Here is a 932,787-nt window from a genome sequence, read left to right on the forward strand (position 1 = left end):
AGTACTTGAAAAAGTATTTTGAGTAATGTTTTACAAGTTGTGATAAGTTTCATTTGAACTATTTATGTCTGGGTACTCTATTTAGATTCACCATTGAGAAGGGATTTGTGTTTGAATGAAATATTTACTATGTTATGATAGAATTATCAACATGCAAAAAATACACTTGTATGTACTACAAACGTTTAATAATTACGATGTGCTTTCTAGAGATTCTACAGAACCACTTATTTTGAAATTATACTGCTTGACTAACAAATAAATTACACCTGTTCTAATGAAAACTCTGGCTCCAAACAAAAATATGTGTCCAGCTGTGGTAATTTTTTCGTGTTATTGAATGCAATGATGCAACACTCTCGAAATTTTTGGCAAAAGTTTTATTCTGTAAAGCTATTTATTATTTTATTTTTAAAAAGAATATTGAGTCAAATAAAAAAAAATAAATTATGGCAATAACACCTAATTGACAACATAAAGGGAACTTCGATTAATTAGAGTAAAAATATAAAGACCCTTTAAAAATAGATTAAGAGTATGCGCATTTTAGTTCATGATTACAGTAGAATTGTGTCAGTGTATGTGTGTGTGCGCTCATTTTTTGATTTTCTTGACTTGAGCTTATCAAAATACAAAAAAAAACTATAAAATAACCAATAAGGTATCTAAAGCTATATTACAAATCTTCTTTTTGCTTTGTTATGTTTTTTTGTCGTTGTCGGGCTCAATATGACAACAATCATCTCAAGGAAAATTTATCATTACTTTAAAATTCTTTGTGCCTTCAAAACAGTTCAAAAGAAAATATGTACAAAAAAAATCTGCATGTGCCGGTTACACCCTTCTCGACCTTCTGAAGAAACGTTTAATCTTAAACTATTTTTTGAAATGGATATTGTCCAAATCTGTGTTATTTATTTTTTTATTCTTTTTATATTGGAAATTTTCACACTTATTAACCTTGAAATAAGACCGATAGCTAACGACAGCGGAAAAATTAAGTCTAGTAGAAAAATACTTAGAAATATTAAGTTTTCTCAATGTCAATGGTTTTCGCAATGGGTTTTCAACACATCTATCTGAAGATTTAGAATTCTATAAATGAAAATAATATTTAAAAAAAAACTTTTTCATATGTTAACGAAGAACACTAAAACCGCTTTAACTTGAAATCAATACATTTTATAGAATTAATGCTTTTGCCTTTAAGAGCGAGTTTTTCACCAATGTGTAACAGGTCGTATCAAGGTTCTCCGATTTGGAAGAAACTTTCAGCGTTTGTTTGTCTATACATGAGATGAACTCATGCCAAATATGGGCCTTCTACGACAAAGGGAAGTGGGGTAAAACGGGCATTGAAGTTTGAGGTTCAAAAACCATAAAAAAAATCTTTAAATTGCTCGCTTTACAATGTTAGTTTTTGCCCTGTAGGCCGTCATAGTGGCACTTTTTGGTCTCAATTTTGTCATTTTCGGAATCCTCAGACAATTTCACGGAAGTTAGAAGTATTGGAGTTGTAAATTTGATATAAAAAATAATTAAATAAAACATTTTTGAAAAAAGAATTAGATCTTATTTACACTGTGATCAAAACGTCAAATGCTGTATCAAGTAGGCGAACACCTGTTTTACCCCCAATCCAACAAATTGTTAAAAAATATTTTAATTCATTCTAAATGGCATTTTTTCAGTCAAATTTACAACTGCAATGCTTCTAACAAACGTGAAATTTTTTTTGAGACCAAAAAGTGCCGCTATGGAAGTCTACAGGGCAAAAACTAACGTTGTAAAATGTTTGTTATAGAACAATCGAAAAGCTATGAGAAAAACTGCGATTGGCCAAAAAGGTAATACTGTAGGCTTATAGTCCATGACATTCCCTAACTTTTGACCTAGAAGAGAATGGGTGATGGAGGCTGTTGCAAAAAGATATTAAAATTTTAAAAAAATCCATTTTTCACAGTAATTTGCAAAAGCTATGAGAAGAAGTTAAACCAATCGCGGATGTCTATGGCTCGTTTTGAAGTGCTTCAAAAGACCTTTCAAATGCATCTAAGAGAGTTGGAATTGATGAAGTTTTACAGAAATGCGAGCAATGTTATGATTTTTTATGGTTTTTGGACCTCAAACTTCAATGCCCGCTTTACCCCACTTCCCTTTGTCGTAGAGGGCCCATATTTGACATGAGTTCATCTCATGTATAGACAAACAAACGCTGATAGTTTCATCCAAATTGGAGCACCTCGATACGACCGCTAGAACAAACCGAGCAATATTTAAACATTATCTTTGAAAAAATATTTAGGTAAATTTTTATATATTATTTTAATTAATTTTTAAATTCAGAAAAATACCTTTGTTAAAAATTTGTTTGTTCATACTTATCTGTGGCTGAAAAACTGTGGTTTTTGGTTTCCTAAAATACATACAAAATAAATTAAAAATATGTTTTCAGAATTTAAATTTTGAAAAAGTTTTTTTTGCGTCACCCTGGTTGAGGGGGGCCTAAATTGAAAAATTTAACATAAGTTATGAGCAACTCGAAAATAGAGTGTGTTGCTGTTCAAAAAACAAACTGATCTAAACAATTGTTATTTAGCATGAATTAAACTTGAGGCATTCACTTATTTTCTTTACAAAACCTGAAAAAAAACTACGTTTCAAGGCCTACTGTGCTCTAACTCAATATATTGTAGAAAATTGATGGATATAAGTAAAACATTTGCTAAGCAATACAGGACTTTTCCACTTAAAAACAAGATATCTCAAGAAATATTTAATTTACCCTGAGATTTTGATCGAATTTAATGTAAAAAAAAACTTTTAGCAATCAAATGCAACTGTCCGTTTTTTTCCGTAAGTGCTCGTCCAAAATGTTAAAAATGGATTTTAAAACTTAAAGCGCAAAATTTTCATAGCTGGCAACACTGTACGTACATTTTGAGTACGCATTTGGGTTCTATGTCAAAAAAATCTTCAGATTTGCTTACCCAAAAGTTTACTTTTTGTTAAGTTTTCTCTTAGAAAAGTGCACTTTAATAATAAGGTTTTTCAAAAAGAACAGGGAGATGCAACGGGCGCGGGGGTTACCTCATTCCAAATATGAGCAGATTTGGTGCAGGTCGATGTCGGACGCGTGGTCACTTAGGACGAGATGACCCATGTACAGCATGTTTGGGTTTATTTAAAAATATTATCAAATTTGGTGAAATTTCGTAACAGTAACAAAGCAATTTTTTCTCGCAAAAAAATTCTAATTTTGTTAAAGCTAAGACAATTTGAGCATTAATGATTGCAAAATAACTAGACTGGGGCATTTTAAAACATTTTTTTCCATTTAAGTGTTGAAACCATTCATTATAATTTCGTGATTTTTCCCCTCTTTTGACTTTGGTCAGTTGGGGGTTAAAGGACATAAACTTCAAAAAAATAGCATTTTTTTCTTCACTCTTGTTAGTGCCTTAGTTGAAGAAATAATTGTTTCATAGTGGATAATGATGGAACACACAGCTAAAAGGAACTACAAAACTCTGATATATAATGCAAAAGAACTTATTGTATCTTGAATATTTACCAATAAAACCGGATTGAATTAATTGAAAACTTCAACAAATTATTGCAACGGTCTTACTTGAGGTTTAAGAACAAAAATAAATAAACTTATCGATTCGAAATAATCTAATATTTTAACGCTTGAAATTTCTAAAAGAATCATTGTGTCGAAATGAGCAACTTTGTTCAATTAAATTTTTTTCATAATTTTAATTATCATTACATCACACTAATGGCCTATCTACAATCACTTAACTTAGAAAATTTCACTTAGCTTAGGAGTTTGAATCAATGGAAATGAATCTGATCTTCTACAATGAAAAGGAATAAAATTAGAAACTTGACGTATGGTTTGGAAAATTTCGAAATCTACGGTAAGTTGACGTTTCCATATCAAAGGTAAACAAACAACTGCATAGCAACGTATATCAGCCCAGCAAATTTTCTAAGTTGATTGTGGATGACGGCCGTAAGTTGTGTACATTTTCTAAGTTTTACTTTACTTAACTATTCTAAGCTAAGTGATTGTAGATAGGCCATAACGGTTGGACCAACAGTTGCTTGGAAAGAAACTTTTTTTTAAACCGATATTTTTGTTGGCATTAGCCCAAACTTCACTGTCAAAATTTGATCCTTGGATGAGATTTGCTATTTCCCATTAAGCAATAGTTTCAGAAATTTTCAAAAATGTGACCAAAATCCACTTTTACGAAGTACTTAGCCCAACTAGGCATGTTGTCTAGGAATTATTGAAAAAAAATCATTAATCAAGTTTCAAGTTTTTTTCAAATTGGTATCAAAATTTTCAATTCTCAATAAATTTTCACAGTCTATAAAAAATGGTAAAATTAACAATGGAAAAATGTTTTCATTGATTGATAAAATAGTGTAGACGACAGCTCTTAATTTCAACACAAAAAATGCTTTTGTAGTCGTTTGAAAGTAAAACAACCATTACATTGGTCTTTTTCTCTCCGTGTTAACAATTCGACACCGTTCCAGAAGAACTTCTATCATGCCGTCAGTTTCACCATTTGTACGCAAAAAAAAATATTCCGGAACCCATAAACTGTTTGCTAAGCAAATCTCGCCGATCACACAACGCTCGGTCATACTCTCTCGAAGGATCCAATTCCGGATCATGCACAACGGCCAGCAATCAACAACAAAAAAAAAGCTTCATTCGTCATTACGCAAGCGCTTAACGGCCAAATTTAAAATTAAGAACAGAAAAAAAAGCTTGGCGGCTAGTGCTAACCAATCTAATGAATTGAAGTGACTCGACAGCATTAACATTGCCCGCCCTCCCCCAAAAATAAAGACATGAAACAGTCAAGGTCTTCATTTCTTGTACTTAGCTCAATGCACAGTGAAAAATAAATCGGACTTTTTGTTAGTTATAATTATAAATGTTTCAACAAACTTTTTCACCAAAATGTGTGCCAAATTTTTCAGTTGAAATTTTTACCGCAAATTTTTCACTGTTCAAAAACACTGCAAAAGCAGGTGAGGTGTGGTTACCCATAATTGCTACCGCGTATTACGCTCAACGCCACACGTGCGACCGTTAAGGTGATGTGAGTGAATTAACCCGCGCCGGCTTCGCCTAACAAGAGACAAGTGGAGAGGAGCTGCTTTTTTTTTCCTTCTGTTATTCGTTATAATTCGTTTGCATATCACGGTGGTGGCAGCATTTTCATCTCCAGAGACGACACGCTGGACTTCATTCTTTGGCGAGTGCTTCGACAGGCAAGATCGGCTTCTTCTGCACGCGAAAAGTCAGTATTGAGTTAAATTGAGCTTAGATTTTGTTTTGTGTTTGTGTTTTTGTGATATTTTGTCGATGGTGTTGGACGATACTAATGAAAAATCAACTCTAAATTGCAGATTCTGATCGCTGAGGAAAAAATAATTGAATAATTGGAGTCTTTGAAGTTATTGCTGCGAGTGAGTTGCTGCAAAATCAGTTAAAGTACAAAGTTGTTGAGGATGGCGATTGCTAGGTAAGTTCAACACTCAACAACAAAATGTGATACAATGATGACCTTAGTAAAGGTGTAAAACGGCGTTCAATGCTATTCGTAGATTTATTTTGGCGAAATATGTCTAGTTGCTTGCAGATTCTATACTTGAATAGTTTGCAAATATAGTTACTCTTTTTTTCACCTTTACTGCGAAAACTGTGAAAAACCTCCAAACTATCTAGTAAAAATTTTATTAAAATCCAGTGAAAGTTCTAAAGTGACAAACACAGGCAAAAATGGGACTCTTAGGATTGGCCAAAAAATTATGGTAATAATAAAAGTGATCAACTCAAAAAACCTCAAAATCAATTTAAAAATATTTATACCTAAACGTTATTGAAAATTGGCAAAAAATAGCATTCTGACGCTTAAGTACATCAGTTTTCTCTTAATTACTCTCAAGATAATTAAATGAGTTGACCTAACTCTTCTTTAATGGATTTACTTGAAATATTTTCCGAGAGCCATTAAATGTTCAATTCAGTCTTATTATATATCTTACCCTGAGAAAAAATGTTTTAAAATATTATGATTTTTCTTTTTATGTTTTTTTTAATATTTGTTGTTTTATAATCTTCTGATTTGCCTTTAACTTTGTAGGGGCTTTGTGGAAAATGAAATCATTTTGCGTCATAGCTTCACGTGAATAAGTTTTCATATATTAAATGAATTAAATTATAAAAGATTTTCTAATTTTTCTGCAAAAATCATTATGAGGATTTTCAATCAACGACTAACATTCTAATGAGCTGTATAAATTATCAACAAGCCTAGTAAAATTATCCTTTGAAGTAAATTAATTTGAATAGATATGTAATTGTTTTGACATTTTCTAAATCAGGGGTGCTCAAAGTTTTTTGAATCCGGGCCAAATTTGAAGCTCAAATGAGGTTGCGGGGCAAATTTTCAAAATAGGTTATTTAAAAAAAATTGGAATTGCTAAAAATAATGCATTGAACTCTGTGATTTTTTCATCACTCGTCGTTGAGATCGTTGAGAGCTAGAATTTCAACTTTTCAATGAAAAAAAAAAAAATAGAAAATTAGATGTTTTAGAATTTTTTTTTCAAAAAATTTAAGATTCGACGAAAATAACATTTTAGTGAAAAAAAACAATTACAGATCATCGAAAATTCACCAAAATTCCTAAAATGCTGAAAATGATTAAAAACGCAGATGAATGCATTTTTAATTAATATCAGCTGATTGTACTTTAAATTTCATCGATATTTTGAAGTTTTCTGAAAAAAATATATTTTTTGGTCAGTTCATAAAAAGGGTCATTATGACTTTCAAAATGGAATTTGAAGTTTGAACGTTTTATAATTTTTTGCGAAAAATGTTTGATGAAATTTTTACAAAATTTTCTGGTTTCACTAACATAGAAACGGTTTAAATTGTTTCAATTATTTTTTTATCAAATTATTTGTGCAGTAAAATGGGGATCAAAGTATCAATAAATCAAAAGTTTTTTAATAACAAAAATAAAAAAAAAAGATGACCACGTTCCATGCATACCAAAATACGAGGGGGGGGGGGGTTGAGAATTCCAAAAGTGTCCACGTGGTTTTTGGATGGTCTCTTAGTTTCAAAGCATAAATACTTTTTTAAAATCAGAAAATACCGTTTTTTAAATACCCATATTTTCATAATTTCATAATGAGCATCAAACGAGAGTTGATAATTCACTCTCTAAATATTCCGCTAAATATTTGAAACATAGACAGAAATCGTTAGAAAAAAAAAAAATTATTGAAATATAGTCAGACAAGTGATTTTAAACTATGTAATCTTTCCTCTTTCACTATCCACCTTGAAGAGATGAATGCACAATGGTGTAAAGTCTCTATAATAAAACAAAAAAAAAACGATTATGAAATTTTGCATGCATTTTCACTGTTTTCGAGTTTTTTTTAATGAAAAACTGAAATTTTTACAAAATTTCATTTTTTTATTATACTTAAATTTTCATAATTTGCTGTATGGGTATCAAACCATTTGAAATTTTCATGCATTTTCACATCTTTTGAGTTTTTTTAATAAAATACTATTTTTTCTAAATACCGTATTTTTAAATAACTCAAATTTTCATAAAATGCTGCATGGGTTTCAAATAAAGCGACATCTCGCTCCCTTTTCACTTTTATTAGAATTTTTGTTCGTATATACTCAAATTTTCACAAAACACCGTATTTTTTCCGAAAATTCTCATTTTCTATACATGGGTATCAAACGATTTTAAATGTTGCATGTATTTTCAATGTTTTAGAGTTTTTTGAATAAATTACTAAAATTTTCATGAAATACCGTATTTTTTTAAAAGTACTCAAATTTACTAAATTCTGAAATTTTCACAAAACACTGTATTTTTTCGAAAATAGCGAAGCGAAATTTGGCTCCATTTTCACTTTTATTAGAATTTGTTTTCGGTAAATACTAAAATTTTCACAAAATACCGTATTTTTTTAAATACCCATATTTTTATAATTTCATAATGAGCATCAAACGATTATGAATTTTTGCATGCAGTTTCACTGTTTTAGAGTTTTTTGAATGAAAACCTGATTTTTTTTTACAAAATATCGTTTTATTATAACACTTAAAAATTCATAATTTGCAATATGGGTATAAAACGATTTGAAATTTTTATGCCTTTTTACATTTTTTTATTATTTTTATTTATAAAATACTATATTTTTTTTCAAAATACCGTATTTTTAAATAACTAAAATTTTCATAAATAGCATATTTTTTGGTTAATACTCAAATTTTCACAAAATACCGTATTTTTCGAAAATACTAATTTTTTTTACATGGGTATCAAACGATTTAAAATTTTGCTTGCATTTTCAATGTTTTAGAGTTTTTTTGAATAAAATACTTAAATTTTCATGAAATTCCGTATTTTTTTAAAAGTACTAAAATTTACTCTATACTACAATTTTCACAAAATACTGTATTTTTTTTCGAAAAAACTCAAATTTAAATAATTTGCAACAAGATTTGGCCCCTTTTCACTTTTATTAGAATTTGTTTTTGGTAAATGCTAGAATTTTCACAAAATATTTTTTTTATATAAAATACTAAAATTTTCATGAAATACCGTATCTAATCTAATCTAATCTAATTGAACACAAGCGCAGCCAGTCCGAAGAAAGCATCCGGGAAGAACTTATGGTTAGATTACGCCTCAAGTTCTTTCTTGTCATTATTAATGATTGCAGTACTTTCGAGAACCCCCGAAATGTATTACACTCACTAAAGCGGCCCGGCCTACTGCGTTGCATTAACCGCAAGAGACAGATTCTATGAACGGAACCCACATTTCATGGAATCATCAGGGGAAGAAGAAGAAATGAGGACATACCGTACCAACCACTTCGAGTTATTTATAGAATATGGTGTGTAGTATGTGTAGGGGAATCATTGGGGAAGAGATTGTTGTATTATATAGTAAATGACCTTGTGACATTATTTCACCACTACGGATCAATTCACTCAAGGGGTGTCAACCCCTCGGTAGCCGAGTGGCTAGATCATCTGACTACCAATCCAAAGGTGTGAGTTCGAATCCCACCTGATTCCATGCGTTTATTGTTCATATTCAACAAAGTTTAATTATAGTCGAATAATTTCAAGGAGACCGGTCGGGAATCAAACCCGGAACCTTCCGCTTATGAGGCGGGAGCCGTAGCCATTAAGCCAAGGGCCGGTCTAAATTTTCATGAAATACCGTATTTTTAAAAAGTACTCAAATTTACTAAATACTAACATTTTTACAAAATACTGTATTATTTTCGAAAATACTCAAATTTTAATAACTTGCAACATGGGTTTCAAACGAAGCGAAATTTGGCCCCTTTTTCACTTTTACTAGAATTTGTTTTTGGTAAATACTAAAATTTCCACTAAATACCAAAAATACTCAATATTTTTCATGGTTATCAAGAGATTTTAAATGTTGCATGTATTTTCAATGTTTTAGTGTGTTTTGAATAAAATACTACAATTTTAATGAAATTCCGTATTTTTATAAAAGTATACTCAAATTTACTAAATTCTGAAATTTTCACAAAATACTGTATTTTTCTAAAATACTGATATTTTAATAATTTGCAACACGAAGCGAGTATTTTTGGTAAATACTCAAATTTTCCCAAAATACCGTATTTTTGCGAAAATACTCAAATTATTATTATTTGCAACATTGGTTTGATACGAAGCGAATTTTGGTATGAATTTTCAATGTATTAGAGTTTTTTGGATGAAATATTAAAAATTTCATAATATGCCGTATTTTAAAACCTAAATCGAAATCCTGAATTGAGATATAAAAAAGTGTATAAATAACACTTAAGTGCTTGTAACTTTTGATAGGATTGTCAGATCTTCAATGTTTTGGACTCATTAGACAGTTCTTATAAAAACCACACTTTTTGCAAACTTCCGGACTTTAGTCTAAATCGTTATTTTGGCATAACTTTTGAATTACTTTACTAAACTTCATAATTATCAATAGGGACTTATGGGACCCCAAGACAAATCGAATGAGACCGAAACGGTCAATACGTGAAGGTGGGTCTAGGAGGTCAAATATGAATGTTCATTTTTCGAGTGATTTTATAGCATTTCCTCAGTAATGTGAGGAAGGCAAAAATACAGATGGAATCCATTTCCAGTTATTCGCGGAGAATAACTCATTAAAAAAGGTAGTTGTAGTCATGCAAAAAGGCAAAATACTAGCTCAAAATTAGCTTATTACGAAGAACTGACACTAATAAAACATTATATTTAGCAAAACAAGTGCTTTATCACCTGGTTCAATTTTCACTTGATGCGAACTCCGCGATATCGCGATTTCTTTTCACCTCTCAATCACACCGGTTGCACAATAATAAATCAATCCACCGCGTGATCGCTCATATGTTGTTGATAACCGGGCCGTCCATTCGGTTCATCAAATGTATGTTATTGCGCAACAAATAACATATGCCCAATCGCTCAATGCACTCTCGTGTGCCGAAGACACACTTTTTTTTTTGGGTACATCAACAAAGACAAGTAAAACTCACACGCGCAGATTTTGTCGTTTTGGCAAATCTATAACAATTTTATTAACACAATTGGATTGTGAATCTCGCTCAGTTCAATTCAGTTCCTTCATTGGAATTGAGGTACGAAAAAAATAATAAAAAATAAAAATTGCACTCTTCTCTCACTGCGGCTGGTGCAGTAACGGTTGATGATGGGACTGCTGGTGCTGCTGCGGATGGGGCGGATGAAGCTGCAGCAACTGAATATGAGGATGGTGGTGGTGCGGCTGTTGGTGAAGATGACTGGTGTGATGAAGATGCTGCTGGTGCTGCTGCATTTGGTGATGATAGTCGGCAAACGGTGGCAACGGAGTGGGTGCGGCCGGTTCCACCGTAAGCGTCGTCGTCGTCACTTCCGGTCGTTGTCCTGCCCCCTCTCGGTCACCTTCTCTGGGACCGTTTGCGTTCGATTCCGCGGGGTTGAAGCTTTCCGATGGCACCATTTCGCCCCGCTGGAAGTGTTTCTTCTCGTGGGTCAGCATGTTGTACTTGTTGTTGAACTTTCGATGGCACACGCCGCACTCGAACGGCATCAGGTCGGTGTGGATGATGGAGTGCTGCCGGAGGTAGCCCTGGGTGGTGAAGCCTTTTCCTGATTTGATAAAAAGTAATTAAACTTCTCAAAAACTCAACCCTAAACACCTCAAACTCACCACATACAGCGCAGATAAAGTTCTTCTCCTCGGTGTGGGTTTTCTGGTGCTTTTTGAGGGCCGCCTTCGGGCCCTTTATCCGGTGGCCGCACACGTCACAGTCGTGGTACTCGGGTCCGGCGGCTCCGTGCTGGCGCTTGATGTGCTTCACCAGCAGGTTGCGGCACGAGAAGGCCAGCTTGCAGCCCTCGGTTTGGCAGATGTACGGTTTGATGCCTGGAAGTTGAGAGTGTCAAGATTATTGAAGACTTTCCATTAAAGAAAATTGTTTTGCAAACAAAGCTAAGTTCCTAGACAAACCCAAGACACATTTATGATTCGAAGGCCCCAATTTGTTTGTCATAGCATGTTCAGAAATAATCAACTTTCTTTTTGATTTTCGGGATATAACAAACCATTCTGGGGGGGCTTCAGTGTACATAGTTTTTGTAGTATGGAAGAAGATTTACGAGCAGATATTTTTCGATAATTCTTCGTTCGTGTTTTAAGAGTGTCGTACGAACTCCTTGCAGCTACGCATAAAATCGTTGATGTGCTTGACGTCTTTTGCTTCCTCTGGAAGCTGGTTGTAAAGTTTAAATCCTTTGTAAAACAGCGAGTTCTGCGTGCATGCTTTTTTCCAGTTTTGCCTTCTGAGATCGTCAGCTCATTTAGTATCATATTCATGAATATCCCTTACGCATACTATGGCTTCCGTCACGTATTATGGCGCCATCCATTCTTTCATACGAAAAACGAACACGAGGGTGTTGTACTCGATTCGTTGCTTCACCGACATACACTGCAAACATTTGAGCATGCTCTGCCGTGGCGTCAGTCGATCACACTTATAAGCCGTATTATTTTACTTTTTAGCACCTGCATCCTTCTTAGTTTGTCGTTGTGTTCCCAAAAACAATTTCGATGAACAATCGTCGAAGTGAGGAGCGATGAGCGAATTTTACAGTTAAACTTTCGTTTCTGCCAAACTCCAAACATTCTTGCTGCCTTCCGAATGTTGTTATCAATGTGTACGTTGAAGTTCAATTTTTCATCCAGCATGATTCCGAGGTATTGTATCGTCGCTACCCGCTCCTTAACTCCTCTATCCATCTGTACACGTCGTCTGCAGTCGTTGGTCCTACTTTGTCGACACCACCTTGTGTCACAGTGTTCAACTGCAGCTTCTTACATTTCAACCAGTCCGTGCTCCCGACTAGCTCTTCGTTCATGGAGTCAAAGCACTCATCGAAGTTGTCAGTAATCACAAACAAAACTGTATCATCGGCGAACAGGTTTACTTGTACTCTTCTCAGGTCCTGTTATATGTCTTATAAGTACAGTATGAACAATAGTGTGCCTAACACGCTTCCTTGCGGTACTCCGAGCGTGAAGTTTTTCTTGAAAACGACTATTAGTTTCGTCTGGTCATTTTTTTTTTCGGAGGCCCGCTTCAGATCCACGAAGACTGAGAGCACGATTCTTCTTTCTTCAATACACTGCTTACACTTCAACGGCAATAGATTCAACTGGAACCATCAGTTATTAGGCCTAGTCTGAAACCCCAAAATATCCCATTTAGTCACATAACAAATTACAACTACTCACCTAAATGCTGATTCTTGTGACTCTCCACCGTGTGATACTCTACCCAATCGCCACAAAAATCACACAACGCGCCTCGCTTCCTGTTCGGGTCGGCCGCATTTTTCCGTCGCTTCCTCTCCTTCCCACCTTCATCCCTGGACTGATCCTCATCCTCCGATTCCTCCTTCAGCTTTTTCTTCTGCCTCTTTTTGTACGGTTTCGTCACGATTCGTATCCGCTTCTTTTTCGGCGGCGGTGAGCTCGGAGGTGGACTTGGATTGTCCCCTTCCACCGGAGAGTCACTTTCGGAGCCGGAATCGGAGTGACCTCCACCGTTATCAATTTTTAAGGAATGATTGCTGGAATCGTCGTCTTCATCGGAGGAGGACGATTCGATAGGCGTTGGTTCCACCATCACCAGTTCGATCGCCTCGGGTTTTATTTTAACGTCCTCCTCTTCCTCCTGCCCACAAGAAGTGCCCTTGCTAAGCGAGGACAGCTCATAGGCGGCGTCCACCTCTCTTCGGTGCGATTCGACCAGCGATTTCACCCGCAGAATCGTCCCCAAGTTCTCGTCACAATCCCATCCGTCACCCGCGAGCGACTTCCGCTCATGAACCAGCATGTTTCGTGCCTTAACGCACGCGCTCCGGAAGTCGTACATCAAGTCCACCAGTGCGGCACAGTTCCGGCAGATGAACGGATAGGCGTCCCCCAGATAGACCTTCACGCCCAGCGTGGTCAAAATGCGCGTCTTTTGCGGGAACAAAATGTACGCCAGACTGGCCTCCGGAAGTCGTCGCAGGCAGATGCGGCACTGCTTCTCGATCGCTCCTTTGGTCAAATCCGGCCCCAGAGGTTCGTCCACCGTCGTGCCCGAAACAATGGAATCCTTCACCACCGGGAGCAAATCCGCCTGAACGGCACGGTTCGCGGTGTGGCGTTTCGAAGTTTGAGTGGCCACACTGCTGGTCCTATGCGAGGACCAAGCGACGAAGATTTCCGGTTGAGCATCGCCGGAGTGGTCTTCCGGTTCGGATTTTACCTCGGCGCACTCGAAAGGGATCACGTTGAATGGGCGTTTCTCGGGAGGTTCTGATGGAAGGGCATTTTTAACAACACAAAAATCGGAAAAGAAATCGAGAATACTCACTCGAAACGATATTATCGTGAAAATCCTTTTTTCTGGGCATTTTCCATGGAAATTCTTTTGGGAAAATAGTGGCACAACTATCAGCAGCTTATCTACGCAATGTTTATTTACAAAATGCAGTCGACTGTCAAAAAACGCAAATAAAAACAAACTGAAAGCCCGGCGACTGAGCTCATTTAACGCGGCTTGAGAAATTTACAGCGCGGCTTGAAATAAATGGACAGCAGTGTGAATTCGAGCAGTTGGCGAAAAAATGAATTTGTCGGTTTTCTATGGATTTTGCAAACTCTTTTGAATAGAACACATTCATTCAAGCAGTTTTTTTTTTTGCTTTTTCAACAAATCTTGTTAATGTAACACTTCCAGCAGAGAGAATACTCTTTGCTTCCAGTCAAGCAGTTTCAGTTTTTATCGAAATGATATTACTTTTGGGAGAACTTTAATTTCTGCATCAAGATAAAATAACAAAAAAAAACTAATTTACATATCCTTTGAATTTTTACAGACACCTCACCCTCGTGCCACTGTTACTGGCGGCCTTTACTCAAATAGCAAATGCCCAAATCGTAGCGCTAGGAGCATGCCCCAAAGTTCCACAAGTCGCCGACTTTAATCCCCAACGGTACGGGGGCCTTTGGTACGAGCAGGAAAAATATCCGTTCATCTTTGAGCTGGGCGGCAAATGCGTAACGGCCGAATATTCCCTGAGTGCGGACAATACCATAACGGTTGTGAATCGCCAGATTAGCACGATGTGAGTTGTTGGCGAGGAAATTGGTAATAATGATTTAATTTTAACTTTGGTTAAATTTGCAGCACTGGCAATGAACAAAAGATCTTTGGTTCAGCACGAAGGGTCGGTCCGTCAAAACTGCTTGTGAAGTTTCCAATGACATGTGAGTAAAGCTGATGATAATTTATAATTTCGCATTTTTACAAGCATTTTTTTTAGTTAATATCGAAGCACCTTATGAAGTGTTGGACACTGATTACAGTAACTACGCTGTCGTTTATTCTTGCAATAATTTGGGATTGGTTCACACAAGTAAGAGTAAATTTAATTGCTGAATGAAAAATATTTCAAATAATCTATATTTTACAGAGGTAGTATGGATCTTAACGAGAGATCGATTCCCCAGTCTGGACATCATGCTGAAGGGGTATTACGCAATGGACCGAGCTAAGCTTAATCGCGCTCTTTTGACGCGGACCGATCAGAGCAATTGTGACGATGGCAAAGTTATTCACGTTTCAGTGCCAGTTAAAGTTATGCGACATTAGATATTTGTTAATAGATAGACAAAGATTAATATATTTGAAGTGTGATAACAATACAACATCGTTGTTTCATTTGGCTCAGATGAAATAAAAATTTTAGCTAATCGAACTCTCCACTGCTTTCTTTCAGTCAACTCGCCGTTCCCATCATACTGTTGGCGAGCAGTTTGCTATCTATTGAGGCACAAATCGCCTCGCTGGGAATATGTCCAGATGTGCCCAAGCAGCACGATTTTCATCCCGAACGATTTGTTGGTCTTTGGTACGAGCAGGAGCGATATCCAAATGTGTTTGAGCTGGCGGCAAAATGTGTCACCTCGGAGTACTCGATGAACGCGGATACCACGTTTACGATCACGAATAAGCAGATTAATTCACTGTAAGTTGTGAGTTTACCCAAGTTTGATAAAGTTTTACAAAATGTTATCTTTTTTTCAGGACTGGCAATGAAAGCAAGTACTTCGGTTCAGCAAGACGGACAAAGATTTCAAAGTATCAGGTCAAATTTCCATTTGCATGTGAGTAAATTTAATTTAATCATTTAAACATTGATTTTAATTTAGAACTATAATGCAGTTAATCATGAGAAACCATACTGGATCCTTGGAACCGATTACCACACATATGCTGTAATCTACACGTGCTCTGAGTTGGGTCTATTAAACATGAGTAAGTAATGCAAATCATATATTTTTTAATCTTCTTACAAATATCCAAATTTCAGAAAACATATGGATCCTAACGAGAGAACGGTTTCCGATAAAGTCTATTTTGCACAAGGCGTACACAATTATGGAACTCGCCCAGCTGAATCGTTCGCTACTCCAGAAGACCGATCAAAAGCACTGTGAACCCGTGAGGAAGCAAGTTAGTAAATATCCCATGGTGCTGATTGGGTGAACAATCTTTTGGTTGTTTGTATCTGTCGAATACTGTTACGTTATCAAGAGTTGAAGTTACCAAAAATTTGTTTAACATAGTAAAATAAATTATTTATTGACTTACTGCATATATTACTTTTTGTTCACAATGGAGCACTTGCATTCGAGCAGTTTTTGCTTTTTTCTACAATGTATTTCTTATGGAGCGAACTGTCAAAAACTGCTCGAATGCGGGTACTCCATCCCCTGTAAAAAAATAAACCTGAACCTTGACCTGAACTGCATTTCTAAGTGCTATCAGACCTACTGATATCTGTGCTTAAAAAAACTTTTTTTCAAAGAAAAAAAAACAAAAATAGCCCAAAAACCTCTGCCATTTTTTATTTTTGACTTTCATTTTATGAGTAATACTTTTCGAATCATATTTTTTTATTGCTGAGTTATTTTGTAGAGCGTAACATTTTTCTACAAAGTTATATTGCAGAAAATTACAAACAATGATGTTACAAACATAAAGGGTTTGCTTGTAACAATTATCGCGATTTCACGAAAACAAGTTTTGAAAAAGTTTTTCGTTTTCGATCATGGCTGATTATCAAAATTATTTTTAATATCTGCTCTCTAGTCTGCTCTACATTTTTTAGATCATTTTTACACTCTAAAAATAATCCTGCAAAGTTACAAAAACAAAATTTAAAATGAAAAATATTATTCTAAATGAAAAAAAACTCTCCAAGTTATTGCATATTTGACCTCGGATTTGACATAAAAATTCAATTTTCCATAAAATGCCAAGTTCCATTTCTTTTTATTTCAACAACTTATTTTGTAAAACTGATGATTGAAATTTGCTTGCACAAAAAAATACTGTTATGACACAAGTAACTTACTTTTGAATTAAAAAGTTGTTAAATTCGCAACACTAAATATTTTTTTTGTTTTAAAAATGAAATCTTTTACTGCTGCTACCGGGGCTCCTATTCACGTCCTAGTGGGGCACCCGCCGTCTAGCAGTTTTTGACAGTTCGCTCCATATGAAATACATTGTAGAAAAAAGCAAAAACTGCTCGAATGGAAGTGCTCCGTTGCTATTTATCACACGACTTCAGATGACAACGCTTTTTACGGAGTGTAGTGTAATTGAACATCAAAGTGCTGATATGCTAACGTTAGAGGCACGATGGAGTTAAATGCTGTATAAAATTAAAATAAATGGAGGACCGGACTCGAGTGGTAGAAATGACAGTTCTCCCATAAGGAATACATTGTAGAAAAAAGCAAAAACTGCTCGAATGGAAGTGCTCCATTTTTAAAATTTATTTTCAACTGCTCGAATCATAAGAAAAGCTGGACAGCTGCACGAAAACTCCCTTTTCGTGTGTGGCATCTTCAGTGACAGGGCAGGCAACCTGTTTGACGTTTCGCCGGTTGTAAATAAACAAAATCGCGAACAACACGCGCCGATCCGAAGGTAAATAAACCGCCAGCAGCTTCTCCCTTGTGAGAGGTGGAGTTAAAGTGCCAAGATAATCAGTGATAATTGCAAATTAAAATTTAATTATTCATCGTTTGCCGACCCCTCACTAGAAGGATGAGCTCATAACTAATTCGGTCGTTTGGGGTTGCAGTATAGTTGCGGTCGTGGCAGTAACTCAGTTGAACGGTTTAGCGTGGGATTTCGTTGTGCAATCGAACCAAGTTCTGACTCCAAATTTGGATGGCGTAGGTGCCCTCAAGCTTAGGAGTTCTAAAATGGTTATGCCCAGGGTGTTTCTAGTTGCTCTGGCCACATTCGGCACCATTCTCTGTGATAATCCGCGTGCCTTCGAAAGTGCCTATCACTTTATCGATCTGCCCAAATCACATCTTCCGCTGTACTTCCGGCGGTTCCCGAAGCTGGAGGCCAAATGCCAGGCAGACCCAAGCTGCGAGTACCGAGATGCCATCTCAACGGAAACCTTTCGCTCTCGGAAGGAGCTCTGCTGGGGTTATGAGGATAATTGCGTGGAATCTAGTCGGTTCTCGCGGCCACGATGTCCCGGAAGCCACAAGGGCTACGTAAAGAGCAAGGAGACCCAGCTGGAAACGTTCTACGCGCAAGGTGATTTCGGGTTCGTCCGGGATCAGGTCCGCGAAATGCGCATCATGTGCGAGCCGACCTTTCCGCACGATTCGGCGCTGGAATGTTCCAAGTATTTGCGATTCTGCCGGGGACGGAACATTATGATGAACTTTACGGATTTGGCCACGAGGAAGTGAGATGAATTTAAGAATTGAAAAAAATAAATATAACATTAAACTTCTTTCCAGCGAACCTCTCCGCTACAAAATGGACGTCCTGTCCCAGGGCCAAATCGGCGGCCACTGCAAGCTACACCGCGAACGCCTCGAAAACGAACTCGAACACATCAGCCCGCTCCAATCGTGGGGTCCGGAACTGCGCTTCTTTGAAACCCTCCCGCAACCTTTAACCGAGGGTGGCCATTGCGACGTGACGATCGAGCGGCCCGCCTTTATCATGAAGATCGACGCCACCATCAACATGTACCACCACTTCTGTGACTTTATCAACCTGTACATGTCGCAGCACGCGAATCTGTCCGATCCGGACGGGTTCTCGACGGACGTGGAGATGTTGGTGTGGGAATCGTACACTTACAGTTCGCCATTTGCCGAGGCGTTCAAGGTATTCACCCGGCATCCGATTGCGGACTTGAAGACCTACGCGGGCCAGGTGGTTTGCTTCAAGAATCTGGTGCTGCCGCTGCTGCCACGGATGATCTTCGGGCTGTACTACAACACGCCGATCGTAAGTATTGCTGGAAAGCCTCGAATATTGTCTGAAAATCGGTAGATCGTCAATGCAAGTGATTGATTGCTTCATCCCAACTTCTCCCGCAAGATCTCCGGCTGCGAAAACAGCGGACTCTTCCAGGCCTTCTCCGAACACGTCCTGCACCGCCTCCGAATCCCGCTGAAAAGCCACACCGACCGCAAGTTGCGCATCACGTTCCTCTCGCGGGACACCAAGTTCCGGCGCGTTCTCAACGAGCACGACCTGCTCGAGGAAATCTCCGAAGACGAACGGTACCTGGTGAATCGCGTTAGCTACAGCTACAAGATGGACTTCCGGGAGCAACTCCGCATCACCCGGAACACGGACATTTTCATCGGGATGCACGGTGCCGGCCTAACGCATCTGCTCTTCCTGCCCAAGTGGGCGGCCCTGTTTGAGCTGTACCACTGTGAAGACACAAACTGCTACAAGGATCTGGCCCGGTTGAAGGGCGTCCGGTATCTGACGTGGGAGAATGACACGCTGCTGTATCCGGAGGATGAAGGGCATCATCCGGACGGTGGGGGAAGACATGCCAAGTTTACCAATTACGCCTTTGATAAGAAGGAGTTTGCGCGGTTGGTGGCCGTGGCGGCGGAACACGTGTGGAACCATGCCGAGTACGAGCAGTTTGTGGAACGGTCACGCCGGAAGAAGGAGAAGCAGCAGCAGAAGGAGGTGAAGGAGGAGCTGTGAGGTTGGGAGGGTAAGTTTGTACTTAATGTTTATTTTGCTTAAAGTGAAACGAAACCAGATAGTGATTCCTATACATGTAGTAATGAAAGTTTACCAATGCTGCCTTATTGCAACGAAAACGCAAATATCATTCCTCTATTAATTTTGTTAAACGAAACATATCGCTGCGATACCTAACGTATAGAAAGAAAAAAAGTATTAATTTGCAACGCAAGAATCTAATCTACAAGATAAAATATTAAATAATAAATACTCATTTGTACCTAAATAGCTGATAAAATTTTGCAGAGCTGAAAAGAAATCCTTCAAAATTTAAATCGTGACGGGACAACGTTTGTACGCATATGTTTTAGTTGTTTGCTGATAACTTTAAAATTTGTGGAAAAAGGTACCAATATTTATACAAATTCGGAAAGTACATTAAATTTCCAATAACATTCACTCCAGCAAACATTTAAAAACACAAAGTTTGAGTCAAGTGAGATCAAAATAAAGCGTGACGGGACAACATCGTACAATTGGATTATTTTGATTTTTAGACAGTACTTGTTCGATAACTGGGAAAACGTAGCCCAGTTACCGAATGCTGCTCGTTAACTGGGCTGAACGGAAAATGCCGAGGGGACCATCAATGCATTATATGTTTTTCGTAAAATATAAAAATAAAAATTACCTGAATTTGTGAGCAGAGCCAATTTTTCAAGTTTCCTTAAATTATGACTTGAAAATTAACAAAAAAAAAACAACAGTTTTATTTATTACACTTGATTGTTGCATCCACTGACCCCTCGGTTATATTGGTTTGTTTTTGTTTTTTTTACGTTTGTCTGCTTTTCAATTGGGCTACAGCCCAGTTTTCGAGCGGGGAGTTTTTGAAAAAAAAAAAACAATTTTCTACAGTTGTTTCGAAAATGAAAAACGAAAATTCTCAGATGACCAGTGAACATAACTTTGACAAAAGCTTGGAAAAAGTATTTTTGCCTGTCCATTTTTTTCTACATTTTACGGCAAAAATCTAGCAGTCTTACATAAAAACGACAGGCAAAAATAGTTTTCCAAACTTTTGTCAAACTTATGTTCACTAGTCATCTGAGAACCGATTCCATCGATTAAGTAATAAAAAAATGAGCAAATGTTATTTTGACGTCCAAAAATGTGAAAATTGCACCGTTCTTACGTCCAAAGTGTCGATTTTTTGCAGTGTACACTTGATAGTAGAATAACATTTGGTATTGGATTATGGATTAAATAATATTTAAAATATTTTCTCTATATTGAAGCGCCCTTAACTGCGTGAACTGGTGCAGGACACTATTTTCATTTTATATATTTGTATTTTTAAGTATTTAAACCACAACCATTCATTATTCTGCATTCTCAAACTACTCAACCTCTTGCGAGTCAACAACGAGTCAGTCGACTATTTCGCGACACTCAGTGCAACAAATGGATTTGCAAACGTGCCCGGTGGAAATTTTAGAGCAAATTTTCAACAACTTGTTCAAGTTGGACGACCTGCTCAACGCCGCACTCGTGTGCCGCCGCTGGAATCTCGCTGCGGAGCGGCTGATCTTGCAGCGATCGCAAGTTCCGATCTTCGCAGGGCAAAGCCCGTGTGCGCTAGCTGACGTCACTCGGAATTACCGTGTCGTACGGATTTACTACAGGGATGATCGCTGGGACGAGTTGTGTTCGCTGTTGGATGTCTGCCGGGAAAAGTTTCATCCTCGTGCGGTTGTGATCTACGGAATTCTGGCAGATCACTTGAACCGGCTTTACGTAGCTTACCGTGAGTGGTTGGAGACTGTTGAGGAAATGGTAATTTTTATGGACGATCGCATCTGTCAGAACTTGATCAGCGGACCTGAGAGATTCACCTTCCAATTGCCCAATTTGAAGCGATTGCGATGGTCTGAGTATTTGTACCAAACTGGTGAAAAAACAGTGATTATCGATGCACCAAACTTGAGGAAGCTCACATTGAAAAATAGTTTGGACTCAACCACCGGTCTGGTATTCCTAGACTGCTCGAGCTTGCAAGAGTTGAAATGCACATTTTATACCAGACAGCTATCGGATGTATTTGACGGTGCCTTTCCTGAGTTGAAAACGCTTTATCTGGACTCGTCACTGATCGCAGAAGATGTAGAGCTGCTCCAACGAATGCCCCAACTCGCGAAACTCGTTTTACACATCAATTTTCCAGAAGACTCGGCCGATCGTTTATCGTCAAAACTGTGCTCCGTCATAGCTGATTGTCGAATGCTAGAGCATCTACAGCTGACTTCCACAACATCCATGCCTTGTAAGATAAATTTGACCAATCTGATCAAACCACTCGTCAACCTGCAACATTTGAACCTCGAGAAAGTCACTGTCGCAGATGAAAGTACCACGTGGGTATGTCCTGCGCTGAAATCCATGACATTGGAAAACTTCGCCTTTATAGACAACACAGCAAAAATCCAATTAGAAGCCCCAATGCTGGACTCCCTCTCAATATCTGCAGCAAACTTGAGCCAGCTATTCACCTCCAACGAGAGCCATCTACGCGAATTAAACGTAGATCAGGATACGCTCAGCTTGCGCGAAGCATTCGAAACGCACCTGGTTCCCTTTCTGGATCGTTCCGGTCATAATGTCAAGAAACTGGTGCTGGCCAAGCTGACCTACTTTGAGACGGACCCTTATGACTGCTGTACATCGTGCAAGCCGCTTCACATTGAGACGTTGTGCTTTCACAGCATCGGGTGCAGTTTGGATTGTCTTGAGCAACTTGCCGGGTGGAGCAACCTCAAGGTAAAATTGATATTTAATGAAATTTGGTGAAATAACAATCAAATTTAATTTATCCACAGGAGCTTTCAATAATCAACTGTTGTATTGGGACTGGAGGTGTGCACAAAACGGTTACACTGGCAAATCTTAAGCGGTTACATATTGTCAACGTACAGTTGAGTGATGAAAGTTGCACAGAATTTCCAATCATTGGTCCCAATAGTGAGACGATACGAGCGCAAGAGGAAGAGGACGGTGCACTTCATTTTAGAAATTGTTGGAACCATTGAATGTAATACATTTCTGCTTAATTTTCATCTTCTTTAGAGATATTCATGTTTTGTATTTTTTATTAAAAACAATTATTTTTTCTACTTTTAAATTTGGCTCAATCTTTTTGGGGGCCTTTCTTATGACCAAAGAAGCCATTTTGTGGCATTGGTTCCCCCATACAAGGCTTCATTCAATTTTGGAAGATGTCCATACAAAAATGGTACGTATAAACTCGGAAATCTGTATTTTTTAATAGAATATTCTGATCGGTTTGGTGACTTCGATCTAGTTGTAGGCATTCAGAAAAAGTGGTGCACGAATGAAAAAAAATGCTGATCAAATAATTTTGATCTGGATGCTGAATAGTGGTTCGCAAAACGGCCTCAATTTTGAACTGTCAAAGTGGAACCAATTTACTGTTCGCCAAAAGTAGAAAGTATTGTTATCGATCATTAAAAAATGTTTTTTTTGCCAGTATGAAAAATTTGTGGCTTTTGAGGTTTTTATCTGTTTATATTACATTTTTTTTTATTTATGATTTTTTTTAAAATAAATAATATTGCTTTCTCGAAACACTGTTCAAACAAAAAAAACCATAACTGTCAAAGTTGTATGAGTTAAAACCAGGGGGGCGACATCTATATCTCACAACAGGCAGCTCGCCCGCAGCCAACACAAGCTGTCAATTTCGGCACCAGAACAAAACGAAGCTGTCAATTTCGGCGCCAGCACAAAAGAACAACTGTTCGTTACGGAACCAAAACAAAGCAACTGCGCACTGTAAAAAAAGTACAAAAACTGCTGGCATAAAATGGAAATAAAGTAATTCTGTACTTATGTAAAATTTTACCGCAATGTTAGTTTAAAAGTTAGTCTATGTTTTTGAGGTGATTTTTAACAATTATTTGCAAAATAAACTACTTAAGTTGGGATTATTAAGCACACATCGGGCCGAAATATTTAACTTAACTACTGCGTAATTTGACTTTTACTACAATAGTTCTTATAATAAAATTTGAATTATTAATAAACAAAAATAGTTTTGTTTTCACTGTGCGCAGTTTGCCTAGGTTCGGTGGTGGGCTGGAGGGCTGCGCTTGTCCGAGAGAATAATGTCCTCGAGCCGAGATAATAGTATTACCATTTATGGACACAGAGAAAACAGCTCGAGATGGGCGAGTCAAAAAAAAAAAACAAAAATTAAAAGTGTCGACTACGGGAATCGAACCTGTGACCTTTGACAAACTAACTCAATGACTTAACTGCCTCGGCTATCATGACATTTGTTTTAGATTTATTGTATGAATTAAAGAATGGACATATTTGTTTTGATGGTGTGCGTTTTTAGCATTATTCTTGAGCAATTCTCCACGAAATCGGTCTTTTTTCTTTAATTTAAATTTTTGTGTTTTTTTTTTTTAATCCGGCTGAAACTTTTTTGTTGCCTACGGAATGTCCAAAGAAGCTTTTTGGATCATTAGTTTGTCCATATAATTTTCCAAACAAATTTGGCAGTGTCCATACCAAAATGATTTATGAAAATTTGAAAATCTTTGGAAGAAATTTTTCGATCGATTTGGTGTCTTCGGCAAAGTTGTAGGTATGGATAAGGACTACACTTAAAATATATGATACACGGTTAAAATTTTTTTGGTGATTTTTAATTTCACTTTTTGTCACTTAAACTTGATTTGCAAAAACACAATTTTTATTTTTTTTCTGATATGTTTTAGGGGACATCAAATGCCAACTTTTCAGAAATTTCCAGAATGGGCAAAAATTCTTTGACCAAGTCATGAATTTTGGAATCAAGACTTTTTTTTCCAAAAAATCTAAATACTGTTCGCAAAAATTTTTCAACCCTCATTTTTCGATGTAAAATCAAATTTGCAATCAAAAAGTACTTAAGTGAAATTTTGATAAAGTGCACCGTTTTCAAGTTAAAGCCATTTTAAGTAACTTTTTTTGAAAATAGTTGCAGTTATTCACTTTTAAAATTAGTGCCCATGTTTGCCCAATCTTTAAAAAAAAATGTTTGAAAAGCTTAGAACATTTTCTATATTTTGCTTTTTTAAACTTTGTTGATAGACCCTTTTTAATGTTTAAATATAAAACATTCGTGAAATTTTCTGATCTTTTCGAAAAAATAAATCAATTTTTTAATAAAGACTATCATTTCAAAAGGTCGAAATTTCAACATTATGCCCTTTTAAAATGTTAGTCTTGATTAAAAAAAATTGGCTATAACATGAAAATTTCGCTAAAGTATTTTTTGATTGCAAATTTGATTTTACATCAAAATATGAAGTTGATAAATGTTTGCGACCAATATTTCGTTTTTTTGAAAATTAGTATTGAGTATTGTATATAGTATTGATTCAAAAATTCATAACTCAAAGGTTTTTTGCCCATTCTGGAAATTTCTGATAAGTTGGCATTTTATTTCCCCTAAAACTTATCAGAAAATGACTTTTTTTTACAGTATAGTCCTTATCCATACCTTCAACTTTGCCGAAGACACCAAATCGATCAAAAAATTCCTTCAAAAGATACAGATTTTCGAATTTTCATAAATCATTTTTGTATGGAAAATTATTTGGACTAACTAATGATGAAAAAAGGCTTTTTTGGGCGTACCGATGCCATCACAAAAGTTTCAGCTGGATAAAAAAATACAAAAAAAAAAAAACGAATGACTTAAATATTTAAAAAATTGCTCGCTTTCGATTTTGGCTCTGAGCCCTCGATAAATTTTGAGGGAACTATTCTCTCGACTCTGAATTATGGGTGTTGCCCGTAAGAGGAGTATTAAAACCAAATAATTATTTCCGATTATTTTTTATTGCAATATTTTACTTAAAATTAAAAAGCCTTACATTTATTGCGATTATAGTGAGTTAAACAAAAAAACTAAGACTAAGGTACACAAAAATACCCTTTACACAAAAAACAATACTTTCGACAGTCTCACAATGTGTTAATCGAATCTCCCTTCCTTCTAAATCGGATAGTAATGACTCGACGCACCCTGCTCGCACCCACTCGTGTCCGGTTCCTCCTTGATAATCTGCTCCATTAGGTGTCCATCGGAAAGGTACTCCGCCGGCCCAGCTCCGTACTCTTCCGACTTGCGTTTCACCCCGTGACTCAGCGGTCCAATGCCGTGATATTTGCGCACGTGCAGCGTGTAGTTCGACACGATGATGTTCCCCGTTCGGTCTTTCGAAAGCTTTGATTTTGCCCCGCACAGAGGGCAGAACACGTACGCGTCCGGGATGCCCTGCTCGGTCACGATCTGGATCTCCATGTTGTCCTGGATGATTTTCAGCACGTCCTGGGAGATTTCCGCCTGGTTGTTGCTGAAAGAGTGAGAATTTTCTGAGTAGAATCAAGCCTGAACTTTCTCGAACCCTCACCCAATCGCGTTCAGCAGCTTATCGCGCAGGATCTGCCGCAAGCTCTGCGGGTCACAGTTCTGCAGCTGCACACTGACGGCCGGCCGCGGCTCCGTGTGATGCTGGATGGTCCGCAGCGATTGGATGAAGCTGTCCAGGCCCTTCCGCCGCACCGCCAGCGCAATGTTCTTCATCATGCGACGCTCGCCCGAACGGAACCGGAACTCGTTCGGCATCAGAAAGTACACCCCGAAGAACCGCTTCATGAGCCGCTCGTTGGCCGTGATTCGCAGCACGGTCGGAATGGTGCGCGCTTCCTGTTCGATCTGGTCAATCAGCTCGTCGTCCAAGTCGGCGATCGAAGAGTTGCAGAAGCACGAGAACTGCAGCAGCAGCTTGATGTTCTCCGGGACGGGACCGACCAGCTTCTCGATTTGCAGCCAAAAGTGGTACTGATCGAAGGAAACGGGCTTTGAGTTATCGGAAGACATTTTTCAGGCGTGTCTCCGCCAGTGAGCTCAACCAATTTGAACCAATTTAGCCAATTACGTTTGAAGAAAAGAAAATGGCCAGCTACAGTTTGTGATTGAGACTCACCTCGATTGCTTCCATGGTTCCACTAGATTCCAGCTTGTTCAATGAGATTTTGGAGTTGTTCTCGGATATCCGGAAAGGTTTACGCGTTAAGCCCGGTCTGAAGCGTAAACCCTTCAGTCGGTATCAAGAGTATACATACGTATGAAGCAAATTTTATTATTGTTTACAACGAGACGCTGACAGAGAAAGTCAGGGTTAAATCTAATAGGAATCAAGCTTGCTGCATGACTGCTCGACTCGACGGGTTTCAAAAATGAGCGATTCTGTCGTTCCAATTGGAATCGAGAATGCGAAAGTCGAGTCTCTCCAAAAATACTGACCTTTCGGCTAAAACGGCATTCGAAGCTGAACTTAAAGAACAAGTCGCTGGCGGTCAAGTTTATCAACTCAAGACGGTCTCCACAGGCAAACCAGCGTAGACACCATCGTCACGACGCATGTCTGTGGTCCAGTCCAATATCCGCTGGCCGGCAGCAAAATTATGGAAAAGTATATTTTGTAACAGACTATACTGATACAGCTTACATCAGTCCCTGGTTATTTATTTTGCTATACTTGATTCCTGAATACATAAATTATAAATTATCAAAAATCTTCCTTAAAATGACGTAGATACATTGCCTCAACGAGCAACAAAATGCAAACTTTTTAATGGCCGTAGTTATTTCCGGTGTGTAGCGTAAATATATGACACATCAGAAAAATGATAATTTTGCATGTAAAAAACAACAAACTCACGGTTCTTCTTCTTTTTGCCAGGGCTTTTTTGTTCTAGCACTTTTGGCTGATAACCGAACATGATGGCCCACATTCCGTTCAACTTATTAGTCTCGTTACAGTGAGTAAAATGAAACGAACGAAAATTAAGGGATTTGATTGTGGTTTTGAAGGTCTTCTTGAGCATTTATATGCTTCTGTTTGATGTTTTAGTTTCGTTGATTTATTAAAAAAATTTCACTTGAGAATGGTAGTATAAAAAAAAAAATTGATAAATTTGTGAAGATTTTATACTAAAACTGAAAAAAACTAAAAACTAAAAACTAAAAACTAAAAACTAAAAACTAAAAACTAAAAACTAAAAACTAAAAACTAAAAACTAAAAACTAAAAACTAAAAACTAAAAACTAAAAACTAAAAACTAAAAACTAAAAACTAAAAACTAAAAACTAAAAACTAAAAACTAAAAACTAAAAACTAAAAACTAAAAACTAAAAACTAAAAACTAAAAACTAAAAACTAAAAACTAAAAACTAAAAACTAAAAACTAAAAACTAAAAACTAAAAACTAAAAACTAAAAACTAAAAACTAAAAACTAAAAACTAAAAACTAAAAACTAAAAACTAAAAACTAAAAACTAAAAACTAAAAACTAAAAACTAAAAACTAAAAGCCCGGGCAGAAAGTCGCATCATGGGACGAACAAAAAAATAACTTGAGTTGTTTTTGATACCATGGCATGTTTGATATTTGTTCCAAAAACTCTTAAAATGCGCGCCGAAATCTATGTTCCTTTCTATGTTTGTAGACCTTTTATCATCAGTTGATAAATTTTCATTTTCTCATGATATTACCGGACTTAGAAAAAAATCGAAAGCCGAATTATTTTGGGACTTAGAAAAAAATTGACCTCTATATCATGAGATGATATTATTTTGTTTTATCATGTTTTCACTGGACTTAGCAAAATTTCGAAAGCCATATTATTTTGGGACTTAGAAAAAAATTCGAAATCTTTATCATGAGATGATATTATTTTGTTTTATCTTGTTTTTGCTGGACTTAGCAGAATTTCGAAAGCCAAATTATTTTGGGACTTAGAAAAAAATTCGACCTCTTTATCATGAGATGATATTTTCTAGTTTTATCTTGTTTTTGTTGGACTTAGCAAAATTTTCACTCCTCGACAAAATTTCACTTTTCCTACACTTAGAATATTTTTGAAAACCCGGGATTATGAGATGATTTACAAGGTTAAATTTTTTTCAAGCCGGACTTAGCTAAAATAGCAGTTTTGTTATTGGACATTTTTATTGACTTTTTCCACTTTAATTTACTTTAAATACACTAGTTAAACTAATCACATTAAAAAGTATTTTACTGCATATAAAATTTCATCGCAAAGCGCAAAAATGAGCCCACGCGCTCGCTCACTCTCTCTTTTCTCTCTTCTTTCGTTCATGCTCGCACGCAACGCGCGCGGCATGTCGTGACAGGAATCGGCAATCGGCAGACAGACAGCTTTTGCGTTCGTGGCGGGCTGGTTTGTTTACGTTTTCGCGCAGTAGTTTTCCACGGATAAATTGTAGTCCGCGAATCGCCGCGGGTTATGAGTACGTTCTGTGGCCGAGGGAGTGTGTGTTCGTCCGTTCCGTGGCGTTCGGGAGCCGTGATATGTTGTGTTTAAGTGATTGTTTGTGTTTTTGTGGCTGGGGGGCAAAGAAAAAGTTTCACTCCGTGTTGACGGGTGCAAGGAAAGTTTCGGCCAAGCTGCTGCACCTGACAAGTAATTCTCTTGCCCAAGATGCTGCTGTGGATTAACGAGGAAAGGATTTTGGCGGATTCGCCAGGACAAGGGACAAGGGTTTGTTTACGTTTTTGGTGCAGTAGTTTTCCACTGATTAACAACAGCCCGCGAATCGCCGCGGGTTGTAAGTGCGTATTTTGGCCGTGGGAATGTGCGTTCGTTGGTGTCATTTTATGTGAGATTTGCGAAATGTTGTTATTTATGTGAAAGTTGATATTTTGGTGGCTCGTTGGAGAAGAAAAAGTTACGTTAGCGCGTGCATGACAAAGCCGCAGTTCGCAAAATCGAAATCCTCCTGCCTGCATGTCGCTGGTCATCCTCCTCCTCCTCCAGCAGATGCTATCAAGACGCGGATCAACGTCGGAATGATTTTGGCGAATTTGACAGTTCTCGGTGGAGGAAAACAGCAGTTTCGATTTGTTTTGGTTTTTGTCGTCGTGTCATCAGAATCGCGATTTGTGGAGGAACCGTATTTGGTCCGTGTGTTTTCGCGAGTGTGCGTGTGATTGTTTACGTTTCTGAACCTTCCTCTTGTGATTCCGGAGGAGATGATTAAATTGTGTGGCTCGCAAGCAGTTTCACGGAGGAAGATGAGTCCACCTGAATTGGCTACATATGTTGGTACTACTAGTCAACCGACAAATATTTTTCGACGATTTTTAAAACTCAGATAAGTATTGCTTGTTTTCTTTTTCTTTGTTTACTATTGAATTTTTAATTATTCCATAAATTTTGTTTGAGAATTGATGCTTTGTGTTTTATTTTCTCTTACAGATCTACTAACGGGCATTTTCTGGACATTCGGCTTCTAGAATTTTGTTTACTTTGACCAATCAGCTGCAAAAATGGATTGTGCTGCAATCATATGCTCTCTGGATGGATTGGATGAGGATTAACAAGGTATGTACGAGAATTATTATTTCAAAGTGAACCTATCACTTCAGTTTAGAAATTCTTTCAAACATTTCAATGTTTGTTTAGCAAAGTTCAGTTTTTCATTTTGTTATTTATGCTGATTTTGAATACACATTATTGACTTTTGACAGATTGATATAAAATTCTGAAAATAAATTATTTATTGATAAGGATTGCATATATTTTTTGATTCTTTCCTTTAAAGACCATATTTTTGTTTATTTTTTTGTTTGGGAATTTTATAAATTTAAATGTTTGTATAAGACCGAGCCACGTTGCCCAGTTGTAACGCTTCCGCCTTGACAATATTTACAAATTTCTACACTTTCAAATAGGTTTGCTAGAATTTCAGGAAAATTTTCAGCGGCCAATGCAAATAAATTAGTGCATTATTGATTTGTTTAGTTCAATTGTACAGATTTTCGAAGCTTTTTCTTTGACTTGGCTTTACAAAAGTTTGATTTGTTTTAATATTGTTAGTAGTATGCAATTTTGGATGTAATTTTTTGTTGCCCCCTGATTTTTCGGGCAAACTTCGAAGGGAGGAGTGACAAAAACTTTAAATAAAATTTGTACCAGCCTTACTTATTCACACTAAACTTTGAATTAATTCGAATTATACGGCAAATGATACAGTCATTCCACATATTCGGAACACTTTTGTGATAATTTGTCAAAAGCATGCCAAATGCATCTTTTCTGTGTACCCTACTATTTTTAGGACCTTTATTTGGACATTCTTTTGCTATTTCATTAATATAAGCAGTACTTTTAAAACAAAAAAACTGCATTTCGAGACTATTTTATTCAGAGCAGCAAAACGCTGCTTCCAAATTGCCTGTTCCATAATTGTGGGATGTTATTGTGCCTCCCACAATTGTGGAACACCTGAATTTAACTGATATTTTCACAAAAAAAGTTAGCAGACCATTCATAAAACATTACTAAGCATGAGTTTTTATTGGTTTCAGAATGTGAAGTCATTATTTTTATAAAAATATGTACCCCTGGAGCGATAAAAAAGATTGTTTACATCGTTAGAAAAAAGTGTTCCGAATTTGTAGATTTCAAGGGTCGAAGTTTTTCTTCAAAAACTTGATATAAAACGATAAAATTTGCAGTTGTTCGATACAGCATTCGAAAGATCGCAAAAACAGCTTTCAAATGAAGGTTCAGTTATCGATTTTCTATGATTTTTTGAATATTGGCCGATCTGTGAACTGTTCCTAATATGAGGGATGACTGTATACAAATATTTTTAAAAATTTAGATTGTCATTATTTTATGTCTTCCAGCAGATTGTTTGCTATAGTTTTTAATTTTAGGCTTATTCAATAAAAATAAATTTTACTAGAAAATCACATTATATCATTAAATTTATTTGTTTTATTAAAATACAATTGAAAAACAGTCTATATGAAACTTATATCTTCTTACTGTGTATTACGCTTTCTAAAGCAACCAAATTATTACAGAAAAAATATCTGGAAACATCACAACTTGTTATGATACGTTTATGTTTTTGTATGATATTTTTCGCCCCATATCTTTCAGGAAAAAATGAACTGGTCGGGATAATTTTATGTTTATGGATGATATTTTTCCGCACCATAGCATGATAATTTGAAGTTTCCAACACGAACTTAAGTTGATAATTTTTTGATATGCGTAGAGTAAATTATGTTCGCGTTTATGTTTGATTAACTCTTAACTGGAAGTTAACAGGTACTTGACATGTTTGTGTTTTTGCGAACATGACAAGTTTCCAGGAAGATGTAACTTTCTGCCCGGGAACTAAAAACTAAAAACTAAAAACTAAAAACTAAAAACTAAAAACTAAAAACTAAAAACTAAAAACTAAAAACTAAAAACTAAAAACTAAAAACTAAAAACTAAAAACTAAAAACTAAAAACTAAAAACTAAAAACTAAAAACTAAAAACTAAAAACTAAAACTAAAAACTAAAAACTAAAAACTAAAAACTAAAAACTAAAAACTAAAAACTAAAACTAAAAACTAAAAACTAAAAACTAAAAACTAAAAACTAAAAACTAAAAACTAAAAACTAAAAACTAAAAACTAAAAACTAAAAACTAAAAACTAAAAACTAAAAACTAAAAACTAAAAACTAAAAACTAAAAACTAAAAACTAAAAACTAAAACTAAAAACTAAAAACTAAAAACTAAAAACTAAAAACTAAAAACTAAAAACTAAAAACTAAAAACTAAAAACTAAAAACTAAAAACTAAAACTAAAAACTAAAAACTAAAAACTAAAAACTAAAAACTAAAAACTAAAAACTAAAAACTAAAAACTAAAAACTAAAAACTAAAAACTAAAAACTAAAAACTAAAAACTAAAAACTAAAAACTAAAAACTAAAAACTAAAAACTAAAAACTAAAAACTAAAAACTAAAAACTAAAAACTAAAAACTAAAAACTAAAAACTAAAAACTAAAAACTAAAAACTAAAAACTAAAAACTAAAAACTAAAAACTAAAAACTAAAAACTAAAAACTAAAAACTAAAAACTAAAAACTAAAAACTAAAAACTAAAAACTAAAAACTAAAAACTAAAAACTAAAAACTAAAAACTAAAAACTAAAAACTAAAAACTAAAAACTAAAAACTAAAAACTAAAAACTAAAAACTAAAAACTAAAAACTAAAAACTAAAACTAAAAACTAAAAACTAAAAACTAAAAACTAAAAACTAAAAACTAAAAACTAAAAACTAAAAACTAAAAACTAAAAACTAAAAACTAAAAACTAAAAACTAAAAACTAAAAACTAAAAACTAAAAACTGAAAACTGAAAACTAAAAACTAAAAACTAAAAACTAAAAACTAAAAACTAAAAACTAAAAACTAAAAACTAAAAACTAAAAACTAAAAACTAAAAACTAAAAATTTAAAAAGCAAAAAGCAAAAACATAAAACATTGAACATAAAACATAAAACATAAAACATAAAACATAAAACATAAAACATAAAACATAAAACATAAAACATAAAACATAAAACATAAAACATAAAACATAAAACATAAAACATAAAACATAAAACATAAAACATAAAACATAAAACATAAAACATAAAACATAAAACATAAAACATAAAACATAAAACATAAAACATAAAACATAAAACATAAAACATAAAACATAAAACATAAAACATAAAACATAAAACATAAAACATAAAACATAAAACATAAAACATAAAACATAAAACATAAAACATAAAACATAAAACATAAAACATAAAACATAAAACATAAAACATAAAACATAAAACATAAAACATAAAACATAAAACATAAAACATAAAACATAAAACATAAAACATAAAACATAAAACATAAAACATAAAACATAAAACATAAAACATAAAACATAAAACATAAAACATAAAACATAAAACATAAAACATAAAACATAAAACATAAAACATAAAACATAAAACATAAAACATAAAACATAAAACATAAAACATAAAACATAAAACATAAAACATAAAACATAAAACATAAAACATAAAACATAAAACATAAAACATAAAACATAAAACATAAAACATAAAACATAAAACATAAAACATAAAACATAAAACATAAAACATAAAACATAAAACATAAAACATAAAACATAAAACATAAAACATAAAACATAAAACATAAAACATAAAACATAAAACATAAAACATAAAACATAAAACATAAAACATAAAACATAAAACATAAAACATAAAACATAAAACATAAGTCTCTTTCTATAAGTTGTTTGTAGGAACTGTGTTATTTCTATTTCGCTTTTTTGATAATTCTATCAGTGATTATCTTATCGATAGCTCATTCATAAAATCTTTCTTACATCTAACAATTTTCATTTTTCACTTATGTATTTTTTAAATATGTAGTGAGTTTCAAAGTATAAATACTCAAAATTGTTCACAAAATACCGTATTTTTTTAAAAGTTCTCAAATATCTATAAATTGGCAATATGGGTATGAAACGAAGCAAAATTTTGTATGCTTTTTCACTTTTTGTAGTTTTTTTTTGAAGAGCACTAATATGTTCACAAAACACCGTATTTTTTTCGAAAAAAAATAAATTTGCAGAATTTTCAACATGAGTATCAAACACTAGTCAAACCAGCTTCGTTTGATAACTTTATTGCAAATTATAAAAACTTAAGTACATTCGTAAAATAGAGAGACTGACTCTAGTATAATATACTTCGAAAATTACTGTATTTAAAAAAATATATATTCTTATTGAAAGCATTAAACATTCAACATGGTATGGTTTATTTAGGTTGAATTATGAAAGATTTAAAAAAAATATCGTCCATTATTGGCTATAAGAATATTGCCGATAGAATTGTCGAAATAACGATAATGATAACTATTATCGTTATCTTGAGACGATAATATTTTCGACGATAATTTTATCGATTAACAACCTTGGATGTATTTTTGTGAAAAAAAAAATGCTGCAACATTTTGAGTTTCGTGATTATATTTGATGATTATATTTTTTTTTTATTTTTAGCTTGTTTATTTCTTTTGAATTGAATTTTCAATTTATAATGGCAAACAAAAATCAAAAATTTCCCGACAACTTTTAAAAATATTTTTTGTTTAATTTCGTCAAATTGTGAAACAAGTACAGCTAAACGGTCTTCTCAGTGACTTCCTTTCGCTCAAACCTCCAAACTCCGTTGCAAACGGCATCTTTCGTCCCGCAGCTAATCACCAAGGATCACCGCATTTGTCGATTTTTTCCTTCATTTCACGTGACCCCTGGCAATCGCCTGTTTACAATTTGTCAGAGCCGCATTATTTTTTCGGGAACACCAAAACCGCGTTACGCGCTTTGTGCTTAACTAAATGAGTTTTTTTGCCCACGCCGGACTTATCGCTGCCTCAGAACCCCGGCCAAGTCTAAAGTCTCAATCGGAAAAAAGGCAATAAAAGTGATTAACTAAAATGTGGTTCTCGCGGGTTGATTTGCGCGCGCGCTCGTCCAAAGAAGAGTTCGATTCATTTTTTTTTGGGAGCATTATTTCATAACTCTCAATGGTGTTTGGTGATAAGCGTGCTGTGTTCTGTTTGTCCAGACGCGGTGGCCTCCGGATCTGTGCCAGTGGGGATCGAAATCCGGGGATCGTCAGTCAGTTCCCGAGCGGCGCTCGAGCTGGATTAACGCGATTCTTAGGAGGTGGTTTCAAGTGGATTTTCGGTTGAGTTTGGAGTTATGTAAGATTCTAGTGATGAAGAATGTTCAACGGTTTGCGGTGGCTTTGGTGCTGACCTTAAGCGGGTTGAGTTCGGTGGTTCTGGGAAAGTTCTGCTACGACAGTGAAAAGTTGGTGAAGTTCTGGAAGATGCTTGAAGATTTGCTGATTTATCCCTTTACTATTCTAGAGTGCCAAAGTTAGTTCAGAATAAAACCAAAGGAGTGGAATATACCACGTGTAGTTACTACTGTATGTTCGGAGAGCACAGTATCCCCTTGGCGGTGACCGTTGATAAGCTAACATGTGCTGTGAGTTCAAAATCATGTGAAAATTTCGTGAAATCGTGATAGAGTAATTTCGAGAATCTCCTTGCAGTTGGAGTACGAAACCCGTCAGAAGCAGGTCTGCTGCGAGGGTTATCACCGGTCTGGAAGTGACTGCTTGCCAACCTGCACCCGGAAGTGCGTTTTTGGAGAGTGCACAGCGCCGGAAGTTTGCACCTGCTACGAGGGATACAGCAAAGTGAACGAATATCTGTGAATATCAAAAACCTAACCTCAAAAATCGAAGTATGATACTAACCCGTAACCCTCTTCCAGTTGTGAGCCGGTTTGTGAGTCCGGGTGTGAAAATGGCCGCTGTGTGGCACCGAACACGTGCGTCTGCGAGGAGGGATTTGAGCGCAACGCGAACGGGAAGTGTGCCGAGGTGTGCGATCGAGAGTGTCAGCTGGGATGGTGCGAGGAGAACGAGTGCCGGTGTCACGAGGGTTATGCGCCGGAAGAGGTCGCGGGAGGTGGTGATATGAGATGTGTGGCGCAGTGTGATGAGCCGTGCCAGAATGGGCAGTGTGTGCAGCCGAATGTGTGCCGGTGTGAGGCAGGTGAGTTCAGTGGGGTTGTTAATATGCAAAATCTAATTTCTGGGGTTATCCTATGAAAACTTAGAATTTTCATCAAGGTTTAATAATATGTATAAACAATGAAAATTACAAAAAATCGGTATTTCTAGAAAGGTTTTTATGATAGAAGAATTAATGATTAGTTAGATCCATTTTTAAAACCCAATTTTTTACCTTTTTGACACAATATATGATATAGATCATGATGAAAAATATGAGCTATTACCCGAATATGAGCAGCAAATGGCAAACATGCTAGCTGTGAATCCCAGTTTTCATACAAATCGGACCATCTCCTTCTATTTGGCACCGTCGAGAGCGGGAGGTAGCAAATTATAGAACGAAAAATCAAAGTAATGTATTTGGAGGGACTGAAAAACATATTGACAGCTAGAGCAATATTGATATCGAGAAGATCGACAGCCAGAGAGTCCACTGTATTTTTATCTACTCCTAGAAAATTCTATGTAATCATTCTCCAGCTTTAATTTTGGTTTGCGTACAAAATTTCTCTTTAAATATTTTTTACTCAAGTTATTTGAAGTGTTTAATTATTTGGTATTTGAATTTTTCATTACTCTTTTTGTCACTGATTTCGAAAAATTTAGCTCCATTTTAGGGTGTATTTTTATTTACGTTTATTTTTTACTGGAAATTTTGTTGTTGTCTAAAAAAATTCGTTTTCCATTAAAAAAAATATCAGCAGCTTGTTTAAGTTTTCATTTTTCTCATAAGGCTGGTACAAATATTTTTAAGTTTTTGTCACCCCCTAAAAATTGGCCCGAAAAATCAGGGGGCAAAAAAAATATTTTTACAATAAACTTCACAATTTCAATGAAAATTCAAGTGCAACCAGCTGAAATCAAATTAAAATACATTTTCCTGCGTTTAAAATCATTTTTAGCATATTTGGGTTTATTAAAAAATCTTAAGGTTTTTTGAAAATTTTCGATGCAAAATCTTTTTTTTCGATACAATTTTTGTTTTTCTCAGATCTTAGATTTTTTGAAAACTAATGATTGCAATACAACTGAACTAGTGTAAAATGCATTTTAAAACACTTTTTTTCATTTAAATGTGAAGACTATGGCTTGTTATTTAATTTTTTTTTTTTTTTTGCCCCCCCCCCTTGACCTCGGCCAGGGCCGAGGAACAAAAACTTTTTTAAATATTTGCATCGGCCTAAGTGGTGGCCAGAACAAGGATTAAACCTGTTTCAGATTTTGACAAAATCTTCACTTACTATTTTGATAACTTTGATATTTTTTTTGTTTAAAGTGATGGAGCTAAACACCCAATACAAGATTTATTGCACGTTTGGTTTTACAACATTAATGTCAAGCACATGAATTTTGATACTTTTTATAAGAACTTGACCAGATTTTTACAATTGTGACCTGGTAAACTGGGAAATTTTTGGGATTTTTTCATTAATTTCTCAGGAAATCCCTTAAAAATTTGTTTTATTTTCTGATACTGTTTCTAAATATTATTTGTAATAAAATTCACAGCCTGTTAAAAAAATCAAACAGCTTGATTTTTTTATATGTTTTGCATTTTCTGTTGAAAAAAAATTGTATCAATGGGTAAAGTTAAATGAATTTATGCTCCACAATCATAAACATGCCTCAGTAATCACTCAAAGTTTTGCAATATTTGGAACGCTTGTGCTTGTGTTCTTTGAGCAGTTAATTACTTTTCAAGAACACTTTTAATTTTGTGATATTTATAAAAAAAAAAAACCTTTCCTAATCCACAATAAGGTGGTTGATGCCTTTCTCACATTCATATAGTACATATTTAAGGTTGTATTTACAAAATTATTTTTTCCAGAACAGCAATTTTTAATTTCTTTACTTAGGTGCTCATAATTACTGATAGGGTTATCAGATCTGCAATGTTTCAGGGTCATTTTAATGATCTTTCAACTATCTACCTAACGACAGGTCACATAATAGACCCGGCCATCATTTTAATCAAACTATCTGAGATCCGGCGTCCAAAAAGTGTACAAAAGGCACTTAAGTGCTCATAACTTTTGATAGAGTTATCAGATCTTCGATGTTTTTGGCTCATTTAAAAGGTCTTTCAACTATCCAACTAATGACGGGTTGCATGATCGATCTCCGGATCATGCTTTTCGAAATATCTGATATCCAGCCTCCAAAAAGAACTAAATCAACACTTAAGTACTCATAACTTTTGAAATAGTTGTCAGATTTTCAATAATTTGTGCTCATTGGGTAGGTCTTTCAAAAACCTTTCAAAAAATCTACAAAAACTACTCTCTTAGGCCAAAATTGATCGTTTAACTTAAATTTTAAAGTAGGTACTTTTCGGTGCACAGACTTACAGACATACACATGCACAGACATTTGTTCAGAATTTGATACTGAGTGGTTAGGTATAGGTGAAGGTGGGTCTACGAGATCTAAGTCTAAGAAGTTCATTTTTCGAGTGATTTTGAAGCCCTTCCTCAGTATGGTGAAGGCAAAAACAGAGTTTTGAAAAATTCAAAGCATTTTTTTAAATCTACTTATTGGAAAATCTGGAAAATCTCACCAAAGATAAAGGTTTATTTTAATTGATTTATGTTGCCCAAAAAATAAGCTAGAGATAGCGGAAATATGCCCATTTTAAGCCTAATAAGCGGTCGTGTTTGAATGGTGCTGGATAATCTAGATTGTTCCTTGAAATTCACTAAAATCAAGTACACCAACGAGTAGAGCAACTTTTTGTGAACATTTCTTTTTACTTTCACTTTTATTAAAAGTTACGTTATTTCTTTTACAAGCATTTAAAAAATATATTTCAAAAATGCATTCTAATCAGGCGAGTACATTGGGCCACGCCCATTTTTCTATTTTCAGCTTAGTTCTTTTTCTCTTCCAGCGCTCTTTTGGGTCTTCTTAGTGCTGCCAAAATTGATGAAATTTTAAGTGAACACTCACGAAAAGTAGCATTTATAGCGAAAGTTTCCTGGCAGCACTTGCTCACTCTAACAGGCGCTGCATCAGCATGTTGGTGGTGTTGGTGGCCACCCTTTGTTCTTTATTTGCCTTCGCTCCTCACTCGGTTTTCTTCAGCCTTCGATTGGAATGGATATTCAAAATTGAAACGTCAAACGACTTGGCGCGTTTGTTTTTTTTATGGTGCTTGCTAATTATTTACATTTTTCGGGATTATTTTTCAAGTGAGTGACTAAGTAATAGTCAAAAGAACATGTTGCCGGTAGAAGCAATTTTATATCTTAAGCGGTTTGAAATCGTTAGCGTAAGAGAACAGTTATTGATGGCTACTTTCGTTAACCCTCTAACGCCCAGAGCTGTTTGCTTATCGTAAAAATAGTAAATAGCTAAATTTTGGTACAATATTGCAGGAAATACTTTACTTTAACCCATAAACATCGAATTGGTGCAAAAAAGTTGAATTTGAAGTGGTGCACCAGAGCACCATCAGGAAGATGAGCAACTTTTTTTTAAAATCACAAAATCTCGTTTTCTTGAAAACTATTGATTCAGTTGTTTGAAAATGCTTCGAATTGTGTTAAAAACTACTTATTCTTGTTTGTAAGACCATATTTCTGAAGTATGAATTACAAATTCTAAAATCTCTGCATTTTCAGATTTCTTTGATTGGCTCATTCAAAACTCACAAACAACCATTTTCATGAAAAATAAGGAAAATAATAAAACCATCGGTCTAATAACAATGTTTTGTCTTGTTTATGCATAGTCAAAACGTTTATAAACTTTTGTTTTGGTAAAAATAAGCTTTTTCTGTAATTTAGAAAAAAGTGCTCCTAATTATTTAGTTGCTCATATGCCTAGGTGGTGCTCTGGTGCACCACATGAAAAAGGTTGAAAAACACTCAAAATTGGTCCAAACTCACAATGTTATTCACAGGGGTTCTTGTCCAAGGTTCAAATGATAGCAAAACATTTTTTGTTTCATAAAATTTTGTGTTTAATAATTTTTACGGGCTTTTGAAAACAGGTCTTATTTATTTCCCTAAAATTTGCCCATTTTTGTTTACATTTCGTACCGTAACCTTGCTTTTGCTTGACCAAATTTGATAAAATTTGGGGAGATGTTAGTATACATTCTACATGAACACCTGCAACTTAAAGCATAATGAAAAGTTTTGTCAGTTCCGAGATATTTGAGTTCAAAGTTTTGGTGCTCTGGAGTAACCATGGGCGGGAGAGGGTTAAGCAGTTAACCTCTCATCTTGCGTGTGGATGTGTGTGCCACCAAAATGATGAGAAATGGTCTCGCAAAATAGAAATTATGATCAAAAGTGCATTAAATTTGATCTTTTTGGCCAGTAAGTGGCATAAATTTGCGTGCTTACTTGAGGCGGTGCTGTTGATGGTAAGGTTATAGCCTAAATAGTATTTTTGGAGCTTTAATCCACCATCTAACTCTCCATATGACGAAGATAGTTGTTTGATTAGAAAGGGTATATTGCCCCTAAAACAAGTTTTGAATTCTTCAGAAATTAGTTTTTTCATATCATAATTTTCTACAAAATTTTCAAAACATTGGTTTCAAAAAAATAAGAAAATGTACGTTTCGCATGAATTTGGGAATTCTCTGAAAATTTACAAATTTCACAAGAAACGAGAAATATGTTTTTTTTCCTGAAATTGTTAGCTATCTTATCTTATCTGGCAACACTGTCAGGACATGTTGAGACTTTATGAATCTTTTGAAAGCTGGATGTTGTAAGTTTGCAAATGACTTTCGGATTCCGATCAATGGAAAAGTATATCACATACCTTTTTGATGATTGGTAAAATTCATAGATCTGGCAACTCTGATACGAATTATTTTAGAATAAATATCATAATAATGTAAAGAACTTTAACCAGCAAGGGTTGAATCAATCATGTTAATTTTATTTTTTTTAAATGAGATTCTCACCAACTTTTTATAATTTGCTTCCCCCCAGGCTACACCCTCTCCCCATCATCCCCCTTCGTCTGCGAACCCGTCTGCGCCGGATCCTGCCACAGTTGCATCGCCCCAAACACGTGCACCTGCGACGACGGCTTCCGGCTGACCGCCCAAAACGAGTGCCTTCCCGTCTGCAGCGCCAACTGCACCAACGGCCGCTGCATCGCTCCAGAGGTGTGCGAGTGCAACGCCGGGTTCACCTGGGTCGATGATGAGTGCGTTCCGGTTTGTGACGATTGCGTCAACGGGGAGTGCGTTGCACCGGGGGTTTGCGTCTGCGACGAGTTGTACCGATTGGTTGAGGGGCGCTGCGAGCCGTACTGTCCCGAGGGTTGCGTGAATGGGGTTTGTGAGGGTCCGGGGATTTGTCGGTGTAACGAGGGGTACAGGAGAGATGAGGTTAGCGGAGTTTGCGAGGTGTTTTGTAGGAAACCCTGCGAGAATGGGGTTTGCAGTGGGGCGGATCGGTGCCGCTGTAACGAGGGGTACCAGCTGGACGGAAAGGATGGGTTCAAGTGTGTTCCCAAGTGCGGGAAGCCGTGCATCCATGCGAAGTGTGTTGCGCCCGATGTTTGCGAGTGTAATAAAGGTATGGAGTTGGGAGAATGTGTTGGAGATTTAGAGATAACTTGATGGCCTTTGTTACAGGATACGTCAAAATGGACAACAGTCGCAACATCTGCGAGGCAAAGTGTACCAACGGCTGCTCGAACGGAGTTTGCGTTGGTCCGGAACGCTGCGAGTGCTTGCCAGGGTATTTCGCGACATCTAGTGGTAAGTTTGATAAGCTCAACTTGAAGTTTTTAGTAACACAGAGATTCCTTCCAGCGATCAACTCAAAGAAGTCGATCTGTACGCCGTACTGCAAGAGCAAGTGCGTTAACGCGTATTGCATTAAGCCGAACGTCTGTCAGTGCATTACGGGATACCGATTTGCGGAGAATAGCACAAGCGTTTGCGAGCCGATCTGCGATGACAGTTTGGTAGACTGTACTAACGGACGGTGTACCCAGCCGAACGTTTGCGAGTGTGACGAGGGATTCGTGCTGGCGATTCGCGAAGGGAAGATGGTGTGTGATCCGAAGCCTTGCGATAGGCTTTGCGTGAACGGACTCTGCGTTGGGGAGGGAGTTTGTGAGTGTTTGGAAGGGTATCGATCTTCGGCGAAGTATGACTACATCTGTGAGCCGGTTTGCGAGCCGGGATGTAACAACGGAGTGTGCATTGCACCGAACATGTGCGTCTGTAAGGAGGGATTCGTAGCGAAGGAGGATGGATCCTGCGAAGCTGTGTGCAATCCAGCGGTGGTGAACTGTACGAACGGGGTTTGTGTGGGTAGCGATCAGTGTCAGTGCAATAGCGGATATTACCCTCAGATCGGAGTCGAAGGAGTTACGGAATGTGTCCCATTGTGTACGAGTAGTTGCTCCAACGGACACTGTGTCGCTCCAGGCGTTTGCGAGTGCAACGACGGCTACCGTTTCAACGATCTGGACATCTGCGAAGCTATCTGTGATCCTCCTTGTGAGTTTGGTACTTGCGTTGAACCCGATTACTGCGTGTGTAACGAGGGATTCGTTCCGGAGAACGAGGACTTCTTCGAGCAGAATCCCGTTTGCATTCCTCTCTGTGATCCACTGGTTGTAAACTGTAGCAACGGAGTCTGTGCTGGTAACAACTTCTGCCGCTGTCACGTAGGCTTCTACACAAGCTGTTCCAGCGAGGGCATCATGACCTGTCTGCCAGTTCCAGAACCAGTAACAGTGGAGTGCACAACCCCTTACGTAGAACTAGCCCCCTCTTGCGAGTGTGATACCTCCTGTCCGGAAGTAGAATGTCCAACGTTCGAACCTCCAACCTGTAACTATACCTGTCCACCACCACCACCATGTCCAACCCTAACCTGCCCAACAACTCCAACCCCTCCAACGACCACGAAAACCCCTCCCTGCGAATGCCCCACCCAACCACCCTGTCCACAACAAACCTGCCCTCCACCAATCGTTCCCGAGTGCAACCCAGCGTCATCAGAGGAGCTTCCACTCCAAATCGAATGCGACCGCGACTACGTCAACTGCGCCCACGGAACCTGCCTCGGCAACAACGTCTGCGAGTGTGACGACGGCTACCAAAGGGCGATCGGAGATCGGGGCGTGATCGTGTGCGAACCCGTCTGCGATGTCCCGTGCACCGACGGAACCTGCGTAGCCCCAAACATTTGCGAGTGCTTCGACGGGTACGCCGACGATGGGTACGGGCGTTGTGAGCCCGTTTGTGACGAGCCCTGCGTGAACGCGGTTTGTGTCGCCCCGCACGTTTGTCGCTGCCTGGAGGGTTATGAAGAAGAGTGGGATGGAATGTGCAGGAAGATGTGCGTGCCGGACTGTAAGAACGGCGTTTGTCAGGACGGGGAGTGCGTTTGCGAGGAGGGTCAAGTGCTAACGGTGGATAACGCTTGCGAAGATCCCGTGGAATCGGAGGAGATCCAGACGGTCGTGGAAAGCAAGCCGCTGGAGAAGATCCAAAGCCGATTCTCCTTCGAGTGTGAGGACGGGTATGAGTTCTCCGAAGAAGACGGTGACTGCATCCCCATCTGCGAAAACTGTGAGAATGGAACGTGTGCCGGTCCCGGTCATTGCGTTTGTCACGAAGGATTCGTCCGGACGTACATCGACGGAGCAGGTTCCTGCACCGCAACTGAACCAACGACGGAAGAGTCGACGCTAGCCGAGCTGCAAGCACCGCAAGCGGTGCTGGTGGAGCGAGATGAATCTCGACAGTCCGGCTTTTGGTCGATGTTCAACGGTACGCACCTGTTGATAGCGATCGTGGCGGCTTCGACAGCGTTAGTCATCATGTTTGCATCCTACTGGGTGTGTACGTACCTGAAAAGGGAGAGTCCGGTTCCCACCGAAACGGTCATCGATTAGGAGGAAGGAGTTTTGTTCACCCGAGTCATTCCACCGAAGGTGAGTTAAGATTTATTGGGTACTAACGCTTCAATGTAACTCTAACGCTTACGCCGTTTTGATAATTCTGTCAGAATTTTTTACCAACATGGCAACGAAGCAAACATTACAAAAATTACAAAAATTACAAAAATTACAAAAATTACAAAAATTACAAAAATTACAAAAATTACAAAAATCACAAAAATTACAAAAATTACAAAAATTACAAAAATTACAAAAATTACAAAATTACAAAAATTACAAAAATTACAAAAATTACAAAAATTACAAAAATTACAAAAATTACAAAAATTACAAAAATTACAAAAATTACAAAAATTACAAAAATTACAAAAATTACAAAAATTACAAAAATTACAAAAATTACAAAAATTACAAAAATTACAAAAATTACAAAAATTACAGAAATTACAAAAATTACAAAAATTACAAAAATAATTATAACAAAAACCAAAAGAAAAAAATATTCGAATAGACGTATTTCCCAATCTTCATAATTCAATCTAAAAAAAAAATGAAATAGAAAAAATATACATATATTTTAAAAAGTATTTTAAAACAATAAAAATAAAATTTATTTGATAAATAAAAATGATCATCGGAATGTTTATTCTCAGTTTTTAAATGTTTCATTTCTTGAATTTTCAGTTAAAAATATAAATTTTGTTTGTGTATAAATTGTTATTGAGCTCAGAAAAGTAAGCCTCATCGTATTGTGTGGTAAAATATGCAATCTTAACTCAATGTTAATCTTAACCTATTATGTAATTTTTTGTACAACTTCTAATTAAATATTGGTATGCTTTCTTTCAGTATTCATCCACGCCATAATTCGTTAAAATCTTCTTAGTATTTATTTGATGGTTTCGTCGAAGCTTATAAAAAATAAATAAAAAAATAAAACAGTACGTCTTCGTTACAAATTTGATGTGCGCTCATATGGTTACGGTTCGTTCCTTAGCCTACTATTTACAACTTGATAGATGACTTCCCTTCTTCCTCTCTCTTTTTCTCATCCTCCAAACCAAAAAAAAAAGAAAGGTCACACCTGAAACTTTTCCTCTTCCTCTTTGGCCAAACTAGTCACCCCCGCGGCTGCCGCCGGTGGTTGCGGCATAAAGTAGACACAGTTATCTTTGCTCTCTGTGGGGAAAAGAACGACCAGGTTATAATCATTGTAATCGGTGGTGCGGGTCGACCGCCGATCGGCGATGTCCGCCGCCGAGCGGCGCACTTTACCCAGCTTGCCCACGTGGTAGTCCTTGCGCTTGTTCCGGAGGACGATCATGACGACGATGGCGGAGGTGATGAGGACCGCTATCACGACCAGCGGCACCAGGTAGGTGATGTAGGCGCGGTTGTAGGCGAGGGGGTTTCTGGAAGTGGGAAGGATTAGGTTAAAGTGTTTTGGGATTTTGTAGAATCGTCATACCTATCGACCTTGTAGATGATCTCCGGGATCAGCTGACAGCTGGAAGCGTCCTCGGACTGCTTGTATCCGGTGAAGCATTCGCAGGTGTCCGGTGCGACGCAGATTCCGTTGGCGCAGCCGTCTTCTCCACAGTTGGGGACGCATCGGCTGTCTTCACGTTTGTAACCATGTGAGCATTCACACTTGTCCGGTGCTCCGCAGAACCCGTTTTCACAGTCTTGCTCGCAGATCGGCTTGCAGCCGTAACCCTCAAAGTGCTCGTAACCGGCGTTGCATCGACACTCGCCTGGCGCTGAACAGAACCCGTTCTTGCAAACATGCTCACAAATCGGTTCACAGGCGAGCTTCGTTGGATCGATCTGGAATCCTTCGGAACACTTGCAGACACCATCCACGCAGAGCCCGTTCGAGCACTTGGCTTTGCACAGCTTCTGCTTCTGGTCCGCAACGCTCTTCTCGACGGACTCACAAGCGCTGGCGCTTCCTTCCACGAACACAAACCCAGCGTTGCACTTGCACTTGTTCGGCTCGACGCACCGTCCGTTGACGCAATCGTGTTCACAGCTTGGCTTGCATGCACTGCCGTTGTCGTAGTTCTCGTACCCTTCGAAGCATCTGCACTGGTTGTTGCCAGCGCAGATTCCGTTCAGGCAGGGCTTTTCGCAGAACGGATCGCAGTTGTACTCGTCATCCGCTCGCGGACGGAAGCCGACGTTGCACAGGCAGTCTCCTTCTTCACAGTATCCGTTGTTGCACTTTTCTTCGCAGAGATCTTGCTTTAGCTGTGTGTTGAATCGCTTGATTTCCTTTCGATGGAAGCATTCGTATGTACTTCCGTTGTAGAACTCGTAGCCTTGGTCGCACTCGCATCGATTCGGTAGGATACAGGTTCCATGGATACATTGAGGTTCGCACAGCGGTTCACATCGATGATCTTGGTCCTTCGGATTGACGTACCCTACCGGACACTGACAGTAACCCTGCTGACACTCTCCGTTGCACTCCTTCGCGCATTGCTTTACTTTTTGCTGGAGTTCTCGTTCCTGTCGAATCTCTTCCAGGCTTTGACATCGAATTCGGCTTCCGTCAGCAAAGTCGAACCCTTCATCGCACTGGCACACGTTCGGCTCGACACACCGTCCATTTTGGCATCCACCGTCGTAGTCGTAGTCATCGCCGCCGCCGCAGATCGGCTCGCACACCGAGCTGTTCGCCAGCGACAGCCGGTAATTCTCGTTGCACAGGCAGCTCCCCCCTATGCACTCTCCGTTGACGCACCCGTCCGGACAGGTCTTCTCGCAGAGCCCGATCATGTTCATGATGTAGCCGTGGTTGCAGTTGCACTTGGCACTCCCGTCGCAGAACCCGTTCAGACACTTGGCCCGGCACAGATCAATCGGATCCACGCAGACGTCCTCGTCTTTGACGAATCCCGGATTGCACTCGCAAGTGTTCGGCGCCACACACTCTCCATTGTCGCAGTCATCTTCGCAAACCGGCAAGCACTCAAACAACGAGTTGATATCGGTGTAGTTGTACCCGGGCAGGCACGTGCACGAGTTCGGTCCCGTACACTTGGCGTTCTTGCACTCCTCCTCACAAATCGGCACACAATCCCCGTCGATCAGCTCGTAACCACGATCGCACTGGCACACTTCCGGCTTGACGCAATGCCCCAGCGAACACTTCTCGCACAGCGGAATACACTCGTCGGCGATCTTCCCGTAACCCTTGTGGCAGACGCAGTTTCCCGGTGCAATACAGTCCCCATTACCACATCCGTTCGCGCATACCGGCTTGCACAGGTGGTACGAGGTCGAGTTCTCGTTTGAAAACCCTGCGTAGCACTCGCACTGATCCGGTCCCGAACACTCCCCGTTCTCACAAACCTCCCCACAAACCGGTACACAACCCCCGTCACCCCTCTCGTAACCGTCCGCACATGGCTCCGGAATCGTCGTCGGTGGAGCTTCCGGCTCACAACCCCCAACATCGTTCACCACAAAGCCCTCGTCACAAGTACAGACGTTCGGCGCCGTGCACCGCCCCGTGCCGCAAGTCTGCTCACAGATCGGCTCACAAACTTTCTCATCCTCCGTCCCTCCCAGCCGGTACCCCTCCCGGCACTGGCAGACGTTCGGCTCGACGCAGTACCCATCCCGGCAGTTGCCACACTCCGCCAGACAGCTTCCGTTGTCGGCGTGGTAGTAACCGGTCGAACACTGGCAGTACCCCGGCCGGATGCAGAACCCGTTGTCGCAGCCTTCGCAGTGGGGAATGCACCTGTTTTTTAGACGTAGACCTTGATTAACACCAGAAAAACAAACTCTTTAAAAAAGATTTGAAAACTTACCGAAAGTCGGACAGCCGCTCGTAGCCCTCGTTACAGGTGCAAAAGTTGGGACCGGTGCACTTGGAGTTTTCGCACGGGGTGGTGCACACCGGGACGCAGCGGTTCTTGTGGCGGACGTAGCCCTGGCAGCATTTGCCCTTGGCCACCGCGATGTTTTTGCCGTTCTTCTTCACGTAGACGAGTTTGCTGGAAGAGAGAGGACACATTTTCGTTTTGAAATATTTCTGTAGAATTCAATACCTATTTGATTTTATTTTACAATTTTGAATTTTAATTCCAAAAAAATAAAAAATTTCCAGAAATTAAAAAAGTTATTCAATTGATTGATTCAAAGTATTTATTTTTTAGAATTTAAAAATAAATTGGAAATAAACCTTTTTCGAAGGCTTATGATACAGGTTTGTTTTGAATGAACTTTTTTTTTCGGTTAAGGAACGACTCTTTTGAAAGTCTTTCAGATTGTAATTTCTCGAAAACTATAAAATAAATTGAACTAATTCTTATGTATTGTATTTCCCAAAAAATGTTCGAATCCAAAATTTGATCCAATTTATTCAAGTCAGTGATAAATGTTAAGAGAAATCATAAAAAAATCATAAAATTAAAATGAATGTTTTATTTTTGATTTTTTTGATGTTGCAATAAAATTTTCACTGTATTTTAAAAAATCAGTTCTAGGCAACAAATTTAATAGTAAAACCAAAAAAATATTATTATTGAAATTTTAATTAAAAAAACATGCACACTTGATTAGTAACAATTTTAAATACATTGTACAACGTTTATTTTAGTATTCTAATCAAACAGGGGACTTATAAACTATTGCAAAATTTCTACAGATTGGAAAAGACAGAAAACTTAAGAAAACTTTTTCACAAATTCATTGATATTCATAACTGTAATAGTGAATAATGCATGAGCCCGCTCAAACTTGAGCCGAGGGGCAAAAATATAAAAAAAATGTTCAAGCCTTATTGCAACAAAAAATTAGCTGAGTCGAGGTACAAAAAAACTGCTGACGTAAGTATTAAATTTTCATATCTTTTTTTTTTTCTTTTAAAAATAATTTTCTTTCTTAAAAAGCATATATTTCAAAACTGATTTTTTTTATTTTATGGCGTTTTATGCTTATGCTTTGAAGTTTGACCGTAGCAAATATTTTATCAAGTTTAGGTCGCTTACCTTTGACCACGGTCAATGGCAATAAAATTTCCAACTTTAACTCTTTACAAACCAACCCCGCCTTTAGACGGGCTTCGATTGAAAAAATCGCCAAAAATCACTTTTTCAACCAATTTTTGTCCTTTTAAAAAGCATTGGGAAGAAGACTCTTAAAATTTTAGAAACTTTTAGGGTTTAACTTATTTTATGTGACTTTGCCTATGTTTTTAAAAATGTCATGCAATTTTTATAGGTCAACTTTGGCTGTGTTTTTCAAAAACATTTCCTATATTTTAAGTAAAAAGAAGTATGCAGTATTTTTTGTAGTGTCCCAGTCTATGCCTCTACGAATTTCTAAACAATTTAAATGATAATGGTGCCATTTTATAGCAAAAAATGTGAAAAACTAGCCAAAAATTAAAAAAGTGACTGTAACAACATGGAAAAATAGATCGGCAAAATGTAATTATAGGAGGTGGTAGAATAAGCCAAATACTACCAAAAACAAACATAAACTAAACAAGATAAATGCAAATTAAAATACTAAAAATGAAACAAGAAAAACCTAAAACAAGAGATGTAAAGTTTTTCGTAGAACAAAAGTTGCTCAAAATGACCTCCTGAATACGGGAAAAATAAAAATTTTGGAAAAAAATTGGGCAGTAGAGGGTTTGTAGTTGCTGATGAATTGTAGTAACTTATTTTCAAAAGACAAAATGCTGAGAATAAGACTCCTGCGCAATTTCCATGAACTCGGCGGATTTTAAGACATTTTAATTTTTATATTTTTATTTGAACATTCAATATTACTTTCTTTTTCAATATTACTCTCTTTTTAAAATTCACGAATGATTAATTTTTTAACATTTAAAATCTAACCTTTAATTTCTGAGATGTCGGCAATTGAAAATTGAGTGCTATTTGGGATCTCTTCTTCTCTTCTCTTTTTTTTCTCTTTTTTTTTAAATGGACACTTAGCACACAACATATCAAAAATCTGTTTTTTTAAATAAAACATTATGTTACGGTATTTCAAAAACGAACCACTTTATTAAAATTTCTGCAAAAAACTTTTCAATTGCAAAATCAATATTTCTTTAAATACCGTCAGTGGGGGTAACTATGGGTCAAAAAACGAAACACCTCTCGAAATTTCTTAATAACAAAAACAATTTAAATAACATCGAAAATCTTTTAACGTAGATTTGTTCTTAGATAGTTTACTAACATTTTCCCAAAATATGGTCGATTTTGATGAACACTACCTTAAATGCCAATTGTTTGAAAATTGACCCAATCTCACCCCTTAGAGGGGGGTGACATTGGGTCAAATGAAACTAAAATGATGCTGAAATACAAAGATATGGTAAAAACAAGTCATCCAACAGCGTTTCTTGTTCGAGGGAATCGTATTGACACGCTACAATGTTTGAAGTGGAGATTTTCAAATATTTGGGTAGTTTTCGAGCAATTCTAACAATAATATTAGAAAAATGATTTTTCGAGAGGTCATTTTTGGCCAAAAACGTACCCCAACTTTAGACATCTGCCAAAATAACAGGATATGTTCTAGGAACGAATTTTTTTCAGCGAAGTCATCTTAAGATGTCCTCTACACAACCCTTTTAACAGAATTCAGTTTCATTGAAAAGAATCTGAGAAATGGTAAAATCCGTAAAAAATCACTTTGACCCAATCTCACCCCCCAGACCCAATGTCACCCCCACTGACGGTAATCATAATTCGGCGGAATAATTGTTGTCCATACTTTTCATTCGCTTAATAGATGCCTTTTTTGGTACCAAAAAAAATCGAAAATCTTAAATTTACGGATTTAGTAACTTCTACTCTTAGCGATTAAAAATAAAAAAAAAATATTTTTCAACAATGCAACCATTATGCCTTCCTCACCTGATATATGGCTATAATTCTGTTCGGAAAATCAACATCTTTCAGAAATATCGTAGACCTACTTCATGTATACCTATCGACTAAGAATCGAAAAATGAACAAATGTCTGTGTGTATGTGTGTGACCAAAATTCCTACTCAGTTTTCTCAGCACTGGCTGAACCAATTCAGGTCAAACCGGTCGCATCAGACTCGGTTTAGGGTCAAATACGTCGCTATTGAAGTGTTTGAAGTCTCGATAAGTAGTTCAAATGTTATGTATAAAAATGTGTTTTTACATATATCCGGATCTCACTTAAATGTATGTAAAAGGATGTAATAAAAATGACTTTTTGGCGGGCATTCAGGGGCTGGTTCTCCCCTTTTTGGTCATTGAGAAGCCTCCTGGAAAGTCTAATAATAAAAATTCATGACACTATTTTTTTCTATTGATAATATTTAATCTGCAATAAATTGCTTTGAAACATCACAAACGTTAAAGCGTAAAGTTTACCGCAAAGATGATTCGTTGAACTGGATTGAATTTGAGCACGAATGTTCAAACAACAATACAGTTCTAAATCTACAGGGGAGGAAGAAACGTGGGGATCCCCCGCTCACGTTCCTGTTTGTTTAGGCAATAAATCGTTGGAAGCCACCATGCTAAGAAGTTTTGGTGCTCCGGGACCTTCGAGGATGGGACATTGTATTTCCACAAATGCCCTGGACACTATTTGCCGTGGTTAAAGCGCCACAACTCGCTCCTATTTTTTTCTATTGATAATATATCAGATAGATATTTTGTGATTTTGTGATATCTATTGATAATATATCACAAAATTTCTCTTAAGTTGTTAAGCATTGGAATTCTGTTGAATAGTTTTAAAGATACCATCCATAAACCACGTGGACACTTTTTTGGGAATTTTTAACCCCCCTTTCCCCCCTCGGGGACAATTTTCCATACAAAAAAAAACTTTTTTGTATGGATCGTGGACAATCGCCTTAACCAAATTGATCGGGGTATCACTTTTAAAGATGCAGATTTTTTTGTACTTTTTTACTTTTTTATTTTTACAGTTTGTACAGGGAACCCAAGGTTGTACATTTACTTATTCGGACATAATTAATAATTGCATAATGTTTCATGAAACCAATTATGCATAAAAAAGCTATTTATAAAAATCTAGAACAAAAATATTTACATAGTCGTCGTGGAGCACACTGTTTCCGCTGCTTCCACCGCATCCCAGACGAGCACTGAGCACAGTCCCACGGCGATGATCTTCAAGTAGAGCATAGTTGCTTCGATCTTTCACAGGACAACACTTTTGCTCACTTCACACTTTCTTTGCAGTAAAACTAACTCTTCAAGAACACTTAGTTATACGCGTCCGCCACGGTCGTCACTTGAGTTCTTACTGATCGAAGACTTCGATTCCCGTGTCAGGTTACGCGAGCCCGGTCTTGGATCCGGCAATCAAGCGTTACCAAGCCTCTTCCGTTCCTGGCGGTGGTGGTTGATTGATATTCTGGATGCGATCAAGCACTCTGCTGAGGAGCTTCGTCCGTCCGTTAGCGGCCACCCATACGAAGTGTGACTCCTTCACCGCGGGTGTGTTGATTATGTTGTATGTACAGAACTTTTTCCCTCGACTTTCAGAGGCCAAGTTATCAATATGCACAACTCATGCGTTACACGTCACTCTCTCTCTCTGGACTCTGGTGTGGGGTCGCCGTAATCTGAAAATAACAATACAAAAAATTGAAGTCATAACCATTATTAAAAATAGTGTACGGAGTATATATGGGAAACGGGTTGACCGTGTGCGTGTTAACCCGTCGGAATCGAACGGAACGGAACCGGCGTATATTTAATCGGAGTCGAAACAATGGGTTTTAGGATAGGGATGCTTAAGCTTTGTTTGGCTTAATTCAAAGTTCTTTGTCGTATTGGTCATGTTCAACATAATCACCTGCAATTTTTTTGTGAAAGAAACTTAAATTTTTATGCTGAGTGTAATTTTTTTTTAGTTGTGTCGTTATCGTCATCCTGTAAACTGACCACCCCTACCAATCATTGCTATGCATCGTCGGAAGGAAATCGCATTCTAATTTCTTCATACAATAATTCGTTTTCGGCTGGTGAAGTAGATGACGCCAGCCCGAAAAAGGCGCGAAAGACGGCGAGGCGGCGAGTCTTCTTCGTTCGCTGCGCTTCACCTTAACTCATTCCAGTCACGTGGCCGTGGTTTGACTACAGTCGATTCTAGGGTACGCATAGCACGACTGTTTATTTGTCTGAAAAGTGCGGCAGAAGAAATCACCGTGATGGAGTTGCTTCAACTGGCAGGATGTGTGATAAGGGGCGAAGATCTGCGCAGAGAACCTCATGCGCGCTTCCGACGGCGGGAAAAAAGTCAGTCAGTTGGAATTTTGTGATCGTGGGTCGATTCCGTTCGGTAAACGTCACCGTCATCCTCGCGTTTGTTGCAGTGTTAAATTACGTTTCTCGCGGATTTTTTTCTTAACTTATCACATCAGCTGTGTGATATTGAGTTGTGGTTTGCGCGTTAACCAGACTGTGAGTGCAAGTTGATTACAAATAGGCAGAAATGTTTTTTTTTATCAAAGGCCCTTTTTGCAAGCCGTGCTACCGTGCTTCTGCAGGGGCAGTTGAGTCACGAGTCCTTGGTCACGGAAGTTAAAAATAAATATGATTTGAATATATATGAAATGTTTGAATTATTTTTTTATAAGTCATGAAAAATAACAAATTGATTAATTACCCATCCATTTTCAACAGTGACTCGATTATCAACAGTCCAGACTCGATTATCCGAAGCCTTGATTATTCTAAGGTTTGTAAGAGAGTTCGAATAATCGAATCACGAACAAAAAAAAATATTTCAGCTTTTTTTCATTTTCTTATTTTTAACATCAAAACCGAGTTCTGCGACCCAATTTTAGTCAAATTTGAATAGATAACTATTCTATTAAATTAAAACAATGATTTTTTTTTCAATACTTCATTCCCGCCATTTTGGCCACCATCATGCATTTCAAATTCTAAATCACTTTAGAATAGTTTAGGAAATCATACTTAAGCACAACATCAAAAAACAGGACAGTGAAAAACATTTTTTTTCGTTATTAGAGTTTTCAGAAGAAATATTCCTGTTTTTTGTAATTTGACTTTTTATCACAAACCGTTAAATTCCCAAAATATGTATAAATACATTTATTAATTTTTCAAATCTTTTGACATATTTAAAAAAAAACTAAAAAAGGCAAAGTTTAGGACGGTGAAAAATCTGGTACCGAAGTTACGTTTTTTTTTTGAAAAAATGTGATTATTGGTAAAGCCGAATATATTGTCAAACAGATTTTCTAAAAGGGTAATTCTCTACCAACTCACACGAAATCGGGAAAAGTTGCCCCGACCCCTCTTCAATTTGCGTGAAACTTTGTCCTATGGGGTAACTTTTGTCCCTGATATCTCGTGACGGAGGAACGTTACGACCCCTTCCATTTATGAACATGCGAAAAAAGAGGTGTTTTTCAATAATTTGCAGCCTGAAACGGTTATGAGATAGAAAATTGGTGTCAAAGGTACTTTTATGTAAAATTAGACGCCCGATATGATGGCGTACTCAGAATTCAGAAAAAACGTATTTTTCATCAAAAAAGCACAAAAAAAGTTTTAAAAGTTCTCCCATTTTCCGTTACTTGACTGTAAAAATTTTTGGAACATGTCATTTTATGGTAAATTTAATGTACTTTTCGAATCTACATTGACCCAGAAGGGTCATTTTTCATTTAGAACAAAATTTTTGATTTTAAAATTTCGTGTTTTTTCTAACTTTGCAGGGTTATTTTTTAGAGTGTAACAATGTTCTACAAAGTTGTAGAGCAGACAATGACAAAAATTTTAATATATAGACATAAAGAGGTTTGCTTATAAACATCACCAGTTATCGCGATTTTACGAAAAAAAGTTTTAATAAGTTGGTCATCGTTGATCATGGCCGTTCATGGTCACCCGCGACAGACACGGACGACGAAACGAAGAAAAACGCAAAAAGTAACTTTTTCAAAACTTTTTTTCGTAAAATCGCGATAACTCGTGATGTTTATAAGCAAACCCCTTATGTTTATATATCAAAATTTTTGTAATTGTCTGCTCTACAACTTTGTAAAACATTGTTACACTCTAAAAAATAACCCTGCAAAGTTAGAAAAAACACGAAATTTTAAAATGAAAAATTTTGTTCTAAATGAAAAAATGACCCTTCTGGGTCAATGTAGATTCGAAAAGTACATTAAATTTCCCATAAAATAACATGTTCCAAAATTTTACAGTCGAGTAACGGAAAATGGGAGAATTTTAAAACTTTTTAGTGTTTTTCGATGAAAATACGTTTTTTCTGAGTACGCCATCAAATCGGGCGTCTAATTTTACACAAAAGTTCCTTTGACACCAAATTTCTATCTCATCACCGTTTCAGGCTGCAAATTATTGAAAAACACCTCTTTTTCGCATGTTCAAAAAAGGTCGTACCGCCCCTCCGTCACGTGATATCAAAAAACGGACCTCGGATTCGTGATCAGGGACAAAAGTTACCCCTTAGGACAAAGTTTCACGCAAATCAAAGAGGGGTCGGGGCAACTGCTGTGTGAGTTGGCGGAGAATTACCCAAAATCATAATTAGATGCATAATCTCAACGCGTTTTTTGATAAAGCCGGTGCGGTTTAAAGTTATAATTATGTTAAAAAATCATAAACCCTGGGCTTTGTCATAATGAGTGTCATAGGTTTGATGCTTGTTTGGCAAAGAGTATGATTTGATTCGATGTGGAATTAAAATCGAAGTATTTAGTATATTGCTGAAGCTTCAATTTTTACACATGGACACCACTTCATGCTGCGAGAACCCACTTTGGCGTAGTCTCAGGGCTTAATCGATGGCCGGTAAGCTGTCATCGAGACAAGGAGGTTCTCTGATAGTGGAAATATCACATTTGTACAATGAACCGCTACATATGTGATTTTTCCCTATCTTAATGTGGGTGTCAGGTTAGGATGCGGGTTTAAAAAATAGTGTTTGTAGAATTTAGGATTTTAACTATAAATATCAACTTTTTATACTTTGCCTTTAGTTATTTAGGGACAAAATTAGTAACAGTGAATTTAGTAATTCTATCAGAATCGGTGATTTTCATTCAAGTAGCATAGAAACCATTCTGATTTGTCAAAATTTCCATAGAGTCTCGATCAATCAATAGTGAAATGATATCGGACTAAATTCGTTGATCTGTTGAACTAACGGTTGTCGGATTATGATTGTATCGACCATTGTTGCGAATCGAGGATCTGCTAGAATTCTGACGAACAAATGGTCGTCTCTTTTTCAATTCACGACTTGTAAAATATCAACTGTTATTTTTTTTAGTTTTTTTTTTTTTTAAAAGAGCCAGACAGGTTTTAAAAGAAACGTTTTTTTTGGTTAATAATTAAAATGTCGGGGATTTGAGATAAGAGTAGCTTTCGGATAGGTTGCTTTAAATCTTGTATTCAATTCAAGTTAGGTAGTTATCCGCAAATGAATATTTGGACTTATATGAATAATTGAACGTTTTGGACTTATGAATAACACACAACTGTGCATTTATTCTAGAGTCAGATCCATACAGCGTCAGTGTTTATTTGGTCGAAGTGTACTAATTCATTGGCAGATCTGATTCTAGTTGTAATGTACGACAAGACTACTGACGGACGTGACAGGACGAGGGCCCAGTTTAGAGGTTTCGACATCAACGATGTGCGGCTGGATCACCCTCCCAAAAAAAAAAAAAAAAAAAAAAAAAAAAATTATGTTAAAAAATCATAAAGTTCAGTAATTCGCAATTTTAACAACTCGCTATATCTCAGAAACAATTCGATCGATTTTCAATGTGTAAAATGGAATCTTTGTAATTGTCACAGTTTCCAAAAAAAAATTACTATAATTTGAAAACGGTGAACCTTAAACCTTTTTGGAAAAAAATCAAAATTAACTCATGTTTAATTTTTTATTCAATTCAATTTTTATTTTTGGAACTAGCATGTAACAATTTTGTTTCTTTTGTGCTTGTGCTTTGAGATTTGGATTTTCCTTACAACTGAACGTTTCGGATACTGATTTGGTAGCATAGAAATTGTTTGTTTCAAATCTACGAAAAGGGTTGTAAAAAACCTAGCGAAATCCATATTTTTTTGACCTCATTTTTTATTAGAAAGTGAATCACAATTTTTTTCCATGTCCCTATTTTTTAATAGTCCTTATCAATTCCAACCTTGCCGAAGACACCATGTTGATAATAAAATTCATTGAAAAGTTACAGATTTTCGAATATTCATGTGCTGTTTTCGTAAGAACAGCTGCCAAAATTGTAAGGAGACTTGTATGGGTGAACTAATGACACAAAATGGCTTTTTTGGTGATAGGGAAGGCCCTCACAAAGTTTGAGCCAAATAAAAAAATACTAATAAAATTCAATTACGGTTTGGTATCTAAAAAAGTTGGGAACAAAGTTTCATTCAAATAAACAAAAATAAAAAAAAGATTTGTGAAAACGTACAGAATTACAGTACTGTTGAATGTTGAAGATTGCATTTAATTGAGCAAATAAGGAAGAATACTCGTATTTACTACTTGATATTCTCACTGCAAATTATTGAAAATATGTCTGTTTGTATAGATTAAGAAATACATATATGCAAAAGTTTCTGATACCAAAAGTTTAAAATATTTGGAGCATTTCCTGTTGGAACTGTTATCACTGAGCAGTTCTCTCAAATTTCGGTCATTCGATTTTTTTTTGTATTTTTTAATCCGGCTGAAACTTTTTTGGTGCCTTTGGTATGCCCAAAGAAGCCATTTTGCATCATTAGTTTGTCCATATAATTTTCCATACAAATTTGGCAGCAAAATAATGTATAAAAAATCAAAAATCTGTATCTTTTGAAGGAATTTTTTGATCGATTTGGTGTCTTCGGGAAAGTTGTAGGTACGGATTCGGACTACACTGGAAAAAATGATACACGGAAAAAATTGGTGATTTTTTATTTAACTTTTTGTCACTAAAACTTGATTTGCAAAAAAAAAAACGCTTTTTTTTATTTTTTTTTATTTTTTGATATGTTTTAGAGGACTTCAAATGCCAACATTTCAGAAATTTCCAGGTTGTGCAAAAAATCTTTGACCGAGTTATGAATTTTAGAATCAATACTGATTTTTTCAAAAAATCGAAAAATTGATCGCAAAAAAATTTTAACTTCATTTTTTGATGTAAAATCAAATTTGCAACCAAAAAGTACTCTAGTAAAATTTTGATAAACTGCACCGTTTTTAAGTTAAATCCATTTTTAGGTGACTTTTTTGAAATCTTTCGCAGTTTTTCATTTTTTTAAATTAGTGCACATGTTTGCCCACTTTTGAAGAAAAATATTTTTGAGTAGCTGAGAAAATTCTCCATATTTTGCTTTTTGAATTTTGTTGATACGACCCTTAGTTGCTGAGATATTGCCATGCAAAGGTTTAAAAACAGGAAAATTGTTGTTTTCTAAGTCTCACCCAAACAACACACCATTTTCTAATGTCGATATCTCAAAAACTAATGGTCCGGTTTTCAATGATAAAATTTGAAACATTCGTGAAATTTTCCGATCTTTTCGAAAAAAATATTTTCAAAATTTTTAAACCAAGACAAACATTTTAAAAGGGCGTAATATTGAATGTTTGACCCTTTTGAAATGTTAGTCTTGGGTTAAAAATCTTGAAGTTATTGTTTTCGAAAAGATCGGCACTTAAAATTTAAGAAAAAAAAATCGATTTTGTAGAGAATTGCTCACTACAATTTATTAAAAAACAACAACATGCTGTACTTCTAATTCCGGGTTGATGAAGCCATTATTTTATTTTTATTATGTTATTAAAAATCACTGATTTTTTTCTGTTACATTCCATAAAATATATGCAAACAAAAGATTGTTCTTATTTTTGAAAATATCATTTCGAACATAATCATATTGAAACATTGTTTTTGATTTTCTTTAATCTTAATTTCTAGATGTACCAAACTAGCTGGGGTCAAACTAAGAACCGTCAACAACTGGCACCCTTATCACCAAACAAATACATAAATCTTCACAGCACGATTCGTTTTACTGCTCAACACTTTAGAACAAAATGTCCTAAATTTTTTCACCCATGTCGACCGCATTGAACTTACCGTTTCAAGCCCGGTACACTATTTTCACCAGATTAAACTCCAGCGTACTATAATCACATCAAATCCGCCGCAACTACTTCCAGCTCTAGAACGGTACTGAGCTAATACAGTGCACCCCAGAACCGCATAACCACACAAAATTATCACACGCTTTAAAAAAACAACCGAATTAACCTTATTTCGAAACCGCAAGCCGCACTTGTACTAAGGGCCAAAAATAAACAATTTACACAAACTTCTCCAAAAAGTAATAAAGAAAAAACGCAATCCAGACGCACATGCTGTGAAACAAGAGAAATAAAAGAACACTTTTCCCCGGGTTTTCTTTCCGTTCGGAAAGTGCAACACACCACAGAGAGATGCACTCCAGAAATGTAGAGCGAAAGAGTACTTGTGTGGTGTAATCTATGGCAGCCCCTCGTTCGTACTAACTAATTATGTGCTGAAAGAGTGACTGCTCTGTCTGGGGATTGATGGTTTTGTTTTTTGTTCTTGCTTTTCATCCAGACTTGATGCTGCCACTAATGTGTTGATGTGAATTTGAATGTGCTCGTCCAGATACTCGCACATTACTACCATTGAAGTGTCGAGCGGGGAAGACTTTGATAATGAATTATCACATTTTTGTTTGGTATCGTCAATGAGTTGAGAGCAGCAAGTTCTGGAATTTAACGATTGAGTTTTTTTTTATGGTGGAGGAGATAAGTGTTAGAGAGTACAATGATTTGAATAAAGGCAATAAGAAATGTTATGTTATAGCTGTTTTGCAATTACGCTTTTGAACAAATCCATTTTTTCTGATTCTGATCGATGTGGTTTCTTCAACAAAGTTGCACTGCCCATGATCCCATAAATGTCCCATATGCATTTTCATCGATTTCGAGTTTTTGATGCAGTTTGGTTCAAAATCGTGTGCTCTTTCAAAAGAGCCTATAATATCCAGTACTTTGTTCTAGAAATCAGGAGGAAATCCAATTTTTTCGTGAAAACTTAACACGTAATCTTATGTGTGGGACAAACTTGTTTAGCGTTTTTCTCAGCTTGCTGTTTTTGCTTATGGGACATTTATGCGAACATGTGCAGTGCAGGTCATGCAGGTACGGTTTTGAACTTCTTAAAAAAATTGAATCACAATCCTAATGAATAGTTTTTTTTTTAATTTCACCTTTCAATACTAACAAATTAATTGCACAAAATAACCAAAGAATAATGTCAAGCTCATTAGGCAGCGAAGTTTTGAAAAATAAAACTTATAATTTCGAAATCATAAAAAAAAATTTTTTTATTAATTTATATGAGATGTAAAATAATTTTTTTTTCTCTCTTTTATCAACAAGTGTTTTTTTAATTTCCATAAATGAGGCTTCCTTGGAATTTTCTAAACCTTCCCATTAAATTAAAAAAAAAATCGAAAAATCATCACAAAAAAAAATTGAAAAACAAAATCTGATTCTTGCAAATCACGAGTCACAACAATCGTCCAAGGGGTCATTCTTATCCAAAATTAGCTGAACTTTCCGAAAAAAATACTTCCAGAAGCACACAATTGAGTTTTAGGGGTTAAATATTCGAAACACTGGCCAAAAATGGTCGAAATCATTACTTTTTCAAAAAACTTTTTTGTAAAATTCTGATAACTCGTAAAGAATTTATGCAAACCCCTTATGTTTATATATCAAAATTTTTGTTTTTGTCTGCTCTACAACCAAGGGTCCTGATTTTCGGTTCAATGAACAGAAACCACTCACTCATCGCCTATCCATTCGCGTATTCTAACCCGCTAGCATTCATGAGCGAATGATACTCGCAAGCAGTCAGTGAGTGGCCCGAACTGTTCACTCAGCGAACAAATACATCGTGAAAATATTTGCCTACTGCCAGCGCGGCAGTCTTTTTGTCTTCACGCCCTCAGTTTGCCATCAATTTGATTTTTTCTTGGTGGAAGTTTCTTTGAATGGTGTATATAATGTTATGAAATCAAAATAAATGCAAAATTTAATTGATAACATTGATTTTTGGCAACCCAAATCAATGAGTATAACGCAGCGCATCAGAGAAAAATTGTTTTCAGTTCAGAGTGATCGGAAACGATCGGCCTGCATGAGCCGTTCGGAGACTGAGCCGATCAGAGAGAGAAGGAGAGTACAAGAGAGAGTGTTCGGGAGCGAATGGTGTGAAAGTGACAAACGGTAGGAATTCATCAGGGCAGTATCGCGTCGCCTGCTATTTGTGCTCGCGAATGGAGTGGTTGATTTTGATCAATCAGGACCCTTGTCTACAACTTTGTAGAACATTGTTACACTCTAAAATTTAACCCTGCAAAGTTAGAAAAAACACGTAATTTTAAAATGAAAAGTTTTGTTCTAAATGAAAAAATGACCCTTCTGGATTGTTACGGTGAATTGCGCCGGCCCATTGTAGCGACGCCGCTGAAGCAGCGCGTCATAAACAAAGCGTTGCGTAGACCGGTGACAAATGTCACGAGTGACATTCGCGACGTGTGTCTGGGGATGGTTCAGCGAAGATGGATGTAAACAAAAGAAAAAGAATTTTGTTCCCGCACGAAACCGCGATGTGTGCGACATTGCGGTGCAGTTTGCTTTAATGTATTTATAATTTTGTGTTGTTAAAAATGTAAATTGAAAAGCAGATCCCAAACTATCGCTATCGTGGAGGTTTGGAACCAGCTGCTAAAGGTTAGTGTTAGTACATGCACTTGAAATTCATTTAGTTAAAACTTAAAACTAGTGTTAGTACTTAAAACTAAAGCTTAATCTACTATCACAGGGCAGTGACTAGTAAGAGAGCAGAGCGGGCAAGTGTGACCTGGGCCTGGCGGAAGAAGACCAATGTAAGCTTAATTATACTGACTTGTAAACATTTTTTAACCAAATAAATATAGCTTTTAGCTCGACATGCACCCACAGAGAGAAAGGGTGTCAGCTCAAAAGACTTCTTTTACTCGTCGCAACATGGATTATTTCAGGTTCGAAAAGAACATTAAATTTGCCATAAAATGACATGTCTCACGATTTTTGACAGTTGAGTAACGGGAAATGGCAGCGATTTTAAAACTATTTTTTAAAACTTTTTTTGATGAGAAATACGTATTTTTCGGAATTTTGAGTACGCCATCAAATCAGGCGTCTAATTTTACACAAAAGTCCCTTTGACACCAAATTTCTATCTCTTCACGGTTGCGAGCTACAAATCACTAAAAAAAGTGTCTAAGTAAAAAACCAGAAAAATGAAAGGGGTCGTACCGCCCCACCGTCACGAGATATCGAAAAATGAACCTCGAATTCGTGATCAGGGACCAAAATTACCCCTTAGAGCAAAGTTTCATGAAAATCGAAGAGGGGTCGGGGCAACTGCTGTGTGAGTTGGCGGAGAATTACCCATTTTAAAACACTCTTTTCATGCAAATGTTGAAACTATGGCTTGTTGTTTGAATATTGATATTTTTTTATTTTTTAACGTCATGTTTTTACGTTTTCGCGGAAGCCGCGTAATTTGCGAAGATACCTCGAAATGCAGTGAAATTTGAAATATTCTTTTGTCAAATTGCCCCTTTCTGTATTTCAATTTTGTTTCTTTTTTCAGGGGTTTTTACCAGCATTTTGGAAGCACTTGTATTAAAAATGCATGACAAATTTAGAAACCACTTTGAAGAATTTTTTTATTGTGATATTTTACGAAATGTAGATAGCTGAGTTTAAATTTCCAATGAAAGAGCCTGGAAATTGCCATGTATAATACAATGTGAAGCTTAAAGCATTTCATGAACCTTTTTTCAATAAACAAAATTCTTAAGGGACTGTAAAAAAAAATAAAAATCTCTTCAATTAAAGGAAGCACCTAGTAGTTTTATCTATTTTATTTTAAAATTTCTGTAAAATTTATCAAAATAAAAATTAGCAAATTGAACGTAACGTGAGGAAAAATAAAACAAATTCAATATTTTGGTTTTAAAAACAAAACATACTGAAAAAAAATTGGTTAAGCATTTTGTAATGTTTTTAATACATCTTTTGGAATGATCAATAACAAATTTAAATATTTTTTTTTCGTGAAAAATCACTAGCTCTAGCTTCCACCTGAAAATTTTTAAAATCAGGCTTGAACTTATTTTTTTTTCTACTTGTACTTGTCCCACAAAAACAAAAAAAATGTTCTGGCGAAATGATGTTAAAAAATAACGTTACGTATAACAATAATGGTAGCAAAGAACATGAAACAGTAAAAAAAAAACTTCAATTCTGGCTTCAACATACTTCTTGTTTTCAACGATTTTTCATATAATTTTCCGAATTTTCTAGAAATCCTGACCTCCAATACGAAACATGCCTACAACTTTTGATGAATGTTAATTACAGAATAACTGTAATCATGTGAATGCGTTATACAATATTCTTGTTTCAATGTTTGTAAAATCTGGCTTGTTTGTAGCTTAGAAAAAAAAATTAAAAAAAAAACAATTGTAGTATTTGTTGTTTCAAAAAGTAATAATATAAACATTTGGTTTAAGTTATACTTTAACAGTCCCTTTTTATTAATTTTTTTTTATGTCAAACTGAATTTATTGAAAGCAGAGAAGAGTTCAAATCATGTGTCCAATGTTACATAAAAGTCCCTTTGACAACAAACTTCCAAATCATAACCATGATGAATTGCAATTTGTTGAAAAAATCGTCTTTTTAGAATGTTAAAAATGAAAATGGTCTTTGGACAAAGTTTCACGGAAATCGTAGAGGGTCAGTGCAACTGCTTAATATATGAATAATACAGTTAAACCTCGCATAGTGCGCAGGCGGTACGCTTTGTATTTCGTCGATTTCTCAAACACGGCGTAATATTTTTGCAATCTTTTTTAAGCATTTTGTTGGTTTTCTTCCAACCTACAATTTGCATCAAAAAGATGGCAAATAGGTAATGTCGTTTTAGAGTAATCGAAGAAATACAAAGCGTAATGCCTGCGCACTATGTGAGGTTTAACTGTATTCTAAGTACCGTAAACTGGGGTGACTTTGATAGCCCAGGGTGACTTTGATAGGTTTTTCAAATGCCCGTCAAATTAATATCTTAACATTTTTGAGAATTTTGAGTATGCAAGTATTAAGGATAGCTTTATTATAAAAAATATATGCAAAAATGTGACTGTTACATTGGATGTATCAAAATAAGTGGACAAATCAAATTTCTATCAATGTCACCCCAGGCTATCAAAGTCACCCCAGTTTACGGTACCTTCGTTTGATTGAAAATGCAAGGAACTTATACCTACAGCTTGTTTATTTTTTAAAATAAAAATGCCACTTTATTTGCGATATTATTTGATCATGAAGCAATGCAGAATTCTACAACCACGTTGTTCTACACGCGCTTCACACACGCTTGACTTCCCTTCAAGCTGCGGTCCTTGATGAATCCAGCATTGCACAGGCACATGTTTGGCCCCGAGCAGACTCCGTTGGGACAACCGTTGGGACAGTGAGCGAGGCACCTAAAAGAAAACGGAGAAGTTTTATCGTGTTATCAGCAATTTCAACTTTAGCAAAACAACATCTCACTTGAACTGGTTGGTCTCGTCCAGAACGTATCCGCGGTGGCAAGTGCACGTGTTGGGCCCGGTGCAGTCCCCGTTCAGGCAGGGTCGCTCGCACGTGGCCTCGCACTTGTTGTTGCCCGAGGGTCCCATCGCGTAGCCCGGCTTGCAGGAACACACTTCCGGAGCGGTGCAGAGCCCGTTGAAGCAGCCACTGGAAGAAGAATTTTTGTTGTTAGAAGGCATATTTTCATACTTAAACTCTTAAATATTAATATATTTTTTGAATTCTTATGTTTTTTTTCCGAAAAAGGTGTAAGTGGTTATGTTACACATGACCAACATGACTAAGAACATTGCACATAGCTGTTAACATTTATTCTATTCTATTGAATCAATCAATTTAACCATTGCTGATCTTTTTTTATTTTATTGCAAAAAATAAGAAAATCACAAAACTACATTTTCTCGATGGATCAACTATGGCCGCCTTGGAACAAACTGTCTGTCAAGATGGGTTGCAAAGTTATTTTTTTTAAAATTGATTTAGAAATCCATTTAAAATCCTTTGCGGTCATACAAAGGATCATTGCACAGTGGTCCGAAACCGAAATCTAGCGTGACAAAATTGATAGCGGCCACACGTTAAGATTTAGAGCTTTGGTGTCTTCGGGACAAATGATCAGAGTCAATAGGGGCATCTTTTGGTATGGTGGACATTAGGGTGGTCCAAATTTTAGGGTGGTTCAGAATTTGTATTTTGACGGGATGACGAGATAGCGCTTTGGTGTCTTCAGAAAAGTTGTAGAGAACACCATTTTGAGCAACTTTGCTGAAGAGCACAAAGCTCTATCTTCAAACAGGAAGTTTCTAGAGTCATTTTTGTAATTTAGGCTTGTGTCGTAGCGAGTTGGTGTCTTCTAGACATTTGTAGAACTTATCAAAACACACATTTATCTTCCAAGAAAGCAAAAATCGGACCTTTAAAACGAAAGTTATAGCCAAAATACGACGAAAAAGACGCCATTTTGTGAACAAAATAATTAAATTTATTCCTGAAATATTTCAGCCAAAACTTGTTTCTTCTTTTACAACCACTAGATCATTTTGTACATTTTTGAGCCCTTCTAGACAATTGTAGAGCTTGTCAAAATGAACATTTTTATTTTTGAAAAATGAATTTTGGTCAATTCTATCAAAAGTTATGGGCAAAAAACGATTGTAAAATGCTCATTTTCAAATTGAGATTAAATAAGTTAAACAAAAAAGACCCCCGAGATATTTTCAGCAAATGTACTTTAAAATGTGTAATATTTTATGCTTCTAAGAGCGAGGTCAAGCTCCACCACCTTATCGAGTTATTCACATTTCAAAATGGTGTCTTTTTCGTCGTATTTTGGCTATAAATTTCGTTTTAAAGGTCCGATTTTGTCTCTCTTGAAAGATAAATGTGTGTTTTGATAAGTTCTACAAATGTCTAGAAGACACCAACTCGCTACGACACAAGCCTGAGTTGATAAATTCAAAAAACTCATTTTTTCATAAACACTTAAATTACAAAAATGGCTCTAGAAACTTCCCGTTTGAAGATAGAGCTTTGTGCTCTTCAGCAAAGTTGCTCAGAATGGTGTTCTCTACAACTTTTCTGAAGACACCAAAGCGCTATCTCGTCATCCCGTCAAAATACAAATTCTGAACCACCCTAAAATTTGGACCACCCTAATGTCCACCATACCAAAAGATGCCCCTATTGACCCTGATCATTTGTCTCGAAGACACCAAAGCTCTAAATCTTAACGTGTGGCCGGTATCAATTTTGTCACGCTAGATTTTGGTTTCGGACCACTGTGCATTGCACCAAAAAAAAAAGCTTTATCATTGTGAACAATAATATTGCAAATTTAGGCTTAAGGGTTTACATACATGTAAATCGACAAAAAAGTAAGAGATTGGTGTGAGCACACACTTAATTTTATTCAAAATCTGTTTTCGGGGCATTAAAATATACATTTTCATCTATTAACAAAACAAATTTGAAGACATTTGGTTGAATCATTGCTGAGATATAGCTATTTGAAGTTAGCAGTTTCAAAAAACGAGTGCCACGATATCTTAACACTGTCTTGACCAAATCGGCTCAACATTTTGGTGAAGACTCGTTAAACCGGTCCTGTGTGCATGACAAAGGCCTATTTTCAAAAAAAAATATTTAAAAAAAGATAAAAAAAATTGTTTTGTTTTTCATATAAAAAATCAGTCCGTCAGTTTTTGATTTTTGTATTCTTTTTAAAAGCAAAATAAGGCTTCGTCATGCACACGGGATATGTCTTGAGAGTCTTCACCCCAAATTTTAGCCAATTTGGTCCATCCCATCTCGTGATATCGTGGCACCCGTAAATCAACTCGGTGTTTCGAGAAAAAACACTCAGATAGTTTGACAGTCCGCTTAGGCACGGCAAAATGTTGAGCTTAAGATCGTCTCTAACTCAGTTCAATCATGTGATATCTTGATGAAACTTTCAGAAGTGATTGAAAATCATATTTTTAGCGGATTTAATAAATTTTATGTAATATGAAATTTTGTGATTTTTGACATGTATGTAGCCCCTTAAGGCTGGTACAAATATTTTTAAAAGTTTTTGTCACCCCCCCCCCCCCCCCCACCCCTTCAAAACTGGTCCGAAAAATCAGGGGGCAAAAAAAATATTTTTACAATAAACTTCAAAATTTCAATGAAAATTCAAGTGCAACCAACTGAAATCAAATTAAAATACATTCTCCTGCGTTTAAAGTCATTTTTAGCATGTTTGGGTTTATTAAATATCTTAAGATTTTTTGAAAATTTTCGATGCAAAATTTTTTTTTCGATACAATTTTTGTTTTTGTCAGATCTTAGATTTTTTGAAAACTAATGATTGCAAAACAACTGAACTAGTGTAAAATGCATTTTAAAACACTTTTTTCATTTAAATGTGAAGACTATGGCTTGTTATTTAAATTTTTATATTTTTTTATTTTTGACCTCGGCCAGGGTCGAGGGGCAAAAACATTTTTAAATATTTGCATCGGCCTAATAAATCGAAAACAATGAGTTTTGATACCCATATTGCCTCAACTCGAATGGATAGCTAAACAACTGTGGAAATGTCCATTTTTATGTCCAGTATCAAAAAAAAAAAAAAAAGTTTGACTAGTATTAGATCACAAATCCCAAATTTTATGTTAAAGAAAGAAAGATAAAAATAGATAATTCAATATTCTTGGTTCCTAAGAAACCTTCGAATAATCGAACTTTGGATAATAGAAGCTTCTGATGATCGAGTCTGGACTGTCTAAATTTCAGACTGTAGTCAATATTCGTCCTAGTTTACTGTTTTAAATGAGTTACGTCAAGTTTCCCGCATCATTTTCAGGTTTTAAAACTTATTCATTTCTAAAATCAACTCACTTAGAACATATCGGCTCGCATCCCTCGTCACCCTTCTCGTAACCCGTCCGGCACTGACAAACCCCTGGTGCAATGCAATCTCCAGCTCCGCAACCTCCTTCGCACTTGGGCACACACAGTCCATCCTCGTCCGGCGTGTAACCCTCGTCACAAACGCAAGTGTTCACAGCCACGCAACGCCCCACTCCGCAACCACCCTTACATCCGGGCACGCAAAACTGACCGCTCTTGTCCAGCTCGAATCCCTCCTTGCAGATGCACCGTCTCAGGTCCAGATCACACACGCCGTTGTCACATCCGATCGGGCAGGTTGGCACGCACTTGCCCTCGCGGTTCTGCACAAAGTCCGGATAGCAGCTGCAGGTGTTCGGACCAACGCACAGCCCGTTGAAGCAGGGCTGCTCGCAGATCGGATCACACTTGCGGAAGTTGTGCACGTTCCGTTCGAAGCCCTTGCAGCAAACCTGGACGCGACTCAGCGACGGATCGGATCCGTTGCCGGCCGGGATGAGTCCGTTGTTCGGCTTGACCAGGCTGATCGTGGGGATCTCCTCGAAGCAGACCCCGGTTGGGATGGCGGTTTTGGTTTTGTTCATGAACCGGTCCAGCGCACTTTGGGAATCGTTGCCGCGGTGAAGATCTACCATGGTGGAACCCGGTTGATCCTCGACCACGGTCTGGTTCATGACCATGTGGCCGTGGGACGCGGAACCACCCTTGCGCCAAGATTTGACGCCTCCATCCTGTGCTAAAACAGCTACTCCACAGATTGCAAGAATCAACGCCGAGTACTTTCCGGACATTTTGAACGATCCTCTTCGGTCGACTGCACAGTACGGATTAAGTGGAACGTTTATCGCGAGAGTAAACTTGAAACTGACGACGAGTTGAAGAAGTATTCTTCCTCGGGGCACAATTATACTATTATCGCACTTTACAGAAGTGTTCTGGGCCGCTGGAGGCGGTTCAAACGCTCTTTTTTTAGCTATTCAGACGTTGATATATTCATCTAATCATTACACCCAAATGAAAGTGTTCTGACAAGTGATGCGATCATCGCTTGTTGAGTATACCCGCTTGAAGAAAAATCTGACTTCTCCTGTTTGGGTGTACATGAAGACGGATGCAAGTGCTCCCGTCGAGAGAGCTAAGAGGCGTTTATTCTTGGAATTCTACTTGGAGCATTAATCTCTCATGTTAATAGACTGACAGTTGACGTTCTATTGAATTTAAATCAATTCATCAGTCATACCTAAACGATTGAACTCAGGAGAGGTGATCATTACATGAGTAATACAATTTTCTACAAATTACATTCATTTATTACATTTACGTATAAATAACCTTCAACTTTCACTTCCCCTTAATCTCGTCGATCACCTTGACCGGTGTCATTTTGTCGTCCGCCGCCAGAATGGACCGCGAGAAGTGATCCGACGACGCGTTGGGACCTCCACCGATTCCGTCCAGATCGGAGTACGGCGGGTATTGGATCTCGTCGTAGATGTGCTCCAGACTGTACTTTCGAGCCTGCGCGGGGGGTTTGCTGAGCGTGAAGTTGTAGTTGTACGGCGAGCTCTTGTGCACCGAGGAGTTGTTTACCGGGACGTCGTAGTGTTCTGGGAACGAGTAGGAATTAATTTATTCTATTTTCTAAGCATCATTCTGAACCCTTACCCAGCTGAGTACTGCCACTCCGTTGATTCTTCGCCTTCACCTTCGTGTAGGTCACCTTGGGCAAATCCGGCAGCGGTTCCAGAATCCTCGGACTGTCCGGACCTCTGCTGATGCTACCGCGGCCACTGTCTACACTTTGTTCCTGATGCTGTGGCTGCTTCTGCTTCCGGTTGAGATTCTTCATGTAGGCCACCACCGACAGAAGCAGGGCCAATGTTAGGATGAGACAGGAGATTGTCGCCACAGCTTGTCGGTTGTCCACTTGTGATTCTTCCGCGGGAGATTCCTTGGCGTCGATTAGTTCTACCAGGTCCGATTGACCCTGCGTTGCCAGGTAGATCACCTCCGGTCGTTTGGCGGTTGTTGATTCTGGGTTTTGAGACTCAACCTTGCCAACGGAAGTATCGATGAAGGTTATTTCGAGCTTGGTTGTGGACGCAATGATTTCGTACACCGTTTCATTGCTGGGTTCTTCCGTGGTCGAGGTGAGGTTCTCCAGTGGGACCATGCTGACGATTGCGTTTGAGGGGAGATATTCCTGGTAGGATTCGGCGTACGTGGAGTTGATCGGTGTTGAACTAGTCTCCAGGGTGGTTGTTGATGCGGTTGAAGTTGTTGTGGTGGTTGAACTAGATTCAACCTTAATCCACTGCTCCGCAGATATCCGCTCTGTACTCTCTCCGGAGTAATTGTTCTCCAATATCCGAGTAATGTTGTCAAACATGACCAACCCTTCATCGGCTAAACACTTCCCAGTTACGTGGTGACACCGGGTAGTGTTACAGTTACAGCTGGACTTGCACATAGTTCCGTAGTAGCCCGCTGGGCAGGGTGATTCACAGCTGAAAAAAACATATTTTTTGTATCATAATGTTCTAGAAGTTACGAACACCTCCAAAAACTCACTGCGTCCCAATCCAGCCATCGGAGCACCGACAATGGCCAGTTTTGCCCTCACACAGCGAGTAGTTCTGGCAGTGGCAGCGCTGTTTGCAGTTCTCACCCCAGGTTCCGTTCCGACATCCTGTTGTAACAAAGAACAAAACTCCAGTTTATTACCTCCAGCAAAGATTAAAATTTTACGATCTTTCAATAAAACGCGTTAGAAAAGCGGAAACTTCTAATGGCCTTAACCAACCAAACACACAATTATGGTACTCACGTTGGTTGCAGTGTTTGCCCGTGATGCCGGCCTCGCAGCTGCACACGTTGGGAGCGGTGCATTGGCCGCGGCCGCAGCCACCCCGGCAGATTGGGCGACAGGCGAGGCCGTTGGGGCTTGCTTCCTCGGATGACGAATTTCGGGGCTGTTCCTCGTAGCCCTCACAGCAGTACTCGATTTTACGGGTTTTTGTGACGTTCTGGGAAAATAATGCATAAAAATGAAATAATTTTTTTTGTGTTATTTTTCTAAAAACTAAATATATATTTATGCCAATATTTTAAAAATCAAAGTTAAAAAAAATTTAGAGTGGCAATCATTCGGATCATAATCTGCTACATCCCATTCTCTAGATTTTTGAATACCTTCCAATACCAAAAAAACTTTTTCAGTTTTAGAGATCACTGAACCTTAATCGAATTCCCAACATATCTTCAGCCATAATCACCGAATTAGGGAACAATTATATCTATTTTATTCAAATAACCCCAGTTCAACTCGGCGCTCAGCGCCCTCTGGTAAAACACATCCCAACCTCAAATTACTTCCCAAAGGATTATCTAGTTCCAAACACACCTCACGTTCCACCAACCCAGTGATCATTAAAACACCTAACGAAAAAGGCAACCAAATAAAACGAATAGTTCAATAACGATTATCGAATCGCATGTTTAACGAGTGTCTTTCACTCGTGCTACTCCTAAACAAAACAAAACAATGTTCTAACCAATTAGAATGCTTTTGCCTTCGAGTCAGCGAGCTCTCTTCATTTAAATTCGATTTTACGACTCGCAGCTCGTTTGGCCACTTGGAATTCAACTCCCAGCAGGATAAAGATCCATGTCCGTCCTTTGTTCTGGACTCGCGCAATCCGGTCGTTAAGTTATTCATAACTGAGAGTTTCTCATGATCTTCTTAGCCAGTCTCTTCAACTCTTCAACCCTCTTTATGGTTTGACTTGATTGAAATCATCCGTTCCTAACTGCTGCGTCAATTCATATTCTGCGAGGGAGTCCCCGAATGTCATATTTGAGATGTTATGTGAAATCAAAACGAGCTCATTTGGCGAGAAAACGAAAATGATGATAATGGACAGTTGTTTTGCTGGTTCTGGCCGGAAGTAGTCCGCCTTCGACTTGTTGCGAAAAAAAACTTCAACCCGTCTCAGTTATCAATGGTTGCATTTTTCTGGGTAGAACAATTTTGGTGACTTTTTATCAGATTGAGTGGTGACAAATGTGCATGTAGCTGTCGCTTGCTTCCACGAATTTGACTTGCGAAAGAAATGGCAAACCATTCACAATCGCAAGAAAGGAAGGACCGAAATGGCCGCGGTCAACAACTGTGATTTATTGTGTGCGCGATAAAGCAGTCGTAAAAGCTGTTAATGTAGCGATTTACGATTATGTGCACATTACTTGAATTGAAAATTGCATGTTGCTTAAAGATCGACAGTTGAACGAATCGGATTTTTCAAAAATGAAATGGTTTTCGATGAGCAATCCCAATCCCAATCCCAATCCCAATCCCAATCCCAATCCCAATCCCAATCCCAATCCCAATCCCAATCCCAATCCCAATCCCAATCCCAATCCCAATCCCAATCCCAATCCCAATCCCAATCCCAATCCCAATCCCAATCCCAATCCCAATCCCAATCCCAATCCCAATCCCAATCCCAATCCCAATCCCAATCCCAATCCCAATCCCAATCCCAATCCCAATCCCAATCCCAATCCCAATCCCAATCCCAATCCCAATCCCAATCCCAATCCCAATCCCAATCCCAATCCCAATCCCAATCCCAATCCCAATCCCAATCCCAATCCCAATCCCAATCCCAATCCCAATCCCAATCCCAATCCCAATCCCAATCCCAATCCCAATCCCAATCCCAATCCCAATCCCAATCCCAATCCCAATCCCAATCCCAATCCCAATCCCAATCCCAATCCCAATCCCAATCCCAATCCCAATCCCAATCCCAATCCCAATCCCAATCCCAATCCCAATCCCAATCCCAATCCCAATCCCAATCCCAAATCCAATCCCAATCCCAATCCCAATCCCAATCCCAATCCCAATCTATGACATGGCAAATGTTTCACGATCATTATACTATTCATTTTATTCCAAACAGTAATTTTTTTATAAATTGTTTTCCATTACCAATCCTGAACAAATCATTTAATTAGCATAATCAATTGGGTTTTGAATGAAATAAGACAGCTGAGAGATTCTCTACGAAATCGGTCTTTTTTTTTAAATTTCAACTTTTGTTTTGTTTAATCCGGTTGAAACTTTTATGGTTTTATGGTATTTCGGTATGCCCAAAGAAGCCATTTTGCATCAAAAGTTTGTCCATATAATTTTCCATACAAATTTGGCAGCTGTCGATACAAAAATGATATGTGAAAATTCAAAAATCTGTATCTGTTGAAGGAATTTCTTGATCGATTTGGTGTCTTTGGCAAAGTTGTAGGTATGGATAGTAGTCCATATCCATGAAAAACAAATGAAACACAGTTTAATTTTTTTTGGTGATTTTCATTTTAACTTTTTGTCACTAAAACTTGATTTGCAAAAAAACACTATTTTTATTTTTTTTATTTTTTTATATGTTAAGAGGACATAAAAATGCCAACTTTTCAGAAATTTCCAGACCGAGTTATGATTTTTTGTATCAATACAGATTTTTTCAAAAAATCGAATATCGGTCGCAAAAATTTTTCAACTTCATTTTTCGATGTAAAATCGAATTTGCAATCAAAAAGTACTTAAGTGAATTTTTGATAAAGTGCACTGTTTTCAAGTTATAACCCTTTTTAGGTAACTTTTTTGAAAATAGTCGCAGTTTTTCATTTTTTTAAATTAGTGCCCATGTGTGCCCACCCTTGAAAAAAATATTTTTGAAAAGCTGAAAAAGTTTTCTATATTTTGCTGAGATATTGCCATGCAAAGGTTAAAAAACAGGAAAATTGATGTTTTCTAAGTCTTACCCAAACAACCCACCATTTTCTGATGTCGATATCTCAGCAACTATAAATCCGATTTACAATATCAAAACATAAAACATTCGCAAAATTTTCCGATCTTTTCGAATACAATATTTTCAAAAAAATTAAATCAAGACTAACATATAAAATGGGCGTAATATTGAATGTTTGGCCCGTTTGAAATGTTAGTCTTGATTTTAAATTTTTGAAAAATATTTTTTTCGAAAATATCAGAAAATTTCACGAATGTTTTATGTTTTAACATTGTAAATCGGACCTATAGTTGCTGAGATATCGACATTTGCGACTATTTTCAAAAAGTTACCTAAAAATTGATATTAGTTTGAAACGGTGCACAAATTCGATTTTATAGTTTTGCGACCAATATTTTGATTATTAGAAAAAAATCAGTATTGATTCAAAAATTCTTTACTCGGTCAAAAAATTTTACCGTGTAACAATTTTTTTCAGTGTAGGCCTAATCCATACCTACAACTTTGCCCAAGAAGACGAGACGAAGATCGATCAAAAAATTCCTTCAAAAGATATAGATTTTTAAATTTTCATAAATCATTTTTGTATGGATAGCTGCCAAATTTGTAAGGAAAATTTTATGGACAAACTAATAATGTAAAATGGCTCCTTTGAGCATACCAAAGGCACCAAAAAAGTTCCAGCCGGAATTTTTAATTAAAAAAAAATGAAAGACCGAAATCTCGAAGAATTGCTTAGCTGGTCTCATTTTGCCACCGTAATCTCCCTCCGCTGAAAACATCATGTCCAACATGGGTTTCAATCAATTTCAATTAATTTGTCAAAAATCCGTAGCCACAGAGTGACAGGCTACGCAACGCCCGGTTCGCTCAAAATGTCAGTCAAGGGGAGGCGGTCCAAGCGCGAAAATATATTTCGCTACTGGAATTATTGCCTGCAGCGCCACAGTTGTCTCGTGATAGATGCCAGCAGCGCTAATCCTTTAATTACTGAGGTCCACCCGAACGTTCTTCAAGCGGGGCTGTTGAGAGGTGGCGTGGCATGATTACGTGATCAGTGAATGACCAAGATTTATTTTTTGAGCAGTAATTTTTAAAAAGGGTTAAAAAAATACACATTTTTTAAAAAGAAATTTGAATGTTTTAAGTTTTCTACTTTTTTAAATAAATCAGTCAAAAGCTTAATAAGTCATTTTGAAAATCTTTTCCTGGATTTGATGTGTGACCAACTTAACAACTAGCAACCCGATAGGATCAACGGGTTGTCAGTATTTCGTTTACCAACTGTCTGAAGGAGTCTACAAAGTTAGGGGGTAACAATATAACAAAAAATGAAAATATACTAGTTTTGTCCCTTGAAATTTTTTGAGTTATGTCAATTTCATTTGTTTTGTTGTTCAATATTTCCCATTGTTCAGCAGAGGGTTAAACGGGATCAGCCCAGAGAACTTTGTTGCAGAAAGGCCCAGTTTTAATCACATGGTGGCACAGCTGATCTCTGCGCTGTAAAACATACAAAAAAAAAAACCAACAGACCTGTTTCACGTAGACTTCCTTGATCTCGGGCCGGTAGGACGTGCAGCGAGGCGGGATCTCCAGGCACCACTCCCTGGTCAGCACTTGGACGGTCTGGTTGCGCGGGACCGTTTCGAGCGTGGTGTAGCTGTTGGGTAACGTAGTGCGACGCCGTTAAATCAGGCAATAATAACAGTAATAATAAGATCAAGTTAGTACAAGTACCCGGTACAAAACGGTCGATGCCGTAATGGATATGTCGGTTAGTAGGTGTCGGGGGCTGGATGAGCGGTAGGTTCATCAAATTTCCCAGGCACGAAATGCATTTAATTGTACGGAACCCCCGCCTAAAATTGAGAGATGACGGAGGCCAGATTGTGGGGGCACAGATGGGTGTGTCAACAGCTCTGTGAAGATGGCATCGCGGTAGTAAGTCAAAAAGGGTCTGCTCGGTGGCAGCGTTTTTAATGACGGTTATTAATAATAAACGATTGCAGTGCAATGGTTCCAACACGGTTAAGTTGTGGAATATTTGTCAGAAGAGATGGATTGACAACGCCGAATAAATGAATCATAAATTTGGCACTTTATAAATCAGGATGGTGCAAGGTGCAGTTGGATGATTTCAATAACAGTTTGCGATGACAAAATCAAAACATATATGTTGATAAAAAATTTGAATTGAAACAATTTATCTACACCCCTTACCTGGCCTTGACCAGGATTAAACGACAAAGAATTCAATTAATATATAAAAATCTTATGTAATATAAATCAAGTGCAACAAAAGAAGGTATTTTAAAAACAAAGTTTTCATAGCAAATCCTACCCTTGACAAATCATTCAGTCTGGTAAGGCATGTTCAATATAAAAAAGCTAACACTAATTATAATGATTGAAAACCACTCGCCTATACCAGTCAAAAGTTGGTCACTGCAAACAACACAAAAACAAAAGCCGTCCAAAATAAGGCCAAGGTTTCGATGTCACTGGAACGACCAACCAAAACCAGGAGGCAACAACTTGCCAGCCAGTCGGCCAACCAAACCAAATCAACAACAAAAAAAAGTGAACAAAAGCGCAGATTGGTTACCATAACAGTTTAATTATTCCACCCAACATATGTTATATCATACATAATCACAATCACTTGGACAAGCAAAAAAAAAATGAAAAGCGACTGCGAAGAAAGAAAAAATAAAATAAACCAAGTCACAGTGACGAACCTGTCACAGCAGCTCCCCTTTAGGGTGGCGATTGCAGCACGGTCTCACCATCACTCGGCTCAACCAAAATTTCAATGCTCCAGTCCCTGGGGCGACATCAACCACATTGTCCTCAGGGGGAGGCAAGATAGAGGAGGTGGTGGTGTTGCACCCTCCAAATATGCATTCAACCCCAATCAGTCAAAAAAATCGTCAGCAAAAAAAGCGAATCAATTTCAGTTTCACTGTCAAGTGTGAGCAATCGCTCAAGTGTCAATATCAAGTTTATTAATACGATATTAGAGTAATCACACATAATGGCTATGTGAACAATTTGACCCCCTCACTTGCAGCCCCTCCCCGCTCCACTTTTAGTAGGTGAATACAAAAAAAAAATCACTCAAAACCATCGACTGTGACCGTTAACGAGGGGGACATGGCGCGGGGTGAGCAAACTCGAGCAGTCGCATTTGTTTTGCACGGTGTTTATTTGCACCTTGATTTTCGCTACTTCTGTTCCGATTCGTTGATTTGTTGAGCTTGAGTATCGCGAATTACCCGGGATCGTTTTTCCGCGCAATTTACGGCTTGTCTATCATGCTCGCTCAATTATTATGGGATGTACATAATTATTTATGTACCTAATTTGTTTTTTTTATATTCATATTTTTTTTAACACTCATGATCAAAATGTATGAGCAATTCTCTATCAAAACTAGAGCGTCCAATTTCCCGTCCCGGGAATTCCCGGGATTTCCCGGAAAAAAATATTTCCCGTTTCCCGGGAAATTTGTAAATTTCCCGGGAATTCCAGAAATACAAGCAGAAGAATACATTTTCCTACCTTTTTGGCATCAATGTTTTGAAATTATACAAAAAATAATAATTAGAGAACCTGATTCGATTTTATTTATTTCCATCTACTGTTAATATTTAACTAATCAGCTTGTCTGTAAATTTCATGTCAAGTTTTGACAACCTTTTAATGCTTTTTTAAAAAATCATTTAAAAATAAGATATTTACATCTTCCGGCCAAGATCAACATTGAGATTCGCTTGACTTTTATTTACCTTGAACATGTTGGATGGAAATTGAACTGATATAATCAAATTTTTAAAAAAGGTTTGTGTGAAAAAAATTTGTTACTAAGTATTCGAGAAATTACAGATTGAAGTTATAAATTTATGAAGCACGTGATCTACCAAGGGCGTAAGAGGGTTATACATGAAAAATATCGTTGAATTTCAACCACTTTTGAATACTCAACTTTTTTTTAATCTAATTGATTTATTAGGCTGAAAACCATATAACTAAAATCATATCATAAAACCATGAAAAACTATAAAAAACAACTTCGTATCAAATTTTCAAGTTAAAAAATAGTGTTTCAAGTTAAAAAGCGCTAGAAATTAGATTTTTAAGGTAAATTTAATGATTATTTATTTATTCACAAGTTAAATTTTTTGTTTTTTTTTTTTTTATTTGTATGGTCACTGAGACAAATTTAAAAGCAATTTTATGGTTGTGGAGCATAGATTTTCACAGTCCAAACACTTTGATTGAAAAAAATCCTTCTCAACAAAAATACTAATACTATTTTTTTCATCTGGGACGATTTGAAAGATTTAAAAATTAGAAAGTTTATATATTTTCTCAAAGTTGCATGAGTTTTTACAAGCAGTCAAGCCATTAATTGATCCTCACACTCATTTTGACCATTAAAGCTGCTGTTCTATACAATTTTGTTGCAAAAGATCAATCAGAAACAGGATTAGAATAATTTTTGATAAATTTCAAATTTCTCGGGAATTCCCGGGAAATTTGTTGAAAATTTCTCGTTTCCCGGGAATTTTGTAACCCCGGGAAATTGGACGCTCTAATCAAAACCGAAAATGGATTTTATGTGTATTTTTGCTTAAAATATTTTGAAAAAATAAATCAAGACTAGCATTTGAAATGGGTGAAATATTCAATGTTTGGCCGTTTTAAAATGTTAGTCTTGATTTAATTTTTTTCAAAATATTTTTTTCGAATAGATTGGATTTAACGAATTGTTTCATGTTTTAACATTGAAAATCAGACCATTAGTTGCGGAGATATCGACATTAGAAAATGGTGGGTTGTTTGGGTGAGACTAACCAGCAACCAGAGGTCCAATCTTCAATGTCTCTTATACAATTTCATAGAAATTTTTTTGAACTTTTCAAACAAAATATTTTTAGAAATGACCATTCATGGTCACTATTTTAAAAAAATCAAAAATCTGCAAATATTTCGCTAAAATCGAACTTTCGATGGCTATATCTTGAAAACAGACCCCTTTATCAAAGATCTGTAAAGTACTTTTCGATTGGGAGTTCAATTTTACATTAAAAATTTACGTTTAATTTGTTTTTGCATGAAATTTAATTTTTTTCCAAAAATCACTTTTTTTTCAAAAAATTAAATCTCGGCGGCAGGTTTCTCTATGGCTCAAAAGTTGCGGGTTTTTGTCCCCTAAAACATATCAAAAAATTTCGAAAATAACCGATTTTGTAGAGAGTTGCTCATACGTCATCTCTGAGTTTCAACAAACCAAGAAAATGATAGTCATTGACTGATATTACTGGAGTTCTTTTGTGAAGACAAAACCTGAAAATAATAAAGTAAGTTTTTCAAAACTTTTTTTTCGTAAAAAAAAGTAGCCCCTTATGTTTATATATGCCAAAAAAATGTTTTTGTATGCTCAAAAATACCTCTGCAATGTTTGAAAATAAAAAATAAAAATAAATAAAATTATTTTTTCTAAATGAAAAAATGAACCTTTGGGTTATTACAGATTTGAAAGTACATTAAACTTCCATGCCCCAATTTTTGTACAGTCGAGAAAAAACTGTTTGACACCAAATTTCAATCTCATCACCTTATCAGGCTGCAAATGATTGGAAAACACGTCTTTTTCGCATGTTCAAAAATAGAAGGGGTCGTACCGCCCTTCCGTCACGAGATATGATACGAGATACGAGATACGAAGCTCGGATTCGTGATCAGGGACACAGTTTCACGCAAATCGAAGAGGGATCGGGGCAAATGCTGTGTGAGTTGGCGGAGAATGGCCCAATATCAAATTAATGTTAGAAAAAATCTTTATCAGTAAATTTAAAAAAAAAATAACAAAAATAACATAAATTATTAGGTTGTTCTTTTCAGGAGTTTTTTTTGAAAAAGTCCAATAAACCAAATTTCCAGTTTTTGCTTTTTGGGTGTGTTTGAAACCGCCTTGAGTCAGGGGTATTAAAAAACACCCAAAAAGCAAAAACTGAAAACTTGGTTTATTGAACCATTTAAAAAAAAAATCCCGATTTTATCATTTGATTTTTTTTGGTTTAATCATTTATCAGAATTATTCTCATCTTTCTGAAAAAATCTAATAGAAATTTCAGTGTTGAGGTCATTCTCCGCCAACTTACACAGCAATTGCCAAGACCTCTCTTGGTTTGCGTGAAACTTTGTCCTTATCAGTAATTTTGGTCCTTGATCACAAATCCGAGGTTCATTTTTCGATAACTCGTGAATTTAGGGCTGTACAACCCCTTCCGTTTTTCAAACGAAAGAAAAGAATCAGAATATTGCAGTTAAAAATTCTGATGACGCCCAATTGTACTCAAAATTCCGAAAAAACGCATTTAAAAAAAATGCTCAAAAAAATAAACCTCAGCATTTTCTCGTAACGTAACTTCCTTTTATTTAGGACACATATCATTAAAAGGGAAATTTCCTCGTTTCGAACAAAACATTCCACATTATTTGATCAAACCTAAATGATAAAATATATCATTTTATATCATTTTCAGTATTTGTAATACTAACAACCTATTCAGGTTAAACCTAATTTATCAAGCTCCTAAATGTTCTAAAAAACATAAAGACTTCAAAAAAAATAACTGCATTTAAATAAAAAATGCGGATACACTTCAAGTAAATAAATGAAAAATTAAAAAAAAAAACTTAAGGTAAACTGGTCAGAGTATTTGTCGCCTTCAAATCAAAAAAAGATGTGTACTTTGAGATCATTTTTTTACTGCTATTCTATATGAAAGTTAAAACACAACATTAAAAATGACTCAAAATTGGTTTCTCGCTTCAAAAATTGGCTTCTCGCTTCAAATGGTTAGACACCTATTTTCGAACTCGAAATTCTAAAAAAACGGCCAAACATTACCAGAATGGTTATGTCGAACAAAGACCAAATTCTTGACATCTTGAAATGTATATGTACTTGAATTTTTAATTTACTGCCTCTGTTAAAACAAATCATTTAGATGTTTTGTTTGCTTGGGCGTCATTGTTTGGTTTTTTTCTCCCATTTTTAGAATGTTCTCCCATTTTTAGAATGTTGGGTAAAATCTAAGTTTAATTTTTCTATTAAGGGGTTACATACATGTAGAAAATCACAACATTTTATATTACAGATTATTTGATAAATCCACTCAAAACATGATTTTGAATCACTCCTGAAAGTTTCATGAAGATATTTAATGATTAAACTGAGCTAGAGACGATTTAAGTTCAAAATTTTGCCATGCGCAAAGCGGGCTGTCATACTTTGTTGGCGTTTTTCTCTAAACCCCGAGTTGATTTACGGGTGCCACGATATCTCGAGATGAGATGGACCAAATTGGCTGAAATTTTAGGTGAAGACTCTCAAGATGTATCCCGTGTGCATGACGAAGCCAAATTTTTAAAATTAGCTTTTTTAAAAAATACAAAAATAAAAAACAAACGGGTTTTTAATATGAAAAACACAAAAATATTTTTATCTTTTTTTTATAATAAACTTTTTGAAAATCGGGCTTCGTCATGCACACGGAATCGGTTTAACGAGTATTCACCAAAATTTTGAGCTGATTTGGTCAAGACTGTGTTGAGATATCATGGCACCCGTTGTTTGAAACCGCTAACTTAAAATTGCTTTATCTCGGCAACGATGCAACCAAATATCTTCAAATTTGTTTTGAAAGTAGGTGAAAATGTATATTTTAATGACATGAAAAAAGAATTTAAAAAAAGTTGAGGTGTGTGCTCATACTAACCTCTGACTTTTTTGCCAATATACATGTATGTAACCCCTTAACAAACAATTTTTTTTAAAGCCGTCAAAACGGTCCAAATGACATTTTAATGTTTATAGTTAATTCATTTTATAAATCTAACCTGGGACGGGACGGCTGGATAGAGTCTTCTTTTTGAGTGTTTACGTTTGTATTCTTCTTCTGTTTTTTGCAAGAAAATTTGTGTTCGAAAACAAATATCAAGCAATCTGTGATTCAGATAGCTTGACAATTAAAATTTTCTTGATGATGTTTTTCAACTCAGTGCTCCAGCATGCGGATGACTTTTTCTTTGGTTGAAATGTTGTTTAGTTTTCCCTCGCAGATTTTTTTTGAATTTGGCTGTTAAAATTTGCGGTTGGACGTGGGTGGAGAATCCTGAGTTTATGTTCCATCGTTTTACGGTGGATCCGTTCATAAGGAGCTGCCGGATACAAATCACTTGAAATGGTTGGCAAATCAAAGATGAGTCAAAAAGTGTTCACTTCTTCATTTTTATGTGTTTTTATAAGTAAGTTTTTAATTTTCATTTGGATGTGAAAAATGCAATACGATTTAAATGCGTTTTCTTACTTCAATCTAAAAATCCTAAAAGCCTACAAGCGAGCCTGCAAGTCATTAAATGGGAGGAGATTTTTTCCTAGATCTGCTCCTGTCGTTGTCCCGTTACGCAAAGAAAGTAAATAAATCTTTCCCAGTTCCTCAAAGAGGAGCACGTCGAATTCAACGGCAATTTTTACTCAACTTTGAAGAAAATTAACATTCCATAGGTCGCACGCCCTAAGGTGTCAGAATCGAAAGAAATGGCTGGCAAGAATTCAAATTTGTACCAATTCATTCACTTCAAAGAGCAAAAAAGTTTGTTTTTCTATTTGTGGTAATGAGTTGAAATAAAAAAGTGCGAAAAAAAAATCAAATAGGCTAAACTGTGGCCATTATTTTTGTTTGCTTTTTAAATCCAGTACGATGTTGTTTCTTCACGCCACATTTAAATTTCATGGGAATCACAGGTTTAATATTGTTCAATCTAGATGACATTTCTATGTAACGCGAAAAAAATAACAATAGTTTTAAATGGGCAAAAGAATAGTCAGTTCATGAAATGTATTGTTTTTTTAAATGAAAATGCTGATAAGTCAACATTTGGTGTATGATAGAAATAAATGCCTTTCAATTGAAAATATTTTAAACAATCTTTTAATGCAATTTACAATTATTTGTGAAATTGATTTAATTTTTTTTTAATTTTTCTCAACTCAAATTACAATACTTCTCATTTTCTCCTAATAAGAAAGGACTGGTTTAGGTTGACAGAAGCGGCCACGTTGAAAGTGGTTTAGTTTGACAATAGGTTTTTTTCTCCCTGTTTATCCCATCCCAGAATCTAACTATTATTTTATTACAATTTAGATTTGCTGTTAGTGAATTTTACAATTTCACTTTCAACATAATTTTATTTCTTGGTGTTTCTGATGCTATTTTGTGTTTTTCTTTATATTATTTGACATCTGCTTATTGTTTGGTTATAAAATTAAACCAGTTCTTTCATTTGACTGTCTGACTGATAATAGTTTACATAAAAGTTATTACAACTGTTGTCCAAGAAGTTTTCTACCGTCATATGGGTAGAATTGGAACACAGGGAGTGAATTGTGACAGCTGTTTAGCCTTGACTGCACAGTATTTTTTATTTGGTTTCGAATAGAACAGACACAAAACAACAACAATAGTGCATCGTTTTTTCATATTTCAAGCATTTAACTGCTGTCTCTATTCAGAGTTTAGTCCTGATTCGCCCTTTTTGAAGGTAGTAGAATTTTAATGCTTTTTAAAGATTATAAATTGTGTTTTTAAAGGATTTTTGGAAAGTTTCCAAGCCACACGAGGTTTGTTTTGAAGGTTAACTCAATTCGTTGCAATTTTGCCATTCATGATAGATCCGTTCCATATCCGCAACGAATCTTCCATCACGTTGTGCAAATTTCCGTTCGCAAAAATAATCAAACTCACCTCTCGTATCGAATGCAAACCGAGTGATCATCACCCGAGCTGGCACTGAAGCCCTGGCTTGCATAAGATCGGTCCAGCAGAACAACAACAATTATGAGGCCCACGACGGAGATTGCCAACTTTTGCCGCCGTCGCCGCTGGTGGACCACGGAAAAACTGGTCCCACGGATCGCTCGAATCATAACGATGCCGTTTCTGCTGCTAAACGATTATCGCCTCGAAACTCGATGATGAGGATAGTTGTCGCATGGCTTACGTCTTTATTGATCCACTATCGACATGTTCTCGCCGGTGGGATTCTTCTGAGGTTATGTTTAATACGCGAAACTATTCGCGATGTTGCAACTCACTTCGATCACGATTAATTCGTCGTTTTTTTTCCTCTCCCCACCAGCTATCTTAATAGAGCTATTATCTTGTCAGCCAACGTAATACACAGATTAAAATTAATTCAAAATCACCGTTGAAATTCACGACCGAGTTGCACAATTTTTAATTGGACCTCGAGAAACCTCAACTCACTGAACTCTTTACTTAGTCGAGACCACCGTCTTATCTTTCCAAATTTCACTTTCATCCGATTTGCGTCGTTGCGCGCAAAGTAACGCGAACTTTTGAACTAAACTGAAGCTCGCTCCCTGATCAGCTTGGTCGGTCGGATTTGTCGTGACGAGCTGATCTTCAATTACATTAGTTGCTACACTTGATCTTGTGTGTGCTGTGCATTCTTCGTTTTAGCTGCGCGATTTTGCTGTTGTTGTTGGAGGTCATTATCGTCACTATGTGTCACACAGTTGAGATGCTGCACAAAGTGTCGCACATCATACGTACGTGTCTGGGACGCTGGGAATTGCATCTCGGGGAGATCATCGCCATATCAGTCATGTGCCGAGTCGAGCATCGAGCAATTTTCGCCTCGATAAAATCAGTGGGGTAAATGGGGAGTTTATTTTGTTTGGTTTATGTTGGTCCAGGTTGTTGCCTACGATTAAAGTTGGATATCTCGTATGTTTTTTTTTATATTTAAAATATTTCAAAATCGATGATAATTTAATGTGAGCAACTTAATTACTTTTTGCAACTTTTTCGATTTTTTTCTATCTGATTTGATCATAATTTTGTCCATTAATTTCTTATGTCCAAATGACTCATTATGCATCACAAGTTTCTCCATACAAGTTGTTAGCCATGGAACAGACAATTATGAAAAAGTTTTGGGTGAGACTTAGAAAACATGAATTTTCCTGTTTTTAAACCTATGCATGGCAATGTCTCAGCAACTATAGGTCGTATCAACAAAGTTTAAAAAACCAAAACAAATAGGATTTTCTCAGCTTTTCAGAAACATTTGTTTTTCAAAAGTTGGCAAACATGGGCACTTATTTAAAAAAAATGATAACTGCTACAATTTAAAAAAAAGTTATTTTAAAATGACTATAACTTAAAAACGGTGCATTTTATCAAAATTCTACAAAAGTACTTTTTGAATGCAAATTCCATTTTACATAAAAAATAAATTGAAAAAAATGTGTGAACAAATTTTCATTTTTTTTAAAATAAGTATTGATTCAATAATTCATAACTTGGTCAAAGATTTTTAGCCTATTCTGAAGATTTCTGTTAAGTTGACATTTGATGTCCCCTAAAACATATCAGAACACAAAAAAAAATAAAAAAAGTGTTTTTTTGCCAATCAAGTTTAATTGACAAAAAAAAAACTAAAAATTGAAACAAACTTTTTTTTACCGTGTATCAATTTTTTTCAGTAGAGTCCTTAGCCACACCGAAGACATCAAATCGATTTAAAGATTCCTTCAAAAGATACAGTTTTTTAAATTTTCATAAATCATTTTTGTATGGACAGCTGCCAAATTTGTATGGAAAATTATATTGACAAACTAATGATGCAAAATGGCTTTTTTGGGCATACCAAAGGCACTTAAAAAGTTTCAGCCGGATTAAAAAATACAAAAATAAAATAAAAAACGGACCGATTTCGTAAAGAATTGATCAAGTGAAATAGCATACAACATTTAAAATCGTTTGATATCTTCATTAAAATTAAAAAAAAAAAACTAACTTAATCCACCTATGTGGTTGGAGCCTTCCTCACAACAATGGCTGTACACAAGTTTCGTCTATTTTTTAGATCCGGCTTCCAAAAAGTACATCGATATCACTTAACTGCCCACCATTGAAAAAACGGCTAATATCCACTTTTGGCAAAAATGAGATATTAGCACCAGGTGGTAGATGATGTTCCAACGCCTCTTCTGAAACTTGAATTTCACTAAAATAGTGTTTAGATTTGGCTGCCGATGCGAAAAACCAAACGGCTAATATGCCATTCTTATGGGAAATTGCCTTGACGGAGATTTGGTGACTAACACTAAAACGCGTTTTTCTCGGAAACTTGATTTGGCATAATAGCCGAATTTTCAAATATGGGAAGTTAAGTGGCCATATCTCGAGACCGGGTTGCCAGATCTTCAATGTTTTGGGCTCGTTGGAAAGGTTTTTTGATAACCTAACCAACGTTGGGTCGGATGATGGACCCGGACATAGTTTACATACATTTAAGTGAGATCCGGCTTCAAAAAAGTACATCAATATCACTTAAGTGGCCATATCTCGAGACAGGGTTGCCAGATCTTCAATGTTTTGGACTCGTTGGAAAGGTCTTTTGATAACCTAACCAACAATAGGTCGGATAGTGGATCCGGACATAGTTTACATACATTTAAGTGAGATCCGGCTTCAAAAAAGTACATCAATATCACTTAAGTGGCCATATCTCGAGACAGGGTTGCCAGATCTTCAATGTTTTGGACTCGTTGGAAAGGTCTTTTGATAACCTAACCAACAATAGGTCGGATAGTGGATCCGGACATAGTTTACATACATTTAAGTGAGATCCGGCTTCAAAAAAGTACATCAATATCACTTAAGAGGCCATATCTCGAGACAGGGTTGCCAGATCTTCAATGTTTTGCACTCGTTGGAAAGGTCTTTTGACAACCTAACCAACGTTGGGTCGGATAGTGGACTCGAACATAGTTTACATACATTTAAGTGAGATCCTGCTTCAAAAAAGTATATCAATATCACTTAAGTGGCCATATCTCGAGACAGCGTTGCCAGATCTTCAATGTTTTGGGCTCGTTGGAAAGGTCTTTTGATAACCTAACCAACAATAGGTCGGATAGTGGATCCGGACATAGTTTACATACATTTAAGTGAGATCCGGCTTCAAAAAAGTACATCAATATCACTTAAGAGGCCATATCTCGAGACAGGGTTGCCAGATCTTCAATGTTTTGCACTCGTTGGAAAGGTCTTTTGATAACCTAACCAACGTTGGGTCGGATAGTGGATCCGGACATAGTTTACATACATTTAAGTGAGATCCGGCTTCAAAAAAATACATCAATATCACTTAAGTGGCCATATCTCGAGACAGGGTTGCCAGATCTTCAATGTTTTGGGCTCGTTAGAAAGGTCTTTTGATAATCTAACCAACAATGGGTCGGATGGTGGACCCGAACATAGTTTACATACATTTAAGTGAGATCCTGCTTCAAAAAAGTATATCAATATCACTTAAGTGGCCATATCTCGAGACAGCGTTGCCAGATCTTCAATGTTTTGGGCTCGTTGGAAAGGTCTTTTGATAACCTAACCAACGATGGGTCGGATGATGGACCCGGACATAGTTTACATACAGTTAAGTGAGATCCAAATATATGTGAAAACACATTTTTATACATAACTTTTGAACTACTTATCGAAACTTCAATCTGTATAAAACTCGATCTATGGGACCCTAAACCAAGTCGAATGCAACAAGTTCGGGTCAAATCGGTTCAGCCAGTGCCGAGAAACATGAGCTAGTTTGTTGGTCACATACATACATACACACACACATACACACACACATACACACACACATACACACAGACATTTGTACAGTTTTCTATTCTGAGTCGATATGTATACATGAAGGTGGGTCTACGACGTTTTTATACGAAGTTCATTTTTAGAGCAGGATTATAGCCTTACCTCAGTGAGGAAGGCAAAAAGTATTTAAGAAAATCAGAATGTTCTAAAAACATGGTATTTTGTATTTTTTTTTAATTTTTCAAAGGAAGGAAAAGAATGTGAAAATGCATGCAAAATTTGATTCGTTTCATACCTTTATTGCAAGTTATTTAAAAAATATGTAAACAAAAGTATAACGTATACCTTTCTTTAGTAAGAAAGGCAAAACGCGGAATTTAGTGTATATTTGAGATCTTTTACAAAAGAAAAACATCTAATAAAGTGAAATATATTATTTTATTTATTTCTTAGTATTTTTGAAAAAAAAATGGAGTATTTATAATTTGATCCTTACTATATTATCCAAAAAGATTTTCTTACTGGAAATTTAACATGGTATGGTTTGAGAAGAATTTGAATTTATCGTCCGTCCTCTTCGCTTATATAATCGAAAAAATTTTTATCGTTTAACAATCTTGAATTAGCCTTAAGTGCTTGATCAACTAATATAAAATAGTTTTTTTTTAAGTTAGATAAAAACACTTGAAAAAATCAAAAAATCACGTTTTAATTTTTTTTTTTGAAATTTGATGAAGAGGTTCGTTGTAGAGTTATGACATTTTTTTTTGTAAACTTAAAAATAATATATGTTTTAAACACTCACAGAAAAAAATCATGGTAATATTACATCTGGGAAGGGGTACATCTTTTATGTCAGAAAAAATGTGTAATTTTACCTCTGAAAATGTGTAAATTTACCACTTTTCTGTTGTAATGTCGCTTTTTCAGTCTTAATTGAGGTAAAATTACATCATAAAAGAGGTAATATTCAACCTTCCAAAATTACACCTTCCAAATTTACACAATTTTTTACTGTGCTTAAAAATGTCAATCAATGTGATATTTTTTGCAATCCTGTTGTAGACTACATAACTTTCCTGTCATTATGATCATCAAACCATGAAAGGACCTGTTTTCCATCGCCAAAAATAACAGTACTGAAAAATACTTTTCAGCATCCTTCTTTATTGCTTGATTGTTAAACCTTACAGTACTTGTTTCGAAAAAAAGAATGCCTTTGAAGTTGTTAGAAACTTATTTTGCCTTGAAGGCATTCAAACAGGGAAAAATGATTTGAAAGATTGTTCTGGTAAATTTCGTATAATAAATGTCCGACTCGTTTTGAAAAAATCATCTCAAATCAAAACAGTTAAAATTATATTTCGTCGCTTGTTTGCTATCTTGTGACATGTCTGCTGTCAAAAAGAAAGGACTTGCCACAAGATAGCACAAAAGCGACGATTTATTTATTATATTGAATTTGGTGTTTCAAACATGCAGTACACGTTCAAACAAAAATTTTACATGTAAATGGTTATTGTTTTCTGCCTCCAAAGTGGTTGATTCTAAAAATTGTAAAATAATGTTGTAACTTTTTTCATGGTTTACCGATAGTTTTCATAGTTTTGAAGATACAAAATAATTAATTTCGCAACTCGTTGCATAAATTTATTTTTTGGTTCGTTAACCTGAAATTCACCCTATTTTCAAATCCTTCGGTCATCTTAGCTGTGACTTGCTTTCGACTTCTCAACATTACGCACAACGCAAAATCTTCCTTCTAACTCCAATACCCTGAGGGCACGAGAGAAGTGTCACACGCAAAGGGGCATCACACATAACGCTCACGCTTGAACTCGCTCGTTAGCTTCAAACTTAAAACAACAACTGCACATCAGGAAGTTGACGAAACTCGGGTGCTTGAGACACGGCGAGACTGTATTCGGTGTTCTTACACACTATCAGTCAGAGATCGTCGTTTTTGTAGCGATGTTGGGATTCATAGTAAATTGAACCAGATTGGCGCGGCGAGACTCAGATGCTTGTGATGGGATTTTATTAGATTTAACTTTCCGAGGGTAGTTCATGAGTGATTGACTGTGCGAGAGTTGCTTCCTGGCGAACGACAATGAACTTTCGAGAGGAGGAGGAGGAGGAGCGTTTGTTGTTTTAAAAAGTTCCAAATTGGGGGGAAGTCATCCATAAGAGACAATAATAATATTGTTTTAGATTAAATTTATTGAGAAATTATTACTTAAGCTGACCAATGCTAAAAACTAATGACTAATTCTACTTATATATATTTTTAAATGAAATGAAAAAGCAAACCCTAAATCAACCGCAGCTGATTAACATACACCTGGACAAACAGGTAAAGCCCAACAACGAAGCCACCAGCGAGTTGCACCTGAACGGCACCATTGTAGAACCCTCCAAAGACCTGCAGGTTGGCGGTTTCGATGCTGTGCTTGCAGTAATCCCCGTCGTAGATCCAACCGACGTACTCGTTGGTGCGCAGATTCTCGTTACGAAGCCACTCCTCCAGGGGTCTAAAGTACTCCCGAAGAGCGGTGCCATCGAGTCGACCCTCTCCAATTACCTCCTGAAGAACCTGCTGCCACGGTTCGGAGGCTCCACGTTCCATCAGTTGTCTGCAAGGAGATTGGGGAAAACAAAATTATCATGAAAATTAACTGTTAAATAATTTTTATTGATAGAATTTATTAATATTTTAACATAAATTATAGCCACACAAGAAAAGAAATAATAATAACAAAAACGCTTTTTGGGCTTATGTTATATGTTTGAAAAAATCCTGAACATCAGAAGGGATCTTAACTTTTATTGATCATGTCGTAATTGGATTAAAAAATAAATAAAATAAACTTTTACAATACAGTTGATCTTCTCCTGACTAATCTGTATCTTTTATGTGAATTATTTAGTTTGTTATTAAGACTTAATGCTTTCAAAAATCTTAAATTATGAAATGTTTGGATATTTCATATATTTATAATTTCAACTGTTTCATGAAAGATCAAGGAATGCCAAAAATATTTAAAATTTTAAACTTTTTTTAAACATATTATTCAGGTAAGGCAGTTGCAAACATGTTTTTGAAGAAGTTGCAGTGCAATCCTGCTTTAATTAATCATCAATAAATGTTTTTATAAAATTTTGATAAAAGTTAAGCATAAAGTTTGAAACGTATTTGCAACTGCCTTGTGATTTTTTCGAGAAATATTGATTTATTAAAAAAATATGCTAATTATACCCATTTTAAGTAACTTTTTCGGATAAAGCCGCAGTATTTATTTTTAATGTGCTAATGGGATCTAATTTTTTACTAGAAATCGGAGATAATTTCCTACATTTTGCTTTTTTGAACATTGTTGATACGGCTTTTGGTTGCTCAGATATTTTATGACCATGAAAAGATAAAAAAAAACAGGAAAAAAAATAGATTTTCTCAGTTTTATACAATCAATAAACTTTTTTCGAAATTTAAAAATCTGGCGTAACAATTGAAAATAACGAAATAAGCTGTCAATTTAAAAAGGGTATTCTTGATTATAAAATATTGAATCATTTGTTATTGAAAAGAAAATTCAAAATTGGACCATTATTTCCATTATTTTTTTTTAAAAACGACAGCAAATTACAGTCATGCCTCGGTTTTGCACTGCCCTGGTTTTATTCGTTCAGTTGCCTCGGTTAAGCATGGCCCAGTGCTTAACTGAAGAACAGAGCTTAGGCTGGTACAAATATTTTTAATAGTTTTTGTCACCCCCCCCCCTTCAAAATTGGCCCCAAAAATCAGGGGGCAAAAAAAAAAAAATTTTACAACAAACTTCAAAATTTCAATGAAAATTCAAGTGCAACCAGCTGAAATCAAATTAAATTACATTCTTCTGCGTTTAAAATCATTTTTAGCATGTTTGGGTTTATTAAAAAATCTTAAGATTATTGGAAAATTTTCGATGCAAATTTTTTTTTCGATACATTTTTTGTTTTTGTCAGATCTTAGATTTTTTGAAAACTAATGATTGCAAAACAACTGAACTAGTGTAAAATGCATTTTAAAACACTTTTTTCATTTAAATGTGAAGACTATGGCTTGTTATTTAAATTTTTATATTTTTTTATTTTTTTGCCCCCCCCCCCCTTGACCTCGGCCAGGGCCGAGGGACAAAAACTTTTTTAAATATTTGCATCGGCCTTATGGGATTTTGGCTAAATGGGAGATATTGGCTATAAACGTAGGAAAAATCATGCAAACATCAAACAATGATAGTGTTTTGGAATCGGGATTATGTCAGCTGCTAATGACATGAAAGTTTTTGTTTTACAAAAATACGCATTTTTCCTGTATTTTGAAAATGCAGTGTATCTCGGGATTTTTTCATACAATTCGAATGTAACATTTTTTTGGAAATACTCCAAATTTTTAAAATGTGGGTATCAAACGACTGGATTTTTTTTATACATTTCGAATGTTAATTTTTTTTTTCAAATTCTCAATTTTTTTACAAAACTACTTATTTTTGAAAAGAAATACCCAAAATTTCAGTTTTTCGCAATATGGTTATCAAACGATCATTTACATTTCGGATGCCTTGCAATGTCTTAAAAATACTAAAAAATCACAATACTACTTTTTTTCTAAAAAATACTCAACATTTATTACACTGAAAATGTTTGAAAAAAATCCGATCATTTGATGCCTATATTGTGGAAAACTGAAATTTTGAGTATTTTTTTTTTGAAAATACGTAGTTTTATGTAATTTTTGAGTATTTTCAAAAAAAGTTGTTTGAAATTTCGAAATGCATGGAAATATCCCGATCATTCGATAACCTTATTGTGAAAAATTTAAATTTTGAGTATTTTGATTTTTTTGTAATTTCAAAACTTTGTGTTATACCCAAGTAACCACAAACACTAAATCAAAACTCTGGTGGTCCAAATCCGGACTTTTTTGGGGCTACCCCCTAAAATCAAAGATTGACCCATCACTATGCTAAATTCCAAATTTGAGCTCATTCTGACCACGGGAACCCCTCCCTCCAATCGCTTAAAGTTTGTATGGGAAAAATCGTCAAAATGTATGGAGAAAAGCAACTGTTTTACTTTTTTACCTGTGGAAGGCGCCATAGTTATCCGATTCTTACCATTTCTCAAATGTAGAACCTTCATTACATTTAGAACAACTTTCCCAAAGACACCATATTTTTAGGATTTTTTCCCGCGAAGTTATTAGCGCCCAAAACTGACCATTTTTGCGCGGCCAGCTGTAAGGGGCTACCTAACAACGATGTTTAATTCCAATTCGTACACGCACGTGCTCTCTCTCAGGTTCAAACTCTCTTACGAGCTTGCTCGGCTGCCTGTCTGCCTGCCTGTTTGCCTACAAGCGCGTGCTGTTTCTCTGCTTGGACTTTTGTCGTCGTCGTCGTTTTCGTTTGCTATTCGCTGCGCTGCGTTGCTGGCGTAAATTGAGTAAATTTTTAAATAGGGATATTTTAATTGAAATTTATTTCTAGTTTGTTCTAAATGATATCATACCAAACTCAAGACTGGGATTTTAACTTTTCTAGAAAAAATATAACACTTTTGGCCTTTCTTACTAAAAAAAGTATAGGGTTTGCTTTTGGCTCCGACTCCAAATCAAGCTTAGTTCTCAAATCGTTTTTTTTATTTAGTCAAGTAGATTTCAGGAAGAACAATACACTTAGACAATTCATCGATTATGGAAACTGCTTTTTACACTTTTGTATACTATCAAACAAGCTTAAAAAGAAAACATTTGAAGTTTTTTCGTAGTCCTATGATCACGATTATTTTTCATTCCATACAACATATTTTAATCTGCCGAAAATATAACAAACTTCCTTACAACAAATTGCGGTATGTTTTGCCTTTGACGATTATTAGAAGTTTCTGTCAGATTCCGAAACATCCAAAAAGTGCAACGATGTCTAAAAGAAAAGCCTCAAAAATAGAGATTGTTGAGCTAGCTAGTTTTATATCTGGAATCAAAATGCCTTCGAATCGACAAGCAGTTGGTCGGATTTTATGTATTACCTGAATAAAATGAATCATTCTCTCTAATGAGCATATACGAACAACTGCGTGTAATGCTTGGAAAAACGAACAAACCCTGTTCATTTGCTTCAATTTTATTAAATGAGCCTAAGCCAAGGCCTAAGCTGTCTTTTATTCAAATTCTTTTTTTTTCAATGCACTTTTTTAAAATTTTGACCTAATCTTAGACTTTATATGCTAAATATATCTCAAAACAAACCAGCCATTTTAGTTGAAAATTATAATAAACATGCCAGGAACGCAGCGCAGCGGATAGCAAACAAAAACGACGACGACGACAAAAGTCCAAGCAGAGAAACAGCGCGCGCGCTTGTAGGTAAATAGGCAGGCAGGCAGGCGAGCAAGCTCGTGAGAGAGTTTGAACCTGAGAGAGAGCACGTGCGTGTACGAATTGGAAATAAACATCGTTGTTAGGTAGCCCCTTACAGCTGGCCGCGCAAAAATGGTCAGTTTTGGGCGCTAATAACTTCGCGGGAAAAAATCCTAAAAATATGGTGTCTTTGGGAAAGTTGTTCTAAATGTAATGAAGGTTCTACATTTGAGAAATGGTAAGAATCGGATAACTATGGTGCCTTCCACAGGTAAAAAAGTAAAACAGTTGCTTTTCTCCATACATTTTGACGATTTTTCCCATACAAACTTTAAGCGATTGGAGGGAGGGGTTCCCGTGGTCAGAATGAGCTCAAATTTGGAATTTAGCATAGTGATGGGTCAATCTTTGATTTCAGAGGGTAGCCCCAAAAAAGTCCGGATTTGGACCACCCTAATATTCACCCTTACTTAGCATTTCCAATGCTGTGTCACTTAATATAATCTTTGTAAATGTTTCGAAACATTATTGTGATGAAACATCCCGATTTCAAAACACTATAATTTTTTGATGTTTGCATGATTTTTAATACGATTATAGCCAATGACTCCCATATAGCCAAAACCCATAAGCTCTGTGCTTCAGTTATGCACGCCTCGGTTTTGCATCCCCCATATGCGGTGCTAAACCGAGGCATGACTGTAGGCAATATTGAGAAAATGTTAATTTTCCTGTTTTTTGTTTATAATTTGTTTTTTGCTTATATTTTTATGGCCATGCTGAATTAGCATGTAAAGAATATTTTTAAGCTTGCATATGGCAATTTCTTAAAAATGTTCCTCTTTCAAAATTTTACTAGAATGTTATTGATTGCATTGAAATGAAATAAAAAAGTTGACCTTTTCAGATTTTTTTTGAAAGATATCAATAAATTTCAAAATATCATAGCTTGGTTATTATTTATATATTGGATTGTATTTATATATTGGATTGCCGAAATTTCTGAGAATTGCTATATATATCTTCTAGTTCATTTTAGAAACAGTTTATATTATATTCTGAAAGCATTTACTTCAATTTGTTTAATAGATTGTATTTATGGTATTTAAGATTAAGTCACAGCAATCTTCACTTGGACATATTAAATAAATTTAAATTGAAGTTTAAATGCTTCAAATATTGAATTAAACGGATTTCACACAATCATTGCTTCATCACTAGATAACATTTTGTTCAGACGTGCGTCAAGATAGTATGACGGTAACGATTTGGTGATTAGGCAATGCATTGTTATCAACAGGTTTAGATATTTGAGATAAGGTTTGGCACCAAACAGTGCAAACTTTGCAAAAATATCATTTTTCAAACTGCTCATTTTGCTAGCTGGACTTCATACCTGTTTTTTTTTTCTTTTTTCAAAAAAAAAATAAAAGGTTTGTTAAACTCTTGCTTTATCTAATTAAAACTCCATTGAAAATATAGTCAGACAGCTCCAGATTTTCTAGACTTTTCCAAACTCTCTTTCAATTCCACCCTTGAGTCACAGCCCATCAATCATGCCAGTCAACCACGCGAAATGCAGCAGTCAAATTATGAAATGACCGTTTGTCAAGCCAAGAGTGGACATTAGCGTGCAAGTGCAATCCCAGCGATCACCAGTCCCAGTCCGGAGAGTCAATTGAAGAGTTTGCGTGGACATCATTTTTGTGGGGGCAACTGGCTCGGTACAGTCCAGTGCAGTTCAGGTTGCGTAATTTTGGTGCAACAGCTCCTCCACATGAGTTGCATCGAGTACACAGCTGAACCGCACAGGGGGGAGTTGGGGCAGTGTTCCCTCGCGTTAAAGTCAAGTTACCGGGGACGATGTCACATCGCGATGAACTGGTAAAGAAATGCACCTTAGTGCATGGGAGCTAGGGATGATCAAGACTTGGCAAAATTGATCCAATCAGGTTTTTTTATGGAATAACTCAAGCGATTTTTGAAACTCCATCTTTAGCTTTTTGAAGATTTCGATCATCTCAAGTGTCCCAACCATACCGATTGCCAATACAAAACGTGTATTCCCGGTGAGAACCACTTGGTGGGCACATTTTTAAAGTACAATCTTTGGCGTTCAAGCCACTTTGCACGATCAATAGCGGCCAGTCAGTCATATTTTGTTCCCGCTGCTACTATTGCTGCAGCAAATATTCTGTTGCAATCCCCTCAACGCGTCATATTTTCCCCTCTGATGCATTTCGGCGACGTCGTCACACGATTTGTATGCAGTGTGAATTGCACCACATCGGTACTGGCAATTTTCTCGTTTGGTTTGATTTGAATATGATGCATTCATGTCACTTCTTTCTCAGATGTTTTGTTTAGACTTTGTACTTCTTTGTTATAGTTATAGTTCTTCATTAAATTATCTCTTTGACTTTTTTAAAATCTGAAATGAACAAATTCCTATCATCTCATACATTTTTGTGAAATTCATAAGAAGTTATGTCTCTTCACGAACAACATATATTTAATAAATCAATTGGATTTTTTTCATGAGTGTTCAAAAAACCTTATTTGTGACAATTGAGTATCGTCCCTCATACTCACTTGAGAATGTTGCCGGCGGCCGGTTGCCGAAAGATGTCGCACTTGTGCAGCGGTTTGCTGGGGTCTTGAGGGTCGTACTGGCGCGAGGCCGTACACATGGCTCGGTGAATCTGGAACTGGAGGACGTTTGAGAAGAAGTATCTGAAAAGATGAAAACAATACAATACAAGTGGTTAGTAGGTAGTTTGGAAATGGTCTCAGATGTAAATGTTTGATCTTGATGGAGAGGTCTTGGAAATTAAAATTTCAAGCCACTTTGCCAGTTGATTGCCAACTTCGAACTCAACAAATTGTTTAAGGTGGTTTAATCGTCCACAAGTACGCAGAAGTGCTTCTTATGCTTGAATCTTTTGGCTTAGACGTGTGCCAAGGTGCTCAGTGGGAACAAAACCTGAAAACAAATAAATCAGACACCTGCTGCTGCGAGTTTCGCATAGCTTGTGCTGACGGGTGTCTCACTTCGATACCACACTAATTAAATAGTGTTTTCGCCATCTACAGTTTTGGTGATGTTGTGTGTCAAGCACATTTTGAACGCTGGAGATGCCCATGCATAGTGAAGCTTTTAACAAACATTTATTCTGAGATCAAACCCAATTTTTTGTGTAATTTATTCATAAACAATATTTTTTTCCTTATCGGAGTATTTTGGTACATTATTTGGCACATTAGTGATATGAATCAATTTGCATTTTTTGAAAAATAAAAAAAACGGTTTTTTTAAATAATCTAACTTTTTCATCTTATTCAAAATAACAGTAATTTATGCAACAATTTGCAAAAAGAAATATTTTTTCAGGAATAGTCGTACAATTGCACAAAGAGATTTACCAAGAGAGTTTGAGGGGACTTAAAAGGACATATTTTGCGCTAGGGTTTAGGATGGTGCAATATCTGGGTAATGGAGTTATACATTTTTGAAAACAATATTATTTTTGGAATATTGAAATTTCTGCCAAACTTTCTTCCAAGTAATGTTTTTTTTTTTGATAAATTGCGTTGTTTTCAAAATGTATTCATTTTTAGATGTTTTTTTAAATTTTAAACTATGTTAAAAAAAAACTTCATGAAGGAAAGGCAACCTTTGCAAAAAATATATTGAAAACGGAGATAATTTGCAACAATTGTTTTTTTTTTACTTTGTCGCACGGCTTTTTGATAGAAGATACAACCTCTTGAATTATAATTTTTGTGGAACATATTTTTTTCTTATGTGTCATATAAGTCTTCATTTCGCAATGCTTCGGAAACTATTGGTTCGATATTCAATATATAAAAATGAAACTTATTTGATTATTTCAATATAGTATTCTAGTAATTTAAAAATCTAGCCCAACATGTTTAAAATAAGTTTTTTTAGTCCATTCAATGGTTGTTCTTGAAAATATTTTTTAGACATTCAAAATTGAAGCTTAGCTTTCAAGATATCGTGAGATTAAAAATGAGGGCTTATTAGATGAGATTAGAAAAATTATTTATCAAAAAACTTTTAACTAAAGAGATATCAGCAAACAGCAGAGCTAACCAAAACTAAAAAGAAAAAAAAACTCACCCATTATAATTTTTTTTTGCCGGGATTCGTCATGAAAAAATAACATATCTCGAATAACTTTCACTAAAAATGTCTAAAACTTGAAAACATTGCACTTTATCAAAAAATGTGTCGAGTGATTTCCGATTGCAAATTTTATTTTGCTTCTGAAATTGAATTTGTTTTACAACATTCTTTATTTTAATCTTTTTTCATCATTTTTAACTTAATAATTTAACAAATAATTCGAAAGTTGACAAATTCATTTTTGAGAAATTAATTTTAATAAAAAAAAAAACAAATAAAAAATTGTGGATTTTTTCAAAAGATCCGAAAATTCCACTTAAGTTTTATTTATTTTAACCTTAAAATTGAATGAATATTTGCTGAGTAACAGCGAATTGTAAAGATGAAATCATACCTCTTATTCCTAATCTTGACGGGGACAAGCCTGTATCCGTATAAATTAATTTCCAATATTCAAAGTTCAAATTTTAATTTGGTGGGAAAATTTACTTGCAAACATGTATTTTGCAAGCTTTATTAGTTTTTTTATCTATCAAAAATAGCTGGCTGGATAGATGGATTCAAGGATTCAATGATCCTTTTTTTTCTTTTTGTGCTTTTTTTATTTTGTAAAATTACTTTTAATTTTTTTAAGTGACAGGCTTTTGGCATAAATAAAAAAAACAAATAATAAGTTACATTTCAGTTAAAAAAAAAACATTTTTCTTCAATAACAATCTTAACGTAATAATTACGTAGACGTGGTGCTGAAAAATCAAGTCTTGCAGCGAGTTGTATGCAACATTTTTTTGCATTTAATTTTTTTTTTTTTGCAATTCCGTCGTGAAATTCCTTACTTTTTCTGTCATTTTTGAACGACGAAAACGCTTACTTTTCTGTACCAAAAATATCAGATTCGAATAGTTTCACTTTTCAAAATATATGCTGGAAAGTTCTAAAGTTCTAAAAGTTGAACTTATCAGCACTTGTTTCGAAAAGCAATACTTATTAACATTTTTTGATTCAACAGTTCATTGACAAAATACATGAGCATTTTACTTATAATTTCACTCAAAGGGTGTTTTTCGAGTGATTTTTTAGCACTCGTCGTATTTATCGATAAATGTATGACTCGTGCTGAAAAAATCTTCTTTTTCAACTTGTGGCATAAATTACTATTCAATAAGATTTTTCAGTGAACAAAAGTTTTCGTTTGGCGTCCATGAGTTTGGCCAACACAAAAATCAAAACAATGACAAAAAGAATAAATCAATGAAAGTGCTAAAAAGTTTAACTTTTCAGCACTTTTACGAAGATGATGGTTTTCAACACTGTTTTTTGGTTATATAATAATGTGATTCATCACTATAGAATGGTAGAAAAGGCAAGTATTTTTTTAGTTTGTCAATAATAATACAATTTTTGGGTATTATTAATGACAAACTAAAAAATACTTAGAAACATAGAAAATATTCAAAATTTAATCTAATTATATTATGTAATAAAAAATCAGGCAAAAAAGTTATCAATAGAGTTGACTTCACTTGTATTTTCATTGATATATTTAAGGTTCTAGTATGTAAATCAATTATCTTCACATTACTACTTGTCTTTGTAAAAAATCAATAAAATGCGAAAAAAGTTTTCTGTTATGAAATCAAAAACAACACTTGTATTGATTTAATTTTTTACACGAATTTGGTAAACAAATTTTGAATTTCAGCTGCTTCAATTGCTTCAACTCGGTTAAATGAAAATTACAGAATTCGGTTGAAACTTTCAGGAATTTCCTTATCAAATGCATTTTTTTTTCATCGTGCTACCGAATGTCGGTGAAATTTTGTTCAACTTGACAAAATGATCTATATTTTACCAAATCCGAAAAAAATAAAAATGTTAATGTGTATAAGGTTGAAAAACTTTTAGTCTATAAAGTGAATAAGAAAATATTTCATAATAAATAATTTAATATTTGATATACTCAATCAAACAATTCTTAAACTGCCAATATGGTTTGTTTATTTTCAATCAAAGAGATATTTTATCAAATTTAAATCAAAATCTCCCATGCAAATTAATGTGATTGGCAAAGCCTCCCACCTGCCACTGCAAACAAGGTTGATCGAGATGAAGTGATCTTTGAGTGGTGCTGCTCGAATGCAAGCGTAAATCATTTTGGCAACCGCGAACCACGGTTCACACACACGTGGCGCACCGCAACCAACAACAATCTAAGCACCAAGTTAAGTATATCGCTCGCTGCTTAAAACAACTAAACTTTGCAATGAATGGCAGCTAATGATAGGCTTTTTTCGCTTACTCTCAGTTCATACGCTAATGTGCAACCTGACGCGGGGCTGATTGATGGCTGATCGGCGAAAACTTTCCTGATTTGAGCCAGCGAGAGTAGTGATTTGGAGCAGATTTGGAATGCTTCCTGAATTTTCCGCGAGGTTTTCGAGTCCAGAATCGGGGACCGCTCATTAGGTAACGATTTATGGGGGCAGCTTGTAAATTGATGCTATCAACAACCTGTAGTTTGCCGGCGTGAAGCGTGTTGGCTGCCAATAATGCTCTCGATAATGGCTTTCAGGGGTGATTTTTCCTCCTTTCCTTTTTTGGAAACTGGGTGCAACTTGGGTGCATGTCGAGTCGACACATGCGGGTCGAGCGAACTCCCGCTGGCGATAGTAACAATTTTGTTAGTGTGCTGTTACAATGTAGAAGCACCGTTGGCAAGTCTGATTTTTTAAAGATTGTATTGAAACCACTCTGAGTATTATTGGTTTAATATTTCGAGAAATAAAAATTATTGTAAATTAAACAAAATTCCGATGAACACACTTCAATTCATGCAACTAGAAAAGTTTGTAGTTCCGTAATCTTGGAGCTCCCAGCTAATGCTAGCAATCAGAGATCATTCAATCAAAATTACTTCACCAGGTTCAAGGCACTCACCTTAAAAATTGATCACGTTTCTGACCCTGGACGACCGAGTGCACCAAGCCATTTTCATACTTCTTAAATCGCTGTACCTTCAAAAGCGTCCAACAGGCTGAACATTTGAAGAAGATCACCCGAGATCAACGAACGATCCAAAATCCATCGCGATCATCACAATTTTCCAAACCTCTGATCGCTTTCAGCAACAATTTAGAAGGCCCGACCTGTTAAAGGTCAGTTCTGCAGCCGAGAGACCTCCGATCCAATTTCCGTCCACCGAATCTTGGTGGTTCTTCTCAGCCAACAGGGGGTCTCTCGGTGGCACAAGATGGCGCCAATCCAATTTGTTGTTTACGCTTTTATTTACGCACTAATTATGCTAATTGAAACTGAGCTCGTTTACTGTAACGATGATGCTTTTGTTGCGCTTTAAAGATTAATTTAAGACGCGTTACGGCGCAGTTTGGTGCCACCTTCAATTAGGGGGGAAGGTAGCTTCAGTGACCTTAAGTCGCGCTGAATCTTCTTGTCTATTGTTTTAATAATTTTGTCAAGGGGTCTCAAGTGACCAAGGATGAGAACACAGCTTAATTATGAGTCGGACGTTCTAATATTTGAACGATCTTGGTGAAACAGATATTTCACACGGCTTAAAATCTTCAAGAATCTGCTAGAATTGAAATTAAACTTTCTTTCAACCCCTTAAACGAACCACTCTTACGCAATCGTTCCACCTATGCCAACCCTTCTCAAACTGCCTCTCGATTTAACCAAATGTGCAAGTTTATTTCTACCACTGCTGCACTGGTGGAATCAGCAAAACGTACCGCCACACATAACGCATGTTTGTGCATTATTGGCAGTTGTGGGTGGGCGCGTGAGATGCATTAATCATGCCGCCCCAGCGTGAAAACTCCACCCTTACCAGCCAGGTGTTTTCAGGTAATTGTGCGACTTTTGCAGATCTGCTGCAGAAAATTGTTGGGTTTCGAGTTAAGCCGCTGGGGTGGCATTTAAGCGCACTAATGTTACGTGCCACAGATCACGCAAAACGGTCCTCAGCGTTTGCTGGCCGCGTTGTTATGATTTCAAAGGTACACATTTGTGTGAAAATTGTAGCATAGAACCGCGCGACTAATTAGTTTTTTCATCTGTTGATGTTGGTTTTTCTTGTTGGACAAAAAATACTCACAACTTGGTAGTCTGGTGGTTTTGACTTGCAGTAAGGTTTGTTCTAGTGGTCTAGAACAATGATTTCTTTTTGACCTTGCGATTGTTTGGTTTTCCCTGTTATGTTTAGTATGTATGCAGGACAAGGTAAGAACCAACTTTAGTATTATGCACGCAAACAATTTGTTGGCTATTTTGGTAAGAGCATGTTTGGGTTTGTATTGATAATTATGTTTGTGTTGTTTGTTTATCAGAATAAACAAAATCAAGTAATTTAAAAAAAAAATAATTTAAAAAATCTTGACGTAGACAAATTCAATCATCTATCAGTATTGCTTAAAAATTTACATGTTCTGATGTTTCCCATAACATACCAGATTTGTAGAACTTTTAGAAGGTTTAAAGATTAATAAAATGTTTTTTTTTTTAAATTGAATTGTTTGTCAATTATGATTGACATTTAAAGAGTGCATTTTACAAAAGTTACATTTATTTTTAATTTTTTTTATTTTCATTTTACACATTTCTGTAATTATCGGTCCAATCGGCAATGTTGAAAATGAAAAAAATAAGGTCTATACTTCATTTTCAATCACAGGGCTCAATCACAAAAAAAAACAATTTTGCATTTTTTCGAAATTTATGATTTTCTATTTTTGAAATAAGGTCAGCCATTTTGCAACATTAGATTATTCATAAAATTCATACAAAATGGGCATGTGTGTATTAAAAACTTTAGAACTTTTTTTTTTTTATCGATTTAGGGTCTTCGGCAAAGTGATTAGGAATTTTCAGGAAAAAATACTTTTCGAAAATCTCAAAATATTTTTTATGTGTGAATTTCAATATGTTAAGGCTGCTGCAATTTTTTTTAAAGTTTAAGTCGCCCCCTTGCAAAACTGGTCCGAAAAATCAGGAGGCGAATTTGCTTTAAACTTTTTTTTTATATCTATTGAAAACAATGTAAAACGCATTTTTCAGCAATGGTAATCATTTTTAGCATGTTTAAAACTATAAAGTTTTTTTTTATTGAGCAGTTCTCTAGGATTTCGGTCATTCGATTTTTTTTGTATTTTTTAATCCGACTGAAACTTTTTTGGTGCCTTCGGTATGCCCAAAGAAGCCATTTTGCATCATTAGTTTGTCCATATAATTTTCCATACAAATTTGGCAGCTGTCCATACAAAAATGATGTATGAAAATTCAAAAATCTGTATCTTTTGAAGGAATTTTTGATCGATTTGGTGTCTTCGGCAAAGTTGTAGGTATGGATACGGACTACACTGGAAAAATAATACACGGTAAAAAAATTTGGTGATTTTTTATTTAACTTTTATCACTAAAACTTGATTTACAAAAACACTATTTTTAATTTTTTTATTTTTGATATGTTTTAGAAGGCATAAAATGCCAACTTTTCAGAAATTTCCAGGTTGTGCAAAAATCACTGACCGAGTTATGAATTTTTAATCAATACTGATTTTTCAAAAATCGAAATTTTGGTCGTAAAATTTTCAACTTCATTTTCGATGTAAAATCAAATTTGCAATCAAAAAGTACTTTACTGAAATTTTGATAAAGTGCACCGTTTTCAAGTTATAGCCATATTTAAGTGACTTTTTGAAAATAGTCGCAGTTTTCATTTTTAAATTAGTGCACATGTTTGCCCAGTTTTGAAAAAATATTTTTGAAAAGCTGAGAAAATTCTCTATATTTTGCTTATTTGGACTTTGTTGATACGACCTTTAGTTGCTGAGATATTGCAATGCAAAGGTTTAAAAACAGGAAAATTGATGTTTTCTAAGTTTCACCCAAACAACCCACCATTTTCTATCGTCAATATCTCAGCAACTAATGGTCCGATTTTCAATGTTAATATGAAACATTTGTGAAATTTTCCGATCTCTTCGAAAAAAATATTTTTGGAATTTTCAAATCACAATTTCACAATTGTTTCATATATTAACATTGAAAATCGGACCATTAGTTGCTGAGATATTGACGATAGAAAATGGTGGGTTGTTTGGGTGAAACTTAGAAAACATCAATTTTCCTGTTTTTAAACCTTTGCATTGCAATATCTCAGCAACTAAAGGTCGTATCAACATAGTCCGAATAAGCAAAATATAGAGAATTTTCTCAGCTTTTCAAAAATATTTTTTTCAAAACTGGGCAAACATGTGCACTAATTTAAAAATGAAAAACTGCGACTATTTTCAAAAAGTCACTTAAATATGGCTATAACTTGAAAACGGTGCACTTTATCAAAATTTTAGTAAAGTACTTTTGATTGCAAATTTGATTTTACATCGAAAAATGAAGTTGAAAAATTTTTACGACCAAAATTTCGATTTTTGAAAAATCAGTATTGATTAAAAATTCATAACTCGGTCAGTGATTTTTGCACAACCTGAAATTTCTGAAAAGTTGGCATTTTATGCCTTCTAAAACATATCAAAAATAAAAAAATTAAAAATAGTGTTTTTTTAAATCAAGTTTTAGTGATAAAAGTTAAATAAAAAATCACCAAATTTTTTTACCGTGTATTATTTTTTCAGTGTAGTCCGTATCCATACCTACAACTTTGCCGAAGACACCAAATCGATCAAAAAATTCCTTCAAAAGATACAGATTTTTGAATTTTCATACATCAATTTTGTATGGACAGCTGCCGAATTTGTATGGAAAATTATATGGACAAACTAATGATGCAAAATGGCTTCTTTGGGCATACCGAAGGCACCAAAAAAGTTTCAGCCGGATTAAAAAATACAAAAATTAAAATTGAAGAAAAAAGACCGATTTCGTAGAGAATTGCTCTATTGCAATCTACAAACAGCAAAAACATTTTTTATTGCAAAAAAATAAAAAAAATCGTCAATACTTAGAAACTATGGAAATTTTGGATTGCAAAACAACTGGACAGGTGTATAATGCATTTCAAAACATTTCGTTCAGTGAAATGTTAAAACCATGGCTCATAATTTCTATTTTCCAACTCTTCTATATACCCCCCCCTCGACTTTGGTCAGAGTCGAGGTACATAAACATAAAAAAGATTTGCAACGGTCTTAATAGACTAAAAAAACAAATAGGGGAACTATGCCCTTTCTCAGCCTATTTCTATTATCGGCCTATCAGCACTTTGATCATGAATTGAAGCTTTCATAAAGTGTTTTTGACTGTTCCAAAGTAATAAATAGCTCAAATAAAAGTGAGCAAGCAGCTCTCCATTGTTGTTGCATTTGAAAATGTTGATTTTATAGCGGAAAATGGCATAAGTGATGAGAATTGGTCGAACAGCTTAGAGTGATTAAAATGGGTATATTTCCCCTAAGTGCTAGAGATCAGGATGGTTCAATATCTTGTAGGGGTCATCCATAAACCACGTGTTCACGGGACACACTCACAAACATTAGCTTATTAGACGTAATAAAAAATCCAGGAAATGTTTTCTTAATACATAAGATCGTTGCGCCATCTTTACATTTTTATTTAGGAGCAATTCCAGCTCAAATTGAGATTTTTTTCAGGTACTTTTGTACCCGACCCTCTCCGATTTCAATGAAACTTTTTAGACATGTTATCCTAGACTTATATAAGACATTTTTGTCTATATGGAGCCTATTGTACTCAAAAATGACATGTGAGAAGGGCGTAAGTTATTTGAATATTTTTGCATTTTATAATTTAAAAATTACTGTATCTCGAAGCCGTTGCATCGTATCAAAAATGGTGCTGAAAAATACACTGAAAGAAAAATACAAGCTAATTTTATGAGAATGTTCAATTTTAAAGTTTAAAAGTTAAATTTTAAGGTGATGTCACGATTTTTCAGCGTTCAAAATTTTTGTGAAAATAGCCTAAAATGTGACAAAAAGACTCACGAAAAATGCAGGGTGGTATGTCTCTCCTAAAAAAAAACAAAAATCATTGACTAAAACTGTTTTTTTGAAAAGTGGTCTAAACGTCAAAATTAAAAAAAAACTAACTTAATCCACCTATGTGGTTGAGGCCTTCCTCACTCATTAGCAGCAATGGCTGTACACAAATTTCATCTATTTTTTAGATCCAGAATAAAAAAGTATATGAATATTCCTTAAATGACCATATCTCGAGGCAGGGTTGCCAGATCGTCAATGTTTTGGACTCGTTGGAAAGGTCTTTTGATAACCTAACCAACGATGGGTCGGATGGTGGATCCGGACATAGTTTACATACATTTAAGTGAGTTCCGGAAATAAGTGAAAACACATTTTTATGCATAACTTTTGAACTACTTATCGAAACTTCAATCTGTATAAAACTCGATCTATGGGACCCTAAACCAAGTCGAATGCAACAGGTTTGGGTCAAATCGGTTAAGCCAGTGCCGAGAAATATGAGCTATTTTGTTGGTCACATACATACATACACACACACACACACATACACATACATACACACACACACATACACACAGACATTTATTCAGTTTTCGATTCTGAGTCGATATGTATACATGAAGGTGGGTCTACGACGTTTTTATACAAAGTTCATTTTTAGAGCAGGATTATAGCCTTACCTCAGTGAGGAAGGCAAAATGATAGTGAGAATCAATTCCCCAGACAATTTAACATGAAAGTCTTCATATTGACCATTGTCCTATGTCCAATCCTTGTAAAGATACAGATGTTTTAAAAATAAAAATGTTGAAAAATATGTTTTTTGGTGTTTTTTGGCGATTTCTATGTGACTCTTAGATAACCTTTACACCAGAACACCCAAGCTCGAGAAAAAGGGGGAATTTGTATGTAAATGCCCCCTTTTTCTCGAGCTTGGGAGTTTAGGTGTTAATAAAGCTTAAATTGTTCTCTACATTGAAATAAAAATCAAGTACCATATTCCTAAATTCTAGGAATTTTGCCTCTTTTTCTTACTCGGGTTTTTTTTATTAATCAATAAGGAAAGCAGGCAAAATTCCTAGAATTTAAGACTTTGGTACTTTTTTTTATTTCAGTGTAATGACGTACTTGTCAATTACACATCGATCAACATAAAATGAAACGCCGCCACACAAACTGTTTTTTTGTTTAATACAACCAAATTTTTCCTCTTCAAATCTTGATCCGCGAACCCATTAAGGTTCAATGTGATGACTTTTCGCACATTTCAGTGAAGGTTGATGCCTTATCGATTCCAAGACCCCAAGATTTTTATTGCATCTTTCAGCTATGAGAGCAAACGTTAAATAACACCCAACAAACTGGTCCGCAAGATTGTGACTTACAACCGATTATGTCAGGGAATTGAATGAAGTTAAAAAAATGGATCAATGGACTCGAGCGATCCCAAGCGAGATTGCATTTCATCGGTTGGTTTTATCGGTCACTTGTTCACTTTTCGTTGGACGGTGGCCGGTTTTATGTTGACCACCGGTTGGTATTATTTTCAAGGTCAGTTACCTTTCTTTCACTTTCAGGCGAATGTCGATCGATCGGCTATGCTTGCTTGGCTGCCTCTATGCTCCCGTCTGACCTATTGTGGTTATGTTGCACATAGTTGAGGTGAGTTAGTCTCTGTGAAATTTTTAACTTTTTTCGTTTTCATGTTTACTTAAAACTTTACTTTTGTTCCAAAAATAAACATTACTCGAAAATTTTAACTTCATAGTGTTCACAAAATACAGCTTCCAAGAGAATATCTTAGGTGTAAGCCGTTGAAGATCTTGGCCAATCGTGATGGATCGCTCGCTGCCGACGAGGGTCAACTTCACCGAGCGTACCAGAAGAGCAAAGCAAACAAACAAGTATTGTGATTAAGTTTGCAAAATATTGACAACACGGATCCGTTCCGCGAGCACCATCGATCAACAAGCTTAAGGATTCCGATTTGGCGGCAAGATGTCGAAAGTGTTGATTCGTGCTTCACGGCGAAGATCTAGAATACATCGACTCGATTGGGGTTCTAGCGCGATCGGGAGAAGAGATTTACGACCTATGTTGGGTGTTCATAATTGAGGGTTCGTGATCTGCCGGGGCATGTTTGTGCGATTGGCTGATTTATGGATTATTTGTCCGCCCGTGATGGGGCGATATTTCCTGCTGTAGGCTGGCGAAATTTACATCGCTTGATTTAAGGCGGATTGCTCAAATGACACACATTACAATTTTATGACGAGCCCTTGAAAAGCAACAGGTTTTCAGAGCGAGATCACATCGAAACTAGGCTATTTTTATGCTACCTTACAAGGTTCAAATCTCACGTGTTTGGTGTTTGTTAGTGATATTTGATAACACCAAAATGTGATCCGGTTTTAGGAGACATCTCGGAAACAGGTAGCATTTAAATTTCTTTGACGCATTAAGGGACCTGATTTAAAGATATGCATCATTAGGGCTAGGAAATAAATCCGGATCAACTGGTATCAATGTCAAGGATGAATGAACCTACTTTGCTTCCGTGTGCCTGATAAGGTTCTTTCAAAGAAAAGTTAATCTTTCCCAGCTCCCCTAAAGGAACAACGCTTGATGATTTTCGAGGACCGCATTTACAAAGCGGATTCAATTTGCTGATACACTACCTTCCCCTTCCTTAGCAATTGAATCCATGAGGGAAATAATTACCAGTTCATCAGTTATGTGATATCTTGTGACAACGACCATTTAGTACTTTTCGAGAAAATCGTTTTTTAATGTTTGTTGGTAAATAATTTCAAAACTATGAATGATAGAGCCAAACTTTTTGAAGCAATCGGTTCGTATACTATCCCTTAACAAACGCTCCAAGTTTCAACTAATTTGGTTACACCAGTTAAAAGATGTAGTAAATAATGTAAACAAAAATCTGAAAAGCACGTGTCACCTGTGTGTTTCGAAAGTAAAATTGTACTACCGTTCACAATTGTGCACAGAATTCCCATACAAACTAAAATAAGTTCAAATCAATGGTTTAATAGACCTAATCAGTATATTTTTATAAACAAAAGGTTGTATTGCCTTTAGAAAGTATGTGTGTACATAAATTTGTGATAAACAAGAAACATTTTCCAACAACATGTATGACGTGTCACAAGTGTGCACAATCATTTTGATGATAAATTGGTCTATGTCACAAGTGTGGTGGAGCCTCTACTGTTAACGTGGTAGGTTGGCCTAAAATGTTCGCGAATTCAAAATGCGTTTTTTATTGTGAAATGTAAATGTTAATATGGCAAAAAGTGTTTAAATCGTCACGTGTGTACATTTTCCTTGTGATAAAGTTGGAGTTTAATGGATTTTCCAAGAATACTGGGAGAAATTCGTGAAATAAATTTGTTTTCCAAGCGTCTCCAAGATGACAGCTTGATTTTGAAGTGGCAGCAGAAACAGAAGACGTGTGCCAGTATTGGTGATGGTTCATCATGCGGGAAGCACACGATAGTATTAGTGCGACCGCTTGGTTGTGGAAGAGGGAGGGGAATTCGAGAGAATATTTATGCTGTTCTCTTTTGGTGTGTGTTGCAAGCAGGGTTACCAGGTCTGAAGAGTAAAAAATCTGGCAAAAAATCTGGCAAAAAGTCTGGGAAAAATCTGGCAAGCCACTTTTCTCAAAGTAATAAGTAATTTTTTGTTCAAAAACTGTGTATTTTAACTTTTTATACATTATAGCTTCACAAAATAAAAAAAAATACGTCAATAAAACAATGTGAGGAAGAAATAGAAAAATATTTTTTTCTAATTGGCGCTCAAAAAATCTGGCAATGCCAGATTTATCTGGCAACCTGGCTCCCCTGGTTGCAAGCTTGCCGGTGACGCTATGTTTATGGGTTGCTGCGATGAGAACAGCCTGGCAGAGATATTCGTCCAGTCTGATCAGTCTGATGAGCATCGATGTGTTGGCAAGAAAGAGAAAGCAGTTTTAGCGTTTGCTTTGATGCGAAGATGACTGAAGTGAGGAAGAAAATTTTGTTTTATTTGTTTTGATCGGTTTAAAAAAAATGTGAAGGCAAACAGCAAAATCTGAAAAATGGCTGCTGTTTTTGTAGCTTGGCTGTTGTGTGTATTCTTTATTTTGAGTTTTTGTACCTCAATGAAAAGAAAGTTGTGCTAAGCCATTTTAGTTCGAAATAGTGAAATTATGGTGAAACTCAACTCGTTCCTGGAAATGAAGAATTCGAGGAAAAGTTAGAAAAATTGTGTTGTGTAAAAGTTACATGAAGTAAACTTTTTATAATAGAGTGTGCGACATGCTCCACTCACTGCACAGCTTTGTTTTTGCTAATAATCGTAGTGATTTTTGTATTACTGAAATTTGGTTGTTGAAGATGACACACCGCAAGATCGTGTCCGCAGCTGCCAAGGCAAACTTTCCAGAATACACTCGCCAGGATATGTGTCGGATCGGCAAGAGGAAGATCAAGCTGTCCGTGATTTGCGACACGCAGCTGGCCGTCCGGATCCGTACGACTAAAAGTAGCTGGCAACGTCCGGATGTTTAGAAGTAGCCGATAAAGAAGGCTACCGGGATTCCAGAACACCCAAAGGAAAAATATATCTCAAAATCTGCAACATTGGATTTGCTGCAGAAAATGTCACATTTTATAACATTTTTTGCAGCAAGCCCGTAGATCAATTTTGGCCGCTTGTAAAAATTTCAGCGATCTGCAGTTCTCACCAACACATATAATGCTGGCCCGTCGTTGCCCTGGGACTCCAAAGAGAAGCATATGTTGGTGCTCTTTCACTCTCATTTCATCAAGCGTCCATGGCGCGGTGGTAGCGTGTCGGATCAATAAGCAAGAAGTTGGTGGTTCAATCCTCGTTCTGCTAATTGTTTTTTTTTTGTGAAATACAACCAAAAAGCCGTCGGTAATGTCGATAATTGTCAGTAAAGGGCAAAGTGTCACTCTCCTATATCGCAAAAAATGCATGAGGACAGATTTCATGCAGATTCTGATATACTTTCATGCCGCCATGTATCACAATCATGCGACTGCCAGTTGGGTGAAACTTGGTGAGATCTATCCAAACTGAAACTGTAAATTTCTGCCTGCTTATCAACAACCACTAAATACGCGCTGATCTCATTTTTGATTTTAGTAAGTTTTTTTTTTATTTTTTTCTTGCTCTTGGTGACACCTTTATTTACAAGCAATAACTGTTCCAAAATGGATTATAATGTAACACACAGCTGTAAGGAACTCCAAAACTCTGTTATGTACCTCAAAAGAACTTATTGTATCTTGATTATTCACCAATAAAACCGAATTGAAATTGAAAATCTCATTTTTGCCTTATGGGATTGGAAGTCTAAAGATAGGTCGAGGACTCTTCTGGTTCTTGGTCTATGTTTGGGCGGGGCCAGACAATGCCCAATGACCTCGGAATTGGACCGCAAGGAGCTCTGTCATTCTGAAACGGGTCATTGGAAGCAGCGCGAGGGCTGTCACCACCTAATACCCGGGACTGAGATAACATGTATCAGCATAACCCAAGACTGATACAAATTATACTTTCGCATAGCATCTTGTAGTGTTTGTTAAGTATAGCAAAACGTCATCATTAACTCATTTTCGACCAAAATGGTCTATGTCACAAGATAACACACAGCTGACGAGTTATGTTGGTCCAAGCCAGTGTTTGAACCCCGATCTACCGCTTACAAAGCAGAAGCGTCGCCACTCCATTTCATTTTGCAAAATTCTTGGCACAATCTCAACTGTCAAGTCCATAATTTTCCAGCAGAAGCCTCATTAGAACCTTTTCGCAAAAAAAAAACCTTTGATCATATCATTTTTCATAGTGGGCTTACAAAATCTCGTCTAATTACTGTCCGTTTAATGATGCTCAACCCAAAGAGCCGACAATTTGTATCGCTTGATGGAACCTCGCTTGCCGGCCGTTGCTGTCACCGATCATTGCTCGGACACGCACGTTCGTCTCTTGTGTGTTCCTTATAAAGGAATGCAAGTGCATCCGCATAACTGCTCGAACAGCTGCTGCTGCTGCTGCTGCGTAGAACTTTGTCGTCTACACCATAATGGAACCTGAGGCTGATGGCCGCGCGGCCTGTTGACTTTCAGTTTCAATGTTGAAATGTCCCCCTTTGGGGACTTGGCCACGGCACTCTGCTCAGAACATAATTAACGAACGCGTTCGCGTCCAAGGGCTGCGCAGTTTGTACTGTGTACGAACGCATAAATCAACACTTATTTTGGCAAAAGTAAAACCCCCCACTGTGTTGGCCGGACACTAAAAGCATTTTTGCCGAACACCTTAATTAACCATTTCGCAAACGAAAAACGAGGGGAGATACTCATCACCTCGCGCACGCCAAACAGGTGCGCGTTTTATGTGCATCACGTCGCATTATAAAAGCACAGCAGAGAACCATGTTTTGCTCCAAATTGCCCAATGAGGCATCGGCAGCAGCACTTCAGCACTTGAACTTCACCGAACAAGCAGCATCCGTTGTTGGCGCTGATCCGCTTGTATTATTTGGAAGTTCAGCAAGACCGAGCACATCGAGATACAAATCACGCTCGAGCTGCGAGACATTGAAACGTTTGCGACAGTTCTATGCTCGGATCATGTTGAACAAATTCAATGAAGTTGTTAGGGTTTTTTGTTGATTTTTTTTTGTGCAAATCATGAGGGTGTTATTTCCGTTCAGACTCCGACGGAGATCTACAACCGGCAGCCGGCACAAAATGAGACCACTAAAGTTCAAGAGAATGGTTTGGCGATTTGAGGGAAAATCGTGTGGTCATGGACGTTGGTGGTGGCGGTAGCATGGTGGGAACATTGTGTGGTGTGGTGAACATTTTGTGTTTGCTTTTTCGATACAAAAAACTCGCAACTGGATTGGATTAGTTTGGCTTGGACTGGACTAGCTTCTGTGGGGTCCAGTTCAGGAAAATCTAACATTGAGACTGGAGAAGGGGATTATATCACACTGGCAAATTGTGTAATCTGGGGAAAAATAAAACTAAACGGCGTTTTTGTTTAGTACCTGAAAATATACAGATGCAACTACGTGAAATCTGTGACTTTGGTTTATAGGTTATTTTTGGTGCCTTCCTTACTCATCGGAATGTTCTCTTAAATTAACACAATAAACTAAACCAAAATTTTCGCTCTTCTCTATTGTAAAAAAATGATTTAGTGAATAATTTTTTACGCACTTTATCAAACTTAATATTTTTTTATAGGACCCCAAACCGAACCGATTGGAACAAATCTGTTCTGCTAGTTTCGAGATGGATACCCAGATCATGGAACTTTCTTTCAAAACTTGGTTGTACAAGCTGAAATTTTTTCTTTGATCTTTTTTAGGACTCTGGGCCAGATATGAGCAAAATCAGTCAACATTTACCCATTTATTTCCGATTTTGAACAACAATGTGTTGTTGATTTAGGAAACATTTACATCAAAATCGTAAAAATATGTTGACGATTTTGGAATCATTTCAATGTTTACAAATTCGACAATATATAGTTAGCAGAGTTGCTTAAAGGATTTCTATCCGTGATGTGATCTTCATGTCAAGTTTTTTTTTAAATGTAAAATTTCTTGTAGTTCACAGAATGAAAAACATTCTAATCTAATCTAATCTAATCTAATCGAACACGAGCGCAGCCAGTCCGAAGAAAGCATCCTGGAAGAGCTTGGGGTTAGATTACGCCCCAAGTACTTTCTTGTCAATATTAATTATTGCTGTACACTTGAGTAACCCCGAAGATGTATTGCATAAATTAAAGCGGCCAGGCCTACTGCGTTGCATTAACCGCAGAGACAGATTCTGTGAACGGAGCACATTTCACAGAATCTACAGGGGAGGAAGGATGGGTGGACATACCGTACCATATGCTCCTGTTTACAGTTTCATATGTGTTTTGTATAATGTGTTAAGTGTAAAATATAGTGTGGTTATATAATCAATTAAATATAATAATGCAATATAATGATCATTTAATAAAATCCCTTCACCTATATATAATAACCACGCACCCAAGCACACAAACAGCGACACAAAAGAAATGAAAATGAGCATGCAAAAACAAGACAGCGCGTCCCCGTGGTCAGCGCACTAATCGTAGTTCACAGAATGAAAAATATTGAAAACTTTAATTTTTCATGAATAGATTCAGAATCTATTATGGTATGGTTGGTTTTCAAACAAGTTTGTTTAATTTATTAAGAAACCACTGATTCAAAAATTTCGTGAATATTTAAAAGAGTCTTACATTTTCAAGCATCAGATTGGGCTCTGTGGATAAGCTCCGATCTTTCTGCAAAATTTTGAAATTAAAATCAAATCAATGCATCAAATCTTTGCTAAATTTGAGCTCCATTGATTGAAAAAGTGGCAAAACTAAACGCAAAGTAAAAAGTTATTGATACATAATTTATGTTTAAGTTTTTTTAGATAAAAAATATAAAACTAAATATTGATACAACAGAGAAGTGGTTTGAGATTCACAAAATTAATAATAAATCAGACAAATAAAATATGTTTATTCTTCTTTTGAGAAAAAGAACACCAATCAATATTTTCTAAATTGAATCATGAAAAAGTGTCAAAACTACTTATCAGGCATGAGATTAACATTGTGTTCGTGTTTGGGAAAATTGTAGGAACATAAAAAAATGTTTCAGAAACGGACGGAATTTGTGGGCTTAAATATTTTATTCGGCCCTGAAAATATGTTTTTCAAAAAGTTGAGCAAATTTTACAAAAGTTTTACTTACTAGTATTGAAAATCTGATAATTGGTTTACAATATATTGTCGAGTTAATTGGGTTGAAAAACTGATTATTGCTCATTTTCGTTCTTTGCAACAGCTTTTCGATTTTTTTTCGAAGATAGACACTATTTTTGGATATAAAAAAGACAGTTTTGTTGAATACTTCAACCTCAGCATACATATAACTCAGAAAAGTACTTTTTGATTAAGAATTCAATAAAAAACACTATCATTTCAAAACTCATGAGGCCCTTGCACATAATTTTTGAAGTTTATAGCAAATTTTCTGAACATTTCAAAATAAGTACTTTTAGGAATGGTCACAAATTTTTGAAATCGAAAAACTGCAAATATTTCACTGAAATCAAACTTTATGTGGTTATTTCTTGAAAACAAGGCACTTTATCAAAATATCTGTAGAGTACTTTTTGATTGTGAATTCAAATTTAAAATTCAAATTTAGGGGAAATATATGTATTCTAATCAAACACCTATCTTCGCCATATGGAGAGTTTGTTGCTCGATTAAAGCTTCAAAAATTGTGTTTTCACTGTAATATACCAACCAAACGATCAAAGACGAGTAAGCACGCAGTCTGGTAAATGTTTCAGAGCCAAAAGTAAGCTATTTTAACTAAAATTAGCGAAAAACATGATTGTGATCGATTTTTCCTTTGTCTGGAAAGCATCGATTAGGCAGGTTTGAAAATAACTTTTGATCGCTTAAGCACAGTCTTTTGGAACACATCATTTTGTTTTCATTATTTCTCACTTATTTTAACACACTTCACAACTTTTTTCGACGCTAACGTCTAAAGAATCATTTCCACATTTACACTGAAATATCTTTTTTCATGAAAATGTTAGTTTTTAGTAAGAAAATTCACTTTAAAAAATATTCAAAAACACCAGCTGCAATTGTATTTTCATCAAACTTCGGCATTCTTTCAAGCTGGCACAAACACTTACATATTTGCAGTGTTGCCAAACGAGAACACATTATTTTTCTTGTTTTTTCTATGACTCCTAAATCTTTTCCTCCCATGCAACCCAAGTTTGCCACGAATCTGGCAACTCACGCGTCATTTTCAACTTGAAAACTGATTAGACCCTTTGTAAAATTGGTTGACAGTTCAGCAGTGTCAACATTGTGAAAATTGTCGTGGCGTGTTGTTTTTTTTTTTTATTTCTGGTGAGTTAAAAAAAGGTAATTTTGCAGCAAATAATAAAATAAATCTTTTGTTTCAGAACCCGAAGAAATCCCTCCGGATTTGTCCATTCCGGGCTGTGAAAGCAACCAGGACAACAATCCTCGTCGGCGTTGTTTATTCCAAGCAACTCTACCACTTGACCTCCGGAATAACAAAAAACAACCAGTGACTGCCGGCCGGTCTAGTCAGTTTTGTCCCTATTTACCCCAGATTGCAGTTCTATTAAAATTACGCTGCTTGATTTTGAAAAAAATATATCGTTTATTATTTCCAAAATAACGGTCATTTTGAAAACAAATTTTAAAACTGTCTCAGTTTTCACAGGCCCTTTGCAATTCGAGATTATGGCTTTCATGCAGATTTTCTTTGTAGTGGTGCTTAAAAGGCGTTGATTAGAATAGGTATCTGGGAGTGATTATAATAGGTTGATTAGGCTGAATATACAAATTTGATGAAGTGAATTAAAAATGATTTTAAAAATAGATTAAATAACTGAAGTTCATATTATTTTATATTAAAATGTTCAGGAAGAGTTGCTCTTTTCAATAAACATAAAAACTTGATGATTTAATTGAGAATAGCTGAGAAATTCTTAAAGAAATCAAGAGTCGCCGCTAAATAGGCTGAAAATAGGCATAATTCCCCTACATGAAAAAATGAAGTCAAAAATTGTCGATTTTTTCCTAAAATCACCAGTTTTTCAAAAAATCGTGGCAAAATTGTTCACCATACTTCTCTATGGCTAAAAAGCTGCGGGATTCGATCCCCTAAACATATCCAAAAAATCCAAAAACAAAAAAATACCAATTTTGGGAAATTGAGTTTCTGCGAAAAAAAGTTAAATAAAAAATCGGCAGTTTTTTTTCGTGTACTTTTTTCTGAACAGTCTTCATCGATACCTACAACTTTGCCAAAGACTAGACCATATTGAGCAAAAAATTCTTAAAAAAGTTACAGATTTTCGAATATTTACGTATTTTTTTTGTTTGGACAGCAAAATGGCTTCTTTGGTCATATGGAGAGTCTCACAAAGTTTGAGCCAAATAAAAAAAATACAGAAAATAAAAGTGGTCAAAATCCGATCGATTTTGGCCGAGATGCTTTCTGCTAAAACTTTTCAAAAAATAAGATAAATCAAATGGGGTAAAAATTCTACACATCTAGTCTTTTGCTCGGGTTTACCCAAAAATCATTTGAATTCTAGTGATTTTTCGATATACAATACCGCAAATAGAAGTTTATGCAACAAGTTGCAAAAAGATGATTTTTTCAGCACGAGTCGTACATTTATCCAACGAGGTTCACCGAGTTGGATAAATCCGAAGAATGCTGAAAAAAATCAAGTTTTGCAACGAGTTCCATACAACATTTTTTGCAATTCCAAAAAAACACACACTGAGTGAAATTTTATGTCAAATTTTCATGTATTTTGTCAATAAATCGTTTGAAGCAAAAAAAATTGAAAAGTGTTACTTTTCGAAACAAGTGCTGCAAAGTAGAACTTTTCAGCATTTATTTTAAAAAGTGTTGCTATTTGATTCTGTTATTTTTGGTACAGAAAAGTAGGCTATTTCGTCGTTCAAGAATGACAGGAAAAGTGAGTAGTTTCACGACGGAATTGCAAAAAAGTTATTTTCGTCATTTTTCTACAATTTTTTTTTTGCATTTAAGTATTGAAATTTTGTCTTGTTATTTCAATTTCTTAATATTTTTTGACTAGCAATAAAAAATGACTGTGCTTATTTTATCAAATTCATACGGGTAATTCTCTACCAACTCACACGAAATCGGGAAAAGTTGACCCGACCCCTCTTCGATTTGCGTGAAACTTTGTCCTAAGAAGTAACTTTTGTCCCTGAACACGAATCCGAGGTCCGTTTTTTGATATCTCGTGACGGAGGGGCGGTACGACCCCTTCCATTTTTGAACATGCGAAAAAAGAGGTGTTTTTCAATAATTTGCAGCCTGAAACGGTGATGAGATAGAAATTTGGTGTCAAAGGGACTTTTATGTAAAATTAGACGCCCGATTTGATGGCGTACTCAGAATTCAGAAAAACGTATTTTCATCGAAAAAACACTAAAAAGTTTTAAAATTCTCCCATTTTCCGTTACTCGACTGTAAAAATTTTGGAACATGTCATTTTATGGGAAATTTAATGTACTTTTCGAATCTACATTGTCCCAGAAGGGTCATTTTTCATTTAGAACAAAATTTTCATTTTAAAATTTCGTGTTTGTTCTAACTTTGCAGGGTTATTTTTTAGAGTGTAACAATGTTCTACAAAGTTGTAGAGCAGACAATTTCAAAAATTTTGATATATAGACATAAGGGGTTTGCTTATAAACATCACAAGTTATCGCGATTTTACGAAAAAAAGTTTTGAAAAAGTTACTTTTGCGTTTCTCTTTGTTTCGTCGTCCGTGTCTGTCGCGGGTGACCATGAACGGCCATGATCGATGACGACCAACTTTTTCAAAACTTTTTTTCGTAAAATTGCGATAACTCGTGATGTTTATAAGCAAACCCCTTATGTCTATACATTAAAATTTTTGTAATTGTTTGCTCTACAACTTTGTTGAACATTGTTACACTCTAAAAAATAACCCTGCAAAGTTAGAACAAACACGAAATTTTAAAATGAAAAATTTTGTTCTAAATGAAAAAATGACCCTTCTGGGACAATGTAGATTCGAAAATTACATTAAATTTCCCATAAAATGACATGTTCCAAATTTTTTTACAGTCAAGTAACGGAAAATGGGAGAATTTTTAAAACTTTTTTAGTGTTTTTCGATGAAAATACATTTTTCGGAATTCTGAGTACGCCATCAAATCGGGCGTCTAATTTTACATAAAAGTCCCTTTGACACCAAATTTCTATCTCATCACCGTTTCAGGCTGCAAATTATTGAAAAACACCTCTTTTTTCGCATGTTCAAAAATGGAAGGGGTCGTACCGCCCCTCCGTCACGAGATATCAAAAAACGGACCTCGGATTCGTGATCAGGGACAAAAGTTACCCCTTAGGACAAAGTTTCACGCAAATCGAAGAGGGGTCGGGGCAACTGCTGTGTGAGTTGGCGGAGAATTACCCATACATTTTATACATAAATATCAAAGTTGGAAAACGTTAGTTTCAAAATTCATTTGAAGAACTTCGACATTTTTCCAAATGCGGTGTCAATTTGAATAGAAATATCTGCAATTTTGCATTATCATAAATTATTTATCTTAAAAAGTGCAATCATTTTTATTTGAAAAAATGTTGATGTGTAAGATTTGAAACAGACAAACATTTTTAAAACTATTGTATTTCGTTGTTATTGAATGTACCCTTCAAAGTGGTATACCTTTTTGCCGCATCAATGTCGCAATTCTCCACTATTTTCTTGCCACCGTCAACAACCCATATAGAACACACAATGGTGGTCCCATCACGCCATACCGCGCGTAGCGCACATGTTGGCGTGTTGCACATCCAAACCGTACGTACATTCCACCTGGCGTTTGCCGAGAGAAACAGTTCACCCACCTCCGGCGGGGGTAATCCACCGATCAACCGATGCTGCTGCCACCGCTTCACGTGACTCTCCTTGGGAAATCTCCGACATCTTCAAGAAGCCCGCGACCGGATTCTAGGTGCAATTTAATATGAGCGCGGTTACGGTTCTGTGTGCCAACATGCGAGAACTAGATGAAGAATGACGGTGGCCTTGATCGGTTACGAAACTAATGCAGAGTAAGTAGGGGTACAACGTCAACGGAATCGATTCGATGTGAATTCCGCTCGATGTGCGGTCGCCGAGCGATCATCCTCCAGTTGTGATTGCCGGCAAATGTTAATAGATATTTAATTCCACATGTCGTGAGCGGGGTTGATCACCTACCGTGATGATCTTTTCCGAGGAGCTGTCGTCGTCGATGATCTGTAAAAACTGCTACCTTCTAAGCGCACTCGGTGGTGGAGGAGTGTTCATCAACCTTGGTAGTCTAATGGTAGAACCCATTTGTCACGTGAATTGAGGAGAATTCGGGTGTAGACCTCTTGAAATGAGCAATTTGGCTTGAAAGGCCGCAACTCTTGAAAAGGTCTTCTGAAGTAGTTGAACATGGAGCCGCGCAATAACTGCGATGGCTTGCGCAATTGCATCGAGTGCCTTGCTTTTATTAACATATTACAATAATTACGCGGTTGCTGGTGGCTGCTGCAAATCCTACGTCCGAATGATTGATACCAGTCCAACGTGAGTGGTTCAGAGAGGCAAAACATAAAAATTCATTTAACGACGACGCGACGGCCACTTGCGCGCGGGTCACATTCCTCAAAGTCTGCAGAAGCCGCGCAAAGTTGGTCAGACATTCGTTGACTTGAAATTAACCAGTTAGTTGGCACCCTGCTTCAACACGGATACCCATTCAACTCGAATGATTCGAGTGATCGCAACAAAAAGTACTGTCACTTTATGTCAAACGTACTTGAGCCGCACAAAACTCGCAAGGTAAAGAAATTTAACGACATTGTCACCTGGATTTGAACAATTACCGGACTCGAATCAAGGTGACAGCTGCTGCGGCTGCGACTGCCTCAACTCGATCTAATTACCTATCATAAGAATCCGCGAATCAGAGGTCTTGAACCAGAAGTCCACGAACCGGGGTCTCATTAAAATTCCTCTTCTGAACTGGTTACGGACGTAGAGTTGGCGGTTCTGCTGGGGGTGCGCAAATTGGTACCCCCCCACCATCCGATGAAGGAAGGTAATCAACGCCATTTAGACCACCAACGAGCGGTGATTAGGGTAGGTTTAGAATTGTTGTGTACACCTTTGGCGAGACGTGGTGCCCACCAGGTTTGGTAGTCGACGAAGTCAGTGATCAAACGATCGTCTAACCCTCCTCCACCACTCTAATGAGGGTGCTAATAGGAAGCATAGCGTGCTGCTGCATCGAGTTGATCGATTGTTGGCGCGAGTATCAATTTTGTGGCGCGGATAATGAATTGTCGTGAGGTGGCGATGAAATGGTAAGATATGCGGAGTTGAAGAAAAGTGGTTCTACTTATTTATTTACACTAATGAAAATTACAAACAAATTCAGACTCAACTCCAAACGACCTTCTCGATCCAGTCCACATAGCTGGAAACGCGCGTGTAGACCGCGGCCGAGTTCTCCACTCCACAGGCACCCCCGGTGGACGTGATCGCGACCACGTGGTAGGTGCACCCCGCGTTATCGGTCACGACTTGAACCGGTCCACCGGAGTCACCCTGGCAGGTATCCTTCCGCTCACCACGTGGCGCCGCCATACAGAGTTGGGCGTCGTTCAACCCGGTGGCCAACTTCCTCGTTCCGGCGAAGATCCGATCGCACACCCGGTTGTTCACAAAGTTGAGCGTTACCTTCTGCAGTGTTGACGACGAGTCACCAGCATCTCCAGTCAGTCCAAATCCGGTTGCAACGCCCGAGGTGAAGTTCATGACTCTTCCAGTCCACAAACATGCTGGACGGATTTGCTTGGAGAACAGAACCGTATCGACGAGCCTCACCAGCGCGATATCGTAATAGCCGAACTTGTACCTGTAGTTTGGATGCTTGATGAACTTGGCGATGTCAAAGTCCGCGTGATCTTCGCCCCCGTCGTCCAGGTCGTTCTCTCCGAGTCGAACCACCGACGGTTTACCAACGCCCATCAAGAACCCGCAGTGACCCGCGGTAAGCACGAACCGTTCACTGATCAGCGATCCTCCGCAGAAAAAGTTGTACTTTCGGCCACGTTCCGTTGAGGGCCATCCCAGCAGCGCCTGGTGGGGGAACTCATCCTTGCGAGCCGCCTCACCACCGACGATCAGATCCACCGACTTGCTGCAGTTGTAGATGTTGTAGTAGATCGGTTTGGAGGTCAGCGTGAGCGCGACGAGGCCCTTGCGGGCCACCACTTCTTCGCGGTACTCGTTGCACTCTAGAAATTATGATCTGTTGAGATTAGGACTTCACTTTAAAGAGTTGCTAGGTACTCACTTCGTTCCGCGATGCGTTGTCCTTCGACGATCGCGATCAGCAACACCAGCAACCACCTTGAAGAACTTGGTATTACACGACGTGTGGCCATCCCTGTTTAGACTGCTTTGGACACTAGCTCAGGCCCTATGCCGTCCACTCTTCACTACGGATGCGACACTACTCAGCGCACGCTCAATAATAACCGGTTTGATGAGCTCACTGCTTTTTAGCAGGTTCGCGAGCATATTTGAGATTCACAACAGACCTGGTAGTAGATCGACGGTATTTCGGATTTTCTGACGGGCGTGGAATTCCCAAATGGTGAGACACATCTTGATCAAGCTAGTTTATGTATTTTTAAGCTGGTCAGTCCAATTCCCACACCACTTTCTCGATCCAGTCGACGTAGCTGGACACTCGCGTGTAGATCGCCGGTGATTTCCCGTAACCGCAGGCAGAACCAACCGATGTGATGCCTACGATGTGGAACATGCAGCCCTTCTCTTCGGTCACCGTTTCCAGTGGTCCTCCGGAGTCACCTTGGCAGGTGTCCTTCCCACCGGCGTGACTCCCAACGCACAGCTGTCCCTCGATCAGTCCCATCTTGAACTTTCGATTGGTGGTGAACCCGTTGCACTCTGATTTGTCGAGAACGTCCAGCTGGACCTTCATCAACACGTCCGACGTTGAGCCGTCTGTGAAGAATGAAACCCATTAGTGGCTCGTTTTACGATCGCGTTCATAAACCTTACCAAATTCAGTCCTTCCGAAGCCGGTAGCGATCGCCGACGAGATATTCAAGTTGTGACCTGTCCACAGGCAAGCCGGCCTAATCTGGCGCGTAAAAATCACATTTTGGGCCAGTTTGACCAGCGCTACGTCATGGTAAGCCCTTCGGATGGTGTACTCCGGATGTCGAACGATAGCTTCAATGTCAAAGTCAACCTGATCGTCATCTTCATCGCGCAGATCATTCTCACCGAGCCGTACGACAACCGGTTTCGCCCCAGACAAACAATGCGCTGCCGTCAACACGAAGCGCTCACTTATCAGCGATCCACCGCACTTGAACTCGGTCTTCCTCGGATCGGACTCCGCCTGGTAACCGATCAGCGCCTGATGGGGGAACTCCCCCCGCCGGGCAGCCTCACCTCCCACGATCAAATCAACCACGTTCGGACACTTGTAGTCCTCGAAAGAGATCGCCGTAGGACGCAGCGATAGCGTTATCAACGTTGAAGTCTTCACCGTCAGCTTCCGGTATTCGGCACATTCTACAAACAACTCACATCAGTACTTGATCACCCAACCTCAAGCCCCCTTTTATCAGGTACTCACTCTTCACAGCAATCCGTTCCTGGCCGGCCACACCTACGAAAAAAACCCCAAAATCAACCGTTATCACAAGCCAATCCTTCCCCACACCAAAAAAATCTCACCCGCAATCCATCCCTGACCAGCAGCAGCTCCGAGAGCCAACGCCAACAGCAGCCCGTTCAGTGACATCATCTTGAGAACACTACGCGGTGCGATCCTCCGCGCGTCGTGGCTAAGCACGCCGACTGTCACGCGAGCTTCCAGAGCCAAACTCCTGGCCGGGTCGAGACCTCGGGTGCGAATTGAGCAGCCGCGAAGCAGCCGTCCAGCTGACTGACTCTGGCAACGCAAACAAAGGGAGAGCGGTGGAATTCCGGGAGCGAGTTCCGTACATCTTTCGAGGAAGGCTGCTTGCCAAAATTAGGACCTCCTACCCTATTCTACGAGATTTACGTCGGGAATTTACCGGAAAGAACCGGTTCACGATTATGATCTTGCGCCGGGTTGGGTTTCTGTTGTTGTTTTGCTTTCCGGTGTCCAACGCACGGCAGGGTCCGCGTCCGCGTACAGCAGAGTTCAAAACTTGACACTGTTCAACAATCCTGTGAATTTTTTTTTTATTTTCCGATCTTATTTTCCCAATCAACTTAATTTTTTTGAAGATGAAAAAAATTTACGAAAAAAAAACATTTCGTTATCCAGTGTAATTGTTGAGTTGGTTTGGTGCCATTTTTTCGACGTTGTTTACGCGCAGAGAAACTTGTTTTTAGTGAGTGCATTTTTGTACTATGAGTCCGCGCCCGCTGGGATTGAGACACTCTTGAGATGTTGATGTGATTCGACAAGGTAAGGGCCAAAGTACACACGCACGCAGGAAACAGGTTGGGGTTTGCTGTGTGCTAAAGATAGAGTCGTTACTTAGTGTTCTGTTTATTGTTTACTCTCCTGATTGTAGTGATACGATTAAACTTGTTTCAGACAAACATTTAAATTTTTCTATGTTATTTATTAAATTTAGGGAAATTCAAATAATAATATATAGGGGAGAGTGGGGAGACTTGAACCCCGGGGACACTTGATCCCAAGCCTGTATCTCGTCAGCATATGGGTAAAACAATTAGCTTTGTTCTAGAAAGTTGTGCGAAATTGACTAAAACTCATGGTAGAAAACAAAGAAAAAAATTAAAAAATGTTTAGATTGAGTAACACACATTTTTCTAAGAAGTGCTGCAAAAAACTTCCAAGAGATCTTTTTTCTTTGTTTTGATAAGTATAGAAAACACTTAAAAATTATTCAAAAAAATATTTTTTATACATGAATTGTTTGATAAACATATCAACTCCAAAACCCTTACGCATTTGACTTTAAATTTATCGTCATACTATTTTTACAATCAATTGTTTAAAAAAGCGTTTTGAGACTTGATCCCTGAATTTTTACAGTCACTGGAATCAGCCTCAAGATTAAATAATTGGGCTGGGTTTTCGTACATAGTTTTCTTTAGTATAGTTTTATATAACTTACTGCAAATTGAACCATTTTTCAAAAGATTTGTAAACAAAAATTACCAGCTTTTGTAAACATGCTCAATTTTGGTCTAAAAAAGAAAATTTGATGTTTTTAAATATTTTGCATGCTAAACTTGTTATATTTTGAACACAAACGTACAGGTTTAATGTGAAATTGCTGTAACTTATAGAAAATTAAAAGTTTGGATGAATAAGAAACATTTTGCTTAAGATTTCTTCAAAATGTTGAAAGGGGGATCAAGTTACCCCCAACATTTTGAAAATGCCGGTTTAAAATATTTTTTTTAAACGCTTGGCATGATTCGAAGAGTTTATCTGATGAAATACCCTTATCAGCCAAACATAGTTGAATGTTTAAGCTTTCAATTCATGCAAAAAGATCATAGTTTTGTGAGAAATTGACAGAGTTATGTGCGACACAAAAAAAGGGGATCAAGTCTCCCCACTCTCCCCTACCAATATGAAAAAATTTTTTTGTATGTTAAGCTCAACTGTTCAAATATAACTCCAAAAATGCTGTAAAGTGATCTAGGAATGTGTAAACCAAGATGGCGGCCAATATGGCGATGATAAAATGAGCATGAGCATGAGCATGAGCATGAGCATGAGCATGAGCATGGTTGACTGCCAATGAGCTGCTACTCCGTTATTGACGGATCAGCTGAAGTTACACAATGAACCAACAGATGAATAGTGGGAGCTAATCATCCTCACTGTATAACCCCTGAAGATCTCTGCTTTAAGTCAATACCGGCGCCCCCCCAAGGAGATGCAGTTCAACAAAGGTAGGAATGTTAGTCCGATAGTTGAAGTTGCAGACTCATCAGACACAGAGTTTGTCGCTCTATACCTGCTGACACCGCATGAGACCGTTGAATCCACAGCATCTCCTTCAAGCATCACGGGAAGTGGGGGAATTGTGTTAGTAGGGGAAGGAAAGGGAAGGTCAGGATTCATCTTGGTAGATGATATGACCAGAAAGTGAAACAATCGTTGCCTTCCGAGCTACGACGCTATGAGAAGGACTTATCAATCGCGTATTGTTTTACTTCTTACCGCCGGCGTGCCATCCGAGCAACGATGCTTTGGGAAGGACTTTCAAAACGAAGTGAATTTTGAATTAACGTATTATTCGGTGATGTACAATTTAGGATAGATCAGGATTCATTTTTGTAAGATGATATGACCAAAAAGTGAAACATTATCGCTGCCTACCGAGTTGCGACGCTTTGAGAAGGACTTATCAATTCCTCAATCGCGTATTATGTTTAACTTCTTACCGCCGGCGTGCCATCCGAGCAACGATGCTATGGGATGGGCTTTCAAAACGAAATGAAAATATAACATATAATTCAACGACGCGAATCTCTATTTCAATGCTTTCCCGATCTATTTCTCGCGGGTTCGCGCGCGCCTATTCACACTTCGATCGATCCAACGAACACCACACGACTGATGGCCCAACTTCTCTAGGCACACTGCGACCCCTTTTCAATGATTTCGAGAACTTTCTACCACTTTCCCGCAAGCTCGCGCGCGTCGATTCACTCTCCGATCGATCCAACGAACACCACACGACTGATGGCCCAACTTCTCTAGGCACACTGCGACCCCCTTTTCAATGATTTCGAGAATTTTCTACCACTTTCCCGCGGGCTCGCGCGCGTCGATTCACTCTCCGATCGATCCAACGAACACCACACGACTGATGGCCCAACTTCTCTAGGCACACTGCGACCCCTTTTCAATGATTTCGAGAGCTTTCTACCACTTTCCCGCGGGCTCGCGCGCGTCGATTCACTCTCCGATCGATCCAACGAACACCACACGACTGATGGCCCAACTTCTCTAGGCACACTGCGACCCCCTTTTCAATGATTTCGAGAATTTTCTACCACTTTCCCGCGGGCTCGCGCGCGTCGATTCACTCTCCGATCGATCCAACGAACACCACACGACTCCGGCCAATATGGCGATGATAAAATTCTGAGAAAATGCATTTGATAATGTTACTGAACAATTCTCTCCAAAATGAGATTTTGTGGAAATTTTTTATGTTTTGATCATATTAAGTGTTAAAATCAATTTGAAAATTTGAATAATATTTTTAAATTGAAAAAAAATTGTGACATTAAAAATCGAACGTATTTTTGCTAAGCTACTTAAAATTTATCGACATTTTTGTAAAATTATCTGGGGAATCGATTCCCACTACCGGTTTTTTAAAGTTTTGACGTTTAGACCACTTTTCAAAAAACAGTTTTAGTAAATGATTTTTTGTATTTTTTTAAGAGAGACATACCATCCTGCATTTTTCGTCAGTCTTTTGGTAACATCTTAGGGTATTTTCTCAAAAATTTTGAGCGAAAAAAAATCGTGACATCACCTTCAAATTTAACTTTAAAACTTAAAAATTGAAAAATGACATAAAAGTGGCGTGTATTTTTGTTTCAGTGTATTTTTTTCAGAAAGCCCGTCCAATTTGCTACAAGTTTGTCTTTGACCACTTTTTGATACGACGCAACGGCTTCGAGATACAGTAATTTTTAAATTACAGAATACAAAAATATTTAAATACCTTACGCCCTTCTCAAATGTTATTCTCGAGTACTATTTGCTCCATATGCACAAAAATGTCTTATATAGGCCTAGGATAACATGTCTACAAAGTTTCATTGAAATCGGAGAGGGTCGGGTACAAAAGTATCAGAAAAATTCCTGATTTGAGCTGGAATTGCTCATATTCGAAACATTTATATGTATTAGGAGCAGGGCTTGCGAAATTTCGACTTTGTTTGTGATAGCTGACAGAACACTCCAATCGTCTTCACCACGACAACCTGATTTTTACATTCTACTTTCGTTCGTTTCACATACAAAGGAATGAGTGCTACGCAAAGTCACTCACACTATCGTTGACTTCCTCCAGGAGAAAAATCGCTAAGAGAGCGGTCGTTTGACATTCTACTGAGATTCCGATCATCTCTCCAATGATAGCGATCATATGATTTCTGTCACCACGCAGCATACACTAGGAAGAGAGAGACAAAAACGGGAGAAAGAGAAAGAGCACGTTGTCTCGTTCGGGCGGCTGCTTGAGTGGTGCTCATTTTTCGTTCGTTTCGTCTTCGTGTTAACGCTCATCGACCGTCGCCAAGCAAAGACGGTCTTGATAGGCGTTGTGTGTCAGCGATCAAATATCGTTTTGAGAAATGATCGCTGACAGAAAGTTCTATCGAATATCGAGCAGTCCCGTTCAGTGATAGATCCCTTTTCAAGCATTGATTAGGAGACAAAATAAAAAAATTGAATGAATCAGAAAATTTTACAAAATTTTCATTTTAATTCATTCATATTAAAAAAAAACATATTTTGAGATTTTAATCTTTAGTCATCAAAAGTTAAACAAAAATATTGGATTTTTTCCGTGTACCTATTTTTCCAAAAAATTCTAATCAAGCTACAATTTTGCCGAAGACACCAAATCGATCAAAAAATCATGTCTCAAAATTTTATGAAGATTTGTATGAAAAAACTCATTATGCAAAATGGCCTCTTGTGTCATGGGGAATGGATGGACAAAATTTCATCCAAATCAAAAAAAGAAAATTAAAAGTTCGCAAAAAAGGCGCGAAAGGCGAAATCGTAGAGAACTCATATGTAATTTACAATGTGAATGACGTTTCAAAAATTTATAACGTATTAGTCGATAAAAAATAACCAGATATGATAAATGCATATAAAAACAAAAAAAAATATTAAAAATTCAATAAAACAATACAAATAAACAATACAACATTGCAGGGCCCCGTGGGGTAGGGGTAAGCGTGGTTGTCTCTCACCCAGTCGGCCTGGGTTCGATCCCAGGAGGTCTCGGTGGCATTTTTCGAGAAAAGATTTGTCTGATCACGCCTTCCGTCGCACGGGGAAGTAAATGTTGGCCCCGGTCTGACCTAGAGGTTAGGTCGTTAGCTCAATCCAGGTGTAGGAGTCGTCGTCTCGGTGGATTCGCTGGTAGTCAGTTAGACTCACAATCCAAAGGTCGTCATTTTAAATCCCGGGGTGGATGTAAGCTTAGGTGTAAAAAGAGGTTTGCAATTGCCTCAACAATCATACCTTCGTACACGGACAGGTAATTTTGGTCACAAAACATTAATTTAAAATAATCTGAATTTTTCCATAACTTTTAAGCTTACCGCAATTTAAATGATCTTCCCTAATAATGGAATCAAAGAATGACTCACCGTCATGTAAATAAACAAACCAAATTTTATCACCCGGTTTGATTAGCACCTACCTCATCCAAACGAACTCTGCTCTGTTGTGGTTCTAGAATCATCGTTCCAGCCTCCAGCTGAAACGACTGTTTGATCAAGCAGGGGAGATGGGGGTAAGACGGCCAAGGATCACACCAACATTGACAAAATGTACGTCACACTAGAGGTTCTGAGATCAATTGTTCATTGATCATGATTGTAAATACAACTCAACTGTTGGATTATTATAAAGTGGTCCAACATAGAAAAACAAAAGAATACCCGTCACCCCTCACCTCCCTATTGCAAAATCCCACAATCCAGAAGCTACAGAACCCAATCAATCAAGGAAACCGAACCCCTTTGACCACACCACACATGCATCGCTCGGTATTTCCCAACTCGGAGTTAACCGCACGAGTTCAACGTTTCCCACCTATAAGATAATTCATCTGCGAAATTGAAATTGACACTAATGGAGCCACCTGATCCAGTTGATAGCAGAACGGCGGTGCTTCATGCTGTCAAAGTTGTGCTCTCCTGACGTAATTTGATTTTGACTGGGGGTTTTTATAGAAAAATAACGCGGTCACACTTTGATAAAGTTGCGAAGTTTGTGTCAAAGCATGGGTCGATTCATTTTAAAAGGCCAAAGTTGAAATAAGCTGAATTGTTGAAAAAATTAAGAAAAGTTGCACTGTTGGAGTTAGTGACAAGAGAGCATAACATCCAAGAGGTGCAGTGTAAATACCAGCTTCTGCAGTAGTGACTTCAGGAGTGACTCGGAGCTTTTCCCTCCTCCCGTGTACATTTCGGTCGTGTATCTACGGGTTGTCATACACCACGTGCAGGTCGGAGGTCTGAAATATGTATACCCTTTTTTCCACGCCAGCCGTCCGTCCTGAAGCCACCAAAGCAAACAAAAGGCAATTATCTCACCCGTGTGTTTTAATTTATTGCAGTTGCATATCCGTGCATAATAGCAACCAGAGTCAGAGAACCTTAAAGTGTCGGAATGGTCCGATTCTCGACCGGAGATAATGGGCTAAATGTATGCCACGTCGTCGACATTCATCGCCAAGCCGGTGGTAGCGCCACAATTTGACCTCTTGGCAGGCTCAGTCGGAATGCTCGGGAATGCTCACATGTGGATCGCGCGCGGGTGTTTTATTTGACTTAAATTGTGCACATTAGTAGCAACGGTGAGATTTACGAGGTAGATTAAAAGGAGTGAGCGGCCACGGTATAAGGATCAATCTGGAGAATGGGCCCTTGAGTTTGATTCCGTATTGAAAGGTTTATCATAAATTTAAGTAAGTCTAAAATATTTTTTCAACATCTTTGCTAAATGCTTAAGTTATGGTTTTGTTGGCAAAGTGCTGTTTTCATAACACCTTCTTTTGTATCCAGGTCAGCTGTTGTCATTCACCCTTTACTCGTAATACCTTTATCACTTCTGCCTTCATTTCAATTTGCATTCATATTTCCACCCACCGCAAATCTTTCCGCGGCCATAAATTTGCGATTAAATTTTATTGAATGTAACTCCAATCCTTCCGATGCATCATATTTGCTATGCACCGGACGTCCCAGCGGATCAATAATTTATGCGCAATATTCTGTCCATCCCCAGTCCCAGTTGACCAAACTGACCCCAAAGTGGCCACACCGATGATCGCGCGGTTGCATACCAATACGAAAGAAGGGTCCAAAGTAGGTCGTCGTGCATGGATGCACTTTGCGAAAAAAGGGGCGCCGCCGCCACGGTGGTCATTTCCAACAGTCACTTTTGGAAGATTTATTGAAATGATCAATTTCTCCAGCGCACAAGGATTATGTAAGGGACCGGTGTGGTCGCTCCAGTGACTTCTTTGCCGACAATGCCTTCATTAGTCAAATCAATCGATATGGACATTATTGCCATACCGCCACGATCGATTGGGGGGTGATTCATTAAAGTTATAGGTCTCTGCAAAAACTGATCATTTCGATATTTTAACTATCGATTATATTTCAGGAATTAATTCCTTGAGCCTTTGAAAAAAAAAAATCGCGGCCTTTTAAAAATTGTGATGAAAAATCAAAAGATATTTTTTTTAGTTTAACATACCGTAAACAGGGGTGACTTTGATAGGATTTGTTTTTGTAAGATTTTCCAACAGGTAAGGTTTTTCTTAAGATTATTATTTTTAAAACATGTACTGGCCACACAAAGTCCATGCACTATTTTGGAAAAAAAGTTTTTGCAATAGTGTTTAGAAAAATAGTTACGTTAAAACTTCTTAGTTTAAATTCCGGGGTGACTTTGATAGTCATAGTTTTTCTTGTCAAAATCATATTTAAGATGTTCAAATTTTATTTGTACGCTAAATGTACCATCACTAAAGTAGCTGAATTAGTTTTAAGCAAAAAAATCAATGATTATATTTAGTTAACTAAGTGTTTAAGCTGTTTAGCAAACTACATATAAATTTTAAGTAAAATTGTCGGAATTTTACTTGAAATTTATTAAAACTAGTTTTGTTTGTACAATTATCGAATAATATTGCATTGTATACTGAATTCGAAGCACAAATCACAAGTTTTCACATTTTACATAAAATTTGTTCAACTGAGATTGCCTATAAATGTGGAGATTTTTTTAATTGTGTTTCCAAGTTGTGCAAAAAATCTTTCGATCAACACAGATTTCTAATCTAATCTAATCTAATCTAACCCTAGCGCAGCCAGTCTTTCGAGGGCATCCTGGAAAATGCCTTAGGTTGATTAACGCCTAGCATCCTCTTGTCATTATTAACAATTGCAGTGCCCCAATGCAATAAATTGCTTTGAAACATCACAAACGTTAAAGCGGCCAGGCCAACTGCGTAAAGTTTACCGCAAAGATGATTCGTTGAATTGGATTGAGTTTGAGCACGAATGTTCAAACAACAACACATTTCTGAATCTACAGGGGAGGAAGAAACGTGGGGATCCCCCGCTCACGTTCCTGTTTGTTTAGGCAATTCGTTGGGAGCCACCATGCTAAGAAGTTTTGGTGCTCCGGGACCCTCTAGGGATGGGACACTGTATTTCCACAAATGCCCTGGACACTACTTGCCGTGGTTATAGCGCCACAACTCGCTTCCTGTGAATAGAAAAATATATGGGTAATTTATAACAAATAAAAACATGAGTAATATTGGCAACCCCTTTAACCCCACTCTGAATTTTTATGTTCTCTGTTTTTTTTAATGAATGAAGTATATCTTAGCTTACCTTTTGATGTAGTCGAACACCTGCAAAAGCAGGAACGGACTTACCTAGCACCACAAACCTTGTTTCACCAACACCGACTCACCAAAGTCGATTGACACTAGAGTACCGTTGAGACGTTGAGAGAGAAGCAAATACATGTAGATCTCGATGTAGATCCTCGTGAATGACTAAACGACCATCTTCCTGTCGTTGTATGCGTATGCGTGTGCTGCTATCAGTAGTGGCAACCAGCTATCGTTGAAGCACGCGTTAGCAGGATTACAGATGGAGTGATCTTCGCGATGATGGCAGCCGATTTTCCCAAAATTTTAACTCCGGAAATCATGCGCACGAAACCCGTTTATTTTCACCATTACTGATTTTTCCTTTTTACAAGCCAGAAAGATGGCTCAAACTGCACAAATACTGGCACAAATCTCATGCAACGCAGCCGCCACAAATCACAATCTCGTTTTTTCCTGGATTAATTTGCCTATCACGAAACCAGTTCCACTGGCAAACCTTGAGCAGAGCAAGTCGTGCACTCAATCTTTTTTTCTTCAAAACTATGCCCTCATATAACTCATAACTATTTAAATTTTGAACTGGTATGATCTTCTTGTTTCACTATTTCCAATAACATCAACACAGTCAAATGATTTTAATCTTCATAGAAAATCCAATTAAACTGGTCACACTGCCAATCTGAGCGAGATGCTCGCGATTACTATCTCTCGCACAAAAGCTGACAAACACACCGCGCCTTCACCAGTCCGTCACGCTGCCGACCACTCAAAACTGACAGCATATATTCCTTCCCTTTCTGTCCGCATTTTGGAGCGTAAGCTCACGCTCGCTCAAGTCACTCACACAAACACCCACGCACACGAGAAAAAGAGACATAAAGAGTACTCGCTCCCACCAACACCATGGAAAATTATGATGCTGTTTCTGTCATTGCTGTCTATTTCTCTTCCTTTCCGAAAAGAAACCATCTTTCAGCCTCAAAATCCAAACTTTTTTTGCGAGAAAAAGCCACTAATTTAACTCGGAAAGTCGAAAACTTCATCGTTTCAGCAATGAAGGCGATCTAAGCCGTCAAAAAACACATTTTCCGCGTCGATACGATCAATATTCACTCAAATATTTCTATTTTAAATCACGAGCTATAAAACCGAACTGAACCGGGCAAGCAGTGCTACCAATCCCTTTCGATCAACACAGATTTTTTCAAAAAATCGAAATATTGTTGCAAAAAATTTTCAACTTCATTTTTCGATGTTAAATCAAATTTGCAATCAAAAAGTACTTTAGTGAAATTTTTATAAAGTGCGCCGTTTTCAAGTCTTTTTAGCTATTTTTAGGTAACTTTTTTGAAAATAGTCGCAGTTTACCATTTTTTTTAAATTAGTGAACATTTTTTGCTCACTTTTGAAAACAATATTTTTGAAAAGCTGAGAAAATTTTCTATATTAAGCTTTTTGGAATTTTGTTGATATTACCTTTAGTTGCTGAGATATTGCCATGCAAAGGATTCAAAAGCAAAAAATGATGTTTTTTAAGTCTCACCCAAACAACCCACCATTTTCTAACGTCGATATCTCAGCAACTAATGGTCCAACTTTCAATGTTAAAATAAGGAACATTCGTAAAATTTTCCGATCTGGGAAAAAATAACGAATGATGCAAAATAGCTTCTTTGGACATACCGAAGGCACCAAAAAAGTTTTAGCTGGATTAAAAAATACATAAATTAAAATTTAAAAAAAAGATCGAATACGTAGAGAACTGCTCAAAAAATAAATTAACTATTCTTTAAATTTATTATATTTCCCGCCGAAAATGCATGCTTTTTCTCTATGTTTTTATTTAAGTTGGGAAAATCTGTTTGAAAATTGATAGTTTGGAATTAGAGCGTCCAATTTTAATTTTCCGGAAAATTTTTTAAATCATCATTGTTTTTATATGTACACAAATTTATTTCTTAAATTATTAAAAAAAACATAAATATATTGACATATGTGTTCAATTTTAAAACATAAAATAATGACAAACATCAAAAATTTATTTCCCTGGAATTCCCGGGAAATTGGACACTTTATTTGGAATGCATTTTTAAGAATCTTTTAATGTATTGATACAGTTTGAAAAAAATATCGTCAGAAGCGGAGTGAATTTATAATGTTTTTTTTTTTTACTTCGGGGAAGTTTTTTAGAGCTATGATGTTAACTTTTGTTCAGTATAACATAATAACATTCTAGATCCTTTGGCCATGTCGAGAAGGGTGATAAGATAGGGACCTACTTTATACAGCAGTATTATAGAGCAGTTCTTGACCGAGCCACGTAGCCCAGTGGTAACGCTTCCGCCTCGTAAGCGGTAGATCGGGGTTCAAATCCCGGCTCGGACCAACACAACTGGTGATCTTTTCCCTTCTGGATTCGAGTTGAGAATGAAACTGACACTGAATCCGCTTTGTAAATGCCAGCCCCGATACTCTTCAAGGGTGTTCCCCTCAGGAACTGGGAAAGATTTTCTTTACTTTATTATAGAGCAAACCATTTTGATTTATTTTTCCCAACAAACCAAATCATTATTTCTTGATATCATTCGACAGCTTTTGATATGAAAAGATCAAGTTGTAATACACTTAAAAAAATCTTTCTATGACTTTCCTGTATTATTTTTGGCATTAACTGAAGAAACAACAAAGTCCGTTGCTCTTTTTGCTCAAAAGTCAGATCGATTTAAAAGGTTTAAAAAAAGTTCCTGTTCAAAATCATAGAGTTTGTTGAACGGTATTATGTATTAATCTCAAGGCAAGCAATCGGATGCTGCGGATGAGACATTTCCCGTTTATCGGTTGTTAAATTTTAAATGAAATGGTTTAATCTTAGACAGCTGACTGTGGAAAGATAGAACCAAAATCATTTGTAGTTAAATGATGAAGGATTAAACAGTGTAACTTTTAAATTGAGATTTTTTTTCGAGTTTCACATGATTGATGTTTAGTGGGGTATTGATTAACGAAGCGAACGACGAGTTAAGACAGGCCTGCCCAACGTCCGGCCCGCGGACCGGATCCGGCCCTTGAAACCATTTCATCCGGCCCGCGACGGTTTTTCAAAATAATTCTTAAGGGCCTTAAGGCTGTTCATTAAATATTAAATAAATAAATTGAATGTCTGAATTAAAAAAATAATCTTAAGATCAAATTTTAAAATATTTTAACAACATTCTTCATGTTTGAATTGAATTCTTATAATTATGACTGAAAAATTTAGCAAGAAAACAAAATGATCCATTTCGTAAAATTGTGAAATTTATTAAAAATCTTGAATTCTTGTCCAAAAATGTGCAAAAAACAATACATTTAAATTTCTTTCGGTTTTTACTGTGTTTACTTCCAATCGATTTTTTTTTCTATTTTCTATATTTTTAAATAAATAAGTAAGCAAAAGCTAATGAATTTTTCCAGAACAACTTTTCAGTGATAAAGTTTGTTTAGTGAAGCTTAAAAAGGCAAATTATTCATACTGAGAATAGATCGCTGCCAATATTTTAAAAATATAAAAATAATTTCTCAATGCGGCATGAAATAAGAGAGCAAAAATATATTTTTTCATAAACCTTGTATTTGGAAAATAATGAATTGAAAATGATTTAATACATATTTTTTACAATTTTTAAATTAGGCTTGTGTTTAAAATCATTTTAAAATATTTTTTAAAATATTTGAATAAAGGTGCACAATATTGCAAAAAAGTTTGTTACCGGCTCCATGGCTTAATGGTTACGGCTTCTGCCTCACAAGCAGAAGGTTCAGGGATCAAATCCCGGTCGGTACCTTTGAAATTTGGAATCAGGAATTTGAACTTTGAATATGAACAAAAACGAAAATGAATCAGGTGGGATTCGAACTCACACCTTTGGATTGGTGGTCTGGGACGCTAAGCAGTCAGCCATCAGCAGGTTTACACTCAAGCAGTGAATTGATCCGTAGTGTTGTTGATACATGTTATCTTCTCATATTAAATACGCGCTGATCCCTGATTTGCCTGAGGGGATTGGAAGTCTAAATATAGATCGAGTTTCCTTCAGATGCTTGCTTCTATGTTTAGGCGGGGCCGAACAATGCCCAGCGACCTCGGAATTGGACCGCAAGGAGCTCTGTCATTCTGAAACGGGTCGTTGGAAGCAGCGCGAGGGCTATCACCACCTAATACCCGGGACTGAGATAAGCTGTATCAGCATTCGGCATATACAAAGTCTGATACAAACTATACTTTCCTATAATTTCGCTACCGGTTAGCGGGTATTGGATTGGACCACACACACACACACAATATCGCAAAAAAGTTTGTTATTTAAAAGGGATGTTCGAATCCAAATTTCGTTTGAATAAATTTTATCATGTCTCATTCAAATTAAACTTAAAAAGTTGCAACGGCTATTGAAATTTGAAAGTTTTTTTAAATATTTTTTTTTCATTCTTAAAATCAAGACTTAGGAATCTTATTTGAAACACTAGTTCTTTTATTTATTTTCTTTAAAAGAACCCAATAATAAAAATTGAACAAAAATGTGTTAACTTCTTCAACTTTTATCAAATATTAGTTCCGGCCCGCCACTGCTTCAGAAACATCAGATCTGGCCCGCAGGGCCAAAAGGTTGGGCACCCCTGAGTTAAGATGTTCATCAAGCTGAAATGGTATGATAAGGTTTTGTTGTTGTTGCACACCGACGACGAACGCGAAAAACCCTGCGACCCGACAGAAAGGGAAAAAATAAAAAAATATAAAAATTTAAATAACAAGCCACAGTCTCAACATTTGAATAGAAAAAGTGTTTTAAAATGTTAACACTAGTTAACTTGTTTTGCAATCATTAGTTTGCAACAAAAGTATGAGTTTACGAAAACAAAAAAAAATAAGCGAAAAAATCTTTTTGCGAGACTAAACATCACTTTTTTTCAAAAATTCAAAGCTGGAGTTTTTTTTGAAAAGGTCCAATAAACCAAATTTCCAGTTTTTGCTTTTTGGCTGTTTTTGGAACCGCCTTGAGTCAGGGGTATCAAAAAACACCCAAAAAGCAAAAACTGAAAATTTGGTTTATTGGACCTTTTCAAAAAAAACTCCAGAAGGGATGTTTAAATCAACCCAAACATGCCAAAAATGATTTTAAACGCAGGGGAATGCATTTTGAATCAATTTCAGCTGATTGCACTTTAATTAGCATTGTAATTTTGAAGTTTTTTGAAAAAGTATTTTTTGCCTCCTGATTGAGTAGTGCGGTGCTTGTGGTAACGCGCAGTCCTGTTTTTTCGTGTTATTTTCCGTCTCTTTTGTGTCGCTGTTCGAGTGCATGAAGTGATTGGATTTCTTCTTCTTCTTTTTTCTTTTTTTTAGTTCGCGCGTTCGTCGGCCGTTGAATTCTATTTTTGCTCTCTTTATATAATTTCGATAGAAACGATCCGATTTTTGTTTTTTGAGACAAGCAAGTCGTATTGCTGGATTAAGTCCTTTCCATATCATCGAGGATCGGAAGGCACGTCGACGAATATGTTTTAAGGCTTATGATATAAAATAATTTTAATGAATGAAGCCCTTCCTACACCACCGTTGATCGGAAGGCACGCCGAAGGAGAATTTCTGAAGAATCGCGGTCGAATTAATACTATATTAAAATCCCTAGATAGGTATCTTTCCGCAGCCGGCTGCCTAAGATTTTTAAAATTTCAACCCATAAACAAATTGCTCATGGTCGCATCACCTACCACAGTGAATCCTGACCTCATACCCATCTTACTAACCCCTCAAAACTCATGTGATACTTTGTCGGAGACGCAGTCGATTTGGCGGTCCCATCACTCAAGTATCGGCTAACATTCCCATCCACTTCCCCGAGTCTTACCACTGGTCGTGGCCGGCGTCGGTATTGATCAGCACGATAGGGACCTTTGAAAATTGCGAAGGGGTGATGATTGGTTCCTACTTTTCATCTGTGGTCCACGGAGCAATGTTTGGGGGTCCTGGTCAATAACGAAGTAGTAGTTACGGGTAGACACCAATGCTATGCTATGCTATAAAGTATTTTTTGCCTCCTGATTTTTCGAACCAATTTTAAAGGGGTGGGGGTTGGTGGGTGGTCGGTTACAAAAACTTTAAATCACATTTGTACCGACCTTATTTAATAAAAAAAAACATTTACAGAAGTGTCGCAAATAGCTTGTACATTTTTTTTGTAGATTTTTGTTTATTTGGGACCTTTTGAATATATTTTTACAGATACATTGCAAAGAAAAAGAAAATTTAGTTTTTTTTTTTCATTATTTTGGCTGTAACGCGAGTTGTTATCTAATCGATAGTACGGTATCAGTTTCAAAATCAACATGAACCTGTTTAAAAAATGCATGATTGATGAGCAGTAATTTCAATGAATAATATGATTAAATTTAAATTAAATTTTCATAGTTGCCGGAGAAATTCTCAATAGAGTCATCGCTTTTGCATTGCCACAAAAGGATTGCAAAACACACTGTTTCGAGGGGATATTTGCCACAGCTGCTGCTATCAACAGTGCAACAGTGCAGCGTCATTGTGCCCTGCAACCTTCCCTGCACAATATGACATTATTGATCAAATGGCCCAACTAGCGGGGGTTCAAACAGCAGCCTGCGGCGTGGGGCGACCATTTGCATTTAATGCAACCGCGAAATGTTTCTCTTAAAAAATTGTGTGCTGCCTCAATTAAAGATAGCTCATATCGCTGGAACACTGAAACCGCAACTCTTGGCACCCTTTTGGAGGGCTGGACAATGAATAATGACTGCAGGGGGAATACCTGCTCTTACGTAACGCCAAACTCCAAGAAGTGCTTAAACCAGAACCAGCTGTTGGAGGCCCCCTGCAAGCATATGGGTTAGCAGAGAACTGGGTAACGAGCGCAAAATCATGATCGCGCTCAAGTCACTTGCAGCCCAGGTCGATGTCGTCGGGTCGGTGGTGGTGCAATTTATGCAAGCATTCTCGATGCTACGGCAGTTCTGGCTGGGTTCCTTGTTCGGAGGCCTCCAAACTCCTCTCTTTGAAAATGGCAGGTCACGACGGAATTGAATGTTCTTTCTAGTGGGTTAGCTACTTGATGATATTTGGAGTTTTTTACATTATTTTTAAATTATAAAAGTTATCTTAGTTTTCAAAAAACTTAAATTGTCAACTAAAATGTTCGAAAAACAAATGACGAGTAGATTATGGTTTTGATCGATTAGAACACGACTTCTTACGAAACATTTGCTCGTCTTTAAACGATAAATAATCTTATTACCTTTCGGCACGACCCATTTGATATGCAAATAATCACTTTAGCTAACCGCCCTTCGTTATCTTCTTCGATCTTCGAACAAAACACACCCTCATCTTTTTGCTGTACGCGACACAACCTATCCAAAAAAAAAAACCCGGGCTGGTGAGAACATGAAACATAAATAATTTAGCATCTTATTAACTGCTCTCCCTCACCTTCACTAGGGTGGAGTGCTGCTGCATGTACCATAATCGTTATGCTTCATCATTTCATAAATTTATTCAGATTAGCGATCTAGAGACAGTTGCGATGAGGGTGGTTGAGAGGGTTGAGGTTTGCACCTACTTCGTTACATTTTCAGATTTTTGCACAGTTATAAAAATTTAGAAAATTTTTCAGAATTTTTTCGTAATTTTTTTTTAAACATTTGCTACTGTGCTCAAACGTCCACAGATTCACGATTCTGTTGCAGTTTTTTCGACTACCTCCAACCCTGCTCCCCCCTTTCAACCGTATTTATGTTCGTTCCCAACCGATAGACAACCAGCACCCGCAGCTCTTTGCTACCTTATGATTACCACAGCAGCGCCGCTTGCCCTGCCAAGTTTGGCGTGATCTTCTCGACCTCCTCCTCCTCCTCCGCTGCAGCTCTAATTTACGAGCTGATCTTCTTCAGCTGATATCTCGCCGGGCCGCTGATGACGAGCAGTAGCAGTAGATCACCTCACCAGTGAGTAATATCTTCATCGCACTGATAGACATCTTTTTGTGTTGGCAACTTGTCAGCGATAATGATTCCTCCCCCCCTTGGATTGAACTATCGAGAGGGGGAAAATTCTCAACATTGGTCACCTACACGGAGAAAAAAGAGTTCCCAAAATCGTGAACAAGCGTTCATGAAAATGAGAACCTCGAACAAAGTGTTCAAATTCCATGGTACGATTTTGAAAAACGTACCATGAAATTTGAACACTTTGTTCGTGGTTCCAATTTTCATGAACGCTTGTTCACGATTTTAGGAACTCTTTTTTCTCCGTGTAATGCCCGAAATTAGCACATTAAGTCTTCTTTTGAGCACCGAAAGTGCAAGCGAAACCGTAAACCAGCGATTTTTACTGCGGGAGACTTGGCCAATCCACAAGCGACGAACCGCCAAATTTCGCTGGACCTGATGCAACGCGGCTTTGTCACCCGCTCTAAACCAAACCCGCAAAGCTTAGAAGTGCAATTTCCACGGTGCATCCACGATGTACGGCTGTGAAGAGAGCTAATTTAACGCGTTCGGTTTGTTCAGCGTGCGAACCGGTGACGTCACGCAAAACGTGCCCATTGAGAGTGAATGTGACTGGAATAACGAGACTGGCTCGACGACGCGGACATGGATTGATAGCCGGTCAGTAGTGCCAAGTCTGATCATAACGGTGTCGGTTGTACGACGCGAATCGTTGAAATCAGGCAATGAAGGTTGGGCATTTCTGTCACGGAGACCGTTTCGGCTGGCATAATAAGGGGGAGAGATAAGGAAGTGGTGAAGAAGAAATATTGCAAGTGACCCTTAAGGGGCCTTGACGGGGTTTTTAACTGAATTTTGTGTTGAGCTGTATAAAGCAGTTTTGCAACAACAAAAATCCTTCTCATTGAACTAAATATTCCGATTTCTAGCAGTTGATATTAAAAAAACAAAATTGATCGAATTCCAATTTCCGGAACAAAAAATGATAACACCCAAAGAAACGCTTCCAAACACAATTTGTTCAACCAGGAAGTCTATTCAAGGAAGCTAATTCCTCATCAATTTCAAGGTTGATCAGAAAAACAACACAACCTGGAATAGCGATGCACGCCAGAAGCCCCAGGTGATGATAACAGACCGGTTTGGGACTATCTTAACGCGAACCGAAACGTTCGAGATAGCCTTGATGGCGAGACATCGGAGAGGTGATTCAAATAATTCGATTTTCTAATGAGGCGCTGTTAAGCTTCGATCTAGTTTTTAGTATCTTGATGAGTGGGTTCGTTTACCTTAAAAGCGTTCGAGAACGTTAATTTAAATTTTAGTGTTTTGAGCCCAGCTGGGTATTTTTCCGTTTGATAACACTTGGCTGAAATAAAGGGTTTATGAAGGACGATTAGTTTCGCTTCCGGTTATCTTAATTAGTTAGTAGGAAATTTGTTCCATAGTTCAATTTTTATTGAATGATTTTGGTTTTGATTTTTGTATTTTAATATTTTTTTTAATTTTTTAGATTTTTTATTTGTGTGAACAGTAGGGTGCTCAGAAAAATAACCCCCAGCATCACAAACGGAAAACGTTTTTTGGGTTATTTTAAGCATCTGTGTAAATTTTGAGCGAAATTGGTTAAGATTAACCCTACTCGTGCCTAAAGTTGGTGAAAAAAATGTTTTTCATACAAAATTTACATTTTTAAATCGCTAACAACTTTTCAGGTGAGTCTTTTACAGCTCTGTACAATTGTACAAAGTTGTAGAACATTAAATTTCCAATAAGGATCTCACTTTTGAGAATATTTGGATAAAAGTAGCGTGCCCTGCAGATCAAACCATAAGAAGATTTGGTTTTTCATAGATTTTTCCGATTTTTCCCATACAAACTACTCCCTCGAGTATCAATGGGTAAATTTTGACCGATTTTACTCATATTTGACCCAGAATTCTAAAACAGGACAAGGAACAATAATCAGCTTCTGGGCACCCTAGTGAACAGCTATTTAAAATAATATATAGATTTCATGAACCAACTTGTGCATCAACATGAAAGTAATCAAATCGTGCCAGAAAATAAAAGAAGAAATGCACCAAAAGAAAAAAAATCCAGTTTTGAGGAGCAAGAGATTCCCCAAAAACGTGTTTTTTAATATCCAGTTGATCTTGAAATAAAATTTGCATGTTATGCCCATTTTTCGATGCATTTTTCGTCCGTTGAATTGCTAATGCATTTTGCCTGAAGGTGTTTTGTTAATCATTCGATCTTTGGAAGGAACATTGAACTTCTTTCCAGTATACTTTTTCCATGATCATTTTTTGAGATACAGTCGGAGTATTTTAAGCCATCGAAAAAAAAAAAACAATTCGGATAATTAAATGACGAAATGACGATGAATTCAAATATGCTATAAGGTAATTTGGAAATATTAAATCCTAGGTGGCTACCAAAATGGCGGTAATGTAATATTGAGAAAATGGATTCGGTGCAAATGAAAAGGGACAAATTTTGACTTTAAAAATAAAAGTGGTTCAGGATACAGGGGGTGTTTCTGTAAATCTGATCAGGCATTTATCTTTTTTCTAGATAATATGTATTTTGCTAATTCAAACAATTTTGTCAGTTTTTTTAACGAATTGATGAACAATAATTGAACAAAATTTACAAAATATTTTCAAATTACATTAAGGTGGAATCATAACCTATTCTTCTTTTGGAATACAAAATGGAGCATACAAATTTGCTTAGGCTTTTTCGAGACATGTGAGCTTAGAATTGGATCCTTTTAGTTTAGAATAGTTGTAACTTTTGATCAATAATTTCCAAATATTTTTCTCAAAAACGAAAATGTTTGTTTTTCAGAGATCTCAATGTGCTCTGAACATTACTTATCTCTAAGAGTCGGCTTAGGGTTTGTAAAAAGATACGTCCATGAATAGGGGGTGGGAGGGAGCTTTGTGACAGCCCATGTTAAAGGTATAGGAAAAGTGCGTGACAGGGGGGAGGAGGGTCTGAAATCCTGAAAATCTCTGAACGTAATATTTGAACAAACCCTTATCAAAACTTTGATCATGAATAGGGCTAGTGATTTTCCACGACGGAAAAAAATGAATTCTCGTCGAATCCCAATTACAAAAGATTGGATTTTTACAAAACCCAATAATCTGCTTAAAAGATAAACACAACAAATTTGTTATTTTAGGGTAATTGTGTACAGGAAAGTTATTGAAAAGTTAACAGTACAATATATTCTTTAAAAAAACTAACTCAATGTTGTGAAATATTGCAGATTTATGTATAATTTTAATAATCTTTTCGTGCTATGAGAAGTAATTTATTAGGCTAAAAACCACGTGACAAAATATTACCAATTAAATATAAACTACTAGGAGAACAGCATCTAATTCCAGCGTGCCTCTAATATTAACGGTGTACATTAAACTGAACTTTTGCACCCAGATTTTTGTTACAGCCATCTTAGTATCTTCAAAACTACGGAAACTATCGATATTATTTTTTATTCATCCCTTAAGCTACTATTTTCATAAAGATTTACAACCAAATTTGTCAATTTTTATAATCAAATTATTTCAGGATTCGGTCCGTGAGTTTAAATTTTTTTTTGTTTAAAAAGACAACAACTTTCTTGGTTGCTGTGTACCCTGAAAAGCTTTTTCAACTGAAATCGAGTGATAAATAGCTCAATAAGAAGTGAGCAAGCAAGTTTCTATCAAAAGTTTGGCAAATTCAGTTGTTTAAATAGTGAAAAAATAGTGAAAATTAGATGGAGTTAGGAGCAAGTTAACCTGCCAAACATACGAGAATTTCCCCTACTACTACACTGCCCATGTTCGCATAAAAGTCCATATGCATATTGATCAATTTAGAGTTAAATATTGACACAACTTCGTCTTTTGAAGTACTTTATGCTGAGCTGATAACATTAACCATTTTTTCCATAGATTTGAAAATTAACGGCATTAATAAATTAATGAAGACATTCAAAAGAGGAGACCAGAATCAAAACAATAACCAAAACTAACCTAAATAGAAGCATCTGTGAGATCCCCCTGTTGAATTTTTAGTGGAATGATCAAATATTTGGAATTTGCAAGAAATACTTCTTCAAACTTCAAAGCTCGTTTTCTTAACTTGCTGAAATTGCATATGGGACATTTATGTGATCATGGGCAGTACAATTGCTAGATGCTGTCCTATCCTGTTGCACAACATCAATAAGAACCAATATCAGAACAATGTTCAATAAATTTAAAATTTCCCGGAAAATCTGACAAAAATTTAAGGGTTCCCGGAATTTTTGTTATCCCGGAAAATTGGCTCTACATTTGACTAAAGATTATTGAAAAAATGGTGGCATTTCACGGTATTTACCAAACATCACGGTCAAGAGCAAATGTAACTATCATAAAGTGTTTTTAACTGATGAAAAGTATTTAATAATTATCTAAAGTATTTAATAAATCTGAAAATGTTGATTGAATAGCGACAAACTGCAAAAGTGACGAGAATAGGTCGAAAAGCTTGGTGTGACGATAAACGGTTATATTTCTTCTAATGGCTTAAATTGCTACTTTTAAAAATCAGATTTTTGAGAGCTTGCTCTGATGCTTATAACAAAACTTGCGTTAAGGCGTATCTTCAGCAAGGTTGCTTGGATTTGCATGTGTAGCAGTTAGTATTTTCTAAAAAAAATGGAACGGAAAACAATTTCATAAATATTCCTGAATCAGGAATCAGGAATCCTGATGTGTATTTATTATATAAGGGAAACAAGCAAGCATAGTACAAGAGACCTCAGAGGCATCGATATATTGACGATTAAATGTTGTTGTTGTTTATTTATCTCTCGCTCTTTTATTACGTAAGGAGTGAAGAATGCGGACGAATTTGTTAAACTTTCCAGAAGATTCGTTTGAAGAAGGGTCCACAATATTTATCGTTCATCAAGTAAAAACGTTACTTTACCACCTTCAGGTGGTTGGTGCCTTCCTCGCAATCATAAAGTGAATACACTACATAGCCTCAAAAAAGTGTATAAATAACACTTATTTTTATAAAAATATCTGAGATCCAGCCTAAAAAAAATGTATTCAAACACTAAAGTTCTTAACTTTTGATAGGGTTGTCAGATCTTCAATCTTTTGAACGCGTTGGAAAGGTCTTTCAAATACCTTTCCAACAATATATAGCATGACGGGTTTTCTTACAAAAACCACCTTTTTTTACAATCTTCCAAAGTTTAGATGAGTTTTTCGGCATAACTTTTAAAGTACTTTTCTAAACTTCATAATATTAACTAGGGTCTTGTGGGACCCCGAGACGGATCAAATGAGACCAGAACGGTCCAAATCGGTTTAGCCAGTCCGGAGATAATCGAGTGCATATTTTTCGATGCACGGACTCACATCCAGACACACGCACAGACATTTGTTCAGTATTTGATTCTGAGTCGATAGGTATACGTGAAGGTGGGCCATTTTTCGAGTGATTTTATAGCCATTGAGGTGAGGAAGGCAAAAATCAAACCTCTTATTTTTATAGGAAGTGTTTTTTTTGCATTAAACTATGAATTTTTATGATTTATTATCAAGTTTAGTTTTTTAAAAATAGTCTAATTATCTAATTTTTCAGGAAAATAAAAAAAATCTGTAGATTTTACAGACTAATACATCTTGAAGAAACCCATAACTTTCTTAATCCGACTGAAAAGTGTAATGGAGCAATTCTCTACGAAATCGGTCTTTTTTCTTCAATTTTAATTTTTGTATTTTTTAATCCGACTGAAACTATTTTGGTGCCTTCGGTATGCCCAAAGAAGCCATTTTGCATCATTAGTTTGTCCATATAATTTTCCATACAAATTTGGCAGCTGTCCATACAAAAATGATGTATGAAAATTCAAAAATCTGTATCTTTTGAAGGAATTTTTGATCGATTTGGTGTCTTCGGCAAAGTTGTAGGTATGGATACGGACTACACTGGAAAAATAATACACGGTAAAAAAATTTGGTGATTTTTTATTTAACTTTATCACTAAAACTTGATTTACAAAAAAACACTATTTTTATTTTTTTTTTTTGATATGTTTTAGAGGACATAAAATGCCAATTTTCAGAAATTTCCAGGTTGTGCAAAAAATCATTGACCGAGTTATGAATTTTTTAATCAATACTGATTTTTTCAAAAAATCGAAATTTTGGTCGTAAAATTTTTCAACTTCATTTTTCGATGTAAAATCAAATTTGCAATCAAAAAGTACTTTAGTGAAATTTTGATAAAGTGCACCGTTTTCAAGTTATAGCCATATTTAAGTGACTTTTTTGAAAATAGTCGCAGTTTTTATTTTAAAATTAGTGCACATGTTTGCCCAGTTTTGAAAAAATATTTTTGAAAAGCTGAGAAAATTCTCTATATTTTGCTTATTCGGACTTTGTTGATACGACCTTTAGTTGCTGAGATATTGCAATGCAAAGGTTTAAAAACAGGAAAATTGATGTTTTCTAAGTTTCACCCAAACAACCCACCATTTTCTATCGTCAATATCTCAGCAACTAATGGTCCGATTTTCAATAATAATATATGAAACAATTGTGAAATTTTCCGATCTTTCCGAAAAAAATATTTTCAAAATTTTCAAATCAAGACTAACATTTTAAAAGGGCGTAATATTGAATGTTTGGCCTTTTTGAAATGTTAGTCTTGATTTGAAAATTTTGAAAATATTTTTTTCGAAAAGATCGGAAAATTTCACAAATGTTTCATATATTAACATTGAAAATCGGACCATTAGTTGCTAAGATATTGACGATAGAAAATGGTGGGTTGTTTGGGTGAGACTTAGAAATCATCAATTTTCCTGTTTTTAAACCTTTGCATTGCAATATCTCAGCAACTAAAGGTCGTATCAACAAAGTCCGAATAAGCAAAATATAGAGAATTTTCTCAGCTTTTCAAAAATATTTTTTCAAAACTGGGCAAACATGTGCACTAATTTTAAAATGAAAACTGCGACTATTTTCAAAAAAGTCACATAAATATGGCTATAACTTGAAAACGGTGCACTTTATCAAAATTTCACTAAAGTACTTTTTGCAAATTTAATTTTACATCGAAAATGAAGTTGAAAAATTTTACGACCAAAATTTCGATTTTTGAAAAATCAGTATTGATTAAAAATTCATAACTCGGTCAATGATTTTTGCACAACCTGGAAATTTCTGAAAAGTTGGCATTTTATGTCCTCTAAAACATATCAAAAAATAAAAAAAATTAAAAATAGTGTTTTTTTGTAAATCAAGTTTTAGTGACAAAAAGTTAAATAAAAAAATCACCAAATTTTTTTTACCGTGTATTATTTTTTCTAGTGTAGTCCGTATCCATACCTACAACTTTGCCGAAGACACCAAATCGATCAAAAATTACTTCAAAAGATACAGATTTTGAATTTTCATACATCATTTTTGTATGGACAGCTGCCAAATTTGTATGGAAAATTATATGGACAAACTAATGATGCAAAATGGCTTCTTTGGGCATACCGAAGGCACCAAAAAAGTTTCAGTCGGATTAAAAAATACAAAAAAAATCGAATGACCGAAATCCTAGAGAACTGCTCAATGTGGTTGTCACATATCAATAATCTTTTTTTTAAATTTCAATTTATTTTAACTAAACGCACACATCCAAAATAACTGGCAATATTGTTTCATACTGAACTTTCCTTGCCACTGTTTACTGTTCCACATCAAAACCTCTTAAAATCTCATCTCTTTAACAGATCTTCACATTCCAAGCAATGTTTTGCAAACTTTCGGCTCACGCTCAAAAAGCTCAAACAATGCCACCTTGGCTCACAGCTTCGTTGCGGAAATTCCGCAAAACCTTGCCCCATTCTGCGACCCCAGAGTTCACCGACACCACCAACAGCGCGTTCTCACCAACCGTCCTGGGCGAGTTGGCACCAAACCAGATCAAGGTTCCGAAAGGGTTTGGTCCCACGCAAAATCAACCGACCGACCGGCAAAACCGTTTCTTGCGATGTTGCAAAACTGCGCACTGAACAAACAAACAAAGTCGCGGACTTGACGATGCATAACAAGTAGTTTGGCTTGCTGACAACATACTCCATTGACTTACTAACTGGTTTGAAGGAGGTCTCACGGGAGGCCGTCGTTTTCTTAGGGGGTAGGAGGTCACATCCTTCTGACTTCCTCAAGGTCCTTGCAGAACTTACAATCTTCGAAATTATCAGCAAACCGACCCCCATCAACGCGTCGCTGGACATTAACTCTGGTTGATGGTTCATACGACCGCGACACTGTCCACCGAAGAAGTTCGATCTCGTTCGTCGATCACCGACGCAACTGACCAGCAGCGGAGAGATCGGAAAATCTCCGACTTCGGCTCGCGAGCCAATTTTCCTCTCCTTGATGGAGCAGCGTGGTCGTTGGCAACTCTCACTCTCAAGGGTTGCGCTCTCTCGCGCGAAGCTTTGCTCACTTCTTGGGGTGCAGAGTTGCCGGTTTGTCGAGGACGCCGACCACTTCTTCAAACGGGGTTGGTTTCCGATTGGTCACCAAGAGAGCCAAACAGAGAGTGGAGAGTGAGCTTTTTTTTCCCGCAAGAGTCGGAGAGCGCGCAACCCCTCGGCACTGTGCGTGTGCTGCTCTGCAGATCGGCGGCCACCCCAGAATGGAACGAAAGTGAATTCGGTAGATTTAAGTAGTATAAAAGCGGCAAGTTAGTACAAATCAGCATCCAGTTCATTGTCTGGGATCGATGCGAAACAATTATAAGTGGGATCGCAATGAAGTTATTTGTGAGTAGAGTTTGGGTTGAAATTTTGCGAAGATTTGTGTGACGAAGGACTTGTGCGACGATTTTTGTGGAGTGTTTTCTGTGCAAAGTGTTTGAGCGAAAATGTGGAAAACGTTCCAACAGAAATGGACAAGACCTCGAAAAAGGACTTTGTGTTTGCAAGTGATAATTTTGTGTTTTTTTCTCTGGTTCTTCTGCAGATCTGTCTGTCAGCACTTTTGCTGGTTTCAGCCAATGCTGAATCAGAGCAAAAGAAGCAAAAGAAATCTGATGCCGTGCCGCTGGAGAAGAAGCTGGACAAACGTGGCCTGCTGAACCTGGGCTACGGGTACGGAATCAACGGGCTCGACGTCGGTTACATCGGCGGACATGGCCACGTGGGAGGTGCCTACAGCTCGGCTCCGTCCTACCAGGCGGCTCCGGCCTACGGTGGTCACTACAGTGGCCATTACGGCGGCCAATACGGCCAGCCCTTCCTGATTGGAACGCACGCCGATGTCACCAAAACCATTACCGTCACCAAGGGTGTCCCAGTGCCATACACCGTCGAGAAGCACGTTCCCTACCCCGTTGAAAAGCACGTGCCATACCCGGTTAAGGTTCCCGTCCCGCAGCCCTACGAAGTGATAAAGCATGTACCGGTCCATGTCAAGGAATACGTCAAAGTCCCAGTCCACGTGCCAGCTCCATATCCAGTGGAGAAGAAAATCCCCTACCCAGTCCATGTCCCCGTAGATCGCCCTTACCCCGTCAAAGTGTTGGTACCTCAGCCCTATGAAGTGACCAAGCACGTCCCTTACCCAGTGAAGGTCCCCGTTCCGCAACCCTACGAAGTCGTGAAGCACGTCGCCGTCCCGTACAAGGTGGAAGTCGAGAAGCCCGTGCCGTACATCGTTGAGAAGAAGGTCCCCGTTGAGGTGAAGGTGCCCGTTGACCGTCCCTACCCAGTCCCAGTGCCCAAGCCTTACCCAGTCCCGGTTGAGAAGCCCGTCCCGTACACCGTCGAAAAGCCCGTCCCATACCCGGTCAAGGTTCCGGTTGACCGTCCGGTGCCGGTGCCCGTTGAGCGACCGGTCCCGTACCCAGTGAAGGTGGCCGTTCCGCAGCCCTACTACGTCGAGAAGCATGTAAGTTGTCCCTGCTAAAATAGTTTTGTGGAATTCTGCTGAAATGAGAACCACTGAGGCTCTTTGAAGACAAAATTGACAAGTGTCGGTGAGATAACTGTCATTATACCGAAATTTACAAAAGAACTTTAATTTTGTTGACATATTTTTTACTACCAACACGGAGGAAAAAGTGTTCCCAAAACCGTGAACATGCGTTCATGAAAATTGAAACCACGAACAAAGTGTTCAAATCACATGGTACGTTTTTAAAAAACGATTATTGTTGTTTTTTTATACGGATTTCACGGACCAAAAAACATCTAAAATTGTAAATATTCATACATTTTCACAATTGGCATAAATGAAGATAGATCGATCGCAAAAAAATAGTTAATGTTTACTGTCTTGATTAGTTTTCACCAATGACGCATTTAAGCTAAAGTTTAAAAGTTTTAAAATATTGCCCAACAATTAATTCAAGATAATAAGTAATTAGTACCAAGCTAGTAAAAAATATTGCAGAAACTGGTTATTTAAATTCTTAAAGCCAGTTTGTCTAAAACAACTATGGTTGGAAATGTTGCTTTAATTGCTTTGATTTTTTTATTTATCAATATCTCATCAATTTCAACGATTGATCTTGATTATCTCAAATAATTTAGGAAGCTGTATATTCATATAAAATGGTGGTAATGTTACATTTGGGTATGGTGAAAAATTTGGAGTAAATAATGTAAGTTATTAGTTCCTGAAGAGTTTCACTTTTTCAAACGTTGTTTAGATAAAATTATAATATTTAATAACATAAATTTTCCACATTTCAAAATACAGCCTTATTTTAATGTGTATTTTTATTTTAAAACAATCACAAACATAGAATCATCAATGCAAAAAAAAGAATTGAGAAAATAAATCATTTAAAAAAATAAGAACCGATAAGGGGCCAGAAGGGAATCAGGGCTGAATTCTCTGAACTGAGATCAAATCCGAAATATAAGCTAGGTTGGACGAAAACTCGAGCAGCACAAGCAATATGATTTTTCATACTTTTTTTTGAAAAAGTACTTATTTTCGTTAGGGCCATTTTTGAGAATGTTGGCCACCCAAATCGCAAAAATCAAAAATGGCCTCAACTGAAATAGTGACTTTTCTCAAACAAAATCGTAAGGAAAATTGATTTAGCTAGGGCAGCTCGATTTTTCGTGCAATTAAACCTATATTTTGGATATAAGTTTCATCTGTAGCATTTTCAAATTATTTATTGAATGTAATGTGAAAATTGATAATTAAATCAAAATATATAGACAATGAAACACTTTTAAAAAGCATATTAGAAATTTGAAATGAATTAAAGTAAATCTTTTCATATATTATTGCAATTTGATTTAAACGACATTATCGAATCTATCAGCAAGTGCCAAGTTTTCGACCATTTTTATTTAAATAAAAAAAATTAGTGCACAGTCATTAACATAAGGCTATGAATTCTTTTTTGAAGTGTATTCAGTTTTAAGTGATTTATGTTATCTTAAATAAAGGGAATAATGTTTAGTTTGTTTCTTGTTTCGCCACTCTTTAATCTCAATCACAGAAATTAATGTTTGTCAATTGAGAATTAAGGGGTTACATACATGTAAAAAATCACAAAATTTCTTATAGCTGCAAACTTAATAAATCCACTAAAAAGATGGGACTCTCGAAAGTTTCATGAAGATATTTCATGATTAAACTGAGTAAGAGATGATTTAAGTTTGAAATTTTGCCATGCGCGAAGCGACCTGTCAAACTTTGTGAGCGTTTTTCTCCAAACACACACACAAAAAAATATATTCAAATGTTACATCATTTATGATGTAAATTTAAATGCAATTTGATGTAAATTTGCGACAAATTATACGTAAAAACATGATTTTACGTACGATTCAATCGTTTACGTCAAGTTTACATCAACTGAGTTTACATGTGATTCATTTTTTCCGTATCGAGTAAATTCACATATTTTTTTCTGTGCAGAGTTGCTTTATGGGTCCCACGATATCTCGAGATGGAATGGACCAAATTGGCTGAAATTTGAGATGAAGACTCTCAAGCCATATCCCGTGTGCATGACGAAGCCCAATTTTGAAATATTGCTTTAAAAAAAATTACAAAAATGAAAACCTAAAAAATTTTAATATGAAAAACCATTTTTTTTTTTTCAAATAAAGTTTTTGAAAAACGTCATGCACGCGGAACTGGTTTAACGAGTCTCCACTAAAATTTTGAGCTGATTTGGACGAAGCAGTGTTGAGATATCGTGGCACCTGTTTTTTGAAACGCCCTGAAAACAGATTGAAAAAACGTTTAATTGTGTGCTCAAACCAACCTCTGACATTTTTGCCTATTAACATGTATGTTACCCCTTAAATATACTAAAAATCATTTTGATTATGATCCAACGTTGGAAAAAACTGAGGTTCAATGGCAGCTTTAGATAGTTCCATAGCATTTATATCCAAAATTAACAATCTTATTTATCGGAAAGATATTCAATACAATTCAACTCTGTCGATTGGAGAATGTTCAGGGAGCTCAAATCTATTACACCTTGAGAAAACTGAAGCTTTTACTGACATCGATTTCAAAAATGTCGATTATTGTAAGAGAGTTTAAGTTTATTTTTATCCTGAGATTCATGATAGGAGACAAATATTCAACAACTGAAAATTTATACTCAAATAAAATTTCCATCAAACCGAAAACTTCCCTCTCCAAAGGTCCCCTACACCGTCGAGAAGCCCGTCCCCTACCCCGTAAAGGTCCCCGTTGACCGCCCCTACCCGGTGACCGTCGAGAAGCACATCCCGGTGGAGAAGCACGTCCCGGTCCCAGTTCCGGTTAAGGTTGCCGTCCCGGTTCACTACCACCACCACCACGTCCAGCCCCAGCCAGCGGCGCACATCCACGTTCAGGCGCAGCCAGCTCAAATCCACTACGAGCAGCCGGCCTACAAGCACCAGTACGACACCAGCTACACCAGCTTCAGCGGATACGGCCAAGATTACAGCTATCAGCATTAAGTATGTGTAAAGTTTTCGTGTAATGTTACGAGAGTATATTTATAATGCGCGGCCACGACTTCCCCGGAAGTGTTGCCAGTAGTGGACATGTGCCACACACACACACAAACACAACCCACCCTCCTCACAAGCTGTGCACCTCCCCACACACGTGCAAGAAGATATTAGAGCGGAGCCGAAATTTGCACCAATTTGCCAACACACACACACACAACCACACGCAACTACGAAAGCACCTTGCCCAATTTGTAACCAATTTTGAAATTTGTCTCCTTTGTTCTGTATCTTCACTGTGTTTTATACTGTTTTTTATTGTGTACTATTTTGAATAGCTACCTGTTATCGATTCCGTCTTTGTCCAACCGTGGACAGACCCCGTCCTGATTACAAAAAATAATCGAAAGTTACCACTTTGGAGCGCGGTTCCAAAAGTTACCAACCAAACCTCCCTTCCGACAGCAAAAAAAAAATATAACTCAAAATCCAAACAAAACGGCTCTACCGTGTACTCCCGCGCAACTTGTAAGTTATTTTTAGTGTGTACAATCGATATGTGATTTTTATTAAAAAGTGGTATTTGTATGAATTGTAAAAAAACGAAACAAATACGCACCAAACGCAACGGAAAGAAAGTAACAAAAAGAAGAAAAAAGTAAACCGAAAGTACTACTACTACGTAAAGAAACCTGAAGCGCTGCAACCATTTATTATTGTGTATTATTAAACCGTGTAAATAAGTGAACAAAAATAAACGAAAAACGAAATGTTTTATAATGAAAACAAACTGCTTTAACTTTGTTGCAATTGAAAGTGAAAACCATACACAAGTCCTTGGGATGCTGCTGTTTGGCGCGCGCGTCACATAAAGCTGTCTAATTTGACAGTTCTCATGGTTAGTAGCTGCGCGTGGGGCAGCTGTCACGTGGCCTTCAGTGATGTGAATGTCAGTTACTGGGAGCGTGCTAGATGCACCTTAACCGTTGATAGTCGGTGTAATTTTTTTTCGTGGTATTTGAAGACATTTGAAAGAAAAGTTTATTGAAATTTTAATGTTGTTGTCTTTTGAGAACAAATTGATTGCACCTTCCAAAATGGATGAAGTCTCATAGTACAGTCCAGATGCGATTTTCTGAAGCCTCGATTTTCCGAAGTTTCGATAATCCGAAAAAAACGGAATAAAAATATTTCTTTTTTAATTTTCTTGCTTTTAAAGTAAAATTTGAGTTTAGCGACCCCATTTTAGTTAAAGTTGAATGGATGATTTCCAATTAAATTATCAAATGCATTTTTTTTTGCCACCATCTTGGATTTAATAATTCTAAATCATTTTAAAGGTTTTTTGGGGTCATACTTTAACTCGGTAATAAAAAATAAGACAGCGGTATTTTTTATTTCGTTATTTGATTATCAGAAAATTCGATTCTCCAATGCGAATTTGTTATGATTTTCTCAAATATAGCATAATTCCATCAAAATAATGACTGACGTCCGATTTCCAATAGAATTGGATTTTACTTTGTGAATGAAAAAATGTGTTAAATGCCAATAAAATTATTTTTTTCTACATTAATCCCATCAAATGAGTTGAAGTTTTTTTTAATTATGTTATATTCAAAAATAAATAATTGAAAAAGTGTTTGACCGTACCAGCTTCTAAACATGAAGTATTGTGCAAAAAAATCTTGATTTGCTTTTAAGACCAATTTTTTTTTGGGTTTGAATGTTTTTGATTCCTTCTTTTATAAAAAAAAGTGAAATAAAATCAAAATTTAAAAAAAAATCATTGATCTTTTAAACAAAAATATAAGTAATATACCCTTAGTCAAAATTATACATTTAAAAAGACTTATGATGAAAAAAAATCATTGATGTGTTGTAAACAAAATTATTATTATTTAAAATGCATAGCATTAAAATTTAATGAATCGAAAAATTCTAAAGGATTCTAGAACTAAAAATTAAATAGGTATTTCCAATGTTCTACAGAAACTTTTTTTATTTTTCAAATTATTTGTTAGAATATGGGAAAAATGTTCGAGAATTTGTTACAACCCATTTTCAAAGATTTTTCTCATTTTTTTTTTTAGAAAAAAAATGTTTAATTGAAAAGTATCCTCGTTTTATTTCGAACAATGCTAAGAGTTCCAAAAACATGTATAACAAAGATACTTAACATTTATCAGTAACAATTTGTAAAACCAAACACGGTGAAAAAGGTTGGTATTGTTCCAAGTCAGGCAATATAATTTAAAATCTTTTTGATTGTCTAGTTTTGTTTCTTATTTGTTATTGATTTCAAAACATCCAAAAGACAAATGTCTAAATATTATTAAATAAAATAATGTTTTCATAAATTTTTTCACACCATCAATTTGATTTCCATATTTATTTTGATAATAATTGTGGATTTTGCAGATTTGTTGTTCTTAAAATTAAGGGCAAAAACATAATATTAAAAACTTTGGCCTAATGCTTTTATGTTTTAACAAAATTAATTAATTATTTTTTTTATTTAAAAAATAAGAATTTTTATCAACAAAAGATTTGATATTTTTTAATCTTTTTGGGAAAAAAATCTTAACTGAACACTCGAGGGTTCTCAAACCCTGGTCACGGGTGACATCACGCGCCGTCGAGGTTCTATACTCGGTAGATCACGAGGAATGTGTTGTTCCAACATAACAAGAGAAGAAGCCAAGACCCAGAGGTCCATAAATCTTGCATAACAATTGAGGTAACGACTCCGCCACCAAGCCGGGAGTTCTGCTTTTGTTCTTGTCTGCGAACCTAGACAAGAAAATTGCTACCTTTTTCTTCTTCGTCTTCTATTTCGCGTTGTTACTTTTTCGTCGTGGTGTTCAACATCTGTAAATCTCTGAGTGTGTGTATAATCATAATCGTAAGACCCAATTGTAATCAGTTGCTAGTAGCAGCTACTAGTTAGCCGGTGCGGCTTTGTTTATTCTTCATCGCCTAGCGCCAAACAATTATCCAACAGAAGCAGAGCGGAGGAAACAGCTTAAAGGTCACAACGGGCACGGCCGATGAGAACCAGAGGCCAGAATCGGCGAACGGAGCGGAGTTCCACACCCACTTCAGAGTGGCAACACAACACATAGGCAGACGAAGAGAACTCGCCAACACTTTTTTCGCGGTGGGAAGGTCGGGGCTTTGTGCAATAGAAGAAGAAGATGCTGGTGATGCTGCTGTGCGGTATGATCAGCAGCGCCGCGGTATGTTCTCATGGGCTTTGAAGTGGGATTGCACACTGAGTACTGAAGTGTGTACAGACTGTTGTGATCACTTGTAAATGAAGTGGAGCTTGGAAGATTTTTGTGAAATTATGTTATTGGTGATGTGCTTGACTTAATGGTTTGATTGGATGATATTTGCTTGCTTTGAATTATGATTTTGGATGCAAATAAATATACATGATACAGCTTCTATTTTCTAGAATACTCAGAGTTATTGAAATATGCACTTCTGCATTTTCTGATTTTTTCACTTTTATAAAATTGAAAATGTAATTGAAAAATGTAAAACGTGATTTTTTATTACTAACGTTGATCTTTTTTGGAAAAAATGTAGAGAAAGGCAAACTTTTCGATGTTTTCCCCGGAAAGTGGTGTTAATTATATAGAAATTTCGACAAGAAATAATATGTGAATAATGCTGTACAATGTTTGATCCGAGTTAATTCTAAAAAGGAATTAGCAATTAGTAAAAAAAAATACATTCGTTAGAACTAATTTTTATCTCCAATTTTAACTTTTTTCAGTGACCACTAAACCTTAGCCAAATTGGCATCCTATAGGAGCTTGATTTTGTTTAAGGAATCACGTTCTAAAATCTTTTATGATCGTTATCACCCTTCTGCACTTGTATTTCCATTGAAATTTTGAAATTTTTTTGACATAAACTTTGGGCTTAGGCCATTCAAATTTTAGTTCAAGTCTAAAAATAACAAAACACTCATAACATTTTGCAAACGAGCAATTCTCTGAGATTTCGGTCATTCGATTTTTTTTGTAAACTTTTTTGGTGCCTTCGGTATATCCAAAGAAGCCATTTTGCATCATTAGTTCGTTCATATAATTTTCCATACAAATTTGGGAGCTGTCCATACAAAAATGATATGCGAAAATTAAAAAAATCTGTATCTTTTGAAGGAATTTTTTGATCGATTAGGTTTCTTGGGAAAAGTTGTAGGTATGGATACGGACTACACTGGAAAAAAATGACACACAGATTTTTTTTTGATTTTTTATTTAACTTTTTGTCACTATAACTCGATTTAAAAACATTATTTTAATTATTTATTTTTTTATATGTTTTAGAGGACATTAAATGCCAACTTTTCATAAATTTCCAGAATGGCCAAAAATTCTTTGCCCGAGTTATGGTTTTCAATTCAGATTTTTTTCAAAAAATCGAAAAATTGGTCTCAAAAATTTTTCACCTTTATTTTTCGATGTAAAATCGAATTTGCAATCAAGAAATACTGTAGTAAATTTTTGATAAAGTGCACCGTTTTCAAATAATAGCCATTTTCAGGTAACTTTTTTGAAAATAGTCGCAGTTTTTCATATTAGTGCCATATATATATGCCATATATATTAGTGCCAAGTACTTTTTGATTGCAAATTCGATTTTCAGCGAAGCGAAGCCAATCGAAGCAAATTCGATTTAACATCGAAAAATGAAGTTGAAAAATTTTTGCGACCCAAATTTCGATTTTTTGAAAAAATCGGGTTTGATTCAAAAAATCATAACTCGGTCAAAGATTTTTGGCCCATTCTGGAAATTTTTGAAAAGTTGGCATTGAAGTTCTCTAAAAATTTTAGTAAGTTTTTTTTCTTAATTTGTCTTACTCTTGGTGACACATTTATTTACAAGCAATAATTGTTCCAAAATGGATTATGATGTAACACACAGCTGAAAGGAACTTCAAAACTATGTAATGTACCTCAAAAAAACCTATTGTATCTTGATTATTCATCAATAAAACCGAATCGAATTGAAAAAAGTTCTCTTAAACACATAAAAAAAAATGAAAATAGTTTTTTTTTGCAAATCAAGTTTTAATGACAAAAAGTGAAATAAAAAATCACCAAATTTTTTTTACCGTGTATCATTTTTTTCAGTGTAGTCCAAATCCATACCTACAACTTTGCCGAAGACACCAAATCGATCAAAAAATTCTTTTAAAAGATACAGATTAATTTTATTTTCGCTTATCATTTTTGTATGGACAGCTGCCAAATTTGTATGGAAAATTATATGAACGAACTAATGATGCAAAATGGCTTCTTTGGGCATACCGAAGGCAACAAAAAAGTTTCAGCCGGATTAAAAAAATACAAAATGCAAAATTAAAGCAAAGAGACCGACCGATAATATTTTTAATGAATTCTCGTATTAATTTGTGCAGTGGAATAGTTATCTGTGAATCTGCATTATAGTACATTTAACATACTAATATTGAAAACTAGGCTAAAAATTGGTAGTTTTGCCTTTTCCAGCGCTGACTATACACAGATAAAAAAGATGATAATATTCAACAGGAAATGTTGACGGGTTTTGTATCAAACAAAATGTGTAATATTTCATCAGGAGCTGGTGAATTTTCATAAATATGGGCGTGTTTTTGTCATACATATTAAATGTCAGAATTTTTTTTTAATTACAAAATTTTTTCACAAAACTATGTACTTTCAAAAAAAAAATACTTAAAAATTTCAGTTTTTTGCTATATTGGTGTCAAATAATTGGGATTTTTTCATACATTTCGAATGTAAGAACAACATTTATTTTGAAAATAGTCAACATTTTCACAAATCTACGTATTTTCGAAAAAATACTAAAAATTTCAGTTTTTTTGCAATATGGGTATCAAATGACCGGCACTTTTTCATACATTTGGAATTTAATTACAACATATCATACATTTAATAACAACATTTCAAAATTTCCTGAAAACTACGTATTTTCTAAAAAAATACTAAAAATGTTTGTTTTTCACAATATGGGTATCAAATGATCGATTTTTTTCATTTTATCGAATATAATATCAACCTTTTATGAAAATATTCAACAATTTCACAAAACTATGTATTTCGGAAAAAAAGTTTAAATTTCAGTTCGGTAACAAATGATCGAAATTTTTTCGAACATTTCGAATATAATAAATATTGAAACTTTGAAATTTTGAGTATGTTTTAGAAAAAAATGTAGTTTTGTGAAAATGTTGAGCATTTTCAAAAAAAAATATAGCTATCGAAATTTATTCAAATATTATCATTTGTAAAAACTGAAGTCTTGAGTTATTTTTCGAAATTTGTTGTAAAAATTTTAGTATTTTAATATACTGTGCTACAAATTTCGCAATGTATGAAAAAATCTCTATCGTTTGTTATCCATACTGTAAAAAACTGAAATTTTGAGTGTCTTTTTTTCAGAAAATATGTAGTTTTGTGAAAAATTATCGTATTTAAAAAATGATACTATTTTCGAAATGTATGAAAACAATCCAATCATTTGAAACCCATGTTGTAAAAACTGAAACTTTGAGTATTTATTGAAAATACGTGGTTTTGTGAATGTTTTTAGTATTTTCAAAAAATGATGTTATTACATTCAAAATGTATAAAAATTCAGATCAATTGATACACTTATTGTGAAAAAAATACAAAATACGTATTTTTCAAGAAACATTGCATGTTCAAAATACATTGAAAAACGTATTTTTGTTAAAATTTTCATGTGATTATAAGCGCAATCGATAGCTGACATCATCCCGATTCCAAAACACTATAATTTTTTGATTTTAGTATGATTTTGCATACGATTATAGTTATTGTTTCCCAATGTTCTCCATTTTCAATTAAAAGGCATTTTTCGATTTTCTAAATACATTTTTTTGCAATTTGAACAAATAATATAAAGGAGACGCACCACTGTAAGTATAACTTTAGCAACGATTTTGAATTGAGCCTGGACTGTATATTTATTGCAGATTTTTCTAGATTCATCCCGATTTTTCAGGTGTAATAAAAAGTCATTTAACATAATTCCTCCCTCTTTTTTAAATTTTTAATATATGTTTGATCCTGATAAACTCGTTTCAGGATCTCCTCTTTTAAATAGGTTTGTTTTGATTGGCGCCTTGCTGCCGAAGAATTTGTTTTTCGCATCAGAACCTTTTGGTGATCTTATCTGAAAACAAAGTTTAATCAACTTTGATATTTAGTCCCATCTTCGGAGAAATACTATAAAATTTTCTGGTTCCAGACACACAATCCGGCACCATGTTTTCTTCTTCACGCGTAACCTTCAAATGCCAAGATGATCCTCATCATGTCTAAATTGTTTATTCCAGTTTTTTTATCTACCCGATTTTTTGGCAATGAGAAAACTGGTATCGATCCTTCTTTTTCGCTTGGAGCTCATTAATATTATTCAAGTTTTGCGCGCGCGTTCAATCCTTTTGCTGCTGCGTTGGAAGATCACACTGTTGATCAGCAGATGAGCTGAAATGCTAATTAAATATTTCTTCTGAATTCTTTGGGAAAGAATATAAATTAGTTTTGCTAGAATTTTTGTAGGCTGCTGGGATATTTAGGCTTTTTTGATTGAAAAGCCTTCAATTTTTTTTTACGATCTGGCATAAAACTTAAAAAAAATAGATAATTTATGTTCCAGGATATTGCCAGGATGAAGCTGAGAAAATTGTTTTCGCAGTGCCACCGCACGTGTTTGCAAAAATTTGGTCAGCAATTAAAACAACTTTGAGTGTCCTTGATGCTCGCGGAAAGGCAGTGTCAACGTCCAAGAAATGGTTGATCTGGTCTTTTCTTTGCAAATTCATATGGCAGTGGGATAACTTTTATCACGTCTTGATGACTCCTTTTCTCCGAAGCAGTGTGGTTTGGCTCAAAAGATGATAATTTTATTCAAATGACTTTCAGCGTGGAATTTAAATTGGATGCAGTCAATTTTTGCTGGAGCCAAAGTGCAATCCAGAAATAGATTTTTGGCAAAATGCATTTTTTTCAAATAAAACTGCAACCTTTAGATATTTCAGCATTTTTATTGTGAGCTCATTTTATCAATTTGTTGCAACCGATTGTTCGTCCTTGATGGACGGAAATCGATACTCAACAACATATTGAGCGCTGAAACAACCGAGCATTCAGAGATTACATCGCGCGGCGATCAACGGTCAAGTCGTGACAGGTCCCTGCCCCGTATCAACCTCAATTTATCGGGAAGCTTATCGCAACAATTACCTTTCTATGTTGCGACTAACGCTAAGCAAAACAAACAAGCTCTGCAACACACTCACACGCTCGATTTAAGACAGATTAGTGTGCCCCGGGCTACGAGATAGAGTTGTCGGCCACACGAAAACCGCCCGAGATTATCTAACTTTGCTAAGCTCGAAGGCTCGAACCAGGAATTGAAGAAAAAACGAAACCCGCAAGTGACCTGAACCGTGTCTACTTAAGATCTGCCGCAGTGGCGGCAGTCCCTTAAGCCACCCCGGTGCGGCGCCTGTCAATCTTTTTTGTACGACAATTAGTTATCTCACCTTCTTTCTGTTTGCCGCCGGGGAGGTCCTCCTCCTCCTTCTAAATCGACCCCAAGTTCAAACGGCTACCGGTGTTTGCGTGCGAGGGGTTCGTCACTTGCAAAAAACGGCAGACTTGCATCTCTCTCTCAGGGAAATGACTTGCCGTTCCGCGACCTCGCGCCACTTTCGGCGCGGTCAGTGTCAGGTCGACCTCGCACAGGGTCTTTGGACATCTACAGAGGGTAAGTACGACGTGCAGGGTGCAAATCGCGGTGTGTTGTGGGCCACGTAACGTGGCCCATTGCGTGCCGTTGACGACTTCACTAAGTAGAAGTACAAGGCCGCAAAAGTACGAGCTTCGGGGTTAAGGTACCATATCTGAGTCATGAGATTGCCGGCCGGAGGGGTTTGTGTGGACTACGTGGATTGTCGCAGGTTTATGAGTTATGTCGTATTGGGTTGTGTTTTTGTCTCGATGACAAATTGGAACTGCACGGTCAGTGGGGAATGTTCCGAGAGTTGATTGATACAAACATGGTGAAATAGTTTTGACTTGTTTTTGAGGGATTTATTGGTTCGATGTAAAATTAAATGGACATGGGTTGTGTAACAGTTATATTCGACAAATCATGTGTTGACATGATCTCAAAGGTGGTCTAAGAATGATTTTATTTCTTTGCCTTTCCTAATTTTGTTTTTAAAATAAAATTTATTGTTGCAAATATTTGTGTTTTCCCAAAAAAATTATTGAACCTCAAAGTTCTATTTTCTTTATTGTTAAAATTACACTGAGAAACTATTGTTAAGTTAAAAACTTAACTAAATAAGCGTAAATTAAAACATTTTCTATCCAGCCAGATTTGCTCATTTAAACCAAGGTTGTCAATTGATAAAATTATCGTCGATTATATTATCGTCTAACGATAACGTGTTGTTTGTAAAATACTAAAATTTTCGCAAAATACAGCATACCAAAATTGTGTGTTGTTTATCGAAAAAATAACTCAAATTTTCAAAATTTGCAATATGAGTTTATGAAGCGAAATTTTGTTTCGTTTTTCACTTAATTCGAGTTTTTTTTGGCAAAACTATTTTTTTTTGAAAATGCTCAATTTTTAAATTATGCAATATAAAAGAAAAACGAAGCGAAATTTTGCATGCTTCAAATATACATTCAAATTTAAATTCAGTATTTTCAAAATAATTACGATATTTTGTTAAAAAATTAAGGGATTAACAAAAAAAAATAAAGGCTGTTAAAATTTAGCTTTATTTGCAAACCTGAGTTTTTTCGACAAATTTCAGTATTTTTAAAAAATTCGAATATATCAACAAAAAACTCTAATATACTGAAAATGCATTCCAAATTTCGCTACATATGATACCCATTTACAAATTATGAATATTTGAGTATCCTAAAAAAAAATACGGTGTTTTGTGAAAATTTCAGCATTTCCAAAAAAAAAACTCAAATAATGTGAGAGCGTATACAAAATTTCGCTTCGTTTCAACCAAGGTAGTTAATTGATAAAATTATCGTCGATTATATTATCGTCTAACGGTAACGTGTTGTTTGTAAAATACTAAAATTTTCGCAAAATACAGCATACCAAAATACCGTGTTGTTTATCGAAAAAATAACTCAAATTTTCAAAATTTGCAATATGGGTTTACGAAGAGAAATTTTGTTTCCTTTTTCACTTAATCCGAGTTTTTTTAGCAAAACTATTTTTTTCGAAAATACTCAATTTTCAAAATATGCAATTAAATATAAAAGAAAACGAAGCAAAATTTTGCATGCTTCAAATATACATTCAAATTTAAATTATAAAAAATTTATTATTTTCAAAAAATAACGATATTTTGTAAATATGTTAGAGATCTTCAAAAAAAAATTAAACGCATTCAAAATTTAGCTTTATTTGCAAATCTGAGTTTTTTAGACAAATTTCAGTATTTTTTGAAAAAATTGAAGATATCAACAAAAAAACTCTAATAAAGTGAAAATGCATTCCAAATTTCACGACATTTGATACCCATTTCCAAATTATGAAAATTTGAGTACCCTTGAAAAAATACGGTATTTTGTAAAAATTTTAGCATTTTCCAAAACAAAACTCAAATATTGTGTGAGTGTATACAAAATTTCGCTTCGTATGATAACCAATTAGCATATTTTTAAAATTTCAGTATTTTCAAATAAAGAAGGTATTTTATTAAAATTTAAGAATTTTTCAAAAAATTCCGCTTCGTTTGAAATTTGTATTGCAAATTATAAAAATTAGAGATTTTTTAAAACTCTACTAAAGTGAAAAAGCATACAAAATTTCGCTTCGATTGATACTTCAATTGCATTTTTATAAATTTTAGTATTTTCGAAAGAATAACTATAATAACTATAAGATAGAGAAAAAGCATATAAAATTTCGCTTTGTTTGATACCCACATTGCAAATTACAAAAACAAGAGTTTTTCAAATTTTAGAATTTTCCAGAAAAAAACTCAACTAAAGTGAAAAAGCACACAAAATTTCGCTTTATTTGTATATTTTATAAATTTGAGCATTTTCAAAAAAAAATGTTTTATGTGAAAATTTGAGTATTTTTCAAAAAAAAAAAAACTTTAAAAAAGTGTGTTTGTATGATACCCATATTGCAAATTATGAAAATTAGAGTATTTTTTGAATTTTGGTATTTTCAAAAAAAGCTCTAGTAAAGTGAAAAAAGCATACAAAATTTCGCTTCGTTTGCATATTTAGAAAATATGAATATTTTCAAAAACCCGATTTAATCCCCCCAGGGGTGAGATAGAGCCTTTCTTACTAAAGAATATAACTTCTTTAAATTCACAACATCGACTTGATACAAAAAATCTTATGATGAAAGCAAGGTATTATTAATGATGTTTTTTTGCCTTCCTCACTTTACTGAGGAAAGGCTATAAAATCACTCGAAAAACGAACTTTTTAGTTAGACTTCCTAGACCTACCTTCATTTGTACATATCGACTCAGAATCACCAGCTGAGCAAATGTCTGTGTGTTTGGCTGTATGTAGACATGTGTACCAAATCAATGTCACTGGAATATCTTGTCACGGGCTCAACCGATTTTGGCCGGAATGGTTTTAATCGATCCGTCTTAACGTCCCGTAAGTTGCTATTTAAATTCATGCAGTTTTATCATGTATTTAAAAAGTTATTTAAAAAAAACTGTTTCATAGAAAATTAAAATTATGGTAAAAAGGGTGGTTTTTTCATGAAACCCTCACATGTTATATATTTTTAGAAAGCATATAAGAAGACCTTTCTTGTGGATTAAGAATTTTCAAGATCTGACTTACCTATCTAAAATTACAAGCAGTTTAAAAAACGGTCTGAATTTACATAACCTCAAATATTCCTGTCTGGTCGCCACGAAAAAGCCTTGTAGAGGGATGCCATTTTCCTGAAAGGCGATGTCTGTAAAATCTTGACAAAAAGTCTGTAGGAAGTTTGTTTTTTTTTTACTCGTCACTTATTTTTATAAGGACCTCTTAGGTGCTGCGATCACGTTAGGGGAGATCCATAAACCATGTGGACACTTTAGGGGATTGTAATCACTCTATAAATGAGAGGAAGGCACCAACCACCTAAAGGTGGATTAAGTTACGTTTTTCTAAAAGAAATTGAAAACGCAATTTTCACCAATAGAATATTTTTAATCGTACAAATTCTTAATCAAACAAGCTACTGCTTCCAATGCGCAAGTGACGACACACACCGCGGTTTTGGTTTTCTAGTATTGGTACGAGCCCAAAAACCGAACAAAGCAGGAGCTAAGCAAAACCGAGTTAACCGCACAGTGGGAAGCTTGCCATTCAGCGTCTACGAAAGTGAGAGAGTCAGAGATAGATATTTTTACAACCGCACCACTACACACTCAATCGCGATACCTTAGGTAGATAGCCATTGGCGTCGCGAGCATTGAAAACTTTGAAAACGATATAAAGCTTAGAACAGGGGTGCTCAAAGTTTTTGGAGGCCGGGCCAAATTTAAAGCTCAAATGAGCTTGCGGGCCAAATTTACAAAAAAAGGTTGTTAAAAAAAATAAATTACGTTATTTTAATGTAAAAGATTACATTTCTGTTATTTGAAAAAAAGTGTATTCAAAATAATAGAAACCACAAAATAACTGGTTTCTATCGATATTGTTGATTTTGTTGTTTCTGGTATTTAAAAAAAGTGTTTAGCTTAATGTACTTGTGTTTTCAAAAAAAAAAAATATGTTTAGTTTTTATATTTCGAAAATGGTGGTGACATTACATGTTGAACAATTCATCTATAAGTTAAGTGTGGCTAATGAAAAATCGTTGAGATCCAGAATTTCAACATTTCAATGAAAAAAAAAAATTAGAAAATAATTTAAGCTTCCGTAAAGTTAACCTGCAATCATTTAAAAAAAAAAAAAAAAAGCGAAACAACATTATTTTTATTTCATCGAAAATCTAAAAAATTCAAATTATTTTCAATAAACCCAAACATGTTCAAATGATTTTTAATGCAAAGGAATGCATATTAAATTAATTTCAGCTAAATGCACTTAAATTTCATTTTTTTAAGTTTTTTGAAAATATATTTTTGCTCCTGGCCTTCGAGCCAATTTTTTAATAATGGTGGAGGGGTGGGTTGATCGACGAAAGCTTTGTAAAATATTTGCTGCAAACTTGATTCTCAGATTTCCACATTTTGTCTGCCTGAATCAGTTGATAGTCAATCAGATTCGTTATCTAACTGTAATGAGTTCGAATTCCTAAGGAAGTACAATGTAAGTTTGAGGGTCAGTTCATAAAAGGGTCAATATGACATGCAAATTAATAAAGAAAACTTTTATTTTTGCAACTATTACAGAATTCTACCTAAGACAAACTTGAACATTTTTTTGATATTTCTAAAAATGTTTGATAAAAGTTTTGACGATATTTACTAGTTTCACTCACATTGAAACGTGTGAAATTGTTTTAATTACAAAAGATTTGGAACAAATTGTTTCCTAAATAATATAATTATAATCCTAAAGTGAGGATCAAAATATTGATAAATCATAAGATATTTTTTATTAACCAAAAAATAAAAAAAGTTTAGCATAAAAAAGCTTAAAATAAACCTCAATTTTGAAAAAAAGTTTAAAATCACTTTGCAAGTGGTCAACGGGCCATTTTACATGATCATTCAAAATGGGTCCGCGGGCCACAAAATATCACCTCGCGGGCCACGTTTGGCCCGCGGGCCATACTTTGGGCACCCCTGGCTTAGAAGCTTCGAAAGCTCCTATTGGAATCCAATGAACTCTGTTAAATAAAACGACACGACAAATGAAGCCTAGGGGAAATTCTCATATGTTTGGCAGGTTAAGCACTCGCTCCTAACTCCATCCAATTTGCTGATTTTCACTATTTAAACAACTAATTTTGCAAAACTTTTGATAGAAACTGGCTTGCTCACTTCTGATTGAGCTATTTATCACTCCATTTAAGTTGAAAACGCTTTTAATTAGCTTTAATTGAATGTCAAAGTTCTGACCTGCCAACATTAGAGGCACGCTGGAATTAGATGCTGTTCCCCTACTTAAAGGCGATTTAAGGAGCACACGGGAAACAAATTGCTTGTACCCTGATGAATGTCCTATGTCAAAAAAGTTTTTGCATAAACATTGGACAGTTATGCAAAAACGAACAGAGCAAAAGAAACCGAAAAGCTACGATATCTTACAAGTTAAAGGAAACATCGGTAGACAAGCTACTACAAACGAGAATAAGTCGAGCCAAAACATAAATGCGCCAGCATTCTCGCGCCAGTATTCGAAGCTCAACTTGACAACTTGTCGACTTGGCGACGAAGCGTCGAAGCGTCGAAGCGTCGAAAATCGACGCAGTGTGATTTTTTAGCGATTTTTCGGATTAAAATTCATGTTGAATCGACATAGTTACGAAGCTGGAAATGACGTCCAGCCTTAAAGTAAAACCTATACCTTTCTTTAGTAAGAAAGGCAAAAATATGGTATTTTGTGAAAATGTAAGCATTTTTCAAAAAAAATATCAGCAAATGAAAAAGCATTTAAAAGATTGTTTCATTTAATACCGGTCATGCAAATTATGGAAATTTGAGTATTTTCGAAAAAAACACGGTATTTTGTGAACAATTTTGAGTATATTTACTTTGAAACTTACTCCATTTCCAAAAAATATATTCTTAGTGAATGCATTGAAAATCTAACAGTTAAGGTTTAGGGGTCGCTGTTGATCGTTGAAGTCAGTGTGGGAAAATTCGCAAAAAAGTTTGAGGAAAAATATCGCTTCAGAATTTTGCTGCAAGGTGAGATTCTTTTAGGAAATTCAATTCCCTACAACTTTCTTCGATCAAAAACCTAAACCTTAAAAGATTTGGCTCAAAATTTGCATAATTACATACCTATTTTTGCCTGAAGAATCGAGCAAGGTGGTACGGGGGTCTCTTTAGATTTTCCGAAACATTCAATTTTTCTTGTCACTTTAGTGCTCAGTCATTTATGTCATTTTTTGTAGATCATTTATTGGCATTACCTTGAATAAAACATCTGGCTAGCACACCAAATCCATAAAGATCTAAAAATTTCCTCCCCAGCAAGGCTGTTTCCCAAACTTGGTCAAATCCGCCAGCAGAATCATTTCCTCGATTTTCCCTGCCAAGAGAATGCCACCGTCATCGCGCTCGGCGGTCAAGGTTGTAGCCAGCACATGGCACAGCTGCATTTGATGGCCGGCGCTAGAACCCACGTCAACCCACCCGATCTAGAGCTGCTGCATAGGAAATCATCTACCAGCAGCGCGGCCTTGTCAATGGCACGGTAATCCAGTTTTATAATCACGTTTAGCAGCCGAGATGTGTTGTCGTCGTGTTGAGTTGAGTTGTTACAACCTCAAGACGGGAAGGTCGCTCCGCGCCGGAATGGCTCAGAGTGGACAATTATCGTAATATGGAGCGCGCGAACGCGGATCTCGATCTCCGTTCTATCGGGCCGCGCGGTCATCGAAGGGGTACGGCGGTTCAGAGCCCGGATTCTCAACGGCGATTCTTTTATTACATTAAAACTCGCCCATTCCGGCTTGAGACGAGAGGCAGGTGTTCGGTCGACGTGCCGAGGCAGGCAGTTGTTACCATGATCCGGTTTGTTACGTATGTTTTGCGAGGGGACCTGCGGTCTGTGGGCAATTAAAGAGGCGGATTATGCAGAATTCAGCGGCAAAATGGACGTTGTCGTTCTCAACGACTTGATGGCGGCATTGTTCGAGACGTAACACGAAAGTGAAAGTATTTATTGCGGGCTCACGGATTTATAGATCCCTCATTGGGAGCTCCCATTGGTAGAGCTGTCGAGGACCAATTGGATGTCTCTATAGGTTGACAGTTCTCTGCACATCGCAATCAGATGTAAAATTTTATAATTGAAACAAAATGTTAAAAAAAAACAACAAGAATGTATACATTTTCCAACTTTTCAAATGTTTTTACCATCAATAGACACTTTTAGTTCTTAAAGAATTTATGAACAGATTTCTCTTAGAACGCTTCAATATGCAAATTTGTTCTACTGAGTCCGATTCCCGACCGCTACCATGTCTAATGAGATCGCCCGTGGGTGCCCTCAATGACTTTATTATAGTAGGACATAATAAAGTCATTGAGGGCACCCACGGTTTCAAGGCTTTAAGCTCAAAACCTAATGGAATCAAACCCCATGGCGATATGCTCTAATGCTGGTTAACAAATCATTCAGATTGCATAAATCCTACCCACGTTTACTTCTCTTATTCCCCTCCAGGTGAAGTCACCTTCTCAGCTGGCACAGTGTTCTCAGACCTTAAGTTAACCTCATCTGCATATTACAATATTGTAAAAGCGTGAAACACCACTGAGCTGATTTCGTTATGCTGCATTGCTTCACTACTGCATGCACTGAGATTGCCCTACAGGCGATCATCCTTTTTGCCACCACGAGCAGGTGTCACTAGGGTGATACCTTAAATCAATATTTATTCCGAATAACACTTAACCTTTCATCGCCACTCTAAACGTTTAGTTCCTCACAAATTTGCATGTTTGATTAACTTATCACATATTCTAAACTATCTGATTTCATTAGAATATCTTAATCAAATTCACCGTTTTCAAACGTGTCTCTTATTAACATAATATTCGTCTCAAACTTATGTCACATTGAAGACCTAGAGGAAGATAAGTGGGGGCTATGAAAACCTAATGATTCAATTTGCATGATCAACGATCCAGGTGGCCCTATAAACTAACCTTGCCTGCCTTTTTTGAACCGGAAGGTTTAAATTGTGACTTGCTATCAAGCATTACAGAGCTTGTCGAATAATTTGTGCGATATTTGATATAATAATGAAACAAAAACAAAAACAAAAACAAAAACAAAAACAAAAACAAAAACAAAAACAAAAACAAAAACAAAAACAAAAACAAAAACAAAAACAAAAACAAAAACAAAAACAAAAACAAAAACAAAAACAACAAAAACAAAAACAAAAAAAAAAACAAAAACAAAAACAAAAACAAAAACAAAAACAAAAACAAAAACAAAAACAAAAACAAAAACAAAAACAAAAACAAAAACAAAAACAAAAACAAAAACAAAAACAAAAACAAAAACAAAAACAAAAACAAAAACAAAAACAAAAACAAAAACAAAAACAAAAACAAAAACAAAAACAAAAACAAAAACAAAAACAAAAACAAAAACAAAAACAAAAACAAAAACAAAAACAAAAACAAAAACAAAAACAAAAACAAAAACAAAAACAAAAACAAAAACAAAAACAAAAACAAAAACAAAAACAAAAACAAAAACAAAAACAAAAACAAAAACAAAAACAAAAACAAAAACAAAAACAAAAACAAAAACAAAAACAAAAACAAAAACAAAAACAAAAACAAAAACAAAAACAAAAACAAAAACAAAAACAAAAACAAAAACAAAAACAAAAACGATAAGCTCTACCCGGGCAGAAAGTCGCATCATGGGACGAACAAAAAAATAACATGAGTTGTTTTTGATATCATGGCATGTTTGCTATTTGTTCCAAAAACTCTTAAAATGCGCGCCAAAATCTATGTTCCTTTCTATGTTTGTAGACCTTTTATCATCAGTTGTTAAATTTTCATTTTCTCATGTTATTACCGGACTTAGAAAAAAATCGAAAACCGAATTATTTTGGGACTTAGAAAAAAAATTGACCTCTTTATAATGAGATGATGTTATTTTGTTTTATCATGCTTTCACTGGACTTAGCAAAATTTCGAAAGCCAAATTATTTTAGGACTTAGAAAAAAATTCGAAATCTTTATCATGAGATGATATTATTTTGTTTTATCTTGTTTTTGCTGGACTTAGCAGAATTTCGAAAGCCAAATTATTTTGGGACTTAGAAAAAATTTCGACCTCTTTATCATGAGATGATATTTTCTAGTTTTATCTTGTTTTTGTTGGACTTCGTAAAATTTTCACTCCTTGACAAAATTTCACTTTTCCTACACTTAGAATATTTTTTAAAACCCTGGATTATGAGATGATTCATAAAGTTATTTTTTTTTCAAGCGGGATTTAGCTAAAATGATAGTTTTGTTAATGGACATTTTTATTGATTTTTTTTTCACTTTAATTTACTTTAAATGCACTAGTTAAACTAATCACATTAAAAAGTATTTTACCGCATATACAATTTCATCGCAAAGCGCAAAAATGAGCCCACGCGCTCGCTCACTCTCTCTTCTCTCTCTTCTTTCGTTCACTGCGCGCACGCAACGCGCGAGACATGTCGTGACAGGAATCGGCAATCGGCAGACAGACAGCTTTTGCGTTCGTGGCGGGTTGGTTTGTGTACGTTTTCGCGCAGTAGTTTTCCGCGGATGAATTATAGTCCGCGAATCGCCGCGGGTTGTGAGTACGTTCTGTGGCCGAGGGAGTGTGTGTTCGTTCGTTCCGTGGCATTTGGGAGCCGTGATATGTTGTGGTTAAGTGATTGTTTGTGTTTTTGTGGCGGGGGGCTGCTGTGGATTAACGAGGAAAGGATTTTGGCGGATTCACCAGGACAAGGACTAGGGTTTGTTTACGTTTTTGGTGCAGTAGTTTTCCACAGATTAACAACAGCCCGCGAATCGCCGCTGGTTGTAAGTGCGTATTTTGGCCGTGGGAATGTGCGTTCGTTGGTGTCGTTTTATGTGAGAGTTGCGAAATGTTGTAATTTATGTGAAAGTTGATGTTTCTGTGGCTCTGTGGAGAAGTTATGTTAGCGAAATCCTCCTGCTTACATGCCGCTGGTCATCGTTCCTCCTCCTCCTCCTCCTGCCGATGCTGTTAAGACGTGGATCAACGCCGGAATGATTTTGGCGAATTTGACAGTTTTCGGTGGAGGAAAACAGCAGTGTCGATTTGTTTTGGTTTTTGTCGTCGCGTCATCAGAATCGCGATTTGTGGGGAAACCGTATTTGATCCGTGTGTTTTCGCGAGTGTGCGTGTGATTGTTTACGTTTCTGCGTTCATGGTGGTGATTGGGGACTGGACGTGAAACTGTGACATTGTTTCTATCGTTTTGGAGTGTCAGCGATAGAAGGATGAACCTTCCTCTTGTGATTCCGGAGGAGGTGATTCAATTGAGTGGCTCGAAAGCAGTTTCACGGAGGAGGATGAGTCCACCTGAAACCCGACGAATATTTTCCGACGATTTTTAAACTCAGATAAGTATTGATTGTTTTCTTTTTCTTTGTTTACTATAGAATTTTTAATTATTCCATAAATGTTGTTTGAGAATTGATGCTTTGTGTTTTATTTTCTCTTACAGATCTACTAACGGGCATTTTCTGGACATTCGGCTTCTAGAATTTTGTTTAGTTTGACCAATCAGCTGCAAAAATGGATTGTGCTGCAATCATATGCTCTCTGGATGCATTTAAAGAGGATTAACAAGGTATGTACGAGAATTATTATTTCAAAGTGAACCTATCACTTCAGTTAAGAAATTCTTTCAAACATTTCAATGTTTGTTTAGCAAAGTTCAGTTTTTCATTCTGTTATTTATGCTGATTTTGAATACACATAATTGACTTTTGACAGATTGATATAAAATTCTTAAAATAAATTATTTATTGATAAGGATTGCATATATTTTTTAGTTTCTTTCCTTTAAAGACCATATTTTTGTTTATTTTTTGTTGTTTGGGAATTTTATAAATTTAAATGTTTGTATAAGACCGAGCCACGTAGCCCAGCTGTAAAGCTTCCGCCTTGACAATATTTACAAATTTCTACACTTTCAAATAGGTTTGCTAGAATTTTCAGCGGCCAATGCAAATAAATTAGTGCATTATTGATTTGTTTAGTTCAATTGTACATATTTTCGAAGCTTTTTCTTTGACTTGGCTTTACAAAAAGTTTTGGATGTAATTTTTTATTGTACCCTGATTTTTCGGGCCTACTTTGAAGGGGAGTGACAAAACTTTAAATAAAATTTGTACCAGCCTTACTTATTCACACTAAACTTTGAATTAATTCGAATTATACGGCAAATGATACAGTCATCCCACATATTCGGAACACCCACAAATTCGGAACACTTTTGTGATAATTTGTCAAAAGCATGCCAAATGCATCTTTTCTGTGTGCCCTACTATTTTTAGGACCTTTATTTGGACATTCTTTTGCTATTTCATTAATATAAGTAGTACTTTTAAAACAAAAAACTGCATTTCGAGACTATTTTATTCAGAGCAGCAAATCGCTGCTTCCAAATTGCCTGTTCCATAATTGTGGGATGTTATTGTGCCTCCCACAATTGTGAAACACCTGAATTTAACTGATATTTTCACAAAAAAAAGTTAGCAGACCATTCATAAAACATTACTATGCATGAGTTTTACTGGTTTCAGAATGTGAAGTCATTATTTTTTTAAAAATATGAACCCCTGGAGCGATAAAAAAGATTGTTTACATCGTTAGAAAAAAGTGTTCCGAATTTGTAGATTTCAAGGGTCGAAGTTTTTCTTCAAAAACTTGATATAAAACGATAAAATTTGCAGTTGTTCGATACAGCATTCGAAAGATCGCAAAAACAGCTTTCAAATGAAGGTTCAGTTATCGATTTTCTATGATTTTTGAATATTGGCCGATCTGTGAACTGTTCCTAATATGAGGGATGACTGTATACAAATATTTTTAAAAATTTAGATTGTCATTATGTTTAGTCTTCCAGCAGATTGTTTGCTATAGTTTTTAATTTTAGGCTTATTTAATAAAAATAAATTTTACTAGAAAATCACATTATATCATTAAATTAATTTGTTTTATTAAAATACAATTGAAAAACAGTCTATATGAAACTTATATCTTCTTACTGTGTATTACGCTTTCTAAAGCAACAAAATTATTACAGAAAAAAAATATCTGGAAACATCACAACTTGTTATGATACTTTTATGTTTTTGTATGATATTTTTCGCCCCATATTTTCCAGGAAAAAATGAACTGGTCGGGATAATTTTATGTTTATGGATGATATTTTTCCGCACCATAGCATGATAATTTGAAGTTTCCAACACGAACTTAAGTTGATAATTTTTTGATATGCGTAGAGTAAATTATGTTCGCGTTTATGTTTGATTAACTCTTAACTGGAAGTTAACAGGTACTTGACATGTTTGTGTTTTTGCGAACATGACAAGTTTTCAGGAAGATGTAACTTTCTGCCCGGGTAGCTGGTTGACAAATCAGTAACAACATTTCAAAAGGGCGAAACCTACGATCCTGCCGTTTCGGGAAAATCAACATTCAAAATTTTGCTTTTCCGATCAATTCCTATTTCCACAAAAAAGCATGAAAACCATCATTTTTTTCAAAACGTAATAGAAAATAGCAATAATTTCATCATAGAGAGCAATTTGAAATTAATTAAGGTGTTTTTGCTTTTAAAAATTGAGAAAAACAAATTACGCCTTTTTGAAGAGCGTGCCTCCATTTTCGCCCCACCGTATTCGCCACCCACTCAACCAAAACAACGGTTTAGCCCGTCAGGTTACGCCACAAAGCAAAAGTAAACAACAGATTCGCCCTTTTGGTTTTTGTTCACTTTTCGGGTTTTTAAAGAAAAAGTGGTGAAACAACTATTTTATCATTGTGAAACGTTACAGTCAGTGATAATACAGTGATATTTGCAACCTCAGTGATAAAAATTGGTCTAAAAGCCTTCATAAGGAGTCCGGTTCAGGCCAAGACTCGTTGAGCTAGGATACACCGTAAGTAGCAAGTTGGTTTGACGATGTGGTCTATATTGAAGTGACGTTCCTTGGGGTGTCCCCGCCGGAAGTGGGAGACATGGCACCTGACGACTACGTCATCCCGCGGCACCATCCTGCCTTCTCAATCTTTGCTTAGCTTCAATGGTTACGGAGGCGATGATTTTGTACGGCATTCCTCCTAAACCTCCCTACACTAACTTTTTGTCCTGCAACTGCTCGACCCAGAATCCCCGGATGTCCCAAGAACCGGTAAATTATGGACCTTCATATCTAGATTGTGAATCCAGACCAGATCCGATACTACAATAATTGAAATTAAAAAGTTATGTATTTAGGATCATACAAATCTGTGTTTGTTGTGGAATTGTGGTCAGAGACATCAAAAACATACATTTTGATCCATTTTGAGGATTGTCAGGTTAAAATTCACTAAATTATAACGAAAATTTAGTGTTTCTAAATATACGTCGGAACTTGCAGAAAACACTACATTCGCCCCTCGTGATTGGATGAAAACACAAGGGCGGAAACTCAAATTGGTTTGTTTTGATTGATGTTGATGATTAGCCCTTTTGTTTTTTGCTTGTAAAACTACGTATTTTCGGAATTTTGTGATGATGGAGGGTGTTTTAGAATCAGTTTTGTTCGCTTTATATGATTCTGACAAAAAATCAGTTTGTTTACATCTGAGGGTTTCGCCCTATTGAAAAGTTGTTACAGAAATCATTCAGATTGTATTAAATCCAAACAAAGTTGAAATATTGAAGCGATCATTTTTTTTATTTACAACATTTTTAAGCTTGAAACAAATCTCAGTTTTTCCCTCTTTTTGTGGTTACCCTTTCGCCAACAGGAATCTCCAAGACCAGCCAAATCTATTATATAACAAACAAGAAACTTTAACTCTAAGAACAAGTTTTTCGCCGTCGTCCGCGTTCAAACAAAATCTTTCTGCGCGGGTTCACTGGTTAATGTAAAGAAAACGATCTCCTGAACTCATTTCGTCTTGCGAGGTGCTGCAAGCCATATCTGATTGCGTAAACTTACTTACTTGCGAGTTTGAAACTGGTGTGTAAAATTGGACCATTTATTACAAAATTTCCTGCCAAAGTCGAGCCTCTTTCTCGAACTACATATGTTTACGCTTGCAGGTTGGCAAATCTCTTTCCAATGGTTTGATCTCGTGTGACGACGACGATGGCGAGGAAATCTACGCAGGAAATCACGCACTGCTCGAGGATGTTATCACTTTGCAAGGGGGTTTCGTGTGTTTTGTAGACACCATGCAGGTATAGTGCGCAGATAGCCGCAGGAATTGGACCAATGATTGCATAAACTTTGATTGAGTTTAATGTGTCCATCAAATTCATGTAATCAAAATAATATGATTTCAGTTATCTTAATAGACTGAATCAACATTTAAATCGAAATTTCAAATTATCCTTTCGAAGGCAGTTTAAATTTTAATAAATTAAACACGGAAGCAAACAAAATTTTCCTCAAAAATCTCAAATCCAAACCACCCGGGCGGCAAGGAAGTATTTTGGGTTACATTTGTGACAGTCAAATCGGCTGCAGTTTAAAGTGCAATTACTCTCGGTGCTGCATTCCAGCTTGCAGTTCTCTACCGACCAAATGGCCACCCGGCCGGAGTGAATGTCGTTTTAATTAGCCCCGGTCAGGCGGACCAGGCCACCAACGAACGCTACAAAGTCTCTCTCTCTCTCTCTCTGCCTCGGCATTTGAATAATGCTCCGAACCCGGCAGCAACTCGGTAGATTGCCATTTGTCGTGCTGCCACAGTTTCGCACACAGTTTCTTGGGGTCTCTTTGTAGAGCAAACCTTGAAGTTCTGCCTCTTCTGAATGATGCTGTTTTGTGTTTGATCACACAAGTGTCCTATATTCAATTCTTGACGATTGCTGCTAAGACTCTTTTGCGATCACAGCCTGAAACCATAAATATGTGCCTTTTTGCGCATCGCACGCACTTCCCCATTGACTGATGGCCCGCCGGATGAAGTCTCGGACACTGGCGACTGGAGTACACACGTAACCGGCCACCGCGGATCGTTTCGTTCAATCGTTTGCGCCACACTAAACCGTGACTTCGAAAAAAGGTGGGAAAATATCTTTGGTTTTCCGCTGTTTTGAGTCGCCGGCTTAGCCACTAAGTCATTGCTGGTTATGGGCGCCTAGATCATGCAAAACTACGCGGCAGTGGTTGGTAATTGTGAGAAAAATCTTAATTTTAGCAAAACAAAATGGAACAATTAACACGGCCAGTCGGTGTGCGACTATATGGCTTCCGGGGTGTCGAGCAGGGCTTTGGACTGCGGTGCCCTTGGAACGGCTTTATGATCCGTGGCACGCTTGTTGACTTGTAGGTGGGTAGGATGTGGCCCAGAAAAGGGTGTGTGGCTTTATTCAAATTATTTGTAGCAAAGTTTAACTGCAACATTCCAAAATTCCTTTGCATTTTCAAAAACTTATCAAATATCCTCAAAAAATATTTCATTGTGTCACCAGCAAAAGCGGGCCGTTGTAAATAATTCTTCTCCCTGAAGCTACTCGATTTGACAGTGTTTGAACTTAATCAATTGTTAAAAAAAAATCTTTCTTTTAATTTAATTTTTTTCGTCATCTACGAAGTGCGACAGATGAATTTGTGGGGAGTGAGGTTTCATTTGCAATTCTTCCCGAAAAACATGAAATTAACATTTGAGATAACAATTTGCCAATGTAAATTTTCTCGATTAGGGAGTGCCAAAACTTTACCTTATGGTGCAGATTCTTCCACCTGGAGACCATCCACCATCCCAGAACATTTTTTGGGAAATTTCTTCGTTTTTTTAAAGTAATGTAAAAATAAGGTTTCTCAATACTTTAAAATTACTATATTCTTGCAAACTACAACTTTTTTTGGTTTTGGTTGTTGGTTGTTGGTTGTTGGTTGTTGGTTGTTGGTTGTTGGTTGTTGGTTGTTGGTTGTTGGTTGTTGGTTGTTGGTTGTTGGTTGTTGGTTGTTGGTTGTTGGTTGTTGGTTGTTGGTTGTTGGTTGTTGGTTGTTGGTTGTTGGTTGTTGGTTGTTGGTTGTTGGTTGTTGGTTGTTGGTTGTTGGTTGTTGGTTGTTGGTTGTTGGTTGTTGGTTGTTGGTTGTTGGTTGTTGGTTGTTGGTTGTTGGTTGTTGGTTGTTGGTTGTTGGTTGTTGGTTGTTGGTTGTTGGTTGTTGGTTGTTGGTTGTTGGTTGTTGGTTGTTGGTTGTTGGTTGTTGGTTGTTGGTTGTTGGTTGTTGGTTGTTGGTTGTTGGTTGTTGGTTGTTGGTTGTTGGTTGTTGGTTGTTGGTTGTTGGTTGTTGGTTGTTGGTTGTTGGTTGTTGGTTGTTGGTTGTTGGGTTTTGTTTTTGTTTTTGTTTTTGTTTTTGTTTTTGTTTTTGTTTTTGTTTTTGTTTTTGTTTTTGTTTTTGTTTTTGTTTTTGTTTTTGTTTTTGTTTTTGTTTTTGTTTTTGTTTTTGTTTTTGTTTTTGTTTTTGTTTTTGTTTTTGTTTTTGTTTTTGTTTGTTTTTGTTTTTGTTTTTGTTTTTGTTTTTGTTTTTGTTTTTGTTTTTGTTTTTGTTTTTGTTTTTGTTTTTGTTTTTGTTTTTGTTTTTGTTTTGTTTTTGTTTTTGTTTTTGTTTTTGTTTTTGTTTTTGTTTTTGTTTTTGTTTTTGTTTTTGTTTTTGTTTTTGTTTTTGTTTTTGTTTTTGTTTTTGTTTTTGTTTTTGTTTTTGTTTTTGTTTTTGTTTTTGTTTTTGTTTTTGTTTTTGTTTTTGTTTTTGTTTTTGTTTTTGTTTTTGTTTTTGTTTTTGTTTTTGTTTTTGTTTTTGTTTTTGTTTTTGTTTTTGTTTTTGTTTTTGTTTTTGTTTTTGTTTTTGTTTTTGTTTTTGTTTTTGTTTTTGTTTTTGTTTTTGTTTTTGTTTTTGTTTTTGTTTTTGTTTTTGTTTTTGTTTTTGTTTTTGTTTTTGTTTTTGTTTTTGTTTTTGTTTTTGTTTTTGTTTTTGTTTTTGTTTTTGTTTTTGTTTTTGTTTTCCTTTTTGTTTTTGGTTTCCTTTTTGTTTTTGTTTCGAAGTGGCAGTTCGATTTTAACGAAAATCGAGCTTCTTGATTGTATTGATGATAGTAACAGGCTCACCAAATCTGAGTTTGATTTAAAATAGCTGATTAAAATTTGGCTCTTTTTTGTTTACGATTGAGGTGGAACGACTAATTTTGATTTTTTGTTGAAATTCGATTCTCAAATTCAAAGTTTTGTAGTTAATCAGGAGATATTTGTCTGATACAATTCAGGGAGCAAAACTCTACCTTCTCTTTACCAGAAAATAAAAATCAGAGATGAAAAGGCTGCAATAGAAAGTTAATTTTAAAACAAAATTTAGATGCAGTTAAACTAAAAACATATTTGATTTAAGCTATTCATTCTTTTAATGTGATAGTGTTTTTTATAATAATTTATTTTAGAACAAGAACATCCAATCAAAATTTTCTCACACTTCAACATTATAAACACAACAAATTTATGCACCCTGCTCCATTAATCTCACGGGCGCCTTGCTCCGTGATCTGCAACTCGCTGCTGCTAGCCAAACAAATCCATTAACGCACGCGATCGCATAAAACGCAAAGTTTATAAGTCAATCTGTCGCAATGATACTGCTGCTGCTGCTGCCACTTCTGATATCTTGCTTGATTCGAATGTTTACAAGAAACTTGTGGCAGCGACAATTTGCTACTCTCAGCATCAAGCTTCCAATCAATAAATTAAGTAATTATGATCCACGCCATATCAATGGTTCAATCAGGTAGCTTGTTTTTTTCTTCTCAGCTTTAAATTGAAATTGGATCAACAACTTTGTTTGTTCAATTCCTTGTGCGGACTTTTTGCTCGTAAATTTTGCCATTCACACTTAATGAGAAGGTGTCAACTTGAAGGTGCAATGTACATCGCGGCGGCGGTTGCCTTCTGCAAACAGTCTTAACCACAACAAGAGCGCTACTTAGTTATTCCCTCTAGCCAATGGCACAAACGAATATCTTAAGTCTTGTGCAACCCTCTCAGAGCGAGGCAGGGGGTCCAGCAGATATTAATCAATTTATCACTTGTCGAGCCGCCAAAGCAATTCATCTGTCAACACGCGTGAGTGAGTGTAAAATCAAAAAAGTGAGAGCAAACCGCAGAAATTGAACTCTTGAAACAAGCGTCTCCTAAACATCTGGACGACGGACGGCGTATGTTGAAGGGGGAAAAGAACGCGTTGACCAACCGCCGCCATCGAAAAAAAAAACATAAACCGGCCAGATTAGTTCAGGTGATCAGCGCGGCGTTACATAAGATGCTGCAACGTAGTGGCATTCGGTCTGAAAGATCACACCAATTACAGCGGTTCTTGGGGGCCATTGATTTGAACGGAGCACCACCCGTTTGACCAGCGCCAGCAAAATTGCTTGGGAGCGCTGGAGAAAGACACGTGCCCGGATCATTTATCCTATGCTGTTATTTTTAAAAGTTGTTTTTTTTTTTTGCTTTTCTTCTCAATCTCACATGAAAAACATTTTCCAACAGTAGCGTGACTCTTAACGAACCATTGCAATTAAAAATAAGAGTCTCTCATAATTCCAGACAACATTGTTTTGATATTCGAATTAACTTTTTATTATGCATCAATTCCATTTTAAACAAAAAAAATCTCCGATCGGGCTCAAAATATGTTTCGCGTGGTTTCTAGGGCAAAATAATTAGACCAATATTTTTTGTTTGGCCTATGTGGTTTCATAAATTTTCGCAAAAAAAATACATTTTCAAAAAATCATATTTGCACGCCATTTTAGCAAATTTCAGCTGTTTTGGACGCAAATTAAGCAATAGTAAGCAGTTTCGAAAATGTAGCCTAATATTTGAAAAAGTCAAATGAAAACATAAATGGCATTTTGACAATGTTTAGACCAAAAAGCCTATGTCTAAATATGTTTTTATCGGATTCCTCGGTAAATTTTACGTAATATACTCAAAAATAAGAGGAGTAGATTAACGTAAAATTTTCCGATGAATCTGGTAAAATATACAGGTTAAATTATTTTGCCCAATAAACCCACAAAAAGCTTGAAGCCCGATCGGAGATTTTTTTTCATTGTTTATGCTGTTTTCAAATGGAATTCCTGTAAATGGTGCAAATTAATAGAACCCGTACAGATAGAAATCTTTTTAGCACATCCAGTAATTTTATGTTTTCGAATTCGTAAACATTCATACATTTCTCAATTTCTATTCCCAAAATGTAAAAATCATAAACAGATTTAAAACTAATTTCATTGATAAAATAATACAAATTTTTGATGTAGGAATTTTTATATCAAAATATTAAAATTTTCTTCTATTTCGTCAATATTTTTTCAATCTTCGAAACATAAAATCGTTGGTTATCAGTAGGGTTAGTGAAATTTCACGATTTCGCGGACAGCGTGAAATCCGCGAAATTTGGCTTTTTCCGCGAAATCCCGTGAAATTTTATGTTTGTATGAAAATGTAACGATTTTTCATAAAATAACTTATCAAACTCAAAAAGGAATAAAAATAATGTCATGAACTACTGTAGAATTAAGCGAGTGAATACCCTGGTTTTATTACTAATATAAGGTTAATGATTTTTGACGGTTTCGTAGACGGCGTGAAATTCGTTAAATTTATCAATTTTCTCGAATCATTGAATGCAAATATGGGCAAAAAAAAATGTTGAAATAACAAGCCATAGTTTCAACATTTGCATGGAAAAAGGGTTTTAAAATGCATTTTACACTAGTTCAGTAGTTTTGCAATCATTAGTTTTCAAAAAATGTAAGATCTGACGAAAACAAAACTTTTAGCAAAAAAAAAACATTTTGCGATAACAAACATCGAAAAATTTCAAAAATTCGAAAGATTTTTAAATCAACCCAAACATTCTTAAAATGATCCCAAACATTCTAAAAATGGAATGAAAAACGCAGGGGAATGAATTTAAAATTTATTTTAGCTGATCCATTGAAATGTTTAAGTTTTTCGAAAAAAATATTTTTTGTCCCCTGATTTTTCGGGCCAACTTCGAAGGGATGGGGAGGGGGGGAGGGTAGACAAAAACTTTTAATAAAATTTGTACTAGCCTAACAACTTAATAAATATTTCACCCAAAAAGAAAAGAAATTTTATTAGTTTTCAATTAAAAAGCTTGATTATATATGTGTGTCAAGTTGATATGAACCATTTGAAGAAATGTTGAGATTTTTTAGTTTTTTAGAAACTAGCAAAATTTAGTAATATTTTCATTCGCTGTACTAAAAATTTTAGTGCTATTTTATTTGAAAGGTATAGTTTTGAAAGAAATTAAAAAATCAAAGTTTGTTTTATTCAAAATAAAATTAAGAGTATTTTTTTATTTTTGGAATCATATTTTAAAAACATAACAATTTTTTTTTGGGCCTGTTAAATTTTAACGATATTTGTTTATTTGGGTAGATGATTCCCTTGAAAGTTAAAAATACTCCTTTTTTGTTTTCTCTTTTCATTTAGAATAAAAATTAAGATTTTGTTAAAAATTATATAATTTTTTCAAAATGTTTATAAATTTAGTTTTTGAAAAATGAGCTAAAACCCTTAAAAAATATGTTTAATGGGCTAAATGACGCAGAAAATTCAATTTATTTTACTCATTTTGACTGAACAAATCTAGTTTTGATATGAAATTCAATAAAATGATATAACAGAAGCAAATTAGCGAAAACATTTGAGCTTTGTTAGTCGAATATTAAAAGAGCAGTTCAGTAAATGAGAATACGCGTGCCCTACTCATTTTGTTTCAAAAAATATATAGAGCCCATCCAATAACCAGGAGGATTTTTTTTTAATTGGAAGAATTTTTTTGTCGCATTCAAATTTAGTATTTTTTTTACATAATAATACATAATGAAGCATAAAAGGTAGTTTCTGTGCTTTAAACATAGGATTTTCAGAGTTATTTTAACATTTTTCAAGTTCCGCGAAATTTGCGTGAAATTTGGTGTTCTGAAATTGAGGTCCCCGTGAAATTTGCAATTTTCGAGCGTGAAAAATCACTAAGCCTAGTTATCAGATAAGGGGAATCTTCAAATTTGATCAAGCATATTTTTTTCAATTTCTTCATTTTTAATGGTTTGATTGAAACAATATCCTGAAACAAATTTCCCACCATAAGCTCCGCTTTTATTTTACAGAAAGATAAATAAATACGTTGATTTCAATATTTGCATAATTGAAAGAAAACAGCGTCTGTAAAAATTTTCAAATGAATTATTTATTAAAAATTTGCTCACTTCCCAGCCATAATCTTACAAAAAAACATCACAAAACTATTATTTTATATCAAGTTAATTATAAAAATCAAACCGGATTATTTATTTTTTCAAGGCCATCTTTAATTTTTTTTGTTAATTTTCGTTGAGATTTTGCAAAAAAAAATACGGGTTTGTTGTTATTCTGTTTTAAGCATTCATTGATAATGTTTGCATAAAATATTGCAAATTAAGCATGAAAGACCAACTCTCTTTTGATATTTCACTGTTTTTCTTTCAATTTTAAATAAATGAATACAGTTTTTTTTTAATGTTAGGATTACATTATCAATCTACCTCCAAAGAGTTTATAGTTCAGATGTTTTTTGAAGTTTTATTTTTATTTTTGCGTGACATTCTTTGGATAAGAAGTGATGAAGGCATCAATCAATTTAAAGTACTTTATGCCGATTTCAACCACTTTTTTGCAAAAAGAGATTTTTTTCAGCACGAATCGTACATTTATCCAACGAAGAGTGCTGAAAAAATCAAGTTTTGCAACGAGTTCCATACAACATTTTTTGCAATTCCAAAAAACAGTGAGTGAAATTTTATGTCAAATTTGCATGTATTTTGTCAATAAATCGTTTAAATAAAAAAAAAGTTGAAAAGTGTTACCTTTCAAAACTGCTGAAAAGTTCAACTTTTCAGCACCCATTTGAGTGCTGAAATAGTAGTTTATGCAACAAGTTGCAAAAAGAAGATTTTTTCAGCACGAGTCGTACATTTATCCAACGAGGTTTACCGAGTTGGATAAAAACGACGAGTGCTGAAAAAATCAAGTTTTGCAACGAGTTGCTTACAACATTTTTTGCAATTCCGAAAAACGCTTCTTGAATGGAATTTTATGTCAAACATTCATGTGTTTAGTAAATTCACCGTTCAAAACGAAAAAATATTTAAAAATGTTACTTTTCGATAATAGTGTTGAAAAGTTCAACTTTTCAGCACCCATTTCAGTGCTGAAAAGTAGATCTTATCAGCACTGGTATTGAAAGGTATTGAAAGGTATTAATTTTCCTTTCTGTTATTTTTGGTAGGGAAAAATAGGCCGTTTCGTTTCTCCAGAAGGACAGGAAAAGTTAACAGTTTTACAGCGGAATTACAAAAATATATTTTAAAATGCATTTGTCATTGAAACTTCTTCAATCTTTATTTTATTGTGTGATTTTATGTTTATTTTTCCACGTTAATCAAAAAACTAAAACATTCTCAATGAAAAGTTGTTTTATAATCAATGCTTTCCTTAAGATTTATATTTACCACCATTAAACCATGAAAACCATTAAAAAAGTGCTGCTTGATTTTTTTTAGTCACGTTTGACATAAAATGTCAAATTTAATTTTTACGGATTTTTTAAGAGTTAACCGAAACAAAATTTCAAAACTACAAAATGACTTTGACAAACACATTTTTTTTTATTTTAAATGTTGAGATGAGACCTAAGACCGGAAAATCATAAATCTACCAGGGGGGTTGTAAATAAGTTAAAATTATTTTGCAAATGAACAACTTATTAAGTTCGAGCTATTTCAAGTTAACAACATACAGAATTTGATCAAGGATCACAACGAGTCATTAATCCAACATTAGTTCATAATAAGATTCAAACGTATAAACGAACCCACATGCGCGTGCCAAACCTGCAATTTCGCTGTGGCGGCGTCTCTCCAATCTGAGATCTGCAAAGCGTGATCGCAATGCTGATTAGGTGGTGTGTGAAGTAAAAACTTACAAAAGAGGGCAAAATTTATGCTCAATTTTTTTAGTGGACTGGGTGTTTCGTTGGGGCATTTTCCTAATCTCATACATGACACTAATAGAGACCCCATAGTTGTCATCGTTGATCTCAACCCTCAGCAGTTTAATTTTAAAATCTCTTTACAAATTTGAAAATAAACATTAATCGTTCTGATTGAGTTTTAAACAAAGGTTAAGAGGTCTAAAGTTCAGAGGAAAAATGTCAGATAAAGTAAAAAACCGTTTCGCAGTGTAACACCCCTGGAAGGGTGTAAAAAATTGATTTCATGTTCGATCGGATCGTCGGTTCACCACAAACAGTGACCAGCACGATGGTAGTGGGTCAGTAGTGTGCCTTTTTTTCCTCAGGTGGCCACTCTGCAGGGTTGTCGGTTCAGGTCCAGCGCCGGTAGATAATTGGCGTGGATAATGAGGGACTGCGGGTAATCGTTTGGATTGGAATCAATTAAACGTGCACTGGTGGTACTGTACCAACCAATCGCGCGACGTGTGAGGTGCGTGGAATGTTTGGCTACAATGTTGCTTGTTGCTGCTATTTCGAATAAATTGATGTCATTATGACGAGTAGAAGTCAATGTGGTGCTTAGAAATTGAATCTTGCAGTCATTTTAGGAATTTGCACCGGTTGATCTTGTGATGGTTGAAGGAGATATTGGTATTTGGATTGAGGTAGAACATGAATTTTGAAGGACGGTCATATTCTCATCCCAACGATTTTCATGATAATTTTTTAATTAGTTTTTCAAACTTGTCGAATTCAGAGTAAACAAAAAGAAGAACATTGAGACATCGACGATTGACATTAAGGGATTTTTTTTTTTGAATAAAGTATTACATTTTTCAATAGTCCTGATCATATTTTTTTTATATTTTTGAGACCATTAGGCTAACAAATCTCATAAATTTGCAAAAGCGAATAGAAATGCTCAATACAGTCTAAGTTCCGGAAGCAACCGGATTCCAAGCGATTCAACTTCTAACGACTCGTTGCCGCACCAGTTTTGCAATGCAGTTCAATCGTTTCATAGTTCTCCTCAAACCCAGCAATTTGAATGAAAACAAGTCATGCAGACTAGAGTCTCAAAACCAAAGCCATCAACAGGACAATCCCACCATCGCATTCACAGTGCAGTACATTTGCAGCAGCAAAAGTGGCGTAATAAATTAATTCGCCTTCATTAAATGTGACTGCAATTATTGCCAGCCCACCACCACACTATGGGGTATTTCCATATAAGCGAGCGGCCAAAAATATTTTTTTGCTTTTTTAGGACTTTTTTGTGTTGTTTGTACTTAGTATAATGAAAACAAATGAATTTTGATATTTTTCAAAAAAAAAGTTTAATTTTCGATTTTTCATATATTTGAGGCCACATGCATTAAAGTGGTGAATTTTAATATTCGTGCTCTGTCTATTTGATGCACGGAATGGCGGTTTATGCTATGTTAAAGTTTCTGATTTACGTTCAATCTCCCTCCCTTTTTCTTGAATTAAAATCCACCTCTCTTTGAAGACCCCCTCCCCTCAATTAAAATTTGATTTTTGCGGTGTTTTAGAATTTTAGACGGTTTATTTTATGGAACATTGTATGGATTCTCGTCTACGTTTTTGGTTGATCCACTTGCAAAATTCACGTTTTCCACGATAAATTCTTCTAAATCAAAATCACTATGTAACCGATTGTCGTTAGATTACTTAAAATATGAACTTCTTCTATGGGCTTTTGTATATTTCGTTTTGAAGCTACAGAACAGCATGCGTAGTTTTTCTCTGTGGTTTTTCCTGAGTTGATCATGTGATGGTTCTGCAATGTTGTAATTCTTACAAATATACTCGAAAGCAGTTCTCACGTTTTCAGAATAGTGCTTCGTTATATCGTACAGGGACACTACGGTATTATTATCCATACTTTCAAAAGAACACAACAACGAACTGATACGAATATTCGACGAATCGTTTCTGTAAAATACTTAGAATAGGAATTTCTAATTTTATTAAACGTACCTAAGTACCAACAAAGTCATGAATATCAAATCAATTTCAAAACATACATAGCAGGTACGTCATTTCTGCCTCCGCAGGTAAATAATGTGATTTTAACCAAGCGTATACGCGAAATCATTAATTTCCTTGCATGAGTCAAAATGATCAAAATGGCATAACTCAAAAAGTGCACATAAGTGCACTTTGAAATTTGGAGACAAGTTAGGACATGGTTCAAATTTTAAGCTGCAAAATTTTCAGATCGCACAAATGCACACAAAAAAAGTACTCCATTAACAAAGTTGAAAAAAACTAAATTTTGAAAAAAAAATCCATCTTTTTTTATTTTTATTATTTTTTTTGCCTGTAAAAGTGTGTTTTGTAAAATATTATTGAAAAGTTGAATCAATTACCTTTCTGAATATATATAATGATGCAGGAAAAATACATAAACAGCTACACAGTACAACTATGAAAAATAATCATTTTTGTCAAAAACATGTTTTTCTTACCATTTTCGCCTTTGAAGGTCTGCAATTCAGTGAATTTTGAACCTACAACTTTCAAACTCCGGATTTTTCTTAGTTAGAATGTTTATTTTCGAAAAAAAATACCAAAAAAATAATTAGAGTATGTCGGTTTTTCGATTTATGGCCGCCTGAAACCCCATAGTGCACCACCACCACGTATGATTCGTCGTCCACTCAAGTCCTCTAAAAGTGCGGTTTTATGCTAGCTACTCATCAGAATTTGTCGCAGCGACCCCCTCAGGTCTCTGTCCTTCCTAGAAACTGCTCTCGGTATGAAATGTGCTACACACATGCTTGGTTGATCCGCTGGTCGTCGTACAAAGAACTTCACAGACATGTCAAGTCAACCTGAGACAGCAAATGAATGTACCGATTTTGTAGCTCCGGCAATTACCTGCCGGCGTCAATCTAAATTCTGAAAAGTGATGAATTTGATTCCAAGCCCCCCTCCTTTTTCCTGTTGCATGAAGAAAAATGGCTCATTTCATGAGAATTCCGCACACACACTCCGTTTCTACTCAGGTTGGTTGGAAATTGGCTGGAGTTGCTCAATAAGTGCGGTGGCGATGACGATGTCTAGAAGACCCAAATATGCAACCGCGCGGTTGAGAGTTGAACACAGTTTGAAGTGGTCCGAAGGACTCACTCCACTTTGGCGTAGGGTAATGTGAGAAATTTGTACCGGTTGATTGGGTTCAGAGCGGCCTGTCGAAAGGTAACTGTTTGGGGTCTTTATTTATTTTTTTGTTGTTTTTTTCGCCCTGCCACGTTTGGTAAACTTTATATGACATGTGACCTTGGGGTTCCATTAAGGTCCGCGGTTGCATTTGGACAATGTTGCTCGGATTGATGGACTGCTCAATGCGGGAAGGAGGAGCACATCGGCTGTTGGTTCGGGCCTAATAGCGGTGATTAGTGAGGGAAACAGCAGTAAAAACAGTGGTGAACGGGACATGGATGGTGAGAACTGAATGTAATTAGCGGTGGCTTTTTTAGGTAAGGTTCTTGATGGAATGTTCTCCAAGATGGCCATATAATGTGGAACATTAGGATCTTGAATTTGGGATGAAGTTTTTTGTAGAGTTTCTTTAGTAACTTAATAATCAGGTAAAACAGATCGATAGCAGAAGTTAGAGCAGGATCTCAACAGATTATTCCATCGGCATTACCATTTTTTTTTGGTCCTTAAGAAGGGTAATTCTCCGCCAACTCACACAGCAGTTGCCCCGACCCCTCTTCGATTTGCGTGAAACTTTGTCCTAAGGGGTAACTTTTGTCCCTGATCACGAATCCGAGGTCCGTTTTTTGATATCTCGTGACGGAGGGGCGGTACGACCCCTTCCATTTTTGAACATGCGAAAAAAGAGGTGTTTTCAATAATTTGCAGCCTGAAACGGTGATGAGATAGAAATTTGGAGAAAAAGGGACTTTTATGTAAAATTAGACGTCCGATTTGATGGCGTACTCAGAATTCCGAAAAACGTATTTTTCATCGAAAAAAAAACACTAAAAAATTTTAAAAATTCTCCAATTTTCCGTTACTCGACTGTAAAAAATTTTGGAACATGTCATTTTATGGGAAATTTAATGTACTTTTCGAATCTACATTGTCCCAGAAGGGTCATTTTTTTCATTTTTTTTTTCACAGTTTTTCAAAAAATTTAGTGTTTTTTCGATGAATTTTGAGTACGCCATCAAATCGGGTGTCTAACTTTACATAAAAGTCCCTTGACAACAAATTGCTATCTCATCACCGTTTCAGGCTGAAAATTATTGAAAAAACTCGTCTATTTCGCATGTTCAAAAAATCAAGGGGTCGTATCACCCCTCCATCCCGAAATATAAAAAAAAACGGACCTTGGAGTCGTGATCAGGGACAAAAGTTACCACTTAGGACAAAGTTCCACGCAAATCGAAGAGGGGTCGGGGCAACTTTTCCCGGTTTCGTGTAAGTTTGAAGAGAATTACCCATGTACAATCTTAAAAAATGGCAAACTTTTCGTTAAAGATATTTTACAGGCTTTTGATTGTAATATAACTGTAACCATAGCAAGCTGTGATATTACAACAAATTTAGATTTAAAATTTGCATTTGGTTTAATATTTTTTAATTTCAGTTTTCAATTTGATTTGTGTTTTTTTAAATAATAATCATGAATATACAGACCTGGTTTACCTAAAATTAACCGCATACTTAAAATTATTTTAAAAACGTGAATGCGGCGAAAAAGTAGTAGTTTGAGCAATAAGTTGCAAAAAGAGGATTTTTCCAGCACGAGTCGTACATTTATCCAACGAAGTTCAACGAGTTGGATAAATACGACGAGTGATGAAAAAATCAAGTTTTGCAACGAGGTCCGTACAACGTTTTTTGCTATTCCGAAAACATCCTTTGAACAGAATTATAGAACAAATGTCTATGCATTGATTCAATGAATCGTTTAAATAAAAAAATGTTGAAAAGTATAACTTTTAGAACAAGTGCTGAAAAGTTCAACTTTTCAGCATCCATTTCAGTACTGAAAAGTAGAACTTTTCAGCATTTGTATTGAAAAGGTTTACTGTTCGTTTCTTATACTTTTGGTACAGAAAAGTAGGCTGTTTTGAATGAATTAAATGAAACATGCAAAAAATGTTTTTAACCCAGTTATTTTTGAGGATTACAAAAACATTGTAATATTTGTTTCATAATGTTCTGCCATTTCTAGAACTATATTTTTTCGATGTATTCTATGTAATTTTAAAACACCTTTTAAAAAAAATGATCAATCGTTATCGTAATCATAATACATAATAAATAATTACAGGTCCCATGATCAAATTTAATTTTTTTTTGTTCAAGTGTTTTTGAATCCACCGTTCCAAAAAAGTAAAATCCATAAATTTGCTTTAGGGTAATTTTCTACCAACTCACACGAAATCGGGAAAAGTTGCCCCGATCACTCTTTGATTTGCGTGAAACTTTGTCCTAGGGGGTAATTTTTGTCCCTGACCACGTATCCGAGGTCCGTTTTTGAAACTTTTTTTTTAGTAAAATCGCGATAACTCGGGACGTTTCACGGATAGAAATCCTGTCGGAAAAACCGTCAACAAATTGTTTTAAAATCGATAACATCGATTGTTTTCGGTTTCGTTTACAATGTTTTCAAAAATGAAAACATTTTCATCGATTTCGAAAACTTTTGTGTTCGAAAACGCGACTTTTTCCGTCATCCTTTTGCGACGCGTAACTACTGTCAAAACGCAGCCCAATTCAAAACGTCAACTCTGCTCTCGTGACAGTTTGTTTATATTTTCAAAGTTTTTTTTTATTGCTTATTGCGAGATAAAATCACGTTTCTCCTTGGCTGTGAGTGACAGGAGATTATTGCCGCCTAACTTCCGCAGTGTAAAAATCAGCTAATTGAACTGAAATTCTGCGTTGACTTGGCTGTCAACTTGGTTTGTTTTGAATATTTTCTGAAAAGTCAGCTGAAAACTCAAGGCAACCTTTGATAACAACCAAAAATTTGTTCTGCGATTGTCATGCGGCTGTCATGCGACCATTATCTTGCGGTCGTATCACCGCGCGTGAACTCTAATTATTAACGCCCGCAATAATATGTTTTCGGGAGAAGTAACCGGAGGACCGGAAAAGTTCACGGTGTTCCCGAGGGTGTTGGTGAAATAAAGTGTACTTTGTGCTAAATGAAAGCACCAACATGTGCTGCCGAAGTGTCCAGTTGCAAACACCGCCAAGAAAGTCGTTCCGGACCGGGTCGAAGTTAAAAAGTGCTTTCGGAAGTGGCAAAATCTCCTGCCCGGGAGAAGTGAAAGGTCGATCCGCACCGCCAGCCGCGATTCTCTGTTGTTTAGCGAGAAGAAATCCTCAGCCGCCGCTGCTGGTGCGGAACGACCGTTGACTTCTCCCGGACTGATGATTTTGCCACTTCCGAAAGCACTTGTGAATTTCGACTCGGTCCAGAACGACTTTGTTGGCGGTGTTTTCAGTTGGACACTTGGGTAGCAATTCTTCTTCTTCTCCTCCTCCTCCTCCTCCTCCTCCTCCTCCTCCTCCTCCTCCTCCTCCTCCTCCTCCTCCTCCTCCTCCTCCTCCTCCTCCTCCTCCTCCTCCTCCTCCTCCTCCTCCTCCTCCTCCTCCTCCTCCTCCTCCTCCTCCTCCTCCTCCTCCTCCTCCTCCTCCTCCTCCTCCTCCTCCTCCTCCTCCTCCTTCTTTTTTCAGCGGGAAAAAAAATCTTCAACGAGCAGTTGAAACCCTCAGAAAGTTGGTAAGATTGATAAACAAATTCTCCCCAAAACTCGTAATCGATCGATCTAATCGACCTTCCTCCCTCCACAGGCTGCGACGCCGTCCTCTTCCACCAGATCTCCAGCCACCTCAGATTGCACCACGACGGCAAGAAAAGCTGCCCGGGACAAGACGCATCAACCCAACTCGAACTTCGTCGAGCATCCTGGAGCCGATAGCGGTCAAACTTCGGTCCTGCAGAAAGCGCTGAACACCCACAAACACACACCACATTACACTCTACCACCTAAAATTTTAAAATTCTAAAATTCTAAAATTCTAAAATTCTAAAATTCTAAAATTCTAAAATTCTAAAATTCTAAAATTCTAAAATTCTAAAATTCTAAAATTCTAAAATTCTAAAATTCTAAAATTCTAAAATTCTAAAATTCTAAAATTCTAAAATTCTAAAATTCTAAAATTCTAAAATTCTAAAATTCTAAAATTCTTAAATTCTAAAATTCTTAAATTCTTAAATTCTTAAATTCTTAAATTCTTAAATTCTTAAATTCTAAAATTCTAAAATTCTAAAATTCTAAAATTCTAAAATTCTAAAATTCTAAAATTCTAAAATTCTAAAATTCTAAAATTCTAAAATTCTAAAATTCTAAAATTCTAAAATTCTAAAATTCTAAAATTCTAAAATTCTAAAATTCTAAAATTCTAAAATTCTAAAATTCTAAAATTCTAGAATTCTAAAATTCTAAAATTCTAAAATTCTAAAATTCTAAAATTCTAAAATTCTAAAATTCTAAAATTCTAAAATTCTAAAATTCTAAAATTCTAAAATTCTAAAATTCTAAAATTCTAAAATTCTAAAATTCTAAAATTCTAAAATTCTAAAATTCTAAAATTCTAAAATTCTAAAATTCTAAAATTCTAAAATTCTAAAATTCTAAAATTCTAAAATTCTAAAATTCTAAAATTCTAAAATTCTAAGATTCCAAAAATTCTAAAATTCTAAAATCTAAAATTCTAAAATTCTAAAATTCTAAAATTCTAAAATTCTAAAATTCTAAAATTCTAAAATTCTAAAATTCTAAAATTCTAAAATTCTAAAATTCTAAAATTCTAAAATTCTAAAATTCTAAAATTCTAAAATTCTAAAATTCTAAAATTCTAAAATTCTAAAATTCTAAAATTCTAAAATTCTAAAATTCTAAAATTCTAAAATTCCAAAATTCTAAAATTCTAAAATTCTAAAATTCTAAAATTCTAAAATTCTAAAATTCTAAAATTCTAAAATTCTAAAATTCTAAAATTCTAAAATTCTAAAATTCTAAAATTCTAAAATTCTAAAATTCTAAAATTCTAAAATTCTAAAATTCTAAAATTTCTAAATTCTAAAATTTAAAATTCTAAAATTCTAAAATTTAAAATTCTAAAATTCTAAAATTCTAAAATTCTAAAATTCTAAAATTCTAAAATTCTAAAATTCTAAAATTCTAAAATTCTAAAATTCTAAAATTCTAAAATTCTAAAATTCTAAAATTCTAAAATTCTAAAATTCTAAAATTCTAAAATTCTAAAATTCTAAAATTCTAAAATTCTAAAATTCTAAAATTCTAAAATTCTTAAATTCCCAAATTCCTTAATTCCTATATTCTCAAATTCCTAAATTCCTAAATTCTCAAATTCCTTAATTCTTAAATTCCTAAATTCCAATTTCTTAAATTTCGAAATTCCCAAATTACCAAATTCTCAAATTTCCAAATTCTTAAATTCCTAAATCCTCAAATTCCTAAATTCCCAAATCCCCAAATTCCCAAATTCTCAAATTCCCAAATTCCCAAATCGCCAAATTCCCAAATTCCTAAATTCTCAAATTCCTAAATTCCCAAATCCCCAAATTCACAAATGCCCAAATTCTTCAATTCCCAAATTCTTCAATTCCCAAAATCCCAAATTCCCAAATTCTTAAATTCCTTAATTCCTAAATTCCTAAATTCCTAAATTCCTAAATTCATAAATTCCTGAATTCCCAAATTCCCACATTATCAGGTTCTTGAATTCCTAAATTTTCTTATTTCGATATTCCCAAATTTCTAAAATAACATAATACCAAGTTCCTAAAATCACAAATTCCCTAATTTTGATTCGGGATTCCCAGATTCAGAAAATCCCATATTCCCAAAAACTCCACATTCTTCAATCCCCAGATCCCCATGTTTCCTGATTGTAAAAACACTAATTTCTTGTATTCCCATATTCCAAACAAACACACACACACACACAGACACACACACACACACACACACACACACACACACACACACACACACACACACACACACACACACACACACACACACACACACACACACACACACACACACACACACACACACACACACACACACACACACACACACACACACACACACACACACACACACACACACACTCACACAAAGATTATTTTGTTAATTAATGATGTATTTTTTTCCTCAATAAATAAAAAAAAAAACGAATCACCTGTTTTACTGAACCAAAAGAAATATCCAACGGCCAATTCAAAAACCAAAACCAACGGTCAATTCAAAAACCGATTAAACCGCCACCCTTCGTTTGGGATGGCTGCATGCTTTTTGTTTTGAGCCAGGCGTACCCAATCGTCACGCTTCAGAATCGAGAACACTGTTGTCGATTTCAATGCAAATGTTACCGGACGACTGGTCGACAACATTACGAAACGAATTTTAGAGCAAATCGACAACAATGTTGTCGATTTCCCGGACAGGATTTCTATCCGTGTTATAAGCAATTCCTTATGTTTATGTATAATTTTTTTTTGTTATTGTCTGCTCTAAAACTTTTTAGAATATTGTTACACTTTTAAAAATAACCCTGCAAAAACACGAAATGTAAAAAAAAATGTTTTTTTGCGTTGGAAAATACATTTTTTTCGGAATTCTGAGTAAACCATCAAATCGGGCGTACAATTTTACATAAAAGTCCCTTTGACACCAAATTTCTACCTCATCACCGTTTAAGGCTGCAAATTATTGAAATACACCTCTTTTTCCGCGTGTTCAAAAATGGAAGGGGTCGTACCGCCCCTCCATCACGAGATATCAAAAAACCGGACCTTGGATTCGTGATCAGGGACAAAAGTTACCCCTTAGGACAAAGTTTCAAGCAAATCGAAGAGGAGTCGGGGCAACTGCTGTGTGAGTTGGCGAAGAATGACCCTTTACAAAAAAAACCTCAGGTTATGAAAATGTTGTATTTTCATCGTAACCAACTCAATTAGCTACTTTGTAGAGCTGCTTCTTATTGTCAAATTAAATTCATCTATCTTTAATGCTCATACAACACTAATTGGATCTCAGGTCACAAACACATTCGTTCATACATAATTAAAGTTCTTGATTGATTGACTCCAAACGTGATCTTACAACACTTTACAGTGCTCAATTTAGCACCTTGCAGCAAAATAATAATAACACAGTTCAACAAAAAATCAAATGTTTCTTGTCTCTGAGACGATTTTATGTGTTCCTAGTAGAATTTTGCCTGCTGAATCCGAATCCGGGTCCAGAATTGCTCCAAATGGTCCCAATTTTGAGATACACCCGTTTGAAATGTTAGTTTAGGCCAAAATTAGCTACTTTGTCGACTATTTTACAAAAGAACTATTGAATAAACAACTAAACCAATACATGTATCTTATAGTTCACGTTTTCCCCTTTCTGAAACACCCCTGGTTTTTAAAATTTGATTGTTTCTACGCATATTTATAGCCATTTTAAAATTATATTTTCAGTTGGTTCTCATTCAAGTTTTTCCAACTTGCATGCAAGCCAAATTATGCTGGGATATCAATAATAAAAATCAAAAATGCTTTGCAGAACGTTAAATAAGTATGTCTCGGTAATCTAATTGATCATATTTCATGTAATTTTGTCTGCTGAATCCATTCCTATCATTACATTTTTTCAAAAAGGTCAGCTTTTTAAGTAAAAATTGAATTTTCGATGATTTTTTTCAAAATAAAAACTATTTTATGCTAAAGTATGACTCAGAGATGACTAAATGTCGATGTCCCGTCAGTCTAATTGATCATTTTTAATGTATTTTTGTCTGCTGAATCCGTTCCCATCATTAGATTTTTTCTAAAAGGTAAAGTTTTTGAGTAAAAATTGTATTTTCGATGATTTTTTCAAAAAAAAATCTATTTAATGCTAAAGTATGACTTAGAGATGACTAAATGTCGATGTCTCGTCAGTCTGATTGATCATTTTTAATGTATTTTTGTCTGCTGAATCCATTCCCATCATTAGATTTTTTCAAAAAGGTCAGGTTTTTGAGTAAAAATTGTATTTTCGATGATTTTTTTCAAAAAAAAAATCTATTCAAGGCTAAAGTATGACTTAGAGATGACTAAATGTCGATGTCTCGTCAGTCTAATTGATCATTTTTAATGTATGTTTTAGAGGACAAAAAACCCAAACTTTTGAGCCATAGATAAATATGGTCAAAAATTCTGCCGCCAAGTTATGAATTTTTGAAAAAAAATGTGATTTTTGGAAAAATCGAATTTCCATACAACACGAAATTCGACCTAATCTTTTTATGTTAAATTTGATTTGCAATCGAAAAGTACTTTACAGATTTTTTGATTAAGGAATCCGTGTTCAAGATATTGTCACCCAAAGTTTGATTTTTAAAAATATTGACCTTTTCTAAAAATATCTATTTTAAAAAGATTCTGATCTTTGATTTTCTATGAAATTGTGAAAGAGACATAGAATATTGGACCTCTGGTTGCTGAGATACAGCGGTTTGAAAAAAGAAAGAAGAAAATTTGGTTTGTCTAAATCTTCCCCAAAAACCCCACAATTTTATAATGTCGAAATCTCAGCAACTTATGTTCCGATTTTTAATGTTAAAACATAAAACATTCGTAAAAAATTCCGATCTTTTCAAAAACAAAATTTTCAAAAAAAAAATCAAGACTAACATTTCAAAAGGGCGTTATATTGAATGTTTGAGTGGCTATATATTGAAAACAGAGCTGTTTATAAAAAATCTGTACTTTTCGATTGCAAATTTAATTTAACATAAAAAATAGGTCAAATTTTGTTTTGTATGAAATTTGATTTTTTTCCAAAAATTACTGCCTTTTGAAAAATTCATAACACGGCGGCAGATTTTTTGACCATAATTATCTATGGCTCAAAAGTTTGGGTTTTTTGTCCTCTAAAACATATAAAAAATCTCGAAAATCAAAAAATACGTATTATGGTAATTTGAGTTATTGTAAAAAAAAAGTTAATAAAAAATTCGGCAATTTTTCCGTGTACCTATTTTTTTCTCAATAGTCTTCAAGAATACCTTAAACTTTGCCGAAGACGCCAAATTGATCAGAAAATTCACTCAAAAGTTCCAGCTGTTTAAATTTTTACGTACCATTTTTGAATGGACAGCTGCCAAAATTGTATGGAGACTTGTATGGGTGAACCAATGGCACAAAATAGCTTCTTTGGTGATAGGGAAGGCCCCCACAAAGTTTGAGAAAAATAAAAAATACAACTAATAAAAATGGTCGTTATCGGCCGATTTCAAAGAGAATTGCTCATAAAATAGATTTTATTTTGAAAAAATCATTGAAAATACAATTTTTACTCAAAAACCTGACCTTTTAAAAAAATCTAATGATGGGAATGGATTCAGCAGACAAAAATACATTAAAAATAATCAATTAGACTGACGAGACATCGACATTTAGTCATCTCTGAGTCATACTTTAGCCTTGAATAGATTTTTTTTTTTGAAAAAATCATCGAAAATACAATTTGTACTCAAAAACCTGACCTTTTTGAAAAAATCTAATGATGGGAATGGATTCAGCAGACAAAAATACATTAAAAATGATCAATCAGACTGACGAGACATCGACATTTAGTCATCTCTAAGTCATACTTTAGCATTAAATAGATTTTTTTTTGAAAAAATCATCGAAAATACAATTTTTACTCAAAAACTTTACCTTTTAGAAAAAATCTAATGATGGGAACGAATTCAGCAGACAAAAATACATTAAAAATGATCAATTAGACTGACGGGACATCGACATTTAGTCATCTCTGAGTCATACTTTAGCATAAAATAGTTTTTATTTTGAAAAAAATCATCGAAAATTCAATTTTTACTTAAAAAGCTGACCTTTTTGAAAAAATGTAATGATAGGAATGGATTCAGCAGACAAAATTACATGAAATATGATCAATTAGATTACCGAGACATACTTATTTAACGTTCTGCAAAGCATTTTTGATTTTTATTATTGATATCCCAGCATAATTTGGCTTGCATGCAAGTTGGAAAAACTTGAATGAGAACCAACTGAAAATATAATTTTAAAATGGCTATAAATATGCGTAGAAACAATCAAATTTTAAAAACCAGGGGTGTTTCAGAAAGGGAAAACGTGAACTATAAGATACATGTATTGGTTTAGTTGTTTATTCAATAGTTCTTTTGTAAAATAGTCGACAAAGTAGCTAATTTTGGCCTAAACTAACATTTCAAACGGGTGTATCTCAAAATTGGGACCATTTGGAGCAATTCTGGATCCGGATTCGGATTCAGCAGGCAAAATTCTACTAGGAACACATATACGCGTCTCAGAGACAAAATCTTGTTGGACTGTGTAATAAAAGAACACACGTTGCCAATAAATTCCAACCCTAATTGTGATTAACCCCGTACGACCCTTAAATGGAGCCAATTCCAGCTGAACGATCAAGTAAATTGTCGGCAAGTTTCAACCGTTGAAACCCCCATAAAAAAATTCACTCATTTGAACTCGCTGTGGAAAACTCATTTTTATGACCTCTTCAACACTTTTTCAACGGTACAAATTTGGCTCCAATTTGAAAAGTTTCACCCATTGTCTTCGCGGTGCCTAACTTCAGGCCATTTTCCTCCTAACGCCCAACTGCATTCCTAAGACCCCCTCTTAGTGCAAGTGTGTACTCAATGCCAACCCCACCCAGCTTCAGCTATTGACGCGAAGTAACTCAGGGAGAAAATCTACTAAGAGCGTGAGAGCGGAAAAGCTCCGTTGAGGGGGGTTGCGGTTAGGGAAAACTATCTCAGGAGAGTGAGCGAGAAAGAGAGGCGTGGGTGCAACTCTCTCCTTAGAAAAGCTTGCAAGAGAGCAAGAGAGCTGTTTGGCCAAGGTTTCTCCTGAGTTTCGCGCCAAACTGCGCGTCGCAAAAACCGGCATTTGTTCCCACCTGCAAGGTCTGCTGCAACGCTGGTTCACGTAGCTTTTCCACACACAAGTCGTCGCGTACGTGGTGTCAGACCGTTGGAAATCCGAAGGGGTTGGCCACCTTTTAGACGGCACTTTTGGGGCAGTGTCACGTTGGAGACAGCGAGTGAAGTCGTTACATAAAGCGAGCCTGGCTTAGCTTAAGTCGATCTACTGGCATAATTAGCTCTGTTAAGGTCCAGATAATTTGCAAAAGCGTCCCAGTTGTGCAGTTTGGTCGAGCGTGAAACTCTTGGGAGTTCAAGTCGTCCCGCACCCGACGTCAAACTATTGCGTCGTTATTCAGCAGGACCAGCCGCTTGTTGTTTGTAGAGTGTAACTGAAGGAGAGTCGCTGGTCGTGGTGACACAGTCTTTGCAATAATAAAGTGAACCAGTTTTTCCAGCTGCTGCTGTTGCTGTTACTGCACCCAAGTGTTGCAATTACTTAATGGAGGTTTATTTTTTTAGTACAAATAGCATACATGAGACGGAGAGTCTTGTGTGAAGTTATGAGGCTCGTCAAGGATGATACCTGAAAGCGTGCACTTTGCGGTTTAGTGGCAAGTGATATTTTCGGGGAAACCGATTAAAAGGCATTGACCTTTAGTGAGGATTGTGGAAGAAAGTGAAAGGATCTTGTTGGTATTTAACGGGTCGGGACTGGTTCGGAGTGATAGGGGCATTGAACTTTAGGAAAGGATGAATAATTGTTGACAAAAAATGCAAAAGTGCATCAAAGTGTGATTTACTTTCAACGCAAAGATAATTAAAGAAAATATTTTTGAGGACACATAAAATGGAAAAACAAAACTAAATATTTGATTGTTCTCTAAATTCGACTCCCTATTTTCAATTGTTCACAAATTTTGTTGGATATATTTTTTTTGTTTTTTTTTGTTCTATCATTTTTCCTACAAATCAATTCAACAATTTTGAATTTACTAGTTTTAAAATTATCAAATTTTCAATTATTCATTTATGCAAATTTTCAAATCTTCAAATCTTCAAATCTTCAAATCTTCAAATCTTCAAATCTTCAAATCTTCAAATCTTCAAATCTTCAAATCTTCAAATCTTCAAATCTTCAAATCTTCAAATCTTCAAATCTTCAAATCTTCAAATCTTCAAATCTTCAAATCTTCAAATCTTCAAATCTTCAAACCTTCAAATCTTCAAATCTTCAAATCTTCAAATCTTCCAATCTTCAAATCTTCAAATCTTCAAATCTTCAAATCTTCAAATCTTCAAATCTTCAAATCTTCAAATCTTTAAATCTTCAAATCTTCAAATCTTCAAATCTTCAAATCTTCAAATCTTCAAATTTTCAAATCTTCAAATCTTCAATTCATCAAATCTTCAAATCTTCAAATCTTCAAATTTTTAAAAAAAAATCTTTTATCTTTATTTTTCAATTCGAAAATTACGAAAAAAAACATAAAACATAAAACATAAAACATAAAACATAAAACATAAAACATAAAACATAAAACATAAAACATAAAACATAAAACATAAAACATAAAACATAAAACATAAAACATAAAACATAAAACATAAAACATAAAACATAAAACATAAAACATAAAACATAAAACATAAAACATAAAACATAAAACATAAAACATAAAACATAAAACATAAAACATAAAACATAAAACATAAAACATAAAACATAAAACATAAAACATAAAACATAAAACATAAAACATAAAACATAAAACATAAAACATAAAACATAAAACATAAAACATAAAACATAAAACATAAAACATAAAACATAAAACATAAAACATAAAACATAAAACATAAAACATAAAACATAAAACATAAAACATAAAACATAAAACATAAAACATAAAACATAAAACATAAAACATAAAACATAAAACATAAAACATAAACATAAAACATAAAACATAAAACATAAAACATAAAACATAAAACATAAAACATAAAACATAAAACATAAAACATAAAACATAAAACATAAAACATAAAACATAAAACATAAAACATAAAACATAAAACATAAAACATAAAACATAAAACATAAAACATAAAACATAAAACATAAAACATAAAACATAAAACATAAAACATAAAACATAAAACATAAAACATAAAACATAAAACATAAAACATAAAACATAAAACATAAAACATAAAACATAAAACATAAAACATAAAACATAAAACATAAAACATAAAACATAAAACATAAAACATAAAACATAAAACATAAAACATAAAACATAAAACATAAAACATAAAACATAAAACATAAAACATAAAACATAAAACATAAAACATAAAACATAAAACATAAAAAACAGATTGTGCCTAGATTTTCACAAACTGAGTTTAATCAATTTGCATTACATTTTTTTTTTGAATAGATTTCCAAGAAATTGTAGGGAAATTTGTTTTCGAGTTTTTTCTTATTTTTAAAAGTAATTTTTTTTAATAGTTTTGAAATGCAGCACAGATAAAATGTTTTTGATATATTTTTCAAAAATGACCTGCATTTTTTTATTTATATTTTACTTTATCTTTTTTGGTTTTGTCAGGAATTCGTAATTTTATGCAATTTAAATTAAATTTGAGTTCTTTTAAAACTAGGCAGCTTTAAAAAAATATATTTGTGAGGATTTGCGTTGATTCGATTCTTTGAGAACATGATTAAAATTAATTTCTGGGAGAAAGATTATTTTTAATTATGTTTATGATTACTTCCTACATTTACAGATATTTTACCATATTAGTAAAGATTACCTGTTACAAAATAACACCTGTTAAAAGTACCCTGACGTAATAAACTCATGAGTCGAAATTTTAATTTTCCTAATCGCCAATTATGACCAATGAACAACGGTGTTTATCATCAAAAGAGCCTATTAATTAGAAATTAATAATTTCCAACATCACCACATCGCTCCACACGCATCTACGGCCGTTTTCCCCAGGTCATTAATTTTCCCTTCTAGTCATAATTTCCAACACCATGCTTCTCTGCTCCGTGCGCGGTTATGCGATGATGATGGCACACACAACGACCGACCGAACCGTCATTCTTGGGCAACACCACCTGTCAGCGTACAAAGTTACCCGAAAAGTTTCTTCAACCATTTCAACAAACTAGCAAAAATTTACAAAAAGCTCCCGGTGACTTTCCGTCTTCATTCGGCAAACTTTGCCGCTGGCCAAAGCTTCAACTCATGTTTGTTTCAACGTTGTGTTGTGTGCTATATTTGCCAATAAGTTTATGCTTGAAGGAAATCCTGCCCACCCCATCCGAAGCAACGAGGCCGGCCTTGCGGTGATGAGCGGGGTCGTCGTCTTGTGAAAAAGTGTGACGATTTTCAGCTTTTTTGTTTAAAATGAAAAATTGGTAGTTTTGAATTGATTGTAATACTAACTGTTATTATTTTATTCTAGTTAAAAAATAAAATGTTATAATAATAAACTATTCTGAATAAATTTTTCTTTATTATTTTATTGACTTTGATATTTTGCTGATTTATTTGAATTTTTCCTCAATTTTTCAAAATAAAGAACGTCAGCGAAATTCCAAAGAAGCTCATCCCCTCACTACTAGCTGCTTCCGTTTGGCAAATATTTGCCAAACATTGGCCACAGGCCACTTAAAAACTATACCAACTGCCCTGTGGCAACAATTCATCGTCCACCTTCGATGGTTGCCAATCTTTCACCGGGGTGGGCCAAGAAGCAGCACACATATAATTGGATTTGATGAAACAGCAGCAGCAGCATGGTAAATGTGCATGAAATTAGTACATCATCTTAGTGCACACTAAAGTACGTGTGCTGTGTTTGACAATGTAAACAAAATCGGCGTTGAAGCAATCAAAGTTGGAAGGAAAAAAAACAAAAGCAAATTATTTGTATATTTGCGCGTACACGTGTCTGAGCGTTTGTTCACGTGTGTGTGTGTTTGTGTGAATTTTGTTAGGAAAAGCCGGCACAACTCTCAACGAACGAATGAATGAGAGAAAATCAGTCATAAATGGAAAAACAACAACCACCTTCCACCCCTTTCGACGAAGCCGCAAGAGGAAAGTGAAGACGGAGGAAAATCGCAGCTGAACGTGTGTGCAAGAACAAAGTCAAAACATGCTAATGAATTAAAAAAAGTTGTGTATTGTAATAGTGTTCCAACATAATAGCAGCCAGTGTTCTTGCCACTTAATTTTGCCACACTTTTAAATTTCTGCAAGGCCTGTTTGAGGGGCACTTAAGCCAGCTGGTTGAAGCATCGTGTCTTCATAAATTTGTGTAGATTTTTGCACACTCTCCCTGGTTTGGTTGATGGAGACTTACCAAGAAACGAGATTTAGTGGACTTACCTGAAATGAAAAAAAGAAATAATCAATAATTGACTTTAATAATTTCCAGCTTACTTTTTAAGGAGTCCATGGCGGAGAGGACCTTATGGAAACATTATTTTTGAATATTTTTATGTTTTTGATTTCTTTAACCCTTGTTTTGCTAAAAGCACATTTAGAACTCTGTTGATAGCATAATGATTCATGTTCAGCAATTGAAGAATTTTCATCAATAAGGTTTTAAGTGGATAGTGAGCGCCCATCAAGATATTAATTCAAAAGAGATCAAGTCTCTGTTCTCTCTTGCATTTAATATTTGAACAACTCTCTGAGATTTCGGTCATTCAATTTTTAATTTGTATTTTTTAATTCGGCTGAAACTTTTTTGTTGCTTTTGGTATGCCCAAATAAGCCATTATGCATCATTAGTTTGTCCATATAATTTTCCATACAAATTTGGTAGCTGATATGCGAAAATTCAAAAATCTTTTGAAGGATTTTTGGTGTTTTTGGCAAAGTTGTAGGTATGGATATGAACTACACTGAAAAAATAATACACGGTAATTTTTTTTGGTGATTTTTAATTTCACTTTTTGTATCAAAACTTGATTTGCAAAAAAAAAACACTATTTTGTATTTTTATTTTTCTGATATGTTTAAGGGGACATACAATATCAACTTTTTAGGAATTTCCTGAATGGGTAAAAAATCTTCGACTGAGTTATAAATTTTGGAATCAGTCCTGGTCGCAAAAATTTTTCAACTAAATTTTTCGATGTAAAATCAAATTTGCAATCAAAAAGTACTTTAGTAAAATTTTGATAATGTGCATCGTTTTCAAGTTAAAGCCATTTTTAGGTAACTTTATTAAAAATAGTCGTAGTTTTTTTTTTTTAACTATTGCCCATGTTTGCCCACTTTTGAAAAAATATTTTTGAAAAGATGAGAAAATTCTCTTTATTTCGCTTTAATGAACTTTGTTGATACGACCTTTAGTCTCGCCCAAACAACGCACCATTTCCAACTGATGGTCCGATTTTCAATGTTAAAGTGTGAAACATTCGTGAAATTTTCCGATTTTTTCGAAAACGATATTTTCAAAAATTTTAAATTAAGACTAACATTTCAAATGGGCGTAATATTGAATGTTTCAATTAAAACAATGATATTTGTTCAAAAAAATCTAATTTGGTTGTAGATCAGTTTCAGTTTGTATTTCTGGCATAAGCTTGTATTTAAGTTTTAAATTTTATTTTGGATTATTTTGAGCAGCAAAAGCCACTATAGCAATGGCACAAAAATTTACTACTTATGAAATAATAAAAATAATACAAACTAAAAATACATAGGTAACAAAAAAATAAATCTGGACCCAGAGCTACACTTTCGTGAGGAGCTCAGATACAATAAGTTTAATTTGGGGATACAAATATTCATCTTGGAGGAATTATTGCTAACAACGAGGAGGTTATCATAAAGTAAGATATATTGATAAAAAGCTCACTAGTTTTAATATTTCGTCATGTTTGAAATTCAAACAAATTCTGATATAAACACAACAAAAAAAAATCTTTATTTTTGCATAACATTTTTTAATAAAAAATGACAATATTTCTTAATTCAAGCATAATATTCAAATTTTTTTGGCAATTAGTATCAAAAAACTCTAAACACTGTGTAACAATTATTTTACATTCAAAAGTTAGCAAAATGTAATGAATTCATGTAATAAAATCTTGAATTAACTTATTTTCCGATCAATTTTCAACAAAATTACCCCTTATTGACTTTTTAACAGTTATGTTACTGTTAAACGAATGCAAATTAAAAAAAATGAGAAAAAAAAATCGTGAATTTCAATTATTAGATCAGAAATCTTAAAATCAAAATTTGTTTAAAGCCTAAGGGACCATCTATAAATCAAGTGGACACATTAAGGGGGTATGGCGATTGTCCACGATCCATACAAAAAAGTTTTTTTTTGTATGGACCATTGTCCACAAAGGGGGGGGGGGGGTTAACAGATTCACAAAAAAAGTGTCCACAACTATAAAAAGAACTAAACTTATATATTTACGCATAATTTTCCAAATTTTGAAACAGAACTCTATACATTGTACAACGGATATTTTTCAGTCAGTTTGCAAAATTCGAACGGATTCCTGTAGAAAAAAAAAACTTTAATTTCACGTATTTTTCCAATCAATCAAATCAAATCAAATTTTAAATGAGATTTAACCCGTAAAAATATTTTTTTCCGAAATCACAATTTTTGAAGGCACTTTGGCCAATTATGCGTTTACTTTCATCATCATTGGCCTGTATGCCAGATCCGTATGCATGTTTTGGTATACATAATATTGAAGTTTTGAATAACATGGAGCTGAATACAAACCTTTTTTATCAATTTGATATTTATGAGAAAGAAAATCCAAAATCCTGGAATAAAATCTAAATTAGGAAAGCGAAGAATTGTTAAACAAGATTGATTAAAGTAAAAAACATTTTTGATAAAAACTTAAACCAAGTGAAATGGGTAACCATTTGAAACGATTATTTAGGTTTTATTAAATGAATTTTATTATGTTTTTTTAAAGGAAAATAGCTTGCAGTCTGTGTGGATCAATCGGACCGCGCACTGGATTCACAATCTAGAGGTTGCTAGTTCGAATCCCACGGCGGGCGCTCTAAAAATTCTAAGTGAAAATATGGGTATTCGGCGCCGTCGCTTTGTGCCGTACTCATACACTTAGGAGCTCAGGGCGGCAAAGTCCTTGTAGTTGAAAGGAAGACACTAGTGGTTGGTACTATCAATGGTGGCCGACAGCTATAAAGTAAACTTCGTTTTATCTTGCAAATAGAGAAAATAATCTACTTAAAAAAATGTTTTTTTTTATTTTTTTCTTTATGTTAAAATCCTTATAAATGTTAAAATAATTACCTTGACTTGGTAATCATAATATTCGATTACAGAAAGCTTTAAAATATAATAAAATCCACCAAAACTGATCATAATTAAAAAATAAATTATAATAAGTCGTGAGAAATAAACGAAAATTTTCTACAGAAAAAAAGTCAACCCATGAACAAGAGTTATTATGTTATTAAAACGTACCGAAGTGCCCAACAATTTACAACTCAAACAGTCCAATTAACTCTGAAGTGCATCGAAAGTAAAACCTTCCCGCGTTCCTCTCACTCTGTCCGTTCCAAATCGCCAACCCATCAATCTCTACCCATTTTACGCGTCAATTTTCCCACTGTCACTTTGACGGCTAACGCGACGATGGTCAGCCGGCAATTCCTCAAGAGAAAGGCAACAGCAACAATGCTCGATTGTAAACAGTCCCGCGCAAGACCTTCACGTGACCAATTCGGTTGCATCAATCGCTTCTCTTTTGCTTTCATTGTGTGTGTGCCCGGCAGATTCTTCTGAATGCACTTCTTTTGCACGGCTGATGCCGCAACACCTCCTGTTGTAACTCTTTTCAACGGTCTCTTCCCTATTTTGGGAAGCCGATCACCGCCGATCCCCATTCGTTCATGGTGATGATCTTTTGTTGAACAGGCGACGCTCGCAACCTAGTTTAGTCACTTTAGGCCCCATCTCGCGGGAGCTGATCTCGTCGAATGTCACGAAGTCACGTCAGCGATTCAACTGTCAGCGCAGAAGAAGATCAACAATCGATCTCTTTATTGTAAAAAGTCGAACATCGTAGTCGGCTGGACGGCTTGAACACCTGTATTCAAGCCCCCAGGCCACAATGCGCACTGTCAACGGGCACGGTAGTCAAGGCATGCTATGCACTTTGCTGCATACCAAGTGCCTTCCTCCCCCTTCTGGCTTAATGTAGGTTCAGTAGCTGCTTCTGCCGACAAAGTGAGGTTAGGTAATTAGTTTTGTGGGCCTATATTGAACATTGCCCCAATATTGATAGAAGTCCAATTTTGAAGCAGTAACTTTCCTAGTCCCTACAATGCACCACCCACCCTATTTAGCTCCTTCGCACACGTTTTGCGGGTGGAAAAGTGAGAAAAAGTCCGGCAGAAGCGCGTTGGTGGTCAACGATGAGGAGGAGGAGGAACCGGCAAAGCCAAGGCAAGGCCTAGAGCGGATCGAAAGTGAAATTGAAATGGCGTCATCAAACGGTTGGTCGGTTGATGCAATGATGAACAGGTGTAATGGTGATGGGAACTGCAAAAAAAACTGCGTGGAAGCGATTACAGGTTGTAGTCGAGTTGATTTTTGCCCCGCGATCAACGAGGTGACGGAGTCCGTTGGTAGTGTAGGTATGTAATGGTGGACGTGTGTGACTGGTACACACAGGAAAAGCTGATAAAACAAGGTGTTATCGAATTAGGAAGATGTTTGAGTTGTTGATGACTGGAGGTTGCAGAAATTGCGAAGATCGGTTTTTGTGAATATGTACACAATCGGTTTTTGAAGAATAAGTACACAATAATAAAGTATCATTTCATCAAAAAATGTAAAATAAAATAAAAAGCATTGATAAGATTTTAATTGTCATAAAAAATATTTTTGGTTTTTTTCTGAAAAACATGACTACTTTCCTTTGTCTTTGAAAAAATCTATTGTATTGTAATTGTAAACAAAGTTCATTTAATTTTTTCCAACTCTGTAGACATTGCGTTGTTTCTGAATTGATACAATTTGATTATATACTCAAATGGATATGATGAAAACTTATTTTCAGAAAAAAATCTGCGACTAGCTGTGAAAAACATAAGAGCAACTCTTTACGAAATCGGCCGATTTCGACCATTTTTATTTTTTGTATTTTTTTTATTTGACTTAAACTTTGTGGGGGCCTTCCCTATGACCAAATAAGCTATTTTGCGTCATTGGTTCAATTTTTGAGTGAATTTTCTGATCAATTTGGTGTCTTCGACAAAGTTGTAGGTATTGTTGAGGACTATTGAGAAAAAATAGGTACACGGAATAAAAATTGCAGATTTTTTATCAACTTTTTTTCACTAAAACTCAATTTCCCATAATACGTATTTTTTGATTTTCGAGATTTTTTGATATGTTTTAGGGGACAAAAATCCGCAACTTTTGAGCCACAGAAAAACATGGTCAAAAAATCTGCCGCCGAGTTATGATTTTTTGAAATAACAGTGATTTTTGGAAAAAATCGAAGTTTCATGCAAAAACAAGTTTGACATTATTTTTTCAATGCTAAATTGAATTTGCAATCGAAAAGTACTTTACAGATTTTTTGATAAAGGGCTCCGTTTTCAAGATATAGCCACTGAAAGTTTGATTTTAGCGAAATATTTGCAGTTTTTCAATTTTTAAAAATAGTAACCATAAGTGACCATTTCTAAAATTATATTTTTTTTTGAAAAGTTCAGAAAATTTGCTATAAAATTGTCTAAGAGACATTGAAGATTTGACCTCGGGTTGCTGAGATAGAGCCGCTTTAAAAGAAAAAGAAACACGAAAATTGAAGTTTTCTTAATCTCACCAAAATAACCCACAATTTTCTAATGACGATATCTCAGCAACTAATGGTTCGATTTTCAATGTTAATACATGAAACATTCGTGAAATTATCCGGTCTTTTCGAAAAAAATATTTTCAAAATTTTTAAATTCAGACTAATATTTTAAAAGGGCCATACACTGAATATTATACCCATTTAAAATGCAAGTATTGATTTAAAAATTTTCAAAAAAAAATTTTCGAAGAGATCGGAAAATTTCACGAATTTTTCATGTTGCTGAGATATGGTCATTAGAAAACGGTGGGTTGTTTTGGTGAGATTAAGACAACTTCAATTTTCGTGTTTCTTTTTCTTTTAAAGCGGCTCTATCTCAGCAACCCGAGGTCAAATCTTCAATGTCTCTTAGACAATTTTATAGCATATTTTCTGAACTTTAAAAAAAATATTTTTAGAAATGGTCACTTATGGTTACTATTTTTAAAAATTGAAAAACTGCAAATATTTCGCTAAAATCAAACTTTCAGTGGCTATATCTTGAAAACTGAGCCCTTTATCAAAAAATCTGTAAAGTACTTTTGGATTGCAAATTTAATTTTGCATTTAAAAATAATGTCAAACTGCAAAAACTTGCATGGAACTTCGATTTTTTTTTCCAAAAATCACTATTTTTTTTTAAATTCATAACTCGGTGGCAGATTTTTTGACCATGTTTCTCTATGGCTCAAAAGTTGCGGATTTTTGTCTCCAAAAACATATCAAAAAATCTCGAAAATCAAAAAATACATATTTTGGGAAATTGAGTTATAGTGAAAAGGGACCATCCACAAACCACGTGGACACTTTTTGGGAAATCCCTAACCCCCCCCCTCGTGGACAATTGTCCATACAAAAAAAAAACTTTTTTGTAAGGAGCGTGGACAATCGCCATAACCCCCTAAAGTGTCCACGTGGTTTATGGATGGTCCCAAATAAAGTTGATTAAAAAATCTGCAATTTTTTTTCCCCATGTACCTATTTTTTTTCTCAAAAGTCCTCAATAATACCACAACTTTGTCGAACACACTAAATTGTTCAGAAAATTTACTCAAAAGTTACAGCTGTTTGAATATTTACATACAATTTTTGTATGACCAGCAGCCAAAATTGTATGGAGACTTGTATGGATGAACCAATCACACAAAATAGCTTATTTGGTCATAGGGAAGGCCCCCACAAAGTTTGAGCCAAATCAAAAAATACAAATAAAATCCATTTCCAGTTTTGGTAAAGAATTGCTCATGAACAAACGATAATTATAACAAAACAAACATATAGCCAATTCCCTGTCACAAATATCCATGGAAATACGAAAAATACATATGAAGAAAAAAAAACTTCTTAAAAAACATAAAAAAAATGATGGACAGAAAATTCAATTTATGACTTATATATTATAGCTTAGAAAAATGCATCACTGATTTTTTTGGGAGATTTTGTGTGTAATCACTGATTTTTTTAGGAGATTTTGTGTGTAAAACATCAAAATGATGGAAGCCAGTAGCTATAAAACTCTCCAAATAAGCTTTTAATTTACCAAATTATTAACAGAAATCAAGTCAATATGCCTAATAATTGATTTGCACAAGGTGCTTTAAATGTAGATTTCTTTTTTAAATTATTATGGAAATATCATTTATTTGTAAAATGGGCTATCAATTGAAAATGCAAAAAAATGTATTTGATTATTTTTCTAGATGTGATGATTTCATTTATTATAATGGATATAACAATTTTAATTTTTTTTATCCCTTATGTCCCATTGCAAAAAAAAGGAAGGCAAGTTTGTCCTCACATAAAGCTACATGTAATTTTTTCTCGATAAAACGGGATTTTCTTTGGATTTTTGAAACAAAGTTTTACATATTTTTAGTTTTTTTTCTGAAAGTGCACATGATTTCGAACCAATCTGCATGATTATCTGCAAAGTGATTAAAATTCAATTTTTGAGTAAAGCAGTATTTGTGCACCTTTTGTTTACCTTTTAAGTTTGTTTTCATTTTTCATCATCAATTTTGAATTAAATTTATGGTAATCAAGCGAAAGTACTGGCATCTGTAAGCAATCACGGATAGAAATCCTGTATACAGATCTGATAACTCTGTGTTGTCGAATTCAACAACATGGAAATATTTCCATAACCGCATAATTTTTTTTTTCGATTTTGAATAACATTTGCAGCGAAATCGAAAAAATATCAACGATTTTGGAAACATTTCAGTGTTTATGAATTCAAAAACATAGAGTTTCCGGATTATCTTACAGGATTCCTATACGTGGCTGAAATAAAGAAAAGAATTACTCCCAATTCCTAAAAAAACTAAATTTAGCATCTTTTGTTTATTGTTTTTATCTTTATTAATTAAATTTTATGAGCCATAGAGTAATTTATCGAAAAAAGGCAAGTGAACATAAGTCAAAGTACTTAACTGATTCAAAATCATAAATTTAAAAAAGCTGAAATTTCTGGACCTGTACAAGAAACTTTTTTTGTCTCGGAACTTTAAAAATAGATCCAGGGGTCAAAATAATTATGCGAATTATTATACTGTTACCAGAATTGTAGATCAGTTCATTTTTTTCAATGTGTCATGAATTCACCTTTAAAATAGATTTTTTGCTCGCATACAATTTGTTTTACGATATTGTTAACTTCTATTGTTCAGAGATTTTTTAGCATCAAGTCTCGTCCTGGACAAATTGGTTGGCAACGTTGGCAACACAGACGTTTACTTTGCTTTTCCAAACTATAGTTTAGCATTTCCGACAGTGTCAGATTATGAACATTAAACATAGTCAGCTTAACTCTTTATAAATATTTACATAACTTACATTAAATATTCGCTACCGCGTTGCCAAATTCAAACCCAGTCGCGCGCTTCTTTTGTTGCGTTCCGTGGTAACTACTCTTCTGATCATCGCCAATCTACACTCAAGCTGGTGGAAAGACCTTCATGCCACCAGAGACGGAAGAGGAAACACCGCTCACAATTTGATCTCATTAAGTGATGCACTTTTGTGGTTTCAATTTCTGTTTTGTTGACGACCCGCCGCCGCCGAAAGTCGAACCAATCCAATCCGGTTGTAATTTCTTACAAATATTAATTTTATAAATTGACGTTTCTGATGGCGGCATTGATTGGAGATTTCCTCAAGTTTACCGACAAAATCGCTGCAAACATCGTAAAACGAAAAAAAAAAATCATCCGCTGTCATTAGACCCTAATTCGTCCAAGTTGATAACTCCGACGCGATCGACACCTCACGGTCACCGATTTTGACGGCACCGTTTTACGACACCAGCGCACACACGCATTAAATTTCACTCTGGTGCCGACCTTCGGCGGCTTAGTCAACGAGTAGATTTCCAATTGGGGGCCTTTTTTCAGCCAATCGCGGTGTTGCAGGTCGTACGCAGCCAACCAACTCGACGCACGTTCAGGAAAACGGTCGATGCTCTCTCAACCAGCGCTTTTTTTTTGCCAGCTACGTCGAGGATCCGCTGCCGACCTTGGGCTCGTAACTAATAAAGAAACGTGGTCCGCGGCCAGTTGGCCAAAGTGGCCACCCGAAGGGAAGTGGGGACGGAGGTTGAGTTGACGCGTCACGTCCATCGCTTTTTGCCGTCCTAAAACAGAATTAATTTAAACTTACACTTGGTACAGGTATTTGAGTAGAGGCACTTGCTAATAGAGGGGTACTTGGTGAAGTGCTGATTTTTTTTGCCAAGTTTGTATGAAGCAAGAGCTGATCTTGTTATTTGGAGAAGAAGAGGGGGATTGTAACTTTACCGCCGCAGGTATCGCGCTTCTGCAAATGCATAATTGGAAGTGGTGGAACATCGTCGTGAGTGGTTCAAGAACGGCTGCAAATAATGAGAGTAATTGGTTCCAGAGCGGACTAAGACGAGTATAACATCAATTTACACTCGCAAATGTGGTTCACTTTAAAGACGAAGTGTCGGAAGGCTAAATATGGTAATAATTATAATCACTACATTCGGACAAAAATGGACAGCAATAGAAGGCAGGCGTCACTAGACTTGACAAATTTGAACAATTTAAATATGAGCAGTTCATGTTCAACGCATACTATTTTAAAACATTTGAAGGCATGCCACGAACATTTCACCAATAAGCGTCTGCTGAATTGTAAATTGTAATTGAGAAAATATTGGAATCTTCGGCTATTGATTCTAGACTTTGAAAAAAAAAAACAGTTAAACCTCGCATAGTGCGCAGGCGTTACGCTTTGTATTTCTTCGGTAACTCTAAAACGACACAATATTTTTGCAATCTTTTTAAAGCTAATAGGGGGATGGCGTCGCTATTTTTAGACCACGTTTTCCACTTTTTCTCATCGAAACCGACTACTATATCGACTTCATTTTGCTGGGCGAGATAGGACGCCGTCTATTTTTAGACGATGACTCAGCACTTTTCCACTCTTGCGCTTAAAAAAACCAGATGGCAGCACGATGTAACGCCACGTCCCTATTGTAGATTGGAATAAGATAAACAAGTTGTTTGAAAAAGACTGCAAAAATATTGTGTCGTTTTAGAGTAATCGAAGAAGTGCAAAGCGTAACGCCTGCGCACTTTGCGAGGTGTAACTGTATAATGAAGCCCAACTCTTGGATAAACCGATTTCGTGTATTTTTTGTATATTTTGATTTGGCTTTTTAACTTTTTAAAGGCCTTTCCTATGACCTGAAAAGCCATTTTATGTAGTTGATTCACCCGTGAAATTTTGGCAGCTGTCCGTACAAAAATGGTACAGAGAAACCTCTCTTTACGCGGTGCGTTACGTTTTTCTAATTTGTCGATTTCTCTGGAACGACGCAACCTTTTTGCAATCTTTTAAAAGCGTTTTGTAGGCTTTGTTCAGATCTACATAACGCTTTTTGCAGCTTGAAAAAATATTGTACGGTTTAAGAGAAATCGACGAAATAAAAGCGTTACGCCACCGCGAAAAAAGAGGTTTCTCTGTACATATGCGAAAATCATGTTCGAAAATGGGTAATTCTCCGCCAACTCACACAGCAGTTGCCCCGACCCCTCTTCGATTTGCGTGAAACTTTGTCCTAAGGGGTAACTTTTGTCCCTGATCACGAATCCGAGGTCCGTTTTTTGATATCTCGTGACGGAGGGGCGGTACGACCCCTTCCATTTTTGAACATGCGAAAAAGACGTGTTTTTCAATAATTTGCAGCCTGAAACGGTGATGAGATAGAAATTTGGTGTCAAATGGACTTTTATGTAGAATTAGACGCCCGATTTGATGGGGTACTCATAATTTCGAAAAAACGTATTTTTCATCGAAGAAAACACTTAAAAAAGTTTTAAAAATCCTCCCATTTTCCGTTACTCAACTGTAAAAAATTTTGGAACATGTCATTTTATGGGAAATTTAATTTACTTTTCGAATCTACATTGACCCAGAAGGGCCATTTTTTCATTTAGAACAAAATTTTTTATTTTAAAATTTCGTGTTTTTTCTAACTTTGCAGGGTTATTTTTTAGAGTGTAACAAGGTTCTACAAAGTTGTAGAACAGACAATTACAGAAATTTTGATTTATAGACATAAGGACATAATTTTTTTTTTTGCTTATAAACATCACCAGTTATCGCGATTTTACGAAAAAACTAACTTAATCCACCTATGTGGTTGGAGCCTTCCTCACTTATTACCAACAATGGCTGATATGATGGAATTGTACTGTCTTTTGATAACCTACACAGAAAAAAATGATGGTAATATTCATCAGGAAATGGGGACAGATTTTGTGGCAAAATAAATGATAAATTTTACCCCAGAAAATTTTGAATTTACATCAGTTTTTGATGAATATTCATCATTTTCATCAGGTTTACATTTTTACACATTTTGTATGTAATATTACACAAATAAAGAGATAATATTCAACCTACCAAATTTTCAACATTCCATAATTCAACTTTTTTTTCATGTGTAACCAACGATGGGCCGGATGGTGGATCCGGACATAGTTTACATACATTTAAGTGAGATCTGGCTTCCAAAAAGTACATCAATATCACTTAAGTGTACATATCTCGAGACAGGGTTGCCAGAACTTCAATGTTTTAGGCTCGTTGGAAAGGTATTTTGATAACCTAACCAACAATGGGTTGAATGGTGAATCTGGACATAGTTTACATACATTTAAGTGAGATCCGGCATCCAAAAAGTACATAAATATCACTTATGTGGACATATCTCGAGACAGGGTTGCCAGATCTTCAATGTTTTAGACTCGTTGAAAATTTTTTCTGATAACCTAACCAACGATGGGTCGGATGATGGATCTGGACATAGTTTACATATATTTAAGTGAGATCCGGCTTCCAAAAAGAACATCTATATCACTTAAGTTTGCATATCTTGAGACAGGGTTGCCAGATCTTCAATATTTTGGACTCATTGGAAAGATCTTTTGATAACCTAACCAACGATGGGTCGGATGGTGAATCCGGACTTATTTTACATACATTTAAGTGAGATCCGACTTCCAAAATGTACATCAATATCACTTAATTGGCCATATCTCGAGACAGGGTTGCCAGATCTTCAATATTTTGTATTCATTTGAAAGTTCTTTTGATAATCAAACCAACGATGGGTCGGATGATAGACCCGGACATAGTTTACATACATTTAAGTGAAATCCGGCTTCCAAAAGTACATCAATATCACTTATGTTTGCATATCTCGAGACAGGGTTGCCAGATCTTTAATGCTTTAGGCTCGTTGGAAAGATCTTCTGATAACCTAACCAACAATGGGTCGGATGGTGGATCTGGACATAGTTTACATACATTTAAGTGAGATCCGGCTTCCAAAAAGTTCATCAATATCACTTAAGTGGCCATATCTCGAGACAGGGTTGCCAGATCTTTAATTTTTTAGGCTCGTTGGAAAGGTCTTCTGATAACCTAATCAACGATGGGTCGGGTGATAGACCCGGACATAGTTTACATACATTTAAATGAGATCCAGCTTCAAAAAAGTACATAAATGTCACTTAAGTGTACATATCTCGAGACAGGGTTGCCAGATCTTCAATATTTTGGACTCGTTGGAAAGGTTTTTTGATAACCTAACCAACGATGGGTCGGATGGTGAATCTGGACATAGTTTACATACATTTAAGTGAGATCCGGCTTCCAAAAAGTACATCAATATCACTTAAATGGCCATATCTCGAGACAGGGTTGGCTCGTTGGAAAAGTCTTTTGATAACCTAACCAACGATGGGTCGGATGATAGACCCGGACATAGTTTACCTATATTTAAGTGAGATCCGGATACATGTGAAAATACATTTTTATACATAACTTTTGAACTACTTATCGAAACTTCAGTCTGTATAAAACTCGATCTATGGGACCCTAAAGCAAGTCGAATGCAACAGGTTCGGGTCAAATCGGTTCAGTCAGTGCCGAGAAACATGAGCTAGTTTGTTGGTCACATACATACATACACACACACATACACACACACATACACACACACATACACACAGACGTTTGTTCAGTTTTCAATTCTGAGTCGATATGTATACATGAAGGTGGGTCTACGACGTTTTTATACAAAGTTCAATTTTAGAGCAGGATTATAGCCTTACCTCCGTGAGGAAGGCAAAAAGTTTTGAAAAAGTTACTTTTTGCGTTTCTCTTTGTTTCGTCGTCCGTGTCTGTCGCGGGTGACCATGAACGGCCATGATCGATGACGACCAACTTTTTCAAAACTTTTTTTTTTTCGTAAAATCGCGAAAACTCGTGATGTTTATAAGCAACCCCCATATGTCTATACATCAAAATTTTTGTAATTGTCTCTCTACAACTTTATAGAACATTGTGACACTCTAAAAAATAACCCTGCAAAGTTAGAAAAAACACGCAATTTAAAATGAAAAATTTTGTTCTAAATGAAAAACTGACCCTTCTGGGTAAATGTAGATTCGAAAAGTAAATTGAATTTCCCATAAAATGACATGTTTCAAAAATTTTTACAGTCGAGTAACGGAAAATGGGAGAACTTTTAAAACTTTTTTAGTGTTTCTTTCAATGAAAAATACGTTTTTTCTGAATTCTGAGTACGCCATCAAATTGGGCGTCTAATTTTACATAAAAGTCCCTTTGACACCAAATTTCTATCTCATCACCCTTTCAGGCTGCAAATTATTGAAAAACACCTCTTTTTCGCATGTTCAAAAATGGAAGGGGTCGTACTGCCAATCAAAATCAAAAAACGGACCTCGGATTCGTAATCAGGGACAAAAGTTACCCCTTAGGACAAAGTTTCACGCAAATCGAAAAGGGGTCGGGGCAACTTTTCCCGATTTCGTGTGAGTTGGTAGAGAATTACCCAAATCTGTCTCTTTTGTAGGAATTTTCTGATCGCTTTTGTGTCTTGGGCAAAGTAGTAGGTATTGATGATGTATTGAGTGGGGTATTGAATGGTTCTTGGAAAAAATGTTGACGATTCACAAATACATCAATTTCAAAAAATCCGTATTTTTTTTGCTATTTTTTAGGGGACAAAAAACCGCTGAGCTCTGATTTTTCGAAATAAATGTGATTTTTGGAAAAATAGGAATTTTACTCCAAAAAACTTTTTAACTACCGTTATTGTGGTTTGGTTGAGCGTTTTAGCAGAATGCATCATTATGTATTACTATACATCTCTTTGTAATCCGTTTTTGATATAAAAAAATGCAATCGAAAAGAGCTGTACAGATTTTTCGATAAATTGCACCGTGTTCAAGGTACTGTCAATTCCTGAAAATATAAGACAGGGTCTAAACTTTTGAATGCAAAAAGTGTTTCAAAATGTATTTTACAAGAATTTCATGGTTTTGCAATCATCAGTCTTTTTTTCGTTCCATATCAATTTTGATTTTTTTAATTATTTTTTTGCCTTCCTCACTGAGGTAAGGCTATAATCCTGCTCCAAAATTGAACTTTTGCCTTCCTCACTGAGGTAAGGCTATAATCCTGCTCTAAAAATGAACTTTTTATTAAAAGCTCGAAGACCCACCTTTACATATACATATCGACTCAGAATCGAAAACTGAACAAATGTCTGTGTGTGTGTATGTGTGTGTGTGTGTATGTATGTATGTGTTCAAAAATCTTGCCAAGTTTTCTCAGCACTGGCTGAACCGATTTTGATCGAACCAGTTGCATTCGACTTGGTTTAGGGTCCCATACATCGCTATTGAATTGTTTGAAGTTTCGATAAGTAGTTCAAAAGTTATGTATAAAAATGTGTTTTCACATATATCCGGATCTCAATTATATGCATGTAAACGATGTCCGGATCCATCATCCGACCCATCGTTGCTTAGGTAATCAAGAGACCTTTCCAACGAGTCCACAACATCGAAGATCTGGCAACCCTGTCTCGAGTTATGACCACTTAAGTGATATTTATGTACTTTTTTAAAGCCGGATCTCACTTAAATGTATGTAAACGATGTCCAGATCCATCATCCGACCCATCGTTATTTAGATAATCAAGAGACCTTTCCAACGAGTCCACAACATCGAAGATCTGGCAACCCTGTCTCGAGTTATGACCACTTAAGTGATATTTATGCACTTTTTTGAAGCCGGGTCTAACTTAAATGCATGTAAACGATGTCCAGATCCATCATCCGACCCATCTTTATTTAGATAATCAAGAGACCTTTCCAACGAGTCCACAACATCGAAGATCTGGCAACCCTGTCTCGAGTTATGACCACTTAAGTGATATTTATGTACTTTTTTGAAGCCGGGTCTCACTTAAATGCATGTAAACGATGTCCGGATCCATCATCCAACCCATCGTTGGTTAGGTTATCAAGAGACCTTTCCAACGAGTCCACAACATCGAAGATCTGGCAACCCTGTCTCGAGTTATGACCACTTAAGTGATATTTATGTACTTTTTTGAAGCCGGGTCTAACTTAAATGCATGTAAACGATGTCCGGATCCATCATCCACCCATCGTTATTTAGATAATCAAGAGACCTTTCCAACGAGTCCACAACATCGAAGATCTGGCAACCCTGTCTCGAGTTATGACCACTTAAGTGATATTTATGTACTTTTTTGAAGCCGGGTCTCACTTAAATGTATGTAAACGATGTCCAGATCCATCATCCGACCCATCGTTGGTTAGGTTATCAAGAGACCTTTCCAACGAGTCCACAACATCGAAGATCTGGCAACCCTGTCTCGAGTTATAACCACTTAAGTGATATTTATGTACTTTTTTTAAGCCGGGTCTAACTTAAATGCATGTAAACGATGTCCAGATCCATTATCCGACCCATCGTTATTTAGATAATCAAGAGGCCTTTCCAACGAGTCCACAACATCGAAGATCTGGCAACCCTGTCTCGAGTTATGACCACTTAAGTGATATTTATGTACTTTTTTGAAGCCGTATCTCACTTAAATATATCGTCGCCATCGTGCTAACTTGTCGTACGTGCATTTTGGGCCAAATTGAGTTAAGAACGCCATTTTGTGCAGCTCACAATGCCTCACCTTTTGACCTTCACAGATCCCCAAAATTCGATTTCAATTCTGAGATATTCAACAAAAATCGAAAAAACTCCGTGCATTTTTGTCACTTTACATATAAAAGTAGTTTCAATCTTGTCGTGCTATCTTGTCACTCCATGAAAATTGATGTAAGTGCGACAAAAGGCCAAAGGGATTTCAGGCCAGGAAAGTCAGGATGCGTTTGTCGCACGTACAAGCTAGACTACCGTAAACATTTGTAATTATAACTCGGGACTCCAGCAACCAACTTCAACCAAACTTTGGGACAATGCACAGAATGGTCAGCCAAACAAAACGTGTTTGTTATTGTTTACATTGCGTGCTCTCGTTTTTGTATATTCAAGGTCAAACATTAAAACGCGTTTTTCTCGGAACGTCAAAATGGCGGGTGCGACAAGATAGCACGACGACGTCGATATGTAAACGATGTCCAGATCCATCATCCGACCCATCGTTGGTTAGGTAATCAAGAGACCTTTCAAACGAGTCCACATAATAGAAAATCTGGCAACCCTGTCTCGAGTTATGACAACTTAAGTTATATCTGTGTACTTATTTTTGTGGACCTAAAAAAATAGCTGAAAAATGTGTCCAAACCACTCATATTACCCATTGTTGGTAAAAAGTGAGGAAGGCATCAACCACACAGGTGGATTAAGTTAGTTTTTATTTTAAGTTCGAAAACCCACCTTGATGAATACATATCGACTCAGAATCGAAAACTGAACAAATGTTTGTGTGTATGTGTGTGTGTATGTGTGTGTGTATGTGTATGTGTGTGTATGTGACCAATAATGTCACGCAGTTTTCTCAGCACTGGCTGAACCGATTTTGACCAAACCAGTCGCATTCGACTTGGTTTAGGGTCCCATACGGTGCTATTGAATTGTTTGAAGTTTCGATAAGTAGTTCAAAAGTTATGTATAAAAATGTGTTTTCGCATATTTTCAGAAGTTGAATAAATGGCAGTAAACTGAACCAAACATCATCAGGTAATTGAAATACCTTTCCAACGAATCCAAAACATTGATAATCTGGCAACCCTATCTCGAGTTTAAGTGATACTTATGTACTTTTTTGTAGCCGGATCTCACTTAAATGTATGAAAACAATGTCCGGATCCATCATCCGATCCATCGTTGGTTAGGTAATCGAAAGACCTTTCTAACGAGTCTAACACATTGAAGATCTGGCAACCCTGTCCCAAGTTCTGACCACTTAAGTGATATTTATGCACTTTTTTTGTAGCCGAATCTCACTTAAATGTATGTAAACTATGTCCGGATCCATAATCCGACCCATCGTTGGATAGGTAATAGAAAGACCTTTTTAACGAGTCCAAAACATCGATAATCTGGCAACCCTGTCTCGAGTTTTAACCACTTAAGTGATATTTATGTACTTTTTTGTAACCGGATCTCACTTAAATGTATGTAAACAATGTCCGGATCTATCATCCGACCCATTGTAGGTTAGGTAATCGAAAGACCTTTCCAACAAGTCTAAAACATTGAAGATCTGGCAACCCTATCTCGAGGCATGGCCACTTAAGTGATATTTATGTACTTTTTATTCCGGATCTAAAAAATAGATGAAATTTTTTTACAATTCCATCATATCAGCCATTGTTGGTAATAAGTGAGGAAGGCTCCAACCACATAGGTGGATTAAGTTAGTTTTTTGGGTCAATTTTGAAAGGGGCGACAAAAATTTTAAATAAAATTTGTACCAGCCTCAATGAAAAACAAAAACAATATTGAATATTTGGCCCTTTCAAAATGTCAATCTTGATACGAAAATTTTACAAAATATTTTTTCGAAAAGGTCATAAAAGTTCACAAATGTTCATTTATCAACATTGAAAATTGGACCATTAGTTGTTGAGATATTAGCATTAGAAAATTAAAATAAATTTAACGAAAATTCCCATGATTGTAAAAAGCGACCTTTAAAAATAATCTTATGCAATTTTCCATCCTACAGTCAAAATTGATAAAAATCAGGAAAATTACAAACAAGAAATAAAAATTCATAAACTAACAATTATTTTGAACTCAATCAATTTTATTTACCGAAATAACAATTTTACAACCTGTGTGCATGCCTGGTTCATAAAACTTTGGTGTTCCTTGCAACCATTTATTTTTCATTTACCGCTTGCTAACAGAAGGTTCTTTAAACGCAATTTATCAAAAACTAGGGAAAATTTGGTCAAAAACGAATCGATCAAAATAAACCAACCAAAAATTATAAACAATTCTTTCCTGGATATTTACTCAATTGTGAACTTGATTTATAAGAAGGTAGATTATTTCAAGCATTGGCAAAAGAAGCAAAATCACAAAAACAGAAACTCATTTCTAATTTATATTTTAAGATTCGGTATATTTTTTCCCTGCAACTTCCAACAACCCACCAATAACCAACAGAGGTTCAAAAAACAAGTGTCACAAACATCGCACACACAGCGTGCTGATCTCCGATCATCGCATCAATGTTCATCAATTCGAGACGATCTCTCCTCGAGCCTGAACCATGTGTGTTTATGTGTGTGCCTCGAAATTACCCACGTGGGGGAATGCTCCACCGCGGTGAGGTTGCCAAACCACGATCCAAGCCTAATTGCGACGACTCTTGGATGCACCGCGCAGGAACCACGCAGTTCGCACTCCATTCGGACTCGGTTCTGCTGCGAGACTGTAGCGAAGAACTTTTGCAATTTAGCCGAGGGTCTCCCTTGAGCTGTTTGGTTGGAAATCGTTTGTGCGAGTTCTGCAAAAAAAAAAACTAAAGAGTTCGATGCCACACTAGCACAAAGAGTTCGATCAGATGGCATCAGGTTGATTCGTTGAAGGTTTTGAACTAAAAGTGGAAAAAGAGTTGTGCAATTCGAGGCAGACAGACTGGCTGGCGTACCAGCGCGGTGAAATAAAACCCACAATGCACCCCCCCGTCAGCCATTCGTCCGTCCACGTGGTCTTGAGTTTCTTGGGCAAACACAAAGTCGAAGAGATCGAAACGGCGATGATTGATAGACCAATGTTCATATGCAATTAAATCCATGTGGAAATTTAATGTGGCTCGTTGAGAACGTTGAGGCTGGCTAACGTATAGACCACTAGTTGTCAACACTAATTATGCTGCAGAATTAGAAAAGACCGCGTTCGGTGCGGGATATGAACTGGCGTATTCTAATAAGTGGGTTCTGTTGAGAACCTTTGATGCAATTCCATGGAAAATTGCAATTAAAAGTTTTTTTTAATTTTTTAGAAAATATATGGCTAAGATGCCTAGTTTACTTATCAATTTTCACTTACTATTTTGTTTAATGTAAATAATTAAATTTGAAATCGCCGAATTTATGTTTTTTGGATGGTTGCCATGAAGGCAATTGACATGGATTTTTCCAAGTGATGTTGTAAACAAATCCTTTTGAAGAACTCTATCCATCAAACAGTTTCCTAACAGCCAACATATTTCCAATTATGCTACTTCAATTATCCAACGATAAGTCGGCTAATTAAATCAATGCCTCCACTAAATTGACCAAGTGTCTGCGGCATTCCATTTTGCCCAATGAACCTTCACCGTTAATACGCAGTACACTCTTGTAGCATTTTGCCAACATTTAGAGACATTCCACGTGCAATGCAAAACAACAAAAAAACCCATACGTCATTCCAGTTCATTCCGCAGTTATTTGAACGATCGCGTGCCGGCCCGACAGTCGGTCAGTCAGTCATTCGGTCAATCCTCGTGACGGACAGTATCTCTGTGTCACACGCGACGAACCCTCACGGACGAGCTTTTGCTGTACAGTTTCGAGGCACCGTGCGTGCGGAAATTTTAATTCGTCTAACGAATTCGATTATGTCACACGCTCACACAGCCCGCTGTGCAAGTGGTTACCGTAAGGCGTGAAGAATTTGACGACCAATTGGTGGATTGGTGGTGGGTGTCCGGATGATTTGGGGGACGTCACGGACGAAACGTAAACGGATATTACGGTGGTTTCTATTGAGGGAAAAGAGGAAAGTTGAAATATTTACCTTGAGGTTTGCATCTCTGTTTTGTAATTCGAATCTGAAACTTGTTACATTTCTTGTCAATTTCTGGATTGATAAAATATATCTAATTACCGAAAATAACTGGTCGAAAATAGTTGCGTTTAATATCTGGTGGCAATTTATTCCATTTAACGATATTTGTTATAGCATAAACAGCTGTTCAGTAATTTATTCAAATCATCAGCTATTACGTGGAGCCTTCAATGATATCATGAGAGTTCCACCTGCAAAGAAATGGATTACCACACGCTATACACTCAGGAATCTCAAAATGATAAACCAGATATTTTTACAAAAAAAAAAACTGGCACATTCATAGAGGTCATCTCTTCCCAGATCAAGACGCCCCTGTGCTGTCTTGATAACGAGCTAGGGTAGAGTAGTCATCAATGAGACACGGGGAACAATGATAAAATGGCTCTCACAAGTCGTAGTTTCAACCAATCAGGCTCATATTTGGGGGAAAGGTGTGTCTACTGGATACACGTCTGCCATATTAGTGACTTTGGTTATGGACGATCCCTTGAAAAGTAATTGGGTAATTCTCTACCAACTCACACGAAATCGGGAAAAGTTGCCCCGACCCCTCTTCGATTTGCGTGAAACTTTGTCCTAAGGGGTAACTTTTGTCCCTGATCACGAATCCGAGGTCCGTTTTTTGATATCTCGTGACGGAGGGGCGGTACGACCCCTTCCATTTTGAACATGCGAAAAAGGTGTTTTTCAATAATTTGCAGCCTGAAACGGTGATGAGATAGAAATTTGGTGTCAAAGGGACTTTTATGTAAAATTAGACGCCCGATTTGATGGCGTACTCAGAATTCCGAAAAACGTATTTTCATCGAAAAAACACTAAAAAGTTTTAAAATTCTCCCATTTTCCGTTACTCGACTGTAAAAATTTTGAAACATGTCATTTTATGGGAAATTTAATGTACTTTTCGAATCTACATTGTCCCAGAAGGGTCATTTTTCATTTAGAACAAAATTTTTCATTTTAAAATTTCGTGTTTTTCTAACTTTGCAGGGTTATTTTTTAGAGTGTAACAATGTTCTACAAAGTTGTAGAGCAGACAATTACAAAAATTTGATATATAGACATAAGGGTTTGCTTATAAACATCACAAGTTATCGCGATTTTACGAAAAAGTTTTGAAAAAGTTACTTTTGCGTTTCTCTTTGTTTCGTCGTCCGTGTCTGTCGCGGGTGACCATGAACGGCCATGATCGATGACGACCAACTTTTTAAAACTTTTTCGTAAAATCGTGATAACTTGTGATGTTTATAAGCAAAACCCTTATGTATATATATTAAAATTTTGTAATTGTCTGCTCTACAACTTTGTAGAACATTGTTACACTCTAAAAATAACCCTGCAAAGTTAGAAAAACACGAAATTTTAAAATGAAAAATTTTGTTCTAAATGAAAAATGACCCTTCTGGGACAATGTAGATTCGAAAAGTACATTAAATTTCCCATAAAATGACATGTTCCAAAATTTTTACAGTCGAGTAACGGAAAATGGGAGAATTTTAAAACTTTTTAGTGTTTTTTCGATGAAAATACGTTTTTCGGAATTCTGAGTACGCCATCAAATCGGGCGTCTAATTTTACATAAAAGTCCCTTTGACACCAAATTTCTATCTCATCACCGTTTCAGGCTGCAAATTATTGAAAAACACCTCTTTTTCGCATGTTCAAAATGGAAGGTCGTACCGCCCCTCCGTCACGAGATATCAAAAAACGGACCTCGGATTCGTGATCAGGGACAAAAGTTACCCCTTAGGACAAAGTTTCACGCAAATCGAAGAGGGGTCGGGGCAACTGCTGTGTGAGTTGGCGGAGAATTACCCAATTCATAAATGTTTGATTATGGGGTGTAAAAGTAAATTATGGACAAAAAATACATTTTCGCTCGTAGGCTGCCATTTACACCAAAACTAATATTTCTTCAAATTTCTTTCGACGTTCCATAGGGATTAAGTTGAACTACAATGTCCTTTCATTAGATTTGGCCAAAATTTAGAATATACCCAGAATCCAGGGCTGTCTCATTGTTCCCCACTCATTTCAGCCCATGGGTAACAATGAGACACTTTGATTTTTCTTCAATAAACTTTTCAAAATCGATGGAAATTTTTCAAAACATGAATTAAAAAGTGATTTTTGGCATATTTATAGAGTTTAAACTTCATTTAACCAAAAATACTAAGTTATTTGGTATTAATATATGGATTTTACAAAATTTCAATACTTTTTAGTGTAACTTTTGTTATTAAAAGTTTCATGTTGGCAAAATTGCTCTAAAATGTTCAAGGCAAGTCACCTGCAATGGAACAATACAAAAACATGATGTTTTGCTAGAAAAATGTTGATTTTCGTCAAGTGTCTCATTGTTCCCCAGCTGTCTCATTGTTCCTGCCAAGTGCGTCTACAATGAGACAGTTGAATAACTCTGGCTGTAGATATCGGATCGATCTCATATTTTGGTCAATGTTAGAACACATTAAAAAAAAGATAATGCAACTAAAAGCTCACTAAAACATGCTAATGAAAAATTAGAATAATTGTTGAAAGTTAAGAAACCAAAAGTGTCTCATTGATGACTACCCTACCCTACATATTCGTGCGGAAACTGTACACCACAGTCTATCGTAAGTTCTTAAAGTTCTTTCTGGAGCCTATTTCAACAAATTTAGCAGTGTTTTATACAACCAAAACAAATTTTTTACTTCAAAATGTTGTGACATAAACTTACAATCTTATCAAGCATGTTTTCAGCATTCCACAGTGGTCCAGATCACAAAATTAAGTTGAAAATGTACTTTCCGAAAAATTGTGACGTTCTGGAGCTTTGGTGATAGAAAGGGGCAACTTTTGGTTTGGTTGAAAATTGGGTTGATTTTGAAATTTATAACTTTTCAGGAATATTTTCATCCAGAAAGATTTTAAGGCTTGCCAAACCTTTGAAAAATCAGTTTTTTTAACATACCAACTCAGGGTTAAGTTTTAGAGAAAAAGTAATATTCGGAACACTTTGAAAGCTCATAAAATAAACATTTTTGATTTGTACCAGTCAATTTGGACTTATGAGTCAAAAGTTACAGCCATTTATCTTAAAGTAAAAAAGATGAAAATTTAAAACTTTAATACCGTAAAACGGGGTGACTTTGATAGCTGGGTGGCTTTGACAGGTTTGAGATTTGTGAATCAGGACTACAGTCTGAATAGGGACAGCAGTGTTTAGAGCACTTAAAGGTTTTAAAGTTGGAAATGGATGTACACATTTTGTTGGTCTGAGTCTGTTCAATCTGAAACCTACAAGAAAAATCAAAATATTGTGCTCTAACATGGTTAAAACTGATGTCCCAATTCGCCCCATGTGTCCCAATTCACCCCAGTTGACGGTGAAACCTTTTAAATAAAATTTTGAAAAGTTTAAAAAGTTAATTAACAATAATCAAGCAAATGTCGATAAAAAGCATTTTTTTTAATCTAATTTTGAATTTTTTTGAATCGAGACGTAATAATGAATGTTTGGCCCTTTTGAAATGTTAGTCTTGATTCAAAAAAAAATCAAAATATTGTTTTCGATAAGATCGGTAAATTTCACGAATATTTCAAATTTTAACATTGAAAATCGGACCAAATATATCGACTGAAATATCGACATAAGAAAAAAGAGGATTGTTTGAGTAAGACTTGAAAACATCCAATGGAGCACCCGATTCGAGTGGTAGAAATGACAGTTCTCCCATAAGGAATACATTATAGAAAAAGCAAAAACTGCTCGAATGGAAATGCTCCATTGGCTTCATCCATAAATTACGTCACGCTAAAATCAACCAAAATTTACCCCCCCCCCCCTCCTCCCCCCCTTTGTCACGCTTTCCCTATACTTATAACACGCAATGTCACTTTCTAAGACCCCCCCTCCCCCTAGAGCGTGACATACTTTATGGATGACGCCATTCCTGTTTTTTCTTGTTTCTTTTTCTTTCATTCGCTGTATCTCAGCAACCAGTAGTCCAATCTTAAATGTTTTTTAGACGAAATTGTAAGAAATTTTCTGAACTTTCAGAATAAATATTATTGGGGATGGACAATCATGGGCACTATTTTAAAAAGTAAAAAAACGGAATTTATCGTACAGAATTTAACTTTGAATGGCATTTTGAAAATGGTGCACCAATGAAGCACCCGCAGTCGAGCAGTTTTTGACAGTTCGCTCCATAAGAAATACATAGTAGAAAAAAGCAAAAACTGCTCGAATGGAAGTGCTCCATTCAAAAAAAAGTTCTTTTCAATTGCAAATTCGATATTATAAAAAACAATTAGGTCAAAAAATTGTAAGTACGAGATTTAATTTTTTGCAAAAATAACTATTTAAAAAAAATCATAATTCGTTGACAAAATGTCGGTCCTTACATCTGAATGGATTAAAAGATGAGAAGTTTTGTGACCTAAAACATATAAAAATACAAAAAATACGGTTTTCGGGAAATTGTTTTTTTTTTGTGAAAAAAAAAGTTAATTATAAAATTACCATTTTTTCCGTATACCTATTTTTTCCGAATAGTCATTATCAATATCTACAGCTTTGCCGAAGACACCAAATCAATCAAAAATGACACAACATTACTTCTTTTTTTTTCTTTTTTTCTTTTTTTTTTCCTCGCAAAGTTTGAACCAAATAAAAAAATATAAGGAAAATCCATTGCCGGGTTTGGTGGAGAATTGGTCAAATCTGATTTTAACATGAACTATAACTGTTAAAGTCACTCTGGAATTTTAAATTAAGTATTTTTCACGAAACTATTTTTTTACAATTTTGAAAAAAAAATCCTTTTAGTGAACGACAGTCATGGTGTTCATTATCTGGTTCAGGTGGAGTTGGTTCTATTCCCAAGTATCAATTGCTAGGCTACTTGGACTTAGACGATCATCACATAACATGGCGAAATCCAGTCTGCAATCCGCTAAAATTACCGCCTCCTAGTTAAGCGAATATTGAAAAACTTTTTTTCAAAATTAGTGCATGGACTTTGTGTGGCCTACCCCAGTACATGTATAAAAAACTATAATCTTGAGATTACTTTAGCCGTTGGATAATACTAAAAAAGGCACAGGCCAAATTTAAATCGTTGCACTCGTAAGAGGAGATCTACCACTACAAAAGCTGAAAAAGTCTCTGGGGTGTTTAAACTTGAGATATCTTCATTTGAAGGATCACCCTAAATCAAACCTTCCACATTAACGACCCCCGGGTCTTTTGTGGTCTCTATTGCAAGTTTTTGCTCGATCCTAGGAGTCCGAAGACTTGAATGGGGAGAGCACCCAAACCTCTTTTTACTCCAAGGAACCTTCCACCCAGTGTTTGAACTGACGACCTTTGGATTGCGAGTCCAACCGCCGCCAGCGATTCCACCGGAGTAGGCTTGGTTTGGTGTGTTGTTTGTACTTATGGCATGGAGACAACTCCTACACCTGGAATGACTTAACGGCCTAACAACCAAGGCCGGGACCGACATTTTACTTCCTCATCCGATGGAAGGTTGCAGCAGATGGGAATCGAACCCAGAATCATCAGCTTACAAAACGGACAGCGTAACCATTCGGCCACGCACTGCCACCCTAACAAAATTCAAAAACTAACTTAATCCACATATGTGGTTGGAGCCTTCCTCACAACAGTGGCTGTACATAAGTTTCATCTATTTTTTAGATCCAGCTTCCAAAAAGTACATCGATATCACATAAGTGGCCATATCTCGAGACAGGGTTGCCAGATCTTCAATGTTTTGCACTTGTTGGAAAGGTCTTTTGATAACCTAACCAACGTCGGGTCGGATAGTGGAGCCGGACATAGTTTACATACATTTAAGTGAGATCCGGCTTCAAAAAAGTACATCAATATCACTTAAGGGGCCATATCTCCAGACAGGGTTGCCAGATCTTCAATGTTTTGGACTCCTTGGAAAGGTCTTTTGATAACCTAACCAACAATAGGTCGGATGATGGATCCGGACATAGTTTACATACATTTAAGTGAGATCCGGCTTCAAAAAAGTACATCAATATCACTTAAGGGGCCATATCTCCAGACAGGGTTGCCAGATCTTCAATGTATTGGACTCGTTGGAAAGGTCTTTTGATAACCTAACCAACAATAGGTCGGATGATGGATCCGGACATAGTTTACATACATTTAAGTGAGATCCGGCTTCAAAAAAGTACATCAATATCACTTAAGGGGCCATATCTCCAGACAGGGTTGCCAGATCTTCAATGTTTTGGACTCGTTGGAAAGGTCTTTTGATAACCTAACCAACAATAGGTCGGATGGTGGATCCGGACATAGTTTACATACATTTAAGTGAGATCCGGCTTCAAAAAAGTACATCGATATCACATAAGTGGCCATATCTCGAGACAGGGCTGCCAGATCTTCAATGTTTTGCACTTGTTGGAAAGGTCTTTTGATAACCTAACCAACGTTGGGTCGGATAGTGGAGCCGGACATAGTTTACATACATTTAAGTGAGATCCGGCTTCAAAAAAGTATATCAATATCACTTAAGTGGCCATATCTCGAGACAGGGTTGCCAGATCTTCAATGTTTTGGACTCGTTGGAAAGGTATTTTGATAACCTAACCAACAATAGGTCGGATGATGGATCCGGACATAGTTTACATACATTTAAGTGAGATCCGGCTTCAAAAAAGTACATCAATATCACTTAAGTAGCCATATCTCCAGACAGGGTTGCCAGATCTTCAATGTTTTGGACTCGTTGGAAAGGTCTTTTGATAACCTAACCAACAATAGGTCGGATGGTGGATCCGGACATAGTTTACATACATTTAAGTGAGATCCGGCTTCAAAAAAGTACATCAATATCACTTAAGAGGCCATATCTCGAGACAGGGTTGCCAGATCTTCAATGTTTTGGACTCATTGGAAAGGTCTTTTGATAACCTAACCAACGATGGGTCGGTTGATGGACCCGGACATAGTTTACATACAGTTAAGTGAGATCCAAATATATGTGAAAACACATTTTTATACATAACTTTTGAACTACTTATCGAAACTTCAATCTGTATAAAACTCGATCTATGGGACCCTAAACCAAGTCGAATGCAACAAGTTCGGGTCAAATCGGTTCAGCCAGTGCCGAGAAACATGAGCTAGTTTGTTGGTCACATACATACATACACACACACATACACACACACATACACACACACATACACACACACATACACACACACATACACACAGACATTTGTTCAGTTTTCGATTCTGAGTCAATATGTATACATGAAGGTGGGTCTACGACGTTTTTATACGAAGTTCATTTTTAGAGCAGGATTATAGCCTTACCTCAGTGAGGAAGGCAAAATTGTCTAACTATATTGCATACCATGTTATTTTGCTTGCTGAGTCTTAATCTACCCTCAGAATTGTGTAAAATTTTCTAAATATCGATTTTAGGTAATATTTTGGGTCTTTATGTAAAATTTTCATATAAACTCAAAATATGACCAAAAATCGTTATTTTGACATGATTCCATGGCTATCAATATGTGATTATATCTGACAAATGTTTTTGTATCGAGTATAAAAACCCAATATGAATTGTAGGTTTGTCTTGATGATCAGACTTGCATCGAACCTAAATTTCTCAATGTGCAATATGAGTTTCTAATTGTCCATATTCTATAGATGGCTATAGAAGCAACTATGCTAGCGTAAATAGGTACACAAAATTATTCTTAATTGAATCGATGAAAATCAGATAATTTTCCAGCAGTCAATCAGCTCTGCGATAAAATCAGCACCACCTTCTTTGCTACTCCTTACACTCAGGCCCCATTCCTTCGCTTGTAAATTTGCAAATTTTGTACTCTAATATCGCGAAACGGGACCATTAAGCGCACCTCGACCAGACTCAGCCAATGTGTTTAATTAAATTATACAACAATATTTTACGATCGGTTTTCCAGCGATCCAACTGTCGTTTCTGGGTGCACACTTTTTTTTGTGCCCGCGCAATGTTGAGTTATGCTTTTGAAATTGGCCCCGGCACAAAGATGCAAAAGTGCTGCACACTCTTAGGCTACTCGACGCTCAACAATTACCCGCGCGCACCTGTCCAGATCACGGGTTTGTGGTAAAGGCTTCACCGGGGACCGTAACCGGGACCAGAAGGGGGTAAAATTGATTGCAACTCTCATGTAGGACTGCCTTCGAAGAGATTTTGGACTGCATGACTCCGTGATGCATTGGGGTGCATTAAGTGTAACCAGGGTTTGAGAATAGGCACGATTCCTACAAAGAGATGTGAAAGGACTTACAAGCATAAAACCACGAAGAACGTTTCGCGTTTCAGGATTTCGCAAACGAGCTTCGATGAAAAATCGGACACTTTAGTGGAGTCCATTTGACTCGCACTCAGTAGTACACAGTTCACCGCGTGCAGTTGGGTTCATCTAGTTCAAGAGAACCGAAAGTGACGCAAATAGTATATTTCTGATCTCGTTTTAGATTTTCCCCGGTACGGCCATGACTTGGCAGGTCACTTGGGTTCTTTTGCCCTAGTAGAAGCTAGTTTTGCTGCGTAATGATATGCTAGTGGGGTCGGAAACGAACTTGCCTAAGCTACAAACCTATGCGAGGCTTTCCTGGCCGCCAATGACGACCGCCCATTGACGCGGAGTCCAAGCGTCTAATGAAGTGAGGTGATGAAATTATGAAATATTCACTTTGCTGGAAGAAGTAAAATAAAAAAAAACAACCCTCACATAAATGTCGTTTGTCAGGTTGAGGTCTTGTTTACCACGCGGATTGGTGCCACTTGTTGCTCATTGAAACGTTGTGGGAAATTACGTGAGAAGGAGATTGAAAAGAGTTTGCTGATTGAGTATTTAACTTACGTTATCTGAATTCGATAAAAGTGTTAAATTTTATTAAATTTCTTTTTTTTCACGAACACTTGCTAGCCACTACTGTTCAACGTTATTTAATTTAACAAACTCGAGCCCACCTTTGCGGAAGCGATCCTTCGCTGACAAGTTCAAGATTAAGAGCGAATTAATTAAGCCAACACTGATTTGAAATTCACGATCTCGCGGAACTTATTCTTTTTTTTTCGCTGAACCAAAACTCCTCAAACGGACGATGCCTATCAAACCACCTGGCAGAGAAGAAGACGACGAACCCCGAGATACACTTCTCGCGATAAGGCGACGAACCCGGCTTTACGGCCTTTTGCCTTTTGCAGATTTTTCCGGCAGCCCATTAAGGCACTTTTAATCTGCTGTGGGTCGGATTCAAAACAAGCTGTTTTCCAACTCTAGTCTAGTAGAAGAAGTTGTTTTTTATGGATTCCAGCGAAGAAAAAAAGAAACCAGCCAAGTTCTGTCCACATCGCGCTCAAAAGTGTTTGCTGATTTACGGGCTCGACTCGTTCTGATCTTTACGCGATCTGTCTGCTAGTGTAATTATGTGATATTTTTACTGTGTGGGCTTTTACTTTTGTGTTAACCAACGAGCAAGAGACGCCTCGAGGGGGCTGCCACAACAAACTACCAACATTCTTCTGAACTCTGAACGAGCGATCAAACGGCGATCAACGGCTCTACGCTACGGTTGTAGCCGCCGCTCCGAAGTTTGTAGAGCAAACCGGTATAGATGTTTACATTTTCCATTTGAGTTACGCAAGAGTGATCTTGTGAGAGAATATGTGCAACACGTTTGAAACGATCTGCGCGTAATTGTTTCTATCAAAGTCGTTTGGTTTCGGTTAAGAATGCGTAGGACTCACTGTAATTAAAGTCAAACATGCTCTAGTTCATGATCACGAAGAAATTAAACACTTCAACTCAAGACTCTTTTTGTATGTGCGCAAAATTTATAATTAAACACATTTATTGCGAAATCGCACTTACAGACCTACATCACTAGCAAAAAAAATCTGCATCTAAATGACCCACAAAGTATCACCTCTCATCATACCATATAGCCATCAAACCCGTCTCAACCATCAATTACCCTGTAAATCCCTCCTCCCCCTTCTCAGTCTTCACCACCCAGCACCCCGGCAAAACTTCTCACGCTGATGTTTGCAACTTTTACTTTTCGTTCTGCTCTGCTCATTTCCATGCCACTTTGCTCGCAGCCAGTTCTTTGCGTGTGTAGTAAAGTCTCTGCCATTGCAGAATGCAAATCCACCACCAGTGCAAAAGCTTCTAATTGATACAGTTTTTTTTCTTGCTTCTTAATTGTGCTACTATATTAGGTATGGAGTGGTGACGATGGCACTGTGCTAATGGTGTACTTGAGAGTAACGTCAGTTCGTCACACTTGTTGGATGGGTTGTGGTGGAGTGGGGTAAGCGGCTTGTTTATTTCAAATAGTATGTCTTATTCTACATAAAACTTCTTTTGTCACCAATTTTACAAATCATCTCCACACAGCAAAAAATCCGATGGTAAAATCGCGTGCAAAAGCATGCACATCACCTTCGTCAAAATAAACACTTAATATTACACACTGCATGTACAATTTTTGCAAACACAAAAAAAAGTTGCAACCGACGGGATTCAAACCCAGCCCCAACAGTAAGGACTGGTGCCTTAGCCCACTCGGCCATCAGACCGATGAACTGTTGGTAGGATAAACGCATAAATCAGCTTGACATTTCGGTCAAGTAGGTTTCCCATACTGATGGGCTACATACTTCAGGGTGTAAAATCACGTAAAATTGCATAAAATAATGCAATATTTATTTTAAACCTAGGCCTTTTACACGCAGCTGGATTGCTACTTTTTTAGCTGTGCAATTTAGGCTGCAAATTATAGAAAACCACGTGTTTTTGAATTTTCGAAACCGTTACGAGATATCGAAAAATGGACCTCAGATTTATGATCAAGGATCAAAATTACCCCTTAGGACAAAGTATCACAGAAATCGAAAAGAGGTCGAAAGTTGGAAGTTGGCGGAGAATTACTCATGTATTTGAATAGTTTACAATCGATTACACAACATTTTAAAATTATTTGCACCTGTCCGGATCCATCATCTAACCCTTTGTTGGTTAGGTATTTGAGAAACCTTTCCAAAATATTGAAGACCTGGTAACTCTGTATCGAGTTATTGTCACTTAAGTTCTAATTAAATTACTTTTTTACTCAGGTCTGAAAAATAGCTGAAATGTGTGTCCAAACCACTCATATTATCCATTGTTGGTAAAAGTAAAGTGAGGAAGGCATGAACCACTTAGGTAGATTAAGCCAGTTATTCGAAAAATTAATTGCACAGCAATATTTCTTCAAAATACTTCAAAACTTTATCGGAAAAAGAATCATAATCAACTAGAAACAATTTAAAGTGCATTTAACTGTAATTAATATCATATTATGCAGGTGTGGGGTGGACTTAAAACATTTAGATTTTTATTAGTCAAATTCTAATGTGCAGTATGGCGAAAAGTTTTTCTTTCGTGAAAAAAAAAATCCTCGATACACTGATATTTTGATAACTAATGATTGCTAAACAACTGGGCTGGTATGGAATACTTTTCCGAATACTTTTTGTATTCGGAGGTTTAAACCATGGAATTAATTTACATTTTGTAAACTTCTCCCTCCTCTTTGTTCCTTCTCCTTCCCCTTTGGTCAGAAGCGACGGACATAAGTTTCGAAAAATATTTACAATGGCCTAATCCTTAAAAAGCATAAGCATAAGCATAAGCATAGGTGCCCACCCGCAGTTGCTACTCCGTTATTGACCAGGACCTCCAGAAGTTACATCCACGAGCCGCGGAAGATAAGTGGGTGCTATCTTTCCTCGCTTCGCAACTTCTCAAAGGCCCCTATCATGCTGATCAATACCGGCGCCGGCCACGACCAGTGGTAGGGTCACGGGGAAGTGGATGGGAATGTTAGTCCGATACTTGAGTGATAGAGACCGCCCAATCGACTGCTTCTCCGACAAAGTATCACATGAGTTTTGAGGGGGTTAGTAGATGGGTATGAGGTCAGGATTCACGAGTGGCAGTGATGTGACCATGAGCATTTTGTTTATCGGTTGAAATTTTAAATCTTAAGCAGCCGGCTGCGGAAAGATAAATAATTGATTATTTAAAAAGTTTGTTTTAATCGAACACGTGCCAACCGAGCGGTAGTGCTATGGGCTGGACTTATCAGTATATTTTTACTGTTGGTACAATTAAGATAACGCGAGCAAATGTCAAAAATAGTAGATGAGTTAATACTAAAGCTGCCAGTTGGAATAAATTATTGCGATCAACGAATATAAACGAAAAGAAAACAGGACACCACGTAACCGATTGTAATGAAGTTAAAACAATAACTTAAACGAACTTAACCGGTGGCGTGCCTTCCTATCAACGATGATAAAAGAAGGATTTATAAATTTAAAATATAAAAAGACTCCAAAAAATACGTTGCATAGTAACCGCGAAGTCCCGCTACTCACAATCGAATCCGAAAGATAGCTATCTAGAATTTTAAATATAGTATTAATTCGACCGCGATCCTCCAGAAATTCTTCGTCGGCGTGCCTTCCGATCAACGGTGATGTAAGAAGGGCTTTATTCATTAAAATGATTTTATATCATAAGCCTTAAAACATATTCGTCGGCGTGCCTTCCGATCATCGATGATATAGAAAGGACTGAATCCAGCAATACGACTTGCTTGTCTCGAAAAAAAAAGAATTCGGATCGTTTCTATCGAAAACTATGTAAAGAGAACAAAAATAAACTCATTGGCCAACGAACGCGCGAACAAAAATAAAGAAAAAAGAAGAAGAAGAAGACCAATCACCCCATGCACACAAACAACGACACAAAAGAGATGAAAACAACACGAATCAGAAGAAATCCAATCACCTCATGTACACAAATAGCGACACAAAAGAGATGGAAAATAACACGAAAAACAGGACTGCGCGTCCACACAGGCACCGCACTACTGATGCCATTATTTATTTATAATGACCAATCACCCCATGCACTCGAACAGCGACATAAAAGAGACGGAAAATAACACGAAAAAACAGGACTGCGCGTCCACACAGGCACCGCACTACTGATGCCATTATTTAATTATAATGACCAATCACCCCATGCACTCGAACAGCGACATAAAAGAGACGGAAAATAACACGAAAAACAGGACTGAGCGTCCACACAGGCACCGCACTACTGATGCCATTATTTAATTATAATGACCAATCACCCCATGCACTCGAACAGCGACATAAAAGAGACGGAAAATAACACGAAAAACAGGACTGCGCGTCCACACAGGCACCGCACTACTGATGCCATTATTTAATTATAATGACCAATCACCCCATGCACTCGAACAGCGACATAAAAGAGACGGAAAATAACACGAAAAACAGGACTGCGCGTCCACACAGGCACCGCACTACTGATGCCATTATTTAATTATAATGACCAATCACCCCATGCACTCGAACAGCGACATAAAAGAGACGGAAAATAACACGAAAAACAGGACTGCGCGTCCACACAGGCACCGCACTACTGATGCCATTATTTAATTATAATGACCAATCACCCCATGCACTCGAACAGCGACATAAAAGAGACGGAAAATAACACGAAAAACAGGACTGCGCGTCCACACAGGCACCGCACTACTGATGCCATTATTTAATTATAATGACCAATCACCCCATGCACTCGAACAGCGACATAAAAGAGACGGAAAATAACACGAAAAACAGGACTGCGCGTCCACACAGGCACCGCACTACTGATGCCATTGTTTAATTATAATGACCAATCACCCCATGCACTCGAACAGCGACATAAAAGAGACGGAAAATAACACGAAAAACAGGACTGAGCGTCCACACAGGCACCGCACTACTGATGCCATTATTTAATTATAATGACCAATCACCCCATGCACTCGAACAGCGACATAAAAGAGACGGAAAATAACACGAAAAAACAGGACTGCGCGTCCACACAGGCACCGCACTACTGATGCCATTATTTAATTATAATGACCAATCACCCCATGCACTCGAACAGCGACATAAAAGAGACGGAAAATAACACGAAAAACAGGACTGCGCGTCCACACAGGCACCGCACTACTGATGCCATTATTTAATTATAATGACCAATCACCCCATGCACTCGAACAGCGACATAAAAGAGACGGAAAATAACACGAAAAACAGGACTGCGCGTCCACACAGGCACCGCACTACTGATGCCATTATTTAATTATAATGACCAATCACCCCATGCACTCGAACAGCGACATAAAAGAGACGGAAAATAACACGAAAAACAGGACTGCGCGTCCACACAGGCACCGCACTACTGATGCCATTATTTAATTATAATGACCAATCACCCCATGCACTCGAACAGCGACATAAAAGAGACGGAAAATAACACGAAAAACAGGACTGCGCGTCCACACAGGCACCGCACTACTGATGCCATTATTTAATTATAATGACCAATCACCCCATGCACTCGAACAGCGACATAAAAGAGACGGAAAATAACACGAAAAACAGGACTGCGCGTCCACACAGGCACCGCACTACTGATGCCATTGTTTAATTATAATGACCAATCACCCCATGCACTCGAACAGCGACATAAAAGAGACGGAAAATAACACGAAAAACAGGACTGAGCGTCCACACAGGCACCGCACTACTGATGCCATTATTTAATTATAATGACCAATCACCCCATGCACTCGAACAGCGACATAAAAGAGACGGAAAATAACACGAAAAACAGGACTGAGCGTCCACACAGGCACCGCACTACTGATGCCATTATTTAATTATAATGACCAATCACCCCATGCACTCGAACAGCGACATAAAAGAGACGGAAAATAACACGAAAAACAGGACTGCGCGTCCACACAGGCACCGCACTACTGATGCCATTATTTAATTATAATGACCAATCACCCCATGCACTCGAACAGCGACATAAAAGAGACGGAAAATAACACGAAAAAACAGGACTGCGCGTCCACACAGGCACCGCACTACTGATGCCATTATTTAATTATAATGACCAATCACCCCATGCACTCGAACAGCGACATAAAAGAGACGGAAAATAACACGAAAAAACAGGACTGCGCGTCCACACAGGCACCGCACTACTGATGCCATTGTTTAATTATAATGACCAATCACCCCATGCACTCGAACAGCGACATAAAAGAGACGGAAAATAACACGAAAAAACAGGACTGCGCGTCCACACAGGCACCGCACTACTGATGCCATTATTTAATTATAATGACCAATCACCCCATGCACTCGAACAGCGACATAAAAGAGACGGAAAATAACACGAAAAACAGGACTGCGCGTCCACACAGGCACCGCACTACTGATGCCATTGTTTAATTATAATGACCAATCACCCCATGCACTCGAACAGCGACATAAAAGAGACGGAAAATAACACGAAAAAACAGGACTGCGCGTCCACACAGGCACCGCACTACTGATGCCATTGTTTAATTATAATGACCAATCACCCCATGCACTCGAACAGCGACATAAAAGAGACGGAAAATAACACGAAAAAACAGGACTGCGCGTCCACACAGGCACCGCACTACTGATGCCATTATTTAATTATAATGACCAATCACCCCATGCACTCGAACAGCGACATAAAAGAGACGGAAAATAACACGAAAAAACAGGACTGCGCGTCCACACAGGCACCGCACTACTGATGCCATTGTTTAATTATAATGACCAATCACCCCATGCACTCGAACAGCGACATAAAAGAGACGGAAAATAACACGAAAAAACAGGACTGCGCGTCCACACAGGCACCGCACTACTGATCGCACAGTTGTGTGTTATTCATAAGTCCAAAATGTTCAATTATTCATATAAGTCCAAATATTCATTTGCGGATAACTACCTAACTTGAATTGAATACAAGATTTAAAGCAACCTATCCGAAAGCTACTCTTATCTCAAATCCCCGACATTTTAATTATCGTTTTACGGAGCAAGGTGGGGGACGCGGCCTCAAGTCAGTCCAAGTCCGGTTTCTTGTGGAAAAAGGGTAGTGGCCGAACTAGTATTGCATACCAAATGAACACCACCGGAAGATATAGGGGATCGGGAGGGGGAAGGTGAAAGAAAATTAGTGTAGGTGTGAGTAGTAAGAACTTGGATGACATGAGCAGTTACGGTAATCTAAGTACTGATTGACAACTTGACTGTTCCAACAAAGCAATAAACGCAAAATTAATTTTAAGGGAAAATGCCAGAAAAACTTTTTTCAATGAAAATTACTGTATATATAACCTGTAAAGTTAGGAAAAATATAAAGAGTCGAATCTCTGGTTGTCAATAACTAAAGGGACCATCGAGACAGATAAAATAAGAATCCAAAAGCCGATTAGATTAGAAAATCTAAGCAAGGTGTGATCGTCATTGAGATCATATTAACAAAAAGAAAGTTTAAATAAAATCAGATAGACCGTCAAATAGAGAAATGGAAAAAAGAAAGCATCGAAAAATGAAATTTGAAGAACTAAATAAATCTTCTACAGAAGGAGGAATACATAGAGACATTGACAACCAGTGAGCCGACTATAAATAATAAAGACAACTAAAGTCACATACCTGATGATGGGTAATACCTTGGGTAATACCCATCTTACCATTTACAATGGCCTAATCCTTAAAAAGTAAAAATACATAATTATAGAAGTAAGATTTTTTTATAAAGATGTTACGGCCATCAAGGAACCATAAAAAAAATATAAAACGCGAGATTAGTTTATTTTTAAAGAATGTATAAACTCACAAAATATTATACAGCACAATTTTTTTAAAGATCTGCTCATGTTTGAAAGAATTAAAAAACAAACAATTTTTTTTACGACAATCAATAATAGGTTGTTTTCAAATCAAAAATCAAGCGTTGCCTTGGCGTTTTCGATTGCGAGATTCCTATTCGATACTAGGTGTTCGAAGGCTTGGGATTCAAACTGACGACTTTTGGATTGGATTTGGATTTGGATTTGGATTGTCACATGACTCAGGGAGACGACTCCTGCACCTGGACTGAGCTAACGACCTGCCCTTTTTAGGTTAGTCCGAGGCCAACATTTACTTCCCGTCCGACGGAAGGCGTCTCGAAAAATGCCACAGAGATCAAACCCAGGCCGACTGGTTGTTTTCAAAGAATGAAAAATACATACATATTTCAACATATTTCTTTTCACAGAAATGAAAAAAATTACAAAATAATTTAATTTAAGAACTGCTTATGTTTGAAAGAATCGAAAAAGTCACAAAAAATTACGACAATCAAGAAAAGTTGCTTAAAAAAATACCATCAAGAATAGCTTCTTTAAAAGAATGAAAAATCTCTTGTAATATTTTTAAATGCCAGATTTTTTCTCCCAAAAAATCACTGATTGAAGATGCGAATAACTTACCTTATTATCACAAAAAAATGTGTTTTTAAGGAATGGGAATATACTTTCAAAAAAAGGAAGTCATGCTATTCATTTGAAAGAACTGCTCATTATTGAAAGAATGGAAAACCTCAAAGAAAAATATGGATTTTTATGTAAGAAAATTCTCAAAAATATTATAAAATTTTGTTTCACTTTTCCAACATTTGATCTTTTGTCCATTCGACCTTATGTCTTCAACGTTTGTCGAACATTATTTTTTTGTATCCTTATTTTTCAGTGAAAAATTTGAAGGGGGGAATATTTATCTAAAAATAAAATTGCCATTGATTTAATTAGGTAACGTTTATAAAAAAAAATCATAATTTTTAAAAACAGAGAAAGAGAACTTTTAAACTTTCAGAGACGAAAAAGGCTTTTTATTAATATTGTGGTTTGGTTGAGCGTTTTAGCAGAATGCATTACTGTGAATAAAAAGAGACGAGTTGTTCCTTTTAATTCCGCTATATATTTTTAATATCTTGACAGATACGTATTTTGTCAGCCAATTGCAGATTTCATTAGTGTTCAATTCATCTCTTTATATTCAAAGTTTGATTAATTTTATTTTTAGTTCACTAAAGTTCTATTTGATTGCATGTTCAGTTTAACATCTAAAAATCATTTGAGGAAATTTGTTCAAGTGTTCAAGTTTGTGTGTCAAAAACCAATGTTGTTTATTCAAATATACTTAATTTGGCCAAAACAATCCGTTCGTCCTAGATTTCACACTTTTTGTCAGAATTGCAGAGTCAGGTACTTAAGTAACTTCAACTCCGGCTTCTGACGATTTAGTGGTTCAGACTCCGGCTTCTGTGTATTTAGCAACTCTGATTCCGAATCCGACTAAAGCTCTTTAGAAGACCCAACTCTTATTTTTGATTATTCAGGGACTTCGACTCCAACTGTCAATTTAGCGTGCAATATTTTCCGAAGAACCCTAAAAACAGTTTTCCACTTGTAGACCATAAAGTTTTTTTTCTGGGCATCGTCATACACGTATAAATATTCAATTGAAAACAAAATACATCCAATCCATTTAACCTCATCATCACCAAACCGACCATCAAACTTCTCGATCATCTGTAGCACCAATTCCGACGTGCACAACATTTCATCACCAACGACGAAAGGGTTCGTCACCAGTGTACCCTTCAACGCTCACCAATCCGCTCCGATCTCATCGCGTGCATAACCCTGGCATTTTATTATCTTGCTCATGTTCTCGATCCCTTTTTTTCTTTTTGCTGCTGAACTACATTCCGCTAACCTCTGCAACATATTAGCGGCACTAGTGTAAGACCTGTGACGAGCCGGTGACTTCAACGGCATCGATGGCCTGCCATTTGATTCCCCCAGAGTCCGGCATCTCACGACTGCGACCACAATTCTCGATCGTGTGAGAGGGGGGAACCGGAGGTGAGCATGACTTGTTGCCTCATAATCCCTCGTGGATGTTCAAGGCCGTGAAAGTACTTTGGCATATTCAGGTCCGGTTCTGGAACTGGTCCGTTGGCGCCGATTTAAATGTAACGGTTCGGAACTGTTCTTTTTCGGATGTGATCATGAACTAGTTTCAGTTTCGTTGCCAGGTATTGAAGAATTGGTCAACAAACCTCGCCAAAAAGCACGGAAAATTTTGCAACACTCGCGGTTTTCCCGGTGCCATTGTTCAATCCTAAGCTCTTCAGAAAATCAACTCTCTAGTTGGCGTTTAATTTTATATAATGGTTTTTGCCTGATTGAGTTTGCTGTGGTGTGGTCACCGACGATGCGATCGTTCATGGTTCATCGCGAACCCTCGTGGCCAGTAGTCCGGTGATGCACCTGACGGCAAAACGGCGACGACCAACGAAGATGAAAGCACTTTGCTGATCTGTTTTGCCCGATTCACACTCTTTCCAAATCTTAAGGCTGGTGAACTAAATTGAAGCTTTGTTTTACGGCATCATTGTTACAATTTTCTTAGATAACTAATTTGTGAATTAATGCGCGTTCAACGCTGGCAGGCAGCCTTCGCTAACCATATAATCGCTGAAGAGGGTGAATCTGCCAAGGGGTCATCCAGAAATTACGTGACTAAAAATGTCGGTAAAAAATATAAAATCTTTCATTTGCAAAACATCCTATCATGCTAAGACCATATAAAATAGACGTAGTTTATGAAAGACCCCCAAATCTCCTCAAATTGGCGTGCGCAGTGGTGCCTTCAGATGAGAGTGATAGCGAGCTGCTGGATGATGGAAGGTTGGGATCAGAAAATCATAGTTTACACTCGTAAAGTGGCATATTTTATGTTTATCTGACGTTTGTGGTGCACGAGGGAGTGGCTTTTTAGCGCAAAGGGTGAATTCGAGGGTGGTTAATTAGTTTATCTGCTGATTTAAATTAGTTTGTGCAGTAGCAAGGTAGCAGCGGATGAAATTGCACAATTAAAGCATGGCAACAATATCAGGGAACTTTAATTGAAGGGACTGGAAAAAACATAAATTTCATTCTTCTTAATAATGCTAACTGATGAACTGAAACTGGTTTCAAATTGGTTTGCGGCATTTTTTCAGTTCTTTTCTAAGGAGCTGACTTCTATTGAACATTTTGATAATTCTAACAGCTAAATAGTTGAATCATGTTGAATTCCAAGTATTTTAAAAAGCATACTACATATTAAGAAAAAATATGAAAAACCGTATCACTTCCTTTTCACCATCAAAAAATTACTTGAACTCAGGAATTTATTTTTCTCGCAGATTTTACAAATTTGAAAAAATATTGGAGTGAATTTTGGCTAAGCAGTTGTTGAACAATAGTTCTAATAACCAACTATTAACCAATGAATGTTATCAATTATCAACAAGACTATCAGTTTTAAAATTTGTTTTATAACTTGCATACTATTAGGGTTTATCGGAATAGCTAAGTTTTTATTGAATTATCGTTTTTGGTATATTTTTTTAAGAATAAGAGTTAAAAAAAATCACAAAATTTATTCATCAAACCAACATTAGTTTTTAAAACATTTTCAATTACTGTCTAATAGATTAGAAAAAAAAATCAATGCAAATGGTAACATTTGATTAAAAACAACTGATTTAATTTTTTTAATTGTTTAAAAAAGATTTTTTTTTACAAATTAAAATTGATTTTGCGTCATATGTACATAGGTTACCGCTAACGTTTCTTAAAAACAAAAAACTAAGGTTTTATTTAGTCAACTCAGTTTAGAAGCATTAAAACAAAATACATATAAATTTTAAGGTAAAATTGTTAAAAAGACAAAATTTTGCTTATTTTTTTGAACTGGTTTTTTTGTTTATAAAAATATTGATTTATGCTGCATCGTATTCAGTTTCTTATTCTAAGCACGAAACAATATTTTCACGTTTTCAATGATGATGACGTTTTTTATACTTTTTGATTTGGATGAAATTTGGTATATAATTTCATTTTGACTTTTATATTTGACTTGGTCCTTTTTTAATATTTTAATCGAAATAGAGACAAATTTTACGACACACTTAAAAAAAGAATGTTGGATGTATGCAGACTTGGTTGGTTGAATATTCCATCTTTTTTGTGTAATTTCCCTTAAAAAATGTAAAATTGTGAACCTGATGAACGATCATCAGAAATTGATGAAATTTCATCATTTTCTGAGGTAAAATTAATCTTTTTTGACACATAATCTGTCATCATTTCAAGATGAAAATTAACATAATTTTTTTCTGTGTAGTTTATCTAAGTATGAATTTTTATGCATATACAATCAATTAACTTGCAGCATTTTTCAAAAACGTTCAATCTATAATGTCTTTGAAACAATTTTATAGAAAATCATCTGATATTATAAAAACAAATAGGGGAAACATATCCTATCTCAGCCTATTTCCTTTATCGGTCTATCAGCACTTTGATCATACAGCTTTCATAGAGTGTTTTTGACTGTTCCCCAGTAACAAATAGCTCAAATAAAGTGAGCAAGCAACTCTCCATTGTTGATGTATCTAAAAATGTTGATTTAAAAGTGGAAAACTGCAAAAGTGATTAGAATTGGTCGAATTTCTTAGACTGATAAAAATGGGTATAATTCCCCTATTGGAAGAAGATGGTTATAAATTCTACAGGTAAAAAAAGTCACGTATCTAACAAAAAACAGTTTTAGTTGTTATGACTTGAAAATAGGTCTAGTTTGTCTTTTTTGTAGGGCGTCCAATTTTCCCGGGTTTTGAATTTTCCGGGAAACGGGAAAAATATTTTTGAAATCCCGGGAATTCCCGGGAAATTTTTTAAACAGTAATAAAATCTATGTTTTCATTATATTTGGCATATTTTTCAATTTAAAATCAAAAAATTTGCTCAATACTATTCATTGGTGATAAACTACACTTTAATTGAAACAAGTGCTTCAGATTTGAAATGCACCAAAATTTCTAATCCAATGTGATTCAAATTATATTTTTCTTCTAACTACCATTTTTTTATATACATAACCAGAAAAGCTAAAAAAATCTTTTAAAATGACTAAAATATCAAATAAACAGATAACAAATAAAATTATACCAGCGAATAAAATATTTTTTCATAATTTTGGAAATCAATGTTTTCTATACAAAATATTTTACAAATTACCTTAAAGTCACTACCGTCAACTGGGGGAAATCGAGACTACAGTCTGAATAATTCCAGGAGATTTTAGAGTAATTGATTTAAAGATTGGGGTACTAATTGTTTTGTTCTCTTACTGTGACAAAATACCTATTTAAAAAAACCGGGATTCAGGAATTCCCGGTTTCGGAAAAATCCCGGGATTTCCCGGGATGGGAGCACTACTTTTTTTCATCCAAAAACGAATATTTTCAGAAATTGTTATTTTGGACAATGTTTTTGTGTGAAAATTCCGACTAAAAATTGGGTTATTTTTTACAATGTGACTGTTTTTTCTGAGTACAACTTTGCAAAGACTCCAAATCGATCCCAAAATTCATTGTCGAATTACAGATTTTGAACATTCAAGTAGTCTCTTTTTATAAGGACAGCTGTCAAAATTGTATGAAGGCGCCTATGGTCGAAGTAATGATGCAACATTTTTTTTTTTCAGTCATAGAAAAAGTACAGAGACAAAAAGTTAAATAAAAAATCACCATTTTTTTACCGTGCATCATTTTTTCAGTGTAGTCTATACCTACAACTTTGCCGAAGACACCAAAACGATCAAAAAATTCCTTAAAAGATACAGATTTTTTAATTTTCATAAATCATTTTTGTATGGACAGCTGCCAAATTTGTATGGAAAATTATATGGAGAATTTAATGACGCAAAATGGCTTCTTTGGGCATACCGAAGGCACCAAAAAAGTTTCAGTCGGATTAAAAAATACTAAAAAAAAATGGAATGACCGAAATCTGAGAGAACTGCTCTACACGCAAAGTTTCATCTAAATCAAAAATACCAAAAATAAATTTGTTCATTCTTGGTAGAATTGCTCACATGCTTTAAAATTTAAAATGGATTATGTGCAAAAAAAATTGATTCATCTAAAATCTTATTGTAATATTCACCAAATAACCTTTCAGGTTCGGAATTAATGATTTTTTTAAGCATATTTTTTAAATATTTTAGCGACGTATTTTTTTACGATTCAAACTTGGGTGTTTGTGTTTGTGTTTGTGTTTGTGTTTGTGTTTGTGTTTGTGTTTGTGTTTGTGTTTGTGTTTGTGTTTGTGTTTGTGTTTGTGTTTGTGTTTGTGTTTGTGTTTGTGTTTGTGTTTGTGTTTGTGTTTGTGTTTGTGTTTGTGTTTGTGTTTGATTGATTTAAGATGAAGAATTGCTGAAACCCCTAAAGCAGAGAAATAATTCAATTAATTGTCATTTTCACTATTGTTGTTTGATTTACCCAAAAATAACCTGAACAGTAATCGTTTTTGTGCTCGTTCATGAAAAACGATCAAGATCAAGAATATTGAAAATATTTCAAAGTAGAATGTATTTTTTTTATTGTTATTTCGATCCAATTCAATCAACATTTCGTCAAGGTTGTAGTGGGAAACCAATGGTCGTGAAATGCAAAACAAACAAAACCAGTCATTAAACGATTCACAACAACCCAATGACGGGTCGTAAACATTCACCAATTTGTCAATAGACGCCACTTTGCAACTTTTCAACGTTTCTGCACTAATTTCTTCTTTTATGGATTTGCAAAACAACGCCTTTAAAACAAGTCGCTCAAGTTGCTCAAACCTCCCCGTCGTAAACCTTAACAGCAACAACAGCACCACCCCATAAACTGCCTAATTATCACCGGCATTAATCTGGTGGACGCGCGCCGCCGTGCCGCATGTGTCGATTGTCACCACTTTACCCCAATTACACAGAAATCCGGCAGAGAGACCCCCGTTGTAATCATCGATCAAAACTTTACGACCCTCGCGATCAAGCGCGCGATTGTCCACTGCAGAAAGAATCGCGCGCCAATTTCGCGAGCAACCAAGCACGTGGAGTGTGACTTGAACGGGAGAGAGCGAGCGACGAACTTGGTGAGAAGTCGAAGTTTTCTCTCCCGAATCGCTCCCTTGGGTGGTTTCCACTCAACAACCCCACGGCCGGAAAAGCTTCAACCCCTAAATCGAGAGAGCGCTTTTTCTGCGAGAGTGAGCGCGTTGGTGGTCTCTCCGGGTCTCTTGGGCAAGAACTGGTCGCTGGTGGCGAACGCAAGACCTCCTGAACTTGTCCGAGTAACGTTTTGTATAAAAGACCCTGCCACCGGGCCAAACACCATCCAGTACCCAGTCGAACTTTGGAGTTCCAAGTTCGGTTTTTTACTTTTAAAAAACCCACCGTCCAGCAATAAGCAGAATCACAATGAAGATATTGGTACGTGTGTGAGCATGGCGCGCAAAAAGGATTAACTGAAAAAAGTGTTGTGTGTTTGGGAGATTTGGTTCTTGAAAAAAAGTGTTCTTGCAACGAAAAAAAAAACTTTCAAGCTTTGTGAATGGACTGTTACGCAAGCAAAACTACAACGCTACAAGATTCTGAAAGTGAAACCGAGCTCAGCAAGTGGATCAATAAACAAGAAGAACAAGTTTCTGAGCTGAGTGTGGAGTTGGCTGGGGTGGTGCAAAATGTGCATTTGCATAACTGGAGCTGATCAAAGCAGCGGCAGCAGCAGAACTTGTTTGTTGATCGTAGTTTGAGCAATACGGAAATTTGTGATTTCGACACTCCTTCTTGTGTCCACGATATCGTGATTGATCAAAAAGGAGACACACATTCTGCTGATAAGTGATTGATTTATAAGTGAAATCATTTAAAATAGCATCTTGAGTAAAATCAGTATTTATTAACTTAACCCGTTTTAAATCATTCGTAGTAAAAATATTAAAAAGTGGTTTGAATTTTGTTTTTCGACATGCTCGAAATTAATAAAACGAAAAAGTGATCATTTTTCTGAAAAAAAATCTCTTATCCATGTCTTTTGAAGTTTGCAAAAATAATTGTAATTCTGGTCACTGAATGTTTTCAAAATTCTCATTCTGTAATATTTTTTTCAGTTGAATATTAATTTTTATTCCTGGAAATTCCATTTAGATTTTGTTTAGAAATTTAATTATTACAGATTTCATTTAATCGTATAACCGAAACAATATAATAACATCATTCAATTTTCCTCTATTGATCATCCAGATGGTCAAAATAAGCTTTTGTTAAATGCAAAGAAGTTTTGTGTTCAAATTTATTAAAGAATTGTTTTTATCCCAGATTTTCATTTTATCCTGAATTCCCGAAAAAATACCAATTGAAAGAATATTCTAAAATATAGCTTTTGAATTACGATCTTGGATTTGATATTTATATGCTTTTTAAATTAACCTGTTTTTTTAATATTATATCGTTGAAAAAACTATTATTTTTACAATTCATAATCTTTGAATAAAAGCCGTTTATCTTCAATCGGTTATTAAATATTTGTTTCTGAGCAATTCACACAGAAAATTAAATCCAAATACTTATCTGAATTGGATATATAGGAGTATTATTTTTGAAATTAGCATCTTAGTTGAAACTAAAGTTTGACTATAAAATAAAAAAATCAACCACCCACAAAACAACTTTACAGACTGAACATAATCTTTCTTTCTGCCAAATTTTGATTTCAAAATGGCTGTTATTTAGTTTGAAAATTTCTGTTCATGATTCTAATGATTTTCAGCTGTGAAGTAAACTTCATGTCAATCTAAAAGAAATAGCCATTCTCTTACCAAAAAGACACATAAAGAAACGCAATGAAGAGAATCTCACCCAAAATCTAAAAAAAAAAATATATCAAAGAGCATGCATTCTCAGATTTAATTGTTTTCACATTGTTTACAAACATTGGTCGTCTGCATAATGTGACAATGTATTAGTGAAATCGATATTTCACTCGAAAATCTTTAAATTCATTGAGTTTAACGGAATCTCGTGAAAGAGAGAAGAGAGGCTTGTTCTCTCTTGAATTGCTCATTTCTGTGAGAGCTCTGTGTAACTCTTTTGATGAAGATTCTCTGATCCCTCATGATTTTATTAAGCGGAATGAAAAACCATTTTTTCCAAGTTCAATCGGCACATATCGTCTTAAACATGACAACGCCATTTTAACACCTCTCTATCCACTTGCAGGTGTCGTTAGGTCTAGCCACGCTGCTGGTTTTAAGTTCTGTGGCCGCCGAGGACAAGAAGGCCGAAGAAGTGAAACCAGTCGCGGCGGAGGCGGAAAAGAAGCAGGATAAGCGTGGAATTTTCGACCATGACTTTGGTGGACACGACTTCCACGAGTTCGAGCACGGCCATCACCACCAGGTTGAGTACCAGCCCCACCACGAGAAGACGGTGACCGTGGTCAAGAAGGTCGCCGTGCCGTATCCGGTTGAGAAGCACATCCCATACCCAGTGGAGAAGCACGTCCCATACCCGGTCAAGGTTGGCGTGCCCAAGCCATACCCAGTCTACAAGACGGTGCACTACCCGGTGAAGGAGATCGTCAAGGTGCCATACCATGTCCCAGCTCCCTACCCCGTTGAGAAGCACGTCCATGTCCCAGTGCATGTCCCAGTTGACCGACCAGTCCCAGTGAAGGTGTACGTGCCAGCCCCATACCCAGTGGAGAAGAAGGTCCCAGTCCCCGTTAAGGTCCATGTCCCAGCTCCGTACCCGGTTGAGAAGATCGTGAAGGTCCCGGTCAAGGTTCCGGTTCATGTTGAGAAGCCATACCCGGTTGAGAAGATCGTCCACTACCCAGTCCATGTCCCAGTCGACCGTCCCGTCCCAGTCCATGTTGAGAAGCCCGTCCCAGTGCCAGTCGAGAAGCCCGTCCCATACCCAGTCTACAAGAACGTCCCATACCCCGTCCATGTCCCATATGACCGTCCCGTGCCGGTCCATGTCGACAAACCAGTCCCAGTCCCAGTCAAGGTGCCATACCCGCAGCCTTACCCAGTAGTCAAGCACATCCCCTACCCAGTCGAGAAGCACGTCCCATACCCAGTGAAGGTCCCGGTCGACCGCCCAGTCCCGTACACCGTCGAGAAGCACATCCCGGTCGAAATCGAGAAGCATGTCCCATACCCAGTCAAGGTCCCAGTTCATGTTCCAGTCCACCACGAGGAACACCACCACGAAGAGCACATCCAGCACGATGACCACCACGACTTCCACCATGAATACCACCACTAAGGAAAAAATTGTGATAAAACCTTCCCCTCAAACAACCCCCCACTCCCCCAATCCCAATTGTTCCTGTTAACCCCAAACATCCCCAAGTGAAGAGAGAAAGAAAAAATGAACTCAACGGCTAACTCCAGAGCAACAACAAAAAAACTGCCCCCAAAGAAACTAACCTCTCGATCGTGAGACAAACTACCAACAAACCCCCCCATCCTGTATCGCATAACTTGTCGTGTGATATTGACTAAGTTACCATATTTGTCGTCGTTACGCTTAGAGAGAGAGATCGAGCAAATACTCACAACCCCCCCAACCCAACCCAACCGGATCGGAAAATTTACCTCCAAACGGGCGAGTGGCTTCCTGCGGAAGAGCAGCGCCCGTTTCGCGAATAAATTTTCATGAAAAATCTCTTTTCCGATCCTCACCCACTCCCACACCCTATAAAGAAAAAGTTGGAAAAGTTTACCAAACAAAAATGAAAGTTGAGCGCCCCACGCCCTGCCCCCTGCCTTAAATTGTTATATTTGTTTCACAAATTATTATTATTATTGTACCGAATCGACCGAAGAGAGCGAGTAAGAGAGAGTGAAAAAAAGCGATAAAAAAGACTTATTAAAAAAAATGAACCAAAAAATCATAAACCATCCGTTGTTTTAATAACTCGAAAAATTAAGCCGAAAAACGCACCCGACTATGACTTCATAAACATTATAGCGGCAGCCCCTTAAAACGTGGTGAAACTCGCGCGCGTCAATTTATGACCATGTTGGGCGATCCCATCCCTCCACACAGATTATAAAACCTCGAAAAAAAACATCATCAACAATTTCCACTTGGGTGAATTTGCCGTGCACACCATAAGCCACCCCATTACAAGTGATCGAATGAGTTTAATCGAAAGCTACTTCCCCTTAAGCTGTTTTTGTCGCAAACTAACCACAACTTGGCACCACCTGCTTCACCGGAGGTGGTCAGTGTGCATTGTACCTGAAGAAATGCAAATTTCCTCTTCCAAATGCACTTTGAAAAAAAAACAACTACACATCAACTGTTACAACATCGCACGTCACACGTCAACACCCGTCAAGGTAACAAGTCAACAAACAGTTTTTAAAAAGGAAAGAAGTGGGGAAAAATCAGAAAAACAAAAAAAATCGAAAGTCACGATCGACTGACCCAGATTGCGGAATTTCAAAAGGTTCGACGACCACCATATGTGCTTGTGTGTTAGGACGCAGTGACGAACTGGTTTGTCGGATCGATTAAGTCGGGGTGTGGAAATGGAACTGAATGCACTTTTGTGCAAGCGGGTTGGGTTGCATATATTTTTATTTTTTTGCATTTAGCAGAGCCGGAAATTATGAAATATTGCTGTTAGTATTGCTGGATATTTTGTCCTTAACGGTGCACATGAACCAGAGCTTTTGCTACGCAGATTTTAGAAGTTATCTCCAAAACTGCGGTAACTAACGATATGATTTTTGATTCATCTCCTAAACAACTGACCTCAAAATGATTTACAACACATTTTGCAGAATTGGGTCAGTAAGTTTGACGATTTTGGAATAAGAATACAACAACATTCTTGGTTGCTGTGTAGTACCCTTAATGTAGTTTACTTTGATAAAAAAAAACTCAATATTAAATTTCAAACCTGTATTTCAAAATACAGGGCGATTAGTATCACAAAATTGTTCATAAATCATTACTATTTTTAACAATTTGCTAAACTTCAATGAATTTACGAAAATGTATTTTCCTTCATCTTTCACGTATTTAAGCGATCTATATTAAAAATAAATAAGAATTAAACAATGCATTCTGAATAGTTTACTATCGAAAACAAAATATGTTCAGTAAAAATTTAAACTTTGTCAGTATTTTTTTCCCCTCAGGGAGGGAGGGGAGATGAACACTTAAGGCGTCATCCATAAAGTACGTACGCTCTTAGGGGGGGAGGGGGGGTTACCGTAGGTGAGCAATTCTCTGAGTTTTCGGTCATTCGATTTTTTTTTGTATTTTTTAATCAAGCTGAAACTTTTTAGGTGCCTTCGGTATGCCCAAAGAAGCCAATTTGCATCATTAGTTTGTTCATATAATTTTTAATACAAATTTGGCAAACATTCAATATTACGCCCATTTGAAATGTTAGTCTTGATTTTAAATTTTTGAAAATATTTTTTTCGAAAAGATCGGAAAATTTTACGAATGTTTCATGTTTTAACATTGTAAATCGGACCTATAGTTGCTGAGATATCGACATTAGAAAATGTTGGGTTGTTTGGGCGAGACTTAGAAAACATCAATTTTCCTGTTTTTTAGCCTTTGCATAGCAATATCTCAGCATCTATGGGTCGCATCAACAAAGTTCAATAAAGCAAAATATAGAGAATTTTCTCAGCTTTTCAAAAATATTTTTTTCAAAGGTGGGCAAACATGGGCACTAATTTTAAAAAATGAAAAACTGCGACAATTTTCAAAAAAGTTACCTAAAATGGCTAAAACTTGAAAACGGTGAACTTTATCAAAAATTCACTAAAGTACTTTTTGATTGCAAATTCTATTTTACATCGAAAAATGAAGTTGAAAAATTTTTGCGACCGATATTTCGATTTTTTGAAAAAATCAGTATTGATTCAAAAAATCATAACTCGGTCAAAGATTTTTTGCCCATTCTGGAAATTTCTGAAAAGTTGGCATTTTATGTCCTCTAAAACATATCAAAAAATTAAAAAATTAAAAATAGTGTTTTTTTGCAAATCAAGTTTTAGTGACAAAAAGTTAAATAAAAAATCACCAAATTTTTTTTTACCGTGTAGCATTTTTTTAGTGTAGTCCATATCCATACCTACAACTTTGCCGAAGACACCAACTCGATCAAAAAATTCCTTCAAAAGATACAGATTATTGAATTTTCACATATCATTTTTGTATGAACAGCTGCCAAATTTGTATGGAAAATTATATGGACAAACTAATGATGCAAAATGGCTTCTTTGGGCATACCGAAGACACCAAAAAAGTTTCAGCCGGATTAAAAAGTACAAAAATTAAAATTAAAGAAAAAAGACCGATTCCGTAGAGAACTGCTCAGGTGTGACAAGATGTGACCAAGGGGGGAGGGGGGGTTTGCGAGACTGTGACGTCACGCTAGGTTGTTTTTTTATGATTGCATAATATAAATTCGAAATGTACACAATTAAATTAAATCCTCGTTTCTACAATTGTTTGCTTACTATTATTTAGAAGAACCGTCATCAGGGGTGACATTGGGTCTGGGGGGTGAGATTGGGTCATACAAATTTCTGCATTTTTGTATGACCCAAAACTCATCCCCAGACCCAATGTCACCCCTGATGACGGTATCACATTATAATTTATTATATAGTCACATTTTTTTGCAGCTGGAACATCAATATTTTGCAAATTCTTGCTTAATAAAAATAAATGCTTTGAAAGCAGGGTGTTCATAAGAAAACTGCTATAAATGGTTTGAACTTATTAGATACAAAGCTGTGAAAAACAGTTTTCAAGATTTTTTATACTTGAATGTTAAACCAGGTCTAATAATTTTTAAGAGATACAAAACTGTTTTTTGTTTTGTAATGTTTATTCTTAAAAATTAATAATTAGACATTTTTTTCATATTAAATTTGGCAAAAATACCAAAATTATGAGAGTTTAAAGATATAAAAACTATAAAAAATCCCATCGAAAACAAGGGGGGGGGGTCTGGCAAAATGTGACGTACTTTTTGAGGGGGGGTTCAACTTTGTGTGACAAAGTGTGACATAGGGGGGGTTAATTTTGGCCGATTTTTGCGTGACATACTTTATGGATGACGCCTAAGATAAAATTTGCAAAGGCCAAATCTAAAAACTAACATTTGCACTACATTTCTTTTTTTATATTTAAAAAAACTGCAATGAATAATTTCACACAAAACGATTCAAATGTTCTTCTAAGTTTCTTGTAATTTATTTGTCAATAAATATTTTGAATACATTTTTCAATATGTATAAAATTGATTTTATGACGAATATCTATGACTTGACTTTTACTATTAAAATTCACCTAATTTGTTTGAATTGATTTATGTTTAGTATTTTCTAACTTAGTTTCTTTTAAACAAAATATTTTTAATGAAAATAAAACAAAAAAAATACAACGCAAATAATTCTTATTTAAAGAGAAAAATTTACAAATAAAATCATGATATATTTCTGTGAGCTTTTTCTTCTCCTATCCACTTTTGTAAGTAAATGTTTTTTAACTATACAAATCTATACACTTGCAAATTTCACGGGGACCCAAATGTCAAAACACCAAATTTCTCGGATTTTGGCGGAATTTGAAAATGTTATAATAGCTCTGAAAATGATTTGCTTCAATTGTATCTTTTGAAATTTTATTGAATTTCACGTCGGAGCAAGATTTAAAAAAAGCTTGTCCATAAAAAATGTTTGGAACAACTTGAATTTTCTGCGCATATTAAGTATTTTTTTAGGCTTTCATCTATCTTTCCAAATTTAAATTAAAAATCAAAAGGCAAAAATAATTAAATCTGTAACGATATCTTAAAAATTTTAAACGAAATCGGAACAAAAAACATCACGCTTTTTAATTGAAAACTAATAAATCTACATAAAAAGTCTTTATGATTGAAATATTTATTATGTTAAAATTTTCAAGAATTGATTTGAAAAAAAAATGATAAATTTAACGGGATTTCACGGAAATCTTCACATTTTCTAACACGTTCACATTCACTAACCCTAGTTATAACTGCTCCAAGATTGATTATGAACACAGCTGAAGAAATTTCAAAATTTTTTTATGCACATAAATAAACTAGTAATAATTTGAAATCTCAATAATATACGAAAACTAAACATAAATTGTGCTACCTTAAAAGATTATTTACATTAATGATATGGAAATTATAATTAAACCAAGTGTGATTAAATTATTTATTATCTTAATCCATCCAGCATTTTTTTTTTCATTTTTTTTACTGCTTTGAAATATTAACACTTGTAGCAACGGGGTCAAAACTTACGCGAAGCACCAAGGGGGTCAAATAAGTTGGAAATGCAACTTCCGGCTGTATCTCGGCGAAAACTCAAACGATTTGGATTATTCTTGTAGCATTCGATCCGGAAGAATTTCAAGAATCACCTGCACTTAGATAGATCCAAAACAGATGCGTGTACCGTAAGTTACAATGGAAAAGGCATTTCCAACTATTTTTCCAAGGGTTCAAAGAGCCGGTGCAGTTGCATTTCCAACTTTTTTGACCCCGTTGGGGCTACAAGTGTTAAAACAATGTCTTCAAAAAAATAATCAAAAATATGTTAAAAAATACTGATGATTATTTTAAAAAGGACATTCTTATCTCATCTTGGAAAAAAATATTAATGAAATTTGGTCGAAATCAATAGAGTCAGAAGATTCATAAAAAATTACATTTAAAATCAGTGTTCCAAAGAAAAGTATGGTAAAATCAATGTTCGTTATAACGAACATTTTAGAAGCAAACTATCTACATTGAAAGCAAAAAAAAAACAAAGATAAAGATAATCCAAAAATACTGAATCAATAAGTAAAAATAAAGAGAAGAATGTTCTAATTCAGAATTGAAAAAAAATACATAGAACACGACAGAACCTCGTTGGACATATGTACGACTCGTGCTAAAAAATCAACAAAACAAGAACTAAAAAGCTTCTAAACAATTGAAAAAAATAAAACATTTGAAAACATATATTATTCCAATTCCAATGAAGCACCTAATTTTTTAAATAGATTTTAAGGTGGGTCATATTAAATAAAAATCATACCATACTCACTTAGCAGCCTTAAAATTTTGAAGAGACTCAAATGAGCAATGTTTTATCAAAATAATATTATTTTGAATGACATCGATTTATCAACTGAAAGTAAATCAGAAAAAGCAATTTCATTCAATCCTGTTACCTACTGTAAAAATATGACTCAGCGCCCTGGAAGTAGCCTAGTAATTAAACGATAACTAACCTGTACCCCACGCTACCAAAAACAACTAGTTGGTTCAGGTACCTACTAACAAACCCAAATTGAACCCCCCCCCCCCCCTACGACAACTTGGGCAAGCTTCGACCCCCTGGCAAGAACAAGCCACCAAGGGCCAAATTTCGTAACCCTCTCACTCGGTGCTGCGGCACGACGTTGCCCCAAAAGCTGCCCCTTAGAAGTCACGACCACGAATTGGACTTTCAGGTTCTTGTCTTTCCCGCAATGAACAAAACTGGCCAGCACAACAAGAACACATTTACATCGACTTAACATGGCAAGCAGCAACTAGGAAGGGGTTTAAACAATGGCCGATTCTAATGTCGTTTCCATGTTTAAAGTTCTGAGCTTTTTGACCAGGTAAATTCTTTGGGAAATAAGATTTGTTACTGAAAATATTTATAAATGATTGCTTGCAAAACTTTGACAATTATAATAAAAAATGACGATATATTATAAAACTACCAGCAACTCAAAACATTACTTCTGACCTCAACCAATCTTCAGAATACCACAAATACCGCCGGTCATCGATCCGTAACACCGTACTGACAGGCCCCCCGAAAAGAAACCTCGAAAACAAGTTCAATTTCAAGGTCGACCAGTTTTTACCCACCCCCCTCACCGGGCGCGAAACCCCACACCAACGAAAAAAAAGCCACAATAAAAAAGAAAATGATCGAAGGAAAAAAAGCAAACTCAAGCTCAGACGCTGCGACGCCCCCCAACAGGTCGCGGTCAATTAAAGCTCCCGCACAACAGTCACAGAGTGTACGTCGTCGGTGTGAAGTTCACGATCTTCGATGCGAGGGTTGCATCGAAGAAGGTGGCATCAATCTCATCTGAGATATTGTAGCTTACGGAAGAAAACATAACCCTCGACTGATCAAACATGCTTTTGTTTTGGCCTTCTTTTTGACAAAGAACTTTGTCCTAAGGGCACTGTCTACGGGTGTCAATCCAAAATTTCGCGAAGCGAAAGTGTAACGATTTGTGTAATCGTTTAAACGCTTATATCTTCCACCCAATTCAAGCAATCTGCATGCTTTATCCACCAAACGAAAGGGAAGTCTTAAATTGCAAGTAGACTACCTCACAAAGTTGATAAAACTTTGTTAAAGTACTCAAAAGTTAAGATGAAAAATAAAAATTCAGACCGGGAAAATCCCGGTCGCTGATTGGTTGAGCGCAACCTTTCCCGAACACATTAATCAGATTCAAGTATCTAGCACTTAGCAAATTTTGCTCTCTGCCACTGCTTCGAAAGCGTCGAGCCGTCACAGCCAAGCGAGGTTATAAAGAGCGCCGTGCCGCCGGTTGAAGCTCAAACGAGTCCGAAGCTTTGCACGAGGAGGATCGAGAAGCAGCAGCAGCACAGCAGAGCCGCCGAGAGGAAGGAGAGAATTGAAAAATTGGAAAGAGAGGCAGAGCAGGCGCGGGAGGGAAAATTGCCGGCAACTTGGAGTGTCATCATCGCATGGTTTTATCATCGTCATAAGACGTTAAAATGGCCCTTTTCAGGGCCAATTCACACGAAAGAGTATTCTTTAAAAATCTGGTTGGGTACGGTAGTGAGTGTTTGTGTGTGCGGAAGGGAAATCGAGTGGCAAGTTTGGGGCTTGAAAGAGCACCAAATTATCAACGCATACACACAAACGCGGGCTGGGGAGCTTCATTTGTGTGCGCCTGGTTTCTGCCGTGCAACTACCCTTCACGAGTTTGCTCATCCGATCGATCTTGGGGAAAATCGATTTTCGATATTAGTGTGGTTCCGCGAACACAATTTTAGTGTGGTTTACTACACACACACACACACACACACACACACACACACACACACACACACACACACGAGCAAATCCACAGTCGATGGCGCTTTTTGCTACAAATACACTTGCAACGCACTGTTTGGTGCTCTAGGTGGTGTGTAGTATGTGTAAAGAGAATGAATAAAAAGATCGGAACCCAATTTTTGCGAAGCGAAATCGTTACGTGGCGATTTCCCTCTTCGCAGACTTCCCTCCTTTTCCTTCACGCTGATTGGTTGAACAAACCTTTTCCGATCATCCTCTCCGAGAGACGTGAGATTGATGTATCTAAAATCATCTCCACTCAAGCTCATAATTTTCTGACAGCCGAGGAGTCAACATCGAGTGGCAGTTGCAGAATCAGAAGGGACAGCAGAAATTTCCCCCGGTCAACGACGTGGAGAGGTCGCCGAAATGGCTCGGGCCGTCGCAGGAACGGGACGGATTGTCGCTGCAGGCCATCAAGGAAGGGGACCGATGTGGTCAAGCTGCTGATCCCGGAAGGCTCCGGTTAACGGCATCAAGAAGGGGTCTCCGTGTTGATCGAGAACCAGTTCCCTTTGGGTCAAGTTGGTTGTGGTTGCGATAAAGTTTATGGTTTTTGATACTGGACATGAAATTTAACATTTCGGCAGTCGTGACCGCAATCCGGAGTGGCCGGAGGCTCCGCGGTTGTTCCGAAGGGGGACATTTGCCGAACCAAAAGAGTTGGGGCAATATGGGTATCAAACTTTATGGTTTTTGATACTGGACATGAAATTTTAAATTTCGGAAGTATTGGCCACAATCTGGAGTGGCCGGAGGCCCCGCGGATGTTCCGCTGAGGGGACATTTGCCGAACCATAAGAGTTAGGGCAATATGGGTATCAAACTTTATGGTTTTTGATACTGCACATGCATCTGACCATTATCTGAAGTTACGCAGTTCAAATAAATCGCTTATTTTACGCAGGAAGTAATAAATCGATTACTGCGATTGCCTTTTTATTGTGCCGCGGCGAAATTCTGTTTCTGGAAATATAGAATAACTATTTCGAATTCAATTAAAGCCCTTGAAAGAGCAGTTTTAATGTTTCCTGTTCAAATTTACTTTGCTGCCGCCAATTGCTTGCAACAGCCTTGCAAAAACATTTCCGCATCTTGATAACTTTCGAGTGGTGAGGGAAAGTCGATTGATTTCACCTTGATTTCTATTGCAGCTCCATTTGCAATTTCCGTCCCCTTAGTTCGATAGGACGTTGATATTATGTCTTAAAACTATTCACAAAAGAGTTGTCTTATGTAATTATAAGGGAATCATGGGGAAATTTGGACCGGACATTCTTATCGAAAATTTCAACAATCATCTTGCAAAGTTCTTTGTCATACTGGTCATGTGTAACATAACCACCTGCACCTTTTTTTATTAATTTTTAAAAAATCTAATTTTTATTTATTTTTATATTTTTATAAATTAATTGTTGTATCGCTTCACGTCAACTAGTGGCTTGACCTGACACATCTGACGTTGAAGTCTGTTGTGCTTATTGAAGACGTGATGTTGTGTATTTTTGCCTGAAGCAGATCATCTTTTAAACATCCCCTGGTCGGTCACCGGGTACGCAGTGAACCAAACAGGCGCAGAAAGAGAAAAGCTTTTGGAGCTTTTTGAGATATTTTAAGGTGGGTTGTTTACGGGCCGGTGTCACGCAGAGGATGGTCACTCTGAAGTAACCTTAGTTAATTGAACCGTAGATGCCGGAAAATTGAAAGGTTGTGGATTACGACAGGATGTGTTACGGCTTTGGCATAGGTGAAGAGGTCTAAACAGATTTGGAGTGAGTATATCTTGGACTTGATGACCTTTCGACCGATAAAATAGATTTTTAGTGGAAACAAACTAAACCCAACAAATTTCGTCTTGACGTTTTTCCTTTTCTTGACGTTTTTAGATTGTTTGCCTATTCAGCCTCCTGTGATCAAAATTTGATTTTACGCAACTGCAGATTTTGGGTCTTTTGATGAGTAACGCAAAGCTTCATCCATTTAAATCAGAATTTTCCATTATTTTGTGATTTTTGTAGGCCACCAGAAGGCAATAGAACAGCAATTGATTATAGTGATTGTTTGATTTTTTTTTTCAGTATACCTTCCAATATTGCCAAAAACTGTACAAAAAAAGTTTTGGGTAATTCTCTACCAACTCACACGAAATCGGGAAAAGTTGCCCCAACCCCTCTTCGATTTTCGTGAAACTTTGTCCTGAGGGGTAACTTTTGTTCCTGATCACGAATCCGAGGTCCGTTTTTTGATATCTCGTGACGGAGGGGCGTTACGACCCCTTCCATTTTTGAACATGCGAAAAAAGAGGTGTTTTTCAATAATTTGCAGCCTAAAACGGTGATGAGATAGAAATTTGGTGTCAAAGGGACTTTTATGTAATTAAAAATTCTCCCATTTTCCGTTACTTGACTGTAAAAAAATTGGAACATGTCATTTTATGGGAAATTTAATGTACTTTTCGAATCTACATTTACCCAGAAGGGTCATTTTTTTCATTTAGAACAAAATTTTTCATTTTAAAATTTCGTGTTTTTTCTAACTTTGCAGGGTAATTTTTTAGAGTGTAACAATGTTCTACAAAAATGTAGAACAGACAATTAATTTTTTTTTTTTTGATATATAGACATAATGGGTTTGCTTGTAAACATCACGAAAAACGCGATTTTTCGAAAAAAAAAGTGCTATAAATTAACTTGATAACTTTGCTAAATCCACCCAAATACCTACATGATTGGTTGAACAGACTTCTCTGAAAATCATGATTATTTTTATTTAAAAAAAAAGCAAGTTTGAAATGTTAAAAAAAATGTTGTTTAACAAATTTTATATTTTGGCTATGTGAATTTTATATTATTGTGACCAAATTTCATGAAAAACTATGAATTTTTAACTTAAATATACCCAATTTAATGCAAATTAACTGGTTTGTGTATTTCGTTTAGAATTATGAAATCAAAATTATGTTAAAAAATATTAAATTAGCGACTTTTATTAAAAGTTTGAATGGAGTTCATACTATTCAATGATTTTTTCTTTATCACAGTAAGGAATAATGACGAACCGGCAGTTAAAAGCATTTTGATAAAAAATTGATGGTTTGATCGAAAGTATCGATAGCGGTGTGCTCTAATGTTCTAACTGAAAATTGGGCCAAAATGAGTTAATGATGCCATCTTTTAGCTAATTAAATTCCCTACAAAACGCTTCTAACAGATTTGAAAAATTCGTTTCCTACGCGGAGATATCGCCTTGCAACCATTTGTACTAACTGACATTTTCGAACGCATCATGGATGTGCTCTCTTATTTTCCATCATGGCTTGACCTTTTGAAAACACGCAAATCCATAAAAATACGATTACACTATAATATTATGGTAAATTGCCAGGTGTCCTTACTAGTTTGAGCAATATTATGGAGCACTATTTTGGAAGGCAAATAGCACAAGTGTGCACATTTGGAAGCGAGAAGGAATTATCAGTTAGGTATAGTGTGTTAAAATGGTTTAGTGGAGTAGTTTTTTTTTTTGTTTGGACGACTCAGTGATTAGGATTAGTGTATTTAGGTTCTGTAGGTTAGTTTAAAATGTTGTTACGTAGTTTTCTTTGCATGGACGACCCCTGCAGTTGTACTAAGAGTGCACAACGACTTGAAGAATGTTTCAAACTGGACTTTTGGGTTGGGCTAAGTGGGCAATGGGTTGGGGAAAATTTTTGTTACGTCGTTTTTTTTCATGGACGACCCCTGCAGTTTTGCTAGGAGTGCACAACGACTTGAAGAATGTTTCAAACTGGACTTTTGGGTTGGGCTAAGTGGGCAATAGGTTGGGGAAAATTGTTGTTACGTAGTTTTTTTTGCATGGACGACCCCTGTACGTGAGCTAGGAGTGTACAAAGACTTGAAGAATGTTTCAAACTGGACTATTAGGTTGGGCTAAGTGGGTAATGGGTTGGGGAAAAATGTTGTTACGTCGTTTTTTTTTGCATGGACGACCCCTGTACGTGAGCTAGGAGTGCACAACGACTTGAAGAATGTTTCACACTGGACTTTTAGGTTGGGCTAAGTGGGTAATGGGTTGGGGAAAAATGTTGTTACGTCGTTTTTTTTCATGGACGACCCCTTCAGTTTTGCTAGGAGTGCACAACGACTTGAAGAATGTTTCAAACTGGACTTTTGGGTTGGGCTAAGTGGACATTGGGTTGGGGAAAAATGTTGTTACGTCGTTTTTTTTTGCATGGACGACCCCTGTACGTGAGCTAGGAGTGCACAACGACTTGAAGAATGTTTCACACTGGACTTTTAGGTTGGGCTAAGTGGGTAATGGGTTGGGGAAAAATTTTGTTACGTCGTTTTTTTTCATGGACGACCCCTGCAGTTGTGCTAGGAGTGCACAACGACTTGACGAATATTAAATTGGACTTTTGGGTTGGGCTAAGCAGGCAATGAGTTGGGGAAAATTGTTGTTACGTCGTTTTTTTTTGCATGGACGACCCCAACAGTTGAGCTAAGCGTGCACAACGACATGAATAATGTTTCAAATTGGACTTTTGAGTTGGGCTAAGTGGGTAATGGGTTGTGAAAAAATATTGTTACGTCGTTTTTTTTTGCATGGACGACCCCTGTACATGAGCTAGGAGTGCACAACGATTTTAAAAATGTTTCAAATTAGACTTTTGGGTTAGGCCAAGTGGGTAATGGGTTGGGGAAAAATGTTGTTACGTCGTTTTTTTTCATGGACGACCCCTTCAGTTGTGCTAGGAGTGCACAACGACTTGAAGAATGTTTAAAACTGGACTTTTGGGTTGGGCTAAGTGGGTAATGGGTTGGGGAAAAATGTTGTTACGTCGTTTTTTTATTGCATGGACAACCCCTGTACGTGAGCTAGGAGTGCACAAAGACTTGAAGAATGTTTCACACTGGACTTTTAGGTTGGGCTAAGTGGGTAATGGGTTGGGAAAAAATGTTGTTACGTCGTTTTTTTTCATGGACGACCCCTGCAGTTGTGCTAGGAGGGCACAACGACTTGAAGAATATTAAATTGGACTTTTGGGTTGGGCTAAGCAGGCAATGAGTTGGGGAAAATTGTTGTTACGTCGTTTTTTTTGCATGGACGACCCCAACAGTTGAGCTAAGCGTGCACAACGACATGAATAATGTTTCAAATTGGACTTTTGAGTTGGGCTACTATACAATATTATACCATTTTAACAGAATTAAGAGTCACCTGAGAAATGGTAAAATCCGTAAAAAAAATACTTTGACTCAATCTCACCCCCCAGACCCAGTGTCACCCCCACTAACGGTACGTAGTATTTTTTTGCATAAACGAACCCTGCAGTTAAGCTGAGAGTGGACAACGACTTAAAGAATGTTTTCAATTTGGTCTTTTGGGTTGGAACCCACTTGTAAAATGTTGTTACGTAGCTGAAACTTTGCTTACATGTTTCCTGCACAATAAAGCTCATGCAAAATCCCATACAAAGTACTTAAAAAGATTTAAAAAAACTCACGACCCACTTAGCCCAACCCAAAATCCAATATAATATTCTTCAAGTCATTGTGCACTCTTAGCTCAACAGAAGGGGTCGTCCATGCAAAAAAAAACAACGTAACAACAATTTTCCCCAACCCATTACCCACTTAGCCCAACCTAAAAGTCAAATTTTAACATTCTTCAAGTCGTTGTGCACTCCTAGCTCACGTACAGGGGTCGTCCATGCAAAAAAAAGACGTAACAACATTTTTCCCCAACCCATTACCCACTTAGCCCAACCCAAAAGTCCAATTTAATATTCTTCAAGTCGTTGTGCACTCCTAGCTCAACTGAAGGGGTCGTCCATGCAAAAAAAAAACGACGTAACAACATTTTTGCCCAACCCATTACCCACTTAGCTCAACCCAAAAGTCCAATTTAATATTCTTTAAGTCGTTGTGCACTCCTAGCTCAACTGTAGGGGTCGTCCAGGCAAAAAAACGACGTAACAACATTTTTCCCCAACCCATTACCCACTTAGCCTAACCTAAAAGGCAAATTTTAACATTCTTCAAGTCGTTGTGCACTCCTAGCTCAACTGCAGGGGTCGTCCATGAAAAAAACGACGTAACAACATTTTTGCCCAACCCATTACTCACTGAACCCAACCCAAATGTCAAATTTAACATTCTTCAAGTCGTTGTGCACTCTTAGCTCAACTGTAGGGGTCGTCCATGCAAAAAAACGACGTAACAACATTTTTTCCCAACCCATTACCCACTTAGCCCAACCCAAAAGTCAAATTTAATATTCTTCAAGTCGTTGTGCACTCCTAGCTCAACTGAAGGGGTCGTCCATGCAAAAAAAACGACGTAACAAAATTTTTGTCCAACCCATTACCCACTTAGCCCAACCCAAAAGTCCAATTTAATATTCTTCAAGTCGTTGTGCACTCCTAGCTCAACTGAAGGGGTCGTCCATGCAAAAAAACGACGTAACAAAATTTTTGTCCAACCCATTACCCACTTAGCCCAACCCAAAAGTCCAATTTAATATTCTTCAAGTCGTTGTGCACTCCTAGCTCAACTGCAGGGGTCGTCCATGAAAAAAACGACGTAACAACATTTTTGCCCAACCCATTACCCACTGAACCCAACCCAAATGTCAAATTTAACATTCTTCAAGTCGTTGTGCACTCTTAGCTCAACTGTAGGGGTCGTCCATGCAAAAACGACGTAACAACATTTTTCCCCAACCCATTACCCACTTAGCCCAACCTAAAAGGCAAATTTTAACATTCTTCAAGTCGTTGTGCACTCTTAGCTCAACTGTAGGGGTCGTCCATGCAAAAAAAACGACGTAACAACATTTTTCCCCAACCCATTACCCACTTAGCCCAACCCAAAAGTCAAATTTAATATTCTTCAAGTCGTTGTGCACTCCTAGCTCAACTGAAGGGGTCGTCCATGCAAAAAAAACGACGTAACAAAATTTTTGTCCAACCCATTACCCACTTAGCCCAACCCAAAAGTCCAATTTAATATTCTTCAAGTCGTTGTGCACTCCTAGCTCAACTGAAGGGGTCGTCCATGCAAAAAACGACGTAACAAAATTTTGTCCAACCCATTACCCACTTAGCCCAACCCAAAAGTCCAATTTAATATTCTTCAAGTCGTTGTGCACTCCTAGCTCAACTGCAGGGGTCGTCCATGAAAAAAACGACGTAACAACATTTTTGCCCAACCCATTACCCACTGAACCCAACCCAAATGTCAAATTTAACATTCTTCAAGTCGTTGTGCACTCTTAGCTCAACTGTAGGGGTCGTCCATGCAAAAAAACGACGTAACAACATTTTTCCCCAACCCATTACCCACTTAGCCCAACCTAAAAGGCAAATTTTAACATTCTTCAAGTCGTTGTGCACTCTTAGCTCAACTGTAGGGGTCGTCCATGCAAAAAAACGACGTAACAACATTTTTCCCCAACCCATTACCCACTTAGCCCAACCTAAAAGGCAAATTTTAACATTCTTCAAGTCGTTGTGCACTCTTAGCTCAACTGTAGGGGTCGTCCATGCAAAAAAACGACGTAACAACATTTTTCCCCAACCCATTACCCACTTAGCCCAACCCAAAAGTCAAATTTAATATTCTTCAAGTCGTTGTGCACTCCTAGCTCAACTGAAGGGGTCGTCCATGCAAAAAAACGACGTAACAAAATTTTTGTCCAACCCATTACCCACTTAGCCCAACCCAAAAGTCCAATTTAATATTCTTCAAGTCGTTGTGCACTCCTAGCTCAACTGCAGGGGTCGTCCATGAAAAAAACGACGTAACAACATTTTTGCCCAACCCATTACCCACTGAACCCAACCCAAATGTCAAATTTAACATTCTTCAAGTCGTTGTGCACTCTTAGCTCAACTGTAGGGGTCGTCCATGCAAAAAAACGACGTAACAACATTTTTCCCCAACCCATTACCCACTTAGCCCAACCTAAAAGGCAAATTTTAACATTCTTCAAGTCGTTGTGCACTCTTAGCTCAACTGTAGGGGTCGTCCATGCAAAAAAAGACGTAACAACATTTTTCCCCAACCCATTACCCCCTTAGCCCAACCCAAAAGTCCAATTTAATATTCTTCAAGTCGTTGTGCACTCCTAGCTCAACTGAAGGGGTCGTCCATGCAAAAAAAAAAACGACGTATTAACATTTTTGCCCAACCCATTACCCACTTAGCCCAACCCAAAAGTCCAATTTAATATTCTTCAAGTCGTTGTGCACTCCTAGCTCAACTGAAGGGGTCGTCCATGCAAAAAAAACGACGTAACAACATTTTTGCCCAACCCATTACCCCCTTAGCCCAACCCAAAAGTCCAATTTAATATTCTTCAAGTCGTTGTGCACTCCTAGCTCAACTGAAGGGGTCGTCCATGCAAAAAAAAAAAACGACGTATTAACATTTTTGCCCAACCCATTACCCACTTAGCCCAACCCAAAAGTCCAATTTAATATTCTTCAAGTCGTTGTGCACTCCTAGCTCAACTGAAGGGGTCGTCCATGCAAAAAAAAACGACGTAAAAACATTTTTCCCCAACCCATTACCCACTTAGCCCAACCCAAAAGTCCAATTTAATATCCTTCAAGTCGTTGTGCACTCATAGCTCAACTGCAGGGGTCGTCCATGCAAAAAACTACGTAACAACATCTTCCATAGTTGATATGCACACTTGGCACAACTGTATGGGTCGTCCATACTTAAGAATATTACGTATTTAATTTGTTTGAGGCACATTTGTTCTATTCAATACATTCATCGATTCCACTGCATGAGACACACTTGTTCCAACTGCAATTCACCATAAATCTAAATAACGGTTTGTGCCTTGGATACCATTCGTTTTTGAAAGGTCGTATGATATAATTGAAATAAAATAAACTAGCTAAAAGTTTTTACAACATCATTTCCTTATGTTTTTAGGAATACATCAACCTAGTATTCGTCATAGTTGATGTATTATGGATGATTTTACAATTATATTCATAAAAAATATAATTTCACTAATTTTTTCATACAAAAATTTTGATTTAAATGCTAATTTTTTCAAAAGGTTAATTTTCCTAACAAATTCAAACTAAAATAAGTGTTTGAAAAAAGTTTTGATATAAAATGTTTTTCTTACGCTTAAATTAACCAACTCGTGAAAAAATAACATTGAAACAACTAATTTGAACTATTTTAACAATAAATTTACTTTGCACGCTTTTGTACCAAAGCCCTGTGCACGTTTGTGCTAACTCATACAAATTACCTTCCAAAACACACTTGTGCCAATTGCAAGCATGATTTTTTTTCGTATTTTCTCTGCCAAAATTTTTCTAGCATTTCAAAAGTTTTTATATTTCACAATGTCTTTAAGTAATGTCAGGTGCATACTTTAAAATTGTTAGAACAATTGTTTGTCGAATAGTTTTCCAGAAACAGTAATTCAAAGTTTAAAATTCGATTTTCTCGCAACTACCAAAATGTCAGTTAGTATAAGAGAGCACACCGCTATCGGTATGTCAAATATGTCTTAACAGTCAAAAATCCTTCAAAAGTTCAACCTTTATAAAAAAAAATTACAAATTACGGGTGGTCGTCTTGCCCCCAAATTTCTTATTTTATAAACCACTTTTTGCAAATAGCTCAACGCATTTTAAACTTTTTCGAGGGACATAATCTTGGGAAAACTTCAATTTAACATGAAAAAATATTTAAAGAAAGTATTACATATTGTTACCTAACCAAAATTCTTAGGTTGTAAATCATAAAAATTACATCCAGTTTCAAGTTAAAAAATATTTGTTTATTTTGAGCTATTTTCATACTATTTCAAACAATAGGTTTGGCAAAGGTGACTCCATATGCATTATTTAGCATGAGGAACAGTATTGCTTAACATTTTAGTAATATTCATTAGTATACTTAGTAAAACAGTGGGGTGGCCGTCTTACCCCCAGCTCCCCTATTATGAAAAAATGCAATCCGAGATTTTGGGGTCTATCGTTTCCTTACACCATAGCGCACCCTTGGGCAAATAATAAAAACATTCGCTGATGTAGTTTTCGAGATACAGCCATTTTAAAGTGTTATTTCCGACTTTTTCTAAGATTTTCTAAGAAAAAGTCGGATATAACATTTTAAAATGGCTGTATCTCGAAAACTACATCAGCAATTCTTCTGAAACTTGGCCCAGAGATACTTGACAGTCAAATGAAGCAAAGTTCATCATTATCTCGAATTGCATATTCTTTGAAATGCTAAAATTGAATAGATTGTTTTGGATTTTTTTATTGAAAATCGGGCTGTATCTCGAAAACTACATCAACGAATATTTTTATTTTTTGCACAGAGATGCGCTATGGTGCAAGGAATAGATAGGCCCCAAAATCTCGGATTGCATTTTTTTTTTTTCATAATAACGGTATTTTGAGCACCGTGACATCACCTTGGCATTCTCTATGACGAAATTCCTACTCGAAACTAGATTTCCGAAGGTTTGAAGCGGTGAGACAATCTAAACCAATTTTTACACCTAAGCTTCTATCCACCTCAGGATTCGAACTGACGGCTTTGTGAGTCCAAGTGCCGACTAGAGACTCTACCGAAGCAGGATTTTTCACAGGGAGAAACTTCTTCACCTAGAACCTGGACTGAACTAACGACCAAATCTCCAGGTTAGGCCATTATTAGGTCGTACTACCCCGCCATCACGAGATATCGAAAATGAACCTCGGATTCATTAGCAGGGTCCAAAATTACTATGAGTTTCACGGAAATCGATTAAAAATTGCGGACTCTTTCAAATTTAGCAACCAATTTTCACTAACTATAAATCAAATTGATGGTTCTTAAACATGGTCTTAGCCAGGGCCGTAGCCAGGATTTTTGTTCGGGGGGGGCTTGGGTGCAAAAATTCAAGGAGTATAAAAATCAGCAAATCATTTATACCATCACTTGGTTTGTGGTATAATTATTGAGATGAATTGTAAAATTTTAATGTAATGTATGCAAAAAAGTTTTCGAAGATTTTCATATTAAGTTATCAATGTATTTATTGAAGAAACTCGTTCGTCATTTTTTTTCTTTATTTTAACAGCTAGTTTGTATTAAAGGAGTAGAGAAAGTGTTTTTTTTTAACATTTTCTTGAATTGTTTAATTGTAATCCAATTTCGTGATAAACGTCGCTAAATTTAAAATATCCTTAACTTGAATTAAAATTTTGAAAGCATAATTTTTTTTTTAAAGAATTATCAATTTATCTAACCATAAGTATTATGTTTTCTGTATTTTATACTGAGAGAAATTTTAAACCGTCTGGATTTACATTTTCAGCTGTGTGATAATTGTGATGGTTTATCTAACATTTTTCATTTTTTCTAGCACAACATAAAACTCATAACTGGAATATTTGTTTTTCTTAAAATTTTATAAACAAACTTAAACAATGTTTTATTTTAATTGTTCTAAGCTATTGAAGCCATTTCATATTTTGCGAAGCTCCTGGTGCTCTCAAAAATAAATAATTTTAATGAAATACAAAAAATATAATCGTTGAAATTTCAGCTTCTGAAGTGTCTCCATGGCAACAAAAAAAAATTACGTCGAATCTCAAGTTTACATCAACTGAGTTTACATGTGATTCATTTTTTCCGTGTCGAGTAAATTCACATTTTTTTTCTGTGTAGGCCTATAATAAATATATATTTGAAGGAAAAAAATCAGTGCCTGTGTTTAATTTTAATGTGTTAAAAAATTTAGATAAAATGTATCAAATTAATTTTTAACGCCAAAATATTCACTGGAAGAGTTGTTAATAATGCATATGTAACCATTTTTAAATGCATATGTAACCGTTAAAATTTTCCTCGATTGCATCAAACATTAAAACGAATCATGTTTAACTTTAATATTCCGACTAAACGCCATTTTCAAATTCATTACTCATTGTATTCTGAAAATTGGTCCAGAATTTGAGCAAAAATAAAATTTTAAAACATGACAAAAAAATTTAATCAGATCTCAATTCTAAAGATATTTTTTAATAAAATTTTAATCTATATACATGTTTAATAATTTAGGATTGTAACCATTTATTAAAATCGATGTTTGTTCAAGCAATATCTTGACTCTAGGAACAAAATCCTGCACATTTTATGGTTTAGAAATTTTATATTTACGAAACCTTGCTAAATTAAAAATAAAGAAAACTTTATGTAAGAATTCATAAATTGATTAGTTTTATCCTGTAAATCTAATCTTAGTCTGCACTTGAATTCAAACATACCAATATTCGAAGCATCAAAAAAATAAGATTATTAAAACATAATTTATTGAAATGATTGAAAATTATTTTTTGCATATCTTTATTTAAAAATGATAAAAAATGTTTTTTTTTATAATTTAAGGATTTTTTTAGTTGTAATTATTTTATATTTTTTTATGTATTTAATTTTTTTCATTTTTGGAATTTCTGATTTTTTTGAAATTATCATGTGTAATTATTATCTTAAATTTTTGTTTTAAAAGTAAAGAATACTTTATGTAAGAATTCTTAAATCAATTAAATTTTTCCTGTAAATCAAATCTTAGTCTGAATTTTGCTACAAGAACTATATTTAACTTTCAAACGAAAATTTAAAAAAATGCCCTGTAGTACGGAGACTCTTAAAACTCCATACAAAAAAATCTCAAGGAACGGTCAAGAAAAGGTTTACGAAAAGACTTCTCTTAAGCGGTACGCAGCTGAAAAGGAACAGAAACAAAAAGCGTCGTTTGATATTTCTTCGGGAGCAATATGTGTTGATGAGATTTTGATTTGTTTATTTGGATGCGACTGAAAATAACGTTTGAAAATAATGTATTCGCTTAAATAATATTGAAGAATTGCCCCATGAAGCTGACTATCAACACGCTGAATCTTAAAATGCTGAAATAAGGGAAAAGCCATTACAAAAATCACTTAATTTTCTGGTAAATATAAATTAATTTAGGAATACTAGAATTCAAACATAAAAATATTTAAAGCATCCAAAAATTAAGATTGAAAAAACATAATTTATTGGATTTTGAATAACTTAATTTTAAAATGATATTTTTTTTAGTTTAGGATTTCTTAAGTATCAATTATTTTATTAATTTTTCAGTTTTAGATTTTTTAATTTTTGGAATTTCAGATTTTTTTATATTATTCTGTTGAATTGTTATCTTAAATTTTTTATGTTTTTATTATTTTTATTTTTGATTTCTGGCATTTCTTTGTCTTAAACCAAAAAAATTTAAATCAAAAATTATGAAAATTTAGAAATTTGAAAGTGTAAAATTTTTAAATCATTAGTTTTCAAAATATCTAGCTGATGGCGAAATCCTTTTTTCGTGAGAAAAAACTTTCAGCGGTTCCGCGACATGTTACAAAAATTCTAAATAATTTTAAACGAGCCCAAACATGTCGTATATGATTATCAAAGCAGGAAAAACATTTCAAATTTGTTTTCCGGACCGACCTGGTCGCTGGTCCTAAAAAGACTTAATCGAAATAAGTTATTTCCATTAAAATTGTGAAGCTATTTTTTTTTTAAATATTGTATTTGCTCTCTGTTTTTTGGTCCATTCTGAAAAGGTGGCAACATAAACTTTGGAAAATATTTACAATTGATATTCAGAAATAAGAAATTATAAAAAAAATAATAAAGAAATTTTAAAATTTTCAAAATTCTAATCTGTAAAATCCAAAAAATAGAAATTAAATAGTTTAAAAATAAATTATTGATCAGAAATTATATAATTTGAAAGTGATGTTTAATTAATTTAATTTCAGAGTTTTTGAATCCAAGCTTAAATTTTTTTAACGTTTTGAATATTTTTATCATTTTATTTCTTCCATTAAAAATCGCAAACTCATGCACAATGTGAAAATAAGTTGATAATAAGTATTCACTTAGTTGATCTTCCGATTTTTGATATATTAAATAAAAATTGGAGATTGGCCACGGTGGAAACTAAAAAATGTGACCAAAAGAAAGCATTTTGGACGAGTGATTTCGGAAAAAAGGTTTACGAAAAAGTAATAAAAAAAGTACACACAGATATTTCTCAAGCATTTTTCTCTAAGGTCTTAGATATGTAACTATCCATATTCTTAAAACCAAAGCGATAAAATTAGAATTGTATTTCTGATAATAGCCAAAATTCACTCAAATGTTTTTCATATTAAATGCTTTCGTTTTTGAAAACAAAATCTAAATATTTTTGAGAAATTATGATAAATTTTGAAAAATGTAGAGAAAAAACATGTATTAACAGTTTAAAGGTTTTAATGCAAATAAAGGAGGGCTATTAATTTTACAACCCAAATTCGACTAGCCGATGCCTCGATTATCCAAAGTTTCGATTATCCGAAGTTCGAAGGACTTCGGATAACCGAATCAGGAACAAATGAAATCGGCATGTTTTATTTGCTTGTTTTTAACATCAAATTCGGCATCTGTTTTTTAATGGTCCAATACACCAAGTTTTTGCTTTTTGGGTGTTTTTTAATACCCCTGACGGTTTCAAAAGCACCCAAAAAGCAAAAACTGGAAATTTGGTTTATTAGACCTTTAAAAAAACACCAGAAATATTTCTTGACCTCCATTTTGACCGCCACATTGAATCCAAAAATTCTAAATTATTTTATGGTTCTTCAGGGGTCATACTTAAGTTCTATAATCAAAAATAAGACAACAAGATCTTAGGATTTTTGCTGTCCCTATTCAGACTGTAGTCCCGATTCGCCCCAGATGACGGTAATTATTTCTATGTAGCCCCTTAGAGCAGTCCGCTCGGAAATTGCTATTTTCGAAGGTTAATAACTTTTTAGCAAAAAACCCAAAAAAATAAGGTGTCTTCGGGAAAGTTTTTCCAAATTTAAAGAAGATATTAGTTCTGAAAATTGTTAAGAACTGGATAGTTATTGCGCCTTCCATTGGTCAAAAACTGAAACAGTTGCTTTTCTCCATACAATTTGACGATTTTGCCCAAACTTGGTGGTCAGTGGTCAGAAAAAGCTCAAATTTTGGAACTTAGGCTAGTGATGCGTAAATCTTTGATTTCAGGGGATAGCCCCAAGTAAGCCCAGATTTGGACCATCCTAACCAATGTAATGCTAAAACTACAAGATAAATGAGATGTTACTGAATGGAACAATGTTCAAATCTGCAGCTCAATTTTTAAATATCCAAATTTTGGATCCATAATCTACAAAAACTGAGCCCGGCAATGGACAGGCAAATTACTTAGTTTGATCAATCAATTCTTGATTCTCTATCTTACAAATTATTTCTGGGAAGAGAACACACAATCATTGATTTAAGATTTTTTTAAGGTAGTTCAATTTAAAAAAAATGGAAAAAATTTCGGGGTGGGCTGCAGCCCGGAAGCCCCCCCCCTGGCTACGGGCCTGGTCTTAGCAAAAGATTGCTAGATTCCTACTCCAAAGAAGGATTAAAAAAAATCGAATCTCTTTTTAATCCCTATAGCTCCCATTCTACCCGAGATTCGAACTGACAACCTTTGGATTTTGAATTCTTCTACCGACCAGCGACTCTGCCGAAGCACGTTTTATACTTTTTCCAGAGAGGTGACTCCTGCAACTGGACTTACCTAACGATCTAATCTCCTTGCTGGGCTGGAACCAACATTTACTTCCTTATCTAACGGAAGGCGTGACCAGACAAATCTCGTTTAAATTGATTGAGAAGCAACCGGACCCCGCTATATGTTGCATTCAATATTGCATGCCAGAAACGCAAACGAATATCGCCGCTAGAAAACAGTATCGTTGCCTCAGAAACGCCTTAACGTAGGCAATCTATCCACATGAGTTGCAATGTTATACTGCTTTTCGCTATGATACACATCTCAATTTTGCTCAGGTTTTAATTTAAAGAGGAACAAGACATAGCATTAACACATTTAAGAAAATATAAATTATATAAACAATATAATTATTGTTATACTAAATTCTTATAACATTAATTTAAGCAGCTCGATTAAATAAAAAGAAAAAAAGATTTTAAATTTAAACAAACATGAAGCTTCTCCATTATTTTATACATTTGAAATTAAAAGAATACGTTATAGTGTTAAATTTCACAATATTTAAAAAAAGACTGTTAGTCCAAATTTGTTGTATCCAAAGTAAAACACATAAATCTTTTTTTTTTAAATTGACAGTCTTAAAAAGTAAAATACGCTTAATCTTTAAAATCGCCATAGCCATACTCATTCCATCGATCAATAACCCCTTTCGTGGCGTAAACCTTCACTTCTTGCGACATTGCGCCAGGTTCAAGCTGCAGCTACCGTGCAGTCCCCAGAACCATAATGTAGCACACGTTTTCCTCTTGAAACCCCCTCCGCCGATGACGCTCGACAACACTCTCTCACTAGACAGACTTTGCCCAGAAGAAAAATTGCAATTAGCATTGACTTTACGGACTCTAATCAATGATTAGGGTAGTTGGACCTATTTGAGGCTGTTGGATTTTTCGAGACTTTTCGCTAAAAACATTTAAGATATAACATCAAACGTGAAATTCTTTGAATCACGGGGTCAAAATAGGGACGTTTACCCTACCTGTCTAGAAGTAGTATGTCGCTGGTGGGAATTGAACCGGCCACATTGCGGTTATTACTCCGGGGGATGTTTTGCAATCGGAACGAGAAAAGTCGATGCTGTAGCTGTATGGATTCAAGAAAGTCGCAGGAAAATGAGAACCTGTTTCGAGAATCTAGTTTAATGCTTCATGTTTGCTCAACACTTTAGAGAGCATGCTGAAGTGACTCATGTGATCAGCTGTCCGTGAGCGAGGACTGCGCGCGATCATGATCGAGATCAAGCGGCGAGGTCTTAATCTTTTTTTTTTTTTCTTTACGACGGGAAGGTTGCTCAACCCGTTGCACTTTGATTGAAAATTACTCGAAAGAAAATTGCTAAAATAAAAAAAAACACCGATGGAAGATTTTGAACAAACGAAGCAAATTACGTTTCTCCGTACGCGTGCAACAATTTAATCAACACCTTTCCAATCGATTGCACTTCAATTCTTCAATTGTCCGTTCAGAAAAGCCATTATTAGTGCTGTCAGCTTGGAGAAGGTTTCGACACCCTGCTAGCAGCAGCAACGACGTCCTTGAGAGCACTTAGGTTTGATTTGTCGGTAATTTTCACAGCCAGCCTAACAGCAGTGTTAAGGGGCCAACTTTGGTAACTGTTGGACAATCCCGGCAAAAGAGTTCAGTGCCTCCAAAAACTGCCCCCGGTGCCGGGCCGGACCGGGTTTTGCCAAATCAGCAGCCTTTGTTGACCGCAGCGTGCGATTTGTGCGATTTTCAACGGTGCGATTTTGCTGCTGCTGATTTAGGAGTGTCTTTTTTTTTCTCTATGCATCTGCAGATTAATTAGCCCGATTTGGGCTGCACGGTGGAGAGCAGTATTAGGCAAGGCATTGAAACAGCATGGCGTGAAATTTGCATTTGAATGCAGTTTTGGCAAAAAGCCGCTTTCCTTCAGAAAATTACAGCATGTGATAACGATTGGATCTCTAAGGGTTTTTATGATATTTACTGTGGGTCGTTGACTTGATACATATTTAAAAAAAACAGAGTAGAACAATTTTACTAAAAGATTTTTCCAGCACAAGTCGTACAATGTTCTAACGAGGTTTACAAAGTTTGAAAAATACGATGTAAAAAAAAAGTTTTACAACTATTTGAACTTTTTTTAACAACTCCAGTACACATCCTTGGAATCGGATTTGTTTAGTGAAAAGTAGCAAGTTAATACCAAACTCCAAGCAAAACAGAAAAGTATTACTTTTCGATACCAATGCTCAAAAGTTAAACTTTTCAGCGCTCAAATGGATTCTGAAAAGTTCATTTCAGTCCTGTTATTTATGACAGTGGAAAGTAAGCCGCTAAGTCATTTAGAAATGACAGGATAAGTAATGGTTTCACATCGTAATTGCAATTTTCGGTGATAACAAATTCATATTTTGAAGAAGGGCCAAATGCTTCTTGTTATGAATGCAAATTTCTTCAACAATTAGTTACATTTTTTTTTCATGGATTTTAATTTTTTGAATAAACTCGAAAAGCAATGAGTTTAAGGCAAATATATTTATACATTATTAAAATTTTAAGCATATTTGAATTCAACTTGAAAAATACATAAAGTATGATTCACAGCATCTCAAAAAGTGTTTATCTTTGAAAAAAATCTTTTAAGTCCAAACATTATGATTCACTTTAACATGTTTATAATTAGGTTTTACGCCGACTTGATTTGGAGGTTAGAAGGAGTGCACTGTTTACATGGACTTAGCACAGTTCGATGCGGTCGTCGATTTTGTTCGGAGAAATTCGTCGACAATCGACGAAGACCATGTAAACAGTGCACACGAGCTGTCAAATGACGTCACGGTGTAAAACCTAATTATGAATGCAAAACAACAGAAATCATGCAACATGAAATAGTAGTTTAACAAGTTACAAAAGATTTTTTACAACGAGTTCCATACACCATAACGTCATGATTCGAATTCCCGGACGCTTCGAAACCCGGACACCTCATCTTGTTTTATCAATTATTTGGATATAAGACCGTTGCAAATATTTTTTGAAGTTTACGTCCCTCGACTCTGGTCGGGGCGAGGGCGGGGGAGGCAAAAATATGAAAAAAATATAAAAATTGAAATTAAAAGCCATGGTCTCAACATTTGAATGAAAAAAGTGTTTTAAAGTGCATTTTACACCTGCCCAGTTGTTTTGCAATCATTAGTGTTAAAAATATGCAAGTATTGAAGAGATTTTTTTTTCGCCGAAAAAAACTTTTTGCGGTGTTGTACATTGGATTTTCACAAAAAATAAAATATTTTTGATCGATCCCAGACATGCTGAATATGACTTTGAATGCAGGAAAATGTATTTCTGATTGTTTTTAGTTTGTTAGACTTATACTTCCTTTGAATTTTTTATGTTTTTTGAAAAAAAAAAATATTTTTGCCCCCTGATTTTTCGGACTTATTTAAAAGGGGGGAGGGCGATATAAACTTTGAAAAATATTTGCAACGGCCTAAGTTCGCATTATGAATATCAAAACTGTGTTATTTGATGAATTCTAACATCAACTTTCATTTAAAGTTTGGTTGAACGCTGTAGTTTATGTCAAAACAATAAAATAAAATTATAAGATTACCAAAAATGCGAAAAATTTCACGTGAAATATTTCATAGGCGTCTGAAGCACTGGGAAGGCAAAGCAGAAATTTATGGTTTTGATTTCCTTAAATTCTAGCAAATTTTAATATAAAAAACGATTGTTTTGATGTTAACAGTTTATTTGAGACCTAAAGAATGCCATTCACTAACATTTCAGTCCAAATTTGTGTGTCCGGATTTCGAATCAGCTTTTATCAGTGTCCGGGATTCGAAGCACAACAAGTCATTTTAATTTTCAAATTCTTATGAAAAATTGTTAGAAAAGACATATTTTGCATGCACTCTCTTAAAACTGACTGTTAATACTACATCCTAATGATATTTCTTCATTTCCAACTTATTACACGATTTTTTGTCAGCTATAACGAAAATGATATGCTACTAAGTGTCCGGATTTCGAATCATGACGTTAGTTGCATTGTTAATTTGATTTTGGTTACCCGCGGTAAATTTTCTTGAAATATTTCGAACTGTCAAAAATCCACCAAAGCATTTTACCACATGAGCAATTCTATACCAAAACCGGAAATGGATTTTATTTGTATTTTTGATTTGGCTCAAACTTTGTGGGGGCCTTCCCTATGACCAAATAAACTATTTTGTGTGATTGGTTCACTCATACAAGTCTATATACAATTTTGGCTGCTGTCCATACAAAAATAGTATGTTAATATTCAAACAGCTGTAACTTTTGAGTGATTTTTCTGATCAATTTAGTGTCTTCGGCAAAGTTGTAGGTATTGTTGAGGACTTTTGAGAAAAAAATAGGTACACGAAAAAAAATGCAGATTTTTTTATCAACTTTTTTTTCACTAAAACTCAATTTCCCAAAATACGTATTTTTTGATTTTTTTTATATGTTTTAGGGGACAAAAATCCGCAACTTTTGAGCAATAGAGAAACATGGTCAAAAAATCTGCCGCCGAGTTATGAATTTTTGAAAAAACAGTAATTTTTGAAAAAAATCGAAGTTTCACGCAAAAACAAGCTTGAAATTTTTATTAATGCAAAATTGAATTTGCAATCGAAATGTATTTAACAGATTTTTTGACAAAGGGCTCCGTTTTCAAGATATAGCCACCGAAAGTTTGATTTTAGCGATATATTTGCAGTTTTTCAATTTTTAAAAATAGTGACCATGAGTGACCATTTCTAAAAATATTTTTTTGAAAAGTTTAGAAAATTTGCTATAAAATTGAGAGCCGCTTTAAGAAAAAGAAACACGAAAATTTGAGTTTTCTAAGTCTCACCAAAATAACCCACAATTTTCTAATGACCATATCTCAGCAAATAATGGTCCGATTTTCATGACAAATTCATGAAATTTTCCGATCTTTTCGAAATTTTTTTTTTTGAATTTTTTTAATCAAGACTAACATTTTAAATAGGCGTAATATTCAATTTTTGGCCCTTTTAAAATGTAAGTCCTGATTTTAAAAAAAATCAAAATATTTTTTTCGAAAAGATCGGAAAATTTCACGAATGTTTCATGTGTAAACATTAATAATCGGACCATTAGTTGCTGAGATATCGTCATTAGAAAATGGTGGGTTATTTTGGTAAGATTAAGAAAACTTCAATTTTCGTGTTTCTTTTTCTTAAAGCGGCTCTATCTCAGCAACCCGAGGTCCAATCTTCAATGTCTCTTATACAATTTTATTTCAAATTTTCCGTATTTCTAAAAAACATATTTTAAGAAATGGTCATGGTCACTATTTTTAAAAATTTAAAAACTGCAAATATTTCGCTAAAATCAAACTTTCGGTGGCTATATCTTGAAAACGGAGCCCTTTGTCAAAAAATCTGTTAAATACATTTCGATTGCAAATTCAATTTTGCATTAATAAAAATGTCAAGCTTGTTTTTGCGTGAAACTTCGATTTTTTTCAAAAATCACCAGTTTTTCAAAAAATCATAACTCAGCGGCAGATTTTTTGACCATGTTTCTCTATTGCTCAAAAGTTACGGATTTTTGTCCCCTAAAACATATCAAAAAATCTTGAAAATAAAAAAATACGTATTTTGGGAAATTGAGTTTTAATGAAAAAAAAAGTTGATCAAAAAATCTGCAAATTTGTTTTTCCGTGTACCTATTTTTTTCTCAAAAGTCCTCAACAATACCTACAACTTTGCTGAAGACACCAAATTGATCAGAAAATTCACTCAAAAGCTACAGCTGTTTGAATATTTACATACCATTTTTGTATGGACAGCAGCCAAAATTGTATGGAGACTTGTATGGGTGAACCAATGACGCAAAATAGCTTATTTGGTAATAGGGAAGGCCCCCACAAAGTTTAAGTCAAATAAAAAAATACAAAAAATAAAAATGGTCGAATTCGGACGATTTCGTAGAGAGTTGCTCACATTGCACAGTGGTCCAGATCGCAAAATTAAGTGGAAAATGGATTTTCCGAAGTTTTGGAGCTTTGGTGTCTTCAGAAGAGTTGTTGCATATGGAAAGGGGCAACTTTTGGTTTGGTTGAAAATTAGGGTGGTTCACGATTAGGGTGATTTTGGAAATCTAACTTTACAGGAATATTTTTGGGAATTTTTTTGTCTTCTAGAAAGTTGACGGGCTTGCCAATCCAAGCAACTTTGTCGAAGACACCAAAATTTTATCTCGTAATCTACACCTTCTACGACCAAATTTATAGAAAGCATCTGAGCAAACCTTCAAAAATCAGTTTTTTAAACGTGGCAATTCAGGGTTAAGTTTTAGAGAAAAGTGGTATTCGGGGCACTTTTAGAGCTCTAAAGAACAAACATTTTTATTATCTGACAAGTCAATTTGGACTTAAGGGTCAAAAGTTACAGCGATTTTAAGGTAAAAAAGATGCAAATTTAAAACTTAAATATCTCGAAAAGGCGCAAGCCAAATTTTAAGCACTTTGTTGCATTTGAAAGAGGAGATCCAGCACTACAAACGCTGAAAAAATCTCAGGGGTGTTTTTCTTTAAACTCGAGATATTTTCATTTGAAAAAGTCTAATTTTCAAGGGAAACCTTATGGGTCCACCCTAACGAATATCAAAAATTGTCCAAATATATGTTTTTCTATGTATTTTTTCCCGCTGAATCTGAATCTGCCCTCAGAATTGACCCAAAGTGTCGAAAAATCGATTTTTGGTCATATTTTGGGTTTTCATGTAAAATTATCATTTAAACCCAAAATATGACCAAAAATCGATTTTTCGACCCTTTGGGTCAATTTTGAGGGCAGATTCCGATTCAGTGGGCAAAATTACATGGAAAACATATATTTGGACAATTTTCGAAATTCGTTAGGGTGGTCCCATAAGGTTTTCCCTTGAAAATTAGACTTTTTCAAATGAAAATATCTCGAGTTTAAAGAAAAACACCCCAAAGATTTTTTCAGCGTTTGTTGTGCTGGATCTCCTCTTTCAAATGCAACCTAGTGCTTGCAATTTGGCTTGCGCCATTTCGAGATATTTTAGTTTTAAATTTGCATCTTTTTTACCTTAAAATGGCTGTAGCTTTTGACCCTTAAGTCCAAATTGACATGTCAAAAAATGAAAATGTTCGTTTTGTAGAGCTCTAAAAGTGCTCCTAATACCACTTTTCTCTAAAAGTTAACCCTGAATGGCCACGTTCAAAAAACTGATTTTTGAAGGTTTGCTCAGATGCTTTCTATAAATTTGGTCATAGAAGGCGTGGATTACGAGATAAAATTTTGGTGTCTTCGACAAAGTTGCTTGAATTGGCCAGCCCAACAACTTTTTACAAGACATGAAAATTCCCAAAAATATTCCTGAAAAGTTAGATTTTCAAAATCACCCTAATCGTGAACCACCCTAATTTTAAACCAAACCAAAAGTTGCCCCTTTCCATATGCAACAACTCTTCTGAAGACACCAAAGCTCCAAAACTTAACCATTTTTCGGAAAATCCATTTTCCACTTAATTTTGCGATCTGGACCACTGTGCATTGATCACACAAAAAATTGTCGTGGAAAAGTAACCACCGCAATCCACCACGGTCAATTTTTGACAGTTCGAAGCCAACGAATTATTTCAATAAAATTTACCGCGGTTAACCAAAATCAAATAAACGAAGCAACGCATGTTTTGCTATTTCGAAAACACTTTTGAACCTTTACAATCGTTCAAAGTGGTCCGAGGCAAACTTTTGGAAAATTGAACGAACTTTTCGATGAAAACATTTTCGAAACTGAAAAATCAAGTCATCCATACAAAAATAGCGAAATCATTGCCAAAACTTCAATGGTGAATATGGAGACATTTATGTAAAATTGTTTGGATCCCCATATTCGAGTTTTGAACATTTTTACGTTTTTCAAAAAAACAGTTTTAGTAAATGATTTTCGTATTTTTTAGAAGAGTTGCTCCATTTTACATTTTCATGAGTCTTTTTAGGCTTTTTTCACAAAAAAAGGAAAAGAATTGTGGGCTAACCTTCAACTTTGACTTTTAAACTTAAAAATCGAAAAAGGTTTTAAAAGTGGCGTGTATTTTTTTCAGACAACCCGTCCAATTTACTACAAGTTTGTCTTTAACCGCTTTTGGATGTAATGCAACGGCTGCGAGATAAAGTAATTTCTAGATTACATTTTTTTAAATAGCTTCTCAGAAGTCATTATATAGTGAAATTGGATCCATTTACGCATAAATGGCTTATATAAGCGTACGATAACATGTCTACAAAGTTTAATTCAAATTGGTGAGGGTCGAGAAAAAGAAAAAGAGTTTTGGGCTGGAATTGCTCTAAGATAATTGGTCAGATTTTAAAACGGTAGAAAATGCGCACATTTAAATGTTTCTTTAATCAGACTTTAGAGCATACAATTTATTTAAAAAAATTTATGGGTTTTGTAATCTTTCTGAAGTGAAATAATGACGGAATAGATCATTACATTTTTTATTATTTAATTTTCGTAATGGTAGAATGTTTCTAAGTGGCCAGTTTGGTAGAATGTTTCTAAGTGACCAGTTTTCTTTAAACTAAAACAAAATCAGCAAATTTAAATCTTCTAACATTTTCCAACTATCCACTTTTGCGACGAAAAGTGCTACTCTCATACAACCCTTAAAGTGAAAAGAACAACAATCGCTCTGGCACGCTGCTACCCTAAAATTTGCCATCAACAAGCAACATCAATTGCCAGTCTCGGAGTGGTAATAATGTTGCTGCCAACAGTCAAGAGGCAGCGACTCCCTAACCCACTGACTGACTGACTGAGAGAGCGCGCGAGGGTCTGTTTAGAGTTGAGTTGAGCAGAAATTGCGCGCTTCTTGGAGATGATGTACTTTGCCCACGATCAAGAGCCCACTTGCCCAGATTGGCGGTTTCGGTGTGCGGTCAATTGGAGGTGGGTGATGTGGGGTTGAATGGGAATTTTTGAGCAAAATATTTTTTGAATTTATACATGGTTTAATAATTTCCGAAAATTCAAAGTTAGATTCAAACATTGAAATTAGGCAGTTGAGTTAACTGGTGACTGGTCAATCTCACCCCAGTGCTCCCCACGTGCGCCGGACTGTTTACTCATTTGCGTTGGAATTGCGGTCGTTTTTGCTGTATCAAATGTTGTGTGTGCTGTGTAGCATTGCAGTCATTCCGCCGCCGCCACCACTGCCGAGGTTGTTTCGCGCACGAGAGGTGCCTCTGGTAATTGCATAATTTATGGTTGTAGAAAGAAAAGTAAAAGCACGCCCCGTAAGCAGGAAAGAGATGGCCGCAGTGAAAGACCACCGCCGCATGGCTTCATGCCATACGCCGGCCACGCGATCAGCTGGGTTTTGTTGATCGTAGGGTAGGCTGTAGACTGTTGGCCCGAAAAATGTTGAACATTGTCTTGAATCAATCCTAAATTTATGTTTAGCCCAAGATCGACGCTCTACCCTACATAAGGCCGCCAATCGAGTAGAAAAGAAAGAGAGATGCGTGTATGTGGATTAGTCCCACGTGGATTGTTATGAGCGGCTTGGAAAGGCTTCCCCTGCCAAGTGACTGACTTGCACAAACAACGAGCCGTCGCATTTCGCCGGTTGCAACTGGCCCGGCAGGTTGGTTGGTAGGTAGGTGTCGACATCGGCATGTGCTACAAAGTTAAACGAGCGCGGGACAGCCCACTTCGTCAACCTAGACGAATCTAGGAGGTTCTAAGCGATTAATTTCCTGCAACATGGATTTCCTTCGTGGTGGATACGCAAGTCGCGGATAATCGATTAAGCGTTCGACTGAATGAGCACGGAATTTGTTCTAGTTTATGGATTTTGAAACTTTTTTGCAATTATGTGTTTGGTAAGTCAAATATGACAGTCAGAATAAAAGGACTAGTTCGCTTGGAATGCGATAGGTGCTTTGCCAGAACATTTAAATTCGGACATTTTTTATAACTGAAATTCATCTTCAAAACATTCTTAGAAAATCAATCAAAAATTCAGAATTACTATGGAAAATCCTTTGGTTCAAACGCTTCTACAGATCTGGGTAAAATCAATCAACAACTTAAGGCAGGGGTGCCCAACCTTTTGGCCCTGCGGGCCAGATTTGATTTTCCTAAAGTGGCTGTGGGCCGTATATTTCTTATTAATTTTTTTCTGAAAAAATGTGCTGGAAGAGATAATAAAGTTAACAAAATTGAATTCTAGAGTTATAACTTAATCTTTTAAATTTTACAAATATCTTTGTAAAGATAATGCAGAAAACAATTCTCTGGTTAGTTTTCAATACGTCATAACAGCCGTTGCGAACTTCGTCTCTTATTTTTTCTAAATAAATAAAATGTTCATTGTTTTTCAGTAAAGAGCTTTCAAAGAATGTGCAGAAAATTTTTTTTAAATCGTAAAATGATTGAGAATCGATCAAAAAACAGCTGATAATTAGATCTAATTCACACACATTTTGAAACAATTACAACTTTATTAAGTAAAAATGCAAAAGAAAATCTATATCATTATCCTATGAGTCTTAAAAATATCTCACTAATGACTTCTCTTTTTTTTTGTGACAACAAAGAAACAGAAAGTTGATTAAAAAAGCTAATCGAACTGAATGGCAACTCTTTGAAAAACATATTTCAACGATTATTTTTTAATTGTTATTGGCTCTTATGCCAAATGCGATATTTTCGAGCTAATATATTAAAAGATTGTTTCGATATCGGACCCGGAGAAGACAAGAAACATAAGGAATAAAAAAGTTGCTTAAATTTTTCATGAATGGCCTGAAGGGCAAGGCATCGCTGGACGGATGAAATGGCTTCACGGGCCGGATCCAGCCCACGGGCCGTAGGTTGGGCAGGTCTGACTTAAGGTAGGAATGGTCTGGGAACACTTTTCCCGAAAAGAGCACAAGGATTCGTTGTTCCTTGAGCTGGTGCATCGACAATACATCCGTTGTCTCCGGAATCAACTGCGTTGCTGTTCAATTTCGAACGCATCAACCGGAATTTTCAAGCACTAATACAGTCCCAGAAGCTAGCCTGAAAATATGAGCTTATTTGGTTTAGGTTTAGTTGCTCCAGTTTTTATCTGAAGTAAGAATGGAATTTCAGTCAATTCAATTGATTTAATTTTCCCTTTTTATTCTAGAAAGTTTTCCTCAACCCGATAAAATTGTCTTGTCCTCGAAATGAAACTCAATTTGCCAATGTTTTGAAAAATGACATTTTTCAGAGGTCAACTATAACTGTATTTTTCACCTTCAATCACTGTGTTTAGTCACAACAAGTATGTAGTACATTTTGTTATGATCCAAATATTTTTGAAAGCATTTTGTTGCAATTTTAAATCCAGCAATAAATCTTTTTCAATTTAATTTGCTTATTTCCATTATGAAAATTTCAGTACAATCTAACCTAATCTAATCAAACAAAAGCGCAGCCAGTCTGAAGAAAGCATCCGTGAAGAACTTATGGTTAGATTACGCCTCAATTATTAATTATTATTATTATTAGGGTAATTCTCTACCAACTCACATGAAATCGGGAAAAGTTGCCCCGACCCATCTTCGATTTGTGTGAAACTTTGTCCTAAGGGGTAACTTTTGTCCCTGATCACGAATCCGAGGTCCGTTTTTTGATATCTCGTGACGGAGGGGCGGTACGACCCCTTCCATTTTTGAACATGCGAAAAAAGAGGTGTTTTTCAATAATTTGCAGCCTGAAACGGTGATGAGATAGAAATTTGGTGTCAAAGGGACTTTTATGTAAAACTAGACGCCCGATTTGATGGCGTACTCAGAATTCCGAAAAAACGTATTTTTCATCGAAAAAAACACTAAAAAAGTTTTAAAAATTCTCCTATTTTCCGTTACTCGACTGTTAAAAAAATTTGAAACATGTCATTTTATGGGAAATTTAATGTTCTGTTCGAATCTACATTAACCTAGAAGGGTAATTTTTCATTAAGAACAAAAATTTTCATTTTAAAATTTCGTATTTTTTTCTAACTTTGCAGGGTAATATTTTAGAGTGTAACAATATTCTACAAAGTTGTAGAGCAGACAATTACAAAAAAAAATAATATATAAACATAAGGGGTTTGCTTATAAATATCACGAGTTATCACGATTTTACGAAAAAATGTTTTGAAAAAGTTACTTTTTTCATTTCTCTTTGTTTCGTCGTCCGTGTCTGTCGCGGGTGACCATTAACGGCCATGATCAACGACGACCAACATTTTCAAAACTTTTTTTCGTAAATTCGCAATAACTCGTGATGTTTATAATAGAGAGAAGTGAAAAAGTGGTCCCGAGACCTTCAATCAGCAAATGAATCTTTCTTAGAAGTATGATTTTTTGAAACAAATGTTATTTTTTTTTTTTGTACGAAAATCGACAAAAAACGTTATTTTTTGGACATCCTGTCCAATCGCCATTTTTTATAGGGTCTTATTGTTATGGCAAAGAAACTCCCATGCCAAATTTAAAGCAAATCGGAACACTTTTGATTTGGATCCTTCCCGTTTGACTTGGAATCGCTGATCTAAAGAATTAAGGATTATCACAAATATCGCAAATTTTCCAAACGGATCGGCAAAAAACTTGTACTAAAATAAAAGCCAATCATGAATAACTGAACGATAAAATAAGTACCATTCAATTTTCCCTCTGATTATACGGTATTGTACGCAGAGCCAACATACACCTTGCGTTTGTTTGCGGTGTTACACTTCCAAGCTGAAACACCTGTACCGACAACGGCGCGATACATGCCATGCCATCCAACAGCTGATGATTGATTATGGTGCCCTTTTCCAACTGTACTGGTTGGAGCAGTTGTAGTACAACCAGTAAGTTCAGTCGAAGACGCTTCAGCGCGACTGTAATCATGAGGTATTAGGTGGCATAAACACATGCTTTCGATTTCATGTTTTTACCCTGGTGAATGAGTTTGTTTGATGAGCGATCTGAGTCGTTTAAGATTTTTCGGGGGAGATCTAATCGATGGGATCAACACACTTTTTGACAAATTTGCAAAACGAATGGGAAATTTTCTGTTGACGGTTGAATCCTTCGTGACTACCCCGGCAATGCCGGGTCTCTTTATGAGCGCAATCGTAGGTTTCTGCGCGCGCAGGTAATTGGATTAGGAGTTGCTTCGCCGTGGGTTAGCCAACCCGTTCAAATTGAGCCTAACGGGCCGCGCGTTTGCAGCAGCAAGTGCAATAATGGTACTTTAATTCACATTTACGGTGCAATATTTAATAGCCACGATGATTGCCATCAAATGTACACTAAGGCAATGTTTGCTCGTACTGTGGCCACCTTAAGCGCGATGATTGTTAACCACTTTCGGCTGGCTTAACTTCTTCCAGCGCGTTGAAGCGCGTTGGCCGGGCCGATTTCTACTGGTCAATTCTAAGCGTGGTCAATGTCACTCGAATTGCAACACCCAGACCCCAAAGTAAGTCTGAAGAGATTGGCCGCCAATCAATACCGTACCGAAATCGATTCGCTGTGACTCCTGCGCCGATCCGTGGCAAATCCGAGCCATACAAAGCATCCATATCTATCGTTTTTTTTTTTCGACATCTCCCCGTCAACCAAAGTGGAGCAGACTGGTCGCCGCGTCAACTGTTGCCCAACTGTCAGAGACTCAAAACATCAACCCAAACGAAACAAAAGAGACATGATTGAGAGCACTGCCGGCAGCGGCAGCATAGGCGACGAACCCCGATTTGTTTGGCCCGCAAGCAATAATTGCAAAAATTCACACGCAAATGTTGTTGTTATTGCACTCGAGTCGTTTCAAGTCGTTCAATACACAGTAGTCAAGAGACCATCAGCAGCATCAATAGGTGAATTGCCGCCGCATGGGTTGGATTGGCCTCTGCACATGGAGGCGCAGAATTTCGGTCTCGAAAAAGTGCAACATAGTCCATAAACAGCAGTTGTAGAGCAGTGTTTTGAAAAATCTTGCAAACGTCGTTCTCCTCTAATAGCTCGACCCAGTTTGAGCTGTGACCGGTTGGAGTTGATGGCTATTGAGTTCTCTCCACTGAAAGTCTCCAATCAACTTGGATATGATTATTTTGCAATTTATTGCCAATCCAGCAGGATCCGAATCAAACGTGTTCCAAAAACTTGGTCCTGAAAAAATGTTGAAGCTGCAAAATGTAGGGGAAATTTTCTGACATCAGCTAAAAATTTATTTTTCTTATTTTGAAATATTCCGAATAATGTCAAATAGGATGAACAAAAATTTAAACCAGTAAAGTATTGTTCTAAACTAATAATAGCAAGGCAATTGTAAGCGTGTTGAATGATATTTACTACGAATCAATCATCAAAATATCTGATTTAGTATAAAATTTCAATATAAATCTGTTTAAAAGTTATTGAATATCCATAAATAGTCATTTACTTTAAAACTTTTAGCATGGGAAACATTTTGTAAAAACATTTTCATATCATGAAAATCTTGAATATCTACTACAAGATTTTTCAGTGCCAATCACACAACTAAAACAAACAGGAAAATTTATGGCACGGATGATTGGTTTCATGGGACGGTCGTCTAGCCCCCTTCCGACCCATGCTAGGTAACATAGCAAAGATCTTCAGAGCCCAGAGGGCCACTCTAAATCCGTTAACCTCGGACCTCAACCAGCATGTGGCCACTCCACTTGACGACAGTGTTTTGTTTACCTTTTTTCTACCGCTCAACTGGGAGCTTTCAGCAGACATTTTCCACCCCAAAAGCAGTCCCCCTTCTCTCTCTCTGTGTATGTTAGTTAGTGGCTCCAAAGTAAAGGGATCGTCCACGGGTTGACCTATGTGGAGAGCCAATAAATCAATTCACGCCAAAAGTCACTTCACAGCCGAGAGACCCTGAGCGCGCACTGCCCAAGGGTTGAAGTGGTCAATTTCAAGCTCTCAGTAATTGATGTCGCAACGAAATGAGCTCAACCTTTGGCTCTAGCGCGAATAGATCATCGAAAATTATAACTGTTTTGATTTCAGGGTGAAATTGTTTATCACAATAAATTAAACTTTATACAGGGTATGAGGATGAAAAAAGCTCTGATAGCAACATGCTTCGTTGGATTCAAAAGGAAAAAAAATCAAATTAATCCAACAAAATCACTTACATCCCAAAAGATAACCTCTAGGCGATCATCAGCTGTGATCACCGAGCAAATCGAGTCTGTGCGGTATGTTTTAGCGGTTACAAGTGAATCACGTAATTGGTGTTGTGCCAACACCACCAGATGCATCGTCTCTTAGTTCAGGTCGGTCAGAAGGAAAAAAAACGAATGCATCAGATGTGCCAGAGCTCATCATAATAGTAATCTTCATTTTTGCACTGCAAAATTGTTGAACAGCATCAAAGGGGGTGAATCTAGGTAAATTGCGCTCTAATTTTGGCAATTGTTTGATGGACCTGGATTTTTTAGAAGCATGGTTACCTAACTCTTTTATTTCAAATAATCTTTAATGATTTTAAATTCATTAAAAAGGAATTAATTATGACTATTTAGAAAACAATAGGAACACGGAAAAAAGTGATGATTTTTCAAAAAAAAAATATTTTTTCACAAAAAATCAATTTCCCGAAAACCGTATTTTTTTAATAATTAAAAAAATCATATGTTTTAGGGGACAAAACCCCAAATCTTCTAAGCCATGCAAAAGTATGGACCAACATTTTGCCGACGAGAAACATTTTTTTTTAAATAATGGTTTTTGTAAAAAAAAGAATCTTGTAATAGAAGACTACTTACCTTTTTTTCTAAAGTGCACTAGTTTCGAAAATATAGCCATTCAAAGTTAAAATTTGTTTTAATAGTGTGAATGATTGTCTGTTCCTGGAGATGATGAAAGAAAAAGAAACAGAAAAATTGTTTTTTTTTTGTCTCACCCAAAAAACCCTCAATTTTGTAATGTCAATATCTCAGCAACTAATCTCCGATTTTCAACGTTAAATTATGAAACAATCGTGAAATTTTCCGAACTTTTCGAAATCATTTTTTTTTAATCAAGACTTACATTACAAAAACGCCAAAGATTCAATATTATGCCACTTTGTAAGTCTTGAAAAAAAAACCAAAATATTGTTTTCGAAAAGATCAGAAAATTTCAGGAATGTTTTGTAAAAAATATATTTTGGGAATGGACAATCATGGACACTATTTAAAAAAAATCAAAAAACCGGAATATTTCGGACAACTTTGAATGGCTACATTTTGAAAACGCTGCACGGGTCAAAAAAAAATAAGTACTTTTCAATTGCAAATTCAATTTTCCATAAAAAATAATTCGAAAAATTTTAAGTATAAGATTTCAGTTTTCACAAAAATCACTATTCAAAAAAAAATCATAACTCGTCGGCAAAATTTTTGTTCAAACTTCTGAAAGATGCCGGGTTTTGTCCTCTAAAACATAAAAAAATATAAATTTATAAATATGGATTTTAAGAAATTGAATTTTTATAATTTCTTTTTTCAAATCATCATTTTTCCGTGTGCCGATTTTTTCTAAATAGTCCTCATCAATACCTACAACTTTGCCGAAGACACCAAATCAAAAAAAAATCCTTGAAAAGTAACCGATTTTCGAATGTTTACGTATCATTTTTGTATGATCAGTATGTTTGAAGATTTGTATGGTTGAACAAGTGACACAAAATGGCTTCTTTGGTGATAACAAAGGCACCCACAAAGTTTGAGCCAAATAAAAAAATACTGAAAATATAAATGGTGGAAATCGGCCAAGTCAAACTGCTCGTATGACTTAATGATCATTCGCTCAAAAAAATGAATTTTCTCAAGGTAAAATATATTTAAACATCATATTTCACGTTATTCAAGAAACCAAATAAAATCTTTATATAATGCAGTTTTAAGCAAGATTTAGATTTTTAATAAGTGTTTTATCATCCTCACTGAGGTAAGTATTTTGCATTATTTTTGACAAGTTTATAGGATAAAATTAATAAAATAGAATGAAAAATTACCAATGTGACATCTTTAAAAAAAAAAAAATCTGGAAATTATCAATATTATTTTCCCGTTTCCCAAGAATTTCTGAACCCATTAAAATTGAACATCCTAACCACAATAGGGAGCACAACATGAACAACCCATTTAAAGCCTTTATTTTCTCTCTACTTAAAAAGAAACGCCTGATTTTGTTTGTGGATTGTTGGTGAAAAACCATCAGTGACGGTCATTGTCCCACAAACAAAAAAGCCCAGAAACTGAAAAAAGCGCAGACTTTGCCAGAGTGGCTTTTCGCAAAAATCAATTTTGATCAATGACCGACTATAATTTTCCACGCCGTACATAGGGGCAACACTCGTGTACATACCGACCATTTGCTGGACGGTTGGGTTGTTCGTGTTTCGTGTGCAGTTTCGGTGGTTGTTGAATTTTCGTCAATAATTTTCCACGCCACGGCAGTTTTCTTTTGCAGTGGGCGAACGTGTGTGTGTGTGTGAGCGCGCGTGACGGTGATTTTACGTAACGTTGCAATTAAATTTATTATATTTCTTTTATATTTATTTAGCCCCAAACAGAGCCGCTGGCCAGCGAGAGCCTGGTGGCTGGCCATTCAGCGATCGACCACCTACCAACAGAAGCTTAAAGTCATCAGGAGAAGAAGACTTACATTTATTACAGATGGTTCATTATTTTATATGTCTTGGGGAAGGTTTGAAAATGGCTCTAAAGTAAAAAAATTGTAAAAATGACTACTATTCAAAATCCATCATATCATTAAATTTATAAAAAGGTTTCTTAGAACCTCACAATTTATAAAATAAAACATTCTCAAAACAATATTTCGACGCTTAAGGCACGTGTTGCTAGAAAACGGCGAAAAAAATGTTAACCTCGAGCCAGTGTGGCTGTGCAGCAGCCACTTTTAAAAAGTTGCAGTCATGGACGAAGAAAATTCAGCTCACTCATAAATAAACTGATTGGCAGGGGCGAGGGCGGCTTCTTTTTGGTGGTGTTGGAAAACAGCATGTGCTGGACGATGGCATTTCTATTGCATTGGGTTCGGTCTGAAAAAATGGAGATTGCATGCCATCGATTTAAGTCGAGTTAAGCAATTAATTCAAAAATTGCACGATTGGAATTTATTGCAGAGGTGTTGGTGATTATTGAACTGAAAATGAGAACAATAAATGAAATTGTTCAATTAAACGTTGCATGAACAATAGAAATGATTAAGCAATAAAGTAAAAAATTTGAATTAATAATAAAAACCTAAAAAAGTTAAGGAACAATTTGGAACCATCAGAGATAAAAAAGAATTACGAAAAATTTAAAATTTGAAAATAAAAAAATAAGTTTTTTTATTATTAGAAACAAAGGTTTTTCTCGGTTATTGGCCCCAAATTTGAAAAAAAATATCACAAAATTTCAAACAAGAAATGCACCACTTTTTAAGGTTTCACCTTCTTTCCCGCAGGTATGCCAGTAAAGGTAGCGGCGTAATGCCGGTAAAAATCAATGGGCAGCAATTGCTGTGTTTGGAGCAGCCTTTCTCAACGCCGCCGTAGCCGCTTTTATTTACCTTTTGCATGACGCCGGGCCCTAAGCCGCCACATTTGAACGTGTGAGTTTTCCCCACGTGGAGCTGTTGCAACCATTTCTTGCTGAGAGTTGGCAGTTTGGACGCGGTTGGTTTGAAAATTTGAATTATTTTTAAGTATTTATTTTTATTCTTTTTGGTTTTTTAGACTGCAATTCAAGAGAATAAAAATAAATATAAAATGCATTATAGCAATTGATCAAATAAACATAAAATAAATTGCCGACAATTTTAAAATCACTTCCATATTAGATTATACAAAGTTCTCACAAAAAAACATTCGAGATAACCGAATTATAAACTATTTTTCATTATCTTGTTTTAGCTCGTTGAGCTCAAGTATGATCCCAATAATGTCCCAAAGTGATTTGGTTGTTTAAAATCCAAAATGGTGGTGATGAAATATTAAGATCCAAATGCGTTTTCTGAACATTTCATCAGTGTAACACGCAATCAACCGCTTAAGTTTTACTAAAAAGGGGAATTGTAAAAAGTGAGGAAATAATAAAATGTCAATGATTGGATTTTCCGAAGTTCCTAAGATATTTTCAGATAATCGATTTTGGACACCAGAAATATTCCAAAAATGCGTAAAATGCTTCAAATATTGAGAATTAAATAGTAAAAATGTAGAGTTTTTTTAAAGGTCCTATAAGCTATTGTCTTTTATATGTTTAAGGACCTATTCAAAAAAAAATCTAGGAAGAAAAAAAAATTAATATGAATAAACCTTAACAAATTCATTTATTTACTTTTTCTTTCAATTCCTATTAAATCAGTGCTGACAAAAAGTTGAAAATGTAAACTTCCGCTTGAATATCTGGAATTCCCAGAACATTCTTTTTTAATATTCCGGGGAATGAATGTTGGATTTTCTACTGGAAATCCCTGGATTTTTTTCTCGGGACAGGAGATTGGACACTCTAAAACTGACACTATACTGTTGAAAACTTCTAAACTATCAGTAGAAATAACATATTTTTGTTGATTCCAGCTTTGCAAACTTTTCCAGCCATAAAAATAATCAACAGATAAAAACATTTAAAGTTTTATATAAAAAACAAGCTCAACAAAAATATATAACCTTTTGATTGGTTCATCGTTTCAAAATATTGAATTTTCGTCTTATTAAAAAATAAATATACAACATAACCAGATTATTTTTAAAATCAAACAGTTTGGTCCAAGAATGCAATAATTTCAGAAGAAAAAACTATTTCAATTCATGTGAACCCATCCAAGCAATTCTTTGAGATTTCAGCCGTCTCATATTTATTGCTTTTTTATCTGGCTGAAACTTTAGCATGGCTAGGAAAGTCATTTTGCATATTCAGTTTGTCTATACAAATATATCTGCTTTCCATGGAAAATGATATGTGATATGTATCTTGATTGATTCGGTGTCTTCGACAAAGTTATAGGAACAAAAACATATTTTGACTTATTTTTCAAATGAAAAATAAAATTTGCAATCAAAAAAATATTCTAGTAAAAATTGGATAAGGTTCACCGTTTTCATTAGGTAACTTAAAAAAATTAACAGTTTTTCAATTTTTAAAAATTGTTGCTACGTTCGCCCATTTTCGAAAAAATAAAACAAAAATCATAAAATTCTGCTTGTCCAATTAAGATGATACGTCCTTTGGTTTCTGAGCTTTGGCCATGCAAACAATAAAAAAAAACAGAAAACAGAATTAGAAAATAGATAGTCTGAGTGTTGTTCAATTAGCCCTCGTCTTTTTTTGGTTTCTCAGTAATTAGTGCTCCCATTTTCAATTTAAATAAATGAAAAAAAAAAAATTTAAACTTGAATATTTTGAAATTAAAACTAACATTTCAACTGGGTGTAATATTTAATAATGTTGCAAATAGTGCATGAAATACAAGTATGTTTAATGAAAACATTTTTTAAGCTATTAAAAGTGATTTTAAAATTCACCAAAAAATACTATTTTTTTGAATCTCCTCCTAAACCATTGAAGACACAATTTTTTTTTTTTTGAATTATCACATTCCATTTTTGTATGTCTGTCCAGATTAAAAAAAAACACAAAAATTTTAATTAAAATAAACTTTATTGGTCGATAACTGATCAACAAAAAAAATATTTAAAAAAACAAAATTAATTTTTTGTAATTAAAATAATGTCTTGAAGTTGACTTTTTCAGCACCGTTTTAAACTGAATTTATCAGATAAAATTTACAATTTACCATTTACAAATTATTCCTAATAAGCTTTTGTCCTTCATATGTTTATAGGACCTATTAGAAAAACACTAGATTTATACATTCTCATAACTAATTACGAGGAAACACGTGAGAAGAAAAATCAGAATAAAAATTAAAATAGTGGCAAAAAATCGTTTACATTATGTTTAAATTGGTACAAAAATTCGGCCAGGTATAAATCCATGTCAAGAATAAAACATCTGTATGGTATGCATAACATCCGTACTGATTAACCCTCTACTGCCCAAATTTTTTTTCGAAAATTTTTATTTTTCCCGTGTTCAGGAGGTTATTTTGAGCAACTTTTGTTCTACGAAAAAAATTACTTCTCTTGTTTTATGTTTTTCTTGTTTCATTTTTAGTATTTTAATATGCATTTATCTTGTTTAGTTTACCTTTGTATTTGGTAGTACACTCAAACCCCGATGGTTTGACACTAACTGTTGTCAAACGAACGGGGTCACTTTTTAGTTTGACACCCCTTTTACACGGAGTTCACCCACACTACCGAACGTTTGTTTTGATAGTGTGCGTGAGCGCCGTGTAGAAAGTGACAGTTCGTCACTTTTTAGTTTGACTTTGACCAACCAACGGGGTACAAACTAAAAAAGTGTCAAACGAAAAAGTGACCAACCACCGGGGTTTGAGTGTATTTGGCCTATTCTACCACCTTCTATCATTACATTTTGCCTATCTATTTTTTTCATGTTTTTACAGTAACTTTTTCAATTTTTTGCATGTTTTTCACATTTTCTGCTATAAAATGGAACCATTATCATTTAAATTGTAAATAAATGCGTAGAGGCATAGTCTGGGGCACTAGAAAAATTACTGCATACTTCTTTTTACTTAAAATATAGGAAATGTTAGTAAAAAACACAGCCAAAGTTGACCCCTAAAAAAAATACATTTTTTAAAAAATTGGCAAAGTCACATAAAACAAGTCAAACTTCCAACCCTAAAATTTTCCAAAATTTGAAAAGTTCTTCTTTCGAATGCTTTTTGAAGATCAAAAATTGGTTGAAAAATGGATTTTTGGCGATTTTTTAAATCGAAGCCCGTCTAGAGGCGGGGTTGGGTTGTAGAGGGTTAACTGACTTTTGTAATTAATCAACTGATGAATTTAATGTTTTCAAATTATTTTTTTTTAAAGCTTGCTTGCTCACAAAATACTATTAATTTGAATTCAAATTCATACACTTTTTTTTTTTTTGAAAAACATAACATAAATTAACATTGTTTATTTTATAAAAAAGGAGAAAAGATTGGACCATTGGAGCTCAATTCAAAGACATAATGTTTGGGACCTCTACCAAAACCAAAAATATATATCTGTCCGGTGGTGTTGAACAAAGCCTACCCTAGAAGCTAGGTCGTCCATACCATTGTTCTGTTTTATTGTAAACTTTGATTTGAAACTCAGATTTCGATGTTTTCATATCGTCGCCATCGTGCTAACTTGTCGTACGTGCATTTTGGGCCAAATTGAGTTAAGAACGCCATTTTGTGCAGCTCACAATGCCTTACCTTTTGACCTTCACAGATCCCCAAAATTCGATTTCAATCCTGAGATATTCAACAAAAACCGAAAAAACTCCGTGCATTTTTGTCACTTTACATATGGGTCATTCCATCTGAAGCGGAACAGCATTTGAAAATTACCCTCTCCGATCCTGCTCAAATTTGGCAGAGCTGTTGATACTATCAAAACATTGAAGAATCCCGAATTTCATCCAAATCGGACCACCCCCTCCATTTTTGTACCTCCCCAAAAAATTGACTTTTTGGCGATTTTTGACCAAACCTCCTAGTTTCAAACGGCGATAGCTCAGGAACCACAAATCTCAGAAGGTCGGTCTTAGACTCAATTTTGAAGGAAATTGGACGTAGAATCCATTTCCGTGATCAAAATTTTGATTAATTTATTTTTTCTACCTGTATTGCGCAATTGAAAACTTTAAACGGCCGTATCTCAAAACACCCCAACTTATTTTTTTTATTTGACCTCACCATCGTGTTCCCCGGCCAATTTTACATAAGAATCACTTATCGACAAAAATGAATATGTTTCATTCCAGAGATATCGAATTTTAAAGTTTAGTGTTTTCGAGATTACCTACATCAGCTTCATTCGCCGCATCTACTAGAAGCACACAGGCGAGCTGATCAATAACTACTACCTGGTCATTTATTGAAATAATATTTCATCATAAATAATCTTTATCAAATTGGGCAAAAAATAACTGTATAACACTGTAGGAATCTGGAGTTCGCGAATGTGTATCTGCTCAAAAAAAAAATAATGAAGTGAATTTCTGTGCTAACCCATAGGATAGAGCAATAACGACACACAGTTAAGGGCAGAATTGGAATCCGACGAAGCGAGCAGGAAAATGAAATCTTGTTAGTAACACTGAACAATAAGTGCACGATACATTATTGAGTAAAACATATGAAAAAAAATTGTTTATACGTTGTACTCTAGTGGAGTATGAAAAGGATTTTTGGATACCTTCCAGAAATCCTTTTCATACTCCACCAAAAATTTAAGAAAATAACAAAGTTTGATCTGCTGCAAAGTGGCTAATTCCCCAAATTTAGTTGCGATGATTTTGGCACCGTCCGAACTACAGTTTTTTTTCTTCTTTAATTCTTAGATTCTTGGAACACAATACGGCTGCTGTCCTCACGTATAAGGATTTTTTTTTATTAAATGTACCTTGACCAAAATCATCATTTAATCAAATGGAGCTGGCTCACAATATAAAAATTGATTTAATATGATCAATCTTTTAAACCATAAATCAGATTTGCCAAATTATGGCAAAGTGTCAATAATAACCTATAATAATAATAATAATAATAATAATAATAATAATAATAATAATAATAATAATAATAATAATAATAATAATAATAATAATAATAATAATAATAATAATAATAATAATAATAATAATAATAATAATAATAATAATAATAATAATAATAATAATAATAATAATAATAATAATAATAATAATAATAATAATAATAATAATAATAATAATAATAATAATAATAATAATAATAATAATAATAATAATAATAATAATAATAATAATAATAATAATAATAATAATAATAATAATAATAATAATAATAATAATAATAATACACGGATAGAAATCCTGTCCGAAAAATCGTAAACAATTTGTTTTAAAATCGATAACATCGATTGTTTTCAATTTCGTTTACAATGTTTTCAAAAATGAAAACATTCTCCTCGATTTCGAAAACTTTTGTTTTCGAAAACGCAACTTTTTCCGTCACACTTTTACGAAGCGTAACAACTGTCAAAACGCAGCCTAAATCAAAACGTCAACCAAAACGTCGTGACAGTTTGTTTGTGTAAAGTTTTTTTTCTGGTTTCGGAAGAAAAAATCGTGGCCGGTTTCCCGACAACGGGTTCCGGCGGGTGTTGGCCAAATTATGTGTAGTTCGTGTGTGTTAAGTAAAAGCAGCAACAATTGCTGCCCAAGTGTGCTGCAAACACCGCAAACAAAGTCGTTCCGGTCAACCGGGACGAGATTCAAAGTGCTTTCGGAAGTGGCGAAATCACCTGTCCGGTAAAAGTCAAAGTCGATCCGCAGCGCCAGCGTCGATTCTGACAAAAGTGATGGAAAGGATCAGTACAGGTTCAGTCCTGCAATGAAAGACGGCACCGTTGCCAACGACCACCCTCGAGAAGGCGGACATCGCCGGAACCTCCTCCTCATCCTGCTCAACGGCGCCGAGGAAGATGTTGTCCAGGAAAGGAGGAAATCATCAACGACCCGTTGCCGTGCTGCCGTTGATTGACGTCCCTTTGAAACTTGCCTTCAAACAGAGGAGGAGAAGGAGGTTCCGGTGATGTAATGGCCACTGCTGTCCGCCTTCTCGAGGGTGGCCGTTGGCAACGGTGCCGTCTTTCATCCCAGAACTGAACCTGTACTGATCTTTTCGAGCACTCTTGTCAGAATCGACGCTGGCGGTGCGGATCGACTTTGACTTCTCCCGGACAAATTATATCGCCACTTCCGAAAGCACTTTGAATCTCGTCCCGGTTGACCAGAACGACTTTGTTGGTGGTGTTTGCAGGCCTCTCCTCCTCCTCCTCCTCCTCCTCCTCCTCCTCCTCCTCCTCCTCCTCCTCCTCCTCCTCCTCCTCCTCCTCCTCCTCCTCCTCCTCCTCCTCCTCCTCCTCCTCCTCCTCCTCCTCCTCCTCCTCCTCCTCCTCCTCCTCCTCCTCCTCCTCCTCCTCCTCCTCCTCCTCCTCCTCCTCCTCCTCCTCCTCCTCCTCCTCCTCCTCCTCCTCCTCCTCCTCCTCCTCCTCCTCCTCCTCCTCCTCCTCCTCCTCCTCCTCCTCCTCCTCCTCCTCCTCCTCCTCCTCCTCCTCCTCCTCCTCCTCCTCCTCCTCCTCCTCCTCCTCCTCCTCCTCCTCCTCCTCCTCCTCCTCCTCCTCCTCCTCCTCCTCCTCCTCCTCCTCCTCCTCCTCCTCCTCCTCCTCCTCCTCCTCCTCCTCCTCCTCCACGGTGTACAGCGGGAGAACGTCATCAAGGAGCTGAAGGGGTCAACACTAGGATGACCACGCAACTGAAGCAAGTACGTCCCTCGAAAGCTCGACAAAATTTAAAAATAATCGACCTTCATTCCGCAACAGACAGCGACGCCAACTTCTTCACCAGATCTGCACATCTCGAATTGAACCACGTCAATGAGGAAAGCGACCCGGTCTACATCATCCACGTACCAGTCTGGGTTGTTCCATGACGAGACGTATCTACCGAACTCGAGTTCCGTCGGCATCTTGGAAGCGATCTCGGTCAAGCCCTTCGGTCGTGCGGAAGGCGCTGAAAATCCACACACACTTTGTAACACCCTACACCACAAAACTCTAATCTAATATTCTTCAATTCTGCTATTGTAATTTCAAAAATTTTATAATTCCAAAACCCTTCAACTCTCAAACTCTGAAAAACTTAAATTCAAAATTCTTAATTTATAAAAATCCCAATTTTCTATGATTCTTGAATCATAAAATCGTGAACATATAAAATTCTATAATTCCAAATTTCTAAAATTCCAAAACACAAACATTCTCATAACCTAAAATTCAAAAATGGTAATATTCTAAAGTTTTTAAATTCTATTTTTTTAATTCTGAAATTTTGAAATAATTAGCTTTCTATAATTCTAGAATTTTAAATTTCTAAAATTTCTAGAAAAAATAATTGTAAGATTTCAATATTCAAAATTCTAAATTACAAAATTCCAAAACACTCATTTTTTTTTTTTAATTTTTTAATTCAAATATTCTAAAATTATAAATACTTAACTCCTAATATTATAAACTTCAGAAATTCTAAAATTTTGAATTCTCAACTTCTAAAATTCTGAAATTCTAAAATTCTAAAATTCTAAAATTCAAATATTATAAAATACTTTACTCCTAATATTATAAACATCAGAAATTCTAAAATTTTGAATTCTCAACTTCTAAAATTCTAATATTTTTAAATTCTAAAATTCTAAAATTCTAAAATTCTAAAATTCTAAAATTCTAAAATTCTACAATTCTAAAATTCTAAAATTCTAAAATTCTAAAATTCTAAAATTCTAAAATTCTAAAATTCTAAAATTCTAAAATTCTAAAATTCTAAAATTCTAAAATTCTAAAATTCTAAAATTCTAAAATTCTAAAATTCTAAAATTCTAAAATTCTAAAATTCTAAAATTCTAAAATTCTAAAATTCTAAAATTCTAAAATTCTAAAATTCTAAAATTCTAAAATTCTAAAATTCTAAAATTCTAAAATTCTAAAATTCTAAAATTTAAAATTCTAAAATTCTAAAATTCTAAAATTCTAAAATTCTAAAATTCTAAAATTCTAAAATTTAAAATTCTAAAATTCTAAAATTCTAAAATTCTAAAATTCTAAAATTCTAAAATTCTAAAATTCTAAAATTCTAAAATTCTAAAATTCTAAAATTCTAAAATTCTAAAATTCTAAAATTCTAAAATTCTAAAATTCTAAAATTCTGAAATTCTGAAATTCTGAAATTCTGAAATTCTGAAATTCTAAAATTCTAAAATTCTAAAATTCTAAAATTCTAAAATTCTAAAATTCTAAAATTCTAAAATTCTAAAATTCTAAAATTCTAAAATTCTAAAATTCTAAAATTCTAAAATTCTAAAATTCTAAAATTCTAAAATTCTAAAATTCTAAAATTCTAAAATTCTAAAATTCTAAAATTCTAAAATTCTAAAATTCTAAAATTCTAAAATTCTAAAATTCTAAAATTCTGAAATTCTGAAATTCTGAAATTCTGAAATTCTAAAATTCTAAAATTCTAAAATTCTAAAATTCTAAAATTCTAAAATTCTAAAATTTAAAATTCTAAAATTCTAAAATTCTAAAATTTAAAATTCTAAAATTCTAAAATTCTAAAATTCTAAAATTCTAAAATTCTAAAATTCTAAAATTCTAAAATTCTAAAATTCTAAAATTCTAAAATTCTAAAATTCTAAAATTCTAAAATTCTAAAATTCTAAAATTCTAAAATTCTAAAATTCTAAAATTCTAAAATTCTAAAATTCTAAAATTCTAAAATTCTAAAATTCTAAAATTCTAAAATTCTAAAATTCTAAAATTCTAAAATTCTAAAATTCTAAAATTCTAAAATTCTAAAATTCTAAAATTCTAAAATTCTAAAATTCTAAAATTCTAAAATTCAAAAATTCTGAAATTCTGAAATTCTGAAATTCTGAAATTCTGAAATTCTGAAATTCTGAAATTCTAAAATTCTAAAATTCTAAAATTCTAAAATTCTAAAATTCTAAAATTCTGAAATAGATTTTTTTTCTAAAATTCTAAAATTCTAAAATTCTAAAATTCTAAAATTCTAAAATTCTAAAATTCTAAAATTCTAAAATTCTAAAATTCTAAAATTCTAAAATTCTAAAATTCTAAAATTCTAAAATTCTAAAATTCTAAAATTCTAAAATTCTAAAATTCTAAAATTCTAAAATTCTAAAATTCTAAAATTCTAAAATTCTAAAATTCTAAAATTCTAAAATTCTAAAATTCTAAAATTCTAAAATTCTAAAATTCTAAAATTCTAAAATTCTAAAATTTTAAAATTCTAAAATTCTAAAATTCTAAAATTCTAAAATTCTTAAATTCTTAAATTCTTAAATTCTTAAATTCTTAAATTCTTAAATTCTTAAATTCTTAAATTCTAAAATTCTAAAATTCTAAAATTCTAAAATTCTAAAATTCTAAGATTCTGAAATTCTAAAATTAAAAATACCCAAATTCTCAAATTCCCAAATTCCTAAATTCCAAAATTCCAAAATTCTTTAATTCCCAAATTCTTAAATTCCCAAATTCTCAAATTCTCAAATTCCCAAATTCCCATGTTCCCAAATTCCCAAATTAACAAATTCACAAGCAAATTCATTTATTCCCAAATTTCCCAATTCCTGAATTCTCAAATTCTTAAATTCCCAAATTCAAAATTTCCAAATTCCCAAATTCACAAATTCCCAAATTCCGTAATTCTAAATTTCCCAAAATTCCCAAATTCTTAAATTTCCAACTTCCCAAATTAACAAATTCACTAATTCACAGATTCTCCAATTCCCAAATTTTCTAATTCCCAATTTCTTAAATTCCCAGATTTCCAAATTCACAAATTCCCAAATTAACAAATTCTTAAATTCCTTAATTCTCAAATTCCTTAATTCTCAAATTCCAAAATTCCCAAATTCTTACATTCCCAAATTCTCTATTTCCTATGTTCCTAAATTCCTAAATTCCTGAATTCCTAAATTTTTAAATTCCTTAATTCCTAAATTCCTAAATTCCAAATTCCTGAATTTCTAAATTTCTAAATTCCCAAATTCCCAAATTCCCAAATCCCCAGATTCCCAAATTCACAAATTCCCAAATTCTCAAATTCCCAAATACTTAAATTCCCAAATTCCCAAATTAACAAATTCACTAATTCCCAAATTGCACAATTCCCAAATTTTCAAATTCCCAAATTCTTAAATTCCCAAATTTTTAAATTCCCAAATTCTCAAATTCCCAAATTCTCAATTTTAAATCCCAAATTCCCAAATTCTTAAAATCCCAAATTCAAAAATTCACATTTTCCCAAATACCCAAATTCTTAAATTCCCAAATTCCAAAATTATCAAATTCTTAAATTCCCAAATTCCTTAATTCCTAAATTCTCAAATTCCTTAATTCCTAAATTCTCAAATTCCTTAATTCTTAAATTCCTAAATTCCAATTTCTTAAATTTCTAAATTCCCAAATTACCAAATTCTCAAATTTCCAAATTCCTAAATTCCTAAATCCTCAAATTCCTGAATTCCCAAATCCCCAAATTCCCAAATTCACAAATTCCCAAATTCTCAAATTCCCAAATTCCCAAATCGCCAAATTCGCAAATTCCTAAAATTCCCAAATTCCCAAATCGCCAAATTCGCAAATTCCTAAATTCCTAAATTCTCAAATTCCTAAATTCCCAAATCCCCAAATTCACAAATCCCCAAATTCTTCAATTCCCAAAATCCCAAATTCCCAAATCCTTAAATTCCTTAATTCCTAAATTCCTAAATTCCTAAATTCCTAAATTCCTAAATTCCCAAATTCCCAAATTCCCAAATTCCCAAATTCCTTAATTCCATAATTCCTAAATCTCAAAATCCCACATTATCAGGTTCTTGAATTCCTAAATTTTCTTATTTCGATATTCCCAAATCTCTAAAATAACATAATACCAAGTTCCTAAAATCACAAATTCCCTAATTTTGATTCGGGATTCCCAGATTCAGAAAATCCCATATTCCCAAAAACTCCACATTCTTCAATCCCCAGATCCCCATGTTTCCTGATTGTAAAAACACTAATTTCTTGTATTCCCATATTCCAAACAAACACACACACACACACACACACACACACACACACACACACACACACACACACACACACACACACACACACACACACACACACACACACACACACACACACACACACACACACACACACACACACACACACACACACACACACACACACACACACACACACACACACACACACACACACACACACACACACACACACACACACACACACACACACACACACACACTCACACACTCACACAAAGATTAGTTTGTTAATTAATGATGTATTTTTTGCCTCAATAAATAAAAAAACGAATCAACTGTTTTACTGAACCAAAAGAAAAATCCAACGGTCAATTCAAAAACAAAACCAACCGTCAATTCAAAACCGATTAAACCGCCACCCTTCGTTTGGGATGGCTGCGTGCTTTTGTTTTGAGCCAGGCGTACCCAATCGTCACGCTTCAGAATCGAGAACATTGTTGTCGATTTCAATGCAAATGTTACCGGACGACTGGTCGACAACATTACGAAACGAATTTTAGAGCAAATCGACAACAATGTTGTCGATTTCCCGAACAGGATTTCTATCCGTGTAATAATAATAATAATAATAATAATAATAATAATAATAATAATAATAATAATAATAATAATAATAATAATAATAATAATAATAATAATAATAATAATAATAATAATAATAATAATAATAATAATAATAATAATAATAATAATAATAATAATAATAATAATAATAATAATAATAATAATAATAATAATAATAATAATAATAATAATAATAATAATAATAATAATAATAATAATAATAATAATAATAATAATAATAATAATAATAATAATAATAATAATAATAATAATAATAATAATAATAATAATAATAATAATAATAATAATAATAATAATAATAATAATAATAATAATAATAATAATAATAATAATAATAATAATAATAATAATAATAATAATAATAATAATAATAATAATAATAATAATAATAATAATAATAATAATAATAATAATAATAATAATAATAATAATAATAATAATAATAATAATAATAATAATAATAATAATAATAATAATAATAATAATAATAATAATAATAATAATAATAATAATAATAATAATAATAATAATAATAATAATAATAATAATAATAATAATAATAATAATAATAATAATAATAATAATAATAATAATAATAATAATAATAATAATAATAATAATAATAATAATAATAATAATAATAATAATAATAATAATAATAATAATAATAATAATAATAATAATAATAATAATAATAATAATAATAATAATAATAATAATAATAATAATAATAATAATAATAATAATAATAATAATAATAATAATAATAATAATAATAATAATAATAATAATAATAATAATAATAATAATAATAATAATAATAATAATAATAATAATAATAATAATAATAATAATAATAATAATAATAATAATAATAATAATAATAATAATAATAATAATAATAATAATAATAATAATAATAATAATAATAATAATAATAATAATAATAATAATAATAATAATAAAGCAGGTTTTGGGGTTTTGCTGAATGGCACTATTTTGCTACCGCCCATGACAAAGGCCCTAGTCATGGCCTCGAAGGTACTCTAAAACAGTTAGCAACACGTAAAAAACGGTGCATTCAAAATAACCCAATAAATATTCCTTTCACAAAAATAGATTAATCAAGGTAGGGGAACAGCATCTAATTTCAGCGTTCCTCTAATGTTGCCATAGCTTATTAAAAGCGTTTTCAACTGAAATCGAGTGATAAATAGCTCAATGAGAAGTGAACAAGCAAGTTTCTATCAAAAGTTTTGCAAATTTTGTTGTTCAAATAGTGAAAATGAGCAAATGGAAACTAGGAGCGAGGACTTAACCTGGCAAACATACGAGAATTTCCCCTATCAGCCATTTGAATAAATATTTGCGTAAAATTATAAAAATATAAATTAAATTAATCATCTCCCAGAACACCAGGTAGCAGTTATTGATCAGCTCGCCTGTGTGCTTCTAGCAGATGCGGCGAATGAAGCTGATGTAGGTAATCTAGAAAACACAAAACTTTAAAATTCGATATCTCTGGAACGAAACATATTCATTTTTGTCGATAAGTGATTCTTATGTAAAATTGGCCGGGAAACACGATGGTGAGGTCAAAGCAAAAAAATAAGTTGGGGTGTTTTGAGATACGGCCGTTTAAAGTTTTCAATTGCGCAATACAGGTAGAAAAAATAAATTAATCAAAATTTTGATCACGGAAATGGATTCTACGTCCAAAATCCTTCAAAATTGAGTCTAAGACCGACCTTCTGAGATTTGTGGTTCCTGAGCTATCGCCGTTTGAAACTAGGAGGTTTGGTCAAAAATCGCCAAAAAGTCAATTTTTTGGGGAGGTACAAAAATGGAGGGGGTGGTCCGATTTGGATGAAATTCGGGATTCTTCAATGTTTTGATAGTATCAACAGCTCTGCAAAATTTGAGCAGGATCGGAGAGGGTAATTTTCAAATTTGCACTTTTTCGTGCACAGTTGAGATGGAATGACCCATATGCAAGTAGTTTCAATCTCGTCGTGCTATCTTGTCACTCCATGAAAATTAATGTAAGTGCGACAAAAGGCCAAAGGGATTTCAGGCCAGGAAAGTCAGGATGCGTTTGTCGCACGTACAAGCTAGACTACCGTAAACATTTGTAATTATAACTCGGAACTCCAGCAATCAACTTCAACCAAACTTTGGGACAATGCACAGAATGGTGAGGCAAACAAAACGTGTTTGTTATTGTTTACATTGCGTGCTCTCGTTTTTGAATATTCAAGGTCAAACATTAAAACGCGTTTTTCTCGGAACGTCAAAATGGCGGGTGCGACAAGATAGCACGACGACGTCGATATATTGGTTCAAAAATTGAATTCTGGAGTTTTTTTTTTTTTTGAAAAGGTCCAATACACCAAATTTTCAGTTTTTGCTTTTTGGGTGTTTTTTAATACCCCTGACTCAAGGCGGTTTCAAAAACACCCAAAAAGCAAAAACTGGAAATTTGGTTTATTGGACCTTTTCAAAAAAAAACTCCAGAATTGCTCTTAGGCAACGAATGACCAAGAAGGTTAAAGTTGCCTCAAATAAATGAACAAACAACAACAACAATTGCTCCTTGAATTGAAAACAGTTTCAATCAATATCTTTCCGAATTTCGAATATATTTTTGACACAAATATAGCAAAAAAAACTTAAATTCTACAGTTTTGTATGCTACTTCGATTGTTTCCAATTTGATAAAACTTTTGAAACAAGCGACATTTAAAAAAAAATATTCTCTTCCCTTTTCACACTTTTCATCATTAAAAAACACACCGTGCTAGCACGTGCACCATTTCTTTCTGCTCCCCCCGACGTCTCTCAGGTGTGCAGGGAACCATTACGATCAGCTGATTTTCGCATCTACCTGTGTGTATGGCAGTGAAATGCAGCCAAAACCAGAAGAGCATTACTAATGAAAACAAAAGAATTTATAATCAAGAAAAGTTGAATTGAAAAAAATGCACCAATCACGTCTAGCTGAATAGAACGATAAAAATTTATTCGAGTGAAAACTTTTCTGTGCAACAATGTTTAGCTCAAGTTTGCAAACTCTAAACTTCCAACGATGTCCACCGTTTGGGGTGAAATTGAACACTACTGCTGCTGGTTTGCGCTGCTGTCGAGGCCGATTGCCTGTAAGAATCGTCGTCAGCGGTGTGGTGTTTACCCTTAATCGAATCGAGAACAATCCACAACCAAATTGTAGCTCCTCGCCATGGGGGGTTACCCAAGGTTCAAGCTACAGGTGTGAAAAGTGTTATTCGAAGCCTCATCCTCGGCTCGTGGAAAAGAGGGTGGGTGGTGGAGGAGATGCTTTGGGTGGGGCTCGTCGGGCGGCCAGCGAAGCCCACGAAAACTGCGACTGCGACGACGCCGACGACGATCGTGGGCTATGTGGCTCGGCCTATGCGGGGCTGAAGAAGTGATCGCACGCGGGGAATGGAGCAAGAGGGGGTCTGCAGAAAACCTGGCCTGGTATAAAAGCTGAAACCATCGGTAGACTCACCATCAGTTACCTATTTGCTTGTTTCACAGTTACATTTCACTCGGATTAAATATGAAATTGTTGGTAAGGAAGAATTTGAGGTGGAAAAGTGTGATTTTTGCGGGGTGTTCTAACGTGGTGAAGTTCTGGGATAAAAAATGGACATTGAAAAAGTGATTTCAAAAAATCATAAAAAGTGCACATTCAAAGGACGATTACCAGTGAAAACCAGCACCAGATTGATCAATTAGATCCTGCTTTGGAAACCAGCTATTCGTCTCGAGTTTGTTTTCCCCATTTTCCCGCCAAGCTTGTTGTGAAATGTGCGGAATGGCACTTTGAGACCTGAAATGTGTTTCGAGAAAATGAAAGAGAGCGAGAGGAGGCTGCAATTTCGTGGTCATTCACGCCGTGAATGGATCGATCGTGGCGCGGGAAAACCAGTTGCGTGAAAAAGTTCGAGAAGAAAGAGAGCAGCGCCAGCGCCATTGATGGATCGTTGAATGGAGCTCTTTTTTGCGTTTGATTTTTTTGTTTGTGTGGCTGAATTTGTGCTTGAATCGGCAAACATGCAACGAAAGTGAGCTTTGAGCATAGTTTCGGCTTCGGTTCGGAATTTGGCGATCGAAAAAGTGAAACACTGCAGTACGAAGGTGCTCAGTGAAACTAGCAAGATGATTTGGTAAAAGTGAATTGTTGAAATTTTATCAGCAGTAACACGATTGATTAAAAGCCTTTATGAAGTGAAGTACATTGTCCTTGTTCTGTGAAAGTGACAGTAAAAATAACTTTTGTTTAGATACGTGACATTATTTCCATACAATTTACTATAATACATTTCATTAAACTGCAGGATTTTATGGATCTCTAAACTCTTGTAATGAAGACTCTAGATTCCAATGTAACAACCAATTTTTATTTCAAATATACATTAATATGAAATGAATGTGATTGTTTCTTAGCCTAAAAAACAATTATTATTTTGAACCTCATAAATTTCAAATTTTGAAATTCCTGACAAATTGATCTCATATTTTTAAGTATGATTGTTCTTCAAGCCTTGACATTCCTTCCCTAGAGTCATGATAAAATAATAAAAAATCGAATATTAGAGATGGGCCAATTCTGTCATTGTCAATCGGGCGTCGAATTTTCTAAATGAATATGTCTCGAGAAATAATCCGATTACGTAGCTTGACCTTTAGTCCGAGCCAAAAGCAAAATCTATACCTTTCTTTAGTAAGAAAGGCGACAAAAATCAATTTCTTGCAAATATAGTAGAATTAAAAAATATAAATGTAACTTGTTCGCGTGATTTGCCCTAAATTAAAAAAATAAACTATTTTGTGGATCAACTCTTAAAGCATTTTGATCAAAATTCCATATTCATAAAGTCAAAAAGGTGATTCGAAACCTTGTTTAAACAAATGGAATATTATTCAATGCAGATAATCTCTAAAGAGCTAAAAAATCTTAGTGATTAGAACTGTGATTTTTAGAGATACATTTCTTTACCATGAATAATTACATCAATCAATTCGATCAATTTAATACGTAAAGAATTAAAAACATATTTTCCGAAAAATAAATCTTACGATAATTCTTTTAGATTGAAATATCTGAATACGCTAAGTGAAACTTTTAACATGAGTTTCATCAAAAATCTAATCACCATCGTTGATGATACTGTTGATCATAAAATAAAAAGTTAGAAAATTAGTAGTTTTCTAGAATTATTATTAATCATTTTCAAATCATATTGTTTTCCAACGCTTATATTTTGAAATAGACAAGAATCATTCGAAATTGAATTAATTCATTAAAAAAATATTCAATTAAGCTAAATTGATTTCTGACAACCCAAAATGAATGTTTCATAACAAACATCATCAACCAAATTAAAGTTCCATAATTAACAAGACTTGGAATTTAGATCAACTATTATTTCAAGAATGATGTTGCAAGAATTATTGAAAAACATTTCAGTACAAGTTACTAACTCACTTATTTGTCCAGTGAATTTTAAATCCCAAGATCAGTAACAAAGTAATGAAGAAGTAGAATTTATTAATTTAAAGAAAAAAATACTGTCAAAAATATCCAGCATCTTTTTGATAACATAATTAAGTTAAAAATTAAAAAAAAAATTAAATTGTCTTTCACAAATTTCTTCTTGTCTTAATAGCTAATGTAGCAATTAAAAGTTTCTCCACCATAAGATTGACGTCATGATAACAGATAACGCAACCAATTAAGAAGTGATCGCAATCTTTCCGCATCGTGATTATATAATCCACCAACTCCATAACATGCACCAAACTATCTAAACCACAATTCGATGAGTGCCAAATTATTCCATTAATGCACACTTTCTTCTCTTGTCTCACTTTCCTCCATCATCAGGGAGTTGTCTGTCTTTTTGCCTTGGTGCTTCTTGCATCCGCCGAAGATGAAAAGAAACCAGTGGCCGAAGCTAAGGTAGATGACACCAGTGCCGCCGAGAGTGCGACCCAGGAGGACAAAAAGCAGGACAAGCGTGGCCTGCACGACTGGACCGGCAGCTATGGCGGTGGCTTCGAGGAAAAGCACGACGTTCCCCACTTTGAAACGCACGAGGAGAAGACACTGACGGTGGTCAAGAAGGTCCCGGTGCCATACCCGGTTGAGAAGCACATCCCCTACCCGGTGGAGAAGCACGTCCCGGTTCCGGTCAAGGTTGGCGTGCCCAAGCCATACCCGGTCTACAAGACTGTGCACTACCCAGTGAAGGAGATCGTCAAGGTGCCGTACCATGTCCCAGCTCCTTACCCAGTTGAGAAGAAGGTCCCGTACCCAGTCCATGTGCCAGTCGATAACCCAGTCCCGGTCAAGGTTTACGTGCCAGCCCCGTACCCAGTGGAGAAGAAGGTCCCGGTGCCCGTCAAGGTCCATGTCCCAGCTCCTTACCCGGTTGAGAAGATCGTGAAGGTCCCGGTCAAGGTCCCAGTTCATGTTGACAAGCCATACCCGGTTGAGAAGATCGTCCACTACCCAGTCCATGTCCCGGTTGACCGCCCAGTCCCCGTCCACGTTGACAAGCCCGTCCCAGTGCCAGTGGAGAAGCACGTCCCATACCCAGTCTACAAGAACGTCCCATACCCCGTCCATGTCCCATATGACCGTCCCGTCCCCGTCCATGTCGACAAACCCGTCCCAGTTGAGGTCAAGGTCCATGTCCCAGCCCCGTACCCGGTCGAGAAGGTCATCCCCTACCCAGTGGAGAAGAAGGTCCCATACCCCGTGAAGGTCCCAGTCGCGCGCCCCGTCCCGGTTGAGATCGAGAAGCACATCCCGGTCGAGGTCGAGAAGCACGTCCCAGTCCCCGTTAAGGTGTCCATCCCGGTTGTGCACCACGACGAACACCACCACGTCGAGGAACATCACGATTTCCATGAGCATCACTAAGTCAAGAAGAGCCCCCATCATTTCATTATTTATATCGCAGAACATGTGATTTTAGTTTCTAAACGACTAACACCTCAACTACTAACAAAATGCGAGAAACCCTACCAAGCTAAGCTGAGAACCGGTAAAATAACTGATCACAAAAAAATAACTGTATCCTAGCCCAAGCAAGCGATCCGCGCGCGCCGCCAAACCCAACGATCCGACAACCCGAGTGCCGACCGCCTAACCGGGTCCACGAAGTGAGCTCTCGGCGATCGACCCGCGACATTCCAGCAGCCTGCCAACTGCGGAGAGATTGGGGAATGTCCGCACCAGGTCCACCACCACGATCTGCCTTCGTGGTCCCGCGGCACTCCGGTTCGCCCCCAACATCCACCGTCGCGCCGGATTCGCCCAGAGAGCCAAATAGCTATGGAAATTTTAGTTTTTCGAACCGAGCCGCCACCATGCAAACATCGCCAAAGAGTCCGCCGGGAAGCGCTGGTCGGGTGTTGATCCCTTCGTTGATCAGCAGAGTGCCTTCCCCGGGTGGAGGGATGTCTGCCCCCGTGGTTCACCCCTTGCGCGGGGGCAACTCCCCAAACGGCGGCCATCCCGATCAGCAGCCCCTCCAGTGAGGGACTCGAGGCTCGGTTCCGAACAAGAAAATTTCGCACCCTGTTTTCCTCTTTCAACACCAAAACCACTAGAAAAAAAATCCTGTCCTCACGCTGAACGCTCAGTTACCAAGGCACACTGTTGTGAAATGCTACCTTTAAACCTTATTTTTGTTGTATAGATTTTTAGTACGTGAAACAAGCAGACAGAAGAGCTACCCGACAAAGATCTTTTTTGTTTTGTTAATTTTTTTTGTTAAACTAATGCTGTGTACATAGTAGCAGTCCATCCATTTATCGCAAAGAGAAAAAGAAGCCCTATTTTTTTGATGCCCAAACGTTGTTTTTTTGTTTTATGTCGAGAAAAAATTGTACTAGCGAGGAATGTTGCCTAAATTTGCCTAGTTTTACTACTGTAAGCTGCCCTCCCACGAGTATACTTTATTGCGAGTAATGTTCTGTTTATATTTTTTTACAAAACAAGCGAAGAAAAAAACGAGCCAAAAAAAATGGAAATAAAAATTGTGATAAAAAACGAAACGAAAAAAAGTCACTCTCTTTTCAATTTTGTTTTAAAAACATCCGAAAATGACGCAGAAATCAAAATCGAAACGCAATCGATTGCGTGACGGGAAAACCCGCCAACCAAAAAGTGTTACGCAAAAAAATACATGCAGCTTTCTACATTTCAAAATTAGCGCCAAACTTTCGTAACAAAGTGTGCACGATGACGCCTCCGAGCAGAACTAATTGGAGACGAAACGAGATCAACCCCCTTCGGCTGGTGGCGCCTCAGGTCAAATCTTCAACTTTGAAACTTCGAGAGAAGCGACACGTTGTGTCATACGAGGCTTTAATTGTGGCGTGAAACGTGGTTTTTCGTAACTTTCAGTTGTAATTAATGAGCTTGCAATAATTCATTACGAGGGTAATTCGAGCTTTTATTAGGTGGCGCATCAGGCCATGTTCTTCACGCACCGCCCCACCCAGCTGACTGTTGCGAACTGTTGAACTACCTTCAACTTGGTTACGAGGTGAGTGGTGTAGGTTGGATATTTGTTCAAGGGGGTTTTCTTGTTCAGCAAGTGCCCACGCCCCCCACATCATGTGAGTTGGGTTGATGTGAACATTAAGCATAAGTCAGTTAAACAATGTGTTTTTTTTCGCCGGTGAAGTCATGTAAAAGTTAAATTGAGAAGGTTGTAACATATCGCGATGTACTAATCCTGGTATTCGATTGATGGATGTGATTCGAACTTGAAGATGCAATGTAAATTGACTATAATTGGATTCTCCATATAAGTATTTATGAAATTTTGGGTCTATTTATACAAAAGTGTTATTAAAATATAAACTCTCTAATGCCCAAATTTTTGGTGGAAAATTTTATTTTTCCCGAGATAATTTTGAGCCTTTTTATTTTTCAAAGAAATACTTAACATATCTTGTTTGATGTTTTTCTTGTTCCATATTAAGTACTTTTATTATTTTTAATCTTTTTTGTTTATTTTTGTTTCTGATAGTATTTGGAATATTCTACCTCCTATAATTAAAATTTGCCTTTTTTGTTTATTCATGGTTTTTTAAACACTTTTTCAACTGTTTACAGGTTTTTCACATTTTCTGCTATGGGCCCATCCATAAACAACGTGGACACTTTTGTTGAAATCTCTAGCCCAACCCATCGTGGCAAATTTCCATACTAATAAAATCGTTTTTGTTTGTATGGAACATGGACAATCAGTTTATTGATGGTCTCTATACAACGGTTCCATTATTATTAAAATGGTATAAAGTGCATTGAGGCATAGTCATGGACAATGTGGGATAATGAATTTATCTGCCAACTTACACGAAATTGAAAAAAGAGGATTTACGTGAAACTTTGTCAAAGGGGTAATTTTGGTACTGATCACGAATCTGAGGGTCATTTTTTGATATCTTGTGACGGTGGGGTTGCACGGCCCCTTCCATTTCTGACATTGCGAAAAAAACGTGTTTTTCAATAATTTGCACACTGAAACGGCGATGAGATGGAAATTTGGTGTCAAAGCGACTTTAATGTAAAATTGGACTCTCGATTTGATGGCTATAAAAATAATGGCATCAGTAGTGCGGTGCCTGTGTGGACGCGCAGTCCTGTTTTTTTTTTCTCGTTTTATTTTCCGTCTCTTTTGTGTCGCTATTTGTGTACAGGGGGTGATTGGATTTCTTCTTCTTCTTTTTTCATTTATTTTTTGTTCGCGCGTTCGTTGGCCGATGAATTTTATTTTTGTTCTCTTTATATAGTTTTCGATAGAAACGATCCGATTTTTGTTATTTGAGACAAGCAAGTCGTATTGCTGGATTAAGTCCTTTCCATATCATCGAGGATCGGAAGGCACGTCGACGGATATGGTTTAAGGCTTATGATATAAAATAATTTTAATGAATGAAGCCCTTCCTACATCATCGTTGATCGGAAGGCACGCCGACGGAGAATTTCTGGAGAATCGCGGTCGAATTAATACTATATTTAAATCCCTAGATAGGTATCTTTCCGCAGCCGGCTGCCTAAGATTTTTAAAATTTCAACCGATAAACAAATTGCTCATGGTCGCATCACCTACCACAGTGAATCCTGACCTCATACCCATCTTACTAACCCTCAAAACTCATGTGATACTTTGTCGGAGACGCAGTCGATTTGGCGGTCCCATCACTCAAGTATCGGACTAACATTCCCATCCACTTCCCCGTGTCTTACCACTGGTCGTGGCCGGCGTCGGTATTGATCAGCACGATAGGGACCTTTGAAAATTGCGAAGGGGTGATGATTGGTTCCTACTTTTCATCTGTGGTCCACGGAGCAATGTTTGGGGGTCCTGGTCAATAACGAAGTAGCAGCTACGGGTAGACACCAATGCTATGCTATGCTATGCTAAATTGGACTCTCGATTTGATGGCCTACTTAGAATTCCAAAAAATGTATTTTTCATCAAAAAAGAATACAAAAATAGTTGTAATACCGCCACCATTATTCGTAATACGATTTAAAAACAATTGAAACATTTCATTTTAAGGGAAACTGACTTTTTGAATCTGTAATACATAATTGCATGATTGCTTTGTTTTTTTGTTTTTTTTTTTTCTAACTTTGTAGGGTTATTTTTTGAGTTACATACTAAAATTCTATAAAGACGTATAGCAGACAATCAATTTGGTTATTCATTGCAATTTGTGTTCTACTAAAAACATTAAATCTCTTGGCTTATAATTTCTTGTTAAAAAAATCCTTTAAAAAAATTACATTAGAATTCTAATATAAAATTTATTACTTTTTCTTACTTTGATACCGATTGAAGAAAAAGAGCATGATAAATTTCGTCAAAATTATCATCAAATATTTAAGAAAATTAATCATTAATCGTTCAAATTTGACTATAGAATAAAGCGGCAAAGATAGCTGATATAAAACTACTTATTCGAACTAATTTGATAGTCATAAAACAAACATTTTAAATGGACTGAGCCTCAAACTTACTTTGCACATAGAAACATCCCTCCTCGCGATTGGATTCTCATGACATTTAGATTACGAATTTGATTGATTCAGTCAACAATCGGCTAATATATTTATAGCCTTATAGAATACACTGAAATAAATAAAAAGTACCAAGTTCCTAAATTCTAGGAATTTTGCCACTTTTCCTTATTTAGTAATCGGGTTTTTTGGATTACTTAAGAAGGAAAGGAGGTGAAATTCCTAAAATTAAGGAATTTGGTACTTTTTTTTTATTTCAGTGTATATTTTCAATTAAAAAAAAAATCCTCATTGAGCCTGCAAGCTCAAGTGGGCTTCTAATTTGGCCTGCTATTCATGAACGTTGGACACTTGTGATCAAGAATAATTTAATCCCCAAAGTATTCGAATAACTTGAAAAATATATATAAAAAAACTAAACCGACAAACCATAAATTTGGTCAATTTTATTTAAAAATAAAAAACTGATCTAAATTAATGACATAAAAATAATCGAAATGATAGAAATACAATATAAATAGCAGAATCAAAGTTTTCCAAGAAAATTAAAAAAAAACCAAAAAAAAAGTTTGTTATACTTTTTTGTTCGCAAAATATTGCATATAATATTTTAACTAATTATTTCGTACTGGAAAAATATATTTGTTTTTAACAAACATTTTCTTCACGACAAAAGTGCTGCTTATTCCTTAATCATTGTCATCATTTACTTAATTAATACCGTACCAACCTTCATATACTTTGTCAGCTGGCCATACAAAAATGATACGTCAATATTCGAAAATCTGTAACTTTTGAAGGAATTAATTTTAAATTTCTATTGAGGATGACGACTATTCAGAAGAAAATAGGTACAAGGATTTTTTGCAGTGTTTTTTCACAAAAAAAACTCAATTTCTCTTAATCCGTATTTTTTTTTATTTTCGAGATTTTTTGATATGTTTAAGGGGAACAAAACCCGCTACTTTTGAGTATGGTCAAAAATTTGGCTACCGAGTTATGATTTAAAAAAAAAAAGCGAATTATGGAAAAATCGAAAATTTATACAAAAATTTTTGGCCTCAATTTTAAATGTAAAATTAAATTTGCAATCAAAAAGTACGTTTTCCGATACAGTCCAGACTCGATTATCCAAAGGCCTTGGCAAAGTTTCACTTCGGATAGTCGAATCACCACAATTTTTTTTTTTTTTTGTTCTCATATTTTCGATTTTCTAGTATCATAAAGATCATATCCCTGAATTTTTAAATCCAAGATGGCAGCCAAAATGGCGGTGATGAAATATTGAAAAAATATATTTCCTAATTTAATAGGCAGTCAACTATTCAAATTTGACTAAAATTGGGTCACAGAATTCAAATTAAAAAAAAATTAAAAATGCGAAAAAAAAGGCTTCGGATAATCGAATCTGGACTGTATTTCCACTGAGAGTTTGATTTCAGCGAAATATTTGATGTTTTTTGATTTTGCAAAATAGTGACCATGAAAATATATGATTTGAAAAGTTCAGAAGGCTATAGCCCGCCAGCCTATCGAACTCCCCTATGGTTAAGTGAGATGGCTTAAGCGCCACTCCCGAAGGAGACCATCCACCTGTTTGTCGGTTTGCCCAGCCGTAGAGACCTCTCGAGGGGGGTTCAGTAATCCCGTTTCGGGACAGAGAGTTCTGTGGGGGTGTAAAACGCGTCGGAGGTACTCCGACTAGCGTACCAAGCCACTACCCAGGAAGGGTAGCTGAAAAAGAAACCGGAAACGGACTGGAGACCTCAGGGCGTGATTCATCACCTGCGGCCTTCAACAGTCCACCTGAAACAGTGCAACAGAAAAATAGCCAGTGGTCCAAGGGATTCGGAGCCCTGACTCCAGTAGAAAAATAAAGTAAAATAGAATAAGGAAAGTAAAGCGGTCGCGAATAACATGAGCCGACTCTCTCGGTCACCCTAGCATAAGTGTTTGTTTTATAGCTACTGTGTGTCTAGGTTGAGTGCAGTAGGAAAAACATTTGTAGTGTTTTGTGTTCGTTTATTTACAGTGAGTCATTCATGTTTTCGTACGTACGTTTGTGTTTGCCGGCGATCCTCCCCTCTTCCTTTCCCTGAGATCCTGTTACTTCATCCAAAAATCTACCGTGTGTTTGTCTTCCTTCCTCTCTCTTCTTCTTCCGGTTTAGGTGTGTGTGCTATGTGCGTTTTATGTATTCATATTTGACGTGTCGGAACAATCTCGACGCGCAGCGCCGCGCTACTTAGTTGGTAAGGTTGGTAGCGGGCGAAAAGGTGTGGGCCATGGTCTTACCACTAGTGCATGCTTTACTCACGGTTTGCGTTCGCTGTCGACGATCACGTGGTCGTCTCGATACCTGTTCTGCTGCTGCTGCTGGTTTCGAAGAAACTCTGGACGATCGGTTGGTGTTCTCTGCGGACGGCGTCTACGACGTCATCACTTGCTGCTGCTGCTGCTGTTGCTGCTCCCCGGTTAGCACCGGACGGGACTCGAGCACGTGGTGGGTCGCACCTGCGAGGGAACCTCGACGACCTACTTTTGAAGATCTGCTGCTGCTGCTCGGTGGGAACGCTCGTTAGCTGGTTGTTGGTTGCCGGTTCGCGTGTCCGCCTTCGAGGCCGGACTTCTCTCCCTCTTCACTCGCTTGGTTTCCTAACCTTCCAGGTTAGGTTGATGGCAGTTGGCGATCGCGATGGCGGATGCTGATCGCGATGGCGGTTAATTCAAGGACGCTGCGGTGACGGTTGCTGCTGTCCTGTTACGGCGTGGCCGTACAGTCCCGCTGCCGAGCGCGGTTTGGCGAGCGCTGGCCTTCGGCGGCGTGGGCGTTGCGGCCGGTTCGAAGCGGTAGCTGGTCCCCGGTAGATCGTGGCCGTCTTTGACGAGCGTGGCGGTGTCGCAGAACTGGCACGGGACACGGAATCACGGGTTAGCGCACGTTAAGCCACGAGGTGGTCGGGTTCCGGACTTACCAGGAATTCTGGAACGCACATGCACGCAGGCTTACACACACGCACACGACACGGCACTAGCACAATCTACTAATCTCGCTAAACTAGCTAACAGGGAAAGGACAGAGAAACACATTACACTAGAGATAACCTAAAAAGACAAACTCATGGAAACTAGAAACCTACAATTTAATCACGAGACGCGCACAATCGAGGGCCACTGGTGCCTCTTCCGCGGAACTGATAAAAGTGAACCGTTGGGCGCGTCATCAGAACGCCGAGACTTATGAGAGGCTTCAGTTCCGAATTCCGTTCCCTCTCACGGTTACCAACCCTGGACAATAGCTTGTCATTCCCTAGACAGCTTTATCACCTCCACGATCTCATCACCCCGAACCGCGAAAACGCGAAACTCTTCGCGAGATTCGTGCGGCTGGCTCTCCCCGATCTCCTGTGCTGGCTCACCTCAAGAGCAGAGTTTAAACCACTCGGCCATCTGGTTGAACGGAAAGCTTTTGGGATAACTGGCGCAAAAGGTACTCGGCATTTGAGTGACCAAAGGAATGAGCAAAGGTCACTCAGCAAGAAAGCTCTACTCTGCGGCGTGTACGTTTAATACAGTTTAGGTATTTCTACTTCCCAATCATACCGACTGTACTTTTACTCCATATGTACTCGTTACAAGGCTTATAAAAAACTAACAGAAAAATTTAAGTTTTCTAAGTCTTACCCAAACAACCCTTCATTTTCTAATGTCGATATTTAAGTGACTAAAAGTTCGATTTTCAATGTTCAAAAATGAAACATTCGTGAAATTTTGCGAACAATATTTTGAAATCAAATTTAGGTTTAATTTTCAAATGAAATTACGAGAGGTGTATCGTTTTTTGAGCCGTAGTCACCGCCACTGAAGATACTTTCACAATTAATCATATTTAATATCACTTACTTGATATAAGGGATGTTTGCGGCCACGTGATACTTTGCACCGGGGTCAAAATCAAGTTCAGACCTCAAAACCGGTGGCTTTAGGCCTCCAAACTGTTCCCTACAAAAGAAAAGCAAAAAAAAAGGTAGGATTTTTTTAGTATTGCAGTTACATCCCATAGAATAAAATTCTTAAAATGTCACCTCAACAGCACCCAGTGGCAGTTGTACTGCTCCTTCCGCACCTTCTTGTTGAACACGTCGTACCGCCACGCGTCCAGCGCCAACGCGTACGGCAAGAACACGACCTTTTCCAGCGCCAGCGAAAACAGAAAGTTTATGTCGTGCGCCGTATCGTCCACGTTTTTCTGCACCAGACCCAGATTCTGCAGGTGCTTCGGGTTGGCCACCGACAGCGTCACGGCGTCCCCGATGGCCTCGTGGAAGCCCGGATTGGCCCCGTCCCGGAAGACCTTGGGGTTGTTGCGGTAGTTGAGGAAGTACTGCACGTGGGCCAGCTCGTGGTGGACCGTGATCAGATCTTTGTGGGTTACTGAGGTGCACATCTTAATGCGGTAGTCCTTGCCGGTGCAAAAGTCCCACGCGGATGGTTGGCAGAGGACGGGTCGGTCCGGGGGTTGGGTGAAGATCGACGTGAGCCAAAAGTCGGGCGGGAGGGCGCTCATGTTCATGGACACGAAGAACTCCTCGGCGATTTGGAACATGACCAGCGGGTTGTAGCCTTGCTTTTGCATTTCCGGTGTTACTTCGAGGAAGCTCCTGCCCGGATATGGAATCAGGATGTCCAGGATGTTGTTCCAGCTTTGGCCGTACATGTCACCCAGGATGTGGTCCGGGATTGGGGCGTTTTTGTTGATTTTGTCCGGACCGTAGAACTCGCGCAGCTTCCGCCGGACGTACGCGTGGAGCATTTCGTAAAGGGGGAGGATTTCGTTCCAGACTTGTTCCATTTCTTCGCGGAAGTTGCGGGATTCGTACGGGAACTGCCAGTACTGGGCAGCGTTTGTGAAATCTGTAATGCGAATTCGAAAATTAGACACAATTTGAAGCAGATCTACGAAGGACTTACTGTTGACTCGAGCTGCATCGTTGGTCAGATCTACAAGTTGTTCAAAGAGTTCGCGCATGTTTCTTCCAGTTTTCCGGCGGTATTCAACCCAAGTCCAGGTTAGCTCGTTCCAATCTCTGCTCTTGGCCATGATCTGTAAAAAATAAAGCAAAAGCACGTTCTTCGATATCTTGAACTTTCAAGTGTTTAAAGATCCTTACATCCTTCAAATGCGGTTGAAGTCTCAAACCACACTCAAATGGTCGTTCGAAGGCACAAATCTGGGCTCCATTGAAGATTGCCAGCATGTCGTTTACGATTCGATTGTACTGAAATTAATTTGTCAATTAGTTAAGCTTTTTGATATTTTAGGTAATCTTTATTTTACCCTATCAAGCTGATCGGGCGGGAGAGCACTTGGTCCAATGATTGACATAAGTCGAACCTGTCGGTACAACTTGTCATCGAAGATCTTACTCTGATCAATGTGTCGCATCTGATCCCATAGGAGTCGCTGGAAGTCGTTGTAACGCTGCTGGGCTGCAATCTGTGAATTATGATACATTTTTCTTAAATTTCCACTATCTCTTATTCTCATAAATATTTTAAATTTATTAGGAAACTTAGTACAGCGACTTTGTCATGCGTTTCTTTTAAGCAAGTAGTTATTAGCAATAATTAATGTTGTAATATCACATTATCACGTAATTGTCAAATCTTCAACTTGACCCTGCAATTATCTATTTCAATAACTCGTCTCAATGTCACCCCCAAAAAAACGCATTTTTTCCAAACCTCATTTTCCCATTCTTCTCGCTCTGCCCCCAAAGTTCAATGTTAGCGACCGTTTAAAACAAACGGTTATCGTGCCCAACCAGCCACTGGTCTACGCCTTAATTCCAAACAAAAATAAAGTTCGCACTCTTTTTTCCCACAGTAATAAAAAAATCTTTTGAATCGTCTGACCCAGGCCACGCGACCACCAGGCGGCGACTTTACGGCTTATTCATCGCCTCTCTCATTGTTGTGAATCATTTTTCCTCACTTCCCCAAGCTCAGTGCTAACCATGCTAATTTTCCACCTCACCAAGCCTCGGTAGCTGCTCAGAAAAAGATTTATTTTTGCGTGTCAAAAGTCCTCCCTCAAGATAGAATAAGATATGGTTCGTCTCGATTCTAACTTATGAGGAATTATCTGCAAAATCACAACAATCTTGCAAAAAAAACCAAAATGCAAAATTTCTGGTGTAGATAAAAAAAAGGTGTTTAAGTCACTCTCTACATCATTTTCATAAAGAAATTTTTATTTGCCATTATAGAGCAATTATGCATGTTTCAAAAAAATTATTTAAGAAAGTACTGAGAAGTATCCCAGATTTTCGCAAATTATTTCGCGATTTGTTTTATTTTAAACATTTCATTTGGATGAAAATCTGTATCTTAAGATGGGATTTCTGAAAGATTTAGTGTCTTCGGCAAAGTTGTTGATTATAATTAGGACGATTTAAAAAAAATAGTTACGAACTAAAAAAAACCATTAATTTAATTATCTTTTATTCAATAAAAGTTTGGTTCCCAAAATAAGCATGATTTTAGTTTTCGTTTTTTTATATATATTTTTTGGCACCAGAAAGAAATCTTTTGAGCCATAGTGCATGATGGTGCTAAATCTGATTCCAGAGAATTTGAAAAAAAAATATTTATTTTGATAAAGTACACCGTTTTGGAGCTGAAGTCACTTACAGGTTATGATTTACGGATATTATAACATTTTTCGTATTATAAAATAATTTCAAAAATTTTAAATTTGGTTTAAAATTTAAAATACGGAAAAAAGACTGATTGAAAATATCAGAAAATTTCTCAAAAGTTCAATTTTTTATTATTGAAAATCTATAATCAATAGTTTCAAAAATATCGTTTTCAACATGCAACAAAAACGAAAAGAAATCGAAAATAGATTCATAAAGTGGATATAGCTTGTGAGAAGGAAATTTTAACTAAAAAGATTGTTAAGTACTTTTCCATATTCAATTTAATTTTAAAAAATGATTTAAAAAATTGCCGTTTTGACGACATATAAAAACATTTCTTTTTTTAAATCATATTTCCGGAACCAGATTTTGGACCATTAGGCATAGGCACTGGCTCAAAATATGTCTATTCAGTCCCCTAAAACTTATCAAAAAATTTCGAAAAATAAAATAAATTTATAAATAAATGAATGTTTAATAAAAAAATCGTTTAATTTTTTGTGTATTTGTTTCATTTTTGAAAGACACGCCAAATTAAATAGAAAATTCCTTCACATACCTATTTTGTATGACCAGCTCATCTTTTTGCAACTGAGTGTTTTGTTATATTATTGTTATTTATAGCAAGAAGGTTTTTTTTAAATGGTATTTGGAAATATAATTAAAAACCAAAATGTTTATTGATGTCATTATTCTTAAAACAAAGCTAAATATAAGAAATGTTTCAATAAAGAAAAGATTTCCAATAATTCAATGTATATTGTACCAGGATGATTTCAAAAACATCAATTTTTAAAAGTATTTCAAAAGGATAAGAATTTTCAGATAAAATTTTATTTTTTCCATATTGCTCAAATGATGAAACAGATTATATCGCAAATTAATAAAAAAAACTAAATAAATTTTGGAATTTTATTTATTTGAAAAACGAGAACAGAGAAACTCAAAAAAATATTTATTCCTTCTACTAGTTCAATAATGCATGAAATAAGAGTTTCTATCAACTAACAGCAATTCAAAATAAACATTTCTCGACTGGATTTGAAATGTATATATTTTCAAAATATTGAAAAGGGCCAAAGCCTCAAAAAAAAGCAAACCATTTGTTTTTCAATTTCCACTTTCAAAGAGAACTTCCTCACGATTCTTCTCGATTCTAACTTATGGTACATGACGTGGCGGGCCATACGTGTATGTCAATGTCAAACCACCGCAGATTCCCACAATTGTGTCGGTCGGTCACCAAAGCCGACCCTTGCCGACCCTGGCGACAAAACCTAGCAACGATACCATACGTGTTTGCGGTGAACTCAGAATTCAGAATAGGAAACCACTAATTCGTGCCTATTAATAGCGGAAAACAAGCCCCACAATGAGAAGAAAAAAGCCATGCTCTTACCGCCTCAACCTGCGTCGCATCGTTCACGTTCGTCTCGAAGTTCCACTGGGCGGCCACATTCAGCGAGCACTCGAGCGAACTCTTCCGGTCGATGTCGGCCAGGAAGGTTTTCAGCTTTTCCGTTTCCGCCCGGAAGCGACGCTCCTCCTCGACACTCCGGAACGACCCCGGATTGAACGAGTCCCGGGGACGACCGTTGTCAAACTGGTCGACGGGGCCGAACTGAGGCCTGCGGTTCGGGTCGAAGCCGCCGTTCGTTTGTGGTCCGTTCGGGTTGTACGGAGTACGGTCCTGGTACAGATTTGGGTTGTCTACGTCGTTCTGGATTGGCCGGCGTCGGTCGTTGGGGTCGTAACGGCCGTTTTCCGGATTGTAGCGGCCGTCCTGGTTTGGGTTGTACGGAGCACGGTTCTGGTAGAGGTCCGGGTTATCTACGTCCGACACGTACCGGTTGCGGTCCCGATTGTACGGGTATTGACCGCGACCGCGATCCCGATCTCGGTCGTAAGGGTTGCGGTTGCGATCGAAGTTGTTGCGGTCGTCATCATTGTAGTTGTTGTACCGATTGCGATCATCGTAAGAAAAGGGCTGAAAAGAAATATTCATAGAATTTTATTATATTTGATTTTCGTGGAAAATTACTGTATTTAAACAGTCAGTTGCTTAAAATAGTGTTTTTGAGCTAAGTTGATCCACATATTAGCAGAAACCACTCTTATTTAATAAAGAGGATAAATTACATCAGATTTGCCTTTTTCAAATATTTTATGCACAACATTTTACAGCTTTTGCAAACATGTCTAAAATAAGAGTTATTTTGAATATGAGCAACTCTCTACCAAAACCGGAAATGGATTTTATTTGTATTTTTTTATTTAGCTCAAATTGGTGGGGGCCGTTATTTTGTGTCACTGATTCACCCTTACAAGTCTCCATACAATTTTGGCTGCTGTCCATACAAAAATGGTACGTAAATATTTAAACAGCTGTAACTTTTGAGTGAATTTTCTGATCAATTTGGTGTCTTGGGGAAAGTTGTATGCATTGTTGAGGACTATTGAGAAAAAAATAGGTACACGGAAATTGTTTTTTGCCGATTTTTTAATTAACATTTGTTCACAAAAACTCAATTTCCCAAAAAACTTATTTTTTTTATTTTCGAGATTTTTTAATATCTTTTCGGGGACAAACACCCGCAACTTTTGAGCCATAGAGAAACATGGTCAGAAAATCTGCCGCCGAGTTATGATTTTTTGAAAAAATAGTAATTTTTGAAAAAAAATCAAAATTCATGCAATAACTAATTTGACTTACTTTTTTATGTAAAATTGAATTTTCAATCGAAAATTACTTTATAGTTTTTTTGATAAAGGGCTCCGTTTCCTATATATAGCCACTGAAAGTTTGATTTTAGCAAAATATTTGCAGTTTTTAAATTTTTAAAATAGTGACCATGAGTGACCATATCTGAAAATATTTTTGTTTTGAATAGTTTAGAAAATTTTCTATGAAATTGTCTAACAGAATGACTCGTAAAATCACACTTCTACTAAACATAGTCCTTAAACAATTTGCTTGAAAAAATATTTTAAGGGTTCGTGCTGATGCTTCTGATAAATTTGTTTAAAAGCGATAAAACTTTGGTGACTTCGAAAATGTGGCTCGGATTGGCATACCTAACCCTCTGTAAAGCAGGTAAAAATCATGGTATTTTTTATTTAAGATAACATTTCTTTCTTTCAGTAACAACACTTATGAAAACCCAAAAGTTCAAAAATTAATATTTCTATAAGAAAAACAAAGTAACAACTAACTTTTGTGATCTGAACCACTGAGCAGGGAACTCAATTTGGTGAAAATTGCAAGTAAAGTTCAAACTTAATAAACAGTTTTTATTGGAGAAAAAGAAAAAAAATGTGCGTGATCTACCCTCTTAAAATATGACAATTGGTTTAACAGAAAAATATCAATTCCCAAATATTATTAAGCATAATAAACCATTTATCCCAAAATATTATTTACGCTGAAATTGAGAAAAAATATTGTCAAACCTTTGAAAAAATTCAGTGTTTTAAATTTGGATTGATTTTGTAGTCGTTCAAAAAAGAAAAAGTTTAATCAATGTTTTTAAATTAAACAACATAAATGTTATATTTTATTAAAATGAAATAAAATATTCAGTTTATGTTCATTTCTTGTACTTGACTTTTACATTTTGTTTTAATTATTAACTAGTTTGGTTTTAATTGAAAGGTCCATTCATCTATCGCTTATCACAATTCATTGCAATAATTGGTATTAACGCAAGCAGGAAATTCAATTACAGAAAACTGCTAAAATAAGATATTTCTCAAAATAATGACAACTGAAGCTAAAACACCTTGTGCTATCAGTTTTAAAATCTATCCATCTAAAAAATTATCCAACTGGGTTTACTAAAATGCTGTTTTGTTTTGAAATCATTAGTTTTCATAAAGTCGCCATTCTGCGAAAAAAAAAGTTTGGCAAAAAACCTTTTTGCGGTATTATACCCGAAATTTCACTAAAATTGAAAACAAACAATACAAAACAGCATGACCAATGCACATAAATGCTCTTTAAATTTTTATTTTCAGATAATCAAACATATTTTTCAAAAATAAAAAATAAATTAGCTTCCTGATTTCACGAGCTTATGTTGAAGTGGGGGCGACAAAAATTTGGACAAATGTTTGCAACGGCCTTAATCAGGAAAAAAATGTCTGTTTGAAGGTTAATTTAACAATATTTTTTGTTAAGCATGAGGTTAATCAAATCCTAATTTAATAATTCCTCTTAAAAATAAATACAGCTTTGTTTTTTGTTTGCATTGAAAAATATTTTTAAAATCGAACATTACAATTGCTATTTTATGTATTAAACCTGGGATTAATATAGAATTTGAAAATAATGTTTAATATAGTGTAGAGCTCAGATAACCCTCTTATCACCTCAACCTTAGGATTAAAAACTAGTCATTTGAAATCATCTAATTTGGTATCCTTTCATTTAATAATTATCTCAAATTACTCAGATTAAAAAACCTGAACAAATGCTACTGTCAACACAACTGAATTCCTAAGCACAGAAAAAGTATGACATTTCCAACGTGTTCACAAGCTTGGGAATTTAATATTTTCACATCCCCTAAACTCACTCTATTCGGCCGATCCTGTCGATCCCTCTGATCATCATTGCTCCTCCCTTCCGGATAGTTTTCCTCCTCGTCATCCCTATCGTCGTACGGCGGTCCAAATCGTTCACTTCGACTGTGGTCAAAATCATTCCCAGCCTTCTTGGTGTCCCCTTCTTCTCCATCCTGCAGGTCGTCCCGATCGCGATGCTGACCTGACCGCTCACCGGTGTAACTATTCGGCAACACCTGTGGCCTTCCCTGCAGATCGCGGTTGATTTGACCTGCCGGAATGTTCAACTGGGGATCCGCTTCTCCATGGGTGCTTATGATAACTTGCAGTAACAATGCAACCCTCAGAAGGGTTTCCGACATTTTTTGAGACATTTTTTTGCGCTTGAATTCGTCACTTGTGATGAAATTCTCTTCTTTTCACTTATGTAATGCACTTAACGGATGTTTTCTCACAGTTTAAATATGCAAATTAGATGTGGGTCATATTTTGGGGGAACTAATTTAGGCTATTTGGATGAATGGGTTTCACTTTTCACCATATGTAAATTAGGTAAGCTTGGGTTTTTACTTATTAACAACAGGTTGCGTTATTGCTGAGTTTCACTTTCGTTTAGTTGATCTTCTTGCATCTTTTTTAACTAAGCAATTTCATAAGAAATTCGTAGCATCACATTTTAATTCTTCACAATTTTCATGAAATCTACCAATATCTCAAAACACTAAACTCCACGATCTTCACCAACGCAGTACCTAGAACTTTCCAAACCAACCAACTTCTCCACAACTCGTGGGGTTCCTCCCAATACCCTTAACCGTTCGCGGCGAGCTTCCGACCAAGACTGGGAATCGGTTCCGGAGCCCGGAGTCAAGTTCCACCAGTACTTTTCGGGTAGGGACAGCTCATATCAACAATACATAACAGGTAATGCACGTACACACACTGGGTTTTAAGATGCGGGTACTTGGCTAGATGTGTGAACCTTCGGCCAAGTCGTCGACGTTGACGCCTCTGATGGGAACCTGATGAAAAGAATCGTTTTTACTATCTGCGACCCGGCGCGTAGTCATGCTAACTAACAACATTCAAATTAACCCTCGCGGCGCGGTTAGAGCGAGATAACGGCTGGTGGTGACTAAGTAACTGCACACACACAGACGGACGTCCACCTACGCCGCACGTAGAATCGCCGCAAAGGGTCGAGGGAGTAATAGAACCGACAATTGGTGTTGTTGTTTTATGCACAAGTACAAGCTCAATGGCTATCGGATGTGTGCATCTGCGATTGTTGTGCTTGTGTGTTGCTTTTCTTTTGTATGTGGACAAGTGCACTCACACTCACACACGCAAATGGTGTGGTTTTTCCTCCAAGCTATTTACTGGAGGTGATTAGAATTGTTGGCGACAATATCGTCTTGGATAGTAAATTCTTAAAACGAGGGGTATGTTGAACAATATTTTATTAATTTTGAGTTAATTGTTAAACACTACTAAAAGTAAGTTTCACGATCTCAACTTTTTGAATAACTCGAGAAAATGGTTCAAAACTCTGCACATTTCTTATTATTTTTTTTTTTCATGGTTATTAAAAAGTAAATTCTTGATATTTAGAATTCCCGGGTTGGACAGTGTTATATTTTTATTGTTGTTGTTTTACCGAAAAAGAGTAAATGAATAATTTTATGACAACACAGATTTTCCCTTCACTTCTTAAAAACTTCAAATTGTTAAAAAAAAAATAAACAATAAAGTCTTCAAATCATTAAATATTATCAAAAACTATGAATTTGAATTACTCATTTTTATCAGCAATAAACATTTCTGAGAAAAGGTTCATTCAGGCGATTGGGGTTTTGGGAAATCCAGAAGAAGGGTCTTATAGATATAAGTAATGCAAGGACAAAGATGATTTCAAAAAAATAAACCGAACATTTATTTGTGAAACTGAATTCAAAGAATCTTTAAAAAAAAACATTTCAACAACCCCTCGCTATTTACAGACCGCGAGACTTCAACGTGCGCTAAGAACAGAACCATTCATTCCGTTTTGCGACTTGATGAAAATTAAACCGTCCTCCCGCGAATAAAAACACCGTTCAAGCGAGCCCGTGAGTCAAAGCCAGCAAATTGCTTACGCGCAAGCTCAGTGTTGTGAATCAGTCGTGCACATGCAATTACGGCTCTTTAGGTGACCACCACTCTAAGCCATATATGCCTCATAAACTGGGGGAGAGATAAAAACAATGAAGATCATTTTTGGGGGAGGTAGACTAAGCGCGGTACTTTGAGTTACATTGTTTACACTTACGCGGGTATGTCGTGTGGCGTTATTTTTTGAAGGATTTTGTGTCACATGGTCATAAAACAAAAATCTCAAGTCGGTTGAGCTCATTGAGTTTTAACGTAAATTGTCAAGGATGAAATTCCAACAAAGCGATTAACAATCGGTACACCCAAAGTTAAAGAACGAGGGGATAGTCCTCACGAAAAGAAACGTGAGGAAAGTGCTATTTTTCGAGAGAATAGTCCTCTCGCGTGTTCATTCGTTCATTTGAACAGTTTATCCTATTGAGTGGCATATATGGACAAATGACCGCCACTAAGTCTCCGACCCATGGTGGCCCATACGGCAAAGGCACGGTTCAATATGCCGAAGGTCTTGGGTTCGAGTCTCGGTACCGGTACTTTTTTTTTTGATAGATGAACTTTTTTTGAAGATGAACCCATGAGTAAAGTACTTTCGGTAATTTCAGGATTTATCCTCTCAGTCCGCACACAGTACCATTTTACTACCGAATCGTGATCTATATCCTCTCGTATGGCGATGTCCAGTTCTAGGTATATCCATCACGGAACGTAGTTCCGGTGGTTTAATCCCCGAATATCTGAGTCGATTGTCCCAAAGTTTGCAATTGTAATTCTTGGGACTGATTTTCCCCCTAAACACCCTCTAACAAAACTTGCCCAACGAGTAAACAAACGGAATAAATGTCAACTTATCAATTGCAGTCAAAAAGAATAGATTAATCGTAGCTTCTCGATAATCCCAGTATTTCTTCAACATTCCAACATATTGTCTCTTCAGGGATTCGTTTTGAAAACATTTGTGATCGTACTTTTTCAAATCGACGTCGTCGTGCTATCTTGTCGCACCCGCCATTTTGACGTTCCGAGATAAACGCGTTTTAATGTTTGACCTTGAATATACAAAAACGAGAGCACGCAATGTAAACAATAACTAACACGTTTTGTTTGGCTGACCATTTTATGCATTGTCCCAAAGTTTGGTTGAAGTTGGTTGCTGGAGTCCCGAGTTATAATTACAAATGTTTTCGGTAGTCTAGCTTGTACGTGCGACAAACGCATCCTGACTTTCCTGGCCTGAAATCCCTTTGGCCTTTTGTCGCACTTACATCAATTTTCATGGAGTGACAAGATAGCACGACAAGATTAAAACTACTTTCATATGTAAAGTGACAAAAATTCACGGAGTTTTTTCGGTTTTTGTTGCATATCTCAGGATTGAAATCGAATTTTGGGGATCTGTGAAGGTCAAAAGGTGAGGCATTGTGAACTGCACAAAATGGCGTTCTTAACTCAATTTGGCCCAAAATGCACGTACGACAAGTTAGCACGATGGCGACGAAATGGTACTTCAAGTCCTTGGTAAAGTTTGCCTCCTTTTCGGAAATCTCTGGATTACGTGTCCTCTGTGGCTTTGGTGTAATTAGTTTGATAATTCCAATATGCTTCCATTAAGGGGTTACATACATGTAAATCGTCAATAATGTCTGAGTTTTGTATGAGCACACATTTAAACTTTTTTTTAATCTTTTTGCATAGCATTAACAAATATATTTTGATCTATTAACAATATAAATATGAAGACAATTGAATGTACCATTGCCGAGATATAACTATTTAATGTTAGCAGTTAAAAAACGGGTGCCACGATACCTCAACACTGCTTTGACCAAATTGGCTCAAAATTTTGGTGAAGACTCGTTGAACCGGTCCTGTGTGCAGGACACAGTTTTTGATTTCTGTATTTTTTAAAAAAGCTAAATTTAAAATCGTGCTTCGTCATGCACACGTGTTGATATGTCTAGGAAGTCTTCACCCCAAATTCAGCCAATTTGGTCCATCCGATTTCAAGATATGGTGGCACCTGTAAATCAACTCGGTGTTTAGAGAAAAACGTTTACAAATTTTGACAGTGTACTTAGCGCATGGCAAATTGTGAACTTAAATCATCTCTTATTCTGTTCAGTCACGGAATATCTTCATGAATCTTTCAGGAGTGATTGAAAATCATCTTTTTAGTGAATTTTGTGATTTTTCTGAAATATGCAATTTTTTGATTTTCTACATGTATGTAACCCCTTAATGCGTTGTAGAGTTTCACGAGCTCCAGTTCTTTCTTTACGAGGTACGTTCTGGCTTTTTCCCCTTTTCTAATTCGCAAAAGCTACCAGAAGAAACTTTCATCAGAATTGAAAATAAACCTGGAATAATCAGTTGATAAATATAACTATTAGACTGGTTCGTCCTTATACGGAAAATAAAAAAAAATGATCAAATCAAACCAGAACAAAGATTTGTTGATTCCTTTTGGGCCTCAAAACAACCCCCTAAAATTTGGGAGCGATAGGTTGCGTCCACACTTTGCATTTCAATTTTGTATGGGAATTAGTATGGAAAACCCCTCTTTTTTATATTTAGATTTTTATCATTTTTATTTTCCACTAAACTTTTCAAACCAATACAATAGCGTTTAAATTGATAAAATTCTCTGAAACTTTTCACAAGAAAGAATTTTGCTATCTTGCTCCTGTCAAAAGATACAGCGTGCTCAAAACTGGTCTAAAACGTATTTTTTTGCTTGAAAATCACGTTTTAAACCAGTTTTGTGCCCAATACTTTTTTTTCGGGAAAGTTTTAGAGAATATTTTCATTTAAAACGCTATTTATTAAAATTATAAAAATCAAAATGTTAAAAAGAAGATTTTTCGATACAAAATTAAAATGCAATGCGACAAGTGTGGACGCAACCAATCGCTCCCAAATTTTGGGTAGTTTTTTATGGACCTAAAAGCAACCAAAAAAAACATGTTCTGAAAAATCAACCATCTCGAGCCATCCTGAAAACCATATTGAAGAAGTTGTATTCAATCGCAACACAGTAATAGGAGTATTTAATCGTTATTTTTCTCATATTCTCAACACTTTGTTTGTTGATTTATTTGCTCAAAGCAATGAGAAAAAATGTTCACTAAGCACAACACAGCTGTTCTATCCCAATGATTAAATAAATATCAAGTAAGCGTGAATAGAAATGTTTAAGGAGGATCGGGAAGCCAATCTTTTAAAAGTAATTTGTAGGTTTTGTTCAGATTTACAACACGCTTTTTGAAGCTTGCAAAAAAAATATATGGTTTTAGAGAAAAGCGTAACGCCACCGCGTAAAAAGAGGTTTCTCCGTATTTAAAATTTAAATTAATTATTATGTTTTTTTTATCAATTTCTTAAGGGAGAAAATGTGTTGCCCCGATTGCCAAACTTAACAGAATTTAACTTTGCCCATATTTTTAAAACAAAACTCGGATCGTTCACTCCATTACTCCTAAATGTATACTTGTTTCAGGCTTGAATGAGTTGTTCGCCGATCATTTTGGTAACGCTATATAACGCACTGATTGCGTTAAGACCCACCCCACTGAGAAATCTAACGCCCCGATCGGCCCATGTCAGCCTGATTTCAACTTGACTTGCCATACATAAACTAACAAAAAAACTAACTTAATCCACCTTTGTGGTTGTTGCCTTCCTCACTTTTTACCAACATTTGGTGATATGATGGGTTTGGACACAAATTCTATCTATCTTCTATCACTTTTGCCGTTTTCCGCTATTAAATCAACATTTTCAGATGTATCAACAATGGAGAGTTGCTTGCTCACTTTAATTTGAGCTATTTGTAACTTTGGAACAGTCAAAAACACTTTATGAAAGCTGTAATTCATGATCAAAGTGCTGATAGGTCGATAATAGAAATAGGCTGAGAAAGGGTATAGTTCCCCTATGTACACAATTTCGACGGTTTTGTTCGAACGCGAATCAATTCAACACGGAACGTCCGATCGAGGTGCTCTTTGTTGCGTTGGGTTCGTATGGTAAGTTCGTGAGTGTCAAAAAGTTACAACCGATTCCGGAAAATTTGCAGATTGTATGGGAAAGGTTAAAATTAAGTTTTGATCACAGGAGGCTGATTAAGCAAAAAAGTCAATAACGTCAACAAACGAAAAAAGGCAGAACGAACTTTGTCAGGTAAGGCTTGTTTCTCAATAAAAAAAAATACAAAAATGTCACTTAAGCGGTCATAACTTGAGACTGAGCGTTGTCAGATCTTCAATGTTTTGGACTCATTAGAAAGGTCTTTTGATTACCTAATCAACGATCGGTCGGAAGATGGATCCGGACATAGTTTAAATGCATTTAAGTGAGATCCGGCACCAAAAAAATACATAAATATCACTTAAGTGGTCATAACTTGAGACAGGGTTGTCAGATCTTCAATGTATTGGACTCATTGGAAAGGTCTTTCGATTACCTACCCAACGATGGGTTGGATGATGGATCCGGACATTGTTTACATACATTTAAGCAGGGAAGGGAAATAAGTACCTGCACTTGTAGTAAGGTAACTACGATAAGCACCGAACTTTAAAATATTTGGGTGCGGTGCTGGTGCATATTTTTCAAGTAGGGTAACTATGACTTGTCTTTCTTTGTTACCACAGAAAAAATAACTGCTGTCTACATTGTCAATTAGAACTTGGTTTTTGGTCAGTTCCTAGCAGATTCTGTACTTCTTGAGGAGCAATGGCATGTTACAATGTGGCCAAAATTAGACATCAGTGACCGAATTTTGAGTGTAGATCGTGAGAAGAAGACGGCTTCGAATCCTATTTTTGAGCAGACTTCATAATTGGTAAAAAAAATCACTGTCTTTAAGCGACTTTATTTGAACTTTTACCCAGAATAGGGTCAATTGGCGTGGAGGCACCAAATCCTTCATAAAGATGAGGCTAAAGAGTGTGAACATGAATCATGAGTAATACAGGATGTTCATGGTGCAGCTGTTTAAACCTAGTAAAAAGCCACTATGAACGCAGGACACAATCCCCTTATGCCCCTCGATCTCTATGAAAACGTTTCAAAAATGTCATCCGTCAATTCTCGCAAGGTAAAACCCGTGCTGAGGGAAATGCTGCGGCATTTCTTCCCGTTTTCAAAAAATGCGAAGAAGCAAGAAGATTTACATTTAAAATAACAGCTACAGCAATTATCTCCAAATATACATACAAATTTCATCATCCTAATGCCTTAATAAAAAAAAAAAAACGTTGCAAAAATAAGCACCTTCAAACTGAGGTGCTTATTATAAGCACCCAAAATAATGGGTTCTGGTGACAACTAAAGCACTGCACCTTTGATATTTCGCAAAACATGGTGCCTATGTTCGTTCTCTGCATTTAAGTGGATCCAGACATAGTCTACATACATTTAAGTGAGATCCGGCATCAAAAAAGCACATAAATATCACTTAAGTGGTCATAACTTAAGACAGGGTTGCCAGATCTTCAATGTATTGAACTCATTGGAAAGGTCTTTCGATTACCTATCCAACGCTTGGTTGGAAGATGGATCCGGACATAGTTTACATACATTTAAGTGAGATCCGGCTTCAAAAAAGTACATAAATACCACTTAAGTGGTAATAACTCGAGACAGGGTTGCCAGATCTCCAATGTTTTGGACTCATTGGAAAGGTCTTTTGATTACCTATCCAACGATGGGTTGGATGATGGATCCGGACATTGTTTACATACATTTAAGTGAGATCCGGCATCAAAAAAATAGATAAATATCACTTAAGTGATCATAACTTGAGACAGGGTTGCCAGATCTTCAATGTTTTGAACTCATTGGAAAGGTATTTCGATTACCTATCCAATGATGGGTCGGGTGATGGGTCTGGATGTAGTTTACATGCATTTATGTGAGATCCGAATCGCAACTCTGGCACTTTTTTATACGTAACTTTTGAACTACTTATCGGATCTTCAAACAATTCAATAGTGCAGTATGGGGCACCAAACCGGATCGAATGCAACTTATTTGACTCAAATCGGATCAGCCAGTGCCGAGAAAACTTGGCAAGAATTTTGAGCACTAAGGGGAATACGCACACACATACACACACACACAGACATTTGTTCAGTTTTCGATTCTGAGTCGATAGCTATACATGAATATAGGTCTACGAGCTGTTTTTCAAAAGTTCATTTTTCGAGCAGGATTATAGCCTTACCTCAGTGAGGAAGGCAAAAACAAATAAATTAAGCATTCCGAACGGATTTATTGAAATAATCATGGCAGTTCTGCAATCCCGGAACCTGATTAGTTGGACTTGCATTCTGAAATGAAAGAAAAATCAGGCGTTAATTTCTGTAAACCATCAAAAATCTTCAAATTTCTACTCACTGTCCGACTTCTCCCATCCGACGTAAGCACTTGTCCGCTTGTTTTCCACCACCAGCCAATCCTGCAGCGGCTGGAAGTACTCGAGCAACGCGTCGGCACTCATCGTGCGCTGCCCGGTCAGCACCTCCATCGCGTCCGGCCACGGCTTCGAAGATCCCATCGCGAGCATCTCCTTGATGGCATTGCCAGCGTTCGCGTTCTGGTAGATGTCACAGTTGTTCAGCGTCTTCACAGGATCCCCCTTGACGTACTCGCCGGCCAGTTCGCACGCCGACCGGTGGAACTGGAACTGGATGATGAAGGACACCAGGTAGCGCAGATATTCAACGTCCGCGGACATGTGGTACTTGGCGGGCCCATCAAAGTCCTTCTCGCTGCGGACTACCGGCGGTTCAATGCCGGAGAACTTGGTACGCATCTCCCAGAACTTGCAGTTGGCCTGGTCGGGCTTGATTTCCCCTCGGAACATACCGTAACGGTACTTGTCCAGCGTGTAGGCGAACGGCAGGAACACCAACTTGGACAGACCCTGGCGGTAGAACTGGTTCATCTTGGCTTCCTCGTCCATAACGAAGTCCTTGAGGAGTCCGATCTTCTCCAAGTGCTTCGGCGTGGAAACGGACAGCGAAATGACGTCCCCGACGGCCTCGTGGAAACCGGGGTTCGCACCCTCGCGGTAGGTCGACGGCTGGTGCTGGTACTGCAGGAAGTACTGGATGTGGCCCAGCTCATGGTGCGCCGTGAAGAAATCCTCCATGTTGATGCGCGTGCACTGCTTGATGCGTACGTCATCGGTCTTGTAAAAGTCCCAGGCGCTGGCGTGGCACACCAGCTCGCGACCGTCGGTGGGCTTCTCCAGGATGCTCTTCTCCCAGAAGGACCTGCAAGAAAGATGCGAGTTTTATGTTTAAATTGATGAAATAAACAAAATTTATATATTTTTTTTTTGGCTATTCAAAAACAATAAAAAGCTAAAAATTTGTTTATTGGAATTAAAAAAAAAACTCCAGAATTCTACTTACTGCGGCAACCGAGTCATATTCAGCGACACGAAGAAGTCATCCCCCATCTCGAACATCTGCTTTGCGGTATAACCCTGCTTGACCATCTCCTCAGTCACATCCATCAGCTGACTGTTGGGGTACGGCGTCGTAAAGTCCGCCACGTTATCCCACGTCTGGGCCCACATATTTCCCAGCAGGTGCATCGGAATGGGTCCCTTTTCCGAAACGACATCCTCACCGTAACGCTCGCGCAACTTGTGCCGGACGTACGCGTGGATCTGCTCGTACAGGGGACGGATCTGCTCAATGGCGGCGTCCGCTTGCTGCTCGAAGGTTTCGTCCTCGTACGCGTCCAGCCAGGCTTCCGCACCGGATGAGAGGTCTGAAAAGAAGAGATGATGATTTCTGGGAATCTGGGTTTTGAGGTACGCCGATCTTACTGTTCAACTTGGCCGCTTCATTGCTCAGCTTGATGTACTTGTCGAACGCTTCTCGGGTTGGGGTTCCAGCCTTGTCGTACCACTGCGCCCAGTAATACTTGAGCTCCTCCGGGTCACGGCTTGTCGCGAAGATCTCCGTCAGTTCCGGTTCGAGCGCCAGGTCGCACTTCTCGCGGTTCTTGTAGTCGCACACCTTGGCCGTGGCGTAGTTCTCCGACATGCTGGAGATGGCGTCCAGTAGCTCGGTGAACTTGGCCTCCGGCAGAGCGGCGTAGCCGAGGTCGGTCATCTTCTTGAACATCCGCTTCAGGTCGCCATTCTTGAAGTTCTGCCAGTCGTACTTGCGCAGCTCGCGGGCAACCTCCTGCAAATGTTACGGGGATTTTTAGCAGAAAGGTCATGCAGCAAGGTTTATTGCTAAACGCCTAGACTGAGTGACCCAAATTTTGCATGTGCAGACCTTGATCGGCTCGAAGTGGCTGAAGAAAGTCAACAGAGAAACAGTGTGCGCTACACCTCATCACCAACACACAAGATCATCAAGCAGAGAAGTTACTACCAAAATCAGCAACGCTTCGGTCACATGGGATACCTTCGAGAACAGGGCACTCTCCACGGAAGCGTTCTGCGACTCTTCGGCGTTGCGATCGTTGATGTCACTCTCGTAGTTCCACGAGGTGACCGTTTCCTTGTTGATCTGCTGCAGTATCAACGGCTCAACAAACTTTACGTAGGCTGCCGCGTTCAACTCTGCGGACGGTGGATTCCTTCCACCGTTCCCAACTCCACAGCTGATCGCGAGCAGAACAACTAAACCCATCCAAATCATCTTCAATGTGAAAGTGATATCAAATGTTCACGCGACCAAACCTCGACAGCTACTAAGTGGACGATCGCGCCGTGGAGACTGACTGCTTCGATATCATCAAACATCACCCACCCATCGTGAAACCTTAATCAAACGTTCAAATTAGGGTAGTGCGGTGCGGCAGCACACAGATCATCTGTATCGGGAGAGATGCTGTAACGCAAAGTTTGCCCAGTGTAAACAATGATCGCGCGCGTACCCGAGAGAGCTTTGAGTATACGCTGAGAAAAGCTCGTAGATTTGACCGCGCATGTCATGTAATTATCATATGGAGACCTTAAAGGGGGTGGTCGTTGTTCTAACCCCCCAACCTATTCAGTGCCAGATTCAGATCGGAACCAAGTCAAATGAGATAGCGCAAACAATCAACCCCTCAGAAGTGAGTAGCCGCCGGAACATTAGAATGTCTTAATCATCGTTTCAGAATTTTAGATGCAACGTTTAAAGGAGGGGGGGACTTCCCTCAACCTTGCACGTTACGTTTTTGATTGAAATTCAGCACAGACGCGTCGAGTAACGTTCCCCGCGGACAAGACTCAAATAAGGAAAAGTATTGAAGTTCCACGGTGATCAAGCTGGTTTTGAGCGGCGGTGACATCCCAAGTCCGTCATCGTCGTCGTTTATGGATGTTTGTGTTATTAATTTGAGATATCAAAATTGTTGTCGTGATGAGACGTGGAGGTGAGTTCATGATATGATTGTTCAGGTAGATTACGCGTGAATTGAAAGAGAATCTATATTGTATTATTGAAGAAACAATGATGCTCCGATAAGGAATTGATAAGGACCAGGTGGGAGCAAGTCATTTATTATGCAAGATTTAATTCAATTTTAATTTGGAAAAATAGCGTCACATCATGAACGTTCAGATGAATCGAAGAAAATGTCAAGATTATTATTGATTTTTCTAGAGTGAATTTGGGCGGCATTTGCTGAGTTTATCTCCAAACTGCTTGGGAGAGAAATTGTAGTGATTTTTGTAAATATTTTATTTGAATATCAATATTCTCCAATTTTCTGTATTTTATTCCATTTTGTAGTCAAATTTTAGCTTTTCTTGAGTATTTTTTCACAATTATTATCTTTTATCAGGTTTTAATTTTTAATATTTCTAACTCGCTAAGCTTAGATAAGCAAACAAATTATTTCAGATTGAGAAATACCATAGAATATATTTTTTGAGCCAACATTAAGCTAATATTTTTTAACATGCTACAATGAAAAAAAAGGGTAAATGAAGGCAACATTAAAACTTTTAAATATTTTTATGCATTATACATACAAAATTATCAAAAAAGCGGTATTTATGATTATTCCAAATGATGTGTTTTCATTAAATTTCATAAAAAAGTAAAAAAAATTACAAGAGTTTTTTTTATTGAAAATCAAATTAATAAATATTTTCCAAGATATCGCGAGTTGACAATTTTTGAAAAACTGAAAAAATGAAAAGTTTCAAATGAAATTAGGTTAAAAATAAAATTTCATAGTGTCATGTTATTAGCCCTCATCTTTCAATCTCGAAAGCTATTCGTTCAACATCTCGGAAACTCGGAAATGTCAAAATAAAACTGATTTGGAATTGTCTTCTCTTTTTAATAAAAGTAATTTCAAAATTTAAAAATTAGGCCAAGCTTTTTGAAATGGCCAAAATAAGTTATTTAAGCTATTTTTGTTTATTCCTAATAAGGCCGTTGCAAATATTTTTTGAAATTTATTTTCCTTGACTCTTAGCAAGGCGAGTAGGGCAAAAATAAAATAGAACATTAAAGTTTAAATTACAAGCTCAGATATTTTTTTTATCGCAAAAAAAACTTATTGTAGTACCGTAAACCGGGGTGACTTTGATAGGATTTCAATTTGATTTAGGAATATTTTCCAACAGGTAAGGTTATTCTCAAGATTATTATTTTTAAAATATGTACTGGGGTAGGCCACACAAAGTCCATGCACTATTTTGGAAAAAAAAAGTTTTTTCAATAGTGTTTAGAAAAATAGTTACGTTAAAAATTCTTAGTTTAAATTCCGGGGTGACTTTGGTAGTCATAGTTTTTCTTGTTAAAATCATAGAATTTAAGGTGTTCAAATTTTATTTGTACGTTAAATATATCATCACTATATTAGTTGATAAAGTTTTTAGGAAAAAAAAACAATATTAATACTTAGTTAGCTAAGTTTATAAGCTTTTAAGCAAAATACATATCAATTTTGGGTTAAATTGGTAAAAAGTCGGAACCTTGCCTGAAATTTGTTAGAACAAGTTTTGTTTATAAAATGATCGATTTATATTGCATTATATACTGAATTCAAAGCACGAACGAATCACAAGTTTTCACATTTCACATAAAAATTGTTCAACTGAAATTGCCTATAAATTTGGAAATTTATTTTTAATTGTGTTCCAAAAACACACATTATTTATTATTTACAAACTTATTTAACCTTCTCCTAGTGGAAAATTGTCCAAAGAATCCGAAAATGCATTCCGATTTCCGATTCGAAATCATGTTCATTGAGAAAATCAAGACACTTTGAGAAGTTTAAAATAATGACTTTAATCAACATTTTTTGAATTATAGTTAACTAACAATTTAAACTTCTCAAAATTTTATGAAAACTTCTTCAAAGTACCTCAATTTGAATACTTTTCTACCATGGTCAGTATGATTCTAAACAATTCCGTACGTATTTTAATTGTACTCTTCATTTTGCGGAAAAAATCTCAAACCTATCAAAGTCACCCCGGCTATCAAAGTCACCCCGTTTTTCAGTACTGTAAATTGGAACTATGCAAAAAATCAAAATATTTTTTATCCTGCCCAAACATGCTTATTATAATTTTAAAATCAGGCAAATGATTTTCAAATTATTTGTAGTTGATTTGACTTCTATTTCCATTATAATTTTTAAGTATTTTGAAAAAAATATTTGCTTGCCACTTGATTTTTTAGACCGATTTTGAAGGGGGGCAAAAACTCTGAAAAATATTACCAACGGCCTTTTTTAGAAAGAAAATAATTAAATTTAAATTAAACAAAAGTTTTTTTCATTGAAAATCCAACCAATGAAAAGTTTCTGAGATATTGCTAGTTGAAAAATGCGGTTTAATAGATGACACTAGGAAAAACTCATTTAACTTTATCTTTAAAAAAAATTAAACTCATATTTTTTGCAGATTCGATTTTTCACCTATTTTTTTTAATTAATTTTTTAGTGATAACAAACCAAATATTTTTTATGTGCCATTTTGTTTCAGATAAATCGCTATCGAAACTTTCAAACTTTACTGAAGAGGCCAAATAGAAAATTCCTTCTAAAGATATAGATTTTCGAATATTCACAAGTCCATTTAGAATGATGTATCAAAAATCAAATCAAATTATTCGCTTTACAGCATTGCCTTGGCGTTCTCGATTACGAGATTCCTACCGGGGCCAACATTTACTTCCCGTCCGACGGAAGGCGTGATCAGACAAATCTCGTCTCGAAAAATGCCACCGGGACCTTCTTGGATCGAACCCAGGACGACTGAATGATGTATAAAAACTAATTATGCAAAACGGCTTCTTTTGACAAAAGAAAGGCATTTTTCAAAACATTAATTTTAAAAAATCAAAGCAAAGTCGTTTTGCGAAAACGTAGAGTTGTTGCCTTATCTGATTCTAGACAAGTATTCATAGCTCTTCTGAAAGTTCCTTTTTGACAAATCTTTGTTCCAAATTTTAGCCATTTTTATCAGATTCTTAGTTGCTCGTAATCTTCATATCTTCATATATTGTTTTAGGCCTAGAAATTAAATATCATTCATATTTCAATAATGCACAAAAAGAAAACAAAAAAAAATTGAGTAACTAAAATCGAACACAGCTATCACTAACATTTTGAAAAACTGCAAAAATCTGCAAAAGCCAATTCAAACTCATTCCAACTAACGCCTCATCGTCGACTTAAATTCTCAATCACGCTCAAGAAAGCTGAAAATCCCCAAAACCAGATTTTCAGGTTCACCCTCAACTTGAAGAAAGTGGCCTGACGTTAGTGGCGCAAGAACTTGCCTGCTTTTAAGCCCTCCTTCTAACCAATCACGGTGCCATTGAACTTTTTATCGATTGCAAGCCAGATCAAGTCCAGCAATCCAGTATCAAGTGCAAACTTCTTCCTCTTCGTGCATCGAATGACAAATTCTATTTTTACGAGCCAGCCGGCCGGTCTAGTCACGATCATCATAAATGCTAATTGCGTGTAGTTGAACCCGTCTGTACTGTTTAGCGCATTGAACGCATCGTTCTAACAGGTAGACTCGCTTACCTTGAAGTAGTTTGCGTTGCGAACTTGGATCTCGTCCCGGGCCTTCAGGTGAGCCTCGCTGATGTCCGACTCGTACGCCCAGGACGCTTCCGTGGCTTCGTTGTTCCGGGCCAGGATGTCCGCCTCCAGATCGCTGACGTACTTTTGACCCGCCAGCTCCTGGTCCTCGAGGTCGGGATTCACCGCGAGGGTTACGCTGGCCAGCAGGGCCAACACGAGCACTTTTGTCACCATAGCTTCCTGTTATCGACGGAGAACCGATCCGTTCCGCAATCCGAACGGTACTAAACGCAGCGGGAAGCCGGCTGGCGTTCTTTATAGCGACGCATCTCGCGAGAGATGGTGGAGAAGAACTGATACGGGAGAAGAGTAGTATATCTGCAAGAGCAGAGATCAACAAAGAGATACATGGCAAACCGGCTGAGAGGAATGATTCGGGGACTTTGCGCGAGAGAGTGATTGATAGTAAAAAACATGATTATTTTGGGGACCTCGTTATCGAGTTGGATGCGTGGGTGGATCATTAGGGAAACTTTCGTTCGGGTTTATTTTTTTGTCTCTAACGAAAGCTTTGTTCACTGGTGATGAGCCGAAGCAAGGGAGCAGCGACCTTTATGTTCATCAAACTATTTTTTTTTTTTTGCAGAATATGTAAAATTTTGAATTTTGAGTTATTCTTACTGTAAATTTAATAATAAGCCTAAAATCATCGAAAGTAACCTTTACAGATCCCCATAATTCGATTTCAATCCTCAGATATTCAACAAAATCCGGAAAAAACTCCGCGCATTGTTGTCACTCGCCAAATGAAAGAAGATTCGATCTGATCGTGCTATCTTGAAACACCCTGAAAGTTGCTGCAAGTGCGACAACTGGTCAAAAAGAATTTGATCAGAGGAAGTTTTGTCACACGTACACGCCCGACTACTGTAAACAATTTTAATTATAACTTGTGTAGAGGTTTGACCCCGGCAGTGATATTATTAAATAAGTACGAGGATATGTTTCCTCTCTGAAGGTTCGTTTAAGACTAACTTTATTTCTTAGTTCTACAGTCGGTTCTCTACCTACAACACTTCTGAGAACCGACTTCTCACCCTAAATGTCGGCGGGAGTCCTAATCCCACGCCGACGCTAGACGAACCGTAATAAAACTTTATTACGGTTGCATCCTGCATTTCCAAGCCACATGCTCATGCGCATCGTCAACACGCATTAAGTGCGTGCAGCGAAGGACGATACGAAACAGAAACACAAACGGTTGTTCTGTTTAGCATGTAACTTGGGAATGTAGTGGTGGTGATTACCACATCACTCACCCCTATAAACAAAAATGTGATAACATTTTTTTTTTACTAACATTTGTTAGTTAATTTTTTTTTTCTTGTTTTGTTTCAACCAGTCGTATAGTAGTTTACATATTTGTTTCCAACTAGAAAACCTTTCTGTTTTTGTTAAAGTTTTTGTTTGAAATGATATTTAATTATTTGTGAAGCAATGTATTTTTCAAACTTTGTGTTAACTTTCACTGAACAATTACTGTTTACTTTCATGCTTCCAAGAATCGAGTTTAAATTTAAGGACTTATATTGTTGTAACTTATCTTATTTATTTATGATTGTCCTGAAACTTAATTTTTGATTATTTTATTATTGTTTACTTCATTTTTTATGTTTGATTACCAGTTTTAAACATTCATAATAATTTCATTAAAATACAACAGGGTGATACACCGGTATCCCTTCCCCCATAAATTTTGGTTTGGAGTACTATCAAGTACTTAAACCAAATCCTCAGTAGGGATTCTTTATATTTGGGACAAAAACTATAATGAAGAAAAAAAAAAGAATTAACGCAAGAAGTCATTGATTGAATGTTTTTATGTATTCGATTTTTTTTTACTGAACTCATTTAATAACGCATTACTTCAAAAGTTGAACTTTCACAACAATAGTTGTTAGTGTCAATCTTCTGGAACCCTGTTCCTTCTACTTGGGAACATAATTGAACTTCTTAACAATCATACATGGCTGTTTCTAGTTCAAATTGACAATGTATGCCACTTCATAACACGGATAATTGCTATGATTTTCATAGTCTTATTGGAATTTTAAATAACTCCAGCCATTGTCATGGAATTCTTCATGAGCAAAAACACGAAGAGAATGTTTTGCCTCAACAAAATATCTCTACTAATGCTGCTCGAACTCGTTCTTAAATCAAGACACAATTATATGAAAGTACAGGGACCTCATTTTTAAGGTATGACTGCATACGCCAAGCTCGATAGGCTTGTTCGAATAATTATCTTGTTAAGAATTGCACACTGTGAAAAAAAAATCTAATCGAGTCAGTTTGAATTAGCAGAGTTATATACCAAAGGGTAGATAGTTTTGAAAATATATTGAGCATCAACTAAACGTTGAAAATGCATCAATATTAACTAAGTTTTTATTGCCTTTGGTTAATATTGCCATTTTTGAATTACTGTTTGAACAATTTGTTTTAAATTTAGACTTTTTCATGTCCAATTTTCTTATTAAATCTCTAACAGAAATATCTGGAGGAGTTTCAAAACAATTTTGTTTTGTGTGAATGAAACCAATTTTATTTGTTTGAGTTTCATCAAATTCACTTTTACACACTTTATTGTAGTTTATAATTTTTTTCTTGAACCTACAACTGCGTTCACGATGACCAAATTTTCGACAAAAATAACATTTTATAGCACGTGATTTTACAGTAATCTGTCCTATTTTAATTTCTGAAATGTCATTATTTTGCCTGTGAAATGATGTGAAATTATTATCATTATTTTGACAATTATCAAAAGGAAGAGCTGTTGCAGTAAAATCAATAATTAATTTAGATTTTTTAATAAAATCGAAAATTGATTCAAAATTTTCTACACCATTTGTCAAAAGCAAAATCTTAAAATGTTGATCATTTATTCCTTTTATAAATGATTCAATCATTAAAGTATTGTAAATTTTTTTTACAGGGTCTAATTCCCTGGAGTCCTTAAACGATCCCTCTAATATAACTTCAGTCCGAAAGAGTATTCTATCAAATAACTCTTGAGCTCTATAAAAATATTCCTCTAAACATTCTGACGAATATTGAGATATCGTCGTGACTGAATGTAGAAGTATACTCAAAGGAGTGTCATCTCCAAATTTTGATAATAAAACTTCTTTAATTGAAGTGTAATCACTGCACTTCCTCAGGAACCTCCAGATAGAAACTGGAACTTTTCGCCTGATTATGGCCAAAAGACTCTTTTCACAATCAGTTTTACCGAACTCTTCATAAATAGAGTCGCACTGACAAAGAAAAATTTCCAAATTATCCTGGCCTGTAAGCTCAGGAATAATATTGAAAGCATAACTGCGATCAAAAAACATTTTGAAAAAATGAAGAAACAATAATTCAAATCAGACATAAATATAAAACCAACTTGCTTATTGTTATCTGCTGTCCACTGTTGGATCCACTGATCGATGCTCCAATTCGATATTCCTTGGTCGTCCTGCTGCGATGATCTTTGATTGACGTTATTCAGTCACTTGCACTGCACTTGCAGGCGCTTGCACCGCTAATATTGTCGTAGCAGATTCCAGCCTTGCAACGCTCGTATCCGATGCGTTGATTACGTCCTTCCCAAGTTATTTCCGTTTACTCGGGACTACGATGACGCCGACCATTGGTGCTCCAGACTCCTACGGTCGCTTGATGAATTTCACCTCTGATCCAAATCGCGTCGTCAAGTTTACAACAACTGAGTTTACATGTGATTCATTTTTTCCGTGTCCAGTAAATTCACTTTATAACGATTCGCGTACGCACACTAGTGCACCATTTGATTTTGCTGGCCGGACAAAATTTAACCTCCGATAATACGCAGAACCACAAAATTAACTTGCGATTTTATACCGAATCGCACACGTTAAAAAAAAATCTTAAAGACCGGCGTGGTTCTTTAAGCGCTGCCACCAATGTAGAGGTTTGACCCCGGCAGTGATATTATTAAATAAGTACGAGGATATGTTTCCTCTCTGAAGGTTCGTTTAAGACTAACTTTATTTCTTAGTTCTACAGTCGGTTCTCTACCTACAACACTTCTGAGAACCGACTTCTCACCCTAAATGTCGGCGGGAGTCCTAATCCCACGCCGACGCTAGACGAACCGTAATAAAACTTTATTACGGTTGCATCCTGCATTTCCAAGCCACATGCTCATGCGCATCGTCAACACGCATTAAGTGCGTGCAGCGAAGGACGATACGAAACAGAAACACAAACGGTTGTTCTGTTTAGCATGTAACTTGGGAATGTAGTGGTGGTGATTACCACACTTGGGACTCCGGTAACCAAATTTCGGGACAATGCACAGTATGGTCAGGTCAGCCAAACAAAACCTGTTTGTTATTGTTTACATTGCGAGCTCAAGTGTTTTGTTTATTCCTGGTCAAACATTAAAACGAGTTTTTTTCTCGGGACGTCAAAGACGACGTGCGACAATATAGCGTGATCACTTTTCTTGTGATCTTTCGATAGCTTTATGAACCGACTTTCAATTGCCTTTCTAGTTTTTGGAGGAAAGCAATAATCAATTTTATATTAAGGTGAATAACTATTTCATACAATTTCTAAACAAATCACTTTTCTGATCCAGATAATAATATTTGTGAACTTTTTAAAGGACGGCATGTGTGTTGTGAGTTTTCTTTTTAATAAATTGCAAATATTAAAATCAATATGTATTTATTTTCAATAGAATCAATTATACGAATAACAAATGTTCCAGACAGTCAAAAAATATCATCAATTGAGCTTTTCTCACGGCATAAAGTCAAACTTTTGCGCGACACATTCTGAAAAGAATAAATTACGAATTAACGCACTTTTCAAACATCGCCCGTCCACGCAAAACAACTCACTATCCGTCGCCGTCCAGCCGACGTGCGCCCCCAGCCGCTTGTTTTCCTCCACCAGCCAGTCCTGTAGCGGCTTAAAGTACTCCAGGATATCGTCGGCGCTCATCTTACGCTCCCCGGTCAGCACCTCCATCGCGTCCGGCCAGGACTTGGAGGCTCCGAGGGCGAGCATTTCCCTGCAAAAGAAATTAGAAGTTTAATTGGAGTTTGAGGCAAACGGGAGTTGGACCTAACTTGATCTTGTTTCCAGCGGCTGCACTGCGATAGATGTCGCAGTTGTTCAGCGTCTTCTCCGCATCTCCGGGAACGTACTCGCCTGCCAGCGTGCAAGCGGCCTTGTGGAACTGGAACTGGATGATGTAGGACACAAAGTAGCGCAGATATTCGACGTCCGCCGAGACGTGGTACTTGGCGGGAGGGTCAAAGTCCTGCTCGGTGCGGACCACCGGTGGTTCAACGCCGGAGTACTCGCTGCGAAGCTGCCAGAAGCGACAGTTGTACTCTTCTGGTTTGATCTCACCCCGGAACACACTCCAGCGGTACTTGTCCAAGGTGTAGGCGAACGGGAGGAACACGAACTTGGTGACGCCCGATCGGTAGAACTGGTTGATCTTGACCTGTTCGTCCTCTTCGTAGTCCTTGAGGAGTCCGACTTGTTTGAGGTGTTTTGGGGTGGAGACGGACAGCGACAATAGGTCACCGACGGCCTCGTGGAAGCCCGGGTTCGCTCCTTTGCGGTACTCGATCGGTTGATGCTGGTACTGCAGGTAGTACTGGATGTGACCCAACTCGTGGTGAACGACGAAGAATTCGCGCATGTTGACCCGGGTACACTGCTTGATACGGACGTCGTCCGTGGCGAAGAAGTCCCACGCACTGGCGTGACAAACCAGGTCGCGTCCGTCTTTCGGCTTCTCCAGGATGCTCTTGTCCCAGAAGTCCCTGAAAGCAAAGGTTATTTAGGTTGGTGTAGATCTTGAAAATATTTTCACTTACTGTGGCAGTTTGGTCATGTTCAGCGACTGGAAGAAGTCATCACCCATCTGGAACATCTTCAACGGGGTGTAACCCTGCTCAATCATCTCATCGGTCACGTCCAGAAGCTTCTTCTCGGGGAACGGAGTCGTCAAGTCGGCGATTCCTTCCCAGGTCTGTCCCCACATGTTGCCCAGCAAATGAATCGGAATCGGTCCCTTCTTCGAGACGACGGCATCGCCGTACTTCTGGCGCAACTTGTGTCGAACGTACGCATGGATCTGCTCGTACAGCGGTCTGATCTGGGTGATCACGTCCTGAACCTGCTGCTCGAACGTTGGATCGTCGTACTCGTCCAGCCAAACCTCGGCACCGTTGCTAAAACCGTTCAGCTTAGCCGACTCCTTGTTCAGATCAACGTATTTCTGGAACGACTCCCTGGTAGGCTTTCCCGCCTTGTTGTACCACTCAACCCAGTAGTACTTGAGCTCTTCAGGGTCACGGCTGTTCCCCAACAGCTCCGTAATCTCCGGATCCAGCGTCATGTGACAGTTTGTATTGTCACGGTACGAGCAGATCTTGATCTTGGCGTAATTCGACTCCATGCTGGATACCGCTCCAAACAGTTCCTTAAACTTATCCTCCGGCAACGCTGCATAGCCCAGCACGGCCAACCGCTTAAACCGTCGCTTCAGATCTTCATTCCTGAACGTTCGGTAATCAAACTGACGCAGCTCCTCCGCCACAGACTGCAAACAAACAAACAAAAGGTCATGAACTCGTCGCGTCATCTCAAACCCGCACTCTTCTTACCTTTTGTATGGCAGCGAATTCGGTCGCTGCCTCCGTATTCTTGATCAGGTTGTACTCGGTCAGGTTCGACGTGTACGCCCATGCCGCATGCGTTTCTTTGGCTTTGCCCTCCTGGTAGCGGCGTTCGCACCGTTCCAGAACCACACGGGCCTTGGTTTCTTGCTCAGTCAGTGGAATCTCGTTGGATTCAGATCGTCGCTGGCGAACAATACCGGCGTCAAGCAGGACTGCCGCGGCAAGGATCACGATCAAAATGGTGATCGGATTTGCGGACATTGTCGGCGTTGTGGTCATCCGCGGGTCATCGGATTGATCGGTGATCTATTGTGGGGGGAAATGTTTTGAAAACTTACTGATAAGGATGCAATGAAATTATGTAATTTGCTTATCACCGGTTAGAAAGCTACTTACGAGTTAAGGTGCGGTCTTTTTACGATGAGATGTGATTCGTTCGGGTGTTCGGCGGGAACTGATCGTAGAAATGGGTCTCGTTTGTAGAGAAGATTCAGTTCGATGTTTTTGAGTAACAAACAGATCTGTTTGTGCAAGTGTGATGATAACACGCTCAGAAATTTGTTTTGGTATTATTGGAAATGTGTTACAGATAACTGCTGTACAACAGCGCCTTATTGAGTCTGGTGATTTGTACCACATGATTGATTCTGTGATTTGAAAGATTTATTTTTATCTCATACAATGGAGAATTGATAATAAAAATCAAGTATGATTGATTGGTCGTTTCTTTTTTATATCATTTAATATGAATACTTTTGATTTAAATATCATCGGAATAAAAAATAAAATTTGTGTCTTGCATTTTTCTTCCGTAATAAAATTTTATTTTCGAATATGATAAATTTTAAAAATACAAATTTTAATGGTAAAATACCTGAAACATGCTAAAATTAATTTTGAATTGCAAATTCTAGTACATCCAACGATAAAGCTTATTCCCCTGAGGCAAAGTCACTAGTGAAAGACCATAAAATATTGAAATTGAAGTTTGAATTGAATTAAAAAGTTATGATTCTTTAGTTTCTTCAAATAAGGCAGAGTCTCGGCCCGAAACTTCAAACACGAACAAAAGCAGCGAACCGAAGATTGGCAATGACGTTTTGGAATTTTGACAGTTTGGAACGCATGAATTACCCCATTATCGGTTTCCCACATGGGTGATGTGGAAATTGTTGCACATGGTTGAAGTTGGGAATTTTGCAACTGATTTTAATTTATGCTAAATTTCAAAATTTAAACACGAATCTACAGCGAATCGATGTGATGCAGGCCAAGGATTGATACCTAAGAGCATGCAATGGCACTGACCTTGTTGCGTGCTCTTGGGTTGACGTCCACGTAAGGAACATCCTGGAAGGAGCGTAACTAACTACATCCGTAGTTCTGTTAGATCATCCGAATTATCTTGATCAGAACAGTATAGCTCTGGTTCCTTGCGAGTGTCCTATTTTCTTACCTCCACGTTGGCTTAGTTTTCATGATGACCTAGCTGGTGGCCTGTGGAAACGGATCGTAAACCTTTGACCACCGCGGGTCAGAGTCGAGACGGCTAAAAGAAAAGGGCGCGACAATGTGGGAAAGGGAAGTAATTTGTGATTGTAGACGGTATTGTTTTGATTCGCTGTATGTTGAGTCAACTGCTGTGGATGTACCTGAAACATCGCACAACGGGGTTTCTCTTCTTTTCATTCTCAGCTACCACCTATCTCCTATTTTTGTTTTGCTCTTCTGATTCCCAATTCTTCACTGATTCTTCTATTTAATATCCAACATTTGATTTTAATGTTACTAACTTTTGATTCTCTTATCTCTCAAAGCTTTTCCACTCTTTTCTATCAATTGATACTGCTGTAAAAACTTTGTGTTTTTCATAAAATATATACTTTTCCTTAATGTACTAGTAATATCAAGTCTATTGTTCATTTGCCTAATCTTTTTTGATTTTATTGCGAATTTATTTATTTGAATAATTCTTTATCTGTCCTATAAATTATCATTACTATAATCTAAGCTTGTTTTGCATCTCTATTTATTAACTATTGTCTAATTTTACATCTAATACATCTAGCTTCTCATTTTTATTCTTCAAAATACGCTCATCATTCTCTTACTATTGATACTTGATTTTTATAAAATAAATTCTCTTTTACTGTCTATTGTTTTCAATCTTCACCCTTTTTCAAACAAGTGAGGTTTGAGCCCTTACTCAATTTATGGAATGGTTAAAGGATTAACACAAATATTACTATTGTATTTTTGATAAACTTTTATAACATGCTTAGGACCAAAAATTGTAACAAAACACCGCGACAAAAGAAATAGCTACATATAAACACGATTCAGCACTAGGAAAGATTTCAGGAGAAAACAATACACAGTAAATAACAATTAGTTTTTGAATTCAAACTAAAAATATAACAGTTTTTGCTTTAATGAAAGTTGATAGGCACACTATAAATGGTTAGGCGCTTATACTTACATCAAACCCTACGTAATGTACCACCCCGGCCGAGTTAAAATGCGTAACCGGAAAGAAGGTGTGCATGCCTGGCACGAACACTCAAAGCGTGTTCTAGCGTGTTGCTCGTACTGACTCAGAGCAAGGGTGAGATGTAGGTGTAAGGGCAGTGCGAGTTCGTCGGGAACCTGGTGCATAAGATCGGTCAAGGCCCGTTCTTACACTGAAAATTGCGAATTGCGAATTGCGAATCTACAGCGAATCGATGTGATAACTAAAGATACATTAAAGGCACGATGATTTGATGTGCAATCTTAATCAGAATCGCGATAAAAGAGGTTTAAATTGAAAAAATAATAATAAAACAAATTCTGGTCTGTAATTCAACGAAATTTTGTCTGTTTTGGAAGACTTAATGTTATTGCACAATGGTTATTGTTTTTTTTTTCAAAAATTAAATTTTTCGGTTCGTCCACAAACAATCCCATGTTTGTAAACAAACGACGCCATATTGCCAATGTTGTTCGGTAGCTCATATCAGGCCATCGCCGGGGCCCTGAAATAAGGCATTCATAATGCGACACAAAGCACGTGCCTTCAACCGCCATATTGAATTGCACATTGCGCGCACCCTCTCCAAAATTCACCATTCTCTCTATCACACACACCAAGCCTCACTCTCCCGCAAGCCATACAAACTAAACTCACCTCTCGCACTTTGTTCCATTCTCTCTCCCGCATCGACGTCGTCGTCGTCTCCCTCCTCATCTTCGCCTGCTTTGACGTTTTATTTTGATTCGCCCTGCGCCATGCGCCATGTATTGGTGTCGCAGCCAGCACGCGCGTTTGCCACCCTCCTCCCACTCCCACTCACACGCAACCCTCCCGCACACAGGTCCCGTTTAGCTTGTTCGTGTTTGCGTCGTGCAAAGATTGCCGACAGTTACCAAGTGGCGCTGCTGGTCATGTCTGAGACATGTTTTTGAGAAGTTATGTTTTCTTAGTTTTTGACATTTGGACAACAAGTCTGGACATTTGAAAAGGGCGCATAAGCATTTCGACAGCTGGAACTTTTTTGCAAATTTCGAGACAATATCGAGTGTTGAAAGGTAGCTGTGGTGGCCAGCTATTGTTTTAAATTTTGAGTCAGTTGGAAAAGTTACCTATTGTTTCAAAATTTGCAAAACAGTTACAGCTGTCCAAATGCTTATCCGCCTTTTCCTCGTGTTATTCCGTAAATTGAAGGTGGTGTTGGAATCAAATTTAGCAAACTCTCATGTTTTTCGCTCAGAGATTCTTATGGTTGGTCTCAATAATTGACCTATAATTGGGATGTAACCTAGGATGTAAAGCCGATTGTAGCTGCTTCATTCTTGAAAACTTCGGTAGAACTGTCATTCTTGATTCTTTCGTTCATAACTCATCCAGCAACACTAGCGCCAATCTCCTTCTGTTCTGTCTTGATTCCTTCGTACACCCTCTTTACACAACCGTCAAGGTGTTCGTTCGTTCGTGTTTGCGCGATGATTTTCTCTTGCAGTGTTGTGTTGTGTACAGGTGGCAGCGTTGCCAACTTTCCATGTTTGCAGCTTCTGGTTGCTGGAATAAGCTGATATTCCTAACTTGTCGCATTCCATTGATGTGGATTTCAGAATCTGGAAGAGTGACTTCTTGAGCCTTTATGTTGCATATTGACTTAATATGAACAAAAATTGTTCTGGCAACCCTGCCCCGACGTTGCGATGTTCGTGGCCGAAGATTCAGCACAGCCAGCCAGCATACAACCAGCATAGCCGGTCGGCCCGTCGCTAGTAGAGTTGGTACTATCTCCACGGACGGAGCTTGCGGTTCGTCGGTTCGCTAGATGTTGATGCGTTGTTGAGCTGTTGTTTCTTTCGGTCGTCGTCGTCGTATCGCGGTCTTGCCGTACGCGCTTCGGGCGTAATCTGTGTCAGCGGTGTAATTCGCGGATATTTATGGGTGTTTTCCGACGGATCTTCGATCGAAGGGATTACGCGAAAGTTTCTGTAGTGCAGTGATGTAGTGTACACCCGCTACGCGGTATATTCTTGTAGAGTTGATTGGAAGAAGCCTTCGCGTTCAACCTCCAAGGAGGGTCAAGAAAGAGCAAGAGAGAGTTAGGGAGTTGTGGGAGAGCCGCCGCCGCGCACGACACACACAGGTGAGAGTGAACGGGAGAGCTGCACACAGCAGAGGTCCAGCAGGAAGATTCCGGAATCGCGGGCAGGCTGGAAGAAGCAGTGCTGTGTGTGCTTCATGTTTTCGTCGTTTGTGGTTGTGCACTTGGACGGGGTCAATCCCGAGAAGAAAGCCTACAAGTGTGCCAATCCTGTAGAGTGATTCGTTGTTCATACGGCTCCCTCCAAGATCTGCCATAGCTGTCAAAAGGTGATTCGCGGTGGAGGTCGCGCAATGTTATTGTTTTGATTTCGTCGTGTGTGGGTGGTGTTGTTCAGCTGTGTGCCGTATCGAATTAACCCTGGAGTTCAACCGAAGCTCACGGTGCCGTAACGCAAATTGTGTGCGATAATAGTTTATGAAAAATTCAACAAATCAAGTTGGTGGCGTCAAGTCGTTCGGAAAGTGAAATGAAAGTCCGAAAGTGATTCAACTTGGCTGAAGATCAAATCGCAGAAAATCCGTACGAAGAAGCTTTGTGTTGCTGTGTTCAAGTGATGTTGTTCCAGCGTTGTGTGTGCTCAGGTGTACAAAGCCCACCTTCCTTACTTCATCACATCTCCGCGCATAAGGCTGTGAGCGTGTGATGCTGAGGCTAACGAGCAAAAAGGGAATCATTACAACAACAACAACGTAACACCGACAAGTGAAACTCTCTGAACAGGTCGTCCCGGATCTTGGCCGCAACACACCTCGTCAAGATGAACAACAACACGTCCCGCTCGCATCTGCAGTCGCTGTTCAACAACTCGCTGGCGATCCGCCAGGAGATTCAGCGCTTCGAGAGCGTCCACCCGTCGATCTACGCGATCTATCATCTGATCGACCTGCTGGACGACAGCCAGGTGGCGTCGCAGATACGCGACCATGTCGTGTGCATTGAAGGTACGGTTCAAACAATCGGGGTTGCACTGTTTGTTTTTGTCTTGCGTTGGCACACGGTTGACCCTGAAATTGGACCGGCTGCAGCCGTCGGTGCCGCCGCCGCCAGTGCAACGTGCTTTCGTGATGTAAACAATAATTAGAAGTCTGCCACAGCGATTGTGATGTGATGTGGGGTAATTGGATGCAGGGCATATGTTTGTACACAGATTGTTGTACGTTGATGGCGTTGGCGGGGATTTTTGTGTACTCAATTTGTGATTTTTTTTAGCAAAGCGATTTTATGAACAAATTTTTGATTACAGTCCAGGCTCGTTTACCTTCACATAACCACATCTTCGGATAACCGAATCATTAAAAAAGAAGTTTTGTTATCTTATTTGGAATTGAAATAATTTAAAACATACCTAACCTATAACATAATCCAAAGTGATCTTATAATATGTGAATTATGCAGGAATTCATTTGGTAATATAACTGTCAATCAAACACTCTAATTTGAACTCGAAAAAATATAAATAAAAACACACAAAAAATAAGGTCTGGACTGTATCCAGTTTTTTAAGCAACATCGGTGAACATCGGTTCAACGATCAAATCACTCACTTATCGCCGAACGAATCATTGACGATTGGATCGCGTAACAATTCGCGAGCGAACACGACTCGCTAGCTGCCATCGTTTTGGTTAATCGCTTCACATAGCAATACAAATAGGTTCTTTTTGAATTTCTTTGTCTACTCCGTCCGTCGACAAACGAATATATTCAGAGAGGAGAGAATCTAACGAAATACCAGCTCTTCTGGTCTGCAGTTTGCCGTCAATTTGAAATTGGCATGGTGGAAATTGCTGCCAAATCTATCTTTGATGTAATAGTATCAACAAAATTGCAAAAATAATTTAATAAATGATCAAAACAAACCGATCGCAGACTTTTTTGAGTCAGCTTTGAGCGACACGGCGCAATCGGTCTCTTTGAGCCATTCGCTGTTCTACCCGATTGGAGTGAGAGCGAGAGCAAAGTTGTTGAGCTGAAATATGACTCCTAAACTACTCTAAAGTGATTTTGATTTTTTGAATCCAAGATGGCGACCAAAATTACAATAATTTAATGCTGTTAAAGAAAGAAAATAAATAAATAAATAAGGAAAACAAAATTTAGCATGATACGATGATTCAAAGTCCCATACAAATTTGGATAATCGAGCTTCGGAATATCGAAACATAAGATAATCGAAGCTTCGTATAGCCGAGTTTGAACAAATATAAAAACATTTATGTTTTTATATTTAAAAGAATAAAGGTAGGGATTTAATAACAGCAAAAATCTGCTATTTAGATTTTCAAAAATATTCAAACATTGAAAAAACGAAAATTTTCAAATTTTGATATTATTTTATTTTATTTTTGCATAATTAACTGAATGATTCTCTAAAATTTAATAAAATATATAATGAAATTCCTAATAAAAAATATAGAAATTTGTAAAAAACATTAGAAAATTTGAAAATGTACTTGATAGTTCTAAAATAAAAAAAAAATCGACAATCAAAATTTCATTAAAATAATTATTCAGTAATAAAATCATTCAAATTCTAAAAACTTCGCCATTTACAGAAAGTCTGTCAATTTTTGAACATATTTGAGTCATGTTTTAGGTTAGAGATCCAAATTTCGAGATTATATATATTTGTGATTCGATAATCCAGAGTGACATTTTGGCAAATATCTAGAGTTTGAAATTTCAATGTTGAGGATACAACCCTGTCGTCTAGGTGTACCGAGTAGTGCGCCTTCACGGTACACAGGAAGTGTACCGCGAGAGAGAGAGAGAGAGCTGTGACCGAGCTGTCACTGCACAACAAACGAGAAGCCATTACCTTTTTCGATCTAGTAGAATAAACACGTGAGTAAAGTTAAATCGCGTTTTATTCCGTGTGTTCCGTTCCGCAAGAATCCGAAACCCACTTTAGGTTATCGGCCCGGTCGTATTCCGAAAGTCTACGGGAATCGCGAGTGAGTCGGGTGAACGATGGCGGAATCCGGACAAGAGGAGCGTTTCTTCGTCCCACTGCTCGACGGGACGAATTTCAATGCGTGGAAATACCGGATGCTGGTGTTCTTGGAGGAGCACGAATTGCTGGAATGCATTGAGAAGGAGGTCGAAGAAATGGTCGAGCTGGTAGTGAAAGACGAAGACACGGCGCAAGAGAAAGCGCAAAAGCAGGTCAAGATTGACCGGCGGCGGAAGATGGACCGTAAGTGCAAGTCGAAGTTGGTCTCCCGGATCAACGACGACCAGCTGGAACACATCCAGGACGAGAAGACGCCCAAGCTGATCTGGGAGAAGCTGCACCGTGTTTTCTTGCGGGAAAGTGTTGCCAGGCGGATGCACTTGCAACGGCAGTTGCACTCGATGAAGTTTGACGGCGGCAGCCTGCAGTCCCATTTCCTCCGTTTCGATCGCCTTCTTCGGCAGCTCCGGGCGACTGGGGCGAAGGTGGACGAGCTGGACGCTGTGTGCAGTTTGTTCCTGACGTTCGGCACGGCATTTTCCATGGTGATCAAGACGCTCGAATCGATGAAGCCGGAAAATTTGAGCTTGGAGTATGCGAAATGCCGGCTGCTCGACGAGGAGGTGAAACAAAAGGAGATAGGTGTCGAATCGGTGCCTGCGGGAACGTCATCGAATCGTGACGTCGCTGCTTTTTCTGGATCGGCGAAAACGAAGAAAAAGCTGCAGTGCTGGGCGTGCAAGCAGGAGGGACACAAGGCCGACGCTTGCCCGTCGAAGAAGGAGAGTGATCGAAAGAAGAAGAAGAAAAGTGACAACAAGCCCAAGGCACACTTGGCGGAAGAAAGTGGGGGCGTTTGCTTTGTCGGTGTGGGAAGTGGAGACGGTTTGCGAAGAGTGGATTGGTTCATCGACTCTGGTTGTTCCGATCACATAGTGAACGACAAATCGCTGTTCGAATCGTTGAGTCCCCTGAAGTGCCCGATTGAGATAGCCATCGCGAAGGACGGTGAGTCGATCAAGGCCGAGTTTTCTGGAACGGTCAAGTTGTTTGCTGATGTCGGTGAAAAGTTGATCGATTGTACCGTGAAGAATGTGCTGTATGTCCCGGACTTGCGTTGCAATCTATTTTCTGTGATGCGGGTTGACGACGTGGGCATGGAAGTGTCCTACGGAAACGGGAAAGTGGTGATACAGCACGGGCAGAGAATCGTCGCGAGTGGTTCCCGCTGCGGAAAGTTGTACCGACTGAACTTGTTCAGAGCTACGCCGGGGAACAGTGAATCTCTGCTGACGTGTGGCCGCATACCGAAAAGTCTGGAACTGTGGCACCGTCGATTTGGGCATCTCAATCCGAAGAGTCTGGTGAAGTTGATTCAGGACGACATGGTGGTTGGACTGAACCAGAATGTGAGCGACAAGGACAAGGACATTGTCGTGTGCGAGTCCTGTGTGATCGGGAAGCAAACCCGGAAGCCGTTCGTAACGCGTGAAACAAGAGCGTCGCGAGTGCTAGAAGTGGTCCACTCGGACGTATGTGGTCCGATCGCACCGGTCGGAGTTGAAGGCAAGAAGTACTTCGTGAGTTTCACGGACGACTGGAGCCATTTCGTGGTGTTGTTCCTGATGAAGAGCAAAGACGAAGTGTTCGAGAGCTTCCAACGCTACGAGGCGATGGTGACGGCGAAGTTTGGTCGGAAGATCAGCCGCCTTCGCTGTGACAACGGCGGCGAGTATCGAGGAAAGGACTTCGAGAAGTTCTGCCAGGACCGTGGGATCCAGATCGACTGGACTGTGCCGTACACGCCGGAGCAGAACGGGGTAAGTGAGCGATTGAATCGCAGCCTCGTCGAAAAGGCCCGTGCGATGCTGGACGACTCAGGAGCTGACAAGCGCTTCTGGGGTCAAGCGGTGCAGACGGCGGCCTTCCTGTTGAACCGGAGTCCCACGAGCTCTCAAGGAAAACGTCACGCCCTACGAGCTGTGGGAGGGTTCGAAGCCGAACGTCGCCAAGCTGCGCGCATTTGGCTGCCCGGTGTACGCTCACGTACCCAAGGAACTCCGGAAGAAGCTCGACCCGAAGGCGTGGAAGGGCGATTTCGTTGGCTACCACCAGAACGGCTACCGAGTGTGGAACCCCGAGCTCGAGCGGATTGTCCACGTACGAGATGTCGACTTCGCGGAGGAGAAGGAATCCGGATCGCACAAAAGTAAGTCTCTGCACAAGATTTCTCAACCGATTGTTGGAGACGAGTCGTCAGACGAGGACCAGTCAGACGATGAGCAAGAAGCGGCCAGTGTGCGTTCAGCTGAAACGGATGGCACATCGAGTGAGCAACCGGAAGACGACTTTGACAGTTGCGAGGAGGAACCCCTGCCTCAAGGAGGTGGCGTAGACCAACCGCAGCGTCCGCAACGAGAGAAGACCGCGCCTGCCTGGCTCAAGGACTACGAGGTCGACTATGCAGCGTACGCCTTGAACGCGATGAACTACGTCGAAAATCTTCCGAACTCGCTCTCGGAGGCCAGGAAGCGAAGCGACTGGAAGCTGTGGGAAGCGGCTATCAACGAGGAGATGGAGTCTCTGTTGAAAAACCGAACCTGGACGCTGGAGAAACTTCCTGCGAAGCGGACACCAATCACAAGTAAGTGGGTGTTCAAGATAAAGCGGGGAACCGACGGCAAGCCTGACCGGTACAAGGCCCGCCTGGTCGCTAGAGGGTTTAGCCAGAAGTACGGCCTGGACTACACTGAGACGTACTCGCCCGTTGCCAAGCTGGACACGTTGCGCACTGTCCTAGCCCTGGCAAACCACGAGAAGATGGTGATCCACCAGATGGACGTTCGCACAGCCTTTCTCAACGGCGAACTAACGGAGGAGATCTTTATTGCTCAACCCGAGGGGTTCGAGCAGGGCGAGAATCTGCTGTGTCGGCTTCAGAAGTCCATCTATGGGTTGAAGCAAGCATCGCGCGCGTGGAACGATCGTTTCCATGCATTCGTCGAAGGCCGGCTGAAGTTCGTGCGCAGCATGAACGACCAGTGTCTCTACACCAAGCAGACGAAAGCTGGAAGGTTGATCGTACTTCTGTACGTTGACGATGTGTTGGTCATCGGGCCATCGCAGAAAGCTGTTGACGCGGTGAAGTCGTGCATGTCCAAGGAGTTCGAGATGACTGACACCGGAGAAGTGGACTGTTTCCTTGGAATGAAAATCGAGCGCGACGTGGAGGAACGAAAGTTGCGGATCAGCCAGCGGCAGTACTTCCAGGACATGCTGCTGCGTTTTGGAATGCAGGACTGCAAACCAGCGTCGACGCCGATGGAGTGTCGTTTGAAGCTACTGAAGGGTGCCGAGAAGGACCGCACGGACGCCCCGTACAGAGAGCTGATAGGGTGTCTAACCTACGCTTCAATCACGACGAGACCGGACCTGGCTGCAGCAGTTAACTTCCTAAGCCAGTTCCAGAGCTGCCCGACCAACACCCACTGGGCGCACCTGAAAAGGATCTTGCGCTACGTGAAGGGAACGCTGGACTTCGGTCTAGTGTATCGTGCGAAGGAAGGAGCGCCAACTGTTGAGGTGTTCACGGACGCGGACTGGGCCAACGACCCAACGGACCGACGTTCGATCAGCGGATGTGTGTACCAAGTTCTGGGATGCACTACTGGGTGGATGACCCGGAAGCAAAACTGCGTCTCACTCTCATCCACCGAAGCGGAGCTGACCGCGCTTTGCAGCGCTGCGTGCTACGAGATGTGGCTCGTACGACTGCTGCAGGATTTGGAGCTCAAGATTCCTGAACCAGTCACGTTCTACGAAGACAACCAGTCGTCGATACGGATCGCAGAAGAATCGAAGGATTTTGGACGGCTGAAGCACGTGGACGTGAAATACCATTTCCTGCGGGACCTGGTGAAGGAGGACAAGATTTGCCTGCAGTTCCTGAAGTCAGAAGATCAACTTGCGGATATGATGACCAAGGGGCTGCCACCCGGAGCTTTCCGGAAACATCGTGCCAGCATTGGATTGGCAGACGGCAGCGCTTGAGGGGGAGTGTTGAGGATACAACCCTGTCGTCTAGGTGTACCGAGTAGTGCGCCTTCACGGTACACAGGAAGTGTACCGCGAGAGAGAGAGAGAGAGCTGTGACCGAGCTGTCACTGCACAACAAACGAGAAGCCATTACCTTTTTCGATCTAGTAGAATAAACACGTGAGTAAAGTTAAATCGCGTTTTATTCCGTGTGTTCCGTTCCGCAAGAATCCGAAACCCACTTTATTCAAAAACTAATAATCAAAAAATAAATAAAAATGAAAAATCAGAATAATAGAAATTATAAAAACATATCATTTCAAAAAATCAGAAGTTAAAAAATTCAGAACCAAATTAAAAAAAAAGAATTAAAAAAAATATCTATTCATAAATGAAAAAATAAATAAAAAATAAAAAATAACCAAAAATTTATTATTTGAAAAATTTAAAGACAAATCATACCAGTTCGTACTATCAAAATTTTACTCCGGATAATCGATTCACGAAATATGTATTTTTTTCGAAATTTGGGTATCTAACCTGAAATACGTTTTAAAAATTGTATTTAATTTTTTCTTTTTTTCGGAACTTTTAGAATTTAAATGATTTATTAAATTTAGATTGTTTTCAATGTAATTTTCACATTTAAATATTTAAATTATATTTCTGATTTTTGTATAATCAATTTGTACACCCACGGGAATCGATCCAGAGACCTTTGACAGACTAACCCAACGATGTTGTTTTTTAATTTCTAGAGTTTTTTAATAGGTTCTATAAACAAAATTATATAAAACACAATGGCTTATAGGACCCTTAAAAAATCTGGATTTATTTCTGAATATTTTTGCAAAATTTTTGAGAATCATCAAGTTAATTATGCAGTAAATATCAAATTATTTTTAAAGCTTGATAAAAAAAATCAACTGATAAATCTTTCTCAGTGTTGGAAACATTTCAGGGGTAATACAGCTACAACGACGAAGTTGACCTTATAGCTGTCGGCCGCCCTGGGCTCCTAAGTGTATGAAAGTATGGCACGGAGCGACGGCGCCGAATACCCATATTTACACAAAGAATTTTAGAGCGCCCGCCGCGGGATTCGAACCGGCGACCTCTGGATTGTGAGTCCGATTGATCCACACGGGCGGGACAAAAAAAAAATTTTTACAGCTACAAACTTTGCTTTATAAATTTCAAAGTTCATTTTTAAAATTTTCAACTCGAAAGACTTAATTATTGCAAAAATTTCGCTATGCATAACATAATTGCTTATTTACTGGCCCGCTGTGTCCCAAAACAACTTCCGCTTAATTTACAAACTCATCCCCTAAGGCGGCGAAGAAAGTAGAAAACATCTCCGGAACAGCTAGGCAAAAGAAGGTCAGTCCAGCAAACTGAAAATCAAAAAAAAAATCACCAACAAAAACAGAACTCTACCCATAGCCGAGCCAATGCGAAATTCGTAAAAATTAAACAAAACTCATCCCCGGTAAAAATAGCACTCTCCAGATAGCCATTTAACGGGGGGGCAGTTATGACTTACTAAAACTTGCATAAAATTAGCATAATCATTGTTTATGGCACCCAGATCGGCGGGCAGGCGGGCAGTCAAAAGGAGGAAGAAACACATGTCTGCTGACCGACTGACTGAGAAGATGACTCGGTAGAAAAGCGTTCAGCAGATCAGCGTGGTAGAAAGTTTTGCCATCAACTGGCCGTGCAGCGCGAAAATGGGTGTAAAACTCATATTTCATAACCCCACAATCTTGTAGCGCCGCCCGGGACCAGTCAGTCTGGTCGGTGGTCGAATTGGGGAGGCTAATGTGTAAATTGCTTTTTGATGGGAAAATTTCCGCTTCTTCGAGATGTTTGATGATTTTTCCTGAGACTGAGCGAATGTGTGAAGCTGTGAAAGGTCTTGAATTTCACAGAAAATGATAAAATATACCATTTTTTCGCATTTTTCTATGGACTGTTCTAAAATGCTACACATTGGCAGAACGACGAAGGAAATTGAGCTGACTAAGCTTCCCTTACAAAATGGGGAAAGAGAATGAAATATGGCACACTGGCTTAAGGGGTGAACACTAAACGCTGCCCAGAATCTAGGTCAGTAGGATCTTTATCTTGGAAAATGAAAACGCTTTCAAAGCGCGACAATTTTGGACTCACAAGATACATAAATCACATGCTTTATTTTGATTCATCTGCACGAAAGCCGCCCCCTGAAGCTAAGAAGAAGACGAGTTCAGCCCCTCTTGAAATCAACAACAGCGACTTGAAGTCATCCTGGGGGTGGACCATTTAGCCTTAACGTTATAACCCAAAATAGTTCTCCACTCGCGCTGCCGCTGCTGGATCCGGCCTTAAATTCAATAAGCATATTTCAGCATGATTGGATTTCCCATGGTGAAAAGAAAAAAAAAGCATCTTGGACCCAACTCCATCGTGCCGCTGAGAACTTCTTAGCTGGTGGATGCTTTCAATTATTCAGAATCCTTTCTTTTCTGCCTTCCGAGCGCGGTCGGTCAGCTGACTCAACAGGGTTTTTCCATTTTCCCTTGAAGGACTACGAAAAGAGCCAAAAAACAAAAAAAAGCAGCAGGAAAATTGCCTTGGAGGAGTTCCACGGAGAATGTTGAGAAAGGGTCGTCGCAAAATTGTGATGCGCCAAGGAAGTGGAAGATGTTGAGGTGGCCAACCAAAAATTTCAATTTTATATGCCAAGAAAGCCACTGGGAAGAAGTTTGTGCTGCGTCAGTGCTTTGTGATAGCAGAATAATTTGGCAGGTGTTCGCAAACACAAGAAAGAACTTAAAAATGTTAAAATACTTTATTATTTTAATTTAATGATATCTTTCTTTATATTGCAGTTAAAAATATTTAATTTAATTTCAATAATTTACATTTCATACAACATAATTTTGCATATTGCACTTGGTTGGTTAATATTGAGAAAGTGTTGCCAGATAATCGTGTTTAACGATACATCATTGGAATTGTTTTTCGTTAAACTATTTGAACGGGTCGAATAATGGTTTCAAAAAGCATTTCTGGAGTTTTTTTTTTTGTAAGGTCCAATAAACCAAATGTCCAGTTTTTGCTTTTAGGGTGTTTTTGAAACCGCCTTTAGTCAGGGGTATTAAAAAACACCCAAAATGAAAAAACTGAAAATTTGGTTTTTTGGACTTTATAAAAAAACTCCAGATTTCTACCGAAATTACTTAAGTCCGTCCGGCGTCAAAAGAAGAATAAAAATGCCATCTAACGGATATATCTCGAGACAGGGTTGCCAGATCTTGAAAATTCATTAGCGATTTTGAAGACATCAACCAGGATCGCATCAAACCTTCCCAGCTCAAATCGGACTGCTTAGTGCTGAGGAAACATGGCAAGGATCAAGTTGTTCAGCTTTTGTCTTTTTGACAGAGTTATGTGAAAATAGTAGTTTATGCAACTAGTTGCAAAAAGAGGATTTTTTCAGCACGAGTTGTACATTTATCCAACGAGGTTCACCGAATTGGATAAATACGAAGAGTGCTGAAAAAATCAAGTTTTGCAACGAGTTCCATACAACATTTTTTGCAATTCCAAAAAACACACACTGAGTAAAATTTTATATCAAATTTTCATGTTTTTTGTCAATAAATCATTTAAATCAAAAAAACGTTGAAAAGTGTTACTTTTCGAAACAAGTGCTGATAAGTTCAACTTTTCAGCACCCATTTGAGTGCTGAAAAGTAGAACTTTTCAGCATTTATTTTGAAAAGGGTTGCTATTCGATTCTGTTATTTTTGGTACAGAAAAGTAGGCTAATTCGTCGTTCAAGAATGACAGGAAAAGTTAGTAGTTTCACGACGGAATTGCAAAAAGAACTTTTTCAAGTTTGTTAGAATATGGTTCAAAAAGTATTTTGTTTATTTTTTGTTTTTATTTTTTTTATTTATTTTTTTTTTTTCATTTGAGGGGTGACTTTTCATGCCGGGAAATCATGAAAAAGTCTGGAAATCGCCAAAATTTACAAAATAATCGAGAAAAAGTTAGATATTTCAAGATAAGTTGTTTGAAAAATATGTTCTAGCTATTGAATAGTTTTGCAAAATCTTGTGAAAATTTCCAAATGTAATGCCCTCAATTCGTCTTCAGACTTAACTTAATATTTGAAGAGTCATTTCACCATTTTGATCTTTTTAAGAATGAAGTTATTTGTCAGTTTAACAATTAAATTAATGTTTTTTAATAGTTTCAAAAATAAAAACTTTTTTTTTAATTTAAAACATAAAACGTTTGGATTTTATTAAATAGATTTCAAGCAATGTTTAATCTTTTTTCCCATTTAAATAAAAAAGCCAACAAGTTCTCAAGGGCTATTACAATTTACAATATCTTAAATATTGTAAATTGTAATAGCCCTTGAGAACTTGTTGGCTTTTTTATTTAAATGGGCAAAAAAGATTAAACATTGCTTGAAATCTATTTAATAAAATCCAAACGTTTTATGTTTTAAATTAAAAAAGGTTTTTATTTTTGAAACTATAAAAAAACATTAATTTAATTGTTAAACTGACAAATAACTTATAAATTTTCAATTAGGCAGTTAAAAAATGTTTAAAGTATATACTTTTTCAAAAAAAAAAAATGGATTTCGTGAGAGGTGTGAGAGGAGAGGAAGCATCAATTCTTATGAACTAAATTTTTCATTGAATAGAAATAAATTATTGAACATTTGAAAACTGGAATTATGTATATGTAAAAAAAACAAATTAAATTTGATTATATATATATATTTCAATTGCTAGATATTTTTAATGTGTTAAAGAATAATGACCGTAATCATATTTTTGCGTTATTTTTTAATTAAAATTAAATTAATAATTACTTGAATTATTTGCGCTCCCTTTTTATTTTCCAGCTAAAATTAAGAAACAAAAGCTTAAAATTGTATTTTAATATTTAGCAATGTTATGTCATAGTAAGTATAAATTATTTTATAATTTGTTATTGTTATTTGAGTAAGAAATGCCTTTTATTTGAGGTTCTGAAAAAGTTGAGGAAAAAGGTCAACAAATAGATTATATTCCTCACTTTCTCATTTCCATATTTTTTAATTATTTTTCTTGAGATCTTCACATTTTACAAAAGGTTCATTTTTTAACATGGAAAATTGAACCAATAGTATCCGAATTGTCGTCAGTTGAAAACTACAGGCTTATAATGTGACACTTAGAAAAACTTATTTTGATCCAATTCTTTATAAGGCTGTATCTCAGAAACTAATTTTCCAATTTTCACAATCTCAAAAGAAAAATTGTAGAAGCACTTCAATTTTTTAAGGGGTTTTTCCAAAAATTTAATTTCAAATCGGTGCCTTTTATCAAAAAACAGTACTTTTCGAATGCAAATTTGATTTTGCTTTGCTGAAATTGTTTAAAACTGTGTAGCAAATATTCTCCATTTTCAAAAAATCATATCCCTGTAATCAGATTTCGCATCATAATGCACTATGGCTCAAAGGTTTCCTTTTGAAACCTATAAAATATATCGAAAATTCTCCAAAATTAAAATTATGTATTTTGAGAAACGGATGTTTTAGAGTGTAACTTTTTTGTTAAGAAAATTGCCAAATGATTCGATATACTTCTCCAGAATCACACAACATTTCTAGAAAACAAGTCGTGTTCAAAACTAATAATATGAAGCATGTTCATATTCCAAAAATGCCTTCTTAAGAATCTTTAATCATAGATAAAATTTTACAACCTTTTTTTTGATGAGACCCACCTGTTGCACAGCCTTCAAATAACTTTTTTCAAAAATCATTAGAAATCAGCAAAAAAAACACGAAAATGACAACTACACAAAATGACACTGAACTTTCTGTAAAACACAAACCAAATACTGAACAATATGCTTATTCAATTACCCAGAACTTAAGATTTTAACGGCAGTAAAGTAGAATTTACTTATTCACAGTATTTTTTGACGTACCTCAGTTTTTCAATAAAAATAACTAACAGCTCAGCATATTTTAACTTTTACAGTGCGTTTCTGATTTAGTGTGCACAACTATTTGTAAGAGTAATGTTTAACGAAAATCGAAAGGGGTCAGCGCAACTTTTTCCTATTTCGTGTGAGCTAAAAGAGATCAGCTTAGTATACTACTTCCTATTTGGTGTTTATTTAAGCGATTTGCAGCCAAATTATAATAAATTCGTGGTGGACAGACTCGAACAAAAACTTGTTCAAAAATTATCACTAAAAGTCTAAAAGGTACACCGGAGAACCCCTGCCACAAGTTTTTTGTTGCTCACAAAAGCGTTCGTCTTGAAAATTTAATTTCGCCCCAAGGCCCAGTGCTGAATTGTACTCCCATCGTCCTTATTCCACCATTATCATCAACTTCAGCGTTGCCGGTGACAGTGTGCACAGAGAGAAAGACAACCCACAGTACCCAGGGGGGAAGACCGGAAGACCGATGTCAACCAACATGTGCTACCTCAGTAATGAAACTGCATAATGAACCAAAGAGTGCGGGGACAATGCACTGCCAGGACTCCATATGACGAGGCCTGGTCAGCAAAAAAAAAACGGATGAGGTCATCGACCTGACCCCAAGAAACCCCAAAGAAGCCACGCCAAGTCAGCTGCAAGTGCCTTGCTAAACGTCAATCACTGGCTGAAGCGAGAGCGTGGTGGTGCCGTAACAGGCTTAACGTTTCGCGCGCGGTTCAACGCTAGTTCAAACCTGCAAGTATCGACAGACCGTGTTGAACACTCTAGTCGGAAACGAGCGCCAACATGACGTAATCTGATTTTCATCTCCACGGCTGCAAGCTTAGACCTACTTTGTGGGTACAACTCTTCGTTGTAGAGTTGCACAGCTGAGTCGTGCACGCCGGAGAAGTCTCCGGAGGTAATGGTCAGTTTATGGGCTTTGTGATAAGGGAAAGAAACCCGCGAAAAGCGATTCTTCTGCAAACCACGGGGCCTTCATATCACGATGGAGTCTCGGAAGACGGTGTTTCAACTTCCAAGAAAGAGGGTTGTTAAATCTCGGCCAAGCTTTTACGAGCTCACCGAGTCGAGATTGAATCGATTTTGGGAGGTTTAGACGAGCGAGTAAATGGCGGAGGAAACGCTTCATTAGGCGTCCTGCTGTCTGGGAGTGGTATGAAGAAGGATTAAATGGCTTGAAATTGTGCTGGGTCGTTTTAAGGAAATTGGATATTTTGATATAGGAGGTGGTGTGGTTTTATTGGTTAATAAATTTGATTGTCCAAATTGTTTCAATTGGGATTCTTCTTCTTTAGCATTTTGTGAAATAACTCGTTAAACTTTCTATCTCAGCTTATTTTTCTCAAATTAAACTAAATTCCAAAACACGACGACCACGTTGCTCCAGCTACTGTCCCTGATTTCCGCCACAAATGCCTCCAGCAATCACACTAATGACTTCATCGGAACTTCCCGCGCACCGGTGCCTACGGCAACGTCCTTCGTCGAGCTCAACCCGTTGTTTAAGTCGGTACACCGCACAAAATCAGAGAGCAGCCGTAATCCACAGTAATTAAACCGTCCACAAAAACCGCAAGCCACCGGATGGGGGGTGGTGGGCCAAGGCCATTTTACTTTCGATTAGAATTATCATAATTTAACCGACGACGTTGACTTGGCGAAGCCGAGAGGGGAGGTAGTCTTCTACGCGACAGTCGATCAACTAGGCTGGAGAAGACTGCCTAGAACTCCGCGTTGTGTTCAAGGTGTTTCAGAACCTGACAGGTTTGGTAGCGACTGTCAACCGGCGGCGGCGGTGGCGACCGAGTTATGAATTTTTAATTCCACTTTATTGATTATCTCATTCCAACCCCTGCCTGGTCTGGTGCACGTGAAAGTTTGCAACCAAGCTCGTTGAGCTTCTCTTCGGTAGACACTTGGTTCTGTTTTAACACTTGGACTACCATGCTCGAAAAGTCGGTTTCAAAGTTCTTTGCAATATTGGTCATGTGTAACATACACCTTTTTCACTGTCGCTCATAAAGCAAAACGAACTGTTGTTCACTGCAGTAACAACAGTTCAACTTGCTTGTTTTTCAGCTTGGGCATTCCAAGTGTTACAGAACGCCGCTGCCAGTCTGACTCGATACGGTTGTTTACAGTGTGAATCGCTCTCTCTCTCTCGCACAACTAAATATCTTGCCGGGTCTACCGGTTGAACTGTGTGTATTTGTTGGTGCTGTCGTAGCACCCCATGCATACAGCAGTGTATCGATCGATGTTCTCGATGTGCTGCTCAGGAGCTGTTCTGTTTACCGAATAGAACAACTTGCGAGCGAGTTGACGGGTTTTGTGCGAGGTGGAATCGGTAATGGAACACGATGTTGACGTCCCAGGTACTTAACGGGACAAGTGAAAATTGAATCAAGAGTTTGACGGTTCGGTGGTGTCTTCTGTCTCTTTGGTATTGATGGTACCTTAGTTATGCATGAACTTTGAAGATTGACAGCTTTGGGTGGGTAATGTGATTTGGTGTCAATCAATTGTGTGGAATTTAATTAGCATTGTCCGGGGTATAACATTGATCTGGTTCGAGGATACATGATTCAAATGATAGTAAAATGGTATAGTTCTGTAATCCGTTCTCGTAAATTAAGAAAAAGGTTGTTTTGCATAATTTTATAATATTACTTTAAAAATAAGTAAAATTTTGACATGAAAACTTTCCGTGACACAATTGCAAAATGTAAACAATAAACAAACTGACGAAAAAAAGAAACACCGAAATGTAAACAAAACATTTGATGGATCGTGCCAGCATCGCGCACACACGCCGCCAACTCGTTTGATGGGTGACATCTCAATCATCGTCGGTCGATAAACGCCCAACGGAAGATAAAGTAAAAAAGAAGCCAACTGAAAACAAACATTAGCTCGTGCAGCTCATAACCGGTGGGGTAACCCTTAGCTTATCAGGTTAAAATAAGCTCAAGTTCTAGCTTATAAGTTTTTTTTGTGTTTTTAAATTATTATTTTTTCATGCTTTTTTGTTTCGCCTTGCTTTTCAGTAAACACTTTAATATTAAGTAGGCTGAGTAATTGCAGGCCAAGGATTGATACCTAAGAGCATGCAATGGCACTGACCTTGTTGCGTGCTCTTCGGTTGACGTCCACGTAAGGAACATCCTGGAAGGAGCGTAACTAACTACATCCGTAGTTCTGTTAGATCATCTGAATTATCTTGATCAGAACAGTATAGCTCTGGTTCCTTGCGAGTGTCCTATTTTCTTACCTCCACGTTGGCTTGGTTTTCATGATGACCTAGCTGGTGGCCTGTGGAAACGGATCGTAAACCTTTGACCACCGCGGGTCAGAGTCGAGACGGCTAAAAGAAAGGGGCGCGACAATGTGGGAAAGGGAAGTAATTTGTGATTGTAGACGGTATTGTTTTGATTCGCAGTATGTTGAGTCAACTGCTGTGGATGTACCTGAAACATCGCACAACGGGGTTTCTCTTCTCTTCATTCTCAGCTACCACCTATCTCCTATTTTTATTTTGCTCTTCTGATTCCCATTTCTTCACTGATTCAATTTTTTCAATTCAATTCATTTTATTTACCAAAATAACAATTTTACATCTTGTGTGATTGGCTGGTTCATAGAGATATGGCGTTCCTTGCAACTATTTCTTTTTTCATTTACCGCTTGGTAACAGAAGGTTCTTTAAATGCAAATAGTCAAAAACTAGGGAAAATTTGGCCAAAAAAACCTAGTGAGATCGTAATTCACTGATTCTTCTATTTAATATCCAACATTCGATTTTAATTTTATTAACTTTTGATTCTCTTATCTCTCAAAGCTTTTCCACTCTTTTCTATCAATTGATACTGCTGTAACAAACTTTGTTTTGTTTTTTTTTTTTCCTTAAAAATATACTTTTCCTTAATGTACTATAAATATCAAGTCTATTTATCATTCGCCAAATCTTTTTGGATTTTATTGCGAATTTATTTATTTGAATAATTCTTTATCTGTCCTATAAATTATCATTACTATAATCTAAGCTTGTTTTGTATCTAATTTTACATCTAATACATCTAGCTTCTCATTATTATTCTTCAAAATACGGTCATCATTCTCGTACTATTGATACATGATTTTTATAAAACAAATTCTCTTTTACTGTCAATTGTTTTCAATCTTCACCCTTTTTTCAAACAAGTGAGGTTTGAGCCCTTACTCAATTTATGGAATGGTTAAAGGATTAACACAAATACTACTATTGTATTTTTGGTAAACTTTTATAACATGCTTAGGACCAAAAATTGTAACAAAACACCGCGACAAAAGAAATAGCAACAGATAAACAGACTCAACAATAGGGAAGATTTCAGGAGAAAACAATACACAGTAAATAACAATTAGTTTTTGAATTCAAACTTAAAATAAAACAGTTTTTGCTTTAATGAAAGTTGTTAGGCACACTTTAAATGGTTAGGCGCTTATACTTACATCAAACCCTACGTAATGTACCACCCCCGGCCGAGTTAAAATGCGTAACCGGAAAAGAAGGTGTGCATGCCTGGCACGAACACTCAAAGCGTGTTCTAGCGTGCTGCTCGTACTGACTCAGAGCAAGGGTGAGATGTAGGTGTAAGGGCAGTGCGTGTTCGTCGGGAACCTAGTGCATAAGATCGGTCAAGGCCCGTTCTTACACTGAAAATTGCGAATTGCGAATTGCGAAGTAGGCTGAGTAATTCTCTTCATTTTTGCAAATATACTATTCTTTGTAAGTTTGGTTTGTACAAAACTTTGTCCAAGCATTTGAATTTGCTAAGGTTCTGTACATCGATCTTGGTTATGATAAAAGATCGACCTAACCTAACCTAACCTTAAAAGATTGTAAAAAGATTTTTTTTTTCAAAAAATCACGGAAATTTATTTTCTTATTTTTCATTTGAATATTTGTCACTAACACTTGAATTCTATAAAACGTAGTTTTCGAAATATTTCGATATGTTTTAAAAACTACCGTCATCAGGAGTGAAATTAGACCTGGGGGTGAGATTGGGTCATACAAATTTCAGCATTTTTTTATGACCTAATCTCACCCCAGACCCAATGTCACCCCTAATGACGGTATTTTTAAAAGGAATATGCCCTAATGTTATGAATAGTGCAAAATCTGGTACCAAAGATATGAACTTTTGAAAAAATAATAGATTTTTTGGAAAAAAAAATCGAAACAGTTATTAAAAAAACTTAACCATATATTTTAAGATGGAAAATTATTTATGAAATATCTTATTTCAAGTTATGGTAAACTAACCTTCCCCTTATCTTTGGGAAAGTTTCTAAGAGATATACTTTCGTTTGGCCTTATCTTCTTTTGTGATTTTGCATTATTTTCTTTTATTATTCAGAATAATTCAGGGCCATTTCTGTTTCAAGTTTTTAGTTTTGTAGTTGGCATAAAAAAACTAAATTATTGACTAAATTTAAATTTGCATCGATAAAACTTTTAAAATCAATTGTAAACTATTTAGACTAGCACGTATAACTTGCGTATAACACTTATTTATGCGGGAAATTTCACGAATGTTTCATGTTTTAACATTGAAAATCAGACCATTAGTTGCTGAGATATCGACATTAGAAAATGGTGGACTGTTTGGATGAGACTTAGAAAACTTCAATTTTCGTGTTTCTTTTTGTTTAAGCCGCTGTATCTCAGCAACCAGATTACCAATCTTCAATGCCTCTTAGACAATTTTATAGCAAAACTGCAAATATTTCGCTAAAATCAAACTTTCGGTGGCTATATCTTGAAAACAGAGCCTTTTATCAAAAAATCTGTAAAGTACTTTTCGATTGGAAATTCAATTTTACATTTAAAAATTACGTCAGATTTGTTTTTGCATAAAATTTCAGCTTTTTCCGAAAATCATCATTTATCAAAAATTCATAACTCGGTGGCAGATTTTTTGACCATGTTTTTCTATGGCTCAAATGTTGCGAGTTTTCGTCCCTAAAACATATCAAAAAATCTCGAAAATCAAAAAATACGTTTTTTGGGAAATTGAGTTTTTGTAAAAACACTTTTAATTAAAAAATCGGCATTTTTTTTTCAGTGTACCTATTTTTTTCTCAATGGTCCTCAACAATACCTACAACTTTGCCGAAGACACCAAATTGATCAGAAAATTCATTCAAAAGTTACAGATATTCGAATATTTACGTACCATTTTTGTATCGACAGCTGCAAAAATTGTATGGAGACTTGTATGGGTGAACCGATGGCACAATATAGCTTCTTTGATCATAGGGAAGACCCCCACTAAGTTTGAGTCAAATAAAAAATTACAAAAAATAAAAATGGTCGAAATCGGCCGATTTCGTAGAGAGTTGCTCTAAGTCTAATTTTATTTCTAACACACACATACACACAAACACACACACATATACACACACACACACCATCATAAACCTACATTTTTTATAATTTCAGGCCTGAAAAGATTAAAGGTTCCTTCATTATGCAGATAACCAGGATTCTCACGAGTATTCTTCCGAAATGATTTGGAACAATGGAGTTTGTAATTAATTGGACATTTACTATGATATTGAAAAACCGAAGCTCTCATGAGTATTTTAAAGAGGGTTATTTTCTGAACAGTATAAACTATAGTATAAACTATAGGATTCCTTATATTTAGAGTACCTTTTGAAATAAAAAACCTAAAAACAATTAAAATTTAAGAATAGACATTTCATTTCAACAGTTTTGTGCAAAGTTCCTTGTCATATTGGTCATGCGTTACATAAGGGTTCCAGTTAACTGATATAGATTTGCAAATAGTTAGTCTATCCTGCTCATTCCTAATGTAAATATTCACTGTTTGTTAACTAATTTAATCGGTCCATTCACATCGTGTTGCTTGCATTGTCGCTGTGCGATTGAGGTGAGATTAAAAACTTTAAATTGCTTAGGTTTCATCTCCCGCAAAGTTAGAATAATTTGTTTTCGAAATATACTCCTTGGCGATGAAATGCACGATCAATCTAAAAATATAATTTTAATAACGATTTTCAAAACTCGACGTCATTTGCGCACTCTGTTTACAAACAAAACCCCCATTTTTTGTGGGTCGGTTTTGTTTACTTTCAAACTCGTTGCTATACTTTCCGTTCATGATGATTCCCCCTTCGGCGCTCTGCCGCAGATGGCGCTGCTCTAAAATGTGACAGAATTTTTTGTTCTGCTTTGACGCCGTTTGTTAGTTTCCACTTCATCAAGCCAGCGGGCAAAAACGTGACTTCGGACGACGGACCAGCGAATCAGAACCTGCCAGGAGAGTCATCAAAACCGAAGGCCCTTTTCCGTGTGTGTTTGCGCTGCGGTGGAGTGGAAGGCTAAAAATAGTTGGCACGTCTCGCGGAATCTGCACAAATATCACATAACCCCAAAGTGCCAGAAAAGTCACCCCGCTCTGAACGCCGGGCTGCTGCATAGAAGAGCAATACGTCCTCGTCGACGTCGCAGTTCTGACTAGGAAATATAAACATTGCGAAATCAAGGCAATGAACGTTGGATTTTTGTTGTTTTGCTGCCAGCAATGTGGTATTTGTATGCAAGGTATTTTTTGTGACGTTTCAAATTATTTCCTTGCTTGGTTTTGTAAAGTTGTGACAGATTTTAATTGGATTTTGGCTTTAGATTCAAACTATATTTTAATTGATTTTTTAAAGTAACAATTCTGAGGTATTTTTTCAAAAAGACGTAAACTTGCTTGAAATCTTTCAAATCTCGATTTTGCCTTAAGTGAATAATAGCCGTTTCATCAACGAAGGGCAGTATATACCAGATTTTTTTATTTGCGTCAAGATAAGTCTCAAACCCTAATGCAGTTTGTATAGAAAACTATTACTGAATATTTCAGCACTCAAATGGATGCTAAAAAGTACTCAGACAGGCCATTACGTCATCCTAGAATAAATAAGTAATTTCTCAACAGAATTGCAAAAAAAACCTTCAGAGACTCTTATAAACTTTTGGTATTGTTTTCTAAAGATTTTCTTCGTATTTGTGATGTTGATTTAAAAAAGCCTAAAAACTAATATGCTTTTTATGGAATTTGGGCTAAAAACAGCCTCAAAATCTTTCATTCACAGCCAAAACCTTATAAATGAATGACATCCTTTCAAGTTGCATGCTCAAGCTTTCATTTTCCCTCATTCTTTCCACACTCTCTTTTCTGCACCAGTTATCCTTTTACATACTCAGCTCATTCAAAGCCAGCGTACTAAACTCTTTTCTGTAAAGGGACGTGTCTTTTTTCCTACCCCGGCAAGGACGAAACCAATTTGAATGAAGCTCGCAGATCCTTGCAAAAAAGCCAACCAGTCACAAACACAAAATGAGAAAGTAAATCACGCTTTCGTGGTAGATAGTGGGAAAAAGGATTCCGAGGATATCCTAGCGGTGAAGTGGTGTATTATTTATTTATATCTTTTGCCTCTTTTTTCTCGTTCTGTGCATAAAAGTGCCACGGGAACTGTCACCGCGTCAGTTTGCAGACTTCTTCTTTTTTTCAGAAGAGGGCTGAAACTGAAAGTTTTGTAAACGTGATTTTCCTGTTACTCGCTGGGATGCACATTTCTGGATGAGTGCAGCTGACGAAGCAGTTCGTATGGCCATGGATGGCGGGTAGAACTACGTGGGATCTAGGAGGGATTAAATATTGGAGGGCTTGGCTTTATATGGGATATGTATGGCGACTCATGGTAGGATAACTTGTCTAATAAGTCATCCGTTGGATGTTTAGTAAATGTTCACTTGTTTGATATCTACGAGAAATTGTGGAACGAACAAGTCTCACTGTTGGATTCTACTATTTTTAATATGGCAAATTCATGGTCGAGTAACGCCATGCTTCGAATTCCCGAACGCTTCGAAACTCGGACACCTCATCTTGTTTTAACAATTTTTTGGATATAAGTTCGCATGATGAATGTCAAAACTTTCTTATTTGATGAATTCTAACATCAACTTTCTTTTAAATTAGCTTGAACGTTGTAGTCAATAAAAAACACAATAAAAAATAAAAATATAAGTTTACCAAACATATGAAACATTTCACTGAAATATTTCATAGGCGTCCGAAGCACCGGGAAGGCAAAGCTGAAATTTATTTTTTTGATTTCCTTAAATTCTAGCAAATTTTTATATAAAATATCGTTTGTTTTGATGTTAACAGCTTATTTGAGACCTACAGAATAACGTTCACTAACATTCCAGTCCAAATTTGTGCGATTCATAAGCAAAATCAAGTGTCCAGAATTCGAAGCAAAAGTGTCCGGATTTCGAATCAGCTTTTAGTGTCCGGGATTCGAAGCACAACAAGTCTTTTTAACTTTGAAATTCTGATTAAAAATGGTTAGAAAAGACATATTCTGCTTGCATTCTCTTAAAATGTACTATTTTTACTAATCCTGATGATATTTCTACATTTCCTACTTATTACATGTTTTTTTGCCAGCTATAACAAAAATGCTAAGTGTTCGGATTTCGAGGTTTCGAGTCATGACGTAAGCTTTATTGTTATCTACATGGGATTCTGGATGAATTTACCATTTGATCTAGAATAGAGTCAAAATGTGATATCTGCTTAAGATGCTAACTGCTGACGTAAGATTTCTTCATAATTTGGTATTGGAGGATTTAATTGTTTTTGAGTAGCGATTCTCAATGCTCAATCCATCATCTAATTCCGGCAATACATTGTTTGGATTGGGATAATTCACAGATAGAATAACTTGTTATGATTGAGATTCATAAGTGAATGAACATTGGAGAAACCTAGTCCTTCAGAAGAAAGAAATCCAAAATCGATTCCATCGAAAGCACACACGTTCCACCGATTGGCTCGTGTACCTTGCCAATATCCGGGAATCGATTCGTCTCACGTAGGCCGTTCCGTTCTTTACTACCTTTCCTTGTGTTGGTACTACATGCTTGCGCTGGAAAAGCCCCGTCGATTTATTTCCGGTCCTTAAAAGAATGAGCCTCATACGGCGAACGCACGTAAAGTAACAGAAAACGCAATACGCACATTTCCTCGTAAGGACTAATAATAGCAACACGTGATAAGAGCTCTCAGTTCAGCTGCCAAAACGGGAAGTGCATTAAGACTTGTATGGGCCGTACTCGTGAACACGATCAAACGACGCTGTCGACACGAGCTTGCCTGAACGATTTTGAGGTTAGGGTCGTTATGACGATATGGGATTTCGATACATGTTCAGTATGTATGTATATATCTGTTCTATTGTAATGCTCAATAATTTTGAACAAAATCAAACAACGAATCCAACAGCTTCATCCCCCCTCGCGAGAGGATGACCTTTTTTTCCGCCAATCCCAATCGCGTGATTATTCCCAATCAATTCGAAAATCGCTTTCCCGGACACTCTCGAGCCCGTCCGTGGCAGAACCCGAACTCGAGTCAGAAAAAGGAAGCGATTAATTGGTTTTATTGGATCTTCTCCCGGTTGGGCGAAACCTTCTGTTCGTTTTTTTTTTTTCGTTGGTTCCAAGTCCAGTGAACCGGCAGAATTCCAATTTCACGGCGAGTTTCCTCTTTTTTTGTTGTTGCGGAGTTGTTCCCCCGGACTATGATGGACGAGAACAAACAGAACCTATACGGAAGAGGTCGAAATTGATCGATGACATTGTTTCCACTTGGAACGGGGCTGGAATTGGCATTCTAATCTGTTCGGCGGACGTTGAAGTGGCGTGTAATCCCTTGAATGACACTTGTGCGCGATACAGGAATCGCCTGGAGAAGTTTGAAGTCGGCGGACAATATGGGTATCAAAATTCATGGTTTTTGATAATGGTAAAGAAAATGGCCATTTTGACGGGATTGGCCATACCCGGAGTGGCCATTGCCCTGAGGGAAGATTCTTCCGGCAGGACATTCAAGGAACCATACAAATTGGGGCAATATGGGTATCAAAATTCATGGTTTTTGATAATGGTAAAGAAAATGGCCATTTTGACGGGATTGGCCATACCCGGAGTGGCCAGTGCCCTGAGGGGAGGTTCTACCGGGGGGACATTTATCGAACCATACGACTTGGGACAATATGGGTATCAAAATTCATGGTTTTTGATACTGCTGATGAAAATGGCCATTTTGACAGGATTGGCCACACCCGGAGTGGCCATGGCCCTGAGGGAAGGTTCTACCGGGGGGACATTTATCGAACCATACGACTTGGAACAATATGGGTATCAAAATTCATGGTTTTTGATACTGGTGGTGAAAATGGCCATTTTGACAGGATTGGCCACACCCGGAGTGGCCATGGCCCTGAGGGAAGGTTCTACCGGGGGGACATTCATCGAACCATACGACTTGTGACAATATGGGTATCAAAATTCATGGTTTTTGATACTGGTGATGAAAATGGCCATTTTGACAGGATTGGCCACACTCGGAGTGGCCATGGCCCTGAGGGAAGGTTCTACCGGGGGGACATTTATCGAACCATACGACTTGGGGCAATATGGGTATCAAAATTCATGGTTTTTGATACTGGTGGTGAAAATGGCCATTTTGACAGGATTGGCCACACTCGGAGTGGCCATGGCCCTGAGGGAAGGTTCTACCGGGGGGACATTTATCGAACCATACGACTTGGGACAATATTTGTATCAAAATTCATGGTTTTTGATACTGGTGATGAAAATGGCCATTTTGACAGGATTGGCCACACCCGGAGTGGCCATGGCCCTGAGGGAAGATTCTACCGGGGGGACATTCATCGAACCATACGACTTGTGACAATATGGGTATCAAAATTCATGGTTTTTGATACTGGTGATGAAAATGGCCATTTTGACAGGATTGGCCACACCTGGAGTGGCCATGACCCTGAGGGAAGGTTCTACCGGTGCCATTGATTGAATAGATATTATTAGAATTAATTATTCAGGATCATATAAATAGGCAAATAAATAAAAAATATAAATAAAAATAGCATGATTTTTAGAGTTTTATACAAAGTTCTTTGTCATATTGGTCATGTAGAACATAACCACCTGCACCTTTTTTTGTTTTTGGAATCATATTTTAAAAACATAACAATTTTTTTTGGGCCTGTTAAATTTTAACGATATTTGTTTATTTGGGTAGATGATTCCCTTGAAAGTTAAAAAATACTCCTTTTTTGTTTTCTCTTCTCATTTAGAATAAAAATTTAGATTTTGTTAAAAATTATATTATTTTTTCAAAATGTTTATAAATTTAGTTTTTGAAAAATGAGCTAAAACCCTTAAAAAATATGTTTAATGGGCTAAATGACGCAGAAAATTCAATTTATTTTACTCATTTTGACTGAACAAATCTAGCTTTGATATGAAATTCAATAAAATGTAAAATGATATAACAGAAGCAAATTAGCGAAAACATTTGAGCTTTGTTAGTCGAATATTAAAAGAGCAGTTCAGTAAATGAGAATACGCGTGCCCTACTCATTTTGTTTCAAAAAATATATAGAGCCCATCCAATAACCAGGAGGATTTTTTTTAATTGGAATAATTTTTTTGTCGCATTCAAATTTAGTAAAATTTTTTTACATAATAATACATAATGAAGCATAAAAAGTAGTTTCTGTGATTTAAACATAGGATTTTCAGAGTTATTTTAACATTTTTCAAGTTCCGCGAAATTTGCGTGAAATTTGGTGTTTTGAAATTGAGGTCCCCGTGAAATTTGCAATTTTCGAGCGTGAAAAATCACTAAGCCTAGATATAAACATCATTTTGAACGCTGATTTGATTTAAAATTCTGCATCGCAAAAGAATCAGCAAGTTGAATACTGAAACACTGTTTTTGTTTTTGTTTTTGTTTTTGTTTTTGTTTTTGTTTTTGTTTTTGTTTTTGTTTTTGTTTTTGTTTTTGTTTTTGTTTTTGTTTTTGTTTTTGTTTTTGTTTTTGTTTTTGTTTTTGTTTTTGTTTTTGTTTTTGTTTTTGTTTTTGTTTTTGTTTTTGTTTTTGTTTTTGTTTTTGTTTTTGTTTTTGTTTTTGTTTTTGTTTTTGTTTTTGTTTTTGTTTTTGTTTTTGTTTTGTTTTTTTGTTTTTGTTTTTGTTTTTGTTTTTGTTTTTGTTTTTGTTTTTGTTTTTGTTTTTGTTTTTGTTTTTGTTTTTGTTTTTTTTTTGTTTTTGTTTTTGTTTTTGTTTTTGTTTTTGTTTTTGTTTTTGTTTTTGTTTTTGTTTTTGTTTTTGTTTTTGTTTTTGTTTTTGTTTTGTTTTTGTTTTTGTTTTTGTTTTGTTTTTGTTTTTGTTTTTGTTTTTGTTTTTGTTTTTGTTTTTGTTTTTGTTTTTGTTTTTGTTTTTGTTTTTGTTTTTGTTTTTGTTTTTGTTTTTGTTTTTGTTTTTGTTTTTGTTTTTGTTTTTGTTTTTGTTTTTGTTTTTGTTTTTGTTTTTGTTTTTGTTTTTGTTTTTGTTTTTGTTTTTGTTTTTGTTTTTGTTTTTGTTTTTGTTTTTGTTTTTGTTTTTGTTTTTGTTTTTGTTTTTGTTTTTGTTTTTGTTTTTGTTTTTGTTTTTGTTTTTGTTTTTGTTTTTGTTTTTGTTTTTGTTTTTGTTTTTGTTTTTGTTTTTGTTTTGTTTTTGTTTGTTTTTGTTTTTGTTTTTGTTTTTGTTTTTGTTTTTGTTTTTGTTTTTGTTTTTGTTTTTGTTTTTGTTTTTGTTTTTGTTTTTGTTTTTGTTTTTGTTTTTGTTTTTGTTTTGTTTTTGTTTTTGTTTTTTTTTTGTTTTTGTTTTTGTTTTTGTTTTTGTTTTTGTTTTTGTTTTTGTTTTTGTTTTTTTGTTTTGTTTTTGTTTTTGTTTTTGTTTTTGTTTTTGTTTTTGTTTTTGTTTTTGTTTTTGTTTTTGTTTTTGTTTTTGTTTTTGTTTTTGTTTTTGTTTTTGTTCCATTATTATATCAAATATAGCATCAAACATCGCACAAATTATTCGACAAGCTCTATAATGCTTGATAGCAAGTCACATTTTAAACCTTCCGGTTCAAAAAAAAAATAAATAAATTAGATAAATTTCTTCCACTTCTTTCAATGCCAAAATTATTCCCAGGTCCATCACATTTCTTACCTTCAAACTTCCTACCCCAATTCTACCTACTCCCCACTTCGATCCCTTCCGAGAAGATCCGGGCACTTCGGCCGTAACCCAGTTTCCAACTTATTTAACATTCATGACTTTCCTGATCCTGGCGCTCATCACCCCTGCTGCTCATCTTTCAGAAGAATCCCCTCTCTCCTCCCGTTGCCATTTATGACCGCACGCAGGCAGTCAAGGGAACTTCTTTGGACGCCCCTTCAGGGACAGGGATATGGGACCGGATTATCACGTCGTAAAAATTGCTTCTTCAACTTTGTGTGCCACAATTTGACGCATTTTCAGGGGATCACACAATGTTCGGAATTCTCTCTCTGTGGTGCAATTTGAAACTGTTTTCCATGATAATGAAGTTTTATGTTTGCAAACTTTTGCGAGGTCGCTTTTTGTACTGATTGTTGTTCTTTTCCCTTTTTTCTCCTTTCAGGTAAAAACAGAATCTCCATTCAACCCGGCCCCTGTATGTCATATGGTCAAGGATTTCTCGTCCCATTCATGATATATATTCCCAAGCCGTCGATTCAACACGGTACTGCTCACCTCTTGGATGAATGTATCGTTTCCGTTGTGGGCACGTGGGCGACGACCAATCGACCGTATTAAAACTTTCCAACTGGACTGGGGGCTAACCTACATTGCAGACAGGACGCCCACGTCAATGACCACCACTTGGCCGGGCAACAAGACTTCGGAAAGGACCATTTTGAGATGGTTATGGGGATAGTTGGACCGGTAAAGTGTTATAATACTACTTCGGCAAGTGGCGCGCAGGTGGAAGAAATTGAAACTTTTCTCATTGGAGCAGTAGCGCTCAGAGTGGTTGAAGTGGTTTGATGAGTTTGAGAAGAGAGTGGTTTGGATATTGCAGTTGCACGGTCATGACAAGATTTCCACGGGAAATTAATGCGCAAAATTTAGCATATTTAAGGTTGATCTCACCAAAAAATTAAGTCAGATGTCACTATCGCCCAGTCCGATGAACTTTTCCTACGCTGCGGCGACCTCAAATCACAAACGAAAAATCACCGCATTTTCTGTCCAAATTCTCGCTCAAATCTGCTCCGAATAAATTACCGCCAAAAAGCGCTATCATATTTCATCCGGCCTAGACAGCTTTCGCCACGCTGACCCTCCCCCTCGTTCCGCAACAGTTAAACGTCTGGTTATAGTCAAAGCCGGGCAAACAAAAATAAATAACTAAAAAAGCGCTCTAGAACACAACGTTGGAATCCACTACTTCAAAGCCGGTTCGCCTATAACAGAATTCGGTGTAGAATAAATTAAAGTCTCGACCCAGAGGACGCAGAACTCTTAGCCGAGTGCTTGTTGGTAAACAGACTGCCGCGACTTGACCTTGTCCGCGACCGTGAGAACAGGTTCTGGGCGCTGGAACCTGCTCGGGGTCCAGATTTAGACACGAGGATTTCGGACGTGCGACCGTCTTGCGGTGGCCGAGGCTGTTTTTATGGAAATGAAAATGTTATGCAAGAGCGGTTCTATTTAAAAACTGGAGTTGGTTGGAAGTAAGTGCAGGTGACTGCTGGGAGTGGTGTATGGTAATGAAGTTGTGGGGTGAGGATTGTGGAGAAAATGCAATCAAAAATAAAGGTGCTGAAATTCAAATTGATGATTGGTATGTGTCGTTTGATCACATTAGGAGCATTATTGGTTATTCTGATACCCAATGAACTGCAAAATTAGTCAGCATTTAGTTAATTGTACTGTTTGATTTTTTCGCCCTACTGGATAGAAACAACTTGAAGATGATGACATGCAATGGATTTTGGCAATGGTAGGGGAACAGCATCTATTTCCAGCGTGCCTCTAATGTTGCCATAACAGCACTTTGACGTTCAATTACAGCTCATAGCCCGAGCAGGGAGAAATTCGGAGGCGCATCATCACCGGTAGTCGTTCCTACTACGGACTCCACATGACCTTACGGTCTGGTCACCTTTCCCGGCGTACAAAGTGTACCATGTACGAAACGCTGATAAGACCCGTCGTCCTCTACGGGCACGAAACGTGGACGATGCTCGAGGAGGACCTGCAAGCGCTTGAAGTTTTCGAGTGACGAGTGCTTAGGACGTAAAAGAGAACCACATGAACCACGAGCTGGTGCAACTCTACGGCAAGCCAAGTATTCGGAATTTAATTTTAATTTTTGTATTTTTTAATCCAGCTGAAACTTTTTTGGTGCCTTGGGTATGCCCAAAGAAGCCATTTTGCATCATTAGTTCGTTCATATAATTTTCCATACAAATTTGGCAGCTGTCCGTACAAAAATGATATGTGAAAATTCAAAAATCTGTATCTTTTGAAGGAATTTTTTGATCGATTTGGTGTCTTCGGCAAAGTTGTAGGTATGGATATGGACTACACTGAAACAAAATGATACACGGTAAAAATTTTTTGGTGATTTTGAATTTCACATTTTGTCACTAAAACTTGATTTGCAAAAAAACACTATTTTTAATTTTTTTATTTTTTGATATGTTTTAGAGGACAATTTGAAATGTTAGCCTTTATTTTAAATTTTTGAATTTTTTTTTTCCAAAAGATCGGAAAATTTGACGAATGTTTCATATTTTAACATTGTAAATTGGACCATTAATTGCTGAGATATCGACATTAGAAAATGTTGTGTTGTTTGGGTGAGACTTAGAAAACATCAATTTTCCTGTTTTTTAACCTTTGCATGGCAATATCTCAGCAACTATGGGTCGTATCAACTAAGTTCAATAAAGCAAAATATAGAGAATTTTCTCAGCTTTTTAAACATATTTTTTTTCAAAGGTGGGCAAACATGGGCATTAATTTTAAAAAATGAAAAACTGCGACTATTTTCAAAAAGTTACCTAAAAATGGTTATAATTTGAAAACGGTGCACTTTATCAAAAAACCACTAAAGTATTGTGATTGCAAATTCGATTTTACATCGAAAAATGAAGTTGAAAAATTTTTGCGACCAATATATTTTTTTTTTTGAAAAAATCAGTATTGATTCAAAAAATCATAACTCGGTCAAAGATATTTTGCCCATTCTGGAAATTTCAGAAAAAATGGCATTTTATGTCCTCTAAAACATATAAAAAAATAAAAAAATTAAAAATAGTGTTTTTTTGCAAATCGAGTTTTAGCGACAAAAAGTGAAATTGAAAATCACCAAATTTTTTTTCACCGCGTAACATTTTTTTCAGTGTAGTCCATATCCATACCTACAAGTTTGCCGAAGACACCAAATCGATCAAAAAATTCCTTCAAAAGGTACAGATTTTTGAATTTTCACATATCATTTTTGTATGGACAGCTGCCAAATTTGTATGGAAAATTAAATGGACAAACTAATGATGCAAAATGGCTTCTTTGGGCATACCGAAGCCACCAAATAAGCTTCAGCCGGATTAAAGAATACAAAAAAATCGAATGACCGAAATCTCAGAGAATTGCTCAGATGGTAAAATACCATGAAGTCATACCAAAGTCTTGTATGTGGAAGGGCACAACAATACCCATGTTATTCCAAGGGTAAAATAATACCATAAAATAAAACCATTTCAATGCTAAGTTGAGGTCTTCTGGATTTTTGAACATTGCTTGAATACCAAAACTATTATTTTTTGGGGTTCGCGCGCATATTGTGGTATTCCTGTGGACTTCCACATACATAATTTTGGTATAATTTCATGGTATTTTACCCAGTAATAGGCAACCAAGGGCACGTTTTGGTCGCTGGTATTTGCACAAGTAATACCAAAATTTGTTATTTTCATGCCATTTTTTAGTGCAGCAGTTGCAGTTAGTAAGGAAATGATCCATATGCAACAGCCAAATCTACTAACCTGATGATTCCATGTTGTTTTTAGTGATTTTCTTCACCACATCGAATACATTTGTCATTGATAAAAGGCTTGTGCTTAAAGTTCTTGAATCTTCTGAAAAATAACAAGATTGAAAAATAAGTGTCATTAAAATGAAATTTGATTGAAATTCACCAAAATTCAATAATCTTATTACGATGGTCGAAGGCCCTCACCCAAAGTTAAAGAACGAGGGGATAGTCCTCACGAAAAGAAACCTGAGGAAAGTGCTATTTTGCGAGAGTATAGTCCTCTCGCGTGTTCAATCGTTCATTGGAACAGTTCATCCTATTGAGTGGCTTATATGGACAAATGACCTCCAAATGGGCCAAACCATGGTGACCCATACGGCAAAGGCACGGTTCAATATGCCGAAGGTCTTGGGTTCGAGTCTCGGTACCGGTACTTTTTTTTTTGATAGACGAACTTTTTTTAAGATGAACCCATGAGTAAAGTCTCGGTAATTTCGGGATTTATCCTATCCGTCCGCACACAGTACCATTTTACTACCGAATCGTGATGTTTATCTTCTCTAACTAAGTAAAACTACTCTACTTTTTGTAACTTTTGCAATATAAAAGTTTGAACTAATCCCGTTGAAAACAAATTTTATTTAATCGAATTTCCTGTCACAAATTTTTAAATTTTCATTTGAACATGTCCTTAACTTACCTAAACTAAAGGTTACGTTATTTTACAATACAAGATTGCAACCTCTAGCCACAAAAAAAACCATCAATATCATCAAATTTATCATCTTTTTACGCCCTCGTTAAACCAGTTTCCATCAGAAGGGGTAATGCCGTCCGACGGAGCTCATGTGAGCTGAGCTTAATATCCGGAAAAAGTGCTTAAAACGATATTTGAAAGCCATGAAAAAAGGCTCCTTATCCCAGACGCGCGAAACTTTGTTATTATTTCTCAACGCTTGTTTTATGGGCGGTGCAAAATAAGTACGATAAATACTTGAAAAAAAGCTAGTCTCGGTGCAAGTCTGGGTTTTTGAGCTGAAGGCCGTCGAACAAAAAAACGGTCGATTTTGTTCCGCGTCTGTTCACTGCATGTTGCGTTATTTATGGGAATCTTTTGCAAAGTTTGGCTCGTGTGAAGGTCTTTTGAGAGTTTAAATAGTTCGGGACGAATGGGAGTTGATTTTCGTACACTTGAAGGTTTAAGCTGAAACAAAAAGTGGGGAAGAAAAGTGTCCAGACAGTGTCTACTAAATAATTAACGAATGTATTAAGGAGACAGGCAGACAGCATGGCACCGGATTTTCAACTCTGGTTAGCAGCGATAACTAGCAAAAAGAGCGATGTGATGGTTTGAAGTAAAACAAATAAAAATACATCTAGCATTTGAAGCGATTTCACGTGTCTCTGCGGTACAACTTTAACTACCCTTCCAAAGATTACGATCAAGTGCAGTTAAAGTCTCGGAAGAATAGGCCTATTAACACCAATACGTGACCGCAGCAGCAATCCGGAGTCCGCCGTACGTGTTGACATACTCTTTGTACCCTCTCTAGCCCAAGTGGGGTTACGATGTTCGATTCACCGATTACAAGCATTCATTAGCCAAATTTATTGCTTTCTAAACTCAAGTCGTTAAGGAGGTAACAACAACAATCGACACTGGAACAAATTTGCACAATAAATTTGATTGTTTGAAAAACAGAGTAAAAGTGAACTGCACCAGAACGTGACGACAGTTGAGATCCGTTATACGACTGCTACCTTCGTGAGTTGGGTAGTCCACGACGGTACGCCACGGAGATCATACAAATGGGATTAGCCAGCGAGCTGTTAGTTGCAGCCAGCCGACATGATGCACGCAAGAAAACGTGACACGTTCGTTATCATCCGCTGATGCATCCATGCGATTGTTGCCGATGCTGCTGTCTTCCTACAAATTGGTTTTACTTTTATCTTCCTCACTGAACAACTTCATCGCTGTTGAGGTGCACTGATGAAAAAAACTTATTTTCATCGGCTGTTGTAGTTGTAACTTAATTCACCAAGATTCAAATAAATATTTCTCACAGTGTCCGTCCAACGCCTGGGTACGGGAGCTGTAAAGGTACCGTTTGGAGACCGGTGAACACTGGCTCTGACTAGAGTTTGGTATGGTGATGATGAGCGCTCTATTTGCCGACATGCACCAGACCAGACCAATTAATTCGTTTAGCGTGAACAATAAATTTTCACGTCGTTTTCCGAACTCACACACACGCGCGACACATTCATTGGCATAGCAATGGTAAGTGATGCTGCTGCTGTGGAATTATATCAAATTCAGTGTTATGCTTGAATTATGTTGGATTCGTAGAGATGTGATGTCATTTTCAAGTACAGGATTTTTTTCTAAATATTCTTACTTTTTTTGTCGTTGATAAATTAATGATCGCTTTTCAAACTCTTGTACTCAAATTCCATCTTACTTCCGTTAAAACTTAAAAGTAAACTTGATACAAGAGCTACAATTTCATCAATCTACTGTTACTTTCCCCATCTAATCCACTTCGGAAGCATCTCCCGGAGCTGTTCAATAATCGATTTCCACCCATCCAGCGCCAATCGATGGGTTTTATTCAAAAAAGGGTTACTACCCATTGAAATTCAAAACCCTCCTCCTCCTTCTTCTTCGAACCAGGTGTATCGGATAAAAATGACGGCGAAAAAGCCGCCACTTCGATCGATCAGCTTCCACCGAATCCATCTAACAGTACCCTCTGATGCCACTTCAAAAATAAGGTAGCTTTCAGCTACTGAGCCGCATGTACTTCATCAATACTTCGTCAGTTTGGCACCGTAAAAAATCAAATTGATTTCAAAATGTGTTGAGAGATCTTCACTCCGATTAGTTCCATTAACCCCCCCTTTAACGGAATGTCACTCGACGTAGTGACTGTCACTTGATTTATGAGCGTCACCCCTTTCCACAGCGTATATAAATCAGATTTGGTTACCGCCAGGCGAAGAGATTTGGTTCGGTTGGCTGTTGATGCACATTTCTTTTCGAAAGTTGAGCCCCCTCCGGATGTGTACTCCGGGTGGACCCAAAGTCCGCCAGTGTTACATATATCGCGGCCGGGCCTGATGAGTTTTGGTTGACGATTTCACCTTGCAGCAGCGGTGTTTTGGGGGAGCTGACTAATGCCGCCGCAGGGTTCAAAGACAATTTGGAAGGCACGAAACAAAAGGAGATACGGTGTTGTTTTGTGAAAAGATCTTAGAGTAACCTGCCTAGTAAAACAAAGTTCAATTGTTATCTTATATATATAGCTTTAATAAAATTTTCAGCGATTTTTAATTTTGTAATTTTTGATTTGGATGAATTATTGTCCATCGATTATTTGTGTCCAAATAAACCATTATGAATAATTGGTTTATCAATACAAGTCTCTTGGGAGCTGTTCATTAGATTGGCTTGTCGTTATACGGATTTTTTTTTAAAATGATTGAATCAAACCAGAACAAAGTTTTTTCGATGCCTTTTGGGCTTCTTTTTTTTCATTTTTGATATGTTACACAGGATTTATACTTTATTGAGCTATATTGCATGATAATTGTTTTTTCGATCAAGTTACGTGGTTTTGCTAAATGGTAACTTTTCAAAAATCACCTGATTTTTTTTCAAAAATCATTTTTGGACGTTATAATTGAAACAACTTTCGTGAAATTTTGGTGGTGTGCAATGTATTTAAATTATAAACCATTTTAAGGAGAGATTTTTTCCAAATTAAAAAAAAATGTGTCCAAACTGAACAAAAATCCAATAGTACAAAAAATTCTCTACAATTTTGTTGTATTGACATTGTAGATCCGACCTTTGGTAGAAGACTGGCTTTTCAAAGACTGGACATTATGAAAAGTTGCAATTAGCCGCATTTAGCCCACATTTTCTAATCCACGATATCTTGGAAACTATTGATTTTTATTTCAATGTCAAAAACTGAAGTTTATGTGATAAATTTCAAATGTTGTTTTTTTTTTGGAACTATTAATGAAACAAAACAAGCATCTTTTAATTTACAATGAATAGAAACGAAATGATAAAAATAATTTTCATTCATCAATTCAATTTGTAAATTTATTAATTTTGCGCAAAAAGTTCTTCATTTTTATTATAATTTGTTATATAATTAGTTTTGCCTTCACTGAGGAAAGGCTATAAAATCACTCGAAAAATGAACTTCTTACCTCCTAGATATACCTTCACGTATACCTATTAGGGTGGGTACATTTTTCAAAAAGTTCTCGGATCAAGTTTTAGTATGGTTCCCCTCGTAGGGCATGCCCATAAGGACTTTCATTTTCATATCAGCTCATTTGGTTGTAAACTGGCTGCGCGCATCAGGGTTAAAGATTACATGGGAATTACTATGGGAAATTGGAACTTTTTGTTCAAACGCTCCTACAGGTCTGGGAAAATCACGCGCCAACTTCTGGTATGGTCAGGCCTATGGGGAATGATCTGGAGAACACTTTTCCCGAAGAGAGCATATATATTCGTTGTCCCTCGACCTGGCGCATCGGCAAACAATCCGATGTCTCCGGAATCAACGGTTTTCCCTCAAAAAGCATCAAATTTTCCTTAGCATGCTATGAAAGCTTGATGAACACCGCGACGCCATACGTCAGGCAGCTACCACGTGGGTGAGAAACGGCTGAAATATTTAATTACAAACCTTCTTTTAACTAAAATATGATCATTTTGAGTAATCCTGATATTATTTAGACGAATTCAGAATCTTTGCTTAGCAAATTTGTATTTTTTTGCAAATATTTCAACCACGTGGTAGCTGCCTGACGTATGGCGTCGCGGTGTTCATCAAGCTTTCATAGCATGCTAAGGAAAATTTGATGCTTTTTGAGGGAAAACCGTTGATTCCGGAGACATCGGATTGTTTGCCGATGCGCCAGGTCGAGGGACAACGAATATATATGCTCTCTTCGGGAAAAGTGTTCTCCAGATCATTCCCCATAGGCCTGACCATACCAGAAGTTGGCGCGTGATTTTCCCAGACCTGTAGGAGAGTTTGAACAAAAAGTTCCAATTTCCCATAGTAATTCCCATGTAAACTTTAACCCTGATGCGCGCAGCCAGTTTACAACCAAATGAGCTGATATTTGGCATGAAAGTCCTTATGGGCATGCCCTACAAGGGGAAACATACTAAAACTTGATCCGAGAACTTTTTGAAAAACGTACCCACCCTAATAGTTATCGACTCAGAATCAAATTCTGAACGAATGTCTGTGGGGATGTGTGTAGACATGATTTTTTTTCCACACGATTTTCTCAGAACTGGCTGAACTGATTTTTGCCGCCTTATTCTGTTCGTTTTGGGGTCCCCTAAGACCCTATTAAATTTTATTCTGTTTAGTGAAGTACTTTTAAAGTTATGCCATGAAAAAGTTTTTTTTGTAGATACAAAAAAGGTGATTTTTGCATAACCTCAAAAGGCCGGGTCTTTTTGTTTACGTGCGAGAGTCGCGCCAGATGTGAAACGCCCGGTTGCCACATTGCTTCAAATGATAGTCTGCATGTTTTCTGGAAAAGTCTGTATAAGATTTTTTTTTTTACTCATAAACTTATTTTCATCAAGTCTTTTTCGGTGCTGGAACTTGATTTGGAAACAATGCAAACTTCGGAATTGAAATAAATTGTTAATGTGAGGAAGGCACCAACCACCTAATGGTGGATTAAGAAACGTTTTTATTGATGTTTTTGAATAAACCTAATGGAGCACATGTCTTTCATGACTTTTGTGGTAAATGAGAAATCATGTTATGAAACTTCCAGTTATTTTACATTAGGGTGTTTCTCTACGACTTCGCCAATCGACTTTTCTTTGTATTTTTTGATTGGATGATTTTTTTATCTATGCATTCCCTACTTCAAAACGAATCATTTTGCATCATTAGTTTTTCAATACTAGTCTCCATACAAATTTGGGGGCTGGTCATACTTGATTGTTATGTAAATGTTTAAAATTCTTGAGAAAGGATTTCCGGATCGATTTGGTGTCTTCGGCAAATTTGTAGGTTATGGTTAGAACTTTTCACAAAAAAAAGGTACACGGCGATTTGTTTTTTGTTTTTTTTTTGTTTTAGGGGACATTAAAATACATTTTCTGAATTAAATATGTCTTTATTGAACATTCTTATTTACATTCTAAGTGGTATGGCTAAATGCTCTTCATCTTTGTTGTACGAGCCATAGTGCGTGTTGATTCAAAATCTTAAAAGATATAAATTTTTGAAAAAATAGTGTTTAAATGAAAAAAAAAATTTAACGAAAAGCGCGTCTGAAACATTGGAAAGCTTAGAAAATTTTCAGCAACTTGTCTCATTTTCAAAGCTCTGGTTATAGGATTATTTTTTTCAGCTCTTTAAAAATATTTTTTCAGGTGTGTTTTTTGCAAGAATTTATTGTTAAACTAATAAAACCTAAAAAATTGAAAATGTATACTTAAAAGTAACTATAATTTTAAAACGTCACATTTTATCAAGAGAAAATGGTGAAGTACAATTTTCCTTGAAAATCATCATATTATGAATAGTCCAAATTAACGTTTATAAAAAAACTCTATTCTTTCAAAAAAACATTCCAGATTTGGCTCAAAAGATGTCCTTTGTAGTCCCCTAAAACAAATCAAAAACGTTCAAAAATAAAAATATAAAGACATGTTTTGGGAATATCATTTTTAGTCATAAGCAGTTGGATTCTTTTAATTTCTGAAAAATCGGAGAGAAAATACTCATTAGAAATATTTAACGTAGAATCAAATTATAATATTGGCTAATTTGATTGCAAGTTTGGGCAAAATGCTAAATGTTTTCATTACAAGTCTTTTATATAAAAAAAAAAATCATAAATAAAACAAATACGATAAACAAATGATTATAAAGATCAATACGACGAATGCTGCATCGATGCATTTTTCATATTTCATGCAGTTTCTAAAACACACAAAACACATTTGCATGTCAAAAATCAAAAAAATCTTCAAGAGAATTACTTTACGGTAAAAAACCTAAACTGGTAAGTTTTAAAGCACTCGTTTAAGTTCTAAAAAGTTATACTTTTCGATTCTGTTTTTCTTTGCTTCGCCGTTCCCTCATTCGAAAGTTATTGAGATCAATTTGAACAACTTTTTGTTCCACGAAAAATATGTTTCACTTCGTTTTCTATTTCAATTTTTGAGTAATTCAATTTTAATTGTTCGTTCATGCATTTCTATTGTTAAATTTGTTTTACTACTTTTACTGTTTTGCTTATATGTTTAATTAATTTTTAGTATTTTTCTTGTTCTTCAAACTCTTGGTAAAATAGGTTTATGAACTACTAAACATTGTTTAAAATAGATGTCTGGAAGAGGAAAAATATTTCCTTATTATAACACTTCAATTTTTTATTTAAGTCAAAATTTTAGGTATAAAACTACAAAACTTTTCATTCAAAATTATTATTTGATAAAAAATAGACACCCTATCCGTAAATGTATAGGTCTAAATCTAAAAATTGAGAAAAGCTATTGAATAACCCACCCAAAAAAACCCCACAGGCACTGCTTCCTCAAAACAGGAAACCCACCCAACCCGCTATTTCTTATCGATTAGCATTCAAATTGCGGGTAAAATATAGATTAATGGTGTCCGAAAAAAAAAGTTTGAAATCCCTTGCGGGGCTCTTACGCTACGCGCAAATCCAAACCCAAGCTGATCATCACGCAAGGAGTGTGAAGTGTGGAAGGTCATTAACCGATCCGAGGCAGCAGCTTCTTCCAGTTGCTGGAAGCTATGAACTTGAACCAAAACGGAACAAACCGGGGGGCCGCAAATTGCGTAATCGTTCTGACTCATGAACGCCACGGAGTTGCTTGTTTACTCTTCTATTTAGTGGCGGGGAGCGTCTGAATTCTCGTGTGGTCTGAAAATAAATATTTGATGGCAACAATCTTCTGGCTGGTGCAGGTTGCCGGCTGGACAGGGTGTTTACTTCCGCGAATGTAAACAACACACGATCTTTGGTTTGTTGAGGAAGAGCAAACACAGCTTGTTGAGTGTGAAATTATTCGTTGGATCAACATCGACGTAATATGGTGTAATTTGTAACAAGTTCTGATATGACTAAGTTTAGGTAGTCCTGGCCTTTTCATTCGTGCCTGATTGCGAATTTCCCTAACCTCGAAAATAAAACGAAACCATCTGACCTTCCAGACCACTTGTATCGTCGTTGTAACCTACGACATCATCCCCGAGCAGACGGAAATAACTTGGGAAGGTCAGTTTTTGATATTGTGAGAAGATCGAAATATGTTATTGGGATGATCGGATTAGTTGTTAAAATAACAAAAATCCATAACAAAGATTTGTTCGAAGAATAACATAAACTGTTATTATGTTGTTATTGCAATAACAAACCAATAACACAGAAGAAATCATGAAGGAATAACAAGATTTGTTATTTTGTGCGGAGATGTGGAGCAGCATAATAACAAAAAATGTTATTGAACTGGTATGTCTCCATAACAAAAAAAGTTATTGTTTTGGTTTATTTGTAATTTGCAAATAAACCTGCAGTTGCCATAAATCCTCTGTACAAGTCAGGGCTGCAGAGTCGGGTACCTCAAGCGACTTTGAATCCATACTTTGAAGACAACTCCGACTCTGGATGCAGGATATGACGTCAACGACGACTTCAGCTCTCTAAAAATACCCGACTTCACAGTTTCCGACTCCAAGTAAAAGTTGCTGAAAATTTGCGAATCCGATGCAGTCTCCGAGGTCTCACTCCAGCTCGAACTTCAACGTCAGCTCCGACTTCCTGGCTCTGTGAAAATAATAACAGTTTTTGTTATTCACACATCAAAAATTCTCAATAAATAAATCAATTCCGTTAGGGAATATAACATAATTAAAAAAAAATTAACTCTCAAAAATTAATTTTATCGGATTAATTTTAGCTTGAAACCCCATTTCATGGTGAAATAAATGACCCCGATAAAATTGGTCAAAATTATTTCATAGTTTTAGCCAATTTTAGTAAAATCCCTTAGGGGGTATATCAAATAATTTAAAAAATCAACTTTCAAAATTTCAACTTTTTGGAATAATTTTAGCTTAAGGACCCCATTTCATAACAAAAATAATGACCCTGGCGTAATTGGTCAATATTATCCCATAGTTCTAACCATTTTAAACAAAGTCCTTTAGGGGGTATATCAAATAATTAAAAAAAATCAACTTTCAAAATTTCAACTTTTTAGAATAATTTTAGCTTAAGGACCCCATTTCATCGCCAAAATAATGACCCCAACGAAATTGGTCAAAATTATCCCATAGTTCTAGCCAATTTTAGCAAAGTCCCTTAGGGGGTATATCAAATAATTAAAAATATCAACTTTCAAAATTTCAACTTTTTGGAATAATTTTAGCTTAAGGACCCCATTTCATGGCCAAAATAATGACCCCGACGAAATTGGTCAAAATTATCCCATAGTTCTAACCATTTTAAACAAAGTCCTATAGGGGGTATATCAAATAATTAAAAAAATCAACTTTCAAAATTTCAACTTTTTAGAATAATTTTTGCCTAAGGACCCCATTTCATGGCAAAAATAATGACCCCGACGAAATTGGTCAAAATTATCCCATAGTTCTAGCCAATTTTAGCAAAGTCCCTTAGGGGGTATATCAAATAATTAAAAAATCAACTTTCAAAATTTCAACTTTTTAGAATAATTTTAGCTTAAGGACCCCATTTCATGACAAAAATAATGACCCTGACGTAATTGGTCAAAATTATCCCATAGTTCTAGCCAATTTTAAACAAAGTCCTTTAGGGGGTATATCAAATAATTAAAAATATCAACTTTCTAAATTTCAACTTTTTGGAATAATTTTAGCTTAAGGACCCCATTTCATGACAAAAATAATGACCCTGACGTAATTGGTCAATATTATCCCATAGTTCTAACCATTTTAAACAAAGTCCTTTAGGGGGTATATCAAATAATAAAAAAAATCAACTTTCAAAATTTCAACTTTTTAGAATAATTTTAGCCTAAGGACCCCATTTCATGGCCAAAATAATGACCCCGACGAAATTGGTCAAAATTATCCCATAGTTCTAACCATTTTAAACAAAGTCCTTTAGAGGGTATATCAAATAATTTAAAAAATCAACTTTCAAAATTTCAACTTTTTAGAATAATTTAAGCCTAAGGACCCCATTTCATGGCAAAAATAATGACCCCGACGAAATTGGTCAAAATTATCCCATAGTTCTAGCCAATTTTAGCAAAGTCCCTTAGGGGGTATATCAAATAATTAAAAAATCAACTTTCAAAATTTCAACTTTTTAGAATAATTTTAGCTTAAGGACCCCATTTCATGGCCAAAATAATGACCCCGACAAAATTGGTCAAAATTATCCCATAGTTCTAGCCAATTTTAAACAAAGTCCTTTAGGGGGTATATCAAATAATTTAAAAAATCAACTTTCAAAATTTCAACTTTTTAGAATAATTTAAGCCTAAGGACCCCATTTCATGGCAAAAATAATGACCCCGACGAAATTGGTCAAAATTATCCCATAGTTCTAGCCAATTTTAGCAAAGTCCCTTAGGGGGTATATCAAATAATTAAAAAATCAACTTTCAAAATTTCAACTTTTTAGAATAATTTTAGCTTAAGGACCCCGACGAAATTGGTCAAAATTATCCCAAATATCTAAACATATTTAACAAAAGAAAAAATAATAACAGATTGTGTTATGGACACTTAGAAACTTTTCCATTTGTGCGATTTATGGTAATTTTATTTCTAAGTCAGTATACCGAACGAATAACAAATTTTGTTATTAGGAGAGTTTTGAAATGTATAACATTTCCTCTTATTAGCGTGTTATTAAACATTTTCAATGTAATATCACTTCAATACCAAATTTTGTTATTTTATCAGAAACTGTTATTATTTTTTCTTCTTGAAGTTGAACTTCAGGATAAAATAATAACACTTTTTGTTATTTTAACAGGATTTGTTATTGAAATATTATTAATTTTGTTATTACCGTCTGCCCGGGTCATCCCATTGTGGTCGATTCTTGGCATTTAGCCTGAGGAAAGAGGGATACCGAAGTGTCCGTCCCCCTCGATACATTCCACATTCCGGGTGAGCAATCCCACAACTCCCACACACAGTATACAGAAAAGACTTCGGTGCTCCGGTGACGATAACGAGAAGGACCCTGGGCCCGATGACGACGATGACATTCTGGGGAAGGCGAAAATTCCTACGTTGCAGATGTGATAAAGCCAGAAAGCGATTGCACTGGAACAAGATTGTCGGGATAAAAAATAAACCGGGGAGGAAATGTGTTCCGGGAGGTCGCTTTACGGTTTTCTTGTTGAGGATCCTAGAAAAGGGAAATGATATCTTACACGGAGAAAAATCAGTTCCCAAAACCGTGAACAAGCGTTCATGAAACTGGGAACCACGAACAAAGAGTTCAAATTTATTGGTACGTTTTTCAAAAACTTCTTTAATATTAAAGGTTCACCTTTCCGGACTAAGGTTCTTTCTCCACAACGTCGTAACTGGCTGCGGGAATGTTTGCTTCGGGGACCCGTTGAAAAAGGATGTCGATTCTCGAGAAAGAATATTACGATCTTACCCCCGCACGTATGTTTGCTCGTTCTTTCTTCGTTCACCTAATGAAGTCTCGGGGACCCGTCCCGCGGGAAAGGTCAACTCAAGCTTTTATTAGGTACACCGCCCTTGTGCAACGACAATCGAGTTATTCTTTTGGTAAAACGAGATTCGTCCGTGGTGTCAAACCACGTGTCAACGGATAGGTCGTCGGTGTGCTCATTTTCCGCAGTGCAGCCAAACTTTGGGCATTTCCGGTGTAGACGGAACGGAGGAAAAGAATAAAAATACTACACCCGAACGAGGAGTGTCTCATTATCTGACTAATTTGTCAGTATTTCTGGCTTGTTCAGACTGTTCAGAGCACTGACACTCTGTTTTGAGTGTACTACGCTGGTCAAACCCACCTCAACGAAGCCCGGACAAAAATCGTTCGTTGAACTTCGCCAATTCGATCCTGGCCTCAACAACCCTAACAAGGAGTCGGATTCCGTCATGGTCCTGCACTATATATTTTTATCCTCCTCCAAACGAGACTCCCCCCACTCTCTCTCTCTCTCTCTCGGCGCTGGTGGTGTATAATTCATTTAACGCCAGCGTGTTTTCTTTTCATCTGAGCCATGTTCTACCGTGCGCAGTCAAAGGGGGGGTTGGACGAGCATAAGCCGAGCATAAAAAGACTCACTGTTAAAATAATAATAAAAAAAAGCTATACCTAGTGGCAAAATACAGCTTGCACCTTGGTTCTGTGATCTTGGCTGGCCGGCGCTGCTGTTTTGCTAGTGGCGGTGCCGTTCTTTTGACACATTCGACGTGACTGTGGACCCCACCGGTGACGGGAAACACCTTGACTTCTTTGAAGTGATGTTGCCTGGAGGATGGCTTGTGCAGAGTAGCAATTTGTCGTTGATATGGAAAATATGGATTTGAAAAAAAAAACTTATCGTTTCATATTTTTACCATCCTTTTTTAGTTTAAACTGATCAAGGTTGTTAAAAATTAAATTATCAAGAAACGATGACGGATTTATTTTCTTACCAGACTTATTTTTTTTAAATCCAATAAAATTTATCAGAGTGATAATGAGACAAAGGAGATATTTTCGGAAAAAAATATTTTTTTTGTATTTGTTGATTTGGCTCAAACTTTGGCCAAATTTATAAGTCCTTCTTTTATCATTGTTGATAGGAAGGCACGCCGCCGGTTAAGTTCGTTTAAGTTATTGTTTTAATTTCATTACAATCGGTTACGTGGTGTCCTGTTTTCTTTTCGTTTATATTCGTTGATCGTAATACTTTATTCCAACTGACAGCTTTAGTATTAACTCATCTACTATTTTTGACATTTGCTCGCGTTATCTTAATTGTACCAACAGTAAAAATATACTGATAAGTCCAGCCCATAGCACTACCGCTCGGTTGGTACGCGTTCGATTAAAACAAACTTTTTAAATAATCAATTATTTATCTTTCCGCAGCCGGCTGCCTAAGATTTAAAATTTCAACCGATAAACAAAATGCTCATGGTCACATCACTGCCACTCGTGAATCCTGACCTCATACCCATCTACTAACCCCCTCAAAACTCATGTGATACTTTGTCGGAGAAGCAGTCGATTGGGCGGTCTCTATCACTCAAGTATCGGACTAACATTCCCATCCACTTCCCCGGCGCTACCACTGGTCGTGGCCGGCGCCGGTATTGATCAGCATGATAGGGGCCTTTGAGAAGTTGCGAAGCGAGGAAAGATAGCACCCACTTATCTTCCACGGCTCGTGGATGTAACTTCTGGAGGTCCTGGTCAATAACGGAGTAGCAACTGCGGGTGGGCACCTATGCTTATGCTTATGCTTATGCTTATGCTTATGCTTATGCTTATGCTTATGCTTATTTGGCTCAAACTTTGGCCAAATAAGCCATTTCGGGTCATTGGTTTACCCATACAAGTCTCCATACAATTTTGGCAGCTGTCCATACATAAAAAACATACTATTTTCTGATTTAAAATAACTAAAAAGTTTTGGAATCAAAAACTATATTTCAAACAAACTTATTATTGAACATTATCTCTTTTGTTAGGTTTGCTTTCTACATTTAATACTTTGAAAAAATTAAACCAATACTAATCTTAATTTTCCTCAATTTGAAAATTTTGAAAATATTGTTTTCGAAAAGATCGGAAAATTTCTCGAATGTTTCATATTTTAACATTGTAAATCGGACCATTAGTTGCTGAGATATCGACGTTGAGAATAGTGGGTTGTTTGGGTGAGACTTGGAAAACATCAATTTTCATGTTTTTAAACCTTTGCATGGCAATATCTCAGCAACTAAGGGTCGTATCAACAAATTTCAAAAAAGCAAAATATAGAGAATTTTCTCAGCTTTTCAAAAATATTTTTTCAAAAGTTGGCAAACATGTGCAAAGTTCAAAAGAGTTACCTAAAAATGGCTTGAAAACGGTGCACTTTATCAAATTTTCACTTAAGTACTTTTTGATTGCAAATTTGATTTTACATCGAAAAATTAAGTTGAAAAATTTTTGCGACCAATATTTTGATTTTTTGAAAAAAATCAGTTTTGATTATAAAATTCATAACTCGGTCAAAGATTTTTTGCACAACTTGGAAAATTCTGAAAAGTTAGCATTTGATGCATGATGATTTTTTGCAAATCAAGTTTTGTGACAAAAAGTTTAATAAAAAACCCACTAAAACTTTTTTTACCGTGAATCAATTTTTTTATTGTATTCCGTATCCATACCTACAACATTGCCGAAGACACCAAATCGATCAAAAAATTCCTTCACAAGATACAGATTTTTGAATATTAATTCATCGTTTTTGTATGGACAGCTACCAAATTTGTATAGAAAATTATATGGACAAACTATTGATTCTTTAGGCATATCGAAGGCACCAAAAAAGTTTCAGTTGGATTAAAAAATACATAAATTAAAATCTTACAAAATTGCCGATTTTGTAGAGAATTGCTCAGCAATAAGAGGTCCAATCCACAATGTTTCTTAGACAAAATTTTAGGAATTTGAGGAATCTATTCTAGACTATTTTAAAATAAAATCTAAAAAAGGCAATTTTTCGTTCAAATTGCATTTTAAGTGGCCATATCTCGAAAATGGTGCTTTTTATAAAAAAAATAATCTGTAAAGTACTTTTCGGTTGTAAACTTGTTTTCACATTAAAAACTGTAGTCACTTAATGTTTACGGGTATATTTTAGATTTCTTTTTTTTTCAAAAAATCACCATTAAAAAATATAAATTGGCGGAAATATTGTTGGTTCTCTTTGGTTAAAAAATTGCGTATTTTGTTTCCTTAAAAAAAATAGTTTTTTTTAGTTTTTTCTTATTTTAAAATCGGCAGATTTTCCGTATACTTTTTTTTTCTTAATAGTTGCCTGAAGACACTTAATCGATGAGAAATTTTTTTCATTAAAAATGATTGGTGATTAATAGAAGTTAGTATTTTCAAATGTATTTGAAAAAAATTCTTAGTAATAATCTTCAACTATACAGCCGTTCAAGGCATAATTGTCCCATGTTCAAAAAAGTGCAACTGAGAAAAACGCGATTGAAATTTTTCGACCGATTTCTGTGTTTCTACGCATAATTGTCCCGTGGGTTCCTATTCGCCCTATGTGTCCGTAATCACCCCAGTTAGCATTTTATCACCCTTATTTGTGATTCTCTTGCTACACAACAGGTAAACAAGACATAATGCATAGTAAAACTAATGATTCCGTGTAAGAAAATACATGGTGCGACAATTATGCGTAGAAGTTTAACGATGGGACAAACAGACTTTGTGTTGTTTTTAATGAGTTTCCGAACAAAATACCAAAATTTATGTGTTTTTCTTAAAGTATACATCACTAAACTTAAAAATGTCATAAAGTCAAAATCGTCAAAAAATGACATGGGACAATTATGCGTAGAACGGCAGTATATTGCATCGAAATACATTTTTTAAATAAGGCGCCTAGTTAAACAATCATTTAATAGTGAATATTTCAAATTTAACTTACCATTTTGTTAAGTTTCATCTGAGCATCTATAGGAAAAAACCGTTCTGAAGCAAATTATTGTCTACTGCCTAACAATTATTTAAAAATATACTGAAATCCTGTCAATGTTATACCGGTTACGGTAATTGAAAGAAATCAGATATCCAAACTTTTTTTATTAGGTCCTATAAACATATGAAACACAAAAGCTTATAGGACCTTTTTTAGAAAAAGAATCTAGATATGTTCCATCAAAACTTATTCAGACTTAAAAACTATAAAAATTCTATTTTACTTTCGGAACATAAACAATAGGTTCATATAGTTCTTTGATTTCAAAAAAATCGTTATTCTTTGTTTGCTGAAAAATAAAACGCATTGCAACACATAAAAATTCCCTAATATTTTCAGAACTTATTAATTTCATAAAATATGAAATTCATAAATAAACCTCCTAGGCATACTTTCGCGTACCTATACATATCGACTAAGACTCAAATTCTAAGTAAAAGTATGAGTTTGTGAATGGACGTTTGTGAATAGACTTTTTGGTAAATCCAAAAAGGGTGATATCCGTAAAGGCCAATCAGAAGGATGCTGATTTCTTTTTTAAATTTTTGCTCATGTTTCATACACTTTTTTAATGTGTTTTCTTCATATTATCAATAAATAAATATAAATATTTACATTTAATCTAACAATCTAAAACAAGCTCTAATAAAGTTGAAAAAACTCTCCTAATTATTCCAAATAGCACCGAATTGCAACCTTGGTCCGTCTCGCCATTTAACCGGTCCGTGTAGTAGATGTTGTGCTGTTATGAATAGCTAATTGAAATCAATTACCCCTACTCCAATTTGAGGTGCTTGATGAAGCGAACTCATTCTACGCGCTATTTTTTTTATTCTACTTACCGCTTTCCGCAACCCTCACTGCACCGCGCATGATCTCAACCTTTAATTGAGAGCAATTAATTTTGTGCGGTATGAAGATGGTGCATGTACTTTTTTTTCTACACAATTTTTTAAGAATTAACTTATTTTACACTTGAATGTGAAATTACTTATTCTTTTTTTTATTGTTTTTAAGTTGCAGTAAAATTTGAGAGTAAAATCTAGGCTGAATTCTCGTTTCATTGAATCGCACCACAGCGTGTCTGTCTGCTACATTTTTCTCCCTCTGGCGTTTGGCCAAAAACTTCCTAGACATCTCGCTTTATGCTGCGTTCCAGTAACACAGTTTATCGATTGGTGCTTCATCTGCACCCATCGATCGCGTCCATACGTGTACAGCAAAAACACGCAACACTGCTTCTGGTCTAGATAAGATTTCAAGTTCCATCAAAGGAGAAATAACTGTCGAATTCGGAAATTGAAGACATTCAACAAACAGTAACTCTCGCATTAGGGTTGCAATTTATAGCCCAGAACAGTACTTTATTGGATCAATTAGAAGATTTCCATCAGCTGTGGGAGTACCCAATGTCGAGATTACACGGAAAGAAATCCGTTGCTAAACAGCAAGCAAAAGGTCGCGAGTTCAGTTCCAAACAAGAGATTTTTTTTACAAGAAGATTTTTTTCCGTGCATTCATACTGCGTTCGATTTTCGAAGAAGAAGACGATGTCGATACTGTTTACTTATCTCTTTGGATACGCACACTCAAAATACGTCCAATACCGTTGCTCGAGGAACCAAAGACTTCTCAAAACACGCAAATTGGGTTGCGCGCGTGTGTAATTGTTTTGCTCTGTATGTTCACACGTACAGCAAATTTAGACGTTTCGGGGTGGGCGTTCCCGTTGGGAGATTCGAGATTTGTACGGTTTTCACCTAGCATCGGAAGCACGGGTTTGTGTGTCTTTCTGGCAACTCTCTATGTTGGAGCAACTGGAACAAATTATTGACGGCGACGACGACGTCGAGTAATCGGTTGATTTTTTGGAGCAAGACAAATTCCTAGAACTTGCATGGCGTTGTTGATGTGACGCAGTTTATCCATGGGGTGCTTTAGTTTAGCTTAGTTTAAAGCAGTAAGAGGGCTTGATTGACCCGAATCTTGTCAACTGTTACGACTCGTTGCAATCTAGATGGTATTGGGTTACCAGGGTGAGATTCCTGGATAGCTTCCTGGAATTAATCAGCGGCAATCTTGTTCAAATTATTTATGACTTGCCAAGTACAAACTGACGCTTTAAGTACCGGAAAATACATATCAAAAAGCATTTACCACTACATTGAATAGGCTGGCAGTAGATCTTTAACTCTTTCGAATGACCATGAACCTTGCATGTTTGGGGGTATGAAATTGCAATTCTACGAAATCGTTTTATTTTTAATTTTTTTTTTTTTGTATTTTTTAATCCGACTGAAACTTTTTTGGTGCCTTCAGTATGCCCAAAGAAGCCATTTTGCATCATTAGTTTGTCCTTATAATTTTCCATACGAATTTGGCAGCTGTTCATACAAAAATGATGTATGAAAATTCAAAAATCTGTATCTTTTGAAGGAATTTTTGATCGATTTAGTGTCTTCGGCAAAGTTGTAGGTATGGATAAGGACTAAACTAATAAAAATAAACACTGTTAAAAAATTGGCGGTTTTTAATATCACTTTTTGTCACTAAAACTTGATTTGCAAAAAAAAACGCTATTTTTAACTTTTTTATTTTCTGACATGACGACATGACGAGTAATGATTTTTTGAATCAATACTGATTTTATTCAAAAATCGAAATATTGCTCGCAAAAATGTATCAACTGCATTTTTTTTTCTTTTTTTATATTAGGCTGGTGCAAATATTTTTAAAAGTTTTTGTCACCCCCCCCCCCCTTCAAAATTGGCCCGAAAAATCAGGGGGCAAAAAAAATATTTTTACAATAAACTTCAAAATTTCAATGAAAATTCAAGTGCAACCAGCTGAAATCAAATTAAAATACATTTTCCTGCGTTTAAAATCATTTTTAGCATGTTTGGGTTTATTGAAAAATCTTAAGATTTTTTGAAAATTTTCGATGCAAAATCTTTTTTTTTCGATACAATTTTTGTTTTTGTCAGATCTTAGATTTTTTGAAAACTAATGATTGCAAAACAACTGAACTAGTGTAAAATGCATTTTAAAACACTTTTTTCATTTAAATATTTGCATCGGCCTTAAAGTTTTTTGAAAATAGTCGCAATTATTAATTTTTTTTAAATTAGTGCTAATGTTTGCCCACTACGCGACTGCCGGAGGGTTAAAAACAATTTGAAAAGCTGAGAAAATTCTCTATATTTTGCATTTTTGAACTTTTATGACCCTTAGTTGCTGAGATATTCCCATGCAAAGATTCAAAAACAGGAAAATAAAATATGAAACATTCGTGAAAATTTCTGATCTATTCGAAAACAAAATTTTATTTTTAAAATCAGGCTAACAAGTAAAACATTCAATATTACGCCCTATTGAAATGTTAGTCTTGATATAAACAAAATTGAAGATATTGTTTACATAGGAAAATCGGACATCGGACACTAATTTGAAAAAAAATATAATTGCGACTATTTCCAAAAAAGTTTATTTAAAAAGGCTATAACTTGAAAACTGTGCACTTTATCAAAATTTCACTTAAGTGCTTTTTGATTGAAAATTCGATTTTACATCTTAAAAATAAAGTTGACAGTTTTTTGCGACCAATATTTCGTTTTTTTTTTTAGAAAAAAATATTATTGATTCAAAAATTCATTACTTGGTCAAAGATTTTTTGACCGTTCTAAAAATTTCTGAAAATTTGGCATTTGATGTCCCCTAAAACATAGCAGAACATGGAAAAAAAATAAAAATAGAGTTTTTGCAAATCAAGTTTTAGTGACAAAAAGTGAAATTAAAAATTGTAAATTTTTTTCAGTGTAGTCCCTATCCATACCTACAAATATGCCGAAGACACCAAATCGCTCAAAAACTTCCTTCAAAAGATACAGATTTTTGAATTTAATTACTTCATTTTTGTTTGGACTGCTGCCAGATTTATATGGGAAATTATATGGACAAACTAATGATTCAAAATGGCTTCTTTGGGCGTACTGAAAGCACTTAAATAGTTTCAGCCGGATAAAAAAATTAAAAAAAAAATCGAATGACCGAAATCTCTGAGAATTGCTCAAGAGAATGAAGCGTGTACATCTCCAGGATGGTCATAATGCTAGTAAGTATGGAGGTATGAAGCTAGTATGAAACCTTTGTATCTTCGAAGAGACTATAATGCTAGCAAGTGTGGGGGTATGAAGATACAGTGGACTCTCCGGCTCGATCTTCTCGATATCAATATTGCTCCAGCTTTCATTAATTTTTTCAGTCCCCTCAAATAGATTGCTTTGATTTTTCGTTCTATAATTTGATAACTCTCGCTCTCGACGGTCCCTTCAATATCGACAACGAGAGTGTCCACTGTAGTATGAAGTTTTATTTTCTTCAAGATTAATATTAGTAAGTTGGTAAGTATGGAGGTATGCCAATGATAACTTAAATAATTTTAAAAACATGATATGTTTTGAACCAAATTCAATTTTAGTTTCCATCATGCCAACAAGATAACTGGTGACATTTTCAGCCAGCATAAACAAACGCAAAACGTCGATATTGAACGTGAAAGTCTGCTTGACAAAACCCGAAACTGTCAACCTGGTTCTTCGTCCCCAAACTATACTGAATGGGTCACGTTTCTGGCTGCCCGTGGACAAGATTTCTGTTTTGTTTCTCCGTATAATGGATTGGCCGTAATTACAGTTCCCCTCCCGTTCTTCTACAACAAACTGCTTCACCGTGAGCCATTCGTCATTTATGTGGTATTTGCTATTCCTGTTTTTGAAGGATTCCATTCTAAAAATCTAGAAATTTTTAAATATTTTAAGAAAATTTTTAATTTATGTACAATTTTTTGTTCAGTATTTTTGAAAAAAAAAATGTGTAGCTCAAATTGACAGTTGAAATTTGCCATTTGCCGTGGAACTACCCTCTGGACATATGAAAAGAAATGACGCTGAGCTCTTCAGTCGTTATGGCACAAAATAATTTCCATACACAATTCAGCCGGAGATGACAAATTCCTGCGCCAGCGTGAAACCGCGCGCAAAATATTAAATAAAGACGTTGGTCGGCAAATGCTGAGCAATTGTGACAAATGAGTCCAGTTTTATGTCGGATAAAATATGTCTTCGCTCATGTCTCGATGCTCGATGTAAATTTTCAATTTTAATTTTGCACAAAAACGACACACGTGACAAATAATTCCAGCAAAATAAATAATGCAGATTGTTTTTTTTTCGCAATTTTTTCGCCATCAACCAGGTGTAAAAGTGGTCCGCCAATTATGATGCCAATAAATCTGTTTCGCGTTTCGAATTACCGCGTTTTATTGCGTTTCAATTATTGATCAGAGGGAGCGAAACTGACGCTGACGATGAGGCGAAGAAGCGAAACCTTTTGGGCCAACGAGCGCGGATGGGACGTGACGCCTGGAATCGGATTACGTCATTTAGCTCCTCGTCCATATTTCATCGGATCAAACGCGGAAAGAGGGAATTTATGGGAAGGCGAACATCAGCGCGTGGGAGGTTTTGGGTGGGTGGTACGGATCGATTGGATGATGCCTGGTGAATTATTTGACGGTTTGATTCAGGGCTTCGGAAAACGTAATTCTTATTTGGTTAATCAACTTTTCAGCACTTGTCTTGAAAAGTGATACTTTTCGACACTGTTTTGGAGTTTGACACTTATCCAGATGGTTTTCCTTGAAAAAAAATTAACTTATTATTCTAAAAAATTTTTGATTTCACACTTTTTGGGTTAATTTCATGATTGATAAATCTACAATTTTAAATGATTTAATAAAAAAAAATCAATATGGAATCATTTAACTAAAAACGGAACCACTGGCTGTCCCACCATCGATGACCACTCTGAAATCACCGATTTCGTCAAATGGAAAATTAATGGACAGATTGACACTGCGCGTCCAGTCGTAATTGATTCGATCTGTATCGACTGAAAGCGCCTAATTCCCACCGCGATTGAAGTTGTCAACTTTTTTGAGCGTGTGCTCGCAAAATTACAAAATTAATAGCTCTGATTTCCGACGTTTAATTCAATCATCGCATTTTAATTATGCATTATCCTGTAATGTACACCAGCTATTTAACTACCGAGTCTGCAAAGTACATTCAATTTCCTGATGAAACTTGCAAAACTTGCTACAATATTGTGCCCTCCCCACGCAAGCAATTCACGAGACCCAAAAAGAGATAACACAAACTAACCAAACTTGCACCCCTGCTTTTTGGCCCGAAACCCCTTTCCGGTTTCCTGTGCACGTGTTCACCACCGACGACGGTGGTGGTGGCCACCTCAGGGTCCACGTGCTCCGGGCCAAAACGTACCGGCAACATACACGAAGAAGCGCTTCATAAATTTTGCGGAAAACGTCACGAACCGGCCACGAGAATTTATGTGCCGTGCAGAAGGGGTAAAATCTCTGTAAAATCCTCAAAAAATAATTTGGTTAATTTAAAAAAAATAGTTTTAACTTAAAATTTAAAAACAAATGTTTTTACTGAGAATGGCATGGCAGCACGGTCCAAGTCCAAACCCCCAACTAGGTCTGCCACAAAATGATGCTTCCAAAAACTCTATGGTGCGTGTTGTTGCTGTTGCTTGTGCAGACAAAAAACTTTCCCCCAACAACACTTCTCTTCTCAGTCTGGTTCTGCACAGGCACTTGAGACTGGAAGGCAAAGTTTTGCCAAAGTGGTGCATGAATTTGGCAATAGCAAAAAAAAAAGCCCCAGAACGCAAACACAGATTCTCCTCTTGGGTTAGAAGGGGGATATTGTTTCTGCAGATTGGTTCTTCAAAGTTTCGCCACAAATCCAATCAGCAAACAGAGCCTCTTAGTCAAGACCGGTGTGAGCGATCAATAACGAATTGAGCACCTGCCGTCAGAGGATGAATCACGTCAATGTTGACAGTGGAACTAGCACGAAGTTTGCCTGCGCATTAGTGTAGTTTGCATTTTTTTTTCGACTTGCTAGAGCGGGGAACCTGAGTCAGGTGTCAGTCTTGGTTACTTCGGGGTAGATTATGTGGGAATTAGACGACGCGACGCGACGAACAATGGCACTCTGAAGAGGGTAACCCTCGGATTTGCTAGTCAAATTGACAAATAGAATCACACAAAGTACAAATCTATGCATTTAAGTCAACACAATTTTGAATAATAAAAAATTGTTTATACTTTTTTAACCAAACATTTTTTGAAATTGCAATAAATAATAAACACATTCCAGCATTGGAACTTCACAAAATTTTAAAATTTAGATTCGTATGATATTAAAACCATTCCAAATATTAAACATTATTGCAGATTCGGATAAGATATTCAATTTTCTAAAAGCAGTGATTATGGAAAAATAATACCAAGTTTAACGCTGACCGGCAGTGAAATTATTGGAATGAGGACCAGACGAATTCCGTAATACCATTTGACAGAAACATTTCTGAAAATATTTTTTCTTGTAGCAGGGGGAATTTTCAACACTAATGGTCCAATTTTCAATATCTAAAAATGAAATCTTTTTTTTTTTCATTTGTTAAATATTTAAAATGCAAATATTTTTCATTTTTTTAAATCAAGTAATACATTTCAAATTCGTGTTTGAGCCCTTTTGTAATAAAAGGCTGGATTTTGGAATTTTGGAAATATTTTATTTAAAATACGGATCAATAGTTGCAGGGTTATCGTTAGTTGAAAAATATGGGCTAATTGAAAAACACCTAAATAAGAAAATTTCCTCAATTCTCAGCAACTGTTTTCGATTTTAAATATTTTCAGAAATAGATAAATAAAGACAATGCTGAGAAAATAAAAAGCATGGTTTTTACCTGCTTTTTTTTCAGCGTGTTTAATAAAAAATAAGTAAAATTTTAATTTATTTTTCCATTTTCCTATTCATTTTTTTTTTTTTTTTCAAAAATCATATCTCCGTAATTTTTGCCCATACTTTGCTGTGGCTTAAAAAATGCCTATTTTGGTCACTTAAATCTCGCTTACTTTTCCAAAAGTTCCTATGTAGGAAACTTGTGGTTGTTTTGAAAAAAGTATATTTTTCAAAGTTTATAAATCTTATATCAGGCCGTTGCAAAAGTATCAGGGATGCAGATTTTCGAACATTTAGTATATTTTCTATGGTCAGCCATCAAAATTGAATGGAGACTTATATGGACGAACCAATGATGCAAAATGCCTTTTCTGATCACAGGAAAGCCTCCCAAATAGTTTTAACCAAATCCAAAAATTAAAAAAAAATCATGAAATCTGTTAATTTTGTGCAGAATTCCAGGCAGAATATAAAAAAAATGACTGATAGCTTAAACATATAAAACATATATTTTTGCAATTCCGTTGTGAAACTACTTACTTTTCATCTCCAATAATAACAGGATTGAAAAGTACATTTCAGCATCCATTTGACTGCTGAAAAGTTCAAATTATCAGCACTTGTTCCGAAAAGAAATTCTGTTCGATATTGTTATGGATAAATTCTCTACGAAATCGGCCAATTCGTGCATTTTTTGTATTTTTTATGGCTAAAACTTTTTAAGGGCCTTTTCTATGACCAAAGAAGCCATTTTGGGTCATTAGTTCACCCACACAAGCCTCCAGTGTTGCAAATGAGTGATAGAAAAGCTATAAATAGATTATCACTATTTGGAAAAAAAAATGCTACAAGGAATAAAATATTTTGCTGATTTTCAAATTAACTTTTTCAAATCAAAAATTCAATTTCCCAAAATCCATATTTTAATTTTTTGATTTATATTTTAAAGGCTAGTACAAATATTTTTATAAGTTTTTGTCACTCCCTCCCGCCCCCACACCCATTCAAAATCAGCCCGAAAAAACATTGGGCAATAAAAATGTTTTCCAAAAATTTCAAAATTTCTATGGAAATTTAAGTGCAATCAGCTGAAATCAATTTAAAATGCATTCCCCTGCTTTTAGAATCATTTTTATCATGTTTTAAACATAGAATAAACATAACATAAAATTTGCATTGGCCTCAAAGGAAAATAGAAATTTAAGTCGATTTTTTTTTTAATATAAAGTCAAATTTGCAATCGAAAAGTTCTTTTTTTTAAATATAGCCATTTAAAGTTAAATTTTAACGGATGTTATCCAGTTTTCCGATGCTATTAAAAAAATGTTCATGATTGTCCATTCCTAAAATATGTTTTTCTTCGCAAAGTTAAAAAAAAAATCCAATAAAATTGCTTTAGGGACATTGAAGATCGGACCTCTTGTTGTGGAAATAAAGCGAATAAAAGAAAAAGAAGCAAGAAAATATTAGTTCTAGTACCATTATCTCAGCAACTAATAGTGTTATCATCAATGTTAAATAAACATAAACATTTGTTAAATTTTCTGATCGCTTCGAATAAAATATTTTAAAAATTTTAGAATCAATTTTAATGTTTATAAGGAACGTTTTCATTGAATATTTAACCTTTATGAAAAACTTGTGCCTTGTTCTTCGAAATATTTAATTTAAAAGTGTACCCAAATATATAAAAACAGACTAAGCTATTACTATTTGTTGCTTTTCTCTTTTTCTATCATTATTATTTTCTATCTTTTTGCTATTAGATCCAACAAAAGCATCAAAGGTCATCCAAAATAAAATAACAGAAATGTTTCAAAATAGCAAATCTCAAAAAATACGATGACATCAATAAACAAAAGTTTTCAAATAAGGCCGTTGCAAATATTTATTGAAGTTTATGTCCCTCGACTCTGGTCGTGGTCAAGGGAAGGAGGGGAGGGGTTGCAAACAAATTAAAAACAATACAAAAATTGTAATTACAAGCCATGGTCTCAACATTTGGATGAAAAAAGTGTTTTAAAATGCATTTTACACCTGCTTAGTTGCTTCGCAATCATTAGTTTTCAAAATACCTAAGAATTGAAAATTCGCCGAAGGTACATTGGAATTTCACAAAAAATTAAGATATTTTGGATCGATCCCAGACATGCTAAATATGATTTGAATCGCAGGAAAATGCATTTCTGATTGTTTTCAGTTAATTAGACTTTGATTTCCTTTATAATTTTGAAGTTTGTAAAAAAATATGCTTTGCTCCCTAATTTTTCGGACCGATTTTGAACACCCGACATAAACTTTGAAATGTTTTTTTTTATTTAGCTGCAAATTTTGGGTTTGCATTAAATTATTTTGCAACGCTAAATATTGCAATTTCATACACAAAATATGCCAAAGGCTTGGCAAAAGGTGATTGCCAGAAAATAAGTTGAACTATACAATAAAAATGTATTTAGAAAAACATATATTTGAAAACATACAGAAAAATATATAAATATTTTTTTTTACTTTATACACCATTTTCTTAAATTGATCTCCTAAAGACTAGAACAATAACAAATTAAGAATAACTTAAGTTTGACTTAGGAAATAAATAAGTCTTGTAATATATTCAAATAAAAACTCTCAGTCCACTTGAGGGTTCAAACCCTTCAAACAATGATGTTCGGCATTCCAGCTCACACACCGTTTGGCGCGCTCGAAATCGACACCTTCTGCAGCTCAGCGTGTTGTTGCTTCATATCATTGGCTTGCCTTACGTACAAACCGCCCCCTTCTGCAAAGACACTCAGCATAAATTTGAACCAGCTGTGAACATGCTCAACCTCAATGGCGCGATGTAAACAAAAACCACTTTATGTTTCAATTAGCTGATTGTGTGTGTGAGCGCACCATCGCGGGTCTTGAGTTACGATTTACTGCATTTGATACGATTAGCCCGAATCGGCTGAGCTTAATCAGCTTGGCGGGGTTTTTTTCTTTCCTTTAAGGTGTCGATTGACACAGACCGTCTGATTGGGATGTTAGACATTCCTTTTTCTTTGGACAATTTTTCTAACATTTTTTTTTTCTCTCTTTTCTCTTTCCAGGTAAACCACAATGATATTCCCATCAAAGGTACAAATTAGCATCAACGGTCAGATTGTTACCCGAGCTCGACACTTGGTACAATTTGCCAAAGATTTTGATCAAACGCGCCACCGAACCCCACCAACAACACGCGAGTTAGTCAGCAACTAGTCGCTCTCACTACTGGCACTGGTGGAACCTCCCCGAAGGGACCAGATCTGCATATCATTTATATTACATTAATTGCTCACTTGCATTGGCACGGCATATGCCGTACCGGTGGCAGGTTAGTTGCAGTGGTGCCAGTTGTGAAAAATCTTGTAATTTTGACAAAATTATTTTCGTTTTTCTTATTGCACTAAAATAGGTCAATTTATTCAAATCGAAAATTGATTCTTTAAATAATACAAATAATATGAAAAAAAAAATCTTTAAAATTTTTATAAATTATTCTGGCAACCATTTCTACAACAAAACATGACCAAACCATGCACAATTAAATTCAACTGTTTCAACATTATCACTCATAACGCTGTGCTCATTATAATTATCGTTCATTATGAAGTGAGTTTTCATGCACGCGTTCCCAACTATGTTATTGAATTATGCTGTGCCACGTGGAGGTGCCCTTGAAACGGTCACACCTCCGGAATAATTCCGCTTGGGAAACATCTGGTTTCGCGTACCCATACTTGAAATTGAATCACTGCTGTGCCACTTGAAACATTATGATTTTTGGGGAGCGTAACATTTTGAAAAGGTTTTATTTTAAGTTTAAAAAATAATTTTCTCAAACTTTCTTGAATATTATTTTAAATAAATTGATTTAAGACCATTTTTAATTGTTACACCGGACTGATAAGTGCTTCAATCCCAACAATTGTCAGCAAAATTTAACGACCTGTCAAAGTCACACACCTTAATCAGTGTCACCCGCAAACCCCATCACGCGTTATTACGTCCTGATTACGGGTTGGATTTTTGATTTATGAAGTGCAGGTCGCTGAAGCACGCACTCATCACTTGCTCATCACGACACAGATTTATTCGAACAAAAAATTAAATCGAATCTCGTCCACTTGAGCGAGCAGTCGGCCCGACATTCGGCTCAAGTGATGTGATGTGTTGTTTCTTCCGACACTTGACTAGGAGGAAGCACACGCACACAGGCAACGACTAATATGATTTATGTTGCTGATGATCTTGGCCGTCCCAGTCTGGCAAGGTCACCCAAGTAACCACAAGCACTAACTTTGAACTGTTAATCAACACTAAATCAACATTTACATGTTATGAGCCTCTATATTCATATTTTTAATGCTTCTATAGAGTTCTTACTCTAAATAAGCTGGCACAAAAGTTTTGAAGCTTTGACAGTTCATGTTACTCTACAGTAACTTTATATCCACTTTGACTAGTGCTTCGTAATATCGTAAACAAAATGGAAAAAGAAGTGTTCTGGGTGGTTCAATTTTCGCTCGAAAATCTGAATCTTCTTGGTAAGTTTTCGATATTTTGAGGTGAATTTTAAGTCGCTTAAACTTTATTACGATTTTTCAGCTGAATCCAGTACGCTCAGCAATAAAAGTATTTGTGTCAGCGAAATTGCAGTGGCCGATTAGGAACCTTCTTTACTGGGGGAAAATCGGCTAATTCACAAGATCAACGAATAGAAAGATTTAAAATGTGTTTAGTGCAGTGTACTTGTGTGTAATTAATTATTTGAATGAGTGTAAAAAAAATATCTCAGAAAATGTTTTTTTTTTTCAAGTCAAACAGAAAGATCACTGAAGAATACAGAAAAGACACCATCGACAACTATTCTCTCTGAAAAGCATCTTCTTTACAGAGTAGTCAGCAGGCGCACGGCATCATAATCGTAGATTTTCACATCAACATCATCGTCATCGTAAACAGGATTGTACAATTTGGAGCTAAAAACAACAATAACAAGCATAATTCGAGCGCCATCTGTGTTTGAATAAGTTCACCGTTCAAATAATCAACAGATGGCGTTGAAGAAAAGCTTTTTTTTATTTTAGACATTTTTAAGGTAATTTTCCAATGCACTTAACTCTATATCCGCCGTTCCAGTCGCCACTTTTGACTTTTATCTCACTTTACAAAGGAATATAGAGTGATGGAACTCTAATAAGCTTACTTTATATGTTGATATAGAGTTGATTTAATGTTACGTTTTAGAGTCCCGCGGTTACTTGGGCAGATAAGTCCATCTTTATGTGGTTTTGGGAAGACCTTCATCAAGGCAAGTACTTGAACTCGGAAAAGGGAATTTTGAAGTTTAAAGTTTTGTAAATTTAATCGATTGAATTTTAAGAAATTTCAGATTTTCATAAATTTCAGAGTCTTGTTTAATTTTCACGATACTTGATTATTTGGGTGGATGGCTCCCGTGGAAGTTAAACAAAAACCCACCTTTTTTGTTTGCTGTTATGATTTTGAATAAAATTTTGAAGATTTCGTTACAGATTAAATTATTTTTGTCTATTGATTTCTGTTCAGTTCTTGGAAAGTGAGATGAAAACCTTGAAAATATTTTTACTGAGCAAAGTTTCGCAGAAAATCAAATTTATTTTAATCATTTTGGCTGGACAAAAGTGATTTAACTTGCTTTGATATGATGAAATTCAATTAAATGTAAAAAGATAAAATAGATGCAATTTTTTTTGAAAACTAGGAAAAGTAATTTTTGTGTCACGTTCAAATTTAGTGATTTTTATATTATTTTATTGAAGAATGATATATAACGAAGTATTAAAAGTAGTTTCTGTGATTTAAACATAGAATTTTCAGAGTTATTTAAACATTTTTCACGTTTCGCGAAATATCCGTGAAATTAGATATTTTGAAATTACGATCCCCCTGAAATATGCATGAAAAATCACTAAACTTTTTTATGATTTATACAAAAAAGTCGTAAATTCAAAATCCGAAAAAAGTCGGAAATTGACGAATTTTGTTTAAAAAAATCCCGTAATGTCGTCGTTTTAAAAATATTTTGTAACTCTTGAAATATTTTGTTAAAGGTTTTTTAATATTCAAATTAATTGCAATGAAATCGTTATGAGTAAATAACTTAAAGTTATTCATTTCATTTCGTAATTTTAATATTTTCAAGAACAAAACAACTGATCAATCAAAAGTTTTGAAAACACAATTTGAAAATATGTATTTAAACATTTACCGTTAAATGAGATCTAAAGCATGCATTCTTACTAAACTAGTTGTTGGCTGTAAAAAATGCTACAATGTAATTTGATATTTGATTGTGTGTAATCTTAAAGACAGCGTGGCCACTCAGAGGGAAATCAGGAAAGTCGGGAAAAGGTCGGGAATTTTTGATTGGAAGATCGAAATGTACAAAATTAAAAAGTAACCTAAACACATTTTTTATATGAATTCCTAGAAATATAACAGCTTTGAAATATTATGTATTGTTAAAAATTTTGATTAGAATCGAAATTATGAGTACATTATACATTTAATTTTTGTAATAAAAACATTATACTTTTTGAGTAATTCGTTTTTTTTATTTAATTAGAAATTTTATTTGATGCTTTTTTTCTAAATAATTAATTGTCATGTTTCTATTTTAGTGTAACTTTCAATAAAGTTGACCATTTTTATTTATTTAAAACTTTTGTTCAATAGTTTATGATTTGCAATAATATTTTGGGTAAAAATTTCTTTTTATTTGAGGTTATGGAGAAGTCGGAAAAAGTCTTTCATTCGAAAATGGGAATTGGGTGACCACCCTGCCTGTAAATTCAAAGCCAATAAAGAAGCCGATGATTGAAAGATAAAATTTAAATGCCCTCGACATATTTGCTAAGAATAACACCGTAAAAAGCATTTTAAAGCAACTCTTACAGTATGTAAACAAAGTATTTACACCCCTTGGGCACTATGTACATATTGTGATGAAACATCTAAACAATTTAATGTTGACAGAAACCTAGTACTACGTTTTGTTCAGAAACTCATGCCAGACATTTTGCTACAAAAAGCTCATGAAAGGATGATTTCTATAAAAAGTTATATAACAAATACTATTACGAAAATAAAAAGGTGCAAAAAGTTTGTACACCTTTCGAAAAATTTACATAAATAATGTTATTTGTTGACAAATCACCATAAATCCAGTCTCCCAACTCCAAATAGGCATCTTTGACTGATTAAAAATAATTTGGATTGAATATAAAGTTTACTAACTACTTAGTATAAAAGTTTATATAACTCTGGAAATTCTATATAAAACTTATCTTAACTTAATTTTGAAATCTTCTAATTCAACTAAATGTCAATATATTACCATAGAATTGCTAAATAAACATTTTGGAGTGAGTATAACACCGTTTTGGGGTATTTGTATCGATAGAATAGATTTTTCGTTGAATTTCGTAACAACCCGGAATTACGTCGTCGGAAAATCCGCCGGCATCTGAACCGGTCCACAATTCACAAGTCAACCTATGTGGCATCAGAAAGGGCATAAAATTTCCGATCTTTTGATACCCATACATCCAGGTTTTCTATAAAACCCACGTTTTTAAATACCTAAGCAAAAACGTTGTTATGGTTTCGTTTGAGCAACCTGTCAAAAATGTATGGAATTTCGTAATTTTTGTTCTCGTGGATCAAACTTACTTTTTGCCCAGGTATTTAAAAACGTAGGTTTTAAAGAAAACCTAGATGTTTGGGTATCAAAAGATCGGAAATTTTATGCCCTTTCCGATTCCACATAGGTTGACTTGTAAATTGTGGACCGGTTCGGATGCCGGCGGATTTTCCGACGACGTAATTCCGGGTTGTTACGAAATTCCAACGAAAAATCTATTCTAGCGATACAAAGACCCCCAAAACGGTGTTATACCCACTCCCAAATGTTTATTTTGCAATTCTATGGTAATATATTGACATTTAGTTGAATTAGAAGATTTCAAAATTAAGTTAAGATAAGTTTTCTAAAGAATTTCCAGAGTTATATAAACTTTTATACTAAGTAGTTAGTAAACTTTATATTCAATCCAAATTATTTTTTTAATCAGTCAAGGATGCCTATTTGGAGTTGGGAGACTGGATTTATGGTGATTTGTCAACAAATAACATTATTTATGTAAATTTTTCGAAAGGTGTACAAACTTTTTTTGCACCTTTTTTATTTTCGTAATAGTATTTGTTATATAACTTTTTATAGAAATCATCTTTTCATGAGCTTTTTGAAGCAAAATGTCTGGCATGAGTTTCTGAACAAAACGTAGTCCTAGGTTCCTGTCAAACTTTAATTTTTTTACATGTTTCATCACAAAATGTGCATAGTCCCCAAGGGGTGTAAATACTTTTTTTACATACTGTATCTTTTTTTTGTTTGTATTTGTCAAAGTATTGAAATCGTCAGCTTCAGATTTACCTTCTTTTTTTTATAAAATTCTTCCCATTTTAAAAAATAAGCTTTTGTCTGATTTCATCTTTGCATTCTCACTCACCTTCCAAAAATGTTTACTTAACAAGCAAACTAAATGAATCCTTGCTTGCACCATTGATTGTCAACTCCTCCTTCTCCAAATGAAACTTGTCCAGGGCACTCCACCAGCTGGCAGATCTGTTCTCTTTCTAAACATGAAGCAAAAACCATGCAACCCTCTCGCAGTGCGATCCAAAGTCCTCACAAATCTTGCCACTAAATCATCCCTTGACCCCGCATACACAACTCGTTGGCACTGTCAGAAACCCGGTCGATGGCTTTCCGATGAGGACCGTCGATGTCCCCCAGAGGACAGACAGGACACATGCCATGCCGCAGGTAATCCCTTGCTCACAAGAACACACAGTTTCCACATGTTCCGTTTGGAGACAGATTTATGGGGGCCATTTTTCCACACTCTCTGGAGCGACCGACGTGCCTGAAGAGGAGTGACATTGGAGGTTGTCGAACGATGAGATGGAGTGTAATTCGATAAACACGTTTCAAAATGTGAGCGTCTTTTTTTGCTTAAATTTTGATGAAGAAGAGGTTTATTGATTTTTAAACAAGCCAATACAATGTATTTCGAACAGAATTGACTAGCAACTTTTGAATGCTTTAAATAGAATCAGTTTCAGCTGGTATCTAGCTCATACATTTTCTCTTTAATATTAATAACTACTTAACCCTTCCGAGGGACACGGTTCTCACTTTATGCATTTGTACGAATTCATAAGACTTCGACAGCCATAACCGGTAAAAAAGGAAAACCCACTCTATTCCGCACGGTTATGAATAATTCTTGCTCTCCTACCTAGCACAAGAAGACTACATTATGAAACTTTCTATCTCCAGCCAGTCGTCGCTTTCGTATTCAACAATTGCACTTCTCACGCTGGAGGTTCCGGATTATGATGGCTTCTCTATTGCTTCATGACTCCATTCTGGGATGATCCTCCCCTAGGTCCTCACCCTCAAGTTCGGAAAAGTGTCGTTAAATTTTCCTTCCCCCTTTTCCGAGCCCCCTCAAGCCAAGCAGGGAAAATACAATATTTACTTTGCCATCTGTCTGATCCCGACGGGTACGCGAGTGGAATTTCATGAACTTCTGGCGAGACCGGTTTTCCCCACTATTTCCCCCTAGAAAGAACCTTGAGTGTGAAGAATTCAAAATTCATGACATTTGCATCGTCAAGTGAAAAACGTTCGATATCAGCAAATTTCCCCTTTCATTTATTGCCCCCATAAACCAGCAGCACACTTTGTGCGATCGTAAAACGTCATCATCATCTATTTACGCCGCAATTTGCAATGAAATTCAGCGGCCAACCACATGCATTCTATTTTTAGTCCAGCTCGAAAAAGCGCATCGTCAAAAAGTGCACTTTCGCTCTCCGTTTTGGAAAATGGAGAGGGAAATGGGCCCACCCACGTATGCGGTTATCCCTTGCTTCCTAATGGCTTGTTTGTTGTCGTGGTTTCAAGCATTGATCGATACAAAGGGCCCATCAATCCGTCAACGGACTGTGGGTTGTTGCACAATTCTTTGCCTGAGTTTTCCACTAACATTTCAACAATGCAAATAAAAATAGTAAAAATGAAACAAGAAAAATATGATATAAGAAAAGTAACGTTTTTTTTTTGTAGGACTAAAATTGTACAAAACGACCACCTGAACACGCAAAAAAAACCAAAGGAACACTAATTTGGGCATTACAAGGTTAATCGACTGTTGAAAATATTCCATTTATCAACATAAGATAGAAATGCTCTAACAAAGAAAAAATACAACGGAATGAAAAACGATTATTTACCAGTTTCAATAAAACTGGACAACTTTTGATATTCTGAAATTTTGATATCTGTTGGCCACAGACATAAAATAGATTAACATTTAAATATATTTCAATCGAGAAAAAATATTCAAATCACTTTAAGTTCAAACAATTTGAAAATTAGGTGTGTAAACAAAAATTTTAATATGATTTATTTTCAGATTTTTTAGAAATCTTTCTATAACTTATTTGAACAAATATTTTAAAGAACAGTTAGAATTGATATTGGCTCTAACAGAGGAGAGTCATTTAAAAAAAACTGTTCAAGGTGGATCCGAAAGCAGTGAACTTTACCAACATAAAATCGCAAAAAATGTCAAACAAATGTTTTAAACCAAAAATTTGAAATGTAGAAAAAAAAACTATTCCTTCATTTTTTTTTAAATTTTGATCAACTTGTGCTGACAGTCTTATTATTGCGAAGAAAATTGCTAAATTTTTAAACGACTTTAGATTGAAAAAGTTTCATGAGAAAAAATTAAAAAATACTTTTATTCAACTCATATTCAAAAAAATAATTTAAAAATCGTTTTTTTACGAAAGACAAAAATTCTTCCAAATTAAAAATAATCTAAAATCGAAAAATTCTATTTTTTATGTAGCCGTAACTAAAGGCATTTTCAGATGGCTTTTGAAGTCTTGATTAAAGAAATTTTATTGTTTTGTAGTAGTGGATGTAGTTTGAATACTTCATTTTCAATTGTTTCAGTTTCATAAAAAATATGATGAAAGCAATTTATTATTTAGCTGTTATTAAAGTTTAAATACACACTTAATTTAAATGTTCCTTCGCCATAAATAACTCATTTTAAAAATAAATACATAAAATTTGTCGATCGGTTTTATTCGTATTCTGGATTATTTAAAACAACTTGTATTACAAATAAATTAAAATAAGGAAAAATGTGTAAAATGAAAAAAATAATGTTCATATGTTTACAATAAAAAAGGTATTAGAACTTCAACAATTTTTCAACGATTTGATATTTTTTGATTATGGAATTGATGTAATGATGTATACAAATTTCTTAAAAAATTTATAACTCGTAAGTTTATTATTTCTGAATCTATAATTTGTTTGAACAAGGCCAAATACATAACAAATCATGCGCTGTGTATTTTGACACACTTTAACAAAAATCCTTGATTGAACATAACAATTGTATATTGAAAATCTTGAAATAAAAGAACTCATTTTTAATTATCATCTCAAACAAAAAAGTTAACATATAGGACACTTTTAACTATTTAAACCATGAGGCTACTACACATTCTATTTCAAGTTTTTGAGCAAGAGAGAAGATAAACAATCTTAAAGTAAACTTAATTTAAAATGTTAAGTATAATTGATTAATGATTTAACTCCCCCAAAGTTTTCAATTGTTTCGGTCTATTTTTCAAAAAATAAAAAATTGTGAGCCATTCCAGCCCAAAACAGGAATTTTAGGTACTTTTTTATCGACCCTCTCCGATTTCAATGAATATTTGTAAACATGAGTGATCAAAGACAAACTTGTAGGAAATTTGACGGCCTTTCCGAAAGAAATGCACTGATATATAAAAAAACACGCCACTTTTATGAGATTTTTTGATTTTTAAGTTCAAAAGTCAAATTTGAAGGTGAGCCCACGGTTTTTTTTCGTTCAAATTTTTGTGAAAATAGCCTGAGATGTTACAAAAAGCTACGCCTAAAAACATACAAAAATCATTTACTGAAACTGTTTTTTTGAAAAGTGTTCTAAACGTCAAAATTATCAAAACCCAAATGCGGGAATCGATGCTTCAGACAATTTTACATAAAAGTTTCCATATGGACCATTGTTCTAAATGACTTATGACAGATTGACATTTCTTTATGACAGACAGATTGATTTTTCAGTCTCGTAAATATTTTTGCCGGAAAGCTCGTACAATTTCCCATAAGATTGTTTGACCACATTCAATTGGAAGAAGGCTCACAGATATAAGTTTCATGCCTTACTAATTACTGAAAGCTGAATATTTTTTCAGTGTAGTTCAGTGGATGGTAGTAACCTGGATAATAAATTAGCTTTAATCATCAAAAAACTAGTTATTTTGAAAAGTGGATAAAGACAAACTTATGAAAATTGGACGAGCTTTCCGGCAAAAATATTTACGAGACTGAAAAATCAAGCCTGTCATATCGAAATAGCCAAAAACCACCAAAAACCTATTTTTTCAACATTGTTATTTTGAAAACCGCTGTAACTTTACAATTATTGGACTTTGAACAATAGTCAATATGGAAACTTTTATGTAAAATTGTCTGAAGCATCGATTCTCGCATTCGGGTTTTGATAATTTTGACATTTAGAGCACTTTTCAAAAAAACAGTTTCAGTAAATAATTTTTGTATTTTTTTAGGTGATTGGCTCCATCCTGCATTTTTTGTGAGTCTTTTTGTAACATCTCAGGCTATTTTGACAAAAATTTTGAACGAAAAAAAATTGAGGGCTCACCTTCAAATTTTACTTTTAAACTTAAAAATCAAAAAATCTCGTAATAGTGGCGTGTTTTTTCTATTAGTGTTTTTTTTTCAGAAAGTCCGTCAAATTTTCAACAAGTTTGTCTTTGACAACTTCTTGATACGATGTAAAACACTTCTCAAATGTCATTATCGAGTGTAACATGTCCATAAAGTTTCATTGTAATCGGAGATGGTCCGGTAAAACTAATTCCCTATTTGGAATTGCTTTGTAATAAGCCTTTAAGTGGCTTTTTATATACAAATTGCAATAATCAACATCCCTTTTAGAGGAATGAAAGAAAAAACTTTGAAAATAATTTTCACTGGCCTTATGGTGAGAAACAATATTGAAATATGTTTGGTTTAGATACTTTTTTCATAAATATATTTCCTGTTGGTGATTTTTCGCCATAAATAAAAACAAACCATATTACTTTTCACGACCCTTCCTCAACAAGCACATTGTGGAGCACCCCTCGCCAGTGAAACGTGTCCAAACTACCGAATTGGCCTCCTCCCTGGGGGCAAGGACACCTCCCCTCCCGGCGGAATTCACGTCGCAAACGGCCAATCCATGTGTGGCAGGGAAGGGATTTGGACACCAGACTGTGTCGGCTTGAATTTTCACGCACATCCGTTTGTGGAATTTTCGCGGTATTTCGGCAGACGAGCCACCACCACAGAGTTTAAGGGGGTGGGGGCTGATCTGTGGTTATTGTGCCATTTTCGGGGGAGGTTTATTGTGGATTTTCAGGTTGATTGAATCGCGATAAAATCGAATTGTTTCGGCGTGAATAAACCACGACCCTTCCGGGTGGTGGTACAATTGGGTGTTGTTTGGTTGAAAAATGAGCAATTGAAATCGTTTTTGATTGTTTTATGATTTCTGTTTAATCTTGATTCGTAATTATTTGAATTCAAATAAAAAATGTCCCTTTTTCCTCCTCTTTTAAATTGCATTTTAATCTTTTTAAACTTGGCCACTTCCGCCACCCCGTTATCAGCAGCCGGAGCGTTGTTGGGGCGTGTGCAGCACTTAACCCCATTTCCCTTAATGAAATTATATACACTTCCCCCGCTGCTGCATCCAAAGCCCGCGACGCTATCGCCCCGGCGCGAAAACCGTTTTGCAGTTGTTTATATGTTTAGTTACACACCAGAGCGTTATCAAAATAGCCGCCTCTCGAACTAGCTGACGAGAGCCGCCGAAGTAAATGCCGCAAAGGCTGGTGGGCAAACCCCGGACCCGAACTAGCTAGACGGTTGTCTATAAACCATAAATAATTGATTCTCTGAGAATTTGACATTATTTTTGAAGAGATTTGTGAATATTTCAAATTATTGCCTTTTTACCTCTAAAAGAAAACGGAATGCGACCATATTCTTGGAAAGTAATTGTGTTTTGAAGAATTGCATTGTAGATGTATTCTGGAAGTTAGGTTGAACTTTTCAGCACTTGTTTCGAAAAGTAACAATTTTCAACATTTTTTTCTATTTAAACGATTTATTGACAGAATACATGAAAATTTGACTTAAAATTTCACTCAGTGTGTGTTTTTTGGAATTGCAAAAAATGTTGTATGGAACTCGGTGAACCTCGTTGGATAAATGTACGACTCGTGCTGAAAAATCCTCTTTTGCAACTTGTTGCATAAACTACTATTAATAGATAAATTAAAAAAACAGGTGTTTTTGTTGTCTTTTTTCTTCTTGAAAATATTTTCAAGGATCAAGGAAATTCCATTAAAATTACATTACAATCAAATCCAATTTAAAATAAAAGAATAGAATAGAATAGAATAGAATAGAATAGAATAGAATAGAATAGAATAGAATAGAACAGAATAGAATAGAATAGAATAGAATAGAGTAGAGTAGAGTAGAGTAGAGTAGAGTAGAGTAGAGTAGAGTAGAGTAGAGTAGAGTAGAGTAGAGTAGAGTAGAGTAGAGTAGAGTAGAGTAGAGTAGAGTAGAGTAGAGTAGAGTAGAGTAGAGTAGAGTAGAGTAGAGTAGAGTAGAGTAGAGTAGAGTAGAGTAGAGTAGAGTAGAGTAGAGTAGAGTAAAGTAGAGTAGAATAGAGTAGAATAGAATAGAATAGAATAGAATAGAATAGAATAGAATAGAATAGAATAGAATAGAATAGAATAGAATAGAGTAGAATACAATAGAATAGAATAGGCAATAATAAATGTTCTAAAAATACGTGAGAATGTGTTTATAGAAGTATTATATGAATACAAAAGCACACAAATATTTTGAACCTTAAAACATTACACATGGAATTCATATTATTATTTCTGAACAAGCGAATAGTTTCTTTCGAAGGTTTTTTAAGAAGTTTTTCTTCCTTTTCTTGCTAATTCCATTATTAGAAAATCCAATTACTTAATAATAAATTACAGTAATGCGTCGGTTAAGCACCGCAACATTTTCACAAAACCACGTATTTTTGAAAAAAAATACTCAAAATTTAATATTCATACAGTATGGGTATCAAATAATCGGGATTTTCAAACATTTCGAAAGTTAGAACAAATTTGTTTTGAAAATGCTCAAAATTTTCACAACACTATGTACTTTCGAAAAAATACTCAAAATTTCAGTTTTTATAATATGGGTACCTAATAATACTCAAAATTTTCAAAATTACTTATTTTCGAAAACATACTCAAACTTTCAGTTTTTTACAGTATGGACTTCAGTTGATTGAGATTATTTCATTTGAAGTGTATGAAATAATCTCAATCAACTGAAATCCATACTGTAAAAAACTTATAACACAAATTTTTAATATAGTCATATTTTTTACAAAACTACTTATTTTCGAAGAAAATTACTCAAAATTTTAGTTTTTTACAGTATGGGTTTAAAATGATTGAGATATTTTCGTACATTTCGAATGTTCTAACACATTTTTTTGCAAATATAATCAAAAAATTTACAAAACTACGTATTTAAAAAATAGTAAAAAATCAATTTGTACGATATGGGTACGAAATGATTGGGATTTTTTTTATACATTTCGAAAGTTAAAACGAACATTTGATATTGTCAAAAAAATTACATACGTAGTTTTGTGAATATTTTGCGTGTTTACAAAAACTTGTTTTATTTTTTCCGAAATGTATGAAAAACCCGTTCATTTGATACGATTTTTTTTGTTAAAAAACTGATATTTTGAGTAAAAAATGAATTTTCAGTGAAATTTTCTGATAATTTCAATAAACATTATTTTAAATTTAGGCGAAATGTTCCTCAATTTATATTTTCGAGCAAATTTGTCATCAAAACCAATGCTGTCTTATGCCTAAAGTTGTCCTTAATTTTTCTTAATTTTAAATGTATATTTGAACTACACATTGCATAATGGCAAAGAGAAATAAATAAATCTATACAATTGCATACTTTCCAGCGAATTTCTCAAATTGCCCCCCTCTCTGTTGACGTTCGCATCTACCGGGTGCCGGCCGGCTTGTCCGTCGGTCTCCCCGCGCGACCGCAGAGTCGCCACCACAGACTGAAAATATCAATAAACAATTCCGGCTGATGGACGACTACTAACTATCGCCGGTCGGTAGCGCGGCTGTCCAACCTCCGTTTGGCCCTTAGTTCAACGTTATGTAATCGGGTTGATTCTATCTACCCAGCTACCAGCAGTCCGGGTGTAGTTGTTCCAAGATCGACCTTTCTCGCTCGCTGTGTTTGCTCTAACTCAATTAAAACGGGGACACGGGGGCTTGTTTACTTTGGTGGAGACCCCGACTTGGGGTCCCTCCCATTTAGATGACGCACGTGTGACCCCGCAAGTTATTATGCAATTGTTGACCTTTCTTAACGGTGCTTTCGAGAGTCTTACTGGGGGATGTGGGGTGACTTTGAACACTGCCCATAATTGAAAATTCGGCTATTATGCCAAATCAAGTATTCCGAGAAAAACGCGTTTTAGTGTTTGTCACGAAATCTTTGTCAAGGCAATTTCCCATAAGAGTGGCATATTAGCCGTTTGGTTTTTCGCATCGGCAGCCAAGTCCAAACACTATTTCAGCAAAATTCAAGTTCCAGTAGATGCGTTGGAACATCCTCTATCACCAGGTGCTAATATCTCGTTTTTGTCAAAAGTGGATATTAGCCGTTTTTTCAATGGTGGGCAGAACAGTACTTGAATATTTTAGAAATAGCTTTATTTCTAAGATATTTTAAAAATTGCTTTAGTCAATCAATTAAGTTATTTTATTTTAAATTAAATCACGTTACAGTTCTTAGACCCTATTAAAAAAGGGTCTCCTCACGAAGGAATTACCTTGGCAGTCCATAAATAACACCCCGTTCAGAACCACACGAAGAGATAGAAGAGCTAGTGAGGTGGCACCTACTTGGTAGTCATATATTGCTTTCATTCCATGGGTGGTGCGGTGCACTGAACAGCAAGCAGCAGCAGCACATTTTTCACGCCTTACCGCTTGATATGATGTGCGGAACAGCCCTGTTTTTACTTCCATCATACGAGGGGGAGGGGACCAGACGGCTCACGACGACCGTGGATGTGGGTTTCTTCGCGGGTTTCCTTGCAACAAGAGTCTTACTCACTTACTTGCTCTTGCAACATGTATGCTAACCCAAGGAGCAATTCAATTTGTGCTTGCATTCGTAGAATTGCTTTATTGGGTGCACTGTGAAAAAATACATGCATTTTCAAACTCAAACCATTGATCAGTGTTGCAAAAGAGTGATAGAAAAGCTATCAATAGATTATCTCTGCACCAAAAATATCCGAGAGTATAGCGGCCGTCACTATAGCTTGTGAGATCTCTTATTGTGTCTCGTGATTCCCAGCGATGTCATTCTCCCTCTATCACTCCTTCCCTTTTCCTCGACTATGCGCTCTCACCGCTGAGTCTCTCAATCTCTCCGAAAATTGCAATGAGAGAACGCGAGATGGCGATTAGGAGCCGACCACGCATGACGCCCCTTCAAACTGCGTTTGCAAAATTGGTTTTGTGGCGGCTTTTGTGGTTAAACGCTGTTGCGGTAGGATGATCGTGGAAGCGAGAATGAGAGAGAAAAGGAAAATGTCACTCGCGAGTGGGTAAACACGAAAACGTGTTCGGCTATGTTCGGCGCTGAGAGTTTTAATTAAGAGAGAAGAGCAGTTGTATTTGGGCCATGAATATTCAGGCGAGATAATTGTAGTTGTTGAGAGCTGATATTTTGATATTTTAACAACCCTGCCATTGATATAAAAAATGCGGATAATAAAGTATTTAATTCATATTTGTCTGTCAATTGTCCACAAAATAAATACATTTTTGAAGTGTTTTGTACACAGTAATAATGTAAATTTAAAGTATGTAAAATTGTAGTATTACCTCTTTTATGATGTAATTCTACTTACACTAAAAAAGTGACAAAACACTGGATTGTGGTGAATTTACACATTTTCTTAAATGATGTAACATTCGGAAATATTTTTGTTAACAATAACATATTTTAGATACAATTTCTCTTGCTGAACAAAAATACAACAACAAAAAATAAAAATGCTTAGATGATTCTTTTCCAAATATTGAAAGTGTATTTTTTTGGGCCAATGCAAATTATATTTTCAGTTATTGTTTGTGTTTTCTTTGAAAACTTATACAATCGATTGTAAACTGTTGAAAATACTTATCATTAACATCATTTATGCATTTTTTTTAATGTGTTTTTATTCTTTTACACATCCTAACTTTTCAAACAACAGGTCGCAAGCCGTGAAGCTTCTAAATAAAGTCATAAATTCATTGAATTCATTGAAATTTGAGACAGTTGCATTACTGTGATCACGTAAAAGGAATTTTGTGATACTCTTTGCATAAAAATTAACTGAATGATAAAAAAAGATAACATTCAGTCATTTTAGTTTTTTTTAATATCATTGTAAGATAATGTAACTGTATTTTTTACTTAAATTTTTCTCGAGGTAAAATCATTAATTTTTTATTCGACATTTTTTACTAAAAGCGAAATTTCATCACATCATCATGTTTTAGTTCATAGTTTTTTATTTATTTTAAAGTTTTACTGGAATTAAAAAGGCTTTTTTTGCGCTGGAGGGATTTTTTAATCAGAATTGTAAAAAAAATCCGTACAAAATCGGAAAATATTTTCGTAATTTTGATTGCTCTTTTTTGTTTTTGATCTTTTTTTCATTTAAGGTGTTACATACATGTTGAAAATCACAAAATTTCATATTACAGAAAATTTATTAAATCCACTTAAAAGATGTTTTCCAATCACTCCTGAAAGTTTCATGAAGATATTTCATTATTTAACTGAGTTAGAGACGATTCAAGCTCAGAATTTTGCCATGCGCAAAGCCAACTGGCTATCTTTATGTGCGTTTTTCTCTGAAGACCAAGTTGATTTACGGGTGCCACGATATCTCGAGATGGGATAGACCAAATTGGCTGAAATTTGAGGTGAAGACTCCTAAGACATTTCCCGTGTGCATGACGAATCCCGATTTTGAAATTTTGAATTTTCAAAAAAATACAAAATTCTAAAACTGGCGATTTTTTATATGAAAAACAGAAAAATATTTTTATCTTTTTTAAATGAACTTTTTGAAAGTTGTCCTTCGTCATGCACACGGGACCGGCTTAATGAGTCTTCACCGAAATTTTGAGCCGATTTGGTCGAAGCAATGTTGAGATATCGTGGCACCCGTTTTCTGAAACTGATAACTTCAAATAGCTATATCTCGACAATGATACAACCAAATGTCTTGAAATTTGTTTTGTTAATAGATGAAAATGTATTTTTTAATGCCCTGAAAACAGATTTTGAAAACAGTTTAATTGGGTGCTCAAACCGACCTCTGACATTTTTGCCGATTTACATGTACCCCTTAATTTTTTTTATGAGGAAAAAGCTCCTATGCAATAATACTTTGGAAATGCTGAAAAAAAATCTTACCCTTACAATAACAAGTGCTGCTTCCTAATTTCCTTAATTTTATGAAAACATATTGTTTTTCTTAGTGTTATCTCTTTATCCTCATTTTTCCAGCAAATGAAATTTTTGTGAAATGTTCTGCTCTTTTTAATAAAAATGATTCAAAATGATAATAGAATATTCAAAATAAATGTTTTGGCCCTTTTCAAAAAGTTACTCTTGATTCTTGAATTAATAAATTTTCGATTTAAATATTATTAAAAAATAAAATGTAGACGGTACCTATTTAAAAAAAATGTTTTTTTTTTTATTTGCATAAATAATTATTTTTCGATGTTAAATCGAATTTGCAATTGAACTACTTGAAGTACTTGACACTTTTTTTTTGAAAATGTTCACCGTATAGTTCAAATATTCGAAAAAAAATCACCCATTTTTAGACTTTTAAAAAAGTGCTCAAAAGCGTCCATTTCTGAAAATATCAGATTCAAACAATTATATTTGAGTTTTCTAACCCAAATTGCACTCAATTTTTAAATGCAGATATTTCTTAAATTTATGGAATATATATAAGAATTTCAGAAATGATTCATTTTTTTGACATTAAAAATCGAGACATTAGTTTTCGAGATTTCGTAATTTGAAAAGTGTCATAAGTGTCACCAAACTTAAAGTCAATGTAAAAACCTATTTGAATCTTTTTGAATTATTTAAAAAAAAAACAATAAAAAAATAAAGTTAAATTTTGAAAAAAAACGGGTCTCTAAAAGCCAGCAGCAAACATTTATTGAGGAGTCACTTAAAAAAACTGAAAAATCAAGTTTTTAATCTTTAATAAAATAGGTTAAATGTGAATGAATGTTCAGTATCCATAAAATTTTGTGTTTTCAGTCTAACATTAAATCTCGCAGTTTTTTAAATAATATTTTTCGTAATTTCGAATTTGGATTTTTTTCTGAAATTGAATCTTTACTTTGAAAGTAAATAGGGGGTGAAACCTTAGCATTATATTCAATTCTATATTTTCCAAGTATCACTTTCTTTAGCTTAAATTTTGTTTTTTTTTTTTTTGTATTTCATTATTCAAAAGTACGACTCATTTCGATAAAATAAAATGTACCAAGGACAAAATCAATTTAAATGAGATCTTTGTTTTTTGTTTTAATATCTTAGATCGTTCCCACATTTTTTTTTTTTCATTTTAAAAAAATACTACATTTATGTGATGTTTCAAACGTTTAACCTACAGTCAGATAACTCCCAAATTAATAGATCATCAAAATTCATCAAAAAGCAAAAAGATTTCAACTGTGTCCACGACCACTTGACGTGACCGCGTCTTTTCCACCGGCTCCAACAAGTAAATGCCGCAAAGGCTGGTGGGCAAACCCCGGACCCGAACTAGCTAGACGGTTGTCTATAAACCATAAATAATTGATTCTCTGAGAATTTGACATTATTTTTGAAGAGATTTGTGAATATTTCAAATTATTGCCTTTTTACCTCTAAAAGAAAACGGAATGCGACCATATTCTTGGAAAGTAATTGTGTTTTGAAGAATTGCATTGTAGATGTATTCTGGAAGTTAGGTTGAACTTTTCAGCACTTGTTTCGAAAAGTAACAATTTTCAACATTTTTTTCTATTTAAACGATTTATTGACAGAATACATGAAAATTTGACTTAAAATTTCACTCAGTGTGTGTTTTTTGGAATTGCAAAAAATGTTGTATGGAACTCGGTGAACCTCGTTGGATAAATGTACGACTCGTGCTGAAAAAATCCTCTTTTTGCAACTTGTTGCATAAACTACTATTAATAGATAAATTAAAAAAACAGGTGTTTTTGTTGTCTTTTTTCTTCTTGAAAATATTTTCAAGGATCAAGGAAATTCCATTAAAATTACATTACAATCAAATCCAATTTAAAATAAAAGAATAGAATAGAATAGAATAGAATAGAATAGAATAGAATAGAATAGAATAGAATAGAATAGAACAGAATAGAATAGAATAGAATAGAATAGAGTAGAGTAGAGTAGAGTAGAGTAGAGTAGAGTAGAGTAGAGTAGAGTAGAGTAGAGTAGAGTAGAGTAGAGTAGAGTAGAGTAGAGTAGAGTAGAGTAGAGTAGAGTAGAGTAGAGTAGAGTAGAGTAGAGTAGAGTAGAGTAGAGTAGAGTAGAGTAGAGTAGAGTAGAGTAGAGTAGAGTAGAGTAGAGTAAAGTAGAGTAGAATAGAGTAGAATAGAATAGAATAGAATAGAATAGAATAGAATAGAATAGAATAGAATAGAATAGAATAGAATAGAATAGAATAGAATAGAGTAGAATACAATAGAATAGAATAGGCAATAATAAATGTTCTAAAAATACGTGAGAATGTGTTTATAGAAGTATTATATGAATACAAAAGCACACAAATATTTTTGAACCTTAAAACATTACACATGGAATTCATATTATTATTTCTGAACAAGCGAATAGTTTCTTTCGAAGGTTTTTTAAGAAGTTTTTCTTCCTTTTCTTGCTAATTCCATTATTAGAAAATCCAATTACTTAATAATAAATTACAGTAATGCGTCGGTTAAGCACCGCAACATTTTCACAAAACCACGTATTTTTGAAAAAAAATACTCAAAATTTAATATTCATACAGTATGGGTATCAAATAATCGGGATTTTCAAACATTTCGAAAGTTAGAACAAATTTGTTTTGAAAATGCTCAAAATTTTCACAACACTATGTACTTTCGAAAAATACTCAAAATTTCAGTTTTTATAATATGGGTACCTAATAATACTCAAAATTTTCAAAATTACTTATTTTCGAAAACATACTCAAACTTTCAGTTTTTTACAGTATGGACTTCAGTTGATTGAGATTATTTCATTTGAAGTGTATGAAATAATCTCAATCAACTGAAATCCATACTGTAAAAAACTTATAACACAAATTTTTAATATAGTCATATTTTTTACAAAACTACTTATTTTCGAAGAAAATTACTCAAAATTTTAGTTTTTTACAGTATGGGTTTAAAATGATTGAGATATTTTCGTACATTTCGAATGTTCTAACACATTTTTTTGCAAATATAATCAAAAAATTTACAAAACCACGTATTTAAAAAATAGTAAAAAATCAGTTTGTACGATATGGGTACGCAATGATTGGGATTTTTTTTATACATTTCGAAAATTAGAACGAACATTTGATATTGTCAAAAAAATTACAAAATTTTGTGAATATTTTGCGTGTTTACAAAAACTTGTTTTATTTCTTCCGAAATGTATGAAAAAAACCCCGTTCATTTGATACGCATTTTTTTGTTAAAAACTGATATTTTGAGTAAAAAATGAATTTTTAGTGAAATTTTCTGATTATTTCAATAAACATAATTTTAAAATTAGGCGTAATGTTCCTCAATTTATATTTTCGACCAAATTTGTCATCAAAAGCAATGCTGTCTTATGCCAAAAGTTGTCCTTCATTTTTCTTAATTTTAAATGTATATTTGAACTACACACTACATAATGGCAAACAGAAATAAATAAATCCATACAATTGCATACTTTCCAGCGAATTTCTCAAATTGCCCCCTCTCTGTTGACGTTTGCATCCACCAGGTGCCGGCCGGTTTGTCCGCCGGTCTCCCCGCGCGACCGCAGAGTCGCCACCACAGACTGCAAATATCAATAAACAATTCCGGCTGATGGACGACTACTAACTAACGCCGGTCGGTAGCGCGGCTGTCCAACCTTCGTTTGGCCCTTAGTTCAACGTTATGTAATCGGGTTGATTCTATCTACCCAGCTACCAGCAGTCCGGGTGTAGTTGTTCCAAGATCGACCTTCCTCGCTCGCTGTGTTTGCTCTAACTCAATTAAAACGGGGACACGGGGCTTGTTTACTTTGGTGGAGACCCCGACTTGGGGTCCCTCCCATTTAGATGACGCACGTGTGACCCCGCAAGTTATTATGCAATTGTTGACCTTTCTTAAAGGTTGCTTACTGGGAGATGTGAGGTAACTTTGAACAGTACTTGAATATCTTAGAAATAACTTAATTTCTAAGATATTTTAAAAATTGCTTTAGTCAATCAATTAAGTTATTTTATTTTAAATTAAATCACGTTACAGTTCTTCTACCCTATTAAAAAAGGGTCTCCTCACGAAGGAATTACCTTGGCAGTCCATAAATAACACCCCGTTCAGAACCACACGAAGAGATAGAAGAGCTAGTGAGGTGGCACCTACTTGGTAGTCATATATTGCATTCATTCCATGGGTGGTGAGGTGCACTGAACAGCAGCAAGTAGCAGCAGCACATTTTTCACGCCTTACCGCTTGATATGATGTGCGGAACAGCCCTGTTTTTACTTCCATCATACGAGGGGGAGGGGACCAGACGGCTCACGACGACCGTGGATGTGGGTTTCTTCGCGGGTTTCCTTGCAACAAGAGTCTTACTCACTTACTTGCTCTTGCAACATGTATGCTAACCCAAGGAGCAATTCAATTTGTGCTTGCATTCGTAGAATTGCTTTATTGGGTGCACTGTGAAAAAATACATGCATTTTCAAACTCAAATCATTGATATAAAAAATGCGGATAATAATGTATTTAATTCATATTTGTCTGAAAAATGTCCACAAAAAAAATACATTTTTGAAGTGTTTTGTACACAGTAAAAAATGTAAATTTAAAGTTGTATTTGAAAGAAGCTGGCCAGTCTCGTCGTTGCTCTTTGCGAGGCAAGCCCTGCTTCGATCGTGTTTGGCCTGCGTCGTTGTTTCCACGGGATATTTATATTTATATTTTTCACATCTTCCTTACATTAACTGCTAACATGTATCTATTCACTATATGATTTATTTATATTTTTCTAATCCTCTATCATACTATTTTCCCATAAAATATACATTTAAATTGCATGAACTAACGATGCTTTAAAAAACAGCAATGGATCGATCTGGAGCATTTGTTTTACAATTATTGCTATTTTTTACAGCTTCCTGGAATTAATTTCAATTTAGCTGCTGATATGTAAATTTATTTGAATGTTCAAATTATTATTTTTTTTTTTTCGTATTGCTTTCCTTTATATCCTCATTTCCTCATACCATATATGATCAAATTACATAAACTAACGACACTTACTAAAACAGCAAGGGAACCATCAGGAGCATTTGTATTTTAAATGATTATTTATTTACATGTTCATATTATTCCTCATCCTATACCTTTCCTGTAACATACCATCTTCTCATACCATATATCATCAAATTGCTTAAATTAACGAATCTTTCTAAAACAGCATGGGAACCATCTGGAGCATTTAGATTTTAATTTACTGCTATTTTTTACATCTTGATTATATTTAAATTTATTTTATTTACCATATTTATAATATTTATTATTATTATTATTATTACAAAACTATATGCTTATTAGATAATACACTACAGACTAACATTTACACTTACAAACATCCAAATCATGTAATACATTACGCATTCAACCATTTTCATCGGCCCGATGAAATTCCTCTAACCCCATTCCAAACCTCCCAAAATATTCCGTTCACTTTTAAAAGTCGCATGGGTTCCCTGCACTTTTGCCACTAGTGAACAACAAAAACATCCCCTCCCAAATCCCCACGGGACTGTATGGGCGTAGCCTTGGAGCACAGTGGGGAAATTTCCGTTCTTAGATATTTTTGGTTGTACCGGGCAGCAATCAAATTGTCTAAGAATATTGAATTGACCATTGTGGCTCCCCCTACAGCGTGGTGCAGACCCGTAATGCTATGCTATGCTATGCTATGCTAGTAAAAAATGTAAATTTAAAGTGTGTAAAATTGTAGTATTACCTCTTTTATGATGTAATATTACTTCCATTACACTAAAAAAGTGACAAAACACTGGATTGTGGTGAATTTACACATTTTCATAAATGATGAAACATTCGGAAATATTTTTGTTAACAATAACATATTTTAGATACAATTTCTCTTGCTGAACAAAAACACAACAACAAAAAATAAAAATGCTTAGATGATTCTTTTCCAAATATTGAAAGTGTATTTTTTTGGGACAATGCAAATTATATTTTCAGTTATTGTTGGTGTTTTCTTTGAAAACTTATACAATCGATTGTAAACGGTTTAAAATACTTATCATTAACATCATTTATGCATTTTTTTAATGTGTTTTTTTTTTTCTTTTACACATCCTAACTTTTCTAACAACAGGTCGCAAGCCGTGAAGCTTATAAATAAAGTCATAAATTCATTGAATTCATTGAAATTTGAGACAGCTGCATTACTGTGATCACGTAAAAGGAATTTTGTGATACTCTTTGCATAAAAATTAACTGAATGATAAAAAAAGGTAACATTCAGTCATTTTAGATTTTACTTTTTTTACTCAAATTTTTCTCGAGGAAAAATCTTTCATTTTTTATTCGACATTTTTTACTAAAAGCGAAATTTCATCACATCATCATATTTTAGTTCATAGTTTTTTATTTACTTTAAAGTTTTACTGGAATTAAAAAAAGGCTTTTTTGCGCTGGAGGGATTTTTTTAATCAGAATTGTAAAAAAAATCCGTTCAAAATCTGAAAATATTTTCGTAATTTTGATTGCTCTTTTTTGTTTTTGATCTTTTTTTCATTTAAGGTGTTACATACATGTAGAAAATACCAAAATTTCATGATTTAACTGAGTTAGAGACGATTCAAGCTCAGAATTTTGCCATGCGCAAAGCCAACTGTCTATCTTTCTGTGCGTTTTTCTCTGAACACCAAGTTGATTTACGGGTGCCACGATATCTCGAGATGGGATGGACCAAATTGGCTAAAATTTTGGGTGAAGACTCCTAAGACATGTCCCGTGTGCATGACGAATCCCGATTTTAAAATTTTGGATTTTCAAAAAATACAAAAATCTAAACCAGTTTTAGATTTTTGTATTTTTTGAAAATTCAAAATTTCAAAATCGGGATTCGTCATGCACACGGGACATGTCTTAGGAGTCTTCACCAAAATTTTTGTTTATATGAAAAACAGAAAAATATTTTAATCTTTTTTTTAAATAAACTTTTTTGAAAATTGGCCTTCGTCATGCACACGGGACCGGCTTAATGAGTCTTCACCAAAATGTTGAGCCGATTTGTTCGAAGCAATGTTGAGATATCGTGGCATCCGTTTTCTGAAACTGCTAACTTCAAATAGCTATATCTCGGCAATGATACAACCAAATGTCTTCAAATTTGTTTTGATAATAGATGAAAATTTATATTTTAATGCCCTGAAACCAGATTTTGAAAAAAGTTTAATTGTGTGCTCAAACCGACCTCTGACATTTTTGCCGATTTACATGTACCCCTTAATTTTTTTATGAGGAAAAAGCTCCAATGCAATAATACTTTGGAAAAGCTGAAAAAAATCTTACCCTTACAATAACAAGTGCTGCTTCCTAATTTCCTTAATTTTATGAGAACATATTGTTTTTCTTAGTGTTAACTCTTTATCCTCATTTTTCAACTCTTAATTTGTCGAACAATTGGTCCGATTTTTAATGTCAGCAAATGAAGTTTTTGTGAAATGTTCTGCTCTTTTTAATAAAAATGATTCAAAATGATAACAGAATATTCAAAATAATTTTTTTGGCCCTTTTCAAAAAGTTACTCTTGATTCTTGAATTAATAAATTTTTGATTTAAATATTATTAAAAAATAAAATGTAGACGGTACCTATTTTAAAAAAATATTTTTTTTTTGGTTTTTTAATTGCATAAATAAACATTTTTTAATGTTAAATCGAATTTGCAATTGAAAAGTACTTGACACTTTTTTTCAGAATGTTCACCGTATAGTTCAAATATTCGAAAAAAAATTACCCATTTTTATACTTTTAAAAAAGTGCTGTGAAATTTTCCTATAAATTCATTTAAGAAACATTGAAGATTTGCCTATTCGTTCCTGAAAACAGTGACTCAATTATAAGGAAACAATTAAATTTGAGTTTTCTAACCCAAACTGCACTCAATTTTTAAATGCAGATATTTCAGAAATTTACGGAATTTGTAAGAATTTCATAAATGATTCATTTTTTGACATTGAAAATCGAGACATTAGTTTTCGAAATTTCGTAATTCGAAAAGTGTCATAAGTGTCACCAAACTTAAAGTCAATGTAAAAACCTATTTGAATCTTTTTGAATTATTAAAAAAACAATTAAAAAAAATCAAGTTAAATTTTGAAAAAAAACGGTACTCTAAAAGCCAGCAGCAAACATTTATTGAGGAGTCACTTTAAAAAACTGAAAAATTAAGTTTTTAATCTTTAATAAAATAGGTTAAAAGTGAATGAATGTTCAATATTCATGAAATTTTGTGTTTTCAGTCTACCATTTAATCTCGCTGTTTTTTTAATAATATTTTTCGTAATTTCGAATTTGGATTTTTTCTGAAATTGAATCTTTACTTTGAAAGTAAATAGGGGGTGAAGCCAAAGCATTATATTCAATTCTATATTTTCCAAGTATCACTTTCTTTAAGTAAAAGTTAAGCAAAGCGAATTTTGTTTTTTTGTATTTCATTATTCAAAAAACGACGCATTTCGATAAAATAAAATGTACCAAGGACAAAATCAATTTAAATGAGATCTTTGTTTTTTGTTTTAATATCTTAGATCGTTCCCACATTTTTTTTTTATTTTAAAAAAATACTACATTTATGTGATGTTTCAAACGTTTAACCTACAGTCAGATCACTCCCAAATTAAAAGATCATCAAAATTCTTCAAAAAGCAAAAAGATTTCAACTGTGTCCACGACCACTTGACGTGACCGCGTCTTTTCCACCAGCTCCAACAACTAGAAAAACAAGACACATCGGCGAAGCCATGCAAAGCCCGGTAGGGGAGGGTCACACGACGAGGGTGGAAAATATCCGGCCGATTCGTATGCACGGGGCGTGAAATATTTATTTGCCCAGGGATTGCAAACAAATGCGGACTTGCTGGCTGCGCTCGTTTACCGGTGGTCTGATGTGACTAAGTTGCCTTGTGGAAAATAAAAAAGGGATACAAAAAATGTGCAGGAAAATATAGGGGGGGGGGGGAAGGCACTTCCGGATCCTGCCAGCAACAGTTCGTTTGCGTGAAAGAGGGGGAAAGAAAAAGTTAAATACCTTCCTAATAGTTTCCGGTAGAGACTCCCTCTTTTCTTTGTGGCTAATTTCTACACGGGAATTACGAAGTCGATTTCCACGAAGAAACAGGTTAGTGGCGCCAGCAAGAAGCCATTCAAGTGCGTTTCAATGTCAAGTGGAAATCGTGGAAATTCTTTTCTTTTGTACTCTTCACCGTCTGTCATAACTTGGGTTCAATCTTACGTAAAAGTCTAAATGTTTGCTTAGCTCACCTTTTAATTAAATTTAATTTATGCCACAAGCATCCGCTGTTTGAAGCAAACTCGTCTAACTAATTCCAAATATTTGCCTTTGAATAAGTTTCCATTTAGCTGTCCCAATTATACCGGCGAAATCGTAAAACTCTGCAATCGTTTGTCCTCCTTCTTCAATTTCGGTCCAACTTTTTTCCCTCCCCCCAAAACGTTGCAATTCAAAAATTAAAAATGTGTCTAGACTTCGCCTTTTAATTAAAACATCATTCACAAAACTCAATTGCTGCGGACCAGATTTCGTGAGCTGCAAAGCATCCCCCCCGTTTTTCACCTGAGACAACACTTCTGGCCAACAAAAAATACCCAAAACGACCAAAGAAGAGAGTCCACAGAACCGTCTTAAATCAAATTTTCCCTCAATTTCCCTTTTTTGATAGCCGGTCGCCGGTTTTTATCGGAAATGGACACAGTAATTAACATTCAAAAAAAGCAAAAGTTGCAAACTTGTGGGGGTCGAAAACAAATTAGCCCCAACCTTCACTTTCACTCGAGAACTGGTGACCCTACCTTTGCCACTACCAACAGGCATTAGGTCAGGTGTATGAAAAGCTCTCCACCAGAAAAAAAGTGCTTGCAAAAAAGCACAACCATTGATCAACCCCCGCTTTCCCTCCCGCCTCACCTCATCATCATAATGTGAACTGCAATATTATGGTTTCGGTACGTCGTCAGATAATTGGATTTTCCCGAAATATGCTGCCCAGGACACGACGGCCAAACGACGACGACGACGACGAACGACGAGCTTGGCGGGAATCTGTTCTACGGTGGACCTGGTTCTAGTTTGCCTTTTTTTCGGTGTGCACACCGGTTTCAGGGTTATTTTGGTTCATTTCCTGTCCTTTGATTTGGTTAAATGGAAGAGGGCAGGGTTGCCAGCTTTCATCAAAATTTCATTTTTTGATTTTATTTTTATTATTTTGGTAAGTGTTTTTTCGTAAACTTCATATTGACGGTCAATATTGAAAAATCATTCATTAATAGTTCAATTCCTTTAAAAAATCTTTTTCATTCCAATATTTTGCAACTTTTTGAAACATATATTGCTTTTTTGTAGTTAAATTCTTGATTTTTTTTTTTTTTTGAAAAGGTCCAATAAGCTTTTGTCTTCCATATGTTTATAGGACCTATTCAAAAAAAACTCTGGAATTAATCTGTTCTAGCTTATAAAAATTTATAAGCAATAAATACCTGATAAAAAATGATTTTAAAATCATCAATATGTTCTACATTTCCATTAAAAATATTTTCATAAATTGGTTATTGGTCAAATTTGTTTCAAAATTAAAATTAATTGGTAATGCGAAAGGAAAACGAAATCAATGCCTAAAAATGATATTTTCTTAAAATTTAAACTCGATTCAACATATTTTCTTACTGGAATGATTTACATGCACTTAGTCGAAGGCACTAAATCATTCAAGTGTGAAAATATGTTGAATCAAGTTTAAATTTTAAGCAAGAAAAAAACATTTTCAGCCCGATATTTGCACTTAGTCGAAGGCTTTATATGACGATTTGTATGATAACTGTGAGGGCACTAAATCTGAGTAATAGAGCACTAAATAGCACTAAATGAGCAGCACAAAAAATATTCAAAATGGTGACATGTGTAATCTGACTTTCGAACTTTGTATGGCGATTTGTATGGAATCTATGAGGGCACTAAATCTGAGGTATAGGGAACTAATTAGCACTAAATGAGCACAAAATTTCAGCATGAAAAACATTCAAAATTGCCATATCTGAAATCTGACTTTTGAACTTTGCTTGGCGATTTGTATGAAAACTATGAGGGGGACTAAATCTGAGTAGCACTTAATTTTAGCAAAAATATTCAAAATGGCGTCATGTGTTATCTGACTTTTGAACTTTGTATGGCGATTTGTATAAAAACTATGAGGGTACTAAATCTGAGTAAAAGGGTACTAAATAGCACTAAATGAGCACTAAATTTTAGCATGAAAAAATATTCAAAATGGTGACTTGTGAAATCTGACTTTTGAACTTAGTACGGCATCTTGTATGAAAAATATGAGGGTACTAAATGTGATTTATAGGGCACTAAATAGCACTAAATGAGCACTACATTTTAGCACAAAAAAAACATAATGGCGACATGTGTCAGTTGGCTTGTATTTCAAATTGTGTATGGCAATTAGTATGGAAACTATAATGGCATTAAATGTGAGGTATAGGGCACTAAATAGCACTAAATGAGCACAAAATTTTAGCCAAAAAAATCAAATATGGCTAGTATAGACCCATAAAAATGCCTGTAACTTGAAAACGAAGCCTTTTTATCAAAATATTGCAGATTTTGCATAATAAAATAAATTTCTTCCTACGATTTGTTTTTACATTTTTTTTTTGCGAAAAGCTCAGTTAAAAAACTAAAACCGGGTTAAATATACTAATCAATCTCGTAAATTAATAAATAAGTATCCTTGGAGTTCAATTTTATTTCATAAACAGTGAACTATTAAAAACAATCGGTATTTTTCCGGGTATTTATATCTTATCATAACCTTCAACTTTGCCAAAGACACCAAAGCGATTGGAAAATTTCTTCTCAAGATCCACATACCCGTTTCTATCATTTCAGTATGGAGAATTGTATGAAAAAAATAATGATGAAAAATGGCTTATTTTGGCATGGACTTAGTCCAAAGTCATCAGATTTAAAAAAATCGTAATTTCTTGAATTAAAAAAAATGCGTGGTTTTAGAAAATAACTTTGTCGTAAAGGACTTTATTGGTTTTTTAGTCCCTTCCTATATCATCGTTGATCGGAATGCACGGCGTCGGGTAAATTGTGGTAATCAAATAATCGTATCATTGGTGCGCTTGAAGTGGGGACGCGAAATCGTGATTATGCAGGTTATTTTTTTTGTGTGCTTTTGTGTCGCTGTTCGTTAGGGGTGAGTGATTGTGGTGATCGAATAATAGCATGACTTACTGAATTATTTGTGTCTTGAGCGTAATTTTCGTTGAGTAATTGGTGTTTTTTGTGATTTTTTTTGAGATCTTAATTAATTGTTTTGTCATTTTCAAAGCCCTTCCTATATCATCGTTGATCGGAAGGCACGGCGGCGGGTAAATTGTGGTAATCGAATAATAGCATCATTGGTGCGCTGGAAGTGGGGACGCGAAATCGTGATTATGCAGGTTATTTTTTTTTGTGTGCTTTTGTGTCGCTGTTCGTTAGGGGTGAGTGATTGTGATGATCGAATAATAGCATGACTTACTGAATTATTTGTGTCTTGAGCGTAATTTTCGTTGAGTAATTGGTGTTTTTTTGTGATTTTTTTTGAGATCTTAATTAATTGTTTTGTCATTTTCAAAGCCCTTCCTATATCATCGTTGATCGGAAGGCACGGCGTCGGGTAAATTGTGTATAATGTTTTGAATAAGGTTTTATTTTTAATGGTGAAAAAGCCATTTCTATATAATGATCGAAAGACGCACTGACATTTTGGATTAATTAATAGTGGAGTGAAATAATTGTGTGTGAGTGACTTTGTGTGTTAACCAAAAGACCTTCCCATAGCATCGTTGCTCGGAAGGCTCGCCGACGGGTCTGTTATGAAAGTCCTCCCCATAGCATCGTAGCTCGGGAGGCATCTAAAAGCCAATACCTTATCCTACTAACCCAAAAAATAATCACGTGATGCTTGAAGGAGATGCTGTGGATTCAACGGTCTCAAGCGGTATCAACAAGTATATAGCGAAAAACTGTGTGCTTGATGAGTCTGCAACTTCAACTATCGGACTAACATTCCTCCCTTTCGTTGAACTGCAGGCTTCTTGGGAGGGCGCCGGTATTGACTAATAAAGTAGGGATCTTCAGAGGTTAAACAGTGAATGGATGGTTGGCTCCCACTGATCATTTTTGATTCATTGTTTAACTTCAGCTGATCTGTCAATAACGGAGTAGCAGCTCATTGGCAGTCAACCATGCTCATGCTCATGCTCATGCTCAAGGACTTTATTGGTTTTTTAGTCCTTTACCCTATCAATTTATAAAAAAAAAATGTATTTCGTTTTATCTATATTTCATGAAAGTGAAAGTTTCTTGAAAAATTAAATAGCACAACTTGACATTTTTTGATGTTGATGTAAGAAAACGCTTCAGTTTCGTTAAGGTATGATAGATTTGGGTTTCCAGAACTCGCTCCATTCGATAAAATTAATATTTTGTGAATTTATTGCGATAAAATAAAGTTGTATTTTTCGAGTACAAATGATATGATTCCGTGCTAAGAAGCTAGGCGCCTCCATAGTATCATTATGGGAAAGAGAAATTCAATGGAGACGCTTGGTTTCTTAGAATTATTCCATAGCAATTATACCCTAAATTCATACATTTATTCTTAATAAAGGAGATACCACTAAAATTCAATTCTGTTTACTGGAGCGTGTTCAGGGAGTCCAAATATATCATACCTCAACGAAACTGAAGCGTTTACTGACATCAAAACAATTGTTTTCCCATCATTGAATACCAAAAATATTTTTTTGAAAATTCAGGCCTGAAAGGGTTAAACTATCCATTATGTGGCAACCTTGCCTTCCAAAAGTGCCGTTTTTCCGCACTATCGCTCCCACCTTGGCGCCCCACCATCCATCAAGCTCGCCCAATTAGGCAAAGGGGAAATATTGAAATCATCCCCATGCCAGTAGTAAATCTTTGCCAACTCATCCTCCCTTCCCTTCCCCCCTTTCGGCCAGTCATTCACAGCCGGCGGAAAACATGCCCCAATCCCCCATAAATACCGCGAATAAATAGTTAGCCCATTAATCGCTTCGATGAGGTGAGGGGAAGCCTTCCCCCAATCCCCACTTCTCAAGCTACCCTCAACTGCTCATTAGAATTCAGATCAGGCCGTCGAAAGAGAAGCAAGCAAAGAGCGCAAAGTTTTGTTTTCTCTCTCAAACCAACGGAATTTTATTACGGACGCGAAACAGAACGCATTGGCAAACCATTACAACTGTACGATTCTTTCTCCGCAGGTCTCCTCAACTCCCCCTCTCAACGGGTAATTTCATGAAATTTCAACTTTTTCCTGCAACTTTCGTTTGCGAGTGTATTGGTGAAAGAATGTTTGTAAAATCAGCTGGTCGACGAGTTTGATCGTTTTTAACGGTCTTATCGTTTCGTTAGCTTTTCGTACTAGCTTTCAAGCTTTCAGCTAATTTGCTGTTGGCTGTTCGCCAGAGGGCGAACTGTGTCTTCGCTATCGGTTTGAGTCTCGACTTTAAGACTCGGCTAACTCGACGGGCATTCGGAGTTCGAAAACGATCTAAATTGTATTTTTGCTCTTAGCTCTATAATTCGTTGGTTGACAACTAGAGGCGCTGTTTTCGCTGCTCCCTGGACAAAAACCACTTCCTTTTCAACAGCTAAAAATCATCCCCTTCCAATAAGCAAGTTCCCTTTTTCAACCCCCGCGAGATAATCTATTCCACCGGAATCGCCGCTAGCGGAAGCAACTACCGTAATTGAATTCTTATCGCGAATTCATTTGTCAATCAGACGCGCGACAAAATCCTTAAGGGAGAAACGTAATTAAATTCCTAACTCGAGCGTTTGATACAGTCTTACGGGGTGGCGCGAATCCAGGATAAGTCCGCCCTCATCATTGCTCATTAACGGTCGGGGAAAACGTGAAAGCATTTTCCGGTGCCATGTGTTTTTAGGGGGAGAGTCGTTCAAACGAGCAGCGAGTGCGAATGACGAGGATGGTTTTGGGAGTGTGTGTGTGTGTGTAGCACTTTGAGTTGTTCTGGGCTTGTGGGTGGGGGTTGCGATGGGGTTGGGGAAATCTGGTTCTCTCTCACTCTTCTCTATCGTCGTCATTTGGTTGGATTGGGGCAGACAAGTCAAGTGGGCTGAATTCGGGGACGATGAGTCATCGGGTTGGGATTTTGAATGAGGGAAAGGGATGCTTGTCTGGTAGATTTTGGGGAAATTTGAATTTTTCTAATGTTGAGGAAATTCAGAATAATTTAAAAGTTTTTAAAAGTATCGTGAAAACGGAATTTCTGATGAAATTAGTGTCTTCGGCAATGTCGCATGGATATAAGAAAGGACATATTTTATATTTTACTTTTTTATGACTTAAAGTTGAATTCCCAAATTTTCGATTTTTTAAATGTTATAGAGGACTAAAAAAGACATCTTTTGTGCCAAAGTGCGTGAATCTGGTTTAGATGATACCAAAAATCTCCACAGAAAAAAATATTAAAATAGTAGTTTATGCAACAAGTTGCAAAAAGTGGATTTTTCAGCACGAGTCGTACATTAATCCAACGAGGTTCACCGAGTTGGATAAATACGAAGAGTGCTGAAAAATTCAAGTTTTGCAACGAGTTCCATACAACATGTTTTGCAATTCCAAAAAACACACACTGAGTGAAATTTTATGTAAAATTTTCATGTATATTGTCAATAAATCGTTTAAATCAAAAAAATGTTGAAAAGTGTTACTTTTCGAAACAAGTGCTGAAAAGTTCAACTTTTCAGCACCTATTTGAGTGCTGAAAAGTAGAACTTTTCAGCATTTATTTTGAAAACTACTTACTTTTCCTGTCATTCTTGAACGACGAAATAGCCTACTTTTCTGTACCAAAAATAACAGAATCGAATAGCAACACTTTTCAAAATAAATGCTGAAAAGTTCTACTTTTCAGCACTCAAATGGGTGCTGAAAAGTTGAACTTTTCAGCACTTGTTTCGAAAAGTAACACTTTTTAACATTTTTTTTTATTTCAACGATTTATTGACAAAATACATGAAAATTTGACATAAAATTTCACTCAGTGTGTGTTTTTTGGAATTGCAAAAACTGTTGTATGGAACTCGTTGCAAAACTTGATTTTTTCAGCACTCTTCGTATTTATCCAACTCGGTGAACCTCGTTGGATAAATGTACGACTCGTGCTGAAAAAATCCTCTTTTTGCAACTTGTTGCATAAACTACTATTAAATAGGGCGTCCAATTTTCCCGGGTTTTGAATTTCCCGGGAAACGGGATTTTTTTTTTTCAAATCCCGGGAAATTTTTTAAACAGTCATAAAATCTATGTTTTCATTAAATTTGTTATGTTTTTCAAGCTTACAATCATAGAATTAGCTCAATACTGTTAATTGGTGATAATCTTTACTTCAATCTGAACAAGAACAGCAGTTTTTAATTAGTTTAAAAAATGTTAAAAATGTTTGTTTTTTGTTAGTCTTTGGATTTTTAATGAATCATAATTTTTAATCTAAAAAAAGCAAAGCAATCCACTTTAACGACCCCCGGGTCTTTTGTGGTCTCTGTTGCAAGTTTCTGCTCATTTCTAGGCGTCCGAAGGTTATGTGTGGTGAGTCATTTTTTAATCCAATGTGATTCAAATTATTTCATAATAATAATCACAAAATTATTATTAATATATTTCTTTATTTTTTTATATGAAATGACAACAAAAGCAAAAAAAAACATTGAAACTGTAAAAAAAACAAGAAACGATAACAAATAAAATGAATCCATCCAATGTAAAATTTTAGAAAAGTTTAGGATTTCATGTTTTATATGAAACATAACTACATGTTTTATATAAAACATTTTACAAACTATCTTTTAGTCACTACCGCCAACTGGGGGAAATCGGGACTGCAGTCTGAATAGGTACAGGATTTTTGAGAGCAATAAATTTGAAAATTTGTGTACTAATTTGTTTCGTTAATTAAAAAAATATCAGAACATTATGCTGTCTTAATTCGTTACTGTTGTCGTAAATTGCTCCAGATGCCGATGTTTGAAGAAAAATAATAAAATATGAATTTTTCAAGTTTAAAATCATCATTAAACGTAAATATAGAAAAAATAAATAAAATTTAATGAATAATATTTAAAGCGCTAGGCATTTTGCGGATCCGTTAACTAAAATTTTAATAATTTCCCTTTTATAAGCCAAATAAAAGTTGATTTATGCCGAATACAAATTTGCTAATGCTTTAAAAATGTTGTCGAATACTAAGTATTCAACTGTTCATCTATTTCCACAACCAAACCTGAGTTTCCTGACCAAAAAATGATTTTTATTCAATTTCGGGAATTCCGGGACAAAATATCAAAATCTCGGGATTTGGGAATTCCGGTTTAAGGAAAATCCCGGGATTTTTGTCACGGGAATTCCCGGGATGGACGCACTATTTTTAAAGCCTAATCAAATTCGCAAATAAAAAATAACTTCCAATTTTTTTCTTTTTTTTAAATTGTATCGTTTTCCAGTTAAAGCTACTTATAGTTTTTTTTTTTTTTTTGAGAGCTAAACCCCTGATTTTTTTTTTAATGGCTGAGCAAATTTTCGATTATTTTCTTTCTGGAACTCTGGAACTCTGGAACTTATTCATTTCTGAGATGAGGCTCACCAAGATTTCGAATCGATGATAATGGATTTTTCTAGCTAGTAATTTTCCACTGACGATATCTCGGAAACTAAAATGGTCCGATTTTCAAAGTTAAAAATTGAAATTTTTGCGGAATTTTCTGATCTTTTCAATGATTTCTTTTAAATTTTAAAATTAAGCGTATCATTTGAAAATATATTTAAATAAAATGTTTTCCATGCTTCATATTTTAGTAAATTTAAAGTCCCTTAGAATTTTAAAAAACGTTAAATAAAAAATCGTGTACCTATTTTTTTGAAAAGTCCTTAAAATGACCTACAACTTTTCCGAAGACACCAAATCAATCACATAATCCATCTCAAGATACCGATTTTCATACATTTACATACCAATTTTGCATGACCAGACCTCAAAATAGTATGGAGACTTGTGTGGAAAAAATAATGATGCAAAAATACTTTTTTTTTCACAAAAGGAATGCATAGACAAAGTTTCATCTAAATAAAAAAATCTTAAGATAAGTTGATATGCGAACAATTCAAAAAATTTAAAATGAAGATAGAAGCTTAACATTTTTTTAATAACTATCTCTATATTAAAAAAAAACTTTCAGTGTAGAGTTATTTTGTTTTAGAATAATTGTTACCTGAAAATCTGAATCGGTTTAAAACTCATTTGCACATATAGTTTTTAAATTAAAGTATATATTTTCAATCGTTTGAATATAAATAGAATTAATATCAATGGAGCATTTCCATTCGAGCAGTTTTTGCTTTTTCACTCAGTGTGTGTTTTTTGGAATTGCAAAAACTGTTGTATGGAACTCGTTGCAAAACTTGATTTTTTCAGCACTCTTCGTATTTATCCAACTCGGTGAACCTCGTTGGATAAATGTACGACTCGTGCTGAAAAAATCCTCTTTTTGCAACTTGTTGCATAAACTACTATTAAATAGGGCGTCCAATTTTCCCGGGTTTTGAATTTCCCGGGAAACGGGATTTTTTTTTTTCAAATCCCGGGAATTCCCGGGATCCCGGGAATTCCCGGGATCCCGGGAAATTTTTTAAACAGTCATAAAATCTATGTTTTCATTAAATTTGTTATGTTTTTCAAGCTTACAATCATAGAATTAGCTCAATACTGTTAATTGGTGATAATCTTTACTTCAATCTGAACAAGAACAGCAGTTTTTAATTAGTTTAAAAAATGTTAAAAATGTTTGTTTTTTGTTAGTCTTTGGATTTTTAATGAATCATAATTTTTAATCTAAAAAAAGCAAAGCAATCCACTTTAACGACCCCCGGGTCTTTTGTGGTCTCTGTTGCAAGTTTCTGCTCATTTCTAGGCGTCCGAAGGTTATGTGTGGTGAGTCATTTTTTAATCCAATGTGATTCAAATTATTTCATAATAATAATCACAAAATTATTATTAATATATTTCTTTATTTTTTTATATGAAATGACAACAAAAGCAAAAAAAAACATTGAAACTGTAAAAAAAACAAGAAACGATAACAAATAAAATGAATCCATCCAATGTAAAATTTTAGAAAAGTTTAGGATTTCATGTTTTATATGAAACATAACTACATGTTTTATATAAAACATTTTACAAACTATCTTTTAGTCACTACCGCCAACTGGGGGAAATCGGGACTGCAGTCTGAATAGGTACAGGATTTTTGAGAGCAATAAATTTGAAAATTTGTGTACTAATTTGTTTCGTTAATTAAAAAAATATCAGAACATTATGCTGTCTTAATTCGTTACTGTTGTCGTAAATTGCTCCAGATGCCGATGTTTGAAGAAAAATAATAAAATATGAATTTTTCAAGTTTAAAATCATCATTAAACGTAAATATAGAAAAAATAAATAAAATTTAATGAATAATATTTAAAGCGCTAGGCATTTTGCGGATCCGTTAACTAAAATTTTAATAATTTCCCTTTTATAAGCCAAATAAAAGTTGATTTATGCCGAATACAAATTTGCTAATGCTTTAAAAATGTTGTCGAATACTAAGTATTCAACTGTTCATCTATTTCCACAACCAAACCTGAGTTTCCTGACCAAAAAATGATTTTTATTCAATTTCGGGAATTCCCGGGACAAAATATCAAAAATCTCGGGATTTGGGAATTCCCGGTTTAAGGAAAATCCCGGGATTTTTGTCACGGGAATTCCCGGGATGGACGCACTATTTTTAAAGCCTAATCAAATTCGCAAATAAAAAATAACTTCCAATTTTTTTCTTTTTTTTAAATTGTATCGTTTTCCAGTTAAAGCTACTTATAGTTTTTTTTTTTTTTTTGAGAGCTAAACCCCTGATTTTTTTTTTAATGGCTGAGCAAATTTTCGATTATTTTCTTTCTGGAACTCTGGAACTCTGGAACTTATTCATTTCTGAGATGAGGCTCACCAAGATTTCGAATCGATGATAATGGATTTTTTCTAGCTAGTAATTTTCCACTGACGATATCTCGGAAACTAAAATGGTCCGATTTTCAAAGTTAAAAATTGAAATTTTTGCGGAATTTTCTGATCTTTTCAATGATTTCTTTTAAATTTTAAAATTAAGCGTATCATTTGAAAATATATTTAAATAAAATGTTTTCCATGCTTCATATTTTAGTAAATTTAAAGTCCCTTAGAATTTTAAAAAAACGTTAAATAAAAAAATCGTGTACCTATTTTTTTTGAAAAGTCCTTAAAATGACCTACAACTTTTCCGAAGACACCAAATCAATCACATAATCCATCTCAAGATACCGATTTTCATACATTTACATACCAATTTTGCATGACCAGACCTCAAAATAGTATGGAGACTTGTGTGGAAAAAATAATGATGCAAAAATACTTTTTTTTTCACAAAAGGAATGCATAGACAAAGTTTCATCTAAATCAAAAAATCTTAAGATAAGTTGATATGCGAACAATTCAAAAAATTTAAAATGAAGATAGAAGCTTAACATTTTTTTAATAACTATCTCTATATTAAAAAAAACTTTCAGTGTAGAGTTATTTTGTTTTAGAATAATTGTTACCTGAAAATCTGAATCGGTTTAAAACTCATTTGCACATATAGTTTTTAAATTAAAGTATATATTTTCAATCGTTTGAATATAAATAGAATTAATATCAATGGAGCATTTCCATTCGAGCAGTTTTTGCTTTTTTCTACAATGTATTTCTTATGGAGCGAACTGTCAAAAACTGCTCGACTGCGGGTGCTCCATTCCTCGAGGACCTACAATTACTATTTTAAAATAGTAAAATTGTTTAAAAATATTACCAAATCTTTATCCTGCCAAAGATATTAGGAAGATAACTTGAACACCTTTTGACTGTCTACAAAAATTGGAATTAAAAAGTAAAGAAATTCATATTTTTTTGTAATAATTATTGATTTATCTCGAAACGAATGTTGAATAGTTAAAAACCAACGATTCAATAAAATTAAATACCTTGTAATTTCTCATTTAAAATCAACAAAACAACTGGAAAATGTTTTTATTTTGACTGAACCTTCCTTTTTTAACACATAAACTCCCAAGTGCGAGAAAATGGGGCAATTTGTATGGGAATTCCCCCTTTTTCTCGAGCTTAGGTGTCAAAAGAGTTCTGAACAATTCACTAAAGGTTTCACTTATCTGCCAAAAAACAGTACACGATTAACGAATAACATTTGGAAATCCTGTGAGTCGAATTTGAGTCATTTTTGTAAATTTCTTAATATTCTTATGATGAGAGACAACTGTTTATTAACATTTTGATATTACTTGACTGAATGGCAGGAAATTTGGACAACAGATTGACTCTAACCAGTGCCGAGTGACGAAGACTTCAAACCATAGTTGAAATGGTCTACAGCTTCATTCAAAAATTACAAAGAACTAAAAACTGATTATTCCAATGTAAGGATCGAAACAAAGTCATCATCCCATCTCCCTCTAAATATGTTACGTAATATTTGAATAAACCTTAACTCAGCCTCAAATAGACCATGGCTTAAAATCATGTTTTTTCTTCTTTATTATGAAAAATGAGTTTTAGAAATGGAAATTTCAAAGCATTTTCAACAAAATTACTGAAACTGAAAACTGCAAGTTTTCAAGCACCAGGTGTTTCAAGCCAGGATATTCCATATTCAACACGAACGTAAAAAAACGGCACAATTCCGCCGAAGAACACCGTTAACATTGGCGAAAACTTACTCCACTCACACTCCGCACATTACGATATATGTGCGGTTACATTTGCACGGAGGAGAATGAAAAAAACGGTGTCAGATCCCGCAAGGATACGGATATTCAGTGAACAAAAAAAAAAGGTAAACAATTTCGCGCACATGACGGCTGCAAATGTGACAGCTCCGGGCAAAAAAAAACGTTTTCGCGAATTTATCTGGAGAACAAATTTTGATGGATGGGTGCTTTTTATAAGAGCATTTAGATCATTTTCTATCGAAAACAGAATCGTAAATCAGACGGATCTTGAGACTCCTAAAGGGGAATAATTCTTGTGATAACGGTTTTTGTGAAATTTTACCGAAAACATTTTTTGCCGTGTTGGCCAAGCTGCCTTTTCATCGATAATGATAATACTTTTCGAAAATTTTATGCGAAATTGCACACGGTTAAGCGGGAACATCTGCGCGCGTTGAAGGTTGAAAAGAGGACATCGTGAACGAACCAGCTTCTGCAACGGTCTCAAGATATCGGTCCTCGGTGGTCTGGTCGACTATTGTTGGTGCCATTATCATGGGAGGGAATTAATATGTCCTCATTACATGATATCCCGCCGCTGGGTACGCCGTGTGGTATCATTAATCAATTTCACGGAAGCCCTTGAAAGTGGTCACTCCTGGAAAGTGACTTTTATCTCCCGAACAAAAAAATAACAGTGGTGCGGTGAAAAATTGCTCATCTGGTCCAAAAACCATTGTCGGTCAAGGACTCTGGTCCTGAAATAGGAACAGCATTGTCCTCTTTTGTGCAAAAATGGTAAAATTAATTGACGGGACAGTGCAAAACACACACACACACGCACACCCCGTTGCGTCGTCCATCAATCCATCAGAAGGACTCGTCCCAGAGTGACGTGTTCTGGAGAGGGTCCTCGAAAAATTGTTTTCGTTTCATTTATATTCATGTGATACTCGAAAAAGTGTTTGACTTTGCAGAATCTTTTCTGTTTGTCCTGTCTAGAAATTTTTAATAAAGCTGCCCCAATTTTTTGTTATCCTTCCCGGAAACAGATGACGCAGATTGCGCCAAATTCTGGCAAGGATTCAATCTCTCCCCCGAAGAGAGTTGGCCAGTTCAATCAAAAATTGGTTATGGCAGCAGCTCGCCAATTTATGACTTTTGAGCTGCTTGCATAAGGCACATTGAACCGAAGAAATTCCGGGGCCCAGAACTAATTTGATTCGCATCGATTTTGGTTCGTGCAAGGATATTGGACGGACTCTGGCAGATGTGGGTCAGTCGGGCACAGCCTTGGCCAGAAGGGATCCTTGCTGGTGGCGGAAGAATTGGAGGAGGAGATTGGGTATTGAACGGAGAGGAAATGAAGCAATAACTGTCAGGAGGACTTCGAATACAATCGATGGAATTTATGAGTGGGTTCGAGAGTATGGAAGATTTCTCACAGTTTACTGTTTCTGTAGTTTTCTATTTGAAGTTTAATTTTAAACTAACCTTTACTTCATACTAAAACTGCCTAATATTCGAATCATCAACTGTTTCACAAACGAAATACGATTTCAAGCTGCACTTCATATCGTTCCAATCCCAGATGCGATTGCACCCGGGGCAGTGTATGATCTCGACGCACTGTTCGACCCCACCGGCGTTGTTGGGCTCTCCCAAGTTCCACTTGGTGAACGACAATCTGCTTCCCGTTGACTGCCACACAAAGTTCTCTCCATCGGGCAGACTGCTAGCTCCAATCCAGAATCGGTACCCTTGATTGCTGTATTTTTTGTCGGATTTTTCCAAAAATTTGACCAACGCCTCATGCTTCTCCAGCGATGTCACCGTAACTAGTGAGGAGCCCCTCGTGGTACAGTGTAGATTGGCGCCATGCCAGTTTGCCTGCTCAATTACACTCATTTAGATATTGAAATTTAAAATAAAACACTCCAAAATAAACCTTGAAATTCGGAACTTCAAATATCACTTCATCCGCAACAATTCCCAACACCAAAAGTGAGCAAATTAAAATTTCCTTCATATTCGTAAGACTTCTGCAATCAAACTGAAATATTTCCAACCTCAAGCGACTCTTTCAATGCATAGACTTAACTGAACCTTGATAGTCGCAACATTGAAACACAAAACAAAACGTTATCAATGTTATTTGTTATATATTATAAATCCTTTATTAGGTAAGGTCAGAATGTCGCGCATGTGAGCTTCTGCTCAAATTATAGCTCGTTATGATTTGAATCAATTGAGCGTACGAAAATGAGTGTTTAAATCAAATGAAATCCAATCATCTAAAAGGGAAAAACGACAAAGGGTTGATTTCTGGAAAAGTTAGGAAAAACCTGAAATTGTCAGGGAATTTTGTTGCACCACCCTGCCGAAAATAAAAACAAAAAACTTATAATAATATTGCACTTTTTAACTTTTATTATGATATTTTTTATTTTGGGTAATTGATGGTCTGGATATGATCTTATAAATTCGTAATAAAAAAAACCTTTCAAAAATTAATAACTGAAACAATGTCTGATAGGTTTCCATTATAAAACATATTTTTATTTGAGACTAAACAGTTGACAAACTTCATTCTATTAAACTCGTTGAGGCAAGATGAATAATAAATAAAATGCACTTCTTTTAAATCACCTTAGTCTTTGGAAATGCTCCACGAAAATCGGACATGGACGAAAAGTCATTCCTTTGTGGACCATCATTCAGTAAGGTACTCCTGGATATTAGTCCTGAAAAGTGCTTAAAAAGTGCAAAAATGCCTCAGGGCAAGAAAAAGAGGCGGTCCTCACCAGCAGGATCGGCAGATTTGAAGAAGCTAAAGAATGCCGAAGCGCTACCTGCAAAGCCAGGCAGTTTGAGCAAGGACGCTCAAAAATTGTCTGGAAACCAGTTCGCTACCCTCCCTGTGGACGTGAGCGAGAAGGAAGAATTGCCACCCATTTTTGTGAAAACATCGTCATCGGATTCGGTGCGAAAGTGGCTGACCGGGTTTACCAAATCTGGTGCTTTACGAGCTTTCATTCGCTTGTGTGCTGATGGACTCAAAATTCTGTTACCTACCAGAAAGGATTACAACTACGTTCGGGATTTCCTGAACAACACAAAGATTGAATACTACAGCCATGACGATCCAGGTAAACGCCCCATGAAACAGGTCCTCCGTGGCTTGTACGACATGGATGTGAGTGTGCTGAAAGAAGAGCTCAAAACTCTCAAGTTGAACGTGATCGAAGTCTTCAAGATGATGAGACACAACAAGGACATCAAGTATCGTGATCAACTGTACCTGGTTCATTTCGAGAAAGGATCGACAACGCCGTCTGAGCTGAAAGCAGTTCGGGCAATTTTCAACATCATCGTGACTTGGGAACGTTATCGTCCAGTGCACCGTGACGTGACGCAATGTTCGAACTGCTTGCAGTTTGGACATGGTGGAAGGAACTGTTTCATCAAGAGTCGTTGTGCAACCTGCGGAGGTGAGCACAAAACTCAAGCTTGCGAAACAATCAACGAGAACATCGAAGCGAAATGCTTCAACTGCGGCGGCGACCATTTGACCAAGAATCGAAGCTGCCCAAAACGTGCTGAGTTTGTAAAAATTCGGCAGCAAGCGACGACGAGGCACCAACCAAATCGTCGCAAAACACCACCAGCATACACGGACGTGGATTTTCCTGCTTTGGCGTCACCAGGAACAGAATCTACTCGAGTGGTTCCAAATCTGCAGTCATTGCCGTTGAATCAGCGGCAAAGAGTTGCAGAGCATACAACACCTCCAGGCTTCAGTCAGCAACCGAGGGAAAACCAACCAACATCAACGGGTGAAGGCAGCAGTGACCTGTTTTCACCACAAGAACTTCTGAACATTTTCATCGAGATGACAACAACTCTGCGTGGGTGCAAAACTCGCCAGGAACAAGTAAGAACTCCTGGAGCATTCATCTTAAAATACAGTTCGTAGTTTACTCGCTCTAGTGATTTTGAATATTTCAATGGATTAATTTTTTTTTAGTTTTAGGTCAGGATTAGCTGTTAAAGTGATTTTTTTTCTTTTTTACCCAAATGTATTCAATTCAATGCAATAATGTAAAACAATTTGAAGCAAATAAATAAATGTGATCAGTTAATAATAAAACGAAAAATACAACAAAGATGAAGAGCATTAAGCCATACCACTTATCATGTAAAATAAATGTAATTATTATAAGAATGTTCAATAAAGACATATTTAATTTCAAAAAAAAATTGGACGAAAAGTGTATCGAGGTTTTTAAGCGAAGATGGCGTTCGAATGGTGAACGCCCGAAATGTCAAAATCACGCAGTGGTACCAACATTACGGAAAAATTGTGCCATGGCATGACAGCCACATTTTTTTTCTAATGATGGGGCTACTGCGCCATTTTGACATTTCGGGCGTTCACCATTCGAACGCCATCTTCGCTTAAAAACCTTGATTAGCTATAGAGCAAGAGTGGCAAAAATTGGTCACCAAATTAAACATTTTTGATTTTCTGAAAAAAAAAAAATCACCAAAGGAAATGAATAACATTATTTTTTTATTTAAAATCGAATAAACTTGGCCATTTTCAAATTAAGCCACTTAAACTTTGCCCAAAATCATTGAATATTTCTGAAAAACAATACATTGGAAAATAAATAAACATGAAAAATATAACTTTTTTAGTGGCTTCATCTTGAAATTGGTTTACCTTTTCAAGAAAAGTATTTATAGAGCAATTCCAGCTCAAATCAGGATTTTTTCTGATACTTTTGTACCCGACCCTCTCCGATTTCAATGAAACTTTGTAGACATGTTATCTTAGGCCTATATAAGCCATTTTTGTGCATATGGAGCAAATAGTACTCGAGAATAATATTTGAGAAGGGCGTAAGGTATTTAAATATTTTTGTATTCTGTAATTTAAAAATTACTGTATCTCGAAGCCGTTGCGTCGTATCAAAAAGTGGTCAAAGACAAACTTGTAGGAAATTTGACGGGCTTTCTGAAAAAAAAATACACTGAAACAAAAATACACGCCACATCTATGAGATTTTTTGATTTTTAAGTCTAAAACTTAAATTTGAAGGTGATGTCACGATTTTTTTTCGTTCAAAATTTTTGAGGAAATAGCCTTAAATGTTACTAAAAGACTGACGAAAAATGCAGGATAGTATGTCTCTCCTAAAAAAATACAAAAATCATTTACTAAAACTGGTTTTTTGAAAAGTGGTCTAAACGTCTAAATTTTTAAAAACCGGTAGTGGGAATCGATTCTCCAGACAACTTTACTTAAAAGTCTCCGTATTGACCATTGTCCTATGTCCAATCCTTGGGAAGATACAGCGGTTTTAAAAATAAAAATGTTGAAAAAACGGGATTTTTGGTGGTTTTTGACAATTTCTATATGACAGACTTGGTTTTTCAGTCTCGTAAATATTTTTTAATATTTGTTTCAGTGTATTTTTATTCCTACAAGTTTGCCTTTGACCACTTTTTGATACGATGCAACGGCTTCGAGATACAGTAATTTTTAAATTGCAAAATACTAAAATATTTAAATACCTTACGCCCTTCTCAAATGTTATTCTCGAGTATTATTGGCTCCATATACACAAAAATGACTTATATAGGCCTAGGATAACATGTCTACAAAGTTTCATTGAAATCGGAGAGGGTCGGGTACAAAAGTACCAGAAAAAATCCTGATTTGAGCTGGAATTGCTCTATATAGTTACTGGTGTAATTTTTTTTAAATATATTAACCCCTTACTGCCAAAGTAATACAGCGAGTTTGTTTGGTTACCATGATCAAATGTGATGTACGTACAATTTGAATCATTTTCTAGTGCCATGAAAAAACTTTAAAACGAAGTCATTTATAAACCTGAAAATCATGTGGTATGATATAACCTTTATTTTTACCATTATTTTTACGAAAAAAAACTAACCTAATCCACCTATGTGAATGATGCCTTCCTCACTTTTTACCAAAAATGGGTAATATAAGTGGTTTGGACATACATTTCACCTTTTTTTAGATCCAGAAAAAAAACACAGATATAACTTATGTGGTAATAACTCGAGACAGGGTTGCTAGATCTTCAATGTTTTGGACTCTTTGGAAAGGCCTTTCAATTGCCTAACCAACGATTGGTCGGATGATGGATCCGGACATAGTTTACATACATTTAAGTGAGATCCGGCTTTAAAAAAGTACATAAATATCACTTAAGTGGTCATAACTCGATACAGGAATGCCAGATCTTCAATGTTTTGGACTCATTGGAAAGGCCTTTCAATTACCTAACCAACGATGGATCGGATGATGGATCCGGACATTGTTTACATGCATATAATTGAGATCCGGATATTTGTGAAAACACATTTTTATACATAACTTTTGAACTACTTATCGAAACTTCAAACAATTCAATAGCGATGTATGGGACCCTAAACCAAGTCGAATGCAACTGGTTCGATCAAAATCGGTTCAGCCAGTGCTGAGGAAACTCAGTGAGAATTTTGGTCACATACATACATACACACACACATACACACACACATACACACACACACATACACACACACAGACATTTGTTCAGTTTTCGATTCTGAGTAGATATGTATACATGAAGGTGGGTCTGGGAGCTTTTAATAGAAAGTTCATTTTTAGAGCAGGATTATAGCCTTACCTCAGTGAGGAAGGCAAAATGTTACTTTCAAATATCACGTCTTAAAATATTTTTTCAATGTCTTAAATTTTAGGAAAATTGTGTGAAAACATAAAAAATTGATACGAAGAATATGTCTTTAAAAAAATAATAAAAAAATTAATACATATTAAATTTTTTGTAATTGTCTACGACTTAAAAGAAAGTTACAAAAAACACGAGAGCCTAAAATTTAAAAAAATGTACTAAATGAAAAAATCACCCTTCTGAGTTAATGTTGATTTGAAATAAGTACATTAAATTTCCCTTAAAATGACATGTTCCATTTTTTTACAATTGAGTAACGAAAAATGGCAGAGTTTAAAAAAATTAGTGTTTTTATTTTTGATGAATTTTTTTTTATTTTGAGTATGCTATCAAATTGGGCGTCTAATTTTGCATGAAAGCCCCTTTGACACCAAATTTCTATCTCATTACCGTTTCAGGCTGTAAACTATTGAAAAACACCTCTTTTTTCAAATGTTTAAATACACCGAAAAAAAAGTTTAATTTTGGAATGTTGAAAATTTGGTAGGTTGAATATTACCTCTTATTTTGAGTAATATTAGATTTAAAAAATGTGCAAAAATATAACCCTGATGAATATTCATAAAAACTGATGAAAATCATTTTCTGAGGTAAAATTCATCATTTTTTTACACAGAATCTGTCACCATTTCCTGATGAATATTACCATCTTTTTTTCCTGTATATGGAAGGGGTCGTACCGCCTCTCCAACACGAGATATCAATAAACAAACCTTGGATTCGTGATCAGGAACAAAAACTACTCCTAAGGATAACATTTCATGCAAATCGAAGAGGAATCGGGGCAACTTTTTCCGATTTCGTGTGTGCTGGCGGTGAATTGCCCATTTTTGGTCACAGAATTTTCGCCAAATAAAAAAATACGATAAATATAAGCTGTGCGCATGTTGAAATTATTATGTTCTAATAAATTCAAACTAAGACTAAATTTATTTCATTTTTACCATATTTTTCTCACCAGAGAAGAACAGTTCCCATAGCTATCACAATTTATTATCTCTGTCCAGAGCTGTAGCTTTTCATCTGCATGTACTTGAAATACTTAAAACAGTACATTTCATACTCATAAATAAGATCGTGTCCATTATTTCCTGCGCATAAATTGCTTCCCTAAATGCCCACTTTCCTAGTTCAAAGCCCTCTCGAGCTGGACATCAAACGGAGGATTTTCGCAAAACAACTTCTTCACCCAAAATGCCAGCCCGATCCTCTCGTTAATTGTAATTTATGTGCACGTAACTCGTCGGTCTCATTTTTCGGAAAACAAGGACTAAAGATGTTGTGTATATGCAAAAACTCCGAAAAACCAGACAGGGACAACACCTCAAGAAAATAATTACGGGCATCATCTGCTATGCACGGGTACAGAGGATCAAAAACGCAGCTTCCTCTCATTATTTATGGGTACGACTACGAGGTAGAAGAAACTGCAACAACTGCCGCACCTTATGACGACGATGATGGGTGAGAGACAATTGCATCGAAATTGCACCATCAGCTGAAGGATTTGGCTTTCTTTAGAATATAACCTTCTTTTTTTTTCGGGGGATTTCGCCTTAAATTAAGGTAAAAGGATCTCGTCATCTGCTTGCGCGCTGCCATCCATTCATTCCTCGTTCGGTGACTTCTTCTTTGTGCCACGAAGAGAATACAAGACGAGTGCATAAATTGCAAAGCTTGAAGCTTCCTTTCATGATAACAGAGAGAAATTTCCTTTCGATCTATTTCGAATGGAGCCGAACCTAAAAGTCAAGAATTCGTCGAAGCTGTTGCAGCATAGTCATGCCTTTGAAGACTTTCCACCCTCTTGAGAGAAACACCAACTTCACAGGAGGACGAGGACCGATTATGCGCGCGTTTGATGTGTGCCAGGAAAGAAAGGCTTCCTCTCAAAGGCAGATTTTTGTCAACCAGCAGTGGCGGCAACCTCGCCACTTGAGAGCCTGAACACCCGGAACAACAAGGCCGCCACCACTGCCAGCACTGGGAAGGTATACTCGAAATCACAGCCAGCATGTCACGACGAAGTGAAGTGGCTCCTTGAGGGGCTCTTTGAGAAATGCGTGCAGATTTTTTGAGGGATTTTTAATTAAAATTGAAATGTTGCGAAACGGTTGAGAGGTGGGTTTGTTCTTTTGGTTGAAAGGTTATTCGGGAATGCATAAAAGAGTGGGGTTTAAGCCTATAGAAAGCTAGAATTTTTGTGTTTTATTTGGTGTTCTGTCTAAACTTGGTATAGACGACTCTCTATTTGGGACCATCGAGGAAAATCATCTGTTAATAGTTTTCATAAAAAGGGATATTAAATTTTGAAGACATTTTTGATTTGATATTGTGCCTTTGACTAAATAGTAGGTTATAATCAAGCCTACTAATAAAAAAAGGCTACAATCAAAGAAATTAACTTAGATTACTGTCAAACATTTACCTTACCCCTTTCGATAAATTTCAATTTTTATTATTTAAGTGAACCAAAAATGTCTACTTTTTAGATATACACAATGAAAAATGCAATTTTACCTCGAAAATTTTGTTAATTTACATGTTTTTAAGTGTAATTTTACGCATTGATGTAAAATTACATCGAAAAAGAGGTAAGTCAATAAAGCAATTCTCTTCGAAATCGGCCGATTTCGACTATTTTTTGTATTTTTCAATTTGGCTTAAACATTGTGGGGGCCATTCCTATCACCAAAGAAGCCATTTTGGCTCATTGACTCATTTTTAAAGCCATTTAGAAGTATGGACCAAAATTATGCAAACAGGTTATGATTTTTTTTCTGTAATTTTTGAGAAATAATGAAGTTTTCTACTTAAAATTGTGTTACCTCATCTTTTTGTAAAAACCAATTTGCAATCGAAATGTACTTAACTTTTTTTAGATAAAGGGCCAGACATGCATCCAATCTTACTCCTGAGCAGTTCTCTAGGATTTCGGTCATTCGATTTTTTTTGTATTTTTTAATCCGACTGAAACTTTTTTGGTGCCTTCGGTATGCCCAAAGAAGCCATTTTGCATCATTAGTTTGTCCATATAATTTTCCATACAAATTTGGCAGCTGTCCATACAAAAATGATGTATGAAAATTCAAAAATCTGTATCTTTTGAAGGAATTTTTGATCGATTTGGTGTCTTCGGCAAAGTTGTAGGTATGGATACGGACTACACTAGAAAAAATAATACACGGTAAAAAAATTTGGTGATTTTTTATTTAACTTTTGTCACTAAAACTTGATTTACAAAAACACTATTTTTAATTTTTTTATTTTTGATATGTTTTAGAGGACATAAAATGCCAACTTTTCAGAAATTTCCAGGTTGTGCAAAAATCATTGACCGAGTTATGAATTTTTAATCAATACTGATTTTTCAAAAATCGAAATTTTGGTCGTAAAAATTTTTCAACTTCATTTTTCGATGTAAAATTAAATTTGCAATCAAAAAGTACTTTAGTGAAATTTTGATAAAGTGCACCGTTTTCAAGTTATAGCCATATTTAAGTGACTTTTTTGAAAATAGTCGCAGTTTTTCATTTTTTAAAATTAGTGCACATGTTTGCCCAGTTTTGAAAAAAATATTTTTGAAAAGCTGAGAAAATTCTCTATATTTTGCTTATTCGGACTTTGTTGATACGACCTTTAGTTGCTGAGATATTGCAATGCAAAGGTTTAAAAACAGGAAAATTGATGTTTTCTAAGTCTCACCCAAACAACCCACCATTTTCTATCGTCAATATCTTAGCAACTAATGGTCCGATTTTCAATGTTAATATATGAAACATTTGTGAAATTTTCCGATCTTTTCGAAAAAAATATTTTCAAAATTTTCAAATCAAGACTAACATTTCAAAAGGCCAAACATTCAATATTACGCCCTTTTAAAATGTTAGTCTTGATTTGAAAATTTTGAAAATATTTTTTCGAAAAGATCGGAAAATTTCACAATTGTTTCATATATTAACATTGAAAATCGGACCATTAGTTGCTGAGATATTGACGATAGAAAATGGTGGGTTGTTTGGGTGAAACTTAGAAAACATCAATTTTCCTGTTTTTAAACCTTTGCATTGCAATATCTCAGCAACTAAAGGTCGTATCAACAAAGTCCGAATAAGCAAAATATAGAGAATTTTCTCAGCTTTTCAAAAATATTTTTTCAAAACTGGGCAAACATGTGCACTAATTTTAAAATAAAAACTGCGACTATTTTCAAAAAGTCACTTAAATATGGCTATAACTTGAAAACGGTGCACTTTATCAAAATTTCACTAAAGTACTTTTTGATTGCAAATTTGATTTTACATCGAAAAATGAAGTTGAAAAATTTTACGACCAAAATTTCGATTTTTGAAAAATCAGTATTGATTAAAATTCATAACTCGGTCAATGATTTTTGCACAACCTGAAATTTCTGAAAAGTTGGCATTTTATGTCCTCTAAAACATATCAAAAATAAAAAAATTAAAAATAGTGTTTTTTGTAAATCAAGTTTTAGTGATAAAGTTAAATAAAAAATCACCAAATTTTTTTACCGTGTATTATTTTTTCCAGTGTAGTCCGTATCCATACCTACAACTTTGCCGAAGACACCAAATCGATCAAAAATTCCTTCAAAAGATACAGATTTTTGAATTTTCATACATCATTTTTGTATGGACAGCTGCCAAATTTGTATGGAAAATTATATGGACAAACTAATGATGCAAAATGGCTTCTTTGGGCATACCGAAGGCACCAAAAAAGTTTCAGTCGGATTAAAAAATACAAAAATTAAAATTGAAGAAAAAAGACCGATTTCGTAGAGAATTGCTCTCCTCTTTTAGAAGAACTTGTTTTGCGTTTTCGAATTATATCCATTCAAAATTAAATTTTGTCCTGAAAAATTCTGTTTTTTTTTTGAGAATTGATTCCTGAAAATATATATATTTTTTTTAATTCAGCAAATTTGCTTAAAAAATTGTCTAAGGGACTGGTTGCTGAGATAAAGTGACATGTAGAAAATCAAAAATTTCATATTTTAGAAAATTTATTAAATCCATTTAAAAGATGATTTTCAATCACTCCTGAAAGTATCGTGAAGATATTTCATGATTAAACTGAGTAAAAGCCGATTTACGCTCAAAATTTTGCCATGCGCAAAGCGAACTGTCAAACTTTGTGAGCGTTTTTCTCTGAACACCGAGTTGATTTACGGGTGCCACGATATCTAGAGATGGGATGGACCAAATTGGCTGAAATTTGAGGTGAAGACTTGCAAGACATATCCCGTGTGCATGACGAAGCGCGATTTTGAAATTTAGCATTTAAAAAAATACAAAAATCAAAAACCGGCAATTTTTTATATGAAAAACATTAAAACATTTTTATCTTTTTTTAATAAACTTTTTGAAAATCGGGCTTCATCATGCACACAGCACTGCTTTAACGAGGCTCCACCAAAATTTTGAGCCGATTTGGTCAAAGCAGTGTGGAGATATCGTGGCACCCGTTTTTTGAAACTGCTACCTTAATATTGCTATATCTCGGCAATTATACAACCAAATGTCTTCAAATTTATTTTGATAACAGTTTAAAATATATATTTTAATGCCATGAAAACAGAAAAAAAAAGTTTACGTGTGTGCTCAAACCAACCTCTTACATTTTTGCCGATTTACTTGTATGTAACCCCTTAAAGAAAACAAACAGGAAAATTGGTGTGATTTTCCGATCTCATCGAAAAAAATATTTTCATTTTTTTTAATCAAGACTAACCTTTTGAAAGTACGTAATATTTAATATTTAAATGTATTCATATCAAAAATTCTCGAAAAAATACGTATTTTGGGAAATTGAGTTTTTGTGAAAAAAAAGTTGATTAAATAATCGGCAAATTTCCATGTACCTTTTTTCTGAATAAAAATAAATCCTCAACAATTGCCGAAGACATCAGAATATTCATTTAAACTTCACAGATTTTCGAATATTTACGTACCATTTACATACCATTTTCATCTGGACAGCTGCCAAAATTGTTTGGAGACGTGTTTGATGATGATACAAAATAGCTTCTTTGGTCGTAGGGAAGGCCTGTACAAAATTTAAAAAATACAAAAAATAAAAATGGTCGAAATTGGTCGATTTCGTAGAGAAATGCTCTTTATACCATTATTAACGTTATGGAAACAAGGGCGTCTATGCTAAATTGTTCGCCACGTTTTTACCTGAGTTGAAGTTGTTGTGTTATGATTATTATGTTTTGTAAATATGTAGCAATGTATAAGTTTTTTTTTAGCAGTTCATAGACAAATTTGGGTCATTCGGAACGGGCGTTTGACTCACAATCCAGAGGTCCCCAGGTCGAATCCCGTGGGCACTTAAAAACTCTAAGACACTAGTGGTTGGTTTTAGACACATTCAAGTTGGCCAATCGCGTGACCCCTCAAACTCCGGAAGCATCACATTTGTGCCACACTCGATTTCGATCGCCCCCAATAAAGGCACATACCATCAAATTAACAGCATTGTAAGCAATTTAACCGCAATTTAATTCCGTTTTCTTACACTTTTTATAGTTCTACACGGTCGGGTGCCTCTCACCACCCGAAAGGATCCGTTTGAAGAAAGGGGTTGAAATCGATTCAAATCGTCAGGGGTGGCCCGATTGCTTCTTACAAGATAGTTTGAAAAAAAAACATTTAATTGCTATTAATTTATTCCGTGCATCGAAACCTAGAACAAATATCGGTTTTCCGTTGTGTGTAGAATTAACGGTAACTTTCAAAAAGTGCGTTCGATCGCTCTAAACTCGTTTCTGTTTGCCTGACCTCACCATCATTAAAATAAAAACAAGGAAAAGAGTTCTTTTGGTATTGTTTTCCTAATGTCAATTGAGCTGAAATGATTCCAGTTCGACTTCGGGCGTTTCGAGAGCAGTTTAGAGCGTGAAAACAAAAGAGGTAAAATATAGGGAGATAAACAGAAATTCTAGTTTTGTTTGGGAGGACGGAATGAGAAAAAAAAACGTCCCAAATAGTGACAGCTCTCTTGTGCGACAGGGGGTCGTCCCGGTTGAAGCATCCCTCTATTTGATTTGGGAATTTGAATAATCATTTTTTCATTTGGTTTAAACGGGAGATGATTTGGTGCGTTATTTCGCGGTGATCGAGTTTGGTTTTAGAGAGAGATGAAACTTATTTACATATTTTATGAAATTTTATCAGCTGGCGACATCACTACAAAAAGGTGAGTTGGAGTTTTTTTTTACTTGGTGAGTTATTTAAATATAGATCTAAATAAAAGCCCAATAACTGCCGTACGGGATGGGTGAAATGAGAGTTGGAAAAAGGTTTTTATTTGTGCGTTTCGATTGCGGTTGTTTCATGTCATTGATGGGAGTCTAATCTAACCCTGGCGATGGTGGTTACGTTTTTTATTTATTTATTTTTTTGCCTACTGTCATTGACTTGTAAGTGATAGTAACATTTTTTTTATTTAACTTTTTATGTATCGTTTTGTCCAACCAACTTTGTTTTACATTACGATTTTTATAGCCCTTATCAATTTTTTTCGTCACTGCATTATGTGAAATCCGCACAAACTTTGAATCGTTTTATTAGTTAGCTTAGTTAGAGTTTACTTTACCTTGGGATGAAGTAATTATGTTAAAATTCAAGCAGTATTTTCTCTAAAAATTCATACAAATGTTATTCAAACATTGAAATTCATATTCCACCCCTCATAAAACTAAACAAAGTCTACACGCTTTAGATCATAACCGTAACACTATTTTTTAATATTCAATAACATTCAACACCAAACGCTCAACGCTCCTCCACCTTCCAAAACGAAAGAGCCTCCTTCCAAATCCTTCGAGGCGTGAACGATAAATTACGGATCACCGCATCGAATCGTTCGTCGTGGAACATATGGTTGTTCCTGCCTTCCTGACTTGCTCAACTCCACAAGTTAAGGAGGACGCGTGTCCTGTTACTGCCCGATGCTAATTATATGCGCTGCTGCTGTCCGCACTTTAGTCCGGTTGAAACTTTTGCGAAGAAAGAACCCATCTTCAGCTCTTCGGTTGCGGTTTTCAATTACTCAAATAAAGAAAACGGGAAACGGGAGTCGATTTCGGGGGCCTTCCTTAATTGGCGCCGACAGTTTTGCCCTCGGACGCGCCAAAGTGGTAATTTGCCTAATTAAGGTTGTTTCGAATATCAAACAGGGTTTTGGGATATGAACCTTTATCGATAAGTACCGACCATTCTAGTTATTACACTTTCACTAACTGTGGCTTTTTTCCTCTCGTTATCGTTTCAGGTAAGCTCGATAAAAAATTTCGATGATTTTCACAAAAAAAAACTCCAACAATAAAAAGTAAGTATCCTTAATCATTGTCTAATATTCGCTTAGTCACGCCATGCATCGAACAATGCAAATCTGTGTAAATATTGTGATACCTTTACGTTATAATCCCGTGGCAGGAAGTAATGGTCCCAAAAGTCCTTCCATCACGCACACAGCCAGCCAAACCGATAGGGTGCATCGTACCGGGCGTGATGTCCTAGATTTTTTTTTCTTGCTCTTCCTGCTGCATTTGGAACGAGCTTTTCATTGCAGAGAAGCGAAGGAAGCGTTGAGTAAAAAAAAAGTTCAACCTTTTATGCATTTTTATCTCACCGTTCAAATGTGGCCCACTTTTGAAGGCATCCTGGCACGCTATCTGGTGCAGTTCTAGCGGCATGGATTCCAGGGAGAGTTGCGAAAACAGCAAAAATCAACGAAGTAAAACAATTTGAAATGTTTCAAAAACATTTATAAACAATCGATTCCGTAAAGTAAAAAAACATTAGCCATATTGATTTAATGTTTAATAAATTGTTAATTAAATTTGATGCTTCATTGTTATATACCATTTATCATTTTTTTCCATTTCAAATTACATGTAGTTGCTTATTTTTATTTATGTTTTGCTTATGATTATGTAATTAATTTTTAATTGCTAAAAATACATTATTTTTTTTCATTTCTTGTTGAAGATCAAGGATGAGTCTAATAAATGGAGTTCCTCTTTTTTTGCTTTGACACCTGTTAAAAAGCTTGCACTGTAAAAAAAAACTACATAGCATTCAAGTTGATTTACATCTATAAATATTTAATCTAAAACAAATTGCGTATAAATTGTAAAAAACGAAATTACATACAACAAGAAAAAAAATTCAGCAGCTACTGATTTTTTAAATTTTACGTCAGAAAGGTAATATTGCATCAGCCAGTTGATATGTTCGTATTTGTCTATGTAGTTTCATTGTTTACACATTAATTAAGGTAAAATTACGTGAAATTGAGGTAAAGTCGCAATTTGCTTTAGTTTTTTTATAGTGTGACTTTGTTAAATTTAATTCATTCATTAACAAACAAACCAATTGGATGTTTAACTTCCCTTCAACCTAATTCAAGATTATTTATTTGCTTTCATTAAGGTGACGACTTCCATCATTTCCATGATTTTGCTTTTGACGATATAAATTTTCAAAAAAAATCCTTTTTCAAGTTGTCTAGAAACGTGCCTTGATACTTTTTGGTAACGATTCCCCTTTTCCTCCTAAAGTTAAAAAAGTCATCATTAATCAATGATTGTCAACCTGGAATTCAATGATTACTTCTCAAAATTATATATTTGTTGAAAACATGTGGTTAAGATCAAAAACTCTTTCAGGGCCTGAAGCTGATTCATTGATGCATTCGGAAATTTTACTAAATACAGAGCATTTTAGAGTGATTTTAACTTCTCTTTAAAAATGATTAACAGCTTCACTTTAAATAATCAAAAAAAGTTATTTTGGAAATTGAATTTTAAAATCAAATTTTTGAAATCTGGAATACCACATTCCTAGGAATATTGTTTATGATAAAATCATGTTTCAACTATTTGTAATATTTTATTTTGCGTAAAATTTAACTGTAATTTAAAGATTTCCCAAAGGCATTTAAAATTTGTATGTTGATTTCTAATTATAAACTATGCTTTCTTCAATATTGTTTCTAAAAATTAAAGTTCTCTTATTGAAAAACAAACTCAATCTCGACAATAGACTTACAAATTTATCGGTACGAATGCTTTTTTTCCTTAAATAAATTATATAATTATTATCTTAAATTGTTGACAATCTCTTATACTGGAACAAAAGATATTATTTCTGCAATAATCATATGAAAAACACATTAATTTAAATGGTTAAATAATTTATAACAGAAAATTTAATTCTAATGACAAATTTAGCAAAATTACTCAGTAATCGTAGAAAAAAGTCTTTTGAAAAAAAATATTAAAACTTTAATACTTGGGTCATGTTTTTAATAATTCAATGATTCATACGTTGTAAAATGCTTTATACGCTAGTGCGGCTATATTACAATCTTAATTAAAAAAAAAAAGATTCATCGAATTAATTTTTTTGCGGAATAAAATAATGTTTTTATTTTTTGGTGTAGTGTACATCGAAATTTCAATAAATGTTGAAAATATTATTTCAGTAGTCCAAAAATGCTAAAAAAATATATGTATTATTAATGCAGGAAATGGCATTTCAAATAATATTCAATAATTGCACTTCCATTTCTGTACAACTTTTGAGCTTTGATGTTTGAATTCTTTGTTTTTTCAATTCCTGATTTTACCAGTCAGCGTTTGCTCAAGCTTGAAAAAATATTTGCAACGGCTTAAATAATGGAAATTATTCTTTACTTCATGCAAATTCTTTGTAACAAATATAGAATTTCAAAATGTTTTTCAACAATTTTTTTTAAATATAAAGCAATTGCAAATTATATTTTTTGCAATTCCGTCGTGAAACTACTCACTTTTCCTGTCATTCTTGAACGACGAAATAGCCTACTTTTCTGTACCAAAAATAACAGAATTGAATAACAACACTTTTCAGCACTTGTTTCGAAAAGTAACACTTTTCAACATTTTTTTTATTTAAACGATTTATTGACAAAATATATGAAAATTTGACATAAAACTTCACTCAGTGTGTGTTTTTTTTTGGAATTGCAAAAAATGTTGTATGGAACTCGTTGCAAAACTTGATTTTTTCAGCACTCTTCGTATTTATCCAACTTGATGAACCTCGTTGGATAAATGTACGACTCGTGCTGAAAAAATCATCTTTTTGCAACTCGACTCGTGCTGAAAAAATCCTCTTTTTGCAAACTTGTTGCATAAACTACTATTTGGCCATTACAAATTTACAAGCTTTTTGTCCCAAATCAATACAAAATTCTCCCAAATTCAAATCGAAATTTTGCATATTTTTGATTGTATCCCCCACTGTAATGATATATAAGGCATTTTGTGATACTTTTTGTTTCGAAATTTAGAAAGTACCTGCAAATTTTAAATAAAGTTTATTTTTGACAGTTGTTTTAGTAGTTAAAAATAGCAAATAAAAGGTACCCAGGTATCTGCCTAACTATTTTACCCTAATATAATTTATATTTTAATGTGCAATCAATGAAAGAAGTAAATAAGTTGAGTTTTTCCGTAACTTCACGTGGATTTCAACCACCACGTATGCAGATTCAATGCACCGTTTCAAGTTTTCACCTCCCGTTCTTTCTTCTCTCAACCCAAGCCAGTTTGCTCGCAAAAAAAAACGTCCCTGGAAAATTTGAAGCAAATTATATCGCGTCCCACTTCTCGTCCCCGGGCTTCAACATGAAAGATGAAAATGGTGTCACACCAAGGCGTGATAGTGTCGTATCATCTTCCCAGCAAGCCGGCAGCAGCTTCGTCCCAGATAAGGAGTTCCCTCCCTTCCTTGGCAGGTCCGTGCGTTAGTCATCATCATCAAGGAGAGAGAGAGGAAAAAAAGAGGAAAATTCGTTCTGAAATGGGATGCTGACTTGAAACAGTGATACTTTGTTTGTTTTTCCTTGAGTCACTCTCGGAGAGAAAGAAAGGGCGTATTGTAACATTTTTGGTTTGAAGAAGGTCGGTAATGCTAATCAGTTTTTTTTCTCTTCGCGTGTTGGTTGAAGTTTTATTTCTTGGGATGGCTTGAAGGTCGGATTCGTGGTAAGCCATGGGTAAATGTAATCAAATTAGTCATAGACGCCTGAGGTGGTGTATCATTGTTTTTTTTTTCGTTGAATACAAACATGAATAGTGAAATTTTCCATGCATGTTTTAGTTTGGCCTGTCATTTTTATGCATTTCATAAAGATTTTGTTCTTTACTATATCTGGATGAGAAATTTTTGAGCGAGTTGTGGCGCTATAACCACGGCAAATAGTGTCCAGGGCATTCGTGGAAATACAATGTCCCATCCCAGAGGGTCCCGGAGTACCAAACCTTCTTAGCATGGTGCTCCCAACGAATACAACCAAATCACGGAGCGTATGGTGGTGTGTCCCCACGCTTCTTCCTCCCCTGTCGATTCAGAATTGTGTTGTAGTTCGAACACTCAGTGCTCAAACTCAACCCAATTACGAATCATCTCTGCGATACGGCTTTACGCAGTAGGCCTGGCCGCTTTAACGCTTGTGATGTTTCAATGCATTCCAATGCAATGGCGCACCACAAATGTTAATAAATGACAAGAAGAGTGCTAGGCGTCATCTAACCTAAGGCACTCTCCAGGATCCCTTCGAAAGATTGGCTGCGCTAGGGTCTGATTAGATTAGATTAGATTAGATTAGATATCTGGATGAGAAATTTTTGATTTCAGTGGTAAATGACGAAATTTCCTACGCTGAGAAATTACTATAAAACACACGGAGAAAAACGCTTGTTCACGATTTTAGGAACTCTTTTTTCTCCGTGGTCAAAATGTAAGACCTCATTATAAAATTAACAATTAATATGTACCGACAAAAAAACATATTGGCAGCGGTGGGATTCGAACCCACGCCTCCGAGGAGACTGGTGCCTTAAACCAGCGCCTTAGACCGCTCGGCCACGCTACCTTGATGATCGTTGGTTGACTTTTTACATACTGTATTTATTACGGAAAATCTCATATCATTTCAAAAATAGTCAGTTTCATAGGGACGTGGCGTTACATCGTGCTGCCACCTGGTTTTTTTAAGCGCAAGAGTGGAAAAGTGCTGAGTCATCGTCTAAAAATAGACGGCGTCCTATCTCGCCCAGCAAAATGAAGTCGATAAAGTAATCGGTTTCGATGAGAAAAAGTGGAAAACGTGGTCTAAAAATAGCGACGCCATCCCCCTATTTACATGATTTCTTTTCCCAGGTGTTTTTAGCATTTTAACCTTTTCGTGTTTATTATTTTTCATTTCAGTGGCAATCAACTGGGCTTGTAAAATTCTACCATTTTTCAATTTGACCAAGCTCCTAATGCTTTTGAAAAAAAGACATGCGCTGATTTTGCTGGAAATGAGATGTCTGCAAATTAATTTGTTTGAATGAAACAACATCTACAATTCAGTCGAGATTTATCTCTTTTTTTGTTTGCCGAGTTGTTTTTCTTTTAATAAATGTTTTATTATTTTCAAGTGCTAACAACTTACCTTTATTGACATGAGCATTGAATAAACCAATTTTAATCCAATTATTTTGTTTACCTTTTTAAAAATGATTTAATAATTTACCAAAAAAAGAAGGCAATCTGCATAGCAAATATATTTGAAAATAATATTCTTTTACTTTGTTTTTCTGCTTTTTAACAAAAAAGGCCTTTTCGAGTAATAGTAATAGTCAAAAATACTTTTATGAAATCTAGATGAAAGTTTCACTCATTTTGCTTAATTTATCGAAAATCATTTTCAAACTGTTATTGTCTTGTTTCCTTCATAGTCTTTCTTAAATTTGGATTCATAGGATAAAAGATTTAAATAGAAGAAAAGAAATCAGAAACTATGTTTTATTTCCAATTATTTTCTATTCAAGAACCAAAAGTCAATAAACATTCTCATGCCATTTTTGTTAAAGTAAAATTTTAAAACCATTTCAAGTAAGAAATTTTAAGTGATTCTATATTTTAAAAATCAAAATTTTAAATATTTATTTATGTCTATCAAGTTTTCATGAAATTAAGTTAAACCTGCAACAAAATTTTATCAATTTAAAAGAACCTTCAATGTGGCATGTAAAACAATGTCATTGTAATTTGAAAATATTTGGCCAAGCAATCACGATTTCTTCCATGCTTTTTTTCTTGCTATTTTTTTTTTAAAGCTCTAAAATAAAAATAAAACAACTACTTTAATTTTGTTTAAAGCAGTCAATGATTTTTCATGCAAAAAAAAATCAATTTTCACTTGGACTTTAATTCCAAATAAATGAATGTTCAAAAAAATCCTTGAAATCATTTGTTTAAATTATTCAAATTACTTTATATTTTGCTTTCTATTATATTTTTTTCATCATAATTTCTAACATTCTAATCTAATTTTAAATAAATTTCTTTGTTTTTTTAGTTACATGAACATGACATTATCTACCGAATAGAACTTAATTAAAGAATAAGATTGAAATCTTAAGTTTTTTTAGGTCCTAAGCTATTGTGTTTCATATGTTTATATGACCTTTTTTTTAAAAAAATAAAACTCTGGAAACATGCAAATCTGAGTTGAAGCTTAAAAATATATATATTTTTAATTTCCACGGAGATCATCGAACCGAATCATCAAATTTCGTGAAAATTTTTGAGACTCAGAATTTTTTTAAATATTTTAGGAACTAATTTTCATATAACTTTGAATGAATCAGGTTTGAATTCGTTTGTAAATCTGCTTTTAAACAATCAAAATAGTATTCAAAATGTTGTATGTATGTATGTTTGTTTCAATTTTCAAATCACGCTCTTAAGTCTATAATTCGTATAATTTACATAAAAAGGTATAGTGGATTAAAGAATTGTTGAATGTTTGTATTTTTAAGCATTGATTAAATATTGTTGGATTTCATGTATTTGTCTCAATTTATTGAATTTTTTAATGAAAGTTGTAGAACACTTTGAAGTTTTATTTATGTTTAAATATTTTTGTTATCAGTGCTCCTGGGCCAAATTCTGTGGCGGTAAATTTCTGCCAAATAATATTTGCTGCTTTTATTTTGTTTTGCTGAAATACTGTTCAAAACATTCAATCTGAACAATACAACGCGCAAAATCAATTTCGGAAATTTTCCCTGTTGTTTTCCCTCCTCTGTCCTGATTGCGCTCCTTTCGGAAAGTTCCCCCTTGCGCACCAGGAAAACAAAGTTTACAAATTGAATTTTCTCCCAGAACTCGTTTGGTCCGATGCACTCCGCTTTCGTTGATTTTAAATTGAACTGGAAATGGAAATTGTGTCGCATAGTCACAAAAATAGAGCAACAAGGACTTGTTGTTTCCATCGACGAAAAGGGGTTCTTCCTCTTCGGTGGAAAGAAAGTTGCATTTCTCGTGTTCGATTTGTCAAGGGGTTCACGGGCGGGGAAAAGATGTAAATTACGTCTCGAATTTCCAATTGCATTCCGTGCGGCGACACTTTTATAGTTTGTTGTGAACATTATCGCAGCGCGTCGATCGAACTTTAAAATGGTAATTAAATTTGACTCCTGGCGAGGCGTTCCCGGTGTAAAGTCAGAAAGGTTTGAAGTATATTTTGACGGTAAATTAATCGAAAATATCGAGCCATGGGGAGTCCCATCTCGAGGAGGTGCATACATTACGATTCGGGTATTTGGCAAGGGGTTAACCTCTGCATGTGAGATTTGCGTTTTTCTCAAGATCTGCCGAGGTCAATGGCTTGCAGGGTTAGATTTTTAAGGACGAACCTCAACGGTTAAGACAATAGCCTCGAGCGAATCTGTTGGCCCACTTTCCCATCATATTTGCGTGCCTTCTGACCCCGGACAATGGGTCAACCCCGGAGGACGCCCAACTTGTTTGTTTTCAATTCGACAATCCTTTTGCCCCTGAGAAGTGGGAAAGTTTGCTCTGGAGGTCGGAAACGGATCACAGAAGATTAAGGCAAGAGAGTGCATCTCAATCAAATGACCCTTCTCAGGTGTTCAGCCGGAAAATATGGTCCGAGGTCAACCCCGTGTCCATCTCCCTGGACACAAGACGATATAATCTTAATTGAGAGTAAAATTACGAAAGGGTTCCGTCACTCTGCACTCCCAAAGCCGACGGTTACGAGCCCGTAATTGATTACAGCGGTGATTACAAGCAAGTTTCGTCCCGGGACGCTCGGTGGTCCAGGACCTTCATCAAGGCAACCCTTCCTCCCCAGAAGTAGGAAAAATCCGTTTGAAGCGACCTCATTGTTCGACGCATTATCTTCCTAATTATTTTTGACATGCGAGTGACTGACATGTCACGGGGAATTCTCCGGAGATGCACCCCGGAATCTCAAACCAAGAAGAAGAAGAGGGTCGCAGGATGCAGCGCGTCAACCAACCAAGAAGGTGAGATAAATCTGGGAGGTGAAACCAAAGGATGCAAATGGTTTTCCAGGCAGAAGTAAAAAAAAAACTTTTGATGAACCCCGAACTACACAACCTGAAAAGTCACCCCCGGGGAAGCTGGCAAGAAGGGGTTAATATGTTTTTATTTCCCGGGCATTGTTGCGTTTATGTTTTGTTTTCATTTTGACGAGATGTTTTGCTGGAAAATCGTTTTTTTTTTTTACTGGCTTCAACTGCTCTAGGTTGTGAACACGATGAAATTTGATTCGAAAACGATTTACAGTTGTAAATTTGTGACGCGGGTCGCGAGCAGGAATCTGGAGAGACATGCGTTGATAAATTCCCATGGTTTATGGGGGTTGCTAGTTTTGGTAAAAGTTATGATTCTGGTGGGACCACCCAGAAGAGAAAGAAAAGCAGGAATTAAGTTATAAATTAGGTGGATTTTGTAAACAGCTGGGAAAAATTTGGGAAGCTCGCTGATGAAACGTTAAAAATTACAGTTGACGTACCGTCAACTTTGGCGAATCGGGATCACACACCGATTTTTGAAATTTGTTTGTATTGTGTTACTTCTTGTTATTGCAGCCTTCAAGCAGATATGAGAATATTTCAAATCAACATCGTTCATGTACTCTATTATTTCTTTCAATTTTTGTTTTCGACGAAGTCAAATTTCAAAGGTTTACAGTGTTGATCACCGTGGACAACGAACCTAACTTGTTATGATTCCGTAAGAAAGGACACCAGACAAACTTCAGGTAAACAACTCCATTCTTCCAATTTCAAGTGAATTACCTTGTTTACAATTTTTTCGAATCCAAGAAGCAACCCTTCCCCGTACTAATGCATATTCTATAGTCAAAAGAATCAAACAATTTCCCAGGTGCAACTCCAAAGAAAGTAGTAGTGACCCCGGTGACCACCCAAAACCCGTCAAACCACTCGTCCGGCCGGTGATCCGAATCTCCGAAACGGTCAACAAGCGCCGAAAGAGGTTTGTTTGTCCTTCGGTCGCATTCAATAACTGTTATTCTAATCAGACCCCGGGAATTCCAAATGGAAAGGCCGTTTTTTGCCCGCCGATCCAACTCAGGTACCCGAAACCCCTTTCTCCCATCCGATGGTAGTGGACACTGTCCGCTCGTTGCAGGTTCCGACGGCCAAAATGACAATTTTATTACAGCCCTGAGTGGGGTCAAAGGTTTCCGGTTGAATGACGTAATGAGTTTGCCCAAAATCCGGACAGCTGCTGTTCGCCGAAAAAAAGCGTTGAACTGCGGTTTTTTACCGCACCGAATCGGGTCAGATTTGACAAATACCCACCGCAATACATCACCGGGATCCCTGATCACTCCGCGTTGGTCGCCGCAATCCTTGACAAATGTTTGCCCATTTATCACCGATTCGATTGACCTCAATATTTGCCAATTGCCAAATGAAGGGAGGAAGAGAGAGAAGATTTCATATACGTTGCGATTCCGGGCAAAATATTTGCACTATCCCGGACTCTCGGTGGTGGACTGCAATGATTCGGTGCATTAGAGCTGAACAAACAAGCTTTTGGGCAAATATTTGAATAAAATTGATCCGACGGGCGTGATGTTTGGACTCGGGGAACGAGAGTCCCGGGGGAAATCGATTTGCCAAATTTGGGATTTGTGGGAAAATTGGGAACGTATTCCTAATTAATTGGTGGCAATTAATATCCACGGAATTTTGCGAGACAGCCTGGGAATTTGCATTTTTGGACAGTTGAAAACGTTTGCTTTAGGTAACATATCGATTTATTAGAGAACATCTTAAGGACAACTACTTACACTTTGTACAGCTGCGTCACTTCTACAAAACAGACTGATTCCCAATACATTAAATCTCCTCAAGATTCCTCACGGTATACCTCGGATAACACGACGGAGCAAAGTTGCCGGAGATCGCCTCCGGAATGTCCTCCAACGGTTGTTCGTGGAACGTCCGATCCAGCTGCACCTTCCACTGACAGTAGTGCAGCGAGCAGTCCAAGCTGTCGTCATCGCTCGAGCAGATGCAGCTCTTCCGGTAGTGGTCACAGATCCCGCACAGCTCGCGCTTGGGCGAAGATAGTCGGGTGATGAACAGTCCGTCGTCCTCTTCCCGCTCGGATTCGGAGCAAGATTCGCTGAAGCTTGAATCTGACGAAGAATCGCTCGAGCTGGATTCGTCACTACTGCTTGTGGTATCTTCACTGTATGAAGATTTGGAGCTAGACTTACTCGTGTCTAGGGATTCGTAGCTGCTATCCAAGCTGGACTCGTTGTAGTTGATACTTGCGGCCATCTTGTTGACTGTTTTAAAGATCGGGATGTGAATGATGCAGTTCGAACAAGATCCGCGAGTTTTGTACTAGTATTAGGTAACCCTACCTGGCTAGTATGCGCTATCAAGACTTCCAGGTGTACGAAGGCATACAGATGATGCTGGTAGACAGGTAATACCAACCAACGTTTTGTTCAGCATCACTTAATAGGATTACGGCGTACCAAAGAATACACATAAATCACACCATCGAAGATTTGCATCTATTCCCAAGCTGCCAAATCGAACGCATCAACACCAAGCTTCTCAAACATACGCATTAATCGCAATCAAGCGAATCCTTCACCACTGCACCACCAAGGAGTTAACGCAGCGGTCATAAATCAATTTCTCCTCGTGCGACCTTCCTTTAATTGAAAACCAATTTATCCTGATTAGAGGCGATTTAAATTCATTTTCACCCCAAAGTGCGCACAGAGCACTTCTTCGTCTCAAGTGTCAGGGCGTATCCTCCAGGGTTCAAGAGGCCAACCCTTTCCTTCGCCGGCAGCAGCATCCTAGGTGTGTGTCCTTTCGATATTAAATAAATACCGACTGGTACGAATACACAATTCCACATATTTCATAATCGGGGATTCCTTTAGAGAGAAAGGGGAAGGGTTCACCGTTTTTCTTTCGTAAGCAACCAACGCTACGAAGGATACGCTCCAGTGCAAAAGCCATAATTCTTATAAATATGACATCACGATGAATAGATAATACCGTCTAATCCTCGGTCGTGGATTGTGCACGTTTTAAGTTTCACACACACAAACAAAAATATTGTCGCGTCTTAAAAGGGCTTTTCTTAGTTTGTGGAACGTAGAAGAAGAAGGTGAATACGGTACGGATTCACACGTCCACCGGGAAATGCGCGAATTATGTAAAGGGATTTGAGTCAATTTAGTGCTCGGCAAGGAATGCGTTCCACGGGGGAAATCTTTGGTCGGATTCGGAATGCCGAAACATACATTAGGCAAATGGAATCGCTTTTCAATGTACGGAGTCCGTTGAAAGAATCTGTGATATTAGGGTGGTTCATGTTGAGAGTTCAGTGATACTTCCTCGAAGAAGATTCTTCTATCGTTTGAGTCCTTACAGATTTACAATACTAAGCATCACATTTACTCAATGTATTTAAAATATTTAGTACTTTGTGACCTGGAGATGCTTCAGAATCACAACAGGTATGAAATTCATGGGGAATGAACACTCAGAGCAGGCAACTCTTGGTTCATTGCAATACTAACAAGTACCTACTATTCATAGACAAATAAAAGCTTAGTGCTTATCGGATACGTATCACCATTCAAGAGCATACGTTCAGTAACAACAGTTCGTTCAAACACAATGATGGTAGCCGAAAGTCAATCAATCACTAGATCTGGAGAAGTAACAGAGTCGGACTGTATTACGAGAGAAGATCCCAGCTCAAGGTTGAGCTACCGGATAGATGCTGAACCAGGAGGCAGTAGCTGTGTCGAGTCCTCATCACATAACTTGGAATGTGCGCTTCCGGAGGAAGCAAGAGATTCCAAGGATTCCCGACGAGAGTTTGAGAGCAGGTTGGATAGTCATTACCTGGACTACCGGTTAGAAAGCACGGAGAAATCGTACGGCTCTCGAAGGTCGATTGATCCGACGGAATTTGACAACATATCCAGTCTAGATGGCAGTGAGTGTAGCGATTCTTCGCTCGAAGAAAGCGATTCCAACCTAAGTCAATCCAGCGAAGAGGACGAAGAAATCGCTCGGCTATCGTCGCCAAAGCGAGAACTCTGTGGATCGTGCGATCACTACCGGTCCCGGTGTATCTGCTCGAGCGATGAGGACAACCTGGACAGCTCGCTGCACTACTGTCAATGGAAAGTGCAGCTGGATCAGCCCTTCGAGGAGCGTTCTCATATTGAGGACATTCCCGAGGCGATATCGGGGAACTTTGCACCTTCCTGGTGTCCGATGTATACCAACAAACAGGTGGTAGCATTGCAATACACAAGGCAGCGATTGTTACAATTTGATGAGTTGAGCACACCTTTTGAAGAGTCGTGTAAAATTGAGTAGATTAATATTTATTTATGATGTAAGAGATATTAGGTAGAAGTAATACTTCTGATATGAAATGAATGTAATAAAATATATTCAAAATTTAAACAAAAATCAACTTCTATCATTCTCATCAGTTCCTAAATGACCTGAATTCCTCGAAATCCGCGCTCCGCACCTTTCGCCCGAGATGAAGATGTAAACTTGCCGTACTCCATTAACCTAGATCCTAAACGACATAAATCCATTAGCGCGCTATCGTCGTCCTTCTTCCGCCGCGCCTCGGGAAACGCAAATTGTTCCGCACCATTTTCCAACACCAAGGTTGGGGAAAATTTGCAAGCTGCGATTACGAGCGCGGTTTGTGGTTTATCGGTGACAAACTTTTTTATCAGCATAAATTTGGACGGATTTTTTGGGAGCAGGACGACGCACGAAATTGGCCAAAATGTGGCACGAAATTAAGTGAAATAATGATGAGAATTCCCTCGCGGGATGTAACGCAGCCCAATTCTGGGGATTTTCAGAACGTGATGGTTTCATTCCAGGTCGATCCGGATGAGGGTCGGGACGGGACACCTTGTTCAGAGAGCAGTTTTCTTTTTCTCCCTCCGCGTGTCCGCTTTTGCGCCATCAACCGGAATAGTCCTGATTCAGCAACACAAGGAACGTTTCTCGAGTCTGTTTCATTTCGAAACGAAAAAAAGAAAAGAAGAGCGTCGTGAACTGTTATTGTTTTGTCTTGTTTTCGGTGTATTTCCGTGTTTTGCTTTTTTTGGCCAGACCCTCGTCTCTCGGATCTCCTGCGAGCAAGGGTGCCGAACCAGACTTGGATGATTTTTTGGCACAATTTCCTCGCCCAGGTAGCGAAGATTCGGGCCTTTTGCTGCCAATTTTGGCTTCGAGGGATCCGACCGTGAACTTCACCGTCGAAAAATCTCAAAAATTTCAATATTGGAGAGCCCCTCGGCAGATCGCACTTTTGGGAAACATCCTGCGAAAAGAAAGGGGTGTGTAATCCCCGCGCGTTACGTAAAAGGAAGAGCCTTGAACTCGCTGGTTGTGGGGAACGACCGGTTCGGGAGGGCCCCGTAACGGAACGCCGCCGGTTTCCTAACGGTTCCCGGCGCAAACAAGCGGAGTGGCCTTGAATTTTGGAGTGACTTTTTGTTTGGCAGAGTGCGCCTTCTTTTATGTGTGTTTGCGAAGATTCGCTGCCTCTGTGGGTTATGCAAATTGGGTTTGACTAAATTGTCCATTAAAGGGAATGGGTTTGGAGCGAAAAAGGCTTTTTGCGAGTCAAGAAATTGGCTCCCATTACGCGGGGTAATGAGGTACAAAGTGCGAATTTTTGCTAATCAAATAACTATGATGTAACACCGTAGGTCGTTCCGACTGAAAATCTTGATATTTGGACATAAACTAATTTGTTAAAGCTATGCGATTTTGATTCCAGGTCAAAAGCTGAAGACATTTAGTTTGTTACAATGGTAGACACACAGGTACCACCTCCAGGGAGTCCTTCGATGACCCAGGACATCCCAGCATTCCAACAACGTACTCTACCAACCTCACTGAAGCTGTGCGAGTTTGATTCGAGGTCAAAATCTGACGACCTCTATCTTGTTACGGCTGTAGATCCACAGATCTTATCTCTAACAAGTGTAACTTGTTACGACCGTCCATAGATCTTAACCCTAGGGAGTCCTTAGATGACCAAAGCCATCCCAACATTCCAACAACACACTCTACCAAACTCACTGAAGCTGTGCCAGTTTGATTCCGGATCAAAATCCGACGACCTCTATCTTGTTACGGCTGTAGATACACAGATCTTATCTCCAACAAGTGCTTGAATGACCAAAGCCATCCCAACATATCAACAAAGTAGTCAACCTTGCTCACTTAAGCAATGCGAGCAAGATCCGGAGTGAAAATCTGACGACCTTTAACTTGTTACGACCGTCCATAGATCTTAACCCTAGGGAGTCCTTAGATAACCAAAGCTATCCCAAAATTCCAACAACACACTCTACTAAACTCACTGAAGCTGTGCCAGTTTGATTCCGGGTCAAAATCCGACGACCTCTTGCCTGTTACAGCGGTAGATACACAGATCCTAACTATGCGGATATGTTCTCAATCTACGATAGTATAGTACGATCGAACTTGATCCACTTACACTTTATTGATTCTTCGTCACCTTCTCCTGGATCCAATCCACGTAATGCCCCACATAGGTAAACACATCCGAGTACTCATCCATCCGGCAGTTCGTATGCCCAAAGCTGGACAACGCCGCCAGGTAGTACCGCCCCTCCGTAGGGCCGTTCACCACATACTGGAACGGGGCCGCTCCCATATAGTGCGAGCAGCTTTCCCCGTCGTCATCGTGGTTGTACGTACTGCACAGCTGCCCACCCGAAGTGTCCAGCGTAATGTTCGCCCGCAGGTACTTTCGCCGGCAGGTTTCAAAGTCCGCCAGCTGGACCACGTTCCGGATGAGGGGCTTCTCGGGCCGGCTGTTCCGCTTCCAGCCGATGATGCTGAACAGCTTTCCGGCCGTTGGCAGCGGGAATCCCTTCGGCGGGAGACAGATCGGAGTCATGGTCGTTGGCTTGCCGAGCATGAGCAGGGCAATGTTGTTGGCAAACTTGGGGCTGTTGTAGTTTGGATGTGTTGATGATCCCGTGATGGCGATGCGATCCGAGGTGGTTTTGGTGGTTAGTCCGTTGGTCACAAAGATGTCCGTCACCGTATCCAGACGGTAGTCGTTGAGACGAACTGAGCGACTATGAGGGAAGAATGTTAGTATGGAGACTTGGATACACTCTAAACATACTTACAGCTGAGACTGTCGCTTCCGCTGGACGCAATGCGCTGCTGTTAGTATAAACTTCGGGTGGATCAAGACTCCGTGACAGACATCTTCTAAGGCTCGAGTGTTCAGATTGATGTGTTCGATCACCGCGAGCCACGGATACTGATCCAGTGATTTTTTCAGCTCTTCTGGAGTCCCCAACTGGTACTGATCTTTCCCGCAAGACTGCAATCCTAGAAGGTTTGACTGCATTGCTTCCGAAGTACTGCTAGGCGGTGGTGCCACGACCAAGTCCGTATCGATCATAACGCTCGTCGCGATCGTCACGTGTTTCTTGATCCAATCCATGTAGTAAGCAACATCGGTGAACACCACGAAGCTTTCACTATTGAGAAGCAGTGTGTTGGGATCTACTTTGCCGTTGCTTATGATTCCCCTCATGAACCAGTGATCTCCTCTGTGTAGAAACAGGCCACCACCACTGTCGCCAGGTCCCGCAGAAGTTCCGTTCCCATACCCCGCGCAGAACGTTTTTGACTCATGGTAGAATCTGGTGTAATGAGCCAAATCACTCTCCAGGCAATCCCTCTTACTCACGATCGGTACCGTTGCTTGGTTCAAATCGCTAGGCAGCTTGTACTCCTCATCCAAGCCCCAACCCATAATGTACCCCACTTGGTTCACAATGCCCGACAACGAAGTATCACCCTGCCACAAACAAATCGGCTGAACGTAGCTCGAGTAGGTTATCTCATTGAGCAACTTAATCAGCGCGATGTCATTCTCGAACACCAGCTCGTCGTACTCTTCGTGACGTATGATCTTGTCTACACTGTGCTGCTGGACGTGCCGATCCGACACATCCAGGTTCGTAATCCCAAGCCTCACAAACACCCTACTCGCCGGAAGTCTCTGCCGTTCAGCCTGATCGAACGTACAATGGGCCGCCGTTATCACAAACTGCTCCGTCAGGACCGTAACCCCGCAGGCATACGTCGTGGTTCGTCCCATGCGGTGGAACATGGCCCCATGCCAGGGCCAAGACCCGGCCATCGTTCGGTACCCATTTACGATGAACTCCTGAACCAGAGATTTCTTCTGACCACAGTTGGCAGCTGAAATTGCGGAACAAATCGTAACACCGACCTTTGACCTTCATGTTACACCCTTACCGGCTTCGGCGCCAACTAGCACACTCAATACAAACGCTCCAACCAACAGACTAACGTTCATCGCGATCACTGCCAGACTGAGCCGATTGCGACGTAATCTACAGGGAAGCAGTTGACTCGGGGGAATCCCCAGGCCAAACAAACTTGAAGATTGCGAATTTCTGAACCGCCTGGACCGGTTTCCGATGAAAGCAACAGCGAGTTTGTTGTGGTTTTTGGGTGATACAATCCCACCTGGAATTCACAAAAACCATCAAAGTGAACACCTCAGTGATCGTAACTTTAATCCTAGAAGTTCTGAGCTTGAAGGACAGCTGAGCATGAACCGCTTAGCAGAGATGATTGATTCTCACTGCACAGTTCACGGACACGCTTCGAAACTCAACAATTTATCAACAACTTTCCGCGTTATGATCTCCCGACAGCTGTTCCAACCATGTTCGGATTAAATTAAAACATCACAACTCTGTCATAACTTTGTTGATAGGCACCGCTTAAAACAAAAGTTGTATCCTTTCTTGCTCGTCCTCCTTGTGACGTGTTCTGTCCCAAGATAAAATGCCACACAGTTAAACGGTGTTCAAGATACCACAACCTAGATAGCGGCTTTCGACTCGTCTCTCGGCAGGATATCGATTTGTTCGTGTGCCCAAACTGGGTTACTTTGGGCTGGTGAACCCGGGCCGATGTCCGTGCAGCGTATGTGATGTGACCTGCATGGAGGTCGTTTGGTTGAAAATTTCATCAAAAATTGATGCGGACAGGAGTGTGGTGTGAATGACTGTTACCAACTCAGAAAGTGATTTCAATTTATTTAAATTTTCGTAACGTACAATGGCTGAAATATTATAGATTTTGTAACCATTTTTTACCAAATTGGGAACATTTTGAATGCACTATTTTTTTCATTTCACAGCAGCAAAAAAAAATATTCTAAAATCTTCTTGGATGGAAGGGTACTTATCAATTTAAAACAGATACCAAAGCAATAAAGGTCTTGAAAAATTCGCTGAAATACTTAATACAAATTTTAAGAACTCAAATTGAAAACAAAAATATTAATGAACAAGTTGATACATGTTACGCAATATTTTGATTTAAGGATAACTGCAATAATTTATTAAGCATTAGGCAATATTCTTTTGCAACGTTGTTAACCAATGAGGTTATCGCCGGTTATTATATCGTATAGCGATTACGCTATAGTCGAATTACGATATCTATCGTCCATTATGATAACTCATTTGATGTAACTTCTGATTTTTTTCTTATTTTCAAAATTTTTTAAGATTTAATGTTAAAGTTCTCAAAAACATACATTAAGTAGCATTAGTTTTGAAAATACTGCAATTTTCATAATTTAAAATATGGATTTGTATTAAACGACGAATTTGTTTTAATAGTTTTTTTTATTTCACAAGAGCTTTGTGTTACAAACTCTGTGAATGTTGCTTTTTTAAAAAAAATTTCATTGTATTTTACAATTGTTCATGTTAAAGCTCATTTTACACTTTTTACTTAATATCGAAAATTTATTTCATTGCACCAATTATGAATGTGTAATTACTTTTGAAAAATATGTACGTTGAGAAAGATTTAGTATTTTATACTAAACATCTAGTCAAGTGAACAAATATACAGCATTTTGTGTCGTTTGATATCTTTAAAATTATGAAACGTATTTTTTTAAGTGTTTTCAAAAAGTACGGTATTTTGTGACCATTTTAGTATTTTATGGTAAAAACTCTAATCGAAAATTTTAGTATTTTCAACAGCAACATTTTGTTAAAATTTAATTAGGCATGTACAAAAACTTGAAATAAGATCAGCGATGGCCTGATTTTCGAAAACAACATTATTTTTGTGAGAATTTTAGTATTTTCATAAAAAAAACTAACTTAATCCACCTATGTGTTTGGAGCCTTCCTCACTTATTACCAACAATGGCTGATATGAAATTTCATCTCTTTCAGATACAAAAATTTCATCTCTTTTTTAGATCCGGAGTAAAAAAGTACATCAATATAACTTAAGTGTACATATCTCGAGACAGGGTTGCCAGATCTTCAATGTTTGAACTCGTTGGAAAGGTTTTCTGATAACCTAACCAACGAAGGGTGGGATGGTGGATCCGGACATAGTTTACATACATTTAAATGAGATCCAGCTTCAAAAAAGTACATAAATGTCACTTAAGTGGCCATATCTCGAGACAGGGTTGCCAGATCTTCAATGTTTTAATTCGTTGGAAAGGTTTTTTGATAAACTAACCAACGATGGGTTGGATGGTGGATCCGGACATAGTTTACATACATTTAAGTGAGATCCGGCTTCCAAAAAGTATATCAATGTCACTTAAGTGGCCATATCTCGAGACAGGGTTGCCAGATCTTCAATGTTTTGGACTCGTTGGAAAGGTCTTTTGATAACATAACCAATGATGGGTCGGATGGTGGACCCGGACATAGTTTACATACAGTTAAGTGAGATCCGGCTTCCAAAAAGTATATCAATGTCACTTAAGTGGCCATATCTCGAGACAGGGTTGCCAGATCTTCAATGTTTTAGGCTCGTTGGAAAGGTCTTTTGATAACCTTACCAACGATGGGTCGGATGATGGACCCGGACATAGTTTACATACATTTAAGTGAGATCCGGATATATGTGAAAACACATTTTTATACATAACTTTTGAACTACTTATCAAAACTTCAATCTGTATAAAACTCGATCTATGGGACCCTAAACCAAGTCAAATGCAACAGGTTCGGGTCAAATCGGTTCAGCCAGTGCCGAGAAACATGAGCTAGTTTGTTGGTCACATACATACATACACACACACATACACACAGCCATTTGTTCAGTTTTCGATTCTGAGTCGATATGTATACATGAAGGTGGGTCTACGACGTTTTGATTCAAAGTTCATTTTTAGAGCAGGATTACAGCCTTACCTCAGTGAGGAAGGCAAAAAACAATGTTTTGTGAAAATTTCAGTATTTTATAGTAAAAACTATGAATTGTTTACAAAAAAATGGCGTCGTTCAATACGCATATTTAAAATTTTGAAAATTTTAAACATTTTTTACAAGAAATACGGTATTTTGTCAAAATTTGAGAATTATATACTTGAAAAATTCTTTTCTAATGAAAATATATAAAACATTTCTCATTTTTTTATTTTTCATCACATTTCCCTTTTAATTTTTGAAAATGAAAGTATCTTTTTAAATACGGTATTTTGTGGAAATATGAGTTTATTTTAGTAATGACTGTGAACTAGTAAAAATCTTTACAAAATTTTGCGTCTTTTGAAGCTGGGTAATTCTCTACCAACTCACACGAAATCGGGAAAAGTTGCCCCGACCCCTCTTCGATTTGCGTGAAACTTTGTCCTAAGGGGTCACTTTTGTCCCTGATCACGAATCCGAGGTCCGTTTTTTGATATCTCGTGACGGAGGGGCGGTACGATCCCTTCCATTTTTGAACATGCGAAAAAAGAGGTGTTTTTCAATAATTTGCAGCCTGAAACGGTGATGAGATAGAAATTTGGTGTCAAAGGGACTTTTATGTAAAATTAGACGCCCGATTTGATGGCGTACTCAAAATTCCGAAAAAACGTATTTTTCATCGAAAAAAACACTAAAAAAGTTTTAAAAATTCTCGCATTTTCCGTTACTCGACTGTAAAAATTTTGGAACATGTCATTTTATGGGAAATTTAATGTACTTTTCGAATCCCCTTCTGGGTCAGAAGGGTCATTTTTTCATCTAGAACAAAATTTTTCATTTTAAAATTCCGTGTTTTTTATAACTTTGCATGGTTTTTTTTTAGAGTGTAACAATGTTCTACAAAGTTGTAGAGCAGATAAATAAAAAAAAATTGATATATAGACATAAGAGGTTTGCTTATAAACATCACGAGTTATCGCGATTTTACGAAAAAAAGTTTTGAAAAACACCTCTTTTTTCGCATGTTCAAAAATGGAAGGGGTCGTACCGCCCCTCCATCAGGAGATATCAAAAAACGGACCTCGGATTCGTAATCAGGGACAAAAGTTACCCCTTAGGACAAAGTTTCATGCAAATCGAAGAGGGGTCGGGGCAACTGCTGTGTGAGTTGGCGGAGAATTACCCAACTCATATTTCAATTTATGAAATAAAATAGTTGAAAAAATCTATAACTGGAAAACGGTGTACTTCATCCAAATTCCATTGAAGTTCATTCTGATTGGAAATTATATTGTACATTATATCAAAATTATTTTCCTCGATTTTTTTATTTTCAAAATCAGTTTGTTTTCCAAAAAGTAAAACTTGGCCTTATAAAATTTGCACTTTCTGGAATTTTCTGAATTGTCATTTGATTTGGAATAATGGTAAGGGTTATCTCAAGATTATTATTTTCAAAACATGTACTGGGGTAGGCCACACAAGGCCAATGCACTATTTTTGAAAAAAAGTTTTTTCAATACTGAGATACAAAAAGTTGCGCTAAAAATTCTTATTTAGATAGTCATAGTCTTTCTTTTTAAAATCAGTTTTAAGGCGTTAAAATTTTATTTTTAGGTCCAATGTGCCACCACTAAGGTTGCTGATATAGTTTTTTTAAGAAAAAATATCAATGTTTATGTTAAGTTGATTAAATTTATTTGTTTTTTAAACAAAATATATACACATTTTAGATAAAATTGTTTAAAAGTCAGAATTTTGCCTGAAATTTGTTAAAACTAGTTTTGTTCATTAAAATATCGATTCATATTGCATTTCAAACTGAGCTTCGAGCACGAATCAAAAATTGCTCATTTTATATTAAATAAGTTCTACTGAAAATGCCTAGACATTTGAAGTTTTTTTTAGTTTTAAAAAAACTTATAGTATTTAGAATTAACAAACCAATTTAATCTTCTCCTAGTGGAAAATCGTCCAACTAATCCAAAAGTGCATTCCACTTAACGATTCGAAATTATTTTCATTGAGAAAATCATGACACTTTAAGAATATTTAAATAAAGCTGTTCATCAACATTTTCTGTATGTGTATGTATGTATGATCCCCATACCCGCAGGCAACTTGGTCCTGGAACACATGTGAGCGCTAGGTGAACAATTCGATCATCTTTTACTCCGTAATCTGTACACCCACGTGCATAAGTTTTTTTTGCACGAATTTTAGTGCCACAAATACCGGCGCAAAGAATAAAAAGAAACCCCTTTCCCCTCCCCAAGCACCGGAAATTTGTAGCGGGTGTAGGGACACTTTGTATAGACGCCCTTGCTCCCATCACGTCACTGAGGGTATGGAGCGACGAGAAATTAATAAGCATGCCCCCCTAGTCGAACCTTCATTAGAGAAGCAGGCAATCCACAACTCACAGCGAACGACCAAAGGAACACCCTACCGCGTATATAGTAATATTGGCGTGGTTTGTCTTTACTGAAGTGTATGGATGTTAGAGTGAATGTTTGTGTCAATTGGAAATAAAAATGGAAAGCTCTCACCAAATACGAAGAATCTTGGATACAGCTCAATTTCGATCGCCTCGCAACATGACACTTGAAACTTCACAAATCTTGAATTCCTGCCTTGATCAGCAGAACCTCCGGCAGCAGTCTTGGTACTGCACGAATGACTGCAAGCGACCCAAAACTTTAAAGTGGCTGGATGATGAACGCCACCCACATCTGCTTCGACAATTCTTGAAAGACGTGGAACCACAGGAACGCTTAAGCTTATGGCCACTTCGTGAGGTTAACAAGCTCCTATCTTATTGCTGCTGACATCTCCTTCCGGTGGAGCAACTTTTCCGAGTCGTGGAAGACGTATTTCAAAAATTTCACAAAATTGTCACTTCCATCAATGTCTTGAAACGGAAATAGGAACGAGATTTCCGGATTTTGCGAAACTTTTCACTTTTGAAGACAATTAAAAAGGTAAAAAAAAAAAAAAAAAAAATCAGCTGTTCATCAACATTTTCTCAGTAAAAAATAAATATCTTTTTAAAATTTTCAAAATTTTATGAAAACCTTTTCACTTCTCTAACACGGTCAGTATGATTCCATACCCTTCCAAACGTATTTAATTTGTACTCTTCATTTTGCGGAAAAATCTCAAACCTATCAAAGTCACCCCGGCTATCAAAGTAGCCCCGATTTACGGTACCATTTTTGCATGGACAGTTGCCAAATGATACGGACAAACTGATGACGCAAAATAGGTTCTTTGGACACACGAAATGCACCCAAAAAGTTTCCACCAGAATAAAAATTGCAAAAAAATATCGCGCAAAATCTCAGAGAATTGCTCAACAGCAAAAGAAAATTTTGTATTGACTTTCAATTTTATTTGAGCCCAACGATAATTTTTTTGGTAAAAATAACATTTTGAAGAAAAATTCCAAATTGTTCACTAAACTTTTTGTAGCTAATTTTCTTTTCAATTTATTTGAAACTTTCAAAAACTTTTTTTAATTTTTAACTGATCATTTTTTAGCGGAAATAGCGTAAAAAAATCAATAATGAGAAATTTTAAAATTTGTTTGTAAAATTTAAAACAATTCGTGTGATTCTACAATCCGTATAAATATCCAGCTCTGCCCAGCACAATGATTCGACTAGCAATTTCTGGAACCTCTCACCTCTTTTGCAGTGTACAATATGGAAAATGGGTTTTTCGGACCACTCAACTCGGACGGTTTTCTCCCTTCGGGGCAAACAATTGTTGTTACAGTTACGTTTTTTTTTTTGCTCGTACTGATGCACTGCAAGCGTCCAGATGACACATAGATTGCACATATTGCACGTGGTAGAGCTATCTGATGTTGGATGCAATTACCTGCGGACGACTGCGGCGCGATTTCGCATCGATGAGTTTTGAACCTCGCGTAATTGAGTTTCCCTCCCGAATCGGGCTGTAATTCTGTCGATTTTGTTTTTCGATCGAATTTTCCCCGCGATGAATATTTGATTGAAAGGGTGTGAGCACGTTCCAACGGATGTAATCAACGGTAATTGCTGCCAAACAGTTGGTACCAGATGGACAGCCGGACAGTTCAACGGCCGTAAACTGGATTCTGACGGAGAGGAGATGAGAAATTAACCTCGTTCACTGGTCTAGAACACGGTTCGGAAGCTACCGTGGCGAACCGCGCAGACAGGTCTTCCAAGAATTCGCTCCCCTCTTTCTGCTTCTCCTTAAGCCGTTTCCAAAGGCAGTCAAAACAATGCCTCAATTAGTCCGGAAGTTTTTTTTCGGCAAAACAGTCGGCGGCCTCTTCGTCATAATCCGCTGATAATGATGTAAAAATTACCATAAATTTATGCTTTATGAACCAGCCCAAGAACAACAAACGATGATGCTTCCGAGAAGCGCAACATTGTGTGCTGTGTGAGCGCCAAAATCGCACTTAATCTTCGTGAAGATTTACGCCTCAAGCCCGGAATTATGAGCGAAGAATGCACCCAATTGCTCGTGCAATTGATTTTACTCCAGCGAACCAGCTGCCAAGCTGACGGGAAGGAAAGGGGTAGAAATTGTTTTGGTAAACTCTGAGTTTCGCAATTTTGCGCTACTGGATGCGAACTTCCCTCTGGTCTGGCGTTTTTTTTTTTTTTTTTTGTTGCCTGAGAGAGTTGTTGCAATCTGGGAAATGTTTGTTTTTCATCATCGGCAAATAAACGCTTCCGGAGGAATGCCGAGACGAGATTGCTGGGTGCTAATCCTTTCTCGCGTTGGGAGAAGAAGCTTCTTTTCGGCTTGTGGATTTGATTGAGACGTTTCCAGGAAGTTTGGCGAATTCCTTTGGTGGGGAAGTTGCACAAACAGTTGGGTTATTGTTGTTTGGATTTAATTTGGCACTGCGATATTCTTATTACGTTTAATCTGTTTCAGTCAATCTTTGAACGCCTTAATATCTAAAATCTACCAGCATCCTGCTAATAATAAATCACATTAGAAACGACGTCATCAAGACAGAATTGAAACGACTTCATAGTCTCGAAAAATGATTTGATAAAAATACCACAAGAGGGAGTTAAAAGTAAGTATAAACAGAATCATAACAATCAACAGCACAACAGAAAAAAAAACAAAAAATGGATTGTGTCAGAAGTGGGATTCGAACCCACGCCTACAGAGTAGACTACGACCTGAACGTAGCGCCTTAGACCGCTCGGCCATCCTGACTTGTGAATGTGGTTGTGCTAAGATAAGACAAGCATGTGTATTTCAAGAGGTTTCAGTGATTATTTATCAGTAGCTTAGGAGTACGGAACACAAAAAAGGAAATTAAACCTTAGTTTTGTGTAAGGTCAAGACTTGAAATTTGATAAAATCGGAAATGCAATATAATTCAAAAAAATAGAATTTTTAATAACAATTCATTGTAAAACTGCTAAATTAGTTATTTTACAAAACTTTTTTTTACCATAGTTTGGACATTTTTAAAAAATATTGATAAATCTTGAAGGGAAATAATCAAATAAGTTAAATAAAAAAAATATTTAGATTTTTGAATCAAGAGTGTTGATTTCCAACTTCCCGGTCGGTTTCTTTGAAATTTGGAATCATGAATTTGAACTTTGAATATGAACAATAACGAAAATGTATCAGGCGGAATTCGAACTCACGCCTTAGGATTGGTGGTCTGGGACGCTAAGCAATCGGCCATCAGAAGGTTTACACTTTATCAATGAAATGCCGTAGTGTTGAAACATGTTATCTTCTCATATTAAATACGCGCTGATCCCTGATTTGCCTGACGGGATTGGAAGTCTAAATATAGATCGAGTTTCCTTCAGATGCTTGCTTCTATGTTTAGGCGGGGCCGAACAATGCCCAGCGACCTCGGAATTGGACCGCAAGGAGCTCTGTCATTCTGAAACGGGTCGTTGGAAGCAGCGCGAGGGCTATCACCACCTAATACCCGGGACTGAGATAAGCTGTATCAGCATTCGGCATATACAAAAATCTGATACAAACTATACTTTCCCATAATTTCGCTACCGGTTAGCGGGTATTGGATTGGGGACCACACACAAGAGTGTTGATTTCCAACTAAAATGAACTTAAAGTAAGAATTAGTCCACCTTTGTGTCCATCCGTCATCAACTTTAAACGTTTTCTTCCCCGTTCGACCCCCTTCGAGGTAGATTACGACGTAATGAACCCACCTTGAAGGGGCTCGATCACTGTTCTGTTTGCCGATCGTTCTGGGATCTTATCTCTATCTGCGGACCCATAAAACCTTCAATCCTATAGCACACCGAGTTCAACTTTCTTCCTCACCCTCTTCCGGATATTGTCTTACGCAGAGTCCTCCGGTAATCCTTCTAATTAAATGCCGTATCCACTCGAGCAACTCCACGCCGTTGTCGTCCGGCCACGCATCGAAGGAGATATTATTCCAACTTTTGTCCAATGAAAGAATTATGAACGGCGGCGTCAGATGTGCGCGATGACCGCAGGCCGATAAGGAAGAAAGTGTAATAAAGTAATTAACAATTCTTGGTCCGCGGACTCATTTTTTAATTATAGGCTGTAAAGCTGTTGGTTTGTTGCTATTTGTTTGCCACGTGGCCATAAAAAGTACGTGTTGCGACACGAGTGACTGCGCATCAGAATTTAACAAGCTGTGTTCCGTTTGAAGGAGACGATCTCCCACGAGATCGGGACTCTTCAGTGGGCAACAATTTATGATGTCTTTCTCGGGGGTCAACAATGGCAGCGTCATAATCGTAAACATAAATAATCAATTGTGAAAGATTCCAGAACCTCGCAATCGGATAAAGTCTTCAAAACTCGGTAATTCAATGACCATTAGAAGACTGCTGGATGAAAGTTCGTAAATATCCGAAATCGATTCCAGAGAGCCTAAAAGCCCTATAAAAACCGACAGATTTATCGCACAAAGAAGGACCTCGCGCTTCATTGAAGAGCAGATTAAAATCTTGAACCGATCGTTCCGACGATGATGGATCCCAGCGGAGGGTGAAAGGCATCTCTTCGAAGCCCGGTGGTGATGTCCTGTCCTGTGATTTGAGGTAAAACCAATTTTCTTTTATACGTGTGCGAGGATGTCCTTCTGTTCGGGGGTTCTTCCCTCCCGATTCGTAACGGTCCGGTGGATTTGCTCTGGTCTGCGGGGTTTGATTTTTCTTTCCTCTTTTTTTTCGAAATAAGAAAATCGTAATAATAAGTAAGAATAACAGACGGGGCAACGTGAAGAAGTCGAAATCGGTGGCAAATTTCGGGATCCGCGAGGGCATTGTTGCATTCTTGGCCAGAGACCTAATCTTCTTGAGAAAAGAAAACGGTTCTTTTTCGGAATAGTTGGGTCGATTTTGGGATTTTTGATTGGAGGAAATCAAAGGTTCTGATTGCGGCATGCATTTGGAGAAAGCTGCCGAATTTTGGAAATTTTGATGGCGCAGGGCAGACTACAATGAGGGATCAGGGTGCTGCGTGGCGTCAATAATCCGTTAAGCTTATTTTTGTTTGCTCCCGGAATTTTGGGAAGTAATTAAAGTACATCTTTCTGAGAAGAAATTGGAAAGAAATTGTGGCAGCTTGCATAACCTTGTCCTTTTGTTCAATAACGAATAATTGTGCAAGACTCATAGGCTCATGAACCGTTGTATTAAAACGATTTATTTTGATTTTTTTTACATTTCGAGCAAAGTAAGAATGTATGCCACTGTGAAGAGTATTTATTTGATCCCTGGGTTATCCCTCTGAAGACAATTAGTCAGCAATGATAAAAAGTGCAAACTTTCCACACCACATTATTAAAAATAACACCTGCAATTTCTACAAACGGCGCCAGAATCACTTGTACTTGCAGAAGAAAGCCAATAAAAACGCCTTCCCACAGTCTTTATGCAAAGTTGCAACCGCAGGAGTTCTCACTATAAAGCTCGTTATCTTGCGAACACCTTCGGGAGAGAGAAAAATCTGCTGAACCATCCAAAGAAAAAAAGAAAGCCATTAAAACCTAACCGCACACTCCGCATTTTCGAAGAAAATTTATTATTCAAATAAAATTTATTGCACCTTAAATGCGCTTTTCCCTTGTTCAGGACTTTTTTTCTCTCTTATTCTTCTGCAACACATGACAAACTGTTCTTGAGACGCACCCGAGTTCTCGAGGACTTTCCCCACAGGACCTCTACCGCGAAAGCAATAAAAAGGATCTCGAAAATTAAAAACGAAATTAAAGTGCGATTATAAAGCACTTAAAATTATTTATTGCCCGGTTCGCGGCGCATTGTAGCTCTTTGCGTACAATCGATGTAACGAGCCATCAAAAGGGCATAAATCTCACTTCAGGAATAAAAGGACACACAGTCGCTGTGACGAGGATACCTCCCGAGAGGAAATTCAATCCGCGACAGCGAAAAATCAAAATCCCAGACAATACAGCCGATAATTGTTACCCCAAAACCGTGGGTAATTCTCCGGTGTGTTTTTCAACGAAACCAACAAAAAAAACGAGAAATTGCCAAAAAATCCAGTTTTCCGACGCTCCAGTTTTGCCGAAAAAAATGTCAACGCAAATCACCGCGACATGGACAACGTCCTTGTTCTTTCTCTCTCTCTTTTCCGGGTTTAATGGGAATTTAATTTGGCAGGATTTTCTCATTAATCCTGCCATGCATCCATCCATCACCTGGTAGTCGCCTGGCAGTCACAGCAATTTTTCGTTACCCAAGTAGCAAAATGATGAACGAAGACGAAAAAAGGACACGAGTTTTTCTCACAACACGAGGAAGTGGTTTTTGGCAAGCACCGCAAAAAAACCGGAAACAAATATTTTGGTTAACCTTGGATTGTGGTTCCTGCAGAGCAGGTAAGATGCAATGCCAAAGTTTGATCCTTGCTTGTCAAACTCTTTTGAAAGATTTTTTTTCCGGGTTTTTAATTGAAAACGGTCTTTGCTTTGTTTGAGCGAAAGCTGAGATTTGTGGTGACTTGCAACTGATTCTGTTTGAGCAGATGATTTTCAAAAACCCTTCTTTCGATCTCTTTTTTCAAAAAAGAAATCAATTGTCATTCTATTTTTTGCGCAAGCGAACGACGATATCTTTATTTGATCAACCATCAGATAAATATCAAAAGGATCCTCGTTTCCAAGAAAAAGGTATCACTTCAATTTCCCTCGCAAAAATCCGAGCCCAACCTCTTTTTCATTCAAGTAATGCGCAAAAAAATAATAACAGTATCAATGCACCCGAAAAGTTCACAACAGTTCAACATGATTTTCCCTCCCAAAAAAGAAAGCCGTTCACGTTAACCCTCTTTTTGAAAAAAGAAATCCGAGGAAAGACAGTTCACATTCATAATTTCTCAGCCGCTAATATTTCATATCCTCCCGAAATCGGAGAAAACAAGGTAAAAAGAGCATCGTCAGGAATTATTACTCCCCTGTCGATTTTTGTTATCCCACTTTTTCCGAATTTTTGACTTTTATTGCTCTCAAACCTTCCCATAATTTTGGTGAAATTAAAGTCAGTGAAAGATTTTCGGAACCTTATTCTTTGCTTTCTTTTTTTTTATTTGTTTCCGACTGGAAGTAAGACATAAATAACGTCACTTGTTAAATTATGGTATTGTTCGGGTACCAAATTGGACTTGGAACAAAGGCTTATTTATTAGATAAGGTAGTCATGGGAAAGTTTAAACTTTTTGTAAGGACTTTAGGCGTCATCCATAAAGTACGTACGCTCCTAGGGGGGGAGGGGGTTACCGAAGGTGTGACAAGATGTGACGAAGGGGGGAGGGGGGTTTGCGAGATTGTGACGTCACGCTAGGTTTTTTTTTATGATTGCATAATATTGCATTACATAAATGTACACAATTAAATTAAATCCTCTTTTCTATAATTGTTTGCTTACTATTAATTAGAAGTACCGTCATCAGGGGTGATTTTGGGTCTTACAATTTTTTGCATTTTTGTATGACCCAAACTCACCCCCCAGACCCAATTTCACCCCTGATGACGGTATCACATTATAATTTATTATATAGTCAAATTTTTTTTTCAGCTGGAACTCCAATATTTTGCAAATTCTTGCTTGATAAAAATAAATGCTTTGAAAGTAAGGTCTTCATAAGAAAACTGCTATAAATGGTGAACTTATTAGATACAAAGCTGTGAAAAACAGTTTTCATGATTTTTTAATACTTGAATATACCAGGTCTTCTTATTTTTATAAGAAACAAAACTGCTTTTTGTATATCGCAATGATTATTCTAAAAAATGAATTATTAGAATAATTTAACTTATTTTTTCATATAAAAATTGCCAAAAATACCAAAATTATGAGAGTTTAAAGATATCAAAACTATAAAAAAAAACCCATCAAAAACAGGGGGGGGGGGGGTCTGTCAAAATGTGACGTATTTTTTGAGGGGGTTCAACCTTGTGTGACAAAGTGTGACATAGGGGGGAGGGGGGGTTAATTTTGGCCGATTTTTGCGTGACATACTTTATGGATGACGCCTTATTAGGTTTTGCAGAAAACTCCTGAATGTAATATTCCATCAATATGATTGGCATGAGTCCACAATCTGCCTTTTGTGATTTCTAAATACAAAATAAAATCATTCCAAAGATTTGAAGCAACAAATTACAATGAGTCATACAAAAATGCTGAATTTTGTATGACCCAATCTCGAACAATACAACTTTCGAATAATCGAAACATCGGATAATCGAAACTATGAATAATGGATGCTTCGGACTTGACTTAACAACTTCACCAACATTTTTATCCTGGTTACAAGTTACATGTTATCATAAGTTGTTTTTGTTTTTATTTAATTTAAAAACAAGATTTTTCATAAACACATTTCGGCTAAAAATCTCTGTTAACTTTAACCAACTTGTTTAAGTTTACAATCGTTCAAGCCTTAAGTTTTCTCTAGTTTCAAAAGATTCATACCGCCTATACAAAATAATATGAAAATACTTGACTCATCAAAATGACAAAAGTCGTGTGCATTAAAAAATCGTGAAAAATTTCTTCGTTTCTAAGCAGCTTATATAATATAATAATAAGTTATTCTTTTCTGTTTATTTCAGGTAAAATAAAAGGATAAATTATACACAATAGATTTTCGGTAAGCCCGTAATAAAGAATGCATAAGACGAATTCAATCGTGAAATTAAAATTAAATAAAATTTGCAGTGATGTCAACCAACAAAATATTTTAAGTTTGATTTTGCTTGCACTATCAAGAGATTTTTTCTAAACAAAACTTTTCAACTAGTCTTTCGTTAAACTGCCACACCATCCCTCACGCATCGCCAGTCGCATTCCTGTCAACAACCAGCAGCCAGCCAGGACCGCGAGATTGTCCTTTGACATTCGCTTGTTCCGAGTTGTTGAGCTGCAACTGATCCCTATTCTAAGTTCGCGCTTGCTCTGCTTGCATAATACCCAACCAAAAAAAAAGTTAAAAGAGGGTGCAACCACCATCCAGGCTGGAAGGCAGCCATGCAAGTCCGCGATGCATTTCAGTCAATTCTCCTACATCGAAAAGGTCGGGCCGGTTTCTGCGTCCCCGCGGGGGTAAGGACACTTTTTCCGTCGTCCCTCAAAACTGGTGGTACGGGGATTAGAGCGAGGGAGAAAACTGCAGTTATTGCATCTAGAGTGTACACCTTTCGACCGGGTGTAGTCCGCACTTATCAAGATTGTGGGGGAAATGTCCAAAAGTGCACTTTCCGGCAATTGTAGGCACACTTTGAAGTGTGCCACTTTAGAACCAGCAGCTTGCAATTGAGCAATTGAGGACGCGGTTTGGGATAAGTTTTGCGGGTCTCCGCAAAAAAATTAGGACGCACGTGCGCAAATTTAGCAAGTCTCGAGATCAACTGCAACTGAAATGAGCATTTCTGAAGTTCTGAGTACACTTTTGGGCTGCAGTTCCGACTGTGTAGTATGCAAAACGATTCGGTTCTTGCTTTTGTTCTATACCATGGATGAATTATGGACTGTTTTTTTTTTGTATTCTGACGGCTGCGAGGGACCACGAAGTCGTGTTTCGAACGTACGTTTGTTTTGCAGCTCATTTGCATAATTATGATATAAAATTTGATATGGTTTTGTGGATGTAAATGAAGTGCTTCTGGAGTGCCACTGAGTATCTCAATTGCGTGTTAGATGAGAGATAAGGTGAACGCGGAGCATTTCGGTGGACTGGTAGCTTTCATGTTCGTTTTATATTAAATTAAGGGATCAAGAAATACTTCATGTTGATGTATTTTTTTACCTAATTATCATCCAAAATGATAAACATTTAACGTTCTTGAGGGAACATAAGTTTATGATCCTAGTCTAAGTATACTTCATGAGTTTAATGATTTCCAGATTTCCTAAGCTATATGTAGACTTGTTAAGGCCGCTTTTTTCAAATTTTATGTAGTTTTTTCTCTTCCTTTGCAATCTAGTTACAATTTATCTTGCGACGTTTAAAACAGTCTGCAATTTTCAAAAGGTCACCTCACATTGTTTCCAATCTAAACAAACTAATGCAGATGCTTTCCAGTTTTTGCATAGTCACTAACAAGAGTACTCCCTCAAGTCAAACAATTGAAGCACGAACAAAAAACTGCAACTCAGCCATAACCTCCCTCAAGTTCCAAATCTCGACCTTTGCGGGTCACCAAACTCAGCAGCTGATTCCCCGAGAAGGGAATGCACTCGACCTGCATGATTTTACCCAACCAACTGACGATGACTCGTCAGAAAACATCATCATTGCGAAAGTACTCAGAAATAGGGCAAAACTTCACCGTTGACCAAAGCCAATGAATGACGGTGGCGTCCTCTGGAGAAAACAGTCCAACGTCATCATCAACAGTTTTTCAATTTATTATCAAAGCTTCGTCAGACGAGGACCGATTTCCCGGCGGAGTTGCACTGAACCAGCTCCTGACTGCAAAAAGATTAGACCTCAACCAAGGCAACGAGAAATCTCCCGCTGAGAGTGATGACATGCCAAACGCCACCGGGATTCATCTCCTCCGCTCGAACCTTTAGCCTGGAGTTCCGACTCATGGTCCCCGTGGAGAGTAATGCGATCAACCTTTCTCTAGCTGGTGGCATTCATTTATTCATTCGTAAAAAAAGCCAACGAAAAGCTGCTGCAGCTTCGATGATAAATGTTTGCATTTTAAGCCAATCTTTATAATAGAGTTTTCAACACACACACACAAAAAGAGTTCATTGGCATCACTCCCTCCTGAAGCGGACGTTGGCGAAAATTGGGACCTTTTTTTCTCTGTACTCTTCCACCGGAGGGGTCACGAACCCACACCCACGGGGGGTGGGTGACAACCGTACGATTTGAATAATTTTAGGGGTGAACGTTTTTTTTAATCGTTTTTTGAGCTGTTTTCGGGACATAATTAGCAGTCGCGCTAGAGTCATTTGTCGGAGGCGCACGCGTGCCACTGGTTGGCGTTGGGTAATTATTAAGTTGAAATTTAGAAACGTGTAATTATGATGTAATGTTGTTTCGTGTTTATCGACCCGATTGATGTGTTTTGTAAACAACTGTTTTGAGGAATCCATCTGTCACAAATGTCACAAAGGGGTTTCGCGTATCAGATGTAGAAATTAATAGCATTTTTTGTAGATAAATTTCACTTTAATTATGGACTCTGTGTCACTCTATGAATACATATTATGCTATTGCGATCTGCATGGTTTCAATTGTAATCTTTTCCAAAACTATCCATATAATTTTTCAAACTGTTCAAATTTTAACTTGTTTATTCAGCTACCAATCGAATGCTAAACCGAAATCTGGGGCAAATCAAGACAGCTGTTTAGCCATGGTTTTGCACAATATTTGGATATTTTTATTTGTTTCAGATATTACAGACACAGAACAAAAAAACAAGAACATCAAATCTGAAAACTGCTTTATTCACACTGTAGTCCAGATTTGCCCCAGTTGACGGTGCAAAAAAAAACATTCCTGTTATCGTGAAAAACTTGTAAGAATTCAGGAATTTAAAATTTGGTTTCAATTTTGCCTGTGTTCTGATCGATTTGGTGTCTTCGGCAAAATTGTAGGTTATTATTAAAAAATTCCATTCTAACTAAAAGTTGAATCCCCAACATATGTAGTTTTAATTTAAGATTTTTTTAAATATATTTTAGGGTACTAAAATAGACATTTTTTCGTGATGGCTTTATTTTGCATTTTAAGAAAAACACCTCCGAAAAAAATATGTTGAAGTTATATTGCGCAATTCTCACTAACTTGGACTTGGCTACTTTTTAGATATTTTTAAGGTTTTTTACTTAAAATAATTCTTGAAAAAAACATCCTCTGAAAATAATATTTTTGGAAAATGAGAAAATGTCCGACAATTTTCTTTCCGAGATTTAAAAAAAAATTGACAATTAGTTTGTGGCCTTGGCAAAATAGTCAAAACTTCAGATAATGGAATCACGAAAATATTTTTTTTTAATCTTATTTTTGATTGTTGAGCTGAAATACGACCCCAAAACTACTCTAAAGAAATTTAAAATTTCTGAATTTAGACCATTGCAAATATTTTTCAAAGTTTATGTCTTAATAGGCATTCCACAGTTCAAATTTGAATAAAACGGGGTTGTGGAACTCGAATTTGATGTTAAAAGTAAAAAAAAACCCGAAAAACATTTTTTTAGTCATTCGATTATTCGAAGTCGATAATCGAAACTTTGGATAATCGAGTCTGGACTGTAGCCTCACAAAGAATTCAAATCAAATAAAATCAATTTCTCAAGCGTCACTTCTTAAGTCTGTAATTTTCAACTGACGATATCCCGGAAACTATTGGTCCGATTTTCAATGTTAACAATCAATTTAAACTGTTGCAAAATTTTAAAATAATTGCAAAACACATCTTTCATCTGAAATATCGAAATTTTAAAAATTGACATAAAATTCTCTTTGAAATTTGCAATAAAGCCTTTGACCGAAATCGAGGGGTGGAAAACAATCAATTATTGAAATAGCAAGCCATAAATTTAACTTTTGAATGAATAAAGTGTTTTATCATGCATTTTAAACCAGTCTTTTTGCAGTCATTTGATTTCAAAATTTCTTATTATTGAGAAAAAAAATCTCGGAAAAAACATGTTTTGTGATACAAAAAAAAAAAAATAAATGTTTAAACGGTCTAAAACATACTAAATATGGTAATCAACGCAGGGTAACGCATTTTAAAAGGGCTTCAATTGATTAGACTTCTATTTCCATTAACAATTTTGTAAAGTCTTTTGTAAAAATATTGTTTTGCCTCCTAACCTTGGGGACGATTTAAAGATTTTTCTGATAATAAAAAGAAAGAGTAATTTCAGCAAATCATTTATTATTGATACCGAATGAAAGAAAACTTTTTAAGTCGGAAATCAAATATTGATAATTATTCATTTTGCACCAAATTTTTTTTTCCGTAATCAATATCAATCAATAGCAATTTATGTCTTTTTAATGGTTTGAAAAAAATGGCTTACGAATTTAAAAATTTAACCAAACAAGCTTCCGTTTTCCAACATTGTAGTCTCTTACAATGTATTTGCTCTTCTACATTGTAGTCTGAAATTAATGCCATTCATTGTTAATCGCTGCAAACCATCCCATTCAAAAAAACGGGAATCAGTTAACCCGGCAGCGAAATGTCCTTAAACACACACACACACTTTATCACAATACCGATTAGCTTGGCCGGACTCGTCATCCTGCAAATCAGATTACGCACGCATAAAACCCTAGCCGTGCACTCCTCAATGTCACTTTTGTGTCAACCTTTTCCCGAAATAAAAAGAAAAAAAAATCATTATGATTACGACGAGGGAAGCAAAAAAAGCGAACGGGGTAATCGTCCGCCGCCACCACTTTGATCTCGTGTACAAAACGCCGATAGTTATCTCTGGGAATAAGCCCCGGGAAAACCCGTTTCCCCGATCCGATGCAGCCGCACCCGGTGGTGCACCTAATATCATGTAACCACTAAACATTGAGTCGGACTCCTGTTTGATTTGCGGGATTTGCACAACCCTTCCGCTTTTTTTGTTCTTCTATCTTTTGCGAAATTCTAAAAAATAAACGAATATTGCACTCCATACGCAAGTCAACGAGGTCACGCTCCCTCAACTTTTTCGCCACCAACCCCGCATTGCGGCCAAGAGTGCCAATTCCGGGTGTGCACTCGAGGGCTGGCAAAAATCCGTTCCCTGGCGAAAAAAAGGAAAATGCTGCCTTATATCAATATTGATTTTGCGGATTGCGAAATTTGAGAGGTGCACCCCCTTCTGCTTTAAAGTTTGACACATTGTGTAAAGTTTTAAATTAGCCTTAAAACATTTTCTAATCAGATCCGTCGGGAATCGTTATTTTCGGAATTAGCCGTTTCTCGGTAGCTCTACAAATCAAATTATTAAAACGGTGTGTTTTGTAGCCCAGTCAAGCGGGAGTTTTTTCGGTAGCGATACCACCGATCCTGGAATTAAAAAAAAACAAACTATAAAGCAAGGATCGCATGCATCGATTCAACCTTCGCGGTAGGGGCGAACAAAACAAAAGCGAAGAAAAAAACAACCCCGGAATCCTTCCCCGCGGAATCCCGGACCAGTACGAACCCCTAGCCGGCACGTGCTGCTGTTGCAACTGGTCCTGACTTGAACTTGGGTTGGTTATGCAAACGTCCTCGTTTGCATCAGGTTTCGGTAATAGAAAGAAATTAATCTGTAAATTATGATCGCTGCTAATCCGGAATTATGAGTTTTATTAGCGCCGAGCGACGTTTTCAATGCATATTTTGGAATCAACTGGCGCACGCTAGTTACGGATTTGCTTACCAAAGTGTTAAGTCATCCATTTTGTAATTTCTAGCTCAGCTGAATACGGTTGATTTCGAACGAACGCCGGTTGGCGTTCTTGTCCTTGATCAGACAGTTGTTGACCAATTTCGCCACCTGCACGACATGCTGCAGGCGTTCGTCCTCCAGCGGCAGCACCGCTTCCTCCGCCTCCTCCAGCGAGTCCACCAACCGGTCCAGGTTCATCTGCTGGGCGTCCGCCTTCACGATGGCCAACACCCCGAGGAACTTCCACAGCGGACTGCCGCTTTGGGTGGCCTCGTCGATGACCTTCCGTGCCATGATGCGCGTTTCGTCGAGCTTGCCGGCGTCCAGGTGGTGTCGGCACATCTCGTGGTACAGGAAGGCTCGCTCGATTGGGTAGCGGGAGTACGGGACGCGTTTTTCCAGACGGGAGATGCGATCCCTGGAAGAATTGCGTTATAGAAGAGCTATTTGCAATGTTTTACTATGTTTACTTTCTTTTGTTATTTTTGATGTTTTTCAAATTTTGCTAATTTTAAAATTTTTGCTAATTTTCAATTTTAGCATTTTTGCTATTTATACTTTTTTTTTGCTATTTTTGTTATTTTTGCTATTTTGGTTATTTTGGTTATTTTGGTTATTTTGGTTATTTTGGTTATTTTGGTTATTTTGGTTATTTTGGTTATTTTGGTTATTTTGGTTATTTTGGTTATTTTGGTTATTTTGGTTATTTTGGTTATTTTGGTTATTTTGGTTATTTTGGTTATTTTGGTTATTTTGGTTATTTTGGTTATTTTGGTTATTTTGGTTATTTTGGTTATTTTGGTTATTTTGGTTATTTTGGTTATTTTGGTTATTTTGGTTATTTTGGTTATTTTTTAGATATTCACTATTTTTGCTATTTTTGATCTATTTTCGATATTTTTGCTATTTTTGGCTATTGCTGCTATTTTTGCCATTTTTGCTGTTTTTTTTGCAATTATGCTTTATTTTTTGCTACTTAAGCAAATTGTGCAGTTTTTGCAATTTTGCTACTCTTGCAATTTTTGCATTTCTTGCATTTCTTGCATTTTTTTTACATTTTTTGCAATTTTTGCATTTCTTGCATTTTTAGCATTTTTATCCATTTTTTTGCATTTTTGGCATTATTTGCTATTTTTGCTTTTATTCTATTTTTGCTATTTTTGCTATTTTTGCTATTTTTGCTATTTTTGCTATTTTTGCTATTTTTGCTATTTTTGCTATTTTTGTTTTTTTTGCTATTTTTGCTATTTTTTCTAATTTTGCTTTTTTATTGCAATTTTTCTACTTTTCTTTTTTTTTGTTACTATTTTAGTTTTTTTTTGCTAATTTTGCTAATTTTGCTACTTTTACTCATTTTACTACTTTTGCTTATTTTGCTTATTTTGCTTATTTGCTAATTTTGCTAATTTTGCTAATTTTGCTGATTTTACTAATTTTGCTAATTTTGCTGTTTTTACTATTTCAGCTTTTTTTGCTTTTTGTGATATTTTGGCTCTTTTTGAAATCGTTTGCTATTTTTGATATTTAGGCAATTTTAGCTATTTTTTTATTTTTGCTTTGTTTTTTTGCTTTTTTTGATATTTCTGCATTTTTTTACAATTTTTGCAATTTTTTGCTATTTTTTCTTTTTTTTCCTATTTTTAGCATGTTTTACTTTTTGTTGCAATTTTACCTTTTTTTTCTTTTTTGTTGATATTTTAACTATTTTTGCCATTTTTGCTATTTATGCTTTTTTGTTATTTTTGCTATTTTTGCTATTTTGAAGTGTTTTGTATTCTTTGCTTCTTTTATATTTTTCCTTTTTTAGCTATTTTTGTTTTTTTTTACATATATTGCTATTTTTGTTACCGTCATCAGGGGTGACATTGGGTCTGGGGGTTGAGATTGAGTCATACAAATTTCTGCATTTTTGTATGACCCAAACTCACCCCCCAGACCCAATGTCATCCCTGATGACGGTATTATTCATTATTTCATGAAATTCATTCAACACAGAAAAAAAGTAGAATTTAGGAATGTTGAAAATGTGGTAGGTTGAATATTACCTCTTTTTTGAGTAATATTACATTAAAAATGTGTAAAAATGTTTACCTGATGAATATTCATCAAAAACTGATGAAAATTCATCATTTTCTGGGGTAAAATTTATCATTTTTTTGCCACAAAATCTGTTACCATTTCCTGATGAATATTATCATCATTTTTTTTCTGTGAAGATTTTGATTCATGAGCTGTGATCGTGAAATCATGAATTTTATTTACGTCCTTAAAAATATTCGAATTTATGAATCAAAATTCAAGATTTCATGAAATGAATAAAAATTGTAACGTGATTTTTTATTAATAAAATCATGAAAATTGTTAACGACTTCATGCTCATATTTCATGACATCATGAACTTTATTCACGATTACGAGTGTTACCGGCTTCTGGATTATTAATACCCAATAATCATGGTTAAAAATCGCGATATTTACGTTTTTGTGGTTTTAAATTCAAGATTTCATTTTCCGTGTAACTTGCTATCTCGTGGAATAATTTTGTTCATTAGTTTAAGTATTTTCAGAGATTTAGAAATGTGGTCAAATATTGAAAAAGCGAATTGAAATCGACCAATCCCGAGAAATCACAATTATAGTCTTACTTGTACGCGATGTATCCATAATCCGGCGCCGCCGGATCCCTATACGTCGACTTATCCCCAAAGATCGGCACCACCACCTCCTCCTCGTCCTTCCCGATCGACAGATCGAACAGCACCGCCAGCCGCTCCTTCAACGGTTCGTCCATCAGCACCGGCGATATCTGCAGCCCGTCCGTGATGGCCAGCCCCACCAGGTTGCACACCTCGTTCACGTACTTGTACCGGTCGGGGAACACCCGCTCCGTCTTGATCTGGTAGTAGTCCCAGAGGACGTCCCCCACGTAGATGCGCAGCATTTCTAGGTTTCCTTGCTTGCGGAGTTCGTGCATGTGGTCCAGCTGGTTCAGCACGTCTCGATACGTTTGGTAGCGAGCTTTGAAGATTGTGTCCATGACGGACAATTTAGCGTCTTCGGCGGAGCCGAAGCGATTATTGCGGTACGTGGAGTACGGTGTTCGGGATTGCATGCTGATTAGAGCTGAATCTACTCGCTCGTAGCACTTCTCGATGGTGTCTGAGAGTTTTTTAGAGCTTTCCTGCGCTTGCGAGAGGTTGACGGTATGTTCCCAAGCGCCTCCTTTTCGTAGAGAGCTGATGAACTCGAGGTCCTTCCAGCCACGGTAAAGATAAGCTTGTCCGAGAACCTTCAGGTTCTTCTCCTTACGTTTCTTCTCCCGGATGTGCGGTTGCTTGATGACGACCTCCGCCACACTAACCGCGTCGCACTCCTTCCTGTCCCGCTTGATCTTCCAGGATGGTCTGGTCTCCACATGTGCCGCAGCTTCCCGCTCCACGGCGATCTTCTTCAGGCGATTGCGCTGCTGGTACAGACATGGTCCCGCTCGAACTCCCAGCGCGTTTTCATAATTTCGATGCGCCAGTCGGATTTCAGCTTGAATGTTCTTCAACCGATGGCCACCGAAAGATGGGCTGCTGTTCGACGCTACCTTGACGTGTTCTTCGAACCGGTCCAACTCGAACGCGGTCTTGCACTCCTGCAGCGAGCAGTCAAAATCCCGTCCGCGGAGATCCAGCTCGTCCCGCTCAACGGCAAGTCCCGCTCTAGCACTCGCCAAGGCATCTTTCAGCTCGGAGTTCCGGAACTGTGCAACACTCCTCCGGTAGTGACATTCCACGGCTCCGGGATTCGCCTTGCTGGCTTTGGCGAAATTGCTCGTCGCTACCGTGTACTGGCCCTGCCGGATGTAGTGCGTGCCCAGCTCCCGGAATATCACATGCTGGCACTCTTCCGGCCATGACAGTTCCAGCTTGGAGGACATCTTGCGTGTTCAATGCTACGGCGTCACGAAGTGGTTGCTGTGATCGCTGTTGTTGAACCGTTGCACGTTCAAGAGGTCTCTGGTTCAAACACAATGCACTAATGAATGGCGGCAGGCCGCACTTGAACGCAATCCCCGCGCCCACTTGAGGGTTACGCACTGCTGCACCCAAACGAGAGTGCATTTTTCGATGCCAAAGTCATATTCCTGAAACAAACAGCGCGGCGCGAGGAGCAGATGTTCTGCGCAACTTCTCAATGTCCAACTGTGAGGTACGGCGCAAGGGGTTGTTCATTATCCCCGAGAGGACCACTTGTGGATCCGGACAAAACAATCCGTTGAGCGAGAGTGAGTTGTTCGTCCTGTTCGTCCCGTTGTCCGAAGGACTCCGAACTTACCAACGATGATGGGCACGTGTCAATATCCCCGCGAGAATGCGTCAACTCAACCCCGGGCTGGTCCCGCTGTGACGGACATCTCTCAGGTGGTCCTTGCCGAAAAAAAAACTCATCATCAAATCAAACAAAGCCCGCGGAACGCGAAGGTCGGTCCTAAAAACGGGCATAAATTACCCCCGGTCCCCGGTCCAGCAGGACTACTGTTTCTCTATTTGTTCAGTGAAATTTAGAACCTGATCATCGCAATTACGACACGTTCGCGTCAGTCGAGAACGAAAGGGTTGGTAGTCCCTCCGATGCAAATCAAATTAATTAAAAACGCTCCTGGCCAGAGTCAGCATCAGTCCAGAAAGGGTTGAGCGCGCGCGATTGAGATGAAACTGGCTGCTGATGATGGTGATAGGGGATGAAAAAAACATGCCGTAACTACACCAACTAGCGGCGCGAATCGCAATTTGTTTAGAGAAATTACGCGGTGTAATAAAATTGTTAAATTAGACAAAACACGGTGTGGAATTGCCGCAGGATGAGGTGGTGGGAACGTTGGAGAAAGTAGCCGGAGGCTTACATGACCAGTTGAATTTGAATTTAATAGTTTTATCACTCCTGTTTTTTCTGTTCGAAAACAACCGTGTTTTATATTGAGTCACGCCAATCGTAGTGACTAGTTAGAACAACACATAATTCCGTAACAACAGAAACCATACTTTAGTTGTTGACGTCACCGTTGAACCACGTAGCTGCTACCGACGATGATCTATTTTGGGCAACTGTTTGCGCAACATTTTGCATGTTGTTTCGTCATCATGCGTAGACGTCCCATTCGTAGTGAAAAACACAACAAGGATTATATGTAGGTATTCGAAAAAAAAATGACGTAAAATCAGATTACATCAAGTTGAGTTGATTCCTTCCTCGGAGGCAACGTTTCAAAAGGATGAAGTTATGGAAATCGCTTTATCGGATATTGATTTTCACGAGCTGTGTCTTCTTCGTTGAAGGGAGATTATTTCCATGCAAAGTACTCGTTGTTCCCCCCCCATCACAGAACATCCCTCACAATAGTCAATAAACGACGTGTCCCAGAAACCCGGGACTGATTCTATTTCCATTCCGAGAATCATTTGCACCGCCAGACTACGGCACGCAGCCTAATAAAAGCGAAATTCCAATCACCCACTTCCAGTTGGCCTATATATTTGCTCGTAGACTCAATTCCCTCGGTTCAGGAAATTTCCATGTGCCGGCGGTCTTATTTATAGACACGCATTTGTAATATTAATAGAGCCGCATTTCATCTAATCTCTATTAATAGCAAAATATGCACCATGGTGACCAGTTGCAAGAGATGCTGAATTGATATGAGTCCGTACGGCGTCATGCCGGAACGGATATTTAGGATTGTCCACCGTGTGGGGAAGGGGAAGCGGGACTCAATACACAATTCGCACGTATTTGCAATTGGAGCGTGGCCTGGATGAAGTGATGGTGATTGCAATTTGTTTTCTACTTGCCAGATGGGATAATCGTTATTTATTAGAGGGTACGCCAGAAATAGTTCATTTTATTGCGTAAACATTTGCGTTGGCACTGTATCATGTCCCTCTTTGTACCAATTGACGCTACTTTAAGTTACGTAAGGTACCTCATTAAACAAACAGGAATCCTTGCACGATTATCAACGACTTGCATCAATAACCGCCAAAAACAAAGTCCCGTCAACGAATCCCAAAATCCGGTCCACGAGGTCCAAGCCATAACTTTACGCGCATAATCTGGGATTAGTGCGATTATGACCCGTCCCACAGAAATCCCTGATATCACACATTTCAAATCGAAACCGGACCGTCATCCGCTAGAAGATTTGACGGAAGGGTGACGACGTTGATGGTCATTTGGCAGGTCGCGCACGTGACTGTTTCCAGACCGGGCTCGTAAAATGCATCACACAGGGTGACAGTTATTGAAGGCAGCTGGCCACGACGTCCACACGATTGCATTATTCGGGACACTTTACTGTTTGAGGTTATGGTTGCTCTATTTGGCGGAAGACCATTAAACCGGCGTGACGTGACCGGTAGATTTCGGACAAATATTTATGATTTAGCCGTTTTATTTGCACCGAGCTTCTCACTACAGAGAAGTTAGTTTTTATGGACACTGGCGCGCACTGTTTAGTCGTAATGTTATTTACGGAACGTGCAAAGTGTGCGAAATGGTCCGGCAGCAATTTGTGAACTTGACGGGGGGTTCAGACTCTCTTCCGAGGAATAACGGTAGGCCGAGCAGCTCGTAAATTCTTGGAATGTTTGAATCATCTGCTCGAAATACATTCTTTCGTCAGTATCATCTCCCAGTTATACCTGGTCACTCCAATGAGTAACAGATCGTTTGAATCTCTAGTCAAAATCGTTTTCGGAATCCAGCATAATTAGTCCAAAATCTCGTGCAACAATTATTTCGTTATATAAATGCCATCCACGGTTGACCAGATTTATATCGAAAGCATCGGACACGCTCAGCGGCTTTACAGAAGGTCTCAAAACACAGCAGTGGTCATCGTCGCGCCAGCTGCCGGCCAAAACTCCGGAGGGTGGTTCAATTTCCCATTTTCGGCTAAAAACGGATCCTGCGGGTATCGTTTTGACAACAAACAATTAGGTTGTCCACTTTTTACGACTCGCTAATCCCTTTCGCCGAATTTGACCAACTGCGCGCGCGTAGCCTGGAGGCCGGTCGGTGGGCTGCATGCCGAGTCTTTGTGCCACGTTACATCACCCTGATGCGAACGCTACATGGCCTTTAATATGGGTGTTTGTTTGTACACACGCGTGCACGCCGTGATTTGCGCAGCGTGATGCCGCCGAAAAAAGTTCGTCTATAATTTCTCTATTACCGGGCCAAACGCAGCAGAGTGGCCAAAGGGCGAACGATGGGACACTATCGGCGGTCTGTAGTGATGGACGGTTGAAGGGAGCGGGAAAAAACGGTGCTATGATATGGCAATTAATTCGACACATGATAATTAGATGGGATATGACAGCTGTAATCAACACCAGGATCGGGACATACACACTAAGATTTTTTACTGAATTCGATCAAATCTTTTCATTTTCAAACTGCTGATTGATTTGTAAACAAAAACATCCATCTATGCTTTAAAAATTCTTTATTTTTACTGGTTTTTTTAATTCACACATTTTTCGGGGTAATATTACTCTTTTTTCTGTCACAAAACATGCTTATAGTCTTACAGACAAATTCTTTAGAATTTCGTAAAACTTTTCATTAAACTTTTGAACCTCCAAACAAATTTGGTGGCTGCCTATAAAATAGTTAAAAGTAATTAGAGTCTCGAGAAAGAATTTGCTGATCAATTTAGTGTCTTCGGCAAAGTTGTAAGTTATATTACCTATTTTTTAAATAACTTTGTATCACATAAACTCGATTTTGACAATCCCCCAAAAACCCAAGTGGCCAAGTCATGATTAAAAAAAAGTGTTTTTTTTTTAGTTTTGAAAATGCACACAGTTTTTCGATGTAAAAATGAATTCTTAATGGAAAAGTACTTTATAAATAATTTAAAGGTGCACTTTTTTTATTTAAGCCATTTTTGGTCAAATTATTCAACAAAAATGTAAAACTGCCAGCTTTTGAGCTATATAGAATGATTTGTTTTGGCCTATTTAGGCCGATGCAATTATTTTTTAAAGTTTTTGTCCATCGGTTCTAGCCGGGGTCGAAAAAAAAATAACAAGCCATAGTCTCAACATTTGAACGCAAAACGTGTTTTTGAATGTACACTAATTCAGATGTTGTGCCATCATCAGTTTTCAAAAAATGTAAGATTTGACGAAAATAAAAAATTTACCGAAAAAAAACATTAAAGCATCGAAAATTTTTATAAATTAAAAAGATTTTTGTTTCAATCCAAATATGTTTAAAAATGATTTTAAACGCAGGGGCATGTAATTTAAATTGATTTCCGGTGATTGTACTAAAATTTTTATTGAAATTTTGAAGTTTTTGCCAACTTTGAAGGGAGACAAAACTTTAAATAAAATTTGTAACAGCCTTCTGATGTAGAGAGCCTATATGGAGAGGCGAAATGTCACTCTCAGGGTTCCAATCGAACTGTCAAATCGGGGTTCCAATCCAGCAACAAGATCATGCAAGAAAAAGGTTGGAATCAATTTAAAATAATTTTGGCAAAAAACGAGACTTATAATAATTACAAGTATTGTAAAACTGTTGTTGATAATAATCTGGTAGTTTTCATTATGTTTGTGCTTGTTCGGTACAAGAAAAGTGCCAACACCAAAGAAAAACTACAAGTTTTTCAACCTTAAATTTGAATGACTTTGGGTGTTTGAAATTTCTCCTAGAACATTTCATTTCTCTATGTAGGTCCCTATTCTGATGTATTTTATAAGATAATTTTTTTTATGTTTTGAAAATGCACACACAAACAATTCAAAAATCGTTTTATGTTGTAAAATTTAATTCTAAATCGAAGTTCATAGTTCATAGTTCAACAAAATTGTTTTTTTTTATTGAAAAAAATAATGGGATTACCCTGGCCCTATATATATATACAGCAATTCCATTTGAAAAGAGCCTAAACCAAAAAAAAAGTTCTCCGATCGGGCTCAAAATTTTTCTGGGGGTTCCTTGGCCAAAATAATTAGACCCGTATTTTTTTGTTTGGCCATTAGGGTGGCCTACATCGTGCTAGGGTGGTTCAAAAAATGGCAATTTTCGTCATTTTTCGCAAAAACCACTTTTTTCTAAAAATCATATCTCCGCGCCATTTCATCCGATTTTAGCTGTCTTAGACGCAAAAGAAAGGTGATGAGTTTGGCTATTTGGGAAAAATAGTAAAAAGTTCCAAAAATCTAGCTTAACTATTGAAAAAGTCGTATGAAAACTTAAAATGGCGTTTTGACCGTGTCTGGACCAAAGAGCCTATGTCTGAAAATATTTTTATCGGATTCCTCGGAAAATTTCACATAACATATCAAAAATTGGCGATGTCGAACCGTACGTTTCGAGATATGATTTTTGAAAAAAACTGCGTTTTTCGACGCGCCACGCGCAAAAACGGGAAAATGACGAAATCGGCAAAAAATCAACTTTTTTCACTAAAACTGCGATAACTTTAAAATTTCAGCGATGACCTATAGATGTTATGGTACCAAAGTTGCGTCTCTCAATTACGAAAATTTTGGTACCCAGACATGTATAGGTCATCGCTGAAATTTTAAAGTTATCGCAGTTTTAGTGAAAAAGTTGATTTTTGCCGATTTCGTCATTTTCCCGTTTTTGCGCGTGGCGCGTCGAAAACGCAGTTTTTATTTTCAAAAATCGTATCTCCAAAACGTACGGTTCGACATCGCCAATTTTTTGATATGTTATGTGAAATTTTCGAGAATCCGATAAAATATTTTCAGACATAGCTTTGGTCCAGACACGGTCAAAACGCCATTTTAAGTTTTCATACGACTTTTCAATAGTTAAGCTAGATTTTGAACTTTTACTATTTTTCCCAAATAGCAAACTCATCACCTTTTTTGCGTCTAAGACAGCTAAAATCGGATGAAATGGCGGGAGATATGATTTTAGAAAAAGTGGTTTTTGCGAAAATGACGAAAATTGCCATTTGAACCACCCTAGCACGATGTAGGCCACCCTAATGGCCAAACAAAAAAATACGGGTCTAATTATTTTGGCCAAGGAACCCCCAGAAAAATTTTGAGCCCGATCGGAGAACTTTTTTTTTTGGTTTAGGCTCTTTTCAAATGGAATTGCTGTATATATATACAGCAATTCCCCACGAAAACAGCATGGATAAAAACAAAAGTCCTCGGATCGGGCTCAAAATTTTTCTGGGGGTTCCCTGGCCAAAATAATTAGACCCGTATTTTTTTGTTTGGCCATTAGGGTGACCTACGCCGTGTTAGGGTGGTCTGAAAAATGGCCATTTTCGTCGATTTTCGCAAAAACCACTTTTTCGAAAAATCATAACTCCTCGCCATTTTAACCGATTTCAATTGTCTTATACGCAAATGAAAGGTGATAAGTTAGCCTTTCAAAGAAAAATAGTAAGAAGTTTCAAAATCTAGTCTAACATATGAAAAGGGCTTATGAAACTTTAAAATGCCGTTTTGACGGTGTCTGGACCAAAGAGCCTATATCTGGAAATATTTTTATCGGATTCCCCGGACATTTTTACATAACCTACTAAAAATGGGAGGAGTTCATTCACAGGATTCCGAGATATGATTTTTGAAAATAAAATCCGTGTTTTTGACGCGCCGCGCGCAAAAACCGGAGAATGACGAAATTGACAAAAAATCAACTTTTTTCACTAAAACTGCGATAACTTCAAAATATCAGCAATGACCTATAGATGTTTGGGTACCAAAATTTTCGTAATTAAGAGACGCAACTAAAATTTTTTATTTATTTTTTTTTTTTTAATATATAGATTTTTAAAAACTAATTACACAGTCCAACAATATTTTGTCTCTGAGACGAGTATATGTGTTCTTAGTAGAATTTTGCCTGCTGAATCCGAATCCGGGTCCAGAAATGCTCCAAATGGTCCCAATTTTGAGATACACCCGTTTGAAATGTTAGTTTAGGCCAAAATTAGCTACTTTGTTGACTATTTTACAAAAGAACTATTGAATAAACAACTAAACCAATACATGTATCTTAAAGTTCACGTTTTCCCCTTTCTGAAACACCCCTGGTTTTTAAAATGTGATTGTTTCTACGCATATTTATAGCCATTTCAAAATTATATTTTCAGTTTTTTCCAACTTGCATGCAAGTAATTATTGTTACAAATTTGTACTGATGAAAAATACATAATAAAACACTTTTTTCATTGAAATTCAATTTAATTCAATTCGAGTTTATTTGTAAATAATCAAAATACAATGAGTTTATTTAGGTACATAACAGGGTTTTGGAGTTCCTTTCAGCTGTGTGTTGCATCGTAGTTCAATCGAAGGCATTATTATACTTATAACTATTGAATAGACAAGAGTAAGATTTTTTCATTGAAATTTTGTAACCATGGCAAATAATTTAATTTTGTCGTTTTTTTTTGTCTGAAACGCGAAAGTATTAATATTATTTTATTGTAAAATTTATAGTTTTTTTTATTGAAAATATTGTCTTTTCTCAAAATTTTAATCTAATTTATTCTCTAATTATATCTCATCTCTGCCTCTCAACAAAGTAAAAGCAACGTATAAACTTCCAATCTTTCACCAATGTTTATTTTCGATAACGGTGTGTATTTAAAACTTCATCGTCCCGCGGTTTTATCGCGCCAACATCTGTCGCGTCGTCGCGTGTCAAGCCACTTAAAATTTAAAAACAACAAATTTACGACGAAGAGACAAAAACAACAAATTAACGGTAGCGGTTTCGCATTACGTAATCCTTCCCGCACCTCGTAGCATATCAGACAGAATTACACGATCGAAAACATGTCGATGGGAGGATAAAGGTCGTTAGAAATACCACAAAGTTTGCTCTTTTTATTGATCATTTATTATACGATTTTGTTGGCATGTGTCACCGCATCGAACCTTAATGAACGAGCGTTAAAATTTTCATAATTATCCCAAATATTTACGATTAAGTGCGACGCGCGCGAGCGCGCGCTTCCCTACCGAGATAATTCCCCTTAAAATTTCAACATTCCACATAGAGATTGATCAACCATTAATCATAATCGGATTCGCGTGCGCAGTGGTTTTCAAAATTAATGATGTGATCGCCAATACCTTTGAGGTTGAGGTTGCACCAGCAAAACAAAAGGATTTTCCTCGGACGTCCCACAGAGCGCGCGGAAATCAATTTTCCACTGCAACCGCGATGTTGGCGCACGTGGTGACGATGGTTCTCTTAATGATGGATTTCAATTATGCTTGGTGATTTTAGAAAAAGGGAAAATAACGACATCCGCTCTGATGGCCTTCAATCAGGATGTGACGCCGATGGTGTCAACGAGCGTAAAGTCTCTCTCTCATTACAAATCGGTATTGATTTCACGAACTTGTAAAAGGGGACAATTTTTGCGGTTTTAGAAGCTTCGTGACGTGCAATTGGAGGGTGCAGTGCGGTTAAGCGTTGGAGGTTCATTAATCAAATTGGTAATGGAAATTAGGTTTGTGAATGAAATTCTTTGATAGTTCTGGTACATCTGTTGAAATTTTAAAAAATGTTCTATGTAATAAAATTGGTAATGAAGATAATTTAAAAAATATCCAGAACAAGTAAAACATTTCTGTCTGAGATTTCCATAAAAGTTTCCTAATTATCACCCAGTATCTCAATAATCATATCAAAACTCACTTCATAAACCAAGCGGACAGTAAAATTATTTCTGGAGATGCGGGGCATCGATCCCCGTACCTCTCACATGCTAAGCGAGCGCTCTACCATCTGAGCTACATCCCCTTATATTTAATACTTCACATCCACTCTACCACTTTTCACAATTTTCAGTCGATAACGTAGATTTCAAACCCTAAAAAAAGTATCTCGCCCAACGTGGGGCTCGAACCCACGACCCTGAGATTAAGAGTCTCATGCTCTACCGACTGAGCTAGCCGGGCTGTTGATATGCATATGTTCTGCTCTACCGATCGATCACGATCTTTTCGCCGCGTTTTTCGCCTCTTCATCCACAGCTCGTTTTGAAGTGCTTCCTCACCGTCTCAGATTCTCTGAATCAACATAATCGATTACATCTATTATATGTTTTTGCTGTTTTTTTTTTTTTCATTCGCACATTCTTCCCCCACTCAGATTGTACCTTTTCACGGCCTGTTCGCTGAAATGGATATGCCGTAACATAATTGCTTTATTTTCTTTCCTCCGGCTGAGCGTTCTTTCCGCGTTTGGACGGCTGGCCGTAAAAAGCCGTAACTTTGCAGCTTGTGTTCCTATAGTTGGCCACGTGCTCTGCCCGCTGCCTTGTGATGACCGTCATAAATTTTCAAACGCCTCCGAAATTATGCCTGCTTCCTGGTGTGGCTCGTGGCCAGCCAGGCCATTCATGGACCTTTGAAGAGCCTTAAAAAAAGTCGTCCTTTTCTGGCACAGAAAAAAAGTGGTGTGGGCGAACCTATGCCTCGTCGATGGCGGTCTTCTCTAGAGTTTCCTTTGAAGCGCATTATCGATTGTGTGTACGACGAACTCCTTATGTGTAATCCCCCTTCCCAGAGAAGGTAGCAGACTCCTGGTGGAATGCAGCAGCAGCCTATGCTGCAGGTAATCTTTCTTCGTTATTTATTCATCCAGGTTCAGGGACTGAGTTTTGCCAGGATATGGCCTCACAATCGTACACCTCACGTTCGCTTCTTCCAATCCATCAATAATGCATGCTGTTTGGCACACGATGATGGCGTAACTTTAAGAAGTGCAATTTTCATTCGGGGAAGTCTCTGCAAAAGCATATTTTCAGTCTTTTTGAATTTGATGTGTTCCTTTTTTCATTTTTTTATTTGAAATTACAGTCCAAACTCAATTATCCGAAGTTCGATTATCCGAAGGTTTGTATAAGACTTCGGATAATCGAATCACAAACAAAAACATTTCTTCGTTTTTTTTTTCTTTTTTTACATAAAAATCGAGTTTTGCTACCCCATTTTAGTCAAATTAGAGTTGATGTTGAGTTGCCTATTTATAAATAAAATGCTTTTTTTCAAAATTGCACCATCGCCATTTTGGCCGCCATCTTGGTTTTAAAAATTCTAAATCATTTAAGCGTAGTTTAGGGGCTCGACAGTCAAAAGTTGGACTCGATTATCCGAAGCTTCAATTATTCGAAATTATTTTTTGAAAATTTGATTCTGAAAAAAGCTTTAAAGTTTACGGCCCAAAAATATTAATTCTATGATTGCAAAAACATGTACAATAGACTGTCATTTTAAAATAAAGTTCAAATCGTCGCAGATCAAAATTTGGTGCAAAAGTTTAGTTCAAATGTAAATTTGTAAATTTTGACACAGATATAACAGTAATCATGTCTCAATAATTTTGTGAATATATTTGCTTTAGCTTATTAGTTATGTGCTTTTTCAAATAATTATTAAATTTAACAATATTTTTTGTCTCAAATAAAAGTGTTTCTAATAAGAGTGTCCCGATTTGCTCCAAATGGTAATGGATTTGAGCAATGCTTTTATGAAATATTGAATCATGCTAACCTTTTCACAGAAAATACTGCTGATTTAGTAAAAAAAAGACTTTTGTCAAATAGTAAATCTCTAGGATTTCGCAAAAAAAAAAATCGAAATAATTTTGTTTGAAATAGATACATGAATAAAATAACATTTTTATTATATTTTTTAGAACAAACATTGAATTCCCAATGTATTTTTTTATTTTTAGAAAAGAATGAAAAATAATATAAAATTCAACAATAGATTCATTTTTAAAGAATGAAATCGAACCAATATTTCATAAGATATCGCGAGTTGAAAATTGAGGAAACTGAGGAAAACGCCTTTTTTCACAAAATTCTGATTTTAAATAGAAAATACAGCAACCAAGAGACAACAGTTAAAAACGTTTGATTAAGAAAAAAGCAAATTTATCAGATATCCAAAAATATTTTTTGCCAGGCTTCATTTCCTTCATGAATTATTTTGAAATGTATTTTTTTCGGAAAATGCTCTATTTATTTTTCAATAAACTGAGCATTTCCCGAAAAAAATTACATTAAAATACCTAAAATTTGAAAGCTGAACTTATTTTTGATTGCAAATGTTGTTTTTCGAAAAAAATATTTTTGATTTTTTCTACAACATTTAAGTTTTTTTTGCGAAAATGACATTTTTGCCCAATTCCAAACTCCAGCCCAAAAATCGCCTCTTTTAGGCGCCTAAAATGTTTGAAAATCGTAAATTATTTTTTTTACGTATTTTGGGCATAAAATAGTAAAAAAAATCTGGACATCCTTTTTTTTGTTATGAGATTTTGAAATATTACAACTTTCATGACCTGATGCTGAAATTTGAATTCAAAAAAATACATCCGAAATGACATTTTTTGCACAGTTGTGTATTTGTAAAAACAACATTTGAATTTTTCAAGCTTGATAATTTGGAAACAATTTTTTTATACAGCCTGGTTATTTTTCAATCGTATGCAACAAAATAAATAAAACTTGATTCTTTATCCGTGTTTTAAGCCATGTTTCACTATTGCAATGACATGTTTTTCATCATTTTTTATTTATTTGTTTTATGTTTTATTATATTTTTATGAGATTAGGCCGATGCAAATATTTAAAAAAGTTTTTGTCCCTCGGCCCTGGCCGAGGTCAAAGGGAGGGGGGGGGGGGCAAAAAAATAAAAAAATATAAAAATTTTAATAACAAACCATAGTCTTCATATTTGAATGAAAAAAGTGTTCAAAAATGCATTTTACACTAGTTCAGTTGTTTTGCAATCATTAGTTTAAAAAATCTAAGATCTGACAAGAACAAAAATTGTATCGAAAAAAAAGATTTTGCATCGAAAATTTTCAAAAAATCTTAAGATTTTTTAATAAACCCAAACATGCTAAAAATGATTTTAAACGCAGGAGAATTTATTTTAATTTGATTTCAGTTGGTTTCACTTGAATTTTCATTGGAATTTTGAAGTTTATTCTAAAAATATTTTTTTGCCCCCTGATTTTTCGGACCAATTTTGAAGGGGGGGGGTGACAAAAACTTTTAAAAATATTTGTACCAGCCTTAGTATTTCATATAAATAATTGAAATTGGTAAACTGATAAACTAATGAATCTTTTAAAAGGGTGAAAAAACCATTGTTTATATTAATTTATGTATGCAGACAAAACTTTTTATCGTTTTTTTGATCAGGTAAACTTTTTGATTTTGAATTAAAAGTATCGTACTTAAAAAATCAACCTAATTTTAAAAAAATATATGTTTTTAATTTATGCTTTATATTTGAAAACAATTGAATGAAATTTATTTAATAACTTTTATTTCTTCGAAAATTCTGTACGAAATAAACGATCAATATTTTGGCTAAGAATTTCAATTCCATCCAGAGTCTTTCCAGTCTTCCTGTGCGAACAGGGCTTCCTCCGGCGCACACTCTGGCAAATCTTTATTTGTCATTGCAAAATTTACCATTTATCATCGGGCTTCCCCTCTAGGTTCTACACAATTATACCTTGAAGGAGTACGACCATTTTTTTTGCCCGCAGTAAACGGGGGGGCAATAGTGAAGATAAATTGGCAGCACCACCACCACCAACACTAAAGTTCGCTGCAAGAAAATGCCCTGCTCTTTTTACTGATTAATGATTTAAAATCAATTCCGCATCGCGCCAGATATTTATGAGACTTCATACGTCAAATTAATGTCGTTCCGAAGTTTGGTACTGATTCGACACGGGGTCTCCAGCGCACGTTGATGCGAAATTGATGGTTTCGAGTTGCGGAAAGTGCGGTTCTTTTTACCTGTTTGGGTCATTCTCAGCGTAAGTGAAAAAAAACTTGGAATCCCAACAAATCGGATTACCAGACACATAATCATCATCTACTTACTTTCATAATTTAAGCAAATATTGAAACGGGCTTAGCTGCTTCCCACTACACCGCAAAAAAAATCGTTTCCTAACCTGTTTCAATTCTGGAACTAATCCTTTCTTCGTGCCTAATCCCAACGTGCAATGCTTGGGGTCTTCTTGAGACAATATTTGCTCTAAGAGCGTCCAAAATTTGCATACAACTCAGCACCTTGAGCGAAATCTGAAAAACTAACATTTTCTCCGTCTCTTTTTTCGTTTCAGGTCAGTTAAAAAATCTCATCCCGTCAGCTGTCCAAAATTTCCCGACAAAATTGCAAGGTATTGATGGCATGTCAGTGTTAGAGAACTTCGACCCATCGTAATTATGTTGCGCTTTTTTGACGCGCATCGGTCGCCCTTTTGGCGCGCAGAAATCAGCAAAAAAAAGTGAAACTGGCAGGTAATTACAACGAGACGAGATGTCTATGGCCAATTACGTTGTGTCGGGCTAGTCGGGCGCGCTGTCAAGATCGGTACCGCCCCGGTAACGACCCATGTCAGGAAGTGTTCCGCGAGCAGCGGTTCCGATGGGAAAATGGGCGCGCGCTGATTTCGCGAAGCTGTGAAAATTGCCAACGGTTTATCCGTAAGAGATTTGCTGGAGAGTTGTTGCATAATGTATGCTCCTTTCGTTGAAATCAGTGAAAGTTAGTTGTCCTGTAGGAAAAAGGCAGGTGACAATGTTTCGAACATAACCTGCATGACTAATTACAGAATTATCTCAATTTTGCCTAGTATCAACCCTCAATTATTGCTATCAGATGAAAAATAAGGCCAAACTGTCAATTTTCATACTGGATAGAGATGGGCAAAACCGCTCTTTTTTAGGAGCCGCTCATTTTCGTTCATTAAAAAGAGCCGCTCTTTTGAACGGCTCTTTCAATCTTTTTCAAAATTTGGATGAAAAGTTTTTTTTTAAGAATGGTTTTATAAGTTATTTAACATTGGACATTTACAAATTATTTGATAAAAAAATTCAAACTGAAAACGAGAACATGCCCTTTAAACCATAGGTTTTGGCGGTCTCTATGTCAAGATCTCTTCTCAAACCTAAACATTCGAGTAATTGAATAACATCCAAACTTAGATCAAGGATGATGGAAAAATTGCTATTAATTTTAAAATTGCGTTTATTTCTGTAGGAATTGATTTTATGCTGATATTTTATTTGGAGAAAACATTCTGTGATCTCTTTTCTACATTCTGATTTAATCGATAAAGTCTATAAACGCTAAAGTTTAATCGGACAAAAGAATTTACTTTTCTTCCAAAATCTCTAAACTATTCTGATGTTTTTGGTAATATTTGGTAGTATTATGCAATTTGGAATGCTCGAATTTGTATTCTGGTAAAACTTTGATGTACAATCAGTTGTAAAGTGAAAAGTTTCTCATGTTATTTTAAAAATCTACTACTTTCGGGATTATTTTTTTTTTAATCATTGAAATATTTGAAATTGCTTTTTCAGTTCTCAAAAACAAATTTAATACTACTTTTTTTTTGGAAATTCAATAAATTGTATTTAAAACATCATGCCTTCTTGAGCCGGTTCTTTCAAAAGACCGAAGCTTAAAAAAGAACCGCGGTTCTTGTGAGCCACGGTTCTTTCGCTCTTTTCAGTGAATCGGCTCTTTGAGCGGCTCGCTCTTTTTTGCCCACCTCTAATAAGGACGTGGCGTTACATCGTGCTGCCACCTGGTTTTTTAAGCGCAAGAGTGTAAAAGTGCTGAGTCATCGTCTAAAAATAGACGGCGTCCTATCTCGCCCAGCAAAATGAAGTCGATAAAGTAGTCGGTTTCGATGAGAAAAAGTGGAAAATGTGGTCTAAAAATAGCGACGCCATCCCCCTATACTGGATATCGAAAACTAGTTCGCTACCCATAAGGCATATGTATCGTCAATAGGGACGTGGCGTTACATCGTGCTGCCATCTGGTTTTTTTAAGCGCAAGAGTGGAAAAGTGCTGAGTCATCGTCTAAAAATAGACGGCGTCCTATCTCACCCAGCAAAATGAAGTCGATAAAGTAGTCGTTTTCGATGAGAAAAAGTGGAAAACGTGGTCTAAAAATAGCGACGCCATCCCCCTATAGGGACGTGGCGTTACATCGTGCTGCCATCTGGTTTTTTTAAGCGCAAGAGTGGAAAAGTGCTGAGTCATCTAATCTAATCTAATCTATCTAATCTAACACAAACGCAGCCAGTCCGATGAAAGCATGCTGGAAAGTCTTGTGATTAGATTACGCCCCAAGCACTTTTCTTGTCATTATTAATAATTGCAGTACATCCGAGAACACCCGAAAATGTATTGCAAAAATTAAAGCGGCCAGCCCTACTACGTTGTGTTTACCGCAGAGAGGATTCTGAGAACGGAACACATTTCACAGAATCTACAGGGGAGGAAGGATGCGTGGACATACCGTACCAAACGCTCCTGTTTACAGTTTCATTTGTGTTTTGTATGATGTGTTAAGTGTAAAATATAGTGTGGTTATATAATCAAATAAATATAATAATGCAATATAATGATCATTTAATAAAATCCCTTCACCTATATATAATAACCAAGCACCCCAGCACAGCGGCACAAAAGAAATGAAAATGAGCATGCAAAAACAAGACAGCGCGTCCCCGTGGGCAGTGCACTAATGATGCCATTATTTAATGATAATAACCACTCACCTAAGCACACAAACAGCAAAACAATAGAAATGAAATTGAGCATGCAAAAACAAGACAGCGCGTCCCCGTGGTCAGCGCACTAATGATGCCATTATTTAATTATAATAACCACGCACCCAAGCACACAAACAGCGACACAAAAGAAATGAAAATGAGCATGCAAAAACAAGACAGCGCGTCCCCGTGGTCAGCGCACTAATGATGCCATTATTTAATTATAATAACCACTCACCCAAGCACACAAATAGCGGCACAAAAGAAATGAAAATGAGCATGCAAAAACAAGACAGCGCGTCCCCGTGGTCAGCGCACTAATGATGCCATTATTTAATTATAATAACCACGCACCCAAGCACACAAACAGCGACACAAAAGAAATGAAAATGAGCATGCAAAAACAAGACAGCGCGTCCCCGTGGTCAGCGCACTAATGATGCCATTATTTAATTATAATAACCACTCACCCAAGCACACAAATAGCGGCACAAAAGAAATGAAAATGAGCATGCAAAAACAAGACCAGAGTGGAAAAGTGCTGAGTCATCGTCTAAAAATAGACGGCGTCCTATCTCGTCCAGCAAAATGAAGTCGATAAAGTAGTCGGTTTCGATGAGAAAAAGTGGAAAACTTGGTCTAAAGATAGTGGCAGCACGATGTAACGCCACGTCCCTATTATCTCTAGGAACTCTTTTTTATCATCTCCCTGACAAAAACTGTCAATTCCGGGCTTAGACCATAAAATTCAAGTCAAGTGGTCTGATCGATCTCCTAAACTCACTAAAAACAGAAGAGAGAGAGAGAGCTTTGTAAGAGCACCAAGAACGAAGTTCGTTGTCAAAAAACAAATCCTGGAGATGCGGGGCATCGATCCCCGTACCTCTCACATGCTAAGCGAGCGCTCTACCATCTGAGCTACATCCCCTTATGTTCGGTAAGGCAGACCTTGTAGGTGCAACTTAAGAGCTGCGGTCGATAAGGTAAACTATAAAAGATTGCGCCCAACGTGGGGCTCGAACCCACGACCCTGAGATTAAGAGTCTCATGCTCTACCGACTGAGCTAGCCGGGCTGATGGCACAGAATCAAGGTGTCAGGTGATAATTTTATGAAATTCGAAATAAAACTAAATTTTATTGAATTTAAGACATATTAAAAATTGATTCATACGAATTTAAATCCTTTTTTTTTCTCAAGCACAAAAAAAACACTTCCTGGTCCTGATCAGGGGTTGATAATAATTTCAGGTTTCAAAAAAATACCTTAAACAATCTTGAAGAAAAACAAAAACCAAAATTTATCAAAATAATCATTTAAAATTACGAAAAATGAAAAATAAACAATTAAAACTAGAAAAGATACATGCTTCGTACAACAAAATAAGCTCAAAATTAATATACAAATAATATGGGTTGCTGAGGGTTAAATTTTTTTTCCATTTTTATTCCAAATTTGGTAAAATTACTGTTTTGGCTCTGTGTTTTCCACTATTCGAAAAATAAATTTGGCAAGTCTTTTGATGGAAACATGTTGTTCGATTTTAGTCCAATACGCCTTTTAGAAACATTAACACTCAACAACCCAACCCCGCCTCTGGCTTCGATCTATAAACCTGCAAAAAAAAAAAAATCAGCCGATTTCTGATCTTTATAAAGCATTGGAAAGAAGTACTCTTAAAATTAAAAAAAAAAACATTAGGGTTGGAAGTTTGGCTTGTTTTTTGTGACTTTGTTTCTTAAAGGGTCATTTTTTACCAACATTTATGTAAAAATAAGAATGAAGAAATTTTAGTAATGTCTCAAAATATGCTACTACGCATTTTTTTTAACAATTCAAATATCATTCTGTAAAATGCAAAATTCTGAAAGTGTGAAAACCAGCAGAAAAAATTAAAAAGTGACTGTAAAACTATGAAAAAAACTAAAAACTTAAACTTAAAGGCCTAAAGTGGAAGTGGTATAATAAGCCAAATATCAGAAACAAACATAGTCTAAATATGATAAAAGCAAATGAAAATACTTCAAATGAAACAAGAAAAAAATAAAACAAAAGAAGTAATGTATTTATTAAAACAAAACGTTCAAAATAAAAATGAAAATTTTCGAAAAAAGTTTTTGGTCATTGAGGCCATGAGGGTTAATTGGACGTCAAAATGCATATATGTCAACATTAGGTGCTCGATGGAATAGGGACGTGGCGTTACATCGTGCTGCCACCTGGTTTTTTTAAGTGCAAGAGTGGAAAAGTGCTGAGTCATCGTCTTGCACTAAGAAAAACCAGATGGCAGCACGATGTAACGCCACGTCCCTATAGGGGGATGGCGTCGCTATTTTTAGACCACGTTTTCCACTTTTTCTCCATCGAAACCGACTACTTTATCGACTTCATTTTGCTGAGCGAGATAGGGCGCCGTCTATTTTTAGACGATGACTCAGCACTTTTCCTCTCTTGCACTAAGAAAAACCAGATGGCAGCACGATGTAACGCCACGTCCCTATTGACTGCTGTTCTTGTACACACGTATCAAATTTTCAGATAATCCCTACTGTCATCCTCATTCCCTACAAACATGTTACATAATATTTTAACGATCCATAATCGAAAAGGCACGGCCTTGTACAAAAAGTTTCCCCGCCCCCGGGTGGACTCGAACCACCAACCTTTCGGTTAACAGCCGAACGCGCTAACCGATTGCGCCACGAAGGCAGATGATGCAGTGGGATGTAATGAGCAAATACTATGGTACTCCAATGCTTGATAAATTTCATAATATTTTTGTATGAAAAAAATGTTTATTTTTTTCGTAATGTTGTTAATTTCTGTGTTAAATAAACGAGTTTATTTCTGTTTCAGAAAATTTATATTTGGTTGTGAAAGTCAAGTAGAAATATTTCGTTTCAAATCTTCAACAATAAAAGTATTGCGATGTTAATCGATTAATTACAGATCGATTCAACAAAAAAGGTTTTGGAGTTAGCAGAGCGTAGTTTCGATCTACGGACCTCTGGGTTATGGGCCCAGCACGCTTCCACTGCGCCACTCTGCTCTCGGTATTTTCAATTTTCTCACAGCCAATCTGCTTCTCGACTACCAAAACCAGCCAAAGATTCGAAAATCCTTACCTACCCTTCTAACAGGCAAAACCAGCTTCTGCTGATACTACTCCACAAGCGGGTAGAAAAAAAAACAGAAACACGAGAAGGAAAATAAATAAAAGCAAGTCTTCGCCAGGCCGGCAAGAAACGTGCTCAGGAAAGCAAAAAAAGATTATTTCGTCAGGCAAAAATGTGTGCGTCGCGTCTGAATGACGCAATTTTACTCGGTGATAACTGTATGTGTTAGCGGGCATGCTCATTAATCTGCATTTGTTCAGAGGGAGCTGACCACGCGTGAATCACTGTGTGGAGGTGACAAAATGTGATGAACAAAATCTTAATGATATTCATAATTCACGGCACACACAAAATTGATTGTGATTTTATGCCTTTTTTAAATGACTCATCTGTGCAGCCAAACTTCAGTACCGTTTCCCGCATTTTTGCACGAATTGCCATTAAATGATGTTAATCAAAGATCCAAAAAAGCCGTTTCGAAAAACCACTTCAAGTCCATTGTACCAAACGGTAACCTCACTCAAAAAGTCCATAAAAATTCCCGTACCAAAAAAAGACGAGTGTTTTCAAAAATTCTGATGGCGCTCTCCAGTCTACCTCCTCTTCAAGGTAAAGCCCGCCCGAGAGTGTGCCCAAACTCGAAACTTTTTACGACTTTTTAATGTGTACCATCAGCATCAGGAACAAATCAGCTTTTAAACATTTTCGAGCAAAAAAAAACTGCGTCGACCCACTCGACTCAGAGGTTTTGAACAGCTCGGAAGGTGTCATTGTCAACGTTCTTGAACCACCAGCCTTTCGGTTGGAAGACTGCACTTTTTATTGTGGCTCGCGTGCGTTCTCAAGAGTTAGAGGTTCCTTAAAGAGGTCGTAAAAATCAGAACGCCCATTGAGCGGAGCCCTTTTATTTCTTGAAGAACTTTTGAAGACTCAGAACAACGAGGCAGGAAGTTTTATGTGGATCGCTTTTAATGGCGTTTATTACGATCGCCCGGGTGTCTTCGAAAGGGGGTTTCTACAGCGATGTTTTGACTTTGACCAGACGCACCAGTGCGTAGATGGACAGTTAAATGTGTAACCTAATGAAGGGTATTTAGGCGGGATGATTTTTACGATCCCGGCGCGCTGAATACGGTAGACTTCGTGGAGTAGATATGAGTGTGCGGGGTTTGGCACGATGATTCTGTGTGGCCTTCAACGGTACAATGAACGTGCGCCAGATTGACTTTTTGGAAAACGAACAATACAAGCTGTGATTTACACAGGATGTAAAAAAAGATACCGCCCAACGTGGGGCTCGAACCCACGACCCTGAGATTAAGAGTCTCATGCTCTACCGACTGAGCTAGCCGGGCTGATGATCAACGAACCAATCTAGAACTACTTATATTAATTTTTGTATTACATTAAAAAAATATATTTCAAGGAATTAATTTGAAAAAAAATTATTTTTCAAAACAATTGAAACAAATGAAAACTAAAAGAACTATTGGAGATGCGGGGCATCGATCCCCGTACCTCTCACATGCTAAGCGAGCGCTCTACCATCTGAGCTACATCCCCCTTGTGATCGATAAAGCAGACCTTGCCGATCCCACTCCACAACTGCGGTCGGTATGATAAACGATAAAAGTATGCGCGCCCAACGTGGGGCTCGAACCCACGACCCTGAGATTAAGAGTCTCATGCTCTACCGACTGAGCTAGCCGGGCAGATGAGATTTTGTTGGTTTAATGAACTAGTGTGCATTTTCAATGTATTTATTAAGTTGTCTCGAATAACCAACTTTTAGTTTCTTAACTGATTTTGAGCTTTTCGAATTCAATTAATAAAAGTAAATAAAATATTTTTTTGTTCTATAAACGAAAGGTTGTTTTTAAATGAGCAGTCTAATAAACGTTATAAAGTGATGCCATAGTAATGATTTGTTTCGCAACTTTCTACACAGTAAAAAAATGTGTAATTTTGGAAGGTTGCATATTACTTCTTTTATGATGTAATTTTACCTCAACTTAGACTGAAAAAGTGACATTGCCCCAGAAAAGTGGGAATATTACGCATTTTCAGATGAAAAAATGCAATTTTTTTATCACAAAAGATGTACTCCTTTCCCAGATGTAAATATTACCATGATTTTATTACTGTGTATAAGAGACTTTTCCATATATTTTTCCTACATAAATCTCTCTGTAAGGGACACACATTTTACACGCGAATTACAAATCATTTTTATTGTCCTGTAATTTTTCCATGAAATTTGTTTAATCAACACCACTCACTTTCATAGGGACGTGGCGTTACATCGTGCTGCCACCTGGTTTTTTCAAGCGCAAGAGTGGAAAAGTGCTGAGTCATCGTCTAAAAATAGACGGCGTCCTATCTCGCCCAGCAAAATGAAGTCGATAAAGTAGTCGGTTTCGATGAGAAAAAGTGGAAAATGTGGTCTAAAAATAGCGACGCCATCCCCCTATTAATCTTGATCTCAAAACAGTTCAACAAATGCATTGTTCTATTTATACCTCTCCAGCGTAATTTCTACGAGGGATCCAATCCTGCAACCTGCAATCTTCCGGGCACTCTAGAATAATCACTGCATTACGAGAATTAATGAGTGATTCCCCAGACACCCTCACCCCAACTTTCCCCTTCAAGAGACCGGACACAATTATAGAACTCTGAGGATGCACCTCTTTCCCACGGACGGAACGCCGTCGTCCGGACACTGCCTGGAAGGACAATACCTACCTCCTCCTGGATGCTCCGGTAATGAGTGCACGTAAGCTATTCCTATAAATAAACCAAGCGACGATTCTCCCTCTACCTTCGTTGGTGGACTTCATGGACTGTGTGCGCTTTTCAAGGCGCTCGAGGCATCTTGCAAGAATGGAACACGGGTCGTATGAACGAGATCGGTTAACTTTCAACTTTAACCTATTTCACTGGCACGACCGGGCTGTAATCTGTGGAGTTGGGCACGGAGAAAAAATGGAAGGTGAAGTCGAGAACTTCGGTTGATGATTGAAATTATGACACTTAAGAAATGCATTTTTTATTTAAATTTAACAGTTTTTCAAGAAATTCAATATTCTCTGAGACTAAGAAACAATAATCATACAGACACCATTTCTTTCCGTGCATTCCCCAGATGAACCAGAGATACCAGCAGATCTCTCAAAAGTCGTTTTATCGTCGTTACGTGACTCGGATGATTCATGAGTTGGTTCTTCGGTGCACTTACCCGCGTAAAGGTGCTAGTTACACCTTCTCATACTCTCGGCACAATATCGGTTTAGTTTATCCAACGTGAAATTGATGATTTGGATGCTGAGTCAGCCTCGTCGTGAGGGGGTGGCTGACGGGACAACCCGATTAAACGGTTGCAATATTCCAAAGTTATTCGGGGCTGACTTCATCGATGTGGGTACAAACAGTGAATCAGCTGAATTTAGTGAAGCTCGTGAGTCAAATTGAAATTCGATCATCGATTTCCCCTCTCAAATAATGCAAACTTTGATCTACCGAAGAAAATCCGCAATTATTTCACAACAAAAATTGTTATTTTCCTAAAAACCGCAGCTTCCGGATCAATTTTCCGGCTGGTTCTCCGAACCTTGGAAATTTGAATCGTTGACAAATGAGGCACATGTAAATTTGGCGCTTCCCGAATCGCTTGTGACAAATGGAGGTAGCGATTTGCAGAGATATGAGCCATGAAATTGGTCGCATCTTGCCCGGAGATTCGGCGCGCAGAAATAGATCGCAAGAAAGGGAAGAAAGTCCTTTCTCTCGTTGCTGGTGGGGAGGAACAATACAAACCAATGTCGTCAAGGCCGGTCCAATTTCCCGGCCTTGTCCTTGTCGAACCCCGGGCCGGGAATATTATTTATAGTGCAATAAATTATAAATAAACAATAATAAGTACAACTTGAACAAGAGCGCGCCGACGTCCCGGTCTTGCGGTCCTGCTCCCAGTAAATAAATTACGGCAAATTTTTCGACACACCGGAAGATCGCTGAAGCTGGTCTGTATTTATCGGCCCTTGCACGATAACTGCGACTAATTGGAGGGTTTGGCCGAACGAGCGCCATAATATGGGTTGATATCTTGTTTTTTAAGACGACGGAGGACTTTCCACAAAAACACGGGGTTGAACCCGCAAAACAATCGAACAAAGAGGTTCAAGAATTGCTTCTTGGGCGAAAACAAAACCCTGCACAGCAGTGTCCGCAGTCTAATTACGGGTTTCAGCGCAGCACATTGTGAGGGTTAGGATTTATTGAATCTTCACAAAGCGTACTTTTACTTTCGTTCAATGAGCTAAGGAAAACTGCACGCAAAATCATAAATATTATGAACCACTCAATACTGGTTCAATGGAACAATGGGCGTCGTTAATCGCAACTCATATATGAGAGAAAAGAAAAAGTGTTCCTCGTCAAAACGAGCTTCCGCCAAGTACCGACGAGGTAATGCAACCCTGTAATTATTGCGTCTTACGCAGCATCAGTGAAAATGCGGTATCGAGGATAAGGTTATTAATGACGTAATAACGAAGATTAAATTTTACCAAGAATTAGCTTCGACTTTAACAAAATATTTTTTTAAATATGTTTAGTAAATTTATAATGTAGAAAACTGTAACTTTTTTAACTAAAATTCTTATTTTCACTTACTTACTTTCAGTTCACTGAGTAGAAGGATACAATTATACTTTAAAAATTAACCTTTCATAAAACGCCGTAGACATACCTTCACGATATAGATTAAGAATCTGTTTGTAGATTTGTGTGTACAAGAATTTAAAAAAATCTCAAATAATTACTTTTAACTAATTTTGTTCAAAAGCTTTGAATTTGGAAATGTTTTGGCCATCCAAAAAAAAAATGTTGGGTTAGCAGAGCGTAGTTTCGATCTACGGACCTCTGGGTTATGGGCCCAGCACGCTTCCACTGCGCCACTCTGCTTCCATGGAAGGTAAAGCTGTTAGTAACACTCCGGAGATTTTTCTACAATGGATACAAAGATATTAAGTGAAACCTACACCCAAAATTCCGAGTCGAGAGGGCTCAGCGCCAAAATCGAGAGAATAATACAACCAACACACACCACCATAACAAATGAGTTCATTCGATAATTGAAGCAATAAATCTCCAACAAGTGTCATACATCGACATCTGACCACTCCTTAGATTATAGTTGTGTGATGATTTTTTTTTTACAGAAATTACAAACATAACACATTTGTTAACATCCTCAAAAGAAGAAGAAAAACAAAACCTTAAAACACATAACATACGCCATGATCCAAACCTCGCTACTTTAAATGTCTCTAATCCTCACATAATCTGTAAATTAGCACGTGTATTGACATAATCGCCCGCTCGCTCCCAAAACCCAAACTCGCGCGAAGACCTAACTGCCGCATTGACACCTGCTGTTGATCAGTCGGACGTAACCGTGTTCAATCCGGCGTGTTTCACGTTCATTAGCCGCCTCACCATCATCACCCGACTCCAATCAACAGAAGCTGTGCCCCGCCGCTGAAACCGCATGGTTTCCTCCTATGTACAAACTGAAAAATTAAGGCGCCACTTACGGACCTCGTGAACCAGTAAACGACATGAGGAAGTATCTGTAGTGTATGGTGTAGCTCTACCGACACACTGAACTCGCTGCTGATGAGAAGCTGGTGGAAGACACACATCTTCATTATACATTATACGGCTCACGAGATTCACTGCTGATGCTCATTGATCATCATAATTACTGCCATGGGCGCGCTTCTTCCAACTCAGGTCTCGTGATTGCAAACTGCTCTGCGAGCAGTACTTGAGTGTACTACAACTACTATGTGTATGATGCTGTAACAACAACTACGAGCAAAGTATTACGGCACAGGAGAGTGCTCGCAGCCTCTCGAGCGCCATAAAACCGGCGCGTTGTACTAATGGTTGGGTTGTACGAACCGGCAAGCTATACAAACTCTTCTTGAGATCGAAAGCGTCAAACAGTCGACAGTGTTTTGCACTCACACCCCCCTCACCGGCTGTGTCGGTGGATGTTGGCGGAATGGCAGCAAGAGAAAGGGCATTTATGAGTCGAGACTTGCAAAATGAATAAGATGAATGGGCGCTGATAACGATGTGAATGGGGAGCATTCGGGCTGGGGCAGGGTTGAAGTTGAGACATTTGAAGAAAGAATTATTTTTTCAATAGAGTTGAAATGTAAACAGAAGGTGATAAGTGATCATTGAATAATGGAATTTAAATAAAAATTGGAGAACCTACACTTTCAACCTAATACGTATTTTTCATTAATTAACTCTAATTTTATCATTTTTGCCTTCCTCACCTTACTGAGGAAAGGCTATAAAATCACTCGAAAAATGAACTTATTAATTTGACCTCGTAGACCCACCTTCACGTATACATATCGACTCAGAATCATGTTCTGAGCAAATGTCTGTGTGGATGTGTGTAGGTGGGTGGACAAAAAAAATGTCACTCGATTATCTCCGGACTGGATGAACGAATTTTGACCGTTTTAGCCTCATTCGATCCGTCTTGGGGTCCCATAGGTCTCTATTTAAAATCAGCAAGTTTAGTTAAGTACTTCAAAAGTTATGCTAAAAAAACGATTTTGGCGTATGTTCGGAAGATTGCAAAAAGGGTGGTTTTTGCAAGAAAACCTATCATGTTATACATTTTCAGAAAGGTATTAAAAAGACCTTTTAAATGAGCCTAAAACATCTGACAGCCCTATCAAAAGTTATTAGCACTTAAGTGTTATTTATACAATTTTTGGAGGCCGGATCTAAGATTTTTCAATGAAAATGATGTCCGGGTCCATTATGCGACCTGTCATTAGTTAGATAATCGAAAAACCTTCCAAATGAGCCTAGAACATCGAGGATCTGACAACCCTATCAAAAGTTATGAGCACTTAAATGTTTTTTATACACTGTTTGGAGGCTTGATTTCAAATATTGTGATAGAAATATTGTCTGAATCTTCCATGCGAACTATCGTTGGATAGGTTTTTTATCAGACCTTGCCGATAGCCAGAAATATGGAAGGACTGCGAACCCTATCAACAGAAATGAGTAATAAAGTTGATTTGTCAAACATGTTAATGGGGAATGTTGTTATTTTTACTGAATGTATTGACTTTATGAATGTGAGGTAGGCCCCAACCACCTAAAGGTGGATTAAGTAAAGTTTTTTTTAGTAAATAATCTCTGGTTTGGGTCAAGATAGAAGTAAATTGAAAAAATGTCTTACTCTCTGAAAGAAATTTCAACCATAAACCGGGGTGACATTGATACGATTTCAATTTATTTTTGGAATCAATAGTGTTCAAACAAATAGTTGCGTTGAAAATTCTTATTATAAATTCCGGGGTGGCTAAGGTTTCTATATTTTTTTTACAAAATACATATCAAATTTTTGGTAAAAATGGTGAAAAGTCAAAATTTTGCCTACAATTCGTTAACACTAGTTTTGTTTATAAAATTAATCAATATCGATTAAACTGAGTTCGAAGCACGAATCAAAAGTTTTCTCATTTTATATGAAATTTGTTCTACTTAAAATGGCTATTAATTTGGAGATTGCTTCAAATTACAGTTTGAATGACACATAATAATTATAATTTACAAAATTATTTTACCTTCTCTTAGTGGAAAATTGTCCGAAGAATCCGAAAATACATTCCTTTTTCCGATTGAAACCATTTTCATTGTGATAACTATGACGCTTTTAGAATAAATATTTTCCTAATTAAAGTTTAATAACTTTTTAAAATTTAAAAATTTTATGATAACTGCTTCTTGAAATAATTTGTACTCTTCATTTTGCGCAAAAATCTCAAACCTATCAAAATCACTTCGGTTTAGGGTTAACAGTATTTTTTCTTATGTCCCAAATCAGATATAATCGCACTTATCGCAATTATTTTAGTTTTGCTGAAATTGTACAGCAAAAAATATTTAAAAAATAGAAAATTAAAAAGTGACTGAAATAATATGTAAAACAACGAACAGACAAAAAAATAAGTGCAAACATAAATATTAAAAAAAAAACAGAAAACAAGAAAAGTGAAGTTAACGTGCTAATAAAATATATGAATTTAAATTTATGGGACATTTATGCGAATTTAATTTGATATATATCGATTGATTTATTTAAACTTTCTTTTTTGCTAAGAATTTCAGTTTTACTCTTATTCAGTTTATTATTAACAGTTTTTTACAAATAATTTGAATGAGTTTTATATCAGATTAGGTTGCCCTACACATAAGGCTACATACTAAATTTTCGCAAGAAAATCTAGATTTCCTCCGGTTTTGTTGACCAAACTAATACATATTTTGGTTTTTTTCTGAAAGAACACGTGATTTTGAACCAAACCGCATAATTTTCTTAAAATTGATTAAATGCATATGAAAGATTTATGCAATCATGGGCAGTACAGTCTAAATTAACGAACGAGCTGGTTAAAAAGATATTTAGGGATAGCAGAGCGTAGTTTCGATCTACGGACCTCTGGGTTATGGGCCCAGCACGCTTCCACTGCGCCACTCTGCTTCCATGTTACAGAGTGAGTAAGCTTAGTTTCAAAAAATGTCCTGTATTTTCCAGTTTTTTAATATTTACTTTTCAAATTGATTGTTTATTTTAAATTAAACAAAAAAATGCATGAACTTATTTTCTTATGAACTGCTTACAGTTACAAAAATGTCAACTTTAAATTTATAAGAAACATATGATGATTTTTCTAGGTTTTTCCAAACTTCAAATTGAGTTTTTTTTTTTTGGTTCCGAAACAGTTGCAAAGTTTTGAGAAAATCTATGAAAATCAATAGGCATTTGTTTACTTCGGGTTTGTTTTGCATTTCCAGCTTTGCTCTTAATTCAAGATCAAACAATTGCTTTGCTAATTCTAGAGAATTAAGCAAAGTTCATCCCTGCTCATCTCGCCAGCTCCACGGAAATCGCACACGCGTTTGTAGTGCCTAAATCGAGGCACGTAACTTTCTGCGTTTTTATTGTTCTCCCCGGTGCGGTTGGTTGGTAGATAATTAAGCCAAAGTGTGCTCGTTAGCTTCCATCCCCCCAAAAACTTCTATTGTTTCCCACATTGGCGCTAATCTTAATTTATTCTGCGTGTGCAAGTGTGGGCGGCCATTTCTCCGTCCGCAAGTTTTCCCCCCAAAGTGGTAAGGTATTTCTGATTTTGGAAGTCTGCCGACTTTTGGCTTTACAGCAGCATTGTCGATGGCACGATTAGCCTTGTTCAGAGCCCCTTAAAAGCACTGGGAGAGTGAGTTTCCTTTCGAATTGTTTCGCACTTTTTGGGGGCTGGTGAGATTAATTTCTACAACACATGCCGCTTCCTCGTTTTGCGTGTAGACTCCAATTTCTCTTGTTTCAATGCGGGACACGCAAACCTGTCAACGTGGGGGCCCCCTTTGAACCCAGGAAGTGGGTACGTGAAGCCCCAAAAATGGTTTGTACCAGAAGATAACGAGGCAGCGATAAGATACACTCAACTCAAGCTCAGCGTCAAAACACTTGTTCTTCGCAGGAAAGCGACTTTGACCTGCTGTCCAAGGGAGTGACGCAACCGTGGGATGGTCGTTACCAGCCAGCCCTCCACAAGAAACTGTCAATTAGTTACGGTACCTGCGTTAGTGTGGAGAGTCTAGCTACCGGTCGTCGTTATTAACTGGCGAGGGTCTTTTACTTTCAAAATCACCTGTACGCACGGAAGGGCTTGTCGGCGAAGGTGACTTATTGTTTTGGCGTGTAATACAAATCGTGGTGCCAGTTGAGATGCTTCAAGACACCCAGGTTGGTGGATTTTTGAACGAAAAATCGCTGATGCATATCGGTCAATGGAAAGTCGTCAACCGAAACGGTTTAATTTTAGTGATTAAATCTCGAAGACTTTTTGAAAGAAGTATCTTTAAAATTTCTGTTCTCCACCAAAAATGATTATAGTAGATCATTTCAGTTTTTTTTAGAGTAAAATAATTTGAAAATTTAAAAACGCAACGGAAAAATTGTGCAATCAGGGCTTCGACCATTTTTAATGTTAAGGCCATAAATTTCAACCCTGAAAATTCCAATAAAATAACATTAATTAAATATTGCGTAGATATTATTATCAATGTAACAATTAATATTAAAATGAAATTTAAATAAAAAATACCAGGAGTCGGGGGACAAAAGAAAACTTATCAAAACATAAATCTTATTTAAAAAAAAAACTTTTAATAAAACATTAAAATTTGATTCAGGCAATGAAGAATATGGAAAATGACAATTCTGAGAAATGGATATGAAGTTTAGTTTTTGGAACTCTTGGAGAAGTGAGATATGCAATTCGAAGCACAGCCTAAACAAAAAAATCTGGAGATGCGGGGCATCGATCCCCGTACCTCTCACATGCTAAGCGAGCGCTCTACCATCTGAGCTACATCCCCTTAGTGATTGAAGCGGATCTTGTAGATGTTAAGATAGATCAATCTACAGTCGGTAAGACAAACGAAAAAAGATTTCGCGCCCAACGTGGGGCTCGAACCCACGACCCTGAGATTAAGAGTCTCATGCTCTACCGACTGAGCTAGCCGGGCTTACGTTAATTTAAAAATTTGTAGTTTTTATTTGACAACATGGAAGTTCATTACAAATGAGCTGATTTTTGAAAGTACAATAGGGGGATGGCGTCGCTATTTTTAGACCACGTTTTCCACTTTTTCTCATCGAAACCGACTACTTTATCGACTTCATTTTGCTGGGCGAGATAGGACGCCGTCTATTTTTAGACGATGACTCAGCACTTTTCCACTCTTGCGCTTAAAAAAACCAGGTGGCAGCACGATGTAACGCCACGTCCCTATTTGGCTAATTTATCCAATTGATGGAAAATCATAGTGCGTGAAGTAGGTAGGTAGGAAGGCAGTTTAAAAAAATAATTTGCTGGGCGATGCATCATTTCAAACTTTGTGGAATAGAATCTTATGTGTAAAATTTGTTTTTCAACTGCCTTCGTGGCGCAATCGGTTAGCGCGTTCGGCTGTTAACCGAAAGGTTGGTGGTTCGAGTCCACCCGGGGGCGGTAATCATTTTGTAACAATCATCGAAGAATGCTAATGTAGTGGCCATTCCATATGATAAATATGATGGATAAACTTGTCGTATACAGGAGTTTTAGTATCCAATCAAAAATTTAATAATAAGAAAAGTGAATTTTAGTTATAAAGTTTATTCCATGAAAATAACCTAGAAATGTTATAGAAGGAAACAAGAAAAAAAAAAGGGTTAACAATGTTATTTTATTTCTCCAGACAACCTTCATCATCCTGCACATTTAAACTTTTCTTGCAAAGTTCCAGAAAAAAAACGATCATCTAACCCTGTCGCTGTATCTTGTAAATCAGAAAATTAATTTCACGCATGTTTATTTCCAGTTGTTGAACTTCGATCTAGCCGACCGAGCGAGCCCGACATCGGTTGTTGCGGAATGTTGCGCCCTTTTTTTCGCCAGGGCCTTTAAATTTTTCTCAGAACGATTCCTTTTGCGGATTTTTTCCTTCTTTATCACACCTTTGAGATCTGGATCGTCGCCGTGCTTCTTGATGGGTGTACTTTCACGGGGTAGTAAATTTGATAAGCATGTAATTTTATTGAATTTTACGGGTTGACATTTATTGGAATTTATTTACTTGCGCGTGTACTTCTGGGGCGCGACGACATCGTCTGATCAATTCGGCGTTCGGAAGTGTCGTAAATTGATGTCGAGATGTGCCCGCGAAGATAATCATAAAGTGGTAAGCCCCTTGGAGGGTTTTCGGCTGGCACAAGGTGGACCCAAAGAAACGAGAGCAGCAAAAAAAAAAAACGAGTGCAGATTTCCCAATTTGCAGCGGTGCCGTAAAGATGGCTGATTTATCGACTGAATGGTATAATTTTATGTTTGGGAATTTTCCGAGTGTACGCGCGACACCATCACTTTGGGCGCGTTATGAGCGGTGTTGGGTTGGGAGTTTATGGCTGGTACTTTGACCCAGTTTTTGGCGAAGGCCACGTTCAAGTAAAGGGACCGAACTATCGCGAAACTTTTTTTCAAACCGTAAATCTGAAGACGGTGTTAGAAGTTATAGTCCAATGTTTTCAACCGCCATTAAATCATATTTTTACGAGCGTTCCCTTAATAATCCTCACTTAGCGGAACCAAACTGTGTCACCCCCTTAAGTCAGTTTCTCAATCGCTCTGTCGGTTCACAGCAGACGCCAAAATAAATTAAAATTCATCAAACACCGCTGGCCAGAAAATTGGACTAAGAAAACATTCATCAAGAAATGGTGAGGAGGGCGCGCAACAGTTTCATGTTAAGGCAAAAAAAACAACAGAAACAAAACAAAAGCGCGACAAGTGGCATTAATTTCGGACATAATCGACAACCGCGAGTCGTTGCGAACTTTTATGGGTCTTAATCGTCGGTGTGTTGGTGTTGGTCTTACTTTGCCTACTTTTGCTGACAGTGACTTTACCCTGTGGTGGGCGAATTTTTGGGTTTTTTTACATCAAATATTTTTCTCAAAAATAAAAATATTTTTTTAAGAGTACAAAGATGATAACAACTCCCCCTAAAAAAATTAAATAAATGCCTTTAAATTTCATATTAAAAAAAATGCTTTATTCGGCATAGATTGTAACCTTTTTATTCATTAATGTAAACAATAAATGCATTAATTTAGATTTGTTGAAACTCTCCAAAGAACATACCATTAATCTAAAAATTTCTCTACTAACTTGACAAATTTGGTGCACTTAAGTAATTTTTAATGAAGGATGATTAATAATTTCAAATTAACATGTAAATTATAGCAATTATTTTAAACTCAAAACCAAAAAAATAATAATTTAAGGCAAAATTAGAAAATATATATTGGAAATAAAACTTAATAGAAAAACAAGTATGTAGAAGTTTAAACGAAGATTATCGGCACTATCAAATACTAAATATTAATGTTATTTTTTAAATACGTTTAAGGTCATTATAATTCGAGGATAACAATCAACATTCTTCTAGGAATCCAAATATTCCTTCAATTTATTTTTCCTTTCGTTGATTTTAATGGTATAGTATCACTTTGTGCACAGTTACTATCCTGAAAAGAGATATGGACTACCTTTCAAAAGCTGACTAACTCAAAGCTGAGTACAGAGTTTGCGGGCGCATCATTGATCGACAACTGGAGGAAAGAGCTACAAAATAATCATTTGAATTGAAACTGATATTTTGTTGAAAGATGCTAGGGAAAAATCGTTTTCCAAATTTTGATTTTCTTTTTTTTTTGGAAATTATTTTGAATGCATTTTTTTATGATTCTTTAGCCAGTGAAAGATTTTTTTCTTTTTATTTTAATTCTTTTTTAAAGTTGTGTTGTGTGTATTTCTACATTCATTGAACTAATAATCATTATTTTTGTTGAACCCTTCTAGAAAATTTCGGTTTCTCATAATATTTCTTTCATTTTCATAATGATTTCAATGACTTTATATTAGTTCATAAAAAATCAAGAAAAGTGCAATCAAAATTACTTTAAAAAAAACAGAAGAAAAGCAAATTTAAAAAAATCAAACACAAAATTTTATGATATTTTTAAAAAATTCAGAAAAAATATCGAAAAATATTCTAATTCCTTCAAAACTGTTGAATTTTTACTTGAAAAAAAATACTATCCTTTAAAGGAAAAAAATCTCAAATGCACTTAAAAACATAAAATGTCAAAATTAGGATTTGCAGGCGTCGAAAATCTTTAAAAAAAAAAATATTGTTTTAAATAAACTTTAATGTATCTATTTTTTATTAGAAATTAGAACAATCTGAATCTTTATAACATCAGAGAACTTCAACACTGCTGTTGAAATTCGATGGTTCCTAACAAAAACACCTAAAGAAATTTAGTAAAATCCGTAGAAAACATATTTCCTAATAAATATTCACAATTCAAATCATATTGCATAATCTTTCAAATTCGAGTGTTTATAGTTCAAATACTATTTCTACAAAAAATTATAAGTGGTACAACATCGATTGTAAAAAAAAGATTCTCTGGAAATCCAAGCAATTCCCGAGAAAAAAAAGAATAATTTACAAAAACAAGACAGTTTAAAATTGTTTAAAAAAAATGCTGCATACAATATAAAAAGGCATCTTTACAAATTTCCTAAAAATAAATTGAGGATTTTGAATAAAAATATACTCAAAAACTATCAGACTATTTTCAAATCTAGAGTTTTTATTAAAAAAGTCCAATAAACTATTGTCTTTCATATGTTTATACGACCTATTCAAAAAAACTCTAGAAATATAATTTTTGTTTTAGAAATTCCATAACCCTTAGAGTTGGGGTCCCTATTCACCCTTTAAGTCCCTAATTATCCCAGTTAGCAGTTAATCTTATTTGTAATCTTCTTGCTATACAAGAGGTAAACAAGACGCAATACTTCGTAAAACTGACAATTTCGTGAAAGAAATTCTGGGTGGGACAATTATGTGCAGAAGTACAACGGTGGGACAAACAGACTTGGTGTTGTTTTCAATGAGTTTACGAACAAAGTACTAGATTTCATGTGTTTTCGAAAAGTAAACGCCAAAATAAATCTAAAAATGACAAAAAATCAGAATCGACCAAAAATTACATGGGACAATAATGCGTAGATCGGCAGATTACCAGTTGAAACCCCATTTTTTATGTGAAAATCTGTTTACCGCATTTTTTTTAATTTTCCGAAAAATGGTGAAGTTTTTGTGTCTTCAGAAGAACTGTTGCAAAAAGAAAGAGGATTTTTTTTGGATTGGTTGAAAATTAGGGTGGTTCACGATTAGGGTGATTTAAAAACATATTTTTGGGATTTTTTTGTCTTCTAAAAAGTTGTTGCGCCTGCCAATCAAAGCAACTTGTCGAAGACACCAAAGTTTCATCTCACAATCTACGCCTTCTACGATCAAATTTAGAGAAAACATCTAATCAAACCTTCCAAAAATTAGGTTTTTGGACGTTGCAATTAAGGGTTAAGTTTTAAAGAAAAGTGAAAAGTTAAAAATCATTTTTTATTTTTTGACAAGTCAATTTGGACTTTAGGGTCAAAAGTTACAGCTATTATAAGGTATAAGATATAAAGTATAAGATGTAAATTTAAACATTAAATATCTCGAAAAGACGCTGGCCAACTTTTAAGCGCCAGGTTGCATTCGAAAGTGGAGATCTAGCACTACAAACGCTGAAAAATTCTCAGAGGAGTTTTTCTCTAAACTCTAATTTAAAAATGTCTGATTTTGAAGGGAAAGTGTATGGGACCACCCCAAACGAAATTCATCTTCGAATTTAAAAGAAACATAATGTATGGAAAAATCTTTCGAAAATTGACCACTGAAAGGGTTCCCAACCTGACATTAAAACTGCTCAGCTTTACTTCAGCGTTCGCATGCATAAATAAAACCTGCTGAGTGTTGATAACTAAATTAAAATAATTGCGTATGCACTTTTTTCCATTTTGCTGTCTTTTTTTGTTTCGTTGAAACATTTCCACTTTTCTTATGCGCGCCCCTCGCAATACAAAGCTGCGCGCTCAAATTTCTTCATGCAAATCTTTTTTTTTTCCTTGCAAAACGGCCCCGCTTTGGTTGGCGATTTTTATGCTTCTTAATTCGCTGATTTGGCTCAGTTTCGCGCTGCCCCGTGACAGATGGAATTGAGTTACTCAATGGCAACATGTGTTGAAATGTGTTTGTTACGTCTTTGTTGGATTGTCCACAGTGAAGAAATTTCAGCTGAAGTAGGCAAGTGGGCACACCGACATCTCAGCTATCGGAAGCATAGCATAAGTCCATCTTCAAGTGAATTTAAATTGAAAGGAAACGGAACGAAGACGTCGAAGACGTGCCTCCTCACTCCAGAAGCATACGGCAGAAGACACACAAGCACATGAATAAATTGCGTTGGAATGCAGCAGCAATTTTTGATACCTTCTGAAAGAAGAGAGGAACAGTCGTCGTTGAACAAGCGAAACGTGATGCCACGATTCTGATAATGATACACAGACACCGACTGAGTGTTGTAACCGAAACTGCTGCGAAGCCATGCAAAATTGTCTACAGCGATTACAATCAACGAAAATAACCCACTAATAAATGGCAATCATAACTCACCACCAACTAGCAACAACAACATCAAGGAGGATGAAGGGAAGTGAGACATTTGAGTGTCGTCGTGAGTTGACATCCTTATTGACACAACCTTCGATAGCTCAGTTGGTAGAGCGGTGGACTGTAGAAGATGAAGAGTGGTGGCAGTAATCCATAGGTCGCTGGTTCAAATCCGGCTCGAAGGAGATTTGGAAGTTTTTTTTGATTCCCACACCAAGCAGATCCGGACGGACGACTCAATACATCAAAATCCAATTACCATATCGGGACCATCCGGAGCCAACCCGCCCACGTAATGCCATTTCTCTGTCTGACTCCGAAGAACAGCCGAGTGTGAGAAGAGCTTTTTAGAATTTCCATGCCACTAGCTACCGAAACAACCGAAACCGCGCTGTTGTTTCGAGCGATGCTGCGTGGGCAATCCGGTTCTTTCGGGGCTGGCTGGCATCCTTTCCGAGGCTCTCCAAACACAGCACTTCAAAGCACACAAACTTCCTAATTCAATTCAATGGTCCAGCCCGTAATGTATATCAATAAACGATAAAACGCGCATTACCATTTCTACAGAGAGAAGGAGAGAGAGGAAAACCAGTTTCTTTACCCTTTTTTTCTCCGGTTGACCCCTGGAAAGGTGCATCTCGGGCCGAACTCTCCGATGACGTAGTCGACCGGCTGACTGAATCAGCAGTGGTCTGGTATAGACGAAGACGCGTGGGAGCGACGACCACCACAACATCAGCAGCGTACACGGAAAGAACCACACCGAGAGGAAACAGTCGACGAAGTCGACGAACGCCGAAGTAGGGGAAGTCACCAATACAGCTACCCTTGAAGAGTTCGGCTCGCACTTCGGCTGCTGTTTTGTTTCGCAGTTCCGCTTCACACGGTGCTTCGTACGGGTCGTCGCCGCTTCGGTCCGGGTTCGTCGAGCAGGGCCCGCTCAGTGTGCAATCCGGTGCGCTATCAGACGGTCGACGAGAGTCCGTACAAAGTACTGCATCAAGAACTGAATCGTGGGGGATCGACCGCGCGCGCTCTCCGATTTCCGGTGTGTGTGAAGACCAAAGTGAAGGTGAAACTATCAGCGGAATTTGCACGTATCAGTGGAGCCGGGATTTGTGTGTGTGGTCCTGAGCAGATGGGAGCTTCGTCAAGGATAATGGAATTTTGATTGCAGAGTGCTACGAAGATTGAGAGTGCGTGAATGTCGGTGACGGTACCAGCAGCATGGCAAGGATAATGTAAAACATAGTGAAACGAAGAAACCTACCCAAGTTTATACCAAAGATCATAAGTGTGTGAGAACCGGGAAATGTACCGCAAGACCGCGCGGTATCTTAATTTCTGTAAATAAAGTGTAATTTAGATAACGCGAAAGTTGGATACTACTGCAGCAGCCCAAGAACAAACCGACTAGAAGCGCAAGAATTCCTCTGCAAAATACCAAAACCAACAAGCCACAACAGTCATGACGATGCTAGCGGTGAAGAATTTCTTCCTCCCGGAGCGGAAAGCGCCCCCGGAGGCGCCCAAGTTCTCCCGCATGCCGGAGGCGTTCCTGCGCTCGATTCGGCGCCGGTCGCTGCGGATCAAGCGCCCCAAAACGGTGATCGTGGAGCGCGAGAAGCGGAAATCGGGTAATTACCTCACTTGTTCTGCCAACTGATGTTATCAGCGATAGAACGTTGCAATCACAGTGACAGAAACGCAACGAAGTTGGGTTTCTGTGACACTTGTGAAAGTGACAGAAACGTAACTTAGTTAGGTTTCTGTAACACCTTGCACTTTGACAGATTGACAGGATTGTACTTACAACTCTTTTGCTGACCACTTCAACACACTTGACTTACCCGCATATCACAACTCATATTCACTGCCGCTATCTGTGGTAACTAGATGTTGACGTCCGTAATAGAGATCACATATTGAATTCACTTACCTGCATAACATAAAACTTATCAGTTGGTGTTTCAGTACCTCAATGTTGACGTCCGTAATAGAGATCACTTTTTTCGTATAGCTTGAGGTTCATGCTGAAGTCCGTGTTAGGGAACCAATCCTAAATTTGTCTATTGTGAACTTAATTTGCACTCAAATCGAATCACGTGACATTCCTCTAATCAAGCCCAATTTGACGCCACATTACCATAAGCTCAGCTTCCCATTAACATGTTGGCGAATGCATTTGGCACTTTACCATCACGGTTCCATTCGTGGCGATGATTTCATTACCCCCCCTTGCAGTATATATCTACTGTCACGTAATCAATTTTCATCTGCACCACAACCTGCTCTACATTTCATTAGAGAGATACAGTGAAATGCATCGTTGATGCAACCACCCCACGGTACACCGTCCGTTATCAATCAACCTGTCCCAATTTCATCCAAAACATTCCCAGAATCACCGCTGCTGCAGTGGAGGTCGTCGCATTTCACTTGACACACTGACGTAATAATCCCACGAATTGTTGACACCGTGGACCGTGTTGTGATGTGTTTATACGCGCAGACAAATAGGAGGAGGAAAGATTAATCACTTCGGGCCCCCCTTGTTTGGCGACGTCATCGCTAGACGACTGACGCCTGGTGGTGATGTCAGGATGACGGATTCGCTAATATGCCGTCGTTTGGTGTGGTGTCGCGAAATTAACGAGCTATTCGAAACATGATCTGCAAGAGTCACGTGGTTCACAGCTGCTGCAGACGGAATTGGTTTGCTGCTACTGCAGAGTTTATCTTAATTGCTTTTTTGACAGCGATGAGCAATCGCTGGTTTGGTCATCGCCTGCATGACACTATCTTTGCTGTGCATTTCCCTGAATGTAGGCCACACTGCAGTTTGAACGTGAATCGCTGGGTGGTTCTGGGAATGTTTTGTGTACATTTTTAGTCTGGAGTTGTTGAAACGAGTCCAAGATATGCTACTGATAAGACGAGTTTTGTGTACAAGCGCGCTCTGATAACAGCCATCGTTACGAATGTTTTCATTATTTATTGGTGTCACACGTTTCGTAACCTTCACCGAAGCTAAAATTTTCCGTCCATGCAAAATCCCACTCGGAAATGTTACTGACCCCTCAAATTTTCGCACCACCGTCTTACGCAATCCCGATGCCGTCATTACGATTATCAACCACAGCCAGATTGAAACCACCCGCTCTACTAGCGCAAAAAATGTATCGATTCGCTTCGATTTTCACTTTTCATCAGGCGCGATTTTCGCGCGCACTCAACCGTGGATTTCCCACCAAGGTCTCGCCACTAAGAAGGCGCGCCAAATCTGCCCAGATCACCACCACCATCTGACCGGGGCCCTCGTAAATAAGCCATGGAAAATTTCACGCCTTTTCCCCGTGGCTCTTCGGCACGCAAAAGAAAGTGAAGCCAGCTGACCGTTGCTAATTTTGGAGAAGCCCGGCTAGAAGTGAGCGAAAGTTTGGCTTTTGTCGAGTAACGTGAGCTTGCAGGACAAAGGAAAGTGTTGCGATTCGGTGAAAAGGTCGTCAATTTGTTTCGGGAAATTTAACGTGCGGACGTAAAATTTCCGGAGACAAATTTGGCGACAGCCTACCGGAAGGAACAGCTTCCGAAGGTGCCTTTGACAGAGTTGATTGAAAGTGACAGAGACGCAGCGGAGCTGCGTTTCTGTGTCACTTGGGATATTGACAGAGTTGACAGATTTACAGAATTGTACTTACCAGAACGTTGATCACCGCTACACTGCACTTACCTGCTTGCGAAACAACACGATTTCTCTAGGGGGTACCTCAATGTTGACGTCTGTAGTTGGGAACACTTTCACTGAAACATCTTCGTATAACCATTCTCAAACCACCAGCTCATTAGCTGCCACCTGACGTCCGTAATAGAAGAATGCTGGTGTAGTGGTGGCGGCAGATGATGTCACACAGCGCTATGAACACGTCTGCTGCGTGTATCCTCCGTGGATCCGGCCGAATTGAATAAGCCATAAAAACCCGCAACGGAACATGTGCTATTCTACGACAACGTGGTGCGTGGACATGGTCTGAATGTGAATGCGGTGGCTTTCTCAGCGGTTCTCTTTTCGGGCTGGTTCGATTGGATTGCGCTGAACACAAATCAATTTGGGCGATTGCTTTGAAGTTCTGGTGTGTAACCGTTAGTAATTGTTTTGGTGCGTACCGCAAACTGCGGTCGACTTGAAATTTTTAGAAATCGGGAAAGTCGCCTCATATGGCAGCTGGAATTCCACGAAAACTGGTGTGACTGTATGCAAATCGGTGCCACTGCACGATGCAGGTCGTCGCAGAAAAAGCTTCCTGAACCTTCGGCCTTTGGATCGATAACGGTACAGAAATAAGTCGCGCGCTATTTTCGCGTCACGATTCTGCACTCGAAATCAATGCGACATTCTGCTACCTATATCCACCCTAATTGAATTAGAGACGGCCAGAGTTCGTGGCCGGCGACCCGGGCTAAGCCGATTTGCTCACGAGATTGGTGTAAACAAAGTTTGCACGCTATTTCGAGACTCGCTACGTTGTAGCAGCGACGATGACACAGGATGTAAACACATTAATTCAGAGTCCCACCGCGGATAAACAACCTGCTGTGCGGGACGATGATCTCGTTGAGTGACCTGCCCGAGGATTACTCACCCGGCCAACCTACTCTGAACCTCATTGAGGTCAGACCTGTTTCAGTTCAGGTTCTCCCACACCCCCTCGGAAGTCGACGCTTTTGGAAGTCGTTGCCCAAAATTGAAACAACGGCGATGAACTTGCTCCAACCTCCTACGTGTGTAATCGAAACCTGGCGCCATAAACCTTGAAACGTCAAGCGACTCTGCGAACTCCCAGCCAATGACACTGTTTCGGTAGCAGACAGACTCCACCCCTTTTTGAGGTGTTTCGTCAAGTTCGTCCAAGACGCCGTCGTGCGACAATCAATGCACTTCTTTCCGTTAGGGGGAAGCGAGCACCCTTCGAGGTGTCTTCCTAGGCAGATACAACCCTGTGAAGACCCTAGAGATTGCGCGCGCCATCTTGATGTACCGTACGACTCGTTGACTCTTTTTTCGTTGAACCAGCTCTCGAGCACGTCGATTACCAACCAGTGTGAAGTTGTTGACCGTTCCAAGTACCGCTCTTACCACCAAGAACCTCCAACTCTCTGACGTGTGGTTTGTTTCCAAACACTACGCGATAAACAAACAGCCATAAGAACAAAACAACGCGGCGCAGCTGTTGGTCCAATTTAAATGCAAATTGTAGGCGAAGTTAGACCGTAAAAACCAACACTACAGCCTTCCTTGCGGTTAAGCCGTCTTACCACATGGAGAGCGCTACCTGAAGTTCTTCTTTCTAGAAATCGTCGAACAACTCGGCAAAGAGGAACAGTTGAGTGCTCGCGCACCCTTCACTCCCCCACCAGCAACTCTCGAAAGCAACCCCGAAAAATTGATAAATTCGTCACGCCGTCGACTCCGGGCTATCGAAATCGCTAATCTACCCTCGCCGGATAAACTCGCTCAATGGAGCGTGTAACAGATTTAATGTACAGACCGCAAACTTTTTTTTGCGAAGGTGTGGCACCACAACTGCTCAAATCTTATCGAGCTGTGCCAAACTGCGATGAAGATAGGGGACTGCTGCGGTGCAATAAAATTGATTTATAATGAAATTTCTGAATCGCTGGAAGGGAAACGCTGACGAACGGAGCAAATTAGTGTCCATCGGGCGCAATTGAATCAAAATTATAATAATTCTATAATGAGCACGTTTATGAACGGCTGAGAGGGGTTCAGCGGGTTTTTGTTGCTTCCGTCACACGTAATGGAATCGGTCAGCACCACGTCGGTGTGCGAACTGTGCAGAATTATTATTTTAGCTACATTTGTGACATTTATGAGCGGTCGAACAAAAAACTAGTTGTGGCGCGAGCCGACAGCAGTTTATAGAACATAAAATTAGAAACGGTCGATTCGGGGTGGTTAGCGGACAACCGAACTACAGTGAGTTTGTTGAACGCAGGTGACAGAGGCACAGCTGGACGTTGTGCTTCTGTGGCACCTTTTGAGGGGGTTTGACAGTATTGACAGATTTGACAGTTGACAGATGTACTTACCACGTGACCGCTACGCTGCACTTACCTGCATGTTCAAACCGCTACACTGCACTTACCTGCATGTTCAAACTTTTACTCGTTCTTTAGAGGGTACCTCAATGTTGAAGTCCGTAATTGAGAACACTTTCATCAGCTCCCTTAGGGTTCCTCGATGTTGACGTCCGTGATAGGAAAGCCGTAAACCACCACCGTAGCACGACTTCACTGTGCTTGCAAGGGGGTAATTTTAAGAACTATAATAACAAATTGGCCGGCGCGCTTGTCGTCATACATTAACCAACATTAGGGGAACGCACAACTGTTCACCCATCCGTAGGAGTAGTGCGTCCCTTTCGACGATATGTGCGTATCCACATAAGCGTCGGAAAAGTGTGTCGCTTTTTGAAATATGAGCTAATTCACAATTGCCTGTCGCCATAACAATGATTCGACACACTGTACTGGTTTTGACGGATCGGATCAACTCTTCCCCGGAACGTAGCGGTAGTAGCACCGGTCAGCTCTTTCCGGGTGGATATCATATTGCCGGCGAGAATTGATACGGGTCATGCGATGATGGATTGATTGATTTATGAACCGGTGACCCGGTTCTAGCGCGCGACACAAGCTGCACCAGGATGATGCTAATGAAGTTCCGACTCTGGCAGGATAATTAGATCACCAGAAATGGGTAGCAGCAGCTGTGCTAGTGACAGTTACACTCGCTTCAGAGAAAGTGACAACGCAACGTGGCGCGTTGCAACATGTGCATGTGCTTTCCGGAGCGAAGGACATTTTCCGCCACTTGAAATCTAATTAGAGGAGGTTAAAAATGGGATCCATTGTAGACTGGTTGGAAGAAGCTCATGCGCTGGATTACTGCACTAATTGAAACTAATGGAGACTGTAAATGTATTATGTTGTCAGCTGCCCTTCCGAAAAGCCAAGTTTGATGACCTTTTCACGATGTTTACACTCGGATTTAATTGTATTGGCAAATCGAATGCAAGCCAACCCTTTTAAAATTAATGTTTGCATTTCATCAATCAGAGCTCTTTCCTAGCAATTAACCGTAATTATCGAACGGGTTGCTCTTTTGGCAAGCTCTAATTCCCATAGACATTCGCAGTAAATCACAATTACCATTCAGCGATTTCGCATCGACTCCAGAACGTCGGTACTGCAAACCCTACCCGGAACGATGCTCACGTCCCAACGTTCAAATCTTCATTCTAAATTTATTAACCCACCTTTCCTCCAGCAAATCATTGCAAAAACAAGACATTCACATCAAAGCCGAATCACTGCAGAGGACCTCGTCATAAGCGATCAAAAATATCTAGCTAGATGGATGCATTGTCACGACTCCTTTTTTTGTTGCCTCCGTTTCGCCAACAAACAAAAGGTCCAGAACTCATCCGAAAGTGCAACAAGAAAAACAGACTGACACTCTGATTGAAGAAATGTGCCCTACTTTCCCCTCTAGCTTCTTCTGAAACGACGACGACGACGTGCAGCAGCCGGCAATGAGAAAAGGATGAGTCTGTTGGACGATGAGAACGGGCAAAACTGTCACATAAATATCAAGCGCACAAATGTGTATCGATTTTTGTGTTTGTTTCGGGCCTGCCAGATATCTGCATTACTTTTAGGGAAAAAAGGGAAAAATACCCGTCCAAAAGACGGATCGATTTCGGCGTCTGAGTTGCAAGGGAGTTGACATCCGAAGAGGAGTCAGCGAGACATGTCTCGGATATAAATATCAAGTAATGATCTGACGGAAGAAGCACCCCGGGATTGACACGGTGGCGAGCTGGTCAAAAGTCAGTTGGATTGGAATCGGCTGTGAAAAGAACAACTTTCTCGATGTTTACATTGGTTCATCGTTCGGGAAGATGTAGTTTCGTTTTGGTTCTAGTATGTATACACAGGGAAGGGGAGACGCGTTGGATCATCAGAGAAGTTCCGGCAGTCGATTAACAAACTTTCTTCGTCAATGGGGCAAACTTTGCCGATCAATGCGGCGGAAATGTGATTATTGTTTGTAGAAGTTTAACGGAAAGTGGAGCGTCTTCGTTATTAGGCCCTAAATAAACAAAAACTGCCTACTTGCAACTTTGATGGAACTAATTAACGAGAAAACAAAGAATGACCCTAATTTCCTGCCTAATTAACCTAAGTCAGGTGACAGAAGCCAAACCTTGGAGGTTTTGTTTCTGTGACACCAATGTGTATTTTGACAGATGACAGTTGACAGAACTTTACTTACCACCTGGTGACGAACGCCTGCTTCACCTCACAGCACTTACCTGCTTGTTGATGTCGCATCTCACACCACCTACCTGGTTTTTGGATCACTTTTCAGTGGCTTCACCTCAAAGGTACCTTGATGTTGACGTCCGTAATAGAGAAGCTCATTTTTACACATAAATTTCAAAGGTACCTCGATGTTGACGTCCGTAATAGAGAAGCACAAATTCAAAACGTCCCCGGGCTAACCGTTTGCACTTCGCATGTCCATCGCCACTCAACCGTGCGATTTCCAATCCTTTCGGCAAACACAAACGCATTCGCACAACCCTTTCCCAACCGCCTCTCTCGACGGTGACCGGGAAAACTGTAACAATAATTCAATTATCTCTAATCTTGCCGTCCGCCCTTTTCCTTTTCACAGTTTTTTTCTTCTCCAACTTCTTTTCCTTCGATTGCGAACCCAGCTCGCACACCACAGCTAATCAAACGCCCCGGAGGCAATCTCCTGACATTGCGCAAACCTTGCGTCACATTGTTTCCTTTTCAGGCTCTAACTCCTTGTCCTTGTCGTCTTGTCCGTCACTCGTCATCGTTCGCGCAGCGAAAATTTGCAACTGTTAAATGTCCATTAGAAACTGTGCGCGCGCGGGCAATGCACGCCTTTTTGGCCGAAACTCCAAACTGGCTCCCCTAGGGCAACAAAACAAGTATCTCGTCCATTACGCTGAATGAAATTTAATTTGCGAAAAATATAAATTTCAAAATAAATTGCTTCAAGCCTCTTTCGCGCCAGACGGCTTGAGATGTGGTTCGGTGAAGAGAGGGTCGTAGACGAAAATGCCGCAACCCTTTCTTTCGCGACCCTGAAGGCCGCCGTTGGCGGCGCAAATTTCGGGAACCTCCAAAATTTATGAATGTTAATTATCATAATGCATTAATTTGAGTGCTAAAGATGCGTTAAATTGCGAGGATATATCATGCTGGACGGATTGGATACGAGGAGGGGTTAATGCGATTCGGGATTCCTAGGGAGGTGCTTGCTTAGAGGGTGTGACATCTAGCGGGGAGTAGCTAAAGCTACTTGTCTGTAAGAAGAGGTGTGCGCCATCTACCATGCACTAGCTAAATTATGAGATCCAGGGACGGATGCTGATGAACTGTCACGTTAAAACTGTGATATCTGTCCTCAAAGCACAATAGTCTCCTTGAAATTTTGAACGCCATCTATCGTTGAGTAGCTGCAACAACTTCAAGGTTTTCCAGTGGAAAAGCCCGCAGCGAATTGGAGATAAATTGCTACAGGTTGGCGTCATTTTTTTTCGGCAATTACGCCCGGGACTACCGCGGTAATTGAACTGCGACGTTGCAATTTGTCACCACGGCCACATCGCAATATTTTCGCACACAGATCCGTACTCAAATTGCTACCGCTTGTTAGACGCTTTTATACTGATTATTTTTTTCGTTTTCTTCTCTCTTTCTAGGTGAGTTCCCCCTCAGGACGAAGACGTGACCAGTGAGATAATCCAGCGGTGAAACGAAAATATCTAAATATTTGCACAGTCGTTCGGCGTCGGTCAGCCCAAAACTTAATCAAGATTCAATTCCTTTGGGATTCCGCGCGCCACGCAGACCGCCTAGAACTCGTTCCCAACTTCTTCAAGAATTCTACGTACCCGCGAAATTTGTCGGCTCAATTAGGGCCGGCCTCAAAGTGGGCAACAATCTACTGGACGCAGCGCCACAGGGTGTCCCCAGCGTGAGTCGTGTCCAGTTCTGGTCCTGCGCCTCTCATCGCTACAATGTTGTCACCGATACTTGTGTTTGTTCCTGTGTGTTATTCTTTGAAATCGCAACCGGCATCTTGATCTTGATTGCGCGCAAGCAGGGACGACGACGCGCGTACGCGCTGGGAAAGAACCCCCTCCAGCTATTTGAAGTACCGGAGGTCACTTTTTCGGCTATGAATGTAATCTTGGCTGTACGAGAGAGAGAAGGGCTGGGGCGATGTACGGCACGCAAAGAAAACAGATCAACGCAAATGTATACATCTACGAAAGGTATTGTTGTGTTGACGATGTGTGCCCATTGTTGACCGGGTAAATTTATTATTGCAAATATTTTCGGCTGTACCGGCTTCTTCTTACCTGTCTTCGACGAAGCAAACCAGTTCTCCGAACGGTCAGTTGCATCTGGATGACCGAAAATTTCGCACTGCACATCCTTCAGGGCTCCGCCCTTTTTCACCATCTTTCTTTTCGGCGGATGCAACTCAAGTGCATTGCTGGGAAATTTCCGCGCCAAAATTGGGTTCAGATTCAGAGAAATTTGCGTGCCGCGGGGAATTTGTCCCCCCAAAAAACGGTTCGCACTTCGTGCCAAGAATAATTTAGCTGGTCCGTGAAAGGGCAGTAGCTCCCCGTAAACGGTCCCCTCAGTTGTAAGGTGTTGTTTTATGACAGTCACGGTGGGGACCATTGACTGCGGAAATGTTCGACAAATTGGCATCGTTTTGTAACGATGCCGAAATGTCGGACATTCTTTATTGACTGTGACAGGGTTGACAGTTGACTGATCGTACTTATCACTTTTTCTCCGGAACGCACCTTAAACACTGCACTTACCTTGGAATCTGCGATTCTGCTAAGCTATCTTCGTTCATTACGTACAACTTGAAGTCCGTAATAGAGAAGGAATGACAGTTGACTAATGTACTTACCCTATTTATATTCGCCCCTTAAACACTGCACTTACCTTAACTGCAATTTGACTAAGCTTACCTTGATGATAACGTACTGCTTGAAGTCCGTAATTGAGATGCCAAGCATTACTTTGCTCAAGCTGTGAAAAGTAGAGACACTTTCCCTCATTTAAATCAACCACTCATTACACCAAAATACAATGTAAATTCAAAACACTTTCTCCAAAAAACAATTTCTCAAATTACCAAAATGATGAAGTCATGATTGCTCTCGCCAAGTGACTTCAAATTAAAATTCCCTCCCTTCACAGCTGCTTGCACCACTTTCAGTGCCAAAAACTGGCGCGTCAAAATAAACCACTTTAAGACGCGCGCGAGATCTCACGACGCCCCCTCTCTCGGTAGCAGCTCGGTTGCCACCTTTAAACTCATTCAGTGTGGATCACGTGCATCGCGCCCCCGCAGGTCTGCGCCCTTTAAATCGGTTGGGCGGCCCGCAAACCCCACCTCGCCATAAATTGCCGTGTCAAATGGGCAGGCAAACAAATTACTGTCCGTCTGTTTGTGTTTCTGTTATTTCAGCGCGGAAACAAACACGGACGGGTTCGATGATGATGTTCGGCGGTTGATGGGAGTGGTCCCGAGAAAAAAATTGTAGAAATGCTCTCAAAATCTTCAAAATTATATAAAATTTTAAGATTCTAAGAAATAGGTGACATAAACAATCGTAAAGAATTGTTTATGTAACACCTAAAACAATTTTTGACAGTTGACAGTTTGACAGCCATATTTACCAGCATCATTGCTCCACCGACTCTGCATGTCCACATCACTTACCTGCTTGGACTTCTTAAAACTAACTTACCTGCTTGAAAACATGCAATTTTCATATCGTCAACTGAGAGGTACCTCGATTCTGACGTCCGTGATAGAGAAGTCACTTTCATAAGATCAACGATTACACTTTTGCTCGGGTCAGTCGACAGTCACATTTGCAATCGGTATTTCGGATCGCACGTTCTTGCCACCGACGATGCACTTTTCCGAGAGTCAAAGATCCCATGTGGTCTGCCGTCGTAAAACTGTCACACCCTGCTGATTCCGCCTTCGGCACGTGCCCGCACCACTTGGCCACATCAATGAGTGCAATATTTAGGGAAGTTTTCTAAAAATATTTTTTCCGAACAAAAAGCTCTCGACCTGTTAAGAACGCTGAGCGAATTTAAATCGATCGTAAAATTTTTCGTTTTGTTGCACCCATGGGACAACGACCATCCAGACAACGGAATTTGGCTTTTTACTGCCGCTGGTCGCTCTCAAAAGCGGAGGACCAACATTTTACGACTTTGGGATTGATGCCCATACTTCTGGCTTTCGTGCTGAAACCGGTGCGCAGTTTCAAGGTCAACACGTGCCTGCTGGACTGGTTTGTGGTGACATTTTGGAAGATTTTTTTTGTGCTCCACAGACAATCGAAACTTGAGGAATTTCTCGCCAATTGTGGGAAAAATCAATAACCATAACCCCCCTCCTTCCGTTTTGGAAACAGAGGGAAAACAAAGAAACGCTTTCGTCGAGTAGCCGCGCTTAAAAGTAATTGAAAATAATGAACTGGAAAAATTCCAAACGTTCAACAAGCCGATGTGCTGGAATGATGACGCACAGAACCGCCGAGGAAGACCAGCGGGCCAAGAATTTACAAACAACAACTTAAGCGCACCGTGGAAGGTATTAGGAGGGAATTCGTTGTGGTGGTGGTTGAATAACCAATCGATTCTTCGGCGTACGAAGGGGTGACCACCTCCAATGAGGCGTTTAATATTTTTTTACTGCTTCCGGTGTGTTACAGAGGAACGCTGCGATAAATTAATTGAAATTAAAAAATATATTGTCTAACTAAAATCGCCTTTCTCATCGCTAAAATGCTAGAAAAGACGATTTCTTTTATTAAAGTGACAGAAGCACAATCATTCACGATATTATGTTTCTGTGATTCTTTTGCATGTTTTGACAGTTGACTGATTGACATAATTTTACTTACCACTTAGTGACGTTCGCTGGAACACCTTTACTGCTTCACTACACCATCGTTTAACCTAAACTTACCTGCTTACAAAAATTTTAGGCTTCACTAGGAGGTACCTTGATTTTGAAGTCCGTAATAGAGAAGCACGTTCCACACATTTTCTTAAACTAAACTTACTTGTTTTCAAATTTTGTGAGGTCTTCACTTGGAGGTACCTTGATTGTGAAGTCCGTAATAGAGAAGCTCATTCTGTAACAAGATCAAAGACAGATGTTTTGAAAAAATGGCTTATCTGAATATCTAAAATTTCTTCAAAATTTTACTTTCTTGAGTTTTAAACCTTCAAAGAATGACCCTGTCAGAGAAACCGTCACCCTGCGTCAATCACTCGCAGAGAAAATTACGTAGGACTGCCCTACTAACCTACCTAAATCCGTCGTGCGCCCAACTTCCTACAACTTGTAGATTAGCTGCGACCGATTACGTAATCCACACGCGCTTAAGTCGGCGAGCGAAATCCGTACCCAGAACTGCCACTCAAAAAAAAAAAACGCTTTCCAACGTTCGTCTAAAAAAACGGTTTGTAGTCGCGTACCTGCCCCCGGTCATGATCCGTGCAACCACCAGCACCACGTGACTCTCGATTGACGGCTGCAAGTTTTCTTCGACCTCAACCAGTTGCGCAAATGCATCAGCGAGCTTCTTTTTCCCGGTCGTCGTCGTCATCGCCGTCCCAAAAAAGGTAGAATTAAGGAGCAAAAACTTGTTGTTACTGCTCGTCGATTTCGTCGATGTGCCTTTGAGGCCTCTGGTACAAAAAAAGGAAAGCTTCCAAAAATTGAATGAAAACAGAACCGAAGGTAGCTATCGAAGAAAAAGCGGAAAAGGTGCGCACACTTTCTTCGGGACCTCCCTCCGGGGAAGCGCCCTCACCCCGTGTCCTTCTGAGCAATCCTGTCGTCGTGAAATCTCCGGTAGGCTTTGTGCTCTAGATTAGGCTTATTTGGAAAGTGCCTTCAGAAAAAAAATCTAAATCGAATCCATTGTTTGTGCAGCCTGGCCCGAAATTTCGAAACAGCTGGGCGAAGGAGGCCTTATCTCGAGGTCTGGAAATGGGTTCTGCCGATCTTGGCACACGTGCGTGTTTGAACTACCGTTGATTAGCTTCCTTCGATATGGAGAAACCCAGCAGGGATTTATGCAATGTTTGCTCTCGTTTCATTCTTGTGCACATAAATCTGGAGCGCGCCGGACAAAACGGTAGGATTTATGTCCTTTCTGTTGGTTCCGGTAGGACGGGGATGTCCAGCCGTGCGTCCGGTTTTGTTGAAGAAAGCAAACCGTAATGAAAGTACAATGTGCACTTAATTACGTGACAGTTTGACTCTGCAATTCACATGTACTTTTCTTGAAGAATGCAGCAAGAAATTTGAAGATCTGCAGTGTCATCTCGGCGGGAGATTCCCACCGAGCAACGGTCAAAACTTGGTCATTAATACGAATTAGATGCGCTCGCGTGAGTTGGCAAGTAGAACGCCTTTTTTGTTTCGAATGTGTTGTCATGATAGATATGCTGCAGGGCAATGTCCTGCTTTGATACCATGACAACTACTGTTGAAAAGCTAACTTTGGGTTAGTAAAGCTATCCAAACCTACTCTAGTTGACAGTTGACAGAGTGTTAGTAATTAGATGAGTACTTACCTGAACTCTAACCTGCTTCATCTTGTACTTACCTGAACTAAAACCTGCAACAACATCGCCTTCTAACCAACAAGCCAGAGGTATATCAATGTTGAAGTCTGTATTAGAGATCATTTACTTACACTTTTGTTGGAGGTATATCAATGCTGAAGTCCGTGATCGGGAACTGCTACCCATCTTGAATCCCATCAGTTACACCACAAGTGTGATGATTAATCGACAAATAAGTGCAACCAAACGGCGTCGCAAGTTCCGGTGGACCATCCGGGGTCCGGTCATCATCTACGCCCTTTCACGGAAGAAGCAAACACAATTACCCTTGCCGCACAGTCAGTCTACGGAGCAAAGGTCATCCGGCCAAAGCAAACACGCATCCCGGTAACGGCACATCATCTTTAACTTTGAAGAAAAACGAAACCAAAAAAAAAGCTGAGCTGGTTGAGGTTTCCCGAGAGATGATTGATGCAAGACGTCCTCTAATTTGCTTCGCTCCAGAACGAACGGTGCCGTATGGCTTCTTCCTGCGTTGAGTCTGTCTGTCTGCAGCACTATACGGTTCCGGTCCTTGATTGATGGCGACCAAAAGTCCCAACCAAGACGACGACGAAGAAGTGCAGTGTCGGTCGTGTGCAGTGCAAACATAACCTCAAATCGACCAAACAATACGGCGGCATTTAGCGGCGGATCCCGGAATGAAACCAAGATTGATTGCATGTAAATTAACACTGTTTGTGAATGTGACTGTGGCGACGGTGCGCCCCTCTTTTCCTTTCGGAGTAGCGAGATCCAGTTTCGTGAGAGAATCTTCCACTGGAGGCGTCATATTTCGGAACTGATGAAAAAAAAAGTGTTCAAATTAGTCAATCTCTAATCTGCGTATTAATCACCAAGTCATTTTTCTAAGTTTTTTTTTTTGCGCCAACCAAAAGAAAAAGGACCTTCCCTTTTCGCCAACCTTCTAATCCTTTCTGACAAATTAGCTGCACCGAAAATGCTTTCAAATTAAAGTCTCCAAGGCGTGCGTTCTTGGCCGAACAAAATCGCGTGCCACGATCGTCAATTTAATGGGAATTGTTGGGCCAATAAAATCTCTTCGCAAAGTGTGGTGCGGTCGCGAGTATCCCAAGAATGTCACGTTCGTGCCCTTTTCTGAATTGGAATCTACGAGCGAAAGTGGTCTCCTTTTTCAGTCAGGGTTAGTAATGCTATCTTAAATTTACTTATTTCTATTGACAGTTGACAATTGACAGTTGACAGAGTGTTAGTTGTTCCTTAAAGTTACTACAGTAATTAAACTCTAGCCAGGGGCATATCAACGTTGACGTCCGTGATTGGGAAACTCGAAAAACTTACTTGCCCTTGGCTTCCAATAATACATGATATAATTTCAAAGTACTTACCTTTTCACTCTACATGAACATGTTAAAAGTGGTATATCGAATCTGAAGTCCGTGTTAGGGACCGTTTCGACTGGAAGTCTTAATTCCAAAATTGCTCAAGATCACCGATTCGCGCCGCCCAAATCGACCATTTCCAATCCAATCAGTGCCAAATTATCGCCAAATTAGCACAAGCAAGTTACATAACCACCTAAGCCGAAGCTGTGAACAGCTTCAAAACAAACCCAATCGAGAGAGAGAGAGCCCGCTACGAGCTCAATTTAACGAGGTGCCAAACGCGCGCCCCCGGTGGTGGTCTGTACTAATCGTCATGGTCTCCGATTTCGGACCTTACGCAACCGCCGTTCGGGGAGATCCAAGGTGAAATTGACATTAGTCGCGTCGAAATGGAGCCGGCGAAAATCGGCAAAACTTTAAACCATGCATTATTCATCAGATGCATCTCAAATGCGACTAAAATGTGTGTTAGCCGGCTGCGAAAGGATTAGAAACGCCACACCAATGGAGGTCAGCGCCTGCGAGTTATGCAAGCTGCTTCGCAGCGGGGTTGCGTTTTTTTCGGAGGAGTGACCTGCGGGCGAGGTTGCTTGTTTTAGTAATGGGATTTGGTGGAGCGTGGAGTTCGGTTTCGGGTACAAGGTCATTTTGTCGTGAAATGGCGTTGTTATTGATCAAATGTCATTACGATTTATTTCTTAAAATAATTTAAATTAAGCTAGTTACGACGTAGTCGATGTTCTATTTCCGAACCTTCCTTCTTGCAATTTACGTCAACAAGTTAATTATTTAAACACAATTACTCACTCGCGATACAGTAATGTTCGACATCGAACCCGATGTCGTCGACTCACAAGTCCCTCAAGAATAATAAATAGTCAAGATAATTGCGCCAAGTTCGATTCCTCGTTCTGTGTTGTCGATCGGACTGGGTCAAATACCCCCTTGTCACTTTGGCGAGGAAAGGGAAGGAGGTAGTGTTTGATTTCATCAACAGATGTCGCCCAAGAAGAGAGCTTGAAATGGAATGTGTTTTGCAGAAATTTTGCATTTTCTGCTCGGTCGTGACTAGGATGTGCTTTTTCGTTAGTTTCGAACGTCACTTTTCAACAGGTTGTAAATAACATTTCAAAAATAAGATTAATTCATCTTCATAAAAACTTTTCGATGATAAATCCTAAATTTGCCCCAACAACTCAATCGCTTCAACCTTGGCAAACACTTTGCATCCCCATTTCGGTCGATGAGAACGCCGACACGTGTGATGTGCGCGAGGTGACTGACCCGCAAATAGACACTTGAGCATAATTTCGGTTCGGAATGGTTCCCTCGGGGCTTTTTGCTGTGTTTGCGCTGCAACGTGGTGTTGGCACGAAACGTGGAAATAAAGCCATTGAGAGGAGAAGGGGAATCCACTTCTTGGAGCTCTAGTGTTCAAATTCTAGCGAAAACTGGCTCTTTATGGAGCTTAATGACTCCATAAGGTGCTGTAATTCGAGAAGCCCTGACTCCTAATTCTATCCTTGCATTCTGAAATGGGTTAGTGAATATTCTATAAATTATTCTAGTTGACAGTTGACTGTTGACAGAGTGTTAGTAGTTCACTTGGTACTTACCATTTGTTCTTTGCAGCTTCCAATTCACTTCATTTTGTTTGTTCACTAACTGCTGGGTACTTTGATGTTGAAGTCCGTGTTAGGGAACCATTTCAACATCTTCCTTATTCTAAACACTTCTTACACTAAAAAGGTACTTACCGTTTATTGCAACTTTCAAATTTTTGTTATCACTTGGCTCGAGGTATATCAATGTTGACGTCCGTGTTAGGGAACATTTTCAACATCTTTATTTTGAACACTTTTTACGATAGATTTGTACTCAACCTTCCAGCGCCATATTTGAACAGTTTGAGACTATAGATCTTGAAACCAACTAAGCAAATAAAATTATTACTGACTCTTGCGCGCAGAACTTTTACTACCCAGCTTAAGCCGACACTAGCTCTATCAAGACGACGATCACCTTCATCGTTTATGGCTGTTTCGAAGTCGTCGTCCACGTTGGGCAATAAACAGTTCATCATTTTTTCTCTACAAACTCTTTGAATTGGGCACTGCCGATGCCGGCCCGATGGCTATCATGCCATTTAGATGGTTATTTCTTTGAAAATTTATGAAATCGAATAACGATTAAGTAAGCGGGCTCGTGCACAAAGGTTGTAAAACTTGAGAGGGTGTAAATTACCCGTTTAGGGCCCGTTCCTCAACGGGATGCCAAGAGTCAACAAACGGGTCACCTTTGTGGCAGTTGATGGTTTTATGGCTTCGTCGAGACGAACCCCTACCGATTTGCATCCCTGGTCAGCCGAAAACCAGAACAAATCGCTTGACCGTAGAAAAAACACAAATTTCAAGCATCTTGCTCCCGGTTCTGAAAGGACAACCGAAAAAAAGCAACATATCAAAACATAATCTAACTTTGATTAACTACAAGAAGATTTACACCGGTGCCCAGCTTCCTTCACGCTCCGACGAACTCGCACAAAGGTCCAGCTGGATGGAGAACGTGTGACATTTTGATGAGCACATACACGAGAGATTGACACTTGAAAAGAAGTGTTAATGAAACTTGTTTCTTTTTAACCCCTTTTTTTCTTAGCCCCGAAATCGCTCCCTTTAATGAAATTATTTCCAAAGTCAGCCTCCAGTTCCTTCATTAACACCTTTTGGTCAAATTTTAGGGCCAAAACCTGTTCCTCCAAATCATAAGCCTTGCAAATCCCTTTTATTCAATTGCTAAATTTTCTTCTTCCTCTTATTTATTTTCAGATTCCTTCGTCAACAGCCAGGAGTGGACGATCTCACGGTCCGTGCCGGACATTCGGCTCGGCATCGTTGGCAGCCTCAGCTCGGGCAAGTCGGCGCTGGTCCACCGGTACCTCACGGGGTCCTACATGCAGGAGGAGTCCCCGGAGGGCGGCCGCTTCAAGAAGGAGATCCAAATCGACAACCAGAGCTACCTGCTGCTGATCCGGGACGAGGGCGGACCGCCGGAAATGCAGGTTCGTACTAGCTACTTGAAGATTTTTTAATTAAATCTCGCGTAGGTCACCAACCTCCCAAGATTGCCAAACTCTAATTTTTATTTGCTCCGTTTTTGGCCGAGTCCCCCGGAAGGCGTGCAAAGTTTGGCCCGACCACTTGGCAAACAAAATTAGTAGGCTGGGGCAAAAGTTTCGCGCGCGGTGACGTCAGCTTGCGAAGGACTAATGGATTTGGGGGAAGGGGGTTGGCGACGTAATGCGATACGTGACGGAAAGGAAGCATTCTTGGGTTGATGGATCCCCCGGTTTCTTGGGTGGCGAAAAAAGAACGTTTCGCACTGACATTTGACAGCTTGGGAACGACATGTGTTCGGGTAGCTTTCAGTTAAAGTGGGATCGATGGGAGACAGAAGGTCGCTATTTGGCAAAAAAAGTTTGAAGAGTTAGTAGGAGCCTATCCAGAGTGTACTAACAGCTATTGACTAGTGACATTTGACAGATGTGTTAGTAAAGAGAACGAAATATACTTACCCATTAATAACGATCAGGAACTACAGCAACACTTGTACTTACCAGTTTGAAATACATCAAGAAAAAATTTGTTTGCTGAGAGGTACCTCAATGTTAACGTCCGTGATTGGGAAGTGCTTGGTTCACTAGTTTGGTGAACTACAAAGTTTAAGTCCGTCACATAAAAAAGCTTAGCAATATGAAATTCAACATTGAATTGTCTCCAAACAACTTTTAGTGCACTTCCCAATCACAGACTTCAACATATATTTTTGGCAATCTAAACATTCAAAACTAACTGCACCGTATTGGTTTTCGATGAGAAATAGAAGCTCCTAGAATCGATGGAAAGTCTCTAACTGACAAAAAAGTTTCGATGAGTTAGTATGACCCTACCCAGAGTGTTCTTACAGCTATTGACAAGTGACAGTTGACAGTTGACAGATGTGTTAGCAAAGTAAACGAAATGTACTTACTCTTTGTAACGATCAGGAACAACGCTTACACTAGTACTTACCAGTTTGAATCACAACAGGAAAACTTCTGATTGCTGTTAGGTACCTCAATGCTGAAGTCCGTAATCGAGAAGTCTGAACAAAAAAAATTAACACTGAAAAGGATTCAACTCTGCGTTTGTTACCTTGCGGATGTTTTTAATCATTCAAAACAAACCTCCGTCTGAATTTAGACCCAACTTTTCAAATCAGCAAAAAAAATCTCAAATATTAACCACCTTCCAACAACTCCAAAAAGCAGCCTCATTATCGCCCCCTCCCGTACAAAAGCGCCAACTACACGCGGCTAAATTATTCACAACGCACCGTTGCGTTCTCGTCGAGAGAGGGGGCATTCGATCCCGGGGCACTGAATTATGCATATGTGGTGTGTATGAAAAGGAAAGGAAAAATTTCTACCATCTGGCCACCCCGGACGGAAACGGAACCTGCGCCGGTGAAATTAAAATCGCTCCCGGGGCCTTAAAGTCACTTCTCGACGACGTCGGCGAGACCACTCGAGAAAGGTTTTTCTTTTTTTGAGGGGATTTTGCACAGGTTTCCTCTTGGAAGAAGAAGGGGCGGACTTTTAATCACACTCTCGGTTTTCAGGAGGGAAAAAGGGGGAGTAGGTGGTGGTTTGCCAAAAGGGCGTATGTTCGCCAAGATTAGATTAGATTTCAATTGCCGGAGATTTTTTTTCGTACATAATTATCGGGTGTTGGTGGCGGCTTTCGGCTTTTCGGGGGTTGTGACGTGTGGCGGCAGTTCACCCCCTCTGGTGAGGTGCGAATTAAACAGTCTGCATTCAGGCGGGATAGATGAAAGTGAAATAAATAGATTTGCCTGGTTGAACCGGGCAATAACGCTAATGGGTGGTTGCGAACTTTACCCCTCTCTGTAATTTCCGTTGCCGAAAAAAATTAGAGTTTGATAGAGTGATAAATAACAAATTTTCGAGCACCACTCGGATTTGCATATCAAATCCGACGACGCGATTCAGCACGAAACGTGATTAGCATTTTAATCGGAAATTTATAGCCCCGATCGATGCACCATTATCGACGTTCCAAAATCAATAAATCGTAAAAAACACAACGAAAACATTGCGGATGAAAAGGCGACCTCTAGCCCGAAAACAGATCATGATGAAATCCCCCTTTTCAAATTATCCTTACGCACCCTTCCCTTAAAAAAAGCGAAGTCGCTACGCAAAATCGTTTTTTCCTTTCACTCACTCTGTCTAATTTGCGTAACATCAAATCAGCTGGAACTAAACTACTTTCCGAACTAGGTCGGTGAGTAAATTTGCAATTTAAATCACGACGCGAAAGTCATTAAGGCATCGGTGAATGCAACTATTTTTTATGCGTCCCAAGCTGAGCCTAATCAATTATCAGATCATTGTCGCAGGCAGTAAAGACCCACGCGGAGGTCGCCTCTATTCAAATAGAGAAATTAGCAACGCATCGATCATCAACTGCATTTGCAGAAAACTGCAACGTATGCAAATTTTTGCAGATGTGCAGCATCCGATTCTTGCTTTTTTGCACACGTGCCATTGTTACAATTGTTCGGCCAAACAAAGGGCGCACACGCACAATTAGGTTGCAATTTGGAACTATTTTAGCGAGTTTAATATGACTTTTTATTGTTATTGTGTTGAGACCTTGGAGCGAAAGGGTCCTGGAGGAGGATAATTGTATGCAAAAGTTTGCTGGCGCATTGTTCACGGAGATATCGAACAGCTGCGCTGGTTTAAAAAAGGATTGGAAACAGTTACTGACTTAAAAAATATTGACAGTTGACAATTGACAGTTATTCTAGAAATTGGTTGTACTTACCAGTTGAAACAGCAACCTCAGCTTCATCTTCACTACTCACTTTGTCAACTTCAACTTTGATTGGTATATCAATGTTTAAGTCCGAGTTAGAGAAACGTTTCACATATTAGAAAACATACCTGCTACGAAACCATTTTGCATTGAAAAATCAGGTATATCAAAGTTGACGTCCGTAATAGAGAAGCTTTCGTCAGTTGACCACAGCTACAGCAGCACTAACCCGTTTGAAACACATCAAGAAACATTTTGTTTGCTGTGTGGTACTTTAATGTTGAAGTCCGTAATTGAGTTGTCAGTAATTTAGTAAGTGCTTACTTAGTACACCAGTGAATTACATCGAAAAAATCTCAGTTTTTCTATATTCAACACTGAAGTGTCTCTGAACAATTTTAAGTGCATTTTCCAAGCACAGACTTCACTATGTAGGTTTTGCAATCAAAACCCTACTGCTGTCCTATTGCTTTTCGATCATGAACAGAAGCTTCTAGACTCGATAAATAGTTCCTAACTGACAAAAATGATTAAAGTAATAGCTATTGACAAGTGACAGTTGACAATTGTGTTAGTAAATAAAACGAAATGTACTTACCATTTGTAACACGCAGGAACGACAGATTCACTAGTACTTACCGGTTTGAAATACAACAAAAAACATTCTGATTGTATTAGGTACCTCAATGTTGAAGTCCGTAATAGAGAAGTTCCAAAATCAGATCTCTGGCAGCACTCCTCAAAACAACCCATTCCCAACACCTCTTCATCTCCTCATTATGCCCGCCAGCGTTTCAAGTGTTCTGTTTGCAACATTCCAGCAGTGTTCTGTCTGTGGCCTACCTTGCAGGCGCAGCAAATCAAAAGAGAAAGATGTGGATGAAACTTTTTCCAGCTGCTGCCTTATGAATCATCGACCCAAGGCAAAGGTACCGTGTGCGTGTACGGTTACGTGGCCAATTATTCTGGAACCCCCCACCTCCCTCAACCCCGCAAAACGAGGAGTACTTCAAAGGGAAGAAATGGTGGAGTGGTGGGGGCGACCAAGGTCGCGCAGCGCCTGCGCCCTATGCAAATGTAACTGTTTACTGGCATTGGGTTCAAGAAACCACCACCGAGCTTGTCGAACTCTCCAGACTTGAAGGCTAGACCGCGCACTTCCGCTCCGCAGTCAAGTTCAATTCCTTCGGCGGTGAAGTTCACGTTTGTGTAACGGTTCAACGACGCTGTTTACGTTTACTGCCCGCATTAGCGGGCTTCTGTTTTGAGCCCTCAATCGGAAATCCATTATTGGACATTACTGCGCCGGAGACAATCGAGTGTGTAAATCACTGCCGGGCTGACAACCCCCTGCCAGGGAGCGAATGATTTGTGATATTTGTTTTTGAGGTTAGTTCTTCGGCAACAATTGGTCGAATAGTGGCAGCAATTTCGCGCGCGCCGGAAACATCTCTATGCGTTTGCGATTCGCCCTCATTTTTGTTGACCACCTTTCGCTTATATTTTTTTGCTGATTTGATTTACGACGCGCGAAAGTAATGGCCTTACCTGAGTCCCAGTGCAGTGCTACAAAGTCGTCGTCGACACATAGAACGCGATGATTTACGGACTGCGAAAATTCAATTGAGAAATCTTGCCTCGCGCGCTCACCCGCCACTGAAATCATCCATTTCCTCCCCGGCAGCAGTGTGGCCATTAGCGCGCGCGCTTCAACTCGACTGTTGTTGGCCGGAAGGCAGTAACTAGTGTGAGGGGGGGGGCGCCCTTCCTCCGAATCTGTGCAGCGGAAAACAAAATGAGTTCTCTCATAAACGAGGGGCGCTTCGCGATGAACTCGCCTAGTATATTAATAAGTTTGTTTAGTAGTGACAGAGGTGACAGCTAAATTTGTTAGTAATTGACAGCTGGTACTTACCCTTGGAGTTTCTGCTTGAGAAATCACCTAGTTTCACTTGCACTTCACTTAAACATCAACACACTCATTAGTACTTACCTTTTGGATGGAACACTACAAATCACACTTACACTCACTTCACTTCAACTATACGTTATATTCAGTGGAGGTACCTCGATGTTGAAGTCCGTGATTGGGAAACACACTCATCAGTACTTACCTTTTGGGTTCTATAAACACTACAAATTGTACTTACACTCACTTCACAACAATTTTACGTTATTATCAGTGGAGGTACCTCGATGTTGAAGTCCGTAATTGAGAAGTGCATTTTCAAAAAGTTTGTAGCTTTTGCCTATAGATACAATTTTTGATGTTTAAAAAAAATATGAATTTGAATCAAGTAATTCCACAATCGTCGAACCCCTCGTTCAACCCCCAACTTTCCTCCACCTAGCCAAATTGGATCATTACTCGGTCAAAGTTTCACGTGCCTTTGCGCAGCAGCAGAATACGAGCACGTGAGCCCGGAAAGGCCGACAAAAAAGCTGACCTTGAGCGGTGTGCGCACATATTTATGCGTTCTGTCTTTCCTTAGTCGCTACGGCTTCTTCCGACTCCAAATAATATAATTAAACCAAAACCTCACCTCGTCGTCGTGGAATTAAGACGCGGAAAGCGAAAGCTCTTTTGTTTTGTGGGAATTTGGCCCCTCGCCGAAGTTTGTACGAAATCGACTTCTTTTTGGCAGACCTTCAACTTTTTCTTTTTTTATAAACTTCCCTCAAATGAAATCGAATTCCTTCATGATGAACTGGCAAGGTTAACTTACTTCCATCAGCTGTTTATTTATGAGGTCCCGTAACGGATTTTCACTTTCTTCCGGCCATCGGATCAATCATAAACATCTCAAAATCAATCAAAAATCTTTTTCGAGATAGTTTTCTTCGAAAAAACGACGCATTTTGGACCCTTTTCAAAAAAAAAATCAGAATCCCTCCGTTATTTAGTCGGTAATGTGTGTACGGAATTTGTTTTAATATACTCCCCTAGGAGTATTTTTCCAAAAACCAAAAAAAAATACAAAAGGGAGCGAAACCTGAATCGATTTCGGGTTCATATTTTCGAAAAAAGGATTCTCTCTGGTGACACTTACACACATCGCCTCCCTTTTGTTCGTGTGTGTGTTTATGATTTATCGTCCCACCGTGACAAATCAATTACGGGGTGACGCCTAAATAACTGCTATTATGTTACATTTGATACTCTCGCCAAATCGCCAAAAAATCGGGGATCGTTTTTCGAAAATAACAAAAAAAAAGAATTTTGAGACGTTGACCTTACCGGTTTTCTTACTTGCAGTTCGCCGCCTGGGTCGACGCCGTCATCTTCGTGTTCAGCCTGGAGAACGAGTCCAGCTTCAACGCCGTCTACACCTACTATACCAAAATGTCCCACTTCCGGAACAGTGCGGAGATTCCGATCATCCTGGTCGGGACGCAAGGTTTGTTTGAAAATTTAACTTCCAATAAAACTTAGCCTAATAATCCTAAATTTTACAGACGCCATCAGCGAACGATCACCTCGGGTCATCGACGATTCCCGGGCGCGCAAGCTGGCCCAAGATCTGAAACGGTGCACCTACTACGAAACGTGTGCCACCTACGGGCTGAACGTGGAACGGGTGTTCCAGGACGGTAGGTTTCGAAAAAAACAACTATCTAAAATGGCCCTAAACGGTTAGACTATCTCTGGAAGGCATCTCTTAAAAACTATTGACATTGACAGTTGTGACAGTTGTTAGTAACTAGAAGGAAATGTACTTACCATCAGCAACGCAGCAATCCTGGAACCAGTTTTTAACGTACTTACCGCGAAACTCGAACCACATCAAATTTTTGGTCGTCATCGAGTTTGGTATATCAAGTCTGACGTCCGTAATCGAGAAGTCAATTTGAGACTAAATTCAAGCAAGCGCTTACTTCGCTCGTCTAATTGGAATTGCACAACAAACATGAAGTTGCGCACTCATCCATAACGCAAACCTTCGGTTTGCGTCCCGACTAGCAAGGACATGCTCTACAATTACCAACACCATCGCGTTGAAACCAAGGACGCGCGCTGTCCCTCTGGAGGCCAACCCGTGAACCGTGCCTTCGACCGTCCTTGCGTGTCTGTCTCTCTGTCTGTCAATGTGTTGGTGTGAGGTGGTTCACAAAAAAAACCTTCCCAGCATAAAAGCATAAAACTGGGGGAAGGATGCAAACGAGCACATAAACAAAACAAAAGAGACACCGTGCATAATTCGTGGAAGTCTGCGTGTATCGGTGAACTTGGTGCTGGAGGGACCGAGTCTGTACTTTATTGCGCTTTGTTTGGTTATGTTTTGGACGGTCGGGACTACGGCGACAGAGTTTTTTTTCGCAAACGCGCAAAGATGCCCTTCTATCGGAGATATTGTAAGCCGGAGTGTGCCATTTTCTGTGAGTGCGTTGCGTAGGTTAATCGTGTGTTCTTGTTTTTTTCTCTGTTGTGCCGATTTACAGCTTGCCAGAAGATTGTCCAGCAGCGTCTGTCGACGGGTTCGGCCATCACACCGACCAATTCACGGCCAACGACGCCGCAGGGCACCCGACTTGGGGTGGCCAGTTTCCACGCGACCTCCGTTCCTAGCCCGACCAACGGGTTCTCCGGCTCGTCGAGTCCGGCCAGCGGTCTCACCATGAGCAGTTCCTCGCCAAGTCACCAGCAGCAGCAGCAGCAACAGTCTGGACAGAATCAGGGTAACATGACACTACCGCATCGACACCACGCTCTTTCGGCCTCGAGCCACCACATTCCGATCAAGATCAGCCAGGAGATGCTGGCGAGTGAGAGTCATCTGATTGGACAGCGGGATTCGCATCCGCCGGCCAAGTGGGGAACCATTTCGCACGGGACCTCCCAGCAGGCATTGTTGGCGTTGACCAACGAGAACAACAACATCGCCAAGTTTGTTCCGCCGACGCATCCGGTGTCGAGCGATGGGCTCCAACCGCTGGGGTTGATATCGGGAAAGGACTCGGGAGGGAGTAGCGGAGGGGGGAAGGACAAGGAGCTGCCGACTCCAACGTCTACGCCGACGACGTCGCGGAAGAGCCGACGAAGATCGAATCTGTTCATTCCTTCCTCGTCGAAGAAGGAACAACAGGATAAAATCAAGAACGGAGAGCTGGGAAGTGGCCGGGCCATTCCCATCAAGCAGGGATACTTGTACAAACGGAGCAGCAAATCGCTGAACAAGGAGTGGAAGAAGAAGTACGTGACGCTGTGCGACGATGGGCGGTTGACGTACCATCCGTCGTTGCACGACTACATGGACGACGTCCACGGGAAGGAGGTCTCGCTGCAGTACGTCACGGTTAAGGTCCCCGGTCAGAAACCTCGAGGCTCCAAGTCGATCATCACCAACAGTGCGCTGACCGGTGCGAACCTGGCGGCCGGTATGAACGGCAAATCTACGAGTAGCAACGGGTTGACCGAAGGCATCGGTGGTCTGTCCCTTGCCAAGGATCGCAAGATCACCGAGAAGGTCCTGCTGACGGCCTTCGACACCCTGCGGGAACCCGTCAAGTCCAACTCGCAGACCAGCGGCGACGAGGGCATCGTCATCAGCAACAGCAACTCGCAGAGCTTCATCGGCTCGGACGGCAACTCCAGCAAGCTGGACGCCCAAACGCCGAACGTCAAGAAGCGACACCGCCGGATGAAGAGCAGTGGCGTGGGGAAGAACAACGAGTACGACGGTAAGTTGCTGCTTCGCAAACGCGTCATCCTCCACTGGCTCCTGACCCAACACCCTGCTGTTGTCGTTACAGATTCCGACGGGTTCGAGTTCTACATCGTCTCGCTGGACAACAAGCAGTGGCACTTTGAGGCGTCCAACTCGGAGGAGCGCGATGAGTGGGTGTCGGTGATCGAGCAGGAGATCTTCAAGTCGCTGCAGGGCATCGAGTCAAGCAAGTCTAAGCCGCTGAACCCCAGCGACATTGCCTCGATGCAGTCGATCCGGAGTCGGGTGCCGGGGAACGGGTACTGCGTGGACTGTGATTCGCCGAGTAAGTTTGACACCCTTTTGGTCTTGTAAGCTAGAACTAACCTAATTTTTTTTGTTGCAGATCCCGAATGGGCAAGCTTGAATCTCGGAGTGCTAATGTGTATCGAATGCTCGGGTGTGCACCGAAATCTTGGCTCTCACATCAGCAAAGTGAGGTCCCTCGGACTGGATGAGTGGCCGTAAGTGTCTCAATCTAACCTAACCTAACAATTTTAGAAATTTTAACTAACCTACTTTTTCAAACCCTCTAGTCCCGGCCACCTCAGCGTGATGCTCGCCATCGGCAACAGCCTCGCCAACTCGGTCTGGGAGTCGAACACGCGCGGCCGGGTGAAACCGACGCCGGCGAGCTCGCGGGAGGAAAAGGAAGCCTGGATCCGGCACAAGTACGAGGCGAAAGAGTTCCTGCCGGCGTTCAACGCGGCGCCCCCGATCGGGCAGCAGCTGCGCGAGGCGGTGGTGCGGTCGGACATGAAGGCGATCATCATTCTGCTGGCGAACGCGTCGAACGAGCACATCAACTCGACCGTCAGCAATCGGGACCTGCGGACGCCGCTGCACCTGGCGTGCGCCATCGGCAACCTGGCCATCTCGCAGCTGCTGATTTGGGTGAGTTATATTCCTAGCTTCCCTGACAATTCCCTGACAGTGTTAGTATGGTTTATTGACTGAATGACAGAATTGACAGTTGTTAGTTGTGTTGACAGATGGTACTTACCCCTTTCGATGAACGCTTCACACGTTTTCACTTCACTACACTTCAAGCTTACTACGATTTCAATTTAGGTACCTCGATGTTGACGTCCGTGTTCGGGAAACTCACTCACTTACCTTAAATCTTCCACTTCAACTTGCTTGACAAACGAACCTTAGTACCTTAATATTGAAGTCCGTAATCGAGATGTTAATTTCTGTTTTCCACCCGCCAGCACCACGCCAACCTGAAGCACATCGACCACGAGGGCCGGTCGTGTCTGACGTACGCGAAGGCGGCCAACTCGCTGGCCGCGGCCCGCCAAGCAAGCAATACCCCGCACCACGTGAACGTCGAGACGACGGCGGCGCTCGTCGACCTGCTGGCCAGCCTCGGCTGCACCGACCCGGCGCCGTTCACCGCCAGCGGAACGCTCCCGCGGCGGCGGGAAACCATCGACCAGGGCACGTTCGAGAAGTTTTCGTCGAATATTATTTAGGGAGATGATCTTTAGGAAAGAGAAACCTAGTTTTAAATTATATTCGATATATATTATACGTTCAAAACCAATGTGATCCCTCTATTTAAAAAATATTCATCAGAGAAGGAGAAATTAGTAGACAGATGAGCGTAGAACTTTTTTTTTTTTTGGTTTTATTTATCCTCGAACGATAGTTTCATTTATTCGAAAGCAAACACGGTAGAAAAGATCTAGTTAATTATTGTTTAAGTTGTGACAGGCTAAACCTAACGATAGAAGGAAAAACGGAACCTCGTGTAAGATATTTGGATTGGAACGTTTAAATTTTGTTTTTATGTATAGTTCTTTTGTATTTTATTGTGCTAATTTTATGCTTCGATCCCGTGTAAATATCCTGTAAGCAAAAAAACACTGTAAATTTAACTGTTCCCGCCCAACTCGGTTACGCAAACTATATTCGCTCTCGTTTAAACTATTTGTATAATTTTAGAAGAAAATCGCACCGTCTACTTAAACGGAAGAATCACCACACAGTACACAGTTGATTTTAATCACCACATTCTTTCGTTCTTTATTATTCTTATAGTTTCAATTCACTGTTACATTACCTCTTTGTTGTACAATTCCCTCTTTATTACAGAATCTAACCTTAATCGAATATTTCACCAACCCTCCCCACTGACTGTTTTCCATTCGTTCCATTAGTTCTGTAGAAGCTCATTTCTTGTGTCATCCCCAAGTCCCCCCAAAGAATGCCAAATTGTAGCGTGCAGCACTTAACAAAGTTACACTCACAAAACAAACTACAAACCTGCTTGAGAATCTAACCAACAAACAAATTACGTTTAGCAAATTATAACAACATAGCAAAAGCAAAACAAAAACTGCACCATATTAAACAACAAAAACAAAACAAAAGTTCTAGCGCGTTGAAAGCAAATAAAATTTACCAAAACAAGCAAACATATTCTTATCAAACACCGCAGATCCCGTAGAAGTGATTGAACTGATTGCTAAACTGTGAAGAAGGAAAACCCCCCGTAGATGAGGCGAAACTTTCGGACTAACCACAAACAAGCAAGTGAAACAATGATAGACAAAACAAACAAATACAGTTGTTAGAAGAAAAAACACAAACACACGATTATATTGTACTCTCCCTCACACAAAGTTAGAAAACCGCGCTGAGCACACTTTCCTTAAATCTTCTTGAAAACAGAAACAAACACTCACAACCCTACAAAAACTCTGTACCACTACGATAGGCAATAGGATAGTGTAGAGAACAAACAGAAGAAAACAGACAAACAAAACAGGCGGAAAAAACAAAAGAAAACAACTAATCTAAAGAATATGCGATGGCTGATGAAATAAAACAAAATTATTCAAAAAAAAACTGGCTTTTTTATTCTTCTCTGTGTTTACATTCCCTAATGATTATCACAAAGAAAAACATGAAAAAACTGTCAAAATAGTTCCACTTAAACTCACACCAACAAGTGGTGGCGCTAGTGTTTCAAACTACCGTGCCTTTCCTCATACATCCTAACCGCCATCTTCCTAACCTGCGCCCTCCTAACCTTTCCCGTATTCGTCACCGGCAACTCCTCAACAAAATAAACCCCTCCCCTCAACCGCTTAAAATCACAAACCCTCCCCTCAACAAACCTCACCACATCCTCCTCCTGCAACTGATCATCCCCCCTCACCACCACCGCCGTCACCAAATCCAACTGCTCCGCGGTAGCGATTCCAACGACCACAACCTGCCGAACACCCTCCAACTGGCCAATGATGCCCTCCATCTCGCTGGGGGAAATTTGGTAAAATCCCCAACAAATAATTTCCTTCAAACGATCCTGGAGGGTCACAAACCCGCGCGAGTCGATAAAGCCGATGTCGCCGGTGTGGAGGAAGTTGTCTTCTTGGCGGATGATTTCTGCGGTGGCCTTTTCTTGGTGAAAGTAGCCCAGGAAGGGGTATCGATAGCCGGCCAGCAGTTCGCCGGGTTGGCTGGGGCCGAGTAGGGTGCCGTCGTGGGGATTGATGACCTGGAATGATGTTCAAACCTGTGAGACTAAAAACTAAAAACTAAAAACTAAAAACTAAAAACTAAAAACTAAAAACTAAAAACTAAAAACTAAAAACTAAAAACTAAAAACTAAAAACTAAAAACTAAAAACTAAAAACTAAAAACTAAAAACTAAAAACTAAAAACTAAAAACTAAAAACTAAAAACTAAAAACTAAAAACTAAAAACTAAAAACTAAAAACTAAAAACTAAAAACTAAAACTAAAACTAAAAACTAAAAACTAAAAACTAAAAACTAAAAACTAAAAACTAAAAACTAAAAACTAAAAACTAAAAACTAAAAACTAAAAACTAAAAACTAAAAACTAAAAACTAAAAACTAAAAACTAAAAACTAAAAACTAAAAACTAAAAACTAAAAACTAAAAACTAAAAACTAAAAACGAAAAACGAAAAACGAAAAACTAAAAACTAAAAACTAAAAACTAAAAACTAAAAACTAAAAACGAAAAACTAAAAACTTAAAACTAAAAACTAAAAACTAAAAACTAAAAACTAAAAACTAAAAACTAAAAACTAAAAACTAAAAACTAAAAACTAAAAACTAAAAACTAAAAACTAAAAACTAAAAACTAAAAACTAAAAACTAAAAACTAAAAACTAAAAACTAAAAACTAAAAACTAAAAACTAAAAACTAAAAACTAAAAACTAAAAACTAAAAACTAAAAACTAAAAACTAAAAACTAAAAACTAAAAACTAAAAACTAAAAACTAAAAACTAAAACTAAAAACTAAAACTAAAAACTAAAAACTAAAAACTAAAAACTAAAAACTAAAACTAAAAACTAAAAACTAAAAACTAAAAACTAAAACTAAAAACTAAAAACTAAAAACTAAAAACTAAAAACTAAAAACTAAAAACTAAAACTAAAAACTAAAAACTAAAAACTAAAAACTAAAACTAAAAACTAAAAACTAAAAACTAAAAACTAAAAACTAAAAACTAAAAACTAAAAACTAAAAACTAAAAACTAAAAACTAAAAACTAAAAACTAAAAACTAAAAACTAAAAACTAAAAACTAAAAACTATAAACTATAAACTAAAAACTAAAAACGAAAACTAAAAACTAAAAACTAAAAACTAAAAACTAAAAACTAAAAACTAAAAACTAAAAACTAAAAACTAAAAACTAAAAACTAAAAACTAAAAACTAAAAACTAAAAACTAAAAACTAAAAACTAAAAACTAAAAACTAAAAACTAAAAACTAAAAACTAAAAACTAAAAACTAAAAACTAAAAACTAAAAACTAAAAACTAAAAACTAAAAACTAAAAACTAAAAACTAAAAACTAAAAACTATAAACTAAAAACTAAAAACGAAAACTAAAAACTAAAAACTAAAAACTAAAAACTAAAAACTAAAAACTAAAAACTAAAAACTAAAAACTAAAAACTAAAAACTAAAAACTAAAAACTAAAAACTAAAACTAAAAACTAAAAACTAAAAACTAAAAACTAAAACTAAAACTAAAAACTAAAAACTAAAAACTAAAAACTAAAAACTAAAAACTAAAAACTAAAACTAAAAACTAAAAACTAAAAACTAAAAACTAAAAACTAAAACTAAAAACTAAAAACTAAAAACTAAAAACTAAAAACTAAAAACTAAAAACTAAAAACTAAAAACTAAAAACTAAAAACTAAAAACTAAAAACTAAAAACTAAAAACTAAAAACTAAAAACTAAAAACTAAACACTAAAAACTAAAAACTAAAAACTAAAAACTAAAAACTAAAAACTAAAAACTAAAAACTAAAAACTAAAAACTAAAAACTAAAAACTAAAAACTAAAAACTAAAAACTAAAAACTAAAAACTAAAAACTAAAAACTAAAAACTAAAAACTAAAAACTAAAAACTAAAAACTAAAAACTAAAAACTATAAACTAAAAACTAAAAACGAAAAACTAAAAACTAAAAACTAAAAACTAAAAACTAAAAACTAAAAACTAAAAACTAAAAACTAAAAACTAAAAACTAAAAACTAAAACTAAAAACTAAAAACTAAAAACTAAAAACTAAAAACTAAAAACTAAAAACTAAAAACTAAAAACTAAAAACTAAAAACTAAAAACTAAAAACTAAAAACTAAAAACTAAAAACTAAAAACTAAAAACTAAAAACTAAAAACTAAAAACTAAAACTAAAAACTAAAAACTAAAAACTAAAAACTAAAAACTAAAAACTAAAAACTAAAAACTAAAACTAAAAACTAAAAACTAAAAACTAAAAACTAAAAACTAAAACTAAAAACTAAAAACTAAAAACTAAAAACTAAAAACTAAAAACTAAAAACTAAAAACTAAAAACTAAAAACTAAAAACTAAAAACTAAAAACTAAAAACTAAAAACTAAAAACTAAAAACTAAAAACTAAAACTAAAAACTAAAAACTAAAAACTAAAAACTAAAAACTAAAACTAAAAACTAAAAACTAAAAACTAAAAACTAAAACTAAAAACTAAAAACTAAAAACTAAAAACTAAAAACTAAAAACTAAAAACTAAAACGAAAACTAAAAACTAAAAACTAAAACTAAAAACTAAAAACTAAAAACTAAAAACTAAAACTAAAAACTAAAAACTAAAACTAAAAACTAAAAACTAAAAACTAAAAACTAAAACTAAAAACTAAAAACTAAAAACTAAAAACTAAAAACTAAAAACTAAAACTAAAAACTAAAAACTAAAAACTAAAAACTAAAAACTAAAAACTAAAAACTAAAAACTAAAAACTAAAAACTAAAAACTAAAAACTAAAAACTAAAAACTAAAAACTAAAAACTAAAAACTAAAAACTAAAAACTAAAAACTAAAAACTAAAAACTAAAAACTAAAAACTAAAAACTAAAAACTAAAAACTAAAAACTAAAAACTAAAACTAAAAACTAAAAACTAAAAACTAAAAACTAAAAACTAAAAACTAAAAACTAAAAACTAAAAACTAAAAACTAAAAACTAAAAACTAAAAACTAAAAACTAAAAACTAAAAACTAAAAACTAAAAACTAAAAACTAAAAACTAAAAACTAAAAACTAAAAACTAAAAACTAAAAACTAAAAACTAAAAACTAAAAACTAAAAACTAAAAACTAAAAACTAAAAACTAATAACTGAAAACTAAAAACTAAAAACTAAAAACATTTTTTTTAGCTGAAAAGTTCTACTTTTCAGCACTCAAATGGGTGCTTAAAAGTTGAACTTTTCAGCACTCTTTTCGAAAAGTAACACTTTTCAACATTTTTTTGATTCAAACGATTTATTGACAAAATACATGAAAATTTAACAAAAAAATTCACTCAGAGTGTGTTTTTTTGAATTGCAAAAAATGTTGTATGGAACTCGTTGCAAAACTTGATTTTTTCAGCACTCTTCGTATTTATCCAACTCGGTGAACCTCGTTGGATAAATGTACGACTCGTGCTGAAAAAATCCTCTTTTTGCAACTTAAACTATTTTCACCTGTTCAGTGGATTTGCAACCATTCTTTATAATATCTGAGTATTGACGAAATTATTATTTTCACAAATAAAAACTTTTTGCGGTACCGTAAAACGGGGTGACTTTGATAGCCGGGGTGACTTTGATAGGTTTGCGATTTTTCCGCAAAATGAAGTGTACAATTAAAATACGTAAGGAATGGTTTAGAAACATACTGACCGTGGTAGAGAACTGTTCAAAGTACCTCAAGAAGAACTTTTCATAAAATTTTGACAAGTTTAAAAGTTAGTTAACTATAGTTAAGAAAATGTCGATGAAAGTCATTATTTTAAACTTCTCAAAGTGTCATGATTTTCTCAATGAACATGATTTTGAATCGGAAAACGGAATGCATTTTCGGATTCTTTGGACAATTTTCCACTAGGAAAAGGTTAACAAATTTTGTAAATAAAAAATAATATGTGTTTTTGAAACACAATAAAATAAAACTCAAAATTTAAAGGCAATTTCAGTTGAACAAATTTCATGTAAAATATGAAAAATTTTGGTTCATGCTTCGAATTCAGTATAAAATGCAATATAAATCGATAATTTTACAAACAAAACTAGTTTTAATATTTTTAGGCAAAATTCCGAGTTTTTAATAATTTTACCTTAACATTTAAATGTGTTTCGCTAAAAAGCTTAAAAACTTAGTTAACTAAATATAAACATTGATTTTTTTCTTAAAAACTATATCATCTACATTAGTGATGGTACATTTAGCGTACAAATAAAGTTTGAACATCTTAAATATGATTTTAACAAGAAAAACTATGACTATCAAAGTCACCCCGGAATCAATACTAAGATTTTTTAACGTAGCCATTTTACTAAACATTATTGAAAAAACTTTTTTTCCGAAATAGTGCATGGACTTTGTGTGGTCTACCCCAGCACATGTTTTAAAAATAATAATCTTGAGGAAAAGCTTACCTGTTGGAAAATATTCCAAAAACAAATTGAAATCCTATCAAAGTCACCCCGGTTTACGGTACTTTACATCGGATTCTATGAAAAAAATAATAATTTAGCGATCTCAAACATGATAAAAAATATTTTCAGTGCAGGCAAATGTATTTTTTTTTTTTCATTCAATCATACTTTTATTTCCATTGAAGTTTTTGGAACTAAACCTAATTTTGATGATTTTGAACTTTGAAAAATATCTACTATCAAAACAACAACCAAATTGAAAAAAAACACAAATAAAATAACAATTTTGGAAAACCCCAAAATAAAAATAACGTTATCAAAATTGCAAAAACACGAAAAAAATAATAGTAACGAAAAACAAAACATACGGAAAAATAGAAACTCAAATCCGAAAAACCTGAAATTCAAAAAAAAAAAACAGAAAAACAATAAAATAAAACAGGGAAGAACCATAAACCAAAAATACGAAGAAACAAAAAAAAAACAAAGCAACAAAAAAAAATTAAGAAATAAACAAAACAACCAAAAAAATTAAAACAAAATAAACCATTTATAAAAAAAAGCAAAAAATCAAAAATAAAGGCAAATAAACAAACAACTGCAAAACAAATGAAAGAAAATGGTAAAACTAAAGAAAAAAAACAATTTAAAAAACGCTAAAACAATAGAAATGGAAAAACCAAAAAGAACTAGGTAAAATCTAAAAAAAACTGAATCACGGAACAACAAAAAAAACAAAACTTAAAATGTTAAATAAAAATAAAACCAGGTTACCAACTTTAGTTTGGTTTTAGTTTGATCATTTGAATATAACAATAGAGTATCGAAAAGTCTAACTTTTCAATACATTTTCTGAGAAGTTAAACTTTTTAAGCTAGATGAAAAAATAACTTGCAAGTAAAACAACCTATTTATTAGCATTATACAATAACTCCACTGATTATTCGTTCAACAGGGATCAATCCTTACTTTCATCTCAATATTCGCCTCCAACTCTCCAACCGTTCCTCGCCAAATCACCTTCTCCACGGCCATCGCCCCAGCTCCAGTTTCACTCATCCCGTACCCAACGTAGCACCGTCCATTCGGCAGCACCCCGTCAATATCATCCCGCAACCAATCCGGCACCGTAGTTCCTCCACATAAAAAATATCTCAGCGAGCTCAAATCGTACCCCGCAAGCCGCTGTCGCTGAACCAATTCCAACGCCAACGGCGGAGGTGCCAAAACGTGCGTAACGCCATACTTTTCCACCAGATTAAGCGCCAAATCTGCCTCGTAGCGATGACTGGTGATGATCCGCCTTATTCCACTCATCAGACCACCGAGCAGCATCATGTAGCCGGAGATCCAGTGCAGCTGGCTCGTTAGCAAAATTGCCCGGTCATCTTCCCGGTCGTTATCAGCAGTGCTGTAAAGTGACTGATCATTCGTAATGAGCGAGCACGTGAGGTTGATCAGCTGGGCGTGGGACAGGCAGATCGGTTTGGGGAGTCCCGTTGATCCGGACGAGGTAATCACGGCGGCTAGCGTAACTTTGGAATCGGGCACCGAAGGTCCTTGGAAACGATCCTCAGTTCCCGTTGGTGAAGCTAGATCTTCAGTGAGGATCATTAAGCGAGCTGTAATTTCGGCTTCGGCGATCGCAGCTTGAACCGTTTCGAAAAATGCTTCGTCACACAAAACTAGCACCGGTTCCGTCAACCTGAGCAAATGAGACATGTCGTGAGCGTCAAGTCGGCTGTCAACCGTGTTGACCACGAATCCTGCTAGGAAGCACCCGAAGATCACTGGAGAAAGATTTGTTGAGTAACCGGCGACCACCGCGATCACTTCACCGGGTTTGAACCCGAGCTTGGTAAGATTTTGCGCCACCCGGATCGTTCGTAAGCGGAGATCTTCACAAGTTAGTACGCGGCCGTCGGAATCACAGATTTGGGACACTTTGGTGGGGGTTTTGGCCAGCACGGTGCAGATCGCCTGGCCGACCGATGTTGTAGGGAGAAAGGGGGATTCGATGCGGGGACCGCTCCAGGTTTTGGTGAAAGCGTTGTACGAGGTCATGGCTACAGGGAGAAGGTTTGTAACGAACTGATCGATACTTGCGGATCTGACATTCCTGGTTGGGATCAACATAAACTATTCTAGCTTGAGTTATCAGAGTGTTGCAAAGAGAAGCAGAAGAGAAATCAAACAAAAGGGATTTGATGGGTTTCAAGAGATAGAGTTATTGCAGAAGATGACCAGCAGTTCATAGGGCAAACAAACTGTATAAAAACTGTTAATCTTTTCAAATAGTTACGAGTTATATTATCAATTGTCATCATGCATCTCTGCCTAACCAAATTTTGGTACTCCTGAATACTTCCTAGAAAAGTTTACAAATAAGTTATCACGATGTTTCAAATACGCTGATTCATGCTTCGTTTCAAAAGTAAGTAAATAATAACACGTACCGTACAGTGGGGTTAGCTTTTCATCAAATATTTAACAAACAATTCTAATATAATTCGGTTAGCATTTTAAAGCCATGAACTGTAAAAGGAGAATATTTCGTCGCTGTCGTGCTAACTTGTCGTATGTCGATTTTGGGCCAAATTGAGTTAAGAACGCCATTTTGCGTAGCTCACAATGCCTCACCTTTTGACCTTCACAGATCCCAAAAAATCGATTTCAATCCAGAGATTTTTAATAAAAACCGAAAAAACTCCGTGCATTTTTGTCATTTTTCATATGAAAGAAGTTCTAATCTTGTCGTGCTATCTTGACACAGCAAACAGAAAATTGATGTTAGTGCGACAACTGACCAAAGGGATTTGAGGTCAGACCGCATTTGACACTGGTACGAGCTTGACTACCGTAAATATTTTTAATTATAACTCGGGACTTCGGCAAACAAATTCAACCAAACTTTGGGAAAATGCACAGAATGGTCAGCCAAACAAAACATGTTTGTTATTGTTCACATAGGCAAGAAAACCGTGACGTAGCAAATGAACTCAAAGAACTCAGTATTCATTTTGTGAGTGCCATTTGAGTGGTTTGACAGGTGTCAAATCGGGACTTAGCATTTTTTTGAATTTGCTTCCGATTACGCGAAACGTCATAATCCGAGTTTTTTTTTCCGTATTAGTGCCCGTGTGCTTGTCCGTGCTTCTGGCCGTGTTCGTGTACGTGCACCTGACCACGTAGTTGCCTGTTCCTGCTCGTTCCCGTGGCCGTGCTCTAGGCCGTGTCCTTGTCCGGACTCCTGCCCGTGTTCGTGCCCGTGCTTCTGGCCGTTTTCGTGTCCCTGGCCGTGTAGGTGTCTGTTCCTGGCCATTCCCGTGGCCGTGTCCTTGCCCCGTGACCAGGAGTATTTGTGTCCATGCGAAACGGAACAACCGGAACAAAATTAGAATTTTAATTGCTATGTGCCGGAACTGACACCTGTCAAAAAAGTTCATTCGGTTGTGAACGGCCCGAGCGGTTTAGGCTTTCAGGATTTTTGTGATATTTACTTGTAGAGTCAAAACAGATCAGTTAACTTCACTTAATTGTATATTACACTTTTTTTTAAGATTACATTTTTTTTGGTAACACTCTTGACTTTTACGCGCACGATCGCATCACTCAACTTTTTGTTGCTAATTTCATTAAGACTTTCGTCGAGCCAATTCTCTATGTTGAAGCAAGACTTGTCCTCCAGACCTCTGCGCCGAGCCATGCCAGACCCCGAACTCCTAAGTCCCGGGTGGACTCCACGGCGGCTAAGTCCCGGCGGACTCTTCATGGCGGCTAAGTCCCGGCGGACTCTTCACGGCGGCTAAGTCCGGCCGGACTGGGGCCTCTGCTACTGGTGGCTGCTGGCGGGTCCGGCTGGTCTGAGGCTTCTTCTGGAACTGGAACTGGACTGGAGTGGAGCTGGCTGGAACCGACTGGAACTAATTCTGGAACTAACTGCCCTCCTCAAGAATTTTGGGGTTTTTATAGTCAGTCCCCGAAAACTCTACTAAATTTTGTTCTACTAAAAGTGGTCCGTTTCGATGAGAAGCATCGATGAACCTCATGAATTAAATTATGCAGACCTCTGCAATTCTTCATGACTTTCCGTATGGTGTAGTGAGTACACCTCAAAATCGGAATCATGGGATCGAACCATTGTCGTGAAACTTTAAATTATGTTATTGGAATATCAAAATTATGTTCCTAAAACATTCTCAAAAATGTTGGTCAATAATGAGAAGGTCGAATTCTCCATTGAACGAACATGCCAATGAATTTGGTTAAGCCACACCCTCAATTTCCCCTGTGGAAAAACATCGCACATTCATAATTGAAAGCTTAACCATTTTTTTGATTGCCTAACAATTGGCGAAAATTAATAAAGGGCTTTTCAGGTGAGGACTCATGATCCACACCTGTACATAAGCTTAATGATTTGTCGCACAACGCAAGTCGACGGGTAAAATTATTTATGCTTGCGTAAGCGCGCATGGTCAGAACTGTGGTGAGGTTCGAAAAATGGACAAATTTAATGATTCAAATTTGAGGTCGCTGCAGTTGTTTACATTTGAGGTTAAGTTCCGAGCTTTTCTCCTTTTTTTTGTGCTCTTGTTTTTGTTTATTCAAGGTCAACTATTAAAACGCGTTTTTCTCGGAACGTCAAAAAGCGACGTACCGTCATCTGGGGCGAAACAGGACACATGGGGCGAATTGGGAAAGCTGTTTTAGCTTTGTTACCTCTTAGTTTTTGGATGTTTTTGATTGTTTTCGGATAGAATAAACACAGATCAACAGAAACAGTGCATCTATTTCCAAATTTCAAGCTTTAAGTGCTCTGAAACGTGCTGTCCCTATTCAGACTGTAGTCCCGATTCGCCCAAGACGACGGTACGACAAGTTAGCACGACAGCGTCGATTTGTTTTATCGTCACCATGTGAGTGAACCGAAACGATTTCACAGTTCTTGAAAACATTTCTAGAACAATGTGTCCACAGAACCAGTCTTTTTCCAGTAGTTTGAATCACTGTGCAATGTACACCCATCGCTGTTCTACACCAGACCACGCGTCTTCTCGTCACGTCCGTTCAGCGAAGAGTTGCTGGTCGAAATCCTTACCAAGTACAACGTGGAAGACGTGTTTACACCGCCCGGCAGTTCTCCAGAACAGTCCCACGTTTGAACCCGTAAAATTCAGCACTGTCAAGCTAGTGGATCATGGGCGGACAACGGTGACCCAGCGAGCAGTGTCCAATCTATCCAGTCATCTACCGTACGGGATAGCTGGCCCACTTTACGGCGCTTCCGAAGTGGGTCTCATCAGCCGGATTCCGTTCACTCCCGGCCCCGTAGAAGCCCTGCTTCGTAACGTCGAGATGAAGATCGTCGACGAGGCAGGTCACCGACTGGGATCAAACGAAACAGGAGAGATTCGGATCAAGCAGAAGCAAAGAATGATAGGATACCTGGTCAACGAGGAAGCTACGAAAGGGGCATTTGGCGGTGAAGCTTCTACAAATCGGGAGATATTGGGTACTTTGACCCGTAAGGTTATCTGTACGTGGTCGCTCGTATCAAAGATATTATCAAGTACAACGGCTTCAAGGTATCACTGTTGGAGTTTGAAGCGATAATCGGAACTGTCGAGGGGGTGATGATGGTTTGCGTGGTGGGAGTTTCGGCGGAGGACAAGTTTACGGATTTGGTTACGGCGGTCATCGAGCGTGTTGAAGGGTCCAAACTGACCGCGTAACAGATGATCATTGTTGTTGATGGTCGGACCAGCGATTAAAAACGCTCACTTTGTGAGTGAATTGCCAAAATCGGCTTCGGGAAAAGATTTGAGGAGGTTGATAAGAGATATAATTAGGGAGAAACGTGTGTAACGAGAAGGTTAAAAGGTATTTCATTTGTAATTAATCCCGCAATATTTTATTTTGTGTTTTTTTTTAAATTAATAGAGTTTTACAGGTTTGAAAACGAGTTTTTGAAGTGAAATTTTTATCAAAAAGTAAGCCTGAATAAAGTTTTTTGTAGTTTTGTGTCTGTTCTAACTAAAACAAATTAAACGTGTACATAAACTGTGCAGATAAAAGTCTAAAATAGCTATCCTGATTCGCCTCAGATGACTTCAATAAATGTAATTGCTTGACTTTGATTACACTACTCGACAAAACAAAACTTGTGTCAACGGATTCACGATATCTCATCCGTTCCTGAGAGAAAAGGCATCCCCGAATCCGATGCAATCGACAGAATTTGATTTTATGTCCACGCGGACTGATGAAAAATTGGTACATTTTTTAACATAAAAAATCGAACAATTTAAAAAAACCATGCGTCTCCTCCCAATTATATGAGCCATCTACAAGAATATGGAAGCGCCTGGTGCATAGCCATTTCCTTTAAGCACAACGGAAACAACCAATACAAATGTATAAAAAAGTTGTCAAGTTCTCGGGGTCCACAGCTAGCATTTTTGTACGATTATAAAAATAAATATTAAAAGTTTAAAATTAATTTATTTAAAAACATATTTTTGATTTATTTGTTTACTAAAATTTTATGTATCTCAAAGATCTATGGGTACTTCGGGATGTCCATGGTCATCCAAGGACTGCCTGGAGTTAAGATCTACGAGTCTACCGCCGTAACAAGCAAGAGGTCGTCGGATTTTGACCCCGGATCATGTGCGTATAGCATCAGTGCATATGGTAGACTACTGTATGAATGTGTTGGGATGTTCATGGTCATCCAAGGACTCCCTGGAGTTAAGATCTACGAGTCTACCGCCGTAACAAGCAAGAGGTCGTCGGATTTTGACCCCGGATCATGTGCGTATAGCATCAGTGCATATGGTAGACTACTGTATGAATGTGTTGGGATGTTCATGGTCATCCAAGGACTCCCTGGAGTTAAGATCTACGAGTCTACCGCCGTAACAAGCAAGAGGTCGTCGGATTTTGACCTCGGATCATGTGCGTATAGCATCAGTGCATATGGTAGACTACTATATGAATGTGTTGGGATGTTCATGGTCATCCAAGGACTCCCTGGAGTTAAGATCTACGAGTCTACCGCCGTAACAAGCAAGAGGTCGTCGGATTTTGACCTCGGATCATGTGCGTATAGCATCAGTGCATATGGTAGACTACTATATGAATGTGTTGGGATGTTCATGGTCATCCAAGGACTCCCTGGAGTTAAGATCTACGAGTCTACCGCCGTAACAAGCAAGTGGTCGTCGGATTTGACCCCGGATCATGTGCGTATAGCATCAGTGCATATGGTAGACTACTGTATGAATGTGTTGGGATGTTCATGGTCATCCAAGGACTCCCTGGAGTTAAGATCTACGAGTCTACCGCCGTAACAAGCAAGAGGTCGTCGGATTTTGACCCCGGATCATATGCGTATAGCATCAGTGCATATGGTAGACTACTATATGAATGTGTTGGGATGTTCATGGTCATCCAAGGACTCCCTGGAGTTAAGATCTACGAGTCTACCGCCGTAACAAGCAAGAGGTTGTCGGATTTGACCCCGAATCTTGTGTGTATAGCATCAGTGGATATGGTAGACTACTATATGAATGTGTTGGGATGTTCATGGTCATCCGAGGACTCCTGGAGTTAAGATCTACGAGTCTACCGCCGTAACAAGCAAGAGGTCGTCGGATTTTGACCCCGGATCATGTGCGTATAGCATCAGTGCATATGGTAGACTACTGTATGAATGTGTTGGGATGTTCATGGGCATCCGAGGACTCCCTGGAGTTAAGATCTACGAGTCTACCGCCGTAACAAGCAAGAGGTCGTCGGATTTGACCTCGGATCATGTGCGTATAGCATCAGTGCATATGGTAGACTACTATATGAATGTGTTGGGATGTTCATGGTCATCCAAGGACTCCCTGGAGTTAAGATCTACGAGTCTACCGCCGTAACAAGCAAGAGGTCGTTGGATTTTGACCCCGGATCATGTGCGTATAGCATCATTGCATATGGTAGACTACTATATGAATGTGTTGGGATGTTCATGGTCATCCAAGGACTCCCTGGAGTTAAGATCTACGAGTCTACCGCCGTAACAAGCAAGAGGTCGTCGGATTTGACCCCGAATCTTGTGTGTATAGCATCAGTGCATATGGTAGACTACTGTATGAATGTGTTGGGATGTTCATGGGCATCCAAGGACTCCCTGGAGTTAAGATCTACGAGTCTACCGCCGTAACAAGCAAGTGGTCGTCGGATTTGACCCCGGATCATGTGCGTATAGCATCAGTGCATATGGTAGACTACTGTATGAATGTGTTGGGATGTTCATGGTCATCCAAGGACTCCCTGGAGTTAAGATCTACGAGTCTACCGCCGTAACAAGCAAGAGGTCGTCGGATTTTGACCCCGGATCATATGCGTATAGCATCAGTGCATATGGTAGACTACTGTATGAATGTGTTGGGATGTTCATGGTCATCCAAGGACTCCCTGGAGTTAAGATCTACGAGTCTACCGCCGTAACAAGCAAGAGGTCCCAACACATTCATTCAGTAGTCTACCATATGCACTGATGCTATACGCACATGATCCGGGGTCAAAATCCGACGACCTCTTGCTTGTTACGGCGGTAGACTCGTAGATCTTAACTCCAGGGAGTCCTTGGATGACCATGAACATCCCAACACATTCATATAGTAGTCTACCATATGCACTGATGCTATACACACAAGATTCGGGGTCAAAATTCGACGACCTCTTGCTTGTTACGGCGGTAGACTCGTAGATCTTAACTCCAGGGAGTCCTTGGATGACCATGAACATCCCAACACATTCATACAGTAGTCTACCATATGCACTGATGCTATACGCATATGATCCGGGGTCAAAATCCGACGACCTCTTGCTTGTTACGGCGGTAGACTCGTAGATCTTAACTCCAGGGAGTCCTTGGATGACCATGAACATCCCAACACATTCATATAGTAGTCTACCATATGCACTGATGCTATACGCACATGATCCGAGGTCAAAATCCGACGACCTCTTGCTTGTTACGGCGGTAGACTCGTAGATCTTAACTCCAGGGAGTCCTTGGATGACCATGAACATCCCAACACATTCATACAGTAGTCTACCATATGCACTGATGCTATACGCACATGATCCGGGGTCAAAATCCGACGACCTCTTGCTTGTTACGGCGGTAGACTCGTAGATCTTAACTCCAGGGAGTCCTTGGATGACCATGAACATCCCAACACATTCATACAGTAGTCTACCATATGCACTGATGCTATACGCATATGATCCGGGGTCAAAATCCGACGACCTCTTGCTTGTTACGGCGGTAGACTCGTAGATCTTAACTCCAGGGAGTCCTTGGATGACCATGAACATCCCAACACATTCATATAGTAGTCTACCATATGCACTGATGCTATACGCACATGATCCGAGGTCAAAATCCGACGACCTCTTGCTTGTTACGGCGGTAGACTCGTAGATCTTAACTCCAGGGAGTCCTTGGATGACCATGAACATCCCAACACATTCATACAGTAGTCTACCATATGCACTGATGCTATACGCACATGATCCGGGGTCAAAATCCGACGACCTCTTGCTTGTTACGGCGGTAGACTCGTAGATCTTAACTCCAGGGAGTCCTTGGATGACCATGAACATCCCAACACATTCATACAGTAGTCTACCATATGCACTGATGCTATACGCACATGATCCGGGGTCAAAATCCGACGACCACTTGCTTGTTACGGCGGTAGACTCGTAGATCTTAACTCCAGGGAGTCCTTGGATGCCCATGAACATCCCAACACATTCATACAGTAGTCTACCATATGCACTGATGCTATACACACAAGATTCGGGGTCAAAATCCGACGACCTCTTGCTTGTTACGGCGGTAGACTCGTAGATCTTAACTCCAGGGAGTCCTTGGATGACCATGGACATCCCAACACATTCATATAGTAGTCTACCATATGCACTGATGCTATACGCACATGATCCGGGGTCAAAATCCAACGACCTCTTGCTTGTTACGGCGGTAGACTCGTAGATCTTAACTCCAGGAGTCCTTGGATGACCATGAACATCCCAACACATTCATATAGTAGTCTACCATATGCACTGATGCTATACGCACATGATCCGAGGTCAAAATCCGACGACCTCTTGCTTGTTACGGCGGTAGACTCGTAGATCTTAACTCCAGGGAGTCCTCGGATGCCCATGAACATCCCAACACATTCATACAGTAGTCTACCATATGCACTGATGCTATACGCACATGATCCGGGGTCAAAATCCGACGACCTCTTGCTTGTTACGGCGGTAGACTCGTAGATCTTAACTCCAGGGAGTCCTCGGATGACCATGAACATCCCAACACATTCATATAGTAGTCTACCATATCCACTGATGCTATACACACAAGATTCGGGGTCAAAATCCGACAACCTCTTGCTTGTTACGGCGGTAGACTCGTAGATCTTAACTCCAGGGAGTCCTTGGATGACCATGAACATCCCAACACATTCATATAGTAGTCTACCATATGCACTGATGCTATACGCATATGATCCGGGGTCAAAATCCGACGACCTCTTGCTTGTTACGGCGGTAGACTCGTAGATCTTAACTCCAGGAGTCCTTGGATGACCATGAACATCCCAACACATTCATACAGTAGTCTACCATATGCACTGATGCTATACGCACATGATCCGGGGTCAAAATCCGACGACCACTTGCTTGTTACGGCGGTAGACTCGTAGATCTTAACTCCAGGGAGTCCTTGGATGACCATGAACATCCCAACACATTCATATAGTAGTCTACCATATGCACTGATGCTATACGCACATGATCCGAGGTCAAAATCCGACGACCTCTTGCTTGTTACGGCGGTAGACTCGTAGATCTTAACTCCAGGGAGTCCTTGGATGACCATGAACATCCCAACACATTCATATAGTAGTCTACCATATGCACTGATGCTATACGCACATGATCCGAGGTCAAAATCCGACGACCTCTTGCTTGTTACGGCGGTAGACTCGTAGATCTTAACTCCAGGGAGTCCTTGGATGACCATGAACATCCCAACACATTCATATAGTAGTCTACCATATGCACTGATGCTATACGCACATGATCCGAGGTCAAAATCCGACGACCTCTTGCTTGTTACGGCGGTAGACTCGTAGATCTTAACTCCAGGGAGTCCTTGGATGACCATGAACATCCCAACACATTCATACAGTAGTCTACCATATGCACTGATGCTATACGCACATGATCCGGGGTCAAAATCCGACGACCTCTTGCTTGTTACGGCGGTAGACTCGTAGATCTTAACTCCAGGAGTCCTTGGATGACCATGAACATCCCAACACATTCATACAGTAGTCTACCATATGCACTGATGCTATACGCACATGATCCGAGGTCAAAATCCGACGACCTCTTGCTTGTTACGGCGGTAGACTCGTAGATCTTAACTCCAGGGAGTCCTTGGATGACCATGAACATCCCAACACATTCATATAGTAGTCTACCATATGCACTGATGCTATACGCACATGATCCGAGGTCAAAATCCGACGACCTCTTGCTTGTTACGGCGGTAGACTCGTAGATCTTAACTCCAGGGAGTCCTTGGATGACCATGAACATCCCAACACATTCATACAGTAGTCTACCATATGCACTGATGCTATACGCACATGATCCGGGGTCAAAATCCGACGACCTCTTGCTTGTTACGGCGGTAGACTCGTAGATCTTAACTCCAGGGAGTCCTTGGATGACCATGAACATCCCAACACATTCATACAGTAGTCTACCATATGCACTGATGCTATACGCACATGATCCGGGGTCAAAATCCGACGACCACTTGCTTGTTACGGCGGTAGACTCGTAGATCTTAACTCCAGGGAGTCCTTGGATGCCCATGAACATCCCAACACATTCATACAGTAGTCTACCATATGCACTGATGCTATACACACAAGATTCGGGGTCAAAATCCGACGACCTCTTGCTTGTTACGGCGGTAGACTCGTAGATCTTAACTCCAGGGAGTCCTTGGATGACCATGAACATCCCAACACATTCATATAGTAGTCTACCATATGCACTGATGCTATACGCACATGATCCGGGGTCAAAATCCAACGACCTCTTGCTTGTTACGGCGGTAGACTCGTAGATCTTAACTCCAGGGAGTCCTTGGATGACCATGAACATCCCAACACATTCATATAGTAGTCTACCATATGCACTGATGCTATACGCACATGATCCGAGGTCAAAATCCGACGACCTCTTGCTTGTTACGGCGGTAGACTCGTAGATCTTAACTCCAGGGAGTCCTCGGATGCCCATGAACATCCCAACACATTCATACAGTAGTCTACCATATGCACTGATGCTATACGCACATGATCCGGGGTCAAAATCCGACGACCTCTTGCTTGTTACGGCGGTAGACTCGTAGATCTTAACTCCAGGGAGTCCTCGGATGACCATGAACATCCCAACACATTCATATAGTAGTCTACCATATCCACTGATGCTATACACACAAGATTCGGGGTCAAAATCCGACAACCTCTTGCTTGTTACGGCGGTAGACTCGTAGATCTTAACTCCAGGGAGTCCTTGGATGACCATGAACATCCCAACACATTCATATAGTAGTCTACCATATGCACTGATGCTATACGCATATGATCCGGGGTCAAAATCCGACGACCTCTTGCTTGTTACGGCGGTAGACTCGTAGATCTTAACTCCAGGGAGTCCTTGGATGACCATGAACATCCCAACACATTCATACAGTAGTCTACCATATGCACTGATGCTATACGCACATGATCCGGGGTCAAAATCCGACGACCACTTGCTTGTTACGGCGGTAGACTCGTAGATCTTAACTCCAGGAGTCCTTGGATGACCATGAACATCCCAACACATTCATATAGTAGTCTACCATATGCACTGATGCTATACGCACATGATCCGAGGTCAAAATCCGACGACCTCTTGCTTGTTACGGCGGTAGACTCGTAGATCTTAACTCCAGGGAGTCCTTGGATGACCATGAACATCCCAACACATTCATATAGTAGTCTACCATATGCACTGATGCTATACGCACATGATCCGAGGTCAAAATCCGACGACCTCTTGCTTGTTACGGCGGTAGACTCGTAGATCTTAACTCCAGGGAGTCCTTGGATGACCATGAACATCCCAACACATTCATATAGTAGTCTACCATATGCACTGATGCTATACGCATATGATCCGAGGTCAAAATCCGACGACCTCTTGCTTGTTACGGCGGTAGACTCGTAGATCTTAACTCCAGGGAGTCCTTGGATGACCATGAACATCCCAACACATTCATACAGTAGTCTACCATATGCACTGATGCTATACGCACATGATCCGGGGTCAAAATCCGACGACCTCTTGCTTGTTACGGCGGTAGACTCGTAGATCTTAACTCCAGGGAGTCCTTGGATGACCATGAACATCCCAACACATTCATACAGTAGTCTACCATATGCACTGATGCTATACGCACATGATCCGGGGTCAAAATCCGACGACCTCTTGCTTGTTACGGCGGTAGACTCGTAGATCTTAACTCCAGGCAGTCCTTGGATGACCATGGACATCCCGAAGTACCCATAGATCTTTGAGATACATAAAATTTTAGTAAACAAATAAATCAAAAATATGTTTTTAAATAAATTAATTTTAAACTTTTAATATTTATTTTTATAATCGTACAAAAATGCTAGCTGTGGACCCCCGAGAACTTGACAACTTTTTATACATTTGTATTGGTTGTTTCCGTTGTGCTTAAAGGAAATGGCTATGCACCAGGCGCTTCCATATTCTTGTAGATGGCTCATATAATTGGGAGGAGACGCATGGTTTTTTAAATTGTTCGATTTTTTATGTTAAAAAATGTACCAATTTTTCATCAGTCCGCGTGGACATAAAATCAAATTCTGTCGATTGCATCGGATTCGGGGATGCCTTTTCTCTCAGGAACGGATGAGATATCGTGAATCCGTTGACACAAGTTTTGTTTTGTCGAGTAGTGTTATATTTCAAATCATTCAAATAGGTAACACTATACATCTCACTTTATACAACACACTTTCAAAAATAAAAACAAACCAGTTTCCCTTCAAATAACGGTATCTGATAAGGATGTCTGTACAAATGGTATAAATAGGAAGGCACGTTCATCCCGGCCAAACGCATCCCGTTATCAACTGTAGCCACACTTAGAAAACCATCAGTCGCATCCAGGCCCTTGAAGTGTTCACAGCGGGTGCCCCGGAATTCGAACCAGCAACCATGGCAAAGTACGATCCCAAAGCCAAACTATGGCGCGGTCCGTCCTGTCCAAGTGTCCGCAATCCGGAGGCCAACTTGGGCCAAGTCGTGATCGATTGCTTGTCGCAGAATCCCGCCAAAGTGATCCAGATCAACGCGGATGATGGCGGTGAGATGAGCTGCGCCGAGATGAAAAGGAGGATCGCCCGAGTTGTGCATCACCTGAGGCAGTTGGGATTGCGGAAGGGGGACTTTGTATCGCTGGCCTGTGGAAGCAGTGAAAATGTGGTACCAGTGTTCATTGGATGTTTGTCGCTTGGGGTTGTAGTGAATCCGTTGGCTCCAGTGTTCAGCAAGGATGACTATGCGCACATGATGAAGATGACGCAGTCCAAGGCGGTGTTCTGCGACGTAATAAATCGGGAAGTGGTTGAACAAGCCGTTGAAGAGGCTATTAAGGCAAAACCAGCGATGTTTGTGTTTGGGAACGCTGGCGGAAATTGTAGGTCCGTTGAAGATCTTTTGAGTCCGGTAGCTGGGAAAGATTTCTTTATACCAGAATATTTGGGAGATTCAAATCAACTTATGGCTATGGTACTGTGCTCATCGGGAACAACTGGTCTCCCCAAGGGAGTCTGTCTGTCGCATGCCAATCTGATCGAGGGAGACGTTTTTAGAGAGTAAGTACTTCATAGGAGCCACATGTAAGTCTTTAGTACTAACTTCTCTCCCATCCATTAGGGCCCACAACTGCGGACCAATCTTCAACTTCAGTGCCCTGTTCTGGGCAACTGGAATGTTCGCCGTACTAACATCGTTGTACTACACCAGAACACGTGTCCTAACATCCAAACCCTTCAACGAGGAACTCCTCATCAACATCCTCACCAAGTACAACATAGAAGACGTGTTCACTCCGCCAGCGTACGTCGCAGTCCTGCAAAACTACCCGAACTTCAACAGCCTAACCTTTCCCAGTATCAAGCAGTGGACCATGGGCGGTGCAATGGTGACCCAACAGATGAGCTCCAACCTGTCCAAGAAACTACCAAACGGCGTAGCCGGGCCTATCTACGGAACCTCCGAAATGGGCATCATCAGCCGAATCCCGTTCGCTCCCGGTTCCGTAGGAACCCTGGTCCGCAACATCGAAGTAAAAATCGTCGACGACGACGGTCACCGACTGGGACCAAACCAAAAAGGAGAGATCAGATTGAAGCACAAACACCCGATGCTCGGCTATCTGTACAACGCGGACGCAACGCTAGCCGCGTTCGACGAGGAAGACTTTTTCAAATCGGGTGACGTCGGATATTTCGACTCGGACGGCTACCTCTACGTGATCGATCGCATCAAGGACATCATCAAGTTCAACAACTACCAGATTTCCCCATCGGATTTGGAAATGATCATCGAAAAGATCGACGGAGTGAAGCTGGTTTGCGTGGTAGGAGTTCCGCTTGCGGATAAGTCCGGGGATTTGACCACCGCGGTAATCGAACGTAACGAGGGAGCTAAGCTGACGGAGCAGGAGGTTGTTGGCTTCGTCGATGGGCAGGTCAGCGATTTCAAGAGGTTACGTGGTGGAGTTCGGTTTGTGGATGAGCTGCCAAAGTCGGCTGCAGGTAAGGTGCTGCGAAGGGTGGTCAAGGAGATGGTTTTGAAAGAGGAGGAGAAGAGTGATCGTTAGTATTAAGATGTATATTAACATTTTTTCCAGATAATTTGATTTTAAAAGTTGAACGTGAAATAAATATTTTTTCCAAATTAAATCTTGGGGTTTCATATTACAGTCCAGACTCGATTATCCGAAGGCCTTGGCAAAATTTCACTTCGGATAATCGAAACTTCGGAAATCGAATCACGAAAAAAATTTTTTTTTTCGTTGTCTTTTTTTTTGATTTTTTTAAACCAAAATGGCGGCCAAAATAGCGTGATGAAATATTGAAAAAAAATACATTTTTTTTTATTTTACAGGCAATCAACCATTCAAATTTGACTAAAATTGGGTCACAGAAGTCAAATTTAATGTTTAAAGTAAGAAAATTTAAAAAAAAAAAAAACATTTTTTTTGTTCCTGATTCGATTATCCGCAGTCCCAAACAAACCTTCGGTTAATCGAACTTCGAATAATCAAAACTTTGGATAATCGAGGTGTCGGATAATCGAGTCTGGACTGTATTCTTAAACGGTATTTTGGCGATGATTTGACGTATTTGATATTGTAAATAGTGTTTTGTCTGTACAATTATCTGGCAACACTGTAATCGGTGGAGGGAGAGAAGAACTGTCAGAGGAGGGAGCCATTATAATAAAGATCTTGTGAGAGTACGCACGTGTCTCGGGTATAATTCTTCTACATTTTGGCGACGATTCGGGAAATTTACCGGGAGAACGCGCGGAAAAGATCGCGAAAGTACCGTTTTTGTGAAAAACCGTGCGAAGGGAAGTAGTTCGGCTAGCAGAAAACGGGAAATTGAACGAATTTTGAGCGTCGCGTGTGTGAGCATCGAAGTGTGCGAGGGAGATGATGAATCACAATATTCAACCTTTTGTGGTTGGAGAAACCGCGACAGTGGGAAAGAGATGGAAATCTTGGCGAAGGTCATTTGATCTTTACATGGCGTGCTGCGGCACGGTGACTGATGAGAAGAAGAAGGCGATGTTTTTGCACCTCGCCGGGCCGGAAGTGCAAGAAATTTTCTACGATGACCCGGACCATGATGCTGCACTTCCGAATGGATCGGATGTTTTCAAAGAGGCGGTCAATTTGCTGGATAAGCACTTCGAACCAGTGGTTTGCATCCCTCATGAAAGAGTATTGTTCCGACGCATGAAACAAGAAGGCAGTGACGGGATTGAGCAGTTTGCGAGAAAGTTGCGTCATCAAGGGAACTTGTGTGACTACGGAGGTGCTCTGGACATGCGAATCACGGAACAGATCTTCGACGGCTCGACGTCGGATGCTCTTCGAGAGGCGATTTTGAAGAAGCGGCTGGTGGCGCTGAAGGACATCCTGGAGGAAGGAAGGATATTGGAAACGATTGAGCTGAATAAGCAGGAGGCTGTCGCTTCGACGTCGAACGGACCTGCAGCAGTGAACAAAGTGGATAGTGGAAAGTGTTTCCGATGTGGCTCTCTGGAACATTTTGCGAACTCCAAGAAGTGCCCAGCTCTCAAGAAGAAATGCGACAAATGTGGACTTGTTGGACATTTCAAGCTACAATGTCGCACGAAGAGCCACACCGCGAAAACGAAGAAGAAGAAAGTGCGACAAGTGGATAGTTCCGACGAAGAAGATTCGGACGAAGACAAAGTCAGCGATGCCGACAGTGATAACAGTGAAGTGCTCCATATTTTCTCTACAACGATGAAGCAAAATGAAGTAGTAAGGGAGAGCTCGAAGTACAACACGAAGATTTCGTGTTCGGTGGGAGGAGTAAAGCTGAAGTGGACGGTGGACTCCGGAGCGTCAGTCAACGTAATCGACGAAGGCACTTGGGAATTGCTGAAGAAGAAAGGTTGTAAAGTGAGCTACGAGAACAACGAAACCCGCAAGAAGCTGATGGCGTACGGCAACAATCGGCTGGACGTAAAGGGTGTTTTCAAGGCGGACATCTCGCACGGGCCTAAGACTGTACATCGGGAAATCTACGTAATTCGTGGTCACGGAGCTAATCTGTTGGGAAAAACGACCTCGATAGATTTGGGCGTGTTGCAGATCAAGTCTGAAGTTTCGCAGGTGCAAGAAAGCAAAACACCAGCTTTCGGAAAAGCTAAAGGCGTGTCCATCGTCGTCGAGTTGGATCAGCAAGTTCGCCCTGTACAGCAGCCCTGCCGCAGATTGCCGATTCCCTTGCAAGCCGTCGTCGAAGCGGAGCTGCAGAAGCTCCTGGACCAGGATGTGATCGAGTATGCGCCGAACAAGGTCACTTGGTCATCTCCGCTTGTCGTGACGCCGAAGGACGGAGGTCGTAAAGTAAGGCTCTGCGTGGACATGCGACGCGCTAACACTGCTATTGTCCCGCAAAGATATCCTCTCCCGACATTCGATGAAATCATGCCCTACCTCAACGGATGCAAGTATTTCTCAAAGATCGACCTCACGCAAGCATTTCATCAGCTGGAACTACATCCGGATTCTCGGGAAATAACCACATTCGTCACGCCGAAGGCTTACTTTCGCTTTAAGCGACTGATGTTTGGGATGAGCATCGCATCGGAGGTTTTCCAACGAGAGCTCGGAAACATGCTGAAAGGGCTCGAGGGGGTAAAGCACTTCATCGACGATATTTTGGTCTTTGGCCGAACTCGAGAAGAGCACGACCGCCGGCTGGCGGCGTTGATGAAGCGGATCGAGGAGTGCGGACTAACCGTGAACAAGCTGAAGTGCCAGATTGGTCAAACGAAGGTCTCATTCATGGGACATCTGCTGTCGAGTGACGGAATACTGCCAATGGAAGAGAAGGTTAGTGCAATCAAGTCATTCCGGCGACCGGAGTCAGCCGAAGAGATTCGGAGTTTCCTTGGTTTGGCGAACTACGTCGGAAAGTTTATCCCGAATCTTTCCTCGATCAGCACTCCGCTGAGGGACATGACGGTGAAGGGGGCCAAGTTCAAGTGGACGAAACAAGCCGGAAAAGCGTTCACGTCCATTAAAAGTTCTCTGTCAAACCCGCAGCACCTGGGATTCTACAGTCCGGAAAGTGAAACAACCCTGGTGGTAGATGCAAGTGCCACGGGACTGGGTGCTGTTCTCCTGCAGACGGACAACGGTCAGCGAAGGGTGATAAGTTACGCGAGCAAAAGCTTGTCGAAGACCGAGCGCAGGTACTCTGTTTTGGATAAGGAAGCGTTGGCGATTTACTGGGCGATCGGCAGATTCGACATGTACCTGCGGGGAAAGTTTTTCGTAGTGCTGACTGATCACAAGCCGCTGGTCAAGATTTTCGCTACCGAATCAGCTCCGAACGAACGACAGCAGCGCTGGGTGTTGAACCTGATGGGGTACCGTTTCCTAGTACGACACGTTCCTGGGAAAGCGAACATCGCTGACCCTTTGTCGCGACTCGCTCAAAGCGAGGAGGCACAAAACTGCGACAAGGACTGCGAAAAGGATCTGTGCGCCGTGGTCGAAAGTGCGTTGCCAGCAACTCTGACAATGACGGAGTTGATCCAAGCGGCGGAAGAAGATGCTGAAACATTCATGCTGCGTAAGGCGATAAGAACAGGAACCTGGGGTGACGACATGAAGCGGTACCGTCCATTCCAAAACGAACTCTGCTACGCCAACCAGGTGGTTCTACGGCGCAACAAGATCGTCGTTCCGCAAAGTCTTCGGGAAAGAGTTTTGGATCTAGCACATGGTGGTCACCCGGGTAGCAGCAAAATGAAACGTCGACTGAGAGCTGCGGTTTGGTGGCCTGGGATCGATCAAGACGTTGACAAACGTTGCAAGCAGTGCCTGGAGTGTCAAGCAGTTGGGAGCGGACCAAGTCCTGAACCGTTGTGTATCCAAGAAATGCCATCAAAGCCGTGGAGTCATTTGAGCGCTGACTTCCTCGGTCCACTACCAAACGGCAAGTACCTGTTCGTCCTGATTGATGCCTACAGTCGCTACTGTGTGGTGGAAGTAATGACCAAGATCACTTCAGTTTTGGTCATCCAGCGCCTTGAGCGAATTTTCACTCGGCTCGGGCTGCCGGACATTTTGAAGACGGACAACGCAACCAACTTTTGCAGCCAGGAGTTCAAGGATTACTGTGTGGACAGCGGTATCAAACTCACCCACACAACACCGTACTGGCCAGCTGCGAACGGTGAAGTGGAGAGACAGAATCGATCCATACTGAAGGCGCTGAAAATCGGACAATTGAACGGCGAGAACCTGGAAAAGGCGCTACAAGATTACCTGTACATGTACACGGTAACTCCACACGCTGTGACCGGGGTTTCCCAGCGGAGTTGATGTTTGGAAGGCGCTTCAAGGACAGATTCCCGCACCTTTCGGGAGAAGTCGTAGTTCCGGAGGAGGTTCAAGAACGCGATCGGATCGCAAAGTACCAGGCCAAGGTGTACCGGGACATCAAGGTGCACGCTAAACCATCGGACATCCAAATTGGCGACCACGTCTTGATGAAGAACCAGCACCGAGACAACAAGCTAGCCCCAAATTTCAACCCGGAACCGGTGGTAGTGGTACAAAAGGCGGGAAATTGCGTGACGGTTAGAACACCCCGAGGTGATCTGTTCCGACGAAACTCTTCGCACCTGAAACCCATCAGAAGCAGCATTGGGCCAGCTGAACAAGCGAATGGACCGGACGTCGATGGTGAAACGTTGGCAGAAGCCGACTTCGACGCAGAGTACCCGGTAGCAGCGAACGATCGAGCGGCAACCCCAGGGATTGGTCAAGGAGGAGATGCGTTTCAACGTCCTAAGCGGATTATCAAACCCCCAGCTAGATTCCAGGACTACGAGTTGGGAGAAGAGTAGAGAAAGTAACTTAACTGTGACGAAGGGAGAAGATGTAGTGTTTTGTCTGTACAATTATCTGGCAACACTGTAATCGGTGGAGGGAGAGAAGAACTGTCAGAGGAGGGAGCCATTATAATAAAGATCTTGTGAGAGTACGCACGTGTCTCGGGTATAATTCTTCTACAGATATTTAACAAAAAAACAATAATCAACTAAAGTCAGTTTTCAGTAAATTTCAAGTACCTTGAAATTTAATATGTTTCATTAATTTACAAATTTATTTTTCAAAAAGATCTATTTTATCATAAATGAGACCAGTTAATTGCTTCTCAGACCAAAAAACATACAATCTTTTTTAAAGGATTCACTTCAACAAATCATAACTTAATCATCAAAGCTGAAATCGTTAAATTTTATTTTTATCAAATTTCTTGCCCGTTTCAACATTGATGAACACATTTTTGATAATTTTTAATAAGCTCAGTACAATCTGTAAAGTTTTGCACCCCCCATCAACATGTTTTTCAAAACATTAATAATAATTCATTACACCACACCACTCGAAATGCACATTCTCTGATCAAGCTCAAATTTTGTGGAGCTATTGATACTAGAAAAACATTAAAGAATCCGTATTTGAACCAAATTGGACAACCCCTTCTTTTTGGCACCGCCCCAAAGTTTTGCGATTTTCGTCATTTTTATAAAATAAACCTCTTTTTTTAAATGACCAACTTTACACGTAATTTTCTCAATATACATTTTGAATTAAACTTCGCTATCGTGCTTCCCAGACGATTTTACATAAGAATTAATTTTTCGTATTTCTAAAATTTTCAATAAAACCATTATAATTTTTTCCCTTAATTCCAAGCACGCAATTCAGAAAAAAATGTTCCCTGCATCATTTCCCATGAGAATTTCTGGAGTTTTTTTAAAAGGTCCAAGAAACCAAATTTTATTTTTTTTTTTCCTGAAAACGGACAGTATATTTTACAGCATAAAATTTGGAAATCGGGTTGCTAACTTTGTTATGTTTCTGTTTTAAACGAAATAAAAAATGAGAATTCAACAGCTGTCAAAATTCGTTAGATTTGTCCTAATTCACCCGAAATGCCGGAACTTAGGGCAAAAACATAAATATACGTGAATATAAAACCCAATCTTTTAAATATATATTAAATAAATATTACAATGAGGGGAATCGCATGTAACCAAGCATGTAACTCCATCGTGCATAGTGAAAATCAGCAAACCGGATGCAGGGAGTGTTTGACCTGTCAAACATATGAGAATATCTGCTAGATAATACTTATAGAGTTAGGTAATGTACACTTAAATAACAGCAATAACAATATATAAAAAATAAAGCCAATTTACATTTTAGTGCTAAACAATCCAAATCTGGAATTCACCGGGACACCATATCAAAATTCGGGAATTCTCGGTTTTGGAAAAATCCCGGGATGGGCGCACTACATCTAGAGTACTTTTTCAAAGGTCCTTTTTACCATGTGATTCCTTTGTTAATAATATTATGTTTTTTCTAGAATTTAAATATTCTTCATTTGTTAATGAAACTTAATTGATTTGACTCCAAAATAATCTCGATTTCAAAAACAAAATTCAAAAATGAAAGTTTTATCAACGAATGCCCGCCTCCCCTATAACGTGTTGTTTTCATTTCGTGCGAGCCATTACCGTCCAACAGGGGGTAGCTCAAAATGCCTCACCACCCCCTTTCAAGCGCGTGCCCAACATAGAAAGTGGGCCCACCAGCTGATATAGCCACAAACATTGCGGGCCCACCCGTTCAATGCTGGTCACTGGCTCACAACAGTGAGCTCGTGAGTTTCTCACACAGTTCGTCATGTGACATTTTGCTGCCTGATTGGAAAAATATTGCGAGTGAAGAAAGGAAGGAAAAAAATTGTTCGCAGTCTCGTTTTGATCTTGTGACTTGAATTTTGGGACGGAGTGCCAGCAAAAACCTGTAGGTGGTGAAAATGTCGTCCAAGGACCGTATTCCGATCTTCCCGTCGCGAGGCGCTCAGATGCAGATGAAGGCTCGGTTGGCCGGAGCCCACAAGGGTCACGGGTTGCTGAAGAAGAAGGCCGATGCGCTGCAGATGCGATTCCGGATGATTCTGAGCAAGATCATCGAGACCAAGACGCTGATGGGGGAGGTCATGAAGGAGGCGGCCTTTTCGCTGGCCGAGGCCAAGTTCCTGTCCGGGGACTTTAACCAGGTGGTGCTGCAGAACGTCACCAAGGCCCAGATCAAGATCCGGACCAAGAGAGACAACGTCGCGGGTGTCACGCTGCCCGTGTTCGAGTCGTACCAGGACGGTAGCGATACGTACGAGCTGACCGGGTTGGCCAAGGGTGGTCAGCAGATGCAGAAGCTCAAGAAGAACTACCAGAGCGCCGTCAAGCTGCTGGTCGAGCTCGCTTCGCTGCAGACGTCGTTCGTCACCCTGGACGAGGTCATCAAGATCACCAACCGGAGAGTGAACGCCATCGAGCACGTCATCATCCCCCGGATTGACCGCACGCTGGCCTACATCATCTCCGAGCTGGACGAGCTGGAGCGCGAGGAGTTTTACCGTCTGAAGAAGATCCAGGACAAGAAGCGAATCGCCCGCAAGAAGGAGGAAGTCCGCAAGGCGGCCCTGCTCGAGAAGGGCATCGACGTCCGAGATCAGGCCAACCTGCTGGACGAGGGTGACGATGATATTCTGTTCTAAACAGCCCTTCGGTGCTATTATTGGTTGATCCTTGCATGTGTTACAAATCATCAAGATGTAAATGTTTTATTCGTCCTGTGCGGGACGGGCAGTTTAAGCTACGCAGAAAAATATTCAATGATTCGATATTCAAAGTATAAAAAAAATATATAAACTAAACAGTGAACAAACGCAGAAACGGCGGTTTTGGGGGACTTTCGAGAAATGAGCTGGCTACGGCCAACAGGATTTTTGACGGGGGTTTTGTCCTGTAAAAAAAGAAGCAGTAAAGTGCGTGTCCTGTACCATTATCTGTGTGTAATAGTGATGTAATATTTTCCATTTACGATAAATAAAGTTAACCTTGAGTAAAACGTAGAGTAAAATGCGGGACCTTTCGATTGCATTCCAGCAGCGTTGTTGAGAAACATGCACTTTAACTTCCAAGTATTTCATGCAGCACGATGTATTTCCAGTAAATCTTTAATAGGATACAATTCAATGAAATAATAAGATTTGGAAGTAACACAACTGAAATTCAAAAAGAAAGCACTCCAAATTTATTGAATAAAATACAAGTGTATAAATTTTAACTATTAGGATTATTTTTGGGGGTTGTTACACTAACTATTCATTTCAACTCGTTTTAACTCCTCGCCTTTCCATGGATTACGCCTGCCGTTAGGCTACTGGATGTACTTTCATGGCCTTCAAATTAGAGTCTCCCTATTTAGGGTCTCTACTTCAAATGGATGAATGGCTCAAACTGCTGCCTAACATTAGGCAATTTCTACAAAAATTTCAGAAAGGATTCAAACGTTTAATTTATTAATCATACAAATTATTTTTATAATTTCGCGGCTGCTAAAAAATTTAATTTCATTTTTTGGGCAAAAAAAGTCTAAAAATGTTCTTGAAATCATTTGCTTGATTGTAGATTATTCAGAATACATTCTATGACGTTTTATGAATTTTAAATCAATCTCTTTACAAATATTAAACTTTCGGGATCACAAATCGCTACTAAACTTATTTTTTGTTTATTTTTTTCATATATTTGTTTATTTAAAAAAATTATAGTACCAAAAATATGGTACAAATATTACAAGTTTTTGTATTTCGAACCAAAAAATCAATGGGAAATGTACAATATTTAAAAAAAAAACTAAATTTAAATGGAAATGTAAGTGCAATCAGTTTCTGCGAATAATTTTCAGCATATTTGGGTATTGAATTATTAAAATTTTGGAGTACAGTACCGCACAGAGTTTTGTTAAGGAGCGGCCGTGGCTGACTGGTTACGGTGTTCGCTTTGTAAGCGAATGGTCCTGGGTTCGATTCCCATCTGCTCCCAACGTGAAAGTATAGGAAATATAAATCTTGAAACTCTGAACATGAACGAAAAACCAAAGTCGCTCGAGTCGGGGTTCGATCCCCCGTCCTTTGGATTGGTAAGCAAAAATGCTAACCACTAGGCCATCGCGACTTGGTGAGCTATGACTGGAATTAGGAATACTGTTACTACCAACTATATACGCGCTGGGTCCTTGTCCATTTGACAAGGGTTCGGAAGTTCTAAATAACGTTTGAATCCGATTGGTGCAAACGTTCTTCAGGGCGGGGCTTGTCGATAAAGCTGAAGTACCTCGCGCTCGGCTAGCCAGCGTAGAAATGGGTCACCGAAGCTCGGCAGAGCTAACACCTTCCAAATGCCTATGCGAGTTATTTGCATGTATAGAATGTAGATCTAAAAATACATGGAAACAACTCAATTTGTAAGAAGCGGCCGCGTGGTCCCGTTTGGTTGGTTGCACACACACACACACACACAGTACCGCACAGAGTTTTGTTATTGTTCAAATTCTTGTTTTCGTCAAATCTTTCTTTTTTTTTTGTTTTCTTGCAAAACCACTGAACTAGTTCAAAATGCATTTAAAACCTTGTTTAAAACACCTTTTGCATCCATACGTTGAGACTAAGGCTTGTTGAGTTACATTTTTTATTTGTGAACATTGTTTTTTTTATGTTTGTTAATATGTATGGAGCTTTAACCTAGCAAGGGCAAACAATTATAATATTTATAACAGCGTTGCCATTTTTTTAAATAATAAATTTAAAAAAATACATTTGAAAAAACAGTCGAAAAAAAAACACTGCCGGATTTTAAATCAAAAGATTTATCAAAATTTTTGATAAGGTGCACCGTTTTTAAGGAAAATCTATACGCAGAAAAATGTTTTGTAGAATCAGCCTGTACGAGGTTTGTTTAAAAACAAAAATTTTGTTAAATATAATCAACTCCGATTTTGCGTTGAAACAAACCTTGATTTTATCAATTCCACAAAAATCTTTTGTTGTTTTGAAAAAGTTGCTTTGACGTTTAGCGTTGATTCAACAAAAATCTTGATTTTCAAATCAACAAAATGTTTTGTTGATTCAAATATGCATTATTTTTCTGCGTGTATCTTAACATGTTTTTTTTGGACTCTCTGGCTGTCAATTTTCTCGTTATCAGTATTGCTCCAGCTGTCAATAAAATGTTCAGCCCTTTCAAGAAGATTGCTTTGGTTTATTATTCTATAATTTGATAACTCCCTCCCTCTTCAATATCGACAACGAGAGAATCCACTGTATTTAGGGGTTTTTTCAATAGTGCCCATGGTTTCCCATGTTTAAAAAACCCTTACAACAACTTTAAATTCAAGACCAAAATTCGAAATTAGACCCCTTTTTAAATGTTCGATTACAATTTTGGTGTTTTAAAATGCATTAGTTCCTCGATTAGTTCAGTTGTTTTGCAATCATTAGTAATTTTTAAAAAAATTAAGATTTGGCGAAAACAAAAATGTAAGCGAAAAAAAAATATTTGTGATAATAAGCATCGAAAATTTTCAAAAAATCAAAAGGATTTTGAATCAACCTCGGAATCAACCCATGCATGCTTAAAAATGATTCTTAACGCAGGGGAATGCATCTAAATTGATTTGAGGTTATTGTACTTACATGTACTTACATGCAGTAGAATTGAAATGTTGAAGTTTTTTGAAAAAATATTTTATTTGCATCCTGATTTATCGGGCCAACTTTAAGGGGGGGAAGACAAAAACTTTAAATAAAATTTGTACCAGCCTAATAGTAGAAGTTGAGTGGAAAACTTTCGTGTATTTAAACCAATTTTTGAAAATTTAGATTTTCGTGCCCATCTTTAGCCGCATGTAACAGCGCTAAAAATCTTTTTTTTTTTTCAATTATGACCTGAATTGTAACTTAACATAAAATGAAACCCCTCTAAACCCTTCAAAATAGTCCTGGAAGCAAAAATAAATCATGCATGATTTCTGGAGTTTTTTTTTTAAAGATCCAATAAACCAAATTTTCAGTTTTTGCTTTTTGGGTGTTTTTTAATACCCCTGTCTCAAGTTTCGGTTTTAAAAACACCAAAAAGCAAAAATTGGAAAATTGGTTTATTGGACCTTTTCAAAAAAACTCCAGAATTTAAAAAATATTGCAAAAACATGTTCATACAATCGATAACATTACCCTATTTGAACTGACCACCCTGCTGTAATTTTATTCACCACACTCACTCCCCTGTCACCGCAAACGAGAGAAACGTCAAATTCGTGAGAGAGAGCCCAACATAAATTTCTATGCTGCGCTCTCTCAAAAACGAAAACCATTCTCCAGCCAGCAGCAGCAGCAGCAAGCAAAATCCTGCTCAGTTTCAGTGTTGGCTTCCTCGTCGAAGCTTGGTTCTTTCGTCTGCGTGCGTGCGCGCTCGTCGTGTGTTTTCAAAGAGGATTGTGTGTCTTTCTCTTTCACTCCGGAGTTTGATTCCGTTCCGTTCCGGGAAGGTTCATTACGGTGTCGTTCCGTCGCGCGTGGATCGGTTTTTGGCCGGCACGGGTCATCCGATCGCCGTTTTCGTGGTGATTTTTAAAGTGAGTTTTCCACCGATTTCCTGTGTGTCACGGAATCGTCCTCCACCCTCTGGGCTACATCCCCCTCCTGTTCCTCCTTTTGGTTGTGGCCACTCTTGAATGAATGGTTGGCCAGCAGTAGGCTGTGACTGTGTGTGTGTTTAGGTTTTGACTGACACAGAAAGCGTAGAAAAGAGAGGAGTTAAAAAACGCAACAAGAATATGGACAGAAGGAAAATCGGAGCACACAAAACTGGTTCTGCGGGTTCCGGGGTGGCCGCCGCGGAGCGGCTGAGGAAGATGACGATCCTCGACCTCCGCTGGTAGTGGTGTATCGTGCTCCGAAAAAGTTACACTCTCACACCGAAAAACGTCAGAGCATTAGGATTCGAAAGGATCTTTGTTGACACGATCCGGCCGGAACCGTGGCCCGGGATCCGCCACCAAGTTAGGTTCTACTTGAATGAGCGCGGGTTCGGGAAAATGAATCGAGTGAAAATGGAATAACTGGCAATAATTGCTCAATGGAACAACACCGCCGCGGACTCGGCCAGTCCAGAATTTGTGTGTGTTTTATTTACGGCCAGAGTTCCGTTGTTTGTGTTGGTCGTGAACGGTTGTTCGTGGTGGTGAGAGAAGAGGGCGTAAGAGCAAGTGAAGATCGAGCCGATAGAGCGGCCAGATGTTGGAATATCACAAGTTTTATTGGTCTTGTAACTAGTAGCTTTAATTTAGTTCATCGAGAGGTATTAGAAATTCAATTTCTAGATTTGGTTACACTATTTTAGGCATTTCAGGTACCCGAAAATCGCATCCGTGTTAGGGAAGCGCATTTTTGGTGGTCAATTTTATGTATTCTAGGTACTTGACATTCTCGTCGGTGTTGCAGAAGCACCAAGTTTGCTTGCAAATTCTCTGCGTTTTGTTAACATTTTCAAAAATTCTAGTAGAAATACCAATGCAAAGTGGTTCGGTCGCAAGATCGTTCATGAGCTTTGGTGTCTTCAGAAAAGTTATTGCAAATGGCAAGAGGCAACTTGCAGCTTGATTGAAAATTACGGTGGTTTTGAAAATCTTACTGTTCAGGAATATTTTTGGGAAATTGTTGGTCTTCTAGAAAGCCTAAAAAATGCCCCAAAAAATGAAGGAGAAAAAAAATTAATACTGAATACAGTCTAGACCAAGGGGTTGGAAACTCTTAGAGCTATACTTATTAAGTTAACCAGTATACTAATTATTTCCTTTACATACCGCCAGTATACTTACCAATATACTGAGAGTATCTTAATATACTAACAGTTTATTGCTTTTCGGTTAGCATACTAACAAGTATACTGGAATATCATTAGTATACTCAGTATTCCTAAGTAATATTAGAGTTTCCAGCCCCTTGGTCCAGATTCGATAATCCGAAGGCCTTGGCAAAATTTCACTTTGGATAGTCAAAATTTCGGATAATCGAATCACGATTTTTTTTTCGTTGTATAGTTTTTAATTGTTGAGCTTTAGTATGACTCCTAAAATACTCTAAAGTAGTTTAGAATTTTTTAATCTAAGATGGCGGCCAAAATGGGGGTGATGAAATACACTGAACTCTCTGGCTGTCGATCTTCTCGATATCAATATTGCTCCAGCTGTCTATAAATTTTTCATCCCCTTCAATTAGATTGCATTGATTATCGTTCTATAATTTGATATCTCCCGCTCTCGACGGTCCCTTCAATATCGACAACGAGAAAGTTCACTGTATTGAAAATATCCAGGTTTTTAAGCGAAGATGGCGTTCGAATGGTGAACGCCCGAAATGTCAAAATCGCACCAACATTAGAAAAAATGTGGCTGTCATGCCATGGCACACTTTTCCTGTAATGTTGGTACTGCGTAATTTTGACATTTCGAGCGTTCACCATTCGAACGCCATCTTCGCTTAAAAACCTCGATACATTTCTTAATTTTATATGCAATCCACCATTCAAATTTGACTAAAATGAGGTCGCAGAACTCGAATTTAATGTTAAAAATAAGAAAATAAAAAACACGATTTTGTTTTGTTTGTGATTCGATTATCCATACAAACCTTGCACAAATTATTATATACTATTCAAAATACATTGTGTGACAATTATTTTGTGTATTTTTAATCCAATATGGCACTTTTAAGCTTTTGAATTTTGAACATTGGCCCACGGATCGGGAAAATACATACAACTTAGGAAATTATATTTTCATAAGTTCATTGATATTTTGCCAATTTTCGACAGTATCATAACTGTAATAGATTTTCTTTAAAAAAAAATGATGGTTGGGCTTAAAATTGGTTTTTTCTTTTTTATTTTTTGGATCTCTCCCTCCCCTTTTTTTGGCCTTGACCAGAGCGGAGGGACACATTTTTTTTAAATAAATTGCGTACCAGCCTTAATTGAATGTTGCTGAATAAATTTCGAATCTAATAGTGCAAAAATCATCCCATTTTGATTTGTTTGAAGTCCCGTTTTTTTCGGAATGATACCAAATACCTTCAAATAAGAGGTTTTTCTACGTCAAATAGGTTGTAAATTGCATTGAATTCGTTTTTTTTTTGTTAAAAATAAATCTTATTTTAACGATTTAATAAACATAGGTATTTTAAATGAATTGCATTTAATTGAAAAAACACTAAACGATGGTCGCCAAATATTCAATATTACACTCATTTGAAATGTTAGTTTTGATTTCAAAATTTTCAAAATATAGTTTTTTCGATAAGATCATTAAATTCATAAAATGGAGGTCTGTTTTTTTTTATTTTTATTTTATTCGCTGTATTTCAGCAACCAGAATTCTCTAATGTTTTTTAGGCAATTTTATTGGAATTTATTTCAACTCTTCGAAAAATATATTTTTGGGAATGGACAATTACGGGTACGAAGTTGCATATAATCACAAAAGTCTGTAAAGTACATGCCGATTGCAAATTTGATATATTTAAAAACTGAAATGAGAAAAAAATGTGTGGTAAATTTTTTATTTTGCCAAAAAAAAACATAAAATAAAATTAAAACAAGGCGCAAAATTCTATGGGTCAAAAGTCAAAATTCTATGTCGTCAAATAGTTATTTATCTCATAAAAACAAATTTGAAATAAAAAAAAATCAAAATTCTAATTTTGGGAAACTGTAAAAAAATGTTAATTAAAAAATCGGCAGATTTTTTTCCGTATTCCAACTTTTTTCTGTATAGCACTATTCGAATCAATACCTAAAACTTTGCCGAAGACATCAAACCGATCAGATTTTCTTATATTTACGTACCATTTTTGTATGTACAACTTCCAAAACTGTATAGAGTCTTGTGGGGGTGAACCAATGATAAAAAGTGGCTTCTTTGGGCATATGGAAGGACCCCCCTCCCCCTTCAAATATGAGCAAAAAAAATGCTCGTAATCGGCCGATTTCGTAGAGAATTGCTCACTACACTTCTGTTGGTATAATAAGGTTAATTTTGACAGACAGTTAAACAATCTAAACATACATAATCGATTTTTAAACTAGCTACTTCGATTAAATTTAATTAAATTTAATTGTTTAGAGAATTGTCGAACCCCTTGATTTTTAATCAAATAAACTTTCAAAGTTGATATAAGATTTGACTAAATTTTGTCATCTTTATTTTAGACATCAATAAAAATTAAATTCATTTTTAACTGTGCACATGAAATTTCATCACCATCTTTGAGTTAAACAGTTTGTATCACTTTAGAGGAGTTAAGGAGTCAAACGTAGACTCGACAATGTTTTGTTTTTTTTTTCATAAAATTATTTTTATTAGGTCCTTTTTGGTTCTGGGACCTGGTTAGGACCGAGTCGGCTTTTGTAATTACATTTTTCTTACAGCTAAGAGTAATTTCAGAGGATCTTGTTTTTTTTTATGGCCGAGACCGTGGTGTAGGGGTAAACGTGGTTGCCTCTCACCCAGTCGGCCTGGGTTCGATCCCAGACGGTACCGGTGGCATTTCCCGAGACGAGATTTGTCTGATCACGCCTTCCGTCGGACGGGGAAGTAAATGTTGGCCCCGGTCTAACCTAGAGGTTAGGTCGTTAGCTCAGTTCAGGCGTAGGAGTCGTCTCCCTAGGTCCTGCCTCGGTGGAGTCGCTGGTAGGCAGTTAGATTAACAATCCAAAGTCCAAAGGTCGTCAGTACGAATCCCCGGGTGGATGGAAGCTTAGGTGTACAATGAGGTTTGCAATTGCCTCAACAATCAAGTCTTCGGACACCTAGTTTCGAGTAGGAATCTCGCTATCGAGAACGCCAAGGCAATGCTGTAGGGCGAATAATTAGATTTTTTGATTTTTGATTTTTTTTTATGTTTTTGCAGCCTTGATTTTTTCTCATATCAAATCCATTTAAACATATGTATTCGTCTTAGGAATATTTTTATCACTTTCAAATGTATTCATTTATCGAATTAAGTTACATGAATCATTTGCCTGTATCAATATCTTTTGTAGAAGTCATCGATGCCAACAATTGTGAGCAGGAAATAACATTTATCTGATTGATTATAAACCGGCAAGGGTTGAAACTACTCTCGTAATTAAAATATTTCGCCTGTTTAGACCCACCAGACAGATACACATAAACAAATGAGATGATTATTTAGACTCGAGCTTAGAGTGAAGAGATAGTTTAATTTTCGGTGAAAGCGTCCAAACAAATCTCTCTCACCCCTTCCTCATCGCGGAGGAAACATAAACAACAGTCTATAGTGTAAAGTGTGCGCGGGGCTCCCGCGCGATTTCCGCTAAGAACAGTAACAAACAGTATTACCAACAGTAGTGAATGGCAGATTTTCATTCAGAAGAGCACTATCGAAAATGCATGCATGAGGGGGTGTGTGTGTGTGTGGGTTAAACAGCATCCATCAGACGACTGGAGTGGTACTGGGAGAATGCCACCATTTTTGTTTTTTATGAGGGGGAGAGAGAAATCTCTCCAACACAACGACGACTTGATTGGGACAATTTTTAATTTTTCATAGATTTCCATGTAAAATTTACTTCTTATTTCAGCAAAAGTATTGAATTTTAAAGTTTTTTTTTAAACTTTTAAATCTTGAATTAATTTTGATACTTCACCACTTTGTGTGACATCCAGGGGGTGAGCGAGAACGGACGTGTTTATAACGTGTTTGTGCATCCGTTGGCCCGATTGTTATTGCTCTTTCTCTGCTCCGCACTTTCCGATTCTCTCGCGAGTCTTTGGAGTTGTGTGGGTGCGCGACAAAACAAGCAAAAGAAAGAAAAAAAAAAACAACAAACGCAACGACTCGAAAAGATAACGGCATCATCACGTCCGATGTGGTGTTGTTCTCTTTCTCACTTTGAGTTTTCGCTCTTTTACTCTTTCAAAGTTGGGGCTCTCTTTTCTGACTCATCTCGCGTCCAATTCGCCTGTGTTCTTTGAAATAACAATGCTGTTGAATCGACCAGCAGCAGCACTTTGTATGTGGCGGCAGTAAATATGAAAAATAACAAAAAAGCAAAATCCCATTTCTCTTCAATCGAACGAACGAAGGGGTAATGCACTTATACTTTTCTCCCCACACGTCGTCACCACATTGATGCACCCTTTTTTACCCAACACCATCAGTGCAATACAAACACTGAAAGAAAGAAGAAGAAAAAACAAACTTACACACATTTCAAAGACGAGTTGCATCTGCAAGTAAACTTATACTCTCTTCTTCTTCTTCTTCTCCTGTAGTTGGAAACATTTTTGCTGCCGCTGGTAGTTGTTTGTTTTCCAAAGTTGGTTGTGTATTTTAAATAAAACGATATTTTTGTTTTACTTGGCAGCCAGAGCCGCCACAGTGCGTTGGTCTATTTGTTTTAATTAATTGCGCCTCGCTCCCTACCCCCCCACCTTGGAAGTCGCTGTCAGCTGATGGATTGGGTTCGACGTGCTCAATCTCTAGGATCTTACTTGCGGTTCGATTAAGTGAGGTTGATGGAATTTGAGTGGGATGATTAAAATAGCCGGGACCGTGGTGTAGGGGTAAGCGTGATTGCCTCTCACCCAGTCGGCCTGGGTTCGATCCCAGAAGGTCCCGGTGGCAAATTTTGAGACGAGATTTGTCTGATCACGCCTTCCGTCGGATGGGGAAGTAAATGTTGGCCCCGGTCTAACCTAGAGGTTAGGTCGATAGCTCAGTCCAGGTGTAGGAGTCGTCTCCCCTGGGTCCTGTCCTGGTGGAGTCGCTGGTAGGCAGTTGGACTCACAATCCAAAGGTCGTCAGTTCGAATCCCGGGGTGGATGGAAGCTTAGGTGTAAAAAGAGGTTTGCAATTGCCTCAACAATCAAGCCTTCGGACACCTAGTTTCGAGTAGGAATCCCGTAATCGGGAACGCCAAGGCAATGCTGTAGAGCGAATAATTTGATTTGATTTTTTTGATTTGATTAAAATAGGGGAGGCGAATTTGATGTCTTTGTAGATAGATAGAACCTCAGAGGTTGTTGAACTATAAAAAATGTTTTAATATGTTGTACATTCTCAAAGTGTTTTGAGAAACTTAAGTTTTAAATTAATTCGATGTAACGAAATTTGTGACCTAGGGGAACTATACCCTTTCTCGGCCTATTTCTATTATCGGCCTATCAGCACTTTGATCATGAATTGCAGCTTTCATAAAGTGTTTTTGACTGTTCCAAAGTATACATCTGATACATCTGAAAATGTTGATTTTCTAGCGGAAAACGGCAAAAGTGATGAGAATTGGTCGAACGGCTTAGTGTGATTAAAATAGGTATATTTCCCCTAGTTCCATTCTAATTCTAATTTGAGATAAACATTTTGAGCATTTTAGATTTTTTCTTCAGATTTAGAGATAGTCCACGTAGGAAGTCATTTTGAGCAAGTTTTGTTCTACAAAATACAAAAAAAATCTCGTTTAATGTTACTTTTTTAATTACAGTCGACTCTCTGGTTGTCAATATCCAAGGGACCGTCGAGGAAGAGAATCATCAGTTTACAGAACGATGCAAAATGAAAACTCGATTGAAAATATTTTTTTCTTGATACCCAGCTATGGGAGCGAATCATGGCAACGTCCAGCAAACAGAAACAAACTAATGTCAAACACCCTTCATGGCTTCGTTTCGCCAAGAAAAATGTCTATGCAAGCCATGAGATAGGGACAATATTGACAACCGGAAGAGATTTTTAAAGCAAACATAATCCAAGGGACCGTCGAGGAAGAGATCCTTCAAGCAAGAGAAAATATCGAGGAATAAAGACAATCGAAGTATGCAGTTTGAAGGGACTGAAGATTTCATCGATAGATGGAGCAATATTGATATCGAGAAGATCGACAGCCAGAGAGCCGACTGTATTTGTAAGCATTCTTTAAATTTGGATTTTTATTTTTTGTTTTCTCTTGTTTGTTACGTGGTACGTGTATCAAGCAAAACAATGTAAATTGGCCAATGTAAGCTTGTAAACAAAGAGTATATCTTGCTCATGTCAGTTAATGATAACCAAGGTTGTTAATCGATAAAATTATAATCTTATCGCCGATAATGGACGAAAGCTCATTTTTAAAATCTTTATAAAATCGATTAATTCAGCCATATCATATTAAATTTTCAATACTTTCACTAAGAGTATATTTTTTGAAAAAATGTAGTAAGCTTCAAAGTAAAATATGTACTCAAAATTGTTCACAAAATACCGTATTTTTTCGAAAATACTCAAATTTTCATAATTTGCAATATGGGTGTCAAACGAAGCGACATTTTGCATGCTTTTGCACATTATTAGAGTTTGTTTTTGAAAAATAATAAATTTTTCACAAAATACCGTATTTTTTCGAAAATACTCAAACTATCAAAATATAGATATCAAACGAATTGAAATTTCGTATGCTTTTTCAATTTAGTGCAGATTTTTTAAATACTATAATTTTCACAAATTACCGTATTTTTCGGAAATACTCAAATTTTCATAATTTGCAATATGGGTGTCAAACGAAGCGACATTTTGTATGCTTTTGCACTTTATTAGAGTTTGTTTTTGAAAAATACTAAAATTTTCACAAAATACCGTATTTTTTCGAAAATACTCAAACTTTCAAAATTTGCAATATAGATATCAAACGAATTGAAATTTCGTATGCTTTTTCAATTAATTGCAGTTTTTTTTTAAATACTATAATTTTCACAAATTTCCGTATTTCCTTGGGCATGAGTAAGGACCTCGACGCCGTTAGCAATGTTGGCTTTAAAATAAAATTTCGTGATAATATCACTTCCCCCCAGCCAACATTTTTGCCATGCGAAGCGGGCCTCGACGCTGTGTCTAGGTTTAATTCCTAGCTAGGAGCCATCAGTGTCTTAAGAGGTGGTTCCAAGGCCGAGTAGGAGTTCATGAAGCAAATTAGTCGTCTCCCACCCCTTTTAAATTGAAAATGAACTCTGAAACCAGCGCTTACTCACAACAGAAACAGAGGCCTCTTCTAGGCATTGTAGGATAGAATAGATTTTGAAATTTATTTTAAAAAAAATATTACGTAGCATTTTGATATGTCAAAATTTCCATAGAGTCTCGGTCAATCAATAGTGCGATGATATCGGACAAAATTCGTTAATCTGTTGAACTAACGGTTTTCGGATTATGGTTGTATCGACCATTATTGCGAATCGAGGGTCTACTGGAGCCTTGACGATCAAATGGAGCCTAACATTTCAAAAGGGCGCATGGGTTTTGTGAACAGGAGTGTGTCTCCTTCACTCAAATGACAGTTTACATAAGGTATAATAGAGATGCACTCTTGTTTGCAATGCTCTATGCCCTAATGAAATGAATGGCATGAAATAGTCGTCTTAATTACTAGTGTTCAACTTATGAACTGTTCATTTATGTTTATTGGTTTTTGGAAGCGGCAAGACTGGTTTAAAAACAAGATCCTTTACCTTATTTGGCGTTATAATAAAACATTCGGGGATTTGAGATTAAATTTACTTTCAGACAGTTTAGTTTAGGTTGTTGATTAAAGTTAGATAGTTTTCCGTCGATGAATAATTGGACTGAAATGATTAGTTGATTTGAACGAAGTGTAACATTTCATTGGCAGATCTGTTTCTAGTTGTAATGTACGACAAGACTATTGACGGACGTGACAGGTCGGCAGTTAGTTTTCATCTTTTTTTTCTAGTATTTTTTATTTCCTTTAAATTTGGAATACATCATAGGTTTCTTTTGTATAGATCTCCGATTAGTTACATTTTCTTATTATATTAACTAATAATTTAATTTATTCCGGGCCTTCTTACTTTGTATCACAATTTCAGATTTTCTTTATTCAGTGTTAAACTTAGATTACCGTAACTGCTCAAGTCATCCAAGTTTTTACTACTCACACCAACACTAATTGTCTTTCACCTCCCCCCTCCCGATCCCCTATATCTTCCGGTGGTGTTCATTTGGTATGCAATACTAGTTCGGCCACTACCCTTTTTTCCACAAGAAACCGGACTTGGACTGACTTGAGGTCACGTCCCCCACCTTGCTCCGTAAAACGAAAACGAAAACGAAACGAAATGAAGTTTTGTGAGTTAAAAAAAAATATTTTAAACAAATGAACATTTACATGAATATTTTTCAACTTAAAAAATTAAAGATCAACTACTGTTGTGAAAACGATGCCAAACCTCTTGATTTCACTCTAAGAAATTATTCACTCAACATATCATTCTCCCTAGATTGGTTTCTTCCAAATAGCATCAGAATCGTCGAATAATACAACACAACCCGCCGTAAAACTCCAAATCAATATTGATTGCCGCGCTTCCAAGGAGCCAAAACCTTTTGTAACCAACAGACACAGATACACGACGACCTTGTAAAGTTCATCGTCCAGCCGCCGGTCCCCAAAGACCGACCTATCCCCCAAAAAAAACCTACTTCGAACTCTCAGAACGAAGTGAGTGGAGCAAACAGCAGTCAGCAGTCGGGGAAAAAAACGATTCCTGAACTGAAATTAATTGACCCTGAAAGTGATTCCCGGAATAGACGAGTTTGAGCTACACAGTTCTGTACCAGCCTTCAAGTAAGCAAAAGGCTGCGAGAAGAAGATGGAGGCGAGAGATCGTCATAAAAAGTGATATGAACGCTCGAGCTGATGGATGGACGGAATCAGGGACGGAACGTAACACCACATTCCGAACAATCAAAGACTGGTTAGGGCTCCACCATTAGACGATGCGACGAGGGTAGGTGATGGAGGAACTCGCCACGCACATATATCACTACTCAATAACTGCGCAGTAAATCGGTTCCAATCAGTCCCTTCAAGTGGAGTGGAAATCGAGATCCAGAGGTGCAGAACAATAAACAGCTCTGTCCAGCAGGGGTCCGAGAGAGGTCTGTTCAAAAGGGTCGTTACACAACGCCGGCTAATTAATTCCTTCTTCCCGGGAATCATCGATGCTCGTATACGGCATCGGACAGACACAAAGACTGTTTCTAGTGATGCTGAATGGGCCGGCCTTTGAGCAGGGCTTAGCACCAGCGCAGGGATGATGCTTTCCAGTGAAAAGCCATATCGATTAGATGGAAATTACCGCGCGCGCGAGGGATAACTCGGGTATTGAATTGGCTCTAATCGGTTTGATTGGCGGTGGAAGGGAAAAGCGAGAGAGAGTGATTCGCACTAATAATTGCAAATGTTGGATTTATGGGGCGGACGGGTTCGATGACAGCTCAAATAAGGCAGAATTGAATGCCTCGTTTCGTTAGAATGTCTCGTTATCGTGTCGGTTGAGTTCTGGACTGGTATCAATTCATCGGTAATTATGTTGTTTTAGCGATTCTAGAAATTGGTAATAATGGGACGAGTTAAGTGTTGGTATATCTGATTAATCAATCAAACGTATTTACGATTCCATATAAAATGTTCAAACAGTATCTAAATGGAGTTGTTAAGCGAGTATACTCAAACGCTAGTTCAAGCTGTTTCATACAAAGAAGCTACCAAAAACTGATATTTTCAGCAATTAAAGTTAATTAACTTGGACCTAACATTGCTATTTTGTCTTTGTAAGTACCTAACCAGCAAAACTAGGACACAATTAGGTGTATACCTTGTGCTTTCCACCGCAAACCAACCAATTCTTCAAGGTTTCAGCTCCCCCCACTCGAAATTAGCTGTTATTCTGCGCCGACATTAACAGCAGTCTCTTTTTCAGCAGAGCTGAAAATTCAATTAATTGAACTTCCTCAGCCGGCTTCTTAATGGGCCACGGAGCGCATTTTCGCGAGGCCATGCCACAATAATTACTGTTGTACTCGTTTTTGTTGTTGTTTCAGGCTGACGAGCATTTCATGTGGCCATGATGCAATCCTCCAATAGCGGGTCCGAAAACAATCGGATGGAGCAAATTGAAAAAGTACGGCAAGTTTACCCTGTTCACAGCTGGTAATTTAGCCCAGCCAAAATTTCTCAAGGTTCCTTGAACTTCGCCAGCACAGTTCAGGGGGGGGGGGTCACCTTCCTCCAGCGATATTCGTGCTTATTGAATTTTCGTCCTCTGCTCCCGCAAAAAAAAAAATCATGTACATCGTCCTTAGTGTGGTTCAGGCCCCTTGGAAATGCAAAAATGTCAGCTAGACCGTTGCATTGTTGATAAAATCATTGGTCTATGTCTACAGAAGCTCCCCTGAAATTTTCAGCCAATTTGGTTCAGGATTCATTGAAGCTCTTTAGCATTTAAGTTTGTATGCGATTTTCATAGAGAATCTTCACCTTTTTACATTTTCAGACCGCAAAAATCATCTACTGAACCAAAATGTCTGAAACCTAAGATATATATCAATTATAATATGGGGAACAATTTTCTAGAACACCCCAAGTTGATCTAAGCCGAACTGACTTAGTTATAAGTGGATTAAGTGAAGTTGTCGATGTTGTATTTTCCAAAGGGCCTCTTTCGCCAAATTTTCACCTGATGGCTCACTTTGATCGATGGCAAATCGTTTGACAACTTGTTTTGTTGTTGATGTCAGAAAAAATCGGAATGAGGGTTTCAACGTCTGTGGAACGGTTTAATAAGCTTTCTTCCGTCTTTTTCAGGTTCCAGCTGGATATGAGCGTTTGGCCAGCATCGAGCAACAGTTGAACTCGATCTGTGAAACACGACAGATTCAAGGATATTTGATCAGCAGCTTAAACGGGCCTTCTTTAGTGAGGAAGGTGGTGTGTTTCGTGGTGGATTGTTGAGGTGCTGACGTATTGTCACAAGCTCAATCGATGTTCGCGCTCCGGCGAAGTACGGACCGCTAGAGGAGCTTCAATTTCACGCTTCCGCTTCCACCCACTGGGTGGGGGAAAAGCGGGGCGAGGTCGTTTGGCTGATTAGTTGCTTATAGTTGCGCCTGCAATCTACGTCACCGGAGCAGTATTTCTTCTGCATTCTTTCGTGCCGGATGTACTTAGGGACGGCCAGCAGGCGTTACTAACTTTGCATATTCCCTCCTTGTCAAATCGACAGACCAATCTTCTGCTGACCCGGACATGTCGGAAAGGGTGCCTCCTTTACGATGATGGCTAGTCGACTGAGGATTGTCATCCTTGACGGCTATGGGCCGGAGAAGCGCCAACAATGGGGATGACATTATGAAACGTGGACACATGGCGGGACGGGACTCATACTGCTTAGGCTGACCAATCCGGGTGCACGCACGCTAACATAATCGCCTGGTCCCGCACTTCCATGTGAAGTCGACCTGCACCTGCACTATAACGTGCGTGAACTGTCCACTCGGACCGCGCCTTTCACCAAGATGCCTTTTGATAAATAATAAAAATAATTTTGATAGTCAGGTGGCAGTTTTATGTGCACATACGGAATCGACGTAACACCTTATAATGGTGACCTCTTAAACCTTGCGGTTTCGTCAACGGAACCACAGGCATGTATCGTTCTTTTTGCGACAAGACTCCGCCTCCCGGGTCTCCTTAGTGTGAAGGTATGGCACGGGGAGAGGGCACGGAATTCCTATTTTTACACTTAGAATTTGTGCACATAACTTAGAAACATTTTCGTCCGTGCGCGCTCCTCGGTCAATTTTGACGCTCTGCATGACAGAGATTGACTAGAATTAAGATGTGTGGGTCATCAAGACCGAGCTTCCGTGGCCGTGAGGTTACGGGTTTCGCCTTGTAAGCGGAAGGTGATGGGTTCGATTCCTGTCTGGCTCGGCAAAGTCAGATCCCTTAAAGGAGCATATATGCTCACTGGGAGTACTGACCGGTAGGGGATGGGTTTCGACTAGCGGCGTGCTGGGTTTCCAATCCGGAGATCGTGAGTTCGATTCTCGTACCGGGATGATGAAGATCCCTAGTACCATGAGCAGCGAGTCGTACAATTGTCCCTACCTCGACATCAACTCCCTCGATCGTGGACAGTTCACGCACGTTATAGTGCAGGTGCAGGTCGACTTCACATGGAAGTGCGGGACCAGGCGATTATGTAAGCGTGCGTGCACCCGGATTGGTCAGCCTAAGCAGTATGAGTCCCGTCCCGCCATGTGTCCACGTCTGATAATGTCATCGCCATTGTTGGCGCTTCTCCGGCCCATAGCCGTCAAGGATGACAATCCTCAGTCGACTAGGCATCATCGTAAAGGAGGCACCCTTTCCGACATGTCCGGGTCAGCAGAAGATTGGTCTGTCGATTTGACAAGGAGGGAATATGCAAAGTTAGTAACGCCTGCTGGCCGTCCCTAAGTACATCCGGCACGAAAGAATGCAGAAGAAATACTGCTCCGGTGACGTAGATTGCAGGCGCAACTATAAGCAACTAATCAGCCAAACGACCTCGCCCCGCTTTTCCCCCACCCAGTGGGTGGAAGCGGAAGCGTGAAATTGAAGCTCCTCTAGCGGTCCGTACTTCGCCGGAGCGCGAACATCGATTGAGCTTGTGACAATACGTCAGCACCTCAACAATCCACCACGAAACACACCACCTTCCTCACTAAAGAAGGCCCGTTTAAGCTGCTGATCAAATATCCTTGAATCTGTCGTGTTTCACAGATCGAGTTCAACTGTTGCTCGATGCTGGCCAAACGCTCATATCCAGCTGGAACCTGAAAAAGACGGAAGAAAGCTTATTAAACCGTTCCACAGACGTTGAAACCCTCATTCCGATTTTTTCTGACATCAACAACAAAACAAGTTGTCAAACGATTTGCCATCGATCAAAGTGAGCCATCAGGTAAAAATTTGGCGAAAGAGGCCCTTTGGAAAATACAACATCGACAACTTCACTTAATCCACTTATAACTAAGTCAGTTCGGCTTAGATCAACTTGGGGTGTTCTAGAAAATTGTTCCCCATATTATAATTGATATATATCTTAGGTTTCAGACATTTTGGTTCAGTAGATGATTTTTGCGGTCTGAAAATGTAAAAAGGTGAAGATTCTCTATGAAAATCGCATACAAACTTAAATGCTAAAGAGCTTCAATGAATCCTGAACCAAATTGGCTGAAAATTTCAGGGGAGCTTCTGTAGACATAGACCAATGATTTTATCAACAATGCAACGGTCTAGCTGACATTTTTGCATTTCCAAGGGGCCATGAACCACACTAATCGTCCTGTATCATCGGTTTCAGGAGGGGATGAGGACCTTTAAAGGATACCCACCGAAAAACTGGAAGGGACAATGCGGGCGGATGGAGGATGATGATGTTCCCCGCCAGAGTTCGCTGACTTTGGGATGTGGAATCACAAGCTCGGTGCGGTTCCTGCGCGGGAACGCCAACTCACACTATAAAACAAACACCAAACGCAAGCTGCGATGCAGAGTGCGTCGGGTGACACGTGGGTCACTCGCGTTTCAAATTTTGACTAATATATTTTAAACATTTTTGAAATAATGGTTTAGAGCAACTCTCCCAAACATAATCATATTTTGAGATTTTTATTTTATTTTTTGTTTTGGTTTGTTACTTTGTTGGAACTTTCTATTTGGCTAAAAAGGCCATTTTGCATAATTAGCTTGTGCAAATACAAATTTTCATAGATTTTTTGACAGTTTTGCTTGCAAATTTTTTTATCATTATATTCACAAATTGGTAACCCGAGAGGGAATCTGATCGATTTCGTGCCTTCGGCAAAGTTGTAAGTATTTATGTAAAGAATTCAGGAAATTCTATTTTGCGCAAAAAATAAGCCCATTATAAATTCTTTTGCTAAATATTCAAGGTACATTTTTTCGGGCGTCCGACTGTTTCAGCTTTCAACCACAGAAAACGTTTCGGTTCTTGGTTGGTTCCTTCTTCAGGACCTATTTGGAAGCTGTCCAAACAAAAATATGATATATGAAAATTCTAAAATCTGTATCTTTTGAAGGAATTTTTCGATCGATTTGGAGTCTTCGGCAAAGTTGTAGGTATGGATAAGGACTACACTGAAAAAAATGATACACGGCAAATATTTTTTTTGGTTGTTTTTCAATTTCACTTTTTGCCATTGGCAAAAAAACTATTTTTAATTTTTTTTTTCATTTTCTGATATGCCAACTTTTCAGAAATTTCCAGAATGTTCAATGAATTTTTGAAGCATAACTGTTTTTTTTTTCAAAAATTCGAAATACTGGTCGCAAAAATTTTTCAACTTCATTTTTCGATGTAAAATCAAATTTGCAATCAAAAAAACCTTTAGTGAAATTTTGATAAAGTGCACAGTTTTCAAGTTAGGCCATTTTTAGGTAACTTTTTTCGCAATTATTCATTCTTTAAAATTAGTGCCATTGGTGACAAAAATTGAAAAGCTGAGAAAATGCTGTATATTTTGCATTTTTGAACTTTGTTGATACGACCCTTAGTTGCTGAGATATTGCAATGTAAAGGTTTAAACAGGAAAATTGATGTTTTACTTGCTATGCGACCGGCAAACAAAACACAATGCTTCGTAAATTATTGATTTCGTGATAGAAAATACTTGGTGGAACAATTATGCATAGAAGTACAACGATGGGACAAACAGACTTGGTGTTGTTTTTGATGAATTTTCGAGCAAAGTACTAAATTTTATGTGTTTTTTTCTAGAAGATTACATCAAAATGATCGTGAATTACTCAAAAAAGTCGAAATCGCCAAAAAATGACATGGGACAATGATGCGTAGAACGGCAGAACAATGCTTCTTCTACATGCTAAATATTATTTGTATTTTACAGATTTTTGAAATATACCTTGACAAATAATCCTGGACTTTCTTAAGGTGAAGCCGTTGATAATTTTCTAAGAAAATTGATCATCACTATAAAATATTCTGTATTAAATTCAAATTAACGAATTTCAGCTCCAAAAGGAATCAGCATGTGTGGGGCACTATTCTAAACAACTTGTTGAAGAAATTTTGTCAATATATTGAGAGCGACGCAAAATTTATATCTTTGGAAGAATAATCATGCCAATGATGAAAGTCTTCACTATTTTTTTGTGATAAGTTGTGTTTAGAAATAATTTTATTAAGCAAAAATACTGATTGTAAATAAGTTGGTCCCTTATGGGACCATCTATAAACCACGTAGACACTTTTTTTTTTGGGAATCTTTTACCCCCCCCCCCCCCTCCCGCCCTTCGTGGACAATTGTCCATACAAAAAAAAACTTTTTTGTATGGATCGTGGACAATCGCCATTCTCCCCCCTCAAAGTGTCCACGTAGTTTATGGATGGTCCCTACAACAAATAGTCGATTTTTTAATTAACAAAAAAACAGACATTTCAGTTTTAAAATTTTTCAGAAAAGTTCCCACGTTGAGAAAATACAATATGTTAAAGAAGTATTTACATCCCTTAGGCCGATGCAAACATTAAAAAAAGTTTTTGTCCCTCGGCCCTGGCCGAGGTCAAGGGGGGGGGGCAAAAAAATAAAAAAATATAAAAATTTAAATAACAGGCTATAGTTTTCACATTTAAATGAAAAAAGTGTTTTAAAATGCATTTTACACTAGTTCAGTTGTTTTGCAATCATTAGTTTTCAAAAAATCTTAGATCTGACAAAAACAAAAATTGTATCGAAAAAAAAGATTTTGCATCGAAAATTTTCAAAAAATCGTAAGATTTTTTAATAAACCCAAACATGCTAAAAATGATTTTAAATGCAGGAGAATTTTAATTTGATTTCAGCTGGTTGCACTTAAATTTTCATTAAAATTTTGAAGTTTATTGTAAAAATATTTTTTTGCCCCCTGATTTTTCGGGCCAATTTTGAAGGAAGGGGGGGGGGGGGGGTGACAAAAACTTTTCAAAATATTTGTACCAGCCTTATGTACAATGCACATTTGTGATGAAACATGTAAACAGTTCAAAGTTTGACAGAAACCTAGTACTACGTTTTTTTCAGAAACTCATGCCGAACATTTTGCTATAAAAAGCTCATGAAAAGATGATTTCTATAAAAAGTTATGTAACAAATACTATTACAAAAATCAAAAAAGGTGCAAAAAAAGTTTGTACACCTTTCGAAAAATTAACATAAATAATGTTATTTGTTGACAAATCATCATAAATCCAGTCTCCCAACTCCAAATAGGCATCCTTGACTGATTAAAAAAATAATTTGGATTGAATATAAAGTTTACTAACTACTTAGTATGAAAGTTTGTATAACTCTGGAAATTCTATATAAAACTTATCTAAACTTAATTTTGCAAACTTTTAATTTAACTGAATGTCAACGTATTATCATAGAATGGCTAAATAAACATTTTGGAGTTGGTATAACACCGGTTTGGGGGTCTTTGTATCGCTAGAATAGATTTTTGGTTGGAATTTCGTACCAACCCGGAATTACGTCGTCGGAAAATCCGCCGGCATCCGAATCGGTCCACAATTCACAAGTCAACTTATGTGGCATCGGAAAGGGTTTAAAATTTACGATCTTTTGATACCCATACATCTAGGTTTTCTATAAAACTCACGTTTTATGCTACAAAAATGTAGCAAAATGTTTGGCATGAGTTTTTGAATACAACGTAGTACTAGGTTTGAATTTATTGAATTTTTTTTTACAGAAAAAAACATTTTTGAATTCTTTTTTTTTTGCATTGTTTGTTTCAAGGGTCGTCCAGTTAATACTGTTTTACATTCTTTTGTTCTCGAGCAAGAGTGAATTTGAGCATAATAGTGAAACTGAAAGAATCAGAATGTGTGAGAGTTGCTCTCCTGCTTACTGTCTTGCCTGGAAATTAATTTAACTTGTACTCCCCACCACAATATTGCTGTCGATTGATTCTGAATTTTGGATGTTTTGTCAAAGGTTAAATTGTTTTTTTTTGCTATTTAAATTGTGATTAACTGAAAATAATTTACAGTTATTTTTTGCGAACTTGTCATGTTTTTAGATCACATGTTATTCCAGAATCAAGTGGCCACCATTGAAACCTCTCTCCGTGAGTCCTTGGATCCCACGCACATCTACATCACTCCAACACTCTCACCCACAGCATCCCGCTCCTTCCTTCTCCCACCCACCCTGGAAACTCCGCTCCTCCCCCTCTCACTATCCTTCCTTCAACCCGACAAAAACGAAAAACATATGACCAGCAGACCAACACGGCCGCCATGTGAAAGCATGCCAAGAGGAGTGTGGTGATTACCCTCCGCTCGCGCTGTTGTTGTTCAACAACTCAACTCTCAACATGAATGTTGCCGTTGGTGTTGGTTGGTATTGGTGCAAGGATCCTTCCATCGAAATCTGCACGCTGGAATGCTGCTTCTGCGCAGTACCGGCGAGCAGGGGTTGTGTGAGATATCGTCGCTGATTTCGTCCTGCCTGACAAAACCAACCAGTCTACCAGCATCGCGATAACAAAGGAAAACCTCCGTGGAAGTTTGGAAATTTTGTTGACGAAGCTCGGTGCGCTGCGAAGCAGCAGCAACCAGTCGAACTCCGCTGAAGTGGTTCAAGTTTGAGTGATGGATTTAGAGTAGTTTGAAGGAAGTTGTGAGGACGTTAAGTGGGAGATTGTTTGAACCGCGGATCGACCTGTTTTGGGGTTCCAAGTTCAAGGGGATGAAAAAGTCAGCTGGTGAGCGAAAAGTTGGTGATTTTCGCGAAGCGATAGTGCCTCCATGACCTGCGGGTCACGTGACGTGTTGTTCTGAATCGCGCCAGCGATGAAGTCCTGAACAACTTTAAACTCAAAAGTCTAGTGCGTAGATTCCGTCAGGATGCAAATAATAACTTTTTTTTCTTCTTTCTCATTTTCATCTCGTTTCAGGTTCCAGTGTGGAAGCGCATGAAATGTTGCCCCCCAGTTAGCTGTGTGTGAGTTCCGAGTCTAGAATCAGTGTGTAGTGAGTGTGCTGCCCACCAATACCACCGTGTACGACCGACCTACCCACCAAGAAGAGTGCAAAAAAGGATGCTGTGTAGCGGTGACGACGGAGGCGGGAGGTCTTTGTTCCCAAGTCGTGTCCGGTTGGTCCTAGTCGTCGCGCGTGGGTGTCCGCCCGGTTCGCTATGAAGAGTTGTTGTTGGTGGTGAGCGCACCTTGGCAGAGTGTCGTGTCCACGTGGCCGCGGGCCGCGGCGTGAAGTGCGTTCCCTCGATCCGATCGAACGAAGAAGAAGAAATTGTGAGGCGATTGATCCGATTGGCCGCGATTGAACGATTAGGTTTCTAATTGAGGTTTTCTTACAAGCTTTTTCATTTAGCCGGTACAACACATCTTCCAGTGCTTCGGGGGGTCTTGTTGAAGCCGTGTTCAAGTGATGTTCAAATTGGCCAAGTGATAGTGTAGTGCTTTCGATTGAATACGCTCGAGCATTTCCGCAACTACGCGCCCGCTACAACGAGAGAGTAAAGTCCGTGAAGTGAAATTTGTGCAAGCATTGTCAGAGCAACCAACGAGCAAGTCGATGGGGTGTCCAGCGCGTTAGAGTCGAGGGGAGGTCACAATGACAACGTTCACGACGACCTGTTCACGAGTTAGAAGTGCTAGCTCGTCGCGGCCCCTCATCGGTGCGGCAGAATAGAATTTCCAGCAGCGCGACGACGAATTGGAGTGAATTTCGTGCCGCTGGTGAAGACGGTCAAAGTGAGGAAGTGTGGAAGCAGTGGCAACAGCAACAACAGCACGGCGCGGCAACATTCTGGTGGTGAAAAATGTTTCTAAAATGTGGATTAATCGTCGTTTTCACTCTTCTCGTCATCGACATCGAAAGTGGTGAGTACACGCTATTTGGGGTAGTGGGGTTGGAAGGGGATAGAACTTTCCAAAAGGGAGAGAGAGTAGGTAGTGTTTGGAGGAAGTCGAGTGGTGTGGTTAAAATGGAAAGTGGTGCGATTTCGATAAAATCGTCGAATGTTATCGCGCTAGCACGCTGGCTGGCTGGTTGTGTTCTGGATGTGCATGATGTCATGCATTGCGCGGCGTGATTGGGTCATTGATGGGGGGTTTTAGATTTTTATGGAAATTGATTGTCGATTGGTGCCAGTAGAACAATATTCAGGTCGCTTGGTATTTTAAAAATCTTATGAAGAAAGAGAAAATCATATTTTATTTGGCCTGATAAAAACATGGTTTTAGCTATTTTAAAATAGCTAGGCAGAAAGTTTCTCTTTCACAACTCGTCATTTTTAAAGTTGATAACAGTTAACAGTAGTGGATTCCACAGATAAATGTAGATGTGCATAGTTCCTCAAGAGGATTTCATAGCAAGCTTACCCGAATTTACAATTTTATTTATTGGCAGGATATTCAGTAAAATTCAGTTCTGTCAATTGCAACGTGTTCAGGGAGCCCAAATCTATTATACCTTGACGATACTGAAACGTTTACTGATATCAAATAAAAAAAAAATGTCGACTTGTGGAATAGATCCAATGATTACCGAAATATCGTCATTCGAAAAATGTGGTGTAGTTTATTGAAACATAGAAAAAAAATGGATTTCCACATTAATTTGCTACACACTTAGATTTTTTTTACCGAACACCGAATCGATAAACCATTAATCAAAATGAACAAAATTTTACCGGACATCGGTAGTGAGATAAATCACAATAAACTTTGTTACAAAATTTCGGTAAAATTTTACCAAATTCGGTAATTTTCAGTTAACCGAACTGTCCGACAGTTGAAAAATCGGTAAAATTGATCGAATCCGGTAAAAAAAATCAAATTGTGTACTGCCCAAATTTTTTTTTGTTTTTTTTTTTATTTTACCCTTTTCTAATATGGTGCAATTTGTTTCCACGAAAAATTGTATTTTTATTTTATCGTGGTTTATTTTCAATATTTGATTTTTGTTGTTTTATATGAAACATTCGTGAAACTTTCAGATCTCTTCGAAAACAATATTTTCAAAACGTTCAAATCAAGACTAACATTTCAAAAGAGAGTAATATTGAAAGTGGGCAAACATGTGCACTAGTTCAAAAAAAATGGAAAACTGCGACTATTTTCAAAAAAGTTACCTAAAAAATTGCTATAACTTAAAAACGGCGCACTTTATGAATATTTTACTTAAGAACTTTTTGATTGAAAATTTGATTTTACATCGAAAAATGAAGTTGAAAAATTTTTGCGACCAATATTTGGATTTTTTGAAAAAAATCAGTATTGATTAATAAATTCATAACTCGGTCAAAGATTTTTTGCACAACCTGGAAATTTCTGAAAAGTTGGCTTTTTATGTCCCCTAAAACATATCAAAAAATAAAAATAATTAAAAATAGTGTTTTTTTGCAAATCAAGTTTTAGTGACAACAAGTTAAATTAATAATCACCATTTTTTACCGTGTATAATTTTTTTTCAGTGTAGTCCTTATCCATACCTACAACTTTGCCCAAGAAACCAAATCGATCAAAAAATTTCTTCAAAAGATATAGATTTTTATATTTTCATATATCATTTTTGTATGGACAACTGTCAAATTTGTATGGAAATTAAAAAAAAATTGGCAAATTTTTCGACGTTTTTAAATTTTTTGATTTTTTTTTATTTTTTCTCATACAAAATCATGTTTTATATGAATCGACACAAAACCTTAGACTCGCGACTTCGCATCCCTGAAATTTTACTTGATTGAGGATGACGTCAAAGGAATAATGTAGGAAATTTTCCTTTATAAACTATAGTTAGCTATAGCTAATTTAGAAAAATCGTCCACGTGGTTTGTGGATGGTTCCTATCTCCTAAACCAGATTTTGCAACATAGCGCATTATAGCTCAGAAGATTTCTATTTTAAGTCTCCTAAAACAAATGAAAAAAAATCAAAAATTAAAAAAATGGGAATTTAACTTCTTGTAATAAAAAAATAAATAAAAAATCAGATTTTTTCCGTGTTCTTATTTTTCCGAAAAATCTTAATCATAACTTACAACAGCTAATCGATCAGAAAACCCTTCTCGAGATACAGAATTTCCTACATTTTCATAGTAATTTTGACCAGTCCCCAAAATTGTATTGACAAACTAATGATGCCAAATAACCTCTTGTCAAATAGGGAATGCATGGAAAAATTTTCATCCAAACCAAAAAATACAAAGTAAAGTCGAATTGCGAAATCGTAGAGAACCACTCACATTACAAAGTTCTTTCATTCAAATCATTGCAACAAATAAATACGTTGAAAATAACAAATAATAGGTCACTTTGCATTAGACTGGTACACATTTTATTTATAGTTTTTGTCAGACGGCTCCGGTCGAGATCAAAAACAATTATGTAGAATAAAATAAAAAACTAAATTTAATATGTCAAGCCTAATTTGCCATTTTTCAAACAAAGAGTAACACAAAATACTAAATACATTGTAACAGTTATGCCAATGCAAAAAAAAAAAAAAACAAAATATCAATAAATTCTTGAAAATATCGATTTTTCTAAAGTGTTGCGTACATTTTTGTATCCTCATTAGTTTACAACCGATTGTACAAGATTTTTTTTTCGATTTTTTAGAAATAATATTTTACTCAATTTTCTAATCTTATAAGATTAGATTAGATAATATTTTACTTAATTTTCGATGTAATTTTACCTAATTTTAAACGGAAAACTTGTATTTTCACAATGTTTTCTTCCATATTTCTAGACGTATTATTAGGAACCGTGATATTTTTTTGTATTAACCCTCTAACGCCCAGAGCTGTTTGCCAATCGTAAAAATAGTAAATGGCTAAATTTTGGTACAATAATGCAGGAAATACTTTACTTTGACCCACAAACATCGAAGTGGTGCACCAGAGCACCATCAGGAAGATGAGCAACTTTTTTTGAAACCACAAAATCTCGTTTTCTTCAAATCTATTGGTTCATTTGTTTGAAAACGCTTCGAAATGTGTTAAAAACTACTTATTCTTTGCTGTAAGAATATATTTCTGAAGTATTAACTACAAATTCTTAAATCTCTGCATTTTCCGGTTTCTTTGATTGGCTCATTCAAAACCCACAAACAACCATTTTCATAAAAAATGAGGAAAATAATAAAACTATCGGTCTAATAACAATGTTTTGTCTTGTTTATGAATAGTCAAAACGTTTATAAACTTTTGTTTTGATAAAAATAAGCTTTTTCTGTAATTTAGAAAAAAGTTCTCCTGAATATTTAGTTGCTCATATGCCTAGGTGGTGCTCTGGTGCACCAAATGAAAAAGGTTGAAAAACACTTAAAACCGGTCCAAACTCACAATGTTATTCACAGAGTTTCTTGTCCAAGGTTCAAATGATAGCAAAACATTTTCTGTTTTTATAAATTTTTGTGTTTGGTAATTTTTACGGGCTTTCGAAAACAGGTCTTATTTATTTCCCTAAAATTGGCCCATTTTTGTTTACATTTCACACTGTAACTTTGCTTGTGCTTAACCAAATTTGATGAAATTTGGGGGGATGTTAGTATACATTCTACATGAACACCTGCAACTTAAAGCACCATGAAAAGTTGTGTCAGTTCTGAGATATTTGAGTTCAAAGTTTTGGTGCTCTGGAGTAACCATGGGCGGGAGAGGGTTAAAGGTGTTGAAAAAATAAACTGAAATTTTCGCAACTTGCTTATCACGAAACACCTGAATTTTTGCAAATCCTGCAGAAATCTAACGGTTTCAACAATAATCACTGAAATCGCAAAATAATTACGCGGATGGCCTCTGCTGATTTTGCGTCGGATAATTTTTCCGTGTAATAAACGATAATGTTTGGTTGATGTCCTTGATATTTGAAAAAGGCTCATTAGGAAAAACATTATATGCCTTATTATTGCTAGACAATCGCAAAACAACACTAACAACTAGAGTCACGGACCAGTCCCAATTCTTGCTTCACTGACCGTAACTAAACATCGCTAGAACTCCATGTCTACAACGATGATATAATTACGCCTCGCGACCATCACCTACATCCGACCAGGTCGCACACTGTGTGTTCCGGCAATAAACCGCTCAAAATCCAATTTTCCGCGTATGATTGCCCAACTGCCCCCCCTTCACGAGTTGTTGCGTATCAGCCATAAATCTCACTAATGATCGTGATTTTCGCGGCGATGTGACCCTCAGCCCGCGATTTGTTCCGCATTTGCGAGGGGCCTCTTGAAATCATCCTTGGCAATGAATTCCGATCGGATTCGCTTTCGGTGATTTTTTAATTAAATTCGCGTGATTGTAATTTCGGGCCAAGTCACGGCTATCGGTTGCGAAACGCGAAACCATCAGCCGTGAATGAGTCACACCCCACAAGAGAGAGAGAGACTCTTGTCCTTGGCTTCTGTTGACGAGCGTAAATTTGTGCCGCTGAAGGAAAAAGTGCATTTTTCTCTCAATGGCTGCAGCAGCCGCGGTGGAGTCGTCGACAATGACGACGTCGGTCGTCACGCTAAAATGAAATTTTCATGATGTTTTCAAATTTGTTGATGTGCGAGATGCCTCAGCAGAAGGACTAGGGCAAGCAACAACAGACGCACAGTATACAAATCAAAATAATGTTTTAATTAAATATTGAACAAAATCTCAAACAGGTCAAATTTCTAAGAACAAGTTCATCCACAGACAATTAACTAAATTTAAATGTTTTTAACAGTGCAACTAAGCGCAGACAAAGCAGCAGCATCTCGTGATGGTGCATATTTTGTGTGGATCCAGGCGAAGGCATTAGACGTCGTCGTCGTCGCTGAAGTCGGTTGTTGATTCTAAGAAGACGACTTGCACGGTATAGAATTTACCAGCCGCTCGAAGAAGTTGCCATGACCTGATGTTGTGCTAGTAGTTGTGGCAAGTGGAATAATGTGTGTGTGTGTTTTGGCGCGGTATAATACAATCTTTGCATATCGTTGCTGACTCATAATCTTCAGTGCCGGTTAAGAGTGATGGGCAGGGTGTCGAACTAGGGAACATGATCAAGTTTGAAAAATATCGGAGAATAAATAAAAAGTTCTTCTATTATTTGTGTAAGTGTTCTAAAATATCTTTTAGAAATTGAAAATTTTATACAAAATAAACAATATCTGGAGTATTTTTTAAAAAGGTCCAATAAACCAAATTTTCAGTTTTTGCATTTTGGGCGTTTTTTTATACCCCTGACTCATGGCGGTTTCAAAGACACCCAAAAAGCAAAAACTGGAAATTTGGTTTATTGGACCTTTTCAAAAAAAAAAAAAAAACTCCAGATATAATCTTATATAATATATGATGAAATATCGTTTCATTGAATTTTTTTTTCAAGGAAATTTTCTAACTGAAAAGTAAGGATTAGGTTCTTGATTTTTTTTTTAAGTTTTGATGAGGGATTAAATTTGAATTCGTATTTTTGTTCAGTGTAACGTAAATGCAGAATGAACTAAAGAACAATTTTAAATTTTTGTGACATTTAGACAATGAAAATATAAACATATTTTTTTATATTTTTGGATATTTCTTTTGTCTATTTTCATTCAATGGTGATGTTAGTGTTTGATATGTATTTTAACCCCGTTTGTTTCAAAAATTTCTTTCTTTTCAAAACGTATTTCTAAGAATGAATGTTTGTAGTGAAAATGGGATTCATTTTTTTCATTGTTGTCATTCAAAATCAAAATGAAAAATATCCGGCCAGTCGCAGCTTCGAAAGCTAGCTTTTTGAAAATTTAAAATTTGGATGAAACTTTGTCCGTCGATCCCTAGTGTCCAAATAAGCAATTTTTCATCATAGGTTTCTCCTTACAAGTCTCCAAACAAATTTAGGGGCCTTCCATACAAAAGTGCTTCTCGAGAAGCGATTTTTTCATCGATTTTTTGTCTTCGGCAAAGTTTTAGTTAACGATTAAGATTTTTGTAAAATAATTAGTGCACGGAAAACTTTTTTTATTTGCACTTTTGTCATAAAATGTCTATTTTGACATGTACAACCCAATTTGATTTTTCAATTTTTCATGTTTTTTAGTGGACCAAAAGTGCATTTTTTTGTGGTATAGTTAATGACGGACCGTTTAATTCTTTCCAAATTATACATTTTTGAAATGTTTCGAAAAAATCGTTTTTTTTTAAACAAAAAGCATTTTTAAAGGGTGGCCACTCTCCCGACTTGAGTCGGGAAAATTGGAAAAAAAGTCGGAAATTCGCCAAAATTCTCAAAAAATCGGGAATTTGTGATGTTTTGTCAAAAAGACGAGAATACCAAGCATGCTTGTTTGAAAATTATTTTCTAACTCTTAAAGAATTTTGCAATATTTTGTTGAATTTAAAAATTCGTCTTTAGCACATGACAGTAAATGTAAGGTTCATCCACTATTTCAGTCTATTTGACAATGAATAGGCTGTTTAAGAAATCAATAATCCCAATAAATAGTGGATGATTCTGATGGCATGCATTTCACAAAGATTTTCAAAATTTCCTTATGAATAAAATGATTTTTATTTATTTTTGACTATGTTTATCAAATAAAGTCATCTAACATCTAACTTTAAACAATAATCAAGCTAATGAAAGCTGAATATGAAAATAGAACATAATTTCAATGTGTGTGACCAGTGTATAGATATGTCAAATTGCTGAAATATTTGGAAAAATAAAATAAAACTTATTCAATATGTGTTTGGCAGTTTTTTTTGGGTAACATATTTTAAATGTTAAGCTGAATTCATTAAGTCATTTTAAATGTGTATGCCAAATCAATTCTTTTAAAAATATTGTGAGTTTGGGTAAATTACTATTGAAAAAGAAACAAAAAGAAATTCTTGTTCAAGTTCAAGTTCAACTATGTTTAAAGATTTTGTCTCTTAAAACACATCGTATGAAAATGAGTGGTCAAACATGTAATCTTATTAAACTGAAACTTAAATTGTAAAAAAAATCGCTAAATCAATATTGATTTAAAAAAATAAAAAAATCTGAATTTACAAAGAATATGAGAAGACTGATTGTTTATGTTTTCACTCTGAATCAAAATCATGATTTTTTGAAGTATTTTTAGAGAAAGTTAAGTTTCTTTTTTACTGTGATTGCTGATATTTAAATATATTTAGAAATTTGTTCAGTGGTTACTTTTTAACAAATCGTTTTTTGATCATTCTTCAGATCAGAAATACCTCTGGTTTGAGGTTCTGGAAAAGTCTAGAATTTTAAAATGGGATTTGAGTTGTCACCCTGATTTTTTTTTATATTAAACTGAATTCGGGCATCGTTTTTTATCATCGTTAGAGAAATAAAAATTAAAGCTTTTAAATCCATATAAATCCATTCTAATTTTTTTTTTTCAAGTTTTTTTTGCTCTATGTTTTTTGAAATAGACGATTCTAGGTATTGCTGTTTAATAAAAAATAATAGTTTATGTTAAGTTTCTTATTAGTTTTAATCTTCAAGCAGTGAACAAAATATTTATTTAAAAATATTGAGTTGTTTAGTAAGAATTGTTTCAAATCAAAACAACACGGAGAAAAAAGAGTTCCCAAAATCGTGAACACCCGTTCATGAAATTGGGAACATCGAACAAAGTGTTCAAATGCCATGGTACGATTTTCAAAAAACGTACCATGGAATTTGAACACTTTGTTCGTGGTTCCCAATTTCATGAACGGGTGTTCACGATTTTGGGAACTCTTTTTTCTCCGTGAAGTACGCAGAATATTTTGCTCTTATGAATGAATGAAGAATTAAAAAGTTTTTTTTGTTGCTGAAATAACAAAAAAAAAAAAAAACAGTGGATTTGGTTCATTTTTTTCTCACAAAGCAATTTAATGAACTGTTTTTTTTTTTTCTTAAAAGAATAGAAAAATTCACAGAAATATTATACAAACAAGATTTTTTATCGCAGGAACATGAAATTCTCGGAACATGATTGAGTTCAGATTTTTTCTCAAAAAGCTTTTTTCAGAAAAATAAAAAGAGATGCATGCTTTTTTATATTTCGTTCTTTTGTCTTTTTGACCTTATGTCTTTCGACCTTTTCGGCATTTGACCTTTTGGCGTTCGACCTTAAGTCTATTCTATTTTATGACTACACCCAAACGGCGGTCGCATGATTGTGATGCATGGCGGCATGAAAGTATATCAGAATCTGCATGAAAACTGTCCTCATGCATTTTTTGCGATATAGGGGTATGACATTTTTGCCCGTTACCGACAATTATCGACATTACCGACGGCTTTTTGGTTGTATTTCACAAAAAAAATCCTTAGAAGAACGAGGATTGAACCACCAACTTCTTGGTTATTGATCCGAAACGCTACCACCGCGCCATGGACGCTTGATGAAAAGAGATTGAAAGAGCACCAACATATGCTTCTCTTTGGAGTGTTGTTCGGGGACGGGCCAGCGTTATATGTGTTGGTGACAACTGCAGATCGCTGAAATGTTTACACGCGGGCAAAAATGATCTAGGGGCTTGCTGCAAAAATGTTATAAAATATGACATTTTCTGTAGCAAATCCACTGTTGCAGATTTTGAGATATATTTTTCCTTTGGGTGTATCGACTTTTTTTTACATAAAAAATGAATTGTTTTGAAAACTGGATATTTCCACTTATGTTTTCTATTGTTAACTGTTGAGATTATTACTATTTTCAAACATCTAAACCAAAGCTTTAGAATTGTGCTTTTTAAATCCTGTTTTTTTTTTAAATTTTTAAGTACTTTCTGACAACCTTTTAAGCAAGCATTTCATGAAGCAAACGTCATTCCCTCACAACCCGTGGTCGACACCCCCACTCTTGCAGCTCATGTTCATGTACTCGCGCCGATGAAGATGTTGGCCATATTTGCATTCCTCCCACTCTTCAACCCCTTGCATCAGTTGCAACTACTTCACGACGCAAGGAGAAAGAGAGCTCCGTTTAGCAACGCGACGACCATCGCAGAATATGCACACAGCCCCACATTGTACACAGCGCTGCATATCTGCGCTGAAGCTCGCGGCCACGGAAGGAATTCGCGGTTTCATGCGTTCTCCAAAATACCGTGACGCGCGATGCCTTATGCTGTACGTGAATGCATCGCGATGTATCGTGCGCGCGTTCGGTAGCACATTTCAGGCAAGTGATACTCCAATAGGGTGGAATCTAGTTATATGGAAAAATTTAAAATGACAAATATCCAATCAGCAACACATTTTTTGGGTCCTTTTTAGGGTTCCAAACAACCTCCCAAAATTTGGGAGCGATTGGTTAAGCCCACGATTGGTGCAAAGCGAATGAAATTTGTATGGAAATTACTATGGGGAAACTTGAATTTTCACATTTTTGAATTTACAAAAATCATGTTTTATTATTTTATGAAACTAACACCGTAGAAGTATAGCCCTGGATGTCCTGAACAACTCTCCCGAAGACAGTAATCATCAAATAATCAGTGAAACTCACATCTTCTGCCAACATTGCCGAAGGAACCATGAAATACAAAATAAATACGATTGTTCTTATATTTTGATAAGCCTTACGTAAAATCGATATGAAAATATGTTCAGTAGACATTATTTAGTGGGTCTCGTGGCGCAGGGGTAGCGGCTTCGGCTGCCGATCCCGATGATGCTATGAGACGCGGGTTCGATTCCCGCCTTATCCACTGAGCTTCTATCGGATGGTGAAGTAAAACGTCGGTCCCGGTTTCTCCTGTCTCGTCAGAGGCGCTGGAGCAGAAATCCCACGTTAGAGGAAGGCCATGCCCCGGGGGGCGTAGTGCCAATAGTTTCGTTTACATTATTTAGTTAAAATGCACCCCAATTCCTCAAATATATTATAGTTTACGAAAGTTTCCACTTGACTTGACAGTGTTGGCAAAAAGTATGATTTTTACCGAGCAGAGGCGACTCGTGCCCAAATGAAGTACCTGTTCAATGTTAAAAAATGTTTTTAAAGCTTTTTTCTTTCCAATGGCTTTTATTTTTACGCTTTATTATTTTTATACTATTATAATTTTCTGATTATGCAAATAATTAATTAAAATTATGATTTAGACTTTTTTTTATTTCGTTAAAATGTATTTTTAAGACTTAATCATTATCGTGGGGAATGTGGAAAAATAGAGTAATCGCTCTGCCATCCTTATCGAAATTCAAGGGAAGTTATTGAATATTATACTGAATATTAAAACTATTCATCAGGATGTTACAAAAAAATACCACATCCTTAACAAAAGAAAACTGTTTGTTGGACTTTTTTTGTCAAATGTTTAGAAAATTTAATTGAAGGGCTTTTGATGTTAAAAACATAACTATATTGACATGAATCCGAGATAATTAAAATATTTGTTTTTAGCATCAGTGAAAAAAAGTTTTCAGAACAAATTCATGCTACAATATATGGATAATAATATATTCAACTAGAGTGAACCGGGACTACAGTCTGAATAAAAACAGTCGCTTGTGGAGCATTTAATGGCATCAAATCTTAAACCGCTTTAAATAGAACCATCCGAAAAATAAAATAAGGATCATGGTTGAATCTACTGTCATAATTCTTCTCATGTGTCCCGATTCTGGAAAAAGCACAGTGCTTTTTTGCTTCAATTGTTTCAATTCAATCTATCAATCACACTATCTTAACTTAACATTACATCACATTCCAGTAGAGCAAGAATCCACTACACTGAAATAAAAAAAGTACCAAAGTAACCAAGAAGATCGAAGAGGTTCAACGCGCGCAGTTGAACATTCCAGTTTTGAAACAAGCCATCACCAGTCTGCGCAAAACAGCCTGATGCCCAAAAGTGCGCCAAATATAGAGCAATATCTGTGGTGCTCTCGCGCTCTCTCGTTTATCCATGCTCTCAACGTGCTGTCAAGGCGCTGGCTTGTTTACTTTTTGCATGCAGCTCTCTGGAGAGCTGAGCGAGCTAAGTCGGCTAGGGCCTGGGGGTGGCATTTCGCTCCCTCCCAAAAATGCTGTCAGTTCACGCTCTCAGATTGAACCTGATTTACCAACACATCGATACTGCCGCTGCGTATGAATAGGAAGCTCTTTACATGTGTTGATTTTTTTCTGTATGGAGATTTTTTCCCCGACGTTCAAAGGGTCGGTGTTGAACGCGACGAGCATTTGCGCGTGGCCCGCTAGGCTGGCTCGCTTTAGTATTGGTGGGTTGTAAAGAGAGGTAAAGAGTAAACGGTGGCGGGCCAGTCGAGATGGATCACAAACGGCCTTAGACTGACACCGCAAAGGAAAAAAAGGGTGGCGGGCCAAAGCTTTTTCGGTGCATGCAGCACTGCTGAACATAGGGCGTTGAATTTGTCAACGTATATTCAAACAAAAATTGTAATAAACAATTATTGTATGTTGCTGGTTTAAAAAGCACCGTGGTACTTAAATAACAAAAATTATCCGCTTGAAATCGGCTACCTGTTCAATGAACAGGTTGAACAGGTGGACGAGTCGCCTCTGTTACCGAGTATTCCGAAATGACTCTCTTGAACGCTCTGTAACTTTTGTTAGAAGCAAGTTAGCATAATACTGTCTTCGAGAGAGTTGTTAAGGACATTGAGGGCTATACTTCTACGGTGTTAGTTTCGTAAAATAATAAAACATGAATTTTGTAATTTCAAAAATGTGAAAATGCAAGTTTCCCCATAGTAATTTCCATACAAATTTCATTCGCTTTGCGCCAATCGTGGGCTTAACCAATCGCTCCCAAATTTTGAGAGGTTGTTTGGGACCCTAAAAGGGACCCAAAAAATGTGTTGCTGAAGAAACCAATTTTCGATTCCACCCTAATACTCCAATCTCGGTACGCTCAGAGTGTAGAAGGTGTTTCGGTTAGTTCACCGAATGACATTTGGTCGAAGCGGGTCTTTTCGTTGAACATTTTTAGGTTTTTAGTATTGCTAAAACAGAAATAACTTGTTTCGATAAAACGGACCTTCGATGAAATGATCCAAACCCTTGGGGATCTCCACGTAATCAACGCTTCAGTGAAAGCAGTCACTCTTCCAGAGTATCCCGCTATCCTGTGTGTTTGCTGTGTGTTACGCCATCGATTATGGAACTGCAGGCTGGTTGGTGGCTTCGCGATGCAGAAGCTTCTGCTTCAGCTACACGGTGATTACGCGGTGGCCTCGACGTTCCATCGCCGTCGTCGTCTACACGTGTAGATAGCAGCGAAGAACTCGCGCCCAGAGCCAAACAACGGATTCCATTATTTGATGTCTTTGTTAGCTCTGCTGCTGCAGCTGGCGAACATCGCGGTCCAGGATGACGGGGTCGGTCTCTGTGGCGTTCGCTGCTGAACAGGAGATTAAGAGCCCCGACGTTGGCATCTTCTTCGCAGACCGCGAGTTGCGCTGTTTTTCGAGGTTTCGCCCGACAAAGGACGATGCATTTTCGCGGTGGCGTGTAATGAAATTATGGACCGTTGACCTGCGTCGGAATGCTGGAACCGACGACGCCCCAGCCAACCGACACGTCGTTAGTTCATACGCTTGCACTGCTCTGGCTACAAGAAGGTCGTAAAACATGGTCGAGATAAATCTTGTAAATTTCCATCTCGGAAAGCAATTGGATTCAACTAACGGCGGCAGCGAGAGATTGTCACACACCGTCGGGGACGATCCGGGACAGGGGGCATGGATGATTCATGAGATGGCGACGCAAATCCAGGGTTGGCACTTTACATCAGCTAGGAATCGCTGAATGTGGCACATTAAAAAATGCGCGAAAACATTAAATCGCGGATGAATCATCTGGTTTGTTGATTGTGGAATTATCACCGTCCAACATCAGTCGGTGTTTGTTTTGGCACTTGGTTGGGGTGCGCAGCACCGCACAAGCAAAAACATTTTTTGTCATTACTTTGAATGTTTACAAAGGCAATCAGTTGCGGTGGAATTCAAAGCTGTTGTGGTCAGTTTGTAAATGATTTGGTTTTAGTCGGTTGTTGTTTAGCCGGAATGTTGTTCATATCTAACGAGGTTTATTCTTGAAAAATACTGCGATATTATTTTTTCTTTCTTTTATTTTTTAAATGTTTTCATTTATATTTATACTTTACAAAAAAAAATTGTACCGTCAATGGGGGTGACATTGGGTCTGGGGGGTGAGATTGGGTCAAAATGATTTTTTGCGGATTTTACAATTTCTCAAGTTCTTTTCAATGAAACTAAATTCTGTTAAAAGGGTTGTATAGGGGACATCTTAAGATGACTTCGCAAAAAAAAAAAAAAAAATATCGTTCCTAGAACAAATCCTGTTTTTTTGGCAGCTGTCTAAAGTTGAGGTAAGTTTTTGGCCAAAATTGACCTCTCGTACGTTTTGGCCAAAAATGAAAATCTCTGCTTCAAACATTGTAGCATGTCAATACGATTCCCTCGAACAAGAAACACTGTTGGATGACTTGTTTTTACCATATCGTTATATTTGAACATCATTTTAGTTTCATTTGACCCAATGTCACCCCCTCTAAGGGGTGAGATTGGGTCAATTTTCAAACTATTGGCATTTAAGGTAGTGTTCATCAAAATCCACCATATTTTGGGAAAATGTTAGTAAACTATCTAAGAACAAATCTACGTTGAAAGATTTTCGATGTTATTTAAATTGTTTTTGTTATTCAGAAAATACGAGAGGTGTATCGTTTTTTGACCCATAGTCACCCCCACTGACGGTAGCGCAAATTTCATGGTTTTAGCACATTCAGCATGATTTTGAATGCTGATTTCACAAATAATATGTAACAATAAAACATTTTATTCAGTGTTATCTGTAATCTGGATATACGAGAAAAGGTAAAAAAAAAACATAAAGTTGAAGTTTTTCAAGATCGAAAACATAAGGTCAGGTCGAAAAGAAGACAGGTCGAATTCCAAAAGGTCGAAAAACATAAGATCGTGAGGACAAAGACGTAAAGTGGACAAAAGGTTAAATCTGGACAAAAGGATGAAAGTAGCTAAAGTATCTAATTTTGTCATATTGTGATTATTTTTCTATTGTTGTCGTTGTTGTTGAGTTGTTCTTTTTAAAATTTTATGAAATGTTTTTTTTTTTCAATTTTGGGTTATTTTATAAAAATAAAACCATTCAAAATAATTTATTCCTGTTTCAAATTGTTGTGGTTTTTTTTTTCCATTTTTGGAAGCTTCTTTTGAGGTTTGAAGAGCTGTTTATAGTCAGATTGATTTTCATTTTATATTTTTTTTAAAGTTTTTGTATACCTTCAAACATGAGTAGTTATTTTAAAAGTTGTGTCGAAAAATTCTCAAAAACAATTCTCTACGGAATTGGCGATTTCGTGCTTTTTAATTTTTTTGTTTTTATTTTTAAATTTGGATTTGTGGATGACTTTTTTATGACCAAAGAAGCAATTTTGTGTCATACAAGTCTCCATATAATGTTGGTTGCGTAAATATTATATTTTTAAATATTATAAAATTTGTATCTTCCCTGGGCATGAGTAGAGATCTCAACGCCGTTAGCAATGTTGGCTTAAAAATAAAATTCATTGGATAATATCACCCTCCCCCCAGCCAACATTTTTGCCATGCGAAGCGGGCCTCTAACACTGTGTCTAGGTAACACCTAGCTAGGAGCGATCAGTGGACAAACACAAGAGGTGATCTCAGGGTCGATTAGGAGTTCATGAAGCAAATTAGTCGTCTCCCACCCCTTTTAAATTGAAAAATGAACTCTGAAACCAGCGTCTACTCACAACAACAGAAACCGAGGCCTCTTCTAGGCATTGTAGGGTCTAAATTACTGTTTGCCATACAATTTTGAAATCAATGTTTAGAGTATTTAGGATAATTATTTTCAACATTACAATATTTATCTGTTTGTTATCTCCACATAACTTTCTATAACAGGTTTTAAAAAAATACTTTCTGTTGTTACCTAAGCCTTTTGCTTGTTCAACAGACAATTTAGAAATGATAGGTGTTAAGCGGAATTAAGCTAGACCATTTAGAAATTTAAAAGTGCATTTAGGGTTAGGCACACTTATTTTGCCCATGAGCTTCAGTTTTGTTTTTATTATTATTTAGAGAAGATTTGTAGGGTTTATTTCTTCCTAATGAGTTCTTCGTTCCTTAGAAATTAGGAGAAAAAAGATACTGCCGCCACCTTTGCTTAATATTTGCAGGTACCCAGCCTCATCAGCGGAGCTGGTCAAAGGATGACCAAGTCAAACTCGTTACTGACCAATTCCGACATCTACTGGCGAAGGTGATCTAGGACATCTGACGGTGGTTGCGGAGTCGTCATCTTAAAAGCTAAGTAACAAATTAGTAAGGTAATCGTATTACAGGCCTGCCTATTATGGTCATGTTGAATACGATTAACTACAACACTAACCATTTAAACTTTCAGCAAACAAGACTTATGACGGACGTGACAAGACGAGGGCCTGTTAAGCTGTTAAACATTGTTTTCTGTTGTTTTCTTTGCTTCTGGGAATTAATTGCATAAAAACCATTCTGATTTGTCAAAATTTCCATAGAGTCTCGATCAATCAATAGTGAAATGATATCGGACTAAATTCGTTGATCTGTTGAACTAACGGTTGTCGGATTATGATTGTATCGACCATTGTTGCGAATCGAGGATCACTGGAATTCTGACGATCAAATGGTCGTCTCTTTTTCAATTCACGACTTGTAAAATATGAACTGTTATTCATTTTTTTTTTGTTTTTTAAAAGAAGCCAGACAGGTTTTAAAAGAAACGTTTTTTTGTCTATTAATTAAAATGTCGGGGATTTGAGATAAGAGTAGCTTTCGGATAGGTTACTTAAAATCTTGTATTCAATTCAAAAGAGGTAGTTATCCGCAAATGAAAATTTGGACTTATATGAATAATTGAACATTTTGGACTTATGAATAACACACAACTGTGCATTTATTCTAGAGTCAGATCCATACAGCGTCAGTGTTTATTTGGTCGAAGTGTACTAATTCATTGGCAGATCTGGTTCTAGTTGTAATGTACGACAAGACTACTGACGGACGTGACAGGACGAGGGCCCAGTTTAGAGGTTTCGACATCAACGATGTGCGGCTGGATCACCCTCCCAAAAAAAAAAAAAAAAAAAAAAAAAAAAAAAATATTATAAAATTTGTATCTTGAAAAAGAGTTTTATGATCGATTTGGTGTCTTCGGCAAAATTGTACACAGAAAAAGTAGAATTTTGGAAGGTATTTTGTACTTTTTTCCTAAAAATGTGTACGAATGTGAACTTAATACAAATTCACCAGAAACTGATGAAAATTAACACATTTCCTGATGTAACATTACTTTTTTCTGAGAAGATTGATTGATGGGGAATACTCAAAAATAGAATTCCTGTTTTAACATAAATGTTGCTATAGGTTGAAAACGTTGCAAGTAACAAAAAATCAGATAAAATACTGAATTGATCTGAATGCAAATATATGGTTTTGTTTTTGTTGGATTGCTGTTGGGTGGATTTTTTTGAATCGTTAGATTTGTTCAAGAGTTATGTTTTTTTCGTTTAGAAACACGAGATCGCTTTGGCAAAAATAAAATAGTGAAGGTTTGGTGAGTGTGCGACATGCTACACTCACTGCTCAGCTTTGGTTTTCATTTCGTTTATTATTTGCTTAACTCGCGTTGTCCTTGCGAGTGCCGAATTTAAACTGAATTTCATAAATTGTTCGTGTTTGTGGTGTAAAATAGTGACGAGGAGAACAATCTAGTCGCGCAGCATTAGAACAACGGAGTTTTGAAGAAATGAGTAGGAAAAAGTGATATTTCGAGGAAAAAGGTAAACAACGTAAACATACAGTGCGTATTTTTCATCTGTATTGGTGCACATCAAACTCAAGGCGGACACAAAACAAATGCGCCATCGGGTCAAGATGTGGACACTAGCGAAACAACGGACTACGCAGAGATGCCAAATCTACAAACCGGTGAGATCCTTCCAAAATGGAAAAAATAGCTTTTTTCATTTAATATTTTTTTGAAAACAAACAGTTATGCTTCATATCGATATATCGATTGAAATTCACTACAAATTGTTTTTTATTCAATTAAAAAAAATATATACCGCAATCTGGATAAACACAAAGTGAAGCATAACTGTTTAAAGCGATTTTACATATTTTCTATTTTCTCATTATATACCAAAGCCCACTACTTCATTCGTCGGTGAAGTATCCCATCAAACCCTTTCCCCTTCCAAATCCGGATGTCTTGGAGGTCGTCTAAGTTCTTAGGCATCTCTATAGGATATCCAATCATCAAATCCCTCCCCACCTCCCCCGTTGATCGTGAGGAGTCGACCAAAAGGACAAATGAATGGTGATGTGTCATTCGGCACCTTCCTGACGCATTTATTTTCCTTATCGACGCCAACCTAGCTATTGCGAGCTTTATGCTCGGCTAGAGTACGGTCAACCAAGCTAAGCTAAGCTAAGCTAAGCTAAGCTAAGCTAAGCTAAGCTAAGCTAATTGATCTGAATGCAAATATATTTTTGTAGGTATTTTTATATTGTTTTGAACTAATGTTTTTATCTTTATGTAATTATTTTGTAATATTTTTTATTCTTTCAAACGTGAACATTTGTTGAAATAGTTTGATACTTTATATGTTTTTTTTTTCAATGATAATTTCAAAATTATTAGTTCTAAATTCAACAAAACTTTACATTTTTCCATTTCACAGTGGGCGAAGAAAAATAAATTCCATGTATTTTACTTGTTTTCAAAAAAATTAGATCTTTTTTATCTAAATTCTGTAAATCCTGTTAGGGGCCATCCATAAACCACGTGGACACATTGGTGGGGAGGGGAGGGTGGTGGTTTAAGGATTGTCCACGCTCCAAACAAAAGTTTTTTTTTGTATGGACAATTGTCCACGAAGGGAGGGGGGGGGGGGGGGTTTGAGAATTCCAAAAAAGTGTCCACGTGGTTTTTGCGGATGGTCCCTTACGAGGAAAATTCAATATAGTCTTAAAAAAAACAAACAATGTCATTCAAACAATTTCATACAATTGCACTTAATTGGTCTTCCCCCTGTTTAATTTTCTGGTATTTCCGATAAAAACAAAGCCAAAAAAATTCTTTAAAAAAAATCGGCAAAAATTTACGACAAATAGGGTGTTTTTTTAAATGATTTATTTTAACGTTTCGTGCGGTGTTTCTAACCATGCTATTCTCTAGTAAATTTTAACATGAAAACTGATTTTTGAGGTTTATTCTTGCGTAACATAATAGTTAATTCAGGAATATGTATTTTACAGGGTGACAGCTCAAGTCGAGAAATAAGTCCACTAAAAATCGTGAATTTGTGATTTTTAAGAAAAATCCTACACAGCAAAAAATCCGATGGTAAAATCGCATGCAAAAGCATGCACATCACCTTCGTCAAAATAAACACTTAATATTACACACTGCATGTACAATTATTGCAAACACAAAAAAAAGTTGCAACCGACAGGATTCAAACCCAGCACTAACAGTAAGGACTGGCGCCTTAGCCCACTCGGCAATCAGACCGATGAAAGACTGTAAGGATAAACGCATATATGGGCTTGACATTTCGGTCAAGTGGGTTTCCCATACTGATGGGCTACATATCTAAGGGTGTAAAATTACATTAAATTGCATAAAATAATGCAATATTTATTTTACACCCAGGCCTTTTAAACGCAGCTGGATTACTACTTTTTTAGCTGTTTAGAATCCCAAAGTTATTTCCGCTATTTCATTGAATTTGCGAATGAAAATGTTTTTTTAAGATATTCAATGTCCTTATAAATATTTTAGATAATGATTTCAAAGATTATCAGATTAATTTTATTAAATACCCCGGATAAACGAAAACTATATCGATTGCAGTGTGGAACTTAAAAAAACCTTATGAGATATGGTCACCATTTGTAATAATGTTATTTGGCGGACCTTCATGACTATTTATCAAATGGTTACCATTAGTAATAGAGTTATTTTAATGTTTGTAATAGTCAACAATTTTCTTGATGACTTTAAAAAACTATTTGTGGATGTTTACTGAAATGGTTATCATATATCATTAGGTTATTTTGAAGTTCAAATGGTTTACCTCGATTCGCGAGTACCATATAGAAACATTAAATGACCATTTGAAAAATAGTCACGTTTCCAAAATCGTTCACAATACGTGACCTTTTTTTCAAATAATTTTTGTAACCATTTTTTTTTTTCTTGTAACATTATTATTTTGTGTTTACAGAATGGACTCGCTAATTAGAATGAAACTGCATTCGAATGTGCGAATCCAAATTCGTTAATTGGAACGACATCACGGACAAATCTCACTAAAGGTGACCAGAGCCGCTCTGGCGTGAGCCCGCACTTGCGGATTTCACAAGTCATCGAGCAAACTGAGCAGCTCAGGGGAGAATTTCGTAGTAACGTTTCAAAGGGCGAAACCTTGTCGAGATGGATCACAAACGGTCTTAGACGTCAACTGACACCGCTAAGGAAAAAAAAGGGCGAAACCTTGATTGTGGACAAGCGGCCGGGATAACTCACACTCACTTGAGAAAAAGGGATACTGATTGTTTACAATCATGGTTTCGCCCTATTGAAAAGTTATGGCGGAATTATTCGTGAAACTTCTTCTCGGAGACCAGCACAAAGGCGGTGACCATTTGACCAATGGCGTTTCAGGCGACTTAACGAACTCTCAGATTGCTTGAGCACGTCCTGCATGATGTTCGTCTGCATGGTTTCCATCTGCTTGTGGCCACCCTCGTCAGCAACCGAGATGACCACCAGAGTGGCGTGCTGTTGCTTCCAGTCCGGTTCAATATGTTTTGAATGTTCTCGCGAAGAATGGCCTTTCCGCCAAGACTTATGCCAAGCGATCCAACGCCGACTCAGCAAACACGTTGTTGTCACTCGTGTCTGATCCGATACGGACTTCTCCTCGTCGTCATCCAGGTCGGTCATCATTTGTAGCACCAACCAACGAGGCCACATACTTTTCCGCTGCTTGCGCACCATCGCCGTTACATTTTCCGACAACCATCACCATGTTTGTATCACAAATCATAAACGCCCGTCGCAACAAATCACCAAACATACGCTGGACGTCCTTGTTTTGCAACAGAATGAACACTTCGACGGCAAAAAACACCTAAAGCGAATCTCAGGACGATGGGTTCAAATATTTTACCACCGACGAGACGCAGCGCCGATTCCTGCAGCTGGACGGTCAGGCGTTCGCAGGCCGGTTCAGTTGCAACTTGCAGCTGTTCCTTCGACTCTGGCCGCAGCGGGTTGTTCGACTACGGCGCGAATTTTCAGACCAGCCGGGATTTCTTAAGATTGGCCACGAAACAACTTCAAAGCTAGATTCGACAACAAATAAACAAAAACAAATTTTCCTTGGCGACTTGGATGACGTTCAAAACGCAAAAGTTTTACACGCTCAAAACGATTACCCGGATTTTTAATAAAATTGGATCGGGGCTCAAGTTTTGCAGAGCTGGTTCCCAGTTAACTAAATCCGAATTCTGAAACGGAACCTAATTAGATTCGTATACAAATTCCGTTTCAAACACAACAACTAGTTCCGTGTTCAAACCGGTTGTTGCGTTTGAAACGGAATTTGTTTACGATTCTAATTAGATTCCGTTTCAGAATTCGGAATGATTTGACTGGGTTATGCCGGTTCTGCTAGAACGGTGAAACATTTATGCTAAATGCTGTTAGAATATAGATCGGATAGTCTAAATAATATTGTGGTTCTTAGAAGGGTGATCTGCCGACATTCTAGTAAATTTCCTTAACCGCCATTTCCAAAAAAAATAAAAAAAAAATCTGAACTGAAATAATTTCAGCAAAACTTTGAATGAAGAAAAACTTTGTTATAAGATTATTTTATAAATTATTTTGCTAATTTGATTGTGAAAAGTTATTCCAGAACCGATGTCCTGCTTTTTCGTAGATTTTCCCGGTACCCAGTCAACTCAATCGGAATTCCGAAACGGAATTCAATTCGAATTGTTTACGTATTCCGTAACAAACGCAACAACCATTACGTACACGGAATCGGTTGTTGCGTTTGAAACGGAATACGTAAACGATTCGAATTGAATTCCGTTTCAGAATTCCGATTGAGTTAACTAGGTAGAAGCTTCTCAACATTAAAATCGATTTGCTCATCTCAAAGTTGGGTGGTTTCACCTCACCAGTTTGCGAAACTCTCAAAATTGAGATCACCTGGTAAGCGTGTACATTTTTTTTCGTTTTGTATTATGTCACGTATACCCTTCGCAACGTGTATTGTTTGTTTTTGTTTTTGTTTACTGTCTTTAGCTTGTTTTTTCACTCCTCGAAGAAAGTGCACCGTTTTAGCGCCACTTCCAGTCCGATTCCAGGCTGCATGTGTCGTACCGTTTGCGGGGCCGTTCCGGGCTTCCGGCCCACCAGTCGATTCCGGGGGAAAACAACCGCGAGTGGGGAGGAGAAAATGTACACAACTGAGGGTCAGCCTTCAGCACCAGTGGAATTTGTGCGTTTATGTGTGAGTTAAAACTTGTGGGAGGAATAACGGGAGCAGTTTGGTTTTGTTTATCCTTCCGGGTTTTGTGTGTGGGGATATTTGGCTGTGTTAGTTTGAAATTGAAGACATTTTGGCCGGAATCGATCGTACAGAAAGATCACCAGGTATGATTCAGGAAGGCTTCCAGCGGCGGTGAAGAGGATAAAAAACAAGGAAAATTATAAACAACAGCAGCGTGAATTAAAAAGAAATTGGTTTCCCCAAATAACTGCGGTTTTACCAGAGCCTTTTCGTTGCACCGGAAGAGGTCGGAGGACGCAATCCAACGCTGGATACCGGTTAGCAGCTTGCGACTGCGTCTGGACGACGGAACCATTTGCCCGCAGCTGAACCTGTTCTTGGTAAGCAAAATTAAACTTCAATGTATGTAATTTCGCTACTAATTCTCGATGGATTTGAAATTTCTAGGATTTGGCGTACACTTATCAAATTTTAATCGCAGTCAGTTTTATGTCTTGTTGACAGTTTTCATGACGTCGGCACTGCTGGCCAGCGGAAAATATGTCGCCCGAACGGATCAGCGAAGGTGTTTACGGAGTATCTTTTGGAACCAGCGGCGTATGTAAGAGTTGCGAGTCTAGCTTGTATTTGTAAAGAGGTGGTTTGCTTTCGGAAGATTACTAAGCACGGTTTGGAAGCCCAGCGAGCTTTTTTGGACGGAAAGATTTGGATCGAAAATTCCCTGATTTTTGACAGTTTCGCTGGTATTCGCGACTTGTTTCGTGGCTGGTAAAGTGCGATTTTGTATCTCATACCACCCTTTTGTCCGTTGCTGACAGGTTCACAGTGGCCACTACCAGCGATGCCATACGTACAGATATTTTAGCACATATAGGAAATTCTCGTATGTTTGGCAGGTGAAGAATTTGGTCCTATTTAAATCCGATTTGCTGAATTAAACCTATTCCAACAACTTATTTTGCCAAACATTCAAAAGATACTGTTTTGCTCACTTTCTTTTAGTCTATTTATCACTTGATTTCATTTGTACACAATTTTAGAAGCTGTAATTAAACATCTAGGTGCTATTATAATAATATAGGCACTGAGCTGAACCAGCCTCCGGCTGTTAGCTCATTAACAAAGATAAATAATAACAATAATAATAATATAGGCTCTCGATATTTACTTTTGTTGAGTTTTTCATATCTCATGATTTAGGTTAATTTTTATTTATTTATGTCTTTCAAGCCAAACACTTTGAAATCAATTTACAATAGTGAACTATAATAATATTTGGCGATTGAACGCAACAAAAACTATGCCTTGCGCGTTCTCTCTTTTCTCTTCTCTCGCTACGCTCCGTTACCTGCTCTTTCGCAGGCAAGCGCACTGCGCAGGCAAAAACAGTCTGAAGAGATACGTTTGTGCGGCTGGTTGTTGTTTACGTTTTGTGCGCAGGTATAATTTTCAAATCATTTGATTTACCAGATACTTTGTTTATATTTTTCTTGTTTATAATTTCAGCACAGTAGAGAACAGCTGGTACAGGATGATTCGATCGGCAATCAAAAGAGATCTTGGCGGCAGCCGACCGACAAAACAAAATCGAACGTACAAAATTTGTTCCGCCGAGGATGCGACCAAGCGAGCGAACGATTGGCATCCATCAATCTGAATCATCAGATAAGTACATGATATTTGAGTACAATGTACTAGAAACTTTGTGATTTTTTCTTCTTCTTTTTTCAGGTTTGGACGATTTTGGCAGTATGATCAACTAAACAGAATTGGCATTCAACTAGAATTTAAGCCGGTAAAGTAAAAATATTATTGTTGTGAACCATTAGTCGAAAAGTGAACAATTGTGTGAAAATTAGGTAGGTAAAACAAAGTAGGAAAAACCTTCAAAACCCGTTTCAAAACTATTTTTCAAACAGTAGTAAATTTGTAAGTTAGCTTTAATTTACCATTTATCAAAAAGAATTAACCTTAAATAACCATATGAAAACTATTTCCAAAATAGTAGCGCTAGGTAAAAATAGCAAGAAAAACCCTAAAAAACCATTTACAAACCCTTTCTAAAATAGTAGACGCAAGGTTAAAAATTGTAAGAAAAACCTTAAAATACTATTTAAAAACCATTTCTAAAACAGTAAAAACCGAGAAAAAAAGGTCGCTTTTTCGCGAAAATTTACTTTATTTTTACCATTACACAAATGGTAATTTGACGAAACGTTGTTCGGGGATTTTTAAAGTTACCGTTGCTAACCACCCTCAATTCAGATGGTCGAACTGTATGATAAATGGTAGGGTACCATTTCCGATATGGTATTTTTAAGGTTTTGCTACCATTTTTCAAATAGTGGTTACGATCTCTGAAATGGTGAGAAAACCATTTAACAAAAAGTTTTTTTAAAGTTCTCGTTTATGCGGGACGTTTCTAACTATAATTTGGCAGACATTTTTTTTATAGTAAATATTTTAAAATGGTCAACTAAGTTCAAAATGTCATTGCCCTTTTTTTGTATTTGATTTACGTATTTTTTTGAACTTATGTAAAAAATGAAGATAAAGCTAGATTTTCATATATCGGAAAACCCTCAATTATAAAATCAAATTCAAACGTTTTTCGAGTTAGATGGAAGAAATATAAAACTTTATGCCTTATAAAAAAATATTTGAAAAAAAAATCTGTACAAAAAATTCGCAAAAATATGTGGCAAAGAATACAGTCTCAATAAACTGGATTTTTCATTGAAAAAATAAATAAATAAAAAAAAAACATTGACAGCATTGATTTTTAAAATAAAACTCAAAAATCATGCCAAAATCCACCGAATTGATAGGAAACAGAAATAAAAATTTTTACTCGAATTCCCCGAAATTTTGATTTATTGGGATTTTTGATATGACTTTTTCAAAAAGTATCCACGTGGTTCATGGACCCCAAAGAGCAGCTTAAAAAAATACAGTAGTCGTTCGGTAACTGGGCGTTGTTTAACTGGGCGCTCGATAACTGGGCCGTAGCCCAGTTAAAAAGCAGACTAACGTCAAAAAACCAAAACAAACCGAAATGACCAAGGGGTAAATGGATGTAAAATCATGTTCAAAAAATAAAAATAAAAATTCAAACGTTTGCTTAATTTCAAGCCACAATGATAAGTAAGCATTTTAAATAAATTTGAGTAACTTTTATTTTCATATTTCATCAGGAAAATAATATGCATCGTTGGTCCCCTCGTTATTTTTCGTTCAGCCCAGTTAGCGAGTAGCATTCGGTGACTGGGCTACGTTCTCAGCCCAGTTACCGAACAAGTACTGTACTTTGAAATATCTAAATCCAAACAAATTTGATATAATTTCAAATCATTCTTAAAAAATATATATATTTCTTCTGTAATTTTTTTGTGAGATATTTTTTTGATTTTATTTTTTTATATAAATCGATTCTTATTTCTGTATTTCTGACATTTCCCGGACATTTCGACACTGAAGAAAACTTGAATAAATTAGAGAAATGTTCATGTTTTGAAAAAAAAAAAAACGTTTTATCAATTTTTCTGTTTTTTTTACACAGAAATAACAATCGCTTAATTTTTAGACTACTTTTTTGTTTAGTAATATTTATTGAATGACTGTTCTTTGTATTGAATTCTGGGATTAGTTTGAAATATTCAAGAGGTCGTATTCCACAATAAGATAAGGAATAAACCATTTATTCAGGATTCTAAGATAAATTTTAGTTAGGATTTCGGATAATCAAGTCTGTACTGTAAACTTTAGTTAATCACTCCAACTCATTACAACCCTGATGTTCAGAATGAAACTTCACATCGCCAAAAAACAGTTCTCTCGTTTGTTCACGTTGCGTACCGACAAGCGTTTCTATATACATCGCACATCGCACTTCTATACAAAATATGACCACAGACAGCGAAAGAGAGCGAGAGATCACTTTGCCTGCACATTTAACCCACTCCCCGCGGGGGTGTGGGGGTAGGGAGTTTGGTGTCGGCTCCTTTTGTATTCATTTGACTCATCATCACCCACCGAGAGAGCAGAACCCGCGCGCGCGTCTGTCGACTCCAAAATGTGTGTGTGCCCGTAAATGGATGCTACAGCAAAGGTCAGTCACCACTTTCGACTGCGTTCTTCCGCTGGGAGGCCACCACCAGCAGGGGAGAGGGGGGTGGTGTTCCCGCCAACATCCAGCATCCATCAAGGCAGCCACAGTCTGTATGGTGGGGGTCTTCAATTTCGTCTGCTGTGCTCTTCCAGAAATAACAGCAATCCCAACGGAGTTGAACGTGGAGTTCGTTCCGTTCGTTCGTTGGCGGTTTCGTTGGTGCGAGGTATGGCAATATCTGGGTTGAAACAACAAGGCCAATTAGAAGTTATTACTTTCGGCAAAAACATTCGAAGGCTTGGTTGGCAGTGGTGGAACCCTTCTGCAAATTAAGATTAAATGTTTATCCACAATATTCAAAACTTTGCGCATCAAAACTTGATAGACGTGGTGGTACAGGAAAAACTTCCCAGACGTGCGACTCTTTTTTACGAATAATCGCGCGCGTAACAAATTCCACGTAATCTGCCCCCCCAACGGCGACGTTGAAGATGCAAATCCAGAGTTTAAATTCTGGGCAAAGTTTGTCGTGATTAACCTTTTACTGCACAATCAATTTTTTTTAATGTTTTTTTTTCTTGTTCTAAAATTATAAGAAATAAATAAAATACTAAATTTAAAATAAAAAAAATATTTCAAAAATCTTTAAAATTACGCAAAGGGTTAAATAAGTGAGTTGTGCAGTTTCGTCCCGTGGTTCCCCCCAACTGGGGGAGTCGCGATGAGTCTGGCTGCCTCATTTGTAATCAGCGGACTGTACACCCGGTTGGGCAGAGATACACAAACAAATGCGCAAATATTTACTTCCCCTCGCCGCCGTCGCCGATGTTTTTGTGTTATATGCTGTCAGAGTTGGTAAAATTCTGAACTCAACTCTGTTATTATATGGGAGGAGTGAAATTTTGGGTTTTGAATGGTTTTGAGTAGGTTAGGCTTGACTAGAAAATGTATTTTTTGTACATTTTCTTTAACAGTTATTTTTGTGAGAAGGTCGTTGTAAAGGCTGAAATTCCCAAAATTCTTTGATTTTGAAAAACAAAATTATCACCTGCAGAATCATAATGCCCAAAAATGTCATATGCAAAAACAACAATTTAGGAAAAACGCACAGAAAATTTGTCCTCCACGATATCTTCGGGAAAATAGATCTGACGTTAAGGACTAAAATTACCCCTTACGACGAAGTTTCGCGCAAATCTGAGAATGTTCAGAGTAATTTTTTCCGATTTTATGTCAGTTAGCAGAGAATGGTCTAATTATTATTTTTTTTCTTTTTTTTGTTTTCTCCATTTTAATAATTATTAAATTATTGAGGCTCTTGTTTTTTTTTAAATAAAAAATCATGAAATTTTTTTCAAGTTATATTAAGCTCTTGAATTTTTAAAATTACTTTCAAAACTTTAAATTATTATTCCTTGTGTTAATTTCTTGAAAAAATTCAAAACTTGAAATTGATGAAATGCTTTACATTTTTAATTTTTTTTATTTTTTTCCGAGTTCTTGTGAGTAAGCAGAGAATGATCAAATTATTAATTTTTTTTTGGTTTTCTTTTTTTTATAATTATTAAATTATTTAGCTTCATTAAACTTATTTTTATGTTTTTTTAAACTCTTGACATTTTTGAAATACTTTCAAAAGTTATAATTATTATTTCTTGTGTTAATTTCTTTAAAACATCAGAGCTTAAAATTTATGAAATTCTTTACATTTTTTTTTTTAAAATTCTATTTTTGTTAATTTTTGGCAATTCTTACACTTTAAAACTTTGTTTTTTTTTGTGTTTATGTTTATTTGACTTCTTGAAGTTCGCTTATTTATCTATTCCTTAAGTTCTTTTAATTCTTCACAATTCAGTGTCATATTTATGTTCATTAAAATCATAATAATCCTAAACATTTTTCTTTATCATCTTCAAACTATTTATCATTTTAATTCTCTAACAACTTTCAATTTCTTAACAGTTCTGAATTCTAGAAAAAAAAACCATAAACTTTAAAAAATGTTTGAATATTATTTATCATATTTTTTTTTGTTGAAAATTTTGTGTTTCTTACAATTCTATTTAAATTCTTAAAATAAACTCTTGATATTTTTTATTTTTAACTTTTTTAAAACCCTTTTAAAAAAATCAAGTAGTTTTGCAGAAGAGTTGTAATATTTTTTTCTTTCAATATTTAAAATTACTAAGAAAAATCTTAATTTTTTGAAATAGTTTTTTTAATTTTTTTTTTGAAAATTTTGTTAAATTTTTTAAATGAAATTGTAAAAATGTTTGGTATAATTTTTTGTGTCTCAACAAAATAATAATCTTGAATTATAAGTTGTTTAACTCTTTTAATTTTGAATTTCTTTCAATTCATGACAATTTCCAAAATATTTTTTTGTTATTTTATGATTGTAGTTCTCGAATTTATTTTTATTTTCAGCATTCTTGATAATCTTTACATTATTTGAATTTTTGAACTCATATTTCAAGTTCAATTTTTGTTTAGTTTTTTTCTGTTCTTTAAATTATTTCTAATTTTCTATTTTGTTTTTATTTCTTTTTTTTTATTTTCTTTTCTAACATTACACTTGCGCTGTTATTTTTAGCAATACAGATTTGAATTACCTTTCAAAAGCTGTAAATGTGGGGAAAGAGTATTCTATTCTGCTTAATGTATTCTGAATAATGGATCGAGTTAATCAAATGAAGGAAATATGTTTCAAATCAAACCTTCGAAATAGTTACTCTCAATTATTATTTTTCACCTTCAACATATTTAAAATATTTTTTTTGTTTTTTTTTTCTATTCTCAAATATATTCGAATCCTTCAAATTCCAAAGAATATGCTGTTAGAAAAAGCTCCTAGCCTCAAATGCCCTCAAAAGCGTTTACTTCAAACCGCCATTAAATTCCAAAATAATGTCTTAAAATAAGTATATATTTCAAAAGTTATGTTCGAAATTTGACTTTGCATTGCTAAAATAAATAATGTAGGTTGGGTACAATTAGTGTTGAATTATCAGCACTTCGTCGAACGTCATACTACAAAAACAAAAATGTTTGGCTGTTCCAACTTTTAGAATGATTTTGACTGGAATTAAAAGAATTATTGTTAGAAATATGTTTAAATCAACCAACCCAATGCTAAATTGTCACTAAATCCCCTTTCCGTGCGGTCAACCACCGTAAGTGTGCTGCCCGTTGTATGTGGCAATAACCGATAAACAGTCCCCATCCAACTCCACAGCGCATATTACTCATTTCCCCCTCGTTTTGCGCGAACTCGCGGTTAGTCTCTGGTCCGATTCTGGGCTGGTCCGTCCAGTTCTACGCTATCCTTTTCCTGTTGGTCGCTCCGCCGGGGTCTCTACTTTTTGTTTATTCAGCAGACCTAATGAATACGTGATAAGAATGAATGAAAACCGCACACGCCTTGCGGAGTCCCATCATCTGGGACTGGGCCCGGAACAACACTCTGCTGAAATTGTGGGCACACGATATTAGTGGTTTGTTGTTTTTCCACGTTGAAATCTTGCATTTATGTGTGCGGTTTATGGTCTATCTGTTTGTAGGAAAGGAGGAAGGAGAAGGTATAGTTGTACCGAAATTGGGAAACCACAAGTTGAACACATGGAGCGGGAAAAAGAAGAAATGTTGTTTTGGATTGAACTTTTTTTTGGGCTGTTGAATGTCGTTTCAGTTTTAAGGGAAAACAAATTCTGTGTTGTTTGTTTGTGTATGCCATTGGGATCTTTATTTACTTTTTAGAAGAATCAAAATATTGGAAAAACAACTTTTCGTTCTAATAACGAAAGTTTTTGTATGCTTAAATAAAGTTGGTTCACAGAAAAAAAAAAAAAATCATGGTAATATTGCATCTGGGAAGTGGTACATCTTTTATGTCAGAAAAAAAGTGTAATTTTACCTCTGGAAATGTGTAATTTTACAACTTTTCTGTTGTAATGTCACTTTTTCAGTCTAAATTGAGGTAAAATTACATCATAAAAGAGGCAATAGTCAACCTTCCAAAATTAAAGCTTCCAAATTTATATTATTTTTTTCTGTGTTGAATATGGCCAAGTTAGCATATTAATTTCAAGAGCTCCACTCGTCACCAACGACCTCGCCTCCCAGGACAAGACAACAACGAGTGGAAAAATGGAAAATTAATGCACAAGAACGTGATGGCTCGTACCTGGAGGTCGATCACAACAGGGCCAATGGTGACATCCCTTGAAAAAAAATACGTCTCCATCAGAGTCGCACCCCAAATAATCCCGAGAGGAAGAAAAAACCCACCTTGAAACAACAGCACAAAAAAATCCGTCCTTTTTCGCACCACGTCCAAGCCCCACGTCGATGTCGTCCGTTGCGACCTTCTCGTTGGATCGTCGACAGGTCCTTTGCCCGAGAGGTGGCTTACGCGAAACAAAGAAAATGTCAGCGAAGGATTCCCGTTCTTGTTTTTTTTTGCTGACGGTTAATTTTCCTCGTGCATTTTCACCTTGTCTTCATGGTGGGGTTTTGGAAAAATGAAATGTGCCCCGCCAGTGACAGCTATTGGGGTTGATAATCGCAAAAAGGGAAAGGTCAGTACCTGTCAGAAGCTTTGGCAAGGGATTTGGGGAGTGAATCTATGGGCATGGAATGATTAAGAGTATTCAAATGATAATTTTGGCTTATAGTTGGGCCGTTACAAATATTTTTTTTAATTTATGTCGCCCATCCCCACCCCCTTCAAAAAAGGTCCGAAAAATCAAGGGACAAAAAAATATTTTTTCAAAAACCTTCAAAATTTCAATGTGAAAAGAAGTCTAATGAACTAAAAATAATTTGAAATGCATTTTCCTGCGTTTAAAATTTGAGATCGATCAACAATTTTTTTTTGTAAAATTCCGTTGTACAGTACTGCAAAAAAAAAAAAATTCGATAATTTCGCCAATACTTTGATATTTTGAAAACTGAAGTTTGCAAAACATCTGGGCAGGTGTAAAATGCATTTTAAAACATTTTTTTTTTATTCAAATGTTAAAACCATGGCTTGTAATTTAAATTTTTATATTTTTTTATTTGTTTGCCCCCCCCTCCACCCCCCCACCTCTCACTTTGGCCAGAATCGAGGGACATAAACTTCAAAAAATATGGTTGCAAATAATTTTTTTACACTTCTTTGTAAAATTTTATTTAAAATAAGTGTCAAAATATGATAAACTTTATTAGAAAAACTAAAAAAAAGATATTCTTTTAAATCTCTCTTTAATTTGTCTTACCATCAGTAAATTAGTTTATTTTTCATAATTGGTCTGTGAAGAATGACAGCTTGTTAGGGTGTCTGACGTTTTATTTATTATCTGACGATATTTTGCACAAGTGTAATAATTTAGTATTTAGCCTATTTTTTCGAGATTATTAATTTTGTTTTTGTTTTTATTTGAAACAAAAACTTAGTCTATGTTATCCCAGTCATAAGGCCGATGCAAATATTTAAAAAAGTTTTTGTCCCTCGGCCTGGCCGAGTTCAAGGGGGCAAAAATAAAAATATAAAAATTAAATAACAAGCCATAGTCTTCACATTTAAATGAAAAAAGTGTTTTAAAATGCATTTTACACTAGTTCAGTTGTTTTGCAATCATTAGTTTTCAAAAAATCAAAGATCTGACATAAACAAAAATTGTATCGAAAAAAATATTTTGCATCGAAAATTTTCAAAAAATCATAAGATTTTTCAATAAACCCAAACATGCTAAAAATGATTTTAAACGCAGGAGAATGTATTTTAATTTGATTTCAGTTGGTTGCACTTGAATTTTCATTGAAATTTTGAAGTTAAATGTAAAAATATTTTTTTGCCCCCTGATTTTTCGGGCCAATTTTGAAGGGGGGGTGACAAAAACTTTTAAAAATATTTGTACCAGCCTAAGAAGCCATAAAAAATAATAAAACTGTATCTTCAGAGAGGATTTTCTGATCGATTTGATGACTTCGGCAATGTTGTAAGTTATGACATGGACCTGGAAAAAAAATTTCTTGATTTTGTCACTAAATGAAAAAAATAGGTATTTATAATGATAGGCATTTCTTTGTGCTGTAGTTAATTTTTTTAGAAAAAAAAATACTTTGAAAAAAATATCGAGAAAAAAAAATTAAATGCAAAATAAAATTTAAAATCAAAATCGACTTAATAATTTATATTGAATCTACAGTCCAGACTCGATTATCCGGAATATCGATTAGTAAAATACAAATTTTATTTAAACTTTTTGTCTTCCCCTCCCTCCTCCCCCATCACCCCTTTACAATTTGTTCAAAAAATCATAAAAATCATTGTTCAAAAATCATAAAAATCATTGTTCAAAAAATCATAAAACTCATTGTTCAAAAAATCATAAAAATCATAAAGTCAAGCAAAAAATTTAAAAATTCAAAATATTTTCGAGAAAAAACTTGAAAAATCTTAATACATTGAACAAATCTTCAAAAAAATGTTTTAATCTTAGAAGAATTTGCATTTGATGTAATACCTATTTTTTATTGCAAATTAGACTTGAAATTTGAATTTTTTATTTACTTTTGAAAAAAATTGTGTTTTTTTCTGTGCGTTTACAATGATTAATTACACATTAAAAATGGTAATATTCATCTCACAGAAAAAATATTATTACATCAAAAACTGGTTCACATTTTTACACATTTTTTAGGTAATATTTCTCAAAAAATATGTAATATTCAACCAACCAATTTTTAAACCTTCCAAAATTCAATTTTTTTTTGTGTAAGGTGTTACATACATGTAGAAAATCTCAAAGTTTAATATTACAGAAAAAAAATGAAATAAAAATATTATTTCCAATCACTCTGAGGTTTCTTGAAGATATTTCACAATTAAACTAAGCAAATTGTCGAACTTTCCAATGACTTTTCCAGAAAAATCTGGGCTGAAATTCCGTGTGCATAACGAAGCTTAATTTTGAAGTTGTTCAAGCTAAAACAGTGCTATTTTCTCGGTGATCATAATTTCAACACACAAAGTTTCACGGAAATTTCACGGAACTTGTAAAATGTTAAAATAAGCTCGAAAATCTCATGTTAATATTACATAAAGTAATTTCATACTTTATTTATTAGATTCCGAATCAAACAATAGTCTTTTTTGATCAAAATGATTAATATAAAGACGTTTTAATCAAAAAGCAAACATATTATCCGTTACAATTATTTTAAAAAAAAGTTAACTTAGAAATTTTCAATCTCTACATGGACCATAAAACCAAATTATCAAATTCCGTGAAAATTTTAAAGAAATATGGAAAAATCTTAAATATGCTTAAACGGCAAAGGAACAAAAATTATGTTAGGAAAACCTCGAATTAACTACTTAGCATGCTTATTAGCCAATTTAAAAAAAGATTGAAAATAATAAATAAAAAAATATTTAATAAAACAGAGGTTTTATATTTCCAAAAAAAACATAACAAGAAAAATTCATAGAATTTTTTTTATTTTTTACCAAAATCATTTTGAAATTTCACGGGATTTCACGAAAATTTCCTAATTTCACAAATTTCACGCTGTCTTCGAAATCGTGAAGACTCTCTAACTCTTCCCAAATACATCAAACTCCAAGCGTCGCTTAAGCGAAAATAACGTGGAGAATTTCCCTTATCCCCTTTAAAATGATTGAGCATCAACTCTTTCCATGCTCCAATTTCCTTAACTTTGTCCCTACACAGAGAAAAATATGTGAATTTACTTGACACGAAAAAAATGAATTATATGTAAACAAAGTTGATGTAAAAAAAAATCATGTTTTTACGTATAATTTGTTGCAAATATACATCAAATTGCATTTAAAATTAAATGTTTGATGACGTAATTAGATATGTAGTCATTTGCAAACATGCATTTTGAACATTCAATACGTTTAAAACAAGCAAAACATTCAGATTTTGTCACATAACTTGTGTTTAATATTGCTTGATTAACATGTTGTGATTTACGAATTGATGAAATATGTTTTAAAGAAAAAAGTTTACACAGATTATTCAGGTAATTTTCCACGTTAATCTTGAACTAAAAGAAAAATAAGTTCTGTGTGGAATGCGATGGCAGTGTAACGCTTTACCATCATTATCGCAAACTTTTCCTAGGTTACGACAAAAGTAGGTGGGTGGTTTGTTCTGTAGAAATTCTTTACTGTGGGTTGCGAGTAAAATTATCGAGTAAAGTATTTTTTTGTAATATTACGCGATAATTTAGATAAATGTTTTTATTATATGATATAAGTTTTTTTTGTTGATTTTGTTTGGATTGTAACAATATGTCAGAAAATGTGTAATTTTACCTCAGAAAACGTGTAATTTTACTACTTTTCTTGTGTAATGTAACTTTTTTAAAGTGAAAATTGAGGTAAAATTATATCATACAAGAGGTAATATTTAACCTTTCAAGATGACACCTTCCAAATTCACAGAATGTTCAGCAAGATCCAATTGATAACCATTCGATAAATTTTCAATTTATTTTAAACAAAGGTGTCATTATTGATGTAATGGTTAAAGTTCAACCTATTACCGAACCTCGTCCTCTCATATTCACCCGAAACCCGTTCCAACTTTGACGTGTGTGACTCGAACTCGGGAACAGCAACAACTAGGTCAGCAGCCACTCTTTGTTTGAAGTCCCGTCGGCGTACAAACAAAGAACCTCTCCCCGGCAGCAGCCAGAGCCCGATGGTTGGCGAGAGGTTGCCCACAGATTGAGCAATCATTTCCTCGTCCAGGCTGACCGCAAAAAGCCGGAAAAATCTCAAGCTGAGATGTCCCCCCGATCTCCTTTCTCCATACGACAACGGGGAAGTTGTGTTTGATTAAAAGTTTTCCCCCGGGGACCGTTTTCCGCTCCGATCCCCTCTCATTTTCCTGGATGGTTGTGTGACATCGCAGAAGGATTCTCGTCCTTCCTGACGAGGACACAAACTTTTCCCATTTACCTCCCCACACGGAGAAAAAAGAGTTCTCAAAAACGTGAACAAGCGTTCATGAAATTCGGAACCACGAACAAAGTGTTCAAATTTCATGGTACGTTTTTCAAAATCGTACCATGGAATTTGAACACTTTGTTCGTGGTTCCGAATTTCATGAACGCTTGTTCACGATTTTGGGAACTCTTTTTTCTCCGTGCACTCCCACTTCTGATACTCGTGATACGTTGGAAAACTTCCCGGGAAGCCCATCCAGGTCGGTGGCGTCGCCCGAGGTGCCATGTGTGTGGCGGAATGCCACCCGAAAACCGCACCGCAATGACCGTCACCACATACTCTACGAGCCTTGGGGGCCACATTGACCCATTTTCCGGGCCGGTCATCGTGTCTAGTCTGTGTTGTCGTCTTTTGGAACTTATTTCTTCATTTTGCCTAGTGATTCATTAATTATGCTGTGCCTTTGGGGGGCGAGGAAAAACACGGGCTGCCTTTGACAGTTGGTTGGGCGAGTTTGTGGGAAGATTTTTATTTAGAATTTTTGTTCAATTTGTGTGAGAAATACTTCATGCTCAGGAAGAAATCGGGAATGGCAACGTTCTTTGTCATGTTGGTTATGTCTGTAACATAAACACCTGAATTTATATGATCATTTAGTTATCTGGAATGATATAATATCATCCTGAAATTAATACCTGACATGGTCAAGTATATGCAGTGGGCCAAATGTTGACCACTTTTCAACCTCGTCTAATCCACTATCCACGTCCTACCACAAATTGCTTTTTAGGGCCAGCCCAGCTGTTGTGAATTGGACTACTTCAACGACCGTATTAGTTCCCCAAGACAAAGGTGGCATCATCCCATATCCCCAAACAGGCACAGCATCCTGCTGTAATTGAATTTTTTCCCCTTTTGTTCACACGAGGAGCCGAAATCGATTCTTCATTTTGGGAAATCCATCGATGAGGTCTCCCCTCCCTGGGAGGGCCAAGTCTCGCACCAAGTTCATAAATAACACCCCGCCCAAAAAAAGGTTTGAATACAGAGTACCTCGGCTGTTATCGACCCCCCGATGGCAGCTCCGGCCGTGATGACTTTCCGATGTTCCAAATGTTTCCAAGACTTCAAGTCATCGCCCAAACGGCGCGAAAGAAAACTCCATTTTCACGTTCATGATTTATGAGCGTTGTGATACCAAATGATTCAGAAAATTTCTCTCACATTTGGAGGCCTTGCCAGAATATAAAAATTCAACGACCTGACTAAAGTGGCGTATGGGGAAGCTCCAGACCTCCGGAATCTGAGCGGAACGATCTTTGGGAGAGTGTGTGTAAAAAAAGTGAACGGTTTATGGAAAAAAGATTAATAGTTTTGGTTGCCCGTCGATGGCTTTATGAATGGTCGTGTGTTGAACGCGTTCAGTTCTGTTTTGTCACCATGTTTAGAGCTGGGCCATTTGAGCAGGTTCAAATAATGTCAACCGGGAACCGGCAGTGTCGAGGTGATAGACTATCGAGGTGGAAAGTAATGTAGTTCTACTAGCAGGGAAATTAAGGGTTTTCTGAATCTATTTTTCGATCTTCATCAGTTTTGTCAATCTTCTAAAAACTAAAAACACTCAAAACACTCAAAACACTCAAAACACTCAAAACAATCAAAACACTCAAAACACTCAAAACACTCAAAACACTCAAAACACTCAAAACACTCAAAACACTCAAAACACTCAAAACACTCAAAACACTCAAAACACTCAAAACACTCAAAACACTCAAAACACTCAAAACACTCAAAACACTCAAAACACTCAAAACACTCAAAACACTCAAAAAACTAAAAACTAAAAACTAAAAACTAAAAACTAAAAACTAAAAACTAAAAACTAAAAACTAAAAACTAAAATACTAAAACACTAAAATACTGAAATACTAAAATACTAAAATACTAAAATACTAAAATACTAAAATACTAAAATACTAAAATACTAAAATACTAAAATACTAAAATACTAAAATACTAAAATACTAAAATACTAAAATACTAAAATACTAAAATACTAAAATACTAAAATACTAAAATACTAAAATACTAAAATACTAAAATACTAAAATACTAAAATACTAAAATACTAAAATACTAAAATACTAAAATACTAAAATACTAAAATACTAAAATACTAAAATACTAAAATACTAAAATACTAAAATACTAAAATACTAAAATACTAAAATACTAAAATACTAAAATACTAAAATACTAAAATACTAAAATACTAAAATACTAAGATACTAAGATACTAAAATACTAAAATACTAAAATACTAAAATACTAAAATACTAAAATACTAAAATACTAAAATACTAAAATACTAAAATACTAAAATACTAAAATACTAAAATACTAAAATACTAAAATACTAAAATACTAAAATACTAAGATACTAAAATACTAAAATACTAAAATACTAAAATACTAAAATACTAAAATACTAAAATACTAAAATACTAAAATACTAAAATACTAAAATACTAAAATACTAAAATACTAAAATACTAAAATACTAAAATACTAAAATACTAAAATACTAAATACTAAAATACTAAAATACTAAAATACTGAAATACTGAAATACTGAAATACTAAAATACTAAAATACTAAAATACTAAAATACTAAAATACTAAAATACTAAAATACTAATATACTAAAATACTAAAATACTAAAATACTAAAATACTAAAATACTAAAATACTAAAATACTAAAATACTAAAATACTAAAATACTAAAATACTAAAATACTAAAATGCTAAAATACTAAAATACTAAAATACTAAAATACTAAAATGCTAAAATGCTAAAATACTAAAATACTAAAATACTAAAATACTAAAATACTAAAATACTAAAATACTAAAATACTAAAATACTAAAATACTAAAATACTAAAATACTAAAATACTAAAATACAAAAATACTAAAATACAAAAATACTAAAATACTAAAATACAAAAATACTAAAATACTAAAATACTAAAATACAAAAATACTAAAATACTAAAATACTAAAATACTAACATACTAAAATACCAAAATACTAAAATACTAAAATACTAAAATACTAAAATACCAAAATACTAAAATACTAAAATACTAAAATACTAAAATACTAAAATACTAAAATACTAAAATACTAAAATACTAAAATACTAAAATACTAAAATACTTAAATACTTAAATACTTAAAAAAATAAAATAAAATACTAAAATACTAAAATACTAAAAAAACAAAAAACTTAAAAATTCAAAATGTGATCTGGTATTTAAATTGTATTACTTTTCCGTCGGAAATCAAAATAACATAATTTAGCGATCATTGATCTGAGAACTCATCATCTAATTCAGACTATCGAAGAAAATTATGAATGCATCAAATGTGAATAGGAACCTCTGAAGCGTAGCTGTGACAGAGTTTTTGTCATAATTTATATATTGTGATTTTATTCAAAATTGATTTAATCGCTTAATTCAATATTCCTGGTTATTAACCTAACTTTTTTTTTCTCTTTTTTCTTTTCAGGTAAGCCATCAACCTAGTTCACGATTTTATTGGTTCTCCGTCCTTGAAATAAAGAAGTACCCAACTTCTGAGAAGGCTTGCCAAATCCGCAATCGCGCGTCCCGCTACCAACTTAAGACTTTCATCAAATTTATCCATTTTCTCAAAGAGAAACTTAACAAAGAAAGATAAAAATTCTCTTGGCACATTTCAACGAAAAATTGCGAAAGAAAAAAAAATCACTCGCGCTAGGGCTAGACTAAAAGCTCCACGACGACTGCTTCAAGCCTTGAAACAAAGAGCTCACTGCAAAATCCGGTGGAAAATTTCAAACAAACCATAATTTACCATTTTTTGCCTTTTACTCCAGCAGCGCCTGGATTTGTGTCGAGGCGAAAGAAATATTTCTTAGATCCTTTGGCAAAGGTCAGCAGCTTCGCCGGAAGTTCTTCAGCGCGCCACCACCGACGACGACAACCCGACCCATTGGACCGAAGATTTATGGCCGTCAATATCGAATCCGCACACCGGTTGCCTTCTTGGCTGGCGGCGTGGAAAAACCCCCCGCAATTTCCACGCCGAATTGGTTTCAGACCAACGGGCCTCGGACAAATACTGAACCAAGTCGCCACTCTGCAGGTCCTTCAAGGTGGCATCAGGTGGGAAACTGTTGTTGTCGTCTGCTGCTGCGACGGAAAAAGGATATTTTATCAAGATGAAAAGGTGAAAACTCAGACGGGTATTACCGTGGCGTGTTGTGTCGGGACAATTCTTGGAAGGAACGTATTTTGATCAACTTGAGGAGAAAACGGATGGGAAGGTCGGTGACCTTGGAGCTTTCCCGGGACCTTAGACGAAAGTTGAACCACTTTGTTCGCCAAGGATACAAATTAATTGGTATCAAGTGCTGCCCCCAAAACATACGCTTCTCGTATTTTAATTGGATTTTCATCATTTCTTTTCTCGAATCCTGTCGTACGAGTATAGAGTTTCAACTCCCAAGACTCTCGCTGTATCCTTTTGAGACAACAAAGAAACCGTCCAATTTGGGAAACTGGCACCGCCGAACAAAGCGTCCAACTTTTTCGTCCAAGTCGTTTTTCCCCGTTAACAATTCAAACCAGATTCCCACAATCGAATCCGTCTAGACGGAACTTTTTATTTGCTGTGCTGTGTGGTGGAAGCTCTGTTTTGTACCGATTTACACCATGCGTGGCGATGCGACCATTCCTTGCGGACGGGGGGCCAATTTGCATCCCCGAAAAGTTCCTCTCCCGTCCGACGGCGAATTCAATTTCGTACCCAAAAAGCAGCAGAAGCAGTTTGGTCAATGGCAGAAAGTTAAAAAGTTTACTCTTTTACGAGCTTTGTCGATTCCATCAGGAACGATTCCTTGCGAGTTACGGCAAATGTTTGTTTTAGGGTGGCTGGTTGTATTTTGGGCGTATTCAGAGTCCTGTTCGAAGATTTTTGCTGTAATTGTAGAGTGGCGAAATGACCTACTTATCATCACCATAAAAATAAGCAGTGCGAAAAAGTTCATTGAAACCCTCATGCTGAAATGTTCAACTTTTTAGCACGCCAATGAAAAGCGGGGTAACAAAAAGTTACTTTGTTATTTTTGTTAATTTTGTTAATTTGGATAATTTTGTTAATTTTGATAATTTTGTTAATTCCGTTAATTTTGTTAATTTACAAAACTTTTTTTTTCAGCACGCGCGCTGAAAAAATTTAAAACAATTTAGCATAAAACCTATTAATAACTTGTTTTTATGCTCTTTGTCAACTGTTGTCATAAAAATCCATTTTTAAAAAAAAGCTCCAAAATGTTTTATTAACTTAAATTTATTAAATGCTAATGTTTTTAAATTCTTCTCCATTCAATTTTGGGGGCTGGTCATACAAATTGGTATGTAAATGTATGAAATTCTGTATCTTAAGAAGGGATTTTCTGATCGATTTGGTGTCTTCGGCAATGCTGTAGGTTATGATTAGGACTTTTCAAAAGAAAAAAAGGTTTTTTTTTCTTTGCTTTATATCACTAAAAGCTGAATTCCCAAAAACGTTTTTTTTTTATCTTCGAAATTATTTGATATGTTTTACTGTACTAAAAAAGACATATTTTTATACAGTGTACAGTGTATAAATGCGTGGTGGGCAAAAAAAAACTTTTTCGAAAATTTAACGTAATTTTTGTAAAATATTGAAAGTCTGGAAACAATATATTCTAAGTCATGACCTCTTCGTAGGATTTATTTTCGAATTATGCATTTTGAAAAAAAAAAAAAAAAAAAACTCCGCTGAATAAATATAATAAAAAAAGTTTCTGAGATAAAGTCTAACAAATAATCCGAATCGATGAAAATGGATTTCTCTAAGTGCCACCTAATTAGCCTGTATTTTTCAACTGACGAATGTTAAAAATTTAAACTTTCGTGAAATTTTCAATTTTTTTCAATAATAATATTTCAAAAATGTTATATTTTGAATTAAAATATGAAATAAAGGAAATTATCTTTTTTTAGACCTTTTAAAAGCTAAGATTAATTTTAAAATTTGAAAATATTTTTATTGATAAAAGATCAGAAAATTTCACATAAGTTTCAATTATTCATTAAACAGTGAGTAGTATCCAATATCATACTTTTTTGAAATTTCCAACTTGTTTTTTTTTAATTTGTTTAAGTTTATGTTTGAAAATACTGAACTATTTTATAATTTTAAAACAAAATTTAGTCCATGGAAGATTTTTTTTGAAAATTTACAAAATTTACAAAATTTACAAAATTTACAAAATTTACAAAATTTACAAAATTTACAAAATTTACAAAATTTACAAAATTTACAAAATTTACAAAATTTACAAAATTTACAAAATTTACAAAATTTACAAAATTTACAAAATTTACAAAATTTACAAAATTTACAAAATTTACAAAATTTACAAAATTTACAAAATTTACAAAATTTACAAAATTTACAAAATTTACAAAATTTACAAAATTTACAAAATTTACAAAATTTACAAAATTTACAAAATTTACAAAATTTACAAAATTTACAAAATTTACAAAATTTACAAAATTTACAAAATTTACAAAATTTACAAAATTTACAAAATTTACAAAATTTACAAAATTTACAAAATTTACAAAATTTACAAAATTTACAAAATTTACAAAATTTACAAAATTTACAAAATTTACAAAATTTACAAAATTTACAAAATTAACGAAATTAACAAAATTAACAAAATAAACAAAAATATCGTGGTGTAGGGGTAAGCGTGATTGCCTCTCACCCAGTCGGCCTGGGTTCGATCCCAGACGGTCCCGGTGGCATTTTTCGAGACGAGATTTGTCTGATCACGCCTTCCGTCGGACGGGAAGTAAATGTTGGCCCCGGACTAACCTAAAAAGGTTAGGTCGTTAGCTCAGTCCAGGTGTAGGAGTCGTCTCCCTGGGTCCTGCCTCGGTGGAGTCGCTGGTAGGCAGTTGGACTAACAATCCAAAGGTCGCCAGTTCGAATCCCGGGGTGGATGGAAGCTAAGGTGTAAAAAGAGGTTTGCAATTGCCTCAACAATCAAGCCTTCAAACACCTAGTTTCGAGTAGGAATCTCGCAATCGAGAAAGCCAAGGCAATGCTGTAGAGCGAATAATTTGATTTGATTTTGAACAAAAATAACAAAAATACAAAAAAAATAACTGAATAAACAAAATTAACATAATTAGCAAATTAACAACTTTGAAAAATGTGTGATGTTGTATATATTTGAGATCTTTTTCTACTGGATAGCATTATTCACTGTTAGGAAATTTCCACAAAATTGAAACCCTTTATTTCTCTAAAACATATAGAAAATGTTCCCAAAGATCTGGAAAAAACTTTTGCGTTTTTGTTCATAATTTAGATTAAAATGTTGAAAGTGTGTAAATGACATCAGAAATTCTTTCCATCTTTTTTTTTTACCTGTACAATACAAATTATACTAAATTAAACTAAAAACAACGATTAAGCTTATTTTTCTGAGTACTTTGACCCTTGTACAACGGGAAAGGATTTAAAATGGATTTTTAAATCAATTAAAAAAAAGGCCCTTGACATAAAAAGTTCTACTTGACAGCTCGTTTTTTGCATTTAAATGAAAAAAGTGATCAGAAAGGGTTTTAAGTCGTGTTTTTTTACTTAGGGCTTTAGGACCCTATTGTTAAAAAATATCCATAATTGTTCAAATAGAACCAAAATTAAAAATAAGGCCCAATATTGTGACATTCACCCTATCAGCAAACGTGAAATGATTTTATCCCTTAAAAGCCAGATGATTGCGCGCAGATTGCCCCGCAATATAATCCCAAATATGTACGTGTGAGTGAGACCCAGGCAACAAAGGATATCGGGACGACTGTGTACGTGATTTGCATATGTTTGCCCCGGGCGGGACGATATAAAGTCCAGGAAGAAGACGCTGAAGTCGTCGGATGGCAGATAAGCCAATGCGGAGACGCACACAAATATCAGAAACATGTTGCTTATTTTTTTTTTGACGCGCCGAATGTTTTCAACAAAACGGACAATAAAAAGAATGTTTTTTTTTTTATTGCTGATGGTTTGCGTGAGTTTGTGCTGACGTCAAGAGGCATGTAACTTTGTGACTAATTGCTGCCTCTGATGGATAAGGATCAATGTTGGAGGTGCTGCATTTTACGATTTCTTGGAATTTTTGGGTGGATTTGCAGATTGGTTCACAGAATTCTCAACATCTGTGGAATGCTCATTACATGTTGTACTGCATCGACGTCCATTGTACAAGCGGTTGCAATGAAGTGCTTCGAATACATTGTCCTCCCTAAATTCCGAGAACATTCACATAGCAACGTCGAAACTGGATGATTGGTGCCACTCCATCAATCCGGCCCCAGATTGGCCACTCTTGCTCGGAACAATGCAACCCCATACTTTCATCCAGATAGACCTATGATTAAGCACTTCGTCCAAACACAACACCCTTCGACACCCCCAAGGTACTGCCGTCGTCATGCCACCACGTCCCCATGGCCACGACCGTACTCTTTTTTCGTTCCACTCGCCCGAATCTAGGTCAATCGCGTAGCCGGTACTTTCCATCGGCCGCGCAGATATGCCGATTTTAATATTTCCGCTTTCCGGAGCTTGAACCTTCGCGCGGGGGTCATGCAACGGTCGCCCAGATTGGCCCCGGCACACTCTCACTTTGGGACCCGGTGCCAGACATGGTCGGTTGACTCCCAGATTTTCAACGAGCCGCTGCACGCTGCCGGGAAGTGAATAATTAAAAGCTCACGTTCGATTAACGCACACGTGGGGCGGCAAAGCGCGGTGACCTCTCTCGCGACGAGCAACACCTGGTTGGCCGGTAACAAAGCCCTCGAGGGGGCTCGAGCGACAACATTAATTGGATGGCAGGCTCATCGATGAGTTGGGGCCGTGACAAACAGGTTCGCAGCATTGACCGTCGTCGGTGACAAGCAGCTGGAGGTCAGTGTTGTGAAAAGAACTTTGAAGATCGTTGAATTCCAACTAGACAACTCATCATGAAAATCATGAAAATTTCCCATCACTGCCCAACCAGATCAAACAGCTGACTGGGCGATTTACCTGAAGGCCTCACCAGCAAACAATTTGTTCTGCTAGACCCCGCGGGTTAACGAGCACGATCGGAATCTAGATTGTTCACAACAGGTACATGTAGCTCGGGCCTTTATCACACCTCGCGGACATCTCCAAGTTGTCGACAATAATTAAAACAAGTTCGGTTCACCGACTTGCACTGCAGCAATTGATTTGCATTGTTGGACGAACTTCGTCCCAAAATTGACCTAAAATTATACATTCAAAAAATGGCAAAAACGTCCCTTTAAAAAGTCAGTCCCGGTGTATCCCACCGGAAACTTCGTACATTCCACTCGCCCGTCACGAAGCGAAGAAGGAAACGGAGCTTGAAACAAACGCCGGAAACGTTGCGCTCTTTCTTTTCCTTTTTTTTTGCTCGCGAGGGCAACAAGAAGCGAAACAAAAATGCTAGAAATGCTTTCGCGCGGCGATGATGAATGACATTTTGTGGCTTGTTTACTTTCGTGTTTCGTTTTTCTCTGGTGGACGAGGTTCCATTGTTGCAAAAAGTGTTGTTTTGGTTGGAATTGACGAGTCCTTCTTTTTTTTTGTGGTGATTCATATATTGAAGATAGTAATCCTATTAATGCTATTCCGATAGTACGGACTTTACTCATACAGTTGACTCAAATTTGACCTCCAGTTTTTTTTTGTTTTTTTTTGCAAAAATACATTTTGAAAAGTGTGAATTAAATAATTTCTTATGCAAACTTAAATGCGTTCTGGTGATTGAACTTAAACCAAATTGGCTGAAATTAAAGGAGAGCTTCTGTTGACGTAAAACAATGATTTTATTCAGTAGTTTTAGATCTTAGTTCTTATAAGTCAATCTTCTTAATAGAAGGTGCTCTCATTTTTTCTGCTTTTGAATGGACACAATTATTAAATTATTCCGGCCCTGAAGGTTCAGAAATTTTATTGTTGTTTCAGCATTCGTGCTCTAACTCAATCCAATTCAACGAATAATCCTTGCGGTTAGCTTTACGAGGTTGGCCTGGCCTGGATTTACAATGTTAAAATATGAAACATTCGTGAAATTTTCCGATCTTTTCGAAAAAAATATTTTCAAATTTTTTAAATCAAGACTAACATTTTAAAAGGGCGTATTATTGAATGTTTGGTCCTTTTCAAATGTTAGTCCTGATTCAAAATTTCTGAAAATATTTTTTTCGAAAAGATAGGAAAATTTCGCGAATGTTTCATATTTTAACATTGAAAATCGGACCATTAGTTGCTGAGATATCGACATTAGAACATGGTTGGTTGTTTTGATGAGACTTAGAAAACATCAATTTTCCTGTTTTTTAATCTTTGCATGGCAATATCTTAGCTACTGTGGGTCGTATCAACAAACTTCAAACATGCAAAATATAGAGAATTTTCTCAGCTTTTCAAAAATATTTTTTTCAAGAGTGGGCAAATATTAGCACTTATTTAAAAAAAAAATAATAACTGCTAATATTTAAAAAACAAAATCACTTGAAAATTGCTATAAATTGAAAACGGTGCACTTTATCAAAATTTCACTAAAGTGTATTTTGATTGCAAATTTGATTTTACATCGAAAAATTAAGTTGAAAAATTTTTGCGACTAATATATCGATTTTTGGAAAAAATCAGTATTGATTCAAAAATGTATAACTCGGTCAAAGATTTTTTGCACATTCTGAAAATTTATGAAAAGTTGGCATAAAATATATTAGAAAATAAAAAAAATCAAAATGTTTTTTTGCAAATCAAGTTTTAGTGACAAAAAGTGAAATTAAAAATTACCAAAAAGTTTATACCGTGTATCATATTTTTTCAGTGTAGTCCTTATCCATACCTACAACTTTGCTGAAGACACCAAATCGATAAAAAAAATCCTTCAAAAGATACAGATTTTAGAATTTTCATAAATCATATTTGTTTGGACAACTGCCAAATTTGTATGGAAAGTTATACGGACAAACTAATGATGCAAAATGACTTCTTTGGGCATACCGAAGGCACCAAGAAAGTTTTAGCCGGATTAAAAAATACAAAAATTAAAATAAAATTAAAAAGGCCGATTTCATAGAGAAATGCTCTTTTGTTTCTTGAAACTTCGAAACTGCACTTTGCTCAATCATTTTTTGATGTTATAGACTTTTCATAATTAACCAGCCAAAAAACAAATGAGGAACGATTCTAATCAGAATCTGCTAAATCGAAATGATTTGAAATGTCCTTTCAAAGATTCTAACGTTTCAAACTTTACTTTAGGCTTCAATCCCCCTTTTTTAAATTGACCGATTCCAAGTGGACACGGGCACTGATAACCCTGTTCAACTCAAAGCTGCTCGATTCAAAGTACCTGGACCGGAAATAACAAGGACTCCACTCCTCACGGTTACGACGCTGACCACAAACCGACCGACAGCGAGCAGCTAGCGTGTCCTTTTGCGGCTTTTCGCATGACCAACTCTCTTCTCCATATACGAATACAGTCCACATGCACTCACACACATGCTGGACTGGATTGACCGACCGACCTGCGTTACGATCCAGTGACCATGGGGATACCTCGATACCGCTCCCTTTCCAGGTAAATCACTTGCAAAGGGGACAATTTCGTTACGTAATCAGAGAACAGCCCCCCCCCCCCCCTCAGATCTACCTCAACGATGTAATTAACAACAATACACCGTGCAAATACACGGATTGCTTGCCCTGAAGCGCCTCACCAGCAAGGTATTAGTTCTGCCTCATTTGATTTCTCGGAATTAAACGGGTGGAAACTGGTGGTGGTCGCAGCAGAAGGATATTTGCGGAAGCCGACTCATTGTGATCTGGCGGTTTGACGGCTTCAAGGTTCTAGCGCGACGACCGCCTTTCAAGTGTCATCATCTGCTGTATATCTCAATCTAGGTAATGTGTTGTTCCGAGAGAGCTGCTATCACATGTACCGTTTATCACTTGTTTGTGAGACGAGACAACAACGGGTTTATCAGCGGAATTGGAGCAGTATACTTGGTGGCGGCGGTGGTCTGTCGAACTTGTCGGACAAGTTTCGATTGTCCACCCTGTCGGTCAACTGCGGTGACGGGACAGGGTTTGCAGAGATTGGACGACCATGTAATTACTCTGTAATTAATTATTTGTCAGAATAGCTCGCAAACAGCTTTCAGGAAGCGACCTCACAGGCGTTATCAGCTTGCGGTCCGTTGAAGTGAAAGTTTCTTCCGCACAGATTTTGCTGAGTAGCCGGTTGAGTCATGAAGGTTGAATGACTTCGCTTGTAGACTCGTCACTTATCACAAGCCCGGCTAGCTCAGTCGGTAGAGCATGAGACTCTTAATCTCAGGGTCGTGGGTTCGAGCCCCACGTTGGGCGTGATACTTTTTTGAAGACCTTCTTTTGTCTCGGAATCGCTCGAGGAGTTCAACAGCTACGCCCGATACTTCCAATAAGAATCTCAACACGGGGATGTAGCTCAGATGGTAGAGCGCTCGCTTAGCATGTGAGAGGTACGGGGATCGATGCCCCGCATCTCCAATGACACTTTTTTTGCTACGACAATCAGCGCAGATATCGCATTACACGTCGCGCTCAACCCCCTCCCACATCGCACATATTTAGTTAGTTGCACTGATTTAGTGCGACGCGTTATGGCTCCGAGTTATGAAACCGAGACACATTCTCGCCAGTTGTCGTCGCCGACGACGATGATGGTGGCAATTACTCGCTTTAGTCGTGCGACCATACATGTGACACCAGCCCCCGGCCTGTGTACGGAAGAGTCTGTCCGTTCACCGCAGCGAGGATTATCCCTTGGCCTGCCACATGGTCCGGACTAACGGTCACCTCGTATGTGACACCACAAACGGTGCATATTACTTGCTAACTGCTGTGTAACGGTCTTCTCTTTTTTTATATTTTGTTTATTGAAACCCATTAGACTACGCCGCGGTGGGGTCCGCGGATCACCGCCACTATATCGGGGGCTGTCATTAGCACCCCTGCGATAACGAGTTGCGTCCATTGCCACGTAGCGAATTTCGCGTGCCGGACATCTATTAGTCATATTCAGCTATTCTCGCGTAAGGTGGTGTAGATGTTTGAGGACGATAGCCTCCAGTCAGTGTGTTATGAGGAAGAAGTTCTTCTTACTGGAGGTGTTGCTGCCTAAGCTTGAGTTCTTGTAAGAATTCCATGACGACAATTATTTGTAAAGAAGATCTATTTTTAGCATTCATTTTAAAGCAATCTTCAGCTCCAATTGGAAGTTAATACACTTAAAATTTATTTCTTGTAAGAAGTCGAAAAATTTAATCTAAGTTATTCTTATTAAATATCAAGCCAATTGGAAGTATCTTGAAGGTGTTATACCAAAAATGTCTCAATATATTAACAATCCACAACTCATTCGACCACATCTTCAGTTATGCAATTCAAATTGCCTTTCTTTTTAATTGCTATTTTCTTGACGAGTTGCCACCTATTGTCAATGTATTTTTTTTCTCACTTGGTATATCATTAGTGAAGAATCAGCGCACATCAGAGATTACCTCTAGCGTGACATAGCTAAAACTTGATACATGTTTGCAGACAGATCTAGGTGCATTGCACCGACCCGTTTCACCGAATATACATTGTACGAAATTGAAATTTTGCTGAATGTGAACTTATTAAAAATAGCATTTCTCAAGAGCGTTTTTTGCATACATTTTTTAAGAATGTCTTTCAGCAAATATCAAAGTAATTTTCAAGGTTTTCACAAAATGACTTTTTTTTTGATTTTATATTTGACGTATTGTCAATGTAAAAAAAAATTAGGCTTGATTTAAAAAATATTGTTTTCGAAAACATCCGATAATTTCACGAATGTTTCATATTTTAACATTGAAAATCGGATCATTAGTTGCTGAGATATCTACGTTAGAAAATGGTGGGTTGTTTGGGTGAGTCTAATAAAACGTCAATTTTCCTGTTTTAAAATCATTGCATGGCGATATATGTATCAGCAACTAAGGTTTGTATCAACAAAGTTCAATAAAGCAAAATATAGAGAATTTTCTCAGCTTTTCAAAAATATTGTTTTCAAAGGTGGGCAAACATGGGCACTCATTTTAAAAATGAATAACTGCGACTATTTTCAAAAAAAGTTACCTAAAAATGGCTTTAACTTGAAAACGGTACACTTTATCAAATTTCACTAAAGTACTAATTGATTGCAAATTCGCTTTTACATCGTAAAATGAAGTTGAATAATTTTTGCTACAAATATTTTGAATTTTGAAAAAAAAAATTAGTATTGATTCCAAAATTCATAACTAGGTCAAAGATTTTTTGCTCGTTCTGGAAATTTTTGAAAAGTTGGCCTTTGATGTCCCCTGAAACATATCATAAAAAAAATAAAAACAGTGTTTTATTGCAAATCATGTTTTCGTGACAAAAATTGAAATTAAAATTCACCAAAACAAATTTACCGTGTATATTTTTTATCAGTGTGGTCCTTATCCATACCTACAACTTTCCCGAAAACACCAAATCGATAAAAAAAATCCTTCAAAAGATACAGATTTTTGAATTTTCATATATCATTTTTGTATGGACAGCTGCCAAATTTGTATGGAAAATTATATGGACAAACTAAAGATGCAAAATGGCTTCTTTGGGCATACCGAAGACACCAAAAAGTTTAGGCCGGATAAAAAAAAAAAATGCAAAAAATTAAAATTAATAAAAACGATATCGGTCGTAGAGAAATTGCGGAAAGTTAAAACGCGAATTTTTCAAACAGAGATTCTTTGGTCCTTTTGTGTTCTTTTTATTTGACCATCATGGTCCATATCAAATTAAAGTGATTTAAAAAAAACAATTCAAAAAAAATATTTTTTTTAATCATAAAATCTTTTTATTCCAGTTAATTTTAGCTCTCTATTCGGCAAATGACAGGTTATTAGTCGGACTATTAAGGAAAAATAGTTAAAGAACTCAAAAGGTTAAAATTTGATACGTTTTTTTTTTCAAATTTTAGGCTGGATTTCTCAGTCCTTAAATTATTTTTCCTTTAAAATCCTTCTAATAACCTTTCAGTTGCGGGCAAGAAACCTCGAATTGGTTTATGATCAAAACTTTTTTTTTTTTGAAAATGACAATAAAAAATGACAATTGGGTTTAATAATTAAAGCTTATTACAGTTCACAACGAAAAAGCTTATTTTTCTGAGTACAAATACACTTAGTACGACCGTAAAGGATTTAAAATGGAATTTTAATTCAATTTTTAAAAATTTACTTTGCTGCCCTTTTTGACAGAAAGCATCCTTCTAGACAGTTCGTTCCAAGGGGACCAAGTTGATATATCGTTAAATGTTGTCTTGTACTATTTTTTGCTTCAAGGCTGTCCCCCCTCCCTCTCCCCCCCCCCCCCCAATGCAAAATCAACCCGAAAAATCTGGGGGCAAAACCAATATTTTTTCAAAAAACTTAAAATTTTCACGGAAATGGTATATTCAAAAAATCTTTTGAATTTTCAACAATTTTCAATGGTTTGTAAAATTTGTTTATTATATTTTTTCTCGAAATTAGTAACCTAAAACTTTGCTAAAGACATCAAATCGATCAGCAAAATCCCTTCTCAAGAAACTTAAGCTAGTGATCAATGAGAATTACCATAGATTACACGTAAAAATTAAGAGTAATTCTAGATTTCTTAAAAGTTTCAGACTATGTTGGAAACAAATTGAAACAAAAATTGAGTGCAATAATATCTTTAATTTAAAATCTGATTACAAACATCCCAATATTGAAAGGGCTCAATTTTACTTTTCGTCATCATCACTAGTCCAACCTGCTGCTGTGCACATATTGACCTTTTTCTCCGGTCACAGATGTAATTAAAGATTACAACATTATATTCCTTCCCGGGTCCCGGTAAAAACCATATGTACATCGACCTTCGTCCAACTGTTTTCATTTCCCTCGTAGCGAAAGGGACCAATAACATATCCCCACAAGTATAACCCATTCTGCACATCTCGACCTGGTCCCAGAACCAACCAGTCAACAGGTCTCCGTGGTTTACCTCACAGCTTTGCCGAAGGAAAAGCGGGCCTGAAGATGTCCCGAGCCTTAAAGTACCACCCAAATCAGACTGTTGACAGAGGAACCTTTTTCCGAAATTGTCTTCCCAGATCAGATCCAACCTTTATTTTCCATACCGTAATGTGCGGTTTTGTGGGGTCGCAAATTTCGCAGAACCCAACTCCTTTACACACGCAATAGTGGGGAATCTCCGGTACCGGGGACTTCCGTGTAAAGCGCACCATACTTCCTGGGATAGTCATCCGAAGAGGGGGACACACAAACACGCACACACGTGAGCGTTGAGTCGGACCGGGTGGGCAAATATTTACAGAAAATTAAAATCCCCCACCAGCACCTTTGTAAGCTCCTTGGGATGTACGGCAAAGTTGGTGTCGAGATGGCTCGAGACGGGGTCATGTGTTCGTACGGACTGAGCTGCTGGCATGAAGTTTGTTTAGCAACTTTACTTATCTTTGAGCTTCCGTTTGCGTGCTGCTGTGAGGAAAATATTTGCTCTAAGGTTGGATTTTAAGAAGATTTAGTTGTTTTGCAATTTGACCCTTTTAGATATTACTAAGTTTAAGTTAAGAAAATTAAGCAAAATAAAAAAAAAGGTTCAGCAAAATGACCCCACAGGTCACTCAAGGGCTATGAACTTATGATTATCAGATTCTTGGATCCCCAGAATTTCTTTGCCTTTCGTAATATTTCCCCCCATCATAATCGGCTTATGGCCTGAAGCACAAATCGCTATCATCTCCGGCTTTTGGACCCTGATGGAAGCGCTGTTCCGGCACGATGCAGCTGCTCATCATGCTTTATGCTTCACATTTTTGGCCAAAATTTTCGCATGAATCTCCACAGCTCAGCCTTGCAGCTGCTGTGTATGCCAAGAACGCGCGCGAATACATACTTCATTATATCTCCCACCAAAAAAAGAAGGAAGCTCTGTAATTTAATGTTGCTTCTCCCTTGGACTTGGATCCCGCCAGCTTCGGTTACTCCTTCGGAATGTTTTTGCTCATCAACAAGCCAAACCAGCAAATAACAGCACATTTTTTGCTCTCATGCTCGACTTTTTTGGTTTTTTAATATTATACGAACATTTAATTAAAAGCTATCCTGTTGAATCTCGCGAGCCAAACCACCCACTCACCCCCACGAAGACGCACATGAATTTGCCGCGCTGACTTGTTATTATTCTTGAAAAAGCGCTTTTGGAGTTGTTTATTTTTTTTTCGCCCACCCCACCACCCCCTCTTCATGTTACACCGTTCTAGAAGGGGGAGGCTTTGGAAAAATACTTGAATCAACAAACCGTTATTTTTTTTGGGGATGTTGGTCGTCCTGGTGAATGGTTGAATGGGCGGGTTGTGGTAACGGCGATGGGAGGGGATGTAATTTGTGAGCTATCGCGCTTTCGCATGGGAATACTTATGCTAATCCCCTTCTACACTTGAGGATCGGTGAATGTCTGAGCGTTGAAGATGGAGGGATTCGAGTGAGTTGATTGGATGTGAATTATTCTATGTGGAGATGGATTTGTGGGATCAAAATTTGGATATCGATTCGCGGAAATGATCTAAAGTAATCTGAGACTTTTCTCATACACAGAAAAAAAAATCATGGTAATATTACATCTGGGAAGGTGTAATTTTACCTCTGGAAATGTGTAATTTTACCACTTTTCTGGTGTAATGTCACATTTTCAGTCTAAATTGAGGTAAATTACATCATAAAAGAGGTAATATTCAACATTCTAAAATGACAGCTTCCAAATTTACAAAAAAAAAAAAAATCTGTGTACTGATGTAAAATTTAAGCTTAGCGACCCCAAATAAATCAAATTTACTTGTTTAATCACTAAATTAACATTATCGAAAGTCCATCGACGCCATCTTGAATAACATGTTCTCATTAGGTCACCAGGAGATGACTTGTAATTGGGTTGAGTTTGAGCACTGAGTGTTCGAACAACAACACAATTCTGAATCGACAGGGGAGGAAGAAGCGTGGGGACACACCACCATACGCTCCGAGATTTTGGTTGTATTCGTTGGGAGCACCATGCTAAGAAGGTTTGGTACTCCGGGACCCTATAGGGGGATGGCGTCGCTATTTTTAGACCACATTTTCCACTTTTTCTCATCGAAACCGACTACTTTATCGACTTCATTTTGCTGGGCGAGATAGGACGCCGTCTATTTTTAGACGATGACTCAGCACTTTTACACTCTTGCGCTTAAAAAAACCAGGTGGCAGCACGATGCAACGCCACGTCCCTATGGGATGGGACATAGGGGGATGGCGTCGCTATTTTTAGACCACATTTTCCACTTCTAGAGTTTTTTTTGATTAGGTCCTATAAACATATGAAAGACAATGGTTTATTGGTCCTTTTCAAAAAAAACTCTGGACTTTTGCTCATCGAAACCGACTACTTTATCGACTTCATTTTGCTGGGCGAGATAGGACGCCGTCTATTTTTAGACGATGACTCAGCACTTTTACACTCTTGCGCTTAAAAAAACCAGGTGGCAGCACGATGTAACGCCACGTCCCTATTGTATTTCCACGAATGCCCTGGACACTATTTGCCGTGGTTATAGCGCCACAACTCGCTCTCTGTAACAGTATTCCTAATTCCAGTCCACGCTCACCAAGTCGTCATGGCCTAATGGTTAGCATTTTTGCTTACCAATCCAAAACACGGGGGATCGAACCCCGCCTCGAGCGACTTTGATTTTTCGTTCATATTCATCATTTCAAATTTCTGTGTTTCTTAACTTTCTCGTTGGGAGCAGATGGGAATCGAACCCAGAACCATTCGCTTACAAAGCGAACACCGTAACCAGTTAGCCACGGCCGCTCCTGAAAACAAAAATGCGTTTTTGTAAAAAAAAATATCAAAAATTTGGAGAAAAAAAAATCGTTTTAAATATTTGTTTAAAGAAAAATCGAATTTGCAATCGAAAGCATTTAACAATTAATTGTATAAACCATTACCATTACCAAGTACTAATTGAGTTTAAAAAATATTTCTTGAAAAAAATACAGATCTGTTTTTTTCTTTATGGAGAGTTTATAAAATTTCCCGTAATTTTCCCTCTGGGACTTAGAATATCGTGCAATTTATTTTTGAGATTGATTTTTTAAGGCTGTACACAAAGAATTTGGATCGATGAAATTGATTTTTTCTATGAGTTTTCCATTGAATTTTCAACTGGTATCTTGGAAATTATTGGTCCATTGGTCATTATTTTGTAAGCATTGTTAATGCTTACAAAATAATTTATTCTTTGATAGTAAAATCTTTTTCAATTCAATTTGTTTAAGTTTTAATCAAATCATTTCATCTTGAACAGTTCTTTAAATAAGTTTTATGAGTTATTTTTCAATTAAAAAAAATTAAAAAATAATTAAATGAAAGAAAGTAATTTGTAAAAAAATGCACTTTATATTCTTTTTCAAAAAAATTACTTATGGTATTGCGCATTTTGCACTTTACTAGAGTCTTGCGTGATTATTTTCATCCCAGTACTTAACATTTACAAAGAATAAAAATAGATAAGTTTTGATTGAAGATTTGATGCCAACTTTTTAACCCTCTACAACCCAACCGATCAAAAAATTCACCAAAAATCTATTTTAACCAATTTTTGATCTTTAAAAAGCATTGGAAAGAAAAACACGACTTTAACTTTGTTTTTCACAAATATTTCCTTTTTTTGTAAAAACAAGTTTGCAGTAATTTTTGTTTGTTCCAGACTATGCCTCTACTCGTTCTATAGCAAAAAAAAGTGAAAATCAAGCAAACAATTGAAAGAGAGACTGTAAAAAATACTAGAAATGCAAAAAGGAGTTGGTAGAATTTGCCAAATACTATCAAAAAAAAAAAAAATAAACTAAACAAAAAAAATTGCAAAATAAAAAACTGAAAATTAAACAAGAAAAAAAGTATTCGTAGAACAAAATTTGCTCAACATCATGACCTCCTGGACACGGGAAAAATAAAAAAAATCGAAAAAAATTGGGCATTACTAGGTTAAGTTCAGTTTATTCATTGCAGGAAAAAAATAAATCAAAGTCTTATAAATTATATTTCATTCAGTTTTTTCTGTACAATTTAAAAAATATAATAATTGGATTAAATTGAAAGTATTGTTATTGTTGACATTTAAAAATTCTATATTTTATGATCTTGAAACGCAGATTCTTCAGAAATGTTTAAAATGAACATTGAAAAAAGTGGCTTACTATTTCTTATTACATAGATTTGTTGATTTAAAAAATGTGTGTGTACTTCAAACCTTAAAAAATATATTTTCCCAAATTTTAACAAATTCTTAGGATGTAAGTTCAAAAGTACAAAAAGTTGTAGGTGTCAAAGCAAAAAATAGTTTTAATTTAAAAGCATTTTTTATTTTTGTAACATTTTTGTTAGTTAAAAAATCGACAGTTTTTCAAAAGGTTTTTCTTAAGTAAAAATTTCGGGAATGAGTAATTTTTAAGCATTGTTAATGCTTATAAAATAATTTATTCTTTGATAGTAAAATCTTTTTCAATTCAATTTGTTTAAGTTTTAATCAAATCATTTCATCTTGAACAGTTCTTTAAATACGTTTTTTGATTTGGTGTGGTGGTGCGGGGGCGTGAGGGTGGAAAGTTGAGAGCGGTTCAGACGGAAGTGGGCCGATTGGTGTTGGCAGAAGTGAGACGGAGCTGCCTTCTCACCCGTGGCCAGCATTAAGTTAACGCTTTGGGTGCTGCGTCAGCTGCAACAATCCGTCGTGGAAGAGGACGCGGGATTGCATTGATGTACTCCAGGATCGACGCTCGAGATCAAAGTTTCTTCCGGGTCTTGCGGCCTTGCGGCCGACGGACCTGCGGATGACTTTTGAGACAGCTGCATGCAGACGCGGGTGAGCAAGTTCCAATAAGAACATTATTTTGAAATGTGTGAATGATTATGCGTGTGTGGGTGAGAGGTTAAAATTGAGGCGAAACAACTTGTCTAGATAACTTTTAATTAGAGAGCGGTGCCATGTTTTGGGTGAAGTCAAGTTGTGGGTGTTGAGAAAGATTTTTCTATTGTTTCGGCTTAATTGAGAATGTTTGTGCGAGTGTATCTGTTTATATTTTATTAATGTTATTGCTTTGTTACAAAAGGATTTCAGCTTACAGATACATAAAAATTCGAGAGTGGACTTTGGGAGCGGTTCGTTGCGCGTACAAATTATTCAAACATTACCGTCGCAAGGTTGGTTTCAGTTTGTCGCGTTTCGCTGGTAGGGAAATCTGTTTCATCATTATTGCTCTCAAATGAAAAATTGAATACGAATTGCAACGCGTTTACGTCGGATCGGTTTTGTTTCATCTCGCGATTTAATTTCTCTCATAATTGCAATATAGCTCATTAAATCCGAAACAAACAAAGAATACAAAATCACTCTTTAATACTATGTTGGCTTTATCTTTCCACAGCCGGCTGTCTAAGATTGAGCCATCTATTGATTAATCAAACAACAGATAAACGGGAATCTTGGAACTTTAAAAAACGCTTAGTTGCATGTTCAATTTGTTAAGGTTTATTTTTCTTCGCTAACTCTTCTTTTATTTCTCTCAAAAATATTATCTTATCGCAACTTCAGGAAAAAGTCAACATATTGAAAAATCTCGAGCATCCAAATTTCGAACGCGTAATAATTAAAAACCTTAAATCATCCGAATTTGCGAAACCGACCCTAAAACGAATCACACATTAAAATGTTGATATTTCAGCATATAATTCTTTAACAAATAACATATTGATTTTTACTATGGATTAAAACACCACAAATGAACACATGATAAATCCTATTTTTGCACTTTACAGCCGGCTGTAAAAGTTTAATGGAAGAAAAGTAACATTGATGCAAACCTTGCGAGTGTCTTGCGAACCTTCGTGGTGAACGGACACTAGAGCTGCGGTATTTTTTACTACCTAAGCTCAGAGTTATTTCAAACAAAATTCACAGTCTTTTTAAAGACTACCTGAGTTACTTTCCAAAATTCTAAACAGTCTTTTCAAGACTAACCCCACCTGAAATTTTGTTGTATTTTACAAACGAAGCAATCTTTTTAAAGAGAACTTTGCTTGCAAAATGCGTCAAAACAAAGGTAAACGCAAATCTTCTGAAGATTTGGTCGTTACGTCGGTGAAGCGTTTGAACGCTAAACCGGCTAACGGAAACAGAAAAAGAAAACAGCCTCTTCTGAGGTCTGATTCTGATTCTGAAAGTGAGGTCAATCCTCCAATTCCATTGGCAAACAGTTTCGGTGTTTTATCCGAAACTGTTGACAAGGATCCTTCTCCTCGTACTGAGCCTTCTGCCGTCGAGAAACGAGTAAAGGCTCCGCCAATTGTAGTGACTTCCGTCTCCGATTTGGCCAGCTTTCGAACGCAACTGAAGAATTGCAAGGAAACTTGCAATTTGAAGGTTTCGTTCCAGCTTGGTCGAAGAGGAGAATGTCGCTTGTTGACGGAATCTTTACAAGATCACCAAACTTTTGTTGGTTATTTGAAAAACCACAAACACAATTTCTACACGTATGAGACCAAGAATGCTCGTCCATTCAAGGCGGTCCTGAAAGGTCTCTCCAACGACTTGTCGGTGGACGAGATCAAAAACGAACTTAAGGTGTTGCTTGGCTTTGCCCCATCCCAAGTAATACCAATGAAGAAAAAATCAAACGGGAATATGTCTCGCTTTGGTTTGACTTCACAATTTTATCTGATTCATTTCAATAGAAATGAAATCAACAATTTGAAACTTTTGGACAAAGTTCAGTTTTTGTTCCATGTACGGGTAAAGTGGGAGCATTTTAAGAAACATGGCGGTAATGGCCAGAATCTGACTCAGTGCCGGCGTTGCCAGGCATTCGGTCACGGTACTGATCATTGCGCCATGGTTCCAAAATGCATGGTTTGCGGGGATTCTTCTCACGACAAGGACAATTGTCCCGTGAAAGAAGTCACCCAATTTAAATGTGCAAATTGTGATGGAAATCACAAATCAAATTTCTGGGATTGCCCCATCAGAAAAAAGGTTTTGGATTCTCGTGCTAAGCATCAGCCGAAATCCAAACCGAAATTTTCTCAAAGTCAGGTTTTACCTGCATCTTTAAATCAAACGTTCGTGCTGTCTCACTCGAACAATACCCCTACCATGGAAAAGTTAGGTAACAGCAATGGTATTTCTTATGCCAACGTCGTTTCGGGTTCGGGTTCATCCACGAATTTTAAATCCTCTACCAATTTTCAAATTGGGCAGGTACCTCAAATTTCATTTGAAAATTTTTCTGCTGGCAACGCTTTGGGATCTTCTGATCTCGGCGATGTTACGTTTGAAAAATGACTTTTTGCAAAACTCACTGTTTGGTTTGATTCAAACAATGAGTAATGCTACATCCATGATGGAAGCAATCCAGATTGGATTAAAATTTGCGAATGATGTTGTTCTTACCCTGAAGTTTAATCATGGATCTAAGTAATTCCATCAATATTATGAATTTTAATGCTCGCTCTTTAAAAGCGAAAGAAAATGAATTTTTCAACTTTTACGAGTTCATAACGTGCATGTTGCTGTTATAACCGAAACATTTTTAAAAACTGGCACTTATTTGAAAAGTGATCCAGATTATAAAGTTATAACCAATAACAGAATGAATCGAAATGGCGGTGGAGTTGCAATAGTTATCCACCGTAGTATGACTTATAGCACGTTACGTGACTTTAAGTTAAAAGTTATTGAAAGTTTGGGCATTGAACTTGAAACTTCTTTTGGGAAAATTATGATTGCAGCTGCATATTTGCCTTTCCAATGCACTGGGGAAAATAAAAATTATTTCAAAGGGGATTTGAATAAACTTACTCGGCATAGATCTCGATTTTTGATCATCGGTGATTTCAATGCCAAACACCAATCTTGGAATAATTCAAAAGTAAATTCCAATGGTAAAATTCTATTCAGAGATTGCACTTCTGGTCTTTATTCGGTTTTATACCCGAATGGGCCAACTTGCTTTTCTTCTGTTAGAAATCCATCAACAATTGATTTGGTTTTGACAAATCAAAGTCAGTATTGTGGTCCTTTAGTGACTCATGCTGATTTTGATTCTGATCACCTTCCAGTAACTTTTTCACTTTCTCATGAAGCAGTTACCAGACCCAATAGTTCTGTGTTTAATTATCACAAAGCTAATTGGGACAGGTATCAGCATCATATTGAGAACAATTTAAATCATGATTTTGTTTTAGAAACCAAAGCTGATATTGATTCAGCCTTGGAATCTTTAACTAATGCAATTTTGGATGCTAGGAATATTGCTATTCCTAAAGTCCAAGTCAAATTTGATTCTCCCATTATTGATGACGATCTTCAGCTTCTGATTCGTCTGAAAATGTTCGCCGAAGACAGTATCAACGTTCTCGTGATCCTGCACTGAAGCGAATTCAAAAGATTTGCAAAAGGTTATTGACCACAGATTCACTCTCCTGCGAAATGAAAAGTTCGCAAGAGATGTCGAACAAATTAAACCTTATTCCAAACCTTTTGAAACTTTCAAAGGTTCTTAAGAAACCTCAAAACCAATCCCTTCTTTAAAAGATGGTGATAATATTCTATTAACTAATGGGGAGAAAGCTCAAAAACTTGCTCAGCAGTTTGAGAGTGCTCATAATTTCAACTTAAATGTTTTGAGTCCTATTGAAAATCAAATTTCAATAGAATTTCAGAATATTGTTGAACAACAATTTTCATCAGATGATGTTTTTAATACGGATCTGAATGAAATAAAATCTATTATCAAAAAATTAAAAATATGAAAGCCCCTGGTGAGGATGGCATTTTTTACATTTTAATTAAAAAATTACCTGAAGCAACTTTAAGTAGCTTGGTCAAAATTTGCAACAAATGTTTTGATTTGGCATATTTTCCCAGTAGTTGGAAAAATGCCAAAGTAGTTCCGATTTTGAAACCGGACAAAAATCCTGCCGAAGCTTCAAGCTATCGGCCCATTAGTTTGCTTTCATCTATTAGTAAATTATTCGAAAGAATAATTCTTAATAGAATGATGACGCACATTAATGAAAATTCAATTTTCGCTGATGAGCAGTTTGGATTTCGCCTTGGGCATTCAACTACTCATCAGTTGTTGAGAGTTTCAAATTTAATTCGAAGCAACAAATCTGAGGGCTATTCTACTGGCGCTGCTCTTCTAGACATAGAAAAAGCATTTGACAGTGTTTGGCATAAAGGTTTGATTGCGAAATTGAAAAGGTTTAATTTTCCGATTTATATCGTGAAAATTATTCAAAATTATTTGACGGATCGTACTCTGCAGGTATGTTATCAGAATAGCAAATCTGATCAACTACCTGTACGTGCTGGCGTCCCTCAAGGAAGCATTTTGGGTCCAATTTTATACAATATTTTTACTTCTGACTTGCCTGATTTGCCCCCAGGATGTCAGAAATCACTTTTGCTGATGATACAAGCATCTCCGCCAAAGGTAGAAGCCTTCGTGTCATCACAAGAAGATTACAAAAGCTTGGATATTTTCAATTCTTATTTGAAAGAATGGAAAATTACTCCAAATGCTGCAAAACTCAACTTATTATTTTCCTCACAAACCAAGGGCTGATTTTCTTAAACCAAAAGTCATCACATTATAAAGATGAATGAGGTAAATTTAAAGTGGGAGGATCAAGTGAAATATCTTGGACTTGCTTTTGACAAAAACCTTACTTACAAGGATCACATTGAAAGTATCCAGGTTAAATGTAACAAATATATTAAATGTTTGTATCCACTTATAAACAGGAATTCTAGACTTTGTCTCAAGAATAAACTGTTAATTTATAAACAAATTTTCAGACCTGCCATGCTTTATGCTGTGCCGATCTGGACAAGCTGTTGCTTAACCAGGAAGAAAAACTTCAGAGGATTCAGAACAAAATTCTGAAAATGATTCTGAAACTTCCTCCCTGGTTCAGCACCAGTGAACTTCATCAATTAGCCGAAGTTGACACTTTGGATGTTATGTCCAATAAGATAATTGATGCATTTCGACAAAAATCATTGCAGTCTTCAGCTGCATTGATCCGCTCTTTATATAGTTAATAAGTTAGTTTTAAGGTATCCCTTTTCCCTTTTGTACATGTAGGACCTCCTACATTTGAAATCACTGAATAGCGAAAGCTACAATATTTCATGAATAAATGAAAGTTGCTAGTATTTAAAATTGAGGTGAAAAGTCATCGATTGTGATTGGACACTCAATAATATTTTAACTGAATGAATGTACATGGAAGAGAAAATCAAAATAAATATAAATTAAAAAAAAAAAAAAAAAAAAAAAAAAAAGATGCAAACCTTGCCAAATTACAAACAATTAAATTCTTCTCTAACTAACCCGCAATATCTCTCGAGGTGTATCCTAGGGTTTACCTTATCCTACTAACATTGAGTCCAAAACCTCCCTACAAACATCTATACCCCTAAGGTGTCGTAGGGATCCTTGCGCACTTTAGATGGGTGTTTACTAACGTTCCTTCCGTTCCCCAAAGGATAGCTTGGACCCGGCGAGGACCCCCTTATGCCCTGGGCTGTATTACACACTCATCAAAAGATGAAGACATGGTATCTCCCGTGTTGGATTATTGTTCCGGATGAGGGTCTAACACAACCAGACCAAACAGTGGGATAAGCGTTGTGGAGCCATCCGTGGATAGGGCGTCCTAAAATGCTAATGCTAATGCTAATGCTAACAGTTCTTTAAATAAGTTTTATGAGTTATTTTTCAATTAAAAAAAATCAAATAATTAAAAGAAAGAAAGTAAATTGTAAAAATCATGCATTTTATATTTTTTTCAAAAAATTTATTTATGATATTGCGCATTTTGCACTTTACTAGAGTCTTGCCGTCTTGCGCAATTATTTTCATCCCAGTACTTTTTCATCACAGTGATTTTTCTTCACAGTGATGACGAAAATGTCCGGTGCAATGGCAGGTTGTTTATTATTATTTATTTATTTATTTTTATGGTGATTTTTTTTAAATATAGTTAAAAATATTATTTTTTGGTTTTTAGTAATATTTTTGTTAGTTTTTCCATGCTTTCAAATATCAGCAATTTTCGTTTAATAATGAGGAAATGCCTAAACCGAATAAAAATATTTTGATGATTTTTTCTTTTTTAAATTTTTCTTTTCTGTAACATTTTTGTGAGTTTTTCCACTATTACCACTAGGTGCCCAGCTCTTTGAGGAAGGTGGGGCAATAATATGGACGTTTTGAAAAATACGTCATTTGTGGACACCCTCTGACCAAATTTAGAACAAATTTCTTAGGATGGTGGGGCAGTTGCCCCATGTTGCCCCACGCTGTGCACGCTAGTGACTATTACTAAACATTATTTTCTAGTTTCTAAATTATTTTTGTTAGATTTTTCATTCTTTAAAACAGTGCAATTCTTTTAAAAGTTTATTGAGGAATTATTTTTTTAAAGAAAAATTAGCATTGGTTCGCTTCAAAATTAATATTTAAAAACATGTTTTAGACTAGGTCAAGAATATTTATTTTTCAGTTTTTCGGAACATTTTCAGATTTTACACCAAACTATATTTATAATCATTTAAAGTTTTGATGAGTTACAATATTTTTTACAGATAACTTGTTCAAGTTAAGAGTGCCACCGCCACGCTTTCAGACGCCTTCGTGGCGCAATCGGTTAGCGCGTTCGGCTGTTAACCGAAAGGTTGGTGGTTCGAGTCCACCCGGGGGCGTTATTATTTTGCTATACTATGTAATCCTCATGTTTTGATTGTTATCACAATTGCATTTGTGATTATTTTGTTCGCATCGCCACAAAAACAAGCCACACGAGCTTAAAACCGTAAATCGCTTGTTCGCGACACATTGTCTGCTCCGTTGTTTAATCGCACAGAACCACCGCGTCTGTTGACGTATCAAAGTTGTTGATGTTTAACTAGGCGAAACTGTGCCGCGATTAGTAATCCGCACTCTGCCTACCTATGTGTGGTCGCACAAACAAAATGATGTAAATTATAGGAATGCCTCCTCCCCTTGCCTCTTGCAGCGGTTTGTTGTTTGTCAACCACAAATACAATTGCATCTGCCACCTGTTTGTTCTGGTGGTTTGACATGGCAGTTGACGTCGATGATTGATTAAAGTTCGATCTGTTGTTGCAACGCGTGGTCAACTACACAATTGCAATTAAGCGTGCAATATCCATGGATGATTGTGCTAATAAAACGGTGTTGGCTAATGCATTCCGGAAAACAATCTGATATGTGCTGTTGGTGTTTAGAACGAATAATGCAAATAATCACCATTATTGTGGAGTATCACCAAACAACAATCCATCAAGTCACGATCCAATCAGTTCCAGCACGAACTGGTTCCTGAGTGTCTTGCGAACCTTCGAGGTGAACGGACACTAGAGCTGCGGTATTTTTTACTACCTAAGCTCAGAGTTATTTCAAACAAAATTCACAGTCTTTTTAAAGACTACCTGAGTTACTTTCCAAATTTTAAACAGTCTTTTCAAGACTAACCCCACCTGAAATTTAGTTGTATTTTACAAACGAAGCCATCTTTTTAAGAGAACTTTGCTTGCAAAATGCGTCAAAACAAAGGTAAACGCAAATCTTCTGAAGATTTGATCGTTACGTCGGTGAAGCGTTTGAACGCTAAACCGGCTAACGGAAACAGAAAAAGAAAACAGCCTCTTCTGAGGTCTGATTCTGATTCTGAATGTGAGGTCAATCCTCCAATTCCATTGGCAAACAGTTTCGGTGTTTTATCCGAAACTGTTGACAAGGATCCTTCTCCTCGTACTGAGCCTTCTGCCGTCGAGAAACGTGTAAAGGCTCCGCCAATTGTAGTGACTTCCGTCTCCGATTTGGCCAGCTTTCGAACGCAACTGAAGAATTGCAAGGAAACTTGTAATTTGAAGGTTTCGTTCCAGCTTGGTCGAAGAGGAGAATGTCGCTTGTTGACGGAATCTTTACAAGATCACCAAACTTTTGTTGGTTATTTGAAAACCACAAACACAATTTCTACACGTATGAGACCAAGAATGCTCGTCCATTCAAGGCGGTCCTGAAAGGTCTCTCCAACGACTTGTCGGTGGATGAGATCAAAAACGAACTTAAGGTGTTGCTTGGCTTTGCCCCATCCCAAGTAATACCAATGAAGAAAAAATCAAACGGGAATATTTCTCGCTTTGGTTTGACTTCACAATTTTATCTGATTCATTTCAACAGAAATGAAATCAACAATTTGAAACTTTTGGACAAAGTACAGTTTTTGTTCCATGTACGGGTAAAGTGGGAGCATTTTAAGAAACATGGCGGTAATGGCCAGAATCTGACCCAGTGCCGGCGTTGCCAGGCATTCGGTCACGGTACTGATCATTGCGCCATGGTTCCAAAATGCATGGTTTGCGGGGATTCTTCTCACGACAAGGACAATTGTCCCGTGAAAGAAGTCACCCAATTTAAATGTGCAAATTGTGGTGGAAATCACAAATCAAATTTCTGGGATTGCCCCATCAGAAAAAGGTTTTGGATTCTCGTGCTAAGCATCAGCCGAAATCCAAACCGAAATTTTCTCAAAGTCAGGTTGTACCTGCATCTTTAAATCAAACGTTCGTGCTGTCTCACTCGAACAATGCTAGAAATACCCCTACCGTGGAAAAGTTAGGTAACACTAATGGTATTTCTTATGCCAACGTCGTTTCGGGTTCGGGTTCATCCACGAATTTTAAATCCTCTACCAATTTTCAAATTGGGCAGGTACCTCAAATTTCATTTGAAAATTTTTCTGCTGGCAACGCTTTGGGATCTTCTGATCTCGGCGATGTTACGTTTGAAAAAATGACTTTTTTGCAAAACTCACTGTTTGGTTTGATTCAAACAATGAGTAATGCTACATCCATGATGGAAGCTATCCAGATTGGATTAAAATTTGCAAATGATGTTGTTCTTACCCTGAAGTTTAATCATGGATCTAAGTAATTCCATCAATATTATGAATTTTAATGCTCGCTCTTTAAAAGCGAAAGAAAATGAATTTTTCAACTTTTTACGAGTTCATAACGTGCATGTTGCTGTTATAACCGAAACATTTTTAAAAACTGGCACTTATTTGAAAAGTGATCCAGATTATAAAGTTATAACCAATAACAGAATGAATCGAAATGGCGGTGGAGTTGCAATAGTTATCCACCGTAGTATGACTTATAGCACGTTACGTGACTTTAAGTTAAAAGTTATTGAAAGTTTGGGCATTGAACTTGAAACTTCTTTTGGGAAAATTATGATTGCAGCTGCATATTTGCCTTTCCAATGCACTGGGAAAATAAAAATTATTTCAAAGGGGATTTGAATAAACTTACTCGGCATAGATCTCGATTTTTGATCATCGGTGATTTTAATGCCAAACACCAATCTTGGAATAATTCAAAAGTAAATTCCAATGGTAAAATTCTATTCAGAGATTGCACTTCTGGTCTTTATTCGGTTTTATACCCGAATGGGCCAACTTGCTTTTCTTCTGTTAGAAATCCATCAACAATTGATTTGGTTTTGACAAATCAAAGTCAGTATTGTGGTCCTTTAGTGACTCATGCTGATTTTGATTCTGATCACCTTCCAGTAACTTTTTCACTTTCTCATGAAGCAGTTACCAGACCCAATAGTTCTGTGTTTAATTACCACAAAGCTAATTGGGACAGGTATCAGCATCATATTGAGAATAATTTAAATCATGATTTTGTTTTAGAAACCAAAGCTGATATTGATTCAGCCTTGGAATCTTTAACTAATGCAATTTTGGATGCTAGGAATATTGCTATTCCTAAAGTCCAAGTCAAATTTGATTCTCCCATTATTGATGACGATCTTCAGCTTCTGATTCGTCTGAAAATGTTCGCCGAAGACAGTATCAACGTTCTCGTGATCCTGCACTGAAGCGAATTCAAAAGATTTGCAAAAGGTTATTGACCACAGATTCACTTTCCTGCGAAATGAAAAGTTCGCAAGAGATGTCGAACAAATTAAACCTTATTCCAAACCTTTTGAAACTTTCAAAGGTTCTTAAGAAACCTCAAAACCAATCCCTTCTTTAAAAGATGGTGATAATATTCTATTAACTAATGGGGAGAAAGCTCAAAATTTGCTCAGCAGTTTGAGAGTGCTCATAATTTCAACTTAAATGTTTTGAGTCCTATTGAAGATCAAATTTCAATAGAATTTCAGAATATTGTTGAACAAGAATTTTCATCAGATGAAGTTTTTAATACGGATCTGAATGAAATAAAATCTATTATCAAAAAATTTAAAAATATGAAAGCCCCTGGTGAGGATGGCATTTTTTACATTTTAATTAAAAAATTACCTGAAGCAACTTTAAGTAGCTTGGTCAAAATTTGCAACAAATGTTTTGATTTGGCATATTTTCCCAGTAGTTGGAAAAATGCCAAAGTAGTTCCGATTTTGAAACCGGATAAAAATCCTGCTGAAGCCTCAAGCTATCGGCCCATTAGTTTGCTTTCATCTATTAGTAAATTATTCGAAAGAATAATTCTTAATAGAATGATGACGCACATTAATGAAAATTCAATTTTCGCTGATGAGCAGTTTGGATTTCGCCTTGGGCATTCAACTACTCATCAGTTGTTGAGAGTTTCAAATTTGATTCGAAGCAACAAATCTGAGGGCTATTCTACTGGCGCTGCTCTTCTAGACATAGAAAAAGCATTTGACAGTGTTTGGCATAAAGGTTTGATTGCGAAATTAAAAAGATTTAATTTTCCGATTTATATCGTGAAAATTATTCAAAATTATTTGACGGATCGTACTCTGCAGGTATGTTATCAGAACAGCAAATCTGATCAACTACCTGTACGTGCCGGCGTCCCTCAAGGAAGCATTTTGGGTCCAATTTTATACAATATTTTTACTTCTGACTTGCCTGTTTTGCCCACAGGATGTCAGAAATCACTTTTTGCTGATGATACAAGCATCTCCGCCAAAGGTAGAAGCCTTCGTGTCATCACAAGAAGATTACAAAAAAGCTTGGATATTTTCAATTCTTATTTGAAAGAATGGAAAATTACTCCAAATGCTGCAAAACTCAACTTATTATTTTCCCTCACAAACCAAGGGCTGATTTTCTTAAACCAAAAAGTCATCACATTATAAAGATGAATGAGGAAAATTTAAAGTGGGAGGATCAAGTGAAATATCTTGGACTTGCTTTTGACAAAAACCTTACTTACAAGGATCACATTGAAAGTATCCAGGTTAAATGTAACAAATATATTAAATGTTTGTATCCACTTATAAACAGGAATTCTAGACTTTGTCTCAAGAATAAACTGTTAATTTATAAACAAATTTTCAGACCTGCCATGCTTTATGCCGTGCCGATCTGGACAAGCTGTTGCTTAACCAGGAAGAAAAAACTTCAGAAGATTCAGAACAAAATTCTGAACATGATTCTGAAACTTCCTCCCTGGTTCAGCACCAGTGAACTTCATCAATTAGCCGAAGTTGACACTTTGGATGTTATGTCCAATAAGATAATTGATGCATTTCGACAAAAATCATTGCAGTCTTCAGCTGCATTGATCCGCTCATTATATAGTTTATAAGTTAGTTTTAAGGTATCCCTTTTCCCTTTTGTACATGTAGGACCTCCTACATTTGAAATCACTGAATAGCGAAAGCTACAATATTTCATGAATAAATGAAAGTTGCTAGTATTTAAAATTGAGGTGAAAAGTCATCGATTGTGATTGGACACTCAATAATATTTTAACTGAATGAATGTATATGGAAAAGAAAATCTGAAAAAAAAAATAGTCAAAAACGAACTGGTTCCTGGAACAAACAAAAAAGAAACCTGGTCGTTCTATCGCCATGAACTCTGCGCCTGAAATCACTGAAAACTCGCCTCAGCGAGCACGTTGAAAGCTGCTACTTTAGAGGATGAATCACACCAGATCGACCCCCGCCGATAAGGGGGGACCACGGCAGAACGTGAGCTTTGAGAACCCGACGTCCGGAGATCGGCTGCACGAGATACAGTTTAATTACGATGACAGCACCGAAGTAACGAATCGCGTTCAACTTTGGGTTTGTGTATTTCCAAAGTTGGCTCAAAGTTTCCCAGAAGTGGCCTGGAGGTTCAACCCTGGTCAACCATTTCAATTCCAAGTGTACGATGCTCCTAATAGTTTTGCACTAACGAGTTACTGCCGAGAAAGTCCTTGTTGCGTTTTGGGTAAACTATGAAGAAGGGTCATGAACAGTGTTGTCCCTTATCAACATCATCTTCAGCACTGCCGGTGGGAGGGTGGAGCAGCTAACTAACCAACCTGCTGTATGAAGAAGTTTGAACCTGGTGTCGTACAAAGTTTCGCCATCGTATAACTATTTCAGGACGATCCCGGCGAGGGATGCCAATAGTTGACACAATATGACGAGGCCGGAAAACGACTTTGAAGCGCGCCCCCGCTTCATTTGATTACTTTGCGAAACTAGTTTACAGCCTGCGGCAGTGCAGAGGCGGTGGGATTAATTTGGGAAAGTTTCCCAGAATTTTCAATTAGGCTGGAAATATGCCGGCAACAATGTGGAAGAATTTGAGGAAGTAGGCCTGTTATTGTAGTTGACAGTGGTGTCATTCTTGGGGATGTTTTGAAGTAAAACTTTCGAATTTTTGATCATTTTTTTTTTTTTTTGTTGATATCGATCAAAGTCGAGTTCTACAAAATGCAAAAAGACCAATCGACCTGCATTCACCAAAAATGCAAATGAACGCCCGAATCGAACAAAAAAAAATTGTTCCGTCACGTGAAATCCCGTTGAAAGGATTCGACGCAATCTTTTTTCACCGCCACCCTTCCCCTCAAAACCTTGACAATTTTGAGTTGCATAATTGGAATGAAATATGAACGGACACATCGCGCACCGGTGAACACCCGTCGGTCGTCATCGAAAACCGGACAGAACATGCGGCGAGTGGACGTATACACACGTCCAGAGAGAGCAGTGACTTTGACGATAATCGGTTGGATGATTTTTATCCCCTCGCGCGGAATTGAATGGAGGTTCAATCCCTCGACCTCCCCCCAAAAAAAAGCTGCTGCAAAAAAAGGGGTTCTCGGGGTTCAGTCGAGAGCATTACTCCAATCACGTTTCGGGAATAATTCGCCGGGGTTCGACGAATAAAAGCGAACCGAGGGGACAGGCGATATAATTCTGCCAACTCAGCTGGACGCGGGGCCAGATTGTGCACTCGCCGGGGACACTGAAGCCACCCACCCTGCGAGCAGCCAACATGACGGGGACATTGGAGGCACGTGACCTGATGGAAGTTGCACCAAACGAAGTGGAAACCACCTCGCCACCCCCAACGTTTGATTTACTTTGCCGCGCTCCTTCTCGGTATCACCAACACTCCCAAGGTCATCGGAGAAGGTCCTTCAGCGTGTGGCACGCTTCAAGGCGTGGGTGGTTTGAGGGTACTGTTGTTAAAAGGAAGTCTAGTAAACAATTCAATTATCGGTCTGGCGAACAGCTTATCAGCCGTTTTACGGCGGAATGATGTATTCTGAGAAAGAAGCGTTTGGTTTTAAGGCAAATGGCTTCATTCCGCCAATACCTTTGTGATTGAGTTTAGTTTCACATTGAAAGGAAAATTTCGTGACCGTCTATCAGAATATGACATAAAATTAAAATCAAGAAAATTGCGTTTACGTCATTCCGGCAGTTATTGAAAAAAACGGCAGTTATTGATTCGATTCAATTGAGGAAGACTGAAAGAATAGAAACTTGTTACTGTTTTCTTGAATCATGATTTTTATCAAAATTTAAAAAAATCCGTTTCGCCTTTCATTTATTTTTTTTAACAAAAATCTTCTTTGAAAGTGAAAAATCCATACAAATTTATGCGATTTTCTGATCGATTTGGTGTTTTCGGCAAAATTGTAAGTTTCAAAAGAATTCATTAAAATATTTTTTGAAAAGGTTCAACATTTTTTACAAGAGTTTCACCTTTTAGCATAAAAAATCAAATCTATAGTTTCCAAAATATAATCGATTGAAAATTGTGGGCCGTATGGGTAGCAATAAGAAAAAATCATTTTTAAATTCTATGCAAGGCCATATCTCAGCAAAAAAAAAAGTCGAATCAACAATGTCCTGAAAAGAAAATTGTAGAGATTTTGTTTAGCTTTTTAAATATATTTTTTCTGACATGGACTAGGGTTAAAAAATTACATTTTTTCTAATAAAAATACCTCACAATCCATAAATTCTCAAAGTACATTTTGATTCCAAGTTCAAGTTTACATCCAAGATTGATTTTTGTAAGTTTATTGGGGTGAATTTTAGATACCGTAAATCACGGTGACATTGATTGGATTTTAATGTTTTTTTTAATATTTTCCAACTGTAAACGTTTTTCTCAAGGTTATTGTTTTTAAAACATGTACTGGAGTAGGCAACACCAGGTCCATACACTAGTTGCGATGAAATTTCTTATTTTGAATTCCGGGGTGACTTTGATAGTCATAGTTTTCCTTGTTAAAGTCAGATTTAAGGTGTTCCAATTTTATTTCAAATGTACCATCACTAAGGTTGCTGATACATTTTTCATGAAATTTTTTTTTATATTAAGTTAGGCCGTTGCAAATATTTTTTGAATTATGTCCCTCGACTCTGATCAAAGTCGAAAGGGGGGGGGGGCAGTTGTTTTGCAATCATTGATTTCCAAAATTTCTAAGTACTGACGAAAATTTTATTTTTGAGAGAAAACATAGTTTTTGCGGTGCTGTACATTGTTATTTCATAAAACTTCAAAATATTTTTAAACGAGCCTAAACATGTTAAATATGATTATCAATGCAGAAAAAGGCGATTTAGATTGTTCTCAGTTGATTAGACTTCTATTTCCACTGATATTTCGATATTTTTTGAAAAAAATATTTTTTCGCCCCCTGATTTTTCGGACCAATTTGAAGGGGGGTGGGGCGAACTTTGAAAAATATTAGCAACGGCCTTAAATAAGTTTATAAGCTTTTTAACAAAATACATTTAAATTTTAGGTAAAATTGTTAAAACCCACAATTTTGCCCAGAAAACATTAAAATTAGTTTTGTTTATAAAATTATCGATTCATGTTGCATTTTAAACTGAATTTGAAGCACGAATCAAAAGTTTTCACACTTAACATGAAATTGGTTCAACTGAAAATGCCTTTAAATTTGAAGATTTTTTTTTTGAATTATTTTTCAAAAACACATAGTATTGATTATTTACAAACATATTTTACCTTAACCTAGTACCTAAAAAACACATTTTTTCTAAAAATCATAGCTATAGCTCTGAAGTCCTGCCTGTGTGGATCTGCCTGTGTGGATCAATCGGACCGCGCACTGGACTCACAATCCAGAGGTCGCCGGTTTGAATCCCGAGGCGGACGCAAACAATTCTAAGTGTTAATATAGGTATTCGGTGCCCTCTCCCCGTGCCCATACCTTCACACTTAGGAGACCCGGGAGGCGGAGTCTTGTCGCAAAAAGAACGATACACACCTGTGGATCCGTTGACGAAACCGCAAGGTTTAAGAGGACCACATTATAAGGTGTTACGTCGATTCCGTTCCATAGCTCTGAAGTTGAAAAAAATCCACTAAAAATATAAAAATATTAAAAAAAAAACAAAGGGAAAAGTATCTTAAAATCGTTTTTTGTTTTTGGATAAAAAGCAAATTTAAAAAGTTCGCTTTTTTCCGTGTACCTATTTTTTCCACGAAAAGTCCTAATCATAACCTACAACTTTGCCGAAGACACCAAATCGATCGGAAAGTTCATTCTGTAGATACATATTTTAGAATATTTGCAAAGCACTTTTCTATGGGTAGCCGTTAAATTTGTTTGTAATGATGCAAAATGGCTTATTTGCAGCCGTCCCCTAACATGACAGTTTTCGTGAGTTGCGCATATCCACCGGCAGATGGCAAGTGGGCCTCGTCGGAGTCCGCCCATTAAATACGCAACTCAAAATTTGCATGGGAATCTTTTTTTTCGTGACGGCTTTTGCGGCACGCTCCCTTCAACTTTTCGATACTAATATTTTAATGTGGCGTATCTCTAAACAAGTTTTTCAAGAAAATGATTCCAGAATGCTTATTTTGTCGTTTTAAACCGAAACAAGGCAAAAACATTTTTACTTTAAACTATTCGTCATTTTCAAATGTTTGGCTAGATAATATCGAAGGCCGCCATCTTAGGCCCACTGAGCTTACAAAAACGGGTACGCTCAGTTTGTATGGGAGCTGTCAACATGCTCCCGGGCTGCTTATTTGTACCTAATGAATCGATAGACACAGTCGCATTCATCCAAATCAGATAAAATAAAGAATTAAAAAAAAACTGGATTTCTATTTTGTGAAATTCTAGAGAACTTCTCAGATGGCATTTTGCATCATTTGTTTGCCCATGAGCAATTCTCTACGAAATCGGCCGATTTCAAGCATTTTTTTTGTGTTTTTTTTTTATTTTGTTCAAACTTTGTGGGGGCCATTTTGCGTCATTGGTTCACCCATACAAATCACGATACAATTTTGGCAGCTGTTCATACAAAAATTGTAACTAAATATTCGAAAATCAGTAACTTTTCATGGATTTTTTTATTGGTGGTGAAATTTTCCGATTCTTCGATTTTTTTAATTTTTTTTTAAATCAAGACTAATATTTAAAAAGGTTCAAACATTCAATATTGCGCCCTTTTGAAATGTTAGTCTTGATTTAAATTTTTTGGAATTATTGTTTTCAAAAAGATCGGAAAATCACGAATGCTTCATTTTTTAACATTGAAAATCGGACCATTAGTTGTTGAGATACCGACATTAGAAAATGGTGGGTTGTTTTTGTGAGACTTAGCAAACATCAATTTTCCTGTTTTTAATTCTTTGTATGGCAATATCTCAGCAACTTAGGGTCGTATCAACAAAGTTCAAAAAAGCAAAATTTAGAGGAATTTTCTTAGCTTTTCAAAAATATTTTTTTCAAATGTGAGCAAACATGTGCACTTATTTAAAAAAATGAATAACTGCGGCTATTTTCAAAAAAGTTTCCTAAAAATGGCTATTACATGAAAACTTTATCAAAATTTCACTAGAGTACTTTTTGATTGCAAATTCAATTTTAAATCGAAAAATAAAGTTGAAAAATGTTTGCGACCAATATTTCGATTTTTTTGAAAAAATCAGTATTGCTTCAAAACATCATAACTCGGTCCAAGATATTTTGCCCGTTCTGGAAATTTCTGAAAAGTTGGCATTTGACGTTCCCTAAAACATAAAAAAAAGTAGTGTTTTTTTTTTGCAAATCAAGTTTAAGTGACAAAAAGTGAAATAAAAAATCACCAAAAATTTTTTTACCGTGTATCACTTTATTTTACTGTACTGCCCATGTTCGCATAAATGTCCCATATGCAAGAACAGCAAGCTGAGAAAAACGCGTTTGAAGTTTGTCCCATACATAAGGCTACGTGTTAAGTTTTCGCGAAAAAACTGGATTTCCTCCTGATTTCTAGAACAAAGTACTGGATGTTATAGGCTCTTTCGAAAGAGGACACAATTTTGAACCAAACTGCATCAATAACTCGAAATCGATGAAAATGCATATGGGACATTTATGCGATCAGGGGCAGTGTAGTCCTTATAACTTTGCCGAAGACACCAAATCGATCAAAAACATCCTTTTAAAGATAAAGATTTTTGAATTTTCATATATCATTTTTGTATGGAGAGCTGCCAAATTGTATGGAAAATTATATGGACAAAATAATAATGCAAAATGGCTTCTTTGGGCATAACCGAAGGCACCAAAAAAGTTACAGCCGGATTAAAAAAAAAAAACAAAAAAATCGAATGACCGAAATCTCAGAGAATTGCTCAGAAATGATTCAGAAAGCGAAACAATTCTCAAAGTATTGGTCAATTATGATATTTAGTAATACATATTTGCATATTTGCATATTCAAAATAGCATATTCAATAACGCTTCACTTATGTAATTCACTAAGTAAACAACAAATCTTTAAATGAGTTTGGGTTAGAATTTTCCGCAGAGATTTAGAAATAGTATTCAAAAAGTTTCATGTTGATCGAACTGCACTACTATTTCTGAAATCAAAATCAAGTAGCCACCCTGTTCCTTCAAAGCAGCAATAGCTCGTGCTCTCAGGATAGGAGGCTCGTAAATTCGAGCTGAGGGCTCTGAACTAGGGGAAATTAGCTTTTCTTCAGGATTGTTTATGGCTTGCTCCCAGCATTCTGGTAATGGAGCAGCTCCCTTCTCGGTACTACTCCGGGTTGAGGATAAATAGGCGGTTAAATGTGTAGGCCCTTTCACTTAACAGGTCCTAATGTCTTAAGTATTTTGAGTAAATTTGCTGTAAAGCTTCACGGTTAACCGATGTGGTTTCACCTTATAAACGAACCTCGTCTCATTTGCATGACCATTCCCAACGGTTTTCACCTCACTCCAACTTTGTTCAAAAGCCAAGACCTCGCAGAAGCGAAGAAATAAGCGAATTCAACCGGAGGTAGACATGGAAATAAACAACACTTCCACACTGACTGACTGACCCGAGGGGGGGGGGGGGACCGGTAACCCAAACAAGCCGCAGCAGCAGTGGCCTTGGCACCAATAACCAAAATGCATTAAATTACCAGGCCGGGTCGTTCGCGTCACTCAACTCCGGGGTTGCCGGTGGCGCTTTATGACAGAAACTGCGTAATGGCCGCGGGAAAAAAAAGAAGAAAAAAACTGCACATTTGGTGAGGTGAAGAAAAGCTGCCGACGACGGACTTGACGAGTTGTGCTGAGAGGTGATCTCGGTCTGATGATGGCCGTATTTGGCGTTTAAGTGCTCGTTTGTGGAGTTCGCACGCATAACTGAAACAAATGAAGCCGAAACTGGCACGGACGCATTGCAATTAAACATACCTTGTGGGTTTCACACAGACTTTAGGTGTGTCAAAACAAGTGGAGGAGTTTAATGTAAATGAATAAAGGTATTCAAATTAACAAATTTGGAAAACTTTTTTTTGAAAATTCTCAACGAGTCTTCACCCTGTGCTAATAATAGCCCGTATCCATGGTGCTTCACGTTCCCTGAATCCATTTGCTACATACGGCGTCCCTGCCCAACTTGATTTCGGGGTGGTCCCTCAACTAGGGATAACTAGATCAACCCTTATGGTCTACTGTGTGAACTTTGCAACGGGAATCAAGTTAACACCCTAGTTTCAACTCAAGGGCGGTATGACCACACATGCGGAACCCTCAACCCGTTGACCCGAACACCGTAGTTCGTAAACCCTTCAGTTCGGGACCTGCCAGGCCAGTAATATAATGTAATCGCAATAATGGCTTTTCCCGTAATGGTCTGACGCCTTTGTTGCAAACATACTTTACACAGAACTTGGAGCGGGGTTTGGGGTGGAACTCTCAAGATCTAACCATTGCGAACATTCAGTGCCGCTATTGAGGTGAGGTCTGCAAATGCACCCACCCGCAGAACAAAGAACCTTGATGGTTTCCCACCCCCTCACCCTCCCCAAACAGCTGTGACCGCACCGACCGGAGGAAAAGTGCATAAATTGTTCTCGACAATCGTTTTCTTCTTGCCCGGTACGGTTGGTTGGCTTTTCTCCTCCCCACACACGTGTACGACGAGGAACGTGTGTATTCCCGGTGTCGACATCAATGGCAGAGAGTTGGGCTCCGGCTCTGGAGCGGAAATTAACAGTCGCTGACTGTCTGGTTGTGTGTGTGTGTGTGTCAAAGTTTTAATGAGTAGGTTGGGCGGGAAATTGGGGGACGGTTTCCGGGGAAACCGGAAAATTTCTGGCTTGTTGAACTTGAACCATTAAAATGAAGCCGCCTTTTGAAGTGTTTATGTATTAATTGTTGTTTTTTTTCTCTCTTTTATTTACAGGTTACGTAAGAGAAACAAAGAAAGGTACGTATTCGAGGATTTGAGGTGAAGTAATTGACGTATTTTTTTGTAGATTTCGGAGATAATTGAGTTGGACTCTTTACTTAAATCTGAAAATAGATTATAACACCGTATAAAAAATATCTGAAAAAGTGGCATTACAATGAAAAAGTTTTAAATTTACACATTTTTAGATTAACAATTACCTAATATACACGGACAGAAATCCTGTAAGCAAATCCGGTAACTCTGTGTTGTTCAATTTGACAACATGGAAATGTTTCCAAAATTGTCATAATTTTTACCGATTTCGCTGCAAATGCTTTCAAAATCGATAACATTGTTGTTTAAAATCGAAAAAAATGTTGACGATTTTGGAAACATTTCCATGTTGTCGTATTTAACAACGCAGAGTTACCGGATTTCCTTACAGGATTTCTATCCGTGTAACCATGATTTTTTTTACAATGTACATATTTATCATGTTGATATACTAAAAAATATTTAAAATTTAAGTTTCAAAAAATAAAATTGTTTGGTAACTTTCTTTTTATGCCAGCGTTTTTCAAGCATCTATCAGAATGTATTTAAAAAAATGATATTTTAAAAAAACTGTTTAAGCAATTTGCCCGAAAAAAATCAGAATGTTTAATCAAATTACATGATTTTTTGGAAATTTGAATTAAATCTCATGATGATAATTTCGTCTCGGATTCCGGAAATAAATTTCATTTAAATTTTTCAACTGAATAAAACTGAGTTTGGGTCGTTTGGGATCAAAAAATGCATTTTGCACGATTGATTACGTCCACAAAAATCCAAAAACGGTAGGCAAATATTCGAAAATCTGTATCTTGAAAGGGATTTTATGACTTCAACTAATTTATGATACGGACAATTTTCAAAAAAAAAGTTGCTCTGTAAATCAAATATACCTATTTTTATTTAGTTTTTTTTTTTAATAATTAGTTTTCAAAATTTGTAAATACTGAAGGAAACATTTTATTTTGCGATTTTTTTTGGTGCATGCTTTGGAATTAAACAAAAAATCCAAATATTTTGAAACGAGTTCAACAATGCTAAAAATGCTCCCTAAAGTTAAATTTGGAAAAAAAAATTGTAAAAAAAATAAGTTTAGCAGAGGTACGGTCAAAACATTTTGAGTTTTTTTTTGTTCTCTAAAATTGATTTTCTGGAAATTGTAAAAAAAAATCCATAGAGTTTTGAAAAGCACTTATGGCACCTTTTTCAATTATTTTAAAGCAAAATTTATAATCTAAAGTGCTCTGTATTTAATTCAATTTAGAGAATATCTGCACCAAGTGTCTCAAAATGTATATTATTTCGTGGAGCATTTGCATTTGAGGAGAAATTTTCGGTAAAAATAAAAGAATTTTGCATTTTCAATAGCCGAGCCTTTTTGAAATATTATGCTTTATTTTGAGCTTTTAAAATATCCACTTTTCAAAAGTTCAGAATCAAATTTCATATTTCAAAAGGGCTAAAAACAAAATATTTTATAATAATTGTTATTTCAAAAAGATTTCATTTTTCAACATTGCAAATCCGGCCAATACTTGCCGAGCAATTTTCAGTAGAAAAATGACGACTAATTGGAAAATACTTTGAAAATTTAATTTTCTCAGTTTTTTGGCAACCAAAGTCGGACAACTTTCAAAACTTAAAAAAATAAAATTTTATTGAATTTTCTTAGCTCTTGGAAAAGAAAATAAAAAATAATTATTCTACCTAACTGTTTTTATTCCAATATTTTTATGTATTTTAGATGATGGAATAAAACACAATGCAATTTTATTTCAACCTTGTTTTTCAAAATTTTAAGGATTTTCTTCATTTTTTTTTAAATTTAAAAAAAGTTTAAATTTAAGTTTTTACTGAAAAAGACCACAGATCGGAAAAAGGACTAATTTTATGGAAAAAATATTTTTTCTGAATTCACTGATATTTTACAAATTTGTGACAGTAGCTTAACTATTAGTATGTGAACAAATCTCTGAGATTTCGGTCATTCGATTTTTTGTATTCCATACAAATTTGGCACCTGTCCAAACAAAAATGATATATGAAACTGTATCTTTTCTAGGAATTTTTTGATCGATTTGGTGTCTTCGGCAAAGTTGTAAGTATGGATAAAGTCCACACTGAAACACGGTAGAAAATAATTTGGTGATTTCTAATTTCACTTTTTGTCACTTAAACTTAATTTTCAAAAAACATTATTTTTATTTTTTAAATTTTCTGATATGTTTTAGGGGACATCAAATGCCAACTTTTCAGAAATTTTTAGAATTTGCAAAAAAAAAAACATTTGAAAAGGGCCAAACATTCAATATTACGCCTTTTTGAATGGCAATATATCAGCAACTAAGGGTCGTATCAACAATGTTCAAAAAAGCAAAATATAGAGAATTTTCTCAGTAAAATAAAATTTTGAAAATGAATAACTGTGACTATTTTTGAAAAAAATACCTAAAAATGACTTTAACTTGAAAACGGTGCACTTTATCAAAATTTCACTAAGGTACTTGTTGGTTGCAAATTCGATTTTACTTAAAAAATGATGTTGAAAATTTTTTGCGACAAATATTTTGATTTTTCAAAAAGTCAGTATTGGTTCAAATATTTATAACTCGGTCAAAGATTTTTTGGACATTCTGTGTTGGCATTTTTTGTCTCCTAAATCATATTACAAAATTAAAAATTCAAAATGTTTTTTTGCAAATAGAGTTTTTGTGAATCAGAGAATTTAAAAATCATCAAATTTGTTTTTACCGTGTATCATTTTTTTTTCAATGTAGTCCTTATCCATACTTCCAACTTTGTCAAAGACACCAATTCGATCAAAAAAATCCTACAGATTTATAAATTTTCATATATCGTTTTTTGCATGGGCAGCTGCCAAAATTGTATGGAAAACTATATGGACGAATTAATGCTGCAAAATGGCTTCATTGGGCATACAGAAGGCACTAAAAAAGTTTCAGCCGAAATAAAAAATACAAAAATTAAAATTAAGAATAAAAAGACCGTTCTCGTAGAGAATTGTTCATGTATAAGCCATTTTGTGATAAGTTTTGCTTGAATTGTTTGGATAGGTACGCTTGAATCTGAAATTTTAATTGAAATTTTGAATTAAACAAAAAATATGTCCCCCTAATTATTTAAGCAATATGGAATAGTTTTTTTTTTTATTTGATTTAAGATATCAAATTAAACATCAACATTTTAAAACATCACACCTGTTTTGTATAGGTCCTTCACTAATAGATTTCATAGAAATACCAACAGTACACTCTTCTTTCCGCAAAAAAATACAAAAATACACAATCAGAAACACAAGTACTTCACCACCATTTCCACCTCGACCAGCGAGTGAAAGAACATTGCAACAATCCATTCATCAAGGAATGGAAGCGAAAACTGCAAACTCGATAGACGCCGCTGTGTTGTTACCATTGCACTAAAAGCTTTCGCTGCTAAAACACACACTCGTACATCCCTACAAAAAATATCACCCACACACACACTCAAAGCTTCTGAAATAGTGCGAGCTTTTACGCCGCCCACATATTGTAGGGTTTGATGTCAACACAGCGCAGCCTGTCCGGAATGTCGATTTGTGCGCTAGGACTATAATTTGTATTTCGGTTGATGGCAGGCCCAAATAGTGGTTTTCCGCCTTGGCTAGTGTCCCGATCCGCACGGCTAACCAATCTTCCGAAAAAGCTCACCACGCCGCGGAAGTGTCCAGCGCGCGTCCATCGAAACGGCCACCGTTTTTTTTTTGGGGGGAAAAGTGCCGAGGGCAAACAAGAGTCCCAATTGAAAGCGAGTCCATTAGGCGAGGGGGCTGGTCGAGCAACATTTCTACGGATCTAGGATTCGTTCCTCCTAGCGTTGTGATAGGATTTGCACTCTGAAATACAACCAGTGAGCAATAAAAAAAGAAGGAGTCCTCTCTTCAAATCCTCACAAAGTTCCGGAATCCGGGGTGAACTCACAAGCGCACTCGGACCCAAAGTGGGGGATGCTTTTTTCTTCTTCTTCTTTTGCGTTGTTTGAGGGAAAAAATATCGTGTGAAACAGGGTGCGACCGTATGGTGGGGTGGCTTTGTATTCCATTTTTTTAGCCAATTATTTGGTACGTTTGTTTAATTTATTAGCTGGCCGAAATGCGTTCAGTTTTAAAGCAAAAATTGTATTAAAGTGATTTTTCAGTATTTTTCAGTTAGTAAAGAATCGTGTTTCGTTAAACTGGTTTGGTTTGTTGTTCAGTCCAACTCTTTCAAGCAACATTTATATGTTTTAAAAGATAAATTGCTATCTGCAGAACGTCTTGAAATGTTAACATGTATTGTGTTTTTTTCTGTCAATTTCTCAATTTTGAATATCAAGAACAAAAAACAAGTTGTTGTAGCTTTTCATAATAAAAATAAAATAGTTTTTGTCCTTTTTACCAAAGTTTTAATTATCCGACGATCTTCAAAAACTGGAAATAATCAAGGAATTAAAAAAAAAACTTTTCTTATTCGTGAGATCAAACTACATTTAATTTCACAGATTAATATTCATAATATTTCACTGTTATTTTGGAAACCATCCATGATTACATATTTCTAGATCACTTAAGAGCATTTTGGGGTTACACTTGAGCTCAAATACTCAAAATAACACAAATCCGATTCAATTATTTCAAAATTGGAATCTTTGAAGATTTTTTTTTGCGAGGCCTTCGTATAATCATATGTCTAGTTTGTGTCTTTCAAAATATTATTTTGGAATTATTCGTCAAAAGTTACATCCAATTTTAGGTAAAAAATGATCTGAAAAAGTGTTGGTCAATTTTATTCACCTAAGTAGTTATCAAGATTTTCGCAAATTACTACGCCATTGATGAAATTTTATCAATACATTCCCTATGTCAAAAGAAGCAATTATGCATCATTAGTTTTTTCGTGCAAGTCTCCATACAATTTTGACCAGCCATACAAAATGGGCATGGAAATGTATGAAATTCTGTATCTTGAAAAAAAAAAATTGTTCAGTTTGGTGTCTACTGATAAGTTTTTAGGTTATGATTTGGACTTTCAAAAAAAATATAAGGAAAAAATCTTGTTTTTTATTTAACCTTTTTTTACATTCTATTTATTTAGCTTTTTATTTCTTTTTATTTATTTAACTTTTTATTACTTTTTGTTTGTTTACTTTTTTTTGCTAGAAGATATGATAAATACCAAAAATGTGGTAAAACATTTTCAGAAAAAAGTGCACTGATCTGTTGTTAGAATTACTCTATAAAGCCATCCCTAAAATATGTTTGAAGACAATTAGTTTCTGAGATAAAGCCTCACAAAGAATTCGAATTGATGAAAATGAGTCTTCTCCTAAGTGCCACCTGATAAGCCTGTAATTTTCAACTGACGATATCTCGAGAACTATTATTTCGATTTTCAACGCACTTATTTTATTAGTTTTGTGAAAATTTCTGATTTTTTTCCAAAAAATTCCAAATTCTAAAATTTGATTTAAAATATGATATGATGAAAATTATCTATTTGTAGACATTTTCAAAAGTTATGCTTGCTTATAAAATATTGAAATTTAAAGTTTTTGAGATATCGCGAGTTGAAAAGTGAGGACTAATGAAGTAAAAATGAGATAAACTCATTTCTAACAAATTTCAAATTTTAAGAGGCTGTGAGTTAGCAAGCAATCTAATCACAGCAATTCCCCACGAAAACAGCATGATTCGAAAAAAAAGTTCTCCGATCGGGTTCAAAATTTTTCTGGGGGATCCTTGGCCGAAATAATTAGACCCGTATTTTTTTGTTTGGCCATTAGGGTGACCTACGCCGTGTTAGGGTGGTCCGAAAAATGGCAATTTTCGACGATTTTCGCAAAAACCACTTTTTTCAAAAATCATATCTCCGCGCCATTTCATCCGATTTTAGCTGTCCTAGACGCAAAAGAAAGGTGATTAGTTTGGCTATTTGGGAAAAATAGTAAGAAGTTTCGAAAATCTAGCTTAACATTTGAAAAGGTCATATGAAAACTTAAAATGCTGTTTTGAAGGTCTCGGGACCAAAGAGCCTATGTCTGAAAATATTTTTATCGGATTCCTCGGAAAATTTCACATAACATATCAAAAAATGGTGAAGTTATGTTTTCGATACTCTGAGATACGATTTTTTGAAAATAAAAACTGGGTTTTTCGACGCGCCACGCGCAAAAATGGGAAAATGACGAAAACGGGGAAAAATCGACTTTTTTCACTAAAACTGCGATAACTTGTAAATTTCAGCGATGACCTATATATGTTATGGTACCAAATTTTTTGTAATTAAAAGACGCAACTTTTGGTACCATAACATGTATAGGTCATCGCTGAAATTTACAAGTTATCGCAGTTTTAGTGAAAAAAGTCGATTTTTCCCCGTTTTCGTCATTTTCCCATTTTTGCGCGTGGCGCGTCGAAAAACCCAGTTTTTATTTTCAAAAAATCGTATCTCAGAGTATCGAAAACATAACTTCACCATTTTTTGATATGTTATGTGAAATTTTCCGAGGAATCCGATAAAAATATTTTCAGACATAGGCTCTTTGGTCCCGAGACCTTCAAAACAGCATTTTAAGTTTTCATATGACCTTTTCAAATGTTAAGCTAGATTTTCGAAACTTCTTACTATTTTTCCCAAATAGCCAAACTAATCACCTTTCTTTTGCGTCTAGGACAGCTAAAATCGGATGAAATGGCGCGGAGATATGATTTTTTGAAAAAAGTGGTTTTTGCGAAAATCGACGAAAATTGCAATTTTTCGAACCACCCTAACACGGCGTAGGTCACCCTAATGGCCAAACAAAAAAATATGGGTCTAATTATTTCGGCCAAGGATCCCCCAGAAAAATTTTGAACCCGATCGGAGAACTTTTTTTTTCGAAGCATGCTGTTTTCGTGGGGAATTGCTGATCAACAATGTAAAAAAAATAAAATTGTATGAAATCTTCTCAGTTTTTTGAAAATATTATTTGCAGTGTTGCTCATCCGTGAAAATATTATAAATTGAAAAAACTGAACATTTTTTAAACAAAAATTGTATTGCTTGAAAATAGTGCTTTTCATTAACAAAATATGTTATTATTAATTGAAAATTCGACTTTAAATTTTAAAAATAGATTTTTGAAATCTTTTTGACAATTTGTTAGTATTCTTTTCAGAAATACATTTTTTTTCGAAAATTATATCTTCGGAAATTGCACCTTGCATCCTTAATTCTGGCGCAAAAGATGTTTTTTTTTTCCTCTTTGAACCATACAAAAATATAATGTCTATAAAGCGTATTTTGTGCAATCTACTTTTAAGTGATTGAAAAATCTTGTGTCAACAAACAATTTTAACATTTTTTTTTTAAAGATTTTTATAAAATAAGTTATTTATAAAAATGTGTTTTTGCATATATTGGGATGTTAGATAAATTGCCAGAAATCAAGTCAAATTCCATCATATTATACATACAAAGTTGGATAAGTAACAAAACATCATCCAGAAGAGTGTAAAAGATGGAAAATCTGGCAACCCTGTCTCAAGTTATGACCACTTAAGTAATATAAATTTACTTCTTTTTGAAGAGAGATTTCTATATGAAAACTATGTCCAGTTCTATCATCCTACTTATCATTAAATAGGCAATCAAAAGAGTCTAAAAGATTGAAGACCTGGCAACCCTGCCTCAAGTTGTGACCACTTAAGCGATATTAATATACTTTTTTGAAGCTGGATCTCACTTATCCGTTCGATAACTATGTCTTGTTCCTTCATCTAACTCATCGTTGGATAGGTAATCGAAAAACCCACAAACATGTCTAGAAGTTCGAAGATCTGGCATCTCTGTCTCATAAGAGCACCACTTAAGATACTTGTGGATGCCGGTTATTTTTTCTTTCAATACCAAATGGGAAAAACTTAGATGTTTTCATTAAAAACAGATATTTTGTGCGCTTGGCTTCCAAAAAGTTAATTATTAAGTTTAAAACTATTTCTATTTTTCCTAAGCAAAAATAGAAATTAGAAAAAGCACTAACCACATAGGTGGGTACGGCTGTTTTTTTAATTGTTAAGACTCTCAAACATTTTCATTAAATCAAAATCCCACTACCGAACGGTTACCCTGGAAAGCTCCTCTTAAAAAGTTCCAACACTCTCAGCCGCGCACGTGGAACAGGGCAAATAAAATACATCGTGAAGCCCCCTTTCTTGTTTACGGTGCTGCCTGCTTATTTTTTTTCTGTACGACTCAACTTGTGTGCTGCACATTCCTCCTGAACCACTCCAGGATTGCTTGTTGTTGTGTACAGTCATCCCACATATTCGGAACACCCACAAATTCGGAACACTTTTGTGATAATTTGTCAATAACATGCCAAATGCAGCTTTTCTCTCGACCCTACTATTTTTATGACCTTTATTTGGACATTTTCTTGCTATTTCACTAGTAAAAGTAGTACTTTTTGAACAAAAAACTTCATTTCAAGACTATTTTATCCAGAGCAGCAAAACACTCCCTCCAAATTGCCTGTTCCATGATTGTGGGATGTTATTGTGCCTCCCACAATTGTGGAACACCTGTATTTAACTGATATTTTCTCAAAAAAAGTTATCAGACCATTCATAAAACATTACTAAGCATGAGTTTTATTGGTTTCGGAGTCCGAAGTCATTGTTTTGTAAAAAATATGTACTCCTGGAGAGAATAATAATTTTGTTTACATCGTAAGAAAAAAGTGTTCCGAATTTGTGGATTTCAAGGGTCAATATTTTTCTTTGAAAACTTGATATAAAACGTAAAAATTTACAGCCGGTCTATACATCAATCGAAAGATCGCAAGAAAAGCTTTCACATGAAGGTAAAAGCGAATCATTATGTTCAATTATCGATTTTCTATGATTTTTTGAACGTTGGCCGATCTGTAAACTGTTCCGAATATGAGGGATGAGTGTACCAAGACTCCACACTGCTCAAGAGCTGCCGCTGCCGCTGCGCGATATCCAAAGGCTTCCATGCTGATGCTTGGGCTGTGGATCCTCGTAACGAAAGTGTATTAAAGAGTCTAGAAAATGAAATAAGTTATGGTCCGGGTAGCATGTGTTCGTTGTGGGCGCCACTATTTTTCTGTGTTCACGGCGGTAGCAATTTTTGTTCGAGGAACTTTATTTTGCTCCGAGAATATACAACGAAAACGGTGAAGACTTTTTGTGTACAAAACTCGTAAAAATCTATGGGAGTTTTTTGTTGGTGTTGTTTCAACAGGGAATGTTTTCGTTTTCTACGCAATTTGCTTGCAACTTTCGATACATTCTCTTTGGTTTGGTTTGGTCACTCAATTAAATTGAAATATGCATAGCTTTACTCAATTGAGCCCTCAATAATTCTAATAATCACAAATCTTTCTTTCCAATTGACGTTTCTACATGAATTACAACAATTCTATCAGATATTTGCTTTCCAATATCCAATCACAGTAATTCTCTATAAATCCTGCAAGGCAATGCAACCCACTACAAAGTATATTCCTACACATGAATAACTCAAAACTCCCCCCATTCCTTGGATTTGTAACCGCACAGTCTGCAATTTACGACTGAATGAAGCCTATCCACCCCGCTCGAATCAAATGCAATCATTTTATATTCAATTATTTTGCAAACAAACGTCGAGTCAGCTAGCGGGTCCACAATTTCTAATTCAAAAGTCGTCTCGTTCTGTGTGTGCATGTGCATTTCTGATGGCATACAAAACACAACATAAACCGCACTTGCTTGCTTTTGCTTGCCAGCGAGCAAGACAAAACAAGAAACTATGGTGCCACCCGAAACCACCCACTGGACGCAAATCAGGGATAAATTTTTACTTGTCCTCTCCTCTCCCCCGCACACGTGTGTTCGCCCCTCCCCTAAGGGTGAGGGGGAGTTCCAAATGAAAATGCATGAATGCATTTGTGTGCGCATATAAAGTGGAAAACTGCATCCCCGAAGCTGTAGAAATATTCTGTGTGCAAAACGAGTGTAACAGGGTTGTGAAGTATTTCTGAGATTTTTGTAAACAATGACTAAATTGGTAGTGTATTTTTTTGTTGAAATCAACTGCAAATAAAAAAAAATCTATAAATATTTTATATTTTCCTTCTGAACAACTTTTCAATTCAAAATAAGAACTTTGAGACACATTTCTGAAAATTATTATAAAAAGGAAAAATGAGAAAAAAAAACTAAATTCTACACGGAAAACAATAATTCTGAATGTTACATGATTTGTGATGTAAAATATTTATTAATTTAAATGTGAGCAAATATCCACCGAACCCAGAAATGGATTTTACTTAATTTTTTTATTTGGCTCAAACTTTGAGGGGACCTTCCCTATGACCAAAGAAGTAATTTTGTGTCATTGGTTCACCCATAAAAGTCTCCATACAATTTTGGCAGCTGGTCATACAAAAATCGTACGTAAATATTCGAAAATCTGTAACTTTTCAAGTAATTCGGCAAAGTTGTAGGTATTGATAAGGACTATTCAGAAAAAATAGCTACACGAAAAAAAAGATTTTTTAATTGACTTCTTTTACAAAAATGAATTCAAAATCGGTATTTTTTATGATCTCGGGAAAACCCCTGCGTCTGTAAAGCCATTTAAAAGTATGGACCAACATTTTGCCGATTCGTTATGATTTTTTTTAAATACTGATTTTAGTAAAAAAAAAATTACCTCATTTTTTATGTAAAATCAATAGTACATTACAATTTTTAAATTAAGTGCATGGTTTTCCAAATAAAACCATTCAAAAATAAATGTTGTCCGATAAATTCCGGTTTTTTGAATTTTTAATATAGTGTCCATGATCGTCCAATCCTGAAAAGATTTTTGGATCGTAGTAGCCCACGCGCGTGGCAGGATGCGAAAAATTGCCGCTGTCATTTTGTGTGTGAATTTTTGTGCAATTTATAGATTTTGAGAAGGAAAAATCTAAATTTCTGTGATAGCAAGTGGCCGTGGTTGTAACGGAAGCGCACCAGTAGTTCTTGCGGAACATAGTGTTCAGGATCCGGTCTTCAGAAGTGGATACTGCATAAGTGTTTCTGTCAAAAGTGGCATAGTTTGGTAGCGCGTGGCACGCGGCAATAAGGAAAAAATGAGATTTGAGTGTTTAAAGCAGTGAAAAGTACATTTTTATCAAATTAGTCTAAAAATCGAGATAATGTTATGTTAAGAAGCGGCCAACAGTAGTCTTGGAAGAGCTTGACTTCTAGTTGGCCTGTTACCCGGAGAGGAAAGACGGCATCGGTTGATCAGATGCAACGGCTTCTGCAAGCTAGAATGGAGACTGGATCTGGGTGAGAGCGTTCTTATCATTAGTTTTTTTTTATCTCCATCAATCATTGTTTTGAGTTGTGGAGTTTAATAGAATGTTTTCCCGTCTTAAGATGGCGGCTTGACGATGGTGTTAGGCAACAAACTTTGGGGAGGTGAGTCTGCAAGAGAGACTCCTGCAGCCAAAATTTTATTGTTACAGAAAAAAACTGGTGCCTACTGCGATAGATTGGGTGACTTGCCATGCTCAAAAGTTTATCTTTTTTTAATTTATTTTAACCTTATCTAAGTAAGGTGAGGCGTATTTCACTAAACAAGAATCTTTTCGGTGATTTTCAATGATTCTTTATTATATTTTATTTCATTTTAGTATTTCAGAAAGTATTCATTTTTATGTTTATGGTTGCAGTTCTCAGTTTAAATTTATATATTATGATTATGTTAAATATTTGTGGATTTACCCTGACATGTTTATCTTATTAATGTCGCAGACACTATTTGTTATGTGACATGAGCTTGACCTATTCACAACATTTATTGTACATTCGTACACATTAGTTTAAGGCATTTTTTTTTAACTATCACTCCTGTTTGTATAATTCATTTAAAATTTCACTCAACAGTTTTCGGATCCATCTGGTGTCTTCATTTAATGATTATTCTAAAGATCTCTGTTTGGTTGCATGTATAATTTATAACGTTGAATTTCAGGCCCACGATTGGAACCATCTGGAAGACTCCAAAATTTATGTTTCGCTTTTTATCTTTCAATTTTGGCATCAATAATATTTTTAATGCAATTTTAAATTTAAATGAATTGCAGTTTTTGTTTTGTTTTTATTGTCATTTGTAACGAATTTTGTCCACTTAATCAGTCGTTCTTATATTCTCGCAAAAAAAATATTGCTAATGCCAAAATCGATACAATACAACATTATATTGAAACTAGGCCTTGACAGCTGTTTCGAAGCTTTTGTTTTCTGGATTCCACAATTCCATCTGAAAGAGTTCAGCCGCTGCATATTATTCCCTTTGCACTGATATTTTGGTTTTGTTAATAAAATGTATTATTTTCAAAAACAAATAAATTTTATTTGCGTTTACTAGTATTACTTCATGTTTTACAAAATAAATCGTAATTGTAAAAGATTTTTTTCTTTCCTGGAGTTTTGTTTATTTGTAATGCCAAGATAAATTCTGGAAACAATATGTAAACTCAAAATGTGCAATGGGAAGGATTCGATCGTTTTTTCGCGGTTTAATGGCATAGAAATAAATGTAATTATTATTAATTTGTATAACATTATTTTTTTTAAATTTTTAGCATTTTCCAAAATAATAGGATGAGAGCTTCGAAACAACTTGTTGAGTTTTTATATTACTGTGATATTTCATTGTTTTATTCTTATAACTATACATTGATATATCTTTTAATTCATAACATTGATTATTCATTTTTATCATATATAATTATATTTCAAACGCCTAACCCCCCCAAAAAAAATACTAACCCCTCTCAAAAAATATCCCAGGGCCTTCATATATTTTATGGACTGGATGAGGGAGTCGTGGATCGCCTGGCCCAAGTCACATGAATGTCATTATCTATTTAATCATATCATAACAAATGGTTGGATAGAGAATGATAATCTTTTAAGGTCCTTAAGATATAAGTCGGTTACTAACCGAACCGTCTCAGTTGAAACATACTGTGGTCATGGCCAAGTCCTGCCAAGACGGGGGTACTAATACATACATACATACATACATACATACATGATCGTCCAATCCTGAAAATATTTTGTTTGTTAAAAGTTCGAAAAACCGGAATTTTTCGGACAAAATTTTACTTTGAATGGCTATATTTTGAAAACGGTGCACATGATCAAAAGTTTGTAAAGTACTTTTCGATTGCAAATTTGATTTTACATTACAAAAACATAGGTCAAAAATTTTAAGTTCAAAATTTAATTTATTCACTAAAACCACTATTTAAAAAAATTAACTCGTCGGCAAAATTTTGGACCATACTCCTGAATGACTCTTAAGATGCCCCTGAAAATGTGTGTTTTTACCACTTCTCTGGTGTAATGTAACTTTTTCTGTCTAAATTGAGGTAAAATTACATCATAAAAGAGATGATATTCAACCATCCAAAATTTAATCTTCCAAATTTAAACATTTTTTACTGTGTAGCCAATCTTTCAAAAATAAATAAAGTGCATAAAAAATAAAAATAAAAGTTATGCAATTTGTAGATCTGTACTCTAAAATAAAGAAAAATTTCCTGAACGCACTACTCGAAACTCGAAAATTGTTTTAAAAAATGTTTAAAATAAGTGCTTGGAAATCCTTTTTTTTTTTGTTTTTCGAAGAATATAAACTGTTGGGGCCAAATCTCCCAACTAGATCTTCGGGTGGACTGTATTAGGGATTTTCTCCGGGTGATCAAAAACACTTTGCGGAATTCACTTTTCCTAACAAAAACTTTATTCCTGATCACTATTTACAAAGAACACGTCTTTACTTGAACGCGTCGCGAACTGGAGTGAAAAATCTCCACTTCTCTCTCTCTCTCTCCTTCTTCTGCTCGTTTTGCGCGCCAATTCCCACCTTCTCGATCGTTCCTTGCGTCGTCGCAGGCGGCGACGAGGGGTGTCGCGTTGGTGAGTCGATCGCAGCAACCAGTGTTGCCGATCGAGCTGGTTTTTTCACTTGACATTAGAAATTTGCGGAGGATGGAAGTTATCCGACATTCTCCCCCGCGGCTGCATTCTCCGAAGCTACTCCGAAGTACCGAAGCGCTCCAGAAGCCGGTCGTTGTCCACGGTCGGCAAGGGTGCCAGTTTGGATACCGACCGCTTGAAGACTGCTCCAGAACCGGTCTTCACGTCCACGACACGCACCAGCGCGTCCATTCCGGGGTAAGTCTCGACGATGATGCCGACCTTCCAGGTCTGCGACGGGAGGTTGTCTTCGACGAGAAGGACCAGCATTCCGGGCTGCAGGTTGTGCGATTTCTTGGTCCACTTCGCACGGTTCTGCAGACTTGTCAAGTATTCTCTGGACCAGCGGCCCCAGAAGCACTCACGAAGCTTGTCCAGGTACTCCCAGCGGTTCAGACGGTTGTCCGCGACACCGCTGCGGGAGGGCTTGGCGACAGGACGCAGCGGCCTGCCGAGTTGAAGATGCGCCGGAGTTATCGGAAGAGGATCTCCGGGGCTGTCCGACAAGCTGAAGAGCGGCCGAGAGTTCAAGACCGCTTCAACGTGCGTCAAGATGGTAGCAAATTCTTCGAAGGTAAGCACCGCGTTCTGCAGCGTTCGTTTCAGGTGTGTCTTGACGCTCTTCACGCCCGCCTCCCACAATCCGCCGAAGTTGGGAGCCCTGGGCGGGATGAAGCTCCACTCGATGGCCTTGGCCACGAGCAAATCCTGGATTCCGCGCTTCAGAAGGTCCTGCTTGAAGAGCTCGTGCATTTCGCGCAAAGATCGTGACGCCCCGACGTAATTCGTCGCGTTGTCGGAAAAGATCTTGCGCACCATGCCTCGTCGGTTGACGAAGCGATCCAGGGCGGCCAAGAAGGCCTCGGTTGTCAAGTCTGACACCAATTCCAGATGGATGTTCTTGGTGACCAGACATACGAACACGGCGATGTAGGCTTTGGTAAGTTTGGGTCTGTACTTGCCTTGTTTCACCGTCACAGGTCCAGCGTAGTCCACGCCGGTGTACTCGAAGGGGGCTGCAACGTTCACTCGTTCCGCCGGAAGCTGTCCCATGAACTGTTCAATCCTGCGTGGGTTGGCCTTGAAACACTGCAGGCACTTGCGGGTCACGTCGCGCACTACGTTGCGCGCCTTCAGCGGCCAGTACTGCTGTCGAACGATGGCCAGGAGTCCGGAGGGGCCGACATGCAGGTTCTCCACATGCAGCGCTCGGACCAGCAACGTAGTCACGTGATGACGGGGCAGGATCACGGGATGCTTGGCCTCGTACGGGAGGCTCGAATGTTCCAGACGTCCACCGACTCTCAGCAGACCGTCCTCGTCGACGATTGGTGCCAGGCTCGCGAGCTGGCTGGATGTTTGTTCGGTCTTCGCTAGATAAAACTCATCTGGTAAGGCTGCCATTTGAATCGACCAGATGATGGACTTTAACGCCGCTCTCGTTTCAGGAACTGTCACGTAGGCGCACGTTGTCCTTGGTTGTCCAGACTTCTTGTTCCTGCAGTTCTGGACGAATCTGCGCACGTAGCAGATCACGCGCTGGAGTTTCCGAAACTCGCCGAACCGTTTGAACACCGGCATCTCCTCGACGACGGTGACTTTGTAGACGATGGCTACCAGCCCTGGCAGCTCGTCGTCCTCGAGTTCGGGGGGTTCTTCAGGAACGTAGGCAGCGCTCGTCAGTGGTAGAAGCCCCTTCCACCACTTCGGACACCGACTCAAGAGTGTGGGTCTCATCCCTCGAGAGACGATGTCTGCCGGATTGTCGGCCGACCTCACGTAATTCCATCGGAACTTACCTGTGAGGTTGAGGATCTGGATGACGCGGTTGCGCACGAAGGTTTCCAGGAGATTCGGATCCTTCTTCAGCCATGCGAGCACAATCTGGCTGTCCGAGTACAGCTCGATAGCGGACAGCTCCAGATCCAGCGTTTCGATGACCTTCACGACGAGCCGCGCAAGCAACAGCGCTGCACACAGCTCCAGGTTCGGCACGGACAGCTTCTTCAGCGGAGCCACTCGGGATTTCGCGCACAACAGGTTGGCCTCGGCCGACCCATTCCCGCGGACGCACCGCAGGTAGACGTTGGCCCCGTAGGCAACGGTCGACGCGTCAGCGAACCCGTGCAGCTCTTGCAGAACCGTGTTGGGCACCACGACGCATCGCGGCACACGAATATCGTTCAGCGCTGTTAGAGACTCTCGAATCTCGAACCACTCACACAAAAGCTCTTCGTTTAGTTCGGTAGCCCAGTCCATCTTGCTGGCCCACAACTTCTGCATGAACACTTTGGCCAGCACGATGACTGGGGCTACGAAGCCCAGTGGGTCAAACACTTTAAGGATGTCCGAAAACACTTTCGTCTTCGAGACTGGTTTGTCGTCGCACTCTTCCAAACAGTTCACAAAACGAAACTCATCCTCGCGTGGGTCCCACAGTACACCCAGAGCCTTGATGGCTTCGTTCGCACTGTACTCTTCGATCGGTTTCGGCTTCTCCCGATCTTCTTCTGGTACACACTTCAACACTTGCTCTGAGTTAGAGCACCACTTTTTCACTGGGAATCCTCCCTCTTCAAGAATCTTCTTCACTTCCAGCACAAGTTTCACTGCTTCCTTCTCGTTGCTGGCGCCGGACAGCATGTCGTCAACATACATGTCCTCGATCACGATCTTGGCGGCTGCTGGGAACCGGCCTTTCGCCGACTCCGCCTGCTCCACCAGACACCGCGTCGCGAGGAACGGGGCGCTCGCCGTTCCGTAGGTCACGGTGTTCAACTCAAGCACTCGCAAGCGCTCGTTCGGGTCCTTCCTCCAGAAGATTCGCTGGTACGGCGTATCGCTCGGATGCACCCGCACCTGCCGATACATCTTCACCACGTCGGCGGTGAATGCGACCGGATGACGACGGAATCGAAGAACGATGGAGAACAGGTCGTTCTGGACGGTCGGTCCCACCTTTAACACATCGTTCAGGGAGTACTTGCCGGCCTTGGCGCTGGCGTCGAAAACCACTCGCAGCTTCGTGGATGAACTGGACGGTTTGAGCACAGCGTGGTGCGGCAGGTAGTACTTACGCACTTCTGGTGGATCTTGTTGCTCATGAATCTCCTTGCAGTGACCCAGCGCCTCGTACTCTTCGACGAACGCCGTGTACTGTTCTCGGAGTTCCGGGTTCCGCGACAGACGGCGCTCCAGCAGGTTGAATCTCCTCAACGCCTGGACTCGGTTGTCGCCCAGCTCAAGAACCGTGTCCTTGAACGGCAACTGGACGACGAAGCGGCCACTTTCGTCACGGCCGTGGGTGCCGCGAAAGTGCTCTTCCACTTCTTGCTCTTCGTTGGTTTGCAGTTGCTTGTCTGCAAGTTCTTCGACCAGCCAGAACTTCTCGATGGCGTTGTTCAGCTGATCCTTCAGCGTGATGTTCGAGTGGACGACTTGGCAACTCAGCTGCTGGAACGGGTCGTACACGCCGGTCACGATCCAGCCCAGATCGGTTTCACGCAGAGTCACGGTGCCGTTCGCCAGTTTCACTCGATCGGTTCGCAGCAAGTCCCACACGTAGTTCGACGCCATGACCAGGTCGATCTCGTGCGGCTCGCTGAACTTCGGGTCTGCCAGGAACACGTCGCTCGGGATGTGCCAAGCAGCTGTCTCGATTCTTGCCGACGGGATCCGTCCCGTGGGCTTGTCCGAAATCAGGCACGAGATGTTGTCTTGGAACTGACAGTACCTCGACGAGAAGGTAAGGTTGACTCCTTCTTTGCTTGCGTCTTCACTGCGTTTGCTCCAATGACCGTCACGTTACACTGTTCGAAGGTTAGGCCGAGGGTCCGTGCCATCGCCTCCGACAAAATGTGCGCCTGGGAACCGGAATCCAACAACGTGCGGCACGGATGGTACCTGCCGGCCTTGTCCGCAACGTTGATGATCGCTGTCTGCAGCAGAACCTGCTGGGGTGACTTCAGCGCTCCGCTGCTGAAGCACGACGTTGCCTGCTGCTCGTTCTCGTCGCTCACTTCCGGCGCACCCGTGCCACTGGGACCAGCCTTCACGCTGGCGGATGACACTGCCGACGGCGCCTTCGCTGATACCGGAGCCGCTTCTGGCTTCGGCTTGTTTTGCTGCTGGTTCTTCTCCTGGTGCAACAAGCTGTGGTGCTTCTCGCCGCACTTGCAGGATCGGTCCGACGGACACTGTCCCACCCGGTGACCCTTGCGCAAGCAGTTGTAGCACAGCCTCGCGTCACGCACCTTCGACCATCTCTCCGCAACACTCATGCCGCGGAACGAGCCACACTTGTAGTTCGCGTGAGACCCGTCACACAGATCGCACTCCGCCTCGTTGGATGTCGCGGCTGCCGAGGTGATCTTCGCCGATGGCTTCGAGGACTGCACCGCCTTGGGAACTGCCGACCGGGCAGCAGACGACGCAGGGGCAGCTAACTCGCACCGTTCCAAGATGGCGCACCGCTGCTTCAGGAACTCGATCGTCTGCGCATACTTCGGGAGTTCACCCTTCTTGACGGTAGCTTCCCACTGCTCGCGTGTCTCACGATCCAAGCAAGACGACAGAATGTTGACGACGAACAACTCCGATACACCCAGCAGCTCCTGCTTGTGGTACCGTAAGTTTTCAACGTGTCTCGAACACTCCTCGTACAGCTCACGCAGCTCCTTTGACGACTTCTTCGACATCCTTTTAGCTGCAAGATCCCGTTGATGTGGATGTCGATGATCAGGCGTTGGTTCTCGTACCGATCCTCGAGAATCTCCCACGCGTGCGCATAGTTGTTGTCCTGAAGCGTCTTCGTGTCGATCATGCCCGTCGCCGCTCCCACCAGGGACTTGTCCAAGTAGTGCAGCTTGATGGCGTCCGAGTCTGGCGAGTTCTTCATCAGCTCCAGGAACATCGACTTGAACTTCGGCCAGTTCTCGTACTGGCCGTCAAACGTTGGAATCGGTGCTCGCAACGGCGTCTGCTGGACAATCACCTGCTGACCAGCCTGTCCGGCAGGGACGACCGCTTGGACACGATTCGGTGGTGCTGTGAGCTCAACGATCTTCTCAAGCACCTCGTCGTAGAGCTGCTCGAAGTCCAAGAACCGTGCTGTGTTCTCGTCCTTCTGGTCTTCCGACAGCTTTGCGTCCATAATATCGTTGTTAAGACTGTTGTACTCACCGTAGTACTTCTCAGCGTTCGCCTTGCAGACTACGATCCGCGATGCTGGGATTCCAGGCTGGCCGAGGACAGTCCTGACCCGCGTCAGCTTGCCCTTCACATGTCCGCGCCTGTTCAGCAACGCCTGCACTTCCTCGTCCGCCATTTTCCGCTTGCTCTCCGCGTGCCGTTGCTTCGAGTCAGCGGAAGTTGAACCACCACGGGCTTACGGTCTTCCGGTTCCGGTTTCTTCTGAACACTTCCTTCCTGCCCAGATTCCTCGCCTTCTTCCGGTTCTACTTTCGGCTCGGTGTTCAACCCCAGGAAACTACGCCACATCCGCCGGGATGCAGCTCACTTTTCACTTTTTCTCTTCGGATTCCAAGATGGCGGCGCACGCTCTCTTCTTGCCGAACACTCTCTTGCTGGCGTTTCCAAGATGGCGGCCCACGCTCTCTTCACCGAACACTTTTTCACTTTGCTCGGGTGGTCTTCTCGAACCACCTTCCACGCACTTTTCTGCTCGAGTAGCAACGCTACCGTCCACGCAATGTTCTGCTTCGGTGGCCAATCGCGACCACTGTCCACACTTCGCACTACCGGCGGCCAATCCGACCTCTTCCGGTGCACAGTCTCGCGCGTTGCTGGAACCTCCACACAACCGCGTCACTTTCACGCTGTTCGGGCCACGTGAAACGCCCTCCGGGATTAGCGACTTCCGGACGCTTCACTCCTCGCGACACTCCGGAATTCTCCGATTCCGACGAACTTACCGATAGGCACTGTCTATCCGGCTCGTAAGGGCCAAATGTTGGGGCCAAATCTCCCAACTAGATCTTCGGGTGGACTGTATTAGGGATTTTCTCCGGGTGATCAAAAACACTTTGCGGAATTCACTTTTCCTAACAAAAACTTTATTCCTGATCACTATTTACAAAGAACACGTCTTTACTTGAACGCGTCGCGAACTGGAGTGAAAAATCTCCACTTCTCTCTCTCTCTCTCCTTCTTCTGCTCGTTTTGCGCGCCAATTCCCACCTTCTCGATCGTTCCTTGCGTCGTCGCAGGCGGCGACGAGGGGTGTCGCGTTGGTGAGTCGATCGCAGCAACCAGTGTTGCCGATCGAGCTGGTTTTTTCACTTGACATTAGAAATTTGCGGAGGATGGAAGTTATCCGACATAAACTTTATAAAAACAGACTCAGCTTTACATTTTAAAAGTAATTAAAAATGACTTCTGATTTTTTTTTGTCGTGATCTGTAAGAATTTACAGGTTTATTAACAGTAAAAAAAATCATGGTAATATTACATCTGGAAAGGGGTACAATTTTTTTTTTTGAGGTAAAAAAGGTGATAAAAAAGGTAATATTCAACCTTCCAAAATTACTCCATCCAAATTTACACAATTTTCAACTGTGTGATACATAGTAAAAAAATGTGTAAATTTTGAAGGTGTAATTTTGAAAGGTTGAGGATGTAATTTCACCTCAATTCAGCCTGAAAAAGTTACATTACACCAGCAATTGGTAAAATCTCACATTTTCAGAGGTGAAATTAGATATTTTTCTGACTTTTTTCTTTGTTGGTAGGAATAACAGAGGTAACACGTTTAAATTTCAAGATGTTTTAAAAGCATTGGGAAAGATAATTCTTGTTCTTTTTTATCCAGGTTTGAAAGCTTGACTTGTTTTATGTAAACTTGAAAAAAATTAAAAAAATAACATTGGTGAAAAGTTAATTTTAAAACTCATTTAAAAATAATTAATCACTCGTATAACGGTTGAATAAAAGTTTTTATGACAAATATTTGCTTTCTAGTTAGAAAAATAGCAAAAAAAAACTTTATTACCTAATTCTCTTGAAAATAGAGTAAATAAATTGCAAAATCAACCTAAAAAAAAACATACACATTCTCCAAATGATTTTTTTTAAGAGCGCTCGGTACACTCGGTAAACCTCGTTGGATAAATGTACGACTCGTGCTGAAAAAATCTTGTTTTCGCAAGTTGTTAAATTGATATATTGATAGCACTTTTTTAGGTTTTTTTTTATATTTAAAAAAATCTTTATTTTACATCAATTTGAGATTTTTTACCGCCAAGTATGTTTATTTTAAATAAAATTAAATCTAAATTAAATGAACAGAGTTATATTTGTAATAAATTACGATTTTTCAGTTCGATTTATTTCTGAGAGACAAATATCAGAAATCCATCACCACTGCCCCACTTTTTTTGCCCCCAAAACTAAACTTTTTCTCCGTTCCGTTCAACTAGTTTCTAAACTGTTGGGGCTGGACCATCCGTCGCCCCGGCATAGGATCGGGAATTTGTGTCCGCCCTTCTGGCGATGGCTGCTGCATAAAATGTGTAACAGATGCTGAAATTATTCCGATGCACATTCTTTTTCCCAGCAGCTCCCAAAGTGGTGAGTGACGCTGCCTTCGTTTTTGGCCATCGCGTAATTGCTGACATATTTTTCAGCGAAATGTGTGACGACTTTTTTTTTTCGCTGAAAAAATGCCACGCATTTTTTTATGGTTTTTTGTGGTGAATAAAATCTAGCAGTCTTCCATCAGCTTCGGCGCTTTTTTTCCGAAATGGGTCCCCTCGCAATAGGGCGGAAAAGCGAAGTTTATGACCGTCGTCGACATCGTGTTTGAAAACATTTCAAAGTTTCTGATGGGCTCTCTTTCTCAGAAGTGGAAAAGTGGCGGCGTGTAACATTGAGAGGCAAGTTTAACGAGAGCTTTTTTTAGTACTTCTCGTCGTTGCATTGAGCGCTCGGTACACCAGCTGTCGATAGATTTAATGCATCCGCCCAGCAACGGCTACTGGGCCGTGGCCACGCCATGAAGTTTTACGACCACCACCACCCCAGGCCTCAGGAGATTGGTGTTACGGGCAGGAAAGTAAAATCGTTTACACTTAATGTATTGTTCTCGTAAACGATGTTATGAGCTTCGCCCGCCCGACTCCCACTTTATCACGATCGGATGACCAGACAGACAGCGTGTTTTTTTTCTGCCCTGCTGGAATTGTGCGTGGGAATCATTTTCGACCGAAATGACCAAAATCTTCCCAGAAGGGAGCTTGTTTGCAGAAAACCCCAACCCCTTAACACCCCTGAAATCTACAAAGTAAAAAATCATCTTTTCACTTTTCCCTCCATCCCAAAAACCATCAAGACTTAATGAAAAAGCTAAAATTATTTATATGCTTTTGGGTTTTTCCTCCCCTGACCTCCCCGTAATGATGCAAATCCCAGTAGTTATTCCCTCTATTTTTGAGGGAAAACCCACCCGAGTTGGGGATATTTTAACTCACCCCGTTTCTTCCGGTTTTCTCGTATTCAAGCCAACCGCAACCAGACCGGACTGTTTCCTCTCTGGATGAGGGCTTAAATTTTATGTTTTAGGGGAGAGCGACTAGCTTGGAAAATACTTCCAAAACAGGTTTTCTTTATCCATGACAGCTTCCTTACTTCTTTTTGGATTTTTCAACCAAAAATATTACTATCAGGGTTGCCAGATTGTCAATCTTTATCTCTCAAATAACTGTCCTACGGTTCACAAAAAGTTTGTGTTTTGAATAGTACAGTACAGACTCGATTATCCGAAAGCCTTGGAAAAATTTCATCTCGGATAATCGATTCACGAAAAAAAAATTCGTGGTCTTATTTTCGATTATTGATCATAAGTATGACCTCTAAACTACTTCTAGAAGATTTAGAATTTTTGAATCCAAAATGGCGGTGATGAAATATAAAAAAAAATACATTCTGTAATTTAATAGGCAATCGACCACTTAAATCGGACTAAAATTGAGTCGCAGAACTCGATTTTGATGTTAAAAGTAAGAAAATAAAAAATAAATAATACTTTTGTTCATGATTCGATATCCGAAGTCCCATACAAATCTTCTGATAATTGAAACTTCAAATAATTGAGGCTAGACTGTATTGTCAGATCTTTAAACTTGTTAAAATAACGGAAAGTTTTTGAAATATATTTCCAACGATGTACTGAAAAGGGATTCCGAAAACCTTTTTTTTTAATATTGATTATCATTTTTTCAAAATTTCTGTCAAGTATTTGTCTCTCAATATTTAAATATTTAGAGTATCCTTAGACATAGCGCTCCAACAAGTACCTTGTGACTAATCAAAAATTTTCTTGAAATCATGTAAAAAAACAGTGGAAGTCAAGTCAATTGGCCCACAAACATTTATTGCTATTTCTCTTAATATTTCAATCTTACCGCAGTGTGGTCATATAATAAAATTTTATTACTCATCGAAAAATTGTCTCTCATGGTCTTCTTTTCTGAAATTCCGAATTATCAATTAAATCCACAACATTGCACATTTTAAACTGAAAATTTCACTTAATTACTCAAAACATAAGACAGTGTTGCCAGAGCTTCAGACTTTTTTGAGGTTCTTTAAAAAACATTTTCCTAGAGGAAATTTTCATCAACTTCATGACAATCTTACATGTTACATAAGTTAAACAGTGTTGCCAGATCTTCAAAATTTTAGTCGCATTGAAATAAAATATCAAATACCGTTCAAGCGATAAATATCAGGTCACTTTTGGAAAACATTCGTTCTCCGGATTTCGCATTTTTTTTCGAGATTTTTAATGTTATATTTTTTATTGAAATGAAACTTTCTCTATGCAAACCCTATGTTAAAAGAAGCCATTTTGCATCATTAGTTTTTCGGTTCCTTCGACAAAGTTGTAGGTTGTATGATTAGACTTTTCAGAAAAAATAGCACACTCATAAAAAATGAGGTACGGGGAATTTCGCTAGAATTTCTAATCCCTTTTAACAAATCAATACATTTCGAAAATAAAAATAAAACGTACGCCAAACTCAGTTTTTTTCATATTTTTTAGGGCAATGAATTTTTTTTTTATTCTTTACCCTACTTCCTATAATCTTTTTGTATGGAGCGTGTAGAATGGCTAACCTTAACTAAATTGTCCACGTGATTTATGGATAGCCTGAGATAAGGATGAAAAAATAAGATTTCAAAGAAAAAATAAGGTGACCTACACTTGAATATGTTCAAAATGAGTGTTTTGGACTTTTTCAAAAAGTTACTTTTGCTTCTAAAATAACAAAATTATTTAAATTTTCGATTGCAAATTTGATTTTGAAATTGCTTTTAAAATATTGTTGATATTTGATTTTTCTTCTAAAAATCACATTTTTCTCATAAATGTGTGTCTCCGGAACTAGATTTTGCACCATCCTAAACTCTACGCAAAATATGCCTTTTTAGTCCCCTAAAACATGAAAACGAGAGAATTACTCTGTTTTGAATTAAATTTGAACAAAGTTGCAAAGTAGCTCTCAGCACTCTCAACAACATACAGGGTTACCAGATATTCGAAAATTTCGTCGAAAAGCTCTTAAATATCTAAATGTTCATTAACATTGTAGTTCCTAGAGTCATTCATTGTTTAAATTTTACCTAAGTACTGATAAAATTAGACAGTGTTGCCAGATTTGCAAGTTTTTTTTGTCTGATTGAAAACATCAACACAATGATGCACACTAAGACGGTTTTGGAAATCACTTTTTAAATTTCAGCAGGGTTGCCAGAATTTAATTTTGTTTCTTTGAATCCAAAACTATTTTAAAATTTATAGTATTTTGGGTTTTATAGAGCTAATTAAGTTTAAATGTGTTATGATCACCGCTTTTTTTGATAGATGTTTTTTTTTATAAAATCGAGATCCGAAGAAGGCAATTTTTGGAGTTATTCTAAGAAATTAAAAAAAACCAACCCTGCGCCTTTACCATCTGCACTAACATTGCCAAAAGCTGGTTGAGCTACAGAATCCAACTACCACCAGTTTTCATCAACTTTGTCAGTTTTGACTCTTTTCCTCGAAATTTGATGATTTTTTGTGTTGCGACTGCTCTCCCCTATCAATTTCCCCCGATCTCAGGTTTAGTGATCCTCCCTCTCCCTTCCGGGCTAAAACCCGGTACACCAGCTATCGGGGGTACAGCAACTAGTTTTAATGGGACTCCCAAAGCTCGTTCTAACTTTTATGATGTAGACATTTTGCAGCAGGCTACCTTCAGCCCTCACCTAGCTTATGAGTGGGTTGGTCCTACCCGAAAAACTCCCCAATGCCTCTCTAGAGTGCCTAAGTAAAAGAGGCTAGCCGCAAAAAGGACCGCAGTCGGAGAGTGCATCTCCTCTCAGAAGTCAGGATCGTATGCAAATCACAAGCAAATATGCACTTTCACCTTGGGGTGAGCGGCGAGCGAGATTGGGTTTGGTTTGGGTGGTAACGAGCTCGGAGTGAAGAGAGAGTGCTGCCGGGATTGATGCGCTCGGATTTGCCGAGTGGTTTACTTAACTGAGCCAATGATATCACTGCAAATGGGTGGAATTCGGATTTGAGTGGGGTGGTGGGGGGATGCATAATTAAAATTGATACTTTGTTTCAACCGTTTGGAATTCTTTACAGGATGTTACCTGGAAATAGATGTCGCCTGTTGAAAGTTGGGTTCCTGTTTATAGCTGTGTTAAATACCTTGAAGTGTATTCATAGAGAAGTTAATCTTCCTTCCAGCAATGCAAACTAAATCTCAAATTATGCCTACCAAGGGGAGATTCAAGCTCGGGTGAACCACAATTCTGGCTGGTTGAATAGTTTACAAACCAACGCCACTTGTTTGTAAACTTGGCCGGAACTTTTTGTGGACGACGGTATAAGTTGTCGTCGGAAGCATCAACGTCGTTGATTTGCATAGAGTTCTATTCCATTGCAATTAAGTGTTTTGTTTATCACTCAATCGGAGAGCTGCTGAATGATATTTCACCCAAGATTTCCCAGCAAATTTGCAGTAATTCCTAAAAAAAACTGCGTACACCGAGATTCGAACCGAGGCACTTTGGATGATAGTACAACTCTTTACCAATGCTCCACAACGCTTGCTAGGGAAACAGCGGAACTCTCGTGTATACCGCTGGACAGTACGCTCATCTCATCATTCATTTGCAGAAGAACTGCAGTTCAATGTCATCACCTTAAGATAACATCGCTTTACAGCAATCGTTGATTTGGGTGTACTTCAATTAAAGCAAAACCAGCATTCATTACGCAGATCATCTCCGGAAATCGTCGCAGACTTAATTTCAAGCTGTCTCAAGAATCCATCATCAAAATCATCCTTCAAAGTGGCGCTGCATTTCTGCCATTAAATATATCCCGAACGCAAGAAGTGTCCCTAATGAATTGACAATTACACCGAGCACAATACCGAAGAAGCTTACGTCCCCACAATCGCTGCTGCTTCCCGCCGCTTAATTTGGTTCGGTCACTAATTACGGGGCTTTGTCGAGCAACCTCCTGGTGAAGGTGGGTGGCGGAATCACCGCAAATCCTTTCTCTATTTGCACAATTCCGGCCCAGACGTGACACTTGAGGATTGAGGGTGTCTTCTTGGAAGTTGGGGCTTCAACCCCCACGAAAGTCTCAGACAACACCGTCTGTGCGATGTTCTGGTTCTGACACTTTCCATTTTTGCCAATTCGAAAAGCATTAACCCGATTAAGAGCATCGCCCACAGACGAAAGCATTTTGCCATTCTTGGGGAGTTTAACGGGGATTCGATCCACCTAACTGTGCCCGGGCAGACAAAATTCATGCCATTTCAATAACAAATATTGTTAAAATAACAGAAAGTGTTATGGAGTCGTCTTGAAAAATCATTTTTTGCATAAGAATAATAACAGTTTATGCTATCATAACAAAATTTGTTATTGGTCTGATATTGGTTGAAAGCCAAAACAACTTTGAAATAACATTTTTTGTTATGGAAAAATACCTTCAACTGTTATTGGGATGATCGAATTAGTTGTTAAAATAACAAAAAATAATAACAAAGATTTGTTCGAAGAACAACTAAAAATTTTATTTGTCTGTTATCAAAATGACAATCCAATAACAAAAAAATCATAACGACGAATAACAAATCTTGTTCTAAATAACATAAAATGTTATTGGCCTAGTATTTTAAAATTTCAAAAAATGTTATTCTCAAGTTATTTCCGTCTGCTCGGGACGGAGAAAAATCAGTTCCCAAAATCGTGAACAAGTGTTCATGAAATTTCGAACTAAGTTCAAAAAGTGTTCAAATTCCGTGATACGTTTTTGAATAACGTACTACGTAATTTGTACACTTTGTTCGTGGTACAGAATTTCATGAACGCCTGTTCACTATGTTGGAAACTGATTTCTCTCCGTGTATTATTGTTTTGTTATGTATGAAATTCAAAGTTCTTCAAGTTGTGGAAACCTAGAACATTTAGTGATGACGTCCTTCCAATTTCCCCCGTTAAAAGTAAAACAAAGAAAGAACACCAAAGTTTTCGGCACTCGCGGCCATGACCTGCGTTTTTTCGTCTTCGCCCTAGTTGCTCAAGTTCTTTGCTGCTGCCATTTTCCGGCGGCGGGACTATATGTAGATAGGGCCGCAAATTGTGCAGAACACGACCAGTTTCCGGAAACGAGCAAGCGAAACCAGCGACGCAAGAGAGCAAACAGGAAACCAGGTTCTAGCAAAAAATAAAAAGGAGGGTAGTTTTTTGCTTCAAGCGAACGCTCCAGATTGAAATGCAGGCGGATGTTTGCGTGAATGTCAAATTGGCTTCCTGGCGCTGTTTTCTGCTCTGGGGTTGATTTGAGGGGAAATGCAACAGTTTCGAAGAAAAGTCATTTATTAGAATTTCAGGTCAGTTTTTTTCCCCCATCCGATTTGCCAGGTCAATCGATCCAACTGAATATCCCGTACGGTTCATCGGCTTACACCATCTGGATGGACACACAGGAAACGCTGGAAAAATCAATCGGCTTTGCAACAATGTATCGATAATGCTACCTTTGTGTGCGGTTGAGCAAGTTTCAATTCGATTCGATCTGTCCACCCCCTTCACCGCACAAATCCAAACACACACACCATCAATTTGAATTGAGCATTCACCGGAAGAGGAATAAAACTCGATTACACTTCCGCACACAAGGACATTCACTACTACACAGCTGCTGCACATGCCGGTTGTGTTGGAATTATTTGTTGGCCTAAATTGGAAAGACACACAATAAAAATGGTAATGTAATTTTTGATGAACTGAAAAGAAATAAACAATGTTGAAACTTTTTCATAATTTCGTAGCCGGCCTAAAAACATGTCTAAAACAAATAATATTTTCCCAAAATTTCTTAACCGGCCGACGAAAAGATATTTCACGTGTTATTTTACTAAACTGAGTTAAAAAAACACAAGATGATGTATTCAAAGAACACAATTTGTTAGGAATAATTTCTAAGGCTGCAGAACCGTCACTAAATTTTTACAGTGCTTTGACAACCCCCCAATGTCCGAAGCAGTTGTTGCGACGAAACACAGTTTATCACAACTGTCAGGTGCACATCGGAAACAGAAAGCACCCCCACGTGTTCCATTTTCCCCACCCGTTTGATCGCCTTACACAACTCTACAGAGCCACAGGATATCAATTGAGCGTCACATACAAACACGCATTCACACTCGCCAAAAGTAGACCGAAAAGCCACTTCTGAGGAATGGAGTTAGTTTGTTTGTTTTTTGCACTAAACATGTAACTTTTTAAGGGTAGGCTACCCTTAAGTTGTGTGACTTTATTTCCACCAAAAAATCATTTAAAATAAAGGAAATTTGAATTATTTCTTTTTTTTCCAAACTTAAATTTTCAAAAGTCACTCCACCTCACAACACAAAACCCTGGCATGTGTTGCATTGCGCACGGTCCAATCGTTGCAGAGTTGTTGAACTTCGATATGGCTGGCAACACTGCCACCAGTTCGCTCCCCCTTTCCAAAACAGAAGGGAAGTTTACATTTTCCGAGTCGGAAATGTCGTCATATCGTTGGCAGCAGCCGGAAAACGACAGCAGCAACAACAACGCAGTGACGACGACCCCCGTTGAAGTCAGTGAACCCGAGCAGAAGGAGGAGGGGAATGGGTAACAGTATTTGATTTTTTTTTGAATAACAACAATGTGTTAGAAAAAGTAAATGCAGTTTTTTTTCGACTTTTTGGTTAATTTTGCTCAATTTATTTGTTATCAAATTGTGTTATTTTAACGTTTCATCTTGTGTTCAGTTTCAAAGTGAAGCAAAGGGAGAGTATTTTTATTTGATACATATTAAATAGCAGTTCTTTTAACGAGTTCCCTTTTTAAAAAATCAAATTATGTTATTTGATCGTGATGTACGAACCTGAGCAGAATAAGATGGATTCTGATTTTTATTGAATAAGTTTTTTTTTTGTAAAAAAAAGTAAATTTTTCGACTAGATTTCGCTTTTTTTATCAATCTGTGTTTTTTAGCGTTTCATCTTGTGTTGTATTAAAATCATTTTTCCAAATAAGAACAATAATTGTTCAATAATAAATAGCATCTTTATCGAATTCTTTTTAGCCTTGCCAGGTTTTTTTTATCAAATTGTGTTTTTTAACGTTTTATCTTGTGTTCCGTTTCAAAGTGAAGAAAGGGGAGAACATTTTTAATTATAAGAACAATAATTGTAAAATATTGAATAGCAGTTTTTAAGGAGTTCTATAAGGCTTTGCTTTTTAAAATAAAATCAAATTATGTTATTTGATCGTGATGTGCGAACCCCAGCAGAAGAAAATGAAAAAGAGATAGCCGAATTTGATTCTGATTTTTTTTTTGTAGAATAAAGTTTTTTTTGTCCAAAAAATTAAATTTTCGGAGTTTTTGTTTGATTTTGCTTTTTTTAATCAATCTGTGTTATTTTGGCAGTTTCATCTCGTGTTGTTTTAAAATCAAGCATAGGGTAAGCATTTTTACAAATATGAATAAAAATTGAGAAAAAATAGAATTTTTATCGAGTTATTTTTAGCCTTGCACTTTTTTTTATCAAATTGTGTTTTTTAACGTTTAATCTTGTGTTCCGTTTCAAAGTGAAGCAAGGTGAGAACATTTTTAATTATAAGAACAATAATTGTAAAATATTAAATAGCAAGAGTTCTTTAAGGCATTGCATTTTTAAACAAAATCAAATTATGCTATTTAATCGTGATGTGCGATCCCGAGCAGAAGAAGATGGGAAAGATAACAGAATAATAGAAAAAAAAACTGTGGAATAACTTTTTTTTATCCAAAATTGTAAATTTTTCGAGTTCTTGATTGATTTTGGCTACGTTTTTTTTTTATCAAACTTTATTATTTCAACGTTTTATCTTGTGTTGTTTTAAAATAAATTATAGGGTTAGTATTTCTACAAGTAAGAACAATAATTGATTAATATTAAAAAGCTTTTTGTTAAGTTCTATTTAGCGTTTCCATATTCTTTAACAATGTGTATTATTTTAACGGGTCATCTTGTGTTCTGTTTCAAAATCAATTCGAGGATATATTTTGTTTGTTAAAAAATAGTATTTTTGAAAGAGTTTTGCAATGCCGTATTTTGTTATCAAATTGTGTTTTTTAACGTTTCATCTTGTGTTCTGTTTCAAAAACAAGCAGTGGGTGAGCCTTTCTGAAATAAAAAAAAAATATTGTGAGATAATAAATAGCAGTTTTTATTGAGCATTTCTTTTTTTTTTTAGCAAATTGTGTTATTTCTACATTTCATCTTGTGTTTTGTTCTCAAATAAAAAGCCATCCCACAAAGAAAGGATCGGCACTAAATTGCCAACTTAAATAGCACACGTAAACATTGTGGGTGGTCATGGAGAAATAAAACGGCATTTCATAATCAGTTGGGTTTGAGTGTGCTCTCAGGAAGGGCGGAAGGGTCCGGATTGCATGTTGGCAATAATGTAGAATGTGTTTCAGTTGTTATTTTTGTGCTCCCCCTGCCTTGTGTTATTGCTGAGCGAGGGGAAGACGTCCTGGGAACCAGGCCTGATTGCTAAAAGGCATTTTCTTTGTTATGTGCCATTTCCCCCCTCTTTTTTCCTAAAGTGGGTGTGGGTTCACTTTTTCTGATTTCAATTAAATTTGTATTCAATGCATGTCGGTCTCTCAAACTTTATTGTAAGGCCAAGCTGCTGCTGTTTTCGGGTGCGGGTGTTTTGGGATTGAGCCTTCTCTAGGTGATAAATTGAACCAATTTTGTGCATTCAAGTGCAAACACAATCGAGAAGAAAGCTGATTGCAAATTCGGTTTGCTTTGTCGATTGGGGCAGATTTTCGGAATCGCATTGTCGACCTTTTTCTGGGGGAAGAAGAAATGAATAATTAATTATGTTTCGCAAGAATTGATCTTAATCCAAAAACTCACCAACAAGTTCTGCTAAAAGCTTCTCAACGCAAAACTGTCAAATCAATTTCGTCTGGTAAATATTTGAGCACGATTTCATTTCCAACTTTTCTCAGATCTGAAAAACTTACGCCAAATTTATGCACGATAAAGCTCGGAGAGCTCTAACCGCTCCAAGCTGGCCAGCTAAAATTAAGCTATTTTAAAATATTTATTATTTATTTATTTCCCTTCTGAAAGCTCTTCACTTTCCTGCCAAGCTCTCGAGACAGCGTTTTCCCCTCACTCCGGGAAAAACTCCGACGCTGATGCAAAGTCACGCGGAGACGTCCTCGTTCTCGGCTTGGTTCACATTTTCCATTTTCACTGCCACTTTTCCTGTGGCTTATTTATGACGGAAGGAATCATCGTCAAGAGACGCGCACACTATTCGTTGCGAACAAGGTTTTCGCTGCTCCCAGCAGGAGGAAAATTTAAATAAAGAGAAGGAACAACAAAAAAATCGAAAGTTTTCTGATGTGCTAAATCGTTTCCAGTTTATGAAAAGGCTCTCTCCCCCCGCTAAATGAATATTTATGCCGCGCTTTGTTTATGTGTGTGTGTTTGCATTTCACGACGATGAGTACGACTGTGAAAAAGACAGTTTTCTTTTCACTCATAATGAAAAATGGAAGTTTTGATCGTTTGAAGTGGAACAAAGAATGGAAAAGGGGAGAGTAGTTTTTGCAAACTGTCAGCGCTCGTATGGAATATGCAGAAGCATCTGAAATTGCATCTTCCCACTTTTTGCACTCGGATGCAGTGGAGAAATAGGGGAGTGTCAACCACTGGGAGCGTAATCAGATTTATCATCGTCATTTGCAGGGACTTCCCGCCTCAAAACAAGTGGAATCTGGGAGAGATAAATTTGAGGTAACTTCTACTGACAATTTACTAATCAATCAAAGATTTGAGTTTAAAAAAAACTGAAACTCATAGAAAGATTCATAAAAAAAACAAGCTTAAAGTCCTAATTTGAAGAATGAAGTTGAGAACTGAATGTGATCTTTAAATTGAAAACATGTGTTTATTGATAAGCAAATCAGAAGATAAAAATATATTAAAAATAAATTATAAAGTTTAAGAAAGTGCACTACAACAACAGATTATTAAATGAACATTGAAAAATTTAACAAAACAAATAAAGTAAATTAAACTAGTTGAACAGTCAAAACTTAAGATTAAATTGCTGCGAAAAATAACTAAATTTCAAATTAAAATCTTAATTTGTTTTATATTCAAGCAAAAAGTGTGATAATGCTCCATAACTCTATATTCGAAATTAAGGTGAATTAAACTGTTTTTGCTTTAAATGTTGTAGATTCTGGTTTTTTTGATAAGTGCAGTGCTTCTGGGGACGCGCAGTTTTGTTTTCTCGCGATAATTTTCGTCTCTTTTGTGTCGCTGTTCGTGTGCATGGGGTGATTGGTCATAATAATTGAATAATGCCTTCATAAGTGAAGTGCTTCTGAGGACGCGCAGTCCTGTTTTCTCGTGATAATTTTCGTCTCTTTTGTGTCGCTGTTTGTGTGCATGGGGTGATTGGTCATAATAATCGAATAATGCCTTCATAAGTGCAGTGTTTCTGGGGACGCGCAGTCCTGTTTTCTCGCGATAATTTTCGTCTCTTTTGTGTCGCTTTTTGTGTGCATGGGGTGATTGGTCATAATAATCGAATAATGCCTTCATAAGTGCAGTGCTTCTGAGGACGCGCAGTTTTGTTTTCTCGCGATAATTTTCGTCTCTTTTGTGTCGCTGTTTGTGTGCATGGGGTGATTGGTCATAATAATCGAATAATGCCTTCATAAGTGCAGTGCTTATGGGGACGCGCAGTCCTGTTTTCTCGCGATAATTTTCGTCGTAAATGATCGTAAAAATTTATTCCAACATTCAGTTTTAGTATTAACTCATCAAACTATCAATTTTATGAAGAGTAAAGCGTCATTTATTTACTATTTTTGAAATTTGCTCGCGTTATCTAAATGGTAAAAACAGTAAAAATATACTGATAAGTCCAGCCCATAGCACTACTGCTCGGCTGGCACGCGTACGATAAAAATAAACTATTTTAAATAATCGATTATCTATCTTTCCGCAGCCGGTTGCCTAAGATTTAAAAAATTTCAACCGATAAACAAAATGCTCATGGTCACATCACTGCCACTCGTGAATCCTGACCTCATACCCATCTACTAACCCCCTCAAAACTCATGTGATACTTTGTCGGAGAAGCAGTCGATTGGGCGGTCTCTATCACTCAAGTATCGGACTAACATTCCCATCCACTTCCCCGTGACCCTACCACTGGTCGTGGCCGGCGCCGGTATTGATCAGCATGATAGGGGCCTTTGAGAAGTTGCGAAGCGAGGAAAGATAGCACCCACTCATCTTCCACGGCTCGTGGATGTAACTTCTGGAGGTCCTGGTCAATAACGGAGTAGCAACTGCGGGTGGGCACCTATGCTTATGCTTATGCTTATGCTTAAATGTTGTAGATTCTGGTTTTTTATCCCTCGAAAAATGCTATTTCAATTCTTGATTGTGTAATGCAATGTGTTTTGTATTTTTTCATCAAAATATTAGATTTTTTTAAATTCAATATATATATATAAAAAATTTCGACGGTTTTGTTCGAACGCGAATCAGTTCAATACGGAGCGTCGGATCGATGTGCTCTTTGTTGCGTTGAGTTCGTATAAGCCCAAGGAAGGTTCTTATGCTAACTAATTGACACTTTGGCCACTCTGTAACCGATTCCGGAGCGTCTGTCGTTTGTATGGGAAAATTAGCGTAAACTCAAATTTTGATCACAGGAGGCTGAATTAGCAAACAAGCAAGAAACGTCAGGAAACCGAATAGGGCAGAACGAAGTTTGCCGGGAAGAGCTTGTTCAATATAAATATTTAAAGGTATAAAATCGTCAGAACCAATGACAATTTGTGATAAAAGTGACCTCCTTCAAAATTCCGCCGAAATTTTTAAGAAGCAATTTTGCATCGTCAGTTTTCTTATTTCATTTTCCATACAAATATGGCAGCTACCCATACAAAAATGGTAAATTTAAAAATCTGTTTCTTTTGAAGGATTTTTTGATCTATTTGGCATTTACGGCGTGGATTCCGTCACAAAAAATAAACACTGGACAAAATTGCTGATTTTTGAAATAACTTTTTGTCAATAGTGTTGATTTCCAGAAAAAAAATGTTTTTATAATTTTTGATATGATTTAGGAAACATAAAATGTATTCTATTCAAAAATTTCTAGAATAGGCTAAGCATCTTTGACCAAATTATAACTTTTTGAAACATCAAGATTTAAAAAAAAATCGAAAAAAAACTTCATTTATTAATGTATAATTGAAATTTGCAATCCTAATTGCTCAAACTTGCACCGTTTTCAAATTAAAGCAATTCATTGATAACTTTTTCGAAAAAAAACTCGTAGTTTAAAAAAATGTGCTTGTTTGTCATTTTTGAAAAAAAAAAACGAAAGGCTTAGAAAATGCCCTACATTCTGTTTTTTTAACTTTATTGATACGGCGATACGTATATATGAAAAAGACAGAAAAAATAGTAACTTTTGTCTTTTTCATATTTACACAGAAAATAGTGTAATATTACCTCTGTTTTCAGTAATATTACTTACAAAAAATGGAAAAATTTAAACCTGATGAAAATTAATCAGAAACTGATAAATAATCATCATTTTCTGATGTAAGATTGCACTTTTTTTTTTGAAACGAAATCTGTCACCATTTCCTGATGAATATCATAATTGCAAAGATAGTAAAGGAAAAATGAGATTTTTTTCGCTTTTCAACTTAAAATAAAAGAAACATTTCTGTAAATTTCTGATCATGCAAAAACAATAATTTGAAAATCAACCCTAACATTTTAAAATGAATAAAATAATTAATTTGAACCTATAGGGAATCCGCTCGCCACAATTTAATGTAATTTAGAATAATTTTATTTTTTTGCATATTCTGGAATTTGATGAAAAGATGGCATATATGTCCCTTAAATCATATAAATAAATGAAATTAGTTAAAAAAGTGTTGAATTTTTTTTAAAAATCACAATTTTTTTACGTGTATCAATTTTTTCAGTGTAGTCCTCTTCAATTCCTACAACTTTGCCGAAGATTTCAAATCGATCAAAAAAATCCTTAAAAATATACACATTTTTGAATTTTAAAACACCATTTTAATGTATTTGATCAGACATTTGACAGACTTTTTTTTTTGCAAACAGTTGTTTATTGCAATTTCATTAAAAAAAAACGAAAGACCTTCCCAACGAGTCTTAAAGCTGGCAACCCTGTTAAAATTTATGATCGACTAAGTGATATTTATTTACTTTTTTAATTGGATCTCATTGATCTTTTGACAAATTCTATCAAGATCCAACATGCGACCTTTCGTTGGCTAAAGAATCAATAGATTTTTGCCAAGAGTTCAAAAGTTCGAAGATCTGGCAACCCTGCCTAATGTTCTAAACACTCAGGTAATATGTATATATTTTTAAGAGCTAGATGTCTCTTATCTCTACATACATGGTTTCCGGATCCATCATCCGACTTAGTGTTTGATAAATAATGGAGAGACCTTCCGGCTGAGTCTAATAGTTCGAAGATCTGGCAACCCTGCCTCAAGCTATGACCATTTAACCGTCCATCATTGAAAGAGCGGCTAATATCCACATTTTTCACAATCGAGATTTTTTCTCCATATGGTAGAGGGTGTTCCAATGCATCCTCGAAAACTTCATTTTCACTAAAAGAATGGTGGCTAAAACCTCATTCAATCAATTGAAAACTGTTTTCTTTTTTGGTTAGAAGTAAGTTAAGTAAGTTATTTATGCTAGAAAACCATTATGAGAATCAAAACTAAAAGTAGGATTTTTTTTTAATTTGCTAAAATAATTTTTGGAAACAAAAAAGTATAAAAAATGTAACTTCGTATAATAAAAACTTAAGTAAAATAACAGTTACAAGGAAAACAAAAACAAATTTCACAAATTTGTCAACCCAAAATTTCTTCCATGACCTGTCCAAGGTTCTCCAAAACTGCACCGCCACTCCAAGTGGGTTCTCAGCTAGGTTGATCCCCTCTTCGCCAAAGCAGTCCTCCCCTCCGGAATGTGCGATGCAAACTGCGCTGCTCCAGTAAACATTCATTTTTCATAATCTCCCGCCTGATGGCGCTATTGAGCTTGACACTCGCTGCTCCATGATGTAAGCAAAAGCTTGCCACTCTCTCTGGAGTGTGTGCTTTTTTTTTGGTCCAAGGACCAGTTCCTCAAATGCGCGCTTGTTTCGCGTTACGGAACGGAATGGAAAATATGGTTCAATTTTCCCAGCATGATGATGAAAATGAAACTGAAAATCCTCTTTGAAAGTTTTGGAAGGGGGAGAGCTTTACGGGTAGCATAGCCAGCTAGCCTTGAACTCACTGGAATGTTCGCCCAGAGTGCAGTTTCGGTTAAGTTGGTGGTTGTGATGAAGGTTTGGGGTACATCTACTTAAAATGCAGGATAATTTGTGATGCTATTTTGAATCTTTTTTCGTAGATTTTGTCGAAAAATCATCACACTGTGTATCACTAGCAAACGACCAACTATCCTCTAATTAAAGTTCCACATAAAAATTTTAGTATCCATTCCCAGTGGAGACCAACTTTGAGCCAACGATACTCACAGCCTAAAAAAACAGAGAGCCATAAACACACGTTATAAATTCCAGGAGGTAGAGCGCATTTCACCGGAAAAAATTTCGCCCAAAACTACACAACGAACGAGGAGTAAAAACTTTTTAATGAAATTATCCAAATTTAAGAGGCTCCGCCGTCTGCCATCATCCGGGCACGTTTTCCGGAATTTTAGTCGGTATAGCGTTGCTAAATTAGGAATGAGTATTATTTTTTTTTTGCTCTCTTTAGTCGTTGGTTTTGGGTGCACGTGACCAGTGCATGGTAGCCTTATATTAATGTTGGAGGTTATTTGAAAGAGAGGTTTGGAATTGCTGTAAAATTCTGACTCCCAAAAGTCTGAAGCAAAATATCCAAAAAAATATTTGTTGAGCGATACAATTTCCGCGGTTTAAATCAATTGCCTTGAACATATAATCCTTTTTTCATAATACCCCCAAAATCAATTTAGCTTGAAAATTCGCCCCAATCGAAAAACAAAATCGTGGTTGGGAATCAATCGCCCCTTTCGCTGATTGGATCGGGCGCTGGCTGGCTGGCTGACCCAAATGCCACCAAATCCACAACTTTTAGCAAAAACGGGCAAGCCCCGTAAAAACAAGACCGCTGAAAGCGGCAAATGCCACTAGTCGCTAATCCGCAATGGAGAGTGGCTTATGTGTAGAGAGGGTGGTGAACTCTATGCAATGGAGGGACACGGTGGGAAATTTGACTTTGAGTTTTTTCTTGTGTTTTCAAAATTTCAGTTTTCAATATTTTAAGAATATTGTCCCTATAATTCCTGAATGTTTCAAACAAAGAGTTAAAAGGCACTAGCTGGTGTATTGACTTCACAGTAGAGGAGGTATTTGATATAGATGTATAAAGTCTTTCCTATATCATTGCTGATTGGAAGGCACGTCGGTGGGTAAAGTGATAACTTTTATTACAGTGGCTGGCTTGTTCGACAAAGACTTTTCCAGAGGATTTTACTTTGAAAAGTACGATTATGAGCATGAGCATGAGCATGAGCATGAGAGATCACCCATGGTTGCCCCTCCGTTGCTGAACAGAACCGTAATATCCTTTCAGCACTACTGATTATAGGCCTCGACGATCTAGTGGTGTTTCCCTTATCAACAGCATGTATGAATGCGCTGAAAAGATAAAACACCATGATTGCTAAAGCTAGATCAGTTGCGAATAGGTAACAGTCATTGGCCACCAACGGCGCCCGCCATGTCAGTTTGTAGACCTCGATTTTAAGGGACGGGAATGTTAGTTAGCGCAAGTTGCTACTAGGGCAGCTGATTTACTCTGTGCTTACACCCCACGAGCGCCAGGAACCTAAAAATTTGTTAGTAGGGAAGGGTATTTGGTCAGGATTCATCATAGAAGATGATGATGCGACCCAAAATCATAGTGTTTGTTGAAAGGTATTATATTTTATTCTCAAGGCAAGCAATCGGATGCTGCGGATGAGAAATTTCCCGTTTATCGGTTGTTAAATTTTAAATGAAATGGTTTAGTCTTAGACAGCCGACTGTGGAAAGATAGAACCAAAATCATTTGTAATAAAAGAATAAAGGATTAAACAATGTAACTTTTAACTTGAGATGATTTTACGAGTTTTAAATGGTCGATGTTTAGTGAAGTACTGATTAACGGTGCGAACGACGAGTTTCGATCTGTATCGAGCTGAAATGGTATGATAGGGTTTTGATAGGGTCAAATCGAACTCGCTAGATGTCATCGGGACAGCCAAAGCCAGCCGCACCTTCACACGCACACACACGCACGCGAAAAAAAACGAAAAACACACACCGACGGCGGACGCGAAAATTCTTACGACCCTACGGAAAGGAATCGCAAATCTGACTGGCTCAACTGTCATCGGGATAGCCAAAGCCAGCCGCACCTTCACACGCACACACGCACGCGAAAAACACGAAAAACACACACCGACGGCGGACGCGAAAATTCTTACGACCCTACGGAAAGGAATCGCAAGTCTAACTCGATTTTACTTTGAAAAGTACGATTATGAGTAAAAACTCAACGCGATTATTTTAGCACTTCCACATCGCAGCTCGAGCCCTGAAAAGCAAGATTTTTATTTATTTTTTAAATAACGAACATTGCAGAGTTGTTTAGAATTTAAAATAATAAATTCAGCACCGATATTAATTCAACTTTAAAAATCTGAACATTGTTCCCTGGGCTTTGTCATAATGAGTATCATAGGTTTGATGCTTATTTGGCAAAGAGTATGATTTGATCCGATGTGAAATTAAAATCGAAGTTTTCAGTATATTGCTGAAGCTTCCATTTTTACACATGGACACCACTTCATGCTACGAGAACCCACTTTGACGCAGTCTCAGGGCTTAATCGATGACCGGTAAGCTGTCATCGAGACAAGGAGGTTCTCCGATAGTGGAAATATCACATTGTCAGGTTAGGATGCAGGTTTTTTAAAATTCAGTTTTTGTAGAATTTAGGATTTTAACTATAAATATCAACTTTTTATACTTTGCATTTAGTTATTTAGGGACAAAATTAGTAATAGTGAATTTAGTAATCCTATCAGAATCGGTGATTTTCATTCAAGTAGCATAAAAACCATTCTGATTTGTCAAAATTTCCATAGAGTCTCGATCAATCAATAGTGAAATGATATCGGACTAAATTCGTCGATCTGTTGAACTAACGACTGTCGGATTATGATTGTATCGACCATTGTTGCGAATCGAGGATCTACTGGAATTCAGGCGATCAAATGGTCGTCTCTTTTTCAATTCACGACTTGTAAAATATGAAATGTTAATCTATTTTTTTTGTTTTTTTTTTTTTTTTTAAGAAGCCAGACAGGTTTTAAAAGAAACGTTCTAGATTTTTTGGCTATTAATTAAAATGTCGGGGATTTGAGATAAGAGTAGCTTTCGAATATGTTACTTTAAATCTTGTATTCAATTCAAGTTAGGTAGTTATCCGCAAATGAAAATTTGGACTTATATGAATAATTGAACATTTTGGACTTATAAATAACACACAACTGTGCATTTATTCTAGAGTCAAATCCATACAGCATCAGTGTTTATTTGGTCGAAGTGTACTAATTCATTGGCAGATCTGGTTCTAGTTGTAATGTACGACAAGACTACTGACGGACGTGACAGGACGAGGGCCCAGTTTAGAGGTTTCGACATCAACAATGTGCGGCTGGATCACCCTCCCAAAAAAAAAAAAACTTTAAAAATCTGAACATTGTTTGAATCAATTTCAATATAGATTCCCATTTTTTTTTCGAAATTTGTTAAATATTTTGTTCTATTCTAACAATGTGTTTCGTTTTTGTGTTTTTATCTTCCTGAATAAAATTGACACCAGCACTTCTAATAAGTAAAAAAAAAACATAATTTTAGTCAAACAGACAAAAAACAAAATGGAACAGAAAACGTATGTTTTACGATATGATTTTTCTGGTTCTTATGTACAAATTTATCATTGAAAATATTCTATTCTTTCGACTTTCAGTATCCAGTAAATTATTGCAGACACTAACCACAGATCCAAGATTGTTATTTTGAATATCTCAAAAGTTTTATAAAAGTTCCATTTTCAATGTTTAAAAATGTATTTTTTATGAAATTTGCTGCTGTTTTCTATAAAAATATTTCGAAATATAAAAAATCTAGCGCAACATTTGAAAAAGTCCAAAATAAATGTTATTAACCCTTTCAAAAGTTTACTTTTATACAAGAGAGGAGAACATTTACAAAGGTTTGGTTTTCCAACATTGAAAATCGAACCAATAGTTTCCAAGATAACGTCATGATTCGAATTCCCGGACGCTTCGAAACCCGGACACCTTCTCTTGTTTTATCAACTATTTGGATATAAGTTCGCATTATGAATGTCAAAACTGTGTTATTTGATGAATTCTAACATCAACTTTCATTTAATGTTTGTTTGAACGCTGTAGTTAATGTCAAAAAAAAATAAATAAAATAAAATTATAAGATTACCAAAAATGCGAAACATTTCACGTGAAATATTTCATAGGCGTCCGAAGCACCGGGAAGGCAAAGCAGAAATTTATGGTTTTGATTTCCTTAAATTCTAGCAAATTTTTATATAAAACATCGATTGTTTTGATGTTAACAGCTTATTTGAGACCTAAAGAATGCCATTCACTAACATTTCAGTCCAAATTTGTGCGATTCATTAGCAAAAACGAGTGTCCGGAATTCGAAGCAAAAGTGTCCGGATTTAAAATCAGCTTTTATCAGTGTCCGGGATTCGAAGCACAACAAGTCATTTTAATTTTCAAATTCTGATGAAAAATTGTTAGAAAAGACATATTTTGCATGCATTCTCTTAAAACTGACTCTTTATACTACATCCTGATGATATTTCTTCATTTCTAACTTATTAAATGAGTTTTTGTCAGCTATAACGAAAATGATATGCTACTAAGTGTCCGGATTTCGAATCATGACGTTATCACGAGTTGAAAAATGAGGGGCAGTTAGATGACACTGAGAAAACCCCATTTTTCACTAAATTAAAGTTTATGAAGCTGTATCTCCGCAACCAGCAGTCCGATCAACAATGTTAAAAAAGATAGATGTTGAAAATTTGCCCTGCCTTTCAAAAATATTAGTCATAAATAATTTTAAAATTTCAAAACATTGAACATGTTTCGAAATTTTTCATCTAAATTGCCTGTAACTTCAATTCACTCTATCAAAAAAAGTATTGAGTTGCTTATGATTCTGACATTTAAAAATTAGTTTGCATTATTTTCGATTTTTTCCAAAATTATGATTTAAAAACCCTTATCTCCAGTACCAGATTTTGCACTAAGGAAACTCAAGCGCAGAAGAAGCTTTCTTTCAGTTTCCTTAAACATATAAAAAATTTCGAAAATTAGAAAACTAATTTGAAATTAAAGTTTTAGTAGTAAAAAGTGAAATAAAATATGGTTTTTTCGTGTGCCTTTTTGTGAAAAGTCCTAATCATAACCCTAACTTTGTCAAAGACGCCAAATAGTTCAGAAAAAAACAAAAAGAGCTGAGATTTACTCACATCCCTTATATTTTACATGACACTTTTGCATTTTGAAGATAAAGCGTTGATGTTTATTCTTGAGCAATTCTCTACGAAATCGGTCGTTTTATAAATTTTTATTTTTGTATTTTTCAATCCGGCTGAAACTTTTTTGTGCCTTCAGTATACCCAAAGAAGCCATTTTGCATCATTAGTTTGTCAATATAATTAAATTTGATTTAAAAATCATTTGATCTAAGAATTTTCATAGAAACTGCCTTCATAATGCAAAGTGAAGTAAGTGCCAAATTGTGATTAAAACATTTTTAAGATCTCCATCATAACGTCATGATTCGAAATCCGGACACTTAGTAGCATATCATTTTCGTTATAGCTGACAAAAACTCATTTAATAAGTTAGAAATGAAGAAATATCATCAGGATGTAGTATAAAGAGTCAGTTTTAAGAGAATGCATGCAAAATATGTCTTTTCTAACAATTTTTCATCTGAATTTGAAAATTAAAATGACTTGTTGTGCTTCGAATCCCGGACACTGATAAAAGCTGATTTTAAATCCGGACACTTTTTTTGAAATGTTAGTGAATGGCATTCTTTAGGTCTCAAATAAGCTGTTAACATCAAAACAATCGATATTTTATATAAAAATTTGCTAGAATTTAAGGAAATCAAAACCATAAATTTCTGCTTTGCCTTCCCGGTGCTTCGGACGCCTATGAAATATTTCACGTGAAATGTTTCGCATTTTTGGTAATCTTATAATTTTATTTTATTTAATTTTTTGACATTAACTACAGCGTTTAAACAAACATTAAATGAAAGTTAATGTTAGAATTCATCAAATAACACAGTTTTGACATTCATAATGCGAACTTATATCCAAATAATTGATAAAACAAGAGAAGGTGTCCGGGTTTCGAAGCGTCCGGGAATTCGAATCATGACGTTATTTTGTTCTTAATCATGATTTTTATTCCTAAAATCATGAAATTTGTTCATGACCGCATGCACACATTTAATGAAGTCATGAACGTTATTCACGTTTACTAGCGATATCGATCATGGTAAGTCATGATTTTTATTCACGGTTTATTAATTATTTGTACCCATCAGTCATAGCTCAAAATTCGTTAAGTTAATATCGCGATCATTCACGTTTTTATGATACGAAATTCACGATTTCTGGAATACTTTTTTTCTTCTACATAATTAAGCACTGCAGAGCGAATTATTTTTTTCTTTTTTCAATTAAAAATGTTCACCTGTTTTGTTTTAATTCTATTGATAAAAATTAATTTGAATTCTTTGAACATTTGTTTTTGCTTGTTCTGTTTTGGTTTATTGTATTCGTCTACAATGATTACAATAGATTGATTGTTATAAAATATACAAATATCAAAAGCAGACAAAACAAACTTCAATTAATAACTGTTTGTTTATTGTCTATCGACGCTTTATCATGCAACAATTGAAAATTCATCGATTTACAACAGCTTGTTTGTTCCAAACAATATTGCTGAATTTATTATGGCTGCCAAACCTTTTTTTTTCCTCTCGTGCATAGATTATTCCATTTAAGGGGTGGTAAAAGACCAATACGGCACCACCACCGCATACACTAGCTGGTGCAGACCGCTCTATTTTCGCGTTACGAAACCTGATCCCGTTGCCAATGTTACTAGCTAAATCCACCCAAAAATAAAGGTTGGAGCAAAACAAAACCCAATTTTCCCATTCACTACTCAGACACCACATCAATAGCACTAGTTTAAAATTTGCACTGAGAAAAAAAGGCTGACAGAAATTTAATTTTGTTTTCATTTTGATCAAAAGTTTTTGTGATTTTTTTAATTTAAATATAAATTTTTAAATTTCTTTGCATTTTTTTCTTTCTGTACTGTGACAGGTATTACTGCATTAGAGGTGTCCTCTAGGGAGGGGAAGGGCCCCTCCGGGTTCACCTGGTTCACGACCATAGAGTAGCGGCAGCAGCAGCGTTTAAAACCCATTTGGGCTCGTTAAAATAGCATAAATTGGATTTGGCGAGCTACCGTTGGAGGGTCATTCGTAAATACTGTAATATCACTTCAAAAATTATGATATTTTTTTTACTTTTGTTAATTTTTACTGAGCAAAAACTTCTAAAATTGTGTGTACGTACTTTATGGACGACCCCCACAATGCTTCTGTATTTTGCACACAAGCGATGTCCAACCATCATTTCTGAGCGTTTTAGTGTGAGACCCCTTCCAGGTGCATGTGTGAGGCGACTGCTGGCCAGAGGGAGACAGGGAAAGAGGGTGTAATTTTAATTAGTGCAATTGCAATTATAACACACAAATGAATGCACATTAAATTTGAGCAGATCATGTGCAGTGCGCTATGGTAACGAAATCGTGTGGGAGCTGGACTCACGAATGGCATAGACAAGTGGATTTAGAATTGAAGTTTTATTATTTTTAATTTAATCTGAAAACAAACTATAGAATAATGATAACATTGTGTTTCGATTTTATTTAAGTATTTAAAAACTAGCAAATTCAATTGTCTGTGAAATGTTTGCCTCTCATTTTGGGCCTGAGGAAATGCACCGGTATTTTTTTTCGCGCCATCGTTTATGCTTTTGTTAAGCTGAGGGCAGCGGAAAATAAAAATTAAAGCCCTGAGAACATGAGCATAAATGCGCCTCAAAATCTCATATTTTATTCAACGCTTAATTTATTGCTCGAAGTAATTACGTAATTGTGTTCATTATCCGAGAGTGTAACAGTCAGCGACCCCCCTCCCACGAAACACGGTTCTCGTCCCGTCCCAAGTCCGTCACAGCAGTGTAGGGAAATATGATCAACTGGTTTTGCCCGTCAACGCAACCCGCAACTGGTTGGATTATAATTCGACCAACTGGCCATAAATCGTGTGCGTTGATCTGTACCGTGAACGCAGTTATTCAATACCTCCCGACAGTCGTGATGAGAGCATTCAATTTAATTGGATTTCCCCCACTCGATAGCCCCTCCGCAAATCAACTGGCTGAGTTAGAAACAAATCAAAAAGGATTATCTGGAGATGCGGGGCATCGATCCCCGTACCTCTCACATGCTAAGCGAGCGCTCTACCATCTGAGCTACATCCCCTTGTGAAATTTATTGATTTATTTAATTGAAAATCAACTTTATTTTGTTTCTTCAACTGAAAAAAAGAATTGTTTTGTGCCCTACCTTAAACAAAACCGTGAATTTCAAATCTATTTTTTTCATGAAATTTTAATGAATATTATACTCAATATGTACCATTATGTTTATGTACCTTTTCTACAAGAAAGAAGATATTTTCATAATTAGTTCGTCGTAAAAGGTCTTGTAAAACATTCAAAAATCTATATCTTAAGAACGGATTTTCTGATATTTTTTTCTTAAAATATTTTTATTAGGTCCTTTTCGGTTCTGGGACCTGGTTAGGACCTTTTTAGAAAAAGGTTACTACTTTTTAGAAAAAAATATTTACGCTCTATATAAAATGTTTCCCCTTTTTTAATTTGAATTTCACACTAAATCTTATTTTTGGATTTGTTGCTGACAAAAAATGGCATCGTTTGAGCTATGGAACAAAGTTATAAAAATGTATTGGCAGTGCTGCCAATTTTTCGAAAAAATCCTAATTAAAAAAAAAGAATTGGAAATAAAAGTCAAACAATTTTATGAATTTGGAAATCACATTTTTGGATATGTTGTTGTAAAATATGAAATGTTAATCTATTTTTTTTGTTTTTTTTTTTTTTTTTAAGAAGCCAGACAGGTTTTAAAAGAAACGTTCTAGATTTTTTGGCTATTAATTAAAATGTCGGGGATTTGAGATAAGAGTAGCTTTCGAATATGTTACTTTAAATCTTGTATTCAATTCAAGTTAGGTAGTTATCCGCAAATGAAAATTTGGACTTATATGAATAATTGAACATTTTGGACTTATAAATAACACACAACTGTGCATTTATTCTAGAGTCAAATCCATACAGCATCAGTGTTTATTTGGTCGAAGTGTACTAATTCATTAGCAGATCTGGTTCTAGTTGTAATGTACGACAAGACTACTGACGGACGTGACAGGACGAGGGCCCAGTTTAGAGGTTTCGACATCAACAATGTGCGGCTGGATCACCCTCCCAAAAAAAAAAAAACTTTAAAAATCTGAACATTGTTTGAATCAATTTCAATATAGATTCCCATTTTTTTTTCGAAATTTGTTAAATATTTTGTTCTATTCTAACAATGTGTTTCGTTTTTGTGTTTTTATCTTCCTGAATAAAATTGACACCAGCACTTCTAATAAGTAAAAAAAAAACATAATTTTAGTCAAACAGACAAAAAACAAAATGGAACAGAAAACGTATGTTTTACGATATGATTTTTCTGGTTCTTATGTACAAATTTATCATTGAAAATATTCTATTCTTTCGACTTTCAGTATCCAGTAAATTATTGCAGACACTAACCACAGATCCAAGATTGTTATTTTGAATATCTCAAAAGTTTTATAAAAGTTCCATTTTCAATGTTTAAAAATGTATTTTTTATGAAATTTGCTGCTGTTTTCTATAAAAATATTTCGAAATATAAAAAATCTAGCGCAACATTTGAAAAAGTCCAAAATAAATGTTATTAACCCTTTCAAAAGTTTACTTTTATACAAGAGAGGAGAACATTTACAAAGGTTTGGTTTTCCAACATTGAAAATCGAACCAATAGTTTCCAAGATAACGTCATGATTCGAATTCCCGGACGCTTCGAAACCCGGACACCTTCTCTTGTTTTATCAACTATTTGGATATAAGTTCGCATTATGAATGTCAAAACTGTGTTATTTGATGAATTCTAACATCAACTTTCATTTAATGTTTGTTTGAACGCTGTAGTTAATGTCAAAAAAAAATAAATAAAATAAAATTATAAGATTACCAAAAATGCGAAACATTTCACGTGAAATATTTCATAGGCGTCCGAAGCACCGGGAAGGCAAAGCAGAAATTTATGGTTTTGATTTCCTTAAATTCTAGCAAATTTTTATATAAAACATCGATTGTTTTGATGTTAACAGCTTATTTGAGACCTAAAGAATGCCATTCACTAACATTTCAGTCCAAATTTGTGCGATTCATTAGCAAAAACGAGTGTCCGGAATTCGAAGCAAAAGTGTCCGGATTTAAAATCAGCTTTTATCAGTGTCCGGGATTCGAAGCACAACAAGTCATTTTAATTTTCAAATTCTGATGAAAAATTGTTAGAAAAGACATATTTTGCATGCATTCTCTTAAAACTGACTCTTTATACTACATCCTGATGATATTTCTTCATTTCTAACTTATTAAATGAGTTTTTGTCAGCTATAACGAAAATGATATGCTACTAAGTGTCCGGATTTCGAATCATGACGTTATCACGAGTTGAAAAATGAGGGGCAGTTAGATGACACTGAGAAAACCCCATTTTTCACTAAATTAAAGTTTATGAAGCTGTATCTCCGCAACCAGCAGTCCGATCAACAATGTTAAAAAAGATAGATGTTGAAAATTTGCCCTGCCTTTCAAAAATATTAGTCATAAATAATTTTAAAATTTCAAAACATTGAACATGTTTCGAAATTTTTCATCTAAATTGCCTGTAACTTCAATTCACTCTATCAAAAAAAGTATTGAGTTGCTTATGATTCTGACATTTAAAAATTAGTTTGCATTATTTTCGATTTTTTCCAAAAATTATGATTTAAAAAACCCTTATCTCCAGTACCAGATTTTGCACTAAGGAAACTCAAGCGCAGAAGAAGCTTTCTTTCAGTTTCCTTAAACATATAAAAAATTTCGAAAATTAGAAAACTAATTTGAAATTAAAGTTTTAGTAGTAAAAAGTGAAATAAAATATGGTTTTTTCGTGTGCCTTTTTGTGAAAAGTCCTAATCATAACCCTAACTTTGTCAAAGACGCCAAATAGTTCAGAAAAAAAAAACAAAAAAGAGCTGAGATTTACTCACATCCCTTATATTTTACATGACACTTTTGCATTTTGAAGATAAAGCGTTGATGTTTATTCTTGAGCAATTCTCTACGAAATCGGTCGTTTTATAAATTTTTATTTTTGTATTTTTCAATCCGGCTGAAACTTTTTTGTGCCTTCAGTATACCCAAAGAAGCCATTTTGCATCATTAGTTTGTCAATATAATTAAATTTGATTTAAAAATCATTTGATCTAAGAATTTTCATAGAAACTGCCTTCATAATGCAAAGTGAAGTAAGTGCCAAATTGTGATTAAAACATTTTTAAGATCTCCATCATAACGTCATGATTCGAAATCCGGACACTTAGTAGCATATCATTTTCGTTATAGCTGACAAAAACTCATTTAATAAGTTAGAAATGAAGAAATATCATCAGGATGTAGTATAAAGAGTCAGTTTTAAGAGAATGCATGCAAAATATGTCTTTTCTAACAATTTTTCATCTGAATTTGAAAATTAAAATGACTTGTTGTGCTTCGAATCCCGGACACTGATAAAAGCTGATTTTAAATCCGGACACTTTTTTTGAAATGTTAGTGAATGGCATTCTTTAGGTCTCAAATAAGCTGTTAACATCAAAACAATCGATATTTTATATAAAAATTTGCTAGAATTTAAGGAAATCAAAACCATAAATTTCTGCTTTGCCTTCCCGGTGCTTCGGACGCCTATGAAATATTTCACGTGAAATGTTTCGCATTTTTGGTAATCTTATAATTTTATTTTATTTAATTTTTTTGACATTAACTACAGCGTTTAAACAAACATTAAATGAAAGTTAATGTTAGAATTCATCAAATAACACAGTTTTGACATTCATAATGCGAACTTATATCCAAATAATTGATAAAACAAGAGAAGGTGTCCGGGTTTCGAAGCGTCCGGGAATTCGAATCATGACGTTATTTTGTTCTTAATCATGATTTTTTATTCCTAAAATCATGAAATTTGTTCATGACCGCATGCACACATTTAATGAAGTCATGAACGTTATTCACGTTTACTAGCGATATCGATCATGGTAAGTCATGATTTTTTATTCACGGTTTATTAATTATTTGTACCCATCAGTCATAGCTCAAAAATTCGTTAAGTTAATATCGCGATCATTCACGTTTTTATGATACGAAATTCACGATTTCTGGAATACTTTTTTTCTTCTACATAATTAAGCACTGCAGAGCGAATTATTTTTTTCTTTTTTCAATTAAAAATGTTCACCTGTTTTGTTTTAATTCTATTGATAAAAATTAATTTGAATTCTTTGAACATTTGTTTTTGCTTGTTCTGTTTTGGTTTATTGTATTCGTCTACAATGATTACAATAGATTGATTGTTATAAAATATACAAATATCAAAAGCAGACAAAACAAACTTCAATTAATAACTGTTTGTTTATTGTCTATCGACGCTTTATCATGCAACAATTGAAAATTCATCGATTTACAACAGCTTGTTTGTTCCAAACAATATTGCTGAATTTATTATGGCTGCCAAACCTTTTTTTCTCTCGTGCATAGATTATTCCATTTAAGGGGTGGTAAAGACCAATACGGCACCACCACCGCATACACTAGCTGGTGCAGACCGCTCTATTTTCGCGTTACGAAACCTGATCCCGTTGCCAATGTTACTAGCTAAATCCACCCAAAAATAAAGGTTGGAGCAAAACAAAACCCAATTTTCCCATTCACTACTCAGACACCACATCAATAGCACTAGTTTAAAATTTGCACTGAGAAAAAAAGGCTGACAGAAATTTAATTTTGTTTTCATTTTGATCAAAAGTTTTTGTGATTTTTTAATTTAAATATAAATTTTTAAATTTCTTTGCATTTTTTTCTTTCTGTACTGTGACAGGTATTACTGCATTAGAGGTGTCCTCTAGGGAGGGGAAGGGCCCCTCCGGGTTCACCTGGTTCACGACCATAGAGTAGCGGCAGCAGCAGCGTTTAAAACCCATTTGGGCTCGTTAAAATAGCATAAATTGGATTTGGCGAGCTACCGTTGGAGGGTCATTCGTAAATACTGTAATATCACTTCAAAAATTATGATATTTTTTTTACTTTTGTTAATTTTTACTGAGCAAAAACTTCTAAAATTGTGTGTACGTACTTTATGGACGACCCCCACAATGCTTCTGTATTTTGCACACAAGCGATGTCCAACCATCATTTCTGAGCGTTTTAGTGTGAGACCCCTTCCAGGTGCATGTGTGAGGCGACTGCTGGCCAGAGGGAGACAGGGAAAGAGGGTGTAATTTTAATTAGTGCAATTGCAATTATAACACACAAATGAATGCACATTAAATTTGAGCAGATTATGTGCAGTGCGCTATGGTAACGAAATCGTGTGGGAGCTGGACTCACGAATGGCATAGACAAGTGGATTTAGAATTGAAGTTTTATTATTTTTAATTTAATCTGAAAACAAACTATAGAATAATGATAACATTGTGTTTCGATTTTATTTAAGTATTTAAAAACTAGCAAATTCAATTGTCTGTGAAATGTTTGCCTCTCATTTTGGGCCTGAGGAAATGCACCGGTATTTTTTCGCGCCATCGTTTATGCTTTTGTTAAGCTGAGGGCAGCGGAAAATAAAAATTAAAGCCCTGAGAACATGAGCATAAATGCGCCTCAAAATCTCATATTTTATTCAACGCTTAATTTATTGCTCGAAGTAATTACGTAATTGTGTTCATTATCCGAGAGTGTAACAGTCAGCGACCCCCCTCCCACGAAACACGGTTCTCGTCCCGTCCCAAGTCCGTCACAGCAGTGTAGGGAAATATGATCAACTGGTTTTGCCCGTCAACGCAACCCGCAACTGGTTGGATTATAATTCGACCAACTGGCCATAAATCGTGTGCGTTGATCTGTACCGTGAACGCAGTTATTCAATACCTCCCGACAGTCGTGATGAGAGCATTCAATTTAATTGGATTTCCCCCACTCGATAGCCCCTCCGCAAATCAACTGGCTGAGTTAGAAACAAATCAAAAAGGATTATCTGGAGATGCGGGGCATCGATCCCCGTACCTCTCACATGCTAAGCGAGCGCTCTACCATCTGAGCTACATCCCCTTGTGAAATTTATTGATTTATTTAATTGAAAATCAACTTTATTTTGTTTCTTCAACTGAAAAAAAGAATTGTTTTGTGCCCTACCTTAAACAAAACCGTGAATTTCAAATCTATTTTTTTCATGAAATTTTAATGAATATTATACTCAATATGTACCATTATGTTTATGTACCTTTTCTACAAGAAAGAAGATATTTTTCATAATTAGTTCGTCGTAAAAAGGTCTTGTAAAACATTCAAAAATCTATATCTTAAGAACGGATTTTCTGATATTTTTTTCTTAAAATATTTTTATTAGGTCCTTTTCGGTTCTGGGACCTGGTTAGGACCTTTTTAGAAAAAGGTTACTACTTTTTAGAAAAAAATATTTACGCTCTATATAAAATGTTTCCCCTTTTTTAATTTGAATTTCACACTAAATCTTATTTTTGGATTTGTTGCTGACAAAAAATGGCATCGTTTGAGCTATGGAACAAAGTTATAAAAATGTATTGGCAGTGCTGCCAATTTTTCGAAAAAATCCTAATTAAAAAAAAAGAATTGGAAATAAAAGTCAAACAATTTTATGAATTTGGAAATCACATTTTTGGATATGTTGCTGACAAAAATTATATCTTTTGAGCTGTGGCACAAGTTTGCACTACAATTATTTGGCAGTGTTGCCAGTTTTTCAAAAAAAAACATGACTTTTAAAAAACTTGGAAAAAAAATCAAAAAATATACGCTCCAATTTGTAATTAAGTAGTACATACTTCACATAAATTATGATTTCGATATAAAAAAGAATCGTTGTCTGATGTGTCAAAGAATTTCTCAACAAGACTCGATAGGCGTCATCCATAAAGTACGTCACGCTCTAGGGGGGGAGGGGGGGTTGTCGCAAGCGTGACAAAGTGTGACAAGGGGGAGAGGGGGGGTCCATGAGACCGTGACGTCACGCTAGACTATTTCCTGAATACTGAAAATTCAGTCAAAGAATATATCTAAAAAAAGTTTTTTTTTGATAAAATTTACTCATAAATCAAACACGACACAAGACATTAAGAAATAGAGTGATGATAGATTTAATATGCTTAAATCATTAGATTTAAAAAAACTGTTGATGGCTATTTCTATCACTACAACATTCAACAAAATAAAAATACAAATCTAAAAACAACCTGTAAAAATTAACAACTTTCTCGATGGAACTCCGAATTTACAAATAATCCTATTCATAAATCATGTAATAATTATTCAAAAAATCAATTTGGCGGGGGGGGGGGAGGTCATCAGAATGTGACGTACTTTTCGAAGGGGGGTTGGAGCCAGCGCGACAAAGTGTGACATAGGGGGGAGGGGGGGTTAATTTTGGCCAATTTTAGCGTGACATACTTTATGGATGACGCCATACACAATCTGAGATACGAATAAAGATAGCAAGACGATAAGGATTAATTAAAAAAACTTCTGGCAATATTTTTTCACCTTGATTTTGTGAATGTTCCTTCTTTCAATTATTTTAATAATTTCTATAATTTCATGAGGTCTTAGACATTTTTTATTATTTTACATAATTCCATTAAACCTTGGTACAATTTTGGTAAACATATTATCAAAATATTCAGTAACCGATCAAATTACCCATGTTTTTTTTTTTTCTTTTAAAATTGTGGTGAAATAATAATTATCGAAGAAAATAAAGATTTCTAGTTCAAAAATGCCAGAAATTAGTGTCAAAATTGATTTTGCTTGTGGAGCAAAATCATATTTTAAATCAAAAAGAAATATATATACAGCAATTCCATTTGAAAAGAGCCTAAACCGAAAAAAAAGTTCTCCAATCGGGCTCAATTTTTTTCTGGGGGTTCCTCGGCCAAAATAATTAGACCTACATCTTGCTAGGGTGGTTCGATAAATGGCAATTTTCGTTGCGTCTTTCAATTACAAAAAAAATGATACCCAGACATGTATAGGTCATCGCTGAATTTTTTAAGTTATCGCAGTTTTAGTGAAATAAGTTGATTTTTTGCCGATTTCGTCATTTTCCTGTGTCAAAAAACGTAGTTTTTATTTTCAAAAAATCATATCTCAGAAACGTACGGTTCGACATCGCCAATTTTTTAATATGTTTTGTGATATTTTCCGAGGAATCCGATAAAAATATTTTCAGACATAGGCTCTTTGGTCCAGACACGGTCAAAACGCCATTTTAAGTTTTCAAACGACTTTTTCAATAGTTAAGCTAGATTTTTGGAACTTCTTACTATTTTTCTTAAATAGCCAAACTCATAACCTTTCTTTTGCGTCTAAGACAGCTAAAATCGGATGAAATGGCGCGGAGATATGATTTTATGAAAAAAGTGGGTTTTGCGAAAAATGACGAAAATTGCCATTTTTCGAACCACCCTAATGGCCAAACAAAAAAATACGGGTCTAATTATTTTGGCCGAGGAACCCCCAGAAAAAATTTGAGCCCGATTGGAGAACTTTTTTTTCGGTTTAGGCTCTTTTCAAATGGAATTGCTGTATATATATATTTTTATACAGTGGTGCACTTCTTAGGTTTTATCAAACTCAAAGTGATTTTTTGACCATGTTTAAAACTATTGTTTTCAAAAAAAAAGTTTGACATCAAACATCATTTTTAATGTTTCCTAATATTCAAGAGGAACTAGCGTCAATGTTTCGTAGACGAATTTACAGAAAATTTTCTCAGCCTTTTGAAAAATAAAACCAATAACTTTTTTTATGCATAAAATTTGTCTTTTTTGTTATTTTTTTTTCTCCAAAAAATAAAAAAAAAATCTTTTTCTATGGTTTGTCAAACCTCGCCATCAACAAGCAAAAAAAAACAAAGAAAAAAATCAATAATAGCTTTAAATTCCCACCCAATAATGCATAAAAAATAAAGCCTGTTCATTACAACTGTCAAACAAAAACAAAAAGTCCACCCAGTTCAACATCCAGCTTACCATGTCCCGTCCCGTGAAATGCCAAGCACACAAACACAATGTAACTAATTGGTACCTTGACTGCTGCCTCTCTGCCATGTTGCCTGTCACAAAGAAGAACATTTTCCAGACCAAAAAGAGCGGAGAAAAGTCTGGTGGCCTGCTCCAGCAGCAAATGTGTCCTCGTCAAGCTCTAGAAGCTCGCGCTCCAGTTCAATACCCTCCAATTGCCACCCCCTCCCCTTCACTCTTCACCCTTGATAAAAATTATATAAAGCCACGCTCGACAGCGGGGGAAAAAAACGTTGCTGTAAAATTATGAATGTAATTATCTCGCTTACTGGGCGCAATAAAAAAAATCCTGTAATGAGCGACCGAACCTACGATGAAAATGATGATGGAGCAGCAGAGAGAGAGAAAAAAATCGTATAAATATAATCAGAGTGAACTTCGTGACCGACTGGCTCTGCCAGGTCGCGGAGCTCCACCTCGCGAGACATCCAATATCTGTGGGGGACGGTTACCGGCGTAGTCCGTCGAAATTTATCTCCCAATTAATTTTATGAGGACGCCTAGAAAAAAAATCAAAATCGAAAACAAAATTAGGTATATTCCAGTTTAAATCGTTTTACATGTAAATTTACATAATTTTTACAGTGCCATTACATCCACCAAAAACACTGTCATTTCTTTTCCCGCCCGTGCTTCTACCAAGCCATAGGGACGTGGCGTTACATCGTGCTGCCACCTGGTTTTTTTAAGCGCAAGAGTGTAAAAGTGCTGAGTCATCGTCTAAAAATAGACGGCGTCCTATCTCGCCCAGCAAAATGAAGTCGATAAAGTAGTCGGTTTCGATGAGAAAAAGTGGAAAACGTGGTCTAAAAATAGCGACGCCATCCCCCTATTGATGTTCTTTTTGTGATGAACACTTCACGTGAAAAATAGCTTTAACTCGCGCTACAATGTGCACGAAAATAGCTTTGCCGGGGCCCGAAAACTGCCATAAATTGTTTGATTGCATTTAAAGTATTATCAAATTATCTCACGTTTACAGCTTTTTGATGTAGTTCAGCGAACTTCGTGTTTGACGCTTGATTGACGGAGCGATTACTTTAAGCTGTTGGGTAAAATTCTTGCTTCTCTCGCATGTCCCATATTGTCTAGTGGTTAGGATATCCGGCTCTCACCCGGAAGGCCCGGGTTCGATTCCCGGTATGGGAAACTTTTTTTTCGTCGCACATTCTTTGAGCAACTTTTTTCCCATCGCAGTTTTTTAAAGTTCGTGTAGCGACCCTCAGTTAATCAGAATATAAATTTAGATTTTTAGTTCGACCAACAGGGAAGAATTTGTCAGAAGTACATTGGTCTTTACAATCAGACGAAGTGCAACATCTTCAGATGCACTCATTAACACATGTTGACACGAGTCAAGTGTCATATTTCTAGGAGCACGTAGGTTAAGACATAAATAAACACAGTAGGAGGATGGAAGGAAAAGCACAAAGCGAAAACAGAAAGGTCATGAACTGTGCCAGGATCCCTGCTGAGAAATTTCGAGCAGAAAGATTTCAAGATCAACGCGGTGTAGTCAAAACGCACGTGGCTGAGCTACTCCCGTAGAGAAGCGTGGTAAACATATTGCGCATGCGTCTTGACTAAAAACGCTTCGGAGTATAAAAGCCTAAGTTAGATTTAGAATCAGGGTAGTTGAAATTAGGAGGGAGTTGAAATTGAGAGTTGAAGTTAGCAGTTAGCAGAAGAGAGATGCAGTTAGGAGTTGGAGTGGATTATTCGGTGTAAGTGCTACGATGCACAGATGCAATTCTACCAAAATGCCACGGGGTATATCTTAGAAGCATAGTGAAATGTTACTATAAGTTTAAGGAAAATCTTAGAATACATATTTTGGAGTTAAACTGAAAATGGTGTCGAACTGTGCTAAAGGAATAAAAATGAAAGAAATCCCACTGATATTAGAGACTAAGCTTACACATTCGTCTGAACTCTTGGAACTCAACTGTTGTGTCACTCTTTATGAGTGCAGCAGCAGCAGCACACATGTTTGTGTTTTATGAGCCCGCGTGCATTCTTGACAGTTTTTTTTCGACGCTGGTTTCGCCTACTTGTTTCAGCGTTCTTGTTTGTAACGAAACAAGGGCAATGCTACTGCAAATTGCTCGAATACTCCTCCTGGATCGTGGGAACGTTTCATGATTCCGGGGCATAACCGAATATGACAACCAAGTTGTGAGTGCGCGCTGCACATGTTCAGCTGCAAGTTGCCGTTTGTTGTAGTTATGCTTTTGTTGTTGTTGTCCCCTTCTCTGCTTTGTTGTGAATTACTGGGTCATGGAAGAGATGAACAGTTGCACCTGAGCTTGAGTTTTCTGTTGTTGTTATTTTTTCTTTCCTTTTTTTGTTCCGCAAGTTTTACATCATCAGCAAGTGTGTGCACCAGTTTCCAGCTGGAAGTGCATTCGGTGCCACCTCGTATTACGTTTACTCGCAAAAATATTTTTTCATGTAAAGCAAAATAGTGGACCGCGAACTACATAACCGTACATTTATTGATTAGAGAATCAGTTACAGCAATGAGTTATTTTCAGCACGTTTGGATTTCGAATCAAGCACAAAGTGGTCAGTTCCACTAAACAGCTATAAATAAACGTTCTTTGAGAAAATCAAAACAAGCGCACATTTCCCAACAACAACCCATCACACGAACACATAACTCTGCACGACCACTTCAACCCCAAACTCATTTCGCCCTAGACATCAAACAAATGTCTGAAACCGTCATCCAGCTGGATTCCAGTCCAGACTCGGTCGTCCAAATGCCCCCATAACTAATTTATAGCTTAATTGCCTTTACACGCCAGCAGCAGCGGCGATGCATTTATTTTGAAAATTGTTTAGTGTGGGCAGGGGGTTGGAAAATCAGTCACCTGCTCGGCTCCATCGAACCTCTAAACAATGTTTAATGAATGTGCCAATCCCAGGGCAGACCACTTTTTAAACCGTCCCTCCCCATTTGAAGGCAGAATCCGTGCCCGGTGTTGCAAAATCCGGAAATTAATTTCCAAAACCCCATACCTCGTATTTAGTTTAGCTGGGCACACTCACTAATTGACCAGATGGGTGGTGCATCCCCAGATTCGAGTGGCCATGTGCGGCACGTTCCCCGCGATTGATACGAGACACCCCTGTTGAAAGAACCAATTCGCCAACCAACGTTACGTCATGTACTAATAAACTTCTCTTTCTCTCTCCCATTATTTTGCAGAGCGCCCCCTCAACGAATACATATCCCACTACGAAACCCTCAGCTACGACCACAAACATCTGCATGCTAGTCACAGTCGGGCGAAGCGATCGGTCACCAAAGATCACCAAGTTCATCTTAGGTTTAAGGCGCACGGAAAAGATTTTAACATTAGGCTAAGGCGAGATCTCAGTACATTTAGCGATAAGTTAGAAGTGAGTATTCCCCTTTTTTGTTTTTTCTAGTATATGCCAAATATTTTTTTTCTTATATTTTACTAAAACATTTTTTTTAATTGATGCAAAATGCATTTTGAGAAAATGTTCTACATATTTTAAATTTTCGACCCGAGTAATGGTGTTTCCGAAAATTCCACATGTTTTTTTTTTTCTTGAAATCATATCAGATTTTTTTTTTTACCAAATGTAAAAAAATAATGAAGTATGATATTTCCTCATTTTGATATTATTCCAATGAGATTATCTCGGAAGTTAAGTACCTAACAAAAAGAACTGTTTTAAATAATGAATATTTGCAACAAATTTCCTACGACATATTTTTTGAAGTTTATATCCCTCGACTCTAATCAAAGTTAAGAGGTGGACAGAAGTATAAAATTTCACCCATGGTTTTATTAGAATGAGAAAAGATTTATTTTAATGCAATTTACACAGAGCAGTAAATTTCACAAAAGTTTAATTTTTTAACATTGGAAATCAAACCAATAGTTTTCAAGATATCACGAATTCAACTAAATAGAGCTCATTAGATAACACTGATAAACAAAAATCAGCTTATTAACCTAAAACCTTTTAGGTTAATAACCTTTTTTTTTCTCAGCAATCATTTTTTTCAGTTTTCCGTTAACAAAAATGCGGGTTGCTATTTGTTATATTTGTTTGACAATAATTTAGATTTAACTCTAGCGCAAATGATGCTTTTTAGTCACCTAAAACATAAAAAAAATATCCAAAATAAAAAAAAAAATATTTAGGATTTATACTTTTAAAAATATTTTTTTTAATAAAAACATTTGGAATTTTTTTCGTGTACCTATTTTTTTCTGAAAAGTTTTAATCATATCCTACAACTTTGCTCAAGATACCGAATCGAAAATCTCTTCTTATCTATTCAAAATTGCAGGGGAAACTGATTTTTTTTAAATATTTTTTTAATTGACTCATACTTTATAGGGGCCTTCATTATGACCAAAAAAACATTTTGTGTAATTGGTCTACCCGTACAGGGCTGCATACAATTTCGATCATTCAAAAAATATAGTTATAAATGTTCGAAAATTTGTATTTTTTGAAGACATTTTCTAATCGGTTTCGTGACTTCGGCAAAGTTGTAAGTATTAATGAGAGCTTTTCAGAAAAAAATGTTACACGGAAAAAAACGCTGAGTTTAAGATTAACTTTTTTTTCTCAAAAAATTTAATTCTCAAAATCCATTTTTTTATATGTTTTACGGGACAAAATTTTGCAAAGTTTAAGCTATAGGAAAGTATGGACAACAATCTTGATTTTTTTTTGAAAATTGAAATTTGAGTCGCTTTTTTTTACTTCACTTTTTTAGTTCAAAATCAAATTTGCAATCGAAAAGTACTTTACAGATTTTTTGATAAAATGCATCCTTTTCAAGATATAGCCATTTGAGATTAATTTTAGCTAAACATGGCAGTCCGAAAAATATATTTTTAAAAAATTTATAAAATTTCCAATAAAAATTGCCAATTCCCATAATAATTCCCTTAGATAGACAGTTTTTTTCCTTAAGCCAATATCTCATAATCAACTCTAACATTTCAAAAGGGTTTAAAATTTAATATTTGATCTTTTTGAAATGTTAGTTTGTTACTAAAGTATATTTTGAGCAAAATTTATTTTCAGGATTTATTTTAATTGAAAACTGGCTACAATTTCTAAAAAGTAATAAATAACAAAAAAAACTTTTCATTTAAAATTCTTTAAAGTTCATTCCAGTTTGAAATTCATTTTTATTTTAATAAAACAAAAACAAAAAAAATATTTTCACGAAATTTCAAAATGTCAGAACATATGGTAAAATAATGTAAATGGTTAAATTGTTCTTTTAAATAGGCCAAATAAGGAACATCTACTCTTTGTAATTTATTAATCAGTGTTGCAAATTCAAAATTTTTGTCCCTCTGCTATAGCTTTGGTCGAGAGGTCAAACAAAAATGAAACAAGCTAAAGTTACGGCATATGAATAAAAAAAATGAAATAGTTCAGTTGTTTTGCTATCATGAGTTTTTTGAAAATGAAACAATATTTTTAGCGAAACAAAATTCTTTTGCAGTATTGTAAACCTAACAACCTAACCCCGCCTTTAGACGGGCTTCGATCTGAAAAATCGCCAAAAGTCCATTTTCCAACCGATTTTTGATCTTTCAAAAGCATTGGAAAGAAGAACTCTTAAAATTTTAGAAAATTTATGGGTTGGAAGTTTTACTTGTTTTATGTGACTTTGCCAATGTTTTTAAAAATGTAATTTTTTTAGGGGTCAACTTTGGCTGTGTTTGTTACTAATATTTCCTATATTTTAAGTAAAAAGAAGTATGCAGTAATTTTTGTAGTGTCCCAGACTATGCCTCTACTCATTTTTTTACAATTTAAATGATGATGGTGCCATTCTATAGCAGAAAATGTGAAAAACAAGCAAAAAATTGAAAAAGTGACTGTAAAAACGTAAAAAAATTAGATAGGAAAAATGTAATTATATTACGTGGTAGAATAGGCCAAACACTACCAAAAACAAACTGAAACTAAACAAGATAAACGCGAATTAAAATACTAAAAATAAAACAAGAAACATATAAAACAAGAAAAGTAAAGTTTTTTGTAGAACAAAAGTTGCTCAAAATGACCTCCTAAACACGGGAAAAATAAAAAATTTCGAAAAAAAAATTTGGGCAGTAGAGGGTTAAATTTATTGGTCTGAGTTTGAAGGGGCCTTAGTTGTTTCATAAATATGTTATCACTTCAAAAAAAAATCATTAGTTTTTCCTGTGACATTTTTTTCATATAAGTTTGAACTTTTAGGTTATTAGATTTGTTTTTTCGTCGCTTGTGCTATCTTGTGAAACTACTCCTTTTTACAGCAGGTTCAAACACCGCAAGAAATTTCCCACAAATCGCGTTATCAAGCAAATCCATAATCAATGTTCAATAAATTACTACATGGATACGAACAGGTCCTGTGGCGCAACGGATAACGCGTCTGACTACGGATCAGAAGATTCTAGGTTCGAATCCTGGCAGGATCGATCTTTTTTGTACTGCATTTTTTGGTCACAGATGAAAGAGTGCTTAGCTTCACGTAGACTGTGATTTCGAAAAAATAAACAATGCGAAAAAAAAAGATTATTGTCAGAAGTGGGATTCGAACCCACGCCTACAGAGTAGACTACGACCTGAACGTAGCGCCTTAGACCGCTCGGCCATCCTGACTTGTAATTTTCTTTGAGGAATGTGAAATCGTTCGTTCGTTTTATTTTCGATTCTTGCAAAAAGTCGAAATCAATACTTTTTTAAAAATCGTTTTAAATGAAATTTGAAATGGCCAAGTCCACTAATTTCCATCCCTCCCCCTTCACAGATCCATGGCCCGCACGGGGGCCCAATCGAGGTGGACGCGTCCCACCTGTACGAGGGCGAGCTGATCGGTGACCGGGACAGCACCGTGTTCGGCGCGATCATCGACGGTGTGTTCGAGGGAAAGGTTATCGCCGGCTCGGGCCGGGACGCCTACTACGTGGAGCGGGCCAAGCACTACTTCCGGAACAGCTCGGACCCGGAGACGCACCCGCTGCACCACGTGCCCGGCCACGACCGGCCCTTCCACTCGGTCATCTACAAGGAGGAGCACGTGGACGACCCGTACCGCCACCGGAGGAAAGGTGAGTGCTGCTTGCTAGCTTGCTCTTATGTAATTTTTTACTCTGTGAGAGCGCAGAGGAACGCCGCAAGTTCGAGGAAAAAAGAAGTTTAGTTTTTTTTTGTACAAGGCGTAGACATAACAAATCGCAACAAATAGCTCTCTTGCTGACTGTCTGCCCACGGTCTCTATTATAGTCTATGGTTAAGGGGTTGTAACCGTGGTTTCTTGCCGTTATTATATTGGGCTTGTGTTTTGAGCTGTTTTGTTGTTGCTCTACGGAGGCGGTGGCTTTTGTGGCTTTTTCAGTGCAGACTTAAAGCAAAGGCACGTTTTTTTTCGATTGACGCAAGAGCGCGTTTTACTTTCGTGTTGTCTAAGATCTGTTTCTGAGTACAAAACTTGCCAAAACCTGTACCTGCTGGTAACAAGTAGTCCATTATATTAACTCAACCCCGCATAAAAAAGTACCATATAAAAACTTTTTTTCATATGGTAATTGAACTTTAAACTATATTGTTACTACCATTTCCAAAAATGTTTGACTACTATTTTAAAAATGGTATTTATATGGTTGGCATGAATTTTTACTATCTCACAAATGGTTTAACCATCTGGCATAAGGGTGGTTAGCAATGGTAACCTTAAAAACTCAGTACTATTTTCGTCAAAAAACTGTTTGTTGTATGGTAAATAAATGGTTTAAGTACTATTTGGCAAAAAGTAACCTTAAATCAAACAGTTCACAAATAGTTTAATATAGTTAAATTTTAATTTTGGGAAATTGAAAAAACGATTTCACAAATAGTTACCATTTCTCAAAGTGTCATTGTATGATCCAATATGGTAATCAAATGGTAATTTTTTATCCGGGACTCAATTAATCCAACTCAATTTTCGCAAAAAAAATCATATAAAAAAGTAATTTTCTAAGTTTTTACAAATCAACTTTTTTTTTGTTCACTATGTTGTTCACTATGTCACACATTTCCTATGTAAAAAAGCCATTTTTCATCATTTGTTTTTTATACAAGTCTCTATACAATTTCGGCAGCTGTCCACACAAAAAAGATACGTAAATATTCTGATCAATTTGATGTCTTCGGCAAAGTTATAGGTCATGGTTAAATGTTTTCAGAAAAAATAGTTGCATAGAAAAATGCATCAAATTTTTTCAGTCACAGAAATCGCATTTTTTTTGTTTAATTTTAGTGGAACAAAAAGGGCATCTTTTGCAAAGTTGTTAACCATAATATTATCGAAAATACTCAAACTTTCATAATTTGCAATATCAGTATAAAACAAAGCAAAATTTTGTATGCTTTTTCATTTTTATTAGACTTTTTTGCGAAATACTAACATTTCCGTAGTAACAGGGCGAATCTGCTTTTGTAAAAAAAACAGTTTATCCCTTTCTTACGTGACATGAATTGTCACTTGAGCAAAAGGGATAGACTGCTTGTTTACAAATGCAGATTCGCCCTATTGAAATGTTACTACGGATTTTCACAAAATACCGTATTTTTTCGAAAAGACTGGGTATAAAACGAAGCGAAATTTGATATTTTTTTCACTTTTTTGAGAGTGTTTCTGTAAAATTCTCAAATTTTCGCAAAATACCGTATTTTTTAAATTATAAAAACTCTAATTTTCAACATGAATATCGAAACAAAAAATTTTATGCTTTTTCACTTTCATCAGAGTTTTTTTGTGTAAAAAACATAAATTTCACAAAATACCGTATTTTTTCGAAAATGCTTCAACAGTGCGAAATTTGTATGTTTTGTATGCTTTTTTACTTTAATTACAGTTATCCCACATATTCGGAACACCCACAAATTCGGAACACTTTTGTGATAATTTGTCAATAGCATGCCAAATGAATCTTTTCTGGCGACCCTTCTATTTTTAGGACCTTTATTTGGACATTCTCTGTTATTTCACTAGCAAAAGGAGTTCTTTTTGAATGAAAAACTGCATTTCGAGACTGTTTTGTTCAGAGCTGCAAAACACTGCCTCCAAATTGCCTGTTCCATAATTGTGGGATGTTATTGTGCCTTCCACAATTGTGGAACACCTGAATTTTACAGATATTTTCACAAAAAAGTTATCAGATCATTTATAAAACATTATTAAGCTTGAGTTTCATTGGTTCCAGTGTGTGAAGTCATTATTTTGTAGAAAATATGTACTCCTGGAGAGAATCAAAGTTTGTTTACATCCGTAAGAAAAAAGTGTTCCGAATTTGTGGATTTCAAGGGTCAAAGTTTTTCTTCAAAAACTTGATGTAAAAGTTAAAATTTGCAGTTGTTCGATACAGCATTCGAAAGATCGCAAGAAAAGCTTTCAAATGAAGGTAAAAGCGAATCATTAAGTTCAATTATCGATTTTCTATGATTTTTTGAACATTGGCCGATCTGTAAACTGTTCCGAATATGAGGGATGACTGTAGTCATGTTTGGTAAAATACTAAAATTTTCACACAAAAAACCACATTGTTCCAAAAAAATTTTTACTTTTATGAGAGTTTTACAAAAATTAAAAAAAAATCTTATTTTCAACATGTCAAACGAATCAAATTTATGTATGCTTTTTTACTTTCACTAGATTCTTTTTTTTTTTTTTTGTTAAAAAAAACATAAATTTCACAAAATACCGTATTTTTTTTCGAAAATGCTCAAACGGTGCGCAATTTGTATGTTTTGTATGCTTTTTGACTTTAATTTGTTTTTTTTTTTGTAAAATACTAAAATTTTCGCAAAATACCGTATTTTCCAAAAATACTGGGTATCAAACGAAGCGAAATTTTTTAATGATTTATTACTTTTATGAGAGTTTTTCTGAAAAATTCACAAATTTTATGCTTTTTCACTTTCATTAGAGTTTTTTTTTTAGAAAATTTATGTTTTTAGATCTGCAAATACCGTATTTTTTCAAAAATGCTCAAGAGATGCGAAATTTGTATACTTTTTTACTTTAATTAGATTTTTATTTGTAAAATACTAAAATTTTTACAAACTACTGTATTTTTCCGAAACTACTAAATTTCCCAAAATATGGTATTTTTCCGATAATACTAAAACTTTAATAATTTTCGATGCGGGTATTTAACGAAGCGATTTTTTTACGCTTTTTCAGTTTTATGAGGTTTTTTAAATACATTTTTTCATAAATACCGTATTTTTTTTAAATACTCAAATTTCTTTAATTTGCTGCATGGGTATCAAACGAAGTGTAAAATTTGTAAAATACTTAAATTTTACAAGAAACCGTATTTTTTTCAAAAACGCTAAAATTTCCATTATTTCATTATTTTATCAGACGATTCGAAATTGTGCATGCAGCAACTATTGGTCAAATTTTCAGTGTTAAAAATGAAACATTTGCACAACTTTCTAATCTTTTTAAAAAACATGTTTCGGGAATTTTTGAATCAAGACTAAAATTTCAAAAGGGCCACATATTAAATTTTACACCCTTTTAAAATGTTAGTCTTGATTCTAAGATGCACTTAAATTATTTTTTTTGTGGCTTTTCAATTTCTTCCAAAAACACTTTTTTTTTCAAAAAATAAAATAACTTGGCGGCATTTTTTTTGGCTGTATGGCTCTATGGCTCAAATGTTGCGGGTAATTTTCCCTTGAAACTTCAAATTAAACACACGAAATTCGGGAACTGAATGCTTAGATATAAAATCAAATTTTCATTCGAAAATGACTGAACAACTTTTTTGATAAATTGCACCGTTGTCAAGTTATAGAACATTTTCGAAAAATGATTTTTGAAATTAAAAAATATTCCATGAAGGAACAATTTTCAAGCAATTTTCTTTTTTGGAATTGGTTGATTGGACTCTCAGGTAATCATTCATTCATTACACATTAAAAACATGCACATAAATTAATCAGAAGCTCGAAAGTTGATTGAACTGAAAAGTTCAGCCAATTACCAATGTTGTTTTGGATTACAACTTCCATAACTGATTATGATCTATCTAAAGGCAATAAAAAAACAGTTATGCATCAAAAATGCTTTTTCAATTAATTAAAATTACCTCTCGGAAGAAAGTACTTTGGGCACACGCATAACCAAAGCAACTTCCCTCCCGAATCATAAATATTTCACACGTTTGGCGTGCGTAACGTCTCATTAAATCTCGTTAGACACAACAACCAACAGGCACTAGTCTTATTAAATCATCGTCCAATGTGCACTTTCCATTTCACAATGCTGACCACTGCTAGCTGTAATTTTTTTTTTTTTTTGAGCGCAAGTCTCTAGTGAGTATTTTTAATGAACTTCACCGCCGACCTGCACCTTAACAACAATTTGTTATTTTTTTCAACTTGAAAACTTGAATTAAGACGTCGTCTACCCCAAAACAACCGACCAACAGGAAAAGTGTGCACAAAGCAGATAATAAAGCTCGATTATTATCGGTACCACCGGCTTCCGACGAACTTTTACCCATCACAGAGGCCTTCCAAAATAATTGACGTCCATCATGAAGGCGACCTCCTCCCCTAGCTCTATATGTGCCTTCAACGCCGAACCTCCCCTGAAAAGTCGAAAGTGAAATACTACCACAACTTCTGTCTATCTATCGTTGGCCCCAACTTTTACTTTCAGGTCATCAGCCGATCGGTTTTGCTCTGCTTCCCTCGGGGAGGACTCGAAGGTCAAACGGTCTTCCCCATCCAGGCGGCCACTAATTGAGTCGAAACTGGGGGCGCGGAAGTCTTCGTCGGGGGGAAAAAAAGGGAAAGTTACGTGTTGTTGCTCCAGGTCAATAAATTCGATTGCATAAAATTGATTCTTTCCGAGATCCCCCCCGCAGCGATTCGCGTAAAGCACTTTCAATTTCAAAAAACTTCAATTCCCAGCTTCATTTCGGCAAAGCCGGCTCTCGCGCGCAATTCAAATTGGACTCGGCGAGGAAAGCTCACGACTTGCTCACAAAATAGCACCACCACCACCACCAGGGATGGAAGATAATATCGAGCTTTTGCGCTCCAAACAGCGCACACTTTATTTGCTTGCTTTTCCAGAGCGCAAATCTAGGTCAACGAGACTGCTGCTGCAACTCGACTCGACTCGACTGGAAGATGATGATGACGACGACGTCGGCCAAAAGTGAAAGATGCTGTGCAATTGCAATTAGACGCTGGTGGAGGAGGCCCTACAGCTCGGTGCAGTTTTGTCCGAGTAACGAAACCGGTTTCGTGCTGGTACGACTGCCCTTATTGGTGAAGTAGAAAATTGTGATTCAAATTAAGTTTTAATTCGGGAAGCACCACAAGCAGATCAAGTAAACATTAATCCTTGAAATTTTCAACAAAATTTTGAATGTCAATTTTAACAAAAATACAAAATCAACCGTAATTTGAGGTTATTTGACTGAAAATCATTTTCAACCTTTTTAGTTGAACTGTAATTTTCAGTTATAATTTATATTGAAAACTTCAAAACAAGCAAGAATCTCGATTTTCGTCCAAATCGGACCACCCTTGTTTTTGGCACCACCCCAAAGCTTCGCCTTTTTCGCAAAAAAATAAATAAAATTGAATAAATTCTATTTTTAAGCATTCAAAATTCAATATCTCAAAAAAAATTAATAACTGCGACTATTTTCAAAAAAGTTACCTAAAAATGGCTATAACTTGAGAACGGATCTCTTTATCAAAATTTCACTAGAGTACTTTTTGATTGCAAATTCAATTTTACATCGAAAAATGAAGTTAAAATTTTTTTGCGACCAGTATTTCGATTTTTTCAAAAAAAAAATCAGTATTAACTCAAAAATTCATAACTCGGCCAAAGATTTTTTGCCCGTTCTGGAAATTTCTGAAAAGTTGGCATTTGAATGTCCCCTAAAACATATCAGAAAAAAAATAGTGTTTTTTTGCAAAAAAAAAACTATTTTTATTACCGTGTATCATTTTTTCAGTGTAGTCCTTATTCATACCTAAAACTTTGCCGAAGACAACAAATCGATCAAAAAATTCCTTCAAAAGATAAAGATTTTTGAATTTTCATATTTCATTTTTTGGACAGCTGCCAAATTTGTGTGCACCGTTCTTAAGTTATATACATTTTGAGGTAATTTAAAAAAAATGGAGTTTTTCAGCGCTTATGTTTGCCCATTAGTGCGTCCATCCCGGGATTTGTCCAAAACCGGGAATTCCCGAATCCCGGGATTTTTTATATTTTGTCCCGGGAATTCCCGAAATTGAAAACAAATCAAATTTTGCTCTGGACACTCAGATTTGGTTGTGGAAATAGATGAACAGGTGAATATTTAGTAATCTTTAAAGCATTAAAATGTGTATTTGGCATATATCAGCATTGAATTTGCTTATTAGTGAAAATTGTTAAAAAGTGCTTTGAGCCTAAAACATTTTCTATTCAATTTTATTTATTAAAAAAGACTTAGTATTATATTCATGTATATTTATGACATTAAACTTGAAATATTATATTTAAAAAAAAAAATATCCAAAACCGGGATGGAGCATATCAGGACAAAAGTAACGCATTAAGACAGCTATTTTGTTGCAAAATGTTCTGATTGTTTTGATTGATTTCGATTGCAACAGGAACAGAACAAAACAATTAGTACACCGATTTCTATATTTATTACACTAAAATCTCCTATTCAGACTGCAGTCTCGATTATCCCCAGTTGGCAGAAGTGAACTAAAAATATTTTTTAAAATATGTTTTAAATATAAAACATAAAATTCTAAACATACCAAAGTGTTACATTGTCTGGCATAATTATTTTTTTCGTTTCTTGTTTTTTGACAGTTTCAATTAAATTGTTTGAGCTTTTTTTGTCATGTTATAAAAATAAATAAATAAAAGAAATATATTAAAAATTGTGGTTCATTTAAATTCTAAAGCACATCAAAGAATAACACAAAATTTAATGTATTTTAAACTACCTAAAGACTGCTGCCCTTGTTCAGATTGAAGTGAAGCTTATCACTAATGGAGCACCGGATTCGAGTGATAGAAATGACAGTTCTCCCATAAAGAACACATTGTAGAAAAAAAAGCAAAAAACTGCTCGAATGGAAGTGCTCCATTAACAGTATTGAGCTAATTCTATAATTTAAGCTTAAAAAACATAACAAATATAAAGAAAACAAAGATTTTATGACTGCTTCAAAAATTTCCCGGGATCCCGGGAATTCCCGGGATTTAAAAAATATTTTTCCCGTTTCCCGGGAAATTCAAAACCCGGGAAAATTGGACGCCCTAGCTGAGACAATTCCCTACATTTTGATTTTTTTAATTTTGTTTATACCGCCTTCGGTTGCTAAGAAATGACTTAGCAAAGATACAAATAAACATAAAAAAACGTTCTTCAACCATCGATATCTCTGAAACGGCGATGATGAAATATAGAAAAAAAAAACATTTTGCAATTTGATAGGCAATCAACTTTTAAATTTTAATCTCAAACTTGATGTTAAAAACACAAAAAAATTAGAAAAAAAATGTTCGTGGTTCAATTATCTGAAGTCGAGTCTGAACTGTAGTCCGATATTCAATATTAAAAAATGTTTTTTTATCAAATCCAACGGGAAACTACTTACTTTTCTTGTCATTCTCGAACGACGAAACAGCCTACTTTCCTGTACCGAAAATAACAGAATCGAATAGAAACAGTTTTCAAATCAAATGCCGAAAAATACTTTTCAGCACTAAATTTGTTTAAAAATAGTAGTTTATGCAACAGGTTGCAAAAAGAGGATTTTTTCAGCACGAGTCGTACATTTATCCAACGAGGTTCACCGAGTTGGATAAATACGACGAGTGCTGAAAAAATCAAGTTTTGCAACGAGTTCCATACAACATTTTTTGCAATTTCGAATAACACCCATTGAGTGAAATTTTAAGTCGAATTTTCATGTATTTTGTCAATAAATCGTTTAAATCAAAAAAATGTTGAAAAGTGTTACTTTTCGAAACAAGTGCTGAACTTTTCAGCATTTATTTTGAAAAGTGTTGCTATTTCGTCGTTCAAGAATGACAGGAAAAGTAAGTAGTTTCACGACGGAATTGCAAAAAATATTTTTTTAAATTGTTTTGATTTAAACGATGGATCGACTAAACACATGGATATTTGAAATATAATTCGATTCAAAAGGTGAACTTGATATTTTCAGCACTCGTCCTATTTATCCAACTCGGTGAACCTCATAAATGTACAACTCGTGCTGAAAAAATCTACTTTTTTTTAAATTTTTTGTTCTTTTCAATAAAAAAGGATTTCGATTTTTTTTAATCTGAAGAAATTCAATTTTTTTTTCGCGAAAACTTAACAAGCTTAACTTTATGTGTGGGGCAAACAATTTGAAAATGTTGATCATGAGCCCTCTCCCACGTTCGCGCAATGACTCATCCGTCCAAATCATGATTCTTCCCGGCTACATTGGCACCCATTGTACCAAAATCGGGAACCGCTCAAAAGTTTTAAATCATTTGACGCGTATCCCTTACCCAAATACTGCTGAATAACTGCCACCCCTCCTCTCTTCATCAAACTCCAGAACTCGCTCTCTTCTTTCTTTCTGTATGGAACTGCGCAAAACGTGACCTGCTTCCCGAGATCGTCGAAAAAATAAGCCCGATCACGGTCGTTTACGGGTCTTCATCAACTCCACCACCACCTAATGAATACCAAACCATTTGGTGCGACGACTGAACTTTACTTCTTGAAATACTCTTCAAAAATGGTCGGCGACCGGCAAGTCCCAGTCCGCATCGAATCCACCTTGTCGAATGTCGCCTTACCGGTGAGGCTTCTCGAATCCGAGAAACCGGTCCGTGAATCAGGCTCTTTCATTTCTAGGTGAAGCTTGGTCACGTTGTTTGAAGAGAGTTGTATGAATCAGAAAGGTGGACTTTGGCGTGACTTGCTTTAGAGTTTTCAAGAAATTGAGTTGTCAACGGTCGCGGTCATAATTTTTGCTTCAATTAACTCTGTTTTCATAAGTAATTGACGTCAGATAATCACACTGCCGAATGTAAATCGTGGGACTAATGTGGGTTCCCACAGGGCACCCATCTCTCTGGGACGAACGGCAACGACTAACGAGAAATGACACTTTCATGCCAATGAAAGTCTTTCTCCACGGTCCAGCATCGCGTAGCGTATATAGCTTTTCATTCACGGTTTCACGGTCCGGCGTCATTTTCTATCAATCTTCATTAGTGGAACCGTTCCGAGATTCCGCCAGCATATCGGGCGCGCTATTACGGAGGGGTACAAAGATCGTTATTGTGATGGTTTAGATGACGGTAGGGATGTCATGTTTAACTCAATTTCCACGAAATTCACAATGCAGTCGTTTTACAGAACCTTCTCCAAAACCTTGTCATGTTCTCGACTTATCGACTTCAAAGCCATCTCTAGCGTATTACGATCTCCGTTGATTACAGCTCTTATCCCCTTATGAGAGTCGTACTGATTGGTCCTCTTGCGTAATTCCACCTATAGGATGCCAGCCTGCTAATTTGCCCTAGGCAATTTGAGCGCCACCCGCCAAGGAAACTTCATCATCGGTCGCATCTTGTCTGCGTGTGTCAAGTGCATCTTGGCTGTACGGGACACAATTACTTGGCAACACGCACATTGTGGGTGTGCAATTAACAGTCGGCTTCTTAACGAGTCGATAGTTTGAGTGAGCTGTCCAATTGTCCGTAAACCGTTGAGGTTTGGCACAATGCAGCAATTGGTCATTGCATGGATGAACGTTGAAAGGGAAAAGCTTTTGGAAGTGGACAAAATTTGCCGGAATAAAATAAAAGTTCTTTAAAAAAAATCAAATTCAAAAATGATATGATTAAGAATCCAAAAAGTTAGCTGTTTAACTGTTTGGATTCTTAATCATATCATTTTTAAATAATGTTTCTTACGAAGTTTCAGACAGACAAAACTTGAGTTAAATTCATGTTTTCATTCAATAAATGCAGCATGGAAAATCATTTAGTTTGTAAATTTGGAAACTCTTCTGAATTCAAAAAGTTTTGAGAAAGACAAAAAACAAACAAAAAATTAAGGTATTTAAAAACAAAAGTTTGTTTGGGATATGAAGATTGATTTTTTTGGGCATCTTTTTGTTTTTTTACTTTTTAAAAGATGTTTTTGTTTATATTGTACAAAATCTACTTAATTAAATAGGCAATTAATGAATAAGACTATCAAACTTAAACCTAGTGTTTTTTTTAAAGAAAGCCAAAAAGTTTTTATAAATTCAGCCTTAATAAAAACGCAATATTCGTAAAATTTGAGATCTTTTCAAAAAGAATATTTTAAATAATTTAAATTCACAACTGACAATTAAAAAGTATTGTTTTTACTTTTAAAACTTTTAATAAGAAAGTTGTCAAACAGGTTTGTGGTTAAAAAAAAAATCAGAATAATTGTTTTCGAATAGATGCGAAAATTGTATTTTAAATTTTAAATGCAAAGATTTTCCTAGTTCTTAGATATTTTGTTTTAAATGTGAACTTTATGTCCCTCGACTCTGAACAAAGGAATAGGGGAGTCCAGAAAAAATATAAAGATTGAAATTACTAGCCAGGATTTCAACGCTAGAATAAAAAAAAATCGGAATTTCAAAAAAAAAAATCTAAATATTTCTGAACTAGCATTACTTTCTAAAAATCAACTGACTAAACATATTAAAATTTTATTTTTGCAATTCCGTCGTGAAACTACCTACTTTTCCTGTCATTCTTGAACGACGAACTACTTTTCTATACCAAAAATAACAGAATCAAATAGCAACACTTTTCAAAATAAATGCTGAAAAGTTCTACATTTCAGCATTGAAATGGGTGCTGAAAAGTTGATCTTTTCAGCCCTTGTTTCGAAAAGTAACATTTTTCAACATTTTTTTGATTTAACCGATTTATTGACAAAATACATTAATATTTTACTTAAAATTTGACTCAATGGGTGTTTTTCGGAATTGCAAAAAATGCTGTATGGAACTCGTTGCAAAACTTGTTTTTTTTTCAGCAAAAAAATCCTTTTTTTGCAACTTGTTGCATAAGCTACTATTTTTTAAATGTTTTTATACCCTGAGTTTTTGAGTAGATCAATTTAACAATACAATTTAACTTGGATGACTTTACAGCGAATTTAAATATTTTCATTTTTTTTTTCAGAAATTTTCAACAATAGTCACTTTTTATAATCAAAATTTTATCTAAAATCAATCTCAATGCAACTTTTAGTTTTTTTTTTTTTTTATAACAAAAATTCAGATAATTATGCTAATGATAATTTCACTTTCAGTAATTTTTTGTAAGAACACAAAATAGTTATACTTTACTAATTCGCTTACTTCTTTATTTTACTAATTCATTCAATATTCTTTAAATTGATTATTCTATATTTTTATTGTTTGAGAATTTCTTTAGAATTTTGATTTTTTTCGGAATTTCTGATTGACTTGGTATCTTTGGCAAAGTTGTAGGTATGATTAGTACTCTTCAGAAAAAAAAGATTTATGAAAAAAATCCCGTTTTTTATTTGACTCACTAAAAGTGAAATTTCTAGAATACGTGTTTATTTCCGAATTTTTTTTATTTGATTTAGAGGACTGAAAAAGGCAATTTTTGCGCAAGATTTTAGAATGGGGCAAAATGTGGCACCGTCGATATGCATTTTTTGAAATAAAAAATCGAAAAATGATGTTAAATCAAATTTGTAATCAGATCTTTTTGATGATTATAGACATTTTAATGTATTTTTTGAAATTGTACTTTTTGCAAATTAAAAATACTTCATGAGAGGAAAGCTTTCCTGCAATACAGCCTATAAAGTTTAAATTTTGTTAAAAGAAGTTTTTCTCTGTATTTTGTGCCCTCTTTTTCTACTTTAGATATCTTGGAAATCTAGGTTCCATTTTAAATGGCAAAAAAATTAAATTTCTTAATTTTTTTTCTTTTGAATAAAAACAATTTTGAAATTAAAAAAATATAATTAAAAAAAGAGTAAACTATTGAATAGACTTTAAGGGTGCACAGTCACGATGGAAGTTGTTGTCTTTTTATTCCAAAATTGTCAAACTTACGGACCCAATCCTGCAATAACGGAATTGTAAAACTAATCAAACTTTGTTGTAAATTACTTTCTGGACACTACTTTAGGGGAAGAATAAAAAAATATTTCGATAGTTCTCGTAGTTTTGAAAATACTAAAATATCTGTAACAAAAATCTTGCTGCAAAAGCTCTGGTTGATGTGCACCGTTAAACACTTATTTAAGACATGTTAAAAAATCAAACTTACGTAAATGCTTTACATAAGTGCTTTTCCTTAGTACCAAAATGTTTATTGGGAGAAAAATTATGTTTTGTACAAATATATAAATATTTTAGGTTAAAAAACTTGTACAGTCGAATGAAAGTAACAAAAAAATATTATTCAACACACAGCCTAATTTAAAAAGTTTGAAACATTACGTTTTACAATCTAGACTTGATTATCAGAAGGCCTTTGAAAAATTTCACTTCAAATAATCGAATCACGAATATAGTATTTTTTTATGTCTTTGTTTTTGTTGAGCTTAATTTTATTTTAATTTTCAAATCCAACATGGCGGTGAAAATGGCGGTGATGAAGTATTGAAAAAATGCATTTAGTCATTTTCAAGGCAACACACCATTCAAAATTGACTAGAATTGGGTCGTAGAATTCGAATTAAATGTTAAGGCTAGTACAAATTTTATTTAAAATTTTTGTCTCTCCCCCTTCAAAGTCGGTCCGAAAAATCAGGGGGCAAATTTTTTTTCAACTTCAAGATTTCAATGGAAATTTAAGTGCAATTCCCCTGCATTTAGAATCATTTTCAGAATGTTTGGGTAAATTAAAAAATCTTTTCAATTTTTGAAAATATTCGATGTTTAGTACCGCAAAAAGTTTTTTTTCACAATTTTTTGTTTTCGTCAAATCTTACATTTTTTGAAAACTAATGATTGCAAAACAAACCAAACGAAATCCCATACAAACCTTCGAATAAAAAATATCAATTTGTAAAACAATCAAAAAAAAAAATCAAATTATTCGCTCTACAGCATTGCCTTGGCGTTCTCGATTGCGAGATTCCTACTCGAAACTAGGTGTTCGAAGGCTTGATTGTTGAGGCAATTGCAAACCTCTTTTTACACCTAAGCTTCCATCTACCCCGGGATTCGAACCGACGACCTTTGGATTGTGAGTCCAACTGCCTACCAGCGACTCCACCGAGGCAGGACCCAGGGAGACGACTCCTACACCTGGTCTGAGCTAACGACCTAACCTTTAGGTTAGTCCGGGGCCAACATTTACTTCCCTTCCGACGGAAGGCGTGATCAGACAAATCTCGTCTCGAAAAATGCCACCGGGACCGTCTGGGATCGAACAAAAACAAAGAGTTTTATTTTGCCCCCATTATTTTTTGTTGACATTTTTGACAGCATGATGGAGATAACAATTTAAATAAAATTTCCATTGACCTTACTTTATAAATTTCTATAACCTGAATTTGTATTTTTTTTAACTATTATGAAATTTTTCTTTTAAATTTCATTAAGAGTGTTTTATTTATAACAGTAAAAATGATGAAGTTCAAAAATATACAAATTTGTTTGAGACTAGTTGGTGAAATTTGACCCCTTTACTCTAAAATCTTAGCTACGCCCCTGACGTGATGATTGCTCCATAAACAATTCAAAAGTAGCTAATGGAGAGTGCAGTGTTGAAGTTGCTACACGTGGTCTCTCCAGAGATTCGCACCAACAACAGCCCCCTACTGGGACACAAAGCGAGGAGGGCCATCTGGTGAATTTCAAATATCATCATCATTAGTGGAACCCGCTCACTCACTTGTCGTCAGCTCTAGTTTGTGAGTTGTGTGTGTTTGCTCAATCAACTGTTCGATACGGATGAATTTTGCAGTTGTAATTTAGTTCCCGTACACTATGCTGTGGTATCAGTCAGTCCGCGACCCAATTTGAGTTTGTTTCGCCATTTTTTTTCTGTCGCTACCTTCTAGTCCACTGGTTCCGATTTGAGGGCCTAGAACCGCGCGCCCGACTGTAGAGTACGGAACGGCATCAATATCCAATTAAATATGTATTAGTGTCAAACCACACGCGCGCACTTTGAATTGCGGATTTGCAGTGTCCCGCCCCTCCATCGGCCGCGGTCGCAATCAGAAAACGGAACAAACCCGCGAAACAGTCCGCGACACGGGTTGTGGAGTTCATGGAATTTAGTTCAGGACGCGCGGACGGACACGACACGTGAAGGGTTTTGGCGTTTGAATTTATGCATGAATGTCATGATATTGATTTGCGGAATTTGCAAGTTATACATCCGGAATGTGAGGTTTAGACGGGTGCGGTGGGATTCGATTGTGACTGTGAGGTATTGTGTTAGTTCGGTTCCGGTGGATGTGCCTTTTTTATTGGGAGAATTTCCTGTTTGGAAGTCGTGCTCTCACTAATAATTAAACTTATTATGTTTTTGTTCAAATTATTATGAAATCTACAAAACTATTATAATTTATTTAATTAACTTATTCACCTCTCTTTCTCTTCCCACAGATGCCGGCATCCATCCGTCAGGGTGCGGCTTCAACGACGAGGTGTCCGCCTGGATGGACCGCGTGCAAAATTCCGCCGCCGAGGACCCAACCATCGAGGAAGAGGACAGCGTCCAGGACGAACAAACCGCAGACAGTGGCCAGACCGGCAGCAGCGGACACAATAACGTGAATAATTTATTCCAAAAATCATCAACTCAGCCAAACTATAATAACGTTAACGGTAGCCACGGTGGCGGCCAGCATCAGCAACCCAATGCTAATTACCGTAAAAACTATTCTAAAGATAAGGCCAGCCGGCAGGGAGGAGCAGGAGGTGACGAAAGCAACCGCATCGAAACCGGCTACGAGTTCAAGTTCCCGCACGAAAAGTATTCGAAGGCTGCGAACTGGCGAGCCACCGGGGAGCATCCGGACGACGGAAGCTGGCACCGGAGATCGCACGAGCGGGTCCGGCGGGCAACGCGGCCCAAGGAGGAGAACAAAAACACCTGCTCGCTGTACATCCAGACGGATCCGCTGATTTGGCGCCACATTCGGGACAGCATCGCTGATGTGAGTAGCTCATTTATTGTTTATTTCAAGGTTCAGTAGATCAAATTTCATCATATTTCAAAAAGCAATTTATTCAAATCACCCCTTTTGAAATAAAAGTATTTGCAATATAATGTTGAGGACCTTCAACACATTTAGTAATTTACCTTAGTTTTGGATTAATTTCTGTGTTGAAATTAGGGGATACCAAAAGTATAAATACAGTGAACTCTCTCGTTGTCGACATTCAAGGGACCGTCGAGAGCGCGAGGTATCAAATTATAGAACAAAAAGTCAATGCATGTTACTTGAAGGGACTGAAAATTGAAAATTGAATATTTATTGACAGCTGGAGCAATATTGATATCGAGACAAAGGCCCAATGAAATTTGCGTTTCTAGCCAATTTTTTTTTTTTTTTCAACGAAGGCATAATCCTATTTTAGATAATTTGTTTTACGAAAATTCTTTGGGAGCCTTCCCTATGACCCTATGAACAATGTTTCATACAAATTTGACAGGTGCCCAGACAAAAATAGTATCTAGATATTCTAAAATCTTCATCTTGGGAACGAAATTTTCTGATTACCAAGTCTTTGCCAACTAATAAAAAAAAAAGATTTACTTTGAACAAATCGCCTATTGGTTTCACTCTTACTTGTGTGAAATGGTGAGTAAAAATAAGTTCCGTGAAATCAATTTTTTTGTTATTTACTTTTTGGATGTTTTGTAATATCGCTTACAAAATGCGAATTCAAAAACACCCAAAATAGAAAAAATACATGGCTTATCAAAGATTGGACCTCTGGATTTTAAGAAACAGTGGATAAAAAAACCAACAGAAAAAAAATAGTTTTTAAAGTCTCATCCAAACAGCACCCCATTTTCTAATGCCAACACACTTAGATTTTTTACCGAATTCGGTAGTTGAAAAATCGGCAAAGTTAGATTTTCGGTTGCAAGATAATAATGAACTTTATTACCAAGTTTTGGTATTTTTTTACCGAATTCGGTAATATTCAGTTTACTGAACTGTTCAGCAGTTGAAAATTCGGTAAGGTTTACCGAATTCGGGAAAAAAAAATCAAAGTGTGAATATCTGAGTAACTTGGCAAATTCACAATACTAAAAAATCAAACATTTTTGAAAATTTCTGCCCCTTTCAAAAAAAAAGTATTTTGAAGATTTTGGAATCCAAAAGGGCATAATATACAATGTTTTGAAAATGCAGTCAAAAAAATTGTGTGAGATTTCCCTTTTTTCTTTAAAAAATCATAACTACTCGGCTGCAACATTTTTGCCCCTTAAACACATCAAAAAAATTATAATAATTAAAAATACGGATTTTGGAAAATTGATTTTTTTGAAAAAAAAGTTAATTTAAAAATCGGAAAAAAAATTCCGTGAGCCTTTTTTTTATGAATAGTTATCAACTTTGTCCAATACACCAAATCGATCAGAAAATTTCTTCAAAAGATTCAAAAGAATTTATGGAAATGTGTTTTTTCTTTAAAAAAAAATATTTATTACTTATTACGCCTCTCAAAATTAACCAACATTTTCAAAATGATTATTTTTGAAAACTTTATGATTTTTCAAAAATATTCACCATTGGTATAAGGGCGATGAAAATATTTTTTTGTTTCCAATCCATGTCCCTTGATTCTACCCAAAGTCGATGGGGGACAATTTTTAATGAAAAGACAAAATTGCAAGTGATGGTTGTAACATTTCAATAAAAACATGATTATATAAAGCATAATACACTAGCACAATTGTTCAACAGTCATTTGTTTAAACAAAATCTGAGTCTAGACGAAAAAAAAAATCATAAAAAAAGATTTTTTTTTTCAACGGGTTCAATCATACCTGACAATATAATCAACGCAGAAAAATGCCTTTTTAAATTGTTTTCAGTTAATTGCATGAACTTCTTTTGAAATTTTCAAAATATTTTGGAAACATAAACTATAAGCGATATTTCCAAAAATTATTGAAAAGTTCAATTTTTTATAAAACGTATCGTTTTCAATTATTTAGAATATTTTTGAGGATTAATCCTTAGTAAAATAGTAATACAACATTTTTTGCAATTCCTAAAAACACACTTTGATCAGAATTCTAGGTCAAATATCCACATATTTAGTCAATGAATCGTTTAAATAAAAAAATGTTGAAAAGTATTACTTTTCCAAACAAGTGCTGAAAAGTTCAACTTTTCAGCATCCGTTTCAGTGCTGAAAAGTAGAACTTTTCAGCATTTGTTTTGAGAAGGGTTACTACATACCATACCATTTTTTTGTCAATACTTAGAAATCTTGGAAATTAACGATTGCAAAACAACTCTGGAGTTTTTTTTTAAAGGTCCAATAAACCAAATTTCCAGTTTTTGCTTTTTGGGTATTTTTGAAACCGCCTTGAATCAGAGGTATTAAAAAACACCCAAAAAGCAAAAACTGAAAATTTGGTTTATTGGACCTTTTCAAAAAAAAACTCCAGAACTGGACAGGTGTATAATGCATTTTAAAATACTTTTTTCGTTCAAATGATACCGTGGCCTGTTATTTAATTTTTTCTACTTTTTTACGGATGTTTTACAAGATTCATTATTAAATCAGGACCTGCTAGTCCTGATTAAAAAAAAAAGAAATTATTGTTGTGGAAAAGATCGGAAAATTTCACGAATGTTTCATGTTTTAACGTTGAAAATCGGACCATTAGTTGGTGTTATTTGGGTGAGACTTAGAAAACATCAATTTTACGGTTTTTAATTCTTTGCATGGCAATATCTCAGCAACTAAGGGTCGTATCAACAAATTTCAAGAAAGCAAAATATAGAGAATTTTCTCTTTACCAAATTTATTTTTTTCCAAGGTGAACAACATGGGCACTTATTTTAAATAATGAACAATAATACGATTTAAAAAAAAAATGTATTGATTAAAAAATTATATGGACAAATTAATGATGCAAAGTGGCTTCTTTGGGCATACCAAAGGCACAAAAAAAATGTCGGCCGGATTAAAAAATACAAAAATTAAAAATAAAAACGTTACTTAATCCACCTTAAGGTGGTTGGTGCCTTCCTCGCACATTTTTATCAAAATATCTGAGATCCGGCCTCAAAAAAAGTTTATTAAAAACACTAAAGTACTTATAACTTTTGATAGGGTTGTCAAATCTTCAATCTTTTGGGCTTGTTGGAAAGGTCTTTTGATTACCTATCCAACGATGGGTCGCATGATAGATCCGGACAACTTTTTCATCAAAATATTTGAGATTCGGCCTCGAAAAAGTGTATAAATAACACTTAAGTGCTCATAACTTTTGATGGGGTTGTCAGATCTTCAATCTTTTGAACGCGTTGGAAAGGTCTTTCAAATACCTTTCTAACAATATATAGCATGACGGGTTTTCTTACAAAAACCACCCTTTTTATAATATTTCAAACTATAGCCAAATCGTTTTTTTAGCATAATTTTTGAAGTACTTTTCTAAACTTCATAATATTAACTAGGGTCTTGTGGGACCCCAAGACGAATCGAATGAGACCAAAACGGTCCAAATCGGTCCAGCCAGTTCAGAGATAATCGTGTGCATATTTTTCGGTGCACGGACTCACATCCAGACACACGCACAGACATTTATTCAGAATTTGATTCTGAGTCGATAGGTTTACTTGAAGGTGGGTCTACGAGGTCAAATAAAGAAGTTCATTTTTCGAGTGATTTTATAGCCTTTCCTCATTGAGGTGAGGAAGGCAAAAAAGACCGGTTTCGTGATCTATGATGACCAGCTTTTTTAAAACTGTGTCTCATTTTTTTTCTAATTTTCCTGTACAAAAAAACGTTATCCAGTCAAATACTTCAATGTCAATGCACCACGTGTTTCTGTATCGAAACAACCGAGTGGTTTCCCTTTCTCGTTGGGGTCAAGTTCAGCCAATAAATCTTCCAATATAGATGGGCAGGGGAGGCACAATGAGAAAGAAATTACCCGAAATATGCTCCCAAAATTAGGTCCCATTTCTCAAGTTCCACTTATTTGTTCTTGGAGCTATACGCGAAAGAAGACTCTTCGCCATTCCCTAGGTGAACGAAGGCATTAAATCTTATCGCGTGAGCCCGATCGCGTAACGTTAATCGGCTCGAGGGAAAACATCAGGACGGCGAGCGCCTGAATGTATGCCAAAGTGGAAGCCTCTTCCTTGGGGAGGCCCGGCCCGGCCCGGCGCGCATATTTTTCATTAAGTGAAACAAGCAGCAGGCAAGGAATTTATCATAATGTCTCTCTCTGTCTGCGGTGCACTGTTAAAAAGTAGGATTTCCTTTCGAGAAAAAAATATTTTATGTTTTATTATGTTTTTATTAGATGACAAAAATCAATAAAAAAATGTTTTAATTAAACATGGGTTTTTATTTCTACAAAACAAAATAATAATTTTATTCTATACAGAAGTGGGAATTGCGCGCGAAATTAATCATTCGCTAATTTATTATCCTCGTGGGCGACGCCACAGCCGAGACCTATCATTCGCTGAATAATTACAAACTCTGACAGACAGAAAGAAAGTGTGCCAGACGACGTGGAAAACGACACTCTGAAAAGACTTTGATACAATCAGCGCTACGCTACAAGATTCAAGTAGACAGTAACATTGGCAAAGAAGGATTAGTTCCATTTGTTTGCGACGTTCTTGGAGCGTATTTGATTCAAGACGATGACGATGTTTACTTTCAATTTTCTTTCTCGACGACGAGAACTGATGAAAAAATCCTGCATTAGATTGCTATGTGCATTGTCAAAGCCAATATTTGAAAACAATTCCAGGGTAACTGATTTCAAAAAGAGCTTGCAAAAAAAATGAAGAGATTTCATCACTTCAACAAATCACTGGCTACAAAGTTGACCTTCGAAGTTGTCTTTTGCAACAAACAAGCCAATTAGGATATTCCCTCCCTCTCGCGGAACTTTGTAACATGATGAGCTGCAGAGAGTGAGAAGACATCACACAAAGTGATTTATTACCCCGGAGTTCCACCTACCTCCGATGGCCACTAAAATTCCCGCCCTTTCTTCGGCTCGTCTATTCTCTAGTAGAAATAGAGATCATTCCTTCCGAACCGTGAAGCAGTCCAATTTGTCTCTGCTCTGGAGCTTATTTGCACCCACTTCCAGACCCTGTGTAACATATTATTGGGTCAGGGACGTTATCAGGGGTGAATCTATGGGGGTTTCAAAAAAAATCCATAAGCAATGAAAAATAGTTTCCCCTTATATTTGAAACAAAAATTAATTGAATTTATGTTTTTTAATTTATCATTTCATCTTCAATGAAATCTAGAAATAAATTAAGTTCTAAATTCAAATTTGGTCTTAATTTGTGAGTTTAAAAATTTTAATGTGTCCAAATCGGTAAAAAAAGGCCGTTCAAGTTCAAATATTTTTTTAAAGTTTATGTTCAATACTGACTTAAAAAAAATGTTTTTCAAGAAACTTACAACGTCTTCAAATAGCTAATAACTTGTCCGGGATCGTTTTGTGGGCTTCGACAAAGTTGTTGATCATGAAATTTTACATAAAAATCTCTCACTTGGCACATTAAACGCTACCTTTTGATGGAATTTTGTTTTGTCTGTATAATGCATTTATCAACACTTTATTCAGACTGAGGGATGGAATAATCGCAAAAAAATCAATTTCGCTAGCGAACTTTCTTCGCCCGCGAAAGAGAGAGGAGGCAAATCACGCAAAAGAAAATCGCTCCCGAAATTCTTCAAGAAAATCAATTTGCTGATGATTTTTTGTGAATTTCCTTATCAGCACCACTTAAAAGTATTTATTTTACTTTGTTTACACACATTGTCCATCAACAAAATGTGACAGGTCGTTTTTCGACGTGTGACGATCCACTTGCAAGTGTAGTAGTGAAAAAGATGTTCCGCTGAATAATCAGGATGATGATTTTTTTAGATTTCTTTTACCGATCTTTCGTGCGCGAGAGAGGAGAGCCATGCTCCCTTCGGATTTTTTTCTCTTGATGAACGTCCAATGATTTTCTTCTGATGATGATTATTCCATCGCTGTTCAGACTATAACGAGTTATATAAATTTTTCATTATTTTTTTATTTTTTATCAAGGTTGTTAACCCTCTAAGCCCAACCAACCCCGACTCTAGACGGGCTTTGATCTAAAAGTTTGCCAAACAAAATAATTTATGCCCCAAATCTGAAAAAAGCTTAAAAATTAGAAATCCTATTTTTTTATAAAATCTTAGGTTTGTTGATTTCACTTGTTTCGTGTGACTGTCATTTTTTAGAAGAAAACAAGTGTTTTTTTCTCTGGTCGACTTTGGCCTTATTTCTAATTAATATTTCCTACTTTTTGTATCAAAAAAGTATGCAGCAACAATGAAAGAATCATCACCAGAAGAAAATCTTTTGACGCTCATCCAGAGATAAAATCGAAAGGAACTTGGCTATCCTCTCTCGCGCACGAAAATTCGGCTAAAGGAAACTTAAAAAAACATTATCACCAAGATTATTCGGCGGAACATCGATTTCTCTTCTACACTTACAGGTGTAATGGCACACGTCCAAAAATGACCTGTCACTGAATAATTTTTGTAAACAAAACGAAATATATTGATTTAAGTGGAGAGAATCACAAAAAAATCTTCTACTGATTGATTTTCTCGAAAAGTACGGGAGCGATTTTCTTTTGCGTGTTTCGTCTCCACTCTCTTTCGCAAGTGAAAAAAGTTCGCAAGCGCAAAAGTTTATTTTTTTCGATTATTCCATCCCTGGTATGCAGTAATTTTTTGTTATGCCCAGATTTTTTTTTACATTTTTTTTTGTAACTTAAAAGCTAATTGTTTAATTGTACATCAAATATTGTGAAAAACACTATAAAATCGAAAAAGTAACTGGCAAATTGTGAAAAACAGAAAATATGCAAAAGATTATGATTCGAGTTTGTAGAATAGGCTTAAATTCTAATCAAATAACAAAAACGAAATGCGATAAATGCAGACAAAAATACTAAAAATTAATGAAGAAAACATAAAACAATAGAAGTAAAGTGTTTCTTAGTTGCTCAAAATAACCTCCTCCAAGTGAAAAACAATAAAAAAATATCAGAATACAAAGTTTGGGCAACGTCAACGATGCAATTTTCACAGTTCAGATTTTTCAACCTTTTATTTATTTTTTTTTTATGATGTAGATAATTTAAAGTATGAGCACATAAAAAATCCTACCCTTCCTATATTTAAAAAAAAAACTCATTTTTTATAATTTGCATAATGGGCAACAATAATACGAAATTTGGTATAGATTTTCACAGCATTAGATTTTTTTGCAGGAAAATAACGTTTTTAAATATATTTTTTTTTATAAATTGCATGATGTGTATCAAACGACTTTAAATTAGGTACAATACGTTAATTTTCATCAATTGCAATATAGGTATCAAGCTACACAAATTTGTTCATAGACTTTGACAGTTTTAGTATTTAAATTTTTCAAATTGAGTATCTTTGAAAAAAAACGAGATCTTGTGTTTTTTTTGTAAAACTTTAATTCAGTGAAAATATTGAAAAAAAATCCGGTGTTTGATGCCCAAATTGTGACTTAACACATTTTTATTAATTTCCTTAAAATACGATAGTTTGTAAACATTTTGAGTACTTATACAATTTAACTTGCAATACTGAATATAAATCTTATTAAGGGGTTACATACATGTAAATCGGCATAAATTTCAGAGGTTGGTTTGAACACACGCTTAAACCTTTTTCTTAAATCTGTTTTCAGGGCATTAAAATATACATTTTCATCTATCAATAAAATAAATGTAAACACATTTGGTTGTATATTTGCCTAGATATAGCTATTTGAAGTTAGCAGTTTCAAAAAACGGGTGCCACGATATCTCAACACTGCTTTGACCAAATCGGCCCAAAATTTTGGTGAAGACTCATTAAACTGGTCCCGTGTGCATGACGAAGGCCGATTTTAAAAAGTTTATTTTAAAAAAAGATAAAAATACTTTTGTGTTTTTCATATAAATATTCGTCAGTTTTTGATTTTTGTATTTTTTTAATAAACAAAATTTCAAAATCGGGCTTCGTCATGCACACAGAATATGTCTTGAGAGTCTTCACCCCAAATTTCAGTCAATTTGGTCTATCCCATCTCGAGATATCGTGGCACCCGGAAATCAACTCGGTGTTCCGAGAAAAACGTTCACAAAGTTTGACAGTCCGCTTTGCACATGGCAAAAGTTGAAACTTAAATCATCTTCAATCATGACATATCTCCATGAAACTTTCAGGAGTGATTGGAATTCATCTTTGTAAAGGCACTCCCTTGTGGACCACCGATCAGTGAGGTACTCCTGGATATTAGCTCCTGAAAAGTGCTTTAAAAGTGCAAAAAATGCCTCACGGCAAGAAAAAGAGGCGGTCCTCACCAGTAGGATCGGCAGATTTGAAGAAGCTAAAGAATGCCGAAGCGCTACCTGCAAAGCCAGGCAGTTTGAGCAAGGACGCTCAAAATTCGTCTGGAAACCAGTTCGCTACCCTTCCTGTGGACGTGAGCGAGAAGGAAGAATTTGAACGACGGGAAAAGTTGCCACCCATTTTTGTGAAAACATCGTCATCGGATTCGGTGCGAAAGTGGCTGACCGGGTTTATCAAATCGGGTGCTTTACGAGCTTCCATTCGCTTGTGTGCTGATGGACTCAAAATTCTGCTACCTACCAGAAAGGATTACAACTACGTTCGGGATTTCCTGAACAACACCAAGATTGAATACTACAGCCATGACGATCCAGGTAAACGCCCCATGAAACAGGTCCTCCGAGGTCTGTACGACATGGATGTGAGTGTGCTGAAAGAAGAGCTCAAAACTCTGAAGTTGAACGTAATCGAAGTCTTCAAGATGACGAGACACAACAAGGACATCAAGTATCGTGATCAACTGTACCTGGTTCATCTCGAGAAAGGATCGACAACGCCTTCTGAGCTGAAAGCAGTTCGGGCAATTTTCAACATCATCGTGACTTGGGAACGTTATCGTCCAGTGCACCGTGACGTGACACAGTGTTCGAACTGCTTGCAGTTTGACATGGTGGAAGAAACTGTTTCATCAAGAGTCGTTGTGCAACTTGCGGAGGTGAGCACAAAACTCAAGCTTGTGAAACAATAAACGAGAACATCGAAGCGAAATGCTTCAATTGCGGCGGCGACCATTCTACCAAGAATCGGAGCTGCCCAAAACGTGCTGAGTTTGTAAAAATTCGGCAGCAAGCGACGACGAGGCACCAACCAAATCGTCGCAAAACACCACCAGCATACACGGACGTGGATTTTCCTGCTTTGGCGTCGCCAGTAGCAGGATCTGTTCGAGTGGTTCCAAATCTGCAGCCATTGCCGTTGAATCAGCGGCAAAGAGTTGCAGAGAATACAACACCTCCAGGTTTCAGTCAGCAACCGAGGGAAAACCAACCAGCATCAACGGGTGAAGGCAGTAGTGACCTGTTTTCACCACAAGAACTTCTGAACATTTTCATCGAGATGACAACAACACTGCGTGGTTGCAAAACTCGCCAGGAACAAGTAAGAACGCTTGGAGCATTCATCTTAAAATACAGTTCGTAGTTTACTCATTCTAATGATTTTGAATATTTCAATGAATTTATTTTTTTAGTTTTAAGTTAGGATTAGTTGTTAAAGTGATTTTTTTTTCTTTTTTACCCAAATGTATTCGATTCAATGCAATAATGTAAAACAATTTGAAGTAAATAAAATAAATGTAATCAGTTAATAATAAAACGAAAAATACAACAAAGATGAAGAGCATTAGGCCATACCACTTAGCATGTAAAAGAAATGTAATTATTATATGAAAGTTCAATAAAGACATATTTAATTTCAAAAAAAAAAAATCTTTGTAAAGGATTTAATAAATATTCGGAATTATGAAATATTGAGATTTTCTACATGTATGTAACCCCTTAAAGAAGATTCGTGATCTTTCACGCTTAAAAATTGCAATTTTCAAGGGGACCATTTCCAAAACACAAAATTTCACGGTACGAGGAAAATTATAAAATAACCTTGACATTTTTTACATATTCAATATTCAAGTTATTGAAACACAAACAATACAACAAAATTAAAACGTTTGGAGAGTTTGATCTGTAAAACATCTGAAGTTATGGAGAAAGAAAAAATAGTCTAAATTTTGGGTTGATTTCAATTTCAATTTGTGTTTTTATTAGAATTTAGCAGTTCTGCTCGAGGGTGTTACATTTGCAATTAGAGATTTGGAGAATCTTTCAACTGAGATCAATTCGTAATCCTTTACAGGGAGGGTACAAGTTTCTAAGTTTAGATTTTGCTAGCTGAGTGCTCTTTTAGGGAAAATAAATTTTGAGAAAAAACCCTAGAAAATGTTGGATTCAGATATGATTTTTTAGCAAGTTTTGTTATTAGAACAAACGTACCAAATTTGAGTTTCATTGAATGGAAGATTGGTTGAGATAAAATGGCTTTTTTCAACTACTTTTTTAATTGTATAAATAATGTGCTATTCATTGCAAATTGCCCATTTTTTAAAACATTTTGTTAAAGGTACACTCAACCCCTAAATACGTCTCTGCACTAGCGTGGTTCACGTTTCTATGAAAAAGACAAAAGTTGTTATTTTGTCTTGCATCAACCGGAATTTCGTTCTTTTATGTCCCCAGAAGCATTCCTGAAAATTTGAGCCCATTTGGTAAGGTCTAGGAGCTCCAGTTTTAATTTGAAATTTATATGGGATTTTGATTTATTTTCCATGGGAAACTATCTTTTTTTACATTGCATTAGGATTTTTTTTTATAAATCGATGAAATGACTTGATTCTTATAGTAGGAGATAGGTTTTGAACTGGGGAACAACTTTGTAGAACATACCAACATGCTAGGAAGTGACCCTTTAAAGATACAGATACTTTTAGATGGTGGCTTTTGAAGGGGCCAGCCACCATCTAAAAGTATCTGTATCTTTAAAGGGTCACTTCCTAGCATGTTGGTATGTTCTACAAAGTTGTTCCCCAGTTCAAAACCTATCTCCTACTATAATAATCAAGTCATTTCATCGATTCATTAAAAAAAAAATCCTAATGCAATGTAAAAAAAGATAGTTTCCCATGGAAAATAAATCAAAATCTCATATAAATTTCAAATTAAAACTGGAGCTCCTAGACCTTACCAAATGGGTTCAAATTTTCAGGAATGCTTCTGGGGACATAAAAGAACGAAATTCCGGTTGATGCAAGACAAAATAACAACTTTTGTCTTTTTCATAGAAACGTGAACCACGCTACTCTGCACCCAGCAGTCATCCCTCATTACAACAGTTTGGATAAGCCAGACACGGTCGTAGCAAAGTATCGTTTATCTACACACCACCCACAATTTTCTCTATCTTGAAGCTGGAAGCTACTCATCCCATCCCCATCATCTTGCCATAATCCTTGCTCTCTGTTTTGTTCCATTGTACTAATTCTACACTTCGTTTTTTCCAGCACGACCGGGGCCGCAAGCAGGAGATTGACGAGAAAACCCGCGAGGAAATCCTCTCGCTGATTGCCCACCACGTGACGGCGGTCAACTACATCTACCGCAACACCAAGTTTGACGGCCGGATAGAGCACCGGAACATCCGGTTCGAGGTGAGTGAGATTAACTTGTGTGCGCGGTAGCGCTTTTAGGATTAATGGCTTGACTCTTGGGTTTTCTTTTTTTCAGGTTCAACGGATCAAAATTGACGACGATACGGCGTGTAACGAGAACTACAACGGCGAATCGAACGCGTACTGTATGGAGAACATTGACGTGTCCAACTTCCTGAACCTGCACTCGCTGGGCAATCACGAGATCTTCTGTCTGGCCTACGTGTTCACGTATCGGTTAGTGTGACTTTGAGAAAGCTTGAAGATTTTCAAACCTTTTTAACAATTTGAACCAACCTCTTGCAGAGACTTCACCGGCGGAACCCTCGGGTTGGCCTGGGTGGCCTCGGCGTCCGGTGCTTCCGGTGGAATCTGTGAGAAGTACAAGACGTACACGGAAACGGTCGCCGGACTGTACCAGAGCACGAAGCGATCACTCAACACGGGGATCATCACGTTCGTGAACTACAACAGCCGCGTTCCGCCGAAGGTTTCGCAGCTGACGTTGGCCCACGAGATTGGGCACAACTTTGGGTCGCCGGTAAGATGAAGATTTGGGATATCTTCATAGCGTTTCGATTGAATTCTGTCGTATTTCTTCACAGCACGACTACCCGGCCGAGTGCCGGCCCGGAGGCATCAACGGGAACTACATCATGTTCGCGAGTGCCACCAGCGGCGATCGACCCAACAACAGCAAGTTCTCGAGCTGTTCGGTGCGCAACATCTCGAACGTGCTGGACGCCATCGAGGACAACAAGAAGCGCAACTGCTTCCTCGCTTCCGAGGGCGCCTTCTGCGGCAACAAAATCGTGGAAATTGGCGAAGAGTGCGACTGCGGGTTCAACGACGAGGAGTGTTCCGACCGGTGCTGCTACCCACGCGTCATCGGCGAAGTGGACCTGGGACTGAACTCCACGGCCAAGGGTTGCACACGAAAGGCCCGCACGCAGTGCAGTCCCTCGCAGGGACCGTGCTGCGACAGCAACACGTGCAAGTTCGTGTCCAGCTACGCGAACATCACGTGCAAGGAGGAAACGGAGTGCTCGTGGAGTTCGACCTGTAACGGGACGACGGCCGAGTGTCCGGAGCCGAAGCCCCGCGACGACAAGACCAAGTGCAATAACGGTAAGAGAAATCCAAAGTTCTAACCCAACTCAGCACTCACCACCGCCCCCCTCTGCAGGAACCCAACTGTGCATCAAGGGCGACTGCTCCGGCTCGATCTGTCTCCTGTGGAACATGAGCGAGTGCTTCCTGACGTCCAACATCATCCCGAACATTGACAAGCGCAAGCTGTGCGAGCTGGCCTGCCAGAACGGGAACGATACGAGCACGTGCCGCAGCACCAGTGAGTTTGCCCACCTGTACGGACTGCCGGACGGGGGGATCAGCCTGCGGCCCGGCTCGCCCTGTGATAACTTCCAAGTGAGTACTGCTTTCTATTGACGTGGGACTACGTTTTATTTACAAATACTAGGTACCTCCTCTCAAACTGTAAAAATTTCATTCATCCTCAAACGTACACAGCACTTGAAATCATTTTTTCTGTTCAAGCTCAAATCAAGTAAAAATCAAATTTTCATCCAAATCGGACCACTTTTTCTTTGTTAACAACACTCCAAATTTTCCCATTTTTCGTGAAAATTGTGAAAACCCCTAATTTTCAAAAGACAATATTCCTGGGAAAACAATCCGTAGAAAAATAGGAAAAAATTACGCAATTTCGCAACACTGTCAAATTAATTTAGTTCAACTTGTGCTCTAGCATTATTTTTTTATCTAAAAAACTTTTAAAAATTAGAATTTTCAAAACTTGTCCTTTCGCGCAATTAATTTTTTTTGAGTTTTCGGGATAAAGTTTTTTAAATATCGTAGAAAAAAAAATCCGTAAATCGTAGAAGGTTGATCCAGGACGTTGTTTTTTTTTACTTTTATCAACTTTTTACAAAAATCATGATCTTCATTCGAGACTCAGACACCAGCCATAGCGGACGTGTATTGCGCGTTCGTGCTATTATTCGCCTTCTATAAGTGAGACAGTCGTGGCCCAAGGCCATATATTGTTCGCGTACAAGTGACCATCCGTGATGACGACCTACCGCAAGGACTCGCTGGTTGTGGACTTGAATGTCCTGCCAGTAGCTCCGGATATCGACCAAATCAAAGCATTCCTCACAAAAAACGTTCAGCTGGATTTTTCTGCTGTACGTAACCTGCAATGGAACATCTCCAGGAGCCAAGTGATCATCGAGACCGCAACAGCCCAGCTAGCCCACATGATTTCTCAGGAACACAACATGAAACACAGCATAGTACACCAGAACAAAAAGTACTTCATTCCCATTTTTGTGGAAGACGGTGCCACAGAGGTAAAAGTGCACGATTTACCACCACAAATGCCCAACTATCTGATAGCATCTCATCTCCAGCAATATGGAGATGTGCTATCAATCCGTGATGAAGTGTGGAAGGATTTCTTTCCCGGCATCCCAAATGGTGTGAGGGTTGTGCGGATGAAAATCGTGGCACCGATACCTTCTTTTTTGGAAATTGAAAAAGAAACAGCGTACATAAAGCACAATCACCAAATTAAAACATGTCGACACTGTTCCAACAAATTGCACACGGGACAAAAATGTAACACTGCAAAGATGAAGAACACCAATACCAGCAACACACCACTAGACGCAGAACAACAAAAGAAGCCAACCGAAAAACCACTCTTGCAAGAAACAATTGAACACGAGAAGCAGACCTCCAAACCCATCGGCACCACTATCGAAGAAGAAAATCCACACCAAATAACAACACCAAGCAAGATCGAAAGTTTGATGGACACAATCGACTACGAAAATTTATTTCAACCACCCAAGTTGAAAGTTTCAACTTCTTCTCTTTGCTTTCAAAAAGCAAGGAGGAAATTAAAGAAAAAGTAGTGTACCTTTAACGCAACACCTGGCCCAAATATGTTAAAAACAAGAAGCCAAATAAATGTTTAAGGAAAAAAAAAAAATCATGATCTTTTTGAAAATAAGGCAACACTGCTAAATTAATTTCCCATCTGCTCCAACCTTCCATCGGATGAGGAAGTAAAATGTCGGTCCTGGCCTTGGTTGTTATGCCGTTAAGTCATTTTAGGTGTAGGAGTCGTCTCCATGCCATAAATACAAACAACACACCAAACCAAGCCTACTCCGGTGGAATCACTGGAGGCAGTTGGACTCGCAATCCAAAGGACGTCAGTTCAAACACTAGGGTGGAAGGTTCCTTGGAGTAGAAAGTGGTTTGGGTGCTCTCCCCATTCAAGCCTTCGGACTCCTAGGTTCGAGCAGAAACTTGCAATAGAGACCACAAAAGACCCGGGGGTCGTTAATGTGGATGGTTTGTGTTGCTAAATTAATTTAGACCAACTTGTGCTCTAGATTTTTGTTTTGCATTTTTGTCATCTGAAAAATACTCAACAAAAAGAAATTTCAAAAGTGTCATTTCAGTTTTTAAAGCTTGAGTGAAGATTTATGAATATTTTAATAGCCTTGTTGTAACCAAAATAGTATGAAGACTTGTACGGACGAACTAACTATGCAAAATTGGTCATAGATAAAATACACACAAAGTTTCATCCAAATCTTAAAATGCAAAATAATCGTTAAAAGAAGTCTCAGAAAATTGCTCAGATTTTTGTTAAACGGCCTAGCAATATTTTTTGTCATACCGGTCATGTCTATAACATAACCTGCATGTCTATCAAAAGTGCGTTTTTGGCAGCTGTCCATACATAAAAGGTACGTAAATATTCGAAAATCTCTATCTTTTGAAGGAATTTTCTGATCGGTTTGGTATCTTCGGCAAAGTTATAGGTATTGATAAGGACTGTTCAGGAAAAAATAATACACGGAAAAAATGCCGAAATTTTTAATCTTACTTTTTTTCACAAAAAAAATATTTCCCAAATTTCATTTTTTTTTTAATTTTTGAAACTTTTTGATATTTTTTAGGGGACAAAAAACCGCAACTTTTGAGCTAATATGTTGTCGCCAAGTCATGATTTTTTGATTTTTTTTTTCTTTGAAAATATGGATATTTTAGTCATTTTTTTTTTTTGATTCAGTAAAATCAATTTTGCAATCGAAAAGTACTTTAAAGATTTTTTGATAAAAAAAATTGCGCCGTTTTCATGATATAGCCACTCAAAATTTAATGTTATCGGAAAAATTCCGACTTTTTTTAAAGTGTCCATGATTGCCATTCCGGCAATAATATTTTTTCTTCGAATAGTTCAGAAAATTTCCACTAAAATTGCCTAAGAGACATTGAAGATTGGACCTCTGGTTGCTGAAATACAACGAATAAAATAAATAGAAACGAGAAAAGTGAAGTTTCGCAAGTCTCATCAAAACTTTCCCACATTTACCTCCTTGCCCTGATATACAGTGTAAACTAACAGGATATCGTTTCAATAAAATTACAATTACAATTACAATTTATTATAATGCCAATATCTATGTAACTTATGGTCCAATTTTCAATGTTAAAAAAATAAACATTTGTAAAATTTTATGATCTCCTCGAAATTTTTTTTTGAGGATTTTTGAATCAATACTAACATTTCAAAAGTGCCAAACATTCAATAATACGCCCATTTAGATTGTTAGTCTTGATTTTAAAAAAATCAAAATATTTTTTTCTAAAAGATTATAAAATTTAACAAATGTTTCATTTTTACCATTAAAAATTTGATCATTTGTTGCTGAGATATTAGCATTATAAATTGTGCGAATGTTGATTGAGATTCCAAAAACTTAAATTTTCTTATTTCTTATTCTTCTATCCATTTTATCTGAGCAACCAGTGGTCCAATCTTCAATATTTCTTAGACAATTTTATAGGAAATTTTCTGAACTTTTTGAAAAAGAATTTAGAGCAGATAGATGAGATTAGATATCTTATCGCTGATAATGGACGATAAATCATTAATTAAATATTTCTAAAATCGATTAATTCAATCTTATCATCTCAATTTTCAATGCTTAGAATATATTTTTTGAAAATGTAGTAAGTTTCAAAGTATATAAAAATGTACTCAAAATTGTTCACAAAATAACGTATTTATTCGAAAGTACTCAAATTTTCATAGTTTGCAACAGTGGTATCAAACTAAATGAAAATTTGTATGCTTTTTTCACTATATAAAGTATTTTGTAAAATACTAAAATTATCGAAATTACCGTATTTTTCAAAAATACTAAAATTTTCAAAATATGCAATATGGGTATCGAACGAAGCGAAATTTTTATGCTTTTTCCACCTTATAAGATTTTTTTGGAAAATAATAAAATTTTCACAAAATAACGTATTTTTTTCGAAGATACTCAAATTTTCCAAATTTGCAATCTGGGTATCAAACGAAGTGAAATTTCGTACGCTTGCAATTTATTAGAGTTGTTTTTTTTTTGGAAAATACTAAAATTTTCATTTACCAAATTTCGCTTTGTTTGATACCCATATTGCAAATTAGGAAAATTGGAGTACTTTCGAAAAAATACGGTATTTTTCAAACAATTTTGAGTACATATTTTACTTTGAAACTTTCTAAAATTTCAAAAAATATATTCTTAGTGAAAGCATTGAAAATTTAAATAATAGGTATGGTTGAATTAAGTCGATTTTAGAAAGATTTTAAAAATGAGTTATCGTCCATTATTGGCGATAAGATTATCGCCGATAGAATTATCGAAATAACGATAACTTAGTTATCGTTATCGTCCTGACGATAACGATAGAATTATCGTTATCGTTATCGAGCCTGGATAATTTTATCGTTAACAACTCTGAATATTACAATGACCTTTGTTTTCTGTGTTCATTATACATCACAACCGTCAATATTGCCAGACCCACTATATAAAGTTTACCGCAGACATGATTCGTTGAATTGGATTGAGTTTCAACATAAATGCTTAAACAATGTGTACTTAACAGCTTATGATTGATTTTTAACTAACTTTTATTTCTTAATCTTTCCTCTCCCCAAGGGCTACTGTGATGTATTTTTAAAGTGCCGCGCCGTCGACGCCGAGGGCCCGCTGGTGCGGCTCAAGAACATGCTGTTCAACCGGCAGGTGCTGCAAACCGTCGCCCAGTGGGTCACGGAGAACTGGTACATGGTCTGTCTGATGGGCATCCTGTTCGTCATCTTCATGGGCATGTTCATCAAGTGCTGCGCCGTCCACACGCCCAGCTCGAACCCGAAGAAGGCACCGGCGCGGCGCATCCAGGACACCCTGCGGCGGCCGATGAACACGCTGCGGCGGATGGTGAGTCGAACGCTGAGTTGAATTTGATCTCTGACATTGACTATGAATTTCTCTTTGCAGCGCCACCATCACAGCAGTAGTGGCCACGGGCCGCGAAGCGTTCCGGTGCCGCACGGTGAACGGTCCCGCAGTGGGGGCGGCGGCGGCGGCGGCGGAGGTGGTGGTGGAGGGGGAGGGGGAGGTGGAGGTAGAAGTCGACGGTTGGACGATGTCCACGGGGATCGCCGAAGTGGGCATCCGTCGTCGTCGTCGGGCCATCGGGACGGCAGCGCCCGTCCCTCGGCCAACAGTTCCAGAGTGCCAGCGCATGGGTATGGTGAAGGCAGAGGCCAACAATACTATCCACCGAAAGGTGTGTTCTACTCAAAGAGTTTGTTTTTGTTATTTTGAAGTTGTTTCCTATACTACGTATTTCATACTTTGCTCTCCTTTTCCTTGTTCACTTTCTCTCAACGTTCATCTATTGCTTCTTCACTCCTTTTGAAGAGTCGTTCTCTAGATGTTTTCTCTCCTCCTACCTCAAACATTCTCGAAAAATCTTTCCCTTTTAGTATCCCTCTTTCGCTTGTTGATCGTAAATCCAGTCCCTTAATAATTTCGTTTTTATTTTTTAGCCGTTCACAAAAAACGCCACTCCAGCAAGCATAGATCATCCAAATCGTAGGCACAATCATATGCCGATTAGGTTCAATTTTACCCCAAATCCCACACACAAAAACACACAAACTCACAAAAAACGCAAACATACACAAACGCGGCGTGCTAGTTTTTAGACCGTGCTTTATACAGAGAGAATTAAGTAATAAGAAGACAAGACTTGACGATTTCGTTTGTGGCTGTTTTGTGGTAAGAGAAAGAGAAGACACACTCACACACAAATACACTCAAACATCGAAATACTGAGTTGAACCGGAAACAAAAGTAGTAAGCATTTCTTTGGTTATTTTTAATTTTCAAAAACGAAAAACACCGCTAACCCCACCCTGTGTACCATAGTCGCGCGCAATTGGCTTGTACTAACAAAAATTAGTTCCAATAATTTCTCATAATTTAGCACACTCTGTAGATTAATCACACTTGGCACCTTCTCTCCGTCCGTCACATTTTTTCCCTTTGCGTTTTCCAAGGAAGTAGTAGAATCATCCTCCCTGCTCTCACTCTCTGCCAGATTTTGGAAACCATCTTCAAAATTTCGTCAAGCGAACAAAAAAAAAATCTACCGTTTGTTTGCTCCATCTAAAAAGTTCTCATCAATCGAAATCTCTTCCATAGATAGAACATATCTTTCAGTGTTTTATGATTACTTACTACTTTGTTACAATTTTACGTTTGTTTAATTTATCTCATAACTCGTTTTTGTAACTAATTTTAATCAGTTTTCGTACACTAATTCGTGTTTCACTTATTATTTTAGTTTTGACCGTAAATATAAACCATGTGTCAATATTTAATACTTATTCAACTAAGCATACGGGATGTTTAGACGCAGGCTAAACACATTTGTTGAGTGGAAACTAACCGTTGTTTCAAGTTTGAAATTAACAACACATCTGCATTATACACGTTTAATAATTAAAGTTCTATTTCCGAAACATGTTCAAGGCTTTTTCAAACGATACTTGAACTTTTCGATGCTGTTGTGTTTTCTAGCTGCTGAAATATCTTAACTTTTAGGGTAAATTTCCAGCAAATTTCCTTTGAAAAACGCCATTTGTAAAATGAGGCCTCACACAGAGAAAAACCTATTTTCCACAAAATTTAAACATTAACGGTAAAATCATTTAGGACCCGCGTTGAAATTGAAGTCTTGTATACCTAAATACGTTTTTAACATGAAAATAATGTACTTTATCAAAAGTATTTTTCTAAAAACGATTTTTAAATTTTTTTTGATAACATTTTTTTTCCAAAAATCATATTTTCCTCAAAAAATTTAATCTTCGGCAATGCTTGAAAAGAATATCTGTCACTGGATGGGACTGCTCGATATTTGATAGAACTTTCTCAGCGACAGCGATCATTTCCACAAGAAATTTGATCGCTGACACTCGGCGCCTATCATGATCGTCATTGGTTCGCGACGGTATGTGAACGTAAACACAAAGACGAACCGAACGAAAAATGAGCACCACTCAAGCAGCCGCCCGAACGAGACAACGTGCTTTTTTTTCTTTCTCTCGTTTTTCGTTTCTCTCTTCCTTGTGTTTGCTGCATGGTGACAGAAGCCATTTGAATGCGATCACGGGAGAGATGATGGGAATCTCGGTAGAAAGTCAATCGACCGTTCTCTGAACGAATGTTTTTATAGAGGGAAGTCAATGAATGTGTGAGTGACTTTGCGTAGCACTCATTCGTTTGTGTGTGATGTGAAACGAACGAAAGTAGAATGTCATAATCAGGTAAAGACGATTGGAGTGTTCTGTCACCTATCTAAAAAAAAAAGTCAAAATTTCGTAAGCACTGATTTTCGGTACTAGGTTATAAAAAATATTGAAAAAAAATCAAAAATAATTTTCAAATTCAAATTCGGTTTTATTGGTGAATAATCAAGATACAATAAGTTCTTTTGAGGTACAAAACAGAGTTTTGGAGTTCCTTTCAGCTGTGTGTTACATCATAATCCATTTTGGAACAGTTATTGCTTGTAAATAAAGGTGTTACCAAGAGTAAGAAAAATTAAGAAAAAAAACTTACTAAACTTGCTAGGAAAAGGGGACAGAAATAGAGAAAGCTTAAAACTAGATCACAGTTTTTCATCCTTTATAGATGTGCTTAATCATTAATTCCCCGAGGGCTAGAAATTGCTCCGCCTTGTTACGGCAGCTCCGAAACCGCGTCATCATCTCCCCCGCGAGAGTAAAGAACTCCGGCAGGGTAAAGAGATCTTCCCCGGTGACTTCTTGCTGGGCCGCATTGCCGCTACTGGCAGCGACCACGCTGGCAAACGATCGCCCCCAGCCAGGAGGGAACGCTGGGTTGTCCGCTGGAACCGTACGCTGGCCAGCTGCAGGAACGGCTACACTCGTACTTCGTTGAGGAGGGTGGGACGCTGCTGCTTTCTTCTTCCTCTTTTCCTGCTCCTCGAGGTAGGACTTGCGCGCGACGCATCCGCGGTAATTACCGGTATGGTTACCGCCGCAGTTCGCGCACTTTACGCGCGGCTTGGTTTGTTCTGCGTTTTCCCCCAAGTCCGCCTTTCGTGGCAGTGCGCACACCTCCGAGAGGTGTGACTCACCGCACTTCACGCAGCGGGGCTGGAGGTTGCAGTTCCGCGATCCGTGTCCGAATTTTTGGCAACGGTGACATTGCGCTGCGTCCGTCGGATTTTTGGAGTAAAACCGCCAGTTTACCCAAAAACCGTCCAACGCCTTAGTCCGCCGCAGGTCTTGAATCTTGACGGTGCCGCGGTCGAAGTACAACAGGTACAGTGTGTGTGTACCTGTGACGGTTTGCTTCCGCGAGAGGACTTTTATGTCTCGCGGCGTTATTCCGGCACCCGAGAGGTGCCCCTTGAGGACGGAGGTCGGGCGGTCTTGGTATCCCTGCAAAACGATCTTAACAGCCGTCTTCTGCACGGGATCGAATGTGTAGAAATTGAAGTTTTTACGCTTAAATTTCTCCACAACCAGGTCGAAGTTCTTTTGGTCAAATGTGAACACTTGCACTGACGCTTTACCTATTTTGAGGTAGTACACGAGGCCTTCCAGCTGCTCGTCAACATCGTCCGCCAACGTGTCCAAAACAAAAATTGGTGGTGGTCGTCGTTCCTTTGGAGTAATTACTTTTTTTGGCGTCGGCACTTTTTTCCGTGCACGACCATCGTCGTCGTCGTCGTCGTCGGTAGTGCTACCGTCGGTGTTGTTGTAGCTGCTTTCCTCGTCACTCAGCCTCGCGAACTTGTTACTGGTGGGAATTTTGGCGGATGTTGAAGCGCCATCGGTCGACGGATTGCCGGAAGTAGCTGAACGGAGCCTAATAGGGCTGCGATCCTGGACGCGGTAATTAGCGTGTAGTAACTTGGGGTCGAATCCTTTGGCGCTCACACTCCCCGGCGCGATGGCGGTCGACGCGGCGTTGGTTTGTTTACCTTTTTGCACACGGCCGGTAGACGAACTTCGCGGGTTTTTCGAGGCCGCACTCGAACTGACACGACCACGGCCAGCCCTTGGCATGCTGTTGGAGCAAACTCGCGGCTAATCACGGTAAATTACGGCGAAAAATTTCGAAAAAACGATGGAGCACTGAGCACTTGACTGCTGCTTGCACTCGTGCGTACACGGAGGTCAAATCAAAAATAAAAAACGCGTATTTTGGGTATTCTAGTTTTAGTGTTATAAAAGTCAAATAAAAAAATGGAATGCCCATTTTGCATGACCAGCATTTGAATAATTGACGTGATTTGACGATATTTGAGTAGCTATTAGAAAACCTTTTTTATTAGAGCCTTGTTCTCAATAAATATTTTTTTGATATTCAATGTATCTGAATAAAATTTTATGATCTTTTAGAAAATAATTTTCAGGTCCTGACTTTTACAACAGTCCTATAAAAATGCGTCCTATAAAAAAATTGAGTGACTGCCACTTAAAAAAGTTTTTTTTTCGACATTGTTTTGCAAACGAATGATTTTTTCACAAAAAATAATTTTATCATACCATACTAAACATAAAAACATCATGATCTGTATTTTTGCGCAGTTTATTTTTTGCATCAAAAATTTATTCAAAAAAGTGGGTAATTCGCTTTTTTTTAAAAACATTTTTTTGTACCCTTGTTACCTAATACTACTTTGCTGAAGTAGTCAAAGTATCAAATTTGTATGAATACTTTAATGTGTGGATGATGAAAAATGGCTTCTTTACCAAAGAAATATTTTTTTCAATCGCAATATTTGGCGATTTAGAAGATTTCATTTAAAAAAAAAAACAAAAAATAGTACTTTATACAATCCTTAGAAACAACACCAAATTTGTTTTTCCATCGTTATTTTGGAAGATTTTCTTTTTTTTACGAAGAAGTTGATCTTTTTTATCTATTAATTATCAAAGGATTCTAAACAAAGTTGATAAATTGCCAACAAGTTTGGTAATTTGGGACATAACAAAAACATGTTGACATAAAAATTTAAAAAAGGGCTAAAGTTGAACCCGAAACATTTTTTATATAATGTAAAAGCCACACAAGTGAAATCTGCAAATCCAAGATTTTCTAAAAACATAAAAACTTCTTCATTAAATCTTGACTTTTTTTTGATAAGGTCCAATAAACAAATGTAAACATTGAGTGTATCCCGCTTACTCCGATGGACTTTGACATAAGGTGTGAAAGGGATACACTCAATGTTTACATTTGTTTATTGGACCTTATCAAAAAAAAAAGTCAAGAAATGCAATTTGTAGCAAGGGTCGTGATTGCTCCAAAAAGACTCATTCACTCGCGAGCATAAATAGAAAGCGATGCAAAACTGATTTCCTGACCGTTTTCTACTGTTTGTCACTTCCACACTAATCGCTACCGAATACTCTCTCTTTTGCTCTCCCACTCTCTCGAATCGGCTAATGTAGCGAATGGTTAGGAGAGTCTGTTTGCGCTGTGTCACTCAAAGCTGACTCAAAAAAGTCTGCGGTCGGCTTTGTTTTGATCATTTTAAATTCCTTAAAATCGATTTTATCAAAAATATTTCACAATTTTGTTGATAACGCAACATCAAAGACACATTTGACAGCAATTTCCACCATGCCAAATATTTTGTTAAATTCTCACCTTTCTGAACATATTCGTTTGTGACTCGGGTCGACGGACGGAGTAGGCAAAGAAATTCACAAAGTATTTGAATCGGCGGGTGAAGCAACTGACCAAGTCGCTGGCAGCTAGCGAGTCGTGTTCGCTCACGAATGGTTGCGCGCTTCAGTCGGCAGAGATTCGTTTGACGATGAGGGAGTGATTTTTGATCTATGAAATTGATTTACAGTTGCCCAATAAATATGAAATAACGAATTTCGAACGGAAAAGTACCAAATCACCCGTAAGACATGATAAATATTATACTTGTTCAAAAGTATGAATAACTATAAAACTATTTTTTAAAGTTTAATGTCTGTTTTCAATCTTTGCTTTGGTGAACCGAATTTAGAACAATACAAGCTTATCCCGGCAAACTTCGTCCTGCCCTTTTTGATTTCTTGACATTTTTGGCTTGTTTGCTTATTCAGCCTCCTGTGATCAAAATTTGATTTTACGCAATTTTTCCCATACAATCTTCAGATTTTCCGGAATCGGTTCCAGAGTGGCCAAAGTTGTCACTTTTTGACGTAAGAACCTTCCTTGGACTTATACGAACCCAACGCAACAAAGAGCATCTCGATCCGACGCTCCGTACTGAACTGATTCGCGTTCGAACAAAACCGTCGAAATTTTATATATATATAGATAAAAATAAATAAATTTCATGAGTTTCACATTTCTTTAATGAACTTTTTTTTCTCCTAAAGGGCTTAATTCGTCTAACAGAATCTAACCTTAGACACATGCACTTTTTATCCAAAAAGGATTCACCACAGGAATTTTGTTAAAAATGTTCAATGATTTCCGTCTGATTGTCTAAGATACTAATAACAGCACTTAAGTTTGATTTATTAATTATTTTTTAAAGGTTTTAATTTGTGATTGTTTTGTACCATAACATGAGTGTGTAACAATCGCGAATATCGTTCACTAACAAACGTTCATAAGAGACATCCGTATGAACCATCAATTTAACTCACGATCTCACCCTTACTTTCCAGCAACCGCACCGCTAATACAGAATTATAGCAGGATGAGCAATGCCGAGCTGTATGCCGAAGCGTACCCCCATCCGGCGGCGGCGGCGTACGGCGAGTTGCCCCGACGCCACTACACCAACAATAAGGTCTGACCGGCCGACGGAGCAGCAGCAGCAGAAGCAGCAACTACTATTTCTACTATTACAACAACAACAACTACTACTACTAGCCATGAACCGGTTGAGCAGGAGCAGGTTGCGTTCTTTGAGAATGTCGAGCGGAAGTTCTACTACAACAATAACAATATTTATAAGATATTTTTATTTTTCTAAAAACGGTGAACCAAAAAAAAAACGGCAGAACAAAACTCAAAGCAAAAGAGAAACTCATAAATGGGAATAACTCAAACACGCAAAACAGAACAAACAAACAAAAAAAAATAGAGGAAACCGAAAATCAAATAGGAAACACACACACATTTTTTCGCTCTCACCAGTTTAGAACGTTTAGTAAGATGAAGCGAGCGAACGAGTGAAGTGAATGTGAGAGAATTGCAAATAGGAATCGTTTAGCAAGAGACAGCAAAACAGTTGAGTGTATTAGTTCTTAAACATTTGAACAAAAAAAAAACAAATAAGAGAGATACTTTGTAACTGTGCGCTTTTTGAGGTGTTGAACTTTTTTCCCCACAGACTTGAATTGAACTGACGAACGAAAAGAAGGTTAAGAAAAAAACGGGAAAGATCTGGTAAGCAAACGTATCAAAAAAACACTTCATTGCCGAAAATTGAGAAAAAAGATAAACAAACTTATAAAGAAGAAAAAAAACTCTTTCCTCCGGGTCCAGCAAAAAAAAAAAAAAGAATACAAAAACGTTAAACAAGTAAACTATTATAGCAAACAAAACGTGTAAAAAAAACAGAAAACAAGAAAGGTAACCAAGAAGCGAAGCGGTATTAAGTTTTTATTGTACTTCTTCTCCGTTGTTTAATTGGTGTTTGTTTAGTCAGTTGGCCAGAGAGAAAAGTGCCGAGGCGCGTATTAAATGGAAGGGAAACAGTTTGGAATCTAACTAAGTAAAAAGGACGACGATATAAAAACAAAAAAAAAACAATGCTATATATGTGATATATATTTTTCTAAAGTGAACAAAACTGACGAAGGAATACACAAGAATGGAAGCGAGAAAAAAAAAACAAAAATAGATTTTGCGTTGTGTTTTTTTGTTCAGTGACTGTTACTAGAGCGGCGCAATAGTAGTGGTAAAAGTACGACTCAATTGACGGATTTGGGATGGGCGGCAAAAGGTCGAATGTACAGTAGGTCGAAAAAGTCAAAAAATGAATGGGCAAAAAAGGTCGAAAAGATGAAAACGAAGATTCTTCGAGAGCCTTTTCTTCCTTTTATTTTTGAAAGAGTTTTTTTATTAGTATAGCTGCTATTAAAACAATAGAATATTTTTTTGTACGGTCAATTTTCACCGTCCCTTTGAAATATAAAAAAACGCAAAAATTTACGTTTATTTTTGCATTTTCACTCAAATTGGGCACTTTTGGGCATTTAGAAAAATGAATTATGGGACCTCAAATCGCAAATAAAAAAAAAATATTTTGTATGAATTCCAGATTAAATTTTCAAAAGGTCCTATCTGCATAGGGAACCCATGACGGAGAGTTTGTTTTGAAAATGTAATCTGGAATTCATTGATTTTCTTTATTGATATTTTGCATGTTCTTTTTTTGACAGAGTTATCTCAATATTTCTCTTCTTTTTGCACACTTCAATGCTCTTTTTATCTTCGATTTCCTCTCTAGCTCGAATAATCTTCCTGGATACTCTCTTGGATTGCATTTCTCTCAAAAAATACCTTTTTTGTCAATATTTTCTCTTTCTCGTTGATTTGATCGATTTTTTGTTTTTTTTTTTTGCAAAATGGAGCTTGATATTCGTTTGTGAAGGTTTGCTTCACGTTGCCACGAATTTCTTCCATAGTTGATTATTCTGTTTCTCGATAGTTCGATAGTTGATTTTCGCTTATCAAAAACTATCAAATGAAATTCAAACGTTTTCGGTTTGAATGGAAAGGATTTTTTTACTTAAAATATCCTTTCCTCTAACTATCCCATATCTATTAGCTACACAGTAAAAAATAATGTAAATTTGGAAGGTTGAATCTCTTTACTGTTTCAATTTTACCTCAATTTAAACTGAAAAAGTGGCATTACACCAGGAAAGTGGTAAAATTACACATTTCGCATTTACATATTATACATTTTTTCTGACATAAAAGATGATTCTGACCCTTTCCCAGATGTAATATTACAATGATTTTTTTTTTTGCTGTGTATTTCGAAGGTTATTTTTGCAATTCTTTTCTTCAAAAATGCAAGATAAAGAGAATTTCCTCAGCTTCTCAAACATATTTTTTTCAAGGAGGGCAAACATGGGCACTAATTGAAAAAAATGAATAATTGTGACTATTTTCAACAAAGTTACCTAAAAATGGCTATAATTTGAAAATGGTGCACTTTATCAAAATTTCACTAAAGTAAATTTTAATTAAATTAAATATTTGACGTTTGTTGAGGCCAAATTCCCCAACTTCGATTCTGCGGGTGGACTGTATTTTTCGGTTTCGGTGATAAAAACACAAGAGGTTCGATTTTCTCACTTTTACTCAAAAAAAAAAAACTCTTGAATTTCCGATCACTATTTACAATGCGCGACGTGTCTCGTTCGCGTCTCGAAACGGAGTGAAAATTCTGTCTCTCTCCGTCTCCGCTCGTTCGTTTGCGCGCGCTTCGGTTCGCGCCGTTTTCGTCGTTGCGTCGTTTCACGCTGTCACGTTGGCAGCGCCGTCTCTGACAGCGACGCAGGGCTGGACTCACGCACACTGAGAGGCAGTTGCGAAAATCCGGGCAAAACATTCGGCGTCGTGCCTAACACTCTCCCCCCGGGTTGAGGCGTCACGGCATCAGGTTCACCAACACGCTGGATCGGTGTCGGTCGTTCTTACTCGGAGACTCCGTCGATCGCTGGCGGTTCCAGGTTCATAGCTTCCAGACGAGCAAGCAACTCCTTTGCACTTGCTGGCATGGTGGTGGTCGTCTACGGTTGTGTGGAGCGAAGCGCTGCGCTCAACTCCACGCCTGGGTCCCAGACCAATCGAGGTCTTTTCGTGGTGCTGCTGAAGATTGCAGGCTCTGCCGACTTCTCCACAGCTCTTCCGGGTTCACCCGCACAGTCGGCTCCTAACAGTGCGATGCTGTCGCAACAGCACCTGTAGTACAGCTCGGTCCGTTGGCTGCACCAGTACGTAGCGCTCTCGTGGCTCGTACTCTTCTGCTGGTCGATTTCGATGTTCTTGTTGGCCTTCCTCGCGTTCTGGTTCGTCGTCCAAACCACTTGAACGCTAGATCTTGCTGGTTCAGTGCATCCAGAATGTGCACCTTTCTCGTTGTTCTCATCGTCGGGTTTGGTTGGCAGCAATGCACCTTCTTGCACTGCCAGGCACGTGTCAACGTCCGGCTCAACGTCGATGTGCTCAGCTGGCTGACAGCTGGCAGCTACTGGGTCATCCGACTCGGCACTACCTCGTTCTCCTGACGAGGACTCATGCGGAACCACTGCCGGTTCCTCGGACGACTCTTCTTGTCGATTCTCGGGCTCGCTAGAATCTCCTGGCAACCACTGGGTGCTGCACAGGCCAGGGTTTGTCTCGGCACTACCTCGGTCATCTGACGAGGACTCGTGCGGAACCACTTCAGGTTCGTGAGACTCTCCTGGCAACCTCTTCTGGCTGCTCAGGTCGGGGTTCGACTCTTCGAGGGGTTGACACTGCTCGACCGGATCTCCACGGACCGGGAAGCAGTCGATGTCCGAGCGGCAACCGTTGCACAACGTGCACATCGGCTCGTTACGCTCGCTGTCCGCAATGGGCGGACTCGAATAGAGTTCAAAATGGGCACCTACCTTGGTGTCAGGTGCACCCGGCTCTCGATCATCTGCATGGCATCTCTCGGCGTTCGCAGCATCCGGAACATCGCCGGCTCCGGAAGAATCGACTTCGCCACGAGCCTCGGTCGTGGGAAGCGGAGTTCGATTGGCCTCTTCCTTTAAGACCGGTTGTTGCTCAGGAACAGCGGCATGCACGGGCTGAGACAGCAGTGCGTTGTTCAGGGCCACAATCCGCAGGTTAGCCTCCTGAACCAGACTCACCACTCTAGCCCACTCGATGTCGTGGTTGAAGCGTTCACCAGCATCGGCGTCACACACCTTGAACTCGTCGCAAACTACGCTGAACTCGCCGTAGTACTTCTCGACGTTCCACACGATGACTTGAAACTGGGCAAACGAAGGCAGCTGGTGGTTCTCCTCGAACACCTTCAATCTGTCCACGACCCGCGAAATCTTAGCCTTGACGAAGTTTCGCTTGATGGTCAAGGAACGCGCAGACTTTTGCTCCATCTTGTCGGGATCTGATGTTTTGGATTCGCGCAGGAATCCGTTGCTCCGCTGTGGCCGCGCTCAGGACGACACAACAGCGGCAGCGTCCTGTTGCACTGGTTCTTCTTCTTCTTTCCAGCTGGGCACACTGGATCACTTCTTCGAGCTGCCGGCTCACCAGCACTCTTCTGCTAGGGATTTTGCAGTCTGCGTCGCAGCACTGCTTGCACTTTCCGCTGCTCTCACAGCAGATCACTTTTGTTCGGGTTTTCTAAGCCTCGCGTTCACTTTTCTTCGGGTACGGTGTGGCCGATGGGACCGCTACCGCCGGTTTCTTCAGCACGCTGCTCTGTTGGCTCACCACACAGACGCAGGGCTTCTTCGTGGCCAATGGGACCACTCTTCGTTCCTTCTCACGACGTGGATATCGGATCCACCCGTCGGAACTTCCTGCCCGACGTGGCCAATGGGACCGTCCGTCGGGGCTTTTCGCACGTCACCCTGCTCACAGAGCAACGCACAACACTGCACCGTGTGGCCAATGGGACCACTCTTCCAGCTCCTTTTCACGGCGTGGACATCGGGTCCACCCGTCGGAACTTCTGCCTGACGTGGCCAATGGGACCTCCGTCAGGGCTTTTCTGCGCACCTCTCTGCTCACAGAGCTGCGCGGCACTCCATCACTTCTTCACTGCACTTTTTCTGCTCGGGTGGCCAATGGGACCACCTTCCACGCACACTCCTGCTCGGGACGGCCGATGGAACCGCATCCTCCGAGGCTTTCAGTTTTCGTCTTCGCACTGTTCTGCTCGGGTAGCCAATGGGACCACCTTCCACGCACGGTTCTGCTCGGGGTGGCCAACGCGACCACATCCACCGAGTCTCACTTGTTCGTGCAGCAAGATGGGGCGCACGCCCATCTCTCATTGACGAACACACACTTTTGTTTTTCAACTAGATGCCGCCATCTTCGCCAAGCCCACTAGCCGACGAACACATTTTCTTCGTGCGACAAAATGGCGGCGCACACTTCTGTTTTTTTTCCTTGTGTGGCAAGATGGCGCGAACGTCCTTCTTCCGCCAACACACACGCACAGACACACACTTCCCTGTTTTGCTCGAGTGGCCAATGGGACCACTTTCCTCGCAACGTTCACTACGTCTTCTGCCGGTGGTCAACGACCACTTCCGGCTCACTGCTGTGCTTCCGGCGGCCAATGGGACCGCCGGTGCACTACGCGTTGCAGGTTCCACCACACGCCCGTTCCGGACCGCCGATCTGCTGGATCACACAGACTCACGGTTCTTTCCAACGCTGTTCCGGGCCGCGTGGAACGCCCTCCGGGAATCGACGTCTTCCGGATCACTGCTCGCGTACTTCTTCTTTCCCGAGCATTCTTCCTCCTCGAGACACTCGCGGCGATTCCGACGGACTTACCGGATCGATAGGCCAACTGTCTATTCGGATCGTAAGGACCAAATGTTGAGGCCAAATTCCCCAACTTCGATTCTGCGGGTGGACTGTATTTTTCGGTTTCGGTGATAAAAACACAAGAGGTTCAATTTTCTCACTTTTACTCAAAAAAAAACTCTTGAATTTCCGATCACTATTTACAATGCGCGACGTGTCTCGTTCGCGTCTCGAAACGGAGTGAAAATTCTGTCTCTCTCCGTCTCCGCTCGTTCGTTTGCGCGCGCTTCGGGTCGCGCCGTTTTCGTCGTTGCGTCGTTTCACGCTGTCACGTTGGCAGCGCCGTCTGACAGCGACGCAGGGCTGGACTCACGCACACTGAGAGGCAGTTGCGAAAATCCGGGCAAACCATTCGGCGTCGTGCCGAACAACGTTTTTGTTTTCCGGTAGATCTTAATTTTTTCATTGGACATATTATCGAGACATTAATCGGAATAATTGACATTTTTCTACTTTAGCTATGTCAACGAGTCATGTTGTGGAATGCAACGAGAGCTCTTCGTAACTGGTAATGAAAGAAAAAGAAGCATTAATTTTTTATAAATCGAACAATCTTGATTAAATCTTGAAACTTTAGTTGATTTTTTATCTTTTCGACCTTCTGTCCTTCAATCTTTTGTCAAACATTCACGAACATGGTTTACAGCAAGAACGCCCAGAAATGAGACGAATTTTTAAACCGACAAAAGTAGAAATATCATTCCTGCATTTTTTTTTTTCAGCGATCAGCACTCAAACGTTCAAACTGCCTGCCAGTACGCGAACATTATTTTAACTCAAATAGTTCGGAGTAGCTTCCCAAAACGAGAAAGAAAAACAACCAAAAATAAAATGCTCAACACATTTCGTTTCCACTTCCGCCAACCGTTCGAAAAGGTGTGTTATTCCAGCTTTTCTTTTCTCTCGAAACGTAGCATGAGATAAGCAACAAATAAAAACGCGTTAAAATCATCTTTAGCTAGGTTTTAGGTACATTACATTACACATAGTTTAGGCCAAATAAGCAACGTTTTCTTAAATTTTATCTAGCTGAAATTATAACTCTCCTCCTTCTTTTCAAATTAGTATTTTTTACGTTAGTTCCTACCCGCTAAAAACATGGACTGTCATTCGGTTTATCTCAAAAGTATCTCAAAGTTATGTGATCTTTTTTCTTGCTTATTGCAAAAGACTCCCCTAAATTTTCCATTACTTTCAACGCATCCCTTTTTCCCACCCCACCCCTTCGCGAGCAAGAGTGTGTGGCGCGCTTCCATTTTACGAAGAATGAAAAAAAAACTGTGGCATTTAGAACTCATCACCGAGAAAAGAAATGAAAGAAAAACATTTAAAATGAAATTGAAGATAATAACCGAACAACACAGTACGAGAGCGAAACTCACACAGCAGTTTTAAGCCGGACAAAAAAAAATCCAAATGACGCACCTTCGCGGTGACTGCAAGAAAAAAAACAAACAAAAAACCAATATATAAAGATCTATTTTTTAATTTTTATTATATACATTCATATTAGAAGTACGCTGTAAATTTAGAGAAAAAAAGGAACAAAATGGACAGAAAACTTTGAGTGAACAAGTCTCCTACCAGTAAAGCAAAACAAAAAAGAAATGAAACAAAAAAAACAGAGAAGGCAAGAGGACGAAAAACATTCACTGCAAAACGGGATTAAACAAGTTAAAACTGCGAATGAAGTGAAGATGAAGCGAGAACGAGAAAGTATGCACGAGAGAATGTGACAAAACTAAATAGGTAAAAGAATGAACAAAAAACAGTAAACAGAATTAGCAGATACACAACTCTAGTACTGGAATCGTTTATTGTAACACACACAGACACAGAAAAACACACACAAAATTGTAAATGTTTGTAAATAGGCATATATCTATTGCAAAGAAAATGGCGCTGAGAAGATGGAAAGGAACAGAATCTAAATAAAAGTGATGAAAAATTAAAAAAAATTGAATTTTCTTTCTCAAAAGAAACCAGTCCGACAAAAAAGTTTTAGCGCCCAACGTGGGGCTCGAACCCACGACCCTGAGATTAAGAGTCTCATGCTCTACCGACTGAGCTAGCCGGGCTGGTGAAAGCGAGGTGTGCCGTTAGAAATTCGGTGAATCGATAATGAACACAACTCGGAATGAACTGAGTGACGTGATGAACTCGTTGAAGTTTTTTGATCGCTTCTTGAGGTGTTCGAAAAACAGGTTTGTTAAGGAAGTTTTCTTTTGATTGTGTCTATTCTTCAGAGAGATAACATGGGGATGTAGCTCAGATGGTAGAGCGCTCGCTTAGCATGTGAGAGGTACGGGGATCGATGCCCCGCATCTCCAAGATTATTTTTGCCACCAACAGTTGCGAACGATGTTGAGAAAGTGATGTTTTTTAAAGAGTATTTTTTGACTCAAAGATACTAGGGTGCCATTCCAAAAAAATCGAATGGTTGGGGGTCGTACCACGTCCAAGGTTTACCCATTAATTTGCTCTTCCCAACCACTGATGTGAACTTCATGTACCTCGAATGCCGGTGGTTTAGGGACCATCCATAAATCACGTGGACACTTTTTTGGAAACGTATCGACAAAACATGTCATGTGATTTTTCACGCTCAAAAATTGCAAATTTCACAGGGATCTTAATTTTAAAACTTCACTGATCGTTAAAAATGTAAAAATAACCATGAAAAGCTAATGTTAAAAAGCAGCAAGTACTTTTTATGCTTCATTTTACATTAACCCTCTACAGCCCAATTTTTTTTTTCGAAATTTTTATTTTCATTTTGAGCAACTTTTGTTCTACGAAAAACTTGACTTCTCTTGTTTTATTTTTAGTATTTTAACAATACAACCAAAGTGGACCCCTAGTAAAATACATTTTTTGAAACATTTGCAAAGTCACATAAAACAAGTCAGACTTCCAACCCTAAAATTTTCTGAGATTTTAAGAGTTCTTCTTTCCAAAGCTTTTTAAAGATTAAAAATTGGTTGAAAAATTGATTTTTGACGGTTTTTTTTATTGAAGCCCGTCTAGAGGTGGGATTTGGTTGCAGAGGATTGATTCTCAATAAACTCAAAATTTTCATAAATTTTTGATTATTTTTTTTTTGAGCAAAATCTTCAACATTTTATTCAAAATCGGATCAGAAAACAAGAAGAAAACATAATTGAAAAAAACCAGGTATGCATGATTCATAATATCCTTCATTTTACCAAAAACTTATTAGAAATTAAACGTTTGATTTTTCACGCTTAAAATTTTAACTTTAACTTTAATGGGAACCATCATACTACATTTTTAAATATATTGAAAATTAAACGGGACGCAGAAAAAACTAAAATTTTCTTATAAGCAGAGCCGTACCTTGGGCCCACGGCGCCCTTGGCGAAGCATCAATTTGGCGCCCCTCCCAAACTTACAAGCATTTTGATAAATTGATGTTCATTTTCAAATGAGATAGGTTGAATTGAAAATTCATTGTAGGAATTAAGTTGGCTAAATATTTCCTCAGATTTCTTAAAATCGACAATGAGGGGGCTTGTTTTTTTTTAAATTTATTTTTCAGATAAATGCACAAAATTGAATGCTCAATCACGATACATTTTGCTTGGCAAATTTAATATTTTCTAAGCCTGCATAAATTGATCTGATGTAGTATTAATTTGACAGTATAAGCAAAAACTTTCCCGGATTTGTAATATAATTAGCTGATTTGGCTTTGGATTTCATTTCGGTGTAATTAGAAAATTAGGAAAAAAAACCTTCTTCAACATTAAAAAATAATAAGTCGACATCCGTGTGCTCGCTTGCTCTATCTGGATAGGAATCGAAGTGGCTTCGAAGTATAATTTTTCAACACGCGGCAGCAGAACCAAATTTCGTCAAAATCAATTGAAGATCATTCAAAATCCAGCGCAATTCATGATGAAACTTATTTTAATGATAATAATAAGAGCATTATTTTTTGGTAAAAAATATGAAGATAAGGAATTATTATTCATTTTCAGTGATTCGTTGATACGATGCTTGAGAATATTTTTCATATTTTTTTAAATTATGTTTGCATTGATTTTTTTTCATCGATATTTTTTATTTAAAAAAAAGCTTGAATAGTTTCAAAGCTTTTTAGACGATTTAAAAAGTAAACAACACCGGTTAAGCTAAAACTGAAAAAGTGATGGTCAGAACAGCTTGTGTGCTCTGAAAACTTTTTTTTTCTTAAAATTTAGTGTTGGTCTTATTGGTGAAAATTTACTATTTCAAAACTCTAGTATTTTGAAAAAGCGTAGCCGAAGTTGCTTATAAAAGGGAAATCATGCTGAAATTAAAGGCCATTTTTTGAACTCGAGAATGTAAAAATTTCAAAAGAAAGTTATATGTTTCAATGTCAAAATAATTCCTATTTTCAAGAAGCTCAAAACATTACCGTATTTTTTCACAATTTGGCTGATTCACAGCCAAAATAACGTGGAAATAACATATACAGTCATGCCTCGGTTTAGCACCGCATATGGGGGATGCAAAACCGAGGCGTGCATAACCGAGGCACAGAGCTAATGGGATTTTGGCTATATGGGAGACATTGACTTTAATCGTACGAAAAATCATGCAAACATCAAAAAATTATAGTGTTTTGGAATCGGGATGATGTCAGCTATCCATTAAAATTATTATTTCATGAAAGTTTTCACAAAAATACGTATTTTTTCTGTATTTCGAAAATCATTTTTTTTTTCTCTAAAGAAACCAAAAATATATTGTTATTGCAATAAGGGTATCAAGTGATCAGGTTTTTTTCATATATTTTGGATGTAATAACAACATTTTTAGAAAATACTCCAAATTTTCACAAAACTACGTCTTTTCGAAAAAAATACTCAAAATTTAATTTTTGCTAATATGGGTATCAAACGATCGGGTTTTTTTTTCATACATTTCGAATGTAATAACAACATTTTTAGAAAATACTCAAAATTTTCACAAAACTGCGTATTTTCGAATAAAATACTCAAAATTTCCGTTCTTACAATGTGGGTATCAAACGATCGAGATTTTTTCATACATTTCGAATGTAATAACAATATTTTTTGAAAATACTCAAATTTTCACATAACTACGTTTTCTCGAAAAAAAATACTTAAAATTTCAATTTTTACAATATGGGTATTAAACGATCGGGATTTTTTCATACATTTCGAATGTAATAACAATTTTTTTAATTTTTTCGTACATTTCGAAAGTTATTAAAAAAAATGAAAATACTCAAAATTTTCACAAAACTACGTATTTAAGAAAAAAAAAAGATTCAATTATTTGATACCCATATTGTAAAAACTGATATTTTGAAAAGTTTTACAAAAATACATAGTTTTGTGAAAATTTTGAGTATTTTCAAAAAATATTGTTATTACATTCGAAATGTATGAAAAAATCCCGATCGTTTGATACCCACATAGTAAAAACTGAAATTTTTAAAACTTTTTCAAAAATTCGTAGTTTTGTGAAAATTTTCAGTATTTTCAAAAAAAAATGTTATTACATTCGAAATGTATGAAAAAATCTCTATCGTATGATACCCACATTGTAAAAACGGAAATTTGAGTATTTTTTCGGAAATACGTAGTTTTGTGAAAATTTTGACTATTTTCAAAGAATTTTTCGAATATTACATTCGAAATGTATGAAAAAATCCCGATCGTTTAATACCCACATTGTAAAAACGGAAATTTTTAGTATTTTTTTTTCGAAAATACGTAGTATTGTGAAAATTTTTAGTATTTTCTAAAAATGTTGTTATTACATTCGAAATGTATGAAAAAATCCCGATCGATAGATACTCATATTGTAAAAATTGAAAATTTGAGTATTTTTTCGAAAAAACGTAGTTTTGTGAAAATTTGGAGCATTTTCTAAAAATGTTGTTATTACATCCGAAATGTATGAAAAAACCTGATCATTTTATTCCCATATTGCAATAACAATATATTTTTGGATCCTTTAGAGAAAAAAAATGCATTTTCGAAATACAGGAAAAATACGTTTTTTTGTGAAAATTTTCATGAAATAATAATTTCAATGGATAACTGACATCATCCCGATTCTAAAACACTATATTTTTTTGATGTTTGCATGATTTTTCATACGATTAAAGCCAATGTCTCCCATATAGCCAAAAACCCATAAGCTCTGTGCTTCAGTTAAGCACTGGGCCGTGTTTAACCGAGGCAGCTGAACGGTGCAAAACAGGGGCAGTGCAAAACCGAGGCGTGCAAAACCGAGGCATGACTGTAGTTGAACAATTTGTTAGTCTGGAAGATTTGACTTAAACTTCATTATACAACGCGTTGCAACGGTCCAAACTTTAATGCTGTATTTATTTTCAGAAGTTCTTCTAGAACTTATTAATCTTTCTGCCACTTGAGCGCCCCTTCTTTGATGAAAAAATAAATTTAGCATTAAGTATGAATTTTCAAAAACGCTTCCGTAGAAATTTTCATACAATTGATTTTGCGCCCCTAAATATTTTTTTTTTAATATTTTAAACTAAATTATTTAGTTATTTGTAGTTCTACTTTATAATTGGCGCCCTTTCTGTTTCAAATACGGGTCATTCCATCTCAACTGTGCACGAAAAAGTGCAAATTTGAAAATTACCCTCTCCGATCCTGCTCAAATTTGGCAGAGCTGTTGATACTATCAAAACATACAAGAATCCCGAATTTCATCCAAATCGGACCACCCCCTCCATATTTGTACCTCCCCAAAAATTCGACTTTTTGGCGATTTTTGACCAAACCTCCTAGTTTGAAACGGCGATAGCTCAGGAACCACAAATCTTAGAAGATCGGTCTTAGACTCAATTTTGAAGGAAATTGGACGTAGAATCCATTTCCGTGATCAAAATGTTGATTAATTTATTTTTTCTACCTGTATTGCGCAATTGAAAACTTTAAACGGCCGTATCTCAAAACACCCCAACTTATTTTTTTTATTTGACCTCACCATCGTGTTTCCCGGCCAATTTTACATAAGAATCACCTATCGACAAAAATGAATATGTTTCGTTCCAGAGATATCGAATTTTAAAGTTTTGTGTTTTCGAGATTACCTACATCAGCTTCATTCGCCGCATTTGCTAGAAGCACACAGGCGGGCTGATCAATAACTGCTACCTGTTGTTCTGGGAGATGATTAATTTAATTTATATTTTTATAATTTTACGAAAATATTTATTCAAATGGCTTTTTTATAATTTTTATTTTTATAATTTTATGCAAATATTTATTCAAATGGCTAATAGGAAAATTCTCGTATGTTTGGCAGGTTGAGTCCTCGCTCCTATTTTCGTCCAATTTGCTAATTTTCACTATTCAAACAACAAATTTTGCAAAACAGAAACTTGCTTGTTCACTCCTTATAAAGCTATTTATCACTCGATTTCAGTTGAAAACGCTTTTAACACTGGAACGCCCAACGCATGTCCAACTTACACGGACGCCCAAGCCTCCCAAAAGTTGGAACGGTAACTTCAACACGCCGGTTCTCAGGCATAACTCAACCAATCGGGACGATTCTTGTTTCCAGTGATTTGTAAGAATGTCTAGATGATCCTAAAACTTTGCAGAACTTAATTTGATAAAATCTGTAATTTCTGCAACCGAAAACATCGTTCCACCTTTTTTAAAAACGACTTTTTTTTTACATGCGAAAAAAAAAAGTTGGAACGATGTTTTTGATCGTAAAAATTACAGATTTGATCAAATTAAGTTCTGCACAGTTCTAGAATCATCTAGACAGCCTAACAAATCACTCGAAAGAAGAATCATCTTTATTGGTTGAGTTATGCCCGAGAACCAGCGAGTTGAAGTTACCGTTCCAACTTTTTTGGAGCCTTGGGCGTTGGAATGTTAATCAGCTGTAATTGAATGCCAAAGCGCTGATATGACAACATTAGAGGAACGCTGGAATTAGATGCTGTTCCCCTACCTAGATCAATCTATTTTTGTGAAAGGAATATTTATTGGGTTATTTTTATATGCACCGTTTTTTACGTGTTGCTAACCGTTTTAGAGTACCTCCGAGGCCATGACTAGGGCCTTTATCATGTATGATGTATGTATCATGAGTAGCAAAATAGTGCCATTCAGCAAAAACCCCAAAACCTGCTTTATTATTATTATTATAGTTTATTATTGACACTTTACCATAATTTGGCAAATCTGATTTATGGTTTAAAAGATTGATCATATTAAGTCAATTTTTATATTGTGAGCCAGCTCCATTTGATTAAAAGATGACTTTGGTCAAGGTACATTTAATTTAAAAAAAAATCCTTATACGTGAGGACAGCAGCCGTATTGTGTTCCAAGAATCCAAGAATGATAGAAGAAAAAAAACACTGTTGTTCGGACGGTGTCGAAATCATCGCAACTAAATTTGGGGAATTAGCCGCTATGCAGCAGATCAAACTTTGTGATTTTCTAATACTTTTCAGTTTTATACTTTCCAGAAATCCTTTTCCTACTCTTTGTGATCGTCCTTCACTAGCGTACAACGTATCAACAAATTTTATTCATTTTAATTCATATTTTTTACTCAATAATGTATCGTGCACTTATTGTTCAGTGTTACTAACAAGATTAATTGCATTTTCCTCTCACTCTGTCGGAATCCAATTCTGCCCTTTACTGTGTGTCGTTATTGCTCTGTCCTGTGGGTTAACACAGAAAATTCACTTCATTCATTTTTTTGAGCAAATAAACATTCGTGATTAAACTCCAGTTTCCTACAGTGTTATACAGTTAATTTTTGCCCAATTTGATAAAGATTATTTATGATGAAATATTATTTCAATAAATGGCCAGGTAGCAGTTATTGATCAGCCCGCCTGTGTGCTTCTAGCAGATGCGGCGAATGAAGCTGATGTAGGTAATCTCGAAAACACAAAACTTTAAAACTCGATATCTCTGGAACGAAACATATTCATTTCTGTCGATAGGTGATTCTTATGTAAAATTGGCCGGGGAACACGATGGTGAGGTCAAATAAAAAAAATAAGTTGGGGTGTTTTGAGATACGGCCGTTTAAAGTTTTCAATTGCGCAATACAGGTAGAAAAATAAATATCATCAACATTTTGATCACGGAAATGGATTCTACGTCCAATTTCCTTCAAAATTGAGTCTAAGACCGACCTTCTAAGATTTGTGGTTCCTGAGCTATCGCCGTTTCAAACTAGGAGGTTTAGTCAAAAATCGCCAAAAAGTTGATTTTTTGGGAGGGTACAAATATGGAGGGGGTGGTCCGATTTGGATGAAATTCGGGATTCTTGCATGTTTTGATAGTATCAACAGCCCTGCCAAATTTGAGCAGGATCGGAGAGGGTAATTTTCAAATGCTGTTCCGCTTCAGATGGAATGACCCATACCTAATGAAGATGTTATAACTGACAAGAAAATTTTGAATAATCATCGATTTCGGCGCCCCCCAAGGGCTGGCGCCCTTGGCGATCGCCAACTGCGCCAACCCCTAGGTACGGCGCTGCTTATAAGGCATGATTTTAACGAACAAAAATATTATTATGATTTTCTTCATTTATTCTTGAATAAATCAAGTGTAAATCTTTATTTTCTTTTAAAATTCCTTCTTTTAAATAAATAGTAGTGAATGAAAATATGATTAAATTCAGTAAGTTCTCTAAGAAAAGCTGATAAAAATACTATTGATACTCTTAATAGCAATCTGATTTCTAAATTTATTTCTGTACTTTAATGTTCAGTTCCTTCTGATAGAAGCATTTTTTTTCATTCGATTTACTCAGTGAAAGATTGTATCATTTTAATACTCTAACAAGAATGTTTGCTTTTAAATGATCCTAAAAGTATATTAATTCGAGTTTAACAAATCTGAGAAATTTTTTAAGAACTTATCACATTAAAGAAATCTTTGATGAACTTATCACAATATACCCGTTTAATCAATTTAAAAAAAATTATTGAAAAAATCAAAATTCAAAAAAAAAACTGTCTGATTAGAATAACTGCAATCATCCTACCATTCGCATTTTGAAGATTCCACGAAAATCTGTTTTTATTGATTCTAATTTATATCATGTTACAGTCATCCCACATATTCGGAACACTTTTGTGCACATATATATTATGCATATATGATTTGTTGAACATTGGCCGATCTGTAAACCGTTCCGAATATGTGGGATGACTGTACTTAGCATTAATTTCATAGTAAATGTTGTAACAATTTTATGTTATGGAATGTTTTCCTAAAAAATCCTCAAATTGTTCATGAACTTGCAAGTTCACATAAAGCTTCACAATTGATAGCTAATAAAATTTACATAAAAAAGGTTGGTTAATGAAATATTTGTTATGCTGTTATTCTATGCATTGATTTGAGAAAAATGCTAAATTCTACGAGATTTCACGAAACATTAAAAATTTTACTAGTTATACGCTGTCGCGAAATCGTGAAAATTCACACCCTACTGAGCAATTCTCTGAGATTTCGGTCGCATTATATTTTTTTTTGTGTTTTTTAATCCGTCTGATACTTGTTTGGTGCCTTCGGTATGTCCAAAGAAGCCACTTTGCATCATTAGTTTGTCCATATAATTTTCCATACAAATTTGGCAGCTCTCCATACAAAAATGATATAAGAAAATTCAAAAATTTGTATCTTTTGAAACAATTTTTTGATCGACTTGGTGTCTTCGGCAAAGTTGTAGTTATGTATCCAGCTTTTTAAGCGAAAATGGCGTTCGAATGGTGAACGCCCGAAATGTCAAAATTGCGCAGTAGCACCAACATTAGACAAAAAATGTGGCTGTCATGCCATGGCACACTTTTTTCGCAATGTTGGTACCACTGCGCGATTTTGACATTTCGGGCGTTCACCATTCGAACGCCATTTTCGCTTAAAAAGCTGGATAAGGACTACACTGAAAAAATGATACACGGTAAAATTTTGTTTGGTGATTTTTAATTTCACTTTTTGTCACTAAAACTTAATTTGCAAAAAAAAAAAAACAATATTTTTATTTTGTTTATTTTCTGATTGTTTGCAAACTCTTCAAAAATTTCCAGAGCGGACAAAACATCTTTGACCGAGTTATGTATTTTTGAATCAACACTGATTTTTCAAATATCGGTCGCAAAAAAATTTCAACTTCATTTTTCGATGTAAAATCGAATTTGCAATCAAAAATTACATTAGTGAAATTTTGATAAAAAGCATTGGATCAAGTTATAGCCGTTTTAGGTACCTTTTTTGAAAATAGTCGAAGTTTTTCATTTTTTTTCAATTAGTTTTCGATGAAAAATATTTTGGTAAAGCTGAGAAATTCTCTATATTTTGCTTTTTTGAACTTTGTTGATACGACCCTTAGTTGCTGAGATATTGCCATGCAAGTGTTTAAAAACAGGAAAATTGATGTTTTCTAAGTCACACCCAAAAAACTCACCATTTTCCAATGTCGATATCTCAGCAACTACCTTATGGTCCGATTTACAATGTTAAAATATGAAACATCCGTGAAATTTTCCGCAATCAATATTGAATTGTGAGCTGCACAAAGTGGCGTCCTTAACTCAATTTGGCCCAAAATGCACGTGCGACAAGTTAGCACGACATCGACGTTTTGTAAGAAATACCTGCAATCTCACTTCAATCAAAGAAGCAAGTGAGCAAAAAAGTTTCAGCGCCCAACGTGGGGCTCGAACCCACGACCCTGAGATTAAGAGTCTCATGCTCTACCGACTGAGCTAGCCGGGCTGTATGAAATGAGGTGCCAAAAGGCATTCATAAGTCGAAATCCTTGATCAAGCCGGTTAGTTTTTTTTTTGCAACACGGAAAGTTGCAGCCGCACTTGACAATCTTTGATAAAATCGAATCGTTTTTGAATGAAATGTAAGAAAATTACAAGAGATAAAAAAAAATGAATTTATTTATGTTCAAAATTAGAATTAAACTTCACGCAGCGATTAACAAGTTAGTTAACAAGTTGAAATTATGCTTTTAACCAATCTTAAGTGATAAAAATGATCACCAATATCGTTTATTGATTTCATTCACAAATCTGTGACGCATTCGCGAGAAACTTGAATGAAAAGCCACTCACCTGCGCGCGCCCGCCGATCTCCGAAAACCGCGTCGCGATTTTGAAGTTGCTGCTCGCGCGTTTCTTACCAGCCAGTCTTGATCGTTCATCGCGAGCAGCAACAGAGCATTTTTCGCCGCTGCCCACACCACATCATCGAGTGTTCACTGCTGCCAAGAAAGAAAAAACGGCCCAGCTCTCTACTACTCTAGCAGCGCCTACTACACGACCACGATGAATCAGCCCGTCAGTTGTTTACCAGTGTCAGCCACGAAAATGTCCAAGGCGAAGAAGGTCCTCGAGGAGGCCCGCGATACCCAGAACCGGGAGATCGACCTGGTCGACAAGGGCATCACCAACTTCGAGGAACTGCCCGGATTGCGTGAGTACCATCTTCCGCCCGATCGGGGTGGGGGAAACTGGTATTTCCTAAGTTGGAAGAAACTAGTTTTTTGGTTTGGGTGTAAACAGCGCCCGGATGACGGAAGCTGCTGTCAAATTCATCCGAGAGTGCGTGTGATGGCTGTGGGCGTTGTTTCGACCTGAATGTTTCCTAAATACGCCAGATTTGTTAATGTTAGTCATTAGAACCTTTTCTTTACAGTTAACATGACTTTTGTAACTAGAATCACGCTGAGCCACAACAAGCTAAAAGGTGAGTTAGTGCCGAAATGTATCAGCTGTCAAACGGAGTGGGCCCACCAAAACAGCTTGCTTCGATGTCACAAATACCAACACAAAACGAAACCGTTCATTCATGACAACTTTTGTTTACGATTCATTTTCATTCAGTGGTTCCCCCGGGCGTCGCGAATCTCATCAACCTGGAAATTCTGAACATCTCGAACAACCAGCTGGAGGAACTGCCCCTGTCGTTGTCGTCGATGCCCAAGTTGCGCATCCTGAACTGCTCGATCAATCGGTTGAACACGCTCCCGCGTGGGTTTGGTGCGTTTCCCGTGCTGGAAGTGCTCGATTTGTCGTACAATAATTTGAGCGAGAAGGTGCTTCCTGGAAACTTCTTCATGATGGGTAAGATTAGTTACATTCGCTTTTAATACGTACTATAAAATGCATCTTTATTTTAGATTCTTTGAGAGCGCTGTATTTGGGAGACAATGATTTTGAATTTTTGCCCCCGGAGATCAGGAATTTGAAGAATCTGCAAATCGTGAGTATACATTTTGTTGAAATAGTGCACATTAAGACATTTCTGTCGCAATCTAATAATCTGTTGTGACTGTTATTTTGCTAAACCTCGGCTTAGTTATTTGCCCTAAGGTACGGTTGTTCTGATATCGACAGAATTTAACCGAATGTTGTAAACTTATATCTGAAATCTGTGTTTGGAAAACGTTTGATATTATTTAGTTCTACTTTAGTTCAGTCAGTGCTCATTGTTCAAAACTTTAGGCAACGAGGTTTTGGAATTAAAGTTGGATTGAAACAGATGTAAATTGACGAATTTTTATTGTGAATCTGATTATTTTGGATCCAACTGTAATTTTTCGTTATGTTTAAATCCTTGACCTGGTGCACAGTTTATACTAACAGGCTATCGTAACCAATAAAACAACAAATTACAAATTACAAATCTGAATATAAATTTAAAATTGGAATTATGAAAATAATTTTTGAAATCTACTTCTGTTATACGTATAAGAATTCAGGAATCCTCCCTGTGCCGCATTCATGATCTGGTTCATGATTCTAGCTGGAATAGAATGAATTTATATGTTTGAATTTATTTCTGTGATCTATTTTGAAACAACATCGGTAAAGTAGGCCTAGCTTAGTTTTTCATTTATAAATCAATCTATCTGAACCCGAATCCTGATTTTTCTTTATATTCTTATTGGAATTCCATATAAACTGCAACGGGAACTGCAGGCTCCGGGTCCAGACAGATAATGTGCATCCTTTTATCAGTCTGGACTCCGTGCCTGCTATTCCCGGTACATTTTATTTGTGACTTCATTTGGTGAATTTGGGATTGGGGAATTGAGAATTGCGTTAACAAAACGGACGTCATTTTAATAAAAATCCTGTTTAAATTTCTGATTTTGTTATTAGGAATCATGACCATCGGTGATGAAAAGAAAAATAAGAACATCATCAAAATTTATGTTAAAAATTGTTTTTGAACATATCTTATTAGTGAACTCAAAATAGAAGGAATATATGACAACTCAAGTAATGGCACATGGAAGATCATTCAATCATTGATTTCGTTATTCATGTGATATTCCAACTTTTTATAAATGATCAGCAAAAATAACCAAAAATGTTAATATATTTTTTTTGAATTTAACTGAATCCCATCAATCTTTTTTCGTTAAGTATGGCTAGAACTATGGGAAAATTTTGACCAATTGTTTTCTTCTAACTAAAACTTTTAAAAACATTTGAAAATTTTAAAGATGATTTTTTTAGTTATTGATTGTGGGTACCCCAAGAATATCAATATTTTGTTCGAAAATTTTATAAGCGCCAATAAATATTGAAATTTGAAAATATTTTAAGTCAGGGTGGCCACCTCGGGAAAAAAACGGGAAAACCGGGAAAACCCGGGAATTTATTCCACCGGGAGAAAACCGGGAAAAACTCGGGAATTCGACTGACAAACCGGGAAAATATTTTAAGTTTAGTTAAAATTCGAAAAATTCCTCTTAAATGACTTCAACGTATACTTTTCTCTATTAGAATATTATTCTAGTTATTCTTAATGAAGAATTCGGGAAAAATAATGTATGAATTTGTGTAATAGACTCAAGCTACTAGGCTTTGGTTGTTTTTTTTTGTTGAGTATTCCATGATATATTTCTTTGGTGAGGGGGGAGAAGCAACTACGATTACCACTACACCACCGGACCCGGTTTAAAAAACAAATGTTGGATAAGCTGCAATTTTTCCAATCAAGTTCACGGTTCAATAGAAAATTTACTCAGCGCTATGATTTTTGAAGTCTTATTTCAATAAGTATTGAATTTCATAAGCACAATAAACAATTTATTTTTTTTATTATGTATTTCAATATCAACTTGAGGGTGCACAGCAGCCAAGGAAGTTGTTGTTATTTTATTCCAAAATTGTCAAACTTACGGATTTAACCCTTCAACAATATGATTGTAAAAAGAGCCAAATCTGCTTTATTTTTTTTGTAGACAGTAACTTAAGGGAATAAATAACCGATAGTTCCCATAATTTCGAAGATACTAACATTTGCGTACTGAAAATCGTAGTGCAAAAAGCTTAGCACCTGTGCGCCGTAAAAAATTAAGAATACAGTTCAGACTCGATTATCCGTAGGCCTCGGAACAAAAATAAAAAATATTAATATTGAAATAAAAAGCCACAGTTTCAACATTTGCATGGAAAAAGTGTTTTAAAATGCATTTTACACTCGTTCAGTTGTTTTGCAATCATTAGTTTTCAAATAATGTAAAATTTGACGAAAAAAAAATTTTGCGAAAAAAAATAATAAACATTGAAAATTTTCAAAAATTCTGATGATTTATAAACCAACCCAAACATGCTAAAATGATTCTGAACGCAGGTGAATGGATCTAAAATTGATTTCAGTTGATTCCACTTGAATTTTCATTATAATTTTGAAGTTTTTTGAAAAATAAAATTTGCCCCTTGATTTTTCGGGCCAATTATGAAGTGGGAAGACAAAAACTTTAAATAAAATCTGTACCAGCCTTAACTATTTTAAAATGATTTAGAATTATGAAATCCAAGATGGCGGCCAAAATGGCTGAAATGAAATATTGAAAAAATGCATTTTTAAATTTAATAGGCAATCAACCACTCAACAGTGACTAAAATTAAGTCGCTGAACTCGAATTTGATGTTAGTAAAGTAAAGAAGTAAGAAAATAAAAAAATACAAATTGTTTTTTACTGTTCAAATCTTCGGATAATCGAGACGAACTGTTTACAATTTTTACCGTAAAACATTTGGTGGAATTTCAAAAATCTGTTTTCAGTAGTATTTTATAAGATGATTTTTGGCTTTCTCAGTCAAACAAATTATTAAGGACAAATTCCTATGAAACTTTGTGCTTGTGTTTTTTAATCAGATTTGAGTACTTTTGTATAATTTTAAAATGTCGGAAATATTTGGTATTTAAGATATTTTTATATAGTTATTTGGGAATCTTTAAATATCCTATCAAATTGTGCTCAAATTCAGAACATTTGAAAAAATATCATTCTTTTAAAATTAATTTTAAGATTGTAATCTAAATTTTTAATAAAATTTTCAGATATTTTAAAATAACAATATTTTCAGAGTTCAACTGCATAACGGTCATTTCAATACAAACAGTCACTTTTTATTTTTATTCAAACACAAAAATTGAGTTTTTGTTGGGTTTTATTTAATTCTCATCTGAAAAATCCGTCAAAAAAAGATTAACTGAATTTTGACTGTTTCGGTTGTGTTGTTCAGAAAATCGCAACACGATCAATTGATTTTTTACCATTCTGTGTTACTCAAAAATTTAACAACATCCAAACATGATTATTTTTTTCTTTTTTTTTCAATAAATTTGGCACGGCTCATACAAAGGATGTATCGAGAATTATGTTTATGTTAGCGCGATCTGGGAGTCGCGATGAGGGGTTAAAGTACAGGCCAACTCAGAGTGTTGGCAAAAAATGTTTAAAGTTACCGATTGTTTAAATATATGGCACTTTTTCTCTGGAAGAATCGTTTTTCTTGAATTTACAAAAGCTTTTTCAAAGAAAAATAAAGAGTATTTGCATAAATGTTGTTGTCTTTTGCAAATCTTTTCTACCCATACTCATACCCAACATTGTAAATGCTATTTCCTACTTTCCAGTACAGTAGTTGTTCGGTAACTGGGCGTTGTTTAACTGGGCTGCTTTTTAACTGGGCGCTCGATAACTGGGCCGTAGCCCAGTTAAAAAGCAGACAAACGTCAAAAAACCAAAACAAACCGAAATCACCGAGGGGTTAATGGATGCAAAAATCATGGTCAACAAATAAAAAAACTTTTTTCAAACTTTTATGTAATTTCAAGTCACAATTAAAGAAATATGAAAAGTAATCATTGTAAACAAATTTGAGTAACTTTTATTTATATATTTCATCAAATAAATATTATGCATCGGTAGTCCCCTCGTTATTTTTCGTTCAGCCCAGTTAGCGAACAGCATTCGATGACTGGGCTACGTTCTCAGCCCAGTTACCGAACAACTACTGTAATAATTTATGTAATTCTGAAATTTGATACAAAACGATTTTTCATTGATTTTAAGTTAAGAAAAATTAAGTAGCATGGATATGAAAAATCACAAGCATTATGGAAATTAAGGATTTGGACTAAAATCTGTTAAAAACGGCTTCTTACTTTTTGTACTCAATTTGAAAGCTTTCTTGAGAAATAAAAATATTGAACCAAATGTATACGATGTGTATGCGTTCAAAAAGTATTTTGATACTAACGTCAGTCTATCGAGAAATTAAAAGTGAGAGTGTGTGCGTGCAACATGGAGTTAAACTTTTCGAAAAGCCTTGGTTAGCTTCACAGCAACTTCACAGAAAGTTTAACTCCATGTTGCGATTTGACAGCTCGATAAAAAAAACATTGGAATTTGATTTAAAACTATATGGAAAAATTCCTTCTGGCCTCGGGAGAAAACCGGGAAAAAACCGGGAAATTGAAAATCCAAATCTGGTGGCCACCCTGATTTTAAGTTCACTATTTTGATTTTTTGCTCATCTGGATAGTTCTTATCTGTTCTTATTACTGTCAATTTCACTTTTTTTTCAAACGTTAAATATAAATTTGTTAGCAGTCGTTCGGCAAGCATTCAAAAATATGTGAAAATTGATTGAAAGAGGGAAATATTAAATTTTATAATAAGCTAATGATTAAAAAACAATATCAAAATCAGTTATTTACCGTTGTAAAAAAACGTATCTCACCAATACCAATTTGAGTAATTTTAAGTGTCTGATATTAGATTTCTTGTGATTTTTGATAACAGAATGGTTTATTTTTCGGCGTTTCTCTTCTCATTTAGGCTGGGCTCTTAATGAGAATGAAAAAATATTTCGATCTTGTTTTGCAATAAAACACTCATTTTTGAAATAGTAGTACAACATTATTTTGATTGTTAAGCAAAACATAATTTTGAACTTTGAGAAAATAATTTGAAAAATGTTAGTTTCAAATATTTATTTAAAAAAAATATTGCAGAAAAGTAACAAGCCAAGTTTCAAGCTAAAACGAAAGATCAATCAAAATATGTTTGCAAAGCTAAAAATTATTATTTGTCAAGAATTTCAAAAATGGATCATTTCAGGTCAACTGGGTACACGAAAACGAAAACAAATTTGATTTTTTTTAAATCAAGACTAGCATTTTAAAAAGGCATAATATTGAATGTTTGAATGTAGTGACTCATGGTCACTATTTTTAAATATAGAAAAACTGCAAATATTTCGCTAAAATCAAACTTTTGGTGGCTATATCTTGAAAACGGAGCCCTTTATCAAAAAATTAGAAAAGTACTTTTCGATTGCAAATTAAATTTTAGATAAAAAAATCAGGACAATTTTTTTGTATGAAAAAATGACTATTTTTCAAAAAATCATAACTTGGCGGCAGACCATACTTCCTATGGCTCAAAAGTTGCGGGTTTTGGTCCCCTAAAAAATATTAAAAAATCTCGAAAATAATAAAATATCAACTTTGTGATATTAAGTTTTTGTGAAAAAAATCGGCAATTTTTTTCCGTGTACCTATTTTTTTTTCTCAATAGTCCTCAACAATACCTACAACTTTTGGTGTCTTCGGCAGAATTGACGTAATCTTTTTCTTGTTAAGTAAACTTATATCTATTAAGATAACGATGTTTAAGACCTGCAGTTGCAACATTTACCAACCACGCGATGCATTTTGGACGGAAATGATTAAATGAGAATATCGCCCACAAAGTTAATTTGGTTGTGTTTTTCAACTCGTTTTATTTTATACTTATTTTTTAGTTTTGTTTCGAAGATTAGTTTTAATATGATTTTTTCAGTTATCTGCTTGCTTAAGCGCGCCTACTTTAAAAATTTTGATGACCAAATCTAAAAAAATACAATATAAACTTGTCTCACCTTCTACACTTTCCCCTTCCCCGCCAGCTCGGCCTCCGCGACAACGACCTGCTCGAGCTGCCGCGCGAAATCGGCGAGCTGACGCGCATCCGCGAGCTGCACATCCAGAACAACCGGCTGACGGTGCTGCCGCCGGAAATCGCCAGCCTGGATCTGCTCGGCCAAAAGTCCGTCCTCAAGATGGAGGAAAACCCGTGGGTTACTGCGATCGCCGAGCAGTACCTGATCGGCATCAGCCACGTGCTCGAGTACATCAAAACCGAGGCGTACAGGATGTGAGTTTGATTTGTTTTGAGGGATTTTATGAGTTTAGTTAATGATTTTGTTTTTTTTCCAGTTTGTACAATCGTCACGTCTCAGCCGGAAAGGCAGGAAATGTTCCACCGAAGGTGGACAAATCTAAGAAAGCTTCCAGAGCTCGATCTTAATCGAAAAGAGTTTTAAAATATTTGTTCAGTGTTCAAAAATGCAATTGTTTTAGTAGTCTTCCCAATGTATTAATTTAAAACGAGTTTTAGCGACTAATTCGCGTATAACAATTAACTAATTAATTTGAGGAGCCAAAAATCACAGTGACTTAGAAAGTGCCTAACAAAAAGAAATAAGATGTATTGGAAGCGATTTTAACAAGCACTTATTAAATATGTATTTTAATACTTAACTAACGTAAGCATAAAAATAAAGTGTACTTCAGTGCAATCAAAATGGTGCGTTTTACTTCCATCCCAGATTCGCCTGAAGAGGCCTCATTACGGCTAATTTCCCGCTGTTCGGAATCGAATCACTTCCGGGCGGCCGTTCCGAACAACTTTTTTCAAGGGCCGGCTTCGATTTATTCCTTCGAATTTTCCCTCCCGTTTTGCAATTTGCTCATGTTAATGGGCGAAAAAACTTTCCCACTTTGGCCACCGCCCCCGGGGCGGTGAAAATGTAGTTTATTCAAAATCTTTTTAGTTTTCCGCCTGCGCCAACACTCACTTTCATTCCGGAGGGGGGTAGGCGGGAGTTTTATTCAAGTTTATTTCAGTTTTCTCAAGAGATAGAAAGGAAGAAAAACTTGCTGCTACTGCTCATAATAGGAATTTTTCATTTAGCTTCGCGCGCTCATTTCCGCGTGTTTCGACGAGATGTTTTTCCGGCTGGCCCTTGCCGTCGGAAGTGTCCCAGGAAGACGACCAACCCCCCTCCTCTTAGGAATGAGATGTATTAAATTGGATAGAAAATGCTTTCAATTTATTGAAATAAAATGGGAAAAAGTGAGCGTACTTGTTCAGTCGAGATGAATCGGTTGTTGAGGAGGAAAAAGTTTATCAATAAAACTGTCTTCTTCAACTAGAAGAATTAAATGGAATTGAGTAGCAATAATTATAACCTATTTTTCAATACGTTCAATTTAAAATTTAAAAAAGAAATATTCTCAACAAAAAAAAACGAATTTTCTAAAACTCACTCAAAATCTCTCACCGCCATTAAACAGAAACCACTCCATAATGGGGTTGCAATGATGGTAAAACTTAATTATCCTCCCAACAACGCGTTGGCACTTTCTTTTCCCCACCAGCCACATGCACCACGTAATTTTCATAATCGGAAATCCTTACCAGAGAGATGGTTGCCGATGGAAATGCAATGCAAAATTCCTCCAGTGAAGCGTGAATAAAAGGCGGGAAAGCTGATCGGGATTCGCGAGAAGAGTGGGCGAAGTAAAATAAGGGAACAAGAATTTAATTTAAGAAACAGATTCTGTCGTCTAAAAATTTATAAATGAAACAAATAACATAACAATGTTTTTATTACTAATTATTTCAGTTTTCTCGTTTTAAGTTTATGGATTTTCCGACAATTTTAAGTTTTAATTGAACATTACAATACCAATTACAACTGTTTTATTAACCAGTTTCATTAATAATATTTATTATTTTTCAAATCTCCTTATGAAGTCGATTTATTCCTTAAAATATGTTTTATTTCGTCGGGATTGTGCCATTGAATCGCACGTCGATTTTAGGCCAAATTGAGCTAACCCTTTAGTTCCCAAATGTTTTGTTGTTTTATTTTTATTTTTTATTTTTCCTTGTTCAGGAGGTTATTTTGGGCAACTTTTGTTCTACGAAAAACTTTACTTCTCTTGTTTTATGTTCCTTGTTCCATTTTTTGTACTTTTATTTGCGTTTTTCTTGTTCAGTTTATGTTTGGTCCTGGGACTTTTTGGCTTATTATTCAACCTCCTTCCATTACTTTAGTCTTTTTTTTTAGTTTTTTCATGTTTTTACAGCCGCTTTTTAATTTGCTTGTTTTTCACATTTTCTACTATAGAATGATACCATTATAATTTGATTTGATAAAATAAATGCAATGGCAAAAAAAAAGATTAAAAATTTGTATAAGGCGGCTTTCATATTTTTTATGAAAAAAGTGTTTTAAAATGCATTATACACTTGTCCAGTTGTTTTGCAATCCTTAGTTTGCAAAATATTTAAAGATTGAGGAAAATTAAATGAGCCCAAACATTCTAAATATGATTACCAATGCCGTAAAGTGCATTTTAGATTATTTTTAGTAGATTACACTTCTATTTTCATGGAAATGCTGTAAATTGTCACTGATTTTTCAATCCAATTGTGAATGGGCCAAACATTCAATATTACGCTCTTTTGAAATGTTAGTCTCGATTTAAAATTCTTGAAATTATTTTTTTCGAAAAGATCGGAAAATTTCACGAATGTTTCATATTTTAACATTGAAAATCGGACCATTAGTTGCTGAGATATCGCACTTAGAAAATGGTGGTTTGTTTGGGTGAGACTTAGAAATCATAAATGGGCAAACATGGGCACTAATTTAAAAAAATGAATAACTGTGACTATTTTGAAAAAAGTTACCTAAAATGGCTATAACTTGAAAACGGTGCACTTTATCAAAATTTCACTGAAGTACTTTTTGATTGCAAATTTAACTTTACTTCGAAAAATGAAGTTGAAAAATTTTTGCGACCAATATTTCGATTTTTTGAAAAAAATTGTATGGATTCAAAAAATCATAACTAGGTCAAAGATTTTTTGCCCATTCTGGAAATTTCTGAAAAGTTGGCATTTGATGTCCTCTAAATCATATCAGAAAATGAAAAAGAAATAAAAATAGTGTTTTTTTTTGCAAATCAAGTTTCAGTGACAAAAAGTTAAATTAAAAATCATAAAAAAAATACCGTGTATCATTATTTTTCAGTGTAGTCCATATCCATACCTAAAACTTTGCCGAAGACACCAAATCGATCAAAAAATTCCTTCAAAGGATACTGATTTTTGAACTTTCACATATCATTTTTGTATAGACAGCTGCCAAATTTGTAAGGAAAATTATATGGACAAACTAATGATGCAGAATGGCTTTTTGGGCATATCGAAGGCACCAAAAAAGTTTCAGCCGAATAAAAAAATACAAAAATTAAAATTAAAGAAAAAATACCGATTCCGTAGAGAACTGCTCTACTTCATACGAATTTCCAAAATACGTGTTTTAAATTTATTTAAATTTCATGGCATAGGGGAAATTCTCGTATTTTTGGCAGGTTAAGCACTCGCTCCTAACTCCATCCAATTTGCTGATTTTCACTATTTGAACAACTAATTTTGCAAAACATTTGATGGAAACTTGCTTGCTCACTTCTTATTGAGCTATTTATCACTCGATTTCAGTTGAAAACGCTTTTAATTAGCTTTAATTGAATGTCAAAGTTCTGACCTGCCAACATTAGAGGCACGCTGGAATTAGATGCTGTTCCCCAAATATAAAAAAATATGTAAATTCATTTTCGATTGCGATTTAAATTTTTCATCTTATATTTAAAAGATTTTTTATGTTTTTCGATTTTTGCAAAATAATATGGCTCTAACCAGATTTTGCACAATTATAAAATTTTAAAATTATATTTGCTGAAAAAAACATTAAGAATACCGTCATCAGGGGTGACATTGGGTCTGGGGGGTGAAATTGGGTCATACAAAAATGCTGAAATTTGTATGACCCAATTTCACCCCCCAGACCCAATGTCACCCCTGATGACGGTAATATAAACTTTAAATATTACTGCTTTTATGATGTAATGTTACCTCAATTTAGACTGAAAATGTGACATTATATCAGAAAAGTGGTAAAATTACACATTTTCAGAGGTAAAATTTCACATTTTATCTGACATAAAAGATGTACCCCTTCCCAAATGTAATATTACCATGATTTTTTTTTCCTGTGTATAACTAAACCTAACAATTCATCAAAAACGAAAATATACGTTTTGTTCATGATTCGATTAACCGAAGTCCCATAAAAACATTAGGATAATCGAAACTTTGGAGAATCGAGGCTTCGTATAATGGAGTTCGAACTGTATCGTGAAATTTATCAAGCTCTCGAATACAAATATTTTCAAAATTTCAAATCAAACAGGTATTTTCGAGCATACAAAATGTCAGGGTTGATTTGGATTTGGCTGAACATGGAAAGAAAGTCTTTTAAAATATTTGGATTAATTTTAATATACTGATTAAATATATTTGTTCTGACGTGCATAAATAAATTACAAACACAGAGATTTGGAATAAAGTTTGAAGTAAAGGAGATTTTATAGAAATTCTTTGCAGAAATTCGTATTTTATCATGCACCAAGGAAGATTTCAAAAACCTGAGTAGCAGCAGCGGAACGTGCTTTTCCCGAGGAAGAAAATCTTTTGAAATGCCATTAAAAAGCGGCACTCGTCGTCGACGTCGTCGTTGTCGAAGAAAAACGCAGACCAACAACAACGTAATGGTGCCAACCAGCCAGCAGGACATCGAATGGTCCCTTACCCCAAACCACTCCCTCCCTTTTTTGAGTGTTTAAACATGCGACATGGCTCAAGAAAATCTTGCTGGGCGGTACTGGTAGGTGGAGCTCGTTAAAAACTTTACTGGCAAGAGGTCCAGAAGGGCTCCGGAGTTGGCTTTTAAAAGATGATCTGGAGGAAAAAAAAGTTTCTCCTCCCACCAACTCGTTGCGCTGACCCCTAGCTGCTGTGGGAGCTTAGCTTTCGTTGAGCAAAATTGCGAACGGCTAAAGTCTACCGGAGAGCTCAAGAAGTCTTTCGTTCTTGTTAGTTAACTCTTGGAAAATTAAGTCCGGAGAGATTTAAGGTCTTAAGACAAGACTGCAAAGTAGCGGAAAAGTTGGGTTATGGTCTTGTACATTCATTTGTTGAGCTATTCTCTATAGAATTTCGCAAAAAAAAAAAAATATTGAGCAATTCTCACTAACTTGGACTTCGCACTAAATTATTGTTATCGATCGCACTATTGCGACTTGTCAAATTGAATTGGGAAAATTTAAATTTCCTAGAAAACGATCAAAGTGCTCGCTTGTTTTTCAGCTGTCAATCGCAATTTTAAAGTGCGAATGTCCAGTTTGTTGGAAACTGCGACTGAAAGTGTAAACAAACATCAACTGGTTGCCTAGTTTTTCGAATTTTTGCTGTCAAAAGTTACAGTGCAAGGATCAATATTTTTTGTGTTTTTTTTTTGTTTTGAAACTTTGTTCATCCTTATGTCCAAATAAGCCATTTTGCATCATTTGTGTCATTATACAAGTCTCCAGAAAAATTAAGGTGCTGTGCATAAAAAAGTCGTTTGGAAACATTCTAAAATCTGTATCTCGAGAAGAGATTTTCTGATCAATTGTAAAAAAACATTAGTTTTTTAAATCCCAAGCAGACGGAAATAACTTGGGAATAACATTTTTTGATATTTGAAAATAGGCCAATAACATTTTAACATCTTGTTATAAATAAGATTTGTTATTCGCCGTTATGAAATTTTTGTTATTGGATTGTTATTGTAATAACAGACTCATATAATTTTTAGTTATTTTTCGAACAAATCTTTGTTATTATTTTTTGTTATTTTAACAACTAATCCAATCATCCCGATAACGGTTGGAGGTATTCTTCCATAACAAAAAAAGGTATTCCAAAGTTGTTTTGGCTTTCAACCAATGTCAGACCAATAAAAAATTTAGTTATGATAACATAAACTGTTATTAAACCCTTATGTAAAAAATGATTTTTCAAGAAGATTCCATAACACTTTCTGTTATTTTAACAGTATTTGTTATTGAAATGGCATGAATTTTGTTATAACCGTCTGCCCGGGATACCATTTTATCACAAAAACACGATTTTAACAAACTTTACCCGCTTATTATTTTTTATTTTTTTATGTGTCATGTCATGTGTCAGCTTTTGAGATATAGGGTATGGCCATTCAAAAATCAGTAGGAAAAGTTAGAGCACTAAAAATCATCTTATTTTTATGCAAATAAAAGTCTAATTAACAATCAAACATGCATTTTCTGTATAGAAAGCTAGATAGAAAGTCATATTAAGCGTGTTTTGGCACGTATAGAAATATTTTGAATCTTTATGAAATTACGATGTACAAAAAAAGCTTCGTCAAACCCAGATATTTTCAAAACTAAAGATTTCAACACACTTTGGTGTAAAATACAATTTAAAACATTACATATTTTCATTCAAATTTAAAAACCATGACTTGTAATTTAAATTTTATTTTATTTTATTACCTCAAAATTTCACATCCAATTGATTAAAAGTATGGTAACCTCTAGTTGTGTAATTTGAAAAAAATATCGCAATTAAGAATGAATTAATGAATAATTTTCATTCTTAATTGAAAAAATCTCACAAATAAATACATATTTTTTCATAAAATATATGTAAATTTTAGGTTAGCTGACTAAAAAGTTTCAAGTTTATTCAAAATGTATAAGATTTTTTCATAAAAAAAATAAAAATAAAAAAAATATGATTTTTGTTGCCATCAGAACAAATTCTGTAGCCAGAAATAACAAATTTAATTAATCTTTTTTGGAATGATCTTCTGCTGAAAATGCTTTAAAATCAAAAGATATTTTAAATTAAATTTCACAAGTGTTAGTGATTATTTTTTATTTTATTGAGAAAAACATGACACTTTGAGAGTACTTAAACAATTATGTTTATCAAGCATTTCATAATTACAGTTTACTAACTTTTAATCGTTTTCAAATTGAAATTCAAATTCAAATTTAATTTAAAACTGATTCTTGATGCTTTTTAATTTTTTTAATTATTCTTCTGGCAAAAATGTTCAACTTATAGATGTCACCACAGTTACTTTTCCTGACATTCTATAGAAATTCTGTACAGGGACGAAATGGCCTATTTATTATTATAAAAATAACAGTGCTAAAAAGTTCATTTTAACACTTATTTGAGTGCTGAAAGGTTCAATTTTTCAGCAATTGTATCGAAAAGTAATACTTTTCGCCACTGTTTCGATTTTAAGTTGGCCGATTTTTAAGTTGAAATAATAGTTCATACTGATAATTTCTAATTAGGGCTAGTGTTTTTTCACGGCTCAGAAATTGAAATTTCGCGGCATGACAATTACAAAACATTGGAATTTCGCGACAATTTAATGGTACTCGAAAATCTGCTGGAAATAAATGCAAAAATATGTTATTTTAGTATTATTGTGTAAATGAATGTTACTTTGAAAATTAACAATAGTTCAAAAAAAAATTATAATAACAAAATATTACCCCCTGACGCAAAATATTCTTACAATTTTTGTATGAGATCAACTTTGTTTTACATCTAAAAAATAATTATTATCAACATAATTTGCTATAGTCGCTCCAAACGAAAACCTTTCTTAATTCTTCAAAAGTAGAATAAAAATATTTTATTATTTCGAATGACTTAAGGCAAAGCTCCATTTATAACAGTTTTCGCAGCATTTGGTATTGATAATAACAAAAAAATTCAAAATACTTTAAAAAATGCAATTTTTATCAACATGTATTATATTTTAAAATTGAATAAAAAACTTAAATCATTTTGAATTTTTACTCACATTATACAATGCAACTTATGCATCGTTTTCTAAATTCAACAGTAATTTAAAAAAAATAACTCAAATGTTTCGTGTTTTCTTTGATTGAATTTCACATTGTGTTATCCAAGGCATGTTACAATCAAAGGTCATTTCGCAGTATATTTACATGTGAAAATCAGCATTTCGCTAGAGATATTTATTGTCAATATATTTGAAAAACAAAAATCGAAATTAACCATGCAATATTTCGCTTCCAAAATGCTCTACTTATGGTTTGGTTCAATTCAAAAATCATACTTTTAAACACTAAGGCTGGTACAATTTTTTTTAAAGTTTTTGTCACCCCTGGTAAGAGCCGAGGGACAAAAACTTTGAAAAATTTTAGCATCAGCCTGAGGAGCAATTTTTCAAGTGATTTTTCGAATTTCGCGGAATTTCACGGTGTTGACAAAATTTCACGGCCAAGGGCAAATTTCACGGATTACGCGGCTTCCGTGAAATCGCAAAAACACTTTTCAGTACTGTTATTTTGGCAATGAAAAGTAGGTTGTTTCGTCGTCAAAGAATGAAAGTAAAAAAAAGTTGTCTCACAACGGAATTGCAAAAAAAAGTATTTTCTGAAAGGGATTAAAAAAATCCGTTTGAAGCAATATTTTGTAATGTTGAAGATTTTGTTGCATTACTAATCTGCAGAAAATTTTACAAAGTTAAAGTTTCAATATAAAGAATCCATATGACCTCATTACTGCATTTTAATAAATTTTTGTTGTGATAAATTCTATAATCAAGAATAATTGTTGTCATAAAATTCAGCAAAAAAAAAGCTTGTACACAGGCCGTTAACAAGCTTTCCGCATATTCCTGATTAAATTTTCCAACAAAACCTGTATGGTTTTGCTAAAAATAGTTCAGCTCAGTTTCATTAGCCAATTAAACTTTATAACTCCTGCTTTAAAAATTCACCTCATTTAATTAAAACTCGTTATCATACATGTCTGTCTTCCTCGATTCACCCCCAAAAAACTCTATCTCTCTTTCACTCCGTCCGCCGAGCAACGATGCCATTTGCGAAATTCCCGGTTTCAATTTCATGCAAAACAGCAGCAATTTTGCTCCCAAACTGCACTCTTCTAAAGCTTCCCGCGCGCCTGCCAGGAGTTGTCCGTTTGAAGCATTCTAATTAATCCATTCGAGCGTGAAAATGGCGCAAATGTTCCGAAATTGCATCCCAAAACGTGCGCACCTTCTATGGCCATTAGTACACTCTCTCTCTCTCCAATAGAGACGAGTCTGGCTGCCCCCGGAAGTGCGTTTTGGCGAGGATCAAAAATCCACCTTTCCGGTCGTTTGCCGCATGTGTGGGTGTGTGGGTGTGATGCACAGAACGACGAACCGAGAAACTTTCCGGTAATTGAGTGTGAAAATTCTTCCAAACTAACTCCCCGGTTCGAGTTCGAGACTCCTTGGGGCACACGTGTCTCGTCTCTGTTTTTCCGGGCACTTGGGGGGAAGCACTTTTCTCAAAATGCACGTACAACACTTCCAGAAATAACAGTGTTTGTTTGTGTTTTTTTTTTTGGGAGGATTCATTTTTCCATTCGTTCTATTTGGCAGCAAAGTGCTTTTCGAAACGAGCTGAAGAATGCTTTAAGAGCACAAGAGTCGCAGCCTCTCGATTGGTGCTCTAACTAAATTTGCGAAAGAAGCAGGTGATTACTGTTTCTGTGCACGATTTCAATGCCTATTAGAGGGAAACTACTTGTAGATGAGAGCTTTTAGCGGGGCAGTGTTGCCAAATTTGACAAATTAGAGAGTTTAAACTACACTTTTGGTTTTGTTCGAGTCTGACTGATTTTTTTCAAAAAGACTCTGGCAACACTGCCTCATTCCCACGAAATGGCGACGATAATCGGAAACAGAGTTCAAGCCCATCATCGTCGAGCTCCATTTCATCCCCCTCCATCAAAGGAACACATTTCCCAGAGGACTCTGCTATCTGTATCGAAGACTCCAAAGGTTACCATTGAATATTAGAAGGCCCCTTCAGAGAAGGAGAAAAGCAACACTGGCAGCCCAGCATCAGAATGACACAAAGAAGTGTTTTCCGATCCACTAATCGGTGGCACATGACGACCAACTATTTTCAGGGACACGGTGGCTGCTTATTTGTTTTTATTGAGATTTTTAGGAATTTAGCATTTTCATCTGAAATTATTTATTAGTCAGGCCTTTCATTACCTTTTCAAAAGGATCCGTAGACAGAAACTTCAAAAGCTATTGCGTAAAAAAAATATTTTCAAAAATGTTCCAGCTTAACTGCTTTTAATCTAACAGATACCCAATTTATTAATTTCAAATTTTTATGTTTGGTTTTGATGAAAACTAAATGAATTTAAATGTGCGTGAAGTCAATAAAATACAATTTTACAGAAGACATTCGTGGAGAGTAATTCTCTGAGACTTTGGACAACGATTATGGAACAATGGATCAAGTTGTTCCAAAATTAATTCGGCAGTGTTGTAAAATTGCGAAATTATTCAAACTTTCGAATCAAAATATAAAAAAAAAAATCAAATCAAAAAGTGTGTTTGGGCTTTTCTAAATGTTAGCGTTGAATTGAAAATGTTGAAAAAATGTATTCTAAAGAACGGAAAGTTTCAAGTTATTTTAATTTTTGATATTGAAAATCAAAGGCATATTTGCTGAGTTACCTTCCCTTAAGTACGGTATGGAGATCGGAAGAAATACCCCACAAGAAAAATTGACAGTTCGGTTTGAGCGCGTGTGACGGTGCGCGTGCTTGAGGGCCTCGGAAAAAAACAAATATAAAAAAAAAAAAAAAAGAAACAAAATGCTTCAATAAAAAACAAAAATTAAAGAGCCCAATAATTTCAGAATTGAAAAAACTACAAAGAAAATCGTAAAAACAAAAATGATTATATTTCAAAAAATCTTAAACTTTATGATTCTAAAGTAGTAAAATTCCGGAATTAAATTATAAAATTTATAAATCCTTTAATTGTTAAACTCTTAAATTCTTCATTACTTAAATTCTTTTTTTTCTTAAATTCAAGTACTTAAATCATTAAATTTTGAAATTTTAAATTGTTCGATTTGAAAATGCCGTCAGCAAATCAGGTTTTTTGGAGGTTAGATTAAAAAAAATATTCCGTGTTTTTGAAATTCAGAATTTTTAAAAAAATTGAATAATTGTATTTTAAATGTGTAATTATAGTTAAATATATAAAATGTAGCATTATTAAATATTTGTATTTTAATGTTCTGAACTTTACATATTTTGAATTTTAGATTTTTGTTCGAAGTTAAATTTTTAAATTCTTGAGTCTTGAAATTTTTATATTTAAGATTTTTTTTAATTATTTGAATATTTTAAATTATAGATTCTTTGAATTATTTAATCTGAGATTTTTTAAATTTTCTAAGTTTTTTTTTTCAATCTTTTGAATGTATTTTTGGTATGTTTGCTTGCATTTTTTATCTGTGAATTTTTGTTTTTTTTTTATGCTTCAATTTTTAGATTGTGATTAAAAAATGACTATATTTCTGAATTTCTGAATCTCTGTTTAAATTTTTCATAGTTTATGCTTTTTTTCATTTTTCTTCCTGACAATTTTTTGATAATTGTTGGGCTTTCCCTCAAGATTACAGATAATTATTCGTTTTTTTCACAAAAACATATTGCAGACAAGCACCACGCGAAAAAATGTCAAACGCCACTTTCCATTTCTGTTTATTTTTAGCTGCGTACCGCTTAAAAAAATCGTATCAGCCTTTACAAATGTGACGCTTTATTGGTGATGTAGAGAAAATTGCATTTTCCTTGTTTGCTTTTCTTTCAAAGGCTGTATCTCAGCAACAGTTGATCAAATATTTTTGAATTAAATTCTCATAAAATTTTCTGAATTTTTTTTTGAAAAATATAAAAATAATTAGTTTAATTAGGGATAGTCATGACTTCTAAGGGTAAATAAGTCACATTTCAGTTAGCAATAACTTCAAAAACGGAGCAATATGTTGATTTTTTGTATTGAACCTTGCTATTGCAAATTTTATTTTAGATCTAAAAATAAAGAAACAAAGATTGAGACTTCTTTCAACTAAAAACCTATTTTTTTTTTAAATTGGCATCACTGCCAAGTGAATTTTGACCAACTTGTGCCATAGCTCAAAAGATGGCATTTTTGCCATCTACTTCTGGCGGATTTTCAAAAATGAGATAAATAAGGATTATTTGGAGCAAATCAATTCATTGTATGAAAATAAAATAGGAAGAAAAGCAAAAAGAGGTTAATTAGGTTAAGAGTATAACTATTTTTTCTGAAAAGTTCTACCTATATCTACAACATTGCCGAAAGTACAGATTTTGGAATATGAAATGATAAAATGATAAAATGATAAAATGATAAAATGATAAAATGATAAAATGATAAAATGATAAAATGATAAAATGATAAAATGATAAAATGATAAAATGATAAAATGATAAAATGATAAAATGATATAATGATAAAATGATAAAATGATAAAACTCGACACCCTTCGAAATTCCAAAGTTTCACGAAATCCCTACCGAAGCGAGTTTTCGTTTGCGAATTTAGGGATTTACGGAAAAGTTGCACATTTGCAGTCCTGCCGAGCTTGCGAACATTGCCGAGCCATCGACAGAGTCGGATGGAAATTGAGATTTCGTTTGAAATTGATAGCTTTCACGTGTGTCTTTGCGACTGTGTCTGAATCTCTTGGTTCTCTCATCCTGAGATAAGAGGATGAGTGCACTAATTGCCGGGATTGCGTGGGTGGTTTGTTTAACTGCTTTTCAGGAGAAGTTCCGCACGATGCTGGTTCCGTGAGGTGCATCTCATTAGGGACATAAAGACATGGTTTCTGGATTGGATTTGGTATCGATTGGGTTGAAGACTTAAGGGAGATTTGCTTGTGCTTAAACTACAGCACTCTGAAATGTACTAATTGACTGATCTCTTTTAAATAATTTCATCCTAATGCTAAACTTTTCTCAGGAAATTAACTTCCACAGAAGATTAACTTTACCCCGAGTTCAAACCGAAAACATTTAGCCCCAACATGTTGCCCCACAGATGCTCGTTTCCAGCAGCACTCGCTATTTCTCTCATTAGCATTTCTCCCCAAAATGGTGCGACCCGCGAACAAATGCCACTTTAATAAAGTCCAAACAAAGTTTTGTGTCATGTTGTAGGAAGTACCACGACCACGATTGACTGACTGCTGCTGCTGCCGCTGGAGGAAAACTTGGCGATTTAGTCGGTTAAGAAGGAATGCCAACTTTTTCTTCTTCTTATTCGTGGGCTTGCTGAAAAAGCGATGGATGTTGGTTGGAAAACTTTTGATTGCGTGACATATTGTTGAAATTATGTTAAAATATACACATCGCGTTAGCGGATTGTCGTAAAACAAGGAAAATTTACTCGATATTCTTAATGTTTAATTTGTCAAAAAAAATCTGAGCAAACAAAACTTCTTCAAACTCTTCAAGATCGTCTTAACCCCACAAAAATAAAAAAAATTAAAGCTGGTGCAAATTTCAAGCATCTTTTCTTGAAACTCTTTTCTTCTCGTGTTGTTTTATTATTATATTTGCTCAATCCTGCCACACGATGAAGCTCAGAGTGCATGTCCGTGTATGTGTGAAACTCGACGCCTTCACGCGAGGATGCACTTTTCAACACCCCAACCCACCATCAACTGCCCTCCGTGAAAGCTCAGCACTCCGTTGGCCCTCCTCTCGGCGGTGGAATCGTTTTTAACGGGAGGTTGGAAAAGTTTAAATTGAATTACTTATGAAATTGGTGCTTACGGTCGGTGTGGGGGCGTGTGTGTGTGTGTGAAAATGTTTTAACTTTCCCTTCGTGAAAAAGTGTGACTAAGAAGAAAGATAGAAAGAAAAGAAGAAAACATATACTCATTTGTGGTCGGATGTCGACGCGGAAACCGGAAAAGTTTGGGAATTTACTGGAATATGTGCGATGTGTTTTATCTGTGAAAAATGCACTTTCGGGACGGAACGGAGCATAACAAATTACCGTGGAAGAATTTTGGGGCACCACAAATGGGAATCGGCTTGGCTGGAAAGCAATATAATGCTCAATAAAACAATTTGAGTTTGAAAGTGAGGCCATTCGAAAAATAATAAATTACAGTTTGAAACACTTGAAATAAATAACATTTTCTCAAAGTCAGCAAAAAGTGTCCAACATAACTCCCAAAAATGTTACTTTATTCAAAACAATTGTTTCTTATTATTTTTTTATGTAAAATCGAATTGGAGAAAAAAAAATTTTTTTTGGAGAAATGTTTCGACTTCAAGTTATTGCCACTTTAAGGTCAGGTCACGATGAGGTCATCCGCGAAAATTGGGTTTCAAACTTTTTTGTTTTGCTCATAACTATTGATAGCAATCGAATTTCAAAAATTTAAATTCGTCCAATTTTGGGAAACTTTATGAGCTTTAAGAAGTGTACCTTGGTTTTTTTTAAAGCTTTGTAAACTTTTATCCTGAGCAACCTTTTTTAAAAAAAATCAAAAACTAACAGTTCAAGGCCGTTCTTCTTTTGACAATATTTTTCACTATTCGCCTATATGTGTCATGTGTTGTCAATATTTCAATAAGTTTTGCAACAAAGTTTTTGGGTTACGAAAATAAACTTATTATTTTTGGATAACAACAAGAAGAAAGAAACAAGAAAATTTAAGGTTTTCAAGTCTTACGAAGCATTTCCACTTTTTTTATGCCAATATCTCAGCAATTTATGGTCCAATTTTCCATGTTGTTGAATGAAACGTTTATGAAATCTCATGACCTTTTCGAAACATTTTCTTTGGAAAATGTTGGAATAAAGACTAACAGTTCAATGGGTCCAAGTATTCAATATTACGCCAATTTGAAATGATAGATTTTACATTAGAAAATTAAGTCAAGAAACTTTTATGACTAAAATTTCTAAAACACTTTTTTTCAAAACATCATAGCCCGACGCTAAATGTTTTGTCCATACTTCTCTACTTATCAAATAATTTCTAAAATAAAAAATATATCGATTTTGAAAATTGTTTTTTTTGTGAAAAAAGCTAATTCAAAAATCGTAGAGAATTGCTCTCTTGATGTACAGCCACTCAAATACAAAGTAAAATTAAATTAAAGTTTTGTGTACTCATATTGCACTTAATTTTTGAATTTTAATCATTTTTTAAATTTTCTAATCTCTTTAAAAAATATTCACAATTTTAAACCCAAGATTATCTATCCACAAAGTCGTAATATTCCTTACTAACCCCAGTAGGCCGCGGGTAATCGGCTCCCCTCCCACTAACATTTACACAAGATCCTCTGTAATTACTATTAGCTTTAAGTAAAATGTAATTACAAAAGCCGACTCGGTCCTAACCAGGTCCCAGCACCGAAAAGGACCTAATAAAAATAATATTATGAAAAATGTCGTAATATGGCATTTTTTGCCCTTTTGAAATAAGAGTCTTGATTTTTAATTTTGTTTTCAATATTTTTTCAAAGGGACTACAGAGACAAGAGAAATTTTACGATTGATTCATTGTTTGACATTGAAAATCTGACCTTTAGTTTCTGAGATATCGGCATTTAAAAATTTAGTGTAGTTTGAGTGAACCCTTTTAAAATTTAAATTTAATTGTTTTTTTTTTATATTTGAGACTATCTCAGGAACAAAAAAAAGTTAATGTTTTTTGATGAATTTATAAGAAATTTTGTCAGCTTTTTGAAAAATATATTTTTAGAATCTTCATAGACACTTATTTTTAAAATCGAAAAATTTATGTGTTTTTTTCGAAATCAAACTTGTGGCTTAAATTTGAAAATTTCAAATTTTTTATTTCAAAAAATGTGTTAATGTCCTTTTATTGAAAATTTGGTTTTACATAAAAAAATTGTGATCAATATTTTTCTAATAAATTTCGCTTTTTTATTTCTTTTTTTTTCAACCAATCGTAAGCCAGGGGCCAAATTTTTGCAACGACTTTTCTTAAGTCAAAATATTCATTTTAATCCCCTAAAAAAAGCAACAAATCCAAACATAAAAAAATACTTTTGGAATTCAACTTTTTGTCATAAAAAGTTCATTTAAAAATGTACTCAGTTTTTTTTGAGAGTGTAACTAATTTATCTGATTACCCATGACGCATTAGATATTTTGCAGAAGCGATCATGATTACACCTAATCAATACCTACAACTTTGCAGAAACACCAAATCGAACTGAAAAATTCTTCACAAGATACAAATTTTATAATATTTACATACTTCATACCATCAAATGTATGGACAATTTGTGACTAAATTTAAATTTCATTGAAAAAACTTTTAAAAATGATTCAAAATTGGCCGGAATACAGTTTATAACGCTTATTTATACATTTTAAATTAATTAAACAATTTGATTAATTGACATATTTTGTATTTTGAGATAACATGTCAGTACAAAACGTAAAAGTTTAGGTTAATAAAAATATGTTTTTTTCAATTTTTGGCAGTAGGCAAATTGTATGGAAAAAGTTAAGCAATAGTAGTTTATGCAACAAGTTGCAAAGAGGATTTTTCAGCACGAGTCGTACATTTATTCAACGAGGTTCACCGAGTTGGATAAATACGAAAAGTGCTGAAAAAATCAAGTTTTGCAACAAGTTCCATACAACATTTTTTGCAATTTCGAAAAACACCCATTGAGTGAAATTTTAAGTCAAATTTGCATGTATTTTGTCAATAAATCGTTTAAATCAAAAAAATGTTGAAAAGTGTTACTTTTCGAAACAAGTGCTGAAAAGTTCAACTTTTCAGCACCCACTTCAGTGCTGAAAAGTAGAACTTTTCAACATTTATTTTGAAACGTGTTGCTATTCGATTCTGTTATTTTTGGTACAGAAAAGTAGGCTATTTCGTCGTTCAAGAATGACAGGAAAAATAAGTAATTTCACGCAAAAAAACAATTTTTGGATCACAGGAGGCTAAAGCAAAAAACGTCAACAAACGAAGGCAGAACGAAATTTGTCGGGTTAGGCTTGTGATGTATAAATCTTTTTGTGATACTTTCTGTTCCAATACTTATAAAATCAGACTTGACATTAAAAAATAAATGTTTTTTGCCCCACCTCGTTCTCCACTAGAATTGCGAATTAAATAGAAATAGTAAGAACAACGATTATTTAATTTGAATATTTTTGTGTATATAAATTTTCAGTTCAGGAATTTAATAAATTTCAAAGAATTAATATTTATTTTAAATGTATTTTCTTCAAAACATCGAAATCAATGATTTCAAGTTTAATATTATCGACCATACAAAGACAGCAGATTAATACGACAGATTGACTTGATGAAGGAAATTTGATAGCTTGTTCGCTCGATCCATTACACCAAACATAGGGCAAAAGCTCCTCATAGCCCGCCAGCTTTTCAGCTTTCCTTCGGGGTAAAATTTACTTACTGGTACGCACAAAGCTTGTAATATGTTGTAATTGAAATGATGCTAAACTGTTTAGAAAAAGAATTTTTGTTTTAAAAATTGTATTTTTTGGAAAATTTCTCAAAAGCCAAAAAAAAAAAGCAGAAAAGAAGAAGTTCTCCACCCCCAGCAGCCGTCATCTGCGTGGGCGATGAATTTGATGGGAGATTTTTTATGACAGTGAATTACGGACAGTTTTCACAATTTAACAATAAAACCCGAAAACAAATAAAACATATCGCGCAACCCATATGGCGAACGAAGGTGGGGAAAGAAAAGCCAACCTCGGAAAATATGTGTGTCAGTCGAAAGGATGTGTGAATGGGTTGAGGGTGGTGAAGGGAAAAAGAAAAACAAGTTGGAAAAGGGATGATAAATATGAGAGCGAGAAATTTCACCAGTCATAAATTGGAAAAGTACGTGAGATGAATGGTCAATACAGATCTGTGGGTTTTTGGAAGAAACATTTTGGACGGTTTCGTATCGTATATCTCCATGAACAAAGAGTTTAATAAAAAGTTTAACATTGTGGGACAGACAAATAGACATAAATCATCAACCAACGTTATCCAAAATTCATCAATATTGTCTCATTTAAAGTCATCTAGCTTTAGAAAAAATCTATTTAAAAACATTTACGTTTGTCTGTGATTCTGGAAATTTAAACATTGTTACAGGTTCACCCTAGTTGAGTGGAGATTCCTACTGGGTTTCGTAGTTTATTTTCCCACCTAATGTTTTTAAACAAACTTGTTGGTAATCTCAGCTATAAAACGCTCCCGGGGATTTCAATGATCGTTAGTTGATGCAAACGGCTTCATAATGAAAGTTCTAGTATTTTTCTCACTGATCGTTTGCGGGCAAAACTTCCAATCGGTGGAGGGTTTACCCACGAAGCTTTCAAAATCATTACCAAATTTCAATATCGGTGGTACAGCTCTTCAAGATCCAGACAAATCGATGGAAATCCCAAAGATCACATATAACGAAGCAGAGGTAAGATTAGGGCAGTTTGTAAGATCCAACTATCATACTTAGAAATCAAATTGTAGGTGTTCCTCGATGATCTTGGATACGAAACATCCGACAACACAGCCGACGGCTTCCAGATAGGCACCAGATCTGGCTTTGAAGGTTCGGACCGAATTCGGTCCTTCCAGCGGGACAACGGACTACCCGAAACTGGAATTCTTGACGACGAAACCCAACTGGCCATTGGATCGCCCAGATGTGGCGTCAAGAGTACTGACAAAACCGCATCCCCCGAAGCGGTCCGCAAGTGGCACAAATCTACGCTGACTTACAAGATCACAAACTACCCCAAGGGACAACCCCAGGACACGATCCGAGCGTTGATCAAGCGATCATTCCGCGAGTGGAGCAGGGTGACCAATTTGGACTTTTTGGAGGTAGCGGACAGCGATTCCGCGGACATTGAGATCTCTTTCGGCGGGAAGGAGCACAAGATGCGATCGGTGAGGTGTGCCTTTGACAATCCTAAGACGTTGGCGCACGCGTTTCTGCCGACGCTGGGTGATCTTCACTTCAATACCAAGTACTTCTTCGAGAGGGAAAGGTCTTTGGGGGACTTTTTGGACACGGCACTGCACGAGATTGGTCACTCGCTGGGACTTGATCACATCAATTCGGAGGCCTCGTTGATGCATCCCACGGCCAGTAATCAGTTCACGAAGCCGCAACCAATCGATGTAGAGGTAGGTTTTGGGAATACCTCTTGTGATCGCACGATCACTAACTAAACCGTTCTTCCAGCACATCCAAGCTCTGTACGGTGCACGGAATGGTTCGGGTACCTACCGCTCAGGGCCAAAATTCTGCTCACTCCGGAAAATCGATGCCATTTTCGAGGATGTCTTCGGTAAGATCTACGCCTTCGCCGGGGACTACTTTTACGAGCTTTCCGATGATGATCCGGAAGGTCAGCTGATCTCCAGCAAGTGGCCCGGACTGCCTGGTGGTATCGATGCGGCGTTCCAGTTCGGCAACGGGCGGAGTTACTTCTTCAAGGGGGACAAGTACTACCGGTTCAAGGGAAGTCGGATGGAGCGAGCTCCGCTGAGGTCTATTGCTAAGGGATTTCCGGGTCTGCCGAGCAACGTGGACGCGATCATGGTGGACGGAGATGGGGACATATATGCGTTTAAGGGGAGTGAGTACTGGCTTTATTTTGCGGACATAAAGCGCGCGACAGGTCCCAGGGATATTGAAAATTTGGGAATAGTTCCGGAGAACGTGGACGCGGTTGTCTTGAGGAGTGATGGGAGGTTGATGTCCTTTAAAGGAAGCAATTACTACGAGTGGAATAACACGGGATTGTACGAAAAGAAACAAATTTGTGATAGTTTGGAAGTGTGCGATCATATTGTCATGTCAACTTTTGAACTAAAAATAAATTGTGGGTTAAAGTATTAAATTCGTTATTTATGATTAGTATAAGGATAAAAGAAATAAAATAGACTTTTTCAAACTATATCAGTCGTCTTCCAAATAAGTCCAGATAAACACCTCCACAGCTCCTTAGACGAATCGTATCCAAAATCGTAACGAAAATCAGTTGTTTAGTTGTTTACCGATCCGGGATTTGAATTTCCAATCATTCGATTATGAAGAGGTACACAGAAAAAAAAATCATGGTAATATTACATCTGGGAAGGGGTACAATTTTTATGTCAGAAAAAAGATGTAATTTTACCTCTGGAAATGTGTAATTTTACCACTTTTCTGGTGTAATGTCACTTTTTTAGTCTAAATTGAGGTAAAATTACATCATAATAGAGGTAATATTCAACCTTCAAAAATTACAGCTTCCAAATTTACATTATTTTTTTCTGTGTAGAGGTAATGCTACACAGTACCTCAATTTAGACTGAAAAAGTGACATTACACCAGAAAAGTGGTAAAATTACACATTTCCAGAGGTAAAATTACACCTTTTTTCTGACATAAAAATTGTACCCCTTCCCAGATGTAATATTACCATGATTTTTTTTTCTGTGTAGGCTACACGACACGGTCAATGATAATGATAATGATTAAGAAAGAATAAAATAGCAATCTTTTAATCATTCATTCTTAGTTTTTTTTCTCGTACAACCTCTTTTTCAGATTATCCGTGTGGTATAAAAATAACACAAAAATAGGACTTCCCCAAGCGGTTCTTATCAAAAAAAAAAAAATAGAATTCACAAGGGAACCATTCACAAATCACGCGGGAACTTTTTTTGAAGCCTTTTTGAGGAAATTCCAACAACCCCCTATATCTAAGTGTTTTTGAATCATCTTATAGCACCTTGGATATGAGATTGTTCCAAATTCCAGTGGAAATTACCGCTTTAATTTCACACACGAACTTTCCACTATACAAAACATAATTAAAACGGCTGTCTCAATTCGCAAGATGACGGTACGTTAATATATTCCTTCCGGCGTTCAAAATTCATTCAGAATCAAAGTTAGAATCATAGTCAGGCTCTTATTACTCTTCTCATCTTGTTTCGTTCATTTTCCTCTTTTTTTTGGTGTAATTTGGTTTTCTCGTGCTGTTTTTATATTAGAGGTGGGCAAAACCGCTCTGTTTTAAGAGCCGCTCATTTTCGCTCGCTCATTAAAATTAGCGTCTTTTTAACGAACGACTCTTTCGCTCTTTTTCAAAATTTTGGTGAAAAGGCTATTTTAAAGAAAAGTGTGATTTTTAAGATTTTTAATGGAAACGAGAATTTTCGCATGAAAACCATAAGCTCATGATATGTTTGAAAAATAAAAAAACGGCGAAAACCAAAACGCATAGATAATACGAGTTGGTTTTCATTTTGAATTGATTTGGCTTGAAATGCTCGATTTCGTTACTAATCTGGCTTAAGCTGTGTATAGATAAAAAATGCCCTCCTTTAAAATTTTCCCGATAAACTAAGGGGCAAAACAAATTACTGAAGAGAAAAAAAAAATAATTGAAAAAAAATAATATAAACTATCAAGGATTCAATAACGTTATTTCAATATTTTCTATCACATATATCACATCAATAATATATGCAAGAATAACAATATTTTCATGAACTTATTGATGTTTAGATATTTTTTTAGCATTACTGCTACAATATATAAAGCAAATTTTACGTTTTTATTTGGTACGCATTTGTTGACTGTATACGCCCTTCCTATAACACACTTACACCCCTAACGCCTTATGGGGGGAAACACCCCCCATTGAAGAATCCTGGATACGGGCCTGAGTAGTTGTGAACAGGAAAGTTACTGAAAATGTAAGCATTTGTTTAAGATACAAGTATTATCCCCTGACACAAAGTATTTAAGACAGTAAAAAATGTGAGCTCAATTTCGTGAAATTTTGCAAACTTTTTACTATAGGAATTTACGATTCAACCATCCCAATTTTATTGATATTTTTTAATTTAATTTGCAAAAATATCTTTAAAACGAAGTAGATCCTTAAATATAAATAAAAAAATAATCACAACTATTCGATAAATCCACCAAAACTAGAATTAGTAGAATAAGAGATATTACATTTTATTTGCAAATGGTTTTCAGGAATAGTGAAATTTGAGTATTTAGCCACAAATTCATTTAAAACAGTTTTGTTTACCATTTCGTCGTTTGTGTGCTATATTGTGACGCGTCTGCTGTAAAAAGATAGGACGTGTCACAAGATAGCACACAAGCGACGTTTTGTTATTGATAAGTCCAGAAAATTAGAAAATGTTGCTTAAAACAATTTCTAAAAACATAAACAACTTTATTTTTGTACAAAATTTGCTTTCTACAGAGATTCCAAAATAAATAGCAAAACTGCTCTGCAGTTTCTTTCTTTGCAGTTTTGAAAATTGTCCGTTCACATTTTTTGAGAAATGTTAAAAAAAATCATGCTTTGAACGTCAAATTGTATTACCCAAGGCATGTTACAACCAAAGCTTATTTCGCTGGAACTTTTCGTAAAACATTGTAATAAACAATATTTTCGAAAATGAGTTTCAAAATGCCTGTTAAAATTCTTGTGGATTGCTTGAATAAAAAAAACTCGATGTTCAAATACACTTAGGGACAATTAATTAATAAGAATTTCGCGGCATTTTACAGTATTTACGAAATTTCACGGTCAAGGACAAAATTCACGGATTACGCGGCTACCGCGAAATCACGAAAAATCACTAGCCCTAATATAAAGATACATTAACCCATTCAAGTCTGAATTATCAAAAAAAAAAAAAGTTTATGATGGGAAAACTATTCTTACGACCATACGAAAATAAAGGGCAAGTTTTGGAATTTTTATTTTTGACTATGACTTATCAGGCCTGAAAGGGTTAAAGTAATTCCCTAACACAAATTTGAGCTTTTCAAAAAGCATAGCTTGGAAAATTTCATCAAAAAAGCCTATACGATTTTGGACTTTATAGACTTAATCGATCAAAATAAAATGTTTAAAATAATTCGCAGAATATTTTCTAGAAATAAAATAATGGCCCCATTCAATTATTCGATCGTTTAGATACGAAATCTCGATTTAGTCGGTTAAGAAGGAATGCCAACTTTTTCTTCTTCTTATTCGTGGGCTTGCTGAAAAAGCGATGGATGTTGGTTGGAAAACTTTTGATTGCGTGACATATTGTTGAAATTATGTTAAAATATACACATCGCGTTAGCGGATTGTCGTAAAACAAGGAAAATTTACTCGATATTCTTAATGTTTAATTTGTCAAAAAAAATCTGAGCAAACAAAACTTCTTCAAACTCTTCAAGATCGTCTTAACCCCACAAAAATAAAAAAAATTAAAGCTGGTGCAAATTTCAAGCATCTTTTCTTGAAACTCTTTTCTTCTCGTGTTGTTTTATTATTATATTTGCTCAATCCTGCCACACGATGAAGCTCAGAGTGCATGTCCGTGTATGTGTGAAACTCGACGCCTTCACGCGAGGATGCACTTTTCAACACCCCAACCCACCATCAACTGCCCTCCGTGAAAGCTCAGCACTCCGTTGGCCCTCCTCTCGGCGGTGGAATCGTTTTTAACGGGAGGTTGGAAAAGTTTAAATTGAATTACTTATGAAATTGGTGCTTACGGTCGGTGTGGGGGCGTGTGTGTGTGTGAAAATGTTTTAACTTTCCCTTCGTGAAAAAGTGTGACTAAGAAGAAAGATAGAAAGAAAAGAAGAAAACATATACTCATTTGTGGTCGGATGTCGACGCGGAAACCGGAAAAGTTTGGGAATTTACTGGAATATGTGCGATGTGTTTTATCTGTGAAAAATGCACTTTCGGGACGGAACGGAGCATAACAAATTACCGTGGAAGAATTTTGGGGCACCACAAATGGGAATCGGCTTGGCTGGAAAGCAATATAATGCTCAATAAAACAATTTGAGTTTGAAAGTGAGGCCATTCGAAAAATAATAAATTACAGTTTGAAACACTTGAAATAAATAACATTTTCTCAAAGTCAGCAAAAAGTGTCCAACATAACTCCCAAAAATGTTACTTTATTCAAAACAATTGTTTCTTATTATTTTTTTTATGTAAAATCGAATTGGAGAAAAAAAAATTTTTTTTGGAGAAATGTTTCGACTTCAAGTTATTGCCACTTTAAGGTCAGGTCACGATGAGGTCATCCGCGAAAATTGGGTTTCAAACTTTTTTGTTTTGCTCATAACTATTGATAGCAATCGAATTTCAAAAATTTAAATTCGTCCAATTTTGGGAAACTTTATGAGCTTTAAGAAGTGTACCTTGGTTTTTTTTAAAGCTTTGTAAACTTTTATCCTGAGCAACCTTTTTTAAAAAAAATCAAAAACTAACAGTTCAAGGCCGTTCTTCTTTTGACAATATTTTTCACTATTCGCCTATATGTGTCATGTGTTGTCAATATTTCAATAAGTTTTGCAACAAAGTTTTTGGGTTACGAAAATAAACTTATTATTTTTGGATAACAACAAGAAGAAAGAAACAAGAAAATTTAAGGTTTTCAAGTCTTACGAAGCATTTCCACTTTTTTTATGCCAATATCTCAGCAATTTATGGTCCAATTTTCCATGTTGTTGAATGAAACGTTTATGAAATCTCATGACCTTTTCGAAACATTTTCTTTGGAAAATGTTGGAATAAAGACTAACAGTTCAATGGGTCCAAGTATTCAATATTACGCCAATTTGAAATGATAGATTTTACATTAGAAAATTAAGTCAAGAAACTTTTATGACTAAAATTTCTAAAACACTTTTTTTCAAAACATCATAGCCCGACGCTAAATGTTTTGTCCATACTTCTCTACTTATCAAATAATTTCTAAAATAAAAAATATATCGATTTTGAAAATTGTTTTTTTTGTGAAAAAAGCTAATTCAAAAATCGTAGAGAATTGCTCTCTTGATGTACAGCCACTCAAATACAAAGTAAAATTAAATTAAAGTTTTGTGTACTCATATTGCACTTAATTTTTGAATTTTAATCATTTTTTAAATTTTCTAATCTCTTTAAAAAATATTCACAATTTTAAACCCAAGATTATCTATCCACAAAGTCGTAATATTCCTTACTAACCCCCAGTAGGCCGCGGGTAATCGGCTCCCCTCCCACTAACATTTACACAAGATCCTCTGTAATTACTATTAGCTTTAAGTAAAATGTAATTACAAAAGCCGACTCGGTCCTAACCAGGTCCCAGCACCGAAAAGGACCTAATAAAAATAATATTATGAAAAATGTCGTAATATGGCATTTTTTGCCCTTTTGAAATAAGAGTCTTGATTTTTAATTTTGTTTTCAATATTTTTCAAAGGGACTACAGAGACAAGAGAAATTTTACGATTGATTCATTGTTTGACATTGAAAATCTGACCTTTAGTTTCTGAGATATCGGCATTTAAAAATTTAGTGTAGTTTGAGTGAACCCTTTTAAAATTTAAATTTAATTGTTTTTTTTTTATATTTGAGACTATCTCAGGAACAAAAAAAAGTTAATGTTTTTTGATGAATTTATAAGAAATTTTGTCAGCTTTTTGAAAAATATATTTTTAGAATCTTCATAGACACTTATTTTTAAAATCGAAAAATTTATGTGTTTTTTTCGAAATCAAACTTGTGGCTTAAATTTGAAAATTTCAAATTTTTTATTTCAAAAAATGTGTTAATGTCCTTTTATTGAAAATTTGGTTTTACATAAAAAATTGTGATCAATATTTTTCTAATAAATTTCGCTTTTATTTCTTTTTTCAACCAATCGTAAGCCAGGGGCCAAATTTTTGCAACGACTTTTCTTAAGTCAAAATATTCATTTTAATCCCCTAAAAAAGCAACAAATCCAAACATAAAAAATACTTTTGGAATTCAACTTTTTGTCATAAAAGTTCATTTAAAAATGTACTCAGTTTTTTTGAGAGTGTAACTAATTTATCTGATTACCCATGACGCATTAGATATTTTGCAGAAGCGATCATGATTACACCTAATCAATACCTACAACTTTGCAGAAACACCAAATCGAACTGAAAAATTCTTCACAAGATACAAATTTTATAATATTTACATACTTCATACCATCAAATGTATGGACAATTTGTGACTAAATTTAAATTTCATTGAAAAAACTTTTAAAAATGATTCAAAATTGGCCGGAATACAGTTTATAACGCTTATTTATACATTTTAAATTAATTAAACAATTTGATTAATTGACATATTTTGTATTTTGAGATAACATGTCAGTACAAAACGTAAAAGTTTAGGTTAATAAAAATATGTTTTTTTCAATTTTTGGCAGTAGGCAAATTGTATGGAAAAAGTTAAGCAATAGTAGTTTATGCAACAAGTTGCAAAAAGAGGATTTTTTCAGCACGAGTCGTACATTTATTCAACGAGGTTCACCGAGTTGGATAAATACGAAAAGTGCTGAAAAAATCAAGTTTTGCAACAAGTTCCATACAACATTTTTTGCAATTTCGAAAAACACCCATTGAGTGAAATTTTAAGTCAAATTTGCATGTATTTTGTCAATAAATCGTTTAAATCAAAAAAATGTTGAAAAGTGTTACTTTTCGAAACAAGTGCTGAAAAGTTCAACTTTTCAGCACCCACTTCAGTGCTGAAAAGTAGAACTTTTCAACATTTATTTTGAAACGTGTTGCTATTCGATTCTGTTATTTTTGGTACAGAAAAGTAGGCTATTTCGTCGTTCAAGAATGACAGGAAAAATAAGTAATTTCACGCAAAAAAAAAAACAATTTTTGGATCACAGGAGGCTAAAGCAAAAAACGTCAACAAACGAAGGCAGAACGAAATTTGTCGGGTTAGGCTTGTGATGTATAAATCTTTTTGTGATACTTTCTGTTCCAATACTTATAAAATCAGACTTGACATTAAAAAATAAATGTTTTTTGCCCCACCTCGTTCTCCACTAGAATTGCGAATTAAATAGAAATAGTAAGAACAACGATTATTTAATTTGAATATTTTTGTGTATATAAATTTTCAGTTCAGGAATTTAATAAATTTCAAAGAATTAATATTTATTTTAAATGTATTTTCTTCAAAACATCGAAATCAATGATTTCAAGTTTAATATTATCGACCATACAAAGACAGCAGATTAATACGACAGATTGACTTGATGAAGGAAATTTGATAGCTTGTTCGCTCGATCCATTACACCAAACATAGGGCAAAAGCTCCTCATAGCCCGCCAGCTTTTCAGCTTTCCTTCGGGGTAAAATTTACTTACTGGTACGCACAAAGCTTGTAATATGTTGTAATTGAAATGATGCTAAACTGTTTAGAAAAAGAATTTTTGTTTTAAAAATTGTATTTTTTGGAAAATTTCTCAAAAGCCAAAAAAAAAAAGCAGAAAAGAAGAAGTTCTCCACCCCCAGCAGCCGTCATCTGCGTGGGCGATGAATTTGATGGGAGATTTTTTATGACAGTGAATTACGGACAGTTTTCACAATTTAACAATAAAAACCCGAAAACAAATAAAACATATCGCGCAACCCATATGGCGAACGAAGGTGGGGAAAGAAAAGCCAACCTCGGAAAATATGTGTGTCAGTCGAAAGGATGTGTGAATGGGTTGAGGGTGGTGAAGGGAAAAAGAAAAACAAGTTGGAAAAGGGATGATAAATATGAGAGCGAGAAATTTCACCAGTCATAAATTGGAAAAGTACGTGAGATGAATGGTCAATACAGATCTGTGGGTTTTTGGAAGAAACATTTTGGACGGTTTCGTATCGTATATCTCCATGAACAAAGAGTTTAATAAAAAGTTTAACATTGTGGGACAGACAAATAGACATAAATCATCAACCAACGTTATCCAAAATTCATCAATATTGTCTCATTTAAAGTCATCTAGCTTTAGAAAAAAATCTATTTAAAAAACATTTACGTTTGTCTGTGATTCTGGAAATTTAAACATTGTTACAGGTTCACCCTAGTTGAGTGGAGATTCCTACTGGGTTTCGTAGTTTATTTTCCCACCTAATGTTTTTAAACAAACTTGTTGGTAATCTCAGCTATAAAACGCTCCCGGGGATTTCAATGATCGTTAGTTGATGCAAACGGCTTCATAATGAAAGTTCTAGTATTTTTCTCACTGATCGTTTGCGGGCAAAACTTCCAATCGGTGGAGGGTTTACCCACGAAGCTTTCAAAATCATTACCAAATTTCAATATCGGTGGTACAGCTCTTCAAGATCCAGACAAATCGATGGAAATCCCAAAGATCACATATAACGAAGCAGAGGTAAGATTAGGGCAGTTTGTAAGATCCAACTATCATACTTAGAAATCAAATTGTAGGTGTTCCTCGATGATCTTGGATACGAAACATCCGACAACACAGCCGACGGCTTCCAGATAGGCACCAGATCTGGCTTTGAAGGTTCGGACCGAATTCGGTCCTTCCAGCGGGACAACGGACTACCCGAAACTGGAATTCTTGACGACGAAACCCAACTGGCCATTGGATCGCCCAGATGTGGCGTCAAGAGTACTGACAAAACCGCATCCCCCGAAGCGGTCCGCAAGTGGCACAAATCTACGCTGACTTACAAGATCACAAACTACCCCAAGGGACAACCCCAGGACACGATCCGAGCGTTGATCAAGCGATCATTCCGCGAGTGGAGCAGGGTGACCAATTTGGACTTTTTGGAGGTAGCGGACAGCGATTCCGCGGACATTGAGATCTCTTTCGGCGGGAAGGAGCACAAGATGCGATCGGTGAGGTGTGCCTTTGACAATCCTAAGACGTTGGCGCACGCGTTTCTGCCGACGCTGGGTGATCTTCACTTCAATACCAAGTACTTCTTCGAGAGGGAAAGGTCTTTGGGGGACTTTTTGGACACGGCACTGCACGAGATTGGTCACTCGCTGGGACTTGATCACATCAATTCGGAGGCCTCGTTGATGCATCCCACGGCCAGTAATCAGTTCACGAAGCCGCAACCAATCGATGTAGAGGTAGGTTTTGGGAATACCTCTTGTGATCGCACGATCACTAACTAAACCGTTCTTCCAGCACATCCAAGCTCTGTACGGTGCACGGAATGGTTCGGGTACCTACCGCTCAGGGCCAAAATTCTGCTCACTCCGGAAAATCGATGCCATTTTCGAGGATGTCTTCGGTAAGATCTACGCCTTCGCCGGGGACTACTTTTACGAGCTTTCCGATGATGATCCGGAAGGTCAGCTGATCTCCAGCAAGTGGCCCGGACTGCCTGGTGGTATCGATGCGGCGTTCCAGTTCGGCAACGGGCGGAGTTACTTCTTCAAGGGGGACAAGTACTACCGGTTCAAGGGAAGTCGGATGGAGCGAGCTCCGCTGAGGTCTATTGCTAAGGGATTTCCGGGTCTGCCGAGCAACGTGGACGCGATCATGGTGGACGGAGATGGGGACATATATGCGTTTAAGGGAGTGAGTACTGGCTTTATTTTGCGGACATAAAGCGCGCGACAGGTCCCAGGGATATTGAAAATTTGGGAATAGTTCCGGAGAACGTGGACGCGGTTGTCTTGAGGAGTGATGGGAGGTTGATGTCCTTTAAAGGAAGCAATTACTACGAGTGGAATAACACGGGATTGTACGAAAAGAAACAAATTTGTGATAGTTTGGAAGTGTGCGATCATATTGTCATGTCAACTTTTGAACTAAAAATAAATTGTGGGTTAAAGTATTAAATTCGTTATTTATGATTAGTATAAGGATAAAAGAAATAAAATAGACTTTTTCAAACTATATCAGTCGTCTTCCAAATAAGTCCAGATAAACACCTCCACAGCTCCTTAGACGAATCGTATCCAAAATCGTAACGAAAATCAGTTGTTTAGTTGTTTACCGATCCGGGATTTGAATTTCCAATCATTCGATTATGAAGAGGTACACAGAAAAAAAAATCATGGTAATATTACATCTGGGAAGGGGTACAATTTTTATGTCAGAAAAAAGATGTAATTTTACCTCTGGAAATGTGTAATTTTACCACTTTTCTGGTGTAATGTCACTTTTTTAGTCTAAATTGAGGTAAAATTACATCATGAAATTTTAAAGGAGGGCATTTTTTATCTATACACAGCTTAAGCCAGATTAGTAACGAAATCGAGCATTTCAAGCCAAATCAATTCAAAATGAAAACCAACTCGTATTATCTATGCGTTTTGGTTTTCGCCGTTTTTTTATTTTTCAAACATATCATGAGCTTATAGTTTGTGTTTTAAGAAACAAGATTGCCGAAGACATCAGCAAGATTTCCTTTGCACAAACAATAATCCCTTAGTTTAATTTTAGTTTGAAAAAAAAAAAAATTAAGGCGATGTAGACGTATCTCTTCGATGTTTTCACACAATACCATTTTTAAACATTTTCGAATCAATCACATTTCAAAGAACAGTTTGTAGATAAAAAGATAATATCGTCAAAAAAACATTGATTTGTCCGTACAAGTTTCCATAGAAGTTTGACAGCTGCCCATACGAGGTCATTTCACGCCACGCCGAAATTGACTTTTTCTGAACATGCCAAAAATTTAGCGGAGCTGTTTATCCTATCTGTACAGAACCGGATGGGGCCGGATCACTCTGGAGAGTTCCGGAGAGAATTGAAACCGCGGGGCGTAGAATTCAAACGAACCTTATTTTGCTACACTCGTACACAGACCGAACTACTTCAACGGACACTTTATTGGGATCTAACGATAATTACTCTAAACTACATGGAACATACATGGCGCATCGGTGCATTTCGCGCCACCGATCGCAGTTAGCTGAGAGGGTTAATTTTGATAGTGGGACCACAGAGAGACATAAATAATGCGAGAGAAAGAGCGGCTTCAGAACTGCCACCACAACAAGTATGGTTTAGTACCGCGCGGGGTAGCACCAACCACGCGTACCACAGTACATCATGAGCCTTCCTTACCCAATTCTTTACACTATCGAAACATGCAAAATCCCTTCTTTTTGGCACCGCCCCAAAGTTATACGGTTTTCATCTATTTTTTAAATTAATTTTCAAATGGCCATGTCGGTTTAATTCAAGGCGTCAACGATCAAAGTTTTTTTTTTAAATAATTCTTATGAAGGCGTATTAAGCGAAAGTTTATTTTTTTTAAGGCGTCAGCGATCAAAGCTTTTTGCCTTTCTTACAAAAGAAAGGTTTAAGGTTTGCTTTTGGAAAAACGCTTTTCTCAGAAATCTTAAAAAAATCGTGCACGGCGAGGGATCGTCCCAGAAAAAAAAAAATCCTATGTCTAGTTTGAAGGTTTAGATGCGTTCTTTCGATTGAATTTTGGCCCGAAACCCGGAACTCAAAATCTGATTTTTGAGAGCTCTTTTTTTGAAATACTTGAGCGATGTCTGTATCCGCTCTTAAAAATTTGTGTCTTCCATCATTGGAAAACCGCTCGTAAAACCCACAATTTTTATATTTCAGATTTGTAGCCGTGGGGTCGGAGGCGAACATTTTATTTTTCGAATTACAATTTTCGACCAGTAAATGTGGTCAAAGCCATTTTCAGAGGTATTTTTGGACTATTTTACAGATAACACTATCAAATTAAAAGAATTCAGTTTCAAACAACAAGCCATTCGAAAACATGCGCCATAAACTGCTTGGGCCCAAATTTAAAGCATTTCCAAAATGTATTTCCAGAGATATAGCCATATTAGTGTTTTTAGTCTTATTTTTACCCTATTTTTTCCTATTACATTTATGGTTTTATACGGAATCATAATCTGAACATCAAATTTGAAGTCCCGGCTCGTTCTCGCTCAAAAGATCGACAAGTCGTCGAGTCGAAGCATAAACGCCAGCACATTTACGCTTGCGCGTTTTACGCTGCGCGTAAAGGTGTTCTTTCTGGCTTCTCATAATAGATCGACAAAGTGCAATATCGATACATATTTTTTAAGTTAATCATAGACTAACATTAAAGACTGAGTACCCTCTATTTTTTTCTAATAATGTCAATCAAATAAGTTTTTCGTAATTAAATATAATTAGGACCCATAATGTACCTCTGAAAAAAAAATGCATTCGAGGTTTAGTCTAAAAAGATTCGAAACTTTAGGTCAAATTCTCACTGGGTGGTATCATTATGTTTCTGAAAACTTAATTGCACCAATATATTTTTCGGAGTTTCATCATTTTGTAAGAAAAGCTCTATTTCACCTCTGGTGATATTAAATTGGTTTTTTTTTATATATTTTCTTGAGGGCGTATTTAGTGACAGTTGAATTTTGTTCAAGCCGTCAACGATCAGAGTTTTTTTGAAATAATTTCTTGAGGGCGTATTTAGTGAAAGTTTTTTTTTCAAGGCGTCAATGATTAAAGTTTTTTTTTTATAATTTTTATGAAGGCGTATTAAGCAAGAGTTTAGTTTTTTTTTCAAGGCGTCAGCGATCAAAGCTTTTTTTATATTTTCTTGAGGGCGTATTTAGTGCATGTTTTTTTGCAAGGCGTCAACGACCAAAGATTTTTTAAATGATTTCTTGAGGGCGTATTAAGTGAAAAAAATTTTTCAAGGCGTCAACGATCAAAGTTTTTTTTAATAATTTTTATGAAGGCGTATTAAGCGAGAGTTTAGTTTTTTTTTTTTCAAGGCGTCAGGGATCATTTTTTTCAATTCTTTGGGAGCGTATTTAGTGACAGTTGATTTTTTTTAAGCCGTCAGCGATCAAAGTTTTTTTTTTAAATTATTTATTGAGGGCGTATTTAGTGAAAAAAACATTTTCAAGACGTCAACGATCAAAGTTTTTTTTAATTATTTTAATGAAGGCGTATTAAGCGAGAGTTTAGTTTTTTTAAGGCGTCAGTGATCAAAGCTTTCTTTTATATTTTCTTGTTGGCGTATTAAGTGAAAGTTTTTTTTGCAAGGCGTCAACGATCAAAGTTTTTTTTAAATATTTTCTTGAGGGCATATTTGGTGATAGTTTTTTTTTTCAAAGCGTCAACGATCGAAGTTTTTTTTAATAATTTTTATGAAGGCGTATTAAGCGAGAGTTTAGTTTTTATTCAAGGCGTCAGCGATCAAAGCTTTTTTATATTTTCTTGAGGGCGTATTTAGTGACAGTTGAATTTTTTTTCAAGCCGTCAACGATCAAAGTTTTTTGTAATAATTTCTTGAGGGCGTTTTTAGTGCAAGTTTTTTTGCAAGGCGTCAACGATCAAAGTTTTTTTTTAAATAATTTCTTGAGGGCATATTTAGTGAAAAAAAAAATGTCAAGGCGTCAACGATCAAAGTTTTTTTTTAATTTTTTTAAGGGCGTATTTAGTGACACTTGATTTTTTTTCAAGCCGTCAGCGATCAAAGTTCTTTTTTTAATTAATTTATTGAGGGCGTATTTAGTGAAAAAAACATTTTCAAGACGTCAACGATCAATGTTTTTTTTTTTAATTATTTTAATGATAGTTTTTTTTAAATTATTTTAATGAAGGCGAATTAAGCGAGAGTTTAGTTTTTTTCAAGGCGTCAGCGATCAAAGCTTTTTTATATATTTTCTTGAGGGCGTATTTAGTGACAGTTGAATTTGTTTCAAGGCGTCAACGATCAAAGTTTTTTTTTAATGTTTTCTTGAGGGCGTATATAGTGGAAGTTTTTATGCAAGACGTCAACGATCAAAGTTTTTTTTTAATATTTTCTTGAGGGCGTATTAAGTGAAAGTTTTTTTGCAAGGCGTCAACGATCAAAGTACTTTTCTAAATATTTTTTATTAAATAATTTTAATGAAGGCGTATTAAGCCAGAGTTTATTTGTTTTTCAAAGCGTCAACGATCAAAGCTACTTTTATATTTTCTTGAGGGCGTATTTAGTGACAGTTGATTTTTTTTCAAGGCCATAACAATCAAAGTTTTTTTTTTTTATATTTTCTTGAGGGCGTATTTAGTGGAAGTTTTTCTGTAAGACGTCAACGATCAAAGTTTTTTTTTTAATAATTTCTTGATGGCGTATTTAGTGAAAGTTTTTTTTAAGGCGTCAACGATCAAAGTTTTTTTTTTTAATTATTTTAATGAAGGTGTATTAAACCAGAGTTTAGTTTTTTTTCAAGGCGTCAACGATCAAAGCATTTTTATATATATTTTCTTGAGGGCGTATTTAGTGACAGTTGAATTTTTTTCAAGGCGTCAACGATCAAAGTTTTTTTTTAATATTTTCTTGAGGGCGTATTTAGTGGAAGTTTTTATGCAAGACGTCAACGATCAAAGTTTTTTTTTAATAATTTCTTGAGGGCGTATTTAGTGAAAGTTTTTTTTTCAAGGCGTCAACGATCAAAGTACTTTTTTAAATATTTTTTATGAAGGCGTATTATGCTAGAGTTTAGTTTTTTTCAAGGCGTCAGCGATCAAAGCTTTTTTTTATATTTTCTTGAGGGCGTATTTAGTGACAGTTGATTTTTTTTTTTCAAGCCGTCAACGATCAGTTTTTTTTATATTTTCTTGAGGGCGTATTTAGTGATAGTTTTTTGCAAGGCGTCAACGATCAAAGTTTTTTTTTTAATAATTTCTTGAGGGCGTATTTAGTGAACAAAAATTTTCAAGGCGTCAACGATCAAAGTTTTTTTTTAAATTATTTTAATGAAGGCGTATTAAGCGAGACTTTAGTTTTTCTCAAGGCGTCAACGATCAAAGTTTTTTTTTAATTTTCTTGAGGGCGTATTTAATGAAAGTTGGGTTTTTTGCAAATATTTCCATGAGGGCGTATTGAGTAAGCGTTTAGTTTTTCTCTTGGCGTCAACGAAAATAGTTATTTTAAATATTTTTAGAAGGGCGTGTTTTGGGAAAGTGGAGTTTTTTCTTAGCGTCAAATGTTTTTATGAGGGCGTATTTACTGAGAGTTGAGTTTTCACTTGATGGCGTATCTAGTGAGAGTGAAGTTTTCAGGGCTGCGGAGTCGGGTCAAGCGACTCCGACTCCGACTCCGACTCCGGCATGCTGAGTTAAGCCGACTCCGACTCCGACTCCGGCTCCGGCTTTCTACAAATTGGTGACTCCGGCTCCGACTCCGACTCCGGCCTACCAAATCTAGCCGACTCCGACTCCGACTCCGACTCCAGCTTTCCACAACTTGTTGACTCCGGCTCCGACTCCGACTCCGACACCTAATCTGTATTTAAAATATTTTAAAAATATGAATTAATCACATCACTCACATTCAGTTCACACTTGCGCGAATACTGTAAACCGGAATGACATTTTTGTTCGGGGTGTGATAAATACGAATTATTTATACAAAAAGAGTGGTATAGAACCTTACTCAGCTTGGTAGATAAGTGTTCGTTGTTCTATGTTACATGTTTTCAGTGAAACAAAAATATTAAAAAAATCTTCAGATTTAAACGCATTTTCAGCACAACAATTTTCTAAGTAAATTTGAATTTTGTTGTTTGAAAAGTTGGAACTATTTAACTACTTTAAATTTACATCCTTTTTTTAGTTTATAAGCTAGTTTTACTAGTTTTTAATTGTCCTTTTTTTAATGAAATATTAAAAGAAAGTTTGCCTTCACGATCGAATTGACATATAAAACCATTTTGCATACTTTTAGGTTGGAATTTTAAAGAAACACAGTAGCTATCAAAGATACCCTGGTTTTGAAATAAACAATTTTCAAAGTAACTATTTTTTAAAGCTCTTTTGAATTTATTTGAGAAGACGTACATGGACATTGTGTTTTATTTTATTTATTTGCGTTTAACGACCACTTAACTCAAGAGCAGGCCTGCAAAAAGTTTCCAACCCAGCGTACACATGAAGCAAACCAAAATGTCTGTTCACTGCTAGCCGATTTTCGAGTCAGGACCCCTGACATTTTCAGCCTGCTCAAGAGTCATTCGGGTCCGATTGGACATTGCGTGATCAAGCCCAGTACACACTTTAAACATATAAATCATGAGAAAATTCAATATTTGAAAAAATCAATATTTGAAAAATAAATTAAAATTATATCAATTATATCACCCCGATTTAAGGTATTCTAAAAAAATATACTTGTTTAACAATATTATTTAAGGATCCACTACACGCAAACATTTTTTGCTTCGATTTTGTTACGGAAATTCTCATAACTATGAATAGAAAACAGTTAGAGTCCCACTTCTTGTATTAAGTCCTAAAGAAAAGTAATGCAAAGAAATTAGAGGAGCTTTCAGGTAAAAATATTTACGAGACTGAAAAATCAAGTCTGTCATTAGGAATTGTCAAAAACTATCGAAAAACCACTTTTTCAAAATTTTATTTTTAAAACCGCTGTAACTTCACAAGGATTAGACTTAGGACAAAGGTCAATACAGAGACTTTTATGTAAAATTGTCTGGAAAATCGATTCCCGCATTCGGGTTTTGAAAATTTTTACGTTTAGACTTTACGTTTACACTTTTCAAAAAAAAATGTTTTCAGTAAATGATTTTGGTATTTTTTTAGATGATTGCTCCATCCTGCATTTTTCGTGAGTCTTTTTGTAACATCTTAGGCTATTTTCACAAAAAAATTTGAACGAAAAAAATCGTGGGCTTACCCTCAAATTTGACTTTAAAATTTTTAAATAAAAAAAATCTCTTAAAAGTGGCGTGTTGTTTTCTTTCAGTGTATTTTTTTTCGGAAAGCCCGTCAAATTGCCTACAAGTTTGTCTTTGACCACTTTTTGATACGATGCAACGGCTTTGAGATACAGAAAAAAAATAAATTCCGAAATACAAATAAATATCGAATTGAAACTGGCTCCATATACATAAACATGGCTTACATAAGCGTCGTATAACATGTCTACAACGTTTCATTAAAATTGGAGATCGTCCGGTATAACCGATTCCCTATTTGGCATGGAATTGCTCTATATCAATGATTCAATGATTATTTCTAAATTAGTTGCTACTTTTTTTCGATATTGTTTGTCAGTTTCAAATGTTTTCATCACGACACTTTGATTTATTTTTATTTAGCATTAGCATTAGCATTAGCATTAGCAATAAAGGTCGCACAATTCCGGATGGCTGCACAACGCTTATCTTGCTGTTTAACTGTAATTTAACGTATAATAGCACTAGACTCTCATCCGGTTACAATATTCCAACACGGGAGATACCATGTTTTCCTCTTTAGATGAGCGTGTAATACTATCCAGTAAGATAAGGGGCTCCTGGCCGGTACCTTGCTAACCTCGGGGATTGGAAGGTATGTTAGTAAACATCTATCTAGAATGCGCAGAGATCTCTACGTCACCTAGTGGTATAGATGTTTCAAGGGAGGTTTTGGACTCAATGTTAGTAAATTGAACGTTTGTTTTTTAACACCATCACCACCACCACCAAAAACCATACCATCACCACAAAAAGCCATGCTAGATTTTAATACAAATACATTACAAAACGAACACAACAATAAAACCATCTTCCTGGCCCTGCTGCCCACACGATACTGACGCGCAATAATATTAATTACCACAATGACCCCCCACTGCATGCATGACTCGAACATGAACACTAACATAGCACAAAGAGAACACCACAAAAATCCACCTTCCCATCACCACTGCTTGCACGATACTCATAACACTTTGATTTATTTTTATTTACATACAAAATGAGCATATTGCGTTCCAAGTAGTAGATTGATAAAATAATTGATAATTTATTAGTAGACTTATACTGTCAATTTTACAAAGATAATAAAAAATATTTTTTTTCGCTGAGTACTGATAGTGAACCTTTATTTTCCTATAAAACAAAAATAATCTACTTAAAACCTCCAAGATATTCGCTATCGGGCAAAAAGATGACGGTGTTTAATTTTTTTTAGAAAGAGTTTTTTAAAATTTATTCAAATTTGATTTGAAAGAATACATAAATACAAGCAAAAAGAAACAGTAAAGAATTATTTTAATATGTTTTAATTTTTCGACTACACAGCCACAATTGTTTACTATTTTATGAGTTATGACACTATAATATAGTGTATACAAACATTGACAAGAGAGGATTAACAGATTATCATTCAGTGATCTTAGTAAAATATCACAATAAGAGCTTTCCAATCACAATACAAATGCTTCGAAAACATATCTTGAACCAAAAAATGAATTGAATAAAAAATGTCAACGCAGTGCACGCGATTCAATATATAAATTAAAAAAAAAAATGGGAATCAACCTAAATTATAACAAATACTGAACATAAATTATGTTCAATATTTTGACAACTCCGACTCCAGCTCCGACTCCGGGTCTATCAGAAATTTACGACTCCGGCTCCGACTCCGACTCCAGCTCATACAATTTAGCCGACTCCGACTCCGACTCCAGCTAATCGATTTTTGACGACTCCGACTCCGACTCCGACTCCAGGTCCCCAAAAAGACCCGACTCCACCGACTCCGGCTCCGACTCCGACTCCGACTCCACAGCCCTGGAAGTTTTTCCCTGGGTGTCAAACTTTGATAGGCATAAAAAATGGCGGCCGTGTCTTTGTCGGGGCGTTAGGGGTGTAAGCCATTTTTTCCATGGGGGGTGTTGAACACCCATAACACCCCCCTTAGATACGGCCCTGCAACTACTCTTAAATAACACAATCTTGCGTTAATTTTAGGCCGATTTTTGAGTACCGTGAAATTGCCATGAAATTCCATTTTTTTGAAATTGGCGCATAATTTCTTTTTTTTTTCGCCGTGAAAAATCACTAGCCCTAAGTTTATGATCAATTGTGTAAAGAAAAGTTGTTTATATTGTTTAGAAAATCATTATCTTCTAGAGTTATTTAAAAGAAAACAAGGAAACTGAAAATATGGATAAGGATGGATGTCGAATCAGCTCTCAATATTTCAGAAAATAGCCACTCTTTAACCTGCCGTTTTTTTATAATTAAGTTCTTGGAAAAGTACACCGTGAGATAATTTTGCCAAATTTGGCATTATTTTAAAAACATTGAAATATTTGAAATTCAATTTTTATTAAAAAAAATTAACACTACAATTTGTTGGAAATTTAACGAAAACAAGTTCAAAAAGCATTCCATCTTGAAACGGTTCATTCAAAAGATTGGAGTTTAAAAAAGAACCGCGTTTTTTTTGTGTGAGCTATGGTTCGTTCGCTCTTTTTTGCCCACCTCTATTATATATGTTTTGTAGCCTTGTCTCAAAGCTATAAAACAATGCTGACAATTCGGATTATCGTCAGTTGTTAACCACGTTTCCATGATGAAACTTCTTGTAATTTCAATTCTGATTGCCAGTGAATTAAGCTTCCGTTCTGTGGAGGGTTTTCCGGCGGAATCAACGACACCTGTACCAAGCTTCGATATTAGTACCGCAGCTCAAGTTCTACCAGATCCAGACGTAGCTCTGGAAATTCCTGAAGTTTCATTAGAACAAGCTGAGGTACGAACGTCGTAGCATTTTGTATCTTTGTTTAACTCTGGATTTCATCTACAGGAGATCCTCAATGAACTTGGATATGAAGCATCCAATGACACTTTGGATGTTGGGAACAGATTTGGACCGATGACTCGATTCGTCATCGGACAGCCAAGTTGTGGCGTCAGAAGAAGCGACAGGACCGCTTCAGGAGAGCTCAAAAAGTGGCACAAATCTACGTTGACGTAGGGGAGAGTGGGGAGACTTGATCCCCTTTTTTAGTATCGCACATAACTCTGTCAATTTCTCACAAAACTAGAAACTTTTTGCATGAATTGAAAGCTTAAACATTCATCTATGTTTGGCTAATAAGGGTATTTCATCAGATGAACTCTTCGAATCATGCCAAGCGTTTTAAAAAAATATTTTAAACCAGCATTTTAAAAATGTTAGGGGTAACTTGATCCCCCTTTCAACATTTTGAAGAAATCTTAAGCAAAATGTTTCTTATTCATCCAAACTTTTAATTTTCTATAAGTTACGGCAATTTCACATAAAACATGTACGTTTGTGTTCAAAATATAACAAGTTTAGTATGTAAAATATTTAAGAACTTAAAATATTATTTTTTAGACCAAAATTAAGCATGTTTACAAAAGCTGGAAATTTTTGTTTACAAAACTTTTGAAAAAAGGTTCAAACTGCAATAAGTTATGTACAACTATACTAAAGGAAACTATGTATGAAAATCAAGCCCAATTAATTAATCTTGAGGCTGATTCCAGTGACTGTAAAAATGCAGGGATAAAGTCTCCCTAAACGCACTTTTTTAAACAATTGATTGTAAAAATAGTATGACGATAAATTTAACATCAAATGCGTAAGGGTTTTGGAGTTGATAAGTTTATCAAACAATTCATGTATAAAAAATATTTTTTTGTATTTTTTTTGTGTGTTTTCTATACATATCAAAACAAAGAAAAAAAGATCTCTTGGAAGTTTTTTGCAGCTCGTTTTAGAAAAATGTGTGTAACTTATTCTAAACATTTTTTTATTTTTTTCTTTGTTTTCTACAATGAGTTTTAGTTAATTTCGCACAACTTTCTAGAACAAAGCTAATTGTTTTACCCACATGCTGACGAGATACAGGCTTGGGATCAAGTGTCCCCGGGGATCAAGTCTCCCCACTCTCCCCTACGCGATTGCAAACTACCACGTGGGTCACCCTTATAGCACGATCCGAGCGTTGATCCAGCAGGCGTTCCACGAGTGGAGCAGGGTGACCAATCTGGACTTTGTGGAGGTCGGGGACACCAACTCCGCGGACATTGAGCTCAGATTTGGGGGAAAACATCACCTGATGTGGAATGGGCAGTGTTCCTTTGAAGGTGGAAACACGTTGGCCCACGCGTACGATCCACAGTTTGGCGATGTTCACTTCAATACGCAATACTACTTTGATGGGGGTAATTCTTTGAACGACTTTCTGGAAACGGCTGTTCACGAGATTGGACACTCGCTAGGATTAGGACACATTATATCGAGTGCCTCAATAATGCACCCGATCGCTACCAAGGTTTTCACCAAGCCGCAACCAATCGACGTTCAGTTCATTCAAGCCCTGTACGGAGTTCGGAACAGCTACTCGAGCAGTTCACCACGCACATTTTGCTCACTTACGAAAATTGACGCCGTGTTCAAGGATGGCTCTGGCAAGACGTACGTCTTCGCGGGGGACTACTTCTACGATCTTTACTCCAGCAGCAATTCTGAAGGTCAGCTGATCTCCAGCAAGTGGCCTGGCTTGCCCGGAAGAATCGACGCGGCGATTAGTTTCGGAAATGGTAAGAGTTACTTCTTCAAGGGGCACAATTACTTCCGGTTTACGGGAAGCCGGCTGGAGAGACCCGCTGCGAGGTCCATTTCCCAGGGATTTCCGGGATTGCCGAATCATATAGACGCAGCTTTGGTGGATGGCGCTGGAAACATATTCGTGTACAAGGGAAGCCAGTACTGGAGTTATGAGGCGGGCCATAATCATGCAAATGGTCCCTGGAATATTAGGAATGGAGCCGTTCCAGCGTATGTGGACGCGGCTGTCTACAGTGATGGGAGCGTTTTATCCTTCAAAGGAACAGAGTACTACTGGTGGAAGAGTAGTACGGGATTGTCAAGAGGGAAAAAAATGTGTGTGTAACTTAATTATTTAAACGCGTGTAAATAGATAGATTAAAATATTGTTGAATTGAATCTCTCTGTCCTGTTTCACTATCACTACGTATAACGTCTTATCACATCACCCATGTTACTTTCAAGCAAAACATTTAGGACTTCCCCAAGCAAATCCTTATCAGCCAGCAAGCTCAAATTGCTCCACTGCGATCGAGCGTCAGTTGAGCTCAAGCTGTGAGCTACCTCGGAAATCCCAGTATGAATCCTTATAACAAGCTTCTAATTTGGACTTTGGCTCTTCATCTATTTGGTCCGAGTTTTGTTTGCGGAGCCCCAGCAAGATCCGCTGCCAAGGCATTCTCCCGAAGAACGAGTCCCCGTCGACTCGCGGTAACGGCGGATCCTACCGACGTGTTGATCATTCCCCTGGTATCGGATCAAGATGCGGAGGTGAGTTTGAGGTTGATTCGCTGAAATTGTATTAAAAGCCGTTTCTTGTAGATTTTCCTCGTCGGGCTCGGGTACAACGAAGATGACGCCAAGAGTGAATCCGTAGTGGACGCCAGGTTGTCCGACTCGGATGTGCGGTCGCTGACCGAACTGATCCGGAAATTCCAAGAGGATAACGGGCTGGAGGTGAACGGAATCTTGGATGACGAAACGAAGCTGGCGATCGGATCGCCACACTGCGGCTTTCGGAAGGAAGCGGCCAAGCTGTCCGGCGGAAATGTGATGAAGTGGAACAAGCACTCGCTTACCTACCGGATTCACAATTTTCCCCAGGGTAAGCGATCCGCGATCATACGAGCTACGCTGACACGGGCGTTCATGGAGTGGAGCAAGGTGACGCCGCTGGACTTTACCGAAGTGAACGATACGGATGCGGACATTGAGGTTTCATTTGGAGGTCGAACGCATCAGCAGCGGGGCGACTTTTGTGTCTTTCCGGATCCGAAAACACTCGCCCATGCGTTCTTTCCGGAGGAAGGGGATATTCACTTCAACACGAAGTACTTCTTCGAAGATGACGACATCAAGCTGGAGGACTTTATGGATACGGCGTTGCACGAGATTGGTCACGCTCTCGGGCTGGAGCACATTAACTCGAAGGCCTCGCTGATGCATCCGACGGAGAGTAACCAGTTTACGGAACCGCAACCGATCGACGTGGAGCGTATTCAGGAGATTTACGGTTCCAGGAGGGAGGGTCGGATGGTGCGTAAAATTGGTCCCAAGCTGTGCACTTTGAGCAATATCGACGCTGGGATTGACGATGCCGACGGGAATCGGTATCTGTTTGTTGGGGAATACTACTACGATCTTGGTGAAAACAGACCCAAGGGTAGGCTGATCTCGTCCAAGTGGCCTGGGCTGCCGGGGAACATTGACGCAGCGGTTCGGTACATTGACGAGAAGAGTTACTTCTTCAAGGGTGATAAGGTGTGGCGCTTCAAGGGCACCCGGCTGGAGTCCGGATATCCACGGTTGATCAGTAAGGCATTCCCGGGAATTCCCAGCAACATCGATGCCGTCCTGGTGGATGGAGAGGGGGACCTGTATGCGTTCAAAGGTGGCAAGTACTGGATCTACGATGTTTCGCAGAAGAAGGCAGAACGCGTGTCGAAGGGTTCGGTGGAGTCGCTGAATCTGCCGGACAAGTTGGACGCAGCGCTGGATACCGAAAGCTCGATGATGGTGTTCAAAGGACAGGACGTTTACGTTTTTCAGGACGACGGAACCTGGGAGGAGGAACCCAATGTGTGGTTGGGGTGCTGAAATGATGCTAAATTTGCGGACATTCGAATCTGTATGATGATATAGTGAAAATAAATAAATAATATAAAATACAACAACTCTCTTATCTCCTGCTGATTAAGATGAACGCGTAAATTCCCAAACAACAATTCAGTCAGTCAGTCTCAGTACTCCGCAGCATAATGATCGCATTGCTAGCGGTTCTCACAGTGCTTCAAATTTCAACAATCCAACTAACGCTCGGCGTTCCAGTTTACATCGACCCGGACACCGTGATCAGGCCGGAATACTTGCAACGCAATAGCGTAGAAAAAAACGATGCCCTTCCGCTGGACCCCAGACCAGCGCCGGAAGTTACGGACCAGGAAGCGGCGGCATTCCTTGTAGAGTTGGGCTTCCTGAACCAGACTGCTGATGATGTTGTGACGCGGTTAGATCAAGTCGGGGGTGATCCGAGGAAGATTGCGTTGGTGAGGTTTCAGAAAAAGTTCCAGCTGCCAGAATCTGGGCAATTGGACGACGATACGAGACGGCTGATTGCTGCTCCAAAGTGCGGAGTTTCCGAGCTGAACGCGGACTCGGAGAAGTGGACCAAGCCGGTGATTACGTACAAGATCAACAGTTTCCCGGCGAGCTTGGAGCCTGCGGAAGCAAGAAAGCTTATCGGACAAGCGTTTGGTGAGTGGAGCAAGCACGCAAATTTGGACATCGTTGAGGTCAGCCAAGGTGACGCCGACATCTTTGTGAGTGACGAGGCACCAGACCATCGGGATCGGATGGGATTTTCGTGTCGGTTTCTGAAGAGTACTACTGTGGCGCATGCGTTCTTTCCGGAGATTGGTGATGTCCATTACAATAGTGCGAAGAGTTATACCCCGGACGAGTTTCTGAGTGCCTCGATGCACGAGATTGGTCACTCGCTAGGGTTGGACCATGTCATGTCGCAGTCCTCGATCATGTTTCCTCTTCACATTCGATACCACTTGGAGATCCCCGTTGAAGATCAACGAGCCCTTCAAGCGCTGTATGGAGTGCGACCAACCATCAAGCAATCTCCCAGAACTACAACTGTATTACCAGTGGAATCTACTCCACGACTCTGCTCGCTGGACAAGATCGACACGATCGTGAACGACGCTTCCGGAGAACCCTTCGTCCTGGCGGGTAACTATTACTACGATCTGAGTCAACAGAATCCCGCCGGTCGTCGAATTTCCACCAAATGGCCACGACTTCCAGCGAATATCGATGCAGCGTTCACGTACCGCGGTGGCCGCCATACCTTCTTCTTCAAGGGAAGTCGCGTTTGGGTCTATGCGGACGATCAACTGGAAGCGGGATATCCGCGCGCGATCGCCGGTGAACTTCCGGGTTTGCCCAACAACCTGGACGCGACGTACGTGACCAAAGCCGGTAGTATCGTGGCGATCCGGCGGAATCAGTACTGGTTCTACAACCCAGCCAAACGACCCCAGGTGAGCGGCCACTTTCCGCGGTTGGTGTATGACTTTCGGAACATGCCGGTTAATATGGACGCGGCGTTGCATCACACGGACAGGCAGTTTTATTTCTTCAAGGGGCGCGAGTTTTATCGGCTTAGTTTGACGAACTTTACGGTTGGGGAGCCCAGTCCGTTGGAGAGCAAGTGGTTCAAGTGTTGATTTAGAAATTTGTAATTTTTAATAGAAATAAATGACTGTATTCTCTGATCGCAGAACGAACTCCCTGCCGGGATGAACTAATTATTTCCCAGATTTCATTTCGCATAAAAAAGTAACACAAACACAAACTACTGCTAAGCTGCACATCCCCGGGAACAATGAAGTCTGAGTTCTTCAAGATCTTCCGTAGGAAAAAGAATCATGTTTACTTTTATGGGACCAACCAGCCAACCAACCTCTCTCTCTCTGTCTAACTAGTACTAATTAAGGTCCTTCTCGTTCTCTTCTTGGGAATCCCATTGCAGCTACAAACAAAAAAAAGTGCAACACACCTTCAGCCGTAATAAAATAAGAGTTTTTGTATCGGACAAAGCTCCACTCTCTTCGTAAAAAGACACCAGCTGAGTGTAAGCACTGTTTTTGTGTAGTTTTGTTATTCTAAGGGCAAAAGGTATAAATTGAACTAGTTTATATCAAATTTCTATTTAATTTATAATTGAACAAATTTATGAAATTTCCAAATAAAAGTGTCCAAGCGGTTTATGGACGGCCCCTTGATCAGAAATTCCGTTCTCAAGTTAAAACTTTTACAATATTTAGGTAAAAAATTTGTACGGGCATTAGAGTGACAATGAAAAAGGGAAATTTTGGAAAATCCTGAGCTCGATTTTTTTAGGCTAAATTAAGCATATGTGCATTTTTTTGCGAAATCGGTCAAGATTGAAAATTGAAGTTTGTATGGGAATTTTCGAAAAAAAATTATAGAGTAAGGCTAAATTTGTAGAAATTTGTAAATTTGGTAAAGAGTGTGATTCTTATGTGAAATTAAACGCTTTACAATTTAGTCGAAGAGTGCAAAGCGATCCGAGTTGATCCTGAAAATTAATTAGCGATTTAAAAAAGCCATTTTAAAAATGGCAAAGATTTCTATTTTTTTGTAAGGAATGAAATTTGTTAAATTTGTAGGGAAACCTGTACGGACGAAACAATGATGAAAAATTGAACCCTCTTCCCTATTTTTCCATACAACCCGTTACCCACCTCGGTGGGTTCTCCAGGCTGCAAACAGAACACAATTATATAAACTGTTCCATCGCTGTTGCTTCCAGCGAAAAAAGGGCACAGGGTGACCACTCAAATTCCATTTTCAAATTCCCGACTTTTTCCCGACTTTTTTCCAGACTTTTCCAGAATGCTCAAATAATTGGCATTTCTTATCTAAAGAATCATTTCAAGCAAAAAACTTTCTAGAAAGTCAATATTAACCACCGAAAAAAAATTCTCAATGAATTTAAAAAAATCCAAATATAGGCATTTTTTGTAAATACAGAAACTAAACAACAAATAAAACAAAACTTCAAAAATGGAATTTCATTATTATGATTCAGAATACAGTCATCCCTCATATTCGGAACAGTTTACAGATCGGCCAATGCTCAAAAAATCATAAGAAAATCGATAATTGAACTTAATGATTCGCTTTTACCTTCATTTAAAAGCTTTTCATGCGATCTTTCGAATGCTGTATCGAACAACTGCAAATTTTAACTTTTATATCCAGTTTTGAAGAAAAACTTTGACCCTTGAAATCCACAAATTCGGAACACTTTTTTCTTACGGATGTAAACAAACTTTGGAACTCTCCAGGAGTACATATTTGTAACAAAATAATGACTTCACACACTGCAACCAGTGAAACTCAAGCTTAGTAATGTTTTATCCATAGCCTGATAACTTTTTTGTGAAAATATCAGTTAAATTCAGGTTTTCCACAATTGTAGGAGGCACAATAACATCCCACAATCATGGAACAGGCGATTTGGAGGCAGTGTTTTGCTGCTCAAGATAAAATAGTCTTGAAATGAAGTTTTTTGTTCAAAAAGTACTACTTTTACTAGCAAGAAAATATCCAAATAAAGGTCCTAAAAATAGTAGGCTCGAGAGAAAAGCTACATTTGGCATGCTATTGACAAATTATCACAAAAGTGTTCCGAATTTGTGGGTGTTCCGAATATGTGGGATGACTGTAGTTCAGAGTATAACTTCCATGTTATTTTTTAAATTGGCAAACGTATAGTTTTTGATACTTCGTTCCAACTGGAAATGACAAAAAGTTAAAGATAACTGAACTTAAATTATCGTTTTTTTTTAACTTTATCATTATTTTAAATCAAAGAATGATTAAAACATAATTGCTATTATTATTCATTCAAAGGATTTAGAAAAATGTCAAGGAACTCATAAAAAAAGTTTTTGCCAAGTTCCCTTTTTAATTTTGTAATTTTTGATTTTGAATTTTTTAATCAATGGTAATTTATTTAGTGGTCAGTATTTAACTTTTTTTTCAATGAAAATTCAGTTTGATATGATTTTATGTTTTCTTGGATTATTTTTTTGCAATTTCAATATTTTCTTTATGTTTTCAAAACGTAAAAAACTTTTTCAATTTTGAATTTCATTCGATATTTAAGTTTTAACAATTTAAAAATATTTACCAAGAAAAAACCATTGCCAAGCTCAAGTTGGAATCTGTTTTCAAATATTCAATTTTGTGACAAAATGAAATAGAAGTATAATTCTAAGCTAGCCATTAGGCTCTATTTTTATATTAGTTTTTCATTAACTTTACCTCTTGTTTGATGAACAAAAATTAATAGCAATAAAAAATATTATGAAAATCTGTGTCAAAGACTCCAATATTCGTTAAGATTTTGAATGTCTTAAACAGCTTTTCCATACTCAAATATATTGAAATAGTGAAAAGAACCTTAAAATTTAAGTAAGTTACTTAATCAGAAATTAGTGAAAATTGTGCAAAATATTACAAAATTATTCAAGAGTTAAAAAATAATTTTAAAACAAGTATGCTCAGAATTCCCGACTTTTCCCGACTTTTTGACAAAAAATCATAAATTCCCGACTTTTTCCCGATTTTTGGTGGATTTTAGCGAATTCCCGAATTTTTCCCGACTTTCCCGATTTCCCGACTTGAGTGGCCACCCTGAGGGCAGCCAGCCGGGATGAAAACAAATGAAATAAGAATAGTTTTCCAGTAGTGTTGTATGCAATTGTGCCCCCACCGCCACCTCCTCCTCGGGAAGTTACGACTCTTTTAAAGTTTCTATCCATTCATTACCCGGGCCAGCTCGTTTTAACTCCTACCCTAAGATTTAAACAGTAAAAAATTTATGAAAAATTTAAAAGATTTGCAATTTAATATTTTTTGATTGTTTGAATGTTTGGAGCGAACATTATCACAAAAAAATGAGGAAATTTAAACACTTATTTAAATCGCTTAACCATAAACATTCAAAATAAATCCCACTGTCCAGCCTTCCCTTGTTTCCTTGTTAAGTTTCACCGAAAGAAAAACTCAACAAAAAGAAGCGCACGCTGGGGATTCCCGGCGCGCTGCAAACTTCAAAAGCTTCCACGCGGAGACCTCATCTGTTTCCGACGTTTTTTTTCCAGTTGCAACTTCCAACTACACTCCAGGTTCTCTCACTCCGGTGGGTGGTGCTCAACAAGCTGGCAAATTGAACAAGTTTAATTTATAATGCTTATTTCGAGATTTTGTTCGCCGGGACTTCTTCGGTGTCCGGGGGTTTTTTTTTCTCCGTGGACGTCACCATGGTTTTGTGGAGATGCTTGCCATTTTTTTTGAGATGCTGGCGCCTGATTGAAACGTCCATTAGTAGGGATTACGTGTATTCTTGCGTCGCGTCATCCCTATACTGGCCGATCCGGATGAGCCGGAGAGCCAAGTGACCAGGTATGATCCGCGGCTAAACTTTGTTGCACTCGTCGTTGGTTCGATGGTGCACTTTTATTATCTTCCCAGCAGCGGTGATTTGCCGGGTTTATTGGAGCAACATAGTTTCCTTGTTTCGAAACGATGACGACGGCGACGGATAGTCGTTTGGATGAGCTTTTCTAGGATGGATTTAGGGAGAGGGTCGATCCGGATTACACAAATGGCGATGTTTCAAAGGTTAGCTTGGATTGAAGCAGATATGATTCTGGGGTAATCTTAGTTATATACACTAGAATATTGATTTATTGGGATTTTTTTTGTTTAAAAATAGATACTTTTAAAAGCCGCTTTTGAAAGTGCACTTCAGTGGTGACATCCATAATTTTTTTCCCTTTTGTAACGCTTTATCACATATATTTTAAATACAATATGCAATGGCCAAAACAGAAATAAAATATTATTATGAAAACTCTGTAATTTTCAAAGACAGCTCTTGTTAAAAAAGTGATTTTTTTTCAGAGCTGCTCATGATCAAATAAAGCCGAACACTCACAAAAACCAATTGATACAAATAATGTTGAAATCTTATTCATTTTTTTTTGTCATTCGGAGAATGAAAAATATTATGAAATGATATGAATAAGAATTAAAGAAAGTCAAAGAAAAATACATAAATTCAATATTTTCACAAAATATTATTTTTATATTTATATATATTAGGGTGGGTACTAGGATGTAACAAAAATGACTTTTTGGCGGGCATTCAGGGGTTTGTTCCGGTGGGTATACTGAGCCCAAATCCCAAATATGAGCTTAATTGGACGTAACAGGAGCTGGCGCTCCGCCCTTCAATTTTAAATGGGATTTAACCCGTAAAAAAAGATTTTTTCAAAAATGTCAATTTTTGAGGCATTTTGGCCACTGCAGCGTTTACCAAAAACATCACTGGCGTGTAGGCCAGATCCTTGCGCATCTTTTGGTATATATAACATTGAAGTTTGGAGCGACCTGGAGCTCGGTACAGACCTTCAAAGTTTGGCATTTTTTCGAAAAACCGGCCCCGGCAAAAAAGATATGCGTCGCGTCTCGCGACGCCCGAGACGCCATTTGATTTTGCTGGGACCGATTTTTCGAAAAAATGCCAAACTTCGAAGGTCTGTACCGAGCTCCAGGGTACTCCAAACTTCAATGTTATATATACCAAAAAATGCGCAAGGATCTGGCCTACACGCCAGTAATGTTTTTGGTAAACGCTTCAGTGGCCAAAATGCCTCAAAAATTGACATTTTTGAAAAAATCTTTTTTTACGGGTTAAATCCCATTTAAAATTGAAGGGCGGAGCGCCAGCTCCTGTTACGTCCAATCAAGCTCATATTTGGGATTTGGGCTCAGTATGCCCACCGGAACAAACCCCTGAATGCCCGCCAAAAAGTCATTTTTGTTACACTCTAGTGGGTACGTTTTTCAAAAAGTTCTCGGATCAAGTTTTAGTATGGTTCCCCTTGTAGGGCATGCCCATAGGGACTTTCATGCCAAATATCAGCTCATTTGGTTGTAAACTGGCTGCGCGCATCAGGGTTAAAGTTTACATGGGAATTACTATGGGAAATTGGAACTTTTTGTTCAAACGCTCCTACAGGTCTGGGAAAATCACGCGCCAACTTCTGGTATGGTCAGGCCTATGGGGAATGGTCTGGAGAACACTTTTCCCGAAGAGAGCATATGGATTCGTTGTCCCTAGACCTGGCGCATCGGCAAACAATCCGATGTCTCCGGAATCAACGGTTTTTCCTCAAAAAGCATCAAATTTTCCCTAGCATGCTATGAAAGCTCGATGAACACCGCGACGCCACACATCAGGCAGTTACCACGTGGTTGAAATATTTGCAAACAAATACAAAATTGCTATGCAAAGATTCTGAATTCGACTAAATAATAGCAGGATTACTCGAAATGTTCATTTTCTAGTCAAAAGAAGGTTTGCAATTGAATATTCCAGCCGTTTCTCACCCACGTGGTAGCTGCCTGACGTATGGCGTCGCGGTGTTCATCGAGCTTTCATAGCATGCTAAGGAAAATTTGATGCTTTTTGAGAGAAAACCGTTGATTCCGGAGATATCGGATTGTTTGCCGATGCGCCAGGTCTAGGGACAACGAATCCATATGCTCTCTTCGGGAAAAGTGTTCTCCAGACCATTCCCCATATGCCTGACCATACCAGAAGTTGGCGCGTGATTTTCCCAGACCTGTAGGAGCGTTTGAACAAAAAGTTCCAATTTCCCATAGTAATTCCCATGTAAACTTTAACCCTGATGCGCGCAGCCAGTTTACAACCAAATGAGCTGATATTTGGCATGAAAGTCCCTATGGGCATGCCCTACAAGGGGAACCATACTAAAACTTGATCCGAGAACTTTTTGAAAAACGTACCCACCCTAATATATATTGTTAATATTGGGTTTTGGTTTTGGTTTTGGTTTTGGTTTTGGTTTTGGTTTTGGTTTTGGTTTTGGTTTTGGTTTTGGTTTTGGTTTTGGTTTTGGTTTTGGTTTTGGTTTTGGTTTTGGTTTTGGTTTTGGTTTTGGTTTTGGTTTTGGTTTTGGTTTGGTTTTGGTTTTGGTTTTGGTTTTGGTTTTGGTTTTGGTTTTGGTTTTGGTTTTGGTTTTGGTTTTGGTTTTGGTTTTGGTTTTGGTTTTGGTTTTGGTTTTGGTTTTGGTTTTGGTTTTGGTTTTGGTTTTGGTTTTGGTTTTGGTTTTGGTTTTGGTTTTGGTTTTTTTTGGTTTGGTTTTGGTTTGGTTTTGGTTTTGGTTTTGGTTTTGGTTTTGGTTTTGGTTTTGGTTTTGGTTTTGGTTTTGGTTTTGGTTTTGGTTTTGGTTTTGGTTTTGGTTTTGGTTTTGGTTTTGTTTTTGTTTTTGTTTTTGTTTTTGTTTTTGTTTTTGTTTTTGTTTTTGTTTTTGTTTTTGTTTTTGTTTTTGTTTTTGTTTTTGTTTTTGTTTTTGTTTTTGTTTGGTTATTTTTTCATGCGGACTATAAACTGCACAGAAATTTATGTTCAAAAACTGTATATTTATTAATAATTCACATTTTCTCCCTTATAAAACTTAACACTTTCTTTTTAGTAGCTCATTACCGGCTGACCCCACCGTAACCGCTACCCCCTGCTAAATAATGCAAATCGGTCAAACTGCCAGCACTCACTGTCCGCTCATGTTTTTAATTTTTAAACAACACTTTCCCCATTTGGCCATTTCGCCCGAACCCGTTGCCCGACCGACACTGACCCTAACGACGCTGGGACCTGTCGAATGTGGTTTTCCCTTGAATCTAGAATGGGATGAGCAAGAAAAAAAAAGGAAAAACTTTAGTCTTCATTTTACGATCTATTTCGAAAGGAGAACGAGTTTACGCGTCGTAAAATCGATTTCCCAAAACGTCTTGCGAGCGAAGGTTAAAAAATCGTAACCGCAACACACAACGAAAACTGCCCTCATTTGGGTCTAAATAATTTGGCACGTTGTGGAATTCGGAGCCCAATAACACAAAGGGGGTGGGAAACATCGAGAAAACCGAAAACGAAGGAGAATTGTTTCATGAAATTTTAACAACCTGTCGTCATTGGGAAATCGCCCCTAGGAGGTCGAACAGTTTTTCACCTCGAATACAGAGGAAAAAAACGTTTTCCCAAAAGGCCTTTGACACTGGAAATCAGCCCAATAAGCTTACAGCTTTTTTCGTTGGTGGCCATTTCACGTGTGTGTGTGAAAAAAGTGCCACAAAAAGTGTCCCAAACGACAAGGGAAAAACGCGGAAAATCCTCGTGCCGCGCGGAAAACATGACCATAAACATGTGCCCCGCGGGCCGGGCTCTGGTCTGGTCTGGAGGTCGGTTTTGGGCGAATTTTCCGCGACGGATAATAACCGTAAATTGGCAATAATACGATTTTGATTTTCGCGGAAAAAGGGGGTAAGTGGTGGAAAAGCCCCCCCCCCCGGTTTTTCGGACGTCGTTTTTCAGCGTTAAGCCTTTTGGGGCGGGGACGCAAGTGGCGAAACATGGTCACGTCATCCATTTCCGGTGGAATTTTCCCCGAGCGGATTGTCCGATTTAACAGCGGTGGTGGTCATGGTGGCGGTAGTAAGGCCAATTATTCAAGGTGGTCTGGTCAACGAGTTGATGGGTTAAATCAACGGTTTCAAAGTGATGAATTCTGGCGGAATGGCACCGTGGAGATTTAGCGAAAGGTTTTTCATGCATGGAACTGAGGTAAAAGCGATTGAGATTAATGAGGTAACTGTCGAATGCACCCATTTTTGGATTACCATTACCGATTAATTAATCCTTTTGGCCTATAGGCCGCGAAAGCAGAACAAAATTTTAATAAATAGCTTTTGAAACTACTTTAATTTTTTAAATAAGCATTCAAAGAATATTTAGAGACCAATATTTTGATGGAATTTTCTGATCGAATTGGTGTCTTCGGCAAAGTTGTAGGTATGACGAGGTCTATTTAGAATAAAATAGGTCAATTTCAATTCGGTTTTATTTGTGAATAATAAAATTACAGTTTGTACATATTATGAACCTAACAGAGTTTTTGTGTTCATTTCAGCTGTGTGTTACGTCTTAATTCGGTTTAGAGCAATTATTACTGTTAATTAAATGCACAAACAAGAGTAAGAAAAAGTTTTCAAAAAACTTACGCAATTGCTAATGATAGGGGATAGGAATAGAAAAAGCTTACAACTAGATCACAGCAAAATTTAATCAATTATAGATGTGCTTGATCATCAGCTCCCCAAGGGCCAGGAATTGCTCCGCTTTGTTACGGCAGGTCCGGAACCGCGTCATCATCTCCCCCGCGAGAGCAAAGAACTCCGGCAGGGTAAAGAGATCTTCCCCGGTGACTTCTTTCTGGGCCGCATTGCCGCTACCGGCAGCGACCACGCTGGCGAACGATCGACCCCATCCAGGAGGGAACGCTGGGTTGTCCGCTGGAACCGTACGATGACCAGCAGCCGGCACGGTTACGCTCGTACTTCGCTGAGGAGGGTGGGACGCTGCTGCTTTCTTTTTCCTCTTTTCCTGCTCCTCGAGGTAGGTTTTCCGTGCGCTGCATCCACGGTAGTTGCTGGTATGGTTACCTCCACAGTTGGCGCACTTGATGCGCGCCTTGGTTTGCTCTGCCTTGTCCCCCAAGTCCGCCTTGCACGGCAATGCGCACGCCTCCGAGAGGTGTGTTTCACCGCACTTCACGCAGCGGGGCGGGAGGTTGCAGTTCCGCGAGCCGTGGCCAAATTTCTGGCAACGGTGGCATTGCGCTGCGTCCGTCAGGTTCTTTGAGTAAAACCGCCAGTTTACCCAAAAACCGTCCAACGCCTTAGTTTTCCGCAGGTCTTGAATTTTTGTTCGTTTTTGACGTCGTCACTTTCTTCCGTGCACGTCCATCGTATTCGTCGTCGTCGGTAGTGCTGCTACCGTCGGTGTTGTTGTTGTTTTCTTCGTCGTCGCTCAGCATCTGGAACTCGTTCCTGATGGGAATGTTGGCGGATGTTGACGTGTTGGTCGTGGCACCGGAAGTACCGGAACGGGTTCGCACTGGTGATCTTGGAACATATCCGGGATGTAGCAACTTTTGTCGATGCCTTCTGCGCTCACGCTCCCCTGCGCGATGGCGGTCGACACGGCGTTGGTTTGTTTACCTTTTTGCACACGGCCGGTAGACGAACTTCGCGGGTTTTTCGAGGCCGCACTCGAACTGCCACGGCCACGGCCGGCCTTTGGCATGCTGCAGGAGCAAACTCGCGGGTAATCACGGTAGACTACGGCGGAAAATTTCGAAAAAACTATAGAGCACTGAGCACTTGACTGCTCCTTGCTCTCGTGCGTACACGGAGGTCGAATAAAATTGGTCAAAAAAGGGTAAAACTTTCAATATTACGCCCATTGGAAATGTTGGTCTTGATTCCAAAATTTTCAAAATATTTTTCCGAAAAGATCATAAAATTTCATAAATGTTTCATTTTTTAACATTGAAAATTGGACCATTAGTTGCTGAGTTATTGGCAATAGAAAATGTGGATATGTTTGGACAAGACTTAAAAAAACAAAAATTTTCTTGTTTCTTTGTATTTTATTAGATGTATTTCAGCAATCAGTGGTCGAATTTTCAATGTCTCTGAGGCAATTTTACTGGATAATTTCCTGTACTAGACAATCTTATGGGAAATTGGACGAGCTTTTCGGTAAAAATATTTTCGAGACTGAAAAATCAAGTCTGTCATATAGAAATTGCCAAAAACCATCATCATGGGGATTTTTTCATACATTTCGAAAATAACAACACATTTTTTTTTAATACGCAATATTTTTTTATAAAATTACGTATTTCCGAACATAAATCTCAAAATGTCGGTATATTCAAAACTGAAATTTTTAGTATTTTTTCGAAAATACGTAGTTTTTTGAAAAATGTGAGTATTTCACAAAGTTGTTTTTCCTATCGTTTGATAACCGTATTGTAAAAAAACTGAAATTTTAAGTGGAAAGTTAAATTTTCTACAAAACCAAACTTCACAAAATTTGGAAAATCCATTTTCCATTTTATTTTGCGACCTGGATCACTGGACCAGGTTTCAGTTTCTTCTGGCTCAAAATGTTCAATTATTCGAATTTTTCTATGACTATGCCATGTGTTCTTTCTTGGCAAATCTAGATTTAGATAGTTTTATTCATATCTTTGAATGAATTTTGTTGTAATGCAAAACCAAGCAGTCCCACAAATACTCGTTAAAAAACAAGCCAACCATTTGAATGAAAAATCGCTCAACTCTGCCGATTCAACATTGTGTTTACATTTCACCGGATCAACTTCAGTTGGATTCGGAAATCAGTCGCGAAATATTCCTGCCCCAAGCAGTGTGGGTTGTGCATTCCCAGGGGAAACAAATCATCATCCGTTCGCAAATCGGTTCCGCATCAATATTGCTGGTCTTGAACCCGAGAAGTATGAGATATACATTGATGAAACTCAAAATGTTTATTAAAAAATCTTATTACTAATTGTTTTATTAGATTTTGATTCAACAATTGAAAAAAAATAAAAGTCAAAAATGTTTTAAAACTTGCACTTTCTATCCTCGGGACATCCCACTTTTTCCGGATCACACAGTGGTTGCTCTCGGCAAAACCACATTCATCGAACCAGCAAACATCAACCACAACACACCGAGGGGCTGCAAAAGGTCCCGCATCGGAAGGATGTCACCATGCCAGGTTAGAGACCCGGGCGGATCTGTTACACTCCCTCTCTCTCTAACACGGATGGATAGTTTGTGCATTGTAAGGGAAATAAAATGATGACTATCTACGGTATTGGATGTCTGCTCCGGATACTGGGTACCTCTAGTTAGTATATTAGTCATGCTGGTCTTTGATAATAATATAGGTTGTTCAGCTGATGTGTTTTTTTCTAATATGAAACATTTTTTTTTATTAATTTTGACCATTTTTCAACGCACCTAGTGTGCACACTGTCACCCTCACTGCCAGTGAGTTGAAAAATTGCAGAAATAGTTGTACATAATAGTTTATTGAGTGTCACACGATATGTGTAAGCGATAAGGGAAGGCTGCGTCTGATACTTTGGTGTGCAGAGTTCGCATCCAACCTTCAACGAGGACACACCGGACAACCCGGGCACCGAAGCTCGTTCATTGCCGGCAATAGATCTTGTCCTACCAACCAACCATCGAGAGGCCAGTGTCCAGTGTCTATTGGAAGGAAAATTGGCTGCGTTGAAGGGTCCAGGATTAGAATCTGTGGCCAACGGGGAATTTACGCCCACAGCTCGTGTTGGAGAGGCACCGCGGATGAAAATATTGGCCATTTGGGAATAAATCAGCGATATCGTACACATCGCTTGGTTTGATGAACGATCCGGGCCGGTATTTTTCCGGACAATGACTAGGAATAAAAATTGGATTTGATGAAGCGGTTTAATTGAGTTTTTTTTTCTAGTTGTGCCTCGCCGTTCAATGTAGAAAAGTTGTGATTTTTAACCGATAACTTTTTTCAGTGTTTTTACTTGGGTGACACTTTCAAAATAAACCCCTCTCTTCTCATGCGGGTCAATCTGGTCGTAATGATCCCGCAGGTCACGCGCAGACCGAACAGTATCGACCATCCGGGCACATTGACATGGATCTGTAATGGATAGCTCGCCCCCCCCCCCCAAAATAGCAAAAAAAAACACACACGCGGCGAGGTGTCACCATCATTCGCCGTGGTATCCCATTTGCATGCTAATCAGTTGGCATCAGTTGCATCGAGGGGTCCTCCTGGTGGTCTGCTCTCTCCGAAAGGGCATCACGGATTGTGTGGCTGCGGGTGATTGGCTCTCGTGTCCCTGTTTGTGGAATCGTTGGTCCTAAATTTAGCAGGAATTAAAATAAAATGCTCATCGCGGCTTCGGTTGCAAATTTTGTGGATTTTCGGGTGCGTAGTCAGTGATGTTAGTTTCCGACTAAAGTTGAAAAAATGCGTTGGACTAAATTTTGGAACAAAACCGAACTTATTAGTTTTTTTTTTCATTAATTCTAGAGCGTCCAATTTCCCGTCCCGGGAATTCCCGAAATACAAGCGGAAGTATTCATTTTCCAATTTTTGACATTATAAAAAATAATAATAAGAGAACCTGATTTGATGTTATTCATTTCAATCTACTGTTCATTTGAACTAATAGGCTTGTTCGTAAATTTTATGTCAAGGTTTAATTCTGATAATGATTATTTCTGAAGCATTTACAAATAGGAACATTGTTTGCTTATATGTTTTGCAAAAAAAATTACCCTATTATGGAATGAATATTAACTATTTTATTTTTGACAACCTATTTTAAAGATTTTTTTGTTATATCATTTAAAAATAAGATATTTACTTCTTCCAGCCAAGATCAAAATTGATATTTGTTTAACATTTTTGTTTACCTTGACCAAATTGGATGAAAATTGACATGATATAATTAAATTTTTCAAAAGGGGTTGTGTGAGAAGAATTTGTTTAAAAGTATTCGAGAAATTACAGCTTGAAGTTATAAATTAATGAAGCACGTGAGCTACTAAGTGCGTAAGAGGGTTAAATATGAAAAATTGTCTCTTAATTTCAACCGCTTTACACCATGAAAATTATTTTAATTAATTTATCAGACCATATAACCACATAACTAAATCATACCATAAATGAAACAATGAAAAATCATAAAAACAAAACTTCATATCATATGAAATTTACCCAAAAAATGCAACCATATTTCAAAAACTTGCTTCTAATGTTCGAAAACTTTGAGTTGTGATTTCATGAATTAGTGTTTCAAGTTAAAAAGCACTAGAAATTATCAAATTCAATGATTATCTTTTTATTCGCAAGTTGAAAATATTTGTTCCTGAATAAGGCCGTTGCAAATATTTTTCAAAGTTTTTTCAAAGTTTATGTGAAAAATCAGGGGGCTAAAAAAATATTTTTCCAAAAAACTTCAAAATTTCCATGAAAATAGAAGTCTAATCAACTGAAAACAAACTAAAATGCATTTTTCTGCATTGATAATCATATTTAGCATGTTTGGGCTTGTTTAAAAATGTTTTGAATTATTATGAAATTCCAATGTACAGCACCGCAAAAATTTTATTTTTCGCAAAAAATATTTTTTTCGTGAATACTTAGAAATATTGGAAACTAATGATGGCAAAACAACTGGACAGGTGTATGATGCATTTTAAAACACTTTTTTTCATTAAAATGTTGAAACCACGGCTCGTTATTTCAATTTTTATACTTTTTTATTTTTTTTGTCCCCCCCTCGACTTTGGTCAGAGTCGAGGGACATAAACTTCAAAAAATATTTGCAACGGCCTAAGTTATTTGCCATGAAAATCATTATTTCTGCATATTATTTAAATTTCAACTTTATGGTCACTGAGACAAATTTAAAAGCAATTTATGGTTATGGAGTATAGATTTTCACTGTCCAAACACTTTGATAAAAGAAATTCTCAACAAAAAATGTCAAAAATATTTTTTTTTATTGGGTACGATTTGAAAGTCAGCATAAAAATTATAAAACATATTATTATGCATTTTATGCAATTTGCATAATTCAAGCCGTTATTGATCCTCACACTCATTTTGACAATAACATTTGCTGTTCTATACAATTTTGTTGCAAAATATTAATCAGAAGTATGAGCAGATTAATTTTCGTTAAATTTCAAATTTCCCGGGATTTCCCGGGAAATTTGTTGAAAATTTCCCGTTTCCCGGGAATTTTATAACTCCTGAAAGTTGGACGCTCTAATTAATTGCTTTCTAAAATGCGGTAAGAATTCGACAAATGCTATGCAAAATTTCTAAAGTTTTCAGCCTTTTCTCACAAGTGTATTCACATTATGGTAGAATAATTAACAAAAGGTGAAATACTTATGTTTGATAAAAGTTAAAAAATCTACTTGTAATTAATTTTTTGTTATAATATGCAACAATTTGATGCGGAACTTATTTTTTTTAAATTTGACACTGTTTTTTTTAATATTTCATGAACAGGCTTAAGGGCTTTTTTATGAAAAAAAATTGATTATTTTGTTTGTTTTATAAAACCAGCATAAAATACACACATACATTTTTTTTTACCGAATTCGGTAGTTGAAAAATCTGTAAAATTTAGATCGGTAAACCATCTGTCAAAATGATCAAAATTTTACCGAATTTCGGTTGTTCGATGAATGAAAATGAACTTCTTTAACCAACCGGAGGTCGCGTACGTGTACTTTGTACACAGTTTGTAAGGGCACTTGTAAAAAAGGCGAAAACACGCGACTTCCCGAAGGTTAACCGAATGTCGGTAACTTTTTACCAAATTCGGTTATTTTCGGTTTACCGAATTGTTCAGCAGTTGAAAATTCTGTAAACTGTTCCGAATTCGGTAAAAAAATCAAAGTGAGTAGGATTTAAAAACGGAATTATTTTTGTTTTATATATTCGTGAATATATTCGATCTATTATTATGCCCAAAACCGATCCTCGCAAACGGGAATACCATCTCAATCACAAAAGCAAGATAGTTGTCATTGATATGGTCTGATAAATTGTTAAAATAACAGAGGTTACTAACATAAAAGTGCACTGAACATAATATGGACATGCGTGAAATTTGTTCGGAAATCTCGAAAATCTCTGGACGTAAATTAGTTTTGCAATGTAGATATAATTTAAGCATTGATATTACCATCAGATGATAGCTTCAATTTTTATTAATTATTCAATATTCTTGGAATCCCTAATGATGACAGCCATGGTAACAAACATGACCAGCAACACTGCCTCAAAAACCAGCGCCATTCTACCCTCGAACTGCTCTGGATACTTCTCTACACCACCAGGGATTGCGTTCCCGAACCCGGAGGATTGCAACGCACCGAATCGTAAAACACAGAAATCAGCGAGCGAAGCGATTAAATCCGGACCACCAGCGTCGCTCGTCGTTCGCCAGAGTTCATCCCGGTAGGACCCAGTTACCTCACCTACAGCATAAGGACGAACGACGATCATTATAGAATGGAAATGGTCTTGATAAGCTTACGCGGGGCATTTTCCACACCGCCGGAATGAAGGCTGTGTGGTAGCACCCGAGAACAAAACATGTTTTTTTTGTATCAGTTTTCCAATTTTCCACAAATTTGACGTGTGACAAAAGGTTGCGCCCGAATTCGATTACCCACTGGATTTTTTTTTTCGTTGCGTGCGTATTTCATGAAATTTCCGAATAAAAAAATCCAATTTAAAGTTGAAAACAAAAGCAAAAAAATACACAGAAAAAATCAGCATCATTTTTTCATCAACCCACGTTGAGCGTCAGGTTGGCCTCCCGGGTTAGTGTGATTGGCCAGGTATTGTGGTCACAGCAGCAGCACAAGCGGAGTGGGAGGGAAAAGATGGAAAAGTGGGCAGCAGTAGGGATGGTCAATGTTTTTCACACACACATAAGTGGCATGTGATAAGCGACACCGACCACTGCTACTGGCTGCAATGCGAGAGTTGAAAAATTAAAATCAAACCACATCGCAGTTGACCAACTGATGGATAAGCAGATTCTGATGAGGGAATACAGGTTGGATTAAATGGTTGATTAAAAGTTGTTTATAAAGTGTTTTTTTGTAATCAATTGAGCATGTTTCTAAATTGCATAAAATTGTTTAATAATTATTCAAAGTCTACATGAGGAATGTTTATTTAAATTTTTTCATCGTTGTAATTCTTGGAAATTTATTCCGCTAGATTTTCATGTCTTTTAGAATCAATAATTTGATAAAAAAAAGGTTGCTGAACACTAGAATATATGTTTAGTATGAAATATAAAACGTTCACAATATATCAACAAATTACAAATTATAAACGATTTATGATTTCAGTTTCTATAGGTTTTTATACACACTTAGATTTTTTTTTACCGAATTCGGTAAAGTTTACGGAATTTTCAACTGCTGTTCAGCAGTTCGGTCAACTCAAAATCACTGATTTCGTTAAAAATTTACCGAAATTCGGTTATGGAGTTCATTATTGTTCATCGTACAACTGAAATTCGGTAAAATTGATTTATGGTTTACCAATCTAAATTTTATCGATTTTTCTACTTCCGAATTCGGAAAAACAAATTAGGTGTGTAAGATTGAATGATTGAAATAAAAAACAAAAGTGTGTTTTGCTTGTTTGATGATTTTTGTATTTATTCCATCAACAAAATATAATATTGAACCAACCGCTACAGCCAATTGCAAATTTTAAATTGACTGTACAATAGGGTGGCAATAAAAAAACGTTTGGGATTCTGGTATGAAATTTAATTCCAATAAGTTTGACGTTTTTAAGTGATTTTTTTTTGTAATTTAAAAATACTTCAAAAAATAATTTCGAAGCGCTGTGAAAATTTGCTGCGGTTTTCTGTCTTTGACTTTGCTGTTTTTACAACTGGTTTCTAGATACAGGCTCTAAAATTTTAAATTTTGCGAAAAATAAGTTTTTCTCAGAGTCATTAAACATGTTCTTATTTTTAACTCGCAATATCTCAAGTACTATTGGCTTGATTTATGAAAAAAAATGAAAACTTTTGAAAATTTCTGCTCTTTTCAATAAAAATAATTTTAAAATTTGTGCATCAAGAGAAATAAAATCACCTTTTTTGAAATTTCAAAAGTTTGAATACTATTGAATACTAAAAGTTAGGTAATTTTCAATTGCGTATTGAATTTTTCATATAAATAGTATTTTTGAAATTTTGTTTGACAATACTTACGCCCAGCGATGGAATAATCATCATCAAAAGAAAATCTCTGGACGTTCATCAGCAGAAAAAAATCCGAAGGGAGCATGGCTCTCCTCTCTCATGCACGAAAGATCGGTAACAAGAATCTAAAAAAATCATCATCTTGATTTTTCGGTGGAACATCTTTTTCACTACTACACTTGCAAGTGTAACGTCACACGTCGAAAAATGACCTGTCACATTTTGTAGGTGGGCGTAAACAACGTGAAATAAATATTTTTAAGTGGTGCTGACAAGGAAATATACAAAAAATCATCAGCAGATTGTTTTCTTGGAGAATTTCGGGAGCGATTTTCTTTTGTGTGATATGCTTCCTCTCTTTTTTGCGGGTGAAGAAAGTTCGCAAGCGAAATTGATTTTTTTGCGATTATTCCATCCCTGCTTACGCCTTTATTAAAAAATCTATTATTTTGTTCAAAACATTGTTGTACAGCATTTTGCACCATCTCTAGCGCAAACAATACATTGTGTAGTTGTATATCACAAAATTTCTTAAATTAAAAAATACATATTTTGGGATATCGGGATTTTTTTCGTGTTACAATTCGGTCACAATGCCTTTGCTCAAAATACAGTTTTTTGAATATTCAATTCTAATGCTCATTTCGTATGACCACCACCCAACATTGTTTGGAGTCTTGCATAAAAAAAATATAATAATGTAAAATGGATTGTTTCGGCGTAAGCAATGCATGGGCAAAGTTTCATTCCAATAAAAAAATACTTGTAAAATACTTCTTTGTAAAGAAAAGTCGATTTTTTAAAAAGGTACAGAATTTGTCAGTAGAGAATAATATTTTTAGTACAACTTCAATGTATTTTTTTGTGTTCAGTATTACTCAATAATTTAAAACAAAATAATTTTGTAAAATCACTCAATTTTCCATGAAATGCGAATTTTTAACTTTGTCTTGGTTAATTTTGCATTATTTATGACTGATGAAAATATTTTTTTTAATAGTTTTTTTTTTGTTTTTTGAAGGTACCCAACTATTCTGACCAAGCCTGTGTAAACGACGAGTAAAAAAATGAGTGAAAAAGTGGGACCACCATATCAGCGGGAAGCGAAAATTAACTCGTTTTCTCATTATAAACGCACCGTATGGAATTAGAGGATTGTCTGTTGTTGTCAACCTACCAAATGTTTTTTTTTCAGTAAATACATTTTTTTCATATGATCTGCTATTAACAATAGTATAGTTCTCAAGCCAAAGCCATTTTTTTGCGAGCGTCCAAAATAGGCAACTTCTCCATAAATTCCACCCCCACCCGCTCATGGGTCTAGACTCCAGAGTGCTGACGGGCCTGACGGGCGGTTGGGGTCCGGCCCCGAGGATCGCCAGCCTGGCAGTGTCCACTCGGTCATGAATTATGGAGCGTTTTTAATTGCTTTTCATTGCTTCACGCCACACTGCCTGATTGAGGTCGAATTTATCAATCACGTGTGTGTGTGTCACGTGGGCCAAGAATGCTTCTGCTGGAGGGTCAAAAACACTCCCACGTGGGCATTGAAAGCCAATTCAATTTTGTACGGTTCCGTGGGCTAACCACTTTGAAGTTGACGTGACCGGAAGAATTGGTTTTTTTTATTAATGTAAAAATTGTGCTTTGGCGAGCGTGTTAATTGCTGTGAAAATTCAAATAAACATAATTGCAAAAGTTGGCTTTTTTCAAGAACAGAGAATCATCAAGTGATATACTGCCCACCATTGAAAAAACGGCTAATATCCACTTTTGGCAAAAACGAGTTATTAGCACCAGGTGGTAGAGGATGTTCCAACGCATCTTCTGAAACTTGAATTTTACTAAAATAGTGTTTAGATTTGGCTGCCGATGCGAAAAACCAAACGGCTAATATGCCACTCTTATGGGAAATTGCCTTGACGGAAATTTGGTGACAAACACTAAAACGCGTTTTTCTCGGAATACTTGATTTGGCATAATAGCCGAATTTTCAATTATGGGCAGTATAAATGTAATTACCTACATGATGATCAAAGTTGCTCAACAGGAAAATTTGATTTGAAAGCAATACAGAAATTTCATGGTTAAAATTTTAGTTTTTCAACAAAATATTTATCTGAATATCATCAAATGAAATTTCGCTCAAATAACAGAAAAAAGCCTCAATCTAAATTATTTTCAAACCGATTTTCAGTGAAGCCAACCGAACACGGGAAAAGTTCAAGAGGAAAAACAACCAAACTGGTGGTCTGAAAACTTTGTTTATGAGAACGAATGTGATTTTCGCCATTCACTTTTCCGGAAACTTTCACAACCTCAACGACATGTCTGGCTGCATGTGATAAAGGGTAATTTATGATTTCTTGCAGCACCACTCGCTTTTCCAGCAATGTATACTCATGTGCGGACCAAATTTTCCGGGAAAATCTTTTCAGTTGGCACCTGCTCTACTCAACCGGAACGAAGCAGGAAATGTGAGTCCTGTTTTGTGGCAAAACACTTAACCTTTTCTCTTTTCGAGTTGTTGTGAAATTGAGCTTTTCCTGACAATGTTATACAACAGAAAAATAGTTTTTGGAATTTTGTGAAATGTTAAGCTATTGCTTCAGAAATCTTTTTTGTTTTGAATTTAATTTCAAAAATTCAATTCCAGATTTAATACAAAGTTGTTTTTACTGTGTTGTTAGAAGAAGTGGTGTCGGTTATAGAAGTTTAACTTTTAGTTGAACAAATGTATTGGAAATGATGTGGTTATGACTGTAATTAAACAGGTTTCCCTTTAAGTTGAGTGGTGCTTTTCTGTGATCACAATTGTTTCAGTATTTTTGATTGAAACTCGAAGCAGCTCTTTGAGACGCTTAAGTTGTTCAACATGTTTCTACAACACGTAGCATGGTAACAAAGGCTTCCCCTAAACAAAAATCAAGCCTCTTACGTTGTTTATTTGTTATGTCTGCAAATATTTAGCACTTTTCCATTCTGATGCAAGAAGTGCAGTGCAAAAAGGCCAACTTTGGCAATGCACTTTTATTCAGCAGAAGTGGTTGTTATTTCTGAAAGTGCAAAACAAAGAAAATGAACAAACCCAAACCCAACCATCCCGGACCCCAGCAATTTGGTTACGGATTTAACCAGTACGGGTCGAAACAAAACGAAATCTTGCCCCTTCACTTAATACTTTAATCTTTTCTCTTCCGAAAGCGACCCGTAATCCGACCTGCTTAAACGCATGCACACGATTTTCCCTCCCCCTGCTGGAACCTAGGAAAATCTGCAAATCCATGCATGCAAAACAATATCGAAATGGCCATGGAACGGGCTGAGCTTTACCGGTTTTCTAAATGTTGCCAGAGTGGTGCTAGTTGTACTAAGCTGGGGAACTTGCCATTTTTTGGAACGATTAGGGTGTGAAGTTGGGTGCAGAGTGGTCATTTTTTTGTTTGATTTTTTCTATTCTATTTTCAACAATTGATTTCATATAATTGGTGAATTTTTGAGCTGGAAAATTACAATTTGAACGTGGTCATAATTTCAAAACAAAAAAAATATCGAGGAAATTTCACGTAGCTCACAAATTGTTAAAAGAACCTAGTAAATCTTATGTGAAACATTGAGAAATATTTTTTTAACTATATTTTATAATCTATTGATCTGAAGATCTGAAGATATATTCACAAAAAAAATATTTTTTATAGATTTGATCTGAAAATTGAAAATATCGACTTTTAACAGTCAAAAAGTTCGGTCAGGTTTACATAAACAAGACAAATATATTAATATAAATTAAACAATAATTTTAAGGCGCGCTATTTTTTTTTTAATCGCTTTCGTTTGCCTCCTTTTTTTTGTTAATGTTTGTCTCATTCATATCTATTTTTCATAGAAAGTTTGATTTAAAATCTAGTCAAGATACAAGCTTGTCTTGTCAAAAATCATAAATGCATGTTTTTCTTCTTTCAGGCTTGCCTTACCCTTAAACAATCTAAAATATCTGGTCCTAAAATTTCGACTGATTTTTGTATTTTTTTGCGTTTAAGCTGATTAAAAAGGACAGCATTTGTACTTGAGATTAAGATGGTGAAAATTTATTACAAAAGATATTATTTTTTGAAAATTTTTGATTTTTCTTAAAAAAATTACATGTTGTCTAATAAAATTTCAAGAAATAATTTTAAATTAACTTAAATTACTGACTTAAGGGGTTACATACATCGGTTACATATATGTCAGAGGTTTTTTTGAGCACAAACTCAAACTTTTTTTTAAATCTGTTTTCAGGACATTAAAATATACATTTTCAACTATAAACAAAATAAATTTGAAGACATTTGGTTGTATCTTTGCTGAGATACAGCTACATGAAGTTAGCATTTTCAAAAAACGGGTGCAACGATATCTCAACACTGCCTTGACCAAATCGGCTCAAAATTTTGGTGAAGACTCTTTAAACCGGTACTGTGTGCATGACGAAGGTCGATTTTCAAAAAGTTTATTTTTAAAAAAGATAAAAATATTTTAATGTTTTTTCATATAAAAAATCGAAAGTTCTTGATTTTTGTATTTTTTTAAAATGCAGAAGTTCAAAATCAGGCTTCGTCATGCACACGGGATATGAAATTTTGTGATTGTCACATGTATGTAACCCCTTAACATATGTTTTGACAAATCTGTTTTTGCTATTTATCAATGTTTCATGAAGGAAAAGCACACTTGCAAAAAATATTTTTGAAAATGCTGAGAAAATTTCAAACAGTTTTTTTTACTTTGCTGATGGCATTGGTAGTTGCTGAGATATAGCCTCTTGAAGTTTACATTTTTTGAAAAATGAGTTTTTCTCATTTTCATCATAAAATAACTCCTCATTCTCAAACTCATGATATCTCAGAATCTTTTGGTTCGATGTTCAATGTTGAAGAATGAATTGTTTGTGAAATTTTCTGTTGCTTTCTATACAAATAATAAATACATCAAAATTGGATCAATATTGAAAATAGAGGTGGGCAAAACCATTCTTTTTTTGGGAGCCGGTCTTTTCCGCTCGCTCTTTAAAAATAACGGCTCTTTCGCTCTTTTTAAAAATTTTGAAGTAAAGGCCATTTCAAAATTTGTAAAAGTTTTTGTTAGAAATCCATTCAGCTTTACTTTCAAGTAATTTCAAAGTAAAATAAAAAAACTGAAAATATAGGTTTGAAAACTATTATGTGGTGTTCAAATATTGTCACAAGTGCTATTAGGAGTCTTTAATGTAAATTTATGAGGAAGTTGCAATAGACTATCCCCTAATGAAGCATGTTTGTTCAGCTCTCAAAAGTTGAAAAAAGGCCCCTTCCTCACTGAGGTAAGGCTATAATCCTGCTCGAAAAATGAACTTTTGAAAAACAGCTATATTCATGTATACCTATCGACTCAGAATCGAAAACTGAACAAATGTCTGTGTGTGTGTGTGTGTATGTGTTTGGCGTATTCACTTTGGTGCTCAAAATTCTTGCCAAGTTTTCTCGGCACTGGCTGATCCGATTTGAGTCAAACAAGTGGCATTCGATTTGTTTTGGTGCCCCATATTGCACTATTAAATTGTTTGAAGATCCGATAAGTAGTTCAAAAGTTACGTATAAAAAAGTGTCAGAGTTGGGAATCAGGTGCTGGAATTTTGATGCTGGATCTCACTTAAATGTATGTAAACTATGTCCGGATCCATCATCCAACCCATCGTTGGTTAGGTAATCAAAAGACCTTTCCAATGAGTCCAAAACATTGAAGATCTGGCAACCCTGTCTCAAGTTATGACCACTTAAGTGATATTTATGTACTTTTTTGAAGCCGGATCTCACTTAAATGTATGTAAACTATGTCCGGATCTATCATCCGACCCATCGTTGGTTAGGTAATCAAAAGACCTTTCCAATGAGTCCAAAACATTGAAGATCTGGCAACCCTGTCTCAAGTTATGACCACTTAAGTGATATTTATGTACTTTTTTGAAGACGGATCTCACTTAAATGTATGTAAACTATGCCCGGATCCATTATCCGACCCATCGTTAGTTAGGTAATAAAAATACCTTTCCAATGAGTCCAAAACATTGAAGAACTGGCAACCCTGTCTCGAGATATGACCACTTACGTGATATTTATGTAGTTTTTTGAAGCCGGATCTCACTTAAATGTATGTACTATGTCCGGATCCATCATCCGACCCATCGTTGGTTAGGTTTGAAGATCTGGTAACGCTCAGTCTTAAGTTATGACCGCTTAAGAGACATTTGTGTATTTTTTTATTGAGAAATATATGGAATTGGTGTCCAAACCCATCATATCACCAAATGTTGGTAAAAAGTGAGGAAGGCGCCAACCACATAGGTGGATTAAGTTAGTTTTTCATCTTAACTAATTTTAAGGAGAGCACCGTAGGACAATTGTGACAAATTTAACATGAATCTAAAAGCATTGAAATATTTGAAACCACATTTTCAGTTCTCAAAAACAAATTAAACAGTACAAATTGTTGGAAATTCAATGAATTAAAGTTTATAATCTTGAAAAGACACAAGTTCAAAAATTGAATGAGTTTCGAAAAGAACCGCTGCTCTTTTTTTTGTGAACCATGGTTCTTTTGCTCTTTTTAGTGAACCGGTTAATTGAGCGGCTCACTCTTTTTTTGCCCACCTCTAATTGAAATGTTCAAATTAGCTGTTTTTTACACTTTCAAGAGGATACTTTTGATACTTAAAATTCAGTATGAAATATTTTTTGTAGAAATCAGCAGAAAACTGAATATAAGTTTAAATGTTTGACATTGAAAACTCTTAACTGAATAAAAATTAGTCAGTGTTGAAAATGATCAAATTAGCTGTTTTTTCACTTTTAAGAGGTTACTTTTGATACTGAGAATTCAGAATAACTTTTGTAGAAAAGAGCAGACAATTGTACATAACTTTGAATTTTCATTAATTATATAAGAACCACTCTACTGAATTTATGTTCAAAATAGGTTTTGCTCGTTTGCAATATCCCAAGCAACATCAAGGACCTGGTCCAAGGTGAATGCTTACGGCTATTGTTGAACCTAGTTCAGATTTATTACATTCCCAGGCAAGTGTGTGGTCAGAATACAGCCCAAATTTAAACAGTACAACTTGCATGCTTGCTTTTTAATATCGAAATCCGATATTTGTCCCTTGGAAAATTTAACCCTTAAAACACAAACCAAAACCACAAACCACACGAAACCTTTGCCGTTTTACCTCGGGATCTTTGCAGTTTTCTAACCGGAACTGTGCGGTTTCCGGTCCACATTGTTCGACATGATGCCAACTTCTCCGAACTCCAAACAACTCAGACGAGGCACTTGTCCGGATCTTTCTAAATCAGCCAGCCTCGTACCCTCCTCCCACTGTGCGGTGCAGTGCAGAAACCCACTGAGAATTTTGGCTCGAGCCTCGAGTCGATCTGGCTCGAGATCGAGCCTGAATCGAGTCGAGGCTCGAGCCAAAATTCTCAGTGGGAAGCTTTAGTAAGATTTTCCTACTCAGTCTCAGTGTTGGTGCAGATTGGTGTCTGGAAACTGTAGAACTTGCAGCAATCCAAACAATAACACAAAACTCATGCGTTTATCTTTTCTTTTTTTTTTTTTTGCAAAAAGAGAACTTCAACCTGGGTTTAATTTTAGGTCTAGAACTAGGAACAAATGGCGACGCATTCTTGTCTGGGGCGGGTTGAACGTTTCACTAGAATTGAAAAAAAAAAAAAAATGCATTTGAACTAAGAGCAGGACGTTCGTGGAAACACGTCTATGCAAAGTTTTCCCTAAGATATGCATGTGATGATGTGTAATGAAAATGTTTAAATATTGTGTTCAACAATGTAGCGAACTGAGCAATTTGAAATTCCAGGAAATTTGTGGAAAAGTTAGTTATTCATCATTCAGTGATTAATGAAAGATAACTTTTTCGGACCAAACAAGAATTCCGGAAAGTCGTGGAATTTTAACCTGTCAAACCCCGCTAATCGATGTTGGTTAGCATCATTAGATTACTCACTCAAGCTGACTAGTCTAGTCGTTTATGCAACGTCATAAACCTACGTTGACGTCATAGCGACTCCACCCTAAGGGCTCGTCCTCAACGGGTTTCTTTATGTTGCTACCGTCTAGCATGGGCAGATCGTTGAACCTCTATCCAATGGAAGCAGTGCTTCTTGGGACTCGTCAAAAAACAAACCTACAATTAGCGGGCAGCCCCACTATCGTGCCGGCAGCAAATAGATGACTAACCAGCCACGTTTTTCACACTTGGACTCGGTTAAAAGTGCAAAAATCAACTTAAGTCACTGCAGTCGTCGGTGAAGTTGCGTTCGAAGATGATCCTTTCTCTTGGTTTGCTGGTGCTGGTTGTGGCAGCCTTTACGGTACAGAGTGCGGCCTTCTTCGAGGATCGTCCCTACCATGACGAGCCGTATCATACGGTTGATCTGGACGGGGTCAACTCCACCGCGGAGCTAACGTCGCAGTTTAAGTGGAGCAAATCGGTGATCAGCTATCGGATCATGAACTACCCGGTTAGGGTGTTGCAGAGTGAGATTCGCGCCGCGGTTCGGCACGCGTTCGATACGTGGAGTCGTGTTACCAATTTGGACTTTGTGGAAGATACCCGGACCATCGACGTCGACATCCAGCTAGCGTTCGAAGGGTTGAATCATCAACGCCGTGGGCAGCCCTGCAGGTACAGCTATGACTCAACGCTGGCACACGCGTTCTTTCCGGAGCACGGGGATGTTCACTTCAATACGAAGTACTTCTTCACGGAGGATACCTCGATCGAGCAGTTCATCAATACGGCCACGCACGAGATCGGACACTCGCTGGGACTGCTGCACTCGACCTCCCGGGACTCGATCATGTACTTTTCACAGACGAGCAACTTGTTTGCGGAACCACAGCCGGAAGACATCAACGTAAGTTCATTTTTACTTAATGGCCAACAAAGAGTTCTAATGATTTTCCCCCAAACAGGCCATCCAATCTCTCTACGGAGTCCGCTCCTCCATCCCAACCACAAACCGACCCCCACTAACCACCACCCGACCTCCACCAACCCGTACCCAAAGACCCCGCACCAACACCGACCTGTGCACCCTCACCTCGTACGACGCCATCCTCACCGATCACCGCGGTAACATCTGCGTGCTCGCCGGCCGCTTCTACTACAACCTCAACGAGACCAACCCCGTCCCGCGGAAGGCGATCGCCAAGTGGCCCGGCCTGCCCGCCAAAGTGGACGCCGGCTTCACCTACCGCGACTCCAAAACGTACTTCTACAAGGGCGACCAGTACTGGAAGTACAGCGGACTCCGCCTCGAGCAGGGCTACCCACGACCGCTGAGCCAAGCATTTCCGGGGATTCCCTCGTCGGTGGACGCGATCCTGCTCGCGAAAAGTGGCGGCTTTCACGCGTTCAAGGGCCCGCAGTATTGGTACTACGACATCGGTAAGCAGAAACCGGTCGAGTGGTACTATCCAAAGGCCATCGATGACGGGCTGGGGGGATTCCCCAAGAAGCTGGACGCGGCGCTGGTGACGGGCGAGGGGCGGAGGTTTGTCTTCGCCGGGCTGCGATATCTGGAGGTGGGAGACGACAACAAAGTGATTGGACGGATGAGGGATGTGTGGAAAGATTTGTTCAACTGTGCGTGAGAGGAGGGAAAGTGTGAAATGTAAAGTGTGAGGGAGAGATAAATTTCTAGTCATTTTTGTACGTAACAGGTATAGTGAGTAAGATAAAGAGAGCATGACAATGGTATTTAAGATTTGTATATGTTTAATTAATAATAAATACGAAAAAGTTACACAAAATGATTGATAAATTTCATTGTGAGTTGTTGTTTACAATCATGAAGTGAGGAGCGATGAATAAATCTTATTTAAAAAATAACAGCTTTTCAAGACAATTTGGAAACAAAAAGTATAACAAAGTGCTTTATACATTGTTACAGTTGTGCTGATGTTCAACAATACAACAAAACAAGAATCCGCTTTTCCAAAGTTTCGATTATCCGAAGTTTGATTATCCACAGGGACTACAAACAGTTCCCGTTGAGCAGGGATGCCAGGTTGTCAGATAAATCTGGCATTGCAGGTTTTTTGAATCACAATTTGTAAAATATTATTTTTTATTTCTTTTAGTGAAGCTATAATGTATAAAAAGTGAAAATCACCATTTTTGAACACAATGTTGCTCATTACTTTGAGTTAATGGTTTGCCAGTTTTTTTTCCATTTTTTTTGCAAAAATTTTTTCTGTTCAGACCTGTTATGCCCTGCCGTTGAGTGTGAGTGGCCCTATTGAAAATTTACTACGGAGTTAAAAATCGGTTGTGAGCAACTCTCTACGAAATCGGCCGATTTCAACCATTTTTATTTTTTTGTATTTTTACTAGATTTGGGCAAAACCGCTCTTTTTTAGGAGCCGCTCATTTTCGTTCGCTCATTAAAAAGAGCCGCTCTTTTGAACGGCTCTTTCGCTCTGTTTCAAAATTTTGATGAAAAGTTTTTCTAAAATCGTATGATTTTATAAGTTATTTCACACTGGACTTTTACAAATAATTTGATAAAAAAAATTAAAACTGAAAACGAGAAGATGCCCTTTAAAACCATAGGTCTTGGCGGTCTCAAGGTCAAGATTTCTACTCGAACCTATACATTCAAGTAATTGAATGGCATCCAAACTTAAATCTAGGATGTTGGAAAAACTGCTTTTAATTTTAAAATTGCGTTTATTTCTGCAAGAATTGAACTAATGCTGATATTTTATTTAAAGAAAACATTCTGCGAACTCTTTTCTACATTCTGATTTAATCAATAAAGTCTGTAAGTGCTAAAAGGATTTTTTTTTTCAAAATCTCTAAATTATTCAGTAAATTTTTGGTAGTATTTAACAAATTATGCAATTTGAAATGCTCAAATATGTATTCCGGTAATACTTTAATGTACAATCAGTCTTCCCGAAACGCACGCACGCCGTACACGCCGTACAAGTTTTCAGTGCAGATGAACCTCAAACACACCAGATTACCATGTTCGAGTTCTCCCCGCACGGCGCACTCAAGTTTACACGCGGTGTAAACACGGGGTGCACACCTCGGGTACAACGCCGTGCGAGCGAAGAGCGTATAAAGAGACGAAAAAAATGACTGCTTCTCACTCTCTCTGTGGCAAATACTGTAGTGTGACTGCAGCGGAGAATGAAACACCACTTTACAGCAGAGGGAGCGTGAGGAACATATTTTTGTCTCTTTTCTGCGTCGTCGGCCTGGACGGGGTTTGTACCCGAGGTGCAAGGTTCGGTTTAAAATTGAGGTTCGTGTACAGCCTGTACACGGCTGAGTTTAGGTTTGCTTGTACTCGTGCACACGCGGTGCTGGTGTTTGACCGAGTACAGAAAACAGAGAACGCGGTTGAACGCGGTGCACGGGAATCACTGTGTACAATAGTTTTTTTAATATTGTTTAATAAATCATTTACCTTTGGAATTAATTTTCATAAGCAAAAAAAAAATTAATTTTTATTTTCAATTCTCAAAAACAAATTCAATACTATTTTTTTTTGAAGTTCAATAAATTATATTTATAACATAAATCATGCAATTTCGAGCCGGATTTTTCAAAACACGGAAGCGCGGTTTCGCTCTTTTTTTGCCCACCTCTAATTTTTACTATTTTGTGTCATTGGTTCACCCATACAAGTCTCCATACAATTTTGGCTGCTGTCCATACAAAAATGGTACGTAAATATTCAAACAGCTGTAACTTTTGAGTGAATTTTCTGATCAATTTGGTGTCTTCGGCAAAGTTGTAGGCTTGTAGGTATTGTTGAGGACTATTGAGAAAAAAATAGGTAAACGGAAAAAATTGCAGATTTTTAAATCCACTTTTTTCACAAAAACTCAATTTCTCAAAATACGTATTTTTGATATTCGAGATTTTTTGATATATTTTAAGGGGCGAAAACTCGCAACTTTTTATAAATTTTTGAAAAAATAGTGAGGCCGTTGCAAATATTTTTCAAAGTTTATGTCGCCCCCTCCCCTTCAAAATTGGTCCGAAAAATCAGGGGGCAAAAAATATGTTTTCAAAAAAATATCAAAATTTCAATGGAAATAGAAGTCTAATCAACTGAGAACAATCTAAAATGCCTTTTTCTGCATTGATAATCATATTTAACAAGTTTGGACTCGTTTGAAAATATTTTGAACTTTTATGAAATTACAATGTACAGCACCGCAAAAACTTATTTTTCTCGCAAAAATAAAATTTTCGTCAGTTCTTAGAAATTTTGGAAATCAATGATTGCAAAACAACTGGACAGGTGTATGATGCATTTCAAACCCTTTTTTTATTCAAATCTTGACACCGTGGCCTGTAATTTTAATTTTTAACTTTTTTATTTTTTAAAAGGGCCAAACATTGAATATTACGTACATAATTTAGTCATTGTGAGACTGTTCAAAATGATTTTACATGTTGAAATAAGCATATTTTTAGCAGTTTTAATAATTTAAAAATGATATTGGAGATGCGGGGCATCGATCCCCGTACCTCTCACATGCTAAGCGAGCGCTCTACCATCTGAGCTACATCCCCATGTTGATACTTAAACGAACCCACCACCAAAAGTAAACCCAGCCGTTCAACATAAAACCAAGCAAAACCTTGAGACTAAAGTCCACCGTCGTTCACTAATCTGGGCCAAGACTTGACTAATGTTTTAAAATGGTTAACTATGGAAACGTTCAAATTTTAATCAAATGAAATTCTCGTTGAAATTGAGATAAAATTTGATTCAACTATATGGTGCAAGCGCTTATGAAATGATTTTCTCGAGTGGACAAGAAACAAGATAAGTGAAAGGTGTTCGCTCAACGGTTGATTTGTCGAGGGGAGCAAAATATTCACTAACCAGATGTTGTCACGCAGTAGGAGAGGTACAACACGCATGCTGCTGCTGCTTTTAAAAATAGATTGTTATGGTGAAGTTGGCGATTGTTGTTCGAAATGTTGCTTTGAATATTTAGTAATGGGTAATTCTCTACCAACTCACACGAAATCGGGAAAAGTTGCCCCGACCCCTCTTCGATTTGCGTGAAACTTTGTCCTAAGGGGTAACTTTTGTCCCTGATCACGAATCCGAGGTCCGTTTTTTGATATCTCGTGACGGAGGGGCGGTACGACCCTTCCATTTTTAAACATGCGAAAAAGAGGTGTTTTTCAATAATTTGCAGCCTGAAACGGTGATGAGATAGAAATTTGGTGTCAAAGGACTTTTGTGTAAAATTAGACGCCCGATTTGATGGCGTACTCAGAATTCCGAAAAACGTATTTTCATCGAAAAAACACTAAAAGTTTTAAAAATTCTCCCATTTTCCGTTACTCGACTGTAAAATTTTTGGAACATGTCATTTTATGGGAAATTTAATGTACTTTTCGAATCTACATTGTCCCAGAAGGGTCATTTTTTCATTTAGAACAACATTTTTCATTTTAAAATTTCGTGTTTTTTCTAACTTTGCAGGGTTATTTTTTAGAGTGTAACAATGTTCTACAAAGTTGTAGAGCAGACAATTACAAAAATTTTGATATATAGACATAAGGGGTTTGCTTATAAACATCACGAGTTATCGCGATTTTACGAAAAAAAGTTTTGAAAAAGTTGGTCGTCGTTGATCAAGGCCGTTCATGGTCACCCGCGACAGACACGGACGACGAAACAAAGAGAAACGCAAAAAGTAACTTTTTCAAAACTTTTTTTCGTAAAATCGCGATAACTCGTGATGTTTATAAGCAAACCCCTTATGTCTATATATCAAAATTTTTGTAATTGTCTGCTCTACAACTTTGTAGAACATTAAAACACTCTAAAAAAAACCCTGCAAAGTTAGAAAAAACACGAAATTTTAAAATGAAAAATTTTGTTCTAAATGAAAAAATGACCCTTCTGGGTCAATGTAGATTCGAATAGAACATTAAATTTCCCATAAAATGACATGTTCCAAAAAATTTTACAGTCGAGTAACGGAAAATGGGAGAATTTTTAAAAATTTTTTAGTGTTTTTTTCGATGAAAAATACGTTTTTTCGGAATTCTGAGTACGCCATCAAATCGGGCGTCTAATTTTACACAAAAGTCCCTTTGACACCAAATTTCTATCTCATCACCGTTTCAGGCTGCAAATTATTGAAAACACCTCTTTTTCGCATGTTTAAAATGGAAGGGGTCGTACCGCCCTCCGTCACGAGATATCAAAAAACGGACCTCGGATTCGTGATCAGGGACAAAAGTTACCCCTTAGGACAAAGTTTCACGCAAATCGAAGAGGGGTCGGGGCAACTGCTGTGTGAGTTGGCGGAGAATTACCCTAATGTTTTGAATGTTTTTTGTTGCAGTATTTATGAATCAATTTAAAGCATTTCAGACACCAAAATGCTTCTCCATCTGCTGCTACTAATAAACTCAAGTACCCATGGAGAGCAACAGCAAATTTCCATCAATCGCAAAAGCTTTTCCACTCTGTATTGCTCAACAACTTTTCCGACTTGGTCGTTCGTCCTCTGGCCACCATCCAGCTCCGCAAAGGTCCTCATTCTGCGTAAGAAAATGGCTCTCTCTCTCTTTACTGATGGAACTTTCAATTTCCTGAAAGTTTTATTTGATGTTTATCTACTTGGCTGCCCCATTCTGCCTCGATTCGTCACAGTCGTCTTCTTGAGCTTCATCTTGTTGGCTTGTCGTCTTGTGTGCTCCAAAAAACCTCAAAAGCCTTATATTAATAAATTTCATCCCGATGTACCCAGTGCCAAAGCAAATATCAAGTGTAATTGCGCAACCACCGAAGAAACGTTCTGGGTCGTCCTGACGCAGAAAAGCCAGACTCTTGCGCTCGAGTTACATTAGAAGGTGAGTTAAGGATGCTTATAAGCGAGCAGCAGCAGCATATTTTGGCTGGCAAATGGCCTCATCCCGTCTTGAATGTGCAGGCACTCTGGGTCGGTGTCGGTTTGGTTTCATAAGACTTGATGTTCGGTGAATCAGAAAGAGCCACAGAGATATTTGCCCATACAGCGGTGAGGACTTGCTCTTGGAAAATAGCAGCAGTACTTTGCATTGATCGTGTTTGAGCGGGGCAACTCGTTGTGGTAATGCATATTTTTTTCTTTTTTTTGTTCCAAAATGTTGGCGTATTAAAAATGATTATATCTAAACTTAAAACTCTCTCTTTCTGTGATAAATTCTTAATTGTTATATTCTGAAAAGCATAATTTCATGTCATAACAGGTTTTGGTTAGCTCTTTTTAGAAGCCAACAATTAAAATCTACACTTACAAAAAAATAAAACAACTTGTCAATGATACTTCTATTATGCTGCGCACAAACACTAACCCTCTATATCTCACTCACATATATTTCCCGTTACACACCTGTGTGCTTTTGGGTAACCCAGAAAATAAAAAGGATTCGAATGCCGTACATCGTTTTCCACCGTTGTCACGTACGCCATTTCAACACCTCGAAAAAAGGAAGCACGCAAAAGGACACAAGTGCCACTTTAGTCCTTTCTCCAAGAAAAAAGAAGAAGAGTGCGGGACAGATTAACATTTTAGCGTTGATATATCACAGCTTCGTCCCATGATTTACCTGTGGCAGCTACCTGAAGCCGCAGCCGTGGTTGTCCTCCTTTGTTTCCAGGTGGTTTGCTAACGTGACTTAAATGTTATAAATGGCTTCTAATAAGTCGTCGTCGCTTCTTTCCCCCTCGCGTTCAACGACCAACGATGAATTGTAATTTCGAGGTTTCTTTGAGTGATAGCTTAACCAGGGTTACGAGTGTGATTTAAATCGTTTCCTAACCTCAAAACCTCCCGTATTAAATTTCCATTTTTGGCTCAAAACACAATTACCCGCGTGCGCTCGAAAAACTGGACAATATGGCAGGACCGACGACTAGCAATTCATCAACTTCACGCGGCTTTTATTATTAAAATTCTTCCCGTGGTGTTGGTGCGCTCGCACTGGTGGTGAGGATTCACTGTGGGGGGTTCATAACTCCGAGGAAAGGTGCAAAAAAATGTCCCGCTTTTTACTGTCATATTTTGTTAGGGGTGGACCGACCTGCTCGCCAATTGATGCTGGGGAAGGTGATAGAACTGGTGGAGACAGTTTTTCATGAAATGAAATGAGACGAAATCGTGATGCCACAATACGCGAGTAGTCGTAACTTCAACTGGGTGGAATCGGTGAACAATTCTGGCAAGAAAGAATTACTCAAAAATCTGTGTTGTACTTTTAAATAAGATATAATTTCAGAAAAATCAAGGAAGTAAGTATAAGCCAAATAAACTGATTGTGAAATTTTATTAAGTTATTAGTTGCTCTATGTTTGGTAGCAACAAAATTATGAAACGTTTTTTAATGTAAAAGTATCTATAATTTCAGATTTAAACCATTCCAAAAAGATTATTTTTTTGTATTGTGAAATGCGTTTAAATTTTTGCTATGAAGTTGAATTTTACATGGTATTTTTTCTATTTCAAAATCAATTTGAAGTTTAATATTTTAATATGCAATTTAGAATAATTATTAAAAAAACATTTTTTTCTTTTTGTTAATGTTAAGCGTATTCTTTGCGGTTAAATCGATTGAAAATTTGTTATTTATCTAATGAACTCAAAAATATTATTGAATAAAGGATCTGAGGGATTTATTGTTTTTTCCAATTTTCTGTAAAGTTTAGATCGGTAAACCATCTGCCAAATAAACAAAATTTACCGAAAATCGGTAGTAAGATGAAAAATAAATATCTTTAATACCGAATTTCGGAAAGATTTTCCCGAATTCGGTAGTTTTCAGTTTACCGAACTTTTCAGAAGTTAATCAAACGGTAAAATTGACCAGATTCGGTAAAAAAATCAAAATGTGTTTTTTGTCCAGATTCTTTTGGGGACCATCCATAAACCACGTGGACACTTTTTTGGGAATCTGTTACCCCCCCCCCCCTCGTGGACACTTTAGGGGGTTATACAAAAAAAAGTATGATCAATATGATTTGAATTCATTTGTTTTGTTGAAGTGGCTTTCACTTCAAAAAACTAACTTAATCCACCTATGTGGTTGGAGCCTTCCTCACTTATTACCAACAATGGCTGATATGATGGAATTGTACAAAAATTTTATCTATTTTTTAGATCCGGAATAAAAAAGTACATAAATAACACTTAAGTGGCCATACCTCTAGACAGGGTTGCCAGATCATCAATATTTTGGACTCGTTGGAAAGTTATTTTGATAACCTAACCAACGATGGGTCGGATGGTGGATCCGGACATAGTTTACATACATTTAAGTGAGATCCGGCATCCAAAAAGCACATCAGTATCACTTAAGTGGACATATCTCGAGACAGGGTTGCCAGATCTTCAATGTTTTGTACTCGTTGGAAAGGTTTTTCGATTACCTAACCAACGATATATTGGATAGTGGATCCGGACATAGTTTACATACATTTAAGTGAGATCCGGCATCCAAAAAGTACATCAATATCACTTAAGTGTAAATATCTCGAGACAGGGTTGCCAGATCTTCAATGTTTTAGACTCGTTGGAAAGGTCTTTTGAAAACCTAACCAACGATGGGTCGGATGGTGGATCCGGACATAGTTTACATAAATTTAAGTGAGATCCGGCTTCCAAAAAGTACATAAATATCACTTAAGTGGCCATATCTCGAGACAGGGTTGCCAGATCTTCAATGTTTTGTACTCGTTGGAAAGGTTTTTCGATTACCTAACCAACGATATATTGGATAGTGGATCCGGACATAGTTTACATACATTTAAGTGAGATCCGGCATCCAAAAAGTACATCAATATCACTTAAATGTAAATATCTCGAGACAGGATTGCCAGATCTTCAATGTTTTGGACTCGTTGGAAAGGTCTTTTGATAACCTAACCAACGATGGGTCGGATAGTGGATCCGGACATAATTTACATACATTTAAGTGAGATCCGGCTTCCAAAAAGTACATAAATATCACTTAAGTGGCCATATCTCGAGACAGGGTTGCCAGATCTTCAATGTTGTGGACTTGATGGAAAGGTCTTTTGATACCCTAACCAACGATGGGTCGGATGGTGGACCCGGACATAGTTTACATACATTTAAGTGAGATCCGGATATATGTGAAAACACATTTTTATACATAACTTTTGAACTACTTATCGAAACTTCAATCTGTATAAAACTCGATCTATGGGACCCTAAACCAAGTCGAATGCAACAGGTTCGGGTCAAATCGGTTCAGCCAGTGCCGAGAAACATGAGCTAGTTTGTTGGTCACATACATACATACACACACACATACACACACACATACACACACACATACACACACACACATACACACACACACATAAACACAGACATTTGTTCAGTTTTCGATTCTGAGTCGATATGTATACATGAAGGTGGGTCTACGACGTTTTGCCTTCCTCACTGAGGTAAGGCTATAATCCTGCTCTAAAAATGAACTTTGTGTAAAAACGTCGTAAACCCACCTTCATGTATACATATCGACTCAGAATTGAAAACTGAACAAATGTCTGTGTGTATGTGTGTGTGTATGTGTGTGTGTGTATGTGTGTGTGTATGTATGTATGTGACCAACAAACTAGCTCATGTTTCTCGGCACTGGCTGAACCGATTTGATTCGAACCTGTTGCATTCGACTTGGTTTAGGGTCCCATAGATCGAGTTTTATACAGATTGAAGTTTCGATAAGTAGTTCAAAAGTTATGTATAAAAATGTGTTTTCACATATATCCGGATCTCACTTAAATGTATGTAAACTATGTCCGGGTCCACCATCCGACCCATCGTTGGTTAGGGTATCAAAAGACCTTTCCATCAAGTCCACAACATTGAAGATCTGGCAACCCTGTCTCGAGATATGGCCACTTAAGTGATATTTATGTACTTTTTGGAAGCCGGATCTCACTTAAATGTATGTAAATTATGTCCGGATCCACTATCCGACCCATCGTTGGTTAGGTTATCAAAAGACCTTTCCAACGAGTCCAAAACATTGAAGATCTGGCAACCCTGTCTCGAGATGTGGCCACTTAAGTGATATTTATGTACTTTTTGGAAGCCGGATCTCACTTAAATGTATGTAAACTATGTCCGGATCCACTATCCGACCCATCGTTAGTTAGGTTATCAAAAGACCTTTCCATCGAGTCCACAACATTGAAGATCTGGCAACCCTGTCTCGAGATATGGCCACTTAAGTGATATTTATGTAATTTTTGGAAACCGGATCTCACTTAAATGTATGTAAATTATGTCCGGATCCACTATCCGACCCATCGTTGATTAGGTTATCAAAAGACCTTTCCAACGAGTCCACAACATTGAAGATCTGGCAACCCTGTCTCGAGATATGGCCACTTAAGTGATATTTATGTACTTTTTGGAAGCCGGATCTCACTTAAATTTATGTAAACTATGTCCGGATCCACTATCCGACCCATCGTTGGTTAGGTTATCAAAAGACCTTTCCATCGAGTCCACAACATTGAAGATCTGGCAACCCTGTCTCGAGATATGGCCACTTAAGTGATATTTATGTACTTTTTGGAAGCCGGATCTCACTTAAATGTATGTAAATTATGTCCGGATCCACTATCCGACCCATCGTTGGTTAGGTTATCAAAAGACCTTTCCAACGAGTCCAAAACATTGAAAATCTGGCAACCCTGTCTCGAGATGTGGCCACTTAAGTGATATTTATGTACTTTTTGGAAGCCGGATCTCACTTAAATGTATGTAAACTATGTCCGGATCCACTATCCGACCCATCGTTGGTTAGGTTATCAAAAGACCTTTCCATCGAGTCCACAACATTGAAGATCTGGCAACCCTGTCTCGAGATATGGCCACTTAAGTGATATTTATGTACTTTTTGGAAGCCGGATCTCACTTAAATGTATGTAAACTATGTCCGGATCCACTATCCGACCCATCGTTGGTTAGGTTATCAAAAGACCTTTCCATCGAGTCCACAACATTGAAGATCTGGCAACCCTGTCTCGAGATATGGCCACTTAAGTGATATTTATGTACTTTTTGGAAGCCGGATCTCACTTAAATGTATGTAAATTATGTCCGGATCCACTATCCGACCCATCGTTGGTTAGGTTATCAAAAGACCTTTCCAACGAGTCCAAAACATTGAAAATCTGGCAACCCTGTCTCGAGATGTGGCCACTTAAGTGATATTTATGTACTTTTTGGAAGCCGGATCTCACTTAAATGTATGTAAACTATGTCCGGATCCACTATCCGACCCATCGTTGGTTAGGTTATCAAAAGACCTTTCCATCGAGTCCACAACATTGAAGATCTGGCAACCCTGTCTCGAGATATGGCCACTTAAGTGATATTTATGTACTTTTTGGAAGCCGGATCTCACTTAAATTTATGTAAACTATGTCCGGATCCACTATCCGACCCATCGTTGGTTAGGTTATCAAAAGACCTTTCCATCGAGTCCACAACATTGAAGATCTGGCAACCCTGTCTCGAGATATGGCCACTTAAGTGATATTTATGTACTTTTTGGAAGCCGGATCTCACTTAAATGTATGTAAATTATGTACGGATCCACTATCCGACCCATCGTTGATTAGGTTATCAAAAGACCTTTCCATCGAGTCCACAACATTGAAGATCTGGCAACCCTGTCTCGAGATATGGCCACTTAAGTGATATTTATGTACATTTTGGAAGCCGGATCTTACTTAAATGTATGTAAACTATGTCCGGATCCACCATCCGACCCATCGTTGATTAGGTTATCAAAAGACCTTTCCACCGAGTCCACAACATTGAAGATCTGGCAACCCTGTCTCGAGATATGGCCACTTAAGTGATATTTATGTACTTTTTGGAAGCCGGATCTCACTTAAATGTATGTAAACTATGTCCGGATCCACTATCCGACCCATCGTTGGTTAGGTTATCAAAAGACCTTTCCATCGAGTCCACAACATTTAAGATCTGGCAACCCTGTCTCGAGATATGGCCACTTAAGTGATATTTATGTACTTTTTGGAAGCCGGATCTCACTTAAATGTATGTAAATTATGTACGGATCCACTATCCGACCCATCGTTGATTAGGTTATCAAAAGACCTTTCCATCGAGTCCACAACATTGAAGATCTGGCAACCCTGTCTCGAGATATGGCCACTTAAGTGATATTTAGCAAATCAAATCAATATTTATATGATATTTATGTTCTTTTTTAATCCAGATCTAAAAAATAGATGAAATTTGTGTACAGCCATTGATGGTAATAAGTGAGGAAGGCTCCAACCACATAGGTGGATTAAGTTAGTTTTTATACAAAGTTCATTTTTAGAGCAGGATTATAGCCTTACCTCAGTGAGGAAGGCAAAACATAAATGATGTTACATTCTGAAATATTTTTTTGTGTTTAGAAATTATTTTTTTAAAAAGGTTACAAATTTTATTGTTTTATTTACAAATTTTCCGTTTAATCAATAATTGATTATTCATAACAGAATCTCTGTGGCATATTTCATGATATTCAATCAAATTGACCGCGACATGTCTGAAATTTTAGGCAGAAATTTTGAAATAGCCTGACAAAAAAAAATTCAAGAACATCGAAATATTTTTAAATTTGGAAGGTATATTTTATTTTACATTGTTCATTTAGTTTCTTTTTGGAGGTCTATGAGCTCACATTTTTTTTAATTTAAAATTGTTTTGGAAATCTCTCCAGTTGGGTTTAAACTTAGATTTTCAATTTATGGATTTGGATTTGGACATTTCATTATAAACATTTTTTTTTATTAATACTCTGAGTCAGTAACAATCCATTTGCTTAACTTGACAATAGCTTTTTTTCAGCGAAAGAATTACTACATTTAAGTATTTTTTGATACAGTTTTACTGCTAGAGAAATCAACAAAAAAGACTTGCTTGATCACTATTATTTGAGCTAGATATTGATTTGAAATGGTAAAAACACACTTTATAAAAAAAGTAATTTGAGTTAAAAGTACTGATAGGCCGATAATAGCAGTGGTTAATTTTTCTTATCTGTAACATTAACGAATAATTTGTTTTAAGACATAGAAATATTTTTTTGTTCAAATACAAAAAATGAAACTCAAGCTTAAATTTAAATTTGAAAATATCTGCTTAAATTATAAAGTTAATTGATTTAAAGAATTCGAAAAAGTAAAATGTAATAGTTCAAGCTGAAGAATTACTGGATATTTAGAATTCCAACAATTTTTATTTATTAAATAATTATAGTAAATTTGAAAGTTACTAATTTCCGGGGTAAGTTTCCAAGATTTACTGTTTTGTACATTTTTTACTAGGCCGTTCTAAATATCCCCCCCCTCTCCTTTCAAGTCGGCTCGAAAAATCAGGGCGCAAACAAAATATTTTTTCGAAAAACTTCTAAATTTTACTGGAAAAAGAAGTTTAAAAAATGAACGTAAAGTCATTTCAAATGTATTTTCCTGCGTTTATATTCATATTTAGCATGTTTCAACTTCTTTAAAATATATTGAATTTTTATGAAATACCAATGTAAAGTCCAGCAAAAAGTTTCCCGTGAAAAAAAATCCTTCAATACATAGATATTTTGAAAACTAATTATTGCAAAAAAACTGGACTGGTGTAAAAAGCATTTTAAATCACTTTTTTCATCCAAATATCCTTGGTTTAAAATTTCAATTTTTATATATTTTTTATTTTTTTTATTAAAAATTGGCATGCCAATTTCAAAGCGATGGACGGGAGCTAATTCTTATCCTAAAAATTCAAAATTATAAAATTTGATAAATCTGAAAAAAAAGTTTTTTGCAGGGCTTAAATTTTTCGTCAAAAATTCAGAATATCTCCAAAATTCTTGACAATGTCCTACTCAATATTGCCGTTACCTTTTTTAAAACTCTGAACTCATTTATAATTAAGTAATAAAAATCTCACGTCTACCCCACCGCGTGCCCTCACCGCTCTGACAGATGCGCTTCCGTTGATAAATAGCTTGGCTCTTCTGCCCTAACGGCGTCATTCGCGCCACCAAGTTAATGGACATGGATTTACAGAGACAGAGAATCGTGGCTTGAGGAGCCATTGTTTGCACTGAAATCAGAACATTTCTCTCGGAAAAATGCCATAGCCGCGGCGGTAATGAGGTTGCTTTCTTGGTTAGACAAGCGATTCTTATTCGATTGGGCATATTTCATGCTAGATTTGATAAATTCGAGTCCCCTTTCAACCTTTTAATTCAACTTAATTTTCTCATCCCCACTGTCCCAGGATGGCAGGATAATTAATCGTTATGACAACAGCTAACCGCCTTGTAATGAGCTGCTTCTTCACGACCGCTAATGTCAACGATAATAGCTGGCCTAGCTGGTGTCACCGCATCCCGGTCCCGCTTTTCCCCCGCTTCAACAAGACCTTTCCCAAGATGACAAGGTCGGGTCGGTCGAAACCACAAAGACATCTTCATCGTGGCCTGCGAGTCAACAATGGAGTCGAGGGGGTGGAGGCAATAACAATAGACGTGCCGGAAAATGATCCTTGGGAGATTGCTCGATGCAGGGTGCTCACAGAGATAACGGTTGAATCTTTTTGTTCGGTGCTGCAATGAACATAAGTTTTTTCCAGGGAAGATTTGGAACGTAAGAGATCTCTTTACGTCACTCATTGTCACCGGCATCGTCATCGTCTTCTTGTGGTGTTTTCTGACAAAATAAAACCAGTTTAGATGAGGTTCTTTTAATTAAGGCTTTTAATCTCTCCCACATCTAGTTGGGAACAACCGACCTGCAGGAACTTTGATTCAATTACACTTGTTTGCGGGAGAACTTAAGTGAAGTGGAGTAGTTTTACAACTGGTTCAGCACATTCACTTTATTGTTTTACTTCTTTTTGCCTACGATATCCAACGTATCGGCGAAATTACCTCTACGGTTGTGTCCACAAGCTGCCACCAAAAGGTGGATGGCCGCATCCAGCGTTTTCCGGACGTCGTCTGGAGTTCCGATGGAGGGATTCACTTCTACAAGATCTACCGCCGCCAACCTGCCGGTGTTGTACGCCTCCTCCATGATGTAGATTCCTTCCCGAAGAGTGAGTCCACCTCGTACACTGGTCCCCGTGCTTGGAGCTTCCAGCACATCCAGCGAATCAATGTCATAGCTGACGTGCAGGCTCTTCTTCCCTTCCAGATCTACCCGCTCCAGCGCCATCCGCATGACCTCATGGATTCCGTACTGCTCCACCTCACGCATGCCGAACGCATGAATACCAAACTTTTCGATGATCAACCGTTCGTACGGATCAACCGATCGCAGCCCAATGTACACCATGTTCTTGATCGAGATGATCGGCTCCTGCCAGTCCATCCCCGGAATATACGGCCAGTAATCCGCCAACTCCTTCGCCAACAACGCCACCGGCATCCCATGGATATTCCCGGAAGGCGACGTCGAGTTCGTGTTCAAATCCGCATGGGCGTCCACCCAAATCACCGCCACATCACTGCAATGCTTCAAGTGCCCATCGATCGATCCGATCGCAATGGCATGATCACCTCCAAGCGTCAAACACAACCGTTCCTCGTTCAACACCTGCGTGACCCGCTCCGACAAAAACCGCGTGCAACTGGCCACGTGCTCCAGCTTCTTCATGTTCGCCGCCAACCGGCCCTGCAGGTTCAACGCCTCGTAACGAATGTCCCCATAATCCCGGATGTCCAACTTGTTCGAAATCTCCTGAATACTGTCGATCAACCCCGCCTCCCGGATCGCCTTCGGTCCCAACCCAACGCCCTTCTTGCGCTGACCCTTCTCGAACGGCACCCCCACAATCCCGATCTTCTCATAGTTTATCTTCTTGAACTTCTCCAGCGACGCAACCGTTGACAGGTTAGCCGAACCGACCCGTTGCACCAGCAACTTCACCAGCGAACTTTTTGACAGCAGCAGCATCGTGAACTACGACTTGGTCGACTGATCAAATTCTGTGCGGCGGACTGACTGCGGCGGTTGCTGATGGTTCTGTGTACATGTCGAAGGAGGTGATAACCCGTGAACCTCCATCTTTTTGGAAGCTCGCACGCTCTCGGTTGGAGGCCATCCTTATCGCTGGTCTACGATGTTGTGAGCGTGATGCGCGTCGGGAACTAACTGAAGCGAAAGTGATTAGCGGGTTGATAGGATTCTGAAGAAGGCGTGGCTTATCTTGAAAGTTTTGTTTTTTTGTTTCTCTCTAATTGATAGTATTTTAACAATATCACCACTTTAAAACTATTAGATGAATTAAGTTTAACATCTGGAAAGGGTCTAACTGAAAGTCTTTTGTATATTATTAGTGTAAGTGAATTTTCACAACATCGCGGACAGCATAAATTTCGTCAAATTTGAAAATTTGCGTCAAATTCCGTAAAAATAAATGTTTAAAATAAAAATAAAAATCAACAAATATTTTACCCGCAATGCCTTTCTATGAAAATTATAATCAATTGAAAAGGGTGACAGTCATAAATTTGTTAACGATACAACATTAAACATACAAGGGTAATTTTCTACCAACTCACACGAAATCGGGAAAAGTTGCCCCGACCCCTCTTCGATTTGCGTGAAACTTTGTCCTAAGGGGTAACTTTTGTCCCTGATCATGAATCCCGATTTGATGGCGTACTCAGAATTCCAAAAAACGTATTTTTCATCGAAAAAAACACTAATAAAGTTTTAAAAATTCTCCCATTTTACGTTACTCGACTGTAAAAAATTTTGGAACATGTCATTTTATGGGAAATTAATTGTACTTTTCGAATCTACATTGACCCAGAAGGGTCATTTTTTCATTTGAAACAAAATTTTTCTTTTTAAAATTTCGTGTTTTTTCTAACTTTGCAGGGTTTTTTAGAGTGTAACAATGTTCTACAAAGTTGTAGAGCAGACAATTACAAAAATTTTGATATATAGACATAAGGGGTTTGCTTATAAACATCACGAGTTATCGCGATTTTACGAAAAAAAGTTTTGAAAATGTTCCCTTTGACACCAAATTTCTATCTCATCACCGTTTCAGGCTGCAAATTATTGAAAAACACCTCTTTTTTCGCATGTTCAAAAATGGAAGGGGTCGTACCGCCCCTCCGTCACGAGATATCAAAAAATGGACCTCGGATTCGTGATCAGGGACAAAAGTTATCCCTTAGGACAAAGTTTCACGCAAATCGAAGAGGGGTCGGGGCAACTGCTGTGTGAGTTGGCGGAGAATTACCCACAAACAAAATTGTTCAAACATTTACTTAAAAACGAATGAAATGATTTGCTTTTCAGTAAATAAGAATCATTCAAGTACAATCAAAGTTATCAAGTTATCACAATATGCAAAGGGTTTGATGATTCAAGTAAAGAATGTTGTTTTCCTTCTACGATACCAAGAACAATTTTGATTTCTATGAATTTTGACTTTTTGTTTGCTAAGTTTTATGCACATTTTGAAACATTTTTGACTTAACGCACATGCACACACACTTAGCTCTTCGAGTTATTTTCGTAACTTTTGCAGATTGCCGCTATTCAAACAACATTTTCAGATACATCAACAATAGAGAGTTGCTTCCACACTTTTATTTGGGCTATTTATTACTTTGACATAGTTAAAAACACTATATGAAATTCATGAAAAATGTTCTGAAAAGCCTATATTGGAAATAGGCTGTGAAAGGGATTATTTCCCGTATTTAATGATTATTTTTTTAAGATTGCACCGATTCTTTTAATGAATCATATTATTTTCAATGATCAAATAATAGCAAACGTTATTGTAAAAGTAACAATCAGTACAATATTAATGAGATGCATTCGACTTTCTAAGATACGATATTACAGGGACCGTTGGATCGAAAGTATTTTATCAGCTTGCCTTTGAGAACTTACTAAATAATAGCAAATTTTCGTTCCCTGTAATGACAATTTGAGTTACAAAAAAAGATAAAATTGTTTTTGCGTCATAATATTATTTTTGATCTTAAATCTTAAATCAAAAGCCTTTTTTAAGGCTTCAATAGGAATAGTTCTTTTTTGTGAGCCCCGTGAAATTTTCACAAAATATGATGATTTGGATTAATGGTATCCGTGGAAATTTTAAATTTGAATTTTTGAAAACTTTTAAGAATATTTAATTTGGAAGAAAATTCATAATCATTTTCAATACACAAGACTGTTTAATCTTGTTTTAATTTGGAATTCAATGAAATGTAAAATTGATATAATAGAAGCGAATCAGAAAAAAATGTATAACAAATCAAATAAGTTGATAAAAAAAATAAAAAAAAATGCCTGTTATAAGTCAGCTTTAAATATTTCACTCTTAATCATATTTTTTTCAATGTAAAAAATTAATAAGCAATTTTACAATCACGTTAAATATTGGCGATGATATTTTATCGTTGAAAGAAGAAAAATATTTTTTTTTTAAAAGTTATTTGACCAAAATTGAAATAATGTGTAAAATTATTTTCTAACTATTGAGAATGCACTTTTTACGTATTTTTTATCAAATAAGGCCGTTGCAAATATTTTGTCGCCCCCCTTCAAAATTGGTCTGAAAAATCAGGGGGCAAAAAAAATATTTTTCCAAAAAACTTCAAAATTTTCATGAAAATAGAAGTTGAATCAACTGAAAACATTCTAAAATGCATTTTTCTGCATTGATAGTAATATTTAGCATGTTTGGGCTTGTTTGAAAATGTTTTGAATTTTTATAAAATTCCAATATACAGCACCGCAAAAAAAATATTTTTCGCAAAAAATAAAATGTTTGTCAATACTTGGATAATTTGGAAATAAATGATGGCAAAACAACTGGACAGGTGTATAATGCATTTTTAAACACTTTTTTCATTAAAATATTGAAACCATTGCTCGTAATTTCAATTTGTATACTTTTTTATTTTTTTGCCCCCCCCTCGACTTTGGTCAGAGTCGAGGAACTTAAAAAAATATTTGCATCGGCCTAAAACTTGTTCAAATATTTTATCAAATTTTTAATTGTGAACGTAACATCGTAAAAATTTAAAAAAATTTTTCCTAAATTCATCGTTATTTTTCTATTTTAACTGTAAGAATATATATCGCATTTTGTGATACTTTTTGTTTCGAAATTAATGCTGCACCATTAGTTTTTTTCCATTCAAGTCAATCTTGAAAATTTAATTCAAAATGGGTATTGTTATCCTGATTATTGAGAAGGGATTCTCTAATCGAAATGGTGTCTTCGGCAAAGTTGTAGGTTATATGATTGGGACTTTTCGCAGAAATAAGCGTACGGAAAAATAATCAAATTTTTTATTTAACTTTTTCTTACTTAAAGTTGAATTGGGACCATCCACAAACCACGTGGACACTTTTTTTTGGTAATCTCACACCCCCCCCCCTCGTGGACAATTGTCCATTCCAAAAATACGTATTTTAAATTTTCCCTTTTTTTTTTTTTTTTTAGGGTAAAGTCCAGACTCGATTATCCGAAGTTTCGATAATCTGAAGTTCGATTATCCGAAGGTTTAGTATGGGACTCCGAATTATCGAACCATGTACAAAAAGTTATTTTTTTTTGTTTTTTTTCTTGTTTTTAACATCAAATTCGAGTTCTACGACCCCATTTTAGTCAAATTTGAATAGTTAAATAATATAATGAATTTTTTCAACATTTCGTCACAGCCATTTTGGATTTCAAAATTCTAAACCACTTTAGCGTAGTTTATGAGTCATAAAATAAGAAAGCGAAAAAAATAAAAAATTCCGTGATTCGATTATCCGAAATTTCCGTTATCCGAAGTGAAATTTTTCCGAGGCCTTCGGATGATCGAGTCTGGACTGTTCTGTAAAAGGCATCTTTTGAGGCATAGTGCATGATGGTGCAATATTTGTTTAGGAGTTATGATTTTGATATTTTTTAAATTATTATTTTGTCCATAATTTTGCTATATTCAAAAAAAAAACACAACTGCACCAGATTTTGCACAATCGCGCACTGTGGCTCAAAAGAAACCTAAAAAAACGTAAATAAAAAATAGTTTTTTTTCGGAAATTCATCACATTATATAATGCAAATTAAATAAAAAAAGTCCCTTCAGAAGAAAACCTACCCTACAAGACCACCCAAAACCAAGGTGATGATGGTCGAAGAAATGTCTAATTTGATACATTGCTTTCATCCTGGCTACGTTTTCCGGGACGCAAAACCTCTTTTCTCTGGAAAAATGTACGATTTTTATGCGATATTCTAGTGATATATCACTGCGTCACAATGGATATAAATATGAAAAAATGGGCAAGGGGGAGAGGGGGGCATAAAATGTCCGAATTAATGCCCCGATTTCGATGATCGGGTTTGCGCATTTGAGTGATTTATGGCGCCAAACTACGCGCGCGCCCCTCACTTCGGCTCACTGGATTTATTGTGGAAATTTTCAATTTGAGCAACTCGATTCGTTTTCCCCTCCCACGCTTGGTTCAGAGAAGAAGAGGTGAGGGAGGTTCTTTGTGTGATTCATCACTTTATCTTGTTGGGTACTCCCCGCACCTTCCCATAGATTGGATGAAATCTATCGATGTGTACCTTTTCTGTACTGCTATCTACGTATCAATTCAGGTGCGGAATTGGTTTTGGATCCCGGATCAGTTTCGGCAGGGTGGGCAACAACAGCAACAGAAAAAAACGGGTAAGGAAGGCTATTAGTGTGGAACTTTGGGCAAAGCACCTGGCGCACCCTGGAAAAAACATCATGTTCGCACAACCAACAGAGGATAACAAATTGAATTATTGTAATGCCAAATAGAACGAGGCGAATGGGTTTCCACAATTTGCGCGCATCAATTGAGGTGATTGTGGAAATTGATTGCTGTTAGGAGTTTCTTTTTTTAAATAAATACAAATTTCACCCTGAAAAACAATCAAAACATTCCAGCGTCCCACCCTGCCGAGTTATTTTAACCAGCAACGTGTAACAGTGCTAATAAAGTGTCGTTTCAATTAAAATTCCTGCCACTGAATTTGCATACCATTTTGAAACCGACACATTCGCAGCAGACACGAGTAAAAAAAACAGTTACAACTGCTGCACTCACACACCGTGACAACAAAAAAAAATCCCCTCCAAAATGGTGGTGGTGGGGGTGGGAGGACAAGTCACATGTGTTTAACCACCCTTTTTTGGGAGGATGAGGGGGTGGGCCAGAAGAGAATCTGAGCAAAACGAGCGTGTTTCCACGCGTCGTGGTCCTGATTTATGCAAAACCGCAATGAACCTGAAAATTGAATTTTATTTCAATTAGCAATTAATTACACACCAAATTAATTGAATTGGTTAAGCACGTCTGGGTAGGGGGAATGTGGGGGTGTTATTTTAACCACTAACGGTGTCATTATGGTTTGGGAAGATTTTTTGGATTGAATAAAGTTTTTGGACTTCCATGTTAGGAAGTGAATCTGCAGTTCCTTCCTTGACTTGATTAAACTTGAAAGAAAATGTTCATAAAATAATTTTGAAATAATTTTAGCAACGAGATTTTGTTTTTCATCAAATTGGGGTCTTCAGCAAAGTTGTAGTTATTTATGAGATAAAATCTGAAAAATTACAAATTACATATTACAAATTTACCCATTTTTAATCGTTTCATTTAGTCTTAATAATGTACTAAACTTGTTAAAAAATGGCATTTTAAGTTTTAATCTTGGTTTTAACACATAAATTTAGATAAATTTAAAAAAAACTGAAAAACAAATTCGAGATATCGCTAGTTAAAAAATGATAGCATACCTGATGACAGACATTTGTTTTTTATGAGTTTAAATTTTAAAAGGCTGTCATTATAATTATTACACTCGAGCGAAATTTGTCAACAATATGTCCTAATTTCACGATACTAGATTGGAATCATTCGATCGTTTTTTACCGATTGGTTACAAATTACGACTGACGATCGAGAAAATCTCGATATAAAATCGAAGCTTGTTTTCAAAAACTCAAAAAATTACAAAATTATTTACCTAAAAAAATAAAAAAAAATCTGATTTGAAAAAAGTAAGAAAAATTCAGATATTAAAGATATTAAAATTTAAAAAAAATGTATCAGGAATTGTGTTATATATTATGATTTAAAAAAGTGTACAAATAAAATGAATGTTTAAATTTTCAAAATATATTTTTTCTTTGAATTGCTGATTGATATATGTTTTTCTTTGTGTTTTTGGATTCCTTGTAGTTTTTTCTATCCTTTGCTTTTTTCAATTTTAAAAATTCATAAAAAATAGATTTTTTGTCATTGAAATATTTATTTTGTTTTTTATTGAATTTGGCAATCATGAAAATTTGCAGACTGTTATTTTTTTTAGGGTTCTCATAATATACAACGCAATAAAGATAAAAAAACAAAAAAAAAATTATCAAATTTCCATGAATTTACAATAGTCAAAAAATTTAAGAATTTGAAAAAAATAAATATTTAAAATGTATGATATTTTAAATTTTTTTTACTTCACTTTCAAACATAAGTTGTATTTTTTTCTGAATTAATTTTATTTCTTAAATGAATACTAGGTTTCATAAATGCTCTGCCTTGTTTCATTTCATTTTTTCTAAAACATTGAATTAATGAATTTCTTGATTTTTATTTTTTTAAATTTAATGCAAACAATTTTTTTATTGAATTCAATGTTCCTATAATTTTGAAAATCTTTGAAATTTTAAAATAAAAATGTATTTTCTGAGATTGTTTTAATGTTTTTTAGAAATCATAAGAATTTTCAGACTGTTTTTTTAAATCAAATTTCAATGAATTTACAATAATCAAAAAATTAAAGAATCTGAATAAAAATAATATTTCAAAATTTATGTTTTTTTTATTTACTTGAAGCCGTTGCAAATATTTTTCAAAGTTTATGTCGCCCCCTTCAAAATTGATCTGAAAAATCAGGGGGCAAACAAAATATTTTCCCAAAAAACTTCAAAATTTCCATAAAAATATTAGTCTAACCAACTGAAAACAACCTAAAATGCATTTTTCTGCATTGATAATCATATTTAGCATGTTTGGGCTTGTTAAAAAATGTCTTGAATTTTTATGAAATTCCAATGTTCAGCAACGCAAAAAAAAAATCGCAAAAAATATAATTTTCGTCAATACTTAGATATTTTGTTGGAAACTAATGATTGTAAAACAACTGGACATGTGTTTAATGCATTTTAAACCCCCTTTTTCATTAAAATGTTGAAACAATGGCTCGTAATTTAAATTTTTATACTTTTTTTTATTTTTTTGGGGGGTAAAACGGGCTTCGAAGTTTGAAGTCGAAAAAACATAAAAAAAATCTTAAAATTGCTCGCATTTCCGTAAAAATTCATCAATTCCAACTCTCTTAGATGCATTCGAAAGGTCTTTTGAAGCACTTCACTTCACTTTATAGACATCCAGGATTGGTTTGACTTTTTCTCTTAGCTTTTGCAAATTACTGTCAAAAATGGATTTTTTTTAAAACCTTAATATCTTTTTGCAACAGCCTCCAACACCCATACTCCCGTAGGTCAAAAGATAGGTAATTTCATGCACTATAAGCCTACGGTATTAACTTTTTGGCCAATCGCAGTTTTTCTCATAGTTTTTCAATTTTTCTAGAACAAACATTTTACAACGTTAGTTTTTGCCCTGTAGGCCTTTTTGGTCTCAATTTTGTCATATTCGGAATCCTCGGACAATTTCACGTAAGTTAGTAGTATTGGAGTTATAAATTTGATTTAAACAATAATTACATAAAACATAGATCTTATTTACCCTGTGATCAATACGTCAAATGCTGTATGAAGTAGGCGAAAACTTGTTTTACCCCCAATAAAACAAATTGTTAAAAAATATTTTAATTCATTCTAAATGGCAATTTTTTCAATCAAATTTACAACTCCAATACTTCTTACTTACGTGAAATTGTCCGAGGATTCCGAATATGACAAAATTGAGACCAAAAAAAGCCGTCTTCTTGGCCTACAGGGCAAAAACTAACGTCGTAAAATGTTTGTTCTAGAAAAATTGAAAAACTATGAGAAAAACTGCGATTGGCCAAAAAGTTAATACCGTAGGCTTATAGTGCATGAAATTACCTATCTTTTGACCTTCGGGAGTATGGGTGTTGGTGGCTGTTGCAAAAAGATATCAAGGTTTTAAAAAAATCCATTTTTGACATTAATTTGAAAAAGCTAAGAGTAAAAGTCTAACCAATCCTGGATGTCTATGGCACATTTTGAAGTGCTTCAAAAGACCTTTCGAATGCATCTAAGAGAGTTGGAATTGATGAAGTTTTACGGAAATGCGAGCAATTTTAAATTTTTTATGTTTTTTCGACCTCAAACTTCGAAGCCCGTTTTACCCCACTTCCCTTTGTCGTAGAGGGCTCATATTTGGCATGAGTTCATCTCATGTATAGACAAACAATCGCTGAAAGTTTCATCGGAGCACCTCGATACGACCTGTTACACATTGGTGAAAAACTCGCTCTTAAGAAATCATAAGAATTTTCAGATTTTTTATTTTTTTAAGAATCTCATAATTTTTAAAAAGTAATAATGATTTCAAAAACTTAAAAAAATCTAAATGTCAAATTTCAATGAATTTTTCATAACCAGAAAATTAAAAAATGAAAAAAAATATTTTCAATTTTTGTTTATTTTTAAATTTATTTTACTTCGCTTTTGTATTTATCTTTATTAATTGTATTTCTTAAATAAATACTAAATTTTTTAAATGCTCTGCTTTGTTTCATTTTAATAATTTCTAGAACTAAGAATTGTATAATTGTTGTTTTTTTGATACAATTTTTTTTTATTAATTGAACTTTGTGTTCCTATAACTTAAAAAAAAATTTTTGGGGTTGTTCTTTATTTTATTTTGAAAGATTTATTTTTTCGTGCTTTGTATTTTGAAAATACTCAGATTTTTAATTTTGAAAATTTATTAAAATTAAATGTTTCGTCTTAGAAACGTTTATTGCTTTTTATTATAAGAATTATCAGACTCGTAATTTTTATGTGGAATTCATAATTTTTAAAAAGAAATAATAATTTCAAAAAATGGTAAAGTGTTTCCTATTAAACTAATAATAATAGATAATAATTTCAAAAACCAATAATTTTTTTTTATTTATAATAAATTTTTCATTTTCAAAATTTCAATGAATTTGAAAAAATAAACATTTCAAAATTTCTGTTTTTCTGATTTTTTTAATTGTTTTAATTTACAAATTTGTTTGTTTTCTTTAAATCATTGCTATTTCTAAAATACTCGATTATTTTAGTCTAAAAATCGAGCAGAAACTTGCAATAGAGACCACAAAAGACCCGGGGGTCGTTAATGTGGATGGTTTGATTTTTTGACATTAAAAAAAAGCATGCGGAAACAAGTTTGTCAAATTAAATCATTGAATTTTCACTTGTATTTGATTGGCTTTGAATCAAATGCACAAATGAAATGATGTTATCAAAATAGTCTAAAGTTTGTGTGTAAAATTGTCGCTCATGCAACCATTTAAAACGACTTCAAAAGTCACACATTCTGCCACTTGAGCAACTATATTGGCCTCACAGTACACCACCTTTAGCCTGCACACAAACTGTAGAGTGCCTCCTGGTTTTACTTACAGCGCCAACCGAAAGCCCTTTGAAGACGGGGTCGCTTTCATTCGGAAAAGCAGATTTTCCACGCTGAAAAGTTGCTACTTTTCAGAGAGCACCTTCAAAAAGGAATGTAGTTACCTTTCTTCATGCATGTGGGTGTTGTGTGCGCACACCTGCAGTGCACTCTTCTTGGGTGCGACCTTATCTCCTGTGAGAAACATCAATCATCTTTCGTCATAAAAATTTCACATCAAACACTCTCGCTGGCTGGCTGGCCTGACTTGACTTGGTCTGACTTGAACTGACGCGACTTGAACTGTGAGTAGAAATGTGTCTGCATGCATCAACTTGTCTGTTAATGGTGGGGATAAAAAGTATGACTTTATTAAAGCTCAAAATCCTGCAGGATGCTCCTCGGAGTAGTGTCCTCGTCCTTTTCGACGATGATGGTCTTATGAAGCCATATTCCAGAAGTGAGTGAGCGCGCGCGGGTTGTTTGCCGGAAACTGTCGTAGTCGTCGTCGTTTTACGAAAAGTGGTGAACGTCCTTTCGGCCTGGAGGACGATGAAAGGGATGAGGGTTGTGTGTGTGTGTGTGTTATCTTTGGGATACAGCAACCAGTAGAGCTTGGCACGTGGTACACCAGGAGAAGGTTGGTTGGGTTGGTCGTGTTCCCAAGATCGCAATCTCGACAAGTACAAACATTTAACCACGATAAATTACCGGTTTTATTGAGGCTAAATTTTGCATGTGCCATTTGAAGGAGAGCCATCGTTTGAAGTGTTGTTCTTTTTCAGAAGAATGGTTTTATGAGCAATAATTAATTCAATATCTGTGTCTTCAAAAACAGGATTGAAGAAGAAACCATACCTCACTTGTGTTAACTCAAAGCACTTTTTATTATATTGGCATAACGAGAGTCAACATTTGGTGGAGATTGGTTAAGGTTAAGCAATGTTATGGACACTTGAAAAAAAAGCTATGTTTTATTTTTTCGATAGTATTTAAAGTAAAGTTTAACCATGCAATCGTCAGTCTCAATAATGATAACCGATTTGAAATTATTTAAAATTGGTGATATAAATAATCAATGTCCCCTCGAATTCAGCGAAAACCACGATCAACAACGTGAGTCACTGTAATTGCAGACTAGCTGTGTGATTCCCCGCGCCGATCTCTTTCGTCTGTTCCTTTTTCTTTTCGCAAATTCGTAAATAAAAATATTGCTCTTCTTGCAGAAAAAAAAACACTTTTTTTATTGTGTTGTGTGGATGAAAGAAAGTTGATCAATTTAAGAAATCTTGTTGATTTCAGAAAAACAGTAAAAATTCATAATTTTTCATAATATTCTCAACTGTGCTCACTAAACCACGAACTCAGAGAGATTCGCATGCCCACTTCAGTTTCTCAGTTCACTTTAGTACGCCTCTCCGACTGGTTTGTTTTGTTTATCGCCCTCAACTATGGACCAAGATATCGTACAAGCCATACTGCAAAGTATGGATCCTGGAGCATCCATAAACCCACTGTTACTTGAAGAGTGCAACCAAGTGTCACTTCTTCACAAGGCGATCAAACTGCAGCACGAGAAAAAGTCCGAAATTGTGAAATTTCTCATCGAATCCAGCCTGGTAGAGTGCGATCAACGCGATGCGTACGGCAAAACAGCGACGGAGGTGGTTCTCACGCAGCTGGGTGATCGTGAACTCGCCAAGCTGATGGTAACCGCTGAGTTGGTGAACCTGTCGGATGAACGCAGCTTCTACGTCATGATAAGGCGTGGTTCGGTGCTGGTGTACAAGCTGTTTCTGGAGTGCAAGAGCTTCGATGGGGAGCAGAACTTTCGCAGAGTGTCGAACGCGATGATCGAGTTGAACGCGAGGCGGGTTCCGATCACGATGGAAATGGAAGTGTTTGTGCAGTATCAGCTGGCACATTTCGCCCATAACAATTTGTACGGGGATGTTGGGGGAGTGAAGGATCCAAACGAGTGGCGAACGCACTTTGCAGCGATCGAGGAACATTGGCAGGTGTTGAAGAAGAGATTCGGCGATCGAAACTATGCCAACGTTGACAACGAATTTCTGTTCAGGATCAAGGCGATTCACAACCATCTCTTCTTTGTAAAGGACAAGCGATTCTTGAAGCACCTACCAGTTATGGAAGCTACGTTTTGTCTAGCAATTTTGGTGTCAATTTTTGAGTGTGGTACCGAGTACGAATTGTTCAAGTTTCTTATCAATAAGGTAAACGTGATGCAGTACTTGGAGACAATCTGTCGGCAGCTGAAACACGTGAAAGCTTACCTAGATAAGCTGAATGAACACATGAACACATTAGTGAGTGCGGTTCCCAAAGCTGAAGTGTCATCGAAAGAAGAGCTGTACAAGACTTGGACTCACATGAATACTTCGATGAATCTCCAGGAAAATATCATGAATAGACTGATAAGTGGTCTTAAGAAAAAAGTGGATCCAAAAATTTGTGTAAGTGAGATTATATCAAGTGAAATTAGTCAAGTTTCGGTGAACATGAGCAGTAGAGACGGATCAGTGTTACACAACCTTAAACGCAACTATTTCCGAGCCAAACAGCTCTATTCAATACAAAAGTGTCTGTTTCATATCGAAGCAATAGCCGAATGTCGCAAGTGCAATGATTCAAACTACCTAACGGTGCCAGCAGTCAAGCGATTGATTCAAGTGATAGGGGAATCAATCAAAAGCACCAAAAACTCCCCAAATGTGCCCAAAGTAGTCGGAAAAATCCTCAACACCATGCTGACTGCGCTTTTCCCGGACACCAACAAGTATTTTCGGGAATTTTTCTCACACAAATACCCGCTGGCGAAACGGTTCCTATCGAACTCTACCGAGGCCAACCTGTTCCATGCGATTGCCACCCACAGCGAGTACACCGGGATGATATTCGCAATAATATTCATTTGTTCTTTGCTGAATGTCAGTCGAACCCTTCTCGGAACAATGCGAAGATGCAGAGATACTGCTGAGCTTCAATCGTTATTGCAATATGTTTCAATTTTAACACTGCCTGAAGTCGGTCAAATGCAATTTTTCGACAAGATTATGAGAAAGTTTAAAGAAATGGAACAAACTATAAACGCAACTGAAATCCATACAGTTGAAGATCAAGAGAGTGTTAAGTTCTTGCTAGAAGATTTGCAGCGAAAAACCGGTGTGATTAACATTCTAAGAAAAAGCTTATTGCGGAATTGGCATTTCAACTTCCTGGACATCAAAGACGCTTGTTTAGCAAAGGCATCGATCTCCAAGATTCATCATATCATTGATTGGAATTTGTCGTTGTCGGAGCAGAAAGAAGTCTACCAGATTATTTATAATCAATGGATGGAAAATCACGTAACCCTCAGCGCGCTGCATCCTCGCAACACCAAGCTTCTTAATATGGATGGAACGGTTTTGTCAGGAGTGTTGGCCAACATCGAACGCAAGCTGGTGGCGATCAAAGACGAAGAATGTATTGAAAACACTCGAGGGATTTTACTAGACCTTGGAGTAAGCGATCCTACCAAGGAAACGGTCGAACATTTTCACAAACAGCTTGTTAAGTACTACGAAGATATCTTCTTTATTGATAACAAGTTTATGGCTATCAGAAAATTCTTCAAATCAAATAAACTACCCCTGAATGAAGAAGCCCTTAAGGTGATGAGATCTCGCGATGAGCAACATCTTCAGGACATTTTCGACAAACGAATTGAGGCTATAAGATCCATTCTCGACGGTGTTGGAATTTTATCTATTGAGGATCTTGCAACAAAGGTGCGCAGTATTCCGAATCATGTTCTGATGGCGCTGGAACTATGCCAGCTTGAATTGTGTGAGATGCTAATTACGGTTGGTTACTACGGTGACAATTTCCAGCTTCTAAAGCATCGGATTCCACTGATTTATGGAAGAAATTATCGAAACTTCCTGGCACACGATTCCATCTCGTACAATGTGCTAACGGATAGCTCGCGTGTGAAGATAGCTGTGAATGCTTTGGTTTTCATTGAATCAAATATGAGGTTGTTCAAAAAAACCGTAAAACCAAAATTCAATGAGTTCACATTCCCTAACGAGAATATTGTATTGAGTTGGACTTTGGAGCAGGTGTCCCTAGTGGAAAGCATACAATCTGGTGGGTGGAAATCAATTGAATCAGCAGATCTATTTGGACGTCACTGTGGAACAGTTGGTACAGTTCAACCACTTAGTTCGGACATGACCAGCATTGAGTTCGTCAATCCGAATCTGGAAAATTTTCAAAAGCTATTTGCATTTTTCGCCGCAAAAGTATCTGAGAACACTTCAAAGATAACTACTCTGGGATATAGAGTTTGGTATGCACTGCAGCTTGGAAATTACGAAGAAGCATTCAATCTATTCAAGCAATCCCAACCGGTTCGAAATTCCAAGCTACCTCAAGAGTTTTTCTCCTGGAATCTCATTGTGGATTATTTGCTAACAGAAATGTCCGATTGGAATGAGAGGGATGCTCTGGGAAGAACCGTACTGCATCGTCTGATTCAAGCTGGAAATCGGGAAAGAGTTTCACTCTTGCTTGAAATCATGCCGGACATCGATGTTAATGCTGCTGATAGGAAAGAGCGCACACCTTTGGATTACGCCATCGATTACGGATGTTCGGAGTGTGTCCAGCTGCTGTTGTCTAAAAATGCTGCGGTATCCAGCACCAATCAACAGTCGGGGATTGTTTGTCACATGAATGACAGTTTGGTGCGCTTGTTTGCCGGATTCAGTGAGGAGTTGCTTGCTTCTCAAGCGTATGTTAATACAGCAGTTCGTTCGAACAATCTCACTGCCTTTAAGTTCTTGATAGATAAATTCTACAATGATTCGCACAGGAATCTCCGTGCTGAACATCTGAATTCTTCACTTGGATTGGCGGCTTACCTAAATCATTACTCCATTGTAGAGTACCTATCATCTATACCAGATGTGAACTATTTTTCCGATGAATTTAAGATGAACGGAAACTTTGCATTGCATCATGCTATCAATAGGAATCACAAAAAGGTTGTGAAACTCCTTCTCGATATGGGAGCATCGCCAAACTGGATCAATGTCCATTCTACACAGAATCTAAACACTGCGTTTCAACTAGCTATCAACATAAACAACCAGAAGATGATAAAAATGATGCAAGACATAGATCAGAATCTCTACCTTAGTAATACCAACCTCAAGCATCCCGTTCAATGTGCCATGCAGCATAACTCACCGAAGCTGGTTCGTTGTCTTGGAAGGTTCGGTTTCTCACTGCTGAACACAGGTAGAATTTTACAGAATGCAATTCAACGTGATAATACAATTATGATTGATGCGATCATACGAGAGCTGGATTTAGCTTCTGCATCGAACAAATCTTTGGCAGATCCAGTCCTTCGTGACGTTGGTGAACTACTGACCCGTTGGAAAACGATGGCTTATCTTGAGGAACCTAATGGAGATCCGGGTCGTGAAACAAGCATTGCTGTTGCAGTGCTGAAAGGAAACCTAACGCTGCTCACAAAGCTCGTGGATAGATGCGTTGCGGTTCGGAAATTTGGAAATTCATACCTGCGAAGCATAACTGTTTATACAAATCGCAGACAGATCAATTCTTATTTCTGCGAGGACATGCTTGAAAAGCGATTTCTTCTACCAGAATGTGATAAGCTGTTGGCTACGCTGAAGAACTGTTCAAATCAAAAGTGCGTTGGATCAAGTATACAGATAACATTAAAAAATGAATCAGATGAATTTAATGTCAATGGAATGTTCAGAGTGTTCATGGATAGTGATTTATTCTCAGAAATTATGCCAATGTCAATTCACGAGACCTGTGAGAATGACTTAGATAAAACGAATCTCGGTGAAACGTGCTTCAAGCTAATATTGGATCGTTTGAAGAATCTCAACTGTAACATCTACGGATCATTTCAAAAGAATTTCTTCATTATCTGTGGTGAATCAGCTTACCTTCTACAAACAGTTGATTCGCAACAAACCAACCCTTTGAAAGCTCTGGTGAATTTTGGATCCTCCGACGGAGAAACTCCACTGCATAACTGCTACGGAGCAGATCGTCTTGACATAGTTAAACTACTAATCTCACACGGAGGCAATCCGTTAGCTATCAATACAGTCGGACAGACCCCACTGCACTTGGCCTTAACCGACAAAGATGCTGAAAAGGCCATGTACCTCTTGAAGCTCTGCGTCGACCAGGATCTTCGATCTCCGGACGGAACACCAGCGGCTGAACTTCCCAACGGGTTAGGATTTCGACCGCTTCACCTGGCGGCGATGACGTGCAAACTAGAAGTGGTTCGATTTCTAATCGATCACTGCAAAGTCGATCTACGAGCTAAGGACGCGATTGAAAGAGTGCCCGTGATCTATGCCCTGGCAGGTCCTCATATGGCGATATTGAAACTGCTGTTGGAGCGTGATCCCGGAGCGATCAACATTCCGGACAATCGTGGCCAGACGACGGTGCACTACTCGGCGGTACGTTGCAACGTGGATGTGATCCAAATGATGCTGCCGTACGGCGTGGATTTGTTCTTGTCGGACAAGAATGGAGCTAATCCGGTACACGTGGCTATGGAGAGCAAAAGTCTCGAGTGGTTGAAGGTGGTGTTCGATTATGCAAGATCGCAGAAGATCGTTGGACTTCTTAAACATTTAGGAGAGGCAGGTATTCCTGCATTGCATTTTACGCTTCTATTCTCGGATCCTGAGTTTAGCACATTAGTCGTAGAGTATGAAATTGACGCATCTCTAAATGAAACTCTTTCATTAGAAAGTATTGAAAAAATGAAACGATTGCTGACAGCTCGAACGGCGGACGAGGGCTACACTCCTCTGCACGTGGGGACCACGCTGGGCTTGGAAAAATCGATAAAGTTCGTTCTAAAGTGTCAAAACGTGTACAATCAACATTCGGGTGAGAAACTCAACCTGGTCACCGATCTGGTTGACTTGACCGGAAGAACGCCGCTGGACTATGCTTTGGAAATGGGTAATGAATCGTTGATCAATTTGCTTTTGGAAAACTAATTAATCCGGTTTGTTTGTATGTTTAATTGTTATTTTATATCTATGTAAACGTATACGAAACCCCAGAACGTCGCAGCCGAGATCAATCTTGTTGTGGTAGAACATATTTTAAAAAGGCATTATAATAATATAAAAAAAACCTATTTTAATCCTTAATTCGTGCTTGCCATTTCATTAGGGCACATAACTTTTGTAAACAAGAGTGTGTCCCTTTCACATCTTACGTAAACTGTCATTTGAGTGAAAGGGATACACTATTGTTTACAAAAGTTATGTGCCCTTTTGAAATGTTAGGCTCCATTTGAGTAAAAGGGATACACTATTAGGTTTTACGCCGACTCGATTTTTAGGTTAGAAATTTGACAGTTCGGCTGCACTGTTTACATTTTTTGCACGTGTGTCTAAGTAAAAATGTGTGTGCGTGTGCGCTCGTGACGTCACGCTGTAAAACCTAATTGTTTACAAAAGTTATGTGCCCTTTTGACATGTTAGGCTCCAATTACGCACTGTGAACTATAACATTACCTAAGCATTAAAATTCATGTTGAATGTGTTGAAAACTTCAAAGTTTGAAAAGCAGTAGTGTTAATTGTCTTTGTTTTAAAAATCTCTGATACACTCAAACCCCGATGGTTTGACACCAACTGTTGTCAAACGAACGGGGTCACGTTTTAGTTTGACACCCCTTTTACACGGAGTTCACACACACTACAAAACGTTTATTTTGATAGTGTGCGTGAGCGCTGTGTAAAAAGTGACAGTTCGTCACTTTTTAGTTTGACTTTGACCAACCAACGGGGTACAAACTAAAAAAGTGTCAAACGAAAAAGTGATCAACCACCGGGGGTTGAGTGTATGTAAACCGTCAAAATAAAGCAAAATTTAATACATAGGAAAATAAAATAAAATAAAATTCAGTTCTAAGTTCAACTTAGAATTTCAGGGGTTTACTTATGAAAGAAATGTCTTGAAAGTTCAAAGTAAGTGAAAATGGCTCCAAATAACTTTACATTGATTTCATTGACAAAACTTTACAAAAATGACTGCGCCGTCTCAACTCTATTTGGACTGGGCCGAGAAGAATTGCCCCCAGAAACCCCAGAAGTTTGTTTATTTTGGTAGGTCAGTGTTACCCGCAAGTATCCAAAGGAACGTTGGTGACAAAAGTTAAATATCATTTGTTTTTAACAGGTTCAAATTCTCCTCTCTCGCCATATTGGGCGCCATCTTGAATTAGA

The 932,787-nt window shown here is 36.7% G+C and overlaps 29 protein-coding genes and 29 non-coding genes across 71 annotated transcripts; 25 read left to right on the plus strand and 33 right to left on the minus strand.

Moving 5' to 3' along the window:
* The first annotated feature begins 5,136 nt into the window (after window positions 1–5,136).
* On the plus strand, window positions 5,137–15,374 carry LOC119767396 (apolipoprotein D-like). The gene is made up of 6 exons (XM_038255900.1): window positions 5,137–5,330; window positions 5,440–5,555; window positions 14,546–14,794; window positions 14,857–14,936; window positions 14,993–15,085; window positions 15,143–15,374. The coding sequence occupies exons 2-6, from the start codon at window positions 5,542–5,544 to the stop codon at window positions 15,319–15,321; spliced, it is 615 nt and encodes a 204-aa protein (XP_038111828.1). The 5' UTR covers window positions 5,137–5,330; window positions 5,440–5,541; the 3' UTR covers window positions 15,322–15,374.
* Window positions 10,657–14,187, minus strand: LOC6042087 (zinc finger protein 652-B). Its single transcript, XM_001851188.2, has 4 exons — window positions 14,041–14,187; window positions 12,909–13,982; window positions 11,322–11,537; window positions 10,657–11,260 (listed from the first exon to the last, which is right to left on the minus strand). Exons 1-4 carry the CDS (start codon window positions 14,078–14,080, stop codon window positions 10,791–10,793), a joined length of 1,800 nt encoding a protein of 599 aa, XP_001851240.2. The 5' UTR covers window positions 14,081–14,187; the 3' UTR covers window positions 10,657–10,790.
* Window positions 15,375–15,428: 54 nt separating the features above from the next.
* LOC6046623 (apolipoprotein D) lies at window positions 15,429–16,262 on the plus strand (the record flags this gene model as incomplete). Its single annotated transcript, XM_001863760.2, has 4 exons — window positions 15,429–15,697; window positions 15,757–15,836; window positions 15,895–15,987; window positions 16,043–16,262. Coding segments are annotated over 4 exons (618 nt in total), but the record flags the coding sequence as incomplete, so codon positions are not given.
* Window positions 16,263–17,649: 1,387 nt separating this feature from the next.
* On the plus strand, window positions 17,650–19,999 carry LOC6046643 (EGF domain-specific O-linked N-acetylglucosamine transferase). Its single transcript, XM_001863759.2, has 3 exons — window positions 17,650–18,454; window positions 18,510–19,008; window positions 19,102–19,999. The coding sequence occupies exons 1-3, from the start codon at window positions 17,952–17,954 to the stop codon at window positions 19,729–19,731; spliced, it is 1,632 nt and encodes a 543-aa protein (XP_001863794.2). The 5' UTR covers window positions 17,650–17,951; the 3' UTR covers window positions 19,732–19,999.
* A 1,118-nt stretch (window positions 20,000–21,117) lies between these two features.
* Window positions 21,118–108,061, plus strand: LOC6042082 (fibrillin-1). 3 transcript variants are annotated; one of them, XM_038251638.1, is made up of 9 exons: window positions 21,118–21,549; window positions 35,334–35,581; window positions 35,641–35,761; window positions 35,829–35,989; window positions 36,053–36,336; window positions 41,309–41,902; window positions 41,962–42,087; window positions 42,142–44,282; window positions 108,034–108,061. In XM_038251638.1, exons 1-8 carry the CDS (start codon window positions 21,178–21,180, stop codon window positions 44,241–44,243), a joined length of 4,008 nt encoding a protein of 1,335 aa, XP_038107566.1. In that variant the 5' UTR covers window positions 21,118–21,177; the 3' UTR covers window positions 44,244–44,282; window positions 108,034–108,061. The 3 variants fall into 3 exon arrangements, with proteins under 3 accessions (XP_038107566.1, XP_038107565.1, XP_038107567.1); XM_038251637.1 differs by lacking the exon at window positions 108,034–108,061 and adding an exon at window positions 45,099–45,213; XM_038251639.1 differs by lacking the exons at window positions 35,334–35,581; window positions 108,034–108,061 and adding an exon at window positions 45,099–45,213 and having other exon boundaries at window positions 21,476–21,549.
* Window positions 25,769–26,964, minus strand: LOC6042083. The gene is made up of 3 exons (XM_038251651.1): window positions 26,775–26,964; window positions 26,199–26,629; window positions 25,769–26,141 (listed from the first exon to the last, which is right to left on the minus strand). Exons 1-3 carry the CDS (start codon window positions 26,787–26,789, stop codon window positions 25,781–25,783), a joined length of 807 nt encoding a protein of 268 aa, XP_038107579.1. The 5' UTR covers window positions 26,790–26,964; the 3' UTR covers window positions 25,769–25,780.
* Window positions 45,117–59,911, minus strand: LOC6042081 (fibrillin-1). Of its 2 annotated transcripts, XM_038251641.1 has the most exons (6): window positions 59,395–59,908; window positions 52,326–52,863; window positions 48,071–48,256; window positions 45,718–48,000; window positions 45,525–45,661; window positions 45,117–45,428 (listed from the first exon to the last, which is right to left on the minus strand). In XM_038251641.1, the coding sequence occupies exons 2-6, from the start codon at window positions 52,418–52,420 to the stop codon at window positions 45,328–45,330; spliced, it is 2,802 nt and encodes a 933-aa protein (XP_038107569.1). In that variant the 5' UTR covers window positions 52,421–52,863; window positions 59,395–59,908; the 3' UTR covers window positions 45,117–45,327. The 2 variants fall into 2 exon arrangements, with proteins under 2 accessions (XP_038107569.1, XP_038107568.1); XM_038251640.1 differs by having other exon boundaries at window positions 45,117–45,661; window positions 59,395–59,911.
* Window positions 64,692–69,329, minus strand: LOC6042080 (von Willebrand factor D and EGF domain-containing protein). The gene is made up of 3 exons (XM_001851181.2): window positions 68,388–69,329; window positions 64,965–65,153; window positions 64,692–64,897 (listed from the first exon to the last, which is right to left on the minus strand). Exons 1-3 carry the CDS (start codon window positions 69,188–69,190, stop codon window positions 64,768–64,770), a joined length of 1,122 nt encoding a protein of 373 aa, XP_001851233.2. The 5' UTR covers window positions 69,191–69,329; the 3' UTR covers window positions 64,692–64,767.
* Window positions 69,687–84,700, minus strand: LOC6042079. Its single transcript, XM_038251647.1, has 6 exons — window positions 84,037–84,700; window positions 75,752–75,878; window positions 71,227–71,425; window positions 70,971–71,088; window positions 70,065–70,906; window positions 69,687–70,006 (listed from the first exon to the last, which is right to left on the minus strand). Exons 1-6 carry the CDS (start codon window positions 84,216–84,218, stop codon window positions 69,741–69,743), a joined length of 1,734 nt encoding a protein of 577 aa, XP_038107575.1. The 5' UTR covers window positions 84,219–84,700; the 3' UTR covers window positions 69,687–69,740.
* Window positions 90,136–329,120, minus strand: LOC6042071 (angiotensin-converting enzyme). The gene is made up of 9 exons (XM_001851173.2): window positions 328,068–329,120; window positions 324,893–325,480; window positions 322,128–322,286; window positions 321,961–322,068; window positions 321,761–321,893; window positions 320,875–321,703; window positions 320,693–320,791; window positions 96,923–97,063; window positions 90,136–90,566 (listed from the first exon to the last, which is right to left on the minus strand). The coding sequence occupies exons 1-9, from the start codon at window positions 328,428–328,430 to the stop codon at window positions 90,245–90,247; spliced, it is 2,742 nt and encodes a 913-aa protein (XP_001851225.2). The 5' UTR covers window positions 328,431–329,120; the 3' UTR covers window positions 90,136–90,244.
* On the plus strand, window positions 149,591–154,338 carry LOC6042074 (repetitive proline-rich cell wall protein 2). The gene is made up of 3 exons (XM_038251648.1): window positions 149,591–149,701; window positions 149,901–150,827; window positions 153,566–154,338. The coding sequence occupies exons 1-3, from the start codon at window positions 149,690–149,692 to the stop codon at window positions 153,866–153,868; spliced, it is 1,242 nt and encodes a 413-aa protein (XP_038107576.1). The 5' UTR covers window positions 149,591–149,689; the 3' UTR covers window positions 153,869–154,338.
* On the plus strand, window positions 248,767–252,345 carry LOC119766624 (skin secretory protein xP2-like). The gene is made up of 2 exons (XM_038251649.1): window positions 248,767–248,876; window positions 250,665–252,345. Exons 1-2 carry the CDS (start codon window positions 248,865–248,867, stop codon window positions 251,715–251,717), a joined length of 1,065 nt encoding a protein of 354 aa, XP_038107577.1. The 5' UTR covers window positions 248,767–248,864; the 3' UTR covers window positions 251,718–252,345.
* On the plus strand, window positions 309,260–313,308 carry LOC6042072 (proline-rich protein 4). The gene is made up of 2 exons (XM_038251650.1): window positions 309,260–309,307; window positions 311,627–313,308. Exons 1-2 carry the CDS (start codon window positions 309,296–309,298, stop codon window positions 312,665–312,667), a joined length of 1,053 nt encoding a protein of 350 aa, XP_038107578.1. The 5' UTR covers window positions 309,260–309,295; the 3' UTR covers window positions 312,668–313,308.
* Window positions 329,121–336,458: 7,338 nt separating the features above from the next.
* Window positions 336,459–343,525, minus strand: LOC6042070 (angiotensin-converting enzyme). 3 transcript variants are annotated; one of them, XM_038251646.1, is made up of 5 exons: window positions 343,225–343,525; window positions 338,048–338,411; window positions 337,626–337,989; window positions 336,604–337,484; window positions 336,459–336,536 (listed from the first exon to the last, which is right to left on the minus strand). In XM_038251646.1, exons 1-5 carry the CDS (start codon window positions 343,456–343,458, stop codon window positions 336,520–336,522), a joined length of 1,860 nt encoding a protein of 619 aa, XP_038107574.1. In that variant the 5' UTR covers window positions 343,459–343,525; the 3' UTR covers window positions 336,459–336,519. The 3 variants fall into 3 exon arrangements, with proteins under 3 accessions (XP_038107574.1, XP_038107573.1, XP_038107572.1); XM_038251645.1 differs by lacking the exon at window positions 343,225–343,525 and adding an exon at window positions 338,640–338,907; XM_038251644.1 differs by lacking the exon at window positions 343,225–343,525 and adding an exon at window positions 338,607–338,907.
* A 4,446-nt stretch (window positions 343,526–347,971) lies between these two features.
* LOC6042069 (angiotensin-converting enzyme) lies at window positions 347,972–350,465 on the minus strand. Its single transcript, XM_038251642.1, has 6 exons — window positions 350,361–350,465; window positions 349,950–350,270; window positions 349,158–349,885; window positions 348,396–349,103; window positions 348,165–348,337; window positions 347,972–348,098 (listed from the first exon to the last, which is right to left on the minus strand). The coding sequence occupies exons 2-6, from the start codon at window positions 350,241–350,243 to the stop codon at window positions 348,064–348,066; spliced, it is 1,938 nt and encodes a 645-aa protein (XP_038107570.1). The 5' UTR covers window positions 350,244–350,270; window positions 350,361–350,465; the 3' UTR covers window positions 347,972–348,063.
* A 3,754-nt stretch (window positions 350,466–354,219) lies between these two features.
* On the plus strand, window positions 354,220–572,038 carry LOC6048811 (centaurin-gamma-1A). Of its 4 annotated transcripts, none has more exons than XM_038258293.1 (9): window positions 354,220–355,506; window positions 560,433–560,665; window positions 566,743–566,884; window positions 566,943–567,077; window positions 567,927–569,165; window positions 569,238–569,477; window positions 569,538–569,655; window positions 569,728–570,085; window positions 570,406–572,038. In XM_038258293.1, exons 1-9 carry the CDS (start codon window positions 355,323–355,325, stop codon window positions 570,667–570,669), a joined length of 2,913 nt encoding a protein of 970 aa, XP_038114221.1. In that variant the 5' UTR covers window positions 354,220–355,322; the 3' UTR covers window positions 570,670–572,038. The 4 variants fall into 4 exon arrangements, with proteins under 4 accessions (XP_038114221.1, XP_038114222.1, XP_038114223.1 ...); XM_038258294.1 differs by lacking the exon at window positions 354,220–355,506 and adding an exon at window positions 542,370–543,072; XM_038258295.1 differs by lacking the exons at window positions 354,220–355,506; window positions 560,433–560,665 and adding an exon at window positions 564,657–564,875.
* On the minus strand, window positions 452,545–453,132 carry LOC6048831 (lectin subunit alpha). The gene is made up of 2 exons (XM_038258297.1): window positions 453,011–453,132; window positions 452,545–452,952 (listed from the first exon to the last, which is right to left on the minus strand). Exons 1-2 carry the CDS (start codon window positions 453,089–453,091, stop codon window positions 452,569–452,571), a joined length of 465 nt encoding a protein of 154 aa, XP_038114225.1. The 5' UTR covers window positions 453,092–453,132; the 3' UTR covers window positions 452,545–452,568.
* On the minus strand, window positions 470,711–470,792 carry Trnal-aag. The gene has a single exon. It is a non-coding gene; the product is annotated as a tRNA-Leu (tRNA).
* On the minus strand, window positions 480,782–482,709 carry LOC6048829 (transmembrane protease serine 9). Its single transcript, XM_001865646.2, has 3 exons — window positions 482,617–482,709; window positions 481,470–482,559; window positions 480,782–481,415 (listed from the first exon to the last, which is right to left on the minus strand). Exons 1-3 carry the CDS (start codon window positions 482,675–482,677, stop codon window positions 480,809–480,811), a joined length of 1,758 nt encoding a protein of 585 aa, XP_001865681.2. The 5' UTR covers window positions 482,678–482,709; the 3' UTR covers window positions 480,782–480,808.
* Trnal-cag lies at window positions 490,717–490,799 on the minus strand. Its single transcript has one exon. It is a non-coding gene; the product is annotated as a tRNA-Leu (tRNA).
* On the minus strand, window positions 515,214–515,286 carry Trnaa-agc. Its single transcript has one exon. It is a non-coding gene; the product is annotated as a tRNA-Ala (tRNA).
* Window positions 515,372–515,444, minus strand: Trnak-cuu. Its single transcript has one exon. It is a non-coding gene; the product is annotated as a tRNA-Lys (tRNA).
* Window positions 522,952–523,024, minus strand: Trnaa-agc. Its single transcript has one exon. It is a non-coding gene; the product is annotated as a tRNA-Ala (tRNA).
* On the minus strand, window positions 523,098–523,170 carry Trnak-cuu. The gene has a single exon. It is a non-coding gene; the product is annotated as a tRNA-Lys (tRNA).
* Trnan-guu lies at window positions 524,731–524,804 on the minus strand. The gene has a single exon. It is a non-coding gene; the product is annotated as a tRNA-Asn (tRNA).
* Window positions 525,073–525,144, minus strand: Trnam-cau. Its single transcript has one exon. It is a non-coding gene; the product is annotated as a tRNA-Met (tRNA).
* Window positions 526,494–526,566, minus strand: Trnak-cuu. The gene has a single exon. It is a non-coding gene; the product is annotated as a tRNA-Lys (tRNA).
* Window positions 526,702–526,774, minus strand: Trnaa-agc. The gene has a single exon. It is a non-coding gene; the product is annotated as a tRNA-Ala (tRNA).
* Window positions 526,851–526,923, minus strand: Trnak-cuu. Its single transcript has one exon. It is a non-coding gene; the product is annotated as a tRNA-Lys (tRNA).
* Trnam-cau lies at window positions 530,105–530,176 on the minus strand. The gene has a single exon. It is a non-coding gene; the product is annotated as a tRNA-Met (tRNA).
* Trnam-cau lies at window positions 533,727–533,798 on the minus strand. Its single transcript has one exon. It is a non-coding gene; the product is annotated as a tRNA-Met (tRNA).
* Trnaa-agc lies at window positions 535,627–535,699 on the minus strand. Its single transcript has one exon. It is a non-coding gene; the product is annotated as a tRNA-Ala (tRNA).
* Window positions 535,777–535,849, minus strand: Trnak-cuu. Its single transcript has one exon. It is a non-coding gene; the product is annotated as a tRNA-Lys (tRNA).
* Trnan-guu lies at window positions 536,261–536,334 on the plus strand. The gene has a single exon. It is a non-coding gene; the product is annotated as a tRNA-Asn (tRNA).
* On the plus strand, window positions 541,526–541,620 carry Trnay-gua. Its single transcript has 2 exons — window positions 541,526–541,562; window positions 541,585–541,620. It is a non-coding gene; the product is annotated as a tRNA-Tyr (tRNA).
* LOC6048810 (probable 4-coumarate--CoA ligase 5) lies at window positions 572,036–579,352 on the minus strand. Its single transcript, XM_001865642.2, has 2 exons — window positions 578,128–579,352; window positions 572,036–572,702 (listed from the first exon to the last, which is right to left on the minus strand). Exons 1-2 carry the CDS (start codon window positions 579,292–579,294, stop codon window positions 572,160–572,162), a joined length of 1,710 nt encoding a protein of 569 aa, XP_001865677.2. The 5' UTR covers window positions 579,295–579,352; the 3' UTR covers window positions 572,036–572,159.
* Window positions 579,353–591,435: 12,083 nt separating this feature from the next.
* LOC6048808 (4-coumarate--CoA ligase 1) lies at window positions 591,436–593,297 on the plus strand. Its single transcript, XM_001865640.2, has 2 exons — window positions 591,436–592,205; window positions 592,267–593,297. The coding sequence occupies exons 1-2, from the start codon at window positions 591,547–591,549 to the stop codon at window positions 593,213–593,215; spliced, it is 1,608 nt and encodes a 535-aa protein (XP_001865675.2). The 5' UTR covers window positions 591,436–591,546; the 3' UTR covers window positions 593,216–593,297.
* Window positions 593,298–594,145: 848 nt separating this feature from the next.
* On the plus strand, window positions 594,146–597,493 carry LOC119766468 (uncharacterized protein K02A2.6-like). The gene has a single exon (XM_038251026.1). It carries the CDS (start codon window positions 594,146–594,148, stop codon window positions 597,491–597,493), a length of 3,348 nt encoding a protein of 1,115 aa, XP_038106954.1.
* Window positions 597,494–599,842: 2,349 nt separating this feature from the next.
* On the plus strand, window positions 599,843–601,114 carry LOC6048807 (V-type proton ATPase subunit D 1). The gene has a single exon (XM_038256240.1). The coding sequence runs from the start codon at window positions 600,009–600,011 to the stop codon at window positions 600,747–600,749; it is 741 nt and encodes a 246-aa protein (XP_038112168.1). The 5' UTR covers window positions 599,843–600,008; the 3' UTR covers window positions 600,750–601,114.
* Window positions 601,115–604,437: 3,323 nt separating this feature from the next.
* On the plus strand, window positions 604,438–803,711 carry LOC6050782 (disintegrin and metalloproteinase domain-containing protein 10). 6 transcript variants are annotated; one of them, XM_038251320.1, is made up of 15 exons: window positions 604,438–604,669; window positions 623,917–623,963; window positions 624,340–624,864; window positions 700,985–701,008; window positions 758,701–758,894; window positions 762,301–762,601; window positions 777,189–777,742; window positions 789,295–789,441; window positions 789,518–789,678; window positions 789,748–789,982; window positions 790,047–790,569; window positions 790,628–790,869; window positions 795,477–795,758; window positions 795,819–796,110; window positions 802,544–803,711. In XM_038251320.1, exons 3-15 carry the CDS (start codon window positions 624,804–624,806, stop codon window positions 802,672–802,674), a joined length of 3,147 nt encoding a protein of 1,048 aa, XP_038107248.1. In that variant the 5' UTR covers window positions 604,438–604,669; window positions 623,917–623,963; window positions 624,340–624,803; the 3' UTR covers window positions 802,675–803,711. The 6 variants fall into 6 exon arrangements, with proteins under 6 accessions (XP_038107248.1, XP_038107249.1, XP_038107247.1 ...); XM_038251321.1 differs by having other exon boundaries at window positions 624,353–624,864; XM_038251322.1 differs by lacking the exon at window positions 604,438–604,669 and adding an exon at window positions 623,465–623,724.
* Trnak-cuu lies at window positions 672,125–672,197 on the plus strand. Its single transcript has one exon. It is a non-coding gene; the product is annotated as a tRNA-Lys (tRNA).
* Window positions 672,287–672,359, plus strand: Trnaa-agc. Its single transcript has one exon. It is a non-coding gene; the product is annotated as a tRNA-Ala (tRNA).
* Window positions 687,650–687,723, plus strand: Trnan-guu. Its single transcript has one exon. It is a non-coding gene; the product is annotated as a tRNA-Asn (tRNA).
* On the minus strand, window positions 746,413–746,485 carry Trnaa-agc. The gene has a single exon. It is a non-coding gene; the product is annotated as a tRNA-Ala (tRNA).
* On the minus strand, window positions 752,412–752,484 carry Trnaa-agc. The gene has a single exon. It is a non-coding gene; the product is annotated as a tRNA-Ala (tRNA).
* Trnae-cuc lies at window positions 756,567–756,638 on the plus strand. Its single transcript has one exon. It is a non-coding gene; the product is annotated as a tRNA-Glu (tRNA).
* Trnar-acg lies at window positions 761,896–761,968 on the plus strand. Its single transcript has one exon. It is a non-coding gene; the product is annotated as a tRNA-Arg (tRNA).
* Trnal-cag lies at window positions 762,070–762,152 on the minus strand. Its single transcript has one exon. It is a non-coding gene; the product is annotated as a tRNA-Leu (tRNA).
* A 6,733-nt stretch (window positions 803,712–810,444) lies between the features above and the next one.
* On the minus strand, window positions 810,445–810,517 carry Trnak-cuu. The gene has a single exon. It is a non-coding gene; the product is annotated as a tRNA-Lys (tRNA).
* A 179-nt stretch (window positions 810,518–810,696) lies between these two features.
* Trnaa-agc lies at window positions 810,697–810,769 on the plus strand. The gene has a single exon. It is a non-coding gene; the product is annotated as a tRNA-Ala (tRNA).
* Window positions 810,770–820,149: 9,380 nt separating this feature from the next.
* Trnak-cuu lies at window positions 820,150–820,222 on the minus strand. Its single transcript has one exon. It is a non-coding gene; the product is annotated as a tRNA-Lys (tRNA).
* A 442-nt stretch (window positions 820,223–820,664) lies between these two features.
* On the plus strand, window positions 820,665–828,387 carry LOC6050778 (ras suppressor protein 1). The gene is made up of 6 exons (XM_001867298.2): window positions 820,665–820,930; window positions 821,153–821,203; window positions 821,341–821,580; window positions 821,637–821,719; window positions 827,716–827,963; window positions 828,026–828,387. Exons 1-6 carry the CDS (start codon window positions 820,783–820,785, stop codon window positions 828,114–828,116), a joined length of 861 nt encoding a protein of 286 aa, XP_001867333.2. The 5' UTR covers window positions 820,665–820,782; the 3' UTR covers window positions 828,117–828,387.
* Window positions 828,388–869,401: 41,014 nt separating this feature from the next.
* LOC6050783 (matrix metalloproteinase-19) lies at window positions 869,402–871,026 on the plus strand. The gene is made up of 2 exons (XM_001867296.2): window positions 869,402–869,626; window positions 869,678–871,026. The coding sequence occupies exons 1-2, from the start codon at window positions 869,435–869,437 to the stop codon at window positions 870,950–870,952; spliced, it is 1,467 nt and encodes a 488-aa protein (XP_001867331.2). The 5' UTR covers window positions 869,402–869,434; the 3' UTR covers window positions 870,953–871,026.
* Window positions 871,027–871,079: 53 nt separating this feature from the next.
* LOC6050791 (matrix metalloproteinase-19) lies at window positions 871,080–872,657 on the plus strand. The gene has a single exon (XM_001867295.2). It carries the CDS (start codon window positions 871,114–871,116, stop codon window positions 872,590–872,592), a length of 1,479 nt encoding a protein of 492 aa, XP_001867330.2. The 5' UTR covers window positions 871,080–871,113; the 3' UTR covers window positions 872,593–872,657.
* Window positions 872,658–898,024: 25,367 nt separating this feature from the next.
* Window positions 898,025–899,458, plus strand: LOC6049532 (matrix metalloproteinase-14). The gene is made up of 2 exons (XM_038255132.1): window positions 898,025–898,631; window positions 898,690–899,458. The coding sequence occupies exons 1-2, from the start codon at window positions 898,038–898,040 to the stop codon at window positions 899,368–899,370; spliced, it is 1,275 nt and encodes a 424-aa protein (XP_038111060.1). The 5' UTR covers window positions 898,025–898,037; the 3' UTR covers window positions 899,371–899,458.
* Window positions 899,459–902,241: 2,783 nt separating this feature from the next.
* On the minus strand, window positions 902,242–902,314 carry Trnaa-agc. The gene has a single exon. It is a non-coding gene; the product is annotated as a tRNA-Ala (tRNA).
* Window positions 902,315–913,544: 11,230 nt separating this feature from the next.
* LOC6049529 (arginase, hepatic) lies at window positions 913,545–914,942 on the minus strand. Its single transcript, XM_001866233.2, has one exon. The coding sequence runs from the start codon at window positions 914,766–914,768 to the stop codon at window positions 913,698–913,700; it is 1,071 nt and encodes a 356-aa protein (XP_001866268.2). The 5' UTR covers window positions 914,769–914,942; the 3' UTR covers window positions 913,545–913,697.
* A 10,945-nt stretch (window positions 914,943–925,887) lies between these two features.
* On the plus strand, window positions 925,888–931,568 carry LOC6049528. The gene has a single exon (XM_038256731.1). It carries the CDS (start codon window positions 925,922–925,924, stop codon window positions 931,547–931,549), a length of 5,628 nt encoding a protein of 1,875 aa, XP_038112659.1. The 5' UTR covers window positions 925,888–925,921; the 3' UTR covers window positions 931,550–931,568.
* The last annotated feature ends 1,219 nt before the right edge of the window (window positions 931,569–932,787 follow it).

The sequence above is a fragment of the Culex quinquefasciatus genome, chromosome 2 (assembly GCF_015732765.1).
Source record: "Culex quinquefasciatus strain JHB chromosome 2, VPISU_Cqui_1.0_pri_paternal, whole genome shotgun sequence".
Lineage (NCBI taxonomy): Eukaryota > Metazoa > Arthropoda > Insecta > Diptera > Culicidae > Culex > Culex quinquefasciatus.

What these genes read in the sequence shown, in the direction of transcription:
- LOC119767396 (XM_038255900.1), top strand. An exon ending in AATCGCCAGATTAGCACGAT is followed by an intron (nt 14,795 to 14,856) that starts GTGAGTTGTTGG and finishes TTAAATTTGCAG; the next exon opens with CACTGGCAATGAACAAAAGA. An exon ending in TTTGGGATTGGTTCACACAA is followed by an intron (nt 15,086 to 15,142) that starts GTAAGAGTAAAT and finishes TATATTTTACAG; the next exon opens with AGGTAGTATGGATCTTAACG.
- LOC6042087 (XM_001851188.2), bottom strand. Translation starts at nt 14,080, where the DNA reads ATGCCCAGAAAAAAGGATTTTCACGATAATATCGTTTCGA. An exon ending in TCACAAGAATCAGCATTTAG is followed by an intron (nt 11,538 to 12,908) that starts GTGAGTAGTTGT and finishes CTCAACTTCCAG; the next exon opens with GCATCAAACCGTACATCTGC. An exon ending in CTTTATCTGCGCTGTATGTG is followed by an intron (nt 11,261 to 11,321) that starts GTGAGTTTGAGG and finishes TTATCAAATCAG; the next exon opens with GAAAAGGCTTCACCACCCAG.
- LOC6046643 (XM_001863759.2), top strand. Translation starts at nt 17,952, where the DNA reads ATGGTTATGCCCAGGGTGTTTCTAGTTGCTCTGGCCACATTCGGCACC. An exon ending in ACGGATTTGGCCACGAGGAA is followed by an intron (nt 18,455 to 18,509) that starts GTGAGATGAATT and finishes ACTTCTTTCCAG; the next exon opens with CGAACCTCTCCGCTACAAAA. An exon ending in TGTACTACAACACGCCGATC is followed by an intron (nt 19,009 to 19,101) that starts GTAAGTATTGCT and finishes TTCTCCCGCAAG; the next exon opens with ATCTCCGGCTGCGAAAACAG.
- LOC6042082 (XM_038251638.1), top strand. Translation starts at nt 21,178, where the DNA reads ATGGATTTGCAAACGTGCCCGGTGGAAATTTTAGAGCAAATTTTCAAC. An exon ending in TGTGTGCCGGTGTGAGGCAG is followed by an intron (nt 36,337 to 41,308) that starts GTGAGTTCAGTG and finishes GCTTCCCCCCAG; the next exon opens with GCTACACCCTCTCCCCATCA. An exon ending in TGTTTGCGAGTGTAATAAAG is followed by an intron (nt 41,903 to 41,961) that starts GTATGGAGTTGG and finishes CCTTTGTTACAG; the next exon opens with GATACGTCAAAATGGACAAC.
- LOC6042083 (XM_038251651.1), bottom strand. An exon ending in AAGCTGCTGAACGCGATTGG is followed by an intron (nt 26,142 to 26,198) that starts GTGAGGGTTCGA and finishes TCACTCTTTCAG; the next exon opens with CAACAACCAGGCGGAAATCT.
- LOC6042081 (XM_038251640.1), bottom strand. Translation starts at nt 52,420, where the DNA reads ATGCTCTACTTGAAGATCATCGCCGTGGGACTGTGCTCAGTGCTCGTC. An exon ending in GTGTGCTCCACGACGACTAT is followed by an intron (nt 48,257 to 52,325) that starts GTAAATATTTTT and finishes TCTCTCTTCCAG; the next exon opens with CAAACTCGTCTACGTGAAGA. An exon ending in GAGCGGCTGTCCGACTTTCG is followed by an intron (nt 48,001 to 48,070) that starts GTAAGTTTTCAA and finishes TCTAAAAAACAG; the next exon opens with GTGCATTCCCCACTGCGAAG.
- LOC6042080 (XM_001851181.2), bottom strand. Translation starts at nt 69,190, where the DNA reads ATGTCCGGAAAGTACTCGGCGTTGATTCTTGCAATCTGTGGAGTAGCT. An exon ending in TGCGAGCCGATATGTTCTAA is followed by an intron (nt 65,154 to 68,387) that starts GTGAGTTGATTT and finishes TTCTTCTTCCAG; the next exon opens with TGGCTGCTTCAACGGGCTCT. An exon ending in GACGAGACCAACCAGTTCAA is followed by an intron (nt 64,898 to 64,964) that starts GTGAGATGTTGT and finishes GTTTTCTTTTAG; the next exon opens with GTGCCTCGCTCACTGTCCCA.
- LOC6042079 (XM_038251647.1), bottom strand. Translation starts at nt 84,218, where the DNA reads ATGATTCGAGCGATCCGTGGGACCAGTTTTTCCGTGGTCCACCAGCGG. An exon ending in GGGCAAACACTGCAACCAAC is followed by an intron (nt 71,089 to 71,226) that starts GTGAGTACCATA and finishes TTGTTACAACAG; the next exon opens with GATGTCGGAACGGAACCTGG. An exon ending in GAGTGGCAGTACTCAGCTGG is followed by an intron (nt 70,007 to 70,064) that starts GTAAGGGTTCAG and finishes ACTCGTTCCCAG; the next exon opens with AACACTACGACGTCCCGGTA.
- LOC6042074 (XM_038251648.1), top strand. An exon ending in CCTACTACGTCGAGAAGCAT is followed by an intron (nt 150,828 to 153,565) that starts GTAAGTTGTCCC and finishes CCCTCTCCAAAG; the next exon opens with GTCCCCTACACCGTCGAGAA.
- LOC6042071 (XM_001851173.2), bottom strand. Translation starts at nt 328,430, where the DNA reads ATGTCTCAAAAAATGTCGGAAACCCTTCTGAGGGTTGCATTGTTACTG. An exon ending in GACAGGATCGGCCGAATAGA is followed by an intron (nt 325,481 to 328,067) that starts GTGAGTTTAGGG and finishes ATTTCTTTTCAG; the next exon opens with CCCTTTTCTTACGATGATCG. An exon ending in TTCAACCGCATTTGAAGGAT is followed by an intron (nt 321,894 to 321,960) that starts GTAAGGATCTTT and finishes TATTTTTTACAG; the next exon opens with ATCATGGCCAAGAGCAGAGA.
- LOC6042070 (XM_038251644.1), bottom strand. Translation starts at nt 338,876, where the DNA reads ATGATTTGGATGGGTTTAGTTGTTCTGCTCGCGATCAGCTGTGGAGTT. An exon ending in TGAAGCGGCCAAGTTGAACA is followed by an intron (nt 337,990 to 338,047) that starts GTAAGATCGGCG and finishes TCTTCTTTTCAG; the next exon opens with ACCTCTCATCCGGTGCGGAA. An exon ending in AATATGACTCGGTTGCCGCA is followed by an intron (nt 337,485 to 337,625) that starts GTAAGTAGAATT and finishes TCTTTCTTGCAG; the next exon opens with GTCCTTCTGGGAGAAGAGCA.
- LOC6042069 (XM_038251642.1), bottom strand. Translation starts at nt 350,243, where the DNA reads ATGACCACAACGCCGACAATGTCCGCAAATCCGATCACCATTTTGATC. An exon ending in AACATGACCAAACTGCCACA is followed by an intron (nt 349,104 to 349,157) that starts GTAAGTGAAAAT and finishes CTTTGCTTTCAG; the next exon opens with GGACTTCTGGGACAAGAGCA. An exon ending in GCCGCTGGAAACAAGATCAA is followed by an intron (nt 348,338 to 348,395) that starts GTTAGGTCCAAC and finishes TTTCTTTTGCAG; the next exon opens with GGAAATGCTCGCCCTCGGAG.
- LOC6048811 (XM_038258293.1), top strand. Translation starts at nt 355,323, where the DNA reads ATGAACAACAACACGTCCCGCTCGCATCTGCAGTCGCTGTTCAACAAC. An exon ending in GAAGAACAACGAGTACGACG is followed by an intron (nt 569,166 to 569,237) that starts GTAAGTTGCTGC and finishes TTGTCGTTACAG; the next exon opens with ATTCCGACGGGTTCGAGTTC. An exon ending in CTCGGACTGGATGAGTGGCC is followed by an intron (nt 569,656 to 569,727) that starts GTAAGTGTCTCA and finishes CAAACCCTCTAG; the next exon opens with TCCCGGCCACCTCAGCGTGA.
- LOC6048831 (XM_038258297.1), bottom strand. Translation starts at nt 453,091, where the DNA reads ATGAAGGAAATTTTAATTTGCTCACTTTTGGTGTTGGGAATTGTTGCG. An exon ending in TTGAAGTTCCGAATTTCAAG is followed by an intron (nt 452,953 to 453,010) that starts GTTTATTTTGGA and finishes GTAATTGAGCAG; the next exon opens with GCAAACTGGCATGGCGCCAA.
- LOC6048829 (XM_001865646.2), bottom strand. Translation starts at nt 482,677, where the DNA reads ATGAACGTTAGTCTGTTGGTTGGAGCGTTTGTATTGAGTGTGCTAGTT. An exon ending in GCTAGTTGGCGCCGAAGCCG is followed by an intron (nt 482,560 to 482,616) that starts GTAAGGGTGTAA and finishes CCGCAATTTCAG; the next exon opens with CTGCCAACTGTGGTCAGAAG. An exon ending in CGGAAGCGACAGTCTCAGCT is followed by an intron (nt 481,416 to 481,469) that starts GTAAGTATGTTT and finishes CTTCCCTCATAG; the next exon opens with TCGCTCAGTTCGTCTCAACG.
- LOC6048810 (XM_001865642.2), bottom strand. Translation starts at nt 579,294, where the DNA reads ATGTTGATCCCAACCAGGAATGTCAGATCCGCAAGTATCGATCAGTTC. An exon ending in AGGCGAATATTGAGATGAAA is followed by an intron (nt 572,703 to 578,127) that starts GTAAGGATTGAT and finishes ACATCATTCCAG; the next exon opens with GTCATCAATCCCCACGACGG.
- LOC6048808 (XM_001865640.2), top strand. Translation starts at nt 591,547, where the DNA reads ATGGCAAAGTACGATCCCAAAGCCAAACTATGGCGCGGTCCGTCCTGT. An exon ending in GAGGGAGACGTTTTTAGAGA is followed by an intron (nt 592,206 to 592,266) that starts GTAAGTACTTCA and finishes CCCATCCATTAG; the next exon opens with GGCCCACAACTGCGGACCAA.
- LOC119766468 (XM_038251026.1), top strand. Translation starts at nt 594,146, where the DNA reads ATGGCGTGCTGCGGCACGGTGACTGATGAGAAGAAGAAGGCGATGTTT.
- LOC6048807 (XM_038256240.1), top strand. Translation starts at nt 600,009, where the DNA reads ATGTCGTCCAAGGACCGTATTCCGATCTTCCCGTCGCGAGGCGCTCAG.
- LOC6050782 (XM_038251319.1), top strand. Translation starts at nt 624,804, where the DNA reads ATGTTTCTAAAATGTGGATTAATCGTCGTTTTCACTCTTCTCGTCATC. An exon ending in CGTAAGAGAAACAAAGAAAG is followed by an intron (nt 701,009 to 758,700) that starts GTACGTATTCGA and finishes ATTATTTTGCAG; the next exon opens with AGCGCCCCCTCAACGAATAC. An exon ending in TGAACACGCTGCGGCGGATG is followed by an intron (nt 795,759 to 795,818) that starts GTGAGTCGAACG and finishes TTCTCTTTGCAG; the next exon opens with CGCCACCATCACAGCAGTAG.
- LOC6050778 (XM_001867298.2), top strand. Translation starts at nt 820,783, where the DNA reads ATGAATCAGCCCGTCAGTTGTTTACCAGTGTCAGCCACGAAAATGTCC. An exon ending in GAGCCACAACAAGCTAAAAG is followed by an intron (nt 821,204 to 821,340) that starts GTGAGTTAGTGC and finishes ATTTTCATTCAG; the next exon opens with TGGTTCCCCCGGGCGTCGCG. An exon ending in TGGAAACTTCTTCATGATGG is followed by an intron (nt 821,581 to 821,636) that starts GTAAGATTAGTT and finishes TCTTTATTTTAG; the next exon opens with ATTCTTTGAGAGCGCTGTAT.
- LOC6050783 (XM_001867296.2), top strand. Translation starts at nt 869,435, where the DNA reads ATGAATCCTTATAACAAGCTTCTAATTTGGACTTTGGCTCTTCATCTA. An exon ending in TATCGGATCAAGATGCGGAG is followed by an intron (nt 869,627 to 869,677) that starts GTGAGTTTGAGG and finishes CGTTTCTTGTAG; the next exon opens with ATTTTCCTCGTCGGGCTCGG.
- LOC6050791 (XM_001867295.2), top strand. Translation starts at nt 871,114, where the DNA reads ATGATCGCATTGCTAGCGGTTCTCACAGTGCTTCAAATTTCAACAATC.
- LOC6049532 (XM_038255132.1), top strand. Translation starts at nt 898,038, where the DNA reads ATGATCCTTTCTCTTGGTTTGCTGGTGCTGGTTGTGGCAGCCTTTACG. An exon ending in CACAGCCGGAAGACATCAAC is followed by an intron (nt 898,632 to 898,689) that starts GTAAGTTCATTT and finishes TCCCCCAAACAG; the next exon opens with GCCATCCAATCTCTCTACGG.
- LOC6049529 (XM_001866233.2), bottom strand. Translation starts at nt 914,768, where the DNA reads ATGCTGCTGCTGTCAAAAAGTTCGCTGGTGAAGTTGCTGGTGCAACGG.
- LOC6049528 (XM_038256731.1), top strand. Translation starts at nt 925,922, where the DNA reads ATGGACCAAGATATCGTACAAGCCATACTGCAAAGTATGGATCCTGGA.